We start from the raw sequence: 1,064,796 nt of genomic DNA on the forward strand, positions 1-1,064,796 counted from the left end.
TGATATTAGCATTGGGTCGTTCATATATGGCTTTTATGATCTTGAAGTATGCTCCTTCTATCCCTACTTGAGGGTTTTTATCAATAAAGGATGCTATATTTTGTCAAATTCTTTCTCTGCATCTATTGAGAGGATCATTTGGTTCTTGTCATTTCCTTTATTGATGTGATGAATCATGTTAATTGTTTTGTGGATATTGAACCAACCATGCATCCCAGGTGTAAATCCCCCTTGGTCGTGGTGAATAATTTTTTTAATGTATTGTTGGATCCGGTTGGTTAATATCTTGTTGAGGATTTTTGCATCCATGTTCATCAGGGAAATTGGTCTATAGTTCTCCTTTTTAGTGAGGTCTTTGTCTGGTTTTGGAATCAAAGTAATGCTGGCTTCATAGAAAGAGTTTGGAAGTTTTCCTTCCATTTCTATTTTTTGAAACAGCTTCAAGAGAATAGGTGTTAACCCTTCCTTAAATGTTTGGTAGAGTTCCCCTGGAAAGCCATCTGGCCCTGGACTCTTTGTTTTTTGGAGGATTTTTGATTACTAATTCGATTTCCTTACTGGTTATGGGTCTTTTCAAATTTTCTATTTCTTCCTGTTTCAGTTTTGGTAGTGTATGTTTCTAGGAATTTGTCCATTTCTTCCAGGTTGCTCATTTTATTGGCATATAATTGCTCATAATATTCTCTTCTTATTGTTTTTATTTCTGCTGTGTTGGTTGTGATCTCTCCTCTTTCATTCGTGATTTTATTTATTTGGGTCCTTTCCTTTTTCTTTTTGATCAAATGGTTTATCAATTTTGTTAATTCTTTCAAAGAACCAGCTTCTGGTTTCATTGATCTGTTCTGTTTTTTGGGTTTGGATAGCATTAATTTCTGCTCTAATCTTTATTATTTCCTGTCTTCTGCTGGTTTTGGGTTTTATTTGCTGTTCTTTTTCCAGCTCCTTAAGGCATAAGATTAGGTTGTGTATCTGAGACCTTTCTTCCTTCTTTAGGAAGGCCTGGATTGTTATATACTTTCTTTTATGACTGCCTTTGCTGTGTCCCATAGGTTTTGGGTCGTGGTGCTATCATTTTCATTGAGTTCCTTATACTTTTTTTTGTTTTTATTTTTTTAAATTTTTTTAATTTTTTTTTTTTATTTTTGAGAGAGAGAGAGTGCATGCCCACATGTGTGCGAGCATGTGACTGGGGACGGGGCAGAGAGAGAGGGAGACAGAATATCCAGAGAAGGCTCTGTGCTGCCAGTGCAAAGCCTGATGTGGGGCTCGAACCCATGAGCTATGAGGTTGTGATGTGAACTGGTTGGATGCTCAAGTGACTGAGCCACCCAGGCGCCCCTGACTTCCATATACTTTTTAATTTCGTCTTTAACTTCTTGGTTCCCCATTCATTCTTTAGTAGAATGTTCTTCAGTCTCCAAGTATTTGTTACCTTTCCAAATTTTTTCTTGTGGTTGATTACAAGTTTCATAGCGTTGTGGTCTGAAAATATGCACGGTATGATTTCTATCTTTTTCTACTTACTTAGGGCTGATTTGTGTCCCAGTATATGGTCTATTCTGGAGAATGTTCCATGTGCACTGGAGAAGAATGTATATTCTGCTGTTTTAGGATGAAATGTTCTGAATATATCTGTTAAGTCCATCTGGTCCAGTGTGTCATTCAAAGCCATTGTTTCCTTGTTGGCTTTTTGATTAGATGATCTGTCCATTGCTGTGAGTGGGGTGTTGAATCTCCTACTATTATGGTATTACTATTGATGACTTTCTTTATGTTTGTGATTAATTGATCTATATATCTGGGTACTTCCACATTTGGCGCCTAAATGTTACAATTGTTAGGTCTTCTTGGTGGATAGACACTTTAATTATGATATAATGCCCTTCTGCATCTCTTGTTACAGTCTTTATTTTAAAGTCTAGATTGTCTGATATAAGTATGGCTACTCCGGCTTTCTTTTGTTCACCATTAGCATGATAGTTCTCCATCCCCTTACTTCTCTTCATCCCCTACTCTCAATCTGAAGGTATCTTTAGGTCTAAAGTGGGTCTCTTGTAAACAGCATATAGATGGATCTTATTTTATTATCCATTTTGTTACCCTATGTCTTTTGATTGCAGTATTGAGTCCATTGACATTTAGAGTGAGTACTGAAAGATATGAATTTATTGCCAGTATGTTTCTTGTAGAGTTGGAGTTTCTGGTGGTGTTCTCTGGTCCTTTGTAATCTTTGTTGCTTTTGGTATTTACTTACTTTTATATATATGTATATGTGTGTATACACATACACACGTATATACACACATATGTATATTATATATACATGTATATATACAATATATATGTATATATATGTACGTATATGTGTATGTGTATATACATATATATGTGTATACACGTATATATGTATATGTGTGTATATATGTATAATATATATATATATTTTTTTTTTTCATCTTTTCTCCCATCAGAGAGTCCCCCTTAAAATTTTATGAAGGGCTGGTTTAGTGGTCACAAACTCCTTTAATTTTTTTTTGTCTGGGAAACTTTTTATCTCTCCTTCTATTTTGAATGACAGCCTTGCGGGATAAAGAATTCTTGGCTGCATATTTTCCTGTTTCAGCACATTTATTATATCCTGCCACTCCTTTCTGGCCTGCCAAGTTTCTGTGGATAGGTCTGCTGCAAACCTGATCTGTCTTCCCTTGTAGGTTAGGGACTTTTTTTCCCTTGCTGCTTTCATGATTTTCTCCTTTCCTGAGTATTTTGTGAATTTGACTATGATATGCCTTGTTGATGGTCAGTTTTTGTTGAATCTAATGGGGATCCTCTGTGCTTCCTGGATGTTGATGTCTGTGTCTTTCCCCAAGTTAGGAAAGTTTTCTGCTATGATTTGCTCACATAACGCTTCTACCCCTTTTTCTCTCTCTTCCTCTTCTGGGATCCCTCTGATTCTGATGGTTTTCCTTTTTAATGAGTCACTGATTTCTCTGATTCTTAAATCATGCTCTTTTGCCTTAATCTCCCTCTATTTTTTCTGCTTCATTATTCTAAGTTTGTCCTCTGTATAGCTGATTCTCTGTTCTGCCTCATCCATCCTTGCCGCCACTGCATCCGTGATTGTGCCTCAGTTCTAGCATTTTTAATTTCATTCTATTTTTTAATTCTTTTATCTCTGCAGAAAGGGATTCTAATCGATTTTCTATTCCAGCTAGTATTCTTTTTATCGTGATTCTAAATTCTGGTTCAGACATCTTGCTTGTATCTGTGTTGGTTAAATCCCTGGCTGTCATTTCTTCATGTTCTTTCTTTTGGGGCAAATTCCTTCATTTTGTCATTTCGAAGGGAGAAAAGAAATTAATGAGGTAGAAAATTTTTATTTAAAAAATTAAAATTATAAAAATATTAAAATTAAATACACATACACATACACACACACACACACACACACACACACACACACACACACACACACAAATCCTTTAAATGATTCTAGATCCGAGGTGTGTTTTGGTCTGGGTGTTGAAAATGGTTTGACAGATTAAAGATAAAAAGGGGTGGGGGGGGAATAAATCATTTGAGAATTTGAAAAAATTAATACACTGAAGACTAAAATGAGATGATGGGAGTAAACTAGAATTTGAAAAAATTTACACAAAGTAAAGAATATAGTACAAAAAATTAAAGAAAAATATTTTTAATAAACGTTAAAAATAAAAATGTTTTTTTCTTTCTGTATTCAAGAAAAGAAATTAAAAAGAGAAAAAAGAGAAAAAAAGAAATTGTTTGAAAGTTTTAAAAAGTTTAGTCTACACTGTAGTAGACTAAAATAAGATGATGGAAGTACAATAGAATTTGAAAATTTTACATAAAAGGAAAAAATATAGTAAAAAAATTAAAGGAAAATATTTTTAATAAAAATTGAAAATAAAAATGAATTTTTTCTTTCTGTATTGAAGAAAAAGAAGTGAAAAAGAGAACAAAAAAAAGAAAGAAAGAAAATTGGATAGATGGACCTAACAGATTGAAATAGGACTGAAATTACTTTGTTTTCCCCTATGTACTTTATAGTCCATAAACTAAGTAGGCAGGGAGACTTGTGTTCTTGAATAGCGAGGTTTGCCCAATTGGGCAGGGCTCAGTGTAACGGCTTCGTTCTCCATTAGATGGCGCTACTCGCCTACTGGGTGGAGTGTTGTGGTGCTACTAGGTGCGTATGTACATGCGCAGGAGCGGTGAAAATGGCAGCTGCCCAGTCTCTAGTATCAGAACTTTGTTCTCCCTGATCAGCAATCGTGCACCCATCCTCTGTCTTCAGCTTTCGTCCACTCCCTGCTTTTTCACTGCCCATGGCCAGTCCCCAGGCAGTAACTCTCTCCCAAGTTTTGTCTCAGATGTGGCTGTTTTCCCTGGCCCCTTACTTCTGAAGGACTGTGGCTTTGACCCGTTCTGCCCCTCTGTGGGAGGGTCTCACCGAGCAATGGCTGAATGTCGACTGCACCCAGGAACGCCCACTGGACCCTGTTGTTGCCGGTGCCCCGAGACTGCAGCCAGGTGCCAGCCTGCCCCAGAAAAAGTTCATGAGATAGTGTAGCAGCAGCTTTTCAGGGATTATGGAAAATCACAACACACATCTGGCATCAGTCTTCCCCCCTTATGACCTTGTTCCAGCACCAGTGAATGCAGCCATTCTCTGGTGTATGCTGGGCTCAGGTTGCCTCACAACCTCTACCAAATGTCCTTCCAGCAATGGAATGGCTTCTCCCCGTGAGGCCAAAGGACCTCCCTGACCCCACTCTGCTCCCGGGGATTTGCCCTTCCCACCAGAGCACCACCAGGTATTGAGCTGTGGAGTTGCAGACTCTCTGAGCTCCCCATGTTTACATCTTAATGGAATTTAAACCCTCTCCTTTCTCCTTTCTCCCTTTTTAGTTTAGTCCCTGTGGCTGTTTCCAATTTTCCACTTTTTCTCCAGCTGCTTTTGGGGAGGGATGCTTTTCCTATATTCTCCACCCCCCTTCTCCGTGTTCTCTCCACCTGCAAAAGCACCTTCCTTCCCGCGGCTTCTCGCTCCCCAAGTTCACCTCTCCGTGTCGTGTACCTGCTGAATTCTGTGGTTCAGGTTGTGCAGTTTGTTGTTAATCCTCAGATCAGTTTTCTAGGTGTGCAAGATGGTTTAGTGTTGGTCTGGCTGTATTTCATGGACGTGAGACACACAGAAAACTTCCATGCTGTTCTGCCATCTTGGCTCTTCCCTGTCAGATTTATTCTTAAGTATTTCCATATATTGATGTTATTGAAAATGGTATTTTTTGAAATTTTAACCTCTATTTCATTGTGTATAATAGAAATAAAATCATTTTTATATTGAAAAATAAAATAAAGTAAAACAGTTAGATCTAAGGAGATCTTCTAACAGCAACTTCCATTTACTGAAAAAATCAGTGTCTTTGCATTGATCTTCTAGCCCTTTCCCCATTTGGCCCCTTTACTGCTCTGACCTTGTCCTCTATTACTTTCCCCCTAGATTACTCTGCTTCAGGCTCACTGTTCTTCCTTGGAATACCTCAGGCGTGCTCCAGCCTCCAGACAATTCATGTTTCTGACTTGAAATTTCCTCATTCAAGTGATTTATTTTCTCATCTCTCTCTAGTCCATGCCCACGCTAATTTTTTAATGAGACCTGGCTTGAACCTCCTATTTAAAACTGCACCCCACCTAAGTCTTCCCCAAACCTCTTATCCTGATTTTTTGCATACATTTGGTCATCTTCTACATATTATATTTTTAAATCATGCTTCTTTTATCTTCCTTCCTAGTGTACCATCAATATAAGCTCATTAAAGAATTTGTTTTTTCCTCTTGTGTTCATTGCTGTATACTCAGTGCCTATACAAGTATGTGGCATATAGTAGGTGCTCAATATTAATTGAAGGAATGAAAAACTGCATGAGTGAATGCCACCCATTCTCCATCTTGGCAACTTCATTTTGATCCCTCAAACATTTTAATATGCCTTTGATTGATTATAAGCTCTTCTCTAGCAAGTCACTGTTCTCTTACATAGCATGCCTATTTGCTTGACACCATACATTTGCTCATTTTGTACTCTCAGCATGGGGAAACCCAGAGACCCCCCCACCATGTGCTTCCTGGCTAACTTCCTCTTACCCTTTGAAGCTCAATCTACGTATCACCTCTTCTAGGAAATTTCCATAAACCCCCTCCTCCTGCCAAATTAGGTTAAGTTCCCTCCTGGGTATTTTCACCTACTTCCTCTACCAGTTCTTATCACACTGCTTTTAGTTAATTTTTATTTGACTATATACTCCGTGATTCCATGAACTCAATGGAGGAAGTCCTGTGTAGTATTCACTATTGTGTTCCTTGTATCTGGCATATTACCTGGCACATAGTAAGGAGGTGAATATTTGAACTGTTGATTGAAAGACTCAGGTCAAAGTCATTTTTATTGTAACCCTTTTGGGAACCTTCTCATCAACTGATCTTCATTCTAGCAGGCATTTATCCCATCCAACTAAAAGGCAATGGGGATCAAATTGGCAACAGGCTACAGCAGACTCCCAGATGGGTTAGCCCTTAAATATTTAATGAATAACAACAGGGCACAAAGAGGAGAGATCCCATCATTTGTTCCTGGCACATGTCATATTATCTATGTGCGTTTGTGTTTATCAAGGATGGAGCACTGTGATACTTCCTAAAAACCTTCCCTTCAGATTGTGGGCATATATAGAAGTTATTGGTGAATTATGCGTATAGGCCAAAAATGTACTACATTCCTGGCCACTACTTCTTATACTGTCATCATGCCCACATTGTTTCTCTGGGACCCATAGATGGCATGGCAAGACATGATAGAATTCAAGCCTGATGCACCTTCAATGCACCTTAGACAAGGGTCTTCCTTCTCTGCTCAAGTCCCTCTATCTACAGTCCAATGTGGGACTGAAAGAGTGGTGTGAAATGCTGACCTATCTGAAATATGAGTCTAAGCTCCTATGCCATGTAGGAATTACTATCTACCTTCTCTACTTTCTCCATCACATACAGCCTTGAAAATAAGGAGGACAAACAGGTGGTTCTTTGCTTAGAGGTATAGAGTATATTTGGAGAGGGTCCTGCTTCACCTGCACATTAACAGAAATGATGATGACAACCTTTTTTCATGGGAATGCAGAGGATTGGGAACCTATGAACTCCTTTTTCCTGGATTGGGTATTCTCTTTGTATAGACCAGTACCTTCTGCCGAGGTAAGAGCTGAGATCTGGGATGGATGTTCTGGTTGAGTGTCACCAGTCAGCTGAGGACAGTGCTTGGAGTTGTTGTGGGGAAGGCCCAGGAGCCAAGAGCATCTGGACTGAAGGGGTTGTTGCTTGAGTTCATTGTCCTGAGACTGGGGGACATCAAAGAAGGTTATGCCCTCCTCTTCTGTTTTTTTCTCCCACTTGGCTCCTCTCACAGGGTGTTTGGTGGAGGGTGGACTCTTCTCAACCTTTTTTGTCATGGTTTTAGCCACTGTCTCATCCTTAGAGAGAATGGATTCCTTATGCCCTTGACCTTTCACCTCGGGGTTAATCCAGTGTGGAAAGAGCTTCATCTTATTTCCCAAGCAAGTTTCTGCAGCTTCTAGAAGAATGGGATCTTGTGAATATGGGCTGCTTTTATCAGATCCTACAGTTCTTGACCACAGAAAGTGTGGCCCTATAAATTTTGGCCCTTCAAAGTTTGGATCTCAAAAATGTAGTCCCTTTAAATGCTGAGCTTGTAAAATTTGGCCCAGGAAATAATTGCCCAGTAAGTTGATAATGTAAGGTCTGACCCATTAAGCTCTGGTCACTCCAGTTTTGGCATTCTGAAGAATCCTTGTTTGGGTGAGGTCATTCAGCTTGCTTTAACAGCTTTACAGACCATTCTCATCTGGCCTTTTGACCCAAGGTATCCTAGGGGATGCTCTAGGAACTAACAGTGAGGAAGAAACTGGTGAAGGTGCTGAAAGGAATCAATCAGCTGAGAGTATGGAAATGGTGGCTCTGCAGACCCAGACGGATTCTTGCTAGTTCCAACTCACTCAAGGCAACCATCCTGACCTAACTGAAATTTTACTTAAGAAAGATCCTGAGAGGGGCACCTGGATGGCTTAGTCAGTTGAGCATCCAACTTAAGCTCAGGTCATGATCTCATAGTTCGTGGGCTCAGGCCCTGCACTGGGTTCTGAGGGGCTCTGTGCTGACAGCTCAGAGCCTGGAACCTGCTTGGAATTCTGTATCTCCCTCTCTCTCTGCCCCTCCCCTGCTTGCACTCTGTCTCAAAAGTGAATAAATGTTTAAAAAATAAATAAATAAAAAAGAAAGATCCTGGAGATACATTTGGGAAGTCAGGGGCTTTGAGGGTTCTATTTATGAGTCCCTCCTAGCCCCTGAACCTCAGCAGAGTAAACGTTTTATCCAGCTGGGGACAGCCTCACTGCTGCACTCCCTTGTTTGTGATTCTCTTGTGCTTCACTTTTCCTGGGTCCTCTGTTTTCTCTGCTGGGCGGGGAGTTGTCCTCACCCTTGCAGGGGCTAAGGGTTCCAGGGTTCCTCCAGGCCAAGGTTGTTCACACTGACCTCCAGCTGCACACAAAGCACCTGGGCCCCTTTCATGTCCCCACTGGGTTGTAAGATCTTGGAGGCCCAGTGGGCAGGACCATAAGGACTAGCATGCTTTTGGTTCCCTGACACTGCCTTAGTTAACTGCAAGCTCTTCTTTAAGGTGGACCATTCTGGAGCACATGGAACACCTGGTGGGATGGGAAGATCCTGAAGCAATGTTTTTCCTTCACTGTTTAAATTTTCTTTAATGTTTTATTTATTTTTGAGAGAGAAAGAGAGAGAGAGAGAGAGAGAGAACACAAGCGGGGAGGGGCAGAGAGAGAGGGAGACATAGAACCCGAAGCAGGCTCCAGGCTCTGAGCTGTCAGCACAAAGCCCAACATGGGGCTCAAACTCATGAACTGTGAGATCATGACCTGAGCCAAAATTGGACACTTAACTGACTGAGCTACCCAGGCGCCCCTCTTTGGTTGTTGAGACTCCTAAAGGACTTGTAGCCACAGATATTCCTTGGGACAGCCACAACTTTTTCCTTGGACTCCCTTGTCTTTGTAGGACTTCCCAAATATATCTCCAGGAATTTCTTTTTCAGATAAAAATTTAGTTTCACCAAGATGGGTATTTTGAATGAGCAGGGCCAGCAGGATATCTGGCTCTCTAAAGGCACCATCTCCATTCAAGTCTCTGCACACTGTCTGCACAAGTCTCATTGGCATCTGGAAAGCCTGACCCAGGACTTATACATTGCTTTTTAGGTGCTAGTGAGCCATAGGTTCTACTGGGCCCTCAACAGCCCCAGGCATATCTCTATGATTGCAAATTGGCTAGTGATTGCCAGGGCTATGGCCTTGAAGAAAGCCACATAATAAAGAGCTGAAAGCCCTGACAGGGAGGCCAAAAATTGTCTCCAGTTTCTCAGTGGCTTCTTGGGAAGATACCCAGGCAGGTGCTGATCAGGATGATCAGTGACAGCATCAGGTGAGGCTTGTTGCTACTGATCAAGGCCTATCAGAATTAACTACATCAATCCCTGATCCATGTAGAGGCTGATTGCTCCATGTCTAGGAACTTACTTTCTGGGGCACAAGGGAACCTAGCTGCTGCCAGGACCCTTGGAATGTGGCAGACCCAATGATTTGCAGTCCCACAGCTGCAAATATGGGCAGGAACAATGCCCTAGCAGATCTTCCCACACTTATAGTAAATGTAGCTCTGCAACATTGCCTTAGCCTGGGCAAGCAACTGTGAACTGTCCCTGCTGCCACAATGGATCAGAACAGGTCATTGTCCCCACTGGCCTCTAGGTCTTAAAGTTACAGGACACTTATGCTGGTCAGTGTGCTGCTCTGGGGCAGGGGCTGCTGGTCAGCAGGGGACAGGAGCAACTGGATGGACTTCTGGATCTTCTGGGGCAGGCCCCAGCAATAGTGAATCAACCTGCTAAATCAACCACTTCTGAAGGGAGAACTCTAGCAGCTCTGAGCATGTTCTAGGGAAACACCACCTCTCTCTTAAGGACTGAGATGGGTTCTCCTAACTGGTAGATCCATAGAGACAGGCAGAAACATGTCTCAGGGCTTATGTTGTATGGCTTTTTGCATCTGCAGATATTTCTAGGCAACAGCTGGCAACCTCCACGGAAGCTGGGGCTGCCTTTGCAGCTGGTGCCACTCTAAGGCTTCACACCTGGCCAGAAGAGGAAACGGGAGATTGATAGCAGTTTGTTGATAGTCAGATGGAGAGGCCCAAATTGGGGAATGTGGGGAGAAGGCGGGGCTAACTTATATGGAAGAAATTTTCATCAGTACAGAGATTAAAAAGAAATTATTGAGGAAAAAGGGACTGGGGCCCCCCTTTTGTGAAGAAATCTTTATGGGCAGACCAGGGACTCATTGTGCAGAAAAGAGGAACCATAGCAAGGTAGCTATGTTTCTGCTGCAGATAGCACACTGAGGCCTCAGCGGGTCCCCAAGGCAATGGGCAGAGACCACTTAGAAACTGAAATGTGGTAGAGGGTAGAGCCAGAGCAATGGAGTTTGGGATTTGCTTGCAGCAATATTTGCTCTTGATTCACAGTGGATCCTTCAATAACCCAGAAATTTTGGGTGGACTGGCTCAACTTTCATGAAACCAGCTCAAGAAATAGCCCATATTTTCAATAGAGGCCTTAGAGGTAGCATTTATGATGAAATAAATGGTCCCCCCCCCCAGGCTTGGAAAATATTTGGGGCTGTGTTATAAGCTGCCACAGGAATTCTTCTAAAGATCTTGCATGCATTTATAAACATGTCTCAGGGATTTTGGGAAATAGGAAAATGTAAGGCAATGGGGGTAGTTTTAGGCTCATGAGCTCTGGATTTAGGAAAAGAGAGAATGAGATATTCAAGGGCAGCTGACCTTATTTTTTTAGTACACCTTCGGAGTGGCTCTTCCTCTTGTCCTGCTGAATCACAGGAGTCCTTGGCTCCTCAAGGCTTGAAGAAGACAGAGCTCCTGCATCCCAGGGCACATCTGGCATTTGAAATCCCTTTTTTTGCCGGAGGCATTCAGCCTGGTGGTCTGGGATGCTGACACTGGCTCTCTGAGAAGCTGAGTGTGTTAAGCATTTCTGATCCATTAATTGTGACATTGTGGAGGTTACAGATGGAAGTGGAAGATCTTTGGAGTGCAGAGAACCCTGACTCTGCTCCAAAGAGAGACTAGACATGGACAAAATCTCTAGGCAAGAGGAGCCTTGTGATGGCCCTGATGAAGGGGGAGAGATCAGGGTGTTCTCACCTGCCAGCAACTGCTGAATCTCCAGAGCCACAGCATTGCAAATGGGGCAGGAAGGATCTGCACACAGGAGCCGCCGAACACTTCCCTCCTTAGGAAGCCAGCCCTGGCTGGGAAGGGAAGATGGCAACCATTACTGATGGAGTGACACCTGCCTCTTTGAATGCGTATGGCCTGGAGATTGGGCCTGCTTTCCCCTAGTCCTGGAAACCTTGGGGGCTTGTACCCCCAGGGTGTTTACCCATCTCCTTTTCCTCCAAGGAAAATGCCACTGGTAGGTTATATTGGGCTGGACTGAGGGTCTGGACCTTGTTGGGCAAGGTCTCAGACAGCGCATGGGAGCACAGGGCCATGACAGACTGGGAGGTGAGGTGAGTTCTCTGTTGACCTGTGTTGAGAAGCTGAACTAGGAGAAGGGAACCAGGTGGGGGTGGAGGGGAAGCCAATGGTTAGCTGATGGGGCATCACTGGGAACATGACCAGGTAGATTCTGGAGTCAGTATCCTTTGGGGTTAAGAAGGCCACAGCCTGTATTCGGTATTTCTAAACTGTGGGAAATGAGGTCTTTGTGGGAACTCTACATTCTGGGGACTATGGAGTGTCCCAGCTCCTGTTCATAGCATCCCTTCAGAGCCAGTCCCATTCTCTAGAGACTTTAAGAAGAAGATAAGATGACAGGGTCTTTCCTGAGGGCTGTCCCAGGAACTGGCCTACCCCAAGACAAAACCATGGAGGTAATGTCAACAGGTTCCACAGGTCTGCCCTTGAATGATTGTAACTGTAAAGGGAATATGACAATGGACATTTAGTTATGCGCACATTTGTCTATTCTCTTGACTGGATAACTTGTCTTGTGGCTGAGTGCAAACTCATGTAGAGTCTTTAATGAATTACATACTAGTGAAATCCTGAGTTCCAGGACCACTGTGAACTGAGCCCATAGCAGAACTGGGAGACTCCTCTCTCCTGAGACACCTGGTCCCCCTCTGCCCTGGCAACCCTCTCAACTGTGCTGTGTCCACTTGTGTCTTACTCCCACCCAGCCATTATCCCTCTCCTCATCCCTTCCCCAGGCCAAGCACAGAAATGATGATGGGCCAGGCTGGAGTTTGGAGACTGCAAAGAGCAAGTGGTCACCTTTTCATGACAGAGAGCAGCTCCCATGGCTTCTCAGCTTCTTCCCAGGAAAGTCTCCTAGCTGAGAAACCAGGAGAGAGTGTTACAAGGAATGAGAGGATACAGGGGCGTCCTATGGGAAGTTGAAGGGATGTCCTATAGGAAGCTGAAGGCCTTTGAGTAAGAGGAGATTCAAAACCCCAACAGTAAATGCTCTCAGGCATGTCTGTGTACAGCTTAACCAGTTGTATCATGCTGTCCTGGACCTAATCTCATTTGATTATCAAAACCACACTGTGAGTGAGGCAGGACCCATTTCATGAATCACAGACTGAGAGATGAAGTGATTTCCACAGGATCAAAAAATTAGTAAGGGCTTCTGTCCTACTTCCTCATTCTTCATTACCAGCAGATGGGGTAAGATGGAGAATCTTACACCCAAGAAAATCTGGAAGAATTTGTCAGCTGAGGCAATTAGACCCTTCAGTGGTTAGAGCACCTGGTTCCTGGCACCAGGGGACATGAATCAGGGGAATCTTGCCTATAGTGAAGGGAGTCAGAGGGAAAACTAGAACTTTACCTCTTGATGTTCTATCTTTAGCTCTTTGTTTGACTCTCCGGTGACGCTTGAAAACAAAAACGTTAGAGTATTAAGCTGGGCACCTTTACTCTTTGTGTCTAAAATGAAACAAACAAAACCTGTAAATATTTCCCAAATGTTTTTTGTATTCCAATTTTATACATCCTCCTACCATTCTTTTCCCTACTCTATCTTTTTCACTCCATCATTTCCCTTCTCTTATTTCTAATTTATTTTGAGGCTCTTCCATACTCCATAACCTCCACCCCCATTCTCTGAACAAGTCCTGTGGGGGAGGTCTTAATGAGACAGGAGAAAAGAGGAACAGATTAAAGGATAAGAAGTCCAGTAGCCAAAGGACTTTAGCTATCCAGGCCCTCAATGTCTCCCAACTAGAAGAATCACCCAAATTTTGAGCTGTTCTTGGATTCACTGAGAAAACCCCATAAAAAAAATAGGAGTAAGTGTCACAGGAAAAAGTAAGGAGATAAAATCTTCTTGTTTGAGGCTTAATTGGTTCAGTCATGGTCATTGTGTTTCCCTACCCGGCAACAGCTCCTGTTAGGTCCCAACCTAAATTCTTGGTGGTTCTTTTTCACTTGCCAAATAATTAATGCAATAATAATAATGGAGCCATAAGCATATAAGGGATATCCAACATCCCACAGAATAAAGGTAGGGCTCAACATAATCTAAACCTGACGAGCCATCTCTCTTCCTAGACTTTCAAGAACTTGGCACCTAATGCCCCCAAATTCTAGACCTTGTCATCTCTGCCTCACAGAAGATGGAACCAGATCACCAGACTACATCACAAAGCTCTCCTATTTCAAAAGGCATGCAGAGCATCACAGGCCTTTATTTGTCTAGGAGAAGCTCATGTGATTCAGTGTTTCAGATGAAGGTCTCTGGTTGTCTCTGTATGACCTGCAGAATCTGGGCCTAGAGGTGCCAACATCATGGGCAGTATAGACTTTCATGCTCTATTCCCTATAACCTGATGGCTCAGTTCTCTCCGTAAGACAACAATCTGGTGTGGTGCCTGGGTGGCTCAGTCAGCTAAGCATCTGACTCTTGATTTTGGCTCAGGTCATGATCTTACGGTTTGTGAGTTCAAGCCCCATGTCAGACTCTGTGCTGTCAGCACAGAGGCTGCTTAGGATTCTCTCCCCTCTGCCTCTCTTCCGCTTGAGTGCATGTATGTGTATGCTCTCTCTCTCAAAATAAATAAATAAACTTAAAAAAAGACAAAAATCTGTCATCTATCCTTAAGTAAATGAATCTTTATGTATACTGCATGCACTATAAGAGAGTGATTAGGTCAGAATAACTCCATAAACTACATCACCTGTACTGGGACGATAACTAAAAAACACACAAGAGGATAGGACATCCATTATCTTGTTAAGTGTTAGAAAGTGAGGATTTTGATGTTACAGGCAATTGATGGTCAGTATTAAGAGGTTCAAGAAGAGGATCATGTTTGATGTGTCAAGGAAAGGATATAGCTGTTGTCTTTTTTTTTTTTTTTAACTTACTTTACAGAGAGAGTGCACAAGAGGGGGAAGGGGCAGAGGGGTGGAGGGAGGGAGAGAGAGAGAGACAGAGAGAAGGAGAGAGAGAGAAGGAGAGAGAGAGAGAAAGAGAGAGAAAATCTTAAGCAGGCTCCATGCTCAGCACAGAGCCCCATGTAGGGCTCAATCCCACCACTCTGGGAATATGACCCAAGCCAAAATCAAGATTCCAATACTCAACCAATTGAGCCACCCAGGTGCCCCTAGATAATATCTTTTAAAATAACTTTCTGAGAGTTAAAGGAGGATTCCTCCCAGTCTATGGTCAAGCTTGGGATGGGTGGGAAAAGACTGTAAATAGTGCCTTCCAGGAGGCACATAATTGAGGCTCACTTCTGGAGCTTGATTTTCTAGAACAGCCTCTACAGATCTTATAGCATCCTGCCTATTCATGGAGATGGATCATTGGTAAAATTTTTGATTAAAGGCTACAAACTTGTAGTTTCTTTGGTTGAATGTTAACTTTATGACCCCTGTCAACAATGTGAAATGCCTCCAACATTCTAGGACTTCTGAATTTCCTTAAGTTCTTGCCCTGATGAGAATGGTCCCACACCCACAAAATTGTTGGGCTCAAAATCTCTGAAAGTGCTATTTGGTCGTTCCTCCAGCACCCAGTCCACCACTAAACAGATGTAATGAGCATTCAATCTGTGTTTATCCCTAAGCTGGGCAAGTGTCAAAGGCACAAAGACATTTGAGTTGTGTTATCTGCCTGCTCTCAAGACACTTAAAAACTGAGTTACAAAGATAAGACCACTTCACATGAATAAAAAATCAATCTTACTAGGAGTTGGGGAAGTGGAGATTAAGGAGTTATTATTCAGTGTGTACAGAGTTTTTCTTTAGGATGATGAAAAAGTTCTGAAAAAGGATAGTGGTGATGACAGCACACAACATTATAAATGTACTCAGTGACACTGAACTATATACTTAAAAATAGTTAAAAAAAATAAATTGTATGTTAAGTATATACACCACAGTTTAAGATACAAAAGGCAAAAAAAAAAAAAAACCAACCCTGTACCAATCATTAGTATGAGGGATTTTTATTAGCTATAAGGGAAAAATACTCCAAAAATGATTTGAAAGAAATATAGAATAGTGATTTTTTCTTAAGTGTCCTTTTAATAAAACAGAATTAAAACAAATACATCCTTACATTTAAGATAATTTAAGAATAGTCTCACCCTGATGATGGATAAATTTGAGTCATTTTAACATCTCTCCTGAACTTGCAAATTCCATAACACAAAAATGAGAAGACTTTTTCAACCACAGAGCACTGAATGACAAGTGAACAAAAATCAGTTAAAAAGTAGCTTACATAAGCTTAAAATTTTTTTAATGTTTATTTTTGAGAGAGAGAGAGAGAGAGAGAGAGAGAGAGAGAGAGAGAGAGAGAAAGAGAGAGAGAGAAAACGAGCAGGGAAAGGGCAGGGAGAGAGACAGACACAGGATCTAAAGCAGGCTCCAGGCTCTGAGCTATCAGCACAGAGCCCGATGTGGGGCCCAAACTCACAGACCGTAAGATCATGACCCGAGCTGAAGTCAGATGCTTAACCGACTGAGCCACCCAGGTGCCCCTGCATAAGCTTTTTAGTAGCAGGTTGATATACCTACAATGTAGCTTGAATCTTTTATTTTTATTATTTTTACCCAACCTGCTCCTGCTCCCTGCAGCTGTGGCTGCCCTCTATGCTACTGCAAAAGTTCTGCCCTCCATTAACCTGACTTAACGTGGCCCTGTATGGTGTTTGGTGTCCTCTTCTCCTGGGCTGTGATTATATGTGATTAATAAACTGCTGTCAGTCTCATAGGTCCACTGTCAAGTGCTGTGAGTTCAGCCATCCCCAGACCTCCAGGACACTCATCCTCACCAATGGGATGAAAAGGAGGTGAACAAATATTGTATCTCCTATCAAACCAGCCCCTGCTTTCTACAGCTGCTGCAGCCTTTTTACTGCTGAAACAGTTCTCAGTCTCCCATTAGCCTAACCTCTCACTCAAGGCAAAACCATAAAATTCTGCAAACTTTGCACCTGCTCCAACCAGTGCACTATTCACCCTACAGATAGCCCACAGCCACTGCCATCCCACTAAGTCATTAAAGCCATCTGCTGCAAACTCCTCTGCGGCAACTCGCCCACCCTTGCTCCTCTGTCTCAGAGCTCAGGAGTTACAGCCAAAGACAATCTTATGTGTTTTTTCAGGGTAGGCCTTTAGTACAGGTTTATTTACTGATTTGATACTCAGTGATGAAGGGTTCTTGAGTGGTTAGGACAGTGGGACCAGTGTTTTCAACAAAGGCACATTCATGTAATGACCACACCAATGATGTGGGCATGGATCTTCACATTTGCTCTTTCTGCTTTATGTTTAGAGTGAACAGCAAACAAGGGAGAGGAGGTACCTGAAAATACTCTATGGACTCTGGAGGGCTACACAACTATAGATTCATGTTCATTTGTTTCTAGAAAACTTGCTAAAGCCAGACTCTGCTTCCATGATTGTGCTACATTGGTACAATTATTGTAATAGTAGAATTTCTTCAGGAAACTGTTAATTTATTGACTCAAATGTACCATGGGTCATATCACAACTCCATACAGAAAAATCCTGAGAGACATACCACTGATGTGAGTTTGTCCCTCCACACAAACCTTACAAAGGAGTTTTGCTGTGTCTCATCAGGAAGTATTGTTGAACATCTTAGATGTGCCAAGGTACCGGGAACAGAGAATCACAGTTGTGATATTCAGCAGCAACATTTTTATATATGAGCGTTTTTATTAATGACCAAGAGTTAAGATTTGCAGGGCGCTGGACAGGAAGCCCTAGAGAAGTGTCAGGCAGCAAGACCACCAGTGCTCATGCAGCAGATTACAGTATACAGTGAGTGTAGCAAGCAGCCAGAGACACTAGAGGGCAGCACCTGCACACTCAATTCTCCTAGTCCAGGGAACTCTCACTGACAGAAACTTTAAAACGTCATCTGTTCCAGTGGCTCTCAATCCTGGCCTTACATCAGAATTACTGGGAAGCCTGTAAAATATATAGATTTCCTGGCCTCATCCCAGACTTAATGAATCAGAATATTTAGAGGCAGGGCCCAGCAATCTGCATATTAATATCAAAAATAATCCTCAAGCAATAAAGCACTAAGGTCTGGATGTATATTTGGGAGATACTAGCAACAGCACCGGCCACCCAGTTATCCTGAGATATAATTAACATATAACATTGTATTAGTTTAAGGTGTACGTCATAGTAATTTATGTATATATTGAGAAACTATTACCACAATAAGTTTAACATTCATCTCCTACATAGTTACAGTTTTTTTTTTCTTATGATGAGAACTTTGAAATTAAATCTACTCTCAGCAGCTTTCAAATATACAATATAGTATTGTTAACTATAGTCACCATGCTATATATTAGACCCCCAGGACTTATTAATCTTATAACTGGAAGTTTGTACCTTTTAACCACCTTCTTTCTTTTCCTCTACTCTCCACCACCTGCCACTGACTGATAATCACCAAACTGTTCTCAGGTTGAAGAGTTTATTAGGTTACACATGTAAGTGAGATAATATAATATTTGTCTTTCATTATTTATTTTTGCTTAGCGTAATGCCTTCACTATTCATTCATGCTGTTGCAAAAGGCAAGATTTTTCCTTCTTTTTTATGCCTCAATAATATACCCCATATATGTATATAATCACATCTTCTTTTTCCATTCATCTATTGATGAGCACTTAGGTTGTTTCCATGTCTTGGCTACTGGGATTCTCTCTCTCTCTCTCCCTCTCACTCACTTGCACCCTCTAAATAAATAAGTAAGTAAGTAAATAAATAAATAAATAAATAAATAAATAAATGAAATTTAACATATGTAAATTGACAACTTAACTAAACAAATTCTGTGACACAAATCATCAAACCCTACTCAACAAGAAACAGATAACCCAAATAACCATACATCCATCTATTTAAAGAGGATTTTTAGTTAAAATCTTATCGTAAAAAAAAAATCACTATGAAGGAAACGCCAAGACCATATTTCCTCACTCGTGAACTCTACCAGAGATTTAAGAAAGATATAGTACCAATTATACACAAATTCTTCCAAAAATTTGAAGACAAAGGAATACTTATCTATTAATTGAGACCAGCATTGCGTTGATACCAAATCTAAACAGAGACATTACAAGAATAGAAAATTAAAGACCAATATTCTTCATGAACACATACACAAAAAATTTTAAGAATATTTTACCATTCGAATCCAACAATATATAAAATATATAATACATAATGACCAAGATACTTTATCCTAGGAATGCAAGGTTGGTTTAGCAGTCAAAAATTGATCACTGAAATCCAACAAGTTAAAAAAACTAAAAAAGAAAACCATATGATTATCTCAATAGATGCAGAAAAAGTATTGGACAAAAAATCCAACATCCATTCTTCATAAAAAGTGTTAGCAATCTTGAAATAGAAAGGACCTTTCACAGTCTGATAAAGAATATCTACAAAAAACTCACTAATGGGGAAAGACAATACTTTCTGCTTTAAGATCAGGGACATCCACTCTCAAGCATTCTTTTCAACATTGCACTAGATGTATTGGCCAGTTTAATTAGGCAAGAAAAGAAAAGCATCCATATTGAAAAAGAAGAAGTAAAACTGCCTTAATATGCAAATAGCATGATTGTTTATGCAGAAAGTGTTATAGAATCTATTAAAAAGCTATTAGAACTAGTAAGTGAATTTAGCAAGGCTGATACAAGATCAATGTACCAAAACCAGTTGGATTTTTATGTGCTTGCAACAGTCAGAAATTAAAGTTTTTTTAATAAAATTTACAATATTACCAAAAATATGACAAATTTAGGAATAAATCTACCAGAAGATGTGAGAGACTTACACTATAAAAGTATAAATATGAAAACTATAAATACTTCTAAGGAAATGTATAGACCCCATATATGGAGAGGTATACTTTGTTCATGAGAAGGAAGACTTAGTATTGTTAAGATGTCACTAGGGGCGCCTGGGTGGCTCAGTTGGTTAAGTGTCCGACTTTGGCTCAGGTCATGATCTCATAGTTCATGAGTTCGAGCCCTGCATCAGGCTCTGTGCTGACAGCTCAGAGCCTGGAGCCTGCTCTGGATTCTGTGTCTCCCTCTCTCACTCTATGTCTCCCACACTCATGCTCTGTCTCTCAAGAATGAATAAACGTCAAAAAAAAAAAAAAAAGGATGTCATTTCTCTCAAATTGATCTACAGAGTCAGTGCAATCCTGGAAGGCTCTTTTGCAGGAACTGGTAATGGAATTCTAAAATTTGTATGGTAGTACAAAGGCCCTTGGATAGCAAAATTTGAAGAAAAAAAAAAGAATAAAGTTTAGGGTGTGATTGTTAATTTTATGTGTCAACTTAATTGGGACATGGGATGCCCAGATATTTGCCTAAATGTTACTCTGGGCATATCTGTGAGAGTATTTCTGAATGAGATTAACATCTGAATAGGTAGACTGAGTAAAGCAGATTGCCCTCTCTGATGCAGGTGGGCCTCACCCAATCCGTTGGAGGCCTGAAAAGAACAAAATGTATGGTAAGGAGAATATGCTCTCTTCCGGTTTATGAATTGGGATATCAATCTTCTACACTCAGACTAGAAATACATTACTGGCTCTCATGGGTCTCTAGCTTCTAGATGGCTGGTTGTGTGACTTCTTCATTATCACATTATCACATCAATTTCTTACAACAAATCTTACATGTATACTCTATTGGTTCTTTCTGTCTGGATAACTCTAATACAAAGGACTATTACTCCCTGATTTGATAAATATAAAGCTATCATAATCAACAGTGTGATATTGGCATAAATATTGATAAATAGATCAGTGGAACAGAAGAAAGAGTCCTTAGACTCACACATATATGAACATACGAGTTTTCACAATGATGCATGATTTATTTCAATCCATTCTTCTCACAATATATGTAAAAATACAGATTTAAAATGGATCAGAAACACAACAATGTGAATGTCTTAATGCCATTGAACTGTACACTTAAAAATGGTTCGAATGGTAAATTTTATGTTATGTACCTTTTACAATGAAAAAAAATGACAGGCATTTGATTGTGGGGCAAAAGTCTTTATGCAAGTATATAAGATTTGCAGCTCTTCTTGTGCTAAGACTTGGGCAGTATAGCAAAATACATGACAGTATTTACAGCTTACTTTTTGATATTATCTTTGTAAGTTTTTTAGAGAGGGTCTACATAATTTTTCCATAGGAAATATGGATATTTCCTTTTAAAAAATCAGGATTAATATATGAATAAAGAGGTCATGGGCACCTGAGTGGCTCAGTCAGTTAAGCATCTGACTCTTGATTTTGGCTCAGGTCATGATCCCACCGTTCACGAGTTTGAGTCCTGCTATCAGGCTCTGTCCTGACAGTGCTTGCTCTCTCTTCCTCTCTCAAAATAAGAAATAAACTTTAAAAAAAAGAGGTCTTTACACATGTCATTTAAAATTGAAGTGTTTTAACTAACCAGAATTAAAATAAAAACTTAGGGGCGCCTGGGTGGCGCAGTCGGTTAAGCGTCCGACTTCAGCCAGGTCACGATCTCGGGGTCCGCGAGTTCGAGCCCCGCGTCGGGCTCTGGGCTGATGGCTCAGAGCCTGGAGCCTGTTTCTGATTCTGTGTCTCCCTCTCTCTCTGCCCCTCCCCCGTTCATGCTCTGTCTCTCTCTGTCCCAAAAATAAATAAACGTTGAAAAAAAATTTTTTTAATAAAAACTTAAAAAAATAAAATTGAAATGTTTAAACTGTGGAATTATTCATGGAATGCCATTTGCATTTGCTGAGATTTTGTATTATTAGTAGAGTAGATAAATTGTCAGTGTAAACAAATTCAACTGGATGTAGTCATTTTTTTTTTGCAAATTCATTTTTATTTTTTTAAATTTACATCCAAGTTAGTTAGCATGTAGTGCAATGATGATGTAAGTAGAATCCAGTGATTCATCCCCTATATATAACACCCAGTGCTCATCCCAACAGGTGTCTTCCTTAATGCCCCTTGCCCAATTAGCCCATCCCCCCAACCATGACCCCTCCAGTAACCCTCAGTTTGTTCTCTATATTTAAGAGTCTCTTATGTTTTGTCCCCCTCCATGTTTTTATATTATTTTTGCTTCCCTTCCCTTATGTTCATCTGTTTTGTATCTTAAAGTCCTCATATGAGTGAAGTCATATGATATTTGTCTTTCTCTAATTTCGCTTAGCATAAAACACTCTAGTTCCATCCGTGTTGTTGCAAATGCAAGATTTCATTCTCCTTGATTGCTGAGTAATACTCCATTGTGTGTGTGTGTGTGTGTGTGTGTGTGTGTGTGTGTACACCACATCTTCTTTATCCATTCATCTGTCTGATGTCTGATGTCAAATGTCTGATGGACATTTGGGCTTTTTCCATACTTTGGCTATTGTTGATAGCACTGCTATGAACATTGGGATGTGGCATGTGCCCCTTCAAAACAGCACACCTGTATCCTTTGGATAAATACCTAGTAGTGCAATTGCTAGGTCGTAGGGTGTTCTATTTTTAGTTTTTTTGAGGAACCTCCATACTTTTTTCCAGAGTGGCTGCACCAGTTTGCACTCCTACCAGCAGTGCAAAAGGGTCCTCTTTCTCTGCATCCTCGCCAGCATCTGCTGTTGCCTGAGTTGTTAATGTTAGCCATTCTGACAGGTGTGAGGTGGTATCTCAATGTGGTTTTGATTTGTATTTCCCAGATGATAAGTGATGTTGACCATTTTTTCATGTGTCTGTTAGCCATATGGATGTCTGCTTTGGAAAAGTGTCTATGTATTTTGCCCATTTCTTTACTGGATTATTTGTTTTTTGGGTGTTGAGTTTGATAAACTATGCATTTTGGATACTAACCCTTTATCTGATATGTCATTTACAAATATCTTCTCCCATTCCATCGGCTGCCTTTTAGTTTTGCTGATTGTTTCCTTTGCAGTGCAGAACCTTTTTATCTTGATGAGATCCCAATAATTCATTTTTGCTTTTGTTTCCCTTGCCTTGAGAGACATGTTGAGTAAGAAGCTGCTATGGCCAAGGTCAAAGAGGTTTTTGCCTGCTTTCTCCTCTAGGATTTTGATGGCTTCCTGTCTTAACATTTAGGTCTTTCTCGATGTAGCCCTTCTAATGAATGGTTTCTTCAAAAATAAAAAGTTGGGGTACCTGGATGGTTCAGTTGGGTAAGCATCTGACTCTTGTTTTCAGCTCAGGATATGATCTTATGGTTCATGAGTTTGAGCTCTGAGTCAGGCATGCTGACAGTGCGGAGCCTGCTTGGGATTCTCTCTCCCTCTCTCTGCCCCTCCTCTGCTCATACTCTTTCTCTCAAAAGTAAATAAATAAACTTAAAAAAATAAAAATAAAAAGGATCAAAGAACTAAAAACCTAAAGCTATAAAACTTCTAGAAGAAAACACAGGAGAAAATCCTTGTGACCTTGGGTTAGGCAAAGATTTCTCAGATATTACACCAAAAGTACAATTCATAAAAGAACAAATTAATAAACAGGGTTTTATAAAAACTTAAAACTTCAAAATCAACATGGTGAAAACTCTAATGAATTAATGGATCTAATCATTAATCAAAAACATTACTGACACCATGAACAGATAACCAGGTATTATGTATTTTCTAAAGGAAGTATACAACACCACTTATGAAGTATTCCTATCAAAAAGAATTGAACTTAAATCTGACCAAACCCTGAATCTAACTACCAATTAATAGGAAATACAGAAGACATAGAAATATTCTAAACCATAGGTATGCAATTACTGAAATCAAGAATACAGGTAATTGATCTAGCTTCTTCAGCCAGAAAAATTATATAGAAAAAAAGTGACAGCAATAGAGCAGAACCTCTGTTTTATTTTTGGGACAGAGAGAGACAGAGCATGAATGGGGGAGGGGCAGAGAGAGAGGGAGACACAGAATTGGAAACAGGCTCCAGGCTCTGAGCCATCAGCCCAGAGCCTGACGCGGGGCTCGAACTCACGGACCGCGAGATTGTGACCTGGTTGAAGTCGGACGCTTAACCGACTGCGCCACCCAGGCGCCCCTGGAACCTCTGTTTTAAAAGACACAGAAATTCAAGAGACTTTAATCCAGCCCTGATTGGATATTTGATGATATTAAGAAACTATTGTGAACTTTCTAGATTTGGTAATCATTGTACACTCATTTTTAAGTTTGTATATTTTTACATACTGAAATATACTGATATAACTCTGATTCTGGGAGTTACTTTGAAACAGTGGAGTTGAGGGGCACCTGGGTGGCTCAGTTGGTTGAGCATCTACTGATTTCAGCTCAGCTCATGATCCCTGGGGGAAGGGATGGAGCTCCTGTTGGGCTCACCGCTAGGCATGAAGTCTTCTTGGGTTGCTTTCTCCCTCCCTCTGCCACTCTCCCCTGCTTGCTGTCTGTCTGTCTCTCTCTCTCTCTCTCTCTCTCTCTCTCTCTCAAATAAGTGGAGTTGGAATAGTGTGGTGGTATAGAAGAAACAACTTATGTTCCCTATAAATGTCAAATATTGAAGTTGGGTGACATGTATATGAAGGTATGTTATTCTCTTAACAATTGTAATATATTTGAAATTTGCCTTACTAAAAAGATAATTAAAAATAGAATCTTCCAAAGTAAAATGCTTTTAAATACCTTACTAACAACTAAAAACTGTCAGAAGACAGGAGATAAATAAATAAATATGTAAAAATGCTTTTGAATTAATATACATATAAAGCTTTTTATAATCAAAATGATTAAATTTCATATCTTACAAGTAGCATGTTACTATGATTACAAAAATGAATTTTTATTCTTATATAAAATGTTATTCTATTAAATATTACTATGTTATTAAAGTGACCCATCCAATGAAAGAAAATAATACATTTCCCTCTGCCTTAAATAACATATCTAGAAGAAACTTTATAAAAATGAAACTTGTCTTGATTTCAAAAATGTTTTAAAAAGATATACCTTTTTTCCCATTTAAAGAAATGCTTCTAAATGTGCTGAAAATTTAATTCCTATATACGATAGATTTCAGTTAAAAATGAAAGAGCTCTTGTGGGGAGGGGGGAGTGAAATGGCGTGATAACAAAAGTCCCATAAAATTTAAAGCAATTCTATGTGGATGATATTGTGAAAAATCTGCCTACAATAGGTAAGTTTGGTCAGCTCTAGCAAAGACCTAACATAGACAGTAAACTATAAATGAAGGTTAAGAATGCAGGAACACAAGGAAGAAAGGGGACCCTTTCTAAGATTGTCCCATTCACACTCCTGGCTTGATTACAGGCTTCTCACTCTGAACAGAATGTACCTTTCAATGTAAATAAACCTATAAGAAGAGAATGCCCTGGCCAGCAAGTGGGAGTATGAGAGGTCTCATGGGATTATATTTCCCAGTGTAAATTAGTATATTAGTATTACAATTTATGCCTCCTTCTTTTTTTTAATTTAAATTTTAGTTAACATACAGTGGAATATTGATTTCAAGAGTAGAATTCAGTGATTCATCACTTACATACAACACCCAGTGCTCATCACAACAAGTTCCCTCCTTAATACCCATCACCCATCTAGCCCATCTCCCACCCATCTCCCTCCATTCTTTTTAAAGAGATTCAATTTTTAAGTAATCTCTACACCCAACATGGGGCTCAAACTCACAAACCTGAGATCAAGAGTTACACGCTCCACTGACTGACCCAGCCCCACGCCCCACATTCTTTTCAGTTTGATTACCATCTGTCCATCCTGAAGAAACCAATTGTCTCACAGAGTTTGACAAGATGGGAGTTTTTTAAATTGTAAATCTGAGGAACGCTGACTTTTACTCCTCCCTTTTCTGATCCTCTTAGTCAGTAGTCTCCATCCTCCTAACCAGCTGCAGAGGCAGGGAGAACAATCCTAAACATCAGGCTTCTGCAATGACCACAGTCCCCAGCTTCATCACAGAGGAAAGTGAGGGCCACTGTTTCTCAGTCTAAGCTCCCTTCCTCATGTGTGCCTTAGTTTTCTTCCATTAGTATAAAGTAGTATCTATTAAAGGCTATTTAATGAATAACACGTGGGGGGGGGTAATAAATGTTATCCTGAACACTTAAAAGTTGTATGTTTTCAGCTTGATAGGAAATAATAGACAGTTATACAAAAATACTCAAATTATCTCAGAGTGTGCCTGGCATAGACAAATGGCTATATAGTCTCCTATAAAGAGGAGAGAGATTATTTTTGGCTGAAGTGATCTGAGAAACCTTCATGCAGCAAATGGCATTTAAGTTGGTGCTTGAAACAGAGAGAAAATTATAATGTGTGGGATCAGAAGAGAAAGTGATTTAAATGCCAGGAGTCGGTATGCACACAGAGTTTGCTGGTGTTTCTGTGTAATGATATGTGGGGATAACAGAAGGATTTTTGAAATATTTATTTCATTCTGGGTACATTTTATTTTGTATATATTTGATCTCAGTGTGGTGAGGTTTAGACTTCATTTTGTCTTCATGTGGAAACTGAGGTTGTGGATATCTCCTTGTGGGTGTATTTTTCTGTATCATGTGGACATAAATTATGAAGGTGGGTCTCCTGAATCTGACCATATGTGTTTCTAGGTATAAACGTCTGTGTGGGCGCATTTCTCTATAGATATTTTGATCTCTTTAGGTGTGTGCACATGCAGTCCTGAGAGGACAGGAAGGAATGACAGAGCAAGGATTAGAAGGGTGGCAAAGGCAGGGGGACTGGGTGGGGGGGAGAAAGTAAGATGTTGAGGGGAACCTGTCTGAAACCCAAATATGAAACTATTACACATTATTAGTATTTTAAATAGTTGATAATTCATTGTCCCATGGACCTAGAAGTTCTTTTTCTAAGAATACATTAGTAAAAGGCTAATGTTTCAAAATGCCATCTTTTATCCATCACTTTCTATCTCTTTTCATTTGTCCTCCCTTTATTTTCTTTCAGTTTTTTCTTTTCTTTTTCATTGTCAAAAATCAAATTTTATTTCTTCCTTTCATTCCTTATCATCCCAGTTCTATTCCTTTCTTCATTGAAGTTTTCTCTCTAAGTTTTCCTTTCTCTTCTAATGTATGGAGCTAATACCATAACCCACCCACACCCCAAAATCAAATGTTTTTAAATTGGGAAAGAGAGTACCTCTTGTTGTAAAGATATTTTAGGGTAAGTCTTGGACTTTTGTCTTCACTGTCACTGCCATAGTAAATTCATTAACTGATTCATCAAAATTTAATTGGGTGCTTTTGTGTAGGTTAAAGGCATTGTTCTAATTACTGGCGAAACAGAAAAAATGCCTGGCCTAATCAACAAAGTATATAAATTATCATCTTTAATGAAAGTAACCAAATTTTCTCCAGACATAGGAGAAAACTAAAAGAAATGCAAAATGATTTAGCTAGTTTTTTTCCATAGGCATTTACTATATATCCTCTTAAGAAAACTGAGGTAGTAAACAATCATCCAGTGCACTTGCATATTTTTTGATATTTGTTAATATATTGCCATTCTAAGGAATGAGAACAAATCAAAATTATGCTTAGTGAGCAGTATTTCTACATGTTTCTTTTTTTTTAATTTTTTAAAAAGTTTATTTATTTTGAAAGAGAGAAAGCACACACTCGCAGTGAGCAGGGGAGGGGCGGAGATAGGGGAGGGAATCCCAAGCAAGGTCGGAGCTGCCAGCATGGAACCAAAGGCGGGGCTTGATCTCACAAACTAAGATGATGACCTGAGCCAAAACCAAGAGTCGGACACTTAACTGACTGAGCCACCTAGGTGCCCCTCCACATCTGTTTCTTAGAAATAATCCAGGTATCCAGAGATTGTTTATTAATTAACCTGATCATCTGTTTAATTTTATATTAAAGTTTTAAAGTTAGTTAAGAATCTGGAAATATGGGGCACCCGGGTGTCTCAGTCAGTTGTGTCTGACTCTTGATTTCGGCTCAGGTCATGATCTCATGGTTGGTGAGATCGAGCCGCACATCAGGTTTCTGCTGATACTGCAGACACTGCTTGGGATTCTCTCTCTTCTCTCTCTGCAACTCCCTCCACTCTTGTGCGCACTCTCTCTAAATAAATAAACATTTAGAGGCGCCTGGGTGGCTCAGTTGGTTAAACGGCCAACTTCAGCTCAGGTCATGATCTCACAGTCTGTGAGTTCGAGCCCTGCGTCAGGCTCTGTGCTGACAGCTCAGAGCCTGGAGCCTGTTTCGGATTCTGTGTCTCCCTCTCTCTGACCCTCCCCCATTCATGCTCTCTGTCTCAAAAATAAATAAACGTTAAAAAAAATTTTTTTAAATAAATAAATATTTAAAAAAGAATCTGGAAATACAATTTTGGCTAATATGTTATATCCTTATGAGTTCTAGAATTGTAAGAATTTCTTAAACTCCTTTGAAAAGATATTATTACCATTTTATTTAAACTAATACGGTAAAACCTTGGATTGCGAGTAACTTCTGTGAGTGTTCTATGGGCGAACGTTTCTAATAAATCTTAACTTATTCAATGAGCATTGTCTTGCAATATGAGTAGTATGTGATGCTTAATGTCATATGATCACAACTGAGCCAATGGTTCTCTCCCTCTCTTGCTGCAGGAATGTGGGTGATCGGCTCCCATGCTTGGATATTCAGTCTCAGGGCATGGTATTTGGCAGAAATCAGTGATTTTTCAGAATGTTGGAAGGTGCCCACAACTGGCACTAGTGTATTTTTTTGTCACTTCAAAGTACCTACAGACAGCCCTTTGCTTTTCCATACAAGAGTAAGCTTAGGAATGCTTTGCCTTATTCTAGGTCAGGCTGCTTGCAGTTATAGACCCTTTCCTTTGCTGCCTTATTGCCAGTTATATTAAATACAGTATATGACAAGAGTTTACTAATATTGTGCTGTAGTCAACATCCATGCAAGTATATATAATGCCCCCCCCTGCAGAAAAAAGGTTGAAAAGAAAGGTGGTAAGAAGGAAATGATTGTGGTTGAAGTTAAGAAGGAAATCAATGAAAAGTACGAATGAAGTATGTGAGTGGCCAGAATCGCAAGATTTTATAAGAAGTCCACGTCTGCATCTCATCTGCAGAGGAGGAAGAAAAAAAGGCATAGGAATCCCTCACTTCAAATGAGATTAGGGAGATGTGTAAGATATGGGAAACAGTGCAAAATTCTGTAGAAAAGCACCACCCTAATAAGGCTGTAGCAGTGTGAGCAATGAATCTGTTTAAGGACAACACAATGTCACATTTCTGCAAAATCCTCAAAAAGAGGCAAAAGCAAGTGTCATTGGATAAATTCCTCGTTAAAGTTGCACAAAAAGAAAAAGATTCCATTGAACCAAGAGACAGCAGTGATTCTGTTAGTGATAGTGAAAGTCGTCCTACACAGTAACCCTCCTTTCCCTTGTCTCCCTCACACCAGCCATGAAGGTTTTCAAAGGTTAAGTGCAGGTTAATTGGTTTATTTTACTTTATATATTTTTCTTTATTATTTTGTATTATAGTATTGTAATCACTTTTATATGAATATTTTTTAGTTGTGGAACGAATCATCTGAGTTTCCATTATTTCTTTTGGGAAAATTTGCTTTGATATACAAGTGCTTTGGATTACAAGCATATTTCTGGAATGAACTATGCTTACAAACCAAGGTTTTACTGTATATACATACATAATATATGTATCATTGGCATAGAAAATATATTTGAAAAAGTAATGGCTGGGCACCTGGGTGGCTCAGTCGTTGAGCATCTGACTTCAGCTCAGGTCATGATCTCACAGTTTGTGAGTTCAAGTCCCAGATTGGGAGAGCTCAACCCCTGCTTCAGGTGAGCTCAAGCCTCGCTTTGGGTGAACACAAGCCCCAATATGGGTGAGCCCCACTTGTCTCTCTCTCTCTCTCTCTCTCTCTCTCTCTCTCTCTCTCTCTCTTGTTCACTTGTGCCCCCCTCTCTTTTTCAAAAAAAAGTGGGTGAAAATTGCCCAAATTTAATGGAAGTTATACATTTACACATTCAAAAAACTCAGTGAAGCCCAAACAGGATACACTAAAAGAAATCCATGCCTAGACCCACCATAATCAAGCTTCTTAAAACCAAAGAACTCTTGAAAACAATATGTTACTGTTCAAATGACTGGATTTCTTATAAAAAACCATACAGGCCAGCAGACAGTGTAACAACATCTTTAAAGTGTTAAAAAGAATCCACTATCAATCTACAATGTTGTATCTGGCTAAAATGTCCTTTAAAATAAAGATGAACTTCCAGTACTATGTTAAATAACAATAGTGAGACTGTCCATCCCTGACTTGTTCCTGACCATAAAGGAAAATCTTTCAGTTTTTCTCCATTGAGGACGATACTAGCTATGAGTCTTTTCTCTATGGCCTTTAAGATGTTATGTTCCATTTATCCCTACTTTGTTGAGTGTTTTTATCAAGAGTGGATGTTGTATTTTTTCAAATGTTTTGTATCTATTGAGAGGACCATATGGTTCTTATCCTTTCTTTTATTAATGTGGTATACCACATTTATTACTTTGTGAATATTGAACCACCCCTTGCAGCCCAGAAATAAACGCACTTGATTGTGAATATTTTTTTAATATGAAATTTATTGTCAAATTGGTTTCCATACAACACCCAGTGCTCATCCCAACAGGTGCCCTCCTCAATGCCCATCACCCATCCTACCCTCCCTCCCACCCCCCATCAACCCTCAGTTTGTTCTCAGTTTTTAAGAGTCTCTTATGGTTTGGCTCCCTCCCTCTCCAACTTTTTTTTTCCTTCCCCTCAACCATGGTCTTCTGTTAAGTTTATCAGGATCCACATAAGAGTGAAAACATATGGTATCTGTCTTTCTCCATTTCCACCCACATTGATACAAAAGGCCATATTTCATTCTTTCTCATTGCCACGTAGTCCTCCATTGTGTATATAAACCACAATTTCTTTATCCATTCATCAATTGATGGATATTTAGGCTCTTTCCACAATTTGGCTATTGTTGAAAGTGCTGCTATAAACATTGGCGTATAAGTGCCCCTATGCATCAGCACTCCTGTATCCCTTGGGTAAATTCCTAGCAGTGCTATTGCCGGGTCATAGGGTAGATCTATTTTTAATTTTTTGAGGAACCTCCACACTGTTTTCCAGAGCGGCTGCACCAGTTTGCATTCCCACCAACAGTGCAAGAGGGTTCCCATTTCTTCACATCCTCTCCAGCATCTATAGTCTCCTGAATTGTTCATTTTGGCCAATCTGACTGGCGTGAGGTGATATCTGAGTGTGGTTTTGATTTGTATTTCCCTAATGAGGAGTGATGTTGAGCATCTTTTCATGTGCCTGTTGGCCATCTGGATGTCTTCTTTAGAGAAGTGTCTGATCATGTTTTCTGCCCAGTTTTTTCACTGGACTATTCGTTTTTTGGGTGTAGAGTTTGGTGAGTTCTTTGTAGATTTTGGATACTAGCCCTTTGTCCGATAGGTCATTTGCAAATATCTTTTCCCATTCCGTTGGTTGCCTTTTAGTTTTGTTGGTTGTTTCCTTTTCAGGGGAGAAGGTTTTACCTTCATGAGGTCCCAATAGTTCATTTTTGCTTTTAATTCCCTTGCCTTTGGGGATGTGTCAAGTAAGAAATTGCTGCGGCTGAGGTCAGAGAGGTCTTTTCCTGCTTTCTCCTCTAGGGTTTTGATGGTTTCCTGTTTCACATTCAGGTCCTTTATCCATTTTGAGTTTATTTTTGTCAATGGTGTAAGAAAGTGGTCTAGTTTCATCCTCCTGCATGTTTCTGTCCAGTTCTCCCAGCACCATTTGTTAAAGAGACTGTCTTTTGCCCATTGAATATTCTTTCCTGCTTTGTCAAAGATTAGTTGCCCATACTTTTGTGGGTCCAATTCTAGAGTCTCTATTCTATTCCATTGGTCTCTGTGTCTGTTTTTGTGCCAATACCATGTTGTCTTGATGATGACAGCTTTGTAGTAGAGGCTAAAGTCCAGGATTGTGATGCCTCCTGCTTTGGTCTAATTCTTCAATATTACTTTGGCTATTCGGGGCCTTTTGTGGTTCCATGCAAATTTTAGGATTGCTTGTTCTAGCTTCGAGAAGAATGCTGGTGCAATTTTGATTGGGATTGCATTGAATGTGTAGATAGCTTTGGGTAGTATTTTAACAATAGTATTGATTGGGTAGTATTTTAAAATACAAACATTTTAACAATATTTATTCTTCCAATCCATGAGCATGGAATGTCTTTCCATTTCTTTATATCTTCTTCAATTTCCTTCATAAGCTTTCTATAGTTTTCAGCATACAGATCTTTTATATATTTGGTTAGGTTTACTCCTAGGTATTTTATGCTTCTTGGTGCAGTTGTGAATGGGATCAGTTTCTTTATTTGTCTTTCTGTTGCTTCATTATTAGTGTATAAGAATGCAACTGATTTCTGTACATTGATTTTGTATTCTGTGACTTTGCTGAATTCATGTATCAGTTCTAGCAGACTTTTGGTAGAGTCTGTTGGGCTTTCCATGTATAATATCATGTCATCTGCAAAAAGTGAAAGCTTAACTTCATCTTTGCCAATTTTGATGCCTTTGATTTCCTTTTGTTGTCTGATTGCTGATGCTAGAACTTCCAAAACTATGTTAAACAACAGCGGTGAGAGTGGACATCCTTATCGTGTTCCTGATCTTAGGGGGAAAGCTCTCAGTTTTCCATTGAAAACTCAGTTTTCCATACCATTGAAGATGATATTAGCTGTGGACTTTTCATAAATGGCTTTTATGATGTTTAAGTATGTTCCGTCCATCCCAACTTTCTCGAGGTTTTTATTAAGAAAGGGTGCTGAATCTGTCAGTTGACAGGATCATATGGTTCTTTTCTTTTCTTTTATTAATGTGATGTATCACATTGATTGATTTGCAAATGTTGAACCAACCCTGCAGCCCAGGAATGAATCCCACTTGATCATGGTGTATAATTCTTTTTATATGCTGTTGAATTCGATTTGCTAGTATCTTATTGAGAATTTTTGCATCCATATTCATCAGGGATATTGGCCTGTAGTTCTCTTTTTTTGCTGGGTCTCTGGTTTAGGAATCAAAGTAATGCTGGCTTCATAGAATGAGTCTGGAAGTTTTCCTTTCCTTTCGATTTTTTGGAATAGCTTGAAAGGATAGGTATTATCTCTGCTTTAAATATCTGGTAGAACTCCCCTGGGAAGCCATCTGGTCCTGGACTCTTATTTGTTGGGAGATTTTTGATAACCAATTCAATTTCTTCGCTGGTTATGGGTCTGTTCAAGTTTTCTATTTCTTCCTGTTTGGGTTTTGGAAGTGTGTGGGTGCTTAGAAATTTGTCCATTACTTCCAGGTTGTCCAGTTTGTTGGCATATAATTTTCATAGTATTCCCTGATAATTGCTTGTATCTCTGAGGGATTGGTTGTAATAATTCCATTTTCATTCACGATTTTATCTACTTGGGTCATCTCCCTTTTCTTTTTGAGAAGCCTGGCTAGAGGTTTGTCAATTTTGTTTATTTTTTCAAAAAACCAACTCTTGGTTTCGTTGATCTGCTCTACAGTTTTTTTAGATTCTATATTGTTTATTTCTGCTCTGATCTTTATTATTTCTCTTCTTCTGTTGGGTTTAGGCTGCCTTTGCTGTTCTGCTTCTATTTCCTTTAGGTGTGCTGTTAGATTTTGTATTTGGGATTTTTCTTGTTTCTTGAGATAGGCCTGGATTGCAATGTATTTTCCTCTCAGGACTGCCTTCGCTGCATCCCAAAGCGTTTGGATTGTTGTATTTTCATTTTCGTTTGTTTCCATATAATTTTTTTACATTTTTTTTTCAACGTTTATTTATTTTTGGGACAGAGAGAGACAGAGCATGGACGGGGGAGGGGCAGAGAGAGAGGGAGACACAGAATCGGAAACAGGCTCCAGGCTCTGAGCGATCAGCCCAGAGCCTGACGCGGGGCTCAAACTCACGGACCGCGAGATCGTGACCTGGCTGAAGTCGGACGCTTAACCGACTGCGCCACCCAGGCGCCCCTCCATATATTTTTTAATTTCTTCTCTGCCTGGTTGACCCACTCATTCTTTAGTAGGGTGTTCTTTAACCTCCATGCTTTTGGAGGTTTTCCAGACTTTCTCCTGTGGTTGATTTCAAGCTTCATAGCATTGTGGTCTGAAAGTATGCATGGTATGATCTCAATTCTTGTATACTTATGAAGGGCTGTTTTGTGACCCAGTATGTGATCTATCTTGGAGAATGTTCCATGTGCACTCGAGAAGAAAGTATATTCTGTTGCTTTGGGATGCAGAGTTCTAAATATATCTGTCAAGTCCATCTGACCAATGGATCATTCAGGGCCCTTGTTTCTTTATTGACCGTGTGTCTAGATGATCTATCCATTTCTGAAAGTGGAGTGTTAAAGTCCCCTGCAATTACCACATTCTTATCAATAAGGTTGCTTATATTTGTGATTGTTTTATATATTTGGGGGCTCCCGTATTTGGCGCATAGACATTTATAATTGTTACCTCTTCCTGATGGAGAGACCCTGTTAATTATTAATAACGCGCTTCTTTATCTCTTGTTACAGCCTCTAATTTAAAGTCTGGTTTGTCTGATATAAGTATGGCTACTCCAGCTTTCTTTTGACTTCCAGTGGCATGACAGATAATTCTCCACCCCCTCACTTTAAATCTGAAGGTGTCCTCAGGTCCAAAATGAGTCTCTTGTAGACAGAAAATAGATGGGCCTTGTTTTTTATCCATTCTGATACCCTATGTCTTTTGGTTGGCGCATTTAGTCCATTTACATTCAGTGTTACTATTGAAAGATATGGGCTTAGAGTCATTGTGATGTCTGTAGGTTTCATGCTTGTAGTGATGTCTCTGGTACTTTGTGGTCCTTGCAACATTTCACTCACAGAATCCCCCTTAGGATCTCCTGTAGGGCTGGTTTAGTGGTGATGAATTCCTTCAGTTTTTGTTTGTTTGGGAAAACCTTTATCTCTCCTTCTATTCTGAACTACAGACATGCTGGATAAAGGATTCTCAGCTGCATAGTTTTTCTGTTCCTCACATTGAAGATTTCCTGCCATTCCTTTCTGGCCTGCCAAGTTTCAGTAGATAGGTCTGCCACTAGTCTTATGGGTCTACCTTTGTAAGTTAGAGCGTGTTTACCCCTAGCTGCTTTCAGAATTTTCTCTTTATCCTTGTATTTTGCCAGTTTCACTATGATATGTCGTGCAGAAGATCGATTCAAGTTACGTCTGAAGGGAGTTCTCTGTGCCTCTTGGATTTCAATGCCTTTTTCCTTCCCCAGATCAGGGAAGTTCTCAGCTATGATTTGTTCAAGTATACCTTCAGCCCCTTTCTCTCTCTTCTTCTTCTGGAATTCCTATGATACGGATATTGTTCTGTTTGATTGCATCACTTAGTTCTCCAATTCTCCCCTCATACTCCTGGATTTTTTTTTATCTCTCTTTTTCTCAGCTTCCTCTTTTTCCATAATTTTATCTTCTAATTCACCTGTTCTCTCCTCTGCCTCTTCAATCCGAGCTGTGGTCGCCTCCATTTTATTTTGCACCCCATTTATAGCATTTTTTAGCTCCTCATGACTGTTTCTTAGTCCCTTGATCTCTGCAGCAGTAGATTCTCTGCTGTCCTCTATACTATTTTCAAGCCCAGCGATTATTTTTATGACTATTATTTTAAATTCATGTTCTGTTATATTGCTTAAATCGTTTTTGATCAATTCATTAGCTCTTGCTACTTCCTGGAGTTTCTTTTGAGGAGAATTCTTCCATTTTGTCATTTTGGATAGTCCCTGGAGTGGCGGAACTGCAGGGCACTTCCCCTGTGCTGTCTGGAGTAACTTGTGTTGGTGGGCAGGGCCACAGTCAGACTTGATGTCTGTCCCCAGCCCACTGCTGGGGCCACAGTCAGACTGGTGTGTACCTTATCTTCCCCTCTCCCAGGGGCAGGGCTCACTGTGGAGTGGTGTGGCCCCTGTCTGGGATACTTGCACACTGCCAGGCTTGTGGTGCTGCTTCGATGGGATCTGGCATATTAGCCAGGGTGGATCCGCAAGGTGCACAGGGACGCGAGATGCAGGCTTAGTTCACTTTGCCCTCGGTGGTCCCCTGTGGGAGGGGCCCTGCAGCACCGGGAGGCAGATCTGTCAGAGGGATGGATCCATACAAGCACAGTGTTGGGCGTTTGCGTGGTGCAAGCAAGTTCAGTGACGGGAACTGGTTCCCTTTGGAATTTCGGCTGGGGGATGGGAGAGGGAGATGGCGCTTGCCAGCGCCTTTGTTCCCTTGCCGAGCTGAGCTCTGTCTTCTGGGGCTCAACAACTCTCCCTCCCGGTGTCCTCTCGCCCTCCCGCTCTCCGAGCAGAGCTATTGACTTTTAACATTCCAGATGTTAAGTCCCACTGGCTGTCAGAACTCACGGAGTCCGGCCCCTCCGCTTTTGCAAGCCAGACTTGGGGGCTCTGCCTTGCCGGGCGAGCTGCCCCTCCACGGCCCCGGCTCCCTCCCGCCAGTCCGTGTAGCGCGCACCGCCTCTCCGCCCTTCCTACCTCTTCTGTGGGCCTCTTGTCTACACTTGTCTCCGGAGAGTCCATTCTGCTAGTCTTCCGTCGTTTTTCTGGGTTATTTAGGCAGATGTGGGTGCGATCTAAGTGATCAGCAGGATGAGGTGAGCCCAGCATCCTCCTATGCTGCCATGTTCTCAAGGAGTCTCAAAGAGTTCTTCTTAACATTTCTTGTAGGGTGGTTTAGTAGTCATGAATTCTTTTTCTTTTTGTTTATCTGGGAAACTATTTCTCCTTCTATTCTGAATGGTAGCCTTGCTGGATAGAGTATTTCTGGCTACAGTTTTTTCCCTTTTGGCTCTTTGAATATATTGTGTCACTCCCTTTTCTCATGCAAAGTTTCTGCTGAAAAATCACCTGATGCCCTTTTAGAGTTTCTCTTGTAGGTAGATTTTTGCTTCTCTCTTGTTGCTTTTTAAATTCTTTCTCTTTAACCTCTGACATTTTAATTATTATGTGTTGTAGTATGGATCTCCTTGGGTTCATCTTTTTTGAACTTTCTGTGCTTCTCGAACCCAGATGTCTATTTCCTCCCCTATACTAGGGAGATTTTCAGCTGTTATTTTTCAAATAAATTTTCTGTCCCTTTCTCTTTCTTCTTCTGGGATCCCTATAATGTGAATGTTCATGTGCTATTGTTTAAGAGGTCTTTTAAGCTATTCTCATTTTTAAAAAATTCTTTTCTCCTTTTGCTGTTCACTGAAGTGCTTTCTTTTATCCTGTCTTCCAGATTGCTGATAATTTCTTCTGCATCCACTAATCTACAGTTGACTTCCCCTAGTGTATTTTTTGTTTCAGTTACTATATTCTTCAACTCTGATTGGCTCTTTTTTATATTTTCTGGGTTTTTTTTTTTTTAGTTTTTATTTAAATTCCAGTTAGTTAACATACAGTGTAATATTAGTTTCAGGTGTCAAAGAGGAAAGAGAGAGAGACAAATCTTTTTTTATATTTTCTCTTTATTGAATGCCTCACTGAGTTCTAATCTTCTCTCCAGCTTGGTGAGTATCTTTACAATCATTACTTTAAGTTCTTTATACAGTATATTGCTTATCTCTGTTTAATTTTTTTCTAAGACTTTGTCTTTTTTTTTTTCTTTTTGAGCATATTTCTCTGTCTCCCCTTTCTTCTCTGTTTTGACTTTCTGTGTTTGAAGCAGTGGAACAACTGCTTCTCCTAAACCTGAAGGAATGGACTTATATATGGATATCCCCTGTGTATATTGTGTGTGCTCGGTGACTTACTGGCTGGCTAGAGCTGTGGCTGATGTGAGCTTGGAGTCCTGGAGCTCTCCACACAGTGGGCACCCTGGTAGGACGGCTATAGCTGAAGTGGGCATGTATTGGTACAGTCCCTGGACTCCCCACATTGCAGATGTCCTGGCTAGAGAGCTAAGGCTAAAGTGGGTGCAAGCCAGGGTGTCCTGAGGCTTTACACATAGAGGGCACTTTGGTAGGATAGCTGAAGCTGAAGTGGGTGTTTTTGAGGGTGTCCCAGGGTTGTCTGTGCAAAGGGTACCCTGGTAGGGCAGTTGGAGCTGAGGCACAGTGTGGGCTTGGAGGTCCTGGGTGTTTCTGTGCAGTGGGTGCCCTGGTAGAACAGCTGAAGCTGAAGTGGGTGGGTGCTGGAGGATACCTGGGTACTGTGTGCTGGGGTGTGCTGGCAGAGCAGGGGGAGCTGAGGCTGTGTGCAGCCTGGGAGGTCCTGGGTCTTTCCACACAGAAGGCACCCTGGCAAGACAGCTGAAGCTGAAGTGGGTGTAAGCTGGGAGATCCTTTGGCTGTCTACACAGCAGATTCCCTTGTCTTCATCTCTCTTGCTGTTCTTGTTTGCTGTTCTATCTTTCATTGTGCAGAAGCTGTTCATTTGGCCCTTGGTTCTTCTTCAGGAGGAACTGCTCTATAAATGGGTGTAATTTGGTATGTCTTGTGGAGAAGGTGAGTTCAAGGTCTTCCTATGGGGCCATTTTGGACTAGAACCTATACTTAAATGTTATTTTTCTTCTGGGGCACTGTTGCCTACTGGTCCTGTTCCCTTAGCAGCCAGCAGAGCCTGGCAGGAGTGCAGGGGCCATGGCACCATCAAGAAGCAGATGTTGTATATGGGGCACCTGGGTGGCTCAGTCAGTTAAGTGACTGACTTCAGCTCAGGTCATGATCTCACTGTTTGTGGGTTCAAGCGCCATGTTGGGCTTTGTGCTAACAGCTCAGAGACTAGAACCTGCTTGGAACCTAGAGCCTGCTTTGGATTCTGTGTCTCCATCTTTCTATGCCCCTCCGCGAATTGTCCTCACTCGTTCTCTCTCTCAAAAATAAACATTTAAAAAATTAAAAAAAGAAGTAGATATTGTATATTCATTTTTTTACTTAAATTTTTTTTTAAATGTTTACTTTTGAGAGAGACAGAGTGCGAGTGGAGGAGGGGCAGAGAGAGAGGGAGACACAGAATTCAAAGCAGGCTCTAGGCTCTGAGCTGTCAGCACAAAGCCTAATGTGGGGCTCAAACTCACAAACCGTGAGATCATGACCTGAACCTAAGTTGAACTCTTAACTGACTGAGCCACCCAGGTGCCTTGTATATTCATCTTTTTTTTAATATAATTTATTGTCAAGTTAGCTAGCATACAGTGTATACGGTGCTCTTGGCTTTGTGAGTAGATTCCCATGATTCATCATTTACATACAATAGCCAGTGCTCTTCCCAACAAGTGCCCTCCTTAATGCACATCACCCATTTTCCCTTTCTCCCATATCCCATCAACCCTGGTTTGTTCTCTGTATTTAAGTCTTTTATGGTTTGTCTCCCTCTCTGTTTGAAACTGTTTTTTCCCTTCCCTTCCCTTCCCCTATGGTCTTCTGTTAAGCTTCTCAAATTCCATGTATATTCATTTAAAAAAATAGTTAATGTGTGATAAAAATGGCACTTTACCTGTGTCATCTTCCTCTCCAAACCTCCATAATCCCAGGCTAATCATGAGAACAACAATAGACAAATTCCAATAGAGGGACATCTTCTACCTTTTACTACCTGACCAGTACTCCTCAAAACTGTCAAGGACATCAAAAACAAGGAAAGTCTGTGGAACTGGCACAGCCAAGAGGAGCCTAAGGAGACATGACAGCTAAATGAAATGTACTATCCTGGATAGGACCCAGAAAAAGGTAGGGAGGATTAGTTAAAAATTATGGAAATTTGAGGAGTACCTGGGTGGCTCAGTTGGGTAAGTGTCTGACTCTTGATTTTGGCTCCGGTCGTGATCTCATGAGCCCCGTGCTCTCCCTCTGCCCCTCTCCCCAATTTACTCTCTCTCTCAAAATAAATAAACTTTTTAAAATATTGGAATTTGACTAAAATGTGGACTTTAATTAATAATAATGTATTAATATTGTTCATTAATTATAACAAGTGTGCCATAATAATATAATAATTAGTAACAAGGGAAAATGTGTGAGGGGGCTGAGGAAGGGAAGGGAGTTTTAGCACTTCAATTTTTCTATACATCCAAAATTTCCAAAAAAAACAGTTCATTAAGAAAAATAAACTACGCTTTAAAAATGAAATTAAAATTAATACTTGTGAAATGTTTGAAAGTCCTGGAACACTTTGCTAGAACCCAGGATTTTGCAGAGCACAATATGAAAACTACAAGTTTAATCAATATAAATGATTCTTAAGGTAATTCATTTTCCAGCACAGGCAGTTCTTACTTTGCACAGTAGCCTGGGACCATAAAAAGGACTGTGCAAGCTGAAACCAGGTAAAGTGATCTTAAATAATCAATGGGGAAATTTACAGTTATTTAGTGAACTTTAAAATTGTTTTCTCAAAACATTAAAAACTCTCTTATTGCCAGTAATAATGAATAGGGAAATGAAAAAAGTAGTAAAACTATTTAGTATACTGTAATTAGAAATACTGAGACTTCAAGCGTTTTATTAAAAAATTTTTTGATAAGAAAATTTACCAAGATACTACTGCTAAGGATTTTCCCTTCCTCTGTCTCTAACTCTGAAGTGGTATCTTAAGGCTTACATATTGATCTTTGCTACTTATAGAAGACATTTTAGAGGATATGTTTTATGTATTTTTTTCCAACACAAGAATTTTATAGGTGTGAACACCTCAGTAACTTTGTAAACAAAAAAATCACTCATGGTTTGGTCACCAGTACTCCAGTATTCAAAAGCTTATGAGTTTTAAATTAAACTATTCAGTGATATTTCAAATTTTTCAAAGATACAGAATAATGAAATAGGAAAAAGGGTTTTTCTTTTTACTGTATTATTGTCCATGTACATGGAAAGTTTGTATTTCTCCATATGTTTTCACTCATATGTGGATCCTGAGAAACTTAACAGAGAACCATGGGGGAGGGGAACGGGGGGAAAAAAAAGTAGAGAGGGAGGGAGGCAAACCATAAGAGACTCTTAAATACTGAGAACAAACTGAGGGTTGATGGGGGGTGGAGGAGAGGGGAATGTGGGTGATGGGCATTGAGGAGGGCACCTGTTGGGATGAGCACTGGGTGTTGTATGGAAACTAATTTGACAATAAATTATATTTAACATACAAATTTTTTTTTAAGTTTTAAATAAATTTTAAAAAATAAAGTAGAAGCTTTTGAGGTTATTGTATAATCTTGAGATTTTTAACCTGAAACAATAAACTGAATTTATTTCTTTTTCATTCTAAAAAAAAGTATGTATTTCTCTTTAAAAAATGTATCATTTTAAGAAGGTTGCATGGTATAACAATGATGATAATGCTTTCAGATACTCTCTGAACTGTCTTGCTAAGATTTAAATTTTTTTTAAGTGAAAAAAAATCAATGGGAACTCTTGACACCAAATTTACTACTTTGAAATATCTGTAATTAAAAAAAAATTTTTTAATGGGAAAAGACTTGCATGGACATGTCACCAAAGAAGACGTAGAGATGACAAATAAGCACAGAGAAAAAATGCAAATCAATATTATTACTCATTAAGGAAATGCAAATTAAAACATCTAAAATTAAAAGTTATAAAGAGTTTGTAAGCAAAGCTGAGAGTCAAGCTGAGAAACCAAAAGCAGTTGAACAATCTGGAAGTAGGATCAAGGCTGAGGTTGAGAGAAAAATGAGAAAAATTCACATACAGGTTTTTGTGTGAACACAGGCTTTCATTTCAATTTAGTAATAAGTAGGACTGGGATTACTGAGTGGTATGGTAAATATCATAAATTTGTAAGAAACTGGAAAAATGTTTTAACAAAGTGGCTGTACCATTTTGTATCTCTACCAGCAATGTATTGTCAGTTTTGTTTTGGTTTGTTTTTTATGCATTCTATTGGGTTTATGTTAGTATTTCATTGTGGTTTTAGGGTTTTTTTTTTTTTTCCCCGTCCAATTAGTTTATTTTTTCAGTCCAATCTCTTTACCATGGTTCTTAACCAGGGTGTACATCAGATCATCTGGGGAGCTTTTTGAAATATGAATAGCTGTGCTCTGCAGTCTCAGTTAACCAGTACCTGCCCCTGTGATTCTGATACACATCCTTGGTTGAAAACCATACTCAGGAGGTCCCATACCCAGCTAACCTTCAGAATCACTGAAAGGGCTTTAAAATGCAGATTCCTGGGCCACTCCACCAGAGATTCTGATTTGGTGTGACTGGGTTTGGGCCTAGAAACATGTATTTTTGAAAAGTTTCACAATTCACTTTAATGATTAGTCAGATTTGGAAACCACCTTTGTCCTGAGTCATATTAATTTCACCAAAAAAGCAGTTTTTGATTAAAAAGAAAAATAATCTGGTCATGTGTATAGTACCTTTGAAACAATACCTATGTTTCCATTGTTTTCACCTTAAACTTTTTCCTAGCTTTGTCCCTGCCTGCTTCTCTCCCATCTCAGTAGAAGAAATGCCTGATCCTTTTCTCCTCTGGTGCCCCTGACCTCCTCTCTTCCATCCCATCTTGTTATTTTCTTAGATACTCTTCCTACTTGGGCCTATAACCTGTTCATATTTTCCCAAACAAAACAAAAATGGCCACAGCCATCAACCATTGTAGCTACTGAGCTCTCCTGGGTCCTCCTCCCTGACTGCTTGTCTACTACTGCCACCTCTGGCAATGTAATTGTGGGCCACCATGACCTATTTGTCACTGGGCGAAACCAGTGGCCCTTTTTGAGTCTGTAATTTCCTTGATGTCTTTGCAGCCAGTGACCCTATGAATCACGCCCTCTTTGAACCATCTATTCCTTGTCTGTGATCCTACTGTGTTCTCTTGGTTTTCCTACCAGGGTTCAGGCTTTGGTCTGTTTCTTTTTCTCTGTTTCCTTCTCGTAGTGATCTTAATCCATTCCCATAGCTTTAACTCGCATCTCTGTCCAGATGCCTCTCAAATCAAGATCCCTAACTCTGATGTCTTCCTTGAGCTTCTAACCAGTCTTTCCTTCCATCCACTGAGACCCCAAATCCTGTATGTTCAGAATCTAATACTCTTCTCCATTCTTTCCCCGGCTCTTTCTCTTATATCACGTACTTTTGCTAACAATGACCCTGAGGCTCAAAACCTTGGTCTCTCTCCCATCCTTGGCACCAAAACTCGGTTACTTGCTATATACCCTATCAAGTTCTATGCCCACAGCCTATCCTACATAGTTCTTTTTTTTTTTAATTTTATTTTTAATTTTTTAAAATTTACATCCAAATTAGTTAGCATATAGTGAAGCAATGATTTCAGGAGTAGATTCCTTAGTGCCTCTTACCCATTTAATCCACCCCCCAACAGCCCCTCCCGTAACCCTCAGTTTGTTCTCCACATTTATGATTCTCTTCTGTTTTGTCCCTCTCCCTGTTTTTATATTATTTTTGTTTCCCTTCCCTTATGTTCATCTGTTTTGTCTCTTAAAGTCCTCATATGACTGAAGTCATATGATTTTTGTATTTCTCTGACTAATTTCACTTAGCTTAATACCCTCCAGTTCCATCCATGTAGTCACAAATGGCAAGATTTCATTCTTTTTGATTGCCGAGTAATACTCCATCATATATATATATATATATATACACACCACATGTTCTTTATCCATGTATCCATTGATGGACATTCGGGCTCTTTCCATACTTTGGCTATTGTGGATAGTGCTGCTATAAACATGGGGGTACATGTGTCCCTTCGAAACAGCACACATGTATTCCGTGGATAAATGCCTAGTAGTGCAATTGCTGGGTTGTAGGGTAGTTCTATTTTTAGTTTTTTCAGGAACCTCCATACTGTTTTCCAGAGTGGCTGCACCAGCTTGCATTCCCATAATTTAGCTTTTTTTAAAGTTTACTTATTTACTTTATGGGAGAGAGACAGAAAGAGACAGTGCATATGAGCAGGGGAGGGGCAGGGAGAGAATCACAAGCAAGCTCACACTATTAGCACAGAGACTGACACAGGGCTGAAACTCATGAACCATGAGATCATGACCTGAGCTGAAATCAAGAGTTGGACGCTTAACTGACTGAGCCACCCAGGCAGCCCAAAAGACTTTAGAGCAGTTTAGGTTCACAGAAAAATTCAGAGGAAGGTACAGAAAGCTCCTATATACTCCTGCCCCCACACATGCATAACCTTTCCCATTATCAATATCCCCCACCAGAGTGGTACAATTGTTACAATTGATGAACCTACAGTGACACATCATAATCACGCTAAGTCCACAGTTACACTAGGGTTCCACTCTTAGTGTTGCACTTTCTTTGGGTTTGAGAAAATGTATAATGACATGTGTCCATCATTATAGTATCATACAGAGTATTTTTAATGCCCTATAAATTCTCTGTAGTCTGCCTATTTATTCCTCCCCCAACTCCCAACCTCTGGTAACCACTGATCCTTTTACTGTCACCATAGTTCAACCTTTTCTAGAATGTCAAATAGTTGGAATCAAATAGTATGCAGCCTTTTCAGATTAGCTTCTTTCACTTAGTAATATGCATTAAAGTTCCTCCATTTCTTTTCATGGCTTGATAGATCATTTCTTCTTAGTGCTGAATAATATTCCATTGTCTGGGTTACCACAGTTTATTTATCTATTTACCTATTGAAGGACATCTAGGTTGCTTCCAAGTTTTGGCAATTATGAATAAAGCTGCAGGTTTTTGTGTGGAATAAGTTTTCAACTCCTTTGAATAAATACCAACGAGCACGGTTGCTAGTATAGTATGTCCCATTTTGTGAGAAACCACCAAATTGTCTTCAAAAGTGGCTATATAAATTCACATTCCCACCAGCAATGTATGAGGGTTCCTGTTGCCTCACCCCTCACCAGCATGTGGTGTCGTTGGTGTTCCAGATTTTGGTGATTCTAATAGTTGTATAGTGGTATCTCATTGTTTTAATTTGCATTTCCCTGATGACATACTATGTGGAGCATCATTTCATATGCTTATTTGCCATCTGTATATCTTCTTTGGTGAGGTATCTGTTAAGGGCTTTGGCTCATTTTTTAATTGGGCCATTTATTTTAGTACTGTTGAGTTTCAAGAGTTCTTTATATATATTCTGGGTACAAGTCTTTCATCATATATCTGATTTGCAAGTATTTTCTCCCAGTCTGTGGCTTGTCTTTTCATTCTCTTAACAATATCTTTCAAAAAAGCAGAAGTTTAGAATTTTGATGAAGTCCAGCTTATCAATGTGTCCTTTTATGGCTTTTGCTTGGATGGTGTGTCTAAAAACTCTTTGCCCAGCTCAAAGTACAAAAGTCTTTTATGTTTTCTTCTAAGAGTTTTATAGTTTTATATTTTGCTTTTAGGTCTCTGTTCAAGTTTGAGTTAATTTGGAATGTGTGAAGTATAGGTCAAGATTCAGTTAGGCTTTTTGTGTGTGTGTGGTGGTGGAGTGCAAATGGATGCCCAATTATTCTGGCACCATTTGTTGAAAAACTGTCATTTTTCTATTGTTTTGGCTTTTCACTTAGGTCAAAAATCACTTGGCCGTTTATGTGTTGAGTTTATTTCTGGACTCTCTATTTCAGGAATTGACTTTTTTTCCTTAAAGGGCCAGACAGTAAATATTTAAGGCTACTAGAAAGTAAATATTCAGGCCATATGGTCTCTGTAGCAACTACTCAACTTTGCTATTTTAGCATGAAAGCAGCCATATATGTACAATATGCAAAATGGGCATGAATGTGTTCCATAAAACCTTATTTTCAAAAATAGGCAGTGGGTCAGACTTGGACCACAAGCTGCAGTTTATTAACTGCTGTATTCTATTCCATTGATTTTTGTGTCTTTTTTAAATCTGATACCACACTGTATTGGTTACTGTAGCTTTATACAGTAAGTCTTGATACCAGGTAACATGAGTCCTCCACTTTATTCTTCTTTTCCTCACTTGTTTTGGGTATTCTTTCTTTGCCTTTCCATATAAATCTACAAAAAAGTTCTTCTGGGGAATTAACAGATCAGTTTGGGCAAAGTTGAAATGTTAACAATAGTAATTTTCCAATCTTTGAACTTAATATGTCTCTTGTTTATTTATGTCTTCTCTAATTTCTTTCATCAGCATTTTGTCCAAATATTTGAGGATTTTCCAGATATCTTTCTAGTCATTAAACTATCACTTCTAGTTTAAGTCTCTTATAGTGAGATAATATACTTTGTACAATTTCAGTTTTTAAAATCTTAATTTTGTTTTATGGCCCAGATATGTTCTATCTTGATGAATTATTCCATATGCACTTGAAATGAATGGGCATTTTGCTTTTTGTTGGGTGGTGTGTTCTATACATGTCAATGTGAGACTGAAACCATGAAAACACTAGAAGAGAGCATAGGCAGTAACCTCTTCGACATCAGCCATAGCAACTTCCTTCTAGATATGTCTCCTGAGGCAAGGAAAACAAAAGCAAAAATACACTATTGGGACTTCATCAAAATAAAGAGTTGCGGCATGGCAAAAGAAAGTCAACAAAACGAAAAGGCAATCCACAGAATGGGAGAAGATATTTGCAAATGACATAGCTAATAAAGGGTTAGTATCCAAAATATGTAAAAAACTTATGAAACTCAATACACCAAAACAGAATAATCCAATTAAAAAGTGGGCAGAACATATGAATAGACATTTTTACAAGGAAGATATACAGATGGCCAATAGACACATGCAAAGATGCTCAACATCACTCATTATCAGGGAAATACAACTCAAAACCATGATGAAATATCACCTCACACCTGTCAGAATGGCTAAAATCAACAACATAAGAAACAAATGTTGGTGAGGATGTGGAGAAAGGAGAACCCTCTTGCATTGTTGGTGGAAATACAAACTAGCGTAGCCCCTCTGGAAAACAGTATGGAGTTTCCTCAAAAAGTTAAAAATAGAACTACCTTACAACCCAGCAATTGTACTACTATTTACCCAAATACAAACACACACACACACACACACACACTCACACTGGAATATTAGTCATAAAAAGATGAAATCTTGCCAATTTGCAATGACATCGATGGAGCTACAGAGTATTTTCCTACACTAAATAAGTCAGAGAAAGACAAATACCAGTGATTTCACTCATGTGTGGAATTAAACAAATGGGCAAAAGGGAAAAAAAGAGAGAGGCAAACCAAAATGGCAAACTGTGATGAGCACTGGGTGTTGTATGGAAGTGTTGAATCACTATATTGTTCACCTGAAACTAATATTATACTGTATGTTAAATGGAATTTAAATTAAAAAATAAATGTCTGTGTGGTCAGATTGTTTGATAGCATTGTTGATGTCTTCTGTATCCTTGCTAACTTTCTGTCTCCCTATTACAGAGAGGAGTGCTGATGTCTCCAGCTATACACGTGCATTTGTCTCTCTTTTCAGTTCTATCAGTTTTTGCCTCATGTATTCTGGAGCTCTGTTGTTAGCTGCATATACATTTAAAATTGTTACATCTTCTTTGGTAATTGACCCATCAATCACTATATAATTTTCCTCTTTACTGCTATTAATTTTCCTCATTCTGAGGTCTACTTTTCTGATATTAAAGAACTATCTGGCTTTTTTCTGGTTAGTGTTTCCATTGTATATGTTTTTCAACGTGTGTGTGTGTGTGTGTGTGTGTGTGTGTGACTCCATATATGAATAGTTATATTTAAAGTAGGTTTCTTGAAAGCAGCATATAGTTCTATAGCTTGGTCTTTTTAAAATTCAATCTGAGAATTTCTGTGTTTTAATTTGCATTCATAGACCATTCACATTTACTACGATAACTGAAATGGTTGGATTTAGGTGTACTACTATATTATTTTTCTGTTTGTCTTCTATATTTTTTTACTCCTTTTTTCCTCTGGCCTAGCCTCTTTTGGAATTTTTGCATATGTATTAGTATTCTGTTTTAATTTATCTATATAATATATTTATTGGGGTTTTTAGCTATATAGCTTTGCATTATTTTTTAGTGGTTGCTCCAGTGACGATAATACACATACCTAGTACTCACAGCCTATTTCAATTTAATATTTTATCACTTCAAGTGAAACACAGAAGCCTTAACAACCACAAAGGTCCCTTATCCTCTCCCTTTATAAAAGCTGTCTTATGTATTACATATAAATACAATGTTATAATTGTTGCTTTCAACATTTTTACATATTTTGATAGAAATTGAAAAGTAGCCTATTTACCCTGATATATACTCTTTCTGTTATTCTTGATTAATACATGAAGTTCGAAGTTTCTTCCTGGGATCATGTCCTTTCAGTTCTTTAGGAGCTTCTTTCAGCATTTCTTTAAGAGCAGGTCTGCTGGCAACAAATTCCCTTAGTTTTCTTTCATATAAAAATGTTTCTAGTTCATCTTCATTGGATTTCAAGTTTTTTTTTTTTTTTTTTAATATGGAACGCTTCACGAATTTGCGTGTCATCCTTGCGCAGGGGCCATGCTAATCTTCTCTGTATCGTTCCAATTTTAGTATATGTGCTGCCGAAGCGAGCACTGGATTTCAAGTTTTATTTAAACTTTAGTTAGTTGGAGCTCCTGGGTGGCTCAGTCGGTTAAGCGGCTGACTTCGGCTCAGGTCATGATTTCGCGGTCTGTGAGTTCGAGCCCCACATCGGGCTTTGTGCTGACAGCTCAGAGCCTGGAGCCTGTTTCAGATTCTGTGTCTCCCTCTCTCTCTGACCCTCCCCTGTTCATGCTCTGTCTCTCTCTGTCTCAAAAATAAATAAACGTTAAAAGAAAATTTTAAAAAATAAACGTTAGTTAACATATATGGTAAAATTGGTTTCAGGTGTAGAATTTAGTGATTCATCACTTACATATAACACGTAGTGCTCATCAAAACAAGTACCCTCCTTTATACCCATCACCCATTTAGCTCACCCCCCACACACCTTCCACCATCAACCCTCAGTTTTTTCTCTATAGTTAAGAGTCTTTTATGGTTTGCTTCCATCTCTTTTTTTCTTCCATGTTCATCTGTTTTATATCTTAAATTCCACATATGTGAAATCATATGGTATTTGTCTTTCTCTGACTTATTTCACTTAGCATAATACACTCCAGCTCGATCCATGTCATTATATATGGCAAAATTCCATTCTTTTTTATGGCTAAAACTCCATTGTGTAAAAATACATCTTGTTTATCCATTCATCAGTCAGTGAACATTTGGGCCCTTTCCATAGTTCGGCTAAGGTTGATAATGATGGGTGTATGTGCCCCTTCAAATCAGTACTGTTGTATCGTTTGGAAAATACCTATCAGTGGAATTGCTGGGTCGTAGGGTAGTTCTATTTTTAACTTTTTGAGGAACCTCCACTCTGATTTTCGAGAGTAGCTGCATCAGTTTGCATTCCCACCAACAATATAAGAGGGTTCCCCTTTCTCTGCATCCTTGCCAACATCTGTTGTTTCCTGTATTGTTAATTTTAGCCATTCTGACAGCTGTGAGGTGGTATCTCATTGTGGTTTTGATTTGTATTTCCCTGATGATGAGTGACACTGAGCATCTTTTCATGTGTCTGTTGGCCATCTGGATGTCTTCCATGGAAAATGTCTGTTCATGCTTCTGTCCACTTCTTACCTGGATTATTTATTTTTGGGATACTGAGTTTGATAAATTCCTTTTAGATTTTGGCTACTATCGCTTTACAGATACGTCATTAAACAAGAGATTAGCTAATTGAATCCAACAGTACATTGAAAGAAATATTCATAGAGGTTCTCGAGGAAGATGGCAGCGTAGGAGGACGCTGGGCTCACCTCATCCTGCTGATCACTTAGATCGCACCCACATCTGCCTAAATAACCCAGAAAAACGACGGAAGACTAGCAGAATGGACTCTCCGGAGACAAGTGTAGACAAGAGGCCCACAGAAGAGGTAGGAAGGGCGGAGAGGCGGTGCGCGCTACACGGACTGGCGGGAGGGAGCCGGGGCCGTGGAGGGGCAGCTCGCCCGGCAAGGCAGAGCCCCCAAGTCTGGCTTGCAAAAGCGGAGGGGCCGGACTCCGTGAGTTCTGACAGCCAGTGGGACTTAACATCTGGAATGTTAAAAGTCAATAGCTCTGCTCGGAGAGCGGGAGGGCGAGAGGACACCGGGAGGGAGAGTTGTTGAGCCCCAGAAGACAGAGCTCAGCTCGGCAAGGGAACAAAGGCGCTGGCAAGCGCCATCTCCCTCTCCCATCCCCCAGCCGAAATTCCAAAGGGAACCAGTTCCCGTCACTGAACTTGCTTGCACCACGCAAACGCCCAACACTGTGCTTGTATGGATCCATCCCTCTGACAGATCTGCCTCCCGGTGCTGCAGGGCCCCTCCCACAGGGGACCACCGAGGGCAAAGTGAACTAAGCCTGCATCTCGCGTCCCTGTGCACCTTGCGGATCCACCCTGGCTAATATGCCAGATCCCATCGAAGCAGCACCACAAGCCTGGCAGTGTGCAAGTATCCCAGACAGGGGCCACACCACTCCACAGTGAGCCCTGCCCCTGGGAGAGGGGAAGATAAGGTACACACCAGTCTGACTGTGGCCCCAGCAGTGGGCTGGGGACAGACATCAAGTCTGACTGTGGCCCTGCCCACCAACACAAGTTACTCCAGACAGCACAGGGGAAGTGCCCTGCAGTTCCGCCACTCCAGGGACTATCCAAAATGACAAAATGGAAGAATTCTCCTCAAAAGAAACTCCAGGAAGTAGCAAGAGCTAATGAATTGATCAAAAACGATTTAAGCAATATAACAGAACATGAATTTAAAATAATAGTCATAAAAATAATCGCTGGGCTTGAAAATAGTATAGAGGACAGCAGAGAATCTACTGCTGCAGAGATCAAGGGACTAAGAAACAGTCATGAGGAGCTAAAAAATGCTATAAATGGGGTGCAAAATAAAATGGAGGCGACCACAGCTCGGATTGAAGAGGCAGAGGAGAGAACAGGTGAATTAGAAGATAAAATTATGGAAAAAGAGGAAGCTGAGAAAAAGAGAGATAAAAAAAAATCCAGGAGTATGAGGGGAGAATTGGAGAACTAAGTGATGCAATCAAACAGAACAATATCCGTATCATAGGAATTCCAGAAGAAGAAGAGAGAGAAAGGGGCTGAAGGTATACTTGAACAAATCATAGCTGAGAACTTCCCTGATCTGGGGAAGGAAAAAGGCATTGAAATCCAAGAGGCACAGAGAACTCCCTTCAGACGTAACTTGAATCGATCTTCTGCACGACATATCATAGTGAAACTGGCAAAATACAAGGATAAAGAGAAAATTCTGAAAGCAGCTAGGGGTAAACACGCTCTAACTTACAAAGGTAGACCCATAAGACTAGTGGCAGACCTATCTACTGAAACTTGGCAGGCCAGAAAGGAATGGCAGGAAATCTTCAATGTGAGGAACAGAAAAACTATGCAGCTGAGAATCCTTTATCCAGCATGTCTGTAGTTCAGAATAGAAGGAGAGATAAAGGTTTTCCCAAACAAACAAAAACTGAAGGAATTCATCACCACTAAACCAGCCCTACAGGAGATCCTAAGGGGGATTCTGTGAGTGAAATGTTGCAAGGACCACAAAGTACCAGAGACATCACTACAAGCATGAAACCTACAGACATCACAATGACTCTAAGCCCATATCTTTCAATAGTAACACTGAATGTAAATGGACTAAATGCGCCAACCAAAAGACATAGGGTATCAGAATGGATAAAAAACAAGGCCCATCTATTTTCTGTCTACAAGAGACTCATTTTGGACCTGAGGACACCTTCAGATTTAAAGTGAGGGGGTGGAGAATTATCTGTCATGCCACTGGAAGTCAAAAGAAAGCTGGAGTAGCCATACTTATATCAGACAAACCAGACTTTAAATTAGAGGCTGTAACAAGAGATAAAGAAGCGCGTTATTAATAATTAACAGGGTCTCTCCATCAGGAAGAGGTAACAATTATAAATGTCTATGCGCCAAATACGGGAGCCCCCAAATATATAAAACAATCACAAATATAAGCAACCTTATTGATAAGAATGTGGTAATTGCAGGGGACTTTAACACTCCACTTTCAGAAATGGATAGATCATCTAGACACACGGTCAATAAAGAAACAAGGGCCCTGAATGATCCATTGGTCAGATGGACTTGACAGATATATTTAGAACTCTGCATCCCAAAGCAACAGAATATACTTTCTTCTCGAGTGCACATGGAACATTCTCCAAGATAGATCACATACTGGGTCACAAAACAGCCCTTCATAAGTATACAAGAATTGAGATCATACCATGCATACTTTCAGACCACAATGCTATGAAGCTTGAAATCAACCACAGGAGAAAGTCTGGAAAACCTCCAAAAGCATGGAGGTTAAAGAACACCCTACTAAAGAATGAGTGGGTCAACCAGGCAATTAGAGAAGAAACTAAAAAATATATGGAAACAAACGAAAATGAAAATACAACAATCCAAACGCTTTGGGATGCAGCGAAGGCAGTCCTGAGAGGAAAATACATTGCAATCCAGGCCTATCTCAAGAAACAAGAAAAATCCCAAATACAAAATCTAACAGCACACCTAAAGGAAATAGAAGCAGAACAGCAAAGGCAGCCTAAACCCAGCAGAAGAAGAGAAATAATAAAGATCAGAGCAGAAATAAACAATATAGAATCTAAAAAAACTGTAGAGCAGATCAACGAAACCAAGAGTTGGTTTTTTGAAAAAATAAACAAAATTGACAAACCTCTAGCCAGGCTTCTCAAAAAGAAAAGGGAGATGACCCAAATAGATAAAATCATGAATTAAAATGGAATTATTACAACCAATCCCTCAGAGATACAAACCATTATCAGGGAATACTATGAAAAATTATATGCCAACAAATTGGACAACCTGGAAGAAATGGACAAATTCCTAAACACTCACACTCTTCCAAAACTCAATCAGGAGGAAATAGAAAGCTTGAACAGACCCATGACCAGCGAAGAAATTGAATCGGTTATCAAAAATCTCCCAACAAATAAGAGTCCAGGACCAGATGGCTTCCCAGGGGAGTTCTACCAGACGTTTAAAGCAGAGATAATACCTATCCTTCTCAAGCTATTCCAAGAAATAGAAAGGGAAGGAAAACTTCCAGACTCATTCTATGAAGCCAGTATTACTTTGATTCCTAAACCAGACAGAGACCCAGTAAAAAAAGAGAACTACAGGCCAATATCCCTGATGAATATGGATGCAAAAATTCTCAATAAGATACAACCAAATCGAATTCAACAGCATATAAAAAGAATTACTCACCATGATCAAGTGGGATTCATTCCTAGGATGCAGGACTGGTTCAACATTCGCAAATCAATCAATGTGATACATCACATTAATAAAAAAAAAGAACCATATGATCCTGTCAATCGATGCAGAAAAGGCCTTTGACAGAATCCAGCACCCTTTCTTAATAAAAACCCTCGAGAAAGTCGGGATAGAAGGAACATACTTAAAGATCATAAATGCCATTTATGAAAAGCCCACAGCTAACATGATCCTCAATGGGGAAAAACTGAGAGCTTTCTCCCTGAGATCAGGAACACAACAGGGATGCCCACTCTCACCACTGTTGTTTAACATAGTTTTGGAAGTTCTAGCATCTGCAATCAGACAACAAAAGGAAATCAAAGGCATCCAAATGGCAAAGATGAAGTCAAGCTTTCACTTTTTGCAGATGACATGATATTATACATGGAAAATCCGATAGACTCCACAAAAGTCTGCTACAACTGATACATGAATTCAGCAAAGTTGCAGGATACAAAATCAAGGTACAGAAATCAGTTGCATTCTAATACACTAACAATGAAGCAACAGAAAGACAAATAAAGAAACTGATCCCATTCACAATTGCACCAAGAAGCATAAAATACCTAGGGATAAATCTAACCAAAGATGTAAAAGATCTGTATGCTGAAAACTATAGAAAGCTTATGAAGGTAATTGAAGAAGATATAAAGAAATGGAAAGACATTCCCTGCTCATGGATTGGAAGAATAAATATTGTCAAAATGTCAATACTACCCAAAGCTATCTACACATTCAATGCAATCCCAATCAAAATTGCATCAGCATTCTTCTCAAAACTAGAACAAGCAATCCTAAAATTCATATGGAACTACAAAAGGCCCCGAATAGCCAAAGTAATTTTGAAGAAGAAGACCAAAGCAGGAGGCATCACAATCCCAGACTTTAGCCTCTACTACAAAGCTGTAATCATCAAGACAGCATGGTATTGGCACAAAAACAGACACATAGAACAATGGAATAGAATAGAAACCCCAGAACTAGACCCACAAACCTATGGCCCACTCATCTTTGACAAAGCAGGAAAGAACATCCAATGGAAAAAAAACAGTCTCTTTAACAAATGGTGCTGGGATAACTGGGCAGCAACATGCAGAAGGTTGAAACTAGACCACTTTCTCACACCATTCACAAAAATAAACTCAAAATGGATAAAGGACCTGAATGTGAGACAGGAAACCATCAAAACCCTAGAGGAGAAAGCAGGAAAAGACCTCTCTGACCTCAGCTGTAGCAATCTCTTACTCGACACATCCCCAAAGGCAAGGGAATTAAAAGCAAAAGTGAATTACTGGGACCTTATGAAGATAAAAGCTTCTGCACAGCAAAGGAAACAACCAACAAAACTAAAAGGCAACCAACGGAATGGGAAAAGATATTTGCAAATGACCTATCGGACAAAGGGCTAGTATCCAAAATCTATAAAGAGCTCACCAAACTCCACACCCGAAAAACAACCCAGCGAAGAAATGGGCAGAAAACATGAATAGACACTTCTCTCAAGAAGACATCCGGATGGCCAACAGGCACATGAAAAGATGTTCAACGTCGCGCCTTATCAGGGAAATACAAACCAAAAGCACACTCAGATATCACCTCACGCCAGTCAGAGTGGCCAAAATGAACAAATCAGGAGACTACAGACGCTGGAGAGGATGTGGAGAAATGGGAACCCTCTTGCACTGTTGGTGGGAATGCAAATTGGTGCAGCCGCTCTGGAAAGCAGTGTGGAGGTTCCTCAGAAAATTAATAATAGACCTACCCGGGGTGCCTGGGTGGCGCAGTCGGTTAAGCGTCCGACTTCAGCCAGGTCACGATCTCGCGGTCCATGAGTTCGAGCCCCGCGTCGGGCTCTGGGCTGATGGCTCGGAGCCTGGAGCCTGTTTCCGACTCTGTGTCTCCCTCTCTCTCTGCCCCTCCCCGTTCATGCGCTTTCTCTCTCTGTCCCAAAAATAAATAAACATTGAAAAAAAATTTTATATAAAGATAATTGAATTTGCAAAAAAAAAAAAAAAATTAGACCTACCCTATGACCCAGCAATAGCACTGCTAGGAATTTACCCAAGGGATACAGGAGTACTGATGCATAGGGGCACTTGTACGCCAATGTTTATAGCAGCACTCTCAACAATAGCCAAATTATGGAAAGAGCCTAAATGTCCATCAACTGATGAATGGATAAAGAAATTGTGGTTTACATACACAATGGAGGACTATGTAGCAATGAGAAAGAATGAAATATGGCCTTTTGTAGCAACATGGATGGAACTGGAGAGTGTGATGCTAAGTGAAATAAGCCATACAGAGAAAGACAGATACCATATGTTTTCACTCTTATGTGGATCCTGAGGAACTTAATAGAAACCCATGGGGGAGGGGAAGGAAAAAAAAAAAAAAAGGAGGTTAGAGTGGGAGAGAGCCAAAGCATAAGAGACTCTTAAACTGAGAAGAAACTAAGGGTTGACAAAATCCAGCACCCTTTCTTAATAAAAACCCTTGAGAAGTTCGGGATAGAAAGAACATTCTTAAATATAATAAAAGCCATTTATGAAAAGCCCACAGCTAACACCATTCTCAATGGGGAAAAACTGAGAGCTTTCTCCCTGAGATCAGGAACACGACAGGGATGTCCACTCTCACCACTGTTGTTTAACATAGTGTTGGAAGTTCTAGCATCTGCAATCAGACAACAAAAGGAAATCAAAGGCATCCAAATGGCAAAGATGAAGTCAAGCTTTCACTTTTTGCAGATGACATGATATTATACATGGAAAATCCGATAGACTCCACAAAAGTCTGCTACAACTGATACATGAATTCAGCAAAGTTGCAGGATACAAAATCAAGGTACAGAAATCAGTTGCATTCTAATACACTAACAATGAAGCAACAGAAAGACAAATAAAGAAACTGATCCCATTCACAATTGCACCAAGAAGCATAAAATACCTAGGAATAAATCTAACCAAAGATGTAAAAGATCTGTATGCTGAAAACTATAGAAAGCTTATGAAGGTAATTGAAGAAGATATAAAGAAATGGAAAGACATTCCCTGCTCATGGATTGGAAGAATAAATATTGTCAAAATGTCAATACTACCCAAAGCTATCTACACATTCAATGCAATCCCAATCAAAATTGCATCAGCATTCTTCTCAAAACTAGAACAAGCAATCCTAAAATTCATATGGAACCACAAATGGCCCCGAATAGCCAAAATAATTTTGAAGAAGAAGACCCAAGCAGGAGGCATCACAATCCCAGACTTTAGCCTCTACTACAAAGCTGTAATCATCAAGACAGCATGGTATTGGCACAAAAACAGACACATAGACCAATGGAATGGAATAGAAACCCCAGAACTGGGGTTTTGTCAAATGCCTTTCTGCATCGATTGACAGGATCATAAGGTTCTTATCTTTTCTTTTATTAATGTGATGTATCATGTTGATTGATTTGCAAATGTTGAACCAGCCCTGCATCCCAGGAATGAATCCCACTTGATCATGGTGAGTAATTCTTATTATATGCTGTTGAATTCGATTTGGTTGTATCTTATTGAGAATTTTTGCATCCATATTCATCAGGGATATTGGCCTGTAGTTCTCTTTTTTTTGCTGGGTCTCTGTCTGGTTTAGGAATCAAAGTAATACTGGCTTCATAGAATGAGTCTGGAAGTTTTCCTTCCCTTTCTACTTCTTGGAATAGCTTGAGAAAGATAGGTATTATCTCTGCTTTAAACGTCTGGTAGAACTCCCCTGGGAAGCCATCTGGTCCTGGACTCTTATTTGTTGGGAGATTTTTGATAACCGATTCAATTTCTTCGCTGGTCATGGGTCTGTTCAAGCTTTCTATTTCCTCCTGATTGAGTTTTGGAAGAGTGTGGGTGTTTAGGAATTTGTCCATAATCCAGGTTGTCCAGTTTGTTGGCATATAATTTTTCATAGTATTCCCTGATAATGGTTTGTATCTCTGAGGGATTGGTTGTAATAATTCCATTTTCATTCACGATTTTTTCTACTTGGGTCATCTCCCTTTTCTTTTTGAGAAGCCTGGCTAGAGGTTTGTCAATTTTGTTTATTTTTTCAAAAAACCAACTCTTGGTTTCGTTGATCTGCTCTACAGTTTTTTTTAGATTCTATATTGTTTATTTCTGCTCTGATCTTTATTATTTCTCTTCTTCTGCTGGGTTTGGGGTGTCTTTGCTGTTCTGCTTCTATTTCCTTTAGGTGTGCTGTCAGATTTTGTATTTGGGATTTTTCTTGTTTCTTGAGATAGGCCTGGATTGCAATGTATTTTCCTCTCAGGACTGCCTTCGCTGCATCCCAAAGCGTTTGGATTGTTGTATTTTCATTTTCGTTTGTTTCCATATATTTTTTAGTTTCTTCTCTAATTGCCTGGTTGACCCACTCATTCTTTAGTAGGGTGTTCTTTAACCTCCATGCTTTTGGAGGTTTTCCAGACTTTCTCCTGTGGTTGATTTCAAGCTTCATAGCATTGTGGTCTGAAAGTATGCATGGTATGATCTCAATTCTTGTATACTTATGAAGGGCTGTTTTGTGACCCAGTATGTGATCTATCTTGGAGAATGTTCCATGTGCACTCGAGAAGAAAGTATATTCTGTTGCTTTGGGATGCAGAGTTCTAAATATATCTGTCAAGTCCATCTGACCAATGGATCATTCAGGGCCCTTGTTTCTTTATTGACCATGTGTCTAGATGATCTATCCATTTCTGTAAGTGGAGTGTTAAAGTCCCCTGCAATTACCACATTCTTATCAATAAGGTTGCTTATATTTGTGATTGTTTTATATATTTGGGGTTTCCATATTCGGCGCATAGACATTTATAATTGTTACCTCTTCCTGATGGATAGACCCTGTAATTATTATATAATGCCTTTGTTCATCTCTTGTTACACCCTTTAATTTAAAGTCTAGTTTGCCTGATATAAGTATGGCTACTCCAGCTTTTTTTTGACTTCCAGTGGCATGATAAATAGTTCTCCATCCCTCACTCTCAATCTGAAGGTGTCCTCAGGTCCAAAATGAGTCTCTTGTACACAGCAAATAGATGGGTCTTGTTTTTTTTTATCCATTCTGATATCCTATGTCTTTTGGTTGGCACATTTAGTCCATTTACATTCAGTGTTACTACTGAAAGATATGGGCTTAGAGTCATTGTGATGTCTGTATGTTTTATACTTGTAGTGATGTCTCTGGTACTTTGTCTCACAGGATCCCCCTTAGTATCTCTTGTAGGGCTGGTTTAGTGGTGACGAATTCCTTCAGTTTTTGTTTGTTTGGGAAGACCTTTATCTCTCCTTGTATTCTTTTTTTAAAAAAATTTTTTTCAACGTTTATTTATTTTTGGGACAGAGAGAGACAGAGCATGAACGGGAGAGGGGCAGACAGAGAGGGAGACACAGAATCGGAAACAGTCTCCAGGCTCTGAGCCATCAGCCCAGAGCCTGACACAGGGCTCGAACTCACGGACCGCGAGATCGTGACCTGGCTGAAGTCGGACGCTTAACCGACTGCGCCACCCAGGCGCCCCTCTCCTTGTATTCTTAATGACAGACATGCTGGATAAAAGATTCTCGGCTGCATATTTTTCCTGTTCCTCACATTGAAGATTTCCTGCCATTCCTTTCTGGCCTGCCAACTTTCAGAAGAGAGATCGGTCACGAGTCTTCTCGGTCTCCCTTTATATGTTAGAGCACGTTTATCCCTCGCTGCTTTCAGAATTTTCTCTTTATCCTTGTATTTTGCCAGTTTCACTATGATATGTTGTGCAGAAGATCGATTCAAGTTACGTCTGAAGGGAGTTCTCTGTGCCTCTTGGATTTCAATGCCTTTTTCCTTCCCCAGTTCAGGGAAGTTCTCAGCTATTATTTCTTCAAGTACACCTTCAGTACCTTTCCCTCTTTCTTCCTCCTCTGGGATACCAATTATGCGTATATTATTTCTCTTGAATGCATCACTAAGTTCTCTAATTTTCCCCTCATACCCCTGGATTTTTTTTATCTCTCTTTTTCTGAGCTTTTTCTTTTTCCATAATTTTATCTTCTAGTTCACCTATTTTCTCCTCTTCCTCTTCAATCTGCGCCGTGGTCGTTTCCATTTTATTTTGCAGCTCGTTTATCGCATTTTTTAGCTCCTCCTGACTATTCCTTAGTCCCTTGATCTCTGTAGCAATAGATTCTCTGCTGTTCTCTATACTGTTTTCAAGCCCAGCGATTAATGTTATGACTATTATTCTAAATTCACTTTCTGTTATATTGTTTAAATCCTTTTTGATAAGTTCATTAGCTGTTGTTATCCTGGAGATTCTTTTGAGGGGAATTCTTCCGTTTAGTCATTTTGGATAGTTCCTGGAGTGGTGCAGAACTGCAGGGCACTTCCCCTGTGCTGTCTTGAATAACTCGCATTGGTGGGTGGGGCCGCCGTCAGACCTGATGTCTGCCCCCACCCCACCTCTGTGGCCACAGTCAGATTGGTGTGTGCCTTCTTTTTCCCTCTCCTAGGGGCGGCATTCACTGTGGGGTGGCGTGGCCCATCTGGGCTACTTGCTCACTGCCAGGCTTGTGGTGCTGGGGATCTGGGGTATTAGCTGGGATAGATAGGCAAGGTGCACGGGGGCGGGAGGGGCAGGCTCAGCTCGCTTCTCCATCAGGGATCCGCTTTGGGAGGGGTCGTGTGGCAGCGGGAGGGAGTCAGGCCCGCTACCAGAGGTGTGGGTCCACAGAAGCACAGTGTTGGGTATTTGCGCAGTGCCAGCAAGTTCCCTGGCAGGGACCGGTTCCCTTTGGGATTTTGGCTGGGGAATGGGCAAGGGAGATGGCAGTGGTGAGCGCCTTTATTCCCCGCCGAACTGAGGTCTGTCGTCTGGGGGCTCAGCAACTCTCCCTCCCGTTGTCTTCCAGCCTTTCCACTCTCCGAGCAGAACTGTCAACTTATACCCTTCCAGATGTTAAGTCCCGCTTGCTGTCGGAACACACTCCGTCCAGCCCCTCTGCTTTTGCAAGCCAGACTCGGGGTCTCTGCTTGGCCGGCGGGCCGGCCCTCCGCCCCGGCTCCCTCCCACAAGTCCGCGTAGTGCGCACCGCCTTGCCGCCCTTCCTACCCTCTTCCGTGGGCCTCTCGTCTGCGCTTGGCTCTGGAGACTCCATTCTGCTAGTCTTCTGGCGGTTTTCTGGGTTATTTAGGCAGGTGTAGGTGGAATCTAAGTGATCAGCAGGACGCGGTGAGCCCAGCATCCTCCTACGCCACCATCTCTAAAATGTTTGCATTTTAAAATACTACCCAATCAATACTATTGTTAAAATACTACCCAAAGCTATCTACACATTCAATGCAATTCCAATCAAAATTGCACTGGCATTCTTCTCAAAGCTAGAACAAGCAATCCTAAAATTTGTATGGAACCACAAAAGGCCCCGAATAGCCAAAGTAATTTTGAAGAAGAAGACCAAAGCAGGAGGCATCACAATCCCAGACTTTAGCCTCTACTACAAAGCTGTAATCATCAAGACAGCATGGTATTGGCACAAAAACAGACATATAGACCAATGGAATAGAATAGAAACCCCAGAACTAGATCCACAAAAGTATGGCCAACTAATCTTTGACAAAGCAGGAAAGAATATCCAATGGGCAAAAGACAGTCTCTTTAACAAATGGTGCTGGGAGAACTGGACAGAAACATGCAGGAGGATGAAACTAGACCACTTTCTCACACCATTCACAAAAATAAACTCAAAATGGATAAAAGACCTGAATGTGAGACAGGAAACCATCAAAACCCTAGAGAAGAAAGCAGGAAAAGACCTCTCTGACCTCAGCTGTAGCAATTTCTTACTTGACACATCCCCAAAGGCAAGGGAATTAAAAGCAAAAATGAACTATTGGGACCTCATGAAGGTAAAACCTTCTCCCCTGCAAAGGAAACAACCAACAAAACTAAAAGGCAACCGACGGAATGGGAAAAGATATTTGCAAATGACATATCGGACAAAGGGCTAGTATCCAGAATCTATAAAGAACTCACCAAATTCCACATCCAAAAAACGAATAGTCCAGTGAAGAAATGAGCAGGAAACATGAATAGACACTTCTCTCAAGAAGACATCCAGATGGCCAACAGGCACATGAAAAGATGCTCAACGTTGCTCCTCATCAGGGAAATACAAACCAAAAGCACACTCAGATATCACCTCACGCCAGTCAGAGTGGCCAAAATGAACAAATCAGGAGACTATAGATGCTGGAGAGGATGTGGAGAAATGGGAAACCTCTTGCACTGTTGGTGGGAATGCAAATTGGTGCAGCCGCTCTGGAAAACAGTGTGGAGATTCCTCAAAAAATTAAAAATAGACCTACCCTATGACCCAGCAATAGCACTGCTAGGAATTTACCCAAGGGATACAGGAGTGCTGATGCATAGGGGCACTTGTATGCCAATGTTTATAGCAGCACTCTCAACAATAGCCAAATTATGGAAAGAGCCTAAATGTCCATCAACTGATGAATGAATAAAGAAATTGTGGTTTATATACACAATGGAATACTACTTGGCAATGAGAAAGAATGAAATATGGCTTTTTGTAGCAATGTGGGTGGAAATGGAGAAAGACAGATACCATATGTTTTCACTCTTATGTGGATCCTGAGAAACTTAACAGAAACCCATGCGGGAGGGGGAAGGAAAAAAAAGTTGGAGAGGGAGGGAGCCAAACCATAAGAGACTCTTAAAAACTGAGAACTGAGGGTTGATGGGGGTTGGGAGGGAGGGTAGGATGGGTGATGGGCACTGAGGAGGGCACCTGTTGGGATGAGCACTGGGTGTTGTATGGAAACCAATTTGACAATAAATTCATATTTATAAATAAATAAATAAATAATTAAATAAATAAGTAAATGGAACTCTTTGAGAGTGAAAGGAGAGAGACCTTTAAAATAGGGAACAAACTGAGGGTTGATGGAGGGAGGTGGGTGGGGGATGGGCTAATGGGTGATGGATATCAAGGAAGGCACTTGTTATAATGAGCACGGGGTGTTGTATGTAATTGATGAATCACTGAATTCTACTCCTGAAACCAGTATTTCACTGTATTTAACTAACTAGAATTTACTCTTTTCATTTATTTTATTTTATTTTTAAATATATGAAATTTATTGTCAAATTGGTTTCCATACAACACCCAGTGCTCATCCCAACAGGTGCCCTCCTCAGTGCCCATCACCCATCCTCCCCTCCCTCCCATCCCCCATCAGCCCTCAGTTTGTTCTGTTTTTAAGAGTCTCTTATGCTTTGGCCCTCTCCCACTCTAACCTTTTTTTTTAACTAACTAGAATTTAAATAAAAATTTGGAAAAATATATAAAATGCATCTTTAAAATTAAAAAAAGGACTCTGTGAGTGGAAAACAAAAACCATAAGTAAGAGTAATAAAAATAGGAGGCACACAAGCAAAAAAAAAGTATATTTGTAAAAAATTTATCAAGAGAAGCATAAAATAAGAGGATATAAAGTAGACCAAATAATCTGAAACATGGAGCGGAGAGAAGTAAAGAATAAGTTCTAAATTAAGTGACCATCAACTTAGAAAAGACACCTATATGCAGAATTTGTTACGTATAAACTGAATGGTAACCACAAATCAAAAAACAGTAATAGACATGCAAAAAATAAAGAGTAAGGAACCCAAATATATCACTAAAGAAAACCAGCAGACCATGAAAGACAGAAGGAGAACAAAGGATCTGAAAAAAATTACAAAAACCACCACCAAACAGGTAACAAAATGGCAAGAAATACATTTCAATCAATAATTACTTTGAATGTAAGTGGAATAAATGCTCCAGTTAAAAAACATAGGTGACAGAGTGGATGAAAACACAAGACCCATCTATATGATGCTTACAAGAGACTCATTTAGACTTAAAGACACCTGCAGATTGAAAGTGAGAAGAGAGAGAAACATCGTCATACAAACTGATGTCAAAAAAGCTAAAACAGCAGTAATTATGTCAGACAAAATAGACTTTAAAACAAAGTCTGTAAAAAAAAAAAGACAAAGGAGGACACTGTATAATAATAAAGGGGACAATCCAACAAGAAGATATAACAACTGTAAATATTTATGAACCCAATATGGGGATACCCAAATACACAAAACAGTTAATAATAAACATAAAGGAACTAATTGCCTGCAATACAGTAATAGTAGGGGACTTTAACACCCCACTTACATCAATGGACAGATCATTTAAACAAAATCAACAAGGAAACAGTGGCTTTTAATGACACACTGGATCAGATGTATTTAACACATATAGTTGGAATATTCCATCCTAAAGCAGCAGAATACACATTCTTTTCAAGTGCACACTGAACATTTGCCAGAATAGATCACATGTTAGGCCACAAAACAAGTCTCAACAAATTCAAAAAAAGATCGAAGTCATACCATGCATCTTTTCTGACTACAATGCTATGAAACTAGAAGTCAACAAGAAAAAGTATGAAAAGAGCACAAATAGATGGAGATTAAATAACATGCTACTAAACAATGAATGGGTTAACCAAGAAATCAAAGAAGAAATGAAAAATTACGTGGAAGAAATGAAAAGGAAAACACAACGGTCCAAAACCTTTGGGATGCAACAAAAATAGTTCTAGGAGGGAAGTTTATAGCAATCCAGGCCTACTTCAAGCAAGAATAATCTCAAATAAACAACCTAACCTTCCACCTAAAGAAGCTAGAAAGAACAACAAACAAATCCCAGGGGTGCCTGGGTGGCTCAGTCGGTGGGGTGTCCAACTATGGCTCAGATCATGATCTCAAGGTTTGTAAGTTCAAGCCCCATGTTGGACTCTGTGCTGAAAGGTCAGAGCCTGGAGCCTGCTTCAGATTCTGTGTCTCCCTCTCTCTCTGCCCCTCTCCTGCTAATGCTCTGTCTCTCTCTGTCTCTCAAATATGAATAAACATTTAAAAAAATAAAATAAAAAAATACAAATCCCAAAAACAGCAGAAAGAAGGAAATAATAAAGAGTGGAGCAGAAATAAATGATACGGAAGCAAACAAACAAAAAACAATAGAAGAGATCAATGAAACCAGGAGCTAATTCTTTGAAAAGATCAACAGAGCTGATAAACCTCTAGCCAGACTCATAAAAAGAAGGAGGGAGGGAGAAAGAGAGAGAGAGGACTCAAGTAAACAAAATCATAAATGAAAGAGAAATAACAACACCACAGAAATACAAACAATTGTAAGAAAATTTTATGAAAAACTATATATTTCAGCAAATTAGACAATCTAGAAGAAATGGATAAATTCCTAGAAACATAACCTATCAAAAGTGAAGCAGAAAGAAATAGAAAATTTCAAAAAAGCAATTATCAGCAAGGAGACTGAATCAATAATCAAAAAAATTCCAATAGGGTACGAGGAGCCAAGATGGGGGAACAGCATGGAAGCTTTTTGTGTGGCTCACTTCCATGAAATACAGCCAGACCAACACTAAACCATCCTACACACCTAGAAAACTGATTGGAGGATTAATACAACAATCTGCACTACCTGAACCACAGAATTCAGCAGATATGCGGCAGGAGAGCTGAACTTGGGGAGGGAGAAGCCAGGGGCGGGCAGGGAGCCGCTTTTGCAGGCGGAGAGAGGACGGAGACTGGGGGGGGGGAAATATGAGAAAAGCACCCCTTCCCAAAAGCAGCTGGAGAGAAAATGGAAAATTGAAAACAGCCACAGGGACTAAACTAAAAAGGGAGAAAGGAGAGGGTTTAAATTCCATTAAGACTGTAAACAAGAGGAGTGCAAAGTCTACAACTCCGCAGCTCCATACCTGGAGGTGCTCTGGTAGGAAGGGCGAATCCCCAGGAATAGAGAGTGGGGCCTGGGAAGTTCTCGGGCCACACGGGGAAAAGCGGTTCCACTGCTGGAAGAACATTTGGTAGAGACGGTTGAAGCCACCTGGTACCAGCAGACCCCAGAAAACGGCCACATTTGGTGGTGCTGGAACAAGGTCATTGAGGGTGAAGCCTGGTGCCAGATGTGTGTTGTGATTTTCCATAATCTCTGAAAAGCTGCTGCTACACTATCTCGTGAACTTTTTCTGGGGCGGGCTGGCACCTGGCCGCAATCTTGGGGCACTGGCAGCAGCAGGGTTCAGCAAGCGTTCCTGGATGCAGCTGACATTCGGCCATTGCTCATTCAGCCATTGCTCAGTGAGACTCTCCCACAGAGGGGAGGAATGGATCAAAGCCACAGTCCTTCAGAAGTAAGGGGCCAGGGAAAATAGCCACATCTGAAACAAAACTTGGGAGAGAGGTACTGCCTAGGGCCTGGTCACGGAAAGTGAACAAGCAGGGAGCAGACGAGAGCTGAAGACAGAGGACGGTGCTCGACTGCTGATCTGGGAGAACAGAATTCCGATACTAGCGCCAGGGTAGCTGGGTGATGCCATTTTCACCGCTCCTGCGCATGCGTATACACAACTACGAGCCCTGTAACAATCCACCCTAGTAGGCTAGCAGCGCCATCTAGTGGAGAACGGAGTCATTACACTGAGCCCTGCCCAACTGGGCCAACCTCGCTCTTGAGGAACACAAGTCTCACCACCTACTTAGTTTATGGACTACAAAGCGCTACATAGTCTGACTTCTAGGGGAAAACAAAGTAATTTCAGTCCTATTTCAGTCTGTTAGCAGGTCCATCTATTCAATATTCTTTCTTTTTTTTCTCTTTTACATTTTTCTTGAATACAGAAAGAAAAAATTCATTTTTATTTTCAATTTTTATTAAAAATATTTTTCTTTAATTTTTTACTATATTTTTTGCTTTTGTGTAAACTTTTTTAAATTATTACTTCCATCATTTTATTTTAGTCTACTTCAGTGTATTCACCTTTTCAAACGATTTCCTTTTTTTCTTTTTTTTTCGTTTCTTTTCTTTTTCTTGAATGCAGAAAAACTTCATTTTTACTTTCAATTTCTATTAAAAATATTTTTCTTTACTTTCTTACTATATTTTTTCCTTTTATGTAAATTTTTTCGAATTCTATTTTACTTCCATCATTTTGTTTTAGTCTACTACAGTGTATTCACTTTTTCAAATTTTCAAATGATTTTTTTTCTTTTTCATTTCTTTTTCTTGAATACAGAAAGAGAAAAAAATCATTTTTATTATCTTATATTAAAAATATTTTTCCTTACTTTTTTCTACTATATTCTTTATTTTTGTGTAATATTTTTCAAATTCCATTTTACTCCCATCATCTCATTTTAGTCTCCTTCAGTGTATTCATTTTTTTTAATTCCCAAAAGATTTCCTTTTTTTCCCCTTTTTTTCTCTTCTGCCAAACCACTTTCAACACCCAGACCAAAACACACCTAGGATCTAGCATCATTTATCTGATTTTTTTTGTTTGTGTGTTTAATTTTTTAATTTTAATATTTTAAATTTTAAGTGTTTTTTATTTTAATATTTCTATCTCATTAATTCCTTTTCTCCCTTCAAAATGACAAAACAAAGGAATTCACCCCAAAAGAAAGAGCACGAAGAAACGACAGCCAGGGATTTACCCAACACAGATACTAGCAAGATGTCTGAACCAGAATTTAGAATCACAATAATAAGAATACTAGTTGGAGTCGAAAATAGATTAGAATCCCTTCCTGCAGAGATAAAAGAAGTAAAAAAATAGAATGAAATTAAAAATGCTATAACTAAGCTGCAATTATGGATGGATGCCACGGCAGCAAGAATAGATGAGGCAGAACAGAGAATCAGCTATATACAGGACAAATCTATAGAGAAAAATGAAGCAGAAAAAAAGAGGGAGATTAAGGCAAAAGAGCACAATTTAAGAATCAGAGAAATCAGTGACTCATTAAAAAGGAACACCATCACAATCACAGGGGTCCCAGAAGAGGAAGAGAAAAAGGGGTAGAAGGGTTATGTGAGCAAATCATAGCAGAAAACTTTCCTAACCTGGGGAAAGACACAGACATCAAAACCCAGGAAGCACAGAGGACCCCCATTAGATTCAACAAAAACTGACCATCAACAAGGCATATCATAGTCAAATTCACAAAATACTCAGGAAAGGAGAGAATCATGAAAGCAGCAAGGGAAAAAAAGCCCCTAACCTACAAGGGAAGACAGATCAGGCTTGCAGCAGACCTATCCACAGAAACTTGGCAGGCCAGACAGGAGTGGCAAGATATATTCACTGTGCTGAATCAGAAAAATATGCAGCCAAGAATTCCTTTTTTTTTTTTTTTTTTTTGGTTTTTAAATCTTTTTTTCTTTAACTTTATTTTTTATTTTTTAAAATTTATATCCAAATTAGTTAGCATACAGTAAAGCAATGATTTCAGTAGTAGATTCCTTAATGCCCCTTACCCACAAGACAATGAATCTACAGGCACTTCAATCCTGGACTTTCCAACCTCCAGAACTGTGAGAAATAAATTTCTGTTGTTTATAAGCCAGCCAGTCTATTATATTTTGGTATATAAGCCCAAGAACGCTACGACAGTCTTCAAGCTACCACTCACAGTCATCATAAGTAGCAGTCTTAAAAGTAACAGTTATTAAATTAGCTCTCATGTACCCATACTCCAGTAAGAGAATACACAACTATAAATATTCAAATCTATGAACAGCCTCCTGAGAAGAGCTAAGAAGAGGTCAAAAACATTAAGGCCACTTTACCTTTTGTCTATATCCTCTCTTTATACTTGTTCCTTCTCCTAACACTCTACTCTAGGGCCCTTTAATCAGTGGCACTAGCTAGCCATTGTAACCCTTTCAGAGAATTTCAGCTGAAATCTGGATACCCAGCCCACTCTACTGTGGTATTTGCATTTCATGCTTAATTTGTCTATAACATTACAAATTTCATACTCCTACATTTCTACTATTATAATCATAATACTATTTTAGTACTTCTCTTTTGCAAGTGAAATTAGCATTTCCATGTAAAATAGAATAATTGTTGGTTGTCTCCCTAATGTGTCTAGGAGCTTAATCCAAGCCTGAAGTTTAAGTTCTGAGTGCCTGAGATGGTCTATTTTTATGCAGGTTTCTCAGTGTACTTACATGCTGCTGTGGACTTATGCCTGGGTCTCTTCATGTCAGAGGCTAACCTGTTTGAATTTTCCTTTGGTAAAACAGAAGGAATCCAAGATCAGAGACATCTTCTGGGAGTATTCCCCTGTAATGTTCTCTTGTTTCTTACCCTTACAGGGTTTTCCAACAGAAAGGCAGAGCATGGAGGCCTCACCATTAAAAGAAGAACCAGGAATCCTGTGGGCTTCATGTAATAAAAAAGCTTGAAGATTTCTTCTAGATATGTCTCCTATAGCAAGGGAAATAAAAGCAAAAATAAACTATTGGGACTACATCAAAATATAAAGCTTCTGCACATCAAAGGAAACAATCAACAAAACAAAAAGACAACCTACTGAATAAGAGAAGGGGTTAGTATCCAAAATACATAGATAACTCATACAATTCTACACCCAAAAACCAAATAACCCAATTAAATAACGGGCAGAAGACATGAGTAGACATTTCTCCAAAAAAGACATACAGATGGCCAACAGACACATGAAAAAATTCAATATCACTCATCATCAAGGAAATGCAAATCAAAACCATCTCATATCAATGAGATATCAGTTCACACCTGTCAGAATAGCTAAAATAAAAAACATAATAAATAAGTTTGGTGAGGATGTGGAGAAAAAGAACCCTGTGTGCTGTTGGTGGAGATACAAACTGCCAGAAAACTGTAGAAAACAATACAGAGGTTCCTCAAAAAATTAAGAATAGAATTACCATATGATTCAATAATTCTATTATTGGGTATTTACCCAAAGAATACAAAAGGGGCAGAGAGAGAAAATCCCAAGCAGGCTCCATGCTATCAGCAGTGCAGAGACCCATGCAGGGCTTGATGTCACCAACCATGAGATCATGATGTGAGCCAAAATCAAGAGTCAGGCCCTTAAGTGACAGAGCCACCCAAGTGCCCCAGTATATTTGTTTTTAAAATAAAATATACAAGTATGCATTTAAATATTTTTATAAAAATTAATAGCTTGTTCTTAATCTACTGCTATAATAAAATACTATTTTATATAAAAATCAGAAAAAAGTTCTCCACGTATTTTCTAAATATATCCTAATCATGCTTCTACCCTCTCTATCTTGGCCTGACTCCCACTGGAATATAAGCCTCTCCACCACGATAATGTGAGTCCTCCCCCTCCTGCCAAAATATAAACTTCATCAGAGTAGGAACTCTTTTTTGTTTACTGCTATATCCCTAGCTCCAGGAACACTGCGTGATAAATGGTAGTCACTCAACAAATATTGCTGAATAAGTGAGTGTACATCTGCATGCATCTTCATCCAAAGACAGTAATATGACTGCAATCGAATGGAAGCAAAAATAATGCATATATTATGTAAGTTTTATTACAGTATTGATAATTTTTATTATCAATTTTTATTAAGGGTTTATTAATATGCTAGGTACTAGGCTAAGTACTTGATATGTAAAAATACTCCATAAATGCTATTATTAATTTTATTTTTTTTAAACCTGGAGGAAAATGGGGCACCTGGGTGGCTCAGTTGGTTAAGCATCCGACTCCTGATTTCATGATCATGAGAACTCATGATATCACATTTCATGAGTTCAAGCCCCATGTCAGGCTCCACACTGAGTGTAGAGCCTTCTTGGGATCCCTTCTCTCTTGCCCCTCCCCCTGCTCGTGCTCTCTCTCTGTCTCTCTCTCAAAATAAATAAATAAACTTAAAAAAATTAAAAATTAAAAAAAATAAAACCTAGAGGAAAATGAATTTGAGAGGTAAATATTATTACATACCTTTTTTAATTTACCAAACCCCAGAACCATCTTCATGAGTTATTCTTCATAATAAAATTACAGAGTAAGACAATGTTCAAGTTCTCATTATTTGGATTCTCAAAATCACACAGTCAGTGAAAGAGCAGCAATAAGGATTTTGATTCCTTAATCCTAGTATTTGGCTAAAGAAGCTCATATTTCTTCCCAGAAGACGAAACAAACATCTGTAGTAATGTTGCCCATGTCACAAGGCTCTGGTAAGGGAGAGTTAATAACTGATTACAAAATTCTTAGTAAATACAAACTGCTATAGAAATGCAAACATCTACAACAACAGTAATTAATTTTAATTGTCATCTTTATTCTTGTGTGCAACTGTCTCTCAAAATGCACTTTGGGAGTTTAATCACTACATCTCAACAAATAAAGTAACCTCTTTCTTTCTTAGACCCTACTAAGAAGCTGCCCCACATTCCCCCCAGCAGCTGAAGCTCTTCTCCTCCTTACCCCTACATACTTCCTACTCCCAGGTCATTAGCAAAGGCTGAATACTGACATTAACAAGAAAAAAGAGTTCAGATGGAGACTTGAGCCTTTCAAAATCCCAGAATTTCAAATAAAATTTGGCACAGGGCCTAGAGAAATAGACATTTCAAAACAGAATTCTTTGCCCTTATGTACACAGGAAGGGAACTTTTCCTCCCTCTGAGCTCCAGTCATGTTCGGATAACTATGCTGAAATACCAGGTTGACAAATTATTGTTTACTTAGCAATGCAAGGCTCATCATAAGCACTGAATAAATATAGCAATCTTGACAATGATCAATTCAACATTCACTTATGTAGAGTCGTCCCCCACTACCTTATCCTCAAGGGATATGTTCCAAGACCCTCAGCTGATGCCTGAAACTGTGGACAGTACTGAAGTGTGTATACACACACACACACACACACACACACACACACACACACACTTCCCTATACATACATACCTATGATAAAGTTTAATTTAAGAATCAGGCACACTAGGACTAGGGGTGCCTGGGTGGCTCAGTCAGTTAAGTGTCTGACTTTGGCTCAGGTTATGATCCCACAGTTTGTGAGTTCAAGTCCCACATCAGGCTCTGTGCTGACAGCTCAGAGCCTGAATCCTGCTTCAGATTCTGTGTCTCCTTCTCTCTCTGACCCTCCCCTGCTCCTCCTCTGTCTCTCTCTCTCACAAATAAATAAACATTAAAAAAATTAAAAATCAGGCACACTGAGATCAACAAAAATAACTAATAATAAAAAAGAATAATTTTAACAATATACTGTAATAAAAGTTATATGAATGTGGTCTCTCTCAAAATATCTTACTATATGTATTCATCCTTCTTGTGATAATGTAAGATGATAAAATACCTACATGATAAGACAAAATGAGGTAAATGATATAGGCATTGTGAAGTACTGTTAAGCTACTACTGACCTTCTGACGTTATAACAGGAGGAACATCTGCTACCACACCGTGAGTAACTGAAACCACAGATAATGGGGAACTACTATACTGTCTTTGGCTTCTTGAGTAGTTGTAATAGAGACCATATGGCCCCCAAACAAAAAAATATTTAGTATCTGGCCCAATATAGAAGTAGTTTGCTGAGGCCTGAGTCCTAGGGCACTCTAATATAATAAGAAATATGACAAGGAGCAGTTCATGACATAGGCAGAAAAACAGTGAAAGGTGGTGTCTCCAAAGATAGGTGAATATGAAGATCATTTTTAAGGTAAGATTAGGGAGTGATCAACTATGTTAACATTGCCTAGGGACAAGCAATATGGGAACTGAGAAAGTGAATATTGGATTTCATAACCTGAAGGCCACTGGGGACCTTCCCAAAAACATTCTCAGTGGAATGGTGGGAATTGATGTGGTGAATTCAAGAAAAACTGGGAAGAGAAACAGTGAAAGGAGAACAAATAAACTCATCAGGAAAAAGTGAATTAATTCCACAGACATAGTACCTGAGCCACAAAGTCCAGACAGCCCTTGGTTTTCATTTCAGTGTTCACCTTAAAAATTTTGTGTTTTATTTAATAAAAAAAGAAACCTTACTAAATCCTAGAAGATTTTGTGTGAGGGAGGGACATGTTCTAATAAGATAATGAGTATAAAGGCATATGGTTTCTCTTATAAAACTAAACTTTCACAATTTAACTCTCCAAGGAGACTTTCCAGGCAGCGGAGGGAAAGCTCAACAAAACTGCCCCAACCATATCCTCTGAGTTTCTCCTTCCCCAGGGGGACTCTTTAACCTCAAGAACTACCAACCCCAGGAGTACAACTGTTATTCCTTTCACATTCTGGTACAAGTGCAAAAACTCCTCCTGCCTTTGCAAGGTAGAGACAGACTAGAATATTCAAAAGCCCTTCCAGGAGACTAAGGGAGAATGAATCAAACAGAAAGGGCAGAGGCAGAAAAACAAGAATATGACATCTAGGTACTCAGGCTTTGAAGCCAGATAATCCTGGATTTGTATCATTGCTCTGCCACTAAGTGGCTGTTTAACCTTGTGCAGGTTACTTAATCCCTCTAAAGTATAGTTTCTTCATTTATACAATGGGTAAATTTATAGCTACCTGTGTTCATTCAGGTCCTCCAAGAAGTAAGCATCAAGATCAGATTAGACTTGCAAGAAATTGGTTGAGAGTGCCTCTGAAAGAAAATGAGGAGGGAGCTAGAGAAGGATGAGATCTGTCAGACAATGACACACGTCTGACCCATAGGGAGGAGAAAGGGAAAGAAGTAAAGTAGGATAGGAAGAGCTTTAGACTGCCATGAAGCTTTCAGAAAGTTTCTGCAAAGCTAACATAGAATCCTCAGGCCAAAGTCATCAGTCAGAGGCGTCCTCTGCCTCACGGGAAAGGGCCTGGTGCAATATCCCTGCTGTGCACCTCACTGGCTAGAAACAGACCACAGGAAACATAGCCTCAGAGCAAATGCAGTAGTGTACTTACAATATAGCAGCTGGGGGCATCAATCAGTTCTGCTCCCCACAGTCAGAGACAAGAAAGGCACATTCTCATGGTTTCACACATCTCCCTCTCTACAAGCGATTGTGGAGCAGTTCTTCCTTCATTCCCAGGGGCCTTTTTTTGTGAAGAAGGGCCAGGTTAATGGAATGAACTACAGCCCTGATCACTGCTGTTGATCTCAGGCCCACAACTGATACCCATACTCTGGATTTTCCATTCTAAATTCTCCTCACTGTCATCTGTCACCCTGCCTGGTCTTGATGGCTTACTGGTAGTGTGACCTAAGCCTTCATTTCTGAAGGGTCTGGTAATCACACCCTTCTCAGGCTGGAGTTGCTGCATGTGTCCATTCAAGGGTCAAGGGAATACCAGGAGATGCCCAAATGCATCACATAGATTCCACACATATTCCCTCCCTGTCCCTACTGTATAAAAGCAGACTTACCTTTTCCTGATGATCAGGGTCAACTACCTATGCCAATCCAGTCTAGTCCCTGGACACAAAGAATCTGAAATTGTCCTCATGGCAGCCATAGATTATAGTTCAGTGGGATCCTTGCTGTGTCCCCTGGCAAGAGTACACCTTCTTTGGGAATCAGGGCCTCCAACTTTGCAAAGCTGAGAGCTGCAGGTATACAGAGTACAAAATCCTCCATGGGGTCACTGTGAGTAATTGATAAGCTTGCATCTCTTGGTTCCCAGACCCATGTATCCTTCTCATTGGGGATGTAGCACCAGAAGTTTTCCTTATATATTTCCCATTGCTTTAGAGTGTTGTCATAAATCTGGCACTTCAGTTGTACTTTTAAAAAATTGTTCCACCACAAAAGCCCCCGAATAGCCAAAGTAATTTTGAAGAAGAAGACCAAAGCAGGAGGCATCACAATCCCAGACTTTAGCCTCTACTACAAAGCTGTAATCATCAAGACAGCATGGTATTGGCACAAAAACAGACACATAGAACAATGGAATAGAATAGAAACCCCAGAACTAGACCCACAAACCTATGGCCCACTCATCTTTGACAAAGCAGGAAAGAACATCCAATGGAAAAAAACCAGTCTCTTTAAGAAATGGTGCTGGGATAACTGGGCAGCAACATGCAGAAGGTTGAAACTAGACCACTTTCTCACACCATTCACAAAAATAAACTCAAAATGGATAAAGGACCTGAATGTGAGACAGGAAACCATCAAAACCCTAGAGGAGAAAGCAGGAAAAGACCTCTCTGACCTCAGCTGTAGCAATCTCTTACTCGACACATCCCCAAAGGCAAGGGAATTAAAAGCAAAAATGAACTACTGGGACCTCACGAAGATAAAAATCTCTGCACAGCAAAGGAAACAACCAACAAAACTAAAAGGCAACCAACGGAATGGGAAAAGATATTTGCAAATGACCTATCGGACAAAGGGCTAGTATCCAAAATCTATAAAGAACTCACCAAACTCCACACCCGAAAAACAAATAATCCAGTGAAGAAATGGGCAGAAAACATGAATAGACATTTCTCTCAAGAAGACATCCGGATGGCCAACAGGCACATGAAAAGATGCTCAACGTCGCTCCTCATCAGGGAAATACAAACCAAAAGCACACTCAGATATCACCTCACGCCAGTCAGAGTGGCCAAAATGAACAAATCAGGAGACTATAGATGCTGGAGAGGATGTGGAGAAATGGGAAACCTCTTGCACTGTTGGTGGGAATGCAAATTGGTGCAGCCGCTCTGGAAAACAGTGTGGAGATTCCTCAAAAAATTAAAAATAGACCTACCCTATGACCCAGCAATAGCACTACTAGGAATTTACCCAAGGGATACAGGAGTGCTGATGCATAGGGGCACTTGTACCCCAATGTTTATAGCAGCACTCTCAACAATAGCCAAATTATGGAAAGAGCCTAAATGTCCATCAACTGATGAATGGATAAAGAAATTGTGGTTTATATACACAATGGAGGACTACGTGGCAATGAGAAAGAATGAAATATGGCCCTTTGTAGCAACGTGGATGGAACTGGAGAGTGTGATGCTAAGTGAAATAAGCCATACAGAGAAAGACAGATACCATATGGTTTCACTCTTATGTGGATCCTGAGGAACTTAACAGAAACCCATGGGGGAGGGGAAGGAAAAAAAAAAGAGGTTAGAGTGGAAAAGAGCCAAAGCATAAGAGACTCTTAAAAACTGAGAACAAACTGAGTGTTGATGGGGGGTGGGAGGGAGGGGAGGGTGGGTGATGGGTATTGAGGAGGGCACCTTTTGGGATGAGCACTGGGTATTGTATGAAAACCAATTTGACAATAAATTTCATATATTGAAAAAAAATTAAAAAAATAAAAAATAAACAAAAATTGTTCCAACATTTCTAAGGACAGCTGCCCCTGGATGGTGCATTATATGACCAGTGGACTCATGACCATGGATCCACTTCACACATCCTCTACTGTGAAGTACGTTCCATGTGTGGATGCTAAGCTGTGTGAGAATCTCTGCTTATAGAATAGGCATTCCATAAGCCCCTAAATAGTGATGGTGGCCAAGGAACTATTGGCAGAAAAGGCAAACTCATACCCTAAATAAGTCACCTATCTCTGGAGGATGAACCACTGCCCAAGGCCCACTGTAGTTGACTTGCCACCAAGTAACTGGTTGGTTTCCTCAAATAGTGCTCTATCGAGAGCTCAGCATAGATCTCTACTATTGACAAGTTGAACATTCAGAGGCAGCAATAGTCAGAATTCTAAGGGCCTGCATTATGATTCTCCTACTGGAGCTTAACAAAAGCTCCACGTTGCATCTTTCCCATCACTGACACTTCCAACATCATTGGGTTCTCCAGATCCTATCGGCAGAGCTCTTTTTGTCTCCAGGTTTCACTCAGACCTGGCAGCCTTCCATGTTACCTGGTATATGAACCAAAGCAATGATCTTAGTTGTAGAATATATTGCTTCCAGAACCCAAAGAGGACTTCTGGCACTGTGCTTCCATCTTCGTGGTAGAGGATAAAAGATGCAGCATTTTTTTACTCTGGAGAGCTATCCCAACATACTCCAGACCATTAGATTCCTTAAACCTTCACTGAAATGGCAGGTTCCTTAATCTTGGTAGGGTTTATCTCCTACCACATTACCTGGAGCACATCAGCATGCCATCAATGAAATGGATCAGTGTGATGGTTCTGTGGGACATCCAGACAGCCCAGATCTCATCAAACTATATTGTGGCAGTGGGTAGGGAAGCTGACATAGCCCTAAGGCCAAAGTGTAAACGAATAAATACTGTTGGCCATCCCACATTAATACAAACTGTTTCTGATCCTCTTTCCTGACTGGATTTGGAAAAAAAGAATTGCTTTTGTCAGATAATGGCCATATATCATATATCTGAAGACTTATCCATCTGCCCTAGCAATTAGACTATACCTGGCACAGTAGCTGTGACGAAAGCTACTGCTTGTTTAAACCAGCAATAGTCTTCAGTCATTCTCAGGGATGTGATATTATTTCCCATTCACTATATTGGCTGGGAAAAGAAGTAAGGTGAAGGAACAATTTTGGAGGTTTCTACTTGGCATACCTCACTCTATCTTCTATTCTACAGACTAAGAACCCAGTATGAGGGTTACTCTAACATCTAAGTATATCAATGCAATCAGAAACAGATGAAATAACCACTGGGTGTGTCCACAAACCTAGCAGGCCACTCTGAGCCAGACTTTAGCAAGGATTTAATTTATTACCTGGTCCCTATAGGCCCCTACTCTATTAGAACTATGATGATGCTCTGGGTCTCCAGGTATCAATGTCAACTCAAACTTTGTGTCTAATAGTCCTCAAAATGTCTGAGCATTTTCCCTTCCCCAGTATACAACCACCCGAGTAAACTACCAGAGGTCCCTTTCAGAAAAGAACTACGAGAATCATCATAGTATGTACTTGCCATGGTATTGTTACCTCTTTTTCTGCTAGAGACATAATTCTCTATTACCATCTCTACAATTCTGTGCAGCTCTAGTCCTTTAGCTGTACCCTCGGGCCTCCAAGGTCATTATAATTATTGTGGCCTCTATTACATTGAAGCTCATCATCCTCATGGATATTAATGAGCCCCACTCTGTAACCACCTCTCCTACAATCATCCCTGACCTGCAGAGAAGAGCTGCCACTATGATGCTGATGGTATTCTCACCAGTGTTTTCCTGATGGCCTCATGAATGGTGTGTCTTCTAAGTTCTCCCATAGAACAAAATCAATTGGTATGTTTGGTGGTGTCATATAACATAGCTATTCCTGCTTGCCCACTTTCCTTAGCTGCTTCCTTCTACTATCTGCCAGGATAGCTCAAACATTTCTATTTCATTCAACACTGGCTATTCCTTTCTTAAAGACTCTAAGAACCACCTCATCCCCTGGGGTTCTTGCCAGTGTGCTAAATCCTGCAACCCCCCAAAAGTGTCCCTAAGTCTTTGGATTCTTGATTACCCAGTCTTACATTCCAACCCCTGATAAATCACCCTCAAAATACAACCCCAAGTATACCACCTTGCTTCTGCTAGCTAATTCTTGCAGATCCTTCAGTGTATAACATTTTTCCTCCCTTACCAGTTCCAGCATTTCCCTGGCCAGGTTGTGCTAGTATTGAACCCCAAGTTATTGGCCTACCACCCAGGAGAGGGGGTAGGGCTCCTGAAGTGGGGACCTGCTGCCTTATGGGAGAAGGGATTATACAATTTATAATACAATACAATGTCTATCAATCTTATTAGGCCAACTGTGCAAATTCTTAGGGGAGTCTTTCGAGCCAAAATCCTTAGAAGCATCCATCCAGATATCCCTATCTTATACATCAGGTTCCCAGGTTTTCCCGGTTAGGACCCTTACCTTAGCATAAAAGACCTGCCTTGACTGGAGGAGTCAAGATGGTGGAAAAGCATCGAAGTTTTTTTGCATCTCACATCCATAAAATACAGTCAGATCAACACTAAACCATCCTGCACACCTAGAAAACTGATTTGAGGATTAACAAAACAATCTGCATGACCTGAATCACAGAACTCAGCAGGTAGATGGCACAGAGTGGTCAACTTGGGGAGAGAGAAGCTGTGGAAGGCAGAAAGCTGTTTTTGCTTGCAGAGAGACAACAGAGACGGGGGGGGGGGGGGGAAGAGTGTGGGAAAAGAAACCCCCCCCCCAAAGCACCTGGAGAGAAAGTGGAAAAGTGGAAACAGCCGCAGAGACTGAACTAAAAAAGGAAAAAGAAGAAAGGAGAAAGGAAAGGGTTTAAATTCCATTAAGACTCTACAAACAGGGGGAGTGCAGAGTCTGAAACTCCACAGCTCAATACCTGGCGGTGCTCTGGTAGGAAGGGCGAATCCCCAGGAGCAGAGTGGGGTTCAGGAGGTCCTCAGGACAGACAGGGAAAAGAGGTTCCACTGCTGGAAGGACATTTAGTAGAGGCTATGTGTACCTGGTCCCAGCAGACACCAGAGAACAACCACATTCACTGGTGCTGGAACAAGGTCGCTAAGGGTGAAGGCTGGTGCCAGGTGTGTGTTGTGGTTTCCCATAATCCCTGAAACGATGTTGCTACACAATCGTGAGAACTTTTTCTGGAGTGGACTGGCACCGAGCTGCAGTCTCTGGGCATCAGCAGCAGCACAGTCCCATGAACATTCCTGGATGCAGCCAGCACCCAGCCATTGCTCAGTGAGACCTTCCCCAGAGGATCTAAGTGGGTCAAAGCTGCAGTCCCTCAGAAGTGAGGAGTCGGCAAACAGCCGCATTTGACATAAAACTCAGGAGGGAGGTGCCGTCTGGCTACCTGACGGCTTGGTCACAGACAATGTAAAAGCGGAGAGTGGACAGAAGCTGGAGACAAAGGACAGGTACATGATTGTTGGTTGGGGAGAGCACAGAGTTCTGATACTAGAGGCTGGGTAGCTGGGTGACCCCATTTTCACCCCTCCCACGCATGCGCATACACACCTCAAGCACCACAACAATCATCCCAGTAAGCTAAGCTGTGCCATCTAGTGGAGAACAGAGCCATTTCACTAAGCCCTGCCCAACTGGGCCAAACCCACTCTTCAGGAACACCACAAATCTCTCTGCCTGCTTAGTTTATGGATACCAAGTACTTCATAGTTTGACTTCTAGGGGAAAACTATGTCATTTTAATCATATTTCAGTCTGTTCACTGGTCCATCTATTCAATTTTCTTTTTTTTTTCAATTTTCTTTTTCTTGAATAAAGAAAGAAAAATTATTTATTTTTTCAATTTTTATTAAAAATATTTTTATTTAATATTTTGCTACTATATTTTTATTTTGTAAATTTCTCAAATTCTATTTTACTTCAATTTCATTTTACTCTATTTCATTGTATTCATTTTCTCAAATTTTCAGACGTTTTCCTTTTTTTCCCCTCTCCCCCCCCCCCTTTTTTCTCTAATCTAACAAGCTCCTATCAATAACTGGACCAAAACACCTAGGATCTAGCATCATTTATTTGATTTGTGTGTGTGTGTTGTTTTTAATTTTTTAATTTTAATTTTTTTACCTTATTAATTCCTTTTCTTCCTTCAAAATGATGAAATGAAGGAATTCACCCCAAAAGAAAGAACAGGAAGAAACGACAGCCAGGGACTTAACTAACACATATACAAGCAATATGTGTGAAACAGAATTTAGAATCATAATAATAAGAATACTAGCTGGGGTCGAAAATAGATTAGAATCCTCCTCTATGGCGATAAAAGAAGTAAAAGGTAGTCATGATGAAATAAAAAATGCTATAACTGAGCTAAAATCTCGAATGGATGCCACAGTGGCAAGGATGGATGAGGCAGAGCAGCAAATCAGCGATACAGAGGACAAACTTATAGAGAATAATGAAGCAGGAGAAAAAAGGGAGACTAAGGCATAAAGAGAACTATTTAAGAATGAGAAAAATCAGTGACTCATTAAAGGAACAACATCAGAATCATAGGGGTCCCAGAAGATGACGAGAGAGAGAAAGGGGTAGAAGGGTTATGTGAGCATATCATAGCAGAAAACATTCCTAATCTGGGGAGAACACAGACATCAAAACCCAGGAAGCACAGAGGACTCCCATTAGATTCAACAAAAACCAACCATCAACAAGGCATATCATAGTCAAATTCACAAAATACTCAGGCAAGGAAAGAATCATGAAAGCAGCAAGGGGAAAAAAGTTCTTAACCTACAAGGGAAGACAGATCAGGTTTGCAGCAGACCTATCCACAGAAACTTGGCAGGCCAGAAAGGAGTGGCAGGATATATTCAATGTGCTGAATAGGAAAAATATGCAGCCAAGAATTCTTTATCCAGCAAGGCTGTCATTCAAAATAGAAGGAGAGATTAAAAGTTTCCCAAACAAAAATAAAGGAGTTTTTGACCACTAAACCAGCCCTGCAAGAAATTTTAAGGGGGACTCTCTGAGGAGAGAAAAAAACAGAAAAAAAAAGATCAAAAGCAAGAAAGACTAGAAAGGACCAGAAGACACCACCAGAAACTCCAACTCTACAAGAAACACAATAGCAATAAATTCATATCTTTCAATATCACTCTAAATGACAATGGATTCAATGCTCCAATCAAAAGACACAGGGTAACAGAATGGATAAGAAAACAAGATCCATCTATATGCTATTTACAAGAGACCCACTTTAGATCTAAAGACACCTTCAGATTGAAAATAAGGGGATGGAGAACCATCTATCATGCTAATGGTCAACAAACGAAAGCCAGAGTAGCCATACTTATATCAGAAAATCTAGACTTTAAAATAAAGACTGTAACAAGAGATGAAGAAGGGCATTATATCATAATTAAGGGTTCTATCCCCCCAAGAAGACCTAACAATTGTAAACATTTAGGCTCCAAATGCGGAAGTACCCAAATGTATAAATCAATTAATCACAAACATAAAGAAACTCATTGATACTAATACCATAATAGTAGGGGACTTCAACACCCCACTTACAACAATGGACAGACCATATAAACACAATATCAACAAGGAAACAATGGCTTTGAATAACACACTGGGCCAGATGGACTTAACAGATATATTCAGAACATTTCATCCTAAAGCAGCAGGATACACATTCTTCTCCAATGCACATGGAATGTTCTCCAGAATAGATGACATACTGGGACACAAATCAGTCCTCAACAAGTACAAAAAGATCGAGATCATACTATGCATATTTTCAGACCACAACACTGTGAAACTCGAAATCAACCACAAGAAAAAATTTGGAAAGATAACAGATACTTGGAGACTGAAGAACATCCTACTAAAAAATGAATGGGCTAACCAAAAAGTTAAAGAGGAAATTGAGGAGTACATAGAAGCCAATGAAAATGATACCACAGCCCCTAGCCTCTGGGACGTAGCAAAGGCAGTCATAAGAGGAAAGTATATAGCAATCCAGGCCTTCCTAAAGAAGGAAGAAAGGTCTCAGATACACAACTTAACCTTACACTTTAAAGAGCTGGAAAAATAACAGCAAATAAAACCCAAAACCAGCAGAAGACAGGAAATAATAAAGATTAGAGCAGATATCAATGCTATAGAAACCAAAAAAACAGTAGAACAGATTAATGAAACCAGAAGCTGGTTCTTTGGAAGAGTTAACAAAATTGATAAACCACTAGCCAGTTTGATCAAAAAGAAAAAGGCAAGGATCCAAATAAATAAAATCACGAATGAAAGAGGAGAGATCACAACCAACACAGCAAAAATAAAAACAATAATAAGAGAATATTATGAGCAATTGTATGCCAATAAAATGGGCAATCTGGAAGAAATGGACAAATTCCTAGAAACATATACACTACCAAAACTGAAACAGGAAGAAATAGAAAATTTTAACAGACCCATAACCAGTAAAGAAATCGAATTAGTAATCAAAAATCTCCCAAAAAACAAGAGTCCGGGGCCAGATCACTTCCCAGGGGAATTGTACCAGACATTTAAGGAAGAGTTAACACCTATTCTCTTGAAGCTGCTCCAAAAAATAGAAATTGAAGGAAAACTTCCAAGCTCTTTCTATAAAGCCAGCATTACCTTGATTCCAAAGCTAGACAAACACCCCAAAAAAGGGAGAACTATAGACCAATTTCCCTGATGAACATGGATGCAAAAATCCTCAACAAGACATTAGCCAACCGGATCCAACGATACATTAAAAAAATTATTCACCACGACCAAGGGGGATTTATACCTGGGATGCAGGGCTAGTTCAATATCCACAAAACAATCAATGTGACTCATCACATCAATAAAATAAAAGACAGGAACCACATGATCCTCTCAATATATGCAAAGAAAGCATTTGACAAAATACGTCATCCTTTCTTGATAACAACCCTCAGGAAATTAGGGATGGAAGGATCATACCTCAAGATCATAAAAGCCATATACGAATGACCCACTGCTAATTTCATCCTCAGTGGGGAAAAATGAGAGCTCTCCCCCTAAGGTCAGGAACAAGACTGGGATGTCCACTCTCACCACTGTTATTCAACATAGTATTGGAAGTCTTAGCCTCAGCAATCAGACCACACAAAGAAATAAAAGGCATCCAAATAGGCCGGGAGGAGGTCAAACTTTCACTCTTCGCTGATGACATGATATTCTATAGGGAAAACCAAAAAGATTCCACCAAAAAACTGCTAGAACTGATCCTTAAATTCAGCAAAGTGGCAGGATATAAAATCAATGCACAGAAATCGGTTGCATTCCTATACACCAACAATGAAGCAACAGAAAGAGAAATCAAGGAATTGATCCCATTTACAATTGCATCAAAAACCATAAAATACCTGGGAATAAATCTAACCAAAGAGGTGAAAAATCTATACACTGAAAACTACAGAAAGCTTATGAAAGACATTGAAGAAGACACCAAAAAGTGGAAAAATAATCCATGCTCCTGGATAGAAAGCACAAATATTGTTAAAATGTCGATACTACCCAAAGCAATATACATATTCAATGAAATCCCTATCAAAATGACACCAGCATTCTTCACAAAGCTAAAACAAACAATCCTAAATTTGTTTGGAACCAAAAAAGACCCCAAATAGCCAAAGCAATCTTGAAAAGGAAAACCAAATCAAGAGGTATCACAATCCAGACTTCAAGCTGTATTACCAAACTATAATCATCAAGGCAGTATGGTACTGACACAAGAACAGCCACTCAGATCAATAGAACGGAATAGAAAACCCAGAAATGAACCTTCAAATGTATGGCCAACTAATCTTTGACAAAGCATGAAAAAATATCCAATGCAACAAAGATAGTCTCTTCAGCAAGTGGTGCTGGGAAAACTAGACAGCGACATGCAGAAAAATGAATCTGAACCACTTTCTTATACCATACCCAAAAATAAACTCAAAATGGATGAAAGACTTAAATGTAAGATGGGAAGCCTCAAAATCCTCAAGGAGAAAGCAGGCAAAAACCTCTTTTACCTTGGCTGTAGCAACTTCTTACTCAACACATCTCTCGAGGCAAGGGAAACAAAAGCAAAAATGAACTACTGGGACCTCATCAAAATAAAAAGCTTCTTGAGAATGCAAGCTGGTGCAGCCACTCTGGAAAACAGTATGGAGGTTCCTCAAAAAAATAAAAGTAGAACTACCCTACGACCCAGCAATTGCACTACTAGGCATTTATCCACGGGATACACATGTGCTGTTTCGAAGGGATACAGGTACCCCCATGCTTATAGCAGCACTATCAACAATCGCCAAAGTATGGAAAGAGCCCAAATGTCCATCGATGGATGAATGCATAAAGAAGATGTGGTATATATATACAATGGAGTATTACTCAGCAATCAAAAAGAATGAAATCCTGCCATTTGCAACTAGGTGGATGGAACTGGAGGGTATTATGCTAAGTGAAATTAGTCAGAGAAAGACAAAAATCATATGACTTCACTCATATGAGGACTTTAAGATACAAAACAGATGAACATAAGGGAAGGGAAACAAAGATAATATAAAAACAGGGAGGGGGACAAAAAGAAGAGACTCATAAATATGGAGAACAAACTCAGGGTTACGGGAGGGTTTCTGGGGGGGGGGTGGGCTGAGTGGGTAAAGGGCACTACGGAATCTACTCCTGAAATCATTGTTGCACTATATGCTAACTAACTTGGATGTAATTTTAAAAAATAAAAAATAAAATTAAAAAAATAATAAAATAAAAATAAATAAAAAGCTTCTGTACAGTGAAGGAAACAATCAGCAAAACTAAAAGAAAACTGACAGAACGGGAGATTTTTGCAAACAACATATCAGATAAAGGGTCAGTATCCAAAATCTATAAAGAACTTATCAAATTCAACACCCCAAAAACAAATAACCCAGTGAAGAAATGGGCAAAAGACATGAGTAGACACTTTTCCAAGAAGACAACCAGATGGCCAAATGACACATGAAAGAATGCTCAACATTATTCATTATCAGGGAAATACAAATCAAAACCACAATGAGATACCACCTCACACCTGTCAGAATGGCCAACATTAACAACTCAGGCAACAACAGATGGTGGCAAGGATGCGGAGAAAGAGGATCTCTTTTGCACTGCTGGTGGGAATGCAAACTGGTGCAGCCACTCTGGAAAACAGAATGAAGGTTGCTCAAAAAATTAAAAAAAGAACTACCCTACAACCCATCAGTTGCACTACTAGGTATTTATCCAAGGGATACAGGTATGCTGTTTAGAAGGGACACATGCACCACCATGTTTATAGCAGCACTATCAACAATAGCCAAAGTATGGAAAGAGCCCAAATGTCCATCAATAGATGAATGGATAAAGAAGATGTGATATGTAGGGGCGCCTGGGTGGCACAGTCGGTTAAGCGTCCGACTTCAACCAGGTCACGATCTCGCGGTCCGTGAGTTCGAGCCCCGCGTCGGGCTCTGGGCTGATGGCTCAGAGCCTGGAGCCTGTTTCCGATTCTGTGTTTCCCTCTCTCTCTGCCCCTCCCCCGTTCATGGTCTGTCTCTCTCTGTCCCAAAAATAAATAAACGTTGAAAAAAAAAATTTAAAAGAAGATGTGATATGTATATACAATGGAGTATTACCTGGCAATCGAAAAGAATGAAACATTGCCATTTGCAACTACGTGGATGGAACTAGATGGTATTATACTAAGTGTAATTAGTCAGAGAAAGACAAATATCATATGACTACACTCATATGAGCGCTTTAAGATACAAAACAGATGAACATAAGGGAAGAGAAGCAAAAACAACATAAAAATAGGGAGGAGGACAAAAATATAATAGATTCTTAAATATGGAGAATAAACAGAGGGTTACTGGAGGGGTTGTGGGTGGGAGATGGGCTAAATGGGTAAAAGGCATTAAGGAATCTACTCCTGAAATCATGGTTGCACTATAGGCTAACTAACTTGGATGTAAATTTAAAAAATTTATTTAAAAAAAATTTTTTAAAGAAAAAAACCTACCTTGACTAATAATTTAAATGTTCTGGGATAGGAAGATGGCGGCGTAGGAGGACGCTGGGCTCACCGCGCGTCCTGACGCTGATTACTTACATTCCACCTACACCTGCCTAACTAACCCAGAAAACCACCAGAAACCAGCAGAACGGAGTCTCCGGAGCCAAGCACAGACGAGAGGCCCACGGAACAGGGTAGGAAGGGCGGAGAGGCGGTGCACGCTGCACGGACTGGCGGGAGGAAGCCGGGGCGGAGGGGCAGCCTGCCGGCCAAGCAGAGCCCCCAAGTCTGGCTTGCAAAAGCAGAGGGGCCGGAGTGTGTTCCGACAGCAAGCGCGACTTAGCATCTGGGAGGTGATAAGTGAACAGCTCTGCTCGGAAAGCGGAAAGGCTGGAGGACAAAGGGAGGGAGAGTTGCTGAGCCCGGGACGACAGAGCTCAGTTTGGTGGGGAACAAAGGCGCTCGCCAGCGCCATCTCCCTCGCCCACCCCCCAGCCAAAATCCCAAAGGGAACCAGTTCCTCCGAGGGAAATTGCTTGCTCTGCGCAAACACCCAACGCTGTGCTTCTGTGGAGCCACCCCTCCAGCAGCTGGTCTGACTCCCTCCTGCTGCCACAGGGCCCCTCCTGAAGTGGATCACCTAAGGAGAAACGAGCTAAGCCTGCCCCTCCTGCCCCCGTGCACCTTGCCTACCCACCCCAGCTAATACGCCAGATCCCCAGCACCACAAGCGTGGTAGTGTGCAAGTAGCCCAGACGGGCCACACCACCCCACAGTGAATCCCGCCCCTAGGAGAGGGGAAGAGAAGGTACACACCAGTCTGACTGTGGCCCCAGCGGTGGGCCGGGGGCAGACATCAGGTCTGACTGCGACTCCGCCCACCAGCTCCAGTTATACACCACAGCACAGGGGAAGTGCCCTGCAGGTCTGCACCACTCCAGGAACTATCCAAAATGACCAAACGGAAGAATTCCCCTCAGAAGAATCTCCAAGAAATAACAACAGCTAATGAACTGATCAAAAAGGATTTAAATAATATAACAGAAAGTGAATTTAGAATAATAGTCATAAAATTAATCGCTGGGCTTGAAAACAGTATAAAGGACAGCAGAGAATCTCTTGCTACAGAGATCAAGGGACTAAGGAACAGTCAGGAGGAGCTGAAAAACGCTTTAAACGAAATGCAAAACAAAATGGAAACGACGATGGCTCGGATTGAAGAGGCAGAGGAGAGACTAGGTGAACTAGAAGATAAAGTTATGGAAAAAGAGGAAGCTGAGAAAAAGAGAGAAAAAAAAATCCAGGAGTATGAGGGGAAAATTAGAGAACTAAGTGACACACTAAAAAGAAATAATACACGCATAATTGGTATCCCAGAGGAGGAAGAGAGAGGGAAAGGTGCTGAAGGTGTACTTGAAGAAATAATAGCTGAGAACTTCCCTGAACTGGGGAAGGAAAAAGGCATTGAAATCCAAGAGGCACAGAGAACTCCCTTCAGACGTAACTTGAATCGATCTTCTGCACGACATATCATACTGAAACTGGCAAAATACAAGGATAAAGAGAAAATTCTGAAAGCAGCAAGGGATAAACGTGCCCTAACATATAAAGGGAGATCTATAAGATTCGTGACTGATCTCTCTTTTGAAACTTGGCAGGCCAGAAAGGATTGGCACGAGATCTACAATGTGCTGAACAGAAAAAATATGCAGCCGAGAATCCGTTATCCAGCAAGTCTGTCATTTAGAATAGAAGGAGAGATAAAGGTCTTCCCAAACAAACAAAAACTGAAGGAATTCGTCACCACTAAACCAGCCCTACAAGAGATCCTAACGGGGATCCTGTGAGACAAAGTACCAGAGACATCACTACAAGTATAAATCATACAGACATCACAATGACTCTAAACCAGTATCTTTCTATAATAACACTGAATGTAAATGGATTAAATGCGCCAACCAAAAGACATAGGGTATCGGAATGGATAAAAAAAAAAAAAAGACCCATCTATTTGCTGTTTACAAGAGACTCATTTTAGATCTGAGGACATCTTTAGATTGAGAGTGAGGGGATGGAGAACTATTTATCATGCTACTGGAAGCCAAAAGAAAGCTGGAGTAGCCATACTTATATCAGACAAACTAGACTTTAAATTAAAGACTGTATCAAGAGATGAAGAAGGGCATTATATAATAATTACAGGGTCTATCCATCAGGAAGAGGTAACAATTATAAATGTCTATGCGCCGAATATGGAAACCCCAAATATATAAAATAATTACTCACAAACATAAGCAACCTTATTGATAAGAATGTGGTAATTGCAGGGGACTTTAACACTCCACTTACAGACATGGATAGATCATCTAGACACACGGTCAATAAAGAAACAAGGGCCCTGAATGACACATTGGATCAGATGGACTTGACAGATATATTTAGAACTCTGCATCCCAAAGCAACAGAATATACTTTCTTCTCGAGTGCACATGGAACATTCTCCAAGATAGATCATATACAGGGTCACAAAACAGACCTTCATAAGTATACAAGAATTGAAATTATACCACGCGTACTTTCAGACCACAATGCCATGAAGCTTGAAATCAACGACAGGAAAAAGTCTGGAAAACCTCCAAAAGCATGGAGGTTAAAGAACACCCTACTAAAGAATGAGTGGGTCAACCAGGCAATTAGAGAAGAAATTAAAAAATATATGGAAACAAACGAAAATGAAAATACAACAATCCAAACGCTTTGGGATGCAGCGAAGGCAGTCCTGAGAGGAAAATACATTGCAATCCAGGCCTATCTCAAGAAACAAGAAAAATCCCAAATACAAAATCTAACAGCACACCTAAAGGAAATAGAAGCAGGACAGCAAAGGCAGCCTAAACCCAGCAGAAGAAGAGAAATAATAAAGATCAGAGCAGAAATAAACAATATAGAATCTAAAAAAACTGTAGAGCAGATCAATGAAACCAAGAGTTGGTTTTTTGAAAAAATAAACAAAATTGACAAACCTCTAGCCAGGCTTCTCAAAAAGAAAAGGGAGATGACCCAAGTAGATAAAATCATGAATTAAAATGGAATTATTACAACCAATCCCTCAGAGATACAAACCATTATCAGGGAATACTATGAAAAATTATATGCCAACAAATTGGACAACCTGGAAGAAATGGACAAATTCCTAAACACTCACACTCTTCCAAAACTCAATCAGGAGGAAATAGAAAGCTTGAACAGACCCATGACCAGCAAAGAAATTGAATCAGTTATCAAAAATCTCCCAACAAATAAGAGTCCAGGACCAGATGGCTTCCCAGGGGAGTTCTACCAGACGTTTAAAGCAGAGATAATACCTATCCTTCTCAAGCTGTTCCAAGAAATAGAAAGGGAAGGAAAACTTCCAGACTCATTCTATGAAGCCAGTATTACTTTGATTCCTAAACCAGACAGAGACCCAGTAAAAAGAGAGAACTACAGGCCAATATCCCTGATGAATATGGATGCAAAAATTCTCAATAAGATACTAGCAAATCGAATTCAACGGCATATAAAAAGAATTATTCACCATGATCAAGTGGGATTCATTCCTGGGATGCAGGGCTAGTTCAACATTCGCAAATCAATCAATGTGATACATCACATTAATAAAAAAAAAAGAAAAGAACCATATGATCCTGTCAATCGATGCAGAAAAGGCCTTTGACAAAATCCAGCACCCTTTCTTAATAAAAACCCTTGAGAAAGTCGGGATAGAAGGAACATACTTAAACATCATAAAAGCCATTTATGAAAAGCCCACAGCTAACATCATCCTCAATGGGGAAAAACTGAGAGCTTTTTCCCTGAGATCAGGAACACGACAGGGATGCCCACTCTCACCGCTGTTGTTTAACATAGTTTTGGAAGTTCTAGCATCAGCAATCAGACAACAAAAGGAAATCAAAGGCATTCAAATTGGCAAAGATGAAGTCAAGCTTTCGCTTTTTGCAGATGACATGATATTATACATGGAAAATCTGATAGACTCCACCAAAAGTCTGCTACAACTGATACATGAATTCAGCAAAGTCGCAGGATACAAAATCAATGTACAGAAATCAGTTGCATTCTAATACACTAACAATGAAGCAACAGAAAGACAAATAAAGAAACTGATCCCATTCACAATTGCACCAAGAAGCATAAAATACCTAGGAATAAATCTAACCAAAGATGTAAAAGATCTGTATGCTGAAAACTATAGAAAGCTTATGAAGGTAATTGAAGAAGATATAAAGAAATGGAAAGACATTCCCTGCTCATGGATTGGAAGAATAAATATTGTCAAAATGTCAATACTACCCAAAGCTATCTACACATTCAATGCAATCCCAATCAAAATTGCATCAGCATTCTTCTCAAAACTAGAACAAGCAATCCTAAAATTCATATGGAACTACAAAAGGCCCCGAATAGCCAAAGTAATTTTGAAGAAGAAGACCAAAGCAGGAGGCATCACAATCCCAGACTTTAGCCTCTACTACAAAGCTGTAATCATCAAGACAGCATGGTATTGGCACAAAAACAGACACATAGAACAATGGAATAGAATAGAAACCCCAGAACTAGACCCACAAACCTATGGCCCACTCATCTTTGACAAAGCAGGAAAGAACATCCAATGGAAAAAAACCAGTCTCTTTAAGAAATGGTGCTGGGATAACTGGGCAGCAACATGCAGAAGGTTGAAACTAGACCACTTTCTCACACCATTCACAAAAATAAACTCAAAATGGATAAAGGACCTGAATGTGAGACAGGAAACCATCAAAACCCTAGAGGAGAAAGCAGGAAAAGACCTCTCTGACCTCAGCTGTAGCAATCTCTTACTCGACACATCCCCAAAGGCAAGGGAATTAAAAGCAAAAATGAACTACTGGGACCTCACGAAGATAAAAATCTCTGCACAGCAAAGGAAACAACCAACAAAACTAAAAGGCAACCAACGGAATGGGAAAAGATATTTGCAAATGACATATCGGACAAAGGGCTAGTATCCAAAATCTATAGAGAGCTCACCAAACTCCACACCCGAAAAACAAATAATCCAGTGAAGAAATGGGCAGAAAACATGAATAGACACTTCTCTCAAGAAGACATCCGGATGGCCAACAGGCACATGAAAAGATGCTCAACGTCGCTCCTCATCAGGGAAATACAAACCAAAAGCACACTCAGATATCACCTCACGCCAGTCAGAGTGGCCAAAATGAACAAATCAGGAGACTATGGACGCTGGAGAGGATGTGGAGAAATGGGAAACCTCTTGCACTGTTGGTGGGAATGCAAATTGGTGCAGCCACTCTGGAAAACAGTGTGGAGGTTCCTCAGAAAATTAAAAATAGACCTACCCTATGACCCAGCAACAGCACTGCTAAGAATTTACCCAAGGGATACAGGAGTACTGATGCATAGGGGCACTTGTACCCCAATGTTTATAGCAGCGCTCTCAACAATAGCCAAATTGTGGAAAGAGCCTAAATGTCCATCAACTGATGAATGGATAAAGAAATTGTGGTTTATATACACAATGGAGTACTACATGGCAATGAGAAAGAACGAAATATGGCCCTTTGTAGCAACGTGGATGGAACTGGAGAGTGTGATGCTAAGTGAAATAACCCATACAGAGAAAGACAGATACCATATGTTTTCACTCTTATGTGGATCCTGAGAAACTTAACAGAAACCCATGGGGGAGGGGAAGGTAAAAAAAAGAGGTTAGAGTGGGAGAGAGCCAAAGCATAAGAGACTCTTAAAAACCGAGAACAAACTGAGGGTTGATGAGGGTTGATGGGGGATGGTTGATGGGTATTGAGGAGGGCACCTTTTGGGATGAGCACTGGGTGTTGTATGGAAACCAATTTGACAATAAATTTCATATATTTGAAAAAAAAAGAATATGTAATAACAATCTTTCACAAACCTTTCTGAAAACAGTAGAGGAAGGATCACTTCCCAACTTATTCTTTTAGGTAAATATTATCATGACATAAATACTGGACACAGACATCAAAAGAAAAGAATATAAACCATTTCCTTCATGAATATAGACACACAAAAGTGCTCAGAAAAATAGAAAGCTGAACCTAGCAAAATATAAAATGGATTAATCAATATGATCAAGTGGAATTTATCCCAGGAATATGTCTGATTTAACATATAAAAATCAATTAATGTAATACATTATGGTAATAGAAAAAAGGACAGAAACTACATGGTCACCTTAATAGATGCAGAAAAAACATTCAACAGGCTCCAACAGCAATTTGTGGGGGGAAAATCCTTTTTTTTTTAATTAGAGTTTACTAAGCACATAAAAATAGTTTGCAACTGGGAGCTCTCAAACTAACAGTGGAGTGAGGGTCAAAGGTATATTGTTATAAGACAGCTTATATAGTGAGAATGCAGAGGTTGTTTATTATTTTTAATGACTGGTTATATCATTAGAGTTTTCCTAATTATTTAAAATTGGTTAAAAGTGAACATCTCAGGATGCCTAGGTGGCTCAGTTGGTTAAGCATCTGATGATCTCAGCTCAGGTCTTGAGATTAGGGTTCTGCACTGGGCATGAAGCCTTTTTTTTTTTTTTTTTTTTTTTTTTAATTTTTTAAGTGAGCACCTCATGCCAATTTGGGCAAACGGCTTGAATTGCATCTATGAATTTTTTAAGTGTTTTTATTTTTTGAGAGAGAGAGAGATAACATGTATGCAAGCATGGGGGAGGGGCAGCGAGAAAACAAAGGAGAGAGAATCCCAAGCAGGCTCTAATCTCAGCACACAGCCCAACATGGGGCTCGATCTCATGACCATAGGATGATGACCCGGGCTAAAATCAAGTCAGACACTTAACCAAATGAGCCACTCAGGTGCCCCTCATCTAGGACTTTCAAAGGCATATCCAAGAAGTGGTCCAAGTGAAAACTGTCACCTGTTTTGCAGAATAAGCTAAGTTTGGGTTCAGTAACTTTCCTAATAGCATAATCAAAAGTATCACTGTCATAATCTATTTCAAAATCTGTGTTATTATATGTAGAAGTCCAATCTTCATCATATGAGTCAAACCAAAGTGTATGATTACAGAGTGAGTTTACAACATGCCCTATAGGGGCACCTGGGTGGCGCAGTCGGTTAAGCATCCGACTTCAGCCAGGTCACGATCTCGCAGTCCGGGAGTTCGAGCCCCGCATCAGGCTCTGGGCTGATGGCTCGGAGCCTGGAGCCTGTTTCCGATTCTGTGTCTCCCTCTTTCTCTGCCCCTCCCCCGTTCATGCTCTGTCTCTCTCTGTCCCAAAAATAAATAAAAAACATTGAAAAAAAATTAAAAAAAAAAAAGAACATGCCCTATATTAGGTCCAGCACCATTAGGCTTTCTATGCATTGGGACAAATTGCCAACAATGAAGTTTGCAGGGGTTATGGGCCATCCTTTGGCTTCCAAACTTCGCCCAGTACCAGATTAACTGGCCATAAGTATTAGCTGAATGGCCAAGGGATGGACATCAAATCTTTTTGTAAAGCCATTTTCCTATCATCCAAGCACATATAGGAGCTGGTTCTAATATTTTCTAATTTAAAAAATTAACGTTTATTTATTTTTGAGAGACAGAGTGTGAGTGAGGGACGGGCAGACGGAGAGGGAGACACAGAATCCAAAGCAAGCTCCAGGCTCTGAGCTGTCAGCACAGAGCTCCATTCAGGGTTCAAGCTCATGAACTATGAGACCATGACCTGAGCCAAAGTCTTACCCTTAGCCAACTGAGCCAGGCACCCTCAAGCTGGTTCTAATATTAACTGAGAGTCTTCCTGAGCATTTAAGTGGCTACATAACCAATAATCATTTTGATTAGTAAAGGAGGGTATGCATTGAATAGGTCTTAGTGAGTAGATAAAATCTCTAACAGAAAAAGGAACATGAGTATGAATGTTTTGTGCTAATTTGTAAAGCAGTAATAGTAATATAATAATTGTTATAAAAATCAGTTCTAGTAAAAGACAGGGGATCTAGCAGAATTTTGTTCTGTGGTCTTGGGTGGAAGCTATCTACTTTGCCTTGTTGTCTGCTTCAAGGGAGTGTTGTTGTTTTTTTTTTTTTTTCCTTTCCTGGAAATCCTCAATTTTAACTTAGTCGTAGGTTGACAAGTACAAGAGTTGAGGGCCAGGGGGATTCTCTTTAATTGACAGACATGACCCAAGGTTCAATAACCTGTAATTAACTGCTGTGTGACAAAAATAGAACCTGATAAGAGCCCTGCTGTTGTGAAAAAAATTTCAACAAACTAGGAAGACAAGAGAATTTTCTCAACCTGATAAATGACATTTATGAAAAATCCATAGTTAACATCATACGTATGGAGATTGTGAAACATGGGGTGATTTCCCCCTAAAATTAAGAGCAAGGCAATGATGTCTGCTCCCACCACTGATATGTAACTTGTACTGAAGATTCTAGTCAGTAGAACTAGGCAAGAAAAGGAAATAAAAGGACATCCATATTGGAAGGGAAGAAGTAAAACTATCTTTATTCATAGATAATACGATCCTGTGTGTAAAACAACAACAACTAAGGAATAAAAAACAAACAAACAAGAAACTAGTAAAACTAATGAATGAATTCAGTAAGGTCATGAGATTGATCAATGCAAAACTACATTTCTAAATACCACCAATGAGTGACCAAAAATCAAATTAAGAAAACAACTCTTAGGAATTAACAAAAAAATAAATAAAAACTATATACAGGAAACTCTGAACCATTGCTAAGAGAAAGTGCTAAATAGATTGAGAGAGATTTCATTTTCATAGATTAGAAAATATTATTAAATAGCAATTCTCTCCAAATCTATCTATAGATCCAGTGCAATCCCTATTAAAATAAAAGCTGTCATTGTTGCAGAAACTGACAAGCTGACTACTAAATTTCATGTGAAAATTCAAAGAACCCAAAATAGAAAAAAATGATTTTGAAGAACAAACTTGTATTTTCTGATTTCAAAACTATTTTGAAGCTACAGTAATCAAGATAGCATAATACTAGTAGAAGGACAGCCATATAGATCAATAAGCAGAACTGAGACTCCAGAAATAAATGGCCAAATAGCCAAAAACTTCATGAATTAATCCAAATGTCTATCCACTGGTGAATGGATAAACAAAAAACATGACATCCATACAATGGACTACTAGGAGGCAATAAAAAGGAAAGAAGTGATACATGCTACAACACAGATGTAACTCAGAAACATGTTAAAGTTGAAATTCCAAATGCAGGGATGCCTGGGTGGCTCAGTCAGTTGGCCGTGATCTCTTGATTTTGGCTCAGGTCATGATCCCAGCATCATGGGATCAAGCCCTGTGACATGCTCCTCACTGAGCATTGAGCCTGCTTGAGATCCATTCTCTCTCTCTCTTTCTATCTCTCTCTCCCTTCTCCTCCCCTCTCCCTTTCTCCCCCATTCATGCTCTTTCTCTCTCTAAAATAAAAAATAAAAATTAAATTAAAAAATAAAAATCCAGATGCAAAAGGCCATATATTATACAACTCTATTTATATCAAATGTCCAGAAAAAGCAAATCTACACAGACAGAAAGTAGACTTATGGTTGACTGGGGTTAGGAACAAGGAGTAACTGTATATAGCAAGAAGGATCTTTTAGTGATGGTAAAACTATTCTAAGACTGAAGAATTGTGGTGATGGTCACACAACTCTAGAAATGTACTCAAAATCACTGAATTGTTAAGTCAGGCAGAGAAAGACAGGTATCATTTGTTTTCACCCATATATAGTGAGATCTATGAAACTCAACAGAAGACCATGAGGGAGGAGAAGGGGTAAAAAAAAAAAGTTACAGAGAGGGAAGGAGGCAAACCATAAGAGACTCTTAAATACTGAGAATAAACTGAGGGTTGATGGGGGGTTGGGGGGGGGGGGAAGTGGGTGATGGGCATTGAGGAGGGCACCTGTTGGGATGAGCACTGGGTGTTATATGGAAACCAATTTGACAATAAATTTCATATTAAAAAAATCATTAAATTGTACACTTGAGTGGATTCTATGGTATGTAAATTATCAATAAAGATGTTAAAAATAATTGCTGAATCAATGAATAAGCAACATGAAGAGGAAGAGACCTAAATCCATGAATCAATAACTATGCTAAATATAAATAGCATAAACACACGAATTAAACAATAGACATTGTTGGGGCACCTGGATGCTCAGTCAGTTAAGTGTCTGACTTCGGCTCAGGTCATGATCTCACAGCTTGTGAGTCTGAGCCCTGCATCAGGCTCTTTGCTGACAACTTGGAACCTGGAGCCTGCTTTGGATTCTAAGTCTCTGTCTCTCTCTGCCCCTCCCCCACTCGCACTCTGCCTCTCTCTCTCTCTCTCAAAAATAAATAATAAAACATTTAAAAAGTAATAGACATTGTCAGACTGAATAAAAATAATAATAACCAACTGTATACTATCTACAGGAAGTCCACTTTAAATAATAAAACATACATAAAGAGTTAAAAGATGGAAAAAATAAGTACCAGTGGAAACTAATCAAAATAAATCTGGAGTGCCTACATTAAAATCAAAGTAGACTTCAGAGGGCCACCTGGGTGGCTCAGTTGGTTGACTGTTCAACTCTTGATTGTGACTCAGGGCATGATCCCAGGATCAAGCCCCACATTGGGCTCTGTGCTAGGGGTTGAGCCTACTTGGGATTCTCTCTTTCTCTCTCTCTCCCTCTGCCCCTCTTCTCTGCTCTCTCTCTCTCTCTCTCTCTCTAAAATAAAAAAACCCCAACAACAAAAGTAAAAAAACAGCAAAAAACAAAGTAGACTTTAGAACAAGGACCATTAACCTGGAAAAAGAGCCACATTATGTAATGATAAAAGGGTTAATTCACAAAGATAGCATCACAATCTTAAATGTGTATGTACCTAATAACAGATGCTCAAAATACACAGAGCAAGAACTAGTATTACTACAAGTCAAATTCATAAGTATACTTGAAGGCTTAAACACCACTCTCTCAGTAATCAACAGAACAAGTAAATAGAAACTCAGTAAGGATATAGAAGACCTGAAGAGCACTATCAACCAACTTGACCCAATTGACATTTAGGGAGTACTCCAGCTAACAAAATTCTTTTAAAATAGTGGGTTTTTTAAAAATGTTTATTTATTTATTTTGATAGAGAGAGAGAGAGAGAGAGAGAGAGAGAGTGTGTGTGTGTGTGCGCGCGCGCGCACACAGGGGAATGGGAGGGGCAGAGAGAGAAGGAGAGAGAGAGAGGGAGAGAGAAAATCCCAAGCAGGCTCCATGCTCAGAGAAGAGCCTGACTTGGGACTCAATCTCACAACCATGAAATCATGACCTGGGCCAAAAATCAAGAGTCGAAGGCTTAACTGACTGAGCCACCCAGATGCCCTCCTAACAAAATTATTTTAAAGAGCACTTGTTGGGGCTCCTGGATGGCTCAGTCAGTTAAGCCTCTGACTTCAGCTCAGGTCATGATTTCATGGTTCACAAGTTCAAGCCCCACATCAGACTCTGTGCTAACAGCTCAGAGCCTGGAGCCTGCTTTGGATTCTGTGTCTCCCTCTTTTCTCTTCCCTTCCCTTGCTCACTCACTCTCTCTCTCTCTCTCAAAAATAAATTAAAACATTTAAAGTTTTTAAAAATAAATAAATAGCACTTGAAAGACTCACCAAGATAGACATATTTCATATTTCTAGGCCACAAAATAAACCATAATGAATTTAAAAGAACTGAAATCATACAGAGTCTGTTCTTGGACCATAATGAAATAAATGGAAATCAATGACAGAAAAGCATCTGGGAAAATCCTAAAATTGTACATTAAACAAGACACTACAAGTAACCAATGCACAGAGCATAAATCTCAAGGGAAACAAGAAAATATTTTTTAATTGAAGAAAATGAAAATACAACATATTAAAATTTGTATATATTTATATTAATAAGGAAGAATGTTCTGAAATTAAATACTGGTCACCAATGCACAACACTGTGAATATACTAAAACTATTGAACTGCATTTTTTACAGGTGGGTTTTACGGTATACAGATTATATCTCAATTTAAAATCATAAAAGAAGGAAGAAATGTCTCAGAACAAAAATCTAAGCTTCCACCTTAAACTAAAAAAACAGAAGAGCATATTAAACCCAAAGAAAGCAAAAGAAAATAATAAAGAGCAATTTTATAATAAAATTACAAATAGAAAAATAGAGAAAAAACAATGAAAACAAAAGCTGATCTTTGAAATGATCAATAAAATTGACAAACCTCTAACCAGACTGACCAAGGGTGGGGGGGAAGATACAAATTAATAATATCTGAAATAAAATAAGGGACACCATTACAGATCCTACAGATGTTAAAAGGATAATGAAGAAAAAATTATTAACAAGTACATGCCCACTGTATTAGTTTTCTACTGCTGCTTAACAAACTACCGCAACCATAGTGGCTTAAAACAACACATTCATTACACATCTATTACCTCACACTTTCTGTGGGTGAAGAATTCATGCTTGGTTTAGCTGGATGCCGTTCAGAGTCTCAAAAAGTTGCAATCAAGGTATTGGCTGGGCTGTGTTCTCATGAGGGTTTGACTGGTGTGGTAGGCAGAATAATGGTTCTCCAAAGATGCCAACACCCTAGTCCCCAGAAACTCTGAATATGCTACCTTATATAGCAAATGGGCTTTATAGGCATGACTAAATTAAAGTTATTATTATTTTTTTTTTTAGAGTGACAGAGATAGCAGGAGTAGGCCAGAGGGGCAGAGGGAGAAAGAATCCTAAGCAAGCTTCACATCCAGCACAGAACCCAATGCAGGGATTGATCCCATGACCCTGGGATCACAACCAAGGCCGAAATCAAGAGTCGGACGCCCAACTGACTGAGCCATATAGGCTTAGATTAAGATTCTTTTTTTTTAATTGTTTTAACGTTTATTTATTTTTGAGAGACAGAGAGAAACAGAGCATGAGTGGGGGAGGGGCAGAGAGGGAGACACAGAATTGGAAGCAGGTTCCAGGCTCTGAGCCATCAGTACAGAGCCCGCACGGGGCTCAAACCCAAGAACTGTGAGATCATGACCTGAGCTGAAGTCAGAGGCTTAACCGATTGAGCCATCCAGGTGCCCCTTAGATTAAGATTCTTAAAAATTAAGATTCTTAAAATGGGGAGATTAGTCTGGATTATCTATGTGAGCCCAATGTAACTACAAGGATCCTTATAAGATAAACAGGCAGGCAGGCAAGTTAGAGAAAGAAATGTGACAATGGAAGAAGTCAAGGTGATATGATGTGAGAAAGATATGACCAGCCATTTCTGGCTTGGAAGACAGAGGAAGGGGCCACAAACCAGAGAATACAATGGCCTATAGAATCTGGAAAAAGCAATGAATGGACTCTTCCCCAGAACCTCCAGAAGGAATATAGCCTTGCTGCCACCTTGATGTTTAGTTCCCTAAGACTTATTTAGGGCTTCTGATCCTCAAAATTATGAAATAGTAAATTTGTGTTGTTTTAAGCCACTAAGTTTGTGGGAATTTGTTACAGCAGCAATAGGAAATTAATATCATTAAGAAAGAATAAGCTTCCAAACTCACTCAGATGGTTGGCAGAATTATTTCCTGTGGCTAGAAAATTGAAGGCCCTAGATTCTTGCTGGCTATTGTTGGAGGCCATCCTCAGCCACTGTGGCCTCCCTGAAACTGAGAGAGAACTTTTATTTAAAAAAAACCTACAGCTAACATAACTTAATGTTGAAAACATGAATGCTTTTCCTGTAAGATTGGATGTCTGAGCTTACCACCCTTATTCAACATCATCCTGAAATCCTAGCCAGTACAATAATAAAAGAAAAAAATTAAAAGCATACAGATTGAAAAGTAATAAATAAAACTGTTTCTGTTCACAGACAATAAGATTGTCTACATGAAAAACCTCAAGGAATCTACAAAAAAATTCCTAGAAGGGCGCCTGGGTGGCTCAGTCAGTTAAGCATCTGACTTCGGGTCAGGTCATGAACTCACAGTTCATGGGTTTGAGCCCCGCATCGGGTTCTGTGCTGACAGCTCAGAGCCTGGAGCCTGCTACAGATTCTGTGTGTGTGTCTCTCTCTCTGCCATTCCCCTTCTGGTACTCTGTCTCTCTCTCAAAAATAAATAAAAACATTAAAAAAAAGTCCCTAGAACATATGAGTTTATCAAGGTCAGAGGATACAGAAACAATAAATACCAATTGTATGTCCCTATGCTAGCAATGAGTAATCAAAAATTAAAATTCTGAAAACTGCACAAGAAATATGAAATATGTAAGTATAACAAATATGTGCAGGATCTATACATTGAAAACACAAAACACCAATAAAAGAAATCAGAGGAAACCTAAATAAATTAAGAGATATACCATGTTAATAGGTTTGTAAGAGTTAATGTTCACAATTTTCCCCAAACTGATCTAAAGATTTAACACAATTACATTTAAAATTCCAACAGTATTTTTTTTGTACAAATCAATAAGCTGACTCTAAAATGTATACAGAAAGGCAAAGGAACTAGAATATCCAAACCCATTTTGAAAAACAATAAAGTTGGGGACTCACACTACCTGACTTTTAAGACTTACTATAAAGTTATACTAATAAAGATGACAACATGCTAAAGACAAAAGGATGAAGACATAGATTGATAAGGGAGAAGAGAGGGGCACCTGGGTGGCTCAGTCAGTTAAGCATCTGACTTCAGCTCAGGACATGATCTCACTGTTCCCGATTCCCAAGTTCAAGCCCCATGTTGGACTCTGTGCTGGCAGCTCAGAGCCTGGAGCCTATTTCAGATTCTGTGTCTCCCTCTCTGTCTCTGCCTCTCCCCTATTCATGCTCTGTATCTCTCTCAAAAATAAACACTTTAAAAAATTTTTTTAACTTTTTTTATAAAATTTTTTAATGTTTATTTATTTTTGAGAGAGATACAGAGCATGAGCAGGGGAGGAGAAGAGAGAGAGGGAGACACAGAATCTGAAGCAGGCTCCAGGCTCTGAGCTGTCAGCACAGATCCTGATGCAGGGCTTGAATTCACAGACCGCGAGATCATGACCTGAGCTGAAGTTGGACGCTTAACTGACTGAGCCACTCAGGCACCCCTAAAAATTTTTTTAAATAAAAAATAAAGCAGAATAGAGAGTCCAGAAATTGACCCACATAAAAATGGCCAATTGAGTTCTGACAAAGTGAAAAGGTAATTCAAAGAAGAAAGCCTTTTCTATACAGGGTGCCAGAACAGTTAGACATCCATATATAAATGAATGAATGTCAAACCATTCCACATACGTTATACAAAAATTAATTCAAAATGGATGACAGACCTAAATGTAATCATAAAACTATAAACTTCTTTTCTTTCTTTCCTGTAAAACACAGGACAAACTCTTTTGTGATCTTGGGTTAGGCAAAAAGTTCTGAGATATGGCACCAAGAGTATACCTATAAAAGATAAAATTGATAAATTGGATTTTATCAAATTAAAAATTCTGCTCTGCAAAAGACACTGTTGAGATAATGAAAGGATGAGCTATCAATTGGGAGACAATTTTTGTAAATCATTAACTAAAAAAGAACTTGTATCCAAAATATATAAAGAACTCTTGAAACTCAAACATAAGAAGACAACCCAATTTTTAAAACAGGCAAAAGACTTAAGCAGACACCTCATCAAAAATGTTAAATGGATGGCAAATAAGCATAGGAAAAAAACTCAGCGTCACTAGTCAATGAGATACAGATACAAACTTATTATAATGGCCAAAAACAAAACAAAAAACTGACAATACCAAGTACTGGAGAGGATGTAGAACAACTGTAACACTCATACATTGCTGATGGGAATGCAAAAAGATATATCCATTTTGGAAAACACTTTGTAAGTTCCTTATCAAGTCAAACATACACTTACCATAACACCCAGCAATCATACACCTAGGTATTTACCCAGGTGAAATGAAAACTTACTACAGAAAAACTTGTATGTAAATGTTTATAGTGACTTTATTCGTAGTCACCAAAAACTGGAAATAGCCAAACTGTCCCTCAACTGACTGGAAGCATGAGGAAAAGAAATGGAAAGAGAAGAACCAACATGCAGGAAGAGCAGGGACTGACCAACATAGCCCTGGGTCCCCAGCAGCAACAGTGGGTGAGTCTTCTCTTCAGGATGCCCACTAACTCTAGCAATTCCCAAGCTCTGTGCTGCATGGTTCTTTTGCTTTGTTTTTTGTTTTTGTTTTGTTTAATTGAGAGGAAATTCACATAACACAAATTTAAACATTTTAAGAGAACAATTCAGTGATTTACAGTATATTCACAATCTACAGAATGAGGCACGCCTGGGTGGCTCAGTCAGTTAAGCGACCAACTTCAGCTCAGGGCATGATCTCACAGTTCGTGAGTTGGGGCCCCATGTAGGGTTCTGTGCTGACAGCTCAGAGCCTGGAACCTGCTTTGGATTCTGCGTCTCCCTCTCTCTCTGCCCCTCCCCTGCTCTCTCTCTCTCTCAAAAATAAACATTAAAAATTTTTTTTAAAAAAATCTACAGATTGAGAGAAATATTTACAAATCAAATGTATGATAACAATCTAGTATCCAGAATACATAAAGAGTTCTTAGAACTCATCAACAACAAAAAGCAAACAAAAACTGGGCAAATGACTTAAACAGGCATTTCTCTAGAGACAACATAAGAATAGCCAACAAGCACATGAAAAGATGCTCAGCACTACTTGTCATGAGGGAGATCAAAACCACCATGAGGCACCGCTTATATCCACTACAATGTCTATAACAAGAAAAAAAAGATAGAAAAATAATAGGTGTTGTTAAGGGTATAGAAAAAAAGGGAATTCTCATACAATTCCAGTGGGAATGTAAAATGGTTCAGCCATTGTGGAAAACAGTTTGACAGTTCCTCAAAAAGTTAAACATAGAATTACCATGTGTTGCTTGGTTCTGAGTTTCAAATTCCTAGGATATACTATAACAGCATCAAATTTAAGTTGGGTGTCTACTTCTGGATCAATTGGCAGCAGCAAGGTGATGAGGTGCCTAAGTCTGAAAAGGTGACTGGGATCTTATCTTTGTGTACTACAGGCACTCACAGCAAAGGGGAACTGTGTGCTAGGTAGTTGCCCCCAACAGATGTGTATTGTAAGCAAAAAGGGTGCACTGATTATCTTCCACTGGAGGTCACCCACCAGAATATGAAAAGGACAAAATAGGATTCAGTGGCATTCTGATTACTTCCCACCCCCCATAGTCTCCTCAATATCCCAACAGGGAGTTGTCTAAGGCCTAAGAGAAAATACACTCATTCTCATATTTATATTTTAAAATTTTGTTTGAATGAATAGACACTTCTCTAAAGAAGACATCCGGATGGCCAACAGGCACATGAAAAGATGTTCAGCGTCACTCCTTATCAGGGAAATACAAATCAAAACCACACTCAGGTATCACCTCACGCCAGTCAGAGTGGCCAAAATGAACAAATCAGGAGACTATAGATGCTGGAGAGGATGTGGAGAAACGGGAACCCTCTTGCACTGTTGGTGGGAATGCAAATTGGTGCAGCCGCTCTGGAAAGCAGTGTGGAGGTTCCTCAGAAAATTAAAAATAGACCTACCCTATGACCCAGCAATAGCACTGCTAGGAATTTATCCAAGGGATACAGGAGTACTGATGCATAGGGCCACTTGTACCCCAATGTTCATAGCAGCACTCTCAACAATAGCCAAATTATGGAAAGAGCCTAAATGTCCATCAACTGATGAATGGATAAAGAAATTGTGGTTTATATACACAATGGAATATTACGTGGCAATGAGAAAAAATGAAATATGGCCTTTTGTAGCAACGTGGATGGAACTGGAGAGTGTGATGCTAAGTGAAATAAGCCATACAGAGAAAGACAGATACCATATGGTTTCACTCTTATGTGGACCCTGAGAAACTTAACAGGAACCCATGGGGGAGGGGAAGGAAAAAAAAACAAAAACAGGTTAGAGTGGGAGAGAGCCAAAGCATAAGAGACTCTTAAAAACTGAGAACAAACTGAGGGTTGATGGGGGGTGGGAGGGAGGAGAGGGTGGGTGATGGGTATTGAGGAGGGCACCTTTTGGGATGAGCACTGGGTGTTGCATGGAAACCAATTTATCAATAAATTTCATATAAAAAAATAAATAAAATTTTGTTTGAACAGACAGAAAATCATACGCAATTTCATTCAGTCCTTTATCTAAAAGATAACACTTCTAAGTGTTTATGGTAGACTTCAACATACAACTACCTACCTGCTCAAAAACTTGAATGGGCTCCCTATCACCTACCCTATTAAAACATCTAAGTATTTAGAGTTCTTTATCAAATAGCCTTTCTCTGCCTTTCCAAACTCCTTATTAAACATTTGTTGAATAGACAATGCTTTCTACTCTCCAGACACTAACATGGATATGCTGACCATTATTTGTCAATCTTACTGACAGGAACTTATGGGCATAATGGCATCTAATTTCTTTTTTTTTTTTTTAACGTTTATTTATTTTTGAGACAGAGAGAGACAGAGCACGAACGGGGGAGGGGCAGAGAGAGAGGGAGGCACAGAATCGGAAGCAGGCTCCAGGCTCCGAGCCATCAGCCCAGAGCCCAACGCGGGGCCCGAACTCGTGGACCGCGAGATCATGACCTGAGCTGAAGTTGGACACTTAACCGACTGAGCCACCCAGGCACCCCAATGGCATCTAATTTCTAAACACAGACCATCCCAGAATATTTGTGGCATATGTTCGTCATAATTAAAAGATGAAGTAAAAAACAGCTGAAAACACAATCTCTATCTTGCAAGAGCAGTTCTGTGTTACAGGCCACTCTCTAGCAAACTTTGACTCTGTCTAGTCAGAGTCCTGGCTGCCCCCAGACTTACATTGTTCACTTCCACCCTGCTTTTTCTTTTTTAAAAATATATACTTATTACTGAAGTACTGTTGACATACAATGCTGTATTACCTTCAGGTGTACAATATAGTGATTTGACAATTGTATACATTATTCAATGCTCACCACAGTAAGTGTAGTCACCATCTGTCACCATATAATGTTATCACAATATTACTGACTATATTCCCCATGCTATAATTTTAATCTCCATGATTTATTTTATTACTGGAAGTGTGTACCTCTTAATCCTCTTCACCTATTTTACCATCTGCCCACCCACCTACCCCTCTGGTAACCACCAGTTTGTTCGCTTCATTTACAAGTCTGTTATTTGTTTGTTTGTTGTTTATTCACTTATTTTGTTTTTTAGATTCCACATATAAGTGAAATCATATGGTATTTGTCTTTCTCTGACTTATTTCACTTAGCATAATACCCTCTAGGTATATCCATGCTGTCTGTCACAAATGACAAGATTACATTCTTTTCTATGGCTGAGTAATACTGTAGTGTGTGCATATATGTGTGCGTGTGTGTGTGTGTGTGTGTATATACACACACTACATCTTCTTTATCCATTCATCTACCAATGGGCACTTGGATTGCTTTCATAACTTGGCTATTATAAATAATGCTGCAATAAACATAGGTGTGCATATATCCTTTCAAATTAATGTTTTTGCTTTCTTTGGGTAAATACCTAGTAGTGGAATTACTGAATCATGTGGTATTTCTATTTTTAATTTTTTGAGGAGGATCCATGCTGTTTTCCACAGTGGTTACACCAACACACATTCCCACTAACAATTTATTCAGGGTTCCCTTTTCTCTACATCCTTGCCAACACTTGTTGTTTCTTGTCTTTTGAATACTAGTCATTTTAAACCAATTTGACAATAAATTTCATATTAAAAAAATTTTTTTAATGAATACTAGTCATTTTAACCAGTCTGAGGTGCTATTTCAAAGAATGAAACTGGACCACTTTCTTGCACCATACACAAAACCAAATGCAAAATGTACTAAAGACCTAAATGTAAGACCTGAAACCATAAAAGTCCTAAAATAAAACATAGGGAGTAATCTCTGGGACATCGGTCTTAGCAACATACTTATGGATAAGTCTTCTCAGGCAAGGGAAACAAAGGCAAAAATAAACTATTGGGACTATACCAAAATAAAAGTGTCTTCACAGAAAGGGATCCATCAACAAAATAAAAAGACAACCTACTGAATAGGAGAAGATATTTGCAAATGATATATCTAAAGGGGTTAATATCCAAAATATATAAAGAACTTATACAATCAACACCAAAGACAAACAAACAAGTAATCCAACTAAAAATGGCTAGAGTGCTGTGCCTGGCTGGCTCAGTCAGTAGAGCATGCAACTCTTGATCTCAGGTCATGAGTTCAAGCCCTATGTTGGGTGTGGAGCCCACTTAAAAATGGGCAGAGGACCTGAACGGACATTTTTCCAAGGAAGACATACAGATGGCTGATATATGAAGTATTCATATGAAAAGATGTTTTAAAATCACTAATTGTCAGGGAAATGCAAACCACTTGCTGCTTCTTTTGCTATTCCATTGACCTTGAAATTTATCTTGTGCATCATAATTCTATTCTGTCCCCCTCACTAGAGGAGATAAGGCAAACCATCTTCAAAAAGTCTGCACTGACTGGGGGTGCCTGGGTGGCTCAGTAGGTTAAGTGGTGGACTCTTGGTTTCGGTTCAGATCATGATCTCATGGTTAGTGAGTTCAAGGCCCTCATTGGGCTGTGCACTGGAAGTACAGAGCCTGCTTAGAACTCTCTCTCTCTTTCCCTCTCTCTCTCTCTGATCCTCCCCTGATTGTGCTCTCATTCTCTCTGAAAATAAACTTAAAAAATAAAAAGTTTGCACTGACTAACCTCTCCATACTCAAAACAATCCTTATAATAAAAAGCTCTTTTCTGAAAATGAGAACCCTGCATGTAATTTTTAAAAAATAAAGGAATTTAGGAGCGCCTGCGTAGCTCAGTGGCTTGAGCTTCTGACTGGCTGAGGTCATGATCTCACAGTTCAAGCTGTCAGTTCTGCACTGACAGCTCAGAGCCTGGAGCCTGTTTCAGATTCTGTGTCTCCCTCCCTCTCTCTCTCTCTGCCCCTCCCCAGCTTGTGCTCTCTCAAACATAAATAAACATTTAAAAGAAGAAATAAAGGAATTTGATAAATTTTTATCCTGTTTGTAATACTTAAATATCAACAATAAATTAAATGACAATTGTGTGGGGTACCTGGGTGGCTCAGTTGGGTGGTTAAGTGCCCAACTCTTGATACCGGCTCAGGTCATGATCTCAGTTTGTGAGACTGAGTCCCGCCTTGGGCTCTGCACTAACAACATGGAGCCTGCTTAGGATTCTCTCTCTCCCTCGCTCTCTGCCCCTCCCCCACTCGCATGCTCTTTCTCTCTTTCAAAATAGATAAAAACTTTTAAAAATAAATGACAATCATGTGTTTTCCCTAACCCAAGCTCCTCCCTTCATGAAGTAATCGGTCTCCCTCTTCCTTGGAACTCCCATTGCATTTCATTCCTCTACTGAGCACAACTCATTCTGTTTTATATTATGGTTTTCTGTCAATGCTTGCTTCCTCTGTGAGATTACAACTTCTTGAAGGAACGTACTGTGTCTTAATCTTATTTGCACCCCTTCCGGTTCTCAGCTCAATGCCCGACATACTGTAGTAGGAGCACAAAATACATTTTTTTGAATGAAGGAATTAACCACCAGACATTTCTATGGTGATATTATTACAGCCTCTTCTTCCATATAAGCCTGTCAAACAGCCTGGAAATAAAAGTTACTGAAAACAGTTCAGACAACCATATATGTGAAACTGTTAGTATGATGTAATTCTAAAGAAGGTTTGGGGCTTCCAGACTATATGGAAAGCTGTTTGTTCTTTTGTGTTACTTTCACAAGCAAAAAAGAATAGTGGTTCCCCAGAAATAAGTACTAATTTTAGAATTCCATACATTAATGATTAGTATCCTTTCCCTTCTCATTGGCAGTACAGTAAAATAGTTAGAAACTTGGGGTCTGAAGTCAGAATTTAGAGACTTCAGTCTCATCTCCACTATATATTAGCTATGTGACCTTAGGCAAATTGTTTAATTTCTCTGTGCCTTATTCTCATCACCAGCAAAATGCAGAAACAACGTACAGTCCCTCAAAGGAATGGAATAAAAATTAATGACTTAATATAAAGTTTTTAGAATAGCATCTGGCACTTTGTTTAAAAGTGACAGCAATATATTGTACTGTATCGACCTTATATTCCCTTTTGGTAAGTGCCATGATCTTAAGGACAAAACGAGTTCCCCCCCCCCCTTTTTTTAAATCCCCTATAGCACCTAGCACAGTGTAGGACAAATACTAGATGCTCAGAAAATGTGAATTGTATTTGAGATAGTATTTGAATGCACAAGAAAATGAAGGTATGTTAAAAATGTAAATGATGTTGGGATGAGCACTGGGTGTTGTATGGAAGCCAATTTGACAATAAAGTATATTTTTAAAAATGTAAATGAAATTACAGAGGGTTTTTGGCATATCATTTGCATAACTTCAATTATTTCTTTATAATTTGTTGCTAAGTGCTTTATGACTTGATCTTTTTCTTGCCCTCTTCAGAGTATACAGTTTGTTTGGTGTAATGCGTGTTATAGCTCTCAGGACTTCTGGCCTCCTGACAAGCTGGCTATTCTGATAGTCTGAGGGATGAGGCTTCTGCAGCAAAAAGTGGGTTACATTACAGTACTGCCTGCTGCTGGAGATGGAAGACAAATAACCTCTGAAAGCAGCACGCAGGAAGAGTGGGGGCAGCAGGGCGCTTTGTGAAGGCTCATTTAGACACTCCGCAGTGGGGTACTGCGAAGGTGAGTGCCCTAACGCGCGGGTCGTCCCCCCGGAGGCCTGACTGGGCAGCTGGGCTTGGCGAGAGAGGAGAGGGCCCCCGGCCGAGGCCGCTTGGATGAGTCATTCTCACCTCCCCAGGCAGGTGCGGGCTGCAGGACGCTTCGCCTCGGCGGGCGGGCAGGAGCCACGAGCCGCCGCGGAGCCCCCTTCCGAGACGCCTCCTCGGGCCGGCACTGACCTTGCCGTCGGCTGCCCGGCTGCCGAAGACCCGGCGCCGCAGAGCGGGGAGCTGGTCGGGGGCGCCCACTGGCACCCGGACCCACAGGTCGTCGGAGCCGGGCGCCGCCTTCCTGCGGTCCCTCAGCGCCTCATTCCTGCGCGAGGTCGCCAAGCTAAGCTGCGAGGGCCGTGCCCCGAGACGCGGGAGGGCGGAGCGCGACGCGCGCCCACCGGCCCACGGAGGTCTTCTGGCGCGGGCGCACGCGCCGCAGCCGCACGGGGCGGGAGACAGGGAGGGTGGGTGTGCTTGGGGAGCGCGCGCCGCCGCCGCCGCCGCCTCAGCCTGCTGCTCCGCCTGCGCCGCCTGCTCCCGGCGCTCGGCCCCAGCACGCCGGCTCCCGAGTGGCCATGGGCGGCGCGGGGTCCGCGGTGTAGAGTCCGCCGGCCCCGGACCCGCGTCCCGCACCCTGACGGTCCCGGTAAGCGGGGGCGGGGGCGGCGGGGACACGGCAGGCACCCTACGGGACGGGTCTGCGGGCCGCGGACAACCCTCCGGGGACTCTGAGGTGTTGTGTGGGAGCCGCCCCTAAGGGAGTCCCTGTGTAAGTAGATAACCCCCCCGAGTGTCCCTGCCTCTGCCCCTTGGGAAAGTTCCGGAGGCGTGCAGGGAGCCGCCCCCATGGAGGACCCCTGTGTGAACGGAGACTCCCAGGGCTGTCTCTGCATTTGCTGCCATGGGGAGGCACAGCGTGGAGGCACTGTCTACCCACAGAGACCTTCTGTGTAACTACCGGAGGGCAAGGGTGGTCTCTGGTGGTGTCTCAGTGGAAGACCGTTTGAGAACACAGGGGAGCCTCAGGAGCCTGCGCGGTGGGGATGGACCCCCACAGAGGACCGCTGTATAAAGGAATACCTTAGACTGTGCCCTGGAACTGCCTGGAATGAACCTCTGACTGGAAGGAGAGGACCCTGCTGCGGGATCTAGGCCAGGAGTAACTTCCCATATGCCCAAAGGACTTTAGCCTTGACCTTTTTAGGGCTCAGTGTGCCCTAAATTGTGCCCCTCCAAGGTGATCGAGAGGCTGGGGCCCTGTGGGGTTGCTGCCTTTGTCCATTCCTTCCCCGACCCCATTAGAAAATGTATTTTCCGTGGTAGCCCAGGTTGTCTCAAAGCTGGATATTTGTGGAGGCAGGAACTTCGATTAGAGCAAAGGACATAAGGGAAGGGAGGACAAATGAGCCCTCTGAAGCTAAGATAGGAGACTTGGGGCCCTGGGCTTGACTATCCATAAGCAAGCAGTAAGATAGGTGGAATAATTGATGCTGGCAGGTCCTGGAAGAGAAAGTCCTTTGAAGGAAGGAAGAAAAGATATGTAGGATTATTGAGCACCCATATACCAAGTACAATGCCAGAGGTGTTTAACATCTCATATAATCCTTACAACAGCATTATGCAATTATCCCCTTTTCAACGTTAGGCACTTTAGACTCAGAGAGGTTTAGCAATTTGCCCAAGGTCACAAAGCTTGGAATCCTGAGATCGGTTTTCGAAATTTATTTGGGAAAAAGTGTCAAGGAGAGGCAGAAGCAAGAATGTATATTTGTTAAGTTGCATTAAGATACCAGGCATAGTATATGGTGTATGCAATAGTAAAAAAAAAAAAAATATGCAATAGTATATGCAATATATATGCAATAGTACATGGTCAGTAAATGTGATGCCTAAATAAGTGAATGAGGAGTGTTTAATTGGGGATGAGACTGCTGCAGGAACTGATTTCCCCAGATTTCAGGGTGTGGCTTCCTTCACTGGCAACCCCACTGTAAGGAGGCCTCTGGTTGTCTCCGGACTTAATTGAGGCTGGGAAGAAGCCTCTGGGTGTGGTCTTTGATAGGATTTGGCTGGGGAACAAGAGGAATGCTTCAGAGGATGGTGTTCTAAGACTACCCTCCCAGCTTGCAGAATCCTTGGGGGAGAGGTGGGAGAGACAGGGTCACTTTTAGGAAACATGATTCATAGTGGCTTTGTGGCCCTCTGACTACATGCACCAACAGACTTTGGTCCACAGATAACATGCAGGACACTTTTTTCCCCAAAGTGCTTCTGCGTGATGATGAGGAGGGCAGAAAAGGTGCAGAGCCAAGGAAGGTTTATTGGGAGTCCATTTTCTGGGGAGGACAAAGGGTCTGCACCTAACACAGTGATGCATCCTCATCTCACCCCTTTGGCTGTGTTAGTGCTTTCATTCCACCTGAATCCTAAGGGTGCAAATTTGGGACCAAGGATAGAGTCTGGTTTCTTGTCCAAAAATGGGGTAGTGAGGGAAGTAAGCAATGTATTCATCAGAGAACCATTCTGAAAGAGTTTTCCTGTTCCCCTATTATCCTTCTTCCACATAGCCAAACCTAGTGACATCCTCCCTTAATAGAAGTGGCTGTCTTCGGCTCCTGGGGTTACTTAGGAAAGATCAGGCTTGTGAGAAAACAAAACAAGCTGATTTGCCAATTGTTAGCTTTTCTTTTTAAACTCAGTGGTTGCCTGATGCATGGGTGTGGCACCTCAGGCACAGCTCCCTCAATGGAGTAAATTCTGACAAAGGTTTACACTGGTTCATCACTTCTCCATTACAAAGTGTTTAAAATCCCCCTTTCATTTTACACCCCTCTCATCAGTTTAACACACCAAAATAAATAGGGTTATGTGTGTGTGTGTATTTTTTTTAATATTTATTTATTTTGGGGAGAGTGCAAGCTGGGGAGGGGCAGAGAGAGGGGGACAGAGGATCCAAAGCCAGCTCAGAGCTGACAGCAGTGAGCCCGATGTGGGGCTTGAACTCATAAACTGTGAGATCAGGACCTGAGGTGAAGTCAGACACTCAACTGACTGACCCACCCAGATGCCCCATTTTTTTTTTTTTTTTAAAGAAAATCAGAAGGAGGGGCACCTGGGTGGCTCATTCAGTTAAGCATCTGACTCTTGATTTCGGCCCAGGTCATGATCTCATTGTTCGTGAGTTCAAGGCCCTCATTGGGCTCTGCACTGATGGTGCTTGGGATTCTCTTTCCTCTCTCTGCCCTCCCCGCATTCTCTTTCAAAATAAATAAACTTAAAAAAAAAAGAAGAAGAAGAAGAAGAGGAAGGAGCAAGCCTGCAAATCTGGAAATATGACCTTTGCTCCAATTTAGAATATGTCCTTGGGTTTTTTTTCCTTACATTCTTCTTGGTATCACACCCTCTCATGTCCCTGGAAAAATTGCTAGGTGGCTTCAGGTGCTCCCCAAATATTGCACTTTGAATATCATCTCCCTGATGTCCAGCATTGGGTAAACATAAAGATTACAAAAATCCTAAGAGTACTAACTCTCCGCTAAACACAACATGAGTAAAATCATTCCAGAATGGATGTGAAGGATGTCACCTGGTGGCCTTAATCTACTCATTTAAAAAAAAAAAAAAAAAAAAAAAAAAGCTCTCTCCAAAGGGAAATAAAATGGGAGAGAACTTCACGTGCATGTACTGATATACCTGGGTTTTACTTATGGACTTTAATCTTCCACATCTTCTCTGATCATATTCTTAGCCTTTAATCTTCCACATCTTCTCTGATCATGTTCTTAGTTTTCTTCTTCCTACATTTGCCATATTTTTGACAGTGCTTCCTTTTCCTCAAACATGAATGGGACTTTCCTCAGCCCATTTCCCATACTCCATTTTTTCCAGTACACCTGTTCCTAAGTGGATCATATTTATGCAAATAATTTCATTTGTCTTTAGTTACAGAATCTTTATCTTCTAGTCCCACCTGCTTTTCTCCAACAATGCTCTTGGTTTCTGCTGTCTTCATTTCCCAGATTGATTTATTCATTCCTGATGGGAATATCATTATCCATTCCACCCTGAGTCTTAATGACCAAGTTCTGACAGGAATTGCTTACCAGCTTCGGACCAAGAAACCAAGACCGTCAGTTTATAGATGGAGACATGATTACTTTCTCCATTATAACATCCCTCTCCAATTCCCTCAGAGATTCACATATATTTACTAAGTGCAACCTACTTGCCAGGCACTATGCTAGATATGTATGACAGTTGCTTGCCCTTGAGGAGTTACATAGAATCAGTCTGCATGTCTCTAATCATTTACTATAGAGTAAGAAAAGTAAGGGGAAATTATAGCTTTACAGAGTACCTGTAGGTTATGTGCCTCCTCTGGTAGCTACACTGTTAACCCCCCTGACATTACCCTCCCCACATTACTTTTGCCCATACGCTTTGAGTGAACTTCCCACACTCTTAGCTTCTTATGATAATGACAATACCTTATATTTGGATAACTTGTTATAGAGCCCTTTTACATACATGATTCTATTTGTTTTTGAGGAATGTTTCATCTTCCTGGGGTCTTCTTACTAAAGCAACAGTGTGTGGGGTGCCTGGCTCACTTTCTCTTTTTCCTGTTGGTTTTTTTTTTACTTTTTGGAGTCTCCTAATCAAATTTATGGGTCTCCCAGAGGGAAAGCGCCAGTGATTCACTACAGTCACCACCTACCAGCTCTTAGGCTATGGAGAAGAGTTTCCTGAAGGGTCCAAAAGCCAAGCAACATGCTCACTGGTCAGTTCTGTAACTTATCAGGGCTATCCTACCACCTGACCTCAGAAAATTAAATTATCTGGGTTTTTTGCCTCCTGAAATCCAAATACATATTCCCTTCTAAACAAATATTTTAAGCATACTGTCTCAAACAAGTTTTGTGGGGCTGATTCATATGTGAAGGCAGTTTTGCTTGCCTATTTCTATCCAGCAACCAGCTGGCTTCATACCTCCTGAGCTATGATGGAGTCCCCATATAGCAATCCATGCCTTGGCATGTGCTTTTACCTCTTCCTGGAATTCTTTTTTTTTTTTTTCCTTAGCCACTCGGGTAACTCCCACTCATATTTCAAAATTTAGCTCAAGCAACACCTTTTTTTAAAATCCTACACTCATGCCCCCTACACACACACATACACTGCATTCTCACAGGCTGAGTGAGATTCCGTTTGTTCATTCTACCAACAGTTATTAAGTGCCTGATTTGTGCCTGACACATACTAGGCTGCACTCAGCAAATATTTGTAGAATCGATAAACAAGTAAATATAATTAAGGTGTAATAAGTTTATTAAATGGGGTTGAATCTGTGCTTCAGGGGCCTACAGCAGAGAACAGGAGTGCCTCTCCATCTTGCTGAAAAGCTCTGCTTGCTAAGTGCAGTCACACCAGCCAGTCACTAATGATGTGCTATTTCTTAACTGTTGCTCTGCTTCTGTGGGAAGCCAGCACTGTAGCTTTTCATGAAGACTCATCCCAAGCCCCCAGAGGCTAAGGATCATGCCATAATTGTGTTCTCATGTATATTAGAGCTTTGATGGCTTTTAGTAAATATTAAAAACAGGACCTCCTTCATGTATCACTCTCTTGAGCAGAGTTCAGGAAGACAGTTTTTATTCACTCTTTAGCCCTTCTGCTGCTCGGAAACCCCAAAGGAGCCCTGTGCAGTTGAGGCTGACTATGTCTCTCTGGACTGACTGAAGCCAGTGCTGCTGTGCTGGGTAAATAGAATGAAAGAAGAGAGGGAGGTACCAGGTAGACCCTTTCAGAGTCCGCAGATATGAAAACTAAAAGTAATCTGTAAATTACCGCTAGTCAACAGGAATGGTTGATTATGAACAGGCTCCCAGAGCACTGTCATGAGACACTGCATTCCTAAAGCAAAACTCTTTGATGGCTTTTGTTTAAAGTCTTGAGATTGATGTTGATGTCCGCAGTGAGCTTAGAGTCTGTGCTATGCATTTTGCATTTTTTAGACCCTGGTTCTGCTGATTTTCCATACCTTTGTGGCTAATTACCTTCTACATTAAGTATGTGACTTTCCCTGAGGCTCTCAATCTTTTAGGCACATGCTTCCTGGAACCAGCTGTCAACCACCTTGAAATTTTTCACTCTCATGTGCAGATGCTGCACATGCTAAATTTCTCCAGCCCAAACCCAGTGGGGAAGATATAGATTTTCAAGCTTCCTACTTGTGCCCTTAGGGCAACAGCCCTGTGGGCCAGGCCACAGTGCCACAGGACACACCATAAATGCAGGAGACCATTGATCTTGATAATATTCTCTCTTTTCTTACTGTGGTTATACAAACCGGCTAAATTCCAGAATTCTATAGCTCTCCCCTGTGGTCAGAGAAATTACCCATAACTACTATATGGTTACTTGTTCTCATCCCTGCTAGCCCTGAACCACCACCATTCAGGGTCCACCTCTGGAGAAGCAGAGTAGATATGATGAGATGAGCGGATGACTCCGTAGTTTTTAGAACTGAGTTCTGAAAATTTAGTTGTCTCTCTGGACAATGTTGAGGAAGAGAAAGGGTACTGACACCATGATCTCAAATAAACTTCTTATGTTGTTCAGTCATCTCTGCAACATTTATTTAACAAAGATTTATAGAACCCATGCTCTGTGGAAGACCATGGGAACCATATAAATTTTTTTCTCTTTTGATGTCACTGGAAACCTGAAATTCCTTTTTCCACCTGTTCAACCCACTTTCTGGTTATTTTCCTTTGTCCCTCCACTCAGAGGTTTTCTTTGCCTTGTTGCAACCTAGGAAAGCCCTCGTAACCTCTAAGCAATCACTTTTAGATGCTTTTGAGCCTTTTTTCAAACAGTTGCCAGCCCTCTATCAAGAATCAGATGAAAAAAATAAAAAGCATCCAGATTGGTAAAGAAGTAAAACTTTCACTATTTGCACATGACATGATATTATATATAGAAAACCCTGAAGAATCCACCAAAAAACTACAATAACTGATAAATGAATTCAGTACAGTCACAGGATACAAAATTAATTTTAAAAAAAGAATCAGGGGCCCCTGGGTGGCTCAGTGGATTAAGCGGCCGACTTCAGCTCAGGTCATGATCTCATGGTCTGTGAGTTCGAGCCCTGCATCGGGGCTTTGTGCTGACAGCTCAGATCCTGGAGCCTGCTTCCAATTCTGTGTCTCCCTCTCTCTCTGCCCCTCCCCTGCGTGCGTGCTCTCTCTCTTTCCCTCTCTCAAAAATAATAAACATTAAAAAATTTTTCATAAAAATAAAAAAAGAATCCGATGAAAGCAAGTACAGTAAATGTACCTTACATTTAGCATGCCAAATGAGGAGACTCCTGCCTATTAGGAGGGCTATTTCCCAGTCTTCTCATAGGTACAAATCTTTATAGAGAGCTTGGGAAGAGGTTCCCTAGCTGCCTTCCCCTTCCTTACTTCTCCACCAGCTCCTTCTATGAAGCAACCCTTCCTCCTCTTACTCCCACTACTTTGCCCTTATAAATATTATCACTGTGTTCTAAGCATGTGCTCTGCAGAGAATGGGTGTGTCTTGTACACACACCAAGCTCCTCACATATGTCTTACTGCCTGACAAATACATCTAGACCAACTTCTCTTACCCAAAGAAGGATTTTGGTTTTGTCATCTGTTTTCATTTCCTCCAGATCATATAGCCAAACAGCTCTATTCTACCTTCTTGTCCCTGTTATTCACCACCCTCCTGCTCCTGCCCTCTGAGGTTATTTTCCAAGCCTTCCTTAGATACCACAAATTCTCTGGCAGTAACATCATTCTTGAGACAATGTCTTTTTATTTTTCTTTCATCTTTGTTAAGGAGGTGGAAAACCCAATTCCACCCATCAGCCAAAGAAGTAATCATTAGTTACCATTTGCGGAATCTTTACAACTTGATTTCCTTTTAACTCACTCTTCTTCCTAGGACTTCTTCCAGCACAGGAAGGGCCAGGTTTTTCTCAGCAGGCATTTGTTTTTACCCATCACTAATCACTACCACTTGTTTCTCTAGAAATTAGAGCTGATTTTGTTAATTTCTCAAACACCCAGGTGCACATCATGGATATTTCAACACACTTGCTTTTAATCAAGGTGTCTTTTGTATACAGGTTTGGTCCTCTCTGTTAAGCATTAAGGGTTTAAATCTCACTCTTTGAAGCCTACTTCTATTGTGTCCTCACAGTTTACTCTTAAAATCAAAGTCATGTTTATTCAAAATGACTTTGGGCCTTGTTTGGATTTTGGCGGTTTCTTTTTAATGTTTCTGCTGTACATTTTCCGCCCTTATGGACATAAAGTGGCCTAGAAAACTGAACCATCTAAGGTAAAAGCAATAGAAGTACTCCAGGATCCTGTGGTCAGGGATGGAAAGTGGTTTTTAATTTGTTTTTATGTTTGTTTTGCTGGTGGATGTCATCTTCAGTCTTCATTGAAGTTCCTTTAAAGATAAACTCCCCAGACCACTGCAGTGACATCATTAACAGTTGAGATAGCTTAATAGTGATTCTTGTTATCCTTACAGAGAATAATGGGTTGTAGCAGGACTACAACGTGTTGGGAGATGCCTGTGGTTAATTCGCTGATACACTATTAATGAGTCAGTTCACTTATAGAGCAACCCTCTTCATTGGCTGGCCTTGTTGAGAACTCTTACTGCATTATCTGAAAAAGCCAGTGGGAACCAAATACATACCATTGATTTTCCTCCAATGAATCATTCTTAAAAAAATGACTTTCGCATAGTTATTTTAGGTCTCCAAATAAGCATTTCTCAACTTTGTTTCAACCTATACTTTCTTGCTAAGAAACTTAAATGTCTTGTAACTAATCCCTAAAATTTATAATACAACTTCTGGAAGGAGGCTGCCCCCAATAGTACTTTTTGTATCTCCCGAAGAACCAAGAGGACACTGTCAAGCTCTGCTGTTTTGTAGTCTATTTTACAAAAAAAAAAAAGTGATGACTTTAATATTTGCTTTACAGATATAAATATGTATTATAATTTATTCACTTCTTCTATCTTCTCTCCTCTTGGAGTTCAAATATATATCCCCCACCTGCCCCCAGGATCCAGCCAGTGAGAATCATTGCTCTGATCTTTGTGTTCCTATTGGATTAAATCAGTTTTTTCTCTTTATTTATGGCATGAATATATCACAGGTTTTTTTAATAATCCTCCTATTGACATTATTTCCACCTTTTTATAATTGTAAAAAATTAGCCGGTAAATATTCTTTTACCTTTATGCACAAGTCAAAGAGGATCAGCCTCTCAGTAGGGTCTTCTTCAGTCAAAGATATGTTAGTAGTGTCCATCTCTGTTAGAACCACAGATTCTTTTATATCATTTTATTTTAATTCTAGTATACTTAACATAGTATTATATTAGTTTCAGGTGAACAATATAGTGATTTAACAATTCCATGCATCACCCAGTGCCCATCATGACATGTGCACTCTTTAATCCCCATCACCTATTTTGCCCATTTCCTCATCCACCTTCCCTCTGGCAACCATCAGTTTTAGAACCACAGACTTTTTTTTTAAATAGGCTCCACACCCAATGTGGGGCTCAAACAACCCCGAGATCAAGAGTTGCATGCTCCCCCAACTGAGCCAGCCAGGCACCCCCTAGAACCACAGACTCTTATAACAAGCTTGAGAATTCTGTTCTTGTACCACAGCAGTCACGGGGAAAGCTTACTACTCCACAATGTTGTCCCTGTCTTTTAGAAGTAACCATCTTTAAATCAAAAGACAAAAATGTGGTTCTCTAATCAAAAATGTAAAATTATTCAAAGGCTGTATTTTTCAAATCGCAGGTCCAGACTCATTGCGAAGTCATGAAATCATTTGGGAGAGTCACTATCAGGATTGTTTTAATGAAATAGGATAGAAAGGATAGAAAATATCAGGGGGCATCACATGTAGTATAAGTAGGATTGTTTCACAAAACTGCAGGTTCAGTTCTAGATTTATGAATACATGTTTATAACCATATGTCTACAGTGTCACATCATAAACTATATTTCTTACTATGGGTCACAGTCAAAACTTTTGAAAAACATACCATGAAAGTTTTCTGAGGAAAACCCTGTAGCCTTGGAAATAATTGATCGTGAAGAAGGTCTGCAGTAAAGGGTTGTGTGTCAGTTTTACCTTCTCCCTTTTGGTGTGGTGTGTCTGTACCTCTTGCTCTAAGTGGGAGACTTGCTTCCTACCTATCCATAGCACAGCTGGTGCTCTTGAGGCATGTGAGCAGTGTCTGGAGACCATAGACCCAGCCTCTTCAAGAATACTCTGGATCCATAGCCTCAGCAAAAGCACTAACATACACACATTCTCCTCTCTACTCCTAGGCCCACCCAGACTAGATACCTGTTTGGGTTACTTGTAAAAGAATATGATAAAAGAACGTGAACATTATAAATGTTTAAGACTACATAATCCAAACATGATCATTAACAGAGAGCTAAAGCCCAAGGCAGTAAAGGAAGGTGTCCTGGATCACAGCAGATCCAGAACTAGAACAAGTTATTTTGTTTCTTAAATTCCACTAGTTAGTTGATTTCAAACTGCCCTGTCAGTAAAAAAACAAAAACAGAAAAACAAACAAACCCTCCTGCCCTCTCAGTAAATCAGTCAGAGAAAAGCTGAATAAAATACTGTATGATTTCACATACAGGGAATCTAAAAACACTGAATTCCTTGAACTCAGGGCACCTGAGTACAGTTGGTTAAGCATCCAACTCTTTTTTTTTTTTTTTTTTTTTTTTGCCAATTTAGCTAACATACAGTATGGTCTACTTCAGTAGTTTTCCATAACTAATCACTTACATACAACACCCAGTGCTCATCCCAACAAGTGCCCTCCTCAAGCCCATCACCCATTTTCCCTGTTCCCCCAACCGCCCACCCCCATCAACCCTCAGTTCTCTATATTTAAGAATCTCTTATGGTTTGCCTCCCTCTCTGTTTGTATCTTATTTTTCCTTCCATTCCCCTATGTTCATCTATTGTGTTTCTCAAATTTCACATATGAGTGAAATCATATGATATCTGTCTTTCTCTGACAGACTTATTTCCTTTAGGATAATACCCTCTAGTTCCATCCACGTTGTTGCAAAGATTTCATTTTTTTCATCACCAAGTAGTATTCCATTGTATATGTATACCACATCTTCTTCATCCATTCAGTTGATGGATATTTGAGCTCTTTCCATAATTTGGCTATTGTTGATAGTGCCTCTATAAACATTCAGGTGCATGTGTCCCTTTGAATCAACATTCCTATATCCTTTGGAGAAATTCCTAGTAGTGCAATTGCTGGATCTTAGGGTAATTCTATTTTTAATTTTTTGAGGAACCTCTATACTGTTTTCCAGAGTGGCTGCACCAGTTTGCATTCCCACCAGCAGTCAAGAGGGTTCCCCTTTCTCTACATCCTCGCCAACATCTGTTGTTTCCCAAGTTGCTAATTTTAGCCACTCTGACCAGTGTGAAGTGGTATCCCAATGTGGTTTTGATTTGCATTTCCCTGATATTGAGCAATGTTGAGCATCTTTTCATGTGTCTGTTTGCCATCTAAGCATCCGACTCTTGATTTCAGCTTAGGTCATGATATTAAGGTTCATGAGTTCAAACCCCACATCAGGCTCCATGCTAACAGTACAGAGCCTGCTTGAGATTCTCTCTCTCTCCCTCTCTCTCTCTCTGCCCCCCTCCTTCCCTCTCTGCCCCCCCAAAATAAATAAATGAAACTTTAAAAATATTGAACTCATAGAAACAGAGTACAATTATGGTTGCCAAAGGCTGAGAATAGGGGGAAATGGGGAAACACTGGTCAAAGGGTACAAATGTTTAGTTATAAAATAAGTAAGTTCTGGGGATCTCAGGTACAGCAAGGTGACCATAGTTAATACTATTTTGTATATTTGAAAGATGCTACAAGAGTAGAGCTATAATGTTCTTAATATAAGAATGACAAAATGGTAATTATGTGAGGTAAAGGATGTGTTAACTAGCCTTATTGTAAACATTTTTGCGATATGTAAGTATCAAATCATCACGTTGTACACTTTAAATTTATATCGTGTTGTATGTCAATGATATCTCAATAAAGCTGGGAAATAAATGAACGTAAAACTGCCCTCTCTCCCTTTACCCTTTATCTAGTCAGTTACCAATTTCTCTAATTTTGTTTCCAGGGTATCAAATAGACTCCGTCAGCATTATTCTTGCTGTCATCATTTCAGTTTAAATCCTCTACATCTTGCCTGGACTATTATAGTAGCCTTCTAATTGGCCCTAACCTTTCCTCCTACCCTTTGCCACCTCTTCACCCACACAAACTGAAAATAGCTTCCTACCCGTTCTTCAGGGTCCACTTTGACTCCCAGTAGTGTAGTCTTAAACTCCCTTTAGGCATTTCCAGTACTTTGTCTCACTCTTCTTTGAGTTCTGATATTAAGTAGCTTTAGTGGTGAGACTGTTCTCCTGTCTTCTATGTCTTATGATGAGTAGTTAGTGCTTTGCACATTGTGCTGTTCAATAAGCCTTGATTATAATGGATTGAGAAAAAGGCTAAAATGGACTCTCTTTTTCACTTTACTTAGAAGAAGCATTCCCCAGCTGAATTCCACTAAGACCTTTCAGGCTAGGAAATAGCAAACCAGCTTTGCAATGTGCCATGTCATGCCCTCACTTAACAGTGCTGTACCCTGGTACTGCAAAGGAAGAGCAGGGATAATGTTACTTCTTAATCTGTAAAGGTTTTATTGAACAGTTCATTAAAAAAAATAACACTAGTGGGGTGCCTGGGTGGCTCAATTGGTTCAAACCGATCGGTTCAAATAGGTTCTAAGTGTCTGATGGGCTTAGATCTCGTGGTTTGTGGGTTCGAGCCCCGCATTGGGCTCTGTGCTAACAGCTTGGAGCCTGGACCCTGCTTCAGATTCTGTGTCTCCTTTTCTTTCTGCCCCTCCCCCACTCGTGCTCTGTCTCTCTTTCAAAAATAAATAAACATTAAATTAAAAAAAATTAGTGAAGTTTTAAAAATGTGAACAGCACCTTAGCACTTGTAATGGTCAGGTTGTCTATGAAAGAGAAACACACCCACAAAGAAGCATAGCTACCAATTAGAGGGGGCAAAGGATTGTTTGTGACCTTAGGGTGGTAGAGTTTCCTATCTAATTAGGAGTCCCCTAAAAATAGGAGATCATTCACTGTGACTGAAAAAATGAGCATTTTATGTGGATTATCCCTGGATGCACTGTGCACAGAACTTATTGGAGGAGTGTTTCTTGTCAGAAGTCTGAAATGTTTTGCTGCAGTCTTGCTTTAAGCCTTGGGTCGTCTCATGGGGCAGAGGAAAGACTTGGGCTCTGAAGTTTCTAACTTTCTCAACAAAGGCGTGGGACCCCTAGACCTAATTGGCTTTGGGACACCAAGAAAGACAGAGATACAATCTCACATTTGTAGAATACTTCCCAGTCTACTAAGCACTTTTTAAGCTCATTTTTTATTTTTTTTATTTTTATTTTATTTTTTTTTTTTCAACGTTTATTTATTTTTGGGACAGAGAGAGACAGAGCATGAACGGGGCAGGGGCAGAGAGAGAGGGAGACACAGAATCGGAAACAGGCTCCAGGCTCTGAGCCATCAGCCCAGAGCCCGACGCGGGGCTCGAACTCACAGACCGCGAGATCGTGACCTGGCTGAAGTCGGACACTTAACCGACTGCGCCACCCAGGCGCCCCTTAAGCTCATTTTTTAATGTTATCCTCATGACAGCCCTGTGAAGTGCACTGGGCAGATAGCTTCCATTTTTATAAATGAGAAAAACAAACTCACAGAGCTAGTTAAAAATAGCAGAGTCTTTTGACTCCTTAACAAGTGTTCTCTCCACCTCACCATGCCACTAAGCTCCAGAAAATCTTGCCATTTAGGTGAATGGTTGAAACTAATTGGCCCAACATGGCCATTGGTTGAGTCTGGGCCCCTCTGCTTTTGGTCCACAGAGCCATGGGGGTGTTGATGTCCAAGCGGCAGACAGTGGAGCAGGTGCAGAAGGTGAGCTTGGCTGTGTCTGCCTTCAAGGATGGGCTACGGGACAGGCCTTCCATCCGACGCACCGGTGAGCTTCCAGGGTCCCGCCGTGGCACCGTAGAGGGCTCTGTCCAGGAGGTACAGGAGGAGAAAGAAGCAGAGGCAAGCACTCCAGTGCTCCAAGAAGAGAGCAGTGTCAACCGTGCAGCCTGGGAGAGGCTCCGAGATGGGCGTGGAGTGGAGCCTGAGGAGTTTGACAGGACTAATCGGTTCACGCCCCCTGCGTTCATCCGCCCTACCCGGAAGCTGGATGATGACAAGCCTCCTGATATCTGCTTGGAGCCCAGAGAACATGTGAGTATCCAGTTAAGGCACAATCCTCAAGTCTTAGACTTTCTGAGGATCAGAGAGCAGGATAGGACGGCCTGAGTATAGTTAAAATGAGACTCAGAAACAAAAGAACTCCAGAAAGGTGCAGTTGAGTCCAGAACAATCTTAAAGAATTTCTTCTACAAGAATAAAAATGTTACATCCTGGATTGGTTTTGTGAGAGACATGAGGCAGTGGTGATAAGGAATGACACGATAGCAGGGATAGTAGTATTCCCTGTAGGAGGCATTTAGAAATTTGTGGGCATTCAAGAAGGTCACAGTGAGTGGGAATTGCTACTGGTTTTTGATGCCAAGAAAACCAGGGATGCTAAGTGTCCTGCAATGCTTGGGACAGTCTTTCAGAACAGATTTTTTTCCCCAAAAATCCTAGTAGCATCCCTCTTCAGAAACATGATCACAGAAGCCTGAGCATATGGAAAAGCTTACTGATTCTTGTCTCTCCAAGAGAAAGCTCCATCACCTCAACACTGCCTTCAGTTGGAGCTGTTTCTCTGGGCTTCTCCAGGGACACTCAGCCCCGTGTAGGTAGCTCTGTGTTTGGTGGTCATAGGATCTTGCTGCCTACACTGGAATGAATACACTCCCTATTTATTCCTTTCCTCAGGTTGTCAATGATGAGATGTGTGATGTCTGTGAGGTCTGGACAGCTGAGAGCCTCTTCCCATGCAGGATCTGCACCAGGGTTTTCCATGATGGCTGCCTGCGCCGCATGGGCTACATCCAAGGAGATAGTGCAGCGGAGGTGACCGAGACAGCCCACACAGAAACCGGCTGGAGCTGCCACTACTGTGTGAGCCTGGACTACAGGGACAGTAGGCTGCCTCACTGCAGGGAACTTGGCACTTTTACTAGAGACCCAGTCTTGGAACACTGGTTTCTAGGCAGTGACCTAAAGAGGTTTCCAATAGTAGACACATGGATCCTCAAGCTTTCTCTTGAGGACAGGCTTTCTCTACCTCAGCATTATGACATTTTTGGACATAATTTTTTGTTGTGGGGAGTGTATACATTGTAGGATATTTAGCAGCATCCCTGGCCTCTACCCCCATTAGATGTCAGTGGCACCCAACCCCAATTGTAACAACCAAAAATGTTTCCAGATACTCCCAAATGTGTCCTAGGGGAGAAAACTTATCCCCAGTTGAGAACCACTGAGCTAGAAGAATCAATGGGTAGGATGAGGCTTAATTACTAAAAAGTCTTTTGTTTGGAACAGTGCTTTCTCTCTAAGTCTGTGGTTGTCATTCATTGTACTTATCTGAAAAACCAACCTGAAATCCTAACCAGCTTGCCTCCAATAGGTGTAGGCTCTAACGTAGGAACACTTACTTCTTAGTCCTAAGATTGTCATTTGGTCTACCACCTAATTCTTAGGAGCATTTGTTCTTTATCTCTAATATGATCATTATGTAAATTAAATAACAACGGTCTATTGATTCAGAACTTTGCAAATTCTATATAAATGCCTTCTAACTTTTAAAAACACAAAAGCCAGATTCATATCCATTTCTCAGCACATCTGAATAGAGTTTAACTCTTGCTTTATTGATCTGTTATCCTGCAGGTGTCTTCATTATTCACGGATTTCAGAATAAGGAGCATCTCAGCAGATCCCCCCCTCTTCTTCCTACTGCCTAGAAGAAAGCAAAATTGAAGTATAGGACAGTTATTTCCAGCCACTTACACATCTTTTCCCCAGCTGAAGTATGTCATGGTAGACCCTGCTCTACACACAATCTTCTCTAGTCACCACCCCTCCAAACACCAGCCTTTTCACTCCCAGCAACTCTGCTCTGCAGTATTCTGATGTGGGACCAGGTTGAAGGTGTCTCTGTCCTAACCCCCACCCCCACCCCAGAATATATGGCCCCCTTCTTGGCTTTCTGTCATGGTCCTACCATCATTACTAACACTTTCCAGACTTTTTACAACGGCTTCTTCCAAGCTCTTCCCCTTTATTTCCTTCCCTTCATAGCCAGGCTTCTTGAAAAGACTCCATTAGCTCCTTGTTGCTACTCACCCACCTATAATTCAGCTTCTGCATCCATCATTCTGCTGAATTGTTTCTTTCTTAAGTCACCAGTGACCTAATTGTCAAGTCTAGTGACTTTTTCTCAGGTATCTTCTTACTTGACCTCTCTGGGGTATTTAGCACTTCCTTATTGCCTCTTCTCTTTTGGAGGGATTTGAGTATTTATGAGAGTTATTATGTAAAATATGGAAACTAGAGAAAATAGAAAATCAGTAAAGTCCTATCATATTTGTATAACCACTGTTAATATAACCTTCTACATTGTGCAACTCTCTTTTCTTGGCTTCTCGTATCCTCTACTGATACTCTTCCTATCTTCTCTGACCATTCTGAATGACTTTAGTTAATTTCTTGCTGTAGTCCTAAATGCTTTCTTGGGGCTCTGTTGTTACATTTATCTTTTCTCATTGTACACACTCTATGCCTGGGTTACTTCATCCACTTCAGTGGCTACAGCTACTGTCTAAACACTAATGATTCCCAAACCTGTGTGTCCAGACCTGAATTTCTTATCTCTTGGATTTACATCCATCTTGTTGCCTCACAGGTACTTCACATTCAGCATGCCCCAAAACGAACTCCCCTTTTCCCCAAAACCTGTTCTCCATCCATTTATTGCCTCTGTCAATAGTAATACCACCACCACCACTCCCCAGGTACCAACACCAACTCATTTCTCTCTTTCATCCTTCACATCCAGTAAGTGATTCTGTCTCCTAATACCTCCAATCTCTCCTCTCTTCTCCATGCTCAAGTCTTAGTTTAGCCACTCATCTTTTTTTACCTGCACTATAGTGACAGCCAACTAATTTCTCCATGCATCTAGACTTTGCCCCTCTAATTCATTCTCCATACAGCAAAGAGTTGACCATGGCACTCTTCCCTTAAAAACCATTTGGTGGGTCCCCTGGGTGGCTCAGTCGGTTAGGTGTCCAACTTCAGCTCAGTCATCATCTCATGGTTTGTGAGTTCAAGCCCCGCATCAGGCTCTCGGCTATCAGTGCAGAGCCTACTTTGGATCCTCTGTCCCCCTATCTCTGCCCCTTCCCTGCTTGTTCTCTCTCTCTTTCTCTCTAAAAAGTAAATGAACATTAAAAAAAAAAACATTTGGTGACTCCTCTTTGCCCCAAAATAAAGGTTCATTTGAATAAAGGCTCAGAAATAAAGGGAATTTGAGGCCCTTAAATAAAGGGCATTTGAGGCACTTCACAGTCAGGCTTTGGCCTACCTGTCCCTCATCTTTTATCATTCCTCTTTATTTTCCTTACACACACACACACACACACACACACACACACACACCCTACACTCCTGCCCCACTGAACATCTCACAGTGTTACACCACATTTATTGAAAGAATTGTTTGAGTTCTTTATGAAATCCGCAAATGAATACTCATGATATGTCTGTTCCTGTTCTTTGCTGGTATTTTAGGAGAGAAATAACCTACTAGAGAGAATCTTTGATAATTTAAAGACTATAAAACTGTATATAAGTGTTAAAAAAATAACATATCAGTGCTGTTTTAGAATTAAAGCTTCTATGGCACCACCAAAAAAACTCATTTGGTTTTAGGGACTTTGTCATTATGTCATCTCTTTTAAAACCGTTATGTATTATTTAAAGTAATACAGCCTACTAGGATCAGTTAGAATTAAACTTCTTTTTTAACTGAAATCCTCTTTGAGCACAGTCTAACACAGAAGCCAGATACATAAAATGAATAAAGATGGAGCTGCTGCGGTTGATGGAGTTGGGGATTCACAACCTTGCCCACTTACTAGTCCCCTTTTCCCTTGAAGCAGCTTCCTAAGGCACTTCCAAGGAATCCCTAGGGTATCTCAGAATAATTTTTAAACTCCTGTCTTCGTAAAAGGGACTCAGGTCTAGAATCAGGATACCAGGCTTCTGGGGAAGATTCTGCCACAGAGTTGGTCAACTCTGAGCAGGTCCTTTCCCCTTTCTAGAAACTCAGTCTCCTTGATTCTGATTAGAGGCTGGGATTAGATGATCCCAGAATTGCCTTCAAATTGAAATACCATTTCCATCCTTCTTGATCCTTGGCTTTTCTTTCTTGCTGGTCTATATGGCCACTGACTCAGCTCTTCTCTTTTTTCAGGACAACCTCAACTTGCTGCTAACTGAGGAGGAAATGTACAGCCTCACAGAGACCTTTCAGCAGTGTAAAGTCATCCCTGGTAAGGCTGCACAGGGCTGTCAGATGCAGAGGGGCTGGCACATTTTTCCTCCATACTTTCTAGGATGAACCCTAAAAGGAGTATTCTGGAATTTGGAGGGTAGGGGTAAATAGGTCCCTGTTGGCCAGCAGGGGCACCCACACACCTACCCATTCCCCCCACCCACCACAGCCTCAGTTATCCTGGCTATGGGAGAAAAAGACTCCACAAAAGCTATGGATGTAGGGGCTCTGGAGGGTAGCCTAGGGGTGAATGCAGATGCCCCAGAGGCTGAGGAAAGGGTGGGCATGGCTAGCATGGGGTGCCTCCCACAGATTGCTCCCTGACACTGGAGGACTTCCTGCGCTACCGCCACCAAGCAGCAAAGCGGGGGGACAGTGACAGGGCTCTAAGCGAGGAGCAAGAGGAGCAGGCAGCCCGCCAGTTTGCAGCCCTGGACCCTGAACATCGAGGACACATAGAGTGGCCTGACTTCTTGTCCCATGAGTCCCTCCTGCTTCTGCAGCAATTGCGTCCCCAGGTGAGGGCCAGCTGGGGTGAATGTCGATGGGATACTGGGTGACAGAGACCTGGGAAGCATGCCAGGTAGGTTGGGGGAGCACTAGGTACTGTCTTAGCAGGGACCAGTACCAGGAAAGGGCTCACCTTCTACCCAGTAACAGGTGGTCCAGTGCCTAAGCTGGGGAAACTGCCCAAGAAAGATTGATTTGCATTGAACCCAACTGCAAATGTTAATGCTACCAGAAAGCCTCTGGGCAGCTTCAAAGGGAGGCTGCCAAGGTGGTGATGGAGGTAGGATTCTCTATGGCTTGACATTTTACAAAATATTTTCAGCTCCAAGATCTTAACTTGTCTCTTCTTCCCCAGAACTCTCTGTTAAGGCTTCTGACAGTCAAGGAGCGGGAGCGAGCCCGGGCCATCTTCCTGGCACGGGGCAGTGGGAACACTATCAGTGAGGCAGAATGCCGCGGAGCCCAGCATTCTTGGTTCTGCAAACGCCTTGCAGAGGCTCCATCCTGCAGTGTCAGGTTTGCTCCCTGCCAATCCCTGCCCCCACTCACATGCCCTCATCCTTTTTCCATGCCAAATGGCCCTTGGCATAAAAGGTACCTCTCTGTTTCTTCTGTCAACGGATAGGAGAGGATCCTCCTGTGCATTAGACAGTGACTCCTGTTGGGCCAAGGCATAGGGCATCCCCTCCTCCAAACTGTGGCCCCATATCAGAAAAGCCTGGGGGCTCAAGCATCCGACTTGGGCTTAGGTCATGATCTCACTGTTTGTGAGTTCAAGCCCCACGTCCGACTCTGTGCTGACAGCTCAGAGCCTGGAGCCTGCTTCAGATTCTGTGGTCTCCCTCTCTCTGCCCCTCCCCCATTCATGCTGTCTGTCTGTCTCTCTCTGTCTCTCTCTCTTTCAAAACTAAATAAACATTAGAAAAGCCTGGACATGCATGTCCAGAGCCATGGATGGGTTCACCAGAGTTTGGGAGGAGCCAGACCTTTCACTTTCCCACTGCTAACCACATATCATTGTGTCCAACAGTATCAGCCATGTGGGTCCCATAGCAGATAGTAGCCCAGCCAGCAGCAGCAGCAAGAGTCAGGACAAGGCTCTGCTGCCAACAGAACAGGAGTCCAGGTGAGTAGAACCTCCTTAAGGGGCTGTCTGCACCCCTACCCTTTAACACACATAAGTGGGCATTACTAACTGCCACCCCAAAACAGCAAGTGCCTATCCCAGAAACCAGGCTCCAAGAATATACATTTGACCACAGATATATAGGATCAGTTGGCTGGTCTGTCAACTTGGAAGCACAGCCAGTCATACCTATGTCAGCCAAAAGCCAGGGCTTCTCTGAGTTTTGCTCAGCTCAAGCTGTACTGCCACTGGGACTAGGTCTCACGAGCCTTCAGGCTCTACAGCCAATCTCACAAACCTGTTCTTTGCTCCCACTCCAGATTTGTGGATTGGCCTACCTTCCTGCAGGAAAATGTTGTCTACATCTTGGCCGCTCGCCCCAACAGTGCAGCAATTCATCTGAAACCCCCAGGATAGCATGGAGCAGAGAAGCTGGGGGACAGTGATGTTCTCTCCCTCCTTTCCTTTTGCCCTTTCCCCCTTCCCCCCACCATCCTCTGCCTGAGACTTACGGGGATGGAGCACTGCCAGCATCTCAATTTGCCACTAAGCTTTATGGAACTGAAATCACTCTTCCCCTCACAACAGAGGCAGTAAATGCATTGCCACCAGGAAAAGCCCTGGGAGCTGTGGCAGTATCCGCTCCTGGACCCACCCCCCTACCCTCACATCACAGACTGGACCTGCCACTGCACACATATGTGCATACACACACATATACCCATGCCTAGCTGTCCATGCCTTCAGAGACCTGGTTCTTCTTCATTGAAAAAGGATCAAAATTCCTTTGTGACGCTCCTGGTTATAGATTGGGGGGCGGGGGGTTTCTGTTTACTCCTTCTATTGGCCGGTTCTGATTTCCTATAGACAAGTCTCTGGCCAAGTGATTCTTGATAATAGGGCACATCAGACTCACGTGTTGTCCTAGAGATGCTGACAGGTTCCCTCTTCCCCAAATGAAAATCCCTTCTGTGGTGAGCCACTGTTCTGGTAGGTGTGTGCTATGTCCCTCAGGTATGTTGGGGTGACAAAATTATTGAAAACCACCACTGGCACTTCAGCCCTTTATTTATTTAAATTCTAACTTCTAGAGACAGAGAAGGTAACTAGTCTGTGGAGTCCTAATTAGAAGAGGGGAAGGCAGCCCTTCCCAGGAACCCAGAATTCTAGGAACCTCTCACCACATCTTTCAAGTCCAAAAGTCTTTAGAACAGTTAAAAACCAAGATGAGCCACCCTGGCCCCTGCTTTGCAGATGGGAACACATGGCCTAGAGCCCAGGGGGCCTGAATAGAACAAGTATGATGGCAAGAACCACAGGCCTCTGTATTAGATGCCTCATCCAAGTTGGCTACCACAGAGACCCGAAGCTTGATCTCCAGTGAGGACAAGGTCTGGATGGAAAAAGAAAAGAGAAGCCTTGTGCTTTTCCATCTTTCCACCTCAACTCACCTGTAGACCTGGAAAAAAAAAAAAAGTGTGCCATTGCATAAAGAACAAGAGCCAGCCTCTCCCACAGCCCAAGAAAGAGCAGTTCCACAGAAGCCCTCAGTGAGGACTCCTTTCAACCACCCTGACAATGAGGGTAAGAAGCTGGAGCTAAGAAGAAGATTTGCATCTCAGCTCTTGATCAGAGAAAGTCTGAGCAAGGCCTCACAGAAGAAGATTCATTCTTCTCCCCATCACTGAGATAGGGCCTGAGTTGCTGCTTCTCCCTACATGTCTGAGCCCCAGCTGTCCTTACTAAGTTCTCAAGTTCTCAAGTCACTGCATGTTGTGGGTCAGCCCTGGCCCCGGAGTCCAGGTTCTGTTTCCAGCCTGACAACTTAGGTTTAGCCAAATTTGAATACTAGAGAGGGGGTTGGCTTGATCATGTAGAAGCTAACATATCTCCATTGCTCAAGGCACTTGTACTAAATTGGGTGCTTACAGAAGAAGTAGCATACAGCTCAGTGTGGAGATGCTCAGGGGAAAGTGGGGAGCTGCAACCAGGGTCATGGTAAGAGTTCTATATGCTCTCCTGTAGAAACTGCCTGACCCAGAATCAGGGTGAGAAACTTCAAGGGTTGGATTATTCAGTACTGAAATGAAGGAGACAGAAGATCAATTTGGATTCATGTATATGGCTCTGAACATTTTAAAACCCACAACTTTTTGTAAATACTTCTTAGGCATACTCCCAAGATTGATCAGTTAGGAGGGGCCATTATTTAGTTTATCCAGAAAAAATAAAAAGCAAAAACACAGGACTCTTGGGTCCAAGGACTGCCTCTGAAGCAGCCAGACCTGGGGTTTTACACTGAGAAGATTAAAACACATTCAGCACAGGGACTCTTGCTTATTCTCCTGGTAAATCACCTTGTATGCCAATGGCCTTGGGCTGCTGGATTACAGACAGGGAATTTTGAGTAGAGACAAGCTCTGGGCTTTGAGAGTTGAACCACTTTTTTCTCCTGCCTCAGCATCAGTCATAGAGACTGGAAATATATCTTCTTGTTCCCTGATCCTTCACAGACAAGGTGATGCCTACCTCTGTGGAACTGCAGCTTCTAGCTTTCTGTGGGTGAGTGGTGAAAGACCATGGTCAGATCCGGCCAGGTACATCCCAGGGCCTAGCAAAGCAGGCCCTGAATTTCTTCCACAGTAGGATCAGGCCCATTTGGGACTATCTCTCTCCCTGTTCCAAGACAGCAAGTTTTCTTGGTAGGTGCATGCTATAGAGGGCCCAGAGGACCCCAGCATAGAGTTCCCAGTCCACAAGAGTCCTAAGAAGCAAAACATGGAGGAATAACCAGCCTCCTCTCCATTAGGCATGTAGCTTTTTACTAATGAAGAGGTTCCTTTGTTCCCCCAAACCAGAGTTGCAGAAGGCCCATCCCAACCCCCCTGTCTGGGATGACCCTTTCCAGTGTCCCAATCCATGGAGCTCCTATGCAATATATATGAAGGTGTTCAAACTTTCATAAACCTAGTGAAACCGATTCCCTTTCCTTTTCCTCAAGCCTTTCCATCACTGTGACTATCTGAAATTCTGCCAAGTACAAAAATTAGTGTCTGACTCTAAGGGTTTGAGAAAATGTTCCTTCCAGTCATTTCTTCCTGGCTGCCCCAAATTGAGCTCAGTGCTTTTTACAAGCACCACCTGCTCCACCCACTACCAATGGAGGTTAAGATTATGTTTATGCTCCTCTGAAGACTACTTGCCCTAGGCCTATTTTTCACCAAACACTCCTTTTCCTTATGCTCAGATTTAAAGAAAGGGGCATATGAATGACACAGTGGAGCTGCAGGGACAGAGGGTAAGCTGAGGCAGTAGCTATGGCCACATAATCTCTCCAGGTCTGCTCTGTGGCTTCCTCTCCTGAGACAAGCCTTCTGCAACAATGGTAGGCTCTGTGCTTTGAGTAAAGGCCCCTTTGGATCCCAGAGATGGAGCAGTTCCTTTGCTCCCAGGTACTGGCCCACTCCCAAGTGCTTTTCTTCCTTTGAGAACAGCCAGAGCCATGAGCACATTGCCTCTTCCCACCTTCAGTCCAAGTGACTGGGCCTATAGCGCAGACACTGGCCTTTTTGGCCCTGGTGCTCCCTATGGGATGTCACCCTGGCCTTGTTTGAGTGACCAGATCTGGGAGTTTCAGCATTCCTATTACTAACATGGGAGGCACAGGATCAAACTCCCTGGGAAGAGGGCACCTCACTGGGGAGTGAGTCCAGAATTGTGCCTAGGCCTCTTAGTCTGAAGCACAACCTCAATCATTGCAGGTTTCATGGCTTCAGTAAGAGTGGTGCAAGGAAGCCCTAAAGCCAAGAGGCATAAGCTGTCTGGCAGGGGCCCAGGCTAGCCATGACCACCGCAGAGCCAAGAATAACCTCCAGGCAGGACTGGTAGCAGACTCTAGTGATCCTACAAGCATGACCCCTTCAAACTAGCAGAGTAAAGGCAGGAATATACTTGGCACTAAAAGGCAGACCAACTGGATGTCAGGACAACATCCTGTAGCACCTGTAACCATAACCCTTTTTACTCCTCAATTTACAGTAGAATAAAATTGCTACTTTCTCCATGCCACTTAGTTTGAATATGCCCAGGATCTCTGGGCTCCTGGCTACAGCTCAGAGAATAGAGATCTCCTGGCTGGAGAATGGAAAATATTAATGTATCATGCCTGTTCCCTATAGCTCAATCCTGGAATGGGGTAGGACTGGGCATTTCCCCTGCTGTTGCTTTCCTGCTGCCACTGCTTTTGGCAACCTTGAAAGGAAAGAAAATAAACAGGTGACAGAATTCCACTAGACCCAACTAACACTAAGGAAAACCTTCCCTCTGAGCCACATGTCCTGATGACCAAGATTGTGGACAGGGTGTCACATCTGTCTGGGCCAGTGACTAAGAAGCCCAATCACATTCTAGTTTGGATAGCATGTGTTGGCATGACCATAGATGAGAACATCAAGGTATAAGCAGCAAGGCCTTCCCATATCCATGTGAAACAAAGGCCTTCAAGCTTAGCCTTCTTTAAGAGATGGCCTGTGCTCTATCTGCCAGCCAAACACAGGATTATGAGGGGGGGCTCAGAACAGTCAAGCAACTGTGGGGCCCAATGCCCTCTAGTCCCTTGTGCCCTTCCTATGTTCTTTTCTGAGGAAGGTAACTTGACAGTAAGCTGAGGGGAACATCCCCAAGCCCTGTCTTTCCCATCACTACAGCTGCATGCTCCTCCCTATGGCTCAGCCTTCACTCCTGAAGGAGCTGATGCTCCCAGAGGCTGGGCACAGTGAAAATCATAATAAAGAGATTGTGATGCTATTTTGGCTTCCTGTTTCCTGTTATTTGGGGCACCTGCTGAGTTTCTATGTGGTTTCCTATCATTGGCCAATTCTTGAATCTTAAGATGGGAACAACCATGGCCTCCAGGAAGAATGCAATACACTGTGGCTCTCTTTCTAGGGATTTCCTGGTGATGACCTTCCCAAGAATCAAGTGATTCCACTTGATTCACCATGGGCTCCACCATGGACACAGAGGGCAAATAAAAGCACTGAAAAGAGAAGCCAGAACTTTCTAAGAAACTGAGGAAGAGGTAAGGCCTCCAAGCCTGTATGCTATGTATCCTATCACCACCACTACCACCAAGGGCCAGTTTTAGACACATTTCTCTTCCCAATTCCTGCCGGGCTACAAAGGAGGAAAGCTAGTTGGCTATATTTTCTCCTAGTCTGAGTCCTTCTTGGTAGAGAGTTTCTTCCCCATTTTTGCAGTGTGTAAATTTTTTTAAAATGTTTATTATTTTGAGTGTGTGTGTGTGTGTGTGTGTGAGAGAGAGAGAGAGAGAGAGAGCGAGGGAGGGACAGAGAGGGAGGGAGACACAGAATCTGAAGCAGGATCCAGGCTCTGAGCTGTCAGCACAGAGGGCCATGAGATCATGACCTGAACCAAAGTCAGCTACTTAACTGACTGAGCCATCCAGGAGCCCCACAGTGTTTCAATGTGTTATGACAGAGTTGGGTAAACTAAGGTCTGGAGAAGCTTTCAGAGGACTGAAATCCCCTTTTGTCTCCTTTACCTGATAAGAACAGAACCAGTATGTATAGGCAGGAATGCATCTCTTGATTGTGGATTAGAGGCAGATACTCTACCTTTTAATCACAGGGGTCCCAAATACAAATAATTGCTAATATTTTCAAATACTTTTATGCACTGGTCAGTTCTTTTTTTTTTCAAGTGTTTACTTATTTATTTTGAAAGAGAGAGTGAGGGGTCAGAGAGAGAGGGAGAGAGAAAATCCCAAAAGAAGCCCTGCCATGGGGCTCGAACTCACAAACCATGAGATCATGATCTGAGCTGGAACCAAGAGTTGGACAGTTAACCGATTGAGCCACCCAGGTGCCCCTGCACTGGGAAGTTCTAAATGCTTTACATAAAACCATCTTCAAAACAACCCTCAGGTTTGTATTACAGATGAGAAAAGTGAGGAATAGAGGCTGAGAGTTTCTCAAGGTTACACAGTCACATAGTTAGGAAACAGGGGAACCAGTTTGTCTGGCTTCAGTGCCCATGTTCTTAACCACTTCATTGTGCTGCCTGTCAGAGTACACCTCAAGGAAACAGCTGCTGTGTGGTCTAGCTTATCCCCTTTCCACCCTAGAAACAGACACATAAGCAGCCGGTCCTGTAGCCATGTCACAGGATTTCTTACAACCTGCACAACTCAACCCATTCACTCACATTTCTCCCATACCTCTCCTCCCTGGAGTTTTCAAATGGAGGTCTATCGGGCTCAGAGACAGCTTGAGATCTTAAGGGTCCCTTCTTCTGTCTCAAGTTCAGTGAAGGCAAGCATTAGGACAGAAAAAGAAACATAAAAGCAGGGCCTCTGTGGACCCTAATGAAAAGCAAGGTTTCCCCACCCTCAGTACAACAATCCTGATGAACTTTAGGCCCTCTAAGGACTGTTCCCCCTCCCAACTGCCACTTGTTCTCATGGCTTGCTGGACCCTTGGCTCCACACAAACTTCCACTCACACTGCCCTGCTTTGGCTCAAGTGCACTCCTATCATCTCTAAGAAAGTCATTCTTCAAAGGGGAAACAGTAGCTGCCAAATTTGCTAAGCATGGAATAGTGTTCTCTTTCCCACCCCACCTAAAGTGTTGCTTGGAGTTTGACCTTGCTGAACTTGAGTTTCCTTATCTGCAAAAGTCTGGGAAACAATTCCTGTCCTGTCTCCTGGGCTGATAATTGAGTGAAGACAAGAATGAATTTGGTGAGAGGAAAGAGCTTTATACACTATAAGGCACTAAGTGAGCAGCAAGGATTTCTGGCCCCATCTAAAATCTGTGTGTGTATCATCTTCCACCCACCCACAATCACAGGCATAGCCAGGGGTACGGCTAATGGCCTCTGTCCACAGTGCTGAAGTCATAGTCGAGCCAGCTGGGGATCTTCAGTCCCTCTTTTTTTTTGTTTTTGTTGTTTCTTTTTTGGTAATATACTAATTTATTCATATATACATTCACTTTACATTATTACATTTCAACATTCATCAAAACCAAAAATATGGAAGCTTCATGAATTTGCATGTCATCTTTGTGCAGGGGCCATACTCATCTTCTCTGTATGGTTCCAATTTTAGCACATGTGCTGCTTCATGCAGCAAGCACTTCAGCCCCTCCTGTACCATCTTTAAGTAAACATAAATGCAGAGATTTCCAAGCCTGAGGCTTGTCCTAAAATGCAGAAGGTACTGAAAAAATGTTTGTTTCATTTATTTCAAGTATCTTTGTTTTTTAAAAATAAATGTAACACTCCTTTCAAAATTGTAACATTTGGGCAATCGTACAAATGGGCAAGATGTGATCCAGCAGCTCAGGAAGAGGAGGTTGTAGTCTTCACTTGATATGGGTGAACAGTATGAGGTAGCTACAGAAAAAAAAAAACTGATGTAACATGAGGCTATGTAGAAAGAAGTTCAGAGTCAGAAGTGGAAGGCAGGCTGGCTCATTTGTACACTGTACCAGCACTCCTGGAAAAAGCTAATCAGAGCCAGGCACTATGAACTGAAACCCAGCCAGGGGAGCATAGTTTTGGGAGCTGGAATGAAGCAAGACAAAAGAGGAAACCATGAAGGCCTGAGAGGTGTCTCACCCTGGAGAGAAACAGGGTTGAGGTAATGTAGATGGCTGATGTCTGGCAGGTGGGACTGATGAGGTCAATGTGACCTCAAGGACAAAGCTAAGACCAAAGGTGGAGGAGAGGCAGACTTCTCCTCAATAGCACGAAAAGGTAACTAGATACCAGGGAAGGTAGTGAAGCTGTATAACCATGTGACAAAACTGTTGAGTTGGGGGTGGGATACTTACCAGGCATCCCGTCCTCTTGAGACTTGTGATGCCTACAAATGGTTAAGCACCTTCTGGTGAATGCCCAGCCCTAAGTCCAGCTGAGCTGGAGGCATATTCAAGATTGTAGAGACCCATATGACCATAGAACATTAGAATAACTGGGTCGGGAAACTTAATTTCTTTAGTTAACTTCATAGACCAACTGTTGTACCTACAACTCTCGGTCGTGACCTGAGAGAAAAGAGTCAAGGTCTCAATACACCTGCTGTCCCTTTCCAGGATGAGGTCTGGAAAGCTTGCCTCTAGAACCTGATGTTTCATGCCCTCTGCTGGTCATTTCTAACACTATCCTCTCACTCCCAAGGCAAGAAATAACCCCTCTGAATAGTTAGGGTACTGGTCAGTGTAGGTTTAGAACAACCAGGTGAGGGGCAACTGGGTGGCTCAGTCAGTTGAGCATCCAATGGTTGATTTCCTCTCAGGTCATGATCCTAGGGTCGTGAAATCAAGCCCTGCATAGGGCTTTGCTCTGAGCATGGAACCTGCTTAAGATATTCTCTCTCTCTCTCTCTCTCTCTCTCCTCCCCCCTTCCTTCTGCCCCTCTCCCCCACTTGCATGCTCTCCCTCTAAACATAAAAAAGAAAAACCAGGTGAGTACCAGTGAGTAGATCACTGGTCAGTGTTCAATCAGCATACAGGATCAGAACTGAATCTGCAGCTGAGTTCTAGTACCTGTATCAAAATAAGGGCTCATCCATGTCTAGAAGGGCTTAAGCTAAGGCTGAGTTTGAGGAAATGTCTGGTCCAGGACTAAGACCAAGGTCAGTGTCTCAGGCTGAAGTCAAAGTTGACAGTGTGGAACAGAAGTCTGGGTCCAAGTGTCAGCATGCAGTATGTATTCAGGTGAGATGCTAAGAGTCTGACCTCAGGTAGGAGTCAGTTGGCATCAAGGGGTCAATGTAGCATTCATATACAAGATGGAAGTATCAGGTAATAAGCACAGGAGAACTCAAACAAAAAATATTGCCAGGGGAAACATATAAGGGTTGGGGGACAGAATGAAGGAGTCACTAATTTCTAAGGACCTCTCAACCTTAAAGATGGTAATGGGCATGCTAGAGTCACGGTCTCTTCAGAAGGTAGATCCCAGTATTCCAGTTCCAACTTCCTGTGAAAGCCTCCTCACTAACAATAGAATTACCACATACAAATCATAGGTACAATCTGGGGACAGGAGAGGTCCAAGGACCAGTCCTGTCACTGCAGAGAGCTGGCAGCTGTGGGGGTAGTCTTGCTTTCCCCCGGATTCTCTGTTTCTACTGGCAACAGGGCCTGGCAGCCTCCCACACCCAGATCTTAGCAACCATGGGAGCCCCTGGCAACGGCTGCCATGGCAACAAGACAGGGAACTAAGAATGGGCTAGGTGGGGGAGCACTTCCTCTGAAGTCTTCAGGATATGTGCAAGATAGGAGGCTCCCCTCCCATACACAGTCTGGGAGGGAACATGTGCTCCTGTCTAAACACCTCCTTAGTGGCACCCACCTCCACCCCAGCCCCCGGGGTTCCGGTTCCCTCAGGGTGAGAAAATGAGGGACACCTAGGGTTATGACGTCTCCATAAGGAGGGAGGGTGAATGCAAGTGTTCAGAACTGACACGATCACAGATTCATGCATACACTGGGCAGACATGATGTCAACATGTCAACATCCACGAAGCTGTTTGTCATGTCGACACAGACCTACACAGTCATTTAGTCACATATGTATACTAACACAAAATCACATACACAGCAAATAATACAGAATCAGGCACACTACCACACAAAAATATTGCACAGATATATTCTCACTTACAAATCACATTACAGATACAACAATAACTCCCAATCAGACTCAAACATCAAACAGATGCACTCACACATCCAGACATCTGTGAATATAGAGAGTAACAGTTAACTTTGCTGAGCATTAACTACATACCAAGTGCAGAACTAGATGCATATGTTACCTTAATTAACCTTCACAACAACTCAGTGAGGTACTATACCCGTTTTCTATACCCATTATACAAAGAAGGAAATGAGGCACAGATGTGGCAAGTCAACTCACAAGGTCAACATAGCCTACATTCTTACACCTATGGCACACTGTACACCCGGCTTCCTAACACACACCTGATACTTAGGGCAACAGGACACAGGGTGGCCATAGAGAACCCAGCAAACAATGGGGTCCATGTCATCAGCACCTGAAGGCATAGGTGCTACAACCCCCCCACACCCCGCCCCAAGGTCTAAGCCCACAACATAGCGTCAGCAGGGACCAGGTAAGGCCCAGTGACTAAACTCTGCCTCCGTGTTGGCACAGGCAAGGCTGGAGGAGGCAAAATAGAACTGGAATAAGAAGTAGAGCCACCCACAGCCCAGGCCCCCATGAGTCTGGAGGTGGGGGAGTAAGAGCCCCCGGATCTAAGGAGCCAGCACCAGTCCTGGGCCCCCTCACTGTACCATGCCCACCTCCTTGTCACACTGTTCCATTCCCTCATCATCCCATCTCCCCTCCCTTCTAGTCTTTGTTCCCCACTACTCCTTCCCTTCTCATCCCCCTTCCTTACCTCCCACCCTATCTCTCTTCCCCTCCTCTTCCCATCCCCCTCACCCCATCTTCCCTCCCTTCTCTCATTCCCCTCATGTCACCTCTTCTCCATCCTCCTCTTACCCCACTTCCTTTCTTCACAGCTCACACCCCTTTACACCTGGGACCGCCATGGTGAGTACTAGAAGGAAGGCAGATAATGGAGACTATGCAGACCTGACCTCAGGACCCCTTAGATCTCTCTCCTGCTCTGCTCTGGTACTGGTGTTCTCCAAGCCTCAGTTTCCAGCTCTATCCAGATTGTGTGAACTCATGGGTATCCGAACTGTTTCTGGGAAATGGCAAAGAAAGAGAGGTGAGAGCTTCTGCCCTGGCCCTTCTTTTGTCCTCAAACCCCCCAAGAACTCCTTTCCCCTCTTCACCCCCGGATTACCCCCTCCCCACCCCCGCTCCCTGTAGCACAGATGGGCCTGGGAGACAGTGACGTGGGCGCTAGGCACCGTGTCTGCTCAAGCGTCGGCTTCCGCTGGCTACCGCCTCCGCAGCCCTGCCTGCTCTGAACAGCGGGGACACTAGGGCTGAGATTTAATGGGGGGAAGGAGGGGGTTGGTATTGAGGTGGGAGATTCTGAGTGTGTTAAGGAAATCATGTGGAGCTGAGATGAAGGGTTAAGGGGGGAGCCAGGATTGGGGAGATCATGGGAGTCGTAACAGATTAAGGCTATGGTAAAACAGAAGATCATGGGGGGGTAACAGGAGATATACCCAGCCAAGAAGAGGGGGAAAAAAGGGTGGGCTACAATTTGGGAACTCAAGAGGGAAGTGAGATGAAAGATTATAGAGAGAATGTTACTGAGGATTGTGGGGGTTGCTGGGGAGGGGCTGCTCATAAGGTAGGTGGTATTAGGGGATTATACAGAGGATGAAAAGGGGACTCACAACGGGAATCGGGAATCGTGGAGGCGCTAAAATTGGGAAGAACTACCAGGTTACCAAGGAGAGAGGGGGAGCATGCTTAAATTCTGCATGCCTACTGGGGTCTGTTTTGTTAGGTCACCTCAGGTCAGTGCCGGGTCAAGGTAAGGTAAAGCTAAATCAGGTCTGGTCGAGGTCAGTTTACAGTTCTGATGGAAGACAGGTAAGAAGGGGTGACCTTTTGACCCTGGTGGAGGGACTACACCTTCCAAAGTACACTATTCGCTCCCCGACCCTCCTAAATGAAGAAAGGAAAGAATGCCGAGAGTCACCGCCAACTGGTAAGCAGTTTTCCTTTAAGGCTGCCTTTGACATTACACAGGTTCCAGAAGGTTCTCCCGGGATTTGAGCGGTGGCCAGTACGTCCCACCTTCTCAAACCCGAGATTGGACTAATATAGTTGCCCCCAGTCTCGGGTCTGAGCCCCACAGACCAACCAATAAAATCAAAGGGCGCGTGGAGTTGCCGCCCTCTGTCCCTTTCACCAATGACACGACGAGCTAGCGAAGAGGTGTGGTTGACTGATCCCAGAGCACACCAATCAGACCGACACCAATCACTGCCTGGAATGTGTGCGCGTGTGGCCGGGTGACAGGGGCGGAGAATGGGCGGCTATCACCAAGGCACTCGCTGAAGGCTGTCCAATTACAAGGGAAGCTGAGTTGAGTGATGGGCAGACCGCGCAATGGGAGGCGCGGAGGCGGAGCCGTGGGGGCGGGTTCCCCGGCCCGCTGTCTGCGGCCGGCGGGCAGGCGACTCCTGTCCAGAGTGGAGGCGGCGGAGCCGGAGCCAGGGGAGGGGGCAGCGGCTGTCTGACGGACCGCGGTGGCGCCCGCAGCTCCTCACTGGTGAGGGCGCCGAGCCAGGACTCAGGGGTCCCGGGAGCGGGGGCATCGCGAAGCCAGTGGTCCTGGTGTCGGGGTGGGGGGGCGATGAGGGAGATTGGGGGGGGGGGAGCTGGGACACTGAAGGCCCATCGTTTCTTCTGCCGTGGTGGTGCGGGGACTGGGGTCTGCAAAGTGCTCGATGTCTGCGACCCTCTAACAGCGGGCAGCCAGAGCCTGAGCTGGGGGGAGGGTCGGGCCGGGTCGGATTGGGTTCCGTGGGCGGAGGCGTTTCTGGGCCAGCCCAGCCTGTCAGCGCCGGTGACATCACCGACCACCCTCCCCCGCCCGAGCCCCCTCCCCTCCCTTCCTCTCCGCTCCTCTCGGTTCCTCGCCGCGCCTTTTGTCCCGGCCGAGCTCTGCTCTGCCCCGCCCCTCCCCGCCTATCTGCGAGGGAGGAGACTCCGGGTCAGTGACTTCATTGAGTAGGTTCTTGGGGATTGGGGTCGGATCCTCCCCGGAGAGAGAGGCGAGAGGAACTCACTGCCTCTCAGCCCCTCACAACCACACCTGGCACAGGTACACACGCTGCCACTCACAAGAGCACGCTTCCACTGCCAGCCTTACCGTCACACTGCCGTACAGCCATTCAGACATTGCTGCACCTGAGAGCAGGTGGCCGCCGGACCCTATTCCTTCATTCTCCACACCTGGGGATCAGGTCTAGCTCCTGCTGCACCGGACAGGCCTTGCTGGGCTAGTGCCTCTGAGAACCCGAGGAGGTGGCTTCCAGAGCTGCAGCTTTCCAAGCAGGCTCCGGTGGAGCGATCAGAGGTGAGGGGCTGGGCTGGGCATGTTTAAGCGCACAGTGCTCTCCTGCCCATCCCCAGCAGCACCCCCACTACAGGCCCGAGGAGCTTTCCGGAGCTTCCCACACTTCTGGGGAGAAGACTTCTTAGCCAGCTTGATGTTTAAAATTCAGCTGGAGCCCTTAAAACTTCGAGCGTGGACGCTGAATGGGTTTGTAAAGTTCCGGTAAGTCCCTCTGGAGAAGGGCACTCATATCCCTACCACATCAAATTCTCCACATCTCATCCCCCTTCATTGCCCACCATCATCCTCACCCCATCTGCATTACATGTAAGACCCTCCTACCTCACCCTTCCATTTGAATGAATGGTACCCCTTATCATTCATCTCCTATACCAAACCCTTCAGACATCCATCCATTTTCCACAAATATCTCTTCCAATATTTCAACTCTCTTCATCTCTCTCTTTCAACCCATTGGTGACCCATTTTCCACCTCAGCCATTTCTATTTGTCATCCCTTGTCCCCTTCCACCAATACTTCATTTTCTGTATCAACCATCTCCCCTCCCTATACACTCCTTCTTGCTATTTCTCATTTTTCATTCCTGCCTCAACATTAACATCCTCCTCATTCTTCTCCATCAAAGGCAGTGCCATGCCATGGGGCTCCTTTGTCATTCCAACACGTGGCTTGTGGGTACGGGGAGGGAGGGAAAGAGGGAGGAAAGGAGAAGGAAAAAGGCAGTCCCCAAAAGAGCTTGCCCTGTGTCTGTGGAGGCAAGAGAATTATAGGTCCAGAACGGTTATCAGGTGAGTGCCAGGAAGGAAGCTGGCCTCATGAAGAGGTAATACAGGGACAGCAAGAGGAGGGTGAGAGCATTGGCAAGCCGCTCCACTTGCCCTCTGCCTAGAAGCTGCTATGGTTTTCTGGGGGCATCCTCTTGGTGTACTAGGGTTCCTTCCCAGTCCTAGGGTGGGCAGAGAAGGCATGGGCTGAGGCAGAGATGGCAGACCACCCCCAGTTCCCTCTCAGACGGCTTTTACCGTTGCTTCCGAAAATGGCTGCCCACCCCCAGATGCTCTTCTCTCACTCTTCCAACCCCAGCTTCCCCCACCAGGCGTGACATGCTGGTAGGGGGAGAAGGGGGAGTACCCGCCTTTATGGAGCCTTCTCTTCGTCACAGTGAGGTGACTCCCAGAGCCATGAGTCAACTCAGCCACCTGCAACAGGCCCTGTGGGGGCAGGAGCTAGGGCCATTGTCCCTGCCTTCCTGGGGCCTTAAGTACAGCCCTCACTCCTGCCAGGAAGCCCTGTATACCTCACTGAAGCTGTGAGAGGCAGAAAAGCAGACTTCAGCTGTGGTTGCCAGCCCAGGACATTGCTAGAAAGACTCTGGTTTTCTGGGCTTGGTAGGGGTTGGCCAAGCCTCTGAAGGGCTAGAGAATGGCTTCTGGCCATCTCCCCAAATAGCCCAACTACAGGAAAGTCCCCTTCCCTTCATATCCACCACAGAGACAGTGGTGAAGGGAGATTAGAGTGAAAGAATTAGAGCCCTGTGTTTCTCCCTAAAAAAAAAAAAAAAAAAAAAAAAAAAAGCCCTGGTGTCTGGCTTAGAAGGGACTATCAGAGGAGTGTGGACCTGGCCCTGGGTCAGATCCTGAACCACAGGGCAGGTGAGGAGGGACTGGTAGGGAAGGTATTAAGGAAATGGTGATTAGTGCCTAAGTGTTCTAACAACTAAGGTTTAAAAAGGCCCTACCCCCAGGATGGTTTTGTTCACTAACACTAGTGCTTAGGTGGCACAGACATGTCTTCATACACATTTTGTGTGCAGACACTGGGAAATGAGTAAAGGGAACTGTTGCCCTTGTTGGAGGAAGGACAGTGTCATCCCCCCTGCTAATAAGAGAGCTAGAAACGGCAGTTTCCAAAGGCTGTGAGTCATTCTCTCATCTGTCACACGTGAGGCTTAGCATAGTCTGGAAAGCAGGGACAGGGAGGCCTGGGGTCTTCAATAGCAGAGAGGACTCCAGGCACCTACACCCTGACTCAGCCTAGCTGGCCAGGACAACTGGCTAAAGACCTAGGACTGTCCCTAGTCCTGGGCCACTGCCCCAGCTGCCCTTAGCCTGGGCACCATGCCTGAGACATGGCGTAAAAGACCACGATGCTCAGGTGACCTCACCCAGTACACTGATCTTCGCCAGCTTCTGTGTGTGGGCCTGTCAGTCCATGGTGCCACCTCACACGGCAGGGCCTCTCAGGGGTCCTCAGTCTAGCCCAAGGACCTGGGCTTTAGCTGAGCCCCTAATAGGCCACAGCCCCCAGCTTCCTGCTGGGAAAATCTAGGAGCTGAGAAAAGAATCACAGAATCCTAGAATGTCAGAGCTGAAAGAGACCATCTAGTCCAAACCTTTCATTTTACTGATGGGGAGACAGGGGCCTACAGAACAGGCATGACCTGCTGAAAGTCGCACAGTGAGTCACTTAGGGATTGCAGGATCGTCAGGAGCAGGGCTGGGTCAAAAGGGAATAGGAGCTTCAAGGACTGGCCCTGGGTTTCTTTCAGAAACAAGGAGACAAGTGCCGGTCCAGTGGCTGTGATGGGAAAGGATTATTACAAGATTCTTGGGATCCCATCGGGAGCCAACGAGGATGAGATCAAGAAAGCCTACCGGAAGATGGCCTTGAAGTACCACCCAGACAAGAACAAAGAACCCAATGCTGAGGAGAAGTTTAAGGAGATTGCAGAGGCCTACGACGTGCTGAGTGACCCTAAGAAACGAGGCCTGTATGACCAGTATGGGGAGGAAGGTAAGAGAGCAGTGCTCCAGGCTGACGCTGGCCCCCTGTCCTTGTGTGGGGTGCTGTGTGACCCAGTTCTTGTAGCAGGGAACTGGAGGCTGAGGAGGGGTGACGGAGGCAAGTGTTCTCCGCACTGACACCCAGAAGAGAGTAGAGACCACCACTCCCCAGCCTTGGCTTACATAGTTCTCCCTGCCTCTCTCTGCCCCTCTCCCTCCTCAAATTCAGGCCCTAGGGACGTCTGAAGTCCGAACCAGAGGCTTTCCCCCTCCCTTTTTTCCCTCCCAGCCTTATTAGTCCTGCCTGAAGTCCCTGCTGCTTCATTGGCTGCTAGGGAAGGTTAGGGAAAAGGCGTGTGTGCCCTGGCTCTCTGAGGAGAGAGCATTTACATTCATCAGCATAAAAGTTTGGCCCTTAAGCAGCCCGGGAATTAACCACTGGAGCTCTGATATAGAGAGATGATTCTCTCCTTCCCTGCCACGTCAGGCCAGCAGGACAGAGAGGGAGCTTTGCCTCCCTGAGGAAGTGGCAGGGATCCAAGGATGGAAGGGGAACTGCTGCTGGCATCTTGCCCCCTCCCTGACGTAGCTGGTGGCCAGGCACAGGGTGGCAGGAAAGGCCCAAATAAAGCCTCTGAGAGGGTGGCCCCTCCCAATACATCCCACAGGCATGATGTAGCTGCTAATTCTGGGCCTGCCCCTCAGGGCCGCCTGCCACCCGCCAGCCACAGGCACCTGTCAGGCTATATTAAGAGACATTGTCACAGCTGAGGACTCTCCTTCCTAAGAGGAACTGCCCTTCCTGCCCAACAGCATCTACCTTTCTTCCACATTCTCCTCCTCCCTCTCCCCACTCTAGCCACAAAATTAGATAGTCTGATGATATGTGCATACCTGCTACAGAGTAGATAGGTGCTCAAAAGAATGTTCTTTTCCTCTCCTCCTTGCTTTGTATCCCATGCCCCTATCCTCTGCACACCCCAGTCTTCCCAAACCCCTCTTCTTATTCTCCATGCACTAATTCCTTCAGGTCTTCCCTGCTCACCTACTAGACTTGCCAACTCCCAGATTCACAGGCATCTGCTAGAATCTTTGGTATTCTCTCAGCTAAGAAATTTGTCTCTCTGGGATGGAGGGGTGGGAACAGTAGGGCTGGGAAGAGGGAAGCAGTGCAGATACCATGCCCCCATGTGACCTGTCTAGGAATTGCACTCTTTTCTCCACTTGGCCTCACCTTTGTTAGCTGGAGAGCTACCCAGAAACTTCATCCCTCCTGCATGACCAAGCCCAAGTGAAGGACAAAGTTCAGCCTCTAAACCCAGACACTGGGTCCTAATGTCAATCTACATCCCAGGAGGTCTCCTAAGAATACAGCACAACCTTAAGGAGAAACCCAGGGCCTGGGGAAGGACAAGCGGCCTTGAAAATGTGGGTTATATTTCTGTCTGCCCTGCCCCTTCCCCAACAGCCAGCCAGAAGACTTGTGCACACAGACTTTGTGCACAACCCTGGCTAGGGACAAGTTGCTCCCAGCATGAAAAAGGGGGTGGTGGTGACACAACAGGAGTCCCTACAGAGAAATTACCCCCTCCTGTTGTTATCAGTCCAATATCCCTCTCTCACTGAGCTCTGCCAGGCTTCTTAAACTCACCTGGTAATCAGACCCTCAAGAAAAGAAAAGAACAGACCCTGACTCTTAGGGGAGGGATGAAGAGGCAGCTGCCACAAGTCTCTGAACTGCCTGCCACTTGGCCTTTCTAATGAAACCCAAATCTGTTCTTGCAGTCCCAGGAAATAAGAAGCTAATTTAATTTAGGCTTAGACTTCCACAGCCAATTGAAATTCTAGATAAAAAGCCTCAAAGAAAAGGGCCCCTTCCCCTAGCCTGGGCCCCACCCCAGAGTCTATATATTCTAGAGAATTTCTCAGTGTTAACCGCCTCCCTCTAACTCCTCCCCACACCCCCTAACACCACCACTACCATCTCCCCATGAAGGTTGCCTCCCACAATCTGAGCTCCTTAGACAGGACCTGGCTCCAGAGAGAGCAGCTACGGCCATTACCTGCAGTGGGCCTGCTCATTCATGCATTTTGGTTGCTTTGACATTAGGTATGGGGTATAGGACTTGGTGTTAAGTCCAAGAAGCTCTGTTCCCATTGTGTTCTATGTCTGTCCGGTGTGTGAATGGCACCCCTGGAGTTGTACAATAGTGTGAGCTCTGAGTGTGGAAACAAAGCTCTTAAAAACTTTAATGAAATAGCTCCTCATCTCCAAGCTAATGAGCTTTCCTGCTTTTTGGGTCCCTCTTGATTTCCCATTTGGATAGGAGTCAGAAAAAAAAAAGGGAACTATGGGTAGAAGCAGAATGAAAGCAGGCTTTCTCCTGGACTGTATCCCCACCTTATTTGGGACAGGTCACTTACTGGCCTCCTGTGTAGTCAAATCCTGTCTGATTTTCCCTTGCTCTGTGTGTCTTTAGAGATAAACAAAGATTTGGGAGTCAAGTATGACTGTAGTGTGATCCCAAGCCGGCCACTCGAGGCTTTGTGAGACATCTTTGGGTCATGGGTACATGGAAGAGACTACAGGACTACAAGTCCTGTTCTCTAAGTCTTCTACTTAGCTTTTCTATCTATTGTAACTCAGCCTCTTGAACCTCATGATGTGCTTTATTATTAAACATATAATTAAGAATAAAAATTAATCTTGTCAGAGGTTTTCTTACTCTATTAGGCTAGTCCTCTCTGTGGAAGAGAGGTGGCTTCTTTCTCTAGGCCCATGAACTGGGGGCTAGAGGGCAGGGGGTGGAGATTGGAGTGGGGCCGGGACCAGCCACACTATCCCTAACTTCTCCTCCCTCCAGGCCTGAAGACCGGCGGTGGTTCATCAGGTGGCTCCAGTGGCTCCTTTCACTACACCTTTCACGGGGACCCCCACGCCACCTTTGCCTCCTTCTTTGGTGGCTCCAACCCCTTCGATATCTTCTTTGCCAGCAGCCGTTCCACTAGACCCTTCAGTGGCTTTGACCCAGATGACATGGATGTGGATGAAGATGAGGATCCATTTGGCGCCTTTGGCCGCTTTGGCTTCAATGGGCTGAGTAGGGGCCCAAGGCGGGCCCCCGAACCACTATACCCTCGGCGCAAGGTGCAGGACCCACCTGTGGTACATGAGCTGCGGGTGTCCCTGGAGGAGATCTACCACGGCTCCACCAAGCGCATGAAGATCACAAGGCGGCGCCTCAACCCTGATGGGCGAACTGTGCGTACCGAGGACAAGATCCTGCACATTGTCATCAAGCGTGGCTGGAAAGAAGGCACCAAGATCACCTTCCCCAAAGAAGGTGATGCCACACCTGACAACATCCCTGCTGACATAGTCTTTGTGCTCAAAGACAAGCCCCACGCACACTTCCGTCGAGATGGCACCAATGTGCTCTACAGTGCCCTGATCAGCCTCAAGGAGGTAGGGCCTGGGTCAGGTTGTGTGTGTATGTGTTGGGGGCAGGGGAGAATAATGGGGACATTCTTTCCTCACTTCAATCTTTTCCTCCCTTCCCACTCAACCCCCCATTTTCCTCACTCTCTACCTCATTTTCCCCAGGCGCTGTGTGGCTGCACTGTGAACATTCCCACTATTGATGGCCGGGTGATCCCATTACCCTGCAATGACGTCATCAAGCCAGGCACCGTGAAGAGACTCCGTGGGGAGGGCCTTCCTTTCCCCAAGGTGCCCACCCAGCGAGGAGACCTCATTGTCGAGTTCAAAGTTCGCTTCCCAGACAGATTAACACCACAGACACGACAGATCCTTAAGCAGCACCTACCCTGTTCCTAGGCTCTGCCCCAGCCAGCCCAGAGTCTACCACAGCAATACCCCCTACACTCACCCACCCAATGTGCACCCAGCTTGATGTCCACTGGACACTGGCAACTTTTTCTAAAATGCAAAAAAAAAAAAAAAAAAAAAAAAAAAGCCACTGGATTTCAGGAAAATGTTCCTGTCCCTGACCCCTTTCAGAGCTGGGCTGCCTTGGGGAAGTGGGTGGGAGGTGGGGAGAGCTAGCCCAGGCCAGGGGTCAATTTTCACGTCACTAGTTTCTAATCCAGTTCCCACTCCAGTGGCTGGAGAGTGACCTGAGTGCTACTTGAAGATACAGAGATTCCTTGTCCATGCCTGTAAATAGCATGTCCTCTTACCCCTCTCAGCTTTGCTAATACCTCTCCTCTCCCTTCTCTCCAGCTTCCTCCCAGTGGCAGAGGAAGAAGATAGAAAGGACACTGCTTTCCCACCCCAACCCCACCCCTAGGTCCACAGTGTCTAAGGTTAATGCACACATATTCACACACACGAAGCACTCACCTAGAGCTATCTGTGCCTCTCCAGAGTTAAGAAGGGAAGGTCCGTAACCCATGAATCGGGCCACTGAGCACGAGACACTTTTCATTAGGGCCAGGAAGGTGAATGGGGGCTTGGCAGCCTCCCTGAGAGCCCCCCACACTACCCAGATCTCCCTGCTGCTCTCAGGAGTGTGCAGGGGTGGAGGGAGGGGAAGAGGGCCTGCTGTATTAAGGCTAAGAGGTAGGGGGCAGGGTCCATCCCCCAGCCTTCATCAGGAAGGGAAAGGGCTTTGGGGTCAGATGACAGCTATTCCCCACCAAGAGATTCAGGGTCACAGGTTTCTCCCCACACCTCTGAACTCAGGGCCTAGCCACCCTCAAACTTCCAAATCCCATTTTTGTGATACGTGAAGCTACTTATTTCTTACCCTTCATGGAGGCTGTGTGGGGAATTTCTAGCCCTTTAATGCCTGTGTGACCCCACCCCACTCCCACAATTGTATAAAGGTCAAGTAGTGAAGGAGCTAGGGGAAGACTGCTTCAGCCAGGTCCTGGGGTGGGGTCTTTAGGTTTTCTCACTTTGACAAGCCCCTGAATGTTTTTATAGTAGTTTTTTTGTATTTTTTTGTAATGACAGTATTATGGAAAAAAAAAATAAAGTATTTTAAAAATAAGGCATCTGAGCAGGAGCAATGAACCTGGGATGGGGGCAGGTGTGAAGTGCCACTCAACTTCCCTCCAGGGCCCTGGTCACCTCTGACAACTCCAGGTGGTTCTTCAATATAAGGTGGAGCTGACTCCTTCCTCTAAGCCTAGGCTCATGGGATTTCTAATTTTTTTTTATTTTTGAGAGAGAGAATGTGAGAAGGGGAGGGGAGGAGAGAGAGGGAGACACAGAATCTGAAGCAGAGTCCAGGCTCAGAGCCTGATGTGGGGCTTGAACTCATGAATGGTGAGATCATGACCTGAGCTGGAGTTGGACACCTAACCAATTGAACCACCCAGTCTCCCCAAGGCTCGTGAGATTTCTAAAACATATACCCCAAACACAACAGAGACAGAAGATACCACTCAGCTATTAGCAGAAACAAATCTATTTAGAATGAATAAATATCCTTTGTTGGATATTTGAAGGATATGCTGGCATGAGAACTAATAATTTTCTCTACATAGACTGGAATTTTCTTTGAGAAAAATTGTCCTCCTGGGAGGCAATGGAGGGAAGACTTTCTGGCTAACTAGAAGAGATACATCCCCAAAGACAGAGCCTGGGGCAGTGGAAAGAGTGGCTTGAGGTACTTGGCATCTTTGGCCCACGCTGACAGGGCCTGGCTGGGGATGCAGGCTTCCTGAAAGGCAGGAGCTCTGTTGCTGATCCTTAAATCTTACAACTTTCTGGGGATATCTGTCCTTGTCTCTGAAATATCTATCCCTGCTGAGACAACTCTGATACTCAGGGCCTGCATGATGCATTTGTTACTTTCCTTGGACTGGGTAAGGAGGAGCCCTATAGTCACAGAAATGCCCCTCTGTAGGCTATGCCTGGGCCTAGACTTTCTACTGGTGCTGACTTTCCTCCATGCCTGAGCCCCAGATCCTTCTCTAAGATCAAGCCCACAAGAACCATGCCCTCCTGAGCTTCAGTGTCCTCAGTGCCATGAAGGCATCTCTGTCTTCACCTGGGCCTGGGCTCCATACAGAGGCTAACACCAACTACGCTTTAAGAGGGAACTTCTGCCCTTGATTTTCTCCTGGGACAACACCAGTGAGGGAAAAAAGCTCCTCATCATTTTACCGAAAGTACTTTGGTGAGGAGCCTATTCCTTCCAGTGAAGAAATCAAGGGTTCTTGCTCACAAGAGTGTCTGCTAATTTCCTGGCCCCGGGTGGGAGATCCCCAATCCTGCATCTGCTACTCCTTGCTTTCTTGTTTTGGGTCCCATAGGTTGTCTTTCTCTTCACTTGGGGCTAAATTATTATCCTGGCCCTTTCCTCAGGCCTCAAGTTTTGGGATCCAGGTGTTCTCAGCCAGACTGCTTCCTTCCTCTGGCCTCAGTGTGTTCATAGAAGACCTGGGAAGCTGTCATATCTCCACTGAGCCCTCTCCGGGATGGGCCTATGAGTCCTGAGAAGCCAGGCTATGTGAGGCCAGGGTCATTTCAATGAGAAATCCCTGAAGCTGGCTCTGCAACTCTACTTGCAGTTGCACCTTTCCCTTCTTGGAGGCTGCATGAGGTATTTGTGGTACTTTAATGCCTGTATAATCCTCTACTCACACACACACACACAGACACAGACACCTATATGAAAGTCAAGGTAGTAAAGAAAGTAGGGGAAAAATTAGTCAGCCAGGTCCTGGGGAGGTGGGTCTTTACTGGGTCTTCTCACTTTGAGAAGCTTCTGAATCCTTTTAAAGTAGTGTGGGTGGGTGTGTGTGTAATTTGGTAATGACAGTACTGTGACCTTACTTTGCTCATTTGTATGACAACAATATATTCTTTAAAGTTTGGCTATCCTGAATTTTGAGCAACCAGTACTCTTGGTGGTAGGGGCCATTCCTTGGTCACTGGAGCTCTTTGACCACTCAGACATTTAGCTTCTGGGCATCTCCCAGCTCATTGACTCTCAGAACATCTTCAGATTGTGACTTAGCAGCTGGCATCTTATTGGACTTCACTATCTTCCTGGACTATCTGGCCCTTGAAGGAATCCCTAAATTAGTATCCAATATCCTTTCCCTAAAATAGAAACTCCAACAAGATGCTCTCTTTAGCGATGATCCCTTCCAGACACTCTTCTCTCTGTTCTCTACCTCTGGGGCACTGCTCCTCCATGGCTGGGGTCTGTTGGTGTACAACTCCGCTCGGATCCCTTGGGTCATGTCCTACCATCATTTGGAAGTGACTCGGGACTGCCTCTCTTGTTCCCCATACAGTTACATTGTGCCACGATTTGTCCATGATGATGGGCAAAAGTTTGTCTGCTCTTCTTCTTGGACTGGGGTCCTGTGTGAACCATGACCAACATCTCAGGGCCCTCTGGTTTCCTTGCTCTCAGCTGAGGGGGCAGGAAAAGGACTATCCAAGGTAGAAACCGAATTTTTTGTGATCAGCCTGTCCTCTGACCTGCACAATGGCTTCTTTCAAATTGCTATGCAACCTTGACTTAGCTATCCCCAAAACACGGGTGGCTGAGAGAGAAAAGTGGATCAGAGAAGAAACCATAATTGGGTCTTTATTAACTTAACAGTTATATGGATTCAAGGACCTGGTGAGGTAAGCACACCCAAAACTATAAAACCTGGGCTCCCTAGTGCTTATCTAATGCCTAGATCAAGGAAGGGAAGCTTCCAAGAGGTATTCAGGCAGTGTTCCTGATTCATTGAGGGTACTAAATTTCCAGTTCCCAAGTGACTTTAAAGACTTCCCAGGAGGGGACAATGTATAATTGGCAGCAAGCCATGAACAATACATACCTAGACACACAATGAAGCCACTGTGATAGACCTGCCCCAGCTTTCTGTCCAAGTAAACTAAGGCATTTTCCAGTTGTTTCCAATCTAGGTTCTCTTTTGAACACATTGATAAGTCATTTTCTGACCATTTCTCTGAATGACTCATCGAGTCACTCTTTATCTCCTCTGCAGAATCAGCTCCCAAAGCCTTCATGGGGTAGCTTTCTGAATTCCTTGATAGGTAACAATTGGGGCCTTTCTTCAAACTATGCCTCAGACTCTTCCCTTGATCATTCCATAACTGGAACTTTACTGGGCCCCTCCCATAAAAACTTCCTGGGTGTCACAATCCAATCTTTCTTAGATCCTTGCTGTTTTGGCTCATAAACACAGAGGGCTGTGAAAGCCTTACATTGTTCCTTAGCTGAGATTTGTCCATTAGTTGCCACAAGACTGCATCAATACCAGAGACTCTTGGATCTTGCAAGCCAAGACCCACCAGTACACCCATGGGGCTCTTTCAAAGGTGGTGCTTTAGCTGGTTCCAAGTATTATTACTTACAGGACATTCTCTAGGAAGAATGGAAACTGGCACATAGGACTGGGAGGCCAGACTATAGTGAAGAAGGTTAAAACTCACACATTTTCAAACTACTTCTGTAACAGGTATTCTATTTCAGTTGGGGTGAGATATTGTCCCTCATACTGGGTCCTAGGAAAGGATACTCCAGATACCCTAATCTGGGGTGGAGAAGAAGGTAGTAGGAGTGGGAATAAGGATTAAAGTTTGGCCTGAGGTAGGGCTGGTAATGAAGCAGGATTCAGGACTGGGAAGCAGTAGGGAATCTTTTGCCTGAATTTAAACTGAGGGGCAGAGGAATGGGCATTAGAAACTATACTGCATAAAACAAAGGGAGACTCCAGTGGGGAACAACCACCAGAGACCAGGACAGTAGCCACAAGGGACTAACTGTGCAGAGAGGAGAAAGCCTAAGATAGCTGCCTCCATTTATGCTGCAATGATTCCCCACCATATTTGAGAATGTGGGAGCTGCTGAAGACTGCGCAGTTGCTCTTGTTTATTATCTTCAGTGATCCACAATAGTTGGTAGCCTATGGTGTCCTGCATGTCAGCAAGTGACTCAAAAATAATCTCAGAAGAATATAAACATATATCCCCTTAGCAAAAACTAGGAGACTCATTGGTTCCAGTGATTTAATGAAACCCCTGTCCAATCATTGACTGACCACTAAGTTAACCAAGCAGAGACTTGAGTGATCACACATAAAACAAAAAGGGGCACTCAGTCAGTTGAGCATCTGACTTCAGATCAGGTCATGATCTCACAGCTCATGAGTTCAAGCCATGTGTCGGGCTCTGTGCTGACAGCTCAGAACCTGGAACCTGCTTCGGATTCTTTCTCTGCCCCACCTCCATTGCATGTGCACATACTTGTCTCTCTCTCTCTCTAAGGAAAAAAAAAGTAACCCTGAGGAAGCCCAGACATCAAACTTACTAGACAAACACTAAATCAGCTGTTTAAAATAAGTTCAAAGAAAACTATGTCTTAAAAAAATGAATGGAAAGTATGAAAACAATGCCTCACCAAATATTGTCAAGAAAGAGATAGAAATTACTTTTAAAAATATAACCAAATAGAAGTTCTGGAGTTGAAAAGTACAATAACTGAAATGAAAATTTCAATAAAAGTTCAAGAGCAGATCTGAGAAGGTGGAAGAAAAACTAATGAATTTGAAGATAAATTGATTGGGATTATGCAATGTGAGGAGCAGGAAAAAAAAAAGAATAAAAATGAAAAGAGCCTAGGAGACCTGTGGGACACCATCAAGAATAACAACATACAAATAATAGGAATCACAAAAAGAGGTGGGGCATGGGCGGAGGCAGAAATAATATCTGGAGAAACAATGGCCTGAAATCACCCACTTTGACTGAAAGACTAGTCTACATATCCAAGAAGCTCAACAAATTCCAAACAGGATGAACACAAAGAGATCCACACTTACACACATCATAATCAAACTGTCAAAAGACAAAACAAAAAGAGAATCTTGAAAGAGGCAAGAGAAAAGTGACTCATCATGCACAAGGAATCCTCAGTAAGGTTTAACAGCTGATTTCTCATCAAAAGCCATGAAGGCCAGAAGGAATTTGTTGACATACTCAAGTTCTGGAAGAAAAATTCCATACTCACCTAAACTATCCAACAAAAACGAAGGAGAAATCAAGACCAGATAAACAAAAACTGAGAATCCATTGCTAGAAAATCTTACCTACAAAAAATAGTAATGGGAGTCTGTCAGGCTAAAATAAAGGAAACTAGACAGTAACTCAAATCCACATAAAGAAATAAAAAGCACTGGTAAAAGTCACAACAAAGGAAAATATGAAAGATACTATAAATGCATATTTATAACTCTTTTCTTCTTTGGATTTAAAAGATGCCTGCATAAAGCAATAATAATAAATCTGTGTTGATGAATGAGAGCACAAAGGAGGGAAAAGAAAATGAAACTAGGAGCAAAGCTTATAGAAGCAAACTATGTAGGAGCAAACTAGATTGTCATAAATTAAGATTTATTAAGATAAAGATAAGAAAATAAGATGAAAGATAAGATTTATTAGGATAAATTAATAAATATAAATTATGATAATTTTTACACCCAGGGCAACCACTAAGAAAATAATTCAAAAATATAGTAAAAGAAACAACAAGGTCATTAAAATGGCATACCAGAAGTATCAATTTAACAAAAAAAGGAAGCAGTAATGGAGTAACTGAGAAACAAAAAACCATAAGAAATATGAAATGCTAACAGCAAAATTGTAGACATAAATCCTAGTACCACTAATTATATTAAGTATGAGTGTATTAAACTCTCCAATTAAAAGGCAAACACTGGAAACATAGATTAAAAATACATGACCCAACTGTATATGCTATCTACAAGAGGCAAAGTTTTGCATTTAAAAACACAAGCTAAGGGATGCCTGGAGGACTCACTCAGTTTAGCATCCAACTCCTGATTTTGGCTGAGGTCATGATCTTAGGGTAGTGGGATTAAGCCCCAAATCAGACTCTGCACTGAGTGTGGAGCTTGCTTGGGATTCTCCCTCTCTCCTTATGCCCTTCTCCCCCTGCTCATGCCCTCTCTCTCTCCCTCTCTCTTTCTCACTAAAAAAAAAAAAAAAAAAAAGTAAACATATTGAAAAAGATATATTGTGCAGACCATAACCAAAAGAAAGCTATGAGGCAATATTAATATCAGAAAAAATAGACTTTGAAAGAAAAATTTTTACAAGAGACAAAAAAGGGGTATTTTATAATGATAAAAAATTAATCCATTAAGAAGATAAAACAATTATAAATTTTTTAATGTTTATTTATTATTGAGAGACAGAGAGAGACAGAGCATGAGCGTGGGAGGGGCAGAGAGGAGGAGACACAGAATCCGAAGCAGGCTCCACGCTCCAGGGCTCCAACCCACAAATTGGGAGATCATGACCTGAGCAGAAGGTGGACGCTTAACCAACTGAGTCACCCAGGCACCCTGAAGATAAAACAATTATAAATATATATGCATCTAACAAAGAACTTCCAAAACATAAAGCAAAAAATGACATAACTGAAGAGAGAAATAGACAATTCATAAAAAAATAATTGGAAATTTCAATACTCCACTTTTTTTCAATACTCCACTTTCAACAATGTGTAAAAACAACCATGCCAAAGATTAACAAGGAAATAGAAGACTTAAAAAATAGTATAAATCACCTAGACCTAAGAGACATCTATAGAGCATTCTATCCAATGATAGCAAAATACACATTCTTTTCAAGTATGCATGAAACATTCTCCAAGTTACACCATAGGCTAAGCCTTAAAACAAGAATTGATAAGCTTAAAAGGAATGAAATCATACCAAGTATTTTCTGTGATCACAATAGAATGAAAGAAATCACTATGAGAAGGGAATCTGGGAAAATTATAAATAGATAGAAATTAAACAACACCCATTGAAATAACCAGTGTATTGAAGAAAAAAATCACAAGGTAAATTAGAAAATACTTAGAGGCAAATAAAAAAATATCAAAACTTATGGGATGGAATGAAAGCAGTGCTCGGAGGGAAATTTATATCTGTAAATATATTTTTAAAAATTTTCAAATCAACAACCTAACTTTATATCTTAGAACTAAGCTAGATAAAGAAGAGGAGGAGGTCACCTGGGTGGCTCAGTCAGTGAAGTGTCTGACCCTTGATTTCAGCTCAGGTCATGATCTCACAGTTTATGAGTTCAAGCCCCACATCAGGCTCTGCACTGACAAAGCAGAGCTTGCTTGGGATTCTCCCTCTCTCTCTCCCTCTCTCTCTGCCTCTCTCTGTCTCTCTGTCTCTCAAAATAAATAAATAAACTTAAAAAAAAAAGAAGTGGAGGGCCACCTGGGTGGCTCAGTAAGTTGACCATCTGACTCTTGATTTCCATTCAGGTCATGATCTCATGGCTCATGGGATGGAGCCCCAAGTTGATCTGCATTATTAACACAGGGTCTGCTTGGGGTTCTCTCTCTCCCTCTCTCTCAGCCCCTCCCCAGCTCACATATATGCTCTCTCTCACTCTCTCTCTCAAAATAAGTAAATAAATAAACTTAAAAAAAAAGAAGAGGAAAGAAACCCCAAGCAAGCAGAAGGAAGAAAATAATAAAGAATAGATCACAAATAAATAAAATAGAGTATAAAAAAATCAATGAAATCAAAAGTTGGTTGTTTGAAAAGATGAAAAAAAACCCCAAATCTTTAGTAAGATTGACTAAGAAAAAAACAGAGAAGACTCAAATTACTAAAGTCAGAAGTGAATGTGGGGACAGTAGTATCAACCTTACAGCAATAAAAAGTATTAGAATACGATGAACAACTGTATACCAACCAATTAGATAACTCAGAAGAAAGGGACAAATTCCTTGAAACATATTATGATAGTTAATTTCATGTGTCAGTGTTACTAAGCCACGGGGTGCCCAGATATTTGGTCAAACATTATTCTGGGAGGTGTTTTGTGTTTTTTTGAGGATTTTTTGGGGATGAGATTAACATTTTATCAGTAGACTAAGTAAAATAGATTTCCCTCCCTAATGTGGGTGAGCCTCATCCAATCAATTGAAGGCCTGAATAGAATTATAAGGCTGACCTTGCCCAGAGTGAGAGAGAGCTTTCTGCCTAACAGCCTTTGAACTGGCTTTTTTCCCAGCCTTCAGACTTGAAGTGAAACATCAGCTATTCCTGGGTCTCAAATCTGCCAGCCTTGGGACTGAAACTACATCATCGGCATTCCTGGTTCTTTGGACTTAAATTGGAACTAAAAAAAAAAATCAGGTCTCCTGGGTCTCTAGCTTGCCAACTCACTCTGTACATCTTGGCATTTGCCAACCTCCATAATTGTGTGAGCCAATTTCTTATAATAAATCATATATATGTATGTGTGTGTATACTGTGTGTGTGTATATGTGTGTGTGTGTGTGTATTTATGTGTGTATGTATATATGCATATTTTTTGTTTTGTTTTATATGTATATTTATCCTATTGGTTGCTTTTTCTGGAGAACCCTAATACACAGACGTTACCTAAACTGTCTAAAAAACAAACAAAAACCAGAAATCTCAACAAACATATAACAAGAAATTGAATCAGTAATCAAAAACTTCCAAAAAAGAAGACATAGAGATGGTCAACAGACACATTAAAAGATGCTCAACATCACTAAATCATGAGAGAACTGCAAATAAAACCACAATGGAATATCACTTAACACCTGTCAGAATGGCTGAAATTAAAAACACAAGAAAAAACAAGTGTTGGTGAAGATGTGGAGAAAAAGAAACCCTGGTGCAGCCACGGCAGAAAACAATATGGATGTTCCTCAAAAAACTAAAACCAGAAATACCATATGACCCAATAATTCCACTACTGGGTATTTTTTTAAACGTTTATCTTTTAGAGAGAAAAAGTGTGAACAGGGGAGGGGCAGAGAGACAGGGGGACAGAGGGTCCAAAGAGGGCTCTGTGCTGACAGAAGAGAGCTCCTTGCAGGGCTCAAACTCATGAACTGTGAGATAGTGACCTGAGCCTAAGTCAGACACTTAACCAACTGAGTCACCCAGTATGTATGTATGTATGTATGTATGTATGTATGTATGTATGTATAAATGTAGATGTGTATATATATAACATATATAATGTACATATATATATATATATATATATATATATATATATATATATATATATAATGGAATATTACTCAGCCAAAGAACATATGCAACAACCTGGATGGACCTAAAAGGTATAATTCTAAGTGAAATAAATCAGTCAGAGAAAGACAAATGCCATATGATTTCACTTATATGTGAAATTTAAAAAACAAAACAAATGAAGAAACAAAGAAAAAAGGGAGATAAACAAAAAAACAGGCTCTTAAATATAGACAACAAACTGGTGGTTGCCAGTGGGGAGGTGGGGGGGGGGTGAAATAGGTGATGGAGATTAAGAATACACTTACTTGATAAAATTTTTTTAATATTTATTTATTTTTGAGAGAGACAGAGAGACAGCACGAGAGGCAGAGGGGCAGAGAGAGGAGGAGACACAGAATCTGAAGCAGGCTCCAGGCTCTGAGCTGTCAGCATAGAGCCCGATGTGGGGCTTGAACTCAGAGAGCACAAGATCATGACCTGAGCTGAAGTCAGCAGCTTAACCAACTGAGCCACCCAGGTGCCCCACTTTTGTGGTATTTTAAAAGTGAGGACTATGCTGTATCTTTCCTCTTGTCTCTTAGCACTTAGGAATATTCCACCTACACTGAGAATTTTGTATTACCCACAAATATTTCAAAACAACAACAACAGCAACGATAAAACAAATCTTATTTGGTAAAATCAAAAAAAAAAAAAGAATACACTTACTTGATAAGCACTGAGAAATATATAGAATTGTTGAATCATTATATTGTACACCTGAAACTAATATAACACCGTATGTTAATTATACTTCAATAAATAAATAAATAAAATCAACAAACAAACAAAAACCTTCCAACAAAGAAAGGTCCTGGACTTGATGGCTTCACCAGTAAATTCTACTAACCATTTTTTTTCTACCAAACATTTAAAGAAATAGTAATACCAACCCTTCTCAAACTCTTCCTCAAAACTGAAAAGGAATACTTTCTAACTCATTCTATGAAGTCAAAATTACCCTGATACTAAAGCCAGATAAAGAAAAATTAGATAAGAAATAACAAAATTAGAGATTCTAAGTATATTTATTCTAAATAAATTTAAATAATAAAATTAGGGGCGCCTGGGTGGCTCTGTTGGTTAAATGTCTGACTCGATTTTGGCTCAAGTCATGATCTCATGATTCATGAGTTCAAGCCCCAAATCAGGCTCTGGGCTGACAGCATGGAGCCTGCTTGAGATTCTCTCTCTCTCTCTGCCCCTCCTCTGTTTGTGTGCACTCTCTCTCTCTCCCCCTCTCTCTCCCTCTCTCTCAAAATTAATAAATAAACTTTAAAAAATAAAAAAATAATAAAATTAGATTAGAAAAGAAAACTATAGGCCAACATCCCTTATGAATATAGATGCAAAAATCCTCAAGAGAACAGTAGCAAATTGAATCAACTGCATATTAAAAAAGTTATTATTCCTCAAAACTAAGTGGGATTTGTTCCAGGAATGTAAGCGTAGTTCAACATAAGAAAAACAATCAATGTAATACTTCATATTAGTAGAATAAAAAGGAAAAACACATGATAATCTCAATTGATACAGAAAAAACTAACAAAATCCAACCTTTTCATGATAAAAACCCAGAAAACAAGGAATAGAGGGAAGTTTCCTCAACATGATAATGGGTACTTATGAAAAACCTACAGCTAGTGTCATACTCCACAGCAAAAGACTGAAAATATTCCCCTAAGATAGGGAACAAGACAAGGGTGCCCACTTTAACCACTGCTCTTCAACATTGTACTGGAAGTTCTAGCCAGGGTTATTAGATAATAAAAAGAAGCAGAAAGCATCCAAACTGGAGAGAAAAAAAGTGAAATTATCTCTATTCACAGATGACATGCACACAATCCTATATATATAGAAAATCCCAAAGAATTGACAAGAGAGCTAGTAGAGCTAATAAATGAATTCAACAAAGTTACAAGGTACAAATCAACACACTAAATCATTTGTGTTTCTCTATGCACCACAAGCAAATAACCCAAAAAGGAAATTAAGAAAGAACTTCCATTTACAATAGCATATAAATACCAATACATAAGAATATATCTAACCAAGGAGCTGAAGAACTTGTAGGCTGAAAACTACAGAACATTGCTGTAAGAAATTAAAGAAGAGCTAAATAAATGGAAAGACACTGCATGTTCATGGACAGGAAGACCTAACATTGTCAAGAAGTCAACATTACCCAAAGTGATCTATATTCAACAAATCCCTATCAAAAGTCCAATAGCCTTTTTTTGCAGAAATGTAAAAGCCATCCTCAAAATCATATGGAATTTCAAGGAACCCTGAATAGCCAAACAATCTTGTAAAAGAAGAATAAAGTTGGAGGACTCACACTTCCTTGGCTTCAAAACTTACCACAAAACTGCAACAATTAAAACAGTATGGTACTAGCATAAGAACAGACACATAGAGCAATGGAATTAAACAAAGAGCCTAGAAATAAACCTTCACATATGGCAAATTGATCTTTTTATTCAAGTATAATTAACACACAGTGTTACATTAGTTTCAGGTGAATGTATGACATGATTCAACAATTGATTCAACAATTGTAGAATATGATTCAACAATTCTATACATTGCTCGGTCTTCATCAAGATTAAGTGTACTCTTAATCCTTTTCACCTATTTCACCCATCTTCCCACCCATCTCCCTTCTGGCAACCACTAGCTTGTTCTCTATATTTGAGAGTCTGATTTTTTCTCTTTTTTTCTTTGTTTATTTGTTTTGTTTCTGAAATTCCACATATGAATGAAATCATATGGTATTTGTCTTTCTCTGGCTTTTTTCACTTAGGATTATACCCTCTAGATCCATCCATGTTGTTGCAATGGTTAACTGATTTTTGAAAAGGGTTCCATGCTCACTTTGGCAGCACATATACTAAAACTGGAACAATACAGAGAAGACTAGCATGGCTCCTGAGCAAGGATGACATGCAAGTTTGTGAAGCTTCCATATTTCTGAATGTGAAAGGAAACTGTTCCTGAACTTGACTGTCTCTAGCAGAGCATTTTGTTTGGTGTATAAAACCCCAAGATGTGCTGGGTCCAAAGTGAACTTGAAAAGTGTAAAATGAAATAAACTGTGTAAAATAAAAATAATAAAAAAGAAAAGGGTTCCAAACCATTCAGTGGAGGCAATCTTTTCAACAAATGGTACTGAGAAATGGACCTTTATATCATACCATATACAAAAATTAACTCAAAATGGATCAAAGACCTAAATTTAAGAGTTAAAACTATAAAGCTCTGGGGAGAAAACAGTCGGGAAAAATTTCATGACATTGGATTTGGGAACAACTTCACAGATATGACGCCAAAAGCACAGGAAACAAAACAAAACAAACACAAATATACACACACACACACACATATATATATGTATATATGTATACATATATGTATACACACATATATATGTATATATATGTGTATATATATGTGTGTATACATATATATATGTATATATTGGACTTCAGAAAAATTAAGAACTTCTATGCACTATCAAAAGACATTATCAAGAAAAATAAAAAGGTGACCCATAAAGTGGGAAAAAATATTTGCAAATTATGTATCTGATAAGAGATTAATACCAAGAATATATAAACAACTCAATAACAACAACAGGCCTAAATTTTAAAAAAATAAAAAAGGTCTTGAATAGACATTTCTTCAAAGAAGTATACAAATAGCCAATAAGCACATGAAAAGAAGGTTAACTTCATTAGTCATGAAGGAAATGGGAACTGCAAGCCAAAACCACAATGTGGTACCACTTCAACCTAGTATGATTAAAACACACACACACACACACACACACACACACACACACACACACACACAAAACAGAAACTAAGAAGTGTTTGCAGGATATGAAGAAACTGTAACCTTCATGCATTGCTGGTGGGAATGTAAGATAGTGTAGCTGCTCTGGAAAACAGTTTGGTGATTCCTTAAAAAGTTAAATACAGAACTACCATATGACCCAGCAATTCCACTCATAGGTATATCCAAAAGAATTGAAAACAGGGACTTGAACTTAACACTTGTATACCAATGTTGACAGCAGCATTATTCACGGAGCCAAAAGGTACAAACAACCTAAGTGTCCATCAGCAGATGAATGGATAAACAAAATGTAATATATACATACAATAGGAATGTAAGTCAACCATCAAAAGGAATGAAATCTTTTGGGGCGCCTGGGTGGCTCAGTCAATTAAGTGTATGAGTCTTGGTTTCAGCTCAGGTCATGATCTCACGGTTTCGTGAGTTCAAGCCCCACATGGACTCCAAGTTGACAAGGCAGAGCCTGCTTGGGATTCTCTGTCTCCCTGTCTCTGCCCTTCCCCTACTCATGCTCTTTCTCAAAATAAATAAATAAACTTAAAAAAAAAAAAAAAGGAAGTCCTCCATTTGTAGCAAAAGACTAAACCTAGAGGACCTTAAAAAAAAAAAAAAAGGAATGAAATGTTTTAACATATAATACAGATGAAACTTAAAAACATTAAGCTGAGTGAAATTAGACACAGAAGGACAAATATTGTATGAATCCACCAATATGATGTACCTGGGGACAGAACACAGAAGAGAGGTTACCAGGTGCTGGGGTTGGTGGGGCAGGAAGAGAAAATTAGTATTTAATGGGTACAGAGTTTATGTTGGGGATGATGGGAAAGTCTTAGATGTAGTGGTGATGATTACACAACATTGTGACTGTGTCTAAAGTTTGAAACTTATTTGTATACTTACAAACAATTAAAATTATAAATATTATATTATGTGCATTTTATCACAATAAGAACAATGAATTCTACATCTAAGACTAATACAATGTTAAATCTCAATTATATCTCCATAAAAATTAATTGATTTTTTAAAAATAACATCAAAATGAATCAAAGACCTATATAAGTTAAAATCAAAACTTTTAAATGGAAACAGAGGGTAAATCTTCATGATCTTGGATTTGGCAGTGGAGTTTTTAGATATGACACCAAATGTGTGAGCAACCAAGGAAAAAATAGGTAAACTTCATAAAATTAAAAACCTTTGTGCATCTTAAACATTTTTTTAATATAAAAACTTTGTGCTTCAAAGGACACTATTAAGAGTAAAAAGATAACTCATAGAATTGAAGGAAATATTTGTAAATCATATATTTATAAAGGTTTAGTATCCAGAATACAATTTAAAAACTTTTATAACTAAACAACAGACTATTTACCCAATTTTAAAATAGGCAAAGGGCTTGAATAGAAATGGTGCCAAGTATAAGATATATGAATGGCCAGTAAACATATGAGAAGATCTCAATGTTATTGGTCATTAGGGAACCCCTGCACATTGCTGGGAAATGTAAACTGGTGCAGCCAGCTTGGAAAACAGTTTTGCGGTTCCTCAAAAATTTAAACATAGAGGGGCACCTGGGTGGCTCAGTTTGTTAAGCGTCTGACTTTGGCTCAGGTCATGATCTCACAGTTTGTGAGTTAGAGCCCCACATCAGTGGTGGGGGGATCCCTGTTTGGGATTCTCTCTCTCTCTCTCTCTCTCTCTCTCTCTCTCTCTCCTTCACTCTCTGCTCCTCCCCCACTTGTACTCTCTCTCAAAATAAATAAATAAACTTCAAAAAAAAGAAAAAAATTTTAAACATAGAATTATCACATGACCTACGATCTCACTCCAAAGTACACACTCAAGAGAAACGAAAGCATATATTCCCACAAAAATTTATACATGAATTTCTAGAACAGCATTATTCATCATAACTGAAAGATGGAAATAATTCAAATGCCCACCAACAGATGAATGGAAACAAAATGTGGTATATTCATACAATGGAATATTATTCAGCCATAAAAAAAGACTAAAGTACTGATACATACTAAAACATGGATGAAACTTCAAAATCTTATGCTATATGTTGAGGAATAAGGAGTGTGTTAATGGGTACACCTCTTATTGAGATGATGAAAATGTTTTGGAATTAGACAGTGGTAATGATTACACAACCTGAAAACTATGGAACTGTACAATTTAAAGGGATGAATTCTATGGTATGGGAATATTTTTAAAGTAATATTTTTTTTAATGAGTAAGAAGGAGCCACGAGTAAGAGGTTAGTATCCTGAGAAAAGGTGAAGTCAGGTGAGGTAATATGCTCCAGACATAAAGTCTAGCTGGAGAACAAGATCTGAGGATGCTCTGAAGGAAGAGGAGAAAAGGCAAGTGTTTGTGGTAAAAGACAGTCCAATAAGAAAGTGGGATTCAGTGAAAAAAAGGGCTGGTGGCTAAAGGCACCTTGTGGTGAGAATAATAAAAAGACTGGTTACAAAGAGAAATCCAATCTTGAGGGTGAAAAGGAAAAACTTTGGTGGGGAGAGGTAGGGTCTGGTATCAGAGATCCAGGAGCAACTATGAAAGTCAGGTGGAGTCAAAAACATAACAATGAATAAAAAGGCAAGGAGAGCTCCAAAGATGGAGCAGATAGAGCTATCAGTGCATGAGTAAAATAGGTCAGTGAAAATATGGGGGCAAATGGCAGAGTGTTCTCTAATGACATAAAGACCAGTGATGGGAATGAAAAGAGTGATGTAGGCCCAGGGCCCACTGGGAAGTTGGGGTATGATTAAAGGAAGGGAGACAAGAAGGCTAAAATGATGTACAGTATGGGAAGATGAGCCTCTGTAGAATGCTCAGGCTGAAAGGATGATAAATAAGACAGTGTGAGGGGCTAACACAAAGGGACTCTTAATTGGTTTTTCTACAGGGTCTGTTGAGAGAGTAAGGACCAAAGAGAGAGATGGGGTTCAGGCAGAGGACTTGTGTAAGCCAAAGCCACACAGAAGGAGCAGCCTCCTCCCCAATCTCCCTAAACATCAGAAGATCAGCTTTTACAGTTACTCTACCATGACCCTCCAAGCAGGGATCTTGCTGCCCTCATTAAGAAATTAGCCTGTTTGGGAGTGGGGGCACCTGGGTGGCTTAGTCAGCTAAGGGTCCAACTCTTGATTTCAGGTCAGGTCATGATTTCACTGTTGTGAGATCAGACCCTGGGTCAGGCATGAAGCCTGCCTAAAATTCTTTCTTCTTCTCCTTCTGCCCCTCCACCACTTGTGCTCTCAGGCGTGCACTCTCTCTCTCCCTCTAAAAATAAAATAAAATAAAATAATAATAATAATAATAAATGAAAACAAATAATTAACAACAATTAAAAATTTAAAAAACAAAAGTCCAGATGGCCACACAAGACAAGAAGTACAAGCTGCAGCTGCGAGCAGAATGGGAATGGGGCACCCAGCAGGCCTGGCAGGAATCACATTCCCCTACATCACTGACTTTACAACACTTCTTTCATTTCTCAACCAGTGGCTTTCTTTCATATTCTATTCCCTATAAGTTTACTCTCCCATGCAAGTTCAGCTGCACTGGAGCCCTGGAATCACATAGACCATGCTAGGAACAGAGGTGCAGGAAAAAAAGAAGAGATTCATCAGTACCTGCTTTTCCAAAGAGCAAGCAGCTACCATGTCATATGAGCTCCTTTCTATCAAGCTTTCCAAACTGGGACACTAGGAGACTCGGTCACAAGGAGCAAACGGATCTTCTAGGAGGCTGAGTAAAATGGTCCTTTGAAGGAAGCTCTTGGGACACTAGACTCTGAGAGCCCCAAGCATTAGTATACAAGACCAGTCAGTGAAAACGGACAGACTCAAGTATGGAATAGTGCTCTATACTTTATCCCATAAGATCCTTATAACCATGCTGTGAAGGATGCAGGCCAAGTGTAGCTCTACACGGAATATGAGCCTTAGGAAAGTTAAATAATTTGTCCCAAATGAGGAGCTAAAAGGCTGGCCTCTAGACTGCACCTCACACCCCCATCTAGTGGGCAAGACCCACTGGCCAGGTCTCTCATTCTTTCATTCCCTTGGGTGGGCCTACAGAGAACCCCAAAACAATCTAGGTTCTGATTCCTTCCTATGAGTTTCCCTGCTGAAAGTTTTGTTTTCAGAGAGGGATGGGCTGTAACAGCTGACATCCTCAGTGATTGTAGACCTGAGTGAGTCTCATGGAAAGTAGAGACTAGTTTTAACTCTTGAGAGCTCTGGACTGAACAGGTAAATGCTTCCTATTTTCTGCAAATGTTCTCTGCTCCTCTTTCTTCCTTCTGCAGTGATGCTGAAAAACAAGAAATGAATAAGGGGCCTGGACTCAATTGTTATTCTCCCCTCTTTAGGCAAGTTGCAGAAATTATATATGGATAATATGATTTTCCACATTAAGTTAATGAATTTGTGTACCCAGAAATTAAATTATTTTCTCTATTTCCTTCTTTGAAAATGTCACACAAATGTGGTCCTCAGTTGATTTTTAGTCAGTGGTTCTTACTGAAAAGGGAATAATCTCAGACCAACAGGTGCATGTATGGATTTTGACCCGGGGTAGAGTTTAGATTCTATCATCTCAAGCTGTTCTCCAGATCACCTCAATCACAAAGGAAATGCTTGATCCAGAGCCATCTGAGAAGGTAATGTGACTGATGAATGTACGTTGAGGAACTTTGTTCTTCTACAAGTATCCTGAACCATCTTCATAATTTAGTCCTGTGTTGCCCCATATGGTAGTCACTAGCCATATGTGGCTATTGAGGACTCTGGAATGTTGCTAGTCTGAATTGAGATGTGCTGTAAATGTAAAATATACAGTGGATTTTGAAGACAGTACCAAAAAAGGATGAAAGATATCTCAATAATTTGTTCATACTGTTTATATGTTGAAATGACTGTTGAAAGGAAACATCAAATTTGCTATATTTTGTTAAAAATCTCTCTTGATATTATCCATTTTACTAACTGAATTTTTTTTTTTTTTTTACACAACAAATAGCTTTTTCATTCTTCTCTGCTGTGGAGCATTCTTTTGGTGTTTATCACCCCAAGAAACACACTTTTTCACAACAGGTTTATGTAGCATTGGTGATAACCTTCATTGAACTTTGGGCACCAGTTCTGCCTCATTCTGCAGTCAACTTTGAGGACTCATACTAGTGAATTTCCTCTTCACAAAATAAAGGAAATCCTCTGACAAAGGCAATTTCAGTGCACAGTGATACACACAATTATGTTCAGAACAATGGCACAATAGCTATATGCCAAAAATATATCAAAAAAACAACTATATATTCTGTTAAAAACTTGAAATCTCCATATAAATACCTGTAAATAGTAATAAGAAAATGGAGCATGTCCTATCATACGTTTAAAATTAAGTTATTGGGTTTCCAGTTAAACGTGGTCAATCAAAATATTTGTTTATCTTCTCTTTAACCTAAAATTCCGCTAAAAGTAAAAGAAAATAAACTATTGATGATGACAAGAATGAGAGGTAATACATACAAGGTACCAAACAAGCTTCTGGCAGACAGAAATGAAATGGAGGACTGGTAGCTGACTTAGCAGAGCAGAAGTAACAACGAATTTAAGTACTTAGAGAAGAAGACAGGGGAAGGAAGCCAATTCATCCCACCAACTTTAATAGACCCAGAAAGTGGGGGAGGAGGAGGCATGGGGCAAGGAATTGCAAATGATTGATGATTTTTGACCACGTGGTAAGTAGGCTTGAGAGACTATGGGTATATATAAAACCAGATAATGAGAAAATTGAGTACTAGGAAAACAAAAAAAATGTACAAAGAAGGAAACATAATTAGAATATACTATTTGACAAAATGGTAAGCAATATTTATATAGTCTATTTAATATAAATACTGACACATTTATACAATATAAATACATTTAACCAAAAAGTATTCTAAAAAATTTTTTAATGTTTATTTATTTTTGAGAGACAGAGTGTGAGCGGGGGCAGGCAGAGAGAGAGGGAGACACAGAACCTGAAGCAGGCTACAGGCTCTGAGCTATCAGCACAGAGCCCAAGGCAGGGCTCAAACTCGTGAACAGTGAGATCATGACCTGAGCCAAAGTCATACGCTTAACCAACTGAGCCACACAGGCAGCCCAAAAAATTATTTTTAAAAGAATTTTTCCTACTTTCTTTTTTTTTTTTAGTTTATTTTTTTATTTATTTTTGAGAGAGAAATAATGTGTGTGCACTTAAGCGGGGGAGGGGCAGAGAGGGAGGGAGAGAATCTCAAGTAGGCTCTGTGCTGTCACTTGGGCTTGAACTCACCAACTGTGAGATCATGACCTGAGCTGAAATCAAGAGTCAGGCACTTAACCAACTGAGCCACCCAGGTGTCCCGAACCAAAAATTATATTGTAAGAGTTTGGAAGAAGGAAAACGGGGATGGTTGTGAAAGCCTAATCTTCACCTTCCATAGTTAGAAATCAGTATAGGGGGAGGCACCAAGATGGCAGAACAGCAGGGAAGTTTTTTTGCCCCTCTCATCCCTGAAATACAGCCAGATCAACACGAAACCATCCTGCACATATGAAAACTGATTTGAAGATTAACAAAACAATCTGCACAACCTGAACCAGAGAACTCAGTAGGTATGCAGCATGGAGAGGTGAACTGGGGGAGAAACCCGTGAAGGGCAGGGAGCTGTTTTTGCTTGCAGAGAGAGGAAACAGACAGAGGGAGAGTATGGGAAAGCATCCCCCCTGCCCAAAATCAGCTGGAGGGAAAAGAAAGAGTACACAAGTGACTGAACATAAAAGGGAGAAAGGAGAAAGGAGAGGGTTTAAATTCCATTAAGATTCTATAAATGGGGAGTGCAGAGTCTGAAACCCCACAACTGAATACCTGGCAGTGCTCTGATGAGAAGGGCGAATCCCCAGGAGCAGAGAGCAAGGTCCTTGGGGTCCTCGGGCCACATGCGGAGAGGCGGTTCCTCTGCTGGGAGGACATTTGGTAGACGCTGTGTGGCTTCCCCACAGGCAAAGGTCCCAGTGAGCTCCGGAAAACAACCACATTTGCTGGGTGCTGGAACAAGGACGTTAAGGGGGAGGCCTGGAGCCAGATGTGTTGTGATTCCATAATCCCCAAAACGCTGCTACTAAATGATCATGTGAACTTTTTCTGGGGTGGGTTGGCACCCAGCCGCAGTCTCTGGGCATCGGCAGCAGAACAGTCTCCCAAACGTTCCTGGGGGCAGGACACCAGCGGGCGATTGCTCAGTGAGCATTGCTCAGTGCTCCCTCCCCCAGAGTCTGAACAGGTCAAAGCTGCAGTCCCTCAGAAGTGAGGGATTGGGTAACACAGCCACACCTGAGGTAGAACTCAGGAGGGAGATACCTCCTGGTAACCTGATGGCTTGGTTACGGACAGTGTAAAAGCGGGGAGTAGATGGAAGCCGGAGATAAAGGAGGGTGTGCAAATACTGCTCAGGGAGAGCACAGTCTGTTTGTTGGTCCATCTATTCAATTCTTTTTTTCTTTTCTGTTCTTATTCTTAAATACAGCAAGAGAAAAAAATTATCTTTATCCTCCATTTCTATTAAAAATACTTAAATTTTGGGGCACCTGGGTGGCTGAGTCAGTTTAGCGTCCAACTTCAGTTCAGGTCATTATCTCACAGCTTGTGAGTTTGAGCCCCACATCAGGCTCTGTGCTGACAGCTCAGAGCCTGGAGCCTGCTTCGGATTTTGTGACTCCCTCTCTCTCTCTCTGCCCTTCCTCTGCTCATGCTCTGTCTTTCTCTGTCTCTCAAAAAATACATGTTAAAAATTTTTTTAAAAATACTTTAAATTTTTTCTACTATATTTTTTACATTTTGGTAAATTTTTCAAAATCTATTTTTTATTTATATCATTTCATTTTATTCTATTTCATTGTATTCATTTTTTTTAATTTTTTTTCAACGTTTATTTATTTTTGGGACAGAGAGAGACAGAACATGAACGGGGGAGGGGCAAAGAGAGAGGGAGACACAGAATCGGAAACAGGCTCCAGGCTCTGAGCCATGAGCCCAGAGCCTGATACGGGGCTCGAACTCATGGACCGCGAGATCGTGACCTGGCTGAAGTCAGATGCTTAACCGACTGTGCCACCCAGGCGCCCCACACTGTATTCATTTTTTAAAATTTTCAAACATTTTCTGGTTTTTTGTTTGTTTTTTCTTTTCTTATCTTTCCCTTTTTTCTCTAATCTATCAAGCTCCTCTCAACAACCAGACCAGAACACACTTAGGATATAGCATCCGTTATTTGATTTTTTTGTGTTGTTTTTAATTTTTCAATTTTAACTTTACCTTATTAATTCCTTTTCTTCCTTCAAAATTATGAAATGAAGGAATTCACCCCAAAAGGAAGAACAGGAATAAATGAGAGCCAGGGACTTAGTCAACACAGATAGAAGCAAGATGTCTGAACCGGAATTTAGAATCATGATAATAAGAATACTAGCAGGAGTTGAAATAGATTAGAAAACCTTTCTGTGGAGATAAAAGCTAGTCAGGATGAAATAAAAAAATGTAACTGAGCTAAAATCTCAAATGGATGCCACAAGTGGCAAGGATGGATGAGGCAGAGCAGTGAATCAGCAACATGGAGGACAAACTTATGGAGAACAATGAAACAGAAAAAAGAGGGAGACTAAGGCAAAACAGCACGATTCAAGAATTAGAGAAATCAATGACTCACTAAAGAGGAACAACATCAGAATCATATGGGTCCTAGATGATCAGAGAGAAAAGGGGTAGAAGAGTTATGTGAGCATATCATAGTGGAAAACTTCTTTAACCTGGGGAAGACACAGACATCAAAATCCAGAAAGCACAGAGGACCCCCATTAGATTCAACAAAAACCGACCATCAACAAGGCATATCATAGTCAAATTCACAAAATACTCAGGCAAGGAGAGAATCATGAAAGCAGCTAGGGAAAAAAAGTCCCTAACCTACAAGGGAAGACAGATCAGGTTTGCAGCAGACCTATCCACAGAAACTTTGCAGGCCAGAAAGGAGTGGCAGGATATATTCAATGTGCTAAGTGGAAAAATATGCAGCCAAGAATTCTTCATCCAGCAAGGCTATCATTCAGAATAGATGAAGAGACAGTTTCCCAGACAAACAAAGACAAAAAGACAGAGATCATACCATGCATATTTTCAGACCACAACGCTATGAAACTTGAAGTCAACCATAAGAAAAAATTTGGAAAGACCACAAATACATGGAGGTTAAAGGATATCCTACTAAAGAATGAATGGTTTGGGGTGCCTGGATTGCTCAGTTAAGCATCTGACTTCGGCTCAGGTCATGACCTCATAGTTTTTGAGTTTGAGCATACATTGGGCTCTCTGCTGTCAGTGCAGAGTCTGCTTTGGATCCTCTGTATCCCTCTCTCTCTGCCCCTCCACAGTTTGTGCTTTCCCTCTCTCTCCAAAATAAATAAACATTAAAAAAAGAAGAAGAAATGGGTTAACCAGGAAATTTTAAAAGAAATAAAAAAGGACATAGAAGCAAATGAAAATGAAAATATGACAGTCCAAAACCTTTGGGATGTAGCAAAGGCAGTCCTAAGAGGGAAGTGTTTGCAATACAGGCCTACATGAAGAAGGAAGTTCTCAAATACAACATAATTACAGATAAGGAAGATTTAGAAAAGAAACAGCAAATAAAACCTAAAGCCAGCAGAAGAAAGCAAATAATATAGACTAGAGCAGAAATAAACGATATAGAAACAAACAAACATAAAAATAAAAAAAAGAGCAGATCAATGAAACTAAGAGCTGGTTCTTTGAAAGAATTAACAAAATTGATCAACCCCAGCCAGCCTTATCAAAAAGAAAAGAGAAAGGACCCAAATAAGTAAAATCACAAATGAAAGAGAAGAGTTCACAACCAACACCACAGAAATACAATTATAAGAGAATATTATGAAAAATTATACGCCAACAAACTGGGCAATCTGGAAGAAATGGATAAATTCCTAGAAGCATGCAAACTACCAAAACTGAAACAGGGGGAAATAGAAAATATTAACAGACTAATAACCAGCAAAGACATTGAAACAGTAATCAAAAATCTCCCAACAAACAAAAGCCCAGGTCCAGATGGCTTCCCAGGGGAATTCTATCAGACATTTAAAGAAGAGTTAACACCTATTCTTCTCAAATTGTTACAAAATTTAGAAATGGAAGGAAAAATTCCAAATTCATTCTATGAGGCCAGTATTACCTTGATTCCGAAACCAAAGACCTCACTAAAAAGGACAATTACAGGCCAATAACCCTAATGAACATGGATGCAAAAATTCTTAACAAGATACTAGCAAACCGAATCCAATAGTACATTAAAAGAATTATTCACCACGATCCAGTGGGATTTATTCCTGGGCTGTAGGGCTGGTTCAGTATTTGCAAATCAATCAACATGATACACATTAAAAAAAGGTAAGAACCATATGATCCTGTCAATAGATGCAGAAAAAGCATTTGACAAAATACAGCATCCTTTCTTGATAAAAACCCTCAACAAAGTAGGGATTGATGGAACATACCTCAACATCATAAAAGCTATATACAAAAGCCCCACAGCTATCATTCAAATGGGAAAAAACTGAGAGCCTTTCCCCTGCGGTCAGGAACAAGACAAGGATGCCTACTCTCACCATCACTATTTAACATAGTACTGGAAGTCTTAGCCTCGGTAATCAGACAACAAAAAGAAATAAAGGGAATCCAAATCAGCAAGGAAGAAACCAAACTTTCACTGTTTGAAGACGACATGATACTCTATATAGAAAACCTGAAAAGACTCCACCAAAAACCAAAAACCAAAAAAAACAAAAAAACAAAAAACAAAAAAAAACCCTGCTAGAACTAATACATGAATTCAGCAGTCACAGGCTATTAAATTAACATACAGAAATCCATTGCATTTCTATACACAAAGCAACAGAAACAGAGATCAAGGAATCCCATTTGCAATTGTACCAAAAACAATTAGATACCAGGGTGCCTGGGTAGTTTAGTGTGTTGAGTGTCCAACTCCTCATTTCTGCTCAGGTCAGGACCCTAGGATCCTGGGATTGAGCCCCCTGTTGGGATTCATGGAGCCTGTTTGGGAATCTCTTTCTCTCCTCCTTCTCCTCTCCCTCTGCTTTCTCTCTCTCTCAAAAAAAAAAAAAAAAAAAAAAAAAAGATATGTAGGAATAAACCTAACTAAAGAGGTAAAAGATCTGGACTGTGAAAACTATGGAACACTTATGAAAGATTGAAGAGGACACAAAGAAATGGAAAAGCATTCCATGCTCATGGATTGGAAGAAAAGATTGCTAAAATGTATATACTACCCAAAGCAATCTATACATTTAATTCAACCCCCATCAAAATACCACCAGCATTTTTCACAGAGCTAGAACAAACAATCCTAAAATTTGTATGGAACCACAAAAGACCCCATACAGCCTAAGCAATCCTGAAAAAGAAACACAAAACTGGAGGCATCAAGATTCTGGATTTCAAACTATATTATAAAGCTGTAGTCTTCAAGACAGTGTGGTACTGGCCCAAAAACAGATACATCAATCAATGGAACAGAATGGAAAACCCAGTGATGGACCCACAACTATATGGTCAACTCATCGTCGACAAAGCAAGAAAGAATATCCAATGGAAAAAAGATAGTCTCTTCAAGAAATGGTTTTGGGAAAACTGAATGGCGACATGCAAAAGTATGAAACTGGATCACATTCTTACACCACACACAAAAATAAATTCAAAATGGATGAAAGACCTAAATGTGAGACAGGAAACTATCAACATCCTAGAGGAGAACACAGGCATCAATCTCTTTGACCTGGGCCAGAGCAAGTTCTTACTATTCACATCACTAAAGGCATGGGAAAAAAAGCAAAAATGAACTACTGGGACCTCATTAAGATAAAAAGCTTCTCTACAGCAAAAGAAACAATCAACAAAACTAAAAGGCAGCCTATGGAATGGGAGAAGACATTTGCAAATGACATGTTGGATAAAGGGTTAGTGTCCAAAATCTATAAAGAACTTCTCAAACTCAACACCCAAAACACAAATAATCCAGTGAAGAAATGGGCAGAAGGCATGAATAGATACTTTTCCAAAGAAGATATCCAGATGGCTACCAGACACATGAAAAGATGCTCATCACTCATCATCAGGGAGCTACAAATCAAAACCGTGAGATACCACCTCACACCTGTCAGAATAGCTGAAATTAACAATACAAGAAACAACAGGTGTTGCTGCAGATGTGGAGAAAGGGGAACCCTCCTGCACTGTTGGTGGGAATGCAAACTGGTGCAGCCACTCTGGAAAACAGTATGGAGGTTCCTCAAGAAGTTACAAATAGAACTACCCTATGATCCAGCAATTGCACTACTAAGTATTTACTAACCAAAGGATACAAAAGTACAGATTAGAAGGGGCACATGCACCCAATGTTTATAGCAGCATTATCAATAATAGCCAAACTTTGGAGACAGCCCAAATGTCCACCAACTGATGAATGGATAAAGAAGATGTGGTATATATTATACAGTGAAATATTATTTAACCATCAAAAGAATGGAAATGCCTTGCCATCTGCAACAATGTGGATGGAGTTAGAGTGTATTATGCTAAGCAAAATAAGTCAGGGACAAATACCTTATGATTTCACTCATATGTGGAATGTAAGAAACAAAATAGATGAACGTATGGGAGGGGAAATAAAGAGAAGGAGGGAAACAAACAGCAAGAGACTTTTTTTTAATTTTTGTTTTGTGAGAAAGAGAGAGCACAAGCAGGGGAGAGGCAGAGAGGGGAGAGAGAGAATCCGAAGCATTCTCCGTGCTCGTTGTGGAGCCCCACGCAGGCTCCCCCACCACTCTGAGATTATGACCTGAGCTGAAATCAAGAGTCCTTTCCTGTCCTGAGCCACCCCAGACCCCAAGAGACTCTTAACAATAGAGACCTAAGGGTTGATGGAGGTAAGTTGGTGAGAGATTGGCTAGATGGTTGATGGGTATTGAGGAGGGTACTTGTATGATGAACACAGAGTGTTGTACATAAGTGATGAATCACTGAATTCTACTCCTGAAACCAATATTGCATTGTACATTAACTATAATTTAAATAAAAATTTGAAAAATAAATTAAAAATTAAAAAATAAAACCCTTGGGTCTGGCCTATCTACTAGAGGCCTCAGCAGGGTGGGCCTCTGCCCATCGGGAGTCAGCCTCACCTCAGCCCACAGACACTGCTGTAATGGGCCTGTGCTGAGCTTCCTCCCACCATTCCCACTGGCGCCCCTCAGCCTCACAGTTCCTTTCATCTCCTCAGAAACAACTTTCTGGTGCAGGGACCATGGACATCATTCCTCCTATAGATGAGTTTGAAGGAAGGAGAGTCTGAGAAACTGACCCCTCCTGAAGGAGTGGCTCCATGAGGTCCCACTGTCTTCTGACCAATCCAGACATTTTCAGGACACCGGGCCTATCAGGGACACTGGACAAAACTGTGTCCATGCAGCAAGTAGGGCTGGGCTGCTGGCAGGGCCCTTAATGAGAGACATCCATGTGGAGGAGGAGGGGAGAAGGGGAGGGGAAGAGAGAGGGAGGCAGAGGGAAAGGAAGAGAACAACTGGTGAGTTAAGGCAGTAAAGGAGAAATCCATGCTCAGTCTCCTCAGTCTCCGTGGCGGAGGGAGAGAGTGGGTGGGGGTCCCTGGCGCAGCCTCCCCACCCAGAGGCCTCACCCTAGGTGTTTGGAAAAGCACCCCCTCCCCCAATCTGAGCTGTGAGCTTAACTGCCCAGCCCACATGTCAAGGAAGCCAGGGAAGTTGACTTCAGTGCCCAGAAGTGATGCCTCAAGCGGTGGCCACTAGGAAGCCTAAGAAAAGAATTCTGAAGCTCTGGAGGAGGTCATAGCGGGGGTGCCTCTCCAAGAAATCCCACCCATTGCTCATTCTAAGTACTGAAATCTAACCAAATGCAGATGCTGGGGTTAAAGCAGTGGGCTGGATAGACAAGGTCTCTGCCCTCAGATAATTAAAACACAAGTTACAATCTAGTGTGGAAAGTGGTAGTGGGAAAGGGGAGGATAAGGACATCCATCCTAGCTTCGGAGAATGTCCCCAGAGAGACACCTTTCACTGTAGCAGGAAGGAAGGAGATCAAATCCAACAGTTTTTAATGATGAAAGTTCCCATATGATGGCCTCTGGTTTCTTTGAAAAGTGGAGGTCTGGCACATGTGCTAGGAGCCTGGACAAGAGCAGATGAAGAAAGTGAAGAAAGTTTGAATTGATTTTGAGTAGGACGGGAGAGTTTTGAAGGAATAAATGAAGTAAGATCCATGAGCAGGGAGTTTTGCCTGTTTTGATTACTGATGTATCTCAAGTACTTCGAAAAATACCTAGTGCACATTAGGCACTTAATAAATGGAAGGCATAAATAAATAAATGCTTTTCAAGTGATAGTGGAGCTGACCATTAGTTGTAGACCATGAATTTATAGTGACACCAACTTACTCACATGTATGATTTTATCTAATAGGGCTAAACTGCTTCCTAAGGGGCAGGTCTGGCAGAGGCAGAATTGGGATTTTGACCAGTAAAAACAATGAAAGGAAGAACTGAGAAGCATTTAGGATATGATTAAGTGATGGACCATGAAGTCTATCACAGAGAGGGAGGAAATGAAGGCAAGAGGTTGTTGATAGACTAGGAGAAAGATGAATGGATGTCCTGACAAGGTTGCAGAATTGGCAGCTTTAGGACAAGTCTAGAGTTTGAAGTCAGAGGGATGGCAAACTATTTCAGAAGACAGAACAGTTCCTAATGATGAGGCTTCAGATATGGTCAGAGGTGGATTAGAGCAGAGGTAAATAACTCTAAGGTGAAAAGGGCTAGGAATTGAGAGTCATTAAATGATCTATCAACACAGATGTTTGGGTCTCCAGTAGATTCCTCCTCCTCAAGATCTTACCTGGGCTCCATCCCGCCCCTTCCCCAATCTTCAAAGGATCTGCATTCACACTTTAATTCAAGCCTTAGGTCCTAAAGTGATAATGGCATGGCTGAGCCAGAAAACAGTATGGGAAAGTTAGAGAGGGCTCTAGTGGACATCTGTTTTATTTTGTTATGATACCAGCATGCACACACTTTTCTGAAAACAGTATGTTTCCTTTGTAGGAACTACCACATCCCTGCTTCTTCAGTCTCAGTCCATGTGCAGGTAGAGTGTGACTCCAACCTGTCAGAAGAAGCATTCTGTTCCCGTGAGCAGTTCAGTGAGTAGTTTGGGGATGGATACATGACCAACTGGAACCCACAGGCACAATGTTGTCAGAACAACACCACACATTGTCAGCTTCACTTGAACCTGCTATGACACAAAACTGAAGAATAAAGTCAGCACAGAAGACAGAGAGAGAGCCAAGAAGTGGAAACTGAATGCTGATAGCATTGCATTGAGTCCCTGCATCAACCCTACTACCTAAAGCTGGCCAGCCCTAATCCTGGATGGTTCAGTTATGAGTCAATATAATTCCTATTGCATTTTATTTTCTGTCACTAATATCCACATGATTCCCCAGAGTTCTCAAACTTGGGCTCTATGTATATTTATTAGTTAATTTATCTATGTATATTATATAGTTAATATATATTAACCTCTCTGTGCCTCAGTTTGTTTACGTGAAAAAAGATAACAATACCTACTTCAAAGAGTTGTAAAGATTAAATGGAGTAGTAAATGTCAGAGCATAAATTAGTTCCACAACATTGAAGAGCAGGGAACATCACATTACTTAATTTTTCAAAGTTAAATCTGGTTCAAAAATCTCATTTACTGGAGTCGGAAGACATCCAATATTAAATCATGATGGGGGGGCTTTTTTCCTCTTTAGCATGGCATACAGTGACTAAGAAAATAATCCCCCTCAAAAAAAAAAAAAAACCCACTTAGAAAAGAAACTTGGGTCTTGATTCTGTCCTGGTTGCCACGTGGATGTGCATTGTATAAACCCATTATGACGATTCAGAGGCAGGGTGGCTCCACAGCGTCTCTGCCAGGTATGCAAACTAGCATCTTTTGCTGCAGTTCCCAAGACCATATGCTAGATGTTTAGTGCCCTAACCATTAAATCAAGTTTCCCCATCAGAAGTCCTGCTGCCTCCTAGTGGACTTCTATATAGATCCTGTCACTCATGGAACCCATCACTACATCTCTTTTCTCAATTCCTGAATACACTTCTATCCTTGGGCAATTCCTCCTTTCAATCATCCTCCATCTTCTTCTCAAGAACACTCAGCTAAATTAAATTCCCTTCCCACACAAGAGCTTGGATAAGGTTGTAGACTAGGTGTCTTGAAACTTTGGTTTGGGTCTAGAAAACATATTACCAATTCCATGGGAAAGAAACCTAGAATTCTTGCAAGACAGGTGAGCAAAGTTACCTTTTTATACTACAGGATGTCTCCTTTGGCAAAGGAGCAAGGAGACAACAATTAACAACTTGGTAAACTATCCTGCCATATATGTAAATTAGCTAACACAGAATAAGTATTTAATATTTTTCTCTGTTTCCCATTAGGACTCAACTTACCTTCTTCCTCCAGGGGTAGCAAACTCAAATACCAGGCAGGTAATACAAATGAGTAAAAATGGACAAATGTAAGAAAACAAAATCATAGGCACAATGAAAAAACAGCAACTAGCCCTTAGTCTTGGCATTAACAATAAGAACATGGTAAGAACCATGGTGCATTGAAAAGCAGACATACATTCCAAGGGAAGCCACTGTTACTTACCTCTAAATGGCCTTTACTTTGTGGAAATGAGAGTCTAGTGCTATCATATTTTAAACTTGAAATATTGATTATTATGTACAATCTACTTCTTTTACAGCGTTGACTACTCCAGTTTTTAATGCTGGCCACAATGAGCCAAATGTTACATATCAGTAGGTCATTTTTAAGCCCTTTAATTGTTTCGGCTGCTACATATATGCTATCAAATTTTACATCTTCACCATGGACTGCTCTTCCAAACTTCAGATCTATGTATCTAGTTGCCTCCTGCCTAGTTTTTTTCTTGCCACAGTCAAATATCTAAATGGAGTCTATCACCCTCTCCCCACCCAGCCCTAAATTGGTTCCAAGGTCTGTGTTCTCTACCACAGTAAAATGGCACTAACATACACATTCAATTTCCCAAGTTAGAAACCTAGAGTCATTCTCAACTCCCACTCTCCTCCACCCCATCCCATTGGCAATGACGTCTAATCAATTATATCTTTGGAATTCTACTTGAATTCATTATACTCCATTCTTACCTTCACTGCCTTGATTTAGACCTCATCATATGTTTTGCCTATACTAAAGCATAAGTTCCCTAACTAACCTCTTGCCTTAATCTCTTTGCCCTCACTAGAGTCAGTATTCTTTCCAAGACACACACTTGATCTTGTCACTTTCCTGCTCAAATCTTTTCAATGATTTCCCATCATCTTCAGGATAAATTTGTTTTTCAGACTGTTATTGAGGCCCCTTTATGATCTTATTTATCTTTCCAGGTCCATCTCTTACTGCTTCCCCAACCTCCACACATTGGAATACCTTCAATTTCCCTAATGATACATGCTTTACCTGACCTAGCACCTTTACACAAGCTGTTCCTCCTGCTTGAATTGTCCTCCTCTTGTTCCATATACTTTCATTTTCTTGGTTCCTCAAACCAAGTTATTAATCACCTCTTCTGGGAAGCAGCCTCTGACAAGCAACCTCCTTCTCCAGGCTGATTAGATATCCTCCTCTGCCCCCATAGTACTCTGTGCATATTTCTATTTTAATTGTCTATTAGTTGACTGTTTGCCATACACACACATGCACACACTGAAATGGGACCTACTTTAGTGCAGACTCTGTCCTATTTCTATCTCCTCAAAACTGAGCACAATACCTGATCTATAGTAAGCACTCATTAAATACATGTTCAATGAATGAATGAATCTAGTCCAACTCATGATACCTATGGGAGAAATCTTTCTTGCCCAAAAATCACATAGCCTATCAGTGACATTATCTTAGAGAACCCATCTCTTTAATTTCAGCTCCATACTCTTTCTTCCAGACTAAGCTGGCCTTTGATGGGGGTGGGATGAGAAGAGAGGCATTAAATTGTACTGAGATGGCAGAGATTAAAATTTGGCCTTAAAAGAAAGAAATGATGTGTGGGGTACCTGGTAGCACAGTCAGTTAAACACCCGACTCTTGATTTCAGCTCCGGTCATGATCTCACAGTTCATGAAATCAAGCTCTGCCATTGGGCTCTGTGCTGACAGTGTGTAATTTGCTTGGGATTCTCTCTCCCTCTCTCTCTCTGCCCTTCCCCTGCTTCCTTTCTCCTTCAAAATAAATAAACTTAATTTTTTAAATAAAAATAAAAAAATAAAAGAAAGAGCTGACATGGAACACAGTACTGGCTTTAAGAGAAAGAGGGGCAAATGAAGAAAAATGGTCAAGAGCATTTGATCTGGCATCCTTAACATAAATGCTTGCCAAAAAGATCTCAAACAACCTAAAGTCAAATAAGACAGTTCATAGCTGACATGAGAGTAAGAGTGGAGGGGGGGCAGGGAGGACAGACTTGATATATTAAAGATAGAACATGGCTTGTAATCAGAAACCTTAAAAGAAATAAATTTTAATATAACATACACTATGTACTATCCTAATCATATGAATTTATTCATTTAACCTTCAAAACAACCCTATGTGGTAAGGAATAATATCATCCCCATTTTACAGGTGAGGAAACTGAGGCACTAGAAGATTAAATAGTTTGAGATTTCACAAATAGGAAGTGGCAGAACCAGGATTTGAATAAGGCAGTTTGATGTTAGAATCCATGTCCTAATGACAAGGCCTGAAGCATAATTCTGGCACTGGAAATCAAGACAAAAAGGAATCACTCAGGTTTCACTGTCACAAAGTACTAGTTGCCTGGTAGAGGCAATTTTTTGGCTCTAAATTCAGGGAAAATGCTGTTAGGCATGGGGGGGATGGGAGTTCTTTGTTCTGTGATGCAGTGATGACCTCAGGGTAAACTGCCACTAGGTGGAGGAAAATGGAATGGTGGATAGAAGGCCTGCTTGGGGCTGAAGGGGACATGGAGCTTCTCTGGGGCCAGTTGACCCATGCCCTGGCCTGTAGACACTGTGGCAGCAACTGCCTCCAGAGCCCAGGGAATCTGGTGACACTATTCTTATTCATGATTTGGCAGATCCAGAGATGGTGGCAGCTTGGGAGGTGGCGACAGTTTCAACTGTGGTACTCTGGAGACATGATGCAAGGCAAGGTGGGTGACATGGATGTGCAGCTGGGTGAATGACTCTTGACACCACATGTGAGTTCAGGTGAAAAATCATTGACATGGATGTAAGCACAAGTGAATGACTGACTGACTATAAGCCTTAAATGTGAGGCTGGATGAATGACCATTATTAACACCAGATTTGAAGCCAGGTGGGTGATTACTGACCCTAGATGTACAGTTATGTAAGGGAATGCTGATCTCCAAATATGGGCTAGGTAATGGCCATTAACACCAGATAGGTAAGTGACTATTGACCACAGATGTGGGGACAAGTAAGTAACTTCCCTCTGGATGTGGAACAGAGATTGAGGGCTTCATGCCTAAAGCCAGAGCCTTGTGTCTCTGAAAAGGCTTCATGCCTGAAGTATCTTTCTCCACTCCTCAGAGCCTACCACTTCTGCTTGATCACCTGTGGAAGCAGAAGTCAGAGGAGGAAGAAGAGGAGGCATCTCTGGATCCACTGAAGCCATGTTCTTTTCCCAAAGAAGCTCCCATTGGAGGGCAAGCCACCACAGTCCCATGTCAACAATCCCGCAGTTCTCAGGGCCTCCACAAAGCCTCAGAGGCACCAAAGCAAGTACATACACAGACCCCAAGCCCTTCCAGATCCTTCCCCACATTTCAGATCCTGACCAATTTGCCTGTGAGGCACAAAACAGCAACAGGAAGTTATCTACATCAGAGAAAAAGCCAGCTCTTCTGGGGTCTCCCCTCTCTGCACAGTGAGTCATTGGAGGCCATCTTCCTGAGCTCAGGTGGCCCCTCTCCCCTAAAGTTGTCTATTGGACCTTCTGTTTTCTTCAACCAGCTTGCCTTCCTGACTAGGTCCAACCTGCTGCTTCCCCAGTACTGCTCCCCAACTCAGCCACCTACTCATGAAATCCATACTAGAGAAGATCTGGAAGGGATGGCCCTCGATCCTCAGCAACTTCCTCCTCTATCATCCCCTTCTGTCCCATCATCACCACTCCATCTTAAGTCCTTTCCCATGGACCACAAGGGAGTCCTATCTGGTGCTAAGGCATATCCACAGTGGCTTATGCAGCAGAATGAGGTCCCTTGGGTCTCTGAGGATCAAGCCCTGCACCTACAGCCTAAACTCCAAAGAACCAGACCCTCCAAGCTTTCCCCACCATCTGAGGTCTGGTGGAGTATGCCACGGGATCCCAGCCTCCAACAACACATTCTAGATTCACTCTCTGCCTCTCTGCTATATCCTTCTAGCCTTCTGGCAGTCCTGACAAGATTTGAGGCCCCATGGAGGACTATGGGGCAAAATGAGGCTCCCAAAGCCTCTGTGCCAGCAATGCCAGCTCCCAGCCCAACTCCAGCCTCCCTGCCAGAACTTCAAGAAGTCGGCCCTACAGAAGAGCTGCCTGGATCTAAGGCCCTCTGGGAAACTACAAGGCAAAGACAGTCTCCTCAGATCTCTGAGCCTTCAATCCTGGTCCCTTGCCAATCTGTAGACCCCATGACAGAGCCTCAAGGAACCAGCCCCCTGGGAGTTCCACCTGGATCTAAGACTCAGTGGAGAACCATAGGACATAGAGAGAGTCCTCAAGCCTTTGAGCCTCCAATGCCAGCTCCCTGCCAACCCCCAGATTCTCTGTCAGAATTCCAGAAAGTCATCCCTGAAGGACTTTCTGCACCTAAGGACTTCTGGGGAACCATAAGTCAGAGAGAGAGTTCTCAGACCTCTAGGTCTCCAATGCCATGCCCCTGCCATCCCCTAGATCCTCTGCTAGAACTCCAGGGAGGCAGTTCTCTGGGTGATCCATCTGGATATAAGCTCCAGGGAGGACACAGACAAGATTCAGGAAACGTTTGGGCCTTTAAGTCTCCAGCCTTGGACCTCAACCCAGAGCTCTATGCAACTAGTCCTGCATGTGTCCCACCAAGATCTCACACTCCATGGAAGGACAGGCAGAGTAGAGAACATCTTTGGATCTCTGCAGACCCAGTTTCTTCTCCCAGTCTTCCCTCATCCTCTCTGAGTCCCCAAGGAGTCTTGTCTGAATACAAAGCCATGTGGGAGACCAAGGGACAAAGAAAGAACCTCTGGACCTCTGAGTCCCCAGACCCTGCCCATAGCCCATCTCTAGCTCCCATTCTAGAACTCCACAGAATCAATCCTAGGGGAGGCCTCACTAGATCAGAAACTGCATGGAAAGACATTGAGTATTCTAGGAATTCCTGGGCTTCTGAGCCCCCATCTCTGGCCCTCAGCTCACCTCCAGCTCTTACAATGGAGCCCCTCAGAGGTAGCCCCATGGGGGTCCTGTTTGATTCTGAGGCTACATGTGGGGACATAAAAAGGAGAAAGAACTGCTGGACCTCTGAGATCCCAGCTCACAGCTTACCTCAAGACCCACATGGAGTCAGATCCTTGGGAGCCCTGTCTGACTCTGAGCCTATTGTGGAGGATAAGGAGCAGAAAAAGATCTGTTGTATTCCTGTGTCCCCACTGTGGATTCCCAGCCCACCTCCAAACTCTATGTCAAAGTCTCCCATAAGTGAGCCTACTGGAGACCAATGTACCTGTAAGCCTAAAGGGGAAGCTGTGGAGCAGAGAGACAACTGCTGGGCCACTGAGCTCCCAGCCCCAACCACCAACTCAGTCTCTGCTCCTCTACCAGATCTACATACTGACCTTGAGTTTGTGTGGAAGAATGTGCAACCAAGAGGTATCCCCCAGGGGTCCAACCCTCCAGCAGTGGATCCCCTAGAGCCAATACCCTGGCCTTCCACCTTAGGTAAAACTCTGAAAACTGAGCCCAACCAGCTTGATCTACCTAAGAAAGAGCTCTTCCCAGGGGCTAAAGTAGAAACTCCATCCTTCCAGGGAGGGGCTGTCCCAGAGGTGCCCACCCACTCTGGAATCCAGCCCTGGCACTGGAGTAGAGAGTTGGAACTCAGGCTGAAAAAACTGCAGCAAAGCCCTGCTTTCAGATCCCCTGACCCAAGTCATTCATCTGGCAGCTCCATTGCCCTAAGCTCCACAACTCTAGGCACCTGGAGACTCTCTTCCTGTCCCCCACAGCAGATTCATCCCTCTAATTTGTGCCCCCACTCTTCAAGCTGTCATCCCCCAAAAGTTCAGAGCACAGTAACTCAACCTATTCAGGTCTCCCATTGTTACCACTCCCACTCTTCTTCCCAGCCTCAGCCACAAGAGTCTAGCAGGGCAGAACAAGGGTCTCAGAGAGAAGAAAGAATGAAAGTGAAGATGGTGGCCCAGATCTCATCCCAAGAGCCACATATTCTCATGGAGGCTGGTGAGAACTGCCCAGGCCTGGGCAAGCCCTCAAACCCTAAGGTCCCAGCCTCAGGCAAAAGAAACAAGGCTTCAGCCCTATCTTCAGCCAAGAAGAGAGAGAGCCCCAGAAAACCCAAAGCAGGAGACCATAGAGGAGGGGATGTAAGACTGGAGTCATCCACAGTTATGGGGAAGAGCCACCCAGCCCATGTTGGAAGAGTAAAGGAAGCCTCTTTAAGCAGACTTTCCCAAAGATCTCAGCACAAGGACCAGAGCTCTCAACACACTGCTGCTCTCCCTCAGCAGCTTCACTCTAAGGCAGCAGGTCCCCAAATTCATCAAGGGGCAGGGCTGGGAGCTGGTGACATCTTGACCCCTCAACACTCTAAGCGCTGTCCCTGGGCCCATATGGAAAAGCATCTCTCCTCCCCCACACCTCAGGTTCCCCTTACGAGGGGTCTCCCAAGAATGTTAGCCAAGTTTCTAGGTACCCATGGCCCCTGCCCACCAAATCCAGTAAGCAAAGGAAAGGCTGGTAGCACTGGCACCCAATACCACAAGACCCAAAGCCAAACCAGTTGTGGGGTAGGGAGACAGAGGAAATCCTAATAAACTAGGTGAACTAGATAAATTCCACTCATGTCGTCTTTGGAGTTTGGCAGACTGGGAATGTCAGTTCCCTATTAACTTCTACTATAGCTATATTCCATCAGGATTTTGTAGGCTTAACTTCTCAAGCCCTTCACAGACGATCATCCTGGAATCCACACACCCCTGTTCTACAGGGTAAGCCTGTAAGGAGACCAGGGGAACACAGTCCAATGTTGCTCTTGAGAAAAACTTCACATCGAATGAACAGAAAAAAAATACATCTATTCACATGGACACAATTAGTCTGAGTCCAGGCAGCTGTTCTTGATCCTGGGTATAAGTCCCCTTCTTCACCCATTTGATCCCTAAGTTCTCTACACGTCGAACCATTTCTTCTCAGCCCTCTGCTCTTTCTCTCCCTAGGTGAGTTCATCCATTCCCAGGACCACAAAAACAAATGCTTTTTCACATGTTTAGTAGCCATCTGGATTTCCTCTAAAATTGCCTGTTTATATTTATCCATTTTTCTACTGCTGCCATAACAAATTACCACAGAACAACAAATTGTCAGAAGTCTGACATGTCCCACTGAGCTGAAATCAAGGTTGGCAGGGCTGCAATCCTTTCTGTAGGCACTGAGATCCATTCCTTGTCTTTTTCCACTTTCTAGAGGCTGCCCACATTCACTGGCTACTGGCCCTCTTCATCTTCAAAGCTAGCAAAGGCAAGTCAAGTTCTTATCACATCACTCTTCTGCCTCCCTCTTCCAATTTTAAGGATGCTAATAATTACATTTGGTCCATCTGAATAATCCAAGATACTCTTCCTATCTTAAAGTCCTCCTATTTTAAGGTTAGCAATCTTAATTCTATCTGCAACTTTTAATTCCTTTGCCATGTAAAATAATATATTTACAGGTTACAGGGATTAGGATGTGAACATCTTGGAAGGAATATTATCCTGCTTACCAGAGATATCAACCTATTATGCATACTGCAAATATTTTCCCCAATCTGTGGCTTATTTTCAAATTTTAAGGTGACTTTTACTGTACCAAAATTTAACATTTTTTTAAGTAATTAAATCTACCAACCTTTTCCTTATGACTTCCAAAATACTTTCTTCTGGTGCTTTTACAGTTTTAATGTTTAGATTGTTACTTTTTGAGTATGATGTGAGAATCTAACTACCCCCACCCCAAAATACAGGTCCATTTTTACCAATACCATTTTTAAAAATGTCCTGAACTCATCTCATTAAGTGCCATATCTCAAAATACAGCTCATTTTTAAATTTTTTTTAAAATTTTTTTAAATGAAATTTACTGTCAAATTGGTTTCCATACAACACCCTGTGCTCATCCCAACAGGTGCCCTCCTCAATCCCCATCACCCACTTTCCCCTCCCCCCCCCCACCTCCCATCAACCCTCAGTTTATTCTCAGTATTTAAGTGTCTCCCATGGTTTGCCTCCTTCCCTCTTTGTAACTTTCCCCCCCCTTCTCCTCCCCCGTTCTTCTGTTGAGTTTCTCAGGATCCACATATGAGTGAAAATATATGGTATGTCTTTCTCTGCCTGACTTATTTCACTTAGCATAACACCCTCCAGTTCCCTTCACTTTGCTACAAATGGCCAGATTTCATTCTTTCTCACTGACAAAATATGGCTCATTTTTAAAGCATCTCTATCTAAGCTTCAGATCCACATATCCAATAGCCTACTAGATATCATCTCCTATTTAGCTTGTCCAAAATTCATTTTCCCTTTTAACCTTTTCCTCCAGTATGCCCATTCCTATTGAAGGGTATCACATTCATCTCAATACTCAAGTCAGAAGCCTGTCATCCCTGACTCCTCCCTTCCCCTCACGTCCTAATCTAGTCAATTTTAACCCTGTCAATTACACCTATGAAATGCACTTCAAATCCATTTCCACTTCTCCATTTCCACCATCACTGTCTTAGTTCAGTCATTTCTCACCAGATTGGTTGCCCTATTCTTTCTAATCCATCCTCCACATGGTTACATTTCTATGGAGGTCAACTAACCCCATCTCTTCAACAAGTGTCATACACATTTGAATAAAGGAACATAACAGATGCAACCTGTGATCCTAGAATGGATACTGGTTTGGCCAAGAAGTGGGAATGACAAAACCCAGTAATAAAGGTGCTTAAAAGGGAGATTAAATTCCTTTTGTGCGTGCGTGCACACACACACACACAAATATATATTTGTGTATATTATATATATATATGACATATTTGGATCACTTGGGAAACTGAATATGGTATGAGTATCAGATAAAATGAAAATTTACTAAAAGGAAATAAGGAAATGGTAGAGATTGACTTAAAAAAGATATAAAGCAGTATAATCTCATTTTGATTTAAAAATACCACATGTAGACCATAAGGGTACAACGAATAAAGGCAGTCAAGTGGGGCCAAGTTCCTATAAGCAGAAGAGTATGCATGCCCCATCTATTGTAAACGTAAATACAGTTCTGGTTACATATACGCTAAGGACAGTCATGAATCTCCTATGTCATCCCTAATTTCAAAATTTTTTGTTACAGTGATTGTTCTAGTTAACAGTTGAGACTGTTAACAGTGAAGACTAGGTATTAAAGAAACAAATGAAGTATATTTGTTTTAGAATATAGTATCTGAGATTCAATTTTCACATAAATTTGTCATGGTATAATTACCAAACCCTTTCTTGAAATATGATTCAGTGATTCCATGACATGGAAGCATGTGATTTTATGGACATTTTAAAGAAAGCAAAGAATCCATTAAAAAAAAAAAAAAGACCTCATCTCATCCATCATTCTCATACAAAAAACAAACAAACAAAAAAAAACCAGTACCATGTATTTATATGCACCAAAAGATATAAACTAAAGTCATTAAGATGATCTCTGGGAATATTAATTTTAATAATTTGCTTATATATTTCTAAATTTCTACAATGCACATTACTGCTTCTATAAAAACAGGTTTTTTAAAAAGTGAATTGTCAGGGTGTCTGGCTGGCTCAGTCAGTAGGGTGGTGCAACTCTTGATCTCTGGGTGGTAAGTTGGAGCCCCATGTTGGGCTGGAGATTACTTTAAAAATTTTTTTGTCCATGCATAATGTGCATATGGCTGACAATACTATGTACACTTGGAAATTGTTGGATAGGTGTGCTTTTTTTTTTTTTTTTGCCACAATTAAAAAAATAAAAAAGAAGAACTATCTAGCACTGAAATCTGTCACTTCCCTACCTAAACTGCACAGAAAGCCCACATCTTTAAAATAAACTTAAGGGGGCGCCTGGGTGGCGCAGTCGGTTAAGCGTCCGACTTCAGCCAGGTCACGATCTCGCAGTCCGTGAGTTCGAGCCCCGCGTCGGGCTCTGGGCTGATGGCTCAGAGCCTGGAGCCTGTTTCCGATTCTGTGTCTTCCGTCTCTCTCTGACCCTCCCCCGTTCATGCTCTGTCTCTCTCTGTCCCAAAAATAAATAAAAACGTTGAAAAAAAAAATTTAAATAAATAAATAAATAAATAAATAAAATAAACTTAAGGCACCTGACTAGCTCAGTCAGTGGAGCATGCAACTCTTGATCTTGGGTTTGAAACTTCAAGCCCATGTTCAGTGTAGAAATTACTTAAAAATTTTTTTAGTTTATTTATTTTGAGAAAACATGTGCACGAGCAGGGGAGGTGCAGAGAGAGGAAGAGAGAGAATCGCAAGCAGGCTCTGTGCTTGTCAGCTCAAGAATCCCACACGGGGCTCAATCTTGCAAAGCGCAAGATCATGACCTGTGCTGAAACCAAGAGTCGGACGCTCAGACTGAGAAACCAAGGTGTCTCAAAATTAAAATCTTCAAAAAAATAAACTTCACTCCTGGAATTTAAGATTCTTTATGAGGTGGCTGACCTCTCCAAATACACTCCCCTGCTAGTCAACTGATGCTTCTTAAGCATGCTCTGTACTTTCTAACTTCTGTGCTTTTTGCTCAGACTGCTCTCCCCTACTTCTCCATGTCAAGTCTCACACATTCCTTTAATGCCCAGCTCAGACTGCTTCCAGAGGCTTTTTTCCCCCTAACACCTCCAGAGCCTTCTGATTCTCCTGTCTTGGTATGGTTTCCCGTTCCTTGCAGCCCCATAATTTGTACCTTTTTCACCACACCAATTCCCTGATAGTATGATAATCAAGCCCCTCAAAAAAAACGTTATGGTTCAGTGAGGTCAAATCCACATTTCCAATCTAGTGCTCTTTCCATTCTACAATATTCCCTATACTCCATATATTTAGTTGAGAAAAACAGAAGGCACATGCTGTCCCTCTGCCTCCTGTCACTCTTGTTCCAAAGATTTAGCCCAAACCTGTCTACTGGGTCCAAGTCCAAAATTCACCACCTGCTGGCCAGGAGTGGAAATGAAGGTATTTTCTTTCTATCTCACTATTCTCCCAAAATAGTCTCAAAAACAATGCAATTTTTTTAAAAATTTCATTTTAAATAGGCTCCACATCCAACGTGGGACTGAAACTCACAACCCTGAGACCAAGAGTTGCATGCTCCACCAACTGAGCCAGCCAGTACCCCAAAGACCATGCAATTCTAAATTTCTACTTGACACAGGGACATTTCATGAGTCTATGCACATCTGGGTAGTTTTATGAAAAATCAAAGTGCTATTTAAGTCTTTTTTAATTAAGTCTTCAGTAGGTTATATGGCTGGACAAGAGTAACAAACCACTTAACAAGCGCCTCAGTTCAGTCTAATTAATGACTGGCAGGCCTGTGTTCCTCATGGGCATTACTGCATGACTAGAGCCTCTCACAGCAACTTGTAGATCAGTATGGATCCAAATATATCTTAAGATGTCAGGTTTATAATTCCATCTTTGCTTTTGCCCCTGTGATATACTGTTGATACTCTGTAATGTTTCATGCCATATTTTTAGTTAGAAATCCACCTTCAAGGGGCACCTGGCTGGCTCAGTCAGTTAAGTGTCCAACTCTTGATTTCAGCTCAGGTCATGATCTTATGGTTCTTGGGATCGAGCCCCATATCAGGGTCTGTGCTGACAGCGTGGAGCCTGCTTGGGATTCTCTTTCCCCCCACCCCCAACTCACACTTTCTCTCTCAAAATAAATAAACATTTAAAAAAATCCATCTTGGGGCACCTGGGTGGCACAGTCGGTTAAGCGTCCGACTTCAGCCAGGTCACGATCTCGCGGCCCGGGAGTTCGAGCCCCGCATCAGGCTCTGGGCTGATGGCTCAGAGCCTGGAGCCTGTTTCTGATTCTGTGTCTCCCTCTCTCTCTGCCCCTCCCCCGTTCATGCTCTGTCCCAAAAAATAAATAAACGTTGAAAACAAAATTTAAAAAAAAAAAAAAAATCCATCTTCAAATTGTAGCATTTGCCCTATGGAAGAAATGATTAGCTACAGTAAAGTTACAAAATCCAATTTGTTTCTAGGAACACCGCAAGGGAAAAGATGGACTGCCTGTATGACCTGCCTCTTGGTCTAAGCATGCAGGCATCTGCAGGTGTGTAAGCTGACAGTCCCCCACCCTGCTTTCTACAGTTTACAAAGCACTGTTCATCACTTTATCAGAGGCTCCAAAAGAACTAAGTGTCCTGTTCAAAGCTACACGGCTGTAAACACAAGTACCAGAACTAGAACTAGGCCTCTCACTGCAAGTCTGCTCTTGCTTTTCCTGAAGAGTCTATAGCGCTGTCTTCTATAGACATGCTTTGTGTGACATGTAAAAACCAACCAATCATTCCAATACAAATTTCTCACATATCAACCAGTATCTCTACATATTTCGTAGGGTAATAGTACTTGCCTTCTATTCTGTTCCTATAGCTGGATGCAGAGGTACCAACCAAATGTCTCTCTCCCAAAAGATCTTATCTTTGACCCACAATGAGGTTAGGCTGCCAACCCACAGGGATGAGCCACATGGATGAGACAGAATGACAATGTTCAAAGTGGAAACAGGACTGAAGGCTAGCCATCAGGACACCTAAATGGTGGGAAAACCAGAAGAGGACCAAAGACAGAATGTGGTAGAGAAAGTGTCATGGAAAATAAGGGAAAGTCAACTCAAATCTCCAATATACAAAAATCTATTTCACAGCACATGAATTCAAAATGGTCCAGTTTCATCAGCCAATATAATGATCTCATGTCCTTGTAGATTACCTATCTTTATAACCCATACCTGAGACTGGTATAAGTACTAGGATGACCAATAAAATTTTGACTCGGGATTATCTTCTCTGCACCATACTCCTCTCTGGGTAAGGCATCACAGTATCACAGTACTGATCCCAAAAGCACTAAGTGATTATGTTGGTACCTGTTGAACAAAAAGGATATTCTATACTGGGAGGTGGACAAAACTATGCAAGCAATCATCTGAAAAACTGTGAGCAGGGGAGGATGTTAAGTTTAGAAAAAAAAACACATCCAATACTAGAATTTTATATTAGAAAAAAACTATTTTTTTATAATACAAATTACATAAAGTGGACATAATTGTATGTGACCCTCAACCACAGCATGAATGTTTAGGATTTTTAGATGTTCAAAAGAACATCCACTGCAGACAGAAATTCTTTCTACAACCCTTAAGATTTTGGGAGGTCGTCCCAATTCAGTCCTTGGTCAGGAAAAGGGAGAGAGCTCTGCAGGCCTAGCCTTACCATCCACATCAAACACAGGTGGAGAATGCCATACTCTCCACAACTAGAGCTTCTTCAGGCTGCACACCCCTCCACTGCTATCCTATCCACTGATAATGCAAGCATGGGGCAAGGCAGCAGTTCATACCACTGTTAATCAGGAGGGGAAGAGGGTGCAATCTTACTTTCAGGATTTCACATTTGAAGAGTGCCTTGACAGTAAGGGGTAGCCCAAGGCCCTTCCCAGGAAAAGAAGCAGGCACAGGGGCCAGGACTCAGGCTCCATTTTGACCCAACGTTTATTGTCCTTTTACAACATGTCATTTTTGGTTTAGAAACTGCTTGTGATTAGTTTTCCAACATTAACTCAAAAGCATGTAAAATAAAATCAACCTACTCTATATAAACACCCAGCAACTGTGGCCCTTCATCCTCCTGCCCAGGTTGGGTAGAGGGAAGAAGGGAGGGCTTGAGTAGCACTGAGTGAAGTGCAGATGCTTTACTGTGGGGAGTGGCGGTGGTGCCTTGGTTCACACCCACACAGATCTCCTGCACTGCCCCAAACTACAACAGAAATGGCGTAGGCCCAAGGCCCAATTCCCTGTTGGTAATTCACTCTCCGCCTCCCAAATGAAAATCGCTTTTATTTTATCGCTTTTGTTTTGTATTTTTTTGCAACAGAAACCCCCTGTCCAGAGTCTGACTGTAGCTGAACTGTTCAGACTGAGGAATGGAGCAGGCCATGGGCACACCCCTGGTCCCTCCTGGGCGAGCGCCCCCACCCTCAGGGAACAAGGTCCAGCCAGGCCAGCTCGCTGCATGCTGGCCACCACCACTTAGCCATACAGGTCATCATCATTGTCTTCTGTGTACACGCTGCCACCTGTGCCGCCTCCACTGCCCTGACTGGGGCCAGCTCCACCCTGGTTTCCTGAAGGGAATCTGTATGCACAAGAGCAGATCCAAAAAAGATGGTTAGGACGGGGCCTGTGTGGGATTTTCACAATTAACCCTCCAGCCTCCTTAGGACTCCCACAACCTTGGTTGTACAGTTTCCTAAGACAACTTAAGTACTGCCCGCTGCAACATAATTACCTGAAGCTGCCAAAGCCCCGACTCTGCTGAAGGGTCTGAGCAAACATCTCATACTTGCGGATGTCATTGTCACTAACAGAACGGCGAGCAAAGCGCATGGCTTCCTCAAAGTGATCTCGGCGAATCTCAGGCACTGGATCATCTTCTTCTACCTCCTGCAGGGTTGGTAAACACAGACCACCAGAGCTCAAATCCAGCCTGGATTCCTTCCCTGACCTTCCTGCCCCCCATTACTGTAGCAGTTTTTTGGTCTCCCTGTCTCTCTAATCCACCCTGAATAAGTTGCAAGGCCAATCTTCCTAAAACTGCATCAGTGCCCTGTTTAAAAACCTGTCAGTGCATTCTGGTAAAGGCAAAACTATATGAACAAAATCATCTGAGTGGTTGCCAGGGGCTTAGGGTGGAAAAAAGTGACTAAAATGTGACAGGAGGAGGGCGCCTGGGTGGCGCAGTCGGTTAAGCGTCCGACTTCAGCCAGGTCACGATCTCGCAGTCCGTGAGTTCGAGCCCTGTGTCGGGCTCTGGGCTGATGGCTCAGAGCCTGGAGCCTGTTTCCGATTCTGTGTCTCCCTCTCTCTCTGCCCCTCCCCCATTCATGCTCTGTCTCTCTCTGTCCCAAAAATAAATAAAAAACGTTGAAAAAAAAAAATTTTTTTTAAATGTGACAGGAGGAAATTTCTGGGATGACAGAAATTTATCCGAACAGTGGTAGTAGTTACAGAACTTAAAAATACATTTGTCAAGATGCACAGATACACTATACATTAAAAGGGTGAATTTTACTATGTGTGAATTGTATCTCAATAAACTTAAATTTTAAAAATTAACAGGGGTCCCTGGGTGGCTCAGTTGGTTAAGCATCCGTCTCTTGATTTTGGCTCAGGTCATGATGTCACAGTTCACGAGTTTGAGCCCCATGTTGGGCTCTGCACTGACAGCACGGAGCCTGCTTGGGATTCTCTCTCTCCCTCTCTCTGCCCCTCCCCCACTTGCGTATTCAGACACTCTCTCTCTCTCTCAAAATAAATAAACTTTTAAAAATAAATAAGCAATTTCTAACAACAACAAAAACAACAACAAAACACCTAAATTTTAAAAAGGTAAAAAAGTGCTTACCACATCCACATTATGCTTTACCTAGTGGCCTTACTGCCAGTAACATATGCCCTCTTAAATCTACCCCAGTTTTCCCCAATTCCTGCAATCCTATTTCTTGAGCCAGTTATTTGGGATACTTATTTCCTTAACTTTACACTCTCCCTTCATAAGCTGGCTCAAACCCTATCTCTTCCACTGAGAAGCCACTCCAATTGCTGTGATTTATGAGAGTACTCCATAGCATTAACTATATCAATACATTCTAAGCTTTTATGGGAAGAAGAAAGGATGTCTCAGAACCCCTACAAAAGGTAAAGAAGCCTTTCATTCATGTATTTATTCATTCATTAAGTCTCTATCATGGTGCCAAGACAGAATGGGAAAGATGCAAGATAATATAGATTCCTCATCTTTACGAAGCTTACACACACAGAGACACACACCAAATTCTGCATTTAATTTCAGGAGATCCATGGACCACCAACGAAGGACAGGTCTATGGATCCCAGGTTCTAAATCCTGCTCTATTTGTTTATCTGCACAATCATATTTTGATTTCCTTCACAGAGCTTACCTCAAACAGAATATATATAGACTACCTATATCTTTTCTGCCTTTATAATTCCAGACTGAAGAGATTAACCCTCAGTATTCATTCTTTTTGATGCCCTGCTAACAGGGCATCTGTCAGATTATCTTTCCAAAACCTTACACTTTTTTTTTTTAATTTTTTTTTTTAACATTTATTTATTTTTGAGACACAGAGAGACAGAGAATGAACAGGGGAGGGGCAGAGAGAGAGGGAGACACAGAATCTCAAACAGACTCCAGGCTCTGAGCTGTCAGCACAGAGCCCGACGCGGGGCTCGAACTCGCGGACCATGAGATCATGACCTGAGCCGAAGTCGGACGCTTAACCAACCAAGCCACCCAGGTGCCCCTAAAACCTTACACTCTTAACTCTATAGAGCATGGTAGAGATTGTCCCTGGGTCCCCACAACAGGCACATATGGGGAAAAGTTGCAGACTCACCATGGCAGATGGGTTGGTCTGCCTCTCCCGTTCTCGCCTAATCTCACTCTCAATGGATTCACGGATGGCCAGCTTGCAAGCACGTTGGCAAATCTCTGTCAGGTCAGCTCCAGAGAAGCCATTAGTCATCTTAGCCAGAAACTCCAAATCTACATCCTAAAAGAAGCAATAGAACTATCTTAGCATTTAGCCTCTCCTCCCCTGTAATATACTCCAACCACTCCTAATTTTAGTTTGTCCCATTTTTTGTCATATCTTCCATTCTCCCTTTACAATGCTAACCCTAGAAATCCCCAATGGAATCTTTTGCAGGAACCAAACTCCATACTCGACTGAGCACTCATAAAAGTGCACATCACCAATAGCGCTACACCTGCCTTGGCAACTGGGGACTTGCGCAGGTTGGCCTTGAGGATGGCAACACGGGACTTCTCATCAGGAAGTGGAATATAGATGAGCTGATCAAGACGGCCAGGTCGCAGAATAGCAGGATCAATGATGTCAGGCCTATTGGTAGCCCCAATAATAAACACATTCTTTTTTGTAGACATGCCATCCATTTCTGTCAGGATCTGGTTGATGACTCGGTCTGCAGCTCCACCACCATCTCCAATGTTACCACCACGAGCCTTGGCAATTGAATCCAGCTCATCAAAGAATAGTACGCAGGGGGCAGCTTGGCGGGCCTATGGGAGAGACAGATGAACTCAAGCATTAGCACAACTGGGTCTCTCAGACCTAAGAAGGAAAGGAAATTAAAGTGACCTTTACTGCCCCAACTGAACTGCCAGAACAAGATGATTTCAGTTCTCCCAAAGAAATAGCTTCCTTACTGCCAAGCAAGTGAACAGAAAAATCAGCTGCTTGTAACTCACCTTGTCAAAGATTTCCCTGACATTGGCTTCAGACTCCCCAAACCACATGGTGAGCAGCTCAGGACCCTTGATGGAGATAAAGTTGGCCTGGCACTCATTAGCAATGGCTTTGGCCAGCAAGGTTTTCCCACAGCCAGGAGGTCCATAGAAGAGTACTCCCTTGGAGGGTGTCATGCCAAATTTGAGGAATTTGTCTGGGTGCTCCACAGGATACTAGGAAGAAAAGGAAAGAGGGTTCAGGATACCCACCCAGTTTAAAACAAACTTAATGAACAGTAGCATCCCTCCCAACCACAACATGGTATAAGATCAGATTCTCTAGGAGCAGGCTCCTTAGTGTCTCCAAACTGAGAATAACAGATTCATGAATTATGCTCTCACAATTCCTGTAATAACCGCCAACACCCCAAGACCATCTAAGCTCAATTACGTTGTTCTGAGGCAGTAACTTACCCTGGACCAAGTTACCCTACCTGGACCAGCTCCTGAAGTTCACGTTTGACATCCTCCAGGCCCCCAATATCCTCCCAGGTTACCTGTGGTACCTCCACCACAGTTTCCCGCAGTGCTGATGGGTTGCTCTGGCTCAGGGCCCACTAAGAAGAAAAAGGAAAAAGAAAAAAAAACAAAAACAAAAACAGCTGGGGATGAGACTTGCCAGGTGAGGTCAAAATGTGCATGTGTGTGTACCTGAGATGGGGGTGCAATCCTTACCCGGAAGTCATCCATAGTAACTGCCAGAGAGTTCATGACTTCAGCATCAATGGTCTCATCCTCTAGGTCAATGAGGTCCATTTTCTTGCGGATAGCCTGAAGAGCAGCCTCAGAGCACAAGGCTGCTAAGTCAGCGCCCACATGCCCGTGAGTCTCATTGGCTACCTGCAGAGAGAAGAGCTACTTACTACTCTGTGTCTAAGACCTAGATGTCTTAGGAGGCTCAGAGACAACAAAATCTTGGCCCCTTACCCTGACTCCTATCTGTGGGTCTTCCCATTTCCCTGAACACATACCAGCAGTTCTTTCACTGGCTGGGTTTTAAGTAGTCAAGCCTGGACGTGGGGCCTAGAAATAAAGCCGACCCCAAAGTTCCAGTTTACTCTAATGTGGTGCCAACCGAGAACACACCAACTCCAGTTTCCTGAATTCAATCTCAAATCACTTCCTTTCCCCCACCCAGGAATCAAAATTAGTCTCTTTACATCTTGAGCTTGTGTCCTTACCCAGTTCCCTTCAACTGTCTAGAAACAGACATCCTAACTCTGGGCCACCCCTCATTATCACTCCACCTGTTCCAGGTCCACATCATCTGCCAATTTCATGTTCTTGGTATGGATCTGAAGAATTTCCAAGCGTCCTGTAGCATCAGGGATTCCAATATCTACCTCCCTGTCAAAGCGACCTGCAGGACAGTGTATGAACACAGACAGGGCTCATTTCTGTTCCAGAGAGAGAAAGGAACAGGTCTAAGGTGACCACCATCCCTGTTTGCCCATGACTGTCCTGGTGTTAGCACTCAAAGTTACATGTCCTGGGAAACCCCTCAGTCTCAGGCAAACCAGTATGGTTGGTCACCCTAGACAGGACATGGGATAAGGGAAAGGACCCTGCGACCTATCACTTGCAAGGAGCTTCAAGAAATCCTCAGCATTTGGGGCACCTGCGTGGCTCAGTCAGTTCAGCATCCAACTTTGGCTCAGGTCATGATCTCACCGTTCGTGAGTTTGAGCCCCACATCGGGCTTGCTGCTGTCAATGCAGAGCCCACTTTGGATCCTCTGTCCCCCTCTTCCTGCCCCTCCCCCACTCACGTTCTATCAGAAATTAAAAAAAAAAAAAAAAAAAAGGAATCCTCTGGATTAGGTGACTTAAGATGAAGGACAGACATGGAATCAAAAAGATTAAGTTCAGCAGAGCTATAATCTATGAGGAAGAACAGGGTTGAAAAAAATTTGGGGTCCTTACCAAATCGTCGAAGGGCTGGGTCAATGCTATTGGGTCTGTTGGTTGCTGCCATGACGATCACATGTGCTCTCTGCTTTAGGCCATCCATGAGAGTCAACAACTGTGATACAATACGCCGCTCCACCTCCCCATGGGTCTGTCAGGACAGGATGTCTGGTCAGAAGTGAAGCGAGGACCTTTCAACCCCCATTATCCCCTTGGGTAGGTTCCTACTTTCTCTCTTTTGGGAGCAATGGCATCTAGCTCATCAATGAAGATGATGGCGGGAGCATTCTTCTCAGCCTCCTCAAAGGCTTTACGAAGGTTGCTCTCAGACTCACCAGCCAACTTGCTCATGATCTCGGGACCTGAAAGGATACGGAATAGAACCAATGACAAATCTACAGCCTTCCTCAATCCCAAAAGAAATCAGATCTCTTATCTGCCCAGCCCAGAAACAAATGCTGTACAAAAATGTAGAAACCTCTGCCTACTTTCTCATAGACTCTACCAGACCCTACCCCAGGATAGCCAGCAGATTAGGCTAGAGAGAAGCCAAGGACTCAGCTCAGCAAGGAATCAGCCAAGCTCAGGACTATCTCACATTCAAGCTCTAAGTGTCAAGATGACAGCACATGTTCTGAGACCTCTGGCCAGAGCAGGAGAAGCAGCACACCAGTTGGATCTCTATCATTCTCAAAGAGCCAGTTGATCTCAGCCAATATTCCCCTAAACCTTTTCAAATAAATTAGCAGACAAAAATTTTAACTTGCTCCCCCTAAATATTTTCAGCCTTTCCACAATCTTTCTCAAGGGTGGGGGAAGGATAGAGCAGGGGGCACCAGAGTGCAATACCTTCCCCTTATTGCTTCTCTATCTGTAATGTACCCCAGCAGAAGAAAGATGATGAAATATACACGAGTGCACATGTATAAATAAACGTGTCCATGAGTTCTCCAGCTCATAAGACTGATCATGCTCAGCTCAGAATAAGGTCCAGCCAAACACAAGGTGAACCAAGTCTCCTACCATTGATCAAGAAGAAGAAGGCTCCAGTCTCATTTGCCACAGCTCTGGCAATTAGGGTCTTCCCAGTCCCAGGAGGTCCATAGAGCAGGATTCCCCGAGGAGGCTGGGGACCAGTACAGAGAGTATGGTTAGGTTCAGACTCCCACCTTCTCCCAACCCCAACCACTCTAAAATGGTTTGACTATGGCTCTATCTAGAGACAGTGAGAATCAGAGCTCAACCCCAATATCAGTAAGGAGCCCTCAGCATTAGCTGCTTGAAAGACAGTTTACTTCAGATCATACTCCCTCCTCTCATTAGCAGGGAAAATATGCTTAGAAAGCTGACACTTATGATTCCAAGTTACATAAGAGACTAAGAGCAGGAGCAGAGAAACCTTCCTAAGAAATTAGTGTGGCTAAGTCTGAAGATCCTGGGACTAGGAAACAGTAAGAGTTCTTTAAGCCAAAAGGGCTTGACTTTGGACAGGCAAGGGCCAGGACTAGCTTAGCCATCTAAGAGTTATTACCAGAGGCTCACTCACTCTAGTAATCACAACCCTCCAGGATTTATTATCATATTGGAATGCTTTTCCTTACCACCAACCACAAGTTTTCCTCTTTGAAGCTGTCTTTTCTGTGGCCTCATCCACAGGCTGCACATGGGAAATGCCCACACAGAAGATAAAATTATTGGCATGGTACATAATAGAGAAAGGGATAATTCCATCTTCAGTGTGCTCCAGGATATGGAAATGGTTAGGAAGTTACATTGAGATCTGCAGTTCTCAAATGTTTTGGACTCAGTACCCTTCACAATGCAAATGTCCTTAAATTTCTACTTCTATTGGATAGCACTGTTATAGACAGTGGCAAACTATGTTAGTTGGCAAACTATGAAGATTTGTTTTTATAGGGTCCATGACATAAAAATGGTTTTTACATCTTTAAAGGGCTGTGAGGACAAAGAAAAAAAAGATATACAACAAAAAACTCAACTGACCTGGTCTGTTCTAGACCATTAGTAGCTTAATAAATTTACAGTTCTCTTCACACAAAGAATATATTACTCCCCCTCTAATCCAAAGGAATAGTGAAAAACATGTGTGAAAAAAGGTTCTGTGATTAGACACCGAGCCTTCATTGATCACAGCCTAGATTATGTCCCACTGGGCCCAGGATGCTCACCTTAACACCAATTGCCTTAAAAAGGGCAGGATGTCTCAGGGGTAGCTCCACCATCTCCTTTATCTGAGCTAGCTGTTTCCTGCAGCCACCAATGTCATCATAGCCTACTTCATTCAAGGACTCTTCCTCATCCTGAATGTTGAGGAGACAAAGGAAAAAAGAAGGCAGCAATATTAAATATCAGCAAAGCTGAGTTTCTCCAAATCCTTCTATAATCTGCTGTAGAGAAATCTGTTATATGAGAAGATTCCCCTCTGAGGGGATGCTGCCCCAAAGAATCACTCTAAAAATCCCAAAGCAAAGATTTCTAGCATAGCTTTACCCTTTCAGACTGCCCTTAGTATTACTAGGAAGGACTACCCTAAGACCTAAAGCTGGAAACTCTGGGAAACAGGTGAAAGTCTAGATGCCATCATCAATTGTCACTTTTACAAAAATTATTACGACTTAGATCCTCTAGGTTCAATCTAGATTTTAAAAACCACTGGTTATCACTTATTTCTAAGTAACATGTAGGTCCGGAAATGAATAGCTGGGAGATTTCCCACCTCTGGAAAGAAGCTTGGTCCCAAACAGTACAGTTTTAGTAGTCACCACATGACTGCCCCACTTCATAATCATGAAACTGGGTACTGGGATGAAGGAGAGAACTCACCTCTCGTTTGATAGGCTCCCCTTCACAGTGGATCACTGTGTCTGGAGCAACAATGCAGTAAGGGCTGGGATCTGTCTCCACTACTTTGAACTCTACAGCACGCATTCCACCCCGGACAAGGAAAATATCTCCTGTGAGCAATTAACACAAGTGCAGTCAGAGATGTCAAATACCAAACCAAGTGAGAATTCCTCATCAGAACCTGGGGTCTAAAATGCCACGTTCACTAGACATTGCCATTTTTCCCTTCCCACCTCCATCTTATTAAGCATCAGGTAAGAAGAGAAAACTAAACTGTGAAGAGTCCCTTTGTCATTCAAGAGGGCACTGAACAAAACCTTACGGGATTTTGGCACATCATGCTTTGGCCTTTGTCCAGAAGCCAATAAAGATTTTGACTTCTAGGCTATATATAACCCAAGCTTTCTCAACAACCACCAATGGTCAGACTGTGCTAAATATTAAAATATACTTTGGACTTGACACAGTCAAAAGGACCCAAGTTCTCCTTTAGAGACAAAAGAGAAAAGGGACACCTGGGTGGCTCAGTCAGTTAAGCATCAACTTCAGCTCAGGTCATGATCTTGTGGTTCATGGGTTCAAGCCCCACATCGGGCTCTGTGCTGACAGCTCAGAGCCTGCAGCCTGCTTCAGATTCTGTGTCTCCCTCTCTCTCTGCACCTCCCCCACTCACGCTATCTCTCTCTCTCAAAAATAAACAAACATTAAAAAAAAAAAGATAGCGTACTCTACTGAAGCAGGAACTGGGAGTAGGGAAACAGGAAAATGGGAGGGAGGAAGAGGGAAGGAGAGAGTACACATGAACATGTGTACAGAATGTGTGTGTCAGCACATATATGAGAATGAGATAAAGACATTCCAAGGTTTACCCCCTGGTATCCCTACAAATAACCATGCTTAAGCTCAGTCCCTAGAATTCTCTCTCACCTTTCCGGATGGGTCGATAAGCTTCCAGGAAGTATGGCTTAAGGTAGACCTCGAAGAGATTGCCAGTGATGCCTTCCACTGTGTCATCAATAGGTAGCACATGGATACGTTTGCCGTACTTCACATCAGGGCACGGCTGGATGCTGAGGATGACAAGCAGACTCCATGTTACCAACCACACTGCAGCCCCAAGCACTGGGCGTCTGAAAGGGCCTGGCACAGAGAGCTGATGGCGAGCGAAAGAGAAAAGGCAGGGATGGCTTTAGCTGAAGAGAGGCAGGAACATAGAGTGGGAGTGAGGACAAAGGAGCAGCCAAGCAGAACTAAGACAAATCATATTCAGGTGGAGTAGCAGCTATAGCCATTAGAAGCTACTGGGAGGGGTGCCTGGCTGGCTCAGTCAGTAGAGCACGTGACTCTTCATCATGGGGTCATGAGTTTGAGCCCTATGTTGGGTATAGAGATTACTTAAATAAAAACAAAAAACAAAAAAACATAAGCTACTGGGGTTGCTCACTCCCAATCAGTGAGCCAAAAGAAAGATCCATACATCTAAAGCTCCCAAAATGAGGAAACAGTAAGGAGATATCAGTGAGATATCTTCAGAAAGATATCCAAAGATGACCCATTCTGGCTAATATCAGTAACCCAATATTATAAAGGGAGGCCTCAGTCAGACAAGTGTCAGGATCAGAGAAACAGAATTGAAAACAATCATCTCAACCAGGTGGTCAGAGCATCTTGAGAAAGTGACTAAGCACCTCCATGAAGGCGGCTACATGAAACCTAGAATCCATGAAAAATGGAAATCTGAGATGCTCCTGGCCAGGCGACAGGTGGTTGGATAGCAGTGGCCAGTAATGACTCCAAGATAGGGAATTCTCTTGCCTAAAGTTAAGTCCAAAATCACTCAGATTGAAGTTATTCAGGATCTGGCTCAAACTATGCCTCTCTCCTAGATTAACTTGGATCCTTTAAAAAAAAAAAAAAAAAAAAAAAAAAAAAAAAAAAACCTACTTGGAGGGGTGCCTGGGTGGCTAAGTCAGTTAAGGGTCCAACTCTTGATTTTGGCTTAGGCCATGATCTCATGCTTAGTGACATCAAGCCCCATGTTGGGCTCTGTACTGCCTGCTTGGGATTCTCTCTCCCTCTCTTTCTGCCCCTCCCCTATTTGTGTAAACACATGCCCTTGCTTGTGTGTCCACGTGTGTGCGCTCTCTCATCCTCTCTCTAAAAATAAACATTAAAAACAAAACAAAACAAAAAACCTACTTGGAGTCCACCTTCTGTGCCCACACTCCCGCCTCACTCCAGCCCCAACACAAGCCATTATTCCAACACAACAGTGAGATCATTTGGTAGACAAACACCCTCAAATGGCATCCTAAACCAAGATCCAACATGTGATAAATTATACCTCTGGCAAAATAAATAAATAAATAAATAAATAAATAAATAAATAAATAAATCATGAAAGTCATAGAAATGCCAAGGTAATGCAGAGGTAAATTCTGAAGTCCCAAGGAGACATAATCAAAACCGAAACACAACCCTATTATGTTGTCTTCCCGTGGCTAGGAGGCTTCTGCTAACGGCAGCTGCCAAGGCCTTTGTTAGGGTCCTGCCTATAATTCAGGCTGTCTCTGGCCTCCCATCCCTGAGGGGCTAAGAACCCCACACACACCTGATGACATCCCCTAGATGTACACGAAGGTTATTCCGAACAACTCTATTCATTCGAATCTTCTCATCGGAACATGTGTCATCAGAAAGCACAATGCACACAGCTTCCCGCCTCTTCTTTCCTTTCAGCAACACTGTGTCACCTCGGAACAACTGCAGCTCATCCATCTTGGGCTGAGGAAAGAAGGTTAAGGCCTTTGGGTCACTGGGCCACGGGGTAAGCAGCAGCCCTGGAGGCTGGAATTCCCAGTAAGCCCCATTCTATCTGTGGTCACTGCAAAAAAAAAATGAGGAAAGAAACCTGGGAAAAGCCCTCCAGTGAAGTGCATTAAAGAAAGACTGGACCTTGGACCCAACTTACCTGGGACAAGGACACCACACTGTTGTCCTCATTAATGGCTTCATCGACAATTAACCGATTGGGACGGTTCTTCTGTTTAAGAATGGCTGTTGATAAGTCATCACCTTTTGAACTAGAAAGAGAAAATGAAGTTAGTCCCAATACATAATAACAGCCCCAAGGGCCGCACCAGTCTCTCAAACTCACACTTAGGAAAGAAATAGTGGATAAATGAAGCTGTCCCTACACCAGAGAGGTCAGATAAAGGATACTAAGCCAAAGTCATGAAGAATAACATTTAGCACATACAATTCCCATTCCAGCAGCTCCTGGTATTCTGAGCACTGGTATCCTAGATGTCAAGGCCCCAAGTGATCTTCCCTCAGACTCAGGAAACTATGGCTTGAGAAGACTAAACAGAAGTAGAGGTTGAATAACAATTAGAGAAATGACAATAATCTTAATATGGAATAGCAATTAAGAAAAGGGGCTCTGTTATCAGACCCACTGGGTCTGAATCCCAACCCTGCCACTGCTTAATTGTGAATTTGGGCAAGTTACTCAACCTCTCTGGATGTTGATGTCCTCACATGTAAAGAGCAAATACTGTAGTACCTATCTTAGAGAATTACTGTCTTAAGTGAGATAATGAATGCAAAATGTTCAATACAATGCCTGGTACATGGTTTTAATGGTCACAATGATTAGCGCTGCAGAACAAAGCATAAGCTCTTTCTTTGCTAACCTTCTTGGAGAATGAAGTGAGCAAGACAACTTCCTGTAGGGCTCAGGAAGGCCCCAAGTCCCACCAAGCACGCCTGGGGACAATGAAGCACAATCATTAGCACTACCATCTTTACTGGCCAAGCCTACTGAACACTAGTGCGTTCTGTATACCACAGAAATGTCAAGCATAAAGACCATGATATTTGGGAAAAACAACGAAACTAAACTAATGGATCTGGAACCTTCAAAAAGAGGCTCAAGCTCAAAAGGAGCTTTACAAAGCTCTTCAAAGACACACAATTCCACAATGTTGGTTCAAAAAATCAAAACCAAGAAATGCCGAGACAAGGAGCAAATCCAAATCCCTCACCCAAACTAAGGTTGCCCAAGTCTAAGCTCAGTTTAAACCGTCTAAATAGTTTCTATCATTTCCTTGAAGATCATCATCTGACACCAACTTCTTACCTAGCTCACCTCCAGCCATCACTAACTAGACTCAGTGGGCTCTCCATTTGAAGAGCTACCTCCTTTTACTGAGGCTCAGGAAAATCTGAACATTAACCAATATAGGGAGGCCAGACAATGGAGAAAGTGAAGAAATAAAATGGAATCTCTTCCATGAATCATTCCTTCACTCAACAAATTAGCAAGTATACATTTGAGGCCCGGCACTGTCCTATGACCTAAAGATAGGTCAATCAACAAAACAGTATTCCTGTTGGATATACATTCACAATGCAAGAAAAAAAAAAAAGATGCCTATGCTCCAGAATAACAGCTAAGGGCTTATGGGGCTTTTACATCTTTGGGTCCTGACACACCCAAAAGAAATACAAATCCCATTCATGAAACAAAGCTGTAGGCTTTCTGCTGATCCTCTCACATAGGCTGCATATTTAATCATTGCCTTAAAACTAGTTTCCAAGAGGGGAGCCTGGGTGGCTCAGTTGATTAAGCAGCAGACTTTGGCCCAAGTCATGATCTCACTGTTCGTGAATTCCAGCCCCGTGTCAGGCTCTGTGCTGACAGCTCAGAGCCTGCTTCAGATTCTGTGTCTCCTTCTCTCTCTGCCCCTTCCCTGCTCACATTCTGTATCTCTCTGTCTCAAAAATAAACGTTAAAAACAAAACTAGTTCCCAAGAGTGGAGTTTCCTCAGCTTAAACTTGCCTCCCCAACATAAAAGTGTAGCACTCTGGGCATAATGCTGCAGAGCAGACAGACTCTTCCAGTGCTTATCAACACCCTAGAGAACAAGCATGATCAATGTGGCAGCTGAAGGCAATTTAAACCCATCAATTTCCCCTCTCTCCTACCCATCAAAATGTCTTCCAAGGACTGGCCACCCTCCTGTTTGATCTATAAGACTGGGGCTAGAGAAAAATAAAGTGCCAAATGCCTCTAATCAGCAGTTACCCCAAAGCTGCATTCTAGGAAAACTGCCTATCTGCCTACCATTTCTAACTCTAGCGATGGAGATGGGTAGTATGCTCTTCCTTTAAGGTAAATTTACTTCCACATCTATCTATTGAGATCAAAGGATGTAACTTTTAAAAGAGATCTTCAGCCTGATCTTGAGCCAACAGCAGTCCTGGAGGTTCTTTGAGGACATCCCCCATTGTCTCCTGCATGAGTCAGGCCCTTTCCAGAACTCCAGTGGGCCACAGGGGACTTGGAGGGAGTTCAGGTAAGAGTCATTAAGATGACCTAGAGGTTAGAAACCATCTATGATGCCAGGTTCCAAGAATTTTGAATTTTTATTTTTAGTCTTGAAAACAAATGACTGAATAACCTAAGAAAATCAGTACTAATAAGTAGCAGTCCTTTTAAAAAATAATACTTCATCTCCATTTAGAAACTTGGGGAAAAAAGGAGCACACCTCAAAAAACTAAATTTTCTTCAAGTCAGGAAAGTGATTTGCATAGAAGAGTTTCCACAGGATGGCTCTTTTTTTTCTTCAGTATCTAAAGCTCTTGATTCTAAATTTAACGGGCAGAGATGGTCGGGTTTTATCTGATGCTTTCCTGAGGGGTGGAGAGCCCAAGGTTTCTAAACACAGCCGTTTGGTGAAAGGAGCCGTGTGTGTTCAAAGAGCTAGTTTAACTCTAGCCTTCACACCACAAAGGCTGAAATCGAGGAAGGCCCACAAATTACCAACTGAGATTCTAACTTTTGCAAAAGCCCGAAACAGTAGAGAAAAGAAAAGTTCTTCCCCCGGCACCCGTTTCATAACATCAAGAAAAACTGACTAAAGCTTTCTCATGTGAATAGTAACAAGCCTAAAGTATGAAAGCCAGAAAAAAAAAACGCAGGGCCTGCCCTCTCCCGAACATCCCTTCACTACTCAGGTCCAGAGGATGTGAAACCAAGGGCCAGGCCGACCCTGCTCCAAAAGGGCGGCGGTGAGCTTCCCTGAGCTCTCCAAGCCTTCCCAGCTCCGGCCTCCGCCTCGGTCTCCAGCCTTCTAAGGCCTTCACGTGGCCCAAAGTCCACGCCCACCGGGCCCAGTTAGGGCGTCAGGCCCATGGGGCCTGCCTGGTCTCTCCGGGGACCAAAGGCCTTCAGCATACGGTAGACCTGATCGCAGGTGGGCTCCCCAAGGCCCCGGGGCTCCGCGCCGGCAATGTGGGTCCGCAGACCTCACAAGAACCGGACAGCGGTTCCCAGGGAGCCAATCAGGCCGGCCGGGCCTGCATGACACAGCACGATCTGGCCCAGGCCCCGACCCAGGCCCAACACAAGCCCGGCCTAGGGGGCGCGCGGCTGCGCTGCCAGGCCCAGCCCGGACCGCTGCCCCTCATTCGCCTCCTTCCTCTCCTTCCCTCTCTCCTTCCTTCCCAGTCTCCACCTCTTAGACGCGCCCACGGCCAGGCCTGGCTGGGCCTACCCAGCGCGGCGAGTCCCCAGGTGCGCGCGCCCGCAGCGGGCGGGCGGGCGCGCGCACACACTCACTCAGCTCCAGAGGCCATGGCGCGCGCCTCTCCCGGTCGGCGGCTGTGGCGGCCCGAGGGTAACGGCTACGAAGGGTGGCAGGCGACCGACTGGGCCGGGGCTCGGCTCTCCCGGGCGGGGATCGAGCAGCGGCGACAAACCCGCAGGCGGCCTCCTTTTCGCTTCCTCCTAGTGGCACCGGGGCGGTGGGCGGACGGTATACACTGGCTCTGATTCCGCGAGGGGGCAGCGGTAGCGACGACTCAAACGACGGCTGCAGACGCTGCGCTGAGACTGAGCCGAGAAGAGCCGAATCATCGGAAGGAGAGGTGCTCTCACCTCAGCCAATCAGCGCCTGCCCTGGGGACTCCCGCCCGCCCCTACGCGCCTCTCCCCAGCAACCCGCGGACCAGAGCCAATCAGGAAATTTGCCTGCGGCCTGGCTCCCGCCTCAGGGATGCAACACGCCTAGTAACGCCACGTCAATTGGCCGCTGCGGTACGCTTCCTCGACGGATTGGAACTCGCGACCAATCAACGAAAAGGACGGAGCCAGATCGACTGGAGAAAGAAGAGCCTTTAATCCCTGGGAGGCGGACTCTCCTACTTGGCTCCAGTTCATTGGCTCCTGATTTTATCCTGCTGAAGAACCTGGCACAATGGATTGAACCCTTGCATTAGTCTAGTCCTGTTGCAGTGATAATCTACACAGGAGGAAGAATCCCATCTTCTTCCTAAATCTAAGGATCCACCCTAACCCCCCGCCTTACTCCTTCAAAATGCTGGTTCCAGCCACCCCTACTCTGAACCGTCTGAATAGCACCTCAGCTCTTAATCCACTCCACTGTATTGTCTTGGCACCCTCTGGTAACCCTAGTCCTATAGGCTTTACAGTTCCTCAGCCGCAGAACACACAGTAGATTCAATAGAACCCAAAGCAGCAAGAAAATTGCATTATGAGACTTGAAGTTCTTGGGTTCCAAATGCAGGCTAGACCTGACTAAATGTGATAAGCAGCTTTGGGGAAAAAAGGAGGGGTGTGTGCACCTGGCTGGATCAATTGGTAGAACACGGGACTCTTGATCTCCAAGTGGTGAGTTTGAGCCCCACTTTGGGTGTGGAGCCTACTTTAAAAAAATAATAAAATAATCAGCTTTGGTAGCATGCTGATTTAATTAATCCTCCACCCCATAGCCACACAGACATGGTTGACTTAGTCAAATCCCAAATTTCTAGAATTTGGGATTGGAGTGAGGAGTCACTCAGACTCAGAGGTATGCTTGTCCCTCCCCTCTAAGACTCAAATACCTGCCCTTGTCCCGAGAGGCCTACCCAGACCACCTTCCAGACCCAGCTCCACTCATTCTGTCACCTTGCACAGATCCTGGGCTTTGGGACTCTGTGGCTTTTAGGCAACAGAAAGAACCAAAGCCACTGCAAGGATTCCTGTAGCCCTTTCTTCCACCAAGAACTCAACCTCATTAGGTAGATGATGTTGGGAGAGGGTATCTTAGACAACCAGCACTCAACTGAATCAGATAGCTCTGAGCCTTCCCACTCAAGTAGATGTAGCAGGCAAACAAGAGATAAATATGAGATTTTACTCAACACAAGAAAAGGAGAAACAGGAAAAAAGGCATCATAAGCAAAGTCATTGCCTTTTTGGTGGCAAGGAGGGTTTCTTCTGGAACCAGAATGGCAGTAACTAGGCCAAATTTGGCGAGACTACTACCAACCTCTTCAGTGCCAGATTTATATAGGAATGATTAGTTTCACCCATATTCCCCAAAATTGGTAAAGCAGAAAGCCCTCCCCATGGAGAAATGGGCCGCAGTTCAGGCTTTTAAAAACATGGCAGCTACAGGTCACAAGGTTCCAGCAGAGATGTCTGAAACTCCTCAAGAAGGGTTTCACGGTCAGGGGAACGAATCCAACTCAAATAGGTTTCTAGGTACAGGGGGAGAGACCTGGAGAGCAAAAAGAGTGATGTCTAAGGGTAAAGGATAGGCAGAAAATTGGACAGCCATTCCCTCCCTTTCATTCACCACCACCCTCCATAGACTCAAGTACTCCAGAATGCCAAATGCCCTTGGCCCCAAGTCCACAGGCCTCAGCCTCACCATGCAGCATTCTCCTGTGGCAACTTAGCTTGGGCCTCCAGGCTCCTCCAGAGAGCACTGGCCTCATCCCTCCGATCCATCCTCCTCAGAGTCTGAAGCAGGTGAAAGGAAGCATCTCGATTACCTATAGCCCCACCCCAGAGTAGGGAGTCTTAGAATTTGACACAGCCTTAAGCATCATTTTATAAAAGAAGAAACTGAAGTCTAGAGCAAGAAAGTATCTTGTCTACATTCACACATGGAACCAAGAGTAGTTCATTCCCAACCATTCCTATCCCTGGGTACAGCTGCCCAGGACAAAGGGCTCAGCTGACCCTGCTTCCCCCTAACATACGCCCAGCACGGTTCTGGTCTTTGTGTCTGAGGACACTGGGAAGACTGAGAAACTCCTGAGAGGCCTCCATATACACTTGCATGTGTTCTCAAACCTGGTATATCCCTAGGTATATACAGTACAACCTCATTCATCCCCTTCTATCTGGGAACATCACTCTTCCACTAATCCCCAAGTACCTCCCCCATGGGCCTCTCTGTCCTTGTGCATCTGGGCATAACTGATGTCATGCAAATATACATACCTGGGCACATCTGCACACTGAGGAGGAAGTCCTGTAGGGCTTTAGTATCTTGGTCACTGGCCACCCATTGCAGTCCACGACTAATCAGGGCGGCTACCCGAAGCTGTTGCAGTGCCACATCTGACATACACCCCTGCTCATAGCTGGAAGCAGGACCTGGGGACCATCCCCAAAGTCAAAAGAGTGTCCCTGCTACACAGTCACCAAAACCCCAAGTACTCCTCTTTCTCTTCTTGTATCTGCAGTTCCTTTCTTTTAAGCCTCATAGTAGGCTAGGACGCATGGAGAGGCAACACATTCACCACCCCCACTTCCAAGAGGGAGGAAAACCGAGAGTCTAGATCACCTTGTTCTTTGTCCTTAGGTGTGGCTTGGAAGAGCAGCTCAAGGCACCTGAAGTGGGACAAAGAACAGGGATGAAGAGGAGTCGACCTCAATAACTCTGGGATGAGTAGGTAAGTATGGAGCTTACCAACTCAGGTCCCAATCAGCAAATTATCCCTCCACACTTCCCCTAGGATCCTGGTTGGCTTCCTGGGCTCACCGGCTAAATTCACTAATTGCTTCTTTTTGGGCCCCCAGCTGCACCCAGGCTCGACCCTGAAGCAGGTAGGTGGCAGAGACCCAGGATAGACAGTGTGGTGACTCCTTGGTTCCTTTTCTGGCATCTTCCCACAGCTGGGGCATCTTGGGAAGCAGAGACGACATGCGGCTGAGCAGCTCCTCACATACGGTCAAGGCATCCTGTGCTCGGCCTGCCTGGATCAGTGCTGCTGCTGCCTCCAAGAACACCTCAGGCATGCAGGGCCCTGGACGGGATGGGGGTGGGGAGAACTGGGGTGGAAGGAGGATGCAGTGTCTTGAAGAGACATTGGCCACCATCCCCAACCTCTTCACCAGGCTCTGGTACCACATGGAGACCACCCATTGCTTGCTACCCTGGACCACTTATTCTGAGAACCTTCCTAGTTTGGCCTTGCAGCTTGGACAGACAGAACAGCAGAAGAAAAAAGAGAAAACAGTAGTCCTGCTCTATTCCAAAGTTAGACTCCAACCCTCCCACCCTATTGTAGAGAACCTTGAAGACATACCCACCTTTGGCTCAGAGTCATCCAGCAACAGAGCCAGCAGGTCCAAGTAATGCTCTGCAGCGTCCTCTGCCCTAAGAAGTCATAGCCCATGAACTTCATATTAGGCCATTAGCAGGGCCCTCCAAAGGCTCATAGCTAACAAAGGGATGCTCAAGGGCCCTGGGGAGTAGGAAAAGTGGGGTCTTGGAACTCCAATCCTAGCTCACTATGGATCTACCCTCCTTACAGAATGGATCTGGGAGATTTCAGAGTTTTCAAGATATAGGAGTTAGTGTCTGGGTGAAGAGTCCTAAGTTCAGGTCCATCAGCAAGGCAGGAGACTGAAGAGTGGGAACCTATGTCCTACCACTGACTTGTCCATACTGTCCATACGAAAGAACAGAAGCAGAGTCACATCCCAGGGAAGGTATCAGAAATGGGAAGAACTCAGATGATCAAGGCAGTGGAACCTCACCTTCCTATCTGTAGGCATCGGCTTGCTAGCAGGTACTTGGCCTGGCTCTGTGTGCCACAGTGAAGGGGTGAGGCTGGGTTAGGTTGGGGAAGTAGTAACTCTACTTCAATAAGAAGCTGGGGGGCTTCAGGACTGTGAGTGACACTCAAGGCCTAAAAGGAACACAAAGAAAAAGTATATCTATAATCTTTGGGAGCCATATTTCCTTCTATTTACAACTTGATTATTCTCCCTAATACAAGCCCCTCAGCCATCCCCATATCTTCAGTTCCTTACGTCAACCAACAGCTCCAGACTCTCCAGCTCTGCTGCTGTGTTCCCCAGTTGCTGATATAGCCTGGAAGCCTCCAGAAGTGGAGGACCCCAGGGTGATCCCCCTTTCAGGGCCGCAACCAAGTACAGCAGAGCTCTTTGTGGATTGCCCTAGAGGGGTGAGAGAACACAAGCCTTAGCTACCTCACAAAGCAGAAAGCTATTCATAACACCCATGGTTTCCCAACCCACCCTAAGACTGTCTGTACCATTTTACGAAGACAGGTCCCCAGGACTGTGTACACCTGGACCAACACAGGCCGTGGACACAGACCTGAGGCTGCTTCTTGCAGGCTGCTCAATGCCTTGGGCAGGCTTCCTGTGATCAATTCCTGGAGGCCTGAGGGCAATCAGGGTGTAAACTTAAAGAAGCCTACAGGGCAAGGGGCATGACAGGGAACAAGAGCACAGAGCTAAATGGGACATGACAAGGAAGGTATGAGCCAAAGGACTCCTCAAGACAGGGAGTGGGGAGGAAGGGATGAGTCAGATTGCTAGCTGACCTTGGCGATAGGCAGAAGCTGTAAGAAGGACATCCCTTAAGCCCCGGGCATCCTGCAAGGTCAATGGAGCATCTGACTCCTCAGCTGGGGGGCTCCAAGTTTTCAGAAGGTGCAGCAGATCCTCAGAGGCCTCACTCTGAGGAAAGAAGGATGATCAGAAGCTCCAAGCCTATAACCACCTCTTCTCCTATCTCAGTCTGTCCTGGCTGGACCTTGAAATCAAGGGTCCTCCTGATTCCTATTCCCTCAACTCTAAGAGAGAGACAGCAAGGATAAAGGGAGGAAGAAAAACTTGGGGCACAGATGATCTGGTCTAGTGCACCTTCTCATTCAGTATAAGCCCATGAGGACACTTCAGCAAGATCATAAAAGCCCTAACCCTATCCAAGATCATTAAGCTATTTTAAAAACCACTCAAGAGAATCCCCCCAATGAGAGACCAAGCAAAACAAGGTCACCAAGAGTCCTGGAGAGAACCTAGGTCTTCTGACCACCAACCCAGCAGAACTTCCCAGCACAAAATGATGCTACTGCAGCTGAGAGGGGTGAAAGAAGGGAAGAGGCCCTTAGATACAGGTTACTTCCCACATTACCTGGTTACCATTCAAGGTCTGCAGCAGCAAGGTCAGGTCCCCAAGACAGTCAGTACTTAGCCACAGGGCAGCCTGCAGGCCAGCCAGGTGGTGAAGGGCAGGGAGTAGCTCCAGCAGAACAGAGGAATAATGGAGAACAGAGTCCCACAGCCCCCTGAGCCCACATTCCAGTCTGGGCCCAAGCTGCTCCTGGGTCTCCAGCACTGTAGAAGACACACACATACAGCTGAGGTTGGGACTTCATCTCTGGTTTCCTTTCTCTGCAGGAGCCCAAAGGTCACAAAGGTGCTCCTGGGCTAAGGAGCACCTGGTGGATAAGAAAAGGGCATCTCTCTCCCTGGCGGTAACAGATTTTATTGCTCCTCTCATCCCCTTTGCAAGGACTTAAACCCAAACAGGCTGGCAGGGATATGGAAAGCAATCTCTAGCCCTCACCTCTCTCCAGGCTCTGTTGGATATCCTGTGCTTGGTCTTCAGTGAAACCCTGGGCCAGGCTTGCCTTCATGGTAATGAAATTGCAGGTAACAGTCAATTCCAAGGGGAGAACAGGAACAGCTGCAGGGAGACCTGAAGCAAACACATGCTGATTTCACTGACTACTTTCCCAGGAAAGATTTCCCAGATAAGATCCAAACCCAAAGATCACATCACCCCAACCAAAATGGCCTCAATAAAGAATCACCCTTTGTACAGAGTTTGGAAAGGGCAGAAAGTTCTTCAGATTGGACCATCCTGGAGACCATTTCTTCAAATGCTGGGGAGTGAGGGGAAGTGAGGGAGGGGGCATGGCAGGGCTCAGAGATTCACCTGTACCAAAGAGAATTCCATTTCAGTCTTGTCTGTGCCTTAAACAGGATTCCCTGCCCCCTGAGTAATTTTCTCAATCCCAGAAATGCAGAACTGGTCTCTGGCTGTGGAGAAGGATAACTGACCGTCCTGAGGAGGATCCTGCTTACCCTGCAGGCTATGCAGGAGTCCCCTGAATCCTTCCAGCACATCTTGGGCCAGCTGCTGTCCTCTCAGAAACTGACGCGAGTCCTGAGCCACCTACGAAATGTGGAATGGGGTATCACTGAGGATCGATCCTTATTTCTCCCGTTGCAACAATAGCAAAGGATGTCTTTCTCCAGTCATTTCTGGCTCCTGGGGGAAGGTCAAACTCAATACCTCCCGTCAGCTGGGGTAAATCCACGGGAAACCCTCCTTCTGATAATTTGGGGCTGCAAAGCAAGGGTCCCAGCAACCACGTTACCTTGGCCTGTCGAACTAGCTGGTCATTCTTTTCCCTCCACAGGTCTAGGCAGCTGGCGTGTAGTCCTGAGGAGCCCAGAGGGGTCTGGTGCGACAAGGTTGCAGAGGCTGGGCCCAGACCCCTGGAGGGTGCTGCTGAAAGGTAAGCCCGGCCTCGCCGAGGTCCCCGCCCGAGCGGGGAGGGGTCCGTGCGCTTCTGCATCCCCCCGTGACTCCCTTGCTCCCCTTAGGGCCCCAGGAGGGGCGGCTCACCCCCTACGCGAAAAATGGAAACGGAAAAACTCTCTCCCGGACGCTGTGCCGGCTCCCACCCCCGCCTCTTCCACCTGGTCTCTGGTTGGCCAGGCCGTCAAAATCTCGGCTGCGGTTGGTCGTCTTCAAGGGTTAGTCCCCGCGGGAAACTCGAAGAAGAAACGAGTCAGGGCCCAAACCAAGAGGGAGGCTAAGGCGGGTCAGAGGATGGGAGTGTGTCTGAGTGGAGAGGTAGTATTTCTTAAGGTTCAGCTTGCTAGTCTCTCAGGAAGGCCAAAACCCTGAGAAATCGATCTCGGTACCAAAACCCGTGGCTCAGCCCTTCCCTCGCAGCCAAACTCCTAGGTCGGTCTGGCTTGGCGCCGCCCCGCACAAGGGAGGCCCGAGCAGTGCATGCTGGGAAGCGTAGTACGGCCGAAAGCAGCCACAAAAATCCCAGCCATGGCGCAGAGTTATTTCCAAAAGCAACTGAAAGGAGACCAAGGCTTTTGGTCAACAACCCTTCCTTTCTTTGCTCACCACAGAGCACTAACACGCTACCACATTCTGCTCAACCTCGTGCAGTCTGACTGCTGGCCATGGAAGCCCTAGGCTTGAGCAGGACACACTGCTCAAAGGTACCTCTGAATCTTTCAACAAATGGACCCAGGAGACTTGGATATCCATATATAAAAACAAAACTGTGACCCTTACCAGAGATAAAATCAACTCAATATGGATAAGTTGAACTTTATTAACATTAAAAACTCTGAGGGCAAAACAAAAACAAACAGCTCTGGGGCGCCTGGGTGTCTCAGTGGTTAAACATCAGACTCTTAGTTTCAGCTCAGGTCATGATCTCAGGTTGGTGAAGTGGAGCCCTGGGTAGGGCTCTGGGCTACTGGTGCAGAGCCTGCTTTGGATTCTCTCTCTCTCTGCCCCTCCCAGCCCAGGCACCTCTTTCTCAAAAGAAATAAAAACAAAAACAAAACTTGTGCTACAAAAAGGCACCATCGAGAAAATTCAAAGAAAAATCATAAAGTGGAGAAATTATTTGCAGAGCATACACATAACAGATCTCTATCCACAATACATAACTCTCAAAGCTCAAAAATAAAAATAATTTAAACCATTTTAAGACAGAAAAATATGAATAGAAATTTTACCAAAAAAAAAAAAAAATACATGAATGGCTAAGCAGCATGTAAAAAGATGATCAACATCATTAGCTATCAAGGAAATGCAAATTAAAATCCTGAGACACCATTATACACGTACACTCATAGTTACAATAATAAAACACAGGGGCACTCAGGTCATGATCTCACGGTTCATGGGTTCGAGTCCTGCATCTGGCTCTGTGCTGACAGCTCAGAGCCTGGAGCTGGCTTCGGATTCTGTGTGTCTCTCTCTGCCCTTCTCCCGCTCACACTCTATCTCTCTCAAAAATAAAATAAACTATTACCAAAATAAATAAATAAATAAATAAATAAACAAAACAAAACAAAACAAAAAAACAAAAACAGAGAATACCAAAAGTGCCTGGCTGGCAGAGTCAGTACAGCAAGCAACTCTTGATCTCAAGGTCTTAGTTCCAGCCCCACATTGGGTGTGGAACCTACTTAAAAAACAAAACAAAACAAAACAAAACACCACCACCAAAACAAAACAGATAATACCAAATGTTGGTGAGGATGTGGAGAAACTAAAACCTTCATACTTAGTGGGAATATAAAACATTATAGATACCTTAGAAAACAGTTTGGCAATTTCTAAAAAAGTAAATCATACAGCAATTCCACTCCAAGGAATCCTCTCAAGAAAGAAAAACAAGGGCTCCTGGGTGGCTCAGTCAGTTAAACATCTGACTTTGGCTCAGGTCATGATCTCACTGTTTGTGAGTTCGAGTCCTGCATCTGGTAAGCTTGAGCCCCACTTCGGGTTAGCCCAATTTCTTTCTCTCTCTCTCTCTCTCTCTCTCTCCCTCCCTTCCTCTCTCTCTCTCTCTCTCTCTCTCTCTCTCTCTCTCTCTCTCTGCCCCTTGCTCACTTGCGCCCTCTATCTCTCAGAAAAAAAAAAAAACAACTTATGTCTACACCAAGACTGGTATGCAAATACTCAAAGCAGCTACAAAAATATTCATAATAGCTAAATAAAACTAAAAACAATCCAAATGTCCATTGGCTGATCATAGCCATACAATGGAATATGACTCAGTAATAAAAAGGGGCAAAAACTGATACATGCATCAACATGGATGAACCTCAAAAATATTCTAAGTCAAAGAAACCAGACCAAAAGACCACATATTTGATGATTCCATTTGTATGAAATGTCCATAAAAGGCAAATTTAGAAAAACTAAAACATATCAGTGGCCTAGGGTGAATTTGGGAATTCATTGTAAACAAAGTTTAGGGACTTTGTGAGAGTGATAAAAATTTCTATAACTGAATCGTGGCACTAGATAAGATTTTTTACATTTGAAGCCAAAAAGCACAAGCAACAAAAGAAAAATAGGATGAATTGGACTTCATCGAAATTTAAAAAGTTTGTGCCTCAAAGAACCCTATCAAGAAAATGAAATGCCTGGGGTGGCTGCCTCACTTGGTAGAGCATATAACTCTTGATCTCAGGGTCATGAGTTCAAGCCCCACCTTGGGTGTGGTGCCTGCTTTTAAAAAAAAAAAGACACGGGGCGCCTGGGTGGCTCAGTCAGTTGGGCGGCCGACTTCAGCTCAGGTCATGATCTCGCGGTCCGTGAGTTCGAGCCCCGCGTCGGGCTCTGTGCTGACAGCTCAGAGCCTGGAGCCTGTTTCAGATTCTGTGTCTCCCTCTCGCTGACCCTCCCGTTCATGCTCTGTCTCTCTCTGTCTCAAAAATAAATAAAACGTTAAAAAAAAAATTTAAAAAAAAGACAATCCACAGAAGAATAAATATTTGCAGATCATATATCTTACAAGGGATTTCTATCTAGAATATATAAACAACGTCATAACTCAAAAGTAAAAATAAGACCCAATTAATAAACAGAGAAAGGTCCTGAATGGACAGTTCTCCAATAAGCATAAGAAAAATGCTCAATATCACTAGTCATCAAGGACATGCAAACCAAAAACACAATTTTTCCGTTTCACACCTGATAGGATGGTTAAATAAAAAATAGTTAATAGTAAGTAAAGGCATGAATGTGAAGAAATTGGTACCCTCATACACACTAGTAATGGGAATATTAAATGGTGCAGTGGCCTTGGAAAACAAACTGGCAGTTCTTCAAAACGTTAAACACGGATTTACAATAGGACCTAGCAATTCCACAATATACTACTAGGTATAAGTGAAAAAGAAATGAAAACCTATGTCCAAACAAAACTTGTATATGGATGGTCATAGCAGCATTATTCATAATAACCAAAAGGTGCAAAGAACCCAAATGTCCATCAATGGATGAATGAATAAACAAAATTGATATATCCATACAATGGAACATTATTTGGCCGTAAGAAAGAAATGAAATACTCATATGTACTGCAACGTGGATGAACCTTGAAAACATTAGGCTGAGTAAAAGCCAGAAAAGGCCACATATTATAACATTCCATTTATATGAAACGTCCAAAATAGGCGAATATAGTCAGAAGGCAGATTAGTGGTTGCCTCAGGTTAGGGATGGATGTAGGGAGGTTTGGAGGGTAATAGGAAAGAGTATGGAGTTTCTTTCTGGGGTGATGAAAACATTCTAAAATTAACTGTGATGATGGTTGCAGAATTCTGTGAATATACAATTATTGAATTGTGCACTATTTTTTTTTTTCTTTTTGAGAGAGAGAGAGAGGGTGCGTGGTGGAAAGGCAGAGGGAGAGAGAGAGAATGAATCTTAGACAAACTCCATGCCCGGCGCTGAGCCCAACACTGGGCTCGATCTCACAACTGTGAGATCATGACCTGAGCCGAAATTGAGTCAGATGCTTAACTGACCGAGCCAGCCATCCAGGCACCCAAAATTGTGCACTTTAAATGGCTGGATTTTATGGTAAATTGTACCTCAATAAAGCTCTCTAAAACAAAACAAAACAAAACAAAACAAAACAAAACAAAACAAAACAAAAAAGTTGGGCACCTGGGTGGTTCAGTTAGTTGAGCATCCAACTCTCAATTTTGGCTCAGGTCATGATCCCAGGGTGATGGGATAGAGCCCTGCAAAGAGCTCAGAGCTGAACATGGATCCTGCTTAATATTCTCTCTCCCTCTCCTTCTGCCCCTCCCCAGTTCACACACACTCTCTCTCAGAACAAAACAACACAACACAACACAACACAACAAACAATAAGTTAGTGTGTAATGGGGTCTTTGATGTCAAGTAAGAAGCAGAAATGAGATTTTTTTTTTTTTTTTTGAGAGAGAGAGAGAGAGCACAAGCAGGGGAGAAGGGCAGAGGGGGAAGAGAATGTTAAGCAGGGGTGCTCATGGGGCTCAATACCACAACCCTGGGATCATGACCTGAGCAGAAATCAAGAGTCAGATGCTCAACTAAGCCACTCAGGTGCCCCAAGAATTTTTAACAGATCTTTCTCTAAAAGGATCTTGTAGTTAGATCAGAAGAGGAAATAGCCAATGGTACTAAGAACAGATTTTCCTTAGGCTCCAGGGAAGGAGGCTCTCTGCAAAAAAGGAACGGGATTGGGGGGAACCTAAGACAAGATGAGGGACTAGGCTCTGAAATCCTTCCCATGGGTGCTAGGGATGGGAAAGGGTCTTTTCTTCTCACAGAGGCATTGTCTGCTTATTAAATGATGCTTGGGAATAGTGTCCCCCAGATTAAGGAAAGGGATCTTTTTCTAATTCATCTTACAGTTTTAGCTGGGGCCTAACTTCTCTTATATTATTAAATCTATTCCTGCCAGGGTTACCAATGTCCTATCCTCTAACTGCCTGAAACAGTATGAACTTATCTTTGTTTGATCTCTGTAGCATTAGAGACTATTAGCCACAATAACTCCAACTCTTCCTTTAGCTGCCACAGTGGTGAATGCCTTTACTTCATCATCACTTGTCCTGGGCATTATCAAACATCAAATCCCAGTCCTGACCCTTCTCCTCAGGGTCTTCCCCTCCCCCTCCTTTGATGGACATTTCCATGAGAATTTGCCACCAGTACTTCAATCTTACATAGTAGTGAGGTGGATGAAGAACATAAGAGATGCATTAAATTTATATAGTTTTGGCTCCAAGTCAGTAATAATCAATGGGACAAGATGGAATGCTATTTAAGATGGGCAATTAGGTCTGATAAATGGCAGCAAAGGTTGGAAAACTAGGGTGGCTTCCTGGCCTCCACAGAAGCAAAGGGCAAAGGGTGTTCTAGCGTGAAAGAACACAACAGAGGAGGGAATGCAACACTGTTTGGGGCTTTAGACAGTGGGTTTGTGTACTCCATGTTGCCTGTGCTTGTCTTTTCAGCCATCTCTGCTATTAGCAGAAGAATTTAATAAAACATGTTACATGGAAAAAAAAAAAAAAAGACAGTGGGATAACAGAAGTGATTTGGGAAGAAGTGAATTCAGACAACTCCAACCACTTCCCAAAAGTTTTCAGGTGTAGCCAGGTCTGCACAAGATGGGCTGATGCCATCTGTGCCTCATAGGAGGGGAGAGTGACCCTCTTCCTAGTCCCTGTAGGACAGTGGGGACTCCCCCACCTCTCAGACACACATATTTACATTATTATTTTATTCTATTTTGGAGACCACCCTCCAGTCCCTTAGATGCATTCAAAGCAGCAGTTAGGGACCATGCCCCACTATGATTTTGAATCATAAAATAACGAAGTCCCAGATGTCAGTAGCTCCTGGCTGCATGGTGGTAAGAAGTGTGGCTAAGCCTCTCTTGCAGATGATCCAGCACCTGTATAGGCCAGGCGAGATTGTTCTTCAGCTCTCCCTGTGGCCACAAAGCCAGCACTTGCAGCCTAGGCTACCTCTGTTGGGCCAGAACTAGCTGCCTGAACCAGGAGCTCACAGCACCATCCACTCGCATCACCAAAGCTATGCCCAGGAAAAGTCCCACGCTGCTCACAATGAAGCCCACAGCCTCAAAAATGAACCTGCAAAGAAATGTGGAGAATTCTCAGGGGACACTGAAAGTAGATCTGGAGGCCTTTTCCCTGATGAGACAAAACCTGCCGCCCTGATGTTCATTCTTTCATCCAAGCTTACCCACCCCAATGCCAATACTTCTCAAGCAAATCCACTCACTTGGGAGCAAACACCTTCCAGACCATGAGATGCCTGCGGAGGATGGAGGCTGCCAAGGCACAGGCCAGAATCTAAGAAAGGATACGAAAGGTCAAGTTATTTGGGAAGGGGAGAAGAAGCAGGTCAAAGGGAGAAGTGCTATAGGCCCCTGTGAAGAATGGGAGGAGTAGGAAACTAGTGCATGTCAGTGAAAAAAAAAACCCTAGATGAGGAGTTGGGAGACCTAATTCTTTTCCTGGCCTCACCATGACTCACTGTGTGACCTTGAGCAAGCACTATCCATCTGTGCTTATACTCAGGCTCTGCCTTCCAGGGTGGAGGAAAATGTCAGAGTCACACCTTCTGCCTCTGAATGGAAAGAAGATCCATGACCATAGCCTGGGAAAGAATCCTGGCCATCACCTCAGTTTTTCCAGTCTGTCCACTAATGGAGGAATCCCCAAATGCAACCAGCAGGGTCCAGATCTAGCTTGTAGAGAGGAAACAATCCATGACTAGGATTAAGGAGACTCAGGTCTAAGTCTCAATATAACCACTTGAGGCGAGTGGCCTTGGGCAACCATTTTTCTTAACTGTACTTCAGTCAAGGCTGTCTCCTAGGGTTTTGGTAAAGTATGAAAAAAAGAATGTGATGTACACACATGAGAAAGGTCACTAACCCTGTGATCTCTCCCTGTACCTACCTGAATACCAAGGACAAAGAGGTACTTGAGGCCCAGCTGCAGCAGTGCTGCATTGAAGTGATGAGGCGCATCCCGGAGCCGCATCTCCATCAGTGGCTCCTCCTCCTCCTCAGGCCTGACTCTGGATTCAGCTTCACTCCCTAGGGGCTGCCACCTCTTCCGAGGTCCTTGACTCTCACATAGGAAGGGCCAGAGCAGAAGCAATGGGCAACCTACTGCCTCAGAGGAAGGCAGGACTAGAATCAATGGAGGACCCAGGGACCAGGCCACCCTGGCCCCCAACCACCCTAGTTGACTGAGGCTCCAATTACCATTGGCCAAGGGGTGCCAAAGATCCAACAAAATCACATCTCCCCACTCAAATCCAGGACTTTCTTTTCTTTCCACAAATTCAGAGTAAACAAGGGAAGCAAGAGAGGAATGAGGAGTTACCTGCAAAGAGGAGATGGGAGGCAAAGGTGTTGGCTCCCACCAGCAGAGCAGGCAGCCAGGTGGAGGAACCATGACCCTCTGGGAATCCCACGAAGGCTGCGTGCCAATGAATGGCTGGAAAGACAGGCTGGTGGCCCGTGGAGTAGAATGTCTGTGTGGCCATGAGGGCCCAGGCAGAAACTGCCTGCCATGGCACAGTAAAAGGACCTGGGGGAAGAGATATACCTTTTCACAGTCACATCCCATTCTCTAATCCATAGCCTACTGCCTCATGATCATATACTCCTACTACTTCAGTACTATACACACACACACACACACACACACACACACACACACACACACACACTTGCACATGCCAATCATCCAACCTCTTTACATTCAACACTCTGTTATTCTAATTCCCTCTGTGGCACTAAGTCCCCGTTACTCTAAATCTGAACATCTCAACTATGATCTATCTCTTTCTCTCTCTCATGTATGCACAGCTCACTGTTGACATCACATGCTCATAATTCACCACTCCCATCACTGGAAAATCAGGAAATGCACTCATGAAGATGCAGCATTTCAATAAGGAATGAGTCTTGGAAAAAAAAAAAAAAAAGAAATGAGTCTTGGAGTACTCCTGTCTCTCTCCTCCATGAACCTTGCTGGCCTTGAGAGCCAGTGGGAGGGATCAATTAGCTTGGCTACAGCAGATAAGAGGACATCTGGAGAACCCTCCCAACCATGTGAAGAATCTGAGGAGCAACACCTCCCTGAAAACAAGAGGGGCCGAAGTCACATCACTACTGTCCTTGGATGAACCAGGGCTGAGAAATGTATTTACCAGGGGTGGTGATGGATATCCCAGCAGCAAGCAGATGCAGGAGAAGGAAGCTCTGCAGAAACAGAAGCAGGAACACAAGGCTAATGCGTTCTGCATGCAAAAGCAGAAGTGGGAAGGCCAAAAGGGTGAGAGCTGTGACCATAGCAGCTGAGTAGACACTCCCCAACTGATAAGCTGCCACAGTCAAGGGGCCCTGGGATTTGGTCCTCTCTAGACGGCCCCGGAACTCCTCCTGCATATGTCGGTAGATTTGAGGAACCACATAATCCAGGTCAGCACGAGAAGTTGGGGGGCCTGAGAAGGGAGTGAGGACAGTCCTGGTCCTTGGAGCACCTGTTGTAGCCTTCACTAGCACTGTCACAGGCCTCCAGAGCAGCAGCATGAGCCCTGAAGCGGCCAATCCTGCCACAGCCCTGGGCAGCACAACTGATGCTCCAGCAACCAGGGCCCGGAGACGTGGGGGTGCTTCATCTGCTCCTGATGCCAATGCCCAGTAAGCGGCAGTGCCTAGTACCATTAAGGGCAGCCCCCAGCGCACAAAGAGCACAGAGGGCTCAGGGCTCTTGAGGTTACTATAGCGGCGAAGCCACAGGCGCACAGCAACTAACAGGGCTACCAAAGCCCCCACACAAGCTCCATACCACAAATTCTTGGCTCGACCACCCACCATGGATGCCAAGGGACTCAGCCAGGGAGAGGAATGGCAAGCAGGTGTCTCTTCAGGGCACCGATGAAAAAGTCCAGCTAGCCTTATACATAAAAGCAACCCAACTCCAAGTCCCAGGGCATGTGTGCCATTGTGCCGTGGCGGGCCTGTTGAGGCCGAAAGGCAAAAGCGGGGTATTGTGAGAAGCTTAGGTGGCAGCAGCTTGCCCTCCCAGTGAAGTTGCGCAACCAGGAGCAAGATGAATGAGCCCAAAAGGAAGGGGGTGGCCCTGGCCTCAGCTACAACAAAACTGTCAGAGAAGAAAGCAGCAAAACGAATGAGCAGGAATAACAGAACAGGCCCAGGGATGGGCAGTAGGGCTGCTGGGGGCCTCTTGGACCCCCAGCCAGCCCACGCTTTCCACAAAAAAGGCAGGAGTGAGCCCACTGCAGCCATGGCCCCTAGGACCACTGGATCCGGCTTCAGTCCGGTAGCTGTCAGGAGTCCAGCACACACTATGGCACCAGCCAGACCATAGGCCATGGGTGTTAGGAGGAGGGGGCAGAAGTAGAAGCCTGGGGATGTTACCCACTGGGATACCAGCAAGCAAAGAAAACAGGCAGCAGCCATGAGAGCAGCACCCCCTGCCATGCGAACCAAAGAGAAACGAGCCCAAGACTCAATGCACATGGCCCGAACTCCCCGCAGGAACTGCTGCAGCTCAGTAATCACAGTCTGTAGTGCTGCCTCAGCCCCCTGGGGGCTTTGCAGAAGCCGTTGGTAGTCAGCAGAGGCCTTGGAGAAGAGGTTCTGCAGTCGATGAAGCTCCTTAATTTGAAGGTCCTGAGCAGCAGCTGAGTAGGTGTGAAGAAATCGGGATACCTGGCAAAAATGGTCAGAGGCCAAGGGAACACATCAAAGACATAAACCGGGACAGAGGCAAGGGTAAGTGTTACCAAAGCAGGTATCTGGAAAACAGGGACCCAAACTCTGTCCAAGACAGGGGGGAAGTGAGGGATAATGGAAGGAGGACATGGCTATGGACAGTGGGATTAAAAATGAACAAAGGACAATGAAGTGATCATTATGCTTCTCCCATGCCCACCCTAGCTCTATCACCTGGAAACCCAACCCATCACCTACCTGCTGGGCATTGAGATGAAGAGCTGAGGCTTGGGCCAGAGCAGAGGAGTGAGGCTGGGGGTCTTCAACCACTGAGAACAGCTCAACCATTACCTCCCCGATGTTCCCAAATGGAATGGGCAGGCCCAGCAGCAGGGCCAGCGTAGGTACAAGGTTGATTTGAGGAACTATCTCCGGCTCCTAAAGGAAAAGGAGAGGGGCCAATGGGTTCACCACAAAGCTGAGATCGGGATTTGGAATGGAAGACAGGGACCTAGGTAGGAAATGAATGGGGAATGCCCAGGGTAAAGAATTTGGGGATCTAAAGTGGAGGGATCCACAAGAATGCTGTGATCTCGATGAGGTTGAATACCAGGAGACCCGACAAAGCACACCCCAGACCTCACCTGTGGTAGGGCACTGGGAAAGAGGGCTGTGGGACTGTACAGAAAAAGTGCAGCTGAGATCTCCAGCTCACTATCCCCTCCATGGTCCCCAGTCATGGTCATTCCATGGTCCCCAATCACCACCAGCAGTGTGTCATTCTCCAGACGCTCCACAAGTCCCCTGAAGGCCAAGAAATATGTCAGGGGGTAGGAATGGGTGAAGATTTTCCTTGGAGACCCATTTACCCCCAGCCATAACTTCCAACAGGAGGGCTTAGACATTTGGCAAAGAGATACCTCTTCATTCACAACCCTACTGCCCAAAGCCACATGCTGAGTCACTCAAGATGAATGAGGCTCCTAGCTTCAAAAGAAAGGCCTAGAAAAGACAGAATTCAGCAAGGAAAGAGGCTCCAAGATAAAGACTTTTTCTCTTGGGCCAATATATCCTGAGATTCTCAGACACAAACCCACTCCCCCAGCCAATAACCCACACTCACTGGATCACCTGGTCCATTTGGCTAAGTTTCTTGGCCATTTCAGGGTGGTGAGGGCCATGCTTGTGGCCACAGTGATCCACACCCAGGAAGTGAGCAATCAGCATATCCCATTCACTACTGTCCACTGTGAAAGGAAGAACACTGAGCACAGGGGACTAAGGCCACTCCTCAACCCCAGCCAGCTTTTGACAATCTATCAAGGGATGTAAGCCCAGGCCACTGCACCCATGGGAGGGTCAGAATTTGTGACCTGAAGCAACCCTCCCCAGCTCCTAATCTTAGTCAGACCTGCCTCTGGCCCAATGCTCACTGGTTGGGTAGAGGTGTTCCAGGATGCCATTATCCACTGTGTGCAGGTCTCTCACATTGAAAGATGGGAAGAAGAAAGCTTGAGAGAAAACTCCAGGAAAAAGATCTTTCCAGGTATCATCTCCCATGAAGACCACACGCCTTCCTGCAGGGACATGAGAGTGGGTCACAGCCAGAGCAGGAGTCAAGGCAGGGGTAAAAAGAAGAGGGGGACCTTTAAAGACTCGTCAGAAATCTCAACCATGCACTCGAAGGGACAGCAATTTCATCCAACAACTCTTTATCTTTCAAGGCCTAAGATTTTCTGCCAAGAAGCTTTCCCTGTTAACCATACTTTCCCCAATAACAAGACTTTTCACTTCTTGTTTCTACAAAAGGCTCTGCTAATTCCCAATTCTTGGCTATCTTTGCTGATCTGTCTTTCCTGGGTATATGTTACATTTTCCAAGTCAGTGAGTGGACAGGGCATGGACTGACTCTCTGCTTTCTCACTTGTGAGAATAACCAGATTCACATCTTCTCCTCATCTCTCCACTGCCCCTTACTGAGAGCTCCCCCTAAATAAAAGCAACATTCCATGCAGACTAGAAACTCCAGAAGGACAAAGCCCAGACCCCTACTTGCTGCATGCAGGGCTCTAGTCTCTTTCTCTTCCCCTGTCCTCTCACAGCATAGTCTAGCAAGCAGCTGGACACCCAAAGTTCTGGCTCTCTGACTTCTAAAGACGAAATCTGCTAAGGTACTCTTGGACTCCAAAGAGGCCCAAACTAACCTGCACTGGCAAGCTGCTTAATGAGATTGTCTTCCACTATGGCATAGCTGGCAAAGTTACTGCCAGCATCAATAAAGGTAGGCAGTGAGCCAGTGGTGAGGGCCTTGAGGCGCTGCATGGTGGTGGTGGGGGGATCAGCCTTAGACTGGTAGAGCCTGGCATGGTGGGGCTGAATCTCCAGGATCGTCTGCAAATAGTCCAGTTTACCCAGGAAGGGCAGAGAGACAGGAGGTTCCCCAGGCCCATGTGAGCGCTGGGGCTGGGCAAAGTCAAATCGCAGAGCATCTATTAGCACCAACACAACCCGAGAGAATCGAGAAGCCATCCAGCAGGCCCCGGGTTTCCCTTGGCTTCCCCATGGCAGGGACCCAGGGCCTGGGGGCTCTTGGCAGCTGCTATGGTTGGTGAGCTCCAAACGGGTGAGCAGGAAACCACTGGTGAAGAGGGCAATGCCAGCGTAGAAGAGGAAGCCGACCCAGGCCAGGAAGAGCAGCACTGAGATCTTCTGCATCCTGCTGGTAGCGGGCAGGGAGTTCATCACTGTGGGGTAAAGAACCAATGGATTTTCTGGTCCCTCAATACAAAGCCAAGCTAGAATCACTTCCTCTTGGAAGCCTTCCAGAAGATAAACAGCCCCATAGCCAACCCAATGCAATGTTCCTCTCCACCAGTTACACCGGTGTTTCTGAAGGTGAGGTCCGCAGATTATGGGCATCAACCTGGAGCAGCCGTTTAAAATGCTGATTTCCAGGCCCCACCCCAGATCTACTGAATCGGGATCTTTCGGGGTGGAGCATAGGGATTTGCACATGTACTCCAGGAGATTCTAATGATGAAAAGCACAGTCCACGAGGGAAACTTATTTCAAGTGGTACACCGCTCTCTGACAGCTCATTTCTCCGCCTCTCTCCTTGCCAATCTCAACACCCCTGGGGTGCCCAGGGCTCGCAGCGCAAGGGAACCTGGGCCGGAATGACGGCGCCGCCTGGTGGAGACCAAGAGGACCAAGGGGAGGAGTCACGCTCCGCTTCTGGAAGGCCAGGATCGCCAGGAGACCAACCAGAGTCACGACCTACCCCGCGCAGCAAAGCAGAGTCGCGGGGTCTACGGCCGGTGGGCCTCGCCGGGACCCACACGTCCGGACAGCTCTGCCTCCTCTGGTGGCTACCTGGCCATCTCCTGGGCACCCTGGCTCCGGTACTTAGACGGCTGCGAGCTGCGGGGGATGGTTTGATTCGGGAAAAGGGATTGAGGAGTAGGGAGTAGGTTCTCGGAGACCCTGGCTCACCTTGAAAGGCGCCCGGAAGCGCAGAGGCAACGCCTGCGCACTGGTGGTACCATAGACAGACGCGGGCCGACAGAGTGGCCCACAGGGGCCCCATCGCCATCTGCTGGCGCCTCCAAGGAGGTTCCTCAAGGAGCGCAGGTCTGTAGTTTAGGGGAATTAGGGGCAGGGAACAAAGCTACAACTCAGTGAACCACTGGTCATTCTTGGTTAAGGTTAAGAGCTGGCCTTTTGGAATCAAACTTAGCTTGAATCCTAGCTCTGCCACTCACTGGCATTATTGGGCATTACCTCATCTGTAAAATAGGGATAAATAATATTTATTTTCTACTTGCTTAGCTGACACCAACTGATAGGTTTTATTATTCCTCCTCTTCATGTCTTTCACTGGACCTTCCAACTCAATAATTCAAAAGATAATCCAATTTAAAAATGAGCAAAGGTAGGGGCATCTGGCTGGCTCAGTTGGCAGAACATGCAACTCTTCATCTTGGGGTCATGAGTTCAAGCCCCACGTTGGGCATAGAGCCTACTTTAAAAAAATAAAAATAAAAAATAAGGGGTGCCTGGGTGGCTCAGTCAGTTGAGCCTCTGACTCTTGGTTTTGGCTGGGGTCCTGGTCTACTGGTTCATGGGATCTAGTCCTGCATTGGGCTCTGTGCTGGCAGCACAGAGCCTGCTTGGGATTCTCTCTCTGCCCCTCCCCTATTCTCCCCCCCCCCCCCCCGCAAATAAATGAATAAACATTTTAAAAAGTAAAGTAAATAAGTAAATAAAAATAAAATTTTAAAATGGGAAAAGGATAGGGGTGCCTGGGTGGCTCAGTTGGTTAAGTGTCCAACTCTTGATCTCAGCTTAGTTCTCGATCTCAGGGTTCTGAGTTCAAACTCTGTGTTGGGCTCCACATGTATCCTACTTAAAGAAAAAAAAATGGGCAAAGGATCTGAATAGACATTTCTCCAAAGAAAATACACAATGACCACTTAGCACAGAAAAAGATGCCCAACATCACTAGCCATCAGGGAAATACTAGAGATACCACTTCAAACCCCACTAGGATGGCTATAATAGAAAAGACAAATAACAAGAATTGGGTGTGGAGAAATTTGAACACTGCCCTTGGGATTGTAAAATGGTGCTTTGGAAAACAGTCTGGCAATTCTTCAAAAGGTTAAACATAGAGTTACCATATGCCCCAGCAATTCCACTTGTAGATGTATACCAAAGAGAAATGAAACGCATATGTTCACACAAAAACTTGCACATGACAGCTCATAGCGACAAAACAACCCAAATGGCCTTCACTGATGAAAAGATAAACAAAATATGGTATATGTGCACAATTGAATATTGTTCAGCCATAAAAAGGAATGAAGTACTGCTACATGCTATTACATGGATGAACCTTAAAAATATTATGTTGAGTGAAAGAAGACAATCACAAAATAGCATTTTATATTACTCCATTTACATGAATATGTAAAGCTAAAGGGACAGGAAGTTCGTGGGTTCCTAGGGCTAGGGAGGAGAGAGGAATGACTGCTAATGGGTATAGGGTTTTGGTGGTCGGAAAGAAATGGAGGAGAGATGATGAAAATGTTCTAAAATTGTGATGGTTGCACAACTCTAAATATACTACAAATGATTGAATTTACACTTTAAATGGGTTAATTGTAGTGTATGTGAATTACATCTCAGTAGATGTATTACTGTAAACAAAACAAAAACCCTCTGCACTGGTTTCACATTTCATAGTAAAGCCCAAGTTCTTGTAGTAGTCCTACATAGCGGCAGTAGAAGTCTATACACCAGCTCCCTCTCTGATGCATCATGCTGCCACCTCTTTGCTTCCTTAACTCTGTTCCATCCATTGTACCTCCTTTGCTCTTCCAGTTATAAGGCAGGCAAGCTCTGCCTCAAAGCCACTACATTTAGGATCTCCAGTCAGCTCTATTCCCAGGTGGCCAAACAGGCCTTCCCCTCCCCTCCATATCTAAGCTCAAATATAACATCCAGAGGCTTCCTGGAACCCTCTAATGTTACAGATTACAGCCACTTCACCAAATTCCTCACATTCCTTCCTTTCTTTAATTTCTTTCATAGCACAACTCACCAGCATGTGAAATACTAAACATCTTATTAATGGTTTGTCTCTTCCAAATAGGACTTAAACTCATTGAGGGGCACCTGGCTGGCTCAGTCGGTACAGCATGTGATTCTTGATCTCACAATTGCAAGTTCAAGCCCCATGTTAGGTGTAGAAATTACTTAAAAATAAAATCTTTAAAAATAAATTTTAAAATCTTAAAGGAAAAAATTTAAGCTCATTGAGAACAGGGAATTGTTTCTCATTACTATATCCTTAGTGCCTGGCATGTATTTGAGGTTCAACAGTCATCAAATGATACACAAATTCATTACTATATCCTTAGTGCCTGGCATGTATTTGAGGTTCAACAGTCATCAAATGATACACAAATTCTAATTCAGACATATGTTGAAAAATGTCATCGCTCCACCTCCATGCCAATGGCTCCTTACTTCAGTTCAGGCCTCATCACCCTCCAGGATTGAGGCTGCCTTCTTACTGTCCTTCAGCCTCTCACCTCTCCTTCAAATACCCTGTCCACATTGCAACAGGACAGCTTTATCTAAAACACGAATATGACTACCTAAATCTTCCTAAGTCTTCATGGGAGGGCAGAAAAAAACCCTTCATGGACCCCTCCCTATCCTAAAGCTAAAGTCCAAACTCTTCAGTTCCCTATCTCCCTATGACTGGCTCTTGCCATACAGTCACACCCCTAACATCCCACCCACCCTTCAGTCTCAGCAAACATCTCTGAATGTTCCAACTTCTCTGGAACCATGGGCCTTTGCAGATTCTAGTACCAAACCCTAGCCTGGTAAATGTGTTAATTTTTCTAGCCTGAGCTCAGTGGCAGGGTTGGCAACCTTGCTGCCCACAAGCTGGCATGCTCCTCCCTGCAGGATCCCTCAACCAGAATTTTCTTCCATCTTAGCACTCAGCACTTTGTATCTCTGTGTCTTCCCTGCCAACCTGATATTCTGTGAAAGCAGGAACCACTAGGTCTAAACTGCTTGTCTAGCACTGAGCTTGACATATGGTAGACATCATGTTTTTGAATGAATGAGTGTTCACAGTCCCTGAGAAACCTTTAAACACTGAGCAGTACTATCCGCCAGAATAGCTTTCTTTCCCATAAAAAATCCCCCCAGGGGTGCCCGACTGGGTCAGTCGGTAAAGCAGGCTACTTTTGATCTTGCGGTTCTGAGTTCAAGTCCCACATTAGGTGTAGAGCTTACTTAAAAAAAAAAAAAAAAATCCCCACAGGGGCACCCAGGTGGCTCAGTCGGTTAAGAGTCCGACTTCAGCTCAGGTCATAATCTCATGGTTCATGAGTTCGAGCCCCAAGTCAGGCTCTATGCTGACAGCTAAGAGCCTGGAACCTGCTTCGGATTCTGTGTCTCCGTGTCTCTCTGCCTCTCCTCCGCTCACACTTGGTGTGTATTTCTCTCAAAAATAAAACATTAAATAATAATAATAATAATAATAATAATAATAATAAATTTAAATAAATAAATAAATAAATAATCCCCACAAATACCCGCTCAAATTTATATCCCCATAGTTAGCAAGAAGGGGGACTACACTCCCTGATAGTTCAATAGACACATGGCTTAATCCTCCACCCTATCCCAAAGCTTCTCCTGAAGACAGAAAGGATGACTTACATAAAGTTTACTCTTAGTCATGGAGGAATCAGCTCCCCAGACCTGAGAGAACTGGAGGATGGAAGTGGACATCCAAGGAAAACACTGGTGACTTTCCCAACTTCATTCCCCAATCAAAGAGGACAGTTTCTGGTTTGCCAGTGGCAAGTTTATTACATGATTAAAGTTCAAATAAAAAAATAATAACAAAATCTTGGCAGGGAAGCTAGAGCCAGAGTATGGGAATGCTGTTTCCCTGTCCCCAGCCTCCCTGGCCAAGCCCAGCTCCATTAACTCAGCTTGACTCGATCAAATTCCTCATCAAGACTTGCATCTGTGCCCTGGACATCTCTGCTGCTCCCACTGGAGACTGAATCCTGGGCCCCGGGCACTGGGGCTTTGGTGAGGGCCCCATACACACCCATGGCCTAAAAAAAGGGACAGAGAGAGCCATGAGGACACATGGCAGAAGGCATAGACCAACCCACCAATAGCTAAAAAGAAAGTGAGGCTGGGGCTAATAAACTTATCTTTCCTTTCTATCTCTCTTGCAAGACTCAAGCTGTAGAGTCGATTCTAGGAATCGTAAAAACTATCAGAGCAGGGTTACCCTCAGAATATTGGTACAGATATATCTGCCCCCCAAAAAAGATGTCTCAAGAGCTCCCCTATCTCCAGGGGTGAGGGAGGTGTCTCATTCTTAGAAACTTATTCTCTACAGAGACTAACAGAAGGTCTAGGGCTCAGGCTACTCTGAAGGCCTCTATGGTGTCTAAGTTGTGATGGTGGTGACAGGGGTCTCAGTTTCTGGCACTGGTGTCCTGTGCTAGGTCCTCAGGGTACTCTAACCTGAGCCACCATACTGGTGACATCGCCAGGGTTGGACGGCAGCAGGATAGTGTTGGAGTCCTTGGCCAGTTTGGAGAACGCACTGACATACTGCTCAGCCACAGTCAGTGAGGCTGCTGCATCTCCATTCTGTGGCCACAGAAAAAATCAAAGATCACAGTCTTGGAGAAGGAGATGGGTGGGTAGGTGGAGGGGAGGGGAGTAAAGAGTAGTCAGGTTCCTGGAAAGAGAATCAGATCACAATACAGATCACAATACAAGAGATCATGTAATCTGGCTCAGCGGAACCCACAAAGGCAGGAACTTCTCCCAAGAGTAGATGAGAAAACCTCTTCCAGTGTCAATTCTTGTCTCCCACCCCACCCAGGAGCCTCTCACATGTTGTGTCAGAGCTGCAGCCAGGATCCGAATAGCTTCAGCCTTAGCCTTGGCCTTGGCCAGAACTGCACTGGCCTCTCCTGGAAGAAAAGAGATGGAACTTTACTCATGAAGTCAGGGTACCTCAAAGGTCCTGTCCCAGTACCAACCCTCAAAAACCCAAGCCCTCTCCTCCCTCAGCCTCTACCCTCTGCAGACCTGCTGCCTGATTTATTTGTTCAGCCTTTTCTGCCTCGGAGGCCAGGATCTGTGCCTGCTTCTTCCCCTCTGCCACGTTGATGGCTGACTCTCGGGTCCCCTCAGACTCTAGAACTGTGGCCCGTTTCCGCCTCTCTGCCTCCACCTAGAAACCCCCAATGACCTCCATCAACAAAAACCCAGAGTAAATTCTTACACAGACCTGCAATTGTACCCATCATGACAGGGAAGGGAGTCCAAGTCCCCATGAGACTGGAGCATCCTGAAGTCCTCTTCCCCGCCCCTCCCTGGCCCCCACCTGCATCTGCATGGACTCTTTCACCCGGGGTGGCACGTGGATATCCTTGATCTCATAACGGAGGCAGCGAATGCCCCAGCAATCAGCAGCCTGATTGATGGCATCCACAATGCTAGCATTCAGGGACTCCCGCTCCTGGAGAAAGAGAGGTATAAATTCCATGGCTTCAACACACTCATCAGGGATCTAAGCTGAGAAGTGCCACTGACTGATCTTGACTCCCACAAAGGACTGAGAGTGTGAGGGAAGCATCTTCAAACAGTAACTCTGGCTCAGACCCCTTACCCGGAAGACTTTGTCCAGAGAGAGTTTGCCAAGCTCTGATCTCATGGTCGTCTGAGCTAGTTGTGTGACAGCATACTCAGGGTCCTCCACACCATAGCTTGCCTGAAAAGGGCATGGAAAGTGTAAGAAGCTCCAATGCAGGATTTTAGCGGGAAAAGCAACTTAGGAGCTGAATAAACCAAGGAGAAGATACCTTGTATGGGTCCATGATACGTAGATAAAGGACTCCATCGATTTGCAGAGTTACATTGTCTATAGGTACAGGAGCAGGAGAGAAAAGGAGGAAAATCAGGCGTCCAGTTTCCGATCAGCTCTTTCTCATGAGCTCTGCATCTCCTGCAACTACATCCTAACGGTCTCAGGGCACCCGTGTCACCCTGCACCCCTCACCGAGAGTCACAGCCGACTGCTCAGGCACGTTGATGACAATTTCCTTGAGACTCTGCACGTATCGGATCCGGTCTAACACAGGGATGAGGATGTTCAAGCCCTGGGAAGAGGAGTCATGGGTCCTCAGAAGGATGGGGGTTGTAGGGTTGAGATCCAAGCTAGGCCTGGAGTGGGTATGGAATGAACATATGGAACATTCCAAGTAAAGCAGAAAGCTGGGCGTGTCAATGGTAGGGAAGTCCAAAAAGATGGGAATACAAGGCGGGACATCTGAACAAAGGGGACAGTCAAGAGAATGGGAGCCAGCAGAGTAGCAGACAACAGGAGCTGAGGGGGTAGATAGGGGAGATACCCAAGAATGGGGCTTGTGTAATGCTAGAGCAACACCCAAAGGTGGTAACATGGGTTCAGCAGCCTGGGCCCTGCCAGGTCTGGCCAGGGGAGCTGAAAGCCAAAAGTGGGCGCAGGCTCCAATGAGATCCCACCCCATCCGCCCATACGGTGAGGGAATTCGGCATCAGTGTGGCCCTGAGTGGGCAGAAGAGGTTCTCACAGGCTCCAGGATCCGGTGGAATCGGCCCATTCGCTCTACCACCCAGGCCTCTTGCTGCGGCACAAACAGTACCACGGTGTTTCGGGGCAATCCAGAGGAGGCGCGACGCGGAGTACGGCCAGAAGCCTGCACTGAGCCCTATCGAGAAGACGAGGATTAGCAGAGACCCCAGCCGGCGGGCCACATCGCCCTTCTCGGCGCCTGTCCAGAGAGCATCTCCTTAAACTGCGACCCTAAAGGGTCCTCGGAGAGGAACTCACGTGGGTACTGTGACCTCTGACCCTAGTTCTCTCCCCAAACTTAGAATCCTGCTCCTTCCCAGGTAAGGATCCAGGTGATCTCTGGCAGGACCCTTGGAGAAGGTTCCCTCGCACTCACCCTCAGCAAAAGGGCCCCAGTGCCCCGCGCAGCGCGCGCCAGCATTTCCCACGACCACAGGACCTCCGGAACCAACGAGACGGTGAGCAGAGAGGTCACTCTAGAAAACCGGACCTGAGCCTTTCCTCCCGTATTTCCACTCCCCCAGACGTACTTCCGGCCGTCTCCGTTCTCCCGCCCCCCCACCCCAACTTCAGCCAATCAGCTTTACTTGAATAGAAGCGTGTATCAAGTTGTTCCCTGGGATTTGTAGACCAGCTAGAGAAGGCACAAGGCTGAAACTTGTTCTGGTTCTCTTTGATCAAGCTCAAGATCCCGGACGTGGTGACCATGGAGTCTATTTTCCGCGTGCAAGTGTCCCAGAAACACCTCCCACCGAGTTCTTTACCTCCACCCGAGACTCAGTTTACCCTTCTGAGCGTATAAACGGCTTCGTCACCATAGCGACCAAAGGATTGGCGCTCTTTGCCATGGTTGCCATAGTGACATTGTCAGGTAGTCCTGCTGTGTTGTACCCAGCCCTCCCACTGGGGACTGACCCCATTCCCGTTGCCATAGTGATTGGGCCTAACATTGCCTGGTGATTGGACTGAGATTTCCCCCTCCCCTCTTCTCCCCAGGCACCGTAGCTTTTTCTACCTCTTCCTAGTCAGTCTATCAGGCCTGATCCCCTTACAGAGTCCAGCACATAGCCCCTACATTCAGGCTTCTCTGGATCATGTCACTCTGCACACATCCCTGATGTCTGGCACATCTTTTAAGAGACTTGCAGAATCACTCCCATTTTACATTTCAGGGCACTTAAGTTCAGAGGTGCTAAAATCGGTAACAATAGAACTAGTTTGGGAATGTAGATCCACATTCAGAGAGCTCAGCTTTTATGGCTGAACCTTTCTCACCACCCCACCCCACCCCATTATCTGAAAAGAGCAAGACCAGATTCTAAGAATCATTAGGGCCTTGCCTAAGACCTCATAGCCTCAGACCTCAGGCCCCTCTGGGAGAAAGGGCAGAGTCTGAGCTCCAGTTAGACCCTCCATCCCCATTCCCATATTCTCCCCAACAGAAAAAGTAGGGTTTAGCTCAAGTTTCCAAACAAGAATTTATTCTTTCTTTATTGTTGTTGTTTCCTGAAAAAAAGTACCAGGTACAATTTTTTCATTTCTTTTTCTTTCTTCTTTCTTTTTTTCTTTCTTTTTCTTTTCTTCTTTTCTTTTCTTTTTTTTTTGTTCAAGTTTCAAGCAATTGCTTGTTCCCCTCAGCCAGCCCCAGGAGTCAGGACTAAGGCTGGGTCAGAGTCTGGTGTGGGGAATGGGGTAGTTGGGAAATCACATGACTGAGTTTGAGGTGTGCCCCTCATCCCAGCTGAGGTAGGTGGGTCAGAGTCTGGCCAGGTGAGAGGAGGCACCCCAGTCCTTGGCCCTGACTCTACCCCCAGAACACCTTCCTCAGTCAGGACCCCAAAGCAAGGAGACACAGGCAGGAGGAGAGGGTCAACTGGAGTCTGGAGTCTTAGATCAGGCATGGTTAACCTCTGTGTGTGTGCATGCATGCAAGCTCTCTTTCTCACACACACCACATAAATAAAAGCTTGTATGTGTGTGCGTGTGTGCGCGGACACGTGGACACACACACACACACACACACACACACACACACACACACAAGTTGGCTTTCAGAGAGGGGTCAGAGGGTAGGGGAAGTGAAAGGTATAGGGAAGGTATAGGGAAGGACAGGGGAAGCTGAGTCTTTGGCTAGGGACTCAGTCCTTCTGGGATAACCTCTCTGCCCTCAGCTGAGAAAGAACAGTTCTCCCCCAACCCCCACATCAGCTTCTTCAACTCCTGAGCTTGGAGCAATATCTGAGAGTGGGAAAGGATGAGGGGCAATGCCAATTATCAGGTTTGGGAGGTTACCAAGGCAATCCAATTTGAATAAATTATAAATTAACAATAAATAAAATAATAAGTGGCCCCTGCCCAGGACAGGGAGGCAACGCTGGCATGACTTGCCTGGGAACTTTAGACAACCTCAGGGTAGCTCCTTGTCTCCCCACTACCTAAGTTGGCCTGGGAAATCCAAGGGAGTGGGAGGCACATGGAGTACCCAGAGTAGAGCAGAGTGTGGTAAGGATCAGAGGCTTTAAACACCCAAATAATCGATTTGGGCATGAGCATGGTGAGGGCTTTAATTCAAGCCTAAAGGGTCTTTTGCCACCTTTCCACGTATTTGCTCTGTCCAGGATGGAGCAGGATGGGTAGGTACTTGGCCCACATGGGTTCAGGGCACTGGCAATCAGGGTAAAGGTGAATAACGTGGATTGTGAGGGGACTCAGTCACTGCCTGCAGTTCGTAAGGGAGCCCTGTGTCCAGTTCCAGGCTCCGGCGGGAAAAAAGCAGGCGGATGTCTCCATGCAGGCTTAAGCGGCCTGAGCGGGAGCTCCGGAACCTGGGGGACAACAGGGTGATCAAAGAAAGAATCCAGATAGTAGATAAGCCAGATAACCTGGGGTCGGGAAAATCCTTTCCCTGGGCCTCCCCAGCTGCCCCAGGGCCCTGTCCTCACCTGAGGTGCAGCAAGTAGCAGAGGAGGCGGCAGGTGGGGCTAGCATTTCCCTCCTCACCCACAGGCACCAAAAAGAGGCGATGGCGCAGGAAGGTCATGTGGGCAGCAGGCATGTCCGAGAAGTCAAAGGTCACAAGGAACATCTTCACCACAGTCTGGTTGGGGTTAAATAAGGTCTGGGGGCAGGACAGGCAAAGTTGGTAGGGCCTAGGGGCTGTTTTCCTCTCCCCACTCCCACTGCCCCTCAGGGAAAACTTACCACTTGGATGGTGCCCATCTTGGGCACGCTGTAACCCTTCCTCCCCAGGGGATTCAGGTCCACGACACCCTAGGAAGGTCATGGAGCCATCAGCTAAGATGGGGTCTAGGAGAGCTTTGAATACTCATCCATCTCCATAATCTCTCACTCTGGGCCTAGCCCTTGCCCCACACTAGAGTTCTCCCTACCAGGCTCTGAACTCTCTCCTAGGTGAGAACACCTAAAGAATCCTTCCTGCTATCCATCCCTCACCCTCCTCACAAGCTAACTTTGGGTTGAGGTCAGGTCATACCAGGAAGGGAGCCGGGGCATTTTGCTCAGAAACATCAAAGAAGGTGACAGTGACAGGCAGGGTGACATGCTGGGGGCAGTAGGATCCACTAGCTCCAATCTCTGCCGTGAAGCCCTCAATGTGGCCAGATGGTGCAAAGCGTCCTCGCAGCAATGATTCCTGGGGTTGAGATGGGGAAAGCATATTATGAGACAGATGCCAGCTATTTTCCTTACCCATCCAGGCCACACTCTACCATCTTACTTTCCCCAAGGCCCCCAATCACAGAATCCAAGGGGAACTACCTCAAAGTTGCCAAGCAGGGTACGGCTGACAGCAGGGGTAGGAACAGGGGAGGCACTGGGGGGGCTCAGCAGGCCTGGCCCCTTCCGGAGGCTTCGAAGGGAGCTCCTGGTAGGGGAGGGACACACAGTACATTGGCTTGAAGTATTCTGGTATGCTTACTCATGTCCTTGGGCTCACCCTTTGCCACCATCAAGGGCTCCTGCCCTGGGTTCCCCTACCCTGCAGTCAGAAAAAGGATTATAGACTTTTGCCCCACTTGCAGGGATAGAGCAGAGGAAGAAGCTAATCACTTACAGCTTCAGGCGACGGGCACCTTTCAGCCTCCGCCCCATGGGACTGCAGTCTGTTGGGTCCTATGGAAAGGAAAGATTACAGAAAAAGATTGGGTGGAGGTCAGGCATGTTTGGAAGCAGGACCTCATTACAAGCTCTCAAAGGAACATCTGGACCCCCCTCCCCCCCCCCACTCCTCAGGCCTTCACCTTTTCCCACACACATATCTACTTAAGAATAGACCATCCCCTTCTCCTGGATTACCAGCACAGGCTCCTTGGGCCCAGGCAGCAGATGGCTCCAGAAGGGTGTGGCTTTGGCATCAGAACTGTTGGCAGCAGGAGGGTGGCCCAGGGTTCCCCGGCGCCTCCGAGGGGCTGGCCCCTCATCCTCAGAGCTGACATCCAGGGCTTCTCCAGCAGGAAGCAACCTTCGCTTGGTGGGGCAGGGGCCTGGAGGTCCAGGGCCAGGGGGTGTGTGCTCGGGACTGTGCCCATTGGCAGTGCTAGGGGACTCCCTAGGCCAAGGGCTACCCCTGTTGCCCACCCCAGCCACTGGGCTCTTACCCCCTATTTGTGCAAGACTGTGCAAATCAGTGTCAAATGTGTGCAGCTGGCCCAGAGGGGCTGGCCCTGGGGACTCTCCCAGGGACCCCTGTGCCCCTGGATCTGGGGAAGCCCAGTCTCTGGTGTGCAAACTATTGCAGGAAGCATTTGATGGGGGACAAGGGGGACTCTGGGCCCCTGAAGTCCAAGGTGAGGTGGAGCTACCTCCCTGTTCCACAACACAGAGGCCATGGTGACAAAAATGCTGGCTGGCCAGACCCAGTCCCAGCCCCAGTCCCTCTGGGCCTAGTAGCCCCACAGTAGATGGTTCTTCAGGGGGTAGTCCCTCTCTGGCCCCCAGCCCAGGGCCTCTCTTCAGCTCCCTGGTAACCTCAGTGGGTGGGGCCGGCCGTTTCAGGGCCCTGTGAGGCTCAGAGGCACCAGCTGGAGGGGAAAAGATGGATACCTGGTAGACCCCGGGGGATGTTGCCCCCCCTGCTGGGCTGTAGCCCATGAGCAGGCCACCCTGGAGGGCCCCCTGCCTGACTGCAGGCTGCGAAGGGCCAGCCTCTGGTTCTGAGGATGAAGACGGCTCCGCCTGCACGTGGCGCATGAAGCCCCCCCTTGGGTCAGGGGGGCCCCCCCACACAGCCTTTATGCTGGGCCTGGGCTGGGGGGCCTGGGGACATCTGTACAAGAGAAGAGAAGAAAAGGTGATCAGAAGAATCATTGGGTCTTCTCCCTTCCACCTGAGTTGCAGATCCTCCTCTGGCCTGAAGAGGTGACCTTGTGGGTTTCCTTGGGATGAAGGTGTCCAAATCCCCAGATGGATTAATGGAGTATAGAGGACAATCCCAGAACTTCTGAGAGGATGGCATGTTTAGCTCAGGGTTCTCACTGGACCTGCTTCCCCTCCCTTTCCCCAGCACTCACCCCGATGAAGAGGCCTTAAGCCTAGCCGTGTGTTCCCTCTTCCTGACTGATGCCTTGCTCTCCTAGCTTGCAGTCTGGTCCATTCCCGCTGCACTGGCAAGGTGACTGCCACCATTCCGTGCAGCTCTTGGGCTCAGCTGGACCCTAAGGAAAGGAGAACAGACATTAAGCCAGGATCTCTGGTGCCAGTGGCAAGACTCCTGTCCAGTTGTGGGCTATCAGAGTACCCTCCAGGATATCCTTCTCCCATATGAAAAGCTCTTCAGAAACAGAAGGTGTAGTCTTGGGATCCAGAGCCCAGAGGGCAGAGCTAGGTTACCTACGGAGTCAGAGAGAGGCAGATCTAGGTTCAGCGTAATAGGAGGTGAGAAGTTGTGGCAGGATCACCATTTATCAGGGCCACCAGCTGAGGGGCTTCTGCCCTGAGTGTGAGGGGGAATGCAATACCCCAAGATTCAAGAGAACTCCAATGCCAACTGAGAGATGGTCAGAGTAAGAATTCAGCCCTCCTAGTCAAGGTTGTATAACTCCTTCCTTAAAGTCTCTCTCCAAAGGACAAATGCTACTCCGGAGCCCTAAGGGGAGAGGTCTTGCAGAAAGTCCTACCCCAGGAGCACTCCTCACAGATACAAACCTCAGGTCAGCTCAAAGGCAGCCCTTTGGCCTTAAACACATTACCCCCAGCAGTCTGTCCCTTTAACAGGAGGCAACAAATCTAATCAAGTGGAGGGGGAGTGGAGAAGGCAATGCCAGAAGGCACTTTCCAGGACCTCCCCTCCCCCTAGGCCCTGCAAGTTAGAGATAAGGCAGTGGCAGTCAGATAGCTGGAAGCAAGTAGGACTACCTCTCCACTTAGCCACATGTTCAGCACCCAAAAACCCAAACCACGGTTTTCCTGCCAGGACTAAAGACTTTCTTTATTGACTAGTCCACCCTCAGGAGCCCATACTGGGTGAGAGGAATGTCAAATTGAAGGCCATATTCCTTTATGGGAGGAAATACTGTCCCAGGATCAAGCTTCTCCTTTGGGCAGTAGCCTATGCTGCCTGCCATCCACAGTATCTTTTCCCCTTCAAAGAATGTCCCCTGTATACCTACCTAAGCCCTATCCTTCCTCCTTGGCTAGGCCAAATGCCATTCCCTCCAGAAAGCCTACTCTGTCCACCCTAGACCACATCTCTCTCCTGAGACTTCACCTAAGGCAGTGTCACTATCTACTACAACCCAGTGACAATTTTGCTTGTTCTTATAGGTAAGAAATCTCCTAGACAGACCAGGGGGTTCTTAAGGATAGTTCTGTTCGCTCCTCTGCCAAACTCTAAGTACAGGGAGTAAGCACATGGCAGGACTCAAAAAAGTAGAATGCAAGCCCCAGAGACCTTGGCATCAGTCCTAGCAGTGAAGAGAAAAACTCCCAGAATTAGAGAAGTAGAGAGATTACTTGTATAGGGAGAATCAGCAATAACAGAGGTGGAAATGGGGGACAGGGAGAAAGGGAGAGATTTACACACTGGGGACTGGAAAGCTCTCCTACACCAAGTTCTTATCATTGCACCCCACATTACCTTATTTCACCAAGTTCTCGTGAGAAATGGGATCCCTAGAAAATTCTGGTTCCCTGTGGTGGGTGGGGTGTCTGGAAAGGGCAGAACTCCAATGACAGCACTGTCAGAGGGTAGGTACAACCTGTATTCATCTCTACCTTCCTTTCCTCTACTCAAGCCATACAGGTTGAGGAAGGTCCTTTTCCTTAGCACCCCACCCCTGGTCATCCAAGTTGGCCTCTGGAGCCATTGCCCTGGGGAAGGCAGGTGATGACATGATGCCCTACTTGACCCCAGCATGCCTGGCATCTGCTCATTACCCCAGAGCTCTCTAAGTTCCTGACTTGTCAATGAGAAGCTCTAAGACGCACTTCCCTGCCACCCAGCCTGTCTGGCTCTAGACCATGGCTTCGAGCTGACTCATGGGGCAGGACTGTGGAAGAGGGGGGCAGGGTAGGCCAAACCTCACTCTCTGTGCAGGGGGTGGGCAGCAGCTGGCATCAAACAGCTGTGCCAGGCTATGGCTGGCAAGGACTACAGTTCCCAACATTCCCAAGGAGCAAGGCCAGCAAAAACACCAAATCCCAGAATACCATGGGTTCTGTACCTCAGACACCTGCTAGGCCTGGGAGGTGGGGTAGGTGGGTATTGGTACAGGTACAACTCCCAGACTCACTCTCCCCTTTCCTTCAGTATTAAAGGTATCTATTTCTACACTGATCTAGGAGGGTGGCAGGAAGGAGAATTCCTCTCCATGTGCTTTCTACCCTCATCCTGTTCAGAGAGAACTGCCAGCTACTCCACATTTTGTTCCTATACATGTCCACACAAACTAGCGGAGCTACTCCCATGGACCACCACTATGGGTAGGAAGGTCAACCTCTGGTCTCTAACCCACCCCTTGACTGCTGACCTAAAGCCCTCTACCCTTAATGGAGAGACCAGATGTCAGCACCTCCTCCAAACTGAGTCCAGCAGACTCACCCCTTCCGCTGGACTCCTTGTTCTGGATGATGCCCCCAACCCCTACTTAGTCTCCCAGGTCCATTCTCACCCCTCTCCTCCCCAGAGCCTGGGACAGGCCCCATTCCATACTGGAGCTTCGGAGATTTGCTCTTTCCCCCTAGCACACACTCACCCCGCTCTTAAATTGGCTCCGCCGCGGCGGCCGCTGCTCCGGGCCCTTCCGTCCCGTCCCGGTCCCTCCCCTCGAATCCCGGGTCCTCCCCGCCACGGGCCCCCAACCCAGACAAAGGGTGGCTCACGCAGAGCCCTGCTTTGCTAGGCTGTTCTCTGTTCAGCTTCGTGTGCAACACTAGCGGGACCTGGCGCCCGCAGCCCCCCAGCCGCTGCCGCACCCCTCCCCGCGACTGTCCCTCCCCGTGGCCGCCCCGGCTCAGTGCTGTCGACTCCGCTGCCCCTCTGACTCACAGGCCATTTCCTACCAGCTGATGGGGCCGCCCGCCCCGCCCAGCGCCCCAACACCCCCGCCGCGGCGGCCGTGGCCGCCACGCCCCCCTAAGACCACGCCCTCCGCGGGCAGCGACCATATTCATTGGCCCATAGGAGTCCAGCCTCTCCACGACCTCAAGTGTGAGGCACGCCCCCTCCAAGAGACACACGCCCATTGGTCCACAAGGGGGCAGGCCTACCCGTGTCGCCCCGCCCATCTCTTTAACCCCTCAATTGCAGGAATCCAAAGGATCTCCCAGCCCTGCCAATTTAACCCTTTCAAAGGTGTAGGCCTCCCACTGCTCACCTCCGCCCTTCCTTTTCCGAAGGTGTTTAATAGGACGCCCTAGGGCTTTCAAAGACAAAGTTCCACAATCTCCAAAATCAGCCTGCTCTTCCCTCACCAGACCCCAAATATCCCCACTCTCATTCATCTCTCCGTTTCTTGCAAACCTGAGCTTCAAACACCAGAGTACTGCTGAAGTCTAGAAAGCTTCCTTTATGCCAGAGCAGATGAAAAAGTTCTGAAGTGGGATCTTATCTCCTTCCATTGAGAAATGGTATTCTTCCTTCTCTTACTTTTTATTAATTTTCTTTTGCCTTCGTTAGAGGGGCCTCAAGAATTCCTGAGATAGGGATACATTTTAATTCAGGGACCTAAACATCCTTTTTTGTGTCTCTGAACTACCATTCTGAGATCAGGCTGCTTCATTACTTCTACAGTATTCTTTCTATTCATAGGAGATGGAGCACCCAGGGGAAGTGGGATAGAAAGGCTTCTGCCATGAGTGGGGGGATGTGCCCAACTCTTGTGATGGAGCTCCCTCCCATGACTCACAGCTCCCTCGAAACTCTCCACCCTCCCCCTGAGTCACTGGGCTCTAGGCTGGGCCCAGAAACAGTCAAACTAAGTGGCAGCAGAACCAGCATTCCTAATTCTTTAAATGACCTATTCTTTAAATGACCAGGATGGAAACCTCTATAAGGAGTAAGCATTAAAAGATGCTCTTTACAGGGGCTGCTTTAGGGGTAAGCTAAGAAAATAGGTACCTTTTCCTCTGAACTTGTTGACAAGTTAGTTTCCAAACTTAGGAAGCTTTTTCTGTCAGTCTTCCACAGAAGCAAGGAAATACCAGAGTCAAAAGAGGGAAGACTCAAACCAAAGCCTGGAGAATTGGCATAGGCTAGGGCAGGTTGCCAATTATGCCTCTAGAAGGGGAGTCCATTCTTCCATAGTTCAGAGGCTACAGAAGGCCCAAGGTCCTTGTTTCTACCTTGCCCGTGCTGTAGGCCCCAAGGGCCCTGAGGTTGTCACTGGATAGTAAAAAAAAAAAAAAAAAAAAAAAAAAAGGCTCCCCTTTCCCTACTTCCTCCTTGTGCACTAGATTCAGGAAGGACAAGTAAGAGGGGCGCTTGGGTGGCTCAATCTGTTGAGTGGGCTCTGTGCTAACAGCTCAGAGCCTGGAACCTGCTTTGGATTCTGTGTCTCCCTCTTTCTCTGCCCTTCTGCCATTCATGCTCTCTCTCTCTCTCTCTCTCTCTCAAAAATAAATAAACATAAAGAAAAATAAAAAAATAAAAAAAAAGGAAGGACAAGTAAGTAACCCTTCCTCTAGGCTCCCTTCTTCTCACCTCAGACCAGAGAGAAAAACCCTGAAAAAGAATCCATTTCCATTTATTTGTTGGTTCCCTAATGCTAAGGAATAGGATTCAGGAAATTTTCAAAATTCTGAACAAAATTGCAAAAAGCAAGAGCTTACTTCCTTTAGTAAAAACTTACTAGGAAGACAAATAGACACAGAACACTACAGGAAAGTGATAGTCCCTTGATGACCCCAGAGAACAGGCAGTAAGTTCTGTCTTACTGCCACTAACATAGACCCAGGCCTCAGTTACCTGCAAAGGGCAGGGGGGCAGTAGCTCAGTGGGAAGGATCAAAGATGTTCTAGGCCTCCGTGTGCCCTAGGAAAGCAGCATGGTACAATCAAGAGGCCTTATCTAGCTGCTGTCCTTTATTTTTTTCATAGCAGTTATCACCAGGTGCCCCCCCCCCCCCACACACACATGCATTTCTTTCTCCTCGTTAGAATGGAAGCTATAGGAGAGCAGCAATGTTGTTTTGTTCATGCTGGTATTCCCAGAATCAACCTCAGTGCCTGGCACATAATAGCTGCTCAATAAACGTTGGCTGAAAGAAATGATGAGCCCTGGGCTGAGGGAACAGCAAACAGAAGACATAGGTCCTAATACCTGCTCTTTCACTGTGAGACCAGAGAAAGTCACAGTGTCTTTGGCTGTAAATTTTCAACCCTGTAAGATTAGAGGTTTGTATAAACTATAGTTGAGGGCTTCTGCAACTCTGGCCTTATACTGCTATGATTCTAATGGCTATTGTTCACTCAAATCCATTTTCAGAGGATGGACACAAGTTTCTGAATGCTCTCCTGCTTGTATTGAAGCAGAGAAGCTATATACTCCAGCCTCAGCACAGCAAACTGATGCCCTTTCTCTTTACGCCCCACCCACTCATACAAATGCCTCAGTCCTTAGGAAGCTGGAGTGTTTGCCCTAGGCCCGCCTCTCTGAGAGACAGTCTGGGAAGCTGTGTTGCCATAGCAATCAGCTCCTCCTCAAAAGGCTTCAGCCTGCCCTCCCTTACCCCACCCTACCCTACGGCTTTGTCTGGCCTCAGCACCCCCTCCCTCCCCAGCCAGTCTCTCAGCTAGGAGGAGGGTTGGCTTGGGGCCCCTTTCAGTAACACTGTCATACTCATCCAGCCACTGTGTGGAAGGCAGGCCTTTTTTCAGTCTCTCAACTAGCCCAGGGACAAATAGAACTTTGGCACTATATCAAGTCCCCTCAGGGAACCTGAGGAACTCCCAAGAGGATTAGGCCCTAGTATCAGTTCTGACCATCAGCCGCCCAGCCGGGAGTGTGGGGAGCTATTCTCTCTTCCTCTTCCAGCTGAGGCTGGAACCTCATATCCCTTCTGGAGTTCAGCCTGCAATAGTAGTTCACCTCTCAAAACAAACATCAAAGACTCAATAATTTCCACCTTTCCCACAGAAGCCGATTTTTGAGGGTTCTAGGGTTCCCCACCCAGGAGAAGGAAAAGGGTGGGGAAAATAACTTTGTGGCCAGTGGTAAAAATGTAGCTGCCAGTCACTTGTGGGGGCTGTTGGGAGAGATCTTGGCAGTAGTGGGATGAGGTCTGGGCCTTGCAGCTGGTTACCAGGTCCTGTGGCCATTGAGCACAAAGCTCCTAGACGGGCAAGTCCCAGGCCAGGCCCCAGGGCGAGGAAGGAAGTGGGAAATGAGCACACCCAGAGCAGAGGGCAGGGCAAAGTGGGGGAGGGGGAAGACAGGGACGAAGGCAGCCTTCTGGGAGGAACAGGAACTAGAGTGGGGGTTAACAGGAACACCAGCTAGGGGAAGAAACTCCAGTCTCAGCTAGCCAGATCCAAAGCAGACTGAGGAGACAGTCACAGAAGACCTAGCAGCAAGTGGGGCCTGGATCCTCCCTAAGAGTGCTCAGGCCTGAAGGTGTAATTAGGAGCCAAGGAGCCAGGAGCACTATGGACTGGTTTCTTCATCCCACTAATCCCATCATGCCATTCCTAGAACACAGTACACAAACCTCTTCCTGGAGTCTCTACAAAGCCAGGAGACTTTCTCAAAGCAATAGGGGTTCTTCCCCCCTCATTTGGGGCCTACAGCCTCTTTCCCTCACATAGTGCCCATTCTCTGCACAGTCCCTCTGTCTCTCCCACACTCTGGACCACCAGCTCTACATCATACAGCACCTGCTTTCCCCAAAGCACTTCACATCCCCTCCCCCTCAAGCATAGCCAGGCTCCAACCCTCCACATCAGACAGACTTGCCCTCTCACACTGTACCTCCAACCTCCACAAAGCACTCCCTTACAAGGGACCCTGGAGAATGCACCTGCTTACCCACACGGTGAGCCCTCAAGTCCTCCCCCAACTCTGTCTTCCTCCCCCGCAGCAGTCCTCATATTCTCTCCTTCCTTAACGTGGCCCCCACCTCATGTTTGCCCAAGCGCACCCCCATTCTTGTCCCTTCTTCCACGCGCACCCCACCCCACACCTGTAGTTCCGTGAGTCCCGTTGCACCTGAGGAGGTAGTGGGGTTGAGGCAGTTAGAGAGAGGCCCTAGCTGCAGCCTCGGCCTACAAACCTCACCCCTTCTGCCCGAGCCCCGCCCCCGCAACGCCCAGGCCCACCCCCTCCCTTGTCCCACCTCCCACCTTCTCGGGGCCCAGCCCCTTTCCTAGTTTCTTTAATTCCTCTGGCTCCTCCCCTGTAACACAGGCCCCGCCCCTCTCTAGCTCCGCCCCCTCTAGCCTTTTCTGCGTCTTCCCAGAACATCCGCCTGTCCCTAGCCCCTTCCTTGGTCCCCACCCCCTTGTGGTCTCTCCGCCTTTCGCTAGGATCCGCCCTCTCTCGGATTCCAGCCTGGCAGAACCCAGGCCAGGCCCTTTTCCACCGCGAGCCCCAGTCGGTCTCAGGGACTCTCCTACCCCCGCCCCTTCTCCCTCTCGCCTCACCCGGGCGCCGGCGCTCCTGCCGGATCCGCTGGCTCTGATTGGCGGCGACGGCCCCAATGGATGGCGGAGGAGACAAAGTGATGGCTGCAGGTCGCCTGAGGTCCCACCCCGGCCACGTGCGGCTTCTGTGATGACAGGTCTAGAGGGGCGGGGCTTTGGCCTGGGTGCCGGCCTAGACTGACCGGATCGGGCGGGGGGGGGGGGGGGGGGGGGGGCTGGGGAGTCGGAGCTGGCATCAAAGCGCTAGCCTGAGGGCACTGAGCCTGAGACTGGGGCTCTCCCCAAGCTTTCGCGCTGGTGTGAGCTGCCCGCGGAACTTGAGCCTTTTTGTGGTGACGTCTGGGTTCGCGCGCACATTTGCCCTAATGGGGGAGGTCTGGCGGTTTGCAAGATAGTGCAAGGAGTCCCAGGGGTCGGTGAAGATGAGAGAATCTGGTTGGTGGGATCTCAAGTCTGTGGGATTGAGCAAGTGTTTGCAGCCTACTCTGTGCGGGAGAATCTGAGTTCTAGGAGGTGTGCAGTAATAGCCAGCCAGATCTGTATCTGTGGAGGTGAGTCAGCAAGGAATTCTGTGAATTTTAGGAGACTAAATGTTAATACGGAGTTGGAAGAACCTTCAGTCGCCGGAGAGAAGTAGGGTCTCTACTTTATACAAGTGTCAAGTGAACTATCTGATAGTTAAATATGTTCTGTAATTTAATTAGCGCTTGAGACTTCTCTCTGATTTACTAATTGCTGAGATACAGCAGTGGGGCGGGGGTTGGGGGGAGGGGAGAGGGTGTGTGTCAACTCTTTCCAGCTACCTGTAGATGGCAGCACAGGACCCTTGCAGAACTGAAGGGCCCTCCGCCCAGGGCCTATCCGGCCTCTCTGAGGAGCTGGCTGTATAGATGGTGGGTTGAACCTGATAAGATTCTCTGAAAATCACAGAGTCTTTCGGTTTTTGTGACTTTTTTCCCGTGAGTAGTGAATTTAAGCTGACTTACTGAACACCAGTGGTACGCAAAGAAGAAGAAGAAAAAAAAGCTTTTTTCTCTATTCTCAAGGAACTTAAGGTCGTTATACAAATACCTAGAAAGAGTAAATTGGAAGGGTTTGGGTAGTGGAAGTTGGTAGTAAGTTGGAAGTGGATTTGGGTGGTGGAAAAAGCATAGGGTTTGTAGTCATTTGTGTTGGCCTCTGAATTTTGGGTATTGGGTATTTACTAGGTGTATGAATTTGGCTAAATTACTTGACTTAAAAAAATAAATTTTATTTTAGAGCAATTTTGGATTTACAGAAAACTTATGAAGATAATACAATTTCCATATACCCCTCTCCATATACAGTTTCCGTATAATAAATGTTAAATTTATTAACATTTAAATTAGCATGGTTCCTCTGTTACAATTAATAACTGATATTGATACATTATCATTAACTAAAGTCCATACCTTATTCAGATTTCCTTAGTTTTTACCTTATGCTTTTTTTCTGTTTTAGGATCTCATCCAGCATGGCACATTGCATTAGTTCTCTTGTCTCCTCAAGCTTCTCTTGGCTGTGACATTTTCTCAGACTTCCTTGTTTTTGATGACCTTGATAGTTTTACCCTCAGGTATTTTATAGAATGTCTTTCAGTTGGGATTTGTCTGATGTTTTTATGATTCTAGGTTTTTGGGAGGAAGACTCCTGAGATAGTTTCATTACATCATATCAATCTATGCGTGTGTATGTGGTATGTTTACATACACAATATTGGCATTATACTGTATATTCATATTACAAGTTTTTATTTTATTTCATTATTTTATTTTATTTATTATTTTTTAATGTTTATGTATTTATTTTGAGAGAGAGATATTTATTTATTTTGAGAGAAAGATAGAGTGCGAGTAAGGGAGGGGCAGAGAGACACACACAATCTGAAGCAGGCTCCAGGCTCTGATCTGTCAGCACAGAGCCCGACATGGGGCTCAAACTCCTGAACTGCGAGATCATGACCTGAACCAAAGTCAGACACTTAACACCCAGGAGCCCCTATTTTATTTTATTAAAAAAAATATATTTTATTTACTTTTTGGGAGAGGGCAAATGGGGGAGGGGCAGGAAGGGGGGACAGAAGATCCGAAGCAGGCTCTGTGCTGACAGTAATCAACCTGGCTGGTGTGGGGCTCAAAGTCAAACTGGGAGATCATGACTTGAGCTGAAGTCAGAGGCTCAACCCACTGAGCCACCCAGGTGCCCCACAAGTTTTTATTTTAAATCAATGACTCCTAAACATTCTGGAAGAATTCTATAAGATTAAAAAAATTTTCTTTATGAGGAGTGCCTGGCTGGCTCAGTTGGCAGAGCATGTGACTCTTGATCTCAGGGTTATGAGTTGGAGTCCCATGTTGGCTATAGAGCTTACATTTAAAAAAAAAAAAATTAAGGGGCAGTTGTTTAAGCTTCTGACTTCAGCTCAGGTCATGATCTCAGGGTTCATGGGATTGAGCCCTGCTTGGGATTCTCTCTGTCCCTTTCTTCCCTCGACCCCTCCCCCACTCACACTTTCTCTTTCTCTCAAGCTAAATAAATAAACTTTAAAAAATTAAAATCAAAGAAAAATAAAAAATAAAACTGTCTTTATGAAATATTTCAGGCATACAGAAAGTTATAAAGAATACTATGTCAAACATCCACATTCTTCTCACACAGCTCTATCAAATTCCAATATTCCACCACATTTGCTTCAAATTCTCTTAAGGAAATTAATATTTCAGATAGGTTGGGCTTTTATATACTCCTTCCTAATCTCATTCCATTCTCCCCCTTGCTCTTCATCTTCTCTCCTCAGAGTTTGCCACTATTCCAAATTGGTAATTTTTCCTCTTCATTAAAAAAATAAATTTATTGACTAATATACATGTATTTCTATTGGATATATACCTAGGAGTGTAACTGCTGAGTAATAGGGCAGGTATGTGTTTAGCTTCAGTAGATATTGCCAATATTTTTCCTAAAGAGATTATAACGGTTCACATTCCTCCAACAATATATGAGAAGTCTAGTTTCTTCACTTCCTTGACAACTCTTGACATTGTCAGTCTTTCTAGTTTCAGTTATTCTAGTATATATGTAGTGGTATCTCACTGTGGCCATAGTTAGCATTTCCCTGATATCCAGTAAAGTAGGACACCTTTTCATATGTCTATTGGTTATCTTTTCTGACTTGCCTGGTCAGGTCCTTGGCCTGTTTTTTTATATGGTTCTCTGTATTTTTTCTATTTGTATGAGCTCTTTATATATTTTGGATAGGATTCTTTTGTTAGAAAGAATTATCTGTAGCTTACTTTTTTGTTTTCTTAGTGATGTTTTTCAATGAACTGAAGTTCTTCACTTTAATATAGTCCAATTTATTTTACTGTTTGTGTATAATGTGTTTTATGCCTGTTTAAGAAGTATTTGCCTATCCCAAGGTAATGAATATATTCTCTTATGTCATTGTCTAGAAACTCTATTATTTTATTTTTTATAAGTCATCTGCAATAGATTTTGTGTATGGTGTGAGGTAAGAGTCAATATTCATTTTTTTTCCTATATGGTTATCCCGCACTTTTTGTTGAAAACATTGTCAGAGTACAAATTCCAAAAAGTTAAAAGCAAGATTCTTATAAGAATATAGAATGAAAAACATGCCAAAGATTTATTTAACTTATTAATGACGGAATAAGCAGTATGGTAAAGCATGTTTAATGAGCATTTAAGGAAATTAGGTATTATATTAGAGCTCTGGTGAGGGGTGAGATACACACACACACACACACACACACACACACACACACACACACACAGGGATAGAGATAGAGAGATTTTACTATAAGGAACTGGCTCACAGGATTATGGAGGCTAATAAGTCCCAAGATCTTTAGCCAGCAAACTGGAGACCCAGAAGAGGTGATGGTGTAGTTCCAGTCCCAGTTCAAAGGCGTGAGAACCAAAAAGCTGACAATGAAATTCCAGTCTGAAAGCCAGCAGGCTCAACACACAGGAAGAGCTATTGTTTCAGTTTGAGTCTAAAATCAGGAAAAAGGACCAATGTCACAGTTCAAAGAACTGATCAGGGAGAAATTTTCTCTCACTTTCTTGAAGCTTTTATTTTTAAGTAATCTCTACAACTGCTATGGGGCTCAAACTCACAACCCTGAGATCAAGAATTGCATGCTGACATCTTACAGGTGCAGAGATTATGACTTTGGTAGATGAGACTAACATGTTTGAAAGTGTAGGAAGAATGTTTATTCTTCATTCCAAGGAGGTAATTAACAATCAACTGTTAGAGAAACAGAGAATAGCAGAAGAAACAAAGAATTGAAACAGAAAAAATCCTACATGGAGTGGAGTGTGAAAGAAGCTGAGGACAACATCTGGAAGATGCTGATGGCATGAAGGGCACAGCAGGAAGCCTCTAGCAGAAGCCTCCTTCCCCCTCCCTTTTCTGGCAAGGGCAGAGGGACCCGTGTGGGGATACATCCTCACTTCTGCCCTGATGGACTTTTTATTTGGATGATCTGGTAACACAATGTTTTCTGCTTCACCCTGGTCCCCTTTCAGATGCCAACTCTGTATTTTTTATCCTAGTTCTGCCTGAGACCCCTGCCCAGGACACTCTTCTACCCTGGGGGTGAATCACAAACTCCCAGGAGAGAGAAAATGGGAGCCAGGACAGATAGGAGAGCTCTGCTCAAGCCTACTGCCAAGTTATGCTGGTTAGAGCAATAAAGGGCATTTGTTCCCCTCCCCACCAAAAAAAGAAAGTCTCATGCTGTATGGACTGAGCCAGCCAGGTATCCCGAGAAATTTTCTCTTATTCAGTCCTATTGTTCTATTCAGGCCTTCAGCTGATTGGATGAGGTCCACCCACATTAGGAAGAGAATGTTATAGTGACATTGTTAAATGGGGTGCCTGTCTGGCTCAGTTGGTGGAGCATGTGACTCTTGATCTTAGGATGGTGAGTTCAAGCCCCACACTGGATACAGAGCCTACTTAAAAAAAAAAGTAAGAAAGAATAACATTGTTAAGTTGATTGTGTCTACAGGATAATAACACCATAACCTTTTCTTTTTTTTCTAAGTTTATTTATTTATGTATTTATTTTAGTCATCTCTACATTCAACATGGGGCTTGAACTCATGACCCTGAGATCAAGAGTCACATGCTCTTCCAACTGAACCAGCCAGGCGCCCTCATAACCTTTTCTTCTAAATCCTTTGCATCATTACCAGACCAAAATCTATAAGTTAACATGTGACTTCACAGAGTTTTATCCTTTAATCAATAATAGATAATGAGTTAAGCACAAGTATATTGCCTTGATAGTTCATCTTTGGCTAGCCTTGCCGCCTTTTCTTTGCAGCATTTCCAAGTTATGGAAATTGTTAACAAAACAATCCTTTATCTTACTGTTCTGCTGCTCTGCAGTGTCTCCTTTTTTATAAGATAAATGTTCATCACAAGTGTTCCTCATTGCTATAACTTTGTAATAAGTTTTGATATCTGGTAGTCCATGTCTTCCAACTTTAAGATTATAAGATTATATTAACTATTTTTGGCCATTATATTTCCATATAAAATTTTATTTTTTAATGATTAAAAAATTTTTTTTGAAAGAGAGAGACCATGTGCAAGCATGAATGAGGGAGGGGCAGAGGAAGAGAGAATCCCAAGTAGGTTCTGTGCTGTCAGTGCTGAGCTGGATATGGGGCACAATCTCATGAACTGTGAGATCATAACCTGAGCCAAAACTAAAAGTTGGATGCTTAACTGACTGAGCCACCCAGTCGACCCTGAACATTTTTTTAAGTAAAAAATGTGGGGTCAAACTCATGACCCTGAGATCAAGAGTCATATGTTCTACTGACTGAACCAGCCAGACCCCCCTCTGTATACATTTTAAGATCAGTTTATCAATTTTTATACACTCTCTCTCACACACAAACCTACCTTCTAGGATTTTCTTTAGGATTGTGTTAAAGCTAGAGATAAAACATTTAGGTTGCTTCTAGGTTTTTGCTGTTACAGATTAATGTTAACATTCCTTTATTTAATAAAGAGGTTGTGGGACTTTATGGGAATTTTTTCACTTTAAGCCCAAGGGAAAAATAACAATTTGGTGACTCTAAGCACAATGATCTTTTAAAACAAAACATTGAGGAAGATTTTACTTTGCCCAGAGAAATTTCTGGGTCCACAATTAGAATATATATTTTAAGGCATCTCAATAGTTTTAACTTTTTACGTGCTGAATTTGAGGTACCAGTGTAATACTCAGGTAGAGAAATCTAGCAAATTATTGAACATATGGGTCTGAAGTTGATGACAACAATCTGAACTAAAGATACAGCTTTGGAATCTGTTGACATACATAGATAGCAAGTATCTGTGGGCAAGGTTAGAGTTTGTGAAGGAAAAAAGGGCTGTACGCAGAGACTTAGGGCTTTATTTCATATCTATATGAACTAGTATGAGGAGGAAAATGAGCCTAACCAACAGTAGATTAAGGAGGAAGGGGGCCCTAAATCATATGTGTGTATGTGTTGGGGGTGGGGGCAGGCCTTGCTCTGTGCCATAGAGCTTTTCATGGTGTCTTGACCACTGGACAGGGTTATGTTTGTTCTTTTCTTTTCTTTTTTTTTTTAAAGTCTGTTTATTTTGAGAGAGAGAGAGAGAGAAAGTGCATGAGAGTGGGGGAGAGGCAAACAGAGGGAGAGAGAGAATCCCAAGCAGGCACCACTCTGTCAGCGCAAAGCCTGATGTGGGGCTCAAACCCACAAACCGTGAGATCATGACCTAAGCTGAAATCAAGAGTTGGATGCTTAACAACTGAGCCACCCAGGTGCCCCTGGTTTCTGTTAGTTTTGAGTTCCTTCTCTGTACCACATCCCTCACTAACCCATCACCTCCCAAACTTCTACTCCTTTTCCTAGACCTTTGTGTGTTTTGGCTCTTAGAATCAGAACTGTTCTCTTTTTGTCAGTAGGGCTGACTCCCTCTAGGTACCTGGATTTTCCCATTTGTTCAGATTCATAAAGACAGGAATTGATCTCCAGCGACCCAGGGCCAGGTGAGAGAGCTCAGTACAGCAGCAGTGGGCCATGGGCAAGTCAGCTTCCAAGCTGTTTAATAATGAGGTCCTAAAGGCCCACAACAAGTACCAGCAGCAGCATGGTGTCCCCCTCAACTGAAGCTCTGCAAGAAGCTTGATTGGGAGGCTCAGCATTATTCAGAGGCCCTGGTCAGCCCAAGGATGCTCAAGTGCAGCTCAGAGTCCCATTGTGGCCAGTTCAGAGGTATATGCCTCCTGTGATCAGACAGGAAAAGAGATGGCTGATAGATGGTATGGTGAAATCAAGAACTACAACTTTCAGCAGCCTGACTTCACCTCCAGGACTAGACCCTTCATAGCCATGGTATGGAAGAATACAAAGAAGATGGGAGTGGGGAAGCCACCTGCAAGTGGTGGGTCTTCCTTCCTGGTGGCCTGATACTTCCTGGCAGGGAATGTCTTCAACTAGGCTTCCTGCCTCCAAAGAAGGAATTCATTAAATGTGATGGGAAGGTGACAGACTTCATGTGGATATGAAGTGCCTAGAAAAATAAAAACTCAGTGGTGTGTCTGTCCCTGTGGGTGTATGTGCTTGGTGTGTGTGTGATGCATGTGAGTGTCTCTTGCACATACACTTGGATATACAGTTCTATATGAACTTATTCTTATCAAAGGAAGGAGCATATAAAGCTTTTACTCTGATGGTTACCTAGACCATAATTATTTGGACATTTGGGGAAAAATAAATTTAAAAATTTTTGTTATTTAAAAAAATGTTTTTTAACATTTATTTATTATTGAGAGACAGAGAGAGACAGAGCATGAGCATGGGAGGGACAGAGAGAGGAGGAGACACAGAATCTGAAGCAGGCTCCAGGCTCTGCATTGTCAGCACAGAGTCAGATGTGGGGCTCAAGCTCACAAACTGCGAGATCATGACTTGAGCGAAGTCGGATGCCCAACCTACTAAGCCACTCGGGCACCCCATTTTTGTTATTTTTAAAGGAAATTTCTTTTGTGCATTTCTTATAATATCCATCTTTGGACTTTTTGTATTCTAAATGTTTGTGATGCTTAGAAGTGAAGTTCAGAGCTGCCTCTATTAATGTAAAATTGAAAATTGAAGCTTTAGCCAAGCATACAGCAGCCACCTTTAACTAAAAGGGAGTACCTTTTTTGTAAGGACAATATATTGACAGGTCTTTGGAGCATTATTTGCTCCAAAACAAATTACTTTAGGGGTTCCTGGGTGGCTCAGTGAGTTGAGCATCCGTCTTCAGCTCAGGTTATGATCTTGTGCTTCACGAGTTCAAGTCTTGTGTCGGGCTCTGTGCTGACAGCTCAGAGCCTGGAGCCTGCTTTGGGTCTGTGTCTCTCTCTCTCTATACCCCTTCCCCACTCATGCTCTGTCTCTCTCTCTCTCTCTCTCTCTCAAAAATACATAAACATTTTTTTAGACTTTCCATTCAATTATTTTATTTTATTTTTTTTTACTAGTGCGTGTTCATTTATTTTTTTTAATATAATTTATTGTCAAATTGGTTAACATACAGTGTGTACAGTGTGCTCTTGGTTTTGAGGGTAGATTCCCATGATTCATTGCTTACATACAACACCCAGTGCTCATCCCAACAAGTGCCCTCCTCTCCCTCCTCAATGTCCATCACCCATTTCCACCCCCAGTTTGTTTTCTGTATTTAAGAGTCTCTTATGGTTTGCCTCCCTCCCTCTCTGTAACTATTTTTTCCCCGTTCTCTTCCCCCATGGTCTTCTGTTAAGTTTCTCAAGTTCCACATATGAGTGAAAACATATGACATCTGTCTTTCTTTGACTGACTTATGTCACTTAGCATAATACCTTCCAGTTCCATCCATGTTGCTGCAAATGGCATGATTTCATTCTTTCTCATTGCCAAGTAGTATTCCATTGTATATATAAACCACGTCTTCTTTATCCATTCATCAGTTGATGGACATTTAGGCCCCTTACATAATTTGGCTATTGTTGAAAGCGCTGCTATAAACAGTGGGGTACATGTGCCCCTATGAATCACCACCCCTATATCCTTTGGATATATTCCCAGTAGTGCTATTGCTGGGTCGTAGGGTAGTTCTATTTTTAATTTTTTGAGGAACCTCCACGCTGTTTTCCAGAGTGGCTATACCAGTTTGCATTCCCACCAACAGTGCAAGAGGGTTCCCATTTCCCCACATCCTCACCAGCATCTGTTGTTTCTTGAGTTGTTAATTTTAGCCACTCTGACCAGTGTGAGGTAGTATCTCAGTGTGGTTTTGATTTGTATTTCCCTGGTGATGAATAATGTTTTCATGTGTCTGTTGGCCATCTGGATGTTCCTTTGGAAAAGTGTCTATTCATGTCTTCTGCCCATTTCTTCACTGGATTGTTTTTCAGGTGTTGAGTTTGGTAAGTTTTTTATAGATTTTGGATACCAACCCTTTATCTGATATGTCATTTGCGAATATCTTTTCCCATTCCATCGGTTGCCTTTTACTTTTGTTGATTGTTTCCTTTGCAATGCAGAAGCTTTTTATCTTCATGAGGTCCCAATAGTTCATTTTTGCTTTTAATTCCCTTGTCTTTGGAGATGTGTTGAGCAAGAAATTGCTGCGGCTGAGGTCAAAGGGGTTGTTGCCTGGTTTCTCCTCTAGAATTTTGATGGTTTCCTGTCTCACATTTAGGTCTTTCATCCATTTTGAGTTTATTTTTGTGTATGGTGTAAGAAAGTGGTCCAGGTTCATTCTTCTGCATATTGCTGTCCAGCTCTCCCAGCACCATTTGCTAAAGAGACTTTTTTCCATTTCCTGCTTTGTCAAAGATTAGGTGGCCATACATTTGTGGGTCCAATTCTGGGTTCTCTATTTTATTCCATTGGTCTATGTGTCTGTTTTTGTGCCAATACCATACTGTCTTGATGATTACAGCTTTGTAGTAGAGGCTAAAGTCTGGGATTGTGATGCCTCCCGCTTTGGTTTTCTTCTTCAATACTACTTTGGCTATTCGGGGTCTTTTGTGGTTCCATACAAATTTCAGGATTGTTTGTTCTAGCTTTGAGAAGAATGCCCGTCAATTTTGATTGGGATTGCATTGCATATGTAGATTGCTTTGGGTAGTATTGACATTTTAACAATATTTATTCTTCCAATCCATGAGCATGGAATGTTTTCCCATTTCTTTGTGTCTTCTTCAATTTCCTTCATAAGTTTTCTATAGTTTGTATAGTTTCTCCCTCTATATAGTCTCTCTCTCTCTCTCTCTCTCTCTCTATATATACACACACACACACACACACACACACACACACACACACACACACACATAGTTTTCAGCATATAGATCTTTTACATCTGAGCCTGGATGGCTCAGTGGTTTGAGCGTCTGACTTCAGCTCAGGTCAGGATCTCATGGTTCATGAGTTCGAGCCCGCGTTGGACCCTGTGCTGACAGCTCAGAGCCTGGAGCCTGCTTTTGATTCTGTGTCTCCCTTTCTCTCTGCCCCTCACCCACTCATGCTCTATCTCTGTCTCTGTCTCTCTTTCTCAAAAATAAATAACCATTTTTTAAAAAATAAAACAAAACAAGTTACTTTAAGATATGTATGCCTCATTTCCCAGAAGATAGGTTGCATATTGCAATAATGGAAAAGAACATTTAATATTTACAAATTAATTGTTAAAAGCCCTGCGTTTTGAGAAAATGCTGACTTGCTTTGTATCTTTCAGTTAAATAATAGTGTCTCAAATGAAGTGGGAGAATTATAAGTGTACGTCATTAAAGAGACCTCAATTTTGCCTCAGGAGAGATTATAAGAGGCATGAGAATACCTGACATTTGCCTTGCTATTCTCTTCCCTGATTTGGAATTAGAGCCTGCAGGACCAGGCTACAAGCATACTCTTTTAGAGGTCTTTTGCCTCCAAACCACAGGCAACACCAATTTAGGACTCTGAATGGATCAGGCAGTTAAAGAACGCCCTTAGTGTTCCCTGGGACTCCCAGCTGCAAAGAAATGTTTGTAACAGCTGAAGAAATATGTCCAAAGAAAATAAATTTGGGACACTTGGGTGGCTCAGTCATTTGAGCTCCTGACTCTTGATTTCAGCTCAGGTCATAACCCCAGGGTCATGGAATGGAGCTCTGAGTTGGAGCTTGCTTAAGATTCTCTCTCTCAATCTCTCTCTTTCTCTCCCTCCTGCCCTTTCCCCCACTTGTGTCCTGTCTCTTTAAAAATAATAATAATAGGGGAGCCTGGGTGGCTCAGTCAGTTAGGCTTGACTTAGGCTCAGGTCACGTCCTCACTGATGGTGAGTTCAAGCCCCATATTGGGCTCTGTGCTGACAGCTCAGAGCCTGGAGCCTGCTTCCAATTCTGTGTCTCCCTCTCTCTCTGCCTCTCTCCCGCTCACACTCTCTTTCTCTCAAAAATAAACATTAAAAACTTTTTAAAAAAATAATAAATTAATAAATATTTTAAAAATGTGCATAGGACTGTTTGCCTTTTGGTGAGAACACTTGCTTGAATTGAAGACACTGGAAGTTTAAGGGTAAATTAAAATGATTTTCTTTATTTATAAAGGGCAAAGAGATCATTTATTCTCTCCTGTTGGAGTGTTTTCTTAGAGATGTGGTAAATCTGAATCATTATTCTCAACTTTAGTATAAAGATAAATCTCTCTAGGGATTAAGCCTAGTCACCAGTTTTTACAATGTAGAGCTATCTCCAAGGTTGTGGACCAAATGACCTCTGCAAACAAGGATTTCTTTGGAGAGGTACAGAAGACTATTAAGAGGTGCAGCCCTTTGTCTCATTAGGGCTTTCTTGTGCTTTGTTCTTTCTAGTGTTTTGCTGTATACATTATGTAAGATTTTGTCCTAACTTTGAAATTATTTTCAGGCTACATTATATATATGTAATCTGTTAGTTCTTATTCAGTAATCAAGTATGTTCTTTTACTCCTCTATATTGGCAAGGAGGGGGCTTTTTGCTAGCAGGTTTGTTTTATTTCCCCCAACAAGAACAACACAATAGCCGATTTAAAAACAAAGCAAATGAGGGGTGCCTGGCTGGCTCAGTTGGTGCAGTAGGTGACCCTTGGTCTTGGAGTTGTGGTTCCAGCTCCACCTCGGGTGTAGAGATTACTTAAAAAATAAAAAAACAAAACAAAAAACCAAAGCAAATGATTTCAAGTAGTTTTCCTTAGCTCTTGATGCGTCCACAGTTACCAATACCATTCAGTTGTTGTTTATTTGACAAGTCAATGCTGAATTTGAAGTGACTGAAGAATTAGCCTCTATGAATAGTTTGCATGAAACAATTACAGGTAAAAATGTTTTCAAAGAAGTTGAGAAAACACTAATTTAGCACAACCTGAAAGGGAATCTGCTAAACTGTGTTATGACTGATAGTGGCAAAAATATATGTGGAGCAGAAAAAAGGCTTAGTTCAACAAATTTACAAGGTTTGTGAAAACGTAATGTGTTTAAAGTATATGGTTATTCATTGCAGAAAGTACTTTGTGGGAAATATGTAAATTTATCATGTGTTATAAAACTAGTAGTTTAACAGTTGACTTCATTCGCTCTCATAAAATTAATCATATCATTTCTGTAGGGTTTTTTGTTTTTTTGTTTTGTCAGAAATAGAAGCTGAATATCTTTTTTTTTTTTTTAATTTTTTTTTCAACGTTTATTTATTTTTGGGACAGAGAGAGACAGAGCATGAACGGGGGAGGGGCAGAGAGAGAGGGAGACACAGAATCGGAAACAGGCTCCAGGCTCTGAGCCATCAGCCCAGAGCCTGACGCGGGGCTCGAACTCACAGACCGCGAGATCGTGACCTGGCTGAAGTCGGCCGCTTAACCGACTGCGCCACCCAGGCGCCCCTGAATATCTTGATTTGTCCCACTACACAGGTATTTGATGGCTTAGCATTGGTGCAGTTTTATTATGATTTTCTGGGCAAAAATGGAACAGGGGTGCCCGGGCTGGCTCAGTCAGTAGAACATGTGACTCTTGATCTCGGGATTGTGAGTTTGACCTGAGCATAGAGATTACTTAAAAAAAACAAACAAAAAAAAAAAACCAAAAAAAAAAAAAAAAAACAACACCTTCATTGGGGTGTCTGGGTTGCACAGTCGGTTAAGTGTCTGTCTGACTCTTGATCTTGCTCAGGTCATGATCTCACAGTTCGTGATTTTGAGCCCCACATCGGCTCTGCACTGATGGCACGGAGCCTGCTTGGAATTCCGTCTCTCCTTCTCTCTGCCTTGTGCTCTCTATCTCTCTGTCTCTCAAAATAAATAAACTTAAAAAACTTTTAAAAAATTTTATTTAAAAATTGAGCAACTATCAAGAAGAGAATCTAATAGAATTTAAAAATGCTTTCCAGGCACTGAATATGCTCAATTGAATCACGTGCTCATTGACTGATACCAGTATTTGACAGTAGTTATCTGTGTGAAAAAACAGACGAGATACATAAAATCTCATTACAGATCACCATTAATAGTTGAACATTTGCAACTGATTCTGATACTTTGAACCCCAAGTAAACAAAATATATACTCCCCCAAATAATTTTATCATTCTCATTGGTAGACCTATAGTACCAAAAACTTGTATTCAATTATTGTTGGTTTATTTTGAATGTTACCAATTAAAAACTTGTAGAAATTTATTTTCTCTCCTTATACAAGTACCTATACAATAGCTTCAATTTTTTTTTTTTTTTTTTTTTTTTTTTTTTTTTTTTTTTTTTTTGGCCTGAACTCTAAATATTTACTGTATGGTCCTTTATAGATGAAGTTTGCTGGTCTCTGCTCTAGATAGTGCCCAGTCCTAAAATTGCAAGTACTAAAACTGTACGCCCAGTAATTTCTTTTCCTTGTTTGCAAGTCTTGGATAATTTTTTCCAATAGAGAGAAACACACATCCTTTCCCTCATGAAGGTTATATGTTTGCTAAGTTCCTCACACCCCAACTTATTAAGCATTTAAACAATTCTGAAACCTCCAGGTTACATGTGCAAACAACCCACTTCTTCCTCTTAACTATAATCATAGTACTATTCACAGTCTGTTTATCCCCAGACTGCATTCTTTGAAGGAAAGTCTTGTTCCTCTTTGTACCTGTAGCACTATGTGTAGTACTTGGTGGATGCTCAATAAATTTTTCTTGAATGTATTAACACCTGTATCTCTGGTATGGCCTCCTCTCCTGATGTTTATCCATTTGTATAAGATTACAGTGTTATTCATAAATATTAAGTAATTACTTGATAGTGGTGAATAAACTGATTTATTAGAGTTCATTGAATTGTTTGGCATTCTGATTTTCAGATTTCACTACTTAGATAATCCTGTACAAATCCTTGCACACATTATCTCCCATTCATTTGAATTATTTTCATGGAATATATTCCCACAGTGGAATTTTATTCATTTGACAGTATGAATATGCCAGGCTAGGGGCGCCTGGCTGACTCAGTCAGAAGAGCATGTGACTCTTGATCTCAGTGTTGTGAGTTTGAGCCCCACGTTGGGTGTAGAGATTACTTAAAAATAAAATCTTTAAAAAAACACCCCCCACCCCCAAATATGCCAGGCTAAGTCATGAATTTTAAGCATGGGAATAACATTTCTACTCTAGGTTTGCTGCTTTGGAATTTATAACTTCTCTGACTCTTCTGAGCTCCCTCTCATGAACTTTCACCTTATTCTTTCATGTTCCCTTTGTTTATTTTTTAAAATATTTTATTTATTTTTGGGAGAGAGAACACAAGCAAGGGAGGAGCAGAGAGAGAAGGGGACAGAGGATCCAAAGCAGGCTCCATGCTGACAGCAGCAAGCCTGATGTGGTGCTCAAAGTCATGAACTGTGAAATCATGACCTGAGCCAAAGTCGGATGCTCAACCCACTGAGCTACCCAGGTGCCCCTCCATTCTGCCTTTATTTTATTTTATTTTTCCATTCTCCCTTTAAAACGTCCAGTTACCTCTATACAAATTGAAGATGAGTTCAGTTTGTGTTAGACTATTTTCCCTATTGCAATAGTATATTACTGATTGAATGTGTCCTAATCACTTGACTAATGTCCAGGTTTTTTTTTTCATCTTTGACAACAACCAATCCTTAAAACATTCTCATTCATGAATTCATTTATGTATTTGATTAGTCAAGAAATCTTTTTTGGACACCTTTACCAGGTGTGCTATGTGTTATGTGTTAGGGATAAAGACACAGAAAATACACCCTTTGCTGTTGAGGAGCTCTGTATCTAAAGAAAGGATAGGTATGCAATTACTCTTCAATGAGATAAGATCTATACTGGAACACTATACAGGTGATTTGTTTATTTTCCTGTTTTCCCTCTCTGACCAGTCCTTTTCTGTCTCTTTTTCCTACTCCTTAAAAGTAGGTGTTCTCTATAAATGACCTTTGTTCCTTTCTCATTCTATATAGTCTCCTGACAACCATAGGGCTCCAACTCTCAGATTCTTTGCAGCTTACTCCTAAATGCCAGTACAGATTCAATGTGTCCATTTCCTGATTTGTTCATGCAACTTACTCTCTGTATATGAAATACCCTTTCTTCCACATTTGCATGTTCAGGTTTATCCATGCTTTGAGATCCATCTCCTCCACATGCTACTTCTCTTGTGAAGCTTATCTTGATTCCTTCCACAGCTTCTGCTGAATTCCTCTACTATTTGAGGGGCATTATAGCATTATGGCTAACGGCTTGAGTTCTGGTGAAAGATGCAGCTGGGCTGCATTCCAGTTTTGCTTCATTTTCTTTATAAAAAATGGAGATTAAAGTAGTTACATTTGTATTGATTGAAATCTCTGTCTCTAGCTTGGACTGATTGCTTAGGGTTCAGTTCCACATCATCTAATGCATTTATTTGCAAGAATATACCACACAATCTCAAACTTAATGTATGTGTTCGAAAGGAAACATCTTTCCCCAGAACCTATGCATCCTTGATTTCCTATCTATCAGTAAAAACTGTAGCACCATCCTTCCAGTCAACCTGACTTTAAAACTCTCTCCCTCTCTCCCCCTGCCTTCTCATCCAATGGTTTGCTACTAAAGAAAGGATATTCTTTACTGTATTCATAGTCATTGTGTGCCAAATTCTATCACATTAGTTCCGTAACACTGAGAAATGTTAAAGGGATTGTCCCTTTTCTTCCCCCTCAGTTCCATATTTACTGCCCTAGTTTAGTTCCTTATTCTTTCACAGACCTTTCCTATCACCTTATAAACTATTTAAGGATAGTAACTTTGTTAGGAATAGCAAACAAAGGATAGTGCTTTGTTTACTTTTTCCTTTCATTAAGACTGAGCTAAGAAACACTTAATAAATATTTGTTAATTTAGTTATTTATATTAAATTTCTCTATGGAGGCATTGGGAGACATTTCCCAAGGGATAAGGAACTTGCAGAAAGAGTAAACTTTTAATGACCTTGTTGAATAGCTTAAAGATAGTCATAAAGTTGGTAGAGGGAACCCCTGCATCAGGGTTCTTACCCAGTCCCCTTTTCTCTCCTGCCTGAGGCCTCCCAAAGAGGCAGCAACAATGCCAAACCTGGGTGTTTTGGTCTTACTCTCTTGAGATTCTTAGGTTCTCTTCACTACCTACTTTCCTTGATCCCTCTCACCTTCCCTCTCATTTACTGGATTTTAGAGTCTTAGCTCTCAGCTACCTGCCAGCTAAACACAAGTGTAAACTCCAAACACTGGAGAACTTTCAAGTACTGTACTTGGAAACACTAATGAAGACTGAGGCATGGAGGACTGGCTTTCTATCCCTGTTTGAGTTGCTTCTGAAGATACACTTACCTTGCTGATGAGTATAAATGGTCCTGGTCAAGTGTCTAGAGGGCAAGAAGACCTCATTGCCTTTTTCCTCTGAACTTTAAACTGGGAAACTGGGATGCCTCAGAGCTTTCATCACAACCTTTAGACAGTGACCCTTGCTCTGCTCACCTTCTCTTTACCTCCCAGCCACATTCCTCCCTTTGTATCCACAGCCTAAGTAATAACAAACATGTACTGGACATGCATCAGGTAATTTAAATGCAGTTCCTCATTTAAGCCTGGAAACTATCTTATAAAGTAGTTACTATCATTATTCTTTGGGAAATTGAGGCCATGTAGCTTGCCCAAGGTCACAAGTATCAGAGCTAGGACTCAAATCTAGGTATGGTATGCAGATTTCTGAGATGGTTCCCCAAAGATGGCTGCCCCAATGAGGCAGCTCCTGGTGATATTCATTTCCTTGTGTAATCTTCTTCCCTAAAATGTGACTTGCTTCTGATGAATAGAATACAGCAAAAACTAGGGGAAGTCACTTCTGTGATTATGTTAAGAAGACTGTAACTTCCATCTTGCTAGCAGACTCTATTGCTTTCTCAGTTTGAATGCTTCGATGAAGCAAGCAGCCATCTTGTCTCAGACAAGGAACTGAGACAAGCCAATAGCCAATAAGGAACTGAGGCTTTCAGTTCAATAGCTGAAGAGAAATTGAGTCCTGCTAACAGTCACATGAATGAGCTTGATAGTGGATCCTGTTGCAATCAAGCTGGCGCTTTGATAGCAGTCTGTAAAAAAACCTGAACCAGAGGATCCAATCTAGCCTACTCAGATTCTTGACCCAGAAACTATAAGATAATAAATGTTTAAGCCATTACATTTTGGAGTAGTTAATTACATGACAATAGATAATACACCAGGTGGATCTGACTGGCTTCAAAGTTCATGCGCTTCACAATTTTATAAAGGACAGCTGGGCTAAATAGCTAGGTAGTTCAACCTCCAGCAGCCCAGAGAATGCCCATTATTTTTATGGTCAGCATCTGTGTTGAGTGGGCTGGCTGAGTGCCCTGGTCAAAATCTTCCTCAGGATTATTATTCCAAATTTGGATGAGCACTGGGAAGATCAAGTCATCTTCTTTAGGCTCTTGCTATAGCATTTGGAGGGTCACTTTCTCATAGCAACTTTTCCAGTGAGAAAAATCATCTGATAGGTTTGTTTTTGGAGGGCAAAGACCATGTTAGATTGACGGACACTCCCTGGGTCTAGCAGGCAGAATCCTATGGGACCAAGAGCTTGCAAATGCTGACACCCAAGCTGGGCTACTAAAACCTTAGAAAGCATGTCCTCTAATGGTGCTCAGCCCTGGCATCACATTAGAATCACTTGGGGAGCTTTTAAAACTAGTTTGAGACTTACCCCAAACCAACTGAATCAGAACTGTGGCATGGAGGGGGTGTTGGATCTGTACATTATACTACGGGTCTTCATGTTTTCTGCTCTGGTCTTTTTCACTTCCTCATATGTGCATATGTCATCTTACCAGAAGTCGTAGCTTAAAATGCCTATCTTCCCTCTATCCTTCATTCAGTAAATATTACGGACTGATTTCTATGTCCCAAGTACTATTATAGACATTGGAGATACAATAGCATGCAGGAAAAAAAGGTCTAGCGGGGCCTGGGTGCCTCAGGTGGTGGTTAAACGTCTAACTCTTGATTTCGGCTCAGGCTATGATCTCACAGTTCGTGAGTTCCAGCCCCTTGTGGGGCTCTGTGCTGATGGTGAGGAGCCTGCTTGGGATTCTCTCTCTCTCTCCTCTCTCTGCCCCTGCCCTGCTTGTGCATTCTCTCTCAAAATAAATAAACTTAAAAGGAAACAAGATCTAGATAAGAACTGACGTCTCCAAGGGGTGCCTGGGTGGCTTGGTTAAGCTTCCCATTCTTGGTTTTGGCTCAGGTCATGATCTCATGGTTGGTGAGTTGGAGCCCCAAATCTGGCTTGCTGCTGTCAGTGCAGAGCCCGCTTTGGCTCCTCTGTCCCCCCCACCCCCTTCAAAAATAAATAAAACAAACAGAACTGAAGTCTCCAAACATTTTACTTTATGCTCACTCAGTTATTTTCCTTTTTTTTTTCTGTAGTTGGTAATTAAAACTTGCCCGTGGTACGATCTTGTTAAATTACCATAAGTAGGTGCTCGGTGGGCTCCAATGGATAGACTCTTTAAAGAAGTCCGATGAAAATTCTTCAATCAAGAGAATCTTGGGTGGGAGCTCTGTCCACGTGGGAGGAGCAGAGGGCTTCAGTTATCTCCTGACACAGGTGTGGGGAAGCCCCGCCCTCTCAGGTCCAAGCCTTATTAGAGGGAGGAGCTGTCTTCTTGCACGTAGGGAAAGAGGAAGGAAACCCCACCTCTTATGGGCTTATGGGAGGAGGGGTCGGCGGACTAGGCGTGAGTTGATTGGCTGAGAGGCGGAGCGCCACGGGTTGGCTCCTTCTAGGAGCTCTCCGCCGGAATCCCGGTGGGGTGAAGGCGGGGTGGGAGAGAGTCCCGGTAGCTCCTGCCTCCTAGCGATGGCGCCGTGGTGCCGCGCCCAGTCTCCTGCCTGCTTGCCCGTACTCACAGCTATCGGGAGTGCGGTCAGAGGTTGAGAATTGAAGCGGGTTCAAGGGAGCGGCGGGACGCTGCCTGCCACGGGGACCATGTGGAGAGGTCAGACCTGTGGGGCCGATTACGGGAACAGCCGCGGCACCTGCTGAGAGGAAAGAGGGAGCTGCCGGGTGCGGCGGCGACTTGCCAGCGCCTCGGCCATGTCGCTGCTCTGTGTGCGCGGTGAGTGTGTGGACTGTGGCAGGGTGGGAGGAAGACGCGGGCCGCCGAAGGGTCCCCGCAAGCTTCCAGTGGGCGTTGCTGTACCACCTTTTCCAAACTTCACTTCTCGTTCGTGCCTCGGGGGTAGATTATGTTAACTCATTTATAAACATTTAAAGAGTTCTTTCCACTCTTTCTTATTTTTCCTCACTCTCACGTGAGGGACTGTTAACCTCTCCATTCCAGTGGCCATGTGACAGAGTTGTTGGCTGGCAGGCCCAGATCCTATTAAACAGTGACTGGCGCTCTTGTCTAGTGAGAGTGGACTAGCTAGGTGGCCGCGAATAGTTGATTCAAGAGTAGGCAGTCTCCCATTCTTTTTTTCCTTTTCCCTGCACCGTGAAACTAAAGGCGGCTTAGTAGCAGGTTCTTTTTATCGTTGTTTGAACGCAATGTGATACAGCGGTCACATCCCTTCTTCTAGTGTATTTCTTCGCTTACACCCCTCTGTTGCTTGTCTCGTTCCCGGCTTCTTTGTAGTCTAGGCTAAGTTTATTCTCATATTCGACTTGGAAAGTTCTGTTGTCTTCTCTCCTTTTTGGAGCGAACATAACACGTATGATTTATGTGTATATTCATTAGCTTTTATTACAGTAACTAAAGGGCCTTTATTGCTTTTTCACTGAGAACAGTTGGCTCCTCTAAGAAGGTATTTTAAGGCAAGAGCTTTGGGGTTTAAGATGAGGCAAGGTGCATGGATTAAGCTCCGTGAGGGTAGAGACTGTTTGTTACTGGTTTTTGTATTCCTGGTGCCTGATACAGAAGCTCAACGCTGGCTTTGAATAAATACATGCATGTGAGGACTGTGATTTTAGAGATTATCTCATCAGAAAAAACAGGGTTTGGATTACCCATTGAATTTGATCTTGGAAAATTCAAGTTATGGCCTATCATAATGGTGTTAAACAAGATAGGATAAGGTGGCTTGATGGTGAGAGGGAGAATTTATCTACAAGGGCATTTTCCTGGTACTGTTCACTAGATAGAGTTCATATTTCTTTTGGCTCAGTGGATTAGAAGCATTGTTATTTGTGATTTCCCTGATAGGTGTTTCCCTCAGCTACTGGCAAAGGGAACTGTTTTGCTCTGTTCTCTTCCTCTGTTTTTGTTAAATCTGCATTAACCCAAAATGGATTTGGCTATTTCCAGGGATTACGAGACAATTTTTTTCTTCATGGTTGATTTTTCATTAATGAGAATTTTGCTTTGCTTTTAGTAAGACGTTTTCTCTCAGCAGCTGGGAATCTATTTATTCCTTTAGATCCCTGCTGTTGAGTAGCAGGATTTGGGAGAGGTTGGGTTTTGCAATGTCCCTTGGACAGTTAAAATCCCTACTGCCATACCTTATTACAATGCTAGTCTTTATGAAAGACACTTTAGGCAGGAACACTATTAAACCAGAAATTCCTATTTAATTGAATTTAAATAACTTCAGAGAAGGAGCTGCTGCTATTTTCATTTGTTCTAATATGGGTCAACTTTCATTGTCTAGAAATTCTGCTATTTAGCTAACCTCTTCTTTCCTTATTCATGTTATATTAGTGGAATCTCTCTTCTTTTGAACCTGAGGAATTGGAGGCCAGCAGGTCATTGTTTTTTGAATGAAGATCTTGAAGATTATTAATTACTGAAACAAGTAGCTACCTTGTAGAGAAGTATTCATATTAAATGGTAAAGTATTAGTTCTGGGGAAACTTACAGAAATGGATCAAAATAAATCTTTCTAAAATGATATTCCTTGTGTTATATTTTGGCAGATAGGAATGTTGTTCATATTATGAGATAAGCCTATGTAATGATATTGTATAACTCAATTTCAGTTCATCTTGGAGTAGAATTGAATTAGAGATTTTTTTCCCTGTAGTCAAAGTTCAAACAGTTGTAAAAACTGATGTAGAAATTGGCAAACTGGTATTTAATTATCCCCAGACATCTAAAGAAGTCAGTTTCTTGATCTAACTCATTAATCATTCCTTATTGCCTACAGGTTAAGGGCTCTCCTTTTTGGCCCTATATTCTTGCTTATCCTTATGCAGATACTTAGCTCTAGCACTAACTTTGCTCATTCCTGTTCTGCATTTGTACCCCCCAAAATATTCTTTTTGAATTTTCTGCTTATCAAAAATGTATTATTCCTTTCTCGACTTAGAGTCTACCTTTTTGTTGTTGTTGAAAACTTCCTAAGTTCCTGTCCACTGTGGTCTTTTTCTCCTTTACACTCTTTAACCTCTGAACTCCTTTAAACATAAATCATTTGTGGTATGAACAGTACCACTAATTTGACAATGAATTGTATACTGCCTGGCAACTAGTCTTATACTGTTTATGGTGACCCAGACAAAGAAGGTAATGAGAGTGGTCAGATCAGATCTGGAATTTTGTGTTCATTTGGAGTATTTGATTCTAAGAGGCACATTGAGAAACCAGAATTTCTTTATAGGAAAGTAATTAGAATGATGAAGGGTGTAGAAACAATTTGAGGAATTGAGAGAGTTAGTTTTGAGACGATTAAAGAGGGAGATGAAGATAATAAAAATTGTTTAAAAAACTTAATTCCAGAGGACAGAACTGGGACAGCTGGGCCAGTGATTGAAAATTATAAGAAACTAGATTTTAGTGTAATGTAAGGAAGAACGTTAACAATTAGAGTTGTTCTTTTTTTTTAAAATTTTTTTAATGTTTTTATTTATTTTTGAGACAGAGAGAGACAGAGCATGAGCAGGGGAGGGGCAAGGAGAGAGGGAGACACAGAATCTGAAGCAGGCTCCAGGTTCTGAGCTGTCAGCACAGAGCCCGATGTGGGGCTCGAACTCACAGACTGAGAGATCATGACCTGAGCTGAAGTCGAACACTCAACCTACTGAGCCACCCAGGTGCCCCAACAATTAGAGTTGTTTTTGAAGGCAATGGACTACTTAGGAATTTTTTTTTTTTTTTTGACTTAGGATATTTTAAGTAGAAATTGAGTGGTAAGGGTGTTCTAAAAGAGATGTCGACATTGGGTGGGAGGTTAGACTTGATAAATTTTTAAAAAAATTTTTTTAAATGTTTTTATTTATTTTTGAGACAGAGAGAGACAGAGCATGAGTGGGGAAGGGGCAGAGAGGGAGGGAGACACAGAATCTGAAGCAGGCTCCAGGCTCTGAGCTGTCAGCACAGAGCCCGACGCGGGGCTCGAACTCACAGACTGTGAGATCGTGACCTGAGCTGAAGTCGGACGCTTAACGAACTGAGCCACCCAGGTGCCCCAGGACTTGATAAATTTTAAGAAAACATCCTTTCATAGAATTCACTTAGTTCTTCCTTAAAAATTTGGCACAACTTCCTCATAATACTGCCATCTCTTTGCTTCCTTAGGGGTTAGTACCACATGAGCAACTCCAGTAAGCTAAATCAAGGATTTTCTTTAACTTTTGGCATCTAGGTGTTCATGATAGGTTTTCCAAACAAATGATATTCATTTTGAGAATGAAGTCTTTCCATATTTCTTTGTAATTGCCACAATATTTATAATTGAGCTATGAATCCCCCTCCCTCATTTGAGCCAGAAGTTACACTTGTTAAATCAAAAACAAAAAAAATAGTTTTGGGGATATAAAAAGCAATATGTGCTAATGCTTTTTTTTTTTTTTTAAATTATTTTTAAGTAATCTATATGCCCAGTGTGGGGCTTGAACTCAGTACCCTGAGATCAGGAATCATATGCTCTTCTGACAGAATCAGCCAGGTGCCCCAATACATTGTTAATTATAGAAAATTGGGAAAGTCAAGTGGGTGGCTCAGTCAGTTGAGTGAGTTTGGTTCAGGTCAAGATCTCACAGTTCCTGGGTTCAAACCCTGTGTTGACCTTTGCCGTGACAGTGTGGAGGCTACTTCAGATTCTCTCTCTCTCTCCACCTTCCCTGCTTGTGCTCTCTCTCAAAAATAAACATTAAAAGAAAACCCAATAAAACGTTAAAAAAAAGAAAATTGGGAAAATGCAAGAAAGTATAAAAAGGAAAACAAAAATCATCATATTCCTACCACTACCATTCCATTAACTTTTTTTTCATTGCTTTCATTTTTTTTATTGTAATGGTGGTATATATGCATGATAAATTGAAACAGTTTAGGATGTGAAGTGAAAGTAAAAAGTTCTCCACTCTGCTAGTCCTTGTTCTCTTATAGGTAACTACTCTTTACTGTTTCTTGGATATCCTAGAAATTTTCATTACATATGAATATATACAATCTACAACTGAATTATACAATACTCCCCTCTTTAAAAAACTTAATTTTCCGGGGCGCCAGGGTGGCTCAGTCGTTTAAGCGGCCGACTTCGGCTCAGGTCACGATCTCGCGGTCCGCGAGTTCGAGTCCCGCGTCGGGCTCTGGGCTGATGGCTCAGAGCCTGGAGCCTGCTTCCGATTCTGTGTCTCCCTCTCTCTCTCTGCCCCTCCCCCGTTCATGCTCTGTCTCTTTCTGTCTCAAAAATAAATAAACGTTAAAAAAAAAAAACCTTAATTTTCCTATCACCTTCTATGAATCTAAATCATTCTTTTTAAAAAAATTTTTTAATGTTTATTTCTTTTTGAGAGAGACAGAGCATGAGCAGGGGAGGGGCAGAGAGAGGAGACAGAATCCGAAGCATGCTCCAGGCTCTGAGCTGTCAGCACAGAGCCTGACATGGGGCTCAAACCCACAAGGCGTGAGATCATGACCTGTCAGATGCTTAACCAACTGAGCCACCCAGGCGCCCCTAAATCATTCTTTTTAATAGCTACAGAGTATTCCATTTTTTTAAAGTTTATTTTATTTTAGAAGAGAGCGAGCACATGGCAGGGGTGCTCATGACCTGAGCCAAAATCAAGAGTTGGATGCTTAACTGAACGAGTCACCCAGGCACCCTGAGTATTCCATTTTACAAGCATATATAATTCAACCAATTTCATATTGATGGATGTAATTTTTTTTTCATTTTGCTACTATAACAATGCTACCAGGAACATCCTTGTATGTGGTTTTGTTATATTTGGAGATCTCCTATCAGCTTTCCTCCTGGACTTTGTGTGTGATTTGCTCATTGCTGTTTTCTTGGTATAATGACACCCAGCTGGACCCATTAGCAAATCATATGCCTCATCATCTCAGATCAGCATCTTCTATGAGAGGCAGGTCTTTACCAATAGGTAATATTTTATGCCTACCAGTAAGACCAAAGACCTCAGCTTTTAAGTTTGACTTGTGATTTCATGTGCTTGTCTTTTTTTTTTTTTTAATCTTTTTTGTACCATTTATTTTTTGAGAGAGGCACAAGTGAGTGAGGAGCAGTGGGAGAGAGAATCCAAGCGGGGAGGGGGGGGGAGGGAGAAAGGAGAGAGAGAAAGGAAGGAAGAGAAAGAAAGGAAGGAAAGGAAAGAAAGGAAGGAAAGAAAATATGAAAATATCCCTCCCGTGTTTTACCCGAGGCAGGGCTCCCGTGTTTTACCTGAGGAGGGGCTCTCTTGCTTGTCAACCGTGAGATCATGATCTGAGCCAAAGTCAGATGCTTAATGACTGAGCCACCCAGGTGACCTTCTTTGTACTATTTTAAAATTATCTTCCATATTGATACATGCACCCAATGTTTATATCAGTGCTATCTGTAATAGCCAAACTATGGAAACAGCCCAAGTGTCCATTGATCAATGAATGGATAAAGAGATGTGGAGATATATAATATGGAATATTGGCCACAAAAAAAGAATGAAATCTTGCCATTTGAAATGATGTGAATGGAGCTAGAGAGCATTATACTAAGCAAAATCCTAGAAAGACCAATACCGTATGATTTCACTCATGGAATTATGAGCGAAGGGGGGGAAAAGAGAGGCAAACCAAGAAATAGACTCTTTAAAAAAAATTTTTTTTTAATGTTTATTTATGTGAGAGACAGAGCATGAATGGGGGAGGGTCAGAGAGAGAGGGAGACACAGAATCTGAAGCAGGCTCCAGGCTCCGAGCTGTCAGCACAGAGCCAGATGCGGGGCTCGAACTCACAAACTGCGAGGTCATGACCTGAGCCGAAGTGTGACGCTCAACCGACTGAGCCACCCAGCCTCCCCAAGAAACAGACTCTTAACTATAGAGAACAAACTAATGGTTACCAGAGAATTGGGTTGAGGGATGGGTTAAATAGGTGGTGGGGATTTAGGATACACTTGTGATGAGCACCGGGTGATGTATGGAAGTGTTGAATCACTATATTGTATACCTGAAACTAATATTACACTGTAAATGAACTAGAATTTAAATTAAAAAAATACACCTCCAGAAGTATTTTTGCAAAAACATTTTGTTTTGCATATTGAACATGAATTACTTGTGTTTTAAAAACAGAACAGGGGGAGCCTGGGTGGCTCAGTTTGTTGAGCATCCTACTCTTGATTTCGGCTCAGGTCGTGCATGATCCCAGGGTTGTGGGATCGAGCCCTGCGTCAGGCTCTGTGTTGAGGTTGGAGCCTGCTTAAGTTTCTCTCTCTCCCTGTGTCCCTCTCCCCTGCTTGCACATGCTCTCTCTCAAATAATAAAATCAGTCAGTCAGAACAAAATAATACCACTAGTGATGAGAAGTATACCAAGTCTGTTACATTGGCTCACCCTTAGAAAAGCTTATATTTAGGGGCACCTGGGTGGCTCAGTTGGTTAAGCGTCCGACTTCAGCTCAGTTCATGATCTTGCCGTCTGTGAGTTCAGGCCCCGCATCTGGCTCTGTGCTGACAGCTCAGAACCTGGAGCCTGTTTCAGATTCTGTGTCTCCCTCTCTCTCTGCCCCTCCCCAACTCACACTCTGTCTCTGAAAAAATGAATAAACCTTAAAAATTAAAAAAAAACTTATTTATCATCACTGATTACCTAGTTGACTGATAGAATAATACTGGGAAATTCTTAGTGAATTCTGATGGACATTCAGGACAATATTGATTGTAGGTCAATTTTAGGCTGTGGGGGACCTTAGATATATTTTGGTTTACTGCCACTGTGGAAAGTAGAAATAGTAATGATTTTAGAATTTTTAGGTATAAGAGCAGATTGGTCAAGTATTTTCTTTACACCTTATTTTTTCCCCTAACATTGTCATCTGCCTCAGCTAACTCCTTGCTGCCGGGTTTCCATCACACCATGGTTTGAGTAGTCTCTGCCCTTAAAAGCAGAATTGCTGCTGGGTTCCTTTCATTTAGCTATGGCATCAGGAAATTAATAGTGTCTTGTCTGAGCCAGGCAGCAGTAAAAGGGCGAAGGACCAATGTCCTCTGCCACGGATGGCTGTTGTCATAATTGTTCTTGTCCTTAAAAGCAGTATGTTCTGTAATTTCTTAGTTTCTAAAAGTGGGATTTCTGGAAGTTGTACTTTGGGCCAGTGAATTGGGTTTTGCCTGTGCTATGTATTTTAGACTTTGCTATGTGAATTTGTTTAAAGTTTGGGCTATTTGTCATTAGTAAATATTTGTTGACTACCTTCTCTCTGCCTGTTTATGATGCATATCTATATAGCAGATAAGAGTCCTAGGAATCTAAATAGGTTTTTTGTTTTGTTTTTGTTTTTTAAGTTATTGAGAGAGTGTGAGTGGGACAGGGGCAGAGAGGGAGAGAATCTTAAGCACTGACAGTGCAGAGCCTGATGTGGCGCTCAAACTTAACAAATCTCGAGATCATGCCCTGAGCCAAAGTTGGACGCTTAACCGACTGAGCCACCCAGGAGCCCCAGAATCTAGATAGGTTTTAAAACCTCTCCTTTCTTCTCTCTTCCTGTAAGCTGCCTGAGGTGATCTCTGAAAATGGTTCGCTGTTCCCTTGACCCAGAAAACCCTACAAAATCATGCAAGTCAGGAGGTTCAAATCTTCATGTTCACTTTAAGAATGCAAATGAAACTGCCCAGGCCATCAAGGGTATGCATATCAGAAAAGCCACCAAGTACCTGAAAGATGGAACTTTACTGAAGCAACATGTGCTGGTCCATGGCTACAATGGTGGAATTGGTAGGTGTGCCCAGGCCAAACAGTGGGGCTGGACACAGCATTGGTGGCCCAAAAAAAGTACTGAATTTTTATTGCACATGCTTAAAAATGTAGAGAGTAATGCTGAACTTAAGGATTAGGTGTAGATTCTCTGATCATTGAGCACATCCAGTGAACAAAGCCTCAAGATGAGATGCAGAATTTATAGAGATCATGGTTGGATTAAACTCATACATGAGCTCTCCCTGCCACATTGAGATGATCCTTAAGAAGAGTAGATTGTTCCTAAAGCGGAAGAGGAAATTGCGCAGAAGAAAAAGCTATCCCTGAAGAAACAAAAACTTAGGGTGGGAGTAAATCAGCATAAAATAAATGCAAATAAAAGTTAAAAACAAACAAACACACACACAAAACCCCAAACCCAAGATCTCCTTTCTTAGGTAAACCCAGAATTTATTAGGACTATTAGGTTTGATTTAGGATAAGCAGAATAAGTTCTTACTGGAGTGGGGAGATACTGCACTAGTTTTTCTAACTTTTTTTTTTTTTTACATTGATTTATTTCTGAGAAACAGAGTGAGATAAAGCGTGAACTGGGGTGGGGCAGAGAGAGAAGGAGACACAGAATCTGAAGCAGGCTCCAGGCTCTGAGCTGTCAGCACAGAGCCTGATGCAGGGCTCGAACCCACAAACTGTGAGATCTTGACCTGCGCCGAAGTCGGACGCTCAACTGACTGAGCCACCCAGGCGCCCCTAGTTTTTCTAACTTTTAAAGTAAGATTCTTTAAGTTTGGGGAATGTTTTATATAGTCCTGTTGACTGTCATTATTAAAGGTCAGGGAAGATTTGCTCTATATATTAAAACTTTTTTGATTTGTAGCATATGTACAGAAAAGTACAAAAATCTTAGGTGTATGGCTCACTGAATTATCACAAAGTGAACACATACACATGACCATTACTGTGGTCAAGAGAGAGAACACTAATACCTCAGCTGCCCTTCTTAGTGTTCCTGTCAATCATTACTTCCTCTCACCTTCCCAAAGCTAACATTATCTGACTGTAACAGCAGAGTAGTTTAGCTTGGTATTTTTAATTTTTATTTTATTTAAAACACTTTTTTTAATGTTTGTTTATATGAGAGAGAGAATGTGTGCTCTTGCTCGTGAGTGGGGGAGGGGCAGAGAGAGAGAGAGAGAGAGAGAGAGAGAGAGAGAGAGAGAAGTAGGCTTCAGGCTCTGACCTGTCAGTGCAGAGCCCAACTAGGAGCTTGAACTCCTGAGTTGTGATATCATGACCTGAGCTGTGGGCTGAAGTAGGATGCCCAACCGACTGAGCCACCCAGGTGCCCCATATTTTATTATTTTTTTAAAGATTTTATTTTTAATCTCTACACCCCATGTGGGGCATGAACTCCCAACTCCAAGATTAAGAGTTGTGTGGTCTACTCAGTGAGCCAGCCAGGTGCCCTAGTAAACTTCATTTTCTTTTATTTTTTTGTTTTTGTTTTTATTTTTGTTGTTGTTGTTTTAGTAAACTTCATTTTCTTAGAGCACGTTTAGATTCACTGGAAAATTGAGCATAGAATTTTGCTTGTTTTTGAACTTTAAAAAAAAATGTTTATTTTTGAGAGAGAGAGGGAGAGAGTGTGCACGTGTGCCTGCAAGCAGGGAGGGGCAGAGAGAGAGGTGGAGACTTAAGATCCAACGTGGGCCCCAGTGCCTGATTTGGAGCTTGAACTCACAAACCGCAAGAACATGACCTGAGCTGAAGTCTGACGCTTAACCAACTGAGCCACCCAGGTACCTGTGTTTTTGAACTTTTTAAAAAACCAAGATGTAATTGACATTGAACTTTTCATAAATGGAATTATACAGTATTTCTTTTGGACTGGATTTGTTGGCTTAACATGCTTGTCAGATGTTTCTACTTGATGCATATAGCGATAGTTCAATTTTAATTGTTGTGTAGTATCTCATTGTATGAATATACCACAATTTATTTGTCTTTGGACATTTTTTCCTCATCTAACCATTTACTTTTTAAATGTTTATTTTAGAGCAAGAGAGAGAGAACATGAGTGGAGGAAAGGCAGAGAGAGCAGGAAACAGGATCTGAAGTGGGCTCTGTACTGACAACAGGGAGACAGATGTGGGGCTTGAGCTCATGAACTGTGAGATCATGACCTGAGCTGAAATCGGACACTTAACCAACTAAGCTACCCAGGTGCCTCTCATCTTACATTTATATCTTTTGGTCCTACCTTGTGTGTATTTCAGAGGGGTGTGTATATATATCTGGGATTAAAATTTCTGGGTCATGGTTATGTGTATGATAATATGAAACAGTTTTCCAAAATCTTATCAATTTACTTTCCTAGTAATTTTTTCTGATATTAAAAAAAAAAGAGAATTGAATGGCCCTTAGTTCTCAGCATTTGGCCAGGTTATCAAACCATTTCACAGGCATTAATACATAACTTTTACATGTTAATCCTACAGGCTTGATAATTTTTTTTAATGATGTGAAGAAATCCATTATGTTGAGATGCTTTCTCACATTTAAGACTAAAATTTGTGGCCATGATTTTATTGAAAGAAATACTGAGTTAGTGTTTTTGATGTTGACCAAAGATAATAGCTTGGTCTCTGAACTTAATGGCATTACATACTTTTAAAAAAGAATACCATTTTTCTAAAGAGAGAAGTTATTCCGAAGTATTTATCAGCTTTGTATATGTCAGGCACCATTGGACACACTGAGAATGTAGAGGTGAACAAGTTGTCCCAATTGTCAAACGTCCATTATAACATTTTTCTTTTCCAGTTATAGAATCCAGTCTGAGTTGGCATTTACATTTAGTGGTTATGTGTCTTTAGCCTCTTTCAATATGGAACATTTCCACAGTCTTAAAAAGTTTTTTTTTTTTTTGAACGTTGGCTTTTTTGTTTTTGTTTTTTGTTTTTTAAAGAATACAAGCCCCTGTCCTTTTGTAGTAGAATGTTTGTCAGTTTTTTGGTTTGTCTGATGTTAAGCATCCTGAACTGGAGAACTACATAGTTCATGTTGTGTCCTTCTCAGGGTATCAACATCAGAATGTACACATTGTCATTTGTTGGTGATACAAATTTTGATTACTTGGTCAAATATTGTTTGACTCCTCCCTCCCCCCCACTTCCTCTCTGCCCCCTGTGACTAATAAGCACCTTGTGGGAGATATTTAAAAACCATTCAGATATTCTGCATAATAGGAATGTTGTAAGGACTAAATAGAATGTTTTTCCCAGTGGCTGAGATAGTATCATGCTATGGGTTTGTTAAATTTGAATCTGTCTGACATGATGAAAGCACTGTTTTAGTGTATTTATTAATCTGGTGACAGTGTGTAGATTAAGTGGGGGAGAGAGGGAGAAATTAAAGACGCTTAAAACAGGAGTAATTTAGATTGAATGTAGATTAAAATTTCTTGATGAGATTTGAACTGTTGCAGAAAAGCAGTGAAATCCATTTTTCTAGTCTTTTAAAAATAAGCCCTATTTCCTTCTGTGTAGAATACTTAGATGTAACTGCTCTGGATGAGGAAAGTTAGGTAACCAGCTTTTCATTTCCTGCTTTGTCAAGATTCTTTCTGTGATTACTGAGAAATGGAATAAAAATGTAGACATTTGGTAGAATTTTGAGTTCAACTTACCAAGGAAACTGTTTCATTTTTCTATTTATTTTCTTCAATAAAAATAAAATGTTCATTCTCAAGTGCTAGCTCCAAAAGCATCTATCCACTGAATGTGTGAGAGAGACCCATGGCATCAAAGGAAAACAGTTATGAGGGCTTCTTTTTATGTTAGTGACCTCCACAGTGGTTAAAAAAAAATGTCAATATGACAGGAACAAGTTTGTGTTAGGGTGTTTGTATACCAACTATCTTCTAAAGAATCTTATAAATAGGGAAAAGCAGTTCTAAGCCATTAGGAAATAAAAATTTCCAAGAAAAATCTGTTTTGTTTTCTATTGCTGCTTCTGCAGTAAGTACTTACTTGGAAATGGAGAACAGATAGGACTATGGATTGTGTTGGGCTGTTAATTTTCTCTTGGAACTGTTTGCTTTATTAATTTTTATAGTGTTTTATTGTATGTGATGTTAAGAGGCTAGAGGACAGTGCATGAGGAAGATTCGCCTAGAAGCTAAAGAAAGACTGGCAGTTGGGCAATGGGAAGATAATTGCTTTTATATGTGATTAAAGGGGGCTAAAAATGATTTAATCAAATGGCTAGCTCACTTAACATGATTTCAATCTACTAGTTGTGACTCAGAATTATAGGACCTTCATGTCTAAAAGGATAAAATGTTTGCTGAGGAGAAAGGGGTAAATGATACATCTATCTCCACCTCATTTCAGCCATCCACACCCATGATCACATTGTAAAACATGTCACTCCTTGGATTGGGGCTCTGCCTTTCTTTTTCTTTCTTTTTTTTTTTTTTTTAAAGTTTGTTTATTTTGAGATAAAGCTCATGGGAGGGGCAGAGGGGGAGAGGAAGAGGGAGAGAGAGAGGGAGAGAGGAAGAGAGAGGGAGAGAGGAAGAGAGAGAGGGAGGGAGAGAGAGAGAGAGGGAGGGAGAGAGAGAGAGAGGGAGGGGGAGAGAGAGAGAGGGAGGGGGAGAGAGAGAGAGGGAGGGGGAGAGAGAGAGAGGGAGGGGGAGAGAGAGAGGGAGGGGGAGAGAGAGAGGGAGGGGGAGAGAGAGAGAGAGACAGGGAGGGAGGGAGGGAGAGAGGGAGGGAAGGAGGGAGGTAGGGAAGGAGGGAGGTAGGGAGGGAGAGAAAGAGAAAATATCCCAAGCAGGCTGTGCATTGTCATAGCGCAGAACCCAATGTGGGGCTGGAACTCCCTAACCTTGAGATGACCTGAGCTGAAATCAAGAGTCAGTTGCTTAACTGCTTAACCACTGCTTGGCCACCTAGGTGCCCCCGACTCCCGTTCATGCTCTGCTTTTGGAATCTTTAACTTTGTCACCTATCTGATCATACTCTCCAGTTTATCTTTCTAGCTGTTTAGTCTCAACTATGTTTTTGCTACTGTAATACAGGGTAGATGTTAAAAAAGCTTTGGTTTTAGACTGGAGTTGGTAAATACACATCTCTACCACCTAGGAGTTATGTCCCCCTTACATATATTACTTAATCTCATTGAATCTTAATTTCCACATCAAAAGTATTAAGTTCCTATTCTTTGTTTTTTGAAGTTTTATTTATTCAGGTTACCTTTGGACCAATGTGAGTCACCTCACTCATGAGCCTGAGATCAAGAGTTGTATGCTCTACCGACTGAGATAGCCAGCTGCTCCTTAAGTTCCCATTTATTTTTAAGTTTGTCATTATTTTTTTATTTTTATTTTTTAAAGTTTATTCTTTTATAATCTCTACATCTAATGTGGGGCTTGAACAACTCCAGGATCAAGAGTTGTGTGCTTTTTGGACTGAGCCAGTCAGGTGCCCCCTTGAATTCCTATTCTTAATGGAATTTCCTTCTATTAAAAGAAGATACCAAAATAAAATAAATGAATAATAAACCTCAGAAAATAAGTACAGTGAAGAAAGTAAGGTAAGGGACTGAGAGTGATCTGAATGGGAGGAAATAGGATTGTCCAGGAAGGCCTCACTGAGGTGGCATTTGAGCTGAGACCAGAATGATGAGAAGGACTCATCGGTCAGAGATCTGAGGTAAGTTTTTTAGGCAGAGTGGATTGGAAGCAAATATTTTTTTAAATTTTTTTTTTCAACGTTTATTTATTTTTTTTGGGACAGAGAGAGACAGAGCATGAACGGGGGAGGGGCAGAGAGAGAGGGAGACACAGAATTGGAAACAGGCTCCAGGCTCTGAACCATCAGCCCAGAGCCCGACGCGGGGCTCGAACTCGCGGACCGCGAGATCTTGACCTGGCTGAAGTCGGACGCTTAACCGACTGCGCCACCCAGGCGCCCCTGGAAGCAAATATTTTGAGGGGAAGGAGAAAAGGGATTATTGGAAGGAACTATGGTATATAGAGAGGTAGGCAGAGACTAATGATCATACTAGGTCATACCAAAGAGTTTGATTATTCCAAACAGCATTGCACTTAACGGCTCTAAGCAAGAGCAAAACAAGAGCAGTGCTTTGACTTAAGTTTTTACAAATGGCAACTTTGTGGTGAGTGAACTGGTGTGGGAAGCCATGGGTAGCAACACTGGAAGAAGGGGCCTACTTGGAGTGTGGAGGTGAGAGATGGATAGTGCCTTGGACTAAGGAGCTAGTACTAGAGATAATGAAAATACCTATAGCAGAGTGTTGCTCAAATAATTGTCTTGAAAATGATTGGCACTATCCCAGGGCTAGAAAGAGCACTTTTTTTTTTTTTTTTTTTTTTTTTACTTTAAAAATGGTATTGGTTCTCATCCAGCTCTGTGACCTCATTCATCTAAGTCAGGAAGCTGGAAGTCATCCTAGATTTCTCAGTTAAGGAACAAAAAACAGAGAGGAAGGAAATTTGTTAGGTTCAATTGAGTTTATGGATATGGTAAGTTACCTATAATATATGTTGAGTTGAAAGTATCAGTCTTCTTGCAGATGACCCTTAAATAGTACCTGAAGAAAATGTAGATCTATAGTTAATAGAGAAGTGTACATTAGAGGTAAATATTTGAAAGTTGTAGGTATTTGGAAGTAAAGCCACTAGCTTGAATAACTTTGTTTGGGAGGATAAAAAAGGAGAAAAATGAGCTAATGGGCAGAAGTGTTGATAGGTCTGGTCAGAACTGCAGGAAGATAGAGAATGCTGTCACTGCCTAAAGCCTGGACTAGAGAGAATTTCAAGAAGGAATGATTGGACGCTAGAGATGTGTGATACTGGTTGAAGGTAAAACCAACCAACCTAGTTCACTGGACTTGAAGACGAGCAGTTTCATTACAAGTAGAGGGAGAGTAGGCATCATATTACAGTGGTTGAGGAGTATTTGGGAAGCAAAATGGAATTAGGAAGTGTATGGTACTCATTCAGAAGAATTGCAGTAAAGAGAAGGGTTGAATGTGGTCTCAAGAGAGATGAAATTTGGATGTTTTGGAGCTTGAAGGGAAAGTCAAGATGAGATGGGGTAGGGGTGCCTGGTTGGCTCAGTCAGTAGAGCATGGAATTCTTGATCTCTGGGTCATGAGTTCAAGCCTCACATTGGGTGTAGAGATTGCTTAAATAAAACTTAAAGATGAGATGGGGGTAAAGGAGAGATGATGACTGATTTCCCTATAAACTAGGATGAAAGATTAGCAGCTGAAAATGAGATGATGGGGATGATTTAGCAAGTTTGAGAAGGGTGCTAAAGGTTTCATTCGTTCATTCTTTCAAGCAGCTATTGTAGGTACTAGGGGGCAGGATTGTGATTAAAAAACGGACAACCCTGCCTTCTTGAAAGTTACACAGATTAGTGAGAGCTAGACATTAAGCAAAGAAGAGTCATACCAATTAAAATTACAAGTAGAAAAAAACACAACCATGATCTGTGCTACAAAGGTGAGTTAAGACAACATGTTATGGGGAAAGTTACCTGTCCAGTTCAGAGAAGCCTCACCTAATGAAGATTGAACTGAGATCTGGAGGAAAAGGAGGCCTTAACCTGGCGAGGGAAGGAAAAGCATATTCTAGGCAGAGGAAATAGTATGTATAAAGGCCTTGTGTTGAGGATGAGGAGCTGAAAGAAGGCAAATATTGCTGGTGTACACAAAGAAAGAGAAAACATGGGTTAAAATGAGGCTAGAGACATAGGTATAGCCCAACTATGGGGCCCTTGTATATTAGGGTGGAAATTGAGTGGGAATGAGACTGAGGCAGGGGCAGAAGAACTTTGTAAACTGAAAGCACAGGATTTGTAATTAGATTTGAGTTTGAATTTTTTCTGTCACTGAAAACTTTCAGCAAGCCTTTTGACTATTAAGTTATAATTAAAAATTTTTTTATGGTTATTCATTTTTGAAAGAGAGAGACAGAGCACAAGTAGGGGTGGGACGGAGAGAGAGAGGGGGACACAGAATCTGAAGCAGGCTCTAGGCTCTGAGCTGTCAGCACAGAGCCTGACGCAGGGCTCGAACTCACGAGCTGTGAGATCATGACCTGAGCTGAAGTCGGACGCTCAACTGACTGAGCCACCTAGGCGCCCCTATTAAGTTATAATTTAAAAACAAAGTGTTGCTGTCTGTTCAATGTATCTCTTAGAGTTGAGAAGTAAACTCTAAATGAGATCCTATGTGTGAAATTCCCTTTTAAATTGTAGTAACTTTTACTCTTGGATAGTACTTTTTTTCTCCTTAGAGGCTTAAGTATTCTGAAATTTACAAAGAGGATGTGATCAATTCCATAAACATTTATTGAACACTTAAGTATGGGTGAGGCATTGAACTAGTCACCCTGAGTATATAAGAGTAAGAAATAGCCAAGATGGGGAGATAGCCATGTGTACAACTAAATATGTTGCAAGATACAGTTGGATAATTTCTAAAATAGAGGTGCAGAACAAAATGAGGTGTAGAAACGGAGCATTTGCTTTCAACTGAGAGACAGAAAAGGCCTCAGCTGGGAGAGGAAGAGGAAGAAGGAGGTAAAAGTAGAGTCAGGTTTTTCATTGTGGTGTCATTAATTGGGATATGAAATAGAATAAGAGCTTCAGGGGAGATGAGGATTTTTGTTTTGGACATGTTAAATTTGAGGTGCTTGCAGTCTGTCCATGTTTTACAATTGGAAACATGACTTGGGAGATCATGGTTAGAGGTCTAGATTTGATCTACTCTTTGTAGATCTTTGGGTGGAGGAATGGTGGCAGGGTAAACATTTACTCATCATAATATACCCCATTTTGTCAACTGCAGGAAGCCAGAGATTGTAAGGAATGTCATTATTTTATGTACCATTAAGAAAAAAATACTATTCATTGAATTACAACACATATTTGACTTTTTGCTTTCAATCTTTTTTGAAGTTGAAGTGTAGTTGACACACAATGATATATATTAATTATAACCTAATGATTTGACAACTCTGTGTTCATCACAAGTGTAGTTATCATCTGTCACCATATAGTGTTATTACATTACCATTTACTATGTTCCCTATACTGTGTCTTTGATCCTCGTGACTTACTCATTCCATAACTGAAAGCCTGTATCTCCCACTGTCCTTCATCATCTTTACCTATTTTGCCCATCTTGCCTCCTTCCCTCCCTACTAGTTTGTTCTCTACTTGAGTCTGTTTCTGTTTTTGTTGTTGTTTGTAATTTTTTTTTTTTTTTGAGAGAACACGTGCATGACGATGAGCAGAGGAGGGGCAGAGGGAGAGATGGGGGGGGGAAGAAGGATGAGAAGGAGGGAAAGAGAGAAGTTTAAGCAGGCTCCACACTCAGTGCGGAGCCTGACACAGGGCTTGATCTCATAACCCTGGGATCATGACCTGAGCCAAAATCAGGAGTCCAACAGTCAACCAACTGAGCCACCCAGATGCACCTGTAAATTTTTTTTTTTTTTAAGATTCTACATATAAATGAAATCATACAGTTTTTATCTTTCTCTGACTTATTTCACTTAACAGAATACCGTCTAGGTCCATACATACTGTCACAAATAGCAAGATACGTCTTTTTTTTTTTTTTTTTTTTTTTTTTTATGGCTCAATAATACTCCATTTTGTATATATCCACATTTTCTTCATGATCTATTTGTGGACACTTGTGTTGCTTTCCTATCTTGGCTATTGTAAATAATGCTGCAATAAACCTAGGGATGTATATATCTTTTGGGTCATGTGGCATTGCTATTTTTAATTTTTTTGTGTGGAACCTTCATATTGTTCTCCACAGTGGTTGTACCAATTTACTTTCCCACCAGTGGTGCATGAGGGTTCCTTCTTCTCCACATTCTCTCCAACACTTATTTCTTGTCTTCTTCATAGTAGCCATTCTGACTGGTTTGAGGTGATATTTCACTGTTTTTGATTTGCAGGTCTATAATGATAACTTGAGCATCTTTTCATGTGTTTCTTGGTCACCTATGTGTCGTCTTTGGGAAAAAATCACATAATTGATTTTAAGACACATTTTGATTTCAGTTGTTAAATAAGAAAATGTCCTACCATCTTAGAATCAATGAAATACTGAAGCTAACATCTAATGAGCCTTTCTTCTTTGCCAATCTGTCTGCCAATAAGCAGGTAAACATTAATAATTTAATTCTAATAACCTTGTTAGTTTATCTTTTATTCTCATTTTACAGATGAGGGCACTGGACTCACAGAAGTTGTTCCTTTAACATCCTGTAAAGCTGAATTCAGATTTTTCAGCCTTACTATAAAAATTAATAATATAGGATAGTGCTTTAGAAAGTGAAAAATCTTTATAAGTAATGTTTAGGGAAAGATAACTTTGGTGCACTGATGGCTATGAATCAGAGGGTCACTATAGCTGTGGTTTCTGTTTGCTTGGGGGGACATGTGGTATAACAGAAAATCTAAGATTTTGGATTCAGGAAAACTGTTTTGAGTTTCACCTAGGTAGTAATTAAAATTTTATGTCTAAGTCTTTTAACTTCATTCAGAATCATCTTCTGTCCAAATGGGAAAGATAATACCTGTATCAGTCTTACCGGATTGGAGTGAGGGTCAAGTTGACAGATAAAATTTACTATGCAGTTTTAAAAAAGACTTGGTGCAGAGTGGTAGGTATAATTGTTCTGAAAAGTTTAGTAGCTGGAAACTGTTCATAAGCCTGACCTAAGATATAAAACATACTTGGGAATTAATTGGTTGGGCTTCCATTGAAATACAGACACTTTTTATGTAAAATGAGAAAGGTAATCATTATATTGGGACATTATATACATATATATGTATATACACTCGTATATATAAACTTTTTTCTTTTTACATAAACTTGTATCATACTTTATGTGCAATGTATCCTGATTTCTTTTTCCTAGTGGAATATTATCATATAGATTAGAATTTGATAAGTCTTCTGTGGGTTTATACCTTTACTTTTGGGAAACTGAAAAGGATTTTTGGAAACCTAGTATGTTAAAATTCTATTAAGTTACAATGTACCAATGTAATGGTTTATTGAAATTATGATAGCAATTTATGAGCTATTTGAGATTGTATATGAAAAATAAACAAAATAGACCAGATCATGTATTAATTGCTATATCAATAATTCTAATTTGCTCACTGTTAAGAGATCATTGTAATGAAATAAACCACAATAAATCACTGCAATGAAATAAGGCACCAATATTTGATATTTGAGGATTGTGGCAAACTAGTCTTTATATTGTCTGTATCTGTTGCTTTGGTTAGAATGATCCAGCCATTTCTAGCAGAATTGCAATCTAGAGTCACTTACAACCTCTAGTCTTTCAGGGCAGTAACAGGTGTTTCTTGCTATGATCTGTGAATGCTATTTTATCATGTCTAGGAAACTTGCTGTCTTTCTTGAGATCTAGATCTATATATGCTTTGTTGCCACTAGAGAAGGGAGGTAAGCTATTAAAAAAAAAATCACTAAAACAAAACAACTTGTCAATAAATTTCTGGTTCCATTTCTAATTATATCTCAAGGACCAAGTCCCAGAAGTTGGGATTTTTAGACCTCAGCAAATGACTATTTTTTGTCTCTTTATATAATCTGTGAAATTTGCAGAAAGAAAAGGAGTTTGTTGTATGTACCACTTCCTATCAATTTATATTTTCATGAGTTGTGTATAAGAGTGCTCATCTCACCAAACCCTCACCAGCATCCATTTTTCTGTCTCTATTATTGATATTTTATTTTCATTTTCTTGTAAATTTCATGAATTTTCTAAGTATACTTTGTACATGTATGAAGTTAAATAAATTTTCATGTTAAAGTGGAAATTCATTTATCCTCATTGTGAATCACATATTGGTGCCCTTTGCCTATTTTTAAAAATATATATATTTTTAACATTTATTCATCTTTGAGAGACCGAGAGAGAGAGAGAGAGAGAGAGAGAGAGAGAGAGAGAGCGAGCGCGAGCGAGCATGAGTGGGGGAGGAGCAGAGAGAGAGGGAGACACGGAATCTGAAACAGGCTCCAGGCCCTGTGCTGACAGCACAGAGCCCGATGTGGGACCTGAACTCACTGACTGCGAGATCTTGACCTGAGCTGAGGACGCTTTAACCGACTGAGCCACCCAGGTGCCCCGCCTATTTTTTTATATTAGTGCTTTGTATTGATTTGTAAGAGCTCTTATCATTAACTGATATTTTGATTATTATGCTAATGATTAATCAGTATGCTAATGATTGTACAGAGTACTTGCAAATAACACTTCTATTTTGTAGTTTGACTTTGAACATTATTTATTTACAGCATCAACATTTCAAGATATTACCCCAACCTAAATATTAAAAACAAAAACCACAAACACACACACACACAGACACATATGTTCTTCCTCACCCCGTGTGCACACACACACACACACTTTGATGACTTGAGTTCTAGCTTGTAGCTAGTTTGAGGTATCTTAAACAGGACCACAGAATCTTTCACAGAATAAGTAACGTTCAATAAACATCTGATTTAGGGGGCAGGGACACACACACACACACACACACACACACACACACACACACTCATACACACAGAAAAATAAGCATCTGATTTAATGTGTGTATGTATCAGCAATTCCCTGTGGGCTTCTCTGTAGGGTAGTTAATGGATTTCAAGAAATAGAAATAGTGAGTTAGGTGCAACATAAGGTATATTACTATAATGGTTTCAGGTATTGAAGTTATGTTAAGCTGAGTGAATTAACTAATGTCCTGTTTTTTCTTTATACTCCACTATAGCCTGTGAGAGAGTTAATTGCCTAATGAATTACGTGGATAAATGGCTACACTGACCTAGTGCTGTTCATTGTATAACTAAGCTTGAATTATTTCTGATAAATAGTAACCATAGAAATCTGATTGTGTATTAATGTAAACTCTGTTCTGTCCGAGGTTTGTTTATTTAGAAAACATGTAAAGAGGTATATTTGAGTACCTGTATGTGCTCAGTTATAACTTGGACTGTGTTTACTTTAGAATTAGTCATTGGCTTTGTTAGTTGAAGTTTGACGTACATACTTGTTTGTCTTTTGGTTTAAAAAGACGCTTATGGGGGTGCCTGGGTAGCTCAGTTGGTTAAGTGTCCAACTCTTAATTTTGGCTCAGGTCATGATCTCATGGTACATGAGTTTGAGCCCCACCTTGGGCTCTGTGCTGACAGTGCAGATCCTGTTTGGGTTTCTCTCTCTCTCTCTCTCTCTCTCCCTCTCCCTCTCCCTCTCCCTCTCCCTCTCCCTCTCCCCGTCTCTCAAAATAAATAAGTAAATGTTTAAATGAAAACGTTAAAAAAAAGGACACTTAAAGATAGTAAATTTTGTTGATTCTTGCAGAAATTTTTTTCAAGGACCAGGTAGGATATTTATGTATTTTTCATCAGTATTCTGTTTGTTATGGTAGACAGCTATGAAGTAGAGTCTAAGCAGTAATATTTCAGACTTTTACATAAATGTATATGAAAGAAATCATAGGTATATTACTTGTTTGCAGCTTTGATTTTTTGATTATTCAATACCACCATAGTTTTATAGAATTTATTTTTCTTTGCCTTGGTTTATGTGGGCATAAATTGAAGCATTATTGGTTTCTTTTGATATGGTTTTGGCATTAATACTGCAGGGAGAAAGCTGTGGACTGCAAGAAGTATAGGCTTTTGAATCCAGATTTGAATTTCAGATATCACTGTTTTAAGTCCGAGACCTTGGAAAAGTTACTTAACATCTCTATGTTTCACTTAATCTGCAACGTGGAAATTGTACACCCAAAGCAGTGTTTTTTTCAACCTACAGGCCTGATTCATTAGTCCTGAAATCACTTTAGCAGGTGAAAGAGGAGAAAGATTTAGGAAAAAAAACATAGAGTTGTAATTAATAAGGAAAAGTATTGTTTTGTAAGACTTGTTTTATAATATAAATACATAATACATATATGTTTAAGCAGATGGGAACTTTGTTGCATTGTAAGGTATATGTCTTACCTTAGGGTTAAACATTTTTTTTTTAAATATATTTCTATAAAGTCATTAGGATTAAATGCCTAGCATAGATGGGCACTGAACGAAAGATGGCTTTGGAAAGTCTTATTGGATATTTTGGCTTTGTTGTATTTTGTTGTGTTTATACAGATGTGGTCTTTGTTCCAAGAACTATAAACTAGAAGCTGGTTTGTTACTTTAAATTATTTTGAATATAACACATTCAGAAAATTATTTGACACAAACGTTTTGGGAAAGTATTGCTTTGGGAACTTATATATGGTAGGTGGGAGTTTAAGTTTATATGACCACTTATAGGGCAATTTGCAATACCTAGTAGTAAAGTTGAAAATAGGTGTACTCTACAGCCTAGTGATATTGATTCTTGTGGTTGTGTCAAATGAGACATCAGGAGAATGTTCATTACTGCATTATTTGTAATGACAGGAACTTGGAAACAACCTAAAAGTCCCATGGTAGAAGTTTGGATAAATGTGGTATGTTAATCAAATGAAATGCTAAACTAAGTTAAATGAATAAGCTTTATTAGTAATCAGTCTCCAATCAAAATGGGTAGAGAAGTAAGTTGCAGACAGTATGATACCATATAGTTAACACTTAAAATCATGCATTGTTTATGGATATAAATATAAAAATAAAAATTTGGACTGGGATAATTCATATTCATGTCAGATAATGGATACTTAAAGGGAAGAAAGGAATGGGACTAAGTAGGGATTTTAGTTGTAACTAATAAATCTTGGGGAGAAAAATGATGTGAAGCAAATATGGCAAAATAATGCTCTGGTCAGTCTGGCTGTTAGGTACCTGGGTGGTCATAATCTTTTTTTTTTCCCCTGTATGTTTAAACATTGAAATATACATTTCTTTAAAAAGTTTAGTGCCCAGTTCATGGCACTGATAAAACAGTTAATGGTATCTATTAAGAATAACACATTGTTTTGTGGTCTAGAGAGCAATGAATTTTCTAAGAACAAGGGCTTAACCTAGTTAGGTGATCTTTTAGGCTTTCCAGTAAGATGAAAATTCAGTTCAGTGTAGACATAGGTTAAAATACATCAAGTAGAATTATTGGGTGTGTTTCCATGATAAGGAACCAGAGCTTCAACCTAGACGTGTTTCTTTGTAAATTTACCTCCTTACTATGTATATTATTTGCCTGTTGCTCTTCAAGCATGAGTCACAGCATTTGTAATTACCCTTGAGAGGCCCCTCTGGTATTTCAGATAGACTTTTGTTATAGTTAGGCTTCAGTAGGTCTTAGCCTGGCTCCTGCCCTTACTATGTTACATATATCCTTGGCTGAATTATCATAAGCAATTTCTTGACTATCCTGGTTAACTAGTTGTAGTACTTACTCAAAGATCTGTTATACCAAGCATTATAGTAAGGCTGCATTCTAGATTCTCAGTATGTTCTAGTCCAGTGCTGTTGGATAGAATTTCCTGCAGTGATGAAAACGTTCCATGTCGGTGCTCTTCAGTATGGTGGCTGCTAGTCATAGGAAATTATCCAGCTTTTGAAATATGCCTAATATGACCTAGAGACTGAATCTTTAATTTTATTTAATTTTGGTTAAATTTAAATAACCACTTGGGGTTGCTGGCTACCATATTAGACAGTTCAGCTCTAGTCTGTTAAAAAGAATGCTAAGTTTGGGGCACCTCGCTGGCTTAGTCATTGAATCATGAAACTCTTAATCTCAGGGTTGTAAATCTGAGCCTCAATGTTGGGTGTAGAGATTACTTAAAAAATAAAATCTTAAAAAAAATGCTAGGTTTGATTACTAATGAGTTTCCTGAACCTGTGTTAAAGGGGACTAATAATTCCTGCCCTAAGTACCTCTGGGGATCCTAGGGAAAAGTTAAAGGAGAGCCTGTTGAGAAAAGACAAGTCATATGGGATATTATGTCTTAAAAGCCACTAAACCACACTTCTTATTTGTCTGCAAGTTTACTTCTAGGACTTCATCCTAAGAAAGTAAAAATTTTTGTATCCTTGATTATCTGTGAGAACAGTCATTCAAAGTTATTTATAATTGTATTTATTTGCTAGGGCCACCGTAACAAAGTGTCACAGACAGGGTGGCTTAAACAACAGACATTTGTCTTCCACTTCTGGAGGCTCAAAGTCCAAGATCAGAGTGTCTGTCTGTAGGGTACTTCTGAGGGTTGTGATAGAATCTGTTTCATGCCTCTCCCTTAGCTTCTGCTGGCTTACTGGCAATCAATGGCATTCCTTGGCTTGTAGAAGCATCTTACATGATGGTGTCCTTGTGTGCATGTCTCTGTGTCCAAATTTCCCCTTTTTTATAAGGATATCAGTCATAATGGAGTAGAGTCTACACTGAAGACTTCATCTTAATTATATCTGCAATGACCCTATTTCCAAATAAGGTCACGTTCTGGGGGGTGCCTAGGTGGCTCAGTTGTTTGAGCATCTGACTTTGGCTCAGGTCATGATCTTACAAATCGTGAGTTCCAGCCCTGTATTGGGCTCTCTGCTGTCAGTGCAGAGCCCACTTTGGATCCTCTGTCCCCCTCTCTCTCTGCCTCTCCCCCACTTACACGTTCTGTCTCAAAAATAAATTAAAAAAGAAGTCAAGTTCTGAATTACTTGAGGTAGGTAAGGACTTCAACATTTGAGTTTTAGGGTAACACAGTTCACCCCATAATAATAATACTTGATAATTGAAAGCGAGGTAAAAGTCCTGAAGAAGTGAACAATATAAATACTGTTTATTCAATAAATATAAACTATTTTAGCTTGGGCTGCTACAACAAAATACTGTAGACTTAGTGGCTTAAACAATAGACATTTATATTTCACAATTCTGGAGGTTGGGAAGTCCAAGATCGAGTTTCTGGTTCTTGGTGAAGGCCATCATCTTGGCTTGCAGGTGGCTGCTTTCATATTGTGTCCTCACATAGTGGAGAGGGAAAGAGAGCTAGCTTTTTGCTCTCGTCTTATAAGGATCCTAATCCCATTATGAGGACCCTACCCTCAGGACCTCAATTAAACCTAATTACCCTGAAAGGCCGCACCTCCAAATATAATCACATTGAGGGTTAGTGTTCTAACATATGAATTTTGAGGGGACACTTTCCATAGCAGCTAATAAAAATCATGTTATAAATGAATACCTAATAATAACATGGAAAAATGTTTCATAAAACATTTTTAATGGGCAAAACAGATTGTAAAACCAGCTGGGTGCAGTAAGTTCCAAACTAGCTAGGTAAAGCAAAAAAAAAAAAAAAAAAGTATATTGATTGAAAAAAGACTAAAAGTATATATACATAGTAATGTTAAAATAGTTAAGTAACATGGTAGAATTGTGGAAAATACTGCTCTTTTTTGATGTTTTCAATAAATGTGTACCAGTTTCATAACAAAAAAACCACAATACATTTGTAGGAGTGGAATTAATAGTTGAAAAGCAAAAAATTTGAACTTTTTTAAAGTTTATTTTGAGAGAGAGCATGAACACAAGCAGAGGAGGGGAAGAGAGCTAGGGAGAGAGAGCAAATTCCAAGCAGATGTGGAGCCCTATGTGGGGTTTGAACCCAGGAACTGTGAGATCATGACCTAAGCTGAAACCAAGAGCCAGAGGCTTAACTGACTCAGCTACCCAGGTGCCCCTAAACTTTTTTTTAACTTTTTTTTTTAATGTTTATTTTGAGGGAGAATGCGTGAGCCCGTGAGAAAGAAAGCAGGGGAAGGGAGAGAGAGCTGGGGAGAGAGAATCCCAAGCAGGCTCTGCACTGTCAGTATGGAGCTTGACTGGAGGCTCAATACCTCAACCTGTGAGATCATGAACTGAGCCAGAATCAATTGAGTTGGACACTCAACTGACTGAGCCATCCAGGCGCCCCTGAGAGACTATTAATGCTCATCTGCTCTGCCTTGGCTCCAGAAACAAATTCATAATCATTCACAGAATTTATTTTCCCAGATCATTTTCACCATCTCTACCTCTACTGCATCAATGCAAGTCACTATTATTTCTCGTCTGGACTACTGAAATAGCTTTCTGTCGTATCTTTTTTTTCTTCCATTTGTGCTTTTCTTCTTTCTTTTTTTAAAAATTTGTTATTTTTTTTAGTGATTTCTATACCCAGTGCAGGACTTGGGCTCAGAACCTGAAGACCAAGAGGTGCATGCTCTACCTACTGAGCCAACCAGGTGTTCCCATTTGTACTTTTCTTAGGTATATTTTCCAAATAGTAATCAGAGCTATCTTCTAAAAATGTAAATCAGAGTGTGTCACTTGTCTACCCTGGTCTTCCAATGGCTTCCAAATGTGTATAGCTCTCACTTTTAACATCTATTCCTGGGCGCTTGCCTGGCTCATTTGGTGGAGTGTCCGACTCTTGGTTTTGGCTCCAATCATGATCCCAGGGTAATAGGATTGAGCCCTGTGTCAGGCTCTGCACTGAGTGTGGAGCCTGCTTAGGATTCTCTCTCTGTCTGTCTGCCTCTCCCTTTCTCCTCTGCAAGTCTCTCTCACATGCACACACACACACTTTCTCTCTAAAGTAAGTTAAAAAAACAAAACAAAACAAAACAAAAAAAACCTAGTGGCGCCTGGTGGCTCAGTCAATTGAGCATCCGACTTTGGCTCTGGTCATGATCTCATGGTTCATGAGTTTGAGCCCCACATCCACCTCGCTGCTATCAGTGCTGAGCCTGCTTCTGATCCTCTGTTTCCCTCTGTCTGCCCCTCCCCGCTCATGTTCTTTATCTCTCTCAAAAATAGAAACGTTAAAAAAAAAAATCTATTCCATTTCCTGAATTAGGAGAGCTGACATTCTAATACTGAAGGACTCTTTTGTAAGTGTTTCTATTCTCTATCTCCTCCCTCCCACCCCTGAAAATATACCTGGAAAAACATTAGGCAAAAAGACTTCAAAAGAGAGGAACAAGTGTGTTTTAAGAACTGAGATCCAATTAAAACATGCATGTAGAGATTCTTATACCTCTCTAACCATCACATCCACTTCCTCAGGAAGGCCCTCTTGTGTATGAACACATGACATGCACCTACTGAACCTTTCTCTAGGTCTGAAGGAAGAAATAATTACTAAATTCCTTGTCTCTTCCACTCAAAATGAAGGAATCTAACAAGGATACTTTTCCATACTATCCAGACCATGAGAATGGCTGTCTACCATTTTAAGAGTGTAGCTAAATCTTGGGGCACCAGGGTGGCTCAGTCAGTTGAGCTTTCTACTTGGGCTCAGGTTATGATCTCACACTTCCGTGAGTTTGGGCCCCGCATCCGGCTCTCTGCTGTCCGTGGAGCCTGCTTTGGATCCTCTGTCCCCCTCTCTGCTCCTCTTCTGTTTGTGCTCACCCATTGTTTCTGTCTCTCAAAAATAAACAACAACAAAAAAGTGTAACTAAATCTTGAAGTCTGACTGCCTGAGTTTGAGTCCCAGCTCTATTACTATGTAACCTTGGGCAAATTGTTTAAAACCCCCCCCCCCCCCCAAGACTCAGTTTCCTTATCTGTAATGCGGATCTAATACTTCTGCTTATCTGAAAGTTTCTGTAGGGATTAAGAGAACATTTAAGAGATTAAGTGCGGTTAGTGTGTTTTCAAAAATGTTAGTGGTAGGGGTGCCTGGGTGGCTCAGTCGGTTAAGCGTCCGACTTGGGCTCAGGTCATGATCTCGTGGTCCGTGAGTTCGATCCCCGCGTCGGGCTCTGTGCTGACAGCTCAGAGCCTGGGGCCTGTTTCAGATTCTGTGTCTCCCTCTCTCTCTGCCCCTCCCCTGCTCGTGCTCTGTCTCAAAAATAAACGTTAAAAAAATTTTTTTTTAATGTTAGTGGTAGTTACTGTTTTTATAGTTCTCACTATTAGCACTATAATCCTATCTCATTCCAAGGAATGTGTTGTATTTATTTCTTTTATAGCATTTGTGTTGTAACTTTCTATTTTTACATTTATTTTCTCACAGATTTTAAGAGACTCATTTTATCTTTAGTTTTTATACTTAAAAAAATTTTTTTTGATGTTTTATTTTGAGAGAGAGTGGGAGAGGAGCAAAGAGACAGGAATACAGAGGATCTGAAGTTGGCTCTGTGATGACAGTAGAGAGCCTGATGTGGGGCTTGAACTCACCAATTTTGAGATCATGACCTGAGCCAAAGTCAGATGCTTAACCAACTGAGCCATGAGGGCACCCCAAGAGATTAATTTTAAATTCTGTATTCCACTAGTGCCTAGTATACTTGACATGTAATCTATAGTTGGGTTAATCTGAATAAAGACTAATGTTTGAGTTCCTCTAAATTAGTGGACTTTTGTACAGAGTACACAGACTTAACAAAGTATGGGTAAAATATAAGCAAGCTTTAATACTGCCTCCCACAATCTTGTGGAGAAGAAAAGGATAATTCCTTTGCCAAATATGAAAATTGAGGGTTTTGTTTTGTTTTGTTGCTGTATACCAACATTAAAGAAGGATGAGTAGAATTCTTCTGACACCCTTTGGGTTCCCAAAGAACCTGAGCCCTTCAGCCACCAGTTGGTTGTCTCTAGCTGTCTCAGAGAAATGGCCGTTGGTCCTTTTGTTTTATGGGGCCAACTAGATATGACCTTGACTCTTTAATGTCCAGGCATTCAGGGACTGGGCACAGATAATCCCTTTTTAAAAATACAGAAGTAAAGGGGTGCCTGGGTGGCTCAGTCAGTTAAGTAGCCAACTTCAACTCAGGTCATGATCTAATAGCTTGTGAGTTCGATTCCTGCGTCCAGCTCTATGCTGACAGCTCAGAGCCTGGAGCCTACTTCAGATTCTGTGTCTCCCTCTCTCTCTACCTCTCCCCTGCTTGCACTCTGTCTCTCTCTCAAAAATAAATCAGCATTAAAAAAAATTAATATGCAAGTAAAAAGCCAATCACATGTTTATATTTCAGATGTAGCATTGGCACCTAAACTCAAAACTGCTTCATTATAACTAGATTGCCTCACTTAATTTTACATGTAAGGCCCATAGATTTCTAATTGTGCTAAGGAATTGTTAGTTGGGTTACTAAAGAAAGTCTTAGAGGCAAAAAGTCTTATTTATGTTATTTGGAAGAGTGTTCTAGGTTCCAAAAAAGGAATTGTGTCAGGAACTCCTTACCAGGATTACACTGAAGGAATTTTGGAGAAATAATATGATGAATAAAAAAAGAATCCTGTCCTTAAAGAACTTTTGCTCATTATAGGAGTTAAGATTTTGAAATAAGTCACACATAGGCAGAAGAGATAGAAAACAAGAGGTGCATATAAACTGCTGTGGGAATTTGAAGCAGGGAGACCATATTTCTGACTGACAGTGTTTGGGGGGAGAAATTGGAAAGTTTAGTAGGAGAGATATTATTCATGTTTGGTGTTGAAAAATGAGGAATATTTTGAACATGTGGAAACGAAATGTATTGTGAATGTCCTTATTAAGGGCAGGAGTCATATTTATTGTATTTTTAAAAATATAATCTACTTGGCTGTTTTTGATAATAGTACTAATAATCATAATAGTTGACATTTATTGTCTGCCTGCTCTATGCCAGAATTTGTTCTAAGTGTTTTACATTTATTAACTCCATCTTTACATACCGGTTATCTTCATTTTAAAGGAAATGAGACTTGAGGCCCAGATTAACTAATTAACTTGCCCAACATTACATAGCTTATAAATGGAAATAGCTTGGGTTCCAACCTCTGTAGTCAGATTCTAGGATCAATTACAATGGCCTATCAAGCTAAATGTTTTCTTTATATAATCTTTTTTTCCTGCCTTTTTCTTTCCTGCCAGACATTGCCTTTTTTTTTCTTTTTATCAAAGTTACATCTGCGTGTAGTTTAAAAAGCCAATCAGTAAACATTATAAATTTTGTTAGGACAAACATCAGTCTCCCCTCCGCCCCCCTCCCCCTTCCCATTAGAAGTTACTACTGTGTTTACTACTGCAAGCAAGGTATGGGAGAGGCTATTTATTTGCCTCACTCCCCTTCAGATCATTACTGCTTGCTTTTCTTAATGCTGTACTTTACCTTGGGGGTATAGGATGGCCAACATTTAGTGTATCTACAGTTGTAGAAGGGGATGCCATCCATGAGTTGTACTAGTTGCTCAGCTCTCCCAGTCTTTGGCTTTCCTGTCAAGAATTTCATCACCTTTTCCTTCTTAGCTTCATCTCTCTTCTAGTTCTCACTGCTTTGGTACAGGCTGCCATCCTCTCTAACCTGGAATGCTGCAACAGCCTTCTTACTGGTCAGCTCGCCTTCCTCTAGTTTATTCTCTACACTGTAGCCAGAATAAATTTTCTAAAATGTAAATCTGATTAAGCATTACCTGCTTGAAAGCCCTTGGGACAAAGCCTTATCTCCAGATTCCTAGCCTGGTTTACAAGGCCCTTCATGGTTGTCCCTAGCTTTTTCCTCAACTTTTGCCATTTCCTCCCCGCACCCCCACCCCTTAAATTCTGATTATAATAAAACTACTAGTGATGTACTATTTTTTTCTTTCATCTTTGAGGATACATGTAAAGACATGAAGATAACTGTCAAATGTGCAGCGTAACTTCATGAAAACCAGCAAAGCCACACAACTATGTTTCCTAGGAAGAACAGGAATCAGGCCCTCAGAGTAGAGAGAACTTAGAGTCTGGGAACTAAAAAGTTGTTCAGGAATGAATGCAATTCTAATAAACAGGCTATCTTGTTACCCCTGTAGCCTCAGGAATTTGTCAGTATGGAGCAGAGACATAGTGTTCTGTTCTTCTCCTTGATTTGTTTCCCCCCTAATTTGACGTTACTCTTTACTCTCAGACTTGTCTCTGGGAGTTACATTTCTTTCCCTTAGTAAATTGCTGATGGATTTGGTCAGTCACTGCCCCTATAAATAATTTACTTTTGGCAGAGATTTTCCTTCAGAACATTTGTTGAGCTGCTATGTAGCCTACTGATTGACTGCCTCTTGGGCCTGAGAATCACCCTTGATATAATCAAAGGGGGAAGGATGATGGTGTCAGGTTGTAGACACAGATACTTAAATATGTGAAGAATTTCAGTGGGCTGCTTTCCTTAGTTCAGGGCCAATGATAAGGTATTTATTTTAGCAAGGCATCCATAGCATAATGGATTTCTTTTTCATATGTGATTGGTAACTGGCTACATGTAGAGTTCCTGGATTGAAATATTTTGTCATTAGAAGAATATAGATAGGGGCACCTGGGTGACTCAGTTGTTAAGCATCCAACTCTTGATCTTGGCTCAGGTCATGATCTCAGGGTTTGTGGATTTGAGCCCTGCATCGGGCTCTGTGCTGACAGAGTGAAGCCTGCCTGGGATTTTGTCTGTTCGGCTCACACATGCTCTTTTGTGTGCACTCTCTTAAGATAAACTTAAAAAAAAAAATGTAGACAGATAGTGCCTTTTTTTTTTTTTTTTTAAGCACCACAGAGAACTTATTATTCCCAGATGAAGTCAATAAATAATTCTTCCTACTCCTGTCTGACACCAATCTTGTGAAGGGCAGTGAATCAAGCTCCCTGGTTATTTCCCCAGGAGTTAGGAGCTGCCAGGCTGGGGCCGTCTGGGTGTGGGTGTTGGGCAAGCCGGCTCAGCCTCCACTCCTTGCTCTTGGAGCTGGATCTCCATCCTGAGGAAGGCCTTGAGGTTCTCCTCAGCCTCGTGTTCCTCCAGGGCGACCAGGGCCTGCTCCCCACCATCCTGGTAGTGCTGCGGTAGTGTGGCCTCATACTCCACCCACACTCACTTGGGGCAGCCACTCATGCAGCAGTTTGTGTGGGGCTTGAGCCCAAGGGGCGGGGGATACTGGTTACAAGGGGCCCCCGCCAGGCAAGGAGGACTTGTGCTGCCTGGTGCCCTCTGCACGGGACTGAGAGCACACCTCCACGTGGTCCTTCTCAAAGTCTCTGTGGCCTTCCCGGGCTTGGACCCAGGCACGGTGCCGGTAAAGAGTGCTGCTGCCTCCCGGAAGCCTTTAGCACCAGTCCCAGCTGGAGAGTTGCCATGGCCCCAGACGCCTGGCAGCGGAGGTCACCGCCCAGCCTCCCCCGGCCAAGCTCCCGAGTAGCATCTCCCCCACACCCCTCCGCTTTTTTTTTTTTTTATTAAAGATTTTACTTTTAAGTTATCTCTGCACCCAATGTGGGGCTCAAACATAGAACCCTGAGATTAAGAGTCCTATCAATGTTCTACTGACTCGGCTAGCCAGGAGCCGCAGATGTTGCTTTTTACTAGAATATTTTTAGGTACCGAGCCTCTTTTTTTCCATTAATTTTATCTGATACCCTTGAGCTCTTTCAGGTTGCAAATTCAAGTCTTTGTTCATCCGAAGAAAGCTTTCTTCTATATTTGAATATTTTGTTATGTTCTTGTACCATCTTCAGGAACTCTAATTATCCATGTGTTAGAGCTCTGCTACTCTCTCTCCACCTGCCTCCCCTTTAAAAATTTTATTAATTTCAATTTTTTTCTTTTTCATTTTTGGAGAGTTTCTTAAGTTTCTCCTTTGAATCATCATTTCAGTTTTCTTCAAAGTTGAAGTTTCTCTTGCTACTTTTTTTCTCTCAGTACTTCTAATAAATTTTTATAACTTTTTTCATGTTTAGGGGCACTTGGCTGGCTCTGTCAGTGGAGCATGCGATTCTGGAGCATGTGATTCTTGATCTCTCGGTGTAGGTTTGAGCCCTCATTGGGTGTAGAGATTACGTGTAAAAAAAACAAAAAGCAAAAACACATCCTTTTCTCATGTTTACCTCAATATGCTTATCTCCCTGAGCTTCCTTTTTATTTGCCTCTCAGAAATCTTTCTTAGTATTTTAGTCTTTTATTTTACCTTTTCTCTTTGGCTTCTGTGACTCCATTTTATTTTATATTTTTAAAGTTTGGTTGTTTATTTATTTAGAGCGCCAGCGGGGGAGGGGCAGAGAAAGAGAGAGGGAGAGAGTGAATCCGAATCCATGGAGCTCTAGGGGACCTGAGCTGAAATCTAGAATCAGGCGCTTAACTGACTGAGCCACCCAGGTGCCCCTCTGGGACTCCATTTAAAAAAAAAAAAAAAAAAAAAAAAGCTGCGAAATACTACCTAATTTTTTTTTTTTTTGCAATACATAATTTCAAAAGTCTTTCTTTACCTTTAAATGCATGTTCTTAGGTTGTTTTAGAATCATTTCATGGTCTATTTTTGGGGGGGTATTCTTAAAAAACATTTAAATATTTTTCCCCCCATGAATGATAAGATACTCATTCATATGTGGCTCCCCCCAGCCCCCAAACAGGGTGAGTGGCCATTTCTTAGATGACCTTGCTTTCCATTTCCTCTTAGATTTTAACATAGGGTCCTGATGGCCAGTTAAGTGATCCAGCAACCTCAAGGGAATGAGGAGGGAGGCCTGGCCACAAGTACATTTTTAGGGGAAAATTCTCTTTGTGTAGGATTTTATTTGTTTTTGGCAAAGTTGCTACGTCAGGTTCAGTTCTAATGTGGCTGCCCTGCTGCCTTGTACTACAATAGTCTTGCTTTCTCCTGAAGAATGGATCTGCTTTGCTACGCTGGAAAATGGTTTGCCATTTGTGCAACTAACTCTTTATGCCCCAGGTTTTCCAGTACGATTATTCTCAGATTCTGCCACGTTGATCTCCAGATGCTATACCTTATCTTATGAGAGGAGAGTCCCACTGCTTTAATAAAAATGTTCCTCCAACCCCAAACTCCTCTTTGGGCTCCTGTCCACAGCTCTTCTCAGATCCTTCTAGTTTGGTAGTTTCATGTGTGTGATATCTGTCAGGAATTCCAAAAAGCTTTAGACATTGTGTATCCTTCCCTAATTTCAATTTTCAGCACAAGCTTTCCCCTGGTTTTGTGTGTCTTATTTCAGTAAGAATTTATCAGGGCCAAGCAGGAGTTAGATTTGCATTCTCTGTCTGTGGTCCCGCAAAGTCCTAAAAAGTATCTTCTATGAAGAAACTTCCTTTTTTAACAAAGGGAGGTCATCTTTTACTTAAGGACCAAATTTTGTTTTCCCTTATGAAAATGAATAGCTTAAAACATACTTGTAAAAAAAGATAATAATAAATTGTAAATGTGTGGTATACAGGAGAATGATTTAATATATGGTATTTAAAACATAATGATATTTTAGGGAACCATTAGAAATGATAGTTGTAAAGACTGAAATAAACATGGAAAAATATTTGCTATTTTGAGAGGAAAATAATTTTTCACTGTATAGTTTTCTTCTTAGAGTGTTCAACTTTGATACTTATAAAGGAGGGAAAGGAAAAAGGACATCTTGTCATGGCAGCTGAGTCAACTCCTATGGTCGGTTGGCTGAAGATGCCACAGTAGTGGAGTTTTATGTTCAAGTATTTGACAAATGTAAAAGTATAATCAGCAAAATATGCAAAATAATTGCAGGTATGTGTGTGTGTGTGTGTGTGTGTGTGTGTGTGTGTGTGTATAAAATACCATGGCACATTGAAAACAGCAGTGGGATTATATGATTCCTATCTTTGCATCCATTGATTTATTATTTATTTACTAATTTAGAGAGCGAACGAGAGTGGGCAGAGAGAGAGAGAGAGAGAGTGTGCATCCCAAGCAGGTTCTGCACCATTGGCGCAGAGCCCAACGTGGTCCTGGAACTCACAAACTGTGAGAACATGACCTGAGTTAAAATCAAGAGTCAGGGGGCGCCTGGGTGGTGCAGTCAGTTAAGCGTCCGACTTCAGCCAGGTCACGATCTCACGGTCCGTGATCTCACGGTCCGTGAGTTCGAGCCCCGCGTCAGGCTCTGGGCTGATGGCTCGGAGCCTGGAGCCTGTTTCCGATTCTGTGTCTCCCTCTCTCTCTGCCCCTCCCCCGTTCATGCTCTGTCTCTCTCTGTCCCAAAAATAAATAAAAAACGTTGAAAAAAAAAATTAAAAAAAAAAAAAAATCAAGAGTCAGAACCTTAACCACTGAGCCACCCAGGTGCCCCTGATTCCTATCTTTTAAAATGTTAACTTTTAAATAAAAAGCAGACGGTGGTTATTATATTTAGAGTGGACACACTTTTTGAAAAATGCTAGATTCTGAAGCAAGAATGTCACAAATAGGGAACTCTATCTCGTGCTGCAAAACTTTAGAAATTGTTTCTTGAGTAGGACAGATTTGAACAAGGCAGGTTAGTCATTCCCTATGTCTCTGAGGAACCAGGTCACTGGATGCAGAGTCAGTGTGAATAGGATTATTTCCTGTAATCTCAAGGGTGCCAGTTGTAGATTTGATTCTTCAGCAAGGTCAGAAAAACTCAAGCTAAGGGTTTGAGAGTTACCCACGGTGTATCTTCTTTTATTTCTGCTTTTTATTTATAAGGAGTCTAGGGCTACATTCTCTCTTTAGCCCTGACTTCCAGGGTTTTCATGTTTGTTGGAGTAGTAAAGAGCCTAAATACTCAGTTATGACTATTTCTTTACATCCTGCTTTTCTCCTGTTTTTTTTTTTTTTTTTTTTTAATACATAATAGTACTGTGGAATTAGATGATAAAAGGGGGTTGGAGCCCTTCCCAGTTTTGTCTGTGAGAATACTACTTAAAAATTAGTTTCATAATTAGATAAGTTTATCAATCAGGCCCCCTTTTTTTTTTTTAACAATTTGAGGAAATAGTTGATAGTGTAGAAGCATGTACTGTTTTATTTTAAACATATTTAATGTTTTTCAAACTTTAAACCTTTCAAACTTCTAACTTAATATCTGTTTTAATAAGTGAACAATATGAAGATGTATAAGGATTTAAAAACTTGTAAAAACGTGATAACTTCACATCTGTCCCCATCTCATTTCCTGAGGTAACTTAACAGCCCACTTGGTGTGTATCTTTCCATACCTTTCTTCATATTCAATTGACAGCATATATACACATTTATTAGGGTTTTATTTCCTTTTTTATTTTTTAAAAAAAAATTTTTAATGTTTATTTTTGAGACAGAGGGAGACAGAGTGTGAGTGGGGGAGGGGCAGAGAGGGAGGGAGATACAGAATCCGAAGCAGGCTCCAGGCTCTGAGCTGTCAGCACAGAGCCCGATGCGGGGCTTGAGCCCACAAACCATGAGATCATGACCTGAGCCGAAGTCGTATGCTTAACCGACTGAGCCACCCAGGTGCCCCTCCTTTTTTAAATAACAGTTTTTTTGAGATATAATTTACATACCATAGAATTCACCCACCTAAGTGTAGTGGTTTTTAGTATATTCAGAGTTGTGCAACCATCGTTCTATTCAGTTCTACAACATTATTACCCCAAAAGAAACCCCTTACCCATTAGCAGTTACTCTGCATTTTTTCCCCAACCTTTCCAGTCTTAGGCAACCACTAATCTACTCTTTTTCTTTATAGAAGTACTTTTCTAGACATTTTATATAAATGGAATTATACAATAACTTTTGTGGCTGGCTTCTTTCACTTAGCATAATGCTTTTGAAGTTTACTCAAGTTTTAGCTTTCGTTAGTACTTTTATCCCTTTTATAGCTGGATAAGATTCTTTTGTTTGGGTACACCATTTTTATTTACCCATCCATCTATTAATAGATGTTTGGATTATTTCTACTTTTGGATTATTATGAGTAATGCTACTAAGAACATTCATGTACAATTTTTGTATAGGTATATTTTTATTTATGTATTTATTTTTTAATGTTTATTTTTGAGACAGTGAGGGAGGGGCAGAGAGCAAGAGAGAGAGACACAGAGTCCAAAGCAGGTTCCAGGCTCTGAGCTGTCAGCACAGAGCCTGACATGGGGCCTGAACTCCTGAACCACGAGATCATGACCTGAGCCAAAGTCTGACACTTAATCGCCTGAGCCACCCAGGCGCCCCTAGGTATATTTTTAAAGTTGAGGTAAAATTCATATAAAATTAACAATTTTAAATTATAGCTCAGTGGCATTTAGTAGATTTAAAATGTGGTGTGATTACCACCTCTAGTTTTCAAACTTTTTCATCATCCTAGAAAAACTCCATAATCATTAACTAATCACTCCCTCTCTCTTCATCTCCTGGTAACCACTAATCTGCTTTCTGTTTTTCTGGATTTTCTAATTTTGGATATACTGTATCATGTAAAAGGAATCATACAATATGTAGTTCTTTGTGACTGGCTTCGTTCACTTGGTATAAGTTTTCAAGCTTTATCCATGTTATAACATTTATTTGTATTTCATTCTCTTTTATAGCTTTTTTATTTCTTTTTTACATCTGTATGGATGTATCCTATTTATCCATTTATTAGTTCATGGGCATTTTGGTTGGATATATATTTTTTAAATGTTTATTTTTGATAGCATGAGTGGGGAGGGGCAGAGAGAGAGGGGGACAGAGGATCTGAAGTAGGTGGGCTCTGTGCTGACAGCAGTGAGCTGATGTGGGGCTTTCTTGAACTCATAAACTGTGAGATTGTGACCCAAGGCAAAGTTGGATTCTCAACCAACTGAGCCACCCACGTGCCCTGTGAACTTTTTGTAAAAGGGTCTGTACCGTTCATTGTACATTTCCACCAGCAGTGAATGTGGGTTCCAATTTCTCTACATCCAAGCCAACAGGTATTGGGCTATTTTTATTTATTTATTTATTTATTTTTTAATTGAAAAAAAATTTTTTTTAAATTTCCTTAATGCTTATTCATTTTTGAGAGACCGAGTGCAAGCAGGGCTGGGGCAGAGAGAGAGGGAGACACGGAATCCGAAGCAGGCTCCAGGCTCTGAGCTGTCAGCACAGAGCCCAACGTGGGGCTCAAACTCACAAACCATGAGATCTTGACCAGAGCCGAAGTCAGTTGCTTAACCGACTGAGCCACCCAGGCACCCCAGGCTATTTTTAAATTTTACCCATCCCAGAGGGTGTGAAATGGTACCTCATTTGTGAATACTAATTTTGGTTTATATTTTCGTTTTGCTTTGATATACATTTCCCTAATGACGTTGCACATCTTTCCATGTGTTTATTGGTAATTTGTATATTTTCTCTGCAAAGGACCTGAATAGATACTTCTCCACATTTTTTTTTATTTTAAAATTTTTAAAAAATTTATTTATTTTGAGATAGAGAATCCCAAATAGGTTCTATGTTGTCAGCATGGGGCCTGATGTGGGGCTTGAACTCAAAGCGTGAAGTCATGGCCCGAGCCAAAATCAAGAGTCTCTTACTTAACCCACTGAACCACCCAGGCACCCCTGCACATTTTATTTTAATGTTTATTTTGAGAGAGAGAGAGTATGCATGCATGCATGCATGCGTGGGTGAGGAGCAGAGAGAGCAGGGGGGGAGAGAATCCCAAGCAGGCTCTGAGTTGTCAGCTCAGAGCCCAACTCGTGGCTCAATCCCATGAACCATGAGATCATGGCCTGAGCCAAAGTCAGATGCTCAACTGACTGAGCCACCCAGGTGCCCCTCCAAAGACTACTTTATGTATGAATCTGTTTATACAGTGTTCTTGAAATGACAAAATTGTGCTGATTGGGAACAGATAAGTGGTTGCCAGGGGTTACAGATTATGAAGGAGGGGGTAAGCATGACTATAATATAGAATCATGACGGAGATGTTGTGGTGATGGAATATTTCTTTTTCTTGATTGCAGTGGTAGTTGTGTGTATCTACATATGTGATAAATAACATAGAACAAACACACATAACACGTTGTGTTAATTTCCTGGTTTTGATATTGTGGTGTCATTATGTAAAATTATGTAAGATTTAACTATGGGGGGAACTGGGTGAAGGGTACATGGGACCCTTCTGTTGAATCTCTCTGTAAATCTGTAATTATTTCAAAGTAAAAAATTAACCCTATAGTAAATATTGTACTCAGTACTGAAACATTAAAAATAGTCATTTATGTGTATACACACATACACATATACAAAAACAAAGGAACATAACTCAGCCATAAAAAAAGGATCAGATCTTGCCATTTGCAGCAACATGGATAGACCTCTAAAGGGTATTCTAAGTGAAATAAGTCAGAGAAAGACAATGAAATGCCATATGATTTTACTTATAAGTGGGATCTAAAAATCAAACAAATGAATAAACAAAAAGCAGAAACAGACCCATAAATGCAGAGATGAAACTGATGATTGTTAGGTGGGGGAGGGGAGGAGATGGGCAAAATGGGTAAAGAGGAGTGGGTGGAAGATAGAGGCTTCTAATTTTGGAGTGGGTGAGTTATAGGGGATTGAAAGATACAGCATAGGGAATATTGTCAGTAGTATTGTAATAGTATTGTATGGTGACAGATGGTAGCTATACTTGTGAACATATGGACATTAAAAAAATTTTTTTGAGAGAGAGTGTGTGCACAAGCAGGGCAGGGGGAAAGAGAATCTTAAGCAGGCGTCATGCCAGTGCATAGCCCGATGAAGGGCTCAATCTCATGACTGTGAGATCATGACCTGAGCTGAAATCAAGAGTTGGACACATAACCAACTGAGCCACCCAGGTGCCCCACATTTGGACATGTTGAATCACTGTTGTACACCTGAAACTAATGTAACTGTGTGCCAACCATACTTCAATAAAAAATGAAAGAAATTCAAGCAGTTACTACAGTAAAACCTTGGATTGCAAGTAACTTGTTCTGTGAGTGTTGCACAAGATGAGTAAACATTTCTAAGAAATTGTAACTTGATGAACGAGCGATGTCTTATAATATGAGTAGTATGTGATGCAGAATGTTACATGATCACAACTGAGCTAATGGTTCTTGAATTTGCTTTAACATATGAGTGCCTTGGATTACAAGCATATTTTCAGAACAAATTATGCTTGCAAACCAAGGTTTTACTCTATTTTAAAAATTCCCTTTTAAAATCAAACAGTTCAAGGATGCTAACTTTAAAAAAAATTTTTTTTTTTAATATTTATTTTTGAGAGAGAGCGAGAGAACGAGAGAGCCGGGTAGGGGCAAAGAGAAAGGGAGACACAATCCAAAGCAGGCTCCGGGCTCCAAGCTGACAGGGCAGAGCCCGACCCGGGGCTCAAAGTCACAAACTGTGAGACCATGACCTGAGCCAAAGTCGGACGCTTAACCAACTGAGCCACCCAGGCACCCCCAAGGATGCTAACTTTTACTTAATTCAGTAGTTTATTGGAAGTCCTAGCATATGCCATAAGATGAAAAAACAGTAAAAAGATTTTAGGTTTGGAAAGAATGGAAAAAAAATTATAATCAGATAATAATCAGATCATGTGATTTTCTATATAGAAAACTAGAGAATCTAGGCATAAAAACAAGGGTGTAACAGAATTATTGCATTTAAGATAATTTTTAAAGTTGCATTTCTATGTAGTACACATATCATTGGCAATAGCAAAAAGATGGTATGGTGAAATCTAACAAAAGATGTATGGGACCAAATTAAATTAATTTCATAGGAAATTAAAAACCAAGACATTGAAGAGAAGGGTATGCTGTTTTCAAATACAGGAAACCTAATTTTTTTTTCTGTGACACCCTCCAGCAACACCCTAAATATTTTTAAAGTATAAAGTTGTCTCATTTGATTTATAGATGTTAAATGTAGTTCTGATTATTCTTTTTTTTTAAATTTTTTTTAATGTTTATTTATTTTTGAGACAGAGAGAAACAGAGCATGAATGGGGGAGGGGCAGAGAGAGAGGGAGACACAGAATCGGAAGCAGGCTCCAGGCTCTGAGCCATCAGCCCAGAGCCCGACGCGGGGCTCGAACTCACGAACCGTGAGATTGTGACCTGAGCTGAAGTCGGACGCTCAACCGACTGAGCCACCCAGGCGCCCCTAGTTCTGATTATTCTTAACAGTGATTTTAGGAACTTGACATTTGCTTGTAGAATTTATAAAGGATTGGTTATCATCTGAAAACCTGTTTATGCAACAGTGATATTAAAAAATTAAAGGGAAAACACCTTATGTCAATAGATGCACAAAAAAAGTAGCAAAACACTAAAGAAATAGGCACGAGTCTCTTGCCTTACCTGGTATCAAGATTTAAAAGATAACATTATAGCTATGTGTATAGAAGTATGTGATACTTAAATATATATATGACAAAGTAAAAAATACGATGGAGGTTAAATTTAATATAGTATTCTAAGATTTAAAATAATAATAGCTGGGGCGCCTGGGTGGCTCAGTCGGTTAAGCATCTGACTTCAGCTCAGGTCATGATCTCACGGTTTGTGAGTTCGAGCCCGGTGTTGGGCTCTGTGCTGACAGCTCAGAGACTGGAGCCTGCTTTGGATTCCGTGTCTCCCTCTCTCTCTGCTCCTCCCCCACTCATACTCTGTCTCTCTCTCTCTCAAAAATAAACATACATTAAAAAAAATAAAAAAAAATAGCTGAAACAATCTTTGTTACTCTCTAGGTATAAGTAAATTCCAGAATAAATGAGTAAAACTAGGTCATCAGGATTTCTGAGGATTTTATTTTTCAAGTGACACCAGTACAGTTTGAGTTTTCTGTGAATTTCTGTTAGTGATTTTACTAAAATCTCATACATGTCATCAAAATATTTTAATTTACAAAAATAGGAGTTAATTTAAAAAATGGGAACTGAGGAGCGTCTGGGTGGCTCAGTTGGTTAACATAGGACTCTTCATTTCAGATGGGGTCATGATCCTGGGGTGGTGGGATTGAGCCCTGCTTGGGGCTTTTCGCTTGGCTTGGGGCCTACTTAGGATTCTCTCTTTTTTCTCCCTCTTTCACTGTTCCTCTCCTACTTGTGCACGTGTGCTCTCTCTCAAATAAACATGAAAAGTTTATTTAAAAAAATAGGAACTGAAGTGAATGCTTTTTTACATTTCTGTGTTTCTTCACATCAGTTCTTTTATTTCCCCTTCCCCCTATTTATACAGAAACTCAACAGACAAAAATCTTCATTTTCCAGAACAGACATGATTTTTCACCTTCTATTTAAAAACTCTCAGGACTATAATAATTACTCTTTTTGGTCTAAGGACCCACAGATGAACACCGTCAGAGCCAAGTCTAGAGTCAAGATCTGGTTCCTTGTGCTTTTCCCAAATAACTGCATTGATTTTCCGCCATTAGCAGTTGCTGTTTTTGTTCCACTTCTGTAGGATTAATGTAATCTTTCAAGAGTTACTGCTGAAATGTTGGGAAACTCAGATTTTAGGTGCTGTATCTTCAGGACACACACTTACAAAAACGTGTTCCCATTATTATGGTTTTTCTCAAGGGCCTATGTTTATTATTTCTAGGGCTAGAGTAGACCCTTGAATTAGCAATGATTCCATCCAGTTCCAAAGAGATACTTGCAAACACCACTGAGTAGACACCATGTAATTAGCTTATGTTAATAGAGCAAATAAACAAGACAAATCAGTAAAAACAGACTTGTAGATAGGAAAATCTAATGAGAACAACAACATTGATAAATTTAGGAAAAAGCAATTTTATTAGCAGATGATCTTAAGCTGCATGGATTTCTCCTTGATATGCAAACTGTTTTGTGGATAGATGTGTGTTTTTCTGAAGAGCAGATATATAGCTTTTGTTAAATTATCAAAGGAGTCTTATTTTTAAAAGGTTAAGTATTTACAGTAATAGAGTGACATGACAGTAGGGAAGGCATGTTGGCACAGTTTTAGTGAGGAGCAAGTGGTTATAAAAAAGGAAGAGAGGGATTCTATCTAGGAAAAACTGAAAAGTGAACAACATGTACTTCATTTCTGGACTTTCTGGTATCCTCTTTCTTCCCTTATGTTGTCTTTCCAAAGGAGATTCAGAAAGATTTCCTTTTTTTTTTTTTGAGATTTATTCTTAAATAGGAAAAGCTCTGGATTTAAGATACTATAATTCCTTATTATTATTTAATGTTTATTTATTTTTGAGAGAGACAGAGACAGAGCTTGAGTGGGGGAGGGGCAGAGAGAGAGGGAGACCCAGAATCCGAAGCAGGCTCCAGGCTCTGAACTGTCAGCACAGAGCCCGACGTGGGGCTCGAACCCACGGACCATGAGATCATGACCTGAGCTGAAGTTGGACTCCCAACAGACTCAGCCACCCAGGCGCCCCTATAATTCCTTTGTTTTAGTTCTGTGTCCAACTAGCTTCAAGTACCTATACCCAAACTCTCAGAGATTTTAGCTAGCAGACTTTGCCTTTCATTGGAATTTGGAAATACTCAGATTTTAGGTGCTGTTATCTTCATGACAAACATGTAAAAAACATGCTTCTCTGATTACGATTTGTTTTTAATGTTTATTTTTAAGAGACAGAGCACAAGCAGGGGAGGGGCAGAGAGAGAGGGAGACACAAGATTCTGAGGCAGGCTCCAGGCTCTGAGCTGTCAGTACAGAGCCTGACACAGGGCTTGAACTCCTGATCTGTGAGATCATGACCTGAGCCGAAGTTGGATGCCCAACCGACTAAGCCACCTAGGCTCCCCTGATTATGATTTTTTTCATGCCTTTTTTAATGTAGTTTCTTAGGCCTTCCTTCCTTCCTTCCTTCCTTCCTTCCTTCCTTCCTTTATTTTCTTTTATCTCTTTTCTCTCTTCTTTTTTTTTTCTTGTTTATTTATTTTGAGAAAGAGAGAATCCCAAGCAGACTCCATCCACACTGTCAGCACAGAACCTGATGCAGGGCTTAAACTCATGAACCATGAGATCATGACCTGAGTCGAAATCAAGAGTCAGGTGCTTAACTGTCTGAACCACCCAGGCACCCCATCTTTTTAATCTATATTTTACCCATTTCTGAGGCACCTGGGTGGCCCAGTTGGTTAAGTGTTGGACTTTGGCTCAGGACATGATTTTGCCATTCCTGGGTTCAAGCCCCCTACTGAGCTCTGTGCTGACAGCTCAGAGCCTGGAGCCTGCTTTGAATTCTGTGTCTCCCTTTCTGCCCCTCCCCCACTCTCACTCTCTCTCTTTCTCTCAAAAATATTTAAAAAAATATTATTTTACCCATTTCCTTAGTCTCACTTCTACTTCTTTTGATGGTCTTTGATTAGTATCCCAGCCTTACTCATCAATCCTTTGTGGCACATTTCAGCTAACACTGCATTTTGGTTTCTAGACTCACAGTGTATTATCTATATGCTTGCATTTTTTTTTTTTTTTCTTTTACCTTCCTTAGGGTATGGACTATGGTTTTCCTTTCTCTTCCTTTTGCTGCTGCTGTGGCATTCTGGTGAAATGGAAAGAACTAGAGTTATAGTCAGAAGATAGGAATCCTTTATCAAGCTCCATTACTTATTATGCATGTTATGTTGCCAACTGATTCTTAATCTGATCCAGCCACTGAAACTCTGCGTTTGACTTTTTCCTAATCTGTAAAATGGAGCTAAAAAAGAAAATTGGCAAAACCCCCAACATCTTTAAACAGGAATGATCCGTTGCAGTGCTCTAACACTACTGACAATACTGTTGTCCTTTAGAACTTTACTGTCTTAGACATTCATGCCCTACTGGAATACCAACTTCTCTGCAGCTTTCTCTAACCAACCCTGCATCTTTGTTTTACTCCCTCAAGATTGAAATTGGGAGTATGTGATTGCTGCATCTAGGTCTGTTCCCTTTGGCTTCTATAGTGGGTCTTAGGTCCTGCCTCCCATCTCTCTCAGGATTCCTTCAGAAGAGGAAGAGTGTTTTGATACTAGGGAGCCCAAAAGACAAATAGCTACCTCATTCTTTTTTTTTTTTTTCCTACCTTATTCATTTAATTCAGTTTTAGGCAGTTTCCTTCTTAATACCATTATTTTAATTTGTAATTCACTAATGACATATGATGTTGAACATCTTTTCATGGGGTTACTTGCTATCTGTATATCTTCTTGGGTGAAGTGTTTGTCAAGGTCTTTTGCCAATTTAAAATCAGGTACTGTGATTTCTTACTGTTGAGTTTTAGTGGTTCTTTGTGTATTTTGGATAACAGTCCTTTATGAGATATATCTTTTGCAAATACTTTTTTCCAGTCTGTGGCGGGCGTATCTTTTCTTTGTTTTGACATGGTTTTTCACAGAGCAGTTTTTAATTTACTGAAGTCCAGCCTGTCACTTACTTCTTTTCATGGAATGTGCCTTTGTGTTGTGTCTGAAAAGTCATAATCATATCCAGGGTCATCTGGGTTTTCTCCTATGTTATCTTCTAGTTTTCCATACGGATCTGTGATCAATTTTGAGTTAATTTTTGTGAAGGTCTGTCTCTAGATTTAAAAAAAAATTTTTTTTAATGTTTATTTAAAAAAATTTTTTTTAATGTTTATTTATTTTTGAGACAGAGACAGAGCATGAACAGGAGAGAGTCTGAGAGAGAGGGAGACACGGAATCTGAAATAGGCTCCGGGCTCCGAGCTGTCAGCACAGAGCCCGATGCGGGGCTCGCACCCACGGACCGCGAGATCATGACCTGGGCAGAAGTTGGACGCTCAACCAACTGAGCAACCCAGGCGCCCCTTAATGTTTATTTTAGAGAGAGAAAGAGCACAAGTTGGGGAGGGGCAAAGAGAGAGAGGGAGACACAGAATCAGAAGCAGGCTCTAGGCTCTGAGCTGTCAGCTCAGAGCCCGGCATGAGGCTTGAACTCATGAACTGCAAGACCATGACCTGAGCTGAAGTGGGAAGCTTAACCAACTGAGCCTCGCAGGCGCCCCTAGAATTTTTTTTTTTTTTTGGATGTACATGTCCATTTGTTACAGCATCATTTGTTGAAAAGGGTGTTGTTGGGGCGCCTGGGTGGCTCAGTCGGTTAAGCGGCCGACTTCGGCTCAGGTCATGATCTCACAGTCCGTGAGTTCAAGCCCCGCGTCAGGCTCTGTGCTGACGGCTCAGAGCCTGGAGCCTGTTTCAGATTCTGTGTCTCCCTCTCTCTGACCCTCCCCTGTTCATGCTCTGTCTCTCCCTGTCTCAAAAATAAATAAAAATGTTAAAAAAATTTTTTTTGAAAAGGCTGTTGTTGCTCCATTGTATTGCCTTTGCTCCTCTGTCAAAGATTAGTTGACTTGGGCACCTGGCTAGCTAAGTTGGTGGAGTATGCGATTCTTGGGCTTGTAAGTTTGAGCCTCACATTGGGTGTAGAGGTTGCTTAAAAATAAAATGAAAAAAAAAAAGATGACTATATTTATGTGGGTCTATTTCTGGTGTCTGTCCTGTTCGATTGATCTATTTGTCTATTCTTTCACTAAAACCATACTGTCTGGATTACTATTAGCTTTATACTAAGTCTTGAAAGTTGGATAGTATCAGTCTTGAACTTCAATATAGAGTTGGCTGTTCTGGGTCTTCTGGCTTTCCATAGAAACTTCATAATCAGTTTTTCCATATCTACAAGATAACTTGCTGGGATTTTGATTAGGAATATATTGAATCTGTAGGTCAAGTTGGAAAGAACTGACATCTTGATGATATTGAGGCTTTATATCCATGAGTATGGATTATTTCTCTAATTACTTCTGCTTTAATATCTTTGATCAGAGTTGGGTAGTTTTCCTCATACAGATCTTGTACTTCTTTTGTTAGATTTATACCTAAGTACTTAATTTTTTTTGGGTGCTAATGTAAGTGAAAGTGTGTGTGTGTGTGTGTGTGTGTGTGTGTGTGTGTGTGTGTGTGTTTTAAATTATTTGTTTTTAAGAAGGCTCTACACCCAATGTGGATCTTAAACTCACAACCCCAAGATCAACAGTTGCTTGCTCTACAGACTAAGCCAGCCCCTTTTGTATAGTTTTAGGTTGTTCAAATAATACTTTATATGTATATATTTTTTTCTATTTAAAATAATTTTTTATTATTTATTAACATTTATTTATTATTGAGAGACAGCATTAGCATGGGAGGGGCAGAGAGAGGGGGAGACACAGAATCCCAAGCAGGCTTTAGGCTCTGAGCTGTCATCAGAGCCTGAGACGGGGCTCGAACTCACAAACCGCAAGATCATGACCTGAGCCAAAGTCAGATGCTTAACTGAGCCACTTAGGTGCCCCTATTTTTTATTTTTTAAGTAAACTCTGTACCGCTCACGGGGCTCAAACTCATGACCCCAAGATTAAGCGTCACATGTTCCTACTGACAGAGGAACCTCCCTTGCTTTCCTCCCTTATGTATGGAGGAACCTCCATACTGTTTTCCAGAGTGGCTGCACCAGTTTGCATTCCCACCAGCAATGCAAAAGAGATCCTCTTTTTCCACATCGTCACCAACATCTGTTGTTGCCTGAGTTGTTTATGTTAGCCCTTCTGACAGGTGTGAGGTGGTATCTCGTTGTGGTTTTGAATTGTATTTTCCTGATGATGATTGGTGTTGAGCATTTTTTCATGTGTTGGTTTGCCATCTGGATGTCTTCTTTGGAGAAGTGTCTATTCATGTCTTTTGCCCATTTCTTAACTGGATTATTTGTTTTTTGGGTGTTGAGTTTGATAAGTTCTTTATAGATTTTGGATACTAACCCTTCATCTGATATGTCACTTGCAAACATCTTTTCCCATTCTGTCAGTTGCCTTTTAGTTTTGCTGATTGTTTCCTTCACTGTGCAGAAACTTTTTATTTTGATGAGGTCCCAATAGTTCATTTTTGCTTTTGTTTCCTTTGCCTCTGGAGAGGTGTTGAGTAAGAAGTTGCTGCAGCTGAGGTCAAAGAGGTTTTTGCCTGCTTTCTCCTTGAGGATTTTGATGACTTCCTGTCTTATGTTGAGGTCTTTCATCCATTTTGAGTTTATTTTTGTGTATGGTGTAAGAAAGTGGTCCAGGTTCATTCTTCTGCATGTCGCTGTCCAGTTTTCCCAGCACACTTGCTGAAGAGACTGTCTTTATTCCATTGGATATTCTTTCCTGCTTTGTCAAAGATTAGTTGGCCATACGTTTGTGGGTCCATTTCTGGGTTCTCTATTCTGTTCCATTGATCTGAGTATATGTTTTTGTGCCAACTACATGTACAATTTTAAGTGTTGATATGTTTTGAGAGAGAAAGAGTGTGCATGTGCTCTCAAGTAGGGGAGGGGCAGATAGAGGGAGAGAGAGAATCCCAAGCAGGCTCCACACTGTCAGCACAGAGCCTGATGTGTGGGGTACAATCCCATGAACCCAGAGATCACTACCTGAGCCAAAACTAAGAATCAGATGCCCAACCAATTTAGCCACCCAGGTGCCCCCTACATGTACAATTGTATTTATTTACTTATTAAAAAAATTTTTTTTTAATGTTTGCTTATTTTTGAGAGAGGTAGAATGCAAGCAGGGGAATGGCAGAGAGAGACACAGAATCCAAAGCAGGCTCCAGGCTGTGAGCTGTCAGTACAGAGCTTGACTTGGGGCCCCAACTCACGAACCATTAGTGACCTGAGCCAGAGGCGGAAGCTTAACCGACTGAGCCACCCAGATGCGCCCCTACATGTACAATTTTAAATGTGGATTCTTGATTTCTTAATACTGTGTTTTGAGATTTCTTCTTAGTCATTTATTAGTCTTACACATGTTTTGCAAATATTTCCTCCTAATCTATGGCTTGCCTTTTTAACAGTGACTTTTGAGGAATACGTTTCAAATTTTAAGTCTAGTCCATCCATTTTTTTTAATGCTTTTAAACTTAATGCTTTTTGTATTCAAGAAATTTTTGACAATCCCAAGATTGCTAAGATTTTGTTTTCTCCTAGAGGTTTTATAGTTTCAGCTCTTCCATTTAGTTCTATTCCTGATTCATTTCAAGTTAAGTTTTGCATGTGGTGTGAGGCAAGGACAATATATATTGTTTTATTCATATATTTCATATATATTTCCATTTTACTTCATTGATCTCTATTTTTATGCCAGTGCTACACTATCTTGATTACTGTAGCTTTACAGTAAGTCTTAGATTAAATGAAACTGTTAAAAAAATGATTGGGAAGAGGAATTGATGTAGACTACAAGGGGCAGTCCAGAGGGAGACACTTTGATTCAGTAAAAATAGATTTTAGCATTAAGTGCTGCCTGAGAATGGAGAGGGTCTTGTAAAGAGACACTGGATCACCCATGTCTTGGAAAATATTAAGGAGTGCTAGGATGTCAGCTAAGGTTGAAGCTTTAAGTTGTAATGTAGAACAAGGAGAGTGGCAGATCTGTACCCTCAAGTATCCTTACCAGGCACTGTCTTGAGATTTTCTTTTATTCTCCTCCCATCCCTATGTACTTAGTCCTAATCATCATTGATAGAAAAATGTTGGTGCTTACTGGAACTTAGCAGATTTCCTCCATGTGTGTGGTCTTTGACCTTTCCTAGAAGTTGGCATGCTGCAATCCTAATGTGGGATACTTTATTTTGCAGTTCTGCACTGATGTTTTGTAAACAGCTCTTTGTGATCATTTAGATGGGAGCTTCTCTTGTTATCTGTTTATTCCCAGCAAGAAATTACTTCTCACCCTTGTTTAAAGTCTCTTGTCCAGGGGTGCTTGGGTGGCTCAGTCGGTTAATCATCCGACTTCAGCTCAGGTCATGATCTCACGGTCTGTGGGTTCGAGCCCTGCGTCGGGCTCTGTGCTGACAGCTCAGAGCCTGGAGCCTGCTTCAGATTCTGTGTCTCCCTCTCTCTCTGACCCTCCCTCGTTCATGCTTTGTCTCTGTCTCAAAAATAAATAAACATTAAAAAAAAAAAAAAAGTCTCCTGTCCAAATCTAGCTTCTTGAGCTCTTCTTTAGTCATGAATGGAATGGAGGAGTTTGTGTGATGGGCTTTAAATAAGAAACCTCTATAACTTAAACCTTAGATATGTCACATGAAACTGGTTGCCTGCCATAGGAGTAATTTAGTTTACCTCTTCGTCAAGAGACTGTAAGAGATTTCTGCATTGAGGATGGGATTAGATTGGATGACTTTTTGTTTGTTTGTTTTGATGGTGGGAAAGTTTATTTATTTATTTTTCAATATATGAAATTTATTGTCAAATTGGTTTCCATACAACACCCAGTGCTCATCCCAAAAGGTGCCCTCCTCAATACCCATCACCTACCCTCCTCTCCCTCCCACCCCCCCATCAACCCTCAGTTTGTTCTCAGTTTTTAAGAGTCTCTTATGCTTTGGCTCTCTCCCACTCTAACCTCTTTTTTTCCTTCCCCTCCCCCATGGGTTTCTGTTAAGTTTCTCAGGATCCACATAAGAGTGAAAACATATAGTATCTGTCTTTCTCTGTATGGCTTATTTCACTTAGCATAACACTCTCTAGTTCCATCCATGTTGCTACAAAGGGCCATATTTCATTCTTCTTGCCACGTAGTACTCCATTGTGTATATAAACCACAATTTCTTTATCCATTCATCAGTTGATGGACATTTAGGCTCTTTGCATAATTTGGCTATTGTTGAGAGTGCTGCTATAAACATTGGGGTACAAGTGCCCCTGTGCATCAGTACTACTATATCCCTTGGGTAAATTCCTAGCAGTGCTATTGCTGGGTCATAGGGTAGGTCTATTTTTAATTTTCTGAGGAACCTCCACACTGTTTTCCAGAGTGGCTGCACCAATTTGCATTCCCACCGACAGTGCAAGAGGGTTCCCGTTTCTCCACATCCTCTCCAGCATCTATAGTCTCCTGATTTGTTCATTTTGGCCACTCTGACTGGCGTGAGGTGATATCTGAGTGTGGTTTTGATTTGTATTTCCCTGATGAGGAGCGACGTTGAGCATCTTTTCATGTGCCTGTTTGCCATCCGGATGTCTTCTTGAGAGAAGTGTCTCTTCATGTTTTCTGCCCATTTCTTCACTGGGTTATTTGTTTTTCAGGTGTGGAGTTTGGTGAGCTCTTTATAGATTTTGGATACTAGCCCTTTGTCCGATATGTCATTTGCGAATATCTTTTCCCATTCCGTTGGTTGCCTTTTAGTTTTGTTGGTTGTTTCCTTTGCTGTGCAGGAACTTTTTATCTTCATAAGGTCCCAGTAGTTCATTTTTGCTTTTAATTCCCTTGCCTTTGGGGATGTGTCAAGTAAGAAATTGCTACGGCTGAGGTCAGAGAGGTCTTTTCCTGCTTTCTCCTCTAGGGTTTTGATGGTTTCCTGTCTCACATTCAGGTCCTTTATCCATTTTGAGTTTATTTTTGTGAATGGTGTGAGAAAGTGGTCTAGTTTCAACCTTCTGCATGTTGCTGCCCAGTTATCCCAGCACCATTTCTTAAAGAGACTGGTTTTTTTCCATTGGATGTTCTTTCCTGCTTTGTCAAAGATGAGTTGGCCATACGTTTATGGGTCTAGTTCTGGGGTTTCTATTCTATTCCATTGGTCTGTGTGTCTGTTTTTGTGCCAATACCATGCTGTCTTGATGATTACAGCTTTGTAGTAGAGGCTAAAGTCTGGGATTGTGATGTCTCCTGCTTTGGTCTTCTTCTTCAAAATTACTTTGGCTATTCGGGGCCTTTTGTGGTTCCATATGAATTTTAGGATTGCTTGTTCTAGCTTCGAGAAGAATGCTGGTGCAATTTTGATTGGGATTGCATTGAATGTGTAGATAGCTTTGGATAGTATTGACATTTTGACAATATTTATTCTTCCAATCCATGAGCACGGAATGTCTTTCCATTTCTTTATATCTTCTTCAATTTCCTTCATAAGCTTTCTATAGTTTTCAGCATACAGATCTTTTACATCTTTGGTTAGATTTATCCCTAGGTATTTTATGCTTCTTGGTGCAATTGTGAATGGGATCAGTTTCTTTATTTGTCTTTCTGTTGCTTCATTATTAGTGTATAAGAATGCAACTGATTTCTGTACATTGATTTTGTATCCTGCGACTTTGCTGAATTCATGTATCAGTTGTAGCAGACTTTTGGTGGAGTCTATCGGATTTTCCATGTATAATATCATGTCATCTGCAAAAAGTGAAAGCTTGACTTCATCTTTGCCAATTTGGATGCCTTTGATTTCCTTTTGTTGTCTGATTGCTGATGCTAGAACTTCCAAAACTATGTTAAACAACAGCGGTGAGAGTGGACATCCCTGTCGTGTTCCTGATCTCAGGGAAAAAGCTCTCAGTTTTTCCCCATTGAGGATGATGTTAGATGTGGGCTTTTCATAAATGGCTTTGATGATGTTTAAGTATGTTCCTTCTATCCCGACTTTCTTGAGGGTTTTTATTAAAAAAGTTTGCTGAATTTTGTCAAATGCCTTTTTGCATCGATTGACAGGATCATATGGTTCTTATCTTTTCTTTTATTAATGTGATGTATCACGTTGATTGATTTGCGAATGTTGAACCAGCCCTGCATCCCAGGAATGAATCCCACTTGATCATGGTGAATAATTCTTTTTATATGCTGTTGAATTCGATTTGCTAGTATCTTATTGAGAATTTTTGCATCCATATTCATCAGGGATATTGGCCTGTAGTTCTCTTTTTTTGCTGGGCCTCTGTCTGGTTTAGGAATCAAAGTAATACTGGCTTCAAAAAATGAGTCTGGAAGTTTTCCTTCCCTTTCTATTTTTTGGAACAGCTTGAGAAGGATAGGTATTATCTCTGCTTTAAACGTCTGGTAGGACTCCCCTGGGAAGCCATCTGGCCCTGGACTCTTATTTGTTGGGAGATTTTTGATAACCGATTCAATTTCTTCTCTGGTTATGGGTCTGTTCAAGCTTTCTATTTCCTCCTGATTGAGTTTTGGAAGCATGTGGGTGTTTAGGAATTTGTCCATTACTTCCAGGTTGTCCAGTTTGTTGGCATATAATTTTTCATAGTATTCCCTGATAATTGTTTGTATCTCTGAGGGATTGGTTGTAATAATTCCATTTTCATTCATGATTTTATCTATTTGGGTCATCTCCCTTTTCTTTTTGAGAAGCCTGGCTAGAGGTTTGTCAATTTTGTTTATTTTTTCAAAAAACCAACTCTGGGCTTCATTGATCTGCTCTACAGTTTTTTTAGATTCTATATTGTTTATTTCTGCTCTGATCTTTATTATTTCTCTTCTTCTGCTGGGTTTGGGGTGTCTTTGCTGTTCTCTTTCCTTTAGGTGTGCTGTTAGATTTTATATTTGGGCTTTTTCTTGTTTCTTGAGATAGGCCTGGATTGCAATGTATTTTCCTCTCAGGATTGCCTTCGCTGCATCCCAAAGCATTTGGATTGTTGTATTTTCATTCTTGTTTGTTTCCATATATTGTTTAATTTCTTCTCTAATTGCCTGGTTGACCCATTCATTCTTTAGTAGTGTGTTCTTTAACCTCCATGCTTTTGGAGGTTTCTAGACTTTTCCTGTGGTTGATTTCAAGCTTCATAGCATTGTGGTCTGAAAGTATGCATGGTATGATCTCAATTCTTGTATACTTATGAAGGCCTGTTTTGTGACCCAATATGTGATCTATCTTGGAGAATGTTCCATGTGCACTCGAGAAGAAAGTATATTCTGTTGCTTTGGGATGCAGCGTTCTAAATATATCTGTCAAGTCCATCTGATCCAATGTATCATTCAGGGCCCTTGTTTCTTTATTGACCGTGTGTCTAGATGATCTATCCATTTCTGTAAGCGGGGTGTTAAAGTCCCCTGCAATTACCACATTCTTATCAATAACGTTGCTTGTGTTTGTGAGTAATTGTTTTATATATTTGGGGGCTCCCGTATTTGGCGCATAGACATTTATAATTGTTAGCTCTTCCTGATGGATAGACCCTGTAATTATTATATAATGCCCTTCTTCCTCTCTTGTTATAGCCTTTAATTTAAAGTCTAGTTTGCCTGATATAAGTATGGCTACTCCAGCTTTCTTTTGACTTCCAGTAGCATGATAAATAGTTCTCCATCCCCTCACTTACAATCTGAAGGTATCCTCAGGTCTAAAATGAGTCTCTTGTAGACAGCAAATAGATGGGTCTTGTTTTTTTATCCATTCTGATACCCTATGTCTTTTGGTTGGCGCATTTAGTCCATTTACATTCGGTGTTACTATAGAAAGATACGGGTTTAGAGTCATTGTGATGTCTGTAGGTTTCATGCTTGTAGCGATGTCTCTGGTACTTTGTCTCACAGGATCCCCATTAGGATCTCTTGTAGAGCTGGTTTAGTGGTGACGAATTCCTTCAGTTTTTGTTTGTTTGGGAAAACCTTTATCTCTCCTTCTATTCTAAATGACAGACTTGCTGGATAAAGCATTCTCGGCTGCCTATTTTTTCTGTTCATCACATTGAAGATTTCCTGCCATTCCTTTTTGGCCTGCCAAGTTTCAGTAGAGAGATCGGTCAGGAGTCTTATTGGTCTCCCTTTATATGTTAGAGCGTGTTTATCCCTAGCTGCTTTCAGAATTTTCTCTTTATCCTTGTATTTTGCCAGTTTCACTATGATATGTTGTGCAGAAGACCGATTCAAGTTACGTCTGAAGGGAGTTCTCTGTGCCTCTTGGATTTCAATGCCTTTTTCCTTCCCCAGATCAGGGAAGTTCTCAGCTATTATTTCTTCAAGTGCACCTTCAGCACCTTTCCCTCTCTCTTCCTCCTCTGGAATACCCATATGTGTAGATTATTTCTCTTTAGTGCATCACTTAGTTCTCTAATTTTCCCCTCATACTCCTGGATTTTTTAATCTTTTTCTCAGCTTCCTCTTTTTCCATAATTTTATCTTCTAGTTCACCTATTCTCTCCTCTGCCTCTTCAATCCAAGCCGTGGTCGTCTCCATTTCATTTTGCAGTTCATTGATAGCATTTTTTATCTCCTCCTGACTGTTCCTTAATCCCTTGATCTCTGTAGCATTAGATTCTCTGCTGTCCTCTATACTGTTTTCAAGGCCAGCGATGAATTTTATGACTATTATTCTCAGTTCACTTTCTGTTATATTGTTTACATCCTTCTTGATCAGTTCATTAGCTGTTGTTATTTCCTGGAGATTGTTTTGAGGGGAATTCTTCTGTTTAGTCATTTTGGATAGTCCCTGGAGTGGTGCAGAACTGCAGGGTACTTCCCCTGTGCTGTCTTGAATAATTTGCATTGGTGGGCGGGGCCGCAGTCAGACCTGACATCTGCCCCCAGCCCACTGCTGGGGCCACAGTCAGACTGGTGTGTACCTTCTCTTCCCCTCTCCTAGGGGTGGGATTCACTGTGGGGTGGCGTGGCTCGTCTGGGCTACTTGCACACTGTCAGGCTTGTGGTGCTGGGGATCTGGCGTATTCGCTGGGGTGGATCGGCAAGGTGCACAGGGGCGGGAGGGGCAGGCTCAGCTCGCTTTTCCTTCAGTGATCCGCTTTGGGAGGGGCCCTGCGGCACCAGGAGGGAGTCAGGCCCGCCAGAGGGATGGATCCGCAGAAGCACGGCGTTGGGTGTTTTCGCAGAGCAAGCAAGTTCCCTGGCAGGAACTGGTTCCCTTTGGGATTTTGGCTGGGGAATGTGCAAAGGAGATGGCGCTGGTGAGCGCCTTTGTTTCCCACCAAACTGCCGTCTCTTTTCCGGGGCTCAACAACTCTCTCTCCCGTTGTCTTCCAGCCCTCCCGTTCTCTGAGCAGAGCTGTTAACTTATAACCTTCCAGATTATAAGTCCTGCTTGCTGTTGGAACACACTCCTTCTGGCCCCTCCGCTTTTGCAAGCCAGACTCCGGGCCTCTGCTTGGCCGGCGGGCTGCCTCCCACCCCCCCACCGCCACCCCCACTCCCACTCCCACTCCCTTCCGCCATTCCGTGTAGCGTGCACCGCCTCTCCTCCCTTCCTACCCTCTTCCGTGGGCCTCTCGTCTGTGCTTGGCTCCAGATAATCCATTCTGCTAAGTCTTCTGGTGGTTTTCTGGGTTATTTAGGCAGGTGTAGGTGGAATCTAAGTGATCAGCAGGACCTGGTGAGCCCAGCGTCCTCTTACGCGGTCATCTTCCCTCAATCCTAGATTGGATGGCTTTTAAAGGTCCTTGTAACTCTCTGCCTTCAAGCTTTGGTCAGCAGTCCCAGCTTCTTTTCTCTTAGACTTAGAGTTACAAATCTAGTTCTAACTCTAACTTTGGCATATAGTAGGTGCTCAAGAAACATTGGTTCAGTAAATGACTTTGCCGAAAGTCTTCATGGTGTCTTCTTTTTTTCTCTTGCAGTTAAAAGAGCCAAATTCCAGGGTTCACCAGGTAAGGCCAGCTTTTAATTATTATGTCTTTTCCTTTCATACTTTCTCTCATTTAAAAGCAATCTTTTAAACAATCGTTAATTTCATTTAATTCATTGATTAGATTAAGAAAATAATTTAAATTATTAACAATCAATATGGAGAGATATTGGTCAAGGGGTACAAAGTTTCAGTTATGCAAGATGAATAATTTCTGGAGATCTAATGTACAATATCAGTGTGTTCATAATTAACCAGTGCTATATACTTGAAATTTGCTAAGAGGATAGATCTCAAGTTGTTATTGATCATATACACATACACATTTGAAAATTGTGATTATGTGAGATGTGATGAATATATTAATCGGCTTGATTATGATGATTATTTCACAATGTATATGTATATCAAATCATCAAGTTGTACACCTTAAATACATACAATTTTAAGTTGCCAATTATACCTCAGTAAAGGTGGAACAAAAATCAGTGCTGTTGTAAAACTTTAAAGAGATCTGTCTATATACCTAGTTAGTGAAAACTTAGCCCCCATATCTCTTGGCCAACTCAGTTCTACTTCTCAGTAGTAATTATTTGGAGGTTTGTGTATACCTTTTCAGATTTTTTTGTGTGTATATGCATATTTAAATAAATAGATTAACTTTGTGCAACCTGCTTTTATTCAAACAACACATCATGAAAATAAGTTGTTTAGAATTTTGTTGTAAATTTGTACCTGAGTTTCCTGATTGATGAATGTTTAGTTGTTTCCAGTTTTTGCTATTATAAGCAATACATGTTTTTGTGCATATATCAGTGTTTGCTTTTGCAAATGTATCTGTATGCTAGAGTCCAGAAGCAGAGAATTGCTAGGCTGGAGGTATGCATTTTTTAAAAATTTGGTAGCTGCTGCCAAATTTCACTTAATGAAAGTTTTGGGGAGATTATACTCAGACCAAAAGTATATAAGCGTTTATCCAAATCCTTACAAAGATTCAGTAATATGGAACTTTTTAATCTTTGCCCATTAGAAGGTGAGAATAGTATTTACAGGTTTTAATATACATTTCCTTAATTGTGAATGCTAAGTTAGAGGGACTTAATGCTGGCTGCTGCTGGGGAAAAGGGAAGGTACTGGGGATTACTGGGAAAAAATTCATGACTGGGAACCCATGGGAATCTGAAAAGCCAAACCTTGGGTACAACAGGAACTAAAAGAGTCTCTGAGCCTACTCCAGTCTCCACTAGCTAAATTTCTTTTCTTTCTGAGAATCTGTTCTGTTTTCCTTTCTCTTCTACCTGTCTTTCTTTTTTTTTTTTTTTTAATGTTTATTTATTTTTGAGATGGAGAGAGACAGAGTGCAAGTGGGGGAGGGGCAGAGAGAGAGGGAGACACAGAATCTGAAACAGGCTCCAGGCTCTGAGCGGTCAGCACAGAGCCCGACGCGGGGCTCGAACCCACAGACTGTGAGATCATGACCTGAGCCGAAGTCGGACGCTCAACCGACTGAGCCACCCAGGCGCCCCACTTCTACCTGTCTTTCTATGCTTACCTTGTTTGCACACAGCCCATAATGGTTGCTCCAGTGGAATATATATGCCTCTCCGACAACCATCAGTTATCACTATTTCTTTGTTTTCCCTATTTAAAATCGTTTGAGAGGGAATTGGATTGTTTCCAGTTTTTTGCCAGTTCATGGATTGACTGCTTTTGAGTGGCATCTAAGCCTGCTCTGATCAGCTATGATTGGATGTGGGGAGTAGAATACAGAATCATAGGATAGAAAACATAGCTCAGTGGTCTACGACACTGCTACTGGATATGTATGGGATTCTCTTATGTGGGTGGGCTTGCATCCTCATAATAAAGTATAATTCTGGTAAACTTTCCATATCTAAGTATAGAACTATATGATTTTTTAATGATTTCATAAGGATTTAATAGTAGTCATAATTAAAATTTTTTAAATTAATGTTTATTTATTTTGAGAGAGAGGGAGAGCATGGGCATGCAAGAGGGAGTGCACAAGTGGGGAGGGGCAGAGAGAGAGGAGAGAGAGGAAGAGAGGGAATCCTAAGCAGATTCTGAACTGTGAGCACAGGGCCCAGTGCGGGGCTTGATTGCATGAACTGTGAGATGATGACCTGAGCCAATAGCAAGAGTTGGACCCTCAACCGACTGAGCCACCCAGGTGCCCTAGTCATAATATTTAAAATGGCTATGATTTGGGGCGCCTGGGTGGCTCAGTCGGTTAAGCGGCCGACTTCGACTCAGGTCATGATCTCGCGGTCCCTGAGTTCGAGCCCCGTGTTGGGCTCTGTGCTGACAGCTCGGAGCCTGGAGCCTGTTTCGGATTCTGTGTCTCCCTCTCTCTCTGCCCCTCCCCTGTCATGCTCTGTCTCTCTCTGTCTCAAAAATAAATAAATGTTAAAAAATAAAATAAAATGGCTATGATTTATTGAGCACTTGATATATCAGAGCATTGCCTAAATACTTTCATAAACGTCTTATTCTTATTTAATTATCACAACAAACTTAGAACATTGTATTCTCACTTTTATTATTTAAAAAAAATTTTTTATTTAAAAAAAATTTTTTTTTTCAACGTTTTTTTAAATTTATTTTTGGGACAGAGAAAGACAGAGCATGAACGGGGGAGGGGCAGAGAGAGAGGGAGACACAGAATCAGAAACAGGCTCCAGGCTCTGGGCCATCAGCCCAGAGCCTGACGCGGGGCTCGAACTCCCGGACCGCGAGATCATGACCTGGCTGAAGTCGGACGCTTAACCGACTGCGCCACCCAGGCGCCCCTAAAAAAAATTTTTAAGTATAGCATAACATACAAAGTTAGGTTAGTTTTATGTGTACAACATAGTGATTCTATAAGTTTATACCTGTGTTCACCACAAGTGTAGCTACCACCTGTTACTACATAACACTAACAGTACCATTGCTTATATTCCTCATGCTGTGCATTTTATTCCTGTGACTTTTGCATTCTATAACTGGAAGCCTGTATCTCCTGCTCCCCATTTTGCCCATCGCCCACCACTGTGGCAACCATCAGTTCTCTGTATTTATAGGTCTGATTCTGCTTTTTGTAAAACTACATAATTTTTATTTTTATTTTTAAGTTTTTTAAACTACATAATTTTTAATGATGCTTAAGAGAAAGATTTACCTTGTGCTAGAAGTGCATGGCAGGGCCTATTTTCTCACACCCCTTACATTAGTTAATCATTTTAAACAATGTTTGCCAATTTGATGAGCCAAAAATGATTGTCTTTTTTCATTTTATGTTATGATTAATTTTTTTTTTTTAATTTTTTTTTCAACATTTATTTATTTTTGGGAAGAGAGAGAGAGCATGAACGGGGGAGGGGCAGAGAGAGAGGGAGACACAGAATCGGAAACAGGCTCCAGGCTCTGAGCCATCAGACCAGAGCCTGACGCGGGGCTCGAACTCACGGACCGTGAGATCGTGACCTGGCTGAAGTCGGATGCTTAACCGACTGCGCCACCCAGGCGCCCCTGATTAATTTCTTACATAGAAAAGTGAACTCTTAATTCAGTGCCTCTAATCATGGTTTATGCTAAAGTGGTACAGGGAGAGTGGTACAGGACTAGTGCTGTCTTAGGCACTAGTATCTATTTATATTCTCAGGTTAGAGAATCTCCTTTTCCCAACTCTGCAGTAGTGTTGCTTTTTGTGTAAGTCGTGGTTTAGGCCAACCTGAATAAATTAAGCTGGGAATCCATTTCCTTTAGGAGGATTTTTTGCTCAATTCTTGTTCTGTCGACAGCAAGAGATAACCCTTCCTCTTCAAACCTTTACCACTTTTTCTTTTATGGTAATTACTTCTTCATTTTACTAAATTTACATATCTTTTCTACTAGATCGATTATATTTGTTTTTTTTCAAACTAAAGATGGGTTGTAATATCAATTTTGTTGGTTATGATGAATGTTTCAAAAGTTTAAATAAATTAGAATAGGATATATTAATGTATCCCAACTTGTATAAAGCTTTCATTTTCATTATGTATGTGTGTGTGTCTACAGGATTAAATATGTATTTCTGAAATTTGAAAAACTATTACAGTTTATACTTTTGAGAAGAGAGAATTAATGTTTTATAATTTTTTGCAGTTCTGTGGGCTTAGAATGATGCTGTATTGTACAATATATAGTTTTATTTTTGCTTCAATTTCTAATACTTTAATTTGGATTACTCAGTTCCAGAGGGTTTGTGAGCTTGGGTAACAAATCTGAGCACTAAGTATTACATCTTCATCTTGGGTTTTTTTTTTTTTTTTTTTAAAGATAAATTTAACACCTATGTGACCCTGAAAGTGCAGAATGTGAAGAGCACAACTGTAGCAGTTCGTGGTGATCAACCTTCTTGGGAACAAGATTTTATGTTGTAAGTACTTCACAGTGGCAGCAGCATGCCTTATGAAAACTACAGAGTTAAACAGGAATAAGTGAGGTGTGTGGTGGGTGAAGTATATCTGCAGTTTTGTTCTCTCCTGGATTTGTTGTGTTTTTCTTTTAATTTGTTTTAATTTATTATTTTTTTACAAAGAGGGTCTTTTTTTTTTTTTTAGTTAATGTACAGTGCAATTGTGGTTTCAGGAGTAGAATTCACTAATTCATCACTTATATACAGTACTCAATGCTCACCATAACAAGTGCCCTCCTTAGTACCCATCTAGCCTGCCTCCACCCACCTCCCTCCATCAACCTTTAGTTTGTTCTCTATTGCTAAGTGTCTCTTGTAATTTGTTTCCCTCTCTTTTTCTTCCTCTGCTTCCCCTATGTTCATCTGTTTTGTTTTTTTAAATTCCACATATGATTGAAATCATATGGTATTTGTCTCTCTCTGATTGACATATTTTGCTTAGCAAAATACATTCCAGTTCCATCCACATCATTGCAAATGAAAAGACTTCATTGTTTTTGATGGCTGAGTAATATTCCATTGTGCGTGTGTGTGCGCGCACGCATGCACGCGTGCTCATGCATATATCCAGTGAAGAAATGGGCAGAAGATATGAATAGACATTTTTCCAAAGAAGACATCCACATGGCAAACAGACACATGAAAAGATGGTCAACATCACTCATCATCAGTGAGTGATGCATGAGTGCATATTCACATGTGCAGGCACATGCACACACACACACACACACACACACACACACACACACTACATCATCTTTATCCATCATCATTCAGTAGACATTGGGGTTCTCTCCACAGTTTGACTATTGTTGATAATGTTGCTATAAGCATTGGGGTGGGCATGTACCCCTTCAAATCTATATTTCTATATCCTTTGGGTAAATACCTAATAGTACAGTTGCTGGATCATAGGTATTCCTATTTTTAGTTTCTTGAGGAACCTCCGTACTGTTTTCCAGAGTGACTGCACCAGTTTGCATTCCCACCAGCAGTGCGAGAGGGTTTCCCTTTCTCCACATCCTTGCCAACACCTGTTGTTGTCTGAGTTGTTAATTTTAGCCACTCTGACTGGTGTGAGGTGGTATCTCAATGTGTTTTTGATTTGTATTCCCTGATGATAAGTGATGTTGAACATCTTTTCACGTGTTGGTTGGCCATCTGAATGTCTTCTTTGGAAAAATGTCTATTCATATCTTCTGCCCATTTCTCCACTGGATTATTTCTTAACTGGGTGTTGAGTTTGACAAGTTCTTTATAAATTTTGGATACTAACCCTTTATCCAATATGTCATTTGCAAACATCTTTTCCCATTCTGTAGGCTGACTTTTAGTTGTGTTGATTGTTTCCTTTGCTGTGCGGAAGCTTTTTATCTTGATGAAGTCCTAATAGTTCATGTTTGCTTTTGTTTTCCTTACCTCTGCTGACATGTCTAATAAGAGTTTGCTCTGGCCCAGGTCAAAGAGGTTGCTGCTGTGTTCTCCTCTAGATGTTGATTGTTTCCTGTCTCACATTTAGGTCTTTCATCCATTTTGAGTTTATTTTTGTGTATTTTTGCATGTTGCCATCCAGTTTTTCCAGCACCACTTGTTGTAGAGACTGTCTTTTTTCCATTGGATATTCTTTCCTGCTTTGCCAAAGATGAGTAGACCATATAGTCCTGGGTCCATTTGTGGGTTTTCTGTTCTGTTCCATTGATTGATGTGTCTGTTTTTGTGCCAGTACCATCCTGTCTTGACGACAACAGCTTTGTAATATGGCTTGAAATCTGGAATCATTATGCCTTCAGTTTTGTGTTTCTTTTTTTCAGGATTGCTTTGGCTATCTGGGATCTTTTGTGGTTCCATACAAATTTTAGGGTTGTGTGATCTAGCTCTGTGAAGAATGATGGTGGTATTTTTTTAATGTTTATTTATTTGAGAGAGAGAGAATGGGAGTGAGTGGGGGAGGGGCAGAGAGAGAGGGGATAGGATCTGAAGCTGGCTCTGTGCTAACAGCAGAGAACCCAATGTGGGTCTCGAACTCACAAACTGTGAGATCATGACCTGAGCTGAAGACAGACACTGAACCCACTGAGCCACCCAGGCGCCCCTGCTGTTGGTATTTTGATGAGGATTGCATTAAATATGTAGATTGCTTTGGGTAGTATAGATATTTTAACAATGTTTGTTTTTCTAATCTATGAGCATGGAATGTTTTCCATTTCTTTGTATCTTCTTCAATATCTTTAATAAGTCTTCTTTAGTTTTCAGAGTACAGATCTTTTACCTCTTTAGTTAAATTTATTCCTGGGTATCTTACTGTTTTTGCTGCACTTGTATATGGGATTGATTGCTTAATTTCTTTCTCTGCTGCTTTGTTATTAGTGTACAGAAATGCAGCAGATTTCTCCAAGTTGATTTTATATCCTGCAATTTGCTGAACTCATGTATTAGTTCTAGCCTTTTTTTTGGTGGTGTCTTTGAAGTTTTCTACATAAACTGTCATGTTGTCAGCAAATAGTGAAAGTTTGATTTCTTCCTTGCTGATTTGGATGCTCTTTATTTCTTTTTGTTGTCTGATTACTGAGGCTTAGGCTTCCAGTACTATGTTAAATAGTAATGGTGAGAGTGGGCATCCTTGTCTTGTTCCTCACCATAGGGGAAATGCTCTCAGTTTTTCCCCATTAATGATGATATTAGCTATGGGGCTTTTGTATATGGCCTTTTTTTTTTAAATTTTATTTTTTAAAATTTATATCCAAATTAGTGAGCATATAGTGCAACAATGATTTCAGGAATAAATTCCTTAGTGCCTCTTACCCATTTAGCCCCCCCCCCCCCCACAACCCCTCCAGTAACCCTCTGTTTGTTCTCCGTATTTAAGAGTCTCTTATGTTTTGTCCCCTTCCCTGTTTTTATATTATTTTTGCTTTCCTTCCCTTATGTTCATCTGTTCTGTGTCTTAAAGTCCTCATATGAGTGAAGACATAAGATATTTGGCTTTCTCTGAATAATTTCGCTTAGCATAATACCCTCCAGTTCCATCCATGTAGTTGCAAATGGCAAGATTTCATCCTTTTTGATTTGATTGCTGAGTAATACTCCACTGTATGTGTGTGTGTATGTGTGTGTGTATGTATATATATACACCACATCTTCTTTATCCATTCATCCATCCATGGGCATTTGGGCTCTTTCCATACTATGGCTATTGTTGATAGTGCTGCTATAAACATTGGGGTGCCTGTGTCCCTTTAAAACAGCACACCTGTATCCCTTGGATAAATGCCTAGTAGTGCAACTGCTGGGTTGTAGGGTAGTTCTATTTTTAGTTTTTTGAGGAACCTCCATACTGTTTTCCAGAATGGCTGCACCAGTTTGCATTCCCACCAGCAATGCAAAAGAGATCTTCTTTCTCCACATCCTCACCAACATCTGTTGTTGCCTGAATTGTTAATGTTAGCCCTTCTGACAGGTATGAGGTGGTATCTCATTGTGGGTTTGAATTGTATTTTCCTGATGATGATTGATGTTGAGCATTTTTTGATGTGTTGGTTTGCCATCTGGATGTCTTCTTTGGAGAAGTGTCTATTCATGTCTTTTGCCCAATTCTTCACTGGATTATTTGTTTTTTGGGTGTTGAGTTTGATAAGTTCTTTATAGATTTTGGATACTAACCCTTCATCTGATATGTCATTTGCAAACATCTTTTCCCATTCTGTCAGTTGCCTTTTAGTTTTGCTGATTGTTTCCTTCGCTGTGCAGAAACTTTTTATTTTGATGAGGTCCCAATAGTTCATTTTTGCTTTTGTTTCCTTTGCCTCTGGAGAGGTGTTGAGTAAGAAGTTGCTGCAGCTGAGGTCAAAGAGGTTTTTGCCTGCTTTCTCCTCGAGAATTTTGATGACTTCCTGTCTTATGTTGAGGTCTTTCATCCATTTTGAGTTTATTTTTGTGTATGGTGTAAGAAAGTGGTCCAGGTTCATTCTTCTGCATGTCGCTGTCCAGTTTTCCCAGCACACTTGCTGAAGAGACTGTCTTTATTCCATTGGATATTCTTTCCTGCTTTGTCAAAGATTAGTTGGCCATGCGTTTGTGGGTCTATTTCTGGGTTCTCTATTCTGTTCCATTGATATGAGTGTTCTCGTGCCAGTACCATACTGTCTTGATGATTACAGCTTTGTACCAGCTTGAAGTCTGGGATTGTGATGCCTCCTGCTTTGTTTTTTTTTTGTTGTTGTTTTTTTTGTTTTTTCCAGATTGCTTTGGCTACTCAGGGTCTTTTCTGGTTCCATATAAATTTTAGGATTATTTGTTCTAGCTCTGTGAGGAATGCTGGTGTTATTTTGATAGGGATTGCATTGAATATGTAGATTGCTTTGAGTAGTATCAACATTTTAACAATATTATTTCTTCCTGTCCAGGAGCTTGGAATCTTTTTCCATTTTTTTGTGTCTTCTTCAATTTCTTTCATAAACTTTCTATAGTTTTCAGTGTATAGATTTTTTCACCTTTTTGGTTAGATTTATTCCTAGGTATTTTATGGGTTTTGGTGCAACTGTAAATGGGATCGATTCCTTGATTTCTCTTTCTGTCGCTTCATTGTTGGTGTATAGGAGTGCAACCAATTTCTGTGCATTGATTTTATATCCTGCAACTTTGCTGAATTCATGAATCAGTTCTAGCAGTGTTTTGGTGGAATCTTTAGGGTTTTCCATATAAAGTATCACGTCATCTGGGAAGAGTGAACATTTGACTTCCTCCTGGCCAATTTGGATGCCTTTTATTTCTTTGTGTTGTCTGATTGCAGACTCTAAGACTTCCAATACTACGTTGAATAACAGTGGTGGGAGTGGCCATCCCTGTCTTGTTCCTGACCTTAGGGGGAAGCTCTCTGTTTTTCCCCATTGAGGATGATATTAGCATTGGGTCGTTCATATATGGCTTTTATGATCTTGAGGTATGCTCCTTCTATCCCTACTTTCTTGAGGGTTTTTATCAAGAAAGGATGCCATATTTTGTCAAATGCTTTCTCTGCATCTATTGAGAGGATCATTTGGTTCTTGTCCTTTCTTTTATTGATGTGATTAATCATGTTAATTGTTTTGCGGATATTCAACCAGCCCTGCATCCCAGGTATAAATGCCACTTGGTTGTGGTGAATAATATTTTTAATGTATTGTTGGATCCAGTTGACTAATATCTTGTTGAGGATTTTTGCATCCATGTTCATCAGAGAAATTGGTCTATAGTTCTTTTTGGTGGGGTCTCTGGTTTTGGAATCAAGGTAATGCTGGCTTCATAGAATGAGTTTGGAAGTTTTCCTTCCATTTCTATTTTTGGAACAACTTCATGAGAATAGGTGTTAACTCTTCCTTAAATGTTTGGTAGATTCCCTTGGAAAGCCATCTGGCCCTGGACTCTTGGTTTTTGGGAGATATTTGATTACTAACTCGATTTCTTTACTGGTTATGGGTCTGTTCAAATCTGCTTCAGTTTTGGTAGTGTATATGTTTCTAGGAATTTTTACATTTCTTCCAGATTGCCCATTTTATTGGTGTATAATTGCTCATAATATTCTCTTATTAGTGTTTTTATTTCTGCTGTGTTCGTTGTGTTCTCTTTCATTCTTGATTTTATTTGGGTCCTTTCCTTTCTCTTTCTTTTTTTTTTTTTTATTAAAAAAATTTTTTTAACGTTTTATTTATTTTTGAGACAGGGAGAGACAGAGCATGAACAGGGGAAGGTCAGAGAGAGGGCGACACAGAATCTGAAACAGGCTCCAGGCTCTGAGCTGTCAGCACAGAGCCCGAGGCGGGGCTCGAACTCATGACCTGAGTCGAAGTCAGCCGCTTAACCGACTGAGCCACCCAGGCGCCCCTCCTTTTTCTTTTTGATCAACTTGGCTAGTGGTTTATCAGTTTTGTTAATTCTTTCAAAGAACCAGCTTCTGGTTTCATTGATCTGTTCTGTGTTTTTTTGGTTTCAGTAGCATTAATTTCTGCTCTAATATTATTTACTGTCTTCTGCTGGTTTTGGCTTTTATTTGCTGTTATTTTTCCAGCTCTTTAAGGTGTAAAGTTAGGTTGTGTATCTGAGCTCTTTCTTCCTACTTTAGGAAGGCCTGGATTGCTATATACTTTGCTCTTTTGACTGCCTTTCTTGTGTCCCAGAGGTTTTGGATTGTGGTGTATCATTTTCATTGGCTTCCATATACTTACTATTTTATTTATTTATTTTTTTAATTTTAATTTTTATTTATTATTTTTAGATTTTTAAAAATTTACATTGAAATTAGGTAGCATATAGTGCAGCAATGATTTCAGGAGTAGATACCTTAGTGCCCCTTACCCATTTAGCCCATCCCCCCTCCCATAACCCCTCCAGTAACCCTCAGTTTGTTCTCCATATTTAAGAGTCTCTTTTGTTTTGTCCCCTTCCCTGCTTTTACCATATACTTCTTAATTTCTTCTTTAACTTCTTGGTTCGCCCATTCATTCTTTAGTAGGATGTTCTTCAGTATCCAAGTATTTGTTACCTTTCCAAATTTTTTTCTTGTAGTTGATTTCGAGTTTCATAGCATTGTGGTCTGAAAATATGCACGGTATGATCTTGATCTTTTTCTACTTGCTGAAGGCTGGTGTGTCCCAGTATGTGGTCTATTCTGGAGAAGATTCCATGTGCACTGGAGAAGAATGTATATTCTGCTGCTTTAGGATGAAATGCTCTGAATATGTCTGTTAAGTTCATCTGGTCCAGTGTGTCATTCAAAACCATTGTTTTCTTGTTGATTTTTTGATTAGATAATCTGTCTATTGCTGTGGGTGGGGTGTTGAAGTCTACTATAATGGTATTAGTATCAATGAGTTTCTTTATGTTTGTGATTAATTGATTTATATTTGGGTGCTGCCACATTTGGTGCATAAATGTTTACAATTGTTAGGTCTTCTTGGTGGATAGACCCCTTGATTATGATATAATGCCCTTCTGCATCTCTTGATACAGTCTTTATTTTAAAGTTTAGATTGTCTGATATAAGTGTGGCTACTCCGGCTTTCTTTTGTTGACCATTAGCATGGTAGATGGTTCTCCATCCCCTTACCTTCAACCTGAAGGTGTCTTTAGTTCTAAAGTGGGTCTCTTGTAAACAGCATATAGATGGATCTTGTTTTCTTATCCATTCTGTTACCCTGTGTCTTTTGATTGGAACATTGAGTCCATTGACGTTTAGAGTGAGTACTGAAAGATATGAATTTATTGCTATTATGTTTCTTGTGGAGTTGGAGTTTCTGATGGTGTTCTCTGGTCCTTTCTAATCTTTGTGGCTTTTGGTATTTATGTATGTATGTGTGTGTATATATGTGTTTGTGTGTGTGTATGTATGTATATGTGTGTGTGTGTGTGTGTGTGTCTTTGTATAAATCAGTAAATAATTTTTTTTTCATCTTTTCTCCCCTCAGAGAGCGCCCCTTAAAATTTCTTGCAGGGCTGGTTTCATGGTCACCAACTCCTTTAATTTTTGTTTATCTTGGAAACTTTTCATCTCTCCTTCTGTTTTGAATGACAGCCTTGTGGGATAAAGAATTCTTGGCTGCATATTTTTCTAATTCAGCACATTGAATATATCCTGCCACTCCTTTCTGGCCTTGAACGTTTCTGTGGCTAGGTCTGCTGCAAACCTGATCTGTCTTCCCTTGTAGGTTAAGAGAACTTAACTTTTTTTTTTCTCTTGCTGCTTTCATGATTTTCTCCATGCCTGAGTATTTTGTGAATTTGACTGTGATGTGCCTTGTTGATGGCCGGTTTTTGTTGAACCTAATGGGGGTCCTCTGTGCTTCCTGGATTTTGATGTCTGTGTCTTTCCCCAGGTTAGAAAAGTTTTCTGCTATGATTTGCTCACATAACCCTTCTACCCCTATTTCTCTCTCTTCCTCTTCTGGGACTCCTATGATTCTGATGTTGTTCCTTTTTAATGAGTCACTGATTTCTATAATTCTTAAATATGCTCTTTTGCCTTAATCTCCCTTTTTTTTTTTCTGCTTCATCATTCTCCATAAGTTTGTCCTCTGTATAGCTGATTCTCTGTTCTGCCTCATCCATCCTTGCCACCACAGCATCCATTCGTGATTGCAGCTCAGTTATAGCATTTTTTATTTCATCCTGACTAGTTTTTACTTCTTTTATCTCTGCAGAAAGGGATTCTAATCTATTTTTAACTCCAGCTAGTATTCTTATTATCGTGATTTAAAATCTGGTTCACACATCTTGCTTGTACATGTGTTGGTTAAGTCCCTAGCTGTCTTTTTTTCCTGCTCTTTCTTTTGTGGTGAATTCCTTTGTTTCGCCATTTTGAAGGGAGAAAAGGAATTAATGAGGTAGAAAAAATGAAAATTAAAAAAAAACAAAAAATTAAAATTAAAAAATTAAACACATACACAAAATCGAATAAATGATGTCAGATTGTAGGTGTGTTTTGGTCTGCGTGTTGAAAGTGGCTAGATAGATTAGAGAAACAAGGGGGAAAAAAGAAAAAAAAAAGGAAATCATTTAAAATTTGAAAAAATGATTACACTGAAGTAGACTAAAATGAAATGATGGAAGAAAATAGTATTTGAAAAAATTTACACAAAAGTAAAAAATATAGTAGAAAGAAAATTAAAAATATTTTTAATAAAAATGAATTTTTTTCTTTCTGTATTCAAGAAAAAGAACAGAAACAAAAAAGAAAAAACAGGAAAAGCGTTTGAAAAAGTGAATACACTGTAGTAGACTAAAATAAAATGATGAATTAAAATCGAATTTGAAAAACTTTCACAAAAGTAAAAAATATAGTAAGAAAAATTGAAAATATTTTAAATAAAAATTGAAGATAAAAATGAATTTTTTCTCTTTCTGTATTGAAGAAAAAGAAAAGAAATGAAAAATTAAAAAAAGGAAATCCTTTGAAAATTTGAAAAAGTGAATACATTGAAGTAGACTAAAATAAAATGATGGAAGTAAAATTTAATTTGAAATAATTTACATAAAGGTTAAAAATATAGTAAAAATTAAAAAAAAATTTTAATAAAAATTGAAAATTAAAATGAATTTTTTCTCTCTCTGCTGAATTCTGTGGTTTTGGTTGTACAGATTGTTGTGTTAATTCTCAGATCAGTTTTCTAGGTGTGTAGGATTGTTTAGTGTTGGTCTGGCTGTATTTCATGGACACGAGACACACAAAAACTTTCATGGTGTTCTGCCATCTTGGCTCCCTCCTCCACCTCAGTGAGTTTCTTTATGTCAGTATTTGATTTATATATTTGGGTGCTCCATGTTGTGGCATAGATGTTTACAATTGTTAGATCTTGTTGATTGATAGACCCCTTAATTGTGTTATAATGCCCTTCTTTATCTCTTGTTACAGTCTTTGTTTTAAAATCTAGTTTGTAGGGGGGCACCTTGGTGGCTCAGTTGGTTAAGCGTCAGACTTTGGCTCAGGTCATGATCTCATGATATGTGAGTTCTAGCCCTGCACTGGGTTCTCTGCTCTCAATGCAGAGACGCTTCAGAACCTCTGTCTGTCTCTTTCTCTCTGCTCTTTCCCAGCTCTCACATGTGCACTGTCTCAAAAATAAATAAAACATTAAATAAACATTAAAAAAAATCTAGTTTGTCTTATATAAGTGTGGTAATTCCACATAAAAAAAATTTAAAGTGTATGGCTACTCCAACTTTCTTTTGACCTTCATTAGCATGATAGATGCTTCTCCATCCCCTCACTTTCAGTCTGCAGGTGTCTTTCGGTCTAAAATGAGTCTTTCATAGGCAGCATACAGGGACCTCTTGTTTTTTTAAATCCATTCTGATACCCTATGTTGTTTGATTGGAGCATTTAGTCCATTTATATTCAGAGTGATTAATGAAAAATATGAATTTAGTGCTCTTGTGTTACTGTAGAATTGGTGATTTTGGTCATGCTCTCTGGTCCTTTCTAGTTTTTGTTGCTTTGTCTTTTTTTTCCACCATTCAGAGTCTCCCTTAAAATTTCTTATAGGGTTGGTTTAATGGTCACAAACTTTTTTTGTTTTTGTTTGGGAAGCTCTTTATCTCCCCAATTGGAATGACAGCCTTGATCTATAGAGTATTCTTGGCTGCATATTTTTTCCCATTCAGCGCATTGAATATATCTTGCCACTCCTTTCTGGCCTGCTAAATTTCTGTGGACAGATGTGCTGCAAACCTGATCTGTCTTCCATTGTAGATTAAAAACTTTATTTCCCTTGCTGCTTTCAGGATTCTTTCCTTGTCTGTGTATTTTGTGAATTTGACTATGATATGCCTTGGTGGTGGTTGACTTTTGTTGAATTTAACAGGAGATCTCTGTGCTTCTTGGATTTTGATGTTTGTGTCCTTCCTCAGATTAAGGAAGTTTTCAGTTCTAATTTGCTCACATAAGCCGCCTTCACCCTTTCTCTCTTTTTCTTCTGGGATTCCTATGTTATGAATATTATTATGTTTTATTAAATCAGTGAGTTCCCTAAGTTTGCCTTCATTATCCCTGACCTTTGTTTCCCTCTTCTTTTTAGGTTCATTATTTTTCATAATTTTATCTTCCATATCACTAATTTGCTCCTCTGCCTCATCTGTCCTTGTTTTTATGGCCTTCATTTGTGTTTGCTTCTGGTTATAGCATTTTTAATTTTGGCCTGACTAGATACTAGTTCTTTTATCTCTGCAGAAAGGGATTATCTGGTGTCTTCTATGTTTTTTTCAAGCCCAACTAGTGTCCTTATAATCATTGTTTTAAATTCTAGTTCAGACATCTTACTTACATCTACATTGATTAAATCCCTGGCCATCATTTCTCCTGTTCTTTCTTTTGAGGTGAATTCCTCTGTCTTATTATTTTGGAGGAAGAAAAAAACAATGATAATACAATGAGATAAAAAATTTTAAAAATGAAATAAAGAATGCTAGAACCTATGTGTGTGTTTATAAAAAAAAAAAAAAAAGATAAAAAATAAATAAATTTTGGTCTTGAATCCAAGAAGTAAAAGAAGAGAAAAACAACAAAACAAATACAGAAACAACAACTGAAAAGTACAAACAAACAAAGAACCCAAATGAAGCTAGATCCAGTTTCCTGTAGAGCTGAAACTTTGCAGCACTCTATGGTCAGTAGACTAAACGTGTGGAAGGGATTGTGCTGGTGTTCTGAGGGAGGGGCCTGCTGCTCTGATTCTCAGGAGGACTTGCCTTAGTGGACATGTGCCTAGAGGGTGCAGGGGAGTGGAACTTGGTGTAACAGTTTTATTCTCCACTTGGTGGTGCTGTTTATCTTACTAGGGTCAGTCAGTGTTGTGGGCTAATGGTGAAAATGGTTCATCCCCTCCCCCCCCCCAGTCTTCACAGTGGGAAGTTCACACCCTCATAGGTGTGTGATCAATCACCCCTCCTGTGTGCCCCGCGTGTCCTCTGCTCCCATCAGCTCCCTGCATTTTCCCTGTGTCCCAGCTGTCCACCTACCAGTTTTTCCAGAGCTTTATCTTAGGCGCTGCTGTGTTTCAAAACCCTGTACTTCCAAGACCCCTGCGGTTTGGATCCACAGTGATCTGGGGGTGGGTCTCACTGTGCTGTGGCCAGGGCCCGCTTATCCCAGAAAATGATCGTGTCACTGCACAGCAGCTTCTCCCCCTTTCCCTCTCTCTTGTCCACGAAGATGGCTTCCTCACTTCTGCAGCACCTAAGCTCTTTTCTCCCCCAGTGTACCTCTCTGTACTATGTACCTGCCACATTCTTTCTTTCAAATGATGCAGATTGTTCTGTTAATCCTCAAATTGGTTTCCTAGGTGTTCAAAATGGTTTGATGTTGATCCATCTCTGTTCAAGGGAGGAGGCAAGCCCAAGGTCCCCTTACTACTATGTCATCTTAACTCCTCCCTGCCCCATTTTATTTCTAAAGTACTCTCTACACCCAATGTGAGGTTTGAATTTATGACCCCAGTATCAAGAGTTGCATGCAACACTGACTGAGCCAGCCAGGCACCCCCATGCCTTTTTATTTTTATTTTATTTTATTTTATTTTATTTTTTTGGCATTCTCTTCATATTTAATTTATTATTTATTTATTTATTTATTTATGAAATTTATTGACAAATTGGTTTCCATACAACACCCAGTGCTCATCCCAAAAGGTGCCCTCCTCAATACCCATCACCCACCCTCTCCTCCCTCCCACCCCCCATCAACCCTCAGTTTGTTCTCAGTTTTTTTTTTTTTTTTTTTTAAAGAATCTCAGTTCTTCAACGTTTTATTTATTTTTGGGACAGAGAGAGACAGAGCATGAACGGGGGAGGGGCAGAGTGTTCTCAGTTTTTAATAGTCTCTTATGCTTTGGCTCTCTCCCACTCTAACCTCTTTTTTTTTTTTTTTTTTCCTTCCCCTCCCCCATGGGTTCCTGTTAAGTTTCTCAGGATCCACATAAGAGTGAAACCATATGGTATCTGTCTTTCTCTGTATGGCTTATTTCACTTAGCATCACACTCTCCAGTTCCATCCACGTTGCTACAAAAGGCCATATTTCATTTTTTCTCATTGCCACGTAGTATCCCATTGTGTATATAAACCACAATTTCTTTATCCATTCATCTAGGAATTTATCCAAGGGATACAGGAGTACTGATGCATAGGGCCACTTGTACCCCAATGTTCATAGCAGCACTCTCAACAATAGCCAAATTATGGAAGGAGCCTAAATGTCCATCAACCCCATGCCTTTTTAAATTATAAAGTAGATTTATCTCTAGCCTCCTTGAAATGTGAACATCATTCCAGTAGTATCCCTGGAGTAAATTTGTCTCTTGGATTTGTAATCTATTCTATCTTATATGAATTATGAATGCAAGTAAACTCCCAATTAATTCGGTAAATACACTACCTAGTCAGATTTTCCCAGTGGTCAGAATTATGAAATAGTATAATACACTTAAAATGATATTAGATATAATTTAAATCTTGCTTCAATTCTCAGAAGACTCCTTGAAGGTATGTGGTTATGCTTGTGTGTGTGTGTGTGTGTGTGTGTGTGTGTGTGTGTGTGTGTGAGAGAGAGATATGGACAGAGAATGAGTGTATGTGTATACACCTGGATTGCCTGCTATAGAAGATGAGCATTTCTGTGCTTAAAATCCTTTTGCTTTATGGAGTGAAATGTCATACCTTCCTCTAATTAATAAAAATGAGTAACAATTAGTAGAATTTCTTGTATATGACACAAAAATTAATATATTACGATTGTAAGCTCTAGCTTTAAAAAACTTGGCACTTGGGTCGCTCAGTCAGTTAAGCATCCAGCTCTTGATTTCAGCTCGGGTCATGATCTCAGAGTTCATGGAATCAAGCCCTGCACTGGGATCTGTGCTGACAGCATGGAGCCTGCTTGGGATTCTCTCTCCCCCTCTCTCTACCTCTCCCTCACTCTTTCTCTCAAAATAAACACATGAACTTAAAAAAGAAAAAAAAGAATACTAAGGGGTGCCTGGGTGGCTCAGTTGGTTGCACGGCCAACTTTGGCTCAGGTCATGATCTCATGGTTCCTGGGTTTGAGCCCTGTTGCGGGCTCTGTGCTGACAGCTCAGAGCCTAGAGCCTGCTTTGGATTCTGTGTATCCTTCTCTCTCTGCCTCTTCCGTTTGGTTCTGTCTCTGCCTGTCTCTCAAAAATGAATAAATGTTAAAAAAAAAAAATTAAAAGGGGAGAAATTTATAGAATATCATTTTTTTTTTGAGAGAGAGAGAGAAAGAGAATGTGTGCATGCATCAGTGGGGGAGGGACAGAGTGGGGGGGAGAGAGAATCCCAAGCAGGCTCCCAAGCAGTGCACAACCTGATACGGGGCTCGAACCCACAAACTGTGAGATCATGACTTGAGCCAAAATCAAGAGTTGGACGCCCAACCAACTGAACCACCAACCACTCCTAGAATATCATTTTTTTTGTTTATGTTGAGAGAGCAAGAGAGAAAACATGAGTGGGGGATGGGCAGAGAGAGAGAGGTAGTGCAGAGCCCAGTGCAGGTCTTGAACTCTTGAACCATGAGATCATGACCTGAGCCAAATCAGATGCATAACCAACTGAGCCACCCAGTTGGCCCTGGAATATAATTTTGAAGGACTAGGCAAATCATTGAGTTCTTTAAAGGTCTTTTTTTTTTCCCTTTCTTTCTTTCTTTCTTTCTTTCTTTCTTTCTTTCTTTCTTTCTTTCTTTCTTTCTCTCTCTCTCTCTCTCTCTCTCTCTCTCTCTCTCTCTCTCCCTCTCCCTCTCTCCCTCTCTCTCTCTCTCTCTCTCTCTCTCTCTCTCTCTCTCGACAGACAGATGGAGAGAGAGAATCTTAAGCAAGCTCCATGTCCAATGCAGGGTTTAGGGCTCCATCTCATGACCGTGAGATTATGACCTAACCAAAATCAAGAGTAGGTCAGTCAAACAACTAATCTACCTCGGGGTCCCACGTCTGTCTTTCTTACAAGATTATGCGTGTTTTCTGGGAAGTTAGGAATGAGGGTGTCAAACAAGAAAATGTATTAAAATTGCTGTGAGATTTGAAGTTGAAAATAAAATTGCTTTACAAGTATTATAGTGCATCTCAGAGGTGCAAAGGGATGATTATTTTCTTGTAGATACATTCCAATCCTTTGGACTTTTAATAAATTGTTTCTTATAATACCATTTAGGAAACTTGTTTATAAAGAGTTAAAAGGTAAGATTATGAGGTGTTGGGCTAAGACAGTAGTGGAAGGGATAGTTAGGAGAAGAAGAAAAGAAGATGTTAAGGAGGTAGACTTTTCTTACATGATTGGAGAGGTGCTATGCTATTTACTAGGATACCAGACATAATAAGGTCAGTTGTAGACAAGCTTATATTTGGGGTTCTTACAGGACTAGTAGGAAGAGAGGTACAGAAGATGGTTAGGAACTTAAATGTGGCACTCAGGAAAGAAGTCTGGATTGGAGAAATATTTTGATCAGTTGGAGCTGTAGGTGTAGATGAGAAGGCTTAGGGAGAGAGTGAGTAAATTGGGGAAAGGGCCTGGGGTAAAGCCTGGAGAGCACCAGCATTTAAAGTGGGACAGAGGGAGTGAAAAAGAAATGAACAGAGAGATAGAAAGAAATAGGACATAGTGGTGTCCTGGAAGCTGAGAGAGAACTGGGGCTTCAAGAAGAAAGAAGGCAAGTGATGTCACATTTCTCACTGGTTGCCTCTCTCTCAAGATTATAAACCATGTTCATTCCCTTTCTCAGTTGCAATGTTGTGAAAATGAGACCATGCGTTCCTTTCTTTATACATGTAGTGTGCAAAGTTAGCTATGAGTGGTTTATTCAAGTCTCTTCCTGTGGCTATGACATATAAACCTAGCAATCCTACTTTCTTCTGATCTCCAATTGCCAGTAATAATCACTTACTATTATAACTCTTCACAGTATGTGAAACCTAGCCATCAGCAGCCTCTCATCAGCATAACTAGCTTTATTCTTATGTGTTTATTTTCAGATTTCCCCTGCACTTCCTCTTTCAACCTTTCTGTTATACGTGTGAATTTTTTTCATCTCCCACCTGGAGATGCTGTGAAGTTTGCTGTCTCCTCTTACCCATGGATTTTATTAGCTACGTTTTCCTCTTTTCTGCTCTTATTCCTTATTCATCCTACCCTGTTCTTTTGTCACTGGCGCCTCCATTGCTGGTCTCTTGTTTCTCTTTCTCCTTTTTCCTGATGTATTATGTGTCAGTATCTAATACTCATTTTTGTATTTCTCATTATTTATCTTTAATATTTCTGTATCTTATTTCCAGGACTAGATTATTCATTAAAGGGAAATTAGGGAGGGCATCTTTACTTAGAATTTGTTTAGCCCAAAATCTTATATACAGGTATGCACATATACTGTTGATTAATTAATAGAGAAAAGAAGCTCCCCCAGAGCTCTGGGGACAAGGCATAAACAGAGCTCTCAGACTTCTTTTAGTTGGGTCTGCTGAACACACATAGGTGAGATAAGAAACTTATTGTAGAAGATATCCTCATTGTTTGAGTTTTCTTCCCCAGGTTTCCTTGCAGAAAAGATGTTTTTTCTTTACCCAAGTTAAGCTGTAAAGACCTCTATTTTTTTCATCAATTGGATTGAGATGTTGTTTAGGACTTGCATTAGGAACATTACGTATGTATCCCTGTGCAGTTTTTCTTTTCCAGATTAAAGAGATGTGGGGTTGTCATGTTTCTTTTCTAAGGCTAGTCGATTATTTAGGCTGAATGAAACTGTGTGACAGAAAGCTTAGTTTTGCCACACTGTGAACACCTTAACTGAGTGGGTGAGTTTAGTCACCTACTTTGTGACTTTGAATAGCTCTACAGTTAGCTTGGAAGGTTTTAGAGACAGGAATTGGGTCCTGTATTGTGTGTCTTGCCCATAGCACCAAACCATATGTATTATATGTGTTCAGGAAGCATTAATTAAATAGACGAATGAACTCATTAGTACATTGTTCTATTGTATTTATGTAAAGGTAAATTTTCTTTGCTTCACTTGTTTTCAACACACTTGATGAGAATTCTGTGGTTGTAATACCGCATCCTAAACATGTGAATCTGAGAACATGTATCTTTAGAACACAGAAACCAAGCTTTCTCTGAAGTGTGAACTTGAAACTTTAGGTGATGAATAGCTATTGTCTTCTTGAGAATACCTTTCTGCTTTTTCTTCTAGAATTGGCCTTTTCTCATCTTTCTTACATTTCCTTTCAAATAATCCTGTATTTCAATAAGCGCTTTTTGGAGAATGTTTTTAGCATTAATGTAAGTGGTTGTTCCACTTTAAGACTATAATTTGATTTAGCCCTTCTAAGTTGATAATCTACCATGTATGATGCTGCTGTTTTTGCTTACTGGTTATGTGGTTCTTTCTGGAATGATTTCTTTTTGAAAAAAAATTTCCTAGTTATTATAGGAAAATCACTGTGTCAATCACTCTCCTGTGATAAACATTTTGTTTATATGTGACATTGTCTACTTTAACTGATAATGACCAGTGGGTTCTCCAAGGGCCGAGTGATGTGAACTGGCACTCTCTAGTGTCCCTTACCTGCCTCTGACGACAAGGACCCATCACAATTAGATATTCTCAGGGGCCCTTTTGCTTCTGCTTAGAATCCCTTTCGTAAATTTTGTTAAGAAGCTTTGATTTTTCCTAAGTTTCCTGCATATAGTTTGTAAGTGTAAGTTGAGGGCAGTGTTACTATTCATAATAAAACTGTTTAGTATGTAGAGACTGTAAGCATGCAGACGTGGCATTAATGACCTCCTTACTTAATTTTTTTGTGTGTGACAATGCATTAATCTAACCATGTTTGTAGCTCCAGAGGAGAGGGAACAGATGGACGAAGCTTTTTGTTATGGATACTTACATAGTTTTCTAGGAACCTAAAGAATGGTTGTAGTGTTATGGGACATTTTGATTTTCCCTGATGATAGGATCCTGGTGAGAAAGTATTTAAGGTTTAGCAAAACCTTGAATATAGTAGATATATGATTCATATAATCTGGCTTTTTTTTTTTTTTTTAAATAACCTCTACACCTAACACGGGGCTCAAACTCACAACCCCTATATCAGGAGTCACATGCTTTTCCTGAGCCAGCCAGGTACCGCTATCTGGCTTTCTTTAAAGGGCTTTCTTCTTTCCTTTAGTGAGATTAGTCGCCTGGACCTGGGTCTGAGTGTGGAGGTATGGAACAAAGGACTGATCTGGGACACCATGGTGGGGACCGTGTGGATTGCACTGAAGACAGTTCGTCAGTCGGATGAGGTCAGTCAATGCATTGCCCATTTGGAGGTACATTTCTAGCCCGTGCTTATCTCCATTCTACCTCCATTCAGCTAATACTCATCCATGTATCCATGCATCTCAGATTGCTCTGTCCTCCACCCCCCCCCCCCCACTTCTAATTGGTGAGCACTATCCTGGGATCAGTCTCATTAAACTTCCTGAGCCTAGGTCCTGAACTCTGCTTTAATTCTTTAAGTCACTGGTTCCCAGGGAACTGGTTTTAGTCGTCCATCTTCCACATGTAAAAGAGTTTAAGGAATTACCATGCGTGGCAATTTTCATTCATACTGTCTCTATACATTATTTCCAAGACTAGTTTTCTACCTCATTTCTCCATAGACACACTCACTTTGAACCTAGGAGAATATGTATTGTATTCCTGTTTAGCTTTAACCTTGACAATGTTTTCTCTGGGAGTAGGGATAATACAGGTGTGCCTCTCTTTCCTAAATTCTTTTAGTTCTGGCTAAGTCTCTACTTCCCCAGGCAGACTAGAAGTTCATTTTTATTGTGGACCCAGTTCAGGTCTACTTTAACTAGCAATGTGAGTAGCTCTCTACTGATTAGAAGTGGTAACACATTTTAAGTGATACACTCATTAAAAATTGTGCAGATTAAATAATGATCTATGGATATGTTTGGTTTTTGAGTGTGGTACTCTGGACTTCTACCTGCAGTGGGCTTGCAGAGAGCTGAGCACAGTGAAAGCTTCCTTCCACCAAAGAAGGAGAATGGCAGCCACATGCAGCAGAGGCAGGTTGTGACGGTGGTGTGTTTGCCTCATCAGGATGTGAGTGGTCCTCAGGAGCTCTCCAACAAGGAAATTTAGAGAAAATACCAGCTCTTAAACCAGGAGGAGGAGAGCCATGAAAGGAGTAAAGTTTAATCTCAGATCTCTATTTTCTAGGAAGGGCCTGGAGAGTGGTCCACGTTGGAGGCAGAGACACTGATGAAAGATGATGAGATATGTGGAACTAAAAACCCAACTCCTCATAAGATTTTGCTTGATACAAGATTTGAGCTGCCTTTTGGTGAGTCTGTCAGATGAGACATTAAAAACCATTTAACACTTTTTAATGTATTATTAACCATTGTTTGCTTGTCTCATTACTGTATTTTTTGCCTTGTCTGCTATCTCTTTTGAGGGCATTCTGTCTTCTACCTTATTCCCTATAACATCTAGTCTAAGAATGGTGCAGACTCTAGAATGGTGCTCATTAAAGAATCCACAGTAAATGCACTAAGTTTTCTGTGACTGTTCACTTTAATGACTTAGGAAATATTTGCTTGTTCGAGAACATCAATGACTTATTCTTTTGACAATTTAACATACATTATTTTGAAGTGAATATATGCCTTATGATTTATCAATTTAAACATTGAAATAGCATTGATAGAAAAGCTATTTAAAAATAAATTTTAAGAGTGCCTGGGTGACTCGGGTGACTCACTTGATTTCGGCACAGGTCATGATCTTGCATTTTATGGGTGTGAGCCCCATGTTGGGCTCTGTGCTTCCAGCTCAGAGCCTCGAGCCTGCTTCAGATTCTGTGTCTCCCTCTCTCTCTGCCCCTCCCCTGCTCGTGTTCTGTCTCTCTCCCTCAAAAATAAATGTTAAAAAAAATACAAATAATTTTTAAAATAGGAAAAATACATGTTAATAGCAAAAAATAAGTTTTTTATATATACAGTTTTGCTGGGGAGTGGATTTCTGGGCTCCTCACACTGTCAGTCCATCCCTCATTGCGTTTTATTTAATTTATTCATTTTTATTTTAAGTAGGCTCCCTGCCCAATGTGGGGCTTGAACTGAGAACCCTGAGATCAAGGGTTGTATGCTCTGCAGACTGAACCAACCAGGTGCCCCTGACTCATTGTATTTTAAAGAGACCTTCTTCTCTTTCAACACTGCATCACGTATGTTGTCATTGGTGGCGGTGTACATTTCTGTCTAGATTTTGAGTTTCATGAGGGGTCTTGTGTACTTTTTTTTGGTAACTGTAGAGTTTGCTTGGCACATGAAATGTTTTTTTGAATAAATGTGAAGGTAAAATCTCAGATAAGTCTGTCTTTGATGTGAGTTAACGTGAATGTGCTAAGCTTGTGCCTCTGTAATAACCGCATTTGGGATACAGTATTAAAAGCTTAATAAAGAGTCCTTTTATTTTTATTTTTTTTAAAGATGTTTATTCATTTTGAGAGAGAGAGAGTGAAGAGAGAAGGGGAGGGAGAGAATGCGAAGTAGGCTTCACACTGTCAGTGCAGACTCCAACGTGGGGCTCAAACTCACAAAACTCTGAGATCATGACCTGAGCTGAAACTAAGAGTCTGAAGCTTAACCAGCTGAGCCACCCAGGCGCCCCTGAAGGGTCCTTCTAAGGAAGAATTTTAGCTTACAGAATACCATATTGTGGCAAAGGAATTTTCTTTTGGGTATTCAGAAACCTGTGAAATATTGTGTTCAGTTATGTACTATTATCTTTTAAAAATAGTAATATGTGGGGCGCTTGGGTGGTTCAGTTGGTTAAATGTCTGTTGATTTCAGCTCAGATCATGATCTCATGGTTCACGGGTTTAGGCCCCATTTTGGGCTCTGTGCTGACAGAGTGGGATTCCCTCTCTCCCTCTCTCTCTACCCCTCCCCTGTGTACTCTCTTTCTCTCTCTCTCTCTGAATAAACACAAAATACTAATGTGTTTTTTTATGATGTGGAAAGTTCAGAAAATACAGGTTTGCAAAAGGGACATTAAAATTTCTAATCTCTTTTTTACGTGTTGAGATGTTTCTTTTATTTTTTTATGCACATAATATAGTTTTTCCTATAAAATAGCACTGTATATATTACATTCTGACCTGTTTCACTAATTACATAAATAAATGCATATAAAATAAATGCTATTCCTTTATAATTTCCATGGTTGATTTTTTATTGTGTGAATACACAATGATAATAAAAGTAGCATTTGTTGACTAATTACTGTGTGTCAGTGGGTATATCACTAAGCATTTTTGCATATTTCCTCGTATAATATTCATTATTTAAATCCTTCGAGGTGGACCTAACTATTGTCTCCTTTTTAGAGATAAGGAAGCTGAGGCAGAGAGTATTTAAGTCTTTTGCCCAAGGTCACATAGCTAGTAAGTAGTAAAGCCAGAATTTAAACTCCACTGATTTGGCTTTGGAACCTGGGCTTTTAATTTAAACTATAATACATTTAACCATTCCTCTTGGTGGGTATTTTGATTTTTCAAAGTTTGTGCTATTATAAACAGTAGTGCAAGAAACATCCTTGTAGCTCTATGTTTTTTAAAAACTATCTTGTGGGTGAGGCAGTGCACAGTGGTTTAAAACTTACCTGTTGAAAATTGAGTCTTTGTCACAAATATGTTCTTTTACTTACAGACTACCATGATTAGTACTTTCTTGTGTATCTTTCCAGAGCTAGTCTTTGAATATATAAGTATATATATAAATGTCAACCTCTTTTAAAAATACAAATAGTAGGGGTCGCCTGGGTGGCTCAGTTGGTTAAGTGTCCAACTTCGGCTCAGGTCATGATCTTGTGTGGTTCGTGAGTTCAAGCTCCGCATCAGGCTATCTGCTAACAGCTCAAAGCCTGGAGCCTGCTTCGCATTCTGTCTCCCTCTCTCTCTGCCCCTTCCCTGCTCGCACTCTGTCTCTCTCTCTCTTTCTCTCTCAAAAGTAAATAAATATTTAAAAAAATAGGATTTTCTAACACATTTGCTACACCTTGCTGTTATCCACTTAACAATGTACCTTGGTGAATCATTCTACATCAGAACATATAAACAGCTCTTCCTCCCCTCTCATTTCTTTTTAACAAGTGTGGAGTACACCATTTTATGGATGAGGAAGAACTATATAAATTCGGTTGTAGATAACTTGAAGGTTTTATTATAAAACTTTAAAATGTTGCCACCAGTTGCTGAAGAGCTGTTTCAGGGGAAGGAGGTGAACGTTTGAACCAGAGGAACAAAGGAGAAAGGCCTGGATTTGATTTCTTCATGTGGACTACTGAAGAATATATCTATTTAAATGTCTCCAAAGTTGATCTGATCCATATATTGCCTACGTTTTCTGTTTTGTGTTAGATATACAGATGTACTTGATGTTTTTATTTTATTTTTTTAATTTATTTATTTTTTTGTTTTGAAGTTTATTTATTCTTGAGAGATAGAGACAGAGCATGAGCAGGGGAGGGGGAGAGGGGGGGAGACACAGAATTCGAAGCAGGCTCCAGGCTTTGAGCTGTCAGCACAGAGCCCAATGTGGGGCTCGAACCCACGAACTGCAAGATCATGACCTGAGCCGAAGCCAGACGCTTAATCGACTGAGCCACCCAGATGCCCCAATGTTTTTATTTTTATTATTATTTTTACTTAATGTTTTATTTTTTAAAGTTTATTTACTTTTTGAGAGAGAGAGAGAGAGAGAGAGAGAGAGAGAGAGAGTGTGCAAGTGGGGGAGAGGCAGAGAGAGAGGGAGACTGAGGATCGGAAGCATGCTGCCCACTGACAGCAGAGAGCGCAGTGCAGGGCTTGAACTCCTGAACCAGGAAATCATGACCTGAGCCGAAGTTGGTCGCTTAACCAACCGAGCCACCCAGATGCCCCTTACTGATGTTTTTAAGAGATTTTTTTTTTTTGGAAGTTGTCACAGTCTTAATTGATTGGTTAATTGGTCAGTTTTAAATATATAGAAATGAGGATATAACCTTATTTTTTCTTCTTTTTTAAAAAACTTTATTTTGAGAGACTGTGTGCACACACGGCAGGGGGGAGGGGCAGAGAGGGAAGGAGAGAATCTCAAGCATGCTGTGGGCTGTTAGCACACAGCCCAACTTGGAGCTTGATCCCACCAACCTCGAGATCATTACCTGAGCCAAAATCAAGAGTTGGTTGGCTGAGCCACCTAACCGACTAAGCCACCCAGGTGCCACTAGAGAGAGAATCTGAAGCAGCCTCCATGTACAGTGCAGAGCCTGAAGTGGAGCTTGATCCCTGACCCTGGGATCATGACCTAAGTAAAATCAAGAGTCAGATGCTCAACCAACTGAGCCACTTTGGCGCTTTTCCTCTTTTTTTGATAGTAGCCATCCTATTGGGTGTGAAGTGGGATCTTATTGTAGTCTTGATTTGTATTTTTCCTAATGATCAATAATGTTGAACATCTTTTCATGTGCTTATTGGTTATTTGTATATCATCTTTGGAGAAATGTCTATCAAGTCCTTTCTTGATTTTTGAATTGGGTTTTTGTTGTTCTTGAGTTTGAGTTCTCTATTCTGAGTGGTAATTCCTTATCAGATATATTTTGTAAATATTTTCTCTGTCTATGGGTTACCTTTTGATTCTGTTGATAGTGTCTTTTGATGCAGAATTTTTTTTTTTTTTTTTTTAATTTCATGAAGTCCATTTTGTCTGCTTTTTCTGTCATGGCTTGTACCTTTGGTGTCCTCTCCAAGAGATCATTGCCAAATCCAACATCACTCAGCTTTTGCCCTATATTTTCTTAGAATTTTATAGTTTTAGGTCTTCAGTTTAGGTCTTAATTCATTTTGAGTTAATTTTTTGTATGTGGTGTTAGGTAAATGCCCAACGTTCTTTTGCATGTGGATATCTAGTTTTCCCAGCACTATTTGTTGAAAGATGCTTTTCCCTATTGAGTGTTTTTTTTTTCTTTTAAGATTTTATTTAATCTCTATACCCAGCATGGGGCTCAAACTCACAACCCTGTGATCAAGAGTCACATGCTCTTCTGACCTAGCCAGCCAGGTACTCCTGTTATTGAATGTTCATGGTACCCTTGTCAAAAAATCATTTGACTATATTTTATTTCTGGGCTCCCTATTCTATTCCATTGTTCTATATGTCTGTGCCATGTTGTTTTGATTACTGTAGTTTTATAGTAAGTTTTGAAATTAGGAAATGTGAGTCCTCCAGTTTTGTTTTTCCTTTTCAAGATTGTTTTTGGCTATTTGGAGTTACTGGGATGCCCTATAAATTTTATTTATTTTTTTCCCTTATGAGTTTTAGAATGGGGTTTCCTATTTCTGCAAAAGAAATCATTGAGGTTTTGATAGTGATTGCATTCAATATGTAGATCACACTAGGTAGTATTGACATTTTGACAATAAGTCTTCTGATCCAGTGGGAATAATAGAATATTATTTTGTTTTCTGTGAAGATGCAAGATCATATTCATGTCAAGAACCAAGCCCACCAGTAAAATTGTCCATCACTTTCTACCTTGATTATTTGTTGGAATAAAGGATTATTGATGCATGATCAAATTATTAACCTCGTAATGTAATTTCTTCTTTTTCATGGTAGATATCCCAGAGGAGGAGGCCAGATACTGGACTTACAAATTGGAGCAAATCAATGTCTTGGGAGCTGACAGTGAGGTAGGAATTGCATTATTTACGTTACAGAGATGGGAGAATATTTCTTTTCTTTTCTTTTTTTTTTTTTTTAATTTTAGAAAGCGTAACTGGGGGAGAGGGACAAAAGGAGAAAGAGAGAATCTTAAGCAGGCTCCATACTCAGAATGGAGCCTAACATGGGGCTTGATCCCACAACCCTGGGATCGTGACCTGAAGTGAAATCAAGAATTGGATGCTCAACTGACTGAGCCACCCAGGCACCCTGGGAAAAATTTCTTTATAGGACACTTTATAGTTTGTCAAGGGAAGAGGACCCAAGAGCATGTTGAAGAATGAAAGAATTTAAGCTACGTTAAAGAAACAAGGAAGCTGGAAGATCATTGGACATTTAGAAGGATCTATCTCCCACTTTTTCTATTTTTCTCATTGTTCCCCATTAATGGCTGAGTTAGCACTAGTCTGGCTCTAGACTTTTTGGGTGGGAGCTTATACTAGGGAAACTGTTCTCTTGTTACAGAGATGAGCAGAAGGCATTTCTTTTGCTAATTTCCAGATGTTTGGCATACAGTTGACTCTTGAACAGCGTGAGTTTGAACTGTATGGGTCTAGTCATACACAGATTTTTTCTGATATAGTACTGTAAATGTAATGTGTAATAATGCAAACATATATGATTTTCTTAACATCTTTTTTCTCTAGTTTATTGTAAGAATACAGTATATAATACATATAACATACAAAACATGCATTGACTCCTTATCGGTAAGGCTCAACAGTAAGCTATTAGCAGTTAAATTTTGGGGGGAATCAAAAGTTATATGTGAACCTTTGCTTGTGTGGAAGGTCAATGTTCCTAATCCCCCATTGTTCAAGAGTCAACTGTTAAGGGTGCCTTGGTGGCTCAGTCGGTTAAGCATTCAACTTCGGCTTAGGTTGTGATCTCATAGTTTGTGAGTTCAAGCCCTGTGTTGGGCTCTGTGTTGACAGGAGCCTGCTTGGGATTCTCTCTCTTTGTCCCTCCCTCCCTCCCTCCCTCCCTCCCTCCCTCTCTCTCTTTCTCTCAAATAAAATTTAAAAAAGTCAACTGTAAATTGTTAGAAAAAGAAAATTGTGTAGAAAAAGAAAAAGGCTCATGGAACAAAGGGTAAAAGGGTTTTAAGGCAGAAATTCTTGATACTGTCCGATGTTAATGAGAACAAAGATGATGAGTAATGGAGCTGTCACATTTGGCAATTACTGACCAATATTTGTGGATTAGTTCAGGATTCCAAAATGAAGTGTTCCAAAATGAATATGTTCTTTTTAGGGATGCTTAGACTATTACATTGCTTGGCCTTGTCTTATCTCCAGAGATAACTCTGGTGCACAAAAGGAAACACAGACAACTCAGTCTGGGCCATCAGGAATGGGGGATGTTTTTGTTATTGCTCGTGGAGGAAAAAGATAAGATTTTCATTTTTGGACATTTTGGGCTGTTACAAAATTGGTCTGATTATAAGGTAGAATTTGGAATGCCAACAGATATTTCAATGGAAATGTCTGGTAAGCAACTTCATGAAAGAATGAAAGAATATGAAGCTCAGGGTGTTAGATAGGGTGAGGAGCTATTGGCATAGAGTTAGGATTCATGAACATAAAGGTAGCATTTGAAGTCCCAGGAATAGAAGAACTCACTCATGTAAAGTATGTAAAAAGTATTGTTAAAACTTTTTTATTATTTATTTTTGAGAGCGAGCGAGAGGGAGAGTGGGGTTGGGGGGAGTGCAGAGAGAGAGGGAGACACAGAATCTGAAGCAGGCTCCAAGCTCTGAGCTATCAACACCGAGCCCATTGTGGGATTTGAACCACGCACAGACCGTGAGATCATGACCTGAGCCCAAGTGGGATGCTTAACCGACTGAGCCATCCAGGTGCCTCTGTGAAAATTATTGAAGAATAACAAGGGGGAACATCAAATATAGAATATGGAAAAACAAGAGATGGAGAAGGAACTGAAGAGAGCAAGTAGAAAAAGAAAAAGGCTCATGGAACAAAGGGTAAAAGGGTTTTAAGGCAGAAATTCTTGATACTGTCCGATGTTAATGAGAACAAAGATGATGAGTAATGGAGCTGTCACATTTGGCAATTACTGACCAATATTTGTGGATTAGTTCAGGATTCCAAAATGAAGTGTTTTGATGAGTGTATTAGTTTCCTAGGGCCTCCATAGCAAAGTGCTATTAACTAGGTGGCTTACAAAAACAGAAATTTATCCTCTCAATTCTGAAGGCTAGAATTCTGAAATGAAGCTATTGGCAGGGTCAGTTCCCTGCTGGACGTTCTGAGGAACTGTTCCATGACTCTCTTCTGCCTTCTGGTGGTTTTCAGTAGTTCTTGCTGTTCCTTGGTTTGAAGACACATTGTTCAAATTTCTGCCTTTTGCCACTACCTCCCTGTGTGTCTCTGTGTCTCCTCACAATGTGTTCTCTTTGTGTGTCTCTGTCCAAATTTACATTTATCTTGTAAGGGCAATAGTCACTGAACTAATTTGATTACATCTGCAGGACCCCATTTACAAATAAGGTCACATGCATAGGTACTGGGGATTAGGACTTCAACATATTGTTTTGAGGAACACAGTTCAACCCGCAGTGAGTTAAATCACAGGTGAGAAAATGGAATTTGTGACAAGTGTCAGGGTTTTTTCTTAATTCATCTGAATCCTCTGTAGGCTGCCTACTATTTGGACTATATAATTCTTCTTATGCCCCAGCCAGTACCTCAACTTTTCTCTGTTAAAAGTTCCAATCTTTCTTCTCTCCTTGATACATGCCAAATCCACTCTTTTTCTCACTTTACCCTTTGTATTTTTTTGTTTTCCCATAGCCTGGGTGTAGAGTGGTATACATTTTCCAAACTCCTATCTTCTTTGTTTACTTAGTAAAGAAACAGATGGCTGGGCACCTGGCTGGCTCAGTTGGTAGAGCATGTGAGTCCTGATTTCAAGGTCATGAGTTCAAGTTCCATACTGGGTGTAGAAATTACTTAAAAATAAAATCTGGAAAAACCAAAACATTGTGCTTTTGATTTTATAGGTTTTGCTGTGTGTCACTAGGCAGAATCAGATGAAGAGGTTAAAACAATAAAAAACCAAATGTAACTTCAGCAAATAGGGAGGAATTTTATAAGTTCTAAAAATGGTGGTTCTTGGCCTGTGGTTCTCAACTTCCTTTAAGATTTTTGCTTTTTGTTTCTATTCTAGGATTTGGAGTTCACTAAGTTTACTTCTTTCATCCCTCCCTATATCACCTGTTGTTAATGTTTTTAATAACTATTAAAATATAGTTCATAAAGCTCACACATTTAAAGTATAAAATTTAGTATATTCAGAGTTGTACATCCTTAGAACATTTGCATTACCCCGTAAAGAAATCCTATGCGCTTAGCCATCATACTCCCAATTCTCTCATCCTCCTTAGTCCTAGGCAAATATTTACTTTCTATCTCTATACATTGACTTATTGTGGACATTTCATATAATGGAATTATACAATATGTGGTTCTTTATGATTTTCTTCTTTCACTTAGCATAATATTTTCAAAATTTCTTCCATGTTGTGGCATGTACACACTACTTCATTCTGTTTCATTGTCAAATAATATTCCATTGTATGGTTATACTACCTTTCATCCATTTATCAGTTGGTAGACAATTAGATTATTTCTACTGTTGTGGATAATGCTGCTATTAACATTGATGTACAAGTTTTTGTTTGGACATAGGTTTTCTCTTGGGTATACACTTGGGAGTAGAATTGCTGGATCAGATGGTAACAATGATTAACTGTTTTAGAAATTGCCATACTTTTTCCCAAAGTGGCTGTACCATTGTACATTCCTACCAGCAGTGTATAAGGGTTCCGTTTTCTCCACATTCTCACTAACACTTGTTGAATATGGCCATCCTAGTAAATGTGAAGTGCTATCTTATTGTGATTGCTACTTTATTTAAAAATTTTGTTATTGAAATTTCCTAACATGAAAAGTAAGTAGAATTATTCCTCTTTTTTTGCTGTAGTGTTTTAAGACCAATCTCAGACATCATCTTGTCTCACTCACAAATATGTGAATATTTGTACATCTTTAATAGATAATGCCTTTTTTTATGTAGATGAAAAAAACCACATACCCTTCATCACATTTAACAATAATTTGTTTTTTAATGTTTTTATTTATTTTTGAGACAGAGAGAGACAGCATGAGCAGGGGAGGGGCAGAGAGAGAGGGAGACACAGAATCCGAGTAGGCTCCAGGCTCTGAGCTGTCAGCACAGAGCCCGACACGGGGCTCGAACTCAGACTGTGAGATCATTACCTGAGCTGAAGTCGAACGCTTAACCGATTGAGCCACCCAGGCGCCCCTAACAATAATCTCTTAATGTCATGTCCCACCTAGTAAGTTCAGATTTCCATTATTGTCTCAAAGATATATTTTCACAGTTGATTTGTTCAGTTCAGGAGATCCAAACACGTTGTTCACATTTGGTTATTATGTCTAGTAAATAATTTTTATTCTGTAACTTTCCCCTACCCTCATTTGTTTTATAGAATCCTGCATATTCTGGATTTGGCTGATTATATCCCCAGGGTTTTATTTACCATGTTCCTCTATCTCTGTTCTTTTAAACTAAAAATTATATCTAATAGTTCGAGGATTAGATTGAGACTTAGACTGAAGTTCTTTTTCGGTAGGGAGATGGTGTCTCATCTCACTTTAGTGATATTAAAATTCAGCAGTGGAGAGGCACTTACTACTTGCAGTTACTTTCACAATAAACATCATACATGTGAAAAAAATTCAACAGTGGGTTCAACTGGTGTCAGCCAGTTTTATCCATAATAAAGCTTTCCCACCAGTCTTTCCACTTGGTTTTAGCAGCAGATAATTATTATTTAATTAGGGCTTGTAAAATGATGATTTTCTAATTATATTACCCCTCCAACCTTTATTTACTATGATTTGTCTGTGAAAAAGGACTTTCTCTTACAGCTCTTTCGTTCACTTGTAATAAAATCTGTACAAGAAAAACATTCTCTTTTGTTAAGTTTCTTTTTAAAAAAATGTTTTGTTTTGTTTTTTTTACTTTTTGAGAGAGAGGGAGAGAGACAGCGTGCACGCGTGGGAGAGGCAGAGAGAGGGAGACACAGAATCCAAATCAGGTTCCAGGCCCTGAGCTGTCAGCATAGAGCCCGATGTGGGGCTCAAACTCATGAACTGTGAGATGGTGATGCGAGCTGAAGTTGGGTCGGATATTCAACTGAGCCACCAAGGTGCCCCTCAGTTTTCAAAATAACAGGAAACTTCTCCAGGCAATGAATGTGTTCTCTTTTTTTTAGTAGTGTATCATTATGAATTTATGGGTTTTGATATTATTGATTTGTTTCAATCCATTACAGTCATTATTCTTTTTGATACTAGAATCATCTGCTCTTTCATTAGTGGTATCTCCTTCATGTTGGCTCCTGTGTACTTTTTTCTGTTTTTATCATGGAAAAATTTTAAGGAGACTTAAAAGTAGAGGGAATAATAAAATGAAACCAGTACACATATTCCCAAGATTCAGTAATTATCAAGATCTTGTCATATCATTTAAAAAACACAGTGTAGAGTCTTCTTAATTCTCCGGTGTGTATTTAACAGTTCCCATCCACTGGAACCCGTTGGGTCAGAAGTACTAAGTCAAGACTGGCTTAGGGATCTACCACTTGACAGAGTTGGATTGTACCACTATTACTTTTCCTCCTCACGGACCATTAGGTTTTCACTATTATAAACGTATGCTGCAGGGAAGATCTTTGAGCCTTATTTCTGTATGTTTATGAATGAGGATTCTTTGGATATATATACCCAGGAAGTAGAATTGCTTGGTTGTGGGATATGCTCTGTTCAGCCTTACTAGATATTGCTCAATTGTTCTCCAAAATAATTGTACCAATTTATATTACATTTCCTGCTGCTTTGTATACTTACTGATACTTGCTACTACCAGATTAAAAGTATTTGCTAATCTAATGAGTGTAGAGTATTATTGTTTTAATTTGCATTTGTCTGTTTATTGGTGACATGCAGTCATTTATTCAACAAATAACTTACCAAACACTAAATGCCAGTCACTGTTTTTAGATGTTTGGTAAACACCAGAGGTTGAACAAAGATCCCTGTTCTTTTTTTTTTTTTTTTCATTTCTCATACTTTCTTTGTCTTTATTCTTTTTTTTTTTATTTTTTTTTATTTTTTTAATATGAAATTTATTGACAAATTGGTTTCCATACAACACCCAGTGCTCATCCCAAAAGGTGCCCTCCTCAATACCCATCACCCACCCTCTCCTCCCTCCCACCCCCCATCAACCCTCAGTTTGTTCTCAGTTTTTAACAGTCTCTTATGCTTTGGCTCTCTCCCACTCTAACCTCTTTTTTTTTTTTTTATCCTTCCCCTCCCCCATGGGTTCCTGTTAAGTTTCTCAGGGTCCACATAAGAGTGAAACCATATGGTATCTGTCTTTCTCTGTATGGCTTATTTCACTTAGCATCACACTCTCCAGTTCCATCCACGTTGCTACAAAAGGCCATATTTCATTTTTTCTCATTGTCACGTAATATTCCATTGTGTATATAAACCACAATTTCTTTATCCATTCATCAGTTGATGGACATTTAGGCTCTTTCCATAACAATAGCCAAATTATGCAAAGATCCCTGTTCTGATAGATCAAATAGGAGGAGATAGACAATAAGCAGGAAATGTAATAAATACAGTAAGTATTAAAGTGTTAGAAGTGCTGTAGTGAGGAACCTATTTTCTTCATGTTGATTTTGCATTTCTTTTGTTAGTATCTATTTCTAATCATTGTGAATGGCATATTTAAAAATTACATTTTCTAATAGTTCTTTGCTGTTATAAGATAGTGCTTTGTTCATATTTTTAGTATTCATCTTATACAGCAACTTTTAAAACTTTATTTTAATTCCAGTGTGATTAACATACAGCATTATGTTAGCCTCAGGGGTACAATATAGTGATTGAACAATTCTGTGTATTACTCAGTTCTCATCACGATAAATGTACATCTTAATCCCCTTCACCTAGTTCACCCCCCCTCACCTCCCCTTCTGGTAACCACCCATTTTCTATATTTAAGAGTCTGTTTTTTTTTTTGTTGTTGTTTTTTGTTTTGGTCTCTTGTTGTTTGCTTCTTAAATTCCACATATGATTGAAATTATATGGTATTTGTCTTTGACTTATTTCACTTAGCATTATATTCTGTAGCTCCATCCATGTTGTTCCAAATGACAAGATTTCATTCTTTTTTGTGGCTAATTAACGTTGCAATGTAAATATATACCACATCTTCTTTATCCATTCATCAATAATGGACACTTAGGTTACTTCCATAATTTGGCTGTTGTCAATAATGTCGCTATAAACGTAGGAGTGCATATATCCTTTTGAATTAGTGTTTTTGCACTCTTTGGGTAAATACTGAGTAGTGAAATTACTGGGTCATATGGTAGTTCTGTTTTTAGCTTTTTGGAGAGCCTCTATACTGTATTCCACAGTGGTTATACCAGTTTGCATTCTCACCAACAGTGCACAAGGGTTTCTTTTTCTCTACATCATCACCAACACTTGTTGTGTCTTGTCTTTTTGGTTTTAGCCATTCTGACAGGTGTGAGGTGATATCTCATTGTGGTTTTGATTTGCATTTCCTTGATGATGCTCAAGTGATGTTGAGTATTTTTTCATGTGTCTGTTGGCCATCTTTATATTGTCTTTTTTGTTTGTTTTGAAATTTGAACTTTATTTTTATTTTTAATTTATTGTCAAGTTAGCTAACATGTAGTGTAGTCTTGGCTTTAGGAGTAGATTCCCATGATTCATCTCTTTTCTACAGCACCCAGTGCTCATCCCAACAAGTGTCCTCCTCAATGCCCATCACCCATTTTCCCCAACCCTCCATCCCTATCAACTCTCAGTTCTCTGTATTTAAGAGTCTCCTATGGTTTGCCTCCCTCTCTGTTTGTAACTTATTTTTCCTTCCCTTCCCCTATGGTCTTCTGTCAAGTTTCTCAAATTCCACATCTGAGTAAATTTGTATATTTGTCTTTCTCTGACTGACTTATTTCACTTAGCATAATGCCCTCCAGTTCCATCCACGTTGTTGTAAATGGCAAGATTTCATTCTTTTTCATTGCCGAGTGGTATTCTATTGTATATATATACCACGTCTTCTTTATCCATTTATCAATTGATGGACATTTGGGCTCTTCCATAATTTGGCTGTTGTTGATAGTGCTGCTATAAACATTGGGGTACATGTGTCCCCACGAATCAGCACTCCTCTTTCCTTTGGGTAAATTCCTAGTAGTGCTATTGCTGGGTCATAGGGTAATCCTATTTTTAATTTTTTGAGGAACTTTCATATTGTTCTCCAGAGTGGCTGCACCAGTTTGCATTTCCACCAACAGTGTAAGAGGGTTCCCCTTTCTCCACATCTTCTGCTTTTGGATGAAATGTTTTGAATATATCTGTTAAGTCCATCTGGTCCAATGTGTCGTTTGGAACCATTGTTTCCTTATTGATCTTCTGCCTAGATGATATGTCCATTGATGTAAGTGGACTATTAAAGTCCCCTACAGTGATGGTATTATTATCCATACATTTATTTATGTTTGTGATTAATTGATTTATATATTTGGGTGTTTCCACGTTGGGGGCATAAACATTTACAATTGTTAGCTCTTGTTGATGGATAGTCCCCTTAATTACAATAGAATGCCCTTCTTCTTCTTCTCTTATAGTCTTTGGTTTAAAATCTAGTTTGTCTGATACAAGTATGGCTACTCTGGCTTTCTTTAGACAGCCATTAGCATGATAGATGGTTTTCCATTGCCTCATTTTTTTTTAACTTTTAATTTTTTAAAAAAATTAATTTATTTTTTAATTTACATCCAAGTTAGCATATAGTGCAACAGTGATTTCAGGAGTAGATTCCTTAATGCACCTTACCCATTTAGCCCATCCCCCTTCCCACAACCTCTCCAGCAACCTTCTGTTTGTTCTCTATATTTAAGAGTCTCTTGGGATGCCTGGGTGGCTCAGTCTGTTAAGCATCCAACTTGAGCTCAGGTCATGATCTCATGGTTCATGAGTTTGAGCCCACATCCGGTTCTGTGCTGAGAGCTCAGAGCCTGGAGCCTGCTTTGGATTTTGTGTCTCCCTCTCTCTCTGCCCCTCCCCCACTCAGTCTCTCTCTGTTTTTCAAAAATGAATAAATGTTAAAAAAAAAAAGTCTCACGTTTTGTCTCCCTCCCTGTTTTTATATTATTTTTACTTCCCTTCCCTTATGCTCATGTTTTGTATCTTAAATTCCTCATATGAGTGAAATCATATGATATTTGTGTTTCTCTGACTAATTTAGCTTAGCGTAATACCCTCTAGTTCCATCCACATAGTTGCAAATGGCAAGATTTTATTCTTTTTAATCACCAGGTAGTATTCCATTATATATCTGTATCTATATATATATCTATCTATATATATATATAGATAGATATATATATATATCACATCTTCTTTATCCATTCATGCGTCAACCATCCCCTCACTTTCAATCTGCAGGTGTCCTCAGGTCTAAAATGAATCTCTTGTAGGCAGCCTATAGATGGATCTTGTTTTTATATCCATTTTCATACCCTGTGTCTTTTGACTGGGGCATTTAGTCCATTTACATTCAGAGTGGTTATTGAAAGATGGGGTTTAATGTCATTGTGTTATCGATAGATTCTTGCTTGTGGTGATGTCTCTGGTTCTTTGTAGTCTTTGCTGCTTTCCACTCCCAGAGCCTCCCTTAGGATCTCCTGCAGGGCTGGTTTAGTGGTCATGACCTCCTTTAGTTTTTGTTTGTCTGGAAAAGCCTTTATCTTTCCTTCTATTCTGAATGACAGTCTTGCTGGATAAAGGATTCTTGACTGCATATTTTTCCTATTCAGCACATTGAATATTTCCTGCCACTCCCTTCTGGCCTGCCAAATTTCAGTGGACAGGTCTGCTACTACCTTTATGTATCTACTCTTGTTGGTTAAGGCCCATTTGTCCCTAGCTACTTTCAGGATTCTCTTTATCTCTGCATTTTGCCAGTTTCACTATTATATGTCGTGGTATTGACCTGTTTTTGTTGATTTTGAAGGGAGTTCTCTTTGCCTCCTGAACTTGGATGTCTGTTTCCTTCCCCAGATTAGGGAAGTTCTCAGTTGTAATTTGTTCAAATAAACCTTCTGCCCCTTTCTCTGTCTCTTCTTTTTCTGGAACTTCTATGATATGGATATTATTTTGTTTCATTGAATCACTTAGGTCTCTAAGTCTCCCCTTGTGGACTAGTAATTTATTTTCCCTCTTTTTTTTTCAGCTTCATCATTTTCCATAATTTCATCTTCTATTTCATCTATTCTCTCCTCTGCTTCTTCCGTCCACGTCACTGCATCTAGTTTATTTTGCATCTCATTTACAACATTTCTTAATTCATCATTATGACTATTTCTTAGGTCTTTGATCTCTGCAGCAATTAGATTCTCTTCTGTCTTCTATGCTATTTTCAAGCCCAGCTATTAGTCTTATGACTATTATTCTAAATTCTTGTTCAGATATATCTGTTTTGAGCAATTCACTGGCTGTCATTTCTTCCTGGAATTTCTTTTGAGGAGAATTCTTCCATTTAATCATTTTGGCTAGGTTTCTGTCTTTTATGTTTTAACAGTTTGTTGTGTGTCCTGCACCTGTAAGTACTACAATATTAAAAAGCTTTGGTTCCAAGAAAGTTGCACACTCCTGAAAACTCTGATGTTTAGTCCCTAAGGCTGTTTGCAAAGTAGAAACTAGCTTTCTCCATATTTTTCATTCCCTAGTCTGTGGTCCAGAGTGGTTTTTCTCTTGTCCAAATACAATACTACAGTTCCACAGCCTCTCTTTTTCTTCCTTTTGTCACTCTGCAGAAGGGGTTCCCCCCACTCTGTTCCTATGCTGCCGGTTTTCTCTCTCCAAATTAGCAAACATGCACCTCAGTCCCACCAAGCTGTCTTCCTCCACCTGAGTCTGTTCTCCAGGGAGGGTCCAAGTCAGGCCTGGGGGCTCCACTCAGCTACTATATGTCATCTTTGGAGAAATGTCTGTTGGTACTTTTTCCCCAGTTTTTAATTGATTTTTTTTTTTTTTTGGTGTTGAGGTGTAGAAGTTCTTTATATGTTTTACATACTCACCTCTTACTGAATACATCATTTGCAAATATCTTCTCTTATTCAATAGGTTCATTTTGTTTTGTTGATTCTTTCCTTTGCTGTGTAGAAGCTTTTTATTATTTTTATTTTTAAAAAATATTATTTTTTTAAAATAAGCTCTTCGAACTCATGACCTCAGGGTCAAGAGTTGCATGCTCTAGCAACTGAGCCAGCCAGGTGCCCCAGAAGCTTTTTATTTTGGTGTAGTCCTAATAGTTTATTTTTTCAGCAACTGGTAATAGTTGTACTAGTTTAGAGATTCTCTTAGATTTTTCTATGTAACCAGTTTTGACATCTTTGAATAATAATACTTTTTAATCACTTTCTAATTCTTTATTTTTTAAAGTGTTTGAAATTTTATACATATTTTTATTAACAGAGTTTATTTTTTTACAGGAGTTGTAGATTTATGGATATACTGAACATACAATACAGGGAGTTTTCTTATCACCTCTTCTCCACCCCCTCCCTGAAGTTTCCTGTTATTAACACATACATTAGTATGGTACATTTGTTACAATTAATGAACCAATTCTGATATGTTATTATAAACTTAAAAGTTAATGTTTTATTTATATTTATTAACTAAAAATAACATGAAAAAGCCACATTTTTTCCAGGTTTGCTTAGTGTTTACCTCAATGCCTTTTCTGTTTCAAGAGCCCATCCAGGACACTGTGTTAAATTCAATTATCATGTCTCCTTAGGCTGCTCTTGTCTGGGTCATTTTCTCAGACTTTGCTTGTTTTTGATGCTCCCTTATTTTAAAAAGTTTATTGCATAAAGCATCCAGTGTAGTATATTTTTTTTTAAGTTTATTTATATTGAGAGAGAGCATGTGTGTAAGTGGGGAGGGGCAGGGGGGTGGGGAGAGAATCCCAAGCAGTTTCCGCGCTGTCCTGGTAGAACCTAATATAGGTCTCAATCTCATGAACTGTGAGATCATGACCTGAGCTCAAGTCAGGAGTTGGATGGTTAACCGATTGATCCACCCAGGTGCTCTCAGTATAATTTTTAATAGTTGTAGTGAAAGTGGGGAGCCTTGTCTTTTTCCTGACCATAAGCAGAATACTTCTTAAGTCCTGAAGTATGATGTTTGCCCTAATGTTTGATAGGTACTTTATCAAATTGAGATAATTCTATGTTTTTATTGTCTACGAATTTTTGTCATGAAAATATAAGTCTTTTCTGCATCCATTAGACCACAAATTTTTCTTTAATCTGTTTATCATGGTGAATTATTGTAGTGAATTAATAGGTTTTCAGATATTGAACCGTCCTTGCATTTAAAGCCTACCTGGTCATGATGTATGGCCATTTATATACCAACATACATGCATATGCATATATGTACATACATATTTACATATAAATTTACAACAGTTACATATTATGGATAAATAATATGTGATGGATTTGGTTTAGTAATCTCTTTAGAATTTTTCCATGTATATTCATAACGAGATTGGATATAATTTTCTAGAACTGTGTTTTTTTTTTAAATTCTGCCCCCAACATGGGGCTCAAACTCATGGCCCCCAGATGAAGAGTTGCATGCTCTACTGACTGAGCCAGCCAGGTGCCCCTCTGGTTTTTGTTTTGTTTTTGTACATAGGTATGATAGATTTTTCCTTAGTTCTCTTAATATTATCATTAAGTAGACTTCACGCCCAGCCTAGAGCCCATCATGGGGCCTAAACTCACTGCTCTGAGATCAAGACCTGAGCTAAGACCAAAACTCAGGCACTCAATTGACTGAGCTACCCAGGGGCCCAGTCTCTTAATGTTATTATTAAAAAAATTTTTTTTTAATGTTTGTTTATTTTTGAGAGAGCGAGTGAGAGTGAGCAGGGAAGGGGCAGAGACAGGGGGAGACACAGAATCTGAAGCAGGCTCCAGGCTCAAGAGCCCAACGTGGGGCTCAAGATAAGGAACTGTGAGATCATGACATGAGCTGAAGTCGGGTACTTAACTGACTGAGCCACTGAGGCACCCCATATTATTATTATTTGAAAGTTTATTTATTTTGAGAGAGTATGTGCTTGTGAGTGGGGGAGGGGCAGAGAGGGAGAGAGAGAATCCCAGGCAGGCTCTGTGCTGTCAGTGCAGAGTCTGATGCAGGACTTGATCTCACAAACTGTAAGATCATGACCTGCACCAAAATCAAAAGTCCAATGCTTAACCAAATGAGCCATTTAGGTGCCCCCTTAATATTATTAATTAATTAAGCTTTAGTTGGTCTTTATCTTTCTGCTTTGGGCTTGGAGGAAATTCCTGAAATAGGTCTTTTGAAAATATCTACTCTCCCCTCTTAGATCTCAGTTCTTCTAGTTTAATATTAAAAGCTTTAGAATTTGATTAGAATTCAGTTGGTAGATCATGAGACTCTTAATCCCAGGGTTGTGAATTCAAGGCCTATGTTGGGCATGGAGCCTTCTTAAAAAAAATGAAAAATTAAAATTACAGAATTTTCTTACTGTTAGATCTATGTACTGCCTACCAAATCATCATCATTTGTAGTGGTTCTTATTTATAAGCAAGTCCCCTTGTTACTTTGGAGTGGTGGGTTGCTTAACCTTCAAGAATTTGTGAGCATTTTTGTGATTGGCAGTTTTACTATTACTATTAAATTGTTTAAGTTGTGCTTGACTTCTGATTATTCCCTATTGGAAGCAATAATGGCAGTGTCTCCCTCTGATATTTGTATCATAGTTTATTGCTTATAAAATACTTTCATATAATAGTATATTTATGTACAAAAAGTGTTTTGTATTTTGGATCAAACTACTTGAAATGCCCTGTACCACTAATACTTCTATGTAAGTTGCTGTAAACTTTTGTCTGGATTATTGCAGACAAAATTAGTCTTTGCCTCTTGTTCCCTATGGTTCACCTCACACAGCAGCCAGAAGGATTTTTAGAGTGTAATCGAGTCCTATCCCTCTTGTGTTTAAAATTATAAGTGGCTTCCCAACACATTAAAGTCCAAACTCCTTACCATATTACACAAACTCTTTCAAGACCTTTGTAAATGAGGGTTACTCAAGAAATACCTGTTGAATGAATGACTCATATGTTGGCAATGTTAGAGAGCTCTGTCTTGCCCAGTACGTCAGAGCATTGTAATTAGTAGCAGAGTCAGGATGAGAACTTCAGATGTTCTATTTGCAAATTGTTGGACCAAATTATATCTTTTGAATCGAATCCTCCAGTAGGCTCTGAAGCAAGCTATTCTGTTTTTCAGACTATATACCTGTGTTAAGTTGTTTATGCCTTTCTCTCCTTGTTTTGCCTTTACAAACCCTGCCCATCCTCAAGACTTGCATTTAGTTCTCCCTTTTATAGAACCTTTTTTTTTTTTTTTAATGACTTCAGTACTCTGTTTTTTCTGATTGTGATGGTGGTGTTGGCTTGGGGAAGCTAGAATGTAAGTGGGAAGGGGACTCTAGTAGGTATTAGGTGTTGCTTTACATGCTGAAATATGTAATTCCACTTTCCACATGACCTTGTGAGGGAAAAAACACATTTTTAAAGATGAGAAAACTCAGTTTCAGAGAGGTTTTCAGTTCTCTCACCCAAATGGGGAAATCTGTACATTAGCCATAAGCCCTCTAAGGCTTCTAAACTAAGCCTTCTACAGCTGCTTGGCAGAGCATGTGCATACCCAGGTGCCCGAGGTCAGAGCAGCCTTCTGCTATCCTGCTTTAGCCTGTTACATTGGACCAGTCGCACATTTCATAGTCTGGCCCATATGTCAGGATCACACGGGGAAATCAGGATGATCTGTTTCTGTTCAATAAAAATTTGACTTTAGTCAAATGCTAAACTTTTTTAGATGTAGCTGTGATTGTTTTTGTTCATTTGTTTGTTTTGATTTTTTTTCCTGCTTTACTTGGGCCTCTTACCTGTTTTTTTTTTTCTTTCTCCTTTCTGCTTCTAGTATTATATTCAAGAAGAAAGCCAGAGGAAGCCATTACCCACTGCTGCCGCCCAGTGTTGTAAGTGAGAAACTTGTCTCTGAATCTCCTTAATCACAGCTGTCAGTTCTCCAAACATGGATTTTTTTTTTTTTTTTTTAAATTGGGGAGGGTGGTGAAGTGATGTGTGTAAACAGAAGATATTCTGGAAGCACACATATTCAGGCCTATGTCTTCAATGGTTATCTGACCATTGGCTTTAGGAAGAGTCCTTTTGATTCTGTGTGGCTATAGGCAGGGCAGTGGTGCTCATCTTTTATCTCCATTTGCAAGCTTTTACCCCTGGAGGAATGATTTTTCCCATTTTGTCTCCTTTATCTGTTACTGTTCTTTAAAGCTCAGTTTAAATGTCATCACCCTGGGAATTCTTCTTGCCATTTCCTCCTTCCCCCATGTCTTGCTTAGGTGTCTCACCTCTCCTTTCGGAGTACTCTGTGCACACATCCATCATATAACCCATTATATACTGTAATTTATGTTTATTTCTTTGACAGCACAGGTTTTTTTTGACAACACGGTTTTTAAAGGCATAGACATTATTCTATTTTATATTCCTAGCCTCTTTCTCCACACCTGATACATAGTATAGTAAACCTCAATAAAGTTTGATAAACAATCGAATGAGAGAACTTGTCATTTCTCTTGAGATTAATTTACCCAGACTACAAAGATTCATTCTTGAAATGAGACCTGCATTGGCTACCTTTTCAGTTTCTCTCAAAATAGCTTGAGGAAACACTAAAGGACTGACTTGGAGTCTATTCTCTTTCAGTTTTTCAACCTCTGGGGTGTGTGTGTGTGTGTGTGTGTGTGTGTGTGTGTGTGTGTGTGTTGTGCTTCTTTTGTGTTACTGTAGTTTTTTTCTGAACCAGATGCCAAACTCTTAACAACTCCTGGTTGAAAGCGGTGGTTATAGTAATATTTCTAATAAGAAAAACCATACTAAGTAACATATTTTGAGGTCTTAGAGTATGCCAGATGCTGCTATAAGAGCTAAAATGTACTATCTTATTTAATCTTCACAATAACCCTAACACATAGGTTTTTACTGTTGTCCCATTTCAGATTAGGAATTACATACCCAAAAATACACATATTTTCTGAATCATTTGGTTATAATCTTCAGACTTCATGACACATCAGCATTGTATCTTCTTAGAGCTAGGACAGTCTATATAACCAGAATACCATGATTAGAATCAAGAAATTTAACACTCACACAATAATATTATCTAATATATAGTGCAAATTAAGAATTCCCCTGTTGTCCCCCAAATATTTTTATAGCTGTTCCCCGCCCCCCCACACACACTGTATGATCCAGTAAAGAATCACACATTTTATTTGGTTGTCCTGATTCTTTAATATCCATTAATAATCATAAAAAATAATTTTTTGCCTTTTTGGTTATTTATATTACTGGTATTTTTTTTCCAATTAGAAAATCATTTGATTCACCAGTTGAATTTTTGAAAGTTTATCCTAAGTAATTGAGAAGGAGACAAAGACTTGTGTACAAAAATATTGATTATGAAATTATTTTAATAACAAAACTTGAAAATGACTATAGTTAAACAGTAAATGATCATAAGATTGAATATTATGCATTTATTTAAAATTATGCTTTGAATAATAAAAAGGACATTTTAATGAAAGTTTAAGCTAAAAAGTATATAAAATTGGGGTGTCTGGATGGCTCAGATGGAACAAGATGTGACTCTTGATCTCGGAGTTGTGAGTTCAAGCCCCATGTTGGGTGTAGAAGTGACTTGAAAATAAAATCTAAAAAAAAAGTATATAAAACTTTGTGTGTATGTGTAATTTAAAGCTTCTTGCTATGGATTGAATTGCACATTACCAAAATTCATACATTGAAGCCCTAGCTCCTGTATGACTCTCTTTGGAGATTGGGCCTCTGAGGAGGTGATAAAGATTAATGAGATCATAAGAATGAGGCCCTAATCTGATAGAGTCTGTACCCTTATAAGAGAAAAGGGCAACAGAGCTCTCTGTGTGAGGACATAAGAAGCTGGCTATCTGCTAGCTGGCAAGAGAACCTTCACTAGGAATCAAATCATCTGGCATCTTGATCTTGGACTTCCCAACCTCCAAAACTGGAATACAAAGTTCTGTTAAGTCTACCCATTCTATGGTATTTTGTTATGGCAGCCTGAGCAGGTTAATAGAGATATTAGTTCCTAGAGATGGGGTGCTGCTGTAAACAAATACCTAAAAATGAAGAAGTGGCTTTGAAACTGGGTGATGGTAAAACCTGGAAGAATTTTCCAGCACTTACTAGAAAAAGGCAAGATTGCTGTGAAGGGACTGTTGGCAGAAATAAGGATATCGAAGGCCATTCTAGAGTAGTCTCAGATGGAAGTAAGGAACAGTTTATTGGAAACTGGAAGAAAGGCAATCCTGGTTACAAACTGGCAATAAACTTGGCTAAATTGTTGTGTTTGTGAAAGATAAAAATTTGTAAGGGGATTTCTAAGCAAAGTATTGAAGATGTGGCTTGGGTCTTGCTTACTGCCTATAGTAAAATGATAGAGGAGAGAGTTGAATTGAAGAAGGAATTGTTAAGTAAAAAGGAACCATAATTTAGTTCCTTAGCCAATTTGTATTGTAAAAAATGAGAAAGTTTGTTTTGAAGAGAACAATAAAGAGATCGTGGGTTTGGTCTATGGATTAACCACCAAACTCAGCAGAATCTAGAAGTAGAAATGGGATATCAGCAGAGACACTGCCAGTTTCAACTAACTGGGACGAAGAAAGAGGGAGGCAGTGAAGACTGTTAGACTTCTTGGATTCTACAGGATCAGACCATGGTGTTGTTTGGCTGTGAACATGTGCTTTTTCTTGAGGAAAGGGAAGAATGACCTGGAAGGTGATTGATTCAGAGATTATCAGGGCTGCCACTCTCAGCACAGGCCCAAAGGGCAATTAATGCTGTTTCCTTCTGTTTCAGAGGGATAGAGCAATGCAGAAAGCCATGGGGCAGGGCTATCCTTTAGAGCTGTGGAGGTGCTGCCACCCCAGTGGAATGTCAAAACAAAGAGAATTATTCTACAGCCTTAAGATCTAATATAATTTGCCTTGCTAGGTTTTGGACTTACTTGGGATCCATTACCTTTTCCATCTTTCCTTTTTCTTTCTTGTAGAATGGGAATCTCTCTCTTATGCATGCCCACCATTGTATTTTGGGAACACAGAACTTGTTTGGTTTCACAGGTTCATAGCTGGAGAGGAGTTTTGCCTCAGGATGAATCATACGTGGAGTCTCATTCGTATCTACTTAGTTGATATTTACGTGAGACTTTGGACTTTAGACTATAGAGTTGGAGTTAAGACTTGTGGGGCTGATGGGATGGAAAAAATGTATTTTGCATGCAATAGAGACATGAATTTGGGGGGGTCAGAGGTGGAATGCTGTGGGCTGAATTGTGTTCCCCCAGTGTGATTGTATGTAGAGATAGAACATGAGAGAAGATGTTAAATGAAGTCATTGGGGGGCCTTAATCTAATAGGGCTGGTGCCCTTTTAAAAAGAGGAAGAGATACCAGAGCTCTCTCTGCTATGTGAGGACACAGAAAGAAGGTGGCCATTTGCAAGGTAGGAGAGGTCTCACTAGAAATCAAACCCTCCAGAACCTTGATCTTTGACTTTTCAGCCTCCAGAAACTGAGAAAATAAGTTTCTACTGTTTAAGCACCTAGTTTATGACATTTTGTTATGGCAGCCCAAGCAGATTAATACATGTATATAAATGTATTTATACAATTAGAGTGAAAATATCTGGAAATAGAAGCACCAGAATATTAATCAAATTTGTTTCTGATATGGGGAATTGACTTTTTTTTTTTTATTCTTCTAGTTTTAATGTAAAAGAAATCAATGTGTAGTTCCAAATGAAATCCTAGCAGGGATTATTTTGAAGGATTATTTTGAAGGATTCAAAAACTTAACTATAACACTTATATGGTACTATTTTTTTTCTTCTTCTTTTAATTTAGTATAATTAACACACAGTATTATGTTAGTTTCAGGTATACAGTATAGTGATTCAGCAATCCTTTATATTACTCAGTGCTCATCATGATAAGTGTATTCTTAATGTCCTTTACTTGTTTCACCTCTTTCCCTACCTCCACCCCTCTGGTAACCACCAGTTTGTCCTCTGCATTTAAGAATCTGTTTTTTGTTTGTCTCTTTTTCTTGGTTCATTTTGTTTTTTAAATTCCATATATGAGTAAAATCATATGGCATTTGTCTTTCTCTGACTGACTTATTTCACTCAGCATTATATCCTCTAGATCCATCCATGTTAATGCAAATGGCAAGATTTCATTCCTTTTTATGACTAATATCCCATTATGTTTGTGTACCACATCTTCTTTATTCATCTATGGGATTATGACTTTAAAAAAATTTTTTTAATGTTTATTTTTGAGAAAGAGAGAGGGAGGGAGGGAGGGAGGGTGGGGCAGAGAGAGAGGGAGACACAGAATCTGAAGTGGGCTGTAGGCTCTGAGCTGTCAGCACAGAGCCCGACTTGGGGCTCGAACTCGTGAACCGTGAGGTCATGACCTGAGCTGAAGTCGGATGCTTAACTGACTGAGCCACACAGGCACCCCTGGGATTATGACTTTTTAATCCCCTTTTGCACCTTACATTTTCTAAGTATATTTAACGATGTACCACCATTTTTTTTTTTTTTTTAAGTAATCACTGCACCCAGTGTGGGGTTTGAACTCATGACCCTGAGATCAGGAGACACATACTCTGACTGAGCTAGCCAGGTGCCTCCAACAATGTACTACTTTTAATAGGTAAGATTTATTAAGAGTAATGGAATAATTGAGTAATTGTTCTAGATCTGGGTTTGCTCCTATCTTTCTGAGTGACTTTAGAAGTCTTTTTACTGTCTATTTCAGTTTCTTGATGTATAGAAGGGGAGAGTTGGTCTAAATGGTCTCTAGGTTTCTTTTAGCTGTTGTATCATATGACCCTATAACTTCCTAGTCCTGAGATGCCTTCACATGGATGGTCCTGCACTACCCTTTCTTTCAGGGTCAGTTATCTGCAGTTACTTTTGAGATGTCTTCAGAATATTTTCAGAAATGACTGCTCCTCTAAAGGAGCCTTTAGTCTTCACTTTGATTTGAAGGTTTCTCTGGTCCCAATTATTTGGATCTACTCTTAAAAGTGATAGAATTATTTAGAACTATTGGGGTAAACTATATACTTCCCAGTGTTTTCTTTGGGGGCAAACCTTTCTGATGGTGAATTTAATATCCAGTAATAACATTCTGCTCTCACTTTTATCTTAGGATGTTCTAGTCTCCTTTGGTAACTGTGATATATGATATATTAGAAGGTAATTATTATATACCTATGTTTTTTATCCCATCTATTATTGCCAGTTTAAGCAACTAGGCTGTCTTGTACCCAATACTTCAGGGACAGATATGGAAGGCAAAGAGCAGAATAAATGGTCTTCTTGGCTTTAGTTTCCTAAAAGCTAGAAAGAGAATATTCTGGAGAATGTGCAAAATGTTTTAGATGAATATTATAGGAGGAAGGAGAGCTTCACTCTAGTCTGCCTATTTCTGACTAAGGAAAGATTTCCTTGATTTGAGTGACAAGAGAGAGATGCAAGGAAAATAAAAGATAGTCACCAGAGTAGGCATATTGGGACTTTGTCTAACATTCTGGGTTAGAGTTCTGGTTAACAGTAGGACCCCAAAGAGGGAATGGCTTGGGGCACTTGGCTGACTCAGTTGGTGGAACATGTGACTCTTGATCTCAGGGTCATGAGTTCAAGTCCCCAAGTTGGGCATAGAGCTTACATGAACAAAACAAACAAACAAAAAAGGAAATGGCTCGGTGCTGTGTCTGGGCAGATGGGCCATCATGGAGATTTTTGTGTTCCAGTAAGTTGCACATGCTGTGAATGAATCCTAGGCTCTCTAGAAGTAGCAAAGTGGGACTCTGGTCCTAGTGGAGCCACTTGGGCAGGATTAAGAGAAGTCTTAGAAGTGTTCTCTGTGGGGGTGCCTGGGTGGCTTAGTCTGTTAAGCGTCTGACTTCAGCTCAGGTCATGATCTCATGGCTCGTGGGTATGAGCCCCAAGTCAGGCTCTGTGCTGACAGCTCAGAGCCTGGATCCTGCTTCAGATTTTGTCTCCCTCTCTCTGTACCTCCCCTGCTTGCACTCTTTCTCTCTCAAAAAATAAACAAACATTAAAAAAATTAAAAAAAAGAAGTGTTCTCTGTGTACCAATGATCAAGAACTAGAGAAGATCTAGGATATTTCAGTGAATGCCAGTATACAAAGACGTATCTGTGCCATAAGCAGTTACTTAACTGCAGTGTCTTATTTTCACACTAAGTCAGTTGTTAGGATTGGTGGCAGACACCCTCAGATGCATGTTTTTTGCATGCTTGAACCTCCTGCTTACTTTTGCAGATCTTATGTACATGGCAGCTTTTTCATATTTGAGTAATTTTTGTTCGACTTATTGAGATATTCTGAGGCTGTGCAATTGGGTCTGCATATTAGATACAAATCTCATATGCAACAAATGGTATAATGTGAATATTTACCTTAGCCACAGGGCTAAACATAATAGGAAGTTGGTGTGGAGAGAGAAACTGGTTTATTCCTTCTCCAAATGTGTTTAAATTTTCTGTGATATTCAAACTTCATTCTTTAGTAAGGATATTTCTACCTATGTCTTGTCAAAGAATGAAGCAGCACACCATGTTGTCACACAAAACAGTTTTAGGACTACTAAGTTCTACAACTTTCTGCTATTTTCAATTTTTATACATGTCTGGCTGTTACAATCCCCGCCCCCCTCCCCGCTATATTATCAATGATGGTATTGCTGGCTGCAATTGAGAAGTGAATCAAAAAGTGATTTAGTATCTGGCAAGGATTTGATGAGATGATTACTCACATACTCTGCTAGGGTGTCTAAATTAGCACAACCTTTCTAACTCAGTAATTTTACTTCTAGGAGATATTCAAGGAAAGTAACTTGATGCAAAGGAACATTTATGTTTAGATTTTAATTATAGTGGAGAAAAAATGCAAAAATATTGGAAGAATGGATAATTGTGGCATCTCCATGTAATGGAGTACTATGCTTTTAAATAGTTTAAGATACAGCAGACATTTATGTGAATAAGTTTTAAAAAGGAGGATTCTTAGGTAATTAAATAATATCTCAATTATCTAAAAAATTGTTTACACATAAACATAGGAAAAAAGCTTCCAAGGAAATACAGCTCTGATAGTGGCTCTGAGTGGTAGGAATATAGGAAAGTTTTATTTTTGTTTTTATTTTTTTTGTACTTGAGGATTTTCTCCAAATGCATTTGGTGTATGATAATTATGGAAACAATAAGTATTAAAAATGGTCCCAGGCCTGACAATGTGGAGGCAAGTCATGTAGATTTACTTTTTCAGTTTGGATTTGAGACTCTATTGAACAATAGTTGGTTGTTGAGGTTGACACATTTTAGTTTAATAATACCAGTGATTTCTTGATTGAGAGTGCTAAGTGGTTCTTAAAGTTTCAATGTCTCTTTTATTGGTGATATCCCTAAGGTCTCTCCTAATCAGTTACTATATCTGAAATAAAAAGGGTTTGGGGTCTATTATTTTAATTTGTACTAGGACCTTGAAGATGGCTTGAAGTTTTGAGATATAGCCCACCACTGGTGTTTCAGAGATTTCTCTGATTGTCTGTGAAGGGTGTGTTTCACTGGTCTTGTTACAGTATTTATTATAAATAGTGACATATCATTATAAACCAAAATTCCCTGGGAAGGAATCAGTCTTTTAAATTACTAAAATAGGGCATAACTCAACATATTGTTGAAAATTTTTCTTAAAGTATGATTCAGAAGAGTTGGGTGTGAGTCACGTCCATAAATACCAGTGACCAAACATTGAGAAGTATTGTCAGTTAATACGCAGGTTGGCTACCAAGTGGTGACATCTTACTTGACTACCACTAACTGCAAAAGGATTTTTTTTTTTTTTACCAACATATCCAAAAGAGACATGTTTGTATAAAATGACTTACCCTTCAACTTTTTGTTATATTTGCTGATCTATCATGCTGATATTATTGATTCTTTGACAGGAAGCTAGAGGTGTTCAGTGTTTCCCACTACTGTTAAGCCATCATGTCTGACATGCATATATCTACTCTGTACTACATTCACATAATCCTCTTATATACCCCTATTGTTCTCGGTTTCCATCTAAAATTGTCTACTGCCATGCTATGGCTTTTTTTCTAATATTCTATCTTTTGAGGGAGGCAGAGAAATGGGCCATTCTATACATGTAACCAGTTATTCCCCATCTGGAAGATTAGATTCCTGTGCACTGTACAGATGATAGTATAATTCCTTGACCAAAATCAACCAAACACAAAACTCTGAGCAGATACTGCCAATACTGCTCTTAATCCTATTTCTCCACCTACCATAAACAAGACTAACTTTAAGTTTATGGGGTATTATGGTTGCCTCCTGATAGGGGCCAGAACTTGTTTTCCTAGTCAGGAGATGGTGGATTCTAGTAGCCAGGAAATTTTATCTGTTTCTGATTAAGAATCCCACCCGGTGCCAGAAGGAGTGGACCCAATTGGCAAGTACATACTGCATCAAGGTATGATCATATAGACTATGAGACTACCACTCCAGCATTTTATTTATTTATTTTTAAATATTTATTTTATATTTTTGAGAGAGAGAGAGAGAGAGGCAGAAAGAGAGGGAGAGCGAGAATCCCAAGCAGGCTCTGTGCTGTCAGCACAGAGCCCGACATGGGGCTTGATCTCACAAACCATGAGATCACGACCTGAGCTGAAAACAAGAGTCAGATGCTTAACTGACTAACCCACCCAGGTGCCCCATCACCCCCAGTATTTTATACCAGAGGACACCAACTTGAGAGGACTTGGCATTTCCTGACCATCAGAGCTAACCACTTTGCACAGCTCTAGATAAAAAGGAAGCTTGGCTGGCACCAGATCCTGTGGCCTATTCTCCAGTAATTTTCTTTCCTGTATTACTATTTCCAGATGAGGATAGCCACCATGCTGATAGCCCCTGCCTATCAGGAGACCTAATTCTTAGAGAACTTTGTGGCTTCACAGTCTGAACTAGGGCTAGCATCCTTGTAGGAGTATATACTGGATGAATCAATTTTCCAACAGTGTCTTGAAGAGATCTAGAATCCCTCACTGTAACTTTTGAAGCGACAGAAAACACCGTGTCCTCTATATCCTTTTGCAGTCAGTGCTATGTTGCTGTTGCATGGCAGTCACCTTCAAAACATTCTATGATCTACTAGGACTTTTGATAGCCTTCTTAAACAGTTCCCTGCCCTGAAATTGGGTAATAGGTACCCAAGATAGTCCTGGGAGACCTGAGAAATTACTGAACTCTTGTATCCCAGGTTCCTCAGGGACACTGTCACCTTGGATTTAATTACAAATATGTCCACTCCTCAAAGCCATAATACTTACACTGTCATTTAAATTCAAGTCCTGTTAAGTGGGCTATGTAGTCCCTGTACCAGCTGGCTTTTAGCTCCATCCATTGTAGTGCAACCTCATAAAAGAGATGTTCTAGCTCCTTAACTTTCCTAGTCACTTTTTGTCATAATGTGGCTTTAAGTACATGACATGAATTTTGAGGGTTCTGTTCAATGCCCTCAATGTCAAAATTTGGTCTCATTAAAAGTTGTGCAGTGTATTGCTTTCCTTGTTATAAATCTTGGTGGCCACTTTGCATGGTATTGTGAAGAAAGCAGACCAGAGTTTTTTTTATTTTTGTATTTTTTGTATTTTTTTGTTCAGGTCTTCCCAGCATTTATCTTCTTTTGTGTCACTTCTTAGGGAGTGGGTGAACTGGGGATAAAACCTTGGTCCGTTTGTCTCTTAAGGCCCATGTTCTTTTTACTCTACCACCCTTTGATGGCAAAAATCTCATAGGATATAATTTGTTCAGAAAAATATGCTTTTCTTATTTGCCTTTTGCCTTTTGTGTTATTTTTAAATTAAGTCACTTATTAAATAGAAAACATACATAATGGCACACAAACTTTAAAATATTAAAGAGAATACAGTAGAAGGTCTTTCTTCTATTTCTATACCCAGATACTTGGGTCCTCTCCTCAGAAGCAGTCATCATTAGCAGTTTCTTATGAATCATTTGAGAGGTTTTACACTTGTCCAAACATATGTGTATATATATCAGAGATACCTTTTGATTATTTTTTCCATCCTTTGAATTGGTCTTAGAGTACCATATATTACAGTGAAATATTCACAGCTGATTATAGTTCAGATTTGACTACCCCTTCATCAGTGTCCCTTTTGGGTTCTTACTATGTTTTAAAAATTTATTGAAGCCATAGGGAATAGATTATTTCTTGAGTTGCTTCCCATGGCAAAGGTCTGTTTCCCTGAAATTCTGGCCTTGAATACACTAGGAATGTTTCCTCTGTCCTCATTCACCCTGCTAGATTGAATTTCACACATTTGTTACTGAGTTAAGAAATTCTGGCAGTTTATATCCAGATAATGTGTTAGAATTCAAAAGTTGTGAGGGAAACTTTGTGGTTATTTTGCAGGGTGTTGCGAAGAATTGTCATTCCCTTGCCCCAACATACCAACATACTAAATTAGTCCCCTTTTTAGTTTAAACTTTAAAAAAAAAAAACAAAAAAAAACAACAAAACCTTAGACATGCATGTAACATCTTCACTGTAAAAATCTTTGATTAAGAAACGTATACTATAGAAAGTGATAGTTGTCTGTAATATTCCCTCTCCAGTCTACTCCAAGATAACTACTTTTCATAGTTTGGTGTATACTCTTCCAACATCTCTTTTTCTTTTCTTTTTCTTTTTCTTTTTCTTTATATGTTTGTTTATTTTGAAAAAGAGTGTGTGTGAGTTGTGGGGCACAGAAAGAAAGGGAGACAGAATCCCAAGCAGTTTCCATGAGGTCAGCAGGGAGCCAGACACAGGGCTTGATCTCAGGAACCATGAGATCATGACCTGAGCCGAAATCAAGAGTCAGACGCTAAACTGACTCAGCCACTCAGGCGCTCCTACTCTTGCAACATCTTAATTTTGTTTTGTTTTGTTTTAATATTTTTGTTTATTTTGACAGAGAGAGCGAAAGAGAGAGAGAGAGGGCGCATAAGCAGAGGAGGGGCAGAAAGCAAAGGAAAGAGAGAGAATCCCAAGCAGGCTCTATGCTGTCAGCACAGAGCTTGACACAGGGCTCAAACTCACAAACCCTGAGATCATAACCTGAGCCTAAATCAACAGTTGGTTCTTAACCGACTGAACCACCATGTGCCCTTTAATTTTTCTTTTTAAAAAATAAGTTAAATTTTTAAAAATGTTTATCTTGAGAGAGATAGACAATGCAAGCAGGGGAGGGATAGAGAGAGGGAGACACAATATCTGAAGCATACTCCAGGTTCTGAGCTGTCAGCACAGAGCACGATGTGGGGCTCAAACTTAAAAACTGTGGGATCATGACCTGAGCCGAAGTGGGACACTTAACCACTGAGCCACCCAGGAGCCCCCAAATATAAGTTAAAATTTAATTTTGCAGTATTTGAATATGTGAAAGAATGCTTGTAACATATTTGAGTTTTGGAGAGGAATAATGGAAATAATACCCATGAGCCCACCACCCATCATTATCTTTTAGTAGAGTTTAGTGTAGTTGTACTCTAAATGTTTTCTTAGACTTACCTTTGCTTCCTAAGTGATAGGATTTTTTCCCCCACTAGACTGGTGAATTGCAGGAGTAAGGACTTAGTCTGTTCAGCCATATCTCACTGTCTGATGTGTCAGGTCCCAAAGAGTGAAGCCTGGTTTTTTGCCTCTGAGAGACCTCAGCCCATCTGGATTTTTAGGGAAAGGCTTTTCTGGAGAAAAAGCAAGAAAAATGATTATTATTGAAAAAGAGTGTAATTTGCAGTGTTTGTCGGGAGTATTCTTTTTCTTTGGGTCGAAAATTTACTCTCTTCAGAGTGTGTCGATTTCCTAGGATGATTCTGTAATTAAGACTGATTTAGACTCATAATCAGGTAACTGATATGTGATACTGGCAATAACTAAACCCTTGTCAACCGTATTGTAAGGTAATTTGTAAGCATTAAAGTGTTCATGTTTATTCTTAGTAGACATAAAGACTTTTTAGCAGATACCAGACAGCATGAGAATTGTAATACCTCTCTTAACTTTTCTTGTGAAACTTGGAAATTCCAGGCAAGCATTACAGAAAAGAAACTCAGAGCTTCTGCATACAAGTTTATCTATTACATCTTTTTGTTTCTTCCTCCCCAAAGGCTTCTGTATTTTCTTGGAGTATTCTTGTTTTTAATGAGTAGATACATAGACCAGAGAATATATTGTGAGGTTCAAGGAAGAAGGGCAGGAGGATTAATGGGAGGATGGAAAAGGAATCAGAAGATCTAGCTCATAACCTACATACCGATCAGAAGATGACAAATACACAAATGCAGTGACTTGAGTATGTTACCTGTTGTGGTGATCCTCAGGTGTATAGCAGTACCCTGGAAATAGAGGGGAAAGTTCTTGGGTGACAGAAAAATAAGCAAATAGTTAAGAATACCATAAAGTTTGTTCAAGAAGTCTTTCCAGAGAGATGAGTTTAAAGATGATATTTAAGGGGCTAATTAAAATGTGTTGATTGGAAGGAAAGATTATTCATAGTAGGATAAATGAAAAGTATGGGGAGAGGATTAAAAAGATGGCAAATTATATGCTGACCATATTGGTCTAGAGAGAGTAGAGTGATACCAAAGTTGTACTTGCTACCCTGCAGAAGGAAATGAGTCCCTCTGTTGTTTTCTTCAAAAAGTGAAGATATACAGAGCTGGACTAGTTTGGCAGATTCACTTCTTTGAGAGCCCTTTCGTCAGGAACCTAGTGTGTCTTGGCACCTATTATGTTGTCTCCTTTCTAATTTGTTAAAGGGTTGAAAGCTTTGTGCCACTTAAAATTTTGGTGGCTTATGACTGAAGACCTATTACTATGAGCAATGGAAGCAGAAGAGCAAATGCTACATCCCTAATTACTTCCATTTATCTAGAACACATGCCCTTCAGGAAAATAGGATTGCTTGACTAGCTGGCCTCTATCCTGAAGAATCTCCCACCTCATCAATTTCCTCTATTTTCCCATTCTCCTTTTTAAAATCCCAGAAGGCAGAGATCTTTCTTTGCCATCTTTCTCCCACCATTTACCACTTTTATTTGAGTCTTCTATTCTGGCTCTTGCATTAAAGTATCCTAATCGTGTTGGTGTTCTCTAGATAGCTGATTCTTGGTTACCTTGAACCTAGGAGCCCTTCCTTCCACTTTCATGTTTTAAAGGAACCACATGCATAAATTTCATTTTTGTATCAAAAGATGCAGGGTATGCTATGAAAAACAAATTTTTTTCCTCAACCCTGTCCTTTAGCTATTCAGTTTCTGCCTCAAGGCAGCCACTATTGCCATTTATTGTGGATTTCTCTAGAGAGAGTTTGTACATTCACAAGAGTTTATACATTTATACTTAAAGCCCCGCTCACAAAAGGTAGTATGCTTTGCATAGTGTTAACATACCTTGCTTTTTTTCACTTCATATATTTAATATATACTACATGTATGGAACCAGTTCCTATTAATGGACATTTTAAAAATGAAGGTGAAATTAATTTATAAAATTAACCATTTTGTAGTGTATAATTCAGTGACATTTAGTATATTCACAGTGTTATGTAATCATCACCTCGATATAATTCCAAAACATTTTCATCAGCCCTAAAGGAGACACTGTATTCATTAAGCAGTCAGTTGCCATTCTTCCCCCAACCCCCAGTTGCTGGCAGTCACTAATCTACTTTCTGCCTTTATGGATTTACCTATTTTGGATATTTCATATAAATGGAATCATACAATATGTGACCTTTTATGACTGCCCTCTTCAGTTAGCATAATACTTTCAAAGTTCATCTATGTTGTAGCATGTATCAGGATATCCTTCCTTTTTTTGTTTTTTATTTTTACTTATTTTGAAATTTGATTCCAATAATCATGACCTCTGCACGAGGATGACACGTAAATTTGTGAAGTGCTCCATATTTTTAAAATTTGGGGGCGCCGGGGTGGTTCAGTCAGTTAAGCGACCGGCTCTTGATTTCGGCTCAGGTCCTGAAACCAGGTCTCTTGATTTCACAGTTTGTGGGACTGAATCTTGCATCAGGCTCTGTGCTGACAGTGTGGAGCCTGCTTGGGATTCTCTCTTTACCCTTCCCCAACTCACTCACACTCTTAAAATAAATAAATAAACATTTAAAAAATTGATTCCAGTGTAATTAACATTAGCTATATGAGCTTCAGGTGTACAATATAGTGATCCAACAATCCTATACGTTACTCAGTTTCCATCACAATAAGTGTACTCCTAGTCCCCTTCACCTATTTCACCCATCCTTCTCAACCCCCACCTCTCCTCTGGTAGCCACCAGTTCTCTTAAGAGTCTTTTTTGTTTTGTTTGTCTCCTTTTTTTCTTTGTTAGGATATCGTTACTTTTTAAGGTGGAATAATACTGCATTGTATGTGTATACCACATTTTGTTTGTTCATTCATCAGTTGATGGACATTAGGTTGTTTCTAGCTTTTGGCTGTTAATAGTAGAGCTGCTGTGAATGATTGTTACAAGTATTTGTTTGAATATATTTGTTGTGAATATATACCTAGGATTGGAATTGCTATTAAAGGACATTTAAGTTGCTTCTGATATTGGCTGTTACAGTGCTAAAGTTGATATTTTACATGTATAATTTTTTAATGTTCATTTTTGAGAGAGAGTGCATGAGCAGCGGAGGAACAGAGTGGCGGTGGGGGGCGGGGCAGAGGATTCACAGCGGGCTGACAGCAGAGAGCCCAACGTGGGACTTGAACTCATGAATAGAGCCGAAGTTCAAGGCTCAACCGAATGAGCCACCCAGGCACCCCATGTATAATTTTATACATGTATGTGTATTGGATGATAGCCAGTAGTGGAATTGCTGAGATATAGCATCGAGCATTTAACAATACATACAACATTTTGGAATATTTTACAAAACTGTCTTCTATAGAGGCTGTGCTATTTTCACCCCTACTAGCAAAGTATGAGACTGCTTTTTCCTCCCTTGGCCTTTAGGTACAGCCAGCCTCTTACAAATCATATTCCAGAGAGCACAGTGAAAACAGCCATAGGTGATAGTTCTTGTGCCTTGATTGACTCAGAATCTCCTTCCTGCTTAGCCTGTCTTTCCCTATCTACCATCCTGGTTCTTTTATTTCTGACTTCCTATTTTGGCTCTTAATAAGCGGGCCCCCCTCTTTGTTTGGTGTGCTGTTCAAACTTCCTTCTCTGGGTTGTCAACTTGGCTTTCTGCTTATATTTTAATTTTGGACAATTTCTTTCAGTTTATTTTCAATAGTAATACCTTGGAAGTAGAGAGGAAAGTGTTGAGGTGGCTGAGAAGAAGCAAATGGTTAAGAATCGTGTTTAGTTTGTTCAGGAAGGCTGTTCAGAAGAGATGAGTTCAGAAATGACTTTTGAAGAAGCTAATTGGAATGTATTGATTGAAAAGAAAGATATTCATAGTAGGATAAAAGAAAATTGTGAAGGGAGGATTCCTTCCTGGCCTCATCCCTGGCCAGTAACTGGCTGGAACATCCTCCCTTGGTAGCGGGAGTAAAGGATGAGTCACTTCACAGTTTTGCAACCTTTAGTCCAGGACTAGGACTCTCAGAGTCAGGAAAATATGTTGGTTATAGACTCCACAGAGTATACAGAGAGTCTTATTTTAGTAGTAGGGCAGTGCAGTGAGTCTAGGACAGTGAGTCTAGTAAGAGTGGGTGCTGAGTTTTACACTGTACATGTGGTATCTGTATAAGCAGTTGATACTAATGATTATAGGTGTTGGCAAACTAACAAAGAAAAGAGAGAAATTGTAACAATATGGTTTGGCTGATAAAAATAATGTTAATTGTAGTCTTCTGACTCCTTTATTTCTATCTTATCTTTTTCCAGAAAGAATTTGTGGTGGCTAATTGCAGTCATTAACATCAACTTATTATCATTTCTGTTCAATTACTGTGGCATGCAATTATGTATGTTAAAAATGTCAGATTAATGTATTAAAGTTTCATTTGAGGGGCACCTGGCTGGCTTAGGTGGTAGAGCATGTGACTCTTGATCTCAGGCTTGTGAATTTGAGCTCCATATTGGATGTAGAGATTACTTAAAAAATAAATCTTAAAAAAAAAAAAAAGTTTCATTTGATTACAGTACTTAAGTGCCTAACCTGGTCACAGTACTTGTTGTATATATACAACAGTCTGTTACTCTGTAAAAGCATGGTCATCTTATGGTTTTTTTATTATTGATTTCATTGGTTCAGAGTGGTAAGAAATGAATTTGATCGGCTAAACAGGATTAACAGAAATATTGTAGAGATCAACAATTGTTACAGTTATTCATTGCACAAACAAGTATTGGGCACCTTTTCCTCATGCTAAGAACCATGCGAGGCACTGGGGATACAGAGATGAAAGTCCTTGACCTTAGTGAGCTCAAGTCCAGAGAGGAAAATATATTTATTACCATGTAATTAAGTGAAAGTGGAGGAAAACAACTTAACCCAATTTTTGGGTGGTTAGGAGAGGCTTCCCAGAGGAAATGATACCTAAATTGAAAAGAATTTAAAAGTCAACAAAAGTCCGTAGGTTCACTCTTTGCATTGTGTGTTCTATGGGTTTTGGCAAATGTATAACGACACATATTCACCCTAATAATATGACACAGAATAGTTTCCCTTTCCTGAAATTTCCCTGTGCTCTACCTATTGATCCTTACTTCCTTCAAAACCTCTGGCATAAAGTAAGTTTTGAAAGATGAGTAGGAGTCAGTTAAGAAGGAGAAAAGAGTTTATGGTACTAAGACATTAACATAAAAAAGCATGACTTATAAGCATGTTGAAAATTCTAGATGACTTGAGGGCAGGGGATAAGAGTGGGGCAGGATCAGAGATGAGGCATAGAGTCTTCATATCTTACAGGATTTGAAAGCTGTAGCAAGCTATATTTTATCTTGAAGCCAATGAGAAGCCTTTAAAGACCTTAGGGGAATGAAACAATCAGATGGTGGTGATTGTAGTGATATACCCAGTTTGTTTGACATATTAAAAAATCTTTTGTAGAATATAACAGATACACAACTTCATAAAACAGACATTTAGTTTAATGAATTCACATAAGATAGGCAAAAAATAGACCTTTGTCAGGCACCCTAGAAAGCTCTCCACAAGCCCCTTCCCAATCATAATTTCCATCTCCCTAAAAGTAACCACTCTACCAACTTTATGCTAATGACTTCCTTGCTTTATATTTTATCACTCAAGTGTACATCATTAAACATAAGAATTTATTTTTGCCTATGTTGTCTTTTTTGATACATCTTATAGTTCTTTTTTAATCTATGGGTTCCTTCTCCATCTCCTAATTTTTTTCTTGCAGTTTTTTATTGAAGTGACAAAGCCATTAACTACATGGCTTTGTTTGACTTACACTTTCCCATATTGTGAATTTTGCTCAATATATTCCCATAGCATAGTTTACTCTTCTGTCCTTTATATTTTTTGGTAACTTGATAGTTGAACTGCAAGATTGATCAAATTCAAATTTGATATATTTCATTTGAAATGTACAATTTAAAACTCCTCTCCTATTGGTGGATGATATTTGGATTTTTCCCAAATTTTTGCTATTGAAACAGTACTAGAGTGAGCAACTTCATACAAATGTGGTTTTTTGTGAATATGCAAATGGATCTCCCCTTCCCTATTATATATTGTGTACCTTAAGTACCTTTCCTTCATAGTTACTTAATATGTATGATTGTTTGATATATATTTTTGTTCTTCAGGCCATAAATTTTATGAGTAAGGGAAATGTTTATCTGTGTATTCCTAGTACCTTTGCTCAATAAATACTAGTTGAATTAGTGCATTTCTATTAAGCAGAATTATTGGATTAAGGGATATACACACTTTAAGTTTTGGTAGATATTGTCAAGTTATACTCTAGAAAGATTGTACCTATTTATATTTCTGCTCCTGATACTCATTTTCTCACATCCAGCCTCAATGCCCCTTTTGCCCTCCCCCTTTTCTCCTCTATCTTTTGATCCTCTCCTTCTACAAACATTTTTAAAATTTATTTTTAGTAATTTCTACACCCATTGTGGTGTTCAAACTCAGGACCCTAAGATTAAGAGTCACATGCTCATGACTGAGCCAGCCAGGTACCTTAGCTTAGAAACATTTTTTGATACATTCTTGGTTCTGTTCTAGGTACTTAGGATACATCAGGAAGCAGAACTCAAAAAGATCCTGAGTGGGAGAAGACAGTAAATGTAATGAATAAGGAAATTATATGGGAATTTAGAGAGTGGGCCAATTAAGGAGTAGATGGTTCAGGGGCACCTGGATGGTTGGGTTTGTTAAGCATCTGACTTCAGCTCATGTCATGATCTCTTGGTCTGTGAGTTGGAGCCCCAAGTCAGGCTCTGTGTTGACAGCTCAGGCTCTGGAGCCTGCTTCGAATTCTGTGTCTCCATCTCTCTTTGCCCCTCCCCTGCTCATGCTCGCTCGCTCGCTCGCTCGCTCGCTCTCTCTCTCTCTCTCTCTCCCTCCCTCCCTCCCTCCCTCCCTCCCTCCCCCTCCCTCCCTCCCTCCCTCCCTCCTTTCCTCCCTCCCGCCCCCCTCTCTCTCAAAAATAAAGGTTAAAAAAAAATTAAAGAGTAGATGGTTTGAGGTAATTGGGAACACTAGAATTGAAGTTGTTGTAATTATAAATAAGGTGGTTAGTGTATAAACCACAGAAAATGACTTGAGTAAAACTTGGAGGTGGTTAGCAGTATGGCTCTCTGGGTGAAAGTGTGATGGTTGGAAGAAATAGCTGGTTCAAAGGCTAGTTGATCTATTCTGTTTTTCTTCCTCCCCCCCCCCCCTTTCTTTCTTATCCTAGATTTTTTTTCATGTTTATTTATTTTTGAGAGAAAAAGAAACAGTGTGAGTGAGGGAGGGGCAGAGAGAGAGGGAGACAGAATCCAAAGCAGGCTGCAGGCTGTGAGCTGTCAGCACAGAGCCTGGCACAGGGCTCAAACTCATGAACTGAGAGATCATGACCTGAGCCAGTCAGACTTTTAACTGGCTGAGCCACCCAGCCACCCCTAGATCCTAGATTTTTTAAATTAAAGATCCATGTTGGTTTCCAATGTATTTATGACTTATAATAAAGATGGCTGCATATTAATATTATACTTCTCTGATCTAGATACTTCATTTTTTTAATTTCCCAATTTTTACTTATTTATTAATTTTTTAAAAATGTTTATTTTGGAGAGAGAGACAGAATACGAGCAGGGGAGGGGCAGAGAGAGAGGGAGACAGAAGCTGAAGCAGGCCCAAGGCTCTAAGCTGTCAGCACAGAGCTTGATGCGGGGCTTGAACCCACGAACCTTGAAATCATGACCTGAGGCGAAATCAAAAGTCAGACGTTTAGCCCCCTGAGCCACCTAGCCACCCCACACCTATTTTGTTTCTTAAATTCCACATGAGTGAACTCATATGGTATTTGTCTTTCTCTAACATATTTTGCTTAGCGTAATAAACTCTAGCTCCATCCATGTTGTTGCAAATGGCAAGATTTCATTCTTTTTGGTGCCTAAGTAATAAATTATTATATATAAATACCATATCTTCTTTATCCATTCATCAGTCAGTGGACATTTGGGCTCCCTCCATAGTTTGGTTATGGTTGATAATGTTGCTGTAAACATCAAGGTGTATGTGCCCCTTCAAATCTGTATTTTTGTATCCTTTGGGTAAATACCTAGTAGTGCAATTACTGGGTAGTGCAATTACTGTATTGTAGGGTAGTTCTACAGAATGGGAGAAGGTATTTGCAAATGACCTATCTGATAAAGGGTTAGTATCTGAAATCTATAAAGAACTTTTCAAACTCAACACCCAAAAGACAGCTAAGAAATGGGCAGAACATGGCACACCTGGTGACTGACTTAGGCCTCCAACTCTTGATTTTGGCTCAGGTCATGATCCCAGGATCGTGGGATCATGCCCTGCATCTAGCTCCATGCTGAGTGTGGAGCCTGCTTAGGATGCATGCTCTCTCTCTCTCCACCCCCCTCCCCCAAAATAAAAAAAATAAATAAAGGAAATGGGCAGAAGGCATGACTAGATCATTTCCATAGAAGATATCCAGATGGCTAACAGACACATGGAAAGATGATCAACATCGCTCATCATCAGGAAAATACAAATAAAAACCATGGTGAGATACCACCTCACACCTGTCAGAATGGTTAAAATTAACACAAGAAACAACAAGTGTTAGCGAGGATGCAGAGAAAGGGGAACCCTCTTGCCCTGTTGGTGGGAATGCAAACTGGTGCACCCACTAGAGAACAGTATGGAGGTTCTGCAAAAAGTTAAAAATTCCTGGGGCGCCTGGGTGGCGTAGTCGGTTAAGCGTCCGACTTCAGCCAGGTCCTGATCTCGCGGTCCGGGAGTTCGAGCCCCGTGTCAGGCTCTGGGCTGATGGCTCAGAGCCTGGAGCCTGTTTCCGATTCTGTGTCTCCCTCTCTCTCTGCCCCTCCCCCGTTCATGCTCTGTCTCTCTCTGTCCCAAAAATAAATAAACGTTGAAAAAAAAAATTAAAAAAAAAAAGTTAAAAATTCCTGTTTCTTGATCTGTATGCTGGTTACACGAGTGTGTTCACAGTATTCATTGAACAGTACCCTTATGATTTGTGTACCCTACTGCATCTAATACTTCAGTAGGGCTTCTATATTAAAAATAAGGAGTCGACATTGAACATTTCAAAATGGCTAGGAATTACCTAGCTGTTCAATGTGATGAATGCATTAAACAATTTCTATTAATAAATCGTCTTTCCTTTCCTGTAATATGCCCTAGTTGATTATGGTAAGTTATTCTTTTACTATAATTTTTTTTAATGTTTATTTATTCTTGAGAGAGAGAGACAGAGACAGAGCGTGAGCAGGGGAGGGGCAGACAGAGAGGGAGACACAGAATCTGAAGCAGGCTCTGGGCTCTGAGCTGTCAGCACAGAACCTGACGGGGGAGGGGGGCTCGAACTCACAAACTGTGAGATCATGACCTGAGCTGAAGTTGGACACTTAATTGACTGAGCCACCCAGGTGCCCCAGTTATTCTTTTACTATAATGCCAGGTTAGATTTGCTTGTATTTTAATACATATGTTCACAAAGAAGTTTGGTCAATAGCTTCTTTTTTTTTAATTCTCTTATGTTAGGTTTGAAGTACTTTTCTTTATTAACAGTTTTTTACTGTGTTCAATGGAAAGGGAAGTTCTATAGTACTTATCTAATCTACTGTCTTGAAAGGGAGAATGGAATAATTTCTAGTGGTTGACTTTATTGTCCTTTGTGAGTTACCTGGTAATTACTACATTTTAGTAATTGGTAGATGAGTCCTGTCATTGCCTAGACAGATGACTATTCACTTGAAGTCTGAGGCTCAAATATCCTGTCATTTCATTGTCATGGAAAAATTGACCGTCACTGGACTAACTGGTGATATAACAGTTGCCTGGGGTTGTTTTGTTTGGTAACTATAGACCTTACTTTTTTAATGTGACTATTTCTGATTTCTAATGTTTTCCACTAGAAACAAGATGAAATAAACAGAACAAGAAGCCTGTGAGTATATTGCCATTGCATAGTCAACAGGGATAAGTAAAGAATCTTCACCTTCTATGAAAGAGGATTCATTTTTAATTGGGTCCTGGACCTGCTAGAATTTTCTCATTTACATGTATGCTCACATTGAACTGGTCTTTGAGCTCAGTAGGATAGTCCGTCTGGCTGCCTTCTTCCATCAGTGCAGGAGCACTATGCTTTTGACTGAGAGACTGGCTTTTTCATATAGGAAATTCTATAGCTTTATTTTTCAAATTGTAATTCAAAATCAGTGGCATGAGAGTCCCCAGCTTCTTACTGCAAAGGCAGATTCAAACAACAACAGATACAGATTCTTAAGGCACTTCCGGCATTTTGAATTAGAATTTCTGGGAGTGGGATGTAGGTAATGCGTTTTATAACAGGACTCAATTCTTCCTTCCTTCCTTCCTTCCTTCCTTCCTTCCTTCCTTCCTTCCTTCCTTCCTTCCTTCCTTCCTTCCTTCCTTCCTTCCTTCCGTGTTGTAGGGGCACCTGGGTGACTCAAGCAACTGAGCGTCTGACTTTGGCTTGGGTCATGATCTCACTGTTCGTGAGTTCAAGCCCCATATCAGGCTCACTGCTGTCAGTGCAGAGCCTGTTTGGGATTCTCTCTCTCCCTCCCTCTCTCTGTGCCCCTCCTCCACTTGTGCGCAAGCACACGTGCTCTCTTTCTCTAAAATAAAACATTTAAAAAATTTTTGAAATTCATCCATTTTGTTCAGTGTATCAGTAATGCATTTCCTTTTATTACTAAGTAGTATTCTATCATGGATATACTACATTTTGTTATTGATTCACCTATTGCTAGGCATTTGGGTTGTTTCTGGTTATTGTGAATAATATGAACATTTTCATGATCATATGTTTTAATTTTTCTTGGTTAAATATCTAGAAGTGGAATGGCTGGATCATATGGGTAGATGTGTGTTTAACTTTTTCAGGAATAGGCAGATGGTTTTTGTTTTGATAATAGAGACATTGTATTAGAGTCATTGAGCATTGTTTAAGGAAAATTGTTTAAGTGGAACTTAACAATGGGTACCAACTAAATAAGGGAGAAGAGGGAACATTTACTGAGTAATTATCATTCGTCTGGCACATGGAGCTAAATGCTACATACTTGATTTTCAATTTTTTTGCAAATTTGAGAGGTGTTATTACTATTCATTTTTTATAGGTGATGAATAGAAGGGCAGAGAAGTTAAGCAGCCTAAGATCACACAGTTAGTAAGTGATGGCTTTAAACCTAGGTTTATCTGGTTCCAAAACTCAAAACCCATTCTATTAAATCAGCAAGGAGTGGAAACGAAGGACATTCTGGCTTCAGAAGTTGAGGGACAAATAGGGGAAATCAGGCTCATTCCTTTATCTCCCAAGTGTGTCAAGCATAGAAACTGTGACAATACCTGTTTGCCAGTTAACAAAGACTTTGTTCTGGGGCAATGGTGGACAGTGAGATTTGATATTTATTTGGTATCAGATCATAGAGGGCTTTAAAAGCCGTGAAGATAAATATACTCTTTTATAGATAGTGAGCAGTTACAAATTATCAAAACGGTAATGATGTGATCAGAAACTGGATTTAGGAAAATTAGTCTAGTTGTCTTCTGCTGGGTTGATTGAATGGGACAGATCAGAAGGTCACAAGTCCAGCAATAATCTGCAATAATTCAGGCATGAGGTAATGGATTCCTCAATAAGGACAGAGAAACTATGAAGAAGGGACAGTAAGAAGGAGACCTCAGAGTGGAATTAACTATTAAGCTTATTAACAGGCTGGACACAGGAGATAGAGAGGAATTTTTGGAATGGTTTTGTGGTTTCTGGCTTGGAAGTGCCAGTTCAGTGGTTTGGGGCTTGAGGTACACTTGGTAATGCTAATCTGCACAGAGCTCATAACATTATAAATACAATGTCATTGCCAATAGAGGCTCAGACTGCCTAACTCTTAGCATCAGGAGCCACTGAACTGCAGGGTAATTGGTTATTCACGTGTTAACTATGTGAACTGAAGAGGTTTAAGGCTCTAGGGAGGTGGGAAACATTAGCATGCTCATTAAAATTGTCAGTTTGACACATATTTGTTATGTGTGAATGCCCAATTTGAGAATGTTGCTGGTTTTAGAAGAGGCTCTTAGTGTACTCAGTTTTTTCTGTAACACATTTGGCCACTGTCCCCTGCTTGCTTCCTTTTTTGCATCCTGTGATAAGCAGTATCTTCCACCATGCTCACATTCAGTGTTTTACTGTATGAATTGTGGAATCTCTTGATGTCTCCTTATTCTATTGTATGTGCTTCCATTTTCTTTTAACCAGTCTATACTCCAGCTTTCACTCATTAACATTTCTATTAAAGTTTTTAGTAACTTCTTTATTTCTAAATCCAGTAGGCCTTTTTCAGTTTCTTTCTTTCTTTCTTTCTTTTTTTTTTTTTTTTTTTTTTTTGACTCTCCTGTAGCACTTAACACTTATTGATCACTGCTTTCTTGAAACCTTGCTTTTGTTTTTGTTTTTTTTTCTGATTCAGAGATGATACGGCCCTGGTTTTCTTCCTCTCTGGCTTCTTCACACCCTCCTTCATGGACTCTTCCTTTTTGTTTTTTTAAAGTCAGTTTTATTAAGGTATAATTTACATAGAGTAAAAATCTCCCTCATAGTGTCCAGTACTATGTTTGTCAAAACACAAGCACATACAGTCTTATAACCATAACCATAGTTAAGATGTAAAGCAGTTCCATCAACCCTAAAAGTTTTCTAAACCCCTTTGGTAGTCAACCATTTCCACTCCTGGCCCATGCAAACCCTCATTTGTTTTCTGCCCTTGTTGTATTGCCTTTTCCAGAAAAATTATATAAGAATAATGTAGTATGTAGCTTTTTTTGTCTTTTGGTTTTTTTGTTTCAGTTATCATACTGCATTAGAGATTCATCTGTGTGTTTCTGTTCATGCCTTTTTATTCCTGAATAGTACTCAATTATATGGATATACCATGATTTGTTTATCAAATGGATATTTATAGTTATTAGTGAATATGAATTAAGCAACTGTGAACATTCATGTATAGGGTTTTATGTGAACATGTTTTTATTTTTCTTGGGTGAATACATATGAGAGGGTTGCTGGGTTTTATGGTATGTATATAACTTAGTAAGAAATGCCAAGATTTTCCAAAGTGACCTACCACTTTGCATTCTTGCCAACCATGTATGAGAATGCCAGTGTCTTCACAGTGTCACCAACACTTGGTTTTGTTCTTTGTTTCTTCCCTTCCCTTCTTTGTCTGCTTTTTAAACTTGGCTGTTCTGTAGGTTCCCCTCACCCCTTTGTACAGCCTCCCCCCCTTATCCTGCATTCTGCCTCATTGTTCTTATATACTGACATTTTAATTTTTATACATGATTTACACCTATTTGTTGAGCTGCTATTTTGTGCCAGGCACTAAGGGTACAGCAAGGAACAAAGCAGAAAAATCTGTTTTCATGGCAGTTTGTATTCTGAAAACTTAGAACTCCACATATCTTTCCTCAGCTCCACAACCATGTATCCATCTGTCTCCCAGACATATTCATTTGAGATAGCACATAAATACCTCAAAGCCAATAATCTAACACTGAATTCATCATCTCCTTCAACTTGCCCCTCTCTTGTATTTCTCTTCTTAATGAATGATGCCATACCCACCCAGTAGCTCAAGCTAAAAAGCTGGGCGGTATTATTTAGGTTTTACTCTCCTCACTTCCCACATTCAGTACTTACTAAACCCGATATATTTTATGTCACAAATGTACCCACTCTCTCCACTCCCTCTGCCACCGTCCTAGTTTAAGCCATCATCAGGCCAGTATAGTAGCTTCCTTACCAGCCTTCCTGACACCAGTCTCCAGTCCACCTACCCTACAAACTTTTGGCCATACTGCACCACCACCACTCTCTTTCTAAAATGACAAATCTGATTCTGTCTCTCCCGTGCTTAATACCATATTATTTCATTCTTATGTGGAATTTAAGAAACAAGCAAATGAACAAAGGAAACATAAAGAGACAAACTGGAAAACAGACTGTCAACCGTAGAGAACAGATTACCAGAGGGGAACAGGGTGAGGGGGCAGGAGAAATGGGTGAAGAAGATTAAGAGTATACTTACCATGATGAGCACTGAGTAATGTATAGAATTGTTGAATCACTATATTGTACCCCTGAAACCAATATAACACTGAATGTTAACTGTACTGGAATTGAAAAAAGAAAAAGGCTGTGACAGCTCTGCATTAACCTCCAGATAATTCCAATTTCCTAACATTATTAAATTTCTAAATATTACCTGGGACCTCCTTTGATTAGGTTCTTTTATAACCCTGTAGCCTCCTATTCAGATATGCTAGAACTGTTTTCAGGTTCACTGAATATACTTTTGCATGTATAATTTCCATTTCCTGGAATAATCCCTTACCCCCTTTATTGGTACTTATGCCTAGCAAAACCTAACAATCCTCAGTATTGTTCTACTGGCTAGTGAGATGCTTTAGTGCATTTTTGGAGTGGGGAAGGAAACTTGCCCACTTAAACTGATGTTGTTTCTCTTATAATGGTACCACTCTCAAGTGACAATAGGGAACTAGTTGGTCAGAGAGCATAACTTATTTTCATGGCTTAGGGTTGGACCTTGTAGATGGCATCAAATCATTCATTTGGTTTAGTCATATAATAGACATTTATCGAGCACCTACTGTGTCCAGGAAACTGCTATGCAGTGCTGTGGTACATTCAAGGATGAGGCAGTGTCCTTCAATGAGAGGCTTCTTTGGGTCCAGAGTTTCAGGAGAAATAGCATTGTCACTTGCTTGGAGCAATCTAGGGTGATAGGCATGTTCTGAAGTTCTGTGATTATTTTTCAGTTTTTTTTTTTTTTTTTTTAAAGAAGCAAGGTAATTATTCACAGTTGTTATGGCAACAGTGGTACAGCCTGGAAGAATTTTCTTTTAGACCCCTTCTTTCCCTGTGTTTAGAGTGTAAGTAAATTATTAAAGCAAAAAAATGTCACAGTCAACCAACGTATCCTTTTTGAGGGGTGAAAAGAAGGGAAGAAAGTAAGTATAGGAAGAAAACTGACTCTCAGTGTATAGTTAAATTAAATAGACTGTGACTGATTAGTAGTAGTCCCATATGCCCAGGATTGCGAGTTGGCTCAGGTAAGGAAACCATCTTGTTTTGACGTCATTCAGTGCTTCCAGAGCCTTAACCGCAAATTTTCAAGGGAACTGCACCTTTAGAACTCTGAGGACTTTCTAACCCAGACGGTGACAGTCCCTCAGCAGATATTAGGGTTGTAAGTGTGTGGACCCTCCTGCTACCTATTTATTAGGAACTTATAAGGCAAGCAAAAACTTGGCAACATGACAAAACAACAAGAAATGCCCATTGCTTGCCCTGTTCCAGGGACCTGTGCTAGGTACTTTACGTGGATTTTCTCTTATAATCTTTCAGTAACCAATGAGACTCATACTATTCTCATATTACCTGGAGGAAATGTCTGTAATAACTTCTTCAAGGCCATATAGCCAGTAGTGGCAGAGCTTAAAAGAACTTAGTTTTGGCTTGAGTACTCATATTCTTAATTATGAAGCTAAATTACTCCTTGTTTCTTGGGATAAAGGCCTATTTTTAGTGATTGTGTTCTCATGCACACACATGCATCACATTAGTTGCCTCAAATTCAATTTTGAGTGTGAAATAGGATTTAAATGTAATTAACATTGAATTTTTTTTAATCTGAAAAATGAATAGAAAATGTTCAGTTTTCTCTTGTCATTCAAAGCTCCTGTGTTTTAATGGATTTTATTAAATTCTATAGGCAGTTGAGAAAAAAAAGTGGCTCTCTCTGAGCACCCAAAGGGCTACAATGTTTCATTACATTTTGGAAGATTAGAGGTTAATGCCATTCTTTGGCCTTTTAAAGAGCGTCAAAATTAGACATCATTGCTCCCAGACAAGGGAATCACTCTCTTCCACTGTGTTAGGTCTGAGATTCTCAGGGATATACTGTGGTGGTCTCAGATTTGGCAAACATCAAGACAAGGAAGGATTTCTTAGAGACAGGTTGAATTTTTGTCATTTTGAATAAGGAAGGTTATATATGCTCCTAAATGATGATGTTCTGAGACCTAGGCCAGAAGGAGGTTTAAAATAGTGTAGAAGCAGGGGTGCCTGGCTGGCTCAGTCAGAGGAGCATGTGACTCTTGATCCCAGGGTCATGAGTTTGATCTCCATGTTGGGTGTAGAGATTATTTAAATAAATAAAACTTTTTTAAACGAAGAGTGTAAAAGCTGTTTTTTGTTATTCTGTATGGTAAATTATAGAGAGCAAGGGTACTTTGTAGATTTGTCTCATGCTTGATAGAAGGCAGAAGCTTGTCTACATGTTATGTGAAAGTAATGGAACACAAGTAGGGCAGGCTCAAGCAAGGTAAGGTGTATAATGATTGGTGGGTTGGGGAAATGATCTTTGAATTATTCCTAAAATTGTCTCTGTCACTCTTCTTTTTTGCTACCATTTGCGGTTTTCTTAGGTCACTGGACCTATTTGGGCTGGGGAGAGCAGCAGAGTACGTAAGAAATTGAATTCCTTATTAATTTTCTTGATTTTATCCTTAAAAATTTTTTTTTATTTTAGCCTTTAACACACTCCCTCTGAACTATGAAGCAGGATATTCATGCATATAAGCATATATAATTCCATCTCCCCCTTCTCTCCTACTTAAATCTCAAGAGACCATTATTTGCAGTGGAATGGCATATCCTTTCAGGCTGGGGTTTTTGAAGGGAGGGAAGGAGGGAGAGAGAGAAATTTCAAACCAAAGTCCCAGTTATAATCTTAGCAGTATCTCTTGATTTTTCCTTCCCAGAGGTAAGTAATACCATCAGCTCCTAGTATAGGAAACCCTCTCCTTTGGTCTCTTGGCTAAGGAGTGCAGTGACTAGAAGAAAGTTCATTCTGGAAGTTTATTTTTGTGAACAAGAGACTGAGGACATGGTTTGACTCTCCTTGAAGCAGCCCAGCTAGGCTGGAAGCCAGCTTCATTCTAGAGCTTTGAGAGTGGGCAGTCAGTTCTTTCCAGCAAGATACACAGCCTCAGGCTAACGTTACTGGCTCTGTTATCCATCTTACAGGGGGTTTGGTTGAGTACCAGTGCTTAGATATCCAGCAGGTGCTAAGAGGGGCCAAATTTTGTTCTCCCTGGGATTTCTCATGAATATGTACTTTCTGTCATTTGAATCCTGAGTATTTCCATTACAGAAATGCTGCTCAAAGGTAGCCTAAGAGAGCTAACTTAAGGTTTTCAAGTAGAAAAAAGTAAGCCTTAAAAAAAAATCGTTTGATTTCTCTCTCCTTTTTTCTCAAGCTGATGAAGTTCTATCTGTACTCTGGGTTTAAAGACAGGGATTCAATCCAGGAACACCACATACCAGAAAGCCTCATTGTTCAGTATTTCATTCAGGACTGTTTGAGTGCCTACTCTGTACCAGAGGCCCATTTTTGACCCAGCTTAGATTACTTTCCCCAGGTTCATTTTCTATCATTTCCTTCCATGTCCTTTTATGTACCTGCCAAATGAACTACCAAGTGTTTTTCAAAATTATATATAGGCTTTCTCACTATTGGGCCTTTACACATGCCATTATTTTTATCCAGATTCTAGGAGGTATTTCCCTCCAAACTTAACCTGTTGAAAACCTGCCAGTCTTTCACAATCCTCTCCTCCATAAAACTTTCCCTGCTCACACTAACAGGAAGTGACCTTACCTTCAACTGATACAGCATTGGGTTTGTACTGTTTTCAAGATTGTTCATTTCTTGTATTTGTATCAATATTTTCTCTCTCCTATTAGGCTGACTCTACACTCTGAATCTTCTGTGTTGTTTACCATTGTGCTTATAGGCACTCAATAAATACTTGAATGAGTTAATTTTCCCAGCCTTTTCTATTTTTGCCCTCATATGAGCTCACAAGTCCTCCTTAAGCTGAGTAACCAAACCTGCATAATAGGTTCTCTTTCTCAGTGAAACCAGGAGTTTTCTGTTTTAGCTGCAGTGGTGTTGTGGAGGAGAGAGTAGAGCCAGTAAGAGATCACCACTGCCACACTGAAAGCACAATTCTTTTATTCAAGCCTTTTCCTTAATTTCCCTTTTTAGTTTCTAATCAGCCTTGGTGGTGCCAAGAGGTTTACTTTCTAGGGAGATTGAGGATGGTGTCCAGGGAGAAAAGCTGGTCTTTGCTCTCATCTACCTTTTTTTCTATTTCTCTCTGTCGTCTCACCTCACTTTTTTGTATTTCCTTTCTCCTGTCCCCTCCTACTTTTCATATTCTCTTCTACTTCTAACCTCTTCTTTCTAGAAACATTTTGTTTCTTAATATTTGCCCTTTATTTTTTTGAGTTTATTTATTTTGAGAGAGAGAGAGAGAGAGAGCGAGCAAGCGCACAAGCAGGGGAGGGGCAGAGACAGAGGCAGAGAATCCTAAACAGGCTCTGCACCATCAAAGCAGAGCTCAGCTTGGGGCTTGATCTCACAAACTGAGATCTTGACCTGAGCCAAAATCAAAAGGTGGATGTTCAACCAACTGAGCCACCCAGGTGCCCTGCCTTTATTTCTTCAGTATAGAAATGTCAGCCTTTAGGAAAGTTTTAGAGTATTCTTCCTGTTAGCCTAACAAAATAAAAAAGTAGAGCATTATTTAGGAGTAATAGATCAGATTCAGTGAAAAACTAAGTAGTTTCTAACTCTGTATCATGGGCTCCTAATTCTGGCCTCATAATCAGTAAGATTGTCTATCACTGCTCCCTCTTTGGTTCTCTGTGTTGATACTTTTCCTGCTGGAGTTTAAGTAGGCTTTTTGGCTTTGTCTGCTTTTTTGCCCCTGTCCTCCCATCTGTATGCATGAAAAATCCATCTGTACGTTCAGAAAGCATGAAGTCTGAAAGACATACTGGTTTTTGTCCCTTGATCCTTTCTCTCTAGTGTTCAGAACAACAAATGTATCAAGATCTGAAACCAATACCCCTAAAAGTCTCTTTTTTCTAATGTGTGATCAGAATGCTTTCTGAGCAGAATGCTTTGTATCCCCTATGGTTTGACTAGTACCCTTCCTGGCCATTTTTGAAGTTAGCCTCTTTTTCATGTTGATTTTTTTCTCCTGAGGTAATGATTACTCTCCTTTTCTTATGCTCATATGTTGCCTTAAATTCAAAAGGGAAAATGCTCATGAGATCTATCCCTACTCTGAGCTGTACCCACAAATGTTGTCTGGAATCCAGTGTTCAAATTTTCTTCATTGGTTGTAAAACCCACATGTTTTAGCTCTCTTGTCTCTTTTAGTGGAATTACTATCTACCATGTAGTCCTAGTGTGCAAGCCAAGGTGTCATTTCCCTGTCACCTTCTATTTGTCCCCTGGTTTTATCACTTCACTCTGGATTTTTTTTTCCAGTTCCTTAACTCTTTTCCATTTCCACTGCATGGATGCAGGTTTTTATCTCCTACATGAGCGATTGTGAAAGCCCAATCTTATGGTCTTCAGAAGGTTTTCACTGCCCACATAACTACCAAGATTTTTTTTTTTTTTAATTACTAATATGAGGAGTCCATCTCCATTTTAGGATGATAAATAATTCCTTTTCCTCACTGTGCCAAATAGGAAATTGGCAAGACAGGACATATGGGATCATGCTTGGAGCAGGATTTGTAACTGTGGTCATTTTAGCTAACATCAAGAATAAAAAACCTAGCTTGTCAGGTGCTGGCCTGAAAAGCAGAAATAATTTTATGAAATTATAGACACTGTTGTTAGATAAACTTGGCTGCATTGTCAGCAAGATTCCATTGCCAGTGCTTATGTTTTCCTCTTTAGCCCAGGCTTCAGATGGAAATTCTGAGCCCCAGGATGTAGGTACTTGATAGGAGTTGTTAGAAAAACCTGTTGTTGCAGCAAGACAGTGAGACTGTTCTGGAGTGCCTGGCTGACTCAGTCAGTAAAGCATGTGACTCTTGATTGTGGGGTCATGAGTTCAAGCCCCACAATGGGTGTAGAGCTTACTTAAAAAAAATGTAAAAGTTGGCATAGTACTTAAAAAAAAAAAAACAACTGCTGCTATTCTTAGTCAAGCTTTTGGTTTGACTGCTGAACCTTGGCTTTGACTTTCCTCATTACCTGACCAGCTTCTGAAGTTGGACCTGCTTATTGGGTTTAGCCATCTGTTTTTAAAGTCTGAAAGCAGCAAGCCAACTTCAAATGAGAATTTCTCTTCTGCCCATTTTTATAACAGTAAAATACTAGAATCTATGACATTTAGAAACAGATTTTTACTAGAGTTATGGTAGCTAGAGAGTCAGAATTCCAGAGAATTCTGCACTGGGAAAATGCAACTTGGAACTCTTCTTGAGAATGAGCACTAAAATGAAAACAAGTGTCTTGTCTCATAAGGAAAGAAACTTGTGAGTATTAATTGAAACAGTTTTCCATATGGCATTGAAGTCACTTGGCTCGTGTGTTCTTGTCCTCAAGGTCCAGGCTTGTGGCTACTTAGGATGGAAGCAGAAGAAAATTCTGAAGAACTAAATAAAGCTGGAATGCTTTGACTGTGCTTCTTTCACAGCTTTTGAAGATCCTGATAGTGCTGTTGATGACCGAGATAGTGACTATCGCAGTGAGACCAGCAATAGCATCCCACCTCCTTACCATACGACTTCCCAGCCCAATGCTTCTGTGCACCAGTTTCCTGTGCCTGTGCGATTGCCACAGCAGCTGCTACTTCAGGGCAGTTCCCGGGATTCTTGCAATGACTCTATGCAAAGTTATGATCTTGATTATCCAGAGCGGAGGGCCCTCAGGTGGGTATTAGAAACAAAGCACTTTCTTTTCCTCATGTGTAGTTTCCAAGATACAACTGACAATATTTTGATGCTTTAACTTGAGGTGGTAGTGCAAATGTAGCAATCTGAAAGGCCAAGCTCCAGCCGTTCTGTATAGATTATCGGTCTTTTTTTTTCTCTTTTATACATCCCCATTTAGACATTTCTGTTATAAATATTTCTCTTTATGATCAGTGATTCTCACCTGGTGGGAGCATGCTCACTTAGGGTGGATGATTGAAAACCAGCCCATGCCTGTGCCCAGCCCAGTGATTCTGATACACTTTTCACCAAGATTAAAAAAAGAAAATCACAGATGTTAAATGTTTGGATAATCCTTCCTACCTAAATATTTCCCTGGGAACTTTAGATGATCTCTTCATAGCAGATTCAGTACTTTTGCTGGAACTTTAGAAAAATTTTAAATACACAAAACATGGTTAAAAAATGTTAAGGTACAATAACACATATAATGAAGAATCTCCCACTTGCACCTGTCCTTCTCTACCCAATCCCCTTCCTGTCTTCTAGTTCTCACATCACCCTTGTTTGTTTCTTATGCACCCTTCCATAGACTATTATCTATGGAATAGATATACGTATATGCTCCCCCTCCTTCCCCCAACTTAAAAAAAATGCTAACAACATTTGGACAAATACAGTCAACATCCATATTCGTGTTATCTAGATTCATCAATTGTGTTAACATTATGCTACATTTACTTTTTCATTCTCTCTAATGTATATTCATATGTGCATGCCTTTTTTTTTCTGAACTATTTGAAATTAATTGCAGATACCATGTTACTTTACCAGGAAGTACTTGAGCATGGACTCAAGAAAGGACTTTCTCTTACATAGCCTCAATATAATGATCACATTTAAGAAATGTAATAATACAATGATACTATTTAATATATGGACCATATTTAAATTTCTCTAGTCCCAATTATCTTCTGTATATTTCCTTTTTTCCATTTTCCATATTTCTATTTTTGATCTAGGATCCAATCAAAGATCATGGTACATTACATTTGATTTCCTATTTCTGTAGTCTATTATAATCTAACATTTTTTGAAGAGTCCAGGCCAGTTGTTTTGAGAATATGCTCTTAATTCGGTTTGGCTGATTGTTTCTTCATGTTTAGAATCAGGTTAAACATTTTTGGCAAAAACATTACAATAGATGCTCAGCAGACACATGATTTTACTTTGCCTTTTTATTGGTTATGTTTAGTTTGACCTCTGAGTTAAGAAATCTGGTATATGCCAGATTTTCCAGTGTAAAGTTACCCTTTGTAATTAGAGTATCTGGAATGGTACCCTAGATTGTGTCCTTATTCTGTTTCCCCAACAACATTTTACCCATTAATTGTAGTATCCATTGATGATCCTTGCCTGAATTAATTATTGGTTGGAGGTTAATATTTTATTTTTATTTTTTATTTTTTTTAATACGGAATTTATTGTCAAATTGGTTTCCGTACAACACCCAGTGCTCCTTCCAACAGGTGCCCTCCTCAGTGCCCATCACCCACCCTCACCTCCCTCCCACTCCCCAGCAACCCTGTTTATTCTCAGTTTTTAAGAGTCTCTTATGGTTTGGCTCCCTAACTTTTTTTTTTCCCCCTTCCCCTCCGCCATGTTCTTCTGGTAAGTTTCTCAGGATCCACATAAGAGTGAAAACATATGGTATCTGTCTTTCTCTGTATGACTTATTTCACTTAGCATAACACTCTCCAGTTCCATCCACGTTGCTACAAAAGGTCATATTTCATTCTTTCTCATTGTCAAGTAGTATTCCATTGTATATATTTTAAAAACCATTCCAGTTTAGCTCATAATTTTGGTTGCTAAAATTCACCATCCCATAACATAATATCATTTCTTTTTGCTTATCTTGCCAAACTGGTGAATATTAATCCCAAGCCTCAGATGGTTGCCTACCTGCGATACAACATCCTGTCTCAGTTTACTATCATCTGTGGGAATATTTTAAATGAAACTTTTTCACCTATCAAACATCACATAGAATTTTTACTCTTTATAATCTGATTTTAAAAAGAAATAGGCCAGGAATTCTACTGTAGTTGGTCTCTACTCCTTGCTGGTTTATTAGTGAACATTTGCATATTTTATATATTTGATTTTAGTTGTTTATATTGTCCTACTTTAAGAAAAAAATAATAGCAAAAATCCATGACTTTTGACCTTCTTTCCCTCTATATTTCCAAGTTTTAGATGTGTAGGCCAGCAATAATAATGGTGCATCAACCTAAATGACTACATTTTATTTAATTATTACCCTATTATTATTTTGATTGTTTCCTAGGCTACTGCTATAATAATGTTTAGAAGAGTATTAGTAATATACTTTAAATTGCAAATTTTTTCCTAAAATGTTTTTAACTTAATCCCATATAAATTTGGTTTTATTGTATCAGTATAAGAAATGAGTTTAAAGAATAAATATTTTTTCCTCTCCAGCAGAGAAAAATTAACATGATTTTTAAGTAAGCTTTTATCATAGACATTTTTAACTTAAATTTTTGAAATGATTCATCCTTTAAAAAGTTTGAAGAAATTTTATCACCAGCATTGATTTTTAAACTTCTCTCTTACTGTAAATACTAAGTTCTTGGAGATGGTCTGAGTCCTTACGTTACACAGTTTTTTAGTAAGAACATTTAAAATCCTGAGGGAACAAATGTTCTCAGTGCCTGCCAGTAAATTAGAAGTGTAAGAATAAATAGCTTCATTCACTATAGCAATGGCTATCTATTGATTTAAGTTGAAGTATAAAGCCTTCTAGGCTGGAGTTAGTTTAGTTTGAGTTTTTGTGGATACTGGAGAATAATGAAACTCCATGTAAAAAAAAAAAATATGTTAGATTGGATTTCCTGTCTCAACCAAGTGGGCTTTTTTGAAAAATATTTTTAAGTAATCTCTGTACCCAGTGTGGGGTTTGAACTCACAGTAATGAGATCAAGAGTTGCACCTTCCACCTACTGAGCCAGCCAGGTACCCCAGTCAAATGGGCTTTCACCTAATGAATCCAGAGTAACTGGAAACTTACATAAATTATGTAAAAGCCCATAATTTGAGATTTGAAAATAGAGTTGGACTTTGTTAGATATATAGCCAAAGTATCTCTAGTGTTCAGAGGGATCAAAAGCAAAAGAATATCTCTTGAAGTTTATTATTAATACCTCTTCAGTTTCTCCCTTGAAGATTTTTAGTGACTATGAGACCACTATGATCTTCTTTCTGATTCCTAAATAAATACAATTGGATGTTAGGTCTATAAAAGAACATACTGGGCTCACAGGCTTCTAGTCTGCAGGTCCTCTATATACCCCCACTTGAGTACACAGGAAGTGGGCAATTTCTAATCTAACTGAAAGAAAGGTCAAGTGTCTTATGTATTTATTGACTTAAGTTGGAATATAGCTTCTAGTGTTATAATCAATATAGGGAAAGGTCGTCATTTCACTGTGATCCTCGATGCATATAGTTTTAAATTTCATAAATTGTAATGCTTTAAATAATATGCTCTTGTTGGTCCTGTAACAAGGTTTGCCTTTTGACAATCAAAGATTATTTTTATTATGTGGATAGTTTTTCTTTTTAAAAGAAATATGTTTGATCATATTCTTGACTATACTGCCTCAAATAATAACTTAGAGTAAGTTAACAGCTTGACATCTTTTCAGACCCAAATTCATCAACAAATTTAGGTTTCTTGAAATCCCTTGATATATTTTCATCGAATAGTTAGTTCTAAACTTGGGCATTGTAAATACAGTCTAAATATTGAGGAAACATGTTCATTTTGTTTGTCTCTATCTTTCTTAGAAAATAAAAGGATCCTAAAAAGCTCATGGTAGCAAGTGAAGTACAGTATTTTAAAGTTATTATTATAGCAGTTCTTTTTCTGATGTGGAAAAAGCTATTTGACTAAATTGCTTTAATACTGATTTAAGAACATGTAAATTTCTTTATCATACGTTTTTAGTCTGAATGGTTTTTGTCAAACTATTTTATTTTAGTTTTCTCATTGAATGTGCACTGAATTTTATGATTTGTTTCTTCCTTTTCCCTGTTTCGTCTTTTTTCTTTGTCTTACTCTTCCTCCAATTTTATCCCTTTATATCAGACAAGACTTGCAGGCTAAGAATGACAAAATTAGGATTATTTCAGCTTTCTCTGATGTTGACTATGAAGAGCAAGAAGGTACATGTGAGGAGATAGAGGGGGAAATACCACAAGAGTTTCTAGAAAACAGTAACATAAAGGAAGCAAAAGTAAAAGAAATTAGAACTCTTTCAAAAACTGATAAATCTTACAGCCGTCAAGAACAACAGAAGTACAAGAATTGGGAAAAGATACCATCACAGGGCCAAGAAACTGAATTCTCTACTGCCTTTAATTTTGACCTTAAGTATGAAACATCTGTGTTCTCCAGTTATCCTCAGAAATATGATACAGTAGATAGGAGAAGAAAAAATAAACCTTTATACCGTGATTTTGAACACAGTCAAAGAACACAGTACAATGAAAGATCAGAAACTAAGACTGACTTCAAAAGTACATATCCTGACACTGAAAACTGTAACATTTGCCACACTGAAAAGAAGAAACAAAATTACCCAATTTTGCACCCTTATAAAAACGGCTTTGTGGTCAAGAGTGGCATCTGGACCACCAAGTTGGAAAATCATGATTACGATCTTTCTGGTGGTTACAAGAACTGTGAAAAATCATCTGGCTTAAACCAGCATGTCACTAATTTCACTCCATTAGATATTCTTGAAGATTCTACTAGTAGTACTTCTGAGGAACTTCTGAGCTCTCCTCTCACTGATAAGCCAGAAGGTTTACTGTCACCAATAAGTCATCCATCCAATATCCATCATAGTGGAGGCTTTCCTGAAGAATACAATGTAACAAATCCAGCATTCCCATTACAAAAGATGAACTGTGATGCAAACACACTTGGAGATCTGTCTGGGTGCCCCATGGAAGAGATGACCCCTCCCTCTCTTGAGGAACCCAAGGAGGACTATGTTGATACAATGGATGAGCTTCAGTGTTTGGTAGAAACTGTGTCAGAATATTTAGCAGAGAAAGAAGAGGAGATTAATGGATTTGGTTCCCTTTCACGAACTGAAAAATCACTTAAACACAATAGTACTGGTAATAATGCAGAACAGAAAATGCTTGGAGATCAAATACCACCTTTAACCATTGTCAAGAATGACAAGGACAAGGCTGTCTCTTTCCCTGAGCTGAATGGAGTGAAATGTGCTGTTGGTTCTTTGTTCAGTTCACTTACAGAAAAGGTAGGTTCGGGAACAAAGCATCTAACAACCTCTGTGGAAAAGCTGGTTTATTTAGTTCCAGAGAAAACAGAAACTCTTGATCAGATAGAGACGACTAATTCAGGATCTAAACCCAGAGCCAAGTCTGTATTGGGGAAGGATCTTTCCATGCGATCTCCATTATCCTCTCACACAGTTGATAATAAAGATTTTGGCAGAAATGACAAAACTTCTGAAAATGAGCACACAGGTGGTAAAACTGGAAATTTAAGCCTTCAGGATGCAACAGAGACTACTGGAAGGGACTCCACTCCACAGAGTCAGAGTTCAGTTATAAAGTCTGTTTTCAGCATGTTAAATCCATTAAAGATCTTTTCCGAAAAGGATGAAACCAAAAAAGATGACCAGAACAAGCCAACAAGAAAGGAAAGCTTTGTTGGGTGTGGTTCAGAGTCAAATCAAAGGAAAGACACCCTTGGCAATGACAATAAAATCATCACTTTAGATAGGCATGATGGAGAAACTACAAGCTCATCCCAAATGCCCACAAGTGAAGATTTGTTGTCTTCCCAAGTGACCAATGAACCTTCAAGCTTAGGTGGTTCTGCAAATAAAAAAGATGATATTGAGAGTCTCTTGGAAAGAAAACCCTGTACAGATTTGTCTCTGGTGCCACATCAACCAAAAATATGTGCCCAAAACACTGTAGGACATCCTTGTATAGCTGGCACTACAACTGCAAATAGAGAGTCTTCTTCAAAGACAGTAGAGGGGGAGAAAGTTACTGGTGATGATGATTTTCTTGAGCCACTCAGAAAATCCTTTAGCCAGTTTTTGCTCACTTCACCTGAGACCTGTTCAAAGGAAACTTTGTCAGAATCTATGAAAATTCACCAGTTGGAGGAAGATGGATGGGAAAGGGGCCATAAGAAAAATGGACATCCCTTTTCCTTTAATAGAAAACTACATATTCCATTTTTCAGAGTTCTTAGTCATTCTGAGAAACAGCAAGATTTAAGAGAGAAAGGAAGCATTTTTCCTCTTTTTAAATTTCCTTTCACTGATGGTCGTACCACTGTCAATGACCAGAGTTTTCCTGACTCAGCAGTAACTGTTGATGAAGAGATCCAAAGAAACTGCCATGAAAATGCCAAACTTAATTTAATAAAATCTAGTTCAGTTCCAAATATTCATAATAATTTAGGGAAACCTGATGATACAGAAACATTTAATAAAAATGACCAAATAAATTGTCCTGAAGATACCACACTTAATAGAATAAAGTCTAATTCTGTTCCAATTATTAATAACGATCTTGGGAAATTTGGGAATATAGAGAAATTGAATTCAGGTGATCACACAGCAGCAGAGAACTGTCAGATAGATACTTTAGCCATCCCTGAAGTTGTGTCCAAAGAATATATTCCTTCAGATTCTTCAGAAGAAAGTAAGACTCTTACACAAGTGACATCTTTAACAGTATCAGACTCATTAACATTTACTTCTACCATTTCAAAATCCACCTTGGTTAATGAAATTAATGAAGACAGACTTGTAGATAAAGCCTCTAAGAAAAGAATCCAAGGAGGCCTCCTTTCTGGCCTATTTAACAGGTTTTCTTCTCTTGAAAACTTGTCTAATCAACAAGAATTAAATTTGAAAAGTGGTGACTCTCATCATAATAATAATACTCCAGGATTACTCTCTGGAATATTTAACTTGATACACAATAACAATGTGACTGATTGTAAACCAGATGAGGCAAAGTCCATGTCTTTAGGCAATATAAAAAGTTTGAATGGAAATAAACATTTATCTGTGGATGAGATCCCTGTTACTTCATGTGTGACTTCTGAGAATCAGAGGAACCATGTTGAAAAAGAAGAAACATCTGGCTTAATAAAAAACTTTATATCTTTACCTAAAGAAAACATACCATTATCTGATGCTTGGGTTGATAATGATCATTGCTCTCCTATGTGGAAAAACCAGCTAAGTGAAAAGAATTGCCCCTCTTCTGAGGACAGGATACTTGACTTTGCTCCGAGCACTCAGCAGGGCCTCATAGAGAAATCTTTGGCTGAGAGGCTGACACCACACCACGTTCTTAAGGAGAAAATACATGAAAATTCAAACAAGTTAAACCCACATACATTAAATACTAACATTCTTAATAAATCAAACCACTATCAGGCTTTTGAAGAGATGAATAATCCTCTCTGTTCTGAATGGGACTCTGATATAAAAGATTTCTCTAAAAATTCCAGAAAACTTCAGCCAGTTTATTATATGCTAAATCAAAATACATTCCCATCAGCTGATGTTTTCTTGTGGCCTGACTCAGAAAGCTCAGCAATAAATTTTTGCCAAAAGGATCAAACTGCAAATATCTTGGAGTGGAAAACAAATCCAAACAGTGTCATTTGGCGTGACTTACCATATGAATCATTGGACCAGTTAGCATTTAATGAAGATAACTTATTAAGAAGTGATATGTGGGCAGCTCACTCATTATATGGAAATTCATATCTTCCAATTAGTGAGACTACGAATTCACTAGAAGAATTGCCCATTGACTTAAGTTGTTCTTCAGGTTATGAGAAGACTACATATTCTGTAGTTGATCAAGAATCATTAAAAATGGATGAAAACTTTGTTTTTTCAAGTGTCAGTTATGACTACCAGGAATGGTGGTCATGTCTTGAAAATGGAGTGTGGTGGCCATCAGAGAATGGAGATTATGGATATTATATGTTTCATGATGGTCAGTATATGTATTATCTCCTCACTGATTCTACTGGGCAGTATGCCTATTTATTTATACCTGATTGTTCTTATCAAGAATATTTGAATTGTGATTTACAAACAAATGATCTATCAAGTATTATGTTGGATGACAGCATTATATCAGCCTGTAGTTTTAAAGTACATGACAAGGAAGATGAATTATCCTGGTATGTTGAAGAGGAACCAATTGATGACCCTCTTGATTTATCTGTAGTTTTGCCAAAAAGGGAGGGACCAGTGTATCTAAATTTAGGAACCTTTTCACAAGTACTTGAACAGTCAAGTTATGGCCAAAAGGATCAACCATTAGATTTTTCAGGCTATAATCTTCAAAAGTTTAAAGGAAATTTTAGATCTTTTGAAGAAGTGGTGTGTAGTTCTGAAGACTTTGAATATATATTGGATCTCAGAAATCAGCCCCAAACTATTGGTAATCATGACTTAAATAAAAATCCTGTTATAGAGAGAAGTAAGTATCAGCTTCTTGCTAAGGATGCATCAATTTACCCTTCCAGTTTCCATTGGATTCAGTCTTCTGAAGAAGCTACCTCTTTGGTTCATTTTGAAGATATGACTAATAGCCTACAGCAAACAGGAGAGATGTCATCACTGAAAAAAGGAACCTCATTATTTTCTGCTTTGGGTGCTTTGGTTACAAGGACTTTGAATTTTGATGAGAATGAATCCTTAGAGTCTTTGGTTTTAAAGAAAATGAATCAGGAGTCAGACTTAGCAGAGCTCACAAATGGTGGTGTTCAGTCATTAATCTTGAATAAGCAATTAGAGAATAACTCCCAAAATGAAGAAGAAGGTCTTCTCAAGAAGGATTTAGAAAGAAAAACAGTACCCAATGTTCCGCAACCAGAATTTAAAAATATGAAGCAAGAATTCCCTTTAAATAAAAGTATTCATGTGAAAAAACAAAGTTTGTTAAAATCTGTTGTCCAGGTAAGCCAAATAACTCCTCAGGCTGAAGCAGATATAGAAAATGAGGAAATCATTACAGTTGACTCTGTTTCCATTCCTCTTACATCACAATTCAGTAAGGATGAACCCAAGAACTGTGAGCTTCTCCATGACCAGTCTTCCAAAGAGTCTGAGAGAACATTATTTAAAAGTGCATTGAAACTCTTTGGCCGGGGAGAAGACCCTTCAGTAAGTGTGGTGTCAAATGGAAAACAGGCATCTGGATTTTTGAACCTTTTTAAAACCCAGGCAAATAAAGAAGGATCACCAAATTTAGAAAAGAATGAAGATAAAAATATACCTTCTCAGCAAAAGAATGAATCTTCTGGTGTTTCAAATTTTTTTGGTACCCTTGGGGACTTATTTAAAACCAATGTATCTTCTATACAGACAACTGAAAATATGTCTGTTTCCTCGATGGTTAATAAGGATGAAGTCAAATCAAGTCCTAATCCTGCACAGCTAAATAGCCAGGATGTTGGGAACTTTTCTGCTATGCCAGTTGCCTCTAAAAGGAAGGTTCGAGTTAGGAGTCTGAACAAGCAGATTACTATTGATGATAGTGGGCTAAAAGAACCATCAACTATAGATATGCAGAGTAATAATTTGACTGGAAAAGAGGTATCTTCCAGAGACCACCTAATCCAGCAATCACCAAATCCATCGTTCTCAAATTGTCTCAAAGAGTCTTCCAGAGATTCTTCAGTAGAAACTAACGTTGTGTCTACAGTGACAGAAGTTTCAGGAGGTAGTAAACTGTCTATTGATATTCTGAGCAGAAGAAATTCAAATGAACAGGATCATTCTTCTGACCAAGACTGGAGTTTTTCAACTGCCACAACATCTCCATCTCAACCAGAGTTGCCAACCAGAAAGAGTATATTTTCTTTCCTGACTGGATCTGAAAAACCTGAGAACAGAGCCTCTGCTGCTCTACCAAGAACCAAATCTCAAGCAGAAAGGCTATTCACACTTCCTTCCTTTTTTTCCACTACTAACTCAAGCAGCAAGAAGGATGCCGCTCATAATAGCCCTTTTAGTTTCTTCAGCTTGTCGTTTTTGGACGAAAAGCAGCAGACTCCTGGGGAAAAACATAGCCTTTCAACAGTTGCTCCAGTGACTTCTCAGCCCTGTAAGAAGCCAAGTGTTTTTGTAGACATGAGTGGCACAATGACTAGAGAAGGTTCCAGTGGCAATAGAGATCGCATAATCCAGGAGGTAGCTCATGAACAGCAAATAGTTCCTTGTGTTTCTATTAGCAACACTACTGAGGTTACTTGCCTTACAGATGAGCTCAATGTAGAGGACTATCAGGGAAAACTAGATTCTAGTAATGGACCAGGGACATCTTTAGCAAATTTCCAGATGAATAAGTTGCAAGACGATGTTCCTCATTCACCAGGATTTCAGGTACAAACTGAAACTCTGCTCATTGGTCCAGAGACCCTTGGGGTAGCTCCCTATGAAGAAGAGCCTTTCATACAGGAAGTCTTCCCTTGTGACAACCTGGCCAAGTCTTTTTCACATGATAACCATTTGACTAAAAAGCTCAACAATTTAGACAGTTGTACTAACTACCACCACGATGAAAGATTTACGAGTGACCCTTTGACCTTGCCATTAGAAAAGGCTCCTGATGACACCTTAACACAGATCCTGGAGGCAACCTCGCCCTCTGTGGAGCAAGGGTATACAGGGCACCTCCAGAGCCTAGAGACCGATAAAGAGGAAGACAAATCAATGTTGGGCTCTTCAGTAGAAATGTTTTCAGGGTTTGTGACAAAAGTGAAATCTTTCTCTGAGTGCTTAATTGAACCTCCCAAAACTTTCTCTGGACTTTTCTCCTCTCCTAAACCTCCAACAAAAAACTCCTTTTTCTCTCTTTCTTCTCGTGCATCATCTCAGTCCCTCAAAGGTGAGTTACTTGGAATTTTTAAAAGTCCCAAATCAGAGACTCACAAACAAGAATCGCCGATCCCAGCTACTGCATGGCCTCAAAATGGTAGTTGCAGAGATACTGTAGGATTAGTACCTCCAGGAAATTTATGGGGAGAAACTTCCTCTCCAGCACTCAATTCAGAATCTACTCTCAGTGAGTGTAGAATGACTGTGGTTAGTGCAAAGTCAGACTCAGAGATCCTGATAGATGATACTAAATTAACAGCTAAAATGGAAAACAATAATATTCCTGACAATATTCTAGAATCCCAAGATTCTGAAACAATTAGGGCTGCACCTTCTGTTTCAGAGGATGATACTGGACAAGGAGTATTGTCTCTGAGTGATGAAGGAGACATGGGGTTGTTGCAGGGCACAGACACAGAGACATCGTTGGAAGCAGAGCACATTTCATTGCCATCACAGTTGGATCCAGATCCTACCTGTGTGGCCAAAGAGATTCCTCCTCCATTTCAGCCACCTAGTCCTCTTGAGCCAGAGCCAGCTATGCAATCTACCTCCACAAACCAAGACTTCTTGGAGCTACAGGCAGCCAATTCAGTAGAAACCAATACTCCACTATTTAGTGAGGCAAATGTTGGCCAGAGTGCCACACCAGAAACCCCAGGATACCTTTCTCAACCACTCCTGGAGGAACCTGTGCTTTGTGCCAGAAAAAACTGTGAGATACTTGATACCCACAAAGATCTACCTGCAGTCCCCCAAGAAACAGAGCAGCCAAGACCTCTTTTTGAGATCCCAAATATGACCAATTGGCCAAAACTCCATTTCCCATCCTCTGCCACTGACTGTGGGAAACCACTGAGGTCTTTCTTTTCTCCACCTTCCTCCTCTGGCAGTAGAGCAGCAGAGCCTGGTTTAATGGGCAGTTTTAAGAAGTTGTCAAATCTATTTGAGGGAGGTAGTGAGGGGAAAGGGAGTACACTGGCAGGTGATCTAAAACTAAGGTTTGGAAAGAAGCTGGATCTTTCATTCACGTGGCCAAAAGAGAACAAAGCAGGCCCTGAACAAATCCCTGCAGAATCCTCTTCTCCAGTTTTGGTTATCAGCGGCGATCAGGATCTTAACTCTAGTGAGGCTGACAAAACTTTAGAGGCTTCTCAAATAGCTGGAGCTAGTGCTGAGCCAGCTACTCAGCCCTCTGGGACCTCTGAGCAGCTGGAGACCAAGCCAAGTATATGTACTCAAGAGCTTTCAGGGCCTGGAGAAATGGAAAACCAGCAGGGAATTTCAGCATCTGGAGAACACTGGGGTTCCAAAAGCAACCTCTCGACCTCCACCTGTCCTTCAGGGAGTCATAAGGAAGAACACTGCACTGTCACTGAGCTGCTTCACCAGCCAAAAACACAAGAGGAGGTGATGCCTGCTAGCTCTGAGTTTCTTTCAGATGTGCAGCAGCCAGTCACTTTGCATGGCATCAAGGAACCAGAGACCGACAAAGGGCCTGTTCTCACTGAGCTACTTCACCAGCTAGAAAGACAAGAAGAGGAGGTGGTGCCTGCTAGCGCTGAGGCTCTTTCAGATGTGCAGCAGCCAGTCACTCTGCATGACATCAAGGAACCAAAGACCAACACAAGGCCTGTTCTCAACTAAAGCATCATAAATGATTTTAAAGAATTGACCATTTATGATGCAGTGACTTAGTGGTAGATTAATGGTAGCCTGCTTTTTATTTTTCCTGTGTCTTTCCTAGCACCTGAGTTTTATGTTAACTAGGGGTTAAGTAACAAATAATGTGTGGGTCTCCTCATTCTTTCCCATCTCTCTAGTGCCAAATGTAATTCATTTATTGGAAGAAGGAACTTAGTTCTAAAAGAAAGGCTTTGCCCTGGTATTTACTCATTCTGGTTTGCTCTGCCTGGTGTAAAGTGGCATAGAGAATGGAGGGTAGGAAGAGGCAGCAAGTAGTCATGTGGCATATATTAATTATAGCCACATAACAGGCTAGGATGCTTCCTTGGGACTTCAGCACTTATTAACTAGGAAGCGACCTACTTTGCTTTGCTTTTTCAAGTCTTCTAAGATACTTTCTCCAGTGGCAAGGAGGTTATTAAGTAACATGCAAAATGCAGAGGTTGAGATAATTTATATATTCTATATCCTATTCCACATAGATCCTGCATAGCTTCTTCCAGTCTTTGCCTTTTTGTACCCTTGAGGCTGGTGCCTGGTAAGTGCTTTGAATAAAGTGTCACAGGAGTTCAGGGCTATCATTTGCTGTAGTTCTTTATTCTGGAGCATTGTGCAGGGTCCACATGGAAAAGGTACTATTTCCCCTAAGAGGAAGCACCATATACAGTGCAATTTAGGAATATTGCCATGACCTCCCACACAAAACTGTCCAAAGGGGCTGGTCTTAGAGGTTGCGTGTGTGTGTGTGTGTGTGTGTGTGTACACATTTGTTAGGGACTATTCAGAACAGTGACGTGGTGCCTGTCCTGCTGCCATGGGATGAAGCATCAGTAATTAGTCTGAAAATACCAGGTAATTGGGAGGAACCATAGGGAAAATATCACTAGAAAACAATAATGATTTATCTTCATTTGGCCAAAGGTAAAATAAGCCCTTTAGTTAAAAGTTTGACTCTGTGGCAAGGAAATTCTTTGTCCTTTTGTATGGAAACTTTCCAGCAGGATACCAGAAGTGAAAGGAAGGCCCCTGACTTGGGATACAAGTATCCAAATGGGCTGGGATAGATCTGGTAGATCATCACCTAGAACCTCTTTTTTTTTTTTTAAGTTTATTTATTTTGAGAGAGAGTGTGAGCAGGGGAAGGGCGGAGAGAGAGAGGGTGAGAGAGAATCCCAAGCAGGCTCTGTGCTGTCAGCACGAACCACACGATCATGACCTGAGCCGAAAACGATAGTTGGATCTTAATTGACTGAGCCACCCAGGTGCCCCTCGAACCTCTATTTTGAATAGGACTGACTCCCTTAAATTCAGTATATGCCTCACAGGAGTAATTTGCAGATACTGCTCTTCTTTCTAATCATGAATCACTGCCACTTTCTCTGCCCTAGGTACTGTCTCTTTCTGGGTATGGGAATTGAGATGATTGAGAACAGGTTGGGCTGGCCTTTCTTCAGGTATAAAAATGCATTAATATGGCCCTGACCCAGATCCTAGAGTTGGACTTTGTCTACTTTATCCAAAACTGAGTCATGTCCTGAGAGCAACTCAGTTACAGATGGGCGAGTTCATCTTTGGGACATTCCCTGTTACATACCACTGTAACATTTCTGTTGATGAGACCATTCCCCTGAAGAGTTTTTTTTGGTCATAGACTTCATCTCCTAGTGGCTTCCATTACCTCATCAAGTAGATAGCTCAGAGATAATTGAAGGAACATCTCCAATCTCCTTTGGTCATCCTAAGGAACAGACATTCACATTTACAATTGTAGAGGAAGACAAGGGGACATCAATTTAATAAATAATAGGAAAGGGAAGTAGAGTTCATCCATTTTACTTTATGGAAATGAGAAGACTTTAATCAAGGCCACTGGACAAGTTTCTTTAGAAGTCTGAGTAAAGGGGCACCTGGGTGGCTCATTGGTAAGCATCCAACTTCGGCTCAGGTCATGATCCCACGGTCCGTGGGTTTGAACCCTGCATCAGGCTCTGTGCTTACAGCTCAGAACCTGGAGCCTGCTTCAGATTCTGTGTCTCCCTCTCTCTCTGCCTCTGCCCTTGCATTCTGTCTCTCTGTCTCTCTCTCAAAAATATATAAACACTTAAAAAAAAAAAAGTCTGCATAAAGAATTTTAGGCATAAACAACAGACTATTTTAATAATCCTTTTTAAAAAAATGTTTTTTAATGTTTATTTTTGAGAGAGAGTGTGCATGCACGTGTGCTCTCACACAAGTGGGGGAAGGGCAGAGAGAGAGGGAGACACAGAATCCGAAGCAGGTTCCAGGCTCTGAGCTGTCAGCATAGAGAGCCTGATGCAGGGCTCGAATCCACCAACCGTGAGATCGTGACTTGAGCTGAAGTCAGACGATTAACTGACTGAGCCACCCAGGCTCCCCTAATCCTTTTGTTTGTTTGTTTGTTTTTAATGTTTTATTTATTTTTGGGAGAGAGACAGAGCACAAGCCGGGGAGGGGCAGAGAGAGAGGGAGACACAGAATCCGAAGCAGGCTCCAGGCTCTGAGTTGTCAGCACCCCCACATGGGGCCGGAACTCAGGAACCACGAGATCATGACCTGAGCCCAAGTCTGACGCTTAACCAACTGAGCCACCCTGGTGCCAGACTATTTTAATAATTCTTTTTTTAATGTTTTTTTTTTTTTTAATGTTTATTTTTTTTTTTGAGAGAGAGACAGAGACAGAGTATGAGCAAGGGAAGGTCAGAGAGAAAGGGAGACAGAATCCGGAACAGGTTCCAGGCTCCGAGCTGTCACAGCTGTCAGCACAGAGCCCGATGCAGGGCTCGAACTCACAAACCGTGAGATCGTGACCTGAGCCGTAATTGGATGCTCAACTGACTGAGCCACCCAGGCGCCCCAGTATTTTAATAATTCTTAATCCTACTTACAAAAATCACATGAAGATAAAGTATGCTTCAAAGTCAAATAAATGTAGGTTAAGGTTAAGTGCTATTGGAGAACCCAGCACATTGTATTGTTTTTCTTGTTGTGCTTCTGCAGACTAGAAACTAGTTCTTCTAGATTGTGAAGTTTGGACCTGTCTTCCCAGGAACCTCTTGTTTGTGATTCTTGCCATCTTTATTTCTGGATTTATCAGTTACTTTTGTCCTGGTCTCTAGTTTGCATGTAACTACTCATCTGTCTTCCTTTCATTCTCACAGCCCCACCAGCAGTAGTAAGTATGGCTCCTCCTGTAATGTGAGTCAAGGAAGTTCTCAGTTGAGTGAACTAGACCAATGCCATGAACAAGATGATGACCGTCGGGAGAGGGACTCGATTCATTCATGCCACAGCTCTGGCAGCATCTCCAGAGATGGCCAAGTGGGCTTTGGAGAACAAGAGAAAGCCTTGGAGGTGACAGGTGAAGAGGAGAAGGGGACAGCATGTGAACCCAAGGAGAGGAAAGAAGATACCACAATCCATCCTCCCCCAGATCTGGTGCTACACGAAGACCGTGTCCTAGGCCCCCAGGAGAGGTAGGTGATGACTGCCTTGAGGAGTTCATGTGGTTTCCTCAGTACCTGCCTGTGGTAGTGTTAGATATAAATGCTTTTCGTTTGTTTCCCTATAGCTGGGTATGGTAGTGATCAGGATACTGAGGGTTAGCTCCATACGCTTCTTTTGACTGTTGGTATAACTCCCTAGGTATTTTGAGGATCTCTGAAGATCCCTCGGGTTCTTTGTAGTTACCTGCAGTGTACCACTCCTTTTTGAATCTGCAATTATTGGCCCACTAGTTGACCTATATATGGTAGTCTCTGATCTGGAAGTGATCCAACCCCTGCAGCTTAGTTCATTCAGAGGAGCTACTTTGGATGAAATAGGCTCCCCAGCCTATTAATATTTAAACTTCTTATGTGAACATTGTTTTGTTTTGTTTCCTGGCTGAGAAAACCAGGACAGAGTTAAGAAAGAATTGGTCTAAAAGTCAGATGTAACTCTCGCTTCTGCCTCCCCAGGGTCTAGCAGTATATCTGGAATTAATTGGTACCCATAAGAAGAAAAATTTTAAACCTGTCTTTTTTTTTTTTTTTTTTTTTTTTAGAGACAGCAGGAGGGAGGGGGAACAAGAGAGAATCTTAAGCAGGTTTCATGCTCAGTGTGGAACCCGATGTGGGGCTTAAGCACATAACCCTGGGATTATGACCTGAGTCAAAATCAAGAGTTGGACACTCAACTGACTAAGCCACCCAGGTGCCCCTTTAACAGTCTTGTAATAAAGTTTAGTACAGTGTTCGAATGTTACTGTTATTGAATTAAATCAGTAGAGTTGCTGATAGATTGGGGCAGAGCACGGTTTTTCAGTCTTGGCACTGTTGACATTTGGGCCCAGATAACTTTATGGGAAGCTATCATAGGCACTTTAGAATATATAGTGGCATCCGCACACTGCATACCAGCAGTAAACTTCAGTTGTGACAACCAAAAATGTCTTCAGATGTCAGATTTCCTGTTGGGTACAGACCTGTCCCGGTTGAAAAGCACTGGAGTAGAGTGATAACAGCTAGGTGTGACTTAGATTCTCAAATTTCAGGTCTTAAAAATAAAGCGTCTCACCAGAAGTTCAGAGCAGTGAGTGCCGTTTATGTGGTAGAAGTTTGAAGAATGGTTGATGTGTGTATTCTACCCCTGAAGATACAAACTTACTTTCTCTTCTTACTTTTTCTTGATTTTTAGTCCTCTCTCAGGGCTTGTCCAATAAACAAGACATCCAGGAGGTTTGGTTCACAACCCACTGAAAGATTGCTCTTTGTAAACCTTAGGTTTGTCAGATACCATTGTCTGGGTAGAGGTCACGTCAGAGCAGCAGAAGTGCCCAACCTTTCAAAATTCTTAGTGGAGCAGGAAGGGTTCACAGGAACAAAATTCTGCCCTAAAGATGGATGCTATGTAGAACCCCCAAGGGAGACTAGTGGTCTTGAGAGGTAAGACACGAGGATTAGTCCCCATGTCTCTGCATAGTTTCAGGGCCCTTGTCATTGCTTTTACTAGAATCCTGAAACCTGACTGTCCCAATGAGCTGGCTCATTGGGTGAGTGAAAAAAGGGGAAAGAAGAGAGGGAATGGATAAAAAGCTGAGGGCCACCTGGATGGCTCAGTTGGTTAAGCATCTAACTCTTGATTTTGGTTCAGGTCATGATCTGACAGTTTGTGGGATCGAGCCCCACACATCAGGCTCTGCGCTAACAGCATGAGCCTGCGTGGGATTCTCTCTCCCTCCCTCTCTCTCTGGTCCCCACGCCCTGCTCCCTCATGTGCATATGAGTGCACATGCTCTCTCTCTCAAAATAAATAAATAAAACTTGGTTTTTAAAAAAAGCTAAAAGTTGTCATTTTAGAGAGGATTTTTTTTTCACATTGGCTATTTAGGACTATGCTGTTTAGTGGCCCAAATCACTAACAAGTATACGCATGAATACAAAACATTTTACTTCAGATATTTGGCAGTTTTCCCTTGAGCACTATCACCCTGTGGCCTGGGCTATTTTTAAGGAACATTCTTTTCTTTGTTACAAGCTTTCCTGAGGAGAAGGCTTCTTCACCGTTTACCCAAGCCAGAGCGCACTGGATCCGAGCAGTTACCAAGGTTCGACTCCAGTTGCAGGAGGTAGGAAATCTGTTTTTCTACTACTAGTTGGGACAGTTTTTTCTTTGAAATTGGGAGACATATGGTGCTGAAGAAGCAGTCAGTGATTAGTCATCTTTTTATAGTGTGCTTTTGGGAATGCATGACAAGTAAGCTAGAGCCTTAAGAGATGGGAGGTGGCTGTTGGCTCCCTTCTATGCTGATTAATGGAAATCAAATAGACTTAGTGGGTTGAGAGCCTGAAGGCTAAGTTAAATGCTATTTTCAGTACCATTGTCATTCTAAGGCCATTTTATTTTGAGTTTAGGACATGGAACCTTATAAGGCCTCTTAGGGTCAGTTGTTGTCTCCCTTGGCCATCCAGTTCAAGGTCACTGGCTGACCTATTATAGAGGGCCTTTTTAATGTATACAGAAAGGATGTTTTTAAATGATGACAAGTGGCTGTCAGTAGTGTAATGCCTGGCAGATATTTAAAATGCAAGCATGCTCATATAAATATTAAAAAATAATTTATTTTGAAATATTTTCTAACTTAGGGAAAAGTTGCCAAAATAGCAGTATAAAAAAACTCATCTTTCTTACCAAGAATCCCCAGTTGTTGACATTTTATCGCAATTGCTTTATCACCCCCCATCCATTATGATTAATCTTTTTCTGAACCATTTGAGAAAACGGAGAGATGATTGTTACTCCTGAATAGTCCTTTTTGCATTTCCCAAAAAACAAGACTACTCTCCTATATAACCATAATGTAACCATCCACATCAGGAAATTAACAATGCAACACTATCATCAAAACCCCATGCAAATTTTGCCATCTGTCCCAACAATGTCTCTTTTCTTTCCTGGTCTAGGATATAATCCAGGCTGACATGTTAGTAGTCATATCTCTTTAGGCTCCTTTAATCAGGACTGGTTCCTCAGTTTTATCTTCAACAGACGGTTCAGGCATTTTATTTTGTAGTGTGTTCTTCATTTGGTGTCCATCCAGTGTTTCCTCATGTTCAGACTCAGGCCATGCTTTCTTGGCAGGAATTACACAAAAATGATGCTAGGCTCTATTTAATGAGTTGTATCAAGAAGTACATGTGTCACCCTGTCATGTCCTTGTAGTATTAACCTCAATCAACTAGAAATTTTTTATTGGCCAGGTTTCTAACCTGTCAAGTCATCAGGTCAGTTTTGTTATTGATAAGTGTTTTATGTAGTCTGAGACCCATATATTATTCTTCATCACATCTCTACCTCTGACCTAAGCATCTGTTGGTAATACCTATCTGAATCTACCACCACTAATGGTGGCTGCCAAATGGTTAGCTTTCTATTTCCATTATACTTTCTATGTTCGTTAGCTGGCATTCTATAAGGAGGAGATTTCTTTTTCTCCCGTCAATTTATTTATATCAATATAAACTCATGGATTCCTGATTTATCACATGAGTTATAATCCATTACTGTCATTTATTTTGTCGCTCAAATTGTTCTAGCACTGCTAATTTGACCCTTCAGGGAGAAGATAATGTTTTAATAATGACTGAAAAGGTAGCTGCTTTGGAAAAAAGCATTTTGAATACAGATGTATGAAAATGCTTTCTTTTGTGTGTACGTTCTTCCATTTCTTTTTTTCTTTCTTGCTTGCTTACTTGCTTCTTCTTCATCTTCAGCAGCAGCAGCAGCAGAAACAATGAGTGTTACCCATAAAAACCTGTAACTGCATGTTCTAAAATCTTGGAAAGAAACTATTAACATATTTAAAAATCTTTCTAATTAAAAACTTCAGTGAGGTTTGAACTTATTTGTTAAAAATATTTCTATTTGATAAGACATAAGAACTTGATTAGCCAAATTCCAACAAAATCTTTGACTAATTGCTACATAGGTACCAATTGCACATCTTCCATTTGACTGTATTATCTGTATCTTTTTGACAACTTTGAAAACCAAATACTGAAATAATTGAATGTGGAACCAGACTTACGAATAATTCTATAACAAAATGTTAAACCAAGATTTAAAAAATAATGAGACAGATTGTATCACATTGCTTTCACTAAAAATATTACTATTGCTAGTATTTTTAGTGACAGCAAGAAATATTTTTATCATTAATCCTAAATGTCTATTTCTTTTATGCTTTTTATATTTTTATAATGTAATGATTGTATTAATATATGTTTATAAGTTTTAAATGAATAAGTAATATATATATTGAGAGAGATGCTAAAAATGATTTCTGTGGATAAGGTTGCCTAATCATAAACACTTGGAGTCTTATTGATCTAGACTGACATGAGGTAAACATTTAAAGTGAACAGTTTTTAAGATTGCAAGCTGGTGCGGCCACTCTGGAAAACAGTATGGAGGTTCCTCAAAAAATTAAAAATAGAACTACCCTACGACCCAGCAATTGCACTACTAGGCATTTATCCATGGGATACAGGTGTGCTGATTCGAAGGGACACATGCACCCCATGTTTATAGCAGCACTATCAACAATAGCCAAAGTATGGAAAGAGCCCGAATGTCCATCAATGGATGAATGGATAAAGAAGAAGTGGTATACACACACACACACACACCCACACACACACCCACCCACACACACACACACCCACACCCACACACACACACACACACACACACACTCACACATATACAGTGGAGTATTACTCGACAATCAAAAAGAATGACATCTTGCCATTGGCAACTACGTGGATGGAACTGGAGGTATTATGCTAAGTGAAATTAGAGAAAGACAAAAATCATATGAGTTCACTCATATGAGGACCTTAAGAGACAAAACAGATGAACATAAGGGAAGGGAAACAAAAATAATATAAAAACAGGGAGGGGACAAAACAGAAGAGACTCGTACATATGGAAAACAAACAGAGGGTTACGGGAGGGGTTGTGGGAGGGGGGATGGGCTAAATGGGTAAGGGGCATTAAGGAATCTACTCCTGAAATCATTGTTTCACTATCTGCTAACTACTTCGGATGTAAATTTACAAAAAAATAAAATTCAGTCAGGTGTCAGTTTTGAGGGTTAAGCTTCCAGACTCTGTTGTACATACCTTGCATACTTTTTCTAGATTGGCATTTACCATGATGTAATTGAGTTATTTATTTACCGTTTGATCTAACTTTTCTGTGTACTTGTAAGTTCTTTGATTTCTGGAGCTGTTTTTTACTGCTAGTGTTCTAGAGCCCAGTTATAGAACCTGGCAGAGTGTTTAGCCAACTTTTTATAGATGCTTACCTAGCCAGAAAAGCCCATCAGCATTTTCGCAGAAGTCTCTATGTGCCTCTTTATCTCTCTTAATTTTATTTTTAATTTTTTCCAAGGCCTAGTAACTTAGCAACTATAAAATATTAGCTATTAGCATTAGCTATGTTTTCTTATATAATTTGTATAGTATATACATTAAATTAAAAATACTGAATTTGGACCATAGTATGTGTGCATTTAAAAATTTTCTCACTTAGATTGTTTTGTGAGCATTAAATATGTTTTGAAAACATGATTTAAGGTTTAGATTAATATTCCATTAGGTTGATGTTCCATAACAACTTGTGTTTCTTTATAATTATAAATAATGCTATGATGAGCATCATTTTGTGTGAATCGGTTTTTGATTTTTTTTCTTTAACTTAGCTTTCTCAAAGTAGATTCAAATAAATTACTGAGTTAAAGAGTATATATACTTTGTAAAGGCTTCTGATTAACTTCTATGTGTGTTTTCAGAAAACTTTTTCCAATTTGTATTTTCAGTATTTGAAGGTGCCCCACCAACACTGAGTATTATCATTTTTGAAAATGTTTGCCAATTCAGCAGAAGAATGGTATCCCCTTGTTTTAATTTACATTTCTTTGATAGTGATTTGAGTATTTCCCATAAGTTTTATAGGACATTCATTCTTCTTCAGCCAATAACCGCATTCAATAGACTTTGAGGAACTACCATAACCTAGTTATCCTTATGCCATTCCTATAAGCAGATTCAGGGAAGATATTCTGTAGGTCATCTCTGTATCTGGGGTGGCTGAGTGCCTGGCCATATGTACTTAATAAGTGTTTGATGACATTGCAGTAATGTTAGTAGTGTGGGTGGAATGGATATGATTTTGTACCTTATTTGGCTTAGCTGCAGAAAAATCTGGGGGAGGAGGTGAGACTTTTAGCTCTAGAAACCGAGACTGTGGTGGCAGCAGGTGGGTGGGTGTTCCAGGTGGAAGGGACAGTGAAGGAGAAGACATAGAGGTAGGCCGTGAGGAAGCCTTGACAGAAGCTCTTAGGTTGCTAAAGAAAGCTGGAGAAGGAGAGACTTATTTAGTAAGCTGAGATGGAACTGAACAAATAGAATAGAAGGCCTGTGTTTAAATGGAGCGATCTCAGGAGATTCAAGATTGTAGCTGGTCAACCTGAGAGGTGGATCAGCATTTTCTCAGGGAAGAGCTTTAAGACAGAATGAATTCACTGTCTCCCACAAAGTTCTGTTCTGTTCTTGTGACTCTCTCCCTAGCAGAGACTTCCTTCTCAGGCAATTGTTGAAGGCCTGAAAAAGGTATTCCTCTGGGGAAAAATCATGCTCAAGGGGAGCACCCTTGAGGGCCCCATCTCTTAGACTTAGTTGCATCAGGAAAGCATTCTTTCTGTAATTTGAACCTGTAGGATTTTGTTCTGATCACAGCTGCCTATGTTAAACTTTTACTACTTCAATTCTTTACCCTCATGAAGACCACCAGTTACACCCGTCTCCCTAACCATTACTACTCTAACAATTAAATGAAAGAATGTTTGGAATAATTGATAAGTATAAAAATATGCAATTATACAAAAACATAAAATTATACATGTGTCATGTGAAATTTCCCTCCTACTTCAAACTTCCAGGCCTCAAGTCCCCATCTTCTCCATTTTTTTGTTACCTGTGTCTTGTGAATCAGTCCACAGATAATCTGTGCATTTACAAGCATGTGTGTGTACACATGCATGCATGTGTATATCACATCATACTTTACCTTTTTATTTTTATTATTTTTTTAAGTTTATTATTTGAGAGAGGGAGAGAGCACAAGTGGGGGAAGCGCAGAGAAGAGAGAGCTAACAGCGCAGACCCTGACTCGGATTGATCACATGAACCGTGAGATCATGACTTGAGCCGAAATCAAGAGTCCAACGCTTAACCAACCCAGGTGCTCCTAAAGCACTCTCTCCCCAACGTGGGACACGAACTTGTGATCCTGAGATCAAGAGTCTCATGCCCTACCGACTGAGCCTGCCAGGCATCCCACTAAAGCCTTTATGAAGGAGGTTCTGCCCTTTTCATGCCCCATTACTGGGTCAGGAGTGAGGCTTAGTTTTCTCTGGCTCTTGTTGCCACTTCCAGGCCATTACTAGATCTTCACATAACCTATTCTCACAGTCACCTTCCTTGTTGGAATTAGGTCCCAACTGTTCACTAATTCCTCATTCAGTGAAAACTTTATTACCTACTTTATAGTTCTCCTTTTGATCTCAACTACTGCCATCATCATCATCACCACCGCCACACTTACTGGATACTACTATTACTATAAGTATTTTACATGCATCATCCAAATGAATCCCTTACAATACTTTTACAAACCAGTCTTATGTTATTTGGCCCATTTTATAGATTAAGAAACTGAGGTTTTAGAAAGATAGAAACTTGTTCAGGGTCACTTAGCTGATAAGAGGACTGCATTCAAATCTAGATCTACTTAACTCTAGAGCCTAGCTTTTTTAACACTTTTTCCACCATATTACCACCATAATCTTAGAACTCTGTTTTCCAGAGCATGGAAAACTCTCTTCCACAGGACTCCAGTTTCTGGAACTGTTAATAGGTTCTCTATTATGTGATAGAATTCCATGGTCAAAGAAATTTGGAAAATAAATTTGGTTCCAGCAGAGTGTAACACCAACAGATAGCTCCTCTTAAAGAGGAGAATATAATATGCACAGCGTCACTGCAAGCTTTTTTGACCATGAAACTCTGTTCTGGAGAGGCATCCTGCAGGACTCACTTTCCAAGGAATACATTTGGAGAAACTCTGCTTCATTTGATTTCATTATCATTTCATTAAAACTGCATTTGTGAGGGTCATCAGTGAGCTCATAGCTACCTGATTTAGTGATTGCTTTCAAACCTTAATGGACCTCTCTGCAGTATTTGATACACTGAACACTCCTTTGTGTTTTGACATTTAAGAAACCATCCCCAATGCCATTCTCCTCTGATCTCTCTTAAGTTTCCCTTTTCTGATTTCTCTCTTTGCTCATTCTTAAATGTTGGTCTTCCTGGGGTTCTTTCCTCAATCCTCTTTTCATATAACTCCCTTACGTTCTTTATATGAAATCTTATTATGTCAGTTACTACTTATATGTGGATTGTTCTCCTGTCTGTCTAGCCCAGATCTCTTCCCTGAACTCTAGATCCATATTTCTAACTACTTATATACTCAGTTGTCCCATCAGCATCTAAAATTCAACATATTTAGCCAAAAGACATCATCTCTCAAAACTTTGTGTCCTGTATTTTGTTCCCATGTTCCCCAAACCAACCCTGAACCCACTAAATGTGATTGGGCTCTTGAAAAGTAAGGGAAAGCTAAGCCATCTCTTCGATAATGTAGAAGAATTAGGAGCAGGAGTTTCACTTACCTTTAAAGGAAGGGAAGGAGGAGCTCCTGGGTGGCTCAATTGGTTAAGCATCTGACTCTTGGATTTTGGCTCAGGTCGTGAATTTGAGCCCTGCATCGGGCTCTGTGCTGATAGCATGGAGTTTGCTTTGGATTCTCTCTCTCCCCTTTTCTCTGCCCTTCTCCCTGCTCACACGCTCTCTCTCTCTCTCTTTCTCAAAATAAAGAAACCTAAATAAGTAAAGGGAGGGAGGGAAGGATAAGATAGCTGTCTTGTGCACATAGTAGATACTCCATAAATACCTGTTGACAGGATGAATGCAAAGGATGTAGGTAGGAAAGCTAGTCTTTTTTTCATTCTGGGTACTTGTTTTGTGGAGAGGAATGAGAAGGCTAATTCCCAAATTTCATCTTTCTAGCCATCTTTCTGTGACTATGGCTCCTTCCTCTCCTCACACAAAGCTTGCTTTTGTCTCCCCTCACTGCTCTAAGGTGAAATAGAGACAAATAGACTATGCTTTGTGTGTTCTTCCAGCCTTTTCATCCAGCCCTACTTCTACCCAGTTTTCCCTTAGTGGACTGAAAAAGGAAAAGGAATCCTGTTTCTATTTTTTTTTAAGTAACAAATATCTTTTTATTGAGATATAATTCATTTAACATTATAACTTACCATTTTAAAGTGTATAATTCAGTGTTTTTAGTATATTTACTAGGTTGTACAGCTATCACCACCATCTAATTTGAGAACATTTCTATCACTGCAAAGGAAATGCCATCCCCATTAATAAGTCACTCCTCATTCCCTGCTTTGCTCTAGCCTCTGACAACCACTAATATACTTTCTGTCTCTATGGATTTGTGTGTTCTGGACATTTCGCATAAATGAAATCATATAATATGTGGCCTCTTGTATCTGGCTTCTTTCACTTAACATGTTTTTAAGGTTCATCTGTGTTGCAGCATCTGCCATTACTTTGTTCCTTTATATGGCTGAATAATATTCCATTCTGTGGATATATCACATTTTGTTTATTCACTCATCTGTTGTTGGATGTTTGGATTGCTTTCACCTTTTGGCTGATATAAATAATGCCACTGTGAACATTCATGTATAATTTTTTGTGTGGACATATGTTTTCAGTTCTCTTGGGTATATACATACAAATGGAATTGCTGGATCATATGGCAACTTTATGTTTAACCTTTTGAGAAATTGTCAAACTGTTTTCCAAACAGGTTGCACCATATTACATTCCCATAAACAATGTATGAGGGTACCAATTTCTTCACTTCCTTGTCAATGCTTGTTAATCTGTCTTTTTGTTATAGCCATCCTAGTGGATGTGAAGTGGTATCTCATTGTGATTTTGATTCCCATTTCCTTAGTGACTAAGGATGTTAAGCATCTTCTCTCATGCTTATTGGCCATTTGTACATCTTCTTTGAAGAAATGTCTATTCAAATCCTCTGCGTTTTTACATTGGGTTGTCTTTTGTTGTTGAGTTGTAAGAGTTCTTAATATATTCTGGGTTAAAGTCCTGTATCAGCTAGATGATTTGCAAATATTTTCTCCCAGCCCTGTTCCTTTTAAATTTCTTTGGACTTCTCATGAATTTGCCACTTTCTGCCTTAATTGTTCCCTAACCTGCAACCTTTCTATCCCCTCTTTGTTTTGCACATGTCTGGAGAAATTGGCAACATCACCTGAGCCTCTGAAACAATAAGAAGCTGTTATTTTTACAGGGTGTAGAAGTAGCATGCCTAGGTGGTCAGTAGCAAAAGCATGTTCTTGAGCTGCCGTTTTTTCCTACAGCCTGTCTCAGTCCCTCTTTTCTGTTCCTCTAATACACAATCTCACTCAGTCCTTGAGATTCAACTGCTTTGGTAAAACGTAAAATCTTAGGTAGAAAGAAATCCCAAAGATGAAGCTGAGTGGGTGATAATAGGGGCATCCGTAAGAAATTAAAATTTAAATATTCTTTTACACATTGAACACAGGCCCTCTACCTTTCCCACCCCGTTTGCACTGAACAGAGCAGGAATACCTAGAAAGGATACACATGGTTCTCCTGCCCATGTTCTCCATGTCTGTTAGGAAGCAGGCCAGAGCAGAGAGGGAAGCTGAGACTGGCCTAGTTCTGTTTCTCTAAAGCTACCAGCTGGTATGTTTCTTATATTTCATTCCAAAGGCTCCCTATGAAGGAAAACACCAGGGTACCTGGCTTCTGATTCTGGATCGTCTCCTTTCTTCCTCTGCCTTTTAAATCCCTAATACCACCAAAACCCTGATTTCACCTTTTCTTCCTGTTATGAGCTGAATTGTGCCCCGCTTCCTCAGGTTGGAATCTTTTTTTTTTTTTTAATGTTTATTTGTTTTTGTGTGTGTGTGTGTGAGAGAGAGAGAGAGAGGGAGAGGGAGAGCGTGAGCGGGGTAAGGGCAAAGGGAGAGGGAGACACAAAAACTTGAAGTGGGCTCCAGGCTCTGCTCTATCAGCACAGAACCCTATGCAGGGCTTGAACCCATGAACCACGAGATCATGACCTGAGCTGAAATCGGACGCTTAACAAACTGAGCCACCCAGGTGCCCCACATATGTTGAAATCTTAATACCCAGTATCTCAGAATGTGATTGTATTTGGACATAGAGCCTTTAAAGAGGTAATTATGGTGAATTGAAGTCATATGGATGGAGCCATATCCAGTCTGACTGATATTCTTATAAAAAGAGATTAGGACTCAGATGGAAGAGCCTGTGTAGACAAAGAGGGCCATCTGAGGCCAAGGAGAAAGGCCTTAGAAGAAACCAACCTCACTGACACCTTGATCTTTGACTTGTAGTCTCCAGTATTGTAAGAAAATAAATTTCTATTTCTTAAACCACCCAGTCTATGGTATTATGTTACGGCAGCCCTGGCAAACTAATACTCCTTCAAGGTAGAAGGGGAAAGAAGGTGACACAGAAGGTTCTGTGTTTGTCACATGTGAGTGACAATTCTGTGTTTCCTGAGGTCTAGTTGGTGGGAAATGTATTCGCCAGGCTGGTATATGGAGATCCTGTTCGTGATATCCAGTGTCTTTTGTATCTGTTTAATGTTATCCCTCTTACTAATAAAATGTAGGGCTAAACTGGAAATAGAAAGAACTAGATCCTTGAAGTAGCTCAATCTTAAAATCTGAGAGAACCTGAGTAAATCACTTTTCTGTTTTCTATTTCTCAGTCTCCTGAGCTGTAAAATTAAGGATGACTGTCCTCTCTTACAGAGTTTTGGTGAGGTCAAAGAAAAAAGGTGTTTTTGAGTGTAAAGCTCTAGAAACAATTGCTTGAGAGTCACCAGGAGGCCTCCTCTTACCAGAACTTTTGGTTTTCAGGGCTCTCTCCTGACCTTCCTAGCCTAGGCCTGAGTGACCTGCCAGAGGTGTTGCTGCCCATAGCTGGAGCCTTTGCTACTGAGTGGGAACACAAGTGAAACTGTGTCTATGGCTAAAGCAGCAAGGTGCCATTGCCACAGGATTTCAGGTTTTTATAGGGATCTAGACTCCTTGGTGGCACGGGGTTCCTGGGATAACTATATGGATCACTCAGAGGAAGCTATTTACCTAGTGCACTGGTGCTTCTTTGGAGCCCCAGAGGAAGAAGTTAGTTGAATGTCTTACCCTAGGAGTCTAGGGGAGGAGTACAAAGGCTGTCATGGGCACTGGTGGGAACATTTTCCTGAGAGCTGCTTTTGTGTGCTTGTCAGGAGACACGCTTAATGTTTCTCAGGTCTCCCCCCTCCCCCCATTCCCCCCTCCTGTTTCCTGTGAAATGTTCTGGACATGTTTATGGCCTGGATCTGGATGTTTATCAGTGGTTGGTCTTCTGTAAATCTTAGATTTGGTTCTAGGCGGTGTCTGAACCTTGTGAATTATAAGATGTCACATCTGTGCCTGGGCTTTGGGGCAGCTTGTTTGAGGGATGGAATTTGGTTTCTGAGGTACATATCAAAACATCTCTGAGGAATGCCATGATACCATTGACTTGCCTAGAGTCAGAGGAGAGTATCAGACACTGGTAGCAGGCTTAGCTCCACCTGGCAGTATTTTCTGGGCATACTGTCAGTAAAGAGAGGTACTGTACTTAATAAACTCTTATGATACCTCTGTATAAAATTAGAAATTACTTGTTTTCAAATAAACAAAGCTTATCTTCTTGCTTTCTATTACTTTTGCTGACTCTTCCTGCTTGTTTACTCATCCAGCCAATGGAACATTTGATACTGGCTAGGAATGAATTCTTCCTCTGTGAGAGAAAATCCTGTTGCCAAAGTTCTCCAAAAGGAAGCAACTGATAAAATGATGCCATTTTAGGTTTTTTTTTTTAATGTTTATTTTTGAGAGGGAGAGACAGAGAGCATGAGTGAGGGAGAGGCAGAGTGAGAGGGAGACACAGAATCCAAAGCAAGCTCCAGGCTCTGAGCTGTCAGTGGAGCTCGAACTCACAGACTGCGAGATCATGACCAGAGCCAAAGTCCGGTTCTTAACCAACTGAGCCACCCGGGTGCACCCAAATCATCCCATTTTAAATCAAGCCAACTGATAAGTGGTACCACTTTTTTATCATTTAGGAGCTTATAGGCCGGAAGGGAGATAGAAATAATTACATTAAATATTTACATTTTTCCCCAGATACTTTCCTTGGTCTTTAATGTCATTTTTCTCTGCAGCATTCCAATGTGTGTTTTGAAACAACCTATTTGTAACTTCCTCTTTCCCTGGCTTCTGTTATCCTGGATTCTCCCATTCTCTTCCTTTCTTTCTTACCTTGCCTATCTCCTTTCCTCCCTGTCTCTTTCTACAGTTTTCCCCTCAGGCTTTTTTCCCTCATCTCAAATCTGCCTCTGCTCACCCTCTAATCCAGAATCCTTAACTGAGCAACTACTATATGGTCAATTCTGTGCTTGATCCCGGCTTTTGTGCTAGGCAGCCAGTTGACTTCCAGCTAGCCTTTCTAAGCAAATAATTCCCAAATCTGTACTTCTAACACTCCTTTTTTCTTTAGGTTCTATCCTTCATGTCTAGTTATCTAATAGTTACTTTCACCATAACTTCCTAATGTTCGAAACTTCCCTCCTGGACCCGTTCCTATTCTTTGTTCTCTGTATTAAAATCGCCATCATTTTGCTAGTCACCCACTCAAAATCACGGTGTCATTCTTCCTTCTCTCTTGCCTCCCACATTGGATCATTTGCCAGACCTTGCTCTTTTTTCTCTCCGTGATTCCTTTTACAAGTCTCTTCTCTGTTCCCTTTTGTGTTCAGATCTTCTTTATTGCTTAGTGTACAGTATTAGTTTTCTGAAGGTTTCTTTCTTTTATTTGTCTTAGGATACATTGTGTATACCACTGCCAGCATTGTCTTCCTGAAACAGAGCACTACTCATGGCTCCACTTATACTCAGGGCTCAACTTACATGTCACATCCTTTGAAGCCTTCCTCAAAGTCCCCAGGTAGTTAGGTACTCATTTTTCTATAACATTTCATATACAGTCAATTTTGGTGGTTATCATATTATCCTGGAAATGTGTGAGCATTTGACCCCAAGATTATGTATTTCTGAAAAGAGTATATACTATATGCTTCTTTTTATATTAAGTTCAGAAACAGATCAAAGTCATCTATAGTGTCAGACTGTAGGATAGTGATTACCTAGGTGGGGAGGGTGTAGGTAGTGACTAGACATAGGCACAAGGGAACTTCTGGAATTCCATTGATGTTCTGTTCTTGATTGGGATTCTGTTTACATTGACATACTTTTGATTTGTGCACTGTATGTTATATTCAATAAGAAGTTTAAATAAAAGCTAGATAAAAATAGCTTGGGTGGCCCAGTCAGTTAAGCAACCAACTCTTGATTTCAGCTCAGGTCGTGACCTCATGGTTCGTGCATTTAAGCCCTCTGTAGGGCTCTGCTCTAACAGTGCGGAGCCTACTTAGGATTCTCTCTCTCTCCCTCTCTCTCTGCCCCCCCCCTCAAAAATAAATAAATATTTAAAAAATATATAATGGAAATACAGATTAGGGACCATTTATTTATTTTAAGATTTTATTTTTAAGTAATCTCCTCATCCAACATGGGGCTCAAACTCACAACTCCAAGGTCAAGAGTCACATGCTCCACTGACTGAGCCAGCCAGGCACTACCAGAATAGGGACTATTTAACTTTATTTCTCTAATGCCTGGCACCCAGCAAGCTCTTAACATATATCTGAGAATTAATGAGTGAATGAATGAAGTTCTCAAAGAAAGAGAGAAAGAAAAGAAAGGGGGAGGGAGGGAAGAAGAAAAGAAAGAGGGAGGGAGGAAGGGAGGAAGATTAATTTTTTCTCTCACTCGTAGTTAAGTTATAGTCTCAGCTTCTTAGCCTGACATCTGTAACAACTCATGACTTAGTTCAACCGATTTTTCTAACTTTTTTTTTTTAACCCAGAGGCCATATTGTACAGTTGGAAGATACTGGGCCTTGGAATCAGCCAGAGCCAGAGTTTGAAATAGGGCTCTACTACTTACTACCTATGTAACTTGAGGCTTAGACAAGTCACCTAGCCTCTTACAAACTTAGTTTTCTCATTTCTGAATTGGATATCATTTCCTCAGATGGATATGGATTAAATAAGATAATACATATAAAGCAGGGCCTGGCATGTTTTTAGTATTCACTAAAAGTTATTTCCTTTACTTTCCAACAACATATCTTCCTTTTTCTCCTTTTCATATCTTTGCTCATCTTGTATCTCTGCCCTAATGCCTTTTCTTCTGTTCAATTTCCACATATCCAAATATTATTCATCCTTTAGGATCAAGCTCAGATATCACCTCTTTCACGGAGCCTTTCCTAATTCCTATCCAAATCAACACCTTGAAAGCTGGCAATATTTTCCTCTCTAAAATTCTCCTACAATTTATATGTGTCTTTTATGATAAATATTAGTCACTCACTCTAACCTTTAAAGAGTTGCTGAAGGCTGCCCAGGCCCAAAGAATAGGCACTTTAATTGGACTATAATGCTGGAGGCAGAAGCTCTGCCAATAGAAATAAACTGGGGTCATGAAAAGGCAGGTTGAGAAAACTGCTTTGGACCTTTGATATTATATATATTCTCCTCTTGCACTGGGAGAAATTCATATGTCTAGTCAAGGATGTGACCGGAGCAAGGGGTCAAGTTGCAAACTGCTTGACCTGTATTTTGAATTGGTCTTCAGTTAAAGATGTCTTTATAGCCCAGCCTGGCTTATCAAGGGAGGAGGCCATATAGGAGTTTGAGTCTGAAGTCTTAGGAATTAAGAATAGATATTAAAAAAAAAAATAGATATTCAACTGGAGTATCTTCTCTGCCTAATATGTCTTGGGGGCCTACTACATGTAGGTAGAAAACAGTTCAAAGATTTAGAGATCCTTTTCCTGGCCACTTATTTTCTTGTTACTTCTGCTTTCTACTTGTATTTTCAATATCCATATATATGCTTTAACTCCTTTGTTAGATTGCACATGAGGTCAGGAACTGAATACAATTCCTAGCGTAGTTTCTGATACTTAATAGACACTCAGAAAAGTTTTGTGGAACTGTTGCTTAAAAGTATGAAGCGATATTACCAGGCAATATAAGTAATTGGTTGCAAAAGAAGTGAGGGACAACAAAAAATGGAGGGAGCAAACCCTTTGAGTTAGGGTGCTCAGAGAAGTCAGATGAATTCCCAGAGGGTACCGAGTCAGGAATATGTTATTAACTATCAGGAAATGTCCAAGAAATAAAATAATAGAAGCTTAGAAAGATGGAAATCAAGGGATAACTTGCTTTCTGTTTATAAACATGCCATTAAAGAAATCATGGCTCCTTGTAAGTGGCATTCTTTCTGTAAACAATGCAGTGAGATTTACCACCATTCCAAAACAGGCACATTCTGAAGTACTGTCATAGTATATAAAATAAGACTTCCTGAAGCCAAAGAGTAGAGGTAAATTATAGTAAATAATTTTCCCTAATTCCTTGGGCTTGTACTTCTCTTTGCTGGTTGTCATCTTTAAGCATGCTAGGGAAATGTGTTTATTTGGTCCGTACCTGAGGACATTTGGACATAAATAGACAAAGATGACAAGTTAGGAAGGGCATTCTAGATGCCCTTGTAGCATCCTGGAGCATTTCTTGTGACAGGTGAGATAAAAACTGTTGACTGGTTTCTCCCTAAAACACTCTTTCCTGTTTGCTTTTGTGATATCTTTCTCTCCAAGTCTTTTTCTTCTATCTGACAGCTTCATCTTTGTTTCCTTTATAGCATTTCTGCTCATCTGCTTGCCCCTTAAAACTTGGTGATTCCTAGGGCTCTGTTTTCCACCTCATTCTCTATCCTAGATAATCTCACTCCTGTCTTTACCTGTAAACTGATGGATCCCAAATTGCTATCTCTACCTCAGTCTTCTTTCATGAGTTCCATACTCACATATCCAGCTGCCTATGGATCTTATTATGGCAGAATTTTCCAGACACCACATACAGTATGTTCAAACTGTACTGATTGTCTTTTCTTTCTTCTCCACCTCATCTCCTGTATATCCTTTCAGTACATGGCACTACCAGTCAACCAAGCACAAAATCTAATACTCTTCTTCCTTAGAATATATAATATGGATATAACAATGCCCATGCTATAACATTTCCCCTATTAGGTTATGAACTCCCTAAGAGCAAAGATTGTATCTTTTCATCATGCCTGGTACAACACCTAGGTACTTAATAGGTATTTATTATTTAAAAATTTTTTTGGTAGCATTGTATTAGTAATTCTTAAAGGTACTGTATTTGTTTGCTAGGGCTGCCATAACAAAGTACCACAGACTGGGTGGCTTAAACAACAGAAATATATTGTTGTATAGCTCTAGATGCTAGAAGTCCAAGATCAAGGTGTCAGCAGGGTTAATTCCTTCTAAGGGCTATAAAAGGTAGGTATTCCTCTAACAAATTGTCAAAAATTGATTGGGAGTAGGGGGGGTGGTTCTAAAGGAAGGTAGACTAGGGAGGATGAATATTTTGCAATAACTCAAATGAGAAGTAGTGAAGCCCAAACTAAAGGTTGTAGAGAAGGGGACAGATTTTATAGATAGGAAGGTAAAATAGATTAGACTTAGTGACATGTGAGGGAAGCAAAGGGTTTTGCAGGGGATTCTGTTACTGGATGGAAAGTTAGAATAGAGAGGTTTTAAGGTCTTGTGTGTAAGCAGGGAAGTCATCTCCATGTGTGGTTGGTTGGTATGGATAAGCTGCAGTATAGGGCTCCAATACCAGCACCACCAACAGGCTTTCCCTCTGCATTCCTTGCTTTCTTGGTTAAGTCTCATTCTCTCTCTTGCCTCATCCAGTTGAATACTTTCTTTTCTCCCCACCATGCTTCCATTGTCAGAGATCCTTAAGAGATTTGTCTCTCTTAAGTCTTCTCTTCCCCTTTGAACGTTAGCTATCTTCCTATAACTCAGTGCTTCATACCAGATATTTTTGAATATACGGAGAACCCTATAGGAAAACCCCTCCTCTTTTAGGTCTCTTCATTGATTCTCAAGACACTTGAGATTCATATGCTAACTAGGAACATATTTTGAAAAGCTTCTGGAAACAGGGTCTTACACCAAGAGAATTCTCCAGATTTGGGTTTACTGTAGGTATATTTCAGAACAAAACACAAAGAACTGAAGGAGATATTTGATAAATATTAAGCCAGTTAGAATATAGTCTCCTTATAGTACAAAGGGTTTCTTTCTTTCTTTCTTTCTTTCTTTCTTTCTTTCTTTCTTTCTTTCTTTCTTTCTTTCTTTCTTTCTTTCTTTCTTTCTTTCTTTCTTTTTCATGTTTGCTTATTAGAGACAGAGAGAGAGAGGGAGTGCACACAAGTGGGGGGAGGGGCAGAGGGAGAGAGAGAATCCCAAACAGGCTCCATGCTGTCAGTGCAGAGCCTGACACACGACTTAATCCCACAAACTATGAGATCATGACCTCAGCAGAAATCAAGAGTTGGACACTTAACCAATTGAACCACCCAGGCGCCCTCAAAGGGTTCATTTCCCCATGAAATTTCAAATTTTGGATTCCCATTAGAGAATCCTCCACATGTGGCCCCTTGGCTTCCTTGGGGTAAAGAAATTGAGGCAGGGCCATTGTACTTTGTGGATTGGACTGGGACATATATAAGCAGATACTAGTTCAGGAGTAGCCTTAGTTCTAAATCTGGGAGCTATGACTTTTGAACAGGTTTATGTGAGAGGGCTGTAGACTACTACATAGTAGTCTACTACATAGACTACTTTGATTATGAGTATTTATTGATTGATTGATTGATTGAGAGAGAGAGAGAGAGAGAAAGCAAGCAGGGGAAGGGTGGAGAGAGAATCTTAAGCAGGCTCCGTGTTGTCAGTGCAGAGCCTGAAGTGGGGCTTGATCCCAGGAACCATGAGATGATGACCTGAGCTGAAATCAAGAGTTGGAAGCTTGACCGACTGAGCCACCCAGGTGCCCCTGATTATGAGTCTTTAATCATTAGTCCTTGAATGGAAATGGGGCCACAGCCTTTGTAGGTAAAGGCTAAAAACCTGTTTAGCCTAGCAGTACTGAGTTTATCCCTGTTCATGTTTAAGGTTTTGCTAATCAGGATGGTGCTTGACCTGATTGTAGGACTGAAATTTGTCAGCAATTTGTGACTCCTTAGGCCTGCCTTGCAGCTTGTCAGGTCTCATTTAGTCTGTGTAGCAGCTATGTCTTAGCACATCAGTAAAGTCAGCACATATCTGCCAGGCTCATAACTCCCCTTGGGTGGCATGTTCCTGAGGGAAGGAGGAGATTCACCTCCCATTGCCCATAATTCTCTGCTTCATGCAATCACTCAGTAGTTTATGGAGGGCATAATTGTACAGGGGTTAAAAAAAAGACTTTTCTCAGCCACCAGAACAAACCATTTTCCTCATGAAACATATCCTACTTGTGTGACCCATGTCAGCCTCTCATGTTGCTTCTGGCTTTACTTGGTGGTAGAGAAGGAAAGGAATCACAGACTTACTCTGATGTAAGTTAGATTTTGGCTCCACCTGTCCTTTGTATCCTCATATGTGATTGTCAGCATTGGGAGACGAGGTAGGTACCTGCTGGTCCTGACCCAGCCATTCTCTGGCAATGACACCTGAAAGGGCAGGCCAGGTTTGGAGCAGGCACATTCTTTGCTTTTGGACCAGTCGTATCTGGCCTGAGGGAGACTTAGACTGGTTTGTATGAGAGTGGAGAATTGTGGTTGGTGAGCCCCTCCTCCAGTATCCCTGTGACTCCACTCAGATGCTTTAACCGAGGATGAATTTTGTGTGCCAGGTGGTCTTCTGACTAACCCACCCATTTGGTTCCCCTTTAGAGCTCCTGCAGCTCTGAACCTTCCCACAACTCTGCGTGAGTGTCAGTGTCTCATGTTGAATTTCCATCTTGACTCATCTATCTCTAGGCGAAGATCCCTGCAAAGATTTAAATTGGGAACCAGACCTTGAGAATGTCTGTTCAGAGCATTTCACAGCTTCTGGATAAATGCCTTTTCCTTCTTAACCCAATCTGTTTCTCCAATTCTGCCCAGCTAGGTCTTGAAAAGCCCTGCTTTGAGGAAGCTTCCCAACTGAGGTGGGTGCTTGTGCTATTTCTTACCTCTGAAAAGCACCCCCATCCTTTTAGCCTGCCTAGGACTCCCAAGAGCCAGATCCACTGTAACAAAGGACTGCATCGTTGCTTACACGGCTCAGGAAACAGAAATTGTGTGTCTATCCTAAAAGGCTAGACCACAGAGGAGATCTCTCCTTTGGTCATATGATGTCTGGCAGTCTGTGGGCCCTCTGTGGGCCCTGTTGAATAGTAGAAGAGGGAGCCTGCTTTTTTACCCAAAATGTACACGTACAGCTATTTACCACTTGCACTCTGTGTTTTTGGTGAAACATGGGAAGTTGGAAAGATACAAAAGTAATTTATGGTCAAAGCCATATAAGCTGTCTTGTGAAGTTTGAAGACCATGAACTAGAGATTGCAAATTTGTTGTGCCTCATGTCATAAACACATCTTCTCCTGTCTGAGCCTTTATTTTTCTGGAAAACTCAAGCTGCTTAGAATATGGGCTGAATGTGTTTGACTAGGCAGATGGACAAGAGAGGGTCGCATTAGCCTCAGGAATAACATCTAGAAACCTCAGCCAGGTCTTGGAGCCACTGGTGGATGAGTCAGGAAGAAGTAGGTTCATTAGGCAGTGTCCTAGCTCTGAAGATCATTTCTAGTCTTGAGAGTTTGAGTTTCTTAGAATAGGAATTCCAGCCCCAAACCTGATAATGACAGCCACTTCTCCGGGCTCTTTGAGTGGGAGGGAATTCTGATTTAATCAGTCTTCCCTATATTTCTTGTTTTAAACCCTTTACCTCTTCTGGCTGAAATATGGGAAGCTCCTCTAAATTGGCTGTGACTTCCACTGAAATTTGACACTTTTCAAATGATTTTTTTCTGTATTTAGATGTGGTTATAGTTGCACTGTCAGTCCTTATCTTTTCTGTCACCCAGCCAGCTCCCGACTGGGTTAGGAGGTATTTGCTCTGCTGTTAGTGTTGGCTGCATAATGAGGTGGATGGTTAAGAAATGGGTTGTTTAGCATCTTTTGGAATCTAAATTTTCTTCCTGGGTTGAGGGGGAAGCAATGTTATTGGAAGAAGGCAGTAGGGAGGCAAATGTTGGCTCTGGAATCAACACTTTCTCCTCAGGATCTTGGATAAGCCAAGGAAATCATTCCTCCTTTAAAAGCTTATGTTATCTACCATATAGGGCTGCCTGTTCCACAGTGACAGTTTTTAGGGTGGCCCCCATAGCCTGACTGCCTAATTCTTGGCTATCAGGGCCATGTTTTACTGTAGATTGTCATGAAGAATGTTGCAGGGCAGCAGAAGTAGCAAGATTTGAGAGCTTGGTTTGGACATGCTGACTGAATCAAACTTGTCCACCTTCTGCTGGCCTAAGGAAGAGAAGGGCTTTCTCTCATTAGATCAGGCTCAGAGGAGGTAGAATAGGAATGGCTTCACTGGATTGTTACTGGTAATTGGAGCCCTATATTGAGAAGAATTCTGAGATCCTTTGGACTCAAACAGTGTTTTTGCTGTCCTGTGGGTGCAGAGTGGAAAGGGGTATTATATATTTGATGTATTTGGCATTTTAAGCTCCAGGGCTTCAGGGGTCCCTGGCTTATGTTTGGCATTATGTTGCAATGAACAACTTGAGTGCTCTTTGAAGATAAGGACATTCAATTTCCTGATGAGTCCTAAGTAGAATTGTTGAGTTATTAGGAATTAGGGCCATGTGAGAGCCACCTGACTAGCAAGTCTCCATGGAGATGGGGCTGCCATTGGCAAAGAGGGGCTGGGAGATTTGGGATCATGAAACCGGAGCCTTGAATCGTAAACAGCTTTTGGTTAATGTGATTACACTTGAGGCTATCCTAATTCTGGATCCCCAAACAATCTGTGGTCCAGACTTCTGCAATAGAGGGTTTATGTTAGCCCACCCAGCTTCCCTTACATCTCTCTAATCATTGCCTTGGCACAGCCTAAGGGACTTCTTGTTTTCCAGTTGGTTCTTTTGCTGTGGCTGTTCAGGGAGAACTGGACTAGGTATCTACTCTGAGAACATAGTGCTATTTGATGCTAACTGCACGTGGGCACTTCACCTGTTTTCCAGCTTCACCAAATGCAGATAGCAGATAATATAGATACAAAAACAAAAACAAAAATGAAACAGTCAACTAAAAAAAAAAACCTAGCATTTGTTTCAGTAGAAGGCATGATTGCCTTTGTATTGTGCTCTGGTAATTTCTTGCTGTGTTCTGTCTTCTGAGACTGGGAGCTCTTCAAAGTATAGATTGCTGGTCTTAAGTCTCTTTATATCCTATAGCCCAGACTTGAGAGAGGTGGATAGGCAGGGGAGAAGAAGGGAGGGGGGAGAAGAACAAGAGGAAGAAATGGGGGAGGGGAGAGAGTAAGATCTATATTTAGCAAGAGGGAGAGACACTCACCAAGGGTGTGTGAGTGAGCTTGCTGGCGAGGTTTGTGTGTGCGTGAGTGTTCTGGGAAAGGGGGTGTGTGCGCCAGGAACGTGTGAGGAGAGCTGGTGCCCTATGGGAGGTTGCAGGCAGGAAGCAGCTGGAGAGGAGGAGGAGCAGCAGCAGGAGCAGTAGCTGCCCTGCTTTCCGTCTCAGTCTCAAAGCCCGGAATCGATTGGGTTAGAATTCCACATCCAGTTGAAGTTTGGCTGCTATTGCCTTCAGCAGGCTGGTCATCAGAGTCCCCCTCAGCAGAGGTGTGGACCAGATTGGATTTCTAGATTTGTAGCCAGCGAGACTCCTGCCCAGCCTTTCACTGAGGGGATTTCTCTGCTGGGCATTGTTCCTATCATCAACTTTGCACCATGGAGCCAGCCAGCTGGTGCAACTGAGAATAATAGCTCCCTGGCTCTGTTTGTCTGTTGGGCAAGCAGCCATGCTGTGGCTTAGAAAGTTCATCCTGTGGCTTCTCTGTCAAACCAGGGAGTGCTCCTGAATGGATTTCCTCTTAAAGACGGCACTTGTATTCTAAAACTTGAGAATTTGTGGTTTTAATGGTTTTTTTTTTTTTTCCTTTTCATTTCTTTAACTCTTACTTTGGTTGCAGGAGCAAGGTAAGTGGTATCGAGTGTATGACTGACTGAATGACAAGCAGGGACAAAAGCAAAGCATTTGTGGGTGGAATACCGAGGAGCTACATTAATTACATAACTGCTGGAGCCAACTTGCTGGTGGGGGTCATTAGAATGAGTGAAAAATGGCATACTCAGCCGTGAGGGTAGAATCTTCACGTGCATGTGTTTATATGCTGATAATCTGACTATCTGTTCTTCCTTGGTACTCTTACACTCCTGTATGTATGTAAATAACTTAGCCAGCCCTGTGAATGTGTGCATACTTGTATACAAATAATCTGTTTCCACCTCTTGATATGTCCATGTTTATAAATAACCTGATCATTCCTTCCTGTGTGTACATAATAGAAACTCATTCAACTCATTCATTCCTTTTAAATGCTTATACACAAGCCATATCTTCCTCCATGTGCCTATATCTGTATCTATATATAGATAGATATATAATCTCCTCTTTTATTTCGTGTGTGTGTGTGTGTGTGTGTGTGTTTACTCAGGTAACTTTCCTCTTCTGGTATATGCCTGTGTATATTAAGAAACCCTTCTATTTTTCCATTGTGTGAGTGTGTTTTATACTGTTCTTCTGTCTGATGTATTAATTCTTCCCTCTCATGTGCATATGCCATATAGACAGAAAAGTCATCCTGAGTTTCCTCAATCTTGAGTGTGTATACACATGCATAATAATCTGTCCATTTTCATCATGCATGTATGGTAAAAATAGCACTAACTATAGAATGTAGACCCCTTTTTAAATCTTAGGTCTCCTCAGTGACCTTGGTCAAGTCATTTAGCCTCTCTGAGCTTCATTTTTCTCATTTATGAAATCAGAATGATCTTCCTTCCTGCCTCATAGGGTTCTGATGATAAAATATGTCATGATAAAATAGGAATCATGTAAACTATAAGATTCTAAACAAATATAATTTTACTATTGTTACATTTCCCTCTAGTGTGAGTTGTATAGGATAGTCTATCTTTGACTCAGCAGCATTGAGATTATGCTCTTGTCTGTGAGAAGTCTCTAAGTCTTCCCTGTAAAGGGTAGCTTCTATTGAAGTAATTAGGTTTCACCTGTAGTTTTGCCCAAAGTATTGGAAAGAAGCTACATATTGCTACAGGGGATCTAGAAAGGGTCAGATTGAAAGAGAGAAAAGGTCTCATCCTCTGCAGTTTAGGGCCTTAATACTTTGTTCTTTGTAGCCTTGAGGATTGAACGTGTCATAAAATGGAAATATGCTACCTCCAGCTAGGATCAAACTGAGCAGGTGAAAAAATGAATGAAAGAACAGAGCATTCTGCTGCCCCTGGGATGGCAGCCTGTAATGAACATCTGCTGCCAGGTTTTGAAGGCTCTCCAGAGTGTCCCCCATCCCAGCCTTCTAGACCTGTGTGTCCCATATGATAGCCACTGGCTATATGTGGTAGTTGAGTACTTGTCTTGGCAGACAGGCTACTCTCAATTGAGATGTGCTGTAAATGTAAGATATGTAACAGAATATGAGGATTCAGCATGAAAGAAAGAATGCAAATATATGATGAATATTTTTTATATTGAATGCATGTTGAAATGATAGGATAATGAATTATATAAAATATATTAAAGTAAATTTTACTTTTTTTATTTTACTTTAATGTGGCTACTAGAAAATTTTAAATTACATATGTGGCTCACATTATATTTCTATTGGACACTGCTGCTCTAGACCTATCATTAGCACAAGGATCAGGACACCTCTTCCAGCTGGAAGAACAAATGGAAGCCTCATGATAGCAACTATGGGAATGACAAGGAACCATGGCACAGCCTCTTCCTACTAGTCTCATATCCTAGAGAGATACAGACTAATTACCAGCCTCTAGCAGAGGCTGGGGCTGCCACTACCCTCTTTATTTGTCTTGAATGAGACTCCAGAAAAATTTAAGTATATTTAGGAAGAAGTTTCCAACTTAGTTTTTACAATAAAAAGGGGTGATAAGCCATCAGTCTAAAAATAAACCTAGAACTGGAAGGCAGCATATTGTGAGGGAAACAAAAGTGGACTAGAAATTAGGAGACTTGTATTCTAATGCAGCTCTGCCATCACTCATTTATCCTTTCCGTGGCACTGACTTCCCACTGTGTCAGGTCATATGCTTGGGATAGTAGTGCCCTGTGCCAGGCATTGGGAGATCAAAAACAAAGCACAGCTTCCATTGTAATGGAATTCACATCCACTGTGAGTCCTCAAGCAAGAACCTCCCATTCAGGGGGCTGCCAAAGTAAAACAGATGAACAAAAGCAAGGGTATCATTTTGGGTGAAGGGTTTAAACTTGGGTAATAGAACTTTTGAGAACCTAGAATAGCTGTCCTGCCTAAAAGACTTTCACATTTAAAATTTAGGAAAACACTGTGATAGCTAAACAAAACTACTCCATAGGCTAGATCACAATGTAGTATGAGATTCCAGGCCTAGTACTGTATAAGAGTCTCTTTCAAATCTAAACTTCTCTGATTTGGTGTTCTGATTCCTTTTATTCAATGGCAAGATTTAATTTGTTTTGAGCATCCTATGTGCCAGGCACTGTTCTAGGTGCTGTGAGCAAAACAGTTCTATAGCAGTGAGCCAAACAGTCTCTACTCACATTCCACAATAAAGAGGTAGGGGAAAGAGACACATAATAAACAAGCAAACAAATATATGATGTATCAGGTAGGTAGTAATAAGTTCTCTGAAGAAACTACAGCAGAGTAAGGAGATAGAGAATGTGGGTTTTTTTGTGGGGAGGGGTAGTTTTTAGAGGCTAGACATGCCTGCTCACATGCCTTCTTCAGTCTATTCATGAGAACCTTGAAGTAGTATGGAAAAAAGTATGATGATGCTTAAGAAAAAAAACGTTGTGACGTTTTTTAAAGGCTGTAAGGCAGACTACATTGGGGTATTGCAGTAAGGGAGAGAGATTGAGCCCAACTCTGAATACAAGGAAGACTGAGAATTTATAGCTAAGGAACAGGGTGAGGGTCAGTGAATGGAAAATTACTAAGAGGAAACATCAAGGATAAGGGGAAGTCTGGCTAAACTGACTTGACAGGAGTTTTGCTGGAGGCACACCAAGGTGGTGGTTAAGGAATTTGGTCAGATATCAAAGGTGAAGAATTTTCACTAAACTGACCCAGCAGGATTCTTGCTAAAAGTGGACTGAACAAACAGAGCTGAAGGTCAGGGACCTTGTCAGAAAGAGGACTCAGAGCAACCTGACTCAGGTTTGATCAAAGGAGAGAGTCTTTGTCATGAGTATCTGATTCTGGGTGCATATGTATTTGCTTTATGGTTGGTTATATTCCTTGGTATAGTAAACCTTGGTACTGCTGAAAGGGAGCACTGGGCAGGGCAAGAATACCCAGCTCTCCTGACTGGCATTCATTCTTCATTTTGAGGTCTTAATATTCCAACCCTTTGAAGGCTGCATCCTCCCTTATGGTACTGTATGTTACCAGAGGTTCTGTCTCCTCTCTTGTATACAATGTTTGAGGTTTTCTTTCTTTTACCGTGTCCAGCTTCTGGCCTATAAATGGAGTTCCTCCTAATGCTGATGAGGAAGGATGGCCTGTCCTAGGAACTATAGTACCTAGGACCTTGTGATGCATTTAATCTAGGGCATTCTTTATTTATTCCCTTTGGCTAATCTCACTTTTCATACTACGTGACCCTGATCACTTTCTCTGACAGGAATCTTTGTAAGCATTGATGCTTTCCCAAAGATTAACATCTTAAAAGTACCCAAACCTGTTGTAGCCCTAGAAATCCATTCCTGCCACCATATTAGCCATGCAACATAATTGGTAAATGGCCCAGGAAATGATCTGACCTCTATAGAAGGGAGGTGGGAGGTGCTGTCAGAGTTCTTAGCTCTCTGCCTTCTGGGCTTGTTTCACACAAAGTGAGAGGCTGCTTGATACATATACAGAGTTCTGGCCTGTTCCCAGAGGTCCCCAGCTGTTTCCTCCCAGCCAAGATTTGAGTCAGAAGCAATTTTACAAGGAATACTCGCATTCCTAATCACATTTATTTGGTAAGGCAGAGAAAGAGACAAAAGAATCAGCCATTTCAGAAAACTGAGTTGTTTTTTTTTTCTTCTTGACTTTTTTTGGTACGTTGGTGCTGATGTGATTTAAGGGTTTATTCCCTGCCATAGTTTTCAGCTCTCTATTGTTGAAGCTTACTACTTTTGATTTATTTATTTTATTTTGATGTGTTCCCTTTTCAAACGGAGATATCCCTTGAAAGGGTTTCCTTATTTTTCCTAGGTTTAGTCATTCCTTAGAAAGATAGCAGAAAGGAGAAAGGTGTGGTCACTTTTTAGAGTGTGTGTATGAAGTTTGAAAAGTTGACTAGAGTAGATAGGCTAATAGGACAGGGCAGAATGACAGCTCTGGGTATCTTGAAGGAGTCCAGAGGGTCAAGTTGAGCTGGGTGGACCCCAATGCCTCTTTATCCCATTCTGGCTCAAATATTACTTCTTCTCTATGGCTTTCCCTGTCCTGATTTTGCTGGGCCTCTCACTGCCCCTCCATTCCCCCATCATTGGAATTAATGTCTATTATCTATTGTTTATTACAACTTTCATTATAACATGTTTTGCTTTATTTTGTGATGGTGAATTATGCCTATTTCCTTCTCCAAGCCTTAATATATTAGAAAGTAGGGACCATGTGTCTTACATTCCTGGCACATAACTTGGTGCCTGACAAATCAATTGAATTGATTTAGAGATCAAACTGTCCTCATTCTTTGGCCCTTGTTATTTCATTCCTGTGGACAGTAGTAGCAAAGAGAGGCTGGGGGAGTAGGTGGACTTGACTTGGGCCTCTTGGCCCTAAGGGTTGCCCTTTCAGCCTATTCTGGCTTCTGGTATCCTATTGGGTTCTGAGCAAAGTAACTGGTTGATTCTCTGGGCATTACATTGAAGTCTGTCCTCTGCTTCAAAACCTAAATATCTGGATGACCGAGTGGGTTTTGTGCCTTTGGGGAACCCATATCCCCAGGAGGTGATTCTTAAATTCATTCAGGGTAGCGATTACCAATCCATAAGAAGGTTTGGGGAGAGTTTGTTTAATATGGAAGCAAGCATCTTTCTTTGAGGCTGGAAGAAGTTGCTATGGCAGCTCTAGTTGGAAGTTTCCTATTTGTTAGTAATGTAGGAAACCAGGCAGCTTTGCCTTCAGTCCTTCAGGAGGCTGTAGGGAAAGACCCTGAACACAATGACTATGCCATTTGCCCCTTGTATGACTTGCCAGACAGTGTTGTGGGCACTGCAGTCTTGGAGGGGACAGCTGGCAAGACTGTCTAGGAAGTTAAACCAAGCCTATCTGGAGTATTGATCTGAAAAACAAATAGGCCTGAAGTTAACCTGGCCTGCATTGAAGCAATAGCGGGAGAATCAGTTTTATTTTTGTTCCTGAAAAGCTGCTTTCTCTGAACCTAAATGGGGCTGGTCTTGGAAGACCTGGCAATGGGTTCTGGGCCTCACCAGCCTTTGAACAGAAAAACTTGCCTCCTATAGGTATCTGTCCCTTCTGCATGCTTTCAGACTGCCTGAGGGAACATGGCAAGCCCCTTGTTACCTGAGCAAAATACTGGGAACTGAATGTTTTGCTTCCTTTTTTAATCTTAAGAAAAAAGAAAAAAAACTTCTAGAAGAAAATAGGATTAACAAAGAATGACACATGTCAGTGGTATGATTGCAGGCAGTGCTACAGACCATTAAAAGAGACTAGGAAAGATAGGGGTTTGGGGCTAGGATAGAAGTCATGGTTTACTCAAATCATAACTTTTATGGGTGGTGGCATGCTTGGTAACATTCCTGTGACTATTTTCCCTACTGTACAGGTGAGGAAACTAAGGAACAGAGAAGTCAGGTGTTTAATCCGAGATCATTGGTGAAGCAAGACCTGACTTAAGTCTTTTGATTTTCAATCTAGTAGAACTCGCTCATGGCTTCATGTGGTCATACACAGAACTTTCATCTGGTTCAGTAAGCAGTCTTTCTCTTTGAGACAAACTTGAAAGGCTGATTACCAGTTCCAGTCCTTATTGGGCCAGGGACCTTGTTCAAAGCTAATACCAGGTACCAAGACCAAAGCAGAGGCACCTAGACCTTGCACAGTTGGGGGGAGTAAAAGAGGGTAGCTTTGGAAATACAGATGTGTGCTTGTGGAAGGAGAGAAGGAATAATTTGATGAGTCAGTCTTAGAATTGGTACCTTTGCTGTTTAGACAGCTAGGCACTAATCCTAAGACCCAGCAGTTCTGGTTGTGCATATAGAACATCTCCTCTTTATCCCTCTCCCTCCCCCTGTCACAGAGTACAGTGAGTTGGCCTGATTAGGGATATAGCTGATCCTGGCCCTTTGAGACATAGGAGTAAATCAACAGTGCTTAAAAGGCATTAATTTGACAGAATGGGTAGCATCCTTAGGTGAGGAATTCCTAGATGGAGCAGAATTTTTAGATGAGCTACAGGGAAGAAGGGAAGACATGAAGTGGGAATTGATCTAGTTTCTGACTTTTGGTTCTTGGCCTAGTTATTTCCAGTAAAAGGGGTCAGTTTGATCTTTATCCCAAGTCTTGTGACTCATGCTTCTGATTCTTCCTAGTCTAGGAAAGCACAGTGCTTTTAACTTTTAAGCCCACAAACTAGATGGTGACCTTTCCTTAAAATGAATTCCTGTGGGAGCTGTCAGCTTGTGTTCTTCACAGGCAATTTTCCCCTTTTGGGGTTAACGTGAGTACTGGGAAAAAGAAAGGGAGGCAGGAGTTGAGACAATTTAGAAATACAGATCAAATCTAGAAAATGGGGAAATCATCTCCGACTGAAGAACATGAAGGATTACATGTCTCCCACCAACCAGTCTTACCCCTCCCAGGGTAACCTAGCAGAGGCAGAAAGTATTGGCAGTCCCATGCATTCCTGGGCTCTTAGCTTTTCTCTGTGTACTTTATACTCTGCTCCTTCCCTACACTTTGCATGTTTCCAGTAAAAAAGAAATGGATAACCACCCCATATAAGGTAATAGTCATCTTTACCTCTGTGGTAGTCCCTGGTAGCTTAGGGTATTAGGGGCAAGTCTGGTGGCAAGCTGTCTTCACCTTTTTGGAGAACAGCAAAGGACCTTGGAGCCCTCTGATATAACCAACTTCCTTCCTGTCCTATGCATTGTTTTCTCTAGGCCAGAGGGCTAGAGCAATCCTCTGTTACTCTGGAAAATCACTTAACCTGGTGCTCTGAAAGAGGCATTAGACGAGATGCACTGTGGAGGAGGAAAGCCAAACCTGTGTGTTGATTAGGCTGCACCAAGCCCTTGGGGACTATTAAACGGAGTTCAGGACTCCAGGCTGTTCCTGGGCCTCCTTCATTCCCTGCTGTGTGTCCACTACATGTGTGTCTTTGGCCACATGCCCCTCCAGATCCAAACATGCTTAATGTACCTGAGTCTGGACAATGACTATGCTTACATAATACCACCTTACTCTAGAATTAAGTTTAGAAAACTTTTTTTCTCCAAGTTTGAAATACTTGCCATGGTCTTTTCTCCAAGTGAAGGGTTGCTGCCACTGAGCAAAGGGAAACACTTTGTGCTATAAGCACAGGCAGGAACCAACATCTGAGTTGCTGAGTTTTCACCAGAACAACCAACTGGGAAAATAAACATTGCATGTCTTGTCTTTGTCTTTCACTGTGTATGTAATTTGAGCTTTGGCAGTTAAACATCTATTTGTTCATTCCTGAACCCGACCCTAGTGTTGAATTGTAAAGGTTCAGTCACTCACTGACCTTACCCACCTACTTCCCAGGAGTTTGTCTTAATCTTGATGTTTTTGGGTGTTTGCCCAGAACACAATGACTTGATGCATCATTTCTCTGATGGGAAGCCAAGGAAAGACAAGTGACTGCCTACAGCCTTTAAGGCCAGCATTGGGAGACAGGTCAGGGTTGACTTCTACAGTCTTAGAAGGTAATATTCTTATTCCTGCTTGACAGTTTGATTCAGATTAAAATTATTCTGCTGCTTTCTGACCTGAGTGCATTATTTTCCTTTTTCATTAGCTACAGGATAAGAGTCAAGCCAGGATCCAGGGACATGTGCCGGGTTTGGAGACTACACATGGGATCATTCCAGGCAGCACTGTGGGCTAAGCCCAAAACATCAGCCAGCCTTAATTGCTAGAAATAGACTGAAAAGACTAGGGCAGGTTATTGCTTTCCAGGACAATCTCTGGTAAGCATTCTGACCAGAAATAAAAGGAAGAAGCAGAGAATCCCTCAGACCCTGAGGGAAAAAATGAAACGATTGTTGCAAGAGTCAGAGGAGGAAATCATGGTCACCTTGGGACCCTCCTCCAGGCTGTCCCCAGATAAGGCTAAGTCAGAGACTATGTGTGGCATCAAGAGCAAGTCCTCAGGCCCTACTGAATCCTTACCAGAGGACAACTCCCTGCTCCCTCACTGTGGGTCCACAGCCTCAGCCATTAGTGGGGATAGAGATGGAGGCCTGGCTCAGCATTGCAGCTTTGAGCAGCAGACCAGCAGTCAGCTTCCTCTGGGCTCCACTGCCTGTGCTTCAGGGTCGGGCTCTCAGGACCTCTCATCTGTCAGCATTAGCACAAGCTGTCAAGAGCCCTCAGAAAGGAATCAAGCCAAGTCCCTTTTGTCCAGAGGCCCTCACCAAGGCTGCAGCTGTGAACAGCGAGAGCCTTTGGGGGATATAGTAGACTATATAATCAGAGAGCTACAAGGCATCAGCCGTCTCCAAACTGAAATTGCTGAACTGCAGCAGCACTTGAGCCAAGTCCGGGGTTCAGTGGATGAAGTGTCTAGCTGTGTAGACTCAGTTCTGAGTGAAATAGAAGGCTTGCAGGTGGGCAGCAGCTCTCTGGCTAAGGTATGTGTGGGGGAAAAGGCCCAGGAACCCCATGTGGACAGACCCAGTGAAGAAGCCATTCTGTATCTGTACGGACTTCCAGAGCAAGATGGGGAAAATACCATGGAGCTGGTGCACAGCTTCCTGGCCATGCACCTCTGTGTTAATGGCATGCAGTGCAACAGGTACATCAAAGAGGCTTACAGGGCAGGCAAAGCCCCAGCCCCCAGGCCTACTGTTGTGAAACTTGCCCATCTAGAGCACAGAGACTTCATCTTGCAGAAATCCATCCTTTTGCAGAGTGTAGGGGTCCGGATTGCCACCAAAGAAGAACCAAGCTGGCCACAATGCTATAAGAATCCCCCAAAGGAGTCTCTGTCATTTTTGCAGCAACTTCAGGACCATAATTCAAATTCTTTAAACCAGCATGAATCACTTCTTCAGATGGAAACAGGGGACACAGGACCCATAACAGGAGCATCTCAAATGAGGGCTCAAAATCAACACAGAGAACCTCAAACCCCTGAGCAGCAAGGCCTTTCCTTCCCACCCGAGAATAATTTCATAAAGTCAAGTGATGTGTCTAAGCCAGGAGATGAAGTAAAAGGAACATTAGGAACCTCCCAAGTTATCATTGACAGTTGTGGTGGTGAGCTGACAGGGAAAGAGGCTACTCTGTCCACCTTCCATCAACTTGAGGAACCTTCCCTAGTGTTAATCTCAAAAGAGGGTTCTGGGACATCCCAGGTTTTCAAACAGTCCAGCGAAGGATTTGAAGTATGTAGTGTAGGAAAAAGAGGAAACCACTGCAGCAATAAAAGCGAGGCTGGCAGCTGTCTGTCACTGTCTGGGTTGCTGAAGACAGAAGACGAGCTCCTGGCCTGTGAAGCTGGGCTTGATATTCTAAGCTCAAAGCAGCTTGAGGACCTTTTGACAGACAAGTCCAGAAGGTTTGCAACTCTGAGCCGTGATCGCATGATGGAGGAAATTATCATAGGGCCTGAGACTTTCAGTGACATGGTTCATATTGACTTGAATGAGGAGGAGGAACATGCTACTCAGGTCCTTAAAGATGTCTTTGAAAAGTCCTCCTGTGGTCTGGTTGGCTCGCAGGAGGATGAAGATCTAGAAATTAAGTTTTACAAAAGCAAACTGGGCCGAGCAATTCATCACTTTCGTTCAGCTCTGCAGGGTGTGTTTCAGAAGCTTGAGAATAGTGGGTCCATCAGTCCTGAGGACCTGGAAAGCAATGAAAGTGGTTCTCAGTCAGAGAACAGTGATAGACTTCTTGGGACGTTGAGTTCAGAGGGTGCTCAGGATTTCTCTGTGGAGAGCCCTGGGAGTCAGGAGAGTGAGAGCTTGCTCAGTATGGTCTCTGGTGGAGTGGGCATCTCTTCACAGAGAGACCAAACCTTTCAGGATCCCAGCAACTTCTCTCTGGCTTCTAACTCCTCGCCTATTGCATATGCGTTGCCAGGTTTTGCTCTGGCTCCATGTCTGGGAAATGAAACTTGTTCCAGGCCTGAATCTCCCAAGCAGAGCAGACTAAGCCTAGAGCAAGTGTGTGCAGAGACCATCTACCTCAACAAGTGCATCAACAACTTTAAAAATGTTCTGAGAGAGAAAAGACTGAGACAGAAAAAACTTTTGCACGAACTAGTACAGAAGGCAAACCATCTCTCAGTAGAAGACATACACTCAGGTATTCCAAATCAATGTTTAATGGGGTCACAGCTGGCTGGGTATGGTCTCCATCAGACAAGTGTGAGACCCAGCTTGGTGGTGAGTTTCACAAGGTGATGGGGGAGGCCCACAGCTTAAATCCGTCTAAATTACTTGAATACAGATTTTTAAACTAATCCTGTGGGAACTGGAATGAAAGAGGGTTCTAAAGCAACAGGAAAGGGATTCCTATCTCAAACGGAACTTCCAATCTTTTGGGGGTGGGTGCGGCTTTAGAAGCTACCTTTTTAAAAGAGGGAGGAACATGTGGGCAGAAGTAGTTTACAGCTGCAGGACTTTTAGGATATGCCAGTGTGAAGTTGGTGTGTAGGAGGCAGGAATGGGCATGTTGCTCACAGGCACTAAAGGGGCTGATGCAATCCTCCATTGCATTTTAAAATTATTCTTTTCATGGGTTTCTTGCTGAGATAAGATTGCTAGTTCCCCAGGAGTTGATGGGCCATTGTAGGAATTTCCCTTATCCTGAACTTTCTTCTTCCCAGTACTGGACTTCACACAGAACTTTATTTTCGACTTGAAGCTGTCCAGTGCTTTCCCTGCCCAAGAGCCGTCTGCCTTTCACAGGTCATATTCCTTTTCTTCCATCTCCAGCTAAAGGCTTCTCACCTAAATTGGAGAATGGAATGGTTTTGAATCAAGAAATGAGAGAACTTTTTTTTTTCTAGGCAGCATGGAGATAATGTAGTTTTAAAATTATTTCTCCCAATCAAAATTAAATTTATCCAAAGAGCATATGCTGTATTCATCCAGTTTTGAATGTAAATGGGGTTGTCCTCTTATGCATATAACCTGATTAATGTTCTTAAGGGAGAATTAAAATTATGAAACATATTGTGTTGACAAAGGTGTGAGGGAACAGGCACTCATACATTGCTGGTGGGATGGGAGTGTAAATTGGTATAACCTCTAAGGAAGACATTTGGCAAAATGTATCAGAATTCTACATACCCTTTGTGCCCCGGAATCACTTCCAGGAATATATCCGGCAGGTTTATTTTCACATGTGGAAAGGACATGTGTTCTATTTTTGAAGCATTGTTTTTAGTAGCAAAGAGTGAAAACAATGTTTGTTAAGAAAGACTGGCTAAATAACTTACTGGCACCCCCTAACAATGGAATACAGTACCATATAGCTATAAAAAGAATAAGGTAGCTCTTTACTGAAATGGAGATATCTCCAAGACATATTGCCATATGAAAAAACAAGGTGCAGAACAGTATGTATAAGATGCCCCACATTTGTATAAAAAAGAGAGGGAAAGAATACACAGACCCATAGTGTCTGTGTCTGTTTGTGTAGGATATCTAACAAAGATACATAGGAGACTGATACCTAATTGCCCATAGGGAAAAGTACTAGGTGAAAAACTAATGAGATGAAAAATAAATTTTTTTCCCACTGTATATCTTTTTATGCTTTTTAGAATCTGAATAATGAATGTAATACCAAGTCATAAAATTAAAAAAAATCACATGCTCCTTTCAAATATCCCTGGATCTACTCCTTATAGCTTATCCAAAAAGTCTAGGGGCACCTGGGTGGCTCATTTGGTTATTTGTCCGACTCAATCTCAGCCCAGGTTTTGATCTCAGGGTTGTGAGTTCAAGTCCTGCACTGGGCTCTTCACTAGATGTGAAGCCTACTTGGAAGGAAGGGAGGGAGGGAGGGAGGGAGGAAGGAAGGAAGGCAGGAAGGAAGGAAGGAAGGAAGGAAAGAAGGAAAGAAGGAAAGAAGGAAAGAAGGAAAGAAGGAAGGAAGGAAATGTCAGTCTAAATTCCTTCACTTGGCATTCAGGACCATTACAGTTGGTCTCTAGTTTGCATTTGCAGGCTTATCTCGTCCCACTATACCCCACCCAAGAGGAAACTCTGCTGTCTCACAAAATTCACCTTGTACTTTCTGTTCTCAGCATATTCACATATAGATGCTTCCTTCTAGTCTAAGGTGCTGTGTTCGTCAAATCAGCCTAGCAAAATTTAGTCAGTTCTTCATTGTACAGCCAAAATATCACCTCTTCCAGAAAGCTTTCTGTAATTCCTCAGCTGTAAGGGATTTCTTTCTCCACTTAACTTTGCAGCCCTTTTTCCTTCTCACTGGGCATTGAAATTTTTACATTACAGCAACAATAGAAACAACAAATATCAAAGCAGTACTTCCTTACCAGCTCCTTTAACCTTGGCGGTTGGTTGGTCGGTGGTCGATGTTAGCATGAACACACAACACACTTGAGCTGACTTTTCAGCTTGCAAATTTCCCTTCCGAGTTGATACCCTGGTGGGTAATGCAGGAGCTTGTGGTACCTGTGGTAAGCAGGTGGTGGCAGCAGCAGTGATAATGAGACAAGGTAGGTTTTCTGAAGCACCAGTAAGAAAGCAAGCCAAAGTTCTGGGTCTTAGCCAAGATCAAGTCTGGCCTGTGGGCTCCAGGGGGAGCGGTGGAGGGTGCTGGGTCTAGGCCTGACTCCAGCAACATTCCATAGCGCAGGAAGAATGGAGCAAGGTGAGCACAAAGAACAGCCTTTCACCCACACACTTTTGTTACAGAGTCCAGAGCAGTAGCCACCCTAAGCTGGTAGTAACAGTGGCTACTACCACAATGGAACATTTAAGATTTCCCTTTCTTCACTGCTCTGCTTGGAACATTTTAGGGCCCAAGGTTACTAGTAGCTTACCACTGAGTTCTTATTTTTCATCCCTTCTCTTCTCTTTTGGAGACTACATAGGCACTGTTTTAAGTACTGTCACATGCATTAAATAAAAATTCGATTCTTTTCTTTCTACTATTGTACCAAAATAGCTTTTGTCAAGGCCATCAGATGACCACCATATTGCCAAACTCCTGGTTCATTTTTAGTCCTCCTCTTAATCAGTCAATCAGCAACTTGACGTAATTGATTGTCTTTTCATTATAATAGCTTTATTGAGTTATAATTTACATGCCATAAAGTTCACCCTTAAAAAGTGCACAACTACTGTTTTTTGTTGTTGTTTTTTTTTAGTATGTTCACCAAATTATTCAGCCATCAACTCCAGAACATTTCTATCACCCCAAAAAGAAACTCCTTTCCTATTAGTGGTCACTTTTCAATCTCCTTTGCTTCCAGCCTCTAGCAACCACTAATTGACTTTTTGTTTCTGTGGATTTGCCTATTCTGGACATTGCATATAAATGGATTCATATAACATGTGGCCTTCTGTGACTGGTTTCTTCCACTTAGCATATTTTCAAGATTCAACCATGTTGTAACATGTATTGATACTGTGGTTGGAATAATATTCTGTTATATGGATATACTATATTTTGTTTATACATTCATCATTTGATGGGCATTTGGTTTGTTCTTTACTACTTTTTGGCTATTACAAATAATGTTGCTGTGAACATTTGTGTACAAGTTTTTGTGCAGACATCTTTTCATTCTCTTGGGTATATATTAGAAGTGGAATTGCTGGGTTATATGATAACTCTTGAGTTTAACATTTTCTCAGAAATTGCCAGACTGTTTTCCAGTGTGGTTGCACCATTTTACATTCCCACCAGCAAGGCATGAGAGTTCTAATTTCTCCACATCCTCGCCAACACTTATTAATGTTTGTGTTTTTTTATTTTACCCATCCTACTGGACGTGAATGGTATCTTACTGTGGTTTGATTTGCATTTCCCTAGTGGCTAATGATGTTAAGCATCTTTTCATGTGCATATTGACCATTTTTATATTTTTTTGGAGAAATGTCTATTCAAATTGAGTTGTCTTTTTGTTGAGTTGTAAGACAACTTTATATATTCTGGAACATGACCCTTATCACATATGTGATTTGTGAGTATTTTCCCACAATCTTTGTCTTTTCACTTTCTTGATGGAGTTTTTTGAAGCATACATGTTTTATTAAACTTTTTTTTTTTTTTAAACTAGAGCGTGCACAAGTGGGGAATAAGGGCAGAGGGAGAGAGAGACTGAGAATCTTAAGCAGGCTCCATGAGGAACATGGAACTTCAATGCAGGGTTTGATCATGACCTGAGCTAAAGTCAAGAGTCGGATGCTCAACCGAGCTACCCAGGCACCCCTAAATTTTTTTATTGTGGTAAAATATACATGATATAAAATTTATCATTTTAAACATTTTAAGTTTATTCATGTTGTTGTGCAACCATCACCATCATCCATTATCCAGAACTTTTTCATCTCCCCAGCTGAAGTTCTGTACCTATTAAACTAACTCCCTATTCTCCTCTCCCACAAATCGTTGGCAACCACATCTACTTTCTGTCTCTCTAAATTTGACTACTCTATGTACCTCATATAAGTAGAATCACACAATATTGGTCATTTTGTGGCTGGCCTATTTTACTTGGCATAATGTTCTCTCAAGGTTCATCTATGTTGTAGCATGTGTCCTTTCTTTTTAAGGCTGAATGGTATTCCATTGTATGTGTATATATACCACGTTTTGTTTATCCATTCATTTGTAGATAGACACTTGGGTTTCTTCCACCCTTTGGCTATTGTGAATAATGCTGCCGTGAACATGGGTGTATAAATATCAGTTTTGAATTCTCACTTTCATTTCCTTTGGGTACATAACAAGAAGTGGAATTGCCATATTGTTTTCTACAGTGGCTGCACCATTTTGCATTCCTACCAACAGTGCACAAAGGTTGTAATTTCTCTACATCCTTGCCAACAGTTGTTACTTCTTTCTCTCTTTCTCTCTCTCTTTTGTGATAGCCATTATAATGGGTATGAAATAGAGTGCAAAAGTTTTAAATTTTGATGGAATTCAATATATATTTTTTTCTTGTGTGGATTGTGTTTTTGATTTCCTAGTTAAGAAACCATTGTCTAATCCAAGGTTGCAAAGAAGTAACCTTGTTTTTTTCTTTCTTAAAAAAACATATTTTTTAATGTTTATTTTAAAAAAAAAAATTTTTTTAACGTTTATTTATTTTTGAGATAGAGACAGAGCATGAATGGGAGAGGGTCAGAGGGAGGGAGACACAGAATCCGAAACAGGCTCCAGGCTCTGAGCTGTCAGCACAGAGCCCGACGCGGGGCTCGAACTCACAGACCGCGAGATCATAACCTGAGCCGAAGTTGGCCACCCAACCGACTGAGCCACCCAGGCGCCCCTTAATGTTTATTTTTGAGTGAGAGAAAGACAGAGTGTGAGTGGGGAGGGGCAGAGTGGGAAACACAGAATCCAAAGCAGGCACCAGGCTCTGAGCTGTCAGCATAGAGCCTGATGTGGGGCTTGAATTCATGAACTGCAAGATCGTGACCTGAGCCGAAGTTGGACACTTAACCCACTGAGCCACCCAGGCACCCGTCCTATGTTTTTTTCTAAACGTTGTTTAGTTTTAGCTCTTTTAGGTCGATGATCCATTTTGAAATAATTTTTGTGTGGTGTTTGGGAGATAGGGATCCAACTTGATTCATATGCATATGGATATTCAAACACCATTTGTTGAAAAAAACTCTCTCCATTGAATGGTCTTAGCACGCTTGACAAAAATCAACTGACTGTAAATTTTAGAGTTTATTTCTGGATCCTCAGTTCTATTCCATTGATCTTTTAGTCTGTCCTTATGCCTCAGGTGCTTCTTTTTGAAAAACTTTCTTCACTTTGTTTCCAGACCACCTCTCTGTATTGGTTCTTCCCCAGTTCTATATTGACCATTCCTTCTTAACCATCTTTGTTGGTCCCTCCTCATTTTCCCAATCTTGTAGCATCCCAGGATTCAATCCTGATTTCTTTTTATTCATACTCATGGTCGAGATAATCTCTTTCAATATCATGAGTTTTATAAGTATTCCCAGATTTATATCTCTGGCCCAGACATCTTCCATGAACACCCGACTCTACATCTACTTAACATTCCTATTTGGAAGTAAATAGGCGTATCAGATTTGACATACCAAAACCAAACTCCTGGTCCTTTTCCCAAGCCCCTGCCAAACCTACTTTTCCTATAGTCATCTTACCAGTAAACGGCAACTCGATTCTTAGAGCTGCTCAGGCCCAAATCCGTAGAGTCATTCTTGGCTTTTCCTTTTTTCTCATAGCCCACATCCAATCAGTTAGTAAATCTACCTGCTCTCCCTTTAAAAGGTAACCTAAAGCTTACCACTATTTCTGCCTTAACCACTAATATCCTTGTCTAAGTCACCATTTTCTCTTACCCAGATGATTTCATAGCCTAACTTGTCTCTCTGCTTCTACCTTTGTTCTACAGTCTGTTTTCCCCACAGCAATCAGAGTTTGTAATCCTTACAAAACATGAGTTAGAGCATATCACTACTCTGTTCAAAAGCTTCCATTGATTTTTCAGTATCAGAATGAAAGCTAAAGTGCTTATGAGCTTGCAGAGCCCTATTTGAACCAGTACTCTATTGCAAACTTGCTGTTCCTCCACACCGGCTATGCTCTCACCTCAGGCTTTGGGCTTGCTGTATATTCTGGCTGGAGTACTTTTCTCCTAGAACTCTGAATAGCTTCTTCACTCATTTCCTTTTGGTCTCTGCTTAGATGTCACATTATCAATAAGGCCTTCCTGACAACCTTTTGTAAAACTTTAATAGTAACTGTAGCATCACCACAGGGGCATTATCTTTTACCCTTACCTGAATTTTGCAGCAGAGTCTCTATAGATCCTGGCACCAAATGCCGGTTTTGAATTTTGGCTTTGCCACTTGCTGTGATTTTAGGCAAGTTTTTTAACTTCTGTGATAATCTTCAGTTAATCAACAAAAAAATTGAGATAATAGTATTTACCCAGTAGAGTTGTTGAGAGAAATAAATGAGCTTACTCTAATAAAATGTCAGATACATGATGTGTTCACTTAATGTTAGCTACTTTCATTGTCTTCATGATTATTAATCATCAGCTCCTACTCTAGAATAGAAACTTATCAAGATCAGGGAGTTTGTTTCATTCTCTGCTGCATCACCAGCACTGAGGACAGTGCCTAGTGTGTAGTAGGTTCTCAATATGTACTTGTTGAAGAAATGAATCCTTGCTGTAACTTTAGGAGGTAGAGTTCTTATCTGCTTTTTACAGGTAAGGAAATGCAGGCTCATATCAGTGGAGTGCCTCAAGTCTTTTCACTCCCAACTACAATGGAGTTAAGATTGTTTTAATGATGAGGAAGTATGTCCCTTCCTTATAAAATGGAGGGTCTGGAAGAGTGCTATCCTTCTTAGGGGTCAGGCAATTTTTTTTTCCCCTAGACATATAGCACTTAAACTGAAAACTAAATCTAAGTAGAAAAATATTAAGGCATTTTAAGAAGTTAGGAAGCACAAAAAGTTTGACTCTTAACAAGAAAGGTTTTGTGGGGTGCCTGGGTGATTCAGTCGGGTAAGAGTCCCACTTTGGCTCAGGTCATGTGACCTTATAGTTGGTGAGTTCCAGCCCTACATTGGGCTCTCCGCTCTCAGGGCAGAGCCCACTTCTACAATCCTCTGTCTCCCTCTCTCTCTGCCCCCCGCCCCCCCCCCCCCCAGTCGCAGCGTGCACGCTCTCTCTTTCCAAAATAAGCATTTTTTTAAAAAAAAGAGGGGCACCTGGGTGGCTCAGTTGGTTAAGCGTTCTACTTCAGCTCAGGTCATGATCTCGCAGTTTGCAAGTTCGAGCCCCACGTCGGGCTCTCTGATGTCAGCATGGAGCCTGCTTTACATACTCTGTCTTCCTCTCCCTCTGCATCTCCTCTGCTTATGTGCGCACTCTCTCTCTCAAAAATAAATTAAAAAAAAAAAAGGTTTTGTTATATTTGTCCAGTGGGTGGGACAAACTAAAGAGCTAATACAGCAGTTCCTTGCAGTCTGGAATATGGTACAGGCTACTGGCTAACAGACCTACGTTTTTCTCTGGTGATTGGCAAAAGACGTGTTCTGAGAAGCTGTTGTTTTCTAAGTCCTCAAAGTTCAGTTCCTTTAACTACATACAAATGCTGGGAGATGTGCTAAGCCCTCAGGCTACAAGGGTAACATTGTATATATATATGGAGAGCCTTGACAGCCTTGTCAGCAGGTTCTTAGGTATTATGAGGAACTCTGGGAAGAACAGAAAGACACAAAGTAACTTTGACATGATGTATACAGTGTATTTTCAAGATAGTGGAGGAGGAGAGAAACCTTTCCAATTTGAATCACAGGGTCAGTTAAAGTGTTCCTTGCCTAATTTTCATTTTCAAAGACAGCAGAATACAATAAGGGAGGTGGGTGTAAATGTGGGAGAGATATGACCCATTCCAGCAAGTGTCTTTTGCATCTCATTCACCTTCCTATAGCTGCACTATTTTGGAGGATTCCTATTCCTGAATTAACTCTTCTGTCAGGTCAGGTGACCCATTAAGTCATCAAAAATAGCTGAAAAATTGGAAATTTAGGAATTAGTTTTTATGATTCTCCCTTTTGTTATGTAATGTCAGTGGATCTTTAAAAGGGAGGGAAGAGAAAGAGGGTAGCTGATCAGCCCAGGTGAATGTACTTGCCTTAGAGAAGGAAACCTGTGGAGCTATCCATATGTGGCCTAGAGACAATGTAGTCTGATGATTAGGAGGAGTAATTTCTGGACTTTATCTTCCTTTACTGTGACTTGCTAAAGCCCTTCTGGAAGCATCAATTTCCTTTGGAGAATTGTTCTGGATTTAATAGATAATCAGGCCTGGAGTTGCCATCACGGTTTTGTCATCTAGATCATGGTAACTTTGTAGGTCAGTGGCCAGTTGATGCCCCCAACTATGGCCTTTGAGTATCCCGGTCCTAGCCTTAACTCCAGGCCTTAACCTGGCCTAACTTAATTTAGGCTTTGGGAAAACAGGCCAGGGTTACTGGGCAAATGCATGGCCTGCATTGTGAAATGGAAAGGGTTCAGTCACCAGGCCTTTGGCGTTTGAGGACTTATCCCAGATCCAGAGTGAGCTCATGTAGCTTCCAAGGAAGGAACTCCCTCTGTGCTTAGCCCAGCTCAGATAGCCTGTTGGAGTGACCCTTGGTAACAAAGTGTGTGGCACTGGTTTCCTTGATGCTGCATGCAGGCCACTTTGGAAAGGGAAGAAAGGTGATTGAAATCCCCAGGCAGGCTTTGTCCTTTAGTTTGAGTTGCCAAACCAGGAATGGTCTAAACTAAAAGGAGGGGCCAGTCAATAGGGGAGGTAAGGATTCTGGGAGTTAGGCTCTGTGAACTAACCAGTTGTTCAGAGGATCTCTTCCTTTCCTCCATGTCCCTTAAGGTTTAGCTGGCATTTTCTTTGGGTTCCGTGCTATGGGACTGAATCTACTAACCTTTCTGCCCTTTTTTCCCTGCTTTCTCTCTCCTTGCAGAAGGAAAGCGAGGAGCCATTCAGGTTGTGCCTCTGGCCCTTTGGGTCCTTTGTGTTGTCTATCTTCTACCCTTCTCTCCTGAGCACAGTGTGTGTGTGTGTGTGTGTGTGCGTGTGCGTGTGGACGAACACATGCACGCACACACACACGTGATCTGTGCCTCTGAGCTTTGGCTCATGTAGATAGTCTGTTTTTCCTTAAAAGCAGTTTGTGGGCATGCTCCATTTTTGTGTATGCTCCTGCAGACGTCCCTGGAGCACAGTGTGAGAATGTGTGTGCCAGCATGGTGCACATTCAATGTAGCATGTGTGTGCTTATACTTGTACTCAGTTTGACTCCCCCAAACACTGATTGCCCTTCTCTTCTATTTTGCACAGTGTTTGTCCATTTTTTGCTTGTTGCTGCAGGTTGGCATATGCTGTAAACCCTTGCTGAGCCCAGCATGCATACACTTTGTATTTGAGAACAGGAATTGCTGTAGGCATTTTGTGCCTCTTGCCTGGGGCCCTAAGTGTGAATGTGCTTTGTGCTTCTGAGCAGGTTTCTTGGTCTCTCTGTGAACACAAGCTTCTGTAGACCTGTGATGTGGTTCCCCCATGCCATGTGAATGCATTGTATAAATCATGCTGTGCACTGGTTCTTGAAGACTGTGAGGGTTTGCTTTTGCCTGTGATTCAGGCCCGGATGAACACTGAATAATATCCTTTTTCGAATGGGTGTGCGCACATGCTTTATCGCCCTGTGTGCAGGATCCATGATCACCTTGTGTTTCTCTCAGGCATAAGTTGTGTCTATGAATGTACCCGCTGTAGGTACTTTATCTAGACCACCTCTCATTCTCACAACCCTCCTTCAGTACCTGTGTGTGCATGCTCTATGCTTTTGTCTGCAGGCTTCTGCAGACCCACTGTCCCCTCTAAGCACAGGAAATGTGTATGATCTGAGTTTGTTGAACCCTGATTCCCAGAGACTTTTTGTGACTTTGTTTCCTTAAGGTCAGTGGTTTTTGGCAAACATCTAATTTTAGGTAGGAAGTAAAAATCTGCTCAGTACAGTGACTGTTTCCAAAGGGAAGGTAAGTTCTGTGTGGCAGGATCTGGGGATTTAGGGATAGGCTACCCCTCAAAAGCAACCTTAGGGGACTTGCATTATCCACTTCTGGTTTCTTTTGGGGCCTGGCTGTCCTTTTGCCAGTATCATCTCACCCACAGAACCAGGGCAAGAGCCAGATAAGGTGAAATGGGTTCGTGAAGGGCTGTAGTCAATAGGCAGATAAGCTCACTTAGAGTCCAGACAACCTGAGAACGGTCTGAGAAGGGTCTTACATCCAAAGTTCATCTTGACCCTTACTGCTGACCCAGGGTAATTCTTACCCACTTTTACATTACCCAACACCATGCCTGTCCTACCTCTCCCTTTTCTACTCTGTTTTACCTAATTTTATCCATAACTTCTCCCAGCCAGGGCCCTCCCAAAACTTTACCCCCTGTACAAGTTAAATACTTTACTTTTGTCTCCCTTGTCCTGGAGCACATTTGGTCCAGGATAGTTAACTGGACCCCAGGTTTTAGGAGGCAGGAAAGTTTTGGGGAGTTTAGGGGACAAGAAGGGGGCACAAAGCCCCAGACCTGCTAGCACTAGCTCTGTTTGAGCCTAAACAGCATTTACCATTGGTTCTCTAGAAAGCCCTAGAAGCTTTGGAACTTTCTGTCTACACTGCTTTTTTTTCTGTGTGTGTGTTTTTTAATGTTTGTTTTTGGGTTTTTTGTTTGTTTTGGTTTTGGTTTTTTGCTTGTTTGTGGAGAAACGTTTAAAAACTGTTTTCAGGCAGTTTCTTCTTTGAATTATTTGGTACCTCAGTTTTCAACTTCTCATTATAGAGCTCATAAACAGCACCAGAATGATAATCTAAGTATCCAACCTGCCCTGGGTTTTCTTGTTATATATAGAGAGACCTTATCAAATGTAGAATGTCTGTGAGTTAGGGCTTCAAGGAACCTGAACAGAGTCAAATCACAAGATGAGATGGGAGTCCAGAAGGACCAAGTCACCACTCTGTGATAGCTAAGGGAATTTAGGAATATAACTAGAAGAAGGCCAGACTCTGTATGAAGTGGTCCTTTTGCTTAAGCGAGGCCTGGAACCGTAACTGGATCTTTTTTTTTTTTTTTTTTTTTTTTTTTTTTTGGCCTTGGCTTACTGTTACATATACCAGTGAATTGTGTGAGGGGGATGGAAGTTCTGATAGTTCTCACACTCCCAGTGGACCTTAGCCTTAGAGCTTGACCTTATATCCTTCCTATTCACTGGGGAGAAGGGAGACAAAGTAGCACTCATTTTGGCAACCTGCTTGTTGGTCTGGCTTATCAGGGCATTTGCTTAGACATCAGTCTGGCTATGTCACCACATTGTGTATGTGACCTACTCTTCTCTGAGATTCCTACTTTACTGTTTACTGCCTGACCAAAGAAATATGGCTGTCTCCCATCTTTTCTAGGATTTAACTTTTTTTCTATCTCTTTTTAAAGATTCCAGATGATGGTAACCCCTCTCTGCCCCAGTGGCTCCCAGGAGGGTAAGTGATCCCCTACAAGGTTTCTGTGGATTTTACAGTCTCTCGTGCTGCTTCTAGCTTCCCCCTGAGAAACAGTAGAAAACACTCCATAAGTTGGATCCTGGGAAAGAAGAGTCTCTGCTATAGGGATTGGTTGGTTCTCTGAGGAGAGGGGAGAACTTTGCAGATTGACTCCTCAAAGACAGAAGACAGAGCTTTATAGCATGGTTCCCCTGAAGCAGGGGAGGGAGCTTTGGGGCTTCCCTATCTTTGCCTCTAGAATTTGATTCAATGCATCATAGTTAGTGATAACCCTTTTAGGTATAAAAGAGGAAACTAGAAAAATATCTGCATTTGACACAGTTCTCTTTTATTCCATTGTTGATAGTGTAGCTGATTAGATTACTCTCTGGGCTCTGTCCTGCTTCAGCTGTTGTGAGTCACCTACTTACTCCATTCTACTCTTGTCAAGACATAAGTAGCATCCCTTAGGAGCTCTGTGTGTTCTGTCTGTGCTTCTTGTTTGGGAGTTTCACACCCATGTGACTGCAGCAAAGAGTCATTTTCAGCTGCTCAGCTGCTGTCTATAACTGACTATTCCCAAGAGAGAAAAGAGTTTAAGTGCCCTCCCCCACCTCTCCCTGGCACATACACTGTCCATTATTTCTCAGGATCTTCCTTTTCTCCTTGTCCCATAAAGGAGACATAAGACGTATGTTCTTCTGACATAAGAATTTCCAGTGGCTGCCTTCTCTCCCTCATGATCAGGGAAGAAAGAAGAACAGATCATAAAGTTACCTACTACATTTTTACATACTCCTTTTCCTTGTGATTTTTGTGTGTGTGTGTTTTTTTTTAATAGGTCATGGGAATAAGCTATCCTTCTCTTGTCTAAAGCTCATTTATGTTGCAAGAACCTTGAGTGGTGCATACTACAGTTTTTAGAATTAGCCACAAACTTGCTACTTCAACAGCCCTTCCTCAGGACTTTAGCTTTTTTTTCTAATGATTATAAAATCCATACATGATAATGGAACATATCTAAGCTATTTTTAAATGGGGCCATGCACTGATTTTCTAAACGCCTTCCTGTCATCTTTCCTTCAGCTTAGTCCTTAGAAGTTGTCACAAGTTGAGAACTTCCCTAGCTCTGGTAGTCTCATTGAAAGCAAAGTTCATTTCCCGTGCTCAGGAAGCTAGTTTATTAGAAATCAACATAGCAGCTTGTCTGTTCCAACTCTTGGCCTTGATCTAATTTATGGCTCCATTCTTTACCTATATAGCTTGCTGGCAGTACTTATTTTTCTGAAGCATGTCTCTTTTCAGATCAGTTATGGTATACCATGTAACTACCTTACCACCTTCCCCATCTCCTTCTTTTCATTAAAGCCAAGTATATGAGTTCTTTTCTTTGAGGTTCGGAATGACAACTCCTGAAAGGTTGGAAAAATTTTGTAGTTCATTCCCCTTGTTTTATAGAATTGGTGTCAAGATCCAAAGAAAGGAAGGATTTTGGCAAAGGACATAGAGTGAGTTAGTAGAAAAGTTGGGTCTAAAACCCGGGTTATCTCATTGTGAGAATGGTGTTCCAGGATGTTCTCTGTAATTTTATTCATATAATTATGGAAGAAATGGCAAAGAACAACAGAATGCATAGAAATGGTATAAAAGTTTTAGAAATCTCCAGTTGCTCCAACTGTAATCTTTTTTTCCTGGTCCCTGCTGATGTATCCACAGGGCTAGGCTAGACTTTCAGAGTCCTTTTATTGTTTCCTTCCTAAATTTTGTTTCTTTCCCCCTCTAAATGGTTATTTGGAAGTCTCCTATCCCACTTATCCTCCCTCCACTTGGTTATGCAAGCTCCTCTCCATGGAGACCTTTTTCTTCAGGATGTTTGAATGGACAGAAGTGGTGACTCTTTTACTCAGGATAGAGAAAGTCTCCTTCTACATATCATTAGCAGTCTTTCTCACGTAGGCAGCAGCTCTTCTGTAGAGCCATTCCTGTGGGCTCTGTTCTAGCACAGGCCAGGAAACACTTACCTTTGGGGAGCAGAGTCTGTGGCCTGAGTTTAGGGAGGGGCCCTCGTAACTACTAATTCCCTCCTTGCATTATGCAGCACAAGGGCCTTCAAGTAAACAGAGGTGCCTTGAAGTGTCCTTGTGGGATAAAATATCTCTCTGTTTTTGGCTGAAATTATAGAAGGAAACATGGAGGGGCACTCCGAGAGCAGATTCCATTGCTCATCATTCCATGGTGTTATTTCTCTCACTTTGTGTCTTCCTTACCCCTCTCAAAGGCACATGGTGGAAATCAGTTCATCTTCCTCTGGGGAGAGGGTGAGCAAGGAGAATAGAACACTGAACCTGCCATAACAAGTCTTGACATATTTTCTTCTCCCCTTAGGCCAGCTGGAGGGCTCTATGGCATTGACAGCATGCCAGATCTACGTAGAAAGAAGCCACTGCCACTTGTCAGTGATCTGGTGAGTGACTCTTTGAAGACTTAGGCTATAGGGTTGGGGTATCTCCCATTAGGCCATGGCATATTATCAGGACTGGTAGTGGTCCATTTAGTGACAAATATTGGTCTGAAGATCAATCATTTAAAGCTTTACTGAGACTTAGTGATGAGACCTTAGTTGGACCTTATTTCCTTATTAGAGCCCCAGGTTCTTCATTAGCTAAAGCTCCTACCTGGAACTATAGCTTGGGCCCTCAAACCTGGGTTATCTCAAACCAGAGTTGTCTTCTAGGTATCTTATTCCTCTGGGTTTCTCTGTAGCCTCTTTTGATGACCTGGAATGGAAATTGCCTCTAGCCCTGACCTAGATCATTGAGTTTAGCAATGAGCACCACTGATGCTACTCCTTAAAGATAAAGTGATGGTCTCCTCCCAAGACATAGACTTGCTGGAGTATTTTTGTGTCCCTAGTATTTAACTCAGAGTCTGGCACTGAGAGGTAATGATAAAAAATTGTAGAATTGAATTGAAATAGGCTTAAGAGTTAAAGCTGATCTCAGGACCTCCAGGATGACTGGAAGCTCCCATCTTGGATTATACCTCCTGTGGCAGGATCAACTCAAGGAATTTTGCATAGCCTAGTGGGTAGTGAGGGGTGAAGTGGGGGCCAGGGTCCCCCACAATCCTAGAGCTCAAAAGCTAGAAGTTTAGTAAGACTTGAACCCCTTTTCTTAGTACCATTTTCTGCTCCTGTTTTCTGTCCCCACCCCCCATTCAGTCTATTTTCTTTTTCTATGCACTCCTTTTCCCATTTCCTCTTCATTTCCTGCTTTTTTCCCCTCTACCAGTGTCTCTCTCCTTAGTTGGCTGAATGGAATTATCCTCTGCCATTTTCTCTTGTTTTTTTTTCTTTCTTTCCTTCCTTTCTTTCCTACTGCTTGTGTATCTTTTCCTTTCTCTTTTTCCTCCTTTCTAATATACCTCTCTTTTTACCATCAAGCTGGTTGGATGAAGATGAGTTTTGATGTCATCTCTTCTTTATTACTTTATTTCATTATCTTGCATCTCTTTTTTCTTTTCATGCTTTTTCTCTGCTTCTACCCCACCCCACCTTTTTGTACACCAGCTCTTCTTTGCTTAACTAGTTGGATAGCAGTATCTTAGTCATGTCCTACTTTCATCCTCCATATTTTAACCTTGCCTATATTTCATTTTCTGGCATAACTCTCCTTAGAGTAGAAGCTCTAGGCGCTGGATAGCTGGCTGGATTGAAGATAATTTTTAGTGGATAGAGGCAGAGGGGGTTGGGATGTTGTACCCTACATGGATCAGACTACTGGGAAGACTACCTCCCAGTTGCCTCTGCAAGTTTTTTCATGCTTTTGGGGGTGGCTTTAACATCCTGTTGTTCCTTTCTCTGCTCTCCTCTGCACAGGCTATGGTGAGTGTTTCCAGAGCCCCTTTCCATCCTCTTTAAGAATCTCAAACCACCTGGGCCCTTCCCAACTGTTTTTCCTGTTTAGGCTGATACACTTCCTGTCTACCCAGTGTCCACCCTCCGGGGGCTGTTCTTAAAGCTTGGGTTTGGCAGATAACATGAGGCCCCTCTACACAAGGGCTTAGCTAGCAGAGCAGTCCCAGCTCTCAGACTTAACCCCCTGCCCTGGTTGATTTGACTGTGGTTATGTTGCCCCGTTAGCTGAGTATCTTGCTCATTTGGGCTGCTGGCCTCTATAGCCACCTGGGATTGTGTGGGCATGGGTGGTACCCAGGGATAAAGGATAGCATGAAATTGTTCTCAGTGATGGTTCTGTTTTGTTTTTTGTGTTTTTTTTATTGTTTATTTATTTTTTTTTTTAAATTTTTTTTTCAACGTTTTTATTTATTTTTGGGACAGAGAGAGACAGAGCATGAACGGGGGAGGGGCAGAGAGAGAGGGAGACACAGAATCGGAAACAGGCTCCAGGCTCCGAGCCATCAGCCCAGAGCCCGACGCGGGGCTCGAACCCACGGACTGCGAGATCGTGACCTGGCTGAAGTCGGACGCTTAACCGACTGCGCCACCCAGGCGCCCCTAGTTTATTCTATTCTTAATGATGTATTTCCTACTGTAATTCTAAACTTGTCATTTTCCTTTGTCTTCCTATAAACAAGGGGTGGGAAACCTAAAAAGAGTGAAGGAAAGAGAGAGTCTTTGGATGATAGGTACCCTAAGAGAAGTGTCATTTTGACATTGTTAGAATAATCTCCTAAGGGCCTTGTGTTTTGGATCTTTTTTTTTTTTAATATAATTTATTGTCAAATTGGCTTCCATACAACATCGAGTGCTCATCCCAACAAGTGCCCTCCTCAATGCCTATCACCCACTTCCCCCTCTCTCCCATCGTCTGTCAACCCTCAGTTTGTTTGGTACTCTTATCACCTGTTACCCATGGGTGGTTCCTGTGAATGACAGTAAAATTAGAAGGTAGTAAGTCAAACAGTCAAATCACTTTGGTCACTGAAACTCCTTTGCCAGGAATTTGCCAGCCCTTGGCAGTAGCCAGGGCTGACAGCCGGTCTTCTCTCATAGTCGTTGGTCCAGTCCCGGAAGGCAGGGATTACTTCTGCAATGGCTACACGCACATCTCTCAAAGATGAAGAGCTGGTAAGTGACCCACGGGCTGTCATGAGTTCACTGGCCTAAAGACTGGTAGCCACTCTAACTGAGAATTCATGAGTGTTAGGCACACATTGTTAATGAAACAGATAAATAGCTTTGTGTCTGAGTTTTCCATACTGAAAGAGGCAAGGGGTCAGAACAGAGGTAAGCCCAAGTCTTACATTGGAGTATGTGACCACTGAACTCAGGGTTTTATGGTGGGCCTAGTACCCTCTGTTTTCTTAGAAAGCTTGAATGCTGGGAAAAGGTTCAGATGTAGCATTTGGGTCAGATCTCTCTTGGATGACCAGGAGCACATGACATTGAGGAGCTTCTTTCTTCCAGGGGCTTCTTGGCTGTGGGCTGGGCCAGACTAGAGTATTTCCTTTATTGCCAGAGGAGAAACCAGGGTCTTGATTACCCTGCAGGGATCTCAGTTCTGGTATCTCTTAGAGACCTAAAGTTGCTGGCGGGTGATGGGGTATGTGTCTTTCAGAAATCCCATGTGTATAAGAAAACCCTGCAGGCCTTAATCTACCCCATCTCGTGTACCACACCCCACAACTTTGAGGTCTGGACGGCCACTACCCCTACCTACTGCTATGAGTGTGAAGGTCTGCTCTGGGGCATTGCCCGGCAGGGCATGCGCTGCAGTGAGTGTGGAGTCAAGTGCCATGAGAAGTGCCAGGATCTGCTCAACGCCGACTGCCTGCAACGTGAGTGTCCCTGTGGGATGAGGGGTATAGAGCAGAGGCAGCAGGCCCTCTCCCAAATAGTCTTGCAACAAAGAGCTAAGATGGCTCAACTATCATTCCTCTAGTCTACCTGATTATGAAGTTCTTTCTTTTTCAAAGAAACTAGGGTCCTGAGTCAAGGGGCATTGCCTTTCCAAATAACAAGTCTTACAACACACTGTCTTAAGCACCTTTAGGAAAACAAATTCGAGCTTTCTGTGGCCCTCTGGCAGAACTAGAATCTCTTCCAGGATTCAGGTGATCCCAGAAGCTGTGCTTGAGTAGTGTACACACTGCAGAGGCCATATCGCCCAAATGACTAGAGCATGATTAATTGGGGACCAAAACTAATGGGAAGAGAAAGTTCTGTGAGGTTCCAGGCTTCGCAGAAGAACCTCTTGAGGTATAGACTCTAGGACCCAGGGAAGGCAGCATTTATTCCTTGCCTATAGATGCAGGTTTTAGACAACAGTGCTGGGAACAGAAGTGACAAATGGATCAGGCAGAGGTCCCAGAGGAGAATGTGCCAGACTCCCAGGCCCTGACTAAATAGGTGATTTGTGCTACCATCATGGAGTGGGGAGAATAGGAGCAGGAAAAGGAACAAGTTTCTGCCGAAGGAGTTAGTAGCCCTCCAAGTTCTTGTCTCCTTGCTTTGTTCCTGCAGGACTTGTAACCACTGTGCCTGGACCTCTGGGGGAGCAGGGTTTAGGGATGTGGGAATGTATTTTCTTGCCCCTCAGGTCTTCCACATTTTACTCAGAGCCAAGTCATAGCAATGAAAACTTCAAGGATTATGGGGAGAAAGAAGGGACACCTTTAGACTCAGAAGCACTTCATTATCCCCAAGAAAGATATGTGACATAAATGGGGCCCAGGGAGAGGCCTCAACTAATTGTTCACTTAAAATGTCTTCGTTTGGAGGGCCCTAGATTGGTGCCAGTGGCATAGCTATAGCAGACATGAAGAAACAGGTAGAACAAGTCAGTGGAAGAGATGGGGCTCTGAAAAGATTGAAGATGAATGCTGGTGATGATTGCCCAAATCCATCATAAGGGATTTCAAGCACAGGTGCCAGCAGACTCTTGCTTTAATTACTAAGAACTAGAAGCCAGGCAGGCTGCATAGGCTGCTTGCTGGAAACTTTCTGAAATGCTGCTCCATAGCAAGTGTGTCAATCCTTTCCTCAAGGGCCTTCCAGAGGTCCCAGTCCAAGAAAGTAGCAGTGTATGGGATATGCTAAATGGCAAGACTAGGATGCAACCCAGGTCATTTTCATTTATCAGAAAGTATCTTTTGCCTAAGGCTTCTGTGAAGTGAGGAGTGGAATGAAATGCCCTTCTATGGCCTTCCCTGGACAGATCTGCTTGCCATCTTTTCAGGGTTAGGATTCAGATGTTGGCCTTAATTTTTGCTCCAGGTCTTGTAGAAAAGACCTACGTCTTTGGAGAATAGAGATAAAAACCAATCTGCAGAGCCAGTAAAGGAAGGATTGGCCCCTTTCTGACAAGCCCATATGATGAAATACATCAGACTAGTCTGCTCTGTTTTTTTTACCATGCTACATATTTTCTGAGACTAAAGGCATTAGAGCCCTGAGGCAGAATCCAGTGTGTGCTATGATGAATTCTGGGATCTCTGTCATGGTTTGGAAGTCGGATGAGATTGGTGGAGTTGTCATGCCCATCCACCAACCCTCCCTGATAACTGCAATACCCATTGGGGATATTTTTGCCTTAAACTTGAAGGGTAACTCTCAACCACCACCTAGGGTAGAAGAAAGACAAGGTCAACTGCAGGCTGAGCTAAACATTTTTGTTTGTTTCTTTTTTTATGAAAAATTCAGGAAATAGTATAATAAACTCCCATAATAATTACCAAGATTGTGCTGCCCTTTGAGTGGCATTTTAAATTCCACTGGCCAAGCGTTAAACTTCAGCAGGTCCCATGTTGGTGAACTCTTCCAAGAGCTACCCCAGTCTTAAGCTTCATCCACTTCTTAGTGACCTCTGTTAAGCTGCATTCTTCAGCCTGACCCTTTGTCTGGTGGGTTGCCTATTGGTTATCTTTCTATTTCTGACGATCCTTCAGGGGCTGCAGAAAAGAGTTCTAAACATGGAGCTGAGGACCGGACCCAGAACATAATCATGGCCATGAAGGACCGCATGAAGATCCGAGAGCGGAATAAGCCAGAGATCTTTGAAGTTATCCGGGATGTCTTTACTGTGAGCAAAGTTGCCCATGTGCAACAGATGAAAACAGTGAAGCAGAGTGTACTGGATGGCACCTCCAAATGGTCGGCCAAGATTACCATCACTGGTGAGTAGACCAAGGTTTGAGGGGACAGGAAGGCCTAGACTATGGGGAGGAACCTGGGGAAGAAGCATCCTGAGTTTGAGGGAGGAGGGGGCTGGAGAGAAAGAAGGTAGAATTGAGGGAAGGAGGGCCTTACTGTTCATCACTCCTCCTCTCCTAGAGCCTGGTGCCATTGGGTGTTGGGAGAGCAAGACCAGCACCTACAAATGATATGAATGATAATGAAGGATTTGGTAACAATCTGATGTTATAGACTTGGTTAACAGTTTGATATTATAAGAGCTGGGGGGGGGGGGCAATGGTATAGTAGGAGATCAGGAAATAAGCTAGTGCTTTACTAGCTGAGTGGGTGTGGCTGAAGCACGTATATATCAATGTAGGGGAAGGTGGTCAGTTAAGGCACTGGTGAGGAGGTGGGATTCTTGGGCCAGTCTTTCAGAGAAAGACTGGCAGCCCAGGGCTAAGCATAGATATGGAAGAGTGAGAAGATTCGTGTTCCTGTTCAAGGAGCAGATGGAGGCTGCTCTAAGATGGAGAGCATATGAGTAGTACTATGGAAGACTTGTGACTTCTAGAGCACACTCTGAAGCCTCCTCCTTTATATTTGGGTTGCAGTGGTGTGTGCCCAGGGCCTACAAGCCAAGGACAAGACAGGATCCAGTGACCCTTACGTGACTGTGCAAGTGGGCAAAACCAAGAAGCGTACCAAGACTATTTTTGGGAATCTGAACCCTGTTTGGGAAGAGAAGTTCCATTTGTAAGTAACAGAGGGTTTTGTCTTACCTGGGACTATGTGTATTTTAGAAGCAGCATTAAGTCCTATTATCCTTGGCTTGGACCCTAAGAGGGATGAGGCAGGGCACCTGGTTGGCTCTGTTAGTGGAGCATGCAACTTTTGATCTTGGGGTCATAATTTCGAGCTCCACATTGGGTGTAGAGATTACTTTAAATAAATAAAAATTCTTTCAACAAAGAGGGATGGGCCAGAGGTACTGGAGAAGCCTATTTCTCATAGGATTCAATTGGGCAGCAGTCATTTATTTTCTGGGTTTCTTCTCATGGGCTATTGTATCAGGGGCTCCTGGGCACTCCATACTGCTTTTTCTAGCGTTAGAAAGATTTTACTACTGCTCAGTGACAGCCAGGAACTGGCCACCCTGTTGTGTACCTTTCAGCCTTGCTATCCTGCCTAGGAAGGATTAGACTCTTCTAGAGAGTTGGGAAGCAATGTCCGTGTCCTCCAACTGGGTAATTCTGGCTTGAAGATAGAAATCTGGGATCTGGAAAAGTTTCTGTTTCCCTTAAAAAGCTCTGCTTTTTTTTCTTTCTCAGCTTCCACCCCCACTCCTTTTTCCATTGTCTTACTTTCTTACAGACTATTTCATAAGACAGTACAAGATGGTTGTTGAAAAAATGTCAAGCTCTAGTCTAGGACACAGACTAATGTGTGGAGAATCCAGGTGCTTTGTCACACACCTTATACCAGGACTTAGAATCTGAATTACCTAATGAACAGGCTGGTTATATAGAGATCTTCTTCTGTTGGCTCCTTGGAGAACTCAACGTGGAAAGGGATTGAGGCCTAGTAAAATTGGCCTCAAGTCCAGAGGCAATAGTTACTGGGGGAAGCATCTATTCCTTTGAGAATCTGAGAGGTTCCTGCTTGAATTCTTCTTATGATGAATTTTAAATGAATTGACTCTGTAGTCAATTTTGCCTGCTCTCATCCATTTATTAAATGATTTATTAAGCCTCTATTCTATACAAGACACTGCAGATGATATTGTGTATCTAAAATGTGTAAGACAGTCTCTGCCTTCAAGAAGCTCCTTGTTGATTTGGCTGTTTTTCAGTAGACCAACAGTTATACTATAATATTTTAATGGAGTGTGCAAAAATAGTATGAGAACACAGAGAAAGAAGTAGCAAATTCAGTCAAGTACAACTCCTATATGAGGCAATAGGACCCACTAAGCAACTGTGAGGGAAGGAGAGTGTGAGGGGGGATCTGACCAAACTCCCTTTTCCAAAGCAAACCTTGTAGAGTAAAATGACAATTCACCTGGGTTTTAAAGAATGATTGAAGTTCACCAAGCACATACCTAGATGGATGGGGGGAGCTAGATGGAAAGCTAAGCAGATATGACCAGATGGACATACCATGAACATTGACACCTTTACTGACTCTGGGAAGGGAACTAGCAGTCCTTTCCTGTGGCTCTGTAGCATTTGTCCAGGTGTTTTCCTGTTAGTGTTGTTGATACAGCTAGCTGCACAGGAAATCAGAATAGTCTCTAATTACTCTTCTGTCTCCCCACTTTTTGTGTCAAGGCAATAAGGAATGGTATGATAATGGTATGTAGAGCCACCTAGGCTGACACCCACTGTTCCCTGACTCCTTCATTTCCTCTACAAGGCTTCAAGTACAGTTGATGGAGCTTTGGGAGGGAATTGGAAGTAATAAGAATGAGTGCTGCTTGGTTGGTACCTAACAGAGCCTGCCTATTTCTCTCACAGTGAGTGCCACAACTCTTCTGACCGCATCAAGGTACGTGTATGGGATGAAGATGATGACATCAAGTCAAGAGTAAAACAGCGGCTTAAACGAGAGTCTGATGATTTCCTTGGTCAAACCATTATTGAGGTTCGGACACTGAGTGGCGAGATGGACGTCTGGTACAACTTGGGTGAGGAAACAGGACCAGAGAAATTTTCTGGGAAGGGAGAGCATGAATGGGAAATCTGGGGGAAAATCCTGCCTACCAAAACCATCACTCAATCCCTAAAGCATACAGAGCCTGTCTTATCTGCAGAGAAGTGACAATGAGTAGAGATGGGGGACAGAGGAGTGGAAGTGGCTGGAACTCAGTCTGGCTGTCCAGCCATTCTTCAGATTTCAGGAGGCCCTTTAATCTTCATGCTCATCTCTAATGGTTTTAGCTCCCTATTCTCTTAATGAAATTAATATTGGGAAAAAAAACAAAAAATAAAAATAAACAAATAAAAAGAAATTAATATTGGGAATATTTGGGGGTATTTGTAGACTATGTGGTCGCTGGAGTGAGTTCACTCTGTTATGTGAACTTTGGATTAGTGCCTCTTTTTCCTTGGATTAAGCCAGGATGGGGGCTGTCTGCGCTATCTGTAGTTGCATTGGTGTCAATCTCTGGTCTTCTTTTCTTCCTAGAGAAGAGGACAGATAAATCAGCTGTCTCAGGGGCTATCCGACTACAAATCAGTGTGGAGATCAAGGGGGAGGAGAAGGTAGCACCGTATCATGTGCAATATACGTGTCTCCATGAGGTGAGCCAGCCTTTGGTAGATGGGGTGTCAGAAAGCAGTGCTGGGAAGGCCTTTGACAATAAATGGGATTGCGGGATGGTTGAAGATTTGGGGCCTGGTTTTTATTCACCATGCTACCCTGGACAGCCCAAGTAATAGTCCCAGCCTTTGTTCTCTTTCACTCATGTGAAGGCCTATTGGGCCACACAAGGAACTAGCGATGATTTGACAGAATTTCTTTGGAACCCTATTCATATTCTCCTGGACTTTACCACCAGATTTTAGTTTTATTTTTAATATGTATTTAACTATTTCCTTTGCTCTGTCTCCTGCAGAACCTTTTCCATTACCTCACAGACATTCAGGGTAGTGGAGGAGTCCTGATTCCTGAGGCTCGAGGAGATGATGCATGGAAGGTGTACTTTGATGAGACTGCCCAAGAAATTGTGGATGAATTTGCCATGCGCTATGGCATCGAGTCCATATATCAGGCCATGACGTGAGGCTCCCCTGGGGCTTTGGGAAGTGGCTTTTAATTCTTGGGGAGGCTAATGAAGGCACACTGACAGGGTAAATAGGTCCTTAAGTGGGGTAGTATACAGTGATTTGTTGCTTTCCTCTCTGAGCTGAGGTGAGGTGGGTCTATGCCCCAAGGCAAAGAAAATATATGTATAAAGGGAGTATATTTATCAGTAATTCAGGGAGATGATACTTACCTGTCTCCCCCAGAGTGCAGAGATAAGAAGGGCAAAAGGCATGAGAGGGTATACCAGGACAAACTTGCCCAAACATCACAGGCCTGAGGAGATGCAGCATGTGTGCTTATGTATATGTGTTTGATAGACAAGCTTTCATAGATTGGCCTGGATGTTGAAGAAGGCACTAAACTGTAGAAAAAGCAGCTGTGTCTGGAGTTGAGCAAGACTCCTATGCCAGAAAATTTTGCCTACTATGAAGAGTTTGTATATACTAGTATGTAAGAGTTTGTTGTTTGTATGTTGGTGAGGCTGCCACTAGAGCTGTAAGCAGAAGGTGACTATTACCCTGGACATGCTTCATTCATTCTACAAATTTTTATTGAGTTTCTTCTATGGGTCATATATTGTGTTAGGTGCTGAGAACACAAAGATGGAGTAAGATGAGGCCTCTGTGCTTGGGGAACGCAGTCCAGTAGGAAGGAGAGACCAGTAAACAAACAATTACAATATAATATGATAAGTGCTATGGTAGAAGTAATAACAGGGAATTATGAAACCATCTACCTTTTAGGGGAGGCATGTGAGGGAAGCCATTGAAGAGTTGACACTTGAACTGAGTCTTGAAATACAGGAAAGGTGGAAGAGCATTTCTGGTAGGGCATGTGCTATGGCGCTGAGATGCAGCAGACAATAGAACATTCAAGGAATTACAAGAAGTTCATTATAGGTGGAGAGAAGAAATACAGTGAGGAATGAGGTTTGAGAATGGCCTCCTTACCGTTCCTACTCTGTTCATTCTCCCTAGATGATCTCATCCAAACCTGTGACCTTAACCAGTTCTTCTGGGTTGAGGACTCCATTTCTTTTTCCAGATCATACCTTTTCCTGAATTTCAGATCCATTTTCAGCTGCTTCCTTCTTCCAAATCAACAACATCTCCACCAAATAGGTCTATCTTCCTATATTCCCTATTTTAGTAAATAGAACAATTTTAAATGCAGTTGTCCACACAAATTTAGGAATCAGCTTAAACTTTTCTTTCTCAATTACTACTGCCCTTTGACTTCCAACATCAAAATTCTAAAACCTCTGGATTCTATCTCCTAAAATTGTTTTTAATCTATCACTATTGCTATAGTGCAATAGTAACAATAACGATAATGATAATAACAACTCCCTCATACATTTCTTTATGTTCCAGGCATTGTTCTAAGCATTTTATGAATTTTAACTCATTTATGAGGGGGTACCATTATTTTTCCCATTTTACAGGTAAGAAAACTGAGGCATAGAGAAGTTTAAGTAATTTATCCAAAGTTACTGAGTAAATAGTGGAGCTGAGATTCAAACCCACTCTTGATCTAGAGTCTGTACTCTTAACCATTTCTCTGTTCCATTTAGTGCTTTCATTGCTTCTTTTCTGAATGATTATAGTAACTCTTCAACTGCTCTTTCCATCCTAGTCTTATCTGAGTCGCCCTCCAATTTATCATCAAAGGGGCCTTTCTGAAAGACTAATCTGATCATACTGTGCCTTCATTTTAAAATATACTATAGTATTGAGGGTACACTGTTCTGTTAACTATTTTATGCTTCTTTTATTTCTTGGTATTCCTATATCATATACCTGAACAGTAGCCATAACTGAGGTTTTCCCAAATGAATCAATCTGCCATGAATATATTTGTCTTTGCAATGGAATTTCCCTTTGCCTGAACACTTCTCCATTTGATTACTTCCTACTAATCCTTTAAGATTTGGTTCAACCATCTCTTCTTTGAGAAGCCTTATTCTAATCCCTTCCAGCCCTCAACCATTCTGATTTAAGTGATCTTGTATGTTTCTACAGTAGTTTTGCAGAGCATGCCTTGGCTTATTGACTTTCTTACTCTTGCTTTCTCTGCCAGGCTATCACATCTTTGGATTCTAGCACCTAGCACAGGGCCTGGCACATGGTAGGCATTCACTGAATGTATATTTGAATGAATAAATTACAAAGATTCTTGCATGCCAAAATGATTGGAAGCTTCATACACACCAGTAAGCTCTTCTGATTATTTGTTTTTTGCTGCAATCCTTGAAGAGTCTTTGAGGCCAAGAATACTGTTTTTCAGGCACTTTGCATGTTTGTCATCCAAGTACATGTGTCCTGGTGTGCCAGCAGTGATGAGCACCTTACTGGCCAACATCAATGCCTACTATGCCCACACAACCGCCTCCACCAATGTCTCTGCATCTGATCGCTTTGCAGCTTCCAACTTTGGGGTGAGTGTGATATAAAAACATACCTACTCATTTGTTACTAATAAAGTTTGATTTTTCACAGTAGGTACCAGAGCTGCCACTTAGATAGATGAATTTATTTCCTTATGGGTATGTAGACTATGCTAATGGACTGTCCTTATTTCATTATGGATAGGCACACTTACTAATGAACTCTCCTCAGACATGGATAAATGAGAGAACGTGGAATATTACCACTATGGGGGGCGGGCGGGGGGCTGCCACACAGAATCTCTCTAGGCCAAGAACTTGGTTGAGTCACTGTGTTCCTTAGTCCTGCAAGACCACAAGTGGACCTTTCTTAACATTATTCAGTTTCTCTCTGACTCCTCCCACTCAAGTTCATATGAGACTGATGTCTAAGCGATGATACCAGTATATTCCTTGAGCCTATCCCTTTTCTAGTGTTGGACTGTTTACCCTATCCAGGATGTGCCCTTTCCTGGTTTTAAGATACTTGAGAAGCTGAATCTTTATTCAGAATATCACCTGACATAAGTTCAATATAAACTGAAGTCTCTTTGACCCACCACAAATATTGCCTCTTTAGGAATAACATTACTGATACTCCCAAATCTACTGGTTCTCTGAGCCCTGTTTTTTGATAGTAACTACCTTTTTTTATTTTAATAGAGTCTTTCTATAGATGAATTAACAGCATTGATTAAGCCACTCAAATATGTGTTCCATTATCTCATCCCATTATATATTGACTTAAGACCTAACGATGTATAATATAACCAATATATGAATTCTAGGAGTGCTATACCAAGTCTATAGGCATGTGATTCCACATTTAATTATATCTTTTCTATAAAAATCAACTATTAAAATGGTGTATGTTATTTATTTTAACATTTTAAAAAGTATAAACTAAGAAAAACAATATGGAATGTGGTGTAAAGAGAAGCCCTCTCAGGTCTGCTTGATCACCTTCCAAATGAATGAGTATTCCTCCCTCTCATCATTACTGCTAGACTCTGGCTACTTAACTGTTTTTGAGCTGCCCCAAGGTAAGTTAGGAGACCATAGACTCAGGAACAAATAAGAGAATTGTTTCAAGTTTCCTTTTATTTGAATAAGAAGAGTTAGAGTCCCAAAGGAACGGAGAAGCATGGATCATCTCCTTTTGACTCTTACATAGAAAGAGCTGTTTCCTCTCCCAGGGGCTTCCTGTCCCCTTGCCAGTGTGAGAAGATCTCATTTGAGACAGAGTTGCTAAGAGATGGAACATGAGCCACCCATCCCACTTTTCCCTTATATTGGTTGTTCTTCTGCTGGGCAGGGATGAGATAGGATGTGTCCCCAAACCAACATCTCCTCCTCAGCCAAAGATGGTTCTGTTTCTGCTACAGCCTAAGGAACTCAGATTATTTCTCTCTTCCCTGTTATTTGTATCCTACCCTTAGAAAGAGAGATTTGTAAAACTACTGGACCAGCTGCACAACTCACTGAGAATTGACCTCTCTACCTACAGGGTGAGTGAAGACATGACTGTGAGGTGGGATAACAGATAATACTAAGCTCTTTCTAGAGAGACTATAGTCCAATCTTGGCTATAAAGATTGAAGGCAAGGAAAATTGGTCCATGTCATCACATGTACGTACATGGCCAATGCCACTGACATGTGTGGTTCTTCAAACTCCAAGGAGCATGCAGTGTGTAAATAGCAGCAGGTGTGGTTAATTTTGTACAGATAGTTGGCTTTCCAACCCCACTGATGTCACTCCATTCAACTACTGATGACATTCTCATTAGGGAGTCTCCTGAGGATAATCTCTTCCAGAAATGCCCCTTTAAGAATTAGATACTTAACGTTTCTTTTTTGTATTTTTCCATACTCTCCTTCTTTTTCAAGGGAGGTATGAGTAGCTTGGCTTGGGCAAGTAATTTGTAGCAGGGGTCATATCCATTCCTAGGATGGAGGGAGGAAATAGATGTACTAGGAGGGTGAGTACCTGGGACAGGACAGGACAGGAAAATGGGCAGTTTCCCAATTCTTCCTAAGTTAGATCTTCTTAGAATGGCTTCATTACTTGCTTTAAAGTGTCATAAATTTCCAGAACAGGCAATATACCCACGTTAAAAAGTAAGTATAAAAATAACCTCAAAGTCAAAAAGAAGTGGAGTTTTAATTATCTTGCAATTTCAGTGTCCTCCATTTGCATGAATAATGGAAAGTTGACTGTATGTCTTATATTTGGCATATAAGTAGCCATTTGGAGTTTAAAAAAGCAATCCTTAAAATGGAGAGTGGCTCAACATCTCCCTTCAGCTCTTCTTGGCAGCTTCCTCCTAAAACTCATGCCAAGGGGAATGAAGTGAGGCATGGTGGGAAGGTCCTAAGGAACTCCAAAAGCAGTTCTGCTCAGAACTCTGCCATCTTCTGGCTCTGGAATGTGGACTGGCTGGGGTCCCTTGCACAGAAGATACACATCCTCGATCTCAGTCTGGTCTGTAGTGTGGCTCCACTTATATTGCAGAATATACAGTTAGATTATAACTTTTGAAGAACTCACTGGGTGTAAGAATCTTCACCCAAGAAAAATGCGTGTGTATAAATTGTGTGTGTGTGTGTGTGTGTGTGTGTGTGTGTGTCTGTGTGTTCACTTGTGCAAATGCTCACACATTGCATGGGAAGTAGGGTTGGTGTAGGAAGTGCTGCTTTCTGGGGTGGGGATTATTAACCCCTGCTTTTGGCAAGGGCCTGTCTGTCAGTAGAAAAGAGAGGGAAACCTGTAGTTTTATAGCTTTTTTGTTCAGCTCAACTGGGGAAAATCCCAGTGGGTAGCAGATAAGGAAGCTTTTGATTTCATTGCTTTTGGCAGGGAAGGCTTTCATATTTCTCTGTTCCTTTCTTACATTTGCTTGATTTGCAACAGAATAATTTCCCTGCTGGAAGCCCTGAGCGGCTTCAGGACTTGAAGTCAACAGTGGATTTGCTGACCAGCATTACTTTCTTCAGAATGAAGGTAAAAGATGAACTGGGTGGGATGGTGATAGGCTGGGGATCTGGCCACAGGAACATGGAGAATAAGAATCACTGGGTATAATCTGAAGCTATAGTATTCGTCACCTCTAAGCCCACATTTCCATACACCTTTCCCTGAGTTACATCTGAGAAGACCATGGATCAACAGAGATGGGATGGGCAGTTCTCCCAATCAGCTATCCTAGCAATTTCATCCTTGGGCAAGGTCCAGGGACTCTTTGAGGGATGATGGGATCTGGAATAGTTTAAGGGGAGTTCTAGGAGGAGATCCTGCACAGGTGAGCAGGACCATGGACCCATATTTCTTTTATTAATTGGCAGGTGCAAGAACTGCAGAGTCCTCCAAGAGCCAGCCAGGTGGTAAAAGATTGTGTGAAGGCCTGTTTGAACTCCACATATGAGTATATCTTCAACAACTGCCATGACTTGTACAGTCACCAGTACCAGCTGGTAAGAGGTTCAGGATCAGGTGGGACCAGTTGGCAGTGGCTCTTAGATCCTTGCTTTTCCTATACCATGGTTATGATGGAAAGTTGGTCAGGACAAAGTCCTTGATGTTCTTGAGGTTGAATAAAGTGTAGAGTAAGGACCTTCTAGACCATATGAGACATTTGTGGAATGATAGGGACCATTGGACAAGATGTGACATAACTGAGTTGAACAGAAGTGGCAACAGTTAAGTTTTAGTTTGGTACTAAAGTAAGTGACCAAAATTTGAGCAATTTTAGGGGGTGAGTCGGTGAATTCTCAGTCCATCTCAGAATCTTTTTTGCTCCTCCAAGCTTAATTTGTTCGAGACTGACTTCTTCTGAGATCCATAACTGTCTCTCTGAATTACAGGCTGATGGAAGTTTTTTACCTCTGACCACTTCTCCCTGCACTGCATGGTCTTCTGAGATATATTTATCAGCTGACTGTCAAATGCCAACTCTATCCTTCTGTGAGGCTGAGCTGTTTCACCTGTTTTATACTGACATCCTAACCTAGTACCTGGTGACTGCGTACATTTTTCTAGATCCTTTCAATAGTATCTTTTTTTCCTCATTTCACAGCCAGGGCTTCTTTTTGGGTCTAGTTACTCAATTACAGCTTCTGTCTTTAATAACTCTGCAGACCACACATTTGCAAAACAGATTCCCTTTAGTCCAACAAGTATGTATTGAATAAGCCAGGTCTGAGGAAAGCATAGTGCTCCTTCAATTAGTTCTCAGTTCATAAGCATATATATAATTCTAATCAAAGAAGTCTGTTAGAAGTGCCTTGAAAAAGGAATGAAATTGCAGGATTCGAAGAAGGAAGAATTCACTCTTGATCAGGTACTGGGTACTACATAGAATAAGGGCATTTGACATAGACCTTAAGAGGCAGTAGGATTTGGACAACAAATGATGGGAGGACAGCCTAAATCTCTTGGACGTTTACCCATTGGTGAATACATCCAATTTGTAATTTTCCTAGGAGCACCTCAGTCAAGACTAAAATCTTGTTCACACTGCCTCCTCCCATTCCTAAGGGTACTATTTGTGCCAACTCTATCTTTAAGGCTTCCTTCTTTTAAGGTTTGTAAAACCTCCCATTGGTTCTGAAGTTCATGGGAGGTTTTCTTGGGGCCGTTGTTCAACTTGCCACACTCTGTCCTCCATCTATGGGTTCACCTTGGTTGGGGAAGACACTGTTCTCAGCTTTGATTTTTCAACTATGCAGGGGTCTATCTGAATATTTAGTCCCTATTCCCTAACATGAGATGTACCTGGACTTTGAAAGAGAGCGGGGTGCCTGAGTGGCTCAGTCAGTTGGGCATCAGACTTCGGCTCAGGTCATGATCTCATGGTTTGTGAGTTCGAGCCCCACATCGGGCTCTGTGCTGACAGCTCAGAGTCTGGAGCCTGCTTCGAATTCTGTGTCTCCTTCTCTCTCTGCTCCTCCCCTGCTCATGCTCTCTCTCCCTCTCAAAAATAAAGGCTAAAATAAATAAATAAATACTTTTTTTTTTTTTTTTTGAAAGAGAGCTTATAAACCATTCAGGCACTTTATTTAGCCTTTGAGTTTTGCTGGTTTTTTTTACTTTTTTTCATTATCATTTTCTCATTATTCATTATTTACACTGAAGTAAACCATTGGTATCTTTTTTTATTTCCTTCTATTCACCTTCAGTCATTGGTTCATTCATCCATCTATTCCCTTAACAAACTGAACATGTAGTGATTTAAAGTTGATTAAGACACATCTCTGTTTTTGGCAAGCTCATTGTTTGGTGAAGGTGGGGGAGGGTGCAAATTACTGGATATATTGGGTTTTTAAAATTTATTATTACTGCATTTCATTGTAGTTGTAGTTGCCTATTACATCTATACCAAAGTTCATAGAGGGTGTTCTGGGAATCCAGAAGAGAGGCATCTAATCAGACCAGGGGTATCAAGGAAAACCTTTCAGAAAAGGTAAAGCTCAACCTGAATTTTGAGGGATGAGTAGGAGTTGGCTAATGAAAGGGGTTGGGGAAGAGAAGGATACCATATAGAGGTAATAGAATGTTTAGAGACACAGAATTGTGAATGAGTGTGTTAATTTGAAGAAATATAAGCAATTTAATTAGGGTAGTTACAGTGTCAGGCTTTGGAGTTCAACTCTCTGGGATCAGATCTTGGTTCTACTGTTTATAGCCACATGACCTTGGGCAAGTCATATAATGTCACTGCTTTCAGTCTCCCCTTCTGTAAAATGAAGGTGATAATTTCTACCCAGTGGAGTTGTTATGAGGATTAAATGAGACAATGCGTGTAGAGTTCTTAGCAGGGTGTCTTGCACCTAATAACCACTAAATAAGTGGTGGTAGTGGGGTGGTGATGGCTGCAAGGGATTGGTGAGGTGTGGGGTTGAGAGAGAGGTCATATTCTGAAGGCGTTTTATGTCAAACTGTGGAATTGAAATTTATTGAAGGCCTTGACTGAAGGTCATTGAAGGGCAGAGGAGTCACACAAAGAGATTCTCCTTGCAGAAAGATCACTAACAGTTGCATGGAAGAAGGACTAGTTAGGAGATGTTTGAATGATACCGATAGGGTAGTGGCAGAAAGAGTTCAAGGAAGAGATATATTTAAGTGATATTAAGCAGGCAGAATCCACATATTCTGTGAGTTCTGTCCTGGTTTCTATTAACTTCCTGATAATGCACCCTTATTAAGGATTGTGGAGACTGCGATGACATATGGCATCCCACATAAAAGTCCTATCCCTGTTCTTTTGGGTGGTTTCAACTTTGCTTTTGTCCCAGTGGAAGATAAATGTCCATTCCAGCCTCTGTGTGGTGACCCCTACTTGTCCTGTCTGTGGTCTGAATGTAGAGTTGCTTCTCCTTTCCTGAAATTCACCATTGTATTTCTTTACTTCTTCCCAATCCAGTCCTTTTTTGTCCCCCAGCTTTACTGGGATATAATTGACGTATAACATTGTGTAGGTTAAGATGTGCAATGTGATGATTTGATACAAGTGTATATCATGAAATGTTTAACTCAGGCCTTCACCTCACATAATTGTCATTTTTTTTTTTGTTGTGGTTATGGTAAGAACATTAAAGCTCTACTCTTCATAGCATCTTTCCATGTAGTACAGTATTGTTAGCTGTAGTCAACCATGCTGTATGTACCTTAGATCGCCAGAACTTACTCATCTTAACTAAAAGTTTGTGTCCATTGACCACCATCTCCCCATTTCCGCTACCCCTCATCTCCTGCCAAACACTATTCTAACTCTGTTTCTATGGGTTGGATGTTTTTAGATTTTACATATAAGTGAGGTTATATAGTATTTGTCTTTCTCTGTCTGACTTATTTAGCATAATGTCCTCAAGATCCATCATGTTGTTGCAAATGACAGGATTTACTTTTTTTCTAAATTTTTTAAATGTTTATTTCTGAGAGAGATCGTGCAAGCAGGGGAAGGGTAGAGAAAGAAGGGGACAGAGGATCCAAAGTGGGCTCCGCGCTGACAGCAGAAAGGCCAATGTGGGGCTTGAACTCATGAGCTGTGAGATCATGACCTGAGCTGAAGTCAGATGCTCAACTGACTGAGCCACCCAGGTGCTCCTGGGATTTCCTTTTTTATGGCGGAGTAATAATCCATTATAGTTACGTACCACATTTTTTTAACTTTAAAAAAAAAATTATTTATTTTGAGAGAGACAGCCCGAGGATGGAAGGGGCAGAGAGAGAGGGAGACAGAAATCCCAAGCAGAGACTCAATGTGGGGCTCAAATTCACAAAACTGTGGGAAAATGACAGCCAAAACCAAGAGTTGGACACTTAACTGACTGAGCCACCCAGGCACCCCGCACATTTTCTTTATTCATCCGCTGATGGACACTTAGTTTGTTTCCATGTCTTGGCTATTGTGAATGATGCTACAATAAACATGGAGGTACAGATATCTCTTTGATATAGTCATTTCATTTCCTTTGAATATATACATAGAAGTGGGATTGCTGGATCATAGAGTAGTTTTCTTTTTTCTTTTTTGAGGAACCTCCAAACGGTTTTCCATAGTGCCTATACCAGTTTACATTCCTGCCAACAGTACACCAGGATTCCCTTTTCTCCATATCTTGGCCAGCATTTGTTATCTCTTTTTGGTGATATTCATTGTAACAGGTATGAGGTGACATCTCTTTGTAGTTTTTATTTGCATTTCCGAGGTGTTTAGTGATATTGAATACTTCTTCTTCTACTTGCTGGGCATTTGTATGTCTTCTTTGGAGAAGTGCCTATTCAAGTCTTCTACCTATTTTTAATCAGATTGCTTTTTTGCTATTGATGAATTATATGAATTCTTTATATTTTGGGTATTAATTCTATATCAGATATATGGTTTATAAATATTTTCTCTCATTCTATAGGTTGCCGTTGCGTTTTGTTTCTTTTGCTCTACAGAACATTTCAGTTTGATGTAGTCCCATTTGTTGATGTTTAAAAAATATATATATATATTTTATTTATATTTTTTAAAGTTTGTGTATTTTGAGAAAGAGAGCAAGTGGGGGGAGGGGCACAGAGAGAGAGGGGCAGAGAGAATCCCAAGCAGCCTCTGTGCTGGCAGCCTGTCCTTCCACTGGTTCCTGGGTCCCATTTCTCATGAATCTTGAGATCATGATCTAAGCCAAAATCAAGATCAGATGCTTAACTGACTGAGCCACCTAGGCACCCCTCCAGTTGTTGATTTTTGCTTTTGATGTTTGTACTTTTGGTGTCATACCCAAAAATTCATTGCCAAGACCATTGTCAAGGAACTTTTTCCTTATGTTTTTTCTGGGAGTTTTATGGTTTCAAGTCTTATATTTAAGTCCTTAATCCATTTTGAGTTAACTCTTGTTAAGTGGTAGAAGATAGGGGTCCAGTTTCATTCTTTTGCATGTGAATATCCATTTATCCTAACAGCATTTATTGAAGAGAGTATCTTATCCCCATTGAGTATTCTTGGTTCCCCAAGACCTTTTCTTATACTGCTAGGAGAAGAGCTTCCTAGATACAGTTCTTCCTCCTAATAGCATTCATGAGGTTAAGGGAAGTCCTTAACCCCCTGAAGGTTAGACCCACTTTCATGCTAGGTCTGTTCAGTAGCTCCTGCAGAACTTAAAGGAGCTTCTCAGAGCTTGTAATGTATACGTGTGTGTGATGATGTAGGGAAGGTGTCAGAGGAGACTGCCAAAGGGGGTCACGTTGAACTAGACCTACTTAGTAAGGCTGGAGGGGCAACTTACTTTGGCCAAAGAGTCACCATACTCATAGCTACTGAGAGAATGAAGAATGGGGACAGGCATCCTTATGTCCTTTAGACTGACCAAGCTTATCACATCAGTGCCCTGGAGCTGGAGAAGTTCTCTGGGATGGACTCTTTGTGTATAAGGACCTCCTAACAGTCACCCCTCTGACAGAACATGGGCAGTCTTGTGGAAGACAGGCTTAGAAGAGGAAGGGTACCTGATTCTAGAAGAGGGGTGTGGGGAGGGAAGAGAAAGAGGAAGATTGGAGACATTCTGCACATTCTACTCTGATTCTCACCATCTCCCCTGCAACAAGAAACAGGAGCTACCTCCAGAGGAACAAGGACCCAGCATTCGGAACCTGGATTTTTGGCCCAAACTCATCACACTCATTGTGTCAATCATAGAGGAAGATAAGAATTCCTACACACTCGTTCTGAACCAGTGCGTATCAACCCACTTGGCCCTGTATGGTTGGTGGTTGGCTTGTCCATCTGTCTAACAGCCTCTTTCTTTCCTATCTCTGTGTGTTTGCAGTGCCACCTCTTCCTCCTGTACATCCGTCTGTCCCTCTGTCCCTTGTATCTGTCTGAGTAACTGTTTCTGGAGACAGGTGTGGAAACATAATGGGGGGCCCTGCCCAGACTGAGCCAGCCTCCCTGGAGTGAGAGGCCCCTGGGAATGGCTGCCATAGGAGTCCCAGGGGATCCAGAGACCATGTGTGTATGTGTCTGTCCACTGTGAATAAAGTGGGCTTTCTACGTCCACCCCCTCGCACTTTCTCCTCCATCTTCTTTAGCCTGGGCCTGCCTTCTAGACTCAACACTTCTCTGGGTCTCAAATCCCTGCCTTCTGGGCATCCTCTCCCCTGGGCCCACCTTGCTTGAGGGAATTCTCTGCCCCCACTTGTCCTTCCACTGGCTCCTGGGTCCCTTTTCTCCAGATTGAACCTAGCCCTGTTTCCTAGGCTTCTCCTCTCTTCAATCTGACCTCCAAGAGATTAGGCATGTTAGCTTTGGAATCAGTCAAATCAAATAGCTCTTGCTTTGTTCTCTGACTGTGGCTTCTTCCATCATCCAGGTTTCCTCAGGAGTTGAATGTGGGAAAAGTCAGCGCAGAAGTGATGTGGCAGCTCTTTGCCCAAGACATGAAATATGCACTGGAGGGTAAGGGTGTGCCCAAAGCAGTGGTCTACAGGCTCCTTGCCCAACCACCTTGTTTACTGTCCCTTTCTTCTCCCAGACAACTATAAGTTCTGGGTGAATGGTACAGAGAAATTAGAGGGATTCTAGGCATAGGTCTCAGGAGTCCTTGGGTAGGCAAAGGTTCAGCCAAGGTAATAATGGAAATGGCTGTGTGGATGTGGACTCCCCCTTTCAGCTTTAGAACACGTGCCTGTTTAAGACGTTCCCCAGCCCAGAGAGCATCTCTTCCCATGCTGGATACTCAAGTGGCCCACTCCTTGGGGTATGAATGGTCGTATGAAGTTTATCTTTACAGTTTTAAAGAATCACAGAACCTTAAATACACAGATAGGATTATTTTCTCTTACCGGAGGCTGCCTAGCCTGGCTTTCCTTAAAAGCTATTTTGGATTGGCGTGACAGAGCCAAAAAGATGATACTTCCCTCGCTTCTCCTATAAAGTAGTGTGATGGACAAATTATTATTGATCTTGTTCATTCAGCTTATTTCTTACTTTGGTCCACAAAGATATCACTGTCTGCTTGTGTCCAGCCTTCCCATTTGTACCCTTCGGTGTTCACTTATTAAGCTGCCTTTTCCATCTGTTTATATATGTTAGTCTGTATCCTCAGTCTGTGTGAATTGACTTAGAAAAAAAGGGGAGCAGCCTGGCGGCAAGGACAAAGCAGAGTCTGGATCTGTTATTCTGGTGGCGTGGCCAGACTGTGGGTAACCCTCAGACTTAAACTTTTGAGGTTTAAAAGCAGTAAGTTTTGAGGTTGAAAGAAACCTTGAAGATCAGTGTTTAAGTTTGAGACAGCCACAGTCTGTACATGCACATTCTGGAATTCTGCCCCAGAGCAATGGCTGCCTCTTGCCCACATTGGGTCAAGTCTGGGGTGGTAGCCCAGGCCTTAGCCTTTCATGTCAGTGAGGAAGTCACTTGTCCCTCTCCAGGCAGCACTTAGCAAGCCTGATGGGGGTGAGTATAGTCCCAGTTCTTAAAGAATCCAGCTCTGGTGGGTTTTGAGGGGGAAAAAAAGAAATACCTGTGAAAAGCGAGTCAGGTTCACAAAGATAGTATGAGGTAGGACAGAGGTTTTCAAACAAAGGTATCTTAGGAGCTAAGTGAAAAGGGAAAACTGGGGCAGGGGGAGAAGGGTGCTGGGCTCCAGGCTTTTTACCCGGTGCTAGTTAAGTCAATTCTGCTTTTTATCAATCTTACATGAGATTCTAGGTAAGACTTCTTTTTAAAGGGGAGTTCTGCTAATGTTTGCAACAAACACAAAAGAATTGAAAACTGCTCTAAAAGAAAGAAAGTTGACCTGGTTTCAAATCTCAATTTCACCACCTAATCAGCAGTGTGTTCTTAGACCAGTTTTTATGAGCTCACATTTTCTCATCCATAAAATGGGAGTGATAATAGCATCTATTTCACTGAGCTGATAAACTGAGACATATTAATATACTTAGCATACTGCATGGCATTTACTCAGCACTGAATAAATCTTGTTAAGGACAGTAAGAAACCATTATAGGCTCATGAGCAGAGATGCAGTGTAAGCAAAGTAGTATTTTTATAAGATTTCACCTTAGTGGAAAATGGGGGCAGGTGGAACAAGGAGAGACGAGAAGCAGGGACTGCAGATAATATTGTAATAATTTAGGGCTGAGGGGATGGGGCTGAGGTTAGAGCAGAGAATTGAAGAGGGAAGAATGCGTTTTGATAGCTCCTGGAAGGAGGTTGTAATAGGACTTCATAATTGTCAGAATGTGGAGGGCAAGAGAAGGGTAGGAGTTTGGAGACCTGGATGATAAAAGGATAGTGTTAACTCTGACTGTGAAAATGCTACCATTCACCCATTTTTAAAAATTTTATTAGAGAGGGTGCGTGCACACATGCACCTGAGTGGAGGAGGTGCAGAAAGAGCGGGAGAGAGAGAATCTCAAGAGTGAGAATTCCCAACTCAGGGCTTGATTCCACAAACCATGAGATCATGACCTGACCCGAAATTAACAGTCGGATGCTTAACCAACTGAGCCACCCAGGCGCCCTTCCACCCTTATACATTTACATTATACAATGTATATGTATACATATGTATACATATATATGTATAATTTACATACATAAAATAAAAAACCCTTTAAGAGCATAATTTGATTAGTTTTGACAAATAAACACACCTGTATAACCACTACCCCAATTAAAATATAGAACAGAAAGTTTCTTCTTGCCCCTTTGCAATAGATCCCCAGCCCGTTAACCAAATGCTTGTTGAGTATTTTCTTTGTGCTAGGCACTGTGCTGATTGTTGGAACCCCAAAGAGATGAATGAGGCATAAGCCCAGCCCTTTGAGAAGCTCACATACTATTCTAGACAACAGACATAAAAATTGGCAGTTATGGTTTAAAGTTCTAAGAGCCACGAAGGGAATAAGCATAGGGTGCTGAGAGGAGAGCAGTGTAATCCACACCCAGGAAGACTTCTAGGAGAGCCTGAGAAAAGGATCTAGGAAGGCTTCCTGGAGGAGGTGATACACAAACTGAAACCTGAAGGATGGTAGGACTTAGCCAGTGGGGAGGGGAGGTAGTAGTGATGGGAAAGGGAGACACAGAACATTTTAGGAAGAGGATACAGTATGTTCAGAGATGTGTGGTCTAGAAAGCTGTCATGTTTGCGAAACTGAAAGGAGTAGTTCGGTGTGACTAGCACGTTAGAGTGTAGGGGAAGAGATAAATAGGACATCAAGATAGAAAAGTAGGACAGAGCCAGGTCATAAAGGAGGTGGTAAGCCATGTTTAAGCTTTTGGACTTATCCTAAGGCAGTTTGGAGCCAGTGAATAGCAATCCTTTGTTAAGGGGTTCACATGATCAGGTTTATAAGGTAGAAAGGCCACTCACGCTGGCTGTTGTATGGAAAATGGGTTGGAGGAGGGGCGCCTGGGGGACTTAGTCGGTTGAGGTTGAGTCTCTGACTTGGGCTCAGGTCATGATCTCGCCCTTTGTGGGTTTGAGCCCTGCTTGGGGCTCTGTGCTGACAGCTCAGAGCCTGGAGCCTGTTTTGTATTCTGTGTCTCCTTCTCCTGCTCACACTCCCTCTCTCTCTCAAAAATAAATAAACAACTAAAAAGTTTAAAATTTGTTAAATTTAAATAAACATTAAAAATTTTTTAAAAAGAAAGAAATTGTATTGGAGGAGGAAGGACCAAGTTGGAGGCTATTGTAGTAATCCAGGTCAGAAATGGTGGTAACAAGACCTAGGCAAGTGACTGTGTAAAAGAAATGGTTAGATTCCAGAGAAATTTTGGAGGTAAAATCAGCAGGGACTGGTGATTTAACTGGATGTGAATCAAGAGGAGGAAGGAAGACTTGAGGATGAAGCTCAGCATTGAACAAGAGGCTATGATTAGTATGTATACTCTGTTAAAGTTCAGCCAGAGATTTTAGATGCTGAAAGATGGGGGCTAGAGTTAAATCCTGGCAAAGTGAGATGTTCCATCAAAGCCTTATGCAGACATTATCACAACCAAAGAGAGATTTGGGGGAGATACCAGCAAGCTGGATAAGTGAAATCATGAGGTTGAAAGAACTCTTCAAAGATGAAAGATGAATGAATGGAGAGAGGAATGTGGAAATCAGGGGCAGGAGAAGGTTTAGAGACTTGATTGTCCATTTTGAAAGATTAACCACCCCCATACTTCTACCTCCCAGCAACAACCTCGAGCAACTTTATTGGAGCAGGACTCCGTGGGACTTGTTAGAATAAAGCGCAACCAGCATTTTACCAGTCGTCTTGTTTTCATACCACAGAAGTTAATATAAAAATTGGGATTTGGGACCAGAGTACAGATAATGGGTTGACAGAGAAAGTGGTAGTTAAATAAATATAGTACCTTGGTCTCTATAAGAAAGCAGTTCGGGAGGTTTGGAGTGATGGAGCAGCTCTGCCTCCACTTCTAGTGGGTTACTGAACATAAAGGAAGCAGAGCCCTCTTCCTGGTGCCTTTTGATGTTTCCAGGTTCATGGACTGGTTTAAGGACAGCAGAGTGTGGGTGGAAAGCAAAGGGACAAGCCCTGAGAAGTCTCTCTGATGTCCTGGAGGTGGTGCTACCTGCTGTACCAGGAGATGAAATTTCCTGGGACTGGGGGCCTTTTGAGACTGAATCCCAGCTTCCCATTTCTTCCTTGAGTGTGTGTTGTACTAATTCACAAGCGCCAACTGCCCCAGACTGGATTTCTGCCTTGACATGGAAGAGCATCACCCATAGCAACTCAAAGTTGAGCAGTAGAGTTCACAAGGACCCTGAGCCCTTTTTTTGTCTATTGCTCAGTACTCTTACCCAGTTGCCTGTTTTTACCATTATGTTATATATAAGGCTTTTATTATTCAGATTAATGCTTTATCTATAAAGGGGGTGGATGAAGAGAACCTGTGGTTGTTGCCAGTGCTCCAGACATTCTGGGCAAGCTATGGGAGATGTTTGTCCTGGATTTTCCAGAAGACTAGATGACCTTAAAAGTCCATAATAAGCATCCCATTTTCTGCATCATGATAGCCCTTTCATCTGGTTGTGTTTCCACGGTTTCCAAACTGACTCTTCTTATTTGCATACTTCTTTGAGAGTTCATTTTCTCAGTCTCTCAGCTGTGCTCCGGGGCCCTTCAGTTTACTTCAAGATGCTGTTATGCTCTGGCTGTTGAGCTGCTCTTTCTATCAAAGTGGGCCCAATTTGGTTTTCCCTGTCTCTGTGTAGTTGTCAATGACCCATTCATACCATGTATAGCTATTCATCTCTGCATCTAAGCCCATCTGAGGGAATGGCCCAGCTATTAGGATCAGTGAAATCCTAGGGAACTTCCATCCTGCTCTAGTCCTGGGCAGTCTCCTCACTAATCAACATTAGCACCCTCTGGCCTTCTTTACCAGGGGCCATTTACTCAGTTGACACTTCCAAAAGCTAAAGCAGCTAGAAGACTGTAGTCCTTATCTGGGAGTCTGGCTTAGTCTCTAAAGGAAGATTTAGGCCAGGCTCTTGGAGAGCAGAGTACTGGTTGGGGGAAATGGTTGTAAGGAAGTGATTGGGAGTCACCCTTGTTCTAAGACATCTGATAGAGCGGCCCGACCGGATCTGCTGCTTTGGGAAAGTTCAGGAACCATGGCTCCTACTGCTGGGACCTGACCCCAGCCTCCTTCCCCACCACTAGAGCATGAGAAAGACCGGCTGTGTAAGAGTGCTGACTACATGAACCTACACTTCAAGGTGAAGTGGCTCCACAATGAATACGTGCGAGATCTGCCTGCCCTCCAGGGGCAGGTGCCTGAGTACCCAGTGTGAGTCATCATGCGGGCACTACAGAGGGAAGGGAAGGGGGCCCCTCCATTTTAGGGGTGGGCAGGACTATTGTCTTCAATTCAGTTCAGTAAGCCAGTCTTGAGACTGCCAGTTCTGGGCTCTGTTGTAGAAAGAGAAAAGCATCAAACCATGCCCTACTTTCCAGAAGACCCGAGTCTGGGGTAGCTGTTAGGCACATAGCATTTGCCAACCACTTGCTCCAACCCCCAATTCTCCTGCCTGGCTGCAGGTGGTTTGAGCAGTTTGTCCTGCAGTGGCTGGATGAGAATGAAGATGTGTCCCTGGAATTCCTACGTGGGGCCCTGGAACGAGATAAGAAGGATGGGGTAAGTTGGAAGCTTGGACTGCACCATGGGTCAGGCCAGGTCTCCCAGCAATTAGCTATCAGCAAAAGTTCCAGGGCTTTAGTTCCTTGCCCTGTGGAATTCATAGGGAGGGCTTTTGAGGGCCAAAGAGCCACTCCTGCTGGGCAGAGTCCTTTTGAGCCCTGCACACTTGGGAAAAGGTAGTGGCTGAAGATGATGATCCTGTTGTTGGCCTTCCTTAGTTCCAGCAGACATCAGAGCATGCGCTCTTTTCTTGCTCTGTGGTGGACGTCTTCACACAGCTCAACCAGAGCTTTGAGATCATCCGGAAGCTGGAATGCCCAGACCCCAACATCCTAGCCCACTACATGAGGAGATTTGCTAAGGTGACTATGACTCTCCCTTCTCCTTTCCATTTGCCACTGCCAGGCTCATGGCCTTGTCACAGGCCCAAGCACAGTTCCTCTCTGTGATGTCCTTCAGGGGAACTCTGGCATTACCCCCTTCTCATTTGCTTGTGTCTGGGGCACACTGGGGGTTTGTCTTGGTGCTGTTCTGGGGTTGAGAGGAAGCTTTGTCCCCTTATTGTGAGATTCCCTTCTACCTTCCTTTTGTTACTGTTCTGGGATGAGGGATATGACCTCAGGCAAGATCCCTGTGGGGAGAGCTAAGGGTTCCCTCTCCTTTCCTTTTCTCCTCTTTTTTCAGACCATCGGGAAGGTGCTGATGCAGTATGCAGACATCTTATCAAAGAGCTTCCCAGATTATTGCAAAAAGGAGAAAATGGTGAGGGTCAGGCCCTGGGACCCTAGAGAAGAGAATGGAAAACATTTGAATCCTCCTTGCTTTTAAGGCTATCTTCAGAGCTGAGGGTGGGGATGATACTCCTGACTTTTGGTTCCTAGTAGGGCTTTGCTTGAGATTATGCCACATAAGAAGAAGAACTTGACTAGGAATTCCTCTGAGCCTCTATTTGGTACTTTATCTTCTACTAAGCTAGATCTTTACTTAGTCTTTCTTTTTTAACAACAACAGCCACAGCAAAAAATGTCTTAAGACAGAAAGTTAATAAAGGATGATGCCATGAATACCTGAGGCCCACCACCTGGTTTAAAAACAGAAACATTTGCTTCTGGTCTTCATTCAAGGAGAATTATCTGAATTGGTTCCACATCTCAGTGATTAGGAAGGAAGAGCGGTATTTGGTTATGTGTTGTAAATTCCCTGTGGCTTTTGGAGTAGTATGAGAGAGGTACCCCAGGCTGATAGGTCCTGTGCTGAAAGCAGTCAAGACTCAACACCTCCATCTGTCCCCAAAGCCCTGCATCCTGATGAACAACATGCAGCAACTGAGAGTCCAGCTGGAGAAAATGTTTGAGGCCATGGGAGGCAAGGAGGTAGGTCTCGGGGTGTGGGGTTGCTGCACTTTACCTTTGTTCCTGAGCGTTCTGGCCATAGATCTCTACCCTCTCCTCACCAGGTATAGGCCAGGAATTTAGCTTAGGATCTGGGCTGCTTTAAGCTGAGGGATTTGAGTAGGAATTGGGATAAAGGCTCTATGAGGGAGGAGTTAGGGGCACAGGAGGGAGGAAAAGGGTATGAAAATCAGCTTAGCCAAACACACCTTCTATGGATACAGTTGGATCCTGAAGCTGCAGACAGTTTGAAGGAGCTGCAGGTGAAACTGAATACGGTTCTGGATGAGCTCAGCATGGTATTTGGAAACAGGTAAGTGGCCCCAAAACACATAGCCCTCGGAGCGAGATCTGGTCCCTGGCCAATCCCAGAACTCCTGCCCCACACCTATCCATCCAGCTGTAGGTGTGTGGATCTTCCCACTTCTCCTGTTGGCTGTCCCTGCTGGAGCTGCACCAGAGTGTGCTGGAGTGGGACGGAATAGCTGGTGTTGCTCCAAGGTCAATGTGTGTTTGGGGAGGGGAGGGCTGCACTGTGAGCACATGTATAGTTTTCAGGTGCGGATTGATGAGTGTGTTCGACAAATGGCTGACATCCTGGGCCAGGTGCGGGGCCCAGGGAATGCATCCCCCAGCGCCAGGGCCTCAGTGGCTCAGGATGCAGATAGTGTGCTCCGGCCTCTCATGGACTTCCTGGATGGCAAGTGAGTACAGCACTCAGGACTGTCCTTTGGGACAAGCAAGGCAGAGGTGATCCGAAAAGCCTCTTGGGGAGGGGTGTCTCTCAAACTCTCAGTCTTACCTGTTATGTGGGTCTACAGCCTCACACTCTTTGCCACTGTGTGTGAGAAGACAGTCCTGAAGCGTGTACTGAAGGATCTCTGGCGGGTGGTAATGAACACAATGGAAAGGATGATTGTTCTGCCCCCACTCACTGACCAGACGGTAAGGACACTCCCCTTCCACTTCCTCCTGCTGTCTCCCCTATCTTGCTCCACACTTCCTGATCGAGTTTGGCGTCCTCTGCTTTTGACTGATGTCTTTTCTGCCCAGGGCACCCAGCTGATCTTCACTGCTGCCAAGGAGCTGAGCAATCTTTCCAAACTCAAGGTACTGTGGATGGATGGAGTCTTCTGAGGCTGGGGGCTGAGTGAGAGCCAGGAAGAAGGAAATGTGAGCTTTGGAGACTAAAGAGGAAGGGAATGAGAGGAACATGTACTGTGGGCTGGCAGGTGGGAGAAAGACTTTCATGACAGCCCCAAGTTGTCCTGATGCTGTTGCTTTCTCTGGGGTTTCAGGACCACATGGTTCGAGAGGAAACACGGAGTCTCACTCCGAAGCAGTGTGCCATCCTTGACCTCGCTCTGGACACCATCAAGGTGGAGCCTTCCCCTTCTCCAGACAGTCATACTACCCCACCTCAGTCATACTACCTCTTGGCATTGGCATTCTACTCTGTCAGACTAGATGTTCTTTGGGCTCTTGCCACCCCACATCCAGAAGGGAGTGATTTTTATGTCTGTTTCTTTCTTTGCTATGTTGATATTCCTGCTTGGGAGCAACCAAAATGGTCTTGGGAGCAGACCATTCTGTATGGTCTCAGATGACTTACCATGGACCCAGAGCACTTATTCATGGGTTTTGAGTACAGTTCAGTTCACTTAGTTCTTCATTGCCATTCCTGAATATTTTCCACTGGGAATTAATCTTCCAGATCCTAATACCCCACATCTGGCTGAAAGTTCCCACTTCCACTTACGTATACATTCATTTGGGTTTCCAAAGGATTTTTTTTTTTTTTTCCTGGTACCCATTGATTCATTCAACTGGGAAACCTATGCACATGGTACTATGCCCTATGAAGGATACAGAGAGAATCAGATATAGTTCCTAGCTTTAAGATGCTTATAATTTGGTAAAGCTGTAATAAGGCAGGTACATATGAAGTGTGATGCAGGGCATTTGGGAGAGGTATGCCATAAGTATAACATTCTTTAAGGGTTCGGAGGGATAAAAAAGTACTTTGCTACTCTCTCTGCCTAAAATGCTCTATTCCAGATCTTTGCCTGTCTAGATAGATCCATACTTCAAAGGTCACATCCAGGAATGTGGTCATCCCTTACTGCTCCTACCCAACTAATACACTTCACCTGAGAGATTCTGACTCTACATGGTATTCCTCATCTTGTTATTTATTTAATGGCTTATTGTCCTCATCATCCTTTTTTGGCATCTTCATTGAGCTTCTGCTCAGATGTGATTTCTCTGAGGACAGTGTGGAAAGCTGCCTCCGTGCAAGGGGATGGGGCTGTAGCAGGTATTCTTTTGTCTTTCAGCAATACTTTCACGCGGGAGGTAATGGGCTGAAGAAAACTTTCCTGGAGAAGAGCCCAGATCTACAGTCCCTACGTTATGCCCTATCTCTGTACACACAGACCACAGACACGCTTATCAAAACCTTTGTTCGCTCACAGACTGCCCAGGGTAAGACCTAAGGGCTTTAGGTCCCTATCTTCCCCTCCTTGATAGACTTCTGCCTCTAGGGAGTCAAAATTTTCCAGCCTTAAGGAGGATCCAGGTACTTCTTAAGAGAGCCTGTCAAACTCAGACCCCAGGATTTCTTGAGGGACCCCAATACTCACTTCCACACTGTACCCATACCAGACAGGAGAATTACAGGGACCTGGTAAATGGGCCTGCAATTCTTTTCCCAGACATTGCCTGGCTAGCACATGTTCATTCGGCTCAAAGAGCATACCCTGTTAGGAAATATTTGTCGGAAAGCCTTGAGAATAAGTTGTTGAAACACTCATGAAGACTCATAGTTTTGGGAGCCTTGTTGGAAACTGTCCGGGGTGGGGGGGGGGGGGGGAGGAAGCAAAAAAAGACTTTATAGATTGTCTAGTGTGGATGAGAGGGGGGAAAAAAAAAACCCAACAACTAGGAGAGGCAAACCATGGGAGCAGTTGAAAGGAGGGTGTGGATCATGGGCATAATGGATCTCTGTGCATAAATGATGCTCCATCCAGCCTCATGGGTGATGCTAATGCACAGGGACTAGGCAACTGGTTTTCTCCCAGTGTCTTCTAGTCCTCAGAACCCCTCCCTGCCTCCAGGCAGGCCTCTCTATAACAAAACACATCTACATAGATATGGTTCAGACTGAAATTCTGACCCTGACGCAGGAGCCAGGCCCTCCCAGGAAAGACTTTCAGGCACATTTGTTATTGCTTGTTCTGGGAAACTTAGGTGTGCTGCCTGGAGGAGAGAACCTGATGGAGGGAATGGGAGGACTTAGGCCTTACTGAGCCTTTGATCCAGAGCACAGAGCTGACCTGGAGGGGAAGTGGGATCCAAGTCATTGGACTAGAGTTAATAGAAGGTGAAAAGATACAAAGGACCTGCAGTACTGCTCCATTTTCCACATCTGTTCTTATTTTAAGTCCAGGATAGGAAGAAAAGGGAGGAAAGAAGTTATGAGCCTTGTTCAAGGGGACAGGGAGATCTTTTACAGAGTTGTACATGGAAAGGCCTGTAACATCAGGGAAGTATCTGAGTTAATCCAAAAAGGCTTTTTAGAAATACTGAGTTTTAGGCTAGATGTAAAGATGAAGAAAGGCTAAAATGGGCACATATGAGGTAAGAGCAGAGGTGGGGACTGCAGGGGGAGGATCGAGATGGATGTGTGTACCTTTTATACCCGTTGCTTTATTATTTAAGGCCAAGAAATTAGAGCCTGCAATGTCTCTCTTTCCTGCCCTGCTGATTTCAGATACCTTCTCTATGTATATTCTGCTTTTCCCCATGATTATATTGATCCTTGACCCATGAAGTCTAATTTGGAGCATTCAGGCACTGACTTCAACTGTTTGATTTCCCTCTCCACCTCATCTCTGTACTCCCCCAGAAAATGTGTAGAGTTGCTTTGAATGGCTATTAACTCCTTAGACCTCTAACTGGTTCTTCTTTTCTATCCTACTGCTGCTACTACCTCTTGACTTGCCTTTCCTCACTCAGTGCATGATGGGAAAGGTATTAGGTTCACTGCTAATGAGGACATTCGGCCGGAAAAGGGTATGTTTATGTTGTACACCTTGCACACATGAATCTAACATAGGCTAACACCTGTCCCCTGTGAACTAGAATGAGCTTCTTAGGCTGGCTGTAGGGGAGCCATGTGTCAAAGTTCAGAAGCTCCATCCCAAGTATCAGAGATGAGTGATATATTAATATAGTCCGAGATGGGGTTAATAATGGTTCTGTCCTTGGGATTCCCCCATCCTTCCACCTTAGGATAAAGAAGTTTTATCTGGGGTGCAGAAGTTTTATCTCTGGTGAGATGTCTGCTTAGGGGAGCCTACAGACTGGCTAGAGATTGGGCCTGGGAAGTTGCTTGTAGAGGGGTCCAGGTTTTGAGTAGGACAGAGTCTGAGCAAGGCAGCCTCCCAAGCAGTGACCTTCAGGATTCTGAAGGTAGGTGGGAGGTTGCTGCTTTTGGCTTGAAGGGACCCACATTGTTCCATTGAAACACCACAGGGTGGACTTAGTTCCCAGACAAAGATAGAGGGTGGCAGTACTGTCCTCCAGTACCTTTCAATGAAAAATTCTCCATCCTAGGAGATAGGAGAGGTTTGGGGAAACTGACAGATTCCTTGTGCATTTTTGGAAGACCTTACACCTAAAATGTTGTTAGCCTAATGTACTTTAATACGCAGCCTCATTCTTTATCCCCTTCCTTTCCCTTCTCCCATTGCTTACTTCCCCATGGCTATTTTAGGTGATTGCTTCATGCTCTAGGGTGTAAAGTGGGCTTCCTAACTCCTCAGTTTCACCTGGGATAATTAGGCCTGATGTCTTAGAGTTCTCCAATGAGGGATCAACTGTCCATCTGTCCTTCAGGGTCTGGTGTGGATGATCCTGTGGGAGAAATCTCTATTCAGGTGGATTTGTTTACACATCCTGGAACTGGGGAGCACAAGGTTACAGTGAAAGGTGAGTGGCACAGACTTACAGGTCTCAGACCTTTTCTTATGCAGTGGCCTCATCAGTTGAAGACAGGGGCTGCTTATCCCAGTCCTCTAACTTAGCCTTCCTCCAAGGGGAATGCCACCTAGGGCTCAAGAATTGGGAACACTTGGTAGGATCCCTCACAGGCTTCTCTTGTTTGGGCAGTGGTGGCTGCCAATGACCTCAAGTGGCAGACAGCAGGTATGTTCCGGCCCTTTGTGGAAGTGACCATGGTTGGCCCACACCAAAGTGATAAGAAGAGGAAGTTCACAACCAAGTCGAAGAGCAACAACTGGGCTCCCAAGTATAATGAGACATTCCACTTGTGAGTTACAGGGTGGGGAACCTGCAGGACTCTGGGATGGGGGTGAGCTGGGGGGTAAGACTTGAGAGGGGAGAAGAGGGATGGGTTGGATGGTGGCTGGGGAAAATTCAGTTGAAGGCTCTTTCAGCTCTGGCCTCCTCCCTCCACCCATCCTATGCTCACAGCCTCCTGGGAAATGAAGAGGGGCCAGAAGCCTATGAGTTGCAAATATGTGTGAAGGATTACTGCTTTGCCCGGGAGGATCGTGTTCTGGGGCTGGCTGTGATGCCTCTGAGGGATGTGGCAGCCAAGGGGAGCTGTGCTTGCTGGTGCCCCTTGGGCCGGAAGATCCACATGGATGAGACAGGCATGACTATTCTCCGGATTCTGTCTCAGAGGAGCAATGACGAAGTGGCTCGGGAGTTTGTGAAGCTCAAATCGGAGTCTCGTTCCATGGAAGAGGGGAGCTGAGCACCCAGGTTCCTGTGCCAACTGGATGGCATCAGTTTCACAAATCAGGGCCAGTGAGAATTACTATATATCCAGCTTAGGGTCCTCATAGTCAAGAGGCTGACTCCTTCAGTTTAAGGAAAAATTTGGGGTGGTGAGAATATTTTCTCAGAAAGGCTCAGGAGTCCCTGACCAGCACGTCTGTGGTGCTAGGAGCTGGGCTGTCAGGGTTACTGCATAGGGAGGTAGAACAGACATTTCTGAGGGTGTCAGCCATTATTGTTGGTAGACACCCCTTCACCCCCTATCCCATCTCTACCCCTCTTCATGCCACACCTTATTCAGTTAGACCCATACATATAAACCATTAGAAGAGCAATGGTTCTTGTTGAACCATTAGAGACCCTGGAGCATGTGCCTGGTTAGCTAGTCAGTTGAGCCTACAGTTGTCACTGAGCCCTATAGTCTGGATTGGAGTATGCCAGGGCAGGAACATACAAATTAGAATTTAGACTGTCCCTCAAGCAGTCTAAAACCAGGATCCACTGGTTTTGTGAAAACAAGGCTTTGAAACTGAACAAGATACCTTCTAGAAATGACCTGTGCTAATCCTTTTCTCCAAATTATATGTCATGAGTAGAATGAGGTTCACATGATAACTTCAGAGCCCTGGGCAGAAATATTCTTTGGAACCCAAGCACCACAGGCTACCTGCCCAAGAGTCCCCCTCCCTCACTCCTATAGGAAAGGGAGCAGTGATGTTTCAAGACATGAGCGGCTATTCCTTTGTGTATGCACCTGAGGCCTAGTTGAAGGATCCAGGAGAGAGGGCTGTATTTTCTTCTTGGGTAGGCCCTGAACAAAGCCAAAAATTGTAGAAACCAGTCTAGAAAGAGTCCTCTTCACCTATGGCCACTGCCTTCTGTTTGTCCTCCCCTTTGCAGAAAGAATCTAGTCTTTGGCCTCACTCCCTTTCATCTAGGTCAGATGCCGTTCCCCTCACAGATGTTCAACCCTACAGAGGGAACTTGGACTATGATTCCTCTGTACAGGCTGGATGGAGGGGGCTTCAACATTTCCTGGGAGGTCAGAGATGAACTCTTTCAGGAGATCATATGGACTTCTCAGACCCTTCATCAGAGATGTGACACGGTTCTTGGATACCCTTGGTAGCAGCCCCCTGGACCTCCTGAGGACTCTGTGTTATCCATAGCTGTGCTGGCCGTTACATGAAACAAGAAACAAGAAACTAAGCATCTTTGCTGTTGTTAATTATTGTATGTGCCATTGTTACAGGACATTTTTGGCTAGTGTGTAATAAATTATCTTATAGCAGCCTTTGGGGTCTGGTAATTCTGCTAAAGTGTGGAAAACTGTAGAAATGACTATCCTGTATAATGGTAGATTTTGTACCCCTGGCCCTTCGCTGCCTCCTCCCTCCTCACCACCCCACAAGTGGTGGGACCTAAAGGAGTTTTGGATAAGCACCACGCAGTAAAGCAGGTAATGGGCTAGCATCTTGGCCTGGACCTGAGACCACCAATCCAGTTAACAGAGTCATGGGATTCAGGGCATCAGCTCCCTGCAAAAGGTCCAGAAGAGTAGCAGATGACATACGCTAGTGAAAACTAGTCCATGTTGTGAAGACAAGGTAAGGGTCTTCTGGGGAGATGTGTGCCTCTGGAGATTGGTAGAGGGCTGAGGCTGCCAGTACAGGACAGAGGACAGAGGAGTAGGCCTAGGAGTGCACATTGGCCTTTCATTTGGGAAAATTCCAGAAGAAAAGCTGGAGTAGAAGTCTCCTATATGGGAGAAAACAAGGTATAAGTGAGATCTCCTGGTCTGGAAATCAGAAGCTTATGCAAGATAAGCGCTCACCTAGTCTCTCAGCCCTTGTGGGGTGGGGGCTGAATGGGAGCACAGGACAGATTAACTCCAGTCTTCCAGCTCATTTCCATTTGCTTGCTAAATGAACCCTTGCAGTTCAGTTCCCCAGTCATTTTTAAACTTCCTCCTTCTCTTTCCCCAAACCAGTTGCCCTCTATCATTTCTGCCTCAAACTTGCCTGTTGAATCCACTGTCTCCCCTCATTTCCCAGTACCACAAGTGGAGTAGTGGCCTTTAGTTCCTCTTGTCTGGATTACTGTGATTATCACCTGCCTCCATGCTGCCCCTGCCCTCTTCACCTACTCTGGTAAGTCTCTCTTGTTAAAGCTGTTTAGTTATTATCTATGACAGCCTTCAGGCTGAAAAATTCTAAGACCCTCCAGGACAGTGCAGTCACCGCCCACCATCCTGTAGCTATTCTAAACCGCAAGTCCCTGCGGTTTCCCCCTCCCCCACCCCTCCTCACCCTCACCACACTGTGCACTCCTCTACCTCTCTGTGCCTTTCTTTGCACGTTGAGTTCCCCCTTGCTAGAATGGCCTGCAGCCTTTTCCACTGTCTTCTAGGTTTTGATACTTACTAGCAGCCTTTAGAACCCAACCAACCTGAACCCCTTCACACAACACTTTAGTTACAATTTGTCTGTCTTCCCTCATAAGACTGTGATCTGCCCAAAGGCAGGCTCTGAGTATTTCTTCTCTGTTGCCCAGCAGCCTGCACAGAGAGCACTCGAGTACGTAAAGACAAGCCAACTACTCCAGGATCCCTTCGAGAAACACTGGTGGGGAGGGGCGGTTGGCTGGCTCCAGAGGAAAGGGGTGTGGGCAGGGGCGGGGCTCTGCTCTAGGCTGGACCCTGGGGCTCTAGGGCGCCTGCGCAGAAAGCGTTAAGATGGAGGCTGCTGGAGTTGACGGCGGCGCAGCAATGGTGAGCAAGAAGCGCCCGAAGGTGGCGCCGTAGGAGAGGTTATTGCCTTCTCCCTCCCAACACAGAAGAGATTGTACCCACATACTACCGACATTCGTACAGCTCTGTACTTCGCAGTTATACCTGTCCATCTTCCTCTTGTAAACTGTTCTCCCGATACTCTTCAAGCTTACTGCTCCCTTCTCGTATTTGAGTATACTTAGGGTTTCCAAGACATTCCAGAGAAGATCTATTTACCCAGATGCCTAGCAAAGGGGATCTTTATCCCCCACCAAATACTTCCCAAAGTGGGACACATTTATTCAGTTACCTTATGAAATAGATCCCCAAATCCCTATCTAGGGCACTTTCCTATTAACTCATGGCGTTTGTCCACTTCTCCCAACACTATACGCATTCACGGAGAGGCATTAATCTTAACCCACATTTGACTTGAAAGTGACACCTTTGCTATAATTCTTTTATATGACACAGGAGACCTATTCCATAAAGAAAAGTCAAACTCTAGCTGGCTACCCAAGGCTTGCAACAGGCTTATAAGTTTGAATTAGTAGCCTTTTTTTTTTTTTAATGTTTATTTTTGAGACAGAGCATGAACGGGGGAGGGTCAAAGAGAGAGGGAGACACAGAATCTGAAGCAGGCTCCAGGCTGTCAGCACAGAGCCCGACGGGGGCGCGAACTCTTGGACCCTGAGATCATGACCTGAGCCAAAGTCGGACGCGTAACCGACTGAGCCACCCAGGCGCCCCTGAATTAGTAGCTTTTTAAAACCAAACTTCACACTTTAAAAAATGTGGATTTCCAGTTTTAAAAAAAAAAAAAAAAAAAAAAAAGATCTGTTGACTCTTAGCTCACACTCCCCTCAAAGCAACTAGTGGTTGGAGTTGAGAAGCAAGTGTTAATTTACTGTAGTTTATTACAGACTCTATTACTCCTTGTTTTCTTACAGTAGGCTTTGCTTTATTTGCCTGGCATCTGGTAGGCATTTGAGTTTGTGACCCCTGATGTAGGACTTTGGTTTGGGTCCTTTTCTGAGCCAATACTTTGAGCTCTTAATGGAAACTGAAATCCAAAGAAGATAGATAACGTATCTATAGGTTGTCTTTGGTTTCTGCAATGCTTTGATTAGGATCAGAAATCATCCTAGTAGCTAAAACCCAGGTGAACTCTATACCAAAGTGTTTTTGGTGAGAGGATGCAATAAAAATATTTATATCTACCTCTCTGGCATTTGATCTTGAAGAAAGCCACTGTGTCAACCCCTCTCCAGTGAGGTCACGCCAAGGACAAGAGGTTGTTTGTTTCTTTTCCAACACCTACTTATAAAAGCACCTGGCTCTGGTCTATACAGGAAGTGATGTCTCAAAAGTGTTGTATCCCTTGTTCTAGAACACAACAGATGGTAACCTTCCTCTCTGAGAGAAATAACAGGCCTTGTAATAATCAAGAATGGTGATATTCTGCAGACTGTACCTAATCGGAAGTAGAAATACCTTTAACAGTGGATTTTTAAAGGGACAAAATCATTTGAGCACAAGTGTATGATCTACCTATTCATTGTGAATATTTAGATGAATTTCCTGAATGAACCTGCTATACCTAGATGCGAAAGCAAACCTGAAGAAGCAACATGGAATAGTCAAAATGGTATTGGAGTGTCAAAAAACATGAATACTGGTCTCAGCTCTGCTACATACAAGTAAAGGGACCTTGATTTTTAACTCCTCAGAGACTCTGTTTCCTGTATCTGTTAAAACAGACTAATAATTTCTGCTATGTCTACCTTGGAGCAAATGGGCTCATTTAAATGTGAAAGCCCGTTGAAAAATACACATTTTCTCCAGGTGTATAAGGGATTATTATTATAAATGATTCTCTGAGTTTATATGAGCAAGTTTATATGATTAACCTGCAAGGAATTAGTCTTTCATTGCAGGTTCAAATGAGCAAATATTTGCCAAGCACATACTGTGTGCCAGATAGTTATCTAGGCACAGGGCCTAGCATTGAACAAACAAAAACTGAATGCATTTAGGAGTGAGTCACCAGCATATTGAGTGTCCACTAAGTACCCAGTGTAGTATCACAGCATGATGAAGCAATAGAAAGAATCTAGATTATGGACTTCAGTTTGCCACTATTTCATAGCTGTGTAAACCTGAACCTCCCATCTATAAAATAAGGAAGTTAGGGTAACCTCCAAGGTTCCTTCCCCCTAAAATATGTTTGTCATTAGAGATTCTAATTGCTGAAGTTCCCTACACCTAAGGAGCTTATTGCCTTGCAGGGATGGTCAGACTGACAAAACTTATCAATCAGAACTAGAGGACAATAGAGTACTAATGTCATATTAGATTCGGCACAATAGTGGTAACGACAGTATTGTTCTGTAGGTTACAGTATTTAGAGAGATTTCTTGGAAGACCAGGTAGTCTCAGAAGGATGGAAAACTTTGGATCACAGGAAAGGAAGGAGACTCTATTATAGATATTAGAAGTTGAATGAAAGTACAGTAACATATGATTCATTGTTTTCCTACTTTATCAGTCAAAATCCTTGCAGAAAAACAACTGGTGCATTCAAAAAAGTTTAACTGAAGAGAGTTTAACCAAAGGGCTATTTATAGAAGTATGGTCAGCATTAACAGAAACTAGAAAGGAATGGTAGGACTCCTAGGCCTGAAAGGAAAGGTGAAGGGAGTCTTGTTACCAGAGCGCACCTACAGCTACAATCTGGAAGAGGAACTGCCTGACAAGAGCTATGACCATAAGGACTAAGCAGCTGCAATAAGCAGAAAGGAAGTAATAAAATAATCTTTCTCTCTCTTCCTTCCCTCAGGTCTCCAGCTAGTACCTTCCATTGGCAAAACTCAGATAGGAGCTCAGGGACAAGGTAGTCCGGGTGATGTAGTCCATAGAGGTCAGCTTCCCAGAACAGGGCAGAGGGAGTTGGGTGGGAGGAGACACAACACATAGAATAACCAGCATACAAGGGATCTAGGGAAGGAAAAGTCACTACTGTGGACTCTTTCCCAGAAACTTTTACCTAAGTTCAAATTGCAAGTACACTCTAAGGCTTAGTCTCCTTAGCTGTGAAATGGGGATAGTAATACCTTTGTCCTGGGGGTGATTGTGAGGATTGGAGGGTGGGAAGATGGAAAACTGGAGTCTCTGAGGTTAATGGTGAACTTAGCTAGAAGCTTTGGAAATAGAGGAAGTAGGTGACTGTCTCAATTTAAATCTTAATGAGAGAATATACAGAACTTCATGATTAATTACAAATGGAAGAGTGAAAGAGAGCACTGTCAAGATGACTCTCGAGTATCTGGCTTGGGCCACTAGGTAAATGATTAGTAACTGATGTTCAAAGGAAATACAAGAGAACGCACAGATTTTGGGTGTGAGAGATGGGGAATAGAGATGATTTCAGTTTTGTGAGTGTAGATTTTTTAATTGTGGTAAAATACACAAGTGAAACTATAACCATATAAAAATATAACCACAATTCAGTGAAATTAAGTATATTCACAATGTTGTGCAACCATCACTAATTATTCCAGAGCTTTTTCATCACCCGAAAAGGAAACACCATCCATATTAAGCAGTCATTCCTCAGTACCTATAGGTTTTTTAAAAAGGTTTTTTAATGTTTGTTTATTTTTGAGAGAGAGAGACAGATCATGAGTGGGGAGGGGCAGAGAGGGGAGGGAGACACAATCCAAGCAGGCTTCAGGCTCTGAGCTGTCAGCACAGAGCCTGACACAGGGCTTGAACCCATGAATTGTGGGATCTTGACCTGAGCCAAAGTCAGACGCTTAACCAACTGAGACACCCAGGCGCCCTGTACCTATAGATTTTGAGACATTTGTGTGACATCCAAAAACAGATGTTAAGTAGATATTTGAATATGTAATACTGAAGCTCAGGATAAAAAATAAGCCTGAAGAATATAGATGTTTGAATCATTACAGATCATACAGATAGGGAATTCTTAACCTGGGGCCTTTGGACTTGAGTGAAAAATCTCTGAATGTCTTGAATTGGATGTAAAATGTATATAGGTGTGTACATTTAGTTTTATGAAGAAAGTCTGTAGCATTAATCATATTCTCAAAGGAATTTCTTAACCTGAACAAAGTCATTAACCATTGATATAAATAAAGCTGGGGGGTAGTTAAGAAAACTCAGGAAGAGTAGTGAGAAAAAAATGAGGATGGAATCTTGGGTACCATTTAAGGTATAGAGAGGTCCAAAGAGTGTTCTCTTAAGCAAAAAAAACCAAAATTCATGTCTGCTTCAAGATAAGTAAAGGCTTTTAAAGGGCAATGTCATTTCCTAGTTGTTAGATGTACCTCACTTTTGTGTACCCAAACATGTATTTCATAAACTTATTCGTTTGTGCTCTTAAATAGATGGTCTTCTTAAGTGACTAGCTGTAACTTCTTCCTGATTTAGTCTTACTGTTGGCCATTAGGTTGATGGGGAGAGTATAATTTATAAAGTCAATAGTAGAGAATTAACTAAATTGTCATAATTTGCAAGAAGCAAGTGTGCTCACCTGTGTGTATCTCGTATATTGTGGACTTTATGATAAACCAGCAGTTCTCAAATGGTGAGACCTGAACCCATGGCATCACCATCACCTGACTTTGTAAGAAATGTAAATCACTGGGCCCTACCACAGACCTGCTGAATCAGAAGTTTATGAGAGTCAGCCTTCCAGGTAATTCTGATGCAAGTTAAAGTTTGAGAATAACTGTGATAGACCATTCTTGGCCAACTTGTTTCAGTTCATAAATAAAACATGGTTTCCTGGCTCTTTCATTATCTTTTATGTAGTAAAATATGGATGGCAACATTTTGCAATGTCTGATGAATTCCTCATGCAAAAGTTGTCTGAACATTCCTGTCCATCTGTGACCTTCTCCACCACTCTGAATTACTGATAGAAATACTCTTTCTTACATGTTATTTTCCCCTTTGGTGTATAGTACTTATCTTCAACATAAATTATAAGCTGTCTAGTTATTAAAATGCTGTGGAAAAGGAAATAATTATTTATGTGAATACTCTTTCTTATCCATCCAGTCCTTTGTTTTGGAATATACCAGTCTTTTGCTGAATCATATCCTTGGCTTCAGAGATTATGAAATGAACCTCACTGAAATTGCACCCATCTTCTCTCCCCATCAAAACATTTTTCAGCTCCGTGGCCTTGCCTACAGGTGCAATAGCTATGTACAAATCCCTTGAGTTCCCTAAAATTAGTTTCCATAGCCAGAAAGAAATTAGAAGCCACAGACTGAATTTGAAGAGAATTGGACTTCATTATCAAGGCCAATCAAGGAGTGTTTTCAGCTTCTGCTAGTCCAAGGGATAAGCCAGACAGCACAGTATTTTAGTTATCTCTGTTTTTTCTAAGAAATTTGTACACTAATTGAGGGCATGGATAATGTCTTATTTTTGCATCTTAGGACATGTTTAACTAACACATACGAGGCACTCAAACACTTGCTAAATTAGATTTACTTAATCCAAAATTAGAAGATAAAGAGTTTAATGTTGGCCTTACTTCTAAGCCACTGTGAGTTAACTTAATTGACTTCTGATTTCCTCATGTCTAAAACAGTTACAGTTTTGCCCTATCTAATTCACAGTATCTTTATAAGAATCTAAAAAGAGAATATGAAGTACTCTTTAAAGTCCAGAGAACTCTGTAAATGTGAGGTTACATAATAATCTTGATTTTTGTGCTCTCTGTCTTAGAGGAATAATTGGTTTATTCTGGATTGTGGAGAGTACAACACAGTATATTGAGCTAGAAGTCAAGAGATTCTGGTTTCAATCCAAACCTCCTTTAAATTCTTTGGGTCTTAGTTTTGTTTTATTTCAAGTGAGGAAGCACAGAGCAGATTTGTACAGTGGTTCCTAACTTTGGCTACACTGAATTCACCTGGTATTGGAAAATGCTGATGCCCGGTATTAACTAGCACAAGTTTGATCTAATTGATTTGGGATGAAAGCTGGACCTCAAAAAAATTTTTTTAACTCCTCGTTTGCAACCAAGGTTTGTTTTGTTTGTTTAAATCAGCAAAACCATTATTCAGATATGATCTTACACAAGATTCCAGGTTACCAGTGGAGCTTCTGCAGAAGCTAAAATATCCCATTTTAGAACTCCTAAGGCTCCATGGAACACTGTTAGAAAAACATTAGACTAGACAATTTCCAAGATCTCTTCCAGCTTCAAAACAATGTTGTGACTCTATGCCTTCTCACAAGATCTCTGTCCTATCTTTTTCTTAATACCAATCTGACCCAATGTCAGACTGATTATTACTGAAGCTAGCTTTCAATTTACCTCCTTTCATTTATGCTAGCTGTTTTGCTGCAAGGCAATGAATAGTCTAAAATTTTATAGGCAAAAGGACCTCCTGAGTTTCTTGTTGTCACTCCTCTGAGATTCTGAAGGATTCTGAGTCAGTACATCCAGAGTGGGGGCCAGGTGTCTTGTTTTTTCGGAGACTTTTCATGTTTTTGAAACATTTGGTTCATGGACCATGCTTGTGGGGAAGATTGCTGTAGGAGGTTCTGAGTCAAAAGTAAAGAAATAAGGGATGCTGAAATGTGGGGACATAGTATAATAGTGGATTTCCTCCTGAGCTCAGTGCCAGATCTATGAAAGAGAAGCATGTGGGCATTTAAGACTTTATACTTCTGAACCATAACCACAGTTCTCAGTTACTGCCCTAGTTACTGCCCTCAGTTACTGCCTAGTAACTTGACAATTGTCTCTTCATGTGCCAAGTGCACAAGAGAGATGATACAGAATTGTGGTCAAGAGCAGTCTGGCAAGCAGGGATTCAAATCTCTACCACTGTGACTCTACCGCTGTCTGATTGTATTGACCCTAAGCAAGCCACTTTATCTTAGGCCTCAGGTTTTTCATCTGTAGGAAAGAGTAATACCCTTTTTCTAGGCCCAGATTTTAGTGAAAATTAAGGTGATCTATGTAAAGCACAGAGTGAAGCGACCAGGACATGGTAAATTTTGATAAATAGTAAATATTATATCAGCAGGGCCTGGACTAATCAGGAGCTTTTGTTTTATCCTTAGGTGGTGTTTCTCTGAAATGAAATACATAAAACCTTTTATTTCAGGTAAGTGCTCAGCTTCAACATCAGAACTGATATTTGCTTAGTACTATACCATACAGTGTTCTATCCACAAAGCCAAGAAATTGATCACTTATGTTCTCAGAGTAGTGTTTTTTTTCTAACGTTTTTTTTTTTATTTATCTTTGGGACAGAGAGAGACAGAGCATGAACGGGGGAGGGGCAGTGAGAGAGGGAGACACAGAATCTGAAGCAGGCTCCAGGCTCCGAGCCATCAGCCCAGAGCCTGACGCGGGGCTCGAACTCACGGACCGCGAGATCGTGACCTGGCTGAAGTCGGACACTTAACCAACTGCGCCACCCAGGCGCCCCTCTCAGAGTAGTGTTTAAAGGATTGAACTGAAGCCCACCAAGAAGCTCCTCACAATTTTGGATCTCCCAAGAAGCCTATTAGGGGAGGACTCAGATTTGACTTCCCTCTGACCTGGCTTTTGAAAAAAATTTTTGCTGCAAAGGTGGGAAGAAAAAAATACAGAATTGAACTTGAGGTCATTCCAGAAAGTCTTTGGTTATAACCACAGAGGATACTAATTCACATTAATTTACATAGAGAGTAATGTTTGAGTGTTTTTTTTTCTGTTTTTTTTTTTAGAGGGGCAGTGACAGGAATACTCTACTTAAAGACTTGAGGCAGACAGGTTAGTGATTTAATTTTGAAGGTGTTTAAACAGAAAGCCAAAGGTCTGCTGTGATAGCCATGGTATAAAGTGTCTTTAGCAAAAAGTAAAGGTGAGAGCATGTTTTTCATCTGTGAACTTTCTAGGGAGAAATAGGAGTAGTCCAACAGAGACTTTCAGTGGGCTCATTGATTTCATTGTAATTATGGATATTATAGTAAAATGAATCATGATTTGAACACTCCTCTCGACATCCTTCATTTACCAAGTGAGCTTAAGATAAGACAATCAAAAGGGTCTTGTTGAATTTCTTTCTCTTTCTATAGAGATCTAACAACTCATTTCTCCAATCCCAGACCATATACTTTGCATCCTAAGTATCACAGTTTACCTCATTAATATCAGTCAATTTCTATTAGTGCTATTTTGGAGAATGCTTAGACTTTGGTCTGGAACCAAACTCTCTACATAATTCCAACCAAATGACTTTTGGCTATATGGGAGGGTTGCCTCCAACAAAAGGAAAACTTTGTCATAGTTCTTTGTGGATATGCTTTTGGAGAATTATAAAAACAGTAAAAGAGCTGTGAGTGTGTGTGTGTGTGTGTGTGTGTTTGAGGAAGCGAGGGGGTGGTTTTCAGTTTAGTGAAACAAAAGCAATTCTATTTGAATTACATTTATTGTCATAATTTTAAAAGCTGATGGGGTGCCTAGCTGGCTCAGTTGATACAGCATGTGACTCTTGGGTGTGGAGCCTTTAAAAAAATAAATAAAATATTTTTTGAAAACAAAAAACCTGAGCTTTGAACAATGGGTAGATGGATTTTAGCTAAATCAAGGAAAGTGAGAGCTACATAAAAGAGAATTTTCCTGAAATTGGGAAGGGAGAGTTGTTACAAATTTCACATAATGTTTTGTGGTTTGAACCTTTCTTTAAATTATGTATACTTAATGTATACGTAAAATGTTACATGCGTTTATCTAAAGATTCATTAGTATATGCATTAGTGGCTCTCCAAGTTCCATACTTACGTTTATGAAGGGAGAAACTTTATTTTTTTTTATGCTTATTTATTTTTGAGAGACAGAGACAGAGCATGAGTCAGGGAGGGGCAGAGAGAGAGGGAGACACAGAATCCAAAGCAGGCTCCAGGATCTGAGCTATCAGCACAGAGCCTGATGTGGGGCCCAAACTCATGAACCGTGAGATGATGACCTGAGCTGAAGTTGGACTTAACCGACTGAGCCAGCCAGACACCTCACTCCTTTTTTTTTTTTTTTTTTTTTTTTTTAATTTTAGCACAAGCAGGAGAGAGGGGCAGAGGGGGAAAGAGATAATCTTAAACAGATTCCACACTAAGCGCAGAGCCCAAGATGGGACTCGATCCCATGAACCTGGGATCATGAACCCAAATCAAGAATTGGACATTCAACAGACTGAGCCACTCAGGCACCCCTGAAGGAAGAACCTTTAGTGCTGCTAATAGGTTTGGCTCAGTTCTTACCTAAAGAATTTCATTCTCCTTGGCTTTGTTCATAATCTGTTCTTGTCTCATGATACCATCAGCATTTTTCTGCCTATACAGACCTATTATCTGGTTAAGATCTTGAGATATGCAGGCCGATCTGTGCCCATCTTTGGTAATTCCCTAAACACATTTTTTAGAACTGAGGCTGTTTCTTTTTAATGTCTTTCCATGTAGGCAGTTGGCATAGTGCCAAAGCATTGTTCAGTAAAAGCCATTCTGAACTTGGGGCAGAACATTTCAGTTGAGGAAAGGCTTTGATTATCTGTCGCAATCCAAGGAATAACAAATTTTAGACTATATAGATTCTTAACTATTTTGGGGGGAGAGTGGATAATAGAACATATTGAAAACTTTTAAAATCTTAGGACCTCTCATAAAAAATGCACAGGTTTTTACAGACAATTTCACACGGTTCACAAAGTTTCTAGAGCTCTATGGAGGCTTGGCTTAGAAAATAAGTCCCTGGCTGGCTCAATCAATAAAGCATATGACTCTTGATCTCAGGGTTGTGAGTTCAAGCCCCACGTTGGGTATATAGGTTACCAAAAAAAAAAAAAAAAAAAAAAACCACAAGCGAACTGATTCCAGGCAGTGGATAAACTATGTATCCTTCAAGCAATTCTCCATAAATCTCATTTCTTGATTTATATTAAACAGCATTAAGTTCATAGTTATACCTGGAATACAGATAGCGTATATTCTAAAACTGTGTGTTTTATTTCTTTTCTTTTTTTCTTTTCTTTTATTTTTGAGAGAGAGCGGGGGAAGGGCAGAGAGGGAGAGAGAATCCCAAGGAGGCTGTGTGCTGTCAGTGCAGACCCTGACACAGGACTCGATCCCATAAACCATGAGATCATGACCTGAGCTGAAATCAAGTGTTGGACGCTTAACCGACTGAGCCACCTAGGTGCCCCTTGTGTGCTTTATTTCTCAGATCTTTCTTTGGAAGTGAGATTGGCCCAAACTTGGGGGTCTTAGGAGCAGGATTGGCTTAAAAAAAAAAAAAAGAGTAGGCTAACAAGAGCTCCCAAATAAAGGGACCGTAATGTGGACAAAGGTGAATGTTGAGGGACTCAAGGAGTTCCAGGCCCAGATAAAGGTAACATTGGAGACAAAGGTCAGTGAGGAAGGTTGAGCTCAAAGCAAAGGACAAAAATTCACAGAATAAAAGAGTAGCAACAAGAAACACAAAATTATTAATGGAACAGATTTAAAAAAATTTTAATTAAAAAATTTGAATTGGTAAAATTTATATAATATTACCATCTTAACCATTTTTAAGTGTACAGTTCGGGGCGCCTGGGTGGCGCAGTCGGTTAAGCGTCCGACTTCAGCCAGGTCATGATCTCACGGTCTGTGAGTTTGAGCCCCGCGTCGGGCTCTGGGCTGATGGCTCAGAGCCTGGAACCTGTTTCCGATTCTGTGTCTCCCTCTCTCTCTGCCCCTCCCCCATTCATGCTCTGTCTCTCTCTGTCCCAAAAATAAATAAACGTTGAAAAAAAATTAAAAAAAAAAAGTTTACAGTTCAGTGGCATTAAGTCCATTCACACTTTTGGGCAACGATTACCACCATTCGTCTCAGATTCTTTTCATCTTATTAAACTGCAACTCTGTACCCATTAAGCACTAACTCCCCATTCCTCCAACCCCTTGCCCTTGGCAATCACCATTCTTTTTGTCTGCATGAATTTGACTACTCTAGGTGCCCCATATAAGTGGAATCATATAGTATGTATTTTTCTATGACTGGCTTATTTCACTTAGCATAATGTTCTAAAGGTTCATCTATGTTGTAGCATGTATCATAACTTACTTCCTTTTTAAGACAATAATATTACATTGTATGTATATATACCACTTTTGTTTATCCTTTCATGTGCTGACAGACATTTGGATTGCTTCTGCTCCTTGGCTATTATGAACAATGCTGTTATGAACATGGGTACATGAGGTACAAATACCTCTCCAAGTTCCTGCTTTTGATTTTTTTGGGGGGGTATATACCTAGAAGTGGAATTGCTGGATAGTATGGTAATTCTATTTTTAATTTTTTGAGGGCTCACCATATTGTTTCTATAACAGCTGCACCATTTTACATTCCCACCAACAGTGCACGAGCCATTCTAATTTCGCCAGATCTTTGCCAGTACTTTTTTTTTTTTTTTTTTAGTAGCAGCCATCCTAATAGATGCAATGGAGCAGGTTTGGGACAAAAGACTTAGAAAGATACCCCGAGACTAGTACATTTTAAGAATTTTTAAGGCACCAGTATATGGGGAAGGTGGTGTTACGAGCACAGAGCAGATTCAGATACTAATAACCACCTAAGCTGGGGGTAAAGTTGATAACCTCTTCATGAAAATTAAGAGACTTCCAGATACATAACAAGTATATAAAAATTAGTAGTTTTATTAATCAGTAGCAATTTCCAATTAGAGAATATGATGGAAGAAAGATTTCATTCATATTAACAACAAAATCTTAAAATATCTAAGACTAAGCATAAAAAGAAATGCACAAAGCCTATATGAAGAAAACGTTAAGACTTTATTGATGGACAAAAAGATGGTCTGAAAAAATGGCAAAACATAGGCATGTTCCTGGATGAAATACAGAGGCTCCCAGTTTCACTCAGTAAAAGCCAAGGTCCTTACACAAACAACAGCAAAACCGAAACTCTTAAATACAGAGAATAAACGGGTGGTTTCCAGAGAGGAGGTGTGTGGGGTGATGGGTGAAACAGATAAAGGGTATCAAAGTACACTTATTGTGATGAACACTGAGTAACATATAGAATTGTTGAATCATTATATTGTACACCTGAAACTAATATAACACTAAGTTTTACCTCAATTAAAAAAAAAAGTTGAGGTTCTAAACTTTTAGTGCATAATGTGCCCCCCACCTTCCCTGATCTCTCCTCTCCTGTCACGCTGCTCCTCACCTTCCTACTCCAGCTACTCTGATTTTCCTGCTGTTCTTTAAACAGTCTTTGTTGTCATTATTCCTTCTGACCTCAACATTCTTCCTCCAGATGGCCCCTTGACTGACTCCCTTGTCCACTTCGAATTTTTGCTCAATTTTGCCTTTTGTGTAAAGCCTGTATTGATCATCTGACCACTCTTCCCACCCTTACACTCCTCATCACTCTTATTTTTTTTTGAATGTTTATTTATCTGAGAGAGAGAGAGAGAGAGAGAGAGAGAATGTATGAGTGGGACAGAGAGAGGGAGACACAGAATGCAAAGCAGGCTGAAGGCTCTGAGCTGTCAGCACAGACCCCGACATGGGGCTTGAACTCACGAACTGCAGGATCATGACTTAAGTCGAAGTCAGACGCTTAGCCAACTGAGTCACCCAGGCACCCCTATATTTTTTTAATTTTTAAATTTTTTTTAGAGGGGGAAGAGAGGGGCAGCAGGAGAGAGAGAATCCCAGCACAGAGCCCTAACACAGGGCTCAATCCCACAACCCTGGGATCATGACCTGAGCCAAAATAAAAAGTTGGACACTCAACTGACTGAGCCACCCAGGTGTGTCCTCATCACCCTTATCTTGCTTACACTTCTTTGTCCCTTTTATCCACAGCATTTATCACCTTCCAGCATAATTTATAACGATTCATTATTTTATTTATTGTCTGCCTTTACTTGTAAATTGTAAACCCCACAAGGACAGTATGTCAAGTGCTAGAATAATGACTGGCACAAAGAAGGTGCTTAGGTGCTTGATATCTATGTATACAATGAATGGTGGAGATTTTTCATGTTGAAAACATGTCCATTCTTCAAATTAATCTACAAATTCAAGGAACTAAATCTAAAAGTCCCATTGGGGAGCACCTGGATGGTTCAGTTGGTTAAGCATCTGACTCTGTTTCAGCTCAGGTCATGATCTCACAGTTCATGAGATCGAGTCCCTCGTAGAGCTCTGCACTGACATTGCGGAGCCTGCTTGGGATTCTCTCTGCCCCCCCTCCCCCATTTAACGCACCCCTGCTTGTACTGTCTCTCAAAATAAATAAGTAAACTTAAAAAAATCGTCAGTCTCATTATGTTAACTTACTTTTTAAAGTATTTAATGGCATTCTGCAATGTACTTCACGAACCTTTTCTTTTTTTTTAATTTTTTTTAACATTTATTTATTTTTGAGACAGAGAGCATGAACAGGGGAGGGTCAGAGAAAGAGGGAGACACAGAATCTGAAACAGGCTCCAGGCTCTGAGCTGTCAGCACAGAGCCCAACGCGGGCTCGAACCCACGGAGAGCGAGATCATGACGTGAGCCGAAGTCGGACGCTTAAACGACTGAGCCACCTAGGCGCCCCTCCACACCTTTTCATATGTTGTTACTCAGCCCTGCCTGAAAAATTCTGTCTTCCATATTCATTAAGCTAACTTATATTTATGCTTTAAGACTCAGCTCAGGATCTAATCCAACAAACTTTACCTGGCTCTCACAATCTAGTTTAGATACTCCTCTTTTGCGCTTCCATGACTCCCTGCTCTTACCTCTATCATACTATCCACCACACTATAGAGCAATTGTTTATTCATATGTCTCCCTTACTGGACAGTGAATTTCTTCAAGACAGTGATAGGGATATTGTCTGATTCTTTTCTACATTCCCTAGCTCTTAGTATAACACTTGATTATTTGTTAAATGACTTTTAAGAGCCTCTCATAACTTTATTCACTACATTAAACTTCAGCAAGTTTCTGCAGTCTCCTTCTTTCATCTCTTCCTATCTGTACTTCCTTCTTGATCCTTGAACATTTATCCCTAGCTACTTTTTCCCCCACTTTGAACTTGTTAAGCTCTTCTGTTTCCTCAGAGCCACATGACCAACAAACTACCATATGTGTGTGCTTGTGTGTCCATTAATGAATGAGATAGTCATGTATCATTAACTTTGTGAGATACCATTATAATATATAATTTCTCCAATGGAATGAAATGATTGAATAAAAATAAATAGTTTAAGTAAAATGTAATTGAAAAGGTAGGTAATCTCTGGATCTTAAATGAAAATTACTACATAAATGATAGCAAGTAGACAAAAAATCTTTGAGATGCAAATCCTAAGTATTTGGCTAGGCTCACCCACTACCTTATTGAGTACTGCATACCACACAGAGCATCCAATTTAGATTTATGCTTCAGTGAAATCCCCCTATAGTGATTTTCAAGGTGTTATGAGCTTTCACAGTTGCTCATGAAAGTTATACAAATATTAAATCGGAGAATTCCAGGTTTACAATAAATACTACATGTATATGCTAGGCTTGGTGGTGTGTTAAAACAACATAAGTCATGGGAGCACCTGGGTGGCTCAGTTAAGCCCCCAACTTCGCCTTAGGTCATGATCTCGTGGTCCCTGGGTTCGAGCCTTGCATCGGGCTCTGTGCTGACAGTTCAGAGCCTGGAGCCTGCTTCAGATTCTATGTCTCCCTCTTTCTCCGCCCCTCCCCTGCTCTTGCTCTGTCTCTCTCTGTCTCTCAAAGATAAATAAATGTTAAAAAAATTTAAAAGTCGGGGCGCCTGGGTGGCTGCTGGTTAAGCATCTGACTCTGGCTCAGGTCATGATCTCACAGTTTGTGAGTTCTAGCCCCACATCAGGCTCTGTGCTGACAGCTCAGAGCCTGGAGCCTGCTTCAGATTCTGTCTCCCTCTCTCTTTGCCCCTTCCTCGCTCTCACGCTCTGTCTCTCTCTCTCTCTTAAAAATAAATAAACGTTAAAAAAAATTTAAAAACCCGTAAGTTATGGGGTTTTGACCTCAGAAAGTATACAGGTGTTTCCCTTTATTCAAGGGACTCCTGAAATTCCACCTCCTAGGAATCCTAGTTTGGAAGAGGTAGTGAATGAATGCTGTCTTTACAGATGCATTTTTAATTATTTATACATTATTTATTTATTTATTTTTAATTTTATTTTTTATTTTTTAAAATTTAGATCCAAATTAGTTAGCATATAGTGAAACAATCATTTCAGGAGTAGATTCCTTAGTGCCCCTTACCCATTTAGCCCATCCCCCCTCCCACAACCCCTCTAGTAACCCTCAGCTTGTTCTCTATATGTATGAGTCTCTTCTGTTTTGTCCCCCTCCCTGTTTTTATATTATTTTTGTTTCCCTTCCCTTATGTTCATCTGTTTTGTCTCTTAAAGTCCTCATATGAGTGAAGTCATAGGATTTTTGTCTTTCTCTGGCTGACTAATTTCACTTAGCATAGTACCCTCCAGTTCCATCCATGTAGTTGCAAATGGCAAGGTGTCATTCTTTTTGATTGCCAAATAATACTCCATTGTATATATATACACCACATCTTCTTTATCCATTCATCCATCAGTGGACATTTGGGCTTTTTCCATACTTTGCCTATTGTTTATAGTGCTGCTATAAACATGGGGGTGCATGTGTCTCTTCAAATCAGCACACCTGTATCCCATGGATAAATGCCTAGTAGTGCAACTGCTGGGTCGTAGGGTAGTTCTATTTTTAGTTTTTTGAGGAACCTCCATACTGTTTTCCGGAGTGGCTGCACCAGCTTGCATTCCCACCAGCAGTGCAAAAGAGATCCTCTTTCTCCGCATCCTTGCCAACATCTGTTGTTGCCTGAGTTGTTAATGTTAGCCATTCTGACAGGTGTAAGGTGGTATCTCATTGTGTTTTTGATTTATATTTCCCTGATGATGAGTGATGTGGAGCATTTTTTCATGTGTCGGTTGGCCATCTGGATGTCTTCTTTGGAGAAGTGTCTATTCATGTCTTTTGCCCATTTCTTCACTGGATGATTTGTTTTTTGGATGTTGAGTTTGAGAAGTTCTTTATAGATTTTGAATACTAACCCTTTATCTGATATGTCATTTGCACATATTTTCTCCCATTCCATCAGTTGCCTTTTAGTTTTGCTGATTGTTTCCTTCGCTGTGCAGAAGCTTTTTATTTTGATGAGGTCCCGATAGTTTATTTTTGTTTTTGTTTCCCTTGCCTCTGGAGATGTGTTGAGTAAGTTGCTGCGGCCAAGATCAAAGAGGTTTTTGCCTGCTTTCTCCTCGAGGATTTTGATGGCTTCCTATCTTACATTTAGGTCTTTCATCCATTTTGAGTTTACTTTTGTGTATGGTAAGAAAGTGGTCCAGGTTCATTCTTCTGCATGTCGCTGTCCAGTTTTCCCAGCACCATTTGCTGAAGAGACTGTCTTTATTCCATTGGATATTCTTTCCTGCTTTGTCAAAGATTAGTTGGCCATACATTTGTGGGTCCATTTCTGGGTTCTCTATTCTGTTTTATTGATCTGACTGTCTGTTTTTGTGCCGCCAACATGTTAGTTTTAAAGAGTAGAACTTCTCTTAGATTAGCTCTGTTTTAACTTCATGGCTTCCTTTCTAGAAAGGAACCCCAAGCCCCATGCTGAAATGTATTTAGGCTGTACTTTAATCTTATCAGCATATTTATAATTCATCTCTTAAGCAGATTACTGAAGGAATTTCCATAGATGGATTAAACCTTTATTAATGTTGATTCTTGTTCACTTCCTTTCAGGGGCATGGGTGGATATGTTTAAAATCTGGTTCCCAAAATCTCTGTATGCATTTTTGGGGTTCTATAGCCTCCCTGTTAAGCATAACACAGCTTCTTGAGATCAACTATACAGCTGACCACCAAGCATGACTCAGAAATCTATCCATCAGTAGTTACTGAAATTCAGGGATTGTCAGGATTCTCAGATTGGAGTTGCTGAGGAGGCTTATAAAAATGAATAATCGTGTCCACTTGCTCAAGCTTTTGTCAGAACTGCAATGAGCAGAACTGTTACTCTTGCTTTGGACAGGCCCAACTAACCAGACTAGGATGTGATTTGGAATTGTTGGGCTAGAATGAAAATGTGTATAGTGAATGTAAGTAACATTACTGGAAACCTTTGAGAGAGAAATTGGAGAATTGAAATCCCTAAAAGGGTATGAGATTGGGTAAGTTTTTTTTTTTAATTTTTTTTTAACGTTTATTTATTTTTGAGACAGAGAGACAGAGCATGAATGGGGGAGGGTCAGAGAGAGAGGGAGACACAGAATCCGAAACAGGCTCCAGGCTCTGAGCAGTCAGCACAGAGCCCGACGCGGGGCTTGAACTCACGGACCGCGAGATCATGACCTGAGCTGAAGTCAGACGCTTAACCGACTGAGCCCCCAGGCGCCCCTTTTTGTTTTTTTAAATTTTTTTTGAGGTTGGGTAAGTTTGAGTGGAGTGCATTTAAGCAGCAAAACTAACATGTCCTAGATTTGTGCTGAGAAACTAGTAGAGTGCTGATAATTCATTTTATTGGCTGCTGCTCATGCAGTAAGTGAATCAGCCAGATATCAGGGCTCAGGACCCTGGAGCACAGCACCTAGTGTAGTTACCACAATTACCATATGATGGAAGGTGAGGATGGTACTATATAAAGTAGCACACTCAAGGACAGGGTGTTTGTTCATCTCAGTACTTACTTACCAGCTGGGGAAAAGATAAAGATAGAACTTACACAGGCTTCACTTTTGGCTCTTGCTTGCCTCCAGGGCTTACAGGAATCGGGAAAAATTTAATGAATAAAGGAATTTATAAATAGAGCTGTCTGAAAATGTAGAGACCGCCTTGAGAGACAGCAATTTCTTCTTCACAGGAAGTATTTAAGCAAGGCGGCCAGGGTTGCTAAACACAGGGAATGACTACTCTGGGTGGAAGGATGGATTAGATATCTCCCAGTGCCTTTCCAAGCGTGAAATTCTCGAATTTCCAGGATCAGAGTGACTCTGAGAAGCTGTCCACCATCCAGAGTGGCTCCCAGCACAATAACATGATTATTTTAACTTGAGCTTAGTTTAATTTAGTTCACCTTGGCCCTTCTATGACTCTCCTTAGACCCAATAAAACCCTTTATGGTATGAGAAAACTACTTGACAACTCCAGCTGACACTGTGATCCAGGGATGTTCCCAGTTTAGTCTCTTGGGGAAAGGGAGCCTAATTAATACTGGAGTGACTTAAACCCCCACAGCTTGTTGTCCTGGTAGCACTAGAAATGTTCTGCCTTCTGCTATAAAGTAGAGTAGTAGAACACGGATCACCAGCAGGGAACTGACATGTGGGGCCCGGAAACTCCATCACACAAAAAAAATGAAGATTTGGATTATGTGAATCACAGATCCTTCCCACTTCATGGCTGCTACATTTGTATCTAATGAAGTAGGGCAGCTAAGGTAATTAAGCTAAGCAATTGTGTCTTTGGATTGATTTTAATTGAGAGATGTACATATCCCAGAGCTGATTTTAAACATCACCAGAGAAAGTGTTTGTGTTCTTTATAGCAATTGTCTTGAAGTTATAAGCAGGAGCCATCTTATAACTTGTATTTTTCAGAAAGGGTTTCCTTGGGCTAATATTCTTAATAAATTTACCTGTTACTTGTCTTCTTTTTTTTTTTTTTTTTCAAGTTCATCCAATCCCCTACTTACAAGTCTGGCCCCATGCAAAGGCTGTAGAGGACACAGAAATTGGGAGTTGGGAGAAGGGGGAGATTATTTCTAGATCTGGGAAAGCAAGAAACTACACTGGATTCGTGGAGCTTGAGCGTGCCTGTGTTAAAATAGCCTTTGAAGGATTTTGACTGATAGGAAGGGCATTACAGTTGGAAGGAAGAGTGTGAGCAGTAGCATAGATGCAGAAAAGTCTGGGCCATATTTAGGGAACTGTACAATAGGCCAGTTTGAATAAGAGTAAATAGTGGAAAAGAAAGGTGAAAGAATAGTTAGGGTTCAAATGGGAGCATATTGAATGTGTGGCTGATATTTGGACTTCATTCAGTAATCCATGGGGAGCCACTGCAGGTTGTGAGCTGGTTAGTAAGAAGACATGATCAGTGTTCTGCTTTAGGGCAGCAGTGGATAATATATAATTCATAAAAGTCAGAAGCAAATAACAGGATATTGAATCCAAAAGGAAAGTAAAAAAAATCTGACATGATATTAGTGGGATTAGAAAGGAAGTAATAGTGGGGTGCCTGGGTGGCTCAGTCGGGTAAGTGTCTGACTCTTGATTTTGGCTCAGATCATGGATGCTCTCAGGGTCATGAGATCAAGGTCTGTGCTGGGTGTGGAGCCTCCTTAAGATTCTCTCTCCCTATCTATCTGCCCCTCCCCTGTTTGCACTTTCTTTCTCTCTCATAAAAAAGAAAGAAGGAAAGAAAAGAAAAGAGCTTCAAGAGACCCTCAGATGAAATATTTAGGACCTGACCGATAATCAGAGGAGGAACTGAAGGTGATTTTTAGATTTCATGAACAAGTTATAGAAATGCAGATGAACAGTTATGTTTAAAATCAGAGAAGGTGATTAATAAGTAGAGAATATCTCTTAATGTCTATTATTTGGTTCATGATGCTACTTTCTCAGATTTTACCTTTGTTTAAATAATACCAATTAAGCTTTTTAAAAACATAACCTTTTTAATACTGTGAAAATTATTAAGCAATCTGTATAGTAATATAAATTCATATACCTATATTAAAATATATTCCCTTTATTATCTAAAAAAGTATTTAAAAATCAGAGAAGGTGAGAAATACCATTTTGGAACATGATTATCTTGAGAAGCTATAAGCACCTAAGAGAAAATGTCCCACAGTATGAGTTTGCAACTAGAGATGGTTTTAGGAGCCAGGGCTAAAGATGCAGTGAGAGGATTTGTTATAAGTCAGGAAAAGCACACACAGACAACAGGGATAAGAACATGCTTTGGGGGAACAGTCCATATTATGTGAAAGGCATTGTAGAAACTGTTTGATATACTTTATATAATCCTTGCAACCAAGGTGAAATGATCATCTTAACATGAGAGATGAAAGACTAAAATTCAGAGTAATTATCTCATTACCAGAAGATTGAACATTTGTTAAGTGTTGGCTCCAAGGTTTAAATTAAGGTCAGCCTGACTCCGTTATATCACACTGCAAAGCAATCAAAGAGGAAGGTAGGGGAAGAAAAAAACAGCTAAATGAATTGTTAGAACAAGGAAAGGAAAGACCAAGTATCTCAATTAACTCTATGGTGACCATGGGAATAGAAAAAGACTGAGGTAGCGGCGCCTGGGATGCTCAGTCAGTTGAGCTTCTGACTCTCACCTTAGGTCATGGTCTTGCAGTTTGTGGATTCAAGTCCCATGTCAGGCTCTGCACTGACAGATTCTCTGTCTCCTTCTCTCTCTGCCCCTCCCCTGCTCATATTCTCTCTCTCCCTCTCCCTGCCCCCCACTCTTAAAAATAAATAAATAGGGGCGCCTGGGTGGCGCAGTCGGTTAAGCGTCCGACTTCAGCCAGGTCACGATCTCGCGGTCCGGGAGTTCGAGCCCCACGTCAGGCTCTGGGCTGATGGCTCAGAGCCTGGAGCCTGTTTCCGATTCTGTGTCTCCCTCTCTCTCTGCCCCTCCCCCATTCATGCTCTGTCTCTCTCTGTCCCAAAAATAAATAAACGTTGAAAAAAAAATTAAAAATAAATAAAAAATACATAAAAAATAAATAAATAAACATTAAAAAAAATAAGAAGAAGAAGAAGAAAACACTGAGGTAAGGAGACAAAATGTCTTCAAACGGTTCCCAGTAGATCCAGCTTTTGTTGGGATTTTGTGCCAGGGCCACATAGAAACCAGAGTTAGGTACATCAAGAAAGGCTATGTAGGAACTTTGAACTGTGTCTGGCCTAGCTGGAGGTTGAGTTCCATCTATAAAGGTACATTTTAACTTACTCTAATAATCACTTATCCCAGAAGCATCCAGATATTTTCTAACTTTGTTTTTAGCAGCAGAAGCTACCTTTTTTTTTAACTTAAAATATAGGAAAATCCCAGATAAAAGCAGAGCTATTCAAGTTGAGAGAAAGGAGGTGCTCTCCTCTTCGTCCTTGATCCTCTCTACCTTAACCCTATTTCAGTCCCTGAGAAACCTGCTTGCTCTACATAACACCATTTGAAAACCCCTTTTTTATCCTTTTCTTTCTCTGTTTCTTTTTCTCTTTCTCTCTTTGTTTTTTAGAGGGTGTGAATTGGGAAGAGGGGCAGTGGGGAGACACACACACACACACACACACACACACACACACACACACACACACACAGAAAGAGACAGACAGACAGACAGACAGAAAGGGAATCTTAAGCAGACACCATGCTCAGCATAGAGCCCAATGAAGGATTCCATCCCATGACCCTGGGATCATGACCTGGGCTGAAGGCATCCCTACTTTCTTTTTTCTTTTTTCTTTTCTTTTCTTTTCTTTTCTTTTCTTTTCTTTTCTTTTCTTTTCTTTTCTTTTCTTTTCTTTTCTTTTCTTTTCTTTCTTTCTTTCTTTCTTTCTTTCTTTCTTTCTTTCTTTCTTTCTTTCTTTCTGTTTTTGAGTGAGAAAGGGAAGTGACAGGTATTGCCCTTTATTATAGATGAGAAAAGCTAGAAAATTGAAGGAAAAAGTCATTTGCTTTAAGTACAAATAATTTAGGAATCCAGCTGAGAATAGAATAGAACAAAGATTTCCAAACTCCCTATCAGTCAGTGTTCTCTTTGACCCTTGACTCCAATTATAAAACAAATACATTTATTTAAAAGAGAGCATAAATTTGATTTCTAAAATTCCATTCAACACACATTTGTTAAGTACCTATGTGTGCAAAACCATTAAGACTAAGTAAATGTTTCCTTGTTTTTATAGAGTAAAAAAATGGAAAATAAACCATCTGAAAGCATCATATTTTATTACATAATAAGCATATTTACTGCTTACTTTGTGAGACTACAAAATTATAAGCACCAAAAGGAGATTGTGTGGACTGCAATATTTGGTCAGACCCAATATAAAGCTCACTGTAGGCAGAAAAGAAGGGTTTTTGTAGCACACAATTGCTTTACAAAACCTGCCTTATAGACTAAGCAGGTAACTCCTAAGGAAGACCCTGAATGTGAACATAGAAGCAGTAGCTAAAAAACTGTAGCATTTTGTAGGTTCCTTTCTACCCATTTTGTATTTGAAGTTTATTTTATATTAGTCTTCAGCTTTTTTTTGTTTTAAACCACCTGAAACCAAATCCAAATTAATTGAAAGGTTATCAGAGGTCCATGAATCACCTTTGGAAAAAGCAGTTTGTAAATGAGGGTGCCAAGACTCACCCCATTTTCTCTATGTAGAGGAAACAGTAGGAAAAAAATCCACAACAAAGGAATGTGGCAAGTTCCCAAAAGCCAAGAAGCTATTAGAAGTAGGAAACTGAAGGAAGTTTAGTCATCTAAATGGCATCATAGACTAGTAGATGTTTCAACATCTTCCCACCGCCTCCCTCCCCGAGTTTTAAAGAAGATCCTTGTTCTAGAGTGTTTTCCTGTCAGAAAATAGTTGTGATTGAAATGAGGTAAAGCGGGGACTGTGAGAAGAAAGGCAGAGCGTGGAGTGCTGGTGGGTTTTGGACTGTGCCTCTTAAAAGTGTTTTGGGAGAAGACTTGCTTTTTTTGTATATGTGCCTCTGTTGCTTTAAAAAAAGAAAACTTTTGTTAGCTTTGCTGAGATTCATGTGATATAAATTGGGATGGGAGAACCTTGATTTCTGGAGTAACTGGAGATTTGTGCATTGGATATAATAGCTAACTCTGAGAAACCTTAATGGAATAGACTGAAAGCTTTCATGATTTTATATGACAGTCTGGGAGAAACACAGCTCTTAGCGTTAGTCAGGTAATAGCACATCTGCCTCTGTATGAGAGTCCTATCGTCAGGTTCCTTTGTTGATGAAGAGCTCTATTCTCTGGAAGACAGATTTGTTCATTGAGAACCGATTAGGATTTGTATGCATGCAGTCTATGACATTCTAGTACTAAGTAAGAGTCATTGGCTATGCTGGTATCACAAATATGCCATTGCCAGACTTCACTGTATTTATTATAGTTATATAGTTTTCAGATTGAGATAAATATAAACTTAAAGACTTGCTGTAAACCTTTATACTAAATAAATTTTCCAGGGTTGTTTTGTGTGTGTGTGTGTGTGTGTGTGTGTGTGTGTGTGTGTGTGTAATAACTGTGGGTAAATGCAGGATGCTGGCAGCATAGAATCACAGCTGGGGCTTGGAGGAAGTTGAAGTTGGTTTGTACCATTTTGCCAGTTGGAAGACTGAGAATTGGTAGATCAATACTCCAGCCCTAACTCCAAGTTTCAGTAATATTGTTTTCATTTCTATGTTATGTGATTTAGTTCAAGGTCTAGGCAGCTTGGAGATTATCAGCTGAAGGTGGGACCTGTTACTTCTACCTTTAGATTCTCATGTCCAAATCCTATAACCATGTCTTATAGAGCTAGTGCTATTCCTTGCCTTCTCTTTGATACTTCTTATGAGTCTAGAGTTTTTCAACCTTGTTGTTAAAATGTGATGAGCCTTCTCCCAGATGTTTAGTAATTACAGAGAGAAAAATAATAAGTTTAAGGTGGAGAGTTCTGGCAGACACCATCTTAACCAAGCAATCTAGGTTCATATCACCAGGAATACACATGATAGCATGTATCTCCTGATACATGCACTAAGAAGGGCATATCAGACAAACCCGAGATGAGGCACATTCTACAAAAAAAATTGGCCAGTACCCTTCAAAAGTGTCAAGATCATGAAATGCAAGGAAATAATGAGGAACATTGACAAATTGAAGAAGACATACAGCTAAATGCAATGTAGGATCCTGGAGCCAAGAAAAGAAGAAGGAGAAGGAGAAGGAGAAAAGAAAAACCAAAACAACAACAACAAAAAAAACAACATTAGTAGAAAGAATTGTTTTGTACTTCAGTTTATAGTGTTATACGAAGGTTAATTTCTTAGTGTATAATTATTCTATTATGGTATATAAGATGTTAACATAAGAGTAAGGTGGGGTGAAGGGTATATGGAGATTCTCTATAGTGTTTTTGCAACTCTTCTGTAAGTTTAAAATTATCTCAAAATAAAATGATTTTTTTAATGTGGTGACCAAAATTGGCTTTTTCTTTCAATAAGGGTTATTAAGAAACTACTCTCTTCATGAGTAAGATAGAGTATTTCCTATAATTGGTGTATTCACTTTAATTTTTTAGTTCTTTTGTAATTATGTGTTGAATAGATATAAAGTTTACAACAAATGTATAATTTGTAAAGAGTAACAATAACATGAACACAAGTGTAGCTTGAAGCTCTCAGTATGCCTTTTCCATTCTCCCTACCTTCTCCCTAAACTTTTTCCTGAATTTTGTACTTTGTATTCTCTTGCTTCTCTTTACAGGTTTACCTTGAAAATATATGTCCCTAATGATATAGTTTTGCATGATTTTTAACTTTATGGAAGTGGAATAATATCATATGTATTCTTTTTCAATTTTCCCCCTACATATTATATTCCTAAGATTTTATCATGTTAACGTATTTAACTGTATTTCCTTCATTTTCATTGCTATGTAGTTTTCTGTTATAGGAACATAACACAGGTTACTTCTCTATTCTACCATTAATGGCTATTTGGTTAGTTTCCAATTTTGCTGTTATGAGAGTGCTACCATACACATCTTTGTATATGACATATTATGAGAGTTTCCCTAGGGTGTATACATAAAATGGACTAGCTGGGGTATAGAATAAATCCTCATCAACTCTAAGATAAAGCCATATTATTTTCCAAAGTGGTTGCCCAATTTTTAATACCATCAATAGTATGTAAGTGTTCCTTCCAGTGGTTCTACTTTCTCTCTAGCACAATATTATTAGACTTAAACTTTTTTTTTTTTTACCAGCTTAGTGGGCATGTATATAGAAATTTTAAAACATTGCCATTTATTGATTGACTACTTTGAATCAAGTACTCTGGCAGACATTTTCATACATTATTTAATTTAATCCTCTCATAGCTCTTCTCAGTCTGGTGGAAGAAGCTAATGTTGTATTTAGTTTGCAATAACATAATTACACCTCTCTCTCTCTGACACATTTATTCTTTAGTGGGTCTTTCTCCATCTTGTGTGTCCCTAATTTATTTCCTGTTTCTTTTTTAAAAATCTCATTGTAGAAGAAATTTGAGGGAAGGATCTCTGGTTTCTAAGTGGTTAATAGCATGCTCCAAGTCACATTGTCATTAATTAGTAGCAGAGTGAAATTAAACCTGGTTCTGTAGCTCCTAATGTTTTTTCTTTTCTTTTCTTTTCTTTTCTTTTCTTTTCTTTTCTTTTCTTTTCTTTTCTTTTCTTTTCTTTTCTTTTCTTTTCTTTTCTTTCCTTTTCCTTTTCCTTTTCCTTTTCCTTTTCCTTTTTCTCTCTCTCGCTTCCCCTCCCCCCCTCCACATTCCATTTCTTCCTCCCTTCCCTCACATTCTTCTGCTCCTCCTCTGAGGTTTGTATTTTTTCCCCCTCTCAGTTTAACAGCTTAAATGTACTTTCCAGTTGGCTGCTATGTAATATGATGTGCGTGCAGAGTTCCTGATACTAACTAAACAGTCATTACTCAGGTCTCTGGCTGGCCGTTATGTTCCTTATAACCATTTCACATTCCTAGCTATGCTCCTTGTGTGGATTTGGCCAGACTACCCTCTAAAAGCTGCTGGTGGCCCTGCAGGGGTTAGAGAGAAGCCAGGACTTCAGGATATCCCATTCTTGGCTCATCTTTCTTGGCAGCAGTAGAAACTCAAGCCTACTGTGGAGGTGTACGCAACTAAGAGTAGAACTGGGTGCCTAGAGAATGGTGATATTAGAACTGCTAACATTAGTTAGGAGAACACAGGTTCTTTTGACAGAAAAAGACAGACTTTAGGTTGGGATACAAGCCTTGTAGCCAACAAGCACAAAGTAATTTTGTTTAGCCTGCATAATATTTTCTTTTCTTTTTTTTTTAATTTGGATGCATGCACTCTCCAATTTGTCACAGTACCTAGTATTTCATTTCCTGTTGTTTTACATCTAACTACCTGCTATTAACTTCCTGGCTCCTAAAGTTATTTGATGGAACCCTGCCTAGATTATTGAAATACGAATTTTATCCTTAATGAAGTCACTTGGGCTTCACAGAGAGCAGAACTGGAAGATACATTCTTATTCCAAATCATAGTTGTTCAGCTGGTTGTGCTTTTTCCTGATAGCTGAACATCTCCTAGCTGGAAATATCCTTTTACTTAGAGTTTACATTTCCCTCAAGATATGAGTTTTCCCCCCATCTAATCTTATTTGGGATGATTAAGATGAAAAGACTTTTCTAGTCTTGGCTTATCCACACTTGGTGACTTGGGAGACCTGAAAGAAATTGATTAAAATAAATATACTTTATTGGCCTTTTCTGGGTTGAGGATAAAGAGAAAGAAGGGGGAAAAAAGCAGGGTTTTTTTGTGTAGAAAACCAGGTGTCAAATATTTTATTTAACTCATTAATTAATGCGATAATCAGTAAGATGTTAAGATCAGTTTAAATGAAAGTGTAGAAGCTAAGTATTTATAGGCAGTTTAATGAAGAAAGATTAAGATTTCTGAATTATACATAAACCTAATTGAAGTCCTAAAGTGCACAAGTCATAACCTTTGGAGTTATGTTTTTCACAAGACATAAAATATTTGTATCTCTATGGGATAAAAATCTATAGAAAACTAACCAAAGGCAGGGGTGCCTGGGTGGTTCAGTTGGTTAAGCGTCTGACTTTGGCTCAGGTCATGATCTCATGGTTTGTGGTTCGAACCCTGTGTCAGGCTGTGTCTGAGAACACAGCTCAGAGCCTTGAGCCTGCTTTGGATTGTGTTATCTCCCTCTCTCTCTGCCTCTCCCCCACTCACATTCTGTCTGTCACTCTCTCAAAAGTAAATAAACATTTAAAAAATAAAAAAAAAACTAACCAAAGGCATAAACCCAGAACTTCACTAAGAGATCACCTGGTAATTCTTTTGCTTATCTCCAATGATCTGTCTCAGATAATTTTTCTGACAAAGTGTAGTCATCAGCTCAGACTTGGTTGACAGAAAGTAGAATCTGTTTGCCAAGCTTTGAAAATATAACTTTATGATGAGAACATACGAAATGAATTCTAAAATTTAGCATATGTGTCTTAGAGGTAGATTATTTTGGATTTCTGAGAACAAGTACCGAGTGTCTTAAGCACATGTTTCAGTGAAATGGTATTGGCATGAGAAATTTTATCCTGAATCTTTTTATTTCCTTTACAGAAATTCCATGGAATTATAGTTGGTACTACTGTGCAATGTCTCTATTTGAAAGGCAAGATGGAGGTAGGTAAACTCAGTAAATATTTACTCAGTAAATAAGTAAGTATGTATGTCATTTTTATTGCTTCTAAAAAGTAAGTTGGTATGCATGTGCACCCATGTACATATGACAGATAAACAGACTGGCCACCATATCAATCAAACCACCAATCAATGAAACCTCCAATCTACCAAACAACTGAACAAGAAAGGAAATATACCTTGCAAAAGTAAATACTTTGTACTTACAAGTATAAGCTCCACTGTTTTGTTATCTGAGAATTCTAATTTGAGTAGTTCTAATCTTATCTTTTGTTCTTTTATTTCTACTTTTATTTTGTACTTTTATTTGGAGGTTCACAGAAAAGCTTGTGTTCCTTTTTCTCTCCCCATCCTTCACAACTGCCTCATGCTAAAAAGAAGTGGTCAGTGTGAAAAAAGGTTGCTGAGACAGATAAGGTCATCCTTTGCAGCCTCTCTGTGGACAGAGCAAATAGGTCTGGCTATGGTGTGAGGGAGGATTTCCATACCACTTCCATGTTCTCCTTTGGTGAGTCCAAGTACTAAAGGGAGCTGAGGTAATCACACCCAAGCCTGACATGAGGAAAAAAAAATTTCTGACATAAAATTTTCAAAAAGGAAGCCAGAATGTAGTTCTATATTTAGAACTGCCTGACATGAAAAAAATTTTTTTCTGACATAAAATGTTGAAAAAGCAAGCCAGAATGTATTTCTATATTTAGGCTTCCTTTTGAGGAACGAAAAAAGTGCAGAGAATGAAATTAGGTCACTGACTTCAGGCCACACTAAACCTTTTTTACTTTCTGTCATTGTGCAGTTGTCCGATTCCTGGAGAGAACTTATTTCAAGGGCAAGAGCCCTAGTTCCAGAAAGAAGAGTTCCGTCCCAAGGGCATAGGCTTTAGTTCCAGGAAGAGGAAGTTAGGGAACTCTCAACTGAGGGAAAAACCAGGGAGCCCTTTACTACTCTCAGAACTGCTAAAGGAAAGAAGGCTGAGGAAAACAAACTAATGGACCAGTTTCTCCTACATCTTCTTATGAACAGAAAATATAGAGAGCAGAATACTTTAGGGAGTAGTAAGTTCAAAGCAAATGAGGAATGTGGCAATCATCAATAAAGACTGATTTACTTATTCAACAAATACTCATTGGTCATCAAATGAATGCCAGCCACCGGGCTACATGCTGGCAATACAATGGCAACAAAACCAGACAGAATCCCTGCTTTCATGAAGATTATGTTTTAATGAAGGACAGCCTTGAATTAAGTCATAGCATGTTAAATAATAGCACAGGGAAATATAAAATTACAGCTACAATAAGTGCTATGAAGTAAAGATCGTTTGGGAGACATAGTGGTTCAAGCATGGATTCCGGAGCCATACTGTTTAGGTTTGAATCCTAGTTCTACCACTTACTCTGTTATCTTGAGAAAATCTCTTAATTTCTCTATGCTACAGCTTCTCATCTACGAAATCAGGCTATATGTAGTAGTGCTACCTCGTAAGTATGTTGTGAGGATTAAGTGAAGTAGTATTTGTAAAGAACTTAGGACACTATCTGGCATATGGTAAACACTAGGTAAATGTTTATGAAAAAAAATACAGGAACTTTGATGGTTTTGTTGTTGTTCAAGAAGATAATTTAGAACTTGAATATTTATAAATATGGGTTATTTCAAACGTCCAAAGTTTTACTAGTGACAAATAATTGAAATCAGTTTCCCTGGCCTAAATCCCTTGAAGTAAGCTAGGCCTATCTACTATAGTAGAGTTACTGCTTGTGCTGTTTTGAGCAGTGAGCAACTAGTACTGGTCCATCTAGGATGTCCTTTTAGCTTGAGTTAATAACGGTGGCAAACCCAGTAATTTGGCCTCTGCCCTTTTCTAGGCTATCAGCCTCTTCTGATTAGAAAACTTATAATACCTAGAGTGAATATTGACTGGTTCTAGCATCTTGCTTATCTACCCTCTCCTTTCTATTTTTTCTACCGCTTTCTTAGTTCAGGCTCTCATCATTTTGAAGTGTTGACTATTATGGCAATATTTTAAGTCATTTTATGAATGCAATCTGTTCTTCTGTAAATTCATCATATTAATTTTCTGAAATTCCAGCTCTATTGGTTTTTTTGTTTTTGTTTTGTTTTTCCCTGCTCAAAATCTTTCTGGGATTGCTTTTCAGGTAAGGTCATCAACCTAACATTAAAGACCTGATTTTACAGTCTTTTCTCCTGCTTTCTTCAGACTCTTCCTACCTCTGTACTATCATACAACCTGTCTGGCTTCAGTACCAAACTTTTCATTAGGTTCTTCTTCCTACCTAGATACCTGTCTCCTACCTTTATATTGAACCTATATTCATCTTTTAGGTTTAGTGCAAGTTTTTCTCCATGAAGCTTCTTTCACCAGTTCCAGCCACCAGCCTCCCCTGCCCCCATCCTCCACATCATCTTTCCTTCTTGAATTCTTACAGTGTTTTCTGCAGTTTTTAAAAATAATAGCTTTATTGAGATATAACTTATATGCCATCAAATTACCTTTTTAAAGCATAAAATTTAGTGACTTTTTAAAATGTTTTTTATTTATTTTTGAGAGAGAGCATGAGTGGGGGAGGGGCAGAGAGAGGGAGGCAGAGAATCCAAAGCAGGATCCAGGCTCCACACTAGATCAGTGCAAAGAGCCCCAACGTGGGGCTCTAACACATAAACTGTGATATCACGACCTGAGCAGAAATCAGATGCTCAACCAACTGAACCACCCAGGCACCCCCAGTTTAGTGATTTTTTAATATATTCATAGAATTGTGCCACCATTACCATAAATTAATTTTAGAACATTTTCATGTCAAAAAGATACCCCATACGCATTAGCATTCATTCCCAATTCCTTCCTTCCCCAGCCCCTACCAACCACTAATTTACTTTCTATCTCTATTGATTTGCCTATACTGGACATGACATAAATAGAATTATATAATGCCTGGCCTTTTGTGAATGGCTTCTTTTGCTTAATATTTTCAAGGTTCATGTTGTAGCATATATCAGTACTACCTTCCTTTGTAAGACTGAATACCATTCCAATGTATGTATATACCACAATTCATTCATCAGTTGATGATAGACGTTTGGGTTGTTTTCATTTGGGGGCTATCATGAACAATACTGCTATAACCATTCACGTATAAGCTTTTGTGTGACCCAGCTTTCTCTTGAGTCTCTCCAATTCATTTTAAGTCTTATTTACATCCTATCTTGAATTGATGCTTTACTGTTTGGGATATATATTGTGTGGTTCTACTAAATTGTCTGCCTAGAACAGTCCTTACAGAGTTTCCTCTGTCCTAGAAAGTATATATGTATATGTTTACACATAAATACTCTGCCAAGGATATACACCAATCTGTTAATGGTGGTTTCTTTGGGGAAAGGGAGAAAAAGGGAAAGGAAACTTATTTTCTCTCTTTATATTTCTGATTTTAGACTTTTTATGGTTAAAATACACTTATGGGTTACTTTGGATTATTTGAAAAATCATTAAAGAAAAAAGTGTAATCACAAAGGGAAGTCAGAGAAGTTAAAAGAAAAGGACAGAAAAAAAAATGGGAAAAACAGGAGGAGGGGGATAGATACTGTGGCATTTAGAGCAGATACTGTGGCATTTAGAGCTTTAGTAATAGAATCATATACAATACCACATTTAAACAAATACAAAAAGTAGACATCTATGATGCATCACTCTGAACATAGTACAAACTATTGAATTATACATTTTATTTTGGATAGCTGAATTGTGTGTATAGCTCAATAAAATTATTTAGAATAAAACAGACATCTAAAGTTTTTAGAGTTAGTTTGTAGAATTATGTTTCTTTAGAAAATTTAAAGCAACAATTGAACTAATTTTTAGGAACTTTGCCTGACCTCAGGAACAGGAGCAGCCAGATAAAGTACATGATGCCCAACTAAACTTGAATTTTAAATTTTTTTTTTCAACGTTTATTTATTTTTGGGACAGAGAGAGACAGAGCATGAACGAGGGAGGGGCAGAGAGAGAGGGAGACACAGAATCGGAAACAGGCTCCAGGCTCTGAGCCATCAGCCCAGAGCCTGACGCGGGGCTTGAACTCCCGGGCCGAGAGATCATGACCTGGCTGAAGTCGGACGCTTAACCGACTGCGCCACCCAGGCGCCCCTAAACTTGAATTTTAGTAAAAACTGAAACAAATTTTAGAATAAGTATGTCCCATATAGTATTTGGAACATATTTTGTTTTTGTATTTTTATTTGCTAAATCTGGCAACCCTAGACAAAGAAGATTAATTTTGAATCTCTTAGAGTGAACTTGCTTCTTTAGCGTTACCAGGATTTACAATTAGATCCAGCTTTGTGTGAATGGCCTTTTGTTTCTAACTAATGGCCTTTATTATAAGTTTCCCAATCTCTCATCTCCTATCCCAGGAAGATTTTATGATTAGGAAGCCATGAAAATGATATCTAGCAGTTCAATCAAACATGATTGATTTTACCTTTAATAAATTGATTTATTGATAAATTTATTGATAAAAAAAAATCATGCTCAACTTTGCAAATGATGTCAGAGGGGCAAAGTACCATTCCCAACTTCCATCTGCCTAGAGTAATATCTTCCTTGAAAGGAAAGGGAAGGAACCAAAGGTCTACAAGAGGAATAGTGGGTAGGGCCTTTAGTTTTGATCATATCCTGAATTGTAGCAGCTGACCAATGTTCTGTGTTAATAAATTAGGACTTGGTGGGGTGTTTTGTTTTGTTTTTGCTTTTATTACTATTTTGATTTTCTATTTGTTTTATTACTATTTCATTTTCTTTTATCACTATTTGATTGTCCTTTGAGCAATTCTAGCCTTATTTCTGCTCAAGTCAGACCCAAGAATTAGTGAAGCTATGGAGGAGACGGGAAGAGGCAGAGGTACCAGAAGAGTTATAGTAGCTCAAGAACTGGACTTTTCATGACATTCAGGACTTTAGTGAGCTTCCTCTCCAGGTTGTTTTTTTTTTTTTTTTTCTAATTGAAGAAAATGTGATTTTATTATCAAACTTTCAAAAGAATTCCAAGCATATTACAAAGAACATCCATATTCACCTCATCCAGATTCCTAATTGCTATTATCTTATCACATTTGCTCCATCCGTGTATGTATGTGTGTGCATACTACATATATTTATATATAATAATCAGTTGTTTTGTGAGCCTTTTGAGAATAAGTTGCATCCACGATGCCCCACCATCCCTAAATACTTCAGTGTATATTTCTCCACACTGAGGATACTTTGCTGCTTTAACTACCATATAATCCTCCAAGTTAGGAAATCAGCATTAATATAACATCATCATTCAACCTCCATTTAAATTTCACCAACTTCCCTAATAGTCTTTTCTTCCTTTTTGACATACTGCACCTTCCAGGAACACATGCTCCTGTTGGCTCTTCAGCTTCCTCCAGTCCGAAACTGTTCTCCCTTTTCCCCTGCCTTTTCAGGTCCTCAACAGTTTTACCTCTTTTTTTTTTTTTAAACTTCATTTCTTTCTTTTCTTTTCTTTCCTTTTATTTCTTTTTTCTCATTTGAGTATAGTTGACACGCAATGTTACATTAGCATCAGGTGTACAACATAATGATTTGACAGGTTTGTACATCATGCTCTCTTTACCACAAGTGTAGCTTGCGTCTGTCCCAATATGTGGATACATTGATACATCACTCGTACAATATAATTGACTATATTCCTGATGCTGTGCCATTTATTCAGGAAATGCAGGCTTCCTGTTATGGGATGTATGAGTCTCCAGGTTCTTTTTGACACTGCACTCTACTCACCCTCTTCAGCCATGCTGAATATCCTTCTGTTTGCTGACCTTAGCCTAGAAAGATCAACAAAGAATTAGCTGAGGTTTCTCTTCCAGCCCAGCTGTTCTGTGATTATGTAGATACTCCCACAAGGAGGAGGTGATTATCCTCCATTGGAGGGGTTTAGACAGAAATCTGACCACAATTTAATAAAACATGTTTTCAAATATCAATTCACTTGTGTCCTTTTTCATTCAATGAATCTTCATTAATCCAAGGCCTAATGCTGAACTATGTAGTGGAATACAGAGATTTAAAGACAAAATTAAAGGAAATATATGATCTGTACCTTTAAGTAGCTCTTTGCTTAGTGGGAGAAGGTGGTATTATAAATAAATATGAACCTGAAACATAATGAAGTAGTGATGAGAAAACAAATGAGCTACTGCTTATTCTGCAGGACTACAGACCCCAGCCTTGCTTATGGTGACTCTCTGCTATGTCATTTAGCTAATCTATGTACCATTCCTCAGATGGGAATATCATCTGTTGACTAAACTCCAGATATCTAAGAGATGCAGTCTGGAGAGAGGAAGTATAAAAATTTTTGTGTGTAGCCAAGACTGGAAGTCATATGGTTAGCTAAATTTACTGGTAGCTATATAATGTTTCAAATTATGCTATTTGACTACAGTAGGATAAATTGTGATCATTTGAAATCTAAGAAATACGAGTTTTCCTAAAGTAAACTGACTCCAACTAATCTGACCAGAAATTACAGAAATTGGCCAATTATCCTTCACCTGGCAGTTATCCTTACTTCTTTTTTAGAGATGGGAAAATTTCAGCTACATACATTAGGTTACTTGGGTGAAATCACCTAGGCCGATTGATCTAGAATGACAATAAGGGGTCATTGCTGAGTTTCTCCCACTAGCACTTGGGCTTAAATGATTTAGGAGTCTGGCAGTGTAAGGAGAGAGCACGTAACTAATCTATGAGACTTGTACTCCTAAAGATCATCTCACTGTTCCTCTTAGCTGGAAAATTCCATTTGTGATTGAGTTCTCACTGTGAGCAAGGAGATATTTGCTGAGATCATCCTAAATCTGATTGCCACCTGGCCAACTGGACTTCCTCTCTTTTTCTCCCTTCCTCCTTTTTCCTCCTGGTTACTTTCTTTTCAGTGTGCCTCTTTCTCTAGTTGTCTCTTATAGAGCTCATTTTCCTTTTTAGTTTCTGCCACTTCCTTGTCTGGGCTAATCTGTAATCTTCTGTAGCTTTAACCATCTAAAACCTGAGATTGGATTACATCAAGATTGCAAAAGAGCTAAGTTTATCACCCTGGCATTTGAATCAAAACATTAAGATGGAGGCTGCTTCTATTTTGACACTTCTCTTCTACTACCATCCCACCAAAGGACTGAGTAGAGTTCCCCTCACTGGACTGTGGCTTTCTCTACTGGCTAGATTAGCTTTGTACATCCACAGGAGATAGCTGAAAGTTCAAAATCCATTAGGCACAGACAACTGTATCAGTGATGGTTATGGAATCTCCTTGACATAGCATAAGATAAAGGACAAAAAAAGATCATTTAATGAGCACTTTTGATGTGTCAGAAATTATATAGGCACTTTATAGTTTCCCTCTCATTTAACCCTCACATTAGCATTTTAGGTAAGATTTTATTACCCCATTTTACATATGAGGAAACTAAAACCCAGAAGTAGAAAGTGACTTGCCCTAAGTCACTTAACAATTTAGTCACAAAGCCCAGTCTAGAATAGCCAAATTTTTCTAAGAATTTTTATATATCAAGAATTGTTCTAAAACAATGCTTTGTATTCCTTATTAATCCTCACAGTAACCTTATGAGTAGGTATTATTATCTTTCTATTTTACAGACTAAAAAAATGAGTCTCAGAAAGGTTAAGTAACTTCCTCAAGGCTACATAGCTGGTAAGTGGAGGATTGAGATTTGAACCCTGGCAGCCTCAGTTGCTCATGTCATTAACCCCTGTTGGAGGCTGCCATAGTTTTAAACTCTAGATCCACTGCACATTTTATAATACCAAGTGGCCTGGCTTCACCAGTATTCTGGCCCTTTCAGTTCAATTATTTTACCACCCACAGTCCAGCTCTCATCTCAGCACATGTCCTTTTGAAACTAGGCCTTCAATCCACAGACTGTAAACTAACCCTTTAGTTACCAAAGATAGACACATTTTCCAGTTACCAGAGGTCCAGCTAGGTGTTTGTCTCCTTGAATTCCATAGCCAGAACCTCTTTAATGAGACTGTCTCTTAGACTTTCCTTGCCTAAGCTAATTTCCAGTCTTCTGTAGTTCTAACCTCTCATCCATAATTCACATTTTGTCACTCTTGTTTCAGCCAAACAGAAATGAACTTTGACTTAACAAGTAACGGGGAAAACACTTAGTCATCCCCGTCTTTTCTCAATGGTATTCACAAGCCCTAGAGAATCTTGAATTAATCTTTTATTAATCAGTCTGATAACTGTCTTCCTGCCTTTATTATCTCAAAGATGACTTTCTTTCCTTCAGCTTGTCTTCTATCTCTCTCAGACTTTGAATTTCTTCTCCTAGATGGTTGTGCCAACTGATGTTTTAAACCACTTTTCTCATCATTCCTGCTTTTCCTTTTTTAGTGGTGTCTTATGAAATCTGACTTTCTAGCCCTCAATTCCTCTTCCTTTCCTGATGGAAATCCTCCTTTCTTTTCTTCTTTCTCTTATTTCATGGAAGATCCGGTATCAACGAGCCAGAACTATGTAAAGGTTAATCCTGCCCCCAATATGGAGTTTCAGTCTGTCTCCACCAGCTCAGGCTCTGAACTTTGGGATCTACCTCTTTTACTCGACTCTTTTTTCGCTTTTTAAGTCTATTTATTTTGAGAGAGAGCATGCATGCATGAATGTGCGCACGTGTGAGTGAGTGGGGGAGAGGTAGAGAGAGAGGGAGAGAGGAAATCTCAAGCAGGGTCCATGCTATTAGCATGCAGCCTAAAGTGGGGTTCAAAGTCATAAAGCGTGAGATCATGACTTGAGCTGAAATCAAGAGTTGGATCCTTAACCGACTGAGCCACCTAGGTGCCCCTGCTTTACTTTACTCTCAAACTCAAAGAGGGAGGTATGTATTAAATTTCTGTGCAGAGCCTAGACTCCATGTATCTCTTAGGGTTTGGTGGGCTTAGAGAAAATAGCTTACTGCAGCCAGATGAGTTGCTGGAAAAACCTGTTAGACCTTTAGTAAGTTAAAAATAATTAGTAATATCTAGGATTAAATTTAATAAGAAATACAAAATTCAATAAGAAAATATTAGAATAGAACTTTATCAAGAGTTATAAAATATTTTTTAAACATTTCTTTTTTTTAACATTTATTTATTCATTTTGAGGGAGAGAGAGAGGAAGAGGGAGAGGGAAAGAGAAAGAAAGAATCTCAACCAGGTTCCATACTGTCAGCACAGAGCCTGATGTGGGGCTCAGACCCACAAACCGCAAGATCATGACCTGAGCCGAAGTCAGACGCTTAACTGACTGAGCCACCCAGGTGCCTCAAGACTTATAAAATATATTTTAATAAACAGAGAGACTGTGCTGGGTCTTTTGGATATGATTAGAAGGGCACATGGCATGGGAGAGACTGATTTTACTTATCATTGCCTGAGCTGATTATGAACACAGTAGAAGATTAGCCTACTCAGGGATTGGATAACCTCAACACTAGTAGAAACACCAGTGCTGTCCTGGTACTCTGCCCTAATCGGGCAGTTATCTGGGCCACTGAAAATATCCCTGTACAAATAGTATAGGCCAACCAGCAGCTCTAAATCCTATATGCAGCTAAATTATCTAAGCCATACATGTTCTACTTTTTTGGATAACCTAAGCTACAATGGTTAGCTGAAAGTCTTATATCACAAAGTTGTAAATAAGCCACTAACTAGCCAAAACAAGGCACAGCAAAAGGTCCTATCAGTTCCGTTTCAACTTCCCCCATCTTTATTCACATAATCCTTGTAATCATTGGAATGAAATAATGAGAAAGAATTGCACTAGTTGAGTAGAACATACTACAAGGTGCATAGAAAGATGGTAAACCTAGCCCAGGGAAGACTCATATGCATTGCTAGCAAGGTAACTATACAGGTATGATCACAATGCATAGAAGAGCGGCTTCCCAGGGGTACACCAACAACTTTCTTCCTCACAGGGATATATAATGTGTCACTGAGTGGGGGACTAATAGTGCAAAAATGTCAATTCATCCCAGTTAATCTGTATAATCTCTCATATCCTAGGGCAAAAGCAGCTAAACATCCCAGTTTCACCTTTCCCATAATTTATATAAATCCCTGAACTTCCTCATAAATCTGTATTTTTGCACTGCCCAATGTGCAGACTTTGGCCCCTTAGGTATTTTCTATAAGAAATTTTATTCATGTGGGGCACCTGGTGGCTCAGTTGGTTGGGTGTTGACTTCGGCTCAGGCATGATCTCATGGTTTGTCGGTTCAAGCCCCACATCGGGCTCTGTGCTGACAGCTCAGAGCCTGGAGCCCGCTTTGGATTCTATGTCTCCCTCTTTCTCTGCCTCTCCCCCAACTCACACTCTCTGTCTCACTCTCTGTCTCTCTGTCTCTCTCTCTCTGTCTCTCTCAGAAAAATAAACATTAAAAAATTTTTTTAAATTTTATTCATGTTATGACTTCATGTCGTTTGGTAATTTCTGCTGATGACTAAAGGAGGAACAGAGGAAATTACATGAAGAATCATAAGAGTCCTTGTCTTATCATTGGCTGTCTCCTCAGCTATTTTTCAAAAGTCTCTTCTAAAAACAGGTATTGGTGAGGATATGGAGAAAAGGAATCCTTGTGCACTGTTGGTAGGAATGCAATCCATTGCAGTCACTCTGGAAAACAGTATGGAAAACTTTTCCTCAAAGTTAAAAATAGAGCTACCCTACAATCCAGCAATTCCACTATTGAGTACCCAAAGAATACAAAAATACTAATCCAAAGGGATACATGTACCCCTGTATTTATAGCATTATCTACAATATCCAAAAATATGGAAGCAGCCCAAGTGTCCATCAGTTGGTGAATGGATAAGAAAGATGCAATACACACACACACACACACACACACACACACACACACACACAGGAATATTAATCAGCTATAAAAAAAAAGAATGAAATCTTGTCATTTGCAACAACATGGATGGAGCTAGAGATGCTAAGTGAAATAAGGCAGTCAGAGATAGGCAAGTACCATATGACTTCACTTATATGTGGAATTTAAGAAACAAAGGAGCAAAGGGAAAAAGAGAGAGATCCCAGGCAACAGACTCTTAACTATAGAGAACAAACTGATGGTTACCAGAGGGGAAGTGATTAGAGGGATGGGTTAAATAGATGATGGGATTCAGGAGTGCACTTGTGAAGAGTAGGGGGTGATGTATGGAAGTGCCGAATCAGCATATTGTATACCTGAAACTAATATAACACTGTATGTTAACTAACGGGAATTAAAATAAAAACTTAAAAAAAAAAAAGTCTATGATCTTAGCCTCCTGAGAAATAGCAGTGTCGTTTCCCAGACCTGACTGTTTTTCACATGGGGGTAGCTCTGCCACATCTGATAGCCCACTTTCATTCATCCCCAGAATTCTGGTGAATACAATTTTCTGTCTTTGTCTCTAATCAAAACTCCAGTTTTGAGGGACCTAGACAAAATTATTCTGAAGTTTATCCAGAAGAGAAAATAGACAAGAATAGCCAAGAAGACTTTAAAAAAGAAGACCTGTGGAGAACCTGGGTGGCTCAGTCAGTTAAGCGTCTGGCTTCAGCTCAGGTCATGATCTCATGGTTCATGAGTTCGAACCCCGCATTAGGCTCTCTGCTGTCAGTGCAGAGCCCACTTCAGATCCTCTGTCTCCCTCTCTCTCTGCCCCTCTCCGGCTCTCTCTCTCTCAAAAATAAACAAACATTTAAAAAGTAAAAATAGAAGACTTACTATCCTGTATTAAAAGTTATATAATTTAAAAGATGGGTAGAACAGTAGAACATGATAGAAAACCTGGAATCACATTCAATATGTTAGAATGTAGTACATTGTAAAAATGGCTTATTTATTTATTTATTTATTTATTTATTTATGGAATGCTTATTTTTGAAGGAGAGAGAGAGTGTGTGAGCAGGAGAGGAGCAGAGAGAAAGGGAGACATAGAATCCAAAGTGGGCTCCAGGCTCTGAGCTGTCAGCACAGAGCCTGTCTGGCATGGGGCTCACACACCCAGGAGATCATGACCTGAGCTGAAGGCAGTCACTTAACTGACTGAGCCACCCAGGTACTCCCCTAAAAGTGGCATTTAAAACCAGAGTAGGAGAAAATATTTGCAAATTGTATATGTAATAAGTGACTTCTATGCAGAATATGTAAAGAACTTTTATAACTCAGTTAAGAGTTATTAAAGACAACCCAGTTTAAAAATGGGCAAAGAATCTGAACAGACATTTCTCCAAAGAAAATATATAAATGTTCAGTAAGCACATGAAAACATACTCAACTTCATCATTAGTCTAGGGAAATGAAAATCAAAAGCACAATGAGGAGTGCCTGTATGGCTCAGTTGGTTGAGCGTTCGACTCTTGATTTCAGCTCAGGTCATGATCCCAGGGTGGCTGAGTGTGGAGCCTGCTTAAGATTCTCCCTATCCTTCTCTCTCTGCCCCTCCCCTGCTCATGCTCTCTCTCTCTCTCTGTCTAAAATAAAATAAAATAAACCACAGTGAGATATTACTTCATGTCCATTCAGATAGTTAAAAAAAAAAAAAAGTCAATAACAAGCATTGGTGAGGATGTGGAGAAATTATAACTTTCCTATGTTGTGAGTGGGAATGTAAAATAGTGCAGCTACTGTGAAAAACCATTTTGCAGTTCCTCAAAAAGTTAAACATAGAGTTACCATATGACTCAGAAATTGTACTCCCATGTATATATCCAAAAGACATGAAAACGTCCACACAAAAACTTGTACACAAATAAATGTTCATAACAGCTTTATTCATAATACCCAAAAGATGGAAAAAACCCAGATATTTATGATGGATAAATAAATGCAGCATGTCCATAGAATAGAATATTATTCAGTCATGAAAAAGAATGAGATAGTAATGCATGCTGTAATGTGAATGAACTTTGAAAATATTATGCTGAATGAAAGAAACCAGTCACAGTAGACCACATATTATTCTATTTATATGAAATATCCAGAATAGGAAAATCCCTAGAGACAGAAAGTAGATTAGTGTTTGCCAGGGACTGGGGAAATGAAGGACTTAGAAGTATGGCTTTGGGGGGCCTTTTGGGGGTGATGAAGATGTTCTGGAATTAGTGGTGATGATTGCATAGCCTCATCAATATACTAAAAACCACTGTATTGTACAATTTAAGGTGGTGAATTTTATGTGAGTTATATCTCCAAAAAAAAAAAATTTAATAGTTGCAGTGTTAAGTTTCTAGGACCTGGAGCCAGAGACTTCTATTAAAGGATGAGGTGAGTGAATTCAAGGTCAGGTAGGAGTCTCTCGCCTAGAGGAAGAATCTTTGAGAACCAAAGAAGGAAATTTCTCTGTAATTCTGGAAGCCATGAGTCAAAGACATTAGAGGGCTGGAAGAAAATAGATACTCAGTATAATTCGGAAGCAGATGGGTTGCTAGAACCCACTCTCTGAGGAGACAAATTCTGTGGAAACAGTCTGGGAATTTCTAGGAGCACTAAGTGTAGAAAGCTTAGCAGCAGTGTCACCTCTTCAGGCCAAATTCTGGGTTGTTTGGTATATATACCATTCAAGCTCAAGAAAATTGGGAAACACTCATACCATATTCATTTAAATAATTAAGATATTTTCTCCTCTAGAAACACTTCCATATCCTACTTTCCTTGACTTTCTTCTCTTCTGTGCACCGCAACACCCTATTCTTACCTATATCACTGCTTTTACATTAGATTGAATTTTTTTTAATGTTTGTCTTCCCCCTTTAGGAATAGGAATCCCAGTATGATCAGGAATAATGTAACCCTAGGACCTAGCATGAAGCCTGACACCTGGCAAGAACTTAGTAAATGCTTATTGAACTAATGCAGAATTGAAGAGACTATAGGAATGTTTCACTCAGGACAAAAAATATCTATTAATAAAATCTATCTGAAGAGTTTTCATAACACAATAATGGGCTCACAATTTGAAATAGTGCATAACACCTCTGTATGTTGATATGATGATTTTGGCATGTGTTGTAGTTATCAGTCTCACTCCCACTAAACTTCAGGTCCCTTGAAAGTCAGGGACTGTGTCTTACTCATCCTTTTATCCCCTCACAGCTTCAGACACACTGGCCTGTGTGCAATAGATGCTCATTAATAATTTATTGATTTAAATTTCATTAGCAAATTTAGGTAAAACTGCCTTGGGAAGAACTTCAGATACCTTAAAATAAGGTGCTGGAACTGACTGATAAGAGAGGGCTGAGTTTCTGTCTTTAGCAGTGATGTTGGTACAGGCCATCCTATTGTCTGTGGAGACAAAATCTAGAATTACTAGAGGCATTCATGGTGGAAAAGTCCTCAAAAGTTTGTTGTCATTTTGCCTCCAGAAAACTTTAACATTTAAGGATTTTTATTTTTATTGTATTTCTTGATTCTTCAAATAGAAAGAAAATCCCCTTGAATTTTTTTAATGTGTATTTATTTTTGATGGGGCGGGGAGCAGAGAGGGACAGAGGATCTGAAGCAGGCTCTGCACTGACAACAGTGAACCTGATGCAGGGCTCAAACTTATGAACTTGAGACCATGCCCTGAGCCAAAGTCAGACACTCAACTGACTGAGCCACCCAGACACCCCAGGAAAATCCCATTTGTAGACATAATCCTCAGTGAGAAAGTGTGAAGATTTAGTGAAGTCTTCACTGGTGGTCAGCATCCCAGGCTGATCTTTAGAGGGCTATCCTTATCATTTCTTTCTTCTCTTTCAGAACAAGAGAGATATCTGCAAGCCAACAACAGAGAATTCAATACTAAGTTTGGATATCCTGTGAGTATCGGGCCTCCAGTTACTTCAGAAGGGGGCTGGTATTCTCTAATATTCCACTTTGTGAGTGGGGCATGAATTCGTTGTAGATGTAGATCCTACAGCATAGATTCTACTTTCAAACTCCTATACAACAAGGGCTGTTACAGTGAGGTCTTAGAACAACCAAAATTAGTTCTAATGACCCAGGCTCAGGAGAGAATAGATCTCAGATTTGGGGTTTCATATGTCACTTCTAGCAAAGAGATGCTATAGTTGCTTCTTACACAAATGAAACCATAGTTCAACTTTATTTTCCACTTACCCATCTATCTATGACAATACATATAGATCTACCCAATACATTTAATAGTGGCATGGTTTTCCACTCTTATCAATATACCTTAATTTGCTTAATTTGTTCATCCTATTGATGAACATTAAAAATGTTTCCATTCAGGGGCGCCTGGGTGGCTCAGTTAGGTATCTGTCTTCAGCTCAGGTCATGATCTCATGGTTCATGAGTTCGAGCCTTCCATCAGGCTCTGTGCTGACAGCTTAGAGCCGGAAGCCAGCTTCAGATTATGTCTCTCTCTCTCTCTCTCTCTCTCTCTCTCTCTCTCTCTCTCTCTGTCTCTCTCTCAAAAATAAATAAACCTTAAAATAAAATGTTTCCATTCATAGCCAGGTGCCCCCTCCAAAAAAACAAAAAATAGTCTCCAGTGTTTTGCTATGATAAATGGCAAACCATTTATCTGAATGAACACCATTATACGTATATTTTGGCACATTTATATGAATATGTCTTACGAGAATTTCCTAGAAGTGAGTTGGCTGGACCGAAAGAAAACACAGTAAAAATTGTGATGCACAATGTCAGACTTCTCTCTGAAAAGATTATATCCATTTATATTTCTACCTACAGTAGAGACTGCTTGTTTTTCCATATTCCTGCCCAACTAGGTATTATCAATCTTTTTCATCTTTGCCAGGCTCTTGAATGAAAAAACATTTTGTTATCTATCTTTCCTTAATTTCGAGTGAGTTCAATAATCTTTTCATGTTAATTAACCTTTTTTATTTTTTTATGGAAACTACCTGTTAATGACCTTTGCCCATTTTTTATTGGACTGTTCATTTTTCACTTATTTATTTATGAATAGCTCACAAAAGTTATGTATTTAAAATTCATACACCAGCACCTATCCTTGCCCACATCTGCCCCCTATAGGGAATCACTTTTATTACTTTCTTAGGAATTCAGTGCTTTGTGTAAATAAAGCAAATCCACTTTCTTACACTATTTTTTTTAACGTTTATTTATTTTTGAGAGAGAAAGAGCATGAGCAAGAAAGGGGCAGGGAGAGAGAGAGAGTCACAGAATCTGAAGCAGGCTCCAGGCTTTGAGCTGTCAGCACAGAGCCTGATGCAGGGCTCAAACTCACAAACCACGAGATCATGACCTGAGCCGAAGTTGGTCACTTAACCAACTGAGCCACCCAGGTGCCCCTTTCTTACACTATTCTGAACCCTAAGTTGTCAAGATGCTTTCATAATAGCTTTTTCCTTTTTTTCTTTTTTCACCTGCGTAGTATTTCCTATGCAGATTTAGCATAGTTTAGGTTACCAGTTTCTTACAAATTGACATTTGGATTGTTTCTAGATATTTACAGTTATATAAGCAATGTTTTTAGTTTATGATTTCTGAGTTAGGTTCTGGATAATAACAGTGTTCAGAGTATGGCCATGGAAGCAGATTTCCCCCCTTTCTACCTTCTAGGCATGTATAAGAGGCACTATAGAGCAGTGAAGCTAGGTTTTGGCATCAGACAGACCTGCTTTTGAGCACAGCTGTACTCCTTACTAACCTTGCATTTTTAGGCATGTTTTTTTTACCTTCTCTGATCTTGAGTTCCCCCTATGAAAAGGGCCTGATAATGTTCACCTTACATGGTGGTTATGGGAGTTAGATATACTTGTGAATGTTAACTCTCTTTGTCCAAGAAACTATAGCCCCTTGAAGAAAGGATATAAGTCTCATTCATTTCTGCATCCACAGTTTGCATTGCAATATTTGGCACATAATGGCATTTGATACATATATGCTGAATTAATAAGCAGATCTGACCTATTCTTATATATTTAACAACCATTTCATTTCCACGGCCCATTGCTCATTTTTCTCCTATTTTTCTACTCTCTTCCATTCCTACTCCTTTTCCTCTCCTCAACCCTCAACTACTGATCCCCATTATGGCTTTGGCCTTATGTTATCTATTCCCCCATTTAGCCAACAGACAGGTCTCACTGCCCAAATAGCCCAAACCAAAATCTACCACCTCTGTTATGCTTAAATTTTATCACATCTGACAAAAAACAAAACAAAACAAAACAAAACAAAACAAAACACTGAAGAAACTCGTAGGTAAGCAGATGTTCTACATTCTTTAGATACCACTTCTGGCCTGGCATTTAAAAGTAGAGCAAAATACTCTAGTTACCAAGTTAGTAAAGAAGTACTGATATTTCTGTCTTGAGACAGAATCAGCAAGGCTTTTGTCTTTGTTTGCTAAACAAGTGCTACAAAGTGAGTAGAAACCTAAATACATTAATCAGCTATAAAATCAAATGGAAAATCGGTAGTGAAGGCCAGCTGCTACAGCAGGGCAAAGGATCAAAAGATCTTCGGTTCCAAGTATCAGAACCATCTGGACTTAGACACTGAGAAAGTCCGAGTATTTCATGATCAAAGAAAACTTTTTCCATGTTAGAATAGCATATTCTCAGGGTTAGAAGGGCTGATAGCGATCATTTAATTAGAACTTCATTCAAGACAGACCTATGAGCTTCTCTGGGATAGATCTTTAATTTTTTTCAGCCTCCACTAGTAGAGCTCAGAATACGGCTATAAACAGAGCAAGGCTTGAGAAATCTATAGTGTTTGACTGATTATTAACTAGAAAATTATGGAGAAAACACCAAAGAAAACGCCTGAGCTCTATGACAAATTTCTCTTCCCTAAGGAAATACATGGGTGAGTCTTGACTGAATAATGGATCTAGGCTTGCTGGTCAAGTTTTGACCTTAGGACTAAATGGTTTTAATTCTCCAAGAGAAGGCCTCTGGTGCTTTCCCAAGGCAGATTCCAGCAAGATTCTTCATACTTGAGCAATATCTGTACTTCACGACTGCATGTGGGTTTTCCTTTTGTTTTGGCCGTATAGATGGAGGAGGTAGGGAGAAGCCCTATCCTTAGGAAATTGTTTGGTCTCATTCTTTTGCTTTTCTTGAGCTATTATATTCAAGTTCTAACATCTTAAGTCACATGATTGAAGACACAAAGGTAGAAAGTAAGATGGTCCTGTCAACATCCTGAGATCAGGATTGAGAAGGGAGCAAGTTCTCATTTTCACACAGCAAAATCATATAAACCACAACTATTCAGACTCTCTCAGGACAAGTAAAAGGCAAGTGTCTTCCCATAGGGACCACTGTAGGAACCTCCAGTGGGCTAAGGTTGAAAGAGTAATTTGCTTTTGGCATCTGACATCCTTCAGCATTGAAAGCAATATGTAAAAGCACACCAAACTGAGTTTGCCAGGCTTAGAAAAACTTCATTAGAGAGCTCTATACAAATGGCAGACTTGCTTTTTAGGGCTAAGGAGGACCAGAGACTCACCCATAAGATGACACTAAAGGATCTCTGATTCTATGAAAGGAAGGCATTTGGATGTCTATGAGATTCAGGGGACAGCATAGTCCCAACTCGGCAACTAACTATGTGGTCTTGGGCAAATAACTTCACCTCAGTGCCTCAATTTCCTCATCCTCAAAAATGTGATCATGTAGTACTCTCCTCAGAGGGTTGTTATGAGGATTAAATAAACTGCTACACATAAAATGCTTAGAATAGTGCCTTGCATGTAGTAAATATTCAATAAATGTAAGTTTTATTGTTGATTTTATTATCATTATTATTAATAGCATCAATAAAGAATGAATTCTGTGCCTCAGAATAATCCCATATTGATCAGCCTTGCCTTCTTTGCATTCTCTAGGTCTCAAAGAAAAGTAGGGGACAAACACTTCTTCCCCCCTTCCCACTCACCCCATGGTGGAGGAACTATGGCTTTTTCCTGTTTCAAGGAGTGGTTTTGGTCTTTTTTGTTAAGATTAGGAGGTGGAGTCTTTTGTTCCTCTAATTGCACTTGTTTTCTTTTACTTGCAGAACAATACCATCAAGACCTCAAGATATAATGTCTTTAACTTCTTGCCCCTAAACCTATTTGAACAATTCCAGAGACTTGCAAATGCGTATTTCCTCGTTTTGCTGTTCCTCCAGGTATTGACTTTGGGGGCCTTTTCCACAGAGCATTTTATCAGTATCTCTGGGGCCTGGTTGTGTAATCAGTTCTTCCCCTCCCTAAACTGAGAAATGTCTCTTTGGATAACCAGCAAATGAATGGGCTGGAATGTCAGGCTGGTCCTATAGAGTAGGACAAGTTCACTGAATCCCAAGGAAGGGGAACTCCCTCATCATGGCTGCATGGCCACACTTCAGCTTGACCCAGCAGGCCACAGACTCTTTACCCCAACCATAGTTACAACCCCATTCCTCATTTGTTGTCCCAGCCTCCCTGACAGAAAGCTAATGGGAATTCTGAGAAAAGAGAATGATTTAGAACATAAGAATACAAGCACAGGGCAAGGAAGCAGGGCAGGGTCGGCCCAAATTAGGAGAGAGGGACAAATTTTCTCATTTCCCCTTGTGCTGAGGGATGGGATATGGTTTTCCGATGTCCACTTTTATCTCCCAGCCCCTACAGCTCCTTGCCAGAACCTTCATTATCAGAGGAGAAATAGCCCTTTGCCATCAAGACAAAAGTAGTGAAGTTCAGTACAGATGGGTGGCAACTTACCATATCCTCTTCTTTCATCCTTTCTTGGGAGTTGTTTATTTATATTTACTCCTATATTATATTACTTATATTTCCACAACAGTGAAAAACAACTATGATAGTTGAAATCATTATGAACCTGTGGAGGTGAAAGTGGTGGGGGTGGTGCTGAGGTGAAATACATTGTCCTTTAAGCTTTCTAACCTAAGTTTCTCCCTCCTTCCCTCTCACAGTTGATTCCCCAGATCTCCTCCTTGGCATGGTACACAACTGTGATCCCCCTGATGGTGGTGTTGTCCATAACAGCAGTGAAGGATGCCATCGATGACATGGTGAAGTGGCTTCCTGGGCCTCTAGTGTTTCACTGACCTAGTCTGGCTGGGGGGTCAAAAGGGACTTCTCAGAACTACCTAGTGCTAGGAAGAAGCACTGAATTAAAAGAGATGTTTCCTTTCCTTGCTTCCTTAACCATCCCAGAAGAAAATGTAATTCCCTTAGCCTCAAGATTGATAGTCTATGCATGGCCAGAAAGGGGCAGTGCAAGGCCTTTCTCTGTCTTCCAGTGCCACCATTTAGCCCCTTTTCGGGGCTTCCTTCCATTTCTTTTTTAATAACCCCCCTCTTCCTTCACTTTGCTTTCTCTGAGTTTGCTCTCATCTTTCTTCCTCCATTCCTCCTTCTCCAAGTTTTATATTCCTCTTCCCTTCCTCCCTGTCCACTCCTCCCTCATTGCCCTGTTCTTATTTTTCTTCTCCCCTTTCCACATTCCCCTTCTCCTCTCTAGCTCTCCCTATTTCCCTTTCCAGTTTTCACTTCTGTCAGGGATGCTCAGCTAGGAACTCTCTGGTTTTAGAGCACTTCACAACATAAACAGAGGCCAACTCCTTTCCTGGCCTTGGAGGGAAAAACTGGCTTCCAACGAGTGCTGCTTGGCATCCTCTTTGCTCCTTACAACATCAAATAGTCAGCATACCGCCCCAGTACCAGGTCTGCTAGTGGGATTTAGAAAGTCAGACCTGTTGACCTGCCTCCATCTTCCCTCAGAGAGTCCTTCTGATTTTGCCAGAATGGATTTTTAAATTTTTTTTTAACATTTATTCATTTTTTGAGAGACAGAGAGAGAGCACAAGCAGGGGAGGGGCAGAGAAAGGGGGAGACACAGAATCCGAAGCAGGCTCCAGGCTCTGAGCTGTCAGCACAGAGCCCGATGTGGGGCTTGAACTCAGGAAACACGAGATCATGACCTGAGCCAAAGTCGGACGCTCAGCTGACTGAGCCACCCAGGTGCCCCACCGGAATAGATTTTTAGACCAAACTTTGCAAGCAGGATGTTTCTTTAGACTTTTAACTCTGCAACTCTTTTAAACCCAGAATTAGCCATGTAGTGGTTGAAATTTTAGTCACAGTTCAGATGTGCAAAAAATGTAACTTTATTTCTCTATAACTGAACTCAGTATAACTCACAACTACCACCCCGCCATCCTGAACCTTTTTAATTGAGAGCTGAAAGCTAGATTTGCCAATTCAGGATAACCCAGTTACTTCTGGGTTAGAATTCAGTTTCTTTAAGATAAGCATTCTGACAAATTCAAGATTCTCTCTGCCCTTTTCATAGTCCTGCCATTTTCCCAGGGAGTAATCTCAATTGGAAGTAGAAGATTCATGTGAGCATCAGTACATGCTCTGTATTGGTCCCTCTTCTATTTGGTCTTTGAATAGAAGATCTTTGTTGCTCTTTCCTTATTGCATCTACTGTAGAAGCTTCTATATGTTGACTATGGTGGGGGAAAGTTTGAGAATTCTTAACTTTCCCTGCTCCTACCAAGGTGTGTGAGACTCTAGTCCTGTCCATCATTTTTCATTCTCTCCTCTGTGACTTTTGACTAAATTATTTGTTCTCATTCCCCCAGGCTTTGGCTTTTGATATTTAAAACCAAGATTTTGTCTCTTTCTTCTCCCTTGGTTCTTTTTCTGACCTTCTTCCCATCTTCTCTGAGACAATCAGCCTCTTACCCTGATTTTAATGGTAGAAAGGCTTTGGGAGGTAAAGAAAAATTATAAATAAGAAGTACATTGGGTAATATTTCAAAATATTAAACTATTAACCTTCTACATGCAATTTACTCTTTTCCCATTTCCTGAACATTTTCTTGTGTAATTTTAGAAAAGACACCAAAATGACAATCACGTCAACAACCGTTCTGTAATGGTGGTGATGAATGGCAGGTAAGTTGTAGAGAAATCAGTTTAGGTAGGACCAGCTCTGGCTTAAGGTTGTCCTTGCTAAAGCTTGATGTGCTGAGTGCTTTGGAAAAGTAATTCAGGACAGTGAAAAGAACCTAGGGTTGAACATAAGAATTTGTTTCTAGAGCTAGTATACCCTGAATTTGCCGTGTGACCTCAGACCTCTCTCGGCCTCGTATTTCCTATCTATAAAGTGAAGATAATATTCTCTACCTTAGAGGATTGTGGCAAAAATGAAAATGAAATAATATATATTAAGGCCATTAACAATTTATGATATATAAATGATTATTATTAGCGCAGTGGTGAACATGGAGATAGAAATCTGTCTTTAGAACATCAGTAGATTCTGACATGCCTTATTGGCCATTCTACTAAATAGTCTTTGATCAGGTCATCTTGTGTTAACAATCTAAAGAAAGTATTGGTTTTGACCCCATTACTATGGTGTTTGGTCATAGCTGTCTAAAGTGTTGTCAATAGGTAAATGTTTATATTTGATGATATCCTACAAAATTTGAGCAATTTACCTTTGGCAGGAAAGCATTGAGGCAGACATAATTCCTATATAAAGCAAAATATGAAGACTATCATAAGAGACACAAGAAGTTATAGGAATTAATAAAAAATGAATGATCATAGCTAGTTAAATCAAGGAAGACTTTCTGGAGGAGGTAAAGTCTATGCTAGGTCTTAAGGGATGGGGAAGAATTCAACCAATAGAGGTTGTATAAAAGAAAAAATGACAAGTGTGCGCAGTAGCATGACTGCAAATTAGTACAAACTTGAAGGAATTCAAAATTGAAGTCCAGTCTTTTTCACAGTGGCCCTACAGAATACCCAGGAGCTATGGTTTTAATCATATAATTCTATTATGTGAAGTTCTTGGGCATTTAATTCTGTTATTTATTGAGGCTGCTAATTCTTACTCATGGTGGATTATTCCCTCAAGTGTTTTGGTCTGTTGAAGCCTCTCATAAGATGCCACCAAAAAATACAATTATGATTAAAAAGAAAATTTAAGGGGCACCTGGGTGGCTCAGTCCGTTAAGCATCTGACTCTTGATACTGGCTCAGGTCGTGGTCTCTTGGTCCTGAGATTGAGTCCTGCTTCAGGCTGAGCATGTTGCATGCTCTCTTTTTCTCTCTCAAAATAAATAAGTAAACATTAAAATAACAATAAAAAGAAAAAAGAAAATTTTAAAGAAAGGAAGAAAGTAAATAGAAATAAAAAGAAAAGACAAAACTGAGTGTATTAGAAATTTGCTAGGCTAGGGAGTTACTGACCAAATGGATTTCATCAAATGAACTCCCCAAGTAGTTTGAGCACTTGGGTTTCGAAAGACTATTGGAAAAGAATTTTCCATAGAGTGGTTTTAGGATGGGAGGTCACAAGCAGGGCCTTGTTAGACTTTTTCACTCAGTGAAGCTGGTTATTGAAACAGTCTGTATTTCAGAAAGTGGCTTGTCTTTTCTAGAAGACATGGTTTTCAGTAGAGCTGCTATTGAAAAAGTTGGTTTTGCAAGTTGTGATTTCTGTCATTTTCATTTCTCAATAACTTTGGCTACAAGCACATTGTTGGTAAAATTTTCTTTATGAGAATTCTAAATGTCCTGGGTTGAGGTTGTACCATTTCTGAGGGGTTTTGTGTTTGCTTCTGCCAAGTAACTCAAGGATATCACCTGCTGAAACCTAATTTTGAGGAATTGTAAATTTGGATCTCACACCTCACAATGTTACAGATTCTTAGGGGAGAGTCCTCTATTCTCTGACCCCCAACCTTCTAGAGTAAGATAGACAAACTTTCTTGCCAGTGGGTTGATTTTTTTTAGACCCCCTTTTACCTAATGTTGTTGTCCTTTCAGAGCTTTATGAGGGGTCCTTAGTTCCAACTCACTGCCTCTCAAGATCCTAAGGCTTCATGCCCTATCCCTCTAGTGGACTAAATTAAAACTAATTGCTAATCATTAAGATTGACAATCCCTTCGCTCACTCAGAGCAAGAACTTCAGAACATGCTGACCTTTTAATTTTTTTCCCGGCTCTACTTTGTGGTAAACATAGCCTTGCTTTGGGAAAGAATGTTCACTTTATTATATCTACCATTCATGAGTGTTTGTAGTAGGAAAAGTACCAGTATGTTACAGAGCTTCAGGAGGTACCATTCACATCAAACAGAATATAATGTGAATGATCTCTTCTGGAATCAAAACACTGCCTTCTCTAGCTCTCTGATCTATTTTTTGGTTTGTTTTTTTGTTTGTTTGTTTGTTTGTTTTGAGAGAGAGAGAGAGAGAGAGAGAGCATGAGCAGGGGAGGGGGTGGGGAGAGAAAGAGAGAATATCCCAAGCAGGCTCCGTGCTGTCAGCACAGAGCCTGATGCAAGGGGCTCAATCTTAGGAACTGTGAGATCATGACCTAACCCAAAATCAAGAGTCAGATGCTTAACCAACTGGGCCACCTAGGTGCCCCTCTGATCATATTTTCTAAACCAGAAGTTAGAATGCAATGCCTGGAAATTAAAAATGTGCTTATGGCGCAACAGTACTGAATATTTTAAATCAGAAAGGAATATCTTCCCCTCTTCTAAATCTGGGACACATGATTGTTATAATGTTCAGGAACAAATTGGTAATAGTTTGACAGCTCCTTGTATCATAAAATAGAAGCTTTTAATTCTTCAGGAGAAGCCAGAATGTTGTAGCCCTTCTTGCCATGTTTTACTGGTGAAAATGACGGCTGACAGAGTGCAAAGTAAAACAAAGTAAAGCAAAATACAACAGATATTCAGATGTCTTTCTCCAACTCTTGTAGCTATTCCCCTTCAGTACTATATAGCAGGTTTGAAAATTAGTAACAAAATAAGTAAACATATTATATTTTATCTGCATAAAGATGACACTTGAAACCAAGGAAGTGGGTGCCTAGGTGGCTCATTCAGTTAAGCATCTGACTTTGGCTCAGGTCATGATGTTGCAGCTCATGAGCTCAAGCCCCATGTTGGACTTGTGCTGACAGCTCAGAGCCTGGAGCTTGCTTCAAATTCTGGGTCTTCCTCTCTCTCTGCCCCTCCCCCACTCATGCTGTCTGTCTGTCTCAAAAATAAATAGAAACATTTTTTAAAGCAATTTTAAGGGCATCTGGGTGGTTCAGTTGGACACTTAACCAACTTCAGCTCAGGTCATGATCTCATGGTTTGTGAGTTTGGACTCCACGTCAGGCTCTGTCCTGACAGCTCAGAGCCCAGAGCCTCCTTCAAGATTCTGTGTCTCCTTCTCTCTCTCTGCCCCTCCCCAATTCGTGCTCTGTCTCTGTCTCTTAAAAATGAATAAAAAAATGTAAAAAATGTATTTTTTTAATTAAAAAAAAAACAGAGAAGGAGATACAAGGATATATAAATAATGGTTTTACAACAAGGACTTACATTTATAACATACAGAGAAAATTTAATTTGGAATAAGATTAAAGAAATATAACCCAGAGGGAGTGCCTGGGTGGCTCAGTCTGTTAAGCATCAGACCCTGATTTCAGCTCATTATCTCAAAGTTCGTGAGATGGAGCCCCGAGACAGGCTCTGTGCTGATAGCGCAGAACCTGCTCAGGATTCGCTCTCTCTCTCTCTGCCCCAACCCTGCTCGTGCTCACACTTGGGTGTTCTCTCTCTCTTTCAAAATAAATATTTTTTAAAAAAGAAATATAACTCAGGAAGTGGAAGAAGATTATCTAACTGAATTTATATTAAAAGACTTTTTTTTTTTTTTAAATAAAAGAAATTTGGCCCTTTTCAAAGAAGTTATCTTCCCAGTAAAGATGTCCTGGGAAAACCCGTGCTCTGGCAAAGTGGTGATGTGTGTCATGCCTGCAGATAACAAGGCTTCATTCAAAGGTGAAACATACAATGGCATTCAGGTGTGCCTTCTCTTTGCCAGCTCTTTGGGTGCTTGGCATAACAGAATTGTTACAAAGAGGTAGCTCATATTTCCAAAATTCTTATGGTACTGTGTATATCTTGCTTCGTTCTTTATCAGAAAGGAAGGATTTATGGGCTGTATGCAATTGGGGAAATTGAGGTACAAAAAACAGAAGGGGAAAGAGCCAGTAGTATTATAGAATCTGCTCCTACTGCCAGCTGCCTTTTGTGGAAGTGAGGATTTGAGGGGTCAAAAGTAATCCAATTTTAACATAAGTAAATAATATTGGTACAACCATATATGATAGGATATACATTTTATCTATCAAAAAGAATGAGCCATATCTTCTATAAGTACTCTGCAAGATATGTTATTGCATGAAACATGCAAAGTGCAGCAAATTCTGTATTAACTTAAAAAAAATTTTTTTAATGTTTATTTATTTTTGAGAGAGAGAGACAGAGCACGAGTTGGGGAGGGGCAGAGAGAACCGGAGACACAGAATCCAAAGCAGGCTCCAGACTCTGAGCTGTCAGCCTGATCTGAGGCTCGAACTCCCAAACTGTGAGATCATGACCTGGGCAGAAGTGGTACCCTTAACCAACTGAGCCACCCAGGCACCCCTCTAATATATAACTTGTATTTATTTTTTTCTTAAATTTTTAATGTTTATTTATTATTATTGAGAGACAGAGAGACACAGAGTGTGAGCAGGGGAGGGGTAGAGAGAGTGGGAGAACAGAATCTGAAGTAGGCTCCGGGCTCTGAGCTGTCAGCACAGAGCACAACGCAGGGCTTGAACTCACAAACTGAGAGATCATGACCTGAGCCGAAGTCAGTCACCTAACCAGTTGAGCCACCTAGATGCCCCTCTAGTGTATAACTTTTAAATGTATATGTTGTATCATTTGGATTGATATTTTCTAGAAACAAATACAAAAATTTGCATTTGCTACCTTGAGAAGCAAAACTAAAATCTGGGGAGAGAGAATTTTTCTTTTTACATGCTTATTTATTATTTGAACTATTTTTTTTTTTACCATATGCACGTATTACTTTTAGTTAAAGAATAATTAGGGGTGTATATGACTACATATGCATTTTAAAGAGTTTTAGAAAATCCTTATAACCTGAAGTCAAGAGAAATGGGCCCCCTTCTTGATTATAGCAAGGATGCATCACAAACCACTTTGGTTCTTCTATAAGCCTTGACTTCATCTCCACTTTTTTCTTTTTATTTCTTTTCTTGACTGTCAAAGCAGGGCTATGGGGAAATTCTCAGAACAGGCATTCAAGGCACATTTTCTTACAGGATAAAGGAGGACAAATGGATGAATATTCAAGTGGGAGATATAATAAAACTAAGAAATAATCAGCCTGTCACGGTGAGTACCTCTGTGCATGGTGGTTTCTTCTTTTTGACTTGAGTGGGTACAGAGGAACCCTCTCAGCACTTCTGCTGCCACTGCTTTTGATGACCTCTGTCTGCTTCACTGTGCATCTGGAGATGAACGGCTCCTGTACGAAGTTTGTTTTTGTCTGCCTCCCACCATAGCTACAGATAAAGAATGACTAGCTTTAGGAGAGGGTGAGTGTGGTAGCAGCAGTGGATCCTAGACAAAGAGTGTAAACCAAATATCTGTAAAATTCTTAGGATGAATATCTGTTTCTGGGGTAATTGCTTTTTTTGCCACTGTAATATTAAAAGTCTGCCTTCCTGCTTTCCTTATCTTCTCTGACTTTTCTGACCATAGGCTGATATACTATTACTCTCTAGCAGTGAGCCTTACAGTCTGACGTATATAGAAACAGCAGAACTTGATGGGTAAGTGTTCTTTCCTGATGGTCATTTTAAGACCATTGAGCCAGCTTAGAGAATTTCTCACTGAGGGAGAGAATGATGCAGGGAATGAATTTTATTCTCAGATGGAAGTGCCAAAGATACTAGATATATCCAGATAAGAGAAAATAGGAAGCCAGATCCTTGGGATTTCAAGTCTAAAACTGAGCTCTTAGCAGCAACAATCTTGCATCCCCTGGGTGCAGAATAAACTCTGTATTCTCCATCTCTAAACTGGAGACACTCTCACTGTATTCAGTAATGCTGAGTAGCAGGAAAGAGGTAAACAGAACTGTAAAATTTCTGAATAGAGTTCCAAGGTTTCCAGTGGAGGTTTGGGGGGTGGGGAGGATGAGTACGGCGGTAATTATTTACTGATAAAATACCACATTCTGTAAAGGATTTAAATCACAAATTCATTACCGTGCAAAAGCTAAGGTCTTAGGAGGATAGAGGCCATCTTCAGGAGCTTGTCCTGTGGAGTTTTGTATCAGTGGCATTCTTACAACTATTCCTCTTGGTGCCCAAGCTTTCTGAAATGTGGCTTCCATTTTTGTTTCTGTCTCTATGCATTCCTGTATCAGCAAATGGTTAATTGGGATTCCTTCATGGGTCCTATAAATATTTATGAGGTGAGGAGTATGTTTACTCGGAAGTATGTGCAAGCTTCTTAAAAGGACCTGCTCCTTATTCTTGAAGGGAGCAGGTGCCACCTTCAGGTTGTTTTGTGATGTCTCTTCAGCTTCATGTAGAGCACCTGACCAGCAAGATTTCCTGGATTGGTTAAAATATTACTGGTGTATTGCAGGGAATGAGAGCAGAGAGATAGGGGAGTGATTGGGCTAACGCTCAGCTTCCTTGTGAAGCCATCTACCTCAGTACTGTCCTAGAGAGAGAACAGTGGGGGTCACTCTTAGAGCTCAGACCTATAGCCCAAGCTCTATTGGCAATATCTATTTCCTGCAATCCGAAGAAGAAGACTTAGGCTGCTGGTGTATCTATGGCTTGTGCTCTGGTGACTGTGTGTCCTTTGCTATAGTGAAACCAACCTGAAAGTGAAGCAGGCCATCCCAGTCACCAGTGATTTGGAAGATAACCTGGAGCTGCTTTCTGCCTTTGATGGTGAGTTAGGAAGTACACTCACCCACCCACATTTTTATCCATAGAGGACTGGTTAAATAAAGTATGGCACATCGATACATTGAATTCTACATAACTTAGTAAGAACAATATGCAAGTTGGTATTTAGTCACATGGAAAAAATATCCACAACATGTTAACAAGTGAAAGAAAACGATTATAGTAGGCTGCATAGTATATATAACATAAGCTTATTTTTGGAAACATATATGTTTATGAGTACATGTATAGAAAAAGTTGGAAGGATGTACTTCAAAAGATTAACAGCACTTATCTCTAGGCAATTTTACCTTCTGTCTGCTTTTAGTATTGTATATGTATTTAGTATTGTATATGTATATGTCCTTTGTAAAAAGGACATATTCTATTTTAGTAATCAAGAAAAGGCCAAATTATTTCATTTTGAGAAAAATGCTAGATTTGCTTTAAGTTAAGTAGTTTTTTAATTTCTTCAGATTCAGAGCTCATATTACCTGGTAGTACTGATGGTGATAAGTTATCATGTGGGTTTTTCTCTCTCTGAATGACCCATGTCACATACAGAATTACTCTTCTTTGATGCCCAGAAACCTTTGTCCGCCTTTCTAAAGGGAGCTGGTAATCAATGGGCAGCAGTTAAGAGAGGATAGGAAAAAGATGTATGTATTTTGAAAGAGGGATGTTCTTTCCTCTTGTTTGTTCAGCCTCTTTCTGTCCTGTTAGGAAAGGCCTGAGATTACAGAGCCAGGACTCTTTCTCCTTCATTTTTCTTCAGGAAAAGTGACGTGTGAGTCTCCCAATAACAAGTTGGACAAATTCACAGGAATACTGACTTATAAAGGAAAAGACTTCACCCTGGACCATGACAAGCTGCTACTCCGAGGCTGCATCATCAGGAATACAGATTGGTGCTATGGCTTGGTGATTTATACTGGTATGCCTCCTTAGAGTCACAGCAGACTTCCATTCATGACCAATTTGTGCTTATTCAGTTTCTAAGTTGTAGATATGGGACTCAGAGATATATCAGAACACTATGGCTTTGAGACAGATAGAAAGGGAGGGAGGTAGATGGATGGATGAAAGATTTAAGAAAAAAACCTTTTTTCTTAGGAAAAAAAATTTTTTTTTCCCCAAGCAATGAGCTGCCAATGTTATTAGCTCTGCCTTTGTTAAAGGAAGTCTTTATGTTACAAGACCACAGGACATTTATAAGTCTTTCTGATCATATCTGGACACAAGAGAAGGTATACACATAGAAAGAGTGTACATGGAATTAACATGTAAAAGGGGAACATGTGAAAGGAGAGAGTATATATATGGATTACTCCCAGGAGAGAATACACACGGTGTTCATTATGGAGAAGAATATGAAATAAAATGTGAGGGATTCATGGCAGAGAAAAAAGCAGTGTGGATCATTAGAATTGACCCCTCTTGTTTTTATAAAATTTTTTAATGTTTTTATTTATTCTTGAGAGAGACAGACAGACAGAGTGAGTGGGGGGAGGGACAGAGAGAGAGAGAGACACAGAATCTGAAGCAGGCCCCAGGCTCTGAGCTGTCAAAACAGAGCCCAAGCGGGGCTCAGACTAACGAGCTATAAGATCATGACTTGGGCTGAAGTCAGACGTTCAACCGACTGAGCCACCAAAGCACCCCAAGAATTGGCCCCTCTTGAGATGTCATTTAGAACTATAATCCCTTATGCTTAGTGAGGGATTTTCTTGGGTTATTCTTGGTGGTTCAGGAAAATGGAGGAAGAAGCTTCTGTGCTACCTACCCTGTGCACTTGGTAACAATGGAAATTGATGACAACAACCATAGTAAGCAGATAGGGAACACTGAAGATAGCATCAAGGAAGATTTACCACAGTGAATACTATTCAACTCAGAGCTCTCCTTCTAGAGAATTCACTCCTAGACATGAGGATCCTATATGCCTCACTTCTGTGGAAAATAATTGGAACCAAGCCATAGAAAGAAGCCTAAGAGTCCAGGGAGGCCTTAGTAGAACTTTTTTTCATTGGTTCTTGAGCTATAATGGTGGCTTCTAGGCTGACTAGACTCAAACCCCAAAGATTTGAAGTACACTTATTTTCTTCACTGTACTTCAGCAGCTACCCCTATACATTGCCATTTATAAAAAGCTCATTTTTCAGCAAAAGGTTTTTTTCCCTAAAGTAATAGCAGTGAGGTTGCCAACCAGCACAAATTTAGTTAAGGTTTCCCTCTGACTCTTGGTTTACATGGTAGCAAAAAATCTTTTGGGGCTTTGGGAAACTCAGAGCAGAAGAGAACTGATAACCACTTAAGAGCATCTTGAGGTATTCAGTGCAGAATTTAGTTGCTCTTCCTGCTACATGATACCCAGGTTCAACCGTGATCTCCACATCCTCCTTGAAACTTGTGGTAAGGTCATTCTTTCTAAGGACCTTGGAAGATTCTGCCCCATGTAGCTGCCTGGCTCTGAGCCAAACTTCTCATCCCTTCAAGCCCTTCAAGAAATGCTTGAGAGGAAAGAATGGCATAGCTTATGCCCTGCATTCTCAGTGTTTGCCTACATTATCAGGGAAGTTCTAGTTCCCCCATGTGTAAACATTAATGAAATTCCTTCATTAGAATACATGTAAAAATAACAATCAGATGGTAAAGGCCAGAGAAATTGCTACTTATACTTTCTTCTAAACTGCTTATGTTTTGGTCAGTAATATTCACTAAAAGCTCTTTACTTCTGTTTACTATCTGCCCTGTCATGAGGAAATACAATCTCTGTCTCTCAGCCCCAGAAAAGCCCCAGCTTCCATCTCAGAAGTCACTGCCATTGCCTTTTCCATTCTTCCTTTACCAAGTAGAAACTTGAAATAGAGCCTGGCCCAACAGTAGTTTTCCTCAAAAGAAGGTAGAGATCTCTTTATCAGAAAATCTCTTTTCTAAGCTAAATAAACCAGATGATGATGAGAATGAAGCTCGTGGCTCCTAGTGTTGAATTACTATATTGTACACCTGAAACTAATATAACACTGTATGTTAACTGGAATTAAAATAAAAACTTAAAAAGGAAGAAGCTTGTGGCTCCTATTCTGACTTAACTCATCTATAAAAAACTAGACTCTCTGAGGTACAAAAAAAAGAGGAATCAGGATTGGTGCACTTTGCAGAAATAGTTGTGATTATCCTTAGAAACAAAATGTTTATTTTTTGAGTTTTTGGCACCAAGTATGAGTCTTTCTCCAGGGCTTTATCCCCTGGCTTTGGCAAGAGGTTTGATTAGGTAGTCATAAAGGTATATTTCAATCCAATTTCAATCCTCTGAGTGTATTCAGTGATTCTAAGAGCTGGTCTTCCTGTTTCACTTAGGACCAGACACCAAATTAATGCAGAACTGTGGAAAGTCTACCTTTAAACGGACGCACATGGACCACCTCTTGAATGTCCTTGTGGTCTGGGTAAGTTGAAGACATTTTTCAACTTCTTTACAAGTAGACATGTTTTTCTTCCTTCCATAGCAGCAGCTGGCATTTCCAACTTGGAATTTAGTTGTTTGAAAGACTCAAACAGTTTTAGTATGCCATTTACTAATGTCAGAAGCAAAAAAGAATAGAGCCAATTGACAAGGGAGTCTGTTCTCTAGTTTATACCTGTTAGAGAGAATGATCACACTTTGTTTAAGATTTGATGCTTTGATTAATGGTACTGGAACAGATCAAGAATCCTGCTTTAGAAATTGACACAATTATTTTCCCATAACCTATTTTACTCATGGATACTATAATAAAACTTTACTTGAACTAATAGAACACCTTACTTAAACTGATGATTTTCAAACTGTTTCCTTAGAGGAGTCTGCTGCAGGGGGAATTGAGATCAAGTGAGTTTTGTTCTGGCTCCCTCATTCTGATATTCTCACTTCAAAAAGAACAGCTTCACATTTGTCTGTTCTGTAAGTTGAAAAATAAAGATCCTGCTGCTGAGAAATGAAATTGGAAAAGCACTCGATAGATAATAATAGCTTTGATAACAGAAGTTTAAACTGAAGACTAATTTCCCTGTTATCCTATACAGGTTGTCCTTATTCTTGTTAGATATAGACATTGATTTCTTAACTTATACAATTTCTTTGCATGACTGAGCAATTTCAGTGCTGCCTGTACTTAATTCTATGACTTTTTATTTTTACTCTATTGCTTAGACTCTCACAATTCAAAAATGCCTTTTGTTTCTGTGTATTTCTCACTAATATCTGAATTATAAACTGCCTCTTCTCCATTATTTATTATGGGAAATACTGCAGTTCTTTTCCTAAATCCTTTGGATTTAGTAAATGGGGTTTTAGAAAATTAGGAAAGTTCATTCAGCTTTGAGACCAGAAGCTAGTATCCACTATCTTTCTTTCTACTACTACCTGCATAGCTTTTAGCAGTAGAAATAAAGTGACATTTCCTGGTTTCTTAATGAGGAAGACAGTCACATTTGAAAATTCAGGAAGGTGACATGGGCAAATATGCCGCTGACTATATTAGGAACATCTATCATTAGGCACTAAGTTAGGTCATTTAGCCTGGGCTTGTTTTCAAAACAAAATGTCTCCCATATGCCTAGGAAGTTTCACCTACTTGTTTACCTCTCTGAAGGTCAGTCATAATACTTGACATCTGTTAGAGTGATTTTAACTTTTTAGAATATTCATTATTCACTTAACTGTAGCCTCACTACATCCATGACAATAAGCAAGTCCATTTGACAAATATGCAAATTGAGACACAGTAAAGATAAATATCATAAATAAAATCCTACAGAAAAATAACAGCAAAGACAGGTTTATGACTCATTAAGTCATCAATTTGTAGTTATTGAAAATCTATCATGTGCCCAGTATGTGCCAGATGTTGTGAGAATCACAAGGATTTATAAGCTCTGGGTGCAGCCCTCAAGTGTATAAAGGGGGCAGTGCATCAATATGTGTCAGATGTTTTACATATGTAATTTTATTTAATCATCTCATCTATCCATCTAGGCATAACTTTTCAAAATCAATGTTCTTTCTGCTATACTTGCTGCCTCCCTGGGAAGGCAAAATGAAAACACATGAGAAGTCCTGCTTAACAAGGCAGATTGACCTCATACCAAAAAATTATAAAATTAAAAATAAAATCTCCAAATTATGGGAAGAGCCCAAATGTCCATTGACTAATGAATAAAGAAAATGTGGTAGATAGAGATAGAGATAGAGATAGAGATAGAGATATATAGAATGGAATATTACTTAGCGATCAAGAAGAATGAAGTCTTGCTATTTGCAACAATATGGGTGAAACTAGACCATATTATGCTAAGTGAAATAAGCCAGTCAGAGAAAGACAATTATCATATAGTTTCATTCATATGTGGAATTTAAGAAATGCAATAGATGAACATAGGGGAAAGGAAGGAAAAATAAGATAAAACAGGGAGGTAAACCATAAAAGACTCTTAAATACAGAGAACAAACTGAGGGCTGCTGAAGGAGAGGTGGGTAGGAGATGGGCTAAATGGGTGATGGGCATTGAGGACGGCACTTGTTGGAATGAGCACTGGGTGCTCATATGGAAGTGATAAATCACTGGGTTCTTCTTCTGAAACCAAGACTACACTTTATGTTAACTAACTTGAAATTAAATTTAAAAAAATAATAAATTACAAAAAAAGAAAATCCCACAAGCTTCTAGTGAGGAATAAAAGATCATATACCAGGATCAAAAACCAGAATAGCATTGGCCTCCTCAGCAGCAACAGCAGAAGGTAAATATTAATGCCTTCAAATGTGTGCCAGAAAATTGTTTGCAGCCTATAATTCTAAATCTAGTAAAACTGTTAATAAAATTCAAGTATAAAGAAATATCCATATGTATAAAGATTCAAAAACTGTATTCATCCTGTATAATCTCTTAGGAAGCTCCTATTGTGTATACTCAAGCAAACCAAGATAGTAAACTAAGAAAGAAGATAAGGAAGCCAGAAAACATGGAAGCGAGTGAAAAGAAGTCCTAGGATGATAGTTGAATAGCAGGCCTAGAGAACCCCCGTGCAGATTAGAGAAGGACCATAGAGGTATCTGCAGGGGGGGCGGTCTCCAGAGAGAAAATGTAGTTCTCTGCTTAGGTTCTCACAAGATAGAGGCAACAGAGGGTCAGTGTAAATGCTGGGGCAGCTGAGCTGGTAGAGTAGCTGCTATAAATGCCTATATTTGAATGGTCATTCATGCAATCTTTCCTTCAGAAAGTGTGAAATGTTGTCTGAGGTACTGTATTCACTTTTGGGCATCAAGTTTAAGAGCATTGAGAAGCTTCTTGAAATGACTATAAAGAAGTACAAACAGGAAATAAATGTGTAACAGCCCTGGCAGAGGATGAACCATCAGTAGACCCAAGATGTTGATGAGTTTTTAGAAGGCAGAAAGCGGATAGATTATATACTTTTTAATGTTTATTTATTTATTTTGAGAGAGTGAGCAGGGGAGGGGCAGAGAGAGAGGGAAACACAGAATCCCAAGCAGGCTATGTGCTGACAGCACAGAGCCCCATGTGGAGCTGAAACTCAAAGAGTGTGAGATCATGGCCTGAGCCAAAACCAACAGTCAGACGTTTAACCAACTGAGCCACCCAGGTGCCCCTAGATTATATTGATAGACAAACCGGGGTAGTGAAAGCTTCAGTGCAAATGCATTCTTCCTGGTAGAGCTCAATCATAGCTCCAAGCTAACATTAGCAGGTATGAAAAGTAGGGGTGGTATATGGAATAATGGTCAAGATAATTAATTTAAAAACTGTCCATAAAACAACATGGGCAATAATTGGTCCCTATACCATCCTGACACCTGTATAGCATACATATAGTAATAACAAGTGTATTTGCCTTCCAGTCTCAGAAGGGAACTGCTTTCTAAAGAAATGTAAAAATTATCTCAGAAGGCTAGGGCTTCTTTTTTTTTTTTAATTTTTTTAATGTTTTATTTATTTTTGAGACAGGGAGAGACAGAGCATGAACAGGGGAGGGTCAGAGAGAGGGAGACACAGAATCTGAAACAGGCTCCAGGCTCTGAGCTGTCAGCACAGAGCCCGACGCGGGGCTCAAACTCACAGACTACGAGATCATGACCTGAGCCGAAGTCGACCACTTAACCAACTGAGCCACCCAGGCGCCCCAAGGCTAGGGCTTCTGATGTGGGTCTCATCACTTCAGAGTAAAACCCACTTTATTTCAATTTTAAGGGATTTAAATGTGCTTTCATGTTCCTTGTGTACCTGAGGGTGAGGCCCATCAAATAACACATACTACCAAACTACATAGAACTTGTGCTTCCATGTTCCTATTCAGGAGAGTGGCCAACTGGGGAAACAAAATTAACCAAAGGAAACAAAACCAACCTATAATGATCAAAATACTCTTCTCCTCATATTTTTAAGTGTACTAGAGGGAAAACAGGAACACACAAGAGGAGGAAGAGGGTGAACAAGTAAAATAACTGACCCTGGAATAGACATTATAATTCAGGGAAGAGAAAAGAAAAGAACTTTTGAAAAATTCTTATTACTATTCTTAGAAGAAATTGCAGGGGTGCCTGGGTGGCCCTGGGTTAAGCAGCAGACTCCAGCTCAGGTCTTGATCTCAAGGTTTGTGAGTTTGAGCCCCGTGTCAGGCTCTGTGCTGACAGCTCAGAGCCTGGAGCTGGCTTTGGATTCTGTGTCTCCCTCTCTTTCTCTCTGCCCCTCCCCTGTGTGTGTTCTCGCTCTCTCGCTCTCTCTTTCAAAAATAAATAAACAATAAAAAAATTATAAACAGTTTACAGATAAAATTATATAATGTGGGCAATTTGCTTAAAAGGGGAAGAGGAGTTTTAGGTGTAATAAGACTGGCCCTGAATTGATAGTTGTTGAAGCTGGGTGATGGGCACATGGGGGTTCATTATACTATTTATATAACTTAATAAGTGTTTGAAATTTTTCATAATAAAAAGCTTTTTAAAATCTTATTTTCTGAGAATGGTCTCAATTATACCTGCTCCTCCTGCCTTTTACATCCTTGTCTTCAAAGACTTGCCCATCAGTGACCTCACTTCAATAATGGAGTGATTGAAAGCTCGGGTTCTGGAACTGGTTCAAAACCTGTCTCTCTGGGCATGTTGGAGGAGCATGTAATTCTTGACCTTGGAGTCATGAGTTCAAGCCTCATGTTGGGTGTAGAGATTACTAAAAAAAGATAAACTTGAACACAAAAAAACAAAAAACATGTCTCTCCTAGTTAGTAGCTAAGTGACTTTAGGCAAAATACTTTTCTACTCTTAATGTCGAATTCCTCGTCTATTATTAAAACATTTATAAATATAAAATATTTAAATATTAAAATAAATAATATAGAGAGAGTACTGAGCACAACTCCTGGCACTTAATTAGTATTTAATGTATTTTAATAACTTTTAGCTCACTTCAAATCCCAAGGATGCCCAATGGATACAAAAATACATATTCAAAAGGGTACATGCACCCTGATGTCCATAGCATTATCAACAATAGCCCAACTGTGGAAAGACCCCAAATGTCCATCAGCTGATAAATGGTTAAAAAAAGAAGTGATATAAGTAATGACCATTTTTCTATGCCATTTCAAAATTTATACTGCAGTTTTTCTTACTGCATTGCTTAGCACCTCTAGTACAATGTTGATACTATCAATTTTTTTTCTGACTTGAATGGGATTACATTTAATGTTTTACCATAAAATATGAAGTTTGCCATAGAGTCTGGTAGCTCACTTTTATCAAGATATATTCCGGGGTGCCTGGGTGGCTCAGTCGGTTAAGCGTCCGATTTCAGCTCCGGTCACGATCTCGCGGTCCGTGAGTTCGAGCCCTGCATCGGGCTCTGGGCTGATGGCTCAGAGCCTGGAGCCTGCTTCCGATTCTGTATCTCCCTATCTCTCTCTGCCCCTCCCCCGTTCATGCTCTGTCTCTCTCTGTCTCAAAAATAAATAAACTTTAAAAAAATAAAATAAAAATAAAATAAAAAAATAAAAAAAGATATATTCCTAACTTGCTTCACTATATACTAATTTGGATGTAAATTTTAAAAAATAAAAAATGAAGTTAAATTAAAAAAAAGATATATTCCTAACTTACTAAGGATATTTATAGATGTGGAATTTTTATTTGGTCATCTTTTGAGATGATCACTTTTATGCAACTTTAATCTGTTAATAGTACTGAATCTTATTCTTAGATTCTGTAAAGCTAATGTATCTTTATATTCCTGTGATAAACCTAATTAGACAAAAGATATTCATCTCTTCATATACTGCAGAATCTAATTTGCTACTAATTATTTAACATTTTTGCATCTTTCTTCATTAGTAAGACTACCTATAATTTTATTTTTGGTGTGCTATAATTGTATTTTAGAGCTAAAACTATGTATACTAGATTCGTAGAATGCGATGGAAACATTTTTTTAAGCATGTGTTCCTGAACAGTTTGTATAACATAAAAATTATTAAAAGTATAAAGAAATTGTATAAAACTTGTTTAAAAAAGATGTAGAATATATGTATATAATATATATATAATATATATATTCATATATAGTGGAATATTACTCCACAATCAAAAAGAATGAAATCTTGCCATTTGCAGCAATATGGATAGAGCCAAAGTGCATTATGCTAAATGAAATAAATCAGAGAAAGACAAAATACCATGTGATTTCACTCACATGTGGAATTTAAGAAACAAAACAGATGTCGACATTTGTGGGGGGGGTGTGGAGATAGGGAAACAAACCATAAGAGACTCTAAATAATAGAGATCAGACTAAGGGTTGATGGAGGGAGGTGGGGGGGGATGGGCTAGATGGGTGATGGGTATTAAGGAGGGCACTTGTTATGATGAGCACAGGGTGTTGTATGTAAGTGATGAATCACTGTGTTCTATTCCTGAAACCAATATTGCACTGCATGTTAACTAACTAGAATCTAAATAAAAATTTGAAAGGAAAAAAAGATTCCAAGGATGGCTCGTGCTGGGCTTTCTTTTCTGTCCTGTACTACTGCCTAGAGCTTGTGAACTACAGGATGCCCCTGCCCTCCAGGAAAAGAGAGAAGCTTTGTCGAGAGCTAAATGTCCAAAAGTAGACATGAAGCAGCACATGCCTTAGATAACATGTTAATTTAATTCTGTTTCTGATTTCCAGATTTTCCTGTTTTTAGGCAGCATGTGCTTTATCCTAGCAATTGGGCATGGCATTTGGGAAAACAAAAAAGGCTACTACTTCCAGAATTATCTGCCATGGGAAGAATATGTCCCTTCATCAGCTGTCTCTGCCATCCTCGTATTCTGGTCCTACTTCATTATTCTTAACACTATGGTGCCCATTTCCCTTTATGTCAGGTAAGCTTCTTTGACCACTTTGTGTCATAGGGGGAGGAGCTGACTTTATACATCCTGCTTAACTCCCCAACTAGAGTGTAAATGTTTGGGAAGCATAGACTGTATGCTCTTTAAGTCTTTACTTTCCACAGTGCCAGTGTACAAAACACTCTGAGAAATGTCTAGAGATTGTATTAGTGGTTTCCATATCCAGAATACTGTACTAGATACTATGAGTTACACAAAGAGAAAACCATCCCTGCCCTCAAATAGCTTATAATGTAACTAAATAAGACATAGAAACACATGCAATAGTTGAAAAAATGCACACAAATTTGGTGATGCTGAAGCATAAGTCAGGCAGCCCCTAGTTAATCAATGACATAGGTCCCAAACATATATTTGTAAATCAGTTAATCAGAACTCACATTTGTTTTCCCCCAGAAACAATGTGGCAAATGGTATTATAGATGTAATTATGACCTAAGTTCTGGGTTCTAAAAGTTGTAAAAGAAAAGAAGGATGTTTCCTTTGCCTTTTCATGGACAAAAATTTGAAATGGGTCAAATAAGCCTTTGAGCTCCTTTTTCTATTTTCATCATTCCCTTTCACATACACACATCCAAACACATTTTTATATCCTTCTTTCCAGGTTTCCTAAACCCTGCACTGTGACATTCCAACCTGAAAAGCACCCTGCATGACTAAATTATCTTATTAATTTAATATTTATTGAGCACAGCACCTACTATGTGCCAAGCACTATACTAGGTGCTAGAAATAGAAACATAAATCATAAGACAGCTCTTTCTGTAGATAAGCTTACAACATAGCTGTGGAAACAGATACTTAAGTAATTATGGTACAATATGGAAAATGGTGTAAGAGAAATATATAGGGAGTGCTATGGGAGACTGGAAAAGGAACAGGTTGGTTCTACCTGGAGAGGCTTGGGGGATTACAGAAAAAGTAATAATCAAACTGATATTTGAGAGAAGAGTGGAATTCATCACGCAGAAAATAGCAAAACAACATTGCAAACAGAAAGATCAGCATGTGCAAAGGTTTGGTGTGGTCATAGAACAATGAGTAGCCTAGGCTAAAGTGTTGGATGATAATTCAGTATCCTATCCAGGAGAGCCTTAAATGTCAGGCTAAGGATTTTGGATGTTTTTTTTAATGTTTGTTTATTTACTTTTGAGAGAGAGGGAAAGCGAGTGCACAAGCATGGGAGGGGACAGAGACACACACAGAATCTGAAGCAGGCTCCAGGCTCCAAGCTTCAAGCTGTCAAAGTAGAAAATGAACTACTGGGACCTCATCAAAATAAAAAGCTTCTGCACAGCAAAGGAAACAATCAGCAAAACTAAAAGGCAACCGACAGAATGGGAGACAATATTTGCAAATGACATATCAGATAAAGGGTTAATATCCAAAATCTGTAAAGAACTTCTCAAACTCAACATCCAAAAAACAAATCATCCAGTGAAGAAATGGGCAAAAGACATGAATAGACACTTCTCCAAAGAAGACATCCAGATGGCCAACCGACACATGAAAAAATGCTCCACATCACTCATCATCAAGGAAATATAAATCAAAAACACAATGAGATACCACCTTACACCTGTCAGAATGGCTAACATTAACAACTCAGGCAACAACAGATGTTGGCAAGGATGCGGAGAAAGAGGACCTCTTTTGCACTGCTGGTGGGAATGCAAGCTGGTGCAGCCACTCTGGAAAACAGTATGGAGGTTCCTCAAAAAACTAAAAATAGAACTACCCTACAGCGCAGCAATTGCACTACTAGGCCTTTATCCACAGGATACAGGTGTGCTGTTTCGAAGGGACACATACACCCCCATGTTTATAGCAGCACTATCAACAATAGCCAGAGTATGGAAAGAGCCCAAATATCCATCGATGGATGAATGGATAAAGAAAATGTGGTATATATACACAATGGAGTATTACTCGGCAATCAAAAAGAAGGAAATCTTGCCACTTGCAACTACATGGAACTGGAGGGTATTATGCTAAGTGAAATTAGTCAGAGAAAGACAAAAATCCTATGCCTTCACTCATATGAGGACTTTAAGAGACCAAACAGATGAACATAAGGGGAGGAAAACAAAAATAATATAAAAACAGGAAGGGGGACAAAACAGAAGAGACTCAAATATGGAGAACAAACTGAAGGTTACTAGAGGGGTTGTGGGAGGGAGGATGGGCTAAATGGGTAAGAGGCACTAGGGAATCTACTCCTGAAATCATTGTTGCACTATATGCTAACTAATTTGGATGTAAATTTAAAAAAATAAAAAGTAAAATTAAATAAAAATAAAATTATATACAACCCCCCCCCAAAAAAGCTGTCAAAGTAGAGCCTGATGTGGGGCTCGAACTTATGAACTGTGGGATCATGACCTGAGCCAAAGTCGGACACTTAACCAACTGAGCCATGCAGGTGACTCCCAAGGAGTTTGGATTTTATCCTAAAGGCAGCAAAGATTTTTCTAAGGAAAGAAATGATATGATTAAATGTTTGGGTTTAGAGAAATAGCTATGTTGGTTGGTATGGCAAAGGAAGGGAGGGATCAAGATTCAGTGCTTGAAGACCTGTAGAGTCAGTAATGTGGGCTAGAGCACTCCTGCCTCACCTGAAATTAAACAAACAAACAAACATGTTGCTCAATGCAGTTGTCTTTTAGAAGTGACCAAAACTAACACACATTAAGCACAAATGGTGATAGGAAGGAGGCCCATTAAAAATCTTAACTATTTTAAAGTGAAGATGCTTGTTAACCATAAAGAATCTATAATATGAATTATTTGGAACAGAAGAGGAATGTGATAAAGGCAATAGGGAAAATTCAGGTAAAGTGAAGAGGACACTATTAGGGGGAGAAGCTACCCCACAGGCAGATTGCCCCTGCCAGGAATTTTATCAGGTCAGCTTCTATGACCTGTTTCTGATTTTCACAGATCCTTCCCTTCTTCTGAAACAAGTTTCTGAGTGTTTAAGTTTCTCTTCCTTGCCAGTGGATTTACATGACAGCCACAGTAATCCTCTAATTAAGCCTAAACAGCCTTTTACTAGGTAGTTCATAATTCTACCAGGCCTTGCATTACTGCAAAAGTTCAAAACTTTTTATTTTTCCTGGATATGTTTTGGAAGAAGAAAAAATGAAAGGGGGTTATGCCTCAGCAAAATTAATGAAGTATATCCGGATCCAGATGGTAAAGCACTGAGTGAAAATGGTCGAGATCAGATTTACATTGGGTTGACTGGTGGGAATGTCCTTCAAAATCCATGGTAGGTTCCCAAGGAGGATATTCTGAATTTCAGATGCTGGCCCTGACCTGTTAAGAAGGAAACCAGGATTATGTATTTGATATGTTCTAACCCAGGACGCTTCTTTTCTTGCTTTCTCCATAGTGTTGAGATAATAAGATTGGGCAACAGTTGCTATATCAACTGGGATCGGAAGATGTTTTATGCACCAAAGAACTCACCAGCACAGGCTCGCACCACCACCCTTAATGAGGAGCTTGGCCAGGTCAAATACGTGTTCTCTGACAAAACAGGAACCCTGACTCAGAACATCATGGTTTTCAATAAGTGTTCTATTAATGGGATGTTCTATGGTATGCATGTCTTCCTGCTTTCCCTGAGTCCTGGGGAAATTCTACTTTGCAGATTGTTTTCAAGAATAATCTGCCTCTAATTCTATATACCTCTGAAATTCACATTTATCTCTTATTCTCACAACCTTCTTTACTCATTAAACAAAGATCACCTACTCCATTCAGTTGCTTACCAAAAAGCATTTATTTCACACCTTATAGAGGTAATCCATTGTGTTGGACATTGGAAATACCAAGATGTACAAGACTTAATCTCTGTCCTCCAGGAATTCCCAATGTCTTGAGAGGGTCAGTTCACTCTCATATTAAATCACACAGAGAAACCAGATATTGCTGAAGCTGCTAATCTCCTGATTCCCCCTCAGACCAATAAGCAGTCTTGAGAGAAGCCATCAAAGGATAGTCAAGTTGGTTGGGCAGGGTCCCCAATGCCCAATTCCTCATTCATTTCATGCCTTAAGCCTAAACTTATTTTTGTGACAGGGTTAAGTCCTCGGGTATGTGAACATTCATGCCCAATGCACTAACTAGCTGAGGAAGGCAATCACATCTAAAAAGGTAGAGCATTTCTACTCTGGGGTGATGAAAAAGCTTTGAAACTAGAGAGATGTGTAGTATACAACATTGTAAATGCACTACATGCCTCTGAATTGTACACTTTAAAATGGTTAATTGTATGTCATATGCCTTTCACCTCAATTAAAAAATAATTAAAAATTTAAGATTAAAATTTAAGATTAAGATTTTTTTAAAAAGCTACTATTTCCGGGGCGCCTGGGTGGCGCAGTCGGTTAAGCGTCCAACTTCAGCCAGGTCACGATCTCACGGTCCGTGAGTTCGAGCCCCGCATCAGGCTTTGGGCTGATGGCTCAGAGCCTGGAGCCTGTTTCCGATTCTGTGTCTCCCTCTCTCTCTGCCCCTCCCCCGTTCATGCTCTGTCTCTCTCTGTCCCAAAAATAAATAAACGTTGAAAAAAAAAATTTTTTTTTAAAGCTACTATTTCCTATTATCCCTGCCAAACAACTTTTCCTATGTATAAACTCTGAAAGCCTATTTTTAGATGAGTTGATTTGGGTAAAGATCTTAATTCTCTGTCTCATTATAAGATCTGATGATACACTGGGTAAGGTTGAAAGGGCCATGGGTATTTCTTCTTCTTCTTTTTTTTTTTTTCTAATTCTTTTTTAATGTTTATTTACTTTTGAGAGAGATAATGAGTGGGGGAGAGGCAGAGAGAGGGAGAGAGAGCGAGAATTCTAAGCAGGCCCCACCTTCTGAAGACCCCACAAACTATGTGGGGCTTGAACCCACAAACTATGAAGAGTCAGAGGCTTAACCGACTGAGCCACCCAGGTGTCCCAAAAGGGCCATGGTTGTTTCTATGCTTGACATAAGACTGTCTTCCACTGCTATTTTGTTTATACTATCTGCTGGCCAAGAATCCTAAACATTCTTGCACTATTTTCATATTTCTTCTAGGTAACTTTTCTGACTGGAGGGCTTCATGAAACAGAAGGTCTTTCCCACATCCAGTGACTAACTTCCAGCCTCACCTCACACTTAAGGGAGAAGAGTTGGGGCCCAAGCAAATGACCTCTTACCATTAGCTTGGGGAGTGGAGCTTACTGGGACACTAAGGGCTGGGTGGCCTGAGGAGATTCAAGGAAGCTTGATGGGAAGTCTGGGATGATAGAATCAGAAGCAATAAGCTGTTAACCTTCCTTTAAATTACCATATGACCCCCTAAATATATTCCTAGGTATATTCCCCTCAAAAGATGGAAAACAGGGATTTAAACAGATAGATATATGCTGGCATTCATTGCAGCATTATTCACCAATAGCCCAAAGGTAAAAACAACCATGTGTCCATCAACAGATGAATGGATAAACAAATTGTGGTATATCCATTCAAAGCAATATTACTAAGTCATAAAAAGTAATGAGGTTCTGACACATGCTACAACATGGATGATTCTTGAAAACTTTATACTAAGTGAAATAAGCCAAACACAAAAAGAAATAGTGTATGATTCTACTTATGTGAAATATCTAGAATAGACAAATTTATAGAGACAAAAAGTGGAGGTTATCAGGGGCTAGGAATAGGGAGGAATTGGGGAGTTTCTGTTTAGAATGCTGAAAAAATTTTGGAAATTTATAATGGTGATTATTGTACCACATCGTCAATGTGATTAATGACACTGAATTGTATGCTAACAAATGGTTAAATTTTTATGTTATATGTATTTTATCACAGCAAAAAAATAATTTAAACATTGCCAAGTCTCTGCTCTCTTTGCTTATCAACAGGTCATGTCTATGACAAAAAGGGAATGAAAGTAGAAGTCTCTGAGGTGAGTGATTACAGTTACCTGTGATATGCGTGAGAGCTGAGACCATGCTAAACAGCAGCATCTTTGACACAAATTGAGAGTCCCTTAGCCCCTGAAATAGTAAAGCTTTTATTGGCCCATAATATCAGAAAGCATTATATAAATGACCTATGTTTATTTGAGGGCATCTGGGTTTGTGCTTTAAAATCAAAATAGCTTTCTTTCTTTTTTCTTTTTTCTTTTTTCCTATTTGAAAAATAGTCTTTCCTCATATTAAAAAAGTCCAGTCAGGGTGCCTGGGTGGCTCAGTTGGTTGAGCGTCCAACTTCGGCTCAGGTCATGATCTCATAGTTCGCGAGTTAGAGCCCTGCATAGAACTCGAGCTCACTACTGTCACTGTAGAACTCTCTTTGGAGCCCCCTCTCTCAGTGCCCCTCCCCCACTCAGGCTCTCTTTCTCCAAAATAAATTTGTTTTAAAATCCAATCAATGCAGAAATGTATAAAGAAGAAAGTGAAATCGTTCAATCTCCTTTAGAAAACCAATGTAAAATTTGGGGGTATATTCTTTCACGTGTTTTCCATGTGTGTATATGCACACACATATACATCAAGATCTAATGATGGATGGATGGATGGATGGATGGAAGGAGTGGAGGGAGAGAGGAAAGAGAACAAAGGGAAAAAGGAAAGAAAGAGGAAGCATCATAGCATGTATCCTATTTGCAGCCTCCTTTTTATTCACTTGACATTATATTCTAGTCCCATTTCCATGTCAGTAAATTTAGGTCCACATCATCATTTTGAATGAGTGGCATATCCATTTGTATTAGTGTACCTTAATTTATTTAACCAATCCCCTATTTTTATTCCATTTTATTTTTTTATTATTATAAATAGCACTGTGGTAAGCACCCTGGTACTTACAGTTTTGTCTCTTCTTCTGATAATTATTTCCTTCGAATGAACTCCTGGGAGTGAAACTGATTGGTCAAAGGGTAGCCACATTTTTAGCACATTTAATATTGCCATATTGCTCCTAGATAGATTGCATCAGTTTATAATCCCACCAAAAATATATAATAATTCTTTTTTTTCTCATATCCTTATGAGTACTGAGTATTAATAATTTTTTAATCTTTAGAAATTTAATTGGTTAAAATGGCATCTCATGTTATTTACCTCTCTCTGATTACTAATCAGATTGAATCATTTTTATGTGCTTATTTCCCCTTCCCACTTTATTGCCTGTTTATAGTTATTTTCTCAGTTGCCCGTTCATATTCTTTGCCCTTTTTTTCTTACTTGAAAGTACTTTTTATAAAGTAAAAATAACAACCTTTCCTTTGGCACATACAGTATAGTTACTTTCCCCATTTTTGTCTTTTGGGTTTTGTTTATATTTTTTTCTGTGTAGAAGTTTCTTTTTTTTTTTTTTCTGTGTAGAAGTTTCTAATGTATGTGATCAAATTTGTCATGTCAGTCTTTTTCCTTTATAACTTCAGGAACATTATATTGCAACATACTGAATAGTTGTATCCCACACAATTATAAAAATATCTTCCTGTTCATTCTTTCTATTTCTAGCTGGTTCATTTTGACTATTTTCTCCAGTATTGGATCTCAGCTTTTGTTTATAGATTTGATATTAAACATCCCTTCATAGGGCTTTGTCTGTTACCTTCATGATACTCCTCACCCTATCCCTTTCCTTCTATAACGAATTCCAAACCCTTAGCCACTTGACTTATATACCAAATAGCTAACTCCAGCTCCCAACTACTTTCTCACCCCTATCTAACCAAAGAGATTGGGAAAGGGATAGAAAATCTACTTTTTCCCCCCTTAAGTCCCCTTCTAGAGACTCTGCAAATGACTTTGGCAATATAAACAAAGTTATAGCTTATAGGGAATAAACTGTTATTCTGGAGTTCCTTTCCCCTACCTCTTCCTTGCACTACTGAGTAATCATAACATGTGTTCCACTGGATCACTGAACTCTCTTTTCTCTTGTAAACAAGCTTACCTGTTGCCTCATCTCTTCATAAAAATGATTTCTTCTCCCTGCCTTGATTGACTTTCCCTGAGAACATCCCTTTTCCTCCATCTCTCCTATTCTGCATGCGAAAAGCCCAAATGTATTGTCTTCATTATCCTGTGCTAACTTTAAACCGTTACTTTTTCTTCCTCATGTAATTTTTCCTCCTGTGATGCTTATGACTTCTGGCAATGCTCCTTCTTAACTCTTCCTGTCATTGACATCTATGCATCTTCTGACTTCTTCATCTCATTCACTGAGGACTTTGAAAATTGGCTCCTAGTCTTCCTCTGTACCCAATCCCTACTATCATCTTGGGTGGTACTGGCTACTTTATGAATGATATGTCACCATGGATGCTTTCAGATGTCAGAAAAAATATGCCTTTCAGATGACCTGTAGTACCCAAAAAATCTTCATCACCCTTTTCCATGTCACTATCTAGAATTGTACTACTCTGAAATTGTAAACTCTCTCATCATGATCTCTGGTCACATACCTTATTTCTCTATCTCTCTTAGTACTTGACTTCTGCTATATATGCCTGCTTTCTTATCTTTGGAAAACTCACAAGCCCTCAGCTCTCCTTTTTCTCCAAGTCTGTCAATTCCTCCTGGCTTTACTTCCTTTCCTGTCTTGCCCCCATCTGTACCCAGGATCATAAATATCCTCAGTACCTTACTAGTCCTTTTTCTCTTTAATCACTCACCAAATCTCAACCTTTAATTAACCAAGCCATCTATCCTTCTCTGTTCTAATCTCAGAGTGCCAAGCACTTTTTGGAGATCACAAACTCATTAAAAATTCAGAAACTCCAACCTCTTTTAGGCTTCCAATATTATTTGGATAATTTTTTACTAATTTGTGATCAGCGTCATACTTAATTCTGCATGTTAGCTATTCTAGAATTCACCCTCAGGCCTTCTACTACATCCCCCTCTGTCCCCAATATGCAGCAGATGATATTGCCTTCAACTTTACTGAGAAAAATTCAAACTATCAGATAAATATCCTTTTCCATACATACTTCAGAACACACCTTTACCTAGTTTCCTTCAGTCTCAAAAAAAGGTATCCTGTTTTCTTTCAATACAAGTCTCTTTGTATATTTTACATTCCATCCCTTTCTACTTCTTCAGGAACCTCAGTCAATCCTGTATTCGCTCCTTCTTAATATCTGAAAGTTATTCTTCTTATGTGATTCTTTCCCTTCAGCTCAAATTTTCCCTTCCTTAAAAAAAAAAAATACTTAGTACATCCCTACAATGGAGTATTATTCAGCACTAAGAATAAATGAGCTATCAAGCCACACACACAAAAGGAAGAATTTAAAATGCATATTGCTAAGTGAAAGAAGCTAATCTGAAAAGGCTACATACTATGATTCCAACTATATGACATTCTGGAAAAGGCAAATTAGTACAGACGGTAAAAAGATCAGTGGTTTCCAGGGGCTTGGTGAGAGGTGGAGAGAGAGATGAAGCAGTAGAGCAGAACACAGGAGAGTTTTAGGGCAGCGGAACTATTCTGTGTGATGCTGTCATGGTAGATTCATTATAATATGTATGTTTCAAAACCCATAGAACTGTATGATGCAGAATTCTACTGTAAACTATATACTTCAGTTCATAATAACGTATTAATATTTGTTTGTCAGTTGTAACAAATGTACTACAGTAATGTGAGATGTGAATAGAGGAAATCAGGGTAGAAAGAAGAGAGAGATAATATATAGGAACTCCTTGTACTTCTGCCCAATTTTTCTGTAAACCTAAGACTATTCTAAAAAAGAGTATTAACTTAAAATAAAATAGTTAAAAAAATTAGTTAAAATAACCCTAAGCCCATTAACCAGAGGTAACCACTAAAAATAAATTTTTATATTTTATTTTGACTCATATTTTAAAAAGCACTTAGAACCATTCCTGTATTACCCTCTAGACATTGTCTGTCTCCCATCAGTCCAAAATACTTACTGAGTATCAACCATATGTCAGACTTTGAGTAAATGCTAAAGGTTGGAGGAAAACAAAAGAGACATTTTCCCTACCTTCAGAGAGTTGGCAGACTTGAGAAGGAGCCATATAGGTAAACAGGCAATTACAGAGGTCTCTAACTCCTCACCTTTCTTCAATTCTTCAACCTACTCTCTGTAATAAGATTCTGTCCTATGATAGCCACTGAAACTATCCTAGCCAAGCTCACTAATGACTGCCTTGCTGTTAAGTCCTTACTCAACTTCTCTGCAGATTTTAACACCTAAACTCCACTTTTTCTCAAAGTTTTCTTGTCCATTGGCTCCTGCTAAATAGCTCTGTTCTTGTTTTTTCTTCCTGTCTGCTTTTTCTCATCAACTTGGCCATAGGGACTGATGTTCTCCAAGGCTCTATTATTGAACCTCTTCCCCATCTGTATCGTCTCCCGGAATAATCTCATGTATTTACATGACTTTAACTACCACATACTTAGTGATGAACTCCAAATACATCTATCAAAGGAATCCTTTGTAGCTCCCTCCCACCCATGGCCAAGGCTAAAGATACTTTATAAAAACTATTTATAGCTATGTCACAGCATCTCCAGGAGTTTCTTCAGTTGCCACCTCTACCCTCCATTCTAAATCCACTTCCTTTCACTTGATATCCCCAGTTTCCATCCTTTTGTCTGGTACCTGGATTTGCCTTTCAACCTTTTTTAACTGGTTGTTTGGCTTTCAATTTCAGAATTATCCATGAATGCTACTTCTCAGGTCATGCTGTACTGCAGCTCCAAGCCAGCCCTGCCTCACTGCTTGTACCCAGCCAGGTGCAGTATTCTCAAACATTACTTGCCTGAAAGAGGAGATTAGAAACTAGCTCAAATCTCTTACCTAAACTTCAAAACTATATATGCCTGCTTTCATTACTACCTGTTAGTCCTTCAAGTATCTCCAATTTAGTCCATCAGAAACCTCCTCCTGACAGGTATCCTATCACAGTGAATGAGGAAATATAAAATTATTCTTAACTCTTTCCCTCTGTCACCCCTCATATCATGTTGCATAATTCTAGCTCCCTATATATTCAAACCATCCCCTTATTTTAATATTTATTGTTACTATATCATTTCTCTTGTGGATTACTGAATGATCTGACTGATCTCCCTGCTTCTCATCTTGCTAGTTCCAGTATGTCTTCCATGCTGCTACCAGAGGACTTTATCTGACACAAATCTAATTATGTCACTTTCTCTTTTTTTTAATGTTTATTTCAGAGAGAGAGAGAAAGAGAAAGACAGAGAGCAAGCAGGGGGAGGGGCAGAGAGAGAGGGAGACACAGAATCCGAAGCAGCTCCAGGCTCTGAGATGTTAGCACAGAGCCTGATGCGGGGCTCAAACTTACAAACTAAAAGATCATGACCTGAGCTGAAGTCAGATGCTTAACCAGCTGAGCCACCCAGGCGTCCCTAATTATGCACTTTCAGCAGAAAATTGCTGTGACTCCCTATTGCCTATAAGATGGCAATGCAGGATCTACCTCATGCCTACCTCTTCAGCTTTTCTCACATCACTCACCAGCTTCCAGTTCAAAGAGTGTGCCAGTGTAAGAGCCCAGCTCTAGAAAAGCCTCAGGAGATGCTATATGATGAATTATCTTAAATTACTGGAACCGCAAACTTCCCAGAGCTCACAATTCTGTGGTTGGCCAGGTCTGGGGCTTGGCTCTGGACCTGACCATACTTTAACACCACTATGACAAAACTCCTTCTAGATGTGATATAGAAAAGAGCCAATATAGCTCACTAAAACTTCCCTTTCCCTGACATAGCACGAACCAGGACAGTTGTGTCTGGGCTTGACACATTGGGGCCTAGCACAGGTAGCACCATAACTACAAAGAACTGGAAAAGTATCCTTGAGAATCCTGGTATGGATTGGAGAAGTTTGTTACTAACATCATACTCCAGGATGGGGTAAAAGAGTCTCAAGGCCAAATCAAGTCAGAAACAGATGTTTACCCAAGGTGGCCACCAAAATCCTAGCCAAAATAGAGAATGAGAGTCAATATCTAAAGGAACTAGGAAAATGTTAGTGAATATTAGGTCCAGAGATTGAGGTAAGGGCAATGACCATGAGGGTTAGAAACAGGAAGGAACCAGAGATGCTGACAGATCAAGTAAAATGGCTCAAAATTAAGTCTGTGATAAGTATGTACTGAAGCTTCCTTCTATCTTGCAGTATTTGTCTCTAGCCCCTGTAGAATTAAATAGAAATAGTGCAACACAGTGATAGTCACTGTACTTAGGACTCAGTTCCCTTCCCAGCCCCCAAAATCAGACAGAGGACAGCCAGAGACAAAACTTTTTCCCGATACCATTTATTAATATGGAGCAGTTACCTCCTCATATCTTCAGGTTTGGTTATCATGGATTTGGGACTTAGAAGCTCTCTGCTGTCAGCACAGAGCCCGCTTTGGATCCTCTGTCTCCCCTCTCTCTGCCCCTCCCCTGTGCACACGTACTTTGCCTCTTCCTCTCCTTCCCCCTCCCTCTCTCTCTCTCTCTTTCTCTCTCTCTCTCTTAAAAATAAACATTAAAAAAAGAAGAAGAAGAATAGAACGTGAAGATGGCCACTGATCATTCAGGGGGCAAGAAGGGTCTGCCAGGCAGTGCTCAGCTTGTCTCCTATGGGATGGATCTTTCCTGGTCCAAGGGAATGATGAGAACTACAAAGGCCTTAGAAACCAGCACAAAGTCTCCTCCATTTATCTTTCTTTTCTCCTCCCACCCTCCTAAGAATTCTCATCACGTTCCAGAAGCTGTCCCCAAACAGATCTTCTATAAAGTGTCAGGCTGCTACTAAGAAGTTTGTTCTGACTTCTATGTTCCAGGAAACAGAAAAGGTCGACTTCTCCTACAACAAACTGGCTGATCCTAAGTTTTCATTTTATGACAAGACTTTGGTAGAAGCAGTGAAAAAGGGAGATCGCTGGGTACACTTGTTTTTTCTCTCACTCTCATTGTGTCATACCGTGATGTCAGAAGAGAAAGTGGAAGGTGAGGAGGGGCCTGTGGTCTCATGGACTAAGAATATGTCATAGAACCTAGGATGGCTACAGGTGGGTTTGGTTTGATATCATTTATAATGGCTTAATCTAAGAACTTCCTAATAGGGAGTGTTGTCCAGCAATGGGATGGATAGACAAGTAGTGAGCTTCTCATCACTGGAGATATTCAAGTAGAAGACAGCCTCTTGGTCTTAAAGAGGATTCAGTCATTGGATAGGGGTCAAATGATGCTCTCTAGGGAGCTTCCAATCTTGAGATTCAACAATGTTCTGTCACAGAATCTATCTGAATTGTCCGCAAGATCAGCCGCATTATCTCTAACAAGACTTCCTGAAGGAGTTGAGTTGTCCTCTTGTTGCTTCATAATTTCAAAGTATCCCCACATAGCCTGGTTTCTTTAACAATCAAATATGACTGTGACACCCATGAATTTACTCAAACCTCTTTGACAAACGATGAATGAGAAATGACTGATTAAAAATGAAGAATTTTTTTTGGTAACAAACAAGAATTTTGGCAACCAAATAAATCATATCCTTTAAGGCAACGTACCTTTAGTGTAATACCCTTAGTAACACCTTATATTTGAATACTTTTTAAATGTTTATTTATTTTGAGAGAGACAGAGTGTGAGTGGGGGAGGGGCAGAGACAGAGGGAAAAACAGAATCCAAAGCAGGCTCCAGGCTCAGAACCGTCAGCATAGAGCCTGATGCCCGGCCTGAACCCACGAGCTGTGAGATCATGATGTGAGCCAAAGTCAGACACATAACTGACTGAGCCACCCAGGTGCCCCAGTAACACCTTTAGTTTTACAAATTGCTTACATTTATATTATCTCCCACAAGCTTCACAACAGCCCTCTTAAGTAAGCATAATGAGAAAAATTACCCCAGTTTTATAGAGGGAAACTGAAGCTAAAAGAGATTAAATGACTTGCTTAAAATCCTATAGTTAAGAAGGGCAAAGATAAGAACCCAAATCTCATTTCTCTTGGCCCAGTGAGATCCCATCCCACCACAGGTATCTCCAGACCTGGCATTCTAACAAGTTGCTATTATTTGAAGCATATTTGGACTTGTCATTTTTTATTGCCTTACATGACAAAGTAGGAAACAAACAAGAAAAATAGTCTTACTGTTTCATAGATACATCTTATGTCTGACCTAAAATTATGTGTCCCATGTGACTTATCCACAAGTATAAGACTCTGGTGATGCATAACTGTTTTTAAAAATCAAATTGCCTGGGGCGCCTGGGTAGCTCAGTCGATTAAGCTTCCAGCTCTTGATTTCAGCTCAGGCTATGAGCTCACGGTTCATGAGTTCAAGCCCCACAGTGAGCTCCATGCTGACAGTGTGGAGGCTGCTTAAGATTCTCTGTCTCCCTCTCTCTCTACCCTTCCCTTACTCTCTCTCTCAAAATAAATAAACAAACATTTAAAATAAAAAATCAAATTGACCTTCCAAAGAGAAATAATCCAAAATATACCTCAGGTTGTAGTGATATTTTGAAAGAGGAGTTACACATTTTTCGATGCTAAAGTGTTTGCATCGATCAGTGCAGTTTTTTGCCCAGTTCTTTTTGGGACCAAAATAATCTGAAGCAGTTACTAGAATTCAGTAGTTTGTGATGAGAAAAAAACAATACATGTTACAACTGAGGACTGAAAGGGTTTTTGTTGTTAATTTTCTGAAGTGTTTCTTCACAATCTAGGAAAGTATTTTTTCAACTATGGACACTGAAAACTATAAGTTAAAATTACCTTATAATGACAAAATGGGAGAGAATAAATTTTTATTTTATTCTACTGTAAAAAAAAATTAAAGACAGAAATGTCTTGAGTAATATGAGATTGAAAGACTTATTCACCAGAATAAGTCATTTACCTTCCCCAAGTGAGAGTTTCAAAGGTGACAATACTCATGTATTTTTTAATTGTTTGTTACATCATCAGTCTTATTATCATCAATCATATTATCCTATGCTATATATCCTATCCTTATTATCCTATCTTATAGGAGTGTCCATCAAAGTGTAGCCAGTCTCATGTATAAGCAGTTTATGCAGAACCACTTGCCTGAAACTCACCCAGGAGATTTGCTAAAAATTCAATTTATTGGGTCATCCTCCCAGATTTTGTGATTCTGGATTCAGTAAGCTTGAATAGGGCCCAGGAACCTGCATTTTAACAAGCTCCTGACCCATCTTTACCCACTAAGAGAGTAATTGTGTTTGTTCATTTGTGTATATTGCATATACCATGTACCTCTGTAATACCAATTCAGGTCTGTGAAATAAGTTGAAAATATTGGAAAGGAAAAAAACAAAAAAAACAAAAAAAAAAAAAAACCTGTCATGCAATCTGGCCTTTTAGGGCCAAACTTGTGAGGAAGTTTGAAGAAAGATGTCTGGGCTCCATATTTACTTAAGTCCCTTGGTGTCACTTCTGGGTTGACTTCACTTGCACATCTCTGCGGGCTCTTGTTACCCTCTTCTCTCCTACCAGGTAAGCTGGTATACCAGGCTCAGTCCCCAGATGAAGGTGCCCTTGTCACTGCTGCCAGGAACTTTGGTTTTGTGTTCCGTTACCGCACCTCTGAGACAATTGCAGTAGTTGAAATGGGTGAGACCAAAGTCTACCAACTGCTGGCTATTTTGGACTTCAGCAATGTGCGCAAGAGGATGTCTATTGTTGGTAGGTGCCCCTCCTAGTCAGTCCTCTCCCCTTATTTGTCTTTCATACACATTCACATGTTGACTTTCTCTTTTATATACACACGGATGTTTTCTCCCACTCATATGCCTTCTCAAAGGTACTGTTCCTCAAATACAAACACATAGCCATTCCTACTTTCTCACATACCCAAATAATTTCTCTTTGAGAGCTTGTTACCATATACTTCTTTAGTGTTCCTAGATAGTGGCTTGTCTGAACCCCCAAAGCCAAGATGAAAACAGAGAATAAATCCATGAAGCCTGACCTTGGAATAAGAGATGGGGGCAGACAAAATAAGGGAAATTCATACTATCTTACTCTCAATTAGTTTCGGCCTCAGACGGAAGAGGAAGAAGATCATTTTTCACTCTTGGTCCTTACTAGGTATGGACCTTGGTCTAGAACCTAAATGTGAGAAGCTAAATGTGATTCTGAATCAGAGTCTTCCACAAGAACCCATGGAACACAGGAACCCATGGAAGAACTGGTTCCATAAGGTCTCCTCCCACCCTCACTGGCCCTTACGGCATTATTTATCCTCTGTGACTGCTCACTGAGTGCTTAGCCCCCTAAAGGATCAGGAATAAATGTCATGGGAACAGCCTCATGCCATCGCTCAGTGGCCCAGACAAGTTCTTGTAACAATGGGCCTATGTGATTACTCTTCTTAATTTGTTTATCCTTAGTGAGGACACCTGAAGATCGAGTAATGTTGTTTTGCAAGGGTGCAGACACCATCCTCTGTCAGCTGCTCCATCCATCCTGTAGGTTCCTCAGAGATGTGACCATGGAACATTTAGATGTAAGTGTTTAGGTTGCCTGGGAAGGAAACTGTGGGTGGTTCTTTGTATGCGGATATGTGTCCACATATATGTCCTTATGTCTGCGTGTTACTTATATTAGTATCTTAATAACATTAGTATCTTAGTATAAGATATTAGTGTCTGTGTCTCTTTAATTGATGGAAGAATAAAAACTACTTCATTCTGTGGTATTCCTACAGACTCCATTGCCAACTTCTGTGTCAAGAATTTAGATAGCACAGGATCTCAGGGGCATGACTGGGCGTGATGAGGATTGTATCTGTGGGAGCACTTCCCACAATCAAAATGGTTCTCTCTGTAATTCCTGGTTTCGGAGGTGCCATGGTCAGACCTAGAATTTGCTTCAGAATAGGGCATGCTAATATGGGAGGCCCTACCTCACCAACCATGGTGAGAACACACAGTTTTGAAGGTATGGAGCAGAAAGCACTGGGCCTGGGCTGTTTAGGGGACTGTTGTTTGTCACTATCCTCTGTTATCATAGGATTAGAATCCCCAAGTATACCACTTACCTACCCCACCCCACTTCCACCTTCTAGGATTTGAGGTGTATCTTAGAGAGGGAGTGGCTCCTTCTGGCACTAGAAAGAAAAAACAGATCTATACTCTCCAGAATTTCTACTCATAAACCCAGATATATTAAGGGTTGGGGGAATAGGACAGGGTATGAGATGGGAGAGGGAGAGATCAGAAAAAAAAATATTTTAAAGAAAAAATAGATTGGAGAAAATGCTATTTTATTAATCCATTTTGCCTTGTCCCTACATTAACACATAATCAGAAGTCAGAGAACAGTAAGTCAATAAACACATTAAAAGATATTCAATATAATTAGCCTTTAGGGCAATGCAAATAAAAACCTCAAGATACTACTTCACACCACTGGGATAGCTAGATGATCAGATAATAATAAGTACTGACAAAGATATAGAGAAATGATAACCTTCATACATTGCTGATGGGAACGTAAAATGATGCAGCCATTTTAGAAAACAATCTGGCAGTTGTTGAAAAAGTTAAGCATAGAGTTATCGTATCACCCAGCAATTCCACTCCGAGGTTTATTCCCAAGAGAAATGAATAGACACATCCACCCAAAAACTTGTACACATATGTTTACAGTAGCATTATCTATAATAGAAAAAAGTAGAAACAACCCATATGTCCATCATGGATGGCATGGATGTATGGATAAATAAAATGTAGTATATCAAAACAACAAATACTGTTACAAAAAAGAATGACATACTGATACATGCAGATGAACCTTTAAAAAATTATATTAAGTGAAAGAAGCCAGTCACAAAGTCACAAAAGGCCACATATTGTGTAATTTTATTTACATGAAATGTCCAGAACAGGCAAATCTATAAAAGCATGTAGACTAGTGGTTCCAAGGGCCAGGGGGAAAGAGAATGGGAATGACTGCTAATAGGTACAGGGTTTCCTTTGCGAGAAATGAAAATGTTCTGGAATTAGATAGTAGTGATGGTTGTACAACTTTATGAATATATTTAACCACTGAATTATATAAAGGGGTGAATTTTATGATATATACATTATATTTCAAGTTTTAAACAAAGTCTATGAAGTATCCCACACAAGACAGCTCTTATGTCCTATACTGTGTCCCAGAGACCACAGTATACATCCACAAATGGACTAGTCTGAAAAACATATCCTTTAACCTTCCAGAACACACGAATTAGAGTATCTCCTCAGAGGGCATTTCCATAGGCCAGCTCCAAAGATGATTATAGAATTGTTTCAGATGTTTTGACCTGCTTCCTGCTACCAACCTTAACAGACACCCATATGGCACCTGACTACACTACAGTCTGTTAACCAGTGATGATAAACTTGTAAGAGTGAAGCTTATATTCAGGAATCAAGAGTCAAAAACTCACTCCTACTAAAGCACAGTTCCAGGCGCTCTAATACAGGAATCTGCAAACAGGTCATACAAAAACAAGAGACAGTCAGGATTTGGCCCCAGGGCCCTAGTTTGTTCACCATGATAGAAAAGAAAATAACACAAGTAAGGGGTAAGTAAGAAAGAACTTTAACGCAATATGCTATATTGTTATCAAATGGATTAAGAATCTGTCAGTGTATTGTTAAGCTTATAAGACCTCCTTCAGTATCCTATGCAAGATCAGTTTCTGCCATATCTCTTCCTTCTTAAGAAAGTCTCTGAGATCTCTCAGGCTTCTTTTTCATAGCTTCTTCTGCTCACAGTACAGTGGTTTTAGAGATGGCATTCCATACATATATTGTTTTATGTTAATTTCACCTGACAGCTAATGTTAAACATTCAGAAGTAAGAGCAGAATATCAGGATGATAAATTCTTTCTCTCTTTGCTCTTATAATGCCAAAGTGAATTATTTTGAAACTCATGACAGCGATCGTGTAAAATTGTTATTCGTGTGCAATTCTCAGTACGTAAAGTCTGCTTTTTTAAAATGTTGTTTCTTTTTGAGAGAGAAAGAAATAATGTACCTGCGAACAAGGAAGGGGCAGAGAGAGAGGGAGACACAGGATCTGAAGCAGACTCTGTGCTGACAGCCGAGAGCCCGATGCGGAGCTCAAACTCATGAACCATGAGATCATGACCTGAGCCAAAGTCAGACGCTTAACTGACTGAGCCACCCAAGCACCCCTATAAAATCTGCTTCTAACCCATCCTTAGTTGGATATGAGTTCTGCCCTAAACTACCCATACTCTTCACCCACACCTCCTTATGACCAAGAGTATACTTTGCAAGATAGTTAGCCATGGTTAGTTAGGATATATCAGTGGCCATGGAGCAAAAAGATGCTAACTCAGCCAGAGAGCATTTCATCAGTGGCCTCATTAACACTGCTGGCTGTGGTTAATCAACTGAGCTAGTCAGCTGTAGACAAATACACAAGCGTGTATGCTTTTGAGGTACCCATTGGATGCTTGAAGGAAGGCAGGAAAACAGGGAAATAAAATGAATGTATGCTTGTGAAAAACAGTAACTCCTTTGATTATTTTTTTATAACAACTCCTTTTCACTTTATTACTCCATTCTCATATTATAGACATCATAATCTTCTCTGTAAGCAGTGAATAATTATCCCAATTTTACAACAAATAAATCTAGAAGGCTTCATTTCTCGCAGGGTCACACAGCAAATTAACTACAGGTAAAAGAATTTTCTACATTTCAGAAGTTCTTTCTTTTTTTTCTTTCTTTTCTTTCTTTCTTTCTTTCTTTCTTTCTTTCTTTCTTTCTTTCTTTTCTTCCTTCCTTCCTTCCTTCCTTCCTTCCTTCCTTCCTTCCTTCTTTCCTTCCTTCCTTCCTTCCTTCCTTCCTTCCTTCCTTCCTTCCTTCCTTCCTTCTTTCTTTCTTTCTTTCTTTCTTTCTTTCTTTCTTTCTTTCCTTCCTTCCTTCCTTCCTTCCTTCCTTCCTTCCTTCCTTCCTTCTTTCTTTTCTTTTCTTTTTCTTTTCTTTTCTTTTCTTTTCTTTTCTTTTCTTTCTTTTCTTTCTTTCTTTCTTTCCCCAGAAAGAAATGTCTTTAGGACATTTTGCTGAGAAAGCTCACCAGTTGTTTTCTGGTTAGGCTAGGTACTAGCACTATGGTACTAACTATTAAGCCCTATTTTGCAGGCAGATGGGCCAGTGGGGTCAGTCTGCCACTCTCTAAACTCAGCCCTAACCCAGTCCAGGCCTATTCAGTGCACACACATGTCTTCCAGGATTTTGCCGTTGAAGGCCTCCGCACCCTGATGGTGGCCTACCGAGAACTGGATAACTCATTCTTCCAGGCCTGGAGCAAGAAGCACAGTGAAGCCTGCCTGTCTTTGGAGAATCGGGAACATAAAATGTCAAATGTCTATGAAGAGATTGAAAAAGATTTGATGGTTGGTGTGAGGAAGCCAGGGACATATTGGGGGCAGAATTGGGGGTGGCAGTCAGCAGAGTGAGCAAGATCTCTGAGAGTGGCTTCCAGCAGATGAATAGGTTCAAGCTTCTCTAGATACAGGATACTGGAATCCAAGCTGATTCGGGATGTCCTAAATCTTTCCCCCTGTAAATAATAGGGGGAAAACACTAGTTAGAAATTTTATCTTATCCCAAAGCTGCTCACAGAAACTAAGTAATCTGGGAGAAATGAGGATCTGAATAATGCACAAATTAGATAATCCACAACTAATTGATGGAATAATCAAGACAAAATATTCATTCATTCATTCATTCATTCATTCATTCATTCATTCAACATATTTATTAAGTGCCTCCTATGTGTCAGGCATTGTTTTAAGCCCTGAGCATGTAGTGGCAGACAAAACAGACAAAAAAGTGACATATGTAGTATGTCAGATAATGAAAGTGCTGTTGGAGAAAATAAAGCTAGGGAGTATCAGCATATGCATGTATGTCTTGGAGAGGGCAAGACATAGTTGCTATTTTAAATAGGTTGTTTAGTCTGAGCAGACGTGAAGAAGGTGGCAAGCCAAGCAGATCTCTGGGGGATTAGCTTTCCAGACAGAGGGAATGGCATGAGTGAAAGCCCTGAAATAGGAGCAGGCCTAACTTGTTAGTTGAACAGCAAGGTGCAGTTAGTCTGGCTGGTACAGTTTAAGTGAGGAGGAGAGAATAAAAGGACGTGAGACAAGGAAGTAGTAGAGTGCCCTCATAAGCCAGTGTAAGGACTTATAATGAGATATGGAAAGCCATTGAAGAGTTCAACCAATGAAGTGATGCGATAGCTTTCAAAACAATCACTCTGACTGCTGTGTTGAGATTATACTATAGGGGAGCAATCATAGACCAAGGGAGACCAATTAGAAGGTAGTTGGAATAGTACAGGTGAGAGATGATGATAGCTTGGACTAGGTAGAAGTAGTAGAAGTGGTGAGGAGTGGTCGAATTTTGTACATTTTTTAAAAGGTAGGGCCAACAGGATTTGCTAATGGATTAGATTATAATATGAAAGAAAGAGAAGTTAAGGGTGATCCCAAAGTATTTTTTACCAGAATGATACAGGTTGGCTCTGCTATAAAAAGAGAAACTATTGATACCAAATGAGAAAACACAGAGATCCCAAAGCTTACAAATCTCCTTCCATAATCAGTTGTTAGGTTAGTACCTCTACTCTGTCCTTCTGGAGGCCTAGCAGAAATCAGCCAGTAGTTTGTCCATCTGTCAGTTCCTCAGACTGAGTCCCGGTGCCCAGCCCTGTGGCCAACCCTGCAAGCCAGGAAGTATGCTGTGAAGCAAGAGAGAACAGAAAGTGTGTTGAGAAACAGATGGTTTAGAAGTGGCACACAGCTTCATGTATGACTTGGGCAAGTCTTTTCCCTCTTTGATCCCTAATATTCTGTTTTTAAATTTGATTTATGTGTTTGAAAAGCTGAATCTATTGAGAAGCAGAGTGTGCTAAATTTTATACTATCTGGATCCTCATGCCAGGACAGAGACAACTTAATAAGAATGTGATGAGGTGCCAGTTGAGTTGTTGGGTAGAGCTAAATGCTGTGATGCTCTCCTTTTTCCTCACTCACTACTATCTCTGTTCAAAGCTGTTAGGGGCCACAGCCATTGAAGACAAGCTGCAGGATGGGGTACCTGAGACAGTCGCCACCCTGAACAAAGCCCAAATTAAAATGTGGGTCTTAACTGGAGATAAGCAAGGTAAAGGGGAGGTCCTGACCTGACCAATCCTCTTCCTTACCCACCTTAGCCATTTCTTTATATTATTTTGTATTTTCTTTTTGTCTTAGCCATTTATTTCATAATTACCTTATAACCCAGGCCAAGTCCTTACAGGACATCTTTACTCCCAGTCTTGCACACAGTTTGTTAAGAGTATACTTTATGCCAGATGCTGTATTAAGCATTGAGGAAACAGAGATGATTCAATCAGACATGATCCCTGTCATCCAGAAACCCACAAGCTAAAAACTTTGGAGTTATCTTTGACTGCACCCTCTCTGTTGTCCCAAAGATTCATTCTCTCACCATGTCCCACCGTATCTTCTGAAGATCCCCTTGACTGTGCGACCACCTTAATTCAGCCTTTGTTCCCTGTTTGCTGTACTTCTGAACTTCTGCAAAAACTTCTGAACTGATTTCTGTCTCTTGTCCTTATTAATTTCAGTACAGCCTACATACGATCAGTTTAATCTCACTAAAATATACTACTTTTATATGTTATTCCTCTGATCAGATACCTTTAGGAACTCCTCATGGTAAAGTCAGACTCTACTGTCTGGCCTTCAAGATCTGGATAATTTCTTGCTACTTACATATACTGCAACTTGAAGTGACCATCATCTTTAGTATGTCCCAAACAATCAAATTCCTATTCTAGAGCCTCTGTTTGAGTTGTTTTCCCATTTGAAATGTTTTTTTTCTTCACCTAAATAAGTCTTACTCATCCCTCAAAGTCTTTTTCCAGGAAATTTTCTATAACAATTCCAATCTCTCCTCTGAATTTTGATATCACTTGCAGTCAGGGTTCAGGATTTATTTTTTGGAAAATTTTTTTCCTTAGTATGAATTTATTCCAAATTCCAGATTTCTTGATGTAAAGAAAAGACCACAACCAAAACATCCCAGTCCCCCATAAAATCTAGCATAAACACAGGCACAGGGATGTACATCCTGACTATTTGGAGAAGTGTATACTCTTTGGAATTGTTTTAAGAAATGAGGGAAAGATCTGTTGAAAGACTAAGACAGAATGGTGCTTGCTTCAGCAGCACATACGCTAAAATTGGAATGATACAGAGAAGGTTAGCATGGCCCCTGCACAAGGATGGCAAATTCATGAAGCATTCCACATTAAAAAATGAGAAAAAAAGAAAGGCTAAGCCAGAATGATCCTAATTATTGATAAATTATTCAGAAGTCTGTACTAGGTAAACAGTCTCCTGTGTGTTTGAATATGGTCTCCAGTGACTCATGAAAAATACACTTTGACTGCATCCATGGCAAACATGAACAAATGGGCTCTGTTGCCCACTGTGAGAGCCTACGTATGTGTACACTTTTGTAAAGACCCTGTCACAGACAAAATGTGACCTGTGTTCACCCTTCCCTGTAGAGACTGCTGTGAACATTGCCTATGCCTGTAACATATTTGAGGAAGAAATGGATGGGATGTTTATCGTGGAAGGCAAGAATAATGAGACTGTTCTGCAAGAACTCAGGTACAGATAGATGGGAGAACTGCCACAGTTCATTTAGTATGACTTCCACACTCCAGAAGGAACAAAGAAGAAATGGAGAAGGGGAAAACAAAAAAACCTAAAATATTTTATATGATTTTGTGCAGAAGCATTACAGCTCAAGGAGTTGGAGTTCTGAGGTTGGAGAAGTGTGGTGTGTGGTGTGTAGATGGTCAAGGACCTAAGGCAATGGCAGGTCTCAGGAGGCAGTCAAGTCTGAGGTTCTGGCTATTGCTTTGTAGAGGCTCTATCCACATTACCCACTTTCATTCTGGGACACTTTTTCCTTCCTAACTCTGGGGCTTCCAGTCAGACATTAACCAGTATTCTTGGCTTTCAGGTCAGCCAGGGACAAGATGAAACCTGAGTCTCTACTGGAATCAGACCCAGTAAACATTTACCTCACCTCGAAGCCCCAAATTCTCAGAATACCTGAGGAGGTGCCCAATGGCAACTATGGCTTGATCATCAATGGCTGCAGTCTGGTGGGCAACACAGAGCTACAACTCTGTTCTGTTCTCCCAAAGAACTCTTCTCCTAGGTCCAGCCCACTTCAGGGAAATTTCAAGACCACTTCTCTGTTTCATGAGTCACCCTTTCCCCCCCCCCCTCTTTTGATGCCCTTTCCTGATAGACACCTTTCCCTATCCTTCTCCAGCCAGGAATAATAAGGAGAGAGAAGCTAAGGGCATATTCCTTCCTTATCCAAATTCTTCACCACTGATGTGACCTGTCATTTAGGGGCAAGGGGAAAGCAAACAGAAACAAGTCCTCCAAAAATGTCACTTGGCCTTATAGCCCAGTCAACTGGGCTGACTGGTTTCCAATTGGAGGCTGTGTCAGTTGTGAGGATGCCTAGAACTGACTTGGGCACTTGTCTCCCTTGGGAATGGAGCACCTGGGAGCCTCTATGCATGACCTAAGTAATACAGGAGAGTATGGAGATGGGGAAGAGCCTAGAAAGGTCCTGTCCTGAGAACCTTTTTGGTCAACCTGAAATGTGGGTTTGTTCTGATGCTGCAGGCCTATGCTCTGGAAGGGAACCTGGAGTTGGAGCTGGTGCGAACAGCGTGCATGTGCAAGGGAGTTATCTGCTGCCGGATGACACCCCTTCAGAAGGCCCAGGTGGTAGAGATGGTGAAGAGGTACAAGAAGGTGGTGACACTGGCCATCGGGGATGGGGCCAATGATGTCAGCATGATCAAAGGCATGTGAGGATTGGGGGCAGTAACCTTCAACCATGGGCTTGCCCTTTCCTTCCTCCAGGGACAAAACTGACCTCGGTGGCACTGTGTTCTTGGTTCACAGTCCTGCATATCATATGTATTGTACATTTATAATGTTTTGCAACTTCATTCATCCTCCTCTATACCTACGCTCCCACTTATTTACACATGCATATATCAGTCCATATGCAGACATGCACAAACATTCAGATTCATGCAGTTACACACACACATACACACACAAATACACATGGTTCCCACAAGAACATACGCATATATTCACAGAACAACAGGTTGTGCAACTACCACACCGTCTTTCCAAGATGGCATCAAAGGCTACATGAAGAACCCCTGGGCAGGAGTCACAATCTGTTCTGTTTTTGAAGGCTGTAGGCCTGAGCAATGTTAGGCAGAAGACAGGACTGCCCAACCGAGGAATTAGCTATGAGGCACAATGCAGGGATCTTTTCTTCCCTGAAGCAGTGTTTGCAAGAACTTGCTCTGACTCCCCTGGCTGAAGAAGAATAGCAGACTTACTGAGGCCTTGGACCAATAAAAGCAAATGACTGAAACTGGTTTTAATTTCAGCTGAATGTTGTTGGCTTCCAGCAACTTGTGGTTCTCTGAGATATGGACAATACCTAGAGATCCTCTAGTCCAACCTCTCTCCCCATCCAGGAAACACTAGCAGACATTCTAGCCTCGGCTTTAATACTAGAAAGTATTCTTGCACTCTTCCCCACTTTCTAGAACTCCTCTGATTTTTAGGGCCTTAGAGGTTTCAATTATTCCATTAAGCAATACAGTAGGTATATACCAGAAGATCAGTGAATTTACCCTACACTAAGTAGACTAAAATTTTTAGGCACTTCAGTCTCATTTTCCATCAATCCTAATCCTTGTTTTATCCAGAAAAAGTCATATTAAGCCTCCTAAAGAATTTGCTACTAACAAAGTATGTACATCATTATTTCCTCCTAACAGGTGGATTTTAGCTCCTTAAATAAACTTAGGTAATTAAATATTATGTTAGATTGACATCCATGCTGCATCTTCAACTGATGTAAATGGCTTTAAGTGATAAGAAAAATTTTTTTAATATATGAAATTTATTGTCAAATTGGTTTCCATACAACACCCAGTGTTCATCCCAAAAGATGCCCTCTTCAATGCCCATCACCTACCCTCCCTTCCCTCCCACCCCCCATCAACCCTCAGTTTATTCTCACTTTTTAAGTCTCTTATGCTTTGGCTCTCTCCCACTCTAACCTTTTTTTTTTTTTTCCTTCCCCTCCCCCATGGGTTTCTGTTAAGTTTCTCAGGATCCACATAAGAGTGAAAACACATGGTATCTGTCTTTCTCTGTATGGCTTATTTCACTTAGGATAACACTCTCCAGTTCCACCCATGTTGCTACAAAGGGCCATATTTCATTCTTTCTCATTGCCATGTAGTACTCCATTGTGTATATAAACCACAATTTCTTTAACCATTCATCAGTCGATGGACATTTAGGCTTTTTCCACAATTAGGCTATTGTTGAGAGTGCTGCTATAAACATTGGGGTACAAGTGCCCCTATGCATCAGCACTCCTGTATCCCTTGGGTAAATTCCTAGCAGTGCTACTGCTGGGTCATAGGGTAGGTCTATTTTTAATTTTTTGAGGAACCTCCACACTGTTTTCCAAAGCGGCTGCACCAGTTTGCATTCCCACCAACAGTGCAAGAGGGTTCCCATTTCTCCACATCCTCTCCAGCATCTATAGTCTCCTGATTTGTTCATTTTGGCCACTCTGACTGGCGTGAGGTGATATCTGAGTGTGGTTTTTATTGATAACAAGAAATTTTTACCTCAGCATTTGGACAGCAGGAAAGAGCCCAGATGGCTGTAGGAGGTACAAAGACCATCCAGGAAAGCTTTCTAGTACTAGCCATGCCAGGCATTCTTGAGTGGCAGCATCCAAAACAAAGTGTAGATGAAAGGGCTATTTTCTGACAATCCACTAAAGGAAAAGGGCAATCCACTCAAGAGAAAAAGGCTCCACTAAGTGCCATTTTGAGCTGGGCCTAACAGTGTTTTCCAAATGTAAAATAAGGGATTTGTACAACATGATCTCAGACTTTCTTTTACACTTCCCAGGCTGGTAGCCCAACTGACAAGCTCTGTGGCTGAGAAGCTTCTGGGATTTCTTTGCAGCTGCCCACATTGGGGTTGGCATCAGCGGCCAGGAGGGAATGCAGGCCATGCTCAACAGTGACTATGCCTTCTCCCAGTTCCACTATCTTCAGCGTCTACTCTTGGTCCATGGCCGCTGGTCCTATAATCGCATGTGCAAGTTTCTCAGCTACTTCTTTTACAAAAATTTTGCTTTCACCCTGGTGCATTTCTGGTATGCCTTCTTCAGCGGGTTCTCTGCACAGGTAGGAGGTCAGGTGGTATTCCCCACTCTGGTCAGCTGGGTCTTCTCTACTCACCCTCCACTTTAGCCAGCTCAGACCCTTTTTCTTCTCTGGAGACCAATGTATGATATGCTGCCATCCATCCATAAAGTTCCTTATCCATGGTGATCCCATCTACTAACCTTAACACTTAAACTTATATTTCCATACCCTAACTTTTCTGGCTTAGCTCTGACTTGGACTTCATCTTCAAAACTCTCCTGTAAGATATTTTCAACGTTGACCTTACATGGAGACATAGTTTCCAAACATAGATAATATGGGGAAATGCTTGGATCTTGGAGGGTTTTTTTTAATCATCCAAAGTAACCTTTATGGAACAGGCTAAGCCTCAAAGACTTGCCAGACAGGGTGACTATGGGGTTTACCTGTAGCCATACTTCAAAACACAGCTTCCCTTTACTTCTACTTCCCCACCACGATCCCCCTTTTCCCTGCCCCAGACATGAATTGTTGTTGCTCTAATGAATTGATTTCACATTTGAGTATTAAATCTCCCCCATAGTAGTGGGGGAAAGTGACACCTGGATGTTTATGTTCTACAAGGAATCCATTTTCCTATGAGAAGTTTTTCAGGGTTCTCAAGGATTCCCAAGAAAAATAACCTCAGGAATGATTATCTTGGGAGATCTCTACCACCTTTGTTACCTTGGGCTCTGAGGGAAACAGACTGGTCAGCTGAAAGTAGTACACTTGTATACCCCCAGTGTCTAGCAAAGCCATTCTAGTTTCTGAGAGGTGTGTGTGTATGTATGTGTTTTGCTGACCTCTTGTGGCTAGTAAAGGAGCCCTCTCTAGGCCCCAGGATGGAGCACCCAGCTGGGGGAGGGTCATTGGACTCTTCTACTTGCTAGTGTTAGAAAGTGTCCAGTGTAATAGAAGCTACTGAATGCCATAAATCAGATAAAAAGACGCCAGAGGCTTATATGCCTGAGAGTGCAGGGATCCAGCTAGCATTCCCTAGCAGGCACTTGGGATCTTTTATGTGCAGGCATGGATTGTTCAGGTCATGGCAGTAGGGTTGATCCAATTAACCTTGTAGGGTTGGCCACAACCAAACTTGATATGGCCTTGCCCAGCCTGAGACCCAGGGTTCTAAATAGAGTATGACCAAATAGAGATTGGGGTCACCCTTCTCTGTCAGATTTCCGAAATCCAAATCCTGCTTTAGGTTAGTATAGTGCTAGGTAGTTGGGGGCAAATGGGGCTCTCTTGAACCTGGGAGGTAGAGCTGGGATTTTGGAAAAGAGAGGAATCTAAGAAATCTCCTTGGTATTCTTCTAGACTGTGTATGATACCTGGTTTATCACTTTCTACAACCTTGTCTACACTTCCCTCCCTGTCCTGGGCTTGAGTCTGTTTGACCAGGTAAGACCAGCAACAAGCCTCTTAGTCAGGGATAAAGCCCTTAGGCCCTTGAGGAATGTTCCCAAGAGTGGGGAGGACAAAAAGAGCTGAGTTCTACAAAGTCAATTATAAATGTAATTTCTAGGGCAAGGAAGGGAACTCATCACCTGAAGAGGTATCATAAGATAAAGAATTCTTCTCCCCAGAAATAATCATTAGTTTTATAAATCCAAGTTTTCCTGTGTTCAATTTTATCTTTATAGAGATACATGGAAATTGTGTCTTATAGTAAATTGAGTGTGCATAACAGTAGTGAAAGGATATAGAGTTATTAGGGCAGGACTAGGTAAAGCAAGGGGCTTCAAGAAAGGAGAGACCCATACAGAGATAATAAGATAAATCAATGCAAGGTGGCCTAGGTGAGAGTCCTAAAGGCCACGGATGGGAATGTGGGTATGATATTTTGAGTCCTAGGGAGTCAGCCTATGGGATACCATCTATCCCTGTCAGAAATTTCCTGGGCATTGGGGGTCCTGGTACCATACCTCTCCCTCCTTTTCTACCCCAACCTCCAGTCTTGGGCACAATGAATAGAATAGAAGCCTCCAAAGAGGAATAAAATAGCCAAAAAAGGACATCATGGGATCATGGTTCCTGGTCTCCATCAGGGTAGGAAGGAAAATTCTCCATGAAGTAGCTGCTAGCCTCAGAGCAACTAGAGGGATGAGTTGTGTCCTATCTAGCTTCAACTAATCTGGCTAATTCTAGGGACCCAAAACCTCTCAAAAACAAGCCCCAAGCTTTGTTATTCAAAGTTTCAGATTTAGGAGATGAAGAAGATCCAATGGCGTCCATATATAGAATCCTGTCACCTGAGTTCACCAGTCACTATAGGAATGGGAGGACCATCACAGAACATGGATACCTCCATGGGACTAACTGGTCCCCACTGGCTTCCCCCTCTCCTTTTACTGGCTCTTGATAAAAAATATTCAACTAAGGGATCACTTAAAACTGGGGACTCATGTCCCAACTGCCCCCCATCCCAAGCTCCTGTCCTCCCTTCCAGCTACCCCAACCCTAATTACCCCCTTAACTCTGCAATCCTAACTGCTTCCAGGTCCTTACCACCATCTTGAACTTCTCTTAGCTTTCTTTAACTACCTAGATCCTTGCCTAGAGTATGGGACTTCACGAAGGGTCTGTGGTCACTGCTCTGTTCTCTGGTTCCACTTCTCAAGTAATCCATGAGGAAGCTCCTAGGCAGCCTTGCAGCAGACTCAGTGAGGGGGAGAAGCTTCTACTCTGATGGAGATGGGACCTTCTATGGAGAGACCCTGAGCCTTCCTCCTTACCCTCTGGTGCTTCCAGGACGTGAATGAAACATGGAGTCTACGCTTCCCAGAGCTGTATGAGCCAGGCCAGCACAACCTCTATTTCAACAAGAAGGAATTTGTGAAGTGTTTAGTGCATGGGATCTACAGTTCCTTCGTCCTGTTCTTTATCCCTATGGGGACCATTTACAACTCAGTACGCAGTGATGGGAAAGAAATCTCCGACTACCAGTCCTTCTCCCTGATAGTGCAGACCTCCTTGCTCTGGGTGGTCACAATGCAGGTGTGGCCAGTGTTGGGGGGTGGGGGGTGGTAGGGAGGGGATTGGGTGGGGAGCCTGTCTGGAAGAAATGGAAAGAAGGAGGGAGGGAAGGTGGGAAGGGATCATCCTCCATTATGGGACTGGAGAAGGGAGGTGGCCGATATGCCCCAGATTGTAGAGTATTGCACATAAGAGGGTGCTTTTCAGATTGCCTTGGAGACAACCTACTGGACAATGATAAGCCACATCTTCACCTGGGGTAGCCTGGGTTTCTACTTTTGCATCTTATTCTTCCTGTACAGTGATGGCTTGTGCTTAATGTTCCCCAACATCTTCCAATTCCTAGGTAAGGCTATGCCCACCCAGTATGTGGCAAGGAGGTTGGGGGTAGGGTTGAGGAGTGTGAATCAAATACATTTGTTTAATAAATGTTCACTGAGCACATATTACTATGTGCTAGGTTCTGTGGATATAGATATGAATAAGACATGGTCTCTGCCCTAAAAGGATGCAAAATCTAGCTGGGGGAATATTTTACCCTGTTAGATTTTCTGAGATATTTTCAAATTTCTTACCTAACTTGAGTTTTGTAAGCATCCTATGAGGTACAAAGAGCAAGAATTATTAGCACCATTTTAGAGACTGCAGGTTTTTAAAAATTATTCAAATCTAGCTCTCCTGGTTCCCAGTCCAATATCCTTTCTACTGTGGCATACTGCCTTATTGTCTCCCACATTAATTTTCCTATCTCTCATCTCTACTTTGATGGGAGCAAAATATAGAGAGGGTAGATATTAGATGTGGCTGGCTCTCATCTGTCATCAAGCCACTCATTTTCCCCCCTCCAAAACCCTGCATCCCATTTTTGTGTCTAGGCCAATGTTCTAGGATTCCTGTAACCTACCCCCATTTTTCCTGGCCTGCCCAGCCTTTAGAGGGAGACAGAGGCATGTGAATTCACAGTGACTTTGCCTGTAGAAAAGCACCTCACTCTAATTCTTTTGCATTTATGTTATTAGGAGACTAAATGGTCTCCAAACCAATAACTTCCTTCTTTGGGTTGGAGAGTTATCTAAGTTCTGGCTGACAGCCCCCTTCGTCTAGACTCTGGTTAAGCCTTTCCCCCTCCTGGCTCATTGTTTACAGGTGTGGCCAGGAACACTCTGAACCTGCCACAAATGTGGCTGAGTATTGTCCTCAGCGTGGTCCTCTGTATTTTGCCTGTGATTGGGTACCAATTTCTCAAACCACTATTCTGGCCTGTCAACGTGGACAAGGTGAGTAGAACAAGGAATCTACCCAGATATAATTCATGGCCCTCTTTGCCTTTGCCTCTGTGGATAAAAACACTGTCCTTCATGTTCTGGCTATAGATTATGGACAGAATTCATCTTTGCACGAAACTTCCACTGCCACCCCCAACCCGGACCAAACTGAAATATGCAAGCTGTCGACGTTCTGCCTATGCATTCTCGCACAAGCAAGGCTTTGGGGCCCTCATCACTTCTGGCAAGATATTGAGGTCTAGGGTATCCAAGAAAAACAGCTTTCTTTTTAAAAAGTAGAGATCCATAGGGAAATCTCAAAGGAATCAGTCATTACTCTTCCTCCCTTGTATTCATACAACTTAGTAAGGATGGATTTGAGCCCTGGGGAAACCAGCATAAACCTGCCCTTTAGCTCTCATTTCAGGGGCTTCATTCCCTAGAAGGCTGTGTCCAGGTAAGGCAAGGAAAGGTAAAGAAAGAGCCCCAGATATCTGTCAGAGTTGCAGCATTTCAAGAAAAAGCAATGTCAGGCCTCCCTTCCACCAACCCTTCCAAGTTTTAATCCAGACAAGAAAATATGAAAGTAGTGGGTGAAGAGATGCAATATAGGAAAGGGAAAAGAAAATATGACTTAAGAATCTTACTTTGGGCTCTGTTTTCCATACCCAGAGTAACCATAAACCTTCCAGGGTCCCACACAAACATATCCCATCCAGGCACCCTTCTCAGGTTTATCTGGGGAATTCAGGGTGAATCTTTTTGCTGGCCCTGGGTAGCAAAAGGAGGCAGTTATGAAAAGCTGGTCATAAGAAGCTGAAGGAGTTTCTGGATAAAAAAAAAAAAAAAAAAAAGGTGGTTCCTGCCTTGAGGGGATATAAGTCATAATTGATGAATACATGTCTTCATTCCATAAAATTACTTAGAGAAGAAATTGTATGTACTTGGGAAATTGTTTCTGAGAAGTTTATGGAGTAATAAATTGCTTAATTTGGAGTGGAGAGATTTGTATGATCTGTTGGACCCCAGTGACAATAACATAGTCCAAGCAATATCATTGGCCCGCAGGTCCCCACCATCCTCCCCCTTCAAATTAGTTCAGTATCTCCCTCCCCACCCGCTTTCTCTCCTTTTTCAGCTCCATTTCACTTCATACCTCAGTATGACCACATCCTTTAACCATATAGCTTTTTCCCCTTTATACACCTTACATATTGGTTCCTAAAGTTCAGTACCAGGTTCTCTGCACATCTTTCTCAGTATCTTTCCTGAGTGACTTCATCCAGATGAATGACTTCATTTACCAGCTCTTTCTCTTAGATCCAGATCCATTTATTAAACTGATTCTGGGGGCGCCTGGGTGGCTCAGTCGGTTAAGCGGCCGACTTCGGCTCAGGTCACGATCTCACACTCTGTGAGTTCGAGCCCCACATTGGGCTCTGAGCTGACAGCTCAGAGCCTGGAGCCTGTTTCAGATTCTGTGTCTCCCTCTCTCTCTGACCCTCCCCCGTTCATGCTCTGTCTCTCCCTGTCTCAAAAATAAATAAACGTTAAAAAAAAAAAAACTGATTCTGAAATCCTTCATTTAGTTGAATCTTAGGAAATTCACACTCAGTCCACCAACATATATTAATTATTTTGCCCCAGAACTTTACCCCAGAATGTCATCACCCTCATCACAGTCACCCAAGACAGTATGATGGAAATCATCCTAAACTCTTCCTCTAGTCTGATGTCTTATAAGTCATCAAGTAATGTAAATTCTGCATCTTTATTGTGTCTTGTTTTCAGTTCCCTCCATTTTTACCACCATTGCCCTTGTTCAAACTTTGATCACCTCTCATCTGGATTACTGCATAAAATCTCCCAACCAACTCATGTTCCTGGTTTTCCTCTTGTCTAAAGCATCACCAGTACCACTTCCAGAGTAGTCTTTATAAACAGCAAACTTGGTCATGTCAGACACCAGCTTTGTACCTTTTAGTGGCTTTCCATGCCTTCTGGATAAAGCTAAAATTGGGACATTTTATTTTTGGGCCCTCTCTACCTTGTCTTACACTACTCCCCCATGTGCATTCACACTAGCCATGCCACTTCTGGTCTTCTTGTCATCAAACATGCTATTCTTATATCCTAAAATGCTTTCCCTCACCCTCTTCTTCATCCAACAAACTCCTAGTCACCCTTCAAATCTCAGAACAGTTGAAAGTAGATAGAGGTGGTAGTCAAACAACATTGTGAATATACTAAATGCCCCCTGAATTGTATAGTTTAAAATGGTGAATTGTATGTTTTGTGAATTTCCCAATTTTTTTTTTTTGAAAGATTAGATTAGGCAGTCTCCTCCAAGAGCTTCCCCTAATTCCTCAGTGTGATTTACATACCCTTCCTATTTATTTAATTGCTCTCCTGTGTGTACCTCTTTCAGTGACACTTATCACAGGGCATTGTAATCATTGATTTACTTGTTATTCAAAGCATATAATAGGCCTTTAGTAAAGGTCTATTGAATTAATGAACAAATGAAATGAAAGGATATTGAAATCTGCTTCTCTGCCTGTTTTTCTTCTTTCCCCGAACAGCATCACCACCCACTAACTCAGACCGGAAACCTCAAAGTCTTTCTGGACTCCTCCCTTTCATTCTTCTAATCCAATCCATTCTGTTACCAAGTTCCATTTACTCTTAGAAATGTCTTCAAATCTGTCCCTTACTATCCTCCCCAGTCCCATTGCTGTCATCATTTCTTGCCTAGATTATGGCAACATCTGCCTCTCTGGTCTCCCTGCCTCTGGTTCTGCTTGTTTCCAATCCATTATCTATACCACAGAGAATGACCTCTTAAAATACAAATCAGATCATGTCATTTGCCGGTTTAAAAACCTTTAATGACTCATCATAGCTTTCCTACCTGGGTGCTGCCTACCTCTCTAGCCTCATCACCAATTTCTGCTGCATATGCTCTCATTTTTAAAAAGTTTTTTAAATGTTTATTTTTGAGAGAGAGAGAGACAGCATGAACGGGGGAGGGGCAGAGAGAGGGGGGAGACATAGAATCTGAAGCAGGCGCCAGGCTCTGAATTGTCAGCGCAGAACCCCACATGGGGCTCGAACCCACAAACTGTGAGATCATGACCTGAGCGGAAGTTGGACGCTCAACCGACTGAGCCGCCCAGGCACCCCTATTCTCATTTCTGCCATATCAAACTATTTGTAATTCCTCAAAGGTTCCATTGTCTTCAGAAGCCTCTATGCTTTGGCTCTTTGTATTCTCTCCTCTTAGAATACACCTCCCTCCTTTGTCTAGCTAATGTCTATCTGCTCTTCACTCTCAGCTTTGGGTCACTTCCTCTGGGAGCCTTCACTGACACCCAACCTCCTATTCTGATTTGGGTGCCTCTTCCTTGGACCAGACCTTCCTTATATTAGACCACCTTGTATATTTCTCTTATTTTCAGTTCTCAAGATTTGAATGTATTATCACTCACATGCCTCTTTTAATTATGATTTACTTATCTGTCTTTTCTGCTAGGCCATGATGATCTCCTTGAGGACAAGAACTCTGTTTCATTTTGGTATTCAGTACTGGCATTTAGATTATTAATGTTTTTCAGTGAATGAGTAAATTAAATCTACTACCTTTTATTTGTCCTAAACTTGCCTCTTACCCTGTCCTTTCAAAATAAATCTTATCCTTTGGTATGTAGTGTTCAGTTATACTTTAGAGGTCTCTTTTTATGAAACATGGTCACACATGGTCTCCCTTATAAGGCATTTGTAAGAATACAATTTGGACCTATAGTATCCCCCAAAGCTCCTGAAGAATCAGCATCCTCTCCTGGTGGTTTATGTGCATCTTGGGAGATTTGAGTCTCAGTCTCTGCTAAGGATCCAAGACAGCACATGCCACGTTCCAAACTGAAGGGTGAGATGATCATGCAAGACTTGGAAAGGGGGGTATGAAAAATAAGTGTGCAACTTTTAATCACCTCACCCACCTTGAGAAAAAGGCCAGAAATTTAGACATTGATAAGGGATCTTTAGAGAGAATTACTAATGGACTTTGAGTCCCATCCCAAGTTCAGTTCAAGTTGAGAGGGTTTTAAGGAAATTCTTTGGAGAAATTGATATGATTAATGTGTCTGGGGTTACAGAGAACTCATACCTAACTCATACCTGGAAAATCTAAAAAGCAGGAGAACAATTAGCTACCTTTTTTTTGGAAGAGCAAAAAGAGGTGGCTGGTGAGATTGGCCTATGCCCCCATTATTTTTCAGGACAAAGGGATGCATGGGTACTCCCCATAGACCACATATGGGCCATGTAACAGACCTAATTAGGGTTTCTTTATCCTGTCAGAGAGACAGGATCTGAAAAGTTGAGATCTCAGCAGAAGGAAGCAATAGATCTGTTGTCAAATGGTTAGATATTTCTAATTAGATAAAAGGTTGCCTCAGGGTTTGACTGCCTGTGAAGGGACATGAGGTAAATTTTCTATATCTTGATTTTGGAAGTATTTACCTGGGTGTATATATTTGTCAGAACTCATCAAACTGTACACTTAAAATCTGCAAATTTATTGTATGTAAAGTATACTTAAGTTTTTTTTTAATTCTTAGAGATTTCTAAAGGAGTTGTAAGTGACCAACTAGAGCTGAATTCACCCATATTAAAGTAACTAGGTATAGGAGAAATAGCTCAATCAACAGAGAGGGTGTCACCGAAAAACCTACAAAAGGGCTCCTTGAGAGTCAGCTTTAGATACTTGTCAAGCACTAAAACTAGTTTATGGTAGTATTAGCCAAGTAAGAACCTTCCTCATCTCTTCTCTTTCCACCCTGCTCAAACTCTGAGAGTGCTAGCAAGCTAAGCAAGGGAGAAAAGATAGACATCTACTAATCCTCACCCCCTTTTCCCACTAAACATGGGCATTTATAGTAGGGCCAAGCTGAGAGATAGGAAAAGCCATAATTTTAAAGTTTGAAGTTTAAAGAATTATTTTATTAGTCTGGCTATTTTAATTATTAAAGTGAAGCAGTGACAAGTACTGGTTGCTACCTGAAAATGACCAGAAAATTCATGAAGTGTACAGTCTTATGGAGTGGGTTTAAAGAGTGGAAGACAAAATAAAATGGTTTTATAGTAATCCCTATCCCACAAATCCCATCCTTTCAAGGTTCCAGTTTCCCTCTCTCTCTCTCTCTCTCTCTCCATCACATTCATCCACATGTACAAGTATTTACTGAGCATCTACTATGATCTGGGCACTGTTCTCAACGTAGAGATACAGTGAAGGCCAAAAATCAAAAAGGTTTCTACTATCATGGATCTTACATTCTATTAAGGGAAACAATAACAAAGTAAACAAGATCATTCAGATAATAAGTGCTATGAAGATACTTTAATAGTGAGGGACTATGAGAAGGAAGGGGGAGCTACTTTGTATTTAGTAGTCATAAAAGGCCTTTCTGAAGAAGTGGCATGTGAAATGAGACATAAATGACTAGAAAGATCTAGCCTTGCAAAAATATAGTGGAAAGACATTATAAGCAGAGTAAATAGCTAGTTAAAAGTCCCTAAGATAGGAGCTATCTTTGTGTGTAGGAAAAAGACGCCAATGTAGACAAAACATGATGCACAAAGAGAAGGGTGTTTTGACAGATATGATGGGAAACAGTGGAGAGCTTTAAAGCCAGTTTGGAAGATTGTTCAGGCCACTCTCTGGACAATAGGGATGCAAAAGTGACCTCAGGGAGACTATTTAGTAGGCAATTACAGTTGTCTAGGCATGGCATGGTGGTGGCTTGGATAAGGATAGAAGCAGTGGAGAAATAAGTAGATGATTAGAGGATATATTTTGAAGGTAGACTCAAAGGACGACATGGGTTGGCTACCAAAGATGCAAGCACTGGTTTGTCAAATGATCCTATGGATTTACCCAATGGCTTCTTCTCTGAAAAGCAGGATACTAAATTCATGGATGACTGACTCTCCCCACACAGCCCCTGATGAAGGGGTGAATTTGGGTGGTCATGTTTGGTGCCAGTTGACTCCACTATCCCTAGCCACAACTGGCCAAGAGTGGATATATAACTCACTATAGCTTCTCTCTCTCTAGAAATTAGAATTAGAACTCTGGGAAACTAAGTCAGTGATAAGGACAGTAGCTAGTGAGTGGGAAACTAAGTCAGTGATAAGAACAGTTTCGGGAACAGTGGGGCCTCCATTTTAAAGTGGCCATGATTTGCTGTATGAAGGTAAGTGAGCCAAGATATTTAGCCTGTAGCAAAAGCATAAGCAGATGTCCAAAGAGAAACAAAGATATTATTTCATTGCAGGAAAGAACCCCATGAGGGGCTTTCTGAAGTTGGGTTCCATAAGGACATCTTTTTCCCTGTTTTTGCCAATAGCAAAAACCCAGAGGCAATTCCAGTTTATATAGGCCAAGTTTAGACTTTTTCCTCATCTACAGCCTTTTAGGAACAGGGCAAGGTCACAGAACCATCTGGCTGACCCTGCACCTTTTCTTTAAGAGCTTGCAGGAAAAATAATTTATTTACCACTGCCAGGAGAAGAGAAACAAGGGAGCAATTCTTTCAAAACATTTTTATGTTTGTTCGTTGGTTTGTTTAGAGAGCACAAGAAGGGAAGGGACAGAGAGAAGGAGAGGCAGGCTCCCAAGTAGGCTCCACACCATTAGTTGCAGAGCACAACACAGGGCTCAAACTCATGAACCACAAGATCATGACCTGAGCCAAGATCTAGAGTTGGAAGCCTAACTGACTGTGCCACCCAGGTACCCCAAGGGCACAATTCTTAGCCCCAACATTTCCCTGCAATTCTACCTCCAAAATACATATCCAAGATACGTTCAGAGGTTTAGAGAAGACTCAGCATTGGAGGACCCTGGGAGTCATCATAGTCATTTGATCAACTTTACGCCCTGCCTCCAACAACACATTTTATTTATTTATTTATTTATTTATTTATTTATTTATTTATTTATTTTTACTTATTTTTATTTTAGTGGGCACCAGCGGGGGGAGAGGGGCAAAGGGAGGGAGAAAGAGGAGAGACAGAGAGAGAGAGAATCTTAAAAGCAGGCTCCATGCTCAGTTCAGAGCTTGATGCCTGGCTCCATCCCAGGACTCTGGGATCATGACCTGAGCAGAAATTAAGAGTCGGAAGCTCAACTGACTGAGCCACCCAGGCTCCCCCAACAACACATTTAATTAAGCATTAAGTCCTATTGATTCTATATTCTAAATCTCTCTTAAATCTATCTCCTTTTATCTAACTCCTCAGCCACTGCCCTAATTCAGATCCTCTCACTTCTCATTATAATTACTACAGAGTCTCAATTGGTTTCTTTACTTTCCTGTAACTCAATATCCATGCTCTTACTAGAGTGAAATTTGAAAGTGCAAATCTGTTTGAATACTGGTAATAATGCAAAATGTTTCTATCCATGACAATGCAAACGATTCTTGTTCCTGGTGATGCAAATTAATTTTGTCTGGTAGAAAATATACACTTATAAAAGTCAAATCCTCATCTGAACCGGTTTTAGTTTCTTGAATTAGCTCCCTCACTAATTAGTGAGTTTAATACGTGTTTATTTTATATTTGTATAAGACTCATGATTTTACCTTTTCAAAAATTAGCTCATAACACAAATAACAGGAAGTAATCTTTGCTTATTGAAGACAAAAATGAGACTATATGAAATGATAGAAAGATGTGCCATGAACCCAGGGTAGAAGTCAAGCTGAGCCTCCAAAGTGGAACACACTGCTGGAAAGCCCCCCAGGAACCTCTTTGTGTCTACACTTGGCTCCTTTCTTTGAAACAGATTGATCCTTCTCAGCAAACTGCTTTTCTTTGCTACTCAGGCCATTTGGCAAGTAAAAGATGGTCACAGATCTCAGTTTCCATTGTAAGTCCAACTATGAATAAGGGTATAGTTCTCCCCCAATTCCAAATTCTCAGGGAAGGGATTCTGTTTGGCCTAGTTTGGGTTAAGTCTTTACCCTGGACCACCTAACTGTACAAGCATACAACTTTTCATCAATCTCCCTACCAGCAGTCCTAGCCTTCTCCACATCACCGCCCCCCCCCCCCAGAATTTTACTTCTGAAATTCAAATTTGATTTGTCATTCCTCCCACTGCATAAAGCCCTTCAGTGTCTCTCCACTGTTTACAGAAGGAGTCCCAACTCTTTAGTATATCATAGGAAGCTCTTCAAAAGCCCCTGACTATATCTGCTGTGCTCTCTCCATTATACCCCACACCTTAAGCATATCAGTTGTTTTGCCCCTGTGTTCTTTTGGACATGCTGATTCCCCCACACCCTTTACCATTCATTCTTCAAAACTCCGTTCACACCACTTCTGTGAAGCCTGAGGATGCATTACACAGCATGACATTTATCTGCTTCCTTGACTGTGAGCCAACAACCCTGTGAATGCATATGGTCTCAGTCTCTAACTTTCACGAAGCATGGAACCCAGGGAATTTATATTATTTGCTGAATGACCACCTGCCCACCTCCCACCCCATCCCCCACTGACCTTTGTTAGGAAGAAAGAGACAACAGGATCCTCAATGTCCCACATACATCCTGCCTTCCATGAGGAACAGGAAGAGCATGAGTTCTCTTAAAGAAAAAAGTTATTCATGACACTTGTTAAAGATGGTAAGGCAGACCTTAAAGGGCATCACAACAGGTATGGGGACCATTGAAATGGGATTTTGCAAATGGGGGAGAGATTGAGCTCAACTCAGACACCAACAAGAAGAGGGGGGATTTTCTAGCCAAGTAGCAGTATAGGGGGGGTCAGTGGATAGAAAATTACCGTCTTAGTCTGTGCAGGCAGCTATAGTGAAATACCACAGACTCTGTAGCTTATAAACAACAAATTTACTTCTCACAGTTCTGGAGGCTAGAAATCAGAGATCAGAGTGGCAGCTTGGTTGGGTGAGGGGCTCCCTTCTGGGCAGCAGACTTCCCCTTGTATCCTCACCTAGAGGATTGGGCTAGGGAGCGCTGAGAGACCTCTTCCATAAGAGCACTCATTCAATTCATGTGGGTGCCACCTTCATGATGCAACCACTTCTCAAAGGCCCCAGCCTACTAGAGCCATCACCTTTGGGGATATTTCCATGTGTGAATTTGAGAGACACAAACATTCAGACTATAGATAGCAATTGCTAAGAGGATACATCAGGGGTAAGGGGAATTCTTGCTTGAAGGCAGACCAGGGTGGTGAGATACAAAGGGTGGTCAGATACCAAAGGTGGGGGATTCTAACTAAACTGACTTAGGAAGATTCTTGTTCAAACTGGATTCTATGGGGAAGCCCAAGGTCAGGCCTAGTCCAGCAGAGAACTCAGAGGATCCTAAAGTTTGGGTCAAAGGAGAGAGTCTTTGTCAGTTCCAGGTTTTACCAAGATTCTTAACCTGGTGATACATGGGGTACTTTTAAAAATATCACAGCCTGGGGCCTCCCAACCACCACTACACTCCCATCCCAATGATCCTGATTCAGCCGTCTCCGCCGAGGTCAGGCCTTGGTTTTGTTGCTCTATTTTCATTTTCCGTTTTCCCTAAGAAGGTCTACTGAGGTGTCAGGGTTGAGACTTGCTGCTTTAGGCGAAAGTGGGTGCACAGATACACCTGTCTTCGAAGCCATTAGGCCCACACCCAGGGTCACCTGGGTTCGCGAAGACTCGAGGCGCGCCTCGCCGCGCACCGCCCAGAAGGGGCGGGGCGCGGGCCGCAGAAGGCGGGGCCACAGCGGAAGCCTCGCCGCTCCCCTCGCGGGAAAGCTCTGCGCGTGACTCGCTGCACCCATCACAGCGAGAAGCGGGGGAGGTGGGCCAAACACCGCGGGCCCGAAGGACCGAACCAACGCGCCGTCCGGAGGGGCGGCATGAGGGCAACCCAGATTGGACCATCGGCGCCGCGGCTGCAGGGGGAACCGGACATTACCAACCCGTCTGGAGAGGAGGGGGGCGCCGGCCTGTCCCAGCTGCAACGCGACCCCAGAGGGGCGCGAGACGCCGCCGGCCGCGCCGCCGCCTCCACCAACGCCGCGGGCACCGTAGGATCACGCTGAGAAGAGAAACGAGGTAGGGACGTTTCTTTGGGGGCTGGCGGGGTCCGGAAGACCCATTGCCCTCACGTTCCAAACAATCCCTTAGGGGAAAGCTCTCTGTGCCGCCGCCCTTCCCCTCAGCCCTTCTCCGTGGCCCTTCATCCCCACCCTGCCGGTCCACTCCCACCTTCCTTCCTCCTGACACTTCACCTCTACCATCCACTGAAGCCTCAAGCCCCAAGGACCAAACATCTCTTTGGGCGTCACCCCAGATCCACCCCAACCGTCTCCTCAAACTGTCCCTTCGGTGACACCCCTCAGCTGACTCGCGCCCGGCTGTCATCGTTGTACCCGCATCTCGGCCGCCGAGCACCCGACCCCAGGACTGTAGTAGGGGCCTCCGCATAGCCAGTCCCAGAGGGTCCTCGGTGCCCTCCGCCCCGTTGGCCCCCTGGCTCCCAAGTTGTCATCTTCCTGAACTAGAATAGGATCTTTTTGTCACTCTCACCTTAGAAAATGTTTGGCCTGACGTTTTGCCAGTCCCCTGACACCGCACTTACCTGCTGTGAAGGGCACGGTGATCCCGTGCTCAGGGCTGGCTCGGGACAATCCTGGAGGCAAAGACCATACAGTATTCATTTGTATCCCCAGCGCCAAGCACAGTGCCTGGCACATGTTATCAGCTCAGTTAAATATTTGATGGGTGTATAAATGAATGAATGAGCCCAATGCAGAGGGTGTGAGGCAGAGTGGTTTGGTGGGAAAGGTGTCTCCAGTTATATGAAAGGGGGGCGGGGTGGAAAGGAAGAGCATCTGGGGGATTACTTGTGATGCTCATATCAGGATCCTAAAACTGAATATATTCAGTCTTTGAATTCATGAATCTAATTTCATTCTGGTAGGACCTTCTATGTATCATCTGTTTTCCACTCATGTTCTATTTACAAATATATATATATAAATGAGGGTTGGGAGCTGCAGAAATTCTTACTGGTAAGTACCTTAGAGGTGCCCAGATAAACTTGAAAGAGCTTTGCCCAAGTGACCTGCTCCTCTTGCCCTAGCGACTAACTACTCCCTCTGGGGAAAAATTCTGGAGACCAGCCACAGCCTTTAAAGCTGACTCAGTGTAGTCAGCTGGTGCTTCAGGACAGGTTGAGGAATGAAGGACCTTGTTGATTTTACCCTTTAGCTCCTGGGTACGCCCACTCACACTTCTCAGGGACTGGAGTGGTAGACATCCCAGGCAGGCCTAGTGTGATAGATATCAAAGATTCCTAAATTCTACTGTAGTATGATCAGGCCATATGGGCCATTTATATCTTGGTAGGCCAGAGTCAGGCAGGGATTACCACTATGTGAACAGGATCAGTAGTAATAGATGAGAATGTGAGTCTTTTAAAGATGGCATTCTCAAAGAACAGCCTGAAACCTGTTTTTGTTGATTCTTAGGAGGATAACCTGAACAGATTGAGATTCCTGAAGGTAAGACAGGGTTCAGAGACCTCAGTTTTGACCTAGGTTCTGTGAGGAAGTAGATGATTTTGCAGAGTGATGGAAAAATGGCTGGGAAGCTGTAGGAGTTGTTAAGCCGAGAAGTACTTGCCTGACCAGTACGGGCATTATTGTAACTGGGGCCCAGGGTATTAGTCAGTAAAAATAGTGATTTGAGTTTCTTAGGAGGCAGTGTTATGGCTTTGGGGAAGGAAGAGAGAGCCCACCACTATCCCAGGTATTCTGTTAACTGTGCTACTGCTATATGACCACAGGACACCTACCACCATTGTTTCTCTTCCACGTTGAGCCAGGTCACAATCCAGTTTCCTCTGATTTTTTTTTAAATTGAGTCCCTTTTTGAGGCCAGGCCTAACAGGAAGCTGAGTATGTTCTCACCCATTTCTAGCTTTGATTTATCCTTCTTCACTTTCTTTTTTTCCCATCCTCTGATCTATCTTTATAAAGTAAGTCTTGGACCATAGAAACCCAAAGCAGGGAGGGGCTTCTGAGTTGGATTAAGCATAGGCATTGTGTCTGGAGACCAATACTTTTTTTTTTATTTTTGGAGTGGGGGATAGGGGTATCCAATACATTTTAAGGAGCTTTTTTTACTTTTTCCTGTTTAGGCTCCCTGTTAAGTAAGACCTCAGTGAGCCCAGAACACTCTGGATTATTTGACTTATTTTCTCTTCAACTTTCAGTACTTAAGCATGTTGCCAGATAAAATACAAGATGCCAAGTTAAATTTGAATTTCAGATAAACAACAACGTGTCCTGTATTTTTATTTGCTAAATCTGGCACCCCTACTTCATGGGCAGGCTTATGTGTTCTAATTTTCTCTCTGCAAACTTAGGACAGTAACTCACCCTTTTCTTCTGTTACTCATACACAATGACTGAGCACTCTATTAAAAGTCTCTTGACTGAGACAACTCATGGCATGTTAGGGTAAGGGCAGGCTCTGTAGAGATTGATCAGTGTTTGGGTTACCCAGAAAACAACCACTCAGACATTGGCCTATGATATTATAGTACCTGTCAAATGAGTCTGTCATGCAAAATAAGCATATTATTTTGAATGGCCAGATATCAACATGGCTCTGAAAGAGATGGCTGGTGTGGGAATGAGAGTGGGATGGGGGGAGTAGATTCTAACAAAAAAGTGTAACTCCTAGGATAACCTCTCTTGTACCACATTAACTCTTTTTGTTAATTGTGGCAAAGTATATATAACATAAAATTTACCATTTTAACCATTTTTTTATCATTTTATTTTCATCATGATAAGTGTACTTTTTAATCCCCATACCCTATTCTCCCTATTCCCCCACCCACCTCACCTCTGGTAACCAGCAGTTTGTTCTCTATAGTTAAGAGTCTGTTTCTTGGTTTGTCTCTCTTTCTCTCCTTTTTTTCCCTTTGCTCATTTGTTTTGTTTCATAACTTCTAAAAATGAGTGAGATCGTATGGTATTTGTCTTTCTCTGACTTATTTTGCTTAGCATTGTACTCTCTACCTCTGTCCATGTTGTTGGAAATGGCAAGATTTCATTCTTTTCTATGGCTGAATAGTATTCTCTTGTATTCATATGCCACATCTTCTTTATCCATTTATCTATTGATGGACACTTAGGCTGCTTCCATAGTTTGGCTATTGTAAATAATGCTGCTATAAACATAGAGGTGCAGGTATCCCTTTGAATTAGTGCTTTTGTATTTTTTGGGTAAATATCCAGTAGTGCAATTACTGGATCGTAGGGTAGTTCTGTTTTTAATTTTCTGAGGAAACGCCATACTGTTTTTCACAGTGGCTGTACTAGTTTGCATTCCCACCAATAGTACAAGAGGGTTCTTCCTTTTTCTCATATCCTCGCCATTGTTGTTTGTTGTATTTTGATTTTAGCCATTCTGACAGGTATGAGGTGGTATCTCATTGTGGTTTTGGTGTGCATTTCTCTGATGATGAGTGATGTTGAGCATCTTTTCGTGTGTCTGTTGGCCATCTGAATGTCTTCTTTGGAGAAATTTTAACCATTCTTAAGCATACATACAGTTCAGTGGCATTAAGTATATTCACATTGTTATCCATCCATCACCACATGCATCTACAAAAAGTTTTCATCTTCTCAAACTGAAACTCCATATCCATTAAACAGAACTCTCATTCCCTCTTCCCCAGAGCCTGGCAACTACCATTCTGCTTTCTTTCCCTATGAATTTGACTACTCTACATACTTCATATAAGTTAAATCATATATTTGTGACTAGTTTATTTTACTTAACATAATGTCTTCAGGGTTCATCCATTTTGCAGCTCGTATCTGAATTTCCTTCCTTTTTAAGGCTGAATAATATTTGTCGGTATATATGATATATCCTATTTATTCACTCATTCGTTAATGGACACTTGAGTTGCTTCCACCTTTTGGCTATTGTAACTAATGCTGCTGTGAACATGGATGTACAGATATGTTTGAGTTCCTGCTTTTAATTCTTTTGTGTGTATACCCAAAAATGGAATTGCTGGATTATGTGGTAATTTTATGTTTACTTTTTTGAGAAACCTGCATATTGTTTTCCACAGTGGCTGTACCATTTTACATTCCCACAGTATAAAGTGTTCCAATTTTTCCACATCCTTGCCAAAACTTATTTTCTGTGTTTTTGTTTTGTTTTTTAATAACAAACTAATGGATGTGAGGTGGTATCTCATTATGGTTTTGATTTGCATTTCTTTAATGACTAGTGATGCTGAGCATCTTTTCTTGGGCTTATTGGCCATTTTTATATTTTCTTTAGAGGAATGTCTATTGAAATCCTTTGCCCATTTTTTAATTGGGTACATGTCTTTCTTTGTTGAGTTGTAGGAGTTCTTTATTCTGGATAGAAGTCCCTTACCAGGTATATGATAAGCAAATATATTCACTCTCCCATTCTGTGGGTTGCCTTTTTGCTCTGTTAATTGCCCTTTGATGCACAAAAGTTTTAAATTTGCAGGCACCTGGATGGCTCAGTCAGTTGAGTGACTGACCCTTGGTTTTGGCCCAGGTCATGATCTCACATTTCATGAGATTGAGCCCCGCATCAGTCTCTGCACTGACAGCATGGAGCCTGCTTGGAATTCTCTCTCTCCCTCTCTCTCTGCCCCTCACCCCTTCAAAATAAATAAGTATACATTAAAAAAAAAAGCCAAAAGTTTTCAATTTTGGTGAAATAAAATTTACCTGTTTTTTCTTTCGTCACCTGTGCTCTTGGCATGATATTCAAGAAATCATTGCCGGGGCGCCTGGGTGGCGCAGTCGGTTAAGCGTCCGACTTCAGCCAGGTCACGATCTCGCGGTCCGTGAGTTCGAGCCCCGCGTCGGGCTCTGGGCTGATGGCTCAGAGCCTGGAGCCTGTTTCCGATTCTGTGTCTCCCTCTCTCTCTGCCCCTCGCCCGTTCATCCTCTTGTCTCTCTCTGTCCCAAAAATAAAATAAAAACGTTGAAAAAAAAATTTTTTTTTTAAAAGAAATCATTGCCAAATTCAGTTGGCATGAAGTTTCCTTCCTATGTTTTCTTCTAACTTCTTTATAGTTTTATGTATTATGGTTAAGTCTTTGACCCATTTTGAGTTAATTTTTGTACATGGTATACAACAAAAGCCCAACCTCATTCTTTTACATGTAAATATCAATTTCCCCAAAACCATTTATTGAAAAGACCGTCTTTTCTCCATTGAATAGTCTTGGCATTCTTGTCAAAAATCATTTGACCAAGTATGCCAGAGTTTATTTCTGGGCTTGCTGTTCTCTTCCATAGGTCTGTATGCCTGTATTTATGCCAGTACCACACTCTTTTGATTACCATAGTTTTGTAGTAAGTTTCAGAATTAGGAAATGTGAGACTCCCAAATTTATTCTTCTTTTTCAAGATTGTTTTGCTATTCAGGATCCCTTCAGATTCCATATGAATTTTAGGATGGATTTTTCTATTTCTGGAAAAAATATTGTTAGCATTTTGAAAATGACTGCATTGAATCTGCAGAGTGCTTTGGATAGTATTTTGTTTATTATTATCTTTGGTTTACTATTAATGTGGAAGAACATTTAACAATATATTGGTTTGGTTTTTTTTTTTAAGATTTTATTTTTAAGTAATCTCTACACCCAACGTGAGGCTTGAATTTACAACCCCGAGATCGAGAGTCACATGCTCCACGGACTGAGCCAGCCAGGTGCCCCTATTGTTGACTATAGGTACATTGTAGTACAGCAGATCTCTAGAGTTTATTCATCTTGCTTTACTGAAACTTTATACCCATTGAACAACTCCCCATTTCCCTCTCCCTCAGCCCCTGGCAACCACCATTCCACTCTTTGATTCACTAATTTGACTATTGTAAGTATCTCATGTGAGTGAAATCAGGTAATGTTTTTCTTTTTATGCTTAGCTTATTTCACTTAGCGTAATGTCTATTTATGTTGTCACCTACTACAAGTTTTGATACCTCAACTATATTAAGTCTTGCAATCCATGAACACAGGATATCTTTCCACTTATTTGTGTCTTCTTTAATTTCTTCTTGCAGTGATTTGTAGTTTTTAGTGTACAAGTCTTTTACCTCCTTGATTAAGCTTATTCCTAAGTATTTTATGCTTTTTGATGTTATTGTAAATGGAATTGTTTTCTTATTGTTCTTCGTGTATAGAAACACAGCAGATTTTTAGGTGTTGATTTTGTGTCCTGCAACTTTGCCAGATTTATTTATTAACTCTAACAGTTTTGGGGAGGATTCTTTAGGGTTTTCTGCTTGTAAGATCATGTCATCTGCAAACAGAGACTCAGATGCCTTTTATTTCTTTTTCTTGCCTATTGAATAAAAATGGGTTTGATGATTTGGTATGCAAATCCTTAATAGACACAGAGAACAATGCTGTATTTTAGCCTAGTGTATTGATTAGTGTTCATAGTGAATCATCAAGAAAAAGTTTTAAAAAAAGAAAAAGTTAATTTGTAACCTGTATACTATATGTAAAACAAAAGTGTATAAGTAAAAAGTACATTTTAAAAGAGTTTTATCAAAATACCTGAAATTTTTTTAAAAATTAGTTTAAAATATTTTTTGATGTTTTTATTTATATTTTGAGGGGAGGGGCAGAGAGAGAGACACACACAGAATCTGAAGCAGGCTCCAGGCATTGAACTGTCAGCACAGAGCCCGATGCGGGGCTCGAACTCAGACTGTTAAGATCATGACCTGAGCTGAAGTCTGACGCTTAACCGACTGAGCCACCCAGGCGCCCTTAAAAATTAGTTTAGCTACTTCAAGAAGAAATCCTCTGTTCTCTAGAATTCTTGATTTAATAGGATAGTCTTTTATCTTCAGGAAGATAAGACACTGAGCTTTGAAATATCTGCTGTGTTTTTGTTTTGTGTGAGGTCCTATAGTCAAGGATGATGGATTGATAACAGGGTAGAGAGAAAGACTGGGCCAGCCAACCTCTGGCTAGACTTTAGTTATCTTAGGATCCAAAGTCTATACTTAACTTGCTTATCTTAGTATCTTAAAAGCTATATTTAACTTGTTTATCTGTTTTTATACTTTTGTACTTCTTTCTTTTGTTGTACATTCTTTTAAAAAAGAAAATATAGCCTTATATTTAATATACTCAGGGAAAAATGGGAAGTTATGTTTATCCATGCTTAGGTGAAGGAAAAAAGGAAAACAGAGTATTCGTAAAGTCAGAATAGACAGAGTTCAGGTGACCCTAAGGAAAAAAGCCAAAACTCAAAAGGAGAAAGTTGGGGACCTACTGCTGATCCCATTCATCATGGATTTCTCTTACAAAATATTATTTTCTTGTTTTTTATTTTTTATTTAAAAGAAAAAAATTTTCACTTTTGAGAGACAGAGCGTAAGCTGGGGAGGGGCAGAGAGAGAGGAAGATGGAATCCAAAGCAGATTCCAGGCTCTGAGCTGTCAGCACAGAGCCTGACATGGGGCTCAAACTCACTGACCACGAGACCATGACCTGAGCCGAAGTCAGATGCTTAACCGACTGAGCCACCCAGGTACCCCTATTTTTTAATTTTATATTATTATTTTTTAATGTTTATTCATTTTTGAGAGAGAGAGACAGAGCGTGAGTGGGGGTGGGGGTTGGGGACAGAGAGAGACACACACACACAGAATCTGATACAGGCTCCAGGCTCTGAGCTGTCAGCACAGAGAGCCCTATGCAGGGATCCAGCCGAGGAACTGTGAGATCATGACCTGAGCCAATGCCAGACGCTTAACCAACTGAGCCACCCATGTGCCCTTATTTCCTTGTTTTTTAAAGTGTTGTATTCTCCTTATTTAAGAATACAGCCAAACTTTATCTAGACCAACCTATTCTCTGAGCATTTTGCATAGCTAGAGTTTTCTGTAAAGCTAGTCATTTCCCTTAAATATCCCCCAAAGCATAATGATATAAACATTTCTGTCCTACTTATATATTACTAAATACCAAACCACCCCAAAACTTAGTGGCTTAAGGGTGCATGGGTGGCTCAGTCAATTGAGCATCCAACTCTTGATTTTGACTCAGGTCATGATCCCAGGGTTGTGGGATTGAGTTCCACATCAGGCTCCACACTCAGTAAAAAGATTCTCTCCCACTCTGCCCCTCTCCCCCACTGCTTGCTCATGCATTCTCTCTCTCTCTCTCTCTTTTTCTCTCTCTCTCTAATAAAAAAAAATTTTTTTTAATACAACACAGTGGCTTAAAACAGTGATAGTTTTGTGAATTGGCTAGATTGGTTTTATGCAGTTCCAAAAGAAGAGTTCTAGAAATATTTTTAATAGCACTACTGGAATGAATGAAGTCTTTCAGGGTGACTCCTTAGAAGGATTTCTTTTACTTGGTTGTGTAAGAGCTATTCTACTTCTTTAAAATATTATTCTCTTTACTTTATACTTACAGCTATAGTTAACTTCTTAGATAATGTAATGTTTATTTCAGTTTATTGGCTGATTTATGTGATGTGCTTTGCTTGACATCCAACACAGCAACCTACAATATCATTAGTTTATTCATCCCTAATGATAATGATTGGAGAAGGGAGGCTTGGAAGCAGAACCACCTGCCTCATTATGCATTTGTGAGTCCTTTCTAGTAACAAGTGGTAGTAAAAGATAGTTAACAAAGATCATTGACCTCATGAGAACAAAAGACAGCTATGGCTCTGTATTGGCTTGTGAAGGTCTGTAGTAAAGAATAGAGAATCTCAAACTTTTTAAAGAAGTTCTTTGTTCAAGTATATTCCACAAGAAAGTGGATACAAAAAGATAAAATCTTAAAAAAAAAAAAAAGGTAAAATCTGAGCTGTTTTGGTTGAAGACAAGGAGTTGGGGGAAGTAGAGTCTAACCTGGTCATTCTCTTTCCCTCCTTTCCTCTCCGTTCCCTTCACCTCCCTTTCACAGTCCCCTGAGGGAGCTCTGTAAACCACAGTTTGAAAACCACTGATAAAGACGATTCTGCTGAGTCCTGACTCCAAAGTAGTTAAAGATTCAAATAAATGGTTGAGTTTGAGATCCCATCGTCTTCAGTTGACCACCCACCAGTAGCCAATCATGATATGAGAGAAATATAACCAAAATGTGTTCTGTATACATATAAATTCCTATGTGAAACCAATAGCCTTAATTTAACAAGCTGCTTGGAACCAGGAATGAATTAGATCCCTGTTGCCCTTTAATCTAAGACCTGTGCTAATTTGTTTACCCTTTCAAGCCCAAAGCCAAGAAAATGTTTTCTAGCCATACTTTCTGGTTTATAGTATATAAAAAATTTTTGATTTTAGATTATTTTATAATAGTGTATATGCTTTAGGGGTGCCTGAGTGATTCAGTTGGTTAGGCTTCTGACTCTTGATTTTAGCTCAAGTCATGATCTTGTGGTTTGTGAGTTCAAGCCCCATGTCAGGCTCTGCACTCACAGCATGGAGCCTGCTTAGGATTCTCTCCCCCCCCCCCTCAATAAATAAATGAACTTAAAAAAATTTTTTTAATGTATATGCTTTAAATATATATACATTGAACATTGGAGAGCTCTGCCTTTCCTTCCCTTTGAGTACCCTTAGTCTGCCTAATTTCCTCTAGTCATGTGCTTTACTTCAGGTGCATAAAAATAACTTAGATCACCCTTGAAACTCTGATTTAGTAAGTCTAGTTTAGAGCCCAAGTAATTTGCCTTTCTAATACATTCCAGATAAAGCTCATTATGCCAACCCATTGACCACACTTTGAGTGGAACTAGTGTTAGATCCACACTCTAATCTCAGCCTCTTAATAATCAGTGGTTCTCAGAGTGAATCAATGTAAAGACTTTTTTTTGGAAGGTGCAGGGGGAGGGCCCATGTACAAGATCCAAGAATTGAAGGCAAATACTGCCACTGTCGAAGAGTGTTATTTGGGGCATATCATTTCCACATTGGATTTTCTCCCTTTAGAGGTTAGGATCATAAATCTCTCATTCATGATTAAAGGATTGTGGAGAATAGTTCTAAAGAAATGCTATTAGCTGCATTACTAATGCTTTAAACCTAGAAAATATTTAAGCTTAAATATATTTTTATGGAGAAAGATGAAATGAAAGGTACTGTGACATTTTGCTTTTGAAACTTAAAGCAAAATCTTATTTTACTTAAAAACATTTTCTGAAATATATTTTGTCTTTTTTCTAATATAGGTGAATATGCTCACTGTGGAGAATATAAAAAATAAAGACAAGTATAATATGAAGGTATACTATTGAACGGTTCTTTTTTTTTTTAACATTTTATTTATGAGAGAGAGAGAGCACATGCATGGTGATGAGTAGGAGAGGTGGAGGGGCGGGGGGGTGGGGGGAGTACAGAGGACATGAAGCTGGCTCTGTGCTGACAGCTGAGAGACCTATGTGAGGCTCAAACTCACAAATTTCGAGATCATGACCTGAGCTGAAGTTGGATGCTTAACCATTTGAACCTCCCAGGCACCCCTACCATTGAGTGGCTCTTGAAAGCCACATGTTTTTAATTGAGTTATAATTGACATACAACATTTATATTAGTTTCAGGTGTACAACATAATGATTCAATATTGGTATAAATTGCAAATGACCACCACAATAAGTCTAGTTAACAACTGTCACAATACATAGTTACAAAAAATGTTTTTCTTGGGGTGCCTAGGTGGCTCAGTCAGTTGAGTGTCTGACTTTGGCTCAGGTCATGATCTCACAGTTTGTGGGTTTAAGCCCCACATTGGGCTCTGCACTGACACCACAGAGCCTGCTTCAGATTCTTGGTTTCCCTCTCTCTCTCTCTCTCTGCCCCTCCCCAACACCTGCCTGCATATGTGCACCTGCCTCACTCTCTCAACAATAAACATTAAAAAAAAAAAAAAAAAAGTTTTTTTTCTTGTGATGAGAATTTTGAAGATTTACTCTCTTAGCAACTTTTGAATATGCAATATAGTATTTTTTAAAGTTTATTTATTTTGAGAGAAAGCATGAGTGGGGGAGGGGCAGAAAGAGAGGGAGAGAGAGAATCCCAAGCAGGCTCTGTACTGTCAACACAGAGCCTGACACAGGGCTCAATCTAATCATGAGATTATGACCTAAGCTGAAATCAAGAGTCTGACACTTAACCTGCTGAACCACTCAGGCACCCCTGAATATGCAATATAGTATTAACTATAGTTGCTGTGCTATACATTACATCCTTGTGACTTATTTCTTTTATAACTGAAAGTTTGTACCTTTTGACTCCCTTCACCCATTTCTCCCACCAGGCAACCTTCCCCTCCCTCTGACAACCACCAATCTGTTCTCTGTACCTAAGAGCTTGTTTTTTTTTGTTTTGTTTAGATTTTGCATATAAATGAGATCATATGGTATTTGTCTTCCTCTGACTTATTTCACTTAACATAATGCCCACAGGCATCCATGTTGCAAATGGCAAAATTTCCCTGTTTCTCAATGGCCGAATAATGAGGAACTGTATACATATGGTTCTGACTCAAATCCTTCCCTTGACCTACAAGAATATTTCTACTCCTCCTCTAAGCATCTACTCTTATGACCTCCTTTCTGAAATCTTTTCTAACTACCCCCTGCAAACTTGGGTATGATTTCTATGCTTCCATTGGTCTTGTCTAGGGCTCCATTATAACAGGTAACACCTAACCATAAACTCTGCAGGAATAGTCTTTGAATCCAGGATCTCTTAAAGATTTAAAGAGATCCTGGTCTTATCCATTTTTTGAAGTTCTTTATATATTAAAAATGACTGGAATCCAAAGCAGGATTATTGTAATTTTGGTATATTTTAAATATTTACATAAACAAACTAATTTATTTTAATACAAAAATGACCGTAGGAGCACCTGGGTGGCTCAGTCAGTTGGGCGGCTGACTTGGGCTCAGGACATGATCTCACGGTCCATGAGTTTGAGCCCTGCGTCGGGCTCTGTGCTCACAGCTCGGAGCCTGGAACCTGCTTTGGATTCTGTGTCTCCCTCCCTCTCTGCCCCTCTCCCACTCATGCTCTGTCTCTCTCACTCTCAAAAATAAATAAACCTAAAAAAATTTTTTTTTAATGACTGTATGTAGGATAATAATCATGTGATTGTTTCAATAGATGAAGAAAAACCATTTGACAAGTCCATAATAAAAACACTCAGCAGGGGCACCTGAGTGGCTCATTCAGTTAAGCGTCCAACTTCAGCTCAGGTCATGATCTCACGACTCATGAGTTCGAGCCCTGCCTTGGGCTCTGTGCTAACAGCTCAGAGCCTGATGCCTGCTTCAGATTCTGTGTCTCCCTCTCTCTCTCTACCCCTCTCCTGCTCACGCTCTGTCTCTCTCTGTCTCAAAAGTAAATAAACATTTTAAAAAATTTTAAACACTCAGCAAACTAGAAATAAAAGAAAACTTCCTCAAGCAGATAAAGAGCATCTACAAAAAATCCCACAGCTAGCTAACATACTTCATGGAGAAAGACAACTAAAAACTTTCCTTATAAGGTCAGGAACAGGAGAAAGATACCTGTTCTTGCTACTTCTTTTCAATATTGTACCTGAAGTTCTAGCCAGAGCAATTAGATAAGGAAAAGAAATAAAAGGTATCCAGATTGGAAAGAAAGAAGTAGAACTATTTCTGTTTGCAGATGACATTAACATGTACATAGAAAATCCTAAAGAATCCACAAAAAAACTATTGTAAATAATAAATGAGTTCAACAAGATTGTAAGATGCAAGATCAACGGGTATAGGGTTTCTTTTAGAGGTGGCGAAAATATTCCAAAATTAGATTGTGGTGATGGTTGCACAACCCTGTGAATACACTAAAAACCACTGAATTGTACATTTTTAAAAGGTAAGTTTTATGGTATGTTAATTATATGTCAATAAAGCTATTTTTTAATGACTACATATATAAATTCATTTGTATATAAGGATTAAAGGCTAAATTTGAGGCCTTTTGTGAAAGTCAGGCTTGAGCCAAAGGTCTTCCTGTTCCTTAGGTGGTTTTCTGCTATATGTTCATGTGCCTAACACAATGTCTGACAGTATAAGCTCAGTATTTGTATAATGAATGAATTATAGTAACCAAACTGACTTAAATTAGCCTAGTTCAGCAAATGTACATTACTGAGGTATTTTTGCTTTCATCAAAGATTCATGAATTTAGTTACATCCACAGGAATTCTAGCCTGGCCCCAGGATGAGTTTGGTTTTAGCCCTATAAAACAAGTTTTAGGGGTACTTGGGTGGCTCAGTCAGCTAAGCATCTGACTTTTGGTTTCAGCTCAGGTCAAGATCTCATAGTTTCATGAATTTAAGCCCCACCTCGGGCTCTGTGGTGGCAGCACAGAGCCTGCTTGGGATTCTCTCTCCCTCTCACTCTCTGCCCCTCCCCCACTCACACTGTCTCTGTCTCTCTCAAAATTAATAAACTTAATAAAATAAAACAAGTTTTAAAGAAGACAAAATGGCTGGTAGACTAGATAAAGACCTTTTAAAAAGAAGATCTATTAATCAAGCTAAACATGAACTGAATCATAAGTAGGAGTTTTTAAAAATAAATAAGTGCGGAAAAACCTTGGTTTGCGAGCATAATTCATTCCAGAAACATACTTGTAATCCAGAGCACTTGTAAATCAAAGTGAATTTCCCCACAAGAAATAATGGAAACTCAGATGATTTGTTCCATAACCCAAAAATATTCATATAAAAATGGCTAAAATACTGTAATATAATACAAAATAATAAATAAAATACAAAATATAAAGAAAAATAAACCAATTAACCTGTATTTACCTTTGAAAACCTTCATGGCTGGTATGAGGGAGACAAGAGTTATTTAGGGTTATTGTGAAGGACAACTTTCACTATCACTAACAGAATCAATGCTATCTATTGGCTCAATGGGATCTTTTTTCTTTTCGTGCAACTTTACCAAGGAACCTATCCAATGACACTTGCTTTTGCCTCCTTTTGAGGATTTCACGGAAACGTGACATTGCATTGTTGTTAAATTCATCACTTGCAGTGCTACAGCCTTATTTGGGTGGTGCTTTTCTACAAAAGTTTGCACTTGTTTCCCACATTTTACACATCTCCCTAATATCATTTGAAGTGAGGGATTCCTCTGCCTTTTTCTCTTCCTCCTCTGCAGACGAGATGCAGACATAGAGTTCTTATAAAATCTTGTAATTGGGGCCACTCTCATACCTTGTTCATACTTCGATGATTTCCTTTTTATATTCCACCATAATCATCTCCTTCTTCTTAACCACCTTTCTTTTCAACATTTTTCTGCATGGGGGCCATTATATACACTCGCATGGATGTTGACTACAGTATAGTATTAATCAACTCTTGTCATATACTATATTTCATGTAACTGGCAATCAGGCAGCAGGCAGCCTGACAGAATGAAGCAAAGCATTCCTAAGCTTACTCTTGTATGGAAAAGCAAAGGACTGTCCATAGGTGCTTTGAAGTGACAAAAAATACAGTAGTGCCAGTTGTGGGCACCTGCTTACATTCTGAGAAATCACTGATTTCTGCTAAACACCGCAGTCTGAGAGTGAGCATCCAAGCATGGGAGACAATTACCCACAATCCCGCAGAGAGGGAGAGAGAGAAGAATCATTGGCTCAGTTGCGATCCTGTGACATGTGGCGTCATGTACTACTCCTATTGTGAGACATCACTCGTTTATCAAGTTAAAATGTATTAGAAATGTTTGCTCGTCTTACAGAACACTTGCAGAACAAAATACTCACAATCCAAGGTTTTACTGTATATAATAACAATTTAAAATAAAACAATAATAAAATAAATTTAAATCACCTGTAATTCCATCTGCCTATCCTTTCTGTTTATGTGTATATATAAAGTTTGTAGGAATATAATTATAGCATTAAAATTATTTTGTATTCCACTTCCTTTTAACATTATTTCATAAGCATTTTCCCATGTTGCTATTTAGACTTTATGGTTTATGGCTTAGTGTATTCCATTCACTTGTTAAAGTACCCTCAATGGTAGCCCTTTAACTTAATTAAAACTTAATTCACATTATAATCATTCTTTTAAAAATATATTCATCTAGGGTTCCTGGGTGGCTTAGTCAGTTAAGCCTCCAACTGTTGATTTCGGCTCAGGTCATGATCTCATGGTTCGTGGAATTGAGCTCTGCTTTGGGCTCTGCTCTGACAGAGTGGAGCCTGCTTGGGATTCTTTGTCTCCCTCTCTCTCTCTCACCTTCCTCTGCTTGCACAAGCATGTGCAAATGCTTGCTCTCTATCTCAGAATAAATAAACACTAAAGAAAATAAAACATTGTTAAAAATATATTCATCTAGGGACACCTGGGTGGCTCAGTCAGTTGAGCGTCCGATTCTGGATTTCAGCTCAGGTCATGACCTCACGATTTGTGAGTTCAAGCTCTGCACTGTCAGTGTGGAGCCTGCGTGGGATTCTCTCTCTCTCTCCTTCCCTCTGCCCCTCCTGTGCTCACTCTGTCTCTCTCTCAAAATAAATAAGTAAACTTTAAAAAATAAAAATAAAATTAAAATAAAATTAAAATGTATTCATCTCATAAAACCCTAACCCTAAAAGAACATAATCCTTCATCTTCCCTGTCTGTACTCAAATAGTTACGCATTGCTGGAGAAAATTGTACAGCCCAGCATATTTAGTACCACTTGAAATTCATCATCACCAGATTTATGTTGGCCATCAATCTTACTATATTTTTCTAACAAAGTTGTTCCTCCACTCTTTATAACAAATATTTTATACTTTCATTGCCTTCTGCCCTCCTTTTTTCCCTCCATGCACTCTGTTGATGATTATTACTCATGCACTTCAGAAAGAAAAAAGGCATAAAACATGAACTCTCTCACTTTCTACTACCAACCTGCAAATGTATCTACAGACATCCTCTCTTTACTAGTTGGAATGGAGGAAATATCCCAGCTCCCAACAAAGACTAATCCCTCCCTGGTGCACTGGATTGCATTTCCTCCTACATTATCTTTTCAGCCATGGTAGAACCCTGAAATATTTGCAGTTGGTTGCCTGCCCGACAACTACTTTCCCATTGAAACCAAACAGAGTTTATTTAGGAGAGTTTATCCACCTTCCTCCCCATTGGCCTCTGAATATTAACATATCTGGATGTAATGGTTGCGGTAGTAATAGCCATCCTGTCACCTAATAGAAAGTCTGAGTGACACGCTAAGGGTCTGAATTAACTCTCCCCTCAGAATTCTATCTTTGGTCTTCTTGATATGTATGGCTAATAAACTTCTTCTGTTGCTTAAGCTGTTTTGAGATTGTTTTTTATATCCATACAGCAGAGTATCATACCTAAATGATATACATTTTAAGCTACCCCAAGTAAATCCAGAGTAAAAACACTGTGATTGCTATACAAATGGAACTTCAGAACAAGTCCCTAATGCCATCCCATTCCTACCCACCCCTTCTGATGTGTTTGCTGATCCTAAATTCAACCTGTATAGAAATTCTGGAGCTACTACTGCTTCTCAGGATGTTGCTTATCATTTAATCCCTCTCTTTTCTAAATCTTCAACATTGGTGGGAAGGAAATTAGGAAAAGAAAGGAGAGGGGAGGGGAGGAAAAAGGGGAGGAAGGAAGGGAGGGAGGGAAGAAGGAATACAGGTACATTTTCCAGAACTGAAGAACATGAGTCTCCATTGAAAGGGCCCACTGTGTGCCCAATACAGCAAATAGAAATAACCTACCCAAGGGTACCTCATTGTCAAAATTTGGATCACTGGACATATGGAGAAATTCCAAAATTCTTTTAAAAAAAGGATTATGTATAAATATTGGGAATCAGAATGGCATTGGACTGAACAATAATGGAATCTAATTAGCAAGCAATGGAGCAATGCTTTCAAGTTTCTGAGAAGAGTTTACTGGTAGCCTAGGATTTTATGCACAGCCAAACTATCATCTGTCTCAGAAATAGTCTCAATTCCTGCCCCTTGGGAACCTTTGCCCAAAGATTGAATTGATAGCCCTTGAAAATGGTGTTGAAGGAGAGCCTAGAATTATAGCAATAGTTGTAGGAATTAGAAGAGAGTATAGCCTAGAAAGACTTTTCTAAAACAGAAGCTATAGGACTTGGGGAGTGTCACATGGTGCACATGTCTGGAACTAATTAGACCTTTCAAAAAGAATCTTGTCAGCCCGGGAGCTTATGTAGAGGACTTGCTTCCACCATGTTTGACTGACATTGAACGATTTAGGTAGTCAAGAGCCTGAATTCACTGTGTTTACTGGATGGGAAATTCTTGATTCACAGATAAGTTGCAAACTTACTCTAACCTTCTTTTCTTTATATTCCTATGAGATGTTTTCTGGGGCAGAGCCACTTTACAACTTACAGAGGATAAAGAACAGAGAGCCATGAAGAAAGGTTAAATAATTTGAGGTGGTGTGCCTATTGAAAAGAAAAACATGGGTATGATGGTGACAAGGTTCCCTGTTGTAAGTTGAACAGTAGTGCAGTCTTGAAAAGGCAATAGAATGTTCAAGAAAAGAAGAAATTCCTGATTCACACTTATTATAGTTACCATTCACCAAGCCCTTACTAGATACCAGTCACTGCACTAGATGTTTTCTGTATCTTCTAACTCCCACTACCATCCTGTAAGAGAGGTATTATTATCCCCATTTTACAGCTGAAGAAACTCAGGCTGAGAGGGATCAAATAACTTGCCCTGTGCTACAGAATTCATCCTTAAGAGCAGAATTACATACCAACCTTTTCGTAACTGTACATTATACCAGGTACCAGGTCTGTTTTTGTCACATAATACAGTATCAGGCATTTCATAGGTACTCAGTTAATATTGACTGACTGATTAGTCCTTGTGCAAGACTTTGGCATCTGAGGTTCTTCAGGCCACAAATTCCTCCATAAAGTAGGAAAGGAAGCCCTTCCAGAGCCTTGTTGGTGTGCTTCTAGGTCAGGCTATTAGATTTCCCAGGCCCAGCATCCTTTGAGTGAGCCTCAAAGGCTTGATTCGATTTGGGCTCTGGTTTTGGCAGTGGGGCTTATCCTTGTTCTGAGATTTTAACTATAAATTGGATCAGACTATTTCTAGAACTCAGTGGGTCCACCCCTGAGGGGCAGTGGGAGTTCAGTTACTACTTTCTCTGATGGAACTTCCCCATCCCTACACAGAGATGTCTCCAGTATAGGTTGGCCAGGCAGGAAATTCCAAACCCTTTTCCTGAAACTCTAAATAGCTTGAGGAATCTCTCTCCAGCTAGAGTTGGAAAGGCTCCCAGCAAAGAGCTGGGTCTTACGTAACTTTATAGACTGCCCATTTTTAGGAAAAAACAAACTGTTCCTCAGCTAGTGCTGGACTCTTTGAGACACATCCTGCATTCTTTGCTGAATGCTCAGCAGCCCCACTGGAAGCAGCTCATAGGACAGAGTTGAAGACCAGTGAGGTTAAGTGGGGAGAGATGAAGAAAAGGGGGGGGGTGCAGTCTGTCATTCTGGCTGGAACACGCTGTTCTGGTTCTCATGCTTCAGCTCCCACTAGCAATAGAGGGAGTGCAGTGAGTGTGAAGGGAACTCCGGGAGAGGAATTATACCCAGGCATATCTGCCCTGCTCATTCCAGAAGCCAACCACTGTACTCGGGTGATCCTCTCAGCACCCACACCTCAGCAAGAAAAACTAGAACTAGTGTGTAAATAGGTCCACTGCTGTAATGAACCAAATTCTACTTGGAAAAAGAAATGTTTCCAGTTTAGTTTGATGAAGATTCAGTTCTTCCTTAGTTCATTTCAGTGAACATTTTAAGATATGTGCCAGGCTCTAGACTAGGGTAAATAACTACTGAGATGAATAAGACAGCCCCTGTCCTTAATATGCAACCAAGGAGGAAAGAGAAAATGTATATAATAGTTATAATACACTTATTTGCTTTATAGTTCTTTGTACTTCATGTCATTCTTGTGTTCTTAACTCTTATAAAGATAACCATCAGGTTTATGTCCATCTGTGAATGAATGTCCTAGCTAATTCAAGGTAAAAATACAAGAAAATTTCCCCTCTTCAGATGTGACCGGTTATTTTACCAAATTATTAATGAAACGGGCAGGCACAAGTTTTAAGAATATTCTTCCCTTAATTGTCTTTATTTCCATAATTTTCTCAAGCTACTATAAGGCATTTAGAACTTTGAATATAACTTGAATCTTTACTATGACAGATAGCCTGCTCAATCAGTTATAATTTGCCCTAGAGCATGCCTGTAGCTTTTGCTTCTTCCCTGAAATAGGTGTTAGGCACTTAATAAGTACTTGTTTCCCCAGTACAGGTGTCTGTCCTCTTTGGGGTTGTAAATGGGTGGTCCCTCATGTCTCCTATGATGATTTGGTCGATGAGGCCCAGACCTTCCAGCCTATAAGGATCCTGGCTGCCTAAAAGAATCCATCAGCCCAATTACTGCCAGAAAACTCAAAATACAGATAAAGAACTAAATATGTATACATTTTTACAAATAAAAATGGGATCATGCCATGAATTATACCTTATAAATTATTTTTTAAAAACTGTATCATGGACATAGTTTCATCTCAACAACTATTCTAAAATAATATTTTTAATGTTATCTAGAGTAATTCAATGCTACCTCATAATTTAATTAATGAGAGAGCATTTAGAATTTTTTTTAAATTTTGCTTCTATAAATGGTGCTTCAGTGAACATCCTTATGTATATATCTTATGTACTTTTATCATGTTATTTATTTTAAATTTATTTTCTGGAAGTAGACTAAAGACAATACTTACTTTAAACTCTGATGCATGTTCTTTAGTTGCCTCTTGAAAATTTCGTTTATTCATTCAAAAAGATTTATGTGTGCCAGATTCTGCCCTAGTTTCTGGGGATAGACTAGTAGTAGTAATGGACAAGATACCTATCCCATGGAGCTTGCCTATCTAGCATTGCAAGCTAAATAAACAACTAAAACACAGTACAGAGAAGTTCAAGGTGCTTGGGGAGCATATATCCAAGGCATGTAATGTGATCTAGGGAAGGCCATTGAATGTGAGATGTTTCAGTTAAAAACCTAAAGGATGATTAAGAGTTGGCCAGACAAATGGAGGGGCCATATTCCAGTCAGTAGAGAGGTAATGGTATAACAAACTACAGGGCAAGGTAGGGTTGGCAAAAGATGAGACCAGAAAGGTAAGTCATGAAAGGCAGGGTACAGAGTTTGGATTTTATGGAAAATCTTTGAAGGGTTTTTAAGCAAAAGGGTGATGTAAATAGTTTTCATTTTCAAAGGATGGTGCTGGGAAGGGAGATCAGTTTAGAGGCTGATGTCGTAGTTCAGACATGTGATACATATAGCTTGGTTGTGGGTAGTAGCATTGGGGGTAGAGATGGGTAGATAGAATTAATGAGACTTAGTGGTTATTGGACTTTGGTTGGATGTATAAAGTGGAAATAGATAGAAGTAACAGAAATCCAAAACTGAGGACTTAAATAACACTGAAGTTTATTTTTCAGTAACAACAAAAATGCAAAGACTTTCCTGGGCTGGTCTGGGCAGCCCCACAGTCTAAATGAGAGATTCAGAACCCTTCTGGTTTTTTGCTCTGATATATTTAAGCCATGTTGGTTCAAGATGGCTACTGTAGTTCTAGCCATCATGCCTACCTTCCTAGCATCAGGTTGGAGGAAGGGAGGAAGAAGGAGGCACCGTGTTCATCACAAACAGATAACCCAGAATTCTCACAGCACTTTTACCACAAGTTAGTCCATTGGTCACTCCTACCTCCATTAGTTGGAAAGCATTGTACCCACCTGAATATCAGGAAGATTCTGTTAATTTGAAAGAGAAAGGGAGAATGGGTATTTGATTGGTAACTAACAATCCGGGCCTGGGAAGGTGGCGTACTACAATTCAACTCAGCCAAATTGATTACAAGGTAACATTGATTACACAAAGATATATATATATATATATATATATATATATATATATATATATATACACACACACACACACACACACATATATACATATATACACATATGTGTGTGTGTGTGTGTGTGTGTGTGTATATATATATCTCTGTTCAATAGTGGTATATGTGTGTGTGTGTGTGTATATATATATATATATATATATACACACACACACACACATATACCACTATTGAAAAGAGACTTATTTGGCAACTAGGCAAAGATTTAATACATTAAAATTCTGTTTATTCTTGTTTTAGAATAAACAAGTGTTCACTCAGATAAGGCCCCAGCTCAAATGTGAATATTGCTGTATTGATTTGACCTGAATTGCTATCAACACAAAATTGTCATGCTTATGATTTTAAGCACCTTGTCATTCATTAATATTCAAACTATTGAAAAGAACAAACCAGGGCATCTGGCTGGCTCCATAGGAGGAGCATGTGACTCTTGGTCTCCAGGTCATGAGTTCAAGCCCCTTATTGGGTATAGAGATTACTTAAATAAATTAATTTTAAAAAGGGGGGGTGAGAACAGACCAACAAATTGCTGCTATTAAAACAAAATCTGAACAAGATCCAAATGAAGACATTTGCTTATTGTTCTTCTCCACCAAGAATACTAGGAGTGTATTACAATGGAAAAAGCAAGAGCTTTGGAGTGAGTCAGACAAGAGTTCCAAGCCCAACTCCCCTACCTTCTAGCTCTGTGATCTTAGATAGAGCAAAACCCTCAGTTTCCTTAATTAACTGCAGAATAGGGATGATAATCTCTACTTTGAAGGCTCATTGTAAAGATTAGATAGAAGTTTTAGTCTTTAGCTGTAAGACATTTATGTCTTTCTAATCCATGGTATGTGAGAGGTATAACTCCAACTACTCCTGACCCTGTGCACATTGTTCTTAAGTTGTTTCTGTAGCAGTTTGATCCAGTTTATAAAACATGTAACTTTTGTGACAGAGCCTAGATTCACAGTCAGCCCTAAATCTTTGCTCAAAATGAGCTCATCCCTACCCCCACGCCTCTCATCCATATTTACCGCGTCCAAACCCATCTGACTGTTGATAGTTTCCTTGCTATCCACAACCATACCACATATAGAAGTGGGAGGGATGGGGAGGAGAGAGGGACTTGGGACCAGAGCCAATTCAAGTGTGAGTTTGGAAACTGGGAGCAGGGGAGGGGAAGGGGCCTTGTAGAGAGGTGTGGCATAGTATTATTAGGCAGAAATAGAAAGACAAAGACTGTTTATAGCTCAGTCTGCACTCCAGAGTGATAATGCAGTAAGCTAAATTCCACAGATTTTTTTTTAAGTGCTTTATATGAGGGGAATTAGCCTGTCTGGTTAGCTCCAATACAAATAACCTTAAAATTCTTCCTTCACATTCCTCAGTGGCTCCTTAGAGGGGAGCTGCCTCTGAAATATATGCATCAGCCCCACAGGAAGAGGAATGAGGATCTCTAGGCCGGCCCAGCAGAGCCAGAATTCCGAGATGCAGACCTTGAATAAGAGGGGCCTTTAAGGTCTAGAGTCAGCAAATTATGGCCCACAAACTGAAAATGGTTTTTACAATTTTAAAGAGTTATATAAAAAAAAAATACACCTACACACACACACATGGCCCATGAAGCCTAAATATTTCCTATTTGTCCCTTTACATATTTACAGATAGAGTTTGCTGCAAGGAGAGTGGGTCTCACCAGTAGCTGCAGGATGTCAGAACATCTGTTTTGAATCCCAGTGTAGGCACTTGCAGAAAAAGAAGTGTCAGCATCAATGAAGAATAGATTTCTGTTTCTCCTCTCCATGAGCTCTGGAGACCTGGCAAACTAACCCCATAGCGAGGGATTGCTGGGCTAGAAGGCTTGTGTTGGGTTTAGAACACAGTGTTGCCTTTGTTCTAACTGAGCAATGGAATACATCCTTTCATTAATGTTGCTTTCTCAGGCCTTTAGGCTAAATCCAGTTGGTAAGTACTGCTGCTAAATGTTGTATCAATGAGATACAAGCCTCCGATCAGTGTCCTGGGCTCAGGCGTTGGGGAGAAGTAGGTTTGTGGATGGAGCAAGTGGGTGAGTGGAGGTGTTTCTTTCTGCTTGCATGTTTTTGCTCACTCTTTTACACATTAGTGGAAACTAATACCTTATGTCTAGGTAAGCAGATTCCTAACTATTTCAACTGTTCCTCAAACCAGAAGTGGGGATTATAAACCTGAAGGAAAGGAACTGCTCTTCCCAACATGGCTTCCATGACCTGTAAGGAAAACCTAAAAGGCCAGGGCTCCACACCTATATGTATGAATGACAGTTATATTTCTAAAATACTTTGGTCCAAAGAATTTATAGCATTTACATTTGTTGCTACTTATTTTAATTTTTCGAATATTTTTCCTTGCCACAACACCAGAAGATGGATACAATTAGCCCCTTTACCTTTGAGAGGACAGGTACCCTGCCCCTAGATGACCCAGCAAGTCAGAGAAAAAGCCAAGAATGAAAGCAGTGTTCCCGTCCTTGGGCATCCTGCCACTAATCCTAGGCATGGGTAGCTTCCAAATGGAGCTGAGATCAAACCCCATATCTCTAGTGATCAAATCTGGTTGTTTCTGAGGCTGCATTGTTGTTCTGATGACCAGGTAGATAAGCCTTGAAAGACAGGGGGGAAAATGTATTGAATGAGTGGTTCACCAGCCTACCTTCTTGCCAACACTCTAGCTCCTCAAGAGAATGATATGTCGTGTCACTGACGACGGTTATGAGTCAGCCACAGGCAGGAAAATGATGGAGTCACTGTTACCGTGAGCTTGGCTGATTGGCTGCTTTCTTTGCACTTCAGCATTCCTACCTAATGTGTGGTACATTTTTGTCATTCCACAGCAGTCTGCCGTGCACACGGCCCCTTAGTAGGTTATTTACATCATCTGTCCAGCTGTCAACCTTTTCACATCCCTGTCTGCCTAATAGAACAAGATGAATCTGTGTTAGGAGCTGCCTTTCAGGGAGATGAGTGGGATATCTATCCACAGAGTTCTAGATACTGTAGTCAAGGTGCAAGATCCCTGGGACCCCAATCTATAGGCCCCGAGGGATAAAGAAGTTTTCAGGAAAGATTTTCTGGGCACTGGCTCTAGGCCAGAAAGATGAGGGCTGGTTTCTTGGTGTTTCTATCCTGTTATGTTATGTCTAGGAAGAGCTTTGGCCAAATAAATTTTCAAGGGATTTGATCTACCTGCTAAAGACACTATGCAAATCAATTAAGGACAGGACGAGCCTAACCATATTTTGTTTTAGATATCTTTGTCTTGTAATGTCAGCACTCACTGCGCTAATCTGGAACTTGTGATTGATAAGGCCAAACTTCTGGTTAGTTGAGAGAAGTCTTTTCTTGATCTTTGTCATTATTCAGATCATTTCAGTGCAGCCTGTTTGTATGTGTATGTATGTGTACACCCTTCCAAAACAATGTATTGGGTCTCTTGTCCAGGGCCTACCTGACTCTGGAGAATGCTATAAAGAACAGCTCTCAACTGAAATTCTCCTGGTCCCAGAGATTTGGGACCAGACAGCTGGACACATGACAGGTCTGTTTGTTCCCTTTCCCCTTCCCTGTCCCCTGTGAATTCTGAACTGTTTTCAACAAGGCTCACTTCCCTCAGAATCCAACTTAGCATCCTGGAGAAGCCTGAGGCCACTCTTATAGCAGGAAGCTGTCCTAGATTTGGGCAGTAACCAGTAGAACTTGATACTGACGCCAGAGTGTAAAAATAAACACCTCCTACAGTGCTGTCTTAATCCATTGGCATCAGAGTTGCTATTATTAACCCATAGGCCTCATAGGCAGCTGTGATGGGCAGACAACAGCCTGGACAGACCTATCCTCCCAGCCTGGGATCAGACTGTTTCTTTCCTACATCTACTGGGATCTGATCTGGGGCCCCTGGAGAAGCACCATCAGTCTGGGAGCATGCCCCACAACAGGTAATACTAGAGATGGAATAGTATCTTTGGTTTAGGAGAGCCTTAGGCTCCCAGGGCCAGACTGCCAGTCCAGAGTATAATCAGCACAGGCTGACTGGTTCAGTTCTAGTGCAGGGGAGGGGAAAAAAACAACATAACTCTTTCCATTTCCTTTCAATATTTTAAAGAGGTTTTTGCCTACCAGTTCCCTAGACCTGGAGCCTTTAGATTTTCTGGAAAATTGGGAAAGAAGAGAAAAAAGGTTCCATTGATCATCTGCCAAAAATATAATAATAATAATGACCATGACTGAGCACATATCTTGTGTCAGGCGCTTTACATGCAATATCTTATTTAATTCTACCTCAAGCCTTTGAAGGAAGATATGACAGTTTTACAAATGAGGAAGCTGAAGTTTGGTGAAGTTGAGTAACTTCCCAAAGTCCATAGCTAGCAAGTAGTGTGTCACATTTGAATCCAGAACTGTCAACACCAAAATCCATGCTCTGAATCATTACAGAACTGAGGCTCCTGAATACTCAGGACTCAGGCCAGACCTCAGCCACCTGCTTTAGACATTTTTTTAAGTATACATCAATTTATTTTCATCTTAGTCTTATAACTAAAGCAAATACAGTATCTGGTACAGAGAAATGGTCTTTGCTGCCACCTGCTATTGAAGCAGTCCTGGTGCTCTTACCAAGCATGGTAAGCTGGACTGAAGAGACTATTTTCTAAAGTCTATCAGAAAGTTAAGTCATCTCTGGGAAAAGGCTTTGAGTCTCATGGAGAATTCTCAGAAACTAGGACCCCTCTGCTGAGAAAAAGGCCAGACTGGAGACTGGTTCCCTAGGGGAGAAATGCTTTGATGGCTTCTAGCAGTCATGCTGAGGGAAGCATGTGCTTGGATGATAATATTTCCTTGAAGGGCAGTTAGACTTCTGTCTCTTCTTTCTCCTATCTCCCCCACCCTTTCTCCACAACTGGCTTGTGTAATTCAATCTAGATTCTTCTCATAGTCTACTTCACTGTGCACTTGTGGCCTTTTATTTACAGCTTTTGATAGACTGAAAGGATAGCAGCTTACCAGCCTGCGTGCCTCAGTCCACTGCCTTGGGGGAGGGGAAGCGGAGAACACTCTGGCCTTGTTTCCTGGAGCCTAGGGGCCAAAAGGAACAGCTAAAGAAAAAACAAGGGGTTGACCACATTGGGCCTTTTTTGTCCCAGCCAACTTGCTGCTGCAAATACACACTTGAGAGCTGTCCTCCTAACAGAGCATCCCGAGCTGGGCCTAGGACTACCCACATCTGGCACACTGTCTCTGGTCTTGGTGGTTTACTCCTCCCTTTGCTGCTCACCTACACCCAGCATTGGAAGGCTTAATCTCTCCATCTTCCTCCTCCATACCCTCAGCTGAAGAACTTGGTCTGTCAAGGTAGGAGCTAAATCTTTCCTAATTCTCTATAGTTGTCTTCTCTCTCTCCAACCTACATCCTCTAAAGAGATAGGATTTATAGCAAATTCTTAATCTCTGGAGACTTCTAACTGTAGCAATTAGAAGCCAGGCACCTGGAAGTGTGGGTGTGCATGTGTGTCTGTGTATTTTTGTTGAAAGGCAAGAAGACGGTGAGTGGAAGGACGTTAACTAGCACTCTGCATAGGAACCTTTCCTTGGGCTCCAGGTTTTAATTTGGCTTCATTTGTAATTAGAGCTGAAAGGAACCTTAAGAGGTCATGTGATTCAGCCTGCTGCCTCCAAACAGGTGCTATGAGTTGAACTAAGGAAGGAATCAAATAGTTGACCTACTAGAGAAAGCTATACTCTTGATGGCTGAATGAGTAGAAAAGAAGAATTTTTTTTTTACTAGGTATAATCTCTTTTGAGCAGAGAAAGACTCTGGGACAACTAGGTTTATTATTACCAGATTTGTAAGGAATAAAGGAAAGCAACCCTTTATAGTTCAGTGAGGATCAGTGGCTTCTAGTTTATTCTTTTCCTAGCTATAATTCCCAGTGCTACAATCTCCATTCATTGAATTGGAGCCTTGGGAGCGTCAGGTACAGCTGAGCCTGAGAGGTGAAGGCTTAGGCTTATTAGGGGTTCCACCAGGTTCCACCTGGATATTCTGTCAGCTACTTTGATTACATTAAAGAAAGATGCCTGCATATTTCCAAGTCACAAGGGAAGACAGACTTGAGGAAAAGAAGATCTGCCCATACCAGGTAGTCCTAGGAAAGAGCCCATTCTACTTCAGAGCCACGCCTTTTGTATAGTGTTTGTATTTGACTTTAGGGAGTGCACTTTGAGCTGAACCTTTCTGTGACATATTTGAGAAGCTGAAAGCAAAGCAAAGCTCTGTGCTTAGAAAGAGGATTCTATATTAGGGAGTCCTCGTAAGGAAGCAGTTGGGTGTGTCTGGGACAACCCTTCAGGCCTCTTCCAACACACTCCCAGCATGCTGGCTGGTCTCATTTGGAATCCAAAATAACATAATATCAGTTCAGAGCAGTGGCCTCCTCAGTTAGGAGCAGCTACATGTAACCAGGAGGAAAGACAGATGAGCTCTGGGTATTATTGGCTGCTATTTCATTTGTGGAATCGGACTCCTGATGCCATAGCCAGGTGCTCTTAAGCATCTAACATTCTGTTTATTCTTTCCTTGTAACTCCATGCAGACACCCTTGGGTATCACTATTACCACCAGTTCTTCAATCTCCAAATTCTTTCAGCATCTCTCACACATTTCAAAGAGAGGCACTTATCTTGTAAGAAATTCAAAATCTCCATCAAATCTCAAGGCCTTTAGGGGCGCCTGGATGACTCGGTTGAGTGTCTGACTTTGGCTCAGGTCATGATCTCACAGTTCATGGGTTCGAGCCCCACGTCGGGCTCTGTGCTGACAGCTCAGAGCCTGGAGCCTTCTTCGGATTCTGTGTTTTCCTCTCTCTCTGCCCCCGCCCCTGCTCATACTCTCTCTCTCCTTTAAAAATAAATAAATATTTTTTTAAAAATCTCAAGGCCTATAAAGACATAGGATCTTGGCAGGTATGGAGGGTAGTGACACAAATTGATTTTCCTGAATTAATGTAGAAAGTTCATTTTTGCCCTCAGAAGTAACTCTGCTATTAGCGCATCTATTATTTTCCACACCTCTTTGATTTGGGAGCCATGAAGAAAGAGAGAAGAGATGATTTCTATCAGTTAATCATTTGTTTCACTCTCCATTTCCCCAACCCAACAAAACATGTTGGACAGTCTTGCCTTTGCCTTTGCCTTTGCCTTTGCCTTTGCCTTTGCCTTTGCCTTTGCCTTTGCCTTTGCCTTTGCCTTTGCCTTTGCCTAGAGGTTTTCAGAATTTCTCCCACTAAGCCACAGGCTCTCCTAGAAGTGCCTTTGGGGACTCCCACAGTGGAGAGAGGGATTTGGAGTGTATGGAGCTCTAGGCCTCCCCTGTTTCAACCAGAGTAGCTCTGTTTTATGTATTAGGACTAAAAAAATTTGAAACCACTGCTTTAACACTTATCCTGAAATGTCTTTCTTGCTGCCTTAGCCCTTTCCACAGACATGTTGGCAATGATTTTAGCAAAATTAGGAGACCCTCAAGTTGGGCTTTTACCCCTGAACTTCCAGCACAGTGCTTCACAGTAGGATGCTTGTGGGTTGATTGCTTGCTTGATTGATTGACTAACTCTTCACATGATATTAATTAATAGCCTCGGAATGCTTCTAGATCAGGGAGAAGTATACAGTAGTCATCCACAGTTTCACTTTCCACGGTTTCAGTTAACCCGTGCACATTCAACCATGGTCCCTCTGGAAGCAGATCCTCCTTCCGACAGTTGTCAAAGGGTCAGTAACCTAGCACAACATCACAATGCCTATGTCATTCATCTCCCTTCATCTTCTCACAGAGGCATTTTATCATCTCACATCATCACAAGAAGGGTGAGTGCAGTACAATGAGATATTTTAAGGAAGACCATATCCACATAACTTATAGTATAGTGTTAAAATTGTTCTGTTTTATTGTAAGTTATTGCTGTTAATCTCTTGCTATGCCTAATTTATAAATTAAACCACCACATGTATGTACGTATAGGAAAAAAACATAGTATATATAGGGTTCAGTGCCCTCCGTGGTTTTAGACATCCACCAGGGGTCTTGGAACATAGCCCCTGCAGATAAAGGAAGACTACTATAGTATCTCAGAGTTTATTTGATTTGTTATGATTTGAGCACTTCTGACTTTTCCTACTGAAATCAGTCTACAATTTGTGGTAAAAACATGGCCAGAGGTGTTACCTACAATAGGTTGTTTTTGGTGTACAGGATATCTGACCTAGGTCAACACAAACAAATGTACTCCTGTTGTTTTCCAAAGAAGAGTTTCCTGAGGTGAAAGCTAAGCAAAGAAATTATTGGGAAAGACTGGGAACAGAAGTCTACTAGGATCACATAGTCTTATCTATTTTTTAATACTGCTTGTTTTCACTAAAAATTACCTACCTGGATAGTTTCCACAACTACTCAGTGTCTTGATTGTGGAAAATGCAGATCTTTTTTCTTCACTGAGCTATACTTAACAATAATATCCATGCTATTTATCTCAATATAAACACATCTGAATATCTTTTTTAGGTTTCTTTCTTTATTTTTTTGGTTTGGCTTTATTTTTTTTTTTTACTAACATGTTTTATGAAAGTTATATATACATTTAGTTTTTTAAAAAGCCAAATGACAGGGGCACGTTGGTGGCTCAGTCGGTTGAGTGTCTGACTCTTGATTTTGTCTCAGGTCATGATCTCACGGTTTGTGGGTTCAAGCCCTGGATCGGGGTCCGTGCCAACAGTGCAGAGGCTGCTTGTGATTCTCTCTCTCCCTCTCTCTTCCCCTCCTCCCGTCGTGCGCGCTCTCTCTCTCTCTCTCTCAAAATAAATAAACTTAAAAATAAATAAAAATAAAAATCCAAATAAGAGAAAATGTATGTTAGTAGGAAAACTGGCAAAATCCAAATAGTCTGCAAATCTAGTTAATGGTAATGTGTACAATGTTAATGTCTTTGTTTTGACAAATGTACAAGGATTATGTAAAATGGTAATAGGAACTGGTTGGAGGACATTCAGGAACTCTCTGAACTATCTTTTATGGTTCAAATATTATTTCAAAATAAATAACTTTCTAAAATTGAAAATTATTCCAAAATAAATAATCAATTTTTAAAAGTTTATACACAGCAGTAAAGGTCTTCACAATGAAAAAAGTCAAATTAGTGCCAAATATGGGACAATCTGAGCATCAAAATCAGTAATACCAACAGTGGATTATGACCCATTCAATTAAAAAAGAAAGAAAGAGAGAAAGAGAGAAGGAAAGAAAGAAGGAAAGAAAGAAAGAAGGAAAGGAAGGAAGGAAGGAAGGAAGGAAGGAAGGAAGGAAGGAAGGAAGGAAGAAAGAAAAGAGCCTAGGAGTCTACAAGAGTCTATACTGATACCAAAGGAAGAAAGGGAAGGAGGGAGGGAGAAAGAAAAGAAATTGTTCTTGTATTAGAGTGCCAGCTAATAAACGTAGAAAGAATAATAGCTGATTCAGACAAAAATCATCAATGGATGCTAGCATTTTTAAAGAGTAATAGCAATGCTTTACATTTCTATAAAAACACTATAGTTTATGGAGCACTTTCACACACTGTTTTGAGTAGGCTACTGTTCACCTCTGTAATGGGGTGTATAATGTATCTCCCATTAGCCTTCATATCCTTTTTTTTTTTTTTACCATAGTGATTCCCCATAAAACAGCCTGGCCCAGGAATAGGAATGCTTAGTAGCCAGTGGTTATATTCATATACGTTTTATTTTCACCATCCCTAGACTTTCTAGTAATCTCTTGCTACTTGGTTATCTTTGAGATTTCATCCTTTATTTAAAACATTTCACACATAGCTGATTTGTATTCTGTATCTGACATTTTTAATATCTGAAGTCCTTGCAGTTTAAATCTGTTGTTTTCTCTGTTATTCATATATGGTGCTTCCATGTGTATTTGTGATCTTTGATATTAACTAATTTTTGTTTGTTTTTTAATTTTGAGAATCCTGTCTGCTTAAGGTGAGGTAGTTTCCTCCAGTGAAAATATATATCTGCTTCTCCCAAAAGTTGGAGGGAACCACCATCCCTGGATCACTTGAACGTACTTCAAAGGTCTCAGCTTAATGTAGGAGTCTCAGGTTTAACTCCCTCACCTTTCAGTTGTCCAAAGGCTTGTCATTCTGACCACAATCAGAATGTTTTGGGAACTGGCCCACGAAGAACCCTGGCTCTCCTCCTTGCTTACTCCACAGCTCATGATTTTTCTCCTTTTGGGGGGATAGGAGGAGTAGCCTTAGAGATTTCTTCTGTTTACCTGAGTCCTGAAATGCTTTAAAAGGTGTATGTTATATAGGATCTAGGTTCTTTGCAGTAGAAGGGTCTCCCTTAATATCTTGTTCACCATATTCAGGAAGCAGAAGTTACTGTATACAATTTGATATCCTACTTTTTTTTATTAGCTTTTAAGCCTTTTTCTATACTAGCCTTCATAAATATCCAATAGAATTTGATATTTAGAATGTTTTTTTTTAATTTTTTGCTATTGCAAGTAATACTGCAGTGAACACGATTGTGGAAATGTCAGGTAAATCTGGGGTTGAGGATAGAAAGAGAAAGCATACCTGTTATTCTGGGCAAGGGTTGCAATCTCAAATGCTTTATAGGATCAAGGAAAATAATGCAAAATGCAAATGAATAAAGTGAACCTGGCTAGTTACAAAACTCCATGAGGAGTGATGGGAACATGTCAAACGGAAGGGCACATGCCTATCTTATGAGGGCAGCCACTTCTCAATTCCAGCCAGTTGTTACTATCTGGAAATGAGGGCCTGGTACATGGTCAGTTTTTTCAAGCAAGACAAACTGAAATCCAGATTTTTTTTTAATTTTTTTTTTTTTAGAAATCTCCAAAATTTTTATATATTTATTTTTTTATTTTTAATATTTATTTATGTTTGGGAGAGTGCAAGTGGGGGAGGGACATAGAGAGGGGAACAAAGGATCTGAGGTGGTCTCTGTGCTGTCAGGCTGACAGCAGCAAGCCTGATGTGGGGCTCGAACTCATGAACTGCAAGATCATGACCTCAGCCAAAGTCAGTCGCCCAACCAACTGAGCCACCCAGGTGCCCCTCCAAAATTTTTGTTCTTATGGTGGCATTCTTACTGTGCAAGCCACATAAAACCTATTGACACACAAGATGTGACTGTCACGCTGTCACTTTGCAACATATGCTCTAAGATCATGAGTGGGAATAAATGGTAGGGAAGTGCTGACTGAAGACACAGCTGTTTAGTCATCTTTCCATCCGTGGTATGAAAATGGAGAGAAATGAAGGGTTAAGAGTTTAAGATCTTGGCACTGAGAATTTTTTTACTAAGTCTCAGCTTTTTGGTTTTTATCTTCCTTCCTTCCTTCCTCTCCTCCTTCTCATCAGATGTGCTGTTCTCAGGCTAAGCTAAGCTCCCAAAAGTTATCTTGGGTCCAGTTAGCCTGCTGGGCTTGCCATCCAGTAGCTTGATCAAATAAACATTGGTGATGCCCTACTAAGTTCCAAGGTTTTGTGCTAATAATTACCTATCAAGATATAAGACACAGCCCCACACTGCAAAAATGTGCTGTCATGAAGAGATAAATAACAAAATAAACTGGCCAAGGTTTGGTACCAAATGAGTTGTGCAGACGATTGGTATTGAAGTTCAAGAGAAAATTCCTGTGATTAAGAAAAGCTTCCAGGGCACCTGGGTGGCTCAGTTGGTTGAGTGCCTGACTTCGGCTCAGTTCATGATCCATCTCTCAACTCCTCATGGGTTCAAGCCTTGCGTTAGGCTCTGTGCTGACAGCTCAGAGCCTGGAGCCTGCTTCAGATTCCCTCTCTCTCTCTCTCTCTCTCTCTCTCTCTCTCTCTCTCTCTCTCTCTGCCTCTCCCCTGCTCACACTTTGTCTCTCTCTCTCTCTCTCTCTCTCTCAAAAATAAACATTTTAAAAAGAAGAAGAAGGGTGATGGGTATTGAGGAGGGCACCTTTTGGGATGAGCACTGGGTGTTGTATGGAAACCAATTTGACAAAAATTTCATATATTGAAAAAAAAAGAATTAAGAATTAAAGAGGATCTAAATAAAAAAAAAAAGAAGAAGGAGGAGGAGGAGGGGGAGGAGGAGGGGGAGGAGGAGGAGGAGGAGGAGGAGGAGGAGGAGGAGGAGGAGGAGAAGAAAGAAAAGCATCCAGACATGGTAGGCTTTGAGCTAGGTCCTAGAAAAGAAAAGAAAGAAAAGAAAAGAAAAGAAAAGAAAAGAAAAGAAAAGAAAAGAAAAGAAAAGAAAAGAAAAGAAAAGAAAAGAAAAGGAAGGGAAGGGAAAGGAAGGGAAAGGAAGGGAAGGGAAAGTAAAGAAAAGAAAAGTAAAGAAAAGAAAAGAAAAGGGAAATAGGGAGAGAGTATTCCAGATATCTTCCCAGTGGAGTAAGCCAAAACTCAGAATTCAGAATAAATTTGGCATGTAATGGAACATGGTTCGATAAGTAGGAAGGAATTTTGAATGTCACATTAAGGAATTTGGATTATCCTGTAGGCAGTAAGGAGCCATTGAAGACTTTTTAGTAATAAGGTGATATATTGAAGGCTGTGCTTTGGGAAGATTAATCTTGTGTCATTAAATGGGATAGCTGGGAGGAAAGAGACGGAATGAAAGCACTAGAAAGCATGAAACTAGTAGAAAAAGTATATAATAATTCAAAGGAGAGGTAATACAGATCTGAATTAGAAAGATTGGGAGTAAGAGTGGGAATCTGAGAGGCAATATAACAAGTGGTTAATAAGAACACTGACTTTAGAATCGGACATTTCTTTATCTGAATCTCAGATCCGATATTTACTGACTGAGTTATCTTAGGAAGATTTTTAATGTCCCTGAACCTCATTTCTCATCCATAAAATAGACATAATAATACTTAGCTTAGAGAGTGGTTATATGGATTAAATGAGATAATGTAAGTTAGTGCTTAGCATAATAGTTGGAATATAGTAAAGCACAATAAATTATTAGATCAATGCCGAAAATATTCGAAAAAAGATTCGGCATGACTTGGTGATTGAATGTAGAGAGAGTCCACATAACTCTCAGTGTTTTCAAGCTTGTGTTTGTTACTGATAGTCCAAAGAAGGCTGATTTGAAATAGAAAAATCAGTTTGACTTTAGTTAGATGTGTCGAATTTGAGGTAATGGTAAATTGTCTAATAGGCAATAGAGATTTGATTCTGGAAGTTCTGGAAGAATGTAAGATTTGGAAATCAGTGGCATAATAGGAAGGGCCAAATACTTCTCAAGTTGAAAAGACTTCACATCTGAGCCTTGCTGTAAATCTACATTATTTTTCATTATTTGTAAAATTTTTAAATTTGAGTATATTTGACTATAAGTCTACATTTAAAAGTGTGCCAGGCGGGGCGCCTGGGTGGCGCAGTCGGTTAAGCGTCCGACTTCAGCCAGGTCACGATCTCACGGTCCGTGAGTTCGAGCCCCGCGTCAGGCTCTGGGCTGATGGCTCAGAGCCTGGAGCCTGTTTCCGATTCTGTGTCTCCCTCTCTCTCTGCCCCTCCCCCGTTCATGCTCTGTCTCTCTCTGTCCCAAAAATAAATAAACGTTGAAAAAAAAAAAAATTTAAAAGTGTGCCAGGTATTGGTTTATTAAACCATGAAGAAAGAATGATCTAAGAGGAAGAACTAGGAAGATTAAAGCCAAAGGGAAAAGAGGGTTTCAATAGGAGAAAATAGCCAAATAAAAAAGTTTAAATAGGGGCGCCTGGGTGGCGCAGTCGGTTAAGCGTCCGACTTCAGCCAGGTCACGATCTCGCGGTCTGTGAGTTCGAGCCCCGCGTCGGGCTCTGGGCTGATGGCTCAGAGCCTGGAGCCTGTTTTCAATTCTGTGTCTCCCTCTCTCTCTGCCCCTCCCCCGTTCATGCTCTGTCTCTCTCTGTCCCAAAAATAAATAAAAACGTTAAAAAAAAATTTTTTTTTTAAAGTTTAAATAATGTAAGTTCAAAATTAAACTATTTCAGACCAAGTATTACAAGACAGACAGACTTTAGGTAGTTAAGAAATGGTTAGGGAGAAAATAAAGTTAACATAATCTATTCTTTTTATTCTTTTTTATTTTTTTGAGAGAGAGAGACAGAGTACAAGTGGGGGAGGGGCAGAGAGAGAGGGAGACACAGAATCCGAAGCAGGCTCCAGGCTCTGAGCTGTCAGCACAGAGCCCAATGTGGGCCCATGAGCCAAGTGGTGAGATCATGACCTGAGCCAAAGTCCCACCCAGGTGCCCCAACATAATCTATTCTTTTAAGAATTTTTGTGTTGAAAAAAACAGGAGAAAGAGGGTATTGTCTCAGGTCCTTGGGTTGACATGCCAGTGATGCCAGAAATGCCTCTGCTTTCTGTATACCTGAAATTCCATCATCCTTACCCAGTTGCAGAGACTTCAAAGACTTCTGTCTCTGTGGAGCTGAGCAACACTGTTCATTGCTGCTGCAACTTACTCCTTTTAACAGATTAATGGAGATATAATTGATGTACCATGTTTCACCAGTTAAAGTATACAGTTTAGTTGTTTTTAGCATATTCACAGAGTTGAGCAACTATCACCACAATCTAATTTTAAAACATTTGCATTATCCCACAAAGAAATCCCATACCTGTTAACAATCACTCCCTATTTTCCCCGTTCCCCAAGTCCCTGTCAGCCACTAGCCTACTTTTTGTCTCCGTAGATTTGCCTAATCTGGACATTTCATATAAATGCAGTCAAATCATATGTGACCTTCCATATTTGGCTTCTTCCACTTAGAGTAATGTTTTCAAGGTTCATCTATGTTGTAACATGTTTCAGTACTTCATTCCTTTTTTTGTTGAATAATATTCCATTTTATGAACATATCACATTTTACTTATCCATTCATCTATTGAAAGACACTTGGTTGTTCCCACTTTTTGGCTATCATGAATAATGCTGTGAATATTTGTATACAAGCTTTTGTGTGAATTTTTGTTTTCATTTCTTTTGGGAATATCTCTAGGAGTCGAATTTCTGGGTCATATGGTAACTCTATATTTCACATTTTAAGGAACTTCCAGACTGTTTTCCAAAGTGATTGCACCATTTTACAATCCTCCCAGCCATGTATAAGGGTTCTGATTTCTCCACATTATCATCAATACTTGTTATTGTCCGTCTTTTAGATTTTAGCCATTCTAGAAGGGTGAAATGGTATTTCATTTTAGTTTTGATTTGCACTTCCCTAATAACAAATGACATTGGAATTCTTTTCATGTGCTTATTGACGATTTTTATGTCTTATTTGGAGAAATATCTATTCAAATCCTTTGTCCATTTTTTAATTGAGTTATAGATCTTTTTATTATTGAGTTGTTAAGAGTTCTTTATATATTCTGGATAGCAATCTCTTATCAGAAATACGATTTGCAGAAGTGCCTGGGTGTCTCAGTTGGGTAAGCATCTGACTCTTGGTTTCAGCTCAGGTCATGATCTCACAGTTTATGAGTTCAAGCCCCTCATTGGGGCTTGTGCGCTGCCGGCACAAAGCCTGCTTGGGATTCTCTCTCTCCCTCTCTCTGCCCCAACCTTGCTCGTGTTCTCTCTCTCGCTCTCTCTCTCCCTTCCTCTCAAAATAAATAAATAAAACTTTAAAAAAGAGAAAGAAATATGATTTGCAAATATTTGCTCCCATTCTGTGGGTTGTCTTTTCACTATCTTGATTGTATCCTTTGAAGCAAAAAGCTTTAAATTCTTATGAAGTCCACTTTATGTTTTCTTTTGTCACTTGTACTTTTGGCATTGTGTCTAAGAATATATTGCCTGACTCAAGGTTGTGAAGAATTACTCCTTTTTTTTTTTTAAAGCTTTCTTTTAACAGATCTTTTTTACCCCCACATGAACAGGGGTCTTCTAAGCCGTTTGAGTCAGATCTGTCTATTGCTCACTCTCATTTACACTCAAGGCTCATCTTTTTTTATACTACGCGTGTTCAACAAGACTTGGACTCACCATTTTCTATCTGCCCAAGCACTGTGCTAGGTTTTGTGGGAAACACAAAATAAAAATTCTGTCTTATACGCTGGATATTGGGCAAAGATGAATTTAACTTGGACTTTGCAGTTAAAAGAGACATTAAAGTGGATATGAAAAAAAGAACAATAAACGCATCAAAAGACAAATGATTTACTTAATCAAAACTGTTTGTGGACTAATGCTACTTTTTCATGAATTTTGCATCAATATGCAATGAAATGAGAAAAGTAATGATATGCTTATTTTTATGAAATGATGATAGTTGATGCAAAGTTTTTTTTTAAGTTTATTTATTTATTTTGAGAAAGAGAGAGCATGGCAGGGGCAAAGAGAGGGAGAGAAAGAGAATCCCAAGCAGGCTCTGCACTGTCAGTGCAGAGCACAAACCATGAGATCATGACCTGAGCTGAAATCAAGAGCCGGTCACTTAACCAACTGAGCTACCCAGGCACCCCTATTTTGTTTTTTAATGATGCTACTTGGCAATGTAAGAAATTGGCAATCCCATATTGATCTACTGAGTTTTGTGGGATTTTTTTCCTGTCTGTAAAACTCACAGCCTGTAGCCACAGGTTCAGAAGACAGATAATTTCTGGCTCTGGGCTGATCAGTGAAGACTTGGTGGATGAGTTGATCTGAGCCTTGTAGATTCTGAATAATTCTGAGTAGAGATCCAAGTGTAACAGGTAGGAGAATCTGAACAAAGGCAGCAGAGTGGAAATGAGATTATGGGAATACTACTTGGCAATGAGAAAGAATGAAATCCTGCCATTTGCAGCAACATGGATGGAACTGGAGGGTATTATGCTAAGTGAAATAAGTCAGAGAAAGACAGATATCATATGTTTTCACTCATATGTGGAACTTGAGAAACTTAAGACCATGGGGGAAGGGAAGGGGAAAAAATAGTTACAGAGAGGGAGGGAGGCAAACCATAAGAGACTCTTATATACAGAGAATAAACTGAGGGTTGATGGGAGAGGGGGGAGAGAAGAGGGGAAAATGGGTGGTGGACATTGAGGAAGGCACATGTTGAGATGAGCACTGGGTGTTGTATGTAAGCGATGAATCATGAGAATCTACCCCCAAAACCAAGAGCGCACTGTAAACACTTTTTGTTAGCCAATTTGACAATAAATTATATTTAAAAATAAAAAAAATAGGGGCACCTGGGTGGCTCAGTTGGTTAAGCATCTGACTTTGGCTCAGGTCATGATCTCACAGTTTCTGGGTTCAAGCCCCACGTTGGTCTCTGTGCTGACAGCTCAGAGCCTGGAGCCTGCTTTGGATTCTGTGTCTCCCCCTCCCTCTGCCTCTCCCCCTCTCATGCTCTGTCTCTCTCTCTTGAAAATAAACATTTTAATTAATTAATTAATTAATTAAAAAAAAAAAGGAAATGAGATAGTGAAACAAGTTTGAAGGACTACATGATGAAGTATGGGAAGTAGGGTTGTATAGAGAGGGAGTAGATAGATAGCAAAGATGGAGCACCTTGAAAGCCAAAATGAGTTTGAACTTAATTCTCTGGTTAATGGGAAACCATTAAAAGAGGTAGAAGGAGCAACATATGGAAGAAAGATGGTACTTTAAGGAGATGAATCTGGTAATACTGGAAGGTAAATTGCAGGTGAGAATACTAATTAGGAGCCAGTTGGGGTTTATAATGTGACAATATTTGTATTTTGTTTCTAACCGGAAAATAATTTGATCTTTCATCAAAAACACTATAGATCTTTGGCAGTAGTGGGTAGAAGATAGGTGATGGTGTGGTGAAGTAAGCCAAGCACTTAAAATGTGAAAGCTGCCACCTTCTATAGGCAACTACAAACATTTCCTAAGTAGTGGCTCTCCAGTACAATGCATGGCTTAGCTTCACAGAAATCTCAGGGACAAAGACCATGGCCCTTGAGCTCTTATAGTAAGAAGCTAGAACTCTATGCTTGGTCATGGGGATTGGCTTTGCCCTACACTAAAGCTCCTTATCCAACCCACTTTTGAGGTCTGTTTCAGGGAAGAGGGAAGTACAGCCATACCTCAGGGATGTTGTGGGTTCTGTTCCAGATCACTGCAATAAAGTGAATATTGCAATAAAGCAAGTCAAATGACTATTTTGGTTTCCCAGTGCATATAAAAGTTACAATTATGCTATACTATAGTCTGTGAAGTGTGCCATAGCATTATGTCTTTAAAAAGGTGTATGCCTTAATTTAAAAATACTTTATTGCTAAAAAATGCTAACCATCATCTTAGCTTTCAGTGAGTTGTAATCTTTTTGCTGGTAAAAGGTCCTGCCTCAGTGTTGATGGCTCCTGACTAATCAGGGTGTGGGTGCTGAAGGTTGGGGTGACTGTGGCAAGTTCTTAAAATAAGACCATGAAGTTTGCCACATTTATTGACTCTTTCTTTCACAAACAATTTCTCTATAGCATTCAATGCCATTTCATAGCATTTCACCCACAGTAGAACTTCTTTTGAAATTAGAGTCAATTCTCTCAAACCCCACACTGCTTTATCAACTAAGTTTATGTAATTTCTAAATCCTTTGCTGTCATTTCAACAGTCTTCACAGCATCTCCACCAGGAGTAGATTCCATCTCAAGAAACCACTTTCTTTGCTCATCCATAAGGAGCAACTCCTCATCCATTAAAATCTTTTTTTTTTTTTTTAACGTTTGTTTATTTTTGGGACAGAGAGAGACAGAGCATGAACGGGGGAGGGGCAGAGAGAGAGGGAGACACAGAATCGGAAACAGGCTCCAGGCTCTGAGCCATCAGCCCAGAGCCTGACGCGGGGCTCGAACTCCCGGACCGTGAGATCGTGACCTGGCTGAAGTCGGACGCTTAACTGACTGCGCCACCCAGGCGCCCCGAAAATCTTATCATGACAGTAATAGCAATTCAGTCACATCTTCAGGCTCCACTTCTAATTCTAGTTCCCTTGCTATTTCCACCACATCTGCACTCACTTCCTCCACTGTAGTCTTGAACCCCTCAAAGTCATCCATTAGGGTTGAAATCAGCTTCTTCCAAACTCCTGTTAATGTTGATATTTTGACTCTTCCCATAAATCATGAGTGTTCTTAATGGCACCAGATGTGGTGAATCCTTTCCAGAAGATTTTCAATTACCTTTGCCCAGATCCATCAAAGGAATCACTATATATGGCACGAGAGCCTGATGAAAGGTATTTCTTAAACAATAAGACTTGAAAGTTGAAATGACTTCTCGACCCATGGGCTGCAGAGTGGATGTTTTGATAGCAGGCTTGAAAATAACATTAGTGTCATTGTACCTTTCTATCAGAACTCTTTGGTGACCAGGTGCCTTGTCAACGAGCAGTGGTATTTTGAAAGGAATCTTTTTTTTTTTCTGAGCAGTAGGCCTCAACAGTGGGCTTAAAATACTCAGCAAACTATGTTGTAAACAGATGTGCCGTCATCCAGGCTTTGTTCCATTTACAGAGCACAGACAGAGTAGATTTAGCATAATTCTTAAATGCCCTAGGATTTTTGGAATGGTATATGAATGAACACTGACTGGTTCCAACTTAAAGTCACCAGCTGCCTTAGCCCCTAATGAGAGTCAACCTATCGTTTGAAGTTTGAAGCCAGGAACTGACTTCTCCTCTCTAGCTATGAAAGTCCTAGAAGACATCTTCTTCCAATATATGGCTGTTTTGTCTGCATTGAAAATCTGTTGTCTCACGTAGCCGCCTCCGTTAATGATCTTAGCTGGCTCTTCTGGATAACTTGCTGCAGCTTCTACATCAGCACTTGCTGCTTCACCTTGCAACTTTATGTCACGGAGATGGCCTCTTTCCTTGAACCTCATGAAGCAACCTCTGCTAGCTTCCAACTTTTCTACTGTAGTTTCCTCACCTCTCTCAGCCTTCACAGTATTAAAGAGAGTTAGGACCTTGCTGTGGATTAGGCTTTGGCTTAAGGAAATGTGGCTGGCTTGATCTTCTATCCAGACCACTGAAGCTTTCTCCATATCAATAATAAGGCTGTTTTGCTTTCTTATGTTTCATGTGTTTAGCAGAGTAGCACTTTTAACTTCCTTCAAGAACTTTCTTTTGCATTTACAACTTGGATAAGTGTTTGACACAGAGGCCCAGCTTTTGGCCTATCTCAGCTTTAAACACGCCTTCCTTGGATGAGCACTGGGTGTTATATGGAAACCAATTTGACAATAAATTTCATATTAAAAAAAATAAAAATAAAAATAAACATGCCTTCCTCACTAAGCTTAATCATTTCTACCTTTTAATTTAAAGTGAGAGATGTGCAACTCTTCCTTTCATTTGAACACTTTGAGGCCACTGTAGGGTTATTGGTTGGCCTAATTTCAATATTATTATGTCTCAAGGTATAAGGAAGCCCAAAGGGGAAGGAGAGAGGGAGGGGAGCAGCCAGACAGTGGAGCGGTCAAAACACACACAACATTTATTAAGTTGACTATCTTTTATGGGCATGGTTCATGGTGCCCCAAAACAATTAACAATAGTTATATCAAGGATCACTATTCATGGGGCGCCTGGGTGGCTCAGTTGGTTAAGTTTCCGACTCTTGATTTCAGCTTATGTCATGAGCTCACTATTCATGAGATCAAGCCCCGTGTTGGGTTCTGAGCTGACAGCACAGAGCCTATGTGGTATTCTTACTCTGCCTTTCTCTCTGCTCCTCCCCTACTTGTTCACATGCACGTGCACATTCTCTCTCTCTCTCTCAAAATAATAAACTTAAAAAAAATTTTTTTAAGGATCACTGATCGCAAGTCACCATAACGAATTTAATAATAATGAAAAAGTTTGAAATATTGTGAGAATTACTAAAATATGACACAGAGACACAAAATAAATAAATCTTGTTTGAAAAATGGCACTGATAGACTTGCTCCACACAGTGTTGCCAAAAAACAAACAAAAACAACAACAACAATGCAGTATCTGAAAACATAATAAAGTGATGCTCCATACAAGGAGGTATGCATGTACAGTGACACCAACACCATTTCTGCTGCTTTCAGTCTCCTTGTGAAAACCACTAATGGTCAGTTTTATGAAGCAGCCTCCTTCTCTCCTTCTCTTCCTCATTGTTTCCTGCTTTATGAGATCAAGGTGCCTTTGCCCCTCAAACAGATTTAGGTTGGAGGTGGGTTTTTGGAACTTTACCTACTTCTCTGTTCTCTCTGCAACTCTGTTCATTTTAGCATATCATCTGTAGACTCATGGGTCACATAGGAAATAGAAGAAGCAATAAGGGGAAAGAAACTATATCTCTTGTGGATCCTGAGTGGTAGTTGCTGTGGTCCTGGCCACTGGACCCAAGTCTTCTTTCTAGGGACCTGAAATCCAGGGGCTTGGCTGAGGGATCCAGATACTAGTCAACACTGAGAGGAGACCTAGATAGGTCCCCAGCTTGTGACTGTCTTTGCCATCAAGGGTGGCAGCAGGGGGCAGTGACCTGAAGTAGACAGACAGTGCTGCTGCTTACTGTACAACTGGCTCTGGCTGTAGCTTCTCCACTGTTTACTGATTCCCACAGAACTGGCCCAGAACCTGAGGAAAGTGGAGCTGGGAAGAGGTGAAGGGCTCTGTAGACCTATAGGCAGAACTGAGATTTTTCTCTGGCAGAGGGAAGACCTCTCCCTTTCCTTAGCCTTCCTTTCCCTAGGAAAATAAGCTTCCTGGCCCCTCAGCCTGGTCAAATGGATTCTGCCTCACCACTGGCTCAGCTGGACGCCACTCGGCAGGCACTTGACCAAAACCTGGTGCAGGTGAAGGGAGAAGGTTTTGTTCCGGCCACACTAACAGAACCTCTGAAGATGTAGGGAACTGAATCAGACTCTGTGTTAGGAAGGGACCTGTGCCCAACTCGGTCCTAAGGCTCACTACCACCCTGTGTATAGAAGCCTGCCTATGGCCCAGTCTCTCTTTTTTCTGAGACAGACCTCATTTCTCTGAAGAGGCACACCCTAGAAAGCCTAGTGCTGAATCTAGCTGGGATACACAAAGACTCTACCTGCTGACAGAATGATGCCTGGTCCCTGAAACCTCCCTTCAAGGTTTCAGAAACCCCCTCCCAGGATGGCTGCTCTGCCCTGAGGCTAGTCTGGAATCCTAGTGAAAGGAAAAAGCTGGAAAACAAGGAGTCATTCAGAGTGGGTGAAGAGAGGAGGGAGAGGTTTCTGGCTAAGATCTAAAAGGAGGGGCCTAAAGGAAGGAAGGAAGCTCTAAGGCTCTGCCCAGACTTTTTCCCTGAGACTCCTAAGAGCAAAAGAGAAGCTAGACCCAGCTCTCTGGTCTAATTTTCTTTGCTGCCTTGAGAGTTCTCAGTCTTCCAGCCCTGGCTGCCCTCTGTGGCTTTCTCTCCCCTCCCCCTTCCCTAGGCTAAAGGGCCCACAGGGACTGACAGGGAGGGAGGCTGAGTGGCTGTACTGTGGGCATGCCTGCTCCTTTCCCTTCCCCCTTCCCTTAGCAGCAACGTCACCGCAGCACCAGTAGCAGCGGCAGCAGCAAGGATACTGGGGCTGGGATTGCGCAGCCTCCCTGCATTAGCAACGATGCCATTGTATTAGCAGAAATCAGATCTTAGGAAATCGGTTCAGTTCCCCCTGTGTGGTCCCGTGGAACAATGCCTCAGCTGGAACTGTCGAGGTAGAGCTTGGTTGCAGTGCAAAAGGAACAGAAGCCTCCGGGTACAGCTCAAGGCTCCTTACAGAGGTATGGCTTAGCGGAGCTGGGGGAGGGGCAGGGCAGAGACGCTAGGATAACCGATCAGCACATTTGGACCCCGGCTTCTGAGGGTTGGCTTTGTCCTTACGAAAGAAAGAGAGAGAGCAAAGAGAGAGAGAGTGCAAGCATGAGAGCAAACATTAGATGAGCTCGTCCATGCATACATTTGGGCTGTGGTGCAGAGGCTTGGGCTAATGCTATTTTGTCAAGCAACAGAAGATCCCCTCTTTTCTGGGCGTTTCTAATGAGGCTGCTATAGTATGGGTCATGGTGAAGGGGGGTCAGATCTAGGAACAAAGACTTAATGGGAGGAGACACCCCTAAAGCTATTGTAAGTTTATGATGGAGAATATGCTGGGATCCAAGCAGCTCTCAAGAGGAAGGGCTGGGAAGCATCCAACCCGTTCTTTTCCTCCATACATAAACATACATGCCCATAGACACGCATACCATATCTTCTGTTGCCATGGAGCCACCAGGCTGCAGGTAAGGATGGAATAAGAAAGAATGTTGACCAAGAGGCTCTATAGTATATTGGGGGAGGGGGAATGTGAGGAGTCAGTCACTGTAATGCCTACAGCACCTGACCTGTTATAATCAGTCTCCTTATACAGACCTAGATTCCTGTCGGGAAGAGACCTAAGCATAAGCTGGTCCTCCCAAATCCACCCTCTTTGTCTCTTCCCTTCAGTCGTGCCCAAGAGAAGACTCAGACAGGAAAACAGTTATCAGTGCTATTGACGCTCCTCATCGGGCCACAGATCAAGGTCAGGTTGTTAGAGAAGAGCAACTGAATACTGCTGTCTTCCCAGTCTTCCTTCAGGAGGCCAAGAAAAGAGGGAAAGAGTTGTATGACTGGCAGAAAGATGCTGATGACCAAAGACAGGGGAAACCTTTCTTCTGGAGTTTAGAACATTCTCCTGCCCAGAGTTGACCTATTGCTGAGCAGATAGAGTTCCTTAAATTCCCATTTCCACTGACCACCTTGGTGAATGATTCAAATACATATGCTAAAAGGAGTCAGTAGTTCCACATTGTGCAAATATGGGCACATACATACAGTCAGTAGTTCCACATTGTGCAATTACGGCAAATACACTGGGAAGTTGCGGGAGGGAGGGTGTTAGTTCCCAGGAAGCATCTAGGAATGTGAACTACAGAATAGGGAAAAGGGGCCTTGGGGACTATGAATGGGGCAGGAAGGTGAGGGCTGGGAACTGAGACAGGAGTGGATTGAAGAGTGTTTAATAACACTCATATTACTGAGGTGGTAATATAAAAGGGACTGTCGGTTCAGAGAATAGAGAAGTGGGTAAATCCAAATTATGTAAGTGGAGGTTCAAGTGTGGGCCTATACAGGAAAGGTAGGAAGCAGCTGCTGTAGTAGCAGAATAAATGCCGGTAATTTTGGAAAAGGGTGTGGCCCCTGAACATTTTCTTTGGGAGGCTGTTGTAGTAGGAAGAATTAGGAGTTAGGCAGACCTGGGTTTGTGTTGTTCCATCTCAGCTGTGTAATTGTGGGCAAACGATTTACTCTTGCTAAGCTTCAGTTTTCTCATCTGTGAAGTGGGAATGATTGTGCCTACTTTAAAAGATCATAGTGGAACTAGAGATGACATATGTAAATCACCTGGCATGTAAGAGCTCAGTGAATGATCACTAATAAATAGTATTATTATGTTAGGCCAAGAGACATCCATTTGGAATGGGGGCCAGGAAAAGGGCTCTCATGGAAAGCTTTCCCTGATTCTGGAGAGCTAGACTTCATAACTTTATGCTGGCTAAACCCAACCACTATCTTCCTACTAGGCATAGCTATTGGGCCCGCCTTCTGAGAGCTTTCTTTCACTCTCTTCCTATTCTAGATTCTCTATTCCTTCCCCATCGTCATCTCCCATGTCTCTCCATTTAATCAGGGTGCAGAGGGGATCTGCAATGAGCTCTTCTACCCTATTGTTTTCAAGTTTATTAGAGCTCATGGCCCACAGTATTAAACTTGTATTGTTATAGAACAAGTCATTCCCAGGAAAGAAGTCTAAGAGGTGTGTGTTGTGTTTGAAATAAAGTCACGTGTATAGTATACTCTCATTACATTCTTAACTAACAAAAGTTAAGTTATCCTGAGTCCTAATTGTCATTTATTCACTGAATGATCTTGGACAAGTCCTTTTGTTTTTGATTGTCAATTTCCTTGTTTTTTTAAATGGAAGTGGCTCTGCCTACTTTGGTGAGTTGTTGTGAGGATCAGTGAGATGACATGTAAAAAAAAATGTGCTTTACAAAAATGTGCAAGTTCAGGAGAGGGGGCATGAATACAAAATCTCATGGGATGCCTGCAGTACGTCACCTCAGTTGACTGAGCTAGAGTTGTCTGTGAAAGAAATATTGGCAGGCATCCCCCTTGGTTGTGTGGAAATCAGAAAGGAATAAGACCTTTTCTAAGATACAAAAATATAAAATGAATCAAACAGTGATAGAGCTTTACAGTTAAAATAGGATTCAACAAAACCTAAATGTAAAAGCTAAAACTATACAGCTTTCAGAGGGGAAAAAAAAAGGAAAAGTTTCTTTATGATCTTGTGATAGGCAAAGATTTTTTAAATAGGACAGAAGGCTCTAACCATAAAAGATAAATGGGATTTTATAAAATTTAAAACTTCCATTAATTAAAAAGCACCATGAAGGTGCACCTGGGTAGCTCAGTCAGTCAAGCATCTGACTGTAGATTTCAGCTCAGGTCATGATCTTATGGTTGTGAGTTTGAGCCCCAAGTCCGGCTCTGTGCTAACAGTGTGGAGCCTGCTTGAGATTCTCTCTCTATCTATCTCTCCCTCTCTCTCTCTCTCTCTCTCTGCCCCTCCCCTGCACATGCACTCTAAGTAAATAAATAAACTTAAAAAAAAAACAAAAAACGCTATTTAGAAAACAAATGGGCAGGGGCTCCTGGCTGGCTCAGTTGGTGAAGCGTCTCACAGTTCGTGAGTTCAAGCCCCGCATTGGACTCTATGCTGACAGCACAGAGCCTGGAGCCCACTTAGAGTTCTGTCTCCATCTCTCTCTCTACCCCCTTCCCCACTCACACAGTCTCTCTCTCTCTCTCAAAAATAAATAAACATTTAAAAAAATGTTTTTAAAGAAAACAAATGGGCAAGCCACAGGCTGAGAGAAAATATTCTCAAGACATGTGTCTGATAAAGGAAATTTAAAAGCCCCTACAACTCAATAATAAAAAGACAAGTCAGGGGCGCCTGGGTGGCACAGTCGGTTAAGCGTCCGACTTCAGCCAGGTCACGATCTCGCGGTCCGTGAGTTCGAGCCCCGCGTCGGGCTCTGGGCTGATGGCTCAGAGCCTGGAGCCTGTTTCCGATTCTGTGTCTCCCTCTCTCTCTGCCCCTCCCCTGTTCACGCTCTGTCTCTCTCTGTCCCAAAAATAAATAAATGTTGAAAAAATAAATTAAAAAAAAATAAATAAAAATAAAAAAATAAAAATAAAAAGACAAGTCAGTTTTTTAAATGGGTAAAATAGGGGCACTTGAGTGGCTCAACCCATTAAGTGGCAGACTTCAGCTCAGGTCATGATCTCATGGTTTGTCAGTTCAAGCCCCATGTCCAGCTCTGTGCTGGCAGCTTGGAGCCTGGAGCCTGCTTCAGATTCTGTCTCCCTCTCTCTCTGCCCTTCCCCTGTTTGCACTCTCTCTCTCTCAAAAATAAATAAACATTAGGAAAAAAAATTTTTTTAATTAAAAAAAAATAAATGGGTAAAATAGAAGTCCACAAATAACCGAGCACCTACCATGTTCCAAGCGCTGTGTATAAGTTCCAGGGACACAGAGTTGACTGTATCACAGGTTTTGACCTCAAGAAGCTACACTCTAGCCTGGGGGACAGATATGTAAACATAACGGTATAATATAACTCTCTGCACCCTCCAGGTACAGATTCTTCATCATCTTCCATTATCCATTTATTCTTTATCTCTGGTTTAGAGGATCAGCCTTCTAGACTCTGTGTATCACTATGTTTTTCCATTTCAAAGCATGTATGACTCAATAATAGTTTTGTGGATCAGAATCACAAGTTTCTATGTTTGTATATTTATGAATACCACTTGAAAATGGTGGTTTGAAAGGGGGGTGGGGTTGGGTCGGTGCGCTTGGGTGGCTAAGTCGGTTAGGCGTCCAGTTCTTGATTTCGGCTCAGGTCATGATCTCACAGTTCCTGAGGTCAGCCTCTATGCTGGGCATGGAGCCTGCTTATGATTCTCTCTCTCCCTCTCCTGCTGCTCCCCTGCTCTCACACACTCACGCGCATGTGCATTCTCTTTCTCTCTCTCTCTCTCTCTCTCAAAAAAAATTAAATTAAAAAAATATAGGGGGGCTGGATATTCATTGAAGATCAAGTGATAGCTGTAACCCATAGGTACTCCTAAAATTACTGCTATATGTACAAGATAGCCCCTTTAGTCCAGACCTCAGATGATAGCCTGGACCTTGGGGAAACCTAGTACTATCTATAAGGGGAAGACCCCCTCTCCAAGCCCTGAACCTGTGGTATCTACGTGTTTAAAGGAAATAAAACCGTTTAAATTACATACATAATAGATATATATTACATACAAATTAGGAAATACAGTTAATACCAAAAGGGTAAAATTATAAATCATCTAAAATCACTCAACATAGATAAGAACTATTAACATCTTGTTGTATATGGTTTCAGATTTTCTTTCATGCATATTGCTATGGTCTGAATGTCTGTGTCCCCCCAAATTCATATATTGAACCGTAACCCACAAAGGTAATGATAGTAAGAGGTAGGCCTTGGGGTGATTACTTCATGAGGGCAAAGCCCTCATGAATGATATTACTGCTTTTACAAAACAGGCTCCAGAGACATCTCTTGTCCCTTACACCATGTGAGGACACAGCTAGAAGTGCCAGCTATGAACCAGGAAGAGGGCAGGACACAGCCATTTTGACACCTTGTTCTTAGACTTCCCAGCCCCCAGAACTATGAGAAATAAATTTCTGCTGTTTATAAGCCACATAGTCTCAGATATTTTGTCATAGCAGCTTCAACAGACTAAGACACATATAGACATATATTTATTTTTAAAAATGGTGTCATACCGTACTGTTTGTAGTTTGCAGTTTTCACCTAATATTTTTGTGAATGTTTTCCCAAGTCAATGGTCACATTGACATATTTTAATGTTACTCTGCTCTTACTTTTTTATTAAAAAAATTTTTTTTCCAGGGGTGCCTGAGTCACTCAGTCAGTTAAGCATTCGACTCTTGATCTCAACTCAGGTCATGATCTCATGGTTGGTGAGTTTGAGCCCTGTGTTGGGCTCTGTGCTAACAGCGTGGAGCCTGCTTAGGATTCTCTCTCTTCTTCTCTCTGTGCATCTCCCTCTCTCTCAAAAAAATAAAATAAATAAAATCATTTTAAAAATTCTTTAAAAACAAACAAACAAATAAATAAATTAAATAAATAAATAAATAAATAAATAAATAAATTTTTAAGTTTATCTTTGAGAGAGAGAGTGCAAGCATATGAACAGGGAAGGGGCAGAGAGAGAGGAGAGAGAAAATCCCAAGCAGACTGCACACTGTCAGTGCAGAGCCCAACACAGGGCTTGATCTTACCAACTGAGAGAAACCTGAGCCAAAATCAAGCGACACTTGGGGTGCCTGAGTGGCTTAGTCAATTGGGTGTCCGACTTTGGTTTAGGCCATGATCTCTGGGCCTGTGAGTTAAAGCCCTGCATCTGGCTCCGTGCTGACAGCTCGGAGCCTGGAGCCTGCTTCCGATTCTGTGTCTCCCTCTATATATGCACCACCCCCCTCAAAAATAAATAAACATTAAAAAATTAAGAAAAAAAAAGTGTTGGACACTTAACTGACTGAGCAACCCAGGTACCCCTGCTCTTTTCTTTTTTGTTGATTGATTATTATTGGAATTTTAGGTTGTTTCCAACTTTCTGTTATCCTTGTGGCATATATATTTGAACCCAAGTTTTCTTGGTGAAGGAAGAGATATGAAGGAGCAAAGAGAAATTATCTCATGTACCTCATAGCTAAACTTCCTAAAAATCCTCTTTATTTCTCTCTATAAAATCCCATACTTTAAGGCAGCTCTCTTTCTCTTTTCTTGTTCTCAACTTGTTTCTGCAAATGCCCCATCCCCTCCACTGCTCAACACTGGTTCCCTTCCTCACCCCTCCTGACCTCAAAACTCCTAACCTTTTGTGTGTGTGTATTTTTAAAAAAGGTTTTAAATAACAGCTTTGTTAAGGTATAATTCACATACCATAAAATTCTGTAGTTTTGATTTTACTCGCAGACTTTCATAATTATCACCACTGTCTGATCTCAGAACATTTTCATTACCCCAGAAAGAACCTCCATACCTGTTAGCAGTCACTCCCCATTCCCCAGTCCCCCAGTCCCTGGAAACCACTAATCTATTTTCTGCTCTGTGGGTTTGTCTGTTCTGGAAATTTCATGTAAATGGAATCCTACATCATACAAAAAAGCTTTTTATGACTGGCTTCTTTTACTTTTTGAAGTTCATTCATGTTGTAGCATGGATCACCACTTCATTCCTTTTATTGCTAAATAGTATTCCATTGTATGTATATATCACATTATTTTTTTAACATCTTTTTTTGGTGCAGCTTTATCTATATATTTATTTATTCATTTTAATGTTTATTTACTTATTTTGGAGAGAGAGTAAACGACTGAGCAGGGGAGGGGCAGAGAGAGAGAGAGGGAGAGAGAGAATCCCAAACAGGCTCTGCACTGTCAGCGCAAAGCCTGATGCAAGGCTCAGTCTCATTAACCATGAGATCATGACTTGAGCCAAAATCAAGAGTTGAATGCTTAACCCACTAAGCCACCTAGGTGCCCCTATTTATTTATTTTTAAAGTAAGCACTACACTGGGGTGCCTGGCTGGCTCAGTCAGTGGAGCATGCAACACTTGATCTCAGAGTTATAGGTTCAAGCCCCACACTGGGTGAAGAGATTACTTAAAAATAGAATCTTAGAGGGCGCCTGGGTGGCGCAGTCGGTTGAGCGTCCGACTTCAGCCAGGTCACGATCTCGCGGTCCGTGAGTTCGAGCCCCGCGTCGGGCTCTGGGCTGATGGCTCAGAGCCTGGAGCCTGTTTCCGATTCGGTGTCTCCCTCTCTCTCTGCCCCTCCCCCGTTCATGCTCTGTCTCTCTCTGTCCCAAAAATAAATTAAAAAAAAAAAAAAGTTGAAAAAAAATAGAATCTTAGAAGAAAAGTAAAAAGAAAAACCAAATTAAAAAAATAAATAAATAGGGATGCCTGGGTGGCTCAGAGGGTTGAGCATCTGACTTTGGCTCAGGTCATGATCTCACAGTTCATGAGTTTGAGCCCTGCATTGGGGCTCACTGCTGCCAGTGCAGAGCCCACTTTGGATCCTCAGTCTCCCTCTCTCTGTGCCCCTCCCCTGCTTGTGCTCTCTCTCTCCAAAATAAATAAACATTAAAAAATAAAATATAAATGAATAGATAGATAGATAGATAGAGTAAGCTCTATACCCAATTGGGGCTTGAACTCACAACCCTGAGATCAGGATTCACATGCTTTACCGAGTCAGCCAGGTGCCCCTCATATACACGCTTTTGTGTGAACATGTGTTTTCATTTCTCTTGAGTATCTACCTAGGAGTAGAATTGCTGGGTCATATGGTAACTCTATGTTTAACATTTTAAGGCACTGTCAGACTATTTTTCCAAAGTAGCACCATTTTACAATGCCTCCAGCAAAGTTTGAGAGTTCCAATTTCTCCACATTTTCACACATTTATTATTGCCTGTCTTTTATCTTAGGAATCATGCTGGGGATGAAGTGGTATCTCAATGTGGTTTTCATTTATCTAATGACTAACGATGTTGAGCATCTTTTCATGTGTTTATTGACCATTTGTGTGTTTACTTTGGAGAAATGTCTAGGCAAGTCTTTGCCCAGTTTTTAATTGGGTTATATGTCTTTTTAATGTGGGGTTGTAAGAGTTCTTCATATATTTTGATCGGAAGTCTCTTTGTAAATATTTTCTCGCATTTTGTGGGCTGTCTTTTCTTGATGGTATCCTTTGACGCATGAAGGTTTTTAATTTTTATGACGTCCATCCACCTTATCTATTTTCTCACTTTTCACTTGTGCTTTTGGTGTCATAGCGAAGAAACCATCACCTAATCCAAGGTAAAAAATATTTATTCCCCTGTTTTCTATAACTCAAACCTTGTAGCTCAGTTTAGTCTGTCTAGTTTCCACCTTTCTCCGTATCTACTACCCCTGTATCTATTACCCCCAGTCAACTCACAAAGGATTGGAAGTCCAACAAAGTCTTCCTCTCTGAAAGGAAAGGGGGGAAAAAGAGGGTAAATACTTTTTAATTTTGATGTAATTTAATTTGTAAATAATGATATTTTAAAACTGTATCCCTCACAAATGTATTTATCAGCCACTTGAATTTTTTCATTTATTATTGCCTTTTCATGTCCTTGAGTATATGTGACTTGCCTAGATCTTTTCTGTACTCCACATGAAGGGCTGTGATCCTATAATCTAAATGAGTTAAAATTTTAAAAATTGATGGTATAAAGCATTCAGCTAAATGATGGAGAACTTAGGTTGTGGGGGATTTATACTCATAGTGGGTGGAAGGAAAATGACAAGAATAAAAAGGGAAGGAAGAGAAATGAATGAAATTAGATATGAGGCATCTGAGCAAGTGAGGACTGTTAGGATTGAACTTGATAGCACAGAAGACTAGAATTTGAGGAAGCCATTCTGCCACAGTCCAGCCAACAGACCAGAGAAGCTCGGAGTGGGCTCTGTGTCCTTGGGGCCAGGAGACCTTGAACAAGAGAGAACTTTACCTTAGCCTATCAGAGGAAAAACTGGGAAGAGAAGACTTTCTAGGAGACCCCCACAGTGAAAGTTCTGAGCTGAAACTGGATAGAATTTGGGCACTTCAGAAGATCTGTACCCTGAGCTGGACAAGAATGTATTATGGCTGTCATGTTTGCTAGGTCTTATGTGATGTTGTGCCTGAGTGATACAAAAGAGATAGAAATAGACACCCGTCCTGCATTGAGAAGGAAGAGATTAGCATACTTTCAGTCACTTTGATGCCCAATTTGGTCTCTGTATTCAAGAAGCTGCAGGACAGGGGCACCTAGCTGGCTCAGTTTGTGGAGCATGTGGCTCTTGATCTTAGGGGTGTGAGTTCAGGCCCCACGTTGGGTATAGAGATTACTTAAAAACAAAATCTTTAAAAAGAAGAAGAAGCTCCAGAACAGTAGTAAGGAGAGCAAGGATCCTTAGCCCACAGCCATGAGAGAGGGATAAGCATTCTGGGGCTCAGAGGAAGAGAAAATGAGATGACATAGGGGGGCAAATGATAGAGAATATTTAAAAATAGTTTTCTTGCAAAATTATAGCTTACTGCTGTGAGTACATAATATAGTATTCATGATTTTCCCCTTATCTGAAAGCTTGCAAGCTGTAACTGTGACTAAGTCATCTCTGTATCCCCCTTAGTGCTGAGCACCCTTTCAGTCATCCTAGATGATTTTTCTTAGTTATGTCACTACTCATACTTTTCTGTACTCAGGACTAGTCATCATTTACTGCTAAGAACACGTCCTTGAAAGAAAACGAGAAAGTGTTGCCCTTGAGAACCCCGAGATTTTTGTATGTGGCATTAAAAGGGGCTCTGCCTTTGGTCACAAGTGGATGCATGGCCAACTTAAAATGAAGGGGATGCTCAAGAGCTGGGCCTGTGCAGTCCAGAGTATGGTGGGGTACCCCTGCCCTGTTGGGCTGTGTTATCAAGCTCCATCTTGACTCTGAATCTTTTCTCCTCTTGGGCTCTTCTCCACCTGAAAATGCTATGGGAAGGGCATGTCCCTGACTTCCAGGGAGGTGACATTAGGTTCCCTTTCTTTCCCTCTCTCTCCAGGTGCCAAGCTCTCCTGATGAAATGTGTTCTGCCCCACTGGGCTCCGGGGGCAGTGTCTGGTGCTGTTGATGCCCTTGTTCGAAATTTCCAGAATGGATAGTCCCCCAAAGCTGACTGGAGAGACCCTCATCGTCCACCACATCCCCCTGGTGCACTGTCAAGTCCCAGACAGACAGTGCTGTGGAGGGGCAGGTGGGGGTAGTGGGAGCACAAGATCCAATCCCTTCTGCCCACCTGAGCTGGGCATCACCCAGCCTGATCAAGACCTAGGACAAGCTGACTCGCTGCTATACAACAGTCTGCACTCTGCTCCGGGGGGATCTGCGCGGTCTGCAGACAGCACGAAGAGTAGGGTGCGGGATGGAAGAGGCCCCGGGGCCCCTAAACGACACAATCCCTTCCTGCTACAGGAAGGTGTGGCTGAGCCAGGACTTGGTGACCTATATGATGACAGCACTGGTGATAGTGCCACCCAGCAGTCCTTCCACCTGCATGGGGCTGGTCAGCCCACCTTACATCTGTCCCCTTTCCAGCTGCCACCACCTGGCCCTAGAGTGAGCAGGCCATGGGGGGCAACACGTAGTCGGGCTGGAGTAGTGGAAGGGCAGGAGCAGGAGCCAGTGGCCACCTTGGATACCCAGCAGTGCAGCACCAGCCACTGCTGCCGGCCAGAACTGGAAGCGGAGACCATGGAACTGGATGAGTGTGGGGGGCCTGGTGGGAGTGGCAGTGGGGGTGGAGCCAGTGATACCTCTGGCTTTTCCTTTGATCACGAATGGAAACTCAGTTCAGATGAATCCCCAAGGAACCCAAGATGCTCAGGCTCAGGACCTCAGCACTGCCGCTGCAGTAGCACATCCAGTCAGTCTGAGGCGGCTGACCAGTCCATGGGCTATGTGAGTGACTCCTCCTGCAACAGCTCAGACGGTGTGCTGGTCACCTTCAGCACCCTCTACAACAAGATGCATGGCAACTCCCGTGCCAATCTCAACTCCGCCCCACAGTCTTGCAGCAACTCTTCCTTCTGCAGCCACTCAGACCCTGGCGCCTTCTACCTGGACCTGCAGCCCTCCCCAGCTGAGTCTAAGATGTCTTGTGAGTCCCACCACCCCGACAGTGGGGGAAGGGAGGGGAGCTATGGCTGTCCTCATGCCTCGTCTCCTGAGCTCGATGCCAACTGCAACTCCTACCGCCCACACTGTGAGCCCTGCCCAGCTGTGGCTGACCTCACAGCCTGCTTCCAGAGCCAGGCCCGTCTTGTTGTGGCCACACAGAATTACTATAAACTTGTCACCTGTGACCTGTCCTCCCAATCATCCCCAAGCCCAGCTGGCTCTTCCATCACCAGCTGCTCTGAGGAACACACCAAGATAAGCCCGGCACCAGGCCCTGGTCCAGACCCTGGCCCCAGCCAGCCCTCTGAGTATTACCTATTCCAGAGGCCAGAAGTCCAGCCAGAGGAGCAAGAAGCAGTGGGTTCCTCAGTGGAAGCAGCAGCTCCTGTGGGCCCCGCTGTGATCGAGGGGCAAGTGTACACTAACACTTCACCCCCCAACCTTAGCACTGGACGCCAGCGCTCTCGAAGCTGTGATCGCACACTGGCGCGCAGCCCTCCTGTCCGCCTGGGCTCACTGGAACGCATGTTGAGTTGCCCAGTGCGCCTGAGTGAGGGTCCTACAGCCCTCGCTGGGCCTGGCTCCCCGCCTAGGCGGGTCACCTCCTTCGCCGAGCTCGCCAAAGGCCGGAAGAAAGCTGCAGGCTCTGGCTCTCCGCCACTTCGACTGAGCATCGGAGACTCCTCCCAGGAGTTCTCACCCATCCAAGAAGCCCAACAAGATAGGGTGGGCCCACTGGATGAGGGCGTTCGCTGTAGCCATAGCCTACCACCCATGCCTTCGGGGCCAGGCATGGACCTAGTTGGCCCAGAGCCCTGGTCCACCCAGGTCTGTCAGGGCCCCCAGTCCAATGAGATGCCACCTACTGGCCTCAGAGCTGCTGGGCAAGGCCCCCTGGCCCAGCTGATGGATCCAGGGCCTGCTCTCCCAGGGAGCCCAGCCAACAGCCATACACAGAAGGATGCAAGAGCTAGAGCTGACGGTAAGGAACCTAGCTGGAGAATATGAAGATATATGCATGGCTTCCTCAGTGATAGGGCCCTGGCAACCACCCCATCCATAACCACTAAAGGTTCCTCAGCCTAGATTAATCTTTCCAGTCCAGGTCATGTCCTACAGTTGTCACCGGGGGAAGGAGGGATAGAGGATAAACAAATACACTGAGGAGATAAAGTCAGGATTTAGAAATTGATATATTGGGAAAGGAAGTAACACAGAAGATTGTGATTGTAAGCCTGGATGACTGGAAAGATGAGGGTACGTGGATAGAGACCTCAAACACTAAAGTAGATTTATAGGAAAAGGGATAAGGCACGAGTTTAGTTTTGGACATTTAGGAATTTACAGTGCTTAAGGGATATGTCCAATAGGCAGACCATACTGGGTGTCAGTGAAGTCCATTCTTTGATCAGTGATTGTTGCCACTCATCAAAGAGTCTGAAACCAGTCGCTAGACCTTTAAAGCCTCCTGGGTCCTCTCTTTTCCTATTTATTTTATTACATTTAAATATTTTATAAAGGCTCTGTGTTAAATGCTGGTGATAGATATGAGGGACAGTCTCTGCCCTCAAAGAATACGGACTAAGGATGAAAACAGAAAAGGAAACATAATTAAAACACAGAGATGACAGTATATGGTACTGGTCTATGAGAGGGCTATCCAGACTAACATGTCAGAAAAGGACTGCTAACATAATTTATATTTAAAACCAGTCTAGAAGGACGATTAGGAATAGGCTTTGTGGAGACTTGAAAGAACATTCTAGATTCATACAGTAGTCTGTATAAAACTACAAAGGTGCAAAATAACTTGATGCTTTCCAGAAACTGCAAATAATTTGGTATAGCCATGGTGGGGTGTGGATGGAACTTTTGAAGGATTTAATCAGGGAAGTGGCATTTTGTTTGTTTTTAACAGCTTAGTAGCATGTTTTCATTTGCGTTTTAGAAAGATCACTGGTTGTTTGGGTGGAAGGTAGATTGGAAAGGATATCCTGGGAGTCAGGGGATGGCTATGATCAGAGTCGTCAGAATAAAAGAGGTAGTTGCATATGTGGAATTTAAGAAACAAAACAGATGAACAAAGGGGAAGAAAGGAAAATTAAGATAAAAACAGAGAGAAGGCAAACCATAAGAGACTCTTAAATACAGAAAACAAACTGAGGGTTGCTGGAGGGGAGGTGGGTAGGGGAATGAGTTAAATGTGTGTCGGGCATTAAGAGGGCACTTGTTGGGATGAGCACTGGGTGTCATATGGAAGTGATGAATCACTAAATTATGTTCCTGAAACCATTATTACACTATATGTTAACTAACTTGGATTTAAAGAAAAAAATAAAAATATATAAAATTAAATTAAATTTTTAAAAATAACTTTTAAAAAAAGAGGTAGTTGAAGCTTTGAGTGGATGAGAGCATCCAGGGAGAATGTGTGGAGTTATAAAAGGAACAAGGACAGAGAGCCCTGAGGATACAATGATTTAAGGGTGAGCAGAGCAACATCCCAAGGAGACTGAGAAGAATTAGGATATTAGAGGAAAACCAGGGGAGAGTGAAGGTACATGCACTAAATGAGGAGAAAATTTCAAAAAGAGTTCAACAAAATTTGAAGTGAAATTGCTAACATTAAGGCTGAAGAATCCAGAAAGCAACATTTGGGAGCAGTGAGGGTGGAAGCCAGATCTCAGAGGGTTTGGAAAGAAAGAGGAGATAAAGCAGGGGAAAGGGAGATAAAGGGGAATGTGCTGTGCTGTGGCCTCAGGTTGGGGTCCCTTGGCTTCTCAAAGGAAATGGGTTAAAAAAACATAAATGGTTTTATCTCTGCTGTTAGGGAGATCACAGCCCATCAGAAGACTTCACACTCCTAAACATACACAGAGGAGCTGTTCTTGGGGTGGGGATGGAAAGGGAGGTCTCTAGGGAAGAGGGGGGTCAGAAACAGCAGAGATTGGCCAGAGTCCCTTGGAACCTACTCCCTTCTTAGACTGTACTGTCTGGCAGGTGTCTCTAGGCACAGGGGATGTTGTGGCTGGCATTCTTAGGGCAAGACCAATCCTGGTCAGAGATGCATTAAAAGTGTTGTTTGTTTTGTTATCAGGTAAGACTTTTCATATAGAGATGCTGTTCTGTTCCATAAGTCTCCAGTGACTTACCACAGGTCTCTTCTCTGGATTCTTTGCTATGAGTGACTATTCAAAAGAATTCATGAATGACAAAAGAAGTAGAGATCTCTTTGAGATCCTGAGCAGCAGAGTCAGGATTCAAAAAGATCTTACCAAGTCTGGAAAGAACAAAATGAAAAAAGCAGGGAACAATGTGAAGTTTGACAGGTGAGCTGTATGTACTTCCGTTGATTTGGGATATTTAACTGATAGCAAACTCAGAATGAGTCAGCAGTTTGGAAGGGCTTCCTTCCAAAAGTTAAAATGACTGGATTCATTGATAGACTCCAGAAGGGAGAAGCTGATAGTCCTCTACTCCCTGCACCAGTTAGTGCTCACCTGGAAGTTCTAGGTGCTTCATTTTAAGAAGGAACTGAGGGACTGGGACTATGTCACCTATAGAACAGCAGACTTGGATGAACGTGGTCTCTGACTCCAGTTTTCTTAAGAGCTGTCACGTAGAAAAATGTGAAGCCTTAGTCTGTTTTCCCTGGGGACATAACTGAGACCCACTCCCCAGGTTAGGCTCCTCCTTCTTCTCTGAGCTTACTTCCCTGCCTCAAACCCTATCCTGGGGACTTAGGGAGGATTTTTAAAGAGTAGAAATAAACAGCCTAATACAAACATACTTCATATAGGGGGTATAATAAAGCTGGGGTTGGGAATACCTAATCTGATAGCCAGGGTCCATTCAGCCTTGAAATTTGATATTTAAATAAATGGAAAGGAGGGAGGCATTCCCAGGAGGGAAAGCTGTGTGCTTAAAGTTGGGGACAGAGTGGGGAGAGTGGTGTCAATGAGAATGGCAGGTGTGGAAGTTTGAGGGGAGAGCAGCCTAATTGGTGGCAGGTATGGACACCTGTTTGAGAAGATTAGACTTTATTCTGTGGGCAGTAGGGCCATGGGATAAAATTGGTATTTTAGGAAGCAGTCTGATTTATGTAAGAAGATCTGGATGCAGTGAGACTAGACTGAACCAAGGGAGACAGTGGGGATTCATTCATTTAACAAATATTCATTCAGTACCTACTACATACCTGGCTCTATTCTAGGCACTGGGGATACATCAATGAACAATTCAGAAACCCTGCTTTTTTGGAGCCCTCATGAGGAGTAATAGACAATAAACAAATGAGAATACTTTCTGATAGTGATTAAATGTTAAAAAGAAAATAAAACAGGATAATGAGATAGAGTGTGACTTGTGACTGGGGTGGTCGCCACTGAGAAAGTGATGTTTGAGCTGATGCCTGAATGATGAGAAGATTTGGGGCAGAACAGCAAGTGCAAAAGACCCTGAGATGTTAATGAACTAGGCATGTTTAAGGACAGCAGGAAGTGTGGCTGGAGCACAGTAAGCAAAGGGAGAATGACAAAGGTTGCTCTTAGCACAGATTGGGGATGACTACTAGAGGGTACATTTTGAACACGTCCCTTAGGAATGATTCTAACCCCCCCACCATGGGGTTGTGATCACTGTCTCCTTAAGACTCACTGAAGTAATAAATAAATGGGAAAAGATGAGGGCTACCATTTCATGTGTAGTGCAATGTGATAAAGAGAACGTTAGCCCCTAAATCAGACTCTGGCTTAGGCAGAGTTCTACCTCTGCCACTTCCTAGTTGTATGACCTTGGGCAAATGACTTAATCTCTAAATTTCCAATACCCTGATCTGTCAGGTAAGGATATTAATTCCTATCTCACAGACTTGTGCGGCCAGAGTTGTGCTAGCGAGCCACACCCAGGGGTTTAGGCTTTGTAGGTGCTTGTAGCGCCACCTTGTGTTCATCCAGATGTTTACAGTATACGCAGTGTTTTATTAGAAGCGTAGCTCACACACACACAAAGACCATCAGGCTATACAGTATCCTGGAGTTCTGTGTTTAGTTCGGAGCCCTATGTCTTGAGAGACGCTGACGTGAAGATTGGCTGAAAGAACAGGAGAGGATCAGTCTTGGAGACCACCGTTCTGTGTAGAGGGAGCAAATAAAGACCGTGAGGCTCCAATGCCAGGATTATGAAAAAGTGGGAATGGGGTGGATAGGGGTGACAGGAGTCTGATCCCAGCTGCAAATAAGGAAATATTATGGTTAGATTTGCTTAAGAATGAAATGAGTCAGCTTTAGCGGAGAAAGGTGATGATGAGCAAAAGCTTGAAGTAAATAATATCTTACCCTGAAGATCATGTGACTCTGACTCCAACTCTTTAGGCTTCCAAAACAAAGGAAATGGTGTTTCTGCCATTGACTGAAATGAAAGTCATCAGGAGAAAGGCGATAGATGAACTGTTTTAACATAGCAATTATTAAGTGAAAGCAGAATCTTTGGGGCACCTAGGTGGCTCAGTTGGTTGAGCATCCAACTCTTGATTTCAGCTTAGCGCTGAGAGTGGAGCCTGCTTAAGATTCTGTCTCTCCCTCTGCTTCTCTCTCTCTCTCTCTCTCTCAAATAAAATAAAATAAAATAAAATAAAATAAAATAAAATAAAAAATACGTGAAAGCAGAATCCTAAAGCAGAATGATCCAGAGATCACGGGGAAGGTTGGGGCTAAAGCTGAAGGTTCAGGAGTCATGTGTATGAATGTCTGAACTTGAACAATGCAGGGGAGAATGTGTAAAGGGAGATCAAAGAATGGAGCCTTAAGATATATCCACCCTTGAAGTTAAGAAAATGAAGAAGGGGTGAATAGCCAAGAGTACAAGAGAGTTCAGTTATCATAAAGACAATAGGGAAAGTTTTACAAAACATGGGAGGGGCATTGTCAAATTCCCAAACTTGGATTACCCCTACCCCATTCAATTCCTACAATTCAGGTCCTGCCTGTCTCTTCCCCTCTCCCCAGTGAGCATCATCTGTCTGCTTCTTTGCTTCCTCTCATGGGGGTCTCAGGGCATATCTGTCTGATTCCTCCTCCATCACTGTTGCCACAGGAGGTGGTGCTGAGAGCCGACCAGTCCTTCGCTACAGCAAGGAGCAGAGGCCTACCACGCTGCCCATCCAGCCCTTCGTGTTCCAGCACCACTTCCCCAAGCAGTTGGCCAAGGCCCGAGCCCTCCACAGCCTTTCCCAGCTCTACAGCCTCTCTGGTTGTGGCCGTGCACAGCAGCCTGCCCCACTGGCTGCCCCCACTGCTCAAGTTCCAGCCTTAGCTCCCTCAGGGGAGTCACAGGCACCCACCAACAGAGGTGCCAGGAAAGCTGGTCCTGAGCTAGAAACCTCACGGCCGTCACCCCTGGGTAGCTACTCCCCCATCCGCAGTGCTGGCCCCTTTGGGCCCAGCACCGATTCTTCTGCTTCCACCTCGTGCTCCCCTCCTCCAGAGCAGGCCACAGCCACAGAAAGCTCACCCCCATGGAGCCACTCCTGTCCTCCTGTTGCCCGGCCTGCCACCTCGCAGCAGCCACAGAAGGAGGATCAGAAGATACTGACCTTGGCTGAGTACCGTCTCCATGGAACAGGAAGTTTGCCTCCTCTGGGCTCCTGGAGATCTAGCCTCAGTCGAGCAGAAAGTCTAGCCCGGGGAGGTGGTGAGGGCAGCATGGCCTCCAGGCCCAATAATGGTATGAGCTTTACCCCCCACCCCCAGCATCTTTACCTCCCCTTTGAACGGTTTCTTATACTCCAGCCTGGGGTCAGGGGTTAAATAATGGGGGGGGGGGGTTTAATATGGGGTCCTTCCCCATATTATCTATGGATAATATCCACACACACACCCAGCCCTCATATTTTATATGGGCCCACTGGGTGGATATGAAGTGCTATCTCCTGCTAACTCTTGTCTGTCTCTTCTGCTAATCTGTTCTGCTTTCAGCCAACCACCTGTCCCCTCAAGCACTCAAGTGGCGGGAATACAGGAGGAAGAACCCACTAGGGCCACCTGGATTGTCAGGGAGCCTAGACCGAAGGCCGCAGGAAGCTCGACTGGCCCGAAGGAACCCCATCTTTGAATTCCCTGGCTCCTTCAGTGCTGCTGGCCATCTGAACTGCCGGATGAATGGTGTGTGGCCCAGGTCCCCAGTATACCCAGAGCAGGCTCTACCACAGCTTGGCAGGGCTGGAGAAGGGGTCAGTCCCCAAAGGAACACAGAACCCAGCTGCAACTCTTAGGAGAGTTGCTTGAGACTGATTTTTCTCTTCTTTGCAGGTCAAGTAGTAAAGCCATTACCACTGACCTGCCCTGACTTCCAAGACCCCTTTTCCTTGACTGAGAAGCCTCCAGCTGAGTTTTGTCTGTCCCCAGATGGCAACTCAGAGGCCATTTCCATTGACCTACTTCAGAAAAAAGGTGAATATTACCTCCAGCTCAGGCCAGGAATTCTGTTGTCAGTGCCTATTTGTGCCCATTGCCCTACTGTCTAGTCTTCCAGATTATTTCCCTATTTTAGAACTCCACATGCTAGGAAAGAATTAGCACAGGAATTGGGGCAAGAGGTAGAAGTCTGTGTATTGTGTATGGTGTGTGTGCATGAGCACGCAAGGGTCATTTATCAGATGCTTAAGAATCGGGCTTCAGTCTCTTGCCTTGGAGAGCTACGTATAGTGAGGGAGACTTTGCCATAAATAAATGGCCATGTGCTCTTGGGGACAGTTCAAGTACTACAGGGACTAACAGCTTCGGTAAGCATAATGGTGACATCTACTAAGCTATTTAGCAAATAAGGGACCACTGGACTAAGAGAGCTGCTTCAATGAGATGATGCAAAAAGAACTGAACATCATTGTGGGCTGAGGGGAAGGAGCCTGTGAGAAGGAATAAAGATGAAGCTAAGGTCCCTTGCAGAGGAAGAGTGGGAGATTCAAACCTAGGAAGAGGGAAGAACCTTGAACAAGATGGAGAGTGAGTGGGCCCTGGGGGAGGTTAGGTAGAATGTAGTTAGGTCTTTTGGATGGACAGGGATGTGGAATTCATGACCAGTCACCTCTGTTCTCTAGGTGAAGTAGAATCAAGGGCTTGAGAAGAGGGGTAAAGATTTGGCAATGTGAAAGGATAGCAGAGCGTACCACGAGACGCACATCCAAGAAGTGCCCTTGTCGATCACTGTTTTGAGTGGCCCCGGACTTTCTCCAGCAGCCACTAGCCTGGTTTCTCATAGCAGAGAAGATGAATAGTTAGATTGATCTAGGATATGGAGTAAGAAGGTCTTGAAGATGCAGTTGGTGAGATGGATCCACTGGTGGTGAAAGCAGTGCAGGGCTTGAGAACTGGGCAAAAACAAGAAGGGGCCAGGGACTGGTCCTCGGTGAGACTGAGATCCGTGTGCAGAGACAGAGAGAAAGAGTGGAAGCCCCTCCCTCTCTCCACAGAGGGCTCCGTTTCAGCCACGTTGCCCAGGGACTTGCTTAGGAACCTGTCACACATCAAATTCTTACTTGCAGGGCTGGTGAAAGCAGTTAACACTGCTGTGGACCTCATTGTGGCCCATTTTGGCACAAGCCGGGATCCTGGGGTGAAGGTAGGCAAGAAACTGAAGAGCTGAGCTCTACCCGGCTGACCCTCACCCATTCTGTGCGACCACTTCCTCCTGCTCTCTTGCACCAAGAACCCAGAGTTGGGAGCTTCGGGATGGGGATCTCAAGAGAAGCATGCTCAGGCCTAAGAGAGTCAGAAAGGACCAAGGTCAGGCCTCAAATGATTCTCTGTACTTGTCTACTGCATCCACAGGCAAAGCTGGGGAATAGTTCTGTGAGCCCCAATGTGGGCCACCTGGTTCTGAAGTACTTGTGCCCTGCGGTCCAGGCTGTGCTGGAGGATGGGCTCAAGGCCTTTGTGCTAGATGTCATCATTGGGCAACGTAAGAACATGCCGTGGAGTGTGGTTGAGGCTTCCACACAGCTGGGTAAGTGCTGGGTGGCAAAATGGGGACTCCAGGCTGAGATTAAGGTTCCAGAGACTGGACATGTGACTGCTAACTCTGGCTTCCTCTCAGGCCCGTCTACCAAGGTCCTGCATGGCCTCTACAACAAAGTCAGCCAATTCCCAGAGCTCACCAGTCACACCATGCGTTTCAACGCCTTCATTCTTGGCCTGCTCAAGTGAGTGTGTGGGGCAACAAGAGCTGCAAACCACCAGCCCTCCCCCCTAGGCTCCGCCACTTCTGAGGAACCAACTCCCTAGACTGAGACAGTCAGGTGGATCCACAGGATCTGTGGCCAGGGCTCAGGCTCACCTTCCTCCTTCCCCCGCCACTCCCATCTAGCTATAGCCTCTCTCAGTAGGTCACTGGTTTCCCACCACACCCACAACCCCCTGGCACTGATCACCAACATGGTCATTTGCTTTTAATCTGGTTTTTAATCCATAATCTGGCTTATTTGGAAATTAATCTGGTTCTTTGGATATTGTAAACTTTGATCCACTCCATTCCATCACTACTTCCAAATCCTGCCTGCCCGTAAATCCATCTTGAGATCCACATCCTAGTATCTTTCTTTCTCAAGTATGGGCCCAGGCCATCCCCTTGGGGATGTGTACCCTGTACTCTCACTCAGTAGCTGCCCTGACTTCTTGGGTCCTATGCAAGCCAACTCCTTTCTAGAGGGAAGAAATTGGCTTGTGAATCACATGTTCACCCCCTCCCAACGTCCCCGCTGACTTTCCAGAACTAGATTACATGAAATGAACCAGGTAGCCATAGAAGGGGGGTGTGCAGCCTATACCTCTGCTCTATGTCTGACCCGATGTCCATCTCCTTTGTACCTTATCATCTGGCTATATCCACACAAGATTCAACTCTCTTCACCTATTTCCCTACAGCATCCGGTCCCTGGAGTTCTGGTTTAACCACCTCTATAATCACGAAGGTAATGCCCAGAACACTGTTCTCTCTTGCAAACTCAATATAGGCCAGACCTCAGAGGCTCAAAGAGGGAGGCACAGCTCTTTACAGACTCTAGAGGTGGGGAGGGAACCCCACAAACTTTCATCCTCAAAGCCGGGGCTTCTGCCCAAAACTTCCCCCAGCTTCTACTTGTGTTAGAGCCTTGGAGTCAGCAGGATACTCAGACAGTGTGGAAGTCAGGGTGGCTAGGAACCCCAACACCTCCACTCTGAACTTGGGGCTGCCACTTAGGGTTTGGAGGTCGCGACCTGCACAACTTGAAGTGGCATCGTTTCCACTGGAGTGCATCTGAGGGCACAGTACGCAGCCTGTGTGGCCATATGCGGTGGCTCTGCCAGGGCTGCTTCTCAAAGGCCCACCCCAGGCCAGGCTGTGCTTCTCTGTGTGGCTCAGGCCTCTCTCTTTCTCCCCTAGATATCATCCAGACCCACTACCAGCCGTGGGGCTTCCTGAGTGCAGCACACACTGTGTGCCCTAGCCTCTTTGAGGAGCTGCTGCTGCTGCTACAGCCCCTGGCCCTGCTGCCCTTCAGCCTTGACTTGCTGTTCCAGCACCGGCTGCTGCAAAGTGGGCAGCAGCAGCGGCAGCACAAGGAGCTGCTGCGGGTGTCCCAGGACCTACTGCTGTCCGCCCACTCAACATTGCAGCTGGCCCGGGCTCGGGGCCAGGAGGGCCCTGGAGACACGGACAGGGCAGTCCATGGGGAGCGGGTGAAGGGTGTGGGTGCCTCAGAAGGTGGAGAGGATGAAGAGGAAGAGGAGACAGAAGAGGTGGCAGAGGCAGCTGGGGGCCCAGGGCGTGGCAGGTGGGCCCGAGGCGGGCAGGCCGGCTGGTGGTACCAGCTCATGCAGAGTTCCCAGGTCTACATCGATGGCTCAGCTGAGTGCTCTAGGTTCCCCCGTGGTGGCAGCAGTAGCAGCAGTGAGAAAAAGAAAGGGTCAGGAAGTGGGGGGCCACCCCCTCGAGAGGGAGTAGTCGAGGGGGCGGAGGCCTGCCCTGCCCCTGAGGAGACCCTTGGCCGGGATAGGGGCTGGCCCTTCTGGATGGGGAGCCCACCTGATTCTGTGCTGGCTGAGCTGAGGCGCAGCCGGGAGAGGGAAGGGTCCACTGCCCCCTCAGCAGAAAATGAGGAAGGAGCCTCAGAACCTTCACCTGGGGGCATCAAGTGGGGCCACCTCTTTGGCTCCCGAAAGGCTCAGCGTGAGACCCGGCCCGCAAACAGGTGAGCGGCATCCCATAGTGTAGACGGAGGGATTTGGGGAGCCTCTCTAAGCCAGGGTACAGACAGAGCCAGAGCTCTAGCTGCTCTCTTCTAGGCTACCCTCTGACTGGCTGAGCCTGGACAAGTCCATGTTCCAACTAGTGGCACAGACAGTGGGTGCCCGCCGGGAGCCAGAGCCCAGGGAGAGCCTGCAGGAGCCACCCTCTCCAGCTCTGCCCTCCAAGCCTCCATGGTAAGCCCTGGGAGACAGGATTGGGGGGCTGGGTTTGGCTTTGGATGGGGTTTCTCTGACCTCCATTTGTTGTTTCCCCAGCGAGGTGAAGGCACTGTGCCATCATCTGGCCACAGGCCCTGGACAGCTGAGCTTCCACAAGGGAGATATCCTCCGGGTGCTGGGGCCAGCTGGAGGAGACTGGCTGCGCTGCAGCCGCGGCCCCGACACCGGCCTGGTGCCACTGGCCTATGTGACCTTGACCCCAACTCCAAGTCCAACCCCTGGAAGCAGCCAAAACTGAGGCCCTGTGCATGTTGGTGGCCTCAGGGACCCTCATAATCCCCAACTCAGAGCCTGAGAGCCCTTCCCAAGCCCTCTGGCTTGGACACAGAGAGCAGACTAAGAGCTGGGGGCCATACATCCCTGTGCTCAGTATTAATTACTCCCCATTAACTGTCCCAGTGACCTCATCCAGACCTCCACCCCGGAAAGGAGGGAAGGGATGCAGCACTGGGCTGCCAGGATTTCCCCGGCCATCTGGGCTGGCCCTTCCATAGGTACAGATAAGCATGTCCCTATGGAGGGAGGTGACCAGAGGCCCATTTGCAGGGTTCCCTAGGCCAGGTGGTGAGGAGGATGGGTGACAGTATTGGGGCCAGCTCCCTAAGCCCCCAAATGTAAATAGGCTGTGGCCAGTGCCTGGTGGTCAGAAGAGGGAGGAGGAGCCCAGACTTCTGTTTATGTATTTATTTATTTATTTATTACACCTATTAATAAAAAAGGTGCTCGGCCTCCAAACCATTTTTCTTTGTGCCTCCCCCCACCCTGCGGCCCACCTGTCTTCCTTGCAAAAGGATGGCTGGGATAGGAACAAAGGGAAGACAGAACCTGAAGTCCAGGTACCTATACCAGGAGCTGCTTCTGAAGGGTGCTGAGGCCCAGTGCATCATGGGTGAGATGCCCATACGTGCGACCGAACTGGAACTTATACCCTATATGGACAAGACAGTCTGTCACTTGTAGCTGGTAGCATGGAAAAGCCATTTATTTCTCAGCCAGTGCCTAAGCCCTCCAAAATCTTGTCCCACCTTCCACTGTGGGCTACCTCCGTTTCCTTTTCTGCGCAGTGGTAAGCTGAACCACGTGATCCAAGCCCCCCCCTCCATATCTATTAGTTCCAACCCCCCAAACCACCTCCACCCGTGCCACACACATACAAATACTCTGGTCCCCGAAGCTTCCCTCTGGGGCTATCCTCACCTGGCACATAGCCCCCATAGTTAGGTAACAGGCCCAGGTTCTGAGGGTAGGTCCTAGAAAGTGGGGGGAGATGTTTGGGATCCTTCTGGGATCTGCCCCTTGAATACATCTGTCCAAATTCCTGCAGTGCCCGGTTGGTGAGCACAGGAAAGCTGGAGCCGAAGAGGAAGCGGGCCCGGGGCACATAACCAGTGAAGCCTAGGGGGATGGGGATACTGAGTCAGGACCTCCTGGGAGCCTCCCCATGCTTTTGATCATTACCCACTTCCTCTCACCTGGCATGAAGAACTTTCGAGGATCTTTGTCATCCATGGAATAGGGGGAAGCCTTGTGAGGGGAAGTTGATAGAGAAAAAATAAGGGCATCAAATTCAGCTCCTGTGCTCTACCAGAAGCTCCCTGGGAGCTGGAGCTGGCAGTCAGGCCCATACTCCCTGTACCCAGAGTCATGCTACTCATGGCCACCCCTAGGCCTGGTCACACTACCAACTCCCCCTGCACTCTCTCCAGCCTTGTTGGTCTCACTTGTTCTGCCTCTTGCCCCGGCTCCAGCTCCTTCTCTGCCTCCAGCTCTGACTCTGGCTTTGGTTCTTGGTCTTTCCCCACGTCTTTTTCTTCCTTGGCTTCCTTCGGCAGTTCTTGACTCCTTTGTCCCCCAGACCACTGAGTGAAATCATTCAGAGCCTCAGCCCAGACCTGGCTACAGTTCTTGGCAAAGAGGAACTGTGCCTGGGGTACAAAACCTGGGTGGGAGGGGGCAAGGAGGATTTCGATTAGTGTTTGGGGCACATGTTCTGGGACAGGGACACCTATTCAGACCACACATACATACCTGTGTACCCTGGGATCATGCTGGAACTGAGCCTTTCATGTCCACGCCTGACAGGCGGTCTTCCTCTGGGAACCTCAGGAGATGGTGGAGGCCGGATGGGAGGCAGAAGTGCGCGATGGGCAGGGGGCCAGGCCAGGCCAGGAACTCCTCGAAGTAGCTGACCAGTCATCTGCCCATAGGTCTGGCCCATGCTGAACCGAAGTAGTGGGCAGTGTCCGGTGTACCTGTAGCACAGGACCCCCCCCCCCGACTCACCTCCAGTCTCCCTCTGCTCCATCACCCCCAGAGATAGACACAGAGACCTCTGAAGCCCTGATTTTTTTTTCTGGATTCAGCTGTGTGCCTATTTGGAGCAGGCATTTCTCAGTTCTCTAGGTTTTCAACCCTTCCCCTCTGCTGTTACCCTGTTACCATAGAGAAGACAACAGAGTTTTGTGGCAGGCCCAGCTACCACTATTGCCTTGCTTTTCCTTTTCCATCAAACACCATAAATATCCCAGCCCTGGGCCTCCCAAATACCAGTATGTCTACTTGACCTCCAAGATCTAAGTGGCACAATTCCCATATCCCTATATGCCTATTTCCAGAAACAAGCAGAAGTCTTACCCTGGGATATAATGAGGGTTCTGGGGGTTCAGCCCTGGTATGAAGGTGCTGGCCATAGCCATGGGGATCCAGGCAGTTCCTTTTGTTTCCCTTGGAGCCCAAACTCTGGGCTCTGTGTACTGTGTCCAGGGCTGTGGGGTGGAGCCAGAGGCAGGAGGCAATGCCAGGGGAGGAGAGAGGAGGAGGCGTTAGTTTGATAACTGCCAGGGCAAAGGCCAGTGAAACAGGAGAGCAGGGACTCACTGGTTTGTCTACTCCAGAACAAATGCAGTCGGCCAAGTGGGGCAGGGAAAAGTCTGAGTAGGGCCTCCCCATTCCAGGAAGGCCTAAGGTGGGAAGGGAAAGAACAAAAACTGTTAGGTCCACTCAGCTCTATCATAAAAGAAGACCCTTCCTTCTTAAGCCTCCTGCTTGAAGACATGTGGGTGCTACTCTTTGTGAGTCTTAGTTGGAGGTGATAGAGTTCCTGGGAAAAGAGGTCTCTGAGGGAAGCCCAGAGGGGAGGTCACAGGGAGAAAAAGGAACCTAGGGACCTCAAAGCAGTGACATTGTTTATTTTCAGTAATTTAATCTGATGAATTACTTATTGATTACCCACCATAATCTGGATCATCATTCAACAAATTATGCCATGCTTTCCTACACACATTCTGTAGTCAGAAGAGCTAAACTCCACATGACTTTGGGCAAGTCATTTAGTGTCTCTGAACCCCACCATCATTTACAAAATGCAGATACTAGGACTCACCCTGCTACTGTTGTGAGGCTAAAATTAATATATACAAATGTGTTTTGTAATAGTAAAGACCATGAAGTCAGAAGAGGGGAAGGGTAGGAGAAAGAGCATGGGCATGAGGTCACGCAGTCATGCGCTCCTAATAGCTTGTGGCCTTGAGCCAACCTTACCTTTTGTGAGCAGGCAACTTAACTTCTGAACCTGAATTCCCTAAACTCTAACATGAAAGTTAAAATAACCCAACCTATCAGGATGCTGTTAAGGATAAAGTCAGTGTGGGAAAGAATTTACCCCAGGCACCTGGCACACAGCTACTAAAACTTAATTTTCTTCCCTGTTGTCTAATACTTTCTCAAAGCTTCTAACACATATGGGAGATCTGTGACTGGTTAGTAAATTCAGTGGATATTGGTTTTCCTAATGTGGGAGGTCACGGAAAGGAGATACAACAGTAATGTTGGGTTTTTAAGACTAGGGTTTTAAGAACAAATTAGAATTTGTTAAGAAAACAATTCAGGGGGCACCTGGCTGGCTCAGTCAGAAGAGCATGCAACTCTTAGTCTCAGGGTTATGAGTTCAAGCCCCACACTGGCTTCAGAGCATATTTAAAAAAAAAAAAAAAAAAAAGGAAGGGGTGCCTGGGTGGCTCAGTTGGTTAAGTGTCCATCCGACTCTTAACTTTGGCTCGGGTCATGATCTCATTGTTTGTGGGTTTAAGCCCTGTGTCAGGCTCTGCACTGACACAGCAAGGAGCCTGCTTGAGATTCTCTTTCTCTCCCCTCTCTGTCAAAATAAATACAAACTATAAAAAAGTAGGGGAGGCACCTGAGTGGCTCAATTCTTTAAACGTCCAGCTCTTGATTTCAACTCAGGTCATGATCTCACGGTTCATGGGATCGAACAGCGCAGAGCCTGCTCACATTTTCTCTCTTCCCTCCCCTGCTCACTCTCTCTCTCTCAAAATAAATAGACATTTAATTTTTTTTTTAATTTTAAAAAAAGGAGGGGGAAAACAATTTGGATTCTAAGAGGAGTACAGACCAGAAAGAAGAGATCTCAGGGGTGCCCGGGTGGCTCATTTGGTTAAGCGTCTGACTTTGCTCAGGTCATGATCTCAGAGCTCATGAGTTTGAGCCTTGTGTCAGGCTCTGTGCTGACAGCTCAGAGCCTGGAACCTGCTTCAGATCTGTGTCTCCCTCTCTCTCTGCCCCTCCCCCACTTGTGCTCTGTCTCTCTCTATCTCTCTCTCCCAAAAATAAACAAACATTAAAAAGTTTTTATTTAAAAAAGTAAAAATAAATTAAAAATTTTTTTTAAATAAAGGAGCTCTCAGAAGGGAGCATGACTGGAACTCAGCTCTGGGGCTGAGTCAGGGCCAGGTCAGTACACCTTTCCAGGAGGCAGAGCCTCTGCTCTTCCCCCTACCCAACTGACAGTGCCCAGGCTGACCAAACACATGTCACTGACCTGGGGATTACACAAGAACACTGGGCCCCAAGGAATACATTTCATGTTCCTTGCTATTCTGCCAAAGACAGCCTTGGAATGTGTCCTTTAGAGCTAGAGTTGTAGGGGACTTGACTCACTATTAAGGAAATATGCTAGATGGGGATGGGAACTGAGGGGAGAGCCCAGAAAAGTAACAGTGTGTCAAGGTTAACAACCTGGACTTGGGGATTCCCTAACAGAATCCAACCCGACTATTGGTTGCACACTGCGTACCTGTTCCCTACTCCCATCTCCTTCTTCCTAACAGAGCCTTAATTCTGTTCTGTGGAGCAGCCAGAAACTTCAGGGAAGCTTGGAGCCAGCCCTGGGAATGAGTCTTAATTAGTCTAAGCCCATAATAGTGATCCTGTCCCCTTGCCGGCAATTAGTTAGGCATGGGCTGGTGGCATTCTGGACAATAAAGGGAAGTCAGCCAGGATGAGAAAAAGTCCCAAGAAAAGTAAGCAATGTAAAATGCTGTTTAAAAAGATGCATAACAGTGGTGCCTGGGTGGCCAGTCAAGTGTCTGACTTTGGCTCAGGTCATGATCTCACAGTTCATGAGTTCGAGCCCCACGTCAGGCTCTGTGCTGACAGCTTGGAGCCTGGAGCCTACTTTGGATTCTGTGTCTCCCTCTCTCTCCGCTGCTACCCTGCTTGTGCACATGCTCTCTGTCTCTCTCTTTCTTTCTCTCTCTCTCAAAATAAATAAATGTTTTTTCAAAATCTTAAAAAAAAAAAAAAAGATGCATGGCAAATTAGAGAAAGAGATGGACAAGAAGGAATAATGTCCCTTCCCGCCTCTAGAAATTATATGGACATGATGACAGAACTTTGGTAGGCATCATGAAACTTTGTGGAATGCAAAGCTAATCTGAGGACAAAACCTGAATACAGCAAGGATGGGTGGTAAAGTAGAAAGGCCTGGGTCCTTGATGAGCTACTGAATTAATCAACCTTTTTTTTAATGTTTATTTATTTTGAGAGAATGAGCAAGCATAAGTGGGGGAGGGGCAGATAGAGGGGGAGAAAGAGAATCCCACCCAAGGGGGCTCTGTGTTGTCAATGAGGAGCCCTAGAAGGGGCTCAGTCCCAGGAACCATGAGATCATGACCTGAGCCAAAATCAAGAGTCAGGTGCTTAACCATCTGAGCCACCCAGGCGCCCCTTAACCAATCTTTTTATGTGAAATAATTAATTATATTATTGTTAAGGCCAGTTTAAGTTTTCTTTTACTTAGAGCCCAAGCATCATACATAAAAATAAAAACAAAAACAAAAAACAACAACAAAAAAAACTAGTTCAAATTCTAGCTTCACTAGAGATATGGACCTTAGCCAAATTCATCTCATTAACCCTCAGTTTTCTTATCCATAAAATGAGGACATTACTGTTACCTCTTCTTTGAGTAGGACAAAATAGATAACAGGACAAGATAGTAGCATGAGATGATACAAAAAGAGCAACTGGCCCATGCTTATGTTAAGTGCTAACTAAACAGCAATTCATAGTGTTTGGTTGGAATTTGTTGGGAATGGGAGACAGGAAAAGAGCTGAGAACAGTAACAGAGGTTGGGGGCTCAGGGGAAAGAGGGTGAAGCTGAGAAAATGAAAGTTCAAACTTAAGTTGGAGTATACATTAGAATGTAGAGACTAGGGACACCTGGGTGACTCAGTTAAGCGTCTGACTTCAGCTCAGGTCATGATCTCACAGTTTGTGAGTTCGAGCCCCACATCGAGCTGTTTGCTGACAGCGCAGAGCCTGGAGCCTGCCTTGGATTCTGTGTCTCCCTCTTTCTCTGCCCCTCCTCCGCTGGCTCTCTCTCTCTCTCTCTCTCTCTCTCGCTCTCAAAAATAATATTTTTAAATTTTATTAAAAAAAAAAACGTAGAGACTAGAACAAATTCTGTAGAACAGACCATGGCAGTTAGAATCAGTGTGTGAGTTAATACATACCGCATACAGTTAGTCTTAGATTTGTGTGAAGTCTTAGATTTGTGAAGAAGCAATCTACTCCTATTGGTGAAATGGCCTGTAACTATTATTGTTTCCATCTGTGTAGACAATATTTCTAAGATCTGTGAAGATCAGAAAGGTGTTCTAACCTGGGAAGGAAGTGAAAGAACTAGCTAAGGGGCCCATAGGAATGCTCATTGCCTCTGTGCCCCATTCCAGGGGACGGTCGTCATGGCAACCCAACCACAACTTGCTCCTGGTGGACACTGCAAACCCAGTGTTGGTGCAGAGAATGTTTCACTAGGATTCCACCCATCCATGAAATGAAGGTCCAGTTAGGAAAGCCACATCAGTGCCCTGCCTGTTCCACACAGCCTGTTAGGTCTCCAAAACAGCAGTCTATAACTTTCTGTGGCTCTGCCTTTGATCCTGACCAGGAATTGCTGTAAAAGTTCATGTAAGTACAAATATCAAATCATTATGTTGCACACCTGAAACTAATATAATGTCATATGTCAACTATATCTCAATTTTTTAAAAGCAATCAGAATATTTATCAAACAAAAATTTCAGATGGATCCCAGGTCAGTCATTTGATTGTAAGACAATACGGGCAAGCATAAATCCCCTCTATGAGGATAAATGGAAAGAAAATCATGGGGCCTTTGAAAAAAATTTCTCAGATCAAGAGACCATCAAAAGTGAAACAAGAAGTGAAAAGAATAAATTCCAAAAGATTACAGACAACATGAAACCCTTTTTAAATTCAAGTAAATAGATAAAAATGATCCAATAATTCTAATGAAAATATTAATTCAAAAGATATATGCACCCCTATCTATGTTCATTGCAGTATTATTTATAATAGCCAACATACGGAAGCAACATAAGTGTCTGTCGGTAAGATGAATGGATAAAGATGTGGTGTGTATATATACACAATGCAATATTACTCAACCATAGAAAAAGAAATCATACCATTTGCAACAACCTGGCTGAACCTAGAGGGTATTATGCTAAGTGAAGTAAGTCAGACCAAGAAAGACAAATGCCACATAATTTCACTTATATGTAGAATCAAAAAAACAAAACAAAACAAATGAATGAACAGACTCATAAGAACAAAGTGGTGGTTGCCAGAGAGGATGGGCAAAATAGGCAAAAAGAAATATACAGAGAGGGAGAGATGCAATAAACCTACATAAAAAGGAAAGCAAGGTAATGATGGGCATGAGTTTCAGATGCTTACCTCACATGGAGTGAGACAAAATGAGAGAGGAGACCATACAGTGAGATGTACGTTAATGTCAAGATCCCAGTTTTTGTTTGGGATGGTGGTTTCATAAATTCTTATTATTACACATTAAGAAGAAATCAATCAAAGCATCAATAAATGATGAGACTATATCATAAACCAAAGATTATGATAACCCAAATCTTAGCATTTGACATCCAAGAGGTAGGGTGGGGATGGAAGGAATCCAAGTAGAAATGACCAGAAATGGTGGTATTGACTAGAAGATTTTAATATACTTTTCTGTCTTTAGTAACTCAAGAAGTCAAAATATTAAAAAGGAATACCAGAATATGAATAAGGATGACTTATTAACTATACACAGGGGACTTTAAAAACTGGTCATATAGTCTAGTCCTAACTAGAACATGGGATGGGTAATACAGGTCTGTGCAAATTACTTAAAGTCTTTGAGCCACATCTGTAAAATGAAAGAGATGCATTGGATGGCTATTAAGACTTTTTCCAGTTCTGGGGCACCTGGCTGGCTCAGTCAGTGGAGCATGTGACTCTTGATCTTGGGGTTGTGACTTTGAGCCCCATACTGGGTGTGGGGATTACTTAAAAATAAAATCTTTAAAGGAAAAAAAAAATATTCTTTCCAGTTCTAACTCCCTTATCTATTTACCAGTGAAAATATTTTATGGGCTTAAAAAACACATTTTTGAAAAAATAATAGAAATTTTGGCATGCTCTCAGAGTAATTCCTAAATGCAACTATATTTGTAAAATCTCATATGCTTCAATGATCTTTAAAATGTGCATTTTCCTCTTAGGATGCAGCTTCAATTGAATCTTATTCAACTATTAGTTGTCCTGAAAATAGGCCACTATCAATATCACAGAGGATGGATCAAAGGAAAGGAAATGGTACAGTCTCTTTCTGGCTTTTTTTAAAAGTTTATTTATTTTTTTGGCGGGGGGAGCAGAGAGAGAGAGGGAAAGAGAGAGAATCCCAAGCAGAATCCGTGCTGCCAGCGCAGAGCCCATCTCTGGGCTTGATTTCTTGAACCATGAGATCATGATCTGAGCCAAAATCAAGTCAGACGCTTAACCAACTGAGCCTCCCAGGCGCCCCTCCTTCTGGCATTTTTATATGTATAGTATTCTTAAAATCCACAAGGATCAATATTAATTTATTCAGTCAACTAACTTTTATTGAACATCTCTGCCAGGCAATTACATTCTGGTCAATATAGAGATGAATAAATGAATTAGACATAATTCCTAACCACAGTGATTTTACAACTTTAAAGAAGAGACAGAGATACAGAGAAAGTCAAAATACAATAAATTGCCACAATAGAGATTTAAAAAAAAAAATTACCTTAAGCTACAAAGAAAAATCTCAAAAATCCCAACAAGCACAAAATAAGCCACATCTTTTCACACAAACACAATAAACCTGTAAACGGAAAATAAAAATTAGGTTAACCAAACAAAAAAAAAAACAACACTAAGACATTTTTTAAATGCCTTCTTAAATAATTCTTGGAGCAAAAGAAAAAAAGTATGATTACATACCATCATTTAGAGATAAATAACAACTGAGAACTCAATCAAATCTTTATTGAGGCAAGTTTTAGCCTCAAGTGCATACTGACATCATGACTAAGGACATAGGCTCAGTTCTGGATCTGTCACTTACTAACTATACAACCTTGGGTGAATTAGTAAACTCTCTGGATCTCTTTTCATGGTGAGTAGGAGAGGGGCAGAGAGAGAGGGAGGCACAGAATCCAAAGCAGGCTCCAGGCTCTGAGCTGTCAGCACAGAGTCCAACCCAGGGCTGGAATCCATGAACCGCAAGATCGTGACCTGAGTAGAGATCAGATATTTAACTGACTGAGCCACCCAGGCATCCCTACAACAGTGATTTCTTAAGCAGGAATGTGCTTCAGAATTACCTAGAGTGTTTTTTTTAAATATTCATGGCTGGCCCCATCCAGGTTATTCTGGGAATTAGGGCACTGGTATATTTTTTAAAGTTTTAACTTGGAAAAAAAACCTACAGAAAAATCACAGTAAAAATATAACCTTTACTTAGATTTACCAATTGTTAACATTTTGCAGCTTGGAAGTATGAGATTCCACATGCCCAATGAAGAAAGGAGAAGCAGATATAGATGGACACTGATATCTATCTATACCACATTCATGTCTCTGAAGCCTGGTCTCCCAGCAGATGAACTGGTTACCCTTACCAATTAGCTGTGCCTAGCGAGGGCAGGGGGTCATGCACTGCAGACTGTGAGGACGTCAGCAGAATAGGCTGCAGACAGGCTAGCCAGGTAAACAAATCTAAAACCAACTAATTACCTAAGGGCGCCAGGGTGGTTCAGTCGGCTAAGCAGCTGACTTCTGCTCGGGTCATGATCTCAGAGCTCGTGAGTTCCAGCATAGCATCAGGCTCTGTGCTGATAACTCAGAGCCTGGAGCCTGCTTCGGTTTCTCTCTCTCTCTCTCTCTCTCTCTCTCTCTCTCTCTCTCTCTCTCTCTGCCCCTCCCCTTCTTGGACTCTGTCTCTCAAAAATGAACGAGCGTAAAAAAATTTTTTTAAACCAGCTAACTACGTAAGTTGCCTAGCAAATAGCTGAGCAGTCAACTCAAGAAGCTAGGAAAAGAGGAATATCATAAGCTAAGGAAAAGAGGAAAAATTTATGAAGCTGACTGTAGACACCAATAAACCAGAAACCAGAAAAACAATTGAAATGATTATTCTAGGAGCTGTATAAATAAATAAATAAATAAATAAATAAATAAATAAATAAATAAGCAAATAAGCCAACTACTGGCACAGCTAGCCAAGAGAAAAAGATTACACAAGCCCTCCAGGTGGCATGAGGAAATGGCTAAAAACACAGGCACACAGGAATTTTTTTTTAACTATCTAAGAATACTAGGGGCACCTGGGTGGCTCAATCAGTTAAGTTTTCGACTTTGGCTCAGGTCATGATCTCACGGTTCCTGAGTTCGAACCAGGCTCTACAGTGCACTGTGGGAAATCAAATAGCTATATCCTGGGTTAGAAGATTATAGGGAATACATTGCAAAGCAGAACACTGCTTTCTGGCCTTGCTGAAAACAGCAGACCATGCTTAGCTTATCTAGTTAATGTGTATCTAGGGATTAGGTCCTGCCTATGCTCATAAATTCCTTAGACCATGCTATCACATGGAATATTTGATCCTGTCTTAACTTGTTTTTCTGCACATTTCTTTTTATATATGAATATATATATAATTTATTGTCAAGTTGGCTAACATATAGTGTATACAGTGTGCTCTTGGTTTTGGGGGTAGATTCCCGTGATTCATTGCTTACCTACAACACCCACTGCTTATCCAACAAGTGCCCTCCTCAATGCCCATCACCCATTTTCCTCTCTCCCTCTCCAGCCCCATCAACCCTCAGTTTGTTCTCTGTATTTAAGAGTCTTTTATTTTGCCTCCCTCCCTCTCTGTTTGTAACTATTTTTGCCCCTTCCCTTCCCCCATAGTCTTCTGTTGAGTTTCTCAAGTTCCACATGTGAGTTTCTGCACGTTTTCTATACGTTGTTACTCACATGTAGTCCACTGACATATTGCACAAGTTACCCTAAATGTATGCTCAATAAATACGGGAGGTTGAGAGCAGCTCAGGGACACTTCCCTTAGTCTCCCTCTCACCTCTCTTGTGGAGTCTTGAGTAACCCTTTCTGCCATCCTCAGCTTTGTTGGACAAAGCCAAAAGCTGAACCCACACAGTGCAGAGCCTGGTCGGATTTTCTGTCTCCCGCTTCTTCTGTCCCTCCCAGGCTCATACTCTCTCTCAAAAATAAATAAACATTAAAAAAGAAAATAACAGAATACTAAGTGAAACTTCATATAACTAAACCAAAAAAATCTCAGTGCAATTAATATTGTCTGGGAAAATATAAATGAATATCAACCCAAAATGACACAGAACACCTGAAGAAGACAATAGCCACAGAAGAAACTGAAAAAGCAGTTGAATAGATGCCCCCTACCAAAAGACCTACATTACACTCAATTTACAAAATTAGTTACTAAGACCTAACAACCTCACACAAGTTATACAGATGAAAAATCCTAAATAAAACATCAAACCAGGGATAGCAAATAGCAGGATGCTTACCATCACTGTCTTCTCTCCTCCAATCCAGCGGCAAATACCACTAAATGATCGCAGCCCTCTTTCTGGGACCTCTCAAGGCTCTGCAAGACAGCATATCTTGAGTGGTTTCTGCCAAAAGCACAGCGTCATGGAGAGCTGGCAAATGTTCTTTATCATCCCTGAATTGAGAGTTCGATACGGGCAGATACTTTATCTGTTGATATTGTTCACAGTTGTATCTCTAGCATGAAGCACTGGTGCCTGGCACATAATAAAAAAAAAAAAATCTAGCAATATTGTAAATTTTTTTTAAGTTTATTTACTTTTGAGAGATAGAGTGAGCATGAGCGGGGAGGGGCAGAGAGAGAGGGAGACACAGAATCCAAAGGATCCAGGCTCTGAGCTGTCAGCACAGAGCCTGAAGTGGGGCTCAAACTCACAAACCATGAGATCCTGATCTGAGCTGAAGTCAGACGCTTAACTGACTGAGCCACCCAGGTGCCCCTAGCAATATTGTAAAAGAATAATATATGTCATGTTTCTAGGATTACAGCAATGATTGAACTAGAAAAATCTATCAATGTAATTAACATGAATACACCAAAGGAAATAGCCATTTCATCACTCTAACAGACATGGGGAAATCATTTAAAAAATTAAATATCCATTTGTGATTTTTTTTTTTTGAAGATATTTTTGGGGCACCTGGGTTGCTCAGTCACTGAAGCGTCCCACTTCGGCTCAGGTCACGAACTTGCAGTCCGTGAGCATGAGCCCCTTGTCGGGCTCTGTGCTGACAGCTCAGAGCCTGAGCCTGCTTCAGATTCTGTGTCTCCTTCTCTCTCTCTCTCTCTCTCTCTCTCTCTCTCTCTCTCTCTCTTTCTGCTCCTCCCCCACTCGCACTCTGTGTCTCTCTATGTCTCTCAAAAGTAAATAAACATTTAAAAAATTGTTTTAAGATCCTTTTTTTTTTTAAAGGAGGCTTCACTTCCAGTGTGAAGCCCAACATGGGGTTTAAACTCACAGCCCTGAGATCAAGACCTGAGCTGAGATCAAGAGTCCAACACTCAACCGACTGAACCACCCAGGCCCCCCCCATTTGTGAACTTTTTAAGTTTATTTATTTATTTTGAGAGAGAAAGCATGTGTGCCAGAGGGAGTAGGGGCAGAGAGAGAGAGAGAGAGAACCCAAAGTAGGCTCTGCACCAGTAGCGTGGAGCCTGATGAGGAGCTCAAACTACAAACCCTGAGATCATTACCTGAACCAAAAACAAGAGTTGGAAGCTTTTTTTTTTTTAATGTTTATTTATTTAAGAGAGAGACAGAGCATGAGTGGAGGAGGGGGAGAGAGAGAGAGGGAAACACAGAATCCAAAGCAGGCTCCAGGCTCTTAGCTGTCAGCACAGAGCCTGATGTGGGGATCGAACTCACAGACCAAGAGATCATGACCTGAGCCAAAGTCAGACGCTTAATTAAGACTGAGCCACCCAGGCATGCTCCCATTTGTGATTTTTAAAAAGGTTTTTAGTAAACCAGAAATAGAAACATGATAAAGAATATTTGAAATGAACAGCCAATATCAAACTACATCCAAGAGAAAATCCAGGGCCAGAACTGGCAAACAGATCTCATTCATCATACCAGTTCCAATTAACTAGTCACTTATGGGAATATTACTGTGAGGTTTCTGAAAAAGGGCTGTGGCTTAGCAAAAAAAAATACTAAGGATTAGCTACATTTGCCATTGGCATAAGCTGGATGCCAGCGTGTAGAGTTGACAGTCCTTCACTTTAGGCAATCTTACAGAAGTCAGAACCAAGACAAAACTGATCGCTTTCACCCTTATTATTCAACATTATTCTAGACAGTCTAGACAGTGCATGAAACCAAAACAAGTAATAAGAACCATAAGTGTTGGAAAAGAAGAAAAAGATATCTGCTTGACTGTAAACCCCTAAGAAGCCACTGAAAAACAATGAGAATAAGAGGAGTATAAGATGGCTTATGACATGAAAAATAAATTGCACTATCAATAGCTTTCTTACTAGCCAGCACTACTAGTTAGACAACATGCTAGGGGACTTCCACCTCCAGCATTATAGCAGATTATGTGTTCTTCAGCAATTACCCAAAGCAAATCAACTATATAAGGTTTAGGTAATTAATTGTGTGTTTACCTTTCAACAATTTGACTAGATTATAATCCACAGAGCAACCACCAAGAAAGTAACTAAAATATGTAAGTTTTAAAAAAGCAAATAGGAAAACCAGAATGGTATGCTAAAAGATATTAGCTTAAACCAAACAGGTAGTAAAGGGGGAATAGAGGAACAAAACACATGAGGAACATGAGGCAATGAAAACATATGTCCACACAAAACCTGTACGTGAATATTCATAGGAGCATCATTCATAATAGCTAAAAAGTGGAAACAACCCAAATGGCAATCAGCCAATGAACAAACACAGTACATTCACACAATGGAATATTATTCAGCAATAAAAAAAAAATGAAGTACAGATACATGCTATCACATGGATGAACCTTGAAAACGTTATGCTGAGTGAAAAAAACAAGATACCAAGAGACCATGTATTACATGATTCCATATATTAAATGTCCAGAAGAGGTAAATCTATACAATGAGAAAGTTAACTAACCGTTGCCTAGGACTGTGGGGCAGGATATAGGGAGTGACTGCCAATGGACATGAGGTTTCTCCTTGGAATGATGAAAATATTCTAGAATTAATTGTGATGATCGTTGCAAAATTGTGCATATAACAAAAACTACTGAATTTTACACTTTAAATGGGTGGATTATATGGCCTTTGAATTATATTTCAATACAAAACTGATAAAAAATAAAACTGTAAAATACCCTAAAAAGCAACCCAAATCTAATAAGGTAGAAGGAGGAGGAGTGGGGGAGGGGAGGAGGGGAAGGAGAAGGAGAAGAAAAAGAAAAACGTCAAGAGCAAGTTAAGTTTATTCTATAAATGCAAAGTTGGTTTAATTTTAGAAAATTAATTAAAGTAATGTATCATTGTTTAGAAATCTTTTTTCTCCCTTCCTCCCATCCCTGCTATAGACAGTATACTTTGGGCTTGGCCATATGACTTGCTTTCGTCACTGGAATGTTGACAGACATGACATGACCCTAAGGCATGAAAAGCAGTTGCAAAACCGTACTTGTCTTCTTACCCTTCTTCTAGCACAATGAGAAGAACATTCTGAGGCTATCAGTGGGTCCCAAGAAGAACAAGAGACAGATGGCATATAGCCAAACACTGTAGCCAATTCTAGTTTAGAATGCTGGCTCAAATCAATAGATTTATGAGAATAAGTACTTGTTTTATGCCACTGGGTTTTTTTTTAAATGTTTATTTATTTTTGAGAGAGAGAAAGAGAGGGTGAGCAGGCAAGGGGTAGAGGAAGAAGGAGACACAGAATCCGAAGCAGGCTCCAGGCTCCAAGCTGTCAGCACAGAGCCCAATGCGGGGCTCAAACTCATGAACCGTGAGATCATGACCTGAGCCGAAGTTGGACACTTAACTGACTGAGCCACCCAGGTGCCCCTATGCCACTGGGTTTTGATGTGATTAGTTACATGCCACTTAATGTGATAAGAACTAACTAGAATAGGTAGCTACAAAAAAATCCCACAGTAAACATGAAACCTAATAGTGAAAAATTAAGGGGCATCTGGGTGGCTCAGTCAGTTAAGTGTCTGACTCTTGATTTTGGCTCAGGTCATGATTTCACAGTTTGTGAGTTTGAGCCCCACATCCGGTTCTGCCCCAATAGCAAGGAGCCTACTTGGGATTCTCTGTCTCCCTCTATCTCTGCCCTTTTCCTGCACTCTCTCTTTCTCAAAAATGAATAAATAGACTTTATAAAAAAAAAAACATTGACAAATTAAAAGCATTCTTTTAAAGATCAGGAACAAAATACAAGTATCTACTGTCATTAAGTCACTCAACATTATACTGAGGGTCTCAAGCAAGAGAAATGACCAGCTGTGCATGTGTGTAGAGAGAACAGAAGAGGTCCAGTGATGGAGCCCTGGTACACCACTGTTTAGAGGTCAGGAAGATGTAGTAGATCAGCAAAAGAGACCTAGAAGAAAGAGCCAATAAAATATGAGAATCAAGAAACGAAATGAAGTAATTCAAGGTGTGATAATGGTATTTTGGTTATAGAGGAAATGACCTTAGAGGATAATGCTAATAATGCCATGATGTCAGAAACTTATTTTCAAATGGTACAATAAAAATTTATTATGTTATATCAGGTCATTTATCATATCATACCACATTAGAGAGAGACACACAAAGAGAACAAACAGCAAAATGTTAACAATTGGTGAATCTAGATGAAGGTACACAGGCCTTCACTGTGCATTCCTTCAACTTTTCTGCATGTTTGAAATTTTTCATAATAAAGAGATGGTAGAGGGGACTGTTTTGAGAACAATAGGTAATCAACTATCTTCATGAAACTGCTCTTCCTAAAGTCAAATAATCTTATATCCCAGATTACAGTCTCTAAATACCATTTCCAACTAAAAGGAACTATAAATCTTTGGGAAAAATAGCTGATACCAGATCTAGTTTAGGAATACACAAAATAAGCATGGAACATTTTACTATATTAAATAGCAAGAAACCTTAAAGGTTGTGTCAAAAAAAACCCACTCAGGATCCAACCTGAATAAGTTCCAACTGGTCAAAATAGGACAATTTTAAAATGATAAAAACAAGGGTGCCTGGGTGGCGCAGTCGGTTAAATGTCTGACTTCGACTCAGGTCAGGATCTCACAGCTTGTGAGTTTGAGCCCCGCGTTGGTCTCTGTGCCGACAGCTCAGAGCCTGGAGCCCACTTCAGATTCTATGTTTCCCTCTCTCTCTCTCTCTCTGCCCCTCCCCCACTCACGCTCTGTCTCTCAAAAATAAATAAATGTTAAAAAAAATTAATAAAAGGGTGTCTGGTGGCTCAATCGGTTGAGGGTCCGACTTTGGCTCAGGTCATGATCTCACGGTCCCTGAGTTCAAGCCGCGCATCGGGCTCTGTGCTGACAGCTCAGAGCCTGGAGCCTGCTTCCAATTCTGTCTCCCTCTCTCTCTGCCCCTCCCCGGCTCGCACTCTGTCTCTCTCTCAAAAATTAATAAACATTAAAAAAAATTAATGAAAAAATAAAAATGATAAAAACAACCAACAATTGAGACACATCATACACGTATTAAATTATGAGTTCATAATGGTACCATAAAAAAACCTCACTGGTCACTTTTGGAGAATGCAAGGGAACCAACTCATTAAAAGCTGGTAAAATAAAAGAGAAACAACCATTTTTCTTGCCCTTCCTACATGAAATATATCTCTGGGTAACAAGCTGTTGTGGAAAATTTTCTCTTTATAGAGGTATTCTACCTACTAAACAAAGAAGGAAAAACAGAATGAGAATATTATTTTCTAACTCCTTTATTAATGAAACTAGAGCAGTGCTTCTCAATCAGGGATAATTTTTTGTCCCCCAGGAGACAACTGGCAATGTCTAAAAACATTTTTGATTATCACAACTGGGGGAGTTGCTACTGGCATCCAGTGGGTAGAGACCAAGGATGTCGCTAAACATCCTGCAATGCACAGACAGCCACCTACAATTAGGAATTATCTGTCCCCAAATGTCAGTAGTGCCAGGTGTGAGAAACCCTGGTCTAGACAATGAACATCATAATTTACCTCACAAACAGGCCACCGTATGCCTCCTGATAAGAGTACTAAACTAAAAAAGAGAGAGAGAGAATACTAAACCCACTGATGAATTAGTCTTGCCAAAATAATCAAATCTAAATCTGATTAAGTCTCTAACTACCAATTTACCAGAAATACAGGGGACTGAGAAACATGATAAATTTACCAGAAGAAGCTCAGAAAAATTCAGACTTTGAGAAACGCTACAGAACAAATGACATGGTTTCTTTAGAAAACGGGCACCTGGGTAGCTCAGGTGGTTAAGCATCTGACTCTTGATTTCAGGTCAGGTCATGATCTTGTGGTCCCCAGATTGAGCCCCACAGGCTCCACACCTACAGCAAGGAGCCTGCTTGGGATTCTCTCTCTCTCCCTCTCTCTCTGCCCCTCCCCTGCTCATGCTGTGTGTGTCTCTCAAAATAAATACATAAACATTAAAACAAACAAACAAACCGGGGCTCCTGGCTGGCTTAGTCAGTGGAGCACACAACTCTTGATCTCAAGGTTGTAAGTTCAACAGTCCGTGTGTGCGCTCAGTAATCAGAGATTACTTTAAAAAAAAAAGAAAGAAAGAAAGGAAGAAAGAAAGAGAAAAAGAAAGAAAGAAAGAAAGAAAGAAAGAAAGAAAGAAAGAAAGAAAGAAAGAAAGAAAGAAAGAAAGAAAGAAAGAAGAAAGAACTTTAAAAAGACAAAAACAGTAAGGGATAAAAGAGGATGAACTTAAAGATTTAAAAAGATTTAAGAGATACATCAACTGTGATGTATTGACCTTATTTGGATTTTGGTTCAAACAATTTCTTTTTTTTTTTTTTTAATGTTTATTTTTGAAAGCGAGAAAGAGAGACATAGAGCACGAGCAGGGGAGGGGCAGAGAGAGAGAGGGAGACACAGAATCTGAAGCAGGCTTCAGGCTCTGAGCTGTCAGGCTCTGACCCTGGGCTTGAACTCATGAACTGCAAGATCATGACCTGAGCTGAAGTCGGATGCTCAACCAACTGAGCCACCCAGATGCCCCAAGCAATTTCTTAAACTAAACATTTATATGATAATGGGGGAAATATGAGCAAATAGATATTTGATATTAAGGAATTATCGGGCTTTTTGGGGTGTGACATGGTACTGTGGTTTGGTTTAAAGAAGAATCCTCGTCTTTCAAAGGTAACATACTGAAATATTTATTGATGAAATGCTATATCAAAAATATACACCAAATAATTAAGTGGAAGGAGAGAGCAAGGGTATAGAGTTAGATGAAACAAGATTGGCCATGAATTATCATTGGAGAATCATTAGCATAGTAGGTACATGAAAGCAGGTACTTTCACCTCGGTCAGATCACTTATGGCAACAGTACAAATGAGGCATAGACAAGTGATTTTGCACAAGGTTCTCCAACAAAATGGTCTTACCCAAGGTAAATAAACATTCATTGTTTTATTGTTTGTTCTTTCTTTTCATATTTGACATTTTTCCATCATAAAAGTTTGAAAAACAACCACAAAAGGATCTTCTAATAGCTTAAATTAAGGAATACTTAAAACTTATCTTAGCAGACCCCTCTGTACTACTTAATGCTGTTCATTATTTCACTTTCCCTAAATTCCCCATTCCTTGGATTCCATGGCACCAGCCTCTCTAGATTCTCTTCCTATCTTTCAGCTTGATTCTTCATAGTCTCCTTCACGGAATTCTTTTCATCCACACACCCTTTTAATGTTGGTGATTCCCAGGATTCTTGTCAGCCTTCTCCCTCTATACACTCTACTTGGATGATGGCATCCACATTCATGGTTTCCTTTATCATCACACCTTTACTTGAGGCAAACATCCAACTTCCCCCACCCAACCTTTCCTCCTGGATTCTTTATCTCAGCTGATATCACCAGTCATCTAAACTACAAACTTAAAAATGATCCTGGCTGATGCTTTCTCTCCACTGACCTGACTGACTTCGGATACTAAATCAATCATCAAGTTTTCCCAGACTGGTTGAATGTTTCCTCTTCTTCCCTATTATCCCTATCCTAGTTCAGTCTCTCATCCTCTCCTGACTGAACATTAGCAGAACTTCCTTTCTAATCAGTCTCCCTGCCTCCATACAACCACCACAGTTATCTTTCTAAAACAGGATCCTGGGGGCCCCTGGGTGGTGCAGTCGGTTGGGCGTCCGACTTCAGCCAGGTCACGATCAGCCAGGTCACGATCTCGCGGTCGGTGAGTTCGAGCCCCGCGTCAGGCTCTGGGCTGATGGCTTGGAGCCTGGAGCCTGTTTCCGATTCTGTGTCTCCCTCTCTCTCTGCCCCTCCCCCGTTCATGCTCTGTCTCTCTCTGTCCCCCCCAAAAAATAAATAAACGTTGAAAAAAAAAATTTTAAACAGGATCCTGGCTCCTCTGCTTGGAATTACTATCACCAACAACGGTAACTCTCAAACTTGGATAAAAGGTCAGATATATGTCAATTACATTATTATAATAATATTTTAACAAAATGCATAAATTCCTAGTGTTTACAGATCTCATACAACTATAGGAAGCACATTTACAAATTAAATAGTTGTGGGTGTTAAATGAACATTAACGTGATGAATGAGTTTGTTTCGCTGAGATCAAATTGCCTCTGGAAGAATTACATGATGCACAAGGCCCAGGCATAGGTTGTTCTCAAGACTGGCCTATCTTCACTGGCTCTGGAAGGGCTGTGAATCTCTTCCATTCTGTCTCCAAACCTGTGCGAAATCTTCCGCTGTACGCTGCACCGGGACAGCATCCGGTCTTCTCTCCACCCTAAGGCAACGTTTATAATCTAAGACTGTTTTTTCTCTTCTCATTAGCCCCGGACAATTAAATAGAACTTGGCTCCAACTCTCATAAACACCGGACAGGACTCTGTTAGAAGGCGAGCACGCACACGGACGCAGAATGTGCTTGTCTTAATTTCCTTTTCATCTTACCACAGAAACAGAAATGAAATACTTGAGATTTTTTTTTTTTTAAAGAACTCTGCCTTCTTCAAGCCCTCTCGCTCCCGAGACCTGCAGCCTTCATTCCCGCCACCCTCCATTCCGCCGCTAGGTGGCAAGCTGCTCACAGCTGCCTGCAAACGCTCGCCTGGGAGGCGTCCTCCGGATGGAGCGTCGTCACTCATCCCTGGCGATAATTGGCTATTTCGCCGACCCCCCGGGGGGAGGAGCCAGCAGAGAACCGGAAGCGTTGGGTTCGGTGAGTGCACAGTGCGTGCGCATTCAGGGCTCTGCACCGACTTAAAAGAGGCAGACTGCAGCTCCTCCTCCAGCCTGAGGGGGCAGACCGGATTCCTACACGGTGGAGGGCAGAACCTCCAGAGAGGGGTCACACTGATAAGGGCTGGGCCACATTGAGGGGAGGAGTCACGTTGAGAGGAGGGGGTCACAATGACCGGTGTAGTCACTCTGAGAGGTGGGGTCTCATTGTGTAGAAGAAACACACAGAGGAGGGGTGTCTCACTGAGGGGTTCTGATACACACTGATGGTGGCAGTATCATACTGGGGAAAGGTCCCTCTGAAGGGGGCGTCTCACTGAGGAAGTGAGGGTTCTCCGAAGGAAAGGGCTCCTGGAGGGGCGGGGTTTTGCCGAGGGGTGGGATCTCGCGGAAGGAGGGGCTTCCGGGCAGGTGGAGGCTTCTCTGCAGAGAGATAGGGTCGTTTGGAGGAAAGAGTAGGAGGTTGAGGCTGGGTAGTCACTGGACGGATACTCCTCTCTTCCTCTGAACTTTATTCGAGGGAGGCGGGATGGAGTAAGGAGGTGTGGGCCACATCAGGGACGGGCTGGCCACAGGCTCACGATACAACCGCCCGAGAAGGGAGAAAGTGTCAGGGAATCCAGGGGTGTAAGGGTCGAGACCTGGGAAATGGGCAGGCTGGAACAGAGCGCGGGCCGGAAAGGTAGGCAGGTTGCTGGGCTACCTCCGATTGTGGCTAGACCTGAAGTGTCTACTTTTCTGCCCTGCTGGCCCACGGAGCCCAGGAATCCGGCGGCTTCCTGAGCTCGGCTCTCTGTAGACAGTGGACTGAGGGTGGGAGGAGAGAAAGGACACCCAGGGCAGCTAAAAAGGTATTTGAGCTGCGCGGACGCACAATCAGCCTATAATTCCCTTCAGTTATTTAGCTCGGGCCTGAACTTATTTGGCCCCGACGTCCCAGACCCTCTCGCCCAGGGTGTCGCTGCCACGGGTTAGGGGTTGCGTACCTGAGGGGGCGTGGCCGCTGCCGGTGGGCCGGGCTGGAAGGAGTTAAGCGGAGGCCCGGCTCAGCCCCGCCCCTGGCAGGCCGCGGAGCCTGAGCCCCAGCGGCGAAGCGGAGCAGCCGCCGCCCGCCCGCCAGCCAGCCCGCCTCCGCCTGCGGGGAGTCCGCCCGCTTGCCCGCCGGCGCCCGGGAGAGCCACTGCCACCGCCCGGCCCAGGCCCAGGCCCAGGCCCTGCGCCGAAAGAAGCGGAGCGGCGTTTACCCGGGCCCTGCAAGCCGGCGCGGCGGGGGCGGGCCCAGGATCTTCCGCTGATCTTCCATTCTCCCGGGCGGGAGCGGGAGCCCCTGCGTCCCGAATCGGGCTGGGCGCGCGCCCATGGCAAGCGCGGCCTGCCCGGGCCCCGGGGACCCTGCCATGTGAGGCAGGCCGGGGCTGGGGGCCCGGCCATGGCCGGGGAACGGCCCCCACTGCGGGGCCCTGGGCCAGGGCCCGGTGAGGCGCCGGGGGAGGGGCCCCCGGGGCCGGGGGGCACGGGTGGAGGCCCGGGCCGGGGCCGCCCCTCCTCCTACCGGGCTCTCCGCAGCGCTGTGTCCAGCCTGGCGCGCGTGGACGATTTCCACTGCGCCGAGAAGATCGGGGCCGGCTTCTTCTCTGAGGTCTACAAGGTAGGATCAGCAGAGAGGGCAGAGGGGCGGGACCGAGCCTTAGACGGGAGGCTGGAACTAGGGGCCCCAGACCCGGACGACACTCGCGACCTGGCGAATCTGCACGGGACTCGCCGGCCCATGCCGCCCCCAGGTTCGGCACCGACAGTCAGGGCAAGTCATGGTGCTGAAAATGAACAGACTCCCCAGTAACCGGGGAAACACGCTACGGGAGGTGCAGCTGATGAACCGGCTCCGACACCCGAACATCCTAAGGTGAGCGGCCTCAGCCGCTTGCTGAGAAGCTTGCTGGGAGAAGAGGAAAGATCCCGCGGGAAAAGTGGGAACTGTAGAGGGGCCTGGGTTCTTACAGCCTACCCTCCTATCTTCCCCATCCTCTTCCAGGTTCATGGGGGTCTGTGTGCACCAGGGGCAGCTGCACGCTCTTACAGAGGTGAGGATGGGCCAGGAAGGAGGGGACCCCCCACCATCACCATGGGGAGAGAAAGTCAGCGCCCGATGCATCTACAGAGGAATAATGAGAGGCAGCAGGACCTCCTCCCATGGGAGGCTTCCTGAACTTCCCTTTGGGCTAACCACAAATAAAAGGCCTCAATTGGTCACATTCCCTATATGCTCTATAACAATGTTGTCCAATAGAACTTTTTGTAGTGATGAAAATGTTCTGTAGGTACATGTGGGTAGGTAGCAGTAGAAATATGACTAGTGTGACTGGAGAGCTGAATGTTTAATTTTATTTAAACTTAATTTAAATTTAAATAGTTGCACAGGTCTTGGACAGGACAGCTCTAGAATATGAGCGGGAGATCCTAGCGCACAGACTCACCCTTCTGACCTTTGCGATCCTCCTAAGTGTCCCCTGGCTTATAAGTAGGAGACCTGCAGTACAGGCAGAAACCTTGACATTCATTCCCCTTCTGCTCCCATTATGCCCCAGTATATGAATGGGGGAACCCTTGAACAGCTGCTCAGCTCTCCGGAACCCCTGTCCTGGCCTGTCAGGCTCCACCTGGCTCTGGACATTGCCCGCGGCCTGCGGTACCTGCATGCCAAAGGTGTATTCCACCGAGACCTAACATCCAAGGTAGGCTGGCCAGGTGGATGGAGGCATGAAAGGGGATTTGAAACTATTACACTGTAACTGACCCATGGATGTTGAAATGTGGATAGTAGACATATTAGGATGTTGGGGTAGCAAAGCATTGGAGAACGGGGGACTGAGGTGAAGGGGAGCTCTAAGGGGCTGGTTACCAGCCTATGTTTGCAGTGATAGATGAAATTGCAAGATTGTGGTGCATTAGAGAACTGGTAGATCAGAGAGGGTTGGGGTTCTTCTGGAGTGACAGGGCTTTGGGGTGTATATTGGGAGATAAGAGAACAGAAGGTGATGGGTGTATGGGGATGCTATGTGTGTGCCAGAACTGTCTGATCCGACGGGAAGACCAAGGCTTCACGGCTGTTGTGGGTGACTTCGGGCTGGCTGAAAAGATTCCTGTGTATAGGTGAGGTGAATGCCCCTGTGCTCCCTAAACTTTCTAGAAGGCCCCTATCTAAATGAAGCCTCCAGAGACATTTCCCTTGGAGTGGGGAGGGGGCTGACCTCATCCCCTTTTGTTTAGGGGGGTTATCTGAGTGAGCTGTTTCTGACCACTCTGCCCCTACCCCTGCAGGGAAGGGGCAAGAAAGGAGCCATTGGCTGTGGTAGGTTCCCCATACTGGATGGCTCCAGAGGTGTTGCGGGGTGAGCTGTATGATGAGAAGGTAAGACATCAATCCTTCAGATACCCAAGGCCTTCCAGAGACCTTCGAGATACTTTTATAAGGTCCCATCCCAATTTCCTTAACAGCCCTACTGAATATTTAGGAGACCCCCAAGATCTCCCTTCCCCTTCATAGGCACCCCTCCAACACATGAAACTATCAAGACTTCCCCCCAAAGTCCGACATATTCTGACAAAATTCTGACATGAAAACTGTCAGTGTCTTCCACTGACATTCTCTCCTCCCCCCCAGGCTGATGTCTTTGCCTTTGGGATTGTCCTCTGTGAGCTCATTGCACGAGTACCTGCCGACCCAGATTACCTACCCCGTACTGAGGTGAATGATGTCTCCAGGTTTGAGAAGGAGGAGCTCTAGACTGGTTCTCTGGAGGTTGAGGTCCTGACTGGGGGGCAGAAGGAGAACCCAAGGAAGGCTGACTTGAAGGCCCCTCTTCTCTGTACCCGCAGGACTTCGGCCTGGATGTGCCTGCTTTCCAGACCCTGGTAGGGGATGACTGCCCACTGCCCTTCCTGCTCCTGGCCATCCACTGCTGCAGTGTAAGATCCTCACTCCCTTTCCTTGCCTACCACCCACATCCATCAGCTGGCAAGGCTTTCCTGTCCCAGGTGGTGAGAGGAAAACTTAGGGACCCTCTTTTGGAGCAATGAATGAAGCTGCCCCTTTCTCTCCCCATCAGATGGAACCCAGCACTCGTGCTCCCTTCACCGAAATCACCCAGCACCTGGAATGGATCCTTGAGCAGCTGCCTGAGCCATCCCCCCTCACCAGGGCTCCCCTGACACACAATCAGAGTAAGTGAGCATGACCTTGACCCAACATAAGTCCTTTTGTGTCTCTTCCCTAGGACTGAGGGAATTGTCTGGGGAAGACTAAGTGTATTTATTAGCTGAGAAGGCTGTGGGTGGGTAGTGGTGAAAGGACATCTCAAAAAAAGATATTTTCAAATTCTAGAGCCAAGGAAGGAGAAGGAGGAAAGAAGAGGTAAAGGAGGGCTAGAGGTGACATCTCCCCCTTTCCAAAGTACCCAGTGGAACTCCCTTTTGTAAGCTCTAGTCCCACCAGCCTCCTGGTGAATAATGAGGCCTCAAGGAACTATGATCAATGCTAAGAACAGTAACCACACACTTCTCTGTCTACAGGGTCTGTTTCAAGAGGGGGTCCGTCTGCCACACTTCCTAGGCCAGACCCCCGGCTTTCCCGAAGCCGGTCAGACCTCTTCCTGCCCCCATCACCGGAATCACCCCCCAACTGGGGGGACAATCTGACTCGAGTCAACCCCTTTTCACTCCGGGAAGACCTCAGGGGAGGCAAGATCAAGCTGTTGGACACACCCAGCAAGCCAGTCGCCCCCCTGCCCCTTGTACCACCATCACCACTGCCCTCCACCCAACTGCCCTTGGTGACCACTCCAGAGACCCTGGTCCAGCCTGGGACACCTGCCCGTCGCTGCCGCTCGCTACCATCATCCCCTGAACTTCCCCGACGTATGGAGACAGCACTGCCAGGTCCTGGCCCCCCCACTGTGGGCCCCTCGGCTGAAGAAAGAATGGAGTGTGAGGGCAGTAGCCCTGAGCCAGAACCCCCAGGACCAGCTCCCCAGCTGCCCCTGGCCGTGGCCACAGACAACTTCATCAGCACTTGTTCCTCAGCCTCCCAGCCCTGGTCCCCTAGATCAGGACCTACCCTTAACAACAACCCCCCAGCTGTGGTGGTGAACTCCCCACAAGGCTGGGCTGGGGAGCCCTGGAACCGGGCCCAGCATAGCCTGCCCCGGGCAGCAGCCCTGGAGCGGACAGAACCCTCGCCGCCCCCCTCAGCTCCCCGGGAGTCTGATGAGGGGCTGCCCTGCCCTGGCTGCTGTCTTGGCCCGTTCAGCTTTGGCTTCCTGTCCATGTGCCCCCGCCCCACACCAGCTGTTGCTCGCTACCGCAACCTGAACTGTGAGGCGGGCAGTCTCCTCTGCCACCGAGGGCACCATGCCAAGCCTCCCACACCCGGCCTGCAGCTGCCTGGGGCACGCTCTTAGCAGTAGAGCCTGTGGTCTCTGGCCTCCAACCTTGGCCTTCAGGATGCCCTGTGAGGACAGAGCACACATATTGGACAGTGCCAGCCCCGGATGGGCTGACCGGCTCTTCTCCCCGTGTAGGGGAACCTCAGCATGGACTCAAGGGACGGAACATTTCCTATCTAGCCCCTGGGCTTGCTCTCCCGTGGGCAATCACTGAACCAGACAAAGCATTGCTGACACATGAGACTAACACGTGCAAATTATTTAAAAATATTTCAATAAAACTGCCTGGCTGGCTCCGGGCTGCCCCTATCCACTCAGCCCATGCGCCCTCCTCCACCCCGCCCCCAATTCCACTATGGGAAGTTCTTGGGGAGGCCAAAATCTCTTCTAGAGACTTCTTCACCCACTTTCCCAGGAACAGTCCAGTTTCTGGGACAGGATTTCAAGCAGGCGGCAGGCTGGCTGGAAGTGTTGGGCATGGATCAGCCCTTGCCTGGGCACTGCCCACAGAAGAGTGAAAGAACACTGGAGGGAGATGATCTTAGGGCCTGCAGGCTGCAGTTACAGGTGAGGGGCACAGGCTCTTGTTGGCACGTGTACCTGTAAGAGTGAAGCATCAGTGAGCTCCACATTCACTGTTATTAAGAATGCTCATCCAGCTCATCCCATCTTCTCAGACAGCCAAGAAGCCTCCCTCCAGTTCCAGGCCTTCCCTGCCCAACCCCCCCTTACATAAGCAGACCAAGGCCCTGAAGTCTGTGGAGGTGACTGTCACTCTCAGGAATAAGTTTTTCCCCTGACTTCTGAGCCCCTGCTCTGAGATCCTCTCCCTCCTCCCTCCCCAACTCTCATGCCTCAGTCCCATCCCTCGTGCTTACCCAACTCAGGGCAAAGAGTAGTCCTTATCTGGATTCCCGAAAGCTGCCATCTCACAGATGCAGGGAAGATGAGAAGTGCAGTCCTCCTGCTGCCACTTTGGCCAACTGGTCTGTACCTTGTAACATCTTGAGCTTCGACCATAATACCTAAAGATTGGTGAATAGAACTGGGATAAAATTCTGCCCCTCCCACCCCACCCCCCCATTTCACCCCACCCCCACCCCCACTCCCTTCTCTCACCTTGCCCTGCATTAAATACAATGAAGTCCTAGCTTGCCCTGCCTGTCTAAGGCCACGTCTGGGCATGGTTCACGGACAGATGTCTTTTCCAACCCGAAGAGGCTTTAGGACCAGGGGAGGGAAAAATCACCCAAGATGTTAAAGATGGAAACCCCAGTTAGGGAACATGGATGATGACTACCCTGTTTCAGGGTCCCTGGAGTTGATCTTCAAAGTTATCCCACTGCTCCCTTACTTCCTGGGGCAACTCTAGTGCCAAGTGGTCCTGACGGAGAAAGTGCCACCTCAGTTTCGGTAGCCTTGTCAAGGGATGGGAAGTTAGATGCCAGGGTTCATCAGCTGTGAAGCCCTAGCTAAAGCCTCACCTTCTTCCTCTGAGAGAAAGACGACATAGGTCCCAACCCACTAACTTAAGGGCGCCTGGGTGGCTCAGTCGGTTAAGATCCAACTTCAGCCCAGGTTATGGTCTCATGGTTTGTGGGTTCAAAGCCCCACATCTAGCTCTGTGCTGACAGTGCAGAACCTACTTGGGGTTCTCTCTCTCTCTCTCTCTCTCTCTCTCTCTCTCTCTCTCTCTCTCTTTTTCACAAATAAATAAACTTAAAAAAAAAAAAAAGGTCCCCACCTAGTAACTTGAAAAGAAAAAAAAAGTGCCAGGGACTGCTAGGTACTGGGGAGGGGACAGAGAATAAGACTGTCCTAAGAAGTTATTAAGTAAAGAAAATGCACAAATAGGCAATTACAATATTGACTTATGAAAGAGTTTTGGGAGCAGAAACTGGAGAGGAATCTCAATACCATGTCTTTATGAAGGAATTATGGAGTTGGACATGCCCAGGAATCCTAACAGACTTACCCAGAGGATTTTTTACTATCAGCCTGCTGCCACATCTTAATATAGTTGGAGGTAGCCCAAAATGAACCAGTAGGATTAACTTCTGTCAACATCTTCCTCGCATTGTTGAGATAATTACCCTGAGGGGAGATTCAGAGAGATGAGAGGTATGTGGAAAATGATGAGAAATATTCCAATATGTGGGGGGGGGGGGGGGGGCGGGGGGGCAAGGGGAGGTAGGGGAGGGAATGGGCCAGTGGAAGAAAATGAACACTACAGGGAGCCCTATGAGCTTTGACCAAGAGGACTGTGTCTGACTGGTGCATGACATCAGCTCATCAGTGACCTATCCCTGCAGCCTTCAAGCCACCATGCAGATGGAGGCTCACCCTTCAGTTCACCTCCCAGCTGGGTAAGAATTTCTGCCAGCCTTTGAAGGGGAGTCATTCCATGAGCTGCTCTGTTCACAAGGAGCCAGTCCCTTCAATCCAGCCCACCAGTTTGGGACCTCTCTGCCTGAAATTCCCTGAGAGTCAAAGAAGCTACTAAGCAGCACTGAGAGCTGAGCAGAAAGCTGAGATGAGAAACAGGTTAAAGTAAAGATGGTTCATAAGCTTCAACTCTCATGCCACCTCCAGTCAGTTGGTAGAGGCCACCTCAAGCACTGTGCTGAGAAGCTGCACGGAAAAAGGACGCGTGCCACGTGTGCACTGCCATTCCTAACTGACGGCATAGATCCCTCTACCCACTACGGTCTCTGAATGAGGGTATGCTTACTGAGTAATAAATGTCATTGAAGGTGGCCAGGTCAGAGGACAGAGATTTACAGTGGTTTTGGCTCTCATCCCAAGTTCTTGCAGTAAGTGAGATGTAAAAGCAACTCTTCTCACTCAGTATCCATCCTGAAGGACAGCAGGTATCTAAAAACCAGAAAGAATGTGACAGCACAGCCCAAACCCAAGAGGGAGATCTCCCCATTTGGGATGAAAGTGAGGACTCTGCGACCTGGTTGCTCACAGTGTCCCCCTCAGTCTAATCTCGGCACCTTTACTGACTTCTAACACTTGATCTTTGCGATCTTTCTTTCTTCGGCCTCCCCTAGTAATTCCATTCCTACACACATTTAGGAAAAGCCTTTGGTATTCAACAACATCCCTCCTTAACAGGCTGGGAGCTTTATTTTCATAGGGCTCATGGTACTACTACCGATTTCTGAATGATTGCAGTCTCCCCCCTACACCTTGGCTAACCTCACCTGGGCCCCCCATAAGTGTTCAGTAGGCTCTAATTCATCTCAATAGGTCCTTAAGCATTCCTCACTGCATATTCAAAACTTTCCCATACCCCTCAAGCTGCTAGCCACCTCCCCTTTCCTCCCCACTCTTCCACAAGTAATAACCTTCGTTCCTGTTCTGCTGAAATGGTCAGACACTTGATGTGAACTCTCTCCATTTCCTTCTCTTCCACCCCAAAATTTGTCTCTTCCCTGCTCCTCTGTTCCTGATCATAAGAAATAAACATCCCTCTTTCTTCAACAGCTTTGTTCCATGAGTCCTACCTCCATCACTCAAAGATCATTCCTTCCCCACTCGCTCCCTCTCTTCTGTCTACATTTTCTCATGTCCCCACCTAGCTACTCTCTTGCATTTCTGTCCCATGGCAACTAAAAGGAATAAAAAGTCAGTGTGGCCACCATGGAAGAGGCTGAGAGGATAAGGGTCATGCTGAAAAGTAGGCAGAGACCTTGGTAGCCAGGTGAAGGACTTTTATATTACAAGGAAGAATAAGTCAACACGGGGTTTTACATAGAGGAGTTTTGTTCACTGGCTGTATCCCAAGTGCTTGGTCACAGCACTGGACATATAGTATTTATTGCATAACTTTTGATGTAATTAATTAACTGGAATGGCATGATCAGATTTTTGTTTTTAAAGGATCACCCCGGCTGCAACATGAAACGTGGATGGCGGAGGGAGGTGTGGAGGGATGTTTAGGAAAAACAGTGCAGCAAGCTGCCACAGTTATCGTTGCAGAAGATGGGGGTGGGCAAAAATGTGAACGAAAGTATAGATGCAGGGGTGGAAAATGGAGGAAGTTCCTCCGCCAGAGTCGGGCACTTGACTCGCGGGCACTTTCTGCTGAAAGTGACAGAGAAGGTGGTGGGGTAAGGAGCTATCGTGGAGGGCAAGCCACCACTGCACAGCTGCCAGGCAGCATTGAGGGACCGGCTGGGATGGAGACTAGAGTTCTGGTGGCACCAAGCAGAATGACTGCACAATATGGCACACGTGGGTGCAGGCATGCGCCAGGTGGGCACTTGAGTTCATCAGGTGATCAACTCTGGTGCACCAGAAGGTGTAAAGGAACAAAGGAGCGAGTGGTTCAGGTGATGGATAGAGAAGTGCCAGCTGATGCAAAGGAAACAGGAGAGATAGTGGGTTAGAGGCCTCAGTGAGGTTAAAGACGTGTAGGGAAAGCTTGGAGGAGGTGGGTGTGGTCAGAGTGGAGGTCTGAAGGAGAGCCTGGGCCTGGCGGGCTCAGTTGGAAGAGCATGCAACTTTTGCTCTCAGGGTCGTGAGTGCAAGCCACGCATAGGGGGTAGCGATTACATCAGTAATACATGCATACATACATACATGAAGAGACACCTGGGTGGCTCAGTCAGTTAAGAGTCTATTGACTTCAGCTCAGCTCATGATCTCACAATTCGTGAGATTGAGTCCCACATCCGGCTCTGTGCTGACAGTGCAGAGCCTGCTTGAGATTCTCTGTCTCCCTCTCTCTCTCTCTGCCCCTCCCCTGCTCGAACTCTCTCTCTCTCTCTCTCTCTCTCTCTCTCTCTCAAAATAAATAAATAAACCTTAAAACAAACAAACAACAAACAAAAAACAGATCTTGGAGTTGAGATCGGAAACCAGCCTTTTAGTGGAAGAGCAGTTTAGGATGCTGGGACCTAGGGGGTAGCTGAGGGAACGGGTGACAGCACTGCACGGAACTGAGAGTCATAGAGAATAAGAAGGCTAAAGAAATGAGGACTGGGTGTATCTGCACATAATCTTACTATCTTAAGCCTTGGGGGAATTATCCAGATGCCCCCTAAACTAGACAGAGCCTAACCTGGACCATAGGTCACCAGTCCGTGAACATTCCAGTTGCCTTGGCCCTGGCACCTCTAATCTCAGCCTGCTTTTTGCACCGCCTCTCTCCTTTTATGTGGCCCCCTCCCTCACCCCCACACATTGCCTGGGCTCCTGCCTTCAAAATAGATGAACACTCCACCCCAGTTCCCTACCCCACATTACCCACCCCCACCTCATTGTGAGTGCCACCCACACTTGAGAGCTTCAGCTACTTTGCCCCACCGCCCCTCATCAATCACTAATTCTTAACCTTTGAGGAATCTCAGATGTAGTGAGAAATAAAGCTATAGACCCTCTCTTTAGAAAACTGTGCAAACAACCAGTTTCACATCCAAATTCAGGGGGTTCCCAGATCTTTGACTCTGATATCAAACCACATGAGACCTGAGTTTGGTGCTTTGGACAGTGAGATCTGCATTGCTGGCTGCCACCCTCCTCTCCTGGAGGATCTGCCTTAGAGCTGGGTGAGTCGCCCTAAATCCAGTATGCAACTTGATCCTCCTCTCTGTTAGCCAAGGCTGCACAGCTTGTGTCAGCCACCACTCTGATTTACGACCCCTTTCCTCAACAACTTAATACGGCCCCTGATAGATAGATCCTGCCCCTGCCACAAGTGTGTCCTCATTTCAATCCGTCCCTCACACACACCCTCCCATCTTTCCTCTCCCAGAGCAGATACCTGATAAGGGGCATGTGAACAAGGGCTTCATTGTATCCTTCATCCGGCTTAGCCTCTGCTCCAAGGTCCTCCTCTGCACCTCCTCACTTTGCAAGGCCTCCTTGGTCTTCTCCCTGTCAGACTGGCAGGCCTGTAACTGCTCTTGGGTAGCCTGGTGAACCCTCTGTTCCTCCTGTAGTGCTTCCTGACTCAGGGCTAGTTCCCTCTTGGACCCCTGCAGATCCTCTTCCCTCTTCCCCAGCTGGGTTATCTTTAGGTGGAGCTGCTGCCTCAGGCTGCTGTTAGTGGCTTCCAGAACACTGTTCATCTGCTGGAGCTGCTGAGATACCTGCAGATCTGTTCAGCCATAATGAGATTTGGAGGACATCTTCCTCAGCCATGCTCTGGTGCCCTGAGACTTCAGCATCAGTCTTTTGTCTGCTCTTGCAAATTTTTGCATAACAGGCTGAAATATAGGATCTGACTGCCTAAAGCTTAAGGAGGTACTGGATCAGGTAAGGACAATTTAGGAAGACACGGCACTCTAAAACAGACCTGGCTGGAAACCAGACCAAAAGCTAAGGAGGTGGTGGTGACTGGGGGCCCTGCCCAGAGAAGGGCAGCCGCTGGAGACAGTAGGGGAGAAAATTGCTTGGGGTAAGTGGGAAAGGGGAGACGGCCATACTCACAGCGCACTCCCAGGCAGATGGCGGCCACCCCTAACAGCAGGCAGGCGAGGAGCAGGCCAAGAAAGAGGTACAGCGTGCAGGCTGCGCGGCCTTAGGGAGACAGTGGGATGAAGGGCAGAGACCCCCACGAAAGTCTATAGCCTGAGGGGCTGGCTGGGTGGGTGGTATTCATGGGAAAGGGCATCCCTCCCTCAGAGGACGTGGTGCAGGCATGGTGGGTTTTGCCGGGTAGTGGGTTTCCGCAGGTAGCGAGGGAAGATGTTCCGCAATAAGGGCTGGGATTGCTGCTGGTAAGGATTGAGGGGCGCTACCTGGTAAGATGGGAACTAAATCTCAGACGGAGACAGAGGACGGGGATATAGGAGTGGGGACCATCGTAACGGGGGGAGACGGGAGGATCTAGGTCAACCTGTGGGAAAGATATATGTGGATATTGGGGGTGAAAAGGACGGGAAAGGGGGTCTCGGGGCTGCCCGCGCAGTCCGGAGGGCTGTTCCGGCAAACTCTTGGTACCAGATCCGGACACCGCCGGGCAGGGCACCAGCCCAGCTGGGACCCCGCCAGCACTTCACTTCGCTATCACCTCCCGGGGCGGCAGCGCCGGGGGGGTGATGTGGGGGCGGCCGCCCAGCGGGAGGCCCCGCCGCGTGCCCGAGCGCGAGCCCTGCGGCGCGGGGAGGGCGGGGCGCGCAGGTGGGGAGGGCTCCGTACTCACCAGTGAGAATCCTCCCGGCAGCTGGTGACGCCACGGAGCTCCAGGACGCAGTTGGCTGCTCCGCCTGGAGCCCTGCGGACCGGTGGCTACTCCAGTCTGAACATGGGAAGCCCCGGGAAATTCCTTTCTTTCCACCCTCTCCTTCTCCACCGCGCCGAGAAGCCTTCAGCGACACGCTAGAGTACTCTGGGACACGCTTAGCATTCTCTGGAGTTCTGCCTCTCCCCCAGGATTCTTGTGTCTCTCCTGGGTCTTACTATAGCCTCTCCCCGGGGATCCCCTCCTCTCCCTCCTGGGTCTCCGCTTATGTTTTCCGCAGCCTTCTCCACCCCCCCCCCCCCACCCCGCATAGGCCTGCCCCAAATCCTCTTCCTGGAGGCGCGTCCATCCCCCTCCCCTGCCCTCTCTTCTCTGTCCCATGACTCCCCACTTCCTATTCGAACTCCTCTCCCCACAGGGCTGCCCTGACCCCTCCCCGGATCCCTTGTCTCCACCTTGCCCCCGGGGAGCTTTATTTTTCCCTGGCTCCCATTTATCCAGTGTTCAGTCTTCTCTTTCCTAAGCACCCCCTCCTTTTCCAAGGGTGTTGTTCCCCCCCCCTTCCAAGAATACTGTGGACTTGCAGCTCGAGACACAGCTCTCCTCACCCCCCCTACCGCGCCCCCCCCCCCGCCCCGCCAAACAGACAGGCTCTGAGCTTTCCGTACCTGCTTTGTCCCCTACTCCAGAAGAGGCCAAGCTTAAGGGCCCGCCTGAGACTGAGACTGAGGGCACTTGTACATTCTCGTAGGTGAGTTCCTCATCCTCATCAGCCTCTGGGGCAGGAGAGGAGAGAAAAGGTGGAGGTGGGGTAGAGTCATGAGGGAGCATAAGGTTGCAAAATCAAGGAGATGCTTCTTCCACCCTTACCCTGTCCTGACCGGCTGGAGACGCTCTTCTTCAGGGGAGCCTTCACAAACCGCAGGTCTGCATAGGTGATGGCCTCAGCCATGGCCCTGAGCACCTCTGCTCCCACCGCTCTCCCCCTTCTTCCACTGGCCCCAAGCTTCCCTTGACACTCTCCCCTCTGTCCCTTCACACTCTTAGGCTCTGTGTTCCTTCGGTGACTGCACAGCTTAGTGCTTTACCCTGTGACTTCCAGTTACAAAAGAGGAAGATGTGAGCAAGTCTCAGACAGATGGGTTCAGTGAAGCAGATGGCATCCCTAAGCCTCTGCCAGAGGGACAGCCTGGGAAACTGAGGTCCAGAACATGTGGGTAGAGGCTGGAGGTGTCAGGGCTCACTACTCAGGCCTGTCCCTGTGTCCTGCCTGTGCTCCCCCTGCATGCATCCCAGACCCATTTTGGCAGTACTGGGCTCTAAATGCCTATCCTCCTGATCATCTACCCTGATTTGCCCCATGCTCTTCTCTTGGCTGCTCTGTGCACAGGCTTATCTATGTGTTGTCAGAGCTCTTTTGTGCCCAACTAAACACAGAAGATGTCCCCAGTCATTGCTCCAGAATGGAACTCCATCCTCTCCATCACACTGGGGTATCCTACTTTGGAGCCCGTGCTCCTCCTCATCCTGCGGTTCCTAGCAGATGTAGGTTCCCAGAAAGAGGCCCTTGATTTGGTGGGGCTCATTTCCTTATCAGTTTGGGGGCTTTCAGGGTAGACTCAGCTCCCCTCCAGCTGTAGTCCTACAGGGCTTCTGAGGATCTCACACATAGGAAGGTTCTCACTCCAAAGCCCTTCCTGAGAATGTGGCAGCCCTTTGGAGGATGCAGAGGATCTGGGGCCACACTGCTTCTCTTCTATAAACTCCCCCAGACTCCCTCTTCACAAACTCTCCCTGGCCTTCTGGACCCTTGTTCCCTTCTGACTACATGTTTGGCCAATCAGCCCCTTCCCCATCCGTCTTGCCCCCTGCTGGACTTGGGACATCTGAGCTGGATCCAGCAAGCTGAGTCCAGGAGGCAGAAGCTTGGGGATAGGCCTGGGCTGGGGGTGAGGATGAGGGACAACCCACAGCTTGTGCACTTTGGGAAAAGCCTGCAGCACGGACCATATGTACTCCCGTGTGGGGGGTCAGGGAGCAGGTGAACAAAGGAGTAGTGTGGCGGTGAAGAAGGGCGGCAGCTTCTCTCAGAAGGGAGGCAGGGAAACAAAGCACGGCTGGGTCCTAAGTGCACGGACTCTGAACCTGAGGTTTTGATATTTTCTTGTTTTGGTTTTAGTTTTTTTCTCTTACTTTCCTTCTAAAGGTCTTCCTTTAAAGAAGAGTCTCAACATTGTCCCTTTACACCCAGCCCCAAGGAAAAAGGGGGCATTCGTGGGAGAAGAGCAGGGGCTGGGAGGCCCTCATGGGTGCCAAGGGCCTAGCTGAGATGGAGACCAGTGGAGGAGGAGGGGCTGTCGAACAGTAGTTCAAAGGTGCTCCCTAATGTTCTTTTACCAGGATGTGACCCCAAAGGGCTTACTTCCACAGGTGGGAAGAAGCTGGAACAAGACAAGGTATGTAGGTGGGAAAAAACCCACTTGCAGTGGGTGACATCTGCCCCCGCAGAACCTCTTCACACACTGCCACCTCTGTGGGGAGGAAAAAGGAAGGGGAAGGAGGTCCTCACCACATGCTAACAGCCGTAGTGTATGACTAGTAGTGTGTGGAGGAGTGCTGTGATGGGCCCTATGGGTCTGTTGAGAGCTCTGCCCAATAGCACCCCACAGCCCACCCACACAAAGGGCCCACTGAGGTAGAAAAACACATTTGTCACCTGAGGAGAGGCAGGCATATTGCCTGTGTGTGAGTGTGCACGTGTGTACATGCATCCCCGGGTCTTTGCAGGATGTGGGGGTATCTGTGTGAGGTGAGCATCTATGTCAAGGGCTGCTGGGAGGACGAAGCTCTGAGGATTCTGTGGGCTGAAGGGTGCCTGTGAGAGCTGTTATTTTTTTCCATGGCAGGGAATGAGAGGCCATTTTCAGAAAAGTCTTAAAAGGTGATGGGGACAGATTATAGAAGTATTTCTTTTTTAAGACTCACTGTTTCCTAAGGTGTCCCTGCAGCTGTTAACCGTCCTTGCTTAACTAAAGTTTCCAACAACGTTGTCCCCTCCCCCAGTCACCCTATCAGGACCTCCTCCAGATAACAGAGGACAGTGTGTGTCGGTGGCTCCCTGGGGGCCTGTGGGGCCTAAGAGAGTGAGTGGGAGCACATAGAGCAGCTGGTGGCATGGGTGGGTGGGGGCTGTCAGGGTACTTGTATCTGTGGTGTATGGGGGCGGGGCAGTGTGTACATAGATCCGTTTTGCAGGAACATCTGCAGGAATTCAATAAACTATAGATAATATCCCCGTTTTCAGAACCAATACACAAGCGAGCAAGGCCTGGAGGCCAGGTGAAATACCAAACCAAGTTTCCAGTATGTGCTCAAAAAAAGAACCAATGGATATGCTGCCTAAATGGGACCTTGGAGAGGCTTCAAGAGAGAAGGTCCCCAAATGCACCTGGAGTGAGCTAAACTGCACATCCACAGTGGCATAGACAACTTAAGCAGTCTTGGCCTGTGTCTCTGTCCTCCTTAGCTCTTGTGGGGATGGTTACACATCTCCTTATGACGTTCTGCTTTCCCTTCCGATGCCTTCTTTTGTGAATAGGGTGTGAGAGAGGGATCCTTCTTCCCCACATGTGTCTTTGCAATATTGACATTCACATTACCTTTCAAGATTGGATATCAGAAAGGACGCCTGAAACTCGTACTGTGCCTCCACTTGCCCAAATGTCAGGAGAGCCTGGGGCCTTTTAAGAGCTGAGAAGCCAGTGCTGTGCATTTCAGCTTTTCCATAACCATTATATCATATGAGCACAGACACCAAAGCCCATTTCTTGCTCTCTCCTGGCCTCTCCATTGTTTGTTACAGGGACTCGGTTGTAAAGGTAGATAACAGGAGGCAGCCCAGCGATGAGGACAGCAAATGAGGAATTTGCTGTGTGGAAAGGGGCTCATCTGTATAAATTTTGGTGAAGTCCAGCCCACATCAAGAAGTCAAGGAAGGCTTCTGAGACCCTGAAAACCAGGTTGTATCCAACTTCATTACTTTAGTCCACTGGCTCTGGGAGGCTCTAATTTATAGACAGATCATGGTAGGCAGAATAATGGCCTCTCCAAAATGTTCACACTTTAATCCCCAGAATCTGTGAATATGTTATTTTACTTGACAAAAATGTAAATGTGGTTAAGGATTTACTGCATTTAGTAAAAACATCCAAGATATGTTAAATAATAAGAATAATAACAGGCATCTCTGTCTAAATGTTTTTTTTTAATGTTTATTTATTTTTGAGGGAGAGAGACAGAGCGTGAGTAGGGGAGGGGCAGAGAGAGAGGGAGACACAGAATCTGAAGCAGGCTCCAGGCTCTGAGCTGTCAGCACAGAGCCCGACGCAGGGCTCAAACTCACAAACTGTGAGATCATGACCTGAGCCAAAGTCAGACACTCAACCAACTGAGCCACCCAGGTGCCCCACTAAATGTTTATTTTAATGGAAGTGGTTTTAGTATTTCACCCTTGAGAACAATGTTTGCTGTTAAGTTTTAGTAAAAAGCCTTCATTATATTTCAGCAGTTTTCCTCTTTTTCATTTTTACATAGAATTTTTATAAGGAACTATATTAAATTAAGCTGGCTCTAACTATTAAATATGGGAGCTTTTCTTCTTTTCCTATAGTTTTGACTAAATTAAATGGCATGGAAGCTATCATTATTTAAGAATAGATAAAACTTAGTTCTGGTGTCATTTGAATGCAATCTTTTCTAAAAGTAGGTCTATAATCACCTTTTTATTCTGGTCTTTTCTAAGATAAGTTGAGCTATTCAAGCTTTCTTCTTTCTCTTGGGCCAATTTTAGTAATTTACATTTTTCCTAAAATGTATCTATTACCTCTAAATTTTCAAGTTAGTTGATGAGGAATTTTATTTATTATTATTATTTTTAATGTTTATTTATTTTTGAGAGAGACAGAGCATGAGCAGGGGAGGGGGAGAGAGAGAAGGAGACCTAGAATGTGAAGCAGGCTCCAGGCTCTGAGCTGTCAGCACAGAGCCCTACACAGGGCTTGTACTCACAAGCTGCAAGATCATGACCTGAGCTGAAGTCAGCCACCCAACTGATTGGGCCACCCAGGTGCCCTGATGAGGAATTTTAAGTTGCACCTTTTTATAATTCTTTAATTCTTTCTTCTAACTAATATTGTCTATTTTTACTCCTTTTTTCTTTGTGTGTGTGTGCATGCTTGTAAGAGGTTTATTAGCCCTTTTATTTATTTATTTTTTAATGTTTAATTATTTTTGACAGAGAGAGAAACAGAGCATGAATGGGGGAGGAGCAGAGAGAGAGGGAGACACAGAATCTGAAGCCAACTCCAGGCTCCGAGCTCTCAGCACAGAGCCTGACTCGGGGCTCGAACTCACATACCTCGAGATCATGACCTGAGCTGAAGTCGGAAGCTCAACCGACTGAGCCACCCAGGCGCCCCTTTATTAGCCCTTTTAAAGAACTTTTTAAAGTGTATGCTCTTTAGTATTTTTGTTGGTTCTCCATTTCATTCATGTCAGCTTTTGACATTTCCTGCTTATTTTTGGTTTCTTGTTCTTTTTGTAATCTATTGAAATAAGTACTCCCCTTTCTCTCTCTCTCTCTCTCTCTCTCTCTCTCTCTCTCTCTCTTAAGCTTGCTATCTTTATAGCATTTGGGGCATATATGATACAGGGCAATTGAGATGGCATCCAGTATTACACTATTTTTTCATTAAGCATTTAAATTTTGTAAATACTATAATTTTGTTCTTTTTTAAAACCAGCTTTACTGTATTGTAATTGACACGCAATAAATTTTATCAGTATTAAGTGTACAATCCTATGAGTTTTGACAAATGTATTCAGTCATGTAACCACCACCACAATCAAGATCCAGAAGATTCCCATCATCCTAAAAGTTCCCTCCTACCTCTTTGCAAGCAATCCTCACACCACTTCCAGCTGGTAACTAAAATTCCCCTTGTTGGATACCAGTGTTACCACTCCTTTCTGTTTATCTGCCTGGTGTCTCTTTCCCATATCTTTAATTTGGATCTTTATCACTTTGCCTTTTTTTTTCTTTAATGTTTATTTGTTTTTGAGAGAGAGAAAGAGCGCATGTGAGGGGCAGAAAGAGAGGGGGACAGAAGATCTGAAGGAGGCTCCTCGCTGACAACAGAAAGCCTAATGTGGGGCTTGAACTCACGAACTGTGGGATCATGACCTGAGCCCAAGTAGGGTGCTTAACCCACTGAGCCACCCAGGTGCCCCTTGATCACTTTGCTTAGAAGAAGTATGTTTCTTCTAAGTAGCATTGATCAGATTTTGACTTATAAGAAAGTCTTAGAGTCTTTTAATGGAAGAATTCAGTCCACTCATATTTACTATACTCAGTGATATATTTGATTTATTTCCATCTTACTTGTTTTTGAATTTGTAAACATTGTTGTGAACCCTTCTTTACCTTTGTTGGATTGAATGAATGGCTATTCATCCCATTTTCTCCTTGTTAATTTGGAGTTTGTCGTTCTATTAATAGTTACCATCTTTTGCCTTGTTCTCTGAAATAGATGCACATGATTGTTCTAGTATGTGAAAACAGAACAACTATTTCCATCATACTTTACTTATCTTCTACTTCCTCCCCACCTCAATAAGAAATGGTCTTTAGACTACTTTCACTACCTTTCCTCCTCCTTCCCCCCCACCACCCCAGATCCTTGGAACACTTACCTTTGACTTACCCTCACCACCTGATTCCAGAGTTTTCTTGAGATGATTCAGTCCCTATTAGAAGTTCCTTTACAATGTACGTGTTCCTTCTGTTTCAAGAGTTTTAGCATTTATATGATGTACTATACATATATAGAAATATAGATATAAATATATAGATCATGGTTCGTTGCACTCCACCGTTTTCTTTCCTCTTCCCTTGACCTTCCCCTATCTTGAAGTCTGTTCTAATTCATTTGTTGTTTCATTAGACTCTTTTCTTAAAAGTATTTCTCAGATGAGATACTGACTAATTTTTGCAAATCTTCAAATATCTTTCTTTCCTCCTTTAGCTAGGCCCTGGTTGAAGGCCTTTTCTTCCATTAACTCACATTCAGTTTTGCTGTCTTTTAACTTCCAAGGTTGCATAAGAAGAAAGAACTTTCTTTCTGCTTGGAAATGTGTAAGATTTCCCTTATCCTTAGAGTTCAGGAATTTTAACCTGTATAGGGCTGTCTTTCTTCAGCTCAGGGAAATTTCACCTATTATTTAATCATAACCTCTTCTCTACTGTTCCTTTTGTCCTGGAACTCACAGAATTTGCAGGCTAAATCTCCTGGGTCTGGTTCAGTCTCTCATCTTTCACCACATAATTTGCATTTCCATATTTTTGTTACATGTTTTGAGATATTTCATCTGTTTAATTTTCTGGACCTCTTTTGGGGTTTAGGAGTAACCATCCTCTCCTTTGATTTATGTATGGAAATTTCTAGTTCTGATATCACATTTTCTAGTTCAGGGAAATCTTTTGTGTTTGACCTTCACACATATCTCCTCCAGGCTCTCATTCAGTCAGAGATTCATTTGTTCCCTCCAGCAGGTCTCTCTGCCTTCTGGTTTGTCTGCATTCTCCTGGCCTCAAAGGCCGAGAATTTCAACCCACCATTAGTTTTTTCAGAGAGCTGGAGAGATTCAGCAAAGCCACTGATTGTTCCTGGGAAGTCGGCTGTTTCTGGGACTTGCTGCCTTCCTGAAGGTCCTTGTTCTTGGCTCTGAGGCTGTCCTCCAGAAACTGGTCTGCAGGAAATTCTCTCTGCCAGGAACTCAGAAGAGCCCATTTAAAGTTCGTCCTCTATAGCTGGGAGTCATCAGGGATTGTGGAATGGAGAGGGTTTCCATATACCCAGACTCTCATACACCCAATGTGGGGCTCAAACTCAGGAACCATGAGATCATGACCTGAGCCAAAGTCGGACACTTAACTGACTGAGCCACCCAGGCGCCCAGCACTTTTTTTTTTCTTTAATGTTTCTTTATTTTTGAGACAGAGAGAGAAAGAGAGAGTGTATGTGCACTTGAGCAGGGGAGGGGCAGAGAGAGAGGGGGACAGAGGATCTGAAGTGGGCTCTGCACTGACAGCAGAGAGCCCGATGCAGGGTCTGAACTCACAAACTGCAAGATTACAACCTGAGCCAAAGTTGGACACTCAACTGACTGAACCACCCAGGTGCCCCTCAACCTCAGCACTTTTAACTTTTGGGGACAGAAATTCTGTATGATGAATGGCTGGCCTGTGTATTGTAGGATGTTCAGCAGCATCCCTGGCCTCTACCCACTATATATCAATAGCACTCGCTCCCCAGCTGTGACAACTAAACATGTCTCTGGATGTTGCCAAATGTCTCTTGAGGGGCAAAATCACTTCTGTCTGAGAACCACTGTTGTATACCTTTCGATTCTATTTGATTTTTATAACACATGTGCTCACACTATTGCTCAGTACTCAGTGCAGTACTGAGCACTATTGCTCAGTGCTCAGTAATTAAACATTTAGCTGAGATCATGAGATAGGGGAGAAAATATGAAGCTGTTGTGAAGGAAGCAAAAACAAGAAGTAGAGAATTTATAGTAGAAGATGAGGAAGCAAGTTAGCAAACTGGGAAAAAATTAGGAATAAATAAAAGAAGCAGAAACTCTGTCAGAGAGAGTATCTGAGTTATGGGACAGGAGGAGCAGGAGTGGGAAGACCCATGTACTCCTTTCTCCAAGGTCCCCAGTGATGCTGAGATCTGAGATCTGAAATCCAATAACAACAGTCTGCAGATGCCCAAACATACGATAGCCACTATTCGGTGATTCCCACTCCATTCAGCTTGTTAATTGCCCAGGTGTCCTAAAAGTAAACACCCCTTCACTTTTAAGCTAGGCTAAAGGAGTGTATTCCTTACAAACAAAGCCCATAGACTTAGTGCCCAATGAAGAGATGGGTTCTCCACTGTGTGCTGTCAGTACTATATTCACTTCTTAGCATAATACTTTGAGAGAGACTCTGCTTGGGCACCTAGGTGGCTCAGTTGGTTAAGCATCTGACTCTTGATTTTGGCTCAGGTCCTGATCCCAGGGCTGTGAGATCAAGCCCCACATCCAGCTCTGCTTGAGAATGGAGCCTGCTTAAGATTCTCTCTCTCCCTCTTCCTCTATCCCTTCCCTGTTCATACTTTCACACTCTCTCTTAAAAAATAAAAAGTAAATTAAAAAAAGAGAGACTCTGCTCAAGCAAAACAGTGGGAATGATGAGTAGACTTCACATAAGGTCTGTAAAAGGAACTCTAGAGAGCTTTTCCTGGGAAGGTGGGGGAAAAAAAACTTAGGCCATCCATCAGAGCTGTCATGTACAGGAGGGAGAAGTGTTCTTGTATGATTGTAGCTCAGGAGGCAGAATTGATGACAAAAATAATAGGGGGGCAGCTTTTGGCTCCAAATTAAAAAAAAAAAAAAGTTCTCTCAAAAAGAAAGACTGGAAAGGAGTGCTTGTAAGGTAGCGAGGTCCCTATTTCTGGAAATGTTTAAGAAGTTGGTAGAGTGGTTCCTGCAGTGGGTATAAGCTTGGGCCAGATCTGTCAGCCTCCTCCCAGTTATAGAATTCTAGATATTTAAAAACCTGGAAAGAGGCACACACTAGGCAAAATATTTTAGGGTCAAATGGAACAACAGTACATTTAAGTAAGGCAGAGGAGGGTGGCCGGTGGAGGAGTTGAGCAATAAGGGAAGATCTCAGAGGTTCAGCATCTTCCGCTGGCCTTGGTGTGCTGGTCTTTCCCCCCACAGAATTAGAACTCGTGGTTGCAAGAGATAGAAAATCTAACTTAGAATGACTTAAGCAAAAAAAAAAGAGAATGCATTAGCTTACATAACCAAAAAGTTCAGAAGGCAGATCTAGCTCTGGTCATGTCTGATTCCAAGGTTCAAATGAAGTCATTTAGACTTGGTCTCTCTCCATGTCCCAGCTCTGTTTCCCTCCTTAGGGCCAAAACAAGCTTGGAAGTTTAGACTCATCTTGACGGAGTACAGAGCAAGGCCAAAGATGGGAGGGGTCTTGGCTGGATGGCTTCCTAAGCCCCGCCCACCTATAAGTAATTCCTTAAGAACTTCCAATCTTTGAGCATTTGGCCGTCCCAAAAACCCTTCCTCTTCAGATCTTAGGCTTATCCTCTATCCTCTTAGCTGGAATTTCAGGAAGAGGGAGAAAGCTGGGGCTCCAGAGTGGCTTCCCCTAATGATCCGCCCCTGGGAATTTGCCAGGAACAGGGCACTTCTTATGGCTGGAATCATAACCAGTCAGGGAAGGGAGGCCACTAAGGAATGCACTCCTGGAGCTACAGAAGGGGAGAGAACTACCAGGTATTTGGGAAAGGAGTTGACCAGCTAGAGAGATGAGGCATGGGAGTCGTCGGACGGTGTCTGAGGTGGATCCGGCTTCCCCAAATTATGTTTTCCAGATACAGGGATCAATGAGTAAGTTGCCACAGTCCTGGCCTGAGGGCCTGAGGGCCTATGCTAGGGCACGAACCTCGGTGATAGACAAGACAGAAAAATTGAAAGGTTGTAGGGATCAGGGAACCGCAAGTTTGGCGCTCAGCGAAGTTCAGGGCTAAACTCGGCGCGGGGGGTGTGGGGGGGTTGGATAGGGAGGATGGGGGGTGGGGAACGGAACTGTCGGGACTACATTTCCCAGCATGCCGCGGAGGGGCAGCTGTACGCATGCGCAGAGGTCGTGGCAGGTCCGCGTGGTGCCTGGCGGGGGCGCTCGGAGTTCGGTCGTGAGCTGGCGGAGACCTCAGCAGACAAGGGAAGCCGGTGTGGGGGCGGAGTTTAAGGCCTGGGTTGGTGGTGGTACTGGCTCGGCTGCAATTTCCGGCTCGTCCCAGAGGTTGGGGGACCCCAAATCCCTTCTCTTACAGAGTCAGGCTCTCACATACCCCAGACCGCGGACACATTGAGCAGTCTTCAGACTAGCAATTCTCAGAACCCCACACCCCGCTGCCAGTGGTTCCCTGCATCCAGTGCAGGCCCCGGAAGCCACCTTCCCTCCCACACAGCCTCAGCTGCCTGCTCTTTACCGCGACCCGACCGGGGCCTCTTCTGGGGGAGGTCCATGTTGGGGTCCTCAGAGGTCCAGAAACCCCGGGGCATTTGGGTTATTCTGTGTGTGTGCAGAGGGTCCCCCATCTCATTGGGATCACCAGGCTGGGCTCAGGCGCACCGTTCCCTCCTCTGCTTTTCTCCGAGACTGTGAGTGGGAATGAGAGAATTTCAGAAGTAGAAGCCTCGGCTTCCACTGTTTTCTACCCGTGAAACCTCCGAAAGGTCTGTCAAGCCACACTTGCCTCTACAGAGGCCGTAGGAAGATGGGTTGTGGTAGACCTGAGGTTGTGGCTGGTGGCAACGCAGTCATAGAGACCATGGGGAGAGTAGGTTGGGGGCTGGTGAGCTCCAGGTGATGGGAGTGGGGTGACTGCACATCCTGGCAATGTTCTAGCAGCAGCTTGAGGAGCAGGGCTCTTGCCTCCACCCCAGCACCCACCCTTGGCACTGTTGATGCCACCGACCCTCTTGGTCCATCTTCCCCAGCTAGGTGCCCCCGGAAGTGCTCTGTGCAGACAGCAAAGCTCACACCCCTACAATGTGGGGCCTGTTGCAGGTCTGTAGCCCTCTAGATAAAAATCTAAACACTTTCTGAGACATAGAAGTTTTATTTGAAAACTTGGGGACACAACAGAGGCAGCAGGATGTGGACTGGTATTCTCCTGCCAGTGTTCTCAGATAAGAAGCCAGGCTTGGGTTCCTCAGGTCACTAGATTCCAGGATCCCTCCAGACTATGGGCTCCTGAGGAGTATACCCATCCTTGTCCTCTCAGGCTGTTCCCCTTTCCACCACTGCCCACTTCCTGTGTCTGAGGGAACACTGAAGTGTTAGGGGTAGACTTTAAAGGAGCGGGAGTGGAGAGGATCTGGTTAAAATCCACAAGGAGGAGGAAGTGAGAACCTAGGAGCTTGGGGCCTTAGAGTAATAGATGGGGGGAGGTGGATGGAGAGGGGGCCACTGCCTTTGTTTCCTCCCTTCCCAAGAAACTGGGGACCTACTTACTGTTCCCCTGAGATGTCTCCCTCATAGCTCAGATAGGAAGTTTGGGGAACGTTACCTCCTGTGACTGGGCAATGGCTGCATGTCTTGGGTGGGGGTGGGGGGCGGCTGGGAAACAGTCATTCCAGGGACAGGGTAGCAGTAGGCTAATGGAGGCTGGGGCGATGCTTGCCCCACTCTGCCAGGCCCTCCATCTCAGCTGGGTGCAGGCTGGCTATTGGCATAAGCCTGGTCTGGGAAGGAAGCCCGCGCTCTGCGGGTCTGGGCACACACTGAGGCGTAGAGCTCAGGCTCAGGGCCTGAGGCCTGGGGCTTTGGCTCAGAATCCAGCACCACCTCTGAGTACTTGATGGGGGTTCCAGGGCTGGGGATACGGCCCTGAGAAGGCCGCAACTGCAGGCTGGTATAGCACATCACTTCCTCTGCAGCCTAGAGATTCAAAGCTGTTAGAAGTTCACTGGACCCTTGGAAAAGCCCCCACTTCCTTCCCTCCCCTCTTCCTCACCACAAATGACTCACCGTGCTGGGGCCTCTAGGCGTTGGATCCTGCTGATCTGGCCCTGGTTCCTGAGACAGCCGACCTGAGACAGGGAACAGTAGTGATCTGGTTACTTCTTGTTCCTCCTCCTGCAGTCCCTTATCCCACCCACCCAGGACGTGCGTGGCCTCTGTGCCCCTCCCCTCTGTCAGCTTCCTACCAGTCTGAAGATAATGCAGGTTCCCATACAGAGGGACCTCTTCCACAGACCCTCCAGGGCTGCAAGACAGAGATTAGAGGATGAGTGGGGACTTCTTGGTAAGGAGGAACTCTTGATCACCTATCTCTGTTGTCCCCTACTCACCGTCTCTGTCCTGGGTGGCTCTGGCTTCGGCCACTAGTCCATCGGAACAAGTGCGCAGCCAGTGAGATGAGAAGCAGCAGCATCGCAGCCCCTAAGAGGGCCCATAGTCCCCAGGCCTGGGCAATGGAGGGGATTCCTGTGGATGCCAGAGGATGGAGGGCATTACTGCCCAACGCAACCCTCCAGGTCCTAGCAAGTGGGACTTGGGACCATGTGACCCCTCCCCCTGCCCCTGCCCCGCCCAGCTCACCGAGCACTAGCTGATCCGAAGTGTAATTGTCACATCTGCTCCTCATGACTGCTGACGTGGGAGCCAAGTCTGCAAGTCCTGTGCCGAAGGGTCAGCCTGGTTTATGACCTGATAGCCGCCGCAGGCCCCTTCACTCTCACCCCTCCCTGGGCCTGGCCCCCACAGCTCAGCATCTCCAATACTGGTGGTGGCAGAGTCACTGGTTTCCGGGGAGGAAGGGGGAGGGGATGGATGAGTGCAAGAACAAAGACACCGCCCTGTGCCTGCACCTGCGCCACCCAGCAGCTTCCAGGCTTCCGCCCCCACCCTTTGTGGCCCTGTACCCCCTTTGGCCAGAGGAGACGCAGGCCTGAGATTACTGTGCCGCTGTGCAGGCAAGCCCATAAAGACTCGCAGGGGACAAAGTAGCATGAGGCAGGACCAACAAGACAAGGAAGCCACACCTTATGACAGAGATTCCCTTCTGCCACAGGTGTCTGCCTTTTCTCTCCAACTCTGAGACCCATGCAAGACAATGTATTCCTCACCGAGCATGCTGCAAAGAGGAATGGGACGGGGAGGCCTCCCGATACCTACAATCCCACCACACCCTAAGGCTGACTATAGGGGATAAGATCACCATTGTCATTCTTATTATTACTGGTATAATAGTTTAGGGGATAGAGGAAATTTAAATTCTCTGCTCCAGACCCACTTCATCCACACTGTCCCTAAGAACTGTCAATCTCAAAAGTTAGTTGAATTAAAGAAACCTCTGCCCCAGTACTATCCTGGGAAACTGAGCCATGTCTTTGCACTTGTTCACTTCAGGGAGTAGAGTACCTGCCCTACCCAGATACAGACCAACCACATGGGATGCTATTGACATGGGAAGAAGGATTTCAAGTTCCTTAGACCAGAGGTCAGTGATATGTCTGGCCAAATTCCCTAAAGGCAATGATCAGTTGAGGACCATTTATTATATTATACCTGGCCTGAACCACCTGTTTACATTGACTGTGCCAGTTGGCTTAGGTTCAAGGTTTGGACTACACTGCTCTGCAACCAGGCTGCCTCCTGATCATCAGCTAAACTATGACAACTCCCCTGAGTGTGGGTCTCTCCTCCCTACCCTGCCCCTTACCTTTCTGGAAGAACAAGAAGATACACTCTTATTCCATTCATTTCATTAACATACATATACTTCATTCATTTAAGTCACACGTGCTGATTGCTTGCTTATGTGCCAAGCTTTGGAGATAAAATTGTGAGTGGGAAATGGTTTTCTTCCTCAAAGTGCTCTTGATCTAATTAGGAACACGACCCTATGTATCCCAGACAATTAAAAGGCAGCGTGGAACACAGGGAAACTACCCAAGTCTGCCTGGAGAAGTCCTGGGTGGAAGAGCTGGGGGTTGGGATGATGTGAGGTGCCTGATAGGGAGACAGAAAAGAGTTGGAATCTCTGACTTGCCTCTTACCTGTATTGTACCTGATTAACTTACTCAGCCTTCCTGAACCTTTGTTTCATAATTCTTTAAAAGAGCTTAATTACATTTACCTGTTGGGTCATATTTCTTTCCCTTTTTTTTAATTTTTTTTATGTTTATTTTTGAAGGAAAGAAAGAGTGTGAGTGAAGGAGGGGAAGAGAGAGATGGAGACACAGAATCTGAAGCAGGCTCCAGTCTCCAGGCTGTCAGCACAGAGCCCCACGTGGGGCTCGAACTCACAAGCTGTGAGATCATGACCCGGGATCATATTTCTTTCAACAAGGATTCATTGAGTGCCGGCTAGCACCAGGTGCTATACTTAGCTATAGGGATAAAATGATAAAGAAAAGAAATATGGCCCCTGCTCTCCTGCAATTAACAGTCTAGCAGTATTTTCTTTTTATAAGCAATTTTCATAGAATAATTGACTTTTAATTAACTGATTTTAATAAACCAAAATGGATTTTTTCCAATTTTATTACGATATAATTGACATGTGATAGTGGTTTTGATCAGGGAAACAAAGGCAAGAAAAATGTAGTTCAAATTTCCTTACAGCTTGCAAGCCCACTGATAGATACCTGAAACATGCAGAGCATGACCTTCCTCAAAGAACTCGTAGCTGCCTTAATGCCTTAAAGTTTATATTTTATTAAACGCTAAAAGTGACCTTACTTAACAGCAACTAGCCCCTCAAGGTCCTGAAAGCCTTGCTTCAAAATTCCTTAGAAACTTCCTTTACCTCTATGCCTCTTCCCTCCACAAACTTAAAAGTATATAATCAAGTCACTCCTTAACAATCCCAGTACAGTTCTTTCTGCACCATCCCCATGCTATAATAAAATCACCTTTTTGCACCAAAAATGTCTCAAGAATTTTTTTCTTAGCTGTTCTCTCATGAACCCCACTTCAAATTTCATCAGTTTGAAGAAAGTACAATAGTTGCAGTAATGAATAAATTAGAAGTTAAGGGTTCTGGGGGCGCCTGGGTGGCTCAGTCGGTTGGGCCTCCGACTTCAGCTCAGGTCACGATGTCGCGGTCCGTGAGCTCGAGCCCCGCGTGGGGCTCTGGGCTGATGGCTCAGAGCTTGGAGCCTGCTTCCGATTCCGTGTCTCCCTCTCTCTCTGCCCCTCCCCTGTTCATGCTCTGTCTCTCTCTGTCTCAAAAGTAAATAAATGTTAAAAAAAATAAAAAAAAAAAAAGAAGTTAAGGGTTCTGAATGAAGGAAACACAATTTGAGATATGAAGGTTGTACATATAGTCATTGACTGTACAGAAAGTAAGTCTCAGTGGAAGGTGCCCAGGAGTTATAATTTCAAGTGCCTGACTCAAAGCAGCTGCTCAAGTTAAAATCACTAGTAAGTAGGCACGATTCTAAGCATTTTACTTGAATTATCCCACTTAATCATAACAGCAGTGAGGTAAATCTGTGTTATCACTACGTTATCACACTGAGGAATGGAAATTCCTCAGAGTAGAAACTAAGGCACAGAGAGAATTAAGTAACTTGACCAAAGTCATTTAGCTTTCATAGGGGAGGCAGGATGCTAGTCCAGGCTATCAGTCCACATTCTACTATGTGCCATGGTACACAATAAATAGTGGCTATTACAGGCATTTTTGCCCATTGGAGAGGGTAGAGAAGAAAAGGCCGTTGCAAGAAAAGGGAATTGCAAAATATATATATAATAGCGATACAAAAAAAAAAAGTGTCCGCCCGCCCCGCCCCCCCCCCCCCCCATTGTGGCTCAGGGCATAATCTCACGGTTTATGGGTTCGAGCCTCAGGCTCTCCGCTGACCGAAGGGAGTCTGCTTAGGATTTTCTCTCTCTTCTCTCTTGCCATTCCCCTGCTCGTGCGCTGTCTCTCTCAGTGTTAAAAATTTTTTGTTTAATGTGTTAAGCCACACGAGGAAGAGGTGTTTCAATGGCTGCAGGAGCCCTGCCGAGGGGCTTAGACACTGCCAGGGTGATCCCCACGCGTCCAGCTAAAGTCTAAATGTCTGTGGCATATACCAAAACTACAGCCGCACTGAGAATGAGCCCCGTGTGGTTGGTGCGCACAAACGCACTGCCTGCGTAACTAGGAGAGCTGACTGAGGACACACCCCTGCAACACGCCGCTCAGCTCCCCCGCCGTACACGGGGGGTTGCTTCTTAGCGGACTTTACAGTGAAACACAGGGAAGGTCTACGTGCGCATGCACGTGGCACTCTCTGCCCGCGGTCCGGGGACTTTCCCCTAGGCGTTAATAAGGAACAAGTCCCCCGTTTGTAGCCTAGGAAACAGGCCTTCAGCACGAACTGTGGTGGAGTGTACAGGCTCTACTCTTTTATAGGTCCAAGACGCTATTCATCATATGGTTAGGGTGAATAGATTGGTAGCATGAGAAATAAAAACGACTTTCCAGCATAATCTTACAAGACTGTAGACTTCTAGAAGCTTTCTGATTAATAGGATTCCTAACTAGATAAGAAATGAATTAATTTAGGAAAGCAGGGCAAAAGTCCTATGCTAATAAGTCTGCCCCGCCCACACGCTGAGTGGGCGTGGCCTCCCAGTGCAGCCGCGAGCAGGACCCACACACACTGCTCCATGTACGCATGCGCGCTGGTGCTCTCGGACAACGCTGGCGCTGCTCGGGGCCGTCATTCTGTGGTCTGCAATGGCGGACTCGGTTTCATGTGTGGGTGTGCTGGGGTTGCTACTTGTGTCTGCACTGCCCGGGGTCCTCGGAGACCGCTCCAGCCCCGACCTCCGGGCACACCCAGGTATCAGCGAGGGCTACTGGAGGGAGGCTAAGACGGGTCCCAGGCCCCAGCCCTACTGACCCGCCTCTGCCCTCCTCCGCAGGAGACCCCTTCCAGGTCGGCCCTGAGGCCGCGGAACCCCGGCGACGGCCGCCGCCCAAGGACCAGCGCGAGCGGGCCCGGGCCGGGGCTCTGCCTCTGGGGGCGCTGTACACCGCAGCTGTCGTGGCTTTTGTGCTGTACAAGTGTTTGCAGGTGCGGGACGACCAGGGGTGGGGATACCCCGGGCCTGAATTTCCCATGAGGGCGCTATGGTACCATGAACAAGACACATCTTTCTGTCTGTAAACGAATATAGTAGAGTTCCTTGGCTTCCCAACATTATGGGGTTATTTTAAGCACCCATCGAGGTAGCGGATGTGAAGGGCATTTGGTAAATTGTAAATAAATAACGACCACCACATTTAATCCTCCCGACAATATAATGAAGAGATTAAGTCACTTGCTCAAACTTACCGAGCAAGTAGTAACTAGTAGGGCTGGGATTTGAGCCCAACAGCTAAATGTCCATACTACAAAAGTGGCTCCTGGTAGGATTCCAGTCTTGACACAAGGTGTGGATTGCTGTAGCCAGCGTTCAAGGTACCAAGCAGTTTCATGTTCACCTTAGAAAGGAGGCCCTGAAATGTGAACTGACAGAACATTTTGGTGTATTGAAATAGTTGAAATGGAAAGTAGTACCTCCCAGGGCTCTGTCTTCAACCCCAGCCCTATTACTTATTTGCATTGGGAAATAGGGGGCTGAACCAATTTGGAGAGGATACGAAATTAAAAAGGATAGCTAATCATGATTCCAAATAGAATCATGGACAGGCTAGGATGAGGGACCGGATTCACTGATGACATTGAACTAGAAATGATAATATATTCTATTTTTGGACCCACGTACTGTCTGGAGGAAACTTAAGTTAGGAGTTTATTAGCTGAATAATAAAGTTCAGTTGTGTGATGTAACAACTTACCACTTCCCAATTCAAAGCTAGCAACAAGGTATTGCACTGTATCTTCTGCTCACAACACTCCTGGAGAATTTTATTCTCTTCAAGGTGCTACTTAAGAGTATTGTGTGCTCAGTAGAGCAACCAGAGAAAACCATGTCAAATGAGCACCAATTCATTTGAATAAAGTTGGCATTATTAACCCAGAGAAGACAATGGGGAAGGGCAGTGGGCAAGGAAGATGGTCTTGCGATTCCTGAGTGGTTATGATGTTGAAAAGACAGGATTTTGGAAGGCACCATGGAAAGAAGAGACATGAAGGACAATTTTTGGTTTTGTATATAAACTAACAACCAGAGCTTTATCAAATTGGAGACAGCTGCTCATTCCCGGAGGTGTTTCTTTAGACTCCGTGACTGTGGAGGGGGGGGGCATGCTGACCTGCTTCAGGTCACAGGTGAGGAGCTTGACTGGATGTGGTTGTGATTCTCTGAAGTAAAGACCCCATAGCTTTCTCTACAAATTATCCACGTCTCGCTGGCTTTGGAGACTGAGGTGATGGAGAACCTTGCTGCAGTATAGCCCTCTCCTTCTTCTACAGCAGGGGAAAGATGAGAATGCTCTTCTCCAAGAGGAGGCAGGCAAGAAAGAATCACTGCAGTCAGGTGGGTTTTGCACAAGTCTGTGTTTGGTGGGGGATCAGGGGACAGCAGAAGGCATAAATGACCATGGCTCTCCTTTCTCCCTTACCCCCAGAGCAACAGTTGGCCCAGTTGACACAACAGCTGGCCCAGACAGAGCAACACCTGAACAATCTGATGGCCCAGCTGGACCCCCTTTTTGAGCGGTAAGAAGAGCAATGAGCCTGTGGCCAGAGGAACTTGTGATAGGTGGAAGAGGTGGGGACACGTACTGGGTAGCCTCTGAGTGGATATTTCTGCAGTGTGACTACCCTGGCTGGAGCCCAGCAGGAGCTTCTGAACATGAAGCTTCAGACCATCCACCAGCTGCTACAAGAGAGCAAGCCAAACAAGGGTGTGGAGGTTCCAGAACCAGGTAAAAGGTTGGGAGGTGAGAGTCTGGTGGAGGTAACGACCGTTTCTGAGACAGGAATATTCCCGATCTTTCCCCTCACAGAGGCCAGCATACCCTTTCCTGAGGACTTATGTATAGAGGAGGAGGAGGAGGAGGCTGGTGACAGTCAGGCCTGGGAGGAGCCCTTGAACTGGAGCACAGAGACAAGGAACCTAGCTCCTCCCTGGGAAGTGGAGCAGGGGCTAAGGAGAAGATGCAGCAAGGCTGTGGGAAGGGCCGCGGCCTCAGTCCCCGCCTGGGAGGAGGAACGACAGCTGAAGGTTTAGTAAAACAAAGTCTGTTCTTGTGACTGGATATTCCTGTGTGCTTTTTCCATTCCAGCTGGCCATACACACACCCATACTAGGTGCCCAAGAACAACTGGGCCTTCTTGAAAAGCTTCCCTTATTAGGACAAAATGAGGCCACCTTCCAGTGTGAGAGCTGATAGATAGAGGGAGCTCTAGTTCTTTTCCTTGTATTCCTGAGGCCACCACCATCATGCCAGCCTTCCTGGCACAAAAAACCCTCTTTCTCAAATCCCAGAGCGGAGATAGAGAGGCCTTTCCAAAAAGGAAAACAAAAACAAAAACAAAAACAAACCACTTTACTAAAATCCAATGGGAAAATAAATTATAGAAACGCATACAACATAAAAACATCCACATTTACAAAGCTGTAGTCTTGATGAACGACCAGCTATAAACACAGCACCGGGCTTATCAGTCCCAAAGCCCCTCATCTGTATCAGCAGAGGTTCAACTGGGTCGGACTTTGTTTCCTTATTCTTAGAGGCTGGTTGGTCCCAAACAAACACAAAATGACCCTTCTCAAACCATGAAGGGTTCTGTGTTTTGGTTAGTACTGAAGATTTCTTTGTACTCCTGACTCTGATCTGTCTCTCAAGTATCCTGGGTTCTGGAATTTGTAAGATTCCTCTAGCTCTTCTGGCTGCTGTGGAGAGAAGATGGTCGGTTCAGGCACTGGCATGAGCACTCTATTAAGACAAAATCCCTCATGGCATTGGGGGTGGGGGCGGCCCAGCAGATGGAGGACCTGAGATAGGATTAGAACTGCTCATTTCTAGCTCGTGGGTCTTCCTGAGGGAAGACACAACTTACCTGATGGCCAAAGTCAGACTGTGGTGCCAGCGCAACAGCTCTTCCTGGTCTGTGGACATAAGCAGTAGCTTCTCACAGGGAAAGGACAGCTGGGGAGAAATCACCTCTTAGTGCACAGTTCAGAAAGGTCCAGGCTAAAGGTGAAGGCATTGCTGTTTCCATGGACGTAATTTCAGGCTGAGATGAGAACTATGAACCCCAAACTCCTGTTATCTCAATATAGGTGGCTTAGTTCCTCTGAAGGGGGCCCAGGCCCAGGAGATAAATTAGGTACACAGGTGTTTGAGGTCTATTTTGAGCCTCTCCTACCTTACCTGGGGCTGCCGGCTATAACTTACGCTGAGCAGTCCACCACAAGGGCCTCCTGAGTGGCCAAAGACCCTGTGGAGTTGACACTGGGCCATGGGGTAGAGGGCACGGCAGGCAAAGGTGCCACTCTGCAGCAGATGCAGTGGGGGTCGAGGTTTGGCCATGAGGAGCACATCCGAGAAGAGGAAGAACATTCGGGGCCGAGGCTCCCCACGGGGAGGCACTACCAGTAGCCAGCCCTGACGTAAGAACCAGCGACCTGAGGGGTGGGAGAGCTGTTACTCTGGTGCTGCTCTAGGACCATGATCCATGGGAACAGAGGGAAGGGGAGGCTGAGGAAATTGGGTGTATGTGCTGGCAATACAGAAAAAGGTGGGTCAGAGAAGGGCAGTTCGAGGATTGAGGAGTGGGGGAAGAAGGGGAGTAGTGTGCAGACTACCTGAGGTAAGCCCCTTTGCCTGGCGGCCACTGAGCAAAGCCTGAACACGCCGGAGGTGCTGGTCATTCTTCTGTCTCTGACCAATGCTGTGGACTCTCTGAGCAGTCTCACTGATCAGCCGGGCAGCCCCTGCAATAACATCCCCAGCCCTACTCCCAGTACAGCTTTGACTGTGGGTGACTGATGGTGGTGAAAGGCTGTTCTGGAGGGGACTAGGGTTAGGGTCTAACCGCTTGAAGAGCAGGCAGGGCAACAGGGACATTGTGTACATGTCAGTGGAAGATAGGAGCATACCAGATATTGTTGGAGGTCAGAACCAGAAAGGGATACAGGAGAGGCAGCCTCCTGCCTGTGTTTCAGAGGAGCAAGAACATACGTGTGAGCTGTTGGTGGTCAGGGCTGTTGGGACCTGTGTTTTCAGCCAAAGCCATGACAAGATTTTCATACCTGGAGTCAGACAGGTGGAAGTCCATGAGGGGAAGCAGAGCGGGCAAAATTCCCTCTGCCTGACCTACATATCACCCCCTACACACACTTCAGTTCAAGGCCGAAAGATCTACTTCAGATTACTGTGTCCCCCTGCCCCACCCTTTCATCTGGGACTCAGGCTCATACCCCATGGCCCTCTTCCATCCCACAGCAAAGAGTCAGGAGCAGACTGAGCATAATTTGGGAGTCTACATCCCATGATGAAGTTAATCAACCCAAGGAGGATGCTACAGACAACCTCACTATATGCTCTTAACATCCCCAGGGACAGAAATTCTAAGCTAGACCAACCTCTCATCTCAACAAACTTCCAGATACCGTGTCACTAGCTCTATTACAGGCCCCTCACTTCAATGTAGAGTTCCACATTCCCAGCTAAGGGCCTGAGGCTGCAGACCCCAGGTACTCCATTGGGTTCACATGTATTCTTGTGAGGTTCTTAGGAGCAGTTTGTCCCAGAAGAGAGAGAGGCAGTGGGACAGAAGCCATAAGACCCCACAAAGCTGAGAGCGGCAGTCATACAGACTCAGAGAAGTTGGCTGAGTCAAGGTGAATTTACTCACTGCTGGAGCCTCTGCAGAGGCAGAGGGAGCAGGTCCTGAAGATGCAGGCTTCCAAACTCAGGTCGGCCTTCCTGAAGTCGCACAAACCTCCGGAAACGTTTATTTTTCTTTAGTTGTTCCTGGAGTGATGAAGAAAGGGTTGGCAGCAGGGGGAGAAGCCACCCCTTATATTGTGCCCATCTGTGTGCCCAGCCCTCTGTAAGCTGTGTGCTCCTGAGAGAACCCCTACAGGGAACTTAGTACAGACCAGGGCACCCAGAGGGCCCTATAAATGTAGTAACAGTATGAATGAAGTTTGTATCTCCAGAGGAAGAGGCAATGTATGGGGCAAGAGGGGATGAGGGAAAGGACTTGAGATCATCTTCAGGTTACCTGCAGGGTGGTCTGGGACCTCTCTGCATTGGCAGCAAATTGGGTGTAGAGCTCCAGGTGGGGGCAGAAGCCTTCCAGCCCCTGTCCCCAGTGCCCTCCTTCGAGGTAGGGAAGCAGCTCTCTGCGTGGGTGAGGACAGTAAAAGAGCAGTCCAACAACTACGCAAGCACCACCTCATTTAATTCGCATAACCTTGCCCCGGAGGTAGTGGTATTACCCCATTTTGCAGAGGGAAATCGGGGCAGGTTACGGCACTGGGCCAAGACCACAGGTGAGTTAATTGGCAGACTCCGTATCTGAACTCGGGTCACCCTCCAAGCTTCGTGCACTGCCAGAGGCCAGGGTTCTCCCTCTTCTCTTTCCCCACGCCCCTTCTACTCACTGGCTGGCGCCGTAAATGAGCTCCCAGGGCCCAAACAGGGCCTGGCGCTCCGCTGGTCGCAGGGTGCCCTTGGCTCTCAGAATCCCCACGAAGTACTGCAGGAGGAGAATACCGGTATATACTCTGTAGGAAGACGAAGCTAACGCCAAGCCGCAGCTAGAAACTGCAGAATGCCTGAGCTCCCTTTATGCAGGAGAGACAGTCCAAGGCCCACTATACTCGGGGTCAGGGACCTCGCGGAGACCCTCCCATACCCTGGGGTCCCCGCCCCAAACGGGAGGGTGTGCGCAGCCCGCACCGTGGCCACCAGCCCCAGCTGTTCCTGGTAGCGCCGTTCGGTCTCCAGCAGCTCCCGGGCAGTGCAGGCGCGTTTCCGCTCCCAACGGGCACGCTGCTCTTGCACGGGGCACCGAGCACTGGCTCCCGGCCTCTCCATGCCTGGCTAGGGGTCAATGCTTCCGGCCTCAGCCCGCCGGTGATTCAAATTCCAACGGCTCCCTGGGCAGGGCCGAGGAGAAGAATGCGCCCCCTGGCGTCGGGAGGCTCCGCACAGGACAGAGCACCAGCGGGGGCCACCGAACCGCATCCAGTCTCTGCCATTACGGCCTCGCCCTACCGCCAGGGCGGCGCTGTAGGCGCGCGAAGCCGGCTCCGGCAGCGTCGGGTGGGGCAGGTAGGTGGCCCTCCTCTGAGTTATGCGAAGTTGAGGCAGCAGTCTGGACCTTGAGGTAGGACACCGGCAGGGCCTCAGTGTCCCATCAGTAAAATAAGGTAGGGGACAATAGTTATGGTACATATTGCCCTGGGCCTGTGCCAGACACTAGGGCACAGTCGTCCCCAGTGCTTTTCACTACTAGGAAACCTCATGGGTCACAAGGATTGAATATTTTGCCCCCCTCGGACAAAAGTTGATAGGTTTTAAGTTACTAACTTGTTTTCTCCTTTCATACAGATCCAAAACCTGACAACCAATTAGCTCCTGGTCAGCAAATGTCAATAACCAACGTGGTGGTCGAATTGCTGTAATTCGGGCCAAAGGCTAAAGCTTGTGGTTGATTAGTCGGTGCTACCTAGTCAAAGATAAAATGGACCAGATTTTCCTTACTTAGGTCTTTCAAAAAAGACCAGGCAGTAGCCCTGGAGGGTAAATTGGCAGTGCCGTCTTGTGTGTATGAGAAGTCTTAAAATGTGCTTACTCTTATGACCTAGCAATTCCATTTTTAGGAATGCATCCTAAAGAAACAGATATGTGGACAAAAATATGTATACCAGGATGGGTGGTACAGTGTTGTTCATAACAACAGAAAACTAGAAACTATCTAAATATCCAGTGGTAGAGAATTGGCTAGGAAAATTATGGTACAGCTATTTGAAGGAATAATATGAAAGCATTAAAAATGGTGGGGGCTTTGGGGCACCTGGGTGGCTTAGTCGGTTAAGCATCCAACTCTTGACTTTGGCTCAGGTTGTGATCTCACAGTTCATGAGATGGAGCCCCACATTGGGCTCTATACTGACCCACATTGGGCAGAGCCTTCTTGGGATTCTTTCTCTCTTCTCTCTGCCCACCCCCCCCCAAATAAATAAATAAACTTTTTTAAATGATGTAAAAAAAAAAAACCTGTCAATATGAAAAAACATACAGTGTATTGCCACGACCAAACAAAGCATGCTACAAAGCTGCTTGTACAATATGATCCCATTTATGTAGAGCATATATGTGACTGACTGGAAGGATAAACAATTGAGGTAATTGTGGTTGTTATCTCTAAGTGATCGGATCAAAGTTAATGCACTCCACAAATATTTTTTTAAGCACCTAATCTGTGCCAGGCACTGGATCACTGAGGTTAAAAGGGTGAATAATTCAAATATAGGGGTCTTTTAAAATTCCCTTGTTTTTCTCCTTTTCCCAAGTTTTCTGCTTGAGCATACATGCATTACTTTTTAATTAGAGAAAGAAATGCTGTTAAAGACCAAAATGTTAAGAAACCTTCAGACCCCATTCCTACCACTGTGGACTCCTAGGAATTTGGACCCCAAACCAAGAACCAGGGTACTGTCAGGGTTCTGAGGTCCCCTCTAGCTCTCTGACATTCTAAGAATTCCAAAGAGATATGCTGGACTTAAATCAGGGGAAAACAACTTGAAGGGTTGGATGGCGGAAAGAGAAAGTTTGGGTCAGACTGCCTTGGACTCCAGTTGCAAGGAAACTGGTGATACCATATAGTTAGAGGACTGTTTACACTGTCTCCAGTGAATGTGGGACAGTCCACACTAAGAGTTCAAGAGTAGAAGGGGACAGATAATCCCATTGTAATTAGTATCACCGTGAGTCTCTTCTGCAACCATAGGATGAGCAGAAACATGGCCCTCAATGTCTGAAGACACAGACCCTAATGACCAAACACTTTGGCCTTAAACACCACAGAGAGGTCATGAATCAGGCAGGTGGTGCCCCAGCCAGTTGGTCCTGAGTATGCCATGTCCCAACCTGGACATGCTCAGGAAACAAGACTCTGGGAGCTCAAACCTGTTTTAGGATTTGGCAGACTCCCAGCTGCAAAGACACGATCCAGGGTCAGAGTCTACCTTCCCCACCCACACCAGAGACACAGTCACACACAGAAACAAAGAGCTTAAGAAAGATAGCACCATGGGGAATTAAATTCAAAATTTAATTAAATTTAAAAGCTGAGGGGAACGTGGGTGGCTCAGCCAGTTCAGTGTCCTACTTCAGCCCAGGTCATGATCTTGCAGTTGGTGAGTTCAAGCCTCACATGGGGCTTGCTGCTGTCAGCCTGTCAGCACAGAGCCCACTTCAGATCTTCTGTCCACCTCTCTCTGCCCCTCCCCCGCTTATGCTCTCTCAAAAATAAATTAACATTTTAAAAAATGAAAAAATAAAACACCAAAACAGAGAGAGACCTGCACATAGATGCAGATCTAGGCTGGCCAAAAGCAACTGGCCAAAAGCAACTGAGATGGTAGGGAGATGTGTGTAATTATATACAGCACTGCAGAGCAGTGTACCAGGGGATCCTGACAGAGACCTAGAAAGGAAAACAATGGAAATATGAAGAACATTTGGAAAGAGGGAAAATGAAGTAAAGCTGGAATGGATGTGAGAGAAAGATCACACATACAGACTCGAGACTCCAGTTAACATGGTGCTTCTGTCCTCTGTGCTTCCCATGACCTTCTCCACTTCAACTAGATAAGTCATTACCACATTCTATCTTGTTTAGGTCCATCCAATTCAGATACTAACATGGACCTTCCATGTGTCAGTGTCTAACCAAGGTGCTGACATCACAGCTAACCCAGACAATGAGCTGACCTTCCACATTACACACTGGATCAGATTTCTGTAGATGGCTCTCAATTTGGCTCCAGAAATAGCAACCTAGATTGCTAGGCTGACCACCTCCTTGGAGGACAGCAGTTGTTCAGCTGTGCAAGTTTTGGTATACAGTATGACAGTCTGACAAGGCAGATAATTTGGGGTGCTATAAAAATGCAATGTCATGCTCTTGGAACAGTTGTGGTTTGATAAACACAAGTCATTGACAATGAGCTCCCTGAGGGCAGGGAAGGCGTCTTAGTCAATTTGGTTTTTCTCAAGTCCTGGCAAGGTGATCTGCAGAGAGAAAAATGTTCAATAATGGTTAGTGAATAAAAGACTTAATCAAATACTGGACCCTGCCCTTATGGAACTCAAGGCTATTAGACCAGATAAAATGTAATAAATCACCATAATATAAATTGGATGGTGGGCAAGGTAATTAGCAAGGGCAGGCAAAGAACCGGGGTGGTTCAGAGGCACCAGAAATCTCTTCCTGTGGTATAGAGTGGAGGAGGTGGCCTTTGAGCTGAGTCTTGAACCACAGAAGGTATACAGACGAGAGAGTAAAACTATTTAACAGGGTAGTGGGTGCACAAGTACTGATTCATGTACTAGAAGCTGGTTGGGACATTCAAACGGGATCCTTGGGCCTCTGCTGTTCCAGGCATTACCTCTTTAGATAAGAGATCATTAGAGTCCCCAGGAAGAAGTGAGGTAGCAGAGCACCCGGAAGCTAGGGGCTAGTTCTCAACAGGGTTAGAAATACTTCAATATATTTCTCTAATCCATACAACCAAACTGGTACATATGTACTGAATGGTAGCCCCAGATACGAACTTCCTGAGATGGCCTGACTCTCTTCTGGTTTGTTGAAGCCATAGAAACCTTATTAGAATGTGAGCTACAGAAAGGAAAAAAAAAAAAAAAGAATGTGACCTACAGAACAGTAGAGGCTGTTCTCTAGTTCAATGCTGTATCCCTAGGGCTTAGAATGGCCCCTGGAGAATTGGAGGAGTCTCAATAAATGTTTCTCAAATGAGTAGGCAGATTGGGAACCCCAAGTCTTGGGGTCCTTTTACTTTTCCTCTCCTTGCACCCACTCTTTCCTTCCAATCCATGTTGCACACTAGCCATCAACACAACCTAGTATGAGACTTGGATTCTGTCATTCTCTTGCACAAGATATTTGATGTCTTTCCTTTGCACAAAATACCACTCTCCCCATTGTTTTTAGTAATTGAATTTCTACTTCTTCAAAGTCCTGATCAAATTTTGCCTACTCCTGTATTACTTTCTGAGGCAAAATTGATCTCTCTCCCCTGAATATTGTGATAGTGTTTGCCCTCACTCACTAGACAGTGAGCTCCTTAGGACAGGGACTGTGTTTTATTCATTTCTGTACCTTTAGTCCATAGGCCAGTGCTGGACATAGTGGATGCTAAATAACTGTTAAATATAAGAGTGACACTAGATGAACAAAGGTGGTCAAAAGTCTGGGGGGCGGGGTGAAAATGAATAGTTTAATTTGAATGGAGTATGAGGGAGAGTAGTAGGAGATAAAATGGAAAGGCTTCTTGGGTAAGATTTTGAAGGGACTTGGAAGTCAACTAGAAGAAGAAGGTGGACAGATGGAAGCCAATGAAGGTTTTTGAGCAGAGGTGTAATATAAATAAATTTAGTTTAAGCCCATCAGAGTCCCTCTCCTACATATATTCAGTTTTCCATTTATATTCAGATTAGCCTCCCACCTGCCTATCTGTCCACGCACCCCAGGCCTCCCCAGCAGTTTGTCCTACCCCTTTACCTGCTCCTTGTCTGGGCCAGGGAGATATACATGGGCTGCTTCCCCTCTTAGCCAGAAGCTGTGGGGGCCCCAGCTCCCTGTCTTTCCCCCTCTCTGCCTGGGGCTGGGAAGCAGGCCAGGGTTAGCTGAGGCTGGCTGGTGAGCAGCTGGGCGGTGCCAGGGGGAGCCTGTGCCAGGTGGTGCCTTGGGTTCCAGGCTGAGCCTGTGACCCCGATAACCTCCTGCCTGTGCACATACCTGCCCCTCACTCCACCCCCACCCAGGCTTTGGTATCGGGGAAGGGGCATAGGGCCAGGCAGACCCACGGGACTTTGGCTCCATCTCTACAAAAGGGCCCTCTGTGAGTCAGCCTGCTCCCCTCCAGGCTTGCTCCTCCCCCACCCAGCTCCTGTTTCCGATGCACGTACAGCCCGTACACACTGTGTCTGGGACACCCCACAGTCAGCCGCATGGCTCCCCTGTGCCCTAGTCCCTGGCTCCCTCTGTGGATCCCGGCCCCTTCCCGGGGCCCTGCTGTGCAACTGCTGCTGTTACTGCTGCTCCTGGTGCCTGCCCATCCCCAGAGCCTGCCCCGGATGCAGGGGGCACCTGGGTTGGGAGGAGATTCATCTGGGGAAGATGATCAACTGGATGGGGAGAACCCACCCAGTGAAGAGGATCCACCTGGAGAGGAGGATCCACCTGGAGAGGGGGACCCACCTGGAGAGGACCCATCTGGAATGAAGACTGAACCAGGAGAAGAGGACTCTCTGAAGTTAGAGGATCTACCTACTGTTGAGGTACCCAGGGATACTCAAGGCTCCCAGAATAATGCCCACAGGCACAACAAAGGTAAGTGGTCAACAGCCCTCCAAATCTAGGTTCCAGGAGGTTTTCCTCCCCCCACTAAACCCCAACCCAGGCAGGGATTATTCAGGGAAGGGGAGGAACCTATACTCTGACAGCAGCTTTTTCCATCCTTGGGGGATTTCATGCCACCAGACCCTTCCCCCCTTTCAGAGCTAGAAGGGGATGAATGGAGACAAAAAAAGCATAGATAGGAGATGAAACAGAAAGAGATGAGAAAGAAGAAAGAGTATGGTTGGGGAGGAGAAAGTTGAGGAATGTGGAAAGAGAGAAGACATAAGAGAAATAAGAATATGAGGGAGGAGGAAAGATGGGGGTGGGGTAGCAGAGGAAGAGCAGGACGGGTCTGTAGACTGCAGATGAGGTGATCTCTACAGACCCTTCCTGCTCTTTCTCTGCTACCCCACCCCCATCTTTCCTCCTCTGAAGAAACTGAGACCTAGGAAGAAAGAATAGCAAGTAGAGGATCCTGCTATTTTGACTCAGAACCCAGGAACTTTGGGAAGGGAGTTGGACACAGGGAGAAAGGGGAGAGGGTCGACTGACTTGGGCCTGGAGACTGAGGCCCTGGCCCACTTTAGAGACTCTAAGACAGTGGTTGCAAACTAGTATCTCTGGGGCCAGTAGGATCGTTGGGCTACCAAGCTATGGTGTTATGTTTGTTTGCAATCTGTTGTGCTTTATACCTAGCCACTTAAGGCATTTGCCTTACCTGCTATGCCTTTGTAAGGCATCTGAGTTGGAGAACCCCTACTAGTGAGGGGGACCCACCTCATGCTAGACGCTGGGGAGGGACTGGGCTTAAAGAAAGGCTTTTCATCCTTCTCATTTATGCAGGAGATGACCACAGTCATTGGCGCTATGGAGGTGAGACACCTACCCCCTGCACAGACCCAACCTGGGCATCCTGCTCTGCTGATCTGAACCCCCAGCTATCCCCGAACATTGGTCCTGTGCGTCCCACTCATTGCATCTACGACTGCGAGTCCCCAACACCGTGGCCCGCTGCCTGTGTCGGTCCACATCCCTGATTTCTATTTCCCGCCCCGTTCTTTCTCACTCCACCCCCTCACTTTTTCTACCCTGCTTCCCTAACAGTTCCTGGTCTTGTCACTAGACTTCCAGTCCACACTCTCTCATTCCAGCCGACCCGCCCTGGCCCCAGGTGTCCCCAGCCTGCGCAGGCCGCTTCCAATCGCCGGTAGATATCCGCCCGGAGCTCGCCGCATTTTGCCCCGCCCTGCAACCCCTGGAACTCCTAGGCTTTGAGCTCCCGCCTCTCCCAGAACTGCGCCTGCGCAACAATGGCCACACCGGTGAGGGGAGGCTCCGGGAAGGGGCGGAGGCTATCTGGGGATGCAACCTGGCCTATAATAGAAGGCGGTTGGGGGCTGTGCTAAGTTTGGCTGGCCCTCCTAGGTAGGCTGGCTCTCCGGGCTCACTGGGCTCTTCCCTCGTAGTGCAACTGACCCTGCCTCCGGGGCTGGAAATGGCTCTGGGTCCCGGGCGGGAGTACCGGGCCCTGCAGTTGCATCTGCACTGGGGGGCTGCGGGTCGCCCGGGCTCGGAGCACACGGTTGACGGCCACCGTTTCCCTGCCGAGGTGAGCGCGCAGCGGAGAGGCGAAGGGGGGCGCTGGGCGGGGTATCTTGTCCACTCCTAACCTCTGTTCCTCTCCAGATCCACGTGGTTCACCTCAGCACTGCATTTGCCAAAGTTGATGAGGCCTTGGGGCGCCCGGGGGGACTAGCCGTGCTGGCCGCCTTTCTGCAGGTACCAGCCCTGGACACCTCTATTCCCTGCTTCCCCGTACCCCAGAGCTCAGTGTATCTTGACCCCAGACACCCCATCCTAGCACACTCACCCTGGCACCCAGCAATCCTCATTCACTCACTGATTAATTCATTCAACACCTACCCACCGTAAGCCAGGAGTTGAGCCACACCAAGGAGTCAGAAACTGTGGTTCCCGGTCTCTAAGGAGTCCACCACCAGTGGGAGAGGCTGAAATGATAGACATATACAAAGGACACATAGTAAGAGAGGTGGTCAGGGAAAACTTAACAGAGGAGGTGAAACCTGGAAGCCTTCACTAGTGGGAAAGAAAATGAGATATTCCACACAGAGCCAACAGTATATGTGGACTAAGAATATGGCCCACTCAGGGAATGGCAGGTGGAATGGACAGGACACCAGGAAGAGTGATTTCTTGCTTACTCCTTTAATTTCCACTTTGTGAAATGCGATAAAGCCTAAAGAAACATTTAGTGACCTCTTTGGATCTGTAGTGATCAAGGCTACATACACAGTGATTAGAAGAGACTAGTACAGTGGAGGGATGGTGAGGTACCTTCTAGGCTCAGTCACTGCCTAACTGACTACTTAATGCTACCCTGACAGCACAAAGTTCAGAAAAGTGCCTCTGAAATAGCATGTCCTTGCTACAAAAGTCAAACACATGAATTATTAAGGTGAATGCAGAGGTAATGAGAATACAAAGGTTATTATGGTTTTCTGTGGGGAGACCATGGAGTGTAAAGGTGGAGGTGGGCTCAATGAGATTGGTAAAGGTAGTAGGATCCAGATCACTGAGAGCCTTCTATCCTAGTAAAGTGGCCTATCTTCCTTCTCTTCCAATTTGCCATTGAAAACCAGCCCACCAAGCATATTAGGTTAGTTTGCAAAGTGGAAGTAAAATGATTGAGTAGTAATACATAAGATTGTGTGTTCCCCAGCATTCTCAGAACTGAGAAGTGGAGGAGGGCTAAGGGAAGCCTACCTCATCTTCAGGCCTCTAGCCATGGCCCTAGATACCTGTAAGAGCTTCTCTTGTACTGTTATTTCCCAGGAGGGCCCAGAAGAAAACAGCGCCTATGAGCAGTTGCTGTCACATTTGGAAGAAATTGCTGAGGAAGGTCAGTTTGTTAGTCGGGCCACTACCCTCAGTACTCTTGTTCATGAAGAGTTACCTTTGGGGAGCCTCAGGTGAGAGGATGGAGATGGCCCCCCTCCCACAGGCAGGGAACCGACATGTGAGCTGACTGACTATGGTGTTGACAATAACTGTGAAGCTGAGAAGAGTTAACAGGCACAAGCATACTGCTGCCCACAGGCTTTACGGTAAAACAAAACAAAACAACCCAGCAGCCCAAAATCAAACAAAAAACAAAATAAGAGCCAAAACAACAACAAAAAAAAGACTGCAAAAATAAAATAGCGTTTGGAACTTAAGAGGTTGAGTCTGGGGAGCTAAAAGTTTTCTGAGAACTGTCTAGTTCTCCTTCACAAGCATCAAATATTTTAAATTTGTACTTTTGTTAGAAATCTTTCCCTTCTCAGCCACTCTGGGTCATTTTAAACCTCACTACTGGACCTTAGATTTTACTAAACTAGAAGGAACTGTGCTTTTTGAGTTTTTGTGTCTGTTTTTTATAGTTTCAAACATCTAAGTTCTTCAGCTCACTTTCCTTTTTCGTTCATTTTGGGCTTAAACCTGTAGTCCAGCATGTTGTCATAGTATGCGAAGTAAGAGTGAAGAGTCAGAAGGAGCACCTAAGGAGCCCTTCTTTCACTCTGGGAGGCCCCTCAGCCCTTTATCTTTTTCTGAGTTATGTCTTGTGCTGAGTTATGGGAAGGGACACAACTGGTGAAGAAGTGCTCTCAGGAACTTGCCTCCGCTTGGCTTCTGGGAGATGAAACTATATCCCTGCACCCAAATGCTTTGGAGGGGAGAAATCTAGGTGGGACTCCAGCACAGGTCCTCTCCGCAGACTCAGAGACTTGGGTCCCAGGACTGGATGTATCTGCACTGCTGCCCTCTGACCTCAGCCGCTACTTCCGCTATGAGGGGTCTCTAACCACACCCCCCTGTGCCCAGGGGGTCATCTGGACTGTGTTCAACCAGACAGTGAGGCTGAGTGCTAAGCAGGTGGGGCTGGGGCATGGTGGTGACATAGGGGATGTGGGGGAAAGAGGTATAAGGATGAGATCAAGATGCATAAGGAGATGAGGGGGCCTTATGGGGGAAGAGGGGACAAAGGGGTTGAAGCCCTGAGGTGCTGGCTGTGAGTAGGCCTGTGAACCTTTCATTTTCTTGTCATGAGCCCATCCCCCTGTCTACTGACCTCCCTAGCTCCATACCCTCTCTGCCTCCCTGTGGGGACCTGATGATGCTCGGCTACAGATGAACTTCCGAGAGACGCAGCCGTTGAATGGGCGAATGATCGAGGCCTCCTTCCCGGCTGGAGTGGAGAGCAGCCCCAGGACCGTTGAGCCAGGTGCAGCTTGGTGGTGACCCATATTGCCATGTCCCCCCTGGCCACAGGTCCCTCATCGTCCCATGTGTCTTCCTTTGTGCCTGTGTCTGTCATTGGTAGTCACAGCCCCTGGTTCTAATGTCTCCTTTTTCTCTTCAGTCCACCAGAATCCCTGCCTTGCTGCTGGTGAGTCTGTGCCCCTTCTCTAGCTCCTGACCCCTTGGCACTGTTCAGCCTCAGGGGCTAGGGCCACCTGTACCCCTTCTCCTTTTCTGCAGAATAGACCTCCAACCCCAATAAGAAAGAGGGTCGGATCAAGGGCGGGGGCTCCTCTGTTGTCCCCAGGGCAAAAGTTGGTTAGAAAGAAGCCCCAGAAATCTAGCATCCTCCTTCCCAAACAACCTTTTACTTGCTTTTAGGTAAAAAAAGGTGCTTATTTTACTCGTTCTTGTGTATCTACCCCCATCCCTTTGAGGGCTTCTTCTGGATTCTGAGACACTGAGAGCAGCTGAAAAACCTGGGGGGCAGGGGGGGAATATACTGAAGCGGGCTGAATCCTAGACTCTTCACTCTGAGGCGGCCTCTCCTCTCCCTCCAGGTGACATCCTGGCCTTGGTTTTTGGCCTCCTCTTTGCCGTCACCTGCATCGCCTTCCTTGTGCAAATGAGAAGGCAGCAGAGGTATACCTACCTGCTTCCTTGCGCCCTTCTTCCTCAGGCACTGCCCCACCTCCCTGGCCGGAGTCCAGACGTTTCATGTACTTTGTGTGCAAATGAGTTCATCTGGAGGGGCAGTTTTCTGACTAGGCTTTTGTGTTGTGTAGACTCCGAAGTGGGACCAAAGGGAATGTTAGCTACCACCCAGCAGAGGTCACCGAGACTGTTGCCTAGAGTCCTTGGAACTTGGAGAATGTGCAGAGAAGCCAGCCAGAAGAATCTGAAGGGGAGCTGGAGACTGTCTTGTCCTACCCTTTACATCACTTCCTTTTTAAGGTCCAAGTATTTTTTTAAATAAAAGTTTCTAATAAAATATATGGAAGGCAGCTTTGTTCTCTAAATCAGGATGGTGTATTCATTTTCTATTGCTGCCTTTAACAAATTACCACACTTTATGGTAATGCAAATTTATCTTCTTAGAGTTCTGGAGGTCAGAAGTCCAAAATGAATCTTATAGGCTGAAGTCAAGGTATAAGGGCAGGTTCCTTCTGGACACTTTGAGGGGAGGGTTTCCTTTTTCAGGTTCTAGAAGCCAAACATTCCTTGGCTTGTGGCCCCTTCCTCATTATCACTCTAGCCTCATGCTTCCACCCTCACATCTCTTCTGCCATTGACCTTGCCTCCTTCTTATAAGAACCTTTGTGATTACATTGGGCCTACCCAGATAACCTAGGATACTCTCCCAATTTCAAAATCCTTACCTTAATCACAAAATTTCTTTTCCCGTGTGAGGCCATATTTCACAGGATGAGGGTGTGGACATCTTTGGTGGGGGGCATTATCTGCCTACCACAGATGTTATCAGGAAGGGGGTGGAAGTGACTGAAATAGAATGGCCGTGTGTGCGCACACACGCAGCAGTGCATGTGTCTGGGGGGCAGGGCAGGCTTAGCCTCTAGGCTTAAAATCATAGTGAGGCTTTTGGTCTTTAACCCTGCTCAAATAAATCTGTGTAGCTTTGCAGTTTTGCCTTCAGATTGTGTTGTCTGGCCCAGCCGCCTGTTGGAATGGGGCAGTGCCGCGGACAGCGGGCTCCTTTGCCCTGCGGGTAGTAGAGCCAGGATGTTCCCCCCAAGCCCTGTGGGGCCTCTCTGTTTCACACAGCCTCTTCATAACCCTCCTCAATGAGCCCAGTGCCCCCACCCCTTGGCTCCCTTTGAAAAGGAAGTCCTAGTGTAGAGCTTGGACTCAGGCCCTGTTCAGTCAGGGGGCCTTCCAACTCCATTGCTCCCCTCAGGCATCCTCTTAGCCTTTTCCACTTTGGAAAACTACCACCGTCGCCAACACCAAAGAAAGGTTTAAAGGGCCCTGTGACGCAGGTAACATCCATTTTATTGAGTTGGGACAGCAACTGTCGCCCCGCTGGGGGGCAGAGCCAGCCCTCACAGGTTGTTGAGTTCCAGCAGGGTCTGGTCAAGAGTCTGGTGAATCTCCACGTTCTCCTCCTTGGCACTGGCCAAGGTCTCTGTGAGGGGAAGCAGCACGTGAGGAAGGGCAGGGAGACATGGGGGGAGATGGGGGATGAGACAAATAGACTTGGTGTGGGTTGGAGGCATAGGAAGACATACTTGGTGTGGGTTGGAGGCATAGGAAGACATAAGCACTTAGAGGTCTGAGGACCCGGTGCCAAGGGCAAATGGATGGACTGACCAAGACGGACGTGGACTCAAGGCTTCAGGGTCATGGGGGTGGGATGGGAAGGCTTGAGTCATGAACTAATTTACCCTCCTTCTTTAGAAGGTTTAAGAGTGTTAGAAATGGAAGGAAAGACAAAGACTGAACCAGAAAAGGAAGGACCAGACAGACAGATAGACTTGAGGCAGAAAACAGACCTGCAGGGAAAGCCCCATGTTGTTGGCATCCGACATCTTTCCAAACTTTACCCCAGCCAGACCTTTCACAACCTTCTTGTGCTTCCTCGGCACCTCCCCACCCACTTCCCTTCCAGTCATTCCCTTAAATCCCAGAACTGCAGCTGAATGCTTGGAGGTTAGTGACAGACCTGGGTCTGCCGAAGAGCATGTCTGTCAGAGGCACTAGAGGGCTCATGGTGACTGATGGGGTTATGCATGCCCACATGCAGCAGTGACATGGTGACAGACTGAGAGTGCCATGTGGAGGGGGTTCTGGCATGGGCCACAGTGTTTTGTGGGTGAGCTCAGCAGGGGAGGAGGGGGCACAAGATTGGGGGTGTCTGTAAGAGCCAGGGTTTCTGTGGGGATGATAGAAGTGCTCTCTGGAGGGCAGGAAGACAGCATGGAGACCAAGTTGAGTTTATTAAGCAGCAGAAAGAGGTAGAGGTTGGAGGGTGGAGTGAGTGGTTGGATAGAAGGATGAAGCAAGTGCCAGGGTGGGCGGCAGGTGTGGTGGGGCTTCTCCGAGGCTGCGCCCAGCCTGGCTGTGCGATGCTGACAACTTTGTTCCTCCTGACTGCCCCCTCCCCACAAAGAGAGTGGAAAGGAGAGGAGAAAAGGGGCTGAGGGGGCCACACTGGCGTGGGGCTCAGAGGGAGGTGATGTCGTTGAGTGCGTTGTCCAGCTCCTCACTGATGGCCTTGTACTTCATCTTCTGTGCATAGACTTCGTCTGGGGGGGGGGGGAATCATGGGGAGGGGGACCAGGTGGGAGTGTGGGAAGAGGGAATGGAGGGAAAGAGGAAAGGAAGGAGAGAGGGTAATGGAAAGAGAACAAGAATCAGAGAGAGGTAGACAAAGATGGAGTGAGAGAAATAGGCTGGAGAACAAGCTGGACAGCCATCAGGGCTCCCTCCTCCCCTCTCTGTATCCCTGTCTCTCTTGTTTTTCTCTGTAGCCCAAACTGGTTCTTCCCCTTGGAGCTCCTACCTCCCCCAGGGACATGGGGGTACAGTGCTTTGAATAAGCAGGAATGCTTGATTCAGGGGGAGGGTGCTGGAGCCAGAAGGGTCTAAGGTCCTAAAGTTGGAGATAAAATTGAGGCTTGCCTGAAAGCCTGGAAGCATGAGAAGTGGGAATTATGAAGGTGAAACGGTTATTATAGAATAAAAAGAAAATACAGTTTAGGCACAACATTCTTGATACTAATGAGAAATAGTCACAGACTAGCAAATACCCAGATGTTCGTTTTCACTAAATCTAGCTTAAAACAGTATTTTCCATTAATGTCGTGAAAACCTAGATATTAAACCAAATCTCTCCATATTTAATAAATAAGTCTCTATGGCACAGCTCTATTATGTTGCACTTGGAGACAGGATTGTCTAGGTCAGTGCTACTCAAAGTGTGGTCTGAGGACCAGCAGCATTGGAATTGCTGGGGAGCTTGTTAGATATACAAATTCTCCAGCCCAAAGTCAGCAACTACTTTGGATTAGGACCCAGGATGCTGTGTTTTAAAAATTCTCCGAGGTGTTTTCATGCACACTCATGTTTGAGGAGCACTGGAGTTGACACACTGCAACCAGGTACAACTCCTCAGATGGCGGGTCACACCCTGGGAGCTGGTGGAATCCCAGGTGATCCAACACTAATTTATCCGTGGCAAGTATTATGGGATGGGAAAATAAGGGACAGACTGATAGTCATGGGGAATGTGACCTGCTTAAAAAGCTTTGGATACAGGGGAGTATCCCTTTTACCTTCCAGGTCATCGATGGTCTTCTCCAACTTTGCCACAGACCTCTCGGCAAACTCTGCTCGGGTCTCAGCCTGGGAGTTGAGGTAAGACGGGAGAATGACAAAGATTAGGCCTCCCAGATACTTTCACTTAAGTCAACCTCCTCTTCCATCCCTTTTTCCAAAGTCCCTGCCACAGGCTGTCTCTGGAGGGGATGGGGGACTTGAGGGGACAGTGGGGACTGGAAGGACTCTCACCTCTTTTACTTTACTATTATTTTTAAGTTTATTTATTTATTTTGAGAGAGAGAGAGAGAGAGCATGTGTGCACTCGAGTGAGCAGGGGAGGGGCAGAGAGAGAGAGAGAGGGAGAGAGAAAATCCCAACCAGGCTCCACGTTGTCAGCATGGAGCCCGACACCAACTGCGAGATCGTGGCCTGAGCCAAAATCAAGAGTCGGATGCTCAACCGACTGAGTCACCAGGTGCCCTAAGACTCTCACCTCTTTTAGCTTCTCCTCCAGCAGTTTGATCTCCTCTTCATATTTATCTTCTTTGGTGGAATACTTTTAGGGACATATACACGCCATTAGTAGATCGCCTCCACAAATCCTTCGCTCCACCGAGTCCACAGGCTGCTCCTGATCTTGTCTCCAGGGAACACCCAGCCCCTCCCTGCCTGGGCCCATCGCCTCCCTCCCCTGCAGGACCCCATCCTCACTGCCCCTCTACCCCCCTCTACCTTGTCCGCTTGGGCTTCCAGGGATTTCAAGTTGTTGGTAACAATTTTCAGCTCTTCCTCTAGGTCCCCACATTTACTGCAGGGGGTGTGTGGCAGGGGGAGGGTGTGAGGGCATAGTGTGGGAGACAGTGAAGACGGCACAGTTGGGGAAGGGGTGGAGGAGAGAAGAGAAGAGCAAAGTTGTGAGAGTGACAGTGAGCAGAACTTGAAGGCCCCAGGCTCTTCCCGACCCCCAGCAGGTGAGAGAACAGCCTGAGATCAGGGGAAAGGTGAGCTGAGAGAAGGCACCATTGCCCAGAAAGGTCCAGAGAGGTCACTACCTCCTCCTCTGAGGCCATCAGGGACTTGAGGGCCTGGTCCATGGTTCGGAGCTCCTCCTCCAGCTGCCTGGCTCGGCTGGGGGCAGCAGTTAGGGGTCAGAGGACAGGACCTGTCCCTATGGCCCCAAGCCTGGGAAACTGCCTCCCACTGTCCAGAGTGCCCCCAGCCACGGGACCAGGCCGAGTTTCACTTGCCGCCCAGGGTACCCTTACCTCTCAGCCACCTCGGCTCTTTCTTCTGAGCGCTCCAGCTCTCCTTCCAGGATCACCAGCTTCCTGGCCACCTGGGGGATGAGGGAGAGAAGCAGCAGAGCCTGGGTGAGTTACAGGGAGTATCTGGGGTTTGGGGGGGAGAAGGACGTGGGACAGGGCTGTCACCTCCTCATATTTGCGGTCTGAATCCTCGGCGATGTGCTTGGCCTCCTTCAGCTGCATCTCCTGCAGCTCCATCTTTTCCTCATCCTTCATGGCTCGGTTTTCAATGACCTTCATTCCTCTGAAGGGCAGGGAGAGGGGCGGAAGTGGTGTCAAGACCAGCAGAGACAGGCTCCCAGACCCTCCCCGGCCCACCCCTCGGGAGGCCCCCTGCTCACCTCTCACTCTCATCAGCTGCCTTCTCAGCCTCTTCCAGCTTTTGTAGGGCTGTAGCCAGGCGCTCCTGTGCCCGGTCCAGCTCCTCCTCTACCAGCTGAATGCGGCGGTTCAGGGAGGCCACATCTGCCTCAGCCTGTGGGGTAAAGGCCAGAGGTCAGAGGGGGCTTTGTCTACCTTGAATGAGGATCAGAGAGGTTTCAGAGGATAGTAAGATTCTTGTTAGAAAGAATCTGTTTCCTGGCTCCCAGACTTTCCACCCGTTCTTCCCCCTAACCAGCTATCTTCGTCTAGGGTCTATTGAGGCCCAAAACATGCATTTCTTAACAGGCTCCACTCCCCTGCTTCAGGGCCTCTTCGAACACGGTGCATAATTAGTCTCCCAATGGTTATCTGCAGGTCTTTCTGTACCCACTGAAAGCAGTATAAGTGCTGGGACCAGGTCAGAGGAGCTGGGATTCCTCCACAGCAAAGCCTGGCCCAGGTAAGAGGGTGGGGACACATCAGGCCAACCAGACCTCACCATTGCTAAAAATAGCCAATCACAGAGTCAAGATCCCTGATGTCACTGGCTGCCAATCAGTCTCCCAGTGAGGGGCTCAGGAGGCTAGCCAGGCCTCTATGGGACATCCATGCCTATAAGAAGGGGCTTCTTGCCAAAGGCTGTGTGAGTGACACATACTCATCCCCTGATCTGCAATACAGAGGCAAAACCATGGAGGTTTTTTGGGGATGGTCCATTGAAAATGATACCTTGAGAAAATGAGGTCAGAGCAAGAAGGGCCCCCAAAAAGAAAAATGAGAGAAGCAGTACAGTTTGGTGTTAAGAGCACGGGCTATGAGTCAGACCACTGTGAGCTACCCTCAGCCATTTAGCACTTGTATGACCTTGAGCAACTCACTTAGTTTCTCTAGGCCTCAGATGCCTCCTTTTTAACTTTATTTATTTATTTTGAGAGAGGGGTAGGGGCAGAGAGAGAGGGAGAGTGAATCCCAAGCTAGCTCTGCACTGTCAGCGCAGAGCCTGATGGGGGGTTAAAACTCACGAACCACAAGATCATGACCTGAGCCGAAATCAAGAGTGGGTTGCTCAATGGACTGAGCCATCCAGGTGCCCCTCCTCCTTTTTAAATCTGAGTTGACACAAGCAGTTCCTCCTCTGTAGGCTGTTCTGACATAATGACTCAATCCACAGGATCACGTGGGAGGTTTAGAAAACTAAACAGGCTCGCTAGCTCCAGGCTCAATCCACTGAAATGAGATCTCCAGGGCAGGAGCTTGGAAATCTTTAAAAAAAAAAATTTTTTTTTTTTTTTAAGTTTCTAAGTGATTCTGATGATAAGCCAAGTTCAGGAAATAGTAAAATAATATGTAGAAAGCACTTGAGCACATTGCCTGCAGAGTCCACACTCCATAAATGTTAGGTTGTTCCTGACTCTCCCTCAGAAACTTATCGTAGAGACCATGAGATTTAAGATTGGAAAGGAGAAAGGGCCAGTGTAGGGGAAGAAGTGAAAGAAGGAAGGGATGGGTGGCAGTCCTGGGGGCAGAGTGGGTAGAAAACTGGTCCTGGGAGGTAACCTGCAGCAGGGGAAACACAGCACCATATATAGAAAGTAGTAGCTTGTCCTCCAGGTGCTGGAGGCCACCTAGAGTGACAAAGGCCCTCACGGGCAGGGGGCCAGATGACTCAGTGTGGAAGGATTCTGGGGACAGCACTGGGGGTTGGGAAGAATTACTCTGGGGGACATTAGGGGTCTACTCTAGAGAGAGATGAACTCTATAAAAGGAAAACTCTCTTCGTGATGGTGGAGTGACAAATGATTCTGAAGAGTCTGGGAAGTCCTGGGGTCCTCATCACAGGACTGACATTTGCCATTTTCTGCTTTTCAAGCTCTTTCCAGTTATGGATGCTGCTCTCCAACCACAGGACAGGCACTACTGTCCCCACTGGATAAATGTGAAGAGAGAAAGGAGAAACTGAGGCACCATGTAAGTGAAGTGCTGTGTTCAAGGTCATACATTAAGTTTGGACAGTGTTTGCTATCGGCTCCTGGCACTGCTTCCCTGCATCCCCAGCTCTGTCCCTGTCCTCCCCTCCCCTCCAGCCCCCACCCAGCTCCTTGGGTTTCCAGTCCTGCCTCCAGCTGCACCGGGCCTTAGTTATTTATAGAGCGTCAGATGCCCAGGGTTGTCTTTGCTAGCAGCTGCAGGTCAGTTCCCTCCCAAGTGCCAGGGCTGATGGAGAACCAAAACCAAGCCTAGAGGTCAGAGAAACCAACCTTGGGGCCGGGGGGCAGGGGGTGTGCGTTGGGGAACATGGATAATGGTCAATATAAACACCAATGTCATCTCGGATCTCAGATGTTCAGACATGCTTTTTCTAATCCTTCCATAACTCCAACCATAGGCTCATCTTAATCCTCGATAGAAGGCAAGTGGGGAAATTGAGGCAGAGAATGGTTCAAGTACCATATCCAAAGTCATATGGCCATTCTCCAACACCAAGGTGGGGGTTGAGAATGGCAGAAAGCAGAGAAGTCTAGTTAGCGGGTGTGGGGTGGGCAGAGAAATTTGAGTGAACCGGACCTGCTAAGGTGGTTGCCTTGGCATTTGTAGCCCTGTCCCTCTGCCCTGTGGCCTGGCTTGGTCTCAAGGCTGACAGCTTAATGAGGGTAAATGAGGGGTCATTAGAACCTGAGCTGGGCTCCAGTGCACAGGAGGGCTGCTGGAGCCAGAGGTCAAAGCCAGGGAATTTCTAATGGCCCCCCGGGGGTGTAACTCAAGTCAGGCCCCATCTCTGGATTCCTCTCCCTCCTCCTGCCCAACAGTATCCACACCTACACCCCACACCCGCACATGGAGTTGCAGCCTCTTCTCCCATTTCCATCTAGAGGATTAATAAGATAGATGGTAAATTCTTGTACCACCCGCCCCCCAGGATGACTCACTGCTTGATCACTGTACATTCTAAGAACTGGAACCAAATGGAGTTACAAGGCTGTGTCCTCTAGGGGAAGTGGTAGGTGGTTTTGATTTACCCGCTGCCTTAGATTGTTTGTGCAAGCTTGTCCTAGCCTGGGTTTCTGAGAGGAAACGATTTCTGTCCTGGTGCTGGGGATGTCTAGGTCCCCTCCTTATTTCATCCCCAGGTCTGGGACCCCTCCCAGTGCACTCTCCCACCCTACCGCAGGTCCACACTCACGTCGGTGGCCTTCTTCTCAGCCTGCTCCAGTTTCTCCTGGGCGTCCTTCACAGACTCAGAATACTTTTCCACCTCATCCTCTGTCCCCTTCAGCTTCTTCTGGAGGGCCTGCTGCTCCTCCTCCAGCTGGGAGAGAGAGGCCTTGGTTAGTCAGGCCAGGGACCCAGGAAGGAGGCAGGGGTGTGTGCGAGGGGGGGGGGGTACAAGAAGATATTTAGAGGCTGTCAGGGAGGAAGCAGGATAGCAGAGGAGGGACAGTGTAGTCAGGGCTGTTAAAGGGACCTGGTGAGGGTCGAGAGAAAGCTTCCAGCCCCGAGGAGCTGGGCACATCATTGATGTGCAGGGGGCAGGTGTGGAAACTGGGGGATTGCAGATCCCCAGGTATGGTGGATGAGAGATTATGTGTGGCTCTGGCTAGGTCCCTGAGGGTACTGTGAAGGTCTACCCTCCCCCCCCCCCCCCCCCCCCACTGGACACAAGAGCCTGGTACAGCAGGCCTCAGGCTGGGTGCACAGGGCCTACCCCTCCCTCGTTGGGGAGGAGGGGGTTGCACTGGGTCTGGTGCCCCCACCTGCTTGCAGCGGTCCTCAGCCTGCTTCTTGTCGGCCTCGGCCTGCTCGGCGCGGTCGATGGCATTCTCCTTGTCCAGCTTTAGCATCTGCATCTTCTTCTTGATCGCGTCCATGGCTGCGGTGGGGGGCGGGCCGACGGGCAGGCAGTGCGGACTGGACGAGCTGGGCGCACGGGTGGCCGGCGAGGAGGACCAAGCGGGACTGGGATGTCCCAGCCGGGCGGGCGCCTAAAAGGCGGGGAGGGACCGGGCGGAGCCGGGGGCCGGGACCCTCCCCCACCGCGGCCCAAACCTTGTAGGGGCAGAAGCACACCCCGGTGAGGGGGGGCGCGGCCGCCCCCTGTGCCCACCCCCTCGGGACCGCCCCCCTCGAGGCCCCTCCCCCCGCCCCCAGCCGTCGGAAGGTAAAGCAGCTAAGACGGTCGGCTGGAAAAACCCCAGCCCAGCGGAGGGGAGGGGACCCTCGGGCTGGGGGCTCTCCTCTTACTCTGAGTGACAGCCCGACCCAGTGGCAGCTGCAACTGGGGCCCCTGGGGCTATTTCGGGGCGTGAGCTCACGGCAGCTGCGCGGGCGCTGGGTCCCGCGTGCCCCCCTCAGCTGCAGCAGCCGCTGCCCTTAATTTAGAAGTTTCCTGTAAATCCCCCTGGATTAAATGTCTCTTGGGAGGCGGGGCTCCTCCGTGGTTCGAGTACCTCAGTTTACCCTGAGTCCCAGACTCTGGGTCTGCGTTACCGACGTGGTAGTGACAACGGTGAGTTTCACCAGGGACTTGGGGAAACTGAGCCAGGAGGGGAGTCCAGAGCCCCGGTCCAGTGCGGAATGAGGCCCAGTTTGTTGCCCCCGAGGGCGGGCCTGACCTCTCTTCCCCTCGCTTCCCCGTCCAGCCCGAGCCGGTGGAGCCAGGGCCCCTCCTCTACCGTGACGGGGAGGCTAGGTACCCGGCTCCGCGCCCCGCCCGCCCTGCCCCCCAACGTGCCCCGCATATTTTCCCCGCGGCTCCAGCCGGACCCGGCGCGCTCCCCGCCCCCATCCCCAGGACGCGGCCCTCCGGCCCCCTCCTCTCGCCCTCCCCTCCGCCACCCCACCCCGCTTTCCTCTCTCAGTGGTGGCCCCGCGCGCCCTGCCTCCCCTCCCCTTCTCCCAGCGGACTCTCCCGTCTCCTCTTGCAGGCCAACTTTACGCCAAAATTTCTTTTCTGCCCTTTTTTGGGCTGTTTCCCCGTGGGGAGGCGGGGCCGGGCTGGGACGGGGAAGGCGGAGGGCGAGGGAAAGAGTTACTGAGCCCCCGGAGTCGGGGAGTCGGGGGTGAGATGCTTCCTCCCACCGAGGCCGCTAGAAGCTGCCCCGGGAGCAGCCGGGTCCTGGGGTCGGAAAGTGTGAGGTGCGGGGCGCAGGACTGTTTGTTTTCGTTTTTCCTCGGTGGGGGTGGGGGGGGGAGGAAGTGGAGAGCCGGTACGGCGGAGGGGGAAGGGGTGACCAAGCGGAGGAAATTAGGAGGGAGCTCTATGCCTAGCTCCCCCGGGGCAGAAGGGTGGGAGGCTTGGATTTGCTGGTGGGGGTGGGAACCGTGGGAACCGTGGGCCCCGGGCCAGGGCCGCGGGGGAGGGGGTGCGGAAATGTGTTTAGATTTGCCTAGCTGCCTGCCTGCTACGAGTGGAACAAATCTGACCTTCGCAGTGTTCCTTCCAACCATCTCCTTGTTCTCCCCAGACTCAAGGAAGACACCTCCACCCTCCCAGTAGCCAGTGCTAAACCCCAGGGAGTTACCAAGCGCTCCCCTGTTCCTCACTTCCCACTTCCACTTATTCCTGTGGATTCTACTTCCTACACATGAGGTTCCTCCAAGTCTCAGGGGGTTGCCTTGGGTAGCTCCTTATAGTACCTCCTTCCTGTGTCTGTTGGGGTCTCAGTCCTGGTTCCCCAATGCATATATTCATTCAGCTGAACCTCGACATTGTTACCAAAGTTGATGCGAGTAAGATCCTAAAATCCTCCAAAACCCCTCCCTATTCCCTCCCTCCTTTGAGGATGAAAATCCACATTTCTTAATATGGTATATAAGGTCTTTCGTTTTGGCCCTTGCCTACCTCTCTGCCTCATCTCTAATTCCCAACCTCACCCCCAATTCACAGACTTATATACTTCATGCTGCATTCATACTGAACTGCATACAGGACCTGGAAATGATCATACTTTTCTTAAAACTTCCACCTTTTATGCATTCTGTTCCTTCTAAAATTCTCTTCCGTTGGCTGATTTTTGTGGCCTTAAAAACTCAGTTCAAATGATAGCTTTTCTGGGAACCCTTCCCTGGCCACTGCCCCTCTCTTTCCCTCCACCTAATAGATGTGTGTTCTTGGTGTAGGCTCCTATAATTAATTCCCCTCATAGTTCCTGTTATAATTGTTCTTGTACCTACCTGTGCGTCTCCTCCACTGGCTTGTGAGTCCTCTAGAACAGGGACCATCTTTTTCAATTCTGAATCCCCAATGCCTAGCATAGCATCAGGCATAAGAGTATGCACTTAATAAACATTTGCTGGGTATATTTTTTATGCACCAGGTTTCGTGTATATAAAACTGTTAATGCTGTGTGGATCTGAAGGGACTCATGGTCTAGTGCAGCAGTTCTTAAACTTTTTTTTCTTTAAAACTTGGCCTTAGAACCCCTTACATTCTTTTTTTTTTTTTTTTTAAGTTTATTTATTTATTTTGAGAGAGAGAGAGAGAGAGAGAGAGAGAGAGAGAGAGAATCCTGACACAGGGCTTGATCTCATGAATCGTGAGATCATGACCTGAGCCAAAATCAAGAGCCAAACACTTAACCAACGGAGCCACCCAGGTGCCCCAAAACCCTTATATTCTTAAAAATTAAGAATGGGTTTTGAAGATCCAAAAAGCTTTTGTTGAAGTGGATTATATCTATCAATACTTAACATAGTAAAATGGAAACAAAAATTTTAAATACTAATTCATTAAAAATAACAAGTAAACCCATTACAGATTAACCCTGTTAGCATACATTTTTTTTATTGAACTATAACTAATGTATGATGTTATATTAGTTTCAGGTGTACAACATATTGCTTCAACAAGTATACATTACTCAACTCAAAGCTTGTCACAGTAACTGTAGTCACCATCTGTCACCATATGTTATTACAATATTATTGACTATATTCCCTATGCTCTACTTTTCATTTCCATGACATTTATTTTATGACTGGAAGTTTGTATCTCTTAATATTATCCCTTTATCTATTTCATCTGTCCCCTTCCACCTTCCCACTGGCAACCACCAGTTTGTTCTCTGTATTTAAGAGTCTATTGTTGTTTTTTGTTTGTTCATCTGTTTTTTAGATTCCACCTATATGAGAAATCAAATGGTATTTATCTTCCTCTGACTTATTTCACTTAGCATAATACCCTCTGTCTAGGTCCATCTATGTTGTTGCAAATGGCAAGATCTCATTCCTTTTTTTTTTTTTAATATTATTTATTTACTTATTTTTAATTTTTTTTAACGTTTACTTATTTTTGAGACAGAGAGAGACAGAGCATGAACAGGGGAGGGTCAGAGAGAGAGGGAGACACAGAATCTGAAACAGGCTCCAGGCTCTGAGCTGTCAGCACAGAGCCCGACATGGGGCTTGAACTCACGGACCGTGAGGTCATGACCTGAGCCAAAGTCAGAAGCTTAACCGACTGAGCCACCCAGGCGCCCCAATGTTATTATTTATTTTGAGAGTGAGAGCACATGTATGCACATGTGCTTTGGGGGGGAGGCAGAAAGAAGAGAGAGAATCCCAAGTAGGCTCCATGTGTCAGTGCAGAGCCTGATGCAAAGCTCGGTCCCATGATCCTGGGATTATGACCTAAGCCAAAATCTAGAGTCAGATGCTTAACTGACTGAGCCACCCAAGATCTCATTCTTTTTTACGGCAGAGTATCACATCTTTATCTATTCATCTGTTGATGGATACTTAGGTTGCTTCCATATCTTGGCTGTTGTAAATAATGCTGCAGTAAACGTAGGGTTCATACATCTTTTTGAAATAGAATCTTCATTTTCTTTGGGTAGTTATCCAGTAGTGGAATTATTGGGTCATATAGTTTTTCTATTTTTATTTTTTTCAGGAAACTCCATACTGTTTTCCATAGTATTTGCACCAATTTACATTCTCACCAACAGTACACAAGGGTCCCTTTTTCTCCACATCCTTGCCAACACTTGTTATTTTCTTACCTTTTTGATACTAGCCATTCTGACTGGTGTGGAGTGATATCTCATTGTGATTTTGATTTGCATTTCCCTAATGATTAATAATGTTGAGCATCTTTTCATGTGTCTGTTGGCCATCGTATGTCTTCTTTGGAAAAAAATGTCTACTTAGGTCCTCTGCCCATTTTTTAATCAGACTGTATTTTTTTTGGTGTTGAGTTGTTTAAGTTCTTTATATATATTGGATATTAACCTCTTATCAGATATATCAGTTGCAAATATCCTCTGCCATTCATTAGGTTGCCTTTATTTATTTTGAGAGAGAGAGAGTGCACACACATGTGCGTAGGGGAGGGGCAGAGGGAGAGGGAGAGAGAGAATCTCAAGCAGGCTCTTTGTGGGCTCCATCTCACAACTATGAGATGTTGACCTGAGCCGAAATCAAGAGTCTGGTGCTCAACTGACCGAGGCACCCTTGTAGGTTGCCTTTTCCTTTGGTTGATGGTTTCCTTTGCTGTGCAAAATCTTTCTATTTTTTTTTTTAATGATAATTTTTAAAAAATTTTTTTGGGGCGCCTGGGTGGCTCCGTGGGTTAAGCGGCCGACTTCGGCTCAGGTCATGACCTCACGGTCCGTGAGTTCGAGCCCCGCGTCAGGCTCTGTGCTGACAGCTCAGAGCCTGGAGCCTGTTTCAGATTCTGTGTCTCCCTCTCTCTGACCCTCCCCCGTTCATGCTCTGTCTCTCTCTGTCTCAAAAATAAATAAACGTTAAAAAATTAAAAAAAAATTTTTTGTATTTTCTTTTAGAGAGCATGAGCTGGGAGAGGGGCAGAGGGAGGGAGAGACTCTTAAGCCTGCTGCAGGGCTTGATTCCACTACCCTGGAATCATGACCTGAGCTGAAATCCAAGTTGGAAGCTCAACCAACTGAGCCAGCCATGCACCCCAAAAGTTTTCTATTTGAACATACAAATTTTTAATGAAAACTATTTTCACTTCCCTAAATTAGTGACAGGATGGCAGTTATTTTACATTTTTTATAAATCTCTTTAATGTCTGGCTTAATAGAGGATGTATGGATTCTCAAAATCTACTTGTGCTTTCTATTGATATGTGGTGGTTTTTTTGAAGTACTGTATATGAAGAAAATCTAGCCTCACCCAGATATATAGCTGGAAAAGAGAGTAGCATATTTCTAGCCTTTTCAGGTAATCATGTGTATTCTTCTCCAATACTACCTTAAAACTGGACAAATGGTTGTTTCTTAAGGGTTATTTGCAATGTGGAATCTGAAACCACGTCAATAACTTTTTTGTACTATGTTACATTAAAATCCTTTGGTCTGTGTTGCACTGTGGTTGGATCGTTTACCCAGGGAGAATGATGTAATATCATGCAGTGGTCATTTGGAAAATACTGATTCACTGAACTATGCAAATGTTCCGGATATTGACACATTTCATTATACATTATAAAAAGAAATCAAATTCCTTAATATGAGGATTGTTTTTAACAGAAGAGTCCAAGTTTTAAGTTAGGGAAAGCTGTAAAGCTCATGGTAGCAGACCCACGTTTTCCAGAATCCTTACTTGAAAGCTCAAATTGTATCATTCCTAGGCAACAAATACTGTTGGTTTTTCCCTGATATTATGGAGTCACTTTGTTCCTCTTTGAGAGAAGTTCTGCCTGACACCAAAGTCCACTAGCCCTGATTTGTCCGCCGGTTGTTTTCAAGTGTATGTGGTCTCCTGTGAGAAAAGCAGCTAGCTCAGCTCACAACTCAAACGACTGTGTTGACACCAGACACCACCATAATTTGGTGTGCAGCTTCCCGATTCATCACATGGAATATTGAGAAGACTTGTTACTCAGGGATTTACATGGAATAAAGTTAATAATTTTTTACTGCTTCATCAAAGACATTTTTTTGTTTATTTATTTATTTTGAGAGAGAGAGAAAGAACAAGCTGGGGAGGGGCAGAGAGAGAGGGGGACAGAGGACCCAAAGCAGGCTGTGTGCTGAGAGCAGACAGCTTGATGTGGGGCTTAAACTCAGGAACTGAGAGATCGTGACGTGAGCCAAAGTCAGATACCTAACCAACTGAGCCACCCAAGAGCCCCAAGGACATTCTTAAGTGAAGCTGGCATTTACCTCTTGAATTGCTAGTGCATGGTGGTGAAGAATCACAGTGACTGTTAGTGCGGTTTGGGCCAGGGCCTTGATGTGTGCTAAGGCAATGTTACCCACCATTATTTTTGCAGTGTCGGTACAAATGTTGGGTGCCGTGAAGGAGAAAAATGCCTTAGTATTATGAAAATAAACTCGAACTTGAGGATTTCTGAAAGGGTCTTGGGCACCCTTAGGTGGACCACATTTTAAGAACTGCTGGTCTAATGGGTATTTGAGCCTCTCCCCAGAAGGCTCCCTGCTGTACCACTAGTGAGAAGTATGTGACTGGTCACAGTTCCTGAGGACACGGCGGGGAAGTGGTGGAAGGAATAAGCAGCTGCCCTGGGCTTATAGCTGGAGGAGTTCAGACAGTCTGGACTACCACTCGTTGGGGAGGCTGTGGAAGGGATTTGATCTCTACGGTTCCCAAGTCACGACGCTAGGACATTGAATCTGGGGTTAGGGGGCCACAGTGATATGTACTGGAGTTGCCAGGTCTCTGCGTCAGAGGTGATAATGCATCTCTATTTTCCAGTGCTTAGCCTGGGCATGGCTTAGTAAATATTGAATGAATTAATCACAAGTGACAGGAGTGATGGTAGGAAGTTGGCACCTTCCATATGGGCTGCCCTGGGGAGGGCAAAGCAATTGCACCTACTTTAAACTTATTCTAATGCAGCGGGAATGGAAGATGTCACGGCTTCAAGGAGGTGAAAGGTGCCTAGAGTAGTAGTGGGTGGTGTTTGTGTTTTACTTGGAGGGGGAGGCAAGGAATTAACCTCCTGGGCAACAGGGCTGGTTAAAGAACCACGCATGAAAATAGCGACAGGCCTGAGGACTGCCATGTGGTCCACGCTGTGTGGGCAGAGGTGGTGAATGTGGACGGGAGGGGAAGCGACACCCACCTCCCTGACCACCTCCCTCTGCTTAACCTCAAAGACAGGCATGGCAGCTGGAACAGGGCTGCCAGTAGCAGGGAGCTGTGCCCGCTAACCAAGACACCGGGTCAAGCTTTTTCAGTTTTTTTCTTCCAGCGCTGTTCTCGGCAGGAGTAACAGGCCCAGGAGGGCCCAGAAGTCCCCCAGCACATCAACAGTAGAACCTAGCCGGTGCAGCCTCAGGGGGTATTTTGCTTGTTAGGACCCTCAACCAAATCTGTGGCCATAGTTCTCTGAGGCTCAGACACTTGTATCTTATCGGCTTATTCTTTTTAGCAAAGCTGCTTTTGAAAATTTGAATTTGGCCAGGAATTGGATTTGTTCAAATACTCCAAACGGTTACGAAGATCGAGTGTCCCTGGTAGTCACAAAGAGCACTGGCAGCTGCTGTCCCAGCAGCAGGGTGATGCCACTTGGTGAGGCGTAGGTGCTGGCCAGTGAGATAGGGGACCACAGGAACAGGCCTTCTCAGCTTCCCAACCGTGGTGACTTTGGGGATCTGGGTGCAAGGAGGAGGAAGGGGCGGCGGGGCGGGGGGCAGATTGCCACAGTGTGCCCCCACTCCCATTTCTGAGCCAGATGAAGCTGGTGACAGAACTGAATCCCATTCTTTCCCCCACATTCTCTTTGTCTGAGGGGAGTCTCCCATCTCCTCACAAGGCCAGGCAGAGGTCGCAGGCAGAATCACCTTTATTGGAGCATGACCTGTTTGGGGCTTGTAACCCTGTGGTCCCCACAGGTAGCTGGGGGGAGGGGTAGACAGTATCAAAAAAGGAGGAGCAGAGCCAAGGCTGTGGGGACTGGCTGGAAGCTGCTGGCAGGGTGGAGCGGGCGGGAGCCCTGGCAGGTTCAGACTGAGGTACAGCAGCGTTAATAATACTCTTGGAGCGTTAATACTCTAGGGAGGGGCAGGCACTTAGGGGGCCCTAGGGCATGAAGGCACTTGGGAGTCAGGGAGGGGACAGGGGATGTGCAGCGGGACTGGGCAGGCCCAGGCCCAGGGTTTGGCAGGCACTTGGGGGAGTGCTGGGGTTGGGCAGGTCGGGCCCGACAGCCCAGAAGGCTTTGGTAGTGGCAGGCACAGTCTCTGGGCTGGGTCTGCATTAAATAGAAGCGGCTGCCCTAGTGCTCATCTCGAAGCTCTGAAGGCAGGAACTTGTACTGTTGCTGCCGAATCTGTGCCAGCTTCTTCCGCGCCTCTTCCAGCTCTCGTTCCTTCCGAAGCATCTCTTCCTGTGCGGCAATGATCTGAGGGATGGAGATTGGGGACTCAGTTCAGCAAGTATGTGCATTAGGGTACGGGGCCGTTGCGGCCGGCACAGGCAATGTGACTGCCTGGCCGGCAGTGTGCTTAAGGGTGTCCGGGGCAAAGCTCACCTGGGCAATGCCCCCAACCATCTTCTCCTTCACCACCACTGTCTCGTTCTCTTGGTCTTCAAAGGCTGCGGCCTTCTGTGCTGCCTTCACCAGGTTATCCGAGGCTCGCTTCACTGCATTGCCAGCAGCCTGGGCAGAGAAAGCAGTGTGAGGTTGGGAACTCAGCTGAGAGAGAGTCCCTCTACTCCCTCACAGAAAAGCACATCTTGGGGAAAAGTTTAAAGCAGCACAGCCCAAGGTACAGCAGGATGGTCCCAGTTCCTCACCTGAAGTCGTTTCATTGCCTCCGAGTCCTGGTCAGCCTTGACCTTGCAGGCCACAAGGAGCTGGGCCGTGGAGGCAGCTACCTGCTTGGCTGATGAGATGAGCTTCTCCTGGCTGGCGTGGCCTTGCACGGCTGCATTGGCCGCCTCACACAAATTGTTGGTGGCTGCAGCCACCATCCGGGCCTAAAGTGAGGAGGATTAGATTAACATATGCCTATTGCCCTGGTCCTTCCCCTCTAGTCTCCTAGCTGAGGGACCTAGTGGGTACTGTGCACTCACAGCAGAAATGAGGCCTTGGGACCACTGCCCATCATCCAGTGCATTGGCTGGAATGGCGCCCACCTGTGGAGGAAAGAGGAGAGCCTACTCAGACCTGTGCTCGCCGTAGGTGTGTAAATGCCTGGGATCCATTCGAGTGTGGACAGCAGAGCTGTCCCCATTCTTCTGGGTATCCAAGTACTTACCTTCCCTTGGGCCACCAGTTCCCTCTGGGCGGCTGATGCAGCCTTTACCAGGGCACTGGTGGCTGCTGCAATGGACTTGGCAGCTTCCAATATCTGCTCCTCAAAGTTCAAGGACTCATCTGCCTCCTAAAATGAAGAGAAAGATTGTAGAGAGAGATGCAAAATGAAGGTAGGGACATTCTGCCATCGGGAGGGTAGGGAACAGGAGGCAGGAGGACTGACCTTGGGTTTGGCCCGAGGCTTCAGCTGCTCCAGCTTTTTGGCTGCAGCCTCAATGGCAGCTGCAGCTCCCAGGAGCTCATTCTCAGCGATGACTGTGGGGTCCTCTGGGTCCACCCATTCTGTTCCTGGTGTGACAAAGGGAGGAAGAAAAGGGCCAAGGCAGAGCAGGGATGTCAGGAGCACTGGGCAGCATGGTTAGTATCACTGGCCCCTGGCACCTGTGGGGACTGTGGGCAGCGGCCAACTCAGAGCAGCCCAACCAGGAAGCAGAGATCTTCCCATGACAAAGGTTTCCCTTCCCTCCCTGTCCCTGGTCACCTCTCACCCTTCATGGCCTCAGCAGCCTGGATGAGCTCAGTGACTGAACCAGCCACACGCTTTGAGTGTCCCGTCAATTGCTGCTTCAGTTCTGGGCTTGGCTTCTGCAGGGTCTGGGGGGGGGGGGGGGTGTCGGGGGCGGGCAGGGAGCAGAAAGCATCAGATCTGAGCTCCTACCAGAGGTAAGAAACAGGGCAGACCGTGACCCCCCCACCCCATCCCTAGACCCCTCCACACCACAGCCCTCAAACACCATGCCCCCTGGGCAGGTGCACCCTGGGCATCACACTGTACACAGGGTGAAGACAGGAGCTGTGTGTCACTCACCGGCTGACAAGGAGCAAGGAGAATGATGAAATGAGAAGAAAGAAGAGACGATGAAGGTAGAGAAGGGGGAGGTTGGGTGGGAAGAGAAGAGATAAGAAAAACCAAGAGGAAGAGGTGAGTGGGAAAATCAAAGATGCTAAGAGTGATGGGGCCCCAGTGGAAGGGAGACTTGGAAATCAGAACAGATTTGGGAAAGAGAAGGTGGAGTGGGAAGGAGATTTGGACAAAAGAATCGAGAGCTGGGACTGAGGCACACGGGAGGGGACTGTGTACTCAGGGAGGCCGGTGTGAGGAGCAGACAACACCCGCTTTCCTTACCAGCAGCACGTGGTCCAGCAGCTCCAGGTAGCCATTGGCACACTCCCGGCCATAGTGCAGGGCTCGAAGCCGCACATCAGGGGCCACTTCTGGGTGGTAAGCTGCTTCCTATCCCATACAGTTAGCTTTAGGATCCCAAAGAGTTCCAGGCCCAAGCCCCCGCAGTTTCGCCACTCCCGTGTTTTGCCCCAAAGCTGCTGCGCCGTCTCAGGCTTCTGCCTATCAGGGTTTTTACCTTGCAAGCCCGAAGCATATCTGCGATAGCACGCCGACTCAGATTAGCTGTGGCAATGACATCCTCCTGGCGACAGGAGTTGCCAGCGGCAACAGCCTTGGCTGTTGCCATAGTGATACCCTTGGTCATGCGAATGAAATCTTCTGGGGTAGAGGTCTTGGCAGGTGGCTCTGGAGAACAGAAGACCTGTTGGAGATAAGACAAAAAGAAAAATTGTACAGCGTGTGAGACCATAAGATAGCGTAGCACTCTACTTGTATAATCCGGTTCATTCATCCATGTGTTCAAGAACAGACATTCAATGAGTACTTATTGTAGGTCAGGTCCTTGGAGACATTCACACATCACAGCTGGGTTATTTGAGCTGGGTTTTTATTCCTCAACTACAGAGAAGCCTTGAAGGGGTGAGTGGCAGAGTGGGGGCAAGGGGCTGCATCTTAAAAGACATAGATAACAGGAAGGCATTTTAGGTAAACGGGGGCATGAATAACCAGAATGTCAAGTGAGAGAGTACCAAAAAATGTTCTAGAATTACAGGGATGGTGAAGAAAAGGTTTTTGGGGCCTTGACTATCAGACTTTTACATAACATATAAAAATCAAAAATATTTTGATGTATGTGTTCATCCAGCAAATTATTAAAAATCGGCTAGTGGTAGATTCTGTGTGACGTGCTGGGAATGCAATGGGGAATAAAGGAGACAAAGTCCTTGTTCTCGTGGAGTTTACCCTATAGTTTTGAACACAGACAATAAATAGGTAAACACACAGAAAAACTAGAGACTGAACTGGGCTGTGAAGGAAGTAAAGAGGGTGCTGTGCTGAGAAACAAAAGTGAGGTCCTTTCTCCGGTAGATGGCCAGGGAAGCCTCTCTCAGAAGAGGCTTTTTTTTTTTTTTTAAGATTTTACTTTATTTTTTAAAGTAATTTCTACACCCAATGTGGGGCTCAAATTCACAACCCTGAGATCAAGAGTCACATGCTCTATGGACTGAGCCAGCCAGGCAACCCAGAGGAGAGGACTTTAAGCTTCAGCCTGAAGGACTGGAAGGAGCGAGATGTTAAAAAAGCTGAAGCAGAGCAAGTGCAAGGGCCTGCAGCAGCAGGAGTGACAGTGCAGCGGCCTGGGGCTGGGGAAGGGCGAGGAGCAAGACCAATGAGACTAGGGAAGTTGGCAGGGGCCTGGGAAGTGGCGGCCAAGAGTGGATTTTACCAAAGATGGCAGGGCAGTCACTAAAGGGTTCTAAGCAAAGTGACACAATCTAATTTATATTTTCAAAAGTGTATTCGGCTACAGTGTACAGAGAATGCATCAGAGGGGTGAGTGTCGGGGCAGGGAGAACAGATGGAGGCTAGCGCACAAATACACAGAAGCATGGAAGGACTGGGGATGATCTGGAGGTGGTAGTGATGGAGAAGAGAGAACATGAGATCCGCGTGGAGGGAGCACTGACAGGTCTTGCTGATGCGCTCAGATGTGGGAACGAGAGAACAACATTACAGCTGCGCTCCTGGCTTTAGAAGCTGAGTTATTAAAAGGTGCCACTTACCAAGATAGGAAAGATGAGTGAAAGATAAGGTTTGGGAGGCAGAAAATTAAGAATTTCAGTTAACTTTCCTCTCCAAGGAGAGGGTCAGAAAGGTGAATTCGGAAATGAGAAAGAGGAGAAGGAGACGAGAGTGACAAGAGATTGAAGGGAGAGGGGAGGATGAGGCAGAAAACTAACACAGCAATCAAAGTGGAGGAGAGTGGATGAAGATCCCAACCAGGGTGCTGACGGGGCAGAGAGAGGAGGGGTGAAAGAAGAGAAGGGAGGGTGGTTGGGAGGACTTGCAGTGGCCGGGATTTGGTGAAGAAGACAGGGAAGTCACAGGTGATGGAGGCTGCTACCATGGGAAGAGGAAGTCGCTTGGGGGCCAGAAGCTGGGTGGCATGGCCTCTTGGTGGTGATGTCAGACAGGCAGTTGAGAACAACTAAACTCAGAGGTGAAGTCAGCTTGCCAGAGAACGATCGTGAAAGTGGTTAAACTTGCCAAAGAAGAGGACAGGGAAATCAGGCGATTTGCACCATTTTGGAGCGGCCTCCACGTTTACTAGGTTGAAGGTGGTTTGATGACGACTACAGAAGAGATGCTGGAGAAGCAAGAGCAAAGCCAGTGTCAGGAGGGCCAAAGGAAGAAAGATTCCAGAGAGGCTTGTTAACAAAGTCAAATGTTTTGGAAATGTTTGAAGAAGATGAAGGCCAAGAAGAGGGCACTGAATGTGGCAGCTAAGGGGCACTGGTGACTGGGGAATGGGAGGGTGAGGGAAGGCAGTTGTGAAATGCTGAGGACTAAGTAGGTGGGGGAGGGAAAGACACCAGTGCAGCTCACTTAGGAAGTCTGGCAGTGAGCGCGGACAATGAGTGCGACTCTTTACATTTCTGTCCGTGAATATATGTGAAATACAGATTCACAATCTGTCTCGATCCCTCTCTAACCCAAGTCCCCAGTGCTCCAGACCCTCGCTCACCGCCAGCTCCTGCCGTATGTGTTCTGTGGTTGCCTCCAGGGCTCGTGTGCCTTTGGTGGCTTCATCTTCCACGGCTTTCACAGTCTTGAGCAATGATGTCACATTGGTTACCATCACCTGGGGGCATCAGAGGAGTTGGAGAGGGGGGCGTTTTAAGGAACAGGAGAAAGTGCACCGATTGGCCCCTCATTCCCTCTCTCATTCCCTCCAACCTTGGCAGAGTTCTTGAGCTGCCACACAGCAGGGTCATCCCCAACTTTGCCAGCTGCAGCCTTTGTTGCGCTGATGAGATCTCCCAGGGCTTTGGCCACATCTTTCACTGCGTTGATCAGCACTACCTACGTGGGAGAGCAGAGGCTCTGGTCTGTGGGAGGGAAAGGGGGAACAGGCAGTGTTTCTGGCCAGAATTAGGGGTGTCAAATGGATACCTGTGTCTCAGGGTCCTCAGCTCCCAGGCTGGCTGCGCCCAGCTTGACCACATCAGCAAGGCGGGTGATGGTGGCCACGGAGGACTGGGCAGCCTGTGCTAACTTCTCCTGGCTCCCAGCTGCATTCTGCACCAGGACCTTGGTGTCTTCCACCAGCACCTTTGCAGTCTTCAGAATGCCTTCCCTGAGGGAGGGCCCAGCCCAGTCAGCCCTTCTCAGTCCTCCTCCAACCCCTCCAGCCTCTTCTGCTCCCCCCGACTCCCCCGCTTGCCTCTGTGAGGCCCAGTTCCCTCCTCACCGGTGGTCTGCGAAAGTTTCAGCACCCTCGCGATTGAGGGTACCGGCGGTAGCGAACATGATGGTGGTATCGAGGTCAGCGATGATGCCGGACACAGCACTGGCTGCTGTGATGCAGGCCTGGGTGCCACGGTTCCCGGCCTGGAGTGCAGCCAGCACGTGGGAGACCTGGGGGAGGAAAGTCACATGGAGACTCTGGTCAGTGCCTCGTGGAAGGGAAAGGTCACTGGTGCCTGGGAAAAGGGACGGAGGAGAGGGCTGGGAAGGTTGGAGGAGGATGGGAAGGGAGGCTACAGGGAGGGGGAGCCAGCCCCCCAGTCCATGGGGATGAGCACCGTCACCTTCTCGGAGACTCTCCGGGCACACTCTATGAGCTCCTTCTTGGTGTAGGCATCACTGGGGCTGCACTGTAGGGCGCCTGCCTTGGTGACCAAAGCAGCACAGCCGTGCCCCAGCTCCTGCACCCGGTGCTTGATGTGGGCGCCTATCTGTGAGCAGATAGGAAAGGGACATGGATTTTACAAGACACTCACGGTGCCCCCAACTGTGCTTGGAGGAGTCACTAAGGACCTAACAAAACATGCATCGTAGACTAAAGGGTGGTGAGAACAAGTGCCCAGCGTGCAGATTCCCTGTTTCATGTCCTTCAGGCGGGAGGCCACCTCCTACACATGGAAAATAATAGCATGTAGGCACCAACTGGTGAGGATTACGTGAAGCAAAGTGAGGAGGTGGAGGAGAAGCCCTTTATGCTGGGGGATGTGAATCAGAGGGCCAGGGACTACAATTTGGCCGTATGTGGTAAGGGAGGGGTTTGGGGTTGGGGATTAGGTGTGTCATGCTAAGATCCAATTACTTGCTTTCTTGGAAAGCCAGGAGCTTAGGGAAGGAAGAGCTTCATGGGTCTGCAACAAGGAGGAACTAAGAAGAGATTACAGACCTGCAGGACAGCAGGAGTGTCGACAGAGGCAATGGCGGCAGACCAGGAAATCTCTAGATCGTGGGCTATCTCCTTTATCCCTGTGACTTTGATCCTGTCCCTACACAGCCCTGATCACTTTTTTCTTTTTTTTTTAATTAAGTAGGCTCCACGCCCAACGCAGGGCTTGAAATCATGACCCTAAGATCAAGAGTCGTATGCTTACTGACTGAGCCACCAAGGCGCCCCTGATCACTCTTCAGTGGAGTGGTCCTGAGCGTGCGTTCCCTTTTCTATAGAAGACTAGACAGAGTAAAGGTGGGACAGCCCTAGAGGCTGACATGATGGGGACAAGGGGCACGCCACTGTGACTTTCTGTGAGGGCCTGGGGGAAGATATTCACGGCAGCTGCCCCCGTGTTTACCTCTTCATTCTCAGCAGCCACAGCTGCAGGCTTGGCCTGTGAGGCCAGACGGCCGTAGTCACTGGTCAGCTGGTTAGCAAGAGGGCCCAGCTCCTCAGGGCTGGTGTTTGATTTAGTTACCTGATGATAACAGAAGAAGTAAAGTTATTTCCAAACTGAGCTCTCCGGGGGTAATCTTATACTCTTCCAAACTCACCATCTCTTGAACGGTGACAGCAATGGCCTTGGCTGTCCGCACCATAGTTGTCTGGTAATCCACGAAGGAACCTTCTGGTTCACCCATTGGTCCTTCATCTAGCTGAGGGGGGAAGATGGGGGAAGTAGGAAGATTATCAGAGTGTCTGACACAGTGCTCGGGGACCCTAGCCCAGGGTAGCCACTGACCACAGGCACCCCAAGACTCTAACCTGGTTGATGGCCTGGGTGATGGAGTCCACCATGCCGCCAACGACCCCAGCAGCACTGGCTGCCTCGTTGAGGGTCGTTGTCAGGTCCTCTACGGCCTCTGTCATCATCTGCACAGCCTCCTCCAGGGCTTCCTGGGTGTGAGCTGCTTGCTGTGGGACAGAGTGAGTGAGTGGAGGCGGGCTCTGTTGTTCCTGCTTCACTGACCTCTTACTAGCAGACCCTCCCTCCCGCCCTCGGTACCTTGGGGTTCCCGCCAGCCTCCTTGGCTGTGTACAGCAACTGTAAGGCAGACTCTGCCAAGGTTTTAGTCTGGTCCAGGAGTGCCATCTGCTGTGGGTGGCTCAGGGTCTTGGAGGCGGCACCCACTGCAGCCAGAGTGAGCGGCTCAAAGTATTGGGCCATCTGGGATACCTGTGGCAAGGGGTTCGAGTGGAAGGTCAGCTGGGCCAGGAACCCTCGCTTGCCCTACCTTGGGACTACCCGCATGTCTTCCCAGGTACCTTGTGTCCCAGCTGGGAGGCTTCAGCCCGTGCGGCACTGGCCAGCGGTTCAATAAGGTGGGAGATCTCTTGCACTGCAGTGAGCATCTGAGTGTGCAAGGCCTGGCGAGGAAGTGAACGTTAGCCCTAACTGTGAGCTGGAACAGGACCCTCCCCTTCCTTCCATACCGAACTGACGGAGTCCCCTTGGAATGTTCCTCCCATACCCTTGATGTCTCTGTGAGGCACACACCTGGACCCCCCATCCTCTCGAGTCTGCCATCTCTCTTCCCGGACACAACCTTTTGTAGAACCCTGTTCCCCCTTACCTCTTGAGAGATTCCCTCACGAGGAGCAAGCTGTTGGCTGACCGCAGCGAGGGAAGCCTGGTCTAGGTCCCGCAGACAGCTGTTCAGAGCTGCAATGGCCGTCTCACACTCCAGCTGCCCTGGAGCCTTGTCCCTATAGATACATCATAGGCTCCAACACCAAGAAGATCCCTTTAAAACAGGCTGGCCTATCTTTCCCCGTATCCCGATTCTTGGACAACAAGGGCCCTCCAACACTATCCCACCTCATTGCACTACTCGTCCCCGCCCCACACTGCTACAAGTATGTTCCCTGGTCACACTGGCTGTCTACCCACTCAATACCTCATGCTTGTAATAAGCTTCTTGATGGAGTCCGAGACAGTACGGGAGTGGCCAGCCAGCACTGACCAGCGCGGGGGGTCCCGGGGATTGACTGCTAGGGCCCGGGCTGTCTGGATCAGTCCCCCGGCACTCTCCAACATTGTCTTGGCAGAGATCACGATGGGCTCCATGGCAGCCCGGCCCTGGGGAGAGAAGAGGCAGGGGGGTGAGTCTCAAGACTCCTGCAAAGACGAGGGGGCAGCCGGTGCACCGGTTTTGTCTTCACGCCGCCTCACCTCGGGGCTGATCTGGGCAGGAATGCTGGAGAACTCAGGGTTGGATGCAAAGGCACTCAGATTGTCCACAGCCTCCAGCAGAGGGGCTGTTGCTGCTCGGCACTGGGCACGGTTCTCCTCTGTGAAAGCTCCGTCAAGCGCCTGGAAGTGGAAGTGACAGGCCCTCAGGACTGACTGTAGGCAAAGAAAGTGACGCCTGGCTCTCCTCTCCTGGGCCAGAGGTGAGGAGAGGCTGGTGATGAGCAGTATGGACAGGATAGGGCTTGGGCTCAGGCAGATGGGATTTGGTAGAAGGCTTCAGGGACTGATGGGGGAACCAGGGGAGAGAAGACCGGACAGGTCAGAGGGAGGCTGGGAATTTCAAACACTGACAACCTTGATAGTCTTCACGAGATTGGCTGTGCTGTTGGCCACCTCCTTGGCCGACTGTACAAACTGGCGCTTGGCGGTAGGATTGGCGGTGCGAGCAGAAGCCAGGCGGCAGCTGTTACACAGTGCAGAGGTGTGTTTGGCCACAATGGTGGCTGCAGAGAGCACCTGAGGAGACAGACACGTGGAAGAGCCACGACGAGGGCAGGAAGGAAGTCTCCACACCCAGGTGAGAGCCCCTGCAGGCTTGGGGATGGAAAGCGGTACCTTTGGAAGTCTAATTAGGAAGGACAGAGTGACCTGAAAAGGGAAGATGTGGGAGACAGGTACCCGAAGGTGAACGGTATGGGGCAGGGGAAATGAGACAGACACACTGATGGAGAACCCATAATAGGGTGAGTAGGAGAGTGGATTCAAACTTCTACAGAGGAGTTGTGAACTTAGCAGTAACTAAGAGTGACAAGAAACACGGCAGGAGAAGACAATCACCCACAGAGAAGCTGTGTGTGGAAGGTCACAGATGCGTCTCCAGCCTCCACTTCCCCACATCTCACCTCTCCCTCTCTCTTCATGGGGCCGGTCCATCCCGGCCCGCCACCCTCTCCCAGGCTCGCTCACAGCACCTGTTCCCTTAAGTTACCTGGGCCTGTGTACAGCCAGGCTCCCCCAAACTCTGACAGGCCATCTGAATCGCCTGGTTTGCACGGGCAAACTGTGTGGGCTCCACCAGTCCTTGCTGCCCTGCTTGGCTATTGGGATCAGAGACCCCCACCAGATACGCAGCCTGGAGAGAGAGAAGGGATGGGGGTGGGGTGAGAAATCAAGAATATCCCCCACGTGGGATCAAACAGTGATAGTAGGGACAAGTCTGGCATCCAGGGTTCTGTGTGAGTGGCAGCATGTTCACAAATAATAATTAGGTTATAAAAAAGAAAAAAACGCTCCTGTTTTGTTAAATGTGTTTGAACGTTTCAGAAGGTTAAAAAAGTAAAAGAAACAAAAAACGAAAAGCAAAAAAAAAGAAAACCCACACAGAGTTTAATCAAACTTCTGGTGAGATGTGTATCTGCTGGATCATAAGGAAAAAAGTACTGCTTACTCTAAGTAGAAATAAAAAAAGGTTTGAAAGCCACCCTGCCACACACACGTGCACACACACGTGCACGAGCACAAAGTCTCTTTGAAACAGTTCCAATACTGGGAAGGTTGTTAGGATCATTTTCATTTATAACACTTCCAAGCTTCAGAGATTTGGAAAGAGGGAAGGGTTGGTATAACGATTGCCAAATTTATTTTTACGATTAGAAGACCATCATAGGTTTGATTCATACTTCATTTAACACATAGTAGCTCTTCTTTTTCCTCTTTATGCTTTTCATACCATAAAAAAGAGGCCACCCAACAGAACAGGGCAAAGGGCAATAGGGGAGATTGAGGAAGCAAGATTGAGGCTTTCAGAGAAACACTCTGAGATGAACTCTCAAGCCAGTTTGTCTTAAGGGTTCATATACTAAAGCAAAACATAGCTTTGCGTTGTGTTTATACTTCATAACTGCATAAAAAGGCACAGTTAAGCGGCGACTCAAATAACTGCAAATTTAGTTACTGGCACTATTTTAATAAAGTAGTAACTATGTGAAAAATGACTTGCGCTTGGTAATTAGTATATACCAAGAAAGCCAGGGCTGGAAAAGGCCCCCTCATTAGACAGTATAATCATAACCCAAGGTACCAGGGGCTCAGGGGTGACAGCAGCCAGAACTGTTGGTATTCTATGATTGCTGACAAACACCCCCACTCAGAAGGGGAAAGAACCAGTTTCCACAGAGTTGGTTTTGCAATCGTAACTTCTTGATTATCTACTCAAGGGCCCGGCTGTTGAGGAGGTGGGGTAAAGAAAGCAGAGGTATTGCAGGGACCGTCGCAGGGGAATAACCTGAGCAGCTGCCTCGGTGAAGCCACAGAGGGCTTTGGAGGCCGTGGCAATGGCCTCCCCAAACTCCGGCAGGTTTCCGTTCTTGGCGTTTTGGGAGATGCCCGTCATGGCCTCGCCCAGTACCTAAGAAACAGAGGGTTTCAGGAGAGCCAGTTCCTGTCCTCAGAGGGGTAGAGGAGTCCCTAGTTCCATCTTCCTGTCCTCTGCCCTCCGGGTTCCTTGCCACACTTACCTTTGAGTTCTCCATTACACTGTCGAGGCAGCCAAAGTAGGACAGGTCATTGATGGGCTGGACTGGGTTCTCCAGGAGTTCTCGGACTGTCTGTATAGGGGGAGGACAAAGTAAGGTTCAAGACACCTTTTTGACCCCCAAACCCAGAGTACCTTCCTTAACCTCACAGCACTTAGCCTGCCAAGTACCCACCTCCAATTCCCGTAGGGCATTGTCACACTCTTTCTGGCCTGGCGCCTGCTGGGTACACATGGTGATGAGCTGGTTGATGCTGTCGGTCACCGCCCTGGGAGGAACAGAGTCGAGTGAATGCATGCACAGGTCATCACTCTTGGGTCCTACACGCATAGAAAGTCTTTAGCTATTTCTCTTTCATCTGTAACCATTCCTAAGCTGGGACTTCTCATGACATGTCCCCTCCCCAGTCTCTTCAACATTCCAGGGCTGGGCTTCCCAGCTCCTACTTACCGGGCAGCTGCAGCCAGCTGACTCTTCAGGTTGGGGGAAGCAGGGTCTGTGGATAGGGCCTTGGCAGCCAGAAGAAGTTTGCTTGAAGACATAGAGATGCCCTTCAAGTTGGACACGATCTGGGCCCGGTCCTCCTGGCTCTGTTGAAGGCGAAAAGGTCAACACGTTGTCCGGTCAGTCCTTTCTTATCTGTCTCTAAAAGGCTCTGTGTCCTAGACACTCAAATAGTGCTAGAGGGGGGTAGGGGGTGGGGGGAGCCAGGCAGAGGTTAGGACCAAGCAGTCACACAGGCACCTCTTGTCTAACCCCTGAAACAGACCCCGTGCGTTTGCATACCGGTGCCTGTCCCGCCATCTCCACACCAGCTTCCAGGAAGGTGCTGAAGTCCTGTCCAAATCGACCTGAGGCTCGGGCCAGGTCCTGAGGGGTTCCCCGAGAAGCCTGCACTAGTTCTGTGGCTGCCTGATTCAGCCCAGCAGCAGCGTCATTCAGCCGGCTCTGAGCTTCCTGAAACGTCCCAGTGCTGGGGGGAAGCTGCGGGGTCAGAAAGAAAGTCAGAAGCCAGCATGGGGGACGATGTGAGGGAGAGTCTAGTCAAGGAGTGCTGGGAGGTGGGCACTGAGCCTGGGAGTAACAAAAGGGGGTAAAACTGGGAAGTCAAGGTCAAGGAGAGGTCTAGACGTGGAGAGAAGCTTGGAGTCTTCAGCTCTTACGTGCCCCCCACACCCCTGGTCTTCCTACCGAGTCACTCAGGAGTCGCTTGCTGGCATCTCCCACCGCTCGCAGGGCATTGTCCACATCTCGCTGGCCAGGCAGGCAGCTGACACAGCGGTTCAGGGCCTGAGTCACTGCTTTAGCCACCTGAGGTAGAAAAGGAGACGGGTGTTGCCAAAAAAGAAACCATTTGGGAGAGCACCTCCTCCACTCATGGGACCTGGGAAATAAGCCCTCTACTGCCTCTAAAAGTGAGGAGGAAAGGGCGTGTGTAGCTGAAGGGGCTGAAGTTAGAGTTTCAAGTGATAGTGACCAAACTGCCCCACGCTTGGCGTTCAGCTAAACCCTGCTGCAGGTTGAGACACTTCTACTAGGACTGAGGGAAAGGGTGGAATCCAGACCAGAGCTGTCAAGAGCAGACCTGAGAAGGTGTCTGTCAGTGTGGCTGAGACTGTTCCAGTCAGGGTGGGCCGTACGGGGAAGCGGTCTGTTTCCCAAACCTGACCTGGGCAAGCCGTTGCTGGCTCTCAGGGTCCCCTGGATGGCCAGCTGCCTTCTTTGCTTCCTCAATGAGGCTGCTGGCCTTATCCAGAACATCGCTGGCCGTGTCAAGCACGATAGCTTGCACTGCAGGATCCGATGTCAGGGCAGCTACACCCCTAGCAGCCTGGGCCAGTGACCGCAGCCCACCTGCCACTTCCCTAGCTGCAATCCCTGGGGAGACAGAAGGGAAAAGGGGCTTTCACTGCCAGGCCCTGGTTCCAGTGGCTTTCTCCATCAGCTCTATCCCTCGTTCAGCTCCTGCTCCCAGCTCCATTCCCAGCCCTGCCCACATACCTGCATAATTCTCATTGCCCTGGGCAACCTCCCCCAGCAGCTGGGCAATGGCAGAGCTCACAGCTTTGGTGCTGTTTCCCAGGTCCTGGGCACATTTCTCCATCTAGGGAAGAAGCAGGAGACTCAGGTGCAGAAGGAACCAGGAAAAGGGAACTTAAGAAACTAGTTGAGGTCAGCTGGCAGTTTAATGAAGGTTTTGGGCAGCTCCGGGGGTGCAGGCAGAAAAGAAAACCTCAGAGTCTGATTAAGAACGAGGTCTTAGGGGGGGCATCTGGGTGGCTCAGTTGGTTGAGCGTCCGACTTTGGCTCAGGTCATGATCTCGTGATTCTTGAGTTTGAGTCCCACGTTGGGCTCAGCGCAGAGCCTGCTTCAGATCCTCTGTCCCCCTCTCTCTGCCCCTATCCCGCTTGCACTCTCCCAAAAATAATATAAAAACAAAACAAACAAACAAAAAAAGAATGAGATCTTAGGGGCACCTGGGTGGCTTAGTCGGTTAAGCATTGACTTTGGCTCAGGTCATGATCTTATGGTTCATGGGTTTGAGCCCTGCATCAGGCTCCGTGCTGACAGCTCAGAGCCTGGAGTCTACTTTGGATTCTGTGTCTGCCTCTCTCTCTGCCCTTCCCTGCTTGCACTCTCGCTCTCAAAAATAAACAAACATTGAAAAAAAAAAAAAAAAAAAAAGGTCTTAAGAATACTTACGGTCTCCCCAGGTAAGGGTTTAAGTTTGCCATCTCGAGCTGCTGCCTTCACTTCCTGCAGATCTCTCTCTAGATTCTGTACCACACTCAGTGCAGAATCCATCTCCAAAGGCCCACATGCTTCCTGAGCCTACAATAACAAGGAAGTCTGGGTACAAGAGGTACTGCTGTGTCCCACTAATGTCCCATGTTATACAATTATCCCTGTTTTAGGTTATTCTGCAGACTCCCCATCATCCCAGAACTCCACCCTCATTTTCCAAAGATGGCCAGCTCCCTTACCTTCTGGGCAGCTGTCCGAAGTTCAGCCAATGCAGTGCCAAGGTTTTTAGCACACTGACTCAGCTGCATGGCCGAAGCCTGGTCCTGAATTGTGGGCACTGAGGCCTTTGCAGCGGCCACCATCTTCCCACCTGGCTGTTGAGGAACAGGTGGGCAGATGAATGTACCATTTGCTTGGGTACAGGGACTAAAGATGGTCTGGACACTGAGTGCCGCAGCTCAGTCTGGGAAGCAGGCTACTGGTAGAGCTTCAAACTGTGGGTGATCTAGGGGATTTAGAAGGGTGGGAAGGGTCTCGTCTGAGAGGTGGGGAGAGGGTGCCTTGCCTGCAGGAAGCTCTGGCTTGCAGCAATGAGGGCCAGCTGAGCACTGGGACTGTCGGGCTGAGCTTGGCTCCCTCGGACGCCCTGCACCAGCAGTGGAATCTGTTCTGCCACAGCCTGTGGGTGAAAATGTCATGAGAGCCACCTCCCCATAGACTGGGGGAAAGTCCCACTCGTCCCACATCTCCTCCCACCAAGTCTCACCTTGCAGCTCTGCACCAGCACAGGCTGGGGGCCAGCAGAGGCCTTGGGGGTGGAGGCTGCATGCTGGGCTGCCGCAATAGTCTGTGTAGCTGAGGCTGCAGCCTGTTTGGCTGCGTGCTGTGAGGACAGAGTAGTTAGGACAAGCCCCAGGCGCTCCCCTGCCCAGTCCCTGGCTCACCCTGGCCACACTATCCCACAAGGAAACAGTGACAGAGTCTCTCTCTGCACAACCCTCCCGGTTTCATTCCTCCCACAGCACCCACACTCCCGCTCCTGGGTTATTTCCTAGCTTCACCTCCAGGCGCTGCACCAGCTTCTTCTTGATGGCATTCTGCGCAGCCGCATTGGTGGCCATGCGCAGACCCTCAGCCGCCTCCCGCAGCCGCTGCTGCTGCTCCTCACTGTCAGGGTGAGCGGCTGCTCCCTGAGAGAAGTGGAGAGACGGTCCTCACCCAGCATCCCTGTGCGCCCCAAATAAGCTCTGCTCTGACCTCTCCAGACTCAAATGTTTTCCTAAAGTCCCCACTGAAAGGTAATCACAGCTGAGATGAGCTGCCTCAAGCAGGCAAAGGGGAATCAGGAGGCCCCTAGATTCCCTTTGGGCCCTTTTTAGGTAGAACCGTTTCTTCTTTCCCTTTTGGGGGAAGAAGCCATGTTTCTTTCCCTACTGCCCCCTAAATGCCACTGGCAAAAGGGTGTGTTTAAGGCTCTTTGGGACAAGGAGGACTCAGTTTAGAGCAGGGATTTCAAAAACCAAAGCAGGGGAGCTGGTTACTCCTGCAAACTGGAAAGCCCCAGAGCCCGGGGAGTGCAAGAACCTCTCGGCTTCTTCCCGACGGTCGTCTGCACCCTGTGTCCCACTGCCTGTCTTTCTCTGTACTGCTGGCAGCAGAGGCCCCAGGACTGAGTGCTTATATGCATTCCCAGGACAGGCCATGAAGCAGAGGGATCCAGGAAGCAGGCAGGTGGTGGCAACAAAGTAGGGAAAAGTAAGGATAGCAGAGCGTGGACTCAGAGGAAGAAAAAGGGCATGTCGGTCACCAAGTACCCTGGCAGTCACAGTGGCTGGAAGCCTGGGCCCCTATGCACCTGAAGCTGAGGGTGCCTTTACTTCCTGAGTGCTCTTATATTTTCTGCTTTTCTTGGGTCTCTCCCATCAGAAAAGGGTGACCATCTGGACCCTTCTACTTCCCTTCAGGTCTCAGTCTGGGAGTTGGCCACAGAAGGCTCGTACCTTGGCAGCCTCCACCATCTTGGCTGTGGCATCGGCCAGGATCTTAGCAGCGCTTAATAGCTTGCGAGAATTCTCCAGATCACTCTCCCCCTCGGCATCAGCCTTGATGGCATTGACCAGGTCAGAGGTGGCTTGGGCTAGGATGCGAGCCTGTCGTACCATCTCACCTGAGAGGACAGAGCACTATCAGGTAAGGAAGCCAGAGACACTGCGAGGGTGCCAGGGTGGGGGAAAGGGGTGCAGGCAAGGCAGATAGGGCTCTTGGGGGGCAGTTAAAGAGACACAAAGGTTCTCAAAGTGATTCCCCTGGAGTTATTGTATCTTGGGTTTAAGATCTTGGAGAGGGACAGATTTCCTGGTGAACTTTTATGGGAGAGAAGACAGTCTCTAACAAGTATTTTCAGTAAATAGTCTTGCACTCTTTGTGAAGGAGTGCACTCCTTTCGGGAGTGAGCAGGTAGGGTGGAGTGGAGAAGGCTATTTCTTAATGCCACCTTCCAACTTCCAGCTACGTTTGTGTATGCTTTTGTATATTCTCCAAAATATACCAAAGAAGGCAGAACGGGGATCACATTCCTGCTTTACAGATGAGAAACTGGAAGTTTCAGAGAGGTTAATAAGTACATGGTCTACTCTGCTGAGTCCTTAGCAGGGACTGGCAGGTCTGCAAGGGAATGCCCAATGGGCTCGGGGAGCCTCAACAGGGTTCTCTGTCTTCCCAGGAGTGGTGTCCTTACCAGCATCACCCATGGAACTGAAGATGTTCTCGGTGACAGTGAGGATGGTGTCAGTGGCCTGGTCATAACGGCCAGCAGGCCCAGCCCCTGAGGCGTGGGCCTTCACGTGCTGCAACAGCTCATTCAGGGCCTGGGTGACAGCTGTGGCCGCCGCTCCTACACCCCGCAGCAGCTGCCCATCGTCCGTGGCTGCCTGGGAGGCGGACACACAGCCCTCCACGGCTTTGGCCACCAGGCGTCCGGCCTCCACCAGCTGCTCTTGGCAGACAGGTGAGCTGATTGTAGGTGCCACCACCTGTGGGCAAAGCAAGTGTCAGAGATGAAGGCAATGGAAAGGAGTCGTGAGGAGTCCCACAGCCACCGGAATAGGTAAGAAGGAGCCAGAGAGGTGAAATGAGAGGCTCCTGTGTGTGGCACCATCACCCCTCGGCACAGGCTGATGCAAGCTTTGTGGCTCACCTTGGTACAGGCCACCAGCTGGGAGGTAGACAAGGCACACTGTGTCGCTGCAGCAATGACCTGGGTCTGAAGCCCTGAGTCCTCTGTCCGCTGGGCCACACTCTTGGCCTTGAGGACCAAGGCAGCTGCAGCACTTGCCACGGCCTTGGCTAGCTGCATTAGTACGTCCTGTGAGAAAAGCACTGTCAGCATGGCCTAAGATCGAGCTTGGGATCCATGGACCCTTCTCAGAGGCATGAGCGGTTTCATTATTCCCACTGACTCCAATCACTGGATAGTGTATGCAGAAGCAACCAGAAGCTACCCCAAGCCCCTGCCTTGAGCGCCCAGTAGGACAGAATACCCACCAAGGAACAAACCCACACCGAGAGAAAGAGAGCCTACACCAGAGGGAGAAACGCACGAGGCGGATACACTCGGACCGCAATGGGGAGGGAGGGGCGGTGCTGTTACAATGGGATGGAGAGAGGTACCTCTTGGGGTCCCTCCCACCCCCAGCTTTTTTTCCCCATTTCTTCTCAATCTTGGTTGGAAGCAGTCACCCTGGAGTACAAGACCCCATACAACCCTCCCGGATCCCATTTTCCCAAGTCCTGCCTGTGACATGCCTCCCCATCTCCATCATGTTCTGCCCCCCGAGGAGGCTGGGGGAGAGGTGCAGAGCGAGTGTATGCGGCTCAGAGAGAACAAAGCTGGGAAGGCCCAGGCCAGAGGCCATTACCGTGGGGGGTTCGGGGGGAGATCGAACCCCAGCCCCTCTGGGTGCACATATCTGCGTGGGAAATCCAGGATGACAAGTCAGCTGAGGAAACTGGCATGGGGTGGGGAAGGGGGAGCTAGAGGAACAGTGTCCTCAGGGTGGTATGGAGGCAGCTTCAAGATGTCGAGTTGGGATAAAGGCTATATATGGGGAAGACAAGGAGAAGATGGCAGGCGACTACAAAATATCATCAGCCAAGGGTGACCTGGTAGATTCAGTTTGGATTCAGGGGTTCTAAATTTTCATGCCCTCAAAAGGGAATGGAGGTTCCCAGTGTCATTCCCTGCAAACAGATGTTCCGTTTGGCGCTGAGAAGTCACTTTGTAGTAACAGGACTAGGAGCTGGATTCAGGGTCAGAGGTTACTTCCAAGAAGCTTCCGTTCTAGGGGCTGGGTAAGTCACTAACCTGGAAGTGGGGGTCAGTATCGCTTTCCCCAATTTGCTGCAACAGCTCCCCACTGGCCTGGCCCACGTTCCCAGCTGCTTGTAGCAGGTTCTGACGGGGCTGTGGAGAGTGGACACCGGTCAGAAGCTGCCCACAGGTCCCACACTTCCATCCCACAATCTGGACTGCCCCCTCCTCCTTTGGGGTCTCCTCCCTAGTGCCAGCCGTGGCCCCTGACCTCAGCGCTGGCTGGCTGGGCGCTGCGCAGCAGCTCTGACACCGCCCCGGCGAGGCCCTTCGCGGCCTGCAGCAGAGGCCGGCCACTGCTGCCTTCGTCCTCCAGCAGGGCGGCCAGCAGCTTCACGCCGCGGGACATCTCCGTCAGGTTGGAGGAGATCGTGGTGACTGCACAGCCCACTGCCGTGTAGTCTGTCTCCGCGGGGTCCCCTGAGGGAGGAAGAGGAGCACACGTGAGGCGAGCAGGCCAGACAATGGGCTAGAGAGGGGCAATCACAGGCGTCAGTCACAAACGTGTGCCGAGAGAGACACGGTCTCTTCCCTGAGTTGAGGGGCAGTCCCACCCGGAGCCAGTCACACTTGGCGCCTGCACGTGCTCCTCCTCCCCCACCCCCACCACACACAGATAGGACTTGGCATCCGGCCTACCTGCTGTCAGGTTCACCACGGAGGCAGTACCAGCTGTGATGGCATCTACCTGGGAGTGGATCTCATGCTTTGATTCATCCATCTTGTTCTTACGCCAGGCCTTAGAGGCCTGAAAGAGAGAGAGAGAGAGAGAGAGAGAGAGAGAGAGAGGCAAAGTTCAGGATCTGCTCTGGTCCGGTTAACCCCGATCCCGTTCCTGTGAGTCCCAGCCTCAGCACCGCTGGCCTCTCCTCCGTCCCATACTCACAGCATCCTGGCCCAGAGGGGGCAGAGTGTCAAAGTCATCCAGAGTGGCCTGGGCGGCTTGCACAGCCTGCATGCTAGAGTTAATGGTCCCAGTGAGTGCCTGCTGGGCTGATGTCTACAAGACAAGGGGAGGAGAAACAGAGAACGCTTAGAGGAAAGAGGAGGTGGGCTGGGGACAGGACTACGAACAGGGACGTGGGAAGACAAACAGCTGATATGGGGAGGAAGGCCTGGTACCGTGGTGGCAGTGGAAGCACTCTTACCAAAGGGGGCATGTGTCCCCGGTGCATCTGGCCGCTGGTAATCTGTTGCTGGGCAGGTGGCATGCTGCCCACCTGGAAATTCTCAGGACCAGAGGCTCCAGAGCGCATGATGGCAGGCAGGGCCACAGAGCCGTGCTCTACTTTCCCCACCCGGTTATACTGCTGCTGAAGGACTGTCGACCTAGAGAGGGGACACACGGGGCAGCACTCAGAGGACTGTTGTCTTAACCCCCTTGCCACCCAGCTGTACTACCTTTGCAGGTCCTGTGGTCTAGGGGGATGTGTGATAGCCTGTGACCGGTTAAGGAACCATCCTAGGGACTCCCCACCCCTCAACAGTTGTTGGAGTCAAGCCCTGCCTTCCCTGCCCCTGGGGGATGGGATCAGCCCAGCAACCTTCGTACTTTTTGGGGGACACTGAGTCCTCTAGCATAGTAGACTCCTCGTCTCCTTCCAGCCCAAAGTGATCCTTGCTTTTTTTCTGTAGGAAGGAAAAAGGAACAAGAATTAAAGAAGAGAGAGGCAGGGAAAAAGCAGCCTCTTCTTTCCCTACTCAGCCTTTTTCCAGAACCTGGGTCCTCACTTCTAAAGGACTGGCTTGGGTAGAAGGTGAGGGAAGATAAGGAAAAGGCTGGGGCAGGCACCTTCTTAAGGATGATATCAATGTAGCCGGCGATGAGCTGTGCGATCTGCTCCCCTTCCGTTGTCTGTACTGAGTAGTAGCCATCCTGGTAGTCCCCGAAATCCTAGGGTGACAAGGTGGGGGCTCAGTGGGAGAGCCTGCATCTACCCACGATGGAAAAGGGTAGGATGGGAGCCCCGAGGCCAAGCTGGTGAGGGTGTCTTCCCCTGCCAACAGCCCTCTAGAGAGAAGCCTACCCTTCTTCAATTTCCCATTTCTTTATTTTTCTCCCTGGAGGGCAACATTTTGTTTCTGAGGAGCAGTCTCTATGCTACGTAGTTTCAAATACATGCTGTCTAAGAAATAGCTTTTCTCTCACCCTGATAATAAAGCTGGGAAGACACAAACATTTGTCATTGAATGACCATAATGGAAAGTTAGCACTAGTATCCAAAATGGAAAAATAGCCTTTATTAAATTCTTGTCCCCTCGATAGGGCACTTCATTGAGGTGGTATCAGTTTCTAATCCCTAATACCAAAATATAAAGCCAGGGGGAAAACTATTGTATAGTTGCTGCTGAAAGAGGGGAGGCTTATTTTTCTTTCTTTCACCTTTTTCTTCCCTCTCCCCAAGTCTCCTGTGAGCTCAGTTTGCTGGTTACAGTTAAGTTCTGTGGACTGCAAAGATTGTGTCATTTAAGCACAACTCTCCAGCAAAGCTTCTCCTTCTCTCTGACCCCCAGGGTCCTGTAAAGTCCTCCTTTTTTCTGAAGTCACATTCAGTGCACTATCCCAAGGGAGGGGAGAGACCTCTCAGCTGCCCCCGTCTGGAAATTCCAAAGCCCTTTCCCTCCTGGGCACCCGGACTCACCAGGGTGAAGCTCTTAGGAGAGGCAGCCCAGCGTTTGATGTTGGTGAGGCTCCATTCCTGGATCACCTCTTTGGTCTTCTCATCCACTCGCATCACACACTCCTTAGTGATGCCCAGAAGCCTGGGCACCAGCTTGTTCTTTCCTTTCATCTTTTCCTGTGAGGCAGATTGTTGTTGGTATTAGTGCCAGAGAGGTGAATGAGCAGATCAGATCTAGACCACAAGGGGGTGCTGAGGAGGGTGGGAGAGCTGAACTGGGTGTCTATGGATGGACCCAGGACAAGCTCCACTAGGGAGAAGGCAGGGTCTGGAGGAAAGTTGGTGGCAGAGGGCTGACAACAGGGCAAGTTTTCACAAGGTCAGAGCAAGTAGAGAGAATGGGACCTGTAGGGATGGTGGAAAGTGTAACCAAGGGCAGGGCCTGACTTTGAGAGGAAAGAGTAAGAGTGGAAATAAGGAGGATGGTGAGAAGGGTCTGTAACCCACCTTAACCAGAAAAAAGGAGACACCATAGGTCTTGAGGGAACGGGCTAGCTTCACGTAGCGCACCTTGGCCTCGATCTCACTCATCTGCCCACAGTTCTTGTGTGCCTTAGAGTAGAAAATGGAGAAATGTTTAGCGAAACGTGGGAGGACAGCATCACAGACAAGGAGTTGTGACGTTAACTACGATGGGAGCGTACTGTGGGGGGCACAGGAAAGGTTAGGGGGTGCAAGGTATGAGAAACGAGAGGGTGACGGGATGAGGACTGACAAAGGATATGCAGAAGCAACAATTCAAGGAATATAGTTAAAGAATTTGCAGATATTCTGGAGACGTGAACAGATAGAAAGTAGGTCAGATAGAAGACTTTTGGGGCTGAATATTCAAGAGGTGGGGATAACACTTTATGTTTGTACAAAGATACACTTTTCATAGTAATTTCAGGCATACTATCTCATTTGATTTTCCTATCAATCCTACCCCGGGCAGGTACTGTCATCCCATGTTAGATGCAAAGAAAAACACAACCAAGAATATTGAACTGAATTCCACAGCAAATGCAGTGATGGAGCTGAGATGAAAAGCCCAGGTCTTCCGCTTTCTTGGCACAGGAGAGGTGGGAGAACAGCTTGGCAGGTGGAAGCGGGGTGGGAGGAGACAAGGAAGGGGCCGGGGGTCCATTCAGTCAGTAGGATTAAGCAGCAAAGCTCCCGGGGCATCCCAAACACTTTCCCCTGCCCCCATTCACCTGGAAGATCTTACGCTCTCCCTTCTGCTTCACATACTCCTTGGGCAGGAAGTCCTTCAGGCTACACCAGAAAAGGGAGGGTCAGCATGTAGTGGGCAGCATCGGGGGTATGTGGGCCATGGACTGTGGGCCTAGGGGCGTGAGGAAATGTCTAGGACAGTATTATCTGTGGGGAGAAGGAAAGCTCGAGGGAATAGAGTCTGGATTGTCCATGAAATCGAGATGACTTAGCATTAGCTCTGGAGTGCAGCCTGCGTCTCTCCCTGCAGGGAAAGGGACAAGGGAACCTGAGTTGCAGGCCCAGTCCCTGAGGGAAAGAGTCTAGAGCACTACTGCAGGGAACCAAGAGCAGAAGGAGCTCGGTAGAAGGATGACCATGCATGTAGGAAGTTAAGCAAGCGGCGCCGAACTCTATACACTCTGAGAACTCTCAGTGGATGAGACTTGTGAAGCTTTCTAAGTCTAATGTTCCCTAGGAGGAAAAATGTACTGTTTCCCTCTAGCCACTACAGTAAAATTCTTCAGAGAATCTCAAAAAGCTACATGCTTGCCTGAGAGGTATGGGGTAGAGGCAGATTCTAGGCTACCTTCATGTTCCACAGGGGGCCAGTGAGGAAACAAATGGTTGATGGCAGCGAAACAGGTACCCATGTGGGTCAAACCCTGGTACTTCAGAAGAGGAAATGGAGAGAGAAGGCCCGGGATGGGGGCAGGGCTGTTGGGGTCACAATGGCAGGGAGTCCTGGGTCCTGACAGGGTGTGGGATGTGGGTCACTCACTCGAGGAAGCCAGCCTTGTGCTTCTGTTCATTGTGGGGCCCAAACTGGATCTGGCATTGGAAGCCAGCAAACTCACAGGCCTTGTCGAAGGAGACAGGGTGGGAGCCATTGAGGATGTCATCTCGTGCCTGGAGAGCACAAGGAAAGGAGGTGAATGTTGTGTGGGGGTGCGGGAATAACCCTCGCTGTGCTTCTGCCCCCTCTCTGTACCTCCCTCATCCCAGGTAAATCCTCTCCACACCTGCACATAAAGAAGGTTCAGCTGCACGGGGTCCCGGGAGTCCACATTCTGGTCTGAGTAGAAGAACTTCCTCCGCAGCAGAAGCGTCTCATGCTCCTCCACTCCCTGTTCCCTCAGTGTGCGGCCATGGTCCAGCCAGTTCACTGGGACACAGAGAGTCCCCTCAATGCTAAGCCCCCAGGGCGCCTGTGCTGCCTGGTCTTTGGCTTTCTGTTTGTTTGTTCTTTATCTCCTACCTTCTCTCACGGATAAGTTCCATGAGTGTAGAACTTTATTACTGATGCATCCTGTATCTTAAAACGGCATCTTACAGAAGCAGGTAGTCAATAACTAACAAATAGAACAGCTGCCCCCTGGCCCCCTGCCCATTTTCCAGTGCCCTCTTTTTTCTATTTCTGCTTACATTCATCGTCTGTGTGCAACTTCTGCTTTAGTTTCTCCATCTTCTTTTCATCTCGTAGCAGTGTCTTATCCTTTCGTAAGGTCCCTGTCACCTCCTCCTTTTTCTCTTCCATCAGCTCTCGAACCAGTGAATATTCATCATGGTTGGTGATGCCTGGGGGAGCGCGAGGGGTTGGTAGCATCCCAGGCACTGCACCCGTGTTTTCTGGTAGAGTTGGAGCCTCCATCCCCGAGCCCTCAGCCCCACCAGGACCCCTTACCGATGCGGGCACAGATGGTCATGAGCATGTCGGTGACAGTCTTAGAGTCATCCACCATGATAGTCTTCACAGTTCCATCGAGCATACGGATTTTCAGGGGCCTCTGCTTCTTCCTGTATTCCATGGTGTCCTATTGGGGCGGGAATAGGAGGTAGGAGCCTACTTTAAGCTAGCGGTATTACTTCCTTTTTCCATGGCCAGAGGGGAGGAAAGTAGATTACTGAAGGTAAGATGACAATGGCTCACTCAAAAGCAGGGTATTTTGATTGCCTGTGATAGTCTGGAGAGGGTCAGAGGCAATGGATGTGGGTGCTGCAAACAGGAGGTGGAGTGGGGAAGCTGACGGAAGAGAATGTTGGTGGTCCTTGAAGAAGTGATACTCACCCCATTTCGGAGCATATAGTAATCCAAAGCTTTCCCGGCCTCCAGCCATATGCCTTTTTTGGGGTCGTCATCTGACAGAAACAGCCCAAAGTCGCTGGCTAAAAGAGAGGATGGATCACCTCAGACCTATGAGGACCCCAGTGTGGCTGAATGGCTGCACTGTTGCCCCTTATTATTTCCCCAGGGACTGCGGGCCTAAAGGGGACAGAGGGAACCACGGAGCACAGGCGTGAGGGATGAGTAGCCTTGAGGGACAATGGGGTCATCCCTTAAAGCCAAGAGCCTGGGAACAAGAAGGGACTGAAGACGCCCACCCCACCCACCGAGGTAACTCAGACTCACGAGGGCCAGCCAGGGCCTCTGGGATACGCTCACGAATGATGCGACAGGCATCGTATACCATGGTAGACGGCTCAAACTGCATCGTCTTCACCACATTCCCGATGCTGATCTTCAGCGAAAGTGCAACCATGGTGGCAGCTTCTCCTCTCCAGCCTGGCTACACCTGGTCCGTGGTGTTAGGGCATTAGAGCACACCCTCATTAGAGGAGAGGAGGTCCCTCAGATGGTGCCCCAGGGAGCCGTGTTTTTGAAAGGGACTTACCAAAGCAGATAGTAATGCGGTTTTGTTTCATTTCAGAATTTTAAAGCGTGAAAGATTATTTATACCAAAAGAACCAACCCTAACCATCTAAGATAAGTGAAGGAGAGTCGGTCTGCAAGGTGCAACAGCAGGTCTGAAACGTAGTGTTCCCTGAGGACACTGCCCCATCCCTATCACTAGAATCTGTGCCTCCCTTCTTTCTACCAAGTGTCTCTCTCTTGCCCCTTATCCCTGCTCCTTTCCCAGGCCTGCCTTTGCCTTGTTTTCATCTTTTCTTGGTTCAGTCTTTTTTTCTCTTTGTCTCCCACTATGTCTTGCTAGCTTTTTCCTGTCTGGGATTTTCAGAGCTCTGTCCTGACTCATCATGTGACCTCCCCTCTGACAGCTTTAGCCTCCTCTGCAAAATGAGGAAGTTATATGAGAGAATTCCCGAGAAGCCTGCAAACACTGACTCGACCTAGCCCGGCCGGAAGACCAAACACTGGTGGTTCAAGCTATCTAGGCCTACTTTTGTCCCGGTTTTCCTCTAACCTCACATGGTGGGGGCCTTCCCAAAGAGCCAGGCCCCGTGGTTGGCTTCCCTGGCAGTCAAGATAGAATTATGATTCTCTAATCCAGAGGGATCTCAGAAATTACCTAGTCAACTCCCCAATTTTGCAGAATGGATATCAGACCATGGTGGGGCAGGTGGGGTAGTTTCAAGGCAGGTCAGACAGAGAGCCCTGTCCCTCTAACTCAGTCCTTGCTCCAAGTCACCAAGTTAATACCCAGTCCTCACCACAACTCTCATGCTCTCTGGTTTTCAGCAAGTCCTCCTCATACTCTGCTCTCCATCTCACTGCCTCCCTTGATGGTATTTTCAGTGTAGCTTGTGATATCAGTCCCATGCTCACCTCCCCCACTCTCCTGGCACCACCTCTCAGCAGGCTGGAGGAACCCCTGCAGGTGGCACCCAGTGCACAAGAGGACCAGTCTGCCTGGCAGCTGATGATGTGACCCAGTTTGGTACGGGGATTGGTTCCTCTCAACTAAGAGAATGAGCAAATCCGGGCTGCCGATCCCCCCGCCCCGGCAAACTGCTGGCCCCAGGCGGGGAAAAGTGGAAAAGCTGGGCTCCGGGGAAGGTTGAAAACAAGAGGTGGAGGTGCTGGGATACAGCAGCCAGCTGAGAACCAGGAAAAGGGAAGAGAGATGTATTTGGAGAATAAAGAGGTTAGGAAGGATGAGGTGAAGGGGACTGGAAATCTAGGTAGAAACAGGAGGCAGGCAGATGTGGGAAAGGTGTGGATCAGGGAATCTGATAGACATTTCTGACCTTATAAACAGTCCAGAGTCTCACAAGAGAAGAAACCACAGCTCACTCTCTGTTTTTATTTCCAAACAAGATAGGACCATTCCAGTCTCCCAAGTTCCAGCTCGCTGCCCACCTCCCCATTCCTCGGCCACCTCTCCCAGTAGCTTGACAGACCTGGCTGTGGGGTTGCTGGAGGGCTGGAGAGTCAGTGAAGTAGAGCAGTCAGAGGAGCTGAGGGCAGGACTGAAAGGACCCTCTACCCTAACCTGAAATTGCATGTCTCCCCCATTTCCTCCGGACATGGACGCCCCCATCTTCTTCACGGAAACCTCTGGTGACACCCCGATAAGGGAGATGAGTCATGCCTACCCTTATTCCCAGGCTGGTACTGAGTGGACACCCATACAGCTACCAGAGGGTGAGGGAGGAAAGGGAATTAAAGAGTGAACTGGAGGTGATGAGGGCAAAGAACAAGGCCCTTGGAAGCATGGGGAGAAGCTATCCAGTTCCTGCTCTGGCCTGAGAACTTTGCTCCCGTTTCCATCATGTTTTATGGAACAGCAACAATGCCCCCCATACCCCCCTCCCAGGGAGCTCCTCCTCCCTCAAGACATTCCTGAGATGCATTCCAGAGGAGTTGGGCAATTGGGGGGGGGGGAATGGAGGACAAGAGGTCAAATCCCAGCAAGGAATGGAATGTCAATGTACGGGGCGGGTGGGGGGGGTGGTGGTAAAGAATCGGGGGTACACGGAGATATAGTCAGAGCAGATACCCACAAGGGGAGCTGCAGGAAGACAGGGAGCTATAGAGAAGTACAAGGGAGAGAGAAAGCTGAAGACAAAGTCAGAACGTATGAGGGTTGGGGGAGTAACACTCACTCTGTTACCAAATTTGGCCTCTGAGTCCGCAACCGCGGTGGAGGGGGGGAGGACTGTGGGTGAGACTGACATATCCGGCCTCAGGCTGCTGGAGGCTCATTTAGGGCTGGACTGGGCAGCTGAAGGGCTGGACCTGATCTCCCTCACCATAGCCCCCTCACCACCTACACCCTACCCATGCATTTTCACCCTCCCTAACTGCACCCCAGCCTATGCACAGAGCTCTTTTTCACAAAGCTACTTACACTGTCTCCACACACATTATCTCAAACATGCAGTCCCTACACAGACCCTATCACAACCACGTTATCTTCCCGTAAAGACCCCATCCCACTCACATAGCTTCCCCACAAACACACCTCTATCGGTAAGTGAACAACTTGCCCCAACATCTCCCATTACACATTCTCCCTCCATTCATCCAACAAGCATTTCTGAGGGTCTGCTGTAGAAAAGGCTCTGGCCTAAACTCTCACTGACTGGGAAGCAAGAAGAGTAAGCCTTAGCCTTCGCTTTCAAGGGGCTCCCAGTTAGTTGAGTGGATAAGCTAAATATAGAATTATAATACAAAGCAGGATGTGGTAAGAGTCCAGAGATGCGTCCTCAGGGAGAGATCCCTTTAGGTCAGAGAAAAGGGACCAAAAAGTCTCTGTGAAAAGTGTCATTTGAAGTTAGGACTTTATTAAAGGTAATAAAAAAATCATAATGATCTTTTATTGACCATTATGTCACTTTCCTCGTATACATGATTTCATTTAATCCTTATAACAACTCGGCAAGGTAGGTATCATTATTTCCATTTTTACAGATTAGGAAATTGAGGTGCAAAGATGTTAAATACTTGTTCAAGGAACTTCTCCAAAGTCATACAGCTTATTAAGTTGTGAAGCCAGGATCTGAATCCACATGCTTCTCTGACTCCGAAGCCCAAGCTCTCTATGCCAGCCGGAGGTGAGTCAGGGCTAGCATTCCAGGCAGAGAGAATAGCATAAGCAAAGATGGAGAAGCAGCTAATCGCAGAGGAGCATTCAGGGAACTGAGCAGGCAGGCTGGTTAAAGCACAGGGTACCTGCAAGGGAGCAGTGATGGGGAAGTCAGGGTTAGTGTGGAAAGGGAAGGAGAGGACTAGAGAGAAAGGAGTATTTTACCTACTGAAGGGCAACAGGAGGTCAAGGGAGGCTTTGAGCACAGAAGGGACATAACCAGAACTGGATTTTGGAAAATAACTCTAGCAGTTACCTTGGAGATTGGTCAGAAAGACACCGTATTAGCACAAGTGAGAGGCGTTGTCAGTAGTTAGAATGGTAGAGAGGAGGATGTTGGTCAATTGTAGTTTTAAGAGGACCCAATGACAATCTGTCCTGTCAACCTTCAGGGACCAGAGCCCGAAGTTACACTGGGGTCCCATAGCTTCTATCACCAGTAGCCTTTCAGTGACTGGGGTGGCTTGAGTTTGGGTAAGGAGTTGGGAAGGGAAGAAGGAAAGGGTTGGTCGATCTAGGTATATGAAGATGAGGCTCTGGGGCACAGGGGATGGGGAGGTGGTTAGCACCAGGCATGGGCAGAAAGGATGAGGTTAGTGACTGTATTGGACTAGAAATGGGGAATACAAGGTGTAGAGAAAGGCTGGGGAAGCTGGTGATAGGAAAAATACATATATGACCAGTCACTGGATCCGGCTAGGGGAAGGGGAAAAATGATTGTAAGTCAGGGAATGAAAGAATGAGGTCAGAGGCCAGAGCAAGAAACAGGAGGCTGAGAAGAGGTGGGGCTGTGGTCAGTGGCTAAATAAGGCTGAGATGGGGGGAGAGCAAAGGGACACCAGCAATGTCTAAGCAAAGCTGGGGTTAGTAGGGGGTGGGGTGGGTATAGGGCACAGCCAGTGGCTGGGTCACGCTGGGTAGGGTATAGTGCTGTGGTCAGTGGCAGGGTCAGGCTGGGAGTGAAATGGAGGTGTGGTCAGTGGCCTGGCTGGGCGTGAGATCAACAAGACCCAGTTTCCTCTTTGGGTCTCGTTTCCTCTTTTCTGTTTGGGGAGTGGGGGAAGGGGATCTACAACTGGACCAAGAAATTAAGGAGGCTTAGAACCAGGGGTTGGCACATAGCAGGGCCTGGGAGTACTGGATAGTTATATTGGGCTGGGGGTGGGGTATTAGATGACCACGAGGTATGCAGGTAGGTGAGTGAGTGAAAATGTGGAAGAGTGTTTTAAGAGGATGGGAAAGCTCAGATTTGGGAAAGGGAAAAATATGGTAGGATGTGAAGATTCAGGGGTAGGAAGGGAGGCAGAATGGCAGCTGGGAACCGGTGGTAAGATGAACAACATGGGAAAATTACCGGTGAGGGGAGAATTCTGTATGCAGGATTGTGCTTGCAGAAAGGGGGTACGCAGGGAGGTGTGAACTGCAGGGCCAGGGAGGAGAGCTGGAGAGAGGACTTAATAACTAGAGAATGAGGGATCTGGGAGGCAGTGGGGCTGAACTGTCAGAGGATTCAGTCATCTCTTTCTTCCATGGCAGCAGTGTGTCCTTGGTGGGCTGCCCCTTAATCATAGCCCCTCCTCCCTAAGCAGTCCTCCTCTTATGACTAGGCCTTGTACATCTCCTGTGTCCCAGTCCCTTTCCCAACTCCTACCTTGTAAACAACATAGTCCAGAAACCCCTGCCCCTCAACTGTGGTGACCACATCAAGAGCCTTGGGTTTAGAGAACAGAATAAAGAAGCTAGAATCTCAGATGCCTGAAATTCTAGCAGAAGCCCAGAACCCTAACCTGAAATTAGTCTGTCATATCTCTGGGCTAAAGGACCTCTGCAACCATGCAGGAATGAGACTTCCCCGCAAAACAAGAGTGCCTACGTACTGCCAATCTCTTAAATTTTATCTATCTGAGGTCAACTACCCTGACCTCAACCATAACTCCCCTAAAACTAATCCTAATTCCTAACATTAACCCTGACCTTAATTTGTTTCCTGTTCCCAATACTGGCTTTGACATTCATCCCTTTCCTAGCAGACACCCATATCCAATCATTGATCCCTAACATTGATCTAATTTTTACCACTAGCACCAAATTCCCTGACTTTAACCCTAAATGTTGATCCCTAAGCCTAAAACTCCTTTGTCACTTGATTCCTGACCCATCCCCTTCGCTATTTACCCCGGTACTGTCCTAATGTTTTCTAACCTCTAAAACTAGATTCCTAATTTAATTCCTGTGCTGACCCTTAACCTGGCCCTGAACCCTAACTTTGACTTAGGTTCGCTAGAAAACAAAAATAATGACCTAATCCAAACTTTACGTACATAAAACGGACCTGACTCAGGCCAGTAACTCTAAATTTTAACTCCACCATTATATCTCCTAAAGCCAACCTTGATTCCTAAACCCAACTCCACCTAATCCCAAACTCACCAGAAGCTCCCTCCCTACCCCTATACCCGCTATCAGCTAACCTCAAAGCCGATCCCCGCCCTGCGCCTCACTGCCACCCCACTCGTCACCCTCCCCAAAACTTTCCCCAGACAGAGGACTGATCCCAGGAAGGGCCTGGCACCCTTAACGGCCTACTTAACTCCGATCCCAGGCCGAGATACACTGGACGATGACCACTCCAACAGTACCCGAAACAGGAGACGCAGGAGAAGTCAAAGGCCCCGCCCGCCCTCCCGCCCGCTCGCTTCCCGGGCCTGGCCTCGCGACCCCACCCTGAGACTCGGGCTCGGCCCGGTCCGGCCTACCTGCGCTGCCCGGCTTGTGCCCCGCCCGCCGGCCCGCTAACCCGCTCGTTCTCCGGGTGGCAATCGGGCTCCGGCCTCGCCCTCCCTTCGACACTCTCGCGGCCACTTCCGTCCCCGAAACGTCCCCCACCCGCGGGCGGCGCCCTGGGCCCGCGCTCTATGGTTGCGGGGACTGCAGGAAGCTGCTCTGGCCCCAGCTCTCGATGCTCGGGAGCGGGCGAAGAGAGGAGCTTCCTGCCCCTCCCCGGCAGGAAGCAAGGGTGCGGCGCAATCCGGAGAAAACGTCCGACTGCGCCCGAGTTCCCTTTTAGTCTCTAACCCTTCCTTTTTTCGGCCGGGGGTCAGGGCGGAGCCGGTTCCCCAGAATGCCCGCCCTGAGGGGGGGGGAGGCAGCAGGGACGTCCCCTCTATTTGCATAGCTCCCGGGACGTGGTGCGCAGCTTCTATGCCATTTCCGCGTCAAAGGAAACTCCAAATCCCGAATGCCTCGGGGGTATCACGTCACTTCCGTTGTGTTGGAAGTTGCTGAGAATCGAGTCTTGGGGGCTGGTGTGGTTTGACAGCGACGGGTCCGGAGTTGTGGACAGGTGGAGGGGTGAGCTTTTGTGTTTTTGTCCATCCTTCCCGTAGATATCCGGTATGGAGCTGGCATTGGACTTGGGTGACCAGGAGCTGCTGGACTTCCTGCTAGAAGAAAGCGGAGATTTGGGGGCAGAGCAGCCGCTTTCCGAGGTGGGTGGGAGCTGTGAGTCGGGTTGGCGCGGGGCGGGCGGGAGGTTGGGGGGAGGACGTCAATGAGGCAGGAGGTAGTGATAGGTCAAGGCTTGTTCCTTTGAACCCTGTGCAGGCACTGAATGAATGGGAGGTAGAGGATTACCTGATCTCCCTGCTGAGTCCCCCAACGTCGTTGAACGTTTTCAGCTCCTCTGATTCCTGTCTTGTCCACCATGATCACACCTACTCTCTCCCACAGCAACATGTCTGTATAGATGTAGGTGAGTCTGAAATAAATGAAGTTTAGGGGGAGGGGAGGATTCGTAGGCTTGGCTTTTTATATTTTCCCTTTTGCAGATGGTGGGAAGTATGGAAAAGAGGGGGCCCAGACGACTCCACTCCATGTGGAGGAGCCGGCGGAACAGGTACTTGACTTGATTTACCGCGGGATTATGCCCACATTGCACATTCCTTTCTGACACCCCCTTGCAACTCTGCTACCCACCTCCTGGTAACCCCAGGAGATTGCTAGGTTGATACTGACAGATGAGGAGAAGAGGCTGTTGGAGAAGGAGGGGCTTACTCTGCCTGGGACACTTCCTCTTACAAAGGTAAGACTCCCATTGGTGGAGTGAAGGCTGGAGGTGGGGGTTGTGAGTCCCAAGTAGGCTGGTTCTGTTAATTTTGTATCAGGAAGGACTGAGATTAGAAAATTTAGCAAATTTGTTGCTAATAGGAAGCTGGAGCCTGTAGTTAATATGGTGGATGCAGAGCCACATCCTGGTTTTGTGAGGCTTTCACAAATTTTGGTGTTCTCTTTTTAAAAATTTTTTAAGTTAAAATATTTTTTTAGGGGCGCCTGGGTGGCGCAGTCGGTTAAGCGTCCGACTTCAGCCAGGTCACGATCTCGTGGTCTGTGAGTTCGAGCCCCGCGTCAGGCTCTGGGCCGATGGCTCAGAGCCTGGAGCCTGTTTCCGATTCTGTGTCTCCCTCTCTCTCTGCCCCTTCCCCGTTCATGCTCTGTCTCTCTCTGTCCCAAAAATAAATAAACGTTGAAAAAAAAATTAAAAAAAAATATTTTTTTAACGTTTACCTTTTTGAGAGAGAGACAGGGTATGAGCAGGGAAGGGGCAGAGAGAGAGAGGGAGACACAGAATCTGAAGCAGGCTCCAGGCTCTGAGCTGTCAGCACAGAACGTGATGCGGGTCTTGAACTCATGAACTGCGAGATCATGACTTTGAAGTCAGACATCCAAATGACTGAGCCACCCAGGTGCCCCTCTTTTTATTAAAGTTTTTCAAAGTTTATTTTTGAGAGAGAGAGCGCGCGCGCGCGTGCGCGCTTGCTTGCTTGCTTGAGTGTGTGGGGAGGGGCAGAGAGAGAGAGGGAGACGCAGAATCCCAAGCAGGCTTCTGGCTCCCAGCTGTTAGCACAGAGCCCACAAGATCATGACCTGCGCCATTTAACCAACTGAGCCACCCAGGCGCCCCCCCCCCCTTTTTTAAAGTTTATTTATTTTGAGAGAGAAAAAACCAGCAGGGGAGGGGCAGAGAAAGGGGGTGACAGAGGATCTGAAGCAGGCTCTGTGCTGACAGCAGAGAGCCCGACATGGGGCTCTAACTCCTAAACCATGAGATCGTGACCTGAGCCTAAATCAGATGCTTAACTGAGGGAGCCACCCAGCTGCCCCTTGGTGTTCTCTTTAACAGAGAAGAATTCAAAACCATCAGTGCAACATTAGTATAGGGACCTGGAAAGGACTGTACAAGCAAGGGGCCCTGACACTTAGATTTCACTGGCTTCAGGGTCACCCACTGATAGCTGAATGGCAGAATTAAGTTTTAGAATTCATCAAGAATTCCTCAAGGCTGGATGAAGTAGTGTAGTGAGAATAATTGTAAAATCCCAAGTTTTAAGTTTTAAGTGATGAGGGTCAACTTTATAAGCACAGTACCATAGTACTATTGTGAAATCAACATTCATTGATAGAAAGGTTGGGTTTTAATTTCTTAAAAATTTTTTTTTTAATTTATTTTTTTGCGGGGGAGGGGAAGAGAGAAAGGGAGAAAGAAAATCCCAAGTAGGCTCCATGCTGTCAGTGCAGAGCCCATTTCGGAGCTCTGACTCACAAACTGTGAGATCATGACCTGAGCTGAAAACAAAGGTTGGATGTTTAAGTGATGGAGCCACCCAGCTTCCCTGAGAATTTTAATTTCTTAAAAGTACAAGAAGAGTTACCAGTTTGAGATGACTAAGAAAGTGAGTGGGGTTTGAAGGCTCTATCAATGGAGGTGTTGCCTCTAGAAGGGCAGTGACCATCTTGCTCTCCTTTATACCCCAGAGCACGTTTTAGTGTCTAGTTTTGAACCTATGTTTGACACATATTAAGAAGATGCAGTCCATCCTGAGGGAAGATGATGAGTTAAATTTTGCCCAGATTTTTTTTTTAACTCTGAAGAAACAGTAAATGCCTTAAACCAGTTAAAGACTGTTCATTCTCTCTGGTCTCGGAGGTAGATCCTAGGTAAGTCCAGTTGATAGAAACTATAGAGACAGATGTTGGCTTAGTATAAGAAAGATCTTTTTTTTAATTAATAAAATTGTTAAAAATTGTTTGGCTTGTGAGGGCGTTAACCCTAGGTCTTCAGAGGCATTCAGACAGAAGCCAAGTGCCTATTGGCCAGGGAAGCTGTAGAAGGGATTCCTGCATTAAAAAGACTGAACTTAGTTGCCTTCCAACTCTTTGGTCCAATGTTCCTCTGATGAGATCTCTTTTCCCTGTCTTCTCTTAGATGGAGGAACAAATTTTGACACGAGTGCGGAGGAAGATTAGAAACAAAAAGTCTGCTCAAGAGAGCCGCAGGAAGAAGCGGCTGTATATGGGAGGCTTAGAAAGCAGGTACAAAAGGGAGAGGGATCCAAGGGGTGGGAACAGAGGTAGTTGGAAGTGTTGGGGTTCAAAGATGGGGGGATACAGTCCATGTCCTCATATCCTGTTATTCCCTCAGAGTCTTGAAATATACAGCCCAGAATCTGGAGCTACAGAACAAAGTACAGCTCCTGGAGGAACAGAATTCGTAAGCAACTCTCTAACATCAGTTTCTTCTTCCTCCCGTTTTATGCTGTTGTACTCTTTCCCTTGCTCCACACTGGATTTCTCACTGGGCAGCGCCCACATGCAAGGTCTGGTGCTTGCCCTTAAGTGGATGATTCCAAGCAGCTCATAGTAACAGGGAACAAATTCACAAGTAACTAAGGATAAGTATCCAAAAGGAGAGAGGAAGGAGTAAGAAAGACCCTGTGGGACAGATCACATTTGATAGTAGGTAAGATTCTGGGGTGGGGGTAGGGAGCATTCTAGGCAGAAAGAACACAGCATAGTTCAGTCTGGCTGGAACCTTAACATAGGGAAGTTGAGCCAGAAGGCAGAGAACATAGAATGCCTGGTGAGGATTATGTGCATAGCTGATCAGGCAGTGTAGAACCACTGAATGTATCTGCAAAGGAGTTAAGTCTGGGCAGGACGGAAAGGGGCTTATCTTTTGTCCAAAATCAAAATGTTCTTTTTTTTTTTTTTTTTTTTTTTTTTTTTTAGAGAGAGTGTGAGCCGGGGAGAGGGGCAGAGGGAGAGAATCTTAAGCAGGCTCCATGCTCAGTACGGAGCCTAACGTGGGACTTGATCCCACAACCTTGGCATCATGACCTGAGCCGAAACCAAGAGCTGGACACCCAAACGAGCCACCTAGGTGCCCCAGAAAGGTGTTTAATGAGGAATTTCAGGCATTTTGTCCACAGAGAGGAAGAGGTCATTTGCAAAATAGGACAAAAAGGGACAATTTGGTGCAGATGGAGGAGTGGACTTAACAAGGTTTCATTGTATCTCAGGGTGCCCAGCCAGGGGCTGCTCATGGTCTCCCCCCACCCGCCCCCCTTCTAGGTCCCTTCTGGACCAGCTGAGGAGACTCCAGGCCATGGTGATTCAGATATCCAACAAAACCAGCAGCAGCAGCACCTGTGTCTTGGTGAGGATGGTGACGGCAGGAGAGATTCTTTTCTCAGGCAGCAGCCATAGGGGTACAACCTAGAGCTCTTCTTCATTTTCTTTTTCCTGTTCTCCAGGTCCTACTTTTTTCCTTCTGTCTCCTCGTCCTACCTGCTATGTACTCCTCTGACACAAGGGGGAGCCTGCCAGCTGAGCATGGAGGTGAGAGGCTTGAGGATGCCATTAAAGAAGGGCTGGGGGAAAGCCTGGCCTGCCCTTTTAGAGTCTTTGTTTCCTTAGTGTTGTCCCGCCAGCTTCGTGCCCTCTCCAGCGAGGACCCTCACCAGCTGGAGCTGCCTGCCCAGCAGTCAGAGGTACCAAAGGACAGCTCAGACCAGGAGCTCCAGGCTCTCGGCAACTCTTGCTGTCTGCTGAGACAGATGCCTCAGGCTCCTGGTGCCGAGCCTGCCTTGACATTGCCACTTCCTGTCCCCTCCCCAAAGTCCCCCTGCTCAGGTCCAGTCCTTCCCCTGCCCGCAAACTTCACAAGAGAAGGGGGATGGCTCCCTACTCACAGCCCCACATCTGTTATCTTACAGGGCAGATATTCAGGCTAGATGTGAGGATATGGGGGGGGGGGGGGATGCTAAGCCAGAGCCCAGAGTTCCTAGTCTGTGTCCAAATGAAAGGAATGGGAGAGGGCTAGCCTGAGCCCCCATGTCCTGTCAGGAAGCCTGGGAGTTCAAACACATCACACTTCACTGGCTTTCTGGGTCTTTTATTTGTACGCATGTATGTCTGCCACCCCATGAATGGGCCTGGGGGAGTCAACTAACCTCCTCAATCATTTCATGCAGTGAGGGGATTGGGTGAGGGAAGAAATAAATAAGTGATTCTGACTCCTGGGTCACCCTCAACCCCTCTTTACTGGCGCGATTGGGTAGGGAGAAGGGTAGGGGCATGATTGTCTTGGTGGCTCAGGGCTGCAGGAGATTGGTGGGGTGAGGGGTGAAGAGGAAAGGCCAGGCTGGAGGCTGGGCTGTTAGAGCCTCTCTCCGACAGTTCAGAGAGCTCACTTTGGGTTTGCCATGGCTTCCTTTGGTCCAAGTTTAGGCCCTGTGCTTAGTCCTGTGCCCTGTTCGGCTATCGGCCTGGAGGCCTTTTTATGCTGCTGCTGCTGCAGGGCCAGCTGCATGGCCCAGATGCTCAGCGGCCGCATGTAGGCCAGTGAGCGGAATACCCGCTGCTGGCAGTATGCTTCAGGGGTCTGGAAGGCCAAGCCCAGGCGCTCCCACACAGTTCGGTAGCAGCCTTCAGCTGTCTGGAAACCTTCCCAAGTCAGGCCCTGTAGGAAGAGATGTCAGTCACATTACTCAGCAATCCCTGAGTAGCCACTTAAGCTGGACAGATAGAGACAGTAAGGTCTCTCCCCTCAGGGAGTTCTCAGCTTGTGGTAGAAACAAACGTGATCCGTAGGCAGAAGACTGAGGCAGGAAATGGAAGGCATGCCAGGGAAAAGGGAGAGGTCTTCCAGATGGGTCAGGCCCTACAGAGGTCTGATGGCTGATCAAGTTTGCCAGCCCAAGGTACAGATGGTAGAGAGATGGAAAGGGAGTGTATTACCTCCTGGATCATGGTGGCTGCCAACCCATAGACCACACCCACCCAGACTTCATCAGACTGGACACTGGATCTGTCAGGAACACCATGGGGCTGCATCCCATTCACAGCCCCCATGGCTCCTCCTGCAAAGGCCCGGACATTGAACTCGAAGATGGTTTGGAGAGCACAGACCACGTGAGGGGTAGGAAATACCTAGAGGGGTAAAGGCAGAGACACGCTTCCTTAAATTTGCTTCCCACCTCCAGAAAAAAACCAACTTCCTCTCTGGCTCCTCTTCCTAGTCTTTCTCACCTCAGTGTCTCCTTCTCCTAGACCACTGGCCCTCAGGAACCACTGGCCAGCACACTGGTCAGACATGATGCTACAGGACTGAGGTGGAGGGCTGCAATCATAGTTGTAATAGCGGCCTGGAGTACAGGAAGACAAAATAAGGCTCCTTGTGTCCCCATAGCTGCCTTAGGTCTCCTTAGGCTCATACAACTCACCATTCCATAGTAGTCTCTCATAGGCTTCTTGACCTCGTCTAAGGATGGAAGAAAACTTATCCTGGACATCCTGTGCCCCACATAGGACAGCCATCTGAACCATCACAGCCACAGCTGCCAGCCACAGTCCTCCACAGTAAGCACTGATCAGGGACACGGATTTGGAGGTCAGACTGGCAGCTCCAGCCACTCCCGTGCATAACAAGCAATGAGTCATTCTTCCTTGAGCCCACAATTCTTTGGTGCCCAGTTCCCCACCTCAGGTACCCTAGAAGTCCCTACTCTCCAACCTGGGGCCTGTGGTGACCCATCCATCATAGGTCTGGTCTGCATAGCCTCCATTCTCAATGAGTCCATCTTGGTCCTTGTCAAACTTCATTTCAGACTCCATCACGGCCTAGAGAGGGACCAAGATACTGAAGACCTAGATGGATACTAAGGAGCGACACAATAGCCAGCTGGGTTCTCCCCAAACACCAGTCATGCCCTGGGCACACTGGCCACTGCCCGTGCATGTCTTACCAGACATACAGGCCACATGTCTCTCAGGAAGCCCTGGTCACCCGTCAGGTAATAGTCTCGGTAAACCTGCAGCACAAACTTCAGGTTTAGGTCCTTCCAGTCAGCGGTATCGTGGACCACATATGCATTGACCCGGAGCCATGGCTCGTCATCTGTGGGAGGGGAGGAAACCTGACTGATTTGCATTGGTGGGTTGGGTAGAGGGTACAAAAGTTGAGGGAGGGAAGCAAACTCTGGGCTGGAGGAATTTTTACCTGGGTCCCCAATATCATGGGGGATGACGTTCCTCCTTTTCACAGGTGCCATTACCCCACTCATCAGGTATTGTCGCCGTGTCAGGTCCTCCCTGAGCGTGGCCAGAGCTGGCGGAGCAGACATACAATTGGGGGCGGGGGTAGTGAATGGGCAGACTTGAGGTGGGGCACAGAACTGTTTGTGACCCTAGAGGGGAACCAGTAAGCAGGATGCGGACATGTTGGGTAGAGAGGAGGAAGGAGACAATCTCAGGGACCAAAAAGATTCGTGGGTGTGGGGGGCTAAAAGGGCAGAAAGGGAACAAAAGGGACCCATACCCATGTCATACTGCAGGCTGAGCTCGAGTTTGGGCCAGAGCATGACGAGGGCGAACGAAGCATAAAAGTGGACATCGTATGTGTTGTACATGCGATATTCCTGGCCTGGAGGAAGGAGGGAGACACACTGTCTCCAGAATTCCTGCTTCCCCTCCAAGTCCCCTCCCTAGCTTGTCCTTGAGCTGGGGATGGGACACTGTCACACTCCACACCCGCCACTTAACCCCCTCATTCCAACCAATCCCCTGGGGGAGGCAAAACCCACCATCCTGCCTTCTGGCAGGGCACTAACTGGCCCCATGGATTCGGCCTGCTGTACTGCAGTCCACCACCAGCCTGTACCTTCTAGGTAGCCAAATCGACCATACTCCTGGAGGATGGGGCGGAGCTGACACATGCTTCCCACCAGCTCCTCTGGTAAGGAGTCTTCAGGAACCTCCAGCCATACTGTGCCTCCATCAGCCAGGAAGTATAGTTCATTGAACAGCGCAGATTTGTACCAGGCAGGCAAGGATCTGGGGAGTCAGGAGGAGGGAATGCTCTAATGAACGTGGACCTCCAACGAAGGGAAGGATTTTGGAGTTCTGCAGAGTGGGGGGCACCAAGTGAATCCCTGCCCAACTCTGCTGACTGTGGTGGGTGGAGACTGAACCAAGGAGTCCCATTTGGAATGTGAGTGCCCAGGAGAAGGGTAAGAGAGGCCCCATTCACACCTGTCGTCCAATACCGGGCTCTGCCAAGCTGAGATCTTCTCTTCCCAGTCTGTGTATCGGCACAATGCATAGTGGCTAAGGGTGGGAGCTGCATTACCATCGCGGCCAAAGAACCTTGTGTACCGTCTGGGATGGAAAGGGAAGGAATGAGAACTCGGGCTCCAGGTCAGAGCTCCAGCACCTTGGATCCCTGAATTCTTTTGATCCCTTCACCTGTAGTAGACCTGGCCCTTAGCTCCAAACATGATTCTGGGCATATCCCAAGCCAGCGAGAACTCCAGGCGGCACTGGCCTCGAGGTGGCAGCTTGCCCGTAACACACACAGCCCCAGCAATGCCTACTCCTTTCTGTGAGGGGGTGCTTCGGCCTGAGGGAAGCACAAGAGAAATTGGCATAGGCATCCTCTTCAGCCCCAAGGATCCCTAATATGGGAATAAGGCCTATTCATGACCAGGGCTCTCACCCCTCCTCCCAAGACAGGGACAACCTCTCTTCCCACCACCTCCCTATCAAACCCCCCCCTGTCACCAGCAGGGGAGTCCAGCTGTCCATCTTGAAGTAGGTCTTGCCACACCTGCTGCCCAGTGCTGTCAGGGTCAAAGGCTGTGATGTGGGTTACCGTGGTATCCGCCTGTTAGGGGGCCAAAGACTGAGGGGAAGCTCCACAAGTATGCTGGCTTTGGCCTAACTCTCCAGTTCCCATTATAATTCCCACCTCCAAGTTCCAGAGGCTTAAGGGCTGTAGTGAGGATGGGATTCAGGAAATGAGGAAATGAAGAGACCCTGGCGGGATGGGGTGGGCTCAAGGGCCAGGCTGAGGGTAGGGGTTTGCGGACTAAGGTCTAGGGCGGGCTCTTCCATACCGTGAGTCGTGCAGCCACAGCCATCGTGTAGGGGTTTGGAAGGGTTGGATGATGCAGCAGCAGCCCCTGTACAGTCTCCCCATCACGCTCCAGATAGAAGGGCTCATTCCACAATCCCCCTGGGGCATCATCTCCACCCCCCAGTCCATTCCGCATGGAGAACATGATGGACACGTCCAGGGCTTCATCCCCTTCATTTTCCACATCCCACACAAAGACTCCTACAGGCAGGCTGCTGTCCTGGGAGCAAAAGATCAGACTCAGATGGTCCCAGTGTAGCGCCTCCTGGCCCCACTCTTCCGTACCAAGGCCCTGGCTCAAATATTACTCCCTGCCCCCAGTAGACTCTCTTTTGTTTCCACTTGCATCTCCCCAGATTTCCAGCAGGCTGTCTTACCAACTGAGCGGAGATCCTGGAAAACCGGCATGATGTCTTTCACAGATCATGGAATTTCCAGCAGAGACAGATCTCAGGGAAGGGAGGGCAATGGAGGAAACATAGTGGGAGCCTCACCTGGTAGTCATGGGGCAAGATGGGTGTGATCTGGCGACAGGTAAGGGTGACATTCTGGCCAGGAAGCTGATAGACAGTCCAGGCTCGGGGATAGAGGGCGTGGTAGAATGCAAAGTACCCACACAGGCCCCAGTTCCAGCTGCGTAGGACACTTGGGCGCTCCACAGACAGGACTTGCTGGTACACAGTCGTCCCTTCCCGACGCAAGCACACTGTGAACTAAACCAAGAAGGCAGATAGGCTGGATGGGGTAACCACAGGCACCTCAAACTAGTCTCCCGTCCCCTTTCAGAGCCTGCAGTGGTTATCATTGCACCACAGCCTCACTCATCCCCCAGACCTCTCCCCCAGTGGTGAGTCACCACCAAGTCCTGCCTCCTCTCTTCTCCCAGGCTTCCTCTCCCTTCTTACTATGGTGGTCTTAGCACCCTCACCATTTCTGCTTTTATGCTCTGCCTCTTGCCATCTGGTATCAGAGGATCTTTCTTACAGGCAAATCAAGACATGTTAGTCTGTGCTTATATTTCAGTGACTCCCCATGGCCCTCAGGCTAAAGTCTAAATTCTTCTTCCTGGCTTTGAGGGCCCTTCTTGATCTGGCCTCTCCCTGCCTATCAGACTCATTACTGTTCAAGCACTTATATTCTGGTCATATTGAATACTCACTGTTTCTTGAACACACTAACTACATTTCCTCCTCCATGCCTTTGCTCCTGCTCATTCTCCATCTGGTGAAACCTCTCATCCTTCAAGGCCTAGGTCAAATGCCATCTCCTCTCCGCAAGCAGTGAGTCATTCTCCTGTGTGTCCCCCTACCCCTCTAGTTTAGCATGTTATAATGGTTTTGTTTACATTCTGACTCCCTGACTGCTCTGTGGGTTCTTTGAAGGCAGGGCCCTCTCCAGGTCACTGAGGCCCCCCTCTCCAATTATGACTCCACATCAGAGACAGGCAGAGTTGGCACGTGTAGGGAGAGCATGAGGAAAGTCTAGAGCAACGTCCCTTTTTTCTCAGCGTACTATCTATCCCTCTTATTTTGGTTCTTAGGTGGTCTCACAGTCTCCATTTTCTCAAAGTCCTATTGCCCTAAAAAAATTTAAGCTTTTGGAGTATATGGGCTATAAGGGGTTAATCTTTCTTCCCTTGCTTCAAAGTATGCCTGACAAATTTTAATGTATGTGTACAATAATTTATGTTGTTGGAAGTGGCTAAGACTATGGGCTTTGAACCACAGCGAGAGCTGGGTTCTGGAAGCCAGAGCTTCCATTTACCAACCATGTGACCTTGGGCATGTTACTAAATCTCTTTGGATCTCAGTTTCCTTATCTATAAAATGGGTGTAATAATGGTTCTTACCTTGTAGGACTGTCTTTAAATATTAAATATCACACAAAATGCATAGCACAATCTCTAGTACATGTTAAGCATGCAATAATTACTTTAACTCGAGTCACGATTCCGGAAGGCACTTCCCCTCAGGATACCTAATGGATGAGCCAGAGAGGAAGCTTGGGGCATTGGGTAGGGTTGGTAAACCTGAACTAGGAAGGGCATTGCCATTAATTGGACTCAAGGTCTGCTAGTCATTTTTTCTTTGAAGATGAGCTGAAAGCTGGAAGCATCCCTCAGACAGGAAATGGGAATGTGGTGGACAACTGCACATATAAGGTTGCTGGAGAGAGATGATGAAAGGTAGACTAGATGCCTCTGGCAACTGAAGGTCCAGATGTGATGAAGGAACAGAGGGAAAAGAAATGAAGCTTCAGAAAAGGGAAAAAAGGAGATCTATGCCTGAGACAGGAGGGACTTCCCAGGCCCTCAGCCAGGGAGACCACCAGAGGAGTGATCACCAGCAGAGGAGCTGACCTCTAGCTGAAGGCTAGCCAATCAGGGTGAAGAGTAGGTACCCTACACATCTTTTTTCCCCGTGCATTTATAAACTTTTGGGTTTGTTTTCCCTTCTGGTACTACTGAATGTTCTTTTAACCAGGTTAAGGGATCTGGAAATTCCCTGCTCCCCCTGGCTGGGGACTGGCTGAGCTAGTGGAGCTGGGGCAGCAAAGTAGGTAGGAGCCATTTACTAGAGAAATAGAGGGCATGAAGGTGCTGGGGCTGTTTACTCTTTTAAGAAACATGTGCTCTGGGAGTATCTCATTCCTAGTATATCCTAGCACAAGGGTGGGCGAATGGGAAGCATCGTGAAAATACTTATTGGACTGAATCATGTGCACATCTAATTTCTACATCCTACACTGGCCAAGAGGCTTTTCCTGGTCTGGGGTACTGTCCTGGACTCTCCTTCACCTCCTGGTTCTTACTTGGTCAGCAATGACTGTCTGGTGCTGGTACATTCCAGGATTGAGCTGCCAACGACAGAACTGGCCTCTCCAACCTCGAGTGATAGTGCCTCCCCCGATGCCACCCAAAGGACAACCTAAAGATAGAATCAGGATGGTTAGTGGGACATGGGAAGAGGAAAAGAAGCCCATTCCTCACTTTCTAGACTATAAAGATGAGTCCCTCTACAAACCCTGGGGATATCAGATCAACACATTGTATGCTTTAAACTTACACAGTGTTTTATGTCAAGTATAGCTCAGTAAAGCTGGAGGAAAAGAAAAACCCAGGGAAAGGGGCTGTGCAACTTGCAAAAACTGGACGCCTCTTGCCTAGCTCTGCAGTAGACCCAGAGGCTGGGCCCTCTCTGTGCAGAGCAGAGCTGGGGTAGACTCACCATAGATCTGTCTCAGGGGTACACAATTGATGAGGTCAATGAAAGGTGTTTTCTTCTCCACCTGGGTCTTCCGGTACCACCACTGCAAATACCTGAGGAGCAAGAGGCAGTGTGAGTGGAAGGGGCAGTGGGCGGTATCTCCAGGGCTGCAATCCCCTGCCTCTCTCTGGTCACCCAGTTGTAACTTCCAATTACATGGCTGCCAAGGACCGTTCCCTTCACTTCCAAATCTCTCTTCCTTTTCACTTCTCTACAGTTCAAGGTCCCCTGCTCTTCTCAGTCACCCCAGCTTACAGCATGGGACTATCTTTGTTTCTCCTCTTTATTCTCCTCAGGAGCTTCTGACCATGCCTCACCTGTAACTCTACTACCACTGCTTGGCTTTAGTTCAGGAGCTTTGCCTGAGGTGCTGAGAGGGCCAGTTTTGTTTCCCTGACTACACCCCCCCATCCACCATGGGAACAGTCTGCTGGGATAACTCTTCTTCTTCTTCTTCTTCTTCTTCTTCTTCTTCTTCTTCTTCTTCTTCTTTTCTAGAGGGTGGGGAGGAGCAGAGAGAAAGGGGGAGAGAGAATCCCAAGCATGCTCCACACTCAGCACAGAGCCCAACATGGGGCTGGATCCCACAACCCTGGGATCATGACCTGAGCCAAAACCAAGAGTTGGATGCTCAACCTATTGAGCCACCAAAGCGCCCCACTTTCTTCTTTTTAAAGTGACTATTTTTCTTCCTGATTGTGAAAGATGAAAATTTGTACAGTATACTAGATGGAAGAGGAAAAAATCCCACCCATAGACAACCAGTGTTTACATTTTGGGGCATAACCTTTTAAGTCGTCTTTAAAACTTCAGCATTTAAATAGTAAGGTTTCTGAGTTTGCTCTCTCATAGTATCCTAGTAAAGCCTAAAAATCCCTACCTGGGGATTTCCTGGTCTTGTCATAGCTCTGTATCCAATAAGCAAATGGTTTTGTTTGGGATTCAAGGTGCTGACACTGGTTTCAGCCTCTCTTCCAATCTTAAGTCCTACAGATTCCCATTCAGAGTGGGTCATCACTAAGCGACCCTTGTCCCACCAGACTCTCCCAATTCTATTCTCCTCCCTAGCCAGCCATTTTATACCTATTGTTCAAAGCACACCACTTGTAACTATGTAATTGGGTAAACAACTCCTCTAAGCCTCAGTTTCCTCATCTACAAAGTGGGGTACCTCCTGCCCTGCCTATTTCATGGAATGGTTGAAAGAGCAAATAACATTATAAATAGGAAAGCCATAGGGTACCTGTGTCAGGTATTACTGTTACTTGCACATACGCTATCTGAACTCCCAATCAGATGCTGTCTTGTTCTTTCAGTGTTTCTCACACGAGTCTGACACACTTTTAAATTTCTTGGGGAAAGGGATAGTGACAAAGACTAGCTGATTATTACCACAGCTTTAAGCACAGGGCAGGGCACATGGTCTGCAGTCTGTAGATTATTTGCTGAATTTACCAGTGAATGTGCAAACAGTGGGGCACTACACAGGTGAACATGAAGAGGAGCAAGGGGAGGAGAAATGTGATTAGAGAATAGGGAGGGTACATTCTGGGAGAAGGGGGAAGGGGGAAGGGGGGGAAAGAGGAAGACAAAGGATGAGATGATGGGAAAGCAGAAGGTCCTCTTTGCCAGCTTAGAGGGAACTGGACTTTGAAACTAGAGGCCATAAAGGAATGGAGAAGGGGGGGAGGTTACAGCAGGGATTAGGGCAGTGAGGGAGAAATGCAAGATCTGAAGGTAAGCCTAACAAAAGAGTATCTGGTGTAGAACAAGCACTCAGTAAACATGTATTGAATGAATGGACTCAGGCTGGAAGGGAGAGCAATCAAAACTGAGTCACCACAATGAGGCCAAGAGAACTCTGGCTTGCTGCAACTCCTGATCAGCAAACCTCCAGTTTGGTCTCCTCTTAGGGTTCATCTCTCATTCCCCTAATTTAGCAGCTGGCCATTCCTGACCCATTTGGCCTTCTCCCTTATTTCAGCCCCAATTTAAGAATTATCATTCACAATTAATTGTTCCTTGTTTCACCCCTGCTTTCTCCTCAGTGCAGGACCTCATCCCATTCCAAAAGCCCCATGACAATGATCTCCACCCTATCCTGGCATGTGGAGCCAAGGTTCAGGGGGCTGAACACAGCTTCAGGCTTCTGACTCAGCTCACACTTAGGGGCTGAGGGGCTAGGAGGCCTACCCGTTCTTGATCTCAGTGTCCTACCACATGCATCCCATTGTGCTTCTCTCAGTACTCTAGCCCTCAGATCTTATTTTGACCCAGAGCTCTGGGGGTCAGAGTTGGGCTGAGTCAGTTTCTGAAGGAACCTGGAGGGATGATTTTCTTTAGTACAGGCCACCCACAGGAACTAGCAGAGGAGCCAGATACCCAGGCAGCGTCAGGCCCTTCCCACTGCTTAGGGCTGGGCTGGGGGAAGGTAAATGTGCTCCCAACCCAGCCCTACAGCACTGACTGAAAGGGAAGGGTCCCCTACTTTAGAGGCTGTTAGAGCTGGGTTTTCTAACCTTTATTCCACCATCCCCAGCTGTGTTTACTTTGTGGATTGACTCAGAATGACCTAAGGGTGATGCTTTCTGTCCTCATATCCACCTGTTCCTGTTAATAGGTCTTGGCTTCTCATCACTAGCTTCTGAACTCAGTGGGGATCTGTAAGGATCTAAAGGAGTTCTACAGCTCAGGATAAGCTCGTGGGGTGTCTGCAACCCTTGGGGGAAGGGGTACCAGAGCAGGCCTTGGAAGACTATATTACTTAGAGCTCTAGGGACACTTATGGCAGTGCCTCTCTGGCCAGAGATCTCTGCTTTTTGTATCAGGGATTGTCTACCTCAGAATAAAGTGAACAGCACACCCCTCTCCTTAGGTGAGAGCGGGCAGGCTGTCACCCACTCCCTAGAGCTAAAGCTTGAAAGAAACCAATGGGTGTTGGGACTGTAATGTGGTGTGACTTTTAAATGAGGCAGACAGAACACCCCAGTTACTCAGGGGAATCAGGTTGAGAACTCGCCCCTTTGGAATAAGGAATAAAACAACATTGTGTCTGTACCATAGTAGACAGACTATCCTTTCCCGCCTTGCTACAAAGTATAGCAAATGCCAAAGGGAAGTCTTTGGAAAAGGAGTGAGATGCAGCCTAAATGGGAAAGGATGACTGCAGGCCCAAGATGTTCCTGCTCTTTCCTACTAGAAAGACAAGTTTCTGGGAGGAAGGGGGTTGCAGAGATGTGACCCGGTCTCACCCGCGCTCCAAACCACAGGCTTAGAATATGTTGGGGGTAGGGGCCAACTGACTGGAACAAGGCACCCACCTGCTTTCTCACCCTTTCTCACCTCTGCTGGAAATCTTGTGCTGGAACAAAGTGAAACCTAAAGTACTCTAGGCAATGGGATCTACTCACCGCAAGCCCATGCCCAGATGCTTTATCAGGTTGCTCAGGGAGATGTTGTTGGCATTAAAGGGTTTCCTCTTCTCTGCAAACTCATGAGCCAGGCAGATGCGCCAGCCAAAGGGAGGCACCTGGTAGCCCTTAGCTTTGCCTTCATAAGAAGCCATCAGTTGCCCACAGTCCTGCGGATTGCTGCAGCCCGGCTCACTTAGGGGCCGATTGTCTTCAGGGCTGTCGCAGTCTGTAACCTGCCCAGTCTCAGTGCCTCCAGCATTATCAGGGCAATAAACCTGTGGATCCCCTTTGGCACAGCTAGTCTGCTCCGAGGCTGGGACTCCGGTTCCCATGTTCTCAGGATCCTGGGTCCCCACGGCCTCGATGGTCCCGGGTCCCAAGTCTTTGGGTACAAAGTATCTCTCTAGGCAAGTCCAGATGCGGGCGGCGGTGGTTGTTAGGTGTCGTCTCGGAGGGCCAGGCGCTGGGGAAAGCCGAGGTGAGCTAGTGTTTCCGTGGAGCCTGGGAGCTGTTGCTGCAGCGGCGTTGGCGGCGACAGCAATAAAGCCGCCTCGGGCTCCCCCTCGGTCTTCTCTCTGGGTCCTGGGAGGGAAGGATCGGGTCTCGTCGTCATTGGGCCGCGGTGATTAGTTTGCCCAGCCAAAGGGCGACTGAGCCCGCGGAAAGGGGAGGAGCCCCGGGGGCCAGCCCGCAAGGAACCGCCCCCGGGACCGGCCTGGGAGCTTGCGGCCGCCTGAGCCCCGTCTCCGGGCCGTGGCGCCAGGCCCCACCCCGCCCTGGGTAGGGCGCCGGGTCCCGCCGGTTGGCGTCTGGGACAGCGCCTGCGCCCGGGTGCCAGCCTGTGGGAAGGTGACCCAAGGCGGCGGGACAACCCGAGCCCCTTCCGGTCCGATCAGCCGGGCGTTTCCGGTCGGAAGGCGCTCGGTGGGGAAGGGGGGGCTGAAGGGAAGTCCCGCCTCTGCCGCGGACGCCGCCACGCACTTGGCCCGGTCGTGGAAAGGCGGGCAGGTGAGGGCCTCGGTGTGCCGAAACCGGGTATTCGACCGTGTGAGGTGCCCGGGCTAAGGGCACGAGGTGACGGGCGGTTGTGGCGTTGGGCTGGGACCTGGAGCCTGGAGGGAGGTTGGGGAGGCTGGTTTGGGGGTTCCGGGAGGTAGGGGGACTAACTCGGTACTGAGAGGGGCGGGGGCCTGGAACCCAGAGAGACGTCCTCCCCCTACTGGGTCAGCTGCCACCCGTACTTGCCATCCACTTTCCCGCACCCCAAAGCCAGGCGCTTCCCTTAGACACCGTGCTGGTGGCCGCTGGTCTCCTCTGTCCTGGCCCCAAGGTTCTCCGCCGAAGCCCCTCCCTGCCATGGTACTGACCTCTGACCCCCCTTGTTTCCTTTTAGATCTGATTCCGGAGCTGCCATGATTGAAGTGGTAGCAGAGCTGAGCCGAGGTCCTGTGTTTCTGGCGGGGGAGGCGCTGGAGTGTGTGGTGACAGTCACCAACCCCCTGCCCCCCACAGCCACTTCTGCATCCAGGTGGGGATGCAGATACTGAAGGAGGTGGTTCTTCTGGGAGGAAGCCTGGTTTCTATGGTGCTAAGCCAGAGCTCAGATTGTCCTGTAGCACACCACCACCTTCTTGCTCATTGCGCTCTCATTGTAGGAAAGGGCTGTTGAACTGAACGTGTGGTTGACGGAGCCCTCCACGCTCCCTTCTCCCCTTCCCCATTTCCATTTTACCCACAGTATACTTCTTTTTAATGGATTCTCTTTGAGGTTCAGGATTCCCCGATCTCTAAGACAGCCACTTCACCATGTTGGTCTCCTCAGATGGTGGGGGGGTGGGGTGGGGGGGAGTTTGGGAGAGCATTTGTGAGGTCAGGAGCTCCCCTCTGATGCTTTCTTTTCTTCTTCCCATAGTGAGGCTTTGGCCTGGGCCAGTGCCCAAATCCACTGCCAGTTCCATGCCAGTGAGAGTCGAGTAGCACTCCCTCCCCCTGACTCCAGTCAGCCAGACGTCCAGCCTGAGAGCCAGACTGTCTTTCTACCACACCGAGGTTAAAGATGGGCATTTGCCTTTGGAAGGGGGTGGAGTCATTGTCACCTGAGAGTGAATTTGTTAAGTTGTTCTAGTGGGTCCTTATAGTTTCTGTCATATTGGGAATGTTGGGGAATGTAATTGTTGTTTTGGGGGTATATGACTGTTTGTATCTTACAACAAGAAAATAAGGGTAGCTTACTTTGGGCTGCCCCCACTTGCTGTGCTAGTTTCACCTAGTACTAGGCAGTGTGGGTCATTTTTTTTTTTTAATTTTTTTTTTAATGTTTATTTGTTTTTGAGACAGAGAGCATGAACGGGGGAGGGTCAGAGAGGGAGACACAGAATCTGCAACAGGCTCCAGGCTCTGAGCGGTCAGCACAGAGCCCGACGCGGGGCTCGAACTCAGTAGCCGTGAGATCATGACCTGAGCCAAAGTCGGACGCCCAAGAGACTGAGCCACCCAGGCGCCCCTAGACAGTAGGTCATTAAATTGCAGTCTTTCTTATCTCTTTCAGGTGAGAGGGGTCAGTGTATCCTTTCCACTCCACCAAAAATCCTTTTCTGTGATCTGAGGCTAGATCCTGGAGAGTCCAAATCATGTGAGTGCCTATCTCTTTCCCACCCCTGGATTGCCTTCTAAGGCTCCTGGAGGGAGGACTTCTCTGGCTGCCTCTGGCTGGCCTGACTACTACTTCCCAACCAGACTCCTACAGTGAAGTGCTGCCCATAGAGGGACCACCCTCCTTTCGGGGTCAGTCAGTCAAGTATGTCTACAAACTGACCATTGGCTGCCAGCGTGTCAACTCACCCATCACTTTACTCAGGGTCCCTCTGAGGGTTCTTGTGCTGACAGGTAAGTAAGGATTCCTGGAGGGAAGGGCTGGGGAAGAACCTCACCAAAGCAGAGATGATCTGTAGAGGGCCTGCGAGGGGGGCTGGAGGGAAGCTTCCTGGTCTTAGTAAAGGTGCAAGTTGGGGGGTGGGGGGCGGTTTTTGGAGACTAGGTTGAAATGTGTACCTGGGATGTGACTCCCCTTACCTTCAGCCGTCACAGGTTGGAGTCTAAAACCCTAACCTCTACTGTCTATTCCCTCCTAGCACTACCTTTCCATCTCTTCTCTCTGTAGGCCTTCAAGATATCCGGTTTCCCCAGGATGAGGCTGTAGCCCCATCTAGTCCATTCTTGGAGGAGGATGAAGGTGGGAAGAAGGATTCATGGCTAGCAGAGCTGGCTGGGGAGCGTCTCATGGCTGCCACATCCTGCCGCAGCCTCCGTGAGAATCCTTTCACAATTGCCCTCCCCCATACCCCCATATTGTTACTGTCTCTGACAGATTTTTCTAATTGCCATATGCTTCTTGAGGATTCACTGATACTCATCCCACATTATAAAGAAAAACCCCACCTTGGCCTCTGGCTCCCAGCCCTTGGTACTCCCCAGTGTGGACTCCAGGCTCATAGTGTCCCATTCTTCCCAGATCTATACAATATCAGTGATGGCCGAGGAAAAGTTGGGACATTTGGCATCTTCAAATCTGTATACAGACTCGGCGAGGATGTGGTGGGGACCTTAAACTTAGGGGAAGGAACTGTAGCTTGTTTGCAGGTGAGAAGGAAAGGGGATTTTGGGGTGCTGGGCCTGGAGGGCTAGGGAGGAAGGAGGAAGGGCCTACATAAAGAGGGGTGGTATGTAGAAGTGAATAGTGTGGTCACCCAGGGTCCTTTTGGTAAAATAGCTTGAGATTGGGCTCAAGCCTCTCACCTAGAGTCCTTATTTTCAAGTGCCTGCTAGCAACCACTTCTCTTCTTGCTCCCAGTTTTCAGTAAGTTTACAGACTGAGGAACGTGTACAGCCTGAATACCAGAGGCGCCGCAGGACAGGGGGTATCCCCTCTGTCTCTCATGTGACTCATGCCCGGCACCAGGAGTCCTGCCTACATACAACCAGAACCAGCTTCTCCCTCCCCATCCCTCTCAGCTCCACCCCAGGCTTCTGCACAGCCATTGGTGAGACCCAGACCATCATCGGCGGGGGGCGGGGGGCGGGGAGTAAAATGCTGTATTTAGGTAGAGTGTAATGGGTCCTGATTCCTAACAAACTCCTGGACATACCCACACCCAGCCTCCGACATGTAACACTTTCTCAGACATTCAGTCTGTTTCCTAGATGCACTAACTTCTAAATTCTTAAGAGCTTTACAGATGTCCTTCACTGCCCCTACCCACTGAGATCCTATGATGCACTGATCTCTGATTCCCCAGCGTGTTTACTTTAATCTACCAAGTCTTGACTTTCCACACTTAGATTATTAGATGCTTGACCTTGCTATCCTGTTGACATGTTTCTGGTTAACACTGGATTTCTTTAGAGAAATCCCTGATCCTAGCTCTGTGACTTCTTCTCTTCTTCCTGAATACCACTTTTTCCCCCCATTTGCTAACCATATCCTGCATTGGTTTTTACTCCTGCCTTCTAATGCCTCCCCACTTTTATCTGTTTTTTTCCACAGTGTCCCTGAAGTGGAGATTGCATTTTGAATTTGTAACATCGCGAGAACCAGGTTTGGTGCTCCTACCTCCCTTGGAACAGCCTGAGCCTGTCACCTGGACAGGGCCTGAGCAAGTGCCCGTAGACACCTTCAGCTGGGACCTTCCAATCAAGGTGCTGCCCACAAGCCCTACCCTGGCCTCATATGCAGCCCCAGGCCCCAGCACCAGCACCATAACCATCTGAAACTGACTCACCACGACGCTATCTTTCTTCAGGATACTGAGAACTCAGCACCTGGACTCTATAGTAGGGCCCATTTTCCCCACCTGGGTCCAGTGGCATGGACAATGAGAGGCAGGCTTTTAGCTGTAGCATTAATTTATTTATTCAGAATAAATTGGCAGCTGCTAGTGGTTTCCCTGGAAGTGGCAGCAGCAGTGGGCAGTTAGCGGAAGGGTGATCGGTTGAGTTTAGTTGGAGTGGGGAGCAGGGGCCCCAGGGGCAGGGGTGTTGGCTGAGCCCCATTCGGGGTCAGGCCCTCCCCCTTTGCAGGGCAGCCGAGGGTCAGATTTTTGCACCAGGGAGAATTGACAGGTTCCTGCCTCCTGACGTACCTCACACCCCGCGGGGAAGTCGATGGGATGCTGAGACCTGGGGAAGCAAAGCATGGGAAAGGAGTCAGCATGGTGAAGGCCCCCTTTATCCCTGCCCTACTTTCCTTCTCTGCCAGCATTCTTCCCATGTCTTTAGTGCCGTCTTGTTCCCTGTGACTAAGCCCTGGCCTGCCATATATGGATTTTTTCGTTTCATAGCAGAAATATTTTCCCTCCAGACCGCCCCCTACATCCCTCACTTCGTAGCCTGCAGCCTTCTCTCTTTCTCTCACTCTTGTTGGTACCTTCAGGTTCAGCCAGCCTCATACCTCTATTCTGTTCATTTTCCCACCACAACAGTCTGGTTATACCCTGGCAGTCTGTGGTCACTCACGTGTCACAGCAGCCCACACCGACGGGATGCAGACAGGTACAATGGAAACAGTCCTTGCGGAGCCAAGACTCACCGAGGGTAAAATATTTCCCTTCATAGTGGCAGGGGGCTAGGGAAGAACAGGAGATGTTAGTGTGTGTGGGAGTGGTAGTGGCAGACAAAAATCACTTGCGGTCTGCAGTGGGAGAAAGTAAGTACACATCACCTCCATATTTAGTCTCTCCAATTTCCGAGCTGGACGGAGTCTGGGTTTTCTGGTAGAGGATCATCTCTAAGCCCCCCTCATCCCAACTCCCTCTGTCCTCGGCCTTTCCAAATACCTCCCCCAGCTTTACCTTGAGCTTGAAAGTAGCACTTGCTGTGGACTCCTGGCTGCTGGAGGAGCAGAGATATCACCAAGCAGATGATCCCCCAGCTTCCCAGGACTCCCTTCGCCTGTCCAGACCAGAGCATCATTAGGGTCATTCCTGCAGCACAGCCCTCTCGATCCCTTCTTGGCCTCTGTTCCAGACTACTCTGGTCTTGTCTCTTTGGCTTTTCTTTGTTTTTCTCCTTGAGTCTTAGTTTCTGTCTTTCTCCCCTGGGCTCCTGTCTCACACCATCTCCTTGCCCTCTGCTCTCACAGGCTTGGGATGTTTATAAAGTGAGGACCCTGGCCCCCTGCTGAGCAGAGCTGGAAAAGCTGTAACTCTGTTTCCTGAGGTGAGGGCATGAAAACAAGAGGTCTAGCTTTAACAAGCTGTGAGAGCTGATTCATGCCCCGGCACAGCGAGGGGGAGGGAGGTGGCCATGGAAGGGGCACTGACTGGGCACTTCCCCAGCAAGGAGGTGGGAGGGGTAAGGGCCCCCAGGTGGTCCCCACATCTCTTCCCTGACCTGGAGAGGAGGAAGCATTCCCCCCCACCCCCAACACACACATACACACCAGGGGTGTGTGTGCTGGGATCCTTGCCTGGACCGGAGGGAGGCATTTCCTGGGGATGGCTAATCCTGCGCTCCAGCCAAACCCAGGAGCTGCAGTAGGGTGCGACAGCCAGAGGCTCCGGGAGAGCAAACCGACACCTGGAGTGGAGAATGTTTCTCTCAGACCTTAGGGCAGAGTCTCCCTGAAGTATGCTAGAGATGTGGGTGCTCCTCCGAGATGAGGAGGTGGGTGTCTCTTTTGCACAAGCCTACCGGGGATGCGCTTTCCATTGCTTGGTACCCCCAAACATATGGCACATGCAAGATCTTCCCTTATCTGGGGACAGTTCTTTTAAAGAGGGACATCTCTAAATACTCTACTGGTATGAGTCACTCCGGTTTCACAGAGGTGCCCCTGTTTCCTGTAAGAACGAGAATTGAGGAGTCCTCGATGTCCTCTTTTGGGTTTCCTGCAGGCTCTGGAGAACCCCAAGATGGGTGATTAAGACTGTAGGTTATAGAGTCAGACTACTTGGATTCAGATCCTGATTCCACTTAAGAGCTGTGTGACCTTGGGCAAGCTACTTCAACTCTCTAGGCCCTTTTCCTTATCTTTAAATTGGGATAGTAATACTAACTCAGGGTTGTTGTGAGGCTTTAAATGAGATGATGCGTGTAATGCTTTTAGCACTGTCCCTGGCACATGAGCCTCAGGAAATGGTAGCTGCTGTGGTTGGTGCTAAAGCTCAGATAAAATGGGGAGACATTCCTTTGTCTGAATGGTATTGAGCAGCTCTGCACAGCTGAAGACTTCTGTGGGGGGCTGCTATCTCCTATCACAGACTTCTGCCCTTTGTGCATTCGTGCTCCATGTCACCCTTACTACCTCTGGTTTGAGAAAAAAGTGTTGGGGGTAAACCCACTTTTCCTAGGTCAGTCAGTACCCTCACTTCTGCCCTGGGAGAAGGTGTCAGTTTCTCATCCTTCCAGGTAACATTGGGACCCCTGCTTTTCTCATTTGGATTTTGATCCATTTCTTCCCATCCCCGCTCATGTGAACTCTCAAGTTCTCCTATTTGACCACTCTAATGCCAGCCATCTCTTTGGTACTAATGACACCTTTCTTTCGCTTTGCCATACTCCAAAGACCTTTTTCTAGCTGTTCTTTCCTGTCTGGAGGGCCACTTTGACCTTCTGTTTTTCCTTCTAAGTCTCCAGTCCATTTTACTGCAAGAGTCTCATTCCCTGCCACCCAGTGGATCAGATACAACTACTTCTGGCTGACCTTTTTAGAGGGCCACCCTGCCTCTCTCCTCTTCATTCAGAAACAACTTCGTCTGTCCACCTCAGACTCCCTATTTGTCCTCTTCCAAGTAATGGCTTAAGTGGATGGAGATGCCAACTATATGTACCACATGTTCACCCTAGTCAGGTCTGATACCTTTTCTATTTCAGAGGAGTGCCAAGAGAAAAAAGAAAATTCATGGTTGAAGCTGGGTGCCTTGATTGTAGGCTGGTGTGTGGGAAACATGACCCTGGACTGCTCTCTTGGCTGGAGCAGGTGGATTAGGAGTCCTTTCTAGCACAAGGGCCCAGAAATCTTGTCAGTGGTCAGTAGCTCTGCTGCTACCTTTCTGGGGAAGGGGGGCCCTGCTGATACCCTGGAAATCTGGGGCACGGAAAGCCTTTTGCTCCTGCAACCTGGAGCCGACCCAGCAGGGGGCAGACACGACTGGGGACCTAGGAAGCTTGAAGGTGGTGATGATGCCGGCAGGCAAAGGGGGCCCAGTAGGGATTGGTGTGTGTGTGAGGTAATGGGGACAGAAGTGGGGGCCGCCTATAATGAAGATGAGGTAGGCATATGGGCGGGAGTAGGGGGCTTCTTTCTAGAAAGAAAGCCGGGGGTTGAGTCGGGATCCTTCTCACAGAATTTGGGGGAGGGGGGCGTGTCGGGGAGGTGTTGGTTGAATCCACTTGCATTCCTGTTGGTGTGCACGTTCTTGTGTGCGTCTCTATAGCTGCTTGGGCCCCGAGGCCACGCTTGTGGTTGCTGTGTGTATGCTTATGTGTAGAAGAGGTCAGTGGTTAGGGCCCAACTCTGATTCCTGGGGCCGCGGCCGTTGGGAATGCCAGTTGCGGGGAGGGGGGGGGGGCGCGGCCAGTAGGGGGTGATTGGCGCGCGCGCGCTGGGACAGAAAAAACATCCGCCGGAGGCCCGGCCGGGCGGCGCTCCAGCAGTGCCCAGCAGGCAGGTGCGCGAGGCGAGGAAGTGAGCGCATTCCGGCCCCCCGGCCGCCGGCCCTCCGGTGAGTCACCGCCGACCCCTGCGGCCCGCTGCCGGATAGGAGGGACCGGCCGCAGAGGGGAGATTTGGGTGGCCGGAGCCCCTGAGGGTGGTGGTGGGGGGAACCCCTTCAGGGTTACCGTAGCGCTGGGGAGAGTAAAGGGAGGAAGGGTCCTGTGGGGTCGAGGTCCTGGTTTCACCCCAGGCGCGAAACCCCTAATAGACACTGAATACAGAGCCCGTGACTGAATGGAGGCAGGCAGGGAGCCTCCCTTGGGAGAATCTTGGGGCAGGGAGAAGGCCCCAGAGAGCTCGTGTGGGAAGGGAAAGGGGCCCTGGGCAAAACAGCAAGTGGGTGAGACTGGGGAGGGGAGGAGTGTGGGGCTGTGGAGTGAGAGCACGGTGGACTGGAGTGCTGGAGGATCACAGCGCCAGTGTAGGCCTTGGCGAGCCAGAGCCTGTAGATGAAAGGAGACTTCATATCAGGTAGGAAGGTGGAAATGGCCAGACCCCAGACAAGGTCTGCCCAGAGGCCTGTGTGCTCGGAGAGTGGAAGGTAGGTTTAGGGGGTGGTGGGACTTAAGGTTAGGTAGGTACCCTGTAGCCAAGTCATTAAAGGCTTTGAATGCTGGGGTGAGGAATTTGGATTTGGCCTTGCAGGTGGCAATGACGGCCTCTGAGCAAGAAGAGTAGTGACTGACTTAAAGGCAAGGTTATCTGTGTGTAACATTACTGCCTCCCATTCCGTCTTTGCTGAAGAATTAGGCATGGATATGCTAATTTTTATAGTCATTTAACACTGTGTAACTGCATTTATCAAACGATTAAGTGTTGGATTTTTAAAAATAGTAAAGTTGAAAAATCTGATTCAATATTTGATTTAAAACCCAAAGTTGAGGCTATCAAGATTAGTTACATGGCATTATGCTTTTGTGCCCCTTTTTCTCGCAGTGACCTGAGTGAATTCTGTTTCTAGTGTCTCAGTTTTGCATCAGCACAATCCTTCTAGTTTTCCCCTCCTTCATCTTATGGTCTTTATTTTTAACCTTAACTTTCTTCTGTGCAGCCATTTAAACTGCCCTATAACCCAAACCAAGTAAAACATTTCTTGGAGTGGGCACTGGGCTACAGTATACAAATAACCCAGCTTTACGTATGTATTATATTATTATGTTCTGTGCACATGTATGTAACTGTGGAGTTTCTGTGTTTAGCCTGTGGCTGATAAAAAGAGAGAGAAAGCTAAATCTGTTTTATTCACAATAGTATTTATATAACAGTACTTATTAGTCTGATTTCTAAAATCAACTCTATGATGGTATTTGTCTCAGAAACTGACGCTCATTCTATCATATCATGATCTTTATATTTATTTTATCTTGGGCTGAAGGCAATTCCAAGAATTAGGATTTTAATAATTTATTTTAAAGATCTTTAAATCCTGCAGTTGCCTTTGGCCCCAAACAAGAAAATCTGGGTCAGTTAAATTTTAAAAAAAGAAAATGAGGGGCGCCTGGGTGGCGCAGTCGGTTAAGCGTCCGACTTCAGCCAGGTCACGATCTCGCGGTCCGGGAGTTCGAGCCCCGCGTCGGGCTCTGGGCTGATGGCTCAGAGCCTGGAGCCTGTTTCTGATTCTGTGTCTCCCTCTCTCTCTGCCCCTCCCCCGTTCATGCTCTGTCTCTCTCTGTCCCAAAAATAAAAATAAAAATAAAAATAAAAAATAAAAAAGAAAATGATTTACTATATTGGGCCCTGCTGCTTTCTCCTGTGCTGTTTCAGTCCCAGCCCTACCTTATTCCCAGTGGCTTTTGCCTTCATTCCTTCTTTGCTCTGCGGGGCATCTTTAGAGGAAAACTTCACACCAACTTCCTCTACCATAAATTCTCTCCCTTCCTTCAATTCTACACTTCTCTTTGCCAATGTACACCACTACTTCTTCACTGATTTTTTTTTTTTTTTTAAACCTACAGCCCTTTCTGGCTCTTTTCCATCTTTAACACTCTCTTGTTGAAATCTTCTCTTTTTCCTCCTTTCTGTTTGGTAAGACCTTAGATTTTTAAAAGATTGGATTTTATTTATTATTTATTCTGCATGATCTGTCTTCCTTCCTCTTCTCTCACCTTTTTCTGATTTGGGGCTGTTTGTAAACCCTGTTATGCTTGCTTTAACCAACGCTTCAACCTTCCCGTTGTGATTAAGCATTCTTCCTCTAGGTACAGCAGAAAACGCTTATGTTTCCACTCTTTTTCCTACAAGGAAAAAAGGTTTTCAAATTTACATCGACTTCAGCCTCTTCTTCCAACATTTTGCATCCAGCAGCATGACGTGGTCAATTGTAAAGTCCGTTGAGTGACTCCACTAGCCTGATGTTGTGCTAGGCACTGAATAGTGAATTTCACAATCCTGGCACCAGTTTCCTCAGCAATTGCCAACAATAGATGTTACCACATGCGTGCATGTGAATTCTCTCGTGTATATGCTAAAATGCACAGATAGTATAACAAGTCAGTATGTGTGTATGAATATATGTTCAGGATATTACATTATAATCAAGGTAAGTGCATTTTGGGGTAGAAGATGAGGATGGGTAAGTTGATAGCTAGGATAGAAGGTTAACAGACATCATCCTTTGGTATTCTGTATTCAGATGAGAAAGATGAGTGGAGCCATTCCTATACAGATGAGATCACACGAAGGAGGCTGAGTTTCAGGAGTTCTGAGAGATGACAAGCAAGGGTTTGGTGAACGGCAGGAGGATGGGATAGAGGGGCCAGAGTCCAAGAACATTCCTATACTCAGCTCGGTACTCTCTCTGGCAGAGAATAGAAAAGATTGTCTGGTTGTAGTGGTGGTTTCAACTATGATCGAGATTCCATTAATAACCCATATTGAAGTTTTCTACCTTGTCTCTGTGCCATTTGAACCATTCTTAACAAGTTCTTATCATTTTTTTTCCTCCTTACGAACTATTACGTTCATGATAGCCCCTACCACCAATAATTAGCCCCTAGCTAACCACCATTAATTTTGACTAAATTACCTGGCTACTTATAAATTTTCATTGTTCCTGCCTGCTCTACAATCTATTTATGGCAGTAGTGACTTTTAAAATTCTATTTATGACTCACTTTTATTTATAAATTGCTCTTTTCTTAAAATTATAGACTCAAAACTAGATACTTAGAAGGCATCTAGTTTTTTGTTGTCTCTGAAAGATGATCAAGTTGATCTTTGCTTTCTCTATATTGAATAAAATGGGTTACTTCCTCCTGCAGTCAGAGGCCACCCCTTCTGTTATCTGGCTCTAGGTACTAGAGGCTTGTTAAGCTGAAATCTGGCTTCTTATAGCATCTCATTTTCCCCCTTAGTTCTGCTCTTTGAAATGATATGGAAGAAATCGACTTGTTTTTCAGTGCGGCAGCTCTTTAAAGATTTGAAAAGCGTTTGTTTTTTGTTAGCTATTTGTCTAAGCTTTTTTCTTTAGCACTAATAGAACTTTCTGTGATGATAGAAATGTTCTCTACCTGTCTTGGCTAATCAGTAGCCACTAGTCACATGTGGCTTTTGAGCACTTGAAATATGGCTAATGTGAGGAATGGAATTTTAAATTTTAATTTTTTTTTTTAACGTTTATTTACTTTTGAGACAGAGAGAGAGAAAGCATGAACGGGGGAGGGTCAGAGAGAGAGAGGGAGACACAATCTGAAACAGGCTCCAGGCTCTGAGCTGTCAGCACAGAGCCCGACGCGGGGCTCGAACTCATTAGCCGTGAGATCATGACCTGAGCTGAAGTCCGATGCTTAACCGACTGAGCCACCCAGGTGCCCCTGGAATTTTAAATTTTAATTAATTTAAATGTAAATAGCCATATGAGGTGAGTGGCTGTTGTGTTAGTACAGCTCTAAACTCAGAGTTAGTATGTTGTCATATGGCTGTCTTTTGGCTACTCCATAAATCTTATGGTCATTTCAAAAAATGGTAAAAATGTGTGTAACTGGGCTCTTGGTCTGCCTAAAGGCCAGTCTTCTATGTTGTCATAGCTGAGAAACAACACAAACCCAAAGCCTTGATGAGTAATGTCAGTTTTTATTGAAGGGGTAAAAGATGAAGGTTAGAATCTCATCTCTCATGTACCAAAAGCAATGCTTAAGAAAAAATTTCTCAGGGCGCCTGGGTGGCTTAGTTGGTTAAGCGTCCAACTCTTGATTTCAGCTCAGGTCACAATCTCACAGTTTGTGAGATCAAGCCCTGCCCTGCGTCAGGCTCTGTTGCTGACAGCACAGTGTGGAACCTGCTTGGGATTCTTTCCCTCTTCCCCTCTGTCTGCCCCTCCCCTGCTCGTGCTTGCTCGCTCTCAAATAAACATTTCTAAAAAAGGGGGGGAGGGGGGAGAAATCTGCATTTAATCTCTTCCCCAAAGAGAAAGAGTCCCTGAAGTCCCTCTCCCTCAAGTGGCTAACAAATCTCTCCCTTCTCTTTTCCCTTCTTTCCCCAAAATATATTTTCTCCTCCTCTTTGAACCTTACTCCTCTATTCTCTTTGAGTACCACCCTCTTCTCCTTTGAGGCGAGTTCTTAGCTGTGCTCCTCTTCAACTTCCCTTCCCTTTTAGTATTTCTGCTTGGGAAAATCAAGGAACTTTCCCCCTACCTATCTTTCTAGGGGCGGGACTCGGGAATGAGAGATTAGGGCTATAGTGTCATAAATAATTTTTCTTTTCCTTTCTCACATAATTCCTGACCTCCTCCTAGGAGTCCTCCTGTTTTCTTATCATTGCTGAAGAGTTTCTATTTAGTATTCTTTTACATAAGAATCTCTGTTGTCTTCTTTCATTCCATGTCTATGCTTGACACATACTAATAAAGCTCCTTCTTCACAGTTCCTTTACCCATTTTCCTTTTTCTTTCTTTTTTATTTCTTTCCTTCTTTCCTTCCTTCTTTCTTTTTTCTTCTTTTTAAAAGAATTTTTAATGTTTATTTATTTTTGAGACAGAGAGAGACAGAGCATGAGTAGGGGAGGGGCAGAGAGAATGGGAGACAGAATCCGAAGCAGGCTCCAGGCTCCCAGCTGTCAGTACAGAGCCTGATGCGGGGCTCAAACTTGTCAACTGCGAGATCATGACCTGAGCCGAAGTCAGACACTCAACCGACTGAGCCACCCAGGTGCCTCCCCTCTTTTTTTTGACTTAAGTTATTTTTAATAGATTTATCTTCTCTTTACCTGTCTTCTACATAGGGAGGGGCTGTATCCATTGAGGGAATGGCATTCCTTTCCCACTCTTGTCACCCAATGCCTCGTCCTCCCTTGATTTTTTCTTTGGCTTACCATCATTGTCCATACCTACCTCCCTCTCCTCCAATCTCCTCTTTATCCATATCTTTAATAACATTTACTATTTTTTAAAATGATTTTGGGGGTCTCATTTTTTCCAGAGGTCCTCACACAATTCTCTGTGCCGTGACCTAAAACTGTGTATGTAGCATTGATTTCTGTGGATTGGAGGTGATGGGGTTGAGGGGCAGAATATCCTCAACCATGGCGCTGATGTTTTGGACTGGATAATCCTTTATTGTTGGGGGGCAGTCCTGTGAACTGTGGGATGTTTAGCAGCATCCCTGACCTCCACTGTGACCACCAGAAATATTTCCAGACATTGCCACATGTCCCCCTGGAGGGCAAAATCCACCACTACCCTCCCTGCCTATGTTGAGAACTACTATGCTGTAATATGGGCTTTCTGAAATGGATAGGTGGTTGTACTTTTTCTCTCCAGCTGCCAATTTGTTTGCTTAGCCTGGGTTTTCGAAAGTGCGGTCTTTGTCTTACTTGGTAGGAGGTAGCTTCTTAAAATTGCAGGTTTCTGAGCTCATCCTAGACCTATTGAATCGGAAACATTGGAAGTGGAATCTGTAAATCTGATTTTTACAAGACGCTCCCCCCTCTTCTCCCCTAACCAGGTAATTCTTTTGCCCTAGGCTTGACCCTCCTGTGGCATAACTGCTGCATTACCCACATTTTTTTCCTGCAAATCTTGCTGGTGCTCCAGCTTTGCTTCCGCTCTTGGCCCCATGATGCCAACACAAATAAGGAGGCCTCAGGTTACCAGGACAACTGGAGCACAGGAAACCGTAAAGACTCTGAGCTCCTACAGGCATCATGGACTGTGGCTATGCTGGCTTGATTTCTCTTGGGGGCTCAGTCATACTTTCTATTCCCCATTCCCAAACTACCCAGACTGGCAGATACCCAGGCCCAATCCACAGATCCTAATTATACAGACTGGGTGGTGGAATCTACAATGGGTGGAATGGAGAAGGGTAAATGAAGCTCTGTTACTCACACCATTGATATTCTGTGTCATGTTGGTGGTAATTGAATTTTTATACTGGTGAGAATTATATTCACCTGAGAGTTGATGTGATTACAGGCTTTGGAATCAGGATGCATAATATTATTTCTATTATTTATAGTTGCTTCAGTGAACCTTGAGTCTTGAATCTTTTTGGATCCCTGGATAGAGGTTTTCACAATTAGCTTTGGGTCAAAAGATTTAGCAATCTGATAAACTGAGAACAGCTAACGTTTAGCAAGAAAAGAATAGTTACCAGATAATGAGTTTGAGTTCTATTTACATTTCATTATAAAGCTAGTCTTTGTTTTAAGGTAGATCATCTGGTTTAAGTCTCTAAAGCCATGAATAAATGAAAATTTGCTTGCACATATGGGCACTTAGATGCTTAGAAAATGTTGAATTGATCCAGAACTGGAGCAGGCCACCTCCATGGAGCATCATGGCAGGTGAGAGCAAGAGGAAATAAAGGGTGATAAGATTGACTTGATAGCTCTTTTCAAATAGTTGAAGGATTCTCCTGTGGAGGAGGGGTCAGATTTACTTGCTTTAGTTCCAGAAGGTAGAATAAGCACCTTTATTTCAGATGACAGTGATAGAGGGACAGACTTTGGTTCAGTAAGGAAGAATGTTTGATTAATTGGCTGACCTCAGACTGGAATGAGCTGAACTGTTAGTGAATTATTTGTGATGGTATTGTTTATATGGAGGTTAGAGTACTGATTGCACAAGGTTTGGATGCGATTTGGGACATTAAATTGAGTTTGGCCTGGAAGAAAAGCAGGCAAATTTATTGGAGGTCAATTTACCCTTTCTATTACATGATTCTGTGGCAACTCTTAAAGTCATTACTGTTTTCCTAGGCACCTCTGCCAAGTTTACCCCCCTGAGTCATTGAATATTAGAGTTGGTAGTAGAGTCTTTAGAAATTTCTCAAATGTTCTCTAGTCCTCTGGAGATATCTCAAGAATGTCACAGAGGTGGCTGAGAGAAGTGAGATGAAGGACAGCTGAGGCTCTGAGCCTTTTCCCTAGGCTTCAGCCAGAAAAGTCTTGCCTTCCCCCCCCCCCCCGAAAAAAAAAGGGGGAGGGGGGTTCTACTGGAAAAAAATTGTAAAAGCCCTGATATCCTAAGTTCTTCATTTTACTGACAGAGAAACTAAGATACAGAGCAGAGAAGTGTCTTGCCAGAAGTCACACAGCCAATACATGTCAGGGTTGGAATTCAAATTTAGCTCTTCTAATTCCAGGCTTCAAATCTACTAGTCTAACTTCTTATAATTCAGTGATAAGTTTCTCTCCATTTCTCTGGCTCCACTATAAGCCAGAATTTTATTTCTTCAGATCTATCTCCTGTTAGCCGCTGAACAGGTCTCTCTGCTACCCAATCTCTCTTTCTTCTGGTCTATATTATATTCACAGCTGCCATGTTATACTTCTTGAAGCATTGTCTTTATCATGAGATTTCCCTGCTGAAGAACCTTCTCTGTATTGCCTAGAAGGACTTTTCAGCCTGACACATTGTTAGTATTCTTTAGGATCCTTATTGTTCACCTAGCTGAACTTTTGCCCAAGTCCATCCTGTTATGGGTAATTAAAGGGCTATATAAAATAGTGAGATTAACTGAGTCCCACCCTACTTCTAGACACCACTTTTGGCAGGATTTTTGTGTGGAGAGTTTTAATCAGGCATGATGAAAAGATACAAAAGAAATAGAAGATTACAGCTCATAAACGGCAAGTTGCACAACAATATGTATAATACCCAATTTATGTGACACATACAGTTAGTTGTTTACAAACAAGAATGAGATGTATAGAAAGCATCTGGAAGAAAATACACCAAACTGATAACAGGAGTTTTTTTTAGTTTAATTTTTGAGAGACAGGGTAAGCAGGGGAGGGGCAGAGAGAGAGGGAGACAGAATCCCAAGCAGGCTCTGTACTGCCAGCGCGGAGCCTGATGGGGGACTGTGAGATCATTACCTAAGCTGAAATGAAGTTAGGCGCTCAATCAACTAAGCCACCAAGGCACCCCTATAACAGACATTGACTCTAAGGAGGGAGATTGAAAAACAATGGCGGAGAGCATAGGAAGAGGGGACTTAAAAGATTTATTTCTCCATTGAGGAGAGCCTCACAGGATGGAAGGGAGACCTAAGGAACCAGGCTTGGAACTGACAGAGAAAGAACTGCTCAGCTATCTTGCTTGGTTTCAATGGAGGGAGGGAAAACTTGATTTTACTCTCCCAACAAATATTTACATAGAACGGGGGAGTTAATTGCCTGAAATGACATCAGAGTACTCTTAGGAAGTGAGCATGGATGCTGTGAACTAGAAATGACAAATGTCCACTGAATTCATCACCCCTACCCTCATTTCTTTTTTTTTTTTTCAACGTTTTTATTTATTTTTTGGGACAGAGAGAGACAGAGCATGAACGGGGGAGGGGCAGAGAGAGAGGGAGACACAGAATCGGAAACAGGCTCCAGGCTCTGAGCCATCAGCCCAGAGCCTGATGCGGGGCTCGAACTCACCGACCGCGAGATCGTGACCTGGCTGAAGTCGGACACTTAACCGACTGCGCCACCCAGGCGCCCCCTTTTTTTTTTTTTAAGTTTAGTTTGAGAGAGAGAGAGAACACAAGTGGGGACAAACAGAGAGAGAATCCAAAGCAGGCTCCACACTGTCAGCGCAGAGCATGACGTGGGACTTGAATTCATGAACTACAAGATCATAACCTGAGCTGGAATCAAGAGTCAGACTGTCTCGTAACCAACTGAGCCACCCAGGTGCCCCTCTCCACCTGCCCCCTCATTTGTTGGGGGGTGCCCCCTCAGCTTTCTTCTAAGCACAGGAAGGACACAAAGCAAAAATACAACCTGCCACTTCCCTCCCTACCTGCTCTATCTTGCACTCTCTCATCCTCTTAACTCAATGCACCTCAATCCCTAGTAAATGTTAAAACCACACCACAGGACTTGAACTAAGCCAGTAAAGAAAGGTCTAAGATGGAGGTGTAGATAAAAAATAGCTTTGGGGCACCTGGGTGACTCAGTTGGTTAAGTGTCCAACTTTGGCTCAGCCATGATCTCATGGTTTGTGGGTTCGAGCCCCACATTGGGCTCTGCACTGACAGCTTGGAGTCTGGAGCCTACTTCGGATTCTGTCTCTCTTTCTCTCTGCCTCACCCTGATTGTGCTGTCTCTCTCAAAAATAAATAAATAAACATAAAAAAAATAGCTTTCTTCAGCTGTTATCCTTGCTTAGGCCTGATTTTTTATTTTTTATTTTTAATGAAATCTATTTTATTCATTCATTCATTCATTCATTCATTTAGAGAGAGGGCACAAGTGAGCAAGGGCAGAGAGAGAATCCCAGGAGGACAGGCCTGATTTTTATATTTTTAAGTAAATCTAATTTTATTTTATTTTATTTTTTATTATTTATTTATTTAGAGGGCACAAGTGAGCAAGGGGCAGAGAGAGAGAGAGAATCCTAGGAGGGACAAAGAAGCAGGGCTCACTCAAAGAGGGACTTGTGCTCACCCAAAGTAGGGCTCGAGCTCACCTGATATGGGACTCAAAACTCATAAACTGTGAGATCATGTCCTGAGCCAAAGTCAAGTGCTTATTGACTGAGCTACCCAGGCACCCTAAGCCTGATTTTTCTTCTTATTATTATCAAAAAAACGATTTTTTAATGTTTATTTTTGAGAGAGACAGCCCATGTCGGGGAGGGGCAGGGAGAGAGGGAGACACAGAATCTGAAGCAGGCTCCAGGCTCTGAGCTGTCAGCACAGAGCCCAATGTGGGGCTCAAATCTATGGACCATGAGATCATGACCTGAGTCAAAGTTGGAAGCTTAACCGACTGAGCCACCCAGACACCCCACCCTAAGCCTGATTTTTAAAAAATTAAATTAGGTTAATCAGGAGAGGATGTGCAAATTCACTAACTTCTGTGAATTAGAAAACAAATTCTAAGGTACTGCATTTCCACTGGACAGAACCCATTTCTCTGGTGTGTTTCAGAAGGCTGACTGGTAAAGGATAATTCTATACTATATATGGGCTGCTAAACCTCTAATGATTTGCTGGCCAGCCACTGTTGGTAATAAAAAAGAGTTTAACTCCTTAACTGTTGCAAAATAATTATTTTTTCAACTTTACAGAAATATAATTTACAAGCAAGATGATGTACGTGTTTTCAAGTGTACAACGTAGATGTTTGCACTTATATAATCATCTTCCCAGACTAGTCACTTCTGTTACCCCCCGACACACACACACACAAAGTCCCCTGTTGCCCTTTGCGGTCTCCCCTCACCCCACCCCAGACATCCACTGATTATATTTCTATCACTGTAGATTAGTTTTACCTATTGTAGAGGTTGATATAAATGGAATCATACAGTATGTGTCCTGTTCTTAGCTTCTTTAATTCGGCATTACGTTTTTCATATCCATTCATGTTTTTGTGTATGTCAGTAATTTATCCTTTTTTTTTGCTGAGTAGTATTTCATTGTTGGATATGCCACAATTACTTCCCCAGCATTTAATGATAATGAGTTTGTCCATTCATCTGCTGATGGACATTTAGGTTGCTTTCTACTTTTTAAAAAAAGTTTATTCATTTTGGGAGAGAGAAGGAGAAAGTGTGCATGTGTGCGCATGCATATGTGTGCAAGTTAAGGGGGGACAGAGAGAGAAGAAGAGAGAGAATCCCAAGAAGGCTTTGTGCTGTCAGCACGGAGCTGACGGAGGGCTCAATTTCACCAGTTATGAGATCATGACCTGAGCCAAAATTCAAGAGTTGGGGGCGTAACTGACTGAGCCACCCAGGCACCCCTAGTATTGTCAGTGTTTAAAATCATTCTATTAAAAAAAATTTTTTGGGGGGGGGGGTGCGCCTGGGTGGCGCAGTCGGTTAAGCGTCTGACTTCAGCCAGGTCACGGTCTCGCGGTCGGTGAGTTTGAGCCCCGCGTCAGGCTCTGGGCTGATGGCTCGGAGCCTGGAGCCTGTTTCCGATTCTGTGTCTCCCTCTCTCTCTGCCCCTCCCCCGTTCATGCTCTGTCTTTCTCTGTCCCAAAAATAAATAAACGTTGAAAAAAAAATTAAAAAAAAATTTTTTTTTTGATGTTTATTTTTGAGAGAGAGAATGTGTGTACAAATGGGGGAGGAGCAGAGAGAGAGAGAGACAGAATCTAAAGCAGGCTCCATGCTGTCAGTGCAGAGCCCAACATGGGGCTCAAACTCAGAAACTGTGAGATCATGACCTGAACCGAGGTCGGATGCTCAACCAATGGAACCACCCAGGCGCCCCAAGGTTTGTAGTGATGTCTCATTGTGGTTGTAATTTGCTTTTCCCCAGCAATTAATGATACTGGGCATCTTTTCATGTGCTTATTTGCCACCAATATCTCATATTTTGGTGAAGTCTATTTAAATCTTTTGCCTATTTAAAAAATTGGAATGTTGGTCTTATTGCTGTAAGAGTTCTTTATTCAAAATACAAGTGAGTATATGAATTGTGAGTATATGTGAATATATGAATTGAAAATATTCCCCCAGTGAGTGGCTTGCCATTTTTCCTTGTGTCTTTTGAACAGCAGAAGTTTTGAATTTTGGTGAAGTCTAATTTCTTACTTTTTTTTTCTTTTACAGTTAGTGCTCTTTGTGCCCTGCACAAGAAATCTTTGCTTACAACAAAGTCACAGATTTTCTCCTGTGTTTTCTTCTATATCTAGAAATTTTATAGTTTTAACTATTATACCTAGGTCTTTTTGTGCTAATTATCCATTTCGATCACTTCTTTAGCTTTTCTTCACTGCATAACAAATACAGTAGGAAAGGAAGAATCTGAAATAAAGGTGATTACCTCTCAGAAAAGGATATATTGTAGAATAGATTTTAAACATTTGTTGTGTGTACTGTTGTCTTCATGCAATATTTATTAATTTTTTATGTTTATTTTTGAAAGAGAGTGCATGCTTGCACGTGTGCGCACGAGTGGGGAAGGGACAGAGAGAGAGACAGAGGATCTGAAGTGGGCTCCATCCAGCTGCGTGCTGGCAGCACAGAGCCCGATGTGGGGCTCAAACTCACGAAATCAGTAAGTGATCTCATGCTCCTGTCACTAGATGTAGTGACCAGACTTTGGTTTATACAAAACAGTTTGGTTTTGTTTCTAATCCTGTTTTTGGTAATATCTTTTTGCCAAAAGAGTTTGCTGTTAGTATCATCACGGAACTCCTAGTTCTCTTTCCTGATAACCAGAGAACTAGATATCTCCTATAACTAACCGATCATATGTTCCTTAAAGCCATCATACTTTATTTGTGTTAATGATACCACCATTCTACAAGCCACCTCAAGTATCAGTAATAAGTGTTATTTACTATTAACATTAATAAACTAGTACAAATGTTAATAACCAAATAACAAGTGGTGTTAATTCAGAGCAGGATGAGACCACTATGGCTGAGGATAACCTTCATAGAAGAAATAAGGATTGAACTAGTTCTGAAAGATGAGTAAGATTTTGATATATACAAACAGGGCAGATTGATTTGGATTAATGGATTTGAGGAAGACGAGAGGAAGGATCAGTACATGCGTCATTCATGGTGTGACTCCCCTGTCTGTTTATAGTGGACATCATTAATCCATCATGGAACTCATTCTTGCTGGTAAAACTGGAACTAGATAGTAGGAAGAGAAATGTAGACATTAAATGGAGAGATATTGTAAAAGAGGCATCAGTGAGACTTTGTGAAAATGTCTGACCTAGGAGGTCAAGATATGGGGCATTTCCCAGGTGCAGTAGGGAAGTCCTTGGTGCAGAGACTATGAAGGGTTTCTGTTGCATCCGTGCTGAATGTACAAGCATCTGAGGGGTGTGGTGTGATAAGCATCGTAACCAGACTCAGAAAAATAGCGCCAGGGGAAGACAGTGCAATGTAATCCATCCATTGCTCTGGAGATCTGGGAAGCCAGAGGCCCACTCGCTCAAGGAGTCCCAACTTTTTCTTGCTGCTACAAAGTCCCCTTCCCCCTCATACATCCAAATTCATCTCAGAGAAGTGGGAGAGAGGTGACTCTCTAAGGGACCAAGCAATTTTTATTCAAGAGAGTCTGAGCAGTACCTCAAAGATTAAATGATCAGATCTATTTTAAATGGGTTGGGCACTTCTGAAGGATGTGGTATCAGCAACTGTGAAGATGTATAAAACCTTCATGTGAATAGAGGGTGCCAGCCAAGTCATCCACTACCTTTGATGAGGTAAGGCAAGACTGCATGTGGAATGATGCAGGCCTGTGTACCTGTTGCCAAGAGGGGCTGATTGGGCCCATCTAAGTAGGTTAGGATAGATGCCAGAGGCATGTGGCCTACCTGATCAGGTAGCTCAGTGCACTTAGCTTCAGGGGGACTGTTTATCCATGTCTCAGCACCACCCGTGCCCCAATGCTGGCTACACTCACTCATTGCCAAGAAAAGCATATGGTTGAACAGCTTCAAGAGAATAGGTGTTAACTCTTCCTTAAATGTTTGGTAGAATTCCCTGGAACGCCATCTGGCCCCGGACTCTTGTTTTTTTGGGGGAGATTTTTTATTACTAATTTGATTTCTTGACTGGTTATGGGTCTGTTCAAAGTTTCTATTTCTTCCTGTTTCAGTTTTGGAAGAAAAGCGTATGGTTGAAACACATCTGTTACCGCTGGCCTTCTCAAACCTGTGAGGATAGATTCTTGTAGTCTGCTATTTCCCTCAGCATCCCTCTTTTATCTCTCCTCATCCTAAGGAACCCATTTTGTTTTTAAGAACCCATTTTTTGAGGAGCCATCCAAATTATCTAGATTTTGTCATTTACTCATTTTTTAAATTTATTCTGATGTTGAGAGTCTGTTATACCATACATTGTCCTAAGCACTGAGGATACAGCATTTTGTAGAGAAAATGGAATAAACACAAATAAATATGTATAATTAAGTTTGAACAATATGAAGTTTAAAAAACATTACAGAGGGGGGGTGGCTGGGTGGCTCAGTCAGTTAAGCATCCAACTCCTAATTTGGGGTCAGGTCATGATCTCACAGTTCGTGAGATTGAGCCCCCAGTGTGGAGCCTGCTTGGGATTCTCTCTTCCTCCCTTCCTCTCTCTCAAAATACATAAATAAACATTTAAAACATATTCTGGAGAAAGAACAGAGTATTATTGGACTATACATATTTGGGGGGAGACCTTGTCTGTAAAGGAAGTGGTGATGTTTACACAGTGATCTTACTGATTTTGAGGTGATTGTGTGGAAGGTGGGAAGTGTTTCAGATAGAGGGAACAGTATGTGCAAAGGTGAGAGAATGGAAAGGAATGAAAGAAGTTCAGGGTATCTGGAGCATGAAGAGGGGGTGGGATGTGAGGTGAGATGAGGCTGAAGAGGTAGGCAGGGGCCAGATCAAGGAGCACCTTGAAATCCATGTTAAGGTGTTTATAGTTTATCCTTTAAAGGGGAGGCCAGTTGTGCCTGGGTGGCTCGGTCGGTTGAGCATCCAACACTTAGTTTCAGCTCAGGTCATGATCTCATGGTTTGTGAGATCCAGCCCTTCGTTGGGCTCCTTGCTGACAGTGTGGAGCCTGCTTGGGATTCTCTCTCTCCCTCTCTCTCTGCCCCTCCCCTGCTCGCTCACTCTGTCTCTCTCTCAAAAATAAATAAGCTTAAAAAAAATTAAAGGGGAGGCAAGTCAAGGATTTTATGCAGAGGAGTGACTCGGCCAGCACTACATTTTGGCTGTTTTATAGGCAGATTGGAGAGGATCAACACTAGAGTCTGGGAGACAAGTTAAAGGGCAGTTACATTGGTTCAGGTGAAAGATGATAGTGGTTTGCACTATATAGAGTAGCACAGTGGAGAATTGCATGGATTTGAGGGCATATTTTGGAGGTGTATCCAGCAAGACTTAGATGTGGACAGTGAGGGAGATGAGAATTCAGGGATGACTGAGGTTTTGGGCTTCAGCATGTAGATGGATGATGGTGCCAGTTACTGAGCAAGAGAACTTTGGGGTGGGAAGATATTTTGGGGGGAAATCATGTGTCTGATTTTGGACATTGAATTTGAAGTGCTTGCAACTCCATCAAGTGAAGAGGTCCAGTAGGCAATTGAATATATTAATTTGGAGGTGATGGAAATGGATTGGCAATCCATGCTTGGCACATAGAAATAGTTATTGAAGTTATGCATGGGTATAGATATAATTATTGAGAGAGCTGAGTGGAGAAAAAAAGAATATTTAGAATAAAGCCTCAAGGAATACCAATCAACCCAAGGGACAGGTAGAGAAGGAAGAGTCAGTAAGAGACAGCTGCCAGGTGGTTTGGGAGAAAGCTATAGTATGGTGTCACAGAAGGTGTACCATTACAGCCTATTGTAGAGAGATGTCAGAGTGTTTGGCTGGACTCCTGGTGCTGCTGAAGTTACCTATAATATTTGATAGGGTGGGTGGGCTACAGAGGATCAGAGGAGCAGACCTGGAGCTCCCAGACCACTAATAACGTGGCAGCCTTCTGCCTGTCAAATCTGAAGAAACTTGGACTCTAGGAGGTAGCAGGGGTTGAGAGGATGGAGAAGGCTCCCATAGAGATGTGATACCGTCAGAGCTCTGCCTTTAACCTGGTGAGGTTCAGCAAGATGCAAGTGAATCCCAGTCTGTGGACCTGAGCCATCCTACAAATTTGGTTACATTCTTACCACTTCCTAGCAGCTCACCCTTTTTTTCTGTCTCTGCCACTCTGATTCTGATGCCTAACTCATTCCCCTTGGTTCTTGATCTTTGGTTTACTTTGGCTAGCTCTCCCTTTCTGAGCAGTAACTCCCATATATACATACTTCTAATAACCCCTCTGCATGGCTGGCAAGCTGCAAAAGCTGACTCTTTATGTACCTAATAAGCAGTCACCACAGAGTATGGCCCAGGATTATAGGCCTAGGTATCTAGAGGTGTTAGTGACTCTAAGCCTTAGAATTTTTGTTTTCCTCAGTCATCTCCTTTTCTCCTGTTTTGCTTGTCTGAGCGTTATTATTAGCTAGATGTTAAGGCTGGTTCTACCCTTCAGTGAATTTTGGGTTCTATTGCTATTATTCTGAGCTGGTGGTATCTGGGCCTAGCCTTGCTTGTGGTCTTAGGGGTTTTGATGACCTTTCCTATGGAGTAATATTCTGTGGAACTTCCTACCATGTGCTTTCTTTCTTTCCTTCCTGCCAGGATTAGTAAAAAATTAATTTAAAAATTCTTGGGGGCGCCTGGGTGGCTCAGTCGGTTAAGCGTCCGACTTCAGCTCAGGTCACGATCTCACAGTCCGTGAGTTCGAGCCCCACGTCGGGCTCTGGGCTGATGGCTCAGAGCCTGCAGCCTGCTTCCCATTCTCTGTCTCCCTCTCTCTCTGCCCCTCCCCCATTCATACTCTGTCTCAAAAATAAATAAAAAATGTTAAAAAAGATTAATTTAAAAATTCTATCTTCCTATTCTAAAAGCCTGTAACCTCTTTGCTCTGGGTATTGGGTCTGAGGAATGTCTGTAGCCCTTAGCCTATTTCAGGACCTATGATTAACATACCCTGGGTCTAAATAATGAATTTGCAAGACTCCTGTGGGTTACAGTTTCATATAGGAGAAGCTTAAGAGCAGGAATCTGATTGGAAGGGGAGGGAGGCAGTTAGAAGATTTGTCTTGAAGCTGAGTCCACAAGAGTAATATGATCAGCTGACTAGGACTGACTACCAGAAAAATAATAAAACAAAGATGTGATTGATAAAAATGTGTGCTGTCTTCATTTAAGTGAGTTTTATAAATGTGGAACCTTAAAAAAATTCTTCTGTTGGCCAATTAATTCACTTACTTAGTTTATTCCTTCTCCAAACAAAGGTATACCATTAACCTGCAAATTTTAAATACCTGATTTGCTGACTTTTTTTTCTATTTATGTATTTTTATTTGGTTTACTTTATGAGGTGGGGGAAAGAGTTCACCGTCATTAATGCCAACAACTCTTCCTCAAATCCTCCAAGCAATCTTTTCCGTGGTGAGTTGTGTAAAATTCTAATCATTACTGTTGTGCAATGCTAAAATACCTTATATATGTAACAGTGACAGCACACATGCCCACACCCAGTGAAACAAGGTCATGTTCCAGCAGAAATTATCTACATTGAGGTGACAGGTGATGATGCCATGACTAGGGGTGAACTCACCAAGGAAATGAGCATAGAAAGAAGAATGCAGAAAGCTGAGGACCAGGGCGTGGGGAGAGGGGAGGAAGCTCACAGTTCAGAGGAGGAAGAGGACCTTCACCACAGTGATAGATTAGTAGACACCGAGATGGGAGCATGACTAGGCAAATGAGCCGTGGCAAAAGTCATGAGAGTTTCAAGAGCAAGGTGGTGGTTAGCAGGAACTTCTCTGTGTTTCTCTTCATCCTAATTACCTTTTTTAAATGTTTATGTATTTTAGAGAGAGAGAGAGAGAGAGAGCACGAGTGGGGGAGGAGCAGAGAGAGAAGGTGACACAGAATCCAAAGCAGGCTCCAAACTGTCAACACAGAACCCAACACGGGGCTTGAACTCATGAACCACAAGATCATGACCTGAGCTGAAGTCGGACACTTAACCAACTGAGCCACCCAGGCGCCCCAACGTCATCCTAATCATTTATAAAAATCTTACACTAGATAATTAAATTCAACAATTATTTATTGATCTGTACACGAACTGTGGTAGCATTGTATAAAAGAGGCATTAAGTGTTTTGAATAAATAAACTGGTAATTTATACATAAAAACTCCATCAATTTTGACTGGTATATTTGTTAAATGCAAACTGCAGACCTATTAAAGTGAGATTTTAAAAAATCTTTTGGGAGGGGTGCACCTGGATGGCTCAGCTGGTTAAGCATTGGACTCTATCTCAGTTCAGGTCTTGATCTCAGGGTTGTGAGTTCACACCCCGGATTGGGCTCCGTGCTGGACGTGAAGGCTACTTAAAAAACAAAACAAACAAAACAAATCTTTTGGTATCCTTTCATCTCTTACATCGTTTAAAAAAAAAAAAATCTCGGGGCGCCTGGGTGGCTCAGTCGGTTGAGCGTCTGACTTCAGCTCAGGTCATGATCTCACAGCTCGTGGGTTTGAACCCCGCATCGGGCTCTGTGCTGACAGCTCGGAGCCTGGAGCCTGTTTCGGATTCTGTGTCTTCCTCTCTCTCTGCCCCTAAGCCACTCGCATTCTGTCTCTGTCTCAAAAATAAATACACATTAAAAAAAAATTTTTTTTAAATCTCAATTTTTTTCTTAATTACAAAAGTAATACATATCATTGACAATACAGTGATATATAAAATTCTAAACCATACTATCTCCAAGAGATAGCCATTCTCAGCATTTGATTTATATTGTTCCAGGTTTCTACTCTGTGTGTGTGTGTATGTGTGTGTGTGTGTGTTTTTAATGAAACTGGGCTCATGACATAGATGTTTCAACTTTCTGTTTTCACTTACCTATGTGCAGTGAGCAGTGTTTGATATCACACATCTCTGAAACAGTGTTTAATGGACTGATTTTAATGTATATGTAACATAATTTAATTATTCAATGCCCTATTAGAAATTTAGATCTTTACCGATTTTCTATTATTATAAACATTGCTATGTTGGGCATCTTTGAAACTAAATCTATGATTTTTTTTTTAAGTTTATTTATTTATTTTGAGAGTGAGAACACCAGCAAAGGAGGGGCAGAGAGAGAGGGAAAGAAAATCTCAAGCAGGCTCCACATTGTCAGCACAGAGCCCTACATGGGGCTTGATCCCACGAACTGTGAGATCATGACCTGAGCTGAAATCAGGAGTTGGATGCTTAACTGACGGAGCCATCCAGGCACCCCTGGGTAACATTGTTTTTGGTTGAATGTAGTTGTGACTCTGAAGTAGTCATATCCCAGCTCTGTCACTTACTGGGTAGTCTTAGGCAATTGGTTAATATCTCTAGGCCTCAGTGTCTTTACCAAATGGGAACTATAATAGTACCAGCCTTAGAGGACTGTTAGGCAGATTAAATGAGATACTAGATGCAAAGTTCAGGCCCAGTAGTTGGCATATGGCACAAAATAAATATTAGCAATAATTATTGGTGAGACTGATTTTTTTTTTTTTTTGAGACTGATTTTCTTGAGTGACTTTCAAACTGATTGCAGGCAGCATCAAAAGTGAAGTTTCAAGGGGCACCTGGGGTGCCTGGGTGGCTCAGTCGGTTAAGCGTCCGACTTTGGCTCAGGTCATGATCTTGTGGCTTGTGAGTCTGAGCCCCACGTCAGGCTCTGTGCTGACAGCTCAGAGCCTGGAGCCTGCTTCAGATTCTATGTCTCCCTCTCTCTCTGCCCCATCCCACCAAAAAAAAAATAAAAAGCATTAGAAAAAAATTTTTTTAAGTGGAGTTTCAGGAACAGTTTTTAAAGGCATCATTTTGGGAATAATCATCTAGACTCTGAAGGATAGTGTTCTTTCTATCAACAAGTACTATAGGTGCCAGGGAGATCCAAAAATGAATAAAGCATGTCTTCTGTTTTCTTTTAAATGTTTTTAAAAAAATTTTTTTTATGTTTATCCATTTTTGAAAGAGAGAGAGCACGAGCAGGGGAGGGGCGGAGAGAGAGGGGGACACAGAATCAGAAGCAGGCTCCAGGCTCTGAGCTGTCAGCACGGAGCCCGACACAGGGCTCGAACTCATGAACTGCGAGATCATGACCTGAGCCAAAGTCAGATGCTCAACTGACTGAGCCACCCAGGCATCCCTGTCTTCTGTTTTCAAGAAGCTTACTGCCTGGCAGGAGGAATGAGGTATACCCATATTGCTTGTATATGAGGCAGAAAGTGAAAGCCTCCACGGTAGAGATGGATGTAACACCATGAAGGTTCAAGTGAAAGGCAGTTCTCTACAGAAGGCAGAACTTGAACCAGACCTTGAAGTGTTAGGATTCGAATATGCGAAATATGGGATAGGAGTGGAGATTGTATTGTTGACAGAAGGAATCAATCACTTAAGCCTGAAGACAAGTAAAGCTGGACATGGAAATGTAGGCATTAATAACCTTAGACACTAGCTGAAATAAAGTGGATAAATACATAATCATGTAGTCACAGATTTGGAAATGCAGAGATTTTAGCTTTTGCTTTTACAACTGACATTTCCCCCCACTGATAGAAGAAAACTTAATGTTGTACTTTTCAAGTATATTTGGTTCAATTCAGTGTGTGTGTGTAAACTATGATTCATGATTTAGAACTCCCAGGTCAATTCAAAGCTCCATCTCTGGGCTTCCTGCCTGTTCCCTGCCTATTTGGTTCTGTCAGAACTTGTACACAGCTCGCTCCTTATAGGGGAGGTTTGTACTCTTGTTATTGGTTTCATCTTAGTGGTTTCCTCTCTCTGCAACAGCTTGTCATGCTCTTTCCTCCTGCACAGGTGGTTCTAAGAAGATGATGGCCAGTGGTGGTTTTGATGGATGATGATTTTGATGGATGTGCATTAGCTTTTTCCATACATGATAACCCCTTGGAAACACATCCACTGTAAACCTCACCACTAGGAGGTGACCCCTGCATTCTCTTGCTCTTTCAGAGACTCTTAGGGTTGGCATACTAGTTCACCTTCACTTCTCAATCCCACAGCTCCTCTGGGCCCATGTGAACCTAAGAGTCCCTTTTCTCCACTCCTGGGTCCTCAGGAGACTCCGCCTTCAAGACCCTGCGCCCACACAGAAACACATGCACCATCACCAAGAGGCTGGCCGCTGGAGCTTTGGACCAGGCAGGCTGCACTGGATGACCCAAAGGGCAGACTAAATGTGTGCTTCCTGTACCAGCAAAGCAGGGCCACCAAATAGAGGTTAGGATTTTGATATATTTTTTTAAAATGTGAAAGTAGTTACTTTGGAAAAAAATAAGAGTTTATTATACTTCTTTACACTTGAGGGGTGCTTGAGTGGCTCAATTGGTTAAGTGTATGACTTTGATTTCAGCTCAGGTCATGATCTCACAATTCTCGAGTTGGAGCCCCACATTGGGCTCTGCACTGGCAGTGTGGAACCTGCTTGTGATTCTCTCTCCCTCTCCCTCTGCCCCTCCCCTGTTCATGCTCTCTCTCTCACTCACTCTCTCTCTCTCAAAATAAATAAATGAACTTAAAAAAATACATTTATGTTGTAAGTGTAAAGGATTGACCTTATTTGTTTTGGCATGGGAAGGAATACCATAATCTTTCAGTGTTTTGGGTTTCTAAAGGCCTTAGTCTGGCCCTGTGCAGGTCCATTCTTTAATCCCAGATTTTAAGGAAAGATTCACTTTGGTCCTTATCAACATCCCCTTCTCCATATGATCCGGAGGACAGGCAAGTAAGAAATCCATAATGTTCTCTTCTCTCTCTTTACCCCAAACTCTTTTTCTCTCCTGTGTTCTTTTGGTAAAAGTAGAAAATCAATCTGTCTCTGCACTTCTCTGCATAACTCATCTGGACTCACGCTGATAGTAGTCAACTTTGAATTTAGCAGATTTTGGAATCGGTCTTTGCTCTTAATACTAGTAAACTATTTTTTAAATTTTGTATTTAATGTTTATTTTTGAGCAAGAGACATAACATAAGTGGGGGAGGGGCAGAGAGAGAGAGGGAAACAGAATCCAGGCAGGCTTCAGGCTCTGAACTGTCAGAACAGACCCAGACATGGGACTCAAACTCAGGAACAGTGAGATCATGACCTGAGCAGAAGTCAGATGCTCAACCGATGGAGCCACCCAGGCACGCACTAGTAAATTCACTTTTGATTTAGTTGCCACATTTAGGGTCCAGCTGGGAAAATGGAAATCACTCTAAATGCTGAAACCAGAGGGAATTTCATCCAGAGAATTAGCTATAAAAGTGAAGGAGGGAGCTGAGAAAACATTCAAGGGAAGGTGAGGCAATCCAGAGATTGACAACAGCCAGACTTTGCTGTCATCCCTAGGTTGAAGGAACAAGGAGAGGAACCCCAGAGGCCAGGATAAATTAGAAGCTGAAACTTTGGAGGGCCAGCCTAGGGCGGTTGGGGTCATTAGCATGACACAGCTTCTGTCAGAGGTGCCGGCCGAGACAGGGAGAAGGGTAAGAAAATTTTGGCTTCCGACTTCCTTCTGATTCTATCTTTTCTGCCAGTGCCTCTCATTGACTGAATTCAGCAGGGGCTCAATGCTGAGGACTCAATGTGTGAGTGCCAGCCTCACTGGAAAGGGAGAGGAGTGGATCTGATAAGAAACAGTGCGGACTGACTGGGGTTGCTCGCACATCCATTCCTACTTCACATAATCACATAATCACTTTGCCACATGAATGGGTGTCTGTCTCTTCCTAGTTAGTATACTTCTTAAGGGTGGGTGAGGCGGGGAACTACATTCTGACATAACTATCTTTTGAGGGCCCCTCAATAAATATGTGTTATATTGAACTGAATTTAACAGTTTCTAAACTCTTTTTAGTTATGTGTCACTGACTGGCTCCTCTTCTCATTCTTTTCAATGAAGAGAGAAAAAATTTGAAAACCTTTGCACAATGTTATAAAAACAAACATACCCATTCTTTTAAAACATTTCACCTACCAGAATATGACCTCAAACTGCCGATGGTGGGGGCTAGTTCATTATTTGGGTAGGAAATATCCCTAGTAATTATAATAATTAACACTTATACAGTGTTTTATAATTTACAAAGTACAATTTACATGTATTTTCCTTATAAGTAGGTTTTGATCTGGGGATTCTGGAATTTGTTTATTTGACCCCTGTCAGTTTAGTGTTAAAGTTTAGATTTGAAAGAAAAACATCAGGAGTGCCTGGGTGGCTCAGTCAATTGAGCGCCCAACTTCAGCTCAGGTCACGATCTCACGGGTCGTGAGTTCGAGCCCTGCGTCGGGCTCTGTGCTGACAGCTCAGAGCCTGGAGCCTGCTTCAGATTCTGCGTTTCCCTCTCTCTCTGCCCCTCCGCCACTCATGCTCTGTCTCTATCTCAGAAATAAATAAACATTTAAAAAAATATATTAAAAAGAAAAACATCAGGTTCTTTTCTTTTGAAACTTAGATGTTGGGCAACCTTCTGTGCCCTTTTTGTTAGACAGTTTTATTCTCAGAGTCGATGAGAGATGTTCTCAGCTGTCATTTGGTGGGAGAGGCTGGCATCACATTACCACTCCATTTTTCTCTTTCAGGGACCTAGCAGGTGTTTGAGGACAATGACTGACTCATCTACTTACATGGAGGTCTTGCAGTCATACATATCACACTTGCTGTCTTTAGAGCCCTAGTCTCATCCGACTGTGTACGTATGTATGTATGTGTTTTAATAATCAGCCTCAGTCCTCAAGGAATAGTCTAAATCAGCCTTACAGTTCATCTTGTCCGGTGTTTGGTCAGGATTTGCTTTGTGGAAAATCAAATTGTTTTCATGACTTTATTCTTGGTCCAGAGATACCCCAACCGATCTTAGCTTTGTTTTTATCACATTATATGTCAAATTATCTAAATCATGTTTGAAGAGGTTTTTTTTTTTTTTTTTTTTGATACCCATTCCTTGTAAAATATTCTAGTCCTAACTGATCTGCTCATCTTGGATTATACTTTCTATAATGTTTCATTATTATCTTTTTGTCCCAAGTTACTGGTTTTCAGGAAAAGCCTCTTAGCTCTTATCTTAGTTCATGCAGACTGCTATAATAAACTACCTTAGCCTGGTGGCTTATAACCAACAAAAATTTACTTCTCACAGTTGTGGAGGCTGGGAAGTCCAAGATCATGGTGCCAGCAGATTCCATGTCTGGTGAGGACCTGCTTCCTCATAGACAGTGGTCTTTTTGTTGTGTCCTCACATGGGTGAAGGAGCTTTTTGGGGTCTATTTTATAAAGACACTAATCCCACTCATGAGGGCTTACTCTCATGACCTCATCACCTGCCAAAGACCCCACCTCCTAATACCATCACCTTGGAAGTTAGGATTTCAACGTATGAATTTGGGAGGACACAAACATTTAGTCCGTAGCAGCCCTGATGTCACCATTCCACCCTCTAATATTTAAAAAATTCCTAGTGCAGTTATGAGGGACTTATCATGTGGGTTTACCTATTTAAGGAAATGCCATTTTTCTCTTTGATGTCCCATTGCCTTCCTTTAAAACATCCAAAATATCAAGCAACCTATATCAATATTATATTTTTTATACTTGTTTATGAATTTTCAAGTAAAATTTTTGAATAATACTTGCACATGTTACAAAGTTAAAGAAGTACAAAATGGTAGATAATGAAAAAAAATCTCCTACCCATCTTGTCCCTTAGATACCTCATTACCCATAGGGAGATAATCAGTGTTATTAATTTCTAGTCCAATATCTATATTTTAAGGCATAATTAAATACTTGGCCCTTTTTCTGAACTCCCTCAATTATTTGTTATATTTACTATATAGAAGGCTGTATCATGGCATGATACTGAAAAATAAGTTGAATTGTGTTAAATAATCAGAATAGTTTGGATTAAAATGCATTTAGAGGGGCGTCTGGGTGGCTCAGTAAGTTAAGTATCCATCTTTGACTCAGGTCATGATCTCACAGTTCATGAGTTCAAGCCCTGCATCTGGCTCATGGCTGTCAGTGCAGAGCCCGCTTTGGATCCTCTGTCCGCCCCTCCCCCCCACCCCGCCCGCCTCTCCCCCCACCCCTCACTGACACACTCTCTCTCTCAAAAATAACTAAACATTTAAAAGAGGCATTTAGAAAACTGGCATCTGGCATGGATTGCTTCTGGGTGTCTGCATGTCCCTAAATGTCTGACCTTTAGTATTTGCCTAAATACCACTCCTTCCTACACGTACAAACAATGAACTGTTACCTCCTTGCTTGGCTTTCTCTTAGCCTAAAACTTGTTAGTCTGGGGTCCTTTGGCTCCTTCGGATATTTTAGAAGAGCTGGGATCCATGTGCCCCTGAAATATTATGCAAACTTTTGTGTGATATATGTGTATGTGCCCTTTTTTTTTTTTTAACCGGGGAGAAATTATCCATGGCTTTTATCTGATGTTCTATCCACAGTCTGATTCTGTCTTCTTTATTCCACCTAGACTTTTAATTGCTGGTTCTTTCGCTCAGAAGATGACCTTGCCTCCTCTTTTTGGAATGCAGCTGAGCTGCTTTTTTTCATATAAGCTTTGGTTCATTTCAGCATATTGTAGAAGATACTGAGTTGAATCTTTATTTTTTCCCAGAATTGGTGACTAGGGTCCAAAGATGGGGACAAAGAAACACTAAGTAACACTCGTTCTAGAGAGAGTTGCTAATAATTGGGGTCAGTCACCCTCTCCAGGGCTTACAGAGAGGTAGCAAATCTGGCCCTGGTACTTCCAACCACTAACTCTACCCATTCCTTATCACCCCACCTCATTCGCAGTCTATGTTAAGATATAAGATGACTCAAGCGAGGGAGTCATGAGCCCAGCAGGGTGTACTTAGCCCTCCTTTTGCCCCCAAACTAAGCAAGAAGGTATCAAAGAGAGTCTACATAAAGGAGAGACTGATTTCTCATTTCCTGTTTAGATTATCTGTTTGGACAGTGGGTTTGTTCAGCTCGGCATATATTTGAGAAGCCTGTATTCCTTCTGTTTGGCTTAGCAAGGATATATGCATTTCTTGTGGTCAAAGGGACCCTGAAAAGGATAGCTGGGCTTCAGCCATCTTACTGGTAGCCCATTCAAGAAGTTAGAAAGGTTAAAGGAAGTGACTTGGAAGAGGATTATCTACATTAGGGCACAGCTCAGTGGAAAGGCCTCACAGGACTTTATAAACAACTCAGACAGGGACACCTGGGTGGCTCAGTCAGTTGGGTGGCTGACTTCGGCTTAGGGTCATGATCTCGGGGCTCATGGGTTTGAGCCCCATGTCGGGCTCTGTGCTGACAGCTTGGAGCCTGGAGTCTGCTTAGGATTCTGTGTCTCCCTCTCTCTCTGCCCCTCCCCCACTCACACTCTGTCTCTCTCTCAAAAATAAATAAACATTAAAAACATGTTTTTTTAGAGAATTTAGACAAGCTCCGCATAAGAGATGTGGCAGTTTGCTCTCTGCTGAACAGGCTGGAATGGCCTGTCACCCACAGCCAGCAGTGGTTTGCAATAACTACCTTGTTTAGTGTTCCTCTCTGCTCTCCTCCTGGTTCCCAGCCCCTGAAGAGCTAGAACCTTTCTAGAGAACCTTCTAGAGAACTAGCAGAGGAGAAGGAGAAACCATAGAAGGGACCATACTGTCCTCCCAGCTTCAGGTTCCTTAAGCCACAGCTCAAGCTTGGGCTGGAAGAAGGGAGGAGATGAGTTCTCATTGGACCTGAGATGGGCTTTTAAACCAGTTGGCTTGGATTGAGTTTTTACAAAACTGGAGGGGACAGAGAGTTATAGAATCTGTCCATGCTGTTGAGTGGGAAGGAGACATTTGTCATGGCACAGATCAAGACTGTGATAGGGTGGGAGGTTATGTTTCTGCCCAAATGAGTTCGGTGCTCAACAAAGAAGTTAAATTTACCTATCACTGGTTCCAATGTTTATAATAATAATAATAATAATAATAATAATAATATAATAATAATAATCCAGTATTAGACATGATGGAATTCTTTACCTCATGGTAAAGAGATAAAGTCTAGTGCGACAGATAAAAGTAACTACTCACTTTAAAAACAATGTAGTAAGGGCTATAAAAAGTGGCCTGCAAGGCCTCAAAGATGAGTGGTTAGTCAGAAAGCAAGGGAAGAGGAGACCTTTTAGCCTGTTGGAAAACCAACTTAGGGAACTACAAATAGTTGTAGATAGATGTTAGACATCTAGTTTAGGCACTGTGGCCATACAGGAGGCTGGAAAGAAAAGCTGGGGCCAGGTCCTGATGTGCTAATGAGCTTGTTCTCTAGCCTGTAGGCCAGCAGTTCTGAATGGCAGTGGTACTGCTTGTGGAGGGGCATTCTGGACATTTGTGGGACATTTTTCATTGCCATGGTGATGGGAGGTTTTGTAGTTGGGCCACAGATGCTAGACTGCAGTGTGAGACAGATACACGTAATTAGGAATATTATTTTAAAGTAGGTATTTACTTTTCTACCTGTCCTATTAGGTTATGTATTCCACAAGAGAAAGAATTTTATCTTGTCAGTCTTTGTACTTCAACACTGGCAATAAATTTTGTTTGTCAAAAGCCCTGAATTCTGCATGATTTAGATCTCCTGAGTTCAATGTGATTCTCAAATGTTCCATCAAACACTTGTATAGGGTATCCTATGTAAATAATTCGGTCTGTTATTACTTATCCTAACACTAGTGTTTAATCTAGTATTTTTTTTTTCATGGAATGGCTTCTGATCTTTTCTTAAATCCTAATTTACTCATTCCTTATAATTAGATGCAAACATCTGAGTGCTTCCTTGAGTCTTCTATCATAGTTATGTCCAACTATTTGTGTGTTAAAATACCCATTATTTTACCACCAGCTATTGTCTTTTATTTCTGTTTTATATTATAGTTAGGACATTTTATTGATGTTTTGAAATTATGTGTATAGATAGCTTACATTATCTATGAATTTCATTTTAGTTAGTAAAGGTGCTGTTATTTAAAATATTTATTAGCAGAAGGGATGGGGCACCTGGGTGGCTCAGTCAGTTAAACTTCTGACATCAGCAGGTCATGATCTTGCGGCTCGTGAGTTTGAGGTTCTTGTCAGGCTGTGTACTGAGAGCTCAGAGCCTGGAGCCTAGAGCCTGCTTTGGATTCTGTGTCTCCCTCACTCTGTCCCTCCCCCACTCACACTCTGTCTCTGTCTCTCTCAAAATAAATAAACATTAAAAAATTTAAAAAAAATTGTTAGCAGAAGGGAGACTAACATCTGGTAGGATTGGGAGTCACTATGTGACCATTGATTTTCAAATGTTATTTTATTTTATTTTATTTTATTTTATTTTATTTTATTTTACTATTTTTTATTTAATTTAAAAAAGTGTTTAAAGTTTATTTATTTTGAGAGACAGAGAGAATGCGAGCAGGGGAGGAGCAGAGAGAGAGAGGGAGAATCTCAAGCAGGCTCCACGCTATCAGTGCAGAGCCTGACAGGGGGCTTGATCGAGCTCATGAAACTGTGAGATAATGACCTGAGCTGAAATCAATAGTTGGACGCTCAACTGGAGCGCCTTTGACTCAGATCGTGATCTCACGGCTTGTGAGTTCGAGCCTTGCATCAGGCTTTCTGCTGACAGCTCAGAGCCTGGAGCCTGCTTTGGGTTCTGTGTCTCCCTCTCTTTCTGTTCCTTCCCGCGCTCGCTCACTCTCTCGCTCTCTCTCTCTCTCTCTCTCTCCTTAAAAATAAATAAATATTAAAAAAAAAAAAGAGTTTAACATTCAACTGACTGAGCCACCCAGGGACCCCTTATTTAATTTAAGTAGCTCTATGCCCAATGTGGGGCTTGAACTCACAACCCTGAGATCAAGAGTCACACATTCTACAGACTGGGCCAGCCAGGCACCCTTCAAAGTGTTATTTTGAGCCACAGACCTCCAACTTTTCTTTGCTCATGAGCTCCCTAAAATAATAATAACCTCCTCACACAAGTTTTTAAGTTGAAATCTCATGTTTATTACCCAAGCTTCTCTCTCTCTTTAAGTTTATTTATTTATTTTGAGAGAGAGAGAGAGAGAGAGAGAGAGAGAGAGACAGTGTGAGTGGGAGGGGGCAGGAGAGAGAAGAGAGAGAGAATCCCAAGCATTGCCAGCACGGAGCCTGATGTGGGGCTCAAACCCACGAACTGCAAGATCATCACCTGAGCTGAAGTTGGATGCTTAACTGACTGAGCCACCCAGGTGCCTTTATGTATTGTTAATAGGAGATAGAATATATTGATCATTTTATAAGTTGGAATAAACTGAGGATTGACTGTAATTGGAACAAATATTTCATGATGATTTGTAAGATTTGTAGCTATCTTGTAAATAAAGCACACTAAATACTAAATAAGTTACTTAACTTTATCCATGGTTTTTATTTAGTGTATTTGAATTTTTTTAATGTTTATGTATTTATTTTTGAAAGAGAGAGAGGGAGACAGAGAATCCGAAGCATACTCCATGCTGTCAGCACAGAGCCCAATGCAGGGCTTGAACTCACGAACTGTGAGATCATGACTGAGCCAAAATCAAGAGTTGGACACAACCAACTGAGCCACCCAGGTGCCCCTAGTGTATCTGAATTTTTTGGTGGCCTGCAGAACTTTCCAGCTACTTTTTTTGGTTTAAGTCAAGTTATTAGGGTATAATTTATATACAGTAAAATCTAGCTATTTTAAGTGTATTCCAGTTACTTTTAAGACAAAATAGGTCACTAATTGTATCCTCCTTTGTCTGTGCTGATTGTAGAGAATCCCAGCATGGGCTAAATGTGCCATTTCCAATGTTGTTATACCCTTAACGGAAATATGTATATGGTGGGAAAAGGCAGGAAGCCCTATTAGTTTAAGGCACCTTGATTAATCTTTAAAAGTTTGCCTAGATCAATATCTTTATTTATATATCCCTTTGCTTGGTGTCCCAGCAGTTTTCACACCCTAGAACAATTCATCATAATTAGATTTGGCATGAGCGAGGGACATGCCTGTCTTTTATAAAGCAGGAGGATTGTGTGAGCGCAAGGTCATTCTTTGGCAGGTCCGTTTTAGGAAGGAAGACGAGGATCTGGAAATGGATTCCTTGAAACCATCTTACCTACGTACACTGTGGAAAATCTGTGCTCCCCCTGTCTGAAGGGTAGAGGTTCAGAGGCTTGGCGGCCCGGTCTGAGAAGGCACTGAGGTCAGGGGGCACTGGTTTCTGGGCCTGCCACTACTACTTCATCTGGGCAGCTGGGCTTCGCTTCCGTTTTACATTTGCATTTTTATTTGAAGAAGGGTTTTGCTGCTAAAAATAACAGTTTGAAAAACACATTTTCCATGGGGAACCATTTAAGGATTTTAAGCAGGGAAGTGACATAATTAGGTTTTTGTTTCGAAAGGCCACTTTGGCATCCGAACACATTGTGGAGGATGGCTTGGAGGGAGGTGAGACAGGAGGCCCAGAGACTTGTCACAGAGGCTGTTCAAACAGTCCAGAGGGAAAACTGTAACAGCCGGCAGCTCTGGGCTCCATCCCAGGGTGGGGGCATCCACTTTAGTTGGAGCTGGGGTTTCATGGGGCTTCCTCCCCATTCAGCTGCTTCTCACATTGACATTTTCCACCTGGCCTTTCCTGTGTGACCCCTGCCTTAGGGTAACCTTTGACTCCTTCCTCTTCATCCTGTAGACCTAGGCTGCCACCAAGTCCTGCTGTTTCTTCCTTCATATTATCTCATATTTGTTTCTCTCTCTCCATTACTATTCCATCATCCTAGATAAGGCACTTAGCATTTCATGCTCCAATTTCTCCAGGAGCCTCAGAATGGTCTTCCTGCTTTTAGTCTGCCTACATTGCCACAGCTAGCTACTTTGTTTTTTCATGACATATTGCAGCCATGCACAGAAAAGAGTACAGTTTGGTCAGATCTTGCTTCAGATTTCTCCTCCTCTTCCCAGTCTGTGGCTTCTCTGGGAAATTCTAAATAGAGCAAAAGATTTAAGAAGTGATGAATACATTTCCATTCTCTAGAAGCTGTTGTGATCATCTTTCCTTTGCTTCTTTTTATGTGACATATTTGTGGGTGAGGGAAAATAGGCCTCTTTTTCTCAGTGAAAGATTCTGTGAAAAAAACGTAGACTTAAAAAAAATTTTTTTTTTACGTTTATTTATTTTTGAGAGACAGAGACATGGCACAAGGGGGGGAGGGGCAGAGAGAGAATGACACACAGAACCCAAAGCAAGCTCCAGGCTCTGAACTGTCAGCACAGAGCTGGACATGGGGCTCGAACTCACAAACCGGTGAGATCATGACCTGAGCCAAAGTCTGATGCTTAACCAACTGAGCCACCCAGGCGCCCCCCCCCCCAAAAAAAAGTAGACTTTTAAATGGAGTGGAGAAGGAAATATAACCGAGAATATTCTATATGAGACTTTAGGCTATCAGATACTCCCAAGGGGTGGTAAGTAATTACCGGGGTTGGTAATGATGGTGAAGGGTGGTATTAGGAACATAGAGAAGCAGTAAATGTACCTGGGAAACAGGCTAAGTGAGGAAGAACAATGGACACCACTGGTCATGCATACATGTGCTGGTCTAGGCTTTGATGGAGCAGACAAGTAAAAAAAAAAAGGTTCACCTGGAACTTGAATCATACACAGTTGCTTCTCCTGACGATTCTTCAACTTCTTTTTAGGAATCCATAGAACTACCCATGGACTGTCTTTTCACAAAACCAGTATTTCTGGCCCTCAGGGTATGGTCCAGTTCAACTTTCCAAATACATACATAGACAGGTAAGTTAGAAGCAGGGATCTGATCTGAAAATATTTTAAATTTAAAACCTTTTTAACTTATAGAAGAAAATGATGTGTGAACTCAAAGTATAAACCTTTGACCTTTTAAACAATAATAGCTCCTCTTTGAGGATATTGAATATTATGAGAAGGTGAACTGGAGTTTGACCTGTTTTCAGGATTCTGTCTCTCCCACTGGGGCTAAAAGAAATAATGCAGAATTTTTATAAACTCTTTCTTTGCTTCAATATGTTTCATTGTGTTTCTCTTTTTGCACTGCTTCCTCCTTTTCCTTTACTGAAATGCTGCGTATGAAATGTATCTTTTCTGCCTTATTTTATCTTGCTTTCCGTGGCTGTTCTCTGCCCTCTGTTGGCAGGTTCCTTTGGACCTGTCTTGTGTGCAAGAGAGAATCACATATAGTTAAAGTTCTTTTTTTGCAGGTCAGATCAGTCAAGCAGAGAGAAGACTGGAAGGTGTGTGGGTTTTTTTTTTTGTTTTGTTTTGCTTTTTGTTTTGCTGGAATCCTGTAGGTCTGGAGGCATGGTCTGGTGGGGGGCAAACCTGAGGGTTCAGAGTTAGCTGTGAAACCAGGTAAATTGTAAAACTGGTCAGTGCTGAACTGGAAGTCAGTTTGGAGCATCAGGCCCTGCCATGGAGTGGATTAGCATGAGCCTGGATCCCATGGGTGGTCCCAGAACCCAGCAAGGGTCTTGAGCCTGAGTGTGATTGGAGGTAGGACTTCTTTCCACTGAGGAACAGGGCAGCTTGGGAACCACAGCAGCTTATAGCAGCTAGCTGATTTGATGCTCAACAGTTTAGTTCTGGGTCAGAAATGAGGTGTTTGGGCTGGCCCTATCCTAGAAGAAATGATAAGTGGTGTCTGTGAAGTAGTAGGAGGCCATACCAACCCTACAGAGAGAAAGATGGACCCTACTGCGTGCTGCTCAGGCCAGGAGGGTCTTTAGATTTCTCAGGTTTTGTATGAATTACAGTGGGGTCACCAAATACAGCCCAAATCTTATTGTCCACATCAATGAGAGCAGTGATTGCTTGGATAATGGGAATATATAGATAACCAAAGTTCTCATTTACATAGTACTTTCAGCCTACCCTCAAAAAGAAAAAACAAACAAAACCTTTTACTGGATGTTAATACGAAACTACATTAAGTAATTAACTTTTATTTTCCTGCCCTTTCCCACTTTCTAGTATTAGTGGCCAGTTGGAAGGAGGAAGGAAAGGGCAAGATGATTGAAAGTTTAACCCCTAACATAACTTACAGTTGTCGTTAATATTCAGAATAATGACATATCATGTACTTGAACTTGTCTGGGAGTCTGGGCAACAGTGGTGTTGGTCATTACTGGGGTCTGTAGGTGTTCCAGAGAGACCTGTCTGGGTCTTTGGTGGCCATTACCCTATAAGCACAGCTTCATGTGCTAAGTTCATGAGTTAGCAGGGTATTTGTACAGAGCCCCATCTTTGAGAATATCTATACAGAGCCTTACTTGGATTCCAGTCTCTACTATTAAAAAGCCATTTAGGGTTGGGGGGGAGTGGTCTCCTTCTCTGGGACTTAGTTTTCTGTTGTTATTATTATTATTATTATTATTATTATTTTTTAGTAGGCTCTATAGCCAACATGGGGCTTGAACTCAGAACACCTAGATCAAGAGTCCTATGCTCTACTGACTGAGCTGGCCTTGGACGCCAGTTTCCAGTTATCTTTAAATGAGGGAATTGAACAATATATTTGTAAGATTCCTCATGTCCCTGAAATTCACAGATTTTGGCAGATATTGTGTCATTTTGGATTTGTTTCCCTTATTAAGCTGTGTGTAGTTGCTTACAACATATTATTTGGTTGACATGGTCTGAAGTTAGAACCATGTCTTTTCAGGTTATCCCCTTTTGATTTTTTTATCCTTTGCTTTCTTGCTCAGATAGGACAAAATCCCTTTTTACTAGCCGTTGGGAGCTGGAATTGAAATTACCATCCCTCTGGGTTGAAGAAGTCCTAAGGCTGCTATTTCTACTGGACTTGGGGCAAGAGATGTTGTCGGGGGTCTTGCCTTTGACATGGATTCCAGCTACATGCTCCTCAAAGGTAAGGGCTGTATTATTCACCTTTTCTTGTATTCACCCTTACAGCTGTGCAAGTCAGCCAGTGTTCAATAAAGAAATATACCTAAGAATAAAATGGCATTGTCCTTAATTTCCCTCCGAAACCACTAGGTGTCGCCTTCATCTCAGAGAAAGTAGGCCCCTCCTCTCTCCCTGCACACCTACACCCCTCCCTCTACTCTAGGAGCGCTCAGCTTCTAGGCACGGTGATTTCTGGAGAAGAGGCTTGAAGGGGGAGAGAAACTGTGGCTCTCTGAAGGAGAATGGGTTTATATGTATCTCCTTTATGATAGTTTGAGAGAAACTCCCCAGAGTCCCATAACAGTTCCCTCCCAGCAACCATGGTATCATCCCTCTTAAGCTATTCTCAGGATCAGATTGGCACGCCAGATACAGAGTATCTGGGGATAGCCTTCTAGGCTGGAGGCTTAGGAGCTGGGTGGAACCCAAGGGGGATACAATGGGCTTGCATTGCTGGGGGAATGTTCTGCTCAGTCAGTCCATGAGCTGTTATCAGGTGCAATCCTGGGCTGTGCAGGGAGACAGAAGAGAAGAGGCTGTTCCTGGGCTGGGTCCCTGGAGCAGATGGTGTGGTAGAGGCCCAGTGGGCTATGGTGGGCCTCTGAAGACATGGGAGGGCACAGAAGGGAGCATGGGGAAGGAGGAGGGAGGGTGGGGGGCTGAGTTCTAAGGAAGAAGGAGACCCATGGGCTTGTAAGGACTCAGGAAAAACCAGGCATTGGAGCCCCTTGGTCCTGGAGGGGCCAGTCTTCCAGGTGGCAGGCACCTCTTCCTGGTGAAGGAGGGAGAGGTTCCTGGCAATGGGAAGGGTGCTATGGTTTACTAGGTGGAGGACTAGTGAGGATACCAAATATTTGGGGATTCCTGACTGCTTCCTGGAGACGGGAGTGTTGGAGGGACTCAGGGGAGTTAAGAGAGGGGACCCTAAGAACAGCGGGATACGCAAGTGGGGAGAGAAGTTCTGGGCTCTTGGCAATGTGCAAGATGGAGAGACAGTGGCGGGGTGGGTCAGGGGCTTGGGGGAGACAGGGCTGGGCCCATAAAGTGAGAGGACGACCAGGAACCTCACCGGCCTGAGAGCCCCTGGCGCGGAGCCCCCGAGTTGTCACTGGGTGGGTTTGAGACCTGGGATGTCCCTGGGCGCCAGGGTAGGGGGTGGGGGGAGACAGCAGGCGCCAGAGGGTGGGGCCTGAGGGGGAGGAGGAGGGGCCGCGGGGGAGGGGGCGGGGAAGGCGCGGGGCGGGGGCGGGGGCGGGCGGCCTGCCCGGGGAGTCACACTCGGCCGCCGCCGCCGGCGCAGCGAGCAGAGACGGGCCGGGCCGCGGCGACCTGACCTGGACAAGCGGCGCGCCCGGGGGCCCAGGCGGGGGGCGGGAGGAAGCGCCCGGCAGCGCCGGCCGCCCGGGCCCAGGAGGAGCGGAGCAGAGAGGAGCTGGGACACGGGCGGGGCCGCCGCAGCTCCGGATGGGACCAGCGCCCTGGGCCCGTTAGTCCAAGCAGGAGCTTCAGGAGAAGCCTTCACTGGGAGATTTACCCCTGCCTTTCCCTCTGCTCCAGCCCAGGCCTCGCTTCGCTCCCCGCCCGCCCATGGTCCCGGTCCTTCCGCGGCGCGGGCCCCCTCCCACCTTACCCCCTTGGTCCTCCTTTTCGCTGCTCTCAGCCCTCCTAGCCCCTTCAGCTGTGAGGTCCCCTCAGGCCTTTCCTTTGTACCAGCCTCCCCCCCACCCCCACCCCATCCCAGTCTCGGATCCCCTTTTCCTTCTCAGCTAAAGCTCAAGATTCATCAGGCTCCTTCGCCTCTCACTGTCCCCATCCCAGTCACAGGCCCCCTTGGTCCCCACCTTCTCCTGCCACCCTACTCAGCCCTCAGTCCTTGCCCCAGACCGGTGGACCCACTCCTTACCCAACCCCCGGGGCTTCCTCCCATCTCCTCTTCACCCGTCCCCACCACTTTCTGTGTCGCAGCCTGCCTAGCTTCTCCTCACTTCTCTCCCTGGCCATCTTCCCCAGGTTCCAGGCTGGGTGGTGCTTGTGCCTCCTCCGTAGGCCAGAGTGGCACCAGGTTCTGGGGGTGGTGGGGCCGCTGCTTTCTCCCTATGGCACTGCCATCACTCCTGCTGTTGGTGGCAGCCCTGGCAGGTGGGGTGCGTCCTCCGGGGGCGCGGAACCTGACTCTGGCGGTGGTGCTGCCAGAACACAACCTGAGCTATGCCTGGGCCTGGCCACGGGTGGGTCCTGCTGTGGCACTAGCTGTGGAGGCGCTGGGCCGGGCACTGCCTGTGGACCTGAGGTTTGTCAGCTCGGAACTAGATGGCGCCTGCTCTGAGTACCTGGCACCGCTGCGCGCTGTGGACCTCAAGCTGTACCACGACCCCGATCTTCTGTTGGGTCCCGGTTGCGTGTACCCCGCTGCCTCTGTGGCCCGCTTTGCCTCACATTGGCGCCTTCCCCTGCTGACTGCGGGTGCTGTGGCCTCTGGTTTTGCAGCTAAGAATGAGCATTATCGTACTCTGGTGCGCACTGGCCCCTCTGCTCCCAAGCTGGGTGAGTTTGTAGTGACATTACACGGGCACTTCAATTGGACTGCCCGTGCTGCCTTGCTGTATCTGGATGCTCGCACAGATGACCGGCCTCACTACTTCACCATCGAGGGCGTCTTTGAGGCCCTGCAGGGCAGCAACCTCAGTGTGCAGCACCAGGTGTATGCCCGTGAGCCAGGGGGCCCTGAGCAGGCCACCCACTTCATCCGGGCCAACGGGCGCAGTGAGTGTGGCCCAGGCTATCTTAGGGTCAGGGGAGGAGGGTCGCTGTATCCCTGCAACTCAGCACTGGGAAACTGTGGATGGAGGTGGGCACTGAGATGTATGTGGTGGTTGGGGTCAAGAAGCACATGTGGAGAGAGCACCTGTGAGAAGGCTAAGCCATTGTATTAGGGGAGCTTGTGGACAGCATAGGCAGATATAAACAAGGAATAAGATAGCATGAGAGGTGGAGCCTGTGTCAGAGAAGAAGGTGGGATTGGGGGGAAACTGACTTTCGGGAGCAATCCGAGTGCCCTAGAGTACTGGATGTGGTTGATGGCCACTCCAGAATGAGTGTCATCTGTGAGCAGAGACTTCTCAGACAGGGCACCAAGACAGGGCAGAAAAATAGTAAGGACTCCATAAATGGGCTTTTGGATTCAGCGCATTTGTTGGGGAAAGACAGAGTAAAACTGCCACTGACAGTAATTTTGAGCAGTCAGTGCCTTTGAGCCTAGGGAGAGGCAGGGCCGAATGGGGCAGTGAGGAGGGCTGGGTGGGGCGCAGCAGTCAGAGCTCTGGGAAGAGGAGGGGCTTAAAGGCTGATAGCTCCCTTCCTCTGGGGTCTGGAGTCAGACTCTGACCTCTGCCAGATGGTCCATAAAGCCCCAAGGTACTTATGACATAGACTCCAAGGGGGAGGGATGGGGAGCATATGTTGGGTGGTTGATAGGTTAGGGCACTTTCTTCCTTGCTGAAGATGGAAATGCAGATGGTTCAGAGAGGGGGCTGCCTGGGGACTGGGGACTTTCTCAGAATGCTCCTCTGTTTTATACTCGTTCCCAGTTGTGTATATCTGTGGCCCTCTGGAGATGCTGCATGAGATCCTGCTCCAGGCCCAGAGGGAGAACCTGACCAATGGGGATTATGTCTTCTTTTACCTGGACGTCTTTGGGGAGAGTCTTCGTGCAGGCCCCACACGCTCTACAGGCCGGCCCTGGCAGGACAATCGCACCCGGGAACAGGCCCAGGCCCTCAGAGAGGCCTTTCAGGTATCATTTGCGCCAAAAGTGGAGGAGGGAGAAAGGAAACTTCTTTGGAGATTCTTTGTCATAAGACCCACAGAAACCCCAGAAACAGGGCAGGAATTATGAGCCAGAAGAGTGAAATTAACAGAGGCTTTTTGAGTCTCCTATCATTCTTCCTTACTTCCCCACTTTTGTGACTCTTTTCTCATTACTAAGGCTACCTCCCAAGATCCTGGAACATTCTCTTAAGTCCCACTAGTAGACTTTACTGTGAGGGGGAAAAGTTCAGGAAAAGACCTGGTCCTGGGCCCTGGGAGGACTTCCATCCTTTCTGGATAGGCGAGGTATGATTGAGGTACAGTTAGATACAAATACGAGAAAGAATATGATTATGTGTCCTGGAAGAGACACTAAGAACTTGGGGTTCAGATGAGGGAGAGTCAATGTGAGCTGCGTTTAGGGAAGCTTTTTTATAAAGATGAGAATCTTTTGTGACTTGAAAGATAGATGCCATAGTCCTAGTCTCAGCAGGAGAGAGGATCTAGGCAGTCTGAGCAAAGAGATAAAAGATAGAAATGGGCATGTTTGGGAAACCAAGAAGATACTGACCTGACAAGAAAGAAGGGCTGGCTTGAAGCAGATGTAGGAAATAATGTTGCAAAGATATAATCAGATTAAGGAGATCTCTGAAGCTAAAATTAAGGCGCTTGGACTTGGATGTGGGGTCCTTGATATTTTTTTGTGAAGAGAAATATAAAGACAGAATTCTGGTTGGATAAGAAGAGGAGGAGGTTACAGGCAGTGAGACCACCTGTATTCGGGTCAAATGGAGTGAGGTGATACAGGCTTCAAGGACAGTGGCAGTAGTAGGAATGGAAAGAAATGAATTTAGGAAACAACTTGCAGGGGAAATTGACATGACTGTTCATTTCACTCCTCTGCTCAAAACTTTCAATGACTAAATTCCTACAGAATAAAGTCCTGACTCCTTATCATGACATTTCAGACCTTCTACAGTCTGTGTTCAGCCCAGGTTTTCAGTCTTGCCTCCTAGTGCCCCTTATGCCCAGTACTCCAGCCAACCAGACCTCTCTCAGTTCCCCAACCCCTGGGCCTCCCTGCCCCCTTGCCGTTGTGCTCTTTGCTCTATTTTTCTGGAATGTTCTTTCTTCCCTCATGCTAAATCTCTGCCCCTGCAAATCACACCCATGAATTGTTCCCTGACTCTTCCACCAATTTTTTCACTCTCTCTCCTTTTTCTGAAAAAGGATTTTAAGTGGCATGTAGGGTAACTTTAAAGTCTTTTCAACCCTGGGATTCTCTGAATCTAAAATTCAGTAGATCTTTACAAGGGCTGGACTTGGGTGGTCATCTTCTCTAATGAGTAAAATTTTGTGTGACTGTAATTATATATTTAGTGGTATCTGTGAATGACATGTCTGGTATGAGTCTGTGACTGTCACACTTGAACCTGGGCAGTGGCAGGACAGGTTTTGTTTATACTGTCACTTTTGCCTAAAACAACCTTCTCACCTTTGTCTGTCTGGATAATGTGTGTGTATTCCTTAAGGCTCAGATGGGTTATTTTTCCTTTGAGGAAACAATCCTTGAATCCCCAGGTTGGACTGAATTTCCTATTCTTGTGCTTAACTCCATCTCCTATAGAGCTTAACCACATTATCAGTCAATGTTTGAGTCATTTGAATATTGGCTCATTCTATTAGTGTCTGTTGAGCACCTATTATGTCCCAATCACTGTGCGAGGTACTGGTATGCAGTGGAGAACATAACAGATGTAGCCCCTGCCTGGGGCTTACATTTAGTAGGAGAGACAGACATTAAATAAGCAAATAAATACAAACATAGGACAACTTGCGGTGCATGTTACTAAAAACCCCGTAAAAAATAAAACCAGGAAAAAAAAAAGCACTTCTCATGAGAAGGGAATGGCAAGGGAATTGTACTCTAGCTAGTGTGGTCAAGGAAGATCTCTCTGGCTCTCCTGGGTGGGAGGACTCCATAGCTTTATGGGCTGTATTCTTTTTTGTGGAAGGAATATCTCTCTTTCTTGTCTGAGAATTCCTACCAGTCAAGGGGCCCCAGCACTTAGCTTAGGGGGAAATGAGATCTAGTCAGCTAACAATTAGGTAAATTAATTCTCAGTTCTCCCACTTACTGCAGGCATTATTCAGAAAAACAAAGAGGGATTTTGCTATGACACAAAAGAAGGGGAAATAGGCAGTCAAGAATATGCTGAGGGGGAAATCAAGGCTTTGGGGTGGGATGAGGGTAAGGGAGTAATGAAGTGTTTTCTAGAAAAAACTACTCATGTTGTTCCAGTGCTGAAGCAGGGCAAGGGGTGAGGGAAGTGGGCAGTCAGCTCCAGTCAAGGATGAAAGAGCAGAGAGCCCTTAACCAGAGATACCTGGTCTACTGGGGGAGAGGCTCAGAAATTAAGTATATTGATATGATTTTTCTCGCCCATTGAGCTATAGCTACTGGCGGGCAAGGATCATGCTCATCTTTGTATTCCATATGCCTAGCACATACTTGTTGAAGTGAATTACCGGGTGTGTTGGGGAGAAGCGGGGACACGACTAAGAATTCGTCTGCAGAGGAGTAGAGCCGGCAGGTACTATAAACCGAGATGATCAGCCAGGACAGAGAATACGTAGACACAATGGAGCTAAATAAGCAAACGACCAGGCTCTATGGTCCCAGGCTGTGCATTTGAGGACTACAGGGTCAAACCTAGACAGAAGTCTCAACCTAGGTGACCAGCATGAGATTGCATTACAGAGGGGACACCAGCAGCTAGAATGGAAGTCAGGGCTGGACCGAGGGCCGCGTAAGACAGAATCTCTTCTGGAGACAATTTTTTGTCTGTTTAAGCCACTGCCGACAGCGCCTCCTGATGTGGCCTAGGGGGCCTCAAACGTAGGCCTCAAGGCACACGCCAGTGCCTAGGTGTACATCAGGCTTCACTCACAGCTAAACCTGTTTCTGGCAGCCTTTGCTTGTTTTTTTTTTCTCACCTGGAGTCCGCTGAAAAAAGGGACACCATTATCTACCTCCCTTTACCTGCTTCTCTCTAGCCCCTGAGCAAGCATAGAAATTCTTTGGACATTCTTCTTCTTTCTTGCTCTTTTTTTTAGTAGCTAGTAACCACAGCAGAACAGTCTAGCGTAGCAGTTTTCAAAATGTGGTCTTGGAACCCTGGGGGTCACTGAAATCCTCTTAGAAGGACCATGAGGTCAAAACTATTTAAGAAATAATACTAAGATGTTTATTTGCGTCCTCACTCTTACTCCTCCACGATTGCACAGTGGAGTTTTCCAGAGGCTACATGACACGTGCTGCTGTTATCACTCTGGTAGCTGTCGAAGGGGTAGTTGAATATTCCTGTGTTTTAAAAGTTTGTCAGTTTTAATTTCTAAAACATAAATATTGATAGATGTAATCCAAACAATCAAAAGCTCTTTGTGGTCCTCAGTAATTTTTAGTGGTTTAAAGAGGTCATGAGATCAAAAAGTTTGAGAACTGCTAGTCTAGCAAACAGATAAACCTAGAGAATTATGATGTGTTTAAAAAGTGTTAAAAACCTGTTATCAGCCTTTGTATTGAAATATAATTTGTGTTAAGCATGATCTTTCGGGGCTCTTTTCCTGATTTTTTTTTTTTACATCATTTGTCAACAATATCCTACCCTTCTATTTTTCTTTTATTCTTGAAACAGGTGTTACTGAACAAACCCTCCCAACTCCACCTCAGCCCCCTTCTTTTAAATTTTGCCCGAGGGTGGGAGAGTATTACAAGTATGTGATCAAGGATCCAAATGCCCCAGTAAGAATAATTACATTATGAAGCAAACTCTAGTCTAATGTAATGAATACATATTAGAAACTGAATTTATTATTTCCTACCTAGAATGAATTTATATATAATAAATCATATGTGATTTGTCTAGTATCTCTATGTCCACATGTACTTTCAATGACAGGAATTAACAGAACTGGTAGAAGTCCGTAGATGTTATGTTCACAAAGTCACATTTCATAAAATACATTGATCTGAAGTCTTCCCCTGAGGTTGCGATGCCAATTTCCCATCTGAGACAAAGGCTAGTCTCAGTGATTGGGTAGGCCTGAGGTGTAGGCAGAGGCCAGTGTGTCCATCAGCTAAGGAAGGGAGAATGTGTAAGGTCGGTGGGAGTCACATGGGCACCCCAGTGAGAGACAGAGATGTGCTGACTTAAGGCCAGTGAGATGTGGGTGTGGCTGAGATCACATATGTCGTTTGCTCATCTGTGAAATGTGTGTGGGCATATGACTACATGTTTTCTCCGTGACAATGTCTATTACTTAGTGACATATAGGACCATGCCACTATGCAGGACAGTGTTGCTGATGGTAGGTGTTCCACATGTTAAATGAATGGGTCCACAACTTTTCACAGATGGAATCATTGTCTCCAAGTATTTCCCCCAATTGTCATAGAACCTGAAATCTCTTTTATTTACTAGAATGGAGGCACCGTTCCAAGTGGCCCAAATGAAAATATAAACACTTTTTTTTTTGAAAATATAAACATTTAACTGATAACATTAACAGTGATTAAGACCTCAGAGAGGAGCTGTTTTATCAGTGTTGTCCTTGATAGTGAATAGGAAGGGACAGAGCGAGCAGCTGTGAGTGCTGTGGCAGCCTGGCAGGGAGGCTTGGCTGGTGGAGACGCTTGGGGATGGAGTTGATTCCATCTATTTCCTAGTCGCCACCTTCCCAGAACCATGCACCTTTCATGGAGGAGTGCCACTCACTTCTTCCCAGATGTATTGAACATATTCCATACATATATCACACACACAGGGGCACACACAACACAGAGTTTAGTATCCTCTCAGCCTTCAGACTCACCCGTGTATATTTCATATCATGTATATTTCACCAAGTTTCCCTATCCTGCTTCCTCTCTTCCCCAATGCCTATCTTGAATCCTTTTCACTCTCCCCCATGTGCTGTTGGTACAGACAGTATTGGTGATCACATACCGAGAACCCCCAAATCCTGAGTATCAGGAATTCCAGAATCGTCTGCTGATAAGAGCCCGGGAAGATTTTGGTGTGGAGCTAGCCCCCTCCCTGGTAAGTAGATCTCTCTTTCCTGAGAGTCAGGCCAGGCTTTGAGGAAAGGCTCTTCTCCCTAACTCAGCATTAAGCCTTGGCCGTGGAGCCAGCCATACATGGGAACTGTCTGCTTTTATACAGGATTTTTCTTTCTGCCCTTTTGTCAAGTGAGGTAGGGCTGGCACTTTAGGAATGAGAGGAAGGAAGGAAGCAAACCAGAAGAGAGAAGAGGTAGAGGGAGACCCCAGAGATGGGAAAGGGGGCTGGGGAGGGGCCTGGCAGTTCATTTGGAGAGCACTGCTGAAGTTACCACCCCTAGATGAACCTCATTGCTGGCTGCTTCTATGATGGGATCCTGCTATATGCTGAAGTCCTGAACGAGACAATACAGGAAGGAGGCACCCGGGAAGATGGACTTCGAATAGTGGAGAAGATGCAGGGCCGAAGATACCACGGTAATGAAGAAGGCCAGGAGGAGACCAGAGGGCTGCTCTCAGGCCTGGGAGTGGAGTAGGCAGAAGAAAATACAAGATATGAGGGGCAGGAGGAAGTTAGTGGGGAGGTCAGAGAACGTGGTAGAGGTGGGCGTGTATTAAGAACAGGGGCAGGGAGGGACTCTAAGGAATTAGAGGAATCAGGGCATAGGAGAGGGGCATAGAGTAGATCTCAAAGTAAGGGCTACTCTTTTCTATCTTAGGTGTAACTGGACTGGTTGTTATGGACAAGAACAATGACCGAGAGACTGATTTTGTCCTGTGGGCCATGGGAGATCTGGATTCTGGGGACTTCCAGGTGATGGGGGAAGAAGCAGGGAGGAGAATGTGGGCCCTGAATATCCAGCTTTCAGAGGTTCAGTGGGGCAGAACCAAAGGTAGTAGAGGCAGGGACTTACTTTCTCTGCTGGAGCTGCATGCTGGGTAGGTGGGAAGTTGGGAGAGAAAAGCAGCCAAATAGCTGGGGTCTGGGAGAGAGGCTGGTGGGAGCAGGCCTGTGGGCCCAGTTTTCTCCTTCCTCACAGCCTGCAGCTCACTACTCAGGAGCCGAGAAGCAGATTTGGTGGACAGGACGGCCTATCCCCTGGGTGAAGGGGGCCCCCCCCTTGGACAATCCCCCCTGTGCCTTTGACTTGGACGACCCATCCTGTGATAAAAGTGGGTGTGTGCAGGGGTTGGGAGTAATTCTTCCTCCCCTCCCTCCCATTCTTTCACCTCCCCTCCCTAACTCCCCACCCTTAGCTCTGTTCTCCTTGACTTGTATACTGTATACCCCTTCCTCACTTCTTTCCCTCCAGAAATCCGTCTGCTTCTCACACCCTGAGCACCACCCCCGCCCCGTCCTCAGCTCCACATAGTCTTTCTCAGGGTCCCCTCTCTCCTTCAGCTCCGCTTTCAACTCTGGCGATTGTGGCACTGGGCACAGGAATCACCTTCATCATGTTTGGTGTCTCCAGCTTCCTCATTTTCCGGTGAGTTCTGGCCTTCCCACCGACCTGCTCCCTCCCTCCCACTGCCCAGGCTTTCTGGGGGTTAGTGGGTATCTTTCGTTTGATGGCTACCTCTTAGGCCTAACGTCTTCCTCTCTAGCCTTTCTCGTTAAGCTGTCTTTTAGCCTAGGTGTTGTTTTCCCACTTTTGGTTCTAGACTGGGTGTCCTAACTAGGGATTTTGAGTGGGGTTTTATAAGGGCAAAGGTGAATTTTCCGTGAATGCTACCATTTTGAGAAAGAACTTTTACCTTCAGCCTCTGTGTTTTCAAGTGAGCATAGGGCATGTATCCCCTATGTAGAGAATGCATCCTTCTGTCTCAGTCCTGCAGCGAGTCCCGCCTCAGGTATAAAAGTTGTAGCATCGGGAGCTTCGGGGAAGCCACTGAAACCCCACTGTTGGCTTACGGGGTGGCAGGATTGGGCTTGCCAGTCAACTGAGATGTGCAGTCCTTACAGAAAGCTGATGCTGGAGAAGGAGCTGGCTAGCATGTTGTGGCGCATTCGCTGGGAAGAACTGCAATTTGGCAATTCAGAACGATATCATAAAGGTGCAGGCAGTCGCCTCACACTGTCGCTGGTGAGCCCTTGTCTCAGCTGTCCCTCTGCTTCCCTCTGAGTTCCTGTCCTTTCGTACCCTGGACCTTTCCCAGCACATTGGCCTGTAATGATAGCCCCTGCACTGCCACCATCATCTAATGTTCCTTTCATCCTTCCGCCTCCATGTTGCCCTTGGCCCCAGCGGGGATCCAGTTACGGCTCGCTCATGACAGCCCATGGGAAATACCAGATCTTTGCCAACACCGGTCACTTCAAGGTGAACAGTCATCCGCTTGTTCTGGTCCCCACCATTTCATCCTGTCTCATCCCCATCTATCACCTCTTCCCACAAATCTCTGCCCCTCATAACCTTCCTTCCTGTGTCCAGCTGAGCTCCTGGATGTCCACAGTTCTCCAGTATTTCCCAGCACCCAGGAACTAATTTCCCTTTTCCTCTTTCACTCCCGCCATCAGGGAAATGTTGTTGCCATCAAACACGTGAATAAGAAGCGCATTGAGCTGACCCGGCAGGTTCTGTTTGAACTCAAACATGTATGTAATGGTGTGTGGGTTCAGGGTTCAGGGTAAAAAGGGATGGAGAAGAGGAAAGGGGGAAGAAGAGAGGGGAATAGTAAAATTGGCTAGGAGGTCAAGGGGTTTATTTATAAGTGATTTTAAGTTGCAGGTACAATTAAGAGAAAGGCTCTCTCATGCAGTGGTAGATTTCTGTATCTCTTTGAATTCTCTCCCCCGCCCCCTCACCTTTTGTTGTTATTCTTGTTAGATGAGAGATGTTCAGTTCAACCATCTCACTCGCTTCATTGGTGCCTGCATTGACCCTCCTAACATTTGCATTGTCACCGAGTATTGTCCTCGTGGGAGTTTACAGGTAAGGGAAAGGTGGAGATTCTAGGGGCAGGGGAGAAAGGCCTGTGATAGCTAGTGCTACTAGGATAGTCACATAATCTGTTCCATGTCACTACCAGGATATTCTGGAAAATGACAGCATCAACTTGGACTGGATGTTTCGTTATTCGCTCATTAATGACCTTGTTAAGGTGAGTCTTCCCCACTCTTCCTTAAGAGTTCATCTGCTTTAAAATGCCTTTGTTTCTTGATCTTTGCTTTCAGCTTCTCCTTCCTAGTCCTCTAAAAGTCCCATTTTCTCCAGTTCCCCTTATACCTCTGGTTGGGCAATAATGGGTAAATAAAGGGTCTGGAGTTTTTAATTGGGGGAGATGTATTGGCCACAATGAGTCCTGTACTTGTAAAGAAGTTTCATGTTCCTGCCCTAAATATCTCTAATCTCTTGCCATCATCTTTTTTTTTTTTTTTTTTTTTTTTAAACCTCCACGAGCTTATATTAAGATTTCTTAGCAGGAAAAAAATGAATGAGGTCATCAAACATAGAATCATGTATTCTCTGACCAATATTTGGCATATCTGCTCTTTTGTTCAGAAAAACTGAAATTTTATAAAGAACGTTTACTAGTAAAACTAAGAGAAACCAAGGAAAATTATCCTAAACCTGTAGTATCTTCCCATATATTAGGTTTTAGCTATTTTCAAGTGACCCAGAGGCCCGTGGGTTTAGAGAGGTATGAATTTGAATCTTGCATGGGTCGGACAGGTGTTTAGAGCAAGTGATGCAGCCAGTGAGTTAGCCCAGTGGGTCACTTGTACTGCATCTGAAGCTGGCTTTGGCTTTTCTGTTTAATTCTCATGAGGTTATTTAGAATTTTTGTGTGTGTGTGAAAGTTTGCCATTAAATGAGATAAAATATTAGGTAAAGTTGATGTGTTGGCTGTGACATTAAATATAAGAAAAATATGACTTTTGAGAGAACAATAATTTGATGGAAAAGTGATTTAGAACAAAGCCAGAAGCCTGATTAATCCTTTCTGTATTCACAAATTTGGTGACTCCCAAAGGTTTTGTTGATATCAAAAGGAATAAAAAGGAGGAGTTCACAGAGACTGGAATTATGAATTGTTTATGTCCAGAGCTAAATATTTAGACACAGTTGTTTTGGTTAGCATATAGAACAGTGCATCCTTTTTCTGTTCCACCTGAACTGACGTGGGTGGGCTCCTAGGGTTTCATTTTGGGAAGCATCACTCTGCCTTCTTAGGACCTGCCTAATGGTCCCTCATACGCAAAGGTTTTCTCCTGTCTGGCCCCACGGGGCCAGAAATGTCTGGTTTCTGTGTTGGCTTGGCAGCTGTCTCCTACTTTTGTCCATTTTCCAGGGTTTTACTAATTTACTATTTTCTCCACTTTCTCTCTGGCCCTTACTTTCCTCCTCCATCCTGACTTGCCTGCCTACACATGGTTATATGTTAAAGTTGACAACTGGTTAGTCTTGGTACATCTGGGTACTCTGGATAGCTGAGTCTCTAGCCTTCCTAGGTTTTCCTAGTGGTGGCCGTACATTTGAGGCCATCGTGGGTGTCAGTCACATCAGTCTTAGAGTTCACCCTCCTAGTTCTGTTCACTACTCAGAAGACTGACTGCTCTTTCTAGGGTAAATAACTGATAGCTCCCCTTGTCCTTCCCCTTAAACATTTCTTCTGTCCCTGGTGCCTGGGTGCCAATATACCGTTTATGGTACCAGGAAGGGATAACTGTCCTATTCAGCCTGCTTCTTTGGGTAGAAACTGCAAAGGATGCCTTCCAAAAGTAGCTTATGGTTTTTATGGTCCCAAGATCTTCAGACAGCTAGCTAATGCCCATCTCACAGAGAGGGGGTATCCTAAGCCATATATGATCCAAACCCATGACTTGATCTGTATCCTGCAGGGCATGGCCTTTCTCCATAACAGCATTATTGCATCCCACGGGAGTCTCAAGTCCTCCAACTGTGTGGTGGATAGTCGTTTTGTGCTCAAAATCACAGACTATGGCCTGGCCAGCTTCCGATCAACTGCTGAACCTGATGACAGCCACGCCCTCTATGCCAGTGAGGCCTTCCCCCACAACTCACTTTTATATAGCTCCTCTGGCCTTGATCATTTCCACCTAGGGAGGGTGGGAGAGGGAGATGGAATGACAGGAACATGGGGAGTATTATGGGCTCTTTTTGAGGACCTGGCCAGCCTGTTCCTTCTTTTTAGAGAAGCTGTGGACTGCCCCAGAACTGCTTGGTGGGAACCCGTTGCCAACCACAGGCATGCAGAAGGCTGATGTCTATAGCTTTGGGATCATCTTACAGGAGATAGCACTTCGCAGTGGTCCTTTCTACTTGGAGGGCCTGGACCTCAGCCCCAAAGGTGAGAGGCAATCTACTACCCACAGACTGCTCTACCTGGGGGACCCTGTTCTTCATCCAAACCCTTTATCACCCTCAGAGATTGTCCAGAAGGTCCGAAATGGTCAACGGCCATATTTCCGGCCGAGCATTGACCGGACCCAACTGAATGAAGAGTTGGTTTTGCTGATGGAGCGATGTTGGGCCCAAGAACCAGCTGAGCGGCCAGACTTTGGACAAATTAAGGGGTTCATTCGCCGCTTTAACAAGTGAGAGGGCACTTAGGGGGCAAGGGCTCCCCAGGGATAGAAGCCTCATCAGTCTTGGTGGATGAGGTGTGTGGGGCTGGTGGGGCCAAGAAGGTGGGTTGGGTAGGAAGTCCTGGGAGTCTTGAGAATCTGGGAGCAGGTACCATATTCTGGCCTCCCCCCAGGGAGGGCGGCACGAGCATACTGGACAACCTGTTGTTGCGCATGGAGCAGTATGCCAATAACCTGGAGAAGCTGGTGGAGGAGCGCACACAGGCCTATCTGGAGGAGAAACGCAAGGCTGAGGCTCTGCTCTACCAAATTCTACCCCAGTGAGAATTTGTCACCCTTCCCCAACCTTCCTTTGATATTCTACTCTGTTGAGTTCTGCCTGATCAAGCTCCTGAGAACTCACTTCCCAACTCTTAGAATGCTTTGTTATATCTTGACACAGTGAACCTTTTTGGCTTTACACAGTGTGTTTTCATTTTGTCTTCAAATGAGCTTTGCTGCCTTCTCTCTGATTCCTATCCCTTCTTCTTAGGACACTGCTCTACCATGCCTTTGCACCGGCAAGTGTATGTAGAACAATCCCAACTTGAGACACTTAGTGCCCATCCCTGGGGTCCCCTTCCAACCCCCACCACTTAAATGCTTTACTTGAGCTAGTCTGTAATGTCTTCCCAGCCACCTTCCTCCTCTTCTACCAGGCTTAGCTTTCATAACTCCTCTTCTGCTCAACCATATACCCCTTTTCTCTCCCCCTCTCATCCTCTTTCTCTCAGTTTGGCTCATACTGCACCCTTGCTTCCTAGTTCAGTGGCAGAGCAGTTAAAACGGGGAGAGACTGTACAGGCTGAGGCCTTTGACAGTGTTACCATCTACTTCAGTGACATTGTTGGCTTCACAGCTTTGTCAGCAGAGAGCACCCCCATGCAGGTGAGAGCCATGGGTGAGAAGTAGGGGGTGGGATAGGGATCTGGGGAACTTCACTGGGGCATAGGAATCCTTGATAATAGGGGAGATTCCTTTGTTCTGGAGTTCCCATATTTTGCTCTAGCTTATGGGTTAAGAATTCTTAGAAAGTTAGGCACAGGTCTCAGGGGCTCTACTTTCCCATCCTGTTAGGTGGTGACACTTCTTAATGACCTGTATACCTGCTTTGATGCCATAATTGACAACTTTGACGTCTACAAGGTGAGAGCCAGGGCTACCCTCCTACTGAGACCCCTTTAAAACCCAGTCTCCCCAAACCCGACATACCTACCTGCTCCATTGGCAGTTTGCCCTCCTGGGTCTCCAGCACCCTAGTACTGGGTGCCCTTTGTAGACAGACGAGGCTCTGGCACTCTAATTGTACATCCTAGTCTAATTTCTTGTGAATCCTCAAGCTGCCCTAATCGGAACCATCACAGGATCTAGAGCCTATCTGCCACTTTTTGCCTAGGGGTATAAATATTGTCTATCGTCTTTTCTCTTCCCTCCATTCTCTGTAGACATGGACAAATCATATGGGATGTAGGTACAGAATGACTTATGGGGCTGAGGAACAAGCTACCTTGTAAAAAATTTTGTTGAAGTCATGAGTTGGCACGGCGTGGGCTTTATTTACTGTGCCTGGCAGTAAAAATCATCAGGATTTAGGTGTTAACTTTGTGACTGTGTGGCCTTGGGCAAGTAACTGTAAAGCTCCTTGAGCCTCAGGTATTTTACCTAGAAGATGGGAATAATAGATTTATTGTGGAAATGTCTAACATTACACCAACAATACATATGTGTTCCTGTCCCTTTATTTGGACTTATTCTACCACGTCTGTTATTACTGTGACAATAAACCCTTTACTCAGATTGACCAATTATTCATACTTTACCCCCATTTGCTTCATTTTTTAAAAATATATCTATCAACCTAATTACTTTTTGAACCATTTGAGAGTAAGTTGCAGGCATAGTGGCCCTTTATCCCTAAACAGTTCAGTGTCTAGTTCCTAAAAACAGGACATTCTTTTGTATAGCTTCAGTACAATTAACACAGCCAAGCGTCTGCTTTCTTACCTTGGACAGTTCAGGCTGTCTGAGGCCTATTTCACTGGGCCTGCCTGACCTCACCGGCCTCTGTGCTCTTCAGGTTAGGCCTGTTTCCTTGCTTCCCACCTCCTGACAGCAGAGCCTATTTGTTCACATCTTGTTGCAGACAGGGTATCCATTCCCTCAGCAAATGCTTACTGAGTGTTCACCAGGTACAGGGGTGGTTGTGGGAGGATTTAAAGACGCCCTGAAACTCTGCCCGCACCCCACCCCTGATTCTCAGCACCACAGCACTCATTTTCCAGTCGATGCTCTGGCCTCCCAGGCTGCTGGGATGGCTCATAGTGGTGTCCAGCTTGTCTCTTTCTGCTCTTACCCATTCCCACTGATACACATAGAGGTGACCTTTTAAACCCCATCTCAATCAGGTAGAAACGATTGGAGATGCCTACATGGTGGTGTCTGGTCTCCCAGGCCGAAATGGTCAACGTCATGCCCCGGAAATTGCTCGTATGGCTCTAGCACTACTGGATGCAGTTTCTTCCTTCCGCATCCGCCACCGACCCCATGACCAGCTGAGGCTACGCATAGGGGTCCACACGGGTAAGGCTGACTCTCACTCCGTCCCTCGTATCTGCTTTTCCCAGGCTCTCCCAACCTGTTTCTTCTCACAGGACCCGTCTGTGCTGGGGTTGTTGGCCTGAAGATGCCCCGCTATTGTCTCTTTGGAGACACGGTGAACACTGCCTCCCGAATGGAGTCTAATGGTCAAGGTAAAACAGCAGCCCTCCACCCCAGCCTCAGCCTCAATTTGTGGTGCCCTTTTCTTCTTTTCAGAGTTCTTCCAAATCCCTCAGTCTGAGAGACCACAGTTCCTGACCGCCCCATTCTTGGACATATTTTGGTTCTAGTGCATGTGCCCCGGGAAGACTGAGAGCCTCCTGAGGGGTGGTGGTTTGGTAAAGCTCTCTCCAGTACTGCCAACTCTTCTATTGTCTTTTCTTTGATTCATTTTTCCACCATCCCGGCACCCCATCCCACCCCAGCCCTGAAGATCCATGTCTCCTCTACCACCAAGGATGCCCTGGATGAGCTAGGATGCTTCCAGCTAGAGCTTCGGGGGGATGTGGAGATGAAGGTGATGGCAGGCCATGGGGGAGGGGTCATGGAAAGGGAGGATGAAAACAATTATGGGGATCATGGGGAAAAGACAGAGATAAAAAGAATAACATAGAAGAATCTGAATTATCTTCACTCCCCCACTTCCAGGGAAAAGGAAAGATGCGAACTTACTGGCTCCTAGGAGAGCGGAAAGGCCCTGCTGGGCTCCTGTAAACCCTACTTCTTCCTAAGTGAGACAATCTCCTGCTGCTGGTACCTGGGTGGGCAGCAGTCACCATCTCTCTACACACCAGAAATGGACACTGTCATGTAAGATGGAAACCAACGTGCACAAAAACCCTACTTTGTAAGGAAGTCGTTGCCCTTTGCAGCTCAGCCTTGTACATATACCTGCCTCCCTCTGGCCTGGTTCCCTTCTTCCCTACCTTCTGTAAATATCTGTATCTAAACCAGAATATTTTGGCCAAATATAAAACAACAAAAAATGTCATGGTGTCAGAGTCTGGGTTAGGGGCAAATCGAAGGAACATGGTTACTCACAGAATCACTGAATTAGCAGTCTCAGGATGAGAGAGAACCCTTTATGCGAAGCCTCTTCACCAAGTACAGACAGAATTCACTTCCTTTCCACCTCTCCAGTACAGACAGAAATCGATTCCATAGTCCATATCCCTCTTCCCTCCTCAACCCTTAGATAGTAGTTCCACCCATTCCACCTCCCTGTCCTCCTCCCTGACAGACAAGGGAAGATATTTCTCCCAGTTGGTGGGAATAATTCTCAGGTTCATAGGGCAAAGGCTGCCCCAGAGACAGAGGCACTGGTGTTGAGAAGCTGCAGTTCTTCCGGAATGGCGTGTCCAGAGTCTTGATGCTACTGACACCCTGGAGGAAGGCCAGAATGAGGACAGATCCCGCTCTGCACCAAGCCAGAACAGAACAGCCTCTTCCCCCTCCTTGTTTTCCCCGACTCCTGACACCCTCACACACCGGTAGCTGTGGTGCCCTCTGTATCCAGAAGGTTTCAGGTTGCTCCCGACGGTAGTCGTGAGGCTGGAAGGGAAAGATACTGAAAAACTCTTGGTTTGAAGCTCCCTCTCTTAACCTCTGCTGCTCTCCCACAGCCCATTAGAGCCCAGCCGTACAAGCGGGGTGGGATAAGTTCTCACCTTGGTTGGGGCAGGAGGCCCGGCTTGCACCAGCTCCTTTCGGTAGTCATGGTGTGTCACAGACTCGACCTCAGACTGCTTCCTTGTGGCTCCCTGCTCTGCCTGCACCTCTTTACTGTATAGTCCTGGGGGCGTCAAAGCCATTCTTCCCTGATTTTTGTCTTCCCCGCCTCCCCTTTACCCTTCGCCCAGCCTCTCACCAGATCTGGTGGCGCAGGAGCATCTCCAGCATGGCTTCACGCTTTCCTGTAGGAGGTCAGGGAGTGGAGAGAGTGGGAGAGTCTGGTTAACAAGCAGGCCCAAAGAAACAAATGTGAGAAAAGAAGGAAAATCATGGGGTTTTCCCCTTGTACCCATTAAACAATCCATAGTCCCACTAGAAATTCCTTCCTCTCTTTTATCTCTGATTGCTCATTCTGGCCCATTCTCTCATGCTTCACACCTCGAGTTGGCCGATAGCAGTTTCGTGGGGGCTGGTATGAGTCTTTCTGAGTGGTGCTGAAGGACATGGGTGACTGTAGCTGCAGGGTCAGCAGTCCCTGGTGTCCATGTCGGAAGAAGAAACTCTCAGAGCCATCCTGCATGCTTGGGACTTGATCCAGGTGGTTGGTGGCTCTCTGTGGGCCCCAAGTTGAGTGACCAGGATGTCCTTTATGGCACCCACCCTCATCATAAACTACTGCCTCCCCCAGGAAACTGGGGACAGTCTTCAGGAAAAGGGAGCAGGTCAAAACCTTAATACCTCCTCCTCCCAGTTGTAGAGAAGGCTGTGGCCCCGTGGCAATGTTTCATTGGGAACCTTACACTTCCCTTCAACCTCAGGGGTCTTCCAATGCCCTCGGGCACCAGGTTCTGAGACTTGCAAAAATTTCCAGGGTTGTTTCCGCGGTTCCCAGTGGCAGTAGTGATTCCAGGAGGCATAATTAGGGACCAGATCTGCTTGGGGGGTTCTGAAACTTGGAAGATTGTAGGGGCTGGGCTCACGGTCATGGCCACAGCCTGGACTAGGCCCAGCGTCAGTAGCAGGACCAGGGCCAGAATCAGGACCAGTGTCTTGACCAGAGCCATGGCAGGAACCAGAACTGGAGCCAAGAATAGGGCCAGGACTAGAGCTAAGGTCTTTTGTAGTACAGGGATCCTGAGCAATATGGGAAACATAGATAGGCTCAATGCCAAGTTTCCCATGGCCAATGCTGTGGGTAAAGCTGGCTCCAGTGCAGGGATCCCCCAGGAGACTGTCAGAGGAGTGGTTCATGAGAAGGTTCGGCTCAGAGTGGCACGCTGGGGTCTTTGCAGATAACACAGTCGCTTTATCGGTGGAGGAGGCCGCAGCTGCTGTAGTTGCGGCTGCCAGGGCTGTTATAGGATGGCCATCCGAAGAAAATGGTTCTGAAGTGGACCCTAGTCCTTCAGTGCCAGGCTGTACATCTGAAGATCTGAAAGAAAGCGAATGCGACAAAGTTGTCAAAAGCGGTGTAAGTCCGCTGACCTTTCTTGTCCCCTTACACCAGCCGCCAAAGCTGCCGCTCTCACCGACATCTCGATCCCTTGGTAGACTGCGCGGTCTCCATCTTCAGTCTCCAGCTACCGGGTTGCCATAGAGACGGCAAATAATTCCAGGAGACTGCGCAGGACTAGAGTTGGGCGGAAGTGCCGGGTGGGGGTGGAGACAAATTCTCTGCGGGGCGGAAGTCTTAAACCTGGGGAAGTCTAGGAAGTTTGCTTTCCGTTCAGACTCCGTTCCGCCTCAGCCCAGCTCTTAAGGTTCCGCTAGTCTAGGGTTCTGCCTTCTACACTTACGCATGATTCTTTCTGAGGCTTTCTAAGGTGGTTCTTTGTGTTGGAGACAAGCACAGGGCTTTAGTATCAGACAGTGTACTTGTGTAGGGGCAACAGTAACTTACCCGCAGTTCATTCTAAAAAATGGGGTGGGGCAGGGAGTCTTTTAAAAGTTTAAGGTTTAAAATACATCAAACAACTAAAAAGCAAAATGGTGAGACATGGGGATCAAAGAGTGGCAGGTTTTTTTTTGTTTGTTTGTTTGTTTTTTGGTGTGATTACTTCTCCTTCAGTAAAAGACCCTCACGTTGACCATCCTCCTCCCAGATCACCCTAGAACTTGTCTTGGCATCTGAATAAGGGCCAGGATTGAGTGTCTCACCCCTGGGTTTCAGTCTCTCCCTACTCATATAGGCTTATTTCTATTGCTATTTTTCTAGAAGCTTGACCCAGGTGGACCATTTGTCATGAGGACTCACAAATCTATAGGCAAATGCTTCTTTCACTACAGGATGGGCCTCCTTAATGTCTCTCACTCAGACCATAGTCAAGACCATAATCTTTTTTTTTTTTTTTTTAAGATTGTATTTTTAAGTAATCGCCACACCCAATGTGGGGCTCGAACTCAAGCCCAAGATCAAGAGTTGCATGCTCCAACAACTGAGCCAGCCAGGTACCACAGAATCATTATCTTTAATGTTTTCTTTTCTATTTGTGATATAAATCTTTATATATTTAAGACAGTGATCCAAAATTGAGGGAGAACAAGTTTATTAGCATCATAGGGTCCCTTTTCCCCCATCCTCCAAGAATCCAGGTCTTGGGTTCTTGGTCAGTTGGAAGGTTCAACCTGGAGGCCACTGGAGCTGTCGGCCCCCAAGTACATGAATGTGCAGATGATACACGGACTGTGAGCCCAGCTTCCCATCATTGATCACTGAAATGGAGCTTGGGGTTAGGGGGTCAGGATCACAGGAAAGGTCAAAGAATAAAGACCATATTGAAGGGTAGGTATGAGAATTCATAGGCAAGGGGCTCAATGGCCAAAAGTCACTCACCAAGTCGGTATCCATCTCCCAGCCCCTCAGCCTTTGCTGTCTTCTTAGCCACAAGGAGAAGGTGTCCTAGAAGCTAGAGGGAAAGGGAGGGAGATGGGTGGCTTCATTCACAGGGAGCAAAACCTCTAGCTGAGTCCAGGGTTCCCCCCACAGCCAAACCTTGGCTCTATTCTTCCCACCTGCTGGTCTTCTTCTTCAGCCTGGCTAATCCGAGGAATGGGCTTCTTAGGAATGACCAGGAAGTGCACAGGAGCCTGAGGGGCCACATCACGGAATACGAGACACTGGAAGCAGTGAAAGGCCAGAGGCCACCTTGTTACTTCAACAGGCTGATGGTACCTATTAAATTCCCAAGAAGATGGGTCCTAAGGGTACCCCACCTGCTGGTCCTCATACAAAATGTCAGCTGGGAGGCTTCGATCCAGGATCCGGGAGAAGATAGTTGGGGCTGCTCCCTGAGGAGCTGCCTGCTGGGCCTTGGACACTTCATTTCCATCGGTCACACCTGCAGCTCCTCGGACCTGAAGGTGGGTCAGACATACCCAAGGGAGGGGGTTAACAATACCTCTCCCATATAGTCAGGAGCTGGCAGAGGCCGGGCTCTGATAATCATTAACTTCACCCTTCTAAGAACCTATTAGTGGCTCCCATCCTAAGGAAAATTTCCTCAATTTCAGAGTGTCAGCAGTAGAGAGTAGGGTCAGATAGTGCTGAGCCTGGTTAGATACAATACAGGATTCAGTACTGCAATTGATTCCTGTTCCTAAAGTGTCTAGTAAATTTAGCACTGTTCAGGAGAAAGGACACAGGATGAGAACTGGAAACTTAAGATTTGGTTCCTCTTTTGTCACGGAATTACCTTAGATAAATCCCTCCTCTTGGCTTCAGATATAAAGTTTTCTGCATCATCTTTTAAGACCATTGGAGCTCTTTCCCTGTACTCAAGCCCTGTTACTAAGTTTCCACTTATTTCCATTACTTGTTATCTAATCTCTAAGGTGTTTTGCCTGTTTTATTCAGGTTTTCACACAATTTCCCTGTTTGACACAAACATGTCTTGGTGTTACATCTGAGCTCTTTTGTGAATTTTAACTCCAGTTCCTTGAATCAGTGAAAGTAAGAGTTAAGTGAATTCAGCAACGACAGCCGCAGGGGACTGAGGGTAGGGATGCCCGTTTCCGGGGGCTCAGAGAAGGCTCAAGTCAGTGCTGTCACACTATGGGAGAAAGAGTTGGGATGAACCTGACCCCTCTGGTAAATGGGAAGATGAGAGATTAACACTTGTGTTCAGAAGGCCAGGGGTCTGAGGCGGGCAGGAGACTGGCTCCGAGAAGACAAACCTCACTTCCTGCAGGGGGCACTCAGGAGGCTGCCCGGAACAGGCGTTCGGTTTTAGGAGGCAGCAGCCAACGCACCGACCCTGTCGCCACCTGGGCGCCCGAGCCACCGCCGAGAGGCTGCCGCCGACTACCAGCCCGACCTCGCCAAGCGGCCTTGGAGCTTGCGCCTCCAGGAGAGGCAGCATTCCCTGCCAGACGCTCGGGCTCCGTCCCCGCGAGGCCAAGGGGCTGCACGCGCCTGGGGGAGAACGCCGGCCCCGGAGGGCGGCAGAGCCCGCGGGACGCCCTCCGCGCCCCCGCGGCCGCTCCTCACCTGCGCCCCCCGCGGCCCCACCAGCGCTACAGCCCCGCGCGCCACGCGCAGCCCGGCGGCCAGCACCAGGGCCGCCGCCATCTTGCCCTCAGCCGCCGAATCTCTCCTCAGGCCCGCACGCAGGCCCCGCCGTCGCCCGAGGTGGGGGCCGCCACGGAGCCGGCAAACGACGGCCATTGGCTCCGCTGGAGGCCGCGAGCGAGCCCTGCCATCCCATTGGCCGCGCTCCTGGGCTTCTCTTGAGGTCCTTTGGACCAGAGGGTGGTGTCATTCACTCCACTGGCTCCGCCGCCACGGTGGGGGCGGAATCTTTTCATCCCATTGGCTGCTTCTGCCAGCTCGTGGGCTAGTTTTCCACTTCATTGGCTTCGACTTCTGGTCAGAGTGAAAGTTCCTTTGCCATTGGGCCCCCTAAGTGTTTCCCCAAGAGACTTTCTCACTCCATTGGAAGGATTAAGAGACGTGGGATTTAACTCCGTTTGGCTCTGCTGCACAACATTGGTGCGGCGCCGAGCCTCTGACATCGTAGACCCTCTCCCCGCATTGGTCAGGAGGAGGGCGGGTTCTGAGGGCGGGCACTCGGCGCTGGCTGGCTCCGGGAATCACCGCAACCCCTGGAGGCCAAGGTTTTAGGAGTCCCGGAAGAAGGGGGCGGGAATGCCTGCCCTGTGAGGCTGAAGGTGAACTGAGACCGGTCCTTTTTTTTTTTTTTTCTTGTAATTTATTGTCAAGTTCGCTAGCATACACTGTATATATAGTGTGCTCTTGGCTTCGGGAGTGGATTCCCATGATTCATTGCTTACATACAATACCCAGTGCTCATCCCAAGTGCCCTCCTCAATGCCAGTGATGGCCATTCCCACTTCCACCCCAACCCCCATCAACCCTCAGTTCTCTGTATTTAACTGGAGGGATAAGATAGCCAGCGTTTTCCCCACGAGGGCATTTCAGACCCTTGAGCCTTTCAAAGATTTTTAACTTACTCATCTAAGGGCAGTCCCTTGTTTATGTTCTTGTGTGCATACTCCAACATTGAAGATTCTGCAGTTCGTTTTCAGGACTTTTTTTTTGCTTTCTTCTTCCTCTTCTTCTCCTCCTCCTCCCCCTCCCCCTCCCCGTCCCCTCTCCCTCCCCGTCCCCTCCCCCCTCCTCCTCCTCCTCCTCCTCTTCTTCTTTTTAACGGGAGGCGGCGATAGTGACCTGTCTTTGCGCACGACTAACAAGCAAAGGAGTAGGTATCCAATGTTCTTTTCTAATCAGAAATGGTGTATGAAACAGCCTCGTACCTGGTATTTTCAGTTAGTCGGGTTTGAGGGACAACGGGAGTGTGTCATTGCTGGGTGAGAAGTATATTTCATTTTGTTGGAATATATATTTTTGACCTAAGGAACAGGGGTCACAAAATGCTAATATACTTACCCAACCAAGGTTTAGCCTGACAGTTAACACTTAGGACAAAAGCCACCACTGTATCTTTAGGTGGTTTTTGTTGTAGTTGTTGTTGTTGTTGTTTTAGCACATCAGTGATTGTGGAATGAATAACATTTGGTGTTTCATTTCCGTTCATTATATAAAGTACATATGTATTGGATGTATATTCCTATTCTGCCCCTTACAATCAATTTTCCATATTATTACATAGTCTATGTAAATATACTTTGTAATGTCTGCATATTACTTCCTTGAATGAGTTTATTACAGTAACCATTCCTTTACTGTTGACTATTGAATTCGTTTCAGTGAATGGTCATTATGGCACTAATTGCATATCACCAGTCAAGAAGAACTCTACTTCTGGAGATAGGAATAATCTTTTGTATAGCCATATTATTGTTAGAAAGGCCTTTTTCCTCCAATGGGCAGACATTTGACCCTGTAATTTCCCCTAGGAGTTCTAGCAGTCCAGATTGCATTCCTTCCTTTGGAAGGACAGATAGCTTCCCCAAATGTGGGGAAATGTAGACTGACTGGCCTTTTCTCTGTGCCCTAGAGGCTGTATGCAGTTCTCGTGGCGCCTCTGAGACAGCAGCAACCCCTAGAGCTGCTCTGGAGAAGTTCAAGAGATAAAAAGAGCTGGGATCTAGGAAGAGGAAGGAAACCAGCCAGGCAGGGTAGGTGACTACAAAGCACTTTGAAACTGGTGATTTCTTTAGGTTCTCAGGGAGAGCAAGTAGCACAGAGATTATTCCTCTTTTATAGATCCAGAAACTGAGGCCCAGAGAGGGAAAGTGATGATATGCCTAGGATCACAGAACCAATTAGTGCCAGAATCTCCCACTCCTCATAAAAATAATCTATGATTCACTGATTTTGGCCCCTGGCCTACAGTTTTTACTCCAAACGTTGTGATCCCTGGCAGCTTTTCTCACCTGAGAGCTGCAACTCTCTGTAGGTTCTGACCACTGTCTCCTATGCTTCGATCCCTACTGCTACATCTGCTACTGCACCTTATTAGAGCGTTCTAGTCCTTTGACTGTTCCTTTATTCAATCTGTCAGTTGCTTCCTGGCTTCACTTTCTTTCCATTTGTATGGTCAGCTCTCTCCACATCCTCAAGCCTTCTTTTTTGCTTTATTTTCCTGATCATCCTCCCTGATACCTTCCATCACCAACCATCAATCTATTTTGTTTCTCTCTTCCTCTTTAACTAGATTCCCGCTTTCAGCTGTCCCTGAATCCTCAACTATCCACTGATCAGGTTTTTCTCCAGTTCCCCACCTTAGCCTTCCCACACCTTCGCCTCTGTCTTCCCATCTCCTACTCCCCACTCTTATCCCTCTCCTCCCCCACCAGCAACTGACCTTGTCTCCTACTTCGCAGGGGAACTTCAAGATCCTCCTCCCTGCAGCTCAGGGAAGTCCCCATCCTTTTCTTTCTTCCTTCCTCTTGGTCTTAGGAAGCGGTGTTTCTCCTGTGTAGAACAAATCCCTTCACCTCTGCCCTGACCTCATTCCCTCCCTCCATCTTTGGCATCTTGTCTCACCAGGTATCTCTGTTTTTCTTCTGCATCTTCAAAATCTTTTTCTCTACTGGTCCCTTCCTTTTTTCCCTCCTAAAAAATGCTTCCTTGACTGCACATCTCCCTCTGGATATTGTCTGACTTCTCTCCTGCTCTTTTCATCCAAGCTTCTTAAAGAAACTCTTTCAAACTTACCACTTGGTTTCTACCTCCACTGCATCACTGAAACTACATTATCTGAAGACCTTCTAATTGTAAGATCCAATGGACACTTTTCAGTCTTTATCCTACTGGAGTCCCCAACTGCATCTAACATCACTGTTTCCTCTATCCTTCTTAAACCCCCCTCCCTCCTTGGCTTCCTTGAAGCCACTCTCCTTCTGATGCCAGAGCTAGCAGCTTGAGTGTGGGTGTGGTGGAGGCAGATGCTTTGATCCAGCCTCTCTCCTGTGCGGTGCCCTCTCTTGTTCCCAACAGGTACCAACTCTAAGGTCCTACGGTGTTTGTCACTGGGCTGGGTTCTGTCCACCCCATACAGAAGCAGGCCAGATTCCAGTGGCTTCCCCTTTCTTTATTGCCGATTCGAGCCAGGCTCAGAGAGGCTTGCGCCAGGTGTTGACAGTGTCTGTCCCTGGAGGAGGGAAAAGCAGAGGTGAAAGGGTCAGGTATGGGGGGTCAAATTTAGGGCCAGGCCACAGGTTGTGTGGGCCAGGGAGCCCAGGAGGTCTGGGATGGGTGCTGGGATGGCCGGAGGGCCCCTGTGTCTGTAAAGCCTCAGAGTCAGAATTCCTGACGATGGCTTCTCAGAGGGTAGGCATCTCTGCAAAAGGCACACAGTCTGCTCCTGGGGTTGGAGACTGGTGCAAGTTTGGGATGCAGGCGCTGAGAGAGAGAGGTAGTCCAGGATGGAATGACTGAGGGTGGGAGCACCTTCCTGCCTGGCCTTCTGACTATGGTCCTGGAATGGTCCCGTTCCAGGTTGCCCTTGCCCCCTTACCGTGAGGCCTCCCTCCTCGTCGCCGGGTCTCCTCAGTCTCAAAGAAAGTCTCATGTTCCTCCCAGCGCCGGTCACAGGCCGCACAGAGGAAATTAGACTCAAAGCAGTTGCAGCAACAGCCTAGGGCAAGGGGGAAGCCAAGACGAGTATAGGGAATTGGCGCTTTCCCACGGGCTGACTACGTTCTCCTCTCTTCCTCACCAACCACAAACCCAAGTTTCTCCTACCAGTTCCCCCATCCTCATCCCCAAACCATGTGCATCCTACCCATGCCCACCCCTGTACTCCCCTCACCCTAGAAATTACCTTTCACCCTGCAGGAATGGGACCCAGTAGCTGCATGGTCTTCATGGCTGTGTTTGCAGCGACATTGGGCCCTCCAGGCCTTAGGGTCAAAGGTAGCTCGTCTTTTAAGCCAGAACTCACCCACCTCCTCTGGGCGTGATGGGATAAAGCAGAACATGAGGCAGCGGCACTGGCCCACATTGCAGGGCACAGATATGTCTATGGGAATGGGGATGGATGGGAGGATTAGACTGGCACCTAATAGGGCCTAGCCTTCCTGTGCCAGTCCTCCTCCCCCATACCAATACACACACACTTTCTCTCATACATCCCAATACATGGCCCGAGTATAGTTTTCCCTTCCCATGGACAGGGGCTGGTCAGTTCTCCCTACCTGAGACGATCTGGTGCTCTCTCAACAAGTGTCCACAAAAGCATTTGGATTCATCTCCAATTTGGAAACAGTCCCATAGATAATGGGGGCAGCGCCAGCCAATATGGAGACCTGAGTGTGGAGGAATTAACAGGGAAGAGTGAGAAGGAAAAATAGCCTAAGCAACCCCCCCACCCCCAGCCCCTGTGGTCTCACCTCTTCCCCAGTGTATTCACTCCACCCATGATCTCCACCCTTTGAGACATCTTCCCCATCGGATTTTCTCAGTATCCCACAAGTGTTTCAGCTCCTTTCCCACCCCAGGATCTACTCCATTTCTGTTAGCCTGTCAGAAATGACTGAAGACAGTCTTCAGTTTCTGAAGTGGTTTCTGAGCAGGAAGATTCGAAATGAAATTTTGCTTGAAGACAAACACGAATCTTGCTGAGTTCTCTGTGGCTATTAAGATTCTCATTTCCTCCCCTTCCCACATTAGAGCCTCACTTTGTTTTGTTTCATTGAAGTGTCTAAGTTGAGGGAAAGGGAAGATGATTGGCCAGGTATAGAATAGATGGTGAGGACTGGCACCTAAGAAAATGTGGTTGTTAAAGGGACCAGAAGAGGAGGAGGAGGTTGGGCAGCTCTGGGACCAGGAGGAGGGTTTTCCTCACTTTTCCAGTTTGGCACCTTCCTATTTCCCTTTATGTTCCTGGTGTTCCTGAACTGATGCTATCTATGAACTTGAGAAGGGCTGGCTATAGTTTTCTAAGAACCAGGAGAAAGGGGTAGGCCAGAAGTCATGAGTGGTGAAGACCAAGAAACAGAAGCTTGTGAGGCTAGGAAGTATCCCTGAGAATAGGCACCAGCAAGATGCCACAACCCTTGAGAGCCTGGTTTCAGTAGTGGGATCTGAAATTGGCTTCATGGTCAATCTCACTACAAGGCAAGGGTGGAGCCATTTAAATGTGGGAGAACCAGAGAGCACATTCCACTCATTTTCTCACCCTTCGTGAAACCTGAGACTACTCCAACTTCTAGGCAAGAATCCTGTATGAGTCCTTACGGAGTGGGACCTTCAGCTATGGGACTCATTCCCATTTAAAGGCTACAATGAAGTGTCACCTCCACCAAACAGTTGTCCCTGACTTCCTCTGCCTGTCTAGGGGCTCCTCCTCTTCGTTTCTCTGACTCCTTTGCTACTCCTCTCACAGTACAAGGCATTATAATAGTGGACTTTTCACTTGTATTCCTCTTAGACTGTAGGTTTTCACCTATATTTCTAGTCCTCGTACAAGGCCTGGCCCAGAATAGGTGCTCAGAGAGCACAGACAGCTTGACTGACTAAATGAATAAGCAAACTCCTTCAGGACAGAAAAGAGACCCAGTATTCTAGGCTTAACACTGAAGTTCCATAAGGAGGGTGGGAAAGAGTTAGTGTCTTCTGGTCTTTGACTCTGGCCAGGGCCACAATCCACAATTCTGTGCCTGATTGTCAGTCTAGTTTTTTCTTGCCTTACCCATGATCTTTCAGGGTCTAAAGCCTGTCCAGGCGTGGCTTTTGGCTTTGCTACTTCTGTCTCGATCCTGCCAGCCTGAAGTGTCAGTGCCCCATTATAGCAGTGAGGCTTTGTTGAAAGGGCAGGGTATATAGGTAGAGTCACAATGGAAGTGAGTGGGGGCCAGGATTCCACTAGCGGAATTCTGAATTCTGTTCAGAGCAGCAGGATACACTCGGTGAACAGATGAGAGGTGGAGGTGAACAAGGGTCAGTGCCCACATATCAAGGTCCCGCTTGAAAGCCTGGGAGAGTCAAGTGCAAGCACTGATATGGGAGTCAGTGCCCCGCCTTTAGATGAAGCAGACTAGAGTTTAAACAGAGACTGGCAACTATACCTCAGACTCCATTATAAGTGTCAGTGCCCTTAAAGCAGGACAATTGACATCAGGCTATATAGTCCAGAGTGGGACCCTCTACTCTCTGCTCTGATTCCAAACTGTCTTTCTGTTATAAGTGGACAAGGACTGGTAGGGGGAGGAGACATTATCTGGAATGCCATTTTGACGGTGTACCAGGTGGTTCTAGGTAGTTTCACCTTAAGAATCTGTGCTCCAAGCATTTTCACCGCAAACATTTCCACTGCATGATTAATTGGCCATAGGCAATTTTGCCACGAAAGATAAAATCACAAAAAAATAAAAGGACATTCATTAAAGAGGGCATAGTTAAACATGGAAAATGAATATCAAAATTAAATATGACCTTATTGCAAAATCCAAATATTTGAATTTAAAATGCATAGTGTAGATTCATGGCCATGCTGTGTAAATAACTGATTTTATGTTGTGGATTGTACCCTAAGCACTTGTCTTCAAAGTCTTTCATTCATAGCATTATACAATTTTTTTTTTTTTTTGCTTGTTGACTCATCTCCTTGTTCAGCATCTCACTTTTTCTTCTTTTGCTAAAATTTTCTCCTTCACTAAGAGAGGTATCAATTTCCAAATACTAGGATGCATATTTGCCACTGAGCTGTGTATTGTGTTGTGAAAGCCTCCTACACTGTTGTTTGCTCCTGGCATATTGTCACATGTCCATTGATAGACATTCCAAAGTTGTATGGGAAATGTGAGCTCAAAACTCTGCCACAGTGTAGACCATTATGAAGACTAAGATTTATACAATATATATAGTATCTATCTATCTATCTATCTATCTATCTATCTATCTATAAATGGGAGTACTGTGTCAGTGGAGAAATGAAACCAAACTGCCAAATAGTGGATAAAACCAACAAACTGTCAAACCAAACTGTCAACTAGTTATTTTTTTTTATCTTTTACGGCAAATTGCCTTATGGTCAATTAACTTTGCAGAATAATATTTGTGGCAAAGAGGTCTACGGGACAGATGCTTACTGTGAAAATACCAGGCAAGGTACAACACAGTCAATTCCATGGTCACATACTCACATTTGCATGATAACATCTCTTTTTGCTTAGAATATCTCCATACAACATATGTCTTTTCATGAAGGATGTCTCTAGTCCAGACTTCTCTCCTGAGCTTCAGACCCATACAGCCAGTTGTCTACTGGACCCTTTTACCAGCATGTTCCACAAGCACTTCAAATGCAGTAAATTCAATTCTTCCTTCCGAACCTCGCCCTCATCCTTTGTCCTCTGTTCATCCAACATGTACTTATGCATCTAGTCTGTTTTAGGCATTCATGAATGGCATCATCATCTAATCAGTCTCTTAAGCCAAACACCTAGATGTCATTCCAGGCATGTCCTTCTTTCTTATCCTACACATCCAAAGATCCAAAGGTCAGTTTTGTCTTCTCAGCGTTTCTTGAATCTACTTCATCCACCTATACCCATTCACTTCTTACCCAGACTATTACCAGGGCCAAATGTAGTCTTCCTACGTCCAGTCGTATCTTTCTCCAGTCTATGCTACGGACACAGTGGTCTTTAAAAAACACAAATTTGGTCGTGTTGTTGTCCCATTTAAAATCTTGCAGTGACTCTCACGTGCCCTTAGGATATAGTCCCAACTCTTGACCTTTGCCACAGAAATGCCTGTACAATTCTCCCGGTCCAGAGCTCAGCTCTGTCCAACATTGCTTGCGGTTTCCTCCTGGTGCCTTGCCCTGTCATGTCTCACCTTACCTCACTTTTTACCTGGCCACCTCTTTTTACTCATCTTACAGATTTCAGCTGAGAAGTCATCCCTTCCAAGGCTTATTCCCTGAGCCCCCAAGATTGGGTGCCTCTTATCTCTGCTCATGCAGCACTCTGGGCTAACCTCAGTCACAGCAATTATTAGAATGAATTACAATTATCCTTTTACTTTTTGGTGTCTCTCATTAGAGTACAAATTATTTGAGGGATTTTGTTTTTGAAATCCCACCAACCACTACCTCCACATCTAGCTCAATGCCTGACACATAGTTGGTGCTCAATAAATGCTGAATAAATAAAAGAAAAGCTTACACTTGATCTTTCTCTACACAGAACATATATGGATTCTCTAGAGACCCAAATGAGATCATTGTGACTTTCTTGGCCCGGGGTGGAGGGGGAAGGGGCCCTGCATGAGAATGAGGAAAGCAAATTGCATGGAGAAGGGAGAAGGACATAGAATTACCTGGCTGTCTTTCTATCTTAGGCTCATCTAGTCTCAACATAACTCTCTTCCTATCATAAGGGGAAAGGAAGTATGAAAGACAAAAATAAATACAGTGATGTCTATCTAATTCAGTCTAGAAACCCCAGAATCTGCAGAGTGGGTCAGGGTGGCCTTCTTTCTGAAGGTATTCCCTGTAGACATGAAGTTCAGCAACACAGGTACACATGCTCACACACCGGATGGCATATGTATACCTAGTACATCTGCACACCCTTTATATGCCGACTAGATAAGCTAGCAAGCCACTAATGGGGCTGTGAAAAGTACTAATTCTGGGCTGAGACTTGGAATTGACAGGGCTGGGAGGTACAACTCTCCTTTTTGGTGGAGAGACTCATGGCTTTTGGGTAACAGGTGATTCTCGGTCTGGCATTCAGGGTGACAGCCTTTTAATGGAGTTCAACCAAGGGGACCAAGGCCTTTTGCCATGTCAGAGCACCAAGTCTCCTGGACTATCCAAGGTCTGGGCCATCTCTGCTTTAAGGTCTGTTTGGTGTAGGCTATTAGAGCCCTAGATGTGGGGTCAGCCTGTGGCCCTGCTTTTTTTTTCTTTAAACAACTTCATTTTAGCTGCCTGTCCCTACCTGGGTTTTATATGAATATCTTCACTTTTTTCCTGCACCCATGCCATCCACTTTGGCCCACCTGCCTGCTCCACTCCAATATTTCAGGCAGGCAGCATTGCCATTTCTACAAGGAGCAGCTCTCCATTGTTCAGGGCAGGTTCCCTGATATAGTTGGATTGGAGGTTGGCCATGGGCCTGTCACAGGCCTCTCAAGGGCTTCCTGGGCTCACCGGTCTGGATAGCATTCAGGGTTGCATTCTTCTCCCATTGGAAAAGATAATTTGCCTGAGCACTGAACTTCTTTCTGTGCATTGCCTTAGCCACTTCCACCATCTCTGTCTGCTGAGTGGGGACCTCTGGTTGGACCACATAACCTGGGAAGGGAGAGGCTGAGTAACCAAAGGGAAGTAAGGAGTCCCTAAAACTAAAAGAAGGGGCCAGGTCAAAGAGTAACCCAATCCCCTCTTATTGGGACAGGTGTAAGACAGTGATGAGAATGGGGAAAAGTCCACAAAAGACTCTGAATAGCCAAAGTAATGTTGAAAAAGAAAACCAAAGCTGGAGGCATCACAATCCCGGACTTTAGCCTCTACTACAAAGCTGTAATCATCATGACAGTATGGTAATTGGCACAGACACATAGACTAATGAAATAGAATAGAGAACCCAGAATTGGACCCACAAATATATGGCCAACTAATCTTTGATAAAGCAGGGAAGCATATGCAACGGAAAAAGCCTCTTTAGCAAATGGTGCTGGGAGAACTGGACAGCAATATGCAGAAAAATGAAACTGGACCACTTTCTTACACCATACACAAAGATAAATTCAAAATGGATGAAAGACCTAAATGTGAGACAGGAAACCATCAAAATCCTAGAAGAGAAAACAGGCAACAACCTCTTTGACCTCAGCCACAGCAACTTCTTACTTGACATGTTTCTGAAGGCAAGGGAAATAAAAGCAAAAATGAACTATTGGGACCTCATCAAGATAAAAAGATTCTTCAAAAAAATTTTTAAGTTCACTTATTTTTGAGAGAGAGAGAGAGAGAGAGAATGAGTGAGCAGGGGAGGGGCAGAGAAAGGGGGGGGGGGGGACACAGAATTTGAAGCAGGCTCCAGGTTCTGTGCTGTCAGCACAGAGCCTGATGCAGGGCTCAAACTCATGAACTGTGAGATGATGACCTGAGCCAAAGTCAGATGCTTAACTGACTGAGCCACCCAGGAGCTCCAAAGATAAAAAGCTTCTGCACAGCAAAGGAAACAATCAACAAAACTAAAAGGCAACCAATGGAATGGAAGAAGATATTTGCAAATGACCTATCAGATAAAGGATTAGTGTCCAAAATCTATTAAGAACTTAACGAACCCAACACCTGGAAAACAAATAATCCAGTGAAGAAATGGGCAGAAGACATGAAAAGACACTTTTCCAAGGAAGACATCTGAATGGCTGACAGACACATGAAAAGATGTTCAATGTCACTCATCATCAGGGAAATACAAATCAAAACCACATTGAGATACCATCTCACACTGGTCAGAGTAGCTAAAATTAACAATTCAGGGAATAATAGATGCTGGAGAGGATGTGGAGAAAGGGGAACCCTTTTGCATTGTTGGTGGGAATGCAAACTGGTGCAGCCGCTCTGGAAAACAGTGTGGAGTTTCCTCAAAAAATTAAAAATAAAATTACCCTATGACCCAGCAATTGCACTACTAGGAATTTATCCAAAGGATACAGGAGTGCTGATTCATAGGGGCACATGTACCCCATGTACCCCAATGTTTATAGCAGCGCTTTCAACAAATTACGGAAAGCCAAATTATGGAAAGAGCCCAAATGTCCATCAACTGATGAATGGATAAAGAAGATGTGGTTTGCGTCGGGCTCTGTGCTGACAGCTCAGAGCCTGGAGCCTGCTTCACAGTCTGGGTCTCCCTCTCTCTCTGCCCCTCCCCGACTCATGCTGCCTCTGTCTCTCAAAAATAAATAAACATTAAAAAATTAAAAAAAAAAAAAAGAAGATGTGGTTTATATATACAATGGGATACTACTTGGCAATGAGAAAGAATGAAATCCTGCCATTTGCAACAACTTGGATGGAACTGGAGGGTATTATGCTAAAAAATAAGTCAGTCAGAGAAAGACAGATATCCTATGTTTTCACTCATATGTGGAACTTGAAGAGCTTAACAGAAGACCATGGGGGAAGGGAAAGAAAAAAATAGTTACAAACAGAGAGGGAGGCAAACCAAAAGAGACTCTAAAATACAGAGAACAAACTAAGGGTCGATGGGGTGGGGGGTTAGGGGGCAGGGAAAATGGGTGATGGACATTGAGGAGGGCACTTGCTGGGATGAGCACTGGGTGTTGTATATAAGTGATGAACCATGGGAATCTACTCCTTAAGCCAAGAGTGCACTGTGTACACTGTATGTTAACTAATTTGACAATAAATTATATATATAATGGGGAATGGGGAAAAGTGCAGGCACAATTACGGCTAACTCCTTTCTTCCCCTTCTTCTTGACCAGCTGGTGTCCAGGCTGAGCTGTGTGTGCGGTACTGTCAGTGGCATCCACCTGCTCCTTGTCCTCTCCTTCCTCTTCCTTCTCCTTTGCAGATATGTCCAGGTGGACCTGGGCTGAAGGGCCTGAAAGGGAGTGCTTTTGAAGGATCTCAGACTCAGAGATCTGGGTAGACCTCTCTGTCTGTGAGACCTCACTGGAGGAATACTCAGAGAGGTCTTCCTTCAGAGTATTAGAGGAAGGTACAGTGATACGGCCTTGTGATGAGGTATGAAAAGAAAGGTGTTTCTCTGGGACCTTAAACATGTGAGTCTCCAGTAGGGTCTCAGGGATAGGGGTTTCCAAAGGGATCTCCGAGACAGAGTATCCTAAAGAGGTCTCAGGGATGGAAGGCTCCAAAAGGGTTTCAGAGGTGTGGATCTCTAAAGGGGCCTGGGAAGCAGATGGTGTCATATGAGATTCAGAGGTGTGGGGCTCTAAGGGGGTCTCAGGGATGTAAGTTGCCAAAGGGGTTTCAGAGGTGTGGGTCTCTAAAAGGGCCTGGGAAGCAGATGGTGTCCTATGAGATTCAGAGATGTGGGGCTCTAAAGGGATCTCAGAGGTGTGGGGCTCTAAAGGGGTCGCAGGGATGGAAGTCTCAAAGGATGTTTCAGGGCCAGGGGGCTCCTGTGAGTCCTTGGCAGAGGGGTCCTTTGAAGAGGGGTGTTCCTCTGCATCCATGGCTGTTTGAGGCTCTTCTGTGACCTCGTCTGCTTCCATCTAGTGGTAGAATAAGGTACAGGCTTCATTAGGTTGGGATCGGAGGTTGGAGGGTCTGCAAGTCAGAGTTCACGGGGGGGTGGGGGGGTGGGGGGGGGTGGATTATGGAATTAGGATAAAGTTTTCCGTGCACCTGAGATGTAAAGGGGAAGCAAGATGAACTTTGGGTCAGGGTATGGTGCCAAGAGGTTCACCTGTGTGCCTAGATGCCGTGTGGCATGTAGCTATGGGTTGTGAGGGAGCTTAAAGATAGAAAGGCTGAAGCAGTCAGAATCCCATCAGTAGATGGTAGCAGAGGACCATGCCCCAGGAAGAGCCTGAACATAGCAGCTTGGCTAGTCCAAGAGCAGGGGCCTGAGCGTTAGGACCAGGATGTTCAGGCAGTGGAGTTCTAGAGACTGGGATACTACCAAGCCAAGGTGGGGGTTTGCTCTTAAGAGTGCAGGACAATGTCATGATGCATTAGGCAGGGCCCTGACTGCAGCCTGTTTTGTCTAGGGATCATAATCAAGCCTCCCTTGATGTTATTCATGTCCAAGGCTTCAATTACTTCCGGCTGGTATGCTGATGATTTCTAAATCCATAATTCCAGCTCAGACCTCTTTAAATCCCTGTACTTCACACTCAAACCCAATTGCTTGCTGGACATTGCTAAATGGATGTCCCACAGGGCATCAAAACTGAACTCTGGGAATTATTTTAGTCTTATCCTTTCCCCTCAGCCCTCATCTTCAAATAGGCACCAAGAACTGTGTTTCCTGTCTTCTAAATACTGTATTACCAAAATCCATTCTCTCCCCTCCAATTCTGTTCAAGTTCTCATAGTTTTCTACCTGGATTATGTAACAACTTTGCCCCTCTGCGACTTTCCCCAGCACATCAATCCACTCAGCTATTCTCTCATTGATATATGTAACTTATACTTTAATTTTTTTTTACTTTTTTTTTTTTTTTTTTTTTTTGAGACACAGAGCATGAACAGGGGAGGAACAGAGAGAAAGGGAGACACAGAATCCAAAGCAGGCTCCAGGCTCTGAGCTGTCAGCACCAAGCCCGACACGGGGCTCAAACCCACGAACCGTGAGGTCATGACCTGAGCTGGAGTTGGAAGATTAACTGACTGAGCCACCCAGTTGCCCCTGTAAACTGATACTTTTTAAAGAGCCCAATCTTACACTTTCACCCAGGCACTGTGCTAAGCACTGGACTCTGAAAGAATCTGGGAAGGTGGACCAGGTTAACCCAATGACAGACAATACAGATGAGTTGATGTTGTGCTGGGGTAAGCTCAGGATGCTGTGGGGAGTGAGGTGTGACTAATTTATCTTGGAGGGATGTCTAAAAGAAGTCAGCCCTCCTTAATGACCCACTGGAGATCTTTCTAAAATGCAAGCCTAACAATGCTGTTCCTTTGCTTGAAAACACTCAGTTGTCTCAGCCTTAAGATTAACTCCAAATTTCTGGGCCCTGACATTCAAGGCCTGTCATTACTTGCAACACTGCCTAACTTTTCCAGCCTTAACTTTCTGTGCTCCCTACTTTCCCCCTCATGCTCCAGATGGATTCATTACTTACTTGTATTCATTAGTCTTTCCAAAGGGGAAGCTTGGGACAAGAAGTAGTGAGAGAGGTAGGTTAGGAAGATGACCTGACATTCAGCACAGGAAAAGGTACTTGAGGGTGGAGAATCAGTCGGTAGGAGGAGAGGAAGGAGAAAAAGAAGGGGAAGACGGAACTGGGTGGAGAAACGTGGTGGAGGGGGAGGGTAAGGATGAAAAGTAGAGAATGGGAGAGGGTTGGACTAAGGTGGGAAGGGACAGAATATGTTAGGAGGGGAACGAGATGAGGGCTTGGAGGAAGAGCCATTGGAGAAACTACATACCTCTGGGCCTGTCTTGGCTGTTACAAGTCCTTAGGTCAGGATCTCGTCTTAAGCTGGGAAGGGGAAATGTTAGCGAGGGATGGAAGGCTCTTGGATGAGACCGGGCTGTACTTGCTATGTAGTGAGAGGCCTTGCCTTCAAGTCTGCGACTTGGCGAGGGGACTTGGACACCTGCAGAAATTCGCAAAGGAGCTCTGGCCAGATCTGAGGAGGGGGACTTGGGGAGGGACGAGGGGTTCCGGGGCCGTTGAGGGAGGAGCTTGACTGAAACCTCTGGAACCCGTGCCGGGAGAGGAGGGATCCGTCACCAGAGCAATCGGAACGCCCGGTAGTCTCCGTGGCAACAACAGTCCGGTCTCCAGAGGAGGCTGCATTGAACTAAAGGGGACGAGTTTAGGGGCTCACTTCTCTTAAAGGGGTTTGTTGGATCTCTGTGAGAGTGTTTGGGTAGTCTGCGGACATCTGTGGGGACGTCCGTAGGTGTCTGGGTTTGTGAGGGTCTCTGTAAGTTTCCTATGAGATGTGTGTGGCTCCATCAGTGGGGACTGTGAGGATCTGAGGTGGGCTTCGGGGCTCCCAGGATGGGGTGAGAAAGGCAGGGTTCAGGCAGCTGGGGCTGGGGCGGGAGTCTGTCCTCGAAGGCCCGCAGAATCAAGTTGGAGACCAATAGAATAGGGCATGGGGTGGGCTTTACTGATAAGGACCAATCGAATTGAGGAGGGGCGGAGTGTCGTACTACGTAAGGCTGAGGCCGCCGCCGCGGGGCCTGGTTATCGCCGGTCCAGCGCAGCCCGGAGTCGCCCAGGCCTGAACTCCTACCCAGGTCCCGGGCCTGGCCTCAGCCGGCCCGACCCCAGCCCCGGGCCCACAAGGACACCGAAAGCCACCCCCCCGGGGGTGGGGAGCGGAGCCGTGGGTCAGCTCTGCGCGCTCCCCGCGCTGGCCGGTCCGGCCCCGCCCCCGCCCCGGGCCATGGCCCAGCCCTTGTCCCGGCCCCTCGTCCTATCCCCATCCAGCCCTTGGCCCCCAGCCCCGCCCTCGCCCCGCTTCCCAAATCGGTCCCAGCCCCGGCCTGAGTCCCAGCGAATGCCCAGATCCAGGTCCCAACCCAGGCCCCCGCTCCAGTCCCAGTCCCTGTGCCTTTCCTGGCCTATGCCCGTGTTCCACCTTCTGTCACAAATCCCAGCCCATCCCCTGTCCCGACCCCATTCCCAGTGTTTGCTTAAGCCCCAGGCCCAAACCCTACCCTTGCTCCAGTCCCCGTCACAGCCCCTCCTTCCATCCCTTTCCCTGCCCTTGTTCAAACCCCAGTGCCTAGCACAGCCCAATCCATTATCTCAGCCTTTGCCCTCGTCTCTGTGTTTACCCAAGTCTCTCCCACTACCCACCCCTCTCTCTCATACCGTGCCCCTCTCCCAGCCTCGACTCAGGTCTGGGCTCCAGCTGCCGCCCGCCTTATTGCTGCTGTTGCTGTTCTCTGTCCTTGGCCCAGGGGCTGGTGAGTGCAGAAGCAGGAAGCACCGAGGCAGGGATGGGGTTCTGGCAGGGAGGGATGGACTGGAGGGATTCAGGAGAGGTGGGACCTGGGCAGCTAGATCACTGGGGGAGAGGTGGGGAGAAATAGGGAGGAGAGAGGTCTTACACAACTGAGAGGAATTGGGAGGTTCAGAAGAGAGCAAATTGTGGGCTTGAGGCTCAGCAGGTGCCTAATAGTCCCCAGGACAGAGACTCCAAGGTTTTCTTTGCTGGTGTCCACGCTGACCCCACATTGACTCTTGCTTTTCTGAGGAAGAAAACTTGCAAACTTCTCCTGCAAGGGAAGTTTGATGGGGGAGACATGATCCTCCTACACCAGAGAGCCTTTAGTCCAGTGTGGGAAGATGTGGCCTAAACTTTGAGATATTGGGCATGCATTAAAACAGGGTTAAGAAAACAGTTTTGAGAACAACGTGTAGCAAACAGATGGACATGGGTTAGTCACCATTATAACGGGATTTGTTTTTGCTAATAAGCCTTGTTTCAGATAAACTTGACTTGCTTAGGAATAATTCCTGACACTTTTAGAGTAGTTTTGAAATACAGATGGGGCCATTTTACAGATGGGGAAACTGAGGCTCAGTTGGGGTGCAGTTTTCCCAAGGTCATACAAGCTTGTAAATGGTGGCACTGGGGCTAGAAAAAAGTTTCCTAATTCCTGTCCCATACTAGTGTTTTTTTTTCACTGCAACATATGCCTAATAGGAAAATTGACCCAGCTGGGAGAAGACTCAAAGCACAACCTGTCCTCTCCCCTGTCTTCCCAAAAGGAGGCTTAATCCACAAATTCTTCCTCATTTGCCGGTTGTCAGCCTACAGCCACCATTCAGGGAGGAAGTGATTCAGAGAGAGAGAGGTCCAACTTCTTAATGGGTAGAATGTGATAAGAGGAGGGGGTCCTGGCTGTAGGAGATATGCCATAAAGTTGGCCCTATCAGAAGGAGATGACTGTGGTCTTCATGGCCTCAACCCCTGCCACCTCTGGTGGGTGGCACTGTAGATAGGATGGAGATGTGCCTAAGGGAGTCTTTGGCAATAACACCCAAGCAGCTGAGGGTTGGAGCTGGGTTTCGGTGAGCTCTGGGGGCCTAGTTCAGTGTACAAGCTTGAGGAGACCGATACATGCCAACAGTTGTGCCCCTGCAGAGATGTCCAAACTCTATGTGTATGTGCACTGGCATCTGGTCACTTAAGCGTCTGTGTGTGTACCTTAGGGGTCCCTGGGAATGCTGGTCATGTCAGTGTATGTACATGCTTGTCTGTTGGTATGTTCTGTGGGGTGCATGTGAGCCTGTGTGTCCTCTGAGCGCCTATGTTATTACGTGAGGGGAAGAATACATGTTCCTCTTTAGGAGGAACATGCTTCTTGTATAGATGGATTACTGAAGTGTCACCTTCCAAATGGATTTCTTATTTGGAGGCAGTATTTGGCAGTGTTTGGTCAGCCCTAGCCTGACTCTTTGGAGGAAGGAGCTCTAGAGGGGCTCAGTGTTGATTACTGCTGCTGGCAGATTAGACACTCAGAGGAGGTAACAGCCACACCAGTTTTTCAGTTCGGGCGAGGGAGAATCCATACTGTTGAGCCCAATTCATAGCTTCCATCCCTGCCACCATGACTTCTTTGTTCATGAGCCACAGAACTGTATAAAGCTAAAAGGTGTGGGTTAAAACACGATTGTCCAGAAGTGGGTTCAGGTGCTTTGGGGAGACTTGTAATGAAGTTGGAAAAGAGCACTGAATAGGCCCTACTTTGGGCAGAGTTGCCCTTAATGCTGTTAATAATCACTGCCTTGGTGGCCTGCCTACAGGGGTGCTCTGTGACCTAGTGGTGGTGATAGATTTCACCAGAGGAGAGGCTGGCAGTGTCACAGGACCATCATAGCACATCACAGCACATAGTATAGTCTTAATAAATGCTTATTATTGGCTTCAATCTCATTTCAGGAATGGAAGGTACCTCCTGGGTCTCCTGGTCCTACCCCAATCCTTGGATCTTTTCCTCCGCTGACTATAGTTGCATAGCCCAGGTGTGCCTGCCCATTCCAGGAAGTGGCCTTTTGTTCTACCTAGTGCTATCACTAGCAGGGCCCGCCTCTGCCTGTATGCACGTGTGTCCGTATGTCTGTCTGTGTATGTGCATGTATGTTTCAGATGGTGGTGGAGAGTCACTCTAGCTTCATATGGAGGTAGTGGAGCATCCAGGACAGCTTCATCTGAGCTTGACCAGGGCTTTACTCATGTTTCCTCTGGGCCACAGCTCTGTTGTGAAATGCCAAACCAGAGCTTGCGGTGATTGGGGCTGTGGATGCTCTCTCAAACGTCTCCCCTCAGAACTTCTGGGTTCCTCCCGCCATGTCAAGTTGCTAGACTTTTCCCACTGGCCCATTCCATGATCTCTGTAGCCCCTGGCCATTTTTGGGGTGGCTTAACTAGTTCCCCGGTTCTCCTGGCCATCCCATGTTTCTTTGAATCACAAGGATTTTTGTATTTGTTTATCCATTGTTTCCCAAAACTCATTAGCTACTTTTCACCACTAGTTCTCTGAGAGTCCGCATTGGGGGCCTGGCCAACGTTTCTTCCTAGCAGTAGCAATGGCCCATCCGGTGACCCATCCCTGGTACCCGCTTTGGAGGAGGAGAGGCCCTCCCTCGACCCCAGCAGAGGGCGCTCCAGAGCTCTGCTTGCTTGTAACAATAGTATCCAAGCTTTTTAGCTCTTGGCTTTCTGCCTCCCTGTTAATCAGTGCTCAGCTTGCAAGGTGGCAGGTCTTCCTCGCTGACAGTTGAGACCAATCATGTGGTCTGAACTGGACTGACTAGTCCTTTGGTGTGACTGGCCTTTGAGGATGAGGATAGGCCAGTCTAGGGCCAGTGGCCTCTACGTATTTAGGGCAGCTCTGGGTAGGGTGACCTTGAAGTTCACCGGTGTCCTCCTTACCTGTGCTCCCTCCTTCTGCAGACTGTCTTTCCCAGGTAGCTCTTTCTCTGTTGTATCATATACCTCATTTTTGGAGTTATAGCTCCCATTTCTGGAAGGGAGATTGTCAGACGAGGTAAGCCTTGCGGGTATTTCCTATTTGGCTGAAAACTCTCGTCCAGGGTCTCCCCTCCAGCCCCTGCTCTGTCCTGAAGCTGCTTGAGTTCCGAGCCTTCTCATCTGTCCTGGGGGCATCCTTCTGTGCTTCTCTGGGGCTGGTCTTAAATCTCTAGAGCAGTCAGATTCTCCAGAATTTTGCCTGCCATTTGGGACACCCTTCTATGCAGCTGAGCTACAGGTTATTTTCACAATTCTAGCAGTCATAGTGCCTGTGTGTTTGCCTGGCTAGCTGCTGCCACTAGACTTTTTTGCTCACCTTGGCTGTGCTCTGAACAACCATGATCAGGTATCTTGTAGCTTGGCACTTCAGTTAGAGATGACCAGTACCCCCCAGCTCCAAGTGTGAATATTTCCAAGTGGTTTGAGATTCCACTGAGTCATGAACTGACTGCCTCACTGGGTCTTCCTCTGGGGAAACGCCCTCTGGTTGTTCATGCTGAATCCTAGAGGGCCTGATGACTCCCTTCTCTCCTGGGAGTTCTCATGGTGTCTGCCAGCTCCTGTGCTTGCCTCTGCCACCCAAGCTGGTCCTTTGCATCCTCACCACATTTCCACCCAACCCTCCCTCCTGCCCTGAGCCAGTATACAGACAGCTTTTGTGAGGCTTCTGAGGGTTTTCACTGCTCTTGGGACCACAGGGGACCAGAAAGGGGAAGAAAATAAACAAGGAAAGTTAGACAGTTCCTTGCTGACTTTGAAGCTCCACAGGTGGAGTTTAGCCTGCTCAGTGGCCCAAGAGTCCATGCCAACACACACACACACACACACACACACACACACACACACACACGTGTGCCATTCACACATCTGTGTTACTAGGCTTGCTAAGAGGAGAACAATGGCTCCTAAGTGAGGGGTCATATAAAGGGTCCTGGTTTGGGATGTAGATGGATGTAGGTTTGAATTCTCAGTTTGGTCTAGGCTTGAGCCTCAGTTTCCTTATCTGTAAAAACAGGTCATTTTCCCCAAGGCATTGTAAGGATTAAAGCAGATGATGGCTAGGGTAGCATGAGACCCAGCTCCTGGCTCAGAAGAGAATATTTGTTGAGTTTGTGCTATCGGTGAGGAAGACTGGTGTGCCTGTTGCTTAGCAGAAATGCCCTGAGTCCTACGCTGCTCCTTTTTCTCTTGCATGCTCCCCAGGAGGCCTCTTCCTGACTGACTACTCCACCTGCTCACCCCGCAAGCTGAGTCCCTTCCGCTCCTTTGCCAGCACTGAGCTCTTCCACTTCCACGTTCCCGAGGACACTTTCCTGGCTGTTTGGAACCTCATCATCTTCAAGGAGCAGGGGGGAACTTTTGGGGACCACTGTCCAGACCAAAGTGTGACTGTGTGAGTGTCCAAGTTAACATCCTGACCCCACCTCCAACCCCAGACCACTCTCCAAACTAAAGTGTGACTTTATGAGTATCTAAACTGACCTCCTGACCCTGATCCCTGACCCTTGTCTGGATTGAAGTATGACTGAGTGAGGGACAAGACCTTTGTCTCCTGACTACTTCCTGAGTACTGTTTGTGTGAGAGTCTGAGCTGACCTTTTACTCTTTATGTCCTGACTCCTGACCTGGAACTACTTTGTTGTATGTATCAGTGTAGGGAATTCACTTGTGTTATTGGCGATGAGTTGACAGTTCTTCTTTTCCCCATTTCCTGTCTCCCACCCCATTGCCTATTGTCTTCCTCTCCTCATTCTGGTCCCCCAGGTATTTCCGGTCCGGGGCACCCCCTGTCATCAATCCCCTGCACACACACTTCCCGGGGGACACAGCTGTGCCTGGGGTTTTCTCACTGACCCTCAGCTGGACACTGCCCAACCGCACCTCAGGCATCTTTAACGTCAGCAGCCCCTTACCTGGGGACTGGTTCTTGGCTGCCCACCTTCCCCAGGCCCACGGCCACATCTCTGTCAAGGTGGGTTAACGCTGCCCAGGAATGAAGGGGCCAAAGCTGCTTCTCCATGTCTGCTGAATTCCCCCCACAGGCTACTTGATATGCTAATCTTGTGCCAGGGTGGGTAACAGCATAAGGGTGGCTAGGGTGGGGCATAGCTAGAGGGCAGAAGTTTACCTGGTGGGCCAGAGGTCTTGATCTGTAGGAGGCAATTTGGGAGCCTTAGGAGGATATAGTGGGTCCCAGGTTAGCTGAAGGGAGAGTCCAGAGTCCGGAATCGGTCAGATTCCTGGCACTGTGGAGTAGTGTCCCTATTAGAAGGTGCAAGGGTTATTCAAGGTGATCACAGAAGCTGCTGCAGAAGCCCAGGACTGGTCTGGTTCTACATCTTGATTGGTGGTAGCTATGCAGACTCTCATAGGCTCCAGCTCAGTCGTTGGTCCATCTAGGAGAATGCATTCCTCTTCTCTCATAATTTCAGCCCCCTATACCCTCTGGAAGACCATAGGAGAACACTTGGGGTCACGGAAGCCCTTTCCTGTTAAAAGGATGCTTTGGGAAGCTGGTGCCCATCCTGGCTGTTGTTTCCTTTTTCTCTAAATATCAGCACTGATTTCATAGAACAGAGATTTTTAAAGTCTAAAGTGTAGGTTCAAAGGTCAGGACGCTTCTTTGTTCTGGTTTGGAGGGGAAAGAAATGCCACAAAGATTTCCTGCCACCTCCAGGTGCTCGGCAGGCCAGGTTTCCTCCTAGTGATAGGATCTATAGGTTTCTTATTCTTATCCATTGGCAGGAAGGGAGGGTATGATGAGCTGGCCATTGTCAGAGTGGGATGGTTATGTGTGTGGGGCCGGTGGTAAGGGTGAAGGACTGAGCATGAACGGAACAAGAATTTAAAGAACAGGATGCTGAAGAACATGAAATGTAGTGGGACTTGGCCATTGAGAATTGAAAGGGGCAGAAATTTCCAATTAGGTGAAGCTTTGATTCAGATATATCTCTCCAGGCTGAGTTTCTTGAGGGCTGTGGCTCTGTGATTGTATCAGGCTTGCCTTTCCTCCTTTTGCTATAGCTTGGTGTTCAGAGAAGGTCTTGTGAGGCTTTTGAATGAGTTGAGAATTGTACAGGGACAAGTGCACCGGCACTGCTGTTATCAGAGATGGGAACTAGGTCTGAGGTAGCTTCCTGAGGCCTCAGTGATAGGTCTGTTTTTCCTGAGAGTGATGTGCCAGAGAATTTCCTGTCAAGGCCTGGGAGTCTTCTGGATGACAGCATGTTAGTAACTCACCTGGAAATGCCTCTGGGTTCTGGGTGGATCTTGACTCTCTTCAGAACCAAGGGTTATTCTATTCTGAGGAATGTCTTAGGTCTTTGGCCAAATCCCAAAGAGCCCATTCCTGATCGTAACTTTGATCCTTGACTCTCTTTGTGAGAACTGACAGGGAGAATTCTTCTGAAGCCCTGTTCTAGTTATCCAAAAACCTTTCTGGATGGGCAGGAGGAACCTGGGGCCTAGGCCTGGACTGGGATTATAGGAGCTAACACCTGGTTAGGAGAGGTCAGAACTAGCCTTGACATAGCCATTTGCATCTAGATATAGGAAGTAGAGTCTGGGGATTTGGAACTGCAGGCTGGAGGGTTAGCCAGCAGAACTTCTGGGATGTGGCAACATTAGAGACAAGAGGGCACAGTTATACCTTACCCAATGAATGGCAGCAGACCTGGATACCATGAGAGATGTAGGTCTTTAGACAAGGACTCTTCTAGAGGCTTCGGGGTAGGGATGGGCAAGGATCATCCTTTTGGTTCCCCTAAGAATTAGATTATCTTTTGGAATCTTACATGGGCCTCTAAGGATTCTTAAGTTCTCTGGGTAATTCCGTAGATTCAATCCTGTGGATGAATTTTCCAGAGTATTCCTCCAGGGCTCCATCTTCTTGACTTGCTTTCTCCTTATACCATTGTCCTGACTTCCTGTGAGGCTTCGCCTCGGGTGAGGTCTGAAGAGTCCCAACCATAAGATGGCAGCACTGTTTCTAGGGCCCTCCTCAGCTTTGGACCTATAGTCCTTGAGCACCTGCTTTGTCTCTGACCTTGGTTTGGGTGTGAGGGACACAGATAAATAAGATGTATATTCGTGAGATACAGGAGATGTTTTAAGAGGACAAAGGAGAGATGGCTAACTCGGCTTGGTAGTATGGTGGAGGCGGTTTTAGAAAATAGGAAGTGAGGCCTGATGTCGAGAAGTAAGGAAAGGCATTCCAGGTGGTGGGGGCAGCATGGGCTAAAGCACAGAAGGGAGAACTGAAGTGGTTCAGTGTGGAGTGGTTGTTGGAGTGGGTGAGAGAGCTGGAGGGGTGAGCAGAGCAGATGGTGAAGGACATAGAAGCTTGAACTTTATCCTGAGAGTGATTGGGATCCTTAAGAGCTGGTAAAAGGGAAGTGCGTTATCTGGCCCTGGCCATTCTCCTGAGCTCTGTGGAGAGTTCTGCGAGCTCCCGTGTCCATGCCATTCACTGCTGTATTCCTAGCACCCAGCACAGAGCCTGGCACGTAGTGAGGGCATGGCATATTTTTATTGTTCTTCTGCCATCTTCTCAAATTCATAGTGTCCAAAACTGATCTCACTTCTCCTTTCCTTTTCCCCCTTTTCCTATCAACCTCTTCTGTCTTGACTCATGCCCTCCATCACCTTGTTTTCCCTGTCTCGGAGCATGTGCTCGTTCTGTGGTGCCCAGCCTGCACTGAGGGACTGGCCTTTGGATTGTAGATAACATCTGGCACCCACATGGCTCATTAGGGGAAAGTTTTCCAAATGTGTGGAGCAGAGTTCTCCTCAAATGCTTCCTCTTTCCAGCTCCAAGATTTGAAAGTAAATGAAAGCAGGTAAAATAATGAAAACAAGGATAGGAAAACAAAGAAACAGACTAGAGAAGAAAGGATTCGGCTGAATCCACCAACTAAGACCAAGTGAAGCTCTGTGTCTCAACTTGAAGAGATTAAAATCTACTAACAGTGCTCATTCTGCTCTTCCTGCTCCTTCTAAATTATTATATTTGTGTTTCAAATAGGTAATATATGCACCTGGTACAACATTCGAAAGGTACAAAAGGCATACAGTGAAAAGTAAGTCTTCCTCTCATCTCCTTCCGGTCCCCACTTCCCCTCTCCAGAGTTAAGTAGTAACTAGCTGTTAACTAGTTCCTTATATTACTCTTTCCTAACTGAAACACTTTTTCCTTTTGGCCATTGTGACTTTACAGAACTGTCCTTATTTTCCTCCTGTCCACCTCTTCCTCCTTCTCTGTGTCCTTTCTTGGTGTCTCCTCTGCCTGGTGCATATTGTGGGGCCCCAGTGCTAGGTCCTGAGACAGTTCCTTTTTTATTTCTCCATTCTCTTGTTAGGTGTCCCAAGAAGAATAGTTTTAAATACCACCTATAGGTTATGCCTTCCAAGTGTATTCCATGAGTCCTCATTTCTTTGAACTTCAGACTTTGTATTTAACTGCTCACTTGGTATCTCTGATTGGATGTCCAAGAAATGTCTCAAACTTAGCATGTACAAATCAAAACAAAGCCAAAAGTAAAAATCTCTTTGATTCCCATTTTACTTCTTCTAGGCTAAGCCTCTTCTCTCTCTTTTCTTCTCCATAAATTGGCACTGCTATTCACCATTTGTTCAAGCTCCAAATTTTGGTGTCATACTTGATTCTTCTTTTCCCTTTAATTCTCTATAGCTACTCCATAAAGAAAAAGTCTTGTTGACTCTACTTCTAAAGCATGCTCTGGAGGCATCCACTTCTCTCTTTCCACTCTGAGCATACCTTCCCTGAGCTTTGTCCTGGACCACTGCAGTAACCTCCCAGGCCTCTCCCTGCTTCCACTCTTGCCCCCTGCCGTCTGTCCAGCACTCTTCCATGTTGATTGGTGCTGACCGAATGTGGGCCAGGGATTGTGCTGGGTACTGGGATATCCCTACAGAGAAGGGCAAGTGTCTTTGGGCATCTTAGTCTGTAAGCCCTATCCAGAGTCTAGCTACCCTGCTCAGGCCTTCCTTAGGAAACTCAGCCCAGCCATACTAGGACATTTAGGGTTCAGTTGAAGGCTTTCCTTCCCAGCTTCTTTCAGACTGGTTCACACTCTACTTCTCACTTTGGCCCTCCTGGTTTCTCAGGTGTCCTTGCTTTGGCCCTGTTCCTTACCTGACTGCTGATGTTGGCTCAGTTTGGACTCTCTCACCTGGCTCATGCCTTGGCAGCTCCTGAAGACCTGGCTTCTGGTGCCCTTTCTCTTGCCCTATCATAGGGCGAAGGCTGCTGTACCTCTGCACCTTCCCTGCTCTTCACCGATTGAGTGCTTCCTTCCACGATAAAGGAGGAGTGTTAGATGTGCCTATTATACAGTTTAAGGAAGGAATGCATTTTAACCATTGAGGTCATGTCCACTAATCCTTCAGTTAAGCCAACAGCAAGAAAGATGTGGAGGAAAGTATCTCTTCCCCCGAATTGTCCATCCTGCAAGGAAATGAGCCACCTCCCAAGTGTGAGCCTCCACCCTTGGGGCTTGCTTACTGCAAAGTTATTGTGGTGGTAATTCCTGCCCTAGGAAGTGGGGTTGATGAGATGCCTTGTGTTAGTATTTCTGGGCCTTAGGGTTTGACACCAAAGATGCGGGATCTGCTTTGGATTTCAGAGATGGAGGTCTCTGAGCAACTAGGTAGTTTGAAGAGCTCTCTGAAAGGATCCTCTTTTTTATCACCTAGTATTTGCCAGGTGGTGTGCTAGGCATTGAGGATGCAATGCTGCAAAAGGCACAGAAGAATTCCAGGCGAAGGGTAGTGAGATCTTCTGGCCTGGCATCCGTCAAGGCCTTCTTCCAGCCTTGTGGAGTTTTGCTGGAAGTCAGTGCCTTGGCTGGCTTATTCCATGGTATGGAACTCGGTAGGATGTCAGAGCCTGCAACATTTGTCAGAATGAGGTTTAGAGGTTTGTCTTGGTCAGAATAACCACATAAATAAACAGTAGCCTCCAGTTTAGTGGGCCCACATAAGGCCATTTGTCCAGAATAACAGAGAAGCCTAATCAGGAACCCCATCCTCTGAATTGCTAGGATTGGTGGGCTTAGGTAGCTGCAGATGTTGCAGAAGAGGAACCAGAACAAAGGGACTGTGCCCACTGAAGAGTGAGGAGGCTGTGTGTGCCAGGTGGTGTGAACTGAGTCGACACGGGTCAGGGATTTCACCCAGAAGAGCAGCTTAGATGTGACTGTTGTCCAGCAACGGAAGAAACCTAGCCTGATTCAGAAGAAGCAGATGAATCTGTGGGTCTCCTGAGGCAGAGCAGTGGGAGGGGAGACAGAAAACAGGCTTTGGCTTCATAAACATCAGAGCTGCCCCCAGCTGTGTTGATTGATTGATTGGTTCATATATTCAGCAGACATTGATCTGTGAGGTATGCACTTTATATTAGGTTCCATGTCTGGGGAGCAAAAATAAAATAAGACAAGGTTCCTGTTTTCAAGCTGTTTACAGTCTGGAGGTTGCCTAGGAGGTAGAGTGGCCCTTCCCTGGAGGTGTTAAAGCAGAGGCTGGACAAGCTCTTGGGAGGGCAGGTGGGGGATAAAAGAAATTAAAGATTCAGATTAGTAGGCTCCGGTGGGTTTGGACTGGAGGCCTCAAGGAGCTTTCTAACCCCCAAAGAGAGCCGGTGTTCTAAGTTTTTGAGGGCTTGGAGGGGAAATGGGGTAGTTTGAAATTGCATCAAGGGATGGTCCAGGACTGCTCAGGAGGAGGAGTTAGAGTGGAGGAGGAGCGGGCCTGATTGTCAGGAAGGACTGGGTTTGAGTCCCCAAACAGCCAAGGCCGAGGATCACAGCAGATCCTAGAGACCTAGGAAAGACAGAGGTGCAGACAAGGCAGGAGGGACCTAGGGCCTAGAGAGACCTCAATCCTAGCTCTGGGGGCAAGAGGCCAGAGGAGCTTTGTCCCCGACCCCTCAGCAGATTCTGTTTGCCTTGCTTTAGTATCACCCTTGCTGTCTCTACCCTCCCACCACCCCTGCTTTTGTCTCAGGGTCTCCAGGATGAGTGTCAGTACCTCCTTCAGCCGCAGCTGATTGTCCGGCGTTTGCTGGATGTTGCTGTGCTGGTGCCTGGCCGTCCCTCAGAGCAAACCCTCTCCCCGCACAATCGCTCAGCCCTGTACAAGTAAGTCAGATACTCCCCCAAACCTGATCCTTTCCCTCTTCCTTTCCCTCTTCCTTCCCTGGCCTCAAACAGGCAATAGCGTTCTTTTGGCTTCTTTTCACCCTGTGGCCAACCTGGGCTGCTGGGCCACCCAAAGCCCTGAGGGTGGGTTGGACCCCTGCCTCCCTCTCTCTCAGCATGGACAGGAGGACCTGAAAAGGCCTCCTGTTATCCCCTGTCCCTTCCTGCTAACTTCTTCCTAGTGTTTTCTTCATTCTGGTGTCCTTCTCACCCTCTCACCTGTCCTTTCTTACCCCCAACCTCCCCTCTGTCCAGGGTCTTTGTGCCCAGCTTTACTTACAGGGTTTCAGCACAGCTGGTATGTGTGGGGAGTCGCGGGGCATCGGTCTGCCCCCTGACACTGCGCCTACGTCCCAAGGCCCCACCCCTGCACAACTCAAGCTCTGTATCCTGTGGAGGTGCCTCGATGTGCCAGCTGGAGCTGGCACTCCCCCCCTGGGGGCACTGGGTCTACGTGCGTGTGGAGATACCATCCCGGGGTCCTGGCAGGACCATCCGCTTCCAGCTGTGTGTGCGGTTGCAAGGTCAGAAGCCCCACAGCTGCCTCTGCCACTCAGCCTGTGCTGATATCTGTGGCTGGGAAGAGGCAGCGTGGTGGCTGTGTTCATTGACCCTCTGCCATGTCCCTGTAGTCTGCTCAACTCCACCCAGGCTCCTTTACACTCCCAAAAGCCCTACCAACTTGGAGATTTGATCTGTTGGAAGGCCTTCAGATCATTATTTTGCACCGGATTTGGGGCTAACTAAGGGACCTCAATACTTTCCTTGGCTTAGTCTCTTTTTCAGTTTCCTAGGGTAGGCAGGGGCATCGAAAACCACCGCCCTTGCCAAAGCCCATGCCAAACACTGAGAGGGCCCATCATCTGTTTCAACAGTGTCTTCACTGCCCTTAGGGAGGGACAGATGACTTGGACTCCCTCCACATGACATGACATTAGCTGTGACCACTAGGAACCCCCTGGGCCCGATCCTGTGACCCTGGATTCCCCATATTCCCAAGGGGCATTTGATTCTAGTTCTTGTCTCTCCCTACCCTTTGCTAATTCCTGTCTGGCTCAGATCTGGTTTGTGGTGGGGCTGCAGGGCTTGTGAGGGCAGCAGGCCCCAGCACTGATTTCCTCTGCCCACAGAGTGCCCGCAGCCCAGCCTGTCCCGTGTCCTGGTCCCTGGAGCTGCCATGAACATGCCCCAGTCACTGGGCAACCAACCACTGCCCCCAGAGCCGCCATCCCTGGGGGCCTCTCCTGAGGGGCCTGGGGCCACATCTCCACCAGAGCACTGCTGGCCAGTGCGCCCAACGCTGCGTAATGAACTGGATACCTTCTCTGTCCACTTCTACATCTTCTTTGGCCCCAGCGTGGCCCTCCCCCCTGAGCGCCCGGCAGTGTTTGCCCTGAGGCTGCTGCCAGTGCTGGACAGTGGGGGCGTCCTCAGCCTGGAGCTCCAGCTCAATGTGGTACTCTTGGTGGAAAGCAGCGGGGGCGGTGGGGGGGGGGGGGGAAGGTTGTCCTGGAGGGGAACTTAAAGGAGAAGGTGTCAGGGGTGTGGGGGCTCTTAACTCCTTCTGGAAGCATATCTGGGTTCCTTTTGACCAACTTTATGATTAGCGACCATGTCTCAGCCCAATTCTGGTCAAAAAACATTCCCCTGAGTATTGACTTTACTACAGATGGGCTAGGTCAGCCAGGGCAACTCAGAGTGGGCTAAACTTATCCCAGTTTTATAGGTTAACCTTCCGCTTCCTAAGGGTCTCTATGGCAGGTGTTCACTTTTCTTGCAAATCTCCTGTGATGGGGAGTTCATCACCTCTTATGGCCATGCCGTCCATATTTAGCTCTGATTGCTAAAGGCAGTCTTCACATTCCATGAAAATCTGCCTCCGTGGATTTCTATCCACCAATCTTTGTTTTGCCCCTGAAGCTATTGCCAGTAAATCTATCCTTGTCCTTTTTATTTTTTTTTAAATTAATAGACTTGATTTTTCAGAGAAGTTTTAAGCTTATAGAAAAGTTGAGCAGAAAGTAGAGAGTTCCTATATCCCCCCTCTTTCCCTGCACAGTTTCCTCTATTATTTACACCTTGAATCGGTGTGGTACAGTTGTTATATGCTGTCTTATTTTAACAGTCCTTCATATGCCCCTCAATCTCCCCTAAGCTGAACAGTCTCAGCATCTTAGACATCTCCCCTCCTCTGCTGTCTCCTCTGGTCATGGTGTCTCTGAGATCAGTGATCCAAGGGGGTCTGACCAGGGTGGCAGGTGGTGTTTGTGCAGCCTGAGATCCAGTTCCCTCTTTCAGCTTCCACATCACACTGGGGAATCACCTGGGGCCGCGGTGAACTAACATCTTGAGGTCTTTTCCTTTTTCCTTTTTATTTTCTTCAAAACAGTTGTAGACACTTACTTTTTTATTATAAAAATAATAGGATCACATGTAAAAGTTTTGGAAAGTCGAAGACATAAAATTGTGTGTCCTCTCAGTCCTTTTTCATATTAACTTCTGTGTTTATCTACTTGCAACCAAGGGGCATACGCATTTTCATGCTCTGAACCTGCCTGTGGACTGCTGCCCATTCCTGTCTCATATTTTTGCAGTGAACTTTGTAACTTGAATGGAAGAATTCATGTCCATCTTTGAGCCATTGCCTAATACTAGTTTGGGCCTTGGGTCGTCCCTGCTTTTTGTAATTCACACACTTGAAGAGCCAGGCTTCATTATTTTCAGCATTAAATAAGACTGGGCTGAGGGCAGAGTCCTGTATCAGGACCTTAGTGACTGTCTTAGACTGGCATTGATCCAATAATTTATGTACTGTTTCCCCAGCCAGGCTTTTAACTCTATTATTCCCCTGCTCCGGGGTCAGGCACCATTTTCCTATCAGCCAACCTGAGACCTGATCTGTGGCTAGATGTGGTCTTTTATGGCACATGGCTCAGAACTTTTTGTCCTTCTGCTGGTCAGGACAGAGCAGATTCTTCAACCTGAAGACATTCCTTATTTTCATACTTAAATTTGGACTCTTACTGCCTTTGGGCAGTGACAGTGAGGTCTTGATTTGACCTTGAAACTGTAGCACCCATTTCAGAGACCAGCACCACGCATACTTGTTCTTCCTCAGTGTCTTGAGAGTAGAAGGCCAGTGTCCCCACCCCCCATGGCTCCTCCCTGGCCCTTTCTGCATTCATCCGCTTATATTACACCCATCTATATGCCATGACATTTGTTACCCACTGCAAACAGTCCGTTATATTTATTCTGAAAGATGTTGGCTCATCTTCTATGCTTTTTCCCTCCAAGTATTTTAATTTTTTTCCCCTTGGAATCAAGAACTGAACATTTGGATCACAGAACTGCATACCTAGAGGACATTTTTCCTTTGGCTTCCCACTAGAATGATTTCTATGGAATACTCTGGCATATTACCCTGGCTTGCATTGAAGGAAGTTATAAGCAAGTTGTATGAAATTCACCCTTGTGGTTGAGGACAGGATGCATGACAGAACACAGTGCTTCTTTGATTAGAATTTTCCTGAGAACCACCCCTTTGGATGCTGTACTTCTGAGACTCCGATTAAATTTTATCTTATGGACTCATAAGATAAAATCTGGTAACTCATTATGTTTCCTTTTTTGCTTTGGTTGCTTGGAAGTCAGCATCAAATATATGGCTCTCAGCTAGAGACAGACTTTATTTTCTTATCTTGATCTTTAAATTTCCCTCATGCATTTACTTCATCCTATTATATGCATTTAATAAGCTACCTCAAATCCTTCTTGAATGAGGTGAGCTTATGGCATCCTGTTACTTTTATTGTTGTAGACGCTCCTTACGTTTAGTCCTGTGGATATCTGGTTTCTTTAAATCCCAGACAGGTTGCTACATTAACCCCTCGGGCATTCTGTTACTGATATTTAGTACCTAGGATCACTTCACCTGAGGAAGAATACATTTCTTTACACGCCTCCTGCCTTCAGACCCAGGTGAAGATAAGAAGGTGACTGAAAACCTTACACTTACTTTTGTTCACAACTAGTTTCGACATCCAGCAACAGTCCCCCTCCTATTCCCTCCAGCAAGCTAGACAGGACTGAAACAGGATGTTCTCCCTTGCCTAGACAGAGTTCAAACAATTCTGCTCAAAGACAACATTCAGAATTGGCCCTTTCCTTCTCATTAGTTTTTGAAAGATCTCTGCTGTGGAAGATCTGGTGTTCTCCACTTTTTCTGTTCTAAGAATGGAGACGAGAGAGGGAGAGGGAGAGAAAAAGACGGGGAGAAGGAGAAAGGCAGGCTTTGACGTGGAGAGCACCTACAGGAATGGATGTCCAGCGAGCTCTTGGAGGGGTTTCTGGAGAAGGGTTAACAGGTGTAGGAGTCTGGGGGCGGTGGGGTGGTGGTAGGGCTTGGAGGGTGTGACTGCCTCTTCTTCATACCTGCCCTCCTCAGAGCTCCCTGCGCCAGGAAAACGTGACAGTGTTCGGATGCCTGACTCACGAGGTGCCCTTGAGCCTGGGGGATGCAGCAGTGACCTGTTCTAAAGGTGGGGGTGAGGAACGGGAGAAGCAGAGGAGGCTTTAAGTCTGGGGCTGGGGCCGTAGGGGATGGTATGGAGAAAGGATGGGCTAGGGAAGTAGGGTCAGGTGGGTGGAGGTTCTTTAGGTCTTGACCCCATACTGACTCCTCCTCCCTCTCACTGATATATGCCCTCTTCTCCCTTCTCTAAGAGTCCCTGGCTGGCTTCCTCCTCTCCGTCAGTGCCACTTCCAGAGTGGCCAGGCTGCGAATCCCCTTCCCACAGACTGGGACCTGGTTCCTGACCCTCCGCTCTCTGTGCGGCGTGGGGCCTCGGTGAGCGGAGCGGGGCGGGGCAGGGCGGGGTTGGGACAGGGAAGTAGTGGCCTGGCCGGGGCCGCAGGTGACCGCGGCCCTCATGTGCGCAGGTACGTGCGGTGCCGGAACGCGACGGCTGAGGTGCGGCTGCGCACTTTCCTGTCCCCTTGCGTGGACGACTGCGGGCCCTATGGCCAGTGCAAGCTGCTGCGCACGCACAACTACCTGTACGCGGCCTGCGAGTGCAAGGCCGGTGAGCGGGCTGGGCTGGCGAGGGAGCCGCGCCGGTGGGCTCCTGGGTGGGGGGTGTGGGGGGGTGGTCTGGACTGCGGGGCGGCAGCTGGAACTGAGAATGGGTTTGGAGAGAATTGGAGGGCCGAGCCAGGGTGAGACCACCCACTACCGGCTGTGACGTTGCGCCTGGCAAGAGGCTGCCAGCAGAAGTGTCTGCCCAACCCGAACCCAACCGTGGCTGCCTTGGGCCCTCTTCCACCTTCCACCTTGTGCTCTCCCCCCTCGCAGGGTGGAGGGGCTGGGGCTGCACTGACAGTGCAGATGCGCTCACTTATGGATTCCAGCTGCTGTCCACACTTCTGCTCTGCCTGAGCAACCTCATGTTTTTGCCACCCGTGGTCCTGGCCATTCGGAGCCGATATGTGCTGGAGGCTGCTGTCTACACCTTCACCATGTTCTTCTCCACGGTATGCGGTGCATCTGTGTCTTCACCAAGTCCTTATTTCATGGTGATGGGCGAGGGTCTGCATTTCCACCGTGTTTTCCACGGATGTGGGGATGTCTACACCTTCATCATATGAGGATGTCTCCTTTTCAACGATGTCTTCTACAGCAGTGTCATGGCATGCGAAGACTATAGTAATTTTTGTAAGGCACATTGGGATAAATTAACAAGGCCGTTTGTAACTTAAGATAAGCAACAGCCACTAGAAACAGTGTGTTCTCCAGCTGTGTCACACCCCAGGGGCCAAGGAGACCTTTACTTAAACACCCTGGCTGTTTTATGGTATGGAACGGTGTCCACAGCTTCACCTTTCCACTCTGAACGGTGGCAAGGGATCTGCACTTTCTCCCATGTCTCTGTACGGAGTCTCCACTTCTCATGATGTGAGGGCTAGCTACACTGTGTTCATGTTCCTCATTGTCCTGGGGACTTCTGCATCTTCAACATGTTCTTATGGTATGAGAAGGTGTATCCCCATTTAGTCACCATGGCCGCCTTGAACTCTCATGAGAGCTTTTGGAAGACAGAGAGGATGTCTCTACCTGGGTAGTTTATAGAGCATTCTGGCTCTTGGGATCCTAAGCAATCTTATGGACTCAGCTACGTCCTGAGCCATCATGGGAAGTGGTGGTGTGACATAAAATTCCAGCTCAAAGGAGCATATTTTGATGAAGATTAGTATAGTTTTAAATCCTTACCCTCCCATTACAGAGTGTCCACAATCCCCTCTCCGTGTCTTCCCACTCCTCCACAAACAGAAAAGTTCATATTAGAGCAAGCATCACAGTGAAAGGAAAAGGTAGAGGAGTGAGCCTGCGACTGTGATGTAACCCCCATGTAGATTTTCCCCCTGAGATGCTGCCTCTAGGGATCTTTTCAACTCATCTCTGGACTCTTGGCATCTGGTGACATATAGTGCCTGCTTATGAGCACTGCAGAAATCTTAGATAGATTCAGACTTTCCTCTTGTCTTGGCAACAAGAATCACAAAAATCAATATGTGTTTCCGTTTTGTTCAGCATTAATAGATCACACATATGTCCAAATCACAAAAGTCCTACTTATCATTCAGGAGAAAGTAGGGGGTGAATTGAGGGGCATGCTGTAGGGTCCTCCAGGATGTTCATGCACAAATGAGGAAGAAGAGGCTATAACCATGCCCTGTAGAGAGACCTTGGCCTCTTCAGCTGGGTGAGAAGGGCACACTCCAATTTTGCTTGGCTGCCCCCCACCCCTTTTAGGCCTGCTCTGACAGTGCCTCATTCTATTTTTATAGTAGAGAGTGTTTCTCTTTACTGCCAGATGCCCTTTATACTGTTGCTACTGCATCCTCTAGCAACAACTGTCCCACCAGCCCACTCCTGGATGCATGCAGATCTAATGGAATTCATAGTTAGTAAGAGTACCTGAGTGTGTTAGGAGCCTGGAGCATGTGGGGAGACTGTGTCCATTCTCTGCACTTTGCATGAACATCTGGGCATTGGCTCTAGAATGTTTAGTATGCCAGATGACTCCTCATATTCTGGATACAGTGGCAAATTGTCCTTGACAGAAAAGGCCTTTTCCCCAGTTGGAACACCAGGGGAGCCTGCAGTGACTGACATCACATACAGAGCTTCCACTTTCTTAAATGGGATAATAAGCAGAATGCCTGGCTGGCTCAGTCAGTAAACCAGGTGACTCTTGATCTCAGGGTTGTGAGTTCAAGCCCCATGTCAGGTGTGGAGTCTACTTACAAAAGAGAAACACACAGGATAATAAGCAAAAGATCAAGGAAAAGATCCTGGCCTCTGAGGTGTTGCCTGAAGTCTTGCTCTAACCCCTTTTCTTTTACCACATGGGCCAAAATGTAGAGCTACTAGTCATCCAGTTTTCCTGGGCAAGTTCCCATCTCTCTTCCTTTCCCATTCTTTACTTAGTCTAGACTTACTTCGTTCCTCCACAGTCTGCATTTAAGGACCCATTGATCATATTGCAGGTAACAGTCCCAGGGCAGTAGATGACAGTCTTCCCTGTCTTCAAATCCAGGACAGTCTACACCTGGGAGTAGCGCATTGAGTCCTATCCAGGGCATGGGAGTAGACAGTCGGTTTGTTCTTCAGGAGTTCAAAGTGTAAATATGTAAAATATTTAAAATGCAAAATACGTTACATAATATGTAAAATACATTAAAAGAAAAACAGGTCACAAATCCAGCACTTGATTTTGTATGTAGCAAGACCAGTTCAGATAACGGTAATAATAAAATAACATTTAGTGTGTCAGGCACTGCTAACCGAGTTCTCACAATAGCACTAGAGTAATAGATAAGTACTTTTTTAAAAAGTTTATTTATTTTGAGAGAGAGAGAGAGAGAGAGAGAGAGTGCACATGTGCACAAGCAGGGGAGAGACAGAGAGAGGGGGAGAGAGAATCCCAAGCAGGCTTCAGGCTATCAGTGTAGAGCCTGACTCAGGCTCGGTCCCACGAACTGTGAAATGATGACCTGAGCTGAAATCAAGAGTCTGATGCTTAACTGACTGAACCACCCAGGAACCCAAATAGGTGCCCTTATCATCCATGTTTGCAGATGAGGGCAGTTTACCTACTTTGTCTGAGGTGTAACATGAGTGGTAGAACCATAGATCCCTCACATGTAATCACTAAGCTATATTGTTCTCCAAGTACCAAGGCAGCGAGGCAATTGATAAATTTCTAACCTGACTTCAGTTTTTCAGAAATCCTGAAGTATGTAGAGAACCTTATGACCTCAGGTTAATAGTTCTCAAATTCTTTTTTAAAAAATAGTTCTCAAGGGGCACCTGGGTGGCTCAGTTGGTTAAGTGTCCGACTCTTGATTTTGGCACAAGACATGATCTCATGGTCATGAGATTGAGCTCTGCATTGGGCTCCACACTGATGGAGCCTGCTTGGGATTCTCTCTTTCCCTCTCTCTCTGCCCCTCTCCCATTTCACACACATACACACAAACACACATTCTCTCTCTCTCTCAAAATAAATAAATAAACATAAAAAAAATTAAAATAGTTCTCAAATTCCTAAAAGGTAGGAACCAATGAAAAGGTTAGAAAATATAACCAAATACAAGAAGTCATCAAGGGAAATCTATCAATAACTGCAGTTGTGCAACTAACGCATGCAGTCCAAAGCCGTGAGCCCTTCACAGTGCTAGTCGGATCCTTACAATCCGCTCCCCAAAGACCCAGACAGAGCTGATGTCTGGGGCTTTCCTTGTTGACTGCTGACATCCTGGCTACAAGCCTGCCTTCTCATATCTCTTCTGTTTCTCATACCTCACAAGTCATTCTTAGTGGCCCTTGGCAAAATCCCATGATTTTTTCCAAGAGGAAATGGAAGCAGAAAATAAAAGAATAGCAGTAACTTCCATTATATCCTGAGTGCAAATATTCCAATCTTTGCACGGATTGAATATATCTGCATTTTCAGTTTTACATTCTATAGTGCCTGGATAACTCCATTCTGAAGCGTTAGATTAACTCTACAGTTAGGTTATAAAAATATAAAATTCCATAGAAAAAAAATTTACATTAATTTTCAAAAATTACCTCATAAGTAAAGAACTGTCCAAAGCTGAGGAAGTATCAAATTAAATTAGAATTATATTAACAAAAGCCAATTTGTAGTCTAAATTTTTTTTCTTAAATATTCCCTTATCTTCTTGTGTTATTTCTATCACTTCTTTTTATTGCTGCTAACATAAGGAATACCAATGTAGAAAATAGCCCATAATTTTCAGCGGATCAACGATATTACAAGTTTGTTTGTTTCTTTATTTCTGCATGGAGGAAAGTTTATTACAGTAGGGATGTGCTTTCATGAACATATATGGCATAAAGTATAAGATGACTAGAGCTTGCCGAGCACATACTGGGCACCAAACATACAGGAGAGTATTCCAGACTTTTAGAGTAGAGTCTCCCAGGTGACACCATAACTAAGCCTTCAGGAGGCCATTCTGGTGTTTTGTTCAGCCGGTTGCTTCTAGGAGATGGGCAATATGTTTACACCAGTGAAGTCTGTGGTGGTGAGTGATTTGCTTTCCTTTGTTGACTACAAATTGTGTCTCCTGGTTAAAGACGGTAATAAATGGGGTACCACGGCAAGGGATAATGGATTCTGTTACACGAATAATAGAGCAGGTGGAAGCAAATATGTATATCCCAGAATATATAATGACAAGATGCTGTCTTCCCCAGGTTGAGGAGTTTCAATGAAGTAAGCTGACACAGGTTGTTGGCTGGTTTCCCTAGCAAATTGTGCCCCATGAAGGAGTCAGTGATGGGCTTTACTGATGGTGTTTTTAGACATTCAGCAGTAACTGTAGCCAGATCAGGATTGGTGTTCTCCTCACGCTGCAATTTTAATTTAACTCTACCCCCGTGGGTTTCCTACAACCTTAAACAATCTCTCTGACCTTTTAGTATGCTTGGAGAATAATCAGCCATAGAATACTAGTGAAATGATTGCTCTCCAAACCTCTCTACTCCAGAGACAAGCTCTCCATTATCCCCTACTCTTTTTTTTCAGTGCAGAGAAATTCCTAGGAGAAACTCAGCCTTCAATTAAGTATTCCTTTAGATGTGTCTTCACTATTAGGTGATTCAGCTTTACTTTTCTTTTGCTGATGTGTATCTTCTCTTATCTGAGATTGAAGGATTTATTACAAGTCCCTCTTCCAGAAAGGGCATTCCAGAAATGCCCAGTTTGGGCATTTCCTCCTAAATACTTGAAAGACAGGCAGATGGAGCAAGTGCTCGGTGAGGGCTGAAGTGTAGAATTAATGTTTTAAAATGAAATCCAAATCAGAAAACAGTATTGGGTAATTTAGTAGCTGTAGTACTTATATCTGGTCTTAGAGGTAGAGAATAATCAATATCCAATAGCTAAAATAGCAAAAGACCAAAATATTGATTTGATTAGGAACCAAAATTAACTCTCAATTAATTAGGACATACAAGAGAAAGAAAAATTTGATAAAATAAATCTTTTAGGTGTGTTTAAGCACTAATATTAATGCAGATGCGGACTTTCATGAAAAGTCTCTCAGAGTTTCCCAGTAAGAACTCACTTTCTCAGTTTAATAATATGTAAGAGGGAGCCATGTCCCCAAACTTAAAAGCCTGGGATACTCAAAACGTGATCATTCCAAAGCAGTCTCTTTCTGAAGGGACAGCATTTTTACCTCCAAAGTGAAGGGAAAGACAGAAGACAGATACATAAGCTTAGGACTTTAAAATTTGGAGGAATCAAACCCAAGGTTTCCCAATGCCAATTAATACACCTAAGTTTTCTTTTTAATTTTTTTTTTCTTTTTCTAAACTCCTAGCTCCTCCCTATTCTTACATTATTCACATTTCTTCCTTTGTCACAGGTGCAAATTTTACAATTTGAATAACTGGATGAAATCTTCAACAAGCTAAAAAGAAACTTAGCAATTTCTTTCTCATCCTTTGTTTCTAGAGACTGAACTTTCGAGTCTGTTTTCCCACTCTATTGTTGGCAGCTCTGCACCTGGATGGGATTCTTCTAGTTTTCACAACAGACCTGCTTTTGTTTTCCATCTGCTTTTTTCTACAGGGGATACTGTTTGATTAAGGCTGGGGTGTCATGGTTTGTCATTTGAGGTCAGGATAGAATGTTTTTTCCTGAACTCTTCTTCCTGACCTCACTTCCACCTTCTCATTCTCAACTCTAATGCAGTCAAGCAGGAGACCAGGTTCTCCCACTTCCATTCTTCCCAGAAGCGACAGAGACCCATTGATGCCAGAACGGAATGACTTGTGATATTACTCAGCTACCTCTTATCTCACCTGTGGACTGGATATCCCTGCCCTCCACCCACAGCCAAGGTTATGCCTGTGGAAGGCTGGGCTACCTCTCTCACTGAGGTCTGTAAGGCCACCTCTCTTGGGATTCAGAGAGTCCTTGTGATGTAGGGTTGCCTTTCAATAGAATGATGAAGAAGTTGATCTGGGCTGCAAGTTGTACCTAAAGGGTCCCTTCAGTCAGTGATGAAGCTGCTTCAAAGGCCACCTTTGGGTGGTACAACACAGCTTTCCTGCCCCAGCTTCAGTTCAGCCTGATGTATTTCATTCCAACCCTGGCAATGACACCAGCTTGTTTCTCTGATCAAGAGATGCCCTTGGTAGACATGGCTCCCTGAGGACCTGGGGTGACATGCAGGGGACAGAGATCAAGCATACTGTTTCACAGAATCTTAAGAAATTTTTTTGATCCCCTAAAATCTGCTAGTATGTCTCAAGGTCAGCTCCAATGAGTAGATTTTCATCGTTTATATAAGTCAAAAACCTTTTTTCTCCCATTATAGCATTTAAATTTTCTTCTTTCATCACCATAAGGATCTAGTCTTCCTGACCCGGAGCAGGAACAGTATCAGGTGATGGGGGAGTGAGCATGCCACCATGATGTTCGTTTTCAGTCTGGAGCTGTTTGTCCTCATAGGTCCTGTTTTGTCTTTGGGTGGGCTCATAGCACATGACACAGAGGGATATATGTTCCTGTCATTTTTGCACCAAAGATAGTCCTAAAACCATACATGTGATTAGTGTTTGATACCAATAAATAATCAAATAATCAAATCACATAAATTCTACATGGAAGTTCAGAGAGAGGTGACAGTAGATGTTCCAAGGCAAAGAGAACTCAGGTTATTCCTGGGTAGCCCTTTTTACAAATAAGGGAACACAGGATGCCAGAGGCATTGTCCAGAGAGGCAGAGGGGTTGGGACCACAGACCAAGGACGGCTGACTGCAGACCTTGGTTCCTTAATGGGGGTGCCCAGTATAGTCTGATCCAGTTCCACCTGTGTCCTCTGCACCCCCTTTGAAGCTCCTGAATACTCTCCTCTTTACCATCTTTCCCACGGTGGAGGATAGGTGGACACTGTCCCTTCCCTACATTCTTTTCCGTGGTGTAAAGTGACATGCTCTTATCCATGGCCTAGGGACTGCCTTTTTCCTTACTGTTTCATCTCTCCACCCATGACATCGGGTGGGAGGGGATGAAGAGGGCCAGGTAATGTAAGCCTGAAGATGAATGCATCTGAAGATGAGGCTGAGCTATCAGGGGAGACTGGGATATGCAGGGGTGGCTTAGGGTCTGGGTTGGCCACAAGATCAGAGTCCAGCCCCACAGCTTGGGCCAGGGGTGGGGATTATAGGTGGGACCCATGGTGAGCATGAGAAGTAGGGGAGGATTGGCCTCAGTGTGGCAGACCTGGATCCCCTGCCTGCCTGGTGCTCACCACAGTACATTCCAGAAGCAGAAAGATTAGGAGGGTGAGGACGGGTCGGGGCTGCCAGATACATACAACTTGTGAAGCAGACCAGGCCTCCCTACCACATTCTTCTCAGAAGCAGGGAGTCAGTCAGGCATTTCCCAGTTCTGCTCAGTCTGTGATCTCTGACCTCTGCTTTTCTGACAGCAGTATACTACCCTCATGGTCTCTTTCTCCAGTTTCATGGACCTGGACTACTGCCCCAGGTTCTCTCAATGCCTGTCATTTCTTCCTCCAGTTTTACCATGCCTGTGACCAGCCAGGCATTGTGGTTTTCTGCATCATGGACTACGATGTGCTGCAGTTCTGTGATTTCCTGGGCTCCTTAATGTCGGTGTGGGTCACTGTCATTGCCATGGCTCGTTTACAGCCTGTGGTCAAGCAGGTCAGTCCAGAGTGGGCCCTGGGGGACAACCATAGGCAAAGTCTACTTGAAATTCACTCCCAACCTCTCCCTGGGGGCATTGCCAAGTGCCCCTCTCCCACCCGGCCCAGCCCCCGGAGTCCTCTTTCTCCAGGTGCTGTATTTGCTGGGGGCTATGCTGCTGTCTATGGCTCTACAGCTTGATCGGCATGGACTCTGGAACCTGCTCGGACCCAGTCTCTTCGCCCTGGGGATCTTGGCCACAGCCTGGGTAAGGTTGGGAGGGCTAGGGGAGGGGGGAGTCCCAGCAGCACCTGGGTGCAGGGCCCTGAGTGTCTGGGCCTCAATGTAAGATGGGCTTGGACCCGGTCATCATCATGGCGCTGCTCGTGGTGCCCACTCCAGTCTTGGCAGGTGCCTTCAGGTCGCGACCAGGGCTCCAGGGAAGCCTGAGAATGACCAGTTCTGGCTCGGGTTACAAGGCCTCGTATTCCTGAGTCCCACTTCTCTGCTTCCCCCAGACAGTACGCAGCGTCCGCCGCCGGCATTGCTACCCACCCACGTGGCGCCGCTGGCTTTTCTACCTGTGCCCGGGCAGCCTTATTGCAGGCAGTGCTGTCCTACTGTATGCTTTTGTGGAGACCCGAGACAACTACTTCTACATTCACAGCATTTGGCATATGCTCATCGCTGGCAGTGTGGGCTTCTTGCTGCCCCCACGTGCCAAGACTGACCACCGGGTCCCATCTGGAGCCCGGGCCCGGGGCTGCGGTTACCAGCTGTGCATCAATGAGCAGGAGGAGCTGGGCCTTGTGGGCCCAGGAGGGGCCACTGTCAGCAGCATCTGTGCCAGCTGAGGGGGGGCTTTGGGCCTGGCCCTTGGGGAATATGAACCCTTCCTAGGGGCAGAGAGCCCTTCCTGGGAATGTGGAGCCGTCCCAGGGATAAGAGACAGGTTGTGTTTCTAGAGGCCACGGAGTCTTTCTTGAGGACATGGAGCTCTTCTAGGGGCCTGGCGCACTTCCTGAAGGCTTGGAGTCTTCCTGCATCCATGGAGTCCTTCTTAAGGACTGGAGCCTGTGCAGGGCCACAGAGCCCCTCAGGACCAAGGAGTCACTCCTAGGGGTGTGGAGTCCTTCCCAGGGATATGGAGCCCTCCTAAGGACATGGATTCCTTCCCCGGGAGACAAAGCCCTCTCAGAACATGGCATCATTCCCGAGGAAATGGAGTCCATCTTGGGGAAACTGAGTCTCCAGATCTTCCCAGCAGCTCAGCAACTCTGGCCTCAGGCTTCCTTCCCAAGGCAGCATCTGGGCTGTGCCATGCTGTCTTGTGCTGGGAGGGGGATTGCAGGACAGATGGGGCTGGGGCTGGGGCGGCTGGTATTCTGAGTTGATGCAGGCGGAGTCTGGTGTGTCTCCAATGAAGTATTTGCTGGTTCTGTGCTGCCTTCTTTCCTGGGGCCAAGGGTGTGGGGAGGAGAGGGTAAGAGAGGGTCTGAGGCAATCAGCAGGGGTGGCGGGAACCCAGCCAGAATGAGCTGCTGGAGCTTTTGCCCTCTCATGGCTGGCTGCATTCACTGGGAGTAGGGAGTTGTGAGTGAGTGTGTGTGTGTGTGTGTGTGTGTGTGTGTGTGTGTATGTGTGTATGTGCTGACATGATTTAAATTAGCGAGACAGACCTCCCTTGTGGTCCCCACACCCAACAGGAAAGGAAGCTGAGGTCTCAGGAAATTGGATTAGCAGGTACAAGTCACAAATGTGCAAGAAATATCACGGTACATAACTTCTATTTTGAGTCCCCATTTTGCCTGAGAAACATCCTTCATCAGTTTGGGATTTCTTCTCTTTCCACAAGGGTCACAGCTGAGTCTTAAGGATCTTATATAATAATGCAGAGATGTTGGGAGAGAGTTTTCTGGTCACCGGGGTCCACACTGCACCCATCCCCTGAGCGTTCCCACATTCCACCTGGTCCCCAGGCAGCAGTGCAGGCAGGCCATCCCCGAGTGCTTTCCTGTGCCATCTGCATAACCCTTTTCAGTGCTGAGGCTCTCCTGACTTCTGTGCCACATGCAAAGACCTGTGAGGCCTCGGCTGCCCTCGAAGCCATTTCTCCTCTGGGGGACTATTTGGGAGTTTTACTTGACCAGCAAGGCATGAGTTGCTCTATCCTTCAGATCCTGGAACCCTGTCCAGGGGTTTGTCCTCGGGATTGGGGCCCAGGGCCTCTTCCTTTTGGACCCTTCTGTGCCAGTGCCCTTGCTGCGTCCTCTCCTCTCTCTTCCTTCTCCCTAGCTTAGGGAATCTTTTAATAATCTGGAGGTGGAGAAGTCTCCCTTTTCAGTTTTTCTCCCTAATCTTTTGTCTATGCCTTAAGACTCTTCTGTTAAGACTTTAGAGCCTAGGAAGCTCAAAAGCCAGGAAAAATCCCTTTGTTCTCTGCTTTCTGCACTCTCTTTTCCTTGGGGCGCTGAGCAGAGTGATGTGGCTGACTGAATGGTGAGCCAAGAGATGTGGGCTGTTGCCGTATCAGAAATACATTTTCTTCATATTAGGTTGTACAGACTCAGGTCATTAGGTTGCATGAACCCAAATAGGTGGGATTCAGAACAGAGTCTGCAGAGTACAGAAGGCACTGAAGAGGGACACAGAGCTGGGACAGACCCCACCCAGCTAGGAGGAGTCAGAGGGGTTTTCAGGAAGAGGGGGGGAGATTTGAGTGAGGGCTGAATGATTCCGTAATGCTGAGGTGTTGGGAGAGGGTTCTCTCTGGTCAGCAGTGTCCATATTGCATTCCTCCACTGAGATTTCTGTCATTCCAAATGGTCCCCAGTGAGTAAAGCACTTAGGACACAGTATTGTGCCTCGCTTGGTCTGTGATGAGTGGCCAGTAGATGTTAACTAAAGGTCAAGAAGTGTCTGGACACAAGAAGGAAGAGCAAGGGGGAGACACAGAGGCAGGGCAGACTGATAGTTGTTGGGGAACTGGGAATAGTTTGGCCGGGCCTGGGCCCAGAGAGTGTGTGTGGGTGGAGTGGGGCTGAGGCAAGCAGCCAGTATGAGGTTGGATGGAGAGGTGGGGTCTGGTTTTTATCCCATGGGAAATGAGCCACTGGGGGGATTTAAGCAGGAGAGTACATGATCAGTTTGGTGTTTTTGTTTTTGTTTGTTTGGGTTTTTTTTTGAATGGGCGTTAGCTAGTGCAGAGGAAGGATTTTGAAGAGAGTTTGGAGGACAAAAATGTGGTGACACAGCTGTTGTGATACTTGAGAGAGAGATAGTGAAGGTTTTTTGAGGCAATGCCATTGAAAGGAAGGGACCCATTTAGGAGCTCTTAGGAGGTGGATTTTCTCAACTTAGTGACTAATTCGATGTGTGGGGTTGTGATGGTCAGAGAAAAGGAAGGCACGTCTCTAGTGGCTCTTGGGTTGACTGTAGGATGGCGTGGCAACCGTTAGGCTATTCACAGATTTCTCAGTCTTCCCGCTCCTTCCAGACACATGGCGAGTGTTTCACCTCCCCCTTGATGTTAGCCATGGCATGTGCTTGCGTTGGTGGATAAAGTGGAAGTGAAGCTTGAAGAGCCAGCCAGGCTTTGTCATGGTGACTAGCAATGTTCCAGGTGGTAGCTGCGTTATCATCCTGACACCCCGAGGGATGAAAACAATGGTTCAGAGCAGACCCGCCTGCCCAGTCTACTGCTGATGACCTGCCGCAAGAGTGAGAAACCAACCCTGTGGGTTTCAGCCACTGCGATTTGAAGTCATTACCATGACGGACCTAGCTGTCTTGCGTGACACAGTTGAAGAGCAACAGGGAAGGTGGGACAATTTCCTGGAGAGCAGGTCTCCCCAGAGCAGGGCTAGGACAGCAGATTTCACCTCTGCATTCCTCAGGCTGTAGATGATGGGGTTTAGTGAGGGCGTCACGACCCCATAGAACAATGCAATAATCTTATCCAGGTTGGGGTCCTCGGCCTTGGACTTGAAGTACATGAAGGAGATGGTCCCGTAGAAAACCACCACAACTGTGAGGTGGGCAGAGCAGGTGGAGAAGGCTTTGCACCGGCCTGCGGCAGAGGGCACCCTAAGGATGGCAGCAAGGATGAGAATGTAGGACAGGCAGATGAGGAGGAGTGGGGCCAGCGTCAGGACAGCCGTGGCCATGATTAATAGCAGTGCATTGAGAGAGATGTCCCCACAGGACAGTTTCAGCACTGCCAAGATCTCACAGAAGAAGTGATTGATGATATTGTGGCCACAGAAGGGGAGGCTCCAGGCGAGAAGGGACTGCAGCAGTGAATTGGCAAAACCTGTCCCCCAGCTCAGCACTGCCATCCACAGGCACGTCCACCTACTCATGATCTCTGTGTACCTAAGCGGCTGGCAGATAGCCACATAACGGTCATATGCCATCACAGCCAGGAGCAGGCACTCCGTGGAGCCCAGCGCCAGGGTCAGGTACATCTGCAGGGCACAACCAAGGAAGGAGATGGTCCTTTGGGCTTCCAGGAAGTTGGTCAGCATGAGAGGCACAAAGGAGGATGTGCCACAGATGTCCATGAGGGAGAGGTTGCTGAGAAAGAAGTACATGGGGCTGTGCAGGCGGGGGTCCAGCATGTTTAGGCCGATGAGGAGGGAGTTCCCCAGCACATTCATGGAGTAGATGCCCAGGCAGAGCACAAACAGGACCATCTCTAGGTTAGGGTGCTCGTGTAGCCCCAGCAAGATGTATTCTGTCACAGCCGTCTGGTTTGCCATCTCATTCTCCCTCCTTCCCTGTCTGGACCACACAGCTCTCAGAAAAAGCTCTTGCTGACCTGGAAGCCAAGCAGCCTGGATGTGTGCCCTGGGGCCAGGTCAGCCCTGCCGCTGCAATTTAGTTTCATCATCTGATGAGAGGATTGGACCTGTAATGTGCCTCATCTCCCTAAGTTACATCACAACTTGAGCTTGGCCTGTAAGCTGACCCTCAGCTCTGCCTCAGGTTGTGACGTAACTTAGGGAGATGAGGCACATTCTAGACCCCTAGACTCTTTGTTGTTTTCCCCAGGGTGGGTGCAGGGGAGACAAGGGTAGGATTCATGTTTGGCACACTCCTTTGTAATATAAAGAGTCCTTGGCTGTTCAGGGAAGCATCTTTTTTAGGTTATGACTCCATATGGTTGAATTTTGCTCATGGTATTTCAAATTCATTCATTTGCTGAATGGGTTTTGAATACTTATTCTGTGCTAGGTCTTGTTTAGGTGCTGTGGGTACACCAGTAAGAAAAATATATGGACAGAAACATATCACACCTATCATAAGGTTGCCCCCTTTCTTCCCTGAATTAGGTGAGATGAACTTTGGAAGGCCTGTGGGTGATGGGTGATGCTCATCTAGTGTTCCTTTGGGCATTAAGGGTCAAACATTTCCACTCCACAAGATGTGTAAGCCTGATGTGTGGTCATCTGTCTTTAAGGAATGATAGGCCATCTGTCGATTTTTTTTTTCCTTCCCTCATCCATTGATTTTTAGAAGATCATATAAGAACATAAAATTCCAGTAGAGCCACTGGTCACAGGATCTAACCCTGGTCATGCAAGCCAAGTGACTCACTTCTTGGCCTCCATGTTGCCTTATAGAATAAATTATATTGACAATGATGTCTCAGGAGGAGGGAACACCAGGCTCTAATCTGGCAGGGGTGTTGTCATTCAGTGACTAGTTTTAAAAGGGAGGGGTAGGCAGAGGTGGCAGTTCTCTCTCAGGTGGCTTTCGTTGCTCTTCTGAGCTGGTCTCATTGCCTCCTTGGGAAATGCCAGTGTCAGGAGGGGGCCCTAATGTCCCTAAGGTACAGCAGTCTTGTTAGGCAGGAAGGCTGTCTTATGGCCCAGGTAACCCCTGGTTTAAAGCAGAAACAGGAGCCGAGTGTGACATTTAACATACAGAAGATATAGTCACCTCACTCCTGGGTTGACTGTGAGGCCATTGTCCTGTGACAGCACTGGAGTTCTGTTTGTCTGTCAGGGCTGGGTTTTTTCCCCTCATTCCTCTTCCTCATTGCATCTAGCATTTGTAGGAGCTGACGGGCTCATCCTCTGCTGAATGAATCTTGTCTTTTCCCAGTGCTACATCTTGCCCAAGAAGTTTCCTTTTATTTTATTTTTTTATATTTATTTATTTTTAAGTAGGCTTCATGCCCAGTGTGGGGCCCAACACGGGGCATGAACTCACAACCCTGAGATCAAGACCTGAGCTGAGATCAAGAATCAGATGCTTAATTGACAGCCATCCAGGCATTCCCTTTTAGAGGCAGGTCCTCCCTCCCTTCCCCAGTGGAGGCTTCCTGCTCATCCTTCAGAGCCCTGTTCATTCTCTCTTCTCCCTGCTCCATGAGGGGTTACATGCTCCCTTCTTGTGTTCCCTCCACCTTTGATTGTCCCTCTGTTCTACAGTGTGCTGTGCACCCGTCCCCTCTACCAGAGAGCAGGACCCCATTTCCTTCCTTCACACACCTCCTACAGTGAGTGATGCCAAGAGCAGTCACTCAACAGATATTCAATGCATGATTCAAAAAACCTAGCTTTGCACCCCAGCGTCACTCAGCACTAATTAGCTGTGTGAGATTGACCAAGTCACATGGCTTATCTGAGACTCAGAATCCCTCTGAAAAATGGAGGTGTTGTGTAGCTCAGATGAGGCAGACCCGCAAAGGTGCTAGTGTGCTGCCTAGTGCTACATGTTGTATGAGGATCCAGATCAAAGGCTGCATCTTCAGTCACAGAGCACCTGCTGGATCTGTGCTCACCACCTCCTGACAAGAGTTCCAGCATCTGTCATGACCCCCGGCATCCCCAGAGCTGGTGCCACTGTTCCCTTCTCTGGCCTGAATTAGGGTAACTGTTAAGGGTGTTTCTGGAGATACAGAGGCAGCTGATTAATCTGGGTCAGCGCTGGACCTTACATCTTATCCACATGAGCAATTCAGGGCAGGGTTTCTCTTGCTGAGGTTTGGCAAAAAGATACAGAATTGCCTGAGTATGATGGTGGCTCATTCATTCACTCATTTAACAGATAACTGTGGAGCAGTTACTATATGCCAGGCCCTGTGCTAGGAGCTGAGAATACAGCAGAGGCTGGTGTGGCTTCCGTCCTAATACTTTACGCTCATTCCCTCACGCTAGGTGACGTTGGGCATGTCCCTTCCTCTCTCTGGGCTTTAGAAACCTCTGAGATTCTCTTTGAGTCTAGGATGTAAAGACAAAGTAAAACTTGAAATCTGTAAAGAAGTTAAAAGGAAGCACCTTTTCTAGGTTATCACTTCATGGATTATATCCACAACATTTCAGATGCAAGAATAAGGGCTTGGTCTGTACTCGGTGTGTTTTTACAAATTGAACTATGTTAACCTCAAATTCTGATACCTGACACGGGTGTGTGTGTGTGTGTGTGTGTGTGTGTGTACGCATGGTGGGGGGGGGGTTCCCAAGTAGGTGAAAGGTGGGAAACCACCTGTCCCCACATTTCTCTTCCTCACCCTCATCTCTAACAAAAAGACCAAGTGGGAATGGCAGAGGCATTTGAGGGCTTTTGAAAACAGGCTGTGGCCTGCCTGCTTGCCCCATCTCCCCTACACACACACCTGCTCCAGCCTCACCAGACCACTCCCATTAATGGACAAACCCCACACACTCCTATCTCATCCCTCTTCATACTCTTTCTTCAGCCTGGAGAGGCCTTTCTCTTCCACTCATCCTTCAAGGCTCTGCTCTCACACCCCTCCTCTGCACAGCCCGCTCAGATGCCTTCCTGGAACTGACCATCCCAACAACATGATGCTTACCGCCATAAGCACAGGTTAATTGCGTTCTGCCCTGCATTGTAGTGTGTTGTCCCTCTCTCAAATGACTGTGAGCTATTTTAATCAAAGGGTCATGTCCGATTCATCATTGTTACCTTCGGTGCCTGCACCCAGGCAGTGTTGATGATTGCCATTTGAGATCTGGTGCTATTCCGCTGCTCCAAACCCTCGTCCCGGATGTCTCACTTTGAGATCACCTCCCCCACCAACACACACACAGCAACAGAGGAGCGACTGTTGTGATTGCTGGGAGAAGGACTTTGGGGGTGCCAGTCTTCTCCCTGTCTTTCTGAAGAGCTAAGTCAGAGAGTAGTGGGTTTCCTCACAATTTAGGAGTCTGATCATAATATATTCATGGAAATTAGAACCAGCTCATGGGGTGACAGACTTATGGCCCCAAAGAAATAGGTCTGTATCTAGAAAACGCCATGTGTCCAGGTAACCGACAGCTTTGACTCTGCTCCATGGCCACAAGATGGGACACCAGAGAGCGGCTGCTGTTCCCTGGGTGCATCAGTTAAGATGAGCTAGGTTTTGCTGCAGTAACACATAATCTTAGTGGCTTCCCATGACAAAGGTTTACTTCTTTCTCATGCTACATGTCCTTTGTAGGTCTCTAGGGGGTTCTGTTCCATGTGTCTTCCTCAGAGATCCTGGCTGATGGAGGCTCCACCATCTGGACATCACAGGTTGTGATGGCTGGGGAAGGACACACTAGGGCATTCACACCAGCAGTTACATGCTCCGCCCCAGAAGTGTCACATCTGCCCACACTTCACTGGCCCTGTGTAATCCTACCACATGCTGGGAGGAGGAGAACCTGAAATATTGCTGAGTATTTTGGTACGATATTATCTCACAGTACACTCAGAAAACCACTCTGGCATCTATCTGCCAATGTCTCACACTCTGTCATGTTCTGGAAAATCAGGTTCACACAGAGATAGCAAACCGAGTGTCTGAGAATAATTGTCTAATTCCACGCCCTAGATTTAGACCTCCTGAGAGTCAAGGTGATGCCGTAAGCTAGGACTGGGAGCCCTGGGACAGGAGCGATTGTTGCCTTTGTTCTGATTCTGCTGTATGACCTTGGTCAAATTTCCCCTTCTGTGAATGGAAGCACTCGATTAGGTGACTTCTAGTACTCTGTAACCCCTGAAACATTTCCTCATTCTGTCTAGCAACTTCCAAGCCTGAGGTCTGACAGACCCAGGGTTACTTTGCAAGGTAAATATTGTATCAATTTCATTGACTGGCGACTAGTTTGAACCATTTGATATTTTATTTTAGGCTTCACAAATTATTTTAAAAGAAAGGTGATGGGAATAAGAGGACCAAAGCTTCCGTTACAAGTTCCCTGACATGACTGGATCTAGGATTCCTGCTTCACTACTTCCTCGCTGGATGGCAGAGCAGGTGAGTGTGGGCTTTGGAGTCAGACCAACCAGGGCCCAAGTCCCAGACCTGCCACTTGCTCACAGTTTTCCGAGCCTCACCTTCCTCACCTGTAAAGTGGAGATAAGTGGGGTAGTTTTGAGGATCCAGCGAGACAAGGCATGCAGAGCTCTTAGCACAGAGCCTGGCACATGATAAGCAATCAGTAAGTGGTAGCCAATATTACTAGTATCATTACGTCCTTTCACAAGCAAATATTCCGGTTTTCATACACTGAAAAAAGGTTTCATGAGAACAGCCCACATGCTAGATCGATTGTCCTTACCTCACACCTACTGCCCAGTGACATTAGCACCTGCAGGTAGCTGGAGCGGGCTGTCAGGTGTTCTGACCCGAGGCTTGGGAGACAGAGCCGGCAAGTGCTGAGCTTGTTACAAGCACACACACTGTTCTGGGATGGGCCAGGGCCAAGGCCTCCAGGACCAGCTCTTGGTCCCCTGCCACACAGCTCTCCTGCTCTGGGCCCCGGGGGACCTCTCAGTCCCTGCTCAATTTAAAGTTCAAACTCTGGAACCACACAAGTTTGAGGGTTTGGGAGCTGTGGGGCTTGGACACCCCAGGATTCTTGTGCTTTCCCAGGAGGGCCTGGTTGCAGTGAGGTGGGCACAGGAGAGACACGGGACAGATTCTGACTGAGTCTCGTTGCTGTCCTGCCCCTTGGATCTGAGGACTGGAGTTTGTGGCCCCCTGCCGCAGGCCTGCGTGTCTTGGTCCGTGAAAAGGGGCATCTTCATTCAGGAATGTTGTGAGGATGGGGACTCGTGAAAGTTTAGCAAAGTAAATCGCTGTCTAGAGTATGAGGCCCTGAGCACTTGTGAGGGAGATTAAGTCAGGGATCTAATCACGGGTCTCTATAGGTTTCCTTGCCCTTCTCTTCCCTTCCTATCTCCTTATGTTTCCTTTCCTTTCCATTTCCTTCACTTAAAATTTTTTAAGTGTATTTCTTTTGAGAAAGATTGAGAGAGAGAGAGAGAGCATGCAGGGGAGGGGCAGAGAGAGAGGGGAAAGAGAATCCCAAGCAGGCTCTGCACTGTCAGCATAGAGCCCGATGTGGGGCTCGAACTCATGAACTGTGAGATCATGACCTGAGACAAAACCAAGAATTGGACTCTTAACCGACTGAGCCACCCAGGTGCCCCTCCCTTTCCTTCATAATAAAGAATAACAACTTGTCGCAGTTTAGGAACTACAACACAGCCTTCACTAAAACAGTGGCAGCTACAGATTTTCCCGTGATACTATGTCTTGTCCTTTGGGATTTTTATCAAGATCACAGGTCAAAGTAAAACATTCGAAGATTGGTACTATTTGTTTTCTACATGGTCATGGACCAGTGCCCTCTTGCTGCCCACGGACACCTGGAACCCAACACCATCCCCTCACTGCTCTCATTTTCTCCATTTCTGTCTCAAGGGGCAGCAGCGCTATCCACCCAAATAAGCCTGAAACCCAAGCTTCAACCCACACAGCCATTCTCTCTCTCGTCCACCTCTGTAGTCATCTGTAGATCCCAAATATTTCCCAGCTGCCCTCTCTCCGCTTGGTTGCCCGCCTGGTCAGGCCTCATGAGAGACTGGCTTATGGATTATGTCAACAGCTTCCTCACTGCATGCCCCTCAGGCTGGAGGCCTTCTCATCCGTGCTCTACTCTGGAGCCAGGAGATCGTCCATTTCTTTTTTTTTTAAATTTTTTTTTCAACGTTTATTTTATTTTTGGGACAGAGAGAGACAGAGCATGAACGGGGGAGGGGCAGAGAGAGAGGGAGACACAGAATCGGAAACAGGCTCCAGGCTCGGAGCCATCAGTCCAGAGCCCGACGCGGGGCTCGAACTCACGGACCGCGAGATCGTGACCTGGCTGAAGTCGGACGCTTAACCGACTGCGCCACCCAGGCGCCCCGATCGTCCATTTCTTAAAAATGAATCACCTTATTTTTAAGTTCTAAGTCGCGTTCATGTTATAAATATTGGAAATATTGGAATTAGTTAAATAAAGAAACAATCCTTATCTAACCTATCAATCCTATCTAACCCCACCACCCAGTGGAAACTCTTAATATTTTGTCATAGTTTCCCCGAATTTTTTGCATATATACTTATTCATAAATCCATAACAAAAATACTTAAATAATATTGGGATCGCAGTGAATACAAAGTTGTGAATTCTGCTTTTTTCTATTTAACTATATTGGGAGCATTTTCCATTATCAAATATTCTTCAGAAAATAAGACTTTTTTGAAGGCTGCATCATATTCTATTATTGGACACCACCAAGATTTATTTGGACATTCTTCTATGATTAGATGTTAAGATTCTTACAACTTCCTGTTACTGTAAATAATGCTGTGATTAATGTCCGTATATATATATCCTTATTCATAGATCTTTGCACCGCTAATGATCATATTAGACTAATTCCTACAAGTAGACGTGTTAGGTCACAGAGTCCAGCAGTTTTTAAGTCTTTTGATTCATACTTCTGACTGATTTTTTTTTTTACATTTATTTATTTTTGAGAGACAGAGACAGTGCGAGCAGGGGAGGGGTAGAGAGAGAGGGAGACACAGAATCTGAAGCAGGTTCCAGGCTGCCAGCTGTCAGCACATAGCCCGACGCGGGGCTCGAACTCACAAACCATGAGATCATGATCTGAGCCAAAGTTGGACGCTCAACCGACTGAGCCACCCAGGCGCCCCCATACTTCTGGCTGATTTTGCCAGGAATTTATATTAACTTATTCCCACCCTCACCAGCAGTGGATGACATTACTTCTTCACTGCACCTTCATTACCAACGGACAATAAAAAAGTTCTTCACCAATTTCATCGGTGAAAATGATATCTAATCACTAATCTAAAAGTAAATGTGATTTTAACACCCCCAATGCCCACCTGATAACATCCAGATTCTTGTCCTGGCATCAAAGTTGGGCATCTTTGTGGGCAGCCTTCACTCTGGCCTGGTCAGAAAGGGCTGAGCTTCGGCGAGCAGGCTGTGCTTCTTTCCTCCGTGCCTCTGTTCTGACCGACATGGGAAGCAGAAAGAGGGACTGGAGGGGAACAGAGGGCTCAAGCAAGGATTCTGCTTTCCTGCAGCGGGGGGCAGGCAGGAGAGCTGGACTGCTTCCTGGAGGCCAAGGCTAGCTTCCCCATCACGCAGACAGTACCACTGAGGCCAGAGGGGGGCAGGGAAGGGAGATGCCCTGTGAATCTGCATCCATTTCTGCTGTGTGCTCACTGAGTTCTCAGAAAGGAAAGCTGAGAAGAGGCTGAGCACCAGGAAGGGGCAGCTCTGGCAGGATCCCCGCAATGAGGTAAGGAAGGATAGAGCAAGTCTCCCCAAAGCCAGGTGAGGCCTGGATGCTGGGCTGGGAGGCACGGAAGAGGCTGCTTTTCGTGCTCAAGAGAGACATCGGGAACACAGGCCCTGGGCTGTTCAGGGTTATAGGTGCCCTGGTGGCCAGACGGGTCTGGAAATCATGGATTCTGGGCCTCATCACTTCCTCTACTGTCACCTCCCTGGGTACCATGCCTGTCATCTCTGAACTTAGCTCCGCTCAGATTCAGGAAGGACCCCGGGCTCTGCCACTATCACCCCTACACTGATGTGTTCGTGAATGTATTTAAGAAACCTATGGGAGGCCTAGGGTTGGGCAGGGCTGGGCTGTGAGGCCAGAGTGGATTCTTACCTTTTCTGCTCTTATAGTAACACTGAAAATAAAGCAGGAGGAGCTCAGTGAGGGGCAAAGCTTCGTGGGGGAGGTGGCATTCGAGCTGGCCCTTGACAGTCAGGCCATCCTTTTACATGTGGAGTTGTGCTGCCTCGTGGGAAGAGCAAAAGAGCACAGAGCTGGGCAGTGCTGGCCAATCCCGGGGCTCACACCTGGCTGGCACGTGTGGCTGTCAGGAGGGGGAATGTGGGGCAGGAGCCCAGGGGTTAGTCAGGACTAGCAGGGCCGGCTTGTGAGGGCCCTGAATGCCCCCACTGAGAAGCTTATGCTTTGTTCTGAGGGCAGTGGGCAGCCACTGGGTTTCAGTCAGGAGAGGGTGTGATCACATGTGCTTTTCAAAAAGGCCCCTCTATCTAGAGGCCCCTCTATCTATCCCCCAGGGAGGATAGAGTGGAAGGAGACTGAGAGTGAAGTCTTGAGGCCAGCCAGGAGCCGGTGTAGAGGTGCAGGCGGTGGTGCCGAGAGCTGGCCAGGCCATGCCAGGGGAGGAACCAAGCGGTGCTTTGTGAGCCCTTCTGTGGCGGCCCCAGTGGGACTCGATGCTGGCTTTCTGGGGTGAAGATTCCAGCCACACAGCCCTGCACCACACCTGTCCTCCCTATAGGAGGCCTCACCCACTACCCTAAAGAGCCCAGGTGTCCCTCACTTGGAGGTCCAACTTCTACCCCACAGTTTCCTGGCAGCCTCCTTCACTTCCGTGTTCCTCAAGCTGTAGATGACAGGGTTCAGCATGGGCGTGACCACGGCATAGAGGACCGTGAAGACCTCGTCAGAGATGCGTGCCTTCTTGCTCTTGGGTTTCATGTACGTGAATATTACGGTGCCATAGAAAAGCATCACCACAGCCAGATGTGCCGAGCAGGTGGAGAAGGCTTTGCGGCGCCCAGCGGCTGAAGGCACCCTCAGGATGGTGGCCAGAATAAGTATGTAGGACAGGCAGATGAATGCCAGGGGTACAGGCAGCAGCAGAATGGCGCCCACCAGCAGGAAGACTTCACTGACTGACGTGTCGCCGCATGCCAGCTTCAGCACTGCCAGGATCTCACAGGTGAAGTGACTAACCACTTGGCGGCCACAGAAGGGCAACCTCATGGCAATGACCGTCTCAGTCACCGACTTGAAGAGGCAGAGGCCCCAGGCGGTTCCCGCCAGGAAGAAGCAGAGCCGGTGGCTCATGAGCACGGGGTACCTGAGTGGCCGGCAAATGGCCAGGTAGCGATCGTAGGCCATGATAGCGAGCAGTAGACACTCTGTGGAGCCTGCGGACAGGCTCAGACACATCTGGACTGCACAGCCAATAAAGGAGATGGTCTTCTGAGCTGACAGGAGGTGGACCAGCATCAGAGGCACAAAGGTGGACGTGTAGCAGATGTCCAGGATGGAGAGGTTGCCCAGGAAGAAGTACATGGGTGTGTGCAGGCGGACATCTAAGACACTCACTGCCACGATGGCAGTGTTTCCCAGCAGGGTCACCAGGTACATGGCTGAGCACAGAGGGAAGAGCAGGTGCTCCAGGGCCGGGTAGCCAGAAAATCCTTTCAGAAAGAACTCAGAGATCTCTGTCCTATTGACCAGCTCCATACTGCAGCGCTCAGGGGGGCACACAGCTGGGATGGAGGGAAAGAGGGTGTACGGTGGTGGAGAGCCCACAGAACCTCTTTTGGGTTGGGGTGCCTGGGTGGTTCAGTCAGTTGAGCATCCGACTTTGGCTCAGGTCAGGACTTTACAGTCCATGAGTTCAAGCCCTGTGTTGGGCTCTGTGCTCTCATTGCAGAACCTGCTTTAGATCCTCTGTCTCCCTTTCTCTCTCTGCCCTTCCCCTGCTCGTGCTCTCTCTCTCTCTCTCAAAAATAAACATTAAAAAAAGAACATCTTTTGGGTTGAAGCATACTGCTTGGGCCTTTTCCGGCTTTTATGCACAGTCTGTCCTCGAGTTTGGACAATTTGCACACCTCTCGGCCGCAATTCATCCACGTGAAAAGTGGGCATTGATCTGGATCAGCATTTCCCTAAGAGAGTGTTAATGGAAATGTTAGTAGGCAATCTGAAAAATTAATTTGAGATCCCACTAGATTAAGTGAAAGTAAATAAAGTTCTTTACTGCAGGACTTCTCAGAGCCTTATATGCCAATGTGATTTGTGACTTTCCAAAAGTGGTACAGGGCATGTAGTCCCCAAACTTATTTGACCATGGGTATCATTCTTTTTACATTAATCTACAGCACATAAGTATTCTACTAACATAGTTTGGGGAAAAAAGTATACTGGATCAGAGGTCTTCAAATTAATGTGTACTAGAATCACCTGGAAAGTTTGTTAAAATACAGATTGTGTTGTTCCATCCGCAGAGTTTCTGACTCAGTTTGCCTGGGTGATGCTGCTTCTGCTGGCCACAGTGTCACACTTGAGAATCCCTGGGCTACGTGGTTCCTGAGGTTCCTCCTGGCTTTAAGGAACCTCTGAGCTGCTTTATACTGTTCCCACTGTTGGGAATGCCCTTTTCCCTTACTTATCAGCCTGCAGAAATCTGATTTGTGTCTTCAGGTTAGCTCTGGTCTCCATGCATGAAGCATACATGTGCCTCACATTGGAGGGGCTGCTGATCTCTGAGCTTATCAGTTGGCTCATCCAACCTGTCCTTCCACAGGGCCTGTTTGTCAGCTACTGTGTGTGGATTGACCTTCAGAATCTGCCTTCATCACAGGCTTTTGAGCTGAAATTTGAAGGACTAGTTGGCCTGGCCCCAAACCTCCTATTTTCTCTGGGCCTGAGCTGCTTGGACTTCATGAATTCCTAAGGCATCTGCATGGAAAACTCCCTGAGAGGTGAATCCATTGGATCTCATTGCACAGGTAGGAAGCTGAGGTCACATCGTAAGCCTCTGGTAAGGTGGGCCTAGAATCTAGTCCTCCCAAATGCATGGCACTGACCTCATGCTCACGGCAGAGATTTGCTTCTGTCGAGCACCAAATGTTGGTTGTTCTTTAATCACAATGGATGAACATCTTTCTCCCACATTCTCCCCTCAGTCTTCTTACCAGGTAATGAGCCTGAGTCAACATGTCCCATGGACATACTTAGTGTTTCAGACACTTGCAGGATGTCAATAAACCCATGGGACACACTGCCCAAGCCCGGATCTAGAGTGAGCACCAGTTCCTGTCCGTGCCTCACTTGCATGAGAGTTTCCTTCTTTTACTCCTCCTGTGTTTATCCATTCCAGAATGAAGGAGAGATTGAGCTCCTATTACAGGCATCATGCTAGGCATTAGGGGAACAAATATGCTCCTGGGCCACTAAATTCAAACCATTTCTATGCGGAAATCATCTCCAATTTCCTTGCCTTGCCTCATCCTGCTTCTATTTGCGGGCCTCTAGTGACAGGAAGCCTACTTCTCCCATGGACATACTTCTTCCTTTTTTTTTTTTCTCTCTTTCTGTTAAGCCATGCTAAGGGTCACAAAAATCCTTCCCAGTATGGAGTCTCTGGGTGTTATTGGGCCTGCACCACCCAGCAAAGTTCAAGGCGAGTGGCCCCTGTGGACACTTTCCTCTCACACAGAATAAACACAGGGTCCAGGGCTCTGGGTCCTACTGCAGGAACGAAGGGCCTCTTCTGCAGCAGGGAGAGCTCTGCCCTAGTCTTGGGACCTCAAATAGAAGGTCTTGCCTTTTCTTGACTGTGTCTGGACACATTGTGGGGTAGAGGAGTGTGATCTGCAAGTTTCCTCCAAGATTCGGCTGGGAAAACCTGAGACAGGGCTCATGGAGGGGCACCTCTATTTAACAGAGTGTCAATAGCAGCAGGCGCTGTGCCAGGGCTGTGGGCAGCATAGAGGTGGCACTGTGCTTTCCTGAAGCCCCAGTAGTCGGGCCATGCCATAGCTTCCTTTACACGGTTCCACATACTATAATCTATCCCCTAAAGTCACTAACAAACATAAGCAGCTGTTGGCTCTCTATCGCAATATACATACACCCACGTAATGTCCCCATATATGCCCCCAACTCCATTTGTGTGTACAAACAACTGTTTGACCCCCCCCCCCCGTATGTACATACGTGCCTGTGTGTGTATATGCCACACATGGGCTCATGTATGTGCCTGTATGGTCATCCACGTGAGTGTATGCATATGTGTAGCTGGCACTCTCTCATGGGCTCTCTCTCTCTCTCTCTCTCTCTCTCTCTCTCTCACACACACACACACACACACACACACATACACACCTGGTAGTACGGATCCTTGGACTTGTGGCCAAGGCTTCAGAGGACCAAGCAGGACTACTAGGATGAATGGAGACCAAGCTGGGACCCTGGACGTGTCAGTAGAGAAGGAACAGCCCTTGGGGTAGGGAGCAAACTTTGTCTGGACTGAACCAGGAAGACAGAGAAACATCAGAGCAGGGACATGGTCACCAAACCAGCTCTAATGTCTTGTCTGCTTTCCAGCCTGTGTGCTGAGTTGCTGTCTCTCCCTGCTCTTTTGTCTCCCCTTTAGCTGGAGGATGAGGGCCTCTGGGAAGAGGGGCCAAGAAGGGATGTGTATGGATGCTATGGAACTCTGGTTCTCAAAGCAGGGCTAGGAAGTTTTGTCTGCAGAGCCTACAGTGTCCTTTCTGCCTCTGCCTTACTCCTGGCCATCTGCTACCTAAAAACCAGTTCAGATGCTACCCCCACCAGGGAGCCTTCCTTTGTTTCTCCCGGGCCACCTTGAGCCCTCTCTCCTTTGTGCACAGCCCTGCTGGCATTTTCAAGGTGGCACTCACCTCTCTCACTCACTTCTCGCTTGTTGCCTACCCTGCCAGCCCACAGGGGTGGCATCTCCTCCCCCAGGTTCTGAAGGCCATGTTGAAGCATCAACTTCTTCCTGTCTTGATGTGACTTCATGGAGCTAAGACAAATTGGGAGTGAACAGCTGGGTGACAAACATGAGCTATTCCTAATCTGGAGGACAGGCTGGCAGAAGTGGAAGGGTCTCACAGCTCACATAGACCAACCCCTTTTTACATATGGGGAGACTGAGGTCCAGAGAGAGAAGGGCTTGCCCAGCATCATCACACACTGAGTTGGAGGGGGAAGCCAAGGTTCCAGTAATTCCTTGGAGGTCCTGACTCCTAGCCAAGGCCCCTTTACCTGCCCCCATATCTCCATTTTTTTTACTTACCTTGAGGCTTTTTCAGATTCGTGTCCCTTGTTCCCTGGAATATACTTTAGAGACCAGGAACCTTCTTTGGTTGCAGCTAGGAGAACACAGTTCAAAGAAGTGGGCCCAAGCCTCCTTTACACAGGGAACCCTGGTGGGCAGGACATGGGGTTTCACACTGACTCAGCTTTCCCAACTAAGAACACATGCCTAGACTTTTGCAAAATTCAGTGAAGTGTTTGCAACTCAATAGAATTAAGTAGAGCTTTTAGAATTGGGTGGAATTAGGTAAAGTACTCAAAATTCAGTGGGACGTTCTCTGAAGAGTATCACACTTGTTGGAATTAGGAAATTCTGATGGGCTCAAGGCTGAACAGGGCACTCAGTAGGTTACTGCGGCCTCCCAGAGACTCCTTGACCCGGGTGGCTCCTGGCTCCATCGTGGCCGACAGCCTCCCAGGGAGCAGGCTGGTCAAATGGAGTAGGCACCTTTCAAAGCTCCCTATGTGCCAAGGGACTGTGCAATCCCCAAGGCAATTTAGAGGGAGAAGGGGAAATGTACCCAGCGTAGAAACTTTGGGGTGCTTCAGGGATGATGTCCCAAAGACCCAATTACACAGAGTCTATTTGGAAATCTTAATTGGTGTGAAAAAGTTGGAGAAAGTGACTCAGGGTCGGGATCCGCACTCACAGATCAGTCCCCAGCCAGTGTGACCCAAGCATGTTTATAGAATGAGTAAATGAGTGAGTGGATGAGCAGTTAAATAAATGCATAAAGAGTTCTCAGCGAATAAATTTAAACATTAATGAATGGTGAGTACACAAATGATAGGCAGGTTGCTTTCCAGGAGAGTTAAAGGTCCTGGTTCAACTGTCATAAGGATCTCAAGAAAATACAAAATCTGGAAAGAGTGTAACGAGGAGGGAACTAGATGAAAAGAGACAAACAGAATTACAGAATATCAGAGCAAGGAGTCCATATTTACCATCCTGGCCCACCCTCATTGTAGAGACAAGAAAACTGCTCTAGAGAGGAAGGAGCTGGCTCAGTGTCCGGGGTTTGCTCTGTGACGCTGATTTGTCTGCCCTTGAATGCATCTCCCTCAGTGCAAAGCAGGTCTGCCCAGGTCAGGCAGTGACTGGGTGCCTCTCACTGCACCCGGCTCCTCTTCTCCAACCTCAAAACAGGCATCTTGATGGTTGCTCCTTGAGGTTCCTTCTAGTTCTCAGAGTCCATGCCTCTGTGGGGTGGAGGGCCTCTTTATCAAATAGGGTCATTTTATTTCAGAGCTGGCTATTGTTATTGTTATTGGATTTTTATTTAACTATTTTAAAATACAAGTGACTTTATTAGCTTTTTTTGTATTTATACAAGCTATACATATAGAACATTCTTTTATTACTTTACTTTTTTTTTTTAACATTTATTCATTTTTTGAGACACTGAGAGAGGCAGTACAAGGGGGGGAAGGACAGAGAGAGAGGGAGACACAGAATTGGAAGCAGGCTCCGGGCTCTGAGCTGTCAGTACAGAGCCCATCATGGGGCTCGAACTCATGAACAGTGAGATCATGACCTGAGCCGAAGTGGGACACTTAACCGACCGAGCCGCCCAGGTACCCCCAGAACATTCTTTTAAAAAAACATGAAGAGGGGCGCCTGGGTGGCTCAGTCAGTTAAGCGTCCGACTCTTGATCTCAGCTCAGGTCAAGATCTCATGATTTGTGAGTTTGAGCCCCACATCGGACTCCATGCTGACAGCACAGAACCTGCTTGGGATTCTGTCTCTCCCACTCTCTCTGCCCCTCCCCCACTTGTTCTCTCTCTGTCTCTCTCAAAATAAATAAATAAATAAGCTTAAAAAAATAAAAAGATGCAAAGAATACAAAAGTGTATGATGTAAAAGTTATACTCCTTCTTCATGCTCCCTCTCCCTGACTTCCCAAAGGTAGCCAGTGTTCTAATTTTATGTGTGTCTATCTACATATTTTTCTGGTCCTTTACATATGCATATCTACATAGAAAGATCAATTTTGTAATCATATGTAAATATGGCTTTAAAGCATGCTTTCTTGTTCTAGTCTTATTAAAGATAAGTGATGTACAATTGCTTATATTTAAATCATGTAATCTGATGAATTTTAACATAAGCGTATAGTCATGAAGCCATCAGCACAATCAAGACTGAGAATTTATCTGTCATCCCCACAGTTTCCTCATGTTCCTGGGTAATCCATTCCTCCCTCCCCAAACCAGGCTATCTCTATTGTGTTTTCTGTTCACTAGATTACATGCATTTTTCTAGCATTATATTTGTTGCAACACTGTTTACCAATACTAATTTTTCATATATTTATGGATCTCTTTCTAGACATAGTATTATGTTTTAAATAAATTTTATTGTCTCTTACAGTCCTCATACCACACTGTTTTAATTACTGTAGATTACTAGTCTATATTGATATCTTTTAGGTCACATTCCTTCTTACTAGCCTTTTTCAATAGTATCTTAGTTTTTCTAGCACATTTCCTTTTCCAGAAACATTTTGCAGTCATTTTGACAAATTTCATGAAATCTCTTCTGACATTTTGCCTTTAATTCATTAACTAATTTGGGAGGCAGTATTGACATCATTATAAAATCAAATTTTCTCATCCAGGAATATTGTTTGTTTCTCCATTAATCCAGATCTTTTACTGTATCCATCATGATCATAGAGCTCTTCTCCTTCTAATATGTTAATGAAGTGATTTACATCAATATATATTTTTTCCCAAGGTCAAACTCTTCTTATATTTCTGGGATAAACCCTTCTGCCTCTTGGTGTTTTATTCTTGTCAGAGATGCAAGATTGATTTGGGGGTGAGCTGATGGCCTCTAGCTTCTGGGCTCCACCTGGTGGACATCAAGCCAATCTTGATGATCTTTGGGAGGACGTGGTCGGAACAGCTATGAAGCCCTGAATTCCAAGGCTCAGGCCTAGGGAGATCACTATGGTGGCAGGATGACAGATCAAGGAATCCGGTGGACATAAAATCTGTGTGCCCCAGTTATGTGGCTGTGCACCCTGTCACCTTGGGCTCTACTAGCTTCTAACTGAGGGAAGAGACCAAATGTGTATTAAAAGAATCTATTCTCAGGGCACCTGGGTGCGTCAGTCTGTTAAGCTTCTGACTTTGGCTCAGGTCATGATCTAACTGTTTGTGAGTTCAAGCCCTGAATGGGGCCCTGCACTGACAGCTCAGAGCCTGGGCCCTGCTTGGGATTCTGTGTCTCCCTCTCCCTCTGCCCTTCCCCAGCTCATGCTCTGTCTCTCAAAAATAAATAAATGTTAAAAGAATCTATTCTCGGGGCGCCTGGGTGGCTCAGTCGGTTAAGCGGCCAACTTCAGCTCAGGTCACGATCTCGCTCGACGTTCGAGCCCCGCGTCGGGCTCTGGGCTGATGGCTCAGAGCCTGGAGCCTGCTTCCGATTCTGTGTCTCCCTCTCTCGCTGACCCTCCCCCATTCATGCTCTGTCTCTCTCTCTGTCTCAAAAATAAATAAACGTTAAAAAAAATAAAAAAAAAATCTATTCTCTCAGAATCCAGCAGTCTATTCACTAATATGTCCTTTCTCTAAGCTTTATAATTATCTTTATGTCATTTTCAATGAGGCCAAAACCTAAAATATACCTTCACTTTTATGAATCTGGATGCCTTTCATATCAATAAACTTACAAGTCAGAGAAGTATATATCAACTTTGGTCCAGAAAGTAAGATCTTGAATCCTTGGCACCAGCCAAGTTTAGAAACTCAACACTTGTATGGATGGCTTCCCCAAAAGTTGTAGAAAATAAAACTTTTACATGTTTAAATGAAAATAAATTCTTAACAGCACCAAAAAATCAGAGACAGTGCTACCAGCAGACCAGAAATGTCAAGGAATTGCTGAAAATGGTAAGCAAATGAGATTGGATTGTTAGAGGAAACCACAGCCAAACAAAATAAGGAAGGGATTACTACAGTAAGGACAGTGGTTTTGGGGGTTCTCAGCTCAGAGGCAACAGTTACCAGGAGCAGGGGGAAGGGCCTGAGGCAACCATCAGGATGACTGGTTAGGGACTCTAACTTGGCAGCAAGCAGACAGGTTCAGGTAGTTGGGCATCGGAAATGCTGGCCTTCCAACTGAGTCAGTAATTGTCAATGCTTGAACCAGAGACTCACAGAAAAGTCCCAGGAGGAATGGGGAGCCACCAAGCCCAGCTGAAATCCTCTCAGTAACTCCTTCAGCTCCTGTATCATCATTCCTGGAGATAGTAAATGGAAACTGAATTCATAGACAAGGCAATAGGGAATTGTAAATAAGAAGATGAGCCTACTATATGGAATCATATGGTACTTGTCTTTTTGTGACTGGCTTATTTCAATTAGCATAATGCCTTCAAGGTTCATCCTTATTGTAGACATTGCAGAATCTCTTCCTTTTTTAAGACTAACAAATAGTCCATTGTATGTATATATACATTTGCTTATCCATTCATCAGTTGATGGAAACTTGGGTTGCTCCCATGTTTTAGCTGCTGTGAACAATGCTGCTATGCTAATATTAACCCTGCTTTTGATTTTTGTGGGTATATACCCAAAGTGGAATTGCTGGATGATATGGCAATTCTAAAAAAATTTTTTTGAGGAAGCTTCATACTATTTTCTACAGTGGCTGTACTATTTTGCTTTCCCATCAACAGCATGCAAGAGTTCTAATTTCTCCACATCCTTGCCAAAACTTGTTAATTTCTGTTTTCTTTCTTAATAATAGCCATTGTAATGGGCATGAGGTAGTAGCTTATTGTGGTTTTCAATTCCATTTCCATAATGATGAGTGATATTGAGCATCTTTTCATGTACTTATTGACCATTCATATATCATTTTGGAGAAATGTTGACACAAATCTTATTCCCACTTTTGAATTAAATTGTTTTTTTTGTTGTTGTTGTTGTCAAGTTTTAGAGGTTCTCTATAGATTCTGGATATTAATCTCTTATCAAATATATGATTTGCAAATATTTTCTCCTATTTTGTAGGTTGCCTTTATATTCTATTGATAGTATTTTTTGATACACAAAGTTTAAAATTTTTCATTAGGTCCAGTTTGTCTAATGTTTTTTTGTTACCTATGTCCTTGATGTCATATCTAAGAAGTCATTGCCAGATCTAATGTTATAAGACGTGTCTTGTGCTTTCTTCTAAGAGTTTTATTGTTTCAGGTCTTACATTTAGGTCTTTAATCCATGTTCAGTTAATTTGGGGGTATGGGATCCCTTTAGGTAAGGGTTTAACTTCATTCTTTTCATGTGGATACCCAGTTTTTCCAGTGCCATTTGTTGCAAAGACTGTCCTTTCCCCATTGAATGGCCTTGGCACCCTTGTCAATAATCATTTGACCATATGTGTGGGAGTTTATTTCTGGGCTATTTTATTCTATTGGTTTATAGATCTCTCTCTCTCTCTCTCTCTCTCTCTCTCTCTCTCCGCCCCCCCCCCCCCCTTTTGCCAATGCCACACTGTTCTGATTGCTGTAACTTTGTAGTGAGTTTTGGAATCAGGAAGTGTGAGTCCTCCAGTTTTGCTCTTCTTTTACAAGATTGTTTTTGGCTGCTCAGTATCCTTTGAAATTCCATTGAATTTTAGGATGAGTTTTTCTATTTCTGCAAAACATGTCCTCGGATTTTCATAGGGATTGCACTGAATCTGTAAGTCACTTTGGGTAGTTTTGATATTTATTTATTTATTTATCTATCTATCTATCTATCTATCTATTTATTTATTTATTATTTTTGGGACAGAGAGAGACAGAGCATGAACGGGGGAGGGGCAGAGAGAGAGGGAGACACAGAATTGGAAACAGGCTCCAGGCTCCGAGCCATCAGCCCATAGCCTGACGCGGGGCTCGAACTCACGGACCGCAAGATCGTGACCCGGCTGAAGTCGGACGCTTAACCAACTGCGCCACCCAGGTGCCCCAAGTTTTGATATTTAAAGGATGGTAAGTCTTCCAATCCAGGAACATGGGAAGTGTTTCTATATATTTATGCCTGTTTAAATTTCTTTCAGCAATATTTGTATTTTTTTATTGTACAAGTCTTTCAGTTCTTTGGTTAATTCCTAAGTCTTTTATTCTTTATGATGCTATTGTACATGGACTTATTTTTGTTATTTATTTTTCAGATTGTTCATTGTTCATGTATAGAAATGCAACTGATTTTGTGTGTTGACTTTTGTGTGTAGTATCTTGCTGTGTTGCTGAGTTCATTTATTAGCATTAACAGTTTTTTTTGTGAAGTCTTTAGAGTTTTCTCAATATCAAATTTTCTTCAAATAGAGATAACTTTACTTATTTATTTCCAATTAGGTTGCCTTTATTTCTTTTTCTTTCCTAATTTCTCTGGCTAGAACTTTCAGTACTATGTTGAAAGGGGGGCATCCTTGCTTTGTTCCTGATCTTAGAGGAAAAGCTTTCAGTCTTTCACCTTTGAGTATGTTTGCTGTGTGTTTTTCATATATGAGTTTTATTATGTTGAAGTAGTTTCCTTCTATTTTCATTTTGTTGAGTGTTTTTATAGTTAAATAGTGTTGAATTTTGTCAAATGCTTCTCCTGCATCAATTGAGATGTTCATGTGTTTTTTTGTTCTTCATTTTGTTGATGTGGTGTCTTACATTGATTGATTGTTGTATGTCAAACCATCCTTGCATTCCAGGAATAAATCTGACTTGTTGTGCTATATAATCCTCTTAATATGTTTTTAAATTCAGTTTTCTAAAATTTTTACTGAGGATTTTTGCACGTATGTTCATCAAAGATATTCGCTTGTTAGTTTAGATATTAGTTAGATAGAGATTAGTTAGATATTAGCTTGTTAGTTAGATATTAGATATTAGTTTTGTTTTGTTTTGTTTTTTCCCTTGTGGCAGCTTTGTTTCCATTTGGTATCAAGGTGATGCTAGCCTCATAAAATGAGTTGCAAGTGTTCTCTCTTGTTCTGTGTTTTTTTTTTCTTTTTCTTTTTTTGGTTTTAATTTTTCTTTGGGTGTTTGGTAGAATTCACATGTGAAGCCATCTGGTGCTAGTGTGTCTTTGGTGGGAGGTTTTGGGTTACTGATTCAATCTCCTTATTTGTTATTGGTCTGTTTATTTCTTTTCAGTTCAGTTTTCATAGGTTATGGGTTTCTAAGAATTTATCCATTTCTTCTAGATTATGCAATATGTTGGTGTATAATTGTTCATAGTAATTCCTTATGTTCTTTTTTATTTCTCTGTCATTTGTTGTAGTATCTCCTCTTTCATTTCTGATTCTATTTAATTGAGTCTTTTCACTTTTTTCTATTAGTCTAGCTCAGGATTTGTTGATTGTAGTTTTTTCAAAAACTTACTCTAGATTTTGTTGATTTTTCCCTATTGTTTCTCTATTTGCTATTTGATTTATATCCACTCTAATTTTATTTTTTTTCTTCCTTCTACTCACTTTGGCTTTCTTCTCAATTTTTAAGCTTGTTAAATTTCAGACTTTATTTTTCCTAATAGAAATACTCCTTTAATTTCACTTTACATATTTTGATATGTGCTATCTCTCTTGTTCTCAATAATTTGTAATTTCCGCTATTATTTCTTTTATTATAATAATTATAGAGTGTATTTCTTAATTTCCAAACAAATGGAGGTCATTGGGTAAACCTTAAATTTTTAAAATTTATCTTAGCTTGATTTCTGATTTAATTTCACTGTAGTCAAAGAATATGGTCTGTAGGCTACCCATCCTTTAAAATTTGTTGAGACTTGCCTTACGACCTACTTTCTGGAAATTTTTCATCAATAGTATCTGTGTACTTGAAAAGAATGTGTCTTCTCTGCTGAGGGCAGTGTTTCTATATATGTCCATTTTATCAAGCTTCACAGTTACTTTATTCGAATCTAAATTCTTACTGATTGTTTTGTCTGCTTGGTCTCTCAATAATGAAAAGATATGTGTTAGAATCCTTTTCTTCATTGTGAATTTACTGATTTCTCCTTATAGTTCTATAAAGTTCTGTAAAGTCTAAAATAGCGACCATATGAGACAGTACTAGAAAACTCTATTGTACCACTTCACTGAGTATTAGGAGCATGCAACATTATAATTGGTGTATCCTGCTGGTGAAAATAATCCTTTGTGTTTGTATATGGATCCTGTTTATCTCTAGAATTTTTTCTGCCCTAAAATTTACTTTATCTATTATTAACATTATACCAGTTTTCTTTTGCTTAGTATTTGCTTGACATATATTTTCTATCTTTTTGCTTTCAACTTTTCTATCACCGTTTTTTAGACTTTTGTAGTAGATAGCACATAGCTTAAAAAAATTTTTAATGTTAACAGAAAGGAAAAGGAATGAGGTCTAAGGAGGGTCACTTCAGGTATCTAGTTGGCTAGAGGCTCATGGCTCATGACACCAGGCACTGAGACAGGGAATCAATCTCAAAATATCCCACTCCACCCCCATTCCTGACCCTAATCCCTCTCTCCTCCACAGAAACATCATTCCATGAGTCACCTCTCTCCCTTGGTGATTCCCATGGAATATAGGGCTCAATCTTTTTGCACCTTTAAAATAAAACCTTCTTTGACATAATTTCCTCCTGCAGCTGCTGCCTCATCTCTCCTCTCCCCTTCACTGACCAGTTTCTCAAGAAGTTATTCCTGCCTGTTCTACTATTCAGTTGTTCATTCCAGATCCCTAGATTTATACTTGGCTTCTACTTCTTAATTCTCCTCATCAGATGTGTCAGAAAGTTGTCTTACTTCCATCTCAATAATATATTTTGAGTTTGTTCTACCTGCTTTCCTCCCAGATACCATTGTGATGCATGCACCTATCATCTCTTGCTTGGACCACTGCACCTTGTTCTAGGAAGGGATTTCTGATCCTTTCACAGGCTAGCAGTGATACTCATCTATCTCTGAGTTCTTATATATTTACCTGTTGCTCAGCTAAGGCCTTCTGGGGATCTAGTTTGGGGACTTGTCCTTCAGCTGAAGTGATGTGGCACACCCACCCACACTCCTCATCTCCCATAGATCTGGCCCCCAGAGATCAGACCAGAGGGATGGCTCATTTTCACTGGGTACCACCTCCAGAAGTGGTCTGTCCCTGTGGCATTTTACAGCCTAATGCTGGAGAGTGGTGCCCTGAGCTCTGGGTACAGGCTCCCAGATGGTTAACTAGGCTGGGCTAATTGAACCTGCCTTTGGCAGTCTTCATAATCAGACGGGTTTCCTACTGGGAGCTGAACCCTTGGGTGTCCCTAACTGTCCCAGGGTAATTTTCCTACCTTTCAGGAGATACAGAATTGTGTTATGAGATTCAGTACCCCAGGAAACTCCTTGTTCTTGCCTCCACAGAAATAATGGTGCTACCTCAGTGTGGGTTGGTTAACAGGCCTCAGAGTCCTTATCCAGAGGGTAGAAACAGGTATGTCATTCTTCCTCTACTGGATTTCTCAACAGGTACACTACTGGTGTTTTGGACAAGATATTTCTTCCTCGTATGGGACTGTCTTCAATGTGGAATGTTTACCTTCCCTAGTTCTTGCATATGAAATGCTGACCCCAAATGCTGACCACTTCAAACACCCCACATATTTCTAAATGTACTCTAGAAAGATTCTGTCCTCAGTCTGAAAAAAAAAGAAAAAGAAAAAGAAAAAAGGCACCATGTGGACGCTCATAAGCAAGGAAGTCACAGAGATTACCTAGATACTGAAATCCTATAGTGTTTTCAAGTCTGTCTTGGCTTGTCTCCAGGACCTAGACCTTCAGCTCTCTGAGGCTGTGACTATGATTCATCCCTGCCTGCCCTGGCACAGGACGTGATCCAGAGCAGGTGTGAGTGAGCAAAGGAATAGGATCTGTGGTGACTGGATGCTCTAGGTGACACTGTTCAGTAGAAATGCTACACAGGGTGCACGTGTAAGTTAAATGTGTAGCTTTAAAAAAAGTAAAAAGCAGCAGGTGAAATTAATTTAAATAATATATTTTAGGGGCACCTGGGTGGCTCAGTTGGTTAAGCATCCAACTCTTGATTTCGGCTTAGGTCATGATCTCATGGTTTGTGAGATTAAGTCTCGAGTAGGGCTCTGTGCTGACAGCATGGAGTCTGCTTGCGATTCTCTCTCTCTCTCTCTCTCTCTCTCTCTCTCTCTCTCTCTGCCCCTCCCCTGCTCTCTCTCTCTCTCTCTCTCAAAATAAACTTTAAAAATATATTCTTATTTAATCCAACATAAAAATTATTATTTCAACTTGTGAATAGGAAAAAATTATTGATGAGATATTTTCCATTCTTTTGTGTACTAAGTTTTTGAAATCTGAAGTCTATATCACATATACAGACTCTCTCAACCCAGACTAGCCACATTTCATGTGTTCAATTGCCATGTGGCTAATAGCTACCAAGCGAGACAGAACTAGAAAACTCTATTTTCCTACTTCCCTGCCCAACTATTGCTTATTTCCCCCTGCCTACAACATTGTGTTTGTGTGTGTGTGTGTGTGTGTGTGTGTGTGTGTGTGTGTGTGGAAATTTTCAAATATATATATAGGTTATAAAAACTGTAGTGTGAATAGGCATATACTTAAAATCTAATTTCAACTATTGTTAACCATTTGCCACATTTGCTTTATCACATATGAATTCATCTATCCAACCATCTTATTTTTTTTATTATTGTCTATTTTTTTTTTTTTTTTTTTTTTTTTTTTTTAGTGAAGGATAGGTTGGAAAGCCATTCAGGAATCTATTATCTCTTTGGATGTTCTACGTAAGCCTGAATCAGGAGTTTTTCAAATTTTTAGGGCAAAAGTCTTGAAAGACTCTTCCCTTTTTCTATCCATTATCCTCCCATATTCTCTTTTTCCTCTCCTGTGGATTATCATAGACATGGCTTCTCTTTCCAAGGATGGCATCATGTCTCATTCGGTTCCATCTCTCAATCCAGGACTGGGTTAGAGATAGACTTTGGGGCCAGGCAGGCCTGGGCTCAATTCTGGCCCTGCCACTTCCTGGCTGTGTGCCTCATATGTAACATGAGAATAACAGAGTTGTGGGAGGTTCAAGTCAGATCAATTTGTAAAGTGTAATTATTCTAGCAATTATTAAAATAGTAGGTTGGGGAGAAAAGGGAAAGAAGTTTATTACTTATGAATGACCCTTTCTTTTGCACTTTGCTGGGGCCTTGTGAACACTTAGGTTCCAGAATTTACCTGGTACATTGTAATCATTTCTATATCGGTCTCCTATTCAAGGTAAAAAGCTCCTGGAGGGCAAGGACTATGTCTTTCTTCTCCCTAGCCTTAGCATTGAATTCAGGGCTTGATTAAATAGATATTAGTTAAATAAACGAATAGAATTCTAAGGGTCACAATTATCTTTCAGTGGTGGTTTCAGGAAGTTACAGAGACTCGAGAAGTCAGGAAGGAAAAAAAACTTGGACTGTACAGATTCAATCTGTCCCCAGTCTTTCTCTCATAGTGTGTAAGGGGAAACTGAGGCTCAAGAAAATTTACTGTTTATCTACACATTCACGTCTAAATGCTCATGGGCATACCATCCAGGAGAGTTGGGGAAGAGCATTCCCCTTGGATTAATCAGCTCCCACACATTTCTGAGGACAGACAATCTGGTATACTTCTTATACTTTTTGGCATATTTAAGCTGGCACCAATTGAGTTTATGATTCTGGAGTCTGACTGCTCTTTGGTGAATGAGGTAGATTGCTTGGCTGGTATTCAGAGCTATTCTATTTGGGTGGGCATGGTTTCTGAATATTTTTTCTAAAGCTATAACTTTTGTTGCTTTTATTGTTACACAAGGTAGATGTTTATTGTTGAAATTTAAAAAATATAGATTGCCAGAATAAAAATCAATCACTGGTAACCTCACCACTCAGAGAGAAGCACTGTTAACATCACATTGTATAGCTCTCCAGACTTGTCTGTGCATATATTTAGGGTTACAACGCAAACATTCCCAGCGCTAACTGCCCTATACGCACAGATAAGGTCACATTTTTATGTTCCCAGATTTTGTAGACTGTATTTTCCTTTCAAGTGATGTCAGTGTTTCCATATACTCATCTCTAACCCCATCTTCCCACAGTCTCACCACTTATTTTTGGAACTCCCTGGGGGCTACCTCACATATTTCATACTTCATTCCTCCTCCTTCTGTCTCTTTTCTCTTTTCCATCACCACGTGGGGCCAGAAGAGACCAGTATTCCCCTGGCCCTGGATATCACGGCTCCCATCTACCTGAGAGCTTCAAACCTCTGCTACTCGGCTGTCATGTGTGGAAGTGGGTAGCTTTCTACAATGTGGGGGACCTCCGTGGCCTGGGTCCTCAGCTTAATTCCTGATTCAATAGGTTGAAAGGGGGAGAAAAAGGAACTTAGAAAACCTTCTCAAAAAAATGGCTTGACTTACAAGGAAAAGGACCGTTTTGAATGTCAAAGATTGCCCATTAATTCCTTTTCTTTGTATTCTTTCTGTAATAATTCAGATTCTTCTTCAGACAGATACCCTGGGCTTCCTAGGAAGAAACTCACATATTTCCTTCCTCAGCAGAATGTTTTATTTCTTCCTTGCCCCACCATTAGTATTCTTGCTTAATTTATTCCTTTTTTAAAAATGTTTTGTTTATTTTTGAGAGAGAGAGAGAGAGAGAGAGAGAGAGAGTACAAGCGAGGGAGGGACAGAGAGAGAGGGAGACACAGAATCTGAAGGAGGCTCTAAGCTCTGAAGCTGTCAGCACAGAGCCGGACGTGGGGCTCGAATTCGTGAATTGCGAGATCATGACCTGAGCCAAAGTCGAACCCTTAACCAACTGAGCTACCCAGGTGTTCCTGTATTTTTATTTTTAAATAATCTTATTTATTAACCTCTTTTTGTGAATAGTTTTTAGCAAAATCGTTTAAATTTTCTAGGTATGCAATTATATAATTCATGATCTCTGCCTTTTATTTTATGCTCTTTTTAAAATTTATTTTATTTTATTTTTTAAATGTTTATTTATTTTTGAGAGAGAGAGAGAGAGAGAGCAGGGGAGGGGCAGAGGACCTGAGACTCCTGTCTCTGTGCTGACAGCAGAGAGCCCCATGTGGGGCTTAAACTCACGAATCATGAGATCATGACCTGAGCCAAAGTCAGACGCTTAACCAACTGAGCCACCCAGGCACCCTTATGCTTTTTTTTTTTTTTTAAGGATTTGTCTCTTTTTTTTTTTTAATTTTTTTTTTTTTTAAGATTTATTTATTTTTGAGACAGAGAGAGACAGAGCATGAATGGGGGAGGGTCAGAGAGAGGGAGACACAGAATCCGAAACAGGCTCCAGGCTCTGAGCTGTCAGCACAGAGCCCCACGCGGGGCTCGAACTCACGGACCGCGAAATCATGACCCGAGCTGAAGTCGGACGCTCAACCGACTGAGCCACCCGGGCGCCCTTTTTTCTTTTCTTTTCTTTTCTTTTTTTTTTAATAAAATGTTTATTTATTTTGAGGGAGAGAGAGTGTGTGAGTAGGGGGAGGGGCAGAGAGAGAGGGAGAGAGAATCCCAAGCTGGCTTCACGCTGTCAGCACAGAGCCTACATGGGGCTTGATCTTATGAACCAACTGGGAGATCATGACCTGAGCCAAAACCAAGAGTCAGACGCTGAACTGACCGAGCCACCCAGATGTTTCTCTTACCACTTTTACTTAACACAGTTAAAAAAGAACATAGGAGCACCTGGGTGGCTCAGTCAGTTCAGCAGCGTCCAACTCTTGATTTTTGGCTCAGGTCATGATCTCATGGTTGGTTCATGAGATTGATTTCCGAGTTGGATTCCATGCTGAGTATGGAGCCTGCTTAAGATTCTCTCCCTCCCTCTCCCTTTGCTCCTCCCCTGCCTGTGTGTGTGTATGCTCTCTTTCTCTCAAAATAATAATAAATAAATATAAATAAATTAAAAATAAAAGTAATTTTTTTTTAAAGTGGTGAGTGTGAACATTCATAATTATTCCTGATTTTCATGAGAACATCTGTGTTTTTTTTTACCAACAGTCATGATGTTGGCTACTGGTTTGAGATATTTTTCTTTTTCTTTTTCTTTTTTATTTTATTTATTAAAAAAAATTTTTTTTTAATGTTTATTTATTTTTGAGACAGGGAGAGACAGCATGAATGGGGGAGGGTCAGAGAGAGGGAGACACAGAATTCGAAACAGGCTCCAGGCTCTGAGCTGTCAGCACAGAGCCCAACGCGGGGCTCGAACTCACGGACCGCAAGATCGTGACCTGAGCCGAAGTCGGACGCTTAACTGACTGAGCCACCCAGGCGCCCCGATATTTTTCTTTTTAATCATATTAAGAGAGTATCCTTCTAATACTACACTTCTATTTTTTTGTTCATTTGTATATTTATCAGGAATGAATAGTGAATTTTATCAAATGTCTTTCTGCCATCTGTTGAGGTGATTGTATGGTTTTACTCCTTTTACCTATTTATATAATTAATTACAACAATAGATTTCTAAAAATATCAAACCACCCTCACGTTCCTAGAATAAACTGTATTTGCTTATGGAGTATTAGTCTTTCAGTATTCTGCTAGGGATACAAACATTGTATTCATTTTTTAGAATTTTGATATTTGTCTATGGTGTTTTCATGCTATAGTTGTCAGGGTTGGTATCAGGATTATTAAAAATTTTTTTTAATGTTTATTTATTTTTGAGAGACAGAGACAGAGTGTTGAGTGGGGGAGAGGCAGAGAGAGAGGGAGACACAGAAGCAGAAGCAGGCTCCAGGCCCTGAGCTGTCAGCACAGAGCCTGACGTGGGGCTCAAACTCATGAGCTGTGAGATCATGACCTGAGTCGAAGTCGGACACTCAACTGACTGAGCCACCCAGGCACACCTGGTATCAGGATTATTATGCTAGTTTATAAAGTAAATTTTATAGATTAAAAAAGGAAAGTTTCTTTCTCTATTCTTTGAGACAGTTTGAACAGCATCTGTTATTTGTAGGATCTTTTTTTTATTAAAATTTTTTTAATGTTTATTTATTTTTGAGAGAGAGAGAGAGAGAGCCAGAGTGTGAGAAAGGGAGGGGGCAGGGAGAGAGAGGGAGACACCGAATCAGAAGCAGGCTCCAGGCTCTGAGCTGTCAGCACAGAGCCCAACGTGGGGCTCGAACTCACAAACCATGAGATCATGACGTGCGGCAAAGTCGGACACTTAACTGAGCCACCCAGGCGCCCCTCCTTTTCCTTTTTTAAAATAGACTATTTTTTTTTTTTAGAGCGGTTTTAGGTGCACAGCAAAACTGTGTGGAATGTACAGAAATCTCCCACATACTTCCCGTCTCCACATATGCACAGACTTCACCACTGTCAACATTTGGCACCATGGTGGTACATTTGTTATAATCAATGAACCTGCATCCATATATCAGAGTCACCCGAAGTACATAGTCTACATTAGGGTTAACTCTTGGTGTTGTACATTGTAAGGGCTTTCCTGATGTATAATGACATGTACCCACCAGGATAGTGCCTGCGAAATAGTTTCACTGACCTAAACACTGGCAATGGCACTGTTGCCTCTGTGCTCCGCCTATTCATCCCTCTCTCCTCTCTAGCTGCTGGCAGCCACTGATTCTTTTGTCTCCATAGTTTGGCCTTTTCCAGAATATCATATAGTTGGAATCATACAGTATGTAGCCTTTTCAGATTGTTTTCTTTCTCTTACCAAAATGCATTTAAGATTTCCTTCGTGTCTTTTAATGGCTTGATAGCTTATTTCTTCTTAGTGCTGAATAATAGTCCACTGTTTCAATGTACCTTAGTTTATTTATTCATTCACCTACTGAAGGACATCTTGGTTGCTTCTAAGTTTTGGCAATTAAGAATAAAGTTGCTGGGGTGCCTGGGTGGCTCAGTCAGCCAAGCATCCAACTTCGGATCAGATCATGATCTTATAGTTTGTGGGTTTGAGTCCTGTGTCGGGCTCTGAGCTGTCCCAGAGCCTGCAGCCGCCTTCAGATTCTGTGTCTCCATCTCTCTCTCTGCCCCTCCACCTGCTTGTGCTCTCTCTCAAAAATAAATAAACACAAAAAAAGAATAAAGCTGCTATAAACATCTGTATGCAGGTTTTGTGTGAACATAAGTTTTAAATTACTTTGTGTTAATACCAAGAGGTGTGATTGCTGGATCATATGGTAGCATGTGTTTAGTTTTGTAAGAAACTGCCAGACTATTTACATAATGACTGTAACATTTGAGTTCCTTTATATATATATATATATATATATATATATATATATATATATATATATTTTTAATTTTTTTTCAACGTTTATTTATTTTTGAGACAGAGAGAGACAGAGCATGAACGGGGGAGGGGCAGAGAGAGAGGGAGACACAGAATCGGAAACAGGCTCCAGGCTCTGAGCCATCAGCCCAGAGCCCGACGCGGGGCTCGAACTCACGGACCGCGAGATCGTGACCTGGCTGAAGTCGGACGCTTAACCGACTGCGCCACCCAGGCGCCCCTCCATTATATATATTTTTTACATCACATTTTTAATGTCAAAATTTCACCTGGGTGTACCTAGATGGCTTGCTCTGGCTTCTTCAAATAGTCTGCCTAGTACTCAGGGTGACTTTTCATCTAAAGATGGAATTCTTCAGCTCAGGGAAGTTTTTTTTTAAGTTTATTTATCTTGAGAGGGGATGGGGGGAGGGACGGAGAGAGAGGGAGAGAGAGAGAATCCCAAGAAGGCTCTGCACTGTCAGCACAGAGTTCGACACAGAGCTCATACTCATGAACTGTGAGAACATGACCTGAGCCAAAATCAAGAGTTGGATGCTTAACCAACTGAGCCACCCAGGTGCCCTTCTTTATTTCTTTAATGATCATTTCTCCATGGGCTCTGTTCTCTACTTCTAGAATGTCTGCTATATAAGCTTATTTGATTTCCTGGCCATTTCTTCCCTCTCTTTCTCTCTTTATTCCTTTTTTTCCCCCGAGACTTATGAGGATGGTTCTCAAAGCAATCTTTCCTGGTTTGATTTTTAACCTGAGAGTAAATTTCCTGCTTTGAGTATTTTCCCAAGTTTATGTATGGATTGACTTTTGAATATTATTTAGAATATACATTTTGGGATTTTACTATTTCTCCGTTTTTTAGATTCTAGTAACCTTGGTAATAAGGTACAATACTTGATATCTTTTTTTATATATCTAGCAATTTTTCTCTATTTGCTCACTTTATTTATTCTTTTATTTTTAAAGTTTATTTATTTTGAGAGAGAGAGTGTGCATACATGTGAGTGGGGCAGGGGCAGAGAGAGAGAAAGAGGGAGAATCCCAAGCAGGCTCTGCACTATTAGTGAGACATAGGGCTTGATCCCCACAAACTGTGAGATCATGATCTGAGCCAAAATCAAGAGTTGGATGCTTGACTGACTGAGCCACCCAGGTGACCCTATTTGCTTGCTTTAAAGAGGGACCTAGACTGATGTTTGTTTGGTATTGTAATTGAAATAGTTCTATAAAAATTCTGTAACGTATTTTCAAGCATGTTGGTGTAAGGCAAATGGAGAAAGAAGAAAAAAGAGCCTGGTTGTTTATGATTTAGTTTTTTAGATTGGGGTTGGGGGTGGTCTACTTGGCCATGATTAGGGCAGGGAGAGCTCCTGAGAAGAGGAGAGAGGTTTGCTGCTGTTCTTGGCAACTTCTTTTCAATATTTACTAAGGCCACCCACGGTTAGGCAGAGGAGCATCTCCCTTCTCTAACTGGCATGAGCAAGCCAAGTTAGGAACGTGCTGGCCAATATCCCTGCTTTTTGTGCAGAACAAAAGATGAGCTGAGTCTTGGCCTTTCTTCTGAGAGCAGCCACCCGTGCAATACCTAAAGTCACTCAACTTGTTTTTTGCCAGTGCCCACCTCACCCTCATTCCTAGTCTTGGCTGTCTATCATAGGTCTTAGGGGAGGCTCTGCTGGGGCATACCCTTCATTACCTCCCAGAGACACCCTTCCTTAGTCAGTGCCTCCATCAATATGGTTTCATTTGTACTATATCTTGTGGAAATTCCTTAAAATTTCCAGACCAGAATCTGGAACAGAGAGGAGTTAAGTAAATGGATTCAAATTATGATCTATAAACAAAGATCAGAATACAAAACTGATTTTTTACAGTTTCACCACTAGGTGGTGCTACCAAGCGCTGAAAACAATGGTTGCTCTCTTGGGACAGCCAAGAACCACTTGTATCTAGTACACGCAGGAGTTTGTGAGCTTGTATGGAACTTGTATGCACTCATGCATATGTGCATGAATATGTGCCTGAGTATGTGTACACACACAATTCTCGGTGCATGAGTTTACCTACAGAGCAATTTACAAGGGTGCACAGATATGTGAGTGAATGCATAAATCTGTGCACTCTGGAAAGAATGGGCATGAAGCTAAATGATAAGAACTCCAAAAGGCTGATCTTTCAGCTGCATAGTCTGAAACTCCAGTCCCTCAGCTAGAAGGTAGCTTGTGCGGGGTGCAGAAGGCCAAACCCCATGAGAGAAATACAACCACAGCGCTACACAAGAGCTTTTCTGACACAGTCACACGTTCCTCTAAAGTCATCAGCCCTGCAAACCCTTCTGTTCAGTTGGGACTCCAAGAAGGTCTCAGTCACTTCTACAGTCCCAGAGGACCGTGGTCTCTATACCTTCCCCCGAGTGCTCAAAGCATCTAATCAAACACCCACTCTGGGATCCTATCTTCTGTCCAGATGGGAAGTGACCCTGCACTTAAGAAAACAAATGTCACGTGTGTGTGTGTGAAAGAGTGAGGGAGGGAGGGAGGGAGAGAAAGAAAGAGAGACAGAGAGGTGGGGAGTTCAGATTCATTCACATCTGTACAGCCCTTTCCCGGTTACCTCTGTAGAAGATCACCAGCTGATCTCAGACTCTCACTCTGGATGCCCCCCTCACTCTAGGAATAGTGCTGTCTTGATTACCTGCTGTACAGAATAGCCCACAAAGCTGGGAAAACTTAAGCAAGTCCCTTCCCTTCTCTGGCCTCAATTTCTCTAACTCTCAGTGAGGGCTGGGTCTGGGTGATTCCAAGAGTGCTTTGTGCTGACTGAAGCTCTGCATGTCTGCAGTTTGCAGGGTCCTGCCCCATCCGTGGCTGGTGTGGAGTGGGAATCTCCTTCGAGAAGGAGAAAGTTCTGTTGTCTTCCTCCTCCTCCTTCCAGCAGACTTCCTTCCTTAATAGGCCCCGAGGGAAGGCAGCTGGGCCCCCAGGGCTCTGGAAGCCATAGGAAGGAGCTCTCACTCCAGCATCATTAAAAGTTGAATTGGCTTTCACTCTGAGGGCAAAAGCCCCAGGACTCATTAGACCTCCTGCCCCCTGAGCCCAATTTGGTTGAAGGGAATGTTTGACGTTTTCATCCAGAGATGGTTTTCACTAAGGGTTTGAGGCCTCCCTGAGAGAGCTCATCTCATTGAGGTCTGAGAGGAAAAGTCCCCAGAGGTCACCTTTTGCCTTGGAACTTTTCCAGAGGAGGAACCAGGCTGGGTCAGGGGACGGGCTTGCGTAAGGTCACACAGAGGCTGGCTGCTGAAAACACTCCTCCAGGTGGTAGAGAGATGAGCACAGAGCAGGGAAGGATAGAAACTGTGGGGCGCTCACTGTGGAGGGTCCCTGGACATCTGTGGTCTCATAGAGTGAGACAGAGAGCCTCATGTGAAAAGGAGCTTTGAGGACAGCTTGACAAACCCACAGCAGAAAGGGCTCCCCAGGGAGATAGCGGGTACCCAGCCCTGAGGCACGTGAGCCAAATGGACAGTACTTGTTTAGGATGAACAGAGGGGATTTGGGACCAGGAGGGGTAGGGGAGTCTGCGGCTGTTCAGGTCCAGCCTGCTCTGTAAATTCTCCACCAGTAAGGAATGGTATGTCACTTCTGCTGCTCAGAAGGTATGGGACGGAGCCAGAAGCCTGCCATTTATGGCCAGTCAAGACTGTTGAATGGGGAACCAGGAGGCTGGGATGGCGCCTGGCCTCTCTGAGCTCAGTAGCCCCCTCCCTGCCTCCTGCAGCACGGGTAACTCCCAGACTGGGCACCGAGGACCTAGAGACGGCGTCTGGCTGTCTCAATGATGAATCTGCCCGCAGTGCCTCACTGAGCTCTGGAAGTACAGGACAATTCATTGCACAGGGCCCGCCCCTGTCCTGGAGGACTCCAGCAGCAGGACAGACAGCCAGAGGCGCTCAAATCCTGAGGTCTCCCCAGCCCAAACTCCACTGCAATATTGATGGCAAACATGTGTCAGGGACTGGTTTAAGTGCTTTATAATCTTAACTGCTCAAATCCTTAGAAAACCATATGTATGGGGGAAGGTACTCTTTTTTTTCTTTTTTAATTTGAGAGAGAGAGAGAGAGAGAGAGAGAGAGAGAGAACATAAGCAGGAGAGAGGGGCAGAGGGAGAGAGAATCTCAAGCAGACTCCACACTCAGCACAGAGCCTGACTCGGGGCTCAATCCCATGACCCTGGGATCATGACCTGGGCCAAAGGCAAGAGCCTCAACCAACCGAGCCGCTCAGGTGCCCCAGAAAGTTACTCTTATTAGCCATTTTACAGATGAGGAAATGGAGGCACAAAGAGGTCAAGTAACTTGTGTATAGTCATAGAACTAGTGCGTTGTGTGGTTCCAGAACCTATGTTCTTACTTGTTATGCTGTCCTGTCTAAAAGAGGAGGGAGCGGAGGCCAGGGAGGAGAAGGGGCCGGTTTGGTCGTTTGGCCAGGTGACAGGGATGGGGGGGCCGGGACCTCTTGTCTTCAGCCTCAGGGTTCTTCCTTCCACAGCCCCTCCTGACAGTTCCTCTGTCCCCACCCAGCCTCCCCATGGACCTCCCCAGAGTTAACAGTCGCCTGGCCTCTTACTTGGCGGGCAGCTCCAGCCCAAAGAGGCTGCACCCACATTCCCTGGCTGCTCTCCAGCCCGCAGGAGCTGAGGCAACAAAGTCCAGTGAGTGTGAGGGCTGAGCAGAGGCCGCCGAAGGGGAGGCAGCATCAGGGAGCTGCCGAGAGGAAGGACTGTCCAGCTTCCAGATGCTAGGCCTCCTGGGAAGCACGACCCTCGCGGGCTTGATCACAGGCATTGCCGTGGCTCTTCTGCTGTTGGTGCTGCTGCTGGCCACCTGCCTGTACCACGGACAGCGGGACCATGACGTGGAGAGGAACCGCCTGGCCGCGAGGAGAAACCGAGTCCGGTGGGCCCAGCCTTGGCTCCTCCCGGGCCGGGGCCACCCGGGACACGCTCACTGTTTCCGTCATCCTGGCCACGTGTCTCACACGCACCACGTGGGCCTCCACCACCATCGCCTCCACCGACACCTCTACCACCAAGCCCACCACCAAGCCCACCTCCATGCCCACCGAGGCCACCACTGACGCCTGCGAATGGCAGCCACTGCCTGCCCTCCCGTGGACCCCCATGCTCCTGTGCAGAAGGGCGCCTCTCTGTGGTAAACACTGAGCACTGTGCCCTGGGTCCTGCTTGGCTTCTTTTGCATACTACCCCCCCCCCCACCCCAGGGTACTATAAGGAGGGAAGCGAGGAATACAGGGGTGGCCCTGCGCACACTGGAAGGTAACAAGGTGAGAGCAGAGATGGTCCTTTGGGGATGGACCCTGCCTGTGACTGTAACTCCCAGGGGACACCAGTGCATTTGGATGCACAGAAGATGTACTGTGCTCTCTGAAGTGCTGTCCTCTGATTTAGTCAGGCCCTGGCCAGGGGCGTAGCTGGGAGGGGACAGCAATGCCTTGTGTTTGGAGAAGACAGTATGAGGCTGCAAGGTCAATTCACTGGTGCCTTAATACAAGAAAATAAAAACTACGAGGAAGCTTTTGTGAAGAGGCTCTTGATCGTACAGCTCGAGTGGGAGAGAAGGATCGAGCCGCCAGGCATGTGTCTGCAATGCCCTGGGAACATCCTTCTCTGATGAGAAGTGAGTGCCTGGCACTGGCAGCTTATGCCTGCTGCTTGAGGGCTGGCCATGCCCTGGGGGAAACTGGGCAGGCCCTGTGGTGCTCCAAGGGCAGTAGGAGAGAAAAGCTTGGGGCCTAAGCTCTGAGGGAGGACGTGGGGTTTGCACGCAGCCCTGCCTAGAGAGGGCTCTCTGTGTACCAGGGGGGCTTTGGGCTTCTGTGGGACAGTCCAGGGGCTCAGAGAAGAGGGGTGAGGCCACCCAGGCTGGTCACCAAGGGCTCTTTCTCCAGTGCTCTTTCCAGTGCATCTCCGGGGCAGACTGAACCCTGGGACCTGCAGAAGCCCCAGTCTGTGAGCTGTGTTGAATTCAGTGTTTCCTTGATAAGTCGATCAGGGTTTCTTATCCAAGCCTTGAGGCTCCAGCTCCCAGACCCACTGGTGCCTGTGTATAGCAGAGGGGCTGGGAGGTTCTTTAAACTGGAGGAGGTGGTGCTGGGTGGCCTTGGGAGAGTGCTTGTCTCCCCAGGATCTCAGTTTCCTCTTCTGTAAAATGGATCGATAGCAGAGACCTCTTCTTGCCAAAGCCTGGAGGCATGTTCTAAATACCCCATGAATAGCTGGCACAATTCCACAGGGAGGAAGGAAATCTTGTCCTGAGGCCTTCAGCCTGGGCTTGGGTGGGAAGCAGAGAGAGGAGAGCCTTAGGGGCCAGGAGAGGTGGTGGGGAGGGGCTCGAGAACGGGCCAGAAAGTCAGGGGCCTGGTGACTCATTGGAACAGAACATCCTGTTTCTTTTCTAGTTCCTGGTGGATTCTCTGTGAGGGTTGGAGGTGTAAGGGGGAGAGGGAGGCAAATCCACACTGACAGCCGTGCTAGGTTTCTGGGCTGGGAAAGTAGGTTACGGGTCACCACGTACTGCTGATTTTATCTCTGCAGCGTCCTTCAAATCTGCCTCCCCTCCAGCATTCCCGAGTCTGTCCTAGCTTGTCCTCCCCCCCCCCCCCCAATCTGGACTCCTGCCCATGTCCAGCCCTGCCCCTTTTTGAAGCATCTCTGCACCGTGGCCTGCAGGATCTGCGGAAACTCCTTATAGCCCTAGGGGTGAAGTCCCTGCCTCCTGGTTGGTTATTAAGGGCCCCTGATCTGGTCCCTGTCCCTTGCTCCTTTTGTCCTATCCACACTGCTCTGGTCATTGGCCCCAGAAAACACCTCGTACTTTCCCCTCTCTGTGTCTTTGCCCAAGAAGAATTTGTTGCTCCCTCCTATGGGTTTCCAATTTGTTATTCATATTTATTTTTATATTTCTGGTGGAACACTGAATACATCTGTCTCTTCCCCCAGAGATTTATGGCAGGATTCAAGGGCCCCTGCCCTCATGTATCTAAGAAACTTTGAGGGCTCCCTGCCCCCAGTGCAGAACCAGCCCACACAACAGATGCTCAGGAAAAATTCTCAGAACGTCATGCTCTCTGGAAAAGTAAATATGATCGGAATAACCGCTGCCAGAAGTTTGGGGCTTGAGGGACACCAAGTATGGCAGGACCCTGAGGGGATTAGGCCTCTGAGCTCCTGGGGCCCGTGCTGAGGGGGCTTGTGCTCCCCCTCCATCCCCAGTGTTGGGGGCCTGAAAAGTGGGAAACATTTAACAGATGGATGTGGGTGGGCCTGCTGGCTTGGACGTCCCCTGTCCCTCCCTCATCTCTTTATGTAGCCCTGTGTCAGTCTCGGATGGCCTGCCTTTCCTAAATGTGGCCTGGAGTCTCTGGGAGAGCTCTATTCTCTCTGCTTTAGGATGTCTGCCATCATCTTTGCCCTTCTAATGTATGGGAAAGTAAGGGATGTGTCTTTTTCTGATCAGTTGATGATGGTGGCTGTGGGCAACACATATGTATCTAAATGGTAGTTATCTTGGGAAGTCCCACGGCGTCTGGGGTCCATGGTCAGGGGCTGTATATCACAGGATTACAATAGTCACAAGAAGAGAAGATACCCAGAAAAAAAGCCCTTAGCACAAACGTCTCTGAGCAGTAGTAAACATGTATGGCTGTCTTGATCTTTCCAACTTGCCTGAGAATGCCGCTGCCGCTTAAATCACGGGACAGGGCTGTTGGGGGATAGTTGAAGGCAAGGACCCTGAACTGAGTGGGCATTGTGGTGAAAGTATCTGCACCCTGTCCATCTTCATCAAGGATGGCTCCTTGTGCCCTGGGCTTGAGATGCCGTGTTGGTCATTCCATGTTGCAGACTGCGGGTGTGACATCATATGCAACCCTGAGGAGCCTTCGTAGCAGACTGGACCCGTCCTCACAATATCCCTGGGGCCCTCTCATTGTGCCACACAGCCTGTGTTCAACTATTGAATGTCTGTTGTCAGAATGGATCAGAAGGCCTAGTTTACTGGCGAATCAGAGAAGGGGCCCCAATCTCAGATACAGATAAGGAAATCCATCCAAGGCAGAAGACAAGAGGGCTGGGCAATTGTCCTTTGTTCCAGTTTTAAAATGCTGAAAGACACACATCTACAACGGGTGGCCTCCAACTACATGCGTCCACAAAGACCAGGCAAACGAGAATTCAAAGAAACAAATAATTCAGTTTGAAACCGGATTCCTCTGGTGCCCTCTGTCTCCTGAACTGGCAAGTTGATTTTGGTGATTCAGTCTGAAACCATGTGCCCCGGACTGGCACATCATGTTTCCTTTCTGCTCTGACTGCCCTACTTAACACAAATAATCCGAGGTGTCCAGGTTTGCCATGGGCCCGGCTTGCCCAATGCCGTTCATGCAGAGGAAGAGCCCGGAGCTCATCCTGGAAAAGGGAAGAGTGAGAATATGACAGGCCTCATTTAGTCCAAATAGTTGCTCTCTCATCCTGCACTTAGCAACTTCCTAAAACTGGTACTAAAGAAAATTCACTGGGGCCTTGGAGAACTCTCAAGAAACCCTGTGCCTGGTACCTGGAAGCATTGTTCCTCACTGCTCTGTTTCTCAGAGTTTGGGTCAAGAGGGACCGGCAATCCAGCCTCCTTTCTGGAAGTGGGGTCGTCTCAGGCGGTTAGCTGTGGAAGAGCCGGGACCGGGTGGCGGTCAGGAGGCAGCCCTTCTGGCAGACTTCCTGGGTGGCCTGGCCCGGCTGGCCCCTCACCCGGATGGGCTAAGTGGAGAGCCTGCCTTGCCGGGCTGCAATGGTGTGGGTGTGTGTGTGTGTGTGGGGGGGTAAGTGCAGTCACGGAGGGGGCAGGCAGCTGTGCAGGTCCTGGGCCCACACTCACAATTGGAGGAAGGAATCCAGGAAGTTCTCAGAGCTGCTCAGACATCTCGGAGCCTTGTCCCAATCAGGACCAAGGCTGCAGCGCCCAGGGATGAGTGTGCCGTGGCCTGGCCCCTGGGGTGGCCCCCAGGTCAGGAGGCCATGGCACCACTGCCGGCTCTGTCGCTTGGAGAAGCCTTGGGTAAGTTTTCACAGCATCCGAGTGTGAGCAGGCAGCAAGGAGGGTTGGGGAGCGGGGAGGCCATGCAGAAGACGGCTTCTCCTGGAACAGGAACCACAGGGTGAAGGAGCCCCATAGTGAATCACTGAAGGGGTTTGGATCCTGCCCTATCTAGATAGCGCTCTCCCACCCCATGCAGAAAAGGATGCCAAGTGAAAGGGACCACAGCCCCCTGCCAAAGGCCCCATGGGCCTTGTGGTGACCTGGCAGTGCCTCCGCCCCGACCTGGCACAGAGCCTTTCTTCCCCACCTGCGTTCCTGCCCCTGCTCAGGTCCAGGAGCTCAGGAGGCATCGGATAGGCTGATTCAAGGACTGGCCCAAGGTTCCTCCAGGGGCGGAGCCCAGGCTCATCCGGGGTCCCCAGGAGGCGGAGTATCTTGTCTTTTGTCTGAGACGACAAACTCTTGAAATCTGTAGGCGTCACCAGGGGGCAGGGTTGGCAATGTTCCCTCTGAGCAAAGTCTTCTGTTCCTTCTTTCCAGCCCCTCCAAGTCCAGGAAGTCTTGTGCTCACATCTTTCAGGACAGCTCTTCTTCCAGAAGTCGCCAGCGGAGTTGACCACAGTTCTTGGAATCCAGACCAGAGGCTTAGAAAACAGTAACAGAGACCCACCGAGGTCTGAGTAGCACCATGCGGGGTGCCCCATGGCCCAGAAGGGCCGTGACCCAGGGCCTCAGACCAGCATCCGCTTAGGAGACCACAAGGAGAGCGGCTGGAAGGGCAGAGTGCCTGCCACCACCGAGGGCACCCTGTTTTGAATGGTGAGCTAGGGCTCAGCCGGTCATCTGCCACGTGGGGCCATGGAAACAGCAGTGATCGGAGTGGTGGCCGTGCTGTTTGTGGTCACCGTAGCCATCACCTGCATCCTGTGCTGCTTCAGCTGTGACTCAAGGACCCAGGATCCTCAGGGGGGGCCCGGCCACAGCTTTACAGTGGCCACGTTTTGCCAGGAGGCTTCTTTCTTCACGGGGCCAGGTCACCATGCCCAACCAGTGGTGGGTGCCCGGGACTTCTGGACCTTCATGTGAGGCCTGACAGTCCCCAGGATTTGTTCTGCTGGTGGGTCAGATTCACTCGTCACCCAGCGAGCCTTCCCCGGTGTCCTACTCCTCCAATGCTGCATTCCTGTCCTTCCCTGCCTCTATTCTGCAAGCTCCCCGTCCCATCCCGTCTCACTTTGCTGTGCCCTCCAGCCTGGGAGATCCGCAGCAGTGGGACCAGACGGAATTCAGCTTGGACCCCTGAGAGCTCAGCCGGACCCTTCCCACAGGATGGGGCTTAGGAGAGGCCTGAAGAGTGACTGCTGGGCAGTGTCAGATTGCACGGTGAGCCAGCTCTTCTGATTTACATGGGGGACTGAGATGTCACTGGAATTTATTGTCAACAGAGTGCTGGTTCACTCAGGTTACCCCGGGATGCCTGTGACACTGGTTCTCTTGCCACCGGAGGAAACAGCGAGCTCAAGTAGACATTTTTATGTTTTTATCTCCCTTCTGATTGAGTCGTTTTGTTACTTGCAAGTGCACATTGCAAAGAACCTGATGCCGAGAATTGTCTCCTGCCAGTTGCCTGAATCAGCCCTGAGATCCTGAAACCAAAGGGCTGCTTCCTGGGAACACATGATTTATTCTATGATTGAAAATGTATACCCCTTCATAGACGTCTCAAGAATCAACAGAAAAGAATCAAGGTCAAGAATCAAGAGGAAAAAGAAAGTCACAGCAAGTACAAGATGTTTTCTTAACAGCAACGCCAGAAAGAAGACTTTGAAACATACTTTGAGACTTTCTTACTATATTCTTATAGGTCACTTCTATTCTCAGAGAATGTAAGTGACTTCCATCACTTAGGAAGGATAGAAAAATCATGAGCTGCAAGATAATTCCAAATACGTTAAAATGTTGTGTTACATTGAGAGCATGTAACAAAGCTCTTGTTTTCATCACAAATAAAGACATGCTCAGGTTTCATTAATAGAAAATCTGTTTTCTCTGTAGCAGGAAATGAAGGCTGTGCCAGGTTTGGAATATGGTTTGAAGGACGCAAATTTCTGGCTCTCCTGGCTCATACGTCTCCATCCTGCCTTGAATGGATGCCTCTCCTAGGACCTGCTTATTGAGGAGGGAAAAACTGACCCTGACAGGGGTCTGGCCTCTACGGGTACCTAGACAGGCCATCTTGGCCTTGTGGCTGCCGCAGGAAGGGCTCTCAGAGAGAGGCTTGGGGCTGTAGAGGTGCAGAGGGGGAAGGGGCCAGGGGGAGAGGCTGGTGGAGAGGGATGGAGCAGGGGAGCACGGGGAAGGGAGAGGCACTGACTGCCCAGGAACGGGAGCTCCTGGGAAGCTTGTCTTGGTCACTCTGGACCTGAAAGCCCCCAAACAGGGTCTTCGTAGATGCACGTGGAAGGAAACCGGCTGCAAAGAGGACCCAGAGACTGAGTGAAGGGAACTGTTGCAGGTTGTGTTCTCCTCAAATGAACACGGAGACAAAGTTTGGGGTTTATAGGGATCATTATCCATGAGGGGAAGGAGGAGAGTGCAGGATTAGATAGAGGAAAAGGTCAAATTATGAGGCAGGACCTTGATATGTGCCTCCTACCTCTGCTCAGTCTCTGAGTGCTAGCGGCCCCCCTTCCCTGTCCCCTAAGGTTCAGCCTCAGGCAGAGCAGCTCTGCAGCTGAGGCTGCCCCTGAATCCTTCCTTGAGAGGGTCCTGGGTGGTGCATCTCTAAAGAGCTCAGTAGGGGCCTGTTCTCAGAGGTTCCCAGGTATGAGAGGTGGGCAAGCATGTCTAGACACAAAGATATACCCGGGCATGGAAGCTCCAGGTGGGCAGAGACAGCAGTGCAAGGCCTGGGAAGGGAGAAAGAGTAAGCCTTGGTCTCTCTCTGCCCTCCAGCAAAGTAAGCTCTGTTCCAGGTCAGGTGCCGTTCAGCTGGACCCAGGTATCAAGACCCCAGGCCCAGAGCTCTGTCCCTGTGCTCATGGTCACAACCTCGCTGGGTCAGTGGAAGGAGGGTCTGCAGGCTGGAATCACATGACTCTGAAAACAAAGCAACGGTAGGAAGCTTGACCTCACTCTGCAGGTGATGGGCATCATATCAAGCCCTGAGTTTTCCTCATTTGTTCACTTGCTAATCTACCCACCTATCTAACCACTATCCATCCATCCGTTCATCCATCCGTCCATCCACCCACTGAGCTACCCCTCCATCTACTCACTGAGTCTTCCTCCCTCACTTACTCATGCATGTGCTTATTCATTCTGTCACTTGTTCTCTTATTTAGTCAGTCATTCACTCCTCTATTCAATAAGCACTGGCTGGGCACCAACTGTGTACCAGGCCGTGCCCAGGGAACATGGGGGTCAACAAGACATGGTCCCAGCAGTTGGTGAACCCCCAATTTACTGATCTGGACAAGGCTGCAAGTAACACAATCGGGTGCTCAGGGGAGGGAGAGCGGGGAGACCCAGGGAAACCTGGGAGGAGGGGCCCTTGAGCTAGACTTGCAGAAAAGAGGGCACTTCAACAAGGAGAATTTGGGAGAGGGTGTTCAGGAGGAGCAGCACGAGTGGACATTCAGAGAGCTTGTGGCGGCAGGGAGTAGACAGTTCGGCGGGAGGAGGTGAGGACGGATGACAGCTAGTTCCTTCTTGTCACACCTGACCAGCACGTTTCTGGGTAACAGAGGACAAAGGCAACAAAGAGGCAGCCTTGCTTGTCAGGCTGGGCAGGTACGGTCTTTCCTACTGTGTGCTTGTGTGCACACCGCCCACGCCCCCTCCCCCCCTGCCCCCAGCATTGCAATCTGCTGTTACTACAGAGGAGCAGCGGGTCCTGCAGTAGGATCTAAAGAGAGAAGGGCTTTAGAGACTCTGGGCAAGCCCAGCTTCTAGTGGAGCTGGGCTCGAGGGTGTGGGAGAAGCTGTCCCAGAGATCAGGGAGTTTGAGAAGAGAAGGCAGTCAAGGCCAACCACTGTGGAGCAGGCTGATGAGGAGGAGCTAAAGAAGGGACAACAGGGTGGGGAGCACATGGGGTAGAGAAGCAGGGAGTAGGGTTACCATATTTAGCAAGTAAAAATGCAGGACATCCAGTCAATTTTAATTTCAGATAGACAAAAAAAAAAAAAAATAGCATAAGTATGTCCCATGCAATATTTGGGACATACTTATACTAAAACATTATTTGTTGTTTGAGAGTTTATTTTAACTGGTGTCCTGTATTTTATCTGGCAAAGGAGAAAGTGGTTCTCAGGGAGGGTGAGTCACCTGGTTGGAAGAACTGTTTGGGGTGGGGGTGGGGCAGCTGGCAACCGTGAGCACAGAGAAGAGACCTTGGATTTTGCAACGTGAGGGTTGATAGTGACCTTGATGAGAACAGTTTGAGTGGAGTGAAGGGAGCAGCTTGCACAGTGGTGTGTGTGTGTGTGTGTGTGTGTGTGTGTGTGTATGCATAAGGGCAGTTGAATCAGTGGGAACTGAGGAAGGGGAGGTCACAGTTGAAGATAATTTGAAGGGAAGAAGAGCGATATATTTCTTTATTTTTATTTTTTATTTTCTAAAATTTACATCCAAGTTAGTTAGCATATAGTGCAACAATGATCTCAGGAGTAGATTCCTTAGTGCCCCTTACCCGATTAGCCCATCGCCCGTCCCACAACCCCTCCAGTAACCCTCAGTTTGTTCTCCATATTTATGAGTCTCTTCTGTTTTGTCCCCCTCCCTGTTTTTATATTGTTTTTGTTTCCCTTCCCTTATGTTCCTCTGTTTTGTCTCTTAAAGTCCTCATATGAATGAAGTCATATGATTTTTGCCTTTCTCTGACTAATTTCACTTAGCATAATACCCTTCACTTCCATCCACGTAGTTGCAAATGGCAAGATTTCATTCTTTTTGATTGCCAGGTAATACTCCATTGTGTATATATATACACCACATCTTCTTTATCCATTCATCCATCGATGGACATTTGGGCTCTTTCCATACTCTGGCTATTGTTGATAGTGCTGCTGTAAACATGGGGGTGCATGTGTCCCTTCGAACCAGCACACCTGGTATCTCATGGGTAAATGCCTAGTAGTGCAATTGCTGGGTCATAGGGTATTTTTTTAGCTTTTTGAGGAACCTCCATACTGTTTTCCAGACTGGCTGCACCAGCTTGCATTCCCACTAACAATGCAAAAGAGATCCTCTTTCTCTGTATCCTCACCAACATCTGTTGTTGCCCGAGTTGTTAATGCTGACCATTCTGACAGGTATGAGGTGGTATCTCATTGTGGTTTTGATTTGTATTTATTTCCCTGATGATGAGTGATGTTGAGCATTTTTTCATGTGTCGGTTGGCCATCTGGATGTCTTCTTTGGAGAAGTGTCTATTCATGTCTTTTGCCCATTTCTTCACTGGATTATTTGTTTTTTGGGTGTTGACTTTGAGAAGTTCTTTATAGATTTTGGATACGAACCCTTTATCTGATATGTCATTTGCAAATATCTTCTCCCATTCTGTTGGTTGCCTTTTAGTTTTGCTGAAAGAGTGATATATTTTGACCAGAGTGGCAGCACCCTGAGGGAGAGCTGATTATTAATTTTGGGAATGGGCGGGAGGTTGAGCAGGAGCTGAGCAAGGAAGATCGGACAGGGAGACACTAACTGCACGCCGGCAAGGACAAGACCCATGGAAGGAGTCCCCAGGGTGGGCCTGGGAGTGGAAGCTCAGGAAGAGGGTCAGAGGGTCCAGGGCTGGGTGGTGGGGTATGGGGATGAGATGAAGGCTGCCTGCTTTGCCTGGGGTGGGGGAGGGGAGAAGGGAGTTGAGCGAGTCGTGCCAGATGGTTTTCTCAGCGAAGCGACGTGGGAGCATCTGCTCAAAGATGAGTATAGGGTAGCTGGGAGTAAGGACAGTGTGGCATGATGACCCGGAAAAGGGAGGAGCAGCTCCTACAGTCCTCCGTGCGTGTGGAGCATGTGGGTGCAACAGTGTGTGGGGGGATGTGACGTGAGGCAGAGTATGTGTGTGGTGTGTGAACGTGTGCCGTGTGGCATGGGTGTGTACGTGTGTGAGGTGCATGTTGTGTGTGTGTGTGTGTGTGTTGTATACTGGCCCAGGTGCCCCCCCTCTTCTGCCCAGCGCCTAAGAAGAGGGCAGGAAGCATCTGTCTCCCAGGGGAGGGGTGGCTGCGCGGGAACAGTCACAGGCTGGCACTAGAATGCTAGCAAAGCAGGGGTGTTTATCTGGTGTCAGCAAGGGAAGGGGCTGCTTACACTCACCCGGGAAATCTGAGGCAGAGCCTCACGTGAACCAGTTTCCAAATCCAGTGTCTCTGCAGTCCTCCTCCTCCTCCTCCTCCTAGTTCCTCTGCATTGGACTTGGCTGTGCCCGAGGCACTCTTCTTTCCGTCAGCTCCTCAGTGCTCATAGCCGCCCCATCACCTCCGTTTTGTACTTGAGGATCCTGAGCTGCCCACTGAGAGGCACTTGGAACCAATGCCTCCCAGCAGTGCTGGGCGGGAACCCTCGGGAGTAAAGCCCAAGTCCTTTCCCTCCACAAATGGGGTCTGCCTCCAGCCGACTCACAGCAGACCCATTTCATATATTCCGAATGAAGGGGAGGTCAGGGCACCTGGGGATCTGATTTGCCCAGGGTTTCCCTGGACAGAAGCCTTACACGTGGATTTCCCTGCATCTCTGACTTCGGAGAAGAAAGGGGGCCTTTGCCTGACACAGTTTTAATAAGCAGCCTCTAGGGCCTCACCCTGATGAACCTCTGTGGAGGCCTGGACTGGCCTCCGGGCTAACGGACCTCCGCCAGGAGCCAGCCCACCACAGCCTCCCTCCCTGAGGCCTCACACCTGCAGAGGGCCTCTCCACACACACCTTCCCCTCACCTTCTGGAGCTCCTCTCCCAGCTCCACCCAAGGGCAAAGGGCAGGGAAAACCCAGCTCATTCCACCCCTCCCCTCCTAGCCCTGCCCTCCCCACCCCCCACACTGACTGGCCCAGACTCCGTTTCCGGGTTGTGCAGCAGAGGTGAGGATTCTGTCCTGTTTTGTCTAGAGGATGTCTGCAAGTGAGCAGGAAGTTCCTCTGAACCCAGCTATCCGGAGGGCTCACCCCTGCCCTGCTTTTTCTGCACATTCTTGGCCCTGCAACCAGGGGGGTGTTTCTCTCTGGGACAGGCTGGATTCTGGAGTTAGTAGGCCATGAAATAACATGTTTTCCGGAAAAGTACCTTCCTTAGAGGAAACCACTTGTTCCAAGGAATAGAAAAGGGTCATTGTGCCTTGCCAGGTCCCCTCTCTCCCTAGGACATGACACTTGAAAAAAAAATCAGACACAACTAGACGCACCTACACACAGATGCGTTTGTCTGGTTCATTTGTAATAGTGAAAAGTTAGAAGCAGCCTATTCGGGAGAGGGCTGATCCAGCAAATCCTAGCACAGCCTTAACATGGAACACAGGCTCGAAAACAATAAGGTACATTCAAACTCATTAACACGAAGGGACATTTGTCATGTATCAGTGAGTAAGAAATGGAGTAAATTAGAGAACTACACATGTGCCGTGTGTAAAATTGTATTTTTGAGAAAATACACTTGGCTGCATCATGGAGGAGCGGGACACGCCCAGGTGTTGACTAGTGATTGTCCCTGGGGGAGGGGGACCGTTTGTAGGGTTTCAAATGTTTTCCCTTTTTGTTTATCTGTGTTTCCTGCAATGAATGGTTTGCTTTTGAATAAGAGAAACAAGAACCAAAGAAAAAGGAATAAAATTTATTTTTTTAAATGTTTATTTTTTAGAGAGAGAGACAGAGCATAAGCGGGGGGTGGGGGGGACACACAAAGAGAGAGAGGGAAACAGAATCCGAAGCAGACCCCAGGCTCTCAGCCATCAGCACAGAGCCCGACATGGGGCTCAAACCCACAAACTGTGAGATCATGACCTGAGCTGAATCGGACACCTAACCGACTGAGCCACCCAAGAGCCCCTAAAATTTATTTTTTCAATTATAATATAAACCAACTCCAATCTGAGTGGAGATCCAAAACCATAGTCAAACACAGACATAGCAATAGTAACAAATTCTTAGGACAGACACACAGACAGGGATAGACACACACACATCTCTTCTGCCTCATTCGCATGGGTAGGGTGGGCAAGCCTGGGGAGTAGGGGCATGGTTGTTAAGTTTCCAGAAAATGCCGGGATCTGGGTGTGAAGGTCACTGTCAGAAGTTCTGGGCCCGAGGGGTGTGTTTGGGTGGTGCAGTTTGTACAGGGGGTGTCCGGGGACTCGGCTTAGCCTACAGGAGAGGCCTGGCTGTCCACACGTGCATCCTATGTCGGGAGACAGCATGTGGATCCTGGTCTTCAGCCGCAGAAACTGCCAAGACAACTAGTTCCCCCTCCCCCAGTGGTAGAGGAGATGACAGGGCCCTCGGCTAGGAGAGGCTTCCTTACCACCACTTAGGACTTCCAGGCCAAAGCCTTTCTGGCTGCCCAAAGTCCCCACTTTGGTGGTGCATCATATAAAAAGGCCTCCTATCCCCAAGAATGTCTGAGATGCAGGCTCAGCAGCAGAGCCTCTGAGCCCCACCCTCCCTGGGACCTTTCCTCCTCCCCATGGTTGCTGCCTCTTTGTTGCCTTCGTCCTCTGTTACCCAGAAACATGCTGGTCAGGTGTGACAAGAAGTGCTTCCTTCTCTAGGAGCTAGCTGTCCTCACCTCCTCCCGGCCGAACTGCCTACTCCCTGCCGCCACAAGCTCTCTGAATGTCCACTCGTGCTGCTCCTCCTGAACACCCTCTCCCAAATTCTCCTTGTTGAAATGCCCTCTTTTCTGTAAGTCTAGCTCAAGGGCCCCTCCTCCCAGGTTTCCTTGGGTCTCCCCGCTCTCCCTCCCCTGAGCACCCGATTGTGTTACTTGCAGCCTTGTCCAGATCAGTAAATTGGGGGTTCACCAAGCACTGGGACCATGTCTTGTTGACCCCCGTGTTCCCTGGGCAGGGGCTGGCACGTGGTCATCTGCAAGAGTAATTCCCCTTTGGGTATAATATGACATATTCACAGGTTTCGGGGAGTAGGACGTGGACATTTTTGGGAGACCATTTTTATACCTACCACGGATACCAAGAGCCTGAAGGTGAGAACAGAGCCCACACAGGAGCCTTGTAAGGAGTTTAGATGTATGAGTTTAGATGAGAAAGATCCCTCTGGGGCCCAGGTGGGCAGTGGTGGGGTTAAGGACAGGGAGACCAGGCAGAGGACATTACAGGGGTAAAGCCTGTGCTTTTGACTTCATATGCTTCTGCATTGTTGGAATTTATTTGAACGAGTGTTGCTTTTTATTACATGTAAAAATATTTTTTTAAAGATGGTGCAAAGGTTAAGAAAAGCAAACTTAACTGCTACTGTTCAGAAAATAGCTGTTATTTCCAAAAAGAGCTCTCTCCGGGCTGAGGAATGCTGGAGCTCCACTTAGCAGGAACATTCCGGACGCAGACGAACAAAACTGATTCCTGTTTCTGTGTGAGCTCAGCTGGGGAATGAGGAGCATGAATCCTCATGGAAATGTGGAGTCATCCAAGACCTCCTGGCCTTTAACAGATGTAACAGTTCCGAAGATCTGAAGTTCAGAGTGGGGACCTGACACATTCCTCTACATTTTGTGGCAGTGCCAGACTGAAATGCAACTTTCTGGCCCCCATTTCAGTGAACTTTGAACTTGCACACAATTCACACTCCCCTTTTTATAATCCATGACTTTCACGTGAGGAATATGATTTTCTGTGTTCTACTGCCTGATCCTAACTAGGTGTAGAATGATTCTACTTTAAACCCAAGGTCTTGTTTCCATCTTGACGCTCCAGCTCTTAAAAGGGACAGGCACTGGCAGACAGTCCAGAAAAGCGGCCAGGATGTATGGAGTCTGGGGTTTCAGTCGTTGCTCTCCCCCTCAGGCTCACATTAGAAAGGTTGTATCAGGTGTGTGGATGGCCTCTATGTGTCCGGCTCCTAACCCTCTACAAGCTGTCCCAGGTTTGCAAAGCTCTCCTGCAGCATTGTCTCAAGTGTCTCCCGCAACACAGGAGAACAGCATGAGCTGCAATGAACTTGCAATTTACAAGTGAGGAAACCAAGACAGAAACCTATGAGATCCGCCCCAAGTCACTCAGCAATTCGGTTGCAATGTACAGGACACAATTGCATCTCCTTATTCTGTCTCCTTCAGCCAGAGCTTCCTTTTACATCTGTTGTATTTTCTGTTTCCAAGGTAGACTTGTTTGATGATAAAGATGGGCTGCTTGACCAAGTTTGAAAATCAGTGATCCAGAGTAATGTTTCCAAATTTCCAACTGATGCTAATATTCAGCAGCCAAGATTAACAAATTGCAATTTCCAGGAATTCTCAAGATTTCTGAAATCATAAATCATTCCACATTTTTCATAATACTTATCTACATGCTTTTAAATGAGTGACCATAATAATAAACCGTGAATAATTTTCTGATAGTATGATGCTGAAAGTTCCAGAGGTTTTCAGTGAATAACACGATTTTATGTTATTATTATCATGAACCAATATACTGTGACAAGATTATTTTAATAACATGTAAAACAGATCTCTACCTGATACAGACACTGGGTATATAGAAAGTGATAAATGGAAGGGAATGGTAACAACACAAAATCAATGCCAAATAAAATCACTTGAAAGTGGAAAGAGAATACCACAAATATTTGATATTTAAAAGTTATCATTTACAAAATGAACTTTAAAAACACAAAGCATAAATTGTTCCACCTGATAGTCTTGATATTTGCTTTGAGACAAGTGTTCCAGATGTAGAAAATTTTCTTTCATTTTGCCCTAATGTTGGTTGAATTAAGACTGTGTCCCAAACGTCTTCGAGTTTAGGGTACATGTTGTTTCAGAGAAGTTTATTTCCTTTTTTAATGATAAACCATGTTTCTCTGCTTGCCTTAGTCTTGATTTTGCTGTTGAAGTCAATATTGCTGTTGCCCATTCAGACCTTCGAGCAGTTTCTGATTTCCTGTTGGAGTGTTTGACAACAGCAATCACGTCGTATTCTTTTTGCCTCTCTCCTGTTGAGTATTAACAAAGAACTGTAGCATAGTGAATACTCAAACACTTGGAAATGCCGGCCATCATTATTGGGAAAAATTACATTAACATTCAAACCCACTAGGAAGATTAATAACATTATGTAAAAATTGCTTATTGAAATTGCCAATAGAAGGACTTATTTGGCCTCAAAATTTGTTATTTTTTCTAACACCACTCATAGGACTCCTATAAGTATCTGATGTGTATAAAGTTACTAATATTTTATTTGTAAAAATGACTTACTGTTAGCAGCAGACCAGTCCACAAACACACACTTGGAATTAGTATATGCTGGTATACCAACTCTCTGGGGGCAAAATAAAAGCCCTGATATATAGCACTTGCCAGTGTCTGAGGGGAGGTATAAATACTCCCACCATGGTCAATTTCAAGCTACCAATGTGATGTCACTGAGCGTTGGAAAGAGATGCACACAACCGGCCCTCCGGAGCCTGTGCAAACCGGCTCCCATACACGGCTGCTTATGATGTGGCAACAGCTGCAGTCAAGTCCTGTGATTCTTCCGCTAAGGAACTGTCTACCTTAATTCTCCAATGCATGCTTCAGTGTTTTCTACGCTTGCTTCTGATTTGACATCAGTGGATTCATTTGTGTGAGTGTGTGTGTGTGTGTGTGTGTGTGTGTGTGTGTGTTTAAGCAGGCTTCATGCCCATTAGGGAACCCAATGTAGGGCTTGAACTCACAACCCTGAGATCAAGACCTGAGCTGAGATCAAGCGATGCTTAACTGACTGAACCACCCAGGCGCCACGATATCAGTGGATTCCTTTGAACTAGTGACATCTCTATGTTGATCGTTAAGGTTTTTTGGTTGTTGTTTTGGTTTGTTTTTTTTGTTTTTCTATCCTAAAAATTTTTTAGTTTTATTTTTTCAGAGTAAAATATAAACACAACAACCAGTCCTTGAATTGACAAAGTAAATCTTTTTTAAAACTTGAAGAATAGTTGACATTTATAATTATTATAAGTTTATTTATTTTGAGAGAGAGAGAGAGCAGGGGAGGGGCAGAGAGAGAGGGAGAGAGAGAATCCCAGGCAGGTTCCGCGCTGTCAGCACAAAGCCTGATGCAGGCCTCAAACTCACGAACCGTGAGATCATGACCTGAGCCAAAATCAAGAGTTGGACACTTAACCAATTGAGCCACCCAGGTGCCCCTAGTTGACATTTATTTTGTTAGTTTCAGGTGTATAACATAGTGATTCGACAATGATCTATATTACAGAATGCTCACCACAGTAAGTTATTACACAGTTATTACACCACACAGTTATTACAATATTATTGACTCTATTCCCTATGCTGTACTTTTCATCCCCATGACTTAACTCATTTTATAACTGGGAGTTTGTACCTCTTAATCCCCTTCCCCTGGTTTGCCCCTCCCCCACTCTATCATTAAGTTTTAATTCTCATGGGAGAAAACTTTTCCCAGTTTTTCTAGATTTCTCAACTTATTTTAATGAGGATTTGGGCTTTGGAAAAACATAACATTTCTGAGAAATGCTGGGAAGGAATTCTTGCACAGAAATGCTAATCGAGAAGATCTGAGTTAAAAAACCCATTTGCTTGAATGATCATGATTCCACTGGATACATATTTTTTTGGTCCCAATTTTGCCCACAGGTCATTAATCTTATTTTAGGGGATTTTAATTGTGGGATCCTATTCAATTTGGTGTCAAGTTTAGTGATTTTGCAGAGAGGCTGACCACCAGGGTTGGGTCATTCATTAATCATTGGACCTTGTTGTGTCTGATCTCGGGCACATGTGGCGCAAGCTGGTTGTCAGCACAGTTAGTTGTCCCCCAGTCTCAGTTTCCCCTTCTTCCTTTTTTTTGAAAATTTTATTTATTTTGAGAGAAAGAGTGAGGGAGGGGCGGTGAGAGAGGGAGAGAGTCCTAAACAGACTCTATGCTGTCAGCACAGAGCCCCACATGGGGCTCGAACTCAACGAACTGTGAGATTATGAACTGAGCCGAAACCAAGAGGCAGCTGCTTAACTGACTGGGCTAGCGGGGCGCCCCTCTGCCTTCTTCCTTATTATTAGAAAAGGGACAGCAACAACATGGTGTCCATTGGATCTAGGAATGACCAGTGGAAGTGGTGTGCAACTTCTGGGGAATGTCCTGAAGTAGAGAAGGAGTACCGTTCTTTGCCTTTCTGCCTTCCATCTGGCCAGAATGTGGATGTAATGACTGGAGAAAGTCACACTGGACAGTAAAGTGACCTTGGAATGGAAGCTCCGCATGGTGGAACAACAAGGTAGAAGGAGCCTAGGTTTCTGGTATTGTGGGGGCACCATACCTTGCCTACTTCCAGACTTGTACACCAGAGGGAAATAAACCATCTTATCTAAACCGCTGTTGATAATGAGGTTTCTATCACTCTCAGCTGGAACAAATGAAACAGCATACTAACCCACTTTTTTTCTTCCTATTGAAAGCACAGCCCACTAGTAAGAGGCTAAGAAAGGTCAGTAATGGAGTAAGATCAATGAAAGACCTCAGCATTATTCAGAGACTCAGGAGGCGTCTGGAAGGATGTTTTACCTAAAGGTATGGATGATATAATTTGTAATATAGGAGGCTGTGGCTCCCTGGGTGCTTGCTGAGGGGTTGCCAAGAAGATAGACACGTAAGTAAACTTCTGTGCTGCTCTGAGCTGGTTAGCCTGGGAAAAGAAGTTTTCAGACTTCTGATGCTTCTTCACAGGATCTATTCACAAATGTCTGATCTTAACTTTGTAGCAACCAGAGCCCTGGAAGGCATAGAATGTACTTTATTGACAGCCGGCTGGGAGTGTTAAGTACCAGCTGAAGACCTAGGGGGTTCAACCCGGGGAAAAGATTAGGGGAGGTGGATGGTGGGGATCTGAGAGCCACTTTCACACATCAGAATAAAAAAGAGATCAGGCATCTTCTTGGAGACTCCCAGTCCCAAACCAGGACCCGTGGTGGAGGGTGCAAATTTTGCCCTAAGTTACAGGGAAGCCTTTCTCCCAGGGCTGGAAGGAGGTGGACGAGGGGAGTGCCTCTCCTCGGTTGTGGGTATTAAAGCAGAGGTTGTTGCAGAAAGGATTCGTTAACTGAGCAGAGCTCCTGAATTCCAGTCTCCACATTGGTGCCTGTCCATAAAGCTTTCCAGGTCTGAGGAAAGGAAACAGGGTGGTGCATTTTTTATAAAGCTAAATATTTGCAACTTGAAGTACACTTCCTTTATTCTGAGATTATGTTCTTTATTAGTTTTGTTTTTATTATTCTGAGATCGTGTTCTATTTTGGGGGTGCTAAAATGTTTTTTTGTTGTTAGATAGCAGGTGGTATTTGTTGTTATTTAACATCCTAAATCAACAAAATCAAATATTGACTCCATGTAAGTCTCCATCAAAAAAAAAAAAAAAAGATTTGCATGACTGTGAAATCTGGAAATCTGGTAACCACTGGCAAGATGGACCATACGACCCTCAGATGGTCTTGGAGTTGACCTTTCAAGGAACTGTAGTTTATATGAGTGGCCACTAGATGACACCCTTGTCTATTTCCAGCAATTACATAATTTCATCATGCGCATAGAGAAATAAGAAATGGTATCCACTTGCCTTAAAATAGATAAAGTATTCATTTTCCCACACGTCACTACTTTGGATAAACACTAATTTTTTATTAGCATTTGAAAACAAAACTAATTTTCAAGGTTCTGTTCTTAAAATTGAAATGATTACTTTCCTAAATGCTCTCTTTAACTCTCCAGTGTTGTCAGAAATTTGGTCCACTTAAAACAAACTCTTTCTCTCAGTCAAGAGCCTTTTGTGAGCATCTCAACTACTGATGTCTTTATTCATGTGAGCAGGGACTACGTCATGTCCCCTAGAGCACACTAGATGTGCTGGACACATCTAGCACGATGCCACAGAAATATGATGCTAATAATCTCAGTTTGTCTAGTGGTTTACATTTTCCAATGCTCTTACAGTTTCCTCCCTCTCAGTGGGAATTCAAGTTCCAGAGAATGACCTTTTTTTTTTTTGTTTTTTTGGCTTCTGCATTTCTCTCTCTCTCTTTTAAAATTTATATTCAAGTTGGTTAATATGTAGTGTAGTCTTGGCTTCAGGAATAGAACTCAGTTATTCAAGAGAATGACCTTTTCTTTGTCCTTCTAGTGACTCTAACGGACATTCTTCATAGTGAAAACTTTGTACCTCATTCATTAATTCGACAAATATTTATTTGAGCATGTTAGTTACTATAGCAATAAACACAACAGATGAAGTCCATTCCCCCACGGAGTGGACATTCCAGTGGGAGATAGTCAATAAACAAACAAATGAAGAGATTGTTTGTCAGGTGGTAAAGAGTGCTATGGGGAAGAATAAAAGCTTAGGGGGATGGGAGGGTGTCCATCTTAGGTATGTAAAGAGGGGGCCTTTACGCAAAGACCTGAGTGATGTGAAGGACAACACAGTGTGATGATCTGGACAAAGCACATGCCAAGCCTTGTAACAGAATGGAACTGGGAAGTTTGACATCAAGAAAGGAGCTCAGAAGGATGTCGGCTGGAGGGGAGGCTGAAGAGGTAGACAGGACACAGACTGTGTGGGAATTGAGATTTTATTCCCAAATGTGACAAGGGGCCATTAGAGGGTTTTGAGCTGGGAAGAAGCATGCTTTGAAATGTGAAGAATGGCCTGCAGGGAAGCATGTGCACCAACTGAATCGGCTCCATTTGAATATATTTTGAAGGAGGCAAATATAACTCCCTGCTGCATTGGATGTAGAGGGCGGGGGAAGGGTCAATGAGGATGATCCATAGGTTCTTGGGCTGAGTAGGTAGGTGGTGGTGGTAGGGTGATGGGGATCATTTACTTAGATGGGGAAAAATGGGAATGGAACAAATTGGAAGAAGGGCACTGAGAAACTGAGAGGTCTATTTTGGACTTACTAGATTTGAGGATTTATTATACATCCAAATACAGACGTCAAATAGGCAGGTGGTTATTCAAGTCTGGACTTTGGAGGATGGGTCGGGGCTGGCAAAGTGGCTGTGAGATCCATTCTTGTGGACCTCTGCTATCTGGGCAGCTTAGATACAACAGGGTCTTTTTAATTTGCTCCATTGACACTTAGAAATTTGGCATGATCAGGGTGCCTGGGCGGCTCAGTCGGTTGAGAATGTGACTCTTGATTTTGGCTCAGGTCATGATCTTGCAGGGGGATTGAGCCCTGTATTGGGCTCTGTGCTGATAGTGTGGAGCCTGCTTGGGATCCTCTCTCTCCCTTTCTCTCTGCCCCTCTCCCCCTCAAAATAAATATATAAACTTAAAAAATTAACAACAAAAAAAGAAATTTGGCATGATCTCATAATATCTTCACTGCATTTCAACTGGAATATTTAGTAAATTCTACATTTATCAAAGCTGTCAGACATAAGACCAATATGTTTCAAAACATACAAAGCATAGGGGTGCCTGGGTGGCTCAGTCGGTTGTGTCTGACATCGGCTCAGGTCATGATCTCGTGGTTCGTGAGTTCCAGCCCTGTGTTGGGCTCCATGGTGACAGCTCAGAGCCTGGAGACTGCGTCAGATTCTGTGTCTTTCTTTCTCTCTGCCCCTCCCCTGCTCATGCTCCCTCTCTCTCTCTCTCTCGCTCTCTCTCAAAAATAAACATTAAAAAATATTTTTACAAAGCATACAAATTTACAATTTTCTACACTTGATCTTAGCCAAAAGGCTGAGAAATGATTAAAGATTACAATTTTCTATTAAATTGACTTAACTAAGTTATAATTTAAAAGTTGCTTTGCTTCTGAATGATAGTTGTATCAACCTGAGAGAGCTTTCCTTGAGCTGCTGGTGAGACCAGCATGGTCCAGACAGAAGCAATCCCCTTCTAGGACTTAGTCTTAAGGAACTAATCAAAGAAGTAGATCAAGTTTTCTGAACAAAGATGTACATCTCATCATTATTTACAAGAAAAATATTGGAAAAATAATTGTTCATCAGTAAATGGCATATTCAATAACTGTGGCATATCATAAAATGGAAAATTATACACACTAAAGAGATGTCAACAAAGAGTTTTTGGTAACATGGTAGGGATGGTTATGCTATAAAATTAAATGAGTCATAAGCTATAAATGTACACATACAATATAATCTCAATTACATAAAAATATCTATGTGTAAAAATGAGCACAGGGAAATTACTTCACACTCTTTAGAGCAGCTAACCATAGGGGATGGAATCACCTCTTACAGTGCTTTGCTTTTGTCCAACCTTCCTACAATGGGCATGTGTTATTTTGTAGTCTGAAAAAAAAAATAAATCATTTGGATTGAAAACAATGAAAAAGAAATGGGAAAATGGAAAGAACTAGCATTGGCCTGGGAATCAGAAGGTAAGGATTTGGGACCAGAGTCCTGGCTGACCCTTTGAGCAGGGAAGAATTTATTCTTTCTTTGAGCCTCAGGTTTCTTACCTGCAAAATGTGGCTGGGAACCCAGCCTGTCTCCTTTCTGGAGTTGATGTGAAGATCTAGCAACTATGCCAGCAAAGGGGCTGATCTTACAGATTATGCCAGCAAAGACTGTAGGGTCAATGTCCTGCCTTTCCCACCAGTGCAGAGTTAGTGGGGGAAGGTAACTGAAGGGGAAGGGAAGTCCACAGACACAGTAACTACTCTGAGCACTCTGTGCTGGCCCCAAGGAGTGGGTCTCCAGCGTCCACTGGATGTGGGCCCAATCCTGACTCATTCATGCCTTAGAGCTTTGGTGGTAAGATGGAAGAGACCTCAGTGATCATCTGATAATAACACTTATTTTATGATTGTATTTATTGAAAATTTACAATGTCAGGCACTGTGATTGGTGCCTTTTACAAATTTTGTTCACCAGTTACACCCAACAAATATTTATTGTGCACATTCTATGTGTCCTACCTAACTCCATTTTTATGTGGCAGGATTTCTCTACTCCCTACCCCTTCTGTAGGGTCCATCACATATCAACTCCCTCTTTTGGAGACAGTAAGACTCATAGCAAGCTGGGTGGCAGGAGTTGACCAGGAGTTAACACAAGTTGAAGCACAGAAAGAGACAGAGACTTCCTTGGCATAATAATGTATACATGATATACTAAGAGACAACCTGGGCTGTGGTAAAAGCCTGACTGTCTCATGGGTTTTTGACCTTGAGGCTGTACTTCATGACTTTTTGCCTTCATCTCCTTCATGTTCGTGCATTTCAAATTGTTTCTGTCTCCATCCAAGAGATAACAAGACGGCACTCAATGATCGATAACCAGGGACAGATGCAGGTGGCAAGGGGAGGCTCCAGTGGGAGGGAGTGGGCGTGGTGGTTAAAGGAGCACAGAGATTGGGGGTAAAGGGGGAGGGAGTCTAGAGGTAAGAGGCCCCCAGGCAGTCTGAGAGAGGGGCGCCTTCCTGGACAGCAGCAAGGATTGAGAACAAAAGGTCGCCATGACCTTCTGAAATTAAGGCTGTAATAAGGAGGTCGCAGTTAGTTGAGGAAATTGAGGCTTAAAGAGGCAAAGCACAATGTAAGGATTATTCAGATTCTTATTCAGAGAAACCCAAAGAAAAAAAGAAAGGAAAGAAAAGATTAGGACATTAGGAGACAAGTGGAAGTTTCAAATTTGGAAATGAGCAGATATTTGATGCTATTAATAAATTACTGATAAAATTTTACACATAATAACAGTATTATACCTTATATTAAAAATTTCATTACTTTTGAGAGATATGCTGTTTTTTTAAATAGGTGTAAGGATACAGTGTCTGGGATTTGCTTCAAAATAAAAGTGGCATCAGAAAGTTGGATAAGGTTATAAATGAAAGATTGGTCATGAATTGGCTATTGGTCATCAGTTGGCTGAGTGATGAATAGGATGTGATTGTTCACGAAACAATTCTACTTTTGCATATATTTAAATTGTCCATAATTTTGAGGTCAAGCAGGTGGTCTACATTTCTGTGGTTATTAAGTGATAAAGCTGGAAATGGAACCCAGGGCTGTTTGTCTCCAAAGCCTGTGTTCTTCATGACTGTGCTCCTCTACCTGTTTCCAGTCCATCCAGGGCAGGGGTTGCTCCCTCCAGCATCCTCACTCATGCTCTGCCCTCTGTTGGGATACCTCCTGAGCTAGGGCATCCCTTTGGAAGGTTCTTTTCCAAGATGAGCTGTAACTTCAATCTGCTCATCCTGTGTCTTGCTAGAGAAGTCTTCCTGACCACTGCCACTCCAGGCTAGGTTAGGTAGCCTCTCGTGGGTTTCCAAGGTGTTCTGTGCTTCTTCATAGCACTCATCACACTTTTAGTTGCTCATTCAATGTCCATCTTCTCCTGTTGGCTCTAGGTCACTGCCTTCTTGCTTATTGCTTAGTCTGTTTGCTTTAGGTATAAGGATGCGGAAGGGGTTGACCCTTAGCATGGCCAAGTCACAATATGAGAATGAGTTCCCTGGAGGTCTAGCATCCTGTGAGTCCCCAGGTGAGAGGACCCATAGAGTCCTCAGCCCTAAGCCCATGGCGCTTACTTTGGATTAGAGAGATGGGTGGTGGGATGGGTGCGTAGGGAACACTGCAAGAATTAGATTATTTCTAAGGAGTTTGACATTTTAGAGGTAGCTGATGTCAGTTATCTTTCAGGGCAATAGAAAATGAAAAACAGTGATGCCGGCGTGAGATGTTTAGTTTTGAGAACAAACTTACCACCTTGAGCCTCGTGGTGGAATTTTCTTAGTGAAAGAGTTGCTGCTTTGTCATTTTATCTGCTTCCTGCTTTTGTTTTGTGTGGAAAAGCTCCTGGGATTTGGCCAAAGGGACTGGAATGAAAGGTAATGACCCCTAGAATGCACAATGAATGTGGAAGAGCAGCGGGCATGTGCTGGGGAAGGTGCCCCATTCAGGGATCTCGGCAATGTCAGGACTCCCAGCTGACTTTGTCATCTGGTTCTTAGGGGGCGTGAGGACACATGGCTTACAGAAATTGTCATACTTAACCATTTGGGTAAACAGTGTCTGATGGCAATGCTTGCTGTATTTCCTATGGTATTTTTTAAAGTTTATTTATTTTGAGAGAGTAAGAGAGAGTGAGTGAGTGCAGGGGAGGGGCAGAGAGAGAGGGAGAGAGAGAGAATCCCAAGCAGGCTCCACACTGTCAGCACAGAGCCCGATGCGGGGCTTGAAGTCACGACTGTGAGATCATGACCTGGGCTGAAACCAAGAGCTAGACACTTAACTGACTGAGCCACCCAGGTGCCGTCCTATGATAATTTTTAGTAATTTGTTCATTATTGTTTCTTTTTATTTGGTAAATTCAAATATAAAATACATTTAAAGGGAAGCTCAATTTTGCCATTTGAGGAGATTAAGAGGTAGATTTTTTTTTATCTTAAAAATAATGTGTGTTTTAGGGCACCTGGGTGGCTCAGTCAGTTGAATGTCTGATTCTTAGGTTCCGCCCAAGTAGTGATCCCAGAGTTGTGGGATTGAGCCCTGAGTTTGGCTCCATGCTGAGCATGGAGCCTGCTTGGGATTCTCTCTCTCCCTCTCTCTCTTCCCCCCCCCCCACCTTTGTCTCTCTCCCCTACTCATGCTCTCTCACTCTCTCGCTCTCTCAAATTAAAAAAAAAAATGTGTGTTTATTCTTCAAGAACTAAAATTTAGTTTTCTAATCCCCTGTATTCAGATTTTATTGCTATTTTCTATTTTTATTTGTGTTATCCATTATGAGAGTAGCATTTTTTACTTATAAAATGAAATTGGTATCATTTTTATTGTGGTAAGGTATGCATAACATTTACCATTTTATTGAAAAAAATTTTTAATGTTTAGTTTTGAGACATAAAGAGAGAGTGTGAGTGCACACACCTGTGGGGGAGGGGCAGAGAGAGAGGGAGACACAGAATCTGAAGCAGGCTCCAGGCTCCAGGCTGCTGGCACAGAGCCCCATGCGGGGCTTGAACTCATGAACTGGGAGATCATGACCTGAGCTGAAGTTCGATGCTTAACTGACTGAGCCACCCAGGAGCTCCAACAGTTACCATTTTAAAGTGTAGAGTTGAGTAGTATGAAGTACATTCACTTATGCGGCCATCACCAGCATCTGCCTACGGGACTCTTCGTCTTCCAAAATGAAAACTCTGTTCCAGTTAAACATTAGCTCCCCATTTCCCTGTCCCCCAGCCCCTGGCAGCCACCGTTCTGCTTTCTGTCTCTATGAATGTTAATACTCTAGGTACCTCATATAAATGGAATCATACAGTATTTGTTTTTTTGGTGACTGGTTTCATTTAGCATAATGTCTTCAGGGTTCATCCATGTTGTAGCAGGTGCCAGAAGCTTCTTCCTTGTTAAGGCTGAATTAATATTCCACTGAATGAGTATGATGACTTTTATCTAAAATTTCTGATTATGGCAAATTTCAAACATACCCAAGAGCGTAGAGAGTGTATATTGTGCTCCCAGGCACCCATTACCCACTTGCAACAAGCTTATTTGTTATATCTATACTTGCACACAGTCCACCTCCTACCTTCAGAAGCTAATTCCAAAAATATCATTTGACCTGAAAATATTCCAGGATGTACTTAAAAACGTAAGGACTCTGATTAAAGCTGTAACTACATTACCATTATTATACCCCAAAACATTTAAGAGCAACTCCTTCATATCAAATATCAAATCAGTGTCCACATGTCTATATAATTTTCAGTATTTGTTTTGACTATATTTTCTTATATTTGTAACAGGCCCTCTTAAGCCCCCAAAGGTCTGGGTGGTGGTAGAGGAGGATGGTTGCAAATCAGAATAAGTGGGATTGGAACAAATCAGGTTCCAGGTAAACTTCATGTTCTTGAAAGAATCTTGTCCTCGCTTGTCTATTCTAGGCTGTCGTTTACTTCTCAAAGCACCAAGAGTAGTGAAACAATTGTCCTTTGCAGCTGAGCACCCCAAAGATTTAGCTTGTTATTTGTACTTTCTGTTCTGGATTTGGTGTCTTCCGCCCTTCCCTAGTTTTGAGATAGATAAGAGGATGGGCTCTTGAATGTACTGCTAACTGAATGTTGAATGCAGCTGTTAACTGCAACATGAAATCGAAAAGGCTTATACATGGAAAAGAAAGACAAAATGAAGGAGGAATATTGGAGGATACTGTAAGACAGACCCAAGGATAAGGAAATAAAGAAACTAGCTGAGCAATTCTTGTGACAGAACTTTGGCAGTTATCATTCCCCAGGGGAAGGGACATCATAAAAGAGAAGACCCAGGGTGGGATTTTTAGCAGCAATCCAAGGTAAAAGTTTCCTCTTTTGTTATTATAATAATTTTTTCATGTTTATTTACTCTGAGAGAGAGAGAGAGAGAGAGAGAGAGAGAGAGAGAGAGAGAGTTCACGAGTGGGGGAGAGGCAGAGAGAGAGGGAGAAAGAGAGAGAGAATCCTGAGCAGGTTCATGCTGTCAGCACGGAGCCAGATGCGGGGCTTGATCCCACGAACCATGAGGTCATGATCTGAGGCTAAATCAAAAGTTAGCTGCTCAACCAACTGACCCACCCAGTCACCTCTGTTATTGTTTTATATTAAATTAGGGCTGCCAGATAAAACACAGGTTGCCCAGTATAATTTCACTTTCAAGTAAACAATGAATACTTTAAAAAGTTTATATATTTTGTGTATATATTTATGAAAGCATTCATTGTTTATTTGAAATTTGAACTGAATCAGGCATTCTGTATATTGATTTGCTAAACCTGGCATTCCTCTCCCTCCCAGTAAACATATGGGGACACCGCTGGTGAAACAGGACTTTGACTTTTAGGCCCCTTTGATTTCTTTCTTGGAAGATGGTTAAATTTTCTTTTCTTTATTCAGCCTCCTTATTCTGCAGGTCTACCTAATATTATAACATTATATTAAACAATTGACCTACTTTCCATTAGCACCAGCAGAATGTGAGAGTATTTATTTCCCTCTATCCTCATCCACGTCACATAGTATCATCAGTCTTTTAAGTTTTGTTAATCTTCAGGACAAAAAGTCTAAGAACTGTCGGTTTAGAGCACTTCTTAAAGGAGACAAACTTTTCTTTTGTGATGCCTAGCATCAAGGTTTGTTTCTAAATAATTTTAAATATTATTCTATATTGTAAAAATTTGCACAATGAAATGTAATGATTTATAACACATTAGCGTTTTTAAATTTCCACAGTGGATTTCCTAGCTTCTTCCAGCAAAACTGAACTTTTCTGTGCATACTCAAGTCAACACCAAAGAATTTCAAATTAGCTTTAGCAAAAGCAAATATTTATATTTAAGAAGAAAATATTTTAACCCAGAACTCATTAAGATAAAAAAGCTAATAAACTGAAGATGTCTTGTTAGTTGATGCCCCTCGAAGCAACGTCTAGGTCAGATAACTTATACTGACTCAAGCAGTATTTCCACTAGCTTCATGCAACCGTATTTGTAATTACTGCAATAAGGGATTTTTTAAAAACCTAGTCTCTTTAATCTACATTTCCACAAAAAGCTGTTGAAAGAACAATTTCTGCTCAGTTGTTTTTTCCTTTGCTGAAAAAAATCAAAGTGCCAGGAATCTCACCCCACCCTGCTGCTGGGTAACAGTCAATCATTTATTATTCCTGGATCAAACACAAGCATTCATGCCTATGAAAACATTTTGCAATGAATAGGATCTTGGTCTGTACTAAAAACAAAAAATGGCTAAAAAGAGACTTCGATTTATTTTCAAATTCTATGGCTAAATTCTTATAATTCCTAACTGGCAAAAACATTGGCAAGCCACTACATTTTACGTAGGATCAGATTTACTTCTTTGGTGTCTGCCCAGAGGTGCTATTGAGAGCTATTTGTGGCTGGCTTTTTAAGAGACTGGGTGGGCCTCAAATGAAATGAATATTGACGCTGAGGTACCAAAGCACAAGGAAAGGCTGGAGAGAGAATTGAACATTTTAATTTTTAAAAAAAATTTTTTTTCAACGTTTTTATTTATTTTTGGGACAGAGAGAGACAGAGCATGAACGGGGGAGGGGCAGAGAGAGAGGGAGACACAGAATCGGAAACAGGCTCCAGGCTCTGAGCCATCAGCCCAGAGCCCGACGCGGGGCTCGAACTCACGGACCGCGAGATCGTGACCTGGCTGAAGTTGCACGCTTAACCGACTGCGCCACCCAGGCGCCCCAAAAAATAACTAAGCATAGCCTGTTTTTACTTCAAAGTTTTTATATTTGGCAAACCAAAAAGGTTACTTCTTAAAATGACCAAACTTATAGTTGAAACCTTTCTTTTTATTTTGATGTTAGACCAGGAGTTATATATCTTATCAAAGTTCTTACCCAATCAAGTCATTCCATCAACCTCACCAAATACAATCACCATCAATCCAGACATACTCAGTGATCTTCCTTTCCTCAAGCCTAATCAACCCTAAAACCTAATTAAGCTTCTAGAGCCACGACATCCCCCAAAGTGATCAACTCCCCTGCAAAGCGATAAAAAAAACCCTTAATCCCAAGCATTCCCAGCCATCCAGTCAACCACTAGCTATGGTCCAGCAATCATCCATGAAACAAACGTCATTGTGGTAAAGACCAGTAATCTTTTAAAGTTTAGACATTCTGATTCTTTTCATTTGGGGGATGGATTCCTATATTGTGTGGTACCATAGCCATAGTTTTTAAGACTGAAGACCTAGGTCAAAGAAAAATTTTCCTCAGTCTTCTGTCCTCTTGTTACTGTTGATGCATCTTGTTCTTCTCGAAAGCATGGACCAGGAGACAGGTGACTGACTTTGAAATGCAAGGAATGTGAAATTGGAGGATGGGAGTAGAAGTAGCCATTATCCCTGGAGGAAACTATTTACATGATTTTTAACTTAACATTTACATTAGGAACATGTCATTCATAATATAAAAGGACATGGCCGCCACTACTCAGTGGAAAAGCAAGTGAGCAGAGGACAGCCTGACAAGAAGGTGGGCTTGGTCAAAAGTGTGTCTCTTGGCCAGTCTGATCTTGGCTATCCTGGGGAGATGGAGTTAGCTTAGCAGCATCATTGTTATTTCCAAGGTATTTTCGGAACTTTCATAGTCTTTCTATTGTTGGAATAAACTAGATGGTGCTCTACGTACAGTTCAGCCCCTGGCAGTTGGGTAAAGTTGGGTGATTTTGGCACTGGAGGAAGGATGGAGGGGACTCAGGGCACCAGAAGACCTGTCTTCATATGTCAGAAGGAAAGAGATTAGGTGCATCTCATGTAGAGGCACAGAGCTGAATTAGGACTAAAGGCAGAAGCTAGAGGAGGATATAGGTTAGCATAATTCAAGGAAGGGTTTCCTAGGGCTGAGTGAAACAGCTGGAATCTGGAAGTATTGAATTCTCTGTCACTGGAGGTGTCCACGCAAACGCTGGTTGACTAGGGTCAGGGTCATTGGAGAGGAACTCTATGCATCCTGTAGATCGGGTTGAACAAGAAAACCCCTAGCCTCTTCAAACAATGATACTGTTTGTCTGCGCTAAGTGTCTGAAGTTTGCTTAACTGGCCGCTAGATGTCACGGGCGCATTTGCAACAGCAAGATCCTTGGCAATGGTGTAATGGTAGAAATCAGGAACAGGACTCACATAAGGATGTGAAATTGTATTAACAAAATATGCATCTTTATGCAATTCACTTTTCATAAATATAATAAAACTTAAATATCACTTGAAGCAAAAACTTCCAAGATCTAATCTCAAAATTGGATTCACTTTCTAAATTCTTTTCAAATAAGTCTGCCAGTGTTCAAAGAATTAAATATATAATTTAATATAGCTTGGCCTAAAACTGCTTCTATCCATCTACTACCATCTCTGAGACTCTCATTCATCTTCTGTCTGTTGGTCTAGAAAGGAACAATGTCTGGCTCATTTCCACATGGAACACAGCACTGTGCAGCATTCGTGATACTACCACTGCCATCTGTAGTTCTATTGCATTTACCATAAATAAGTACTCGTTTATATAGTATCTTATCTAATTTGTCTAAAATCAAATGGTTAGGTTTTAAATATGGAGAAATAGACCGAGAAAGATTAAGCAACCTGCCCAAGGTCATAGGTAAGAAAATGCTTCCCAGTGTTTATTGTGCTGAGCTATGGAGGCTCAGAAATGCTACAGATTTTACATCTCTTGGACATTCACGGTGTATTTTAACATATTAAAGACTTTGAGAAGTTCTGGAATGAAGAAATGTGTCAAATTTTACCCCACTAAACTCTTCAAATAATTTTAGCCTCTATTTATCTGTCTCCTTCCTTCCTTCCTTCCTTCCTTCCTTCCTTCCTTCCTTCCTTCCTTCCTTCCTTCCTTCCTCTCCTCTCCCTCCCTCTCTCTCTCTCTCTCTCTCTCTCTCTTCCAGAATCTGAGTTATTATCTAACAGAAAACTAGCTTTTCTGTTGGGAATTGTATAAGTGGTAAACATCAAATTCAAACTCTACACTCCTTGAATTTAACTTAGAAGAAGTGTTTCATAATGTGAAATGCATTGAGAAAAAATAAGCCTCAATTTTCTCATAGCTAAAAAGCAATTCAGTTCCTCAGGCTAGATTATTTCCACTCAAAAGCCCTCTGTGTGGAGACCTTGTCTTTGTCTCCTCTTAGTATTTCAGGCAAACTGAGTCTAATAATGAAAATGTCCACTTCCTCCTTGTTCCTGGCTGTCCTGGGGAGTCCAGTAGGGATGAAAAAGTTGCTGTGAGAGCCCTCTCACCTGTGTGTACTGACTGTGTAGCTCAGACACAGTATGCGCTATTCGGCTTGCTCTAATGGTCGCTTTCTCCTCGGTTTTAGGATGTGTTCAGAATGTCTTTGTACATTACATTAGCGATTTATTGCCTGGCATCTGTTGAAGCTCTCAGATATCTGGCTAAAACTCAGAAGACACAATGTGAAAAGTTACACAATCCCTGAAAATGAACTAGAGGGCAAGCGATCATTTCAGTTAACATCACCTGGCTTTTGAGTGGCAGCTGCAATGATCAAAACCCTTGCTCCCTTGGAGGTAGGAACCACAGAGGACCCCTCCTCCATCACTGGGTGAAGTATTTCCAAGCCACCAGGTTCCTCACAGCAGCCTTCACGTCCTTGTTCCTGAGGCTGTAGATGATGGGGTTGAGCATGGGGGTCACCACCCCATAGAAGAGAGGGATGAGCTTATCTGAAAGGTCCTCTTTGTCTGCCCCCAGGGGATCCTTAGACTTGGGCTTCCTGTACATGAAAAATAAGGTCCCGTAGAAGATGACCACCACAGTGAGGTGGGCAGAGCAGGTAGAAAAGGCCTTTTTCCTCCCCTCAGCTGAAGGGATCCTCAGGATGGTAGCAATGATGAAGACATAAGAGACGGAGATGAACAGAACTGGGACCCCCAGGAAGATCACATTTGTCACTCCCATGCTGATCACATTGATGGAGATGTCAACACAGGCCAACTTGAGGACTGCCAGGATCTCACAGGCAAGGTGGTTGATGACGTTGTTCCCGCAGAAAGGCAGCTGAATCGTCAGGGATGTGTGTACCACAGAAGCAGCCCCACCAATTGTCCAGGAGCTGACAGCCATGGATACATACACAGACCTGCTCATGACCACAGGGTACCTCAGGGGGTTACAGATGGCCACATAGCGATCAAATGCCATCATGGCCAGGAGCACACACTCTGTGGCTCCCATGGCAAAGGAGAGGAACATCTGCATGGCACAGCCTGAGAAGGAAATGGTTTTCCTGGGAGTGAGGAAGCCATCCAGGACTAGAGGGATGGAAGAGGTTGTGTAGCAGATGTCCAGGAAGGAGAGGTTCCCCAGGAAGAAGTACATGGGCGTGTGCAGGCGGGAGTCAAGGATGGTCACCAGGATGAGGACCCCATTGCCCAGCAGGATCACCAGATACATAGACAGGATGAGCACAAAGAACGTTTTCTCCAGCCTTGGGTGGGCTGAGAGTCCCAGGAGAATGAACCCCACCACGGGGGAGGACCAGTTGGCTTTTTCCATGTGATATCCCTTCTGTCATCAGCAAAGTACAAAAGCAGCACATCAGGCTTTCTTGAGAAGAGTCTCAGGCATCTAGTATGCCATCAAGTCTCTGCTACATAAGAGGAGAGCATGTGTGTGTAAGAGAAAAATGGCAGTAAGAGACAGTAAGTGGGAGTGTCCTTAGCTTCTAGATGAGAGAGGGTCGGGGGTGGAACACAACAGAGCTTAGAGTAGACTAGCACCAAGGAAAAGCCTCAAATGTTCCAGCCGACTGTGTGCGAGGGGTTTTTCTGATGTTTCATCCTCTCATGGCCCGAAAAAGCAACTGAGGCCCAGAGAGGGGTGTGACCTGTCTGAGTCTTCTGAGCAAGTTGCTGATAGAGGCGGGACTGGAGCCCAGTAGAGCTAATCCCCAGTCAAGGAGGACTTTTCCTCTGTTTTATGATCAACAGCTGGAAAATGCTGTAAATTATTTCTTTCTATAGAAGTTTCACCTAATCTGGGCTCTCTTAGATTCTCAGAGAGGAGAATCCCCAAGCTGATCCAATTCTTAGAATGGGCAAAGTTTTAAGCTTCTGTAAACTTTATTAACGTTTGGAAGCAACTTGTATAAAAGTGTTAACCCACATCCAGACAGAATGAAGCCTAGGTAAAGGCTCAGCCATAACGAGGATTGCTTCCTCAGCCTGCCCAGCCTCAGCAACACAGACTTGACTGTCATCTGAACTGGGATCTGCCTATTTTCACACACACTAATAGAAATTGGGGGAGGTTCCTTAGGGGGCAGAACTTTATGAAGCCAACACAAGGATTGACTGGAGTGATGGAACCCACACTATGGAATGGCAACTTGCAGCTCACTGGCCAGTTAGCACAGTTCTTAATAACCATGCTGACTACAGTCATCAGACAGCAGGTTATGTGGCATTGACTTCTAATCCCAGCTCATTAGAATCTTGGTGACATTCTTAGCCAGGGGTGACTACGGAATGTTTTTTCTTTGTCCTTTTATGTTTATACTTTATTCTTGGGTAATATTCTGGCTCTCTGCCTCCATTCTTGTGTTCTACACAAGCAGCTAGCTTATCGGAAGACCTGTCTGCCTTTGTATAGAGGATTTCCAGGCTCTCAGCTGCAATTGCCCAGACTCTATATTCAGAATCCTCATTCATAATATTTCTATAGCTCTTTCTTAATTGCAATGGTGCATATGTATGTGCGTGTGTGAGCGTGTGTGTGTGTGTGTGTGTGTGTGTGTGTGTAAGCTGCTTCACCATGGAATTCTGCCCCAGCTTATCTCCCACTCCTCCCAGTGGCTCTCCCAGCCCTTCCAGAAAATGAAAAGTAAACATTACAGTTGGTGCCACAAGCAGGATTCCATAGTGACAAGGATATGCTGTGATTTCAGAGGCCAAGGGCAGTGGCTTCTGTTAGAGAAGCCATCCTGTCTACGCCCACGAGCCGGGGCTGTGCACACAGAAGCATCTGCCCGTGAACGATGTGCTGTGGCCATGAGTGGTGCACGGGATTTGCCCCGTGTGAGAGCTGCAGCCATGGAAGTCCTAGTGCCCAGCATGGAGCAGTGCTGAATGAAAGCTGGTTCAATTGGAGTGAACAGAACGACTAGGAAGATCTTGTGCACTGAGCCCAGAGCTCTGGGACCTGCCCCTGCCCGTGACATGGGTGTTCTGGGTGGCTAGAGCAAGTCCCTAAGCCTGTTTCCCATGTGCATGAAGAAAAGGCTGAACAGGTGCTCCCCAGAGTGTCCCAACTCTGTCATGGATTGCTCAGCACCATTCTCACCAGGCAGGGCTCAGACTTTGGTGAAGGTGACTGCCTGCTCCTTTGCGTGTGTGCTATGGGGTGCGGGTGTGTGTGTGTGTGTGTGTGTGTGTGTGTGTGTGCTCATGAGCACACATGGTGGGGAGATCTGAATGCTTGGTCTCCCATCAAGATATGGCCAGCTGGAAATAGGGCTGTATCAGGCTTTGGAGGAGAGTTGGGATGGAAGAAAACCAGGAGCTCTGACACCTACAGCCCCAACTGGGCAGATGTCCACCTGGGAGAGCGAGGAAGGGAAGGGAACACAAGGTAGTTAGGAGCCTATAAACCGTCATACTGCCTCTATACACTGTTTCATGGCCTCTCTGGAGAGCAGTTTGCCCAGGAAAAGGAAAAACCTGGAAAGCCCACATAACTCAGCAGTTCCACCCCTGGGAGTAAGTTCTAATGATTCAATGAGTGGAGGGCTGGTATCTCTCAATAAAGGCATTTATCACAGCCATTTTGTGAGTGAACATAGGAAACAAAATAACTGTCTACCAATAAATACCTAATGATACCGCTTCATAGAATGGAATGTTAGACATTAAAGTTACATTTATAATTTTTACACTATTACATCATTACATTACAACAATAAATTCAAAGGGAGAACACAAAATTGTACACACTGTTATGATGTCAATTAGGTGAACAATATGTATTGATAAAAGTGACTCAAAAGAAATTATAGAAGAATCACTAGGGGAGGGGATTCCTCTTTTACCTCTTCAGTATTATCCAATTTTCTAATATTATGGGCACAAATTGTATTTGGGGAAAAAATTCTCAGTACAGTAATACCCCCCCCTCCCCAGTCTTACTTACCGACATTTTGCATTCAGAAGTTTCACTTCCTGCCCCACCACCACCTCCAGGTGTGGTCTGGAAGCAGAAGATGGTCTTTCTGAGAATGGTGAGGTCAGTAGTAGCCTCACAACACCTAGGTCACTCACCTCACTTCATCTCATCGTGTGGGCATTTTATCATCTTGCATCATCGCAAGAAGAATGCGGGGGGGGGGGGCGGTGTGCAGCATAATAAGATATTTTGAGAGAAAGACCACATTCACAAAACTTTTATTATAATAGTTTGTTACAATTGTTCTATTTTATTACTGGTTATTGTTAATTTCTCACTGTGCCAGATTTATAAATTAAACTTCATCATAGGCATGTGTGTATAGGAAGAAATAGTATACACAGGGTTCAGTACTATCCGCGGTTTCAGGGATCTACTGGGGGTCTTGGGATGTATCCCCTGTGTAAAAGAGGAAACTACTGTACCTATAGGAAGAAAGTGAGAAAAATGGAAAGAACTAGCCACGGAATGGGAATCAGACAGGGTTGGGTCCCAGCTTGCCTGTCTTGCTCACCTCTGACCCTGAGGAAGGCTCAGTCTTCCAGGAAATCTCAGCGGGATGGGGATGGGAACATGGCTGCCTCTTTCCCTGGGCTCTGGGCTCCTCCCGGGGAGGACTGAGCAGCAGTGTCAAGGCAGGGGCTTGGTCACTGGTGAGCTCTGTGGAGCACGAGGGACTGCCTGGGCTTAGCCTCAGCTGCTCCTCCCCACTCCAGCATCTGCTGCTCATAGGCAGTTGCAGCTGGAAGTTTCTTAGAGCAGAGGCAGGGTGAGGAGGAAAGTCCATCTTTGGAAAATGCTTGGCAAAAGTCATGGCCACCACTTCTGTCCCCACCACAACCCAGTGCTCCCTACCTGCATCCTGCTTGCAGCCACTTGTCTGAGTCTCCTGATCCCAGACACAGTTCTCAACTCCACACTGTGCCCTTGGCCAGACCCTGGATGCCAGAGAAAGACCCCAGACACTCCCCTGCTGGATTTCCTTGACCTCTGAGACCCTCTTTCTTCTTCTCTCTGCTAAATCCCTATGGCAATGTTAGCCCCTGCTGGTGTTTCTCTCCCATCCTTCTTCCTAGCCGTGCAGGCTGACCGTGTATTTCAACTACAGACTCTTTGTGGAGAGCACCTGTCATCCTCATGTGAGGCACAGAAATCCCAATGGTACATCTTCCCCAGCAGTGAAAGGAGTTCTCAGGCAGCAGCTGTGAACTCTGCAGGGACCCTGTTAGTCCCAGAAGCAATTTAAAGTTTGGAATGTCAAATGTGCACGGGGTACAGGCCCTAAGCATACCTGGGGCCTCCAGGGACCACACACCCTGTCCCAATTAGAGGTAACGACTGGGACACGGTCAAGGGGAGATGGACAAGAGCATACAGCAGATGCTGGCTTCCTCCAGAGCTTTCCCTGGGGTCTCAGAGAAGCCAGTGCTCGATTCAGGGACGGCGTACTTTGTCCCTATGTCGAAGTCCTAGATATCCAGAATGGGGAAGCAGGATAAATGTCTAACAGCAGTAGCAGGATTGGCTGCATTCGTTGAGCGGCTCCCTTGTGCCAGTCACTGTGACGAACGCCTCACAAACACTGGTTTTAAGACGTTCTCCACTTCCTCTCCAGCACGTGTCTTTTCTTGTCTTTTTGATCCTAGGCATTCTGACAGGTGTGAGGTGGTATCTCATGGTGGGTTTAATTTGCATTGCCCTGATGATGAGTGATGTTGAGCATCGTTTCATGTGTCCGTTAGCCATCTGTAGGCCATCTTTGGAGAAATGTCTATTCAGGTCCTCTGCCCACTTTTAATCCAATTATTTGTGGGTTTTTTTTTGATGTTGAGTTATATTTTTTGCAAATATTTTCTCCCATACAGTTGGTTGCCTTTATGTTTAGCTTATGGTTTCCTTCGCTGTGCAAAAGCTTTTTAGTTTGCTGTAGTTCCAAGAGTTTATTTTTGCTTTTGTTTCCCTTGTCTGAGTAAACATATCCAGAACAATGTTGCTAAAGCCAATATTCAAGAAGTTTTCTTTAGGAGGTTTATGGTTTCAGGTCTTTAATCCATTTTTATTTTATTTTTGTGTATGCTAAAAGAAAGTGGTCCAGTGTCATTTTTTTTTTTTGCATGTAACTCTCCACTTTTCTCAACGCCATTTTATTTTATTTTATTTTTAATTTTTTTAAAATTTACATCCAAATTAGTTAGCATATAGTGAAACAATGATTTCAGGAGTAGATTCCTTACCATTTATTTTTATTTTTATGTCTATTTATTTATTTTGAGAAAGTGAGCATGTGCGAGTAGGCAAGGACAGAGAGACAGGAAGAGAGCGAATCCCAAGCTAGCTCCTCTCTGTCAGTGGAGAGCCCATCAGGGGGCTCTATCTCACCAGCCGTGAGATCACAACCTGAACTGAGTCGGACGCTTAACCAACTGAGAAACCCAGGAGTCCTGACTTTCTGTATTCTTTTTAAATAAGTCTGTCAGTCTGCAAAGAATTTAGTATAACTTGGCCTAAAGCTGCTTCTATCCATCTACCACCATCTCTGAGACTCTCATTCATCTTCTGTCTGTTGGTCTAGAAAGGAACAATGTCTGGCTCATTTCCACATGGAACACAGCACTGTGCAGCATTCGTGATACTACCACTGCCATCTGTAGTTCTATTGCGTTTACCATAAATAAGTACTCGTTTATATAGTATCTTATCTAATTTGTCTAAAATCAAATGGTTAGGTTTTAAATATGGAGAAATAGACTGAGAAAGATTAAGCAACCTGCCCAAGGTCATAGGTAAGAAAATGCTTCCCAGTGTTTATTGTGCTGAGCTATGGAGGCTCAGAAATGCTACAGATTTTACATCTCTTGGACATTCACGGTGTATTTTAACATATTAAAGACTTTGAGAAGTTCTGGAATGAAGAAATGTGTCAAATTTTACCCCACTAAACTCTTCAAATAATTTTAGCTTCTATTTATCTGTCTCCTTCCTTTCTCCCTCCCTTCCTTCCTTCTTTCCTTCTTTCCTTCCTTCCTTCCTTCCTTCCTTCCTTCCTTCCTTCCTCTCCTCTCCTCTCCTCTCCCCCTCTCTCTCTCTCTCTCTCTTCCAGAATCTGAGTTATTATCTAACAGAAAACTAGCTTCTCTGTTGGGAATTGTATAAGTGGTAAACATCAAATTCAAACTCTATACTCCTTGAATTTAACTTAGAAGAAGTGTTTCATAATGTGAAATGCATTGAGAAAAAATAGCCTCAGTTTTCTCATAGCTAAAAAGCAATTCAGTTCCTCAGGCTAGATTATTTCCACTCAAAAGCCCTCTGTGTGGAGACCTTGTCTTTGTCTCCTCTTAGTATTTCAGGCAAACTGAGTCTAATAATGAAAATGTCCACTTCCTCCTTGTTCCTGGCTGTCCTGGGGAGTCCAGTAGGGATGAAAAAGTTGCTGTGAGAGCCCTCTCACCTGTGTGTACTGACTGTGTAGCTCGGACACAGTATAGGCTATTCGGCTTGCTCTAATGGTCCCTTTCTCCTCGGTTTTAGGATGTGTTCAGAATGTCTTTGTACATTACATTAGCGATTTATTGCCTGGCATCTGTTGAAGCTCTCAGATATCTGGCTAAAACTCAGAAGACACAATGTGAAAAGTTACACAATCCCTGAAAATGAACTAGAGGGCAAGCGATCATTTCAGTTAACATCACCTGGCTTTTGAGTGGCAGCTGCAATGATCAAAACCCTTGCTCCCTTGGAGGTAGGAACCACAGAGGACCCCTCCTCCATCACTGGGTGAAGTATTTCCGAGCCACCAGGTTCCTCACAGCAGCCTTCACGTCCTTGTTCCTGAGGCTGTAGATGACGGGGTTGAGCATGGGGGTCACCACCCCATAGAAGAGAGGGATGAGCTTATCTGAAAGGTCCTCTTTGTCTGCCCCCAGGGGATCCTTAGACTTGGGCTTCCTGTACATGAAAAATAAGGTCCCGTAGAAGATGACCACCACAGTGAGGTGGGCAGAGCAGGTAGAAAAGGCCTTTTTCCTCCCCTCAGCTGAAGGGATCCTCAGGATGGTAGCAATGATGAAGACATAAGAGACGGAGATGAACAGAACTGGGACCCCCAGGAAGATCACATTTGTCACTCCCATGCTGATCACATTGATGGAGATGTCAACACAGGCCAACTTGAGGACTGCCAGGATCTCACAGGCAAGGTGGTTGATGACGTTGTTCCCGCAGAAAGGCAGCTGAATCGTCAGGGATGTGTGTACCACAGAAGCAGCCCCACCAATTGTCCAGGAGCTGACAGCCATGGATACATACACAGACCTGCTCATGACCACAGGGTACCTCAGGGGGTTACAGATGGCCACATAGCGATCAAATGCCATCACGCTCAGGAGCACACACTCTGTCCCTGCCATGGCAAAGGAGAGGAACATCTGCATGGCACAGCCTGAGAAGGAGATGGTTTTCCTGGGAGTGAGGAAGCCATCCAGGACTAGAGGGATGGAAGAGGTTGTGTAGCAGATGTCCAGGAAGGAGAGGTTCCCCAGGAAGAAGTACATGGGCGTGTGCAGGCGGGAGTCAAGGATGGTCACCAGGATGAGGACCCCATTGCCCAGCAGGATCACCAGATACATAGACAGGATGAGCACAAAGAACGTTTTCTCCAGCCTTGGGTGGGCTGAGAGTCCCAGGAGAATGAACCCCACCACGGGGGAGGACCAGTTGGCTTTTTCCATGTGATATCCCTTCTGTCATCAGCAAAGTACAAAAGCAGCACATCAGGCTTTCTTGAGAAGAGTCTCAGGCATCTAGTATGCCATCAAGTCTCTGCTACATAAGAGGAGAGCATGTGTGTGTAAGAGAAAAATGGCAGTAAGAGACAGTAAGTGGGAGTGTCCTTAGCTTCTAGATGAGAGAGGGTCGGGGGTGGAACACAACAGAGCTTAGAGTAGACTAGCACCAAGGAAAAGCCTCAAATGTTCCAGCCGACTGTGTGCGAGGGGTTTTTCTGATGTTTCATCCTCTCATGGCCCGAAAAAGCAACTGAGGCCCAGAGAGGGGTGTGACCTGTCTGAGTCTTCTGAGCAAGTTGCTGATAGAGGCGGGACTGGAGCCCAGTAGAGCTAATCCCCAGTCAAGGAGGACTTTTCCTCTGTTTTATGATCAACAGCTGGAAAATGCTGTAAATTATTTCTTTCTATAGAAGTTTCACCTAATCTGGGCTCTCTTAGATTCTCAGAGAGGAGAATCCCCAAGCTGATCCAATTCTTAGAATGGGCAAAGTTTTAAGCTTCTGTAAACTTTATTAACGTTTGGAAGCAACTTGTATAAAAGTGTTAACCCACATCCAGACAGAATGAAGCCTAGGTAAAGGCTCAGCCATAACGAGGATTGCTTCCTCAGCCTGCCCAGCCTCAGCAACACAGACTTGACTGTCATCTGAACTGGGATCTGCCTATTTTCACACACACTAATAGAAATTGGGGGAGGTTCCTTAGGGGGCAGAACTTTATGAAGCCAACACAAGGATTGACTGGAGTGATGGAACCCACACTATGGAATGGCAACTTGCAGCTCACTGGCCAGTTAGCACAGTTCTTAATAACCATGCTGACTACAGTCATCAGACAGCAGGTTATGTGGCATTGACTTCTAATCCCAGCTCATTAGAATCTTGGTGACATTCTTAGCCAGGGGTGACTACGGAATGTTTTTTCTTTGTCCTTTTATGTTTATACTTTATTCTTGGGTAATATTCTGGCTCTCTGCCTCCATTCTTGTGTTCTACACAAGCAGCTAGCTTATCGGAAGACCTGTCTGCCTTTGTATAGAGGATTTCCAGGCTCTCAGCTGCAATTGCCCAGACTCTATATTCAGAATCCTCATTCATAATATTTCTATAGCTCTTTCTTAATTGCAATGGTGCATATGTATGTGCGTGTGTGAGCGTGTGTGTGTGTGTGTGTGTGTGTGTGTGTGTAAGCTGCTTCACCATGGAATTCTGCCCCAGCTTATCTCCCACTCCTCCCAGTGGCTCTCCCAGCCCTTCCAGAAAATGAAAAGTAAACATTACAGTTGGTGCCACAAGCAGGATTCCATAGTGACAAGGATATGCTGTGATTTCAGAGGCCAAGGGCAGTGGCTTCTGTTAGAGAAGCCATCCTGTCTACGCCCACGAGCCGGGGCTGTGCACACAGAAGCATCTGCCCGTGAACGATGTGCTGTGGCCATGAGTGCTGCACGGGATTTGCCCCGTGTGAGAGCTGCAGCCATGGAAGTCCTAGTGCCCAGCATGGAGCAGTGCTGAATGAAAGCTGGTTCAATTGGAGTGAACAGAACGACTAGGAAGATCTTGTGCACTGAGCCCAGAGCTCTGGGACCTGCCCCTGCCCGTGACATGGGTGTTCTGGGTGGCTAGAGCAAGTCCCTAAGCCTGTTTCCCATGTGCATCAAGAAAAGGCTGAACAGGTGCTCCCCAGAGTGTCCCAACTCTGTCATGGATTGCTCAGCACCATTCTCACCAGGCAGGGCTCAGACTTTGGTGAAGGTGACTGCCTGCTCCTTTGCGTGTGTGCTATGGGGTGCGGGTGTGTGTGTGTGTGTGTGTGTGTGTGTGCTCATGAGCACACATGGTGGGGAGATCTGAATGCTTGGTCTCCCATCAAGATATGGCCAGCTGGAAATAGGGCTGTATCAGGCTTTGGAGGAGAGTTGGGATGGAAGAAAACCAGGAGCTCTGACACCTACAGCCCCAACTGGGCAGATGTCCACCTGGGAGAGCGAGGAAGGGAAGGGAACACAAGGTAGTTAGGAGCCTATAAACCGTCATACTGCCTCTATACACTGTTTCATGGCCTCTCTGGAGAGCAGTTTGCCCAGGAAAAGGAAAAACCTGGAAAGCCCACATAACTCAGCAGTTCCACCCCTGGGAGTAAGTTCTAATGATTCAATGAGTGGAGGGCTGGTATCTCTCAATAAAGGCATTTATCACAGCCATTTTGTGAGTGAACATAGGAAACAAAATAACTGTCTACCAATAAATACCTAATGATACCGCTTCATAGAATGGAATGTTAGACATTAAAGTTACATTTATAATTTTTACACTATTACATCATTACATTACAACAATAAATTCAAAGGGAGAACACAAAATTGTACACACTGTTATGATGTCAATTAGGTGAACAATATGTATTGATAAAAGTGACTCAAAAGAAATTATAGAAGAATCACTAGGGGAGGGGATTCCTCTTTTACCTCTTCAGTATTATCCAATTTTCTAATATTATGGGCACAAATTGTATTTGGGGAAAAAATTCTCAGTACAGTAATACCCCCCCCCCCCCCCGGTCTTACTTACCGACATTTTGCATTCAGAAGTTTCATTTCCTGCCCCACCACCACCTCCAGGTGTGGTCTGGAAGCAGAAGATGGTCTTTCTGAGAATGGTGAGGTCAGTAGTAGCCTCACAACACCTAGGTCACTCACCTCACTTCATTTCATCGTGTGGGCATTTTATCATCTTGCATCATCGCAAGAAGAATGCGGGGGGGCGGTGTGCAGCATAATAAGATATTTTGAGAGAAAGACCACATTCACATAACTTTTATTATAATAGTTTGTTACAATTGTTCTATTTTATTACTGGTTATTGTTAATTTCTCACTGTGCCAGATTTATAAATTAAACTTCATCATAGGCATGTGTGTATAGGAAGAAATAGTATACACAGGGTTCAGTACTATCCGCGGTTTCAGGGATCTACTGGGGGTCTTGGGATGTATCCCCTGTGTAAAAGAGGAAACTACTGTATCTATAGGAAGAAAGTGAGAAAAATGGAAAGAACTAGCCACGGAATGGGAATCAGACAGGGTTGGGTCCCAGCTTGCCTGTCTTGCTCACCTCTGTCCCTGAGGAAGGCTCAGTCTTCCAGGAAATCTCAGCAGGATGGGGATGGGAACATGGCTGCCTCTTTCCCTGGGCTCTGGGCTCCTCCCGGGGAGGGCTGAGCAGCAGTGTCAAGGCAGGGGCTTGGTCACTGGTGAGCTCTGTGGAGCACGAGGGACTGCCTGGGCTTAGCCTCAGCTGCTCCTCCCCACTCCAGCATCTGCTGCTCATAGGCAGTTGCAGCTGGAAGTTTCTTAGAGCAGAGGCAGGGTGAGGAGGAAAGTCCATCTTTGGAAAATGCTTGGCAAAAGTCATGGCCACCACTTCTGTCCCCACCACAACCCAGTGCTCCCTACCTGCATCCTGCTTGCAGCCACTTGTCTGAGTCTCCTGATCCCAGACACAGTTCTCAACTCCACACTGTGCCCTGGGCCAGACCCTGGATGCCAGAGAAAGACCCCAGACACTCCCCTGCTGGATTTCCTTAACCTCTGAGACCCTCTTTCTTCTTCTCTCTGCTAAATCCCTATGGCAATGTTAGCCCCTGCTGGTGTTTCTCTCCCATCCTTCTTCCTAGCTGTGCAGGCTGACCGTGTATTTCAACTACAGACTCTTTGTGGAGAGCACCTGTCATCCTGATGTGAGGCACAGAAATCCCAATGGTACATCTTCCCCAGCAGTGAAAGGAGTTCTCGGGCAGCAGCTGTGAACTCTGCAGGGACCCTGTTAGTCCCAGAAGCAATTTAAAGTTTGGAATGTCAAATGTGCACGGGGTACAGGCCCTAAGCATACCTGGGGCCTCCAGGGACCACACACCCTGTCCCAATTAGAGGTAACGACTGGGACACGGTCAAGGGGAGATGGACAAGAGCATACAGCAGATGCTGGCTTCCTCCAGAGCTTTCCCTGGGGTCTCAGAGAAGCCAGTGCTCGATTCAGGGACGGCGTACTTTGTCCCTATGTCGAAGTCCTAGATATCCAGAATGGGGAAGCAGGATAAATGTCTAACAGCAGTAGCAGGATTGGCTGCGTTCGTTGAGCGGCTCCCTTGTGCCAGTCACTGTGACGAACGCCTCACAAACACTGGTTTTAAGACGTTCTCCACTTCCTCTCCAGCACGTGTCTTTTCTTGTCTTTTTGATCCTAGGCATTCTGACAGGTGTGAGGTGGTATCTCATGGTGGGTTTAATTTGCATTGCCCTGATGATGAGTGATGTTGAGCATCGTTTCATGTGTCCGTTAGCCATCTGTAGGCCATCTTTGGAGAAATGTCTATTCAGGTCCTCTGCCCACTTTTAATCCAATTATTTGTGGGTTTTTTTTTGATGTTGAGTTACATGTGTTCTTTATATATTTTGGATATTAACCGAATATGTTATCAAATATGTTGTTTGCAAATACTTTCTCCCATAACTTAAAAATTTTAAATTTAAAAAGTTAAACAGTTTAGCAAAGACCACATCTCTTGTAAAATCCAGAGCTGGTATTTCAGTCTCAATACATCTGATTCTCTTTATCATCATTGGATATCCTCCTCCTCCTCTTCCTCATGATTATCACCACATTAGTAGGCATTACTTGTACCTGAAACAAAATGTAAAAGGTATAGAAGAATGTATAATAAAAATTAAGTCTCTTTCTCGTCACCTAGTTATGTTCCTTTGAGACAACCAATATTAGCAATTTCTTGTATGCCTTTTTTTCCCCAGAAATATTCTATGGATATTGGTCAGTGAGAAAAGCAAGATATGAAGACAGTGACAAATTTTGCACAAATATACACTGTTTTAATATCATGATTTTCTCAGTTAATGTATATTGGAGCTATATATCTGGAAAATATATCATTTTTATACATGTTTTATCTTTCTTTCTTTCTTTCTTTCTTTCTTTCTTTCTTTTTCTTTCTTTCTTTTTAATGTTTATTTATTTTTGAGAGAGAGAGATAACATGAGTGGAGGAGGGACAGAGAGAGAGGGAAACAGAGAATCTGTCAGTGCAAAGCAGGGTTCAAACCCACAAACTGTGAGATCATGACCTAGCCAAAGTCAGACACTCAATCAACTGAACCACCCAGGCATCCCTGCCTCATTCTTTTAAATGGCTGTATGTATTCCAGTGTTAAGAATGTGTCATCATTTAATTAACCAATCTAATATTGATAGACTTTTAGATCTTCCAGTTTCCCCCCATCTTATGCTATTACAGTCAATGTTACAACAAATGTCTTTGCATATTCATAATTTAGCACATGTGGTAAAAACATATCTGTTTATGTACATTTGTAATATTGACAAGTTTACAAATTCCTATCATCAGCTTATGAGAATGTCTGTTTTCCACCCTCTGATAACATATTACTTTGCTCTCTCAAGAACTTCTTTTGGTCTTTGCTAATTTAAAGATGAGAAGTGATATCACATTGTACTATTTAATACTTTAGATATTTAAAACAATTTAAAATGTGAAATATAGCACACACATGTAAATGCATATGAAAGTATATAAAACACATATTTTTAATTGAAAGAATAAAAGAAAGCAATGATACCCTAATTTAAGGAGTAGGACACTGCCAGTACCTTGGAAGCTCCCTGGGTATTCTTTCCCTGTCCATCCTCTCCCTCTCCTCCCAGAGACACCACATTCCAATTTTAGTTATAATCATTTCCTTGTTTTTCATGAGTTTATCATCTGTGTATACATCCTTAAACAGTATAGTTTAGGCTTTCCTCTTTCTAAACTCCATATCAATTCAATTGCTTGTAGGTATTCTTTTTAACTTGCTACTTCTGTCAATATTATGTTTGTGAGGCTCATTCATATTTATGAGTGTAGCTAAATTCATTAATTTGTATTGCTAAATTCCATTATATGAATGTAGCACCACTTATTTATACATTCTACTTCAAAGGATAATTGGGTTGCCTCCTAGTTGAATGCTGCTATAAATATTTTGTATACTTCTCCTTGGTACACATACGTCCAATGTCCTGCCTACATCTGTCACCCATCCTTTCTCTAGTGATCTGTAATAGCCTCTCTGTTATACATCAAATGTCCAGACATGAAGGGGTTCATTTCTGGGATCTCTATTCTTTTCCAAATGGCTTACCTGTCTGTTCCTGTGTTGATGCCACACTGCCCTAATTAATATTGCTTTTTAGTATGCTTTGATATCTTGTAGGGTGAGTCCCTTTATCCCCACTCAATACTTCTTCAAATGTGTGATGACTGTTTTTAGTTCTTTGTTCTTCTATATAAATTATGGACCCAACTTCTTGAATTCTACAGTAATTGTTTTGGGAATGTATAAATTGGTTTTACATTTATTCTATAGATCAATTTGAGGGGAACTAATATCTCCATAATACTGAATTTTCCAACCCATTAAATGGAAATATTTCTCTGTTTTAATATTGTTCAAAACATGTTATAATTTATACTTTTATGCATGAAGGTCTTGGAGATCTTTTGTCAGATTTATTTATTTAAAAAAAAATTTTTTTTTTCCAACGTTTATTTATTTTTGGGACAGAGAGAGACAGAGCATGAACGGGGGAGGGGCAGAGAGAGAGGGAGACACAGAATCGGAAACAGGCTCCAGGCTCCGAGCCATCAGCCCAGAGCCTGACGCGGGGCTCGAACTCCCGGACCGCGAGATCCTGACCTGGCTAAAGTCGGACGCCCAACCGACTGCGCCACCCAGGCGCCCCTCTTTTGTCAGATTTAACCCTGTATGAGGATATTTATATTTTAACATAAACATATTAATTTTTATATTTAAATATATAAATACATATATACTTTTTAATTTTTTAAAATGTTTATTTATTTTTGAGAGAGAGAGAGAGAGAGAGACAGAACATGAGTGGGGGAGGGGCAGAAAGAGAGGGAGACACAGAATCCGAAACAGGCTCCAGGCTCTGAGCTGTCAGCACAGATCCCAAAACAGGGCTTGGACCCATGAACCACGAGATCATGACCTGAGCTGAAGTTGGATGCTTAACTGACCGAGCCACCTAGGCACCCCAATACATATATTTATATTTCTTTATGTCTTTAAAAATATTTCAAAATCTGTTGGTAGAATATAGAAATACAATATTTGTTTTTGTATATTGATTTAGTGTTGAGGAACCTTACTAAACTCTTTTAAATATTTATAAAATTCTTTTAATGGTTTTATTTATTTGCTAGAGAGAGACAGAGCCTGAGTGAGGGAGAGGCAGAGAGAGAGGGAGACACAGAATCTGAAGCAGGCTCCAGGCTCTGAGCTGTCAGCAGAGATCCCAGTGTGGGGCTCAAACTCGCAAACTGCGAGATCATGACCTGAGCTGAAGCCAGATGCTTAACTGACTGAGCCACCCAGGCGCCCCAACTCTTTTAAATATTTATAATATATCTTCAAGTTATTTTAGATTTTCTATATAGTAGGCAATAATAACACCAGTGAACAATGAAAGTTTTTTTCTTCCTTCAAAATTGTTAGACTTGTCTGTTGCCCTACTGCACTGGCTGGGACCTCCAATTCAATGCTGAAAGGTTTTTGTTTGTTTGTTTGTTTGTTTGTTTTGTTTTGTTTTTCACCATGAATGGGCATTGGTTTTTCAAATGCTTTTCCTGTTTCACTCATGTCAGTTTTTTTTTTTTAATTTAGCTTGTTAATACGCTAGATTGCATTGACTGATCTTTGCTTATTGAACCAGCCTGTCCTTCCCTGGTGGAGGAGATCCCCCTTGCTGCTAGAGAGGATGAATTTCAGCTCCCCACTAGGGCTCTGCTGATTGATTCCTTCCTGGCTGGCAGGGGCAAGGGTATATAGTTACTACTCCCATGTCCTCCACTGACACCATAAGAAGGGTGGCCTCATTACCATAGGCACAAGTTCTGACTCTCCTTTAGACCCTCTCTGATACCACCCAAGTGGGAAGGAAAAGGGGCACCTCATTACGCAGGGTTGGGGATGAAAGTCTAGGCTTCCCACATGCTCTCCACTGACACTGCAAAGTGGAGATTTTTTTTACAACTTAACGGAGATAAAAGTCCCATGTCTCTGGGGCGCCTGGGTGGCTTAGTTGGTTAAGCGTCCGACTTCGGCTCGGTCATGATCTTGCAGTTTGTGAGTTTGAGCCCCACGTCGGGCCTGTGCCGACAGCTCAGAGCTTGGAGCCTGCTTTGGATTCGGTGTCTGCCTCTCTCTCTGCCCCTCCTGTGCTCGTGCTCTCTCTCTGTCTCTCAAAAATAAATGTTAAAAAAAAAAGTCCCATGTCCTTGCTCAGTCTCCTCTGATGCCACATTCAATTTAGGATTTTGCATCTATGTTCATGGATAGTATAGGCCTGAAAGGAGTTTATTCCTTTTCTTTTATTTGAAAAAGAGCCTGGGATTTGACCAAGACTGGTTTGCGGTTTCTTGTATCTCAACTGAGAATGACCTACCATGTTATATAAATGTAGAATTGCAGGTGGAGAATGCAGTGGTCAGCAAGAGAGGGAGACCATATAAAGATGCTTTTCTCTGGGCTTTGTAATTGTTAAGACTTCCTAGGCTGCTAGATAGAAAACTTATTCCAACCGGCTTAATCCCAAAAAGAACTTTAATGTTCATACAACTGAGAAGTTCAAGGGTGGATTCAGTCTCAGGCATAGCTGGAATTAGGGACTCTACATGTCATTAGGATCCTGGGTCTCTCCATCTGTTTCTTATCTCTACTTGTTTTTTCCTGGCTTCATTTTAAACGCTGGTGGACAGATTTCCTCATGTGATAGGGAAGAGAGTTGTCAAGAGCCTAATTCACATTCTTCTGTTTAAGTCTCCAGGTGAGAACTGAGCCCTGGCCAACACCTACACTGCAGCCTTGTGGAGGACTTGGTTGAACTCCTGACTTACAAAACTGCAAGATTATAAATGTGTGTTGTTTTAAGCCACTAAGTTAGTGATGATTCTCCATGCAGCATAGAAAGCTAATACAAGACCCTTTCTCTGCATGCTCCAATTAGAAATTTCCTGAGGAATGGCTCTGGTTAGTTTGACTTAGGTTACATGACTTCCATTAGACCCGATTGCTGTGCCAAGAGCTGGTGTACTATGATTGGCAGCCTCGTTAGAATCACATAAGAGTGAGAGCGAGCAGTTCCCCCCAACACCCAAAATAATAGGTGCACAGTACAGGATATAGCTGACCTCTGTGATGGCATTCTTAGGGGGTTCAGGTGTGTCTTATGAGTGCTTATAGTGGACATTGCAAATTTGTAACCTTTAGCCAAATCTGGGTATGGATCAAATTTTGTTTGACCCCAATAATACTTATCTTGATACCATTAAAGAATTTTGAGGGACACTCAGTTCAACTCTGCAAACACCAGAGGTAAGCATGGAACCTGCAGCTGGGACAGCATCTCTGCAACCCCTCCCCCACTCCTACATTCCTTCCTGGCATTCTGTTGGAAGAAGCAGTCAGGTCCTGCTTCCACACCTGGTCCTTTCCTGCAGTCCAGCATCTGAAATGCTCTGATTTAAGCTATTTGGGTGATTACATTCTTGACCTGTTATCTGTGATTATCTGTGTTGCTTGATTTGATCATGTTTGTAATAACTTTCATTGGCTGCTGTAATCTCTTGAAGATTTAAGACATCATCCTAACCTGAGATAAATGGTCACTGGTTGTAATGAGGTGGAAATTAATCAGCACATAAGCAGAGCTCTGAAAACCTCCATTTGTCAGTGGTCTGTTCTAGACTCCTTGGTTATCTCCAAAAGCAAGGGCTGAATTGAGGCTGGTTTTCTTTGCTTCTGTAACCTTTAGGTCAGTGAGCCTTCACCTTTGTCTCCAAGCTCTGAGCTTGAACCTTCTTTCCCAACTAACAGCATGTGCTTGCTCTAAGGATGGGAAAGTGAATGGAGCATGGCTCATCCCAACCTGTTGGCAAGGGGGAGAAAGGCTTTGAATGAGAGCACTTGGAGGATAGTTAAATGTCCTAAAGCTTACATTCAGGGCACTTCCTTCCTCCAAAATGAAACTGTTTATTTCTTCTGTTCGTGTGTGATTATAAATACATGATATTCATATAGTTCTTTCATACTTCTTTATATATTTTCCCAAGGTATTTAAAAATTTTTGTGACTGCTGTGAATTATGTACAACCACTCTAGTGTACTTTCTTACTACTTCTAGTAGCTTTGACATTTGATTAAAATTTTTGTAGTTGAACAACGTCTGTGAATAGTTTTCTTTTTTTTTCCTTCTTCTTTTCATTATTTTTGTCCTTTATTTTTCTGGTCTCATCTAATTAGTTAGACTCTGCAGAATGATGTAGACATTGAAAGCAGGTGTTCTAATCCAAGTTGTAGACATGCTACAGGCCGATGTTCTGATATTTTCTTTCATGTCAGGGATGGTTTCCTCTATTCAAGTCTGCTACTTTTAAAAAGTCAGAAATAAATATTAAATGTTATCAAATGACTTCTCAACATTTGTCAATGAAATCACTTTTTCTGCTTGAATCTATTAATAAAACGGTTGCAATAGATCTAACATTCCTAATGTTAGAAACCCTGAAACTCCTTTAAAAACTGGGTAATGTGTATCATTTGTTTAATATACAATGATTTTAATCTACTCAGATTCAATAAATGACTTTTTTTCATTTGATCAACTTTTTTTGTTCATTCACAATCCTCTAATTCTTTCAAAAGTCTTCATCCTAATGCTTTTCTACTGGTCTTGTCTCTTAAAATTTCAACAAGCATATTAAGACTTGTATTTCAGTATCAATGCAGTGAATTATACTTATAAGATTCCCCTTCCTGATACATCCTTCATAAGATGAAACCTTAAATGGGTTGTACCTTTACTTCTCTTTCTTAATTTCTCAGCTTAATAAAGTCATCTAGAATTGTAACTGGAGTTATACCATTGCTTTGTTATCAGTGTTTCCCTCTGTGTGTTTTCTAATAATTCATATATTTGTCTTGGCAAATTTGGTATCAAGAGTTCATTAGACTTTATTATTCTTTAGCATTTGATCATTAGCGTCTTACATACCATATCTGTCACATTCGTTCAATTATTTATTTTAAACTATTTGTTGGGAGAACTTTATAAATAAAACTTCTTTTTCAGAAAGAGATTATAGGGGTACGTGCTTTCTGTGTGTGCACGTGCCAAAAATGTCTTTTCAAGTCTTACATTTGTGCAATGGTCAGGGTGCATAGAATTCAGGACTCACAGCCCATATCTGTCAGAACTCAGAAAACCTTCTTCCACTGGCATCTACATTTAGGGTAACGGAAAAGCAGGCCAATTGCAGCCAGATTCCTATCCCTTGTTAGAAAATATGCTTTTCTCCTGTGGAAAAGTCTATAGCATTATTTTAACATAGATGAGAATCAAAAATTATCCTTGTATCGACTGTGTATAGGTGTGTCTTTTGCTACAATTCTTACCTGGTGATTCATGAAACTTTTATGAATGAAATTTTATCTGTTCAGCAGAATGTTTTTTCTCCTCCTTAATTACTATTTGCTTTTTATCTGCTCTGTTTTCTCCTCAAGAATTACATAATGGATCCCCCCGGTCTATCTTTTATGTCTCTCATCTTTTCTTGAATAACTGAACCCCCCCCCTTTTTTTTCCCTCTGAAGACTAGGAGAAAAATTTAAGTTATTTTTAATGTAAAAATTCATTTTAAGCATTGTTTTATCTACTTTTAAATACTTTCTGCTGAATTTTATTTGATAAATAATGTGGATTTTTCCCCCTAGGCTCATGTTTTTATCTCCCAGTCACCTTTTCTTTTAGCTTCTCTTTGGCAAACTGCTTTTGTTTTATTGACTCCATAGCCTCCCGAGTTCCACTGAGACTTTTCTTCACTGTGCTTAACTATCTTTTTGCAATAACTCTTTGTCAGCAAAGGCTGTTTGTTTTATGGTTAGTTTATTTCCTCCCTATTGGATTAAAAGTTCATGTCAGCTAACAGAAGTTTTCTATTCCACTCATTCTTTTAGCTGGACTTCTAGATGGATGACTATTGGGAACTGGCTTGGAATTCCTCACCAATCATGCGGATGACTCTTAGATGTCTCCTAGTGAACATCACCTTCTTCTCCATCTGACTGCCATGTAGTGTCATGCTCATGCCACAATGGTCACTTGGCTGCATGGTTGGTCAAGCTAGGTCAGGAAATTAATAGAATTCATTTGATTCTCCTAAATACATCTCTGTTTCCAAATCACTCTGATGACCTATGGGAGGCCACTGCTATCCAGGGACAGAAGCCAGGGGTGAATAACATCTTCAAAAAGGGGAAAGAAAAAAGGCCAGAGCCTTTGACCCTGGTATCAGTTTTGCCACAACCTACTCACCCTCTAATTTGCTCCAAAAGCGTGAATGATTTTCTGGTAGGGACTATGATTAAGGATAAGAGGTTAATTATGGAGACAGGAAGAGAACAATTCAGGAAACAATTTGAGGAATTAATATGAAAATAAGGAGAAAGAAACAATGAGGATAAAGATAAAAATATTACTTTTGTTTAATATGGAATAAGATGTGTTGAAAGGTAACATGAATCAAGGACCCATCCAAATATGTTCCAAGAAAGAGGCCAAGAAGCAAATGAATTACAGATCTATTGATTAGAGCTTTTTTTTTTAATGTTTGTTTATTTATTTTGAGAGAGAGAGCCCACAAGCTGGGGAGGGGCAGAGAGAGAGGGAGAGAGAATCCCAAGCAGGCTCCACACCGTCAGTAAAGAGCCTGACACAGGGCTCAAACCCACAGACTGTGAGATCATGACTCGAATTGAAATGAAATCAGACAATCGACTAAGCCACCCAGGTACCCCTAGACTAGAGCTTTTTGTCAGTTAAAAATAAAACTGGGAAAGTTACTTTCCTGGACATCAATAAGTTCAGTAATGCATCACAGAGATAGATAACTATAAGGCTTGACCAATGGCATATACTTTTGTATAATTGCTTATAGAATGGGGTAGAAAAGTCCAATTAAATGCTTCCTATTCATATAAAGCCTTCTGTGTCATTAGTTTTGTCTATGTACCCTTGATGAAATTGGCCCTTTTTCTTATCCCCTGAGACACTTAGGTGAGAGAAATGATATAATAGAGATCTATCATGACCCTTCCACCATCACTGGATGAAGTGTTTCTGAAATACCAGGTTCCTCACAGCGGCCTTCACGTCCTTGTTCCTCAGGCTATAGATGATGGGGTTGAGCATGGGGGTCACCACCCCATAGAAGAGGGAGATGAGCTTATCTGAAAGGTCCTGCTTGTCTGCCCCCAGGGGGTCCTTGGATTTGGGCTTCCCATACATGAAAAGGATAGTCCCATAGAAGACGACCACGACTGTGAGGTGGGCAGAGCAGGTGGAGAAGGCCTTTTTCCTCCCCTCAGCTGAGGGGATCCTCAGGATAGTGGTGAGGATGAAGATGTAGGAGATAAAGATGAACAGAACTGGGACCCCCAGGAAGATCACATTGGCTACTGCCATACTGATCACATTGATGGAGATATCAGCACAGGCCAACTTCAGGACAGCCAAGATCTCACAGGTGAAGTGGTTAATGACGTTGTCACCACAGAAGGGCAACCGCATTGCTAAGGATGTTTGCACCATGGCAGTCGTGCTTCCAGCTGCCCAGGAGCTGGCAGCCATGGGCACGTAGACAGCCTTGCTCATGACCACAGGGTACCTAAGAGGGTTACAAATGGCCACATAGCGATCAAATGCCATCATGCCCAGAAGCACACACTCTGTGGCTCCCATGGCGAAGGAAAGAAACATTTGCACAGCACAGGCTGAGAAGGGTACAGTTTTCCTGGGGGTCAGGAAGCTGTCGAGAATGAGGGGGACTGAGGAGGTTGTGTAGCAGATGTCCAGGAAGGAGAGGTTCCCCAGGAAGAAGTACATGGGCGTGTGCAGGCGGGAGACAGACACAGTGACCAGGATGAGGACCCCATTGCCCAGCAGGATCACCAAGTACATCAGGAGGATGAGCACAAAGAACGTTTTCTCTAGCTTTGGGTGGGCTGAGAGTCCCAGGAGAATAAACCCCATCACAGGAGAAGTCCAATTGGATCTCTCCATGGTGTATCTTCCCTCAGAAAGCCAACTTCATGATTCTCTGATGCCTAAAGTGGCCAGAAAGCCAGTGAGGAAACTTGCCTTGCTGAGCAGCTGGAGAACAGCCTTGGCAATCTGGGTCTCTTTACATTGTTCTAATAAAATGCAGAGAAATTAGTCAAAATCTACTTTGTGATATTTGGCTACCCATGGAGGTGTTTGACATTTCACAAAATTGTATTTAATTTTCTGAATCACATTTAAGATTAACATCACATGTTTACTTCAGGCTATACCATGTGTGGCTGATCCATTTTAATCAATTTTGTGAGAAGTGCTATACTCCATTTGTATGAATTTTTATTCTTTTGGGACATAAGTCTGGTGGAAATAACAGATCTTCATTCTCAATTGCTGATCCAAGCAATTTTAGATACGAATTTCCTCCTCTTTTTTAGTTCTCTCTCACAGTCCACAGGCCCCTGGGATATTTATTCATGCATTCCTTCACTCACCTGCCAAACTCTTTGGAGCACTTACCAAAAGAATTGTACTTCACCAGTCACTCAATGTATGGGGATTATCAACTCCCTTTTCCTCTCTGGGCCTCTGTTTTCCTGATATGCTCTTTGGAATGGGATATATTTAGAGATATTCTATCCAGGGACAAAATGATCTCATGAATTCCTCATTCTTCACTTTCTGTCCCACCACTAAGATGTCCTTCTCTCTTTCCTTCAAGTTCTCCCCATGCCACTTAGTCACAAGGAATGAAGCCAGGAATTGGGCTGGGCTCACAAGAGTTTACGTATTCTTTTACAAATTCTCTCTTACCTTTTCTGTAAACAGGTCAATAAAGAACACCACTTTTCTGAGGTCTTGGAATAGTCCAGAGGCTGAACATAGCCAATCTGATCTGAAAGTAGCAGACAGAGGAGTTAGCACCTGAAATGGATGAGAGCTAAGTTTTCTGGTCTTCGTTCTGGGTTTGGGTAAAATCCACAAAGGACCATGTATTACGTACATGAAGCCAGTTAAATTCCACCCCGCTATTGGGATTATTCTAGTCCCTGAAGTGATTTAAAGTTTAGAAACTGAAGTGACAAAGTTTAGAAACTTTATACATCTGGGATTATGTCCCCAAGATCCAATTATTTTGAAGTCCCTCCAGAAATACTTTCTTCCCCCTCCTTTCCTTTATACCCATCCTGCTGAGCTATTGGAAAACATTAGAGAGGACAGGTCATCCTGGTCCTGCCAGAATTAACATAAACCCCAGTCAGTGAGACCTCTCAGTAGAACCCATGATAGGTCTAGGAGAGTGTGAAACTCACTACACAGGACAGATCCTTGTAGCTCAATACCACTGGCATTTCCAAATTCAGGATCTTGGGGTTGGAAAGAATCAAGTGACCTAGAAAGTTTTTCCTTGTCCGTGTCCCACCACATAGAGTCCGAACTCCTAGCACAGGTTAGGCCTCTACAGGGCATTGGGAGAGTCTGGTCCTAGCTCTTGCCATGAGAGTTTCATAGGTATAGCAGCTGTGTGCTTGAAAAAGTCCACTTGATTGCAGAAGTGATGTCCTGTTGTTTGAAGTCTTTCTTATGATCATGTGTTTTATCTTCTCCAGAGAAGAAATTTTTGTTGGGATCGGTAAGGGACAGTTGGCCAATGTCATGGGATGAGGGAGGGGGTATAGGGACTCTGTTTCTTATACATTTTTTTTTGCCTAATCCTCCTGTTTTAGTAGCACCCCTTCACCCCTGGACCTAGAGGATGTGGTGCAATGGCTGCTCAGTGCTGGAGATCTGGTTGCAGTGCAGTGCTCTCCTAGTTTCTGGCTCAGGATGTAGGTCTGTTAGATCTGCAGTGGAAATGACCACATCCACTTTCCAGCCTTCAGGATGTTATCACACTGCTGTCCCCCTTCTTCTTAATCTTGTGGATTTTGTCACTTTAAAAAAATGAAACAAAACCAAAAAAGTTAACTATAGTTTTTGTGGGTTGCAAGAGGGAGCAAAATTAGGTGCATGTGTTCAGTCCTCCTTTATGCCTCAGTCCTGATTCTGTGCGGTTTCCAGCATCCCCTGTTATTTTCTTATTTATGTTAGCCATTTATCTTGTCTGTTTCCATCTGCTAGAGTGCAATTTTCACAGAGGCAGGGATTTTTTTCTACACTGTTTACAAACGTATCTGAAGCATAAAAACTGAACCTGGCTTACATTAGGCATTCAATGAATAGCTGCTGAATAAACTAGTAAATGAATTTGTGACCTACCCTTAATTTCTCCTCTGCTCCATGTTAACCCTTCTTTTTATATTTTTATTTTTATCCCATCTTTTTCAATTTCTAATTTTGTAAACATTTAATAATGTATATAATATCTTGGTACAGGAGAACATTTATGTATTTTATAAATAAATAACAGTGTAAATTATAAGGAAGCATGATTTTAAAACCTAGAGCACCGCTGATCCCAGATACCTAGCTTCTGGCTATGGTTCCACCTTTTCAAATGTTTAACAAACCTGTCTTTTCTAAGTGGCTCTTACATATTGGAAACATCTATTTTTTTTTTTAAATTTTTTTAACGTTTATTTATTTTTGAGCCAGAGAGAGACAGAGCATGAACAGGGGAGGGGCAGAGAGAGAGGGAGACACAGAATCGGAAACAGGCTCCAGGCTCTGAGCTGTCAGCACAGAGCCCAACGCAGGGCTCGAGCTCACGGACCCTGAGATCATGACCTGACCCGAAGTCGGATGCTTAACCGACCAAGCCACCCAGGCGCCCCTAGAAACATCTATCTTGAGCAGAACCAGCTTGCAGAATTCAGAATTTCTGGCCCTATTCAGAGAGGATCTGCCATCTTACTTGTCTGAACTACATACCTTCCTTTGTTGCGCTCTTCCTGTTTCAGAAAGTCTGAGCTTTGAGATGCCTTGAGGGTCTTGTTTGGAGTCTCTCTCTCTCCCCAAGTTGGATTTCTCCTGCAACTCTTCCACAGACTGTCACCCCTCAGTACGACACATGTGAGCTTGGGTCTCTTGTGGAAAGCTCAGGAACAAGTGGAAGGGCTCACACCATTGCCTCAGCTATTATGATTGGCCCCAATACTGACAGCCACACAGGAATCGGGAAACATATCACAGGACAGCCTGACTCACTTCTGCTGTTTACAGGAGCTGTGTCCACATTAGCTCTTAACATTTTATTTTGTTGGTATAACTTTGTTGGTGGGTGGACTAGGGATACCTCACGCTCTGACACAGCCCATCCAAAAGATATTGCTGAGGCCTGTTGGTCTCATCATGAGAAAGAATTCAAGGACAAACAACACGGCAGATGAGCAGTAGAAACAAGAGGGTTTATTAAGATAAAAGTACACTCTTTAGTTGTGAGAGTGGGTGAGCTTAAAGGGGAACTATGCCCACTGGAGTTTGGATTTCTATCTTTAATTGACAGTTGTTAACGAAGGGATAGAATATTCATTACTTGAAGGTGGAGATTTTCTTGGAAGCAGGGTGGTCTCTTCCAGGAATGTGGGTTATATACCTTTTCTTCCTTACTTGGTCAGGGGTTTTCTGTCATGGCACCCTTAGGGAGGAGACTTTGTCAGCCATCTTGGGCCTGTCTGGTTTGATCTGGTTTCTTATGGCTTTGTTTTGCTGTGCTGCCAGGATAGGCCTTTGACTTTAGCCATGACTTCCTGTTTGGTGGCTTCCAGGCATCCTGTTAGAACCTAACTAATTGCTTTAGCATGCCTGCGTGGCTCAGTCGGTGAAGTATCCAACTTCAGCTCAGGTCATGATCTCATGGTTTTTGAGTTTCAGCCCTGGTTCTGGCTTTCTGTTGTCAGCATAGAACCGACCCACTTTGGATCCTCTGTCTCCCTCTCCCACTTACACACCCCTACTCTTGTGCGTGCTCCCTCTCTCTCAAAAATAAATAAAACATTTTAAAAAATAAATGCTTAAGAACCTAACTAACTGCTTCTAACAACTTTAAGCCCTCTCCATACTTTGGATATTAGCTCCATAGTCATTTTCTTTAAGAAATTCTTATTTCTTTCAGTGGGGAATGGTATTTATAAACTCAATCTGGGTGCCAAGGGTGCTTTTGAGTTTCTCATAGTTTCTAGGCCTTTCAATGGGAACAGAAAATATGTGTAAATATAAAATATTTATATGTATATAAAATTCATACTTATAATTTCTACAGAATTTTTGCTTAGCCTCATTGATTAAGATTGTCTTCTTATTCCTTCCCATATACATCACCTATGTAATGAATCCTCCAAAAAACCCTCAAAGGTTGGGGTTCAGAGAACTTCTGTGTTGGTAAACATGTGAAGATGGGAGAGAATGGGGAGGGAGTGGAGTCTCTGAACACTTTCTCGTATCTTTCCCTATGCATCTCTTCCATCTGGCTATTCTTGAATTATATCCTTTTATAACATATCAGAGGTCCAGTAAGTAAAATGTTTCTCTGAGTTCTGGGAGCTGGATCTAGCAAATTAAGAGGAAATTAAGAGGGAGAGGGGGAGGGGGAAGCAAGAGGGGCATTGGAGAGGGGAGAGAGAACCAAAGAGTAAAACAAACTAATCATAATGTGTAGTCTTACTTGGATTTTAGTTTAAGTACACACACTGAAATAATGACAGCATTTATAAGACATTTGGAGAAATATATAATCCTAGATAATTGATGATATCAAGGAATTAGGGTTGATTTATATTTTATAAGAGTATTAGTCATTTTTAGAGGTAAATACAGAAATACTTAAGGATGATATGCTATGGGTATCTGTGATTTGTTTCAAAATAATTCAAGAAAGGGAGAAATAATTCATGGGCATATAGATGAACAAGATTGGTCATGAATGGATCATTGTTGGATCTGGATATGAATACCTAAGGATTTGTTTTATTATCTTCTCTACTTTTCTCTAGATTTAAATTTTTCCATAAAATGAAAGAGAGAGGAATTCTCTAAGTCTTAGGTCATGTATTATATGATGCTCTTTGAGCATTTTATTTGTCATTTCTCTGCAGACCAGCTTTCTCTTTCTTGCAAGACACATGGCCACGTTAGTCCTATGTTATGTGGTCTCTCAGCTCAAGAGCCCTATGCCAACTAACAAGGGTCTCTATATTCACATTCATATTCCTTGGAGAGAAAATATGATTAGCTTTGTTTTGGTCAAGAATGCAATCATCTGTGCCCAGGAGAAGGGGCATGGCTGTCCTCTCATCATATGCTAAGGAAGAAACATGTCTGCCTCTGGCAGAGCTTTCTAGTTAGTATGCCATAGGCTCCAGATATGCCAAGCTGAGTCCCCCTGGGGTCACTAAGCAGGACATGTTGTGACCTAAGTCCCCAGGTTAATTTCCTTCATCATGAGTAGACCCATCCACTTATCCCACGGTGCCATACAAATTAATTATTTTCTATGTGGTTCATGGCAAATAAAATGGGAATGGGAAACACTGAACTAAGGAGGTGGGCAGGACAGCGGTGGTAAGCCAATTTCAGAGAGGTTAACTACAATATAAAACAAACTTCAGGGGCGCCTGGGTGGCTCAGTCAGTTAGGCGGCCGACTTTGGCTCAGGTCATGATCTCGCGGTCCGTGAGTTCTAGCCCCGCGTCGGGCTCTGTGCTGACAGCTCAGAGTCTGGAGCCTGCTTCATATTCTGTGTCTCCCTCTCTCTGACCCTCCCCTGTTCATTCTCTGTCTCTCTCTGTCTCAAAAATAAATAAACGTTAAAGAAATTAAAAAAAAATGAAACAAACTTCAAAGTAAGTTGATAAATAGAGGAATTGGAAACTAACTAAGATCTGGTTCTAAAGCTTCTGATGCTAACACAACTGATGCAGTTTGAAGGGGTTCAGAGCTGATGGCCAAGAGAGAATTCTTGAGATGTCTTCGGTGCAAAAAATGTGGTTTTATTAAAGCATGGGGAGGACCCATGGGCAGAAAGAGCTGCACTGGGGTTGCAATGGGTGACTGATTATATACCTTCAAGTTTTGGGGGGGGGGGTGGTGGTTAGGAATAGTGTAAGTCTCTAAGGAATTTGGAAGCAAAGTTTCCAGGACCTTGAGGGGCTAGCTGTTGTTAGGATAAGGTCGTTTACTACTCTCTAGTAAAACCTTAGTCATGAGACCCTTTAGATGTGTATCAGTGGCCCATATGTTTGGAGAATGATTGCTAACATATATCTTAGGGGGAGTAGAGATAAAGGAAGTTTCCAAAGGAATTTTCATAAGCTAAAGAAGACTCACAGGATCCTGAGGGGTTGAGCTAATATTGCCTTTTGTTCCTCAGCAAAGTGTCAACATGGAGGCAACTGAGCTCCTTGAGGAAGGTCACTCTGTTTCAAGGACTTGTCAATGGGCTATAAGCTGTAGGAAAATTTAATTTTATCCACATTTCTCTCTGCCTTTGTTTCCCACATCACAACTATTCTACATGAGTTTTGTAATGATTGCCAGCGGGGTGGGGGGAGGTGGTTGGTCCATAGATTCTGAAGAGAGAATATATGTATTACATAAGCAATGGAGTTTGCATGATGACATGGTTTGGGTTTGCCAGGAAACAGACTCTGGTATGGAGATTGAGGTGCATAATGTTTATTAGGGAGTGCTCTTGGGATCAACACTGGTGGAAGGGAGGATAGAAAGCCAGATTGGGCAGAGGGAGGAGTTGGCCTGTGATGTAGTCTCAACAAAGGCCTCAGTCAACCCTGTGGGGAACTCTGGCAGTAGGGCCACCTTTCAGAGTTATCCTGAGTTGGGGGGGGGGTGTGGTAAGACATTTATATCTCTTCATCAGTCAATCATTGGATATGGGCTGCCCTGAGGAAGGGGGCATGACCTTATGTGAGTCCACTCTTCAGCTAAGAGCAGTCTTTAGCTAATTCCTGAAGAAGACTGCCAGCTGAAAGCTCTCTGATGGCAGCACTTTGGGCAGCTGAAGGAATCCTGTAGAGTCCTATGGAAAAATCTGGGTAGAAACTAGTTACAGTTCTCTTAGTCAAAACTAGTGATATTGAAAAGGAATTTTGCTCTACAAGTATGTTTCATTTTTAGGTCAATTCTTGACTTACAAAGGTTGGAGTTGATCCCAAGTTGATGTCATCCTCTCTGTAGTGAGCTAAGATGGACACAGATAGGCTCTGTGCTCAATGAAGAAAGGCAAACTCACACCAGAATGAGACAAATAATACCAGGTTTGAAATGGTGAGACAGGAGCAGCCTGAGAGGCTAAGGACTCACATAGGCAGTGACCAGTGTCCACGTTTCTGACCAGTGTGTCCAGGAGAGCACTGTGGGGCCAAAGAGGGTGGCTGGCCACATCCCGGACAGGAGAAGCCCAGGACACCCAAGGAAGGCAAGCAGGGAGAATTTGTTTTCATCAGAAAATTTTGATTCTCAGAAAAAAAAAAAAAAGAGACATCCAGTTACCTCAAGGAAAAAGAGACATTCAAAGTTCACTTCCTTTTAGTAGCTTTGCTCCTTTTTGTGTCTCTAGTGACTGAGATCATCACACATTACACCTCTGGACCCCTTCTTAGGTGCATGGTAAACTGGCTCTGCCTTTCAGTTTTATCATTCCACTTCTCCTCAGTCAGCCACCTTGCTCCATCTTCTGCTGGTCACATGATGCTCCTGCTCTGCTCTCCCCCATAGGTCCATCTTCTAACTCTCTGGACTGTAGGGCCAGACTGTGTACTTAAATACATAAGACTTACTGACAGCAGGAAAATTAAGCTTAAAACCAGATACCAGCTATTAGTACTCCTGGGCTAAGAACTTCCACATGCATTTGCAGGATCCAGCTTACTTGCTGTCAGTGGAAATACCCTACACGGAATCTACATGATCCCAACTCATCTGAGCCTCAGGGGAAAGAAAGAGCCAACTTCATTCTCATCTCCAGTCTCAATCCTGCCACTAAGAAAAACAAAATTGAAAGAGTGCCATTTTATCTCTAATGTTGATAATTTTTATACTATTCTGCCATGGAGTTTTGCCCCACACTGTCTTCCTTGCCTCCTTTCCAGAGAAGGATTTTGGATATTTATGTAACTCAAAGGTACACTAAGCTGTTTTTCCCAAAACAAATGGGCAAACTTCTCACAAGGGTGAATTCACACGTGCCCAAAAGGGAATCAGCAAAATCATTTGTGTTTTCAGCAGCACCCACTTCCGACCCTTCAAGTCCCACCCCATCAGGTTTTAGGTTTTATTGTTTTTAGAACTTGGGTCCAGTAATAGCCAAAGTTCTCCATTGCATATGGAATTCTGTTTTCTGGTAATCATTCTTCACATTTATCTTCCTTGGAGGACACATTTTTCTGAGATGCATGGGTGCAGGCAGCCAAGAGCACAGAACTACAGGGACATTTGTCCTCCAGACCTCACTGGGTGAAGCATTTCTGACTCACCAAGTTTCTCACAGCAGCCTTCACGTCCTTGTTCCTCAGGCTGTAGATGATGGGGTTGAGCATCGGGGTCACCACCCCATAGAAGAGGGAGATGAGCTTGTCTGAAAGGTCCTGCTTGTCTGCCCCCAGGGGGTCCTTGGATTTGGGCTTCCCATACATGAAAAGGATAGTCCCATAGAAGACGACCACGACTGTGAGGTGGGCAGAGCAGGTGGAGAAGGCCTTTTTCCTCCCCTCAGCTGAAGGGATCCTCAAGATAGTGGTGAGGATGAAGACGTAGGAAACAAAGATGAACAGAACTGGGACCCCCAGGAAGATCACATTTGTCACTCCCATACTGATCACATTGATGGAGATGTCAGCACAGGCCAACTTCAGGACAGCCAGGATCTCACAGGTAAAGTGGTTGATGATGTTGTTCCCACAGAAGGGAAGTCTCATTGCAAGGGACGTTTGAACCATGGAGGCAGCACTTCCAGCTGCCCAGGAGCTGGCAGCCATGGGCATATAGGTCTCCTTGCTCATGACCACAGGGTACCTAAGGGGGTTACAAATGGCCACATAACGATCAAATGCCATCATGCCCAGAAGCACACACTCTGTGGCTCCCATGGCGAAGGAAAGAAACATTTGCACAGCACAGGCTGAGAAGGGTACAGTTTTCCTGGGGGTCAGGAAGCTGTCGAGAATGAGGGGGACTGAGGAGGTTGTATAGCAGATGTCCAGGAAGGAGAGGTTCCCCAGGAAGAAGTACATGGGCGTGTGCAGGCGGGAGACAGACACAGTGACCAGGATGAGGACCCCATTGCCCAGCAGGATCACCAAGTACATCAGGAGGATGAGCACAAAGAACGTTTTCTCTAGCTTTGGGTGGGCCGAGAGTCCCAGGAGAATAAACTCCGCCACAGAGGCAGTCTGGTTGACACTTTCCATGGTATGTCTCCTCCTTCAACAGAGGAAAACACCCAGGTATCCAAACTCAATGTTCTTTGCCCTGCATAGGCCGAGGGCATATGATCTCAAGTTCCAGTTAGGCTGAGTGATTGGATAATAGTCTTGAAAGCCCACAGTCTCTATTTATTTCCAAGAAAAAGAAGCAACAAAATCAGAAATTACTTTGGGACCATAGAACATCAAGTTTACAATGTTTAAAATGGTGATTCTAATAATTTAATGAATTTGACCAGAGATAAGACACATAACACATTCAGTTTTTTTTGGTTCTATGTCCATATGGCAGTTCATCTCATTAAACTTTGATAAGAAAAGTAACATTAAGTTTGCTTCATGCTCTCCAACTTTGTGGTTACTAGTGAAATGATTAGTTGTGAATCCACAACTAATTTCCTCTCCAGGTCATTCTCACAGAAAACATACTCTTGTTCCCAAGATCTCCTTTCTCATGGGCAACACCGGCTCCAGGGCTTTCCATCCATCCATCTGTGTCTGAACATCCTTCCACCTACTTTTTGAGCCCCAGTAAGTGGGTATGACAGTTCCTAGGAGGAACAGGGGTGCTTCATAACCCAGGCTTAAGTGAGCCCACAACTTAACAGGAAAGGGAAGCAAAAGATTCAGAAGAGACTAGAGTATCCATAAGGGCACTCAGGGTATTGATGGAAATAGGGTCATGGAAAGCTCTTTGGTAATATAAAATCCAGCTGGACTTTTAAGGACAAAAAGAGATGGAAAGACAAGTGTGTGTGTTGGGTGGGAGGGAGTCTCAAAGTAACTTTGTGCTCTGGAAATGTTAATACATCCCAAATAGTTTGAATCTGATGTTCCACGAAGCTACAGGACTGGCTCTAAAGATGCAGAGTGAAATCACAGTTTATGGAAATCTAGTTCTCTTAGATAAGTAGAGCAGTGCTTTTTTTCTTATCATTCTACTGGGTCACCTTTCCTCTAGGTGAGCATCCATACAGGAATCAGTGGGCATTAGTAGTCCTTGAGCCTTTTGACTTATCTGCTAGATATGTCACTCAGACTAATATTCTGTCACTGATTCTGTTCCCCAAGTAATCTAGTCCAACCCTCTCTCCCATTCGAGATCATTTTCTATGCCCCACAGATGCATGGCTTTTTAGTTTCAGCTTGATATCTTCTAAGAATGAAGAGCTCATTACATTCCTAAATGGTGTACTCCATTATTTGCAGAGCTCTAGAGTATTAGAAAATTTTTCTTCACACTGAACCAAGAAGACAGCTTCCTAAGAGTTCCTTATTCATACGGTGGTACTCAGCTTCCTTCTGGAATTGCAGTGAATTTGTGGAAAGTCATCAGGTCTGTAAGCCAGAGATTTGGGCTATATTCTTAACCTTCTAACTTGTTGTTTAGACTTCAGTACTTCCTTCCCTCTCTTACATCCTTAGGTTACCCTATTCTGTGTTGGGATTAAAAGAGATCAATGGTGTTCAAACTTTTTAGTAAAGATAATTTCTTTTTTTAAGGGAAGAGAACTTTTGCTTTCTTAAATTCAGAGCCCTAAAATATAAAGCAGAACTGCTTTTGTTGAAGTGGGGAAGGAGGGCTCAGGAAGTCTGGGCTGCTGAGCCAGTGAGGCTCCTTCAAGGCCAGGCTACAATGATGCACAGCTCCAGATCCCATTTACATTGCAGGCAATATAAATGGTGCCCTCTGGAGCCTAACTCTGGGACAACTCCAGCCATTTCCATGGCTACTATGTGAATAATGCTCCATGGAGATACAGAAGAGGCTCTGAAACCATGGAACCATCTCATTTCCAGGGGTGTCTCTAAAATTAGATGATCACATTAAATGAGACTGAAAAGTTTCAGAGGCTTCCTGCCATCTAGGTTTTTCTAATCCAGGAAGAAGATATTTGTGTGGCCCTCAGTCTTTGCAATACCACTGAAACTACTTCATGTCTTCCCTTTTCAAGTCCCAACCTTTTTGAAAAATCAAGTGAGAAGCTGGAAATGTTACTGTGCTAACGAAAGGTTGAGTATTACTCTGATAAGAACTCTCACTTACCTTTATCAGGAGCCTACTGAAAAAGGGTCCCTACAGCTTGGGAATAGTGCATGGGCCAGAAATAGCAACACTATTTTGAAAGGCTCAGGCTGAGATGTCCACCTCTGATTTGAAGAAGGGATGAAAACCATTCATCCCATCTGTCTTGATTCTGTGCTTTAGGCACAATCTCCAAAGGAACAACCAGTACATGCAGAAGGCGATTTGAAATCAGTGCTGTAATTGGGACTATTGTGTTCCCTGAAGTGATTAAAAGTTTGGAAATGGAATCATACAAAGTCAGAAAATTTTTTATACTTCTGGGAAAATGTCCCCAGGATCTAATTATGCTGAAAGCACTCTAGGAAAACTTCTTTTTCTCTTCCCTTTGTTCCTGCTAGAACTTTCCATTCTTAGGCCACTGAAGAATATCAAGGGAAGCATTTCCATGTCCTACTTGAATGTCTACAAACTTCAAAGTGCTTAAAATTCTTGAAAAGAGCAGCTGGAGAGGTATGAATTATTTATAAACAGCCTATGTTTGTGGCATTAAGGAACCAGCAGCTGCAGGCGTAATGCTTCTGTATCAAGTGCTCAAGGGCATGGCTTTGGACACTTGGGGGGAACTTCCACCTAGAACCCTAAGAAGACTTCAGGAAAGAGGAGATTTCTGGCCAGGCCTTGAACAATGAGGGAGAATTTACATATGAAGAGATAGGAAAGGGGTGGTGGGAAAGGGAAAACCATCTTGGGGACAGAGCGTGGCACAGGTCTTGGGCTTGAGTATTTCTTCCATAGCTTCAAAAAGTCATTTGTTTGGAAAGCATCATGGAACAAGAGATATGGAACAAAGTCCAGGGAAGTTGTGCCTGGGTGGTTCAGTTAGTTAAGCATCCAATTCTTGATTTTGGCTCAAGTCACAATCTCACAGTTCATGAGTTTTAGCCCTGTGTAGGGCTCTGTGCTGACAGCCCAGAGCCTGCTTGGGATTCTCTCTCCCTCTCTCTCTGCCCCTCCCCCAACTTCTCTCTCTCTCTCTCTCTCTCTCTCTCTCTCTCTCTCTCTCTCAAAATAAATAAATAAACTTAAAAAAAAGAAAAAGAACAAAGTCCAGGGAAAACATTCTATGTCTTCTATGTGGGTAGAGTCTGGCTGCAGCCTCTAAGATGGCCCTCATTGATTCTTGCCTACTGATATTCATGGCATTGTGTAATTCCCTTCCCTTAGTGACTTGATTCTAACCAAAAGACTACACTGTCTTTCTGGGTTTAATGAAGCAAAATGTCAAATTGGAGAGGCCTGTGTGGCAAGGAACTGAGGGCAGGAACTGAGGCAAGGAACTGTGTGGCAGACAGTGTAGAACTGAGATCCTCAGACCAACTACCTTCAAGTTACATGGCCAACAATCATGTAGGTGAGCTTGTAAATAAAACTCTTCCCTCTCCCCAATGAAACCACCAGAAGAGATCCCAGCCATTGTCAACATCTTCATTATAGTTTTGTGAAAGACCCTGAAACGAAAGACCCAGCTAATCAGTGCTCAGATTCTTGACTTACAAAAACTATGAAACAATACATGTGTGTTCCTCTAAACTAGTAAGTTTTGTAGTAATTTGTTTTGCAACAGTAAATAAATAACAATAAATAAATAAATGGATTCATGGAGTGAGCTGTGAGGAAGAAGCGAGGGAAAGGAAGAGGTGACACATCTAGAAGAGGTGACACATCCCAGTGAAAGGGAACCTTCTGTTTTCCCAAAAGGCTATCTCATTGTCTCATTGCCAGAGGACATTAGTGATCAGAAGGATTTTCCTCATTCTGGACCAAAGCTTGCCTATCACCCTCCTTCTCACTTAGCTCTTGGGGGTTACACAGGACATGGTTGCTTCCTCTTGTGTATCATCCTTTCAGAAGTAAGAAGACAATAAATCATTGTAGACATGTTCAGTAGCACTGAATACATGAGCCTGAAGTAAGCACAGCATTCCTTCCACAGTGATTTTACAAGTAGCATACAGTAACTAAACAGTAACTAAATAAATATATGGTGAAACCATGACTCAAAGCCATCCTGCAAACCAGTCCCTATCATCAGATCACATGGCGCAAGGAACCTCGGGCCCTCAAATGACCTTGTGACAGGGGCTTTTCACTATGATTTAGAACAAAGTAACAGTAACAAATGCAATAACAAGCCACCAATAGAATACACCTTCCTGTTGTGTTGAAGCTTCTAGGAAATTCTTTACACAAATTTGTGCCTTGCCAATAGCAGTTGTGATAACAAATTCATACATTTACGCAGACTGATAGAAAGCTATTCACTTTTGGGGAGTAAATTTTACTTACAGTGAGATATATACACCTTGAGTGTATGATCCAGTGAGTTTTGACAGATGTGCACACTATGTAGCCCAAATCCAATCAAATTAGGGAATATTTCCACCACTGTAATGAGTTTTCTTATGCCCCTTCCCAGTCAGTCCCCAATACCACCATGCCCAGAGCAATTTCCATTGTTTTAATACTTTTCACCTTTTTAGAAACATCATATTAATAGAATAATGCAGTAACTATTCTTTGCCTAAGTCTTTATTCAGAATGTTTTTAAGATTTATCCATGTTGTTAAATGATTTAGTGGTTTGTCCTTTTTTTTTTTTTTTTTTTTTTTATTGCTGAGTAGTACTCCATTATATGGATATCCCAGTTTGTTTACCCATTCTCCTTGCTGATGAACATCTGGGCTGTTTTCCAGTTTTGGCTGTTATGAATGAAATCATTATTAACATTCTCATACAAGTCTTTTTGTAGACATGTGTTTCAACTTCTCTTGACTAAATACCTGAGAATGGGATTGCTGGGTCATAGCATAGGTATATACACTTAGTTTTATAAGAAACAGATCTTTTGCCAAAGTACACCATTTTACACTCCTATCAGTAATGTACAAGAGTTCTCACTGCATCACATTCTCATCAGTGTTCGGTGTTGTCAATCTTTAAAATTTTAGCCAACCTCTCAGTTAAGTGTCTGGCTTTGGCTCAGGTCATAATCTTGCGGTTCATGGGTTTGAGCCCTGTGTCAGTCTCTGAGCTGTCAGCACAGCACAGCACAGCTTGTTAATAAATGTACATTAAAAAATTAAAAATTTTAGCCAAACTGATTGATGCGTAGTGGTCTCATTGTGATTTTTCTTTGCATTTTCCTGATAAGTAATGATATCGAGCACTTGATCACTTGCCCATTGGTCCTTCATATAGCTTTGTCAATTATCTGTTCAAGTATTTTGCTCATTATATACTTTGTTGTTGTGTTTAAAAATAATGGTTTGTAGGAGTCCTTATGTATGTTATTTTTTTATTATTTTTTAATGTTTATTTATTTTTGAGAGAGAGAGAGAGACAGAATGTGAGCAGGGGAGGGACAGAGAGAGATGAAGACACAGAATCCGAAGCAGACTCCAGGCTCCGAGCTGTCAGCACAGAACCCAATGTGGGGCTCAAACTCACAGACTGTGAGATCATGACCTGAGCCAAAGTCAGATGTTTAACCTACTAGGCCACCCAGGTGCTCCCCTTATATATTTTAGATACGAGTCTTTGTCAGATGTGTGTATTGTGAATATTCTCTCAGTGTGTGTGGCTTCCATATTCATTTTCTTAATAGTGTCTTCTGCTGAGCACATGTTTCAAATTTTGATGAATTCTATAATTTTTCTTTTTTGATTACTCTTTTCCATATCTTATCAAAGAAAATTTTGCTTACCCCCAGTCACAAAGATATTTTTCAATGTTTTATATAAAAAGGTTTATAGTTTTAGCTTTTATGTTTAGGTCTATATTCCACAGTGAATTAATTTTTTATTTTTGTGTCTAGTTCTATCAATTACTGAGAAACAGATATGAAAATCTCCCATTCTGACTATGGACCTATCTATCCCTTTAATTATGTCTGTATTTTGTTTTATATTATTTTGAGGTTTTGTTACTAGGTGAAATACATTTGTGATTTTTATGTTTTCCTGATTTATACCTTGTCATGATGAAATGTCTCTTTTTATGGTAATATACTTTATTCAAGTCTACCTTACCTGATACTTATATACCCTCCAGCTAACTGTTTGATATATTTTTCCATCCTTTTCTTTTCAACCTAGATGTGTCTGTATATTTTAAAATGCTTCTTTTAGACAGAATTAAGTTGTCTTTCTTTTTTACCCAGTCTGATAATCTCTGTATTTTAATTAGTATGTTTAATCTATTTCTATTTAATGTAATCATTGATTAGTTTAGATTTACTATTTTGTTATTGTTTTCCATTTATCTCATCTATTTTTTGTTCCTCTTTTATTCCTTTCCTGAAATCTCTTGGGTTAATTGAATAGTTCTTAGAACTAATTCCATTTTAATTCATCTATTGAATTTTTGGCTTTATCTCTTTTCTAGTGGTTGCTTTAGGGATTACTGTATACATCTGAATATTTTAGTTGTCTCAAAATTATTACTCAAACAAGAATATATAAATCAGTCAGAAAAACAAATTAATAAATCAACCGCAGTGCCAGACTACTTCTGCCAGAATATTCTAGGTACTTGCTACTCAAGGTGTAGTCTAAGACCAGTAGTGACATCACTTGAGATCTTGTTAGAACTACAAAATCTCTAATCCCACTCTGGATTTACTGAACTATAATCTGCATTTTAACAAAATCCCCAGATGATTCATATTAACATCAAAATTTGGGAAGCACTGTCATCAGTAATTAACTGACATTCTGGGGTAACACAGAGCACATATTAGACCCATCAGACTCCTTATTTGATGATGTCCATCACTTCTTGGAACCCATCACATCATGATCATCTTTGGTCAACTTGGGTAGTTTTGTTTGCTCCTGTTGTGAGTACTACTCCCTGATTGGCCACAACCACACAACCAGTCTTTTGTTGTACTATCAGCTGCTTGGCTTTCTGCATTATTCTAAAACCTGATACTTACCTAGCCCCCTCTAAATGGAAAATGCACAATGCCTTTGCTCCATCCAATGCCACATTTTATTTATTTATTTATTTATTTATTTATTTATTTATTTATTTTCTGTTAAATTCTTTCTTCTAACTCCACAGCTATGTTGTGTTTGCATTGGAATACCTTCTGGACTGAAATGATAGCTCTCTTGAAAGCCAGACAACCTGATTCAGAATCTCTATGATATATGGTCCTACTGTTGGATACATAGTAGTCAGAGGTTGAGTTTCCTAGTTAATAGATTATGGATTCAAAGTATGAATTTTAGTGGGACACAGATATTTAGTCCATAGCAGCCCTCATTGGGTAAAAGCAGCCCTATCTCCTCCTGATTACTAGGATCAGTTATATGTAACTAGGAGTGACTCTTTGCCTTGCCTTCTGGTCTCTTGGCATAAGAAGCCCAACATGACTGGGGGATAGCCATAGCTTTAAGTTTAGTAGATATGACAGAATAGAAAGTCCAGATATTAATCCTTATGTTTATGGTCAATTGACTTTCAACAAAGGTGCCAACGCAATCTAATGGGGGGAAAGATAGTCTTTTCAATAAACGGTCTGCAACAATTAGATATTCACATGTAAAAAATAAATGAAACCCTTTCTTCACACCATACAAAAAGTTAACTCAAAATGGATCACAGACCTGAATGTAAAACTTAAAAGTATACAACCTGTGGGGTGCCTGGGTGGCTCAGTCGATTGAGCATCCGACTTTGGTTTCATCTCAGGTCATGATCCCAGGGTTGTGAGATTGAGTCTTGCATCAGGCTCCACGCTGAGTGTGGAGCTGGCTTAGGATTCCCTCTCCTTCCATCTGTCCCTCTCTCCCGCTCGTGCACTCTCTCTTTCTCTTAAAAAAAAAAAAGCTATACAACTTCCAGAAGGAAACATGGAATAAAATCTTTGTAACCTTGGATTAAGTAAAGAGTTCTTAAATAAGACATCAAAATTTATTTTTAAAAATTGATTATTGTACTACAGAATTAAAAACTTTTGTTTTTCAAATGACACCATAAAAATGAAAAGACAAAAAGGACTGAAATATTTGTAATTTGTATATATGATAAAGTACTTATATTCAGGTTACATAAAAAAACTCTTATGTGTGCCTCAATAATGAGAAGAGAAACAGCCCAATTTAAAATATCTTCACTAAAGAGGTACGTGAATGGCTAATAAGCACATGAAAAGATGTGCAACATTAGTAGCCACCAGGGAAATGCAAATTAAAACTACAGTGAGCTACTACTACACATCTACTATAAGAGCTACATTGAAAATACTAATAACACCAAGTGTTGGTGAGGATGTAGAGAAACTGGCAATGTTGTACACTGTGGGAATTTAAAATGATACAGCCACTTTGGAAAACAAGCTAGCAGTTTCTTAGAGTTAAACTTATTTGTACCATTCAACCCACCAATTCCACACCAAGTTGTGTACGTGAATGTTCATAGTAGCATTATTCATGATAGCCCCAAACTGGAAAAATCCAAATGTCCATCAATGAATGAATAGATAAACACAAGATGTCAGATCCATGTAATTCTAGTCTGTGATACAAAGGAGACTACTAATGCATGTTATAACTAGATGAGCCTCAAAAACATGCTAAATGAAAGATGCCAGACACAAAAGACTATATATTGTATTGCTCCACTTATCTGAAATTTCTAGAAAAGGCAAATATTTCTAGAAATGAGTAGATTAGTAGTTACTGGGACTGGAGTTGGGGATTGATTGACTACAAATGGGCATGAGAGAACTTTTTGAAATGATGTAAATGTTCTAAAATTGGTTTGTAGTGATAATTGCACAATGTATAGATTTATCAAAAATCATTGAACATGACTTACAATGGGTGAATCTTATGGTAGAGAAGTTACACCTCTATTAAGTGCTACAAATGTTTAATGAGACTCTTTCTGTGTCCTCTGGTGGAAGCAACACTTCTCTGGGAACTAGGACACTTATACCTACAAAGCCTAATGTTACAGTGACTGAAAGTAAAAATTCCCCCAGTAGCTAACTGGGGTTACTCTTATCCCTGTCATCAGGGATACTCTTGCTACCACCCATGATTCCTAGACCATGTATTTTGCCTTTTGGGGGCACAGAACCATAAAACAGCCATTAATGTAGGATCCATATACCCCATTCTTGAAGAATATTATCACCAGGCTGGTGCCTTAGCAGTGCTTTCAAAAGGCCATTATGTCATTCCCTCAGACAAGTTATTTCTGGATGGTGCAGTATATGGAAGGATCAGTGGATCTCATAATCACTATCTCACAATGACACCAACTTTGCTAAATGAGCCTTGGACCAATGAAATATTACACAGAATAAGTCAAACCCTCTGTGAGTTGTCAGATGGTGATGTTAGCTAATGCCCTTCAGAGAGAAAAGGTAACCCATACTCAGAAGAGGTGTTGATTTTAATCAAGATGAATCACTGCACTTTCAGAATGGAAATGGCCTAATGTAATCAGCTTACTGCCAAGTGGCTGAATAGTCTCTTCGAATGAGGGTTGGTCTCTGTTGCTGAGAGTTTGGACAATTAGCTGCTGAAGTAGCTACATCAGCCTTTGTGAGTGAGTCCCTGTTGTTTAGCAAATAACCTCCTGCAATCATGGCTACTCTGTTCATTGTACCAATGATAGAGGTGGAATGACATCAGTTCCCTGAGTCATTCTGTTTGGTTGTTGAGCCTAGTGGAGAAGATGGAGGCTCTGAAGATGCTCCTAGTACATGAGCAGCTAAGGAGATGAGAGAAACCAGACTCAGCTTCAAATACTGAAATAAAAACTGCTATAAGACAGAGTGGGACTTTCCCACCAGTGGATGGAAACACAGATCCCAGGAAATTCACAGGTGGAGATCACTTGAGATTTAGTACTCCCCCTTCATTGTGTGGAAGAATATACCTGAGATTCTTCAAGAGCAGAGAATACACTCTTGGTCTCTCAGCTCTATGTGGCTGGTCAGGGATTTAAACCTAAACATTTTATATTACATCAGCCTCTGGACATGTTCCACATTTACAGGTGATGGGATCCACAGAGAGCAAAGCCACTGTAGCAGAAAGGGAGTACTGATTACAAGAAGCACTGCATATTGAGTTCACAACAGTTGTCTCAAAACTGAATTCTTTAAGACTTCTGTGCATTATAGCCTAGCACTCCATTTGCACAAGGCACATGATAGAGAATATCTACTTTATACATTAGTAATCATATTAGATATGACTTTTATTGCCCTCTTTCAAAGAAAGTAACTTAATCTAGATTATTCAAAAATACAATCTAATATAGAGGAGTGTCCTTTAGAAACAAAAGGGCAGGAATACAGGCTAGGCCTAGGAAAAATTGGAAACTGAGAACTGGGAACATATGAGGAAGCCCTCAATCATCGGTTCTTTGGCTGTTCTTTCTTTTCTCTTTGCAGACTTGTTTTCTCTTTACCACCCCAGTACACGTGGGTGAACACAATTACCCCCAAACTCCCAAGTTTGTATGTTATGGATGCAGTGACTCATTTCTTGGGTATTAACAACAATCCCCAAAATCTGGCAGAAAGAATCTGGTTGGTCGAGGTAGGGTCAGTGTTGCACAGCTCAGACATGCATAACTTACCTGTGTGGATAAGGAAGAAAGGTGACAGAGGAAATGCCCAGAGAAATGAGATTCTTGACTCCTAAGCTAGAAAGCCAAACAAAAAGGCACTATAATAATATATCAGAAGTGATTCAGTTAACTGTGGAATTGAACTGTCTTTGTGTCATAAGCCTTCCTCAGAGGAATTATTTAACATATTTCATTAATAATAAAAATGTTCATTTATTGAGAGGATATTCTCTGTTAGCCCTTGTGTATCACATATGTATATATATTAAATTAAAATGAAATATATTTATTTTTTATTAATATAATTTATTGTCAAATTGGCTTACATACAACACTCAGTGCTCATCCCAACAAGTGCCCTCCTCAATGCCCATCACCCATTCTCCCTCTCCCCACCCCCTCCTAAGTGAAATATATTTAATCCCCACAACAATTCCATGGGGTTGGCTTCATTATGTCCATTTTACAAATTAAAAAACTAAGAGTCTATAAGATTAAGTAGCTTTTTAAAAATGTATCTGAAGTTACACAGGCAGGGGCACCTCCACAACAGTCAGGCTCCAAAGTCCATGCTCTTAAACCACAAGAGTAATTACCAGTGGATTTGTAGCATTGGTGCCAGTGTCCAGTCCAAATCCTGAAGAGACAGAGGAAATTGAGTTTGACCATTAGAGTCTGGATGGTTGCAAACATTAATCCCAGGAAAATAAAGGGACTCAGAATATAAACTTTGCATTGCAGTAATAATGAACTGAAGAGTGCTAGAAATTTTATTCTTGGCCTGCAGTATCTGGAGTTTGATTAGTGTTGACACGAAATCCTCCTTCACAAATTTGGGTAGGAATAGATGTGCTTTATGTACAATAAAAGAAGATGGAGCCAAAATAAGCTCTAGGATATTAAGCAGGAAATAATTAAACAGGAAGCACTCTGGGCCCCCTGCAGGGTTAAATGGTATCGTTTGGGATGTCTTGGTGTTGGTAATTTTGCAAAATGGCAGGTTGGTTTTCAGTTTGGACACCAATTAAGAAGTGACTTTTCCTCACTGCCATACCCCTCCCCCCCTTGCATAGTAGAGCAGAAAACAACATAATGGGCACAAATTGCAGCTGGTCAGCACATGAACAAGGAAAGTATGTTTTTCTTACAAAGTTTTCCATTTTTATTTATTTTTTTCATAGCAAAAATAAAATATAAGAGTCACTTATCCTTGTTTCTAGGTGACGTAGCACAGTCCTCTCCCCTCTTCATTCCAAAGATTTGATGTTCATTGTCAATCACTCAGGAAAGTCCCATCCTGATGCGCATTGTTTGGGCAGTTTTGTGATGAGACTGGTGTGTAGGACCATCGAACAAATCTATGCTTATGAAGCAGTCATTTCCTAGGAGATCTGTGTGCACAGAGCCACAAGGTATGCTGCTTCCCCCTACTCTCACTAGGCAAAGCATTTCTGACTCACCAGAGTCTTCACAGCGACCTTCACATGCTTGTTTCTGAGACTGTAGATGATGGGGTTGAGCATGGGAGTCAGCACTCCATAGAAGAGGGATATAAGCTTGTCTGAAAGGTCCTGCTTATCTGCCCCCAGGGGGTCCTTGGATTTGGGCTTTGCGTACATGAAAAGAATGGTCCCATAGAAGATGACCACCACAGTGAGGTGGGCAGAGCAGGTGGAGAAAGCCTTTTTCCTCCCCTCAGCTGAGGGGATCCTCAGGATGGTAGCAATGATGAAGACATAAGAGCCAGAGATGAACAGAACTGGGACCCCCAGGAAGATCACATTGGCTACCCCCATACTGATCACATTGATGGAGATGTCAGCACAGGCCAACTTCAGGACAGCCAGGATCTCACAGGTGAAGTGGTTGATGACATTGTCCCCACAGAAGGGTAATTGTACTGCAAGAGAGATCTGCACCAAGGAGTTGGCTCCACCAGCCACCCAGGAGCTGATAGCCATGGGCACATAGACAGCCTTGCTCATGACCACAGGGTACCTCAGGGGGTTACAGATGGCCACATAGCGATCAAATGCCATCATGCCCAGAAGCACACACTCTGTGGCTCCCATGGCAAAGGAGAGGAACATCTGCATGGCACAGCCTGAGAAGGAGATGGTTTTCCTGGGAGTGAGGAAGCCATCCAGGACTAGAGGAACTGAAGAGGTTGTGTAGCAGATGTCCAGGAAGGAGAGGTTCCCCAGGAAGAAGTACATGGGCGTGTGCAGGCGGGAGTCAAGGATGGTCACCAGGATGAGGACCCCATTGCCCAGCAGGATCACCAGGTACATCAACAGGATGAACACAAAAAACATTTTCTCAAGCTTTGGCTGATCTGACAGCCCCAGCAAGACAAATCCCGCTACAACAGATTGGTTGCCCACTTCCATTTTAAATTCTCTCTTCTACCCTCGGGAAAACTGAGGACAGCAAGCACATGTTTATAGGGATCAATATGTGGGGATTTAAATGACAACTTATAATTAAATTTATCCTTTGGCATGCCAACTTATAATAGTAACATTGAAATTACAAAAATCGTTGTCCACTGAAGTTACCTTAAAAGTCAGGATATGTCAAATCAAAAGCAGGAAGAGCAGACCCTGGAAACTTAATCAAATCATGATATATGATAGAATTTTAGACAGATCAATAGTGTTGACACACTTGAAGGAAGGGTCTACATGGGAACCATAAAAGAGGAACCCTGAAGTTGTACTGTAATGCATGGGTCCAGACCACTGATTGGCTCTTCTGGCCAGCCCTCCCTGCCTGTAATTGTCCCTGCAGTATCCTTAGGGGCTTCTGGCTGTCATACTCAGTGGTGATAATCACTGACATCACTTCACTTACTCTAATCCTGTGCTTATACAATAATTTTCTGACAATAATTTGAGGACTACGGAGAGGATGTGATGAGCAGAGGCCAGGAACATTAGAATCTGCGTAGCATTTATATTTGTTACTTGATGCCTACTTTATACTTCATTTCTCATGAGTTTGGTTGATTTTCCTTCATTGCACTGTCAATAGGGACTCTCTGGCTAATAGTTCATGGAGACCTAACAAAAGCACTTCTACATTCCCCCTCTCTAACCATGGCCTTTGTCCACAGCATTGCAGTTTCCCTTAGTCTGTTCCAGCCCCCAGTGCTAGGGAACAGGGGTAGAATCCAAGGACAAATGTCCTTCATGCCTCCCAGTGTGAGCATTTGTGACTCTATAAGCAAGCTCTATGCTTTTGGAGCTGTTTTATAAGTCACAACTCCTTACTCAGACCCTTTTATATCTGAGTTGACCATTAAAACCACTGCAATACCACAATAATGCTTTCTCTCCTATAGAAGAGCAGACAGTTCTACCCAGCCTTGCAGAGGGGTCACCCCAAAGAGGCATTTAACGTAGGATGTGCTCCAGTCATGTAGACCAATTAATCCAATATATTAGAGAAAACCTCAAACCTTGGCTTCTCATGTTAAACATGAAGAAACAGAAGCTCACAAGTGCTCCCTCATTTGTGCCAGAGCAGGTCTACTGAGGAGCCAAGGACCCACTATGAAATCCTGATCATCCTCGCTTTCCCTAGGACACTCATGAAAAATAGAGATGTCACACCTTTCTCTAAGATATCTGCCTTGTAACAGAGCTTGGGTAGGGGGCTGTCCCTGGGCTTCACATGTTGCATCTGTGACTATTACCCTGTTGCTGCTAGCCTGAAGCTGTCCTCATGCAATTATCAGAGGACATTAACTATGGGCACTGAAAATACTTGGAAAAAAGAGATCTGTTTTTAGAGATATTAGTACTATTGGCTGCAGAATCTCAAGCTTGGCAGAAATCTCAAAAATTAACTGGTTTGCCTCTTTCCCCTCGATTGTATGAATGTCTATGAAATGCAATTTTCCCATTTCTGCTTTGAACACCTTGAGCTATGTGAGTGCATGGCTCCCATTCCTTTGTGAAACAGCCTTGATTGTTGGAAAGTTTTCCCTTACATTGAACAGAACTTCCTTCTTCTAATGTTGTCCCCATACCTTACCTCCTACTGCCCCCCACTGGCCTAAACTCCCAGGACATGCCTGCTCCCTTCCCCTATAAAAGCCCTTCAGAGACATGGGAGCTGTGAGCTGGTCCCTACTCACAACTATCTTTTCTCTTCTCCCACCTACTTGGAGAAGTTTTGGCTACAGAGAGAGCTCAGTATACATCCAGTATGAGGATGAGGCTATGGTGGGGTCAGGAGCTTACCTAGACAGGAGGTTTCATGGCAGGGAGGATGCTGGAAGGCTCCTGGCTTTGGAGGTGATAGCTTCAACTGCCCACCTTGACCATCTCCTGTCTAGCTCTGTCTGTTGAGGCTGTGCCTGGAAATGTGCAGCAAATTCTGTTTAGCTATCTTGGAGCTAAGCAGTCCCTTCAAATTTCACAGAAGGTAAAGAAAATTCAGGGTTGGCCATAGCCAAAGGGGCTCTAGCTGCTCTCTTCCCTGGCCTTCTCCATGTCTGGTGAGATAATAGCAGGAAGGACACCTCAAGTTGCTGCTTCCCAGTGGCCCTGCAGTCATGCCCAACCTGCGTGATCGGGGCAGACACACTCTGCTCTCTGCCCCTTGCCCTCTCTCTATAGGTTCCGTCAAAGAACCACGGAGGAATTTAGAGTTCTGGTTGTTTGGGGGCAGTTTTAATCCCAGAAGCAATTTAAAGTTTGGTGGAGGCCTCACAGGAGTTTAGAGCCTGTGTCCCATGAACTCAATTACATACATTGTAGACAACACTATGTAAATCTTAACTCTCACTACAAAGATATGTTCCTTAGATTAGAAATTCCCATCCTGTCCTTGCTGACCTTCCTGGAAGTAGAGGAGATAACTAAGGTCTGACTATGTTTTTACCACAATGGTATCTGTTAGAGGGGGCTCTGCACTTGTCTTTGCAGGACTAAGTGTCCAAACAAGAGATGAAAGCTTGCCTAGACCCTTACAGACACACTGGGCATCCACATGCTCCAGTAGCTGACCTTCGCTGCGGTCACCCAGCACTCATCCTGGGCTGATCAGCTCTAGCCCTTGCCCTCAAAGACAGGAAACATGTACCACAAGCCAGCACCAGGCGCTAGAAATGATAAGGATGGCACCTCTGATCTCCAGAAACTCCCAGTGACAGCTACAGTTTGAGAGATGATTGCCAAGTGCCCCTAAGCTGTATGGGAGGCCAGAACAGGCAAAAGTCAGAAGAAGGAGGTCAGAGAAGCTTAGGTCCCAACTAGGAAGCGATTCTTCCTGCCCCCCTGCCATACTATAGTATAGCAGGGAATAAGGATTGTGGATTGAAGCAGAGGACATGAGGGCAGAAGAGAGCTCTAGGGTTGGTGAGAAAACAGCAGAGTCTACCCTTAGAAGTAGCTCTGGAGTCACAAGCCAGGCAGCTAACTAGCATTTTGCTAAGAGCTTCTGTTTAGTTGGAAATCTTTGGTGACAAGAAACAAGAGAACCCTTCAGGTCACCTCAACTGGAGTCCAGGAGGTGAGAATCAGGCAGTATGGAACGTGGCCATGCCTGCTCGGCAGGGCCTGAGAACAGGAATTTTCCCATATAAGTGGATAAGAGGGAAGGCAGGGAGGAGGTAAGGAGCCTTGGATTACAGCCTAGTCTCTATCAAAAGCAACTGACAAAGACTGGTCTTAAAAGAGAAGGAGGGTGATTTGCTAATAAAAGACCCTGGGAACCAATTTTTCCTTGAGAAGAAGATGGAAGTTGGTATCAGTTTGTTGTATACTTTTGTCACCCACGTGGGCATCATGTAGTCATCACGGTCCACGTTATCACAGGGGAAATGCACAAAGATCTCATTATAGAGTGTGGGTTCGGCTCCTCTCCACCAATGCTTTTGTCATTTTCATAAAGACTGAAGAAAAGAAGTCCTGGAGCCCCCTGGTTGGGGACCTCTACGACCCACAGACCACTGCAGGCTTCTGGCTGGAGACTAGCATGTTGGGACTTTCTCTTAAGGAAAGGTTTCAGCCCTCTGAGCCCTCACTTGAGACCCTGTATAGAAGTCTACCAGCCACATGGCACATCTCTGAGTCCAAGGAGTGCAGGGGGACAAGAGAAAGTTAAAAGGTAGGTGGGGAGAGACATCTGTGTATCTTCTTTAGTACCTGCATGCCAATTACATTTTTAGGCACTGCAGACAAATACATTGGGAACTAGAGGGTCCACCTCAAGACTGCTCCCAACCTTGGCACTCTTACTTTTGGAGGTCTCGACCCACATCATGTCAAAATGCACCTGTATCCCATTTTATGTGTAATTTTGTGGTAAATTTGAAGTTATCTTTCTACTTCTGTTATTAGAATTACTTGGCATACAAGTGACTCAATTTACAATTCTATGGTTTCTCAACAGTTAGCATAAAAACTCTGGAGTGTTTGCAAAGCTAAGGTAACTAACTACATACACATTGTTTTAAAATAAGATTCATGAATACAGTACATTCGTTTATCCATTACTGAGGTTAACATAATATTCCCTTTTTTGGGCACACAAATAAACAATTATTAAGTTTTTAAAGGATTTCTGTTTGTTTGTCTTGTAGTTAAGAGCCAACAGGTTTTCCAGCCCTCAAACGTCTTTGTACTTAGAAAACACCCCATAAGGCCCGACTACTGCACCCTCATGCCCGGAGGGTAAAACAGCTCTGCTGACTCTCTGCTTAGGAGTAAAGACATTTGGGGGCACCTGGGTGGCTCAGTCAGTTGAGCGACTGACTTTGGCTCAGGTCATGATCTCACGGTTTGGGAGTTCAAGCCCCACGTCAGGCTCTGTGCTAACAGCTCAGAGCCTGGAGCCTGCTTTGGAGTCTGTGTCTCCCTCTCTCTCTCTCTCTCTCTCTTTCTCTCTCTCTGCCCCTCCCCCACTCATGCTCTGTCTCTCTCTGTCTCAGAAATAAATAAACATAAAAAAAAATTTTTTAAAAAAGGAGTAAAGACATTTGTACAGTAAGTACAAATTAAGATCTGTTTATAGAATAAAAAGTAAGGAATTTAACTTAGCAAATCATTTTTGGGGAATAATTCTTTTCCTTGAACAAATGGAATTTGCCAAGTTACTTTCCTCGGGAGCCAGGGTGCAGGAGACACCTGGGAACGCAGGCCCATCACACACAACTCATGCACCAGTACTGAGATTTGATAATTGTTTTCTGTTGTGGGTAAGCTTTCCCAGGAAGTTGACTCTGGTGGGGAGATTTTCATGCAGGATGTTGACTGGAGAGTGCTCTTAAGATCAATACCTGTGGGGTGGAGGTGAAGGAAGCAGGACAGTGCAGAGGAAGAACTTGAACTGCCACGTAACCCTCATGGGCCAAGGGCAAGCCAGTGCAGCAACTAACTGAATGTTGTTTGCCACCAGTACTCCCAGTGGCTGGGGTAACAGGAGCCAAAGCCCCTAAGGGAGAGAGAGGCGGGGTCTGGGTAGTACACTCGCCACACCACCCACTATACACTCTTAACCAGTACTTCTCAAGGCTTAACACGCACATGAATCTCCTGAGGGATCTTGTTAACATGTAGATTCCAATTCAGTTAAGTCTGGAATGGGCCCCTTCCGCATGTCTAATAAGCTCCCAGGTGCTGCTAACACTGTTGCTCCATGGACCACACTATGAGCAGCGTGGCTCTGAATTCAATTTGCCCCTCACCTAGCATCACTTTGCATTGACTTTCTCAAGTGAACCAGAGTGTGTGGGTCACGATATATCCCAGCATCACTGGGTGAAGTGTTTCTGAGCCACCAGGTACCTCACCGCGGTCTTAACATCCTTGTTCCTCAGACTATAGATGATGGGGTTGAGCATAGGAGTTAAAAGTCCATAGAAGAGGGAGATGAGCTTGTCTGAAAGGTCCTGCTTGTCTGCCCCCAGGGGGTCCTTGGATTTGGGCTTCCCATACATGAAGAGGATGGTTCCATAGAAGATGACCACAACTGTGAGGTGGGCAGAGCAGGTGGAGAAAGCCTTTTTCCTCCCTTCAGCTGAGGGGATCCTCAGGATAGTGGTGAGGATGAAGATGTAGGAGACAAAGATGAACAGAACTGGGACCCCCAGGAAGATCACATTGGCCACCCCCATACTGATCACATTGATGGAGATGTCAGCACAGGCCAACTTCAGGACAGCCAGGATCTCACAGATGAAGTGGTTGATGACATTGTCCCCACAGAAGGGTAATTGTACTGCAAGAGAGATCTGCACCAAGGAGTTGGCTCCACCAGCCACCCAGGAGCTGATAGCCATGGGCACATAGACAGCCTTGCTCATGACCACAGGGTACCTCAGGGGGTTACAGATGGCCACATAGCGATCAAATGCCATCATGCCCAGAAGCACACACTCTGTGGCTCCCATGGCAAAGGAGAGGAACATCTGCATGGCACAGCCTGAGAAGGAGATGGTTTTCCTGGGAGTGAGGAAGCCGTCCAGGACTAGAGGAACTGAAGAGGTTGTGTAGCAGATGTCCAGGAAGGAGAGGTTCCCCAGGAAGAAATACATGGGCGTGTGCAGGCGGGAGTCAAGGATGGTCACCAGGATGAGGACCCCATTGCCCAGCAGGATCACCAGATACATAGACAGGATGAGCACAAAGAACGTTTTCTCTAGTTTTGGATGGGCAGAGAGGCCAAGCAAAACAAATTCTGTCACAGCAGATTGGTTGGATGCTTCCATTTCAAACTCTCTTCTTTATCCCTAAAAATACTGAAGGCAGAAATTCTTGTTGGTTTTTTGATGGCTTGCTTGAGTCAGTACATGGGGATCACAGCATCATGTCCCTAAAATTATAAACAAACAATCTATATATGGGATTCAACTACAAAACCAAGTGATCTCAAGTAAGGCTGTGTAGCAGTCAAAAGCATCTAGAGCAGAACTTGGAAATCTAATGAAATTTAATGAAATAAAAAAGACATTTTGATATTAATATACCTAAAGCAAAAATTTTGTGTCTGCATATGCTGTGTGTCTTCCACACTTTCCAGGGAAACAGGAGCCTCTAATTCTGTCTCTCTTATACAATTAGGACCACAAGCTATCCCAGCTCAGCGACAGAGGCCACTGAAGTCATGTTGCCCATTCCTCTGGCTCCAGTTCTTCTTTGCCCAGTAAATTTCTAATATAATTGGACTCCCAATACAAACAGTTTTATAGGAAGAGAATGTGCTGGCTTGCAAACATAAAGTTACTTATATTTGTAACCGTTTTATTTCTTATACAGTATGTGGTTTACACTTCAGTATCTTCTGAGTTTAGTTGGTATGAATCAATTTATCTGATCCTGGCCCTCTTCTCTGAATAATCTGACCCAATTGAATTTCTGGAACCTGTAACATGGAGCACTCACCAAAATCTCCCGTAACCACAGCTCACCTGTCTGCTCCTCCGTGGCTCTGGACCTTGGGCCCAAGGAATATAATCATAGCTGACAGAGCCCATTCATAATACACACCCCCAGCCTAGGTTCAGTGGGGTCTTGAGTCATGTGCCATCCAGTGCCATTGAGATGCTTTGGAGACATCATCACATGTACATCTACTCAGCTTGCCAGAATATTCAGTGCCACACTGTAGATCATCACAATTTTTCTGCCAAAGAGATTAGGAACACCAGATGTGATCAGGCCCTGTAGCAGAGTGCCTAAAACAGCATGGAGTGACCTGACTGCTGGTTAAAAATACAGATTGCTGAGTCCTACATTTGCAGATGATCTTGGAGATCAATTTTTTGTTTGCATAGTTTTTAAATAAATGTTTCTCATATATTTCTGATCCACACCAGTCTTGGGAATCACTGACCTCTAAAGGTGGGGAGGGGTGCCTGAGGGGCTCAGTCAGTTAAGCGCCCGACTCACAGTTTGTGAGTTCAAGCCTTACATCAGGCTCTGTGCTGACAGTTCAAAGCCTGGAGCCTGCTTCGGATTCTGTGTGTGTGTGTCTCTCTCTGCCCCTCCTCCTCTCACACTCTGGCTCTCTCTCAAAAATAAACAGATATTAAAAAAAATTTTTTAAGGTGGGGAAACTGAGGTCTGGAGAGAGGTTTGTGACTTGCACATGGCCCCAAAGAAAGGGTACTTTCTTCTAATTGGTAATGATACAGTGCCCAAAAGAGGTTATCTCAGGATACGTGGAATGAAGAGAGAGAGAATCATTTTTAGAGAAAAGCTCTTTTAGTACCAGGAAGTGCAGAATTTGAAGCTTGGCAGAACCTTCAGATATTAAACCAATCCAGTCCCCTTCCCTAACCCACCTGTTACAGTGATCCTCTCCTCAGGAAGTAATTTCTCTGCCTCTGCAGAACATTTGAACAACATGGGGGCTCGCATCCTCCCATATTATTGTCAATATATATCAATATATTGTTGATTGCTTTTTTGCTAACTTCTTCCTGCCTCCACGGGCCCAAAGACTCCTCTGGGCTCATGCAAAACAGACCTGCTCCCTTGTCATAGCAGCAGCCTTCAGAGCTTGAGAAATAATTGTCTTGTCCCCCAGCCCAGTTTTTCCCTCCCTGCCTCACCCTGCACTCTCTTTTCAGCCTCTTTTCTTCCCTCCCAACTGGTGAGGAGCTGGCCATAAACATCGCCTGGAACTTACCCAGCGTAGGGTGACATCTAGGCTGGGCCTGTCGCTCACGGGAAGAGAAGCCACTGGAGGGAGGAGGCTGCCAGTTTACAGGAGCAAGGCGAAATGACTGTTTCTGTTGTCATCTGTCCATCTGGATGCTACCAAGCCATAACCAAGGAGGCCATACAGGCCTTATCTCTCAGAGCTGCTCCAGCAACAGGTAGATGCACATTTGTAACATGGGCACATACTCTTTAACTATTGTCTGACTTCCTGGTGTCTCTAAATGACCCTAGGTATAGAGGGGTCCAAAGTACAACCACAGGTCAAAGCCCATAGAAGCTGCAGCTACTCACGGTGCCTTTGCCAGACCTTGGGGCTTAGTAAGACAACGAGACAAAGGTTAACTGTCGAGGATGAGGCTCAGCCAGGAACCTCAGCCCAGGCAAGGCTGTACCCCAGGGTGAGTTGGTGAGCCATGCAGCTACTAGACCCAACATCCTCTTCTCTGGGCTCCACACTTTCTCCAGGGGGCCCCATGATGACTCTCTCAGGAATTAATTCTGGGTTGCTTTGGGGCCAGGCCCTATCCCAGAAGCAATTTAAAGTTTGGTGAGAGGCTCAGAATTTAGACTTCAATCCCATAGACCCAATTAGGCAATGTTGTGAAGTCTACCCAATGCTGCCCTCTCTCACTACAAGGAAGTCTCAGCTTAGAACATCCTCTGGCCAGGTAATCAGAGTTCCCCTGGGTTTTGATCACGATAATCGGTTCAAGATGGTTCTGACATTGTCCCCAGAGAGCCTAGAAGGAAAAAGAACTGGGCCTCAGTGATTCAAATATTCCTGGGAACTTTGGGCCAGATAGATTCCCTGCCCGTCAGCCATCTCCCCCCCTCCACTCCATGACCCAGCGTTCTCTCTCTCTCTCTCTCTCTCACTCGTTCTCACTAACCTGCCCACCACTCTGAACAATCGCCATGACCATGTCAAGTACCAAAATGCCAAGTACCAGAGAGCAGGAGCGGGGGACATGATGACCAGAAATGGGCCTTTGCCTTCAGAGAATGGCAGGCACCGCAGGAATATCTAGAGAGCAAGGCATGGCTGACAGGGCCACAGAGTTTTCCAGGAGGCTGTGCACAGGAGGAGCGCTCAGAACTAGCCCAGGATGAAGATAACAGGGATGGGGGAGAGAGGGACAGAAGGAGACATTTAGAAGGAAGAAATGGTGGGATTTAGAGACAGATCTGGGGTGAGAGGTGCAGGAGAGAGAAGAACCAACAGTGGCTAAAATACCGGATGATTACGGAGGAGAGGCTGTCCGGGCTGGTAGGGGTAGGGTGGCTGCAGGGTTGTTTCTGACGTTTCACGCTACGGTTTTGGTATATCTTTAGTGCCCAGCTCATTGGTTACTAGAAATAGAGATATGACTAAGAAATTGTGTCTGTGACTGAGGAGTTTATGGCCTGTTGGATTTGTTATATTTGAGATAATGGTGAGATGTCGATATTAATGAGTTACCGTTAATTTATAATTTTTCTAAATCTCGTCTTACCTAAGGTTCCCCAGGATCCCTTGAGGTAGGTATGAGGGATACTTGGATGTGAGCAGGTAGAGGAACCCTCCATCTCTGGGCCAGAGCACCTTGTATTCGTGATGTCTGACATCTTTGCCCTCTGCTCTCTAAGTGCTAGGAGCCTTTCCTCCTTCACTCTTGGCTTCCTCAGGGTGAGGGGATGTTTCAGAGTTTGTAGGGGAACAGCGGTGCAGGCAGGCCTCGTGGTCGGACAGGTGTTGGAATGTCAACCTGAGTGGCTCCCGTTGGCCCCTCTGTGGCAGAGCTCTGTGTCCCCCAACTCCAGGGCTCTGCCACACTGGGGACTCCGATGTGCCTCACGGACTCCAGCTGGGACTAAATACCCCCTACTCTCTTCCCTCTGACTCGACTTGAGCTACCACAAGCCTAGCTTCCCACAGCCTTCTCTGTGTTACTGTGGTTTCTCCTTCCTCTCTTTCCTTCCTTATACCAGCTGCTATGTCCTGGTGTTTGAGTTCAAGCTCCTGAGAGACAGATCTAAGGGGTTTGGTTAGTCATCAGGCAGTATAGGCCATCACGGAGTTCACACGTTAACTGCCCCTAAGACAGGTGTCTGCCTGGTCTAGTCAGGTGAGTCCTGGGGCCATGGTGCTTCACGGTACAGAGCATGGAAACAACGTAAGAGGAAGGAGAACATAGGTATAACCAGTAAGTGAGGCTTCCTGGAATGAAGCAGCGAATCAGGCAAATGCTGTTTGGATAATCCAGCATTCAGACTTCAGAAATTACACACTTGTGTCTCCACTTAGTGCTCGCTGCATGGAGTGGTCTCCTCTCCATGAAGAGGCAAAGCTTTGGTCCTCTCATGGAGACAGGTTCTCCCTCCGCCTCCTCCCTTTACCATCTTCAGAGAAGTTCTGTTTCTCCGACCTTATACCACTAGACTCCAATCCCAGTTTTATCTCAAAACGGTGGTAGTTCTTTTCTGCCTTCACAGAGAATGTGCTAGAATGATTCCTGACAATCTCAAAGTGTTTTGGCCAAGGTTGAAAAGTTTTGGCTGGGGATCTGGTCACAGATCTAGTGAATTCCATGGGATGTCGTGTTCACATTTGTCCTCGGGAAGCCACAATTAACAGATGCCTCTCTAGGAAATGCTGGGGCTACTGGGGTTCAGTCTACCCCTTTGGTCATCTCCACTCATTTTTGGCAAGCTCACGTTTACACACACACACAAACGCATGGGATAAGGATATTTCTGACACACAAAGCTTTGTCTTGGCCAACTAAAACTCAAATATCCCCTGGCTGGTCTGTCTGGGGCTTCCCTAGGCAGTGAGGAGAAATGAAGGGAAACATTTTCAGAACCACTTCAAATCTCAATCACACACTGAGTTAGTAAGAAATCTAGCCCAGTGCTACTCAAGTGTGACTACAGGCAGCACTGGCATCACCTGGGAACTTGTTAGTAATGCAGATTCCTGGGCACCTCCTTGGACCTACAGAATCAATCTCTGGTGGTGGGTCCACATGTGTGCCTCTGTTTGTGTATGTGTATGTGTTTTCCTAATCTCTCTTTTTTTAATTTTTTAATATTCATTTATTTTTGAGAGAGAGAGAGAGAGAGAGAGAGAGAGTGGGGGAGGGGCAGGGGGGGTGGGGTGTGGTGGCTGGGGGGGGGCACAGAATTGGAAGCAGGCTCCAGGCTGTCAGCACAGAGCCTTACGCGGGGCTCGAACTCACAAACAGTGAGACCATGACCTGAGCAAAAGTCAGATGCCCAACTGGCTGAGCCACCCAGGTGCCCCTTCTAATCTTTTTTTTTTAATTTTTTAAAAATGTTTATTTAGTTTTGAGAGAGAGAGAGAGAGAGAGAGAGAGAGAGAGAGAGAGAGAGAGGGACTGAGTGCAAGTAGGGGTGGGGCAGAGAAACAGGGAGACACAGAATTCCAACTAGGCTCCAGGCTCTGAGCTGTCGGTTGCAGAGCCCGATGTGGGGCTTGAACTCATGGACCACAAGATCATGACCTGAGCCAGAAGCCAGAAGTCAGAAACTTAACTGACTGAGTCACCCAGGCGTCCCCTTTTTAACTTTTATTTTTGAGAGAGAGAGAGAGTGAGCAGGTCAGAGGGGAGGGGCAGAGACTTAACCGAGTCACCCAGGCGTCACTCTGATTTCTGTTTTAACAGGTCCTCTGGATTCTCCTGCATACCAATGTCTGAGAAGCACCCGTCTATCTAGACTTCTCCTAGGATTGGAATTCTGGCTATTCCTTTTAAGCAATCGAACAGGAGGGAGGTATTTTTTATGAATGGTCAGAGCAGCTGCTGCAATTCCTCTGCCCTGGAGTCAGCTGCGCTTTCGGTCTCCTTGGCCCTTAACTCCTGACCCTTGACCCTTGACTGTTCACACTCCTGCTGCCCTCCTCTGGGTCACTTTCTCTGGGGTCTTTCTGTCCTCAGGATCCACTTTCTCAGAGCATCTGTGCACTAGAGTGAGTGGGACCCTCATGGCCCAGAGGTCAGGGAGGTCCTGGAGATACCATGAACTCATGTTGCAGAGACTGCAGCAGTCTCTTACGGTAGTACGGCTGGAATTGGATCCAGACGCGGCAGAGCAATGCCAGCCACTCTAGGTATTTAGTCCACGAGTGTCCTGCACACACATCTCCCTCATCTCTCCCAAACACACTATACCCCCAAATGAATTCATCTTCTCCCCTAAAACCAGCAACTTGGCCAGTGATCTTCAGTGGTGCTGCCATCATCCACCCATTATCTGAGCGATAGATATTGACTCTGCCCTCTTTCCTGTCTGCTCTATGCAACCAAACTCTAGTATTGTATTTTGCATCTACCAAACATTCCTTGAATCTCCATGTTCACCGCCCCTCAGTCCCTTCCTAGTTAATGTCCTTATCTTCACTTGCCTTCAGTGTTTCCCTCTCTTTTTCATTCTGTCCTCCTGCGCCCTGTATCCCTCCACATTGTGCTCAGAAGGATCAACCTCAAATGCAAATCTGACCATGCCAGACCTTTACTTAAAATCCCTAAGTGCCTGGGGACGCCTGGGTAGCTCAGTCGGTAAAGCAGTGGACTCTTGATCTCTGCTCTGATCTTGATCTCAGGGTTGTGAGTTCAAGCCCCGTGTTGGCATGAAATCTACTTAAAAAAAAAAGATCCCTGGAGCGCCTGGGTGGCTCAGTCGGTTGGGCGTCCGACTTCAGCTCAGGTCACGATCTCGCGGTCCGTGAGTTCGAACCCCGCGTCGGGCTCTGGGCTGATGGCTCAGAGCCTGGAGCCTGCTTCCGATTCTGTGTCTCCCTCTCTCTCTGCCCCTCCCCCATTCATGCTCTGTCTCTCTCTGTCCCAAAAATAAATAAACGTTAAAAAATAAAAAAAGATCCCTAAGTGCCTCAGTAGCCCCTACGGGAGAAAGTTAGGACTTTCCTCAGCATGCCCCCAAAGACAAACCAGAGTCCAGTCCTGCCTTCCTCCCCATCAGCAGTACCTGCCTTGTGTGCTCCTACAATACTGCATGGCTGGTCGCTCCCCACTCTGGGGGCTCTTTCTCGTTTCTGTGTCTTTGTTTATGCAGCTGCTTCTGCCTGTGACGATTCCCACTCCCCTTTGTCAGGTCAACTGTCACTCACTCATTCCAGTGGTATGCTGGTAAATGTTTAACAACCAGATCTCCAGGTCAAAAAGCCCTGGTCTGGAGCATTTGCTGATTTCTGTGTTGTAAACACTCCCACGATGGCCAATTTCAGGCAACCAACAAAGTCACTGAATGGGAGTTGGGAGGAGATGCACACATTTGGCCAGTCAGTTCCAGCACACGATGGGCTTTGGATCATCTGCTCCAGGAAGGCTGGCCCCTGCCTCCCTCTGGACTCTCACCAGGAGCTGGGCATTCTCCCTCTCCCGCGCCACCTACCTCATTTGGTCATTTTCTTTTCATGTTCCTCTCTTGCCACTAGAGGGCGCAATCCAGAAGGCAGAGACCGCGGTTACTCTGTACATTTCTGCTTCCAGGCAGGGCACACTCAAGGATTGTTGGCTGAGTAAAGGAATGTACCCATTCTCTGGACCCATCCCTGTTGTTGGCCACATTCTGTCAGTGACTTTCAAGAGGTTTTAGAGCACATGCACAAATGAAAGAAAGCTGAAAGGACAGTGATTTAAATGGATGCTGGGTGAGGACTGAGGAAGAACACAGCAGGTTGCTTAATCCAATGAGTTGAAAATTTAGAGGGAAAGTATAAGTCTTCTAGTCAGGCTCCTAAAAACCACTGCCAAAGCACAGACTTAGGGTGATGGTGCTTGGCCACCGCACAGCAGAAGAGACTTGGGGATCTGAATGAGTCCTGGAATCACTGCCCAGCAGGCGGTTGGACCCTATTAATGGAATTATGATGTTCAGGGGAAAGAAGGGAGACAGGAAAGAAGGGAGGAGGGGTGGGAGGGAAAAAGGAAGCAGGCAGCAAACTTCCTTCCGTGCCTTCAGCATAATTGGATCTTGGGGATGTTATCCCAGAAGAATACAAAGTTTCTAGACTGAGTACAACTCACTTTCCAAACTTTAAATGACTTCAGGGACTAAAATGGTCCCAAAGAACAGACTGTAATTTAAATTATCTTCTAAAGGCGATGGCCAGTCCTTTGGAAATTGTGCCCTGAGCGCACGAGGCAGGTGGAGGGGAAAGGACTGACTGGACATTTCACCTGCCTTGTCACACGTTCTGAACTCACCCTGGCACTTCAGACCCAGTGTTGCTATTTCTGACATGTGGCCTCTTCCCAACCCTTAGGAAACAAACGGATCATTTGTGTTCACCATGTTTCTGATCCAGGTAAGTGCAGGTTTTGATCATACCAAAATTTTCATTAGCAAGCTTCATTTCTGCCCTCAGACTTGATTGTAACGGAATAGAGGCTCAAGAGGGAGAGAAGCCCCCTTCGTTGGTATGGTGTTATTCCCATGGAGTCAAATAGACCCCACAAGTTGCAAAATTTTGTAAGAGAGATCATCTGTTCTCACCCCACTTTGTGCGGAGGGAATAGGGCTTGCCCAGGACCTCACAGCTCTTGGTCTTGTGTCCACGTTCAGGTGTCCCTTCTTGATTAAAACCAGGGTGGGGGAGGACTCTTCTTCTTCTGTAGTTAATGATTCAAAGGACAGTAATAATCACGAGCCATGTTTCTGGATCTGCTGATGATGGCATGAAGGGAATATTTTCTTCACACAATCCGGGTTCTTGGGAGAGGACTGGTCAACTCAGGCGGGGACTGATTTACTGCCCCAGCACATATGTCACAAGTAGTAGTGTGTCCTGGGCACCCGAGCCATCCCCACGCTGGGAGCCATTCTCAGTACTGAGTGGCCTTGTAGTCAATTCCTGGATGGTACCTTTGCTTCAAAGAGATATATCAGTGTTTTTAAGATGCCAGCAGAAAAAGGGAGATTGTTGTTTATCTTCATGCTAAAGCCGAGGGATTTGTAGATATTTGGAGGGCTGGCACATGGAAGAGGGATTAAGGTTGCAAAGGAGCAGATTTCAGCTCAGTATCCAAGGAGAAACTTCAAAGGGAACGATCCTCATCAGGAAGCACCGAGTCCCACATCGCTCAGGCCATCAAGCACAGGCTGGAGGACCAGGAAGAAGGTGGTAGGGCTATCTGCACTGGAAAGGGAGCACATTGCTAAATAGATCCTAAAGCCCATCGTCAGTAGCGTTGGCGTGATTATTGTGGTTGCTGCTGCTGTAATTACTTGTTTGCATGACTATTTGCATATCTACTTCCCCCGCTAGATGTTGAGCTCTTTCTTTGAGGTCATGGGTTCTGCCTTTCATTGCTGTGTTCCCACCACCTAGGATTATGCCTGCCCCCAAAGCAGGTGCTCAGTAAATGTGTCAGCCTGAACTGAATTTTGATGGCACTTACTCGGTCACAGCTACAATGTTAAGAACCACTGGAGGAGTGTCTCTGAGCTCCCCAGGTAGATGTGCCCCTGCATAATCAAAGAAGGGCCTCGATTGCTGAGAGAACTTGGCAAGATGGATGCCTGGGAAGTTCGTGAATATTTTAGATATGGAGCACATAAAACTGAATGCCCAACACCCTCAGTGTTGCCTACAAGTGGGTTTTTTTTTAATTGGTTCAGAATAAATCCCAGCTTGGGGAGCTCTCAGAAGTCTGAGGAGAGAGTCAAGCTTTCCAGAAAGAAGAGCTGACAGGGTGGGATGTGGGGCTTTGTGAACAGTCTCGGGGAGAAGCCAGTGCCTCTGGTGCAGGCAGCTGGAGAATGAAGAAAAGAAGGGATATGCAGTCTGAACTCTCCGTCAGTGTGGCCACTGCGTGCAAGGGGCCCATTTGCTGCCCCAAATGTACAAAAGGATCGACAAGATGTTAAGACCGTGGCACTGTGGTCTGAGCTAATCCTCTCAAAAGGTGACAGCAGGGCAGAGGAGCTGGTGGCTCTCATTTGCCCCAGGAAGAGGGATGCTCGATTTCCTGGTTTTTTCCTGTTGGTTTTAATTTATGTTGTCTTGTCTCCTGCGTGCCTTCTTCTTCTTCTTCTTCTTTTTTTTTTAATGTGTGCCAGATGTTGTATTTGCAAAATTCTTTGTGGGAGTGATTCAGAAGACTGGGGTGACGTTACTTCCCTTCAGCCTGCATTTATATTTGCTTCTGATATTTGGAAGCACCAAAAATCTGGGACCGCCTCGATCCAATTTCAGGGAAGATCCAATTTTTTGGGAAGATTTGAAGCTGAGCTAGAGCACCTGTAAACAAATGCTTCCCTCTGATTCTTTTACTCCTGCGGTCCTGCCCTTTGGGATCCCCTACCAACGGGAGGAGGTTTCGGTAGAGGCCCTTCACGGTGAGCTGTGGACTTCAAAACCTGGTCCCCTCCTTCAGGAGGCTGGAAGTAGTGCTTCTTAGCCTCTCAGTAGCCACCTCCAGATGCTGCACATGGCTCGGCTGAAACATAGCTTCAAATGCTGGACTTCTCTGAATCCCTGTTCTTTCCCAGAATCATGACCCTGTGGCTCTTTGTTGTTTTACGACGTCGCTCATGCTTAACACAGTGTTTTATATAGTTGTCTAGGTTTTTTTTTTAAGTTTATTTGCTTATTTTGAGAGAGAGCACGTGTGTGTGAGCTGGAGAGGGGCAGAGGGAGAGTCCCAAGCAGGCTCGGCACTGTCAGTGCAGAGCCCGATGAAGGGCTTGATCCCATGAATTAAATTTGAGATCACGACCTGAGCCAAAATCAAGAGTTGGATGCTTAACTGACTGAGTCACCAGGTGCCCCTAGCTTTTTTTTTTTTTTTAATTGTCATATGCGGGAGAGTTAGTCCAAATTATCTCTTCATTCTTACTAGAAGCAGAAGTTAAATACTCTTCTCTACTACGTTTTTCCTAGAATTCTATGAAGATGACCAAATTGTCAGAGCTATTTTCCAGTTGATCAGCAGGGTTGGGATTTTTGCCCTGCTGCCCAGACGCTTTTGGAGTCAGAGAGAGCTGAAATTGACTTCAGAGAGTTCCTGCAGGTGACAGAGGAGATGTACGATGGACAGGTTCAACCAGACCTCCCCTGTGGTGGGGTTCATTCTCCTGGGACTCTCAGCCCATCCAAGGCTGGAGAAAACGTTCTTTGTGCTCATCCTGTCTATGTATCTGGTGATCCTGCTGGGCAATGGGGTCCTCATCCTGGTGACCATCCTTGACTCCCACCTGCACACGCCCATGTACTTCTTCCTGGGGAACCTCTCCTTCCTGGACATCTGCTACACAACCTCCTCTGTCCCCCTCATTCTCGACAGCTTCCTGACCCCCAGGAAAACCATCTCTTTCTCAGCCTGTTTTGGGCAGATGTTTCTCTCCTTTGCCATGGGAGCTACAGAGTGTGTGCTTCTGGGCATGATGGCATTTGATCGCTATGTGGCCATCTGTAACCCCCTGAGATACTCTGTGGTCATGAACAAGGCTATATACATACCCATGGCTGCTGGCTCCTGGGCAGCTGGTATCACCAACTCTGTAGTTCAGACATCCCAGGCTATGAGGCTGCCCTTCTGTGGGGACAATGTCATCAACCACTTCACCTGTGAGATCCTGGCTGTCCTGAAGTTGGCCTGTGCTGACATTTCTATGAATGTGATCAGCATGGTTGTGGCTAATGTGATTTTCCTGGGGGTCCCAGTTCTGTTCATTTTTGTCTCTTATGTATTCATCATTGCTACCATCCTGAGGATCCCCTCAGCTGAGGGGAAGAAAAAGGCCTTCTCCACCTGCTCTGCCCACCTCACAGTTGTGGTCGTCTTCTATGGAACCATCCTCTTCATGTATGGGAAGCCCAAATCCAAGGACCCCCTGGGGGAAGATAAGCAGGACCTTTCAGATAAGCTCACCTCCCTTTTCTATGGGGTGGTGACCCCCATGCTCAACCCCATCATCTACAGCCTAAGGAACAAGGATGTGAAGGCTGCCGTGAAGAACCTGGTACATCAATAATACCTGATTGAGTGACTATCAAAGAATTCCAGACTGTCAGAATGCAAGACCTCCAAACTCCTCATTCATGGGAAAATGGTAACCCAAAGTAGAGAAGGGAGTTTTGTAAGGTCCATGTTGTAGACCATGTGACTAAGGCTAAAAAGTAAACTCGTTCTCTATCTACTCACTCACCCACCCATTGTTCCATTGACTAATGGAAGCTTCTATCTATGAACCTGGAAGGAAAGAACCTTCACAGTTCTAGAAATGTTGGCTAGTTTTTGGCTTTGTGCACAACCACAGTGACATATCAGAGCTGTTTTATGCTAGTGAAATCTTAGATTCTCTGCCACCAGAAGCTGGTGCATATCTGTGAAGCCTCATTGGTGTGTGCAAAATGAAGAGATAGGCACAGAATCTGGTTTTAGTAGAACTGGGCTCTTGGAATATGCTGTGAGGCCCTACGTAGAATTGTTCATCACTGTACGTGTTTTGATATTATCCTAGAGGCCTGTGTTCAGTAAGAATAACATGAAAAATAAAATTTGTACCATTGGCTGATAGCACCATTGGCAAGAATTCGCCATAAGTCTTGGCCCCAGTAAAAAAGGGCTCTTACCTTCAGTATGGAACACTCTGAGGAAGCACAGAGAGATGTCTGCACTCCGCTACCCATACCCCAGGTCTAATCACACACTGGTACAGTCCTGCATGGCTGGGAGTCACAGCCGTGTGACTGGGAGTCACTGTATGACTCACAGCATCAAACACCATGGGGGTGCCCAGACAATATGGAGGTCCAAAAAATGTTTTGGGGAAAGCAAAGCGTTATAATAATCCTCAGTTGCATGGCTATCATCAGCCATTGGTAAGAGTTGCTCTACATTGGCTATGGCACAGGTATGACGGGCTGTGGAGCTACAGGTTTGGACTCTTTGGGTTGCAGCCCTAACAGCATGGAGGTTGGAGGTCATTTTAGGTGGGAGATCTTCAACTGCACAGAAGACAGAATTCTACTCACCCTGGTTTAAGACTCATGTGGATTTATCCAAAAGTAGGGCCAACCTGAGGCAAAGTTAATCAGGCTCTAGCTCCTTTGCTCTGAGATTCTCTTGACTCTTCACTCTTCCATGTGTCAGCTTTGCTCTCAGGCTGACTCTTCTCATGGTCACAAGATGGCTGCTGTAGTCCTGGACCTGCATTTTCCACATTCATTTATGGGATAGAAACCACTGGTGCCTACAACCCGAGAACGAGTGTCCTGAAGTTTGCTCTGACCCAACCAATGGATGCAAACTGCAAACCACAGTGGCAGGTGAGATAAGATTATGCAGATTAACTTAGACCAGCAGCCCCTGCTCTGAAACAGAAGGTGGGGTCAGTCTAACCTAAGTCTATGGCTGCTACACAAAGGAAAATCTGGAGTTGTTAAGAAAGCGGTAGAGGGTCAATGGACCCTGGAAGAGCAGCTGACAAATGTCCACCATTTTTCTGGGCCCTACGTGAGGCTTATTCTGGGAAACCCCTAGGAGGGTAGAATGCCTCTTATTGAATGGTGAAGCAGAATATTCCCGGCCTGGCCAAGTGGAGGCTCAATGTCAGACTAAATCTGATTAAAGAAAATGAATACAAGAATATTCCTGTACATCTGAGTTTTTGTCCTAGATTCACATCTGTCCCTGATATGTTTGTGTCATGTCTCAACTCTGCACCTGAGAAGTCCTCCTGATGGTCTGCCCTTTGAGGTGAATCTTACTCCTTGGCTTTGTAATCTTACAGTTTTTCTTTTAGTTTCCCTTTGCCCCATTTTCTCACCTGTTTGGCCTTGGGTGTAGTTTGGGGCTCAGTCCTTTGTGGGATGATGCCAGTCATATATTGAAAGACCAACAAGCAAACAAAACAACAAATAGGCAAGCGAACAAGTAAACAAACAAAACCCAGATGAACTAATGACAAAACACGACAGTGGGAGGGACAGTGGTCTGGCTGTTGGAGAAGCAGCCCCTCCCAGGTCTTTTCTCTGGGCCTTGCTGTCTCTCTCCCCAGCCGTGCGTTAATTTGGGACTGGATGGCCTTGAGGTCCTTCCAAGGCTGACCTTCCAAGGTAGTGATTTTAACCCCAGGCTACAAGCATGAGACTAGGGATGGTGAAATGCTACTTTGTGAAAGTCACCTTCCAGTATCATGGCCCCTAGGGCATACTTGCCCTGTGCTGCTTCCTCAACCCCCAGTCCCCTGTGTTTATTATATGTGGCACATGACACATACAGGAGATGGTGATTATCAGTATTTCCGCGTGTGTACTTAGATTTCCCTGAACATAAGCCCCTGTGATCAGATCTCAGGTCCTTTGTCATGGACACTCCCAAAGGTACGTCTGTGCTATTTGCAATTGCACTTGAAAGAGTCTGCTCTTTCCCAGATTCTGGGTGGTGGCAGAGGTTCCTTTCATGGAGTATTGCCTACAAAATGCCAACACTGCCTGCAGAGATTAGGACTTCTGGTGGGCTTTCTCACAGCTCACCAGCTGTGAGAGGAAAGAGAACAGCAGTCTCTACTGAACTTCTCTTTGGGGTTGGGGACAGTGAGAGGGGATACCGTGGAACCTCTCTCCTTGGAAATCTGTAAAATGAGGATCCTACTCTCGTTGAATGGACCACAGTCCTACCCTCCTCACCTCCAGAGGTGAGCAGAGATGCCAGCAAGTAGAGGAAAGTGGTTGCACCCCAGGAGAGGAGGGGCAAGGGGACGCAGGGAGAGTCCGGGGCCCTGTGTCGGTGTCTCTGTTGATCTCTCATTCTCCATGCTGTCCGCCTCTGCATTTTCCTTGGTTTCGTGATCTCTACTTCATCTGACTCACTGCGTTAACAATGTGGTTAGAGCAAGTCTTACTAACAGTTAATAAGAGGGATGGAATTGAGCATTATTATAACCCTTTGTTCCCCCACCCCATTTAAAACATTTTCCTTACAGTCTGGGAACACAATGTTCTGGCTCAGTCAGCCCCAACTCTATAAAAACTTCTGCTCATGAATTCTAGGTGGTTTCCCTAAGCAACTCAAATACATTCTTAGGGGGAAAAATGGGAAAAAATTTACTGGAGCCTACGCAAGTGAGTATTTGTTCGTATAACTAAAAGAGCAAAACTAAACAGATGGAGATGAGAGTTCACTGAAGAGTCAGTGGCTCACAGCTGGTACTGGCTGTAGACTCAGGAACCATTAAGATTCCCAAGGGACCCTCCGCGGCCCAGGGCTGGTTCTGCTTGCTCCCAATTAAGGCTGATGCTTTGTTCCCCTGGGGCTTAACTCCAGGAACCTGAGTATTGTGGAAAGTCCATTAGTATCCCAAATTGAATCATTACAACAGCTGCTGCTAGCACTCCCAAAGAAAATGAGAGAGCAGTTGAAAGAGCAACCGGGTAGGAAGGATGGAGAGGTGGGCATGGAGGCTGCTCAGGTCAGCACACCCTGGGGCTGAGCCATCCTGCCAGGCCCCTCCAGAGGTGCTGTGAGCCCAGGCCAGGGAGCCTGAGACCTGCCTTCCAATTCTGCTTCCATTCGCCACTGGTGAGTTTCTTTCCCTCTCTGGGCCTCAGTTTCTTTGCCTGTTAAATGCGAGTGTATCCTCCCATCCCTCTCACTAGACAATGCATGAGAAAACACCTAGGGAGAGCCCAGAGGGCTCACAACCTGTCACTCATGGATTAGGGGTCCCCTCTGGGTTCCCCCCTCCACAGTTCATGGGCTATGGCTCCCAATTCCCAAGGCCACTTCGGGCACTGTTTGAAGGAGGCTTGGGTGGCTGATGCGTGGCCCTGGCTACCTGTGCCTGCTGCAAACCTGCCATCTGGTGGACATTCCTGCAAGCCTCGGGGATCAGTGCTTCTGGAATCTTAACGTGCTCAAGAGTCACCTAGGGCTGTTGTGAAGATGCAGATTTGGATTCAGTGAGTCTGAGGTGGGACCCGAGACTCTACATCTCTGAAACGTTCCTGGGTGCCTATGCTGCTGCTCTGCGGGCCACACTTTGAATAGCGGCCCTCGAAGACGTGGGACCGGGACCAAGGGAGTGAAGGAAGAGGCCGGGAAGCAGTTCCCTCGTAGAGGTCTCCTGACATGCACCAAGTCCTTTGGCCTCAGCCACCGACTCTGGTCTCTCCAGTGCCGAGGGCAGCAGTTGCCCTGTGACCTCACTTCTCTTACGGATCTGAGAATTGGTGATATATCAGTTTGTTCGGCTTTTTACTTGTCAACAGAGTGTTGACGGCCAAGCTTCTTACACGTGAGACCAGAAACTAGCCATTCCCCATTTCAAATAGCTCCAAAGTGCAGTCAAGTGCAAACAGATATACAACGTGGTCAAGGGCAGAACAAGAGGCATAAATACAGTAGAGGAAGAAATACATACCAACTTTTGCAGAAGACACAGTTATTATATTTCTAAAAATTAACCAGAAAGCTATTAGCACTAATATGAGTTCAGAAAAGGTAAGGAGATAGAAATAGCTTCTCAAAAATCAATTGTATTCCTACATACCATCAATATACAAAAGGGAAAAAAAGCAAGAATAATGTGCTATTTGCAATAGTAACAAATATCAAATGATTGGAAACAAACATAATTCCAAACATGACAGAGTTAAGAAAAAAAGTTATGAGTGTTTTGGGAGTACAGAGGAAGGCAAGGTGATTGACCAGGAATAACTCTAGGGAGAAGCAAGAGAGAAGAAATACATTAAAAATGACCTTAATTTTGAGGGTGGAAGCTCTCAAATTGTATCAACAGGAGACTCTCTTTAATATGTATACCCTGGGCTCTACCTCCAAATATTTCCATTTCTCTACATGTGGGTAAGGCCAATCGGAAAGCTGGGCTCAGAAATGTAGTTATTTAGTGTTTTTAAGTCCCTCAAAGACTCCACTGAGCTACATAAATTGTTAGCGAAGAACAATTGAACAATACAAAGATGTTTTGAAGGAAACAATGTTAGATTCTTCCTACCAGATTTGAACTTCTTACAAAGTAACAATTACTGAACTATATACCATTGTGCTTTTTTAAAGTTTATTTATTTATTATTTATTTATTTTGAGAGAGTGTGCGCATGTGTACCAGTGCGCACATGCAAGATTGAGTGGGGGGAGTAGCAAGAGAAAGGGAGAGAGAGAATCTCAAGCAGGCTTCACGCTCAGCATGGAGCCCCACACGGGGCTCCATCCCACTACCCTGGGATCATGACCTGAGCCGGTATCAAGAGTTGGACACCTAACCGGTTGAGCTTCCCAGGCACCCCAATACCATTGCTTTTTAAAGGTTTATAAAACCAGTGGTTTCTGAGACACCAGAAAGTTCCAACTATAAGAACTAAATACTGGGAATGCAAGCTGGGAAAGCCACTCTGGAAAACAGTGTGCAGGTTCCTCAAAAAACTAAAAATAGAACTACCCTACGACCCAGCAGTTGCACTTTATCCAAGGGATACAGGTGTGCTGTTTCGAAGGGACACATGCACCCCCATGTTTATAGCAGCACTATCGACAATAGCCAAAGTATGGAAAGAGCCCAAATGTCCATCGATGGATGAATGGATAAAGAAGAAGTGGTATATATATACACAGTGAGTATTACTCGGCAATCAAAAAGAATGATGTCTTGCCATTGGCAACTACGTGGATGGAACTGGAGGGTATTATGCTAAGCAAAATTAGTCAGAGACAGACAAAAATCCTATGACTTCACTCATATGAGAACTTTAAGAGACAAAACAGATGAACATCAGGGAAGGGAAACAAAAATAATATAAAAACAGGGAGGGGGACAAAACAGAAGAGACTCTTAAATATGGAAAACAAACTGAGTGTTACTGGAGGGGTTTGGGGAGGAGGGATGGGCTAAATGGGTAAGGGGCATTAAGGAATCTACTCCTGAAATCATTGTTGCACTATACGCTAATTTCGATGCAAATTTTAAGATAAAATTAAAAAAAAATTAAATACATATATTTCAGATCAAAATTCACAGCGTGAAGAAAAAAAAATCACTCTTTAGTAGTGGGCAGCAACAACATTCAACTGGATGAAGGTTTGCCTCCGATCCACACATCACACCATTTGTTGGATTCTGATGCATTCGAATCTAACATCAAATACCATTGTGATTACAAAAATCTAAAAAAGAACAGAATAGCATATTTATTCCAGCTGTGGAAAGGACTGTGATTCATTATTTTGGAAGAGAGAAGGTATCAGAATGAAAATAGACAAGTTCAAACATACATCGTGCAAAACTCCTGAATAATATAGACTGATCAAGCAAGTATCAAACTACAACCAAATGGAAGTTTGTCAGACTCTACAAGTATTTCTTTAAAATATATATATTCCAAATAACTTTTAATAGGTAGTAAGACAGTGGACACATGCAAACTTGAGACGTTTTGATTTTTTTTACACACTGGGCCCCCCTATCATGTTAGCATGGGTGCCATTGAGTTGACTTCCTTTTGTATAGACAGAATATGTCTTTTCCTGCCTTCTCTGTGTGTTTAGTGTATCTTCTTTAAATGTGTCCTTGATTAGAAAAAGTGTAGTTCTGCACTGATCTTTTCTTTAATCTGGGTTGATGCACATCCGCTCGTGTATATATAATTGTACCAGAGTACACATAAGAACTGTTCTCAATTAAGTGCCGGGCAAGGCTCAGCATCATCTGCTCCTTGCGTGTTCTCATCATGGTGTCCTAGCTGAATGCACAATAACAAATGAACACGCAACTTGTTACACAGTAATAACATCACATCATAAATAGTTTGGGGATGAACCATAAATTTGAGGTGCTATTTTTCTGACCACATTTCTTTTCATTTTTAATGTAATTTATTGTCAAGTTAACTAACATACAGTGTATACACTGCACTCTTGGCTTGAAGGAGTAGATTCCCATGATTCATTGCTTACATACAACACCCAGTGCTCATCCCAACAAGTGCCCTCCTCAATGCCCATCACCCATTTTCCCCTCTTTCCTGTAGCCCCCCACCCCATCAACCCTCAGTTTGTTCTCTGTATTTAAGAGTCTCTTAGAGTTGGCCTCCCTCTCTGTTTGAAACTATTTTTTACCCTTCCCTTCCCCCATGTCTGACCACATTTCTGATAAGGAATTGAACAGATATCCAACCTTATTGGTGAACCACTATTTTTTCTGAATTTTAATGTCAAACTAGCATTTTTAAAATTAAACTTTGTCTTTTAGAGCAGTTTCAGGTTCACAGCAAAACTGAACAGAAAGTACAGAGTTCCCATATCCCCCATCGCCCCCCCCATTAGCAACATCTCCCACCAGAGCGATTATCTTTGTTACAACCGATGAATCTACATGGACAATCATCACCCAGAGTTATAATTTACATTAGGATTCATTCTTGGTGTTGTACAGTCTGTGGGGTTGGACAAATGTATAATGGCATGTGTTCAGCACTATAGTTTTGTACAAAATAGCTTCACTGCCCTGAAAATCCTCTGTATTCTGCCTCTCCATCTCTCCCTCCCCTCTAATCCCCAGAAATCCCTAATCTTTTGTTTTTTAATGTTTATCTTTGATAGAAAGAGAGAGTAGGGGAGGGGCAGAGAGAGAGGGAGACAGTGGTTCTGAAACAAGCTCTGTGGTGACAGCAGAGAGCCCAATGTGGGGCGAGATCATGTGAGGTCATGACCATAGCCAAAGTCGAAGGCTTAACAGACTGAGCCACCCAGGTGCCTGAATCTTTTTACCGTCTCCATAATTTTGCCTTTTCCAGAATGTTATATAGTTGGAGCCATGCAGTATATAACTTTTTCAGATTGGCTTATTTCACTTAATAATATGCTTTTAAATTTCCTCCATGTCTTTTCATAGCTTGATAGCTCATTTCTTTGTAGTGCTGAATAGTATTCCACAGTCTGGATGGACCACAGTTTATCCATTCTTCTACTGAAGGGCATCTTGGTTGCTTCCACGTTTTTGACAACTATGAATAAAGTGGCTCTAAACAGCCATGTGCAGATTTAAGTGTGCACATAAATTTTCACGAATCAATACTGAAACAAAAAAATTTTCAAGGCACCAACCTAATGTAAATACAGAGTACTTTGAGATTGCAAGGTGAGCTATTTCAAAAACCATGATCCTTTGCAAACTACTCATCTGCATGAATGAGAATTTTCTCCACAGCAAACAACCAAAACAAAACATAAACTGGAGGCTGAAACTGGTACAAAGGCACTTATCGTCCATAATTCCAGATTTCAGGTTTTTTGTGTTCATCATAATCTCATTATCTTTGAATTTTCGTACATTGTCTTTGAACCAAGCAATTGTTACAAATTTAAACTGATAAAAGAAATGTAACAATAAAACAGCACTTTTTTTTTTTCTATTTTACATAGCAGGACTCTATAAGATTTTGTTGGAAAAAATATTCCAGTGCTGAAAAATAAAAATAATATTTCTTAACTTTGGAAATTACTGAAATAAGCTAGAAAATAAAAATAATATTTCTAAGTTTGGAAATTACTGAAATAAACAGACAAGGTGAGTGGGGAATGGGGACAATTTCATGCTCACAGTCTCCTTTCTTTAGAGGATGTATCGGAGCCTGGCACGTATTTTATGAGCCACAGATTGAGGGTCACAAAGCTGAATTTTATAGTGTTGGTGTTGGATGCCCTGGGGTAGGGCTTCTCTTCCTCCTGTGACATCTCAAGATAGGGACCAATGGAGATGTCAGATACACAGATTCTCCTTTAAGGCACAGGCGTCTCCTTTGATCTCTAAAGCCATATGCCCACTTACTAAATTAGCAGTGAACATGACAACAGAAAATGTTTTCTCTGACTGGAAAGTTGCTTGTAAGCAACAACTTCTAAAAGGGCTGATGGACAGGTAGCTGTCTCTCCAAGTCCCCTTTCTGCTAAGTGACTAAAACTTAATCTTAGTCAATTCGGTGGGATCTCGGCTCAGGCAAGGCTTCTCAACACCCTTCCTAGTCTTCAGAAGCATATATAGAGCCGAACCCACCAGCTGGGACTGGGAAAGAAGGCAGGACATCTGGTCCTCAGTTGTCATCATCAGTTCTGCTGACACCTGCACTCCCATCTGGCATCCAATTATATAGATCACTCAAAACAACAGCCACAGCCTTTCGGCTCCGATCTTGAGGCCTCTTCAAGCTCTCGGTGTGCTCTCCACTCCTGCTTGCTCCTCTCGGAGGGCACAGAAAACCTTCAGCCACTCTTCTGTGGCACTCTAACTGGAGAGCAGGGAACAAGACAGACTTGGCTCCGTTTCCCGTCCACATTCCCATCATGCAGCATGCAGGGGAATTCAGTGAAGTGTGCCATTTCCCTGAGCTCCATGGGAAGTGAGGAGTGAGGCTCGGATCCTCTCTTATCCCATATTCTCAAGCCTTTCTGGGGCTTTAGGTCCCACCCCAGTGCATCCCTCCCCACGCCCTCAGAGTGAGTTGTTGGGGGCTGACAGGGGTGGGGGGAGTCGGGACTGTGTCTATCAGAATATTCTTCCAAGTCTGTGTTCATATAAATATTTTATGCCCTCAGCCTTTGGGGCCAGGTTCTAACATCTCAAAAGCTTTTACTCCAATGACCACTGTCTCTGCCTGGAATTTCAAAGGTCTATTTTTAAAACCAAAAAGTTAGGAATTGTCCTGTCTACTTTTCTACTCTAATAATCATCTCTGATGAGGTGACTGCCTTACCCGCATGTTTTAGTTCTAGAGAAGGCATTACTAGAAATAAAAATATGTTAATATTTTTAAAATTGGTGCACTGTATACGTATAAAGCCAGATATCATCGAGTCTTAAAGAATTCAAAACAGACCTCTTCCTTATCAAGATAGATCAGTTCATGATTGTAAAATGTATTTAGGTTAAACAAACCCAGAAAAATTATTTTCATTAAGGAGTAACTTCAGAAATTTACTGGGCATAAATTCCTAAAAACAAAGTATGGGATCCTAGCTAACTAAAACCAACAGAACCTGCCCTGTTCTTTGTTTTTTGTCTGTTTTTTTAAACCTGTTGTGTTCTTAATTAAAAAGTTTCTTTCCTCCAGATACCAGAGAAAAATTTGGATCTAAAATTTGAAAGAAGAGCATCAGAAATGCTTAATATGTAAGTAAATATAAAAGACATTGTTTCTTATTTTAAAATCTCATGTTTACATAACCGGCTATTTAAAGCAAAACAGGGGTGTCTGGATGGCTCAGTCGGTTGAGCGTCTGATTCTTGATTTCGGCTCAGGTCCTGATCTCGAGGTTTGGTTCGTGGGTTCAAGCCCTGCATTGGGCTTCATGCTGACAGTGTAGAGCCTGTTTGGAATTCTCTCTCTCTCCTTCTCTCTGCCACTTCCCTGATTGTTCTCTCTCTCTCTCTCTCTCTCTCTCTCTCTCTCTCTCTCAAAATAAATAAATAAATAAGTAAATAAATAAAACTTTTAAAAAAGGCAAAATAACAACAGCATGTGGAAGCAAAATGTATGACAACTTTAGCACAAAAGATAAGGGGAAAATGGACTCATATTGCTGTCATGTTCATACATTTTACGTGAAGTGATAATTATTATTTGAAGATAGACTGTAATAAGGGCGTCTGGGCAGCCCAGTCATTTAAGTGTTTGACTTCGGCTTAGGTCATGATCTCGTGGTTCGTGAGTTCAAGCCCCGCATCCAGCTCTGTGCTGACAGCTCAGAGCCTGGAACCTGCTTATGATTCTGTGTCTCCCTCTCTCTCTGCCCCTCCCACGCTTGTGCTCTGTATAGGATATAGTGGCCAGTCAGCTATCTTTTGGTGTGGGAGGACCTCAGCTTTGCTGCCATATCTCATAGGAACTACCTGGAAATAAAGTCATTTCTGATTCTATAGCTAAGAGATCTCCAAGTATTCAAGCCTTCTTTTTGTGCATAGACTCCAGGTATCACCTCTGTGAGTCAACAGAGGTGCGCTCAACCACTCCTATTCTTGGGAGACTTAGGATCTTTGAACGGCAACTGACCAGTCCTTTATCCTTTTCCCCCTTCTTCAGCCTCTCCTTCAGAGTCAATGATTTCTGATAGGACGAGTAGATGGTTTTTCCTTTAGGAAGTGCTATGGGTTGAACTGTGTGTCCCTGCCTCCCCTCAAATTTGTATGTTGAAATCCTAACCCCTAGTACCTCAAAATGTGATCTTATTTAGAAATAGGGATTATTGCAGATGTTATTAGTTAAGATGAGGTCATACTGGAGTGGGGTGGGCCCCTAAATCAATATGACTGCTTTCCTTATAAAAAGGATAAATTTGGACACACACACAAGGAAAATTCCATGTGAAGATGAAGGCAGAGATGAAGGTGATGCGTCTGTTAGCCCAGGAGTGCCAAAGACTGCCAGTAACACAGCAGAAGCTAGGAGAGAAGCATGAGTCAGATTCTCCCTCACAGCTCCCAAAAGGAACCAACTCTGCCAACACTTTGATCTCAGACTTCTAGCCTCAAGAATCCTGAGACAATAAATTTCTGTTGCTTAAGCCACCCAGTTCATAGTACTCTGTTATGGCAGCCTAGGACTCTAATACAGGGACCCAGGGGTCTAATGACCCATCTGCATGGCTTATGACAGTCTACCTATTGCATTATCTTGGGAGTGGTATCTATTACCTAAATGACTCCATTTTCCCATATGGAAACCTCCTTACAGGTCTTTCTATTACATTTTCTGAGGTGCACAGAACTACGGAGACCGATTGTCCCGTTTTGCCTGGGACTAAGGAGGTTCCTGGGATATGAGACTTTCAGTTTTAAAATCAGGACAGCCCCAAGCCAAGCAAGATGTGTTGCTCACCTTATACAGAGCCCACTACCCGCTCAGGTCCTTCCCGGGCACAGCTGGGCCTAGAGCAACCGTCTTAGTTCCCTCAGCTGAGAGGGTTACCACAGGAACTGGGGAATTGTGTGCAGAGGAGGTAGGTGTTGTGACAGAGCCGTGAAAGCACCTCAAAGGTCTTGAACTAAAGGTAAGAGGTTCTGAAAGGATGGTGCAGAAGTGCAGGGAAGGTGCGGAGATGAAGCTGGAAAAGGTGATTGGGTCCAATTGCTAAGACCCTCTGGCACCATGTAAAATAACTGTACATCATTCTATCCTGTAAGAAAGACATGGCCTCTCAGGGTTTGAAGCCAGGGAGTTGTCATCAGAACAAATGTCTTAGAAAGATTATCATGATTTCTTTATATTTTCCCTTTGTAAACTTAGAGAGAGTAGATATAAAGGGACTTAAAACACGTATAAACTAATTTCAATATATAGATTTTGTTTGGAACTTGAAAAACTGTAAAAGGAAATGATAAGACAACAGGGGAATCTAAATACTTACTGGATATTTGATAATATTAAGGAATTTTACATTCATACCTGTGGTTATGCTTTTTTTAAAAAAAAAAAGCGGGGGGGGGGGAGGGAGAACAGAAGGTATTATTTCAGTAGCAGAGACAGGGGAAAAGGTGAGGGAAAGAAAGAGAAAGAGAGGCACTTTGAAAACCAGTGGACCCTCTCAAACATTCCCCAAAATAGCTGTGGGGGTAAGGGGTGGAGTGAGGACCCACCTCCAAATTATATCTTAAACGAAATCTAAACTCAACCTGAGATTCAAGGCTCTCCGTATC

The 1,064,796-nt window shown here is 43.4% G+C and overlaps 41 protein-coding genes, 9 long non-coding RNA genes, 4 other non-coding genes and 1 pseudogene across 135 annotated transcripts; 25 read left to right on the forward strand and 30 right to left on the reverse strand.

Moving 5' to 3' along the window:
- Positions 1–7,103: 7,103 nt before the first annotated feature.
- FAM205C (family with sequence similarity 205 member C) lies at positions 7,104–14,192 on the reverse strand. Of its 3 annotated transcripts, XM_023242414.2 has the most exons (6): positions 13,633–14,192; positions 13,088–13,133; positions 12,529–12,589; positions 11,395–11,501; positions 11,014–11,127; positions 7,514–7,651 (listed from the first exon to the last, which is right to left on the reverse strand). In XM_023242414.2, exons 1-5 carry the CDS (start codon positions 13,774–13,776, stop codon positions 11,015–11,017), a joined length of 471 nt encoding a protein of 156 aa, XP_023098182.2. In that variant the 5' UTR covers positions 13,777–14,192; the 3' UTR covers positions 7,514–7,651; position 11,014. The 3 variants fall into 3 exon arrangements, with proteins under 3 accessions (XP_023098178.2, XP_023098182.2, XP_023098179.2); XM_023242410.2 differs by lacking the exon at positions 11,014–11,127 and having other exon boundaries at positions 7,104–7,651; positions 13,633–14,161; XM_023242411.2 differs by having other exon boundaries at positions 11,014–11,501; positions 13,633–14,178.
- A 34,091-nt stretch (positions 14,193–48,283) lies between these two features.
- Positions 48,284–48,390, reverse strand: LOC123381809. The gene has a single exon (XR_006589258.1). It is a non-coding gene; the product is annotated as a U6 spliceosomal RNA (small nuclear RNA).
- A 60,143-nt stretch (positions 48,391–108,533) lies between these two features.
- PHF24 (PHD finger protein 24) lies at positions 108,534–133,853 on the forward strand. Of its 3 annotated transcripts, none has more exons than XM_006939244.5 (8): positions 108,534–108,660; positions 122,760–123,141; positions 123,784–123,969; positions 127,331–127,409; positions 127,724–127,929; positions 128,277–128,437; positions 128,952–129,047; positions 129,368–133,853. In XM_006939244.5, exons 2-8 carry the CDS (start codon positions 122,764–122,766, stop codon positions 129,462–129,464), a joined length of 1,203 nt encoding a protein of 400 aa, XP_006939306.1. In that variant the 5' UTR covers positions 108,534–108,660; positions 122,760–122,763; the 3' UTR covers positions 129,465–133,853. The 3 variants fall into 3 exon arrangements, with proteins under 3 accessions (XP_006939306.1, XP_023098177.1, XP_044899012.1); XM_023242409.2 differs by lacking the exon at positions 108,534–108,660 and adding an exon at positions 109,200–109,338; XM_045043077.1 differs by lacking the exon at positions 108,534–108,660 and having other exon boundaries at positions 123,014–123,141; positions 123,849–123,969.
- LOC111557506 lies at positions 124,682–140,876 on the reverse strand. 2 transcript variants are annotated; one of them, XR_006588753.1, is made up of 6 exons: positions 140,730–140,876; positions 137,981–139,814; positions 136,905–137,117; positions 135,286–136,464; positions 125,204–125,403; positions 124,682–124,813 (listed from the first exon to the last, which is right to left on the reverse strand). It is a non-coding gene; the product is annotated as an uncharacterized LOC111557506 (long non-coding RNA). The 2 variants fall into 2 exon arrangements; XR_006588752.1 differs by having other exon boundaries at positions 135,286–137,117.
- Positions 136,096–136,205, reverse strand: LOC111557701. Its single transcript, XR_002737929.1, has one exon. It is a non-coding gene; the product is annotated as a U6 spliceosomal RNA (small nuclear RNA).
- On the forward strand, positions 139,701–149,914 carry DNAJB5 (DnaJ heat shock protein family (Hsp40) member B5). 7 transcript variants are annotated; one of them, XM_019816127.3, is made up of 5 exons: positions 141,181–141,305; positions 141,861–142,115; positions 144,665–144,909; positions 147,764–148,365; positions 148,504–149,914. In XM_019816127.3, exons 3-5 carry the CDS (start codon positions 144,699–144,701, stop codon positions 148,735–148,737), a joined length of 1,047 nt encoding a protein of 348 aa, XP_019671686.1. In that variant the 5' UTR covers positions 141,181–141,305; positions 141,861–142,115; positions 144,665–144,698; the 3' UTR covers positions 148,738–149,914. The 7 variants fall into 7 exon arrangements, with proteins under 7 accessions (XP_023098175.1, XP_003995639.1, XP_019671686.1 ...); XM_006939245.5 differs by lacking the exon at positions 141,861–142,115 and adding an exon at positions 142,175–142,316 and having other exon boundaries at positions 141,189–141,305; XM_019816125.3 differs by lacking the exon at positions 141,861–142,115 and adding an exon at positions 142,172–142,316 and having other exon boundaries at positions 141,209–141,305.
- An 11,960-nt stretch (positions 149,915–161,874) lies between these two features.
- On the forward strand, positions 161,875–161,980 carry LOC111557706. Its single transcript, XR_002737934.1, has one exon. It is a non-coding gene; the product is annotated as a U6 spliceosomal RNA (small nuclear RNA).
- Positions 161,981–169,265: 7,285 nt separating this feature from the next.
- Positions 169,266–186,207, forward strand: CD4H9orf131 (chromosome D4 C9orf131 homolog). 2 transcript variants are annotated; one of them, XM_045042965.1, is made up of 4 exons: positions 169,266–169,531; positions 178,138–178,235; positions 182,232–182,306; positions 182,710–186,207. In XM_045042965.1, the coding sequence occupies exons 3-4, from the start codon at positions 182,292–182,294 to the stop codon at positions 186,187–186,189; spliced, it is 3,495 nt and encodes a 1,164-aa protein (XP_044898900.1). In that variant the 5' UTR covers positions 169,266–169,531; positions 178,138–178,235; positions 182,232–182,291; the 3' UTR covers positions 186,190–186,207. The 2 variants fall into 2 exon arrangements, with proteins under 2 accessions (XP_044898900.1, XP_006939321.2); XM_006939259.4 differs by lacking the exons at positions 169,266–169,531; positions 178,138–178,235 and having other exon boundaries at positions 182,047–182,306.
- A 6,937-nt stretch (positions 186,208–193,144) lies between these two features.
- VCP (valosin containing protein) lies at positions 193,145–208,659 on the reverse strand. Of its 2 annotated transcripts, XM_045042749.1 has the most exons (18): positions 208,403–208,659; positions 205,035–205,137; positions 204,747–204,858; positions 204,387–204,559; positions 202,703–202,845; positions 201,755–201,885; positions 201,100–201,231; positions 199,934–200,036; positions 199,139–199,272; positions 198,926–199,061; positions 198,251–198,363; positions 197,679–197,843; positions 197,438–197,560; positions 196,965–197,177; positions 196,467–196,775; positions 196,090–196,245; positions 193,959–194,113; positions 193,145–193,805 (listed from the first exon to the last, which is right to left on the reverse strand). In XM_045042749.1, the coding sequence occupies exons 4-18, from the start codon at positions 204,551–204,553 to the stop codon at positions 193,700–193,702; spliced, it is 2,286 nt and encodes a 761-aa protein (XP_044898684.1). In that variant the 5' UTR covers positions 204,554–204,559; positions 204,747–204,858; positions 205,035–205,137; positions 208,403–208,659; the 3' UTR covers positions 193,145–193,699. The 2 variants fall into 2 exon arrangements, with proteins under 2 accessions (XP_044898684.1, XP_023098184.1); XM_023242416.2 differs by lacking the exon at positions 205,035–205,137.
- Positions 208,660–208,808: 149 nt separating this feature from the next.
- LOC111557507 lies at positions 208,809–216,636 on the forward strand. The gene is made up of 4 exons (XR_002737560.2): positions 208,809–209,473; positions 211,443–211,533; positions 211,757–215,213; positions 215,326–216,636. It is a non-coding gene; the product is annotated as an uncharacterized LOC111557507 (long non-coding RNA).
- FANCG (FA complementation group G) lies at positions 209,968–215,484 on the reverse strand. Of its 3 annotated transcripts, none has more exons than XM_003995603.4 (14): positions 215,284–215,484; positions 214,988–215,078; positions 214,467–214,598; positions 214,032–214,234; positions 213,439–213,574; positions 213,145–213,275; positions 212,900–213,046; positions 212,624–212,775; positions 212,174–212,240; positions 211,623–211,912; positions 211,425–211,471; positions 211,079–211,234; positions 210,501–210,624; positions 209,968–210,347 (listed from the first exon to the last, which is right to left on the reverse strand). In XM_003995603.4, exons 1-14 carry the CDS (start codon positions 215,482–215,484, stop codon positions 210,239–210,241), a joined length of 1,986 nt encoding a protein of 661 aa, XP_003995652.2. In that variant the 3' UTR covers positions 209,968–210,238. The 3 variants fall into 3 exon arrangements, 2 of the variants coding, with proteins under 2 accessions (XP_003995652.2, XP_044898685.1); XR_002148302.2 differs by having other exon boundaries at positions 210,501–210,592; XM_045042750.1 differs by lacking the exons at positions 214,988–215,078; positions 215,284–215,484 and adding an exon at positions 214,714–214,829.
- A 4,590-nt stretch (positions 216,637–221,226) lies between the features above and the next one.
- On the reverse strand, positions 221,227–228,849 carry PIGO (phosphatidylinositol glycan anchor biosynthesis class O). 4 transcript variants are annotated; one of them, XM_003995592.5, is made up of 11 exons: positions 228,736–228,849; positions 227,448–227,987; positions 226,677–226,820; positions 226,367–226,490; positions 225,888–226,047; positions 225,502–225,681; positions 223,713–225,240; positions 222,881–223,087; positions 222,449–222,663; positions 221,766–221,836; positions 221,227–221,614 (listed from the first exon to the last, which is right to left on the reverse strand). In XM_003995592.5, exons 1-11 carry the CDS (start codon positions 228,833–228,835, stop codon positions 221,485–221,487), a joined length of 3,399 nt encoding a protein of 1,132 aa, XP_003995641.2. In that variant the 5' UTR covers positions 228,836–228,849; the 3' UTR covers positions 221,227–221,484. The 4 variants fall into 4 exon arrangements, with proteins under 4 accessions (XP_003995641.2, XP_006939310.1, XP_019671701.1 ...); XM_006939248.4 differs by having other exon boundaries at positions 228,524–228,765; XM_019816142.3 differs by having other exon boundaries at positions 227,448–228,765.
- A 3,769-nt stretch (positions 228,850–232,618) lies between these two features.
- On the reverse strand, positions 232,619–235,955 carry STOML2 (stomatin like 2). The gene is made up of 10 exons (XM_006939250.4): positions 235,797–235,955; positions 235,419–235,556; positions 234,866–234,965; positions 234,669–234,727; positions 234,476–234,577; positions 234,191–234,325; positions 233,893–234,037; positions 233,695–233,774; positions 233,317–233,445; positions 232,619–232,895 (listed from the first exon to the last, which is right to left on the reverse strand). The coding sequence occupies exons 1-10, from the start codon at positions 235,839–235,841 to the stop codon at positions 232,758–232,760; spliced, it is 1,071 nt and encodes a 356-aa protein (XP_006939312.2). The 5' UTR covers positions 235,842–235,955; the 3' UTR covers positions 232,619–232,757.
- A 1,999-nt stretch (positions 235,956–237,954) lies between these two features.
- On the reverse strand, positions 237,955–248,644 carry FAM214B (family with sequence similarity 214 member B). Of its 5 annotated transcripts, none has more exons than XM_006939253.4 (9): positions 248,513–248,644; positions 240,949–241,092; positions 239,735–240,704; positions 239,493–239,551; positions 239,198–239,303; positions 238,914–239,072; positions 238,622–238,690; positions 238,363–238,538; positions 237,955–238,245 (listed from the first exon to the last, which is right to left on the reverse strand). In XM_006939253.4, the coding sequence occupies exons 3-9, from the start codon at positions 240,626–240,628 to the stop codon at positions 238,092–238,094; spliced, it is 1,617 nt and encodes a 538-aa protein (XP_006939315.1). In that variant the 5' UTR covers positions 240,629–240,704; positions 240,949–241,092; positions 248,513–248,644; the 3' UTR covers positions 237,955–238,091. The 5 variants fall into 5 exon arrangements, with proteins under 5 accessions (XP_006939315.1, XP_044898830.1, XP_044898829.1 ...); XM_045042895.1 differs by lacking the exon at positions 248,513–248,644 and adding an exon at positions 248,053–248,160 and having other exon boundaries at positions 238,363–238,517; XM_045042894.1 differs by lacking the exon at positions 248,513–248,644 and adding an exon at positions 248,051–248,117.
- UNC13B (unc-13 homolog B) lies at positions 248,524–501,943 on the forward strand. Of its 11 annotated transcripts, XM_019816151.2 has the most exons (42): positions 267,894–268,247; positions 324,408–324,437; positions 328,739–328,838; positions 346,572–346,689; positions 347,618–347,741; positions 353,062–353,135; positions 368,367–368,424; positions 396,869–396,904; positions 400,952–401,186; positions 417,052–417,366; positions 419,408–419,498; positions 463,398–463,444; positions 465,830–465,908; positions 467,322–467,327; positions 468,459–468,533; positions 469,024–469,243; positions 471,353–471,580; positions 472,193–472,334; positions 474,095–474,264; positions 474,765–474,880; positions 475,195–475,358; positions 477,672–477,822; positions 479,250–479,318; positions 480,724–480,813; positions 481,155–481,283; positions 486,901–487,028; positions 487,665–487,750; positions 492,979–493,105; positions 493,357–493,453; positions 493,675–493,818; positions 494,141–494,218; positions 494,752–494,829; positions 495,072–495,160; positions 495,399–495,551; positions 495,669–495,792; positions 495,901–495,957; positions 496,146–496,226; positions 497,184–497,331; positions 498,865–498,921; positions 499,747–499,839; positions 500,020–500,179; positions 500,344–501,943. In XM_019816151.2, the coding sequence occupies exons 1-42, from the start codon at positions 268,226–268,228 to the stop codon at positions 500,627–500,629; spliced, it is 4,875 nt and encodes a 1,624-aa protein (XP_019671710.2). In that variant the 5' UTR covers positions 267,894–268,225; the 3' UTR covers positions 500,630–501,943. The 11 variants fall into 11 exon arrangements, with proteins under 11 accessions (XP_044898824.1, XP_019671709.2, XP_019671710.2 ...); XM_045042889.1 differs by lacking the exons at positions 267,894–268,247; positions 498,865–498,921 and adding an exon at positions 248,524–248,649 and having other exon boundaries at positions 495,669–495,957; XM_019816150.2 differs by lacking the exon at positions 498,865–498,921 and having other exon boundaries at positions 267,893–268,247; positions 495,669–495,957.
- On the forward strand, positions 255,258–256,432 carry LOC101091909 (annotated as a pseudogene).
- LOC109493851 lies at positions 501,863–503,334 on the reverse strand. 3 transcript variants are annotated; one of them, XR_002737563.2, is made up of 2 exons: positions 503,131–503,334; positions 501,863–502,410 (listed from the first exon to the last, which is right to left on the reverse strand). It is a non-coding gene; the product is annotated as an uncharacterized LOC109493851 (long non-coding RNA). The 3 variants fall into 3 exon arrangements; XR_006588658.1 differs by having other exon boundaries at positions 503,076–503,284; XR_002148307.3 differs by lacking the exon at positions 503,131–503,334 and adding an exon at positions 502,487–502,939.
- Positions 503,335–503,345: 11 nt separating this feature from the next.
- Positions 503,346–603,048, forward strand: LOC101086263 (phospholipid-transporting ATPase FetA-like). Of its 4 annotated transcripts, XM_019816158.3 has the most exons (30): positions 503,395–503,422; positions 510,539–510,582; positions 511,190–511,235; positions 530,964–531,026; positions 545,904–545,962; positions 550,167–550,280; positions 551,070–551,168; positions 553,001–553,062; positions 558,304–558,376; positions 558,746–558,816; positions 559,871–559,953; positions 560,726–560,884; positions 563,311–563,399; positions 570,171–570,367; positions 573,789–573,997; positions 576,310–576,353; positions 583,237–583,402; positions 585,922–586,110; positions 586,818–586,933; positions 590,682–590,846; positions 592,509–592,620; positions 594,035–594,140; positions 594,499–594,643; positions 595,182–595,365; positions 597,582–597,805; positions 599,129–599,212; positions 600,563–600,808; positions 600,995–601,133; positions 601,934–602,064; positions 602,161–603,048. In XM_019816158.3, exons 4-30 carry the CDS (start codon positions 530,999–531,001, stop codon positions 602,350–602,352), a joined length of 3,486 nt encoding a protein of 1,161 aa, XP_019671717.1. In that variant the 5' UTR covers positions 503,395–503,422; positions 510,539–510,582; positions 511,190–511,235; positions 530,964–530,998; the 3' UTR covers positions 602,353–603,048. The 4 variants fall into 4 exon arrangements, with proteins under 4 accessions (XP_019671722.1, XP_006939326.2, XP_019671718.1 ...); XM_006939264.4 differs by lacking the exon at positions 511,190–511,235 and having other exon boundaries at positions 503,347–503,422; XM_019816159.3 differs by lacking the exon at positions 511,190–511,235 and having other exon boundaries at positions 503,347–503,422; positions 600,563–600,721.
- Positions 590,840–614,894, reverse strand: LOC102899827. 2 transcript variants are annotated; one of them, XR_002148306.2, is made up of 5 exons: positions 612,711–614,894; positions 610,624–610,709; positions 592,729–592,813; positions 592,076–592,195; positions 590,840–591,013 (listed from the first exon to the last, which is right to left on the reverse strand). It is a non-coding gene; the product is annotated as an uncharacterized LOC102899827 (long non-coding RNA). The 2 variants fall into 2 exon arrangements; XR_441714.4 differs by lacking the exon at positions 592,729–592,813 and having other exon boundaries at positions 612,711–614,886.
- Positions 593,675–593,777, forward strand: LOC111557703. The gene has a single exon (XR_002737931.1). It is a non-coding gene; the product is annotated as a U6 spliceosomal RNA (small nuclear RNA).
- RUSC2 (RUN and SH3 domain containing 2) lies at positions 611,869–679,410 on the forward strand. 4 transcript variants are annotated; one of them, XM_006939262.4, is made up of 12 exons: positions 611,869–612,184; positions 666,060–668,156; positions 673,268–673,897; positions 674,149–674,334; positions 674,482–674,622; positions 675,714–675,790; positions 676,000–676,174; positions 676,265–676,370; positions 677,092–677,138; positions 677,591–678,398; positions 678,493–678,630; positions 678,712–679,410. In XM_006939262.4, the coding sequence occupies exons 2-12, from the start codon at positions 666,128–666,130 to the stop codon at positions 678,911–678,913; spliced, it is 4,539 nt and encodes a 1,512-aa protein (XP_006939324.2). In that variant the 5' UTR covers positions 611,869–612,184; positions 666,060–666,127; the 3' UTR covers positions 678,914–679,410. The 4 variants fall into 4 exon arrangements, with proteins under 4 accessions (XP_006939324.2, XP_019671714.2, XP_003995653.2 ...); XM_019816155.3 differs by lacking the exon at positions 611,869–612,184 and adding an exon at positions 636,004–637,176; XM_003995604.6 differs by lacking the exon at positions 611,869–612,184 and adding an exon at positions 654,161–656,045.
- Positions 679,345–681,469, reverse strand: FAM166B (family with sequence similarity 166 member B). 2 transcript variants are annotated; one of them, XM_019816165.3, is made up of 6 exons: positions 681,310–681,469; positions 680,704–680,927; positions 680,397–680,614; positions 680,148–680,199; positions 679,873–679,925; positions 679,345–679,604 (listed from the first exon to the last, which is right to left on the reverse strand). In XM_019816165.3, the coding sequence occupies exons 1-6, from the start codon at positions 681,369–681,371 to the stop codon at positions 679,383–679,385; spliced, it is 831 nt and encodes a 276-aa protein (XP_019671724.1). In that variant the 5' UTR covers positions 681,372–681,469; the 3' UTR covers positions 679,345–679,382. The 2 variants fall into 2 exon arrangements, with proteins under 2 accessions (XP_019671724.1, XP_003995654.1); XM_003995605.6 differs by having other exon boundaries at positions 679,873–680,070; positions 681,310–681,459.
- A 3,899-nt stretch (positions 681,470–685,368) lies between these two features.
- Positions 685,369–691,260, forward strand: LOC123381547. Its single transcript, XR_006588657.1, has 3 exons — positions 685,369–685,945; positions 687,559–687,652; positions 690,948–691,260. It is a non-coding gene; the product is annotated as an uncharacterized LOC123381547 (long non-coding RNA).
- Positions 691,261–700,278: 9,018 nt separating this feature from the next.
- TESK1 (testis associated actin remodelling kinase 1) lies at positions 700,279–705,644 on the forward strand. The gene is made up of 10 exons (XM_019815537.3): positions 700,279–701,542; positions 701,676–701,797; positions 701,927–701,975; positions 702,480–702,626; positions 702,962–703,044; positions 703,213–703,303; positions 703,556–703,639; positions 703,771–703,860; positions 704,001–704,115; positions 704,464–705,644. The coding sequence occupies exons 1-10, from the start codon at positions 701,324–701,326 to the stop codon at positions 705,348–705,350; spliced, it is 1,887 nt and encodes a 628-aa protein (XP_019671096.2). The 5' UTR covers positions 700,279–701,323; the 3' UTR covers positions 705,351–705,644.
- CD72 (CD72 molecule) lies at positions 705,593–713,619 on the reverse strand. Of its 2 annotated transcripts, XM_023242421.2 has the most exons (9): positions 713,401–713,619; positions 713,199–713,306; positions 712,492–712,587; positions 711,777–711,866; positions 711,109–711,444; positions 708,067–708,209; positions 707,311–707,429; positions 706,214–706,360; positions 705,593–705,935 (listed from the first exon to the last, which is right to left on the reverse strand). In XM_023242421.2, exons 1-8 carry the CDS (start codon positions 713,480–713,482, stop codon positions 706,219–706,221), a joined length of 1,116 nt encoding a protein of 371 aa, XP_023098189.2. In that variant the 5' UTR covers positions 713,483–713,619; the 3' UTR covers positions 705,593–705,935; positions 706,214–706,218. The 2 variants fall into 2 exon arrangements, with proteins under 2 accessions (XP_023098189.2, XP_023098191.2); XM_023242423.2 differs by lacking the exon at positions 711,777–711,866.
- Positions 707,054–708,824, forward strand: LOC123381548. Its single transcript, XR_006588659.1, has 2 exons — positions 707,054–707,456; positions 707,648–708,824. It is a non-coding gene; the product is annotated as an uncharacterized LOC123381548 (long non-coding RNA).
- Positions 713,620–724,272: 10,653 nt separating the features above from the next.
- Positions 724,273–729,564, reverse strand: SIT1 (signaling threshold regulating transmembrane adaptor 1). Of its 2 annotated transcripts, none has more exons than XM_011288566.4 (6): positions 729,013–729,564; positions 725,777–725,854; positions 725,527–725,662; positions 725,383–725,441; positions 725,204–725,265; positions 724,273–725,113 (listed from the first exon to the last, which is right to left on the reverse strand). In XM_011288566.4, the coding sequence occupies exons 2-6, from the start codon at positions 725,820–725,822 to the stop codon at positions 724,880–724,882; spliced, it is 537 nt and encodes a 178-aa protein (XP_011286868.1). In that variant the 5' UTR covers positions 725,823–725,854; positions 729,013–729,564; the 3' UTR covers positions 724,273–724,879. The 2 variants fall into 2 exon arrangements, with proteins under 2 accessions (XP_011286868.1, XP_023098192.1); XM_023242424.2 differs by having other exon boundaries at positions 725,777–725,975.
- Positions 729,565–729,840: 276 nt separating this feature from the next.
- CCDC107 (coiled-coil domain containing 107) lies at positions 729,841–732,383 on the forward strand. Of its 2 annotated transcripts, none has more exons than XM_003995672.5 (6): positions 729,841–730,017; positions 730,100–730,251; positions 731,599–731,659; positions 731,751–731,841; positions 731,938–732,050; positions 732,132–732,383. In XM_003995672.5, the coding sequence occupies exons 1-6, from the start codon at positions 729,912–729,914 to the stop codon at positions 732,353–732,355; spliced, it is 747 nt and encodes a 248-aa protein (XP_003995721.3). In that variant the 5' UTR covers positions 729,841–729,911; the 3' UTR covers positions 732,356–732,383. The 2 variants fall into 2 exon arrangements, with proteins under 2 accessions (XP_003995721.3, XP_019671726.2); XM_019816167.3 differs by having other exon boundaries at positions 729,842–730,017; positions 731,596–731,659.
- A 274-nt stretch (positions 732,384–732,657) lies between these two features.
- Positions 732,658–737,163, reverse strand: ARHGEF39 (Rho guanine nucleotide exchange factor 39). 2 transcript variants are annotated; one of them, XM_045042897.1, is made up of 9 exons: positions 736,041–737,163; positions 735,743–735,837; positions 735,361–735,481; positions 734,989–735,107; positions 734,313–734,383; positions 733,937–734,065; positions 733,527–733,756; positions 733,189–733,277; positions 732,658–733,018 (listed from the first exon to the last, which is right to left on the reverse strand). In XM_045042897.1, exons 1-9 carry the CDS (start codon positions 736,176–736,178, stop codon positions 733,006–733,008), a joined length of 1,005 nt encoding a protein of 334 aa, XP_044898832.1. In that variant the 5' UTR covers positions 736,179–737,163; the 3' UTR covers positions 732,658–733,005. The 2 variants fall into 2 exon arrangements, with proteins under 2 accessions (XP_044898832.1, XP_003995722.1); XM_003995673.5 differs by having other exon boundaries at positions 732,658–733,021; positions 736,041–737,160.
- A 1,382-nt stretch (positions 737,164–738,545) lies between these two features.
- On the forward strand, positions 738,546–747,035 carry CA9 (carbonic anhydrase 9). Of its 3 annotated transcripts, XM_003995606.6 has the most exons (11): positions 738,556–741,723; positions 742,576–742,605; positions 742,884–743,054; positions 743,199–743,341; positions 743,419–743,511; positions 744,586–744,652; positions 745,508–745,665; positions 745,870–746,014; positions 746,153–746,179; positions 746,592–746,673; positions 746,817–747,035. In XM_003995606.6, exons 1-11 carry the CDS (start codon positions 741,342–741,344, stop codon positions 746,881–746,883), a joined length of 1,365 nt encoding a protein of 454 aa, XP_003995655.2. In that variant the 5' UTR covers positions 738,556–741,341; the 3' UTR covers positions 746,884–747,035. The 3 variants fall into 3 exon arrangements, with proteins under 3 accessions (XP_019671733.2, XP_019671732.2, XP_003995655.2); XM_019816173.3 differs by lacking the exon at positions 746,592–746,673 and having other exon boundaries at positions 738,552–741,723; XM_019816174.3 differs by lacking the exons at positions 744,586–744,652; positions 745,508–745,665; positions 746,592–746,673 and having other exon boundaries at positions 738,546–741,723.
- A 985-nt stretch (positions 747,036–748,020) lies between these two features.
- On the reverse strand, positions 748,021–755,999 carry TPM2 (tropomyosin 2). 4 transcript variants are annotated; one of them, XM_023242428.2, is made up of 9 exons: positions 755,729–755,999; positions 755,158–755,283; positions 751,955–752,088; positions 751,740–751,857; positions 751,575–751,645; positions 751,362–751,437; positions 750,803–750,865; positions 750,324–750,393; positions 748,021–748,174 (listed from the first exon to the last, which is right to left on the reverse strand). In XM_023242428.2, exons 1-9 carry the CDS (start codon positions 755,840–755,842, stop codon positions 748,092–748,094), a joined length of 855 nt encoding a protein of 284 aa, XP_023098196.1. In that variant the 5' UTR covers positions 755,843–755,999; the 3' UTR covers positions 748,021–748,091. The 4 variants fall into 4 exon arrangements, with proteins under 4 accessions (XP_023098196.1, XP_023098194.1, XP_023098195.1 ...); XM_023242426.2 differs by lacking the exon at positions 751,362–751,437 and adding an exon at positions 751,042–751,117 and having other exon boundaries at positions 755,729–755,994; XM_023242427.2 differs by lacking the exon at positions 748,021–748,174 and adding an exon at positions 748,967–749,294 and having other exon boundaries at positions 755,729–755,994.
- On the forward strand, positions 751,569–761,861 carry LOC105261117. Its single transcript, XR_002148311.2, has 4 exons — positions 751,569–751,679; positions 752,352–752,436; positions 753,847–753,944; positions 761,566–761,861. It is a non-coding gene; the product is annotated as an uncharacterized LOC105261117 (long non-coding RNA).
- Positions 761,862–763,728: 1,867 nt separating this feature from the next.
- TLN1 (talin 1) lies at positions 763,729–795,274 on the reverse strand. Of its 6 annotated transcripts, none has more exons than XM_019816169.2 (59): positions 795,145–795,274; positions 788,930–789,092; positions 788,588–788,685; positions 788,204–788,333; positions 787,945–788,097; positions 787,542–787,684; positions 787,301–787,428; positions 786,522–786,582; positions 785,776–785,880; positions 785,290–785,445; positions 784,440–784,541; positions 784,200–784,276; positions 783,796–783,976; positions 783,534–783,647; positions 783,287–783,395; positions 782,859–783,067; positions 782,642–782,740; positions 782,196–782,246; positions 781,475–781,642; positions 781,016–781,310; positions 780,279–780,445; positions 779,340–779,468; positions 779,045–779,161; positions 778,844–778,957; positions 778,518–778,652; positions 778,237–778,365; positions 777,534–777,636; positions 777,202–777,410; positions 776,724–776,843; positions 776,319–776,516; positions 775,983–776,122; positions 775,707–775,800; positions 775,515–775,604; positions 775,283–775,405; positions 773,987–774,130; positions 773,353–773,514; positions 772,978–773,118; positions 772,703–772,884; positions 772,379–772,511; positions 772,071–772,172; positions 771,811–771,981; positions 771,570–771,719; positions 771,359–771,460; positions 771,163–771,282; positions 770,161–770,307; positions 769,821–769,987; positions 769,523–769,706; positions 769,307–769,432; positions 769,095–769,211; positions 766,584–766,769; positions 766,349–766,456; positions 766,031–766,033; positions 765,711–765,816; positions 765,386–765,510; positions 765,164–765,289; positions 764,979–765,041; positions 764,700–764,882; positions 764,434–764,562; positions 763,729–764,304 (listed from the first exon to the last, which is right to left on the reverse strand). In XM_019816169.2, the coding sequence occupies exons 2-59, from the start codon at positions 789,057–789,059 to the stop codon at positions 764,179–764,181; spliced, it is 7,680 nt and encodes a 2,559-aa protein (XP_019671728.1). In that variant the 5' UTR covers positions 789,060–789,092; positions 795,145–795,274; the 3' UTR covers positions 763,729–764,178. The 6 variants fall into 6 exon arrangements, with proteins under 6 accessions (XP_019671728.1, XP_019671727.1, XP_044898826.1 ...); XM_019816168.2 differs by having other exon boundaries at positions 795,104–795,259; XM_045042891.1 differs by lacking the exon at positions 795,145–795,274 and adding an exon at positions 790,660–790,980.
- Positions 795,275–795,568: 294 nt separating this feature from the next.
- Positions 795,569–800,698, forward strand: CREB3 (cAMP responsive element binding protein 3). Its single transcript, XM_003995609.5, has 9 exons — positions 795,569–795,835; positions 795,951–796,098; positions 796,175–796,242; positions 796,339–796,428; positions 798,610–798,716; positions 798,826–798,894; positions 799,755–799,839; positions 799,937–800,021; positions 800,100–800,698. Exons 1-9 carry the CDS (start codon positions 795,743–795,745, stop codon positions 800,414–800,416), a joined length of 1,062 nt encoding a protein of 353 aa, XP_003995658.1. The 5' UTR covers positions 795,569–795,742; the 3' UTR covers positions 800,417–800,698.
- On the reverse strand, positions 800,562–812,774 carry GBA2 (glucosylceramidase beta 2). Its single transcript, XM_003995608.4, has 18 exons — positions 812,644–812,774; positions 811,274–811,858; positions 807,825–807,916; positions 807,409–807,524; positions 805,092–805,310; positions 804,578–804,817; positions 804,243–804,345; positions 803,928–804,081; positions 803,715–803,840; positions 803,344–803,516; positions 803,002–803,106; positions 802,684–802,791; positions 802,430–802,581; positions 802,198–802,304; positions 801,908–802,050; positions 801,714–801,829; positions 801,423–801,614; positions 800,562–801,144 (listed from the first exon to the last, which is right to left on the reverse strand). The coding sequence occupies exons 1-18, from the start codon at positions 812,688–812,690 to the stop codon at positions 800,872–800,874; spliced, it is 3,051 nt and encodes a 1,016-aa protein (XP_003995657.3). The 5' UTR covers positions 812,691–812,774; the 3' UTR covers positions 800,562–800,871.
- On the forward strand, positions 812,676–816,225 carry RGP1 (RGP1 homolog, RAB6A GEF complex partner 1). Its single transcript, XM_006939269.4, has 8 exons — positions 812,676–812,804; positions 813,189–813,325; positions 813,825–813,908; positions 814,013–814,162; positions 814,437–814,583; positions 814,788–814,915; positions 815,127–815,316; positions 815,820–816,225. The coding sequence occupies exons 1-8, from the start codon at positions 812,689–812,691 to the stop codon at positions 816,041–816,043; spliced, it is 1,176 nt and encodes a 391-aa protein (XP_006939331.2). The 5' UTR covers positions 812,676–812,688; the 3' UTR covers positions 816,044–816,225.
- MSMP (microseminoprotein, prostate associated) lies at positions 816,161–819,610 on the reverse strand. Of its 3 annotated transcripts, XM_045042898.1 has the most exons (4): positions 819,132–819,263; positions 817,123–817,222; positions 816,788–816,896; positions 816,161–816,451 (listed from the first exon to the last, which is right to left on the reverse strand). In XM_045042898.1, the coding sequence occupies exons 1-4, from the start codon at positions 819,219–819,221 to the stop codon at positions 816,271–816,273; spliced, it is 480 nt and encodes a 159-aa protein (XP_044898833.1). In that variant the 5' UTR covers positions 819,222–819,263; the 3' UTR covers positions 816,161–816,270. The 3 variants fall into 3 exon arrangements, 2 of the variants coding, with proteins under 2 accessions (XP_044898833.1, XP_003995660.1); XM_003995611.5 differs by lacking the exon at positions 819,132–819,263 and having other exon boundaries at positions 817,123–817,255; XR_006588656.1 differs by lacking the exons at positions 816,161–816,451; positions 816,788–816,896 and having other exon boundaries at positions 817,713–819,610.
- A 20,480-nt stretch (positions 819,611–840,090) lies between these two features.
- LOC102900490 lies at positions 840,091–854,049 on the forward strand. Its single transcript, XR_002737564.2, has 5 exons — positions 840,091–841,256; positions 843,601–843,710; positions 851,747–851,846; positions 852,290–852,322; positions 853,793–854,049. It is a non-coding gene; the product is annotated as an uncharacterized LOC102900490 (long non-coding RNA).
- A 1,234-nt stretch (positions 854,050–855,283) lies between these two features.
- On the forward strand, positions 855,284–872,040 carry NPR2 (natriuretic peptide receptor 2). 4 transcript variants are annotated; one of them, XM_006939272.3, is made up of 22 exons: positions 855,284–856,757; positions 857,582–857,787; positions 862,790–862,903; positions 863,205–863,340; positions 863,583–863,677; positions 863,904–864,036; positions 864,266–864,350; positions 864,818–864,947; positions 865,110–865,184; positions 865,382–865,459; positions 865,692–865,796; positions 865,894–865,965; positions 867,707–867,866; positions 868,021–868,176; positions 868,255–868,423; positions 868,588–868,734; positions 869,218–869,341; positions 869,531–869,599; positions 870,859–871,033; positions 871,105–871,203; positions 871,477–871,568; positions 871,700–872,040. In XM_006939272.3, the coding sequence occupies exons 1-22, from the start codon at positions 856,091–856,093 to the stop codon at positions 871,763–871,765; spliced, it is 3,153 nt and encodes a 1,050-aa protein (XP_006939334.1). In that variant the 5' UTR covers positions 855,284–856,090; the 3' UTR covers positions 871,766–872,040. The 4 variants fall into 4 exon arrangements, with proteins under 4 accessions (XP_006939334.1, XP_006939335.1, XP_006939336.1 ...); XM_003995612.4 differs by having other exon boundaries at positions 855,285–856,757; positions 864,827–864,947; XM_006939273.3 differs by lacking the exon at positions 865,110–865,184.
- A 73-nt stretch (positions 872,041–872,113) lies between these two features.
- On the reverse strand, positions 872,114–875,078 carry SPAG8 (sperm associated antigen 8). Of its 4 annotated transcripts, XM_006939271.5 has the most exons (7): positions 874,252–875,052; positions 873,461–874,154; positions 873,161–873,335; positions 872,919–872,964; positions 872,719–872,833; positions 872,540–872,602; positions 872,114–872,434 (listed from the first exon to the last, which is right to left on the reverse strand). In XM_006939271.5, the coding sequence occupies exons 1-7, from the start codon at positions 874,287–874,289 to the stop codon at positions 872,243–872,245; spliced, it is 1,323 nt and encodes a 440-aa protein (XP_006939333.2). In that variant the 5' UTR covers positions 874,290–875,052; the 3' UTR covers positions 872,114–872,242. The 4 variants fall into 4 exon arrangements, with proteins under 4 accessions (XP_006939333.2, XP_006939332.2, XP_019671738.2 ...); XM_006939270.5 differs by having other exon boundaries at positions 872,114–872,602; positions 874,252–875,063; XM_019816179.3 differs by having other exon boundaries at positions 872,114–872,602; positions 874,256–875,062.
- A 173-nt stretch (positions 875,079–875,251) lies between these two features.
- HINT2 (histidine triad nucleotide binding protein 2) lies at positions 875,252–877,467 on the reverse strand. Of its 4 annotated transcripts, none has more exons than XM_045043685.1 (5): positions 877,209–877,467; positions 875,936–876,076; positions 875,735–875,839; positions 875,556–875,656; positions 875,252–875,461 (listed from the first exon to the last, which is right to left on the reverse strand). In XM_045043685.1, the coding sequence occupies exons 1-4, from the start codon at positions 877,383–877,385 to the stop codon at positions 875,600–875,602; spliced, it is 480 nt and encodes a 159-aa protein (XP_044899620.1). In that variant the 5' UTR covers positions 877,386–877,467; the 3' UTR covers positions 875,252–875,461; positions 875,556–875,599. The 4 variants fall into 4 exon arrangements, with proteins under 4 accessions (XP_044899620.1, XP_044899619.1, XP_011286861.2 ...); XM_045043684.1 differs by having other exon boundaries at positions 875,556–875,628; positions 877,209–877,458; XM_011288559.4 differs by having other exon boundaries at positions 875,252–875,445; positions 875,556–875,628; positions 877,209–877,457.
- A 459-nt stretch (positions 877,468–877,926) lies between these two features.
- LOC102900894 lies at positions 877,927–887,146 on the forward strand. Its single transcript, XR_002737569.2, has 3 exons — positions 877,927–878,439; positions 879,199–879,319; positions 887,057–887,146. It is a non-coding gene; the product is annotated as an uncharacterized LOC102900894 (long non-coding RNA).
- On the reverse strand, positions 880,717–891,976 carry FAM221B (family with sequence similarity 221 member B). 2 transcript variants are annotated; one of them, XM_023242432.2, is made up of 8 exons: positions 891,892–891,976; positions 891,757–891,809; positions 889,088–889,874; positions 886,810–886,953; positions 881,843–881,953; positions 881,470–881,667; positions 881,164–881,283; positions 880,717–880,797 (listed from the first exon to the last, which is right to left on the reverse strand). In XM_023242432.2, the coding sequence occupies exons 3-8, from the start codon at positions 889,872–889,874 to the stop codon at positions 880,760–880,762; spliced, it is 1,398 nt and encodes a 465-aa protein (XP_023098200.1). In that variant the 5' UTR covers positions 891,757–891,809; positions 891,892–891,976; the 3' UTR covers positions 880,717–880,759. The 2 variants fall into 2 exon arrangements, with proteins under 2 accessions (XP_023098200.1, XP_023098201.1); XM_023242433.2 differs by lacking the exon at positions 886,810–886,953 and having other exon boundaries at positions 891,757–891,895.
- A 458-nt stretch (positions 891,977–892,434) lies between these two features.
- On the forward strand, positions 892,435–962,115 carry TMEM8B (transmembrane protein 8B). Of its 14 annotated transcripts, XR_006589187.1 has the most exons (16): positions 892,435–893,254; positions 897,532–897,721; positions 898,093–898,300; positions 904,351–904,484; positions 904,800–905,068; positions 905,675–906,000; positions 908,992–909,085; positions 909,270–909,393; positions 909,486–909,628; positions 909,898–910,076; positions 917,672–917,818; positions 917,929–918,068; positions 925,509–925,639; positions 926,934–927,059; positions 933,477–933,681; positions 962,003–962,115. XR_006589187.1 is itself a non-coding variant. In XM_019816185.3 (13 exons), exons 1-13 carry the CDS (start codon positions 892,435–892,437, stop codon positions 925,599–925,601), a joined length of 2,844 nt encoding a protein of 947 aa, XP_019671744.3. In that variant the 3' UTR covers positions 925,602–925,621. The 14 variants fall into 14 exon arrangements, 7 of the variants coding, with proteins under 7 accessions (XP_019671744.3, XP_019671739.3, XP_006939337.3 ...); XR_006589188.1 differs by lacking the exon at positions 933,477–933,681; XR_002737565.2 differs by lacking the exon at positions 925,509–925,639.
- LOC101088278 (olfactory receptor 13C7-like) lies at positions 921,544–922,560 on the reverse strand. The gene has a single exon (XM_003995676.3). It carries the CDS (start codon positions 922,558–922,560, stop codon positions 921,544–921,546), a length of 1,017 nt encoding a protein of 338 aa, XP_003995725.2.
- LOC101095289 (olfactory receptor 13J1) lies at positions 931,472–932,419 on the reverse strand. Its single transcript, XM_003995616.4, has one exon. The coding sequence runs from the start codon at positions 932,408–932,410 to the stop codon at positions 931,472–931,474; it is 939 nt and encodes a 312-aa protein (XP_003995665.2). The 5' UTR covers positions 932,411–932,419.
- Positions 956,515–962,115, forward strand: HRCT1 (histidine rich carboxyl terminus 1). Its single transcript, XM_003995677.6, has 2 exons — positions 956,515–957,562; positions 962,003–962,115. The coding sequence occupies exon 1, from the start codon at positions 957,147–957,149 to the stop codon at positions 957,486–957,488; it is 342 nt and encodes a 113-aa protein (XP_003995726.2). The 5' UTR covers positions 956,515–957,146; the 3' UTR covers positions 957,489–957,562; positions 962,003–962,115.
- Positions 962,116–962,257: 142 nt separating this feature from the next.
- Positions 962,258–963,490, forward strand: SPAAR (small regulatory polypeptide of amino acid response). The gene has a single exon (XM_023242435.2). It carries the CDS (start codon positions 962,321–962,323, stop codon positions 962,546–962,548), a length of 228 nt encoding a protein of 75 aa, XP_023098203.1. The 5' UTR covers positions 962,258–962,320; the 3' UTR covers positions 962,549–963,490.
- A 25,276-nt stretch (positions 963,491–988,766) lies between these two features.
- LOC105261116 (olfactory receptor 2S2) lies at positions 988,767–989,816 on the reverse strand. The gene has a single exon (XM_011288557.3). It carries the CDS (start codon positions 989,724–989,726, stop codon positions 988,767–988,769), a length of 960 nt encoding a protein of 319 aa, XP_011286859.3. The 5' UTR covers positions 989,727–989,816.
- Positions 989,817–995,673: 5,857 nt separating this feature from the next.
- Positions 995,674–997,210, reverse strand: LOC123381745 (olfactory receptor 2S2). The gene has a single exon (XM_045043550.1). The coding sequence runs from the start codon at positions 997,118–997,120 to the stop codon at positions 996,161–996,163; it is 960 nt and encodes a 319-aa protein (XP_044899485.1). The 5' UTR covers positions 997,121–997,210; the 3' UTR covers positions 995,674–996,160.
- A 13,218-nt stretch (positions 997,211–1,010,428) lies between these two features.
- On the reverse strand, positions 1,010,429–1,011,388 carry LOC101095775 (olfactory receptor 13C7-like). Its single transcript, XM_011288555.1, has one exon. It carries the CDS (start codon positions 1,011,386–1,011,388, stop codon positions 1,010,429–1,010,431), a length of 960 nt encoding a protein of 319 aa, XP_011286857.1.
- An 8,399-nt stretch (positions 1,011,389–1,019,787) lies between these two features.
- On the reverse strand, positions 1,019,788–1,020,747 carry LOC101096016 (olfactory receptor 13C7). Its single transcript, XM_003995617.1, has one exon. It carries the CDS (start codon positions 1,020,745–1,020,747, stop codon positions 1,019,788–1,019,790), a length of 960 nt encoding a protein of 319 aa, XP_003995666.1.
- Positions 1,020,748–1,032,792: 12,045 nt separating this feature from the next.
- On the reverse strand, positions 1,032,793–1,033,849 carry LOC101096269 (olfactory receptor 13C7-like). The gene has a single exon (XM_003995618.3). It carries the CDS (start codon positions 1,033,834–1,033,836, stop codon positions 1,032,883–1,032,885), a length of 954 nt encoding a protein of 317 aa, XP_003995667.1. The 5' UTR covers positions 1,033,837–1,033,849; the 3' UTR covers positions 1,032,793–1,032,882.
- A 4,775-nt stretch (positions 1,033,850–1,038,624) lies between these two features.
- Positions 1,038,625–1,040,270, reverse strand: LOC101096518 (olfactory receptor 13C7-like). The gene has a single exon (XM_003995619.4). The coding sequence runs from the start codon at positions 1,040,163–1,040,165 to the stop codon at positions 1,039,209–1,039,211; it is 957 nt and encodes a 318-aa protein (XP_003995668.1). The 5' UTR covers positions 1,040,166–1,040,270; the 3' UTR covers positions 1,038,625–1,039,208.
- Positions 1,040,271–1,048,104: 7,834 nt separating this feature from the next.
- On the forward strand, positions 1,048,105–1,053,880 carry LOC101096768 (olfactory receptor 13C7-like). The gene is made up of 2 exons (XM_045043453.1): positions 1,048,105–1,048,450; positions 1,051,028–1,053,880. The coding sequence occupies exon 2, from the start codon at positions 1,051,177–1,051,179 to the stop codon at positions 1,052,119–1,052,121; it is 945 nt and encodes a 314-aa protein (XP_044899388.1). The 5' UTR covers positions 1,048,105–1,048,450; positions 1,051,028–1,051,176; the 3' UTR covers positions 1,052,122–1,053,880.
- Positions 1,053,881–1,064,796: the final 10,916 nt, after the last annotated feature.

This window comes from Felis catus, chromosome D4, assembly GCF_018350175.1.
Source record: "Felis catus isolate Fca126 chromosome D4, F.catus_Fca126_mat1.0, whole genome shotgun sequence".
Taxonomy (NCBI): domain Eukaryota; kingdom Metazoa; phylum Chordata; class Mammalia; order Carnivora; family Felidae; genus Felis; species Felis catus.

Coding starts and splice junctions, on each gene's coding strand:
- FAM205C (XM_023242410.2), bottom strand. CDS start 13,776: ATGTTGAGCCCTACCTTTATTCTGTGGGATGTTGGATATCCCTTATAT. Junction 11,502..12,528: donor CTGCTCTCTGTCATGAAAAG/GTGACCACTTGC, acceptor TTCCCTTCCCAG/CCAGGGCTGGCTTCCTAAGG. Junction 7,652..11,394: donor GATTCAGCAGTTGCTGGCAG/GTGAGAACACCC, acceptor CCATTCTTCTAG/AAGCTGCAGAAACTTGCTTG.
- PHF24 (XM_006939244.5), top strand. CDS start 122,764: ATGGGGGTGTTGATGTCCAAGCGGCAGACAGTGGAGCAGGTGCAGAAG. Junction 127,410..127,723: donor GCAGTGTAAAGTCATCCCTG/GTAAGGCTGCAC, acceptor TGCCTCCCACAG/ATTGCTCCCTGACACTGGAG. Junction 127,930..128,276: donor TGCAGCAATTGCGTCCCCAG/GTGAGGGCCAGC, acceptor CTTCTTCCCCAG/AACTCTCTGTTAAGGCTTCT.
- DNAJB5 (XM_045043076.1), top strand. CDS start 142,135: ATGTTTAAGCGCACAGTGCTCTCCTGCCCATCCCCAGCAGCACCCCCA. Junction 142,317..144,664: donor AATGGGTTTGTAAAGTTCCG/GTAAGTCCCTCT, acceptor GGTTTCTTTCAG/AAACAAGGAGACAAGTGCCG. Junction 148,366..148,503: donor CCCTGATCAGCCTCAAGGAG/GTAGGGCCTGGG, acceptor CATTTTCCCCAG/GCGCTGTGTGGCTGCACTGT.
- CD4H9orf131 (XM_006939259.4), top strand. CDS start 182,076: ATGGAATGGTGGATAGAAGGCCTGCTTGGGGCTGAAGGGGACATGGAG. Junction 182,307..182,709: donor GAGACATGATGCAAGGCAAG/GTGGGTGACATG, acceptor TCCACTCCTCAG/AGCCTACCACTTCTGCTTGA.
- VCP (XM_023242416.2), bottom strand. Junction 196,246..196,466: donor GCAAGTCCCCAGTTGCCAAG/GCAGGTGTAGCG, acceptor TGCTTCTTTTAG/GATGTAGATTTGGAGTTTCT. Junction 194,114..196,089: donor AGACCAACCCATCTGCCATG/GTGAGTCTGCAA, acceptor CCAACCCTGCAG/GAGGTAGAAGAAGATGATCC.
- FANCG (XM_003995603.4), bottom strand. CDS start 215,484: ATGCAGAAGCGCACGGACCCCTCCCCGCTCGGGCGGGGACCTCGGCGA. Junction 212,776..212,899: donor GTCTGGAGCTGTTGGTTGAC/GTAAGGAACTGA, acceptor TGTTCCTTTTAG/GCCTTGAGTGTCACTCACAG. Junction 210,625..211,078: donor CAGTGTGCAGATGTGCCCAG/GTATGTATATTT, acceptor GTGGGGCTATAG/GTAATCGAGATGCTTCCTTT.
- PIGO (XM_019816142.3), bottom strand. CDS start 228,258: ATGTGCAAATCCCTATGCTCCACCCCGAAAGATCCCGATTCAGTAGAT. Junction 226,821..227,447: donor TAAGCAGCTTGCCAGTGCAG/GTTAGTTTGGGC, acceptor ATGTCCCTGCAG/GAAGGCGTGTGGTCTTCATG. Junction 225,682..225,887: donor TTCCCAGTGCCCTACCACAG/GTGAGGTCTGGG, acceptor CTTTTCCTTTAG/GAGCCGGAGATAGTTCCTCA.
- STOML2 (XM_006939250.4), bottom strand. CDS start 235,841: ATGCTGGCGCGCGCTGCGCGGGGCACTGGGGCCCTTTTGCTGAGG. Junction 234,728..234,865: donor GCAGTCGGCTGTGACTCTCG/GTGAGGGGTGCA, acceptor CTGTACCTATAG/ACAATGTAACTCTGCAAATC. Junction 234,326..234,475: donor CTCTGGACAAAGTCTTCCGG/GTAAGGGGTCTG, acceptor CTCTTTCTCCAG/GAGCGGGAGTCCCTGAATGC.
- FAM214B (XM_006939253.4), bottom strand. CDS start 240,628: ATGCGCCACGTGCAGGCGGAGCCGTCTTCATCCTCAGAACCAGAGGCT. Junction 239,304..239,492: donor GGTGCCCGTCGCCTGAAGCT/GTAAGTGATTAG, acceptor CTCCCCTACCAG/GAGCTCCCTTCGAAGCCTCC. Junction 239,073..239,197: donor CCCTGCTTGGCAACTTTGAG/GTAGTTCCCCTT, acceptor TCTCAACCCCAG/GAATCATTGCTGCGAGGACG.
- UNC13B (XM_045042885.1), top strand. CDS start 406,697: ATGCGATCTCCATTATCCTCTCACACAGTTGATAATAAAGATTTTGGC. Junction 496,227..497,183: donor TCGCTCTGGACACCATCAAG/GTGGAGCCTTCC, acceptor TTTGTCTTTCAG/CAATACTTTCACGCGGGAGG. Junction 500,180..500,343: donor TATAATGAGACATTCCACTT/GTGAGTTACAGG, acceptor CTATGCTCACAG/CCTCCTGGGAAATGAAGAGG.
- LOC101086263 (XM_006939264.4), top strand. CDS start 510,555: ATGAAATACATAAAACCTTTTATTTCAG. Junction 510,583..530,963: donor CATAAAACCTTTTATTTCAG/GTAAGTGCTCAG, acceptor TTTCCTTTACAG/AAATTCCATGGAATTATAGT. Junction 594,644..595,181: donor TCATCAATGGCTGCAGTCTG/GTGGGCAACACA, acceptor CTGATGCTGCAG/GCCTATGCTCTGGAAGGGAA.
- RUSC2 (XM_006939262.4), top strand. CDS start 666,128: ATGCCCTTGTTCGAAATTTCCAGAATGGATAGTCCCCCAAAGCTGACT. Junction 673,898..674,148: donor GGCCTCCAGGCCCAATAATG/GTATGAGCTTTA, acceptor TTCTGCTTTCAG/CCAACCACCTGTCCCCTCAA. Junction 674,623..675,713: donor TGACCTACTTCAGAAAAAAG/GTGAATATTACC, acceptor TCTTACTTGCAG/GGCTGGTGAAAGCAGTTAAC.
- FAM166B (XM_003995605.6), bottom strand. CDS start 681,371: ATGGCTATGGCCAGCACCTTCATACCAGGGCTGAACCCCCAGAACCCT. Junction 680,615..680,703: donor CATGATCCCAGGGTACACAG/GTATGTATGTGT, acceptor CCTCCCACCCAG/GTTTTGTACCCCAGGCACAG. Junction 680,071..680,147: donor TCGAAAGTTCTTCATGCCAG/GTGAGAGGAAGT, acceptor CCATCCCCCTAG/GCTTCACTGGTTATGTGCCC.
- TESK1 (XM_019815537.3), top strand. CDS start 701,324: ATGGCCGGGGAACGGCCCCCACTGCGGGGCCCTGGGCCAGGGCCCGGT. Junction 703,304..703,555: donor GTGAGCTGTATGATGAGAAG/GTAAGACATCAA, acceptor CCTCCCCCCCAG/GCTGATGTCTTTGCCTTTGG. Junction 704,116..704,463: donor TCCCCTGACACACAATCAGA/GTAAGTGAGCAT, acceptor CTCTGTCTACAG/GGTCTGTTTCAAGAGGGGGT.
- CD72 (XM_023242421.2), bottom strand. CDS start 713,482: ATGGCTGAGGCCATCACCTATGCAGACCTGCGGTTTGTGAAGGCTCCC. Junction 713,307..713,400: donor CTCCAGCCGGTCAGGACAGG/GTAAGGGTGGAA, acceptor CTCCTGCCCCAG/AGGCTGATGAGGATGAGGAA. Junction 711,867..712,491: donor TGCCGGGAGGATTCTCACTG/GTGAGTACGGAG, acceptor TGTCTCCCTAAG/GCCGCGCAGCCTGCACGCTG.
- SIT1 (XM_011288566.4), bottom strand. CDS start 725,822: ATGAGGAGCAGATGTGACAATTACACTTCGGATCAGCTAGTGCTCG. Junction 725,442..725,526: donor AGCCACCCAGGACAGAGACG/GTGAGTAGGGGA, acceptor TCTGTCTTGCAG/CCCTGGAGGGTCTGTGGAAG. Junction 725,266..725,382: donor CCTGCATTATCTTCAGACTG/GTAGGAAGCTGA, acceptor TCCCTGTCTCAG/GTCGGCTGTCTCAGGAACCA.
- CCDC107 (XM_019816167.3), top strand. CDS start 729,912: ATGGCGGACTCGGTTTCATGTGTGGGTGTGCTGGGGTTGCTACTTGTG. Junction 731,660..731,750: donor GAAAGAATCACTGCAGTCAG/GTGGGTTTTGCA, acceptor CCTTACCCCCAG/AGCAACAGTTGGCCCAGTTG. Junction 732,051..732,131: donor TGTGGAGGTTCCAGAACCAG/GTAAAAGGTTGG, acceptor TTCCCCTCACAG/AGGCCAGCATACCCTTTCCT.
- ARHGEF39 (XM_003995673.5), bottom strand. CDS start 736,178: ATGGAGAGGCCGGGAGCCAGTGCTCGGTGCCCCGTGCAAGAGCAGCGT. Junction 735,482..735,742: donor CTCATTTACGGCGCCAGCCA/GTGAGTAGAAGG, acceptor TCACCCACGCAG/AGAGCTGCTTCCCTACCTCG. Junction 734,066..734,312: donor TGACCACCAACAGCTCACAC/GTATGTTCTTGC, acceptor ATGTTATTGCAG/GGGCTGCCCGGCTGATCAGT.
- CA9 (XM_019816173.3), top strand. CDS start 741,342: ATGGCTCCCCTGTGCCCTAGTCCCTGGCTCCCTCTGTGGATCCCGGCC. Junction 744,653..745,507: donor GGAAGAAATTGCTGAGGAAG/GTCAGTTTGTTA, acceptor TCCTCTCCGCAG/ACTCAGAGACTTGGGTCCCA. Junction 745,666..745,869: donor TGAGGCTGAGTGCTAAGCAG/GTGGGGCTGGGG, acceptor TGACCTCCCTAG/CTCCATACCCTCTCTGCCTC.
- TPM2 (XM_023242428.2), bottom strand. CDS start 755,842: ATGGACGCGATCAAGAAGAAGATGCAGATGCTAAAGCTGGACAAGGAG. Junction 755,284..755,728: donor CTGAGGACCGCTGCAAGCAG/GTGGGGGCACCA, acceptor TCTCTCTCCCAG/CTGGAGGAGGAGCAGCAGGC. Junction 750,394..750,802: donor TGGAGGAGAAGCTAAAAGAG/GTGAGAGTCTTA, acceptor CTCAACTCCCAG/GCTGAGACCCGAGCAGAGTT.
- TLN1 (XM_019816169.2), bottom strand. CDS start 789,059: ATGGTTGCACTTTCGCTGAAGATCAGCATCGGGAATGTGGTGAAGACG. Junction 771,461..771,569: donor TCACCCAGGCCATCAACCAG/GTTAGAGTCTTG, acceptor TTCCCCCCTCAG/CTAGATGAAGGACCAATGGG. Junction 769,707..769,820: donor GAAACTTTCGCAGACCACCG/GTGAGGAGGGAA, acceptor GCCCTCCCTCAG/GGAAGGCATTCTGAAGACTG.
- CREB3 (XM_003995609.5), top strand. CDS start 795,743: ATGGAGCTGGCATTGGACTTGGGTGACCAGGAGCTGCTGGACTTCCTG. Junction 795,836..795,950: donor CAGAGCAGCCGCTTTCCGAG/GTGGGTGGGAGC, acceptor AACCCTGTGCAG/GCACTGAATGAATGGGAGGT. Junction 796,243..796,338: donor TGGAGGAGCCGGCGGAACAG/GTACTTGACTTG, acceptor TGGTAACCCCAG/GAGATTGCTAGGTTGATACT.
- RGP1 (XM_006939269.4), top strand. CDS start 812,689: ATGATTGAAGTGGTAGCAGAGCTGAGCCGAGGTCCTGTGTTTCTGGCG. Junction 812,805..813,188: donor ACAGCCACTTCTGCATCCAG/GTGGGGATGCAG, acceptor TTCTTCCCATAG/TGAGGCTTTGGCCTGGGCCA. Junction 814,916..815,126: donor GAACTGTAGCTTGTTTGCAG/GTGAGAAGGAAA, acceptor TCTTGCTCCCAG/TTTTCAGTAAGTTTACAGAC.
- GBA2 (XM_003995608.4), bottom strand. CDS start 812,690: ATGGCAGCTCCGGAATCAGATCTAAAAGGAAACAAGGGGGGTCAGAG. Junction 802,305..802,429: donor ACATGTGGCCTGTATGTCTG/GTAAGACATGCA, acceptor GTCCCTCTCTAG/GCCGTGATGGAGTCTGAAAT. Junction 801,615..801,713: donor TAGGAGAAGGAGACACTGAG/GTGAGAAAGACT, acceptor TTACCCCTCTAG/GTATTTCCTACCCCTCACGT.
- MSMP (XM_045042898.1), bottom strand. CDS start 819,221: ATGTTTCCCACACACCAGCCTACAATCAAGGCACCCAGCTTCAACCAT. Junction 817,223..819,131: donor ACTCCTCTGAAATAGAAAAG/GTATCAGACCTG, acceptor TGGTCTGGACAG/GCGAAGGGAGTCCTGGGAAG. Junction 816,897..817,122: donor GTGCTACTTTCAAGCTCAAG/GTAAAGCTGGGG, acceptor GTTCTTCCCTAG/CCCCCTGCCACTATGAAGGG.
- NPR2 (XM_006939272.3), top strand. CDS start 856,091: ATGGCACTGCCATCACTCCTGCTGTTGGTGGCAGCCCTGGCAGGTGGG. Junction 856,758..857,581: donor CATCCGGGCCAACGGGCGCA/GTGAGTGTGGCC, acceptor ACTCGTTCCCAG/TTGTGTATATCTGTGGCCCT. Junction 865,966..867,706: donor TCATTAATGACCTTGTTAAG/GTGAGTCTTCCC, acceptor TGTATCCTGCAG/GGCATGGCCTTTCTCCATAA.
- SPAG8 (XM_006939270.5), bottom strand. CDS start 874,289: ATGGAGACCGCGCAGTCTACCAAGGGATCGAGATGTCG. Junction 874,155..874,251: donor ACCAAGGGATCGAGATGTCG/GTGAGAGCGGCA, acceptor GCTTTCTTTCAG/ATCTTCAGATGTACAGCCTG. Junction 872,603..872,718: donor GGCCTCCTGCCCCAACCAAG/GTGAGAACTTAT, acceptor TTTCCCTTCCAG/CCTCACGACTACCGTCGGGA.
- HINT2 (XM_045043684.1), bottom strand. CDS start 877,385: ATGGCCGTCGTTTGCCGGCTCCGTGGCGGCCCCCACCTCGGGCGACGG. Junction 876,077..877,208: donor TGGGGCCGCGGGGGGCGCAG/GTGAGGAGCGGC, acceptor ACCCACCTTCAG/GTCCGAGGAGCTGCAGGTGT. Junction 875,462..875,555: donor GGGAGATGGATACCGACTTG/GTGAGTGACTTT, acceptor CCTGTGATCCTG/ACCCCCTAACCCCAAGCTCC.
- FAM221B (XM_023242432.2), bottom strand. CDS start 889,874: ATGGAAGCAGACGAGGTCACAGAAGAGCCTCAAACAGCCATGGATGCA. Junction 886,954..889,087: donor GGGGAAGAAAGGAGTTAGCC/GTAATTGTGCCT, acceptor CTCCCTTCCCAG/GTTATGTGGTCCAACCAGAG. Junction 880,798..881,163: donor ACGAGGAGGGAGGCCTCACG/GTAAGGGGGCAA, acceptor TCCCTCCTCCAG/GGACAGACACTGTCAACACC.
- TMEM8B (XM_019816180.3), top strand. CDS start 892,435: ATGGGGTGGGCTTTACTGATAAGGACCAATCGAATTGAGGAGGGGCGG. Junction 906,001..908,991: donor TGGAGCTCCAGCTCAATGTG/GTACTCTTGGTG, acceptor TGCCCTCCTCAG/AGCTCCCTGCGCCAGGAAAA. Junction 917,819..917,928: donor TACAGCCTGTGGTCAAGCAG/GTCAGTCCAGAG, acceptor CACCCGGCCCAG/CCCCCGGAGTCCTCTTTCTC.
- LOC101088278 (XM_003995676.3), bottom strand. CDS start 922,560: ATGGCAAACCAGACGGCTGTGACAGAATACATCTTGCTGGGGCTACAC.
- LOC101095289 (XM_003995616.4), bottom strand. CDS start 932,410: ATGGAGCTGGTCAATAGGACAGAGATCTCTGAGTTCTTTCTGAAAGGA.
- HRCT1 (XM_003995677.6), top strand. CDS start 957,147: ATGCTAGGCCTCCTGGGAAGCACGACCCTCGCGGGCTTGATCACAGGC.
- SPAAR (XM_023242435.2), top strand. CDS start 962,321: ATGGAAACAGCAGTGATCGGAGTGGTGGCCGTGCTGTTTGTGGTCACC.
- LOC105261116 (XM_011288557.3), bottom strand. CDS start 989,726: ATGGAAAAAGCCAACTGGTCCTCCCCCGTGGTGGGGTTCATTCTCCTG.
- LOC123381745 (XM_045043550.1), bottom strand. CDS start 997,120: ATGGAAAAAGCCAACTGGTCCTCCCCCGTGGTGGGGTTCATTCTCCTG.
- LOC101095775 (XM_011288555.1), bottom strand. CDS start 1,011,388: ATGGAGAGATCCAATTGGACTTCTCCTGTGATGGGGTTTATTCTCCTG.
- LOC101096016 (XM_003995617.1), bottom strand. CDS start 1,020,747: ATGGAAAGTGTCAACCAGACTGCCTCTGTGGCGGAGTTTATTCTCCTG.
- LOC101096269 (XM_003995618.3), bottom strand. CDS start 1,033,836: ATGGAAGTGGGCAACCAATCTGTTGTAGCGGGATTTGTCTTGCTGGGG.
- LOC101096518 (XM_003995619.4), bottom strand. CDS start 1,040,165: ATGGAAGCATCCAACCAATCTGCTGTGACAGAATTTGTTTTGCTTGGC.
- LOC101096768 (XM_045043453.1), top strand. CDS start 1,051,177: ATGGACAGGTTCAACCAGACCTCCCCTGTGGTGGGGTTCATTCTCCTG.